At 37.5% G+C, this 1153433-nt stretch overlaps 1 protein-coding gene, 1 non-coding gene and 1 pseudogene across 3 annotated transcripts; 2 read left to right on the forward strand and 1 right to left on the reverse strand.

Annotated features, from left to right (window-relative positions):
* The first annotated feature begins 62135 nt into the window (after positions 1 to 62135).
* On the forward strand, positions 62136 to 706428 carry GRIN2B (glutamate ionotropic receptor NMDA type subunit 2B). 2 transcript variants are annotated; one of them, XM_043969071.1, is made up of 15 exons: positions 62155 to 62246; positions 62590 to 62971; positions 63913 to 64348; positions 248010 to 248438; positions 431927 to 432525; positions 534310 to 534424; positions 636916 to 637118; positions 637569 to 637740; positions 637921 to 638074; positions 642275 to 642400; positions 645765 to 645994; positions 692976 to 693136; positions 695262 to 695449; positions 698907 to 699145; positions 704551 to 706428. In XM_043969071.1, the coding sequence occupies exons 4-15, from the start codon at positions 248028 to 248030 to the stop codon at positions 706426 to 706428; spliced, it is 4476 nt and encodes a 1491-aa protein (XP_043825006.1). In that variant the 5' UTR covers positions 62155 to 62246; positions 62590 to 62971; positions 63913 to 64348; positions 248010 to 248027. The 2 variants fall into 2 exon arrangements, with proteins under 2 accessions (XP_043825007.1, XP_043825006.1); XM_043969072.1 differs by lacking the exon at positions 62590 to 62971 and having other exon boundaries at positions 62136 to 62246.
* On the forward strand, positions 149135 to 149241 carry LOC122730306. Its single transcript, XR_006353490.1, has one exon. It is a non-coding gene; the product is annotated as a U6 spliceosomal RNA (small nuclear RNA).
* A 432256-nt stretch (positions 706429 to 1138684) lies between the features above and the next one.
* On the reverse strand, positions 1138685 to 1139187 carry LOC122728899 (annotated as a pseudogene).
* Positions 1139188 to 1153433: the final 14246 nt, after the last annotated feature.

A 1153433-nucleotide genomic window follows, 5' to 3' on the forward strand; every position in this document is an offset into this window, starting at 1 on the left:
AGCAGATAGCTGCATTTGGAATCAGAAAGACCTGGATTTATGACACATGCTAGCTGGGTGACCCTGGATAAGTCACTTAATCTCTTAGTGCCCCAGTCAACTTTCTAAGACTACATGTCACAGACAAGTTTTCAATCTTCACTAGTGAAGGGGGTTTCCACACCAGGAACTTCCGTAGTCTGAAGAAATGGAAGGTCAAGATTCTATCCACCCCTCCAAAGTTGATTTTTCAATTTTATTTGAAATAGCCCATAGTCCTATCACATTGAGGTGCTTTTAGAGTCTATGATTGATTGAATTAGTGATCTCTACCAGCCTTTTATGTTTTGCCAATTGGTTGTTTTGATTTTTATAGTAGTAGTAGTTGTAATTGTTGTTGTTGTTTTTGTTGTGTGTTTGTGATGAAATCAGGATACCTAATCAACTGATCCTGCCCTCAACTGCCCAAAGCCCAGTTAATGAAATCATAGAACTGTAAGGGGTAGTAACAAAGAAAATGATGTATATATACTTTTTTATATGTGAAGTCATGCAAAATATATTTCCATACTAGTCATATTCCAAAAAAAGTAAAAAACAAGAAACATAAAGATAGTGAAAAAAGTATGCTTTAGTCTGTATTCAGAATCCATCAGGTCTCTCTCTGGAGATGAATTGAGTTTTTCATCATAAGTCCTTTGGGATTGTCTTGGATCATTATATTGATGAGAGTAGCTAAGACTTTTATAGTTATCATCATTATAATATCACAGTTACTATGTAGAATGTTATCCTACTTCTGCTCACTTAATTTTGTGTCAGTTCACATAAGTCTTCTCAGATTTTTCTGAAACCATCTTGCCGCATCATTTTATAGTACAGTAGTATTCTTTTTCAATAGTTCGGTATTTTATTATTTTCCAGTTACATATAAGGATAGTTTTCAACTTTTGTTTTCATAGGATTTTTAGTTCCAAATTTTTCTCCCACTCTCTCTTCCCTCCCTCCTCCCCAAGACAGAAAGCAATCTAATATAGGTTATATATGTGCAATCAAATTAAACATATTTCTGCATTAGTCATATTGTGAAAGAAGAGTCAGAGCACAAGGAAAAAAACCTCAAAAAAGAAGGGAAAAAAACAGTCCAAAAGTAGAAACAGTATGGTTCAATCTGCATTCATAAACCATAGTTCTTTTTTCTGGATGTTGAGAACATTTTCTATCAGGAAGTTCTTTGAAATTGTTTTGGACCATTGCAGTGATAAAAAGAGCCAAGTTCATCACCATTGTTCATCACACAATGTTGCTGTTACTGTGTACAATGTTTTCCTGGTTCTGTTCCTCTCAGCATCAGTTCATGTAAGTCCTTCCAGGTTTCTCTGAACTCTTCCTACTCATCATTACTTTTCACATTGATTTTTTAAAACTTTGTGCTCTAAATTTTCTTCCTCCCTCCCTCCTTGTCCCTCCTTATGAAATCCAGCAATTCAATATAAGTCATATGTGTGCAGTTATGTAAAACATCTTTTCATTAGTCAGGTTGTGAAAGAAAATAGACAAAACACCTTTATAAAGAGGAGCTAGCAAATAAAATTATACTTCAATCTGTATTCAGATACCATCAGTTCTTTCTCTGTTGATGGTTTGCATTTTTCATACGTCCTTCTGATATTCTGCTCATCCTTTCTTTCATAGTTACTATTGCTAACTGTATTATCCTCCATCTTATTCCCTCCCCCTGATATTTACTCTATTTTCTATCTTCCTTCACCCTATCCCTCCTCGAAAGTGTTTTGCTTTTTACTGCTCCCTACCCCAATTTGCCCTTCCTTCCTTCCCCTCTCCCCATTATCTCCTTCTCCTCCCATTTTCCCTTTGGGCACACTATATTACCATACTCATTTGAGTGTGTATGTTATTCCCTCTGAGCCAATTCTGATGAGAGTAAGGTTCACTCACTCCCCCTTTCCTTCCCCATCTTCTCCCCTCCATAAACTTTTTCTTGTTTCTTTTATGCGAACTACTTTTGCCCAGTCCACCTCTCCCTTTCCCTTTCTCCAAGTAAATTCTTCTTACCCCTTAACGTTATTTTGAAGATGTCTTTATGGGTCAGCTAGGTGGCACAGTGGACAAAGCACCAGCCCTGGATCTAGAAGGTTCAGAGCCCACATCTGGCCCCAGACATAAGACACTCGACCCTGCTTGCCCCACAAAAAACAAGGACAAAAAACAAATGCTTCACAGATATCATCCCTTCACACCTATGCCCTCTGTCTAAGTATATTCCTTTCAGCTGCCCTAATATTGAGAAAGATTTTATGAGTTAGAAGTATTATCTTCCCATGTAGGAATGTAAATAGTTTAATCTTTGAATATCCCTCATGATTTCTTCTTCCTGTTCACCTTCTCTAGGGTCTTATATTTGAAAGTCAAATTTTCTATTCAGTTCAGGTCTTTTCATCACAAATGCCTGAAAGTCCTCCTTTTCATTGAAGTTCCATTTTCCCCCTGAAAGATTATACTCAGTTTTTCTGGGTAGATGATTTTTGGCTGTAGTCCCAGTTCCGTTGCTCTCTGGGATATCATATTCCATGCCCTCTGGTCCTTTAAGGTAGATGCTGCTATAGCTTGTCTTATCCTTGGTGTAACTTCACCGTATTTGAATTCCTTTTTTCTAGCTGCTTGCAATATTTCTTCCTTGACCTGGGAGCTCTGGAATTTGGCTATAATATTCCTGGAAGTTTTTTCTTTCAGGAAGTGATCGGTGGATTCTTTCAATTTCTATTTTACCTTCTGCTTCTAGAAGACCAGGGTAATTTCCGTGATAATTTCTTGGAAGAAGATATCTAAACTCTTATTTTGTTCATGGTTTAAGGTGGAGGCATGGTCTGTTTCTGGCTGGGTCTGGACCACTCACTGAGCTCCTCTTTCAGCCTGAACAGCAGGTGATCCCATTTGCTGTCTTTGGCTTGAAAATAGTCTCCCTCTGTTCTTATGTGAGTTAGGGTGCTCCAAGATTTTTTAATGGCATTATTTGGGAATGAGTGGAAGGGTTTATTGGGAGCTTGCAGGAGTCACAGCCTCTTCTCTGCCATCTTGGCTCTGTCCCCTCATTTTATAGTACAGTAGTATTCTAACAAAATCATATACCTCAATTTGTTCAACAATTCCCCATTGAGGGAATTCCCTCAATGTACAATTCTTTGCCACTACAAAAAGGGTTGCTATAAATATTTTTTGCACATATAGGAACTTTCTCCTTTTCTTTGATCTCTTTGGGATACATATCTAGTAGTAGTATTGCTGGGTCAAAGGGTATGCATAGTTTGAAAACCCTTTGGGCATAATTTTAAATTATTCTCCAGAATGGTTGGACCAGTTCACAACTCCACTAAAAATGCTTTGTTGTTGTTATTGTTCTTGTTGCTCAGTTGTTCAGGCATTTCTGACTCTTTGCAACTTTATGGACCATAGCACTCTAGGCCCTTCTCTTCTCCATTATCTCTCAAAGTCTGTCCAAGTTCATGTTCATTGTTTCCATGATACTATCTATCCATCTCATCCTCTGCCATTCCCTTTTCATTTTATTTTTAATCTTCAGCATCAGGGTCTTTTCCAATGAACCCTGTCTTATTATGTAACCAAAGTATTTAATCTTCAGTTTGGTTTCTTGACCTTTCAGTGAATGGCATGAAATAATTTCTTTAAGTATTTACTGATTTGACCTCCTTGCTATCCAAGGAATTTTGAAAAGTCTTCTCCAGTATGACAATTCAAAAGTTTCAATTCTGTCACATTCAACTTTCCTTCTAGTCCAACTCTCAGAGCCATAAATGACTACCAGAAAAACCATAGCTTTGACTATACAGACTTTTGTTGGTAAGGTGTTATCTCTACTTTTTAGTATGCTGTTCAGATTTGCTATAATTTTGCTTCTAAGGAGCAAGCATCTTTTAATTTCATGGCTAGAGTTGCCATATACAGTGGTCTTTGAGCCCGAGTACTTAAAATCTGACCCTTCTTCCATTTCTTCTCTCTCTATTTGCCAGAAAATGATGGGACCAGTTACCAAGATCTTAGTTTTTTGGATTTTAGGCTTCAAACCAGCTTTTATCCTCTCCTCTTTCACTTTCTCAAGAGGCTTCTTAATTCCTTTTCACTTTATGACATCAGAGTAGTAATGTTTATATATGTGAGATTGCTGATATTTCTCCTGGAAACCTTAATTCTGGCTTTTGATTCATCCAGCTTGGCATTTCACATAATGTACTGTGCATATAAGTTAAATAATATACAACCTTGTCAAATTCCTTTTTCAATCTTCCCTCAAGAAACTTACATTCCTTTTTTCCTTTTTTTTCCCCTTTTCTTGTGGGGCAATGAGGGTTAAGTAACTTGCCCGGGGTCACACAGCTAGTAAGTGTCAAATGTCTGAGGCTGGATTTGAACTCAGGTCCTTCTTCCTGAATCCAGGGCCAGTGCTTTATTCCTTTTTCAGTCTTAAACAATTCAGTTGTTCCATGTTCAGTTCTAACTGTTGCTTCTTGGCCTACTTATAGCTTCCTTAGTAGAAAAGTAAAATGACCTGGGAACTTTGAGGTTTTGCCACATTTTATTGTGATCCACACAGTCAAGGGTTTTAGTGTAGTCAAAGAAGTAAATTTTTTTTTTCTGGAATTTCCTTGCTTTCTCCATAATCTAGCAAATGTTGTCAATTTGGTCTCTAATTTCTCTGCCTCTTCGAAAACCAGCTTGCTCTGGTAATTATTGGTTCACATATTATCAAGGCCTAGCTTGCAGAATCTTAAGCATATCCTTGCTGGCATGTGAAATGAGCACAATTGTTTGTTAATTTGAACATTCCTGGGCATTTCTTTTCTTTAGGATTGGGACATAAACCTGTGATCTGATTTTATTTTTATTTTTATACTTCCATCTGTATTCATGTACCATCAGTTCTTTCTCTGTAGATAAATTGTATTTTTTTCATAAGTCCTTCAGAGTTGTCTTTTTTAATTTTAATTTTTTAATTTAATTTTTTTTTTGCAGGGCAATGAGGCTTAAGTGACTTGCTCTGGGTCACTCAGCCAGTTAAGTGTCAAGTGTCTGAAGCTGGATTTGAACTCAGGTCCTCCTGAATCCAAGGCCAGTGCTTTATCCACTGCATCACCTAGCTGCCCCCATTTTAATGTAATTTTTAAATTTAAATTTAATATTTTTGTGGGGCAATGACGGTTAATTGACTTGCCCAGGGTCACACAGCAAATAAGTGTCAAGTGTCTGAGGTCAGATTTGAACTCAGGTCCTTCTGAATCCAGGGCTGGTGCTTTATCCACTGCACTGCCCCTTGATCTGATTTTAATATTGACTATCTGGTAATGTCTACATGTAGAGTCACTTTCTGGAATGTTGAAAAAGAGTGTTTGTTATGACCTGTGAATTATTTTGACAAAATTCTGTTAGTTTCTGCCCTGTTTAATTTTTTTTTTTTTTGGTGAGGCAATTGGGGTTAAGTGACTTGCCCAGGGTCACACAGCTAGTAAGTATTAAGTATCTGAGGCTGGATTTGAACTCAGGTGCTCCTGAATTCAAGGCCAGTGCTCTATCCACTGTGCCACCTAGCTGCCCCAGCCCTGTTTAATTTTGTACTTCAAGGCCAAAACCACCCATTACAATTATCTTTTGATGTCCTACTTTAGCATTCTAATTCCCTTTGATGAATGTGGCATCTTTTTTTGGGGGTGTTATTTCCAGAAGATATTGCAGGTCTTCATAAGACTAATCAGTTTTTGTCTGTTCAGCATCAATGGTTGAAGCATAGACTTGTATTCCTGTGATGTTGAATGGTTTGCCTTAGATTCGAATGGCTATCATTCAGTCATTTTGGAGATTATATCCCAGTACTGTTTTTCTCACCCTTTTATTGACTATGAGGGCTACCCCATTTCATTTCAGGGATTCATGCCCATAGTAGTATATGTAATGATCACCTGAATTAAATTCATCCATTCCTAAACATTTAAGTTCACTGTCACCCAAGATGCTAATGTTTAATATTTCTATCTTTTATTTGATCATATTCAGCTTATCTCAGTTCATAGATCTTACATTCCAGGTTCTTATACAATATTGATCTCTATAGCACTGGACTTTCCTTACATCACTAGATACATACACAGCTGAGTTCCTTTTGACTTTGGCCTAACCACTTCATTCTTTCTGGAGCTACTTGTAGTTCTCCACTTTTCCCCAGTATCATGTTAGACACCTTCTGTCCTAAGGGTTTTATCTTCCAGTGTCATATCTTTTATCATTTTAATACTGGGTATGGGATTTTCTTGGTAAAGATATTAGGGTGGTTTACTATTTCCTTCTCCAGGTCCCTCTACCCTGATGAGGTAGTGATGGGGGTGGGGCAGTACATTAGTGTCCTTGTTTTTCCACTGGTCTTCTAGCATTTATTGTTTTCCTTTTCTGTCATGTTAGTGAATCTGATAAGTGTGAAGTGATACTTTAGAGTTGTTTTAATTTGCATTTATCAGTGATAATTTAGAGCATTTTTTTTCAGGTGACTATTGATAGCTTTTATTTTTTTCTCCTAAAAACTGCTTGTTCATATCCTTTGATCATTTATCAATTGGGGAATGACTCATATTTTTACAGATTTGGCTCAGTTCTCAGTTCTATAAATTTGACTCAGAAATGAAACCTTTTTCAGATATAAACTTGATATAAATTTTGTTCCTCCATGTTTCCTGCTTTTCTTCTCATCTTGGTTGCATTGGTTTTGTTTGTGAAACCCCTTTTTAATTTAATGTAATCAAAATGATCTATTTTACATAATATAATACTCTCTGTCTCTTGTTTGGTCATAAATTCTTCCATTATCCATAGCTCTGCCCCATAAGATTTTCCATGCTTCCCTAATTTGTTTGTGGCATCACTGTAAGCTTTTCTTATCTTGCACTTGTTGTGGTTACAACTTTCTTTTGGGCTTAACCTGTAAAATATCTTCAATATTCTAGGAATTTTCTTCTATGTACTTATTTTTCTAGATTCAGATCCTAGATTGGGACTTTGTTCCAGGGTGAGGTGGGGAGGACAGGCCCAGGTTGGGTTTTATAGTCTCTCAGCTTTAACATAAACATTCCAGAAAATACATAAAGGGGCATTAGAGGGAATAAAACTCAAGAAGACAGATGAGCAACATCACAACATGAACAAGACTCAATGAATCTATGAGATAATGTGGTCTATTTGCCTTAATTCGCGGAAGAAGAAAATGGCAAATCATTCTAGTATCTTTGCCAAGAAAACCCCATGAATCACATGGGCTCATGAATAGTCAAATACTACTGAACAACTGATTAGAAAATGAAGAAGAGTTAAAAAACTTCTTGATGAGGGTGAAAGAGGAGAATGTAAAAGGTGGCTTGAACCTTAACATACTCCGCCCCCCTCCACACACACACACACCCAAACCCTAAGATACCGGTAACTGGGTCCATCACTTTCTGGCAAATAAAGGGAGAAGAAATGGAAGCAGTGCACTTCCAGGGGTGGAGCCAAGATGGTGGAGGAAAGAAATTAAACACACAGAGCTCCTGACACAATTACCCCCAAAACAGCAATAAAATAGCCCCTGAAGCAACAAAATCCACAAAAAGATGGGCTGAGATTATTTTCTAGCCAAAGATAGATTAGAGAGGGCTGTGCTGGGCTTCAAGCAGAGTACAACCCCACAATCAAGCTGACACAGACCCCAGGTATGCTGCACCAGAGGAACTTACCCCCGAGCCTCAAAATCAACTGCAGCATCAGCATCTGATGGAGCTAAGCTTATGGTCCAGTGAGAGGGCTGAATGGCTGGCTGGGGGATGGGGGGATACAGGGGTGTCTGTGTGACCTAAAGAGGATTTCAGCTATCCCACCCCAGCAGGGAACCAGGAAGAAATCCTGAGTGGTGGGAGGCCCAGGTGGGGGAGGGGCACAGGCTCATTGGAAGCTAAGAGCCACCACAGCACACAAAGTTCTTTTTAAATTTTTTTTCTTTCTTGTTCTCTTTCTTTCTTTCTTTTTTTTTTTTTTAGCACACAAAGTTCTGCTGGCTGGTTAATTAGCAAATTGGCTTGAAGTTATCTTCAGACCAGAGAACAGGCCAGGCAAGAGAAAAACCTGCCCTACCTCAAAGTAAAACACCTGGGACCCTCCGAAGCTTGGGGCAGTGTAGCTTGGAAGTAGGGTCCCACTGTAAGAGGGAGTTAAAAGTCAACTAAAAGATGGCAAGATGAGCAAGCAAAGAAAGTTGAGAACTATTGAAAGTTTTTGTAGTGACAAGGAAGATCTAAGTACACCCTCAGAAGAGGATAACACCCTTAGGGCCCCTACATACAAAGCTTCAAAGAAAGATATGAATTGGTCTCAGGCCATGGAAGTGCTCAAAAGGGACTTTGAAGAGAAAGTAGGATAGATAGAAGGAAGATTTAGAGAGGTGGAGGAAAGAATGGAAAGAGAAATGAGAGCGATACAGGAGAGTCACGAGAAATAAGTCAACAGCTTGAAAAGCCAAATGGAAAAGGCAATAAAAAAGCTCTCTGAAGAAAATTATTGTCTAAAAATTAGGATTGAACAAATGGAAGCTAATGACTTTATGAGAAACCAAGACACAGTAAAGCAAACCGAAATGAATAAAAAAATAGAGGGCAATATGAAATATCTCCTTGGAAAAACAGCTGACTTGGAAAATAGATCCAGGAAAGATTATTTGAAAATCATTTGACTACCTGAAAGCCATCACCAAATTAAGAGCTTAGACAGCATCTTCTAAGAGATTGTCAGGGAGAAATTGAAAGAATCCACCGATCACCTCCTGAAAGATATCCCAAAAGAAAAACCTCCAGGAATATTACAGCCTAATTCCAGAGCTCCCATGTCAAGGAGAAAATATTGCAAGCAGCTAGAAAAAAAGGAATTCAAATAATATGGAGCTACAGTAAGGATAAAACAAGCTCTAGCAGCATCTACATTAAAGGACCAGAGAGCATGGAATATGATATTCCAGAAGGCAAAGGAACTGGGACTACAGTCAAGAATCACCTACCCAGCAAAATTGTGTGTATTCTTTCAGAGGAAAAATTGGGACTTCAATGAAAAAGAAGGACTTTTAGTCATTTGTGATGAAAAGACCTGAACTGAACAGAAAATTTGACTTTCAAATACAGAACCCTAGAGAAGCATAAAAAGGTAAACAGGAAGAAGAAATCATGAGGGATATTCAAAGATTAAACTGTTTACATTCCTACATGGGAAGATAATACTTTTAACTCATAAAATCTTTCTCACTATTAGGGCAGCTGAAAGGAATATACTTAGATAGAGGGCATAGGTGTGAAATGAATATGAAGGGTTGATATCTGTAAAGCATTTATTTTTTGTTTATCCTTGCTTTTTGTGGGGCAAGCAGGATCGAGTGTCTTACGTGTGGGGCGGGATGTGGGCTCAGGGCCTCCTGAATCCAGGGCTGGTGCTTTGTTCACTGTGCCACCTAGCTAACCCATGATGACATCTTTAAAATAGGGTTGAGAGGTAGGAATAATGCACTGAGGAAGGGGGAAGAGGAGAGGTGGACTGAAGAGAGGTAGCCCACATGGAAGAAACAAGAAAAAAGCTTATGGAGGGGAGAGGAAGAGGGGTAAGGATTGGGGGAGTGAGTGAACCTTACTATCATTACAATTGGCTCAAAGGGGGAATAACATACATACTCAAGTGGGTATAGTAATATGTTTTTCCCCTGAGGGAAAGTGGGAGGAGAGGGAGATAAGAGGGAGGGGGGAGAAGAGGGGAAAGAGGGAAGGGCAGCAGTAAAAAGCAAAACACTTTCGAGGAAAGTGAAGATGTTCTGCATAACTGCACATGTATGACTTATATTGAATTGCTAGATTTCATAGGGAGGAAGAAAAAATATAGAACACAGAATTAGCTCAAAGACCTTAATCTCATCAGAGTGGGCTGGGAAGAGTAATCCATTTAACCCTACAGGAAAGTAGGAGGGGAAGAGGATAAAGAGGCAAGGATGAAAGAAGGGAGGGCAGAGCAGGGGAGGGAGCAGTCAGAATCAAAACACTTTTGGGGAGGAATAGGGTAAAAGAAGATAGAAAATAGAGTAAATATCATGGGAAGGGACTACGATGGAGGGAAATAGTCATGATGATTAACTATAATGGCAAAACATAGGGTACCTACTTTGCTGAGCTATTGTGAAGAAAATTCTTTGTCAAGTTTAAGGTACTACATAAAAGTTATGATGAATGGGATGCTATCAAAAAAAACCTGGAAAGACTTACATGAACTGAAGCAGAGTGAAATGTACAGTATACAAAATAATAGCAATAGTGTAAGATGATCTGCTGGGAAGCACATGGTTATTTTCAGCAAGGAAATGATCCAATATAACTTTGAAGGACTTATGAAAATCACAATCCATCTACAGAGAAAGAACTGAAGGCATATGAAAAGAGATTGAAACACATTTTTTTTTTGACAATTCCTTAATCTGAAGTTTTGTGTTTATCTGTTTTCTCTCACACCTAGCTAATGTGGAGATGTTTTCCATGACTACTCATGTATAACCTATACTGAATTACTTGACCTCTTGGGGGGTGGTGGGTGGGATGGGAGAGAGGAAGAGAAGTTGGAACACAAAGTTTTTAAAAATTGATGCCAAAATAACGCCATAGGAAAATGCCCGGAGCAGCAAAAATTGATGCCAAAATTTGTTTTTACATGTAATTTGGAAAAAAAAATTCTAAACTAAAAAAAAAGAAATGTAAGCAGTGTCAAATTTTATATTTTGGGGTTCAAAGAACACTAGAGATGGTGACTGCAGCTATGAAATAAAAAAATGCTTGCTTTTTGGACAGAAAGTTATGGCAAATCTGGACTTCCTAATTAAAGGCAGATACATTGCCTTGCTGAAAAAGGGCTATATTAGTGAAAGTTATGGTTTTTCCAGTAGCAATTTATGGCTATGAGGGTTGGACTATAAAAAAAGCTGAGCACAGCAGAATTGACACTTTCAAATTGTGGTGCTGGAGAAGACTTTTAAGAATCCCTCCGACAGGGGCAGCTAGGTGGCGCAGTGGATAAAGCACCATCCCTGAATTCAGGAGGACCTGAGTTCAAATCTGACCTCAGACACTTGACACTAGCTGTGTGACCTTGGGCAAGTCACTTAACCCTCATTGCCCTAAAAAAAAAAAAAAGAATCCCTTGGACAGTAAGGAGATCAAATCAGTTAATACTTAAAGAACTTAATTCAGACTATTCATTGAAAGGCCAAATAATGAAGCTGAAGTTTAAATACTTTGGTTACATAATGAGAAGTTGGTACTCATTGGAAAAGTCCCTGGTCCTGGTGTTGGCCAAAGAAGAAAGGGAGAACAGAGAATGAGATGGATTGATAGTGTCATGGAAGCAAAGAACATGAGCTTGAATAGATTTCATGATTGGAGGATGGAAGGGCCTGGTATGCTCATGATCCATGGGGTCATTAAGAGTCTGATGTAACTGAATTGCTCAACAGTGACAACAACCACATTTCAAGAAATTATAAAAGAAAACTGTACAGATATTAGAAACAGAGAGCAAAATGAAAATAGAAAGTGTATATTGGTTACCTCCTGAGAGAAATCTAAAAATGAAAACACTTTGGTATTCTACAGGCAATGTCCAGAACTTCCAGGTCAAGGGAAAAAAATATTGCAAGCAGAAATAAAGAGTTCAAGTACCAAGCAGTGAGTAAGGTGACAGAAGGAGAGGATATATTGGAATATGATGTTCTAAAAGACAAAATAAAAAAGTCTCATAACCAAGAATAGCTTACTTAACTGAGTACAGGGGTGAAAATGAATCTTTAATGGAATAGAAGACTTTCAATCATTCCTGATAGAAAGTCCAGATCTAGGTAAAGTCTTTGAAACAAAATATAAGAAATAAGAGAAAACCTTGAAAAGTCAATACATTTGAATAATTGGAAGGGACTAAATGCTGAATAAGTGATTATTTTCTCGGGGAAGAATAGAGAAATGTGCCTTCAGGATTCTAATGTTTTCAAAGGCCAAAGAGGGAGTAATGAAAGAAAAACACAGGGGTTGGTCTTAATTTTGTTTCATCTTGTTGGTTTTAAGAGATAACAGAAAAGGAAGGGAAAAATAATATGCTAGGAAAGAAATGAGGAATATGGGAGAGGAACATATGATTTCTCACAATTTGAGTGTACTCAAATCAGAGTTACAAACATGGAAGAGGGGGTGGAAGATAGGGCATTTCATGAACTTCACTCATATCTGAACCAGAAAAAGAAGGGTTGAAAACACACACACACACACACACACACACACACACACACACACACACACACACACACATTCCTTGCTGTAGAAATACACTAAAATCAATAGGGGCAGAAGGTGGAGAAGGGTTAAAGTTAAAAGTTAAATAGTGTCAGATAAGGAACAATTGCAAGCAAAATAAACTTCAGCTTCAGAGGGGAGATCATAGGAGGGGAGTTAAAAGGAAAGAAATATAAGAGATAAGGATCATAGTGTAAGCTGAGTGAAAAAAGGAGGGACAAAGGAGTAAGATAAGACAACTTCAATTACATATTATTAGTGCTGTTCACTTTTCTTTTTCAATTTTTTTTTCCTTTGCAAAGATAGCAGCAGTGGGAGGGAAGGAGTAGGGGAATAGGAGGAGAAGAGAAAATAAAATGATATGATATTGGGGAAAGAAAAAAACACCTTGTGAATGTGAATAAAAAGAAAGAGGGTAGCAATATGGATTAGGAATCAAATTCTAACAATATGTTGTTAATAAGAAACATATTTGAAACAAAGAGTCACATGAAATTCAAATGAGGGGTTGAAGCAGAATTTATTATGCCTGAGATGAATTTTTAAAAAGAAAAGTAGAATCATTTTGCCAGAAAAAGCAACAATGAAAATAGACATGGTTAAAAAGGAAACTACATTATGCCTAATGACATCATAGATAATGAAACGAATATCAATACTTAATAAATTTGCACTGAATGACACACCAGCTAAGTACTTAAAGGAAAAAGTGATTGAATTATAGGGAGAAATAGAGAACAAAAGAAGAATAGCGAGGGACACAGTGAGGGACAAAATTATGACTCGATAGTTCTCTGTGTAACCTATATCAGATTGCTTTCTGTCTTGGGGAGGGGGAAGGGAAGGGAGGGAGGGAGAAAAATTTGGAACTAAAAATCTCATGAAAACAAATGTTGAAAACTATCTCTACATGTAACTAGAAAATAATAAAGTGCTTTTATGATAGATCTCTGTCAATGAATGAATGTTAACTGAAAAAAAGTGTCTGTCTCTTTGTCTATCTATTAGCTAGGTGGTACAGTGAGTAGAGCACTGGGCCTAGAGTCAAGCAGATGCTCTGACATCATGCCACCTGGGTTTGGTCTTGGGGAAGCCTGGCCTCTAAAGAGAAGGGTCAAGCTCTTTCTCATACTCAGGCTCTTTATACACCAATCCTAGAACCCTGAGGAAAATCACTTAAGCTAAGCTTTGCTTCATGCTGTGTCCCCTTAAAGAAAGTTAGAAAGGTATACAAGAGGGAACAATGAAAATCAGATGTAAATGTAAATCAGATATAGGATGATTATTTGTTTCTTCCACATCTAAAAAATGCTTACAACACACACAAAAAATTCATTAACATACACAATGAAAAATACATAAAATATTTTATAGAAATCCATATAATAAAACATGAGACTGAGTGGTACTGTTGAAGTCATTTCACCCTCACATTGGCTCTTTTATGTCCAAACCACTCTTTTAAGGCCCACATTTTCTAGCAAACCAGACCAGGGTTTAGACTTATCCTCCTGTCTATAGTCATATTTCTTGAGAGGCATTGCACTGGCAACAGGGAGCATTTGCTTAAATGCAGCTGGCCCCGAATGAGAAACCCAGGAACTTTCAATCCCTCAAACTCACAAGGTTAACTTCTAGTCATATTATGATCTTTTTTAATCATGCATGGTCAAAGAAAGATATAGTGAGGGCCTTGAGATTCTGATTCTGATTCAACTTGGTGAATATACACTCTACTTGCTGGGTGTGAGCTGCTGGAATAAGTGAAAGAAGGGGGCCAGGGGGAGAGGGTAGTAAATCCTAGATAGAGAATTCCACATTGTATATTCTAGAGAGAGGAAGAAGAGAGGGAAAGCAGGAGTTTTTTTCTTCATTTCAAGTCAAATGAGTGGGTGCTTTCCTTGCTCAATGTTGAATCCTCTTCTGAGAAACCTCTTTCCCCTGCTACATTCACAGGCTCTACTTGGTTTCCTCATCATAAGCATAAGTCATTCACTGTGCACTGCAGATCCCTGGGGAAGTTGCAGGATGTTCAGCTAATTTATAGAAATCTGTGCCATACCAAAAGGTTATTTTATAGGACCAGAAAAAACAATAAAATTGATCTGAAAGAGCAAAAGGCCAAGAGATGATGAAAGGAAAATAATGCACAAAGTCAGAAAAAAATGAAGTCCAGCAGTACTAGATCTCAAGCTAATTTTGGTACTGGTTAAAAAAAAAAAGAAAATTTGATCAATGCAACATTAGGAACCTAAGCTCCAGAAACAATAGAACATAGTAGCATAGTGTTGGATGAGCCCAAGGAAACAGACAATTCAGAAAAGAACTCAATATTCCTAGTGTGAGAATTGGAATGACACCTCCTGCTGGGAGGGAGATAGTGAGCTCTGGCCTGAAAACAAACCATGTGACTTTAGCATCCGGAAGTACCTTTTTTGGGGTTTCGAAGGTCAGTTTGGCGTCAGGAAGTGATGTTTGCTCATGGGTCCTGTCAATCAAAGTTGCCAGCCAATTAGCTTGGAGCTGTGTGTGTGTGGACGGCCCTGTTTCCTGTTTCACAAGAGGTTCTGGGAGAAGCGGAGGAGACAGCAGGCCTTTTTGGCACCGGACCTCGGCTTGGCAGGAAGAGAGATGCTGGCTCCCTTAAATAGATAGGCCTTTTGACCTCTTTCTCTCTGATCACTAGCTTCTAATGCACTTTAATAAATGCTTAAAAGTCTAAACTCTTGCTAAAACTTCTAATTTAAGGCAACCACTCATTAGATTTTAGACATCATAGCTAGAATTTTAGCTCCCTTACACTAGAAAAATTGGAGATCAGTCTGAGAAGAACTAGGTTTAGATGAGCATTTCTACCATACACCACAATAGCTAATGGATAATTGACCTAGATATAAATGGTCATATAAATAAAACCAGAAAAGAAAAGAAATAGAAGCCTTTCAGAACTCTGGATAGTGGGAGAGTGATTGGCCAAAAAAGGGACAGAGATGATCAGAAGACAAGAGACAGAATGAACAATTTCGATCATGTGAAATTAAAAAGCATTTATGTGCACAAACAAAATTAATGTAGAATTAAAAGGAAAGCAATTAACTGGGAAAAAATTTGCAGCAAATTTCTTTGATATTTGATCTGCTATTCAAAATATGAATGAGTTTTTAAAAATGTATTAAGTACTAAGAGCTTAAAGACAAAGAGAAAAGATTCATAAGTACAAAAAAATTATAACAGCACTATTTGTTTTTTCAAAGAAATGGAAACAAAATAGTTGACCATAAATTGGGGAGCGGTCGAACAAATGCCATGGAATAGTATTACGTTGTACTGTGTCAATTTGTATGAATTTATGCAGAGTGAAGAGAGCTAGGGAACAAATTATACAATGAGTACAACATTGTAACAATTTTTAAAGACTTAAGAATTCATATTAATGCAGCAACTGATTTCAATCCTAGAAGATTGATGATGAAGCATTCCTTCTTCTTGGCAGAGAGGTGGTAAACTGTAACTGTGGAATGATACATACATATTCAGAAGCCAATATGGGAATTTGTTTTGCTTGACTGTACTTATGTAATGGGGGTTGGGTCATGCTCAGATTGCCTAACATGCAGGAACCTTGTGACATGGGATTTAGGATAAATCAGAAGTTTCTCCTGTGAGAAGCAAAACCAAAGATGATCAGATAACAGGACAGATATATCTAGGAATCAAGGGACTATTAAAGTTTACATTGACCAACTAACTAGATATCAGGGCAGACATACTTAAGAATTAAGGGGAGATAAAATTCTATAGCAGGAAAGTCACTTAGGTGTGGCTACTACCTGACTGGAGCTAGGAGACAGAGATAACCCCAAAGGTCAGGACCATCATTTCTAAAAAATCCCCCTTGACTCAGGAATATGACAAGCATCCAAGCTTTTCTCACCCCATTCCAAAAGAGAACTTTCCAGTTTTCAAGTGAACACCCCATGTATCCTCTATAAAAGCTTTTGCCTTTTCTTTGTTGGAGGAGGAGAATGTTTCTAAGCCTTCCTCCCCAGGGGTGAATGAAGTCTTTGACTTCCCATAGTCATTTCTCTAGCATCAAATAAAAGATCACTTTGATTCTAATTGGACTGTGTGGTTAAATGGAAGTGGGGGTGCATGGGACCCCTTCACACTTAGGTTAACATTATTTTAGGAGATGAGAGCCATTTACAAAGAGTCTAAACACCTCCCCAAACCCTCTTAAAGATATCACAGGACCTTGAGGGAAGGGTGAAATGTAATATACCTGCCATTCAGGCTGTAGGTGCCAGGAAAGTTAGTGTTACACTTATGTTACAAAAGAGGGATTTTTCTTTCTTTCCTTCCTTCTTTCTTTTTTCCTTCCTTCCTTCCTTCCTTCCTTCCTTCCTTCCTTCCTTCCTTCCTTCCTTCCTTCCTTCCTTCCTTCCTTCCTTCCTTCCTTCCTTCCTTCCTTCCTTCCTTTCTTTCTTTCTTTCTTTCTTTCTTTCTTTCTTTCTTTCTTTCTTTCTTTCTTTCTTTCTTTCTTTCTTTCTTTCTTTCTTTCTTCCTGGGAAAGAGTTGTGGCAAGGATGAGGGTGGGGTGAAGTTCAGAAATAGTGATAGCGAAGAAAGAAGAATCAAAAGAAGAAGAAGATGATGATGATGAAGGAAAAGAAAAAGGAGATGAAGAGAAGAAGATGATGATTCTGAAAATGAAGAAGAAGAGGGAGAAGAAGAGGAAAAGTAGAGAATGCCAATTAAATATTTTTAAAACACACAGACAGAAGCATTTGGGAATTCAGAAGGGAACACAGACAAGCAAGGAAGTATTAATACTACTATATTAAATTATATATATATATATTTTTTTTTTTTTGCAGGACAATGGGGGTTAAGTGATTTGCCCAGGGTCACACAGCTAGTAAGTGTCAAGTGTCTGAAGCTGGGTTTGAACTCAGGTGCTCCTGAATCCAGGGCCGGTGCTTTATCCACTTCGCCACCTGGCTGCCCCCTAATATATATCTTAAGAAGGTGTACACAATAGAGATTTAAGTTTCATATATAAGCTTCTTTTCCTGTTCTTTGTATGTCAACATGTGCATATTTATGTTTGAAAAATTCGTAATAAAAATGGAAAATGAATAGAAAAGCAAAAATCACTCCATATGAAAGTCAGGTAAGGCAGGAGATGGGTCTGAAGAGTGCAACCTTTGGCAACAGAGAAAAAGACAAAGTCATAAAAACAAGCCAGCTCTTAAGAGTTCCTAGATGGCTCCCATTGAGTGGGAGGCATATGGAAATGTCTACCTCCCCTCTTCTCTAAATCAGTTACCCCCTCTCACAGCATAGCTATTCATCCAGCATGAGACACTGGATTCAATGGGGAACAGGCCCAGGGAGCTCAGCTGCTACGCCCAAGGGGAGAAGCATAAGGATACCAGGAGAAAAGAAGGGACCATAGCTCCCTGAAATTCCTGAGGTGTGTACTAGCTGTTCTACTTCAAGCTTGACTAAACCACACTTCAGAAAGGGGTACAAAACTTTGCAATTTTCTTTTCACTTTTTTTAGGATCTTGTTTTCCATTGTTTCTGCTCCCTCATCTTCTGTGATTTCATCAGTTGGGATAAAGGGATGCCCTAATCAACTTCCTCCCATTACACTAAAAACAGTTAAGGAATTTTAAAAAGATGTGACTATGTAATACTCTGGGAAAATTAAAGGGGAGGGCAGAAACAGTCCGAAGATGTCCAAAGCAGAACCTCTCTTCTAGCTTCCATAAATAACCTTTTTTTCTGCTTTTGTCTCCATTACTTTAGATTATAAAGAAGGGGGTAGTGGTGGTTAGAGGGATGGAAGGAACAAAGAGGACCCTGCAAGTGCCTTTTTCCTCCCTAGGACTCTTACCAGGACAGGACACTTCCATTGAATATGGCCCCTCCTCAGAAAAACAAAAGGCCTTTGAAGAACAAGTGAAATAAAAGATGCCTTTGGGTATCAGGGAGATGGAATTTATTTTAAGCATGAGAATGCCTGTGATCTGGGATCAAACAACTCTTTAGGTGTTGAAACATTTTCCTTTTTTCATTTTTTAAAAGAAAGAACTAAATGGAAAACTTCATGTAGCTTGGGAAAGAAAAGTTTAGGTCATAGTATCTAGAACTCAAAAAGACCTTAGAGACCATTTAGTTCCATCCCCCTCATTTTTTTTCAAATTTTAAATTTTTATTTATATCATTTTTTACATCACCTTTATTTCTGAATATTTCTTCCTTACTAAGTGATTTATACCTTGTAACAAAGAAGAAAAAAAGAGAGCAAGGAAAGGTTTCAACAAAACTAACTCATCAATTGAGTTCGATAGTATCTTCAGTGTTGCATATCCATAGTCCTCAACCTCTATTGAGAAAGAAGGGAGCATTTAAAAAAAATCTGCAGTACTGAACTCAGTCATTATAATAGCAGCATTATTTCTTTTTGTTGTTGTTGTTGTTATTGCTGCTGCTGCTGCTGTTATCTTATTATTAGAATAGGAACATTTACATTGCTGTAGTCACAGGCTATATTTCTTTTCCATTTCTCCTTACTCTGTTTTGCATCATGTATGTTTTCCCAGATGTTTCAGTTTTTCTTCATTCTTTATATTCATTGTTTCTTATGACACAGTCACATTTATTACATCCATGAAGCAAAATTTGTTTAGCCATTCCCTAGTTGAAGGACATGACATTTAATTCTACTTCTTTGCTGCTTCTGCTACAACAACAGCAACAACAACTACTACTACCACTACCACTATCACTACTACTACATATACACACACAAAATGCTGCAATGAATATTTTGGTATATAGGGGACTGTTTTGGGGAAGTGACTCTGCCCTTTGGATCCCCCACCTCCCCTGCCATGTGCCTCTTGTATCAGAACTCTTTAAACTTCTCCCTTTAAGCTCAATTGATTGGGCCGTTTCTTTTGGCTTAGTGTCCAATCCTGTCTGACTTAGCTTTAAGAACCTCCCCAGGGGCAGCTAGATGGTGCAGTGGATAGAACACCGGCCCTGGAGTCAGGAGTACCTGAGTTCAAATCTGGCCTCAGACACTTAACACTTGCTAGCTGTGTGACCCTGGGCAAGTCACTTAACCCCAATTGCCTCACTAAAAAAAAAAAAAAAGAACCTTTCCCCTTTAAGCCATCAAAAGATGGGGAGCGAAGGAATCACTCATGTTTTGCTGTGATTATGGGCTTAAAAGTTGAGCCAGATGTAAGTGTTAGAGGTTGCTCTAATGTCAGCACTCTCAGTTCAGATTCCATGTTAGGATGAAATGACACACTCAAAAATCATTAAGCAATTAATAAATGGAGATTTCCTTTGCCCTAACACAGAAAGGATGTGCAACAAAGATACAGTGGCTCTTAGCATCTTTGGATATCATCAGGAAACTACATCATAGAAACCCAGGACAATCAGGTCTCAAGGACAGCTTCGTTGCCTTTTAGAGAAAGCTGAGGAAGGATAGGCCTAGCTAATGTTGCAGGGAAACTGGTAGATATTAGTACTAGAAGAAGAGCAGCTAGCTGGTATTGTGGGTAGAGCAGAAGGCCTGGAGTCAGGAAGACTCATCTATCTTCTTTAGTTCAAGTATAGCCTCAGACACTTACTAGCTGTGTGACCCCAGGCAAGTCATTTAAGCCTGTTTGCCTCAGCTTCCTCATCTGTAAAATGAGCTGAAGAAGGAAACCACTTCAGTGTCTTCCAAGAAAACCCGAAATGGGGTCGTGAAGTGTTGAACACAACGGAAATGACTGAATAACAACAAAAAAGATCAGAGCAAGTCAGTTCATGCTCCATGGGATATATTCCAAACCAGTCCATGCTATTCTTAGTAGGTAAACGAATATCTACTGGGACAGCTAGTTGGTGCAGTGGATAGAGCACCGGCCCTGGAGTCAGGAGTACCTGAGTTCAAATCTGGCCTCAGACACTTAACACTTACTAGCTGTGTGACCCTGGGCAAGTCACTTAACCCCAATTGCCTCACTAAAAATAAATAAATAAATAAAAAAGAATATCTACCTCATTTCAAAGATCACAGGTTTTAAAACCAGAAGGAATTTTATAGTGTCTATTACTTATTTTATTGATGAGGAAATTAAGGTTTCACAAGTAGTAAGTAGAAGTGATCCAGTTCATCTGACTTTAAATTCAGTGTGCTTGCTTTAATACATATATTATCTCATTAGGTTCCGAGCATCAGAGAGGTTAAATGACTTGCCTAGAGTAGTATAGCTAATGCATGTTTGAGGTGGTATTTGAAGCCAGGTGTCTGACTTCCTAGTACTTTGTTCCTGAATATAACTTTCTGTTGTATCCTTTGTTGTTGTTGGAAGTGGGGAGTGGGAGGTGTATCTATTGAGATATAAATTTTTTTAGGTGGGGGGTTTGGGCAATGAGGGTTAAGTGATTTGCCCAGGATCACACAGCTAGTAAGTTGTCAAGTGTCTGAGGGCAGATTTGAACTCAGGTCCTCCTGAATCTAGGGCTAGTACTTTATCCACTGCACCACCTAGCAGCCCCTGATATAAATAATTTTTTTAAAGAAAATTCTTACATAGGTAACTGTAATGTTCCTTTTTAGGTTCCACTCGGGACTTTCTACCATTCCCCAGAAACTTCTTCATCCTGAAAGCTTCCTCTCATCCTGGAATTCACACACTAGAAGGAGTTTCTCTTCTGAGAACCTCCATTTAAGGTCACACACAGCGAGTTGTGTCTTCATTTTTCTCTGGGCTGCTTCCACAGGTGGTACCTTTGCCACCCACTCCTCCCCTTTGCTTCCCCAAGTCCTCCCTTCATTTCCTTTTTATATATTATCTTCTATTAGAATATAATAAGCTCATTGGGCTATCTGTTAAGTACTTAATAAATACTTGTTAACTTAGTGACTAATGTCTTTATCTATCTATCTATCTATCTATCTATCTATCTATCTATCTATCTATCTATCTATTTATTTATTTTGTGGGGCAATGAGGGTTAAGTGACTTGTCCAGGGTCACACAGCTAGTAAGTGTCAAATGTCTGATTCCGGATTTGAACTCAGGTCCTCCTGAATCCAGGGCTGGTGCTTTATCCACTGTGACACCTAGCTGCCCCTGAATGACTAATGTCTTCTGCATTTTTATTGCTTAAGTGGAAAGATTGAAAAATAGGGTTCACTAGTAATGAGAGCTTTCAGGTTGTGGATGGTATGCTTTGGGGAGGGTGTAGTTATGCTTTTCAAAAAGCCTGCACAGGGGCAGCTAGGTGGCACAGTGGATAGAGCACTGGCCCTGGATTCAGGAGGACCTGAGTTCAAATCCAGCCTCAAACACTTGACACTTACTAGCTGTATGACCCTGGGCAAGTCACTTAACCCCAATTGTCTCACTAAAAAAAAAAAGCCTGCACAGCAGAGATATAATTGGGAAACATTTAACAAAATTAATAAAAATACAACAAAACAGATAATATTACATTTTAAAACTAAGTAAATATACAACCTGAAGGGATCCTCATGTGTTGGTTAGTGGTCCCTATTTCTATTTGTTTGACATCAGTGTTGTAGAGTAATTTAAAGACCCATTATTTTCCTTTTTTCAAGTTTACCAGTTATAAGTTCTCATGCAATATTTTCACAATAGGCAGGAGTGTGTTGGTTAATACTGAACAACTGGCTCTCTGGGGAAAAGGGTATTAATACTTTAAAGTTTAATATGCATAACTAATATTTCCTTCATCACTTAAGTCTAGAAATCAATGGAACAATAAATCAATCCCTGATTTGTAGCATTTGCCAATTCCTAAGCTCTAAATACTCACACTGAAAATTTAACAATGGACCTATCAGCTGACTCCAGCCCATTCTTAGATATAAGACAAATGATTTCAAGTCTTTAAAACATTTATCACATGAAATATATATATATATATAACATTGAATTCTAGCTTGATACTTTTAACTTCTCTGGGCCTCCATTTCCGCATTTGTAAAACTGGATGCTTTACTAGATTAATCCCTAAGGTCCTGTTCAATTCCAGCAGTCTTAAGTATGCAACACTAGTTTCAGTAGACTCTCCCACAAAGACATTGGCTGCTTTTACTGTATCTTTAACGGGGAATCAAAACCAGAAAGAGACAGATTAATTGTCATCAGGAGAGTTAACTGTCATCATGAGAGAGACTGTGTGAGGTACTGAAAGGACCAAAGGAGTCAACTATCAAGGAGAAAGGGTCTGAAGAAGCATCTTCTCAGTTTAATTCTTATCTTCTGGAGAAAACAACCTAAAGAGAATTCTTGAGAGATTTTAATGGCTACCCTGCGAGAACTGAATAGCTGGATTGTAGTTGTAGTTGATAGACATGGCATTGGATGATACATTCTTAAAATATTTAAATACAACTTTGTATTGTTTGTTACCATGTTAATAAATTATGTAGTTGGTAACATTGATGCTTATTTAAACCTAAGACTATGGTGGTGGTGGTGAAACAGAGAGAGACAGAGACACACACATAGAAATAGAGACATAGACACAGAAAGCCACAGAGACAAACACAGAGAGAGACACAGAGGGGGAGAGGAGAGAGAGGGACACACACACACACACAGAAAGAGACAGAGAGAGAGACAGAGACAGAGACAGAGACAGAGAGAGAGGCAGAGACAGAGAGAGAGAGAGACAGAGACAGACACCAAGATAGAGACAGTGACCAAGAGAGATAGAAACACACACACACACACACACACACACACACACACAGAGAGAGAGAGAGGAAGGAAAGAGAAAAGAGAGACTTTGAGAGCTATAGAGATTATGCATTTGTATTAATTTATTAAAATGCCCTATTTACTAAAGAAGACTGGAAATGAGCCCAGCAGTTGTTGTTTATTCTTCATTCTCAAAGACGAGCATGACATCAGGGTGATGTCATGACTTACAGTGAGTTGGATTTAAGTGAGGGAGGGCTGTGCAAAGTCACGAAGCTCACTCTCTCCTCCAGAACCATCTGGATGAAGTGGCAAGATATGCATCAGGACACCTGGATATGGCCTCCATGTTTAAGACAATTGGGGTTAAGTGACTTGCCCAGGGTCATACAGCTAGTAAGTGTTTGAAGTGAGATTTGAACTTAGGTCTTCCCAACATCAAGGCCAGTGCACCACCTAGCTGCCCCTATACCCAGAAGTTAAGTTAAAGAGAGGTGTGACCATTCCCCCATCCCCAGTATCCCTTCCCTCTAACGGGTGGATTAGCATGCCTAAAACCTAAAGCCATAAAGTATATGCAGCTTTGATCAATGCATTAAAAACATCAGCCCTTCTTATTAGTGTAGGAGCAATGAGCACCTCATTCAAAAACTGTGTAATAAATGGAAGAAGGCATAGGAGCTCTCTGTTCCTGAAAAAGGAATACAGAAAATGATGGGTTCTAACCATCTCTCTATCTTTAATAGAGGTTTTATAATCTACATTTTGATTAATTATAGAGATTCTTGGCAAATATCATAATGAAACATCATCATTATTGGATAAGCAACTCAGGTATAAAGTTACTAATGAAGAAATTTCAGGGGAGGAAAAAGGAATCTAAAGTGGAGGAGGTTGCTTGGAGGTTCAAAAGTGGAAGAATGATACATGGAAGGGAAAGAATAATGCAACTATGCCCTTGAAGTTATAAAGTGGGGGTATTCCTGAAGAGGAAGGAGCAAACAGAATTAGCTGAGGAGGAAGTGCTGTTTGTACTTCATGTAATGATATAACAACGACACAAGATAACAAATGAGATCAACCAATAGGGATCAGAGAAAGAAGATGAGAGTAGCAGTGGCTGGTGATTCCCTGCTCAGAAGTTTCACTTGCTAAGACATTACAGGGAACCTACTAAGACTTATCCAATTGTGTGACTACTAACCATCTCTGCCAAAGACCCTGAAGTCTTGGGGCAAGGTATGTGGAAGAGAATGGCTAATTTGGGAAGTAAATGCCTGGCTAAGAAGGTGGTGTCTCAAGATGGTATTTGGATTTCTACATTGCAGCTTAATTACAGACTCGCAAATAGGGACAGAATGCACCAAAAACAGAATAGTAAACATTTAGTTGCTCTTTGTTTTGCAGACTTAATGAAAAATGTTTTTCCATTAAAAAGGTCAAGGGGGCGAGAAAACTGCCTGTATATATTCATCAAACTAAATATCGTAGGGAATACTTCTAATGGAGGAAGAAGAGCAGCTGAGACATTTAAAAGTTCCTAAGGAAACAAAATCCAAGAAAGGAGCCAGTAGTAAAACTCATGGCTTCAAATGCACTAAGTGTACCACTGGTTAGTGACTGCTGACAGATGGTCGATAAGGTACCCCAGGAATAGGGAAGGGAATCTTGTCTCCATTTGAAAAAAAAGAAAAAAAGAAAACAGAGGCTTCAGGCCTTTAGACTACAGGCAAATGATTTTGACTCTATCAATTAAGGGAAGGGAAAGCCAAACTTTTGAGGTTGCATCTTGGAGGTAATAAGGAGTAACTGAAGGCTTTTGAGAAGGGGTGATGTAGTCAGACATATGCTTTAGGATAGTAACTTCAATAGCTGTGTGAAAGATAGCTTTGAACAGGAAGAAGAATTGAGCCAAGGAGACTAACTAGGGCACTATTGCAGCAGTCTAGGTGAGAAATTGTGAAGACCCATACTAGAGTTGTAACTGTGTGAATGGAAAGACATATATTTATGTGGTAGATGTTGTGGAGGTTGAACTGAAAAAATATAGACACTGATTTACATGTAGTAAATAAAAATTAGTAAGTGAGGATGACAGTGTAGTTGTAAACCTGGGCATGTGAGTATGCTGTTGTCCTTGACAGAAATAGGGACCTCAGCAGAGTGATGAATTTGGAGGGGAGCGGGAATAACTCATTCCATTTTGGACATATTGAGTTTGAGATGCCAACAAGACACCCAGTTTGAAATGTCCAAGAAGAAGTTAGTGGTATGTGAATGGATCTCAGGAGAGAGATTAAGACTAAATATATGGATCTGGGAATCATCTACATAGAGATGATAATTAAAGGCACAGAAGTTGACAAGAATGTAGAGAGAAAAGAAGAAAGCCCAGGAGATGGCTCTAGGGTCCATCCAGTTACAGAATATGATATGGATGAACAAGCAAAGGAAACTGAGGAGGAATGTTCAGAGAGGAAGGAGGAAAACAAAGAGAACATGTTGTAGCAAAAGGCCAGAGAAGGAAGAATACCCAGTAGGAGATGGTAGTAAAGTGTCACATCCTGCAAGGTCAAGAAGGGCTGTTAAATTTGTCAATTAATGATTTCTGAAATGATCACAGAATTAGAGCTGGAAAGAACTCTAGGAGGAATCTCGATATAAGACCCAGTATCATAGATTTTGAGAATTGGAATGGACTTTAGCATTAATCTAGTAAAAAATACACTTGAAAAGAATCCCTGTTATGATATGGCAGATTTTCAGACAGGGAAGAGAGAGAACTCACAACTTCTAGTAGCCCTCCTGGCTTCATTGAGGTTCTCAGTTGTTAGTTTTTCCATATATTTCTCTCTATAGTTTGATAAAAATTTCATTCAATTAAATTTAAAGCCCTTGGTAATCTGGCCCCTTTCAAAGACTTTTCAGTTTTCTTACATCTTACTCCCCTTTAAGTATTCTATTATTGTGACACTGACTTCCTGTTCTCCATCCAAATTATTCTATCTCTTGACTCCAAGCATTTTCACTGGCTGGATGCCTCACTTCTAACTTTTTTCCTATATCTCTGCCTCCTTACTTGCTTGACATCCTTTCCTTCTCAGCAAAAGGGCTGTCTTCTGCAAGAAACCTTTCCTGATGCTTCTGTTAATTAATTAATTAATTAACTTATCTATCTATCTATTTACTTATTTATTTATTCACTTATTTATTTATTTATTTGTTTGTTTGTTTGTTTATTTATTTATTTATCCGTCCATCCATCCATCCATCCATCCATCCATCTATCTATCCATTCATTTATTTATTCATCTACTTATTCATTCATTCACTTATTTTTATTTTTTGATGCTTCTTAACTTAGTGCCTTCCTTCTAAGATTATTTCCAATTTATAATTGATATATCTTGTTTGTACATAGTTGTTTACATGTTGTCTCCTTCATTATACTGTGAACTCCTTTAAAACAGGGATTTCATGGCCTTTCTTTGTATCCCCAGAATTTAGCAGAGCCTGGCAGATAAAAAGACACTTGAAATGCTTGCTGATTATACTTGACTTGATTAGCCTTTTGTTTAAGTACTTATGCCATTCAGTTAATTTATTTTAAGTATTGATGTCTCAGGCAATAGTAAACAATGAATAATATGTTAATATTATTTCATTATTTATACCTTTAAGTTTAATGCAATTTTCTTGCTTATCTGTTTTAAGCCATGCCTTTTTTTACTGTTGCCTTTTCTTAGATAATTATTGGCATCTTATTTTCTAAAATTTACTTGAGCAGTAGTAAATTTTTCTTTAGCTCCTCACTTGGACTGTGTGTGAATGTTTATGTTTTAAATGTACTTTCAAAGAGTTTTGCTTCCTAATCTAATCTGATTCCCTTTTTGATTTTATGTGTAAGTTCATCCCATTGATATCTATAGTGATGATTGTTAGTTGTATTTCTCCCACCCCATTATATCATTTTGTAATTTTCCAAAAGAATTTGAATGAGTATGCAAAGGCAGAGAGAAAATGAAACCATTGCTTTTTTTTCTTTTCTTTCTTTCTTTTTTTTTTTTTAGTGAGGCAATTGGCGTTAAGTGACTTGCCCAGGGTCACACAGCTAGTAAGTGTTAAGTGTCTGAGGCTGGATTTGAACTCAGGTACTCCTGACTCCAGGGCCAGTGCTCTATCCACTGCACCACCTAGCTGCCCTGAAACCATTGCTTTTTACAGATGACATGGTAGTTTACTTTGAAAAACCTTGAGAATCAACAAAAAATGAAATGAGATAACTTCAGCAAAATAGTCAAATCACTAGTATTCCTGTACATTACCAAGGAAACACAGCAGAAAGAGATAGAAAGTTTAAAATACTTACCAATGTATAAAAATACATGGAAGTGTAGCTAGCAAAACACACATAAGAACTATAGGAATAAAACTATAAAAATCTCTTTACAGACACACAAACTGAAATAAATGGAGATATATTAATTGTTCATGGGTAGACCATGACAATATGATAAAAATAACAATACTACTAAAAGTCAATTTATTCAGTGGAATACTTATTCAATGTAATATTGATCATATTGAAGGATTACTTTGTACAGGTTAAAAAAGATAATAACATTCATTTAGAAGAACAAAAGATAAATTATCTCAAGGGAAATAATGAAAATAAATGAGAAGGAAGAGGGCCTAACAATATCAGATCTCAAAGTATAGTATAAAGCAATAATCATTGAAATTATTAGGGCAATCATAGAAAAAGATTAGACACACAACATACAGAAGCAAAAGAAAACCGGAGCATAGTGTTCAATAAAATCAAAGACCTTAGCCACTGGGGCAACACTTTACAATTTGGCAAAAAACTGTTGGCAAAATTAGAAAGCAGTCTGACAAAATTTAGGAATGGACCAGCACCTTGCACTGGCTGTATGGGTATTCAAGGAGAACTAGTACTTCTGGTGTCAGGACTCATTGAGACTTTTTCAGGGCTACTCATCCACCTTTGGTGTCCACCAGGCACTAAACTCTCACTTGTGGCTCCAAGAAGCTGTAGCATGTGCAGTGGCTACATCCCAGCAAACCATCTTGGCAGAGGGGCTAAAACAAAGGTAACTGACATGCCTGAAACTTGTCAGTGAGTTGGAGGGGGAGTGTCTGTTCCAAGCATGTGAAGACATACCCTGGTGGAATGGATGGATAAAAATTCCTTTAATTTTTTTTTTTAGTGAGGCAATTGGGGTTAAGTGACTTGCCCAGGGTCACATGGCTAGTAAGTGTTAAGTGTCTGAGGCCAGATTTGAACTCAGGTACTCCTGACTCCAGGGCTGGTGCTCTATCCACTGCGCTACCTAGCTGCCCCGATGGATGAAAATTCCAATGGCCATGAAGGCAGCTGAAGCAGGTATCATGGAGCTCTTAGAACTTGGTCATATAATGAAGATGCCAAGGTCATCCAATTCATCCCAGGCCATCACCAGTGGCCTTGACTTTTGTTTTGCCATTGGACTTTGATGACTCTGGAAGAGTGAGGTTGATGACTTTGTGCAACTCTGCCTCACTTATATCCAATTCACACATGGGTCAAGACATCACCCTGTGATGTCATTGGTCCTCTTCAAAAATGAAGGACAAACAAAAAAACAAAGATAAGCTCCAAATGAATACCTGACTTAGATATGAAAGAGGATATCACAAATAAATTGGAGGAGCAAGGCAAAAATCACCTTTTAGAACTAAAAAGAGAGGAAGAGTTTATGATCAAACAGGAGATAGAAAGAATCACAGAAAAGAAAATGGACAGTTTTGATTACAAAATTTTTTAGAAAAACATAAAAACAAAGTCAATGGAGTTAAAATTATAGGCTAAACCATTAACTGTGGAAAATCTTTGCAACAAGTTTCTCATTTTCAAGATATGTAAAGAACCAGTTCAAATTGAATATGAATAGAGCTCATTCTTTAATTGATAACGGGTTAAAGGATAGGGTCAGGCAGCTTTCTAGGGAAAAAACCCAAGGCATCAATAGCTATATGGAAAAAATGTTTCAAATAATTAATAATTAGATAAATGCAGCTTAAAAGACCCAAAGTTCCACTTCACACCCATCAGATTAGCAAAATTGACAAAAAAGGAAAATGTTAAATGTTGGAGAGGCCACAGGAAAGCAATCACATGAATGCTCTGTTAGTGGGACTGTCAATTTGGAACTTTGCCCTAAAAGTTATTAACTCTATACATATAACCTTTGACCTAGTGATACTAGTATTTGTCTATAACCCAAAGAGATCAAAGGAAAAGGAAAAGGTCCTCAAGATACAAAAATATTTATAGCAGCTCTTTCCAAAGTGGCAAAGAACTGGAAACTCCCCATTAATTGGGGAATGGGTGAACAAATTATAGTACATAAATATAATAGAATGCTATTGTGTTCTAAAAAATGATGAAAAGTACCATTTCAAAGAAACTTGGGAAGATTCGTATGAACTGATGCAGAGGGAAGTGAGCAGAATCTGGAGAACCATTTATACAATAATAAAAACATTGCAAAGATAAACAACTTTGAAAGACTTAAGAATTCTGATCCATGCAATTACCAACCGTGATTCCAGAAGACTGCTAATGAAGCATGCTACAAAGAGGTGAGGGCCTCTTAATATGAACTGTTATACATTTTTGGACACGGCCATTTGAGAACATTTGTTTTGCTTGACTTTGAGTATTTATTATAAGAGGAAAAACTTTTTTTGGTTATCCTTGGGGAGAGGTTAGAGGGTGAGAAAATGCATGCCTATTATTTGAAAAACTTTTTTTTTAACATCAAAACAAGTTCTTTGAAATGACTTTGGAAATTCTAAAGCTTTACGCAAATAGATACTATTTCCTCATTCTTTTCATTTTGATTTCCAGCAAATCTAGATCGTGTAACATACAAAAATTCTACTACAACAAAGTACTTTAGATGTCCTATGAATTTTATTACAATGGAATTTTGCCAGTATATCTAAGGGTGTTGGGAAATAATAGCAGAAGAAAGGCCAACATTTATTAGATATTGGGTAGCTCTTCTTTTAGGGGTGAAAAATGACTACAAGCAAACAGGAGACCAAGGTCACGCTTATAGGATATTCCCTACTTCAATCAGTTAATTAAATTTATAAAAAAGCTAAATATCAAGATATTTTGACTTTGACACCAAATAAGTAGTTGAATAATTTAAAGTTAAATTTATGTCTAATGCAACAAATTAGACTAATAACTATTTATATTTAAATAAATTAATTTCAACCCAAAACATATCTTAATACATTTTTACTTTCATCATCAGTCCCCATCAGGATTCTTTTCATGCTCCTTTCCATGAATTTTAGTTCTTACATTGTCAGAGTTCTGACTTTGCTTCTTTTTTTCTCTCCCCAATTTTCTTTATTCAATAAAGGTACATCTATATTTGCTTATAGCAATATATGAAGCCTATATATTGTTTTCATGTTTGTATAGCAATTTACATATGCAACATATATTTGTGGCTCACAGCAACCCTGGGAAATTATATTTTACAAGTGAGAAAATTGTGAGAGTTTGTGACTAGTGCATAGTCAAACAGCAAATAAAGTGTGTGAGATGAGATTTAAACCTATGTCTTTATTACTTCAAAGCCAGTGCTCTATCCATTTGGCCATGCTACATCATATGCCTCTCATTTATATTCCTCATATTTGCCAATTTGGTTGCAATTTTAATTTAATTTATGGCATTCTATTACATTAACGTACCACAATTAATCTAACCATTCTAGTTTTTTTTTTTAATTACAAACAATGCTGCTTTTAAAACTTCTGTGCCCTGATACCTCCTGCTTTGTTCTTGATAAGTTTCAGTGTATGAATGAATACTCTATTGTTATAATACGAATAACAATAAATAAAATTATTAATAATTTTAGAATTATTAGGTGAAGGGATATTACCATTATACCTTTTCTTTTGCATTGCCAGTTTGCCCCAAACAATTCTACATGTGTGCACTCCCACCAGCAAAAGGAGGGAAATATCCATTTAATCGACTTTTGAAATTAAACCTCAAACTGCCATCATTTGGCCTCATTGCTTTTAATCATGCATGCCAATTTGAAAGGCGTGAGGTGTGAATTGCTAATTAATTTACAGAATTATTAATTGAATAAGGGAATGGGACCACACTGAGGTCCCTCTGGATCAAATGGGGATAGGCATACCCAGTTCTTTGGTTACTCACCGTGAGGGATCATGACGGCTTTGGGGAATAATGCTTCAATTACACTTTAATAAGGCACAGAGGGCACACAAAATGACACAGAAAGTATAGAGAAAAAAGGCACAGTAGGGGAATGGCATGGGGGATGGGGCTAGGGTGGTGGAGGAAGGCAAGGAGTATGGGGAAGATGATGGGGAGGGGAAGAATCACATAATTGTGGATTGGAGATGGAAGAGCATTTGGTGGGGCAAGAATCTGGGGTCTCATTTTTATAGGATTTTTTGGGGGTACAGATGAACTCTTCTCCATGCCACCTTGGGGTTAGTTGATGAACATATCCCACATTGTCTCAAAGTTATCAGCAATATTTGTTGTTCTGCTGGTCTTACTGTAGATGTCTGGAGCTGATCAGTGGCTTACAGTCCATGGACAGTTTGGTAGGACCAAAGGGCCTTGACTATAAGGCCTAGCTGAATGCCTTTGTTTTAGCATGCAGTCTCAGGATATGACTTTTACTTAATTTATTATATATTTTTCAAGTAACCATTCTACTCCTTTGATCAGTGGGACAATCTATATATGACTTCTAACTTGCCCTTTGCTATCTTACTCCCTGCTATTGTTGCTTTAAACTGGCTATTTAGAAACTAAATATACTAACTAGAAGTGGTGGTCAAGTGGATCAGTATAAGTTACAATTTTAAAATAAGCAGGTACCTTAAAATTGTTTTAATTTTAATTTATTTTATGTTTAGTAAAGTTCAACAGTTTTACAAGTATTATTATTGTTATTATTATTATTATTATTATTTTGGTGAGGCAATTGGGGTTGACTTGCCCAGGGTCACACAGCTAGTAAGTGTCAAGTGTCTGAGGCCGGATTTGAAGTCAGGTCCTCCTGACTCCAGGGCTGGTGCTCTATCCACAGCATCACCTAGCTACCCACAATAAATTTTTAATAGCCTTCTTTTGCTCTTTTGAAAAATATCTGTTCATATTATTTGGCCATTTATCTCTTGTGGACTGAGAGTTTTGTTAATTTTAAAGAATCTTTACAAATTTTACTTGTTGAACTTTTACATGTAAATGTTTGTTTTAAATATTTTCCTAATATTTTCTTTTTAATTTGAAAATTTTTTCTTGTAATAAAAAGTTTTATTTTCATGTAATCAAACTCATCTATCTTATCCTTAATAATTCCTCCTAAATGTTGAATTAAAAATAATTTCCTCTTCTCATTTGACATAAATACATTTATTTATTTGCCCCTCTGTCACTGAACTCACCAGGAGTTTGCTAGCTTCTTCTCTCCTCCACAACTGCATCTGGGGACTACATCAGGTCGGCACAACTGTGCTCAGTCCCTGGAGGCTGAGTCTTTCCTAGTGTCTTCTCAAGTTATCTTAGGAGAATAACTGCTTTGCCTCACTAATCTTTATTTCTGCTGCTCTAAGTTCACTTTGAGGTGATATTCTGTCTTTTTCTGTGGAGGAAATTTGAAGAGCCAAAAGTTTTCTGATCCACTTTGCCATATTCACAGAATCCTCTCTTTTCTCAAAAGAAGAATTTCAAAGTATTCAAAACCAAAAATGCTCCAAATCACTAATAATAAGACATGCAAGTGAATCCCCTAGGTTTCATCTTACACCCTAAACATTTGCAAAGATGACAAAAACATATATATTCAATGATGGTGAGGTTGAGAAATGATAGGCAGTAGGCACATGAATACATTATTGATGGAGCTATTGGAAAACATCTAGATATTATGCCAATAAAGTGACTAAGATATGCATACTCTTTGAAATAGAGACTGCATTATTTGGCTTATATCCCAAGGAATCTATTGATAAGAAGAACCAGTGTACCCCCAAATATTTGTAGCAGCACTTTTTGTGATCTCTAAGAATTGGAAACAATGTAGATCTCCTTCAATTGGGGAATGGCTAAAATACATTGTATTACATGAATGTAATGGAATGTTATAAGAAATGATGTGTGTGTTTATGTGTGTGTGTGTGTGTGTGTGTGTGTGTGTGAGAGAGAGAGAGAGAGAGATGAATACAGAGAAGCATGGAAAAACCCACATAAATTGATGCAAAATGAAGTAAGCAGAGCCAAGAAGACAATATATACAATAACCAAAACAATGTAAATGGAAAGAAAAAGCAAGTACCAAAACCTCAAAAGTGAATATAATAAAATTATAAAGATCAAACATGACTTGAAGAAATATGAAAGACATCCCTAACCTACCTCTTTGTAGAGGTGGGAGGTCCATGGCTTTTTTAAATAACACATATTTTTAGACTTTTCAATGTATTCATCAGTTGCATTGATTATTTTTACCTTAAAAATACTATTTGTCAAATGGAAAGACTCTCTGGGAGGGAGGAGAGGGAAGAATACTGGGGATAGCTATAAGGATGCAAGAACCAGAAGACAGCCATAAAAGCTTATTTAAAAAATAGGAATGAGATGTTTGTGTGTGTGTGTGTATGTATGTATAATTCCAGTGGCCTTGCTGAATTAATTTATTTTTTTGAGCTCATTAATTAATTTTTGGTTGATATCATTGAATTGTCTATCATGTTCATTCATGTATGATATTTTGACTTCTTCATTTACAATTCTAATTCTATTATATTTTCCCTTTCTTGTTGAAATTGATAGAATGTTTATTATGTCAAAAAGTGGCAAAAGTTGGCCTTCTTATTATGTATGTATTTTTTAGTGGAAATACTTATGATGTTTCTCCTTTGATTCCCCCCCCGCCCCCCACCATTGAACTGAAAACAAATGTTTGATCTTTGGTTTGGTAATAGAGATTGATTATTGTCAATATCATCACCTTAGAATTCAAATGACTGACATACATTCAGCAACTTCATGATTCTCTAGTTTTAATCCCTAGGGCAATTGAGGGGGGAAAATAAGCAAATGTTTGCTTGCCCAAACATATTTTTGCTAAAATTAGTATGGACAGCATAAGTTTTAAAAATTGAATTCACATTTAGAAGGAAACTCGCTTTCCTGGCAATCTTCTCTTTTTGTAAAAATCTGTGAAATGTTTTTTGCATGGTGATAAACTATAAGGAGTTGCCACCAAATAGAAACTAAAGATTTCCCTGCAGAGTCAATAAATCATAGATGAATCAGTGCTCTCAGCATCCCACCAACTGGCTCATTCTAAGAGATGAAGGAAAAATGTGAATCTTGTGAACAGGTGTAGCTGAAGAAATTCCATAGAAAAAGTCTTAATAATCACTGGGTTAAAAGGATGTGATGGAAAATAAATCATGAAGGGAATTGAAAGGGCATAGAATTTCCCTATGGTGAGAGCAAGTGCCCAGAATGCTTCACTGCATACTTCCAAAGAATCATCACTGAAAAGCAGTTGTGTGCAGCAATGTTGTGCCAGGTGCTTTACAAAGGGAGTCCCACAAAGCTGGTTCAGTAGAATGCAAGCTCCCTGAGGGGAGGAGTTTCATTTTTGTTTTACAAGTCCTAGTTGACTCCATAGTCATAGTTGATTGCATGGAAGAAGGCCTTTAAATCCTAGTTGAATTGAATTGAAAAGATTACAGTTCAATGCATTTGCACTTGTACTGACAAACATACAGGCACAGAGACTACAAATTAAAAAAAAACTATTTTATTAATATTTTATAATGTAGTTACACTTTTGTGTTTATAACACCTGGCATAATGTCTTGTACAATATATAGTTAGACCTTGAGCAAACATTTGTTAATGATTATGATCACACAGAGGACAAAATTAAGGCAGTTAATTAGGCTCATCCTAAGGGAGGATGCCTTTTGCTTTTCCTCTGTTTGTCTTCCATTTATCTTTTTAAAAACATTTTAATTTAGCAATCTAATCCACTACTATAGGGGAGATGAATGGAAGATGATTTTTCTCAGTTTAAATCTGTCAGTCCTTTTATCTGCACAGTAGCCCATCAAAGACTCAACATTCTATCTGTAAGACACAGTCAGGATGCGGTGTGAGTTCCTATATGGACTCTTTAATGTCCCTAGTTCATTCTGTCATTTTACAAAATTTGTCTTCTAGTACCTGATGGATTGTGATATTGTAATCATTCTATTCAGACAGCATAATAACCTATTTGAGATGCCAAACACTACATGCAATTAGTCTATAGGAATGTGGAGGAGTGGGGAATAGAACTTCTCAGACATGCTATGCTGACAGTCAGAGTTTGGGGAGTGAACCTAGAGCAAAAATTACCAACCCATGTAGTGCTTTGATATCTGAAGATTCTTTTAATACAGTGTTTCCACTGATGACTAAGAAAAATTCAATGAATTAGGTAGTACAGGTGTTATTGTCCACATTTTACAGTTGATGAAACTGAATTTCAGAGAGATTAAATGACTTGTCTATTGCACATAGATGGTACTTAGTGTAAGGGCCAAATTTAGTAATGGAAAAATTAATTGGGTGGCTCGCCTTAATATTGAGGTAAAAAAAGAAACAGCTTCTATCAAAAACAAAACAGGTTTATTAATGGGAATAAGTTTAAAATACAATATCTGAATTACACAAGTGAGATTAATAGAACTAGAAACAATGTGTAAATCTCTGGGGTAAAAAGACCCCAGGCACCCCAAACCTGCCTCTAGCCCAGCTAGCTTTGCCTCAAAAGCAAAACAAACTCACCACACCCCAAATCTGCAGCTTTAAGGAGAATTACCTGTGCAGTCTCTTCTGTTTTGTCTGAAGTTCAAACACCAGCAGCTCCTCTCAGTGTCTGCCTTCCTTCCCTGTTTCCCTCAGAACCCTCTCTCACTGCCCTTTATTCCTAACTGCCTCTAACTGAATCTCAACTGAATCTAACTGACTTTTCCACAGGAAGGGGATGGGCAGTTCTTAGTCATGCTGAGTCTCTGTTTAGCTCAGCACACCCACATGGGCTGTCCCCATTGTAATGTACCAGAGTCACGTGGGTATGGGAAAGCTAAAAGAAAAAGGCTAGTTACTTAGTTTCAATAAATGTTCCCTGTGGTCAGAGCTCCTCTTGTTTGTTCAATTATCTCTCAAAGTACACGCCCATCCTCTCTTAGGCCTTTCAAACCTACATTTTTTAGTCTGACCATAATAAAGCAAAGATAGGGTTATGAAAACCCCAAATCACAATTAATTCCTTACACTAGTACATACCATAGGTGGAATTTGAACCTGAGTCTTCCTGATTCCCAGTTTAATGTTCTATCCACTATGATATGCTACCTCTGGATGATTGGTAGGGTTTGGATGGCAGTAGGTAACAGGGCAAGGAATTGAAGGGTAAAGGACTGTGTATAGGTGAGCTAGTCAACTATGAGCTTAAAATTGTGAAGAAAGAAAAGAAGCCAGAGCAGTACTAATGTGCTGGAAGAACAGGGAGGGAGAGCAAGAACAAAGGATATGGTGAAGACAAATAATAGGGTTAGAGGAAACAAGCAGGAGGGAGAACTATAAGGGCAGAGAATTGTGATCAGAAGGGAACATGTCAAAATTTGAGATCATAGAAGGGGCACAGTTAGGGGTGATGACAAGGTCTAAAGTATGGTGATCCCCAAGAGTGTTTGAGGTAGATAGAAACATGTTATTGAAATCAAAGAGGTTGATTAAATGGGAGGACAGTGTGGTCAAAGGGACATCAACATACATTTTGAGGTTCTCAAATACAATAGTGGAGGGAATACCATGGGTCAGGTACTGAACTCCATGAGAAAGGACAATGATTTAGAATCTGGCAGATGACAGAAACAAGACAATTTACATAGGTGGGTGAAAAGCAAAGGAGGACGATGGTGATGCTATCAGAGACAGGGTCTTAAAGTAACAGTGGGGAGAGAGGAGTAAGCTGACTCTTCTTCCTAACCCAGGATATAAGGGGCCACAAGAAATGGAGCAACTTATACCTACTAGTGGTACTTCAATATATCCTTCCTAGTCTTAGTTTCCTCATCTGTAAGGTAGACAAAGTGGTAACAATAGTACCCATTTCACAAGGGTATTGTAAGGATCGAATTAAATAATGTTCATAGAATTCTCATCCTCATTCTCATCTTCATCATGGAGGAGAATGATGACAGAGATTGTTCCAGTAGAGGGAAACACAGGAGAGAGCAAAGGGAATGAAATAGAATAAGAAACAAAAGTTCACTTAAAAAATGCCAGTGCTCTCCTGGTGATAGAAAATTATTAAGAATCATTGAATACCAATGATTGCTCAAAAAATCCCTCCAAATAATGCCATAGGGCAATTCCTGGAGCAGCAGAACCCACAAAAGAATGGGCTATGATAATTTTCCAGCCAAAGACAGCTTAGAAGGATAGCAGGAGGGGGCCGTTGTCCCAGGGCAGGAGTGGAACCCAACCCCACAGTCATGCTGACACAGATCCAGTCCCAGGCAGGCCTCACCAGAGAAAGAGACCCCAGAGCCTCTGAATCAGCTGCAGTGTCAGTGTCTTCTGGAACTAAGCTCACAGTCTGGTGAGAGAGCTGAGTAGTTGGCTGGGGGGAGATTACAGGGGTCTCTTCTGGCAATGAAGTGAAACTTGGGTGTTTCACCCCTGCTGGGAACCAGGAAGTAGGCTTGAGTAGCAGTGGCCCCGGGGGGGTGGGGTGGGGGGAGAAGGGGCACAGACTCCTCAGAGCTAACAACCACAGCACACAAAGTTTTCCTGCCTGGCTAATTAGCAAGTTGGCCTGAGAACAGGCCAGGTGAGTGAAGAATTTACCTCTCCTTAAATCATATCACCTGGGACCCCCTGAAGCTTGCTTGGGACAGTGCAGCCTGGAAACAGTGCCCCACTTTAAGAAGGAGTTAAAAGTCAAGTAAAAGACAGGCAAGATGATCAGACAGAGAAAGATGAGGACCATAGAAAGTTTCTTTAGTGACAATGAAGATTGAGGTGCACCCTCAGAAAAGCAAAGCAGCATCAGGGCTCCTATATCCAAAGTTTTGAGGAAAAATATGAATTGGTCTCAGGCCATAGAGGTATTCAAAAGGGAGAAATAGAGGAAAATATGGAAAGGGAAATGAGAGTGATGCAGGAGGGTCATGAAAAAAAAGTCAACAGCTTGAAAAGCCAAACTGGCCAAATTGAAAAGGAGATACAAAAGCTCTCTGAAGAAAATCATTGCTTCAAAATTAGGATTGAGCAAATGGAAGCTAATGACTTTATGAGAAATCAAGACACAATAAAACAAATCCAAATGAATTAAAAAATGGAGGGCAATGTGAAATATTTCCTTGGAAAAACAGCTGACCTAGAAAATAGAGCCAGGAGGGATAATTTGAAAATTATTGGACTATCTGAAAACAATGACCAAAATAATTTCCAGGAAATTGTCAAGGAAAATTGCCCTGATATTCTAGAAGCAGAAGGTAAAATAGAAATTGAAAGAATCCACTGATCACCTCCAGAAAGAGATCCCAAAAAGAAAACTCCCAGGAATACTATAGCCAAATTCCAGAGCTCCCAGGTCAAGAAGAAACTATTGCAAGCAGCCAAAAAGAAACAATTCAAGTACTGTGGAGCCACAGTCAGGATAGAACAACATCTAGCAGTTTCAACATTAAAGGATTGGAGGCCATGGAATATGATATTCTGGAGGGCAAAGGAATTAGGATTATAACCAAGAATCACCCATCCAGCAAAACTTGTATAATCTTTCAGGGGAAAAAATGGGACTTCAATGAAAAAGAGAACTTTAAGGCATTTTTGAAGAAAAGACCTGAACTGAATAGAACATTTGACTTTCACATACAGGACCCTAGAGAAGCATATAAAAATAAACAAGAAAAAGAAATTAAGATGGATGTTAAAAGGTTAAACTGTTTACATTTCTACATGGGAAGATGATTTGTTTAACTCATGAGAACTTTCTCAATATCAGGGCAGATGATAGAAATAAATTTAGACTGAGGGCACAGGTGGGAATTGATTATGAAGGGATGCTATCTCTAAAGCATTTATTTTTTGTTTATCTTTTTTTGTGGTGTGACTGGAGTTGGGTGACATGCCTGGGGTCATGAAGTATCTTGTGTCTGAGGCTGGATTTGGGCTCGGGTCATCCTGAGTCCAGGGTGGGTGCTTTGTCTGCTGTGTCACCTAGCTACCCCATGATGACATATTTAGGGTAAAATTGAGGGGCAAGAGGATTGCACTGGGAGAGATGGGATGGAGAGAGGGAGAATGGGGTGAAATCCCACATGAAAGAAACAGGAAAGGGTTTATAGAGTTGGGGGAGAGATGAGGCAGGAGTGGGGCAGTGGATGAAACTCACACTCATTAGAATTGGCTCAAAGACCTTAATCTCATCAGAGTTGGCTCAAGGAGGGAGTAACATACACACTCAATTGGGTGGAGTGATTCATATAATTCTGCAGGAAAGTGGGAGGGGAAGGGGATAAGGAGGGAGGAGTGAATGAAGGGAGGGCAGATTGGGGGAGGGGGCAGTCAGAAGCAAATCACTTTTGAGGAGGAATAGGGTGAAAAAAGATAGAAAATAAAGTAAATATCATGGGAAGGGAATAGGATGGAGGTAAACAGTTAACAATAATAACTGTGAAAAAATTTTTGAAGCAGAGGCAAGAGTAATGTAAGATGATGATGATTGATTGATGGATTGATGGTGATTGGGATTGATTGATGACAATGAGTGAGGACTGAGGATGAGGACTGATGATGATGATAAAACATATGGTACTTACTTTGCTGGGCTATTGTGAAGAAAATTCTTTATCAGATATAAGGTACTATATAAATGTTATATATTACTGTTGTTGCAAGAATCAACCTCATGTGTTTATTTTAAGGAAATCTCTCTTTAAACTATTATATAAATGTAGTTTACTATAAATATTGATGAGCAGAATGCTATCAGAAGAACCTGGAAAGACCTACATGAGCTGATACAATGTGAAATGTACCATATACAAAATAACAGCAGTACTGTAAGATGATCTGCTGTGAATGACTTGCTCGTTTTAAGCAATGCAATGATCCAAGACAACTCTGAAGGTCCTATGAAAAATACAGTCCATCTACAGAGAGAGAACTGATGGTGTCTGAATACAGATTGAAGCATAAGTTTTCTTTTCTTTGTTAGTTCCTTTATCTGAAGATTTGTTTTTGTCTGTTTTCTTTTACAACCTGTCTAATGTGGAAATGTTTTGCATGACTACTTATGTATAACCTATATTGAATTGCTTGAGTTGTTGGTGGGGAGGGACGGAGGAAGAGAAATTGGAACGCAAAATTAAAAAAAAATTGTGTCAAAAATATCATGGAATACGATGATCTTAAAGGAATCTAATTTGTGTAGCATCCTCTAGCTATAGCTAGATGGCACATGCAAACACACACATGCGTGTATGTGTGTGTATTTACAGAAGTACAGAATTTCCACATTGAAAGGGTTCATAGAAGATACTTAATCCATCTATAGCCCCTAAAGAATCTCTACCATACCATACTTCATGATGGTCACCCAATCTTTGCCTTAGGATCTCCAGTGAGGAGTTCACTGCTTCCCAAGGTGGCATATTCCACTTTTAGAGAACTCTTGGTGTTAAGAAGTTTGCACTTTTAAGAAGTTGCCTCTTTGCAATTTCCATTGATTGTTTTTTGTTCTGCTCTTTGGGACAAAATGGAACAAGTCCAATCATAACCCCATCCTGCCACCCCCCCACCACCAACCAATGTACTTCTTGACCATAACAGAGAAATACAAAACCTAAGAGCAAAATTATATAAAAGATGAAACGATAAAGATAACAAGAAAGAGAATAAAGTTGTAACATCCTCTGCATACATACACAAACTATCTCCAGGGGAGTTATTATATAATTCCTTAACCATTCCTTTGCAACATAGTGGGAAGGAACAATCATTTTAGTCCCAATGATAGATGCTTAGAATGAAGTACCATCTACCTCTTGGAGTGTCTTTCCTGGGAGTTCCTCAGGCAGCCCAGAGAAAGGCTAATAGCTATCATTTGACTCTGGAGTCATTATCATTCAAAACCAGCTTTGGGATGCTATAGTCATATTGTTCTCACTTTACTTATTTTTTATTGTTGATTATAAACAGGGATTTAATACAGTGGTGGAAAACATAGCCTTAGGTCTTTCCTTATGCACACACAATTCTTTGATAAATGCAACTATAGAGGTTCAATGATCTTTATCACTTTTTCTACTAATTTTAAAATTATAAACTTAACAATCATCTACAAATGTTTCAATATGTAAAGAAAAAAGAAACATGTGAAACCAGATTTTTTCTGATAATAATAATAATTAGCATTTATAAAGTACTTTAAGATTAAAAAAGCATTTAAAATACTATCTCTTTATAAATATTTCACAACAACTTGAGGCAGATATTTTATTAGTTTCATTTTACAGTTTAGGAAATGGAGGCAATTAATGTTTAAGTTAATTGCCTAGGGTCACACAGTTAGTGTCTGAGGCAGGATGTGAACTCAGGTCTTCATGATTCCAAGTCCAGTGTGCCACTTGATATGATGTTTTCATACATTTGAAAACCACTGAGGCATTGACAAATGTCATGCAGCTCACTAAATTTTGTTCAGAGAATTAAAATTCATGAACTTTGATTTTGCCATATACTATTCAGCTGACCATGACTTTTTTTAGTGCATATTATTACTGGGATAAAAACTAGAAAATTATATAATTGAATCCAAATAGTATAACATAGGAGACAAATGTTTTGCCTTGCATTTCTGTGGGATGTAATTCCAGTCATAGGAAAGGAATGACCCACTGATTATTAAAATCAACCCACATTTACTTATATACTAGGCACTTACCATTATCATGGAAGATGTCCTATGCAAGATTCAAGTGAGAGATTCCCTATAAATAATAAGATCTTCTACAACTTTCTGCTTGTGTATAATGTTATGATTGCATCAAGCCCCACAACACGGGAGCCATGATTACTTAAAAGATATTAATCTAATAATCCCCACAGATAAAATGAAATGGGTGAAAAATGTCTATTTCCGAGAATGTGACATATATGGTAGGATGGCTGGTTCATTGATTTAACACACACACACAATTCAATTATCCCTTCTAAATCATGGAGATTAGGTGTATAGTACCCCAATGATCTGGAAAATCTCTGTAAAATTTTTTTGCCCTCTCTTCCTACCAGACAAGTCTATTTTTTTCTTTTTCTTTTATGGGGTATTTACAGTACCTTATTGTAAAATTTGGGTTGATATTACATGATATTATACATATATTTTATGAATTTCTGAGTTTCCAAACTTTTTCTGTGTCATCTGCTGATCTTTGCATGTTGTCTGTGGCTTCCATAAAATTCCCCCCAAATTCCCATTTAATTTCTTATGCTGGCCTGCAATATATTGAAACCAGAATGGGGATAGTCACCATGTGGAAAGGACAACTGTACACATACACACATATATACACACATATATACTTGTGTATATACTATATATTTGTACATACCTATCTATTTGTCTATCTATCTATAGAAATTCAGATGGTGAATGAATTGGGCCAGAATTGAACAGAAAGAGAGCAGATTAGATTGCATTTTGGAGATTGTGGAACATTTAAAATGACCCAATACTGCTGCCTTGTACAAAAGAAATAATTTTACAAAGCCCATGAATGTTTTTGTCCAGACAATTCTATTTGATTATAACACCTGTAACAACAGTTTCTAAAGAATCAAAGTTATGCATGACCCAAAGGGCAAAGGGGATGCTACATATCCTTATGTTTAGCTCTGATATTTGAGCTCTGATGACTCAGAGTAAGTGTAAATAGCATCATTCCTGTTTTGGCCAGAAACCCTGAGGGTCTTCCCTTCCCAGATTGTTGCTTATTCTTTTATTGACTATGTAAAAAAGGTCATTCTTTGCCTCATTTCTTACCTACCCTTAATCACTGAATGGGTGTTGCCTCCGGCAAACTGAGATCTGGGAAAGAACTTAGCTTAAAAAAAAAGGCAAGGTCTCTCACTGCATCTGTTGCCATCTCTGGTCCTCCTGTTGTATATCTTGCCACTTGACCCAGATGGCTCTGGAGGAGAGAGTAAGGTTGGTCACTTTGCACAGCCCTACGTCACTTAAATCGAATTCACTTGCAAGTCATGATACCACCCTCCTGATGTCATGGTACTTTTTGAGAATGAAGAATAATCAATATCATCAACAAATTCCCATTATCAATTACTTTCTCTATGCCTAGTTTACTAGACACCTAGGAGTAAATGATTCCCAAACACCACCTTCTGTTCTCTCATCTCTATCTTTCTCAACCTTATTCTACCCATGTTCTATTTCAGTCCTGCCCACCACTTCTATTGTGTTCACTGTAATTCTCATTCCATGGTGAACTTATTTCCTCTCATTCTGTAATTCTACCTACCATTCCTTCCATTTTCTTATTCTCATTAAGACATGGCCTTCCCTAGATACCACTGAATCCATGGCCATCTTTAATAGCTATACCTTCATTTATACTTCCCTGAAATATGGTTCCTGGAAGGGGAGTTGGAATCATTTTTGTTTTTCACTGCCACTTCTGGCCTCTCTTTTTCTTTCACTTTCAAACCACCATTCAGTAGCTTTTCCTGCTTTGAAGTTGACTTGAATAAAATTCTTTACTTTATTCAAATAATGCTGATTGTTTTGTATCAGGGTAATTTACTCTCCTTTCTTCAACATCCTTTTTTGGTGAGGGGGCAGGGAAATGAGGGTTAAGTGACTTGGCCAGGGTCACACAGCTAGTAAGTGTCAAGTATCTGAGGACAGATTTGAACTCAGGTCCTCCTGAATCCAGGGCCAGTGCATTGTCCACTGTACTACCTAGCTGTTCCCTTTACTCTCCTTTCTGAAAGAGTTTGGGACTTGGTTCACCATCTTTTTCTGTTCCTTAACTTTGGCCGTTATGTTAGGGGACTTCAACATCCATATCGATGCTTCCCCCAAACTGCCTAAGGTCCCAATTACTGAACTTCCTTAAATCCCATGACCTACTCCTATATTCTATCTTAACCATGGACAAGTTTGAAGGACACTGTAGATTTCACCATTACCATTATGTGTTTCATTTCCTTAATAAAAGCTCTCATATCATTCTGGCTATAATCTCCATAATCACATATCTTTCAATATGCATCACTCCTCTCAAATCTATTCTTTGTCCTCATTGAGACTTCTAATCCCTCCATCCTTCAGTATTTCACAAGGTCATTGCCTCTGCTCCAACTTTCACTTTCCTTCCTTTGTAATCTCTACTACTACAATTCAACTCTATACTGTATTAAACTCCTTGCCCCCTTGTGCCATCACCACTTCTCCCTTACCAAAACCCAGCTCTCAATTATTCCTACCATCTCTACCTCCTCCACTCCCACTAACTTGTTGCTGAACAGAGATAGATGTTATGCAAGTATATTGACTGGGTACCCTAGAAATACATGTAATCTATGTTCAACACAGTCTGCACTGCAACAAGGTAGTTCTTTTATTATTCCTAATTGGTTCCCTATCTTGCTCCCTACAGAATTTATTCCAAACTTTCTTTTATCTCCTCATAACTAACTTATGCCCCTGTCTCTCACCTCCCACTTTCTCAGCTGAGAAACTTCAGGAAATCTTACTATGTCTATTTACTAAAAAAAAAAAAAAAAAAAAAAAGTTGAGGCCATTTGCTACTCGCTCCCATTTTATATTGACTATTTAAAATTATCTCCCACTCTTATTCCCCACCCCAATCTTTGATAATAAGGCACACCTTCTCCTTTTTTTTTTTGGTGAGGCAATTGGGGTTAAGTGACTTGCCCAAGGTCACACAGCTAGTAAGTGTCAAGTGTCTGAGGCAGGATTTGAACTCAGGTCCTCTGGACTCCAGGGTTGGTATCCCCTGTGCCCCAGACCTTCTCCTTTCTAAGCAAACCCCACACATGACCCATTATTCTCCCATCTTCTCCAACATATTATGTTTTTAATCATCTTCCCTTTCTCTAATCTTCAACCTCTCTCAAACTGCTGGTTGCTTTCCTACTGCCTTCAAATACTCTTTAAAATTTGAAGGGAATTTAATGCTTATCTAGTCCAAGTGAGAATTCACTTTAAACATAAAGAAATGGAAGCTCAGTGAGGTTATGTGACTTGTCTGTCTCCATCCTTATCTTATAGGTGTGTATATTAAAGTTGTAAAAATGTGATATTACCTTTCTCCTCTGTCTTCACTTAATGTCTCATTATGGTATGGAAGTGATTCTGGGTTCTTGAAGATTATGTCAGTGGAGCATAGATTCTTTGAGGTTCTAATAAACCTAGAAGGTTGGATCAGATTATTCCTTCCAACTAGGCTAAATATGCCAAAGTCAACTAGAAGGCTGGCCATTGGATTATGAATTATCTGGGCACATACATACCCCTTACTTGCCAATGATATAATGACTTATTTATGTTAGTTACCTGAACAAGTACCTTCTCTCCAACTGGAGTATAAGCTCCTTGAGGTCAAGGGACTGTAACATGCCTTTGTATCTCTAGTGTCTAGCATAATGCCTTGTGGCAGCAAATGCTGAATGAATTCTGAGGATCATCATGCTATTATTTCAAGCAGGTCTGTATAACAGCTGAATATAGGTTCTGCTCCACTTGTTTGGAGAGGAGGAATATCTCCTCAATGTTTTTCATTCAGCATGGTCCTCTCTGAGGTGGAAAGAACCAGGCTTATTGAATATCAGACACACTATCATTCATATACATCTTTTGCTTCAGTGGACCATAAACAGAACTTCAAATAAATGAAACTTAAAATGGCATTTCCCCATATCACCAATATACATTCTTTATCTCCTAGTTGGCAACCATCTATTTTAACTGCTTTTATCTGTCTTACCTGTTATCTGCTTGGAGGAAAACAATAATGTCATGAGACAAGTTTTTGGATTATATTTCACAGCATTGTGCATTGAAGCTCCATTTAAAGGCTGTTGACAGCACTGTTTAAAGGTTCTCAGCCAGCTAATTTGAACAAATATTGAATCCTTAAAGATACTGAAATCCTTTTCCATGGCACAATGTGCGAATCTGAAGACCATATTTTGCCTATGGCAGTCATATTTTTCAAAACATAAAATAAATTCTATTTATTTGGAAACACATCTGCAAACCAAACCCTAGTACTTGGTGTGAACTAGGCAGGCATGGTTCTTTATATAATAATTTGCATTTTTTCTATCTTTTAAAAGCTCATTAGTTGACATCAACAACATAAATATTTTTCCTTTTGCTTAAATCAATCTCTTTTCTGCTGCCTGCAGTTCTGCAAGTTCTGGGAGCATACAGGAGATGCAGACAGTGCTTTCTTTCCTTTGGTAGTTAACTTTAACTTATCTTGTAATCAGGACAACAATGGACCTTCTGAAAAAAAATCTCCTGATTTTTCTTATGCTACTCTGGTACCCTGCTTTGAAAAGAGGCACTTGTCTTCCTTGTCTGAAGTCTTACCCATTCTTCAGCTCAAAAAAAAAATTAACAGTCACCAACTACTATTTTATTAAGCCCTGTCATTACATCATATACTCTGGGGCATCAATGTTCTATCTTCTTAGTAGTGTTTTTTTTTTAATGCCTTTCTTCATTGCTCTTGTTGAAACAAGATAGAGGGGGCAGAAGGGAAGGAGAGAGAAAAGCAATAATGCAAGGCCTCTTTAAGCAGATAGAAGAATGATTGAATCTAGAAGGCACAAGAAGCAAGTTGTGATGTGATGATATTTAGTGTTCTCTGTAATAAGAGAAAGAGAAGAATTTGCATCGTATTATTTTTGGTGTCACTCAGCTCCTGCACGGATGCATCCTGAATGAAAATAACCCCCTATTAAACACAGCCAGAGATCACAACTGCCTTAGTAATTGTTGTGCGTGTCTTTTTTTTTTTTTTTGGTTAAAGATACCAAGGACATTATAATACTGTATCTGACCCAGCTATTCAACAAAGGGAAACAAAGTAAATCTCTAAACTTTAGAATCTGGAGAGTCTATCTAGATAAGTCCATAATATTAATTTCTGTTGTATTGAGATGGTCTGGAAAAGTTGACACCAGTCCTATTTTTTCCCTATATAAAGGAGACACTCATTTTCTTCATATTTTATTGCTAGCTGTGTTGTTGTTTGAGAAATTTTTAATTCTTTCTTATATAATTGACTTAGATGAGGGGATCTAGTGTGAGATGCTTTTAAGACATTTTATAACAAAAGGCATTCAGATAATAATGTAAAAATAAAACAGGACCAAGATAAAGTCTATCTCACTTTGTTTTCAACTGATTCTGTCTTACCTTCCTTTTGATATATTACACTGTCCCAACTCTTCCTTTGACCTTTTTCTTCTTTGCCTTTTTCTCAGTGAATCTATAGAAATCAAATGTTAGGATTTGCATTGTTGAGGCTGCATCCACATAGCTAGAATGATTATTGATGAATACATATCAAAAATGCAGATTTTAACCCATCTATGACTTCTCATTTTGTACGACTTTTTCATGTACTCTCATAAGTCATTTTTTTAAATTTATTTTTTATTTTTTGCAGGGCGGTAAGGGATAAATGACTTGCCCAGGGCCACACAGCTAGTGTCAAGTTTCTGAGGTCAGATTTGAACTCAGGTCCTCCTGAATCCAGGGCCAGTGCTTTATCCACTGCACCACCTAGCTGCCCCTCTCATAAGTCTTCCATAAGGAAATGGACCAAGAAAAAGAGTTGTAATTATGAGCAAACAGAAAAAAAAAACCCAACCTCCTACAAAGCTATAAGTAAAAAATATAAAGATAAAATCCCAGGGGAAGGAAATACATGAAATAATTACAAGTAGAATCTCATAAAAAAGAATGGGTTGGTCACAGAGACTCTAATGGGGGGTGGAGGAAATAAAGGAAGAGCAAAAACAAGAGATTAAAAAATAAAATTACAACACTTAGGAAATTAAACAATTTTGAACAAAAAACGGACAACCTTACCCAAATAGTTGCCATGCTGAAAAAAAGAACAGTACATATAAACTCAATGATGCAATTAGCAAAAAGAAATATTAAAACAAGGCCAAAAGACTAAAATATGAAAATAACAAGTGAGATACTTACTATAAAAATAACTGATCTGAAAAACAGGGTGAGAATAAATAATTTAAGCATCAATGAACTCCCTGAAAACCATGACCAAACAACAAATCTGGATATGCTGTTTCAAGAAATCATAAAGGGAAACTACTCAGATCTATTAGAGTCAGAGAGTTAGGTGGAAATAGAAATAATCCATTAGTAAACCCCAAACTGACCATACCAATATATAGCCAAGTGTCATATTTTCAGTTCAAAGAAAAATACTATGAACAGCCAGGAAAAAAAGAATTCAAGTATTAATTAACTAAAACCATAATGCAATAAGACTTAGGAGCAATTACTCTAAAGAAAAGAAAATCTTGTCGTATTATTTAGCAAAAAACATAAGGAAAAAAGTAACAATCAAGAATAGCATCTTACAAAATTGAGAATAATACTGCAGGGGAAAAATGGACTCTTAATAGAAGACTTCAAAGTTTTCAGATTGAGAAAACCAGAGCTGGGTATAATCTTTGAAATACCAGCACAAGATGAAAAACAAAAGGGGCTAAAAGATAATCAAGTGCCTATAACCTTATTGGGAGAAAAAGACCATTGTCCTTTCAAAAGTCCTAAAGTATTCAAGAGCTAAAATGGAAATAAAAGAAAACTCAGAACCTGGGTATAATTCAGTGCTGTTAGATTTGTTGTTAGATTTAAGAGAATAAAGAAAAGGGTAGGGAAAAGGAATGCGCTAGGGAAGAAATGAGAAACAGGGAGAAATGAACTATTTCTACTAATTGGGAAGAGTCAGAAGAAGAATGCATCAATATACAACTAATGAGAAGAAGGCATCTTATGAAACTCATTCTTATAGGAATTAGGAAAAGGAAGATTGAACACAGAACATTCATACAGAGTTTAGTTTAAAGGTACATTCAAATTAATGAGAAAAGAGACTGAGATAGAGAGGGGCAGGCAGGAGTTTGAGGAAAGGAAGAATTTGAGAAGGAAAAATTACAAAGCAAAACAAGCTTCAGTTACTGAGAATGGATTATTGTCAATCCTTTGTTTTGAAGAAGAACAATGACATTATGATGTTGGAGTCAGGGTATAGTGTTTTTGGTTGTGGCTGATCGGCCAATACGAATTTAGAAGGCTCTACTTCAGGTTGGGCACAAGTAGTCTAAACATTTGGAATGGAGATAGCTCTGCATTTGGACAGTTTGAATTTCCTTTGTGCTTCTGTGATTCTGTTTTACTCATGGAGTATAGCACCTTCTTTGATATGGGCATACCATGCTGGTTGGTCCTATGCCAGCATCTTCCATTACTTACAATTGATACTAAAGTTCTTCAGAGAGACTTTGAGTGTGTCCCTGTATGGCTTCTTCTGGCTACCATGTGAGTGCTTGCCTTGTGTGAATTCTCTGTAAAATAGTCTTTTTGATAAGTCTGCACTTGGTTTTCAGGCTACTTGCCAGTCCATCAGAGTTGCACTTTCTACAATTGAGTTTGAATGTTTGGCAGGTTAGTTCAAGAGAGGAACTCAGTGTATGGTACCTTATATTGCTAGGTCATCTTCAGAATCTTCCTAAAACAATTCAAATGGAAGTGGTTCAGTTTTCTGGCATGGTGCTAGATGAATTATAGAGGAGAATCAAAAGAAGAAGGTAAGCCATAGTAATTTAGGTCTGAACTAGATGAAGAAAGGAAAGGGCAAGGAATAGCAGCAGAACACTTAATTTTAGAAAAATAGTGTTAATATCAGTCCTTTTCTTTTACCAGTTTCTTTTTTCTTTGTCAGAGGAATTGGGGTGGGGAGAGGAAACATTATGATAGGATATGGTAGAAGGAAAAAGATACCTTACAACTATAAACAAAAATGTTAGTGCTATTATCTCACTTAAAATAAAAAAGGGTTCTAGAGTTGATTGGAAAGTAGAATTCAAAAATACATTGTTTTTAAGAAACACACAAGCAACATAAAAATTCACACAGACAAAATGAGAGACTAGAGAAGAATCTATTATGTCTCAGGTGCATAAGAAAAAAAGTAAGGAAAGCAAAAATTATCTCAGAGAAGCCGACAATAAAAAACATGGTTAAAAGAGATAAGCAAGGAAACTGTAATATATACTATACTATAAGTTACTACAGTAGATGGAATAATATAAGTAATATACATATACTTAATGTCATAGCATGTAAATGCCTAAAGAAAAGATCATTAAAATGGAGGGTGGAGGAGAAACAAACACCAAAACTATAATTGTTTTTTTCTTATTTTTATAATATTTCCCCGAATTACATGTAAAAACAATTTTTAACATTCATTTAAACATTTCTGAGTTCTAAATTTTCTCCCTCCCACCTTTCCCCCTTCCCTGAGACAGTAAGCAATCTGATATAGGTTATACATGTATGATGATGTAAAATATATTTCCATATTAGTAATTTTGTGGAAGAAAATCAAACAAAAAAGTGAAAAATAGTATGCTTCAGTCTGCATTCACATTACATCAGTTCCTTCTCTGGAGGAAGAATTTTTCATTATTAATTCTTTGGAATTTTCTTGTAGCATTATTTTGCTAAGAATAGCTGCCATTCACAGTTATTCATAATACAATGTTGCTTTTACTGTTTATAATATTTTCCTGATTGTGTTCACTTTGTTGTGCATCAGTTCATCTAAGTCCAAGTTTTTCTTTCCTTTCCTTTCCTTTCCTTTCCTTTCCTTTCCTTTCCTTTCCTTTCCTTTCCTTTCCTTTCCTTTCCTTTCCTTTCCTTTTCTTTTCTTTTCTTTTCTTTTCTTTTCTTTTCTTTTCTTTTCTTTTCTTTTCTTTTCTTTTCTTTTCTTTTCTTTTCTTTTCTTTTCTTTTCTTTTCTTTTCTTTTCTTTTCTTCCTTCCTTCCTTCCTTCCTTCCTTCCTTCCTTCCTTCCTTCCTTCCTTCCTTCCTTCCTTCCTTCCTTTCTTTCTTTCTTTCTTTCTTTCTTTCTTTTTTGTTGGGGCAATGAGGGTTAAGTGGCTTGCCCAGGGTCACACAGCTAGTAAGTGTCAAGTGTTTGAGGCCGGATCCAAACTCGGGTCCTCCTGAATCTAGGGCTGGTGTTTTATCCATTGGGCCACCTAGCTGCCCCCAGTCCAAGTTTTTCTTAAATCATCTTGCACATCATTAAGAAATGAAATAAAACCACAAAATAGTATTCCATTACAATCATATACCACAACTTCTTTAGGCATTCCCCACTTAATGCACATCACCTCAATTTCTAATTCCTTGCCACCACAAAAAGAACTGCTATAAATACTCTTGTACAAATAGGTCCTTTCCTTTTTTTTGGGGGGGGGGGTGAGGCAATTGGGGTTAAGTGACTTGCCCAGGGTCACACAGCTAGTAAGTGTCAAGTGTCTGAGGCCAGATTTGAACTCAGGTCCTCCTGAATCCAGGGCCAGTGCTCTATCTACTGTGCCACCTAGCTGCCCCCTTTTCCTTTTTGTTTTTGTTTTTTTGTTTTTATTTTTTGGTGAGGCAATTGGGGTTAAGTGACTTGCCCTAGGGTCACACCACTAGTAAGTGTCAAGGGTCTGAGGCTGGATTTGAACTCAGGTCCTCCTGAATCCAGGGCTGGTGCTCTACCCACTGTGGCATCTAGCTGTCCCCCTTTTCCTTTTAAAAATATTTTGGGGATACAGACCTAGTAGTGGTATTGCTGGATCAAAGGGCATGCATAATTTTGTAGCCCTTTGGTCATAGTTCCAAATTGCTCTCCAGAATGGTTGGATCAGTTCACTAGTCCACCAAGAGTGCATTTAGTGTCCCAATTTCCCCACATCCCTCCAACATTTATAATTTTCCTTTTCTGTTGTATTAGTCAATCTGATAAGGTGTGAGGTGGTACCTCAAAGTTGCAAAACACTAATTGTTAGCAACCTTAATGTGCCCCATTCAGACTTAGATGAATCTAACAAAAAGATAAACCAGCAAGAAGTTAACTATCTAGGAGATGGAGCCAAGATGGCAGAGTGGCAGGAAGATTCATATTGAGTCTCCTCCTCCCCCAGCTCTTCCAAACACATCTAGAAAATTCAGTAGAACAAATCCTAATTGGGAAATCTGAGAGAAAAATCACTGAAAGCAATTTTTTCCCTCAGCCCAGATCAGTATGAGGGGGAATGGAAGGAGGGAGAGAAAGAAGAAGGGAGAGAGAGAGGGAGGGAGGGAGGGAGAGAGACTCACAGAGAGATACACACACAGAGACAGACAGAAAGAGAGAGAGAGAGAGAGATTCCCCCACTGGGGATGGAGTCTGGTCAAGACTATACCATGACAGAACATATTAGCACAGGAAGAGGCTATGCACAGGGTTAAAACAAAGTCTCAGATCCTTCACAGAGGTACTTAAAATTGTGTAGCATTCATGAACAAGTACCAACTGGCAGCTCTGTCACTCAATACCCATTTCTGGGTTACAGACACAGGTCAGACTAAGGAAGGGACTTGTGTCCAGGGATAATGTCCCTGGGTGAAGCATGATCACAGGTACAGTGTGCTGAGCAAGGGTAAGTTCAGAAGCAAGCAGCAGCTATATGACTCATATCCCAAGACTGGGGTAGGACTTGATTTCCCACTTCTAGCACAGTCTGAATCTTGAAGGGAATAACCAGGGCAGGAATCAGAGTAAAGGGATGCCTACAGTTCTGTCACTGTGAATCATAAAAACTTTTGAGCTGGGTGATAGTGGCTGATGCCAGCAGCAATCTACTGGAACTCTAACCAGGGGCAAGCCCACTAGCTTATGACTCACCAGCCCATAGACCTGAATCTAGGGCAGTAATGTGCAGAATTCAGACCAAAGGGACACTGATCAGACATTTTGCAAGATCAGAACACTTTGGGTGCACTGAAAGTCTAAATATTACAGCTTAATCTTTTTCTCAGATCCTTGAATAATACAATACCCCATGAAACCAGAGGTAGCATCATCTCATCCTTTCCCTTGAGAAGTATGTGGAGGCTGGTAAGGTCTAGTCAGGATGAAAGCTAGAAGAATTATCAAAAAAAAATCCCACCAGAAAATGCTATTATGGTGGTGACAGAGACACAAGGTACAAACTTAGAAGAAGAGTGACAAACAGATATAAGAAAAGCATGAAAGAAATAAAGGCCTTTGGTGGGGGGGGCAGCTAGGTGGCTCAGTGGATAGAGCACCTGCCCTGGATTCAGGAGGACCTGAGTTTAAATCTGACCTCAGACACTTGACACTTACTAGCTGTGTGATGCAGGGCAAGTCACTTAACCCTCATTGCTCCACAAAAAAAAAAAAAGAAAAAAAAAAGAAATAAAGGCCTTCAAGCATTCTTTTTTTTTTTTTTTTTGAGGCAGTTGGGGTTAAGTGATTTGCCCAGGGCCACACAGCTAGTAAGTGTCATGTGTCTGAGACCAGATTTGAACTCAAGTCCCTCTGACTCCAGGGACAGTGCTCTATCCACTGTTCCATCTAGCTTCCCCAAGCATTCTTGATGAAAAGGTCAGAGGTTTATAAAAACTTTGAAGTCCAATCACGAGAGTAAAGAGAAACAAAAACGCAAACATGAATAAATAACCATAAGGGACTAAACAAGAATAAATTGTTTATATTCCAATATGGAGAGATGATACTGTTTCCCCTAAGAATCACATCATCATGAAGGCTCAAAGAGGGAGTTAAATCATACAAAAAGCTTTGGAGTAGTTTTCCTATATCTTAATAGTATTAAAAGAAGAATGGATGGCTAAGGGAGAAGAAAGCTAGGGAAAATTATCTCACACAATCAGAGTATACAAATAGAAGTCCATATAAACAAGAAAGAAGGGTTGGGGGAAAGAAAGTAACACCTGAACCTTACTCTCATCTGGACTGGAATAATTTCACATAGATGGGTATAGAAATACATTCAGGGGGCAGATAGGTGGCTCAGTGGATAAAGCACTGGCCCTGGATTCAGGAGGACCTGAGCTCAAATCCAGCTTCAGACAACTGATACTTACTAGCTGTGTGACCCTGGGCAAGTCACTTAACCCTCATTGCCTCACCAAAAAAAAAAAAAAGAGAAAGAAAGAAAGGAAAAAAAAGAAATACATTCAGCAGGAAAATAGGAGAGAAGGAGAAGGTGGAAAGGAGAAGGAGGGTAGATGAAGGGAGCAAAATTAACTCTAAGAATGTACAATATTATTTATTGCAGCTCTTTTTATTGTGAAAAAGAATTGGAAAATGAAAGTTGGAAAAAATCAGAAAATTCCCTGTCAATTGGAAATGGTTGAATAAGTTATAGTATGTAAATCTGATGGAATACTATTGTTTATAAGAAAGGATAAATGGGATAGCTTCAGAGAAATCTGGGATGACTTTTATGAACTGATGTGTACCTAACTGAACAGAACCAGAATAATTTAGACAATGATAACAATAGTGTAAAGACTTTGGAAGACTTAGGAACTCCCATCAGCATAATAACCAATTATGATTTCAGAGTACTCATAGTGAAATATGCTACCCACCTCCTGATAGAGAGTTGAAGGACTTGGATGCAGAATGAGATTTATTTATTTATCTATTTTTGCCATTAAGGAAATTTGTTTTGCTTGACTTTACATGTATGTAACAGTTTTTGTTTGTTTGTAAATTGTAAATAGTTTGTAACATGGTTTTTCTTTATTTCTCAATTGGCTACGGGCCAATTGAGGGGATTAGGATGGGAGGGAGAAAAGGAAGATCTTTTATGATTAATTTTTTTTTGGTGAGGTAATTGGGGTTAAGTGACTTGCCCATGGTCACACAGCTAGTAAGTATTAAGTGTCTGAGGCCAGATTTGAACTCAGGTCCTCCTGAATCCAGGGCCGATGCTCTATCCACTGCACCACCTAGCTGCCCCATGATTAAATTTTTAAAAATAAAAAGGAAGTAAAATATAAGAATAGAATTTTAATTGATATGAGAGAGTTCTGCTGATCACTGAATACAAATGTAGAGAATATTTTTTCTCACCTTTTCATGGGACCTTTACAAAAACTAAGCATATACTAGTGCTTCAAGAAACTCAGAAAACCGCAGAAAAGCAGATTTGTTGAACACATCCTTTACTGACCATAGCACAATAGAAATTATAATTAATAAGAGTAATTTGAAAAAAAGGATTCAGGTAAATGAGTTCTAAATAATATAATCCTAAAAATATCTGGGTCAAAGGACCAATCAATCAGTCAACCACTATTTACTAAGGACTTGCTATATGTTGGGCACTGTGATAAGCACCAAGATACTTCAGGAAGATCATTTTAACAGCTAAGTGGAGAATAGACTTGAGTGGGAAGAGACTTAAGACAGGGAAGTCACATGCAGAAATATTTTTTATCAAACTGTAGTGTCCTTTCCAAGGCTATGTCTTACACTTTCCATTCCAATTGGCAGAATGAGTCCCCAGAAAGTCCACTCCTATTCAAAGCTCTAGGGGATAATAACACTGAGGGGCTAGTATTTTTATTGCTATTACCAATAAGTGTCCATTTATTATATAAGCTTACCATAAACATTAGTCAGTCTGATTTCATTTATCTTTCTTTAGCAAACTGTTTTTATTAAGGTAGGATAGTAACAATAGTTTTATAAAGCCTCTCCTCCCCCTAAAAAAGCCTGGGGTATAATTTCCCAAAAGAACAGAGAGGTCTATTGGAAGAGTGGGCTCAAACTTAGAATGTAATGGTATCGATGTCCATGTGTTTGATACATGTGTGGAAAAGGTATAATTTATGACTGTTGGTTACTGTTAAGGCCTTTTCTCCTTTCACAGAGTCCCCATGAAGTTCCTATTAGTTATAGCTTTTTTTGGGTTATGAGGGTCTGTGCTTCTCTGTGGTATAAGGGATAATGCTACTTGAAAATGTCTCATGTCTTTTGTATATGTTTTATTTCATGTTCACATATGTTTGTTTTCAATATGTCTCTCTTTGATCCTGTATGGATATATTTGTTCCTACTGGTCCAGTCTACTGGTCAATGTGTGCATCCCATTGTGTTCATTTCCCAGCCCTCTTGCTGCCCTCTAGTGTTGGCCCAAAGGTCTACCTCCTCAATGTGCTCCCAAGTGTGGAGTCTTCTTGGCAGGACTACCACTGAACTAAGGGGCCAGTCAATTCCCCCCCCCATTATTTAAAGCCCCAAGGAGCATAGTTTCCTCCCTGGGAAGTAGGGGCTATGGTTCTCATGATAAGTCATGCTGTGCCTTTCTTGACCCAATTAAAGGAGAGCTTAAAACTTGATAAAAGGATGATGTGATATAAATCCTGTTTACAGATTTTAGAAACCTAATCATATTCGTTGATTGATTTAAAGGAGATGTCAAACTTCTTCCATTATAAAAGAAAATGGTGACAATGAGACAATATATAAACACTTGTAGGATGGAGACAAGGTAGTCCTTTGGGGAAAATATATCTCCAAACACTTTCATCAGTAAAAGAGCAAAGCAACATTAGGACAGCTATAAACAACAGACTGTATTAACAGTCGCAGCAGCAGAGCAGCAACAACAAATCACATGATCACACACATGTAGAAAAAAGGTTTTTGACAAAATACACTTACTAATATTAGACTCATTAGAAAGCATATAAATAAGTGGCCCTTTCCTTAATATGATAATAGTATCTATTAAAAACTAAGAGCATTATCTATAATGGACACATATTAGAAATTTCTCAATATTTTTAGGGATAAATTGAGTATGTCCAAGGTCACCACTATTTTTTAATATAGTTCTACTGTAGAAATGCTAGGTAGGTATAGTAATGTGACAAAAATTAATTGAGAGTGTAAGCACAGATGAAGAGGAAACACAATATCTTTATTTGCAGTTGATATGATGGTTTCCTTAGAGAACCTAGAGATTCACCTAAAATTAACTGAAGCAATAACTTTAATAAAGTAGCAGAATATTAAAAAACTCATAATGACAGTCATTACATATTACTTAAAAAACAAAAAAGAAACCAAGCAGGAAGAAATAGATCAGCAAAAAATAGACACAAAAGATATCTCCAGTCCCTCCAAAACAAAAATCCAAAGTGCCATGAATTCAGACACATTGTGGCCAGGTAGTGCAATATAGTTTTCTTCAACTGCTATTTTCTCCCTCCCCATTTATCAGATGAGGGAACTGAGGGCCAGAGAAGGGCAAAGAATCACTGAAGATTCACATGGGTAGGAAATGGCAGTAATTTCTACTGATTCCAGACTACTTCTTAATTATATAATGCTGTCTTCCTTATTGATATCCATGACTATCTCAATATTGACATTTATTTCTAGCAGTATTTTAATTTGTTAATCAGCAAAGAGTTCCTATTTAGAGTACCTACAGTTAAGTTAATGTTTTGTTGCTTAGTAATTTTTCAGATGTCTGACTCTTTGTGACCCCTTTTGGGGTGTTCTTGGCAAAGATACTGGAGTGTTTTGCCATATCCTTTTACAGGTCATTTTACAGATGAGGAAACTGAGGTAAACAGGGTTAAATGACTTGCTCAGGGTCACACAGCTAGTAAGTTTCTGAGGTCAAATTTGAATTCAGGTCCTCCTGACTCCAGGGATAGCCATCTATCCACTTAAGCACCTACTTCCCCTAAGTTAATCTTTAGAGATCTAAAAACCATAGTTCTTAGCCCTGCCTGTCCCTCCTTTTGCAATTCCATCACTGCCACTCTGGAAGCAGATAGGAAGCCACAGCACTGAGGGTTATTTTCAAAGTTTGTCTTTGTTTCTTGGGGTACCCTAGTCAAAGAATTCCTTACCCAGTAGCTATCATAATGACAGTGAAAGTCTTACTACTTAGGTCGGCTCTTGGACAGCAGATTCGGTATCCTCGGACTACTGTATTGAAAACATTTTCCTGCATGGTTGTGGCCAGAGCTTATGATCAATCCCTTGGCTTTGAAAACTTTTGTGCAGCCAGGTGGTGCAGTGGCTAGAGTGCTGGTCCTGAAGTCAGGAAGACCTGAGTTCCAATTTGATTTCAGATACTTAGGAACTCTGTGACCCTGGGCCAGTCATTTAATCTCTCTCTGCCTCAGTTTCTCCAACTGTAAAGATATAATAATAGTATCTACCACTCACAGTTGTGATGAGGATCAGATGAGATATTTGTAAAGCATGTAGCACAATGCCTGGCTTGTAGTAGGCATTTAATAAATGCTTTCATTCACCTTAGCTATGTGATCTTGGACAAGGCTTTTTACCTCTGTCTATTTCAGTTTCTTAATCTGTAAAATAGCAATAATAATAGCACCTAGTTGTCAGGATTGTTGTGAGGATAAAATGACATCATATTTATAAGAGCTCTTTGCAAACATTCAAGTGCTACGTAAACATTAGCTACTAATTCTTATTCCTGTTCATATTATGAACACAGAGTCACCCCCGTGCCACAATGAGACACTAGAGGAAAATCTCATTAGTTTATTGGGTTTTTACCTTGTTTGGGTTCTTGGTATCCATGTCTTTATCTCTGGTGCATAAATTCCTCTCTTGGAAATATCTAAGAGGTCATGAGGATCCCAGAAAATATATAGTCCTTTATCTTGTTGGTCACACGACCTGCAAGTCTAGATGAAAATTTTGTAGGCAGTCACAAAGACATCTATTAATGTATTTATTCTCTATTCACGTTTAATACTCATGGACAATAGTTATCCACTGACTTGAGTTCAATCCTATATAACAGAGTAACATCAAGTCACAGTGTTGTGAAGGGGATTTGAAACATTAAAAGGAACATATCCTTGTAGTGTATTTTATGCATCAATGTTCAGTGTCTATTTTTATACAACTTTGAAACTAGACATAGAATAAAAAACGTATTTGCATACAGTCTTCTACTGAAGCCCAATTTTGATGCCATGGTGCTATGAAAGTCACTTTTGGGTACATAAAGGCTGCCTGGAAGAGCTCTAGCTCCCGATAGCCTACAGATCATAAGTGAGCCTGACAAGAGTTATTACCAGAGAAGGAAGGACATCAGGAATACATTTTTTTTTTCAGTCATGGCAACTCATGAAAATAATTTACTAAAAGGCATCAGCTAGGTAGTGACAACATAAGGACAGACAGAGGAGCATAACTCTAAACCTGGAAAGGACCTCAGATACCATTCGGCCTAATCCTCCTAATTTAGATGAAGGAACTAAGGCCCAGGGAAGTTGTGACTCGCCCAAAGTCACACAGATAGTAAGTATCACAAGACCTGGTCTGAAGCCTGACTCTTCCAAGAATGATCTATATATAACAAATCACTCTGTCCATTTGAGCTTCATTCTCTTTGTTTTGTAACCTAGTGATGAGATTTAAATGGATTTCAAACCCTGGGTTCAAATTCTGATGTTTTCTTTCTATTTGCATCACCTTGGGTAAGTCAGTCTCTCTTGACCTGTTTCCTTTTACGTAAAATGAAGGTGCTGACTATCTGACCAATCAGTTTTCTTCCAGCTGTAAGTCTATGACTCTATGAGCCTAATCTTTTTTTTTTTTTTTCTGGGCAATGAGAGTTAAGTGACTTGCTTGTGTTAAGTCACACAGCTAGTAAGTGTCAAGTGTCTGAGGCCAGATTTGAACTCAGGTCCTCCTGAATCCAGGACTGGTGCTTTATCCACTGTGCCACCAAGCTGCCCCCAGCTAGTCTTATTAGCTTATTTACAAGGCTGGTATGAAGATCAGATAAGATTATGTATATATTGCTCTATACAATGTAAGCTATTATTAGTAATACTAAGACTTTAGTAAAGTTTCCACAGTGAAGGAAGAGATCCCCTCAGAAAGTATATTATAGATTGTTTAAATATTTATTACACATAGTTACTTCTTGCTAGATTTCTAAGTGCTTTAAGATCTATTTTTTTTGCGTGTGATTCATTATCTCCCCTTTTCCAAGAGTTTCAAATAACATTGTTCAATAAAATGCCCTGGGCAAGTCACTTAACCCTCATTGCCCCACAAAAACTAAAACCAAAACCAAAACCAATAAAATGAGATAATGTATATAAAATGTTTTGAAAACCTTAAACCATTATATAAAAGTCTTCTGCCATTATTATTACTATTAGGTAATATGACTAGGGTGATTACATTCATATAGAGAAAGTCCCAGGTGCTGAAACTCTATCAATGCAAGTCTGCATCTTCCTTGCAATTTAAGAGTCTTAGAGCACTGCCTAGGGAAGTGACTTGTCCAGAGTCATGATAGTACATGTCAGAAACGGGACCTAAATCTAGATCTTTCTGGCTTCAAAGTCAACTTTCTAATCCTATCGGGCTGCTGCTGCTGCTGTTGCTGCTAATGATGGTGCTCTCAGACTACATTTTAGCTGTCAACATTTGAATGTTGGTGGTCTGTACTATGCTATTTACTTTTTAATCAAATTCTGTATTATATTGTTTGTTGATGTTTTGTGTGTTCCTCTTATCTCAAACAGATTATGAGCTCCTAGAAGAGAAGACCTAACCTATACTTTGGTATACCTTAGAGGACCCAACACATGACTAATATAGCAGATACTCAGTAAATGCTTCTTGTTTTTATTGGCAGAATTGAGAGAATTGGCCCAGTTTGGAAATTTGGAATTGTTCAAGAAAAATGACTAAATTGCTCATATTCTTTGATTCAGGTATCTCATGACAAGCTTTTCTTCCAAAAAGGCTTCTCAATGGCAAGAAGACATATACATATGTACATATATGCACACATACAGAAATATTAGTAGCAGCATTATTTATAAAAGTTGGAAATAGTGTAGACTCAATGATTGGGAATGGTTGAACAAAAATTGTGGTAAACAAATGTAAAAGGATATCACTGGCCCTTAAAGAACAATGGATATGAAGATTTTTAGAGAATTGTGGGAAGACTTTTAAGAAGAAAGTAGATGAAAAAGGACTATAACAATTTGGGCAAAGGTGGCAATGAAAGGCAAGTTCCAAGGACGATGTTGGCACCCCATGATGTAATGGTACTCTAAATACTCTAAATAGGGTACACTAAAAAGTGTAAAGGGACAAGTGGGATCTGTCTCAAAAATGCTCTAGTAGACAATTTTGCTTAACTGTTTTCAGTGAGTCACTCTGTTGGGTCAAAACAAAATTTATTTAAAATAAAATGTTTAAAAATCTTTATTGAAAACAAACCACCTCTAAATCTCAACCTAAATCTGTGTTTTAGAGGAAGTAGTTCACTCTCCAGATACCGAGTCCTAAAATTACTCTGAGGAGCATGCTCTGTAGGCTGAGTATAGTACGGTAGGGCGAAAGGAGACCTACCTCCTCTCTCCTACCTGCTCCCTGGGTCTCCTTCTCTGAGAGTGAATGCACGAACCTTCTCCAGATTTCAGAATTCTGGGCATGAATTTCATCTTGTTGCCAGAAGGAGGCGCCACGGACACGGGTTAAGCTCTGCCCCTCCTTCTCCTTCGTACCCCCACCCCCACCAGTCTCTTGCCTTCCCGCTTCCCTGGTACATGACGTTGGAAGCTGCCTCAGCCAGAGTCTTAGCCATAGGAGTGAAGGAGTGGAGGGGTTTGGGGGTGGGGGGTGGGGTGGGGGTGTCTCGAAGGAGGAGACACGCACAGACATACACCGAGAGAAGAGATTTCTTTTCTAGCTTCGTGGGTTCCCCGCCCCAAGAGCCTCTGTGTGTGTGAGAGGTAGGGGTGTGTATGTATGTGTATGTGTGTATGTATGTGTGCATGTGTGTATTTGTGTATGTGTGTGTTATGTTTTTGAGTATGAAACAAGCCCAGATGTATTTTCCTCCCCCCCACCTTTGGCTAAAACTACCCTGTCCCTCACTCTTCCTCCTTGCCTTCCTCCTCTCTTCTGTTGCTCTGCAAAGCCCCTTCCCACCCCCACCCCCACCCCCATCATCGCCAATTGGAATCTGTCTTTTTCTCTCCCACTTCCCCCTCCCTTTTTTATGAGAAAGGAAGGTTTCTGGGGTTCTCCACCTCCCCCCACCCCAATCACTTCCTTTGGTTTCTTCACCTCCAGGAAATCACTGGGATTGGTATCTCCAAAGGGACTGTCGGCGTTATTGCTATTGATCGTTATCGATTCTGATCAATAAGCGGCTTCTCATCCGAGCCCCTTGGCTCTGGGTTTGCAAAGAAGAGACTTCAACTTCCTAGTGTCGGAGGTGGATTTTTTAAAATCCTGTTTTACAGGAAAGGAGAACCCTAAACGCCCCCTTCCATCCATCCATCCATCCATCCATCCATCCATCCATCCATCCATCCATCCATCCATCCATCCATCCATCCATCCATCCATCTCCTCCTCCTCCTCTTCCTCCTCCTCCTCCTTTTCCCCCTCCCGCTGGCCACCCCACCCCAGGGAATTCGGAGTCGTTGCAACGCGGGCGCTCGGCGGATAGGTCAGTATTTGCCGGGAGTCCCTTGCCTAGGCTTTAGGGCTGGATGTGTGGCCGGCAGGGAAGGAGGGTCAGGTGCGGGAAACTCGGGAGCCAGGCGGGTATCAGAGAAAGCCTTTAAATGGGATGCAAACTTGTCTTTTTAGGTGGAGGTGTGTGTGTGTGTGTGTGTGTGTGTGTGTGTGTGTGTGTGTGTGTGTGGTTTTCCCGGGGGCTGGAGGTGATGGTGGGAGATGCTTTGAAATCCACCCCCCCCCCCCAAACCCGCCCCCGCCCGGGAGCTGAGAGGGATGTCAGCGGGTGGCGGAGGCTGTAGCCACGCGCTGCGATTATCTGTCTGTCCAATCGACACGTTGCAGGTGAAACACAGTGGTCTGCACATCAGCACCACTGGCTTGCGTGAGTGAGTGTGTGTGTGTGCGTGCGCGCGCGCCTATGTGTGTGTGTGTGTGTGTGTCAGTGTGCCCCTTTCAAGAAATGCAAAATGTACATTCTGTGCACAGTCAAAAACCGATTCCACACAGCGGGGTGGGAGGAGGCGCTGCTGTTGGAGGCAAAGGGAAGAGAAAGACAGACATGTCAGCAGCAATGCAGATGGTGATGGGAACCGCACTTGCTAGCGAGTTAAGTGTGTATTGTGTTTCTGCGTGTGTGAGTGTGTGGTGCTATGTCGTGGCTCGCACTCTCTCTCATTCAGATTTGGTTTTCTACCTCCCATCCATGCCTGTCCCAGGAATATAGCGAGACCTTTCCTGAATTATTTATAGACCTGTGCCAGCTGTTTTTCAATTCTTCTCGTGTGCACTCTGTTGAGAAATGCGGGTTTTCTTTCCCCCCTTTTCTTCCTAAAACGACTTGATATCTTTTTTTTCGGGGATGCAATTTTGTCATCATTCGTGGTACGCTCTCTAATAAAATACTGACCCCCTCTTTTCCCTCCTTAGGGAGGGGATGCCTTGGAAATAATCATGCTCCACAGAGGAACAGATCGGACCTGCAGCTTCTCCAAACAGAGCCTCCTCTAAAGCTCCAGAAGACCAAAAACATAATTATTAGAAGAATCTTTTAATTTTTTTTCAATCCAGCCCCTAACCTCACATGGAAATGGAATAATTATTCTGGATTCTGCATTGGGAAAGCCTCTCCTTTCGCTGCATTACCCTTGAATGGAATAATTTTTTTCTTTGAATTTGCATCACCTCAAGCCAGAAGATTAAAAATCCCCCCACAATTTCCCAGCTAAATTGGATTTTAAATTCTCTTTCATTTCTCCCTTATCTTTCTTATGTGGATATGCAAGCAAGAAGAGGAGACTGGATACTCCCAACATGTTCACTCCCTTAATCTGTCCGTATAGAGGTTCTACTTCTACAAACCAAGGTAGAGAAAATTCTTTCTATTTTTTTCCTCACCTGGTGGTAATCACTCTTTGTTCATCTTTCTCTCTAAATCCTTCTAGTTTTTTTTTTTTTTTTTAGAGAGGGCAGAACATGACTTACTTAAAAGGATATGGGAAATAGGGACAGTGAAATAATGCTGTTTTTGTTAAAAAAATAGGGGGGAAAGATCATGCCTCTTCCTTGCCTCATCAAACAGGTTTTTTTTGGGGGGGTGAAATGGGGAGGGGAGTAAGGAACTTAATGATTGAAGGGTGTGTACAGAGGTGGTAGAGAGACCTGTGTGATTTTTGAGGTAAATGGCATTTTGATTCATTCATAGGTTAGTCTGTGTTTTTATGGGGTATAGGAAATTAAACAATCTTTCCCTTTTTAAGCTTTGTCTCATTTGCCACCTCCATACTTCCATCTTTGCCTCCTCTCCATGCCCTTCTTCAAAATAAAAATGACTGTTAGGGATGATTATGGTTGTTGAAATAAAATCCACTTGCTGTTTTTTAGACACTGGGCTAACCCTGGGCTTGGAGATGCTGGGAAGCCTATTGCAGAGGGTCTGGTCAAGGTGGGAGAATGGGTTGGTCCCAAGAACACACTTTGAAAGGGTGCTTCTTAGGTGACAGTGACAATTCTGGGAAGAAATGCAATCAGAAAATATTTTGCTCTTAATTTATATTTTATATGCTATTATTTTCAGCTCCTTCTGTCTACACATCTATTTATACACACACATCCCCCAAGCAAACTGTTACTTCCACACTCCTGCAAAATGGCTATGTTGCAGAGTTCTAAAATGCTGTGCATGTGTGAGGGGTGCATAATTTGACACGTGAGTCTTTGTGTTAAACAAAGGGATGTGTGATCTGTGTGCCTTATACCCTCAAAATAGAATAAAGGCTTTAATTATTATGTTCCTCTACTCAATTTTAGAACGAAGATAGTGTTCTTCTAGTTACTGTGTATTAGATTCATATATGTGAAAAGAGAAATGAGGAATACTTGTCTCATCTCTCTTTAGCTAGTCACTAATGAAATGCAAGACTGAACTCCAGAGGAAATCAGGTTGCCCATAGAGTGAAGCACCATGATGAGATAGATGGTCTGGGTGCTTCTTTCTTGGGTCTTCAGGTCCTACAACCTTAAACTTAAAAAAGTGTCAAAACTCTGAGATTCAGTTTTTGATAGAGAACCTCAAATAATAATTGATTATTAATTGCTATCTCAGAACATTATGAGTATGTTTTAATTCTTTAGCATCATTAGTATTTTCAAAAAGCTCCCCCAAACCCTTTTTCTTTGACATATTTTATGCCAACACTTTGGAATGGTGCAAAAAGACGGAGAGATCTAGATTCCAAACCCCAAAGGAAGCAGTTGAAGGCCTTACAGATTCTTAAAACTAGATTATTGAAAATATTTTAATTATTTAAGGTTATAAATTTGTATCTAAATAGAACAAAGGCATTTAATGATCTTATAGTTAGTTTTCCTCATCAAGATGTTGAAGCAGAGGCTGGATGACCATTGTGAGAGATGGAAGGGGCGTCCTTTTTGGGCATGAATTGGACAAGATGACTTTTGAGGTCCTTTCTAACTCTGTGATTCTGTGGAGTGTAGGTAGAGATTTCCCATTGTCCATAGAAGGGCAAATAAAAGGATGGATATGATCCATTTTTTCAAGCTTTAATGTTCCTGAATTTTTAGTGTATAGGTTATGAGGCACCCCTTTGTTTCCAGGGAGAGGTAGGATTCCACTTTGAGCCATGTTCTCACCCTGTCTGTAAACAGCCAAGTTTATCCAGTAATTAGCTATTCTCTTAGGAACACCTGTACTGTTTTACAGCCTCTTCTCCTTTCAAGTGTGACAATCAAGTTTTTTTTCTCCTCCAGAAATGATGATTTGAGTAAGACATACTGTATGGCAATTCTGTATGCACAGAAAGAATAGCTATGGATAGCTTTCTTTGCATCTTTCTTGGTGCTTAGCCTTAGACCCTACCAGTAGTAGGCACTCACTTTGTTGATGATGTCATTGATGATGATAAAGATACTTTACTGCAGAGGGAATCAAGAACAGATATAGGGTCATAGAATTAGAGCTGGAAGTAACCTTAGAGAGTTGCCCAACCACCTTCGGCCTCACTTTCCTCATCTGTAAAATGAAGGTGTTGGACTAGGTAGGTGCCTTAGCTCTAGATCTAGGATCATCTAGTCAAAATTCTCTGTTTTATGAAGAGGAAGAAATAGACCCAGGGAAGGGAAGACACTTATCCAAAGTCACATGAATAGAAAGTGCTAGAGCAGACGTTTCTAACCCAGGTGATCTGACTCCAAATCCTTGACTCTTTCCACTCTATCAGGGTTTCTCTAGGTTTTTTAAGTGCACTGCATTTCCCCCCCTACCCCAATCCAAGGAAAATAAAGAAATGCTTCTGGGTGTTACTAGGTGACCTATATAATAGGCAAAGAAGGAAAGGGAACAAAAAGCAAGGAGAGGAGGAAGAAGAGGAGCACAGGAGGAGGGAGAAGAGACCAAGAAGAAAGAGAGATAATAATCAAATTCCATGTGAGGGGTGGGTTGGTGGATGAATGCTGAAAAATTGCCTCAGTGTTAGCTTAATGGCCCTGCTGCCATACAGGTTGTTGTTACCTTTTCTGGAGTCTAAAGACATTTTTGAGACAGTGGTGAGAAGCAGGTGTTTGGCTTGATGCCAAGATGCTTTCTGTGAGACTGTGACTCAGTGGGGTTCTGTGATATTGGTGTCATTGTTCTCCTCCTCATTTCTCCTCACAGTGCAGGGTGATGGCTGGGCTCCATTTGGGGCTCAGCTTCTCCTGTCTTTTCCCTTTACATTATGGGTTACATGAGGAAGAAATAATGCTAGTGGTGGGAGAAGGGTAAAATTAATTTTAATTGAGGAGCCACTGTGATGTAAATTTCAAACAAATTTATGGAAAACTAAGCCTTCTTTCCTTCTTGGTATATTTGCCCATGACATAGAGGACGGGAAGCATTTATTTCCTGTTTAATTTGTTCAAAATTAATATCATGGAGTCTCTCAAATGAAAATGAATTTGTACTTCTTCTTAATGAAAGTTTTCCAGGGAAAGCAGGACTAGGAAATTTAAGAAAAAGGAGTAAGGCCAATGACCTTCTTTGTCTCCCAGGTGTATCACAGTGTGATGGAACTCTGAACACCAAAGCACATAGCTGGTTTGTAGGTAGACATTGAGAGGTGAAGAGGACTCAGTGTATTCATATTCTTTCACATTTTGGCTCTCTTCTTGGCTTTCTCAGTAGGGAATCTTTATTTGATGATTCTTTAGCATTTCATTTTGGGTGGTTAAGATGGAGGTGCAACACACTATGTGTTATTTGTATGACATTAACCTTGGCAGTCTCTCTCAATCATTTCTTTGGCTTACACCCATGTGCAGGGTTTCCCTTGAGAATGTCAGAATTTGGTTCATTTTGCCTAAACTGAGTTTCCCTGAAAACATTAGAATTTGAAGTGTGGTCCCCTAAAGGACCTTTAGCTCACCTGTATTCAGACAAGAGATGCCACACAGGTTTTGTTCAAAAGCCCCACCCCCCGAGATTTGGGAAATTTCTTTCTTTTAGTAAAATAAAAATGTGGTTTCTGCCACCATCATCAAAGAACAAATAGGTAGCATAGGGACCAGACCTATGATGTCATTGTGACAGGAAACAGAATAGACTCAAAAAGTGAGTCCCTGGAATGTCAGAAAAACTTTCCACCTTTGTCTGAAATGGATTGACTCTCTCCTCTGCAGGGTTCGACCAACCTTTCTTCTCATCTTATATGAATTCCTGTGACTCATGGTACCAGTGAAGGGATAGATTTGGGTTGTTGCCCAGTAAACATGGTTCTCTGCTGGGTTGTTCCTTCTTCTCTGGTTGGGCTCCATAGACAGTGTGACCCATGGACCATCTCCAGGTCTGAATGAGGCTGGGTATTTCTGTCTCTTTTCCAACAATTCCTGCCCCGCCCTCGCCTTTATTGAAACTCCCATCTATCCTTCTTAATCTTTGGTGCTGGACCCCGGTTACATAAAATTCCTTGTAGAGGCTTCTCATGCAAGTCTTTCTCCAGAATCCTATGTAGTCCAGAATCTGTGTCTCTCTTCAGAGTGTGTGTGCATGTGTATATACACGTATCTGCCTTGTGGTGGATCTTATCTGTTTTTAAAAACCTACTAAGTCTGTGAAGTCAGTTATTAATGTGTTATTAACTCAGTGATCCTCACTGATTGCTGACAGAACAAAGACTATGGCAATGAAACAGTTAGAACCCAGGAGAGGGAGAATTCGCACCTTGTTCTGGAATTAGAGGATTTACTTCCTCCGAGCTTGTCTGCTGCATGGGTGAAAAAGAATGAAAGTAAGGGAGAAAACTCAGAAAAAGAATAAAGAAGGAATAAAAATGAATAAAAGAGGTTCCTTTCAGCACTGTTTTGTATTGTTTAGCTTTCTTTCAGACTGGGAACAATGACTTCTGGTGGGAGGATAGCAACTTCCTTGATATTTCCTTATCCTAGGAGGATGCTTATTTGGGAGAGTCCCTGACTTCCTACCTTACTTCGCGCATTCTTCCATCTGTGCTTTTCCCTGCCACCCCCTCACCCAAATTATTTTATTGGGATCCTTCTAGGACTTCTGCTCTTAAACTCACATGCAGATAGCTGTGTGTAGGAAGAGAATTTTGAATTGGGAATCAGCAGGGCAGTGACTGCAGAGAATTGTCACCTAGCTGCTGTTTATCTAGCTGCTATTAGCTTACTTGAAAAAAACACTTTTGAACCTCCCAGCAGAGAAAAACTCTGGGTCTTGATTTTCTTATATTTTACATTTAAAGGACCAATTCCATTGGAACCTGACTTTGATATCTTATTGTAGCACAGAGTTCATTTTAGGTTCTCAAAGATGATTCCAGTGGTGTACAGGCTTTGGAAGATCTTAACCTATGAAATTGGAAAGACTTCGAGTACAGGCTGACAGTCTATAATATGTTGTCAAAGGAACAACCTAGGTATATTTAAAGAGGTTCACCTCCAGGATGGCTACAGGGTGACAAATTTTCTGCCACTTGTAGATGAGTCACAATTTGTGTCAGTTGGACCGAATGCTCAAGTCAACGAAACCAACAGATCTTTGAAGTTTTGAATGTAAAAATCAAAAGGGTGAGGTGACAGGTGCCTCTGCTAGCAAAGAATAAAGCTGGATAGGAAGGTAAATAGTTAGCTAGTTAGTGCATTTATCGAGCACTTACTATGTGCCAGGTACTGTGCACTGTGCTGATCGCTAGAGATACAAATCCATGTATGCAAAGAGGGAGCTGGCCTTTTAATGGGGAAAGGCAAGATATAAAGGTCATATGGAAACTTCCCTCCTTAGAAAGGAGAACATTTTATTTTAAAAAGGGGGTGGTTGGAAGGGAAGAAAAAAAACACATGATTATTATATATTTAAAAGGAAGAGCAAGTTGTACATAATAGATTTTCAGTTTCATGTGCAATCATCTTATTATACTATATTATGGAAATGTTTGTTTTATTCCATAAATTAAAAATAAAATAAATACAAAAGGTTTCGATATTTTTATTAATGAAGCAAAACGCAAGAGCCCTGAGTGATGTACAGTTGTGTGTGCTGAGATCATAGCAGAGATCCAACTTCTGGAAGGAGGGAAGGGGAGGTAGATGTAGGCCTGACCTACACATCTATAGTGTTTCAGAAGACTGAATAGGGTGGCACTGTCTTTTTATGCACTAGGGGCCAAATTGATGAAGGAATAATTACATTTATTTAATGTGGTCTTCTCAATAATGGACATTTGAGAGGAATTAAACATCTTCTCTTCCTCTCCTCTTCTTTTTACTATCTCCCTTACCCCTGGAGATTTTAGAAATTTCTATCTTTTTTTTTTTTTAGTAAAAATAAATAAAAATTTGGTCTTTGCCGCTATCATCAAAGAGCACATAGGTAGAATAGGGACCAGTCCTAGGATGTCATTTAGTTTAAGGAACTCCCAGGTGAGAAGACCTCCCTTTACCAAGGTAGCTTAGTACCTTTTAATGCAATTTATGTTCTGAAATTGCTTAGAGCACAGAGTGGTCAAGTGATGTTCCCAGAGTCACACAGCTAATATGTCAGAGGTGGAACTTTAACTCAGGTTTCCCTGGCTTTGAGGTTAGCTCTTTGTATACTATCCCATAAGTGTCAAACATGTGGCCCATGGATTGCATGCAGCATACAACACTCACCAAGTGAAGTCAGAACCAGATTAAAAAGTAATGAGAAAATAGTTGATAAAATTAATAAAAAGGCAATAAAACATAGTTGATGTTAACGGCAGCTAGATGGTTCAGTGCATAGAGTGCTGGTCCTGGAGTCAGAAAGACCTAAATTAAAATCTTGCCTCAGATACTTACTAGCTGGGTGACCTTGGACAAGTCACTTAACCCTGTTTACCTCAGCTTCCATCTGTAAAATGAGCTCCTGAAGGGAAATGATAAACCACTCCAGTATCTTTGCCAAGAAAACCCCAAATGGGGTGACAAAGAGTTATATACAACTGAAATGACTGAACAACAACAAGAATGTGATTACATGGCTTTCTAAGTTACTTTGTGCTCTCAAGGATCCTTAAGTACAGTCTAGTAGGGCTCCTGTTTCTGAGTTTTGTCACCACCCACACTACAGCATCTCATTGAAGGACACGTAGATGCCATATAGACATGAGCATTTGGGGGGAATATAAGTAAATAGAAATCAAAACATGTTTCTAATGAATGTTTCACATTTCTTAATGTTCATCTCTCTTGTGAAAGCAAGAGAAAGTCCTCAGGAAGAGACTCTCACTTGGAAGAGGATATTCACTTGGAAGGATTCTTTGCTAGGAGGCTGAAGAAAGTAATAATGGGATTGTTGAGAAAGAGTAATTCAGATGCTTATGAATTTTAGCTGTATACCCCTGGCTGCTAACCAGTCCATGCACTGTGTACCCACTATGAGCACAAATAATGATGTATTGTGTATTAGTATATTCTTTTTCTCTATATCCATCTTTGGGTCACTTTGCTGATATTTAAACTGAAAATGAAATTATGGTCGTTTGACTTCGATTTTAGTCAGTTGTTCTTGGCTGGAGAGGAGTTTGAAAGTGCTATGTTGTGAGGAATCACAGAATTTAAGAACTGGAAGGTTCCTTAGTCTAGACCTCAAAGTGATGCAGCAGATATCATGCAGCTAGTTGGTAGGAGAGCTGTAACTACAGCCAAAAAAGCTTCTGACTTCTAATTCAGAACTCTTGCCACATAACTTTAATACTTAATAATTTGTAATTTTGCTGCTATGCTACTCCTTCCAGAAAGTCAGATCACAGGCTCTCTCTGACTTAGCAGATGGTTCAGGAGAGGTGTAGTTACAGCTAACATTTAATGGCTAACATTTACATAGCACTTACTATGAGCCCTGCACTGTGCTAAGTGCTTTACAATGATTATCTCATTTGAGCCTCACAGCAAACCTGGGAGGTATATGCTATTATTATCTCCATTGCATAGATGAGAAAACAGAAGCAAACAGAAGTAAACTGACTTACCCAGGGCTACACAGCTCCAAAATGACTGAGACCAGATTTGAACTTAGGTCTTCCTGATACCTTGTTGAAGTGTTTACCATTCTGTGGCCATCATGATGATGCGTATTTCCAAATTTAATTAAAATTGTCCTCAGACAAGAAACTTACAGTCTGTCTTAGTTCATCCTTCCTGGGCTTATAGAAACTGTCAGAACTTATAATACACTTTCATTTCTTTCCAGAGTCACTTCCACATATGATGTGGCATTGGCATGGACTTTAGTGGAGACATCCTTGCATTGATCAAAATAAGACTTCTGGATTCTCTGGAGATTAGCTAACTATCTATACAATCCCTATGTCCCATTACCACCAAAAACAATTCATTGTTCATGTAAAGAGTACTATATTTATAGAACATCTAATGTAATAATATAAAAACCTTTCTGCCATCTTTTACAATGAAAGTCAAAATTTCTGCAGCTTAGTCACTCTTTGTAAATGTAGATGATAGTGCCTGGAGAGTGGTGCTGGGGGCTTTCTAGAGAAACCATATGAAGATTTTTCACTTATTTAGCCCTGCTACTAAGCTATGCCATTTGTCACTTAATTTGTTCTTGGCCTGATATTTTGGGAGTGTTTTTTTTCTCTTTTAAATAGGAGAATGTCCATGTTCAAGATGTCTGGCTATGAGAAAGCATCACATCTAGTGGAATAACCTCCATCTTTGGGCTGGAAGAGAGTGATATTTGAGATGGACGTTTCATTGTATTTCTTTCATCTTCTATTTCCCTTCACTCCTCTTCATTCTTGTTCTCTAGTTGTTTGTGCATTATGTTTGTTCACCTCATTAATATCAGGAACCCAGTACAGTTCTGTGAAAAGAATCATACATTTCTTAGGTTTTTGACAAAGGCTTGGGAAATCAACAGGATGTGCTATGGTAGTATTTTTAGGGGACAAGGGGAAGGGGATTGAGGTGAATGGAGAGTACATGTCCTGTATGCATGTCACAAGCTAGAAATGGAGAGAAGCTGTGGGCTTCTGTGGGCTGAAAATCCTCCTTAGAACATGACACTATAGGAACAATGACAGATTGAAGTCTCAGAGCATGTCAGTTTAGGAAAATATACATGGCATAGATCTGAAATGAGTGCAATTTGAAGTTTAGAACAATTGACTTTCTGGCCTTGTTATTTGACTTTGAAAAGGTAAATTACACTGTATATATGCATAGCTAAAGTGCTGTGGAATATTCTCCCATGAGCCAGCACTCAGATTTCTTGATGTAGGTAAAAATGTCAAGAGAGTACACTTTGCTTTTTATTCTTCCTTGATCTTTAAGCAGAAAATCTCAGGTCTTTAAATTCCTCATATTTTGAAGAGTGGACTTAAATAGAAGGGTTAAAGAAATGCAGACTAAATTGTCTGGGGAAGGAGAACTTTAGGGGAGATCTATCGCTGAATTATCTCTGATTGCTCTCATAACTGAATGTAGTCTCTGAAGAAAGAGAGGAGGGATATTCTGAAGATATTATGCCCCTTCTACCTTCTTTTGTAACTCTCATCCCTAGCTAAAGATTATATAAATGTATTTTTTTTTTAAGTCAAGTTGTCACACTAGCGGCAGCCTTCAAAGCAGAAATTCTTTTTGTCTGTTCACACAGACACACAGACACACACACACACACACACACAGACACATACAATCTGCTTTATCTATGGGTAAATGTACTTAGTGATATAACTACCCAAAAGACTGGCTGAAAATAACTTTCAAAACATCAGAGGAACTATGACGTTATCAATCCTTCTATTGTACATTACAATCCATCTATGCCATCTCATCCTAGGTGATTCTTGTCCATATTCTCCCATAGATCCACTCATGTCTTTATATGTTTCCTGGTTACCAGTGTGGCCCTTAGCCTGTCCATCTGTCATCTCTCCCTCTTTCTTCATCACTGGTCACGCCCCTTTTTTCTAATCATACTCAGTGATATCTCTCAAGTCACTTCTTGCATGTTGGTTATTCAGAATGCACTGAGTCCAACTTGAGTTGAACATGCTTCTTATTGTTGTCCTTTGGTTCACATGCAACTTTGATTCTTCAGAGAATGTAACATTGCCAGGAAATTTCTGTTAAAAGGATAGCGTTTTGTGCTGGGAAGCTGCACTGGCTCTTGAAAAACACAGTGGTATTTTCCTAAATGTAATACAGCCAACTCCCTTCTTCCTATTCAATTCTGGGCCCAAGTCTCTGTGTAGCTGTAGTGCTGTTCTCAGATCTATCTCCATCTCTGATCTATAGCTATCTTTATAGCTAATCTATATCTATACTTTTATATCCATATATCAATACATATATCTATCCATTTATCTATCTTATTTAGATATACTAATATACCTCTATATATACACATACAAAGTCAATACATTGGGGCGTAGTGTTGGATTATTAAAATTCTACACAATTTTCCAAATGCAATACAGTATACCCTTTTCCTTCATTTTAATTCTGGACCCAAATCATTGGGTATCTGTAGTACTTGTTCCAGATTCCTCTCTCTTTCTCTTTCTGTCTCTCTCATCTAGAGTTATATTTACATCTATGTATGTTGTCTATATTTCCATATCTATATACCTATTAGCCCATATATCTATCCATATCTAACTATATTATCTAGATATGCTAATATGTCTATAATATGGACTAATTTAATATACTAGGGTGTAGTGTTGAATTATTACAATTCTATACAATTTCCCAAATGCAATCCAGTCTACCCCTTTTCCTCCATTTAATTCTGGGCCCAAGACATTGGGTATCTGTAGTGCTTGTTCCAGATCTCTGTCTCTGTCTCTCATCTACAGCTATATGTACATCTACATATGTATCTATATACCTATTAGTATATCTACCTATCTATCCATGTCTGTCTATCTGATTTAGATATGTTAATTTATGCATAAAATACATACTAATTAAATATACTGGAGGGTAGTATTAGATTATTAAAACACTACACAAATTTCCAAATGAAATTCTGTCCCTTTTCCCCCTCCATTTAAATTCTGGGCCCAAATCACTGTCTATCTGAAATATTGCTCACAGTATTAGATACTCATGTACTAACTGCAGGGATTGGATATCTTACTTCATTATATCATCTTGACAATAGGCATTTTTGATCCATTATGTTTTCCCTGTATGAATTGTTAAGGCAATAGGTTTGATGTAATTATGTGTTGCTGTGACATTTGAGGGCTCAATGGAGATCAGCACAATGCAGCATCTATAGAATCTTATCACCCATAGGGAATTCTCTCTTCATTTGGAGACCTTGTACAGAATCCTTTGAAGTAGTGAATGTTTTGGGGAGTATACATCTTCCTCTTTTTGCCTAGCTTTATATTAATAACCAGAGTAGTTAAACAGGTTTATCTTTCCTGTGCACTTATCAAGGTAGGACTGTATTCTAAACACATGCCTGAGAGATTCCTTTGGGGGTACGGAGCCTTAAGGTTTTGTCTTACTGACACAAATGATTATTTAGAATCTAGTATTCTTTGTACCTTTTAGTAAATTGTGTAACTGTATAAAGGTGTGGCTTGCTGTAGATTTTTGTGAAAGCCTGCTTATTTATTCCCTTCTCATTTTCATCAAGGATATCCTTGATGTGTGTGGATAAAGGATTTATTTAACATTTTACTTTCCCCTCACTCACATGTAAAAACAATTTTTAACATGTTTAAATTTTTTTTTGAGTTCCAAATTCTCCCCTTCCCTCTTTTCCCTCCCCTCTCATTGAGAAGGCAAGCAATTTGATATAGATTACACATATGCAGTCATGCAAAAACATGGCTAAGGCATTTAAAATAAGGAAAAAAGAATTTATGAACTATCTATAATGTGCCACTCACTGTGTTAAGCACCTTACAGATATTATCTCATTTGATCTTCCCAAGAACTCTGGTAGGTAGCTGCAATTATTATCTACATTTTCCAGTTTAGAAAACTGAGGCAGTCAGAGATTATGTGGCTTCCTTAGGGTTAATTAGCTAGTATTTGTCTGGGATAGATTTGAACTCAAGCCTTTCTGACTCACCTTCCTCATCTTCATCATGGAGACAGTATCACATTAAATACACTGCGTAATACATTGCTGAACCAGCCACTATCCTCAGCTAAATTAGCCATTTTAAAGACTTGTACTTGGAACTTAGGATTTAGAGTTAAAAGGGACCTTAGAACATCATATAGTACAATCCACTCATTTTGGATAAAGAAACAGGCTTGGGGAGGTTCACTGATCTGTGAGACCATAGAGATAGTAAGTAGCAGAACTGGGATTTAATTCATGGTCCTCTGAGTCCAAATCTAGTGCTCTTCCTCTTATTCCACCTTCTTTCAGACTCCATAGAAAAGACTGTGTTGTAAACTGCTTGAGGCTTAGGTAGAAAGTTAAACCAAAGGGATGCTGCTTTGTCACAAGGTGAATGATAACTGCTGCATTCCTCAGCCTTTCTCTCCTCTCACTGGCATGCCTTTGTCAGGGCTTGCCACTTAGTGGTCACAGTACCATGGCACAATCTACCCCCCTTGGACCACTGTAAATAAAGGCAGCCTATTAATAAATTGGGCTGGGGAAGAAGACACTGATTGATTGGTGAAGGATGACGAATGGTGCATTTATCTTAGTGTTGGTTGGAGTTTGCCAGCCTCGTTAACCTCCCTCCCAATGCAGGAAACAGTATTGAAGAGCTGAGAGAAGGAGGAGGGGAGGAGGTATTAGGATGCCTTTATTCTCTGACAGGAATTTTAATCATTGATTATTGGGCTGTCTTAGTTGGTGAACCCTTTAACCCCTTTTTAAAAGAATGACAACCAAACTGTAGCAGAGGAAAGAAGCTTCTTTTTATTTTTATCTGTGTAAATAGCTATGCTGTCTATAAAGATAAAAAGATTGTTCTTTGGGGTTGTTCTAGGCAGACACTGCTGAATACAAAGATTGCTCTGGGTTGTCCTGAATGCGGCCTTGCTCTCCAAATGGGTTTGGTTGTGACTGTTCTAGGCTCAGATACATAAGGCTAGATATCTGGAAGGGAACTGAACCATTTATTCAATCATCAAATATCCAAATACTTTTTCACTATACAGAGAAAATATCTAGACAATGGACTGAATATTTCCATATTTTATCCCCCCGCTTTTTGTGCAAAGCCCTTTGAGTTCTGTAGAAATATCGTCGGCATCTTTGTGGTTAGTGGCTCTTTCTTGAATTGCATTAAGAAATTCCCAGAGTTCGTTTTTGAATTAGGGATAAAAAGGACTTGGTTCAGTACCTGCATGATTATGAACAAGACTAGAGAGAATTTTCATTTTCCCCTTTCCCTTCCTGATTACCTGGGAGAAAGGGTGGCAGAAATATTTAGCCTCCATGCCAAGTTGTGTTAATAGCCATGGTTTCCAACTCTCAAGAGTCATTATTGGCTAGAAGGGCAGCAACCTTTTAGATTTGAGTAGAAAAAGCTACCAAGTAGACTTTTGCTTCCTAATATTGTTCTTTAACTCTGTGTGTATAATTCTTGGTTTTTCTGTGTAGGTCCTTGTCTATCTTAGTGTATTCTCGGTGTCTAGCACAGTGCTATTCACATCATAGGTGCTCAATAAATGTTTAATGATGATTGATGGTGGAAAGGAATTGGGCATATAGGAGGAACTTGGCTTTGTTGAGCATCCTTATGCTTTCATTTTCTTGCTTCCCAATCAGCTTTCTAAAACTAGAGATGATTTTTTTTATCTGTAGAATAGATCACTAAACTTTGGGTGCCTTTTGAGTTAACATCAAAATGGCTATTTGAATGCAGGCTTAGAGTTTGGGGAAGGAGGAAGAGGACCAAAATATTAACCCATTTTTATATACTGCTTTATAACCTATAAATCAGGCAAAGTCCTTATAATAATACTATGAGTATGTATGATTATAGATGAAGAAATTGAGGTGTAGAGAAGATAAATGATTTTCCTAATGTTGAAAAGCTAGCAAAATTTAAGAGCCAGAACTGGACCCTAGATCTTAGTACTGTGCCTGACATGTAGTGGGCAATCAATAAATGTTGATTGCTTCTGTTTCATGTTCTTTCACCTATCCCTCACCAAGCCTTAGATTTCATTTTGTGCTGAAGAAAATGTTTTCTTTTAAAGAAGTTTTCATTTATCGTTTGTCTCAACTTCTTCCCCTACCTCTCATTCTACACCTATTTGCAAAATTGCAACGTGGCTGTATTTGATACAGTTGTAACAATATCTCATGATTATATGATGTTTTAAGGCTCGTAAAGCACCTTTCTCATAGTAAACCTAGGAGGTTGATAGTGTACATGTTACAATCCCTATTTAATAAAGGAAAAAAAAAACCGGAGCCTTAGAGAAATTGAATGATTGGCACATGGTCATATGTTTGGTTAATGCTGGATTTAGGATTCGAATGCAGGTGTCCTGCCACCTCCAAGCCCAACTTTCTGTCTCTTGTGCTGTGTTGCCTCTCCAATTCAAGACCCACAGCCCTGGGAATCATGAATGGATCCTACAGTAAGCACAACAGGGATTTCATAGCAGCTGGACATTGTTATTAAGGAAGCTGTGTGTATGTAACTGAAGCTCAGAATTGCAAAACAGTGTGTGCTGACAGTCAGGTTCAAGCAAAAAGGCGCAATCTTTGAGTAGAGTTGATGAGAGTACTTTGAAGATGAGCAGTAGAAAAAATGCAATTCCTTCACTTTTCATTCTGTTGAGATTTGCACTTAGGGGAAAAAAGGTGTTTGCTGTTGTGTGCAGGGTGAGCTATAAACAGTCTAATTTGGGTCTTAATCTAAAATAGCTCTTATTTGGAGCCTCTCTGTTTGTAGGCTAGTAGGAATGCTTTCTGCTTTGCTCCTGGCAAATAGTAACATTCTCTAAACTGGAGAATTAAAACCACAAAGCCATTAGAAACTCTCCTTAACCTTCCAATCTTAATTTAGTGCTGATAAAAGATGAGCAATTAATTTCATTGTAGATCACTGTCTTCTGTTCTTCTACAGAGGGGATGTGGCATATGCCTTTCTTTGCTTCATCAATAATCCTGACAATTCCCACTCACTTGATAAAATCTTTCACCTTTAACCCTAGACTTTCATCTTACTGGAAGGAAAAGGAATTACATTCTCACCAAATTGTGTGGGGGGGGTTGTTTTTGTTTTCCAAAGTGACATTCTTGTCTTTTTGAAGAACTACCCTCTCAAAGTGTATGATTGGAGCAAATGACTGAAATTGGCCACAGAATTTGAGACTTTGATGGGAACTCAGTGACCATCTAGTAGACCTATGTGACAACAGAATTCACATTATAACACAAACCCACAAGTGGTCATCTATCCTTTGCTTGCAGATTTCCAATGAGGAGAATCTACTCATCTCAAGGTAGTACATTTCTGTTGTTAGAAAGCTTTCCCTGACATCAATTATACATTTTCCTCTTTGCAACTTTCATTTACTGCTCCTGGTTCTACCCTTAGGGACTAAACACAAAAACATCTGACCCATTCTCCAGTGATAGCCCTTAAAATACAGGAAGATGGTTATTGTGTTTCCCAGAGTCTTCTTTTCTCCAGGCTCAAAATGCTCATTCTCTTCAAGTGATACTCAAATGATATGAATTCAGGGTCCTTTACCACACCAATTGCTCTCTGAATACTCTAAATTTTATCAATATTCTTCTTAAAGTGTGGCACTGGGCAGCTAGGTGGCACAGTGGATAAAGCACTGGCCTTAGATTCAGGAGGACCTGAGTTCAAATTTGACTTCAGACACTTGACACTTACTAGCTGTGTGACCCTGGGCAAGTCACTTAAACCTCAGTACCCTGAAAAAAATAGGGAACCCAGAACTTAACACAATACTTTAAGTGAGGTCTGATGAACTCAGAGTACAATGTGATTATTACTGGAAGCAATGCCTCCTTTTATGGAGGGTCAAGATTGTATTAGCTTTCTTGACTGCCACCTCACACTGTTGACTCACATAGAGCTTGTAGTCCACTAAAATTCCCAGATCTTTTTCAGAACACTTAATGTCCATTCATTCTTCCTCCATCTTGTGAAGGTGATTTTTGTAATCACATTTAACAGTCTAAAGCACTGTGTGTTTTTTAAACATTTAAAAGGTAGTATTTTTATAATTTTTTTTTTGGTGAGGCCATTGGGGTTAAGTGACTTGCCCAGGGTCACACAGGTGTTTTTATAATATTTAAAATCCAGTTCACCTACTGAGGTTTTTATATAGTATGAATATTGTTTCCCTACTTTAGTTTTTTCTTCTTATTATTATTTGTACTATATAGGTAATCTTGAGTGACATTATGGCATAGTGCACAAAGCACAAGCCTTAGAATCAGTTGGGAAGATCTAAGTTTTATCTTTCACACTTATTAGCTTTATGATCATGGAAAAAAACCCAGCACATACCTTCTCAGTGGTTCAGACAACTCTTAAAGACTATAATTTACTCAGAAATTGCTTGTTTACATTTGTGAAGAGAGTTTCCATACCAGAATTTCTCCATGCTAGTGAAATCAAAGCATGAACACATACACTAATAAAAAGGTGTTGTTCTGTTGTGTCCAACTTTCTGTGACCCCATTTGGGGATTTCTTGGCAAAGATACTGGAGTAGTTTGCCATTTCTTTCTCTAACTCATTTTACAAATAAGGAAACTGAGGGAAACAGGGTTAAGTGATTTATCCAGGGTCACCTAGCTAGTAAGTGTCTGAGGCCAGATTTGAACTCAGGAAGATGAATCTTCCTGTTGCCAGACCTGGTACTCTATGCACTGCACCACCTAGCTGCCTCATTAACAAAAGATCCTGGTATAAAAAGTATAATGCCACACCTTTGTTTCATATATGTTTTTTATAGGGCTTATTGATAACCTCGTCCTCCATAGGTTAATAGATTAGAAATATCCTATATTCCATCATTATCCATTATAGTCTCTCCACTTATCTTTAGGAGAAGACACTAGAGAATGTTGGGTGAATAGGAGTGGGAACAGTGGCAGGGTGACAGCTGCTTGGGACACGAAATAATAGGCTTGAAGTTGTGGGCTGCGAGTGCACATCTTCTGTGTTATTGTTTCAATTTCAATGATTTTTATCTATAAAATGAACAGTAACAAGCCTTATTTAAAAGACTCTAAGCAATTTTGAGAAAGGAGAATAGAACAAACCTCTGAGCCTTGGGCAAAGCCCATCCAGGTTACTAAAATAGAATTACTTTTCCACATAGCTAACAGAGTTAAGAGAGACTAGTTTTCATCTGTCCTTTGATTTAAGAGTAATTCACAATATCCATTAGCAAAGAAGAACAGGATAATGCGATGGGAAGACATTAGGAGGGTCTGTTGCTGCTACATCATTAGGATGGTCAAGAGAAAAGAGCTAAAGGAAAAAAATGTTTGTTGGCGGGAATTGAAGCAAAATTTAGTACTTTACACATTTATTTATGTATATTGTGCCTCTGTATGGTAACCTCATATGTTACATAGAATTCTTCTTTTCTAGGAGCCTGAAAATATGAATAACAAAAGTTAAGTTTGGTAGAGAGTTTAGCGTTTGATCTCTGGCTCTCGTATCTCTTAGATGATTCACTTTTCAGAGTCCCATGGCAATGCCATCCATCTAGTCTGATCCATATCTGAACAAGGATCGATACTCTTTCCAACATCTCTGACAAGGAGTCATTCACCCTATGATGGAAGATGTTCAAGGATATGGAATCCATTGCTTCCGCTTTTGGAAATTTTAATCATTAGGAAGTGTGTTTTTTAAAATTTTATTTTATTTTATTTTTACATCAAGATGATTTGTGTCTAAACAACTTCCACCCACTGTTTCTAGTTCTGTCTTCAGAACAAGTTTGATCCCTTCCCCACAGTATAGCACCACACCTATTTGGGAAAAAAAAAGACATGAAAAACTAGATACTTAAAGGTCAAATGGGTGACATCATCACTCATTGCCCCATAGTTACCCAGGTTACTAGCTCAATAGTCAAGATTTCTTCTGTTACTTCTGTGTCTCCTGTACCTACTCTCCTGTTCACCAGGGAGGCAGCAGATCATTTAAAAAAGAACACTAGATTTGGACTCAATGGACCCAAGTTCAAATCTCAACTTAGTTACTTACTATAATGTGATCTTGGGCAAATCACTTAACTTCTTTGGGTCTCAGTTTCCTCATCTGTAAATTAGAGGGTTGGTCTCTGATCTCTAAGGTTTTATTCAGCTCTAAATCTATGAAACATTAATAATAATGCATCCTGAAATAACAGTTCGTTGATGTTGTCATAGTTAGTAGGCCATCAAAAACAGGATTTTAAAAAATGAATTGGGGGCAGCTAGGTGGCACGGTGGCACAATGGCGCAGTGCCCTGGATTCAGGAGGACCTGAATTCAAATCCAGCCTCAGACATTTGACACTTACTAGCTGTGTGACCCTGGGCAAGTCACTTAATCTTCATTGCCCTGCTTAAAAAAAAGAATAGAAAAAGAAAAAGAAAAGAAAAGAAAAGAAAAAGAATTGTCTATCCATGCCTTCCTCATCCTATATTTATTTCATTGTTTTTTTAGGCTCAATCTAGGAGGCTCAAATTTTCTTTATTTTTTAATTGTTCTTTTTTTCTTTTTCATTTGTATCTCCTTCCTTCCTTCCTTAATTTGGCCCATCATGCTTGCATGCTAAGATAGTTTTGAATTCTTATTTTGTTATCCAGTAGGCTAACTGTTCCCTCATCTGTAAATTTGATAACTATACTAAGTATGACATCATCTAATTGTTGGTAAGCATGATGAATAACATAGATGAAAGACAAAACCTTGGGGCACTCTACTAAAGACATTGCTCTAAGTTGATATTGAGCCTTTGTTGATTACTCTTTTGACTTAATGATTCATGCAGTTTCAAGTTAACCTACTCGTTGTGTAATTAAGCTAACTTCATTCTATCTTATTTATGAAGGCAGCACAAGAGCCTTTGTTAACTGGTTAGCTGAAATCCAGGCATATTATGCTAACAACATTTTCCTGATCTACCCACCTGCTTGCACTGTTAAAAAAAGAAAGAAGGTTGACCTGATAGAGACTATGCTGAAAATGAAGTCATATTGCTTCTTAATATTATAGATGGCATGGGTAGTTTTGCCAGTTATATATGTGGTGGTACCTCCATAGATAAATTCACCCAGACTTAATTCAGTTCCTTGCATTTTTACACTCTACAGAGAATACCAAACTACCTCACAATTAATTAATTCACCAACTAGGAGCGTAGTATATATCTCAACTACCAGGTGGCATACTCTCTGGTGCATAACCCAGTGGCAGTAAGAAAGTAGTCAGTGTTCATTCATGTGACTCTTCCTATGACTGAAGTCTCCTTCACAGTTTACCACTGACCTATTCTCCCCATCAACTTCTTCTTTTTAGATCCCAAAGTTGGTCCTAGATTCCTTATAGATCTAGGGGTATGAATTGGTATATGTTAAAAAATTCCCACACTGGGGAATCTGACTTATCTCTACTCTGAGCCCTCGTTTCTTATATTTAGAAACTTCCCTTTACATTAATGGCCACACATTCATAGGATCCTACAATTTACCTTTTTCTTAATATCCATATGATTTATTCAGATTGTAAGGCAGTAAATAAACCAAAATAAAAATAAAATTGTAGGGAATTTCAAATAGAAGCTGCAAAAGTCTCTTTATTAGAATCAATCCCATGCCTTCCCCATCACCCATGCCAGTTGTCACATTAAGAAGTAACATGATTTCATATCTGCATGGTCCATGTCAGACCATCTTTCCTTCCTTCCTTCTTTCCTCCCTCCTTCCTTCCTTCCTTCCTTCCTTCCTTCCTTCCTTCCTTCCTTCCTTCCTTCCTTCCTTCCTTCCTTCCTTCCTTCCTTCCTTCCTCCTTCCTCCTTCCTTCCTTCCTTCCCTCCTTCCTTCCTTCCTTCCTTCCTTCCTTCCTTCCTTCCTTCCTTCTTCCTTCCTTCCTTCCTTCCTTCCTTCCTTCCTTCCTTCCTTCTTCCTTCCTTCCTCCCTCCCTCCCTCCCTCCCTCCCTCCCTTCCTTCCTTCCTTCCTTCCTTCCTTCCTTCCTTCCTTCCTGCTTGTAACTAGATGGGTAAATTGGGAAAAAGCTTGTTGGCATAAAATACTTGGATTTCAGCTAACTAGTTAACAGAGGTTCTCATACTGTCTTCATAAATAAGATAGAACAAGAAGTGGGAAAAGAATAAGTAAAGATTTTGGCAAGTTTTGGAATTTACCAATTTGGCAACTGCTTTGAGGAAATGAGAGCTGGAGAAGTGCTGGGGTTGGCACTGTTTGCTTTTGCTGTGCCTGTGGTTCATGGTACTCACATCTCACAAGTCTCTAATCTACTCCAGTCAGTCTGTTCTAAGGTTTGCTGTGCAGGCTCCCACTCTCTTCAGAAGTAATCACACATCTTGCTTCCCTTTGCCCTAGTTGGCTGCCACCACACCACCAGTGAGATGGCCCTGTGCTCCAGCTGCTCAGAAGGAAAACCCAAAATGGAGTGTGGATGTATAGTTCTTTACTCCCCTAAGCCTGTGAAATTCTCAACAGGAAATCTCTTCAATGGCAAAGGAAGAGGGAATCTCAGGGATTCTGGGAAATGTATGCTCACACACCTTTCCAAGCTTCCATTAGCCATGCTGGTTCTTTACCCCATGCAATCTGGAAAGGATGTGGAAAGATCTGTTACATCATTGATTCCTTTTCTATGTACTCATAAGATATTCCTTTAACATATTGTAAGAATTTTGCCTGGAGTTGAAGTCAAGCTCACCAACTTCTAGTCTGAATCCCACATTTGTATGTTTTTAGTCTTGTGGCATCTCCACCATTATCTTTGGTTTTCCTAAACTCACTCACCAGAAACTCAGCCATCACATCAATGTTCTTTTAGTATCCCAGGATAGCATGTAGTGATTGGTGATTTCACCACTTTCGACTCAAATTGGTATTTGTTGATAACCATAAGCATCTTCTTATCATTTCTTTACTTGTCTTGTGTTTTAGTTACCTATGACAGAAGCCTTATGACATTCAACACAGGTATTCTGTAGAATAACAAGGAATGAGTCAGAAGTTACTGTAATACATACAACATTTCCATAACAAATTAGGGTTTTTCAAAATGGAATGTAATTTCTTGGAAGGTAGTGGCTTTCCCTTCATTGGAGGTCTTTAAATAAAGATTGGATGACCATTTGTTGTGGGGTTATTCTAGAGGGAATTTTTTCTCAGGTATTGGTTGGGCCATATGATCAATGAGGTCCTTTCCATCTCTGTAATTTAGTGACTCCCCCAGAGACATGAACCATAGAGTAATATAAGCTATGCACACAGAGGATAAGCCCTCCAGAAATAAGAGACTCCCAGAGTTTACTTGTTCCTTTTTAAAAAAATTTTTTTTGGTGAGGCAATTGGGGTTAAGTGACTTGCCCAGGGTCACATAGCAAGTAAGTGTTAAGTGTCTGAGGCCGGATTTGAACTCAGATCCTCCTGAATCCAGGGCTGGTGCTCTATCCACTGCACCACCTAGCTGCCCCACTTGTTCCTTTAATAAGAGATAATTCCTCTCACCTACATTCTACTTAAAGATGGGGAATTGGAAAAGATGGGAGGAGAACATATGTAGTGACAGGTAGATGGTGAAATGGTTTGAGTAGATGGTTGGATGGAAGTGAGGCTGAAGCCTGGTCTGGTGTCTAAGGCTATCCAGGAAATATAACAGACTAAGTGGCTATTTTGCAAATACACAGTTACCAATAAATGGACTATAGTTTTAGGGTGGGGGGCTCCAAAGATGAGTGGATTAATTTCTTGAGGAACTTGGGTCATGGATTTGCTAAACTCTAGGTATAGAGTTCCATATCTCAGGTCTGGTGGAGGGCATAGGTCCAGGTGGAGAAGATCAGGACATTGTCATGGTTGGTTGACTGGATGGATGTCTGAAAGAAGTATAAGAAATATCACAAAGTAAATGTATGATAAGGAAAGCAGATAGCCTGGTCATTCTTTGAGAGTGAGGCAAAACATAGCTTAAATACTGTACTGGAACCCATAGGATGTTGAAAGACTTGTAGGAAAAGCCACCAGTGTGTTGGGTAGATTTTTCTGTGGAGGAATTATGGGAAGATAGGGAATCACATTGAATGAGAAGGTATATATGGGTTGTTCTCTTTACTCTTTACTCATTCATGAGTTCATGGATTAATGGAAGTGTAGAAGTTGAATGCACAGTGGTTGTCCTGTTGTATATTACATGATATCAAAGAGGGATCTCATGGTATGAGTTTATTTTATACCTCTATATCAAGAGGAGAAGACTTATATATCCTCCTCTGAACAGCATATCAAACCAGCTAATGACAAGAAGGATTTTGTGTTGGTTCCTAGAGAAGACTGAGAACAATTTCTCAGAGAACTATGAACAAGTAGGAGCAATTAAAGATTTGAAGGTAGAATGGAGTTGTATTAACTCATCTCTAAATTCATTTCTAGCACTAAAGTTCTATGAGTCTGATTCAAATGTGACTTTGGACAAAGTGACCATGAACCTATATAATTCAGGATTAATTAAAAAATGGAACTGGAGGGAAACAAGGAAGAGAAAGCAATTTTGGGGAAATAATGTTTCAGCTATTTTAGAAAAATAGTAGGAAAGGACTTTATTGAAAAAAGGCATAAAAGGTAAAATAGTTCAAAGAATAGCTGGATATGCCTTAAGGAAGCATTACTAAGGGCACAAGAAAAATGTATTTTTATTATTTTTTTTTGCATAAGAGAGATAGAGGGAGGCCTAGCAGGCTAAACAAAAAATTTTGAATAATGAACTGAAATGTAAATGAGAGGCATAGCAGTGGTTAGGTAGGCCTCATTCAAAGAAAAAAGCAAAAGCTGATAATATGAAAAAGAAATTTAAGGTGAAAAATTATAACAGAATATTGAAGGAGATTTTATTGATATTATAATAATAGCCTTCATTTATAGAGCACATTAAGGTTTGCAAAGTCATATCAGGAACAAAATAGGGAGAAAGGGGAAGTATCTTCAAATGTATAGTAAGTAAAAGCATAGGTTTTCTTTGAATGTTTACTTGGACATTGGAAAAAGTCACATGGGACTAGAAGGCATAAAACCAAGTTAGATTTAAGGAAGACAAGGTAAAGGATACTAATTAAGTAGTATATACAATTTATAGACATTTTAGAATATGGAACGAAATTGCCATTTCATTACTTCAGAGAACCACTGTTTTTTTTTGTTTTGTTTTGTTTTGCAGGGCAATTGGGGTTAAGTGACTTGCCCAGGGTCACACAGCTAGTAAGTGTTAAGTGTCTGAGGCCAGACCTGAACTCAGGCCCTCCTGAATCCAGGGCTGGTGCTCTATCCACTGCACCACCTAGCTGCCCCCACTGTTTTTAGAAATTACAAAGGCCTGAAATATCTGGAAGCCCTTTTCCTTGTGCCCTTTGGAATCCATTTCATAGTTAACAAATTCTTCTTCTTTTTGGATCTCTTTGAGAAGGTTGAAAGAATGTAAAATGCATTAGCTGAAACCTTGCTTTCCCTTGAGGACTCAACATCTCTGACAGTCATCCCTAATGCTGACTACATCTTTTCTTGCTCAATTTCCCCTCCTTCACCATCTTCATAGAGACATAAACTCTAGAGTGGGAAGGTACCTCAGGAGTCATCTTGCCTCATTTTACAACTGAGGAAACTGAGGCCTAGAGGTTAAGTGATCTAAGATCACAAAGCTGATGTGTGTCAGTGTGACAGAGTGGCAATGTGAAACCAGGTTATCTGGCTGCAAATCCAGTTTCCTTCCTTGCTCCCCACTGCTATGTCTAGACCCAGATACCATGACATCTGTCCTTTGAAATTCATAACTTCTAATTATGCTCCCATTTTAGATCATTGTTATTATTTGATGACATTTTTCTACTCATAATGTACCAGTGCAGGTATCATACAACATGTATTCTTAGAGTTTCCTAGATCAGGGTTTCTTAAACTTTTTTCCACTTTGCAACCCCTTTTTGCCAGAGAAATTTTTATATGCCTCTGGGTATATAGGTATGTAAAAGAGGGGCACATAACCTTTTACTATTGCGATTTTTTTCACAACCCTCACATTCAGTTATGTGACCTCACATGGGATCACAACCCATGGTTTAAGAAACTTTGCCATAGATCATTGAAAGGTTAAATCACTTTCTAAGGATTACATGGCAAGTATGTATTAGAGGTGGGGGTTGAATGCAAGTCTTTTTGTCTTTGAGGCTAGCTATATATCCACTATGCCTTGTTTCCTTTTTTTTTTTTTTCAGGGCAATGAGGGTTAAGTGACTTGCTCAGGGTCACACAGCTAGTAAGTGCCAAGTGTCTGAGGTCAGATTTGAACTCAGATCCTCCTGAATCCAGGGCTGGTGCTTTATCCACTGTGCCACCTAGCTGTCCCCTTGCTTCCTTTTAGAGAGATACCTGATAGATGTACATAGGCTGTAGGATGTTAGTAGTGCTGAATTACAGAACAAAAATGGTGCAAGAGAAATCACCAAATGACTGGAAAATTAGGTGGGCTGCTCATATAATCAATCAACAAACATTTATTAGGTACCTACTATGAACCAGGGATATGTTAGGTGCTGACACTACAAAGGCTAAAGGAACTTATATTTTATTTTGGGAGACACCATGAATACTTAAAAGTATATATACAAAGTAAGTACTAGGCAATTTTTGTGGGGAGGTCTCTGGGAGCTGGAAAGTAGGATCATAGGATCAGAAGAAGCTTCATGTAGAAGGTGGCACTTGAACTGAGTTTTGAAAGAAACAAGAGATTTTAAGAGGTGGAGGTAAATAGGGGTAACATTTTAGGTATGGGGCAGCCATGTAAAGGCATGGAGACTGGAGATGAAGTTCTGTGTGTGAGGAACTACAAGGAGGAACATGGTAAGATGGGCATCCTATGTATTAATAGTACTCAGGTGGTGCTAAGACATCTAGAATTAGTTTTGCAGTACATTGGGTAGATCCTTTATTTAAATGAATTCATAGACAAGTAACACAGGCTGAAAAGTCGTGAGTACTTGCAATTTGTATTCTTAGGGAAAATACTTATGCTGCTGAGATCACAGACCCATTGAGGTAAATGTAGTGGAGTGGACTCCAACCTTGACATGAGTATGATATGTCAGCCAAAAAAAATAGATAATGCATTGAGAGATTTACTGCCTGGGACTAAGGAAGACATAGTCAGACTATATCTGAAATATTGTATTCAGTTCATGGAGCCCTATTTTAGGGAGAACATTGACTAACTGGAGAGCAATCAGTTAGTAACTAGAGGTTGGCTAGTATGGTGAAAGGCATTAAGATCATACTCTATGAGGACTGGTTGAATGAGTTAGAGGTATTTAGTCTGCAGATATGATAGCCATAAGGTTTTAAAGTAAAAAAATAGGGGAAAATCTGTTAAAATAATTAAAATTAAAATTTGAAGTGGCAGAGGGGAAACTTACCCTGTGTCTGGAGGTTGGAGTTTGGAAGCATGTCCCACAGAGAAGGAAAGGAAGAAAGACCACTTGTAGTTGAAAATAAATGAAGAAGAAATTTGAGCTCTTTCCCAAATAAGAGGGAGCTGGATGACCTAAGAGGAAGTCAATTGCTTGTCCTCCAAGTAATGATAAAGTAGGTCCATAATTCTGCTTTCAGGTTAAAGACCACTCAGTAAAAGTCAGAGAAAGAAGAGATGGTGGTTGGCCATTCCCTCCTCAAGGTTACTGAGGCAGCTATTTGTCTACTTGATAATAAGAGAAGTCTTTTGTCTTCTGGGGTATGTATCTAAAATATGACAAAGAACTGGTAATTCATGTGGACACTAGTGATAATGTCTAAAGGAAAAAGCTAGAGGGCATTAACAAAGATTATTGAAGACCATAAGGTGCAAGGTGGTGATTTTCTCACTGTTTCCTATTGCACAAAGGCAAACTATATAGAAGAGAAATGTTGATTGGGAAGTAAATGTCTGGCTAAGGAGATGGTGATTGAAACTGGGACTTGGGTTTCTGGATCATAGCTTAAAATATAACAGTAATATGCTCCAGGATAGGAATTGCTTGGTGATTGTTGTCCTTTGTTCTTGAAGAGGATCAAAATGACATCACCAAGTTAGGGTCAAGTTACAGTGTATCCTACTGTGGCTGATCAGATTAGGCACAGATTGGACACAAATAATCCATGTGATGGGGTACCTAAGAAAGGCTGATACAAATGTATTTGACTTGTCTTTTGTAGAACTAAGCAAAGGAACTTTAAAAATGAAAATAGGGCAGGTGGAAACTGGCTACATATGTTCTTCAAGGGAGGTATCATGGAGAGAGACCATAGCACAGAATACAAAACAGTATTTTTTGGAAGTATACTCAGAAGTTCACAGATAAAAATCTAAGCAGAGCCATAAGTACAGCAATGTTCTTAAATGCCTATACAAAAATATACAAAGTTTAAGCAGGATGAGCCAGAGGAACTTATGTAAGGAGATGAATTTGACATCATAATTACCACTGAGCTTCATTCAGTAGGATGATATTCATAACTGAAATAGGACTCTGGATGGGTAGTTTATTCAAAAGTTTTTTCTTTTGTTCAGTTGTTTTTAGTCATGTCCAACTCTTTTTGACCCCATTTGGGGTTTTCTTTGCCAAGATATTGGAATTGTTTGCCATTTCCTTCTCTAGCTCCTTTTACAGACGACAAAACAGAGGCAAACAGGGTTAAGTCACTTGCCCAGGGTCATACAGCTAGTAAGTGTGTGAGACCATGATTTGAACTCTGGAAGATGAATCTTCCTGACTCCAGGCCTGGCATACTATCCATTCTCCCACCTAGCTACCCATTCAAAAGAAAGAGGATAGATAAAAGTGTTTGGGGGTGAAGTAGATTTGTATGTTAAGATGGTGACATCTTAACATATAAATCAGCTTCATATCCCTCCCTCCCCCATAATGCACTAATATAAAGGATTCCAGGAACCAGAGAGGAGGAGCATGGTGGAAAAATTTATATGGAGATCAGTGGAGCAGTTTTGTCATCAAAGTATGCTCTAGACCACTTGGACAGAAAAAAAGAAGAAATGGATAAATCATTTGGGAAACAGATCACAAGGCTGGCACAGAGGCATACTTTGGTAGTGATGGGGGAATCCAATTATTCAGAATCTGCTAAAACATTTTCTCTGCCAAAAGCGGAGCAGGTAATCATTTCTTGACTTTCCCTAATGATAATTTCATTCTTCAAAAGGTAGAGAAACCAACAAGGGAGAATTCTATTCTATATTTGATTCTCACCAACAGGGATGAAGTAATTATTGAGGCAAAATGATGGGAACCCTGGGAGGATGTTAACATTCCTCATAAAACTTGTGAGAGAAGAAAGGAAATCTGGGTGAATCTGACATATACCCTAGACTTTTCCTAGAGCAGATTTCAAGGGGGTTTGAAGGAAGGGTAGGTAGAGAATCCTATGGATCTCAATTCTACAAAGGCAGTCATCCCAGGAGAGATGGGGACCTCTCAAGCATTAAATTCTGAAGATATAAATCAAAACAATCTGAATGAAGAGAAAAAAATGGGAATTATTTGAAGAGACTGAAGGGGATACACAGAGAAGTCACCAACTAAATCAGATTTTCAAGTGATCTAGGCAGAAAATGGAAACAAGGCCAAGTAACAGCACAGTGAGAATAGTGTCAGTAGTGCCGAAATGAGGTGAGCCAGAGGAGTAAAGCCAGGGATAACAAAAACAAAATTCAAACCTCTATTGGGAAAAAGAGAAAAAATAATGAAAATATAGGACTGCTCCTTGGGGTGGTGATACATGCATGCTACACGGTCAGGACTACCAACATAAAGAAATTTGAGATGGTCAAATTCTCATTTCACATCTGTTTCCTCTGCCAAGGATTTGGACAGAAGAGAATAAGAAATGGATACCCAGTATAAATAAGGGAATTGTACGAGAGCACCCAATTTCCTTTGATTGACTCAAGTCAACTACATTCCTACGTACTAAAAGAACTGGGGGATATGGTTTCTGAGCCATTGTTGTTGATTTTTGAATGATTTGAAAATTCAATTTGATTTTATTTCAAGTTCTGATTTTTTCCCTCCCTTCATCCCCTACCCCACTCATTGAGAAGGCAAGAAATATAGTACTAGTTATAGATATGATACTGTGTAAAATATTTCTGTTCTAGCCATGTATTTCAATGATTTAAAAAAATTTTGGGGGGTGGGGTAAAAACATGAAGGTTAAGTGACTTGCCTAAGGTCATCCAACTAGTAAGTGTTAAGTGTCTGAGGTCGGATTTGAACTCAGATTTTTCTGAATCCAGGGCCAGTGCTTTATCCACTGTGCCACCTAGCTGCCCGCACTTCAATGATTTTGGAGAGAAGAAGTACTATAGGTTTGGAGGAGGGAAAATGTTCCGATTTTCAGTAAAAAGAATAGAATAGAATTGGTGAGCTTGACTTTGATTTTTGGTGAAATTTTGGAATGTATTTTTAGTGTATTGGTTAGTCAACATCTAAAAAAGGAAACGGTGACCATAAAAAGGTAGCAGCATGGCTTTAGCAAGGACAGATCCTATGACAGTGCAGTTAGATGAATTTGAATGGTTAAATGGCAGGTCTCAAAGCAGTCAATGATTGGATTTCTCTTGAAAAGAAGTCTCCAGTGGAGTGGCCAAGGTAGCCATGCTTGACCTTGTCCTATTTAATGTATGAAGAAAGACACTATCTGCATTCAGAGAAAGAACTGATTAGTATGTATAGAAAAATTTACATATATATGTGTGTCTCACACACACACACACACATAAACATACACCTATTCATTTCTAATGGTAGCTATTTCTAGGGCAGGGAAAGGGGATAGGGAAGAAACAAAAGGAAAAATAGAAATTGACATGAAAATTTTATTGTACTTTTGAAAGGAATAGCAAGTTATACAAATAGATTTTCCGTTTCATGTGCAATCATCTTTTTAATTTTATTGTGTTGTGGAAATGCTAATGAAAAATGAAAAATATCAGTGCTTTGATAAAAGCAAAGATGTTTTGTTTATCAGAATTTCAGATGACCCAAAGCTGGGAGGGTTAACCAACATACTGAATGACAGAGTCAGGATAGCAAAAGATGTTGCCAAACTTGAGCATTGAGCTGAAACTAATTAGATGGAATTGAGCAGGGGAAAGTGTAAAGTCTTACACTTGAGTTCAGAGTGTACTTCACAAGGCAAATAGGGGAGAGGCATGGTTAGACAGCAGATTGAGAAATATCTGGGACTTTTAAAGGACTGTAATTTCAATATGAATCAAAAAAGTATGACACAGCAGCCACAAAAGCTAATGCAATATTGGGCTAATGCGATATTGAGAGGCAAAACTTCCAGGAAAAAGGAGGCGATCTTCCTGCCTTTATCCAACCCCACCTAGAGCATCATGTTCAATTATGGGCACCACAGTTTAGGAAAGATGTTGAGAAGTTGGAAAGTATCCAGAAGGGGTAACTAGCATGGTGAAAGGCTGTAAGTCCATGTCCTATGAAGAAGAGTTGAAGGATATTGGGATGTTGAGCTTGGAGAAGAAAAGACTAAGGGGGACATGATAGATTTCTTGAAATATTTGAATGGTTATCATGTGGATGAGGAATTAGATTTATTTTATTTTTGCAGAGAATGGAACCAGGAGCATTGACTAGAAGATGCAAACTAGCATATTGAAGATCTCGGGGCCCTAAATCTTGGGATTTATAGCTGGAAAAGACATTGGAGGTCATTGGGTCCAACTCTCTCCTTTTACATATGGGAAAACTGGTTACCCCAGAAGCAAAGCGACTTGTCCATGGTCACAGCTAATATGTGTCTGAAGTAGGCCTTGATGGCTCCAAGAATAGTGACTTATCCACTCTGTACACTCCTTGCAAAAACTTCCTAATCATTAGAGCTATCCCAAAGGAGAATAGGCTGCCATGGATGCTAATGGGTTCCCCTTCACTGGAAGTCTTCAGGAAGAAGTTGGATGACCACTTGTTGGGCATGTTATCATGGGATTTGTTTTTTGGGTTAGAGTTATAATATATAATTACTGAGATCTCTTTCAACTCTGAACTTTTGTGCATCTTTGATTCTGTGCTTTGAGTCTCTTCCCTCCCCATCTGCCTTCCCCATGTCCTTTGAGAATAGAGAATTTCATCATGAGACTCTATTGCTTACCAACACAGTTAGCAGATGGTTTCATGAGTTGGTATAGCCAAAAAAATTTATCATCTAGAGGTCAACCTTCTGGTAATGGAGCTCTTCAAACTTAGATAATCTGGTCCTCAGCTGACTGACATATAGTCAGTCCATTACCAGCTCCAAACTTCAGGCTTTTATACCGTGGTATAACATATCAGGGCTTAGAGCATAGTGTCACCCTCTCATTGCCCTGCCACCCTGCCCATGCTGGTTGAGTTAGCAGAAGTTTTTAATAGAGGATCTTACATATAATTTTATAATGGTATTCTTTAAACACTATTCACCATGAGACTTACATGCTTATGGTGGCTGTTGCTTGTTGTAACAATTCTAAACTTTCCATACAGTCTTTAAAGTCCTTTACCAACTGATTTTGGTCTCCCCTCATTATTATTTTCCTATTTGAACTCTGTTGAAGCCAAATGAAATAGTTTGCTGTCTTCTTGAACACATTTTTTCTTCTTTTCATTCCTGCTTTTCTGTGACTTGGCATATTTATCTTCCTCTTTCCTAGAATTCTGTCTCTTTTCTTCTCTAGTAATATATTTCTATGACCTCCTTCAAAACCCTCCTTATAATCCATCTGTCAGGAAACCTTTCATGATTAATCCTATCAGATTTTGATCAAAACTGGTTTGTAGGATTTAGAGCATAGAGAGACTTTACAGATTATATGGAAGGGCGGGGATCCAACCCCATCATTTTACAGATGAGAAAACAAGCTAAGAAAGGTTAAGTGCTCAAGATCACACATAGTCAATACCTAGATTCAAACCTAAGTCTTCTGACTCCAAATCAATAACTTATATTGGCTGATATGTAGCTTTTGGGAAGTATTGTTTTAAACCTTTTCTGGTTTGTGTTTGGGATCCTCACTGTGGTCAGTTTCCCAGGAACAAGGCCTTCTCCTTTTTAAAACAAGATCCATTTTCTACATTTCAATAGAATGCTGTGAGCTCCATGAATTATGTCAGTTTGTCTGATTTCTTTCCCAATTCCAGGAAGAGATACCAAGGACATTTCTTTTTTTTCTTAACAACCTGCTTTGTCCTCTGTGGAGGATAGTGCTGGATTTATTGTTTCGTGGCTTAAACAACTGTTATGTAAATAGGAGGGAGTTGATGGTAAAGTCATGATTCAAAAATATCCATGCTTCTGTCCTGAAGGTCATAGGTTATAAATGTGAAGCTGAAAGGGACTTTAAATGTCATTTAGTATAATGCTTTATGCCAAGGGGGAGGCAGCTTGGTGGCTCAGTGGATAGAGTGCTGGGCCTAGAGTCAGGAAGATCTGAGTTCAAATCTGACCTCAGGCACTTACTAACTCTGTGACCCTGGCCAAGTCACTTAACCTCTGTTTGCCTTAATTCACTGGAGAAGGAAATGGCAAACCACTCCAGTATCATTGCTGAGAAAACCCTATGGATAGTATGGTCATGGGTCACGAAGAGTCATACATGACTGAACAACAACAACAACAGTATAACCCTTTAATTGTCTAGGTGAGAAAACTGAAACCTGAGTGCTTAAGTAACTAACTAGCCCAGACTTTCACAGACATTAAATGGCAAAGTCAAGATTTGAATCCAGGACATTTGATTTTAAATCCAGCAGTCTCTCCACTATACCCTTGTCATTGGTGATGGTCCTTAGGACCAACATTGGAAAATTATCATTTTAGAATAGTAATCCAGGCACTAGATATTTATACTAAGCTCTGCCATTTGGGCTCAGGAACAACACAGAGAATCATTTTACTGAATACTTTTTAAAGAGATAATATTTTAAGTAGTTTAACATGGCTCTTGGCACATAGTAGGTGCTATATAAATGCTTATTCCCTTTACTTCTCTCTTTTACCTGATTTTATCGGGGCAGTTAGGTGGCAAACAGAGTGGATAGAGCACTGGCCCTGGAGTCAAGAGGACCTGGGTTCAAATCTCACCTCAGACACTGAGATGTGACCTCGGGCAAGTCACTTAACCCTAATCACGTTAAAAACCCCGGGCTATCTCCAGTTGTTCTGATGTCTATCTTGCCACTGGACTCAGATGGCTCTAGAGGAGAGAGTGAGGCTGGTGACTTTGCGCAGCCCTCCCTCACTTCAATCCAATTCAGTGAAAGTCATGACATAATTCTGATGTCACAGTCCTCTTCGAGAACGAAGGACTAATAACAACAATAAAAACTGTATTTTATCAGTTAATTTAAAAAAAAAAGAAATCTGGATGTCTAAGTTGCACTTTTCCCTCCCCTTCTCATGCAGACAGGATGGTGGTTGTAATAAATGATTAAAAACATCAGAATGCGGGGCAGCTAGGTGGCGCAGTGGATAGAGCACCGACCCTGGATTCAGGAGTACCTGAGTTCAAATCTGGCCTCAGACACTTAACACTTACTAGCTGTGTGACCCTGGGCAAGTCACTTAACCCCAATTGCCTCACTTAAAAACAAACAAACAAACAAAACCATCAGAATGTGAGGAACAGGAAAGAGGAAGGGGAGCCAAGGGGCTGGATTATCAACAGAGTGGATAAATAATCCTTCCCTGAACAACTAGGATCTGACTGGCCTCTTGAGCAGTTGGGATGGGGGTGGGGAGGGAGAGGCATCAGTGGAGAAGAAATTGGCAACTTTTCTGCTCTCCCATTTTCCCCTGCTGAGCAGTGATTTGGGAGCTCAGAGTTCACACTTTCATGGGGGTAGCATCTCCTTTTGAGATCAGATTCTGAAGAGTTGTGGAGAAGGACTGGCTTTCTTCTCAGAGGCTGGCTGGCAGAAGGTTATAAGATGGGCCTGAGTGCTGTTTGTCAATCCTCTCATTTTGGTATTGTGACAAGTTAGTTAGTAGTAGGTAAAAGGATTTCTTTGAAATTCCTCTCTCTGGGAGCTGCTTGGGGGTGCAGTGGATAACCCACCGGCCTTTGATTCAGGAGGACCTGAGTTCAAATCCTGTTGCAGACACTTGACACTAGCTGTGTGACCCTGGGCAAGTCACTTAACCCTCATTCCCCTGCCCCCCCCAAATAAATGAAATGAAATTCCTCTCTCCAAACTCCACTGAGAAACACCTCCAAAATGGGCTTTGGCAGAAGCATGTCCCTTTCACATGCCTCTACATATACATTGTGCTCGCCTTAAGTCTCCGAACAGCTCTGTGCTCATTTTTCCTTTCAGATCTCTCTCAATACCTAAAAGCATTGGTTACTGTATTCAGTGAGATCAAAATCCCAAGAGAGATCCGCGGTATCAAACTTTCTGCTGCAGCCAAGCTGAAACATCTGAGGCTGACAGTCCCCATGGGAGGACCCAGTGAAAAAAATGCTCCAGCAGCATGACCTAGGCCGTTCTTATTTCTTTTCCTTAATCATATATTCTATTCAATGTGAGTTCTCATCTAATTGATAATGAATGATTATCAGAAAAAAAAATACTGAACTCTGTTTAATGAATGGGGCATGGGTCTCATAAACTAGAACTTTAAACTGAATCTGTTTACACATGAATATCAGAACTATCTTAACTCAGAGTAACAAAAGTTCTTTCCTGAATAAAACAGAAAGTTTAATTATAGAACCAGAAGGAGGAGTGGAGATGCTGGGTGAGAGGAATTGCAGAGTGAGATGGCCTTATGATGTCTAAATGGCAGGGAAAATGGTTGCTGCTCACTGTATTTCTGTTTAGATCATCATTTTTAAAAAATCAATTAATTTGTTTTTTAAACTTTTCTCAGTTACATGTAAAGATATTTTTTGAATTCCAAATTTTTCTCCTACCCTCCCATTCCTTCCCCCTCCAGAGGCCAGCAAGAAATTTGATATAGTTATACATTACTTAGATCATAATTTTAAAAATTTCCTTTTGTTCTTTATTAGCAGGCATGTTTACACAAAATACTTTTGTTATTTTAAGGGAAGGGAAGAGAACAATATTGCAATTATTAAGTATCTACCATGTGCTAAGTGCTTTAGGAAGGAAGACTCATGTATTAAGCACCTACTATGTGCCAGGCACTGCACAAAAGACTTGACAAATATTATTTCATTCAGTAATCATTTAGGATCACAGAGCTAAATTGTGTCTCACAGATAGTCAGCATAATTTGTGTTTACCTGCTTCCCAGTAGAGACTTCGAACTTTCTGATCAAAGATAACTTTGCTTGTGTGTGTCCTCTGTTCTCAAAGAAGACCAATGGCATCACGAAGGTGATGTCTTGACTTGTGTGTGAATTGGATTTAAGTGAGACAAAGTTGTGCAAAGTCATCAGCTTCAGCTTACTCTCTCTTCCAGAGTCATTGAAAGTTCAGTGGTGTCAATGTTAGGACCAGAGAAGACAGATGTGATACCACACAAAATATTCCTATTCCCTGGAATTAAGGGCTAGAAGTAAGAATTCTGGGAAGAAGGAAGGAGGTTTTTTAAAAAAAATTTTTAAGTTTATTTATGTATGTATTTATTTATTTATTAGCTGTAGAGGATGGTGATAATGATACTAAAGAAACTTTGACATAGGAAAAAAGTTTTCCTGATAAATTTCTGATGCATATGTGTTTCCTAATGAATTCATAAATTAACTGCTCATAACTATTTACTATTCTTTAACATGTAAAGACCCTGAAACTGGTGGTCCATAGGCAAATATTTACTCATATGAAGCCACATGGGTCTTGACTAAGATCAGGGAGTTATTTAAGATGGTGCAGAACTATCTAGACACTGAGTCTATGTGTTGATGGGTAACTAAGTAGCAGAGTGCTGGACTTAGCATCAATAAAACCTGAGTTAAAATTCTGCCTCGACCTTTTATAGCTGTGTGATCCCTTGATCTCATTCAGTCCCAGTTTTCTCATCTGTAATAGGGAATAATAATAATAATAACAATAATAACAATAATATATACCAACCTTACTGGGTTGTTGTGAGGTTTGATTGAGAATTTTTATAAAGTATTTTGTGTACTTAAATGTACTTCTTTAACTGCTAATTATTGAAGGTACCCCTATAGTCCTCTTGAACATGGGACAGGGACCCATCAGGCCACCTTTATGCAAATAGACATATTTCCATATAATAATTGACAGCCCTCCCTCACTTAAATCCAGTTCACTGCAAGTCATGACATCATGGTCCTGACGTCATGGTCTTCTTGAAGAACTAAGGACAAACAACACCAATGACATCTCAACAGCACTTTGCACAAGCTAAAAGGTATTGCAGATACCATTCTCTCCTTTTTACTGATGGGGAAATTGAAGTTCAGAGAGGTTGTTATTGGCCCACAGTCACACAGCTAGTGTCAGAGATAGGATTTGACCCTCGATCTTCCTAATTCCAAATCCAGTAACATCCACTATGCTATGCTAACCTGTTATAATGCTTTTATTTAGAATTCTGAAGCCCAAAGCTATTCTGAAGATGTATTGGAATTCTGGGCTCATAGTGTGGTCTTGTTCAATATTGCCACTATTCCTTGTGCTAATTAGGTCTTAGCCTAAAAGGCAGGAGGCTAATTCTCACCTATTATGGCCCTGCTGACTTGTGAACCGTTCAAGGCCTACTCCTGAATGCCCCTACATTACCCAGTGAGCAGAGAGGCATTGAGGAGGATAAATTTTGGATCAAAATAAGGAGGAATCATCCTGTGAAAGGATGAAGAAGGGAAAGTGCTTGTAAGTTCCCTGAGTCTCTTAGCCTAAACTCTCTGTCAGCAATGAAGAGAAATGCCCATGGAATAATAGAGAGGAAGGGAATTACACTGAAGAAGAGGATTCAGAAAGAAGAATACTGCGAAGTGTGAAAAGGGGTAGTCATAAGAGATGGCAGAGAGAATGAGTTAGAGGAGCATATATGGAGATGGGAACAGGAGCGAGAAAGGGGCAAATGGGTAAGGATTGGTTATCAAGTAACATGACCAGGCTTTGAGAAAATCATTTTCCTTTTCCTTTCTGTGATGCAAATCATGGCTAACCTCAGATCCCAATTGTGCAGATTCCTGTGGACACACTCTTTAAAGGCTAATGGATAAGGCTGCAGCTTTAAAAAATTTCATTAACACATGGGGACTTGTGTGATCTGATTCTTGTGTAGAGTGCTTCAGAATAGCCTCTCTTAAATTTGATTCAGCAACTTAAAAAAAGATCAGGTATATCTTTTTAGAACACATTTCTACCATTTGGTATTTGATACACACTGTGACAGGTACATGTAGTACCTATGTGCATATATGCATATATGTGTATATTATATATATATATACACACACAAGCCAATGTGCACATCTGTCTTTAAAATAATTAAATAGATTTAGAGCTTACATTTTTTTAGAATGTTTTAAGGTTTGAAAAGTGTTTTCTTCACAATATATCTGTGAAGAAAGTAGTCAAGAAAAATAATTCCATTTTGCAGATGAGGAAACTAAAGCACAGAGATTTACCTATGGTTACACAATTAGGTTGAAAGCCCAAATGGCATCTTGGTCTCTTGACTCTGAGTCCAGCATCCTGTTCACATTGCCCCTTCAGCACACGCAAACACTGATCTTTCCTAAATTCTTGCATATATAATTGCATCTTTACTTCTTCAAAAGATCTATGATTTGATAAATGTAAGTGCTTCCTCTACCGATACAGATGACAACTCTTCCAAGACATAAAGTAGATGGCATTCATGAGTTGCTGTGACCCCAAACTGTTTTTGGTGTCTAGTCTTCTGGTAAGAAGCCTCTCTTAATTTGACAGTCATTTCCCAAAAGAGAGGGGAAAGGGAAGAGGACAAGCATTTATTAAACATTTCCTGGGGGCCAGGTACTATGCTAAGCACTGCACAAATATTATCCTGTTTGATCTTTACAACAATCCCATGAAATGTTATTATCTTTCTTTTACAGTTAAGGAAACTGAGGCAGACAGTGGTTAAGTGACTTGTCTAGGGTCAAACAGCCAGTTAGCATCTGAGGCCAGATTTGAACTCAAGTTTTCTGACTCCAGACCATCCCTCCCTTTACCATACCACCTATCTGCCTTTATATACAGCTGGTTGCTGGCCTTACAACTTGAAGCTTCTTCTTCTTCTTCTTCTTCTTCTTCTTCTTCTTCTTCTTCTTCTTGTGAGGCAATTGGGGTTAAGTGACTTGCTGTTAAGTGTCAGGGGCCAGATTTGAACTCAGGTACTCCTGACTCCAGGGCCGGTGCTTGTGCTCTATCCACTGTGCCACCTAGCTGCCCCCAACTTGAAGCTTCTTTAGGTTGGTTGGGATGCTATACTCAAGTGTCACAGTCTTTAGGAACCCAGGATTATTATCTGTGCTGTGTAAATAAACATGAAAGTAGATTACTAACAGTGGGTTTATATTTTCTATTCCTGTTGACTTTGTTACAAGTCTATCTTCTCTTTTATAAGCTAAAGAAAAGTTTTTTTTCCTTAGACTGATACAGAAACAATATAATATATTCCTCCCAGTAATTGTACAATTGTATTTCTGTGCATAGTCTTTGGGCAGAGTGAGCTTGCTTTTTCTCCTTCCCTCCCTCCCTTTATCTCTTCTCATCGTGTGGATGCATTTTGTTATTATATCAGTCATTTTATAATCCCCCCCATTGAACCTGCCTTTGTCATTTAAGTAAAAATAGAGACTCTGACATTGCATCCAACATTCTATTCTTTCTGCCCCCAAAAGGATGGTTCACATCTTTAGTTTTTCAGTAACTCAAGAATTTGGCTTCCTTTTGGTGATCTTTTTATTTACATGGTTATAATCAATAATACAATGAACCTTAGTGGAAGATGGATTATCTGAGGAGGAGGGCACATTTCTTGTCCTTCTGTTTTATTTGGACTCTAGGGGAGTGACTCTCCCCCAACCACTGAGCAGGGAGCAGTTGTAGTGGGGGAGATGTCATCTGTTTGGAATTTCCATTTCTGCTCATTATAAGGAGCACCAACTTTCTTTGTAGGAAAATTCTGGCTCCCTTCCATAAGCAGAAAGCCTCTCTCAACCATTCCATTTTCCAAGGGGATGGTGAAATGACCTGCTGTTTGAGAAAGTTCATTCCCTCTCTCATGCATGTACAGCAGGGCACAGCCCCTTTCAAGGAAGAAGGATTTGGAAAGCATTCCCAGACTAACCCGCTGCTTCCCAAAGCTAATCATACTATGTCTGCCCTTGTGTTTTTTTGAGAAATATACCCCTGGTGTGTTGGATCTGTGTGAAAACTATGTTATCACAGTATTCTAATATGGTGTAGTGAATTTGGAGTGCAAATATCTGGCTTTGAATTCTAGTCCCAACCACGTGTGAAATAGGCACACGCTATTTTAGTTCTTTGGTCATTTAGTGTGGGAGAATCTACCCTTTAAAATGTGAGCAATTGTTCAGTCATGCTATCAGTGGAGAAGCAAAGCGCAAGAACACCGTGTGTTTTGAATCCATCCCTTTCCAGCATATTTCACATTTCTGGCTAGTTCTTTTTAGTTCTAGGAGACGTGATGTGACACATTGAAAGAACACAGGCCTTGGAGTCAGAGAACCTGAGTTTAAATCTTGCCTCCAGCCCTTGCTGTAAGTGTGACACTTTGCCTCAGGGTCCTCCGCTGCAAAGGGAGGGGGCTGGTCAAGATGACTTCTATTGCTCCTTCCGGTTCCTCCGGTCCTTTGCTCTGCTCCCCTCTCTCCCACCCCCCTCCATCAGAGTCTGGAGCAGGGATAGATAAGTGGACATCCTGGGTAATTACCCAGGACACAATGTGCTGGGGGCACAATGAGGGACACTAAAATAAAACTCTCCATTTACCCAGTCACCACCTTGGTTCAGGCCCTTATGACCCTCTCTCCTAGATCCTTGCCAACCACCTCCTAATTGGTCTCCTTGCCTTAAGGCTCTCACCACTCCAGTGTATTCGACACTCTGCTGCCAAAGTAATTTTCCTTAAGAATAGATCTGACCAGGCGACTCCCCTATTCAACCGATGCCAGTGGCTTCCTATTAGATCTAGAATAAAATAGAAACTCTTCTGTTTAGCTTTTAAAGCCCTATATGACCTAGCCCTGATTTCTCTTTCCAGCTTCACAGGTTGTTACTCCTTCTCCAGTCACCCTGGCCTCTCTGTTCCTCCTTCACTACACCCCATCTGTCTGCTTTTGCACTAGTCATCCTTCTTCCTGAATTTGCCTTCCTTCTCTACCTTTGCCTCAGAACCCCTCTCTTCAAGGCTTAGCTTGAGTGCCCTCTTTCCTGATCCCCACAACTGCTAGTACCTTCTTCATCAAACTAGATTGCATTTAACCACTTTGTGTGTGTGTGTGTATGTATTTAAATTGACATTTGTGCTGTATATTTTTAAATGTACTTTTCTCCCATTAGAATGTGAACTCATTGTGAATAGCTATTGTTTCATTCTTTTTACTTGTATCTCAAGCCTCTAGCATGTTACCCAGCACATAGAAGGTGCTTAATAAATGCTTCTTGATTGATTTATTGCTTCCTTGGCACATGTAGGTATCTAATTTTTGGTAAGTCAAATCTCCCTCCCTTAGATTATGCTTGTTGGCCCTTGCCCCCTTGTTCTCATTGTGGCCTCTCTCTATCACTCTCCCTAGAGGGTTTGGATCAGGGGTTAATGTCCAGTCTGAGACCTTTAATTGTAGCTCTAAAGTTGCATCATTGCCTACATCACCACAGCAGAGCTGAAGGAAACAGGCTGCCTAGGACTAAGCAGTCTAGCTCCCTGATTGGAAGTCTGGGAAAATCTTTTCTAATCCCTCTGTCTTTTCTATGCAGTCCTTCCAAATGATCCTTTCAAACCCTTCTCTAAAACACTCCCAACTGTTCTCTCCATCCCATCAGTATCGCAAACCCAGAATGATTGCTTTTAACTTTTGTACATGGGAACCATTTCATGATTTCCTTAGAGATGAATCACCTGGGAGATGGCCAGAGTGAGACTGCAGAGTATGTTGGGCACCAAGACTCTAGCACATAATTCCATGTTTTGATGGAGTACTTTCCATAAGAATCTTCTAATGGCCTTAATGATCCTGCAGTTCTTTCCAAGGAAATTTTTTTATATATTAGCTTAATACTAATGTCTTAATATCATAAACATTAACTTACCACAAAGCATGGTAGTATTAGCTGAAAACATTAGATTGAAATATAATGGAATGTTCTCTTCAGCAAATTGCCCAAACTCTCTACTGCACAAAAGTAAGTCACAGATTTTCAGAGTTGGAAAAGACCTCACCGGTCATTTAATGCAACCTATACATGAGACATATGCCTACTATAACAAACCTAACAAGTAGTCATTCAACCCCTGCTTGAAGCATTTCAGGAGGGGAAACTCACCACATCTTAATGTATCCCATTCTCTTTGTTTGTACTACAATTGTTAGAAAGTTTTTTTTTTCTGAAATTTCCCCTAAATTTGCCTCTTTGCTACTTCTACCCATTTTTCTTGGTTCTACCCTCTGGGGCTAAATGGAGCACATCTAGTCCCTCCTATGTGACAGACCTTCAGATACTTGAAGACAGTCAAAGTTTTTCTAGAGTCTTCTTTTTTCCAGTCTAAACATAGCCATTTTTTTTTTTTTAGCAAATTCTCTTGTGAAATAGACTCAAGACCCTTCATTATCCTGGTTGTTTTCCTATGGACATGCACTTTATCAATATCCTTCTTAAACTGTGGCAGTAAGGATTCAATATATTATTCCAGATGAAGTCTAAAAAAGGCAGAATATAGTGGGATTATTCTTGCCTTATTCCAGGAAGATGTACATGGCTTTAAAAAATATATTTATTTTATTTTTCATTTGTGGAATTAAACAAGCATTTCCATAATATAGTATAATAAAAAAGATGATGGCATATGAAACTATAAATCTGTTATGTACAACTTGCTATTCCTTTTAAATTTATAATAAGTTATCATGTAAATTTCTTTTTCCTCCTTTTTTTTCTTACCTTCCCCACTCTGTCCTAGAGATAGCTATCATTAGACACACACACATACATCCATATATAAAATCATTCTATATATCTATCAGTTCTTTCTCTGGATGCATATAATATCTTCCTTCATATGTCTTTTATAGTTAATTTGGCTATTTATAATAGTCAAAATGACTTAGTCATTCAAAATTGTTCTTAACACAATATTGTTGTTACCATAATACCATGTTCTCTTGGTTCTGCTCATTTCACTCTTCATCATTTCATGCAAGTCTTATTAGCTGGGTGCTATAGTGGCAAGATATAATGGCTAGACCTAGAGTCAGGAAGACCAGAGTTCAAATTTGGATTCAGATACTTATCAATTGTTTAACCTGGGACAAGTCACTTAACTGCTGCCTGCCTCAGTTTCCTCAAGTGTAAAAAGAGGATAATAAAAGCACTCACCTTCTAGGGTTGTTATGAGGATCAAATAAGACAATATTTGTAAAATGCTTTTCAAACATCAAAGGCCTGAATAAATACTCTTTTTGTTCTTGTTCTTGTTCTTTTTTCTTCTTTCTTTTTCTTATTCATGTTTTTTTTAAATGAATTTACTACAGTTCCATCTGTAAAAAAGAACAGGAAATAGATGAGGAGTTTGGAAACCAGATCACAAGTCTAGACAAGAGGTATCACATAGTAATGAGAGACCTCCATTATCCAGACGTCTGTGTTCTATCTTTGCCAAAAGCTGAGAGACTAATAACTTGTTGTGTTAGTGATAATTTCATTTTTCAAAAGGTGAGAGAATCAGCAAGGGGAATTCTAGTCTAGAAAGGGTTTTCACTAATAGGGAGACCTGATTTCTGGGGTGGAAATAATGGGTACTCTCTAGGAAGTGACTACTTTCTCCTGGAGAAAAAATCCCGATATAGTCTGACTTGCACCCTATTTCTTTTTTTTTTTTGGCGCTTTTTTTGGTGGGCACCCTATTTCTGAAGACATGGAAGAGAAGCATTTTCATTGAGGAAAAATGAGATTTGTCTGAAGAAACTGATGTGGATGCACAAGGAACTCACCAACCAACTTAGATTTAAACAAAGACATGCACAGAAGATGGAAACAAGGTCAAATAACTCAGGATAAACAGAAATGTAACACAGTTCTACAAAATTAGTGCCAAGAAGGCTAGATCTCAGAATAGGTTGAGGTTGGTGATCAAAGCTAAGGGGAGAAAAAGAGGTTTTTTTTTCTTCCTGAAAGTTCTATTGGGAGGAAAAGGAAGGTCAAAGAAGTAGGTGGAGGACATGATGTTAATTGACAACAGAAAGGAGCTTCTCAATTCTTATTCCACTTTTGTTTTCTCTGCCAAGGAGAAGGACGCTTTGCACTGGAAATGACAAAACAAAAATGTCTTATCTTGATACCTAAGATAAGTTAGAGAAAGGCTAGTTGCCCTTGATGAATTCAAGTCTCCTGGCCCAGATGAACTACATCTTCCAGTACTGAAAGGAAAAAAAAACCCAAACCAAACACTGCCAATCTAAGCCTCCTGGCAATCCTTTTCCCACCAAGCATAAACATTAGTTTGACAAGTGGAATATGTACTTAAGCTTCATAGCTCACATTCTCATGCCTTAAAGAAAATCCCATTAGACTCAACACTAACTGTGATTCCTTATTGTTGTCTGGTGGTGACCCTGGGGTTCTTTAAGACCATGCCAGCAGCGAACATGCTTTGATAGGCCCTACTATGGTGTGAAGACTTCCACTATGGACCAGTGATGGACAGGATATATGTCTTCTGAGGAAGACCACAGGTAAGCTTGGAGTGGCTCATCACCTGAATAGTTTTTGTATAGAAATTTTCTGTCACAACAAATTCTGGAAGGTTGTTGACTAAGTCAAAGAAAGGTTGCCTTCTTTGATCTGTGTTAATGGAGGAAGTGTCCACAACAGTGAAGTCACAGGACCCAGATATATTGATGTCTGAACCAAATGGCTTGTATCATGCTCAAGTCTTAACTGTTGACAGGAACACATAGGGGTACAATTTTCAAATGTAGGTTGGGGAGTCACAATTTTCAAAAATTGCTAAGGAAGAGAATTTGTTCAATAATTTTGTGGAAGTTTCTCCATACTGATTATGGAATGAAAGAAAGTAGATCCAAGATCTACATTACACCTCAAGGCTAACCCCTCTACAAAGGTTTCCTCTTCTCCAGTCTATACTGATCTCTTCTTTTTCTAAACTTCTATGTAGGAGCATGGGATCCTAGATTGAAATCTGAAAGGGAACTCAGAGTCCACCTAGTTCAACCTCCTTTTTTTAATAGAAGAGGAAACCAAAGCCTAGAGAGATAAAACTACTTTCCTGAGGTCACACAGGTAGTTAGTAGTAGAGACAAGATTTGAACTCTTTGCCCTTCCTTAATTTGTTACAAAATTTAGCACTTATTTATTGATATCAATGGTATTAATTTGTATTATATAATTATTAAATGCTAACCAATGATTTTTAATGCTAATTGATTATTAACTATATCAATTATTTTATATTAATTATTAATTATTTAATGGTAAGTCTTTTCCTTCAGCTGCTTTGAAGGCCCTCAAGGGAAAGGGCTGTCTTATATGTACCTTTATCCAGTATTGCTGGACATTTTTCAGATAACTGAAATTTACCTCTTTAAAAGCAAAAGCTTATTTCAGTTATTGTTCATGGAAGTCATTATAATGTGCATGATAATTTTTTTTATCTTCCTAATGTTTTAGATGGGACACCAAAAGATTAGGTGACTTTCCCATGGTCACAGCCTAGTATGTGTTGGAAGTAGGACTTAAGCCCAAGTTTTCTTGATTCCAAGTCTAGAACTCTGTTCAGTGGTACTCTGTCTCTGTTCCCCTTCCATTTGCTCAAACAGGTTAGACAGGTGTATTCTCATCTTTATCTTTCTAATTTGGTGTTGATTTTGAGCTAACAATTTGATCATCTGCCTTTGTTGTTGTTCAGTCATTTCAGTAGTGCCTGACTCTTCATGACCACATTTGGGGTTTTCTTGGCAAAAATACTAGAGTGGTTTGCCATTTCTTTCTCCAGATCATTTTACAGATGAGGAAACAGAGGCAAACAGGGTTAAGTGACTTGCCCAGAGTCATTCAGTTAGTGTCTGAGGCCAGATTTGAACTTAGGTCTTCATGATTCCAGGCCCAGAGCTCTATTCACTTTGCCACCTCGGTGCCCACTATCATCTGCCTACAGACAGCTGATCCTGAAATAATTCCACATTAGTCAGTGAGTGTTCTTTCCCTATATAGCTTGCTATGCTATGGTCCATTTCTTTTTTGTATGTGTTGCTATTCAATGTTCACCATGCTCAGTGTCCATAGACTCCTTTCTCAAAGTAAGTATCCATGGCCTATACGTATAGCCTCTAAGCCTCTTTTGCTTCTTAATAGACTTAATGTTTTGTTGTGACAATTGGCCAAGTCAGGCAAAATATTCATTACTGGTGGCCAATGCTCTGATGATGAATCTATTTGAACTTAATCATTCAGGGCCTCGGATGGAGGATGTATAGCTTCTTGCCAGACCTGTACTTGAGGCCTTTCCAGCATCATAGGGCTTGCCAGGCCTTGTGTTCCATAACCTGGGATGCTCTGAAACTACTGCCAGATATGATTGCTGAGTGATGCCTGTGACATTTGAACAATTGAGGCGAGTAGGAAAGGTGCTGCGAAATTGAACACGTTCAAAATTGTTGTAAAGGGAATATACATAAGGGATTCCATCCCATCTTCTCTGGCAGATTGTCCCCTCTATTATCTCTACCCTCTCACTGATTTTCAGTCATGCCTTGTCTGCTGGCCGCTTTGTTACTGCCAACAAACATGCCCATGTCTCCCCAATCCTCAAAAAATCCTTTCTTGATCCATCCACCCACACTAGCTTTTATCTCATATCTCTCTTCTCTTTTGTGACTGAACTCTGTGAGAAGGCTATCTCTAATAGGTGTGCAATTCCTTTCCTCTCAATTTCTTCTTAACTCCATACAATCTGGCCTCTAACCTCATTCAATGGCCTCATCCTTCTTGCCCTCTTTGTAGGTGTTGATGGTATTGATCACCTTCTTTATAGGTTTTTGTGACACTCCTGTATCTTGGCTCTTCTCCTACCTATCAGACCACTCCTTCTCAGTCTCCTTTGCTAGATCTTTATCTTGGTCATGACCCCTAACTGGTGGTGTCCCCAAAGACTCTGTCCTGGCATCTCTTCTCTGGAGTATGCCACTTTATTATCTCAATGATCATTTCTTTGCCAATGACTCTCAGACCTACTTATCCAGCCTCCAGTTCTCTCCTAACCACCAGTCTTACATTTTCAAGTGTTTATTACACATGTAGAACTTGATGTCTTGTAGATATAATAAATTCAATATGTCCAAAACTGAACTCATTTTCTCCCCTCTCTCTAACTCTTCCTTCTTCCTAAACTACCTTATTATTATTGAGAATATCACCATCCTTGAATTCTCATGCTCTCTCATCTCCCATATCCAATTAGTTCTCAAGTCTTGTTTCTAAAGGGATAGCTAGGTAGATTGAGTGCCAGGCCTGGAGACTCATCTTCCTGAGTTCAAATCTGGCCCCAGACACTAACTGTGTGACACTGGGCAAGTCACTTAACTCTGTTTGCCTCAGTTTCCTCATCTGTAAGATGAGCTGGAGAAGGAAATGGAAAACTACTCCACTATTTCTGTCAAGAAAATACCAAATTAGGTCACAGAGACTCAGACATGACTGAAAAATGACTTAATGACAGCAATTCATTTCTACCTTCATAAGATCTCCTGTATATTTCCCCTTCCCTTCTCTCCTCTGACATTGCCATAAGCCTGGAGCAGTCCTTCATCATCTCTTTCCTGGACTATTGCAATAGTTTTTTGGTTGATTACCCTGCTTCAAGTCTCTCCCTGTTCCAGTCCTCTACTCAGCTTTCCTAAAGCACAAGTCTAACCATCTCAATCCTCTAAGTGGCTTCTCCAAGATTAAGTTATAAAGTTGCACATTTTTATTTTAAAGCTCTTTATAACTTGGTCTTTTCCTACCTTTCCATTCTTCTTCTACTTTATTCCCCACCAGGTACACTGTAATCCAGTGACACTGACCTCTTTTTTGTTCCTCACACTTGATACTCCATGTAAATTTTTAAAAATTTTATTATTTATTATTATTATTCAGAAGGCTTTGGGTGATGACACTCAGACCATAGCTATTAACGAATCATTATCAACTTGGAAGTTCCCCAGCGATTTATAGAGTTACTCAGATATCTGTCTTTGGCTATTTTCTTTTCAACATTTTTATCAGTGACTTGGATTAAGGTTCAAATGATTTGTAGATGGGATAAAACTGGAAGAGAAAACTAACTAACTCACTGGATAATAAAAATCAGCATATAAAAATATTTAAACAGGTAAGGATGCTGGAGTCAAGCTAATGGTATGAAATTTAAAAAGGATAATCTAAAATCATAGCATCATATAGACTGAAATCTAGAAAAGAACTTGGAGGTTGTTGTGTCCAATCTCCACATGTTGCAGATGAGGAAATTGAGACCCAAAAGTTAAATATCTTGCTCAAGGTCACATAGGTTTTTAAATTGGAAACTGAATGACAACTTAATGTCAATATCAGTGAGTAGAATACGATTTATATCTAACTTAAGAGCAAGTGGATCCCAAAGGAGTTTAGCATGTGAATTTGGTGACATCTATCTCACTTCAGATGCTTACTAGCTGTGTGATCCAGGGAAAGTCACTTAACCCCAATTGCCTTAAATATCTGAGGCCATCTCCAGTCATCCTGGTATATATCTTGCCACTCGACCCAGATGGCTCTGGAGGAGAGGGTGAGGCTGGTGACTGCACAGCCTTGCCTCACTTAAATCCAATTCACTGCAAGTCACCTCCTATCACCTCCCAATTGTCATGGTCCTCTTTCAGAATGATGGACAAACAACAATTTCTTCTTGGTTCTTGAGAGTATTTTTGGATAAGTGAGGCTCTTGATCAGTGATCTCTGGGGTAAATGAGAAGTTATTGTACCTCCCTTTTATCTCTCACAGGATATAAGGGAACTTGTTATCATCATAAAAGAAATAATTATTGATGTATTCTATTTTAATGACCTCTCTAGGAAAAGAAATTCCATTATCTCCTTTGATACCTTTTCCTATTGTTTGTTTTGTAACTGTTTCTGAATTGAAGCTCCTCTCATATATGTCTCCTTACTGTGATTTTAACCTATTGCTTATCCTTCAGGAAATTAACAATACCTGATTCCTATCTGTCATATACAATATATTCGTCTCTAGTGAACACTGTTTAACCTTTCCTCCTAGATTTTATAAAATATCATCATGAAAGGGAAATCATTAAGTGGCCATATTCCAATTCTTTAGTATTTCTGGATTATCTCTTGGGAATCTCTTTAAATGGTTTGTAATTCTCCTAAATATGGTCATAGTACACTGAATGTTATATACAGCAGAAGAATCACAGTACTTAATAAATATTTGTTGATTTCACTTGGCACCTTTATGCTATATTAGTTCAAATTCAATGCAGATTAATGATGCTATTCTTTTTAGTGAGGGTGCTACATTGCTGACTCACATTCAAGATTCATGACTTTGTCTCTTCGTGCATTCATAAGTACATTGAAAAATGTCTTCCTAGTTTTAATAGTCAGATACTAATTATAGCTCACATATCTCAATATGTGCATATACATGTATATATGTGTGTATATATGTATATATGTGTATATATACATGTATATGCACATATTGAGATATGTGAGCTATAATTAGTATCTGACTATTATATCTATCTATCTATCTATCTATCTATCTATCTATCTATCTATCTATCTATCTATCTATCTATCTATCTATCTATCTCTTTGTGGTTTCCAAAGAACTTTGCTCATAGCAACCCTGTGTGGTAGGTAGGGCAAGTATTATTACCTCTATTTGACAAATGAGTGAATTGAGGATCACAGAAGTTGTGACTTGCTCCTTCAACCAGTAAAGTGTTGGGCTTAGGTATTCTGACTACAATGCTAGTGTATTTTTCATTGGCATTGTGATGCCTACTCTCCTATATGCATGATCCCACCAGGTGGTGCCTGATGTGCTCTCATAAAGGTCAGTGAATATGTGCTGGGTGCATAATGAGTGAGGCTGGGACCACACAGCACCTTACAGCTCATACATCCTTTGTCAGTGGCCCTGATGTGGTGACCAGATGCTTCTGACAGTCATAGGCTAAAGTGATGTCAGATGAACATATAATCTGAGTGTTGTTATTACCGAGCAGCCATTGTATGACCTCAGATACCATCACCTGCAGGATGCCTTTGTCTCCCTCTTGATTCAATTCTTTCCAAGTTTGCTTTAAGATGCACTTGCCCTCTTAAATGTTTGTAGCAAAGTATTGTATGGTGGAAAGAACTCCAGATCTGGAGTTAGATTCCCTGGCTTCAAATCTCAGCTTTGCCATTTACTAGGTGACCTTTGGGCTAGTCACTTAATCTCTCTGGGCCTCAGTTTCTTGATTTGTCAAAAGAGAGGATGGGCTTAATGGCTTCTAAGGTCCCTTTCAGCTCTAGGCTATGATCCTGTGACCATATAATAATGACATTTAAATCGCATGGTCACCTCGCATCTCTTTAGCCTACAGATGTCAGGAGCATTTGGCAATCATCCCAGGGCCACCGATGTGAATGAATGACATGAATGAATGAAAAAGCATTTATTAAGTGGTTCTTAGGTGCCAGGCACCAGGCACTGGATCAGTATCAAATTACTTTCAGGATAGTACTACACTAACCTTGTGTCCAAATCAACAAATGGAACTTTTCATTCTCCATGGATACTACCCCTCTGCCTTATACCACATTCCTATCTAATGTCTAAGAACCTGTCCTGGTCTCCTGTCGTGTTCTCTGATTCTTCAGGGACTAGAGCTCTTTCCTGAATCCTAGACATTGAGATGGGGCACCCACCCCTTGATTATGGATCATTCTACCTTTCTGCCTGTTATGAGATTCCTCTAAAGCTCCACCCTCCTGGCTAAATCATATGCATATACACACATACACATTCTTCCATAAAAAACAACCTCCTACCATGTTGGTGAACCATTGAGCTGCAAAGCCACTAAATTCCAACAGGTCACTGTCAGTTGACAAGAGAATTGATAGTTTAAATCCAGGTTGATCTCCACCCATTTTTATAACAGTAGAAGCATAGATGTTCTCAGTAAAAATCAATTCCTCTTAATGTCTGAGCACCTTTTTCCTCAGTAGGAAGACTTGTGAATCATCATCCTTTGTTGTCACCAGGGCTGGCTCTAGCACCACCAGCAGTGATGAAAGCTTTGGCATTTGAGAAGGACCAGATGACTCTGGCAAAAAAGAAGTAGAGAGCTATAAAGCTTAAAAAGAGTAGGTTTGGTCCTTATAGACAAGTAAAATGAAGGCTTTTCTTTGGTGTTTACAGTGTTGTCTCTCAGAACTACATATTTTAGCTTGTTTGGTTCCCTGGAGAAATGACAAAAGTTTGTAGTTCTTTCACCACAAAAGTTTTTGAGTAAATTTTTGCACATTTGGAGACTGGTTTGAATAAATTTTTTTTTACACATTTTGGGAACTGGTTGATTTGATCTAGATGAAAAGACAGTATTCTCCCTCAGCTCCCCACCCCACCCCATCACCGAGGCATGGGACTTTCAGAAACTAATCTTCATTGGAGTCCTCTTTTCCACTCTATCTAGTCCCCAGGTGGGTGTTTAACAGAGTATTCTTTCTCTCTGCTAGTTTTGGTATTTTCTTCTTCTTTTTTCTCTTTGATTGCAACATTTTTTTTATTTTATTTTTTGTAACTCACTGAGATATATTTGACTTTTGGATGAATGAGTGCTATACTTTCTCCAAGGTCAGATGAAAACACAAAGGTGACTTTTCCCCCAATTCATTTGCAAAGACATCTTGAAGAGGGTGAAAGAGAGGTCCTATTTAGAAACATGCTGCTTGCTCCAGCTCTGGAATAACAGAAATGGTTTGGAAGTGTTATATGGTGTTGAATTAGAATTCAGGTAATGATTGAAGAATCAGCATCACATCTTCATTTTTGCACTGTAATTTGGGCATGGTTAGCACAGTGATGATTTTTGTGCTATAAGCAGAACATTTTTGGATAGATCTATAGAAACAGGTAGAGGCCCTTTATGAGCTTCTAGGTCTATAGAGCCCATAGCTTCATTGACTTGACATAAGGGAGAAGAGGCACAGTTTTTCTCCCCTATCCTCAGAAAAAAGAAGCAAGCAGGTGGTAGTATGGTGGGTTGGTCCCTCTCATAAAAATTGGAGCCCAAGGGAGCTAAACTATGTTAGATAAAATTATTATTATTATTATTATTATTTTATTTTTGCTGGTATTTGTAGTAGCTGACTTCCTGATTTGTGCATTGACCTCCTTGTCTTAAAATCTCCCTTCATGCCTAGTTCTTTCTTGGAATTCTGCTTTCAAGTTTGGTTCCTGATATTCCTCAGGTTTGTTGTTAAGGCCTGGATTCTGGATTAAGGCACCTCTTCTTTCCCTGGGGGAGGGATATTTCTTTGACCCCCAAAGGAGGATTAGACAGTTTTGAAGCAAGGCTCAGTTTTCATGTTAACATTTTAAATTGCCAAGGGAGAAGAAATTTCAGGTCGCTGGAAATGTGGGGTGAAGTGGAAGAAAAGTATGAGTCCTGAATGACAGGGTATAAGTTGAGGACAGTATGTTTATATAAAATGTGTGTGAACCAATTTGCAATGCTTCTACTCTTTCCACTAAGGAGAGACCTCCACTCACACTGGTATTAGATTAAAAGATCACACCTCAGTTTCTAAATCACAGAAATTCTCCCTTGTCTCCCATTATGCCTCACAGAAAAACTAAATCTGGAGAGAGGGGAAAAGTGGAAACAGCAATATAATCTGTGCCATTGTTCCTGATGGTCTTCAGGGGAGAAGTATGTATTGTTTTAACTAAATCTAACAGCTCATAAATGTGAACCAGTCTACTAAATGATTAGTGATAAATGCATTATTTTAACTGTCCTTGTCATTATGGTCAGAGATATGCATAAGGAAATTCTGTACCTTATATATCAGAATCCAGACACAGTCTTTACTATAAGAACCTTCATCCTAAACTATTACAAACACAATCCCCAAAGGTCACACAATCCTCTTGTCAACACCAAACAACATCTCATGACCATAAGCTAGGGAAGGCTTTTCTTAATTCCTCCAGTTGTTAATGCCTCCCTCTCTCCTCCTACAATGTGCCTTATTTATCTATCTGTGTACATCTTATATCTTTCCTGGAGAATATAAGTTCCTAGAGAGCTGGGACATTTTTCATTTCTGTCATTCTTACCCCAGGGTCTAGCACATTGCTTTGCACATAGCCAACATCTAATAAATGTTTGTTCAATTAAACCAGTGCAATTGCAGAGCAGAGGCACAAACACATAAATAATTTTATAGAGTAGTCAAAGTTATAGTAGATCAGGGCTTTACAGTGTAGAATGTGTGAGTTGTTCCCTAGAATTGGGTGGAGGTGGAAACATTGACATCTCACCTCTATGGCATTTAGTTAGAACACTTCTCAGGGGAAATTTGGGTCACTTTGAAAACCTCCATGTCCCTGTCAACCTGCTCCATTGCTTCTCTTATTCATACCAATAGATCAGGCCACGAGGAAGTGTGGGCATGACCTTGAGCCTTACTGCCACTTCCACCTCTGTCACTTAGAAGTCTTTTCTCCTTTGGAGTGTATTTGTAGCAATCTCTGCTGGAGTCATCAGCCTCCAAGTCATAAAAGCATATATCTAGGGGGCAGCTATATGGAGCAGTGGATAGAGCACTGGCCCTGGAATCAGGAGTACCTGAGTTCAAATCCAGCCTCAGACACTTAACACTTACTAGCTGTGTGACCCTGGGAAAGTCACTTAACCCCAATTGCCTCACTAAAAAAAAGCATATATCTAGAACTGGAAGGGTCTTCAGAGCAGTTTACTTCAACCCTCTCATTCTACAGATGAGGGAAAGGAGGACCAGGGAGCATAGTTTGTCCAAGGTCACACAGATAGTAAGCCTAGAGGATGGGACTTTAAGCCAGGTCCTCCAATTCCTGAGTCTTTCCTTTGAACCAAGTCATTCTCTCTCCATGCTTAAGTGTAATGCCTGGCTCTCATTCCTCCTCTGTACCGTCATCTCTATCTCCATACTCAAGGACTTTATACACAAAGACACACACATACATATATATTATATATGCACACACACATGTGTGTATGTGTATGTCCCCCCCAAACTCTAGCCTCTCAGTTCATGAACCCTTTAATGACTGTGACCTTCATCTTCACCCACAGAGAAGGTCATATCATAGTATACCATAATTCACAACTGTGCTAACTCCTTTTCCTAGATCTATGGAATTCCTCTTTCTGATCATGGCCTTCTATTTTTCCATCTTTCCTTTACTTCATTCCTCCTGAATCTTTTCATTGTCTTCATCTTGACCCCCCAGTTCTCTTTGTTTTCCTAGTAAATTATCCCTGTTCTGGCCTCATTTTCTTTGCTTCATAGTCATAGCCACATTCTTGGTTCCCTTGTCTCCTTGTTCTTGGGCTCAGGCTTTGCTGAATTCCAGCCCAGAGTTATCCTTACCATTTGCCTTCTCCACCCTAACTCAAGTGCTAATGATTATATCATCTGATGATTGCAGTTATCCTTTTATTCTTCCTTGATGGCTCTCTATCATAGTCTTTGTGAGGGGCCATTTTGAACATTTTCTTCTCTTCTCCTACCCTATACTCAACCACCATTCTCTTTCCTTCTCTGCAGAAGAAAGTGCCTCCTATTTTTCTGAGCAAATAGAGGAAGTCTGCTTTTATGACCTTTCTTTTCTCTGTTCTACTCCTTAAAACTTTTCCACATCATCCTCTCCTTTGCTCTGAGGAAGAAGTGGTCCTTTGTGCCAAGACCAAGCCTTCTATCTTTGAGTCCATCTTTTCCTATTGCTTTTGGAAGATTGCTTTTTCCTATCTTCAGTCTCTCCTTGTTTGCTGTTTTGTTTCCTGCTGCCTACAAACCTGACCTAGTCTACCCATCTTAAAAAACAAAACACCCAAAAACCCTTTCACTTGGGCCTTCTATCTCCTTAACCTGTCATCTTGTATTTCTTATATCTCTTCTCCCTTTTCTAGCCAAACTTCTGGTAAAAGTTGTCTATACTCAATGCCATACTTGACATTATATATTTGGTTATTTCTTAATCTCTTGGCTTCTGGGCCCAACACATAAGTGAAAACTCTTCTTTCTAAGGGTACTAATGCTCTCATAACTGCTAAAGTGAGTGACCCTTCTCAGTCCTTTCTTGAGTCTTGATCTCCCTATGGCTCTTGATATTATTGATCACTAGGCTAGTCCCTTTTCCTCAGGATATAATGACATTCTACCAAATTCTCTTCATAGCTCCTTTGCTGTATGATTATCCATCTCCTGCTCCCCAAGTGTGGGTGACTCCGAAGGTTCTGTCCTCTACTCTCAGTTCTCCTCTCTCTAAATCCTCTTTCTTGATGATCTCAACTGATTACATGGATTCAGTTCTCATTTGTATGCAGATATCTCCTAGATCTATATATTTAGTAAATATCCAGAACTAACAGTTCTGGGAACCTATTAGGTGCTTAATAAACATTGATTAATCTCTCTCTCTCTCTCTCTATTTTTTTTAGTGAGGCAATTGGGGTTAAGTGACTTTCCCAGGGTCACACAGCTAGTAAGTGTTAAGTGTCTGAGGCTGGATTTGAACTCAGGTACTCCTGACTCCAGGGCCGGTGCTCTATCCACTGTGCCACCTAGCTGCCCAACTGATTAATCTCTCTTAAACTGCTTCTCGAACCATTTCTGTGCTTTCTACAAATATGACACATCTTCCCTATCTTTAAAAAAGTCCTTGCTTCACTCCATCATCCCTTTACACCACTCCCTGCCTGCTGGAAATCTCCATTTCATTGTCTGATATGCAGCTTAAACACAGCATGTCTAAAACAGAACTCTCTTTCTCCTTAAGTCACTTATCCACCAAACTTTCCTACTTTTGTTAAAGAAATCTCTCTTTTTTTTACTCACTCAAATTTTAAATGTGAGTTTCTTCCTTGATGCTTTGGGATCCATTGAATCCCAAATTTTTCTTAGCAACAATTTTGTCTCCACAGCATCTCTCTCATATATTCTTTTTTCTTCATATATTTTTTCACCACTATAGTCAGGGCCTCCTGCCTGTACTATTGAAATAGACTCCTATCAATTAATTATTAATTAACAAATATTTATTAAACCCTTAACTATGTACAAGGTGCTGATGATACAATCCCTATTCACAGGACCTTATATTCTAATGGGTAAGATGACTATATGTATGTGTACAAATACACATATATACATACACACATATAAAATCTCTATATAGGTATATGTATACACATATATATGCACATACACACATATACACACCTATCTATCAATCGATCTATCTACACATTCATATCCATATACTCTCTCTCTCTCTCTCTCTCTCTCTCTCTCTCTCTCTTCTCCTTGTTTTATCCTTGTGTGTGCATAGATTTAATCCCACCAATAGAATGTAAGCTCCATGAGGGTATGGACTGTTTTTTTTGTTTGTTTTTTGCATACTTAGCACCTAGCATAGTGCTTTGCAACAGAGTAGGAGCTTTGTTTAATTGAATTAAATAGAGAATGTTGGAATATCCTTAAAGGCACCTACAAGGATGGATGGCAGGGAAGGTATTTCAGTTTTGGGCGGTGATGGAAACAGATGGGAATGGAAAAGAAAGTTGGGTGACTTCTAAGTGGGCAACTGGGGCATAGTGGATAGAACACTGGACTTGGCATCAGAAAATCCTGAGTTTAAATCAGCCTTAGACACCTGGTGGCTGTGTGACCCTTGGAAAATCATTTGACCTCATTGTGCCTCAGTTTTCTCATCTGTAAAATGAGGATAATAATAGCACTTACCTACCATGGTCATTGTCATGATAAAATGAGATAATATTTGTAAAGATACAATGAGATGATATTTGTAAGGTGCTTTGTCAATGTTAAATACTATATAAATGCTGGTTATTATTATTGTGAAAAATGTTCATCTGAGTACAGAAAAGGGGGAAAAGCAGAAGAATAGGAGAAGATTAGGTAGATAAGAGCAGCTTAAAGGAGATCCTTATGAAAAAGGAAGAACTTGATAGGTAGGGGGATGGAGAGCCATTACAAAATTCTGAGAAAAAAGTGTGAATGGGGGAAAATCACTTTAAAAGCAACTTTTCTGATTTCTGTGATTTGTCCTCACATGGAAAAAGAGTGATTTTATCTCATCATTCTATTTTCTGTCATGCCATTTCTCACTGGTATAATGTTGCATACCCAGGAGATACTCTAAATATTTTTTGAGGCTGAGAAAACTTTTTGTTTTTGATCTTCTATCATGAAATATATTCACTTTTGAAATACTATGTGATAAAATCTCTGGGCAGGAAGAGCCCTTGGTTGGAGTCAGAAGACTTAGATTAAAATCCTTCTTGTATCACTTACTCTTTGTGTCATTTGGGTAAATCACTTAAGCTCCCCAGAACTCAGTTTCTCTATCTCCAAAATGAGGGGGTTGAATTAGATTCCCTCTGAGGTGCCTTGGGAATATTGCTCTATGAGCCACTTATCATGTGATTTTATAAGTTACTTGCCTTGGCATTTGCTGATGTATTTGTTTTTATTATTGGGTTAAAAATAAGGAAATATATGGTCCAACACGGAGATATTCATATTTTTGTCATATGATTATGTAAAGTCATTCTCTCAGTGCTTACAAAGAGCCTCAAAGACTATAAATTATGGTGGAGTTGCAAATCTCCATGAGTGGAATAATTTCCTATATTAATAAAAATCACAGTTCCAGAATACCTATCCCCTCTAAAAAAGGAATATTGACCTACTACATAATTATTGCACTAACTTATTACCTAATGTTGCCATTTACAGGTTGGTATATATTTAAAAGTCATAAAATAACATTTAAAAATAATATTTTCTATTTTTTACATATTATACTTAAAATACCCCCTTCCTTTCCCATTCTAAATGAATAGGTTTTTAAATTATTCATTTATGCAACTTAGGTTCCCTAAAATATTGCTTGGGCAGGTGGCTTGACTAGCTATGTATGATGGGAATATTTAGGAAGAGGGATTTTTCTTTTCTTTTCTTTTTTTTTGGTGGGGCAATGAGGTTTAAGTGACTTGCCCAGGGTCACACAGCTAGTAAGTGTCAAGTGTTTGAGGTCAAACTTGAACTCAGGTCCTCCTTAATCCAGGGCTGGTGTTTTATCCACTGCACCACCTGGCTGCCCTGGAAGAGGGATTTTTCAAAGTCCACTGAGGAAATATTGTTAAACTAATTAAAAGTTAAGAAGCCACTCTTTGCAAGAACAGATTAGGGAATGTTTGGAACTAAGGATCACAGTAAGCAGTGTAAGAATATCTTCCTAATTTATTTTCTGTGTTCTCAAACCCTTTCTCCCTCCAACTTCTGCTCCCCTGCCCAAACCCAACTCCAAACCTTTTACCATCTCAGGTTCCAGTATCAATTTGTTCCAAGAAAGTGTAGGATGGTAGTAGTAAAGACACTTTGTCCTCCAATGGCATATTATCCAGAAGTCTAGAATAGTTAGGTCATGCCCAGCATAAGGGATGATGCAACAGTGGGCATAGACTCCCTCTCTTGGCCTGGTATAAGCCTGTATCTCTGGACTTGGACTATAACCAAATTGTTTTTGAGGGAAGATAGGATGAAGATAGATTAAATGAGGGCATCAACTTTATTATATTAATCTTACTAGAAAACTTTTCCCTGGGCAATAAAGTAGCTATAGTGTATTTGGGGGCTCTGATTGGGTGGGATAGAATAGTAATGACATTTGGGAAGAGGAATTGGAAGCAGAGAAATTTTCATGTAGAAAGTGAAGTACTGGCTTTTTCAAATATTTAGTTTGTGCCTAAATTATGTATTACCTTGATATGAAGTCACAGAAATTCTTAACCAGTCATGACTCATACATTTCAAGTTGATCTGACCTTCCATCCAGAAGAGGGCAGTAACAGTCTAAAATTCAAGCTACTCTAATTCAAGTTGCCCCCTTTCTTAAATTTCAGTGCCCTATTTTGAATTCGTCATATTTAAGTATGTTTTTCCCTCCCCTCATTACTTTTCTTTTCACTTTCCTCTTCACTTTCAATGATTAATTATAAGTAACCTTTATATTACTTTGGTTTTGTCTAAATATGAAGATTTTTGGCTAGTCATAAGATAACTAGAGATGGAAAACCTTGATGGTTTTTTTTTTTTGGCTAAATTTTACGTGATCAATATCTTATATCTTGGACACAATTTCCCAAGGAGCCAAGCTTGCAATACAGACTAAGCAGATATAAAGTAAAAAAGGCATCTAAGTCTTCCTGACTTTTCTAGGTAGACAAATTATGCCTGTTCAGTTAACTTACTTCTTATATAGAAATATAACTTAGAAACAGCAGGTCAGGAATGATTTGAATCTAGTTACTGTTTGAAAAGATAATGAAATGGTGATAGGTCTGTATAGTAGAGGGGTCAGTGGTTGGACAGCTAGTTCCAGTCAAAGCTCATAAATGACCTAAGGTTGGCAGCTTTTAGTATCGAGAGTTTTCTGACCAGAAGTTATGTGTTACAGTGCTCATTGTCAGTTTCTAATCATGCTGAACAAAATGAGGATGGTGCATCTCAATAGAAGATTATATGAGGCACTAGAACAATGCCTGGCACATAGTAGGGACTTGATAAATGCTTATTTGTTTGTTGATTGATTCTAAGTCTCACTTTCTAGAATGTCTACTTCCTATTTCATTTTGAATCATCTTAGAACTCTTCATGTGTATGCATCTCATTTTTATGAACCCTTTTAAGGTGCACTCTTGCCCATATGGAGATATTTATAAAAATATAATGGAAGAGTGTGTAGTTTTTGTTTTTGTGGGGCAATGAGGGTTAAGTGACTTTCCCAGGATCACACAGCTAGTAAGAGTTAAGTGTCTAAGGTCATATTTGAACTCAGATCCTCCTGAATCCAGGGCTGGTGCTCTATCCACTGTACCATCTAGCTGCCCCTGGGAGAGTGTAGTTGTAGGAGATGGAATGTAAAAGGGAAGGCAATGTGTGTTAAAGTGAAAGAACCTGTCCAAAAGGGAAAATAGGTGTGAGTGAATAGATAAAGGGTCAGTTAAATTGAAGAGAGTGTACCTAACAAAAAGGACCAAAATCCTAGACAAAATGAATAGTATCCCTTATCTCCAAACCCTCTCCAAACTTACAGTTTGCTTTACAATTCAAAATCTTTAGGTATTCATGGCCAACCCCACTAATTCTCTCCCTCCCAAACCTTTCCTACTATCCCATGGTCCTAGGTGCTTACTATCCACAATACTTAGACCTCCTTAGCAGCTCTGGTGGCAGAAGGAAAGCTTATGCTTTTCAAAAAGGTAGAACTTCTTGCCCATCATAGTATCTATAAAATTTCTCAGCCATACATGACCATCTACTGCACCTATTTTAAGAAAAGACTATGCTTGGTAATAAAAAATAGGGAGAGGACTTCCAGCTTGATGACTGAGTTGTTCTAGCTAAGCGTAGCTCTTTTATCACATCACAACTAGACATGTAAACATATATAAAAATAATTTAAAAAACAATAAAAAGAAGGGAAACAAGGAATCCTCTCAAGGAAAAGGACTGTAGAAAAACTAGATAAAAAAAGAAAGTATGGAATACACAAAAATAAAGCCTGAATGAGTTATATGAGGAAGTTGAAGAGAAATCTCAAAAAAAAAAAAAAAGAATTGAACAATAAGAACCTCCAGGATGTGTAATATGTATGTTAAAGGAATAACAGGAAGACATAAGAAGGAAAATTATAACTCCTAAGGAAGAATACCAAAAGATAAACAATAGAATTTTCAGTTTAGAGTAGATGATGGCAAATCTTAATGAAAAATGTACAATTTAAAAAAGAGAATTATAGATAAAAATGCAGAATCACAAAAAATCTGAACCAAAAATGAAAAAAAAAAGCAAAATTTAAGAACACTAGATATCTCTAAAATCCAAAGCCTTGAGTCATGAAAAAATGGAGCCTGGTGACATATTTTGAGAATCATCTCAGAAAAATTCATGCTAAAGCAAAGAGATTAAACACTATATCTCCATAAGAAAATTTCCTGAAAATATTAAGAAAAACATAGAACAAAGGAATACACAGATTACCATCAGTGAGAAATCACAAATGTAACTCACCTCACCTTTACATGTAGTAGTCTAGTTAAAATACTTCAATTTTAAAGAAAATGTTTTACAGACACTCAGGAAGAGGCAGTTTATAATATCAAAGAATACTAGTTCAAAGTGTGCTGGTCTGCTTATCATTGAGAGGAAATGAAACAGTTCCAACATGTTACTAAAAAGCAAAGGAAATCAACTTTCCCTCAAAATATGTTGTAAATATAAGCATATTCTTCAATGAGAAGAGATAAATTTTTAAAGAATGATAAAATTTCATCTATTTCTTCTGAGAAATTCAGGGGTAAGCCTAGTCATTGAAATAAGAACGTAGCAAGCAAAATAATCTTAATAAAGACAAACAAGTGCATATAGCATGAAAAGGCTAGGAGATGACTCAATGTTTATGAGTTTCAAGGGGAGAAAATTATTGTTCCTTCATCTCTCAGAATCATTAAGTTAATAAAAAAGAGAGTAGGTATGGGTTAATCCAAAGAAGGATAGTCAGACAAATATTCAAGAGGAAGGTATGAGAGAGGAGGGGGAAGGAAAATGGTATTTAATGACATGAAGAGGTGAAAATTCTACTGTACCCTGCCCTGGTCAGACCACATATAGGATATTTTATTCAGTTATGGAAATGACATTTTAGAAAGGAAAAGTAATAAACTAGAGAGTGTGCTAAGGATAACAACTGGAATGCTCATGTCTTTGAATTCGTGCTGTATAAAGACTGGTTGAAGAAAATGGCTATGTTGAGCCTAGAGAAGATTTGCTTGGGGAGAAAGGGACATAATAACTGAATTCAAATATTTGAAAGTTTTTCATGTGGAAGAAAGATTAGATTTATTCTGCTTGGCTCGAGAGGGCAGTATGAGGAATGGCAGATGTTTTCAGAATGGCAAATTTTAGTTTGATGTAAAGTGAAACTTTTTAATGATTAGAGCTGTCCAAAAGAGGAAAGGGCTGTCTTAGGAGTTGGTGGGTTCTCCCTCATCAGAGTTCTTCAAGCAGAGATTGGGTAGATATTTATTAGGTGTGTTGTAGAGACTTTTTTTTGTGTATGGTTTGGACCGGTTGGCCACTGAGGTCCTTTCAGTTCTATACATCCATAATTATATGTAATTGGGCTCCATGGAGGAAGATCATTTTAAAAAATGAGAGATCAGGACATAGGGAATAGAAGAAGGAACCTAAAAGGCCACATGCTTACCTGGACTGGGAAAGAGAAGTATGAAAAAGATTTTATCAGTAAAAGTATAATATAGGGATCTGAGTCTGGGATGAGAGAGAGAATAATTAAGTATGTGTGTGTATGTGTGTGTGTGTGTGTGTGATCATGTCACTGCCCTACTCAGTTAACTCCAGTGACTCCCTATTACCTTCATAACCTATCCCCCTCTTATTTTTCTAGTTTTTTTACACCTCTTCTCCAATCCAGTGACACCAGTCTCCTGGCTCTCCCATAAATAAGACCATCTCTGGTGTGACAGAAGAGGAAAATGATAAATGTTGGGGGGACTGTGGGAAAACGTGTACACTATTGTACCATTGGAGATGTTGTGAATTGTTCCAGTCACAAGGGAAAGCAATTTAGAACCAGGCCCCCCAAGTTACCAAACTGTGCATACACTCCAGGTCTGCCATTACTAAGTATATACTCCGAACAAACCAAAGAAAGAGGAAAATATCTATATGTGCAAATGTATTTATAGCAGTTATTATTATTATTTAAAAACTAGAAACTAAGGTGCCTAGTGGAAAATGGCTAAATAAATCATGGTATATGGCTGTAATGTAATATTTATTGTGACATAAAAAATGGTGGAATGGCCAATTTCCTAGGAAGTTAAAAAAGATCTTTCTGAATTGATACAGAGCAAAATGAGCAGAACAAAAAGAATAACAATATATACAATGATAATGTTACAGAAAAAACAGCTTTGAAAGCCTTTAGAATTCTGATCAATGCAATGACAAAGCACAAGTTCAAAAGCATAAAATCACTCTACTTACCACTTGACAAAAAGGTGATGAACTTAAAATGCAGAAAGAGACATATATTTTTTGCCATGCCTAATGTGTGAATTTGTTTTGCTGGATTGTAAAGATATGTATTGAGGGATTTAAAAAAATGCTCAGTCAAGGGATAGTAGTAGAAACAGTTTAATAAAAAATGCTCAAGGGGGCAGCTAGGTAGCACAGTGGATAAAGCACCGGCCCTGGATTCAGGAGGACCTGAGTTCAAATACGGCCTCAGACACGTGACACTAGCTGTGTGACCCTGGGCAAGTTACTTAACCCCCATTGCCCTGCAAAAAAAAAAAAAGAAAGAAAGAAAAATACTCAAGTAAAAAATTAAAATCATTAACAGAACAATAGATTATTTTAATAATCTGATTTCATGAAAGAAAATGAACAAGTAATCATTGAAATCTCAGAGAAAAATCCAAACCAGATATATTTACATATGTATTTTATCAAATATTGAGAGAATAATTTCAATATTACATACTTTTTTCAAAAATAGGAATAGAAAGGCTTCCACAAAACTGCTAAGATGTGTTCTTGATACCTGAACCTGGCAAAACAGAAACAAAATTATGAATCATTACCTCTAATGATTATTGAAGCAAAACTCCTAAATAAAATATTAGCTAAGATGCTATGACAACATATTCAAAAGATTATATGCTATTACCATGTTGGATTTGTATGAGAGACACAGGTGTGGTTCAACTGAAGGAAAAAACCAATTGACCATAATAATAACAAGAATAACAAAAAGCCAAATGATCACATAAATAGATACTGAAAAACTTTTGGAAAAATTCAATTCCTTCTTCTCTCTAAAACCAATAAAAATCACAGGAATAAATGGAGCTTTCTGTAACTTATCAAGTAGAATCTATTTAAAACCAAAAGCCAGCATAAATATCCATCCATCCATACATACATACATACACACACAGAAATATGCACATACACAAGAAAGGCTAAAGTCCTTTCAAATAAGATTATTAATAAAATGTAATCCATTATTACCAAAAATATTGGATATAGTACTAGAAATGCTAGGTATTTCAATAAAAGAAGAAAAATAAATTGAGAGAATAAGTGTAGATAGAGAAATAAAACTATTGATTTTTACAGATCATATGGTGGACTATCAGGAGAACTATAAAGAGTCCACCAAAAATCTTAATTGAAATTGATTGAGGTAACTTCAGCAAAATTGTAGAACATAAAGTAAATTCACAGAAATTGTCATCCATTCTTTATATTAATAACAAAACGAAGTAAGAGGTAGAAAGAGAAATTCCATTCAAAAAATTATAGGATTCAAACAACATTTGTGTATCTACCCACCAAGACTTACACCAAAATTCCATGAATACAGCTATAAAACACTCTTTATATAAAGACAGGTCTAATTGGAAAAAATATTGATTGCTTATAGTTAGACCAAAAGAAATTGATTCATTTGCATAAGAACATGAGCCATTTTTAAATAGATGAATAGCCAAATGATTTAAACAAAAGAAGAAATTCAATTTATTAAAAGACATAAGAGGGCAGCTAGATGGCGCAGTGGTTAAAGCACCGGCCCTGGATTCAGGAGTACCTGAGTTCAAATCCGGCCTCAGACACTTGACACTTACTAGCTGTGTGACTCTGGGCAAGTCACTTAACCCCCATTGCCTTAAAAAAAAAAAAAGACATAAGAAAAATGCTGCAAATCACTAATACTTAGAGAAGTGCAAATTAAAACATCCATCAGATTAGTAAAATTAAGAAAAAAGGAAAATGATAACTGTCAGTGGTCTGTAGGTAAAAAAGCATGCTAAAATGTTGGTGGAGCTATGAATTGGTTAAGCATTATGAAAACAATTTCAAATTATGCCAAAAAAGTCACTAAACTGTGTATATCCTTTGTCTCAGGACTACTGCTATGCAGTTGGATCTTAGAAAGATGAAAAGGATTATATATACGAAATATTTATTGCAGTTTTTTGTAGTTGCAAAGAGCAAGAAATTGAGGGGACTTTCAACTGGGGAGTAGCCAAATGAATTATGGCATGAGATTTCCCACCTTCTTTGCCTCAAAGAACAGAATTTTGTGGTTCTATGAACTTAGGGAAGATAAGTCAGAGAGATTCCTTGTAGCTAGACACTCAGGGGCTTATGGTAGTTGCCTTCTTGCTCTAGACCTGTGTTCCTAGTTAAGCTAGATGAATGTAATGTAACATAATTGCACTTGTATGAGAAGTAATGAAATGGACAATTTCAGAAAAATCTGGGAAGACATGTATGAACTGATGCAGAGTAAAATAAGCAGAACCTAGAGTAAAAATGATACAATAACAGTAATATTATAAAGAAATACAACTTTGAAAGGCTTAGCGACTCTGATTGGGTCATTGGTTAATTTCAATTCCAGGAGCATTGATGATGAAGCATTTTATCCAGCACCAAATAGATAGGTGATGGAATCATAGTATAGAATGAGGCATACATTTTTGAACATGGCCAATTTGAGGATTTGTTTTGCTTGATTATATGTATTGGTTATGAGGATTTTTCTTTTCTCTTTTTTTTTTTCATTTGGGGAAAGCTTAAATGAGAGGACAAGGCTAGCAATGGGGTTGCCAAAAAAGAAAAAAAAAGGTCATTTATTTGAAAAAATGTAGAGCAATAAATACAAAGAAGGCCAGAAAGAAACACAAATATTTAGGATAACTTTGAAAAATAACGTATTACATTTATTACATACTTAAAAGGAAAAGGTGAGATGCACATCTAGTGATTCACAGTTTTATATATCTTCTCTTTCTATTCTACTTTGTATATGAACATGCTTATTTTATTTGATGTTAAGTTCAGAATAAAAAACAAAATAAAAAACCCACAAATATTAATTATTAACCTAAAAACTATGATAATCATTCTTTACCTCTCTTCCTGCCATTCTGTCATCTTATATATCAGAAATGGAAGAGAACCATATAGGACAATTGGTTGCTTTGTATTTTTCTTTGTTTTTTGGTTTGCTGTAGCTAAAAAAGTCATCCCTTAGTGGCCAGTCTATTGGCTATAATGGAACTCTCCATACTTAGCTAGTATGGTCCTTGGGAAAACAAACATAGTCTGTTGCTAGGTCACTACTGCCAGAGATTGTGGTCTATGAGCATGGCCTACAAAAATTGAGGCAGTGCCATATCCTGATGAAACAATGTTTTAGGACTTTGCAGAGGTCAAGGGCTGATAGTGATTGGCAATTTAATTCAAAGACCACTTATTATATAACAATTAAATTTAAAACCCCCAAAGTGCTGTGCAGGTGTTTTTAATATTAATAGAGATTGCTCACCTTCTTTGCCTCAAAGACCAGAATTTTGTGGTTCTGTGAACATAGAGAAGATAAGTCAGTGAGATTACTCATAGCTAGACATTCAGGGGCTTATGGTAGTTGCCTCCTAGCACTAGACCTGTGTTCCTAGTTAAGCTAGATTAGTTAGTTGTGTTTGCAGGTTCATGGGGTGCCTTTGTTTGTTCTATACCTTTCTGCAACCCAAGGAAGTTGTTATATGGTAGCTTTTTTTGCAAATGTAAATAGGAATCAGGGAATTGAAACTTGGAGTTCTGAAGTCTTAAATTTTGCCAGCGTAGACCCATGGAAATGAGAGATTATGAAACAGAGTAATCTTAGAACAGAAAATCATGTGGGGCTTTAGCTTTTGAGGTGCAAAGTAGAACAATGTAGCAGTTCTTTTTGAAAGAATTTCTTCAGTTTCATTCCAATATTCTTTTCCCACCCATCTCATTGGGGGGATGACACTGGTCATGGTGTTAGTCTTGCCACCATTGTGGTACTAGAACCTTTTGATTTGACCTTTTAGAAACTTTTCCTCACCTATTCAATCTTGAACGCTCTAGACTTGAACCTCTTGCTCCTTGATCTACTCTCAATCCTAAATTACTCCTAGATATTGGCTGCCCTTGTCTTTCTGTTTTAGGTTTTTATTTAGATAGAAAATAGAAATGGGCAGCACAGCAGGATACATTACTTTGCTGAAGGTAGCATAGGAGAAATAAATCAGCAGGTTGCTACTCATGACTAGAGATTTCAGCCTCACACAAAACTGAATGATGACCAAGTATTCTTTCCTGAATCCAACATCATTAAAATACCACTGATGCTACCAAAGGACATGCATAAGGAAAGATATTATAATTGAGCAGTGAAATAGAAATGAGTGTTCAAACAGGAAATGAAAGGTATAGTTAGTAGCCTGGAAGGATCAGGATTGGGAGTCTATGAGAACATCTGACAAGTAAGCAGCCAAAGGGAATTGAAGCTTCAAACCAAGTTTTTGCTGAATGTCTATTATGTGCTCAGAGCACATAATAAGAATGCTAAAAGAGTAAAACCACATGACCTGGGGCAGCTAGATGGCGCAGTGGATAGAGCACCGGCCCTGGAGTCAGGAGTACCTGAGTTCAAATCCGGCCTCAGACACTTAACACTTACTAGCTGTGTGACCCTGGGCAAGTCACTTAACCCCAATTGCCTCACTTAAAAAACAAACAAACAAACAAACAAAAAACCACATGACCTTTGCCTTCAAGGAATTGGGGCAAAAGTTTCAGAGAGGCAGGGACAAAAACCCCCACTGTTGTTGGTGTTGTTCAGTTGTGACTCTTCCTGACCCCATTTGGGGTTTTCTTGGAAAAGATACTGGAGTGTTTGCCATTTCTTCCTTCAGCTCATTTAACAGTTGAGGAAATTGAGGCAAATAGGGTCAAGTGACTTGCCCAGGTTCACACAGCTACTAAGTATCTGACTGAGGCTGGATTTGAACTCAGGTCTTCCTGTTCCCAGGCCTCAGTGTTTTATTCACTGTGTCACCTAGCTGCCCAAACGAACCGAAACTACTTATCAATTAAAAGTATCCAAAGAGGAATGGGCAGCCTCAGAACATGCTAGGTTTCCATTTACAAGAGATTTTGTTTTTGTTTTGTTTTGCAGGGCAATGAGGGTTAAGTGACTTGCCCAGGGCCATACAGCTAGTAAGTGTCAAGTTTCTGAATCTGGATTTGAATTCAGGTCCTCCTGAATCCAGGGTCAGTGCTTTATCCACTGTACCACCTAGCTGCCCCTACAAGAGATTTTTAAGTGGAGGTTGGATGACTATTTGTTGAAAAGATGTAGGAGGGAGTTGTTCAAGGTTGGATTGGACTGGATCTTTTGAGAACCTCTGAGATTCTGTGGTTTGGATTCAGATTTTATAATCTAGTTGATGAGAGACAAGATTAAATCAGAGTGATGTGGAATATAAATGAGGTAAAAGTACCATAGAGAAATTGAAAGTTTAGGCTGAATTGGTGATTAAGGTAGATTCAATTTGATCTAAACTTTATTAAGAATCTGCTATGCATAGAGTATACAAAGAAATACAAAGATAAGTCATTTATAAATTAACAAGGTACAACATAATATAGTAGTACATGATAGACATGCCCTAAGAAAACTGGAGGATGTAGAGATAGATTTCAGTGGGACTGAGATGGAGAAGAGATGAAGAATAAGGTAAGGCTTCATGGAGGAAATGGCCTGTCTTCTGGGCCTTGAAGGTTAAAAAGGATTTCAGTAGATGATAAGGAAGGAGCATGCTCCTGAGATGAAGGACATACTATACACTGAAGCTTTATTTCAGGGTTGAAGCATGTAAGTAATGCCTTTGTTGAGGAAGTCGGCAACTATGGCTCATCAGGGCTGGAGACAGGGAGAATTTTAAAGGTTATATAACTAGCAGTGAGGGTAAAGGGAGTTTTTGGTTAGCTCTTGAATGTTTATTGAATTGAATTAGGGAAGCTGGAAATATATGTCTGGTAACAGTGTTTAGTTGGTGACCTGCTGATTACGGAGTCCAGCTAGGATTGATGTAGTGACCAATGGAAAAGCAACACTCAATATAGCAAATATTTATATCAACTAGTATTTATTAATTACCCACTATATGCCATACACCATACTAGATGCACGAGATACAAGTATAAAGACTAAAATAATCTCTAATGGCAAGGAACTTACATCCTAAGGAGTGAGACATATAAAAATATACACAGCATAAATATAAAATTAATTCACGCAAATATATGAAACTAGGTGGCACAGTGCATAGGATGCTAGACTTGGAGTTAGAAAGTACTGAATATTTCCTCCGACACTTACTAGCTATGTGTCCCATTGTAAGCAAATTAAACTCTTAGCCTGTTTCCTCATCTATAAAATGAGGATATTAACAGCATTTGCTTCCTGGGGATATTGCAAGACTTAAATGAGATAATGTACATAAAATGTTTTTCAAACCTTAAAATCTAATATCTAAATGTAAGCTATTATTATTATTGTTTCCACCATTTACAAAGTATAGTCAGTTCTGCTATAGTACAACATATGCATTTCTAAAAAAATCAATGAGTTCTGTAAAATTGTGCAATAAAAACCATAGGGGCTATGGGAAAAATGGGAGTAAGAACATAATACTTAAAAACTTCATCAGTGACACATGTAAAATAGGAACCTAATGAAAACAGCACAGTTTTCTACATGTTAAATGGTTAAGAAATACATAAATGATACAATAAATAGTGGTGATATCCATGTCCTTTGCTGATTTGTCTGTGCCTTGGTTCCCACAAGGCCCTAGCTGACAAAGTCAAGTCACTGTGGGCAAGAGGGCAGTCTCAGTGCACCACAGCTCCTGGCCAGGGGACTTGGCTATGGTGGAAGAGGGAAGATAGTTAGGGGGTGGTCCAGCTCTCCTATGACCACAGCCACCACTACACCAGAAAGTATACAATAAATATGACACTTTACCTTTAAAAATCAAGTTTCTCATGGAAGTGGGCATTGGAAGGGTTGGAGCTTATGAGTTATTGTGAAGGGGTGCAGTATTCTTTGTTCTCTTGAAGACGAAATCTTGCATAAGCAAACAACATTTGTGTTATGTTCATATTGTTCCCTAATGTATCAATTGAGTTGGAATGAATTCACGTTTTCAAAACAAGCATTCTAACAGAACTGACTACTGACTCTGGTTAAAGTCAAGGGAGTTTGGAAGGGCGGGCACTAGAAGTAGAGGGGAATTGGGAAAGACATATAGAAGATAGTATTTGAGCTGTGTCTTAAATAAAGAGAGGGACTCTAAGGTGGAGGCAAGGAAGGATTGCATTCTAGGCATTGGAAATGACAGAGATTTGAGGATGTAGTTTTGCATGTGAGGAACAGAAAGAAAGACAGTTGGGGTGGATTAAAGAGGCGGGGGAGTGAGATCTGACAAAGCTGGAAAGATAGGTTGGGGTCAGGTCATGTAGGGCTTTAAAAGCTTAGCAGAGGAGTTTATATTTTATGCTAAAGGCAATAGGAAGCCATTGGAATCGATTGAGTAGGGGAGTCATACTGTCAGATCTGCAGTTAAGGAAAATTACATTGGCAGCAATATGTAACATGAACTGGAGTGGTCAGAGCCTTGAGGCAGGGAGACCAATGAGAAGGCTGTTGGAATAATCTAGGTGAGTGCAGATAAGAGCCTGAATCAAGGTAATAGCTGTGTGAGTGGAGAGAAGAGGCCATATGTAAGAAATATTGTGAACATGGAAATGGAAAGATTTGGCAACTTATTGGGTGTGTGGGATGACAGGAAGAGTCAGGAATTGAGTTTAATGCTGAGGTTACAAATCTGTGAGACTGGAAGTGTGGTGTTGTCCCCAACAGGAAAGTTTGGAAGAGGGTAGGTTTTGGAAGAAAAGATAATGAGTTCAGTATTATACATGTTGAATTTAATACATCTCTGGGACATTCAGTTTGAAATGATCAATAGGCAATTAATGATGTTATGCTCGGTTGTTTCAGTCGTGCCTGATTCTTTGTGACTGCATTTGGAGTTTTCTTGGCAAAGACACTGGAATGATTTGCCATTTCCTTCTCCAGGTAATTTTATAGATGAGAAAACTAAGGCAAACAGCATTAAGTGACTTGACCAGGATCACACAGCTAGTGTCTGAGGCCAAATTTGACTTCAGGTCTTCCTGACTCTAGGCCTGATGCTCTATCCACTGAACCACCTGACTGCCTACAATTGGTGATAGAAGATAAACTTAGAGGGGAGATTAGGGCTGGATGTCTATATCTGAGTGTCATTTGCATAGAGATGATAGTTACCCCCTCCAGCCCCTATGAGGTTCTGAAGAGTATAGAAGAAGAGAACATCCACAATTCAGGACAAGAAATTCTGTCTCTCAGAGGGCACTTGATGTAGCTATTGAGAGAATGTTTAAGGAGTATTGCTTGACCAAGACTTCAAGTTTGCACATGATTCAAAGAGTTGTGTATATGAGGCATTACCTGCCCATTGAAATTGTAAACCTGGGTTTACAATTTTGAAAAAAAATATAAACCCTTTGTTTTTAGTTTAGTTATTTAGTTTAGCTAATTTTTTTTGCAGGGCAATGAGGGTCAAGTAACTTGCCCAGGGTCACACAGCTAGTAAATGTCAAGTGTCTGAGCATGGATTTGAACTTAGGTCCTCCTGAATCCAGGACCAGTGCTTTATCCACTTTGCCATCTTGCTCCCCCTAGTTAATTTTTTTAAACTTACTTTAGTGACTTCTGTTTTTCACACTGTTATTTTTTTATTTACAAAATAAATATAATATTGAGACCTTTCCCCTCTCAGCTATAGCCAAGGGACATGGGAATTCATAAGCTGCCTTGGTTGTTCTGTGGTTTGCTGTTATAATGTAATGTTCAACTCCATACTTGTGGTTAAACCCAAAGCTACCAGCACAGTGCAGGGTCTTACCACAAGCCACAACCAACCTGGCTCAGGAAATGGGGGGGATTAGTCTGTTCTGGCCACTTAAGGCATAAGGTCCTCAGCTTACTTTGGAGAGGGCTCAAACCTAGACTGAAGTTGAAGCAGGAATCTCTTTAGGGGTTTTTGAGCATCTTCGTCATATAAAAATCATGATTTTTGCCTTGACAGCTAGAGTCAGATAGAGGTGACCCAGATGCTGAGTTGGGAGTAAAGAATCATGGTAGGACAGTGTAACATTGCTGGCGTAGGGGTCACCCCCCAAATTTTCAGCTATTTTCACAAATTGTATAATTCTACCTCCTCCAGGTTTTCTTTTCCCTTTAATTTTGTCATTATTCCACCCCAACAGCATTTTTTCCAACACAAAGATCACAGAGCTAGTGAACCCTTCAAAGTGTACAATTGACTTTATTGTGCTGAGATCTTGGGGATGCAGACTATGTATAGGCTGGTCATTAGAAGTACAGATCCAATGCTAACTTCAGATTACTAAGGTTAGAACGAAATCATTGACCTCTTCCCTTTGCTTCCATCTTTGCTTCTTACTTCAATTAAACAAACATTAAGCATTTAGTCTGAAGACATAAAGATAGAAATGAAACACTTCCTGACCTCAAGGAATTTACATTCTACTAGAATGAGTTACAACATGTACCCAATTAAATATAATGCTGGGTAGGAAGCAAAGGAGAGAATTGTACAAAGTATTCTTGATATAGTTGAGAGAAAATTTTTTTGGTGGGGAGGGGAATTGGGGAGGTTCTGAAGAAGGTGGTGTGTCAACTGGACCTTGAAGGAAGGTAATTATTCTAAACAGTGTAATTTAGTGCACGGCATTTTCTCTGTTTCTTTCTGGGCCCCAAGATTTACCCCTGTGTTCTAAATCAGATTTGAACCCTGACTTAGAGACTTCTACAAAATTCCAGACATCCTGAAGTAACTACCCTTATTGGGATATAGCTCAAGACAAAGGGTCAAGAGAAGCTTGCTTGCCTACTTCCTCAGCAATTTTTTTGAATTGGTAGTTTCTCCAAATTGACTTGTGTAGCACTCACTGTTTGTTATAAATCCTGCCCCCTTAAAGCCAAAGACAATGCCCCTGCCTCTTCTATGCTCTCAAGATTATGTAATTAATCTAGTCCAATTGCAGTCTCTGTCTGGGGTCTTACAAATCTTATTAAAAATGTTGAACTGAAAGGGAATTGAGAGAGCGAAAACTGCTTATGGTTATTCACTGTTAGATATCATAGAAATAATTACCATGTGGGAAGAAGAGTAGGAATAGAGATGGATAAGTTCATGGGAGACAAAAATCCAAGAAAGGAGCCTGTAATACAATCACTAGTCCTCAGATGTTTATATACAAACTCACAAGGTATTTTATGAGGCAGCTATGTGGTACAGTGGATAGAGTGTCTTGCCTGAAATCAGGAAGACCTGAGTTTGAATATGGCTTTAGACACATACTAGCTATGTCACCCTGGGCAAGTCACTTAACTCTGTTTGCCTCAGTTTGCTCATCTATAAAATGATCTGAAGAAGGGAATGACAAACCACTCTAGCGTCTTTGCCAAGAAAATCCCAAATGAATACAAGAAGAGTCAGGCATGACTGAAAATGACTGAAAGCCCTTAGATATTTACATACAAACACACAAGGTATTTTATAGCAACAAAGGTTCATTTATTCATTCAATTACCATTTGATAAGCACCTAATTGATGTCAGGTTCTGGGATAGCAAAGACAAAAGCAAGGAAGATTCCGTGCTCAAGTGAGGTATGTTCTGTTGAGGGGAGGAGATAGCATTTAAACTGATAAGTAAATACCTCATTCATCATTTGGAGGGAGAGGGAGGTCAGGATAGTCTTCCTATGAGAGGTGGCCCTTGAGCTGAGTGTTGGAGGAAACTAGGGATTCATCAAGGTGCAGCAGAGTAAGGAATGCATTGCTGTCAGCAGAGTACAGTGTGTGCAGAGGACTGGATGTGAATATTGATGTTGTCCATGAAATAGAAAGTAGGGTCACTATGGCAGGAATATAGACTATTTGAAGAGGTATTATGTGCATTACACCTGAAAGGGAGACTGGAGCCAGACTCTAGGTTCCAAAGAAGAGCCTGTATTTTATTCTAGAGGTAACAGAAGGGCATAAAGAGCTTCTTGAGCAGAGGAGTGATGTGGTCCGACAGGATGTGTAGGGATATCAATTTGGCAGCGATGTGAAGGACAGCTAGAGAGGAGGGAGATGAAGAGATCAAGGGAAATGAATTGGGCTCTTGTAGTAGTCAAAGGGAGAAGTAATGAGGGTCCGACAATGGTCATGGTGATATGACTGGAGTCAAGGAAAGAATGTGAGAGATGCTGTGGATGTAGAGACCATTTGGCAACTGAGGGGATAGATTTGAGGGATGAGGAAGAGTTTGACACTGAGGCTGGAACCTGAGGGCCTGGGAGGATGGTGGAACCCTTAACAGAATAAGGAAGTTAGGAAGATGGGAACATTTGTAGAAGAAAGATAATGACTTCTGTTGAGGACAATCTGAGATTCAAATGCCTTGGGATATCCAAGTGGAGATAAATGTTCAATTGTTGTCATTTAGTTGTATCACTAGTGTCTTCGTGACCCCATTTGGGGTTTTCATAGCAAAGATACTAAAGTATTTGCCATTTCCTTCTCCAACACATTTTACAGATGAAGAAATTAAGGCAAACAAGGTTAAATGACTTGCCCAAGGTCACACAGCTAGTGTCTGAGGCCATATTTGAACTCAGGTCTTTCTGACTCCATGCTTGGCTCTCTCTCTGCTGCACCACCTAGCTGACCAGAGATGTTCAATAAATAATAGTAATCCTAGCGGAAGGAGGAAAATTTTACCTCAAAGGTATCTCCTCCACAGATTTGTTCTCTGCTGCCTCATCATTTCACTGAGGTGACACTGAGACTTTGAAGACTCCTCCAGCAGAGCCCAAACTCTGGCAGACTCTACAATTTTGGAAAGGCATCAAGTACAATCCTGGCAATAGATTGAACATGCTGAGAACCAATCTAGCTAAGTATGGAGAGCTCATCATCAACAAACTGGCTACTGACCCATGAATCCTTTGGCCATAGCCACCCCTGGAACCAAGAAAACTACCAAATGTCACTCTGTCCTCTTATGTTTCTGTGGTGATGATGACAGAAAGGGGAAATAAAGTGATAAAAGTCACAGTTTTTTTTTAAATTACCTATATGTGTGTAGTCAGTGATACAGTGGATTGTGGGTTGTTCTCAAATTCAGGAAGACCTGGATTCAGGCTGTGCCTCTGACACATACTGGCTTTGTGACCCTGGGTGAGTCATTTAGCATTTGGTACTCTAGGCAATTCTCTTATAAGTTGCAACTTATAAGTTGTAGAACAAGTACCTGCCTTTGTTGGTAGAGGGAGATTCTTCATTGGAAGGACCTTAACCAATGAGATCACAGGTCCAGTTCCTATCTTATAAAAGTTTAACTTTGCCATTGTTGTTCTAAATGTGAAATTCTTGTCCAGTGATCAGTGCACAAACATACCAATGGAGGGACTGAAGGGCGTCAGTCTTTACCATCTCACTTAAATGGAACCATAACAAAGAGAAAAGTTGCAGCTAAATGGAAGGATGACTCTTAGGTTTTCCTTGTAGAGGCAAATACAGGAATTGGTTTTTACTGTGCACTCAAAGGAAATAGGGTCAGCTAGGTGGCACAGTGGATAGAGCACTGGCCCTGAAGTTGGGAGGACCTGAATTCAAATCTCACCTTAGATACTTACTAGCTGTGTGACCCTGGACAAGTCACTTAACCCTGATTGCCTTAAACATCTGGGGCCATCTCCAGTTGTCCTGATGAATATCTTGCCACTGGACCCAGATGGTTCTGGAGGAGAGAGTGAGCTTGGTGACCTTGCATAGCCCTAATTCAGTACAAGTCATAACATCACCCTGATGTCATGATGACATCACCCTGATGTCATGATCCTCTTCGAGAACAAAGGACAAATAACAGCAAGAACAACAAAGGAAAGAAGAAGCATCATGTCATAGAATATTTAGCCATCTCACATTTCTTTACACAGGGTAAGTATTTGCAAAAAGATTACACTGAAAAGAATTATAGCTTATGTGCCAAAATATGTTTTGGAAACAAAGTAAAGAAATTCTGTAAAGAACTTGATAAAACTGTTACAGATTCTTTCAACATATACTTTGATATTCATTGCAAAGGTGGCTGGTCACATGACAAAAGTGAGGACTACTCATCAGTGTGCTGGAGCCAATGTGCTCCAGCATGTTTAGGGACCCCTTGGTAGCAAACTTGTGGGAAGACTTGAACAAGAATCATAGAGAAGGGGCTGGTTGCTAAGCTATATTGTTGGAGGGAGATTTAATGTCAATGATATCATTAATTCACTTAACTGGGACACCTGAGGACAAAACCAATCACGAGAATATTAGGATATTAGCTTCTCAAAGGCAGGTGATCCTTTGTTTATATCTTTGTATCTTCAGCTCTTAGCACAATTCTGGCACATAGTATATATTCAATATGTGCTCATTGAATTGAATATCGTGCTGGAAGTATATACTTTATTCAAAAGGAAAAGAATAGGTTAAGGGGGACAGAGTAGGATTTTTTTTTGCATGTAGGATTTTATAGTAAGAAGGTCTTCTTATGTAATGAATTCTAGCTTGGTAGGTAGCATATAAAGAAGCATATAATGGGGGTAGCTAGGTGGCACAGTAGATAAAGCACCAGCCCTGGTTTCAGGAAGACCTGAGTTCAAATCCGGCCTCAGACACTTGACACTAGCTGTGTAATCCTGGGTAAGTCACTTAACCCTCATTGCCCCGCAAAAAAAAATGAATCATATTACCATGAGCAATATTATTGATTGCTCTCAGATGATGACATAGCTCTTAAGAAATTTCTGAAGCCCTGAAAAGTCTTTACTTGTTCAGACATTGCCAGGTAATGCCATTCTGCCTTCAGTGGGTCAACATTAACTCCAGGCTGAGATCCTGGCAACTGAAACTTTTGTTGTTGTTGTTGTTGTCATTTCAGTCGTGTCTGACTCTTCATGACCCCTTATTTGGAGTTTTATTGGCAAAGATAGGTGAGTGGTTTGCCATTTCCTTCTCCAGCTCATTTTACAGATGAGAAAATGGAGGTAAAGAGGGTTAAGTGACTTGCCCAGGGTCACATGGCTAGTAAGTGTCTGAGGTCAGATTCCTGATTCCAGGCCCTGTGCCACCTAGCTGCCCACCGAAATTTTTAGCCCAGTAGAAGTTGTAGTTGATCTGTGATCCTGAATAGTCTATCTCCATGCTCTTCCACTGTCTTTCCAAATGGAATAAGTAAATAAACTATGTAAGTAATTCATGAGTTTTTTTAATGAGCCACTGAAAAATGATAGAAACTCCAGGAGTTTCTTGGTGGGGTGGGGGCATGCTCTCAAATTGGTAGAAGCCTATTGGGCAAAGGAATCCATATTTTCTTCATATCCTTCTACCATTAGGATCTCCTATGTCTACTATGTAGCTCCAGCACTGGACTCCGCTTGTTGACCAGCAGATAGTCCAGGAAATATTGAATTTGTGACCTGGTATATTGTTCCACTTAGTACTATTATGTAAAATATCATAGTCCACATAAAGCTGAATTGTGCCATCTATGGGTGAGGAGGAGCAACTACCTGATTCTTTGATGGAATTGTTGAAGATGCAAGTGCTTTCTGAGGTGCTCCAAACCTCACAACGCTGTGAGCAATTTTCTGAGATCACTGCAATGGATTGTGTGCACTGTTCTTGGTTGCTCCCCTGGCCCCCCACCCTCAAGTCATTCAGTAAGAATGTACCAACTCTTGTGCTGATCCTTTTCCTCAGCTTATGTTCTTCAGGAACTGGAGGGTCTCCATAGGAAAACTTGTCTGGGTTCTGTCCTTGATGTGAAGGGTTCAATGTGTCCTTGACAATTTTGGCCAGGACTGTCCTCCATCTTCCTGGATTGTTAAACACTGAACCCTAGCTCGATGCTCAGAGTACTTAGCCAGCGTTTTGAACAGGCTGCAGTTGTTCCCAATCAACAAATATGTATCAAACCCTTCTTACCGTGTTAAGTGCTGGGTGAGCTCCACACACTAGTCATGAAGAGTGACAGTTGTTTAAATACACAGGAAATCTCCAGCAGAGTGCTGGGAAAGATTAGGGAAGGGAGGTATCCAGAGAGGCTTCCTAAACTAAAGTGATCCTTAAGTTGAATTTTGAAGCAGGGGAAAGATATTGGCAGACAAAGATAAAACAGGTGAGATAGGTTGTTCCAGTCAGAGGTGAAGGATCAGTGTAAAACAGAAGAGGATTGGATAAAAGCATGGAATAGAAAGTAGTCCTATTTGGCTGGTGTAGTTTGTGTGGAACAAAGTTCAGAGAGTTGGAACCAAATCCACATAGTGGAGGGCTTTAAATCCTGCTCTAAAGAGTTTTTGTTATTTTGGTTTTTTGCAGGGAAATGAGGGTTAAGTGACTTGCCCAGGGTCACACAGCTAGTAAGTGTCAAGTATCTGAGGTCAGATTTGAACTCAGGTCCTCCTGAATCCAAAGCCAGTGCTTTATCCACTGCACCACCTAGCTGCCCCCAAGAGTTTTAATGAATAATAATTATAGATAACATTTATATAGCATTTACTATGTGCCAGGCACTGTGCTGAGCACTTTACAATTATTATCTCATTTGATCCCCACAACCACTATAGGGGGTTATTATTCCCATTTTACATATGAAGAAACTGAAGCAAAATGAGGTGAAGTAACTTGCCTGGGGTCACACAGCTAGGAAATGTCTGAGGCCAAATTTGAACTTAGGACTTTCTGACTGCAACACTATTCACTGCACCACCTAGCTGTTTTATTTTCATTTGATGTAGGCATTGGAGTGTCTTGCTTTGTGTGTGAAGTGGAAATCAAAGAGGGGAGAGATTAGAGGCACAGAGAACAGCAAGGAGGTGTTTGTTTCAGGAACTAAATATCGTGGACCTGAACTATGGTTCTAGTTGCAGAAAGGAGGGGATGAATGTAAGACTTATTTATGGGAGCAGGATTTATAGGACTTGTTGACTGAACTACTGTTCAAAAAGCTAGCTTTTAAATAGAATTATAGGGTTTGCAAGGCATTTTACAAATATTTCATTTGATCCTCAAAATAATTTTGGGAGGTAGGTGGCTGCTACTATTGTCCCCATTTTATATGAGGAAACTGTGTCAGAAAGTGTTAAGTAACTTGTCCAGGGTCACACAGGTAGTGAGATTTGAGGCTAGATTTGAACAGAGGTCTTTATGAATCCAGGTCCTATACTCTATCTATGTAGTTGCCATGGGTGTAGCTGAATGGATGCAGAGGTTGAGGGAGCAGAACAAGTCAGGAACCATCTTAGAATTCCAAGCCTCGATGATTGGGAGAATGTTGGTACCTTGATGATAGCATGATCTGAGAGTCCTCCCTTCAGTTTTCTACTCTGCTATTCACTAATGAGGTAAACTTGAAGAAGTTTCTTAATCATTCAGGGTAAGTTTTCTAATCTGAAAAATGACGGCAGTTATACAACATAAAATTCTCTAGGCTTCCTTCCAGCTCCAAATTTGATCCTATGAATGCAAAAATTCCAGTTGTTTGCTGGTGCCAATCATATCATGCCCATGGTGGCTACCTTCTCCGTGACACCCTTAATTTCCCTGGTTACCTCTGATATAATGTAAACACGGGTACTCTTTCTCATTTATTCCACAAAGGCCTAGTCTTGGAATATGCTAGAGGCATATGCTGCAAGTATCATTTTTAAAATTAGTGGAATATAGTTGTTCCTTAGGATCCACAGTCCAACACAAGACCTTCCTACTCCTCTTCTCTCCTCACTTTTATTGCTTCATGGGATCTTGTGACTGAAGGTGGAAAGGACCCAAGGAAAGTTAATGGAGCAGAGCATAAGGTCTCCAGGGTCCTAGGAGATACCTGTCCCTTAACCTATCTTTGTTTCTTGTTGCTGGTCTGGTGGACTTTAGCTTCCGGCAAACCATGCTGCATTCTTCCCTTGAGTTCACTCAGCATGTGTGTACGCATATTGCCTACAGCTATAGAAAAATTCAGTTCGGTCTCTTTAGCTGCATTATGTTGCTGTTATTCCTGAAGTTGAAATGGGTTACTTTGAATCCCAGGTCCCAAGACACTTTGCCTTTTGGGGAGGGTGACTCTGCCCATTAATCCAATTTTTAGGAAGTTTTGGTGGATTTCATTAAGCTGAGGGTGTCCTTCTTTTGGACCTATACTTGAACAGATGTTCTGGAGCCATATTAAGTCAATATTTCTTATCTCTTTGTCTAGCATTGCTATCTTTACTTTCTGACCAACTATATAAACTCTCTGTGGTGTGCACACATGAAGAATAGCAACACAGTATTTTATATCTCAGGGCCCTCATCACTTGTATTCATTTGGTGTGGTCTGTGCTCTCCTGAGGTACTGACCTCTTGATTATTCTCTGAAGTGGGGCCTCCAAACTTCAGACACTTTTTACCCTCCTGTTAAAATAGAAGTTCGTTAAGAGTTTTTTGTTTGTTTGTTTTTGTGCCATGGACACTCCTGTTCAGGAGTACGGTGTTTAATAGCTAATTTCCAACCACCCCTTTCTCTCTTACCCTCTTACTTGAGTGCCTGTTTCAGGTAGCTCATATAGCTTAGTTGCCATCATCTTTTTCTTTGTATGCCTTAGCCAATGTCTGGCATTCTCCCAAAGAATCCTCAGCAACACATTAAGTTTTTTCAATATCTTGCTCATCACAGATGAATGGTCCAAATCAACAGTCCTTGATGAGCTCAAGTCCCAGCACTTAAAACTAGTGCTGCATTAACTGAATAGTTGTGAGGACTATTCACCTCAGCACACATATATGAAATATTACTCCAAGGATACAAATGACAATTCAGTAAAGTATAGAATGTCAGTTTGACAAAAAACAATCCAGTGGCTCCTTGAATTAACTTCTCTGGCTTGCTAGAAATGTCTGCTGAAGAGCAAACTAATGCTAAATTCTAGCCTTGATCTCATTCTGGAACTTTTCTTCTTTATTCATACCCTCTTTCTAGTATCAGGGGTTCTTAATCTGGAGTGTGTGAACTTTTTTTTAAAACACATTTTTGGATAACTATATTTTATTGTGACTGATTTCTTTTGTAATGTTATGTATTTTATTTTATATATTTAAAAACATTATTCTAAGAAGGGATTTAGAGGCTTCATCAGATTGCCAAAGATGTCATAGACATAAAAAAGATTAAGGACCCTTAGTTTGGGTGATCTCATTGGCTCCCATGGATTAAGTTATCATCTTTATGCTGGTGACGCCCTATTTTACATATCAATCAAATAACAAAAATTTATTGTGTCTCCTATTTGCTGGAACTGTGCATGGTTCTGGGTATACAAAGAAAAAGTGAAACAGTCCTTGACACAGGAAAAAAAAATATGTACACGCATATATACATACGTATATACATACACACACACACATATATATTTACAAAACATATACAAAATAAATGCAATATAATCTGGCAGGAGAGGAACTAGCAGAAAAGGCCCCACATAGGACATATCTTTTGAGCTGAGTTTTGAAGAAAATTATGAATTCTAAGAGTCAGAGGTAGAGTAGAGAGAATGTTCCAGGAATGGGAGGCAACCTGGACCAAAATATGGAGTTTAGAGGTGGAGTATGATTTTTGAGGAACAGCAAAAAGTATGGTTTTGTGGAACCAAGTGTTTAAAGGGGAATAATGAAGAATTAACCTGAAAATGCCGATTGGAACTGGATTGTGAAGGGCTTCAGCTCTCATTTCTCGTCTGAGTTGCAATCCCACAGCAACAATTTAATACTAGATATATCACCTGGATTTTTATAGAGATATGAAATTCAGCTGGTCCAAAACAGAATCATTAACACTCCCCATTTCCATCGTTTCTTTTAATAATTTTCCTATTCCTTTTAAGGGTGCTGCCATCTTTCTGATTACATATGATAGCAAGCTAAAAGTTATTCTTTCCTCTCCATCACCCCTCATAGTCAACAGCTGGTAAATCATGTTCATTCTACCATCTATCTCTCCCATCTATCTCCTTCTCTCTCTTCCCACTATCCTAATTCAGGTCCTCTTCAGCTCTTGATTGAATTACAATAGTAGTTTTCTTTCTCTTTTTTTTGGGGGGGGTAATGGGGGTTAAGTGACTTGCTCAGGGTCACACAGCTAGTAAGTCTGAGGCCGCATTTGAACTCAGGTACTCCTGAATCCAGGGCCAGTGCTTTATCCACTGCACCACCTAGCTTCCCCCCACAATAGTAGTTTTCTAATTGATCTTCTTTCTTCCAGTCCAAACTTTTTTCTCATCCATCATCTGTAGTTGCCCAAATTGATTTTCTGTTTAAAGTTTCTTCTTAAAGTTTTTCTTAAGTGAAGAAAAAGCTATTTTCTTTCCAACATGTGCTCTTCACATTCTTTGTTCCCTGTTTAAATAGTATTCTACTTGCACATTACTACTTTGTAAGATAAGTTCCTCCATATCTTCTCCCACTTCTTCCCTTAGGGCATTCCTTTCCCCTTCATTTCCTTTTCCTCTCTCTTTTTTTTTGGGGTGGGTGGGTGGTAATAAAATACAATGAAGCCACATCCAGGCTATGTCTTTTTTTTTTAAACTCCTGTGATTGCTGCTGAAGGGACGTTTATGTCATCTCTTCCTATTAGTGTGGAAAACGCCATCTTAATTACTTCTGATTGCTTGCTCTTATTTACTGCTTTATCTTGTTTGTTTGCTTTTATTTCTATTTTTTATTTTTTGTGGGGCAATGAGGGTTAAGTGACTTGCCCAGGGTCACACAGCTAGTGTCAAGTGTCTGAGGCTGGATTTGCATTCAGGTTCTCCTGAATCCAAGGCCAGTGCTTTATCCACTGTGCCACCTAGCTGCCCCCTTTACTGCTTTATCTTTCTCTTGAGTTCCATGTTTGTTTTTCAGAACTTTTACTCAGCTCTGGCTCTTTCATCAGGAAAACTTAGAAGTTCTCTAGTCCAATAAGAGTCCATTTTTTTCTTCCTGTATGATTATATCAAGTTTTGTTGGGGGAAGTTTTTCTTGGTTGTAAGTTTATATCTTTTGTCTTTTGGATTTTTTTATGTTCAGCTCTCTGTTCCTTTTAGATTAGTTGATGCTATATCTTATGAGATGCTAATTGTGGCTTCTTGGTACTTGAATTTTTTCTTTCTGTCTGCTTGTGGTATTGTTTCTTTGATTTGGAATCTCTGGATTTGGGCTATGACATTCTTGGGAGTTTTCATTTCTTTTAAGATATGACCCAGTGAGGGGCGGAGCCAAGATGGCGGAGAGAAGCCAGTAAGCTGCCTGAGCTCTCCCAAGTTTCCCTTAAAAACAACATTAAATCAAGCCTCTTAACAGATCCTGAAACTACACAACCTACAAAAAGACAGAGGGGCACAATACTCCAAACAGAGATAATTTAAAAGACTTCAGGAAAGGGTGGTCTCACTTGGGCAGGGGGGGAGCACAGTGTACCTCAGAGCAGTGCAGCATGGAGGGGGTTGGGGCAAGTCAGTGGGAAGCAACTGAGGCCCCTTGATCCTGGCTCAGCAGGCTAGTGGTGCAGTGGGCCAGTGGTGAGATCCACTAGCACCAGCTGAGAGGGCAGGCTGCCAGCTAGGGGGCTACCCACAGTACAGGTGTGACCAGGCCTGGCCATTCCAGCGTGCACCTGGAGCAAGCACAGAAAGCAAGCCTGGGGGTGGGGTGGTGAGAAATCTGAAAGCCATAGAGGCCTCAGAGTAGAAAGCCAGCGACACAGCCCCTATCTCCCAGGACAGGAAGCTTGAAACAGTAAGCCTGGTGCCCAAGGAGTGGACCACAACTTAAAAAAATAAGCCGCAATATAAGTAAGAAACAAAAAAGAGCTCTCACCATTGAGAGCTTCTGTGTTGACAGGGAAGAACCAAACACAAACTCAGATGAGGACAATACTCTCAAATTGTCTACATGTGAAACCTCAAGAGGGAAGATGAATTGGTCTCAAGACCAAAAAGTCTTCTTGGATGAGCTCAAAAAGGATTTTAAAAATCAATTGAGAAAGGTAGAAGAAAAATGGGGAGAGAAATGAAAGCAACACAAGAAAATTATGAAAAAAGAAACAGGAGTTTGGAAAAAGAAGCACAAAGATTGACTGAAGAAAACAATTACTTAAAAAATTCATCTGGCCAAATGGAAAAGGAGGTGCATAATCTGACTGAAGAAAACAATGCCTTAAAAATTCAGATTGGACAGTTAGAAGCTAAGGTCTCTATGAGACACCAGGAATCAGTCAAACAAAATCAAAAGAATGAAAAAGTAGAAGAAAATGTGAAATACCTCATTGGAAAGACAACTGACCTGGAAAACAGATCCAGGAGAGACAATTTGAGAATCACTGGACTGCCTGAAAGCCATGATCAGAAAAAGAATCTAGACACCATATTCCAGGAAATTATCAAGTAGAACTGCCCTGATATGATAGAATCAGAGGATAAAAATCATCATTGAAAGAATCCACTGATCACCTCCTGGAAAAGACCCCAAAAGGAAAACTCCAAGGAATATTGTAGCCAAGTTCCAGAATTATCAGGTGAAGGAGAAAATACTCCAAGCAGCCAGAAAGAAGCAATTTAAATATCATGGAGCCACAGTCAGGATTGCTCAGTACCTGGCAGGTTCAACATTAAAGGATCACAAAGCTTGGAATATGATATTCTGAAAGGCAAAGGAGCTTGGATTACAGCAAAACTGACCATTCTCTTTCAGGGGAAAAGATGGACATTCAATGAAATGGGGGACTTTCAAGGTTTCCTGATGAAAAGACCAGAACTGAATAGAAAATTTGATCTTAACATACAAGACTCAAGAGAAGTTTAAAAAGGTAAACAGGGGGAAAAATTTATTCAATAAGGTTAAACGGTTTACTTTCCTACATGGGGAAATAATATCTGTAACTCTTGAGAACTGTATATATATATATATATATATATATATATATATATATATATATATATATATATATATATATATATATATATATAGGCATACAGAAGAATTATACACAGAGGGTATAAATATAAATTGTCTTTGATGTGATGATATTAAGAAAATTAAGGGGTTAAAAAGTAGTTTATGGGGAGAAGAGGAAAGGGGAGGTGGAATGGGGTGAATTACATCATATGAAGAGGTGCAAAATCTTATTACAATAGATGGAAATAAGGGAGGGGTGAACATTATTTCAACCATTACTCTCACTAGATTTGATTCAAAGAGGGAATAACATATATGTTCATTTGGATAAAGAAACTTAGCATATTCTTTAGGGAAGTAAAAGGGAAAGGGGGAAAAGGGGGCCAATGATAGAAGGGAGGGCAGAAGTAGGGGAGAAAAAGTGTAAAGAAAAGGGAGGGGGGCTGATAAAAGGGAGGACACATTGAGGTAGGCTAGGATAAGAAGCAAAATGTTGGTGAGGAGGAATAGGGTGCAAGGAGGGGGGAAAAGTACAAAGGGGGTAAATAGAATGGAGGGAAGACAGCTAGTAATAATAACTGTGGATGGGAATGGGATGAACTCTGTCATAAAACAGAAGCAAATAGCAGAGTGGATTAAAAACCAGAATCCTACAATATGCTGTTTATAAGAAATACATTTGAAGCAGAGAGATACACACAGAGTAAAGGTAAAAGGTTGGAGCAGAACATATTATGCTCCAGCTGAAGTAAAAAAAGCCATGGTAGCAATCCTTATCTCAGACAAAGCAAAGGCAAAAATAGATTTAATTAAAAGAGATAAGGAAAGAAACTACATCTTGCTAAAAGGTACTATAGATAATGAAGTAATATCAATACTAAACATGTACGTGCCAAGTGGTATAGCATCCAAATTCTTAGAGGAGAAGTTAAATGAGTTATAAGAGGAAATAGACAACAAAACTATACTAGTAGGGATCTGAATCTTTCCCTCTCAGAATTAGATAAATCTAGCCACAAAATAAATAAGAAAGAAGTTAAAGATGTGAATAGAATGTTAGAAAAGTTAGATATGATAGATGTCTGGAGAAAACTGAATGGGGATAGAAAAGAATATACCATTTTCTCAGCAGGACATGGCATATATTCAAAAATTGACCATGTATTAGGGCACAAAAACCTCATAGTCAAATGTAGAAAGGCAGAAATAGTAAATGCATCCTTATCAGATCATGATGCAATAAAAATTACATGTAATAAAAAGCCATGGAAAGGTAGACTGAAAATTAATTGGAAACTAAAAAATGTCATTCTAAAGAATGAGTGGTGCTTGCTTTGGCAGAACATATACTAAAATTGGAATGATACAGAGAAGATTAGCATGGCCCCTGCGCAAGGATGACACACAAATTCGTGAAGCGTTCCATATAAAAAAAAAAAAGAATGAGTGGATCAAACAACAAATCATAGAAATGATCAACAACTTCATCCAAGACAATGACAATGATGAGACAACATACCAAAATCTATGGGATACAGCTAAAGCAGTGCTTAGGGGAAAATTTATAGCTCTAAATGCTTACATCAATAAAAAAGAGAAAGAGGACATCAATGAATTGGGCATGCAACTTAAAAAGCTAGAAAAAAGAACAAATAAAAAATCTCCAATTAAATACTAAATTAGAAATTCTGAAAACTAAAGGAGAAATTAATAAAATTTAAAGCAAGAAAACTATGGAATTAATCAATAAAACAAAGAGGTAGTTTTATGAGAAAACCAATAAAATAGATAAACCATTGGTTAATTTGATTTTAAAAAAGAAAGAAGAAAACCAAATTACCAGTATCAAAAATGAAAGGGGTGATTTTTTACTACCAATGAAGTGGAAATTAAAGCAATAATTAGGAACTATTTCACCCAACTGTATGCCAATAAATTTGACAATCTAAATGAAATGAATAAATATTTACAAAAATACAAACTGCCCAGGTTAACTGAAGAGGAAATAAAATCCTTAAATAAGCCCATATCAGAAAAAGAAATTGAACATGACATTAATGAACTCCCTATGAAAAAATTCCCAGGGCCAGATGGGTTTACAAGTGAATTCTACCAAACATTTAAAGAACAATTGATTCCAATATTATTCAAATTATTTGGAAAAATAGGTGAAGGAGTTCTACCAAATTTCTTTTATGACACAAAAATGTTGTTGATACCAGACCCAAGCAGAGCCAAAATAAAGAAAGAAAATTATAGACCAATTTCCCTAATGAATATTGATGCTAAAATCTTAAATAGGATATTAGCAACGACATTACAGCAAGTCATTACCAGGATAATACACTATGACCAGGTGGGATTTATACCAGGAATGGAGGGATGGTTCAACATCAGGAAAACTATTAACATAATCAACCACATCAATAAGAAAACTAACCAAAATCATATGATTATTTCAATAGATGCAGAGAAAGCTTTTGACAAAATACAGCACCCATTTCTAATAAAAACACTAGAGAACTTAGGAATAGGTGGTGCTTTCCTTAAAATAATAAGCAGTGTCTACCTAAAACCATCAACAAGCATTATATGTACTAGAGATAAGTTAGAGGCATTCCCAATAAGATCAGGGGTGAAACAGGGATGTCCATTATCACCTCTATTATTTAATATTGTGCTGGAAATGTTAGCTTTAGCAATAAGAGAAGAAAAAGGAATTAAAGGAATTAGAATAGGCAAGGAGGAAACAAAACTATCACTCTTTGCAGATGATATGATGGTATACTTAGAGAATCCTAGAGAATCAACTAAAAAAATTACTTGAAACAATTAACAACTTTAGCAAAGTAGCAGGATATAAAATAAATCCACATAAATCATCAGCATTTCTATACATGACCAACAAAGTCCAGCAGCAAGAGGTAGAAAGAGAGAAAGTAACATTAGACAATATAAAATACTTGGCAGTCTACTTGCCAAGACAAACCCAGGAACTCTATGAACACAATTACAAACACTTTTCACACAAATCAAATCAGATCTAAATAATTAGAAAGATATCAATTGCTCATGGATAGGCCAAGCTAATATAATAAAAATGACAATTCTATGTAAATTAATTTACTTATTCAGTGCCATACCAATCAGACTACCTAACATTTATTTTATAGAGCTAGAAAAAATAATAACAAAATTCATCTGGAAAAAATAAAAGCTCAAGAATATCAAGGGAAACAATGAAAAAAATGCACAGGGAGATGGGCTAGCTGTGCCAAATCTGAAGCTTTACTATAAAGCAGCAGTCATCAAAACTATCTGGTACTGGCTAAGAAATAGAGTGGAGGATGAATGGAATAGGTTAGACACAGGAGACACAGTAGTAAATGACGTTAATAATGTACTGTTTGATCAACCCAAAGACTCCAGCTTTTGGGATACGAATTCAGTATTTGGCAAAAACTACTGGGAAAACTGGAAGAGAATGTGGCAGAAACTAGGCATAGACCAACATCTTACACCTTATACTAAAATAAGGTCAAAATGGGTACATGATTTAGACATAAAAGGTGATACCATAGGTAAACTAAGAGAGGAAGGAATAGTTTATCTCTCAGATCTTTGGAAAGGACAACAGTTTATGACCAAACAAGAGATAGAATATTATGAAATATAAAATGGATGATTTTGATTACATTAAATTAAAAAGTATTATACAAAAAGAAGCAATGAATCCAAAATTAGAAGGGAGACAGAAAACTGGGAAACAATTTTTATAACCAGTGCTTCTGATAAATGCCTCATTTCTAAAATATATTAAGAACAAAATCAAATTTCTAAGAATCCAAGTTATTTCCAAATTGAGAAATAGTCAAAAGATATGAACAGGCAGTTTTCTGATGAAGAAATCAAAGCTATCTATTGCCATATGAAAAAATGCTCTAAATCACCATTGTTTAGATAGATGCAAATTAAAACAACTCTGAGGTACCACTTGACACCTATCAGATTGGCTAATATGACAAAACAGGAAAATAATAAATGTTGGAGAAACTGTTGAAAAATTGGAACACTAATGCATTGTTGGTGGAGCTGTGAACTGATCCAACCATTTTGGAGAGCCGTTTGGAACTATGCCCAAAGGGCTATAAAGCTTTGACCCAGCAATACCACTATTAGGTCTTTTTTCCAAAGAGATCATAAAAAAGGGAAAAAGACCCACATGTACAAAAATATTTATAGCTGCTCTTTTTGTGGTGGCAAGGAATTGTAAATTGAGGGCTTGGCCATCAATTGGGGAATGACTGAACAAGTTGTGGTATATGAATGTAATGGAATACTATTTTTTTTGTTTGTTTGTTTTTTTTGTTTTTTTTTTAGTGAGGCAATTGGGGTTAAGTGACTTGCCCAGGGTCACACAGCTAGTAAGTGTTAAGTGTCTGAGGCTGGATTTGAACTCAGGTACTCCTGACTCCAGGGCCAATGCTTTATCCACTGTGCCACCTAGCTGCCCCAACACTTTCTTTCTTTCTTTCTTTTTTTCTTTTGGTGAGGCAATTGGGGTTAAGTGACTTGCCCAGGGTCACACAGCTAGTAAGTGTTAAGTGTCTGAGGCTGGATTTGAACTCAGGTCCTCCTGACTCTAGAGCTGGTGCTCTATCCACTGCACCACCTAGCTGCCCCAATGGAATACTATTGTACTGTAAGAAACGATGAGCAGGGGGCAGCTAGGTGGTGCAGTGAATAGAGCACCGGCCCTGGAGTCAGGAGTACCTGAGTTTAAATCCAGCCTCAGAACATCGACATTTACTAGCTGTGTGACCCTGGGCAAGTCACTTAACCCCAATTGCCTCACCAAAAACCAAACAAACAAACAAACAAACAAACAAAAAAGAAAAGATGAGCAGGCGGATTTCAGAGAATGAGTGAGATGAGCAGAACCAGTAGAACATTGTATAGAGTATCAACAACATTGTGTGTTGATCAACTGTGATAGACTTGATTCTTTTCGGCAATACAATGGTCCAAGAGTCCAAAGGACTCATGATGGAAAATGCTCTCCAAATCCAGAAAAAAAGAACTGTTGAATCTGGATGCATATTGAACCATACTATTTCTATTGTTTTGTTGTTGTTGTTATGGTTGTTGTTTTTCTTTTTTGAGGTTTTTCCTTTTTGCTCCGATTCTTCTCTCATAACATGACTAATGCAGAAATATGTTTAGTGTGATTGTACATATATAACCTATATTAGATTACTTGCTATCTTGGGGAGGGGGGAGGGAGGGGAGGGATGGAGAAAAATTTGAAACTAGACATCTTATAAAAACTAATGTTGAAAATTAAAAAAAAATATGGCCAGTGGCTCCTTCTCTTTTTTCCCCACTTTGCTCTCTTATTCTAATAGATCTGGACATTTTTCTTTCATGCTTTCTAGAATATGTTATCCAGGTACTTTTTTGATCATAGCTCTCAGGTCGTCCAGTGATTCTTAAATGTTCTCTCTTTGATTTGTTTTTAAGTGCAGTTGCTTTTAATATGAGATATCTCATGTCTTCTTTTTTTAATCTTTTAATTTTATTTTTAATATTCCTTGTCTCATGGCATCATTAACTTTTCTTTGGTCTGTTCTAATTTTCAATTAGTCTGTTACTTGGGTAAGGTTTTGTATATCTTTGTATATCCTGAACTTTTAATACTCTTTCCAAGTCTTTTCTTCAAAGCTCATATTTCTTTTTTCTTTAGAACTCTCATTTCATTTATAAAATCATTGCTTAATTCTTTAAAAAAAAAAGAACTTTTGCTTCACTTTTCCCCCAAGTATTCTAATTGACCATGTGTTGAAGTTCCATTTTTCTTTTATGCTTTGCTTGTACGTGTTTTGGAATCATTCTCTTCTTTTTGTTTTGTAACTTGGGCATCTCTGGCACCATACTATCTTTTTACTGTGGTCATATTTTGTTGTTTTCACTGTTGTTGTTTGTTGTTGTTTACTCTTTCTCCTAGACTTTATTTTTGTTTCAGGAGTTATTTTACAGAGTTGTTTTATAGCCAGCCTCTTTGTATTTTGTCCTGATATGTGTTTTTATTGGGGAGGAGGTTAGTAGTAATGGTGCTGCTACTTTATCTTCAAGTATATTGGGGGTGGCTTAGGTTGAGAACCTGCAAATTTCCTGTTTGCTCAAAGTATTTGATTTAGAGTGAAGTCTTATTGTTACCCTCTTGGTCTGGGCTTTGAAAGCTCATGACCTAGACTTGAGTCCGAGCAACAAAGTTGTAGGCTGACTTCTTGTAGAAGCTCCAGTAGATTGCTCTTGGCCTAGCCCCTCTCAGCTACTTTGAAGACTTTTTAGATTGAGAGTGAAACTTAAGGCTTTTCCTGCCCTGATTGCTTAGCTGTAGTCCTTAGATCCAGTTGTAGGCTGAATACAAGACTACTTTATTATCAGAGACACACACTTCTGTTCTTAATCCTTCCCCAGTATACAACTTAAGGCCCATGACCATCCTCTCTCTGTTGTGCAGACACAGGTCACTCCCCATTCTTTCTAGCCTTCCTCCCTCTGCCCCCCAAGCATCCGTATCTTTCTCAATCTACACTAGGTCTTTAAAAATTTTTTTTTGCAGGGCAGTGAGGGTTAAGTGACTTTCCCAGGGTCACACAGCTAGTAAGTGTCAAGTGTCAGAGGCTGGATTTGAACTCAGGCCCTCCTGAATCCAGGGCCGGTGCTTTATCCACTGCACCACCTAGCTGCCCTTACACTAGGTCTTTGACCTAACCCTGAGATAAGTGTTACAGAGCTGCCAGTTATTCTCTGTTCTTGCTTCCTGTCCAGTGTCATAATAATCCCTGCTAGATCACCAATCACTTCTTGGTCTAGAACATAGCCTCAGGTCCCAGTTCAATCCAAGGGTTGGGAGGCTCTGTATGACACCTTAGTGTCCAGATCTTGTTCCTACTTCTTACAGACCTCTTTCTGAGTTCCTGGGCTGATCTGAGCTGGAAAAATGATTCACTGTAGATTTCCTTGGCTTTCCTGAACATAACTTGGTCTGATGTTCTTCCTCAATCCTTGTTGTAGTAGTTGTGAGGGTTGGATAGTTTCCTCCTACTCCATCATCTTTACTGGTCTCCTTCCAAATAGGTATTCTTAAAGTGTAGGTCCCATCATGTCACTTCCTAACTCAAGAGACTTCAGATGTTCCTTATTTTTTCTAGCATAAAATACACACTGCTCTTTTTAGGCATTTAAAGGCTTTCACTTCCAGTCCCAATTTACCTTTCAAGACCCATCTGACATTGTTTCTTTAAATACTCAGTGATCTAGACAAACACACCTACTTGTTCTGTGTATAATGAATTTCCATCTCCTGTCTATGTGACCTCGCAGAAATTGTATCCCATTTGTGAACTCTTCTTCCTTGTCATCTTTGCTTTGTAATCTTTTTAGCTGCCTTCAATGACAGTTCAAGGTTTAACTACACAGTTGTTAGAACGCTCCCTTACAAAACTACTGCGTGTTTACCTTGTAAATGTTGTATATACTTATGGGTGTGCATGTTGTTTCTACCAGTAGAATGTACTGAGTGCAGAGATCTTCCTTCCTTCCTTCCTTCCTTCCTTCCTTCCTTCCTTCCTTCCTTCCTTCCTTCCTTCCTTCCTTCCTTCCTTCCTTCCTTCCTTCCTTCCCTCCCTCCCTCCCTCCCTTCCTTCCTTCCTCTGTTCCTTCTTCCCTTCCTTCCTTCCTTCCTTCCTTCCTTCCTTCCTTCCTTCCTTCCTTCCTTCCTTCCTTCCTTCCTTCCTTCCTTCCTTCCTTCCTGTCTTCCTTCCTGTCTTCCTCCCTGTCTTCCTCCCTGTCTTCCTTCCTGTCTTCCTTCCTGTCTTCCTTCCTTCTTTCCCCCTTCCCTCCCTCCCTCCTTCTCTCCTTTCTTCCCTTCTTTCTGAAACTTGGGGTGATTATGAAAGAGTACAAAATGACTATTTTTACAACAATATCAACCATTTGATGTATACATCAAATTCATTCAAGATTCCTTGGAAAATATAACAAAATAAAAAATCCAGTTCAATGACCCTCTGATAAGAAACAACAGGTAATGGATAAAACAAGAAGATATATACTAGTCAAATACGTTTGCCTCTGTGATGAAGGGGATCTAATTAAGAGTCCAGATTGAAGAGGGATTCTCTGTGGATGGTAAGATCCTTTAGACGATCCTCTTTGTAGATGACATACTTATTACATCAAGCTACTGAAAGTCTCAGAGGCTCCTGGAAGAGATCGATAACCACTTAAAGGCATTTGTCCTATCCATCCATATAGAAAAGATCAACTGGATGAAGACTTTCACTAAGACTTCAAGATGCATTTGGTTGGGCAACCTTTAGAGATTTTCCATCAGAATGTGTTATCTGGAACAGATGGCAGAGATGGATGAGTTGACTGCAAATTTGAAAAGGAAGAAGAAAATGGATTGTATTACCTTGTGGAAATTGCAAAGCTATTTTAGTGACTTCAAGCTTCCCATGAAAACAAAGACCCAGCTTTTCTATAATTAGCATTCTACAGGAATGACTATAGATAGATCTATATGGTACCAGCAAGAAGACATAACATTTAACTACTTCAGAAGAATTAAAAATAAATATCACAAAGAGTGCAATGAGGAGATGTGATGAGTATCAGCAGGTTGGACCACTGAAAAATTCTAAGGAAGAAAAAGAATAAAAATTCTAGTTATTTACTTTATTCAGACACATTTAGGAGGCCTTTCTTAGCTAAATAGTTGCTGCATAATATCCATGATGCTCAAGCCTTATTGAAGAGTCTCTAGGAAATAACAGGAGCCTCTGTGTGATTTATGAACTTTTCTGTGAACTGCAGATGTTCATAGCTCTTTTTGCTCTTGAGTTCAAGCTGTGGAAATTTATTTTGATTTGGAGACCCTACCTTTAGGCTGAGATTAGAAAGCCTTAGGCCTTCAGGGTCTCTCCCCCTCCTCCTCAGCTTCAGCTAAGCGAAAAAGCCCCGTGGGCTATACAAGATGCCGGGTCAGACAGCTGGGGGGAAAAAAGCCCCCAGCTCCCTCCGACCTGAGTGGAGCTATCTGAAAGATAGCCTGTGCTGAGGCATGAGGCTCGAGAGCACACCGCCCCCCCCTCCCCCCACCAGCTGCAGCTCTGGCTGGCGGATTAGCTTGGTCTGTGGGGGCGAAGGAAGCCCCGAGATTTGAGTGGAGAGAAGAAAAGGTATATATAGACCTGGGAGTTAGATAGGAAAAGAAGGGAGGACAGACTAAAGAAGGAGTGAGGACAGACTAGATAGAGAGACAAGATTAAGGAGAGGGACTAGAGAAGGACGGACTAGATAGACAAGATTAGGAGATAGGGGCTGACTAGAGGATGGATTAGAAAGACTAGAGGGGAGCGGGGACAAGGACAGAGGAGAGTTCGGTTCAGAAAAGGAGAGACGGGGCTGACAAGGTTACAGGCCTTAATACAAACCAGGGAAAGTGTAATGTGCCCTGAGGCGGGAGGCGGCTAAGGCCCTTATTGTATTCAAGAAGTTCGAAGCAGCAGGTGCGAAAGAGATGCAGTGGAAAGAGACTGCAGGAAAGCAGTCAGGTTGCACACTTTATTTCCCTGTATTCCTAATTTTAAATAGTATCTCATAAATAAACTCTGCTTTGATTATTTAGTTGAGAGACTTCTTAATCTTTAGATTATCAATAGCGGAGCAGTGTGGTGGAACTTTATAAACGGCCCACATTAAATTAATGAAGTCAGATAGCCAAATAGTCAACAGTCCCCAGATTAGTCCTCCAGTCAGATTAGCCCCCCAAATTAGGCTAGTCAAGTCAAAAATATTTAACATTTTAATGGCGACCCAGATGGGATTTATGGCCCAATTATAATTTTTCTAAACCTATAATTTTTCATATAACCATAATTTTTCATAAGTCCAGTTATTATAATTTTTCCAGGTTAGTTATAGTTATAATAATTAATTTTTTTAACAAAGCCACACATTAAAATGAATATCAGAGCAACTGGAATACACTGGCTCACATGCTAAGCTGATAAAATCCAGGTACTTTGTTATCAACTAAAATAATATACTCATTTTGTGATAACCCTTTGATAAATATAAGGCTTCATAAATAAGTAGAGCAGTGTTAGTAAGTCAGTAAGATGAGCATCAGTCTTAATATGGTAATTAACATTAATGGTATCAATACCGTTGGTATCATTGATGATATCTCACTTGATCTTGCCTAGCACAAAATAAACTTTGTTTCCAGTAAAAGAATCCAAATGCCTAACCATGATGATGATGATGTTGCTGATAGCTAATTTACTAAGTGCTGTACAACTATTCTGTCCTTTGATCCCCACAACAATTACCATAAGTAAGTATTATTACTGTCCCAATTTTGCAGATGGGGAAACCTTGCTTAGGGTCACAGAGATAATGAGTGTTTGAGGCCAGATTTGAATTCAGTTCTTTTGGACTTCAGGCCCATTCTTCTGTCTACTGTGTCACCTATTCAGAATTGTCAGCATGTATGTGAGTAAGGAAGAGAGCTGCTGACTAGTTGTAGGGATTCAGCTCCCAAAGTTGTGTAAGTAAAGACAATTCAAAACTACATAACTCTTTCCCCAATCTCTGTGCTTTCTGGAGATCCCTGCCTATCTATTTTCCCATCCTATTTCGATGTCTTGGGGCCTTAGTTTTCCTTTTCCTATGAAATAGCATGGTAGAGTGGCTAGGGATCTGGACTTGTAGTCAGGAAGACTTGGATTTAATTTTTATCTCAGATACTTAATAGCTTTGTAGCCCACAGAAAGGCACTTAACCTTCCTATACTTCACTTTTCTCACCTGTCAAATTCAGGGTTTGGAGTTGATGACCTCTGAGGTCACTTCCAGCTTTAAATACATGATCCTATGTTCATAAAGTTTCAGTTTCTTCTAGGCACCCCCGCCTCAGATTGGAGAGGAAAATACTCAATTTCTAAGAAGCACAGGAAATAAAGAATTAATGGACTAATTTAGAGATACCTCCTTACACTACTTTTCACCTTTTTTTTTTTTTGGTGAGGCAATTAAGGTTAAGTGACTTGCCTAGGGTCACACAGCTAGTAAGTGTTAAGTGTCTGAGGTCGGGTTTGAACTCAGGTCCTCCTGACTTCAGGGCCGGTGCTCTATCCACTGCGCCACCTAGCTGCCCCTACTTTTCACTTTTTTGATAGAAACTTTCTAATAAGTCACTGAAGCTGACTTTAAAGCAGCTCATGAGAATCTCCCTATAAAAACTATTGAAAATTGTTTCGAGACTTCCAAACATGATGACTGCGCAAACAAGATAGAGGTCACTCAGATCCCATATCCTTATTCCAGCAAAACCCCCAGATTCAAAATTTGTACCAGACTGAATCATCAAGAAATCCAATGAGAAACTACAGCAAGTATCACCTCCCACCTAAAACTTTACAAAAAGCCCAGTGGCAATAGGAGTAATGTGAACATTGGCTTTAAGAAACTGGACATATTTAGTTTATGAGGATTTATGTCCAGAGGCATCAAAAAGAGAGGACTCCTTCATTAGAATCCTAGTTTAGTCCTAAGTCCCAGAGCTGGGACTTTGGGTTGTGGCAGTGGGAACTGATTTGTGTGGTACTAACCTTTGTAATGCCATAATACCCAGACAAGGACAATACAGGTCTGGGGGCATTAAGGTACTTAACACTGACCTGAGTTGCCAGAGACATCCATGAAGATCTAGTGCTCTGAACCTCAAAGATCTGGGGGATAGGGACAAAACTCTGGGAAGCAGAAGTATGCACAAGAACCCAGTGGATGCAGGTTGAAACCACTCATGGTCTATAACTTCTTATAAAAGTGAAGTAGGTGGTAGAGGATGGCCCTGACACAATGCCCCAGTTTAGGAGATGAGAGGAACTAATATGGAGAGATTAATAAATCAAAGAAAATCCTGACCAGTATAAAAATTATAGTAAATTTATTTGATAACAACTACAAGTGGAGAGTCAAAGGGGAAAAAATTAATTTTCCATAAGGACTACATGAATACTTAGAATAAATGAAGCAAGGGGTTAAAAAGGAAATAAAAACTCTTGAGAAAATAGTAAGAAGAAAAATAAGTTGCTTAGAAGAGAAAGTACAACCTTATCCAAGAAATGAACCCACTTAAAATGAGAATAAATCAAACAGCAATCAGTGACTTTATGAGATGAACTCAAGAACTCTTAGGACAAAATGAAAAGATTGAAAAAAATAGAATATGTGATATATATGTAGATATGTAGATATATACATATATACACACATACATACATGTGTATATATACATATAATAATAATAATATCTAACATTTATATAGCACTTACTATATGCCAGGCACTGTGTTAAGTGCTGTAAAATTATTTTGCCATTTGATCCTCACAACAATCATAAGAGGTAGGTATTATTATTATCCCCATTTTATAGATGGGGAAACTAAGGCAAACAGGGTTAAATAACTTGTCCAGGGTCATAGAGCTATTAAGTGTCTGAGGCCAGATTTGAATTTGCAATGAACAAGTCTAGGAGAGAACATGTAAGAATTATTGGATTGAATGAAAACTATGATCAGTTAAAAAAAAACACCTTAGATACTATATTTCAAGCAAATTAGAGCCAGAGGACAAAATAAAAAAAAAAACACCACCAAACCCCAAACAATCCACTAATCATTTCCCTGTTCCCCCTCATTCCTCTATTGCCCAAAGAAAAACATCATGAACCAAGAATGTCATGGCCAAAACTATATCAAAGAAAAAAATGCTTCAAGTATCCAGAAATAAGCACTGCTAGTATTAAGCAACCATAATCAGGATTACATAATACTTGGCAGTCTTTTTTTTTTCCACTGAAAACGGTGACTTTATTCATGGGTGGTTTTTTCCCCACTGAATATGGTGACTTTATTGATAAGTGCAGATCTTGAAAAAAAGAAAAGAACTATAATCTAAAGTGGTGCTTTCAATTCTTCTTGGGCAGTTGAGCAATGGCTAAACAAATTGTGATACATGAATATAATAGAATATTATTGTACCATAAGAATAAAAAAATTTGATGAAAAAATCGTTCCAAAATTCTTGCACTTAGCCAATCAATAATTAAAGATATATATAGGTAGTATGTTGGAATAAGTTGTTTTAGGTCTTTGAGTAGTATTTAATAGTATTTGGGGGTAACTTCCTAAGCTAAAGGACCAAGATCATGGAAACTAGCTTATTATTGTTGTTCAGTTGTTTCAATTGTATCTGACTCTGTGTGACCTCATTTGGGGTTTTCTTGTCATTGCAAACTTGTATTAAGATCTATTTTGTAAGAAATTTTAATAGAAAAGGGGATCTCTGCAAATAACCTGAACCAGAGAAGCAAATCTGCTAGAAGATGCTCTGAAGCTCTACCCATTCCAGTGTGCCTAAGAGGAAAGATCTCCAGAAGATTGCATAAGTTTTGGAAACTGGGCAACTGTATGAGATAAAATGCCTGAACCTTATGATATGATGAACTGATGAAATGGATAGGAGGGAATGGGTTACTGAGAAAGGGATTGCACCATTATCCTCTCTAAGACCTACTTGCCAAAGGGGTCTGCCCCTCAGTGGCTCCTGTCAATGAGTTGGTCAATCTCTTTCCCTTTCCCCCTCACACTGTTAACTGCCCCCTCTGATTTTGTGTTGCTCATAGAGGGCTACCCTCTATGCATATAGATTGTAGTGATTCATAGAAAGGCTCATTTGCAGAATGTAAGTTCACTTGTTTCATCATAAGAAGTTAACTAGAAGACCTCCACCCTTGTTTTTACCTTGTTATAGTGACCAAGCTCAGTGTGGTGGATGTGACTCAATGACAGGAAAAGGTGCTTCCCTGTTCAGTCCCTAACAGTCCATCAGCCCAAGTGGATGTTTTGACATCTTTTTATTAGCCCAGCCCATGGGTCTGCTCATTAGCTTGATAGGATCTCCTGAAAGGTCAAGATGTGTCTGTCAAGGTCTGCACATTTGTCAACCATGGGATTCTGTATTTTGTGTAGACCATCCTGTAGGGTCAAGGTCAAGATCTATCACCACATTTTTAGTTTGCTTCATCTGTATCATCTGGGCATCAAACACCATAAAACTAAGGCCCTGGAAGAAGGGGACATCTCAGATCATGAGGAAGATCTGAGGTCCACTTCATTAGAAGGGGCCATAAGCCCTTTACTAAAATACCATTGGTGCAGAGCTCTGCCTCAGTTTCTTTCTTTTTTTTTTAAATAAAAGTATGTTTTTATTTTACAGTTACATGTAAGGATAGTTTTCTACATTTGTTTTCATAGGATTTTTAGTTCCAAATTTTTCTCCCACCCTCCCTACACTCCTTCCTCCCTAAGACAGACAGCAATCTGATATAGGTTATATATGTATAATCACATTAAACATATTTCTGCATTAGTCATATTGTGAAAGAAGAATCAGAGCACAAGGGAAAAAACCTCAAAAAAGAAGGAAAAATAAAAACAACTCAAAAATAGAACCAGTATGGTTCAATCTGCACTCACAATCCACAGTTGTTTTTTCTGGATGTTGAGAACATTTTCTATCATGAGTTCTTTGAAATTGTTGTGGATCATTGCACTGCCGAGAAGAGCCAAATCTATCACAGTTGTTTATCACACAATGTTGCTGTTACTGTGTACAATGTACTCCTGGTTCTGCTCCTCTCAGCATCAGTTCATGTAAGTCCTTTCAGGTTTCTCTGAAATCTTCCTGCTCATCATTTCTTACAGCACAATAGTATTCCATTACATTCATATACCACAAGTTGTTTAGCCATTCCTCAATTGATGGACATTCTCTCAATTTCCAATTATTTGCCAACTCAGTTTCTTTTGTGGTAAGTTGGGCAATATTAGACTCCACAGGCAAGGATACTAGAATGCTTTATCATTTCCTTCTCCAGAATTTTTTTTTTTTTGCAGAGCAATGAGGGTTAAGTGACTTGCCCAGAGTCATGTAGCTAGTAAGTGTCAAGTGTCTGAGGCCAGACTTGAACTCAAGTCTTCCTGAATCCACGTCTGGTGCTTTATCCACTGTGCCACCTAAATGCATTCAGCTCATTTTACAGATAAGGAACTGAGACAGACAGGGTGAGGTGAATTGTTCAGGATCACCCAGCAAGTAAGTGTCTGAGGCTGAATTTCAATTCAGGAATATTGAGTCTTCCTCATTTCCATCCCAGTGCCAGCTTTGTGCCATATAGCTACCCAAGCTAGCTTATAAGAACACAATGTAGTGTCCTTGCTAGAGAGATAACTGGGCTAAATGAATCACTGATCAGATCAATATAGTATTAGTCCTTTAAAAAAATGATGGCAAGTCTATTCATAGTGTCACCAAAAATTTTTTAGTGTGACTATATTTCCACAACATTTATTCCATTTATTGTTCACATATTTTGTCATCTTTGCCAATTTTGTCATTCTGTTAGTTACCATGATCTTGGTCTTTAATTAGTACCTGGCTAAATGTGCCACTTATCTTTTTGGGAATGGCATTTTGTGTTACATATTTCTTTTAGTTACCAATATATCTTGGATATTACAGGATCATAGACCTAGAACTGGAAGGGCCTCAGAGGCCACATAGTCCAGATTTCTTATTTTTCAATGAGGAAACTGAGGCCTAGAGAGGTAAAAAGATTTGTTCAAGGTCACACAACAAGTAAAATATGGGATTTGAACTCAGATCCTCCAGCTCCTTTCCACTGTACCATCCTGCTTATCTAAGACATTTGAAAAAAAAATTCCTGGTTGGTCACGTTTTATTCTAGTTGTATTATTTGGAATTGTGATAAAAATATCTATACTCTTTGACCTCAGAAATCCTACTGAAAGACAAATAGAACCCCACAGACACTAAAATGTTTATATTTTGGAGTAGCAAAGAAGTAGAAACAAATTTGGTTCCCATTGATTGAGAAATGAATAAACACATTATGGAACATGGATGTAATGGGATATATACTCTATAAGAAAGAATGAATAAGACTAATACAGACAAGCAAGGGAAAACATGAATAGGTTCAAAGTGAAGTAAGCAGATACAGTAAAAGAATATATACAATGATGCCCACAGTGTAAAAGGAAAGAAGAACCCCCCCAAAAAAACATCAGAACTGAATCTTGACATTATAATGAACAAATTTGTCCCTGAAGAAAAAAAACACAAGAAGAAACCTCCCCTCACCTCTCCCTGTCACCACTGTATGTGCAGGGGAGGGGAACTATTCATGTGGAACATTATATAATATCAGAATTTTGATGTGTTGAGTAATTTTGGTGAATTTCCTCCTCTACTCCCTTTCTATTCTTTCTTTTAAAGGAGGGGAGATAGCATGACATAGTACACAGAGAGCAGTCCAGGAAGACCTTGGTTTTAGCCCCACCTCAAACACATGTTTGCAGTGTGACTTAGGGAAAGTAATTTAATTTCTCAATGCTTTAGGCCAATGGTGTCAAACACAAACAGAAATGGGGACTACTAAACCATACATAAGGATCCCTGCTACTGCATATTGATTTTAGAAGAATCTATGTTCAAATGTATTTTTTAAAAATATTTCCTAATTACATTTTAATCTGGTTCAGCCATGTTTGGCAACTCTAATCTAGGCAACCTTCTAAAACTCTTTAGGTTGTAGAGAAGATGCTTATCTGCATTAGTACCAAGAGTATTCATCTAGGAACTTCCTATACCAAACAAACTGTAGGTTCAGCATCTATTCCTTTCCCCAGTGATGAGGGGACTCTATGGAAGGGGTGGAGAGGGATATATTGAGAAATGTAGATGATATAAAAACACATGATGTCGACATTTTATTTTAAAATGGTGGAAAGTGGAAAGAGAAGCCATGCTTGGAAAAATTTGTCAGGGAATATCATACAGAATAAAAACACATTTATGTGGTAATATAAAATTGAAGAGGACTGTCTCATTCTCTTTCCTAGACTTTTCTATCACCTAAAAGATATCATTGGGTTAGAACATTTCCTAATAACAATATCCTAAATTACTTCTTAATTTATTTCTCTTTTTCCTTTTCTATCCATGATACATTATTTTAAAAATTCCTTTCCACTTACACTGGCATAGTTCAGATATTTGCAGGCATAAAATAAGGCCAAGCAGGACTCTTTCCCAGAGCCATGAGGCATTGGATTCAAGGTAGGACTATCCTAAGAAGAAACTTGGAAAAAACATAGTAGTTTCAAACTACTTCCTTAATTTTCCTATCTGTGAAATCAGTTTTAAAATCAAAATACTCACAGAGGGGAAAGAGAAAGTGATTTTAACTCTTTAATCCCATAGGAAATTATTATTTGACACAGAAATTCTAAAATGAAAATCAACGGCACCCTTAGATTATTTCTGCAAAGTTATAGCAAAGATATTATGGGCTGATCTGATTGTATGCATACCAACCATGTGGAGAAGTACCATATGAGTAAGCATTTCTTCCCTGGCAGTTATTTCTTCGAGATCCTAATGCATAGCCCTTCCCCTTCCTCTCTTCAACAGGCCATTGCCTGTTCCTCTTGATGTCAGACCTGGACTCTAGTCTTCCCTCATAAAGAGGAGAAAAAACCTTCTATTCCCTGTCGTATTCTTCCCCTTCTACAGATTTCCTCCAGAGCCCCCAGTAGTAGCTATAAGTGGTGTAGGAAGATTGCCATGCAGAACAATGATAGATGCTATATCATAAAGAGAAGACTCACTTGCTCCTAGTGTTGGTCCTCATTCATTTTCCCCTTCTTTGGGATGTCTATGATTGAATTTGCATGACATTAGTTAATGTATATTGCAACTTAAATAGGTAGCTTCTCTATAACAATCTCCTTCACAATGAATTGGTTTCACATCTACTATCACACCCAAGGTAGCTGTTGGAGACTTGTTAGTTCTATTTTTAGTGCTTATTCCTTTTTCCTCTTTCCCTAACTTATTTTATTTTTCTTCTCTGAATATATTTGGTTCTAGTCTTCTTTTTTTGGATGAAAAAGATATTTAGTAAATCAAAGAATCATAACAGGATGGCACCTCAGAGATCATGTGGTCCAACTGTTGTCTGCATAGGAATTCTCTCAAACTCTGTTTCTGAGAAATGGTTATCCGGGCCTGCACCGGAAGACCTCTAGTGTGAGGGGGAACTTGTTACCTTCTGGCTAATGATGCTTTTGAAAAGCTTCAGCTGGAAGGAAGTTTTCCCTCATATTGAACTGAAATCAGTCTCCCTATAACTTTGGCTGCTTTGTGATTTACAAGCGAGGTCAGTGACCACAGTTTTATAGTGAGGGCAACTGTTTTCCTAATGTGTAAGGTGATGTAACCTAGACAGTCAATAATTTTACAATTATTTTAAGTGGCAATAATTTTACAGTTATCTTAAATGGCTTTTATTATGTTGAAAACTCATGTCTTATTTGCTGCCTTCACCCAGCTTTCATTTTGTTACTTATTTCCAGATTTCTCCTATTCATTGAATATCTGTACAGCTTTTTCCAAGAAATATTAACATATATTTTTTCCAAGGTGAAAGTTTAGTGTTTCAATTAAAAAATATTTTAAGCATCTCTAGATTTCATTTCTTCATCTCTAGGGATGTGGTCTGGAATACTTCTTGGCAAGTATCTTATGGTTTGGTGAAGGTCAAATGAGAAGACCCATTAACTATTTATAGTCTCCTAATTTATTATAATCCAAAAGTTTCTTTAAGGTTCACTTTATTCCTCATCTGGATCATTGTCATCATCATAATCATTATTTTTACTACACATGGTATTTCATAGGTATATCCAAGGTTAGCTATCTACTAGACCAATACTGCCTTATAGATCATTAATTAAGATATTAAAAAAACTAGACCTATAACTAGCCTCACTAGGCATTCTTATTACTCTGCATATTGTACATAATAATTGCCTTTTTGCCTTTAGTCAAATGTTAGTTATTTTGATGGTCTTTACATTCCTTTCAGTGTGAATTTCATTTGGGAGTCAAATATCATGAACTTCTTTGTTTTTAGTATTAAAGTATATTATATATAATGAGTTTTCTTCCTGACTAATCTTGTAATTTTACCCCAAGTAACAATCTTATTTCTATCGAGTAAGCAAACACCAAGCATTTAATAACTGTTTGTTATATGCAAGGCTCTGAGGATCCAAATCCAAGGAATGGAATGAAACAATCTTTACTCTAAAAGAGCTTACATTCTAATGTTTGTGATAGCAAATGCATATGTAAGTATATACAGGATAAACATAAAGAGAATACATACAAATAAATGTAAGGTAGCTAAGTAGAAGGCGGTTGGGGGGGGGTGACACATGCCAGGCATGTAGCCAAAAGAATGGCTCTTAACCTGATTTCTGTTATATGTGATGTGCATAAACAGCCCTACGGGATTAGAATAAATTACAGAACCAATCAATCACAGGTTTAAAATAAGTATAAACAATTCTTAGAAATCTCAACTGAACCAATCAATCAAAGGCATAAACAAGGTAAGAACTGCACACAGAAATAGATACTACATCCCATTTTCTGGCATTCTGTGAACTAGAAACCACAGGATATAATTTTTATAATAGAAAGTATAATTATATCATGAACAAAATATAATAAATGGAAATATCAAAATAAAATATAATGTGATCTAATGAAGTGGTCTGGCTTTGGGATCAGGAAGAATTGGGTTCAAGTCCTACCTCTGACAGCACCAGCTGTTTGGTCAGTTGATAATCTTTCTGTACTTTGGGCAATACTGGAGGACTCTCGAGTCCCAGATGAGTTGCATTGGTGAAAGGAATTTCTACCCAGATTTGACTGTACCTCCTGGCATGCTTATTATGGGGAAGGTACTATGGAGTAAACAAAGGAATATAAACAAGGTCTCTATTCTCAAAGAGGTCCTAGTATAGTAGAGGGAGATAAGACAATACAGAAACTATTATTAACTAGAATATTTGATGAACCATAATATTTTATACCTTTACTATGAAAGGTATAGACAAATAGTCCCCTAATAGTATAAAGATATACCATTTATATTTTTTAATTGTATTTTATTTTTTCCAATTATACATAAAGACAATTTTTAACATTCATTTAAAACATTGAGTTCTAAATTTTTCCATCTCCCTCCTCTCCACCCTCCTAAAATGGTAAGCAAATTGATAGTTAATATATCATGTAAAACATTTCCATATTAGCCATGTTGTGAAAAAAGAAACAGAGCAAAAGAAAAAAAACATGAAAAAATAAAGTGTAAATGGTATGCTTTGATCTGCATTCAGACTCTATCAGTTCTTTCTCTGGATGTGGATAGCATTTTCAATCATCATACTATGTTGCTATTACTATGTACAATGTTCTCCTGGTTCTGTTCATTTCACTTTGCATCAATTCATGTAAGTCTTTCCAGGTTTTTCTGAAATCTGCCTGCTCATAATTTTATATTGCATGATAGTATTTCATGACATTCATGTACCAGAACTTGTTCAGTCATAACCTAATTGATGGACAAGGGATATCACTTTTAGAGGGACTTTTCCCCCTTGCAATTGGGACTATTCTCTTTAGGACCTTCCTAGAGTGATAAAGGTATAAAAGGGAAATTTTTTGAAAAGTTTGAACAAGGGCAAAGATTTGGGGGAATTTACTGCTTTTGATTCTTTTCCTTTTTTTTTTTTTGTTCTTTGTTTTTGCCCTTTCTCCGTGCCCCTCCCCTTATTAATGTAGCATTTCCTCTAGGCTTATTCTCCCAATTCCAAGAGCCCCAGTGACCTGTGGCCCCAAAGGGTTGCAAACTGTGCCTTCTAGTACTATATTACTCACAACTCTCTCCCTCAAATCTGGTATACTCCCTAATATCAATTAACCTGTTGAACTCAATTAACTTTTACAGATAAATACTTATTAAGGTATAGTGAGGAAAGTTGTTACAGAAACAATCCTTCCTCAAGGCTGAGATGCTCTCTCACAAGTACATGCAGATTAGAGATGGGAGAGTGTTCTCTCAGACATATGCTAAAGACGTAAACTCCCAGCTTCTGTTTGAATGGAAATTCTTTGTCCTTTGAAATTCCCTTTAGGTGTGTGTAGTCTCCTGCTTTTGTTCTGTATGTTAGTGCCCTTGTAGAGTCTTGATACAACCTTTCCTAGGTACATGTAGTTAGTCCTTGATGTATTAACTACTGCTGTCCTGGGGACAATGCCACTGACCTCTATGGGAAGTCTGAATCTTCCAACCATTCTAAATTCACAGTGTCATAATCTGGTAAATTGGGAGGGAGGGACTAGATGGAATGGACAGCGATTGTCTCCTTCATTCTCTCTCAAGTTGGGTAGGGAGTAGGAATAGGTTGTAGTTACTCTACCACCTGGCCCATCTGCTGTTGAGATGTTGGATCCCAACAGGCCAGATCTTTTATTCAAGCTTTGCAGGATTCTCTTTGGCTAACTATTTGCCATATGGTATTTGCTTCTATTCAATTCTTACCTAGTTTATAACTTTGATTGGTTCAATAGAGATTTCTAAGAATTTTTTTATGCCCATTTTATACCTTTGATAGACTGATTCTGTAATTTATTCAAAAGAGGCAGGCTTTCCTGATAAAGGTATTAGATACAGATCAATTTTTAAAATTGGGGTTGAAAGGTGTGGGACATCTCTCCCTTTTTACTGAGATTTTTATTCTCTCATTCTCCTTTTGTCTTCTTTCAATCAGGATGTATCATCTTGGACCTGAGGTTATATTTGCATTTCTCTGGGAGCTGTTATTGTCTCAGATTCCTTCAAAGATAAGTTTGTGAGAGTAGGTCTATAAGATTGAAAGCCAAAAAGCTGGGTTGTTTGAAAGGATTTGTGTTCACCTTCTTCTGTGGAAACCTCTTAGGAAGTTAAATGCTCCAGTTCGCTCATCTACAATGCTGTTGAGGTGGGGCAAGCCATTAACTGGGATTTCAGGTTGTCTCAGATAGGGCCCCAAAGGGCAGGTTTGTTTTCTTCACATGTCTGGAGAGCTTGCTATCTGACCTTAAAATGGGGCATGGATATTTCCAGGCAAGATAACCTTCCTCTTTTTTACCCATCTCCCAGTTTCAAACAGTAAACAGCATGACAGTTAATTCTGATGTTAGCTAGCCTAACTTCTTATATCTATGCCTTCCTTTCCTACATTTCTTGTCCTAGCTGTTTCTCACTCAGAATGCCATAGAAGTTCATATAGATAGGCTTAAAACAAGCTGAATTATGTGCATTCTATTTTAGGCAGGTAGATGGCCCAATGGATAGAGTTCTGACCCTGGGGATGTGACTTCCAATCTGATTGGAATACTATACTAGCTGTGTGACCTTGGGCAAGTTGCTTAGCCCCTCTGTGATTGTTTACTTACCAGTAAAATGAAGATAATAATAACACCTACCTCCTAGGGTTGATCAGATGAAACAATTGTAAAGTACTTTGTAAAATTTAAATCACTATGTAAATGCTCAGTGTTTGGGGGGATTGTTAACACTGAAATTTAAAAAAAAAGAAAAAAAGGTTTTGGGGACAGCTAGGTGGTGCAGTGGATAAAACACCAGCTGTGGATTCAGGAGTACCTGAGTTCAAATCCGACCTCGTGTGACCCTGGGCAAGTCACTTAACCCCCATTGCCCCGCAAAAAAAAAAAAAAAAGTTTCACATGGACTCCATTTAATAGAGGCTCCAAGTTGTGGAGGCTAGAGTGATGGATTTGGAGTCAGGAAAGTTTAGGTATTAGCCCTACCTCTGACAGTTACTAGCTATGTGGTCAGGAGTAAGTGACAACCTTTCTGAGCCACAGTTTCTTAATCTTAAAGGGGATTGATAGTAAACTACCAGTCAGTAAACAAACATTTATTATCCTCCTGCTAGGTACCAGGTAAGGGCAGTCAGGTGGTGCAGTGGATACAGCACCTGTCCTGGAGTTAGGAAGACTCATCTTCATGAGTTCAAATCTGGCCTCAGACATTAGCTGTGTGACTCTGGGCAAGTCACTTAACCATGTTTGCTTCAGTTTCCTTGTAAAATGAGTTGGAGAAGGAAATGGTAAACCATGCCAGTATCTTTGCCAAGAAACCCTTGAATGGGGCCATGAAGAGTCATACATGACTGAAAAATGCCCAAACATGTGCCGGGTGCTCAGTATACAAAGAAAGGCAAAATATAGTCTCTGCCATTAAAGAACTTACAGTCTAATGGATAGGGACTGGACCTGTGATTTCATTAGTGTAGGAAATCCAGATGAAGAAATTTTCTTTACCAGGGAGGGTTGACATCTTTTCTCCAACTTAGAGTCTTAGAGAGAGGTCTAGAGCAATAAGACATGAAGTGACTTGCCCAGAGTTACATATCATGTGTCATAGGCTGGACTTGAATCCAGGTCTTCTTGAGTTCAATGCCAGCTTTCTATACACTATAATCATACTGCCTTTTATATGTCAAATAGAAATAATATTATTTATAGAACAACTTGTAAATTGTTGTGAGGCTCAGATGAGATTATATCTGTCAATTCATTTGTTATTACCTGGAATCTTTCATGATAAACAGGGACACTTCATTTCTATACTATATTCAAATCTATTGTAGAAGGGGAATTTTTTGTAGTATGTTAGCATGGCAGGGGTTGTGTGTGTGTTTGTGTGTGTGTGTGTGTGTGTGAGAGAGAGAGAGACAGAGAGAGAGAGAGACAGAGAGAGAGGGAGGGAGAAAGAGAAAACACTTGTATATATTTGGATGTTGTGTTTCCCTTCCCCCATTCTTCCAGATCTCCTTCACCCTAGTTGGCCTAGTAACTGATGGAGAAATGAACCCTGGATGTTGGAAATCTGGACATGTTTGTAAGCAGTGGGGAAGAAGTCAGTAGAAAAGGAGAGATTGGTAATTATATGAGTACATGTTGCTTTCCCTGATAGAATATGTAAACTATTCCAAGTGCTGACCTAGTACAGTTCCAGGCATGCAACAAAAGGTGTTCAATAAATACATGTTGATGAATTGGTTGGTTGATTGGTTCTTGAAGCTAGGAAATTCTTACGAAGGTGATAGGGATCACTATAAGATAAAAAAGAGGGGGAATCCTATATAACACCATACTCTTAACAGCCTGTCAGCTGATCTTTACAGATTTTTCAAGTAGCAAGAAATTGCATTTTTTTCAACCTCCAGGAGTTTTTGCCATTTTAACTGCAAATCATTTATTTGCCTGTTGGCAGTGTTAGAAATCTTGGAACTGGCTGCCTGAATGTTAATAGTCATCCTTTCCCCTTTTACTTCATAATATTTCTCATAAAGATAGTAATAAAAGGAATGTTTTTAGGGATGAGAATAGGGGTTGAGATAGGGATAAGTGTTCTTGAAATAGAGATTGTAAATATGTATGTGGACATCCAGTGCCTGGCTTACAGGAGATAAAACTCCTGTCAGAGAATAACAACTAATTAGTCATTGGTTTTGTTGAGAGAAGCCTGCTCATGGATTGATAGAGACCTGAATTCTATCCTTGATTCTGCTAGAGCAAAATATAGTTGACCACTGTTAGGTCTTAATGTGGGACAATCCACACACTGAGTTCAAGGAAGTGGCCTAATTTGTTTGAAGATAACAAAAATTACAAAAATATCCATGAAAAGAAGGCAGGGGGTAAATGCATGGAGGGGTTGGCTCAGCTGCTTATAGAAGCACTGTGCCCTCTTGTCCTAGCAGGAATTAATATAGCTCAAATACGTGGTGGAGTCCTGAGGTCTGTTGGTTAGAAGTCATGATGGAATTGGACCCAGAAAAACTAGGAGTTCCTCATTTGGCCTCAGATAGTTGGAAGGGTACTGAGGATGTCAGGAGAAAGAAAGGAAGGTGAATTAGATTCTTTTTGTCCTTGTACTGGTTTTCCTTTAAAAAGACAAGCACCCTCAAATAAGATATATTCATTTGTTTGGAAATGTTAAGCTATAATCTAATACAAGTTAGTGTCTGTTTTCATTGTTGATAACAAGATACCCTCCATGTAGTCATGTTTGCTGAACTGAATTATTAACTTGATGTAATTTTCTGATAATAACATTTATACTAGCTTATGCTTTCCATACTTCAGGTAAATAAACTCTCCTACTTAAGAACTTCAGTCTATGATTTGTGGAGTTTGTGTATTCACTGAGATCTGTATATAGATATCAAGAGCCCCTAATAACCAGCCAGTAAAACATTACTGCTAACAACCAGCCTGCCTACAGTTGCTTTTGTCATCCTATTGTCAAGAAGGCAAGGAGCTGATTACTTTTAGGGGCTGGTTGGGAATGGCTGCAGTAGGAGAGCAAAATCTCTTTCTAGGTGGAACTAATGCAATGACCAACTTGGATTTAGACCAGAAATACAAAGATAGTTTAACATTAGGAAAGCCATTAGTATAATTAGCCATATTGACAATAAAAATCAGTCACATGTTAAAAATTCTGAAGAACATAGGAATAAAACCACCTTACCTTATCTTAACCCCTGGTGGGAGAGTGATTTCTCAAGTGAGGAAAAAGACCTTGAAGAATGTGTGTGTGAGGGGTCCTCAGTGGGAAGCAAGGCTAGCTAGCAGCAGCCCCAACAGCCTCAGCCATTTCTGTGCCAAGGTACCCCGAGGCAAAAACTGTTCTACCTTCCCACATCTAATCTTTGAGGCTTGTTTTCCTTGCATCTCTATAGCTCTCTGGGTTCAAAAGGAAAAAAGTTCAGGATAAGATCTAAACACACACATATATTTGTGTGTGTGTGTGTGTGTGTGTGTGTGTGTGTGTGTGTGTGTGTGTGTGTGTACACATAGTCTTTTAGTTCAAGTCCAGTTAACAAGTATTTTCTAAGCCAGGCACTGGGCTAAGTAATAGGGGATATAAAGAAAAACAAAAAAACAGTGTCTGCTCTCAAGGAGCTCACAGTCTAATGAGGGGGAGAATATTCAAACAATTATGAACACGGAAGATGCAGACAAGATAAACTGGAGCAAAATCTCAGAGGGAAGGTACTAAGATTAAGGAGAAGCAGGAAAGGCTTCTTGCAGAAGGTGAAACTATACCTGGGATTTGAAGGAAGCCAAGAAGCAGAGATGCAGAAGAGTTTCACAGGTGTGGGACAGTTAGTAAAAATTCCTGGAGGGGAGAAATGGAGTGTCCTCTATGAGGAACTGCAAGGAGGCTGGCTAGTGTCACTGGATTGCAGAGTACCTGGAGGGAGGTAAGGTATAAGGAGACTGTGAAGGGAGGAAGGACTTTAAAAGCCAAACACAGGATTTTATATTTGATCCTGGGGGTAATAGGGAGTCACTTTAGTTTACTGAGTTGGGGATGTGCATGAAGGACCTGAGCTTTAGTAAGATCAGTTTGACAACTAAGTGGAGTATAGAAATGGGGAGTGTACTGGTCAACATGAATGCAAGCTGCCACATAAACTCCATTTCACCTCCTCTTAGTTTACCTGCCTAACTGCCCAGACTTCGCTGAGGCATTTCCTTCAAGATAGATCAAAAGTGGCAGGAATTTAGGGAAGTTGGACTGTGGGAAAATATTTCTGGCCCACCAAAATTCTGGAGGAAGGGTGGTTTGCTCAGAAACAAGAGTGACAATTAATAAGATTAAAAGTATTTATGTAAAACCAAGAGTTAATATTATTTACAACAACAAAAAAATTGGAGGATTTCCCAGTAAGATCAGGCATGAAACAAGGTTCCCCTTGTCTCCATTTGACATGTGCTAGAAATGCTGTTATCTACTTGGATTTTGATAAGATGAGCCTTCAACCTTCGGTCAAGAGAAAAGTAGGTTTAAAAAAGGTGAAAAATTGCTGATGAATATAAACTTAACCTAAATTTTTCCAGCTTTAAAAAGCTGATAATTTAAACTTTGATTGTTTCTTAGGATTAAGTCTTGCTAAAAGATAAACGTGTCTTGAAAAAATTGTATTTTTATGATCTTCTTAACTGTGAAATTTGTGTCATTTGTATGAGGAGGCCTTTTGACCCTAATCTTCAGTAGAAAGGACCATGGGTTAATGTAGAAGCTTTTAGTAAATAATCTCCAGGTTTTGCCCCTTTACTAGCGTCTGAATACCCTTCAAAACAACCGTATTGCCAATGAAACATCTCAGCCAATACTGGTCTTCACAAAATGATGAACTTGGTTTCACTGAATTAATTGGACTGGGGGGGGCGTGGTGGTGGTGGTGGCGGTGAGGCAGAGATGTTTACTGGAGCCAAAGACTGGCATTTATTGGAGCCAAAGGTAGCACTGGAAATTGTTTCAAATCTTACCCCAAATTTATGGCTTAGAAGTTGGGTGGGATAGAGGTGGATCTTGAACTGAGGAAGAGGAGGGCTGATCAGTCTTGTAAAGACAAATGGACCATCATCATTAGCACCATGGAGTCAAAGGCACTTTTGAGAGTTTGGAAGCCAGAATATACTGGATGCATAACCATGGACTGTTCCTGAGGAGATGTAATTTAGAACAGGCTAGAGGTCAGTAGCCTTTCTCAGTCTGAATGTCATTGCCTGTTAGATGATATTTTAGGGGTTGGGAGGCACTCTTGAGAGGCCTCAGGCTCATGTAGTAAAGAAGGAAGAAATGAAGAAGTAGGAGTTGAATTTGAGGTTTGAATGTGAAGATATGGAACAGGGTTGCCAGGAGAGAAGTTACCTTTGACTATCAGGTTGCCACCTTTGAAAGAGATCTCATAGGATGAATCCAAAGCAGACAGGTCTAGGTTTCATGTTGCTACAGCAAAAGTGGACTGTGCAGTGTTAGATCTGAGTTTCTTTTATTGGCCTCAGTCAATTTAAGAGGCAGGTAGCCTGGTATCCTAAGCAATTCCCCCTCCTCCTCTGTCTACTTACTATTCTACCCTTGAATTCTTCATTCTCCCATCCCTGACCTTTACTCTGGCTCCAGATGGGACTTTCAAGTTTTGCAGTTGTGCTGGGAGTACCCCACAATATTCTTTTCCCTAATCAACCATAGCCTTCTCAGAGCAAGTTTTGGATGAGCTCTATGGTAGTAAGTTTGATCCTCTCATCGCACTGTCCAGTCATCTGTCTACCTGTCACCTCCTTACTTGGGAGGTATTTTTAGGTGCTTGTGCTAAGTTCTTGGCCATTTTCAATATATATATATATATATATACATATACATATACACATACATACATACATATATGTTTAAGAATGGGGGTGTTTATGTTGAGCCTCTGTATCTCTGAATTTTCATACATTGAGCTAACTCATTTTGTAGTTCAGCCTGCTCAGTGGACCATTGTGACACAAAACTCAAATTTCCTCACAGTTCATTATGCGATTTCTTGTGTGAGCAATGTCCTGTTATAGCATGGTTTAATGATATTAGGAGCTAGATCTGACTTTGAGAGGTGGAGCTGTGGTGTCATAGAAAGAGCAATGGATTGGGAAGCGATAACTGCCTGGCTTTGGTAGCTATTAACTTGGGCAAACAAGTTAACCTCTCCATGACTCAGTTTTCTCATTTAAAAATTGCTACTTATGCTGAAAGTGGAGGCTAATATTCAACTTATGCCTCCAGTGCATTCTCTACCAACAAACAGGTCATAAATAAAAATAGCACAGTGTTTAATGGAGACAAATTGTCTATGGAAATCATAATTAAAAATCAAACAATGGAATCACTCTCAAGTCTTCATACACAGAGCGCAAACTGTTCAAGACTCCCCCTAGTGGGAGAAGGGAAGAAGTGCTCAGAAAACTCATGCATCACTGGCAAAAACCTCTTGACATGGTTTCTCTTAGCAGCTAGCTGTGCATCAATGCTTTGACCTTTCCTCCCTTCAGAGATTCTTATGTGGTCTGGGAGCTCTCTTGATATTGAAGCTATGCCCTCTGTTGCTTTTGGCTGCCTCCAAAGCTGCCTTGGGTAGCTCCTCCACTAAGTTGCCAAGGCCCAAAACTCCTCTCTCTGCTCTTGCTGCAGCCTAGTTATTACACTAACTCTTTTAGTGAGTTTGCATGGCCACATGGATTGAGTTAATCCACATATCTTTGCCTTTTTTTGGAATATAGCCCCATACCTTATAACTCATGTAGCTGTTAGACTACCCTGACTCACTTGTTTGAGTGAAGGTCCCCAGCCTTAAATTCTGCTCCACGATGAAGGAAGTATCATTTCCTCTTTCCTCCCCTCCACTGCCCCTGCCCCCTGCTCATATTCAAGGTCAGCAATTCCTCTAAGTCTCTCTTAGGCTGGGATAAATACTTAGAACCCTTTCTTTTTTTCCTTTCAACTCTTGTGGTTTCTCCTTCACCCTTTGCCCTTAGGTAACCAGTGCTGGGGTGGGATAGGTATTAAGTTAATGATCTCTTGGACCAGAATTCTTGCCATTATTATTATTATTATTTTAAGTGAGGCAATTGGGGTTAAGTGACTTGCTGAGGGTCACACAGCTAGTGTTAAGTGTCTGAGGCTGGATTTGAACTCAGGTCCTCCTGACTCCAGGGCTGGTGCTCTATCCACTGTGCCACCTAGCTGCCCCACCATTATTTTTTAAAAAAGGTTTCTTTTTCCTTTACTTATGTTGACTGCTTTATAAGTTACAAAGTGCAATTATTTTGATCCTTTTTGTGCCAGTTTGAGAAGTTGAATGCCACATTTAGGGCAGAGCTGAGGTAGGATTGGTGGGAAGGTGGGAATGTGAGAGAGGGGGTCCTGCAATATCCTATGGAGAGAAGATTGCCATTTTTAAAATTGTAAGGTAGTGCTGAATTCCTGATGTTATGTTTAGATGTGCTTGAGTCACTACAGGGCATGTCTGGAGAGACCTGGTGCGTTCATAGCATTAAATTTATATACTTTAGCACTGGTTCCCAGCAGGTCACCACCATGAGAATTTCATAATAAGTAGGGCAAAGGAACTGTTTCCTCTCTTTGTACTGAACAAGTGAATAGGAGGAGGAATGTATGATGTGGCTGCAGTTGAGGAAAAAAAAAATCTCTTTCCTTTCCTTGTGCCATGAGGCTTCTGATCAGGTGTGTATTCAGCCATTGCCTTTTGTAACCTCTGGCTGCCTCATGCTCCTGCGTATAATCACTGTGACTTCTCTTGGCTCAGGAAGCCTGCGATAGGATACCACAGTTTGGTCTTGTTCTTTCAGCGTGTCCGTTAGTGAAAAGCAATTGCCTATCTCCTCTCTGGTAGCCCCAGATCTAGTATCTGAATAACTTCTGATGACTTCCTGGCAATAAGAGTATGCAATTAGCAGTGCTAGGATCTAATGCTATCCCAGCAGTGTTTTTCATGCACTATTGGCTTTATTAATTTATTCTTTAAAATGGATTTTTATTTTGCTTTGACACAGACAACCTTTCCTAACAAATACTTCCTTACAAAGCATAACTCCTGAAAGAAATGTTCGTTTATTAGTTGTTACCAGCTTTCCTTTCCTTTCTTTTTTTATTGGACCTGTGATTTCATTGGTATAGGAAATTCCTAGGGAAGAAGCTTCATCTACTAATGCAGATTGACAACAATTATATAACTTCTAGGCTTAGAGAGTTGCCCAGGGCATTGATAGGTTAAGTGTCTTGTCCAAGATCACACAGTGTGTAGGTATTCAGAGACAGGGTATACAGGTAGGTATTCCTGACTCCAAGGGCATGTCTTTGTTTGCTGTGCCACATTGCTTCAGAAAAAATTTGTCTTTTAATTTTTCTAGTTGCAAACTTACATTGACTGGTATAATTCACCAGTATTTTATTGTCTATTATTGTCTTTATTATATTGTTATAGTTACTGTTGATGACTCTTTTTGACTCTGCTTTCTTTACTTTGAGTCATTTGTAATAGATTTTTCTCATGTTTTTCAGACTTATTTATATTCATCTTTCCTTATGGTGACCAGTAACAGTACATTAATTCATAACCAATAATTTGTTCAGTAATTCCCCAATCTAATGATGTGTCCCCAATGACACATATTTTGCTTCTATCTTAAAAAACACACAAATAATACTGCAATGGACATTTTTGTATATATTGGCCTTTTCTTGCAATTATAATTTCACTGTGATGTAGTTTCTGTGCTGGAATTTCTGGATATATATAAAGTAGATATATGAAGAATTTAAGAACTATTCTTACATGATGCCAAATGGTTTTCCAGGATGGTTCAATCAATCTATTACTTTGCCAGCATTGAATTAGGGGGCATCTTTTATCATAACCCCTTCAACAGTATCTATCACCCTTGCTACTATGATGTGTATGAGATGATACTTTAATAATGTTTTCATTTGCATTTCTCAAAATATTAATAATTTTGAACATTTCCAAATAATTATTTATGGTATTTCTTTTCCTGGAAAACCATTCATATCTTCTAGCCACTTGTCTATTCGGGGAATTTAATTTTTAAAAATTTTGTCAATTCCTTGCAGTTTTTTTTGGTATGAGACTTTTCTAGAGCCGCTTAATGAAAAATTTTCCTCCCCCATTCACATTTTTTCTTTTGATGCTAATTATAATGATTTTATTTGGTTAAAAACTTTTAAATTCTTTGTACCTGAGACTTATGAGTACTAATCTTTTATGATTTCTTCTGTACTGTGTCTGTTATTGATTTCTTCTGCCTTATGAAAGCAATAACCTTCCACTCTCTTGTTTAAATATTTTTATTTTTTATTTAGATTATTTATGTGTTTGGGATTTATGATGGCATATGGTATAAGATGATCTAAGCCCATTTTTTTCTGTACACTCATTTACATTTTTCTCAGCAGTTGTCTATTAAAGAGTCCTTTCCTCAGTCATTTGTGCGTTTGGGTTTACCAACTACAAAATTTATTTGTTTTTATGCCTTGGTTCTGTTTTATAATTCAGTATATAGTTTTTAGAATCATTGGTTTATAGTATATTTTGAGATCTGATATTACCAAAATTTTTCTCTCTTCTTTTAAAAATTATGTTTAGAAAAAAACAAATTAAAATAATCCTGAGGTACCATTTTATGAACTGGTCCAACCATGCTGGAGACCAATTTGTAACTATGCCCAAAGAACTATAAAACTTCATACCCCATGATCCAACAATGCCACCACTAGGTTTGTATGCCAAAGAAATCAAAGACTAAGGAAAAGGACCTATATGTACAAAAATATTTATAGCAACTCTTTTTATGGTGGCAAATATTTAGAAATTGAGGAATGGCTAAACAAGTTGTGGTATATGTTTGTGATGGAATAATTATTGTGCTGTAAGAATTGATGAAGGGAACAATTTCAGAAAAACCTGGAAAGACCTATATGAACTGATGCAAAGCAAAGTGAGCAGAACAAGGTGAACATTGTACCCAATAATAGAAATATCATAATGATAATCAACTGCAAAAGGCAGGTACTCTGATTAATAAAACGATTTAGAACAATTCCAAAAACTTGTGATGAAAAATGCTATCCACTTCCAGAGAGAGAACTGATGAACTCAATGCAATGTTTTTTCTTCACTTTTTCTTGCTTTTTCTTTTTTTTGCAACATGGCTAATGTGCAAATATGTTTTGTCTAACTTCACATGTATGATGGAGTATCATATTTTCTTCTCAATGGGTAGGAGAAGGGATGGAGGGAGAGAATTTGAAACTGAAAATTTAAAAAAAAGAATGTCAATAGAAACAAGACAATTTGATATTCTTGCAGTTTTATTTCTCCAAATGTATTTTGTTACCATTTTCCCTTCAAATTTTGTAATTTGAGCATTTCTATAACCTGGAAGATAACCAATTGTAGCAGTCTATCACTAAATTTGTAGAAAAACAGTTATTTTCATCATCTTTCCTCTACTGGAATAACCTTGTCAGGAAACATTTGCATTGTGTAGGTAATTTATCTCTCTGATTATTTAGGTCCTTTATTTCTTTAAGAATTATCAAATAATTGATAATTATTGGGGTGACTATTCATGGACTAGTGGGATGACTTTCTTTTCTCTACCTTTACTCCTAACCTTATTTGGAAAGTTTCCAGTGTTTTTCTATTACTTTCTCTCTAATGCTTTCTCTCATCTTTAGATATATACTATTGATTATATTAAGAAGTGGTTCTTTTTTGCCTATGCTTTATAGTAGGTTAAACATACACAGGTGTGGTATTTTGTTGAAGGGTTTTCTGCATTTATTTTTATCTTATGAGCTTATTAATATTATTTTTCCTATTTATAGTTTCTATAATGCTGAGCCTCCTTTGTATTCTTGATAAAAATTCACATTGCTCATATTTAATATTCTTTGATTATATTTCTAAATTCTCCTTGTTAATTTTTATTAAACATTTTTGCATCAATGTCCATTAAAGTTATTATTCTATAACTTTATTCCACAGCTTTTTTTCCTCAATTAGATAGCAGGGCCATACTTAATTCATAAAAGGACTTTAGCATAGTATATTCTTCCTCTATTTTTGTAAACTTTTTTGTGGCAAAGGAGTTATTTATTCTTTAATATATTTTTATAGAATTTACTTGTAAATTTGTCAGGGTTTTTTTCTTGAGGTTTCCTTTATGATCTATATCTCTTTCTGATATCAACTTTTCAAATTTCCTATTTAAATCTAAGTATTTTATATGTTTATAAATATTTATCAATTTTTAAATTCAACTTTGTTGGTATAGAATTAGGTATTATATTGTCTAATACTTTTAATTGTTTTCTTTCTATTACTCATAATTTATTTTTCTTATTATCAAATTTGGTAGTTTGGTTTTTCTCTCTCTCTTCACACACATTAATAAGATTAGCTAATGATTTATTTATTTTATTTGTTTTCTCAAGACAGTAGTTTTTGTTTGATTTTATTACTGAAAGTAGTTTGTTTTTATTTGTCAACTCAATTTTGTTTATCTCTCATTTGATTTTTAAATATTATACTTTTGTGTTCATTTGGGGATCATTTATATTATAGGGTTTTTTTAGTTTTTTTTTTTTGTTTGTTTTTGTGGGGCAATAGGGGTTAAGTGACTTGCCCAGGGTCACACAGCTAGTAAGTGTCAAGTGTCTGAGGCTGGATTTGAACTCAGGTACTCCTGAATCCAGGGCCGGTGCTTTATCCACTGTGCCACATAGTTTTAAGACATTATATGCTTAATTAATTTGTCTTTCCCCCTATTTTTCATTGATATAAGTGTTTAGAGATAAATTTTCTTCTGACAATTTTCTTCTGCATTTCACAAATATTGGCATTTTAAAATGTAATATATTTATTGTGGTAATCTCTTTCCCACTCTCACCCTCAGGAATTCTCCTTCCAGTCTCTTATTTCTAGAATTCATATTTTGTTGTGCATCTATTTGAATACATATGTACATGCACATCACATGTATGTGTATCTGTGTATATGCATACATGTACATTACATATGCGTGTATATACTTACTTATTTAGATTTTTCTGTTTGGCTGAGATAAGTGATGAAATTTATTATAATCCTTCTCTCTATCCCTTCTCTCTCTTTTTGGATGGTCTCTCCAGTTGATATCACAATGATATGAAATATTAGTATAACTATTATTTGGCACTGGCAAGTTTTGCCAGCTGAATTATCAATTACCAACAGTGCTGGGACTGACTGGACATACTCCAACAACTAGCTACACAACTCCCCTCTCTTTCTGACTCATTTTAAGCTCATGACAGGCTTATAGGGCAAATGAAAGAGATGACAACCCCCTTGAGGCTTAGTCATATAATTGGGGCTATTAACATTCTGTGTGCTAGGGGTATTTTGTCCCAAGGATTGTTGCATTTCTCTGTCAAATTAAGTATTGTCTCCTTGAAGCTCCAGTCAGAAACCTTCTCTTGCAACATTAGCTTATATTGTACAGGGACAAATTATAATACTTTAAACCTGCTTCCTTCCTGGGATTTTGTTGTCCTTCAGCAACCATTCTCACTGCTTTCATTTAAATAAGCAGAATTGACACAGATTCCACTGGGCATTCAGATGTTACCAGAAACATATACACACACATTCACAGAAAATAATTAAAAACACATACAGTTTACTGAAATGGCAGTTTTAAAAATTATCATTTTCTAATACCACAAGATGGAGAAAGGGAACTCACTCTTCATGCATACAGTTCTCTGTTAGAGAAAGTGTAAAGCAAAGGAAGAAAGAAGTAGTCGAGGAATTAAATGATAGAGTCTTTGCTCAAGGAAAGCACAGGGGAAAAAACATTGCAAGGTTGCCTCATTACATCCCCTGTTTCTACATGTCAAATGGTCACTGGCTGATTCTGGGGAGCACTGATACCTGATGTTGCTCTGGTCAACATGCAATAGTTTATTTCAGCATATAAACTTTTCCTTAAATACTTGACTGGCTCCAAAGCTTTGCCATTCTCTACCAGTCTACCAGGCAGCTCTGTTTTCTTGTTCAGTGCCTACTCCTTTTTATTTATTTATTTTTGAGGAGCATTGAAAAAGGTTGGCTCCACTATAATCTCCCCCAATCCCTCTCTCTCTTCCCTCTTTCTCTTCATTTTCCATACTTAAGCAACTTAAGAGCTTATTTCTTTTTGTTCCATCATAGTCCTTTTCTCTCCCTTTCAGGATTTAGGCAACTGATTTATATCTATCCCTTTGGAGTTTTTCAAACTTATTTTCCTTTCTTAAATTTCCTTTGTCTACTGAATTTACATTTCAAAGGCCCTGGACACATTTGTTTCCATCCTCCCCTTCCTGAAAAAGAATGATTGAAAATGATTAATTCTGTGAAAATTCTATTTTTTTTGCCCTATGGTTTATGTTCAGTTTGGCTAAAATGCATTTTTTTATCTTTCGGTACTTTTAATCTAATATTTCTTTTCTTATTATTGATATGTAGTCTTGTTAAATACTAACTGGAATATACAACTTTGTTGAATATGATCTGTGTATTCCTGGCTAAGTTTAGGTATTTTCTTTTTATATTGATAGGAAGCTTTGGAGCTTAACAGGATCATTTCTGGATGATTAATGCCTCTGAATCCTTTCTGGTGATGACCTGGAGAAATTTATCTATTTGAAATTTGCTTACTGGTTTGATAACTTTATGACAACTTTCCTATATTATTTCCTTACATTTAGTATAATACATTAGTATTATTAGTCATATTTATTAGTAATAATACATTAGTATCATTTCCTTACATTTAGAATTTTGTTTCATTATGTTCTGGAAGGGCAATGATTCTTAGATTATTAGAGCCAGAAAAGGTGGCAAAATAGACAGAGTGATTGCCCTAGACTCAGGAAGACCTGAGTTCAAATCTAGGCCCAGTCACTCAGCTATGCGACCCTGGGCAAGTCACTTAGTTTCTGTTTGACTCAGTTTCCTCATCTGTAAAATGGAAATAGAAATGTCATCTCCTTCGCAGAGGTTGATGTGAGGATCAAATTTAGCTGTTGTAAAGCAATTAATACAGTATATAACACATGGGAGGTAATATATAAATATTAGCTATATTGATGATGATGATGTCCCTGAACCTCATTTGTCAGGCCATTTGCTTTTTTTTTTTTTTTTTTTTTGCGAGGCAGTGGGGGAGGTCATTTGCTTTTGATAATAGGCATGACATTTATTCTTCCTTTGGATTTTGTTAATGTGGTAAAAATTATTGGAATTTTATCTGACTCACTTGGGAGGGCCCACACCTGGCCCACCCTGAAGTTATATATGCTAATGAGGTCGGCTAAAACTCCATTAATTTTTACCACACTCTAATATTTCTTGGCTTATCATTGAATTTTAAAGGTCTGGCTCAACCATTTTTTAGGGTATATATTACTTTGCTAATAAAGTCAAAGTATGCATTATCCATTTCAGTTTTCTCATAAGAACTTTAAATTCCTCCCTTTTCTCTTCCTTCAATTTCTTTTTTTGTTTGTTTGTTTTTTTTGGGGGGGGCAATGGGGGTTAAGTGACTTGCCCAGGATCACACAGCTAGTAAGTGTCAAGTGTCTGAGGATGGATTTGAACTTGGGTCTTCCTGAATCCAGGGCTGGTGCTTTATCCACTGTGCCACCCAGCTGCCCCTCAATTCTTTTAAAAAAGGAATTAAGGAAATAAAAAAAGTTTTCCAAAAAGTCATAGGATTCTTGGGCTTATTCTGTTTTTTGGGCTTTTTATTGTAGCTATCCCAGAATTACTATCCTGCAGTTTTTGTTTCTGGGATTCTCTTAAGACATATTTTTACTTAATTTTATTAAGGTTTTTTCTTTGCTTACTTGTTTGCTTCATTACTCAGTGATTTTCCCCCTGCTGGGGCTTCTTCATATTTATTCTATCTACTCTTTTAGGTTTTAAAAAAAGTTTAGCACATTTCTAGCTGTTTTGAGGTGATCAATTAGAGCTGGACTTATATATGATCCTTTAAAACAAATTGCTAGAAGTTTCTGATGTCTTTATTAAATCTTTTTAAAAAATTGATTCCTTGTTTTTTCATCACTTCCATTTCCAAATATATTTCCCTCTTCCCCTACCTAGCAAATCACCAAATGTAGCAAAGATTTTTTTAAAGAAGTGACCAGTTCAGCAAAAGCAATCAACATATCAATCATGTCTGCAGTTCTTTCATTCTTGTAATTATTGTGCAAATCCCTCCCCCCCAGCTTTACTTCACTTTGTATCAGTTAAAAAGTCTTCCTGTGCTTCACTGAATCCTTCATATTAATTGCTTCTTAAATGTTCATTAATATTCCATTATTTTCATGTGCTCCATTTTAAAAAGTCATTCCCCAGTAAATAGGCATCTAATTTTTTCCATTTTTTCTATTACAGGAAATGTTGTTATAAACATATTGGTATAAATGGGAGCTATTTCTTTTATTCTGTCTTTAACTTCCTTAATGTGTCTGCCTAGCAATGAGATCTCTGGGTCAAAGGGAGTAGAGGTAATCTTGTCCAATTACCTTATTTGATAGATGAGAGACTGAGGCCAGGGTCACACAATTAGTAAGGAATTGAATCCAGGTCTTCCTCACTTCAGGTCCCTTACCCTATCCACGATGCCAAGTTGTCTCTTCTCATACTGTGTTCATGACTAGGGGATGGATGTCACTAATGTCTTTGGTATTGGGACTTAACTTAATGTGATTTTGACCCCAGGATTGTGCCATTCCTTTTCTGTACATAGCAAATGTCAACCATATTTTTGTCATGTCATCAATATATACACTCTTCCAATCTTTTTAAAGTGCTCCTATACCTTATTTTTATTCGTTCCACTTCTAATCTTTTTAGAACATCAAATTGGACATAGGAAAGGGGACTTTTGTGCTGTGTGTTTGAGGTTTAGGATAGATTAGTCTCCTAAAGAGGCAAAACAAAAACCAAACCAAAACTTAACAACACAAGCTGGGATAAGACTGACTAGGTATGAATATGATCAAAAGGAATCTGGTGGTCAGAGTGGCTCATTAACTGCATATGCGGGAGAAACAAAAAATTCCTACACATAGTATAGTAGAATTTTCTCTCTCTCTTTCTCTCTCTGTCTTCCTCAACATTTGGCAATAAGAGAAAACTCTTCCAGCAATTATTGTGAGACTGAACCTTGAGTCTCCTCAATATCTCTTCTTTTTTCTTGTGTACAAGATCCACTTTGCCCCATGGTTCTCTCCTTTGCCCCATAGCTCCAAGTTTATATTCCTCTGACATTTTAGTTTCCCTTTCTTAAAGCATCATTCTCCAAATTGCTTTTAAAAATAGTCTGACCAGTTCATAGCTATACCAATAGTGAATTAGTGTACTTCTCTTTTATTCAAAAACTGTTCCCATCTTTGGTTACTTTTTGCTCACAAATTGCTGGGTATGACGTGAAACCTCAGAGTTGTTTTGATTTTATTTTTCTTAATATTAGAATTTTCTTAATATTAGAACAATCTTTCATATGGTTGTTAATAGTTTGAAATTCTTTTGAAAGTTGTTTGCTGGGGCAGCTAGGTGGTGCAGTGAATAGGGCGCTGGCCCTCAATTCAGGAGGAACTGAGTTTGGGTCCAGCCTCAGACACTTGACACTTACTAGCTGTGTGACCCCGGCAAGTCACTTAACCCTCATTGCCCTGCAAAAAAAGAAAGAAAAATAAAAAAGAAACATGATTTGACAGCTGTCATGTCATCAATATATACACTCTTCCAATCTTTTTTAAAGTGCTCCTTTACCTTATTTTTATTATTTCCACTTCTAATCTTTTTAGAACATCACATGGTACAACAACAATTTTAGGCCTACTTGGAAGTATTGTGATGATATCAATAGAGGACAGCACATGCCCTTCAGTTTCAGACATTTGAGTTGGCTTAGCCACATAAGTCCCTTACATGTGTGACTTTCCTATGTATTCCTGTTTAAATATGGTTTTCTCCATGTGTGCACTTTCCCCCATTGAAAAGTCTATTTCATGTGTGCATCATAGGAAATCTTTTCTAGACAAATTCTTTTCTGTACTGTTGTTTGAAATAATGTGTTCTCTCATTTGTTGGGAAAAATAAACTTATCAGTAGAGACTCTTGCCTTATGGTTTTGAGTAGATGCAGAGCTGCAGAGTGGGATGGCTTGAGTCCACCACATGGGAAATATCAGTGCCCATAACAATGGTGGAAGTAGATTTTCTTTTACATATAGTACTGTCTGGAATCTTTACAAAATCATAATTTCTCTTATGTGACCCCCCTTCCACAGAAACCTAAGTATCTTTGCATAAAATTTGCATATATTAGAAGAGCATCACTATCTAGTGCTCTGATATGAAAAGTTGATGTGGCTGGTACTTTCCACCAACTCCCTGACATGCTTTTCTTCACCTTTGGGTTTCTAAAAAACATAAGAGATATACATGTATGTATATACACATATTCATATATTTGTGTGCATGTTCATATGTATGTGATAATCAGCCACAAGGTAATAATGAAATGCCATGATTACATATGGAATGTGGAATCTCTTTGCATGTTGATTTCCATTTGGCCTTTGATGGATTATACAGTAGTTGTTATAAATAAGATTTCCCTTATGGAATGAGAAGTCTTGTTTTTACCTTGATTTCCATTTGCCCTGAGATAAGGTTGTAGTTGTTATAATTAAGATTTAGATGCTGTCTGACCAAAACAAATTTTATTTTAGAAGTACTCTAAGCTTCATGATTGTTCTAGATGATTACACCCTACAATAAGTACCTTAGGTCAACAATCAAAACAAACATTGGTAAAATAAACATACAAAACATACTCATTGTAAAGCTATAGACACAACTCAAGAGCCATATTTCATATTTCATAGTTAATTTAGACCCCCGTAATAAATACATTTCAGGTTTCTCATTCACATAGTATACATGATTTTTTAAATTGAGGTAAGCACTATGAAATGTTATTTCACCCCTAAGTAGATAGATAGCATGGGAAAAACAACACTATACTGGAAGTCTAGAAATCTGAGTTGTAGGCTTACCTTCTTCTGCTACAAAATAGCTGTGTAACCTTGGGCAAGTCACTTTCCCCCTCTGAAACTTACCTTCCTTTTCTGTTGAATTGTGGGCTTAAACTAGGTGATTTCTGATATTCCTTTCAGTTTTAAAATGTAATAAATGTTAAGGTTTTATTTGCATGCAAATGGAAACAATTTACATTTAGAAAATCTTTACAAAATTAAATTAGAACAATCTGAGGTTTTGACTCATAGTCATAAATTGACAAAGATGATATAAGATGGAAATAACCAATGTTGCAAAGGCTATGGGAAGTCAAGAATACTGAAAAAAACTGTTGGAGCTAGGAATTGACACAACTAATCATTAAGAAAGTGGCTGAACAGTTTGTGGTATGTGGCAATATTATATGCCCAGTGTTCTCCTGGTGTGTGTCATCCAAGGATGGAGGTGACTGTTTTTTCAGAGGATATGCCAACAAAGAATCAGCTCTGGTAAGATTCTATTATGATGAAAACAATTTGAGAACAGCCACAGAAACAGTGGCTGCTTTCAGAGAACCAGACTAACTGAATGAAGAGAAGCTTATTATCTATAGGCTGGCCACTTGACCATGAATTCTTTGGCCAAGGTAACTCATGAAATAAAGAAAAATATGAAATATCCCTTAGTACTGTGTGACCCTCTTCTATATCTATCTGCTGTGATGGCAGGCTGGTAGAAAAAGGATTAAAGAATTCTAGCAATAACAGTTTTAGACTATCTATAAATAACAACTTAGCTAATGCTCTAAATGTGAGCTGTCCAGTGACCAACAAGTAGATATACTTACTGGAGAAACTGAATATTATCAATATTGGCATTCTCAGTGTAAATGGAACCAGAAGACAAAAGAAAACCTACAGCCAAATGGATAGATGGCTCATTGGTTCTTTTTTTTGTTTTTGTTGGTGAGGCAATGGGGGTTAAGTGACTTGCCCAGGGTCACACAGCTAGTAAGTGTCAAGGGTCTGAGGCCGGATTTGAACTCAGGTCCTCCTGAATCCAGGGCCGGTGCCTTATCCACTGAGCCACCTAGCTGCCCCTCATTGGTTCTTCTTGAAGAAGTAAATTAAAGGATCAGTAGAATTGGATGTATTATTCATCCAAGGTCTATAAGAAACATCATTTTATGGGACATTTAGTTATTTCATATTGTAGTGTTTGTAGTAAGTATTTTCAAAAAGACTACTGTGAAAATAATTATGGTTTATCTGCTAACATCTGTTGTAAAGCTGATCTGTAGAGAATTCTACAAAGAACTAGGTAAGATTATTCAGTCACTCTGTGACTTTAATGCAAAGGTAGGCAGAGAGTAAATACAGTGAAAAATATGGGTCAGTAATGAGGAATATGGATGACTTGTAAGGTTATGAAGAATCCTCATGCCTATACATCATGTATTTTTTTTTTTAGTGAGGCAATTGGGGTTAAGTGACTTCCCCAGGGTCACACAGCTAGTAAGTGTGTAAAGTGTCTGAGGCCAGATTTGAACTCAGGTACTCCTGACTCCAGGGCTGGTGCTCTATCCACTGTGCCACCTAGCTGCTCCTCATCATGTATTTTTTAAAGAAAATAATTAAAAGATATCGGATGGAAGGAGTTTTGAATAATATCAGAACAATTAAACTGAATAAAGTCTAACAGATAGGAAAATATGAAGGAGTATTTCCTAAAGGAGTTGTCTATATATAGGTAGAGTAACAAATTTTGTTGTTTAGTCATTTTCCAGTCATGTTTAACTCTTCATGACCCAATTTGTGTTTTTTTTTTTAGGGCAAAGATATTGAAATAGTTTGCCATTTTCTTCTCCAACTCATTTTACAGATGAGAAAGGTGAGGTAAACAGGGTTAAGTGACTTGCTCAGGGTTAGGAAGTGTGTAATTTAAGATTATAAATGTGGATTCTAATCTGTTCCCCCAGTTTTGGGGGGAAACTGACTAAAATCACTGATAAAACGAGTTTAGGTTTTTAAGGGTTTATTGAAAAATAGAAAGAAAAAGATTGAGAACAGAATTCCAACAGCCTGGCATTCCTATCTTTCCTCAAGTTTCCTGTGAAGTCCTCTGCTGCCACCACCACCATCAAGTCAGGAACCCAAAAGAGCAAGAGCTCTCCGCGCAGGCTCTCTTTCCTCCTTCCTCTCTCCTCCCAGAAAATAGGAGGCTCCTCAAGTTGATTGGCTGATAGCCTTGATAGATAGCACCCATGAGCAAAACGTCATTTCCTGATGCCAAAGAAAAGCCACATGGCCTTGCCCTCGGAGGCATTTTCCTCATGGCGGAGCTTTCCCACAGCAAGTCTCCAGTAGGTGGCATCATTCCAATCATTACATAAGCTAATGTGTCTAAGGCCAGATTTGAACTTAGAAAGATGAGTCTTGACTCCAGGCATAGCATTCTATCCACTGTGCCACCTAGCTGTCCTAACCACCAAATTATTAGAACTAAATGGATAAAAAAATACAAAATAATGTATGAAAATGAGAAAAAATTTTGTCATACAATTAAAATAGTTCCAAATTGGAAAACAGAAATGAATTATTATTTTAAAATGGCAATTTAATGGAGAAAAGGCCATTGACACTGATTATCACAATTTTGCATAGATATTTAATCAATGTAAATCAATTTTCAAAATGAGGAGACTAAAAGAGACTGAAAATCATTTTAGGCAGCAAAATTTTGACTTTCCAAGAACAAAGATATGGCATACAAGAGCAACAATAGTTTAAAGTAGTAACTCATTATAAATTCTTGCAGGGAAGTATAGTGGAAACTTATGGAAAGTATTGTCTCTTAAGACTTTAAGAAACAATGGGAAAAAGAGTTAAAAAGCTTGAGATGTGTAACGATTGGAATGACGCCACTTGCTGGAGACTTACTGTAGAAGAGTTCCATCCATGAAGCGAAGGTCTTTGAGGACAAGACCAGGAATCTTTTCTTTGGTGTCAGGAAGTGACGCAGGCTAGTGAGAGGAAGAAGGAAGAGACTGGTGCTCGGTCTCAAGCTCTTTCCTCTGGACTCTGGTGGAGAGCGGAGCTAGAAATGCACTCTCCCTTTAATAGATAGGAATCTAGGCCTTTCTCTCTCTCTTTACCAAATTCTTATTCTCCTTAATAAATGCTTAAAAGTCTAACTCTTGCTAAAGCTTATAATTTATTGGCAACCACTCATTAGATATTTTAGACAGACTAGCTAGAAGTTTAGCCCTTAACAGATGTGATCCAGTTAAAGAAAGCCATCCATAGGGCATTTAAACATGAAACTGGAAGCGGGTAAACAAACAGATGAAAGATGGAAAAGATTTGCAACTATTTTTGTAACAAATTCTTTTAACCATTAAGGACAGTTGAGCTACCACATTTAGGGTTGGAAATAGCACTAAAGAAGAAAAGATGAGAAAAACATCTAGAGTAGACTATATATATGGAGCAGGTGTCTGTGCTAGAGATGACACTTTTGAGAGCTTTGAGAGATTGATTGGAGTTATTGATGGAAGGAAAGATACCAAAGATATATGAAAAGTCTTAGATATTGCTATTGTTCCCCAAATGATCTAAAGAATGTAAATTGTCCCCAATCTTATTATACCTTAAAAATATTGAAATATAAATCATAATTCTATCATTAGAAGGGACCTTCAAAAAACATCTAGCCCTCACCTTAGAGATGAGATAACTGAGTCCCAGATAAGGTCACATAGGTAGTAAGTATCAGAGAAAGGATTTGAATCCAGGTCCCCCAACTCTAGAGTGACTTGTCTTTTTACTTTAGCACAATGCTTCTATCTACCAGGTAGCAAAATTTGTATGCAAGTAACCTACATATATATTGAGGTCATTTAAAAAATATAGGCAAAAGATAGACCTTTCCCCTGAAAGATTATACTCTGTTTTGCTGTATAGGTGATTTTTGGTTGTAATCCCAATTCTTTTGCCCTCTGGAATATCATATTCCATGCCCTCTGATCCTTTAATGTAGAAACTGATAGGTTTTGTGCTGTCCTGACTGTGGCTTCACAGTACTTGAATTGTTTCTTTTTGGCTGCTTGCAATATTTTATCCTTGACCTGGAAGCTCTGGAATTTGGCTATAATATTCCTGGGAGTTTTCCTTTTGGGATCTCTTTCAGGAAATGATCGGTGGATTCTTTCCATTTCTATTTTACCTTCTGCTTCTAGAATATTAGGGCAATTCTCCCCTGACAATTTCCTGGAATATGATGTCTAAGCTCTTTTTTTTTGATCATGGTTGTCAGATAGTCCAATAATTTTCAAATGATCTCTCCTGGATCTATTTTCCAGTTCAGCTGTTTTTCCAAGGAGATATTTCACATTGCCCTCTATTTTTTATTCATTTGGATTTGTTTTATTGCGTCTTGTTTTCTCATAAAGTCATTAGCTTCTATTTGCTCAATCCTAATTTTTAAGCAATGATTTTCTTCAGAGAGCTTTTGTACCTCCTTTTCCATTTGGCCAATTTGGCTTTTCAAGCTGTTGCCTTTTTTTTATTACCTTCCTTGATCACTCTAATTTCTCTTTCCATTTTTTCTGCTACCTCTCTTACTTTATCTTCAAATATCTTTTTGAGTTCCTCTATGGCCTGAGACCAATTCATATTTTTCTTGGAAGCTTTGGATATAGGAGCTCTGATGTTGCTATCCTCTTCTGAGGGTGCACCTCAATTTTCTTTGTCACTAAAGAAACTTTCTATGGTCCTTATCTTTCTCTGTCTGCTCATCTTGCCTGCATTTTACTTGACTTTTAATTCCTTCTTAAAGTGGGGCACTGTTTCCAGACTGCACTGTTCCAAGCTTCAGGGGGTCTCAGGTGGTATGATTTAAGGAGGGGCAGGTTGTTAACTCACCTGGCCTGTTCTCTGGTCTGTAGATAACCCCAGGCCAACTTGCTAATTAACCAGGTAGCAAAACTTTGTGTACTGTGGTTCTTAGCTCCAATAAGCCTGCACCTAACTTTGTTCAATGACCCTCTGATGATTAATATCATGTGATGGTTAAAAGAGGGAGATTTATGTTTGTTAAAGGTGTGCAATTTATCCTAGAGCAGAACTTGCATGAAGTTCATATTCCTTAGGGTGGTAAAGTTCTCCAAATGCTCCTGTTGCTGAGGATATTATGCTAATTGCATCAAGCCTGAGAACATTGCAGAACCCACTGAATGAGATTCATAATCAATCTAAAAAGTTTAACCTAGCTATCCACACAGGAAAAACAAAGTGAAGCAAAAATACTTGTCCAGAGTATATTTTGTAGTTGAATGAACAGATTATAGAGCTTACCTATCTCTGTGTTTGTACCTGATCTATATATTGCAAGCGAACAATGAATTAGGCTTAGATTGAACAGGAACAAAGCAGACTGCATTGCCTTAGAGAAACTGCAACATTCTTTGAATAAACCCCAAATTTCTCCTTGAAACAAAGGCTTATTTAAAAAAAATGCCAACATTTTTCTGGTGGTGTTGTGTCACTGTGGGTCATACATAAGGTCATGAAGAATTGAAGTTGAAGATTACTCAAAGGCCAAAGTATCTATCTTCTCACCAATATGGTATTACTCAGGCAGGTCACAGAGTAGATATGAGCAAGTCACCATATATGACAAACAGGAAACGATGAAAGAGAAGTGGTATAAGAGAGATCATTGAAGAAATTTAAGGTTGGAAAGGAAGGTGGGGTTCTATTCATGTGACAAGAGCCACAGGTAAACTTCTTGTTGTTATTCAGTTGTTTCAGTCTTGTCTGACTCTCCATGACCCTATATTGAAGTTTTCTTGGCAAAGATACTGAAGTGGTTTGCCATTTCCTTCTCCAGCTCAATTTACAAATTAGGAACTGAGGCCAATAGGGTTAAGTGACTTGTCCAGGGTCACATAGTTCTTAATTCCTTTTTTGTTTGTTTGTTTTTGTTTTGTTTGTGTGTTTTTGGTGTGGCAATGAGGGATAAGTGACTTGCCCAGGGTCACAGAGCTAGTAAGTGTCAAGAGTCTGAGGCCAGATTTGAACTCAGGTCCTCCTGAATCCAGGGCTGATGCTTTATCCACTGCATGACCTAGCTGCCCCCGGGTCACATAGTTAGTAAGTGTCTGAGGCCAGATTTTAACTTATCAAGAATTTAGGGGATGGCTTGTACAAGATTTGTACAGGATGATCAGGCATACAAAGGCTATGATCCCCATCCTTGGAGTGAGTATCAGAAAAACTAGGTCAGTGAGGTTGTATCCTAGACCTAGATTATATGGATGGGAATAATATGTAAGGAGACTTTAGATATAGGAAGGGTCCAGGTTATGTATGAAGAGCTTTTGGTGCCAACAGAGGAGTGCACATTTGATCCATGAAATGATACGTAGCTGCTGGATTTTATATATGACTGATGTTTTTTTTTTTTGGTGGGGCAATGGGGTTTAAGTGACTTGCCCAGGGTCACACAGCCAGTAAGTGTCAAGTGTCTGAGGCCGGATTTGAACTCAGAAACTCCTGAATCCAGGGCCGGTGCTTTATCCACTGCGCCACCTAGCTGCCCCCGGTAGCTGCTGGATTTTATTGAGGAGGTCTAAGATAAGGGGGGGGGGGGCAAGAAGTTTCTAAAATATCTTAAAACATCTTTTCCAAGAAGTTATTCTGGGACCGAAGTGTCTTGGTCCCAGTTGAATCTAAGGAACCCTGAGGCAACTGTAACTAAAAATACTTAAAACAGCCTGAGATTTGAAAAAAAAGAAAGGATGTAGCATTATTTTGAATTAGGAAATCCAAAGGAAAAGCATGATATAGTGGAAAGATCATTGTACCCAGGAGATCTGGGCTTTAGTTCCCTTTCTTACTCTCTATGGGCAAGGCATTAAGGTCTCTGGACCTCAGTTATTTCACCTGTAAAATGTGGATAACAATATCCTACACACCAACTGGGAAGGGGGCTGACTAGTAATCATTTGAGATCTCTTATAGGTTCAAGATCCTTGGCCATGGATGCTGCTATGTGAGGAGATTAATCTTTCAATGAATAAGCTCTTGGGGACTGTCAAAGTCCCATGAGTATGCAGGACTACTGTAAAACTGCTTTGCTATCCCTTTCATTGTTGCTGAAAAGAATTTTCTCAGGCATTACTGGTCATTGCGAATTCCATAATGTTAGGCCAAAGGAGTACTGAGTCAATGCTGGGTTTGAGGAGTTCAATTCAATTAGAAAAAAAACCCAGAACTTTTTTTTTTTTTTTTGCAGGGCAATGGCGATTAAGTGACTTGCCCAGGATCACACAGCTACTAAGTGTCAAGTGTCTGAGGCTGGATTTGAACTCAGGTCCTCCTGACTCCAGGGCTGGTGCTCTATCTACTGCGCCACCTAGCTGCCCCCTGCCCCCAGAACTTTTTAAAGTACCTATTTGTGTGAAAGGTCCTGTGGTTATCACTGGTGACTCAAAGAATGATACAGTATAGGACCTGCTCCCAGGGTTCTATGAGGTCTGACCAGGACAAATAATGAAGAGAAGAACAAGTACACAAAAAGGGAGTGATAGTGAAATAAGCTCAATGGAATAGTCAGAGGACCTTAATTTAACTCCTAGCTTCTCCACTTGCATGCTGCTTTTGTAACCTTGGACAAGTTACATCACTTCTCTTGGCCTCAGTTTCCTCATCTGTCATTAAAAGGAGAGCATCTTGACTTGAATGAATGATCTCTAGAGTGCTTTAGGTCCTGTAAGTCTGTGAGCATATGCAAAGTGCAAAGGAAAGATCCAGGTCAAGAGATCCAATGTCCTTTTCTGTTTTTTGAAGATAAAATAATAAAAAATGATCAGGTCTTTGTGTGCTTTCATGCTTAGCATTTTACCTGGTATCAGCTTGGAGAAGCTATTGGAGTGCTCCAGACAAAGGAGAGATACCTGGCAAAGTAGCACAAGGGCTGGAAAGAGGGTGTGCTTGGATTGTCTGGGCACAAGGTGACCTATTATAAAAATGGGCTTTATCTAATACATTGTAATTAGGGTCAGCCCTAGGCAAAAGGGATAAATAGGTCTCTACCTTCCCCTACCTGGACAACTGAAGAAAAACTTACCTCCTCAGGGGGCACAAAGGAGCAGGACTTGAGGCCATCCAATTCTACCACATAGGTAGCTACCCAATCCTCTCTTGGCCTAATTGTAATGTTAAGTGGGTCCCACTGAAAGAAGATTTAAAATTTCATGTGCCTGTAAGGAGGCCAGATGAAAAATGGGTGGAAGGCAGTGAAGATAGTTGCAGCTAAACACGTGAGTACCACATATCCTAGATCTCCTTTATTTTGTGCTAAAGTGAGTTCACTGAAAAGCAGGTAGGCATGTGGGATTTCATGGCATCTTGTCCATTATACTGAAGAAGACTGTCCCTTCTCTGATGCAAAAATGGTTAATAAATTAATCATCTGGTTTTTGATGCTGCATAGTGATATGATGCTCCATGTTGTAAGGGGGAGATTGATCAAGGGAGGCTTGCTCACTGAAGTCTCCTTACTGATTGCAATTCAGAGGCTGCGGCTGCCTCTTGATATTTGGTTGATTAAGGCTCAGTAGGATGGGCTCTTGTTAGAGAAGCTGTCCCATCTGTGCTCTATAAAAAAAATGAGCTAGGAAACTGGCTTTGTTTTTTCTTTCTTCCCTTTTTTTCCTTCCTCCCTAACTTTCTCCCTCCCTCCCTTCCTTCTTTTCTCCCTTCCTTCCTCCCACCCACCCTCACTCCCTCCCTCCCTTCCTTCCTTCCTTCCTCCCTCCCTCCCTCCCTTCCTTCCTTCCTTCTTTTCTCCCTCCCTCCCACCCTTCCTCCCTTCCTTCCTCCCTCTGTTCATTCCTTCCTTCCTTTCTTCTTTCCTCCCTGCCTTCCTCCCCTTCCCTCCCTCCCTTCCTCCACTAACTTCCTTCCTTCCTTCCTTCCTTCCTTCCTTCCTTCCTTCCTTCCTTCCTTCCTTCCTTCCTTCCTTCCTTCCTTCCTTCCTTCCTTCAATTCCTTGCTGGTTCTTGCCTCTTTGCTTTCTCTCCATTCCGTTTCCCCCCAATTCCAGAAGCATGGACTTCAAGTTCCTAGTTACCATCTGCCTTTCTATTTCTTTTCCTGAGCCCAGGTAAAGGACTAGCACTCCTAAAAAAGAACTTTCCATGGCTATTTTACTCCAGCAGCCAGTTATTGATGGAATTACTGCTTGAGGCATGTGGCAGGGGAAGTCATATATGCATATGGCCTGAAAGGAAAGATTCTGAGAGATTCTGAAAGTTGGCCACCACCTTTCTCTGGCTTGCATTTTGCCTTATGGGTGATCCCAAGTTAGAGAGCTGCTAAATTAAAGGGTCTTAACTCTACCCTCCAATCTCCTGGACATGCTTTCTGGAGAAGAAAGAACACATTGTCTCTCCTGAAGCTAGAGGACTAGAGTCATGTCATGGAGGTGGGTCCCAGGATATCTGGATTTTGCCAACCCTTCCTGTTATTGTTATGAGTTTTGGACAATAAAAGTCTAAAATGAATGGGAATGCTTGTCCAGCATCTCTCAAGTTATCTTTGCCTTCTAAAAGGAGTCCCAGTGGGCCATTTAAGTGCTTTACATTTCCATATTTGCTTATGGGATCCTGTGAATTCTTTGTATCTTATGTATTTTTTGTGGCAGATAAAATGAAGTTTTTCCTATATGTGTTATCTTTATTGTACATGTAGTTCCTGTGTGTGAGTTGGGGATCCTGTTGTACACATTTGAGGATAACTAGGCAGAAGCTATACCTAAACTTTTCTGGGGTGAGGGCAATGAGCCAAAGTGAGAAAGTGACATCTTTTGGATCAGGCCCCCTGGATCAGACCAATCCATACAAACACAGATTCCCTGGGATGGGGTTGGTGATCCTGGACCACAAGTTACCATGTGTTCTGTTATTGTGGCATTCACTAAGGGCTCAGGAATTAATGTGCTGTGTTCTGGGATTCTGGGGTAATTTTATGATTAGTGCCTATAGGTCTCAATAAGAGAATCATACTAGACTTTTCTCATAATCACAGGCACAGCATGGTCTGGCGAACAGTGCTAATGTACTGTGAAAATATATTGTATCCAGCGGCTTGACAGCTGATACCTCGCTTATCATGAGAAGGGGATAGACAGGCAGATGGGGAAAAGGAAGACAGAATGAGATGAAGAAAGAAGAGAAACCAACAGTGGTTTTGGAAAAGATGGGAAATGAAAAGGAAAAAAGGAAACAGGGAAAGGAAAGATAGAAGAGAAAGACAAGTGTAAAAGGTTTGGGGTTTTTTTTTTCCTTATTGGTTACAGAAAATGGAAATAAAAGAAGGAAAGGGGAGTTGAGTTAGGGAATCCCAAAGTACAGCAGTTCAAGAATTCTGTTCTTCATTTTAAAATGCTAGTCTTTTTCTTTCTTTAACCTTCAGAGGACAAGAAACATTAAAAGAGAGTTAGGAGGAACAAATAAAATTGGGTATAAAAGGAAGTATGTTTAAAATTTTCCAATCAAGCTAAAATAAATCCTGTCATTCTTTACTGCAATAGCCAAGTTATTCATTGAGGTCCTCTGCTAGTCAACAGTCTAGACTATTCATAATAAAACGATCACTGAATCTTAGCAGATTAGACATTCAGAAACCATTTTGTCCAACTCTGTTGTCCACTCAGAATTACATGTAGTTGCTTGTTCCATTCTGTTTTTAAGTGTGTTGACTACTTGGCTAAAGCTATCTATTTTGTTGTCGTTGTAAGCTGCTTATTCTTCTTCCAAGTATTCTTATTTCATTCTGAATGTCTTAGTCCCCCCTCCTTCTTCTATTCACTCTTGGTGTCCTTGTGGTCAAACCATCCTTTTTTTTTTCTGAGGTCCTACTTGTGATCGTTTCAGAGTTCCTCCCTTCCAATGGGATTTTTGTCTTGGGATTGAAAAAATCCATTATATTCATTATGGCAGTTTTCTCACTTCTTGGATGAGTATTATGTGCCAGGGTCAGGATCTGCCCCTCTGTCTCCCTTCTGCACCCATTTCTCTTTGAGGTACTGAGATGATGCTATATTATATCAATCTTCTTCTAGTCACCACTGCTCTATGAAAGCTGCTTCCCTATAGTTTTTGGGTAGGAAGCTGCCTACGTCCACATCATGTCTTCTTATACAAACTTGATGTGTAATTAAAGTGTTGGCCTTGAGATGGAATTTGGATATATCAGTTAATATCAAACTTTGCTTACTGAAGTGTCTATTCATCTTCTGGAGCTTTGCCTCACCCCAGCCACATTGGTCTTGTCTGTTTCCTATCAGAAGCCTATGGTTTCATATACTACGGATCATGTTGTCCTGCTGGTTTGGGATGACTTTTTTTGGACAATACACCAGCCTAGAGATCTGGGACTTCAGCCCTGGACTCCTGGAATGTCTCTATATGAAGTGGTACTGCCTTCAAGTCAGTCTTCTAGGATCCAGACACCTATGCATCTGTTGTTTAATTGAGTAATTTACCCAGAGGTCCATAGCTTTTGTCTGGGGCAACAAGGGTGTTCCCACTGAAGATAATTATTTTGTGACAGTCTTTTAGGGCATCACTAGGCCTTCAATTTAGAAGCCTTGTTTCAGTTTTCTTGTGTTGTCCTCTATTGAGAGCCCTTGACACATTGATTGAGTGGTCCTTGTTTCTGGTCTAATATCTTTGTGTTATCTCTTTTAGGATGGAGTAACTCAGTGGTTTCTTTGATTTTGTTGTTTTCAATGTCTGTAGGTATCTTGGAAAAGCTGGAGTTTATTTGAACCTTCTACATCAGTGTCTTAGAAGAACATGACATTTACTATTTTCATCTTCTTTTAATTTGCATTTCTCTTAATGTTAGTGATTTGGAACATTTTTATATATTTGATAAATTTCATTTATTCATTTGAAAACTACTTGCATGCTTTTTTTTAGTAATAAACATTTTTATTTATAGGTTTGGGTTCCAATTTATTTATATGCTTTTTACCACTTCTCTATCTATCAGGGAATGACATTTGTGTCAATTTCTTATGAATTCTGGTTATCAGAATTTTAGCAAAGACATTTGATATAATTTCCCCCCCCCTTCTGCAATTTTTTCTTATTATAGGCACTTTGATTTTGCTTGTGCAAAGCTTTTTTTTTCTGTAAAAAAATAATCTAGATTTTTTTTTAATCTTTTCAACTAGTCTGGTTGTGAAATTTTCCTTAGGGTAGAGATGATTTTTGAGCCTCTCATGTTGTTCATGTCTGGAAGTATCTTCCCTTTTGGGTACCCCCTTTTTCTGCCTTGCCAATCCTCCACATGGTTGTGGAACTGGGAATGTCAATTGAGTATGTTCCAGTGTGTGTGTGTGTGTGTGTGTGTGTGTGTGTGTGTGTGTGTGTGTGTGTGTGTGTGTATGTGTGTTGTGGGGACCAGTTTTTAATTGGGGAGTGTTAGCTAAGTGGCTTGCCGCAATATTGGGGCAAGGAAGGGAACCAGCAGCCTCCCTGAAAACAGAACAAGATTTATTTTAACAAGAACAAACTTAAAAAAAACACAAACAGGATCAGTAGGATCAAGGGAAAGGAAATAAAAATGGGGAAAGGGAAATGATAATACCTGAAAAATACCACCGCCCAGGAATCAGCTGAAAATACGCAGCAGAACGCCTGTTGCTCCCCCAAACCTAGAAACACCCCACACAGTCCCAGCCAATGGGATGGCCGCTCTGACAGTCACATGACTGCCCTCACTAGGCTTCCAGTCATTATAATTTTGCCAGGCCCATGTAGGAGTCGTGATGTGAGGTGCCAGAGCCCTGGCAACTGTTACAACCAGTGGGTGGAGCACCTTTCGGTTTGTGGAGCCCCAGGCCAGTGCTCGCAGAGGCATAAAAATCTGAAATAACAATTAATTCTTTACAGTGTGTGTGTGTTGTGAATTCTATACTTCTTTCTTTGGGATTATTTATATCTTCTTGTATTTCTGGAAACACAGAATGAAAGAGTGAAAAGCATTTAAGTCACTACAAAAAAGTTGGGGGATATAATACAAAAGTAGCACAGCTCTTTCCCTCAGGGCATCAATCAGTCAATAAACATTTATTAAGCACTTTCTATGTGCCAGACCTTGGCTACATGCTGGAGATACAAAAGGAGGCAAAAGACAGTTCCTGGACTCAAGGAACTTACAGTCTATTTGGGGGAGACAGCATATATAAGAAGGTCATGACTAGGGAAGAGTATTTTGATTTGAAATGGGTCCATATAGGAATCAACTGACTTGTTCTTTCCAGTAGTAAAGGTAGTATTAATTTGATTACTGTTTCCAGAGCAAGAGATAGAAACTAACTAAATAAATAAAACCCTATTTCATGCCATTTAAAAATAAAAAAATGTATCAGTGAAGAAGAAAAAAAACCTAGATGCAAACGAATGCAGCAGTCTTCTGTTTCTATCCATTAGTAGGCTGTTAGCTCTGCTCTGACTTTACTTTCCTACCTTTCCAATTTTGACTCTATTGTTAGCCATTTCAGTGCTACATCATCCTCTGCTCTCAAATTTCACAGTCTTTGTATTATTGCTGCTCATCTCTTGGTAAACTTTAGCTCTGAATTACTCTAATTATCTACCTCTTATACTTCTGCTTACATGATGTGTTGAACATAGAAGGAGGAAGTCTTATAGCTATGCTTCCTATAGGTCACATTTATAAATTCATGTTATCTAATTACAGCTGGGCCCTCACTGTAGCAAGATACTCCTTTTATTCCTCTCTAATTGATTGCCCATCTCACTCCCCACAGAAGTTATTCTAAGGTTTCACTTGCCTTTTCTGGGCTCCCACATTTCCTTCATTCTTCTGTCTTTCAGCTGAGCAAATCATCTCTTTACTGAGAGGATTGAAGCTATTCAATGGGAGCTCTCTTCCCCCCACCTCCCCTTTTTTCAGTGCAAAACCATTTGATAGCCCTATTTTTTCCTTTCCCAAACCTCTGACAATGATGTGGCCCCTCTTTCTGCTAAGGTCAACTCTTCAACATATGCACTTGATCCTATTCCTTCCCATTTTGTTAGCAGATTGCAACCTCAATCAATCCCCTTTGTCTCTTGAATCTTCAACCTTTCCTTCTCTACTCATTCCATCAGTAGTAATCCATCTAAACCGGACTTTCTTCCTCAAACTCAGCACTTCCCTTTCTTGTCTCTGTACCTTTGTACTGTCCATCTCTCATGCATGGAATGTACTCCCAACTCATTTTCACATCATAGAATCTTTTTTTTTTCATTAAGTATCACCTTATACATATAGTCTTTCCTGATTTTCCCTTCAGTTGCTATTGCCCTAATTTGAGGCAGCTAGGTGCCATAGTGGATAGAGCACTGTCTCTGGAGTCAAGTGGACCTGAGTTCTAATCTCATCTCAGATGCTTAATAATACTTGTGAGACCCTGGGTAAATCACTTAATCCTAATTGCCTTAAACATAAGGGATATCTCCAGTCATCCTGATATATATCTTGCCATTGTACCCAGATGGCTCTGGAGGAGAGAGTGAGGTTGGTGACCTTGCACAGCCCTCCCTCACTTAAATCCAACTAAGTGCAAGTCATGACATCACATGGTCCTCTTTGAGAATGAAGGATAAACAACAACAATAACAATTACCCTAATTCAAAAATTACATTGTATTTAACTTATTTTGTACTTATTTACTTTTATTCTTTTTCCATATTATTTACATACTTATAATGTATTAATTTTCTTTCTCATTAAAATGTAGACAACCTACTGGTAGAGAATGCTTTGTTCTTTATATTACTATCCCAAGTACCAAGGACAGTTTGTGGCACATGCTAAATGCTTATTGATTGATTGATTGATTGAGGCACATAAAATTTTCTGTGAATAGGAATAAATATGTTTTCTTCTTTCCCTACATTAATCAATCAATTGATAAGGATTTATTATGTCTCTGCTGAATTTGACACGACTGATCATACTCTTTCCTCTCTAGGTTTTTGTGACAATACATTTCTCTCTTCTGGTTTATCTCCTGCCTGTCTCACCATTCCCTCTTGGTAACCTTTGCTGCCACATCTTCTACATCATGCCCACTAATTTTGGGTATTCCCCAAAATTATGTTATGTCCAAGACCCTTCTTTTTTTCTCTTTATATAAGGTATGATTAATATTTTTATGTCACAGATGTCTTTGGCAGTCTGTTGGAGCCCATGTATACCTTCTTAGAATAATGCTTTTAAGTGCACAGAATAAAATACAGTGTATTAGAAAAAAGAATGTTGGAAATCCAATAGATTTTAAATTTTGTTTCAATGGTTACAAGCGTTGAAGATTCCCATTTGCAAAGATATGTTATTGTAAATGGTGTGAAAGCTTCTGTAGCTTACTTTACAAGGTGAGGATAGACTTCTTTCAAGGAATACCAGAATCCTCCAAGGCTTTTTGTAATGTGGTTTTGTTTTTTGTTTTTTGGGGTTTTTTTTGGTCGTAAAATCAACGAGTTCATCTTTGGGTAGGTCAACATCTTCAATACAGCTTATATCAGAAAGAGAAGGATTGTGAATCCGTGTTTCAACTTGAAAGTTCTGAAATATTTCTAGGTGATGGCAGATTTCTCTTTTTCAAAGAAATCGACAGAGAATTTTAGCTCCATCTTGGCTAAGTACTGTCTCTAGCACTTGAAAGTTTGCAAGCATGTAGGCTTTTAGTCTCTTCTTCCTTATCAGTAGCATAACCAAAAAAAAAAAAGCTTGGACTTTTAAAGTAAGCATCCATGATCTTAACTTTAGGACCTCAAATTAAAATATGCCTCATTCATATGGTTAAAAATATCAGCAAAGTAAGTCAAACCATGGATAAAATCCTTTCTTTCAAAGTGTTCCAAGTGAATTTTCTTTTTCTTTCAGAGAAAAGTGAGACTTGTGTCCTTATTTCAAGTGAGTGCTTCAAGATTTGTCCTCTTGAAAGCCAGCAAACTTCTATATAGTAGAGAAGCACTTTGTATTCTTCCAAACAAAATCTTTTTAAAATATGATGATTCAGAATCCTGCTTCTGAGAAAGTTGGTAACTTTTTTTGTCAGTTGAGAAAATTTCTTCCCCCAATATCAGTCTGGAAAGAACCAGAACAAAGAAACTTACTCTGACTGACTAGTACTTTTTGAAGGAACCCCGGTTCTAGTTACATAACCAATCAATATTCCATCTCCTCATCATGTGGAGAGTATATGGAAACTAGCTACCAGACCATTTGCACATACTCCACATGGGGCCAAATGGATTTCCATTGTATATTATCTTCTCTTTTTTGGAAGCAGGTTCCACACCAGCTTCTGTGTAGGGAACAGAATCAGCTCCCCTCTTACCTATGAATATGACCCATTGTTTTTCTATTAAAATTATTATTTATATTAATTGTTACTTCTTGTTGGCTCACTTTTACATCACTAATAAAAATACAACTTGGTCATAATTCACAATTTTTTCTACATACTGTGGTATGTAGTCTCTCTAGGCTGGCCTTTGGAAAGCATAAATAGTTTGTGTCCAGGACCATATTGTTAGAGCCGAAAGGGATTGTACAATTACTTGTACTTTCCAATATGCCAGACCTTATGCCCTCCTGGCAGAGCCTCAGAAATCTCAGGGTCACTTCTGCTCCATAATGAAATATTTTAATGCAATGTCTAGATAACTTAACTAATGTACTTATTGCATTTCATTTCAGATTTTAACGTTTTTCTTGCTGTTTCTTTTGGATCTTGACTTTTTCATCTGACTTATTACCTATTCTTTCTTATTTCACACCATCTGTAAATTTGTTAAGCATGTCTTTTTCTTTTAAACTGTGATTCATACTGCTAAAAATGTTGAACAGTACAGGGCCAAAGGATAAATCTCCAGGATTCTGAACTAGAGACTTCTCTGACACCAATTCATTCTTGGTGACTTTTGGGGTTTGGTTGGCCATCCAAGCAATTCTGAGGCTACCTAACAGTGGCTTTGTGACCCTGGGCAGGTCACTTAACACTATTTGCTTAAATTTCTTCATCTAAAAATGATTTGCGGGGCAGCTAGGTGGCGCACTGGATAGAGCACTGGCCCTGGATTCAGGAGGACCTGAGTTCAAATCCGGCCTCAGACACTTAACACTTACTAGCTGTGTGACCCTGGGCAAGTCACTTAACCCCAATTGCCCTGCAAAAAAAAAAATGATATGGAGGAGTAACTGGCAAACCACTCCAGTATCTTTGCCAAGAAAGGTCATGAAGAGTTGGACATGACTAATTGATTAAACAACAACAACAACAACATTACTATCCATTCCACATCTCTCCATATTGTCCACAAGAATAACATGGGAGACTTTTGCAAGCTTTTTTACCTTAAGTCCAAAAGACTAGAAACCCAATCAGAAAAGGAAATGAGGCTTACCTGTCATAACTTGTTCCTGATGAAGACATACTCACTTTTTGGTGATCATTTCTTCCCCTTTTAAATATTTATCAATCATCCTATTATTCTTGTGTTTTAGCATCATATTGGGAATAAAAACCAAGATTTTGAGCCTGTCATTCTCATATTACATCCTTCTTTTCTCCTTTGCCTCAGATTAAATGGTATTATTTACTCTTCTGAGGGAGAGAATTGTCCCACAGTCACTCTCCTATTCAACATGAGCTTTCAGATATAGCCAATAGATCCCAACATTACACTTGCCAGTTTCTTCAAGTACCCAAGGATGGAATTCATCAGGGCTCAGTGATTTGAACTCATTGAGTTCAAGGTATGTGGTTTAGTGTCCTTTTCCTACCACCTTAATCATCATTGGGTTCAATTCCCTATTGATCATGAACCATATCCTCAGATAAAAGGTTAATCTGTCTGGAAGAGAAGACAGTAGCCAATTAAGAGTAGAATAGTTGAGTTTAGCCTTTTCTTCATCTGTTATCATCAGTGTTCATAGGCAGCCTTGGCTTATTCTGGGATTTGGCCTTTTTGGCATTAGGCTTAACAGGATCATGCTGTTCTTTTTTATTCCTCCTCAGGTACTTGGCCTTGCTTCCATCTTTTATAAACAGGGTTGTCCCAAAAGTCTTATTGCAATTTTAAGTTTGCACAGCTTAAGTAGCTTTAAGCTTTAGTAAATTGGAAGTCCTGGAAGTGAAATTGAGGGTCTGGGTTTGAATACCACCTCTGTAATTTGATACCTCTGTGACTTTGGGTTACCTTTTTGGGGCTTCAGTTTTGTCATCTGTAAAATTGGAAGGTTAAACTCAAAGACCATTCAGATATCTTTGACCTCTAAATCTATGGTCATTTGTCCCTTAAAAAAAATATGTTGATTGTTAAGTTCCCTTTGTAGGTCTCCTTCCTTCTCCATCAGTATTACTTCTCTTTGTGTCTTAGGATCTCATTTATTAGCACTTTCCATCCCTCTTGGTATAACTTCTCCATTTTATAATGTACCTGAAGTCCTTGGACCAGACCCCCAGACCAGGACCAGACCCCAGGTCCCTAGAGTCTCTGTTCAGGGTGTATTCAGTGGTACCACATGATTTCTCTTACTCTTTTCTTTTTTGTTGCTATATGGTTTAATTTTATAGCATAACAGGAAACGAGGTAAAAACGTGTAACCTTTTATAGTATTCTAAGGGAAGAGAACATGGAGAAAATGGGACAATCCAGATGGTAAAGGATATAGCATTTTGCTTTGGCTGTCATTTCTAAGTGTGTAAGAGAGGAGCAAGCATATACCATAACTAAAGTAAAGAAAATCTATCGACAGATGCTTTATCAGTAGATGAAAGACTCTGTTATGCCTAGTTCTTTCTACTGGCAGGTAGCAAGGATATGAAATTTTTAAAAAAATGAAGCAAAAAAAAAAAAGAAAAGAAAAGAAAAAAATCTGAAGCCATGGTGGGCCAAAAAGCTTTTTGAAAAAGCAAAGAAATTTCCCAGAAACCCTCCATAGTAGTACTACTCATGACTTTTCAGAAGTTTTCATAGAGCCTAGGGAAGTATTTTCTTTATATTGAAGGACAAAATTCTTTAAAATATATTCAATGTTGACCACTAATTTCTTTTCATTTTTTTTTTTAGTGAGGCAATTGGGGTTAAGTGACTTGCCCAGGGTCACACAGCTAGTAAGTGTTAAGTGTCTGAGGCCGGATTTGAACTCAGGTACTCCTGACTCCAAGGCCGGTGCTCTATCCACTGCGCCATCTAGCTGCCCCCACTAATTTCTATTAAATCATTATTTGGCAATGTTAAAAAAAAGCAAAATAATATAAGAAAAAAATTAAAACATAAACAATTCATTATTTAAAGTATCCTTTTTGATCTAAAATTAGTTAATTTTTAAACAAGAATATTATATGTACCTCATTTATAAGATTTCATGTATGTAGAAATAAGGGCTGGAAAAACATTCCCCCAAGCCTCCATATTTTGGGGAGTTTTTTCTTGGGCCTTTCTGTCACCAGAGAAGCATACTCGTAATCTGTCTATAAAATAGATGCATTATTATGGATGGTTTATGTAAATCATATTCACTTTTATGTAGTCACACCTTGTGTAATCACATTTCTTTTCTTTTCTTTCTTTTTTTTTTGGGGGGCGGGGCAATGATGGTTAAGTGACTTGCCCAGAGTCACACAGCTAGTAAGTGTCAAGTGTCTGAGGCTGGATTTGAACTCAGGTCCTCCTGAATCCAGGGCTGGTGCTTTATCCACTGTGCCACCTAGCTGCCCCCACATTTCTTTTTGATATTTTGACATTTTACAGTTTTTCAAGAAAAAAAAGTCTGTTACCTTAGCAATCGTTCTGCCTAAATCTCCATCCATGTTTTTTTTTTCCTCCTTGTCATGACTATTTGTGTGTCTTGTTACATGCTCTCCCTTAAGAGCTAACAATGTGTTAACAATATATCTTTTAAGCATTAGCCACATTACTTTTTATCCAGACAGTGCTTCCTTTCTCTGGCCACCACATCCCTTTCAGGATCCTGTGCAAAATGTGTGGCTTGCTCTTTAATTATAATTCTCCATGGGTTTGTCACAGCCTCTTAGACCTTGCCCCTTTGCTTCCTCAGCTTTGCACTCCTTTTTCTTTGCTTCCCTCTCCATTACTCATTTCCCTTGTCACAGTCCTCCTGTTTTCGGGGTTGTGTTACTTGCTAATTTAAAGACTCCTCTGTGGCATTAGCTCTGTCTTCCATTAAGGATATTACCTGAAAGTAAATTTTGTCTCAGTTCATTAAATCTTTTAGTTTCTATACCATCACTTTTGTTTCTTTCTTTTTTTTGCTTTTTCCTTCCCTTTTTTTCCCTTAACATGTTGAATATGTATATATGTATTGTATATGGAATGTTCCGGATTAGGTTGCAAAATAATTTAGTGTTATGGCTATATGTATTCTGTGGATGTAGCCTGCTGAAAAGCATAGAAAGCTGGCCTCAGGGTTAGAAAGAAATGGGCTGGGGGCAGCTAGGTGGTGCAGTGGATAAAGCACCAGCCCTGGATTCAGGAGGACCTGAGTTCAAATTTGGGCTCAGACACTTGACACTTCCTAGCTGTGTGACCCTGGCAAGTCACTTAACCTTCATTGCCCCCCCCCAAAAAAAGAAAGAAAGAAAGAAAGAAAGAAAGAAAGAAAGAAAGAAAGAAAGAAAGAAAGAAAGAAAGAAAGAAAGAAGAAAAAAGAAAGAAATGGACTCAAATCCTTCCTCTATGTGACTTTGGGCAAGTCACTTAACTTTTCAGTGTTCTAGGTCAGGGCTTCTTAAACTTTTTCCATTTGTGACCCCTTTTTGCTGGAGAAATTTTTATATTACCTTGGGTATATAGGTATATAAAATAGATACACATAACCTTTTACTGTTGCCAAATTTTACGATCCCCATATGGGGTCATGACCCACAGTTTAGGAAGCTTTGTTCTAGGCAACTCTAAAGTTATAAGGTGAAGTTAAGATATCCACCTACATTTATAGAGGGATCTGAGAGTTTTCTATAGCAATGAAATTACAGGTCCAGTTTCTATCCCTTTCCCCATAATTCATCTGTCTAGGGAATCCAATGACGGGGAGGGAGAAAATACACATCTATAGGACAACTACTATCTGCCAGGCAGTGCGCTAAGGGCTTTACAATTATTTCATAGATTATTATCTTGTTGTATCAAAGCAATCATATTTTTATCATGATTGAGTAAACCTCTGGAAATACAATTATATCTTACTTCATTTATTCAGTCAGTCATTTACTGAGCATTTATTAAGCACCCATTATATACCAAGTTTTGTGCTAGACTCTGAGGCAATTACAAATATAAATAAGACATTGTTCCTATCCTCAAGGAGCCTACCCTTAATGGGCAAACAGAATTCTTGAGCCATCAGGCATATCTTTGAAACCAGAAGATAAGAAGGTCTGAATATGTACACTTTAAAACTGGTTGCCTGAAGCCTTTTTGAGGAAAAGAAAACATACTTCAAAAGTCACTTTGAAAGAATATATAATTCTATCCATCTCCAGAGAAAGAATTTATGGAGTCTTAATGCAGATCAAAGCATACTGTTCTTCACTTAATTTTTTTGTGTTTTTTTTTCTTGGGGGGGGGGAACTGTGTTTGCTTTCATAATTGGAAATGTTTTACATGACTGCATATGCATAACACATATCAAATTAGTTACTATCTCAGGGAAAGGAGGGAGAGAATTGGGAACTCAAAATTTCTTTTTAAATGTGCTATAATTGTTTTGACATGCAATTAGAAAAACAAAATATTAATATAAAAAAGAAAAAATAGAATACATAAATCATGTATATAATATAAATGCACGTGTCTATATGGGCATATGTGTATATATACTGTTAATATGAATATATGGATGACCTGGGTTTGATGGAGGTACCTTATTATCCAAAGCGAGTTTTATGAAACCCTGGATTAATAGGAGGAAACTGTCCTACAACTGAACTCCAAACTGAACCCAGATAGCTGGCAGATAAAAGACCCTACCTAGTGACTTCTTTTCCCTCAGGATAGTAAATCCCTATCTTATAGTTAGATCTGGGCATCCTCATCCTTGCCAAACCCTTTTTTGGAATCCTGTAGTCTTATGCTGCTTCTGTCTTCCCTCCATACTTGTTATAACTGAAATTTTTAAACTGCTTTTTGCTTCTGGGTTGATTTCTGTATCATACTATTGAAACTGACAATGCCCTGTAATCAGTGGACTAAAACCATATATACCCTTAAAAATGGGGAGTCCCCCGAGCTTCTCTCTTAGGAGGGAAGTCTCCACATGATCATATTGTGTTATCTTTCTTCTTGGGACAAACTATTAAATTGATATTATGTTTTTTCTGTCTGTCTCTGATCTGTTTCGTAGGAGGACAGGTATGGCTATCATATTCTCTTTCTAGTTAGTAGGAGATATTATAAGATATAATTTCTCTGATCTGTTTATTAATTTTGTAGGAGAAATTAAACATTATTTCTCTGATCTGTTTTTAGGAGACAGGCAGATACAAAAACTATATTTTTATATTCAACAATACATAGACACATAAACATACATATATGTATGTGTGTATATATGTATGTATTTTAGCAATGAAGAATCACAAAATAAGCAGTAAGTTTAAGATTATGACAACTGCTAAAAAACTAGCTCAAGAGTATAAGGTTAGGTTTATTAACCTGCTTATTTGTGTTTTTAGCTTGTAAAACTGCTGTTATGATCTGAGAGGTGAAATTGAATCAACCTCTAGTCTTACTTTATTTTGACAGTGAAGAGAAACCATGACTTAAGAAAAAGATTTCACGGGTCTCTTTATCCTACAGAGAGGTTAGCTGTATATTAAACAAAAATTTCAGTTATTGAGATCACTAATCTCCATTTTGTTATCATGCAGTTCAATTGAGGTGTTAACTAAAATTTTTCTATCCCTATGGGAGATGAAGTTAACTATACAATTATGCGTCTTCCTATTCATATTCTGTGAGAGGAAGCCCTGTGGCTTATTCTTTGCCTTGCTGCTTCACAGTCCAAAGATATTGATAGTAGCAAATAGATTATTAGAAAAGTTCATAGGATCATTGATTTAGAGCTGGAAGGGATGACCTATACCAAAGCAGAAAGATTCTGTAACCTGCTCATGGTTACAGAACTAGTATATGTTTGAGATAACATTTGACTCCAGGCCTTCCTGATCCCAAGTCCACTCTATCCACTGTATCATACTGCCTCTTTTCGAATTTACATTCTGACCCTGGGTCTTATGTGGGCTCAGAATGTATGGAAACATAGTGGGAGATAATGATGGTAGAATGGGGGATGCCCCCCATTATCTGAGCCATTCATCTCCATAAAGCATCTTCTTAGGATGTCCTCACTTATTCCATTTACAACAAAGTAAGACCAAAGCTTACCTGTATAAGAATAAGGTATGAGATTTTGAGGTGTTATCTTGTAAAGTCCTATGTGAATGTGAGGCATTTTGATAAAGTGAGGGGAAAAACATGAAGTTAAGAGTATAAAGGCATAATTTAAAACCACAGGCCTACCATTTGCTAGCTGTATAATATTGCTAGTTCATTTTACCTCTGTGGTCCTTAGTTTCTGAGAGAGAGAGAGGCTGGATTAAATACTCTCATAGCTCTTGCAGTTATAAAAGTTTATGATTTTTGGGGGAGAAGGAGAAGAGCAGGAATGGGATAAATACTGATGAAATGTTAACAGGGCTTTACAGAGAGAGATTCAACAGATTCTTCCTTTTATATTCCATCCCCTAATTGAATGAAAATCCTCATTTGAAGGTTGAGATGATAATATTCATTTGGTTGCTAGGGGGCAGTTGTGCCTTTGAGAACTCATCTCACTCTGGCTTTCTTGCTGACTTTCTATAGACTGAACTCCTGTCTCTCTCCTTGTGACTTATGAAGTGGTGTTATGTGTAAAAGACATGTAATTTACTTTCTACGGCTAAATTAAAGGATTCAATTTTGTAGAGTTGTCAGTCTGACACATTTCAACAGCACTATTGTTATTCCACTTAGGAAACCTTTGTAAACTGCATTTCCCCCCAGTCCCTGTAGAAAGGGTGTGTAGATGCATCTGGAGGGCAGGTGGGAACACTTTAAATTTAAAATGACTCAGAGAGTGTCAGAGTCTATGAGGTTAAGAAAAAAAGAAAGATTCCAAATTGACCTTGAAATAGTGTGAACTGGATTGTATTAGTAGTGCATCTGTAGAATGGCGTTAAAGAACATTTGGAATGACTGTTATAGGTTTGAGTGTGATTCAGCTGAGCTAGTAATTTTCCTAGAGTTTTGAAGCTTAGTTGTGTTACAAGCTGGTCAGGACCTTAATGGGAGTGGGGAGTGAGGTGGAGAGGAGAAAACACCTTCTGACTCTTCCCTCTTGAATAGTTATTGCATTTCTGTAAAGAGAAAAATGCCAAGGTCTTGGCTCACAAGACAGATTTGCATATTATTCACATATATTTGCATATTGAGTTCAAGAGTCTCTAACTTCAAGTATGCAAAATAAATAGTGTAATCTGTTGCAATTGCATTGCAATCCAGTATTCAGGCATTACACAAAGGAAATACATAACCTATTTTTGAACTATAATCCAGGACAGCAAAGAAACAAAACATTTAAAGTTGGTTGTACAACTACAAGAGTTCCTAAAAGTATCATGGTTTTGGTTTAGTTTTCACTTAATACTTAGTTGAGTGCTACCTTGGAGGATCCTACTTAGACATAAGAACCCAATTCAACAAAACATTTATTGAATGCCTACTATGTATAAGTCACTGTCCTAGGTTCTGGAAGTATACTTATTCTTAATGGACCCAGATTTTGAGATTGGCTTATTTCCTGTCTAATAGCTTAAAGCCAACTAATACCTTTGTCATTTTAGTTGTCCCATTTACCTGTTGGAGGTAAAATTTAACAAAAGGGTAAACTGAGACACATTTCTCTGAGCAAGATAACATTTATCAACAGTGATACATATTCATATATATATACATAAATACATATTTGCCAATAAATGGGTCAATAGATTGCCTCAGTTTATGTCAAAGACCCAGAATTGAAGATGCAACTCATTTTTTTTTTTCAGGGCAATTGGGATTACGTGACTTGCCCAGGGTCACACAGCTAGTAAGTGTTAAGTGTCTGAGGCCGGATTTGAACTCAGGTCCTCCTGAATCCAGGACCAGTGCTCTATCCACTGTGCCACCTAGCTGCCCCTGGTGCAACTCATTTTTATAAGCATAGAACAAAGAACAGAAAAGAAACCATATAATGAATAATGGAATTGGCAACATCATGGGGTTGAGGGATGATGATTGGTTACATTAAAGAAAGTGAATGTAACATATACATAAGATAAAGACCATCTCTCTCTCTCTCTCTCTCTCTCTCTCTCTCTCTCTCTCTCTCTCTCTCTCTCTCTCTCATACTTTTGTGAATTTAGACTCACTGGTGCCTGGGGATTAGATAAGACTTCCCTTTTAATTGACAAGGATGAGGTTAAAGATGGGACCAAGTCAGCTAGTCTACTTCTCAAAGAAAACACACGAACTTTGCAGATGATTCTGAGATAACAATTCCCATACAATTAGAATGTTACAAAAACTCTTGGATTTGTGCATCAAATACAGAGGAGTCACAGAATGAATTATTAAATCACAAACTTTATGTAATCATATAATTTATATAATTATACAATCATAAAATACATAGCCAATTTTTGGATTTCATATACACTTTTTCCCTAGAATAATTTCATGTCTTTCTCACACCACTGGAATACAGTTTGAGACCAGAATAGTTCTGAAAGGGTAGAAATGTTTTTCTGGACAGATATAAAAGTAAAGAACTCCCATGAGAGTTTAGTAATTTCTCATATTATGGATGTTTTTTGATACTTTTGAGCATCTATAGAAGGTAGGATGGGATGAAGTAGGAATAGAAGGGAATTTAATTTCTTTTCCTAAGTAATATAGAGTCTTATATAGGGTCTTAGAATATAGAACTGGAAGGGAATCTTGGATAATTACTACATTCCTTTGTGAGTTCTTTGTAGGAAGGGACTATGATTGTTTTTCCTATAGAATAGGACCTCAAATATTTTAGGTGTGCAATAGACATTTGTTAAATTTAATTCACATTTAGTTTACATCAAACTGGAACCTTTTTGGATTAATCCTACCAAGTTTTCATCTTGCCTCCCACCCTAACTACAGACAGGAATCTCAGGCTAGGAGCTGTTTGGAGGGAAAACTCGAAATTTCCTTCTTCCCTCTATGGTTCTTGTGGTCTGAGGGCTGATGGTATATTGCATTAAAGAGTTTAGTCAGAGTTTGAGCTAAGCTTGTGAGCATTTTCTTTCTTCTATACTAGAAAATCTAAATGAAAATTATAGCAATGCTGAACCCAGCTAGCTAATTTTTTTTCTGTATAAAGAATACAAGAAAATATTCAGTAAGATACCTAATAACCCCTTTTCATTTATATAAATTATACTTGAAAACCCTGTTCTATATTACTATATAACCTAGGCTCCTAAATATGTATACCTACCTTATTGGCACTCAGAATGATAACTATGAAGATGAGTACAATCGTGAATTGTCAAAAATATAATTTATTTGGATGTTTTTTGGAGTGATCGTGTCCACAATAATATAATTTAGAAAATTTTAGATATGGGGTATTCTATTTTACACTCCTCCAGAAAACATAGAAAATTAGAAGATTTATCACCTAACTTCCAGTCCTTTCTTGAGTCTCTTTTCCACGTTTTGATGTACATGGATGAAGACATTAATGTTATGAGGTAGCAATGAATTGTGATGGTTTGTCTCCATAAAACTAGCATATTGAAGACCCATTAACCCTTTCAGAAACATTGGGAAAGTTTTAAAGTCCAGTGTGTGGGTAAATTAACAATTCCTTATGTTTTTCAAAAAACACCTTTAATGTTAAAAATGCTCTACCTTTCCTACATTATATCATCTGTGCCTCACAACAACTCTTTGAGGTACTTAGGACTAGTATTATTCCTATTTGATAGAAGAGACTGAGGCCCAGAGGAGTTAAATAACTTGCCCAAGATCCTAGTTTGTAAGTAGGAAGTTGGAACTCCAATCCTGGATCTTTGGAGTCCTAAATACAGTGAGTGTACTTCCTATCATCCCATGCTCCTCTTTGGCAGTATGCTATTAGACAATGATGGATAGTTTGAGTAATAAATACCCGTTGGAAGATGGAAGATGTAATGGAGCTAGGAGTGAAAAATGGTATCTTTTAGGAAAGGAAGGTTATGGGTTTATTTCTCTTGATGGATATTTCTCTGTGCCAGTTATGTATTAGTATTTCAAAAGGCGCTCCACTACCCTATGGGCATATTGGCTCTTTGGAATTAAAAGCAAAAAGTATGACCAATTCTACCAATGAAAATTTATCCTCAGGGCTACTTTACAGGAGTTAGTTAGGAAGATGGTAAGACAAGCAGTTTATGTAATATCTTTACAAAGTTTGTAAAGCATTTTCATTACCTTAACCCTGTGAGGTAGGTAGTGCACATCAAGATGAGAAAACTGAGATGCAGAGGACTTAACTGTGAATTCACTGACATAGTTAATAAGTGGTAGATCCCAAATCTGGAAGAGTCAGTAAGATCTGTGGTAAAATGAAGTTTTATTTTGGCAGAGTTAGGAGCATAATATTTATTTCTAATTTTTCTCTTCATTTTAGTCAAATCATAACTTTTTGAATTTGGTTCTTCCATTTAAATGGCATTTGATATGTACTCATGTCACAGGAGTATTGTGAAAATTAATTAGGTGAAAGTTCTAAAGTAGTTGAAGGTAGAGAGCATTAAGTATTATTAACTTGGGTAATTACAATATTCTCAACTAAAATTCCCTCCGTAGGCTCTCTGGCTCAGTAGACACAACATGAGATTCTTTGCTTCCTGTTGTAAGCTAACACATGAAGTAGTTAAATTGATTCCTGATTACAAATAATTTTTTTCATTGGTAAATTAAACTCTATGTAATTCACCTCTACCCCTTTTCCAATAATTTTTTTTTCTTTCCCTGCTTCCCTTTTCTTTTTCTCTTCCATTTTAGTTTAGCTCAGGCATGCTAATAGTTTCACAATTGGGGCAATGAGGCACAGGATTTGACTGGAAGTCAAGAGACCTGGATTCTAAGCTTGGGTTATTCACTAACTAGCTGATGACTTAGACAATCAACGTACCTTTCTGGGGCCTTAGTTTCTTCATCTGTTAAAAAAAAAATCAGGGGGTTGGAATAGATAATCTCTTGGGTCCCTGTTCACTCTAATATTCTAACTCAGTTAACTGATTTATGAAAAAAAGATGGCTATTATCGCCAAACAAGAATTCAAAGGGTTGTTTAAGGGTTATAGGAGTTAATCAAGGCAATAGCAGTCCTAAATAGATGAAATGGTATAAAGCTCTAACAGAGAGTGGAGGCAGAGATCTCTATTATTTTCTGAAAGAAAATCAGCTGAAATTAGATGTTAGTGATACTTTTAAAGTTGTAGTTATCATTTTGTAAGGGAAAGTTATTCCATAAAATTAAATTATAACTGGAAAATGAGTCATGTAACCAAATAACAAAAATTTACTGGCCCACAAAAACCCCATTTGCTTGTCATATTCTCCTCAACAGGTGCATGATACAATAAGCAGACAATGCATGTGCCACAATCTGCTTTCAGTCTGGTGCTTATTTTTTTCAACCTATTTCTTTTGCTCATAATGTTCCTTGTTTTTTTTGTACTTATCTTTTTCTTTTAAAAAAATATTTTGAATCATCTATAGGTGACCCAACATAGAGAAAGTATAGTTAGACTATACCATATTATTAATAATGCTGATATATGAGAAGTGATGCCTTGGGATATCTTTTGCATATACGATTGGAAATGTAAGTGAGCAAAACTGAGAAATAATAACTAGACAACCAGAGTGCTGCCCTCATACCTATGAAATATTAGGAGATCAAGATACTAACATTAAAGTTAGCACATCAATTTTTAATGCAATTAGTAATATAATCATAGAAGGCCCAGACCTCTCCATTGAGTCAATATAATCAAAAGTAAAGTAGGTATGAATAAGTACTTAATATATTTTTGAAATGTTCATAGAGGCTCTTGGTCATTGGATGAAAGCTGTTGGTCTCATGCAGGAAATATCTTGTGACTGGTTGAATGAATCAGATATACCTCTGAGCTGATGTATAACATAACAATAGGCCAGTTCGGAATCACACATTCCAACAGCAGTGGGTTAAGTGATAGCTGAATTCAAGCAGAGAAGGCCTCCTAAGAAAGAATTATCCTGATGGGATGTTCAGGGAGAGTTGTCCCCAACTCCATCATTGATCATGTGACAAACATGTGACCTTTAAAAGCCTGGGAGATCTGGAGTTCTTGGTAGCATCTGTAACATTAGCTAACTGAAACAGCTGCATTTTCTTTGGATTGACATGATCAAAATACCCTGAAGACAAGTTGGTTATCATATGAAAAGGCAGCCTCAGAATTCTACAAGAGACACCCTGAGGATAAACTGTGTATACTAAGAATAGGCAGGCTCAGAAGGAGACCAAAGGTCCCTTTATGGTACCAAGTCTTGGAATCCCAAAGAAAATTATACCTAAAAAGAACTTCATGAGGATTTCACAAAAGAAGAAAATGACTTCTGGCAATGAGGAGTTATGAATGACTCCTTTGATACATGTGTTTCTTAACTATGTGTCTCACCACTCGTTTAAGATACACTTGAGCCTACTCTCCCAAGGTAGTTTGTGTATATGAGGGCAGGGTGAATTTCTGGTTTGAAGAGGGAGGGAATTTTTATAACTGTCCTTGCCATACCTGCTTAGTAAATACCCTTTCCGAAAGCAAATCATCTAGTAGATAATCAAAGAGGGAGTACATGTGTGAGGGCTTGTGAACAATACTAGCAACTGCATCCCCTTTGATTCCTTTTGGTCAGCCACTCTCCTGAGTTGTCCACCAATGAGAGCAGGAGTTGGAAAAGTAGCCACCCATAACAGATAGTACATTACTAAAGGATAAGGTTACATACATTAAAATCTTGGTCACTTTTTCATGCTGTTTTGCATAACTTGGGGGGGCATTGCATATTGTGGGAAACATAGTTATGAGTTTGGTTGAGTTGTATAGTGTGTTGGAAAAAATTTATTAGTAAGAACTTTAAAAAGAACCAGAGGAAGGTCAGCTTCTTTTACAGCATGAAGAAGACAAGAATTGTTCAAGACAAGGGGGTAAGGGGTTTGCAGTCTTCAACTAGTAAAGTGAGTACCCATATAGATGAGATTATGGATCCTTTAAAGTGCCAAAGTATTAAACCATCGAGATTTTTTCTTTTGCCTTTAAAAATACTGAAGTATTTTTCTGAAGTTGTCTTGTTAGTGAGTATGTTTGAATTTCATAAAAATCTTTTCCTTATGCTTTTTAAAATTTAATTTTGATGTTCTTGTTCTAGGAATAGATATTTCATTTCATATCTGGGGTTTGGTTTAGGGCTATTTGTTGAAGGACAACAGGATAAACTTCAAGTGAGGGTTTATATGTTGCTATATTTGTCACCCTTTTCTCTTTGCCCATTATGGTGGTAGCTTCTTTGGATCCCTCCTTTCCTGGTTGTCTTTCAGTGCCACTTCACTAAACATTTCAGCATTTTTCATCTTTTACCATGAAGATGTAGGTCATCAATAGAGCAATTCAGGGTTATAGAATTTCAGAACTGGAATGGACTTCAGAGATTGCCCACCTCAATGACTCTATTTTTCAGATCACATATTGGGAAAAGAATTCTGACTATGCCATTGAGAAATTTCAGTTCAAATCCCTCCTCTGATGCCAAATACCTGCATGACTTTTGAAAAGTCATTGAATCTTCTCATTTGTAAAGTGTTTGGGTTGAACTAGATGGTCTATGATGTCACTTCCATCTTTACATCTATTTGCCTGTGAAATTGAGAACCGGGATGTTAAGTGAGTTGATCAAGGACACTGGCAGAGCATCTGTATCCCTCTTCCTCCTTTTTCCTCCTGTTCCAGTGATACCAGTTTATAAGAATAGTTTTATACAAGTTCATCGGCGAGTGGCTTGTTTGGAAGTAAGAAAGATTTTTTTCTAGTAAAGGGTGGCTAAGTTTCCAAGCTAAACCATTTGACACTAATGTATCTGAACTATAGCATTAGTAGTGCTGTGAAATCTAGCAGACATTAATAGCAACATACCCATTGAAAAATTCATTCAATGACTAAAGATATTTCCTTCCCTTTTCCTGACATCCTTAGAACACAGAATAGAGATTTCTCCTTCTTTCACTTTTCCCATCTGTTGGGTTGGGAAAGATGCTCTTGCAGGGCAAGGGCTAGTGTTAGGGAGTGGAGAAGGATAATGATTTAGTAAAGGAGGCTGAGAAGGACCAGATAAACAGGAGGGATGAAAGAAAATGAGATGCCAAGATAGAAGGGAATTTTTCAGAGGATGAGATAGATAATTGGCAATCTTAAGATCTACAGAGAGAGAAAAATGATGAAAAGGCATTGGATTTAGTAGTTAAAAGATAATCAATGACCTTGTTGAGAGCCATTTATATTGAATGGTAGAGCATGGAAGCTGGATTTGAGAGGTAAGTGGGAAATTGACAATGAATGTAGACTGGATGACTCTTTTCAAGAATTTAGCCATAACAGGGAGAAATATAGGATGATACCTAAGGGAGATGTCTAGTCAAGTGAAGGTTTTTGCTTTTGTTTTTTTTATACAAAGGGAGCCATGGGAATACTTGAAGGTGGAAGGAAAGGAACCAGTGGAAGATTGAAAATGAGAAAAAAGAGGGAATAATGTAAAGGGTGTGACTTTGGAGAGGATGGGATCAAGGACACATGTAGAGGGTTTGGTCTTGGCAAGGAAAAAAAAAATTCTCATCAGAAAAACATCACATGGCACACCAATGAGACCTATTCTTATTGACACTTTCCTATGCTGCATCTTAATACTTTCCATTCATTCAGTTCAAAAACCAGAGTTTTCAGAGAGATGAGCCCAGGATCATGTACCAGTGCACCCATTGACTTGAAATTCTATTTGAATCTACAAGTATAATTTGTAAACCTTTATGTTTTCTTTAGTAGTACCTGTCAAATTTGCCTCTTTTCAAATAGTAGTCTTTCTAAGTTCTTGTTATTGACTTCCATCTCCACCTCTACCACCTAATTTCTAGGCAATAAGAGGAGATTATTTGAGTTCCATCATTTTATCTCTATATATTTTAACCTCCTTTAGGGAGTAGGGGCTATGTAGCTGTTAGAGTCAGACTGGGGTGAGTTAGGGAAGTAGGCTTTAGGTTGGCCTATTAGAATGGGTAGAATTCTAGGGATGTTCTGAGTGGGAAGAATGTCTGCATTACAAAGGATGTTGTGGTTTGCTGAGGAGGTCAAGGGATTAGAAATCCCTTTCGTTAAAATCCAGACTATTCAGAGAGGCTCAGTTATGGATCTGACACAGAATCCCTGTAGAGAGAACTGAGGAAAGAAGAGGCTTCAACTATCCTATATGGAGATAGTTTTAGGGAATATAAAACAGCTATCAGAGAGGGATATAAGGTCAATATTTTGAAGGAGAAATGTGACTTGAGAAGAAGAAAGGGAGTTCAGGAAGATAGGTGTTCAGGAGTAGGATGTGAAAAGAGAATGGGAGAGAAAAGGGAGCTCTAATAATAATCCCAGTAACTACCAATATTTATATAGAATATCTGGCTTCACCAAGACTTTTTTTTGATGGGACAATGAGGGCTAAATGACTTGCCCAGAGTCACATAACTAGTAAATGTAAAGTGTCTGAGGCCAGATTTGAACCCAGGTCCTCCTGAATCCAAGGCCGGTGCTTTATCCATTGCACCATCTAGTTGCCCCCTGCACCAAGACTTTTGAGACAGCTTGTATACAGTAGCAATTTAAAAAGACTTACATATATTATCTCATTTGTTCTGCATGTGAGGTAAGTACTATAGACATTATTACCTCCATTGTACAGATGCGGAAACAAGAACTCATAATGATTAAATAACTTGCTCACTCTTAGTAAATGTCAGAGGCAGTATATGAGGATCATATACATGAAGCTCAGCATTCTCCCTAATCTACTCTATTGACTGTCACTATATCATCCTGTTAAAAGCATTAATGTATTTTCAATTTTTGCCTCTCCAGTGCTTGGAAAAAAGTGTCTTGCCCATGGTGGGCATTTAATATATGTTTTTAAAGAAATTAATCTGATTAGAATTACATTAAATAAAGCAAAAAGAGTTTGAACACCAAAATAGAGGGAAAATGTAGGATTCAATTTCAGTTTAATGTAAGGGCAAAAGACCAAGAACAAATGACATGAAAATATTTATAAGAAAGTAGCGTTTCTGGCATGTTGACATTGCAGGTGTGAAAGATAAATTTTTATCATTGTGCTATTTCAGTCAGGTCCAACTCTCCAGGTCTCCATTTAGGGTTTTCTTGGTAAAGATACTGGAATAGTTTGCTATTTCCTTCTCCAGCTAATTTTATAGATGAGGAAACTGAGGCAAACAGAGTTAAATAACTTTCCCAGGGTTACCCAGCAAGTAAGTATCTAAGGTCATAAATAGATATAAATATGGATAAGCATTTGTTTATAGATTTTGTTGTTGTTCAGTTGTTTTTCAGTCATGTCTGACTCTTCCTTTCCCTATTTGGAGTTTTGTTATCAAAGATACTGGAGTGGGTTGCTATTTTCTTCTCCAGCTCATTTTACAGATGAGGAAACTGAGGCAGAGTTAAATGACTTGCTGAGGGTCATGCAGCTAATAAGTGTCTCAGGCCAGATTTGAACTGAGGAAGAGGAGTCTAGTACTCTATCCATTGTGCCACTTAGCTGCCCATTTAGAAACGAAATATATTTGAATCATTGGCTGTTTGGAGATATTTAATTCTGTGTTTGAATGGGGAGGAGAGGAGGAAAAAAAAAGGGTCAGAGAAGGCACAGGAATACATGAAGAACAACCAAAAGAGAAATTGAGGGAGTGGTTATGAAGGTGGTAGAATAGATGAGTGTAGAATGAGAAAACACAGAAGAGAAAGTGGCCTGAAAGGAATGTGATGACAAATCTTGTCAAAGGCAATGGGAGAAAATCAGAAGAGAGAAAAAGAGGTTGGGAGATTGGTTCATGAACAGATTGTTAGTGACTTATGTCAAGGTAGTTTCAGTTTAGTGAAGTGGATGAAAGTGACTGGAGACAGCCAAAAGAAACCAGAGGAGAAGAAATTGCGAATCAGAGTAGATACATTCAAGATACTTAGGGGAGAATGAGAAACAAAGAACAGAATAGGTGAGACAAGTGAAATAAAAAGACCCAAATTCTCTTCACTCTTGCCAACCTCCACCCACATGTTCACACCCATCCACCCACCTTAATGAAACAAGAATGGATTTGAAAACTGAAGAAATGCTGTTTGTGGATTATAGAAAGAACCAGTGAATGAGCAAGTGTAATAATACATAGGAAGGAAATAATAGAGGGAATCAACTTTGGAAAATGATAAGAGGAGAAAAGAGAGAGCTAAGTACCCAAGGACCTTTTCCATTCTGAGCCCAAAGCTGTTGTTTTGGGGGTCTATAACCCTGTAGGGAAATGTTTCTGTGGGGAAGAAAACTATTTCTGAGAATATTATTGCAGATGAAACACTTCAGTGAATATTATTTTATATGAGCTACTATTTCTTAACTGTTTGTAAATTTGGAGCATGAACTTTCCTGCAAGGACTTATTTTGCCATTATCTGGAAGAAGAAAGGAATTTCCATAACATAATAATTCCCATATCAGCTATACAATGCTGTTGCCTGCATCTGCACTTTAATTCTCAGTACGATGCCACAGGCTGGGTACACACTCAGTATAAAATAAAATGGATTTAGTAAACTGAGATATAACCTCACCTATCAAACTAAAACAGATAGAAAAAGATGAGAAAACTCATTTTAGGAAGGAAGGAAGGAAGACAGGCATGCTAATTCACTGTTAGTGCAGCAATATATTGGTGCAGCTGGTCTGAAAAATATTTTGGAATATTTTAAGAAATGCTATGCTTTGGCCAAATGATCTTACTATTGGAAATACACCCCAAGGAGGTTATTAACCCATATATTATATAATATTCAAATATATATTCAAATTATATATATATATGTATATATATATATATATTCAAAGTAGCATTGTTCACAAAACAAAATATGTTCACAGAACAAAAAATGACTGGAGAGAATGGTTGAATCAACTGTATAAATGTTATAGAATGATGTTTCTCTGTAAGAAAATAAGGAAAGACTTTTATGAAGTAATGCTGGGTAAAGAAAGCAGAGACAAAACAACATAATTACAACAATGCAGGAAAGGAGAACTGAGGCAACAAAGTTTTATTCAAATTCAACGGACAACGTGCGTAAACTATAGAATGTAATATATTTACAAACTAAATCACTAAATTAAATGGTTTTGCTTAACTGTTTCTGAGGAATATACATCATAAAGGGGTTAGTTCTGGTATTTTGTGGGAAATGCCTACTATGTTGACAAAATGTTATCAAAAATTTTTAAAACTTAATTATTTGCATTGACTAAATTAGGAGATATAATCCCCACTTCTTATATTATTTAGTGATGCCTCATTGTCTGTAGGATAATGCACCAACTCCTTAACCTGATATTCAAGCTTCTAAACATTTGAATCTGACCTCCTTTTCAAACTAAATGGCATATCCATTGTCTCTTGAAAATGTTTTCATAGATTTATGGGGTCCTAATGCTGGAAGGCCTTCAGTGGCCATCTGGTTCAATTTATATCTGAATATGCATTCTTTCTTCAACACTCAGCAAATGGTCATGTATCCTTTGCTGCCTCCTTGGGATGCTTTTTCCACTTTGGGGGTGTCTCTAATTATTAGAAAATTTTCCCTCACATAAAACCCCACTCTACCTATTGCTCCTAGTTTTGTCCTGCAGATAATTTATTCTATCTTCCACATGATTACAGCTCTTCAAAATATTGGGGCAGAACTGTTGTGAAATTTTTTGCAACCCGCACATTCAATTATGTGACCCCATATGGGGTCATGACCCACAGTTTAAGAATCTTTGAACTAGAGACCCTTCCCTGCCCTGGTGGTGTTCTCCTGGAAACCCTTTACCCTGTCAACATTCTTTCCACAATGGGGTACCCAGAACTGAACACTGGACTCTTGAATTAATTTGATCCAAGCAGAGTATATTTTACTAATCTTGGACATTACATTTTTTTCTTATTAAAACATAAGGTCATGCTAGATTTTTGGATGCTGTTTCACACTGTTGATTCATATCAAGTTTTTAGTCCACCGCAATGTTCAGATCCTTTTCAGAAAAGCTGCTGTCTAGCCATGGCTACCCCATCTTCTATTCATGAAGTTGATTTTTAAAGAACTTTATATTTATCTCCATGACATTTCATCTTATTAGATTCAGTCTAGTGTTTTAGCTTGTCAAGATATTTTTGGAGCCTGGCTCTGTCATCCAATGTGTTAGCTATTGTTCCTAGGCTTGCATTATCTGTAGTTTCAATAAAGATGCTATCTATGCCTTCAATCCAACTCATTAAAAATATTAGACATTATATGAGAAGATGGGGGCAACTAGGTGGCACGGTGGATAGAGCATTGCCCTGGAGTCAGGAGGACCTAAGTTCAAATCCAACCTCAGTCACTTACTAGCTTTGTGACCTAGGGCAAGTCACTTAATCCTGTTTGCCTCAGTTTCCTCGTCTGTAAAGTGAAGAAGGAAATGGAAAAGCATACCAGTACCTTTGCCAAGAAAACTTCAAATGAGGTTGTGGAGAGTTGGAAATGACTGAAATGACTGAAATCACTCAACACCACCACCCCCAACAACAACAACAAAAATAACAAAAAAAGAGAAGATGCCCTTGACTTAATCTTTTATAGAGTTGGGAGATACACAAGTATTGCGCTTTACACATATTTTCAGATTCCTTCAGTATATTGATCAATGATACTGATTTTTCTTCTTTTTCTTTTGTCTTTAAAAACACTTTGTTATTTAGGATGATTCTCTGAGAGGGGGCGATGAGGAATTCCAGGGGAACCTAAGAAATGCAAACAAAGCATCAATAAAAACCTAAAAAGTAAAAAAAGTAAAAAGAAAATTCAACATCACAACAATAAATACACATTTTAGGGCCACTTTGTTAGAGATTTCCTTCCACGTCAATGTTAAACTTTTAATGACTACTCTTTGGGTTGAACTATTCAACCAGGTCTGAATCCACCAACCTGTCCTATTAGCTACCCTACATCTTTCCATCTTGCTCAAAAGAATAGGATAAGAGACTGTCAAATGTTCCTTTAAAATCTAGTTGCATTATATTTGCATCATGCCCCCTGATCTACTACTAGCCCAGTAATCCTTTAAAAGGGGGAGATGATGTCCTTCAATTCTGCATCTTCTCTCTTATAAACATTTAAAGATCATTGACCATGGCTCAGCAATCACATCTATCAGTTCATCAGTCAAGTAATTACTTATTGATTGTCTACTGTTCACCAGGCACTGTGCTACATTCCTGGGATGCTTATTAAAAAATTAAACAATCCTCTCAAGTAGCATACATTTTACTGGGCTCCAGAGATAACATATATTACAAACACACAATACAATAATTACCAAATAAACACACACACATACACACACATATGTTCTTTCACTTCCTTTGGATATCTTTCATTATTTTAACAACTTGACCTCCTCAAGGGCATCTAGGTTCTCTCACTTTGTATGTTAATTCCATATTAGCATTTTCAGGTGTTGTTCTTATGTCAAAGGTCATAAGATCATAGATTTAGAAATGGAAAAGAACTTACAGATCATCTAATACAATCTCCATATTATCCTACTATTCAATAAACTCCTGAGATTTAATACTCTAGCATAAAATATAAATTCCTCTTTTTAGCTTTTAAAATATTCATAATTTTGTCCCTATCTAACTTTCTAGCCTTGTTGTACATTATTCCCCTCTGTCTTCCCTCTGTTCCACAAGTATCTGTGATCCTCTTCTTACCCAGGGCACATCTCTCTCTCTCTCTCTCTCTCTCTCTCTCTCTCTCTCTCTCTCTCTCTCTCTCTCTCTCTCTCTCTCTCTCTCTCCTTCTCCCTTTGCACTGGCTGTCCCACAAATGTGGAATTTGCTCCCACCTCACGTCCATCTCATAGAATCCTCTTCGTTTAAGATGTAGCCAAGTACTACCTATCCCCTGCTAGGATCATCCTTCTCATGCTACCTTACATTTAAATACTTTGTGTTTCTTTAAAGTTGTTCTCTTCATTTTATTCTTTATAAACTTATCTATCCTTATTTTCTCCTCCATTAGAATGTAAGATTCTAATGATGAGGAATTGTTGCATTAATTGTATTTGTATCCCTTGTGCTTAGCATAATTTCTGGTACATAGTAGGTGCTTAATAAATCTTTATTGATTGCATTATAGATGAGGAAACTGAGACATAGGGAGGTCAAATGACTTGGCCGGCTTATAAAGTGATGAGCCAGAATTTGATCCAAGGTTTTCTGGTTCCGAAGATAGTGGCCTTTCCAATGTACCACATGATTCTTATTGGCAAAGAAAAAAGAGGAAAACTAAGATGGGCAGCTCTGCCTTTTTCTGATATATGTTATGATAATTTAAGTCACCTTGAACAATGATTCTACCCATTCTTTGATACCCCACTTTTACCTAATATAGGCTAATTTTTTATTTTTAGCTTTGTTTGAGATACATAGTTTATTCTTATGTTGAGGTGGCACTTAGGTTGATCACTGAGAAAGCTATTGATGCCAAGACTTCAGTTGAGCAATCAAGCAACAATCATTTATTATTAAGCATTTATGTACCAAACACTGTGCTTGGTGCTTGGAATATGAAGACAAAAATGAAACAATTCTTGTCTTTAGAAATTTTATATTCTATTGGGGAAACAACATGCACACATATAAATATATACATAATAAATTTAATATAAACAAAAAATAGTTAAACATGAGGTAGTGGGAGAGAAGGCACTAGCAATTGGGGTCATGAGGAAAGGCTTCACATAAATTGAAGATAATGCTTGTGCTGTGTCTTGAAGGAAGTGAGGGATTCTAAAAGATGGAGGTAAGAAGTGGGTAAATTGCAAAATGGTGCAAAGACAAAGAGACGAAACATGGAATGTACTCTCTGAGGAGCAAAGAGAAAGGCAGTTTAGGGGGTTCATAGAATATGGGAAGGGGTACTATATAATGAATCTGGAAAGATAGGTTGAGGTCATGTCATGAAGAGCTTTATAAGCCAAACAAAGGAGTTTATATTTGTTCCTAGAGGCAACTGGGAGCCACTGAAATTTATTAAGTATGTAATGACCTATGCTTAAGAAACATTATTTGAGGGGCAGCTAGGTGGCACAGTGGATAAAACAATGGCCCTAGATTCAGGAGGACCTGAGTTCAAATCTGGCCTCAGACACTTGTCATTTACTAGTTGTGTGACCCTAGGCAAGTCACTTAACCCTCTTTGCCCTGCAAAAAAAAAAAAAGAAAGAGAAAGAAAAAAGAAACATGATTTGACAGCTGTGCGGGGATGGATTGTAGAAGGAAATGACTTGAAACAGGAAAATCAATCAAGAAGCCATCATAGTAGTCTAGGACAGAGGTGATGAATACCTGAAGGAGTAGCTGTTTGGGTAGACAGTTTTGGTCACATGCCTCAGTCCTGGAGGTAGAAACGGCAAGAAGTGGCATCTAAATGGATATATGGAATGAATGAGAGAAATAGAGTTTACAAAAGTGGAAGAATGGAAAGAAAGGTGGTACCCTTGACAGAACTAGTTGTTTGGTAGTGGTAGTGGGTAGGGTGGAGAATAATTTGAGTTCAAATCCTACCACATACACTAATTAGCTTTCTGACCCTATGTAAGTCCTATCTCTGAGCCTTAATACACTCACCTGTAAAATGGGGATAATAATAGCACCTACCTATGATATCATTGTGAGGATCAAACGATATGACATATGCAAATAACTTCAAACTGTAAAATTCTATATAACTGCCACTATTTTTGTTGTTATTATTTTGTAGGTTAGGAGGAAGTGTATTACAGACATTGGAACAACCTGTGTTAATATATGGACATGTAATGTTGCAATGTTACCTTTTTTGTACAATTCTTTTTAAAAATTTAAGTTGGTTGATAAATCCACTGTGTATTCACATCAGTTTCTTTTGACAACTACCCCTTTTCCTCTTCCAGGATGGTTTCTCTTTGTCTTCAGAATTTCATATACGAGAGGTTTTTGCACATCCTGGGCTCTCTTCCCTTGCATAATTTTACTTCATACGATGCTATCTATCCTTCCGCTGGACTCTTTGAAATCAAGCCAATATGTCAGACTGCCCAGATTTTCTCTTCTTGGCCATACATTTTAAGATGGAAGGGGCACCTTCATCCCATGCTAACAATCATTTCTACCCCAATGATTAATTATTCCTTGTTGATGAGTATTAGATCCAGGATAGAAGTTCCTCCACCTTTTGAAGGATAAGATTATCATTAAGGCAAGCCAGAAAATTATCTTCTGCTCATCTTTTTGTAGAGAGAACTCTGACAGATGACAGGATAATTAAATTTTCCCATCACTAATATATATATATATATATATACATATATATAAAAAAATACACACACATGTATGTATATAAGTATACACATACATATACAAGCACACATATGTATATATGTATATGTATGTGTGTATATGCACACACATATGTGTGTATATATGTATACATAATTTCTGTAATGTGCTTTGTATCTTGTTATTTTTGTTCTCATACTAAATTGACCATACCAAGATGTCTTTTTTCCTATTCCTTCATATCCCAACTCAAGGGACATCTACTTTATGAAGTTTTCCCTGACTATCTTAGCCCACTGTGAATTGTGTATTTTAAAATTCCCATGGCATTCTACCACTTTTACATGTATCTATTATTGCCTTTGGTAATTATTTACCCCCTTCCCTTAGACCACCTCTCTCTCTCTCTCTCTCTCTCTCTCTCTCTCTCTCTCCTTCTCCTTCCCCTCTCTGCTTTATTCTGAAATTAGACTATAAACTCTTTGAAGATGAAGATCATATCCCATTTTTTTTTATCTCTGCCAGAACCTTATTTCAACATAGGTGTTCAGTGAATGTTTCTTTATTGTTTTCATTGATTAGCTATTAGAGGAGAAATATTTAAGACTTTACACAGAGAGATAAAATTCTAGGTTTCTGATGTAAAAACCTAATTTTAAACGGGCAACTCAGGGCTGCCCTGATCTTGCACCATGTGTCTGGCAACAGGGACCTTTGCCATGAAATTGCTGGCAAGGCCAGACCCTAGCACGTCAGTGATTGTCCTTCATTCAGCTTCAGTGGGTCATGAAAAAAAGGAGGAGCAGGCTGTGCCAAGCTGTCTGTGCCCTACCATTTATATGCTGACAGTGGACAGTGTGATATTGGTCTGTCTACTCATTGCTATTCATGGAGTTCTAAACAGTTGAAATCCTTTTTCCTGCTTTGGTATTCAAGATAGGAAGTGAGTCTTCTATCATTACTAGTTTATTGCCCCATCTTAACCCTGCTAAGAGCCTGGGATATGATACTTATTTTTGAGAAAGTATTAAAAGGAAAATATAAAAGAGAGTTATATAAATTATAGCTCTATTACTACCATCCCTTTATGTTATTCCTTTCTTTAGTGGAGTTGCAAGTTATCATAAATATTTTTTATTGATTCTTTTAGATTTTAGGCATTTCTAGGATATCACATGAGAATCTAAAGTCAATTGTATATCTACATAGAAAACATATCTTAATATTTTTCTAAATGCAGTATTACCTTTTTATTTTAAATTTTTTCTTTAACTATATTTTTGGAATATAATATATGTAATCAATGAAAATCCAATTGAACAACTCCTTTCTGACAATCTTTATATAGTGCTTTAAAGTAAAAAAAGAAGTGAAGTAAGTAATCCAGAATGATTATCTTCACTCTACAGATGAAGAATTTGAAGATCAAAGAGAGATAGTTACATAACTTGTAACTTTGAAAGCCATGATTCAAACTCAGGTTTTCTGCCTTTTAAGTAGCATCTTTTAAATGGTGCCCTTTCTACAAAATGAGGGACAGTAGTAGACCTGATGACCTTCTAATTCTGAAATTCTGCAAATATGTGAAATACTCTTATTGACTATGGTGATAAAAGATGACTTTGCATATTAGCATTTTCATAACCAGACCCAAGACAAGCTTGAGAGAATAGGCCATTTCAAATGATGCAGTTTCTGTGTTAGTCTTCCAGGGTTGGCTTTACTTTTCTCATTGATTCGTATCCTTGGAGAATCATTCTGGCTTTATGTTGAGCCATAGTGGATTTTGAGTTTCTGAGTAGCCTTGATTCATAAGCAGAGCCTCAGAGAATATGAAAATTCTCAGGATAAGTTTATTTGTGTGTGTGTGTGTGTGTGTGTGTGTGTGTGTGTGTGTGTGTGTGTGTGTGTGTAACATTAAGGCTACATTGATTATCCTGTTCACTTAAGAATGGTAGTTAAGAATACTTTTTAATTGAATCAATACACCAGAATGGAGTATGAACGAGACCCGTACACCTCCTTGAATCAGCCAAAGGCATTGTGTGAAAGACTTGGGCATGCCCTAAGTAATTTATATGAAAGGGGGGAGCTATTTCAGAATGATAGATGTAGTGATTCTGAGGTTTGAAAGCAGGGGGGAAGAAGCAGGTCAAATAAAGCTGAGTCAAGAATCAGCAGCCCCTGGACAACCAGAAGGAGAAAGAGAAAGTGGAGCTTTATTGGGAAAGAGAAGAGAAGGGTTGAGGATGGCCATGAGCTCTAGTGGCATCTAAGAACAGAAGACACGAGCCAATGCCACCAGTGTATCCACCTACTCAAGGGCCAAGGGAAGTTTCAAGAAATGGCCTACTTTCCCCCAAATTCTTTTCCTACGGTTGTTCTATCCTCAAGTATGCAAATATAATATGCTTTTTCATTACCTTTCCAGTAAATTTGTATTTACCTCAACTACATAGAGACCAGGGGTGAACTAGAGATAGATATACATGTAAATATAGGCAGAGATCCTAGCCTCTGCATAAATATTAGGAGTTTTCTTAATGGCTTGGAGAGATTTTACCTGAGTTCATACTATTTTTGTCTAAAACAAACTCCTTAAAGTTGAAGAAGAGGGAAGTCATGTGGACCTTAGGGTCTTTTAATAAGTCTCAGTTATCTGAAAGGAAATGACAAATGTGAATATTTTTTAAGAAAAATACATTATAGAGCTGTCATTTCATCAGTGTAGGTAACTCTTACCATGTGTAGATAAGTTTATAAATGTGTATATTTCTTTATATATCCATATCTACACATGCATGGGGACTATACACTATGGGGTCTAAATTTCTTGAAATAAGCAATAATTTTGATTTGGTTTCATTTTGTGAGATCAACTGTCCTGCTTGTATACTTCTACTGAGTCTAGGCTGATCCAGAATATCAGACCTGAGGAAGGATAAAGTGAAAAAGGATTGAGTTCATTTCTCCACATTTAGTTCTCTGTCAATTGTGTGTGATATTTCATGCCATATGTTTCAATTTTCATTTGCTGTTTCATTAATCCTGTAATTTTTAAGAATAGATTTTAATCCAAGGAAACATGAAGAAGTTCTGCCTTTTAAAGAACAAACTTCAATGACCATTAGAGATGTTTTAGTGTCCATTAGTATGGGGAAGTCAAGGATCATTCAAGCTGACAATGAAACAGAATATCACATAAAAATGCAAAGGAAAATGAAGATGAAAATGAAAAACCATGCTAAGAACTGAGAAACTATCGCTGCAAAACTGCTATTGATTTCTCTACATTGTATCATACACTTCTTGAAATGGGAAGAATTATGAGAAGATCAGTGAAAATAGCAGCTAGTTATTCCTATGAAGAAAAATGTATGTCACAGACAAGCCAATACAAAGATTGCAGTCCTGAAATTTTTTTTAAAAAGAATTTTTATTGATACTTTATCATTCAATGCTATATCAAAACCATTGTCAGAAGAAGTCCAGGTTAACCTATATGATCCAAGTATCTTCATAAGAATGTAAAACATTCACCCAAAAGAATTATTTTACTGCTTTAAAAAAAAACAAACACCTTTTTTGAGTCTGAAAGTCTAGTCTCCATCAAGGAAATAATGAACTCTATTAAATCTGTTGTCATACTAAGAATGAGAATTGTTCTAGAATTATGAAAATACCCACATTGAGGCAGAATATTATAACATGGGGACAGCTAGATGGTACAGTGGATAAAGCACTAGCCCTGGATTCAGGAGAACCTGAGTTCAAATCCAGCCTCGGACACTTGACACTTACTACCCATCTGACCCTGGGCAAGTCACTTAACCCTCATTGCCCCGCAATATATATTATAACATGACATTGTATCATTCCACGTGCCAAAAAAAGTTAAATTTATCTAAGAGCTGGAGAAAAAATGCTTCAGAGACTTAGGAACTCTTTTGATTTAATCCCCATTGAGAAGGCTACACTGTGTTCTCACTGCTTTGAGACTTCCCCAAAATGACATAGATATCAATATATCCAAGTCCATCTTGTGTGACTCTTGTCCATGTTTTTCTATTAGTTTGCCACAGTATTTTGTGTATTGGAGACATTCTTTGCTTTTTCCTGATGAGGGTGCCAATAGAGCTCCCTGACAATCTGTCTGTCATCCTTGATCCTCACTACATTAACAATCCATCTTTTCTTACTATCATATAATTCTTTAGTGATGACTTTGACTCTTGTTTTGGGGAGTTCCTCATTGGTTATATGTAGCAGGCTGCTTCTATGTCCACCATATTGTCCTCTGGTAATGGAGTACAATAGTGACTAAAAAGGTATTTGTTCTTTGGAGGCAGTCATATTCCACTTCCTGCTTCCATATGGCAATGTGTATAGAATGTTGGTGTTGAAAAGATGGGCCTTTACTTTCATGGGATGCTTGGGATGAGTAAAGAAGTCTTATAATTTTGTAAAGGCAATTTAGCCCTCTCTCCTCCTACTGGTCAAATATGAGTTCAACTCAATGTCCATCTATACTGTCTTTCATAGATATACATTAATGGACAAGATCTATATAGGGTGTTAATCAAAATGCATGTCGAAATATGGGAAACAGACAATTTTCATACACTTGGTCTTTCCTATGTGGCTGGACAAAAATTCATTTGAGTAATTACAGAGTTCTTCCAAGGAGCTCTACAATGTTTTGGAGGTTAATGTAATCAGCACAATGGCATCTGGGAATAGGAACATTAGAAAGATGTTATCATTCTCAGGGAATCCTTCTTTGACCTGAATTCTATGCTATATCTCCTCCATCACAGTGATATGCATCTTTGATTAACATACTTCTCTATGCTTTATGCCTCATTTCATATTTCTTATGAGAGGGTCATTGAATAGGGTAGTTTCTGTTATAATATATTCTGAAGAATCTTGCATGATTTTGATGCTAATATGGGAGTTGCCTTTTTAAAAAAGAGTCTGTAAGAAGGTCTTTGGTTCTACTGAATCAAATACTTTATTGGTAATTAACAATAAATAAGCACAACTGGATCTTATATTCTCTACATCTTTTAGTTAATTGTGAGATAGTAAAGATGTAACCCATGCTTGAATAAAACTTTTGCCATCAATTTGTGAAAATATGGATGACTAGGTCAGTAGCTATTGATATTATTTTAACCATCTTTTCCAGTATTAATAAAATTCAGGGGCAGCTAGATGGCGCAGTGGATAGAGCAACGGCCCTGGAGTCAGGAGTACCTGAGTTCAAATCCGACCTCAAACTTACTAGCTGTGTGACCCTGGGCAAGTCACTTAACCCCAACTGCTCACTAAAAAACAAAACAAAACAAAACAAAATTCAAAATTTTTTCTTTTCCTTCAGATACTTTCTATATTGGTTCCCTTAATACCCTCATTATTTTGTCACCCCCTGCAGATATTCCTTATATATCCAATTGGACAAGTTGAGTTCAGTTGCCTTTCCTATTTCCATTCATTCATTCTTTAATACCATTTCTACTTCCTTTTATAGAAAAATGTGACTTTGATGTTGGGGTTTGTGTGATGGTTTCAGGGTCTTTGATGGAGGAAGTTGCTTATTATAATAATCTTTTCGAATCTTTCCCATTTTTCTTCTGTTTATAGTCCTAGCATTTTCATCTTCCTATTGCCCTTGGGTATGTTGTCAATTTTCTTTAAACTGAGTTTATGTTCCTCAGCTTACTGCTTTATAAGATGATACTGCCTATAATTGTCGATCATTGTTTTTGGTAAGATTTTACTAATAAGTTTATAATCTAACCCAGTATTGATTTTGGCAGCCATCTCTCTCCATTTGACAAGTCAGATGTTTACTCACTAAAGCCTCTTTTGGTCCCCTTGTTGTGCTGATTAATTAGTGGTTAAAACTATGGATAAAGTTATTATAGTTTTTGTTAGTGTCAATTCTGTTGTCCTTTCACTTGTATAAATAGTCCAGAATTAATTTTTTTTCAATTTTTATTGCATATATTTTTCTCACTATTTTCTTCCCTTCCTTTCCCTTTTCTTTCCTGTTCCCTTTCATGTTCTCTTTCCTTTCCTGTTTCCTTTTCCCTTTTCTGTTCTCTTTTCCTTTCCTCTTCCCTTCCCTTCTCTCCCCTTCCCTTCCCTTTCCTGTTCCTTTTCCTATTCTTTCCTATTCTCTTTCCTTTCCTGTTTCCCTTTCCCTTTCCTGTTCTCTTTTCCTTTCCCCTTTCTTTCCTTTTTAAAAATTAATTCTGATCTTAAGGCTGAAGAGTTTATGGTTGAACAGTATAAAGACTGTTTATTCATGAAGAACTATTATAATGTCTTTTCCTGTCAAATTATAATCTATTTCAAACTTTAGATATAATTTGGGGCTCCTTTTTTGTCCAACATCTACCAATTCCTTTTTTGAAAAAGTTATGATCTAGAGTAGAGGTCAGCAAACTGAGGCCTGTAAAGTCCCTTGATCTAAGAATAGCTTTATATACAATAAAACTTTAAAATGTAAAAACCATGATGCCCAGGATTTGCCTGTCCCTATCTAGAGGCATAGATCTTCTGCTTTGGCCTCTCTCTTACCTTCTTCTTGAACTATGTTTTTTCACCTGTTTCACTCCATTTTCACTTTTTTTTTTTGCATTTTCCCATCAAAGTCACCAAGCATTAGAGTATATGTGGATTGGATTTAGTGAGCCTTATGAAGCTCTTTTTAGATTCAAATGCTTTTTTGAAAAAATAGTTTGTTGCTGTCTTTTGTTTATAAATTGAGTTCATTTCTTCTTATATATCTTCTCTAACTTTCCCAGAGTGGCACTTCATAACAAGTATTTTTTTCTTAAAGAGGAATTAAGTATGAACCCCATAGGACATAAAATCAGCAAAAAGTGTCCTTGGACTAGATCATTTATATTCTGTACAGCCTGATCCTTTTATGTCAGGAAGATGAACCTTGGGAAAAGGGGCCATATGTAGTTCACTCTGATTTGTCTAAGGGGAGTGGACCAATCGAAAATGTCAGTGGGACAGTGGTTATTTTGCATGCTTCATTATTTATTGATATATAATGATTGGGGATGATCACATTGACTACTACTCATCATAGGCTTGACCTTAAATCTGGATGTGAAATGTAACCCTAACTTTCTATCTCAGGCTTGCTCACTGTTTCTGATGGTCATTCTAAGCCTCAGCTATTATTATTCTGGGTGGTACTTACAACATCTAGTTAGCCATCATATTACATTCCACATTTCTTGCTGTAGTTACCCTAGTTCTCCTTTTAGGGTTAGCATGTCCCCTGACTCATATTGTCGTCATCTGCCTTGGCAGAAGATTTGAGAGGTGTTAGTATGAGTAAGAAGTAGGGCAGAGAATCAAAGAAGTGAACACCAACAGTCTGTCTGGTCCTGTTCACTGCTGAATTCCTAGACCCTTTTCCTCCTCCTGGGAACTCAGTAGTTCTCATTTATATTGATTTTGGGATTACAAAGTACTTTTTTTTTTTTTACAAAGCACTTTTGCATACATTGTTTCATTTGTAGCTCTCCTAGACAATTTCTAATTTCCATTTGGCTGATTTCTTCGAATCTCAATTTTTTAATCTGTAGAAATGTGTACCTTAAAGGACTGCTGTGAAGAAAATTATTTGTAAGCTTTAAAGTGTTATATCATTATTGTCACTGTTTACCTGGCTTGTCATCTCTCAGACTGTATGCTCTTTGAGGGCAGAGGTAATGTTTTCTCCATTAATTAAATTTATTATTTATTAAATACAAATGAAATTATTTAATATTATTTATTTACATGCTTTACATAGCTTAATTAATTTGCATTATCTTCAGAACAATGTGGTTCACCTGGAGTGTGCTGTTGTTCCTGCTATTGTGGCGGCTGAGTCTGGGTGGATCTCATAAGTTCTAGAGTTCTGAGCTACAATAGAACTAAAGCCAATCTGGTGCTTGCATCAAGTCCAGGGGGGAGAGGAGTCCCTGGCAGGGATGGCCTCCAGGCTGCCTAAGGAGAGATGAACTGGTCCATGTCAGAAAAATGGAGCAGGCTAAAACTTTTATCCCATTCAGCATTGGGATCAGCCCCTGGCTGGCCTCTGTACTTCTAGTCTGAGTGAGATAAGTAGACCCCATTAAAAGAAAGAAAAGAAGATATAAAACAAGAGAGAAAGAAAGAAGGAAGAAAAGAAAAGAAAAAAGAACAATATGAGTTAAGGAGGGCAAGAATTATTAATCTCACTTTTCAGAGGAGGAAATTGAAGCTTAGAGTGGTAAAATGATTTGCCCAAGGCCAAAGAATTTTGAGCTGGAGGCAACCATCTGGTCTTCCAGCTCTTATGTTTTACATAAGAGAACTGAGACCTCAAGAGAGAAAGTTACTTGTCAGCATTCACTCAAAGTGGTGAGTAGCACAGCTGGTATTCAAGCCCAGGTCCTCTGACTTTTTCTAGATCCAATGCTTGTTCAACTAGTGAATGCTACCTCTTTGTGAATACTGCCCACATCCAGTGGCAGCTAGGTCTCAGAATAGATAGTGTCTGGAGTCTGGGAGACCTAAGTTCAATTCTTGCCACATTCACTTACTACCTGTGGGATCACGGGCAACTGATATGACCCCTGTTAGCCTCAGATTCCTCATCTATAAAATAGCACTTTGCATAGTTTAAAGCATATAACAACAACAACCATGATGATGACAACAACAACCAACATCCAACAACAACAGTATGATAGCTGTACTATTATAAAGAGAGAAGTATGATACAGTAAAGAAAGATTATATTACAATGTAAAGAGTAACAGATTGAGAGGTAGAGGACCTGGGTTTAAATCCTGTCTCCTATGTCACTCATTAATTGTGTGATCCTCTCTGGGCCTCACCTGTAAATGAAAGGGATGGAGTAGATGGTTCCTCCACTCCCCTTTACCTCCAGATTTCTGCTATTATAGCCCTAAATAGGAAGTCTGGAAAACTGATTCTGTACCACTATGCACATTCACTTAAGTTATCCAAAAAGTGGGGCAGCTAGGTGGTGCAGTGGATAGAGCACCGGCCCTGGAGTCAGAAGTACCTGAGTTCAAATCTGGCCTCAGACACTTAACACTTACTAGCTGTGTGACCCTGGGCAAGTCACTTAACCCCAATTGCCTCACTAAAAAAAGTGATCCAGAAAGAGATCTGGTAAACTTTCAGAAGAGCCTTACTAGTCTTGTAATTCTATCCTTAAAGTTTATCTTACCCCCTGCTTTTTGTAAACACTCTCCACTTCACTTACTCTCTCTAAATACATACTTTGTGTGCCTATAAATAGGTAAATTACTTAATACACATAACATACCTTAAAATTTAAAACATATACTTTTCATTTTTAAGATTATTTTTCTTTATTTCATTAAATATTTTCCCAATCACAAATAAATTTTTTAACAATCTTTTTAAAAAATGAACTCATTTCTCTCCCTCCTTCATGTTCTTCCCCCCTCCTTGAGAAGATAAGCAATTTGATATCAATTATACATGTGAAGCCATGAAAAAACATATTTTCATGTTAGCCATGTTGCAGAAGAAAGTACAAACAAAATAAGATAATAAAAGTAAAGAAAGTTTAAAAAATTATCGATGAATTTCAGAATTCATCAGATCTCTCCCTGGAAGTGGGTTTCATTGTTCATCATGAGTTCTTTTTTTATTTGTGGAGCAGTGAGGATTAAGTGAATTGCCCAAGGTCACACAGCTAGTAAGTGTCAAGTGTTTGAGGCTGGACTTGAACTCAGGTCCTCCTGAATCCGGGGCTGGTGTTTTATCCACTGTGCCACCTAGCTACCCCCATTATGGGTTCTTTGGAACTGTCTTAGATCATAGTAACTACATTTTTCACAGTTGATCATCCTTACAATATTGCTGTTACTATGTACCATGTTTTCCTGGTTCTGATAACTTTACTTTGCATCAGTTCATGTAAGACTTTCCAGGTTTTTCTGAAACTATCCTGCTCATCATTTCTTATAGCACTATAGCATTTCATTACAATCATTACAATCAACTTCTTCAGCCATTTTCCAATTGATGGGCAGTCCTTTGGTTTCCAATTCTTTGTCACCACAAAAACAGCTGTTATTAATATATTTGTACCAATAGGTTCTTTCCCCTATGATTATTTTGGGATTCAGATCTAAAAGTGATATTACTGAGTCAAAACACCATATTCTTTCCTTTCCTTTCCTTTCCTTTCCTTTCCTTTCCTTTCCTTTCCTTTCCTTTCCTTTCCTTTCCTTTCCTTTCCTTTCCTTTCCTTTCCTCTCCTTTCCTTTCCTTTCCTTTCCTCTCCTCTCCTCTCCTCTCCTCTCCTCTCCTCTCCTCTCCTCTCCTCTCCTCTCCTCTCCTCTCCTCTCCTCTCCTCTCCTCTCCTCTCCTCTCCTCTCCTCTCCTCTCCTCTCCTCTCCTCTCCTCTCCTCTCCTCTCCTCTCCTCTCCTCTCCTCTCCTCTTTCCTTCTTTCCTTCTTTCCTTCCTTCCTTCTTTCTTCCTTTCTTCCTTTCTTCCTTTCTTTCTTCCTTTCAATTTCAAGGCAATTAGGTTAATTGACTTATCCAGAGTCACACAGCCAATAAGTGTCTGAAACTGGATTTGAATTCAGCTCCTCCTGACTCCAGGTCCAGTTGCTCTATCCACTGTACTACCTAGCTGCCACCATATATTTTTCAAAGTTTGTTTATATAGGTAACCTGTATATACTCTGAAGGACTTCCAAGCAGTTGTTCAGTCTTCCATCTCCATGTCTTTACACAGCATGTCCTACCCACCTGGAAGGCATTTCCTCCTTACAGCTGTTTAGCTTCAATTAGCTTCAACTCCTACATGAGGCCTTTCTTAATACTTGTCACAAGTAGTGCCTCCCCCCTTGTATTTATCTTGTATATATTGTATACATTTCATAAATACTTATATCTGTACATGTCATCTCTCCCAATAGTATGTGAGTACCTTGAGGGCAGGGACCATTTGATATTTTTATTCTTAAGTATCTAGCACACACTAGGCACTTAATAAGTGCTTACTGATTGATTGACAGGTAATCTCATTTTATATTCACAAAAAGTTATGTGTAGGAAGTAGGACAGTTATCATTCCTATTTTAAGCTGAGGGCTCAGATTGAGAAAGGACCAGTGGTTTGCCAAAGCCTTTCTCTTTATTCATCTCCGTGCCAATTCCATTCTCTTTTGCACTAAACCATGTTGTGGTGTCTAGAGGAAAATGAGAGGGCTTTCTTGCTTGTTTGTTCTGGGCTAGGTTTCCTCCTTTCATTGAATAAATCTTTACTGATACTAGAAATTGAGTTTGCAATTGCTGAATAGGAATATCTTTGTTTGTGGTTTCTGTGCTGCTGGTATTGCCAATAACGTATTGCTTTGTAAAGTACTTTGCTGTATTCTGTATATAAAAGAGATACTTTGCTAAGCCAGATTCTATTCTTTGAATTTCACAACTAACCATTGCACCCCCAAAGTATAACACATTATAAGAGAGAAAGAAAAAAACAACCCACAAGCAATAGTTTAAAGAGAACAAATACCACACACCAAAGTGGGAGAATGCTGAGTGCATTCAAGTTAAGAAAAATGGTCATAGAAAAGGAGATTTTTCACTGTTACAGAGTCTAATGATTTGTAATCATAAGACTATTAAGAGGCAGGGGGTAGGGAGTGGTTAGGGAGAGAATCTCAAAGCTAGAGAGACCTGGGTTCAAGTACTGCATTTGACACATTCTGGCTAAGTCACAATTTTTTCAGGGCTCTAAGAAACCCTCTTAAAATTCATACCTGCATTGGTAGAGGGAGTTTCCTTATCTGGAACTTCTCGATACAAAGGAAATCACAGATCCATCCCCTGATCCTAATCATAGAATGGCAATCCCACTGGAATGCACTTATCTCTTAGTTGTACCACAGTGTTTTGGCTCGCTGTGAGAACTATTTTTTTTTTTTAAGGGAAATCCTATAGAAAGATTACAACTGATTGTAATTTTTTTGTTCACGGTCCTTAGAAGCTCTACATTCATGTCTTTTCCTGTGAATACTTATCGACTATAGATGTCTGTTTAATATCTTTCTTTAGATGTGTTTAAACTTTTAGAGGAAAAATTTAAACCCTTCTTTTTGCCAGGCCACATCGCCAACCTTTGGGATGGTTTTTACTGAGCTTTTATCGTTTTCTGATTTCATCTGGGCAGCAAACATTTCTTAAGCACCCATCATTTGCTAGGCACTGGTCCAGAGAAGGAGAGCAAGAAACCAAACCAGACCCTGAAAGACAATAAATGCCAAACTGGACAGATACATCTCACTTTTGTTTTCATAAGGTAGGGTAGGGCTTGTCTTATTCTGAGCTGAGTTACTTGTTTTATTCTCAAGAGAAAGGAATGATAATCTATACAGCTTGACCATTTGGAATGGCTTAACACTGGTTAAAATCCAGAATTCTTTTGGTCCAGAACTTGATTACATTTTTGTAATTCTTCAGCTTCAGAATGCTTCCAGATATTTGTCTTGTCACTCTCCTTCTCTTTACTCCCACATAATTAATGAACTTTACTGTTTTCGTGGAGGAATACCTTTCTAGCACTAACTCATTCATTACTCTTGTTGGTCAGGATGGTTGCCAAACTGTCAACCATCTTTATGTACTCTAATACCCAGCACATTCTGAATGAGCAGTAAATATTTAGTAGCACTTCAACCTAGATCACTTTTCTTTTCACTGCAAGGGTGAGAATCTTCTGGGTTCTGCACACCAAGTCATGGAGTTGTGCTTGGGTTCTATGAATAAAATTTTTAAAAAATCATCCAGAAACAACCTTACTTTATATATATATATATATATATATATATAATACCAATATAATTATATATATACACATATATAATTTTGCTACCTGTTTTTTAATGCAGTATTTCATACTCATAATGCAGTATATCTTTGGGGCAGTCTTGGTCGTTATAATTTCATAGCAGTATTTTGATTATTTTGCTGAAATTTTTATTTACTTAATTTTAGTCAATGTGGGTGTAGTTTGCTTAGTTTTGCTTATTTTACTTTGTGGCAGTAAAGGTAATCTCATATTTCTTTGTATTAATATATTGTTCCATGTTCCTTCATATTCATTGTGTTCTCTATTTCTTTGAGCACAATAATAATATTCCATCCACATTTATGTACATGATTGATGAGTTTCTGCTTTATTTCTAGTCTTTTCAACTACAAAAATTGCTACTATAAATATTAGGGTGTTTATGGAACTTTTATTTTTTTAATCATTGATCTCTTTGAGGTATATGCCTCTCACTATTCTCTCTGGGTCAAAGAGTTTGGTTATTTTTTTTGGTCACTTAGTATCATTACAGATTGCTTTCCAGAATGGTTTGGTGCTTATTTTTCCATAACTGCTCCAACACTATTCCTTTTTTTTGGTCATCTTTGCCATTCTCCTAAGTATTAAGTAAAACCTAAGAGTTGCTTTGATTTGAATTTCTATTCTTATTAGAGGCTAGGAGTAACCTTTCATCTGAGTATTACTAGTTTGTAATTCATTTTTTTAAAGAATTGGTTGCTTATATCCTTTACAGATTTATCTATTGGGCAATGACTTTTAGTCTTATACTTTTGTTTGTTCCCTATGCATCTTAAATATTAGACACTTAGAGTAATTAGATGCAAATATTTTCCCCAATTTACCACTTCCCTTCTTATCTTAGTTGCATTGACTTTACATAGCCTTTTAAAATTTTATTTAAACAAAATGATCTATTTTATCATTTGTAATCTTTTCTTTTTTGGGAGGGAAATTCATAGCTATGAAAAGTACTTGATTTGATTATCTTTTAAAAATAAGTTTTTATACATATCTTTTTTGTTTTATAATACCTACGTTTCCCTCTGTTAGCCCCCCTTTCTCCCCTTCAGAATGAAATCCTATATAATAAAGAATAAAGATAATTAAGAACAGAAGAAGAAAAAAACCAAACTAACCAACTTATCAAAAAGGTCTAATGTCTTATGTGGGGGTTCCATGTCAATGTTCTCCCAACTCTGCAAAGAGCTCCTGGAGGTGGGAAGAAGCTCATATTGTTGAGCTAACATTGATTATTACAATTTAACAGAATTCAGTATTACTTTTTTTTTGTTTTCCTGTCTTTCCATTGACATTGCTATTGATATCACAATGAAAACATATGATTTATCTGGTTCTGCCTATTTCACTTTTTATTAGTTCACATACATTTTTTCTATGCTCCACATTCACCATTTCTTATAGCACAGTATTATTCTATTACATTAATGTATCTCAACTTTAACCATTCTCTAGTTAGTGGGCATCTGTTTTGTTTCTAGTTCTTTGTTTTAGTTCAAAAGTACTGTTATAAACATTTTGGTATATTTAGTTCATTTCTTTTTGTTTTTGACCTCCTTGGTCAATGAACCCAGTAGTAGGTTCCCTGGATCAAAAGGTATGGACATTTTATGTGATTTATTTTCACATTTCCAAATTTCTTTCCAGAATTGTTGAACCAATTCACAGTTCCATTGGCAATGCATTAGTGTACTTGTTTTTCCATAATCTCTCCAACATTAACTATTCTCATCTTTTGTCTCATAACAAATTTTTTTTGGTGAAGCAATTGGGGTTAAGTGATTTGCCCAAAGTCACATAGCTAGTAAGTGTCAAGTATCTGAGGCTGGATTTGAGCTCAGATCCTCCTGAATCCAGGGCCAGTGCTCTATCCACTCTGCTACCTAGCTGCCCTGTTTCATAATCATTTTAATTTATATTTGTTTTATTTTGAGCCTTCTTTCATGTGGTTGTTAATAGTTTGCAATCTTTGGGGGAACTGGTTGTTTTTAACCTTTGATCAGTTATCTATTAGAGAATGATTTTTGGTTTTATATGTCTCTATTGTCTATCTATCCATCTATCTGTCTTGAAGCTCAGACCTTTATTTATTTATCTTCTAATTAAAAAAAAATTCTTCCTGTCTTTGCTCTAACTCTTCTCCACATGCATGGAATTCCTTATTTCCTTATCTCTACCTTGATGATTCCCTCTGTTCCCTTAATATGCATCTTAGGTGCCATCTTCTATAAGAAGGCTTTCTTCATTTTCTCACTGCTAGGGCTACTTTGTATATGATAGTGTTTATCATATTAATGATGTTGATATTTTTATATGTACTTGTTTCACTCATTAGAATATAAACTACTTTCAAGTAGGGATTGTTTCATTCTTTGTTCTTGTATCCCTAGCCCCTAGTAGAGTGTCTGGTAAATTAAAGTGCATAATAAAAACCTGTTGATTGGTTGACTACACAAACTATTAAGAAAGAAAAAATTCTTCTAAATTGCTTTCTTAAGGGAAAAAAAAAGGTTGATTATCTAAATCAGGAAAAGATAAAGCAAAAAAAGACATATCATTTCTGAATATTGACTCTGCAATTTTAAATAAAATCCTGGCAAAAAAGACTATGACGATCTATCCAAAAATTATTCTCTATGATCAAGTTGGATATATACCAAGTATGGAAGAATGGTTCAGCATTAGGAAAATCATTAATCATGTGAAAAACAAACAAAAAAAATCCTAAACAACGTGACTATATCAGTAGATGGAGAAAGTGGCTTTGATGAAATACAATACTTATTCATGCCCAATAAAGAATATCAACAAAGCACAAATATAGGAGTACTCAACAAGCATTTACTAAGCACCTACTATATTGAAGGCACTGTGGTAAGCACTGGAGATGGGAAGAAAAAGGATAGTCTCTGCTTTGGAGGAGCTCATAGATGAATGGGAGAGATGGCATGGGAACAATTATATACATACAAGCTATACAAAGGATAAATAGAACATAATTACCAGATAGAAGAGGCTAGCATTAAGGGGAATCAGCAAAGGTTTCTCATAGAATGTGAGATTTTTATTAGGATTTTAAGGAAGCCAGGGAAGCCAGGAGGTGGAAATGAGGAGGGAGATAATTCCAGCCATGGGCGTAGCTAGTGAAAATGACTAGAGTTGAAAGATGTAGTATCTTGTATGAAGAACACAACAAGCAAGCCAATTACCCCTGGAATCAAAGAGTTCATGGGTAGGAGTCATGAGTAAGAGGGGCTCTGAATGCCAAACAGAGGATTTATCTTTGCTACTGGAGGTGACAGAGAGCCGCTAGAGTTTATTGAATGGGAGTATGGTGGGGGTGGGGGTAGAGAGGAGTAACATGGTTAGATATGTGTTTTAGGAAGTTTAATTTGATGGCTGAGTGGAGGATAGACTGAAGTAGGGGTAGTCTTGAGGCAGGGAGACTAGCTATTTCAATAGTCCAGGCATGAGATGATGAGGCTCTGGAACAGGGTGGTGGCTGTGTCAAAAGAGACAAAGGGGTATATATGAAAGATATTATGAAGGGAAAATTGACAGACTTTGGTAGCAGATTGAATCTGAGGGTAAGAGAGTGAGTACTTGATGACATCTAAATTGAGAGCTTTGGTGACTGGGAGTATGGCAGTTCTTTTAACAGAAATAGGGAGATTGAAAAGTAGGGAGGCTTTGGGGGGAAAGATAATGGGTTCTGTTCTGGAACTACTGAGTTTAAGATATCCACGGGGTATCCAATTGTAGACTGAGTAGTTGAGTAGATAGTTGGAGATATAAGTCTCCAGGTTAGGGGAGAGGTTATGGTAGGATAAGTAAATATAAGAATTATCATTATAGAGATGATAATTGAACCCATGAGAACTGAGATCACCAAGTAAAATGGTATAGGGGGAAAAGAGAAGGCCCAGTATAGAACAATGGGGGACGCTTCCTTTAGTGAACATAACCTTGATAAAAATCCAGCAGAGATTGAGAAGGAGTAGTCAGACAGGTAGGAGTAGAACCAGAATACAGTAGTATCTAGTATCAAGGAAATCCAGAGAGAAGAGGACGATCCATATTGTCAAAGGCTGCAGAGAGGTCAAGAAGGATAAGGAATGAAAAAAGAGCCATTAGATTTGGCAAATAAGAGATTTCCAGTAACTGTGGAGTGGGCATTTTTGATTTAATGATGAGGTCAGAAGTTAGGCTGTAGAAAATTAAGAGGACAGTGGAGGCTTTGATAACCTACTGGCTCAGTGGATAGAGCACTGAACTTGGAATCAAGAAGACTTATCTTCATGAGTTCAAATCCAGACTCAGACACATTGTAGCTGTCTGACCCTGGGCAAGTCACCTCAGTTCCTCATCCATAAAATGAGTTGGAGGAGGAAATGGCAAACCACTACAGTATCCTTGTCAAGAAAAACCCAAGTGGGGTCAGGAAGACTCTGACACAACTGAAATGACTGAATGGCAAAAACAACAATCTATTTGTGGAGTTTGACCACAAAGGGGAGGAGAAATATGGGAAGATAGATAGTGGGAAAGAGTGGATTAAGTGTGAGTTTTTTGAAAAAAGGTGAGACATGGGCAAGTACATAGTAAGGAAGCAATCAATAGACATGAAGAGATTAAAGATAAATTACAGTGAGGATCATACAGGGTTTATATATTGGAGAAGATGGCATAGAATGGGATCATTTGTGCATGTAGAGAATTTAGCCTTGGCAAGGAGAAGGGTGCCCTTTTCATGTGAGACAGGGTTGAAGGAGGAGATAGATAGTCTTAGAGGGCATCTAGGTGGTTTAAAATGAAGAGGAGAAAAGAAGGAGCTTTTGGTAAAGGGCTTCAATTGGAAGACAATTTAAATAATTTGATAAAAATATTTCTCTAAAACTAAAACTAATATAATCAAGGATGTATTTCTTAATAAATCCACTACATCTTAAATAGTAAAATAAGCAGTGTGGTAGCATTGCTAAGAGTTAGTCAAAGTCTGGGGATAAGGGAGACCTTCTTAATCCATGACTTTTTATGACTCGATAGCTTTCCTCTCATATTCCTGGGTGGGTAAGGTCATAGAGGGAGTGCACATCATTTTTCTTTTTGTAGTTCTCTGCTCTTTCACCTTGCCCAATGGGTGGTCAGAGATGAGCTGCAAGAATAGTGTTGGAGGTCAGGCAGAAATATTAGGAGCTCTTAGAGGTATGACACCTGCTGATACCATTTGGCAACTATGGACACACCTCACCCAACACCATTCATTGGCTCCTTGAAAACACTCTATTAACAAAAGTGATGTTATGGGGACAGTTCTATAGACAGTGCAATGACTATTGTAACTGGGCTGTCATCCAAATGATGTCACATTTTGGATTAAAAACTTTATGATAGGGTTTGCTTATAATGTATTAATGATGTTACTGCAAAATAATGTTGGTCTGAGCAATTTTATGTAGAGTATTACTTTTGCCCAAATGTCTCTTTTTGTTAATTATAGATGTGCTTTGGCTGTAGCTCTTATGTAGATAACTTATGTGATATAATTTTTTTAAGAATCCTGAAAATTTTGAATGTTCTTCCTCCCCCCACCCCAACTAAGCCAAGGTTAGAAATATGACTAGATGAGTGAATTTGGGGAGATTATTAGTGAAATGAGATAAAGTACTTGACTAGCAAGGATCAGTGACCTTCACAATTAGCATGGTGCAGTAAGGAGACTATTTTAATTTCTTTCTTCTTTTTTTTCTGTTTGTTTGTTTTTATCTTTTCAGGGAGTCTAAGAATTGAAGATGAGGCCCAGGACAGAGTGCTACTCTCCAAAGTTCTGGTTAGTGCTGGCTGTCTTAGCAGTGTCAGGCAGCAGGGCCCGTGCTCAGAAGAATCACCCCAGCATTGGTATTGCTGTCATCCTAGTGGGCACTTCAGACGAGGTGGCTATCAAGGATGCCCACGAGAAAGATGATTTCCACCACCTCTCTGTGGTACCTCGCGTGGAGCTGGTAGCCATGAATGAGACTGACCCCAAGAGCATTATCACTCGTATCTGTGATCTCATGTCAGACCGCAAGATCCAGGGTGTGGTCTTTGCTGATGACACCGACCAGGAAGCCATCGCTCAGATCCTTGATTTCATTTCAGCCCAGACTCTCACTCCCATTCTGGGCATCCATGGAGGCTCCTCTATGATAATGGCAGACAAGGTAAAACTGAGTTTCTGATACAGAAAGATGTGGCAATAATTCTTAGTGAAAACAAACTTATTAATTGGTGAAGGTTCTAAGAGCACCTTGAGGAGTAGACTAAGGATTATACGAATGGTTCAGAGAATGAGTGTAACTAATTGAACTACATTTTGAATTGGTGAGAAATGTTGTATATCTACAATGAGAAGATCATTTATGAACATGGGGTAGGCAAAGGCATAAAAATGAAAAAGGGGCGCGGCTAGGTGGCGCAGTGGATAAAGCACCAGCCCTGGATTCAGGAGTACCTGAGTTCAAATATGGCCTCAGACACTTGACACTTACTAGCTGTGTGACCCTGGGCAAGTCACTTTACCCCTATTGCCCCGCAAAAATAAATGAAAAAGGGAATGAGTACCTGGAAAGGATTTGGGTTTTCTAAGGTGTTAAATTTTTAAAATGCAGTTTTATTGATGGCTTTTGTCTTTATATAAATCATTTCTGGGTCTCCTATCCCTATCCTTGCCTCACTTATTGACTCCCACCTTATAGCAACAATAATAACAACAACAAAACAATTAAAAGGTTTAAAACCAGTTTAAGGGTATTTGTTTTGTGGAAATGAGCTTCAGCCACACTTATAAGAACCCAGGTTTTTGAGTTTCTTAGAAAGCTAAGGAAACTTCTTGGTACATTATACCTAGATGGTTGGATAAAGGCTTTACCTAGGGATATCTCTGGTGCAGGACTCCAGACATGTTGGAATGGTTGTATGCTACTTGAAACATTACCAAAGATCAGGAGCTCTCATTAGTTCTCTATTGCTCCTAGAACCTAATGTCACCGTATAGGCAGAATGTGTTGAGTGAGGAGCAATGAAGAAATAAATCCCAATGTGATATATCACAATGCTGAGTTACTAACTAGGTATACCAAGTGGCCCTGAGAGCCTTTTCTTGACTCATGTCAAAGAAATCAGGATCCCAAATGATGAATTTTTTTTTTTACTCTTTTCAAGATGGACTATATTGTGCATCCTTAATATTCCTAGAATGAAGTTTGTTCTTCAAGGCCTCCCAGAACCAAACTTTAGTTGCCCAGAAAGATCCAGACTATGTTTTCTTTTTGCTCTCTTGATAAGGCAGACAAGCAACATCCAGTGGGTGGCCCCTCCAAATACTGGAATTCTCTAGTCAAGAGAGTTTGGGGATATTTGAACTGATCAGAGAGCTTCTTTGATACCTGTATTTGTGTGAGGTCCACCAAATTCTCTTGTCTTCTTTGATTTTCTACTTGTGGGCTCTTTGTGCCTGTAATTTAATCTGAGTGGGTAAATTTGGATCATTTACTGCAGTAATTGGAATGTGGCTGCCTGGATTTGTGGACTTTAAAAATGAAGAAGAGACATAATCAGTCTCTCTTATCCATTTCAGTTTCTTTATTTGGTGGCAAATACTTCTTGAAACGAATGATAATGTGGTAAACCAAGTGTTCACACTAGGGATGAGAAAAGGAAATTTACTCACAAGACTTACTGTCCAAAGGAGGCATCTTCCTCTCCCTATCCCACTTTTTAAACAAAAATCAAACCAAAACTACCATTCCTGGAAAGAACTTGTCAATTACCCTTTGACTCCACTAACCCTTTATTGTGATGGATAGTACTTGATTACTAGTTGTGCACCTATTGCTTAAAAAAAATACCTGAATCCTTTTTGCTCTGATTCTATTGACAGAATCATTGGAAGTAGTTCAGTGACATACATACCTCATTCTCAAACCTTTGATTTATAGAAAAGCATTTAACTGAAACCTTTATAAATATACAGTGGGATCGGGCCTAGCAAATGATTCTTCTGATACTAAAGTTAGTGGTTGATGACTTTTTTGGGGGGGTGGGTGGGCAATGAGGATTAAGTGACTTGCCTATAGTCACAAAGCTAGTAAGTGTCAAGTGTCTGAGACCAGATTTGAACTCAGGTCCTCCTGAATCCAGGGTTGGTGCTTTACCCACTGAGCTACCCAGCGGCCCCTGGTTTATGACTCTTACTGCCCCTGTGGGTTTCTAACGGCAACCAGTTTTATCCTTGAGCAAAATATATTATGAAAGCCCCCCCCCCTTTTTTTTAACAGATCTTCAGATTTAAAAAAAACCCAGCAATCTTTATATAAAAAAATAAAAACAGTATGTCCATAGCATTGATGGGGTATACAAAAAGTTGTGGCTTCCCTCTTTAGGAGTGAGCTTTTACAAACAAAATATATTATGCTGAAATATGTCCAAAATAAGGTAACCAGGATAGGAACTTGAAACCATACCCTTAGAGATATAAGTATTTGGCCTGGAGAGAACTGAAAACTTGGCAATGGTGGAAAAGTATGTATATAACAGGGATTAAACTTGTTTTCTTTAGAGTACATGCCGAGATCAGAAGTAAGAGCCAGGGGGTGGAGGCTACAGTGAAGCAGATTTTAGCTCTTTAACGGAACATTTCCTAACAATAGAGCTGTTCAAACATGTAATGAATTGCCTTCAGAGATGGTGAACCCTCTTTCTCACTAGATATATTCAGATGGGAGCAAAAATATTCTCTTAAGGATGCTATAAGAAGTATTCTCTGTCAGGCACAGGGTGAATGAGATTAGTGGTGTTAAATTCACATAGAAATGATCCCTGCAGGCACATATTGACTTCTAAAACCACAAATTAACATTATGTTGTATTGCATTTTTATTTATTTTTAAAAAACATTACCCTATTAGATTTTAATCTGGTTCAGGGAGCACTCAGGAATTTTGTTGGCAGTTTAAGGCCAGAGGGGATTGAGTTTGACACACCTTTCAAGATTCCCTCCAATTCTCACATTTTCTGACTTAACAGTTTCTTTTCTTTGTGTGTTATTTATTCATGATCATACAGCCAGGAAGGAGCAAGTCAGTATTTGAACCCAAGTTTCCTGACTCTCATGAATGACTCTTTTCTGGGGCACTGCCCAATTTAACCACAGACTGAATAATCAATCTCTCAATAATATGAAGCCGTTTCATACAGCAGTGTTCAAAAGGAAGAGAAATCCATAAGGGAGTGCTGTCTCTCTAGCAAAAATCCCAGGACTTATGGCAACTAACAATTTGAAGTCAGCCTCAGGCTTAAATAATTTTTCACAGTGTCAAATAGCAATCTTCCCCTTAATCTCTGAGAAATAACCCCCTGGGGGCAAGTTTAAAAACTAATAAACAATCATACAAGACCTTAAAAGAACAGAATTCAAGTTTTTCTTTAAAAAAAAGAAAAGAAGCTTACAAGAGCTTGTGGAAGCCATCTTAAGAGTAAGGTGGAAAACTCAAAACTTAAAAAAAACCAACCCAAATGTTAAAAAATGTTTTTAACATGTAATTGGGGGGGGGAAACCCCAAATATTAGTGTTAGAGGAAAAAGAAAGAGAGTAAGGGATAAAGGATGTGGGCATTTTGGCTTCTCCTTCCAGGAATTAGGTCAGGAAGCATGTTTCTTATTCTCATTCTAGTTTTTTAATATGAACAATAGCAGAGTATTTGTTAAAGGCCAGCATGCATGATGACATGGAAGTCCACTATGCCCTTTGATCCAACCAAACAGACACGATCCCTGCTTTCAAGGGATTTACAATCTAAGACTGATGACTTAAGAGACTTGTGAAGAGACCACTTTAATTGGGATTGGTCACACAAGTGGCAAACAGTCAAATAAATATGTGGCCACTTTTGTATCCCCTGAAGTTTCTCCTGCACCAAAAATAAGCAGCTGTTTGATGTATTGAATAGACAGATATTTTTCAATGTTTTGGACAAATACACAGATTAATCAGACACTCAAATGTATTAACATCATGTCTGTGTAAAGGATGGGGTGTAGGGTTACATGTTTAAAAGAGACACTTTTCAGATTCATCGTTGAAAACTCCATAAATTAAGGAATTTCAGTTGCAAGGTCCCACAGAAGCCATCCAATTCAACCTCTGACCTTTCTGTGAAGACCCTTCAGTGAAGGAGAGGATCCACTACCTCCTGTGGCAGCCAGTCAATTTTTTCCATGGCTTTAATTGTTAGGAAGCTTTCTTACCAAATGTTTAAAGTTGCTCCCCTTTAACTTCTACCCTTTGCTCATTGTTGCATTCTCTGGGGCCAAACAAAATGAGTCTTATGATTTTAGGTGATGCATGATTTAAAAAAGAAAAAGTTTACTCTTTGGGGCCCAGTGGATAGAGTGAAGTCTGGAGGTCCCGAGTTCAACTCTGGTCTCAGACACTAGCTTTGGGAGCCTGAGCAAGTCACTTAATGTTTGTTTGCCTCAGTTTCCTCATTGGCAAAATGGGAATAATAACAGTATCTACCTCCCAGGGTTGTTGTGAGGCTCACATGAGACAATAATTGTGAAGTGCTTAGCATAGTTCCTGGTCCATAGGGAGCACTAACATATTGAATTTATGCATAGTGAAGATTAGTCTGGCAGTGGGATGAAAGATGCTTTGCAGTAGTGGTGACAGGGGCTAGTAGAAGCAGGGTTATTTTAGGAGGTTATTTTCATAGCAGTAGGAATAGAAGAGGGAATAGATTTGGGAGATATTTTGGCAATATACACACCGTCTGGATATCCTGTTAGGTCAATCATATACCTCAAGCAAGTAAAGAAGACCCTCACATCCCGGCTTTGTGGTCTAGTTAATTAATATCCATGGCTGTTCTTCCTTATCGGAAAAATAAAACAGCTGTAGTAGGTGGTCTCTTAGTTCCTTTCTAGTCTTGACTCTCTGATCTCATGATGGGCCAGTCCATGCTCCCCAGGATCCCATGACTACTCTCACTCATCACAAAGGAGCACAGTCTCTGTCTCTTTCGTTTTCACCTTGAACATATATTTCAGTGCTGCAGAATGACTAGGGAGAAATTTATTGGTCAACAGCAGTTGGGTTTCCTGTTAGACAACAATGGGTGACATTTATAAAGTGTTTTAAGGCTTTATTTCTCTGCATCAATGTCTTCCTTTCATCCTCATGACAATCTTGTGTAGTAGGTGCTATTCTTCCTTGCTCAGAGTCTTGCAGGTGGAATTGCCATGTTGCAGATATAGTTGTTAATCTCTACATACCAGCCCTGCTCCATACCTAGTGCTGGACAGCTAGCCTGTGTCTTCACCTGCCCAAGAGGCTATTAATGTTGAGAAGGTAAAAAACTCTTGGTCTAGTCTCCTGTACTCAAAATAAACACTCCTTTGACTCTGCTACTCTCTCAAGCTATTGTTTCATCTTTACCCCTGTTCACTGTCAAACTTATTGAAGGAGTGGTCTCGTTTAGGAGCTTGACAATTCCTAACCACTTATAACTTGGCTTCTTTTCTTTTTTTCTTTTTATAGATTTTTTTTTTGGCGGGATAATGAGGGTTAAGTGACTTGCCCAGGGTCACACAGCTAGTAAATGTCAAGTGTCTGAGACTGGATTTGAACTCAGGTCCTCCTGAATCTAGGGCAGGTGCTTTATCCACTGAGCCACCTAGCTGCCCCTCAACTTGGCTTCTTTTCTGTGGAGTCTGGTGAAACTGTTGTCTCCTTTACATTTGTTACAATCTCTTATAAATGATCTGTTCCTCAGCTTCTATGATGCGTTTTTTCCTGATATCTCACCTATCTCTTTGAATGCTTCTTCCTTGGCCCCTTTGACTCCTGCCCCTGCATTCTCCAAAGTTCTGTCTTTGGACTTCTCTTCTGATTCCACACTCTTTCCTTTGGTGATCTCATCTTCTTCTGCTTTGACTATCATGTCTTTTTGGTTGCCTCCCCAAACTATATGTTTATTCATGACCTCGGTCCTGAGCTCCAGACCTGGATTGGAAGTGCTCTTGGAAATATCTGTTTCCTTGGTACCTTAAACATAATCATGTATAAAACTGAACGCATGATCATTTTTTCTCCTGTTCTCTCTCTCCCCACCCTACCCCCATGCTTTCTCTGACATCTTAAATTCTATTTCTAGCACCACCATTCATCCTTCCAGTTTTCCATGCTCTAAACCTCAGTGTTATCTTCGACTCTTCCCTTTTCCTCACCTCCCACATCTAATCACTAAAGCATGTCAATTTGTGCTCCCACTACCATCACCCAAGCCTCACCCACTATCATCCCCCTAATTTAAGCTCTAATTACTTTTCACATAAAATGTTATTTAATTGCCTCCTGATTGGTCTCCCTGTCTGTAGTTTCACTTTTTCTAATCCAATCTATACATAAATTAAAAAGTAATGCACAGCCCCAGTCACATCAGTCCATTGCTCAAAAACCTTTCTTGACTCCCCATTGCTCATAAAATGAAGTCCACACTTCCTGGAAAGATAGGTGAGACTCTCCCTAATCTGGTTACAAACTGCCTTTGACACCTAATTCAAAGTTAGTCACTGTCCAATATTTTATGTTTCAGCCAAACTGAAGTATTAAATGCCCTCCAAACATTCTATACTTCTCCACCACTGCCCATATAATGAGCATTTTCTATCTCACTCCTGTCCCTTATTGAAATAATATGAGATGATTTTAAAGTATCCCATAAATACCAGTTATTTTTCATTATTATTAAAATCTTACTCCTTTTATGAAGCATCAGAGCATCTTCACAGCCAAAATTGGCCTTTGCTTCCCCCAAGCTCTTCTAGTACCTTGCATTTCTATTTTATATATTGTATTATAGTCATTTATCACTTTTTAAAAATGAGATTGTAAGCTTCGTGAGGGCAGGCAGTTTGCTTTATTTATCTTAGTATTTCCCTGAATGCTTGCAATTCTGTCTTCTCCATATTAAGCCCCTAATAAATGTAAATTGAGAAATGTGAATTGAAGTGGAAGTGAGCCCCAGTAGAAAACATCCCTGCAATTGCTTAAAGAATACCTGCAGCAAAAAGCAAGATAAAATAAGAAAATGCCTTCTTAGGAACTCATAATGGAAGCCCATTTAAAGCAGTGATCAAAAAGTTTAAAAATGTGTGAGAAGGGGGCAGCTAGGTGGTGCAGTGGATAAAGCACTGGCCCTGGATTCAGGAGTACCTGAGTTCAAATCCGGTCTCAGACATTTGACACTTACTAGCTGTGTGATCCTGGGCAAGTCACTTAACCCTCATTGCCCCTCCAAAAAAAAATGTGTGAGAAGCTTTTTCTCAATGCCCTACCATTGTATTTTGAGATTGGTTATTTGTAATTGGGTTTAGGTTACCTGAGATTAGGGATTTACAAAGCCTGGACATAGCTAGATAATGAACTCATGCTGAAAGCCTTTCATTGTTTTCTTCCCAGAAGGGTTTTCTATTGCCTCTTCTGAGCTTTCAAATTTGGACAGACCGAAAAGGAAGGGAAAAACTCTTTTGGTTCCTTTCTGCTTGAAAAGAATATGTGAGTCCATGTAGTCAAATTCCTTCATTTTATAGATAAGGAAACAGGTTCAGAGAATCAAGTCATTTGCTTATGGTCACATGATTAATAAACAGCAGAGCTAGGATTAAAAGGCAGTCCCTCTGACTCTCAATCACTGTTCTTCATAGTACATCATGTTAGCCAGTCCCATTTCAGAGTTTTCCTTTTCAGGTTTCTGGACAAAGAAGGGCACCTGCTCTTAAAGACATCAACATAAACCTTTAAAGGGAAGTAATCTCTTCAAAAACAGATCATACCCTCAATCACATGCCTTAGACACAGAATTTCCTTAGATGGTGACTCAGTTTAAAAGCTCTTGATGAGCTGGCCTTACCTTTAATCTATTTCCAAATATAGCAACACTGACCACCCCAAAACCTGCCTATACTCTCTGCTCCATGCATTCTCCTTGGGAAATCACTCCGTCTATCTCTGCTTTCCTGTAGAGTAGGTGAGCATAATCATGGTATCACCTTCACATCCTCTGGATGTATTTTGGCTCTACCACATCCCATACAGCATTTATGGAGCTGAACTACTCTTCCTGGTGACTTCTGATAGGCCACCTGTGCTCCAGCCAGTGCTGAAGGAGATGGCTTTTGGTAATAAGTCATCAATTCCTTGCTTCCTTTGACAGAAGGGGACAAGGTATATATCAAAAGAGGATTGAGCTCTGAGCCAAGAAGAACCTTCCATTTAGTTAGAGAGACAACTTTCTCTGTATCTCTCTGTGTGTGTCTCTGTCTCTATCTCTGTCTCTCTTTCCACTCCAAGCATGTGGGGACTTTGTGAAGCTTTCTCTTGGACTTATTATAAAGGGTGGTGGGGGTCCTTAGGCATTCCTCTGTAAAGAATTACACTCTTGCACACGGTTAAATTACAATTAAAATGGGCTTTTATTTGGCACTAGAGAAAGTGACTGAGGGGTAAGTCAAAGACTTTAGCCCTGGGGAGGGCTCAAACATTCCCCTCCCAGGACAGAAGGAAGGCAAAAACTTTTAAAGAGGATAGATGGGGTGACCACTTGAAAATGGAAAGTTCCTTTTGGGGATGGGGTGGGGAAAGCCTGGTTGTTTGTCATTCCTGATTGTTGAGGGAGATTATTTTTTAGGATTGTTGGTCCTGACCTCTAGAGTTATCTCTGTCTCCTGGCTCTAGTCAGGTAGTAACCTGCTATAGAATTGTATCTCCCCTTCTTAGGTGTGTCTGTTCTGATATTCCTTGACAGGTCTGTCCTGTTATCTGGTCATCCTAAGCCCCATGTCAGACTTCTCATGGGAGGGGAGAAAAAGGTTATTTCTCCCTCACCCCTCAGCACCTACTTGTTCAGGGCAATTAGAAAATATGCTAATTGAGCACGACCTTGGGAACTCAAAGTCCCAAATTCTTCTTCTACTTTGTATTTCTTTCCTTGAGCTTAGGTGACTCCATAGCAATCCTGAGATGAATGTTTCCAACTTAGGTCCCTCTACCTGAACTTACTAGCAGGTGAAAGAATTTTTTGAAGCTAAATTATTTGGGGGGAAATAACCACCATCAGAAAGATAGCCTAAACCCTGCACGGACTGGCTAGAATACAAAGCCTTTGGGAGAGTTACTCAGAAAGTGAGGAGCATGAAGGTGAAGGTGAAATGCCTATTTAGTAGTACCACTAAAGTCTCTGTGCTCTAATGCTTAAACTATCAGTTTTCCAAGAGAGTACAATAGGAATTAAAAGTTACTATTTCATGTTTCAAATCCTTGCTGCTATGAATCTTCTGTATTTTAATAATTTATTTTGTGTGGAGGAAATAACTTTGCTATCTATGATTTATATTGTACATTAAATATCTTTCTATTCCTTTTTTTGGAAATCTCTAGATATGAGCCAAGCCTTAGCTAGCCTTAAGTGATTTTCCCTGGGAGATTCTGAGGTAGGGGTATAAAAAGTCAGAGAATAAAATGCCCAGCCCACCTTTCTGAGGTCAGGCTGCCTCAAAGCTAAAACCACTCTGGGTGTGAATCTAGGGCTAGAGCCTTTTAGTGGGAGAGGATATCCCCAGCCTTCTGGCTTTACATTGCTATATTGTTTCATGGGAATAATACCTCATTTTTTCTAACAAATATTTTAAATTAACTGATTAGTCATTTCTCATTTGCTATAAGGACAGATAAAGTGATGTATCCCAAAGCACTTTGAACTCAATATAAAGTAAAATTATTTTCAGTTCTGATGTTAGTTATTTTATTACTTTAACTTTTCTTCCTACATTTTCTCTGGTCCCTGTGGATTTCATTTACTAATAGGGTGAAAAATCTATTAGTTACATACACGTTGAGCCTAATGTTCTTGGGAAAGTTTTTAGAACAGAATCACATAAACTTATGGTGCTCTTTGATATACCACTAGTTTGGGAATTGGAAGGACTCATTTGCAGTCCCCCTTCTGCCACCATAACTACATATGTATTACCTTGATTTCAGAAACAGTTAATCAAGCATGTATATTTGCATGATACTGGGCCAAGTGCTACTACTGTAAGGTACCCTTTTGTGAGGGTAAAATGAGAAGTACTTTAGAAAGTATAGAGTGTTACACATAAAAAGTGTGGTTATTATCCTATATTTTGAGGAAGGAAAGGACAAGGATGGGAGAAATATGATTGGAGGAGATAATATTGGCAGTGGCATTAAGGACTTACTAGAAATGGATAATGTTGCAAAAGGATTAGGCAAGAGGCAATTCAAATGTGTATTTGGGTTATATCTATGTCAATAAAAGGAAAGGGATAGATATGTGGCATGTGGTTGGGATAATGGAAAGACCTGAATATAGATTGAATATAGAGAGAAAAAGAAAGTTGATGAGGATATAATGTTATACCACATGTCTTTTACTTTTCCAAAGGACATGTGAAAACAATATTACATTGAAAACTACTGCTTTATTTATCTCATTTTTGCATTTTCACTTGGATGGCTGGAAAACAAAGGATATTATTTCATTAGCAACTGGGTGGTCATTATGCAAAATTTCTGTGTATGGAAGTTTGGCATGCATGCTTTTCCAATTTGTTTCCCCTGAGCACTCTGCGTCCTTATGTTGCTCTCTGGCCATAGCCTTTAGAGTTAGCAGCTTACCCAGGGCTCTCTTCCCATAAGCTATTCATAATCTTACTCTATTTCTCTTCTCCATCTCCCAAATCAAATCTCTTCCCTGTGAGCAGTAGAATTCTGCTGTTAAGGAAAAAAGTGGGTTGATTATATAATTAAAGTAAGTAATTCACACTAAGGCTTGAATCACACACAGACTTAACCATTCCTTGGGGGGTATTTGCATTTCAAAACTTCACCTTGCTAACCTAGATGAATTCCTTACTTTCCACTCTGTTCTATTACATTTTAAGCTCCTTAAGAGACTTAAAAATATTTAGATCCTGGTGCCTAGCATAGTACATTATACTTAGATAAAATAATGTTTTTGAATTGAGTTGAATTCCTCCAGATGACTCAATTAGTCAAAAAGTATTAATGAAACACTATGTAACAAGTTCTGTGCTAGATGCTAGGTCTACATAACCAAAAGGAGAAGGTCCTTCTCTTTAAGAAGCTTATATTCTATTGGAAAGATACAGCATGTTCATAGATAAGTAAATCTAGGCTAACTACACAAGAAATATACCATAATGGTGTAGAATAAAGAGAGGGTTGCACAGATAACAAGGGTTTCCAAAATGTGGAGGTGAGGAGTAAGTATACTCTAGACAAGAGGGACAGCCTATGCAAATGGAAGGTCATGTATAGGTTAAATATCAAGAAAGAAAAGTTTGACTGGATTACAATCTAGTGCATGAAGAGAAGTCATGTGTAATCAGACTGAAAGATAGGCTGAAGCCATATTGTAAATTACTTCAGATGGCAAACAAGACATTTTTCTTTTATCTTAAATGCTGAATTGAACCTTTGAAGCTTCTTTAAAAGGGGAGTGGCAAGGTCAGACCTATAGTTTAGGTCCAAGCATAAAGTTCAACAGTAAAGAGAACATAAAACTCAGTAAGGCAGTCTGAGAATCATTAGTATCCCACAAACATACAAAGAAATGACCATGGATACTATATTTTAGGCAACCATACAAGAAAATTACCCACAATTATTTCAGAGTACAAATAGAATCCACAGGGCAAAGATGACAAACCACCATTAGCTTGTTCAGGAATATAGTTACTAAATTTTCATTGTTAAAAAAGGAATTTCCAAACAGCCAACAGCAAGTAGTTCTTATAACCAAACTCCCAATTCAATTTCTACAGCACTACTCAGTGATTAGAAATAAGAGTAAAAGATGTAATTCAGTATAAGAAAAAAAAAAGGGAGGGGGGAGGAATTGGACAGTACTGCAGTCTGCAGTATTACTTAAAACTTAGTGTACTCTGTTATAATGAAAGGTACTTCTTCTATGGAGTTAGAAAATGTAATTCTTTCCTTCTGAGAAATACAGAAGTATTCAAATTTACTATTTGAATTTTACTAAATTGACCAACTAGCTAAAATTTAAGAAGGTAATTTAGACTTCAACAAGTAAGTAGTAAAGATTCAATATGGTAGAGTGAAAAAAGCAACACTGAAATGGGAGTCAGAGAACCTTAGTTTAAATCCTGCCTCTGGAGTGACTTGCCTGAGCTCTTCATAAGACCCCTCCAAATATATTCAAATAATGCCATAAGACAATTCCTGGAGCAGTAGAATCCACAAAAGGACAGGGTGAAATCATTTTACAGTCAAAGACCACTTAGAAGGTCAGCAGGAAAGGTCTGTTGTACCAGGGTGAGAGTGGAGCTCAGTCCAGCACAGGCCACACCAGCCCAGACCCAACCCCAGCACAGCCCCAGCCCCAGCCCCAGCAAACTAGGCCTTGGGAGCCTCTGAATCAGTTGGGTCAGCAGCTGCTTCTGGAACCGTGCCCACAGGCAGTGAGGGGGTAGAGTGATTGGCCAAGGGGAGATTACAGGGGTCTCTTTGCTGGCACTGAGGTGGGACTCTGTTGTTTTGCCCATGCTTGGATCTGGGTTGCAGTCTTGGGTGGTGGTCCCAGGTGGGGGAGGAGCACAAGCACACCAGAGCTTGCAGCCACAGTGGAGCAATATTCTCTTCATAGTTCCAGGGCAGAAAAGCAGGCCTGTGGTTGCTTGCAGACCAGATCACAGGCCAGGAGAATAGTAAACATACCTCTACTTATATCATACCACCTTGAAAGAACTAAAAACTTACAAATTCCTAGAAGTATCTCTGAAAACAGCTGTTCAACCCCCCTGAAGCTAGGGACAGTGCTCCCTCCACCCTGGAAGCAGTGCCCCACTTTAACAAAGAGTTAAAAGTCAAGAAATAGGCTAGGAAAATGAGCAAACAGAAAAAAAATGCTGACCCTAGAAAGTTTCTATGGTGACAAGGAAGATAAAAATATACCCTCAGAAGAAGATAAATCCTGCCTCTGCCATTTGGGTAGTCATTTGACCTCTGGGCAAGTCACTTAAACTCTCTGGGTCTCAGCTTCCTTATTTATAAAATGAGGGAGGGGGCAGCTAGGTGGAGCAGTGGATAGAGCACTGGCCCTAGAGTCAGGAGTACCTGAGTTCAAATCCGGCCTCAGACACTTAACACTTACTAGCTGTGTGACCCTGGGCAAGTCACTTAACCCTGATTGCCTCACTAAAAAAATAAAATAAAATAATAAAAATAAAATAAAATGATGGAGATCATAGAATTATAGCTGGAAGGGATCTTAGAGGCCATATAATTTAATCCTTTCTTTTTACTGATGAAGATTCTTAAGCTTAAAGATTTGTCACTTTGCAAGTAAGTGTGAAAGGCAGTATTTGGATCCAGGTCTTCCTGATTCTACATCTGCAACTCTATCCATTTTGCCAAATGCTTTAAAAGTCCCCTTCTTCTCTAAATGTATGATATTATTATCTAGTATTTATGTGCTATAAGTTTACTATAGCTTTTAACCATACTTAATATCAGGGTTGTTGAAAACACAAAGGCTAGCTTTTAGGGAAGAACTGCCTAAAAAGGATCAGAAGGAACTAGATCATCTTGAGCACTAAATACACATATACATATATACCTTATATATGTGTATGTGTATATATGTATGTATATATGTATATATACATATATACACACATATATAATACTACCTACCTACACACACACACATACACACACACACACACACACATATATATACATGAAGAAGGGTTAAATAGAGAAATCCTTTTGCCTATTACTTTATCAGTCAAGTTACCAGGGGACAGAGATTGCTCATGTCACCTATACTCTTTTTTTTTTTTTTTGGTGAGGCAATTGGGGTTAAGTGACTTGCCCAGGGTCTCACAGCTAGTAAGTGTTAAGTGTCTGAGGCCTGATTTTAACTCAGGTACTCCTGAATCCAGGACCAGTGCTTTATCCACTGCACCATCTAGCTGCCCCTCACCTATACTCTTAGGAAAAGGAAACAACTTTAATCAGTCTTAGTCATTCCCTGGCATATTATTAATGGGGTGAATTGACCAATTAAAAAAACATGGGTTATAAGATGGCTTAAAAAACAAAACCATTTTTCTGTTTATATGAAACACATCTAATTCACAGTGACTTGTTCAGGTTCTAAGTGAAGGACTAGAATAAAATATATTAGACTTCTGCTAAATCCAAAGAAAGGAGGAATTATAGTCATATTTTGGTTGAAGAAAGAGCAAACTGATACCATTATGGACATTACATTATGAAAATACACCAAAGATAAACAACAATGATATTAAAAATGTATGCATTGAATAGTTATTAAAAGAAAAAAATTGAAATGAAAAAAGAATTGTATCAGATGATTGTAGGTGACTTTAATGTTCCTCTGTCAGACATGGAAAAATCCAATTGACAAACAATTACAAAATTATAGACTTGAGCAAAAGAATTTTAAAGAACAACAATATATGATAGATATGTGGAGATATGTTAATGAATCTTAGATAATTATATGAATTCTTTAGACTTCCTTGGGATTTGTATAAAATTGATCATATATTTATGACATAATAAACTTATAAAGAAAAGCAAATCATACTTTTGTATGTTGTAATACAATAAAGGTGAAATTAGTAACATAAATATAAAAAATATAGACTTAAATATTGACTAAAATGGTATCCACAAAAACTAGTGAGTCAAAGAAGAAACAGAAACAACAAAATATGTTAAAGGAAATAACAATAAAATATAACAACATTTATGGTATACTGGTAAGCAATATTAAAAATGAACATTTATATCCCTAAACACTTATATTAGCAAAAGAGAAAAAGAAATTGATAATACAATGAACATTCAATTAAAACCCCTTGAAAATAAGTAAATTAATAAACTACCCAAAACACAGAGAGAAAAATTTTGAAAATGGTGAGACTAAAAGATAAAAATAGAGGGGGCAGCTAGGTGGCACAGTGGATAGAGCACCAGCCTTGGATTCAGGAGGACCTGAGTTCAAATCCAGCCTCAGACATTTGACACTTACTAGCTGTGTAACCCTGGGCAAGTCACTTAACCCTCATTGCCCTGCAAAAACAAAAACAAAAACAAGATAAAAATAGGAAAAAAACCCCAATAAAATGTACAAACCATTATTTAATTTCATTACATAACAGAGATAGGTAAATTCAACAGAATGAAAAATTGAAATTTTATAGCAAATTGGGATTCCTGGAAATATTCTAAACATTATTAAAAGAATTGCTAGTGGCTATGTAGAAAAAGAAATAATGACCACAGAGAACCAATATGGCTTCATCACTAACAGATAATCATATATTAATCTCATTTTATTATTATTTTTTGTTTACAATGTTACTAGATGGGTAGATAAAGGGAAAATCTTTTAGTAAAGAATATTACAGGTTCTGTTGTTTTTCTTATGGAAAATATGGAGAGATATAGGTTGGACAATTGTATAGTTTAATTCAGAAGTACTTGTTTATGTGGAAGGTGACTAGGTATCACCCTCATTGATAGCCACTGAGGAGAGCTCTGCTTTGGCACTGAAAGTATCTCTTTATAAAAAGGGAAGAGGAGAGGAAAGGAGAGGAGAGAAGAGGAGAGGAGAGGAGAGAAGAGGAGAGGAGAGGAGAGGAGAGGAGAGGAGAGGAGAGGAGAGGAGAGGAGAGGAGAGGAGAGGAGAGGAGAGGAGAGGAGAGGAGAGGAGAGGAGAGGAAGAAGGTAAGCGAAAGGAAAGGAAAGAGTTGGAAACATCCCCATCAAAATTACATTTGATGATTATGCAGGATCATAGACCATAAGATCATATACTTCACAGCCGAAAGACATTTTAGAGGTAATTTCTAAAACCCACCTCTTATTTCATTTTAACACATTTTGTTTATGTTGTTTTTCTTGAATCACAGTCATTTCCCAACCAATCCTCCAGATTGAATCCTCTCTTGTGAGAAAGAAAAAATGATTAAGCAAAAACATCCCATGGAAAAATTTTATATGATGGGGTAGATAATATTCTGATTTGGTAGTCTCCTATTTCTCTTCAGTAAATTTTATGTGGATAAACAAATTAGATGTAAAAGTGCCACTATTAAAAAGCATAGAATTAAAGGTTACATTTTTCACAATTGGAATGATAAACTAGATATGACATAGAAAATAGTATAAAAGTAAATAAGTTCAATTACAGAAAAATTAGAAATAAACTTTTTGCATAAATAAAATAAATGCCCCTAGAACAAAAAGTAAAGAAAACACTAGAAAAAATTAAATATACAGGGAATTGACAAAATATTTAAATTTTAGAGACATTTCCCAGTAATTAGGTGGTCAAAAGATAAGATTAAAAAGTTTTCAAAAGAAGAAATGGAGGGGGCAGCTAGGTGGTGCAGTGGATAAAGCACTTGCCCTGGATTCAGGAGGATCTGAGTTCAAATGTGGCCTCAGACCCTTGACACTTACTAGCTGTGTGATCCTAGGCAAGTCACTTAACCCTCATTGCCCTGTAAAAAAAGAAGAAGAAGAAGAAGAAAAGAAGAAGAACAACAACAACAACAAATAGAAAACATCAGTATCCATTTAAAGTGCTCTACAATTAATAATAATCAGAGAAATGCAGATTGATTGAAATACCACACATGTATTAAATTGTCTGATCAAACTTTCAATTAAATAACAAGTATTAAGTACCTACTATGTTTCAGCCATTATGCTAATACATACATACATATACACAGGGGATAAAGATGGCAGAAGATAGAAAACTTCAAAGTTGGAGAGTCTGATGGCAAACATGCACTCTAACTTACTTCTGGTATTTATGAACTGACCCAATCATTTTCAAGAAAAGTTACAAAATTTTTCCTACCTTTTGACCAAACATTCCTATTATTGCATTTGTTCATCAAAGAAATTACTTAAAAGAAGACCTATCTGTATGAGAATATTCATATCTACCACATTTGTGATAGCAAAGTTGGAGTCTGTGTGCCCAGTGATTAATGGCAATGACCGAACTAATTGTCATGTAGGACTTTAATGGGTTATGCCATCAGGAACAATGTTTAAAAATAATTCAAAGAAAAATGGAAAGACTCGTATGAAGTAATGTAAATAAAACTGGGGCACAAGAACCTACCCAGTCACTACTACCAAAGACCTCTTTCAATAGTGAAAAGTCAGATAAACACACAGAACAGTGTTCTTACTACATTATAAAATACATATTTCCTTTCTTTAACAAATGGAAAGTGTTAAAATCTAGGTTTGAAAGTGTTATCTGTCCCAGTTTCTCTTTTCTGTTTCTTTGGCTAACTGTTTTCAGGTATTATACATTATTGGGGATTCTCATGTGAGTCTTGCTGGGGTTTTGTATAATTTGTTGAAACAAAATTTATCAAGGAAAATACAAACAACTCCTCAAGGCTGTGAGGTTAAGTGTGGGAGCAAAGGGGCATGCATCTTGTGTGGATGGTGAGGGTGGTGGGACAGATGTGGATGGTCATTAGCCCCGTGCAGTAGGCAGAAAATAAGGCTTACATTGACAATAGGATTCCTGTCATATTGAATCTGCTGGGCAGTAGGATCCTGAGAAATCTATGTGTGTTGGGGGAAGGAGATCAAACACTCCCCATGCATTCTGCTGCCTAGGCAACAGAATTCATGGAGGTGTGGGGAAGTATCAGCCCTTTAGCCTTTCCAGCATCATGTTGCCAGGACAACAAGTTTCTGTAGGGAACTGGAGCCTTAATGCAGCTCCTGCTTGCTGCCACCACCCACTCGCACCTCCTACTCTGGCTGCCTACTCTATTTCCGAAGCCTGCCATCTGCACCTCATTACTCCCATTGCCTTTATGGTTCCAACACCTGGACTGCTACATGCAGCTTTAGTTCATCTCCTTGCCATCAAACTCTTTTCTCTCAGCATTCCACATTACATATTTGCATCCATTTCTGGTGAAAAGCACCTATGGAAACATTTTAGAAAAGCAAAGATTTATGATTTGGGAAAGTAAGGGGATGGAGGAAAGTGGAACTTAATGAGAAGAGAGAGAAGGAGAGAGGGGATCAGACTGACAGAGGTAGGAAAGGGAAGTAATCTGGTTTTCATTGTACAATATATTTTATATGCTAGTTTTTGACATCTCAGAAGTGGTATTCCCCTGGTGGAGGGCTAGTTTTTCCTCATTAGCTACTCCTTTTTACTTTCCTGTGGAGCAAACCCCTGAAGAGAATAGACATCCCATAGCAATCTTTCCCTGTGTTCATGCCCTTGCTATTTCTCAAAGATGTCTCCTTGAAAAGCTGCTCTCATCCACTAACCACAAGTTAAAGAGTAAGACACAGAAGGAGATAGCCCATGACCCTGAACTCGAGTCTTGTGAAAAGCAGTGCCCCCCAAACCATTAAACCTCCCATCCTACCTCCTCACAGGAAGCATTAAAAGGAGGGATCATTGCAGAGTAGGTATTTGCCTTCCTCATTACCAGCTGAAGCAACTACTGACTGATTGTCACCCACAGGCAGGTAAGTATAGGAGGCCAGGGAGTGGCAACCTCTCCCAGAATACCTTTCCTTCTTCCAGCCCAGCTCTTACAATCTAAATCTCTGTGGAGATTTGCCTGGCACATATTCCTGCACGTTATATAGCCACAGCTACTGAAGATTGAGAAAAGAAAGTTCTTATCACCAAAACTCTTTGGTACTGTCAAATGGTTCAACATCAGAAACAAATGTGATGCTATCACTAGAAAAAGAGGCATTGCCATCTGCTTTGATGCTGTACCCTAAAGACCATGGGACCTTTCTATCTGACTAAAACCCAGAACCTTCTCTATGTGTTTTCTTTCCCATTAGAATGTGAGCTGTCAGTCAGTCAGTATCTATTATGTACCAGTCACCATACTAAGTGCTGGGGACACAAAGAAAGGTAAAAGTTAGTCCCTGCCCTAAAGGAGCTTACAATCTAGTGTGGAGGAGCTCATAATCAAATGGGGAGTTTTTTGAAAGCAGGGACTTTCTTATTTTTTCTATGTGTATCCATAGCCCTTAGCACAATGCTTTGTACATAGAAAGTGTTTAAAAATGCTTTTTATTCATTTGACAATCTGTCAAATGTTAGTTTTAGATTATAAGGATTGAGTCATCCCCTAGATTAGCACAGGACACTCACAAATGCTCAAAAAGATTGTTTGAGAAGGAGATAATGGAAGAATAGGAAAATCATAGGTAATAGAGGAGGACAAAATTAGACATTCATGGTGGGTTGTTACAGAACAGACACTGGGTAAATCGGATTGATGTGAAGTATTCCTTCTAGCATCAGAACCACTAGTTCTGGGGTGATTAGGTCAGTGGTAGGAAATAAAAAGGAAGCCACAGTGTTCTTGTGATGGGAGGTACATAATGGGTCATAAGGTTCATCACACATAAGGACACATAACATTAAGTTGATTCCATGGTTTTCCTGGAGTTTATGGCTCACTCTTCATGTGGGGTAGGAAATGTGTGTTCAGATCCAATGAGATAGTATTTGTAAACAGAATTTAGCACAATGCAGGCACATAGTGGGTCTCTTCTAAGTGGGACTCTTAACCTGTCTGGCAGGTGGAGAAAGAGAGGTCACGGGAAGTCTAGTTCACTTCTCTGACTGATTTCCCTTCTGTTTCCTCAGCACATAAATCCAATCAGATTATATCAAGCAGCAGTTAAAATAAGAAGACATTTTGGTAGGATAAATTTGGTAAGCCTTCTTTCCTGTAAATAGAACCAAATCAATTCAACAGAGTTTTGTTTTAACATGTCTACTCTGTACAGGACACTGCCATGCTAGATTTGGAAAAGTGGATAAGTAAACTTAGCTAACTGGCCTCTGGAGACTCCATAATTTCTCTTCCTAGTCTTGGTACTTTTCCTTGGCCCTTTCCATTGTCAGAGAGCATTTTCATTAATCAATGTGAAAAATACTTAATACTATGGATATTATTTGGACTAGAATTAGAGAACAGTATTTGGAACTAATGAGTGAGAAGCTTCAGAAATGCAGATTTCTTATCTAATAAAGAAAAGCTCCCAAATAATTAGAAGTATGACAAAACTCTAGTCATTGAAGTTCTTCAAGGTTAGACTGGATGAGATTGAGATGATATAAAGGGGATTCCTGTTCAGGAACATGTTAGACTTGTGATCCTTTTTAACTTTGACATCCTGAGATTCTGTAAAGTTATAAGTGGACTGATTTTTTTTGGACATTAGGAAAGTTTTTCTAATGATTACAACTGTCACCAAATGGAATGGGTTTGCCATATGGGGTGCTTAGTATCTTGGCAATAGAAGTATTCAAATAGTGGCTAATGGACATCTACCAAGGATGTTATAAAAAAAGGATTTCTGTATCAATCAAGAAGCTTGATAACCAGGGTGTATTACTTTTTCTGTCATTTTTTTTTTGTGGGGCAATGAGGGTTAACTGACTTGCCCAGTACCACACAGCTAGTAAGTATCAAGTGTCTGAGGCTGGATTTGAACTCAGGTCCTACTGAATCCAGGGTTAGTGCTTTATCCACTGTGCCACCTAGCTGCCCCCCAAGCTGCATTACTTTTGATGTTTCTTCAAATGTTGATTCCATGATTCTAGGTTCATTTATTAAACATTTAGAGCTTCAGGGAACTTACACCTTAGGTAGATGCAAGTTCCACTTTTTATGGATGAGAAAACTGAGACACAGAGATGGTGTGACTTGCCTAAGATCATACAGATAGTAAGTAGCAGAGATGGAATTCACACCTAAGGCTTCTGCCTCCAAATCAATTGCTTTTCTTCCTTCCCCCCTCCCCTGCCCTGCACCAAAGTATTTGCTCAATAGATCCAAGTGCACTTAGTTAATTGTTCTGTAAGTTAAATACAGAAACTCAGGAGCAATATTTAAAGATTAAAGGCTTTTAAAAGAAAAATATGCTAAGCATAGGGAACATCGTGGCTTATTCATCTTCATCTTCTGCTCACTCATATTTTAGCCAAGGCAAGAGTGAGATAATGGTGTACTTTAGTAGGATCTTTTGTCTGCCATTAGATGTTACTTAAACAGCATTGGACAGCCTTTTGCACATCCTTAAGAGATCATAGTGAGGGGAACATGACATCTCTGGAAGCCTTGGACCTAGTGTTGGCCCTTGAAAATATTAGCATGTGTCCAAAGTATTTATGCAGTGCCCTTACACCTCTTTTTCATGCCTAATCAAACACAGTCATGTCTCTTATTGTTTTCAGGTGTCTAGTGCACTCATGATGCTCCCAGAATGCCAAGAGTACTCCCAAGTTTCATTTAAGCTATCCTTCCTCAGGTAGTGCCTGGTACTCCAGGCTTCTTTAACTTAATCAATAAACATTTATTTATTAAATGTTGACTATGTGTCCCACACTATACATGTGATATAAAAACAAAAGTTCCCATCCTTAAGAAGCTTACAACCTACTGGGGGAGATAACATGTATGTATACAAATCAAATACTAGGTAACGTTGGTGAGGAAGGCACTGTCAAGTGGACATGGAGATAGGGTCCAGGAAACCCTTTCTGCATAAGGAGAAGTCAGATTTGAAAGGAAATAATGGATAAAAGAACGAAAAAGAATTTTTACATACTTAGTATCTTCTAGGCATTGTACTAAGGACTGGAGATATAAAAAAGAAAACAAATAAAAACCACTCAGTGCTTTCAAGGTACTTACATTCTGACAGGGAAAGCTAAGTTATAAAGAGAAGCTAGAGTAGGAAAGGGAGGTGGTGAGAATACCTTCACAGTGTCATGGAAATCAAATAGTGGCCTGATTCTGGGCACAATAAAGTCAAAGTTTACATATCAGAATCTAGGGTCCAAGGGTAGAGACCTAGTTCCAGTGTTCTCATCATTGTGGTCATCATAGTCATCATCACCATCATCATCGCTGTTGTAGGTGCTGTTCATAATAATACATTTGCAAAGAATTTTACATATATTATGTTGCATTTTGAGCCTAAAATCAGCCATGTGGATTAGGTGTCAAGCTAGATATCAACCTTCACTCAACACTCTCTCATTCCCTCATACCCAATCTGTTTCCAAGGCCTATTGATTTTACTTTTGTAACATCTTTTGTATATGCCATTTTCTTCCCTTTGTCACGGCCACTAACCTGGTTCAGGCTCTCACTACCTCATGCTAAGACTTGCAGTAACCTGCTGGTTGGTCTGACTGCCACAACTTTCTCTCTACCTCAGTCCATTCTTCATTTAGCTCTCAAAGTGTAGGTCTGATGGTGTCATATTCCTCCTCCCCCACTCTTCCCTGAGTCCCTGACTCAATAAACTCCATTGGCTTATAGTAAGCAGCTCCAAGATCAAAAGTAAATCCTCTGTTTTCCCCTTTTCAGCCTTCTTACACCTTACCACAGATTTCTGCCCTCTATCCTAATTTGTGATCCTGTAACACTGGCCTTTTTGTTCCTCAAACAAAACAACCAATTCCCAACTCTGGGCAATTTTAATATTTATCTCCCATGTTCCTTCTGGCTTCCTTCAAGTCAAAGGTAAAATTCTACTTTCTACAGGAAGCCTTTCCTAGTATCCCTTTGGGAGTTGATGAGGGCACCAAGTGAGAGGGAATGTAGAGGCTCAGGTAAGAGCCTTAGTGAATATTCACAGTTAGTGGTAGTGGTATCAATAAAAGATCCAGCAAAGGGGACTGAGGAGAAGTCAGTTGGGTAAGAGGAAAACTTAGAAGAACATATATGAATTTTTTTCTTTCCTTTTTTTTATGAAAACCCAGAGAAGAGAGAGAACATTCTAATGAAAGAGGGTAGTCACCATTGTTAGATGACTAAGAGAGGTGAAGAAAGAGGGAGATTGAGGAAAATCCATTAAATTTGTCAATTAAAAGATCGCTGGTGACTTTGAAGAGATCAATTGTTGTATAGTTATGAAGAGGGAAGCCAGATTGCAAAATGTTAAGAAAACAGACTAGAGGAAGTAGAAATACTAAGCATTCATGTTTTTTATTTATTTATTTTTCCTGTTTAGAATTTTATTTTCCAAATTACATGTAAAAACAAATTTTGACATCAATTTTTAAAAAACTTTGTGTTCCAACTTCTCTTCCTGCCTCCCTTCCCACCCCCCAACCCTGAGGTCAAGCAATTCAATATAAGTTATACATGAGTAGTCATGGAAAACATCTCCACATTAGCTAGGTTGTGAGAGAAAACAGAAAAAAACAACAACAAAACTTCAGATTAAGGAAGTCAAAAAAATTATGCTTCAATCTGTTTTCAAATACCATAAGTTCTTTCTCTGTAGATGGAATGCAATTTTCATAAGTCCTTCAGAGTTATATTGGATCAATGCATTGCTGAAAATAACTATGTTCTTCCCAACAGATCTTACACTGTTGCATTTCATGCATTGCTCCCATTTTTCTTTCCATTCTTTCCTCCACCTCTCTAAATCTTCCTTCTATCTCTCCTACTTTCTCTTCAAAGTCCCTTATGAGCACTTCCATGGCCTGAAACCAATTCATATTTTTCTTGGAAGCTTTGTAGGTAGGACCCTGAGGTTGTTATCCTCTTCTGAGGGGGCACCTTGATCTTCCTTGTTTCTAAGGAAACTTTCTATAATTCTCAAATTTCTTGCTTGCTCATCTTGCCATCTTTTAGTTGATTTTTAACTCCCTCTTACAGTGGGGCCCTACTTCCAAGCTACACTGTCCCAAGCTTTAGAGGGTCCCAGGTGTTTTGCTTTGAGGGAGGGCAGGTTTTTCTCTTGCCTGGCCTGTTCTCTGATCTGAAGATAAGCTCAAGCCAACTTGCTAATTAACCTGCCAGCAAAACTTTTTGTGCTGTGGTTTTTAGCTCTGACGAGCCTGCGCCCCTTCTCCACCTGGGCCTCCTGCAGCTCAAGGTTTCTTCCTGGTTTCCTGCTAGGGTGGGATAGCTAAATTTCTCCTTAGGTCCCGCAGATACCCCTGTATTTTCCACCCCTCTAGCCAGCAATTCAGCCCTCTCACCTGACTGTAAACTTAGTTCCAGAAGACACTGGTACTGCAACTGATTTGGAGGCTCAGGGGTAAGTTTCTCTGGTGCAGCCTGCCTGGGGACTGTGTCAGCATTGTCACAGGGTTGAACTCTCCTCTCAGCCTAGCACAGCCCCCTCTAATCTGTCTTTGGCTGGAAAATAATCTCAGCCCATCTTTTTGTGGGTTTTGCTGTTCCAAGGGTTGTTTCAGTATGGTTTCAGGGGTAATTGTGTCAGGAGCTCTGTGCATTTAATGTCTTTCCTCCACCATCAGCATTCATGTTTTTAATCAAGCTTTTTGGATGAACCAGGGAGGCAAGATAATAGGAAACTAGCTACCACACATGATACTTTCTTTATTTTATTTTATTTTTTTTTGGCAGGGCAATGAGGGTTAAATGACTTTGCCCAGTGTCATACAGCTATTAAGTGTCAAGTGTCTGAGGTCAGATTTGAACTCAGTTCCTCTTGAATCCAAGGCTGGTTCTTTATCTATTGTGCCACCTAGCTGCCCCCCATAGATTTCATATATATATATATATATATATATATATATATATATATATATATATAAAATTTTTTTTTTGCAGGTCAATGAGGGTTAAGTGACTTGCCCAGGGTTGCATAGCTAATAAGTGTCAAATATCTGAGGCAGGATTTGAACTCAGGTCCTCCTGAATCCAGGGCCGGTGCTCTATTCACTGCTCCACCTGGCTGCCCTGATACTTTTTAAAAAATGATGTGGGAGACTTAGATACTAAGACACCAAGGAAGAATCCTCTATCAAACAAGAATATTCCATGTCCTGCTATAGGTTCTTGCTTTGAATCACTATATTAATAAGAAATTTAATAAACTAGGAAGCTATTAAATATTAATAATTAATTAATTAAACTTAAATAACAACTGCTAAAACAACTATGTGGCACAGTGGATAGTATTAGATTTAGAATTAGTAAGGCCTGAGTTTAAATCCTACCTTAGACACTGCAGTGTAACCCTGCTTAAGTCAATCTCTTCCAGACTTAGTTTTCTTATCTCTGAATGATTATAGCATCAATGTCAGGGAGTTGTCAAGATCAAATAAGATTATATATATATAATTTACTTTACAAATATTAAAACCCCATGTAAATACTACATATTATTATTAAACTACTATTATTAAAAACCTACTAAATCATTAATAAAGAATGAATTCATTGTTGTCAGTTGTTTTTGAGCCATTTCCAACTATTCATGATCCTATTTGGGGTTTTCTTGGCAAAGATATTAACATGGTTTGCCATTTCCTTCTCCTGCAAATTTTACAGATGATGAAACTGAGGCAAGAAAAGTTAAGTGATTTGCCCAGATCTGAACTCAAGAAGATGAGTCATTCTGATTCTAGCCCTGGCACTCTATGCATTGTGGTACCACCTACCTGTTCTACATAATGCATTAAACTCTAGTAAATTTATTTTAAGTAAATTAAGAATAACTTAAGTACACCTTAGTTTAATGTGCTACCCTCTTCTCCTAGGGGTATTTTCAGTTTATTATGCTAGTTTGACAGATTAAAACAAAAGAATAAAACAATGAGTTATAATGGTGAATATTTAGGCATCAAGATAAGCCTTTAGATGCCAAGAGGTTCTTGATATTTCTAAAATTATTACTATAGGCAGCATCTTATTCTTATTAATATATACAAGAGAATTTGCAGAGAGAAGAATCATTAAAAGGTATAAGATGTAGAGGAGAATAGATTGCCACATTACAGACAAAGGACTTCTTTAAGTAATCCCTATACACATTAAATGTATTACTGTGGACAAAGTATTGTGAGGAAGTGCAAAATGAGGTACAAAATTTTCCACCTAATAAAAACTATGGAAGCTGTGGCATAATGACATGATTATATACTCCCTCCTTTCTCAAGGTGTTCAGCGTCTGCCTGACTATGGGAATTTCTTGACTATATGTATGAGGTAAAACTAAATCTGTGATAAGATTGATCATCTTATAAGATAGTGAGCCTATGAATGGGGTTTTATACCTAACTAAATAGGGCCCTTGGAAACCTCTTGGAGGATGAATTTCACTGAGAGTAGTCCCTAAAATGAACTGATTGACTCCTCTTATTGAAGACCAGACTTTTTTGGGGATAAGCCACCTTTTTGTGCTGGTCTAAGAAAGGGAGCCTACATACCATTTTGGCTTTCTTTCCGCCATTTTATTTTCCTCAAAAGAGGTTTTGAAGCTCAGCAGAGCTAAAAGTGAGCTATATATGGGGTAGACAGAGGCTCTCTTTTCCTCCACAAAAAGCTGAGAAGAGTTTCTGGCCCCCAGGGACTGACTTGGTCATCTTCCTTGTCCTTTTTCTGCTCATTAACTCCAGAAATGGCAATCTAGGCTGAAGAGAACACACTAGCTAGCTCAACAGTGGGATATTAAGGGTTCCTAGAGAGGTATATAATAGAGACAGATATATGCTCACTCAGGTAACCCAAGAGGAGAATTCTTAAACTATATTGTTCCTAAATCTCAGACCTCTAGTTAGCCAAAGAGTTAGTAGATGGTGTGATCTTAGAATCTAGCATTCTAGTAAGGTAAAAGGGGTTTCCTGGGTAATGCTAACATTGGGAGTAAATACTTAAGGGTAAACTTTTAATGATCTGGTCTTCTATTGAGAGAAAGTCAGGGTATTTTTTGTTTTTGTTTCTTTTTAGAATAAGGTGGTAGTTTATTTAGGGGCAAGGGAAGGGAAGGGGGCGGGGAAGGGAAACCATGACAGAAATCCTTGGACTTCTCATGGGAAGATAGGCACAAAACACGTGGCTCAGAGGTGCCAATCTCCGAGAAAGTCAGTTTTTTTAATAGCATGTCTCTTGACATTTCCCTGGGTATTAGAATGACCATGATTAACAAAGGACTAAAGCCACCAAATGGGAAAGGAGAGTAGCTATACTTTGTTCTCTAGTATTATCAGCAATTATTTAGTATGGATTGGATGAGAAAGTGTTTCCTGACTTTGCCTCTTTTGGAATCCAAACCATCAGAGGGTCTTTGGGGGATGAAAGTGGAGCTCATATTCATGTCAGAAGTCGACTCTTCAGCAGATACAAATATATTCTGCTTCCAATGGGATCCCCAACATCAGGCTCCCACAAAGAATTTAGAGGATTTAGAAATTTATAGACAGTCTGACCTATTGGAGAAAGAGCATTTATGTTGATTTTGGGGGGACTCAGAGGACTAGTATTTATTTGTTTGTGGCTTCTACTCTATACATTTTTGATGGTATGTAATCAAGGTTTTTAACTGATACCTGTATTGTTATCCTGGGTGCTTGTATAGATCTGAATGGTCCCTTTATTACAACTGCAAAGATCTAGACAAGGGCACTTTCAGAGCAATATTCAGAAGATTTCCTATAGGAAACTGGATGAGGACAAAACAATACAGAAAGTAGTAGTCATTTTTGATGAAACCATCAAGAGTGGACCCAGTGCCTGTAAGCCTTCCTTTAATGAAGCCCTCCAGCTCTTCAATCTCACAGTGATGAGACAGTAGCATTGTTATTCACTGGAGAAAGTTAGATTCTCAGGGAACCTTATGCTTAAATTGGTTGGTGGGACCATGAAAAAAGGAGAAGTTAAATGAATGTATAGGTGGTAGCCTTAGCGTAGAAGAAAAGTAAGATATCTGATCAGCAAGGGGAAGCAATTAGAGATATGATCAACAAGATGGAGAACCAGCAAATTTTTCAGTCACAACTAACTTTCAACATCCTCCCTCCATGACACTCCTGAAAGAGGAGTTGTGCCTTAAAAGTAGAGCAATTACAATGTGTCTACAGGCCAAGAAACGAAGAAGTTTAACAAGGTAACAGAGGAGAAAATATCTTTACAATTCTTGTTCAGGCCTTCATCTCATCCCCAGCCTCCAACCTCCAGTATTATTCAACTCCCACAGCTTGTGCTCTGGGACCTACCCAACAATTTCTCTGCTGAGTTTTCATTGTTTTCCAGTAATCCTGTCCCTATTCTTTTGTGTGTGTGTGTGTGTGTGTGTGTGTGTGTGTGTGTGTGTGTGAGAGGCAATTAGGGTTAAGTGACTTGCCCAGGGTCACACAGCTAGTAAGTGTCAAGGGTCTGAAGTGGGATTTGAACTCAGGTCCTCCTGAATCCAGGGCCAGTGCTCTATCCACTGCACCATCTAGCTGCCCTTCTTGTCCCTATTCTTAATCTGGCCTCTTGTTACAACAGGTAGTAGAATTCATCTTTTCCTATTTTAGAAGAGGGAGAAGACTGGACTGAGTTTTGTCTAGGGAAGCTGTGTTTATTCAGAAAAGTAAAGAATGAAGGGAACTGAGGCTGGACACCAGTATATGGGGCTGCACCAGGCCTGAAGAAAATGGGGTTGACATGTAACTAAGATTAGTCCTGTCCCAGGAAGTTTCTTTGGACAAGGAATGAAACTAGTGAAAAGTGAATTGCTCAATCTTGGAGAAGCCTTTGAAAGCTTTGAGGTTTAGTTCTAGTAGTAAGTAAACACCATCAAAGAGGAAGGAGTCAGAAAATGAGTGAATGTAAAATACAAGGGAAGAACAATTAACACTTCACAGGAGGAAGAAAATTCAGTTAAAGAATTAGAAAACAAATAAATTAATTAAGAGGGAATCTCCTAATCAGAAGGGAAGATGAGTAACAAAACATCTAAAAGAATGCAAAAAACCTCTAAATAAATATTGCAAAACAAAGGAAATTGAACCAATACATGATGAAATATGAAACCCTGTGGATTTCCAAGAAATCATGAAATGTCAGCTGGATTTTCTAAAACAGTTCAAAAGAGACATCAGAATCTTGAGAGAAGTTAAAAAGGAACAAATCAAAGAATTTATGAACTTTATAGAAGAAAAAAACAGCAGAATAGGCCCTTAACCCTCATTGCCCCACCAAAACCAAAACAAACAAAAAAGAAAAAATGATTTCTATATTATTAAAACATATTGCCCTCAATGACAGGATTAAAGATCATTGACCTCTTGAAAGAACAGGACAAGTCAAAAAAACTTGAATTCTATAGCACATTGTAAAGATGAAAAAAAATTGTTCAGAATTTCTAAGTGGAGAGAAATCAAAGCACTATTAAAAAGAATCCATAGATTGCCTTTACAGAAAAAAATCTATACTTCAAATACTCAGACATATAGTGATTAAATTTAACAGTTACTATAACAAATACATTCAGCAATGAAGTAGGAGAAAGACCTTCAAATGAAAAGGAAATTTGAATATCACACTTTTCTGTACTGATCCCTAACAGTAGAATGGAATGGAATAATATATCCTGGGTGCTCTGTGGTTAGAGTGTTGGACCTGGATTCAGGAAGACCTAAATTAAAATCCTGACTCATATACTTCCTATGTAACCTTAAGCAAGCTACCTAATCTCTGTTTTCCTTAGTTTACTCAACAGTAAAATGGGGACAATTATACTACTTGCCTCCCAGAATTGTTGTGAGGATCAAACAAGATAATATTTATATATCTTTTAGCACAGTGTATGGCATATAGCAAATGCTTAATAAATGCTTTTTGGTTAATTCATTCATCTCTAATATGATGAAGTTGGATCAGGTGACCCCTAAGGTTCCCATCCCCTCTAAAACTATGGCTTTAGGTATTGCACCTTGTGTTATAGCTCTTTATATACATATCATATCCTACCTAATTGAATGCCACAGATAGGGTCATTTTTCACCTTTATAACTCCTGTGCCAAAAAAATGCCTTTTGTTCATAATGGGCATGTAAATGTTTTCTGATTTAGTTAAAAATAACAGAAGGTAGGGAAAAGACCATAGTTAAGGGAGTGGCTAGGAGCTCCTATTTTTGTTGTGCATAAATTTGATCTCATAGGGCTGTCATTTTAATGCTAGATGGTGCCTCATACAGACAATTACCAGACTGATGACCCTCCTGGGCACATGTGAGGGTCAAGGGGAGAAAGAAATTAGTAGACTGAACCTCCAGGTTCTTCATTAGATATGTTAAATGCAATCTGTGGTGATTTCTTGAGATTGTCATATCTGATAATCCAAAAGTAGCTACATGAATGTGGCAGATGAGGATAAAAATAAATAGCTCTGAATTAATTATGGGACTATATATGGATAGAAGATGTAAGGATTATTTAATTTATAATAAGAATTCAGATATAAAGCAAATTTAGTTAAAGACTTTTATCTGACTAAAATTGCTATAGTGATAAAAGAATCAATTGCTGGTGGGTCCTTAATTTCCCTCTTGTCTCTAAGCCCCATTTGAAGTCACAGAAAAGGTTTGACATATAGAAAATTTGTAAATAGAGCAACAACGTTTAATTTTCAATATTTATCTGTGACTAGTAGTATACTGGCATTCAAGAAATGTGTATACATAGTAATGCTGGTCATACAGAAATGTCTAACTTCCCAGGTTCTCCACCAATGGGAAAGAAAGAACCTGGTTTAAAAGAATAGTTTACTTCTCCACATCTGAATTCATTCTGAACAGAAGCCCCAAAAAGAATGGGGCATTTCCCCTTCATTAGCAATTCACTAAGCTTTGTCAGATAGTAAACTTTCTAGTCAGATTCTGGCCAGGGTCCCTTACCGAGGTGATAATAAAGAGCAATTGTTCTAGGTCCTTGACCTAGTCAGAATTTGTGAAGCATGCTAAAATACATTTTGATAATATTGGCTCTGAGAGGTTTTAGACATCATGCTAGGGCCACCAAATAAATATTTCATACTCAGGAACATACAGGTGACAACACTGTATGTTAGCATAGTTTTATAGATTTCAGACAGACAGAAATTTGTGATTACCATTTATATAATGGTGCACTGGCCAAGTGATCAGCCTGGAAGAATTTGCAACTTGTTCTTGTCCTGAAAAGTCCTCTTTTGCAAAGAGGCATCGCAAATATAGCATTGTATGAACTCTTTGTCTTTGTCTCAGTCTCTCACTTTTTCTCTCTGTCTGTCTGTCTCTCTTTCCCCCTCTTTCTGTTCCCCATATCTATTTTATGTATGTAATATATGCACATTTGTGTATATACATATCTATGCATTTGGCTGTTTAGAGAAGAACTTGGCAAACCTTATTTTTATTTAAATGTGAATTATCATCATCATCAGTGCCATTTTTATTATCACAGAAACATAGAATCTTAGAGTTAGAAGATCTTCAAACACTTCTAATCTAACCCCTGCTTGAAGCCTAACTCACTTCTAAGCTTCTTGAAAATGTTTTATCCATCCTTGTTTGAAAGCCTCCAGTGGCAGAGAACTTACTACCTTCTGAAGTGGTCTGTTTCTTCCTTGATCCATTACAATTGTTAGGAAGTCTTGCATTCTACCTAAATGGAAGCTGCTTTTTTATGACTTCCAGCTATTATTTCTTTTCTTTCTTTCTTTCTTTCTTTCTTTCTTTCTTTCTTTCTTTCTTTCTTTCTTTCTTTCTTTCTTTCTCTCTCTCTCTCTCTCTCTCTCTCTCTTTCTTCCTTCCTTCCTTCCTTCCTTCCTTCCTTCCTTCCTTCCTTCCTTCCTTCCTTCCTTCCTTCCTTCCTTCCTTCCTTCCTTCCTTCCTTCCTTCCTTTCTTTCTTTCTTTCTTTCTTTCTTTTTTTTTGGTAGGGCAATGAGGGTTAAGTGACTTACCCAGGGTCACACAGCTAGTAAGTGTTAAGTGTCTTGCCGGATTTGAACTTAGGTCCTCCTGAATCCAGGACTGGTGTTTTATCCACTGCACCACCTAGCTGCCCCTCCAGCTGTTATTTCTAGTTCTTTCCTCTGGGGTCAAGCAGAATAACCACTTGAACTTGGCAACCTTTCAAATATCTGATATAAGAGCAAAGCTACAGTGTCCTCCAAAAGCTATTTTTCTTTTTTTCATTTCTTCAGGCCATACATGACAATTTCCTTCAAATGGCTGTATGACATTGTTTGAAGTCATGTCATGTCAGCCCCTATTTCATAATTCCATAAATTAATTAATAATTCAAATTCCTTAATCATCCTGGTTACCTCCCTTTGGAAAATCTTGACTGTTTTGCAACTCTAATATGTGTCATATAATATAAAGCATTAAGCTTATCTGTTCTTGTGTCCTATCACCTTTAAGCTCCATGAAAACAAAGAATGTGACATTCACCAATGTTATTAAGTATACAGTAAGTTAATAAATGGACGAATGTTTGGTAGCTAGGGAACATACTTTGTATTTTTTCTCCATTTCCTAGTACTAACATTTCTCATGAATGTTCACTATTGATCAAACCCTTAATATTCATAGGGTTAGATCATTTCTAATAGGCTTCTTAGACTCTTAAAAGAATGCATTTCATCAGATTAATTTAATCATATGTAAAAGATATATAAAATTATGTAAAAAATTAATCTTATATTAAAATTCAGTGGTATTTTGAGGGAAAGCATATATAATTTTACTTTTTGTAAGGTTTTATCTTTGGTCCTATAGAATCCTGAAATCCTGGGGAAACATTTATTTATTTATTTCAATTTTTTGATGACTGTATTTTAGAAGACTTGTTTTTCTTTGTGATCCTATGTATTTAATTTTTTGAAATTAAAACATTATTCTCCAAAGGGGTCTTATAAGGTTCTCCAGTCTGCCAAAGGGGTATATAACACAAAGAAGGTTGAATCTGTTATCTGTACTCTAGAATTATTGTTGGATAGAGGTTGTACACAGAGTTGTTATCAGTGCTTCTTCTCCATCAAGGACTTTTGAGCGGAAGTGATTTCTCATGGGCTTGTCCTGGGTCCAGATGTATTTAACTTTTTTCATTAATGATCTGCAAGATAGAATATAGAACTCCTCATTAAGTTTGCAGATGACATTAAGCTGGGAAGGGTGACTAACACTTCAGAAGGCAGAATTAGAATTCAAAGTGGGTGGATATAAACAGGTTTAAGTTCAGTAGGAACATGCACAGGATAATTTGTTACAAGAGGAAAAATTACATGGAAGCAAAATGAGGAGCGAGATTGAATTTATGCAAGTATGATCTGGGAGGTCATAATGGGAGGGTACCAGCTAAAATGAGTCACAATGCTATAGACAAAAACCAAGCATTAACCTGTAGTATATGTATCATGTATGATATTGCTAATAGTAGACATAAGTTATTGTATTATGTTGTATGTATTATCTTGGCAACACTTGCAGAGCAGGAAGCCTTCATGGAACCCTAGCACAAATAAATTAGCTGACCTCAGAAGTTCTTGAGACAATAGTAACAAGAAAACTGGGTTTGGATTCAAAAGGCTTGGTTTAGATCCCGGTTCTTCAATTCACTACTTGTGTAACTTTGAACAAAGCCTTTAACCTCTCAATCTCCTCAGTTGTAAAATTAGTTGATTTAGACCCAATGATCAAGGACACAACTGTTGGCCATGGTACTGTTAGTCCCATCCTATCAAAAATTCTGACATCTAGAAACAACAGGAAGACCATAGATTTAGGTAGAGGAGTATTATCTATCTCAAAGGCATGTGCTAGCCCATAAAAAGGCAAGAGTCATAGTCATTAAAGAAACAAACAAAAAAAGTAACTTAAGATTTTGTGAAGCCCTTGACCCGACTTATATCATCTGAGGCTCACAATAACCCTCTGAGACAGATAGTAAAAATACTTATATTCCTGTTTTACAGGTGAGCACATCTGAAGACATTTATTCAATGCTTATTATATGCCAGGCACTGTGCTAAGCACTGGGAATACAGATAGAAGCAGAAAGAAAGACAATGTCTTCCCACAAGGAACTTACATTCTAGTGCAGAAGAAAAGGAATCTCTAAAGTAGAGATGGGGTATGGTAGAGGTGGAGGAGGTGGTACCCAGTGGGGGTATTGTGGAGAAAGAAGTTCGGAGTCTGGAGCAAATCCCAGGGAGGGATGAAGGAGTAAACTTGGTTGACCTGGGAACTTTCCTTAAAATGGAATTTGCTAGGAACAGACCAGAGTGGAGGCTGCAGAGGCAGAGTAACTTTCTAGGGTAAAAAGACTGGTAAGTCATGGTGGAGAGTCAGGAATGGAGCCTAGAGAGGAATGAAACAGAGGACTAAGCAATTTGTCCATAATCACACAGCTGGTCAACACGTGAGCTAGACTTCCTGATTCCAAGTCTAATAACTCCATTCACCATGCCGTGCTGCTGTGTCTGAAGCCCTCTTAGTTTGCTAAGGGCTTCTTCAGAGCCTTGTAATTATTACTATTTTCTGAGAATAAGTCATTAAAGTATTTTATCTTCTAAGGAGACCTGCCCCTACAGTGTCTAGTGGCTTTGTTCCTCATTCCCATTGTTGTACAGTCTGTGTGTTCTGGACTCTGCCAGGGGTGACTGCAAGTGACCCAATGTAGTGTGGAGTCATGTCCTGGAGTTCTGAGGGAGCCCATTGATCTTTTGCTTGGGGGGGGGGAGGCTATAGTGAATTGGATCTGGTTGTGATTTAATTGAACTGCTAGTGGATAATTGGTTTAGAATGAGAACTTTTTCTCTCAGGCCATTCCATTTGCAGTTTTCTATCTGAGATAGAACATTTTGATGCTCTATTTCAAGGAAGAAAGATCTGGCATCACAGGCTTTTTGACAAATCCTCCTTTTTCATTTCTAATGGTGCTAATTCCTAGGTACAAACTCCATGCTCAAAACCCATGTTTTATTATTATTATTATTATTATTATTATTATTATTATTATTATTATTATTATTATTATTATTATTATTACCAACCATGGCCAGATCCTTGAAAAGATTGTTGGTAGCAATTATCTCAAGGAATGCACTACTTCTAAGATCCACAGAACCAAGCCAGCTAACTCAACTAATGGTTAAGAAGTTGGTGTGTTGGGAAGGGAAGGAAATCAGATTTATATAGCACTTCCTATATGCCAGGCACAGTGTTGAGCATTTTAACACTTATTATCTGATTTGATCCTCACAAAAGCTCCACAAGGCAAGTGCTGTTATTATCTCCACTTTACAATTAAGGAAACTGATACAAGGTTAAGTGATTTGCCCAGGGTCACCTAAGTTAGCAAGCATCTGAGGTCAGATTTGAACTCATATCCTCCTGACTCTATATCCAACACTGCTCCACCCACTGCTTGTTGTGGGACATACTCATACCATTATTTCTGTCCGAAGCTGAAGCGTACTGATTGTAATGTGGTTTTGTTGTAGTCAAGTTAAGTCAAGTAGCATTTCTTAAGGACTTAACGTGTCTGTCACTGAACCAAGTGCTGGGGCTACAAAGGAAAGAAATAAAAACCAGTCACTACCTCACCGTCCTCTAGGGGCTCACAATCTAATGGAGGAGAAAATGCAAACAACTATGTACAAACAAGATACACACAGGATCACTTGGAAGTAGTCTCAGAGCACTAGCATTAAGGGGGACTGAGAAAGTCTGTATTTCATAATCTCTTTCAATAAAAGGTTTTATAGGCCTGACAGAGGAGAAATGATAAATATACTCTGTCTTGCCTATAGCAAGGCTTTTATTTCTGCCCTGCCTTGATACACTAAAAAATAATAAGGGAAACCAAACCTAGACTTAACTTTTAGAGGAGCGATGCATGAATAAATAAATAGAGGCTTGCATCAAAGAATCTTTCTTTGTGCCTGGGAAGGCTCTAACCATCTGTAGGTGTGGAGGCTGGTCTGTGCATGAGGGGGCTGAGAGGAGGTGTACAAAGAGATTCAGCAGAAAGAAAGTTTCCTTTACTTTCCTTCAGCTTAGTCTAGAAAATATTCCCAGAGTCCAAAGTCCTCTGCATCCATGTTCTGGTTTCTGGGAAGAATGTAGTTTTTGGTTAGGCAGTAATATTGAGCACCCTCTATATGCCAAGTGGATATATCCATTGAAGTGGGAAGATGTTTTATAAAAGAAAAATAAAAGCTGGAAAGGACATTGTCCTTGGTCTTTGGGAACTTTCATTCTAATTAAGAATAATCAACATGAAAGAACTTTAATGCTTACCAAGCAATATGCAAATCATATGGTGCAAAAAGAGTATATATAAATTGCTAAGAAGCATTTGAAATATAGCATTCTTCTCATTTGCAGTCTAATTAAGCAAGCATTTATTAAGTGCCTACTCTGTTGAAGGCAAAAAAGATTAACACATAGAAGCCAATTAGCCCTGGACCTAAGGCAGGCAGGATTTTCTAAGGAACTTTCTTATGGAAAATTTTTATGTTTATGCTATTTTCTCATGTATGAAATCATATGTGTATTAAAATTTTGTGTTCCAGTATTTCGGCAATAATAGTCATAATTCACATGGTTTCAGAAGTATTTTCCCTGTGACAGCATGAGAAATGAGTAGTGTGGGTTATCCTGAATTTACACATGGAACCAAGAATCTACTCTTTTTACTTTTAGGAATAACAAAAAGGCGGCAATCCTGGAGTCAGGAGGACCTGAGTTCAAATCCAACCTCAGACACTTGCTACCCAGTAGATGTGTGACCCTGGGCAAGGCACTTAACTCCAATTGCCACACACACACACAAAGAGAAATGACAGCAAGCAGGATCAAAATATTGATTAATTGGAGAAAATGTTAGTGGTAATAAAATGAAATTATTTAAGGCAAATGAAGTAGTCCAGGGAAGATGAAATCAGCATAAGTAAAAGTTTGGGATTATCTAATTATATTTGATTATGGCTAAAATTGACCCAGGGACACAGTGGATCAGAAATTTAACAAGTGAGTAAAATATTGTCAACAACAACACTCTTTTAAAAAACCAACCCAGCATGATTGTGTATACATCTAAGAAGTATTATAAAAACTGTAAATTAATATTCATATTAATTTAAACTTTTATAGCCTCTTGATTCAGGATTTCAGAGTTGGAAGGGAATTCCTAGGTCATTCAGTCTAATAATACTTGAACAGGAATCCCCTTTCCAACATCTCTGACAAGAGTTAATCCATCCTCCTTTTGAAGACCTCCCATGACAGGAAACTCACCACCTTCTTAGATATTCCCATCCCCATTGCTTTTAGAAAGCAATATTCTTTACACTGAGCTGAAATTAACTTCACTGCAACTGAAAATCTTAGGCTCATAGATTAGTCAGTTATAGGCTCCCAGAATAAGCCTTGTGTGATCAACCTTAGGAACTTTTTTCCTATTTCAGAAACTTCTCCTTCCTTTTCATCTTCATTCTCTATATCTAAATAATTGTGTTGTCCTTTTCAGTCTTATCTTGTTTTTGTTGCTTGTTGTTCACCTGTATCAGTGCTATCCAAGTCTTTGTGACCCTATTTGGGGTTGTCTTGGCAAAAATACTGGAATCATGTAGCAGTTCCTTCTCCAGCTCCTTTTACAGATAAAGAAGCTGAGGGAAACAGAGTTAAGTGACTTGCTGAAGACCACATAGCTAATATGTCTGAGGCGGAGTTTAAATGCACAAAAATGAGTCTTCCTGACTCTAGGTCTGACACTCTATCCACTGAGCCACGTAGCTGCCTCTTTCAGTCTTGTAAATTCATGATTCTTTCTTACTGAATAAACTAGACAGAACAAGTTAGTGTTAGAATCATACAATGCTTATAGAGAAGAAATAGAGCAGTGTGTTAAGAGCTCTTTTACTATACTTTGAAGTTTCCCCAACATGAATACAACTAGTCTAGATGATTATTGGAGGATTACTGTTCCATTGACTAGTGTGTGGAGGAAAAAGCACCATCATGTATTCTAAACTATACAAAGAATTTAAGTATTAAGAGTGTGTGTGTGTGTGTGTGTGTGTGTGTGTATATAAAATTTCTGTTTCAAAAGCTCCTCCTATAGAGGCTACATTTGCTGTTCGTGTAGCTTTAAATGGAATGTTTTGAATTTGTCAGTGGAGTGTAGCACTTTTTGAGATCCCTGATTAGAAAAAGTTAATGGAGATATATTGAGAGAAACTGAAAAAAGAAAGAGAAAGATGAGGAAGCCTTATTGTGTAATTGGGGTCTGATACATGCACAGGGTGTTTTGAAGGATAAATCTACGTATAGAGAAGCTGTGGAGATTATTTCTGGAGGAGTTACAATGACTTTTTTCTTTTTCTTTTTTTTTTGGTGAGGCAGTTGGGGTTAAGTGACTTGCCCAGGGTCACACAGCTAGTAAGTGTCAAGTGTCTGAGACTGGATTTGAACTCAGGTCCTCCTGAATCCAGGGCCGGTGCTCTGTCCACTGAGCCATCTAGCTGCCCCCGAGTTACAATGACTTTTAAGCCAAGTACCTTGGAGAGACTAGCACCTTTGTAGACATTATGAAACCAGTTCCATTTTTGTTTGTTTGTTTTTGTTTTGTTTTGGTGAGGCAATTGGGGTTAAGTGATTTGCCCAGGGTCACACAGCCAGTAAGTGTCAAGTGTCTGAGGTCGGATTTGAAGTCAGGTCCTCCCGAATCCAGGACCGGTGCTCTATCCACTGCCCTACCTAGCTGCCCCTAGTATACATACTATTTTAACATCTTGGGAATTTTCTCTTCAGACCCAGTACAAAACTACATTTTCTAAGGATTACAAAATTATTCTGGTCAGAGAGAAATTAATAAACGAACTAAGGGTTTTTACTGAGAGACTATGTGGTTTAGGGGAAAGAATCTTAGATTCGTGAGAAACTGCTTTGCTTCCTGGTTTGTTCTGTTATTTCTTGCCTATATGGTGGTGCAAACAACTGCATTTCTTGGGGACTTCATGTTAATTTCTTCATCTGTAAAATGAAAGTAGTGAAATAGTTCTTATTCCTTTTAAGTCTAAGAGACTATGATCTCTAATTCAATTTAATAAACAATTATCAAACACCTATATGCAACATATGTACTATGTTCCAGGGTTGCAAAGACTGACAAAAAAAGATATCCTCATTCCTAAATACTGTAGTAGATGTTTGTGTGGCTACATTACTGGGCATTCAGGAAAGATGTCTTCAAGTATCCTGTACTTCAAGGACCTGTAGTTTTGTCAGCATCCGTACTTTCCTCCACTAGTGCAGGTTGCCTCCCTTTTAAAAGAGTTTCTGGGGGGCAGCAAGGTGGCAGCAGTGGATAAAGCACTGGCCCTGGATTTGGGAGGACCTGAGTTCAAATCCGACCTCAGATACTTGACACTTACAAGCTGTGTGACCCTGGGCAAGTCACTTAACCCCCATTGCCCCACATGAAACAAAACAAACAAACAAACAAAAACAAAAGAGTTTCTGGGTCTGAAAAATTTATTGCCTTCTAGCCATTCAGGGGATGAGTTTCTTCAAATTTAACGAGGCTCATCCCCTAGTCTCTTCTATTTCTAGGCACACACATAACATTTTTCTACTTTAAAGTAGAACCAGGTGGAGCCTGAATTTTACTGGCATAGCCTTTGAGAATAGGATAATCTCCCCATCTCAGTGAGGCTTTGGAGTACAATGTCGAGAGTCATTTTATATGAGTAAATTAGGAATAGCCTTTCACTTTCCTTATATCCTTATCCAGTTGCCCATTTATTGACAGGAAATATATTTCTATTACTTTAAAAAATAAATAAACATTCAAATGTATGTGACAAAAACCAATTACTTGTAAATAATAAAAATTAAGCCCATAATGCTAGTATACAAAGCTTCAGTCTTTCTTTCTCATGTTCTCTGACATCTTTCTGTGCAGAATTCTTTGCTGTGCTGGTGTAGAATTAACTTCAATCCTAATAGCAAGTGATATAAATGGAATAGACTTAGGTAGTAACATTTGATATGGGGTTGTGGGAATAGGTAAAAGTACTGAAAGTGAGCAGTTAAGACACTGAGAGTTTTACCAAAAGGTTAGAGAAGATGACTGGGCTCCCTGGGACCTTGCTTGTGAACAAGCCAGGCAATCAGCACCAATGTGCCTAAGTGTGTTTGGAATAACATTCAGGGGTGAAAAGAGACTATTCTAATGCTGTCTTGCACTATCAGGATGCCAGGAGCAAGTTGGCAGCTACCTCTACATAGCAACCACTGAGTCTTGATAGAGCATCTGGGCTTCCCTTCCCCTCTTTTCAACCTTTTATTCTTTTTGTATTAAGTAAAAGTGAAAGAAACCTTGGTTAGGAATTATCTCCTGCTTCTCTAAATTCTTGTAGCATCAGGGGTGAATTGGTTAGAAATAATCTTAAAAACATATTAAATAACAAAGATGACAGGAGATTAGGTGTAGCACAAGAACACTTCAATTATAGAACCTCTCAAAAAAAAAAAAAGAACCTCTCACTATTTCCAGGCCTATTGTAAAAGAATGTTTTGGTTAATTATTATTATATAAATATGGCTGAAGCCTCCATTCAGTACACTATTAGAGACGAGTAAGAATTTCAAATTAATAGTTGCAGTATTTAATTGGGACCAAATAGCAAGGTTAATTACAATGGAAAAATCAATCAATGGGATTATTTTCATCAACCATACACAAACAGTACCATCAACCCAGAAAATCCATGAATAAGTGAGGAAGATAGCTCTCCTTTGTGGGCAGATGGGAAAAAAGAAAGAATAAGTATGGTGTTTTGGAGAGAGTGTTGGAATTGGAGTCAGAGTTGACTTCAAATTCTGTCTCAGACACTTATTAGCTATGTTACTCTGGATAGGTCCCTCAATCTCTCTGGGCACCAGGTTCTTTATCTGTAAAATAAGGAGATTGGACTAGATAATTCCTAAGGCACCTTAAAACTCTAAATCAATGTTTCTACAATCCCCTCAGGGTGGTAATAATAACCAGCATGGGGACTGGATGTGGTCTCTTAGGCACAGCATTCCCTTTGTTGGCTTTAAGGCCTTTATACTTCAATGAGGCAGACTCACTCATATTATCTCCTCTCCCTTCTTCTCCACTGACTGATGTCTGATTAGCTCCTTTACTTTTTAAGGTCCTTGCTTTCCAGATGACTCCTCTCCAAAAGGAGTTCTCATCTGGTAGTAACATTGCATGTGTATGCCCTTATTTCTTGGGGAAGGGAATCAAAGGATCACACCTCCCCACAGTGATTGATGGTTTCTGGACTCTAAGCATGGTGTGAAATGAAGTGCTGGGGCCTGTTTTTCCCCTTGATCAGTCCCATGATATCAGTATGAGAAAATGGGACAGAAACAGTAAAAACTCTGGAAGTTGAGGATTTTGAATGCAGCATGACCTGTTATGGTTGTCATTAGTAGAGGAGATTTCTTAGTAACAAAGTAAATAAGTATTGGTGCAAGTTCATTATTCTACCCCCCTTAATATACCTGAGAAACAAAAGGGAAAACAGGAAGTTGTATAAGGGAAGATGTATATATTCTACTGTGGAGGAGGTGTCTCAGGATCAGGAGTGTAGACAACATAGGTATCCTGGGAAGATAGTGTTTGTGTAGCTGAGAATGTTCTTGGGTTGAGATTGTGTCAAGATTGCTTTATTCTGACAGATAAGCATCGGTCACAATAGAACCATTAGGTTAAGTGGACTGGAAGGGTCCTTTCGAAAGAATTTGTGCTCAGGGAATCAGGGAAGTGCAGTGGGAATGGAGTAGGAGGGCGGAGTGACAATATACTTATCCCAGTTCCCAGGTGGAATATTGGAGCAATGGCACATCAAACACTTGTGTTTCTCTATGGTTTGTATTTCCCCCCACCCTCCATCTCCCTTCCATCATCCACTGCCAATCCTCCATCCTGCTACTATTACTAATTTGCCACTTAAAAGTAATATGATATTTTTCCCCTTTGTGTTTTTTTTAGTTATTTGAATCCCATTGGGATCCAGTTGATGATTCTCCAAGGAAGAAATAAGGGAATGAAAGAAATCATAGTGCTGTCTTCTGCTGGGTATCAGATATTTGTTTATATGTGATGAGGATCAGTTACCTGAAAGGACAAAAAAAGAATCTGAATTTGGCGTTTGAGGAACTGATTTCAAACTGCAGCTCTGTTATAGGTGATTCGGGGCAAATTACTTTGACCGATTTAAATGTTGGTCCACTTATTTCAAATAAGAATGAGTGAACAGACTATATGATTTCTCAGGCTCTAGACCCTAAGTTCTAGAGTGGGAAGAATGGAAGGAGGAAGAGAGTCTTGCCTATGGTTTAAAATATACTTCCAAAGTTAAGGATTTTTCTCTCTAGATGAATCTATTTGGGGATTACACATGTTGAGTTGATTCAGTTTAGGGCATTGTAATAGGTTGAAAATTTTTGTTTTAATATTCTCAAAATAGGTGGCGCAGTGGATAGAGCACCAGCCCTGGAGTTAGGAGGACCTGAGTTCAAATCCAGCCTCAGACACTTAACACTTACTAGCTGTGTGACCCTGGGCAAGTCACTTAACCCCAATTTGCCTCACCAAAAAAAATATTCTCAAAATAAATCTAAACAGATTGCTTGATATAACCTTATATAACCTGATAAAAGAAGATGGAGAGAAGGTGGCCTTCCCATTGACAATGAATTTCTCTATTTGCATAAAAAGAAGGAAAGAAATGAATAAATAAATAAATAAATTCTTCCCTCTCTGATGATCTCTTGGCACTCATCTGATTGCCTAGGTACTTGTGACACTCCCCATTTCAGGTATCTTCAGTGTGTATTTATGGGTTATTCAATCATTCAATTCTTGTTATTTGTTTTCTTGCTTATGTAGTCTTTTGCGAGTAGGGCTCCATGGCACTAATAGAGGAAGAAGGAAAAAGGAGTTAAATAAAATAAGAGGGTTCAGATAGAAATATGAAGAGGTACATATTAAAGAAAAAAGAATGATGAGCAGTATGGAAGTTGAATGTAGTTGAGAATAATTCACAAGATAATAAACATTGAGATTTAAATGCACAGCTTGAATAATTAATTTCCGGGGAAGGAGAATATTTCAAAAACTCATTCAAATTAAAAATGTTCGAGAAGTTCAGTAAACAGTTCCTTCAATTTCTTTCTCCATTTGCTTCATCTCTCTAAACGTATGTCATAGCTTGAAATTTTAGCATCTTGATTTTATAGATTAGGCAGTGATTTTATCAATAAAGGAATCCCTGCCATCTCTTTGCATTTATGAACATGTACCTTAGAATGGACTTTCTTAGATCTAAGATTAATTAAATCAAAATCAGTCAGCCTATCAAAGAGGAGAAATCTAGCTTAAAAAGGCAGAGACCTCATTTCACTTTTTAATATTTTCCCTTGAGGAAGGCTGGTTTTTTCCTCACTGTCTCCCTTTGGCCCATAGCTTCTGGCCTCTTCCACTTCCTCCTGTGATAAGGCCCCTATACCTTTCCTTTCTTCTTTTTCATAGTTGAACTATTTAACACTATGCTTTAAGACTAGCCTGGCTGTTTTAGGGAGATTCAGAGTTGCCATGGCAATGTGGCCTGTTTCTCCAAATTAGGACATATTCCTGCTGTCTTTTTCATGTGATGTCTTCTCTCTCTCTCTCTCTCTCTCTCTCTCTCTCTCTCTCTCTCTCTCTCTCTCTCTCTCTCTGTCTCTCTGTCTCCCTCCCTCCCTCCTCCCCCTCCCTCTTCTTCTCCCTCTCCTCTTTCTCTGTCTTTTTTCTCTGTCGATTCTGTCTGTGTGCTTCTCCCTCCCTCCTGTCCTCTACCCTATTCCCTCTTTCCCCCTAAGTGTCAATGTAAGTACTTGTGCCTAGGTTTGCCTTGGTGCAGAGGAAAAGAAGGCATTTTTTGTTTTTCCCTCCAACTGTTCCACAATCAATTTGTACCAACTTCAGTTGTACTTTTATGATTCTCTTTTATGTCCATCAGGGCGTTATCTTAAATAGAGTCTAGGGGAAATCTTCTACCTGAATTTTCTTCTTGAGTCTTTTAAAAAAAAATCTAATTACTTTTTGGTGCCAGTCATGTATAAATTTCTATTTGTACACAAGATTCTCTTATTAGAGAGAATGGGGAGAAGTTTTTCTTGGGGTTATCAGTTTTATCCTTCTCTTTTTCTCATTCCCCCCTACTCCCTGAGGAAATATAGTTCTGGTAGTAGACTGTGTCTATTGTCTAAGGACTAGTCTATCCAGGAGTGAGAGGCTCATCAGTGGTAAGCTGTCTACCAGGTGACATACTTTTTTGGCATTCACAGTGTATTAAATAAGATAAATTCCAAAAAGTCCTATCATCCTGTGTAGCACTTCCTTTGTTACAGTGATGGTGATAGAAAGAGTGGCAAGGTAGGCTAAAAATCACACCAATTTTAGACTATAAATATTTGTTTAACTCTTTATACTGTCAGTGACCCATGAATAAACATATTACTAAAGCAACTGAATCATATCAGTATTGATACTCTGAATATAGATGAAAACAGAAGACACAAGGAAGTTGGAGGTGAGGGGAAGAATGACTCATGCGTTCATCTTAAAAAAGCAAATCAAAGAGTTCATGGAATAGATTGGTGGAGTAGTTTTGGCCATGTATCTCAATATAAGAAAAAAAATAATTTGTGGGACATTTGGTCATCTTTCATTGCATTGCTAATGATCAGCATAAACCAAGCCCAAAGGATGAGGAAGTAGTTGAATTCTACAAAGAGTCTTCTTAACCACCTAAAATTAATCAGCATATTCCTTAATGCTTAATGATTTCATTACAAAGGTGAGTATATAAAAGCATAGCTAAAGATCAAGAAATGGAAGAAACCAAAAGTTTGTGCACTACGCAGAAATTTTACAATAATATCCAGTGAATTATTTCTTCAAGAAGAGAGTTTAGAACCACTGGGAATGAAAAGCACAAAATGTTTTTTAGATGAAATTGTCTATGTTGAAATTAACAAGAAATAACTGGATATTGACATTGAAGTAATTTCTGAATTAGTTGTTTATGTACTTCCAGACAATCATTTTGATAATCATATGAATATGGATCATGGTTTTGGAGCACATTGGCTGCAGAGGTACCAGAGGGAGAATAGGCACCAAACACCTCCACTCTAATGAATGTTCAGGAATGTTTCAGCTTTATTATTAAGGACTTGAGGAAAAAAAGCTGGGGCCCTGGTTCTTAGTCATTCTGGGTTCTGGGTTCATTTCTGAGCTGGACAGCCTCAAATTGAAGTCAATGGTCTCTTAATTGCCAAATCCTTTTTTCTTTTCTTTTTTCTTTTTTTTTTTTCAGGGCAATGGGGGTTAAGTGACTTGTCCAGGGTCACATAGCTAGTAAGTGTCAAGTGTCAGAATCTGTATTTGAATTCAGGTCCTCCTGAATCCAGGGCGGGTGCTTTATCCATTGTACCACCTAGCTGCCCCTTAATTGCCAAATCCAATGGCTTTTTCTCAGTCCTTATTCCTCTTGACTTCTTTGCACCTTTGACACTTGATCATCTTCTTCTTCTTGATACTCTCTCCTTTTAAGGTTTTAGGGACTTCATACTCTCCTTCTAACTCTTAGATTATTCCTCTGTCTCCTTTGCTGCATTCTCATCCAGACCATGTAGTTAACCAGAGGTGTCCCACAGGGTTTTGTCCTGTTTTCTTCTCTTTCTATATTACTTCACTTGGTAATTTCAACAGTTCCTGTGAATTGAATTAACCATTTCTATGGCGATAATTTTCATATATACCTATCTTGTCCTGATCTTTTTGTTGACCTCTGATTTGATTTTGTATCTCCACTTCTTGTCAGACATTTTGAATTGTATATCCAGTAGGCATCCTAAACTCAACTTGTCCAAAATTCAAAGTGTTACATTTCCCCCCAAACACTTCCGCGCTCAACTTTCCTATTATTTAGAGGGCAACACCACTATCTCAGTTCCTTAGGCTTGCAGCCTAGATGTCACCCTCAGCTCCTCCCTTTCTCTTACCACCATATCCAAGGCCTATGAATTTCACCTTGAAATATCTCTTGAATATGGACCCTTCTCTCTTCTGACACTGTCACTACCTTGTTGTAGACAGACATTACTTTATGTCAAGGCTATTGCAATAGCTTCCTGGTGTCACCTGACTCAAGTTTCTCATGACTCCAATACATTTTCCATTCAACTACCAACATGATTTCCCTAAAGCACAGGTCCAATCATGTCACACATATGCATCCTACTCCCCCTCAACAAACTCCATTGCCTCCCTATTGACTCCAGGATCAAATACATAATCCTCTGTTACTTCATAACCTAGACTCTTTTTACTTTTCTAGTCTTCTTAGACCTTTCTTCCCTCCATGGACCATCTCATGAATATGACGTTCCATCTCTCAGTTCCGTGCATTTTCAACTGGCTGTTCCCCATACTTGGAATGCTTTCTCTCCTCAGTTCCTCCTACTGACTTCCCTGGCTTATTTTAATTCCCAACTAAAACCTCATCTTCTACAGGAAGTTTTTCCCAACCCACTTTCATTTACCTCTTGTAACTATTTCTCATTTATCCTGTATATAGCCTATTTGTACATAGTTGTGTCTATTGGATTGTGTGGTCTTTGAGGTCAGGGGCTATCTTTTGTCTCTTTTTCTATTCTCATCATTTAGCACAGTATCTGGCACATATTAGGTGCTTAATAAATATGTTTATTGACTGAATGAATAATTCTAACCTCCAGAAAGAGCTGACAATTGCTTCTATACATCTATTTGTTTCCTTCTTGAAATGCTTCTTTCATTATTTCAAGGAACACTTCACTCTTCCTGATAAATTAGAGAGTAAGAAAAATTCTCTAGGCCTTTTACTTTCTCCTATACATAGTTGTTATATGATACGAACATGACATACTCTCTGTGTTCTTATGCTTTCCATACTTACTTGAAACAAGTTTCACAGTCTCCTGTCTTATTTTTGGTAGCTTACTTGGCTAACTACAGTAGCAAATTGCTTTTTTTTTGCAATTTAGGAATTTCAAGACATTGAAGTCATGTGATCCACCCACCCCACATCACTTCATTGCTGATCTCCACATACTTCCTGAATTTTTCCATCTATTCTCTTACAGGATCATAGACCTAGAGCTAGAAGGAACCCAGGATACCATCTAGTCCAACCCTTTCAGGTTTATGTCAAATTCCTAGCAACATTTTAAAATAGGTCATTAGAGAGATGACTTGTAAGCACTTTGAAAGATAAGTTGGATAATCATTAGGGTTCAGCCTGTATTAACTGAAAAACTAGTATGCTTGGCTGATTCCAGAATACTGAAATAATGGAGACAAAAGGCTTTCATTTTCTAATGCTAAGGCTTATTTAAGAAGGTATATGAAACTATCCAGGATACTTATACCAAGGAGGAATTCATGGCAGCCTGTCAAGCAGCCAGCTAATGCGTAGCTGTTTAGTTCTTTCTTTCAAACATATAGAAATCCATAGTGGCCTGGATGCTGATGTGATGAATTGCAGAGAGTAAGTTTCATCTTGTCTGAGAAACCACTGGAGGTTTCCCAATGAAGATCTCGTATAGGCTTACATGACTATTCTCCAAACCATGTGGCCACCTAGAAATAGCTGTAGTTATTATTAAGGTTATTCACATATTTATCATCCAGGCCACTCTGGAAAGCTTCCTGGGGTGCTTAATTAGAGCAAATTTAAAGCCAAGAGGGGAGGGTAATATAAAACATGGTTACCCAGCAGACATCTCTAGATTAATCCTGAACCTAATCTCTCTATGTAAGTGATGATTAATCATTTTTTGTGTCATTGGACTCCTTTGACAGTCTGGTAATACCTATGTAACCCTTCTCATAATATTGTTTGCTCCCTATATTTATAAAAGAAGGAAATACTAAATTCAGTTATAGGCTAGTGAAAATAAAGATATACTTATTTTTCCCTTCAATGTTCACAGATACCCTTTTATCTATCCACAGACCCCAGGATGAGAATACTTGCTTTGTATCAAGTCATGTCAAATAAGTCATATTTCCTCTTTTTTATACAGTTTTAGGGGCAGCTAGGTGGCACAGAGGATAGAGTGCCAGGCCTAGAGTCAGGAAGACTCATCTTCCTGAGTTTATATTTGGCCTCAGACAAACCTATTTGCTCCAGTTCCTCATCTGTAAAATGGGCTGGAGAAAGAAATGGCAAAACATGCCAGTATCTTTGCCAAGAAAACCCCAATTGGGGCTACAAAATGTCAGACATGATTGAAACATAACATAACAACTGAACATAACAACAACAGGGTTATTAGATTGGTATATTGGCAGAAGCATTGTTTCATTTGACAATGTTAAATGATGTCATCATTGAAAAGCTGAAAAAATAGGTATAGGGACAGAAATAGGGATTAGACCTGTGATTTCATCAGTGGAGGGAATTCATGGTGAGAAACTTCCTTTACCAATGCAGGTCAATACTTTCTCTGCAATTTATAATCTTAGAGAATTGCCTAGCACTCTGAGAGGTTAAGTGACTTGTCAAGCTTTTTGAGTTTCTAACCAAAGAGTCTTGATGGATGCAAGTCTCTAGTGGTATGCCATGGAGCTCTGCCCTCAATATTACTTCATTCAATATTTCTCTCAATGATTTGGATGAAGAGATTGATGATGTGTATAACAAATATATAAAAGATATAAAGCTAGGATGTATAATTAATAGTCTCAGCAGATAAAAAGACCTCAACAGCCTGGAACAGTGAGGTGAGCCTAGCAAAATGAAATATAATCATGATAAATATAAAATCATGTGTTTAGATTTTTAAAAAGGAATTGCATAAAGACAAAGGAAGCATGTAAAAAGACTTAATTGACTTTTAGTTGACTATATGCTCATGTCATGAAGCAGGAGGATGGCATAACATCCAGATAAGCCAATGTGATCTTGGGTTAGATGAATATAAGTGTAGGGTCCAGAACAACTGAACATTGTTCTCTTTGCTTGTCATATCATTTCCAATGTACTATGTTCAGTTCTGTGTGTCATGCTTTAAGACAGACATTAACAAACTGAACCAGAAAGGGGTAAGTAGAATAGTGAAAGGTCTTAAGAGAAACAAAGGAAATGAGCTTGCTAACACTGGAGTTGAAAAGAATTCATTAGGGAGCATCAAAAGCATGGCTTCTAATATTTAAAAGGATAATCTTCCATTCCAGACTAATTTTGTTGAGCTCCACATAACAGAACTAAAATCACTGGGCAGAAGATATAGGTAGCCATTCTCAGCTCAACATAAGAAAGAAATTTGTGAAAATTAGAGCTACGAAAAGGATTACCTTGTAAGATGATGAGCTCCCATCACTTGAGGTGTTTTAGTAGAGGCTGTATGTCTGTTAGAGATGTAGTAGAGAAAAGTCCTAGAGGAGTTTAGTCCTCCTACAACAAAAGTTCCTCACCAAATTTGAGATTCTATTCTAGATATATTCAAGTTTAAGTATACTTTTATGGAGTGGAATCTAAGAAGAGAAAGGAAAATACAAAATTACTGACTTGGGGTTTGTGATGAAAGTGGGAGGACAGAAGAAGAAGAGCAGCATTTGTCCCTATACTCCTCAGGACAATTAACCCAACAACACCAATCTCAGAATCCTAGGTTCTTTTTCTGGGATGACTGCTTCTACCCTTTTTTCCATTCCATTCCATTCCATTCCATTCCATTCCATTCCATTCCATTCCATTCCATTCCATTCCATTCCATTCCATTCCATTCCATTCCATTCCATTCCATTCCATATCATTTCATAGATTTCCATCTCTAGCTCCCTCTATTTTCTTTTTTCTTTCTTTTTTGTGGGGCAATCAGGGTTAAGTGACTTGCCCAGGGTTACACAGCTAGTAAGTGTCTAAGGCCAGATTTGAACTCTAGTCTGCCTGAATCCAGGGCTGGTGCTTTATCCACTGCACCACCCAGTTGCCCCCAGCTTCCTATATTTTCTATGTCTTGTCAGAAATTGGGCTCCTCTTTGAGACTTCTCCCATACTCACTGAACTAAATTTTAATGGTCACTCAGAGATGTGGACTGTTCTCTATTCTATGGCATTCCTTCCTTTCTGATTCACTGAAGAGAATCATTTGCACCTCATAAAAGGATCTCCTGGATGATCCCATTTTAAAAAATAATTTAATACCTGGTGTACCTAGGAGGCATAGTGAATAGAACACTGGGCTGGGAGGAGTTCAAATATTACCTAGACACTTAATAGTTGTGTGACCCCAGGCAAGTCACAGCCCCATTTGCCTGAGTTTCCTGATCTGTAAAATGAACTAGAGAAGGAAATGGCAAACCACTCCAGTATCTTTGCCAAGAAAGCCCCAAATGGAGTCATGAACAGTTGGACATGACTTAACTCAACAATAACACTTTAATACCTCATTATCTAGCACCTTTCCTGTTATTAAATCTGTGAAGACCAACTTCCTTATAAATGTTTGCTGAATTAAACTGAATAACATAGATATGGCTTAAGAGGAGTGAGTTTATTTACCCTTCCTTCTATACATTTTTCAATGTCTGAATAAGTTCAGTATCAAATCTCTATAGAGATTATTGTATTATGTATAACATTACATTGTAGAGATCCTCTGTGGGTATATAAACTATATCTTTTTAACTTCTTTCTGAGTGAGCTCAGTATCACATCCCTACAATAATGGACAAAAATAATTTCCCTCCCATAGTTTCCCATTTGTTTCAACTCTCTTGTCCCTTTACTGAAGATTAAAAGGAAGCCCCTCATAAGTTGTTTGAGTGTGTGACTCATTTTTCTTTGTATCTCTCGGTACCTTGATCAAATGTAGTATACATATCTGATTGTTGAAAATATGACACACTTGTTCAATTCATTTCAACGTTTACTAAGTCCCTACTATGTGCAATGAATGATACTAGCATTTGGAATTAAAAGACAAAATTTAAATAGTCTCAGCCCTCAAGGTACTTAGATTCTTCTGGAGGGATTTAACGTGTAGGTATCTACGTATATGTCAATATGAGGTCATTTGAAGAGAGGGAGATAATTTACACCCAGGGAAATCAAGGAAGGCTTTGCAGAAGAGGACTGAAGGAAAAGGAAAATCTTAAGAGGTAGAGAAGACGACCACATTTTGAACATTCATAATTTTTTAAAAAATGAAAATTCAGTTAGACCTCTGCTTTAAGAAGTAAATATTTTTCTGCATAGTACTTATGGTGCTTTTTGGCTAAATATACCCACAAAGAATGGCCTCACATGATGTCTTTTTTATGTTCCAATCAAAATTGAGGTGTAAAAGTACTACAGGGAACATAAAAGAAGAAAACTAATGATCTGATCTTCTGAGTGTATACATAGACATTATTTTATCTTCAGAACACATTTAAAGAAGTAAGAGTTGGCAGAGAGATTATCTCTTTCACAGAGCAATGAAGAGAGCCTTGCCATCAGTGAGATTCATTTCACTAGTGAAGCTGCCTTAAATGATGTTAGGCAACCTCCTTATTTAAGAAGCCATTTTTTTTTTCTGGAAAGAAAAAAAACAAAACAGAAGGTCCCACAGCGTGTAACCCAGACTCATAGAGAAAAAAAATATCTAGCCAGATAAGTGGGTTTTCTGATTCCCCTTATAATTGGCATAGGCTGACTCCATGAAATAACTCTTTAAAAGGGGGAGTTAAGAAAACATAAAAAGTTTTTTGATTATTGATGTTCATTTCTATACACTAGGTCAGGGATCAACAAACTTCTTATCCTTTGGGTTTACCAACTAGAACAAAGCAATATCTACAAATGCCACTAATAAACTTTAAGGCACAGATAAGAAAACAAGAAAAAGAGGGTTCTGCAGGAAAGGGAAAGACAGAAATTAGTGGGAGATGGATAAGGAAAGCCATACAAGAGGAAAAGGGGAGAAAGAGGAGAAAAAGAGAGAAGGAAGAAATGTGTAATTTGCTATCCACAGTTGCCTCATGTGACAGGCACTCAATGGGTTGCTTTTTCTTATATTAGATCATAACAGTCCTTTAGTTAAGTATTTTAAAATTTCCATTCTTAATCAACCTCACAAAAATTAATGACGCCTGACATGCTCAAGACTTCAAAGTCATCAGGCTAGGCTCAAGAGAAATAAGGCAGAAGTACCAAAATTAATTCAATAATCATTTTATTAGCATTTTATTAGGTTTCATACACATTTGTTTTTGCATGAGAAACTCTTGGAGTAGCTACCTATGTGTCGGTTTTTCTTACCTTGTATCTCTGGCAACAAAAGAAGGAAAAGTCACAGAAGAGATATTTTGTGATACTAGTTAAGTGTGAATGGGGTCAGTAAGGGCCAATAAAATCCTTTCTGCTAACTCATGTGTTTTTAATAGCTTGAATACTATTACCAAAACATGTAAATTCAAAGAAGCATGACAGAATTTGAAGATTTGTAGCTAACCCTAGATTGTTTAAAATTTTTTACTTATAGAAAACCAGATAAAGGGAAGCTGTCTGCTAAGACAGCCCAGAATTTCAAGCATTGATGAATGTAATGTACTGTTTTTATCTGAAGGATCCAGTACTTCCCAAGTACTCAATTCCTTTAGTCTTAGCCCACCTACCCTGAGGCTCAGAATCTTTTCCCTTGTGCCCACTCAGAATCCTAGCTAGGTCTCTATTTTGGTTTTTCCCTCCATCTTTTCCATTATTACTCCTAGGTCTGGCCTTGAAGTGGCAAATGTATATACAACGTCATTGATTCAGCTTGTTTTCACACTGTTTCAGGATGAGTATCCTGCACCACCCCAAACCTGTCCTATGAGAGGACTGACATTGCCTTGATTGTCTTTACTACACCCTAGTCTACTAGGAGATTTCCCATTGTGTTATTCTGTAATATATGGAAGGGTTTCCACTGTTGTTATCCTCCAGGCCACTCTATAAAAGTATACTTATAGCATAGGGTGCATGAAGGTGTTGGAGTAATTTGTGCTAAAACCACAATCACAAGTTTTTAGTACTTAAGGGGGCCTGATTTATCATCTAATATAATACGTATTTAACAGAAGAAGTCCAGGCCAACAGAGATACCTTCTCAAAGATCACAAAGAGTCAGACTCAGAAATACCACCCATTTCATATCATATGACATGAACTTGAAGAGAGGGGAAGAACCTTAGAAAACAATTTAGTTCAACCCCTATAAGGCTTTCCTGATGCTGAACCATGGTTGGGCACAAGGGGTTTAAGGTGCTAACTCTTATTTATTTTTATTTTTTTTTCAGGGCAATGAGGGTTAAGTGACTTGCCCAGGGTCACACAGCTAGTTAAGTGTCAAGTATCTGAGGCTGGATTTGAACTCAGGTCCTCCTGAATCCAAGGCCAGTGCTTTATCCACTGCGCCACCTAGCTGCCCCCAAGGTGCTAACTCTTAGAGGTAAAAAGTTATTCTGATACTTCCTCTTATGATCTTTAAAAACAAACAAACAAGATAGATAAGCTTCTGTTCCCTACCCTCATATTTTGTGTTTATCTTTATTTGAGATTAAGATTTCTGTAGAAGTTATAAGAACAAGGAAGGATTATGCATTCATTTATTCATTCTTCGGTCTTTACAACGGCAGATATAGGTGATACAGCAAGTGCTCAACTTGGAATAAAAAAGATCTGAATTCAAATCATGCTTCAGATACCTATAGCTGTGTAATCATGGGCAAGTCATAATCTTTTTGAAGATCGGTTTGCTAATCTGTAAAATGAAGAAGATAATAGAACCTACCTCAAAACTTGTTGTGAGATTCAAATGAGAAAATATATGTAAAGTGCTTTAGAAACCTCAAAGTGCTCTATAATTTCCAGCACTTAACACATAGTCAGTGAACATTTATTGTCTATTATGTCAGTAATGGTTTTGTTCCTCCAGGCCACTCCATAAAAGTATACTTCAACTTGGATATAACTAGAGTAGAATCTCAAAGCTGTTGAGGAACTTTTGATATAGGAAAATCAAACTCCTATACGACTTTTCTTTACCATATCTCTAACTGCCTTTATTTATTTTTTTCCGGGAATGGGGAAAGTAAAAACATTTCTATTTTCTGCATTTGCTTTGTTTTTATAAACATCATTAATTGAATGTCCTTCCTGATCTGAATTAATTTATTAAAAATGAGGTTGGGAGCATGCTCAAAGGAGAGAAAGAGAAAGATATCACTGAGGCAACATTCACTGGAAGAGTTAGTATTGATGTATTTCCTCAAAGGACTTTCTCTAGCTGGGAATATAGAGCTAAAAAAGATAGAGGAAGAATCATATAGATTCAACTCTTGAAACCTTTTCTTCCAAGAAACTTTTATGAGACCCTGAGTATAGAGATACATAACAAAACTTCTTAACCTTTTAGTATTGTCAGATTTTTTGTGACCCCCACATTCGGTTATGTGATACCATATGGGGTTGCAACCCACAGTTTAAGAAGCTCAGATCTAGACAATGAGTCAATAGTAGATATGGTAGGTATAAATAGGAGTGGTTGACTAACACTACTAACTATGACACTCAACACTACCATAAATTTATTAAACAAAGACACTATTATTATTGAAATGCACTTTGTATTGAATTGTAAATCATTACCATAAACACCATATTGTTGAAATGACAAAGTATCCCATAAGTAAAAAATAATGATAATTCAATCAAACCTCCAGTTTAAGAGATAGGCATTTTTATGCATGTGATTTTTAATACTTTTGGGGTAATATAGTCTGACTTATATTTTAAGAATATTAATTTGGCATTTGTGTGGAGGATGGATTAGTGAAGGGAGAAATGGAAAGCAGGGAAATCAAGTAGAAGACCATTGGAATAATCCAGGTGAGAGCCAATGAGGGCCTAAATTGGTGTGGTAGCTTTGTGAGTAGAACAGTGGCTGCCAATGTTGTTCCAAGAACTCCTTTCAACAAAATAAAAATGTATTGTGATCTCCTAGGGTAATTTAATATATTTTTCATAATATTCATTTAGATTTATTTATTAGGTGCTTACACTAACTACAATAACTTCCCACCTCAAGCTCTAGATTAAAATTTGCATTCTACAAATATAAAATATTATTCTGCATACAATTATGGAAACTATATAAAATTATAAAAGTAATTATGCAATAATAATAATGAAAATATTATGTGGGACATTCAGAAATAAAAGAAGAAATCCAATAACCTCATATGCTTACTGTTATCTGTATGACCATATTAAACTTCATTATTTTACAAATATTGTTGAATATAATGTGTAACAAAAATGTCACAACTTGGAAAATAATTTAACAAAATATAACAATCTATATAAACTTAAGTTTAGTGTTGGACTTTTTATTTGAACAAAGGTTTGAAATATTTGTCTTAACACCAAACACAATCTCAAGTCTGGTTTCATATCAAGTTTATTTCTGCATTTTGATTTAAAATGAGAATAAAGTGAAAATGTCCACTCATAGAAATATATGGTAGGAAATGATAGGAAAATTTTTCAAAGTCTTTTGCTGAGAGATGGTAATTTACTTTTAAGTTGCATAATTGACAAAAATGAACTGATTATAATATAAAAATTTACTTATCTACTGGCTAAAGACTAGCATTGTATTAAATGATAAATGTACTTAAAGTCCAACTGCATTTATTGTTTCATTTTAATAGTATTTTTATATAAACTAATCTTTTAAAGGAAATAATCTCTTCAGACATGAACTTTTTTTTCATCTTCTCCTACTCACATCTCAGCTAAACTCTTGCAGACATTCTGTTGAATGATTGACCAGTATTGCCAACCAGTTCATTTGAAAATTCAACAGAGAGAAGAACAACAAAAGCAGAAGATAAGTTTAAATTGGAAAACAGTCTTAATAATGCAATGAAAGGCAATATAAGGTCTGTTCCTGCTGAATTTTTGTGATTGTGATAGTTTTAAGTTGGCCTGTAATGCACATGTCCAGTGATAATGGTTTTCAAACAGCCTGACATTTGTGCTACAAGAATGCTGATGAGGTACAATTATAGGGGAATAGAGGGGAACAAAAAAGCTACTCTGGTGCAGTGCAATCATTGCAAATTAGGGTATATGTATGTGTGTAACCATTAGTTGGGCATCAGTTTTTGCTAAAATGTCAAACCCTTGGGCAGAGTTGGAACCAATTTGATGCCAGGTTGAGAAACTGCAAGAATATATTTATTGCACTTAGAAAGAGTTTGATATAATTGCTGCACTAACAACAAAACCATGCACATAATCATGCATGATCATGATGATTTTGAATTGATGCAGAAAGAAACCCGTAATGCTTCAAATAGGCACATGCTTGTTTTTACAGAAGAAAAAAATATATTTGTAAAAATTGGGTGATTAAATATTTTTAGCACAAACCCTTTGGATCATCACTGTGAACATCAAGAAGTTCGGGGTCCACTAAATGGGGACCACTGGAATAGAAAAAAGAGGTTGGTTGTATGAGAGATTTTCTGAAGGTAGAATTAATACTACTGGAAGAAACTGGAATGAAGAACTGATAATTATTCTGAAATGACAACCTAGGTGACTAGGAAGGAAGGAGATAAACATGCATTCATTCATTCATTCATGCATTTATTTATTCATTCATTCATTTATTGATTGATTGAGATAAGCATTTATTAAGTACCTAGTGTGTGACAGGCATTGTGCTAAATCCTTTACAAATAGTATCTAATTTTATCCTTACAACAACCTGAATGGTAGATGCCCATTACTCACATTTTCAGGTGAGGAAAGGGAGACAGACAGATATTAAGTGACTTTTCCAGGATTACACATTTAGTAAGTATCTGAAGCTACATTTGAACCCAGGTCTTCCTGACAATTCCAGGTCTAGTCGTCTATTCACTGCACCACTTTGCTGTCTCTAGAAGAAGACTTTAACTAGAAGAAAGGGATAGGGAAATTAGGAAAAGGGGAGTATTTGGTAAGATCAGGTGAGGTAGAATAGAAATAATGAAATTTTTTTTGGATGTAATTTAGTTTCGATATGTCCATGGGTAATCCGGGAGGGGATATCCAAAGGAAATTGGTCATATGGGATTGGAGCTAAGAGGAAAGACTGAGGCTAGGTAGGTAGGACTGTGAGTCATTTGCTTAAGGTATAACATTATATGAGACTCATTTTTCCAGATCAAGGCAAATTACTAGGGGTACCATTGAGGGTTTGAAGAATTATTTCCTTAGTGCCATCAGCTCAAGTTGCCATTCTGATGTGTTCCTTCTGCTGTTAGCTACCACTGATTAGTGCTCCAGTTCCTTTTGATATCCTATAGATATACAAAGGATTGGAGTACAAACATTTCCCTGTTCCCAACACATAGGGGCTCATTCTTCTCATTCCTATCTCAGTCCCTGAGGAGAGTGGACTCACACTTAACACATAATTATAGCTAGCATTTATTTAATATCTATAATGTGATGTGCACCATGCTAAGCACTTTACAAATACTTCTCATTTGACTCTCAAAACAACCCTGAAAGGTAGGTGCTATTATTACTCCCATTTTATAGTTGAGGAAACTGAGGCAAATAAAAGTTAAGTGACTTGTCCAAGGTCACATAGTTTGGGTTCAGGTCTGAGGCAGGATTTGAATTTAAATTCAGGTCTTCTTGACTCTAGGACCAACATTCTATTCACAGTCATCTAGCTGTCACTCTTTCTATGTAGTGCCCCCGCCCCCTACAAATTTCCATTCATTTCCAAATGCAATGAGTTTGCATCTCTGTTAACTGCTGGACTGGACCTGAGAGTTTGCTTGGGTCATTGCTCCCCAACATCTCCCTTCTAGAACATTCTGGCATGGACTCAAGTTCTTAGCCTCTGCTGGCTCATTCCTGAACTTTTAAAGCTCACAATTCATAGAAATATATCCTTTAGCAGGAAAAAAAAAACACAAAAGGAGAAAGATCAGAAGGACACAGTCATAGGCTACATGCTGATCTCAGAAAGGAAGGACTCTCCCTTTATGTCCTTGTGTCTCTCATTCAGATTGGATCTGGGTAGGAAAGTACTAACCTGGGGACTGGCCCTGGCTGAGTAGTACCTTTTGAACATGCTCTGGTTCTGACTTTTCAGCCAATCAAAAAGTATTTTATTAAGAATTTAGTGGACTGTAACCTGTTACAAAATATCTATGCACGTTCGAGTTCACTTGTGGATTACGTTGTCAGAGCACAATGTACTTTCTCATAATGACTGTTCTCATGACTCTACCCTTCATTATAGATATAATGTTTAAAACTATGTGAGATGATGAGATGATCAAAAGTGGGTAGATAGTAGGGGAAAAAAGACAACCTTGGACACATAGGGGAAGGGAAATGGGTGATAATTTAGCAAAAGAGATGAAGAAGGATTGACCAGAACAAGGTTCTACTAGAGCCAAGAATAGTGTTACAAAAAGTCCACAAAATAGAGTAAGTATATAGGAGTAAGGGGTTGTCAAAGGTTGTATAGGGGTCAGGAAGGCAGAGGCCATTGGATTGGGCGATTAAGCTACCACTGGTAATCTTTTAAAGGAAGAGTAAAGGTAATATGTGTAAATAGCTTTTTTTCCTATGATTTTGGTTGAGAAAGATAAGAGAAACATATGATGATAATTGAAGGGTATGGTAGAGCCAAATGAATATTTTTGAAGGATGAATGAGTCTTTCACATGTTGGTAGGAAGCAAAAGCGAAAACAATATATCTAGGGAGATGCTAAATGTTAGAGACAAATAGGGGATTATCTCTGGGGGGCAATCTACCTGAGGAACCTGGAGAAGATGGGACCTGTGGTACAAATAGAGAAGTTCGGCTTGGTCAGGATAAGGACCACCTCCTTATCAGTGACTACAGCAAAGGAGAGAATAGGAGATGATGATGAGAGGGCATTTGTGGATATAGGATTGAGGGGAAGAGGGAGTCCATGAGAAATATCTTTTACATTTTCAGTAAAGTATGAGGTATGGTTCTTGCTAAGAGTGAGGGGAGAAAGGGTAGTGTTGGAGTTTGGAGGGTAGAAGAAAATGTTTGGAATAGAAACTCTGGGGAATGAAAGAATCAATTAGGTCAAAGTAAATAAAGTGCCTTGTTGCAGTGATGGCCAAATTGAGCTTAGATAACTTAAATTTTAGTGAATTTAATCACTGCAGTTGTGTGATTTCATCCAACTACATTCAATGCCATTGTAAATAAGAATGGAGAAGTCAGATCAAGTAAGGAATGAGTGATTGTGTTAAGGCAGTTTCTACCACAAGTGGTTTGCGTGGGGGAGGGGGGGAGAGAAAACATATGAAGGAGTTTTAGGAAGGAAAAAAAGTAGTTCAAGCAAACATTTTTCCTACTCAGTACAGTAACAATATACATTAATGATTTTTCCTTGAGGTCAAGTATGTTGGTCATACATCTCAGTAATTAGTTATATGGATAAAGACACTGACAGTATCAAAACTTCAAGTTACTTGCAAGTGATATATTCACTAAATGAAATATGGATATCCTATATACTTATAGGTTGTTTATAGTTACACTTTATATTACTAGGCCTTCCAATGTCTTTTTTTTTTTTTGGTGAGGCAATTGGGGTTAAGTGACTTGCCCAGGGTCACACAGCTAGTAAGTGTCAAGTGTCTAAGGCTGGATTTGAACTCAGGTCCTCCTGACTCCAGGGCCGGTGCTCTATCCACTACACCACCTAGCTGCCCCCTTCCAATGTCTTTTTGACAAGGATTTATCGTCTATATGGAAGGAAAAAGGAAAGCCTGAACACTTTATTTCAAGAAATCATGAACTAAAACCACACACAGCCAGAATATGAAGAAAAGATAGAAAGAATCCATTGAACTCCTAAAGGAACTGTACTAGGAACAGCCTAAATCCAGATCTTCTACAACAAAGGAAAAATACTACAAGCATCCAGAAACAAGCATTTCAAATACCAACGAACTTGGTCAGGACCACATAAGTTGTTGTAGCTTGTACTTAGTTGTTTTTTTTTTTTTAGAAACAGAATGGTTTAATCGGCATTCAGAATCTACAATTCTTTTTTCTGGTTGTGGAGAACATTCCTTTGGACTTGTCTTGGATCATTGTATTGCTGAGAAGGGCTAAGTCCATCATAGTTGATCATCACACAATGTTGTTGATAAAGTGTACAATGTTCTCTTGGTTCTGCTCATTTCACTCAGCATCAATTCATGTAAGTCTTTCCAGGTTTTTCTGAAATCCATCTGCTTATCATTTCATATAGTACAGTAGTATTCCATTACATTCACATATTACAACTTGTTTAGCCATTTCCCAATTGATGGTCATCCCCTGAATTTCCAATTCTTTGCCACCACAAAAGAGTGTAGCTTGTACTTTGAATGAGAGGGGATCTTGTAACACTAAAAGGCAAAATGATTAGTCTTACAACCAAAATAACTTACCCTATAAAACTGCAGGTTGAATAAAGACACAGAAACATACAGAGAAACAGTTTTATGTAGAAATACATAATAGGGAAACAATTAGAGATAGAGAGGGGCAGTTTAAGAGAGAGGGAATAATCATAGGCAAAACAACTTCCTGATACAGAAAGGGAGTTTAAAAGGAGGAAAAGAAGAAAAGAGCTAGAATCTAGTTTGGTGCTTTAGATTACTTTTTAGACATTTGGGGAATGTTTGAACAAATTGTGGTAGATGAATGTATTGGAATATTATTGTGCCATGAAATTATTTCAGAGACTCCTCGGTAACATGAATTGATAATATAACAAAGTGAGCTGTATGAGGAGAGTGATTTATACTGGGATGGCAACATTGTAAAGAAAAACAACTTTAAAGGATTTAATGACTCTGATCAATGAAATAAACAATATGTTTCCAGAGGACCTATGATAAATCATGTTATCCACCTCCCAGCAGAGAGGTGATGGATTCAAGGTTCTGAGATGACTATTTAAGACACGACTACTATGTGGATTTGTTTTGCTTGATTATGATGATTTGTTACAGTATTTTTTTCTTTCCTCTTTCTCTCAGTTTTTGATTTGAGATGGAGAGGATGGAAACCAGGGAGAAGAAGTTAGAAAAATTGATGCAAACTCCTCCCCCAGACTGGAAAAAAAGAGGACATTGTACCATTTTTTTGTTGTTTTTTTTTAGTGAGGCAATTGGGGTTAAGTGACTTGCCCAGGGTCACACAGCTAGTAAGTGTCAAGTGTCTGAGGCTGGATTTGAACTCAGGTACTCCTGACTCCAGGGCCAGTGCTCTATCCACTGCACCACCTAGCCGCCTCAGGCATTGTACCATTTTAAGAGAACAGAAGGCAGTTCAGAAGTAACTATAGATAAGCAGGACAGTTTTGAAAATAACATAAAATTTAATATCTATATCTTTGAAAAAGCTCTCTTATGAAGTGAAGATTCATGGTCTCATAAGAGATCTCCTTTATGTTTTCTGCTGTGTATGGAAATTTTATTTTTTTGTGTTTAATCTTACACCCCCCCCCCACAGAAAGAGAAAGACATATCCACAAAGAGACATAAAGAGAGTGACAGAGACAGGCAGAGAGACACACATACATACACTGGGAGAGAGAGAGGTAGAGGGAAGAGGGAGAGGGGGAGAGAGAGAGAGAGAGAGAGAGAGAGAGAGAGAGAGAGAGAGAGAGAATCCCATGGTTAATATTTCTATTACACTCTGGCCTGGCAGGTCACAACCGGTATTTTGTGTGCCAAATTTTATACAGAACTTTAATAAGCTACAGAAGAGGATGAATAGAAAGCTGAAAGGTCTTGATAACAGGTCATTTTTAAAAATTATTTTTAATAAACAAAAATAAATTATCTTTCCTTCTCATCTTCCCTGCTAGCAAACTTAAAAAAGATAATTTATCAAGAATATTCATTATCAAGTAAAACATTTTCAACATTGGGCATGTTATATCTATCTTTCTAGATATGTATAAATATATACATACATGCATGCAATACATATTTATGAACATGTATATGCATATTTGTACACACATATGCCTTATTCCATACCCTGTGTTCATTAACCTGTCAGGTTAATGGAAGGTTGGAGTATGCTTCAGGAGTTTGGAAGCATGCTTCATTAGTCCTCTAGAATTATGGTTGGTCATTGTTCAGAGTGCTCAAGACTTTCAGAATTTGTTTTACAGTGCTATTACATAAATTGTACTTCTTGTTCTTACTTCACTTTTTACCAGTTCATACATTTCTTCCTAGTTTCACCAAAATTGTATCTTTTATAATTTCTTATGGCAGAATAGTATTACATTATATTAATATATTATCATTTTCTCAGCTATTCCCCAGTTGATGATGAAATCCTTTGGATTTCAGTCTTTTCTACTCCAAAAAGAACTGTTACAAATATTTTTGTACATATGAATCCTTTCCCCCTTTCTTTGATGTCTTTGGGTTATTGATCTAATAGCATTATTGCTAGATCAAAAGATATGCACCATTTTGTGGGTATAGTTCCAAATCACTTTTTGGAATTTCTGGACCAATTAATGACTCAACCAAAAGCACACTAATGTGCCATAGGCCACACATAACACATAGTAGGACATCAATAAGTATATAATTATTACCACACCCAATTCCAAAACTTCTTCTAACCCTACTCACAAGGTTCTATTTGGTGAAGAAGATAAGAAATGGTGCTGCCAATATGTAGTGGTGTCCCTTAACTCCTTCTCTTTTTATTCATCCCACTTTATGAGACTCTTATCACTAAATTAAGAAAACAACATATGTGCCTGGAGAAAGCACATGAATAGCAAAGGGAATAGAGTGGTGAGGCAGAAAATATTAAATTTCTCTTTGTCCCTACTGCTTGTTTTTATTAGACCCTTTTTTGATTTAGTTTATATCCAAGGGTTTATTTTCATTACTGTGATGGAAGATTTTTATTGCTTCACTCCTTCCCATCTTCTTTCTGTAGAGTGGAGAAAGTAAATAAAGCTTGAGAAAAGTCAGATTTCCAAGAATATATCTATTTCTAGATATTGCTAAAGGTCTTTTCCCCTTACTCCGCTTGGAATTGTAGAATTAAAATCCACTTAAAATTTCTCAGTTCAGTGCATTTTGGCATAATGTAGGAGACTTGGAGACAAAGGACCTTGGTCCTAAGCCCAGATCCATGTGACTTTGGACAAGTCACTGCTTAACTCTGGATCTCAGTTTCTAAGTCTGAAGAAGGAGGGTGGTAGACTAAATGTTCTCCAAGGTAATTTCCCATTTAAAAAATCATTGACTGATACTTATATAATCAGATAAATTCAAAATTTTCTTAAGATTCACAGACTCTCAGAGTTAGAAAGGAAATCAGAGGGGGCAGCTAGATGGCGCAGTCGATAGAGCATTGGCCCTGGAGTCAGGAGGACCTGAGTTCAAATCCGTCCTCAGACACTTAACACTTACTGTCTGTGTGACCCTGGGCAAGTCACTTAACCCCAATTGCCTCACAAAAAAAAATAAATAAAATTAAAAAAGAAAGGAAATCAGAGGTCAAAGCTAATTCAACCCTTACGTGATCAAGAATTTCCTTTCCAACATCACCAATGAGTGATCACCAGTGTCCCCTTGATGACCTCCATTGATTTAGAATATATTTCATTGCAGTCTTGCAATGAATAAAATGCCAGACCTGGAGTCAGGAAGACCTGAGTTCAAATCCAGTCTCAGACACTTACTAGCTGTGTGACTTCGGGTAAGATATTTAATAGCTACCCACTTCAATTTCTTTAGCTATAAAATGGGGATAATAATAACATCTGTTTCCCAGAGTTCTTATGTCCTATAAATTAAATAATATTTGTAAAACTCTTTGCAGACTTTTAAGGTACTATATAAATGCTAGCTGTTGCTTCTTGAGATCACTCAACTCTGTCCAATTCTGGATAACACCAATTATCATTGATAAAGAAGGTTTTCTGTGTTCATCAATAAAGGTCTTCTGTGTAGAGAACCTAAATCTTCCTCTAGGATTTCTACCCATTGCTCCTAGTTTTACTCTTCTGAATCATTAAACAAGTTTAATCATACCTGAAGACAACTATACTGCCCCCTCTTAGAAGTTTCTCATTTCTAGACTTACTATTCCCAATTTCCTCAGCTAATCCTTATATGACATGAGGGACAGTTAGGTGGTAGATAGAGCACTGGCCCTGGAGTCAGGAGGACCTGAGTTTAGATGTTACCTCAGACACTTATTAGCTGTGTGACCCTGGGTAAGTCACTTAACCCCAATTTCCTCATACATCCAGGCCCGTCTCCAATTGTTCTGTTATGTCTCTTGCCACTGGCTCTAGATGACTCTGGAGAATAGAGTGAGGCTGGGAACTTTGCACAGCCCTGCCTCACTTAAATACAATTCACTGCAATTCATGATATCACTTCCTGATGTCTTGTTCCTCTTTGAGAAGGAAGGACAAACAACAACAATATGACATGACCTCCAGTCCTCTCACCATCTTGGTGCCCTCCTCTAGATGTTCTAAGTTTGTCAGTGTCATTCCTAAATAATGGTACCCAGAACTGAGCAGAAAACTCTACATAGGGTCTTGTTCAGGACACTATGTCTCCCTTATTGAAATCAAAGATGACACTCACTTCGCTGCCTCCACCCCCGCCCCCCTCCATGGTCTCACTTGAACAGTTCTGGTGAGAGGTGGTACATATTGAGAACTGGCCTCCAGAGTCAAGGTTAACATCCCATCTCTAACACCTACTGGCTGAGCAAATATTCTGGGCAAGTCACTTGACTTAGTGCCCAAGGGTATTCTCTACAGCTAAAAGCTGCAGAACCATCACTGATTTTCCTTGGCAGAGGGAGTTACAGAGAAGGGTAGGTAAGTCTTAGGGAAGGCTCAGTGAAATCAACTGACTCATTAGGATCATAGCTCATAATAGTCAAAAGCGAGATTTGACCCCAGGATCTTCCTAAATCTAGCACTTTGTTGACTTTACACACCACTTTGCCTCTCTAAAGAAATCATTACTTGCTCTGAATTTCTCAATATTTGACTTTTCCTACTATCAGATTTAAGGCTAGAAAGTACTTTGCTTCAGTGTCAAAAGTCTAAGAAATTTGGTTTGAATGGTTGCTGAAAAATGAACAATGCCCCACAATGACGAGCTTTATTCTGAATATACAAAATCAAAAGTCATTCTGTTATAGTTACTGCTCTACATTTTTCTGTTAGTGGATTGTATCCATCATTATCTCTTCAGCCTATGCTCTGGATCTGCTTTGTTGATTTAAGAAAACCTTTCCAGTACCTCTAAATGCCTTTATCAGCATTCTCTTTTCTTTCTTCTGTCCTCTCTCCCCCCCCACCCCCAATCCTAATTCCTCTATACCATGTTTATTTTCTGATGGCTGTCAAAAAAATCCCTTCTAAGTTTTAAAATAATGATAAAGGTGACAAGAATTAACTCCTCCCAGAGGCATTTGCTTTTGACAAGTAAGAGTGATAGGTCCAAAGTTAGTATTTATTTTGCCTCTATTTGGTGTTGGAGAGGAGAAAGAAATAAATTAGGGAGATCTCCTTTCTTTGTGGACACCTCTGCATAATCCTGTCTTTCATCTTTCTCTTTTAAAATGAGATAGGGAGGCAAGAAAAAAAAAGGAAAAAAAGAAAGTTACTTGATAACTTTATTATGTAATTAAAAGGAATAGAAAGTTGTACATAATAGATTTGCCTTTTCATATACAATCATCTTTTTTTCTATTCTTCTATGTTATGGAAATACTTGTATTATTTCTTACGTTCAGAATAAAATAAATGATGCTGTTTGCTGTTTGACTGAATGTAAAAAAAAATCATCTAGGAAGAAGCAGTGGATAGCGAGAGCTTTCCTCAGTTTCAGGAAGGCCCGGGTTCCAGTTCTACTTCTGAGACATACTGCCTGTTGAATTTGGGCAAGTCAATTAGCATTCCAGTGGTCAGGATGACTCTGCAAGATTAAAAATTACAGAGAATGTGCAGACTTGTATATACAGTGAAGAAATTCCTCATTGGGAACTCCCTATGCCAATGATATCACAGGTATAGTTCCTGTCCTTTACTCTTAAAGACAAAAAACCAAAACTGTTTTATTGATGCTCTTTTCTTCTTTTTTTGTGGGGCAATGAGGGTCAAGTGACTTGTCTGGGGGTCACACAGCTATTAAGTGTCAAGTATCTGAGATCAGATTTGAACTCAGGTCTTCCTGAATTCAGGTCCAGTGCTTTATCCACCGTGCCACCTAGCTGCCCCTTCATGCTCATTTCAAACTAAGGTGTTACTTCCCTTACTCTCTCAACCATCCTTATAACAAAGAAGTTGTTGTTGTTGAGTTGTTCTAGTTATATCCTATTCTTTGTGACCCCATCTGGGGTTTTCTTGGCAAAGATACGGGAGTGGTTTTCCATTTCCTTCTTCAGCTCATTTTACAGATGAAGAACTGAGGCAAACAAAATTAAGCAACTTACCCAGGTCCACACAGCTAGTAAGTGTCTGAGGCCAGATTTTAATTCAGGAAGATGAATTTTCCTGAGTCAAGGCCTGGCACTCTATCCACTGCCCCTAACAAAAAAGTACAGTTAAGAAAAAAATAAATCAACATATTACTGGTATCTGACAATATCTACCATATTCTGCCCCCCCCACAACCACCATCTTCTTGATGTCATTCATTATTGTTTTCCTTTTATTGCTATCACTTAGGTATCTTGTTTTCCTTGTGTTTATTGTACTCTGTAGTATACATGTTCATACTTGTTTAGACAAGTTTTCCCAATTATTTATTAATTTAAAAAATAATCATATTTATGATATAATAATATTCCATTACATTCATAGATGACAATTTGTTCATCCATTCCCCAGCTGACGGACTTCTACTTTCTTTCCATTTTTTTGCTATCACAAAAAATGTTGAGATAAATATTTTCATATCTATGGGGTCTCTCTCTGTCTTTGACCTTATGTGTGCATGCTCTGTAGTGATAGTTTTGGGTCGAAGGGATATGTAGTTTGGTGACTGTTCTAGTATAATTCCAATTTGCTTTTTTAGCATTGGATTACACATTAGTGTTCCTGTCTTGCTGAAGTTCCTCCAACATTTAACATTTTAATCTTGTGTTTCCTTTGCCATTCTTTTCCTACTCATACTTTGTTTCCTTTGTGGTTAACTTGGGTTGCTTTTGGAGCTGTAGTTTCTGGGAGTGGGAGAAGACATCAGGGTTGCCATCCTTCCCTTCCTCTTAGCTCCTAAGAGTAAACAAACTAAAGAGTAGAATGTATATTTGCATCCTATTCTACCAGGAGGTTTGTCCTTTTTTTTTTTTTTTTTTTTTGGCAGGGCAATGGGGGTTAAGTGACTTGCCCAGGGTCACACAGCTAGTAACTGTCAAGTGTCTGAGGCTGGATTTGAACTCAGGTCCTCCTGAATCCAGGGCTGGTGCTTTATCCACTGTGCCACCTAGCTGCCCTGGGTTTTTCTTTTTAAGGGAATATTTGGGGTTGATTCTTTTATGCTAAGTGATTTACCCACAATCAAGTTTCCCTGCATTACTCCTGCTTCATTTTTTATTTTCCTTGCTTCACATATGGTTTGAATGGCCCAGGATTTTCCATAAACAAAGTTTGGATTTGAGTTTTGGTTCCTCAGATTTTAGGAATAATGTGACATTACACTTTCTGTGTTTCTCCTACTTATCTGTGATTCTCAGACTGAAATAACAACTTCTTCCAGTATAAGCACTGTCTTGCCTCTAGGCTTACAAGGGTCATAAAGTAAGACCACATGAAGAATTTAGCACTCAGGATACAAAATAACCAGAGCACAAATAAACAGGCAGACAAGTGTCATTGTGTCTTTGCCCAGTTGCCTTCTTGGGGTTGTCTTTCTAATGCAGAATTTCCTATCTGTCCCTCCCCATCCCTAGCCCCTTTGTGACTGAGCAGAGAACTCACCAATGCTTCTCTTTGAGGGGCTTTGTAAACAATATCACATTAATTGTAACCTTTGTAGATTTTTAAATTAAAATATAAACTTGTGTATCAGAATGGTAACAAAAGGAATCAATATTCTTATATATTCACTTTACAATATGCTGCTTATATTTTCTTGAATTTTAAAATTTCAACATCTAGGAACAACAAAAAAAATAGAATAATGGCTACTACAACACATAAATAAAAATGCATCATTCCACTTTCCTCCCCTTGTCTAGCTCAAATTGATACTTGCTACACCTTTCATTTCACAGAATCTCAGTAACATACTGAATACTTCATGGTCACCATCTGAATAGCTTCCGTCTGTAAGGTGGCTAAGATTCTAGCTAGACTGTCTAAAAATCTATTGAGTGGTCGCCAATAAATAAGAAGCTTTAGCAAGAGTTTAGACTTTTAAGCATTTATTAAGGAACATAAGAATTTGGTGAAGAGAGAGAAAGAGGCCTAGATTCATCTATCTACCTCAGGGAGCCAGCTCCACTTGAACCAAGGTCCTGGGTGCAAAGAGAGAGAGAGAGCAAGCGAGAGAGCGAGAGAGCGAGAGAGCGAGAGCGAGAGCGAGAACGAGAGCGAGAGAGAGAGAGAGAGAGAGAGAGAGAGAGAGAGAGAGGGCGCCTTCTTTATCCCACAAGCCTCCTGTGAAAACTGGGAACATCCCATCCACACGCACACACAGCTCCAAGTTAATTGGCCGGTAGCTTTGATCGCCAGTACCCACAAGCAAACATCACTTCCTGACGCCAAGGAACTGACCTTCCAAGCCACACAGCTTGCCCTCAGATGCCTTCCCCTCATGGTGGAGCTTTCCTACAGTATCTTTCCAGCAGGGGCGTCACTCCAATTTTCACAATGCACAGAAGAAAAGAACTTCAGAACTGTCCCCAGCAGAGTTTTGACCTGGGCTTGAATCCTGTTACCCTGTCACCTTTAGAATTTTTATCATCTTAAGAGAGATTGTGTGGCATAGCAAATATAGTACTGGGCTTGAAGTCAGGAAGACCCGGATTCATATTATTTCTAGCTCTGAGCATCATGTCACCTCCCTGAACCTCAGTCTCCTCAGCTATAAGACTGGAATAACACCCAGCACCTCTTTCAAATGAGAATTAAATGAAAGTATATGTAAAGCATTACATAAATATCAGTGATTATTATTCTTGAGGGAAAGTCACTTTTTTTTCTGGGCCTCTGTTTTCTTATTTGTAAAATGGGAGTAACAATGCCTATCTCATAGGATAGGTTTTCTATATAAAAGTATTATATAAGTATTAAGAGGTAGTATTTTTTGAGAAAAGTCACTTTGCCTCTGTGGGTCTCAGTTTTCTCATCTGTAAAATGAGAGAGTTGGATTATATTATTGCTAGGGTTCATCAAAGTGCTAAAATTCTGTGACTCTAGGCTGCTGAATACCAAAGAACTTGATTTTTATACTATTTTCTAACTTTAACCTCTCTTCTTATTTTATCTTATCATTAAGAGATTACCTTGAAAAAGTAAAATACTACCAATTGTTAAGATTTCTCCTCTGGTCCTTTGTACCCACCATTCTCCTTTTACTAGCTCTATGCTCTGGATTCTCCTTCTCTTTAACTATTTTAAATGGTAATGTTGATCTCTAAATGTTTTGTTTTGTTTTGTTTTGTTTTGGTGAGCCAATTGGGGTTAAGTGACTTGCCCAGGGTCACACAGCTAGTAAGTGTTAAGTGTCTGAGGCTGGATTTGAACTCATGTCCTCCTGAATCCAGGGCCATGCTCTATCCCCTGTGCCACCTAGCTGCCCCCTCTAAATGTTTTTTTGATTAGGCACCTGAATACTGAAAACATTTTGCACTTGTATCTCCAGTATGTTTACATTTTTCTGTTATATACATAATACAATAATTATAATATGTATACAACAAAATAATTTTATGTTTTATATATATATATATATAATTTTATTACCCTAGGTATGCATTATTTACACATGAGTTTGCTAACATTGTACACACTATGAAACACAAAATTAGATATTAAAAGATAAGATGGAGATGAAATAAGCAATATTTGAAAATCATTTTACATTTCATTTGTAAAATAGTAAATAGAGGCAATGTGGCATAGTGGATAGAAATGTGGCCTTGGTGTCAAGAAAACCTAGGTACGTGACCTTGGGTAACTCATTGGTGCCTAGTGCCTTGTTGTTGTCATTGTTGTTATTCAGTCATTTCAGTGGTGTCCAACTCTTTGTGATCTCATTTTGGGTTTTCTTGGCAATGATACTGGAGTTATTTGCTATTTCCTTCTCTAGCTCATTTTACAGATGAGGAGACAGAGGCAAATAAGGTTAAGTGACTTGCCCATAGTCACACAGCTTATAAGTGTCTGAGGCCAGATTTGAACTCCCCATAAATCTGTATTATTTATGGATTATATAATAATATACAAGGTGCTAACTTGCATCGATAGAAGGTCCTTCCTTTCTTGTTGGTCCTCTTAGCAATGGAATCATATATCCAGTTTCTATATCTTTCCTTATTAATGATTCATAAAAATAGATCTGCTTCTGGCCCAGGGGGATACAGGTGCCCCCTTCTCAGTAAGAGGGTAGAGCATCTAAAGAGAAGGCTCTTCCTCTTTCTCATACTGTGGCTCCTTATTTTGTTCCCACCTTGGATTCCAGAAAATAACAATTTAAACAGTAGGTATGGGTCACATCTGGGTTTTTCCCATTGAAGTTATAGGAAGCTAATTATTTCCTCCACATTAAAAGAAATGCTTAGGGACAGCTAGGTGGTGAAGTGGATAGAGCACCAGCCCTGGAGTCAGGAGGACCTGAGTTCAAATCCGGATTCAGACACTTAAGACTTTTGACCCTGGGCAAGTCACTTAACCCCAATTGCCTTACCAAAAAATAAAAAATAAAAAGAAGAAAGAAATGCTTAAAACAGCAATATTTATAAAGACCCACCAACAAAGGTTTGAAATATGAAATGGTAACCTATAACTCCTATTTTGTCCTATGTAACCACATAGGTTGATACTTAAAACATTAAAATAAGGCATGTAGTAGGACTATTGAATAGGTTTTTCACCTTCCCCTTAGCTCTGGGTAGGAGGGTTTCTTGTCTCATTTGCCAGTCTTCTTTTTATGCATTCCTCCTTTTCTGCCCCCTTGGGGATCAAGGGATTGCTGGGTCATGCTACATCTACTTCAGCTATGACCTTGAGCACCTGGATTGGCCCAGTTCTGCTCCACATGTTCCATGGGGTGTGCTCTAGTCAGAGAATATGTGGGTATGTGTGGGGGCTGACATTTATGATTACCTCCTTTACCTTTTTTGCTCTCCCTAAAAATATTTCTAAATGCTTTCTTTTCCCAGCATTTTTCTCAGTACCTTGCAAGGGAAAGGATATAGGACTGGGACCTCTGATTATATTGCCTCAGTAAGAAGAGTGTGTCCTACTCAGAAATCAGGCTGAATGGGTAAGGGGATTAGAGGAGCAGGAATCATGCTGCCTCTGTGTGAGAAGTAAAGGGAAGCTTGGGGCTGAGACCTGCTTCCCTGAGTAAAGGGAATATGCCTGGGGTGTGGGACCAAGGGAGGGAGAAGACTATGAGGTACTTAGAGTGGGGTTGGGGCCTTGAGGTAAGCCAAGTGGGACTGGGACCAGTCTGGTGTTCCAGATCACTATCTCTCTTATTGTTCTGTCATTGTCCTGCTCAGCTGTACTAGAACACCTCCACCTGCCTCTACATCCTACTCTCCTCCCCCAAGGTTGAAAGATTTACACAACTGCTTGTTCTCTCTGCATGGTTGTCAGAAGTTCTTCTGCTATTATCTCTCATAGCTCTCCCTCTCAGTGGCACCAAGCTCCCCAAATTAAGTCCCTCCTTCCCCTGTGGTGGAACTTTTCACCTTCTCCCAAATCACTTCATGCTCAAAGTGGTGGTGCCTCTCCCCTCCTGTTCTAAATGTCAGTTGGTCACTCCGGATGGTCCGTGATCACCCACAGAAGATGCTTAGATACTGTTGACTAAATTCCTTCTCCTTATTATTTGTAAATGCATCATCTTCCCCCCAGATCATTTCAGTGCATGACACTGGCCACGAGGGTGATGGGTTTGTTTCTGAGACCAGTCCTACACCAATAATGAGGATGGGGCACAAACCCTTTTCCGGTTAGTTTGAACTGTACCCTTGGGGTTCATCTCATTTACCCCTCAAGTGAACATATCTACTATATTTAGAGCACCCTTGCAAAGGTTCTCTGCTCCAAGGTCCCTCACTTATGCTTTTGGGGTTAAGAACAGAATTTACCTTTTAGGTCTTAACTCCTTAGAGATTAGGATATGTTGGGTATGCTGCTTGACTTCATGATTTGTTCTGTTAAAATCATGAGCATCTGCTGATGAACAGGATTCTAAACTTTTGTGACTGACTTGCTCACAGATTGCTAGAATATGTGTTTATATAGACAGATTCTAGCTAATGCATTACTTTGTCCATCTCCTTTTAAAAGGGATTACAGAAATGAGCAAGTGGTTTTAATAAAAAGAGTGCACATCTTCTATTAAGTCTTTCCATCCATTTCTAGAAAGCTTTTTCAAGATTTTTTTGAAATCATGAACCTTAAGACAGAAGCCAGAAAAAAAGTCATGCCTTTCTCTGCATACTTCCTTTCTGCTTACTGCTATATGACAGATTAAGGGGGACCATATTCTATCTTCTAATTGCTAATTAAAGCCTTCATGTTTGAATGCTGGGTATTCCAGAAAAACAAAGGAAGATTAAAAGAATATTGTGTGGGATTATTAGGTCCACTTTTAAAATATATTATTTGGCATGATTTATTTTGCTATTTTAACTCTAGGGTATTGAACCTTAGGTTTTGCTTTGATATATGAGAGTGAGAAACAAACATGTTAATTCCTTTTTCATCTCTGAAAGACATTAATGTGTATTAATATCTGAGCAAGAATTTGGTTAGGCCCCCACTTTCCTAACATACCCTTTAATCATTTGTGAGGGGGGCTGGGGTGTGTGATGTGGAGGTGGGTGTTGGAGAGAGAAAGGGAGAAAGATGCTTCAGTTTCAGAGGGGCCTGGAGGCACAGTTTCACAGAGAGCTGTTTCCATGGTAGTGCTATGGAAACTGGGTTCTCTTGCTCACTCCTTCTTAGGTTGGAATTTCAATGTTTCATATTGCCTTGGCTCCAAAAAGCCAACCAAGTTCATCCAATCTGAACAGAAACTGTCATTGTAACCTCTCAATCTCATTGTTCTGGGTACCTATGAATAGGAAATTAAAGGGTAAATTTAAAAAAAATGAATAGCTCTGGTTCCCAAATTCTAGAAAGAATTCCAAACCCTTTCTATCTCCCCTTTGAAGAAAGAAGTTGGTTTAAAATTCCATTATTTGTCATTTCCATATGGCTTCTGCTCTTCATTATCTTTCAGAACTTCTCTCTTATCTATATAAAGGTCAAATTTCATTGCCTGACAGTTAAGGCCAACCATAAAGGTGCTAGTTGACCTTTTTAATCAAGGTTATATTATAACACCTCCCTTCTCCTTAATCTAAAGCTTTCACCAAACCAGGGAATTGTATGTCCCTTGAACATTCTCCCTACTCTCTTACCTCCATTTCTTCTATTGGTTCACCTGTTGAATTGAGAGAAATGCTATGGATGTATCTTACCTAGAGCCATTTCATACCATTTTTGTGGAGAAGATAGAGATATGGATAGACAATACTCTGTTTTCATGACCTGAGGAATCTTTAGATGGCTAGATTCAGAGTGGTGAATACTTCATTCATGTCAGGCAGTCTCCAACCTGATAACTCAGAGATCTCTGCTTATTTAATATTTTTATTAGTGGATTGGATAAAGGGAAAAGTAATGTTTTTTAATGGAAAAGACTGATGACACAAAGCCAGGAGTAACAGCTAACACACTGGATGACAGAGTTGTAATAAAAAAAATTTATTAGGTTTAAATTCATTAGATGAAACTCATTAGCAATAAATGTTAAGTGCTACAGTTGAATATAAAAAGTCCTACCTTCAGAAATATGAGATGGGAAGACATTATTAGCTAGCAGCTGTTCTGAAAAAGATCTGGGAATTTTAGTGGACTGCAAGCTTGATAGCAGTCATCAGTATGATGTGGCAGCTAAAAATATCAATGTGACCTAGGATAGCATAAGAAAGGTTATAACTTTTTTTTTTTTTTTTTTTTTTTTTTTTTTGCGGGACTATAGGGGGTTAAGTGACTTGCCCAGGGTTACACAGCCAGTAAGTGTCAAGTGTCTGAGGCTGGATTTGAACTCAGGTCCTCCTGAATCCAGGGCCGGTGCTTTATCCACTGTGCCACCTAGCTGCCCCCCCGGGTATAACTTTTAGGAATGGAGAAGTGCTAATTTTACTGTGCTCTGCCATCATCAGGAATATTGTAATCAGTTTGGGGTACCATGGTTTAAAAAGATGCATGGATCAGGTGGCTAGTGCCCAGATGAGGGCAGCCAAGATAGCAAGGAGCTCAAGGTACATGCCATATAAGGATTGATTGAAGGAATTTGGGATGTTTAGTTAAGGTAGCTGAAGAGGGGTAACTCAGCATAACTTGGTAGCTACTTTTCTATATTCGAAGAGTCATTATGTGAAGGAGACCCAGAGGGTTGAACCAGTAGCAATACAGGGAAGTTAAAATGAAGCAAGGTTAGGCTCAATGTCAAAAAAAACCTTCCTAACAATTAGAGCTGTCCAAAAGAGGAATTGGCTGCCTCAAAAATTTGTGGGGTCTCCTTCCTTAGAGATCTTCATGCAGAGGTTGGAACACCTGTTATTACGAATGTAATAGTGGGGATTCCTATCAGTATAAAAATTAGACTAGATCAGAAGTTAGTAAATTATGACCCAAGGGCCAAATTCAGCCCTCAGACTGTTTTGTTTTGTTTTGTTTTGTTTTAGTTTTGTTTGGGGTAAACAGATAATTATAAAGCTGATTTTTTAGTAAAAGGTGAGATATTTGTAAAAATGATTTTAATTCTTTATCAGTACAAAGACAAAGGCTAGATATGGTAATAATTTGTTGACCCCTGAACTAGAAAGTCACTGAGATACTTCCAAACTCATAGATTCTATAATTCTATTAATTCCTCTCCAAATGTAACTGAAATTTAACTTTTTTAAAAATGAAACCTTCCTTAATCTCCTAAATTTTTAATGATCTTTTCCCCTTTGGAACTCACCTAGTACATTGTTGGGGCTGCACTTCTAATGCACTTGTCATGTATTACTTTGTATTAATCAGGGAATGTATATAACTACTCTCTGGCCTTATTTTCACAGAGTAAGTCTGACTACATTCCCTCTCTCCCTATCCCTGCAAAGTTCAAGAAGTCTCTCTCCAATGCTATTACTTTGAACCACCATTCCCAAGTGTGGTCCCCCAAGTGTCAGTCACTAGTAATTAAGCCCCACTTACATTTAACCTATTAACATTAATTGGCATTTCTAAATGGATATTTACTGTGAGGATAAGAACAGAAATGCAAACATTCTCCATTCCTCCAACACCTAGGGGAACATTCTTTCCTATACCACCTTGATCCCTGGGTAACTCTAATTCTTAGGAAGCTTTTCCCTAAGGTGAATCTAAATCTTTATCTCAGCAACTTCCATTTCTGACCCCTAGAATACACTGACAGTCTAATATTTCTTCCAAATTATAGGCCTTCAAAATCTTGAAGACCTCTAATCATGAGCCTCCTAAATTTTCCTTTTAGGCTAAATGTTCTTTGCTCAGACCTTACATGACATGATCTGGAGACCTTTTATCATACTAGTTTCCCTGCTCAACATTCTCTCCAGTTTGCCAGTGTTCTTTATTCAAGGCATCTAGTGCCTTAGATATGAGCTAGTGGTATATTAGATAGAGCTGGACTTAGAAAGATCTGAGTTCAAGTCTGGCCTCAGATACATACTAGTTGTGTAACCTTGGACAAGTCACTTAATTTCTTTCTGCTTCAATTTCCTCATGTGTAAAATGGGGACAATAATAGCACCTACCCCACCAGATTATTATGAGGATTAAATGAGATAATATTTGTAAAATTCTTGGTAAACCTCAAATTTTTATATAATCATTTTGTTATTATTTTTACTACTAGTAATTATTACTATTATTACTACTACTAGTCATAGCAAAATCTAATCCCCCAAACTGGACATGGTATTCAGATACAGGCTGAGCAGTAAAGAGGACATCAAGGTTCTAACTTTCTTATTTCTGGACACCGTGACCCTTTATGTAACTTGTCATGTTTTGTTTGTTTTGGGGTTGCCATATTGTATCTCATATTGGGTATGCAGCCTACTAAAACTTCCTAACCTTTTTCATATTAACCTCTATCTAGCCATGCCTCTTCCATTTTATACTTGGTTGATTTTTTTGAACCCAGTTATAAAACTTGACATTTATCCTTACTAACATGTAACTCATTAAATTTGGCCAGCTCAGTTCCAATCTTTTGAACCTTTATGAGCCTTCACTCTGCCATTCAATGTGTTGGCTTTTTTTTTTTTTTGCCAAGTTTTGTTTCATTTGCAAATTTGAAGAGCACGTCATACATACTTCAATACGAAGCTGGGCTAAAAATGTTAACTAGAACACAGCTAATCACAGATCCCTGTGGGAATTCCACTATGTCTCTTTTCAAATGGACATAAAACCTTAAAGCTTACTCCGTGTGTTTTGCCACCTAATAGTACCTGGAACATAATAGGTGCCTGAACCAGTGCCTGGAACATAGCTTAATAAATGTTTATTGAATTGAATTGAATTGTATCCACCAAATTGTGCTTTCTTTTATCCTACATCTCTGCATTTTTATCTCTAAAAGAATGTTTTGCTAAAATCTATGTAAGCTACAACATTCCTCCAATCAAATAGTCTAATAACTATTAAAAATCGAAGTGGTTAGTCTATCATGACCTTGTCCTTGATCAACATTTCCTTTTCTAGCTGTTCACTAATAATGACTTAAATAAGATGTTCTTTAATCTTGCTAGCAATCAGGCTAATTGGTTTCAGTTTTCAGATTGGACTTTGCCTTCTATGGAAATCAGGACATTTGCTCTCCCCTAATCCTGTAGTCCTCGATTTCCCATTATATTTCAAAGATCATTGTCATAGAGCAGCTAGCACATTTGCCCTAGCTAGCGTCTAGTTCTTTCAGTGCCCTGGCACCTAGTTCATCTGGGTTCATTGAACACATAAAAGACTCTCTTCCAATTTTCTTTTATCTCCTGGGTTTCAAATGCATTTTTGTTCCATCTTTTCAAGTCCAAATATTTCCCTGGGGGACAAAAACAACAACAACAAAAAAAACCCTACAAGAAATATACTAACAGGATACTTCTTCCTTTTCTTTGTCATTTATTATAATTGCTCCATCTACTTTTAGTAATAAACATATCTTTACTTTAATTCTCTTCCTTTACATAACATACCTAACCTCCCCAACACCAAAACCATTTTTGTTGCCCTTATCTTTCCTTGTCAACTTCAGTTTATTTTAGACTGGAGCATTTCTGACACTATTTCTAAGGAGCAGGTTACTCCCTTTCTCAAAAAACCCTGGTGGCTCCGTATTCTCTCTAGGACAAAAATGAAACTCCTTGGTTTGGCTTTTAAAGCCCTTCACTGTTTGACTCCAGCCTACTCTATCAGGCTTATACTGTATACATTACCCCTTTTCAGATTCTCAACAACCTGGCTTATTTGATGTTCCTCAAATTACCTAGCATGGTACCTTGCATCTTATGGCTGTTTAAAATGCTTATTGGAATGAATTAGATTGAGAGACATATAAAGGTGAGATTTTAAAGGTAGATAGTGCCAGATTGTGAAGAACCTGGAATTCCAGGTCAAGGAGTTTTTGGATTTTATTCAGTAGGCAGTGGGAAGTCACTGAAGGGTGTGTGTGTGTGTGTGTGTGTGTGTGTATGTAGAGGAGTTATGTGATCAAGTATATCCATAAAGAATATTAATTCAAATGTGTTGTGAGAGGAAGAAAGGTAAATCAAGCACCAGGCTGGGGAGAATAGTTAGAAGGCCATTCTAATGCTCCAGATAATAGGTAATGACAACCTGAACTAGGGCTGGTGTTAGGCAGTGGAAAGGAGATAGATATTATGCTCTTTCTGCAGGAAAATTGACACCGTTTGGCAGCTTACTGGTTATGGGAAGAGAAAGGTATTATAGAAGCCAAGGAGGAGAGAGGAGTATCAGTAAATAGGGAGCATGATCTGAAATGCCAAATGAATCAGAAAAGTCAAGAAGGATGAGGGCAGAAAAGGCCTTTGTATTTGGCAGCTGAGGTCATAAGTGACCTTTGAAAAAGTAGTTTCAGTAGAGTAGTAAATATAGAAGAGACAGATTTCAAGGGGTTGAGGAATTCCAGTTCTGTTTTATACCATTCCTATAAACTTGAACCTATACCATTCCTATAAACTTACCCCATCTAGACCTCAGTTTCTTCATCTGTTAAATTTAATAAATGGACCTTATGTTAAAGTAGTCTTATCAAATGTAAATTACTCTTTCAGTTCACTTCTCTGTGAAAGCGACAATAAAATTGTTATCTTAAGTTGGGGAATAGAAGGATCAAGGGAAAGTTGTTTATTGTATTGGGAAAACAAGCCTGTTTGTAGACAGAAAAGGAGTAAGAGACATAGAAACATGAGAGAAAAGAGATGACTGAAGGATCAGGGTTCTGGAGGATGTAGGAGAGCCTGGAAGTCAAGGGAAGATAGAGCCAAGGGATGATATGGTGAAAGGAAGATAGGGAGGGATTAACATTAGCTAGGATTAGGGATTTATCTTCTTCCTAGAGCACGAAATATTGAACACTGGGGAGTGAAACACTGATAGTTTTGAGGTGTAAAGGAGGGGAGGGACCTCTGTTGGATGGCCATGATGTTCTCAGTAAAATAAGAGGTGAGGACATCTGCTGTCAACAATCGTGGGACTTGGGATGGATGAATAGAATAAAGGAGCTTGAGAAAGAGGACAAAGCTTGGAACCATATCTGTGGGGAATATAACATATAGCCAATACAATTTTATTAGGATTCCTCAACAGGAGTGAGGGTCCAGCTGAAGCTAGAGGAAAGGAATGAAGAAGAAGCATTTGTTAAGCACCTACTATGTGCCAGGCACTGTGAAAAGCACCTTATAAAAATTATCTCATTGGATTCTCACAACAACCCTGCCAGGTAGGTGCAATTATCATTGCCATTTGGGAAAAATGAGGCAAGCAGTAGTTAAATGTCTTGCCTGAGGTCACATGGCTAGTAAGTATCTAAGTCTGGCTTTGAACCCAGGTCTTCCTGACTCCTGGCACAGCACTCTATCTACTGTATTACATAAACTGCTCAGGTTATACGGAAGTAGGAAGGCAATGCTGAAGAAGTTTCATGAATTGTGAGGTTAGCTATTCATCAAATGGTATTGAAATTTGTTGAAAGGGTCTTGTTTTTCTTTTTCTTCAGTTTTGGGAGGTGGAATTGGAGTTGGGGGCGGGGCATAATCTAGTGACAGAGTTACCAAAAAGAAAAAAAAAAGAAAGAAAAGTCATCTAAGCTTTTTTTTTTTTTTAAACATACAGAAGAAGCAGAAGATCATACAGAAACACAGGACAATTTTGAAAGTTTCATGTTGAATTTGTTACACAATGGGAAGATCAAGAGTTTTATGGTTTCATGTACAACTCTCTTGCTTTGATCTGGTATTTATTACATTCTGAATGAAATTTTAAAAATGAATATTAAATTTGTTGAGGTTGATCTATTGTGGTTGTTATTTGTCCTTTGTTCTCAAAGAGGACCATGACACTGGGAGGTCACTTACTCTCTCCTCCAGAGCCATCTGGGTCCAGTGGCAAGATAGATATAAGGCCGAATGGAGATGGCCCTGAATGTTTGAGGCAATTGGAGTTAAGTGACTTGCCCAGGGTCACACAACTAATAAGTGTCAAGTGTCTAAGGCTGGATTTCAACTCAGGTCCTCTTGATTCTGGGGTACTGCTAGGCCACCTAGCTGCCTCTTATTGGTGATAGAGTGGAACAGAGGTTAGTGATCTATGTGATCTTGACCACTTTTAGAAGCTGAGAACCTGAAGAAAAGAAAAAGAACACTTAAGAGAGACATTTTAACTGTCTTCAAGTATTTTAACATTTGTCATATAGAATAGGGGTTAAACTTGATCTGCCCCCAGAGGTTAGAACTCAAGCAATGAGTGAAAATTGCAATGAGTGAAAATTACTTGTTGTTCAGTCCTTTTTTGAGGGGTAGGGAAATGAGGGTTAAGTGACTTGCCCAGGGTCACAGAGCTAGTAAGTGTAAAGTGTCTGAGGCCGGATTTGAACTCAGGTCCTCCTGAATCCAGGACCAGTGCTTTATCCACTGCACCACCTAGCTGGCCCTTATTCAGTCCTTTTTGAAAATCTGTGACCCAATTTGAGGTTTTCTTGGAAAACATACTGAAGTGGTTTGCCATTTCCTTCTCCAGGTCATTTTACAAATGAGGGAACTGAGGCAAATAGGGTTAAGTGACTTGCCCAGAGTCACAAAGCTAATAAACATCTGGGGTCAGATTAGTATTCAGGAAGATGAGTCTTTCTGACTCCAGAGCTGTCACTCTATCCCCTGTGCCATTTAGCTGCCCCATCTAAATGTGGAATGGACCAGTCAATTTAGAAGCAATGAATTCCCTTTGCCTAGAGGTTTTCAAGTGAAGTCTGGATAACAACTTGTCAGGACAATGTACACATAATTCTTGGTCAATGAAGTGTTGAATTAGATGGACTCCAAAGAACCTTCTGGCTCTGAAATTCCATAATCCACTTATCTGAACTTTGAAGGATGAAAAAAAAATAATTCAAGTATGGTGACCAAAGAATGATCTAGGAGAAGGAACTCTTAAATCTTAGATTCCAGGGCAAATGGTTTTGAGTATGTACTTGATAAAAAGTCAGCTCCCAGTTAATTTGAAGAGGTCTAAAAAAACACTGGAGTAAATGGAAGAAGGGTAGTTTGTTTATAATTAAGTGATGGTTTCAAAAGACACAGTGGAATAGGTTAGGAGAGTGGGAAGCAGACCTAGAATGGGGATGGAAATTATCTGAATAAGGGTAGTTAAATCCTCCCCATACTTCACACATACAGTAATTTTAAAATGGGTCTTTCTGACCCATTTTCTATTTGCTACAGCACCGGTGGGTTAAGCACTGTACCTAGAATCAGAAAGACCTGAGTTCAAGCCTCACCTCAGGCACTTACTAGTTTTGTGACCTTGGACAAGTCATTTAACCTCCATTTTCCTCAGTTTCCTCAACTGTAAAATGAGGGTAATAATAGCATCTTCCTCACAAGATTTTTTTTTAAAGGATAAGATGAGGTATTGGTAAAGCACTTAGCACAGTGTAATGCACATAGTAAGAACTTAACAAATTCTTGTTTCCTTCCTCTCCTCCAGACATGAAAGCACATATCTAACCATTTCACTAATCTATTGAAGGCTCTGTGTTGGCTTTGTATTACCTGTAGGATGTACTATTAGTGCTTTTGCATTTTAAGCCTCTTACAATCTCCATGCTGACTTTGCATACATATCTCAAATGAATTCCCCAGCTCATTCACTGTGTTGCAGCCAAACTGGCCTGCTTTCTATGCTCTGCACAATACATTCCATCTCCATCTCTGCACCTTTCCATAGGCTGTCCCTCATGCTCGGAATGATCTTTCTGCTCCTCCTTACCATCGTCTGGAAAAATTACTAATCAAGTAGAATTTAACAAATGCCCACTGTGTGCCAAATGCAGTGCTGGGATTCAAAGGGAAAAGTCAGATTTTAACTTCAGGATCTTTGGCTTCCTTCAAAGAACATCCCAGGTGCCACATTCCACAGAAAGGTTTTCCTAGTCCCCCAATTGTTAGTGTTCTCCATCTCACTCTTGAAATTATGCAATTTAAATTTACTTTGCATATGCCTATCTGTTTGCTTATCTCATTTTCCTATTAGAATGTAAGCTCCTTGAGATAAGTTCTGCTTTGTTTGTGCCTTTTTAATCTCTAGAACCAATCACAGTACCTGGAACTTGGTAGGCACTTAATAAATGCTAATTGAATGGACTAGATTTGAATTGATGTGAATGAGGGCATAAATAACATTTCAGAGCATTGCTTCCTGCTGTAACACATGAACTATGGGATGCCTAAGGGGTCCCAAATCCACATATGTACCAAATGTTGCCATCATATCTTCCCAATCAATACTTACTAATAGTAGAAAAACTGGCATGTGAGATTCTGTTAACTATTTTGACTTAAAAAAATGTTCTGCTCAAAAAGGTTGGAAACCACTGCTGTGGAGTTTTTCTTACTTTCTACATTCTCACAAAAGTACTCCTAGAGATTCTTTTCTAGGACATGAATTCATCTTTGATAGAGTCACCCTAGATTTTTTTCGATTCAAATATTTCTTGTGCCAGGCCCTGTTCTAGATGCTGTGAAGGATATGAAGATAAGCATATTGCAACTCTAGAAACTGAAAAGCCTTAGAAATAATTGGTCTAATTCCTTTGTTTTGTAGATGAGGAAACAGAGACTGAGAAAAGATTAACTGGCTTTTATTTTTTAAAAAAATCTGATCAAATGCCAAATAAAATGAACATTTCCGTATGCATTATCCACAAAATCGCAAATATCTATTCTGTAGAACTTGCTTTTCTTTCAAAGTAGATAATAAATTCAACATGTAACCTTCAAAGTTTATCCTGTTTGTGGTTTCTTCTGATTTCTCCCTCTGATCTCTTCTCATATTGTTTTTGGTAGTGGTGGTGCTATCCCCATTTCCCCCTCTCCTCCCTGTTCTCCCCTCACCTTAAATGAAAAAAGAAAAAAAGGAAACCTTTGCAACAAATATGCACAGTGAAGCATTTGCTCTGGGGCTACTCTCCCCACACTCATTTATCCTGGCAGGCTGGGTCCCCAGATCTGTATCTAGCTTTCTTTAGGATTCTGGAGATTCCTGAGGGGCTGAGGCAGGGCTTGTTTCTAATACTGTAGATCATGATCTTCCTCTCTCCCTCCCCTTGCCCTCTGTATGGCTTACCCATTGATTATCATTTGATATCAATTACCCAGACAGGCTTAATTCATGTTTAGAAGTGAGTATTTATGGAGGTGATAAAATAGTAGCCATAAAACCTCTCCCCAAAAGTATCTGCCAGGACAGAGTCTAGGGGAAAGGGAGCTCAAGCGTAGAGGACGCATGTGGCAAAGGGTCACAGTTTCTAGAGGATAGGAATCTTTTTCTCCCCTTCATGGGGTCCTCAGGAGGTTCTCCTTAGGCATGGTCTAGCTTTTCTGGACTGCTTGTGATGTTTCCTAGCTTCTTTTGTGTATCTAGTTGTCTTTGTGCATCTAGTCTCATTGTGTCTAGTTTGTCCTAGGCTCCCACCAAAAATACTGATGATGTGGGCAGACTTCTAGGATGCTATTGAAAAAACCTAAATCCCCTGAGCCTCTGAAGTTCATAAGTTCTTCTGGTCCAGAGGTATAGGGGGAGAACAAGGAACTCAAGAATTCTAGTGGCACATGAGGAGAATGGTTCCAGCTGAGCCTGTCAGAAGAATTGTTTGAAGAGCACAGGGGAAAGAAAGTAGATTTTCATTTGTCACCTGAATCCTTGGGTTCTGATCTGATCTGTTATTATTATTATTGTTATTATTATTATTATTTGCAAAACCTTCAGGGTATGACTACATTTCTTTAGTTAATACCAATATATTTCCTGTATGATATCGTTTCACTTCATCTAATGTCATTCACTACTTCCCTGTGTATCAAAGACCATTTTGCACTTAAATTACCTTGACTGATTGCTTGCTTCAGTAAAGATGTCTAAGTCTTCTTTCTACCTCTCATTGATTGTCAAAAAAGTTAGGGGTGCAAGGGAGACATCTGTAATTATTGAGGTCAGAATATAGGACATCTTTCTTATGATAGTTGAGCAAAATAAAATCCCACATTGGTTCTATCCAAAAATTCAATTCTCATTTTGCTCTTTGAGTGCACTGCTTCTCAGGTGGTGAGTAGCATGCTTCATCTTCAGTACTCTGAAATTGTGGTTGGTCATATCATTGAGGTTTTCAATGTTGCTTGTCTTTTCAATAATTTTATTATTACATGAATTATTATGTTTCCACTCATTTCACTGCATTTTTCATGCAAATCTTTTTAGGTTTCTCTGGAAATGTCTCTTTCATCATTTCTTAGGGATATTTAAATACCATTATTTGTTTAGTTATTTCCCAATTTATGTGCATTGTCACAGTTCCTAGTCCTTTGCACTACAAAAAAAAAACTGCTGTATGCAATTTTATTCATATGAATCTATTTCTTTTTCTTTCTTTTTGGGATATAGGTCTAGTAGTACTCTTGTTGGGTCAATGGCTATGCATATTGTTTTGCCACTTTGGGGCTATAGTCCAAACTTGTTTTCCAGAATGGCTGAAACAATTCATAGCTTCACTAAACAGCATTCACTGTCCTGTTTCCTTTCAGCCCTTTCTTTCTTTTTGTTTTGTTTTGTTTTTTTTTGCAGGGCAATGGGGGTTAAGTGACTTTCCCAGGGTCACACAGCTAGTAAGTGTCAAGTGTCAGAGGCTGGATTTGAACTCAGGTACTCCTGAATCCAAGGCCGGTGCTCTGTCCGCTGAGCCATCTAGCCGCCCCCCTTTCAGCCCTTTCAATAAGTCATTTTCCTTTTTTTGTCATCCTTTTAAATTTTAAAATTTTTTCTTTTCTTTTTTGTCATCCTTACAAATTTGATGGACCTTCAGAGTTATTTTAATTTGAATTTCTCTAGTGATTACTGATTTGTAGCATTTTGTCATGTAGTTGTTGACAAATTGAATTTCTTCCTTTGAAAATTGCCAGTTCATAACCTTTGAGAATTTTTAAAAGTTAAAGAATGGATCTTACTCTTCTAAATTTGAATTAAATCCTTGGAAATGAATCTAATAAAAGAAACTCACTGCAAAGATTTTTCCCCCTCAGTTAATCATTTCCTTTCTAATATTAGCTGCCTTTGTTTGGTTTTTGCAAAATCTTTTAAATTTTATATGATCAAAATTGATCAATTTATTTTCATTGATCACATGACCTTGATTGTTAATGAATTTGTTCCCTATGTTTAAAGTGATTCTCCCAACATGGTACATATAGCAAGCAGCAGAGACATAGTTATAACCTAAGTCCTCCCCTCCCATTCCAGATTCAGTGTTTTCACCACTATGCCATGTTTTCTCCTCTTTTAAATGGTTTCCCTTACTTTGTTCAAGAAAACCAGAATGACAGACACAAAAATTTGTTCTTTTGACATTTCAGCTTATGGTCCCTATCCTCAAGGAACTTAGAATCTAGTACAGGATATGACAAACAGGAAATTTCCTTCTAATTATATATAAATCTATATTTCCCCTCCAATGAACCCATTTTCCTTCCTCCATAAACAACCCACCCTTAATTACTTTTCACCATTTTATTCTGGAGGATGTTGTATATCCTTGGATATTTAGAAATTGCTTCAGTCTTTCATTGTTATGATTAATGGTGTATGCTGCATTCAGGACTGGAAAACATTACTGACTTCATTAATTATTTTTTTATTCTGAAGGGTTCTTTAAGAATATGTATGTAATGGGCAGCTAGGTGGTACAAGATTCAGGAGACACTTGACATTTATTAGCTGTGTGACCCTGGGCAAGTCACTTAACCCTCATTGCCCTGCAAAAAAAAAAAAAGAATATATATATATATATATATATATATATATATATATATATATATATATATATATATATATACATATACATATACATATATATATATACACACACACATCTATATGCATTTATACCCATATGCATTTATACCTATATGCATATATGTAAGGTACCTAGGTGGCATAGTGGAAAGAGTTCTAGGCTTGAAGTGAGATTCATCTTCCTGAGTTCAAATCTGACCTCAGGCCCTGGGCATGTCACTTAACCTTGTTTGTTGCAGTTCCTTATCTGTAAAATGAGCTGGAGAAGGAAATTATAAACCATTCCAGTATCTTTGCCAAGAAAATCCCAAATGGGGTCATGAAGAATTGGATATGACTAAAAAGCAACTGAACAACAACATATATATGTATATAACTACATATCTATATATCTATGCAAAATATAACAGTCATACTATATATAACAAGACACACATACAGAATGTATATATATTTATGTATATATCTGTGTATATTTACATACACAAATTTTTTTTTAAGTGAGGCAGTTGGGGTTAAGTGACTTGCCCAGGGTCACACAGCTAGTAAGTGTTAAGTGTCTGAGGATGGATTTGAACTCACGTATCCATTGCGCCACCTAGCTGCCCCCATACACAAATTTTTCTATCTATTTATCTATCTATCCTGATGCTGTTGTATCTCAGGTTCAATTTATTAAATTTAACAACCTAAATATAAGAATATATTTAACCATGTGAGCTTTCCTCCCATGTCTTTCCCTCCTTGTCTCATCTTAATCCCTAGTTCCTTAAATTTACTTTTCTCCCCTCCCCTCCCCTCCCCTCCCCTCCCCTCCCCTCCTCTCCTCTCCTCTCCTCTCCTTTTGTCCTTTCTCTATCCCTGCCCTCCTCTGTCCTATCCTCTCCTTTATTTCTTTAAAAGAGCTTATTGTTTGTACAATGATATACTAGATGGGAGACACACAAAAATACAAAGGTATAATACCTGTGAAAGGTACATATTCTTCACTGATTAACTCGATGTGACCTCTAGATACAAGCTCAAAGCCTTCAGTCCCTAGTCTTCCCTGGCGTGCATGAAGAATTTACATTTCTTGGGTCTGAAAATATGTTGATATCTTTGGGGAAAGATGCTATACAATAAATAAACAGTTTAATATTTTTAATAGAGCTATATAGCTTAATGCTTTCTATATACTTCAAATGATTGATAAAACATTTGGGATTTAGTACTTATTTAATTTGGGTTACTCTTAGTTCTATTTAGCTGAGATGGTAACAGATTTAATGCTAAACAGAACCATAATAATCTTAAATTGCATCCCTGAAATCACCATCATAATTACTAACATTATTAATGTTATTATTATTATTAATTATATAGTACCACTTCATATGAAAGACTCGACAAACATAAATATATCAAAAAGGTTGTGGCTGAATTCCTTGAAAGACTTTCTAGCATCCTGAAATCAAAGATGGATGGGAAGAACAAATTTAAGTAATGAACACCTATGAATTGTCAGTTTTAGTGTATACTTTTGGAACAGTGAAATATACCATAAATGATCTGGAAAGTATCCTAACAAAAATTCAAACAATACGAACAAAAAGCATTGGGTCTAAATATCCTCAAGCAGCTATAAAAAGATGAATACTTCCATGCCCAAAAGGAGGAAGATGATTGATGGACATTCTTAGAGGACATGATAAGAAAGTCAAAAACTTGTAGAAATACTTTTGGAATAAGCAGACATCACTTTATAGAGAAAAAATAAAAGATGTTGAAAGGTATAGGTTATTGGATTTGTCAATGTAACAAAATTTGTTTACTTCCAGATATAGATTATGAAGTTACTAAAATACAAGTAAAATTAAAAGGCCTTTGAATGATAATACCCACATGAACATGGACAATGATATATCCACAAAGAGTTTTTGAACAAATGACTGAATTTATGTTGATTTGTTTGTGGAAATCAAAGGACTTATAATGATAATTCAGGACCATATCATTTCTACCCGAAACTACAGAAGGATTATACTTAAGGAGCATAGACTAGTAATCCATGTAGATTATACAAACAAATTGTGGAGACTGTGCAAGAAATCAATGCATGATGTAAAAGTTTAACATCTAGCAAGATATGATCTAGTGGATAGAATGATGTACAAGCAACTTTCTTGATCTGATAGTCAATAAATTTCCATACTATAAATAAAAATCTTGCAGAATTACCTTAAAACATCCTGGAAAACCCAGCTACTAAACCATTTTAACTAGATTGCCATAAAACAGTTACTTACAATCACTCAGACATGAGATTGATTCGTAAAAACTTAAAAACAACATATTTGGCATCTATAGCTTTAGTTTACTTCATGCACAACCATGGTTAGCTCACTTTACTAGTCAGTAAGTACCTCTGAAATGAAGCATTTCCAGTAGTGGGGGTCTTATACTATCTGGTTCTTTTTTTTCTGAAGCAGATTGCCTTCTTGGGGTATCAGAACAGAAAGGAGCACCACTTGCACCTACTACCTCTATACAAAATGAAATTGATCATTATTATAGTTCTGAGTAGGGTTATCCTGAAACTCTATGCTATTCTTATAATCACAAGATTAGTTGTATCACACTGGCTGGGGTGCTAAACAAATCATTGGTGTTGCTAGAGCCTAATTGATTGACATTTCAGTATATCTGGCAACCCTTCATAGCTTCTGTGTCATCCACAGGACAACCCTTTATCCCCCCTGCTGTATGCCACTCCAAATGCCATTCTTTCACTTTGCTCCCTGACCACTCCAACCCTTCCCCAACATGAACAATGGGTTGGGCTTGTAGAAGTTGTAAACCTTAAAGAATGATTTAAATATTATTAGTGCAGACAAGGAGGTATTTTATAGGGTAAAGAACACTGGACGTGGGTTGAGATCCCGGAATCTGCTGCTTACTACCAGTGTGACCCTGCACAAATGATTTAACATTCCTGAAGCTTAGTTTTCTTATCTGTAAAATAAGAGTGTCCTAGATCAGCTCTAAGTTCCTCTCCAACTCAAAACTACACATTATACCATTGCTCAAAAGCCTTGAGGGATACCTGATTGCCCATCTTGTCAAATTCAGATCCATAATTATGGCTTTCTTGGTTCTCTGAAATCTAGTTCCATTCTCTTTTTTCCAATCACATCTCATAATACACTTTCAGCTACTCAGTGTGTGATGTGCTCACTAAACTGTTCTTCTTTCTGTGCTTTCTTTCTACCATGATTTTGCTTACATTGTCTCCATGCTTCTGGATCACTCACTCCACTTTTTTTCCATTGACTTTTTATCTTCTAAAATTTGGTTCAAGTGTTACTTCTGTTATGAAGATCCTTTGCCACAGTCAGCAATGATTTTCCCTCACTTAGTTTGCAACACTAGCATTCATTTTTATAATTTTCCATTATTTTACTTGACTATATGTGATAGTTCCCTGTTAAACTTTTTATGAGAGCATGTACTGTGTTTCTGCTAAACTTTGTTCCCCCCCCCAATACAGAGAACTATTTTATTCAATAAGCAGTTAAATATTTGCTTAATTAAAATTATTAAGGGCAGCTAGGTGGAGAACTGGATAGAGTACTGGCCTTGGATTCAGGAGGACCTGAGTTCAAATCTGGACTCAGACACTTGACACTTGCTAGCTGTGTGACCCTGGGCAAGTCACTTAACCCCAATTGCCTCACTAAAAAAAAATATTAAGCAGATGTTCCATATTGAGAACTTCTACTTCGGTACTTTCTAGGTTTTCATGTTTTCCCTCATGCATTTCTTTTTTCTCTAAGTTGGCAAACAGAGATTCCCTATTTTAATAGGGCAGTCAAGCCTGTCTGTCATAAGCATAGCCCTTTTTCTCTACTTTTTCTCCATGTCCCTTCTATTTCCCATCCACTAACACCTATACTTTCCTTCCCTCCTGGTTTATTTGTCCTTTTCACTTCTTGATAACAGTGTGCTATATGTCAGTTAGATAGATTAATTCATGGTAACGTGACAAATTACTCATATTTTTTCCTTTCTTCATTACTATGCCTTATTCAAGTAAAATGGTGAGAACTTCAGAATCATAACAATGGAGTTCATATTAGTGGGAGAGGAGTTCAGTGATACTTAAATTTACAGCATGTTGGTGACAGATTTATATTCTAGGTCCTACCAGGCCATGAGCAACATGACTGATACATTTGTGTGACTGTATGCATTTACATATGATAAAGATGACTCAGACAAGAATGAAAAATAGAGATTGGCACAAAGGGAAAGATTACCACCTCTGGTATTAGAGGATATGGAATCAAATGCAACCCTTAATACTTACTATCTTTATGAACTTTGGCAAACCACATGGCCTCTGTTGGTCTTAATTTCCACATTAGTAAAATGTGGGTTTGGACTATATTATTTAGCTCCTGAATTCCTTCCCAGTTATAGATCTAGGATCCTATGTGTAAGGCACTTATGAATAATGACAATCATTGTTTGTCCTTCATTCTCGAAGAGGGCCATGTCATTGGGAAGTGATGTCATGACTTGCAGTGAATTGCATTTAAGTGAGGGAGGGCTGTGCAAAGTCACCAGCCTCACTCTTTCCTCCAGAGCCATCTGAGGCCAGTGCAAGATATATATATATATATATATATATATATATATATATATATATATATATATATATATATATATATCAGGATGAATGAAGATAGTCCTGGATGTTTGAGGCAATCAAGGTTAAGTGACTTGACCAGGATCACGCAGATAATAAGTATATGAGGTAAGATCTGAACACAGGTCTTCCTGACTCCAGGGCCAGTGCTCTTTCCACTGCACCACTGAGCTGCCCCCAAATAATATGGATATTCATACTTGAAGCAGCTTGTATCATCACACAAAGTCATTCATTCATTCATTCATTCATTCATTCATTCATTCATTCATTCATTTAACAAATAACTGTGAGTATTGGGAGAAGATTCAAAGATAAATAAAATAAATCTCCTATCCTAAAGGAGTTTATCTTCCATTTAGCAGGTGATGTCCAGTTTTATCTCCACTAGATCTCTGCCTGCACACTGCTGCATAGACTCTCTTACTCCAGGTTTGCCCATTCTTTTCCCTCTTCCCCAAACCCTTCAGACACCTTTCATACATTTATAGTCAGTCACATTTGGATGACATATTTCTTCAGGAATATCCAACTTATCCTGGGTGTTTTGGTGTCTCAGACCAAAATTTTATATTGTTGGTTACAAATTGAGAGTAGTTCTATGCTAAGTTATAAAGCTTTATTTATTTATTTATTTATATTTATTAGGGCAGCTAGGTGGCACAGTGGATAGAGTACTGGGCCTGGAGTCAGGAATACTCATTTTCATGAGTTCTAATCTGCCCTCAGACACTTACTAGCTGTGCAATCCTGGACAAGTCCTTTCACTTTGTTTACCTCAGTTTTCTCACCTATAAAATGAACTGGAGAAGGAAATGGCAAATCATTTGTCTTTGTCAAGAAAACCTCAAATGGGGTCACGCAAAGTCAGACATGATTGAACAGAAACAACAATTTTTTTCTTTAGATAATTCTACATTCCTGGTGCTCATTAATTATTATATATCCTCAACATTCTATGATTATAGACAAATGAAAAGCCCAAGAGACAGTTTTTGGGGTAATTAATAATAAATCCATTAATTATGCTAGCTGATAATAAATAAATTGATGATCCGTGGTTTCTCTTAGTAATCAAAGACAAAACCATAGAGATCCCTGAACACTTAAATAACTTTGGAAAAGGAAGTGCCCCTAACAGGGAAAAATCAACCCTGATTGGCGGACAATTAATGAGGGATGAGCATATTAATGAGGGGGTGGGCTAAAAATCTTCATCTTCTCCTCAGCTCAATGTGAGTTGATCATGAGACTCAGCCATCTACAGCAATCAGGACAAAGGAATTCATCTCTACACAGACCATTCTGTTGATTTTCTCCTTCATGAGCTGAGTTCTCCAAGACTGCAATGGAGGGGTACAAGGGCAAGGGCTCAATGCTTTAGGGCTCGAATGCACCTAGATTAGATTCTGCAGATCACTCTAAAAAGACTCAAGGTCTTCTAATTGTGTGGAGTCCCACCCAAGATCACAGAGCATGTACCCAAAGAATTTGTCCAACCTAATCCATCAGCCTTGTCCTTCAGAGACTGGCTGACCTACAGGGATTGAGTCCTGAATGAGGAAAATAGGAAAAACTTCAATCCTAATTAAATAATTGTTTATTAATATAATAGGAAAATCACTTTTCTCAATTATAACCCTTAGATTGGTTTCCTTGGTCCTTTCTCCAGAAGATAAGTTAGCATTCAATGAAACTAATAGGGATCTGTGTTACTAGAATTGTGTCTTATTTGTCAGTATGATGAAAGCTTCCTGATAACTCACCAGTTTAAAAACAACAATAGGGGCAGCTAGATGGTGTAGTGGATAAAGGACCGGCTCTGGATTCAGGAGTACCTGAGTTCAAATCTGGCCTCAGACACTTGACACTTAACTAGGTGTGTGACCCTGGGAAAGTCACTTAACCCTCATTGCCCTGCCAAAACCCAACAAAAACCAACAATAACAACTTTCTCCCATTGGATAACCTATTGCATGTCTCTAGCATACATCCTGAATCCCAAGGTTTGGGAGCCCTACAGACCCTTTCTTTAAAAATTCTGGAAGAGCTATACTGAATTAAGAAATCTTTTGGGGCTTTTGTGGAGTAGCTCTTAAACCCTCCTTAGATCTTAAATATTCCTTGGCATTAAAGTAGCCACAACCTTGCTTCTGAAGGCTTCAGAACTGGAATTTGGCTCAAGCCAAGAAGAGAATTCTGTGGTTCTTTAGGACTCATAAACCTCTGGAATTTGGAAGAGCAGAGTTTAAAGAAAAGAATCTTAGCGCCTGGTTTTGAATTCTGGCTCTGATAACATGCAACGTATGGGTCCTTAAGCAAGGTACCATATTACTTTCTGTATCTCAGTTTCCTAAATGAGAGGGATGAATTAGGAATGAATGTCCCTTCTATACGTAAATCCTGTGATCTTATAATAGCCTGAAAACTGTATGGATACTAAGTTTCCCTTTTGCTGTATAAAAATATTTACCTTCTTGTAGAGGAAGTCAAATAGACTTTCTTTGTGAGCTGTCCATAATCAAGTACTACAAAGAAATAGGATTCATCACTGTTTTAGGGTTATAGAAAGAGGATACACATACACACACCTTAATATCTTAGTCATTATTACTTGACTTTATAATAGACTACTCCTATCCCTTATAAAAGGAGTTAAAATACCTTCTAGTAACCAATTTCTTCTGCTTTCTTCGTTCTTCATATAAATAGCCAGTAACTGTGTTGGGTGATATTCATCCTGTGGGAAAAACTATAAAGGGCAACTGGGAGGAATCCAAATCATGTTCCCAGGATTACCTTGTCATCTGGGGAACATGTAGCCAGAGGCAGGGTCAGTGTCTACTTTACCAAGTGCTCTAGCTTTCATATATCGACTGTCCTTACTTCCCCATCCTCCCAGTTGCCTGTCTGGGGAAAAATGTATTCGACTTAATAAACGCCTGCTTGTAATATTCTCAAACAAGAAGGCTAATCAAAGGCCCTGTTCAGTAGAACACGGATGCTAAATGACAAGATTAATTTCAGTAATCAGGAAGCTTAATTTGGACATTTTTTTCTTTCTTGCTGATTGAAATTGAGGCACATTTTTGTGCTGGCAAGACTCTTTCCTTGCCTAGTAAAGTTTGGTTGCTGGTACTATATGGAGGAAATAAAGTGATTATATGAAGGAAGAGAATGTGGGGCAAGGTGAAGGAGAAGATAAGGGCATCCTATGGACTGATGTGTGGGGAAAAGAAGTGGGTTAATAGGATTGACTGATACTTCTCTACTGGCAGGAAGTAATGTCAGTAGATGTCTGGGAGCCTCCATATTGGGATCACTCACCTTTTCTGACATGGAATAGAGTACAGATGTCATTAGGGAGCCATATAGTAACCATTAGCAAGATTTCAGGGCAGAAAATCATGAACATTATGGGCTTTGATGGAAATGAAAGGAGAAAATTAAGTAAGCAGAATAGATTGTTCAAGTTAGAATTTGAACTGAGTCATTATAAGTACTCAACCTTATTATTTGAACTTTCAGAGAAATGAGGACACCACCCAGTGGGTGTCTTAACCCATTCCTTTCTATAATGGCACAATGAAGGTGATGTTTATTTGAAAGTTTGATTTACAAATACTTTCTAGATACCAGGGGGTTTTAACCTGGAGTCTAAGAATTTGTTTTCTCTTAATATTTTGATAACAGTATTTCAATGTGATTGGTTTCCTTTTTCATCCTATGTATTTTTATTAATTTAAAAACATTCTGAAAAAGGGTCTATAGCCTGTACCAGGACTTCTACCATGTCCATGACATGCAAAAAGGGCAAGGATCTCTCAGCTAAATTTAACTCTGCTTAGGTCTTGAGGTTATAAGATGTTGACACCTGAGCCATAGCACCTAATCAGTAGGTCAGAAGCTAAGGATTAATGAATCAGCTCTGCCTCCCACCCTGTATAACTTTTAATTGTAAAGTGGGGATAACCAGGGGGGCAGCTAGGTGGAGCAGTGGATAAAGCACTGGCCCTGGATTCAGGAGGACCTGAGTTTAAATCTGGCCTCAAACACTTGACACTTACTAGCTGTGTGACCCTGGGCAAGCCACTTAACCCTCATTGCCCTGCAAAAAAAAAAATGGGGATAACCATAATGAGTTGTCTCATAGGAAAAAAAAAACAACAACTAGTAAATGAATATAAAGTTCTTTTCAAATGTAAAGAGATAAATGCAAAATAATTATGTCAATGGATTCTTTTATTAAATGCATATGGAGCAAATAAAATCTGAGCCAAACCGAGGTGAAGTTAATAGGAAGCAGAAAAGCTTTCTTTGTGGAGGGGGGAGGGATGATAGAGTAAATGTATATTAGTCCCAGGAACTCTGCTCCTTTTCTCCATTTAGCACTGGTCTCCATTCACATGTCCAATAGTGCTAATGATGTCACCTCTTCTTGTGTGGATTATTATAATAAACACCTAGTTTGTCTCCCTGTTTCCTCTCTATCCTTTCACTAATTCATTCTTTACAATCACTAGAACAATATCCTAAAATATAGATCTGATGATACTCTCCTCAAAAATATTCAGTAGCTCCCTATTACCTTTAACATTTAAGATAAATTATTTAACCTGACATTTCAAAGATTTTACAATGTGACTCTGATCTATACATCTTTCACTTTCCTTCATGTACTTTATATTTTAGTCAAATTGGCTTCCAAGCTGTACTGGCTCCTTGCCATCACACCCACACTCTTCAGTGCCTAGAATGATCTATTAGGCTAATTTTGGGGAGACCCAGACCTGTGATTTTATCAATGTGGAGAGCTCTTGGTGGTGGGTTGCTCACACCACGGCAGATATGCTCTTCTTCTGTTCATACAGTTTTAGAGACTTGATCAGACAATTATAGATTAATTGACTTGCTCATGATCATAGTCATTATATGCCATAGGTAGCATTTGAACCTAGGCCTTTCTTCCTCCAAGGCTAGCTCTCTATCTTCACTATGCTACCTCTCCATCAGATCAAGTGCTACCTTCTAAAGGAAGTCTTTTTTTGACACCCTCAGTGATTAGTCCTCTTCCTCTCCCTCCCTCCCTCCCTCCCTCCCTCGCTCTCTCTCTCTCTCTCTCTCTCTCTCTCTCTCTCTCTCTCTCTCTCTCTCTCTCTGTTCCTCTGTCTCTGTCTCTGTTTCTGTCTCTCTGTCCCCCTTCTCTTTGTCCATCTTTCTCTGTTTCTTCCCCTTTCTGTCTGTCTTTCCTACTGTCTGTTTTTCTCTACCCCTGTCCCTTCCTCTCTGTCTTTCTTTCTCTGTCCTTTGTGTCTGTGTCTGTCTCTCTATATCTCTCCCTACCTCCTTCTCTTTTTTCCCTCTCTACCTCCTTCTTCTCCCTCTTTCTTTTTCTCTATTCCTCTCCCTCTCTCTACCCCTTTCCCACTTCTCCTCCCATGCCAAATTATCTTCTATTCATTTTATGTTGTACCCCTACAGTAATATGTAAATTTCTCAAGGACAGGGGCTCTTTTATCTGCCTTTCAATAGATATTTATTATGTGAATTCATATGCTGGGTACTGCTCTAAATACTGGAAGTACAGATATGAAAAATGAAAATCATTTCTTCCTCCAAGAAGGTCACAATCTAATGAGGGAGGACAACACACAAAACAAAGCCAAAAGGGAAGAAGAAGGAAGTACCTCTATGGTGGCATGATGGAAAAGCCAGGTGGGAAATAAAGAAATGGGTGGTCCAGGTGCCCTTCTGAAATGGAAGCTCTGAGAGGAGCTCTTTTACCTGCCCTTTCATCAGAAAGGCAGAGGGTACTGATAGTGGGAATATCAGAGCTAATGCCATCTTGCAGGACAATGAGGTTCCTGGAAGTATGATGGAGAAGTCCAAAGAAATGAAGCCTGGTTGGAAAATGTTTGGACCTGGTACCCTCATCTCCTACTATGAAATGCAGTAGATGCTTGTTAGACTTCCTTGAGTTGAGGAATATATCCTAGTAATGACAAAATAGGATAAATAGGAAAAATATCTATAAGACTGTTATTACAAACTAGGTGGCACTGGACTTGTGGTCAGGAAGACATTAGTTCAAATCCACTCAAGACATTCACTAGCTGTATGACTCTGGAAAGTCACTTAACAGATGTCTGCCTCAGTTTCCTCATCTGTAAAATGGGAGCAATAATAATAACTTACCTCTAAAGGATTAAATGAGATGTTTGTAAAATGCATGGTAAACATTATTATATGATATAAATGCTATCTCTTGTTGTTGTTGCTATTATATCCATAGCCTTTAAGAAAAGATTTTTGGTGGAAAATCATTTATTCATTTATTCCTAGATATTTATTAAGTAATTACTAAGTGCACTATTTGGGATGCAAAGTTGTACAAGACATGGTCCCTGCCCTCAACTTGTTTACAATATGGTATGGGAGAAAAGTCAACCAAATAAACAATCAAGTAAGCATCTATTAAATACCTATAATGTTCTTAGGCACTTGGTTTGGTGCTAGGAATATGAAGACAGAAATGAAATAGTTCTCATCCTCATATTCTAATGAGGGAAGCAAAATGTACACTATCAAAATGTACAGTATAGAAAGAATGTATAGAACATGGATACAAGGCCACTAGGGGAACCGGAAAAGGTTTCTTGTGTAAGGTGATATTTGATCTTGTCTGGGCTTTAGCACAATTTCTCAAGCTACTGATTGGGGAATATGGATGCCAGCTTGTAAGGACATGAGACAAGAAGAAGACCAATAAGAAGGCAGTTGCTGTAGTCCAGGCAAAAGGGGTTGAGGGCCTGAACTAACATGGTGGCAGTTTGAGTAGACAGAAGGGGAGGGGTAGAGGGCATAGAAGGTCAAAATGATGCAATCTGTCAACAGATTAGATCTATGCAGTGAGAAAGAGTGAAGAGCTGAGGATAATGTTAAGATTGTGAACCCAAGGGGAACTAGAAGGATATTGTTTTGGGCATGTTGAGCCACATAAACCAATATTTATAGTACAAGGCAGTTTGTACCAAGTGACATATGGATGAGTAATATAGAATAATTGCTCCAGCCAGCAATGTAGCAAAAAGGGGAATAGCATTTGTTCGGGTGGAGGTGGCATTTGAACTAAGCCTCAAAAGGGGGTAAGATTTCAGTAAATAGCAGTGAAGTTTGGAGGAAGCGTTCCTGGAAGATAGAACAGTTTGGCTGGAGATCTGGAGTCAGTAAAATATAATGCATGTTTAGGGAATGACAAGTGGTTTCAAATTAGAGTATATCATTTCTGTTCAGAAATAGTGGGAGATAAGGATAAAAAAGCAAGATTTAGTCTGACTGTACAAGGCTTTGAATGTTGGACTGAAAGAAATAATAACATAGGAAAGTAAACATATCAGGGCAAAATGAAAGCAAAATACAAAGCATTAGTATTTGTGGGACATGTGGAGAGAATCAGTCTGAAAATTCATGCTGCAGGGCATAGTCAAGACAGTTAATAGAGGATTAATGTTTGAAATCTCAGAATCACAGAATGTCAGAGCTGGAGGGAACTTTGAAGGTCACTCATTCCAACAATTTGTTGTGTGTGACTAGGTCTTTCTATCTCAGCCAGGCTAGAAGTACAGTGGTTATTCATGGGTCTAATCCCAATAGGGACTTGACAAACAAGTTTTAACTCACTCTATTTTTCTGACCTTCTTAGGCAGCCTAGTCTCCTCCTCTCCCCCTTCCCCCTTCCCAATAACAGGAGCTCATTACATTTGTTCCAGGTCTAGGCCAATCCCTAATGTAGCTCAGAACCCCTGAAATCAAGGGACTTGCTGACCTTAGCCTCCCCCAGTAATAGGGATTACAGGTGGGCACCATATGCTCTGTGCTCAACAAGCCTTTGTTCAATGCTTGGTTTGTACAAGGCACTGTGTGAGGTGCAGGGCACACTGGGATAAAAACAGAAAGTCGTTCCTGTTCTCAAGGAGCTTATTTCTATGCAAAGATATAGTATGGAAACATTTCAGTTTATATTTGGCTTGGACCTGATCTATGATTCCATTGACAATTCAGATAAAGAAATTTCAGGGTGGCTGAACAGAGTGCTGTACTCAAGTCAGGAAGACCTGAGTTCAAGTCCAGCCTTTGACACTTACTAGTTGTGTGACCCTGGGCATGTCGTTGAACCTCTGCCTCAATTTCCTCAAATATAAAATGGGGATGATAATAGCACTTATCTTTCAAGGGATATTATGAGGATCAAATAAGATGATATTTGTAAAGCATTTAGCACAGTGCCTGGCACATAGTCAATGCTTAATAAATATTAGTTTCCTTCCTTCCTGTATCTCCCATGAAGTAACTGCTCTGTAATTTGCTGTCTTAGACATTTCCTTGGGGGTATTAAGAGGTTAAGTGACTTGCCCAGCATCAAAAACCTAGTAGGAATCTCATTATAAATAAGGCTGCATTTAAATCCAAGCCTTAAATAGAGGCCAGAATTTCCATTATGCCAGGCTGATTCTCAAGCACAATTTGAAGGAGAGAGAGAAAGCACTACCACCTAGGGTGATAAAGAAAGGGCTCCTAGAGAAGATGGCACATGAGGTGAACCTTGAAGAAAATGGGAACTATTCAAAGAGGTGGCAACAAGGAGGAAGTTGTTTGTCCTTCATTCTTGAAGAGGACCATGACCTTAAGGTGATGTCATGACTTGCAGTGAATTGGATTTAAGTGAGGTAGGGCTGTGCAATGTTACCAACCTCAGTCTCTACTCCAGATCCATCTGTGTCCAGTGGCAAGATATACATCAGGATGACTAGAGCTGGTCCTGGATATTTGAGGCAATTGGGGTGAAGTGACTTACCCAGGGTCACACAGATAGTAAGTGTCTGAAGTGAGATTTGAACTGAGGTCCTTCCAACTTCAGAGTCAGTGCTTTATCCATTGTTCCAAGGAGGAAGTAAATTCCAGGTGTGGATGACACTTTATGCAAAAGCCCTGAGATGAGAGATGGAAAACTGAATTCACAGAATAGCAAATAGATCAATTTGGATGGATTGTAGAGAGCCTGAAAATGAGTAATGTGAAACAGGGTTGAGAGGATAGGATGCAGACAAACTGGGAAAGGCTTTAACTGCCAATATGAAAATTTTTCTTTTATCATAGAGATAACAAGGACCCATTGATGGTCAACTCCTTTAATCTGTACCAATGTACCTTATGGTAACTCACTGGCCTTGGGTACAGTTTTGAACTTGGAGTCAGGAAGATCAAATTTTCCTCAGCTATATGACTCTGGACAAGCCAACTATTCTCTCATTTAAAATATCCTCATCTTTATAATGCAGATAATAACTTGCATATACCTTACAGGGTGGTTTAGAAGATCAAATGATAGAAATAAAGTGCTTTGCAAACCTTAAGACACTATATAATGCTGACCATTATTAATATTAGTGGTTCCTGACTTGGATTTGGGAAAAGTTATTGCCAAGGTGCCACAAATCTATATGTATGCTGGGAATTGTTATTTCAATCTCTATTTGGATCCATCAAAATAGTCTGACTCAGCATAATAAATAAGCAAACATACTTTCTGTTGACTGAATAAATGTGTTACCCACATGTATAGAACTATTTTTAAAAAATATATAACTGTTGTAGTGACTGATAAAAATATAAATTCATTTCAAAGGGTTCCTTATTCATCACTTTTTATAATCACGAAATTTCTCATTTAATGCATTCTAATGGCTACAACTGCTATCATGCAGGGGCTGATGAATTTTTTTATGTTCACAAAGTGATCCTCATGCTCAGATTTAGACTATATTTCTTCACTTTGCCCTTAGGTATGGCATGAGAAACTTTGTTAAGTGCTTTACTGAAATCTAGGAATACTATGGCCTTCACTTAATTTGCCAGTCCAGTATATGGCAATATCAAAAATGTCACTTAATAAAATCCATCTTGTCTAGAAATAACATCCCATTAGAGATAAGGAAAAATAGCTCAGCCTGGGCAAATCTAAAACAAGAAAATGGAAAACAACATTTGACCCTAGAGGAGTGCAAATGCAAGCAGTTAAGCTATAGTTTGGGAGAGAGAGAAAAAGATGATAACACTAGATTTATGTCATCAGGCATTTAGTATATTATTTTCATGCAGAATTTCAGAGTGAGCAGGGATCTCAGAGTCATCTAGTCTAACCTGTTCTGTTTAATATGGTTTGTGACAATATAGTGGACATTTAATATGAGCTCCTTGACTTGTTGATTTGGTTAGAGAGGAATCTGTTTTAGAGCATCTCTGAATAAGCTTACCTGGTCTGGTATGTACTGTTATTATCTATATTTTACAGTTGATGAAACTGAGGCAAACTGAGGTTAAGTGACTTGTCTAGGATCACATAACTATCTGAGGCTGGATTTGAACTCAGGTCTTCCTGATGCAAGAACCAGCACTCTATCCACTAAGTTATTTAGCTGCCTCCAGCTTTATGAGACTTAAAAGCAGTTATTATATTTTCCACTAAATCTTCTCTTCTCCAGGATAAACATCCCTAGTTCCTCTAGTCTTCATATGGCATGACTTTTAGACCCTTATCCATTTTCTAACCCTATAATCAAGAACCTTTCCATCTTGGTAATGGCATTACCAAAACAGAGTGTCTAAAATTGAACACAGTACTCCAGAGGTGGTATAGACCAGGCAGAATACAGGAGGATGATCATACTCCAGTTATGTATATAGTTTCCTCTTAGTGCAGCCTAAGATTATATTACTTTTCTAGTTGCCATATCACCTTTTAGAAATTCATATGGAATGGAAGGCTCATTAAAGCTTCCAGATTTCTTTTCTGGATGAACTGCAGTCTAGTCCTATCCTCCTAAGCTTTTCTTGTGAAGTTGATTGTTTCCGACTCATGTGGAACTTTACACTGACCCCTATCACTTTCATCTTATTAGATCTGGACCAGTGTTTCAGCCTGCCATGATATTTTTGGCTGCTATTATACACAGTGGTACCTGTCTTTCATCTGGAGCTTTATGCCATTGTCAAATCAAATGTATGTTTCCAAATAATTGATGAAAACAATATATAACTCAGGGCCAAGCATGGATCTATAGGACTCTCCACTAGAGACCTAACCAATTTTGACATTGAATCACTTTTTGGGTTTAGTTGTCCAACTAACTAATCAAACTAAAGGCTCTATCATGCAGCCTGCATCGAGGGTTGTGCTGGAGCCAGCTCAATCTGGCTTGTGAGAGCTGATTGTTAAATTTTCAGCGTGGGGATTTATGACCCACAAACTGGCAAACATTACAAAATAGGAATTCATTCATTCATTCATTCATTCATTCATTGCCAATTGTTTTTTTTAATTTATTTTAAATTATTTTTCCAATTACATGTAAAGATATTTTTTGAGTTCCAGGTCTTTCTCCCACCCTTCCTTCCCTCCCCCTCCCAAGGACAACATTGCTGATTGTTTAGACTTAAGAAAGTGATGGAGATGTTAATAATACAGATTAAGCATATAAGTATGTTGTGTGCATATTCCCCTCCCCCCCTCCCCCGTAGAGTAGGTTGTTAAATTTTTACTATCACATCACTGCACACATCTTTCCACTTTGCTTGCAAGCATAGGGAGGGAAGGGAGAGAACATTTATTAAGTACCTACTATGTGCAAGGCACTGTACTAAATATTTTGCAAATATTATCTCATGCATAGCATGACAGACTGTCAAAATACTTTTCTGAAATCCAGGTCTATTTAATGCATGGCTTTTCCTTGTTGTTCTAGCCTAGTAATCCCGCCAAAAAGGGAAATTGATTAGTCTGCTGTGACCTGTTCTGGACAAAGCCATGCTGGTTTATGGTGATCGCTTCTTTCCTTCCTAAACTCTCACGAACCATCCCTCAGTAATGTGATTGAGAATTTTGCCAGAAATCGAAGCCAAGCTTACCAGCCTGTCATTTATATTCTATTCTCTCCTCTCCAAAAATCAGGACATTTCGCCCATCTGTAGTCCTGACACATCTCTTCCATTCTCTAAAGATTTTTTTTTCAGAGCTCACTGACAGTAGCTTAGCAATTCTATCCACAGTTGTTTCTAGACCCCAGGAGATTTTATATGTGTATGTACACACACATACATATACATGCATACATATATATGATAACTATAACTAAAAGCTATAACTTATTATGTGTATATTTAACAAATAGAACTAAAACATGACAGACTTTAGATTATTCATAATTTTGTAGACTTCAGGTTTTAAATATACACACATGTATATAGACATAAAATGATTCAATATTAAAATTAGTTATGTCCCGAGTGGAGAGGCCAAGAGATTCACACTTGGCCTTGAGTTGTTTTACATATGTGTTTAGATATACACAAAGAAGTAAAAACAGTCATTATGTATATTTTTTCAGAATTTTGTAGATCACAGGTTTTAGATCCACATACTTAAACACATGTGTGATATCAAACACAGCATATGTATACATGCATATATACACACAATGCACGCACATGTACAATACATATGTGTAAACAATATATACTACATGCAAGTATGTACATAATTATAAATACTGATTAAAATATCATTTGGACAATCCTAAATGTAGAAGCGCTTAGAGAAACATCTCTCTAATAATGGATGAATGGGAAAAGGACAACTAGAGAAAGACATAAGAATACTCTATGACATTGGCTTTCCCACATGTTCTAGCCAGTATCTGCTAGGGTTCAAAAAGGTCTGGCCGGGCTTAATAAGGTTGTTTTGTTTTGTGTAGTGAGGTAGGAAAGAGTATTGTCAGTCTGAACTGGCAGAGGAGGGTAGTGATTGTCAGGGGAACAATTAGAGAAACTTGGTCAGATCTGTTGTCAGTGAGGGCTGGGATAACCTGGACAGATAGCAAAGACTGTGCAGGGAAAGGGGATCATGGCTAGGTCCTGAGCCTGGGTGCTGAGAAGAGCAGACAGAGGTGTGGTTAGGGAGCTGATTCAGAATTGCAGAAGCTGAGGGGGTTGCCAGGCAAGTACCCGAATGAGGTAGGAAGCAAGAGTCATCTTCCATCTCCCTTCCAGAAGGGAAATTTGTGCCTTAGGTGGGGTGGGGGTGTTTGGAGGGGGTGGGGTGTGTGAGAAGAGGTGGGACTGAAAAAGCATCTCTTTAATAGTGACTGAATATGACAAAGAAAACTAAAGAGAGCCATTATGTAGATCCTTCAGAATTCTGTAGACTGCAGGTTTAGATATTTACAGATTCAAATACTGCGATTTTTCAATAAAAAAAAAAGATTTATTTTGTAAAAGAAGACAATTCTTTTATTCCTCCATTAACTTGTATCTTGGAGGGGACTATCTGACCTAGCCTTAAAATGACATGGCTACCCAAGGGAAGCTGGGCTCCATTATAATTGTACCTATGATTTGCCAGGAGGACTTATCCCAGGAGCTCTCTGAGGCACCTGAGTGCCCAGGATCTGAAAGATAAATTAATCCTCAATACATATGGAGACAGAAAGGGCACAGACCTCTTGAATACTTAGGGATCCTCTTTATGATTTGTCATCCTGAAGTGGGCCCACAGGAACTTATGATGGGATTTTGTTTAGGACCACCTCCCTGTTAATAATCTAATGTAAAGATATTGATATGCAATTCTGTGCTTACCACACCCTCCCCCTCCCCTTCAGATTTAAGGATTTTCTGGGTACTAGAATTTTCCTGAATAAGTCATCATCACCCCTTCAATAAAATCTATCCCTTCCACCTCTAGGATCAAATATAAAATCCTACTAAAAAGGAATTAAAACACTCCATAATCTGGCCTCTCCCAACCTCTCCAGTCTTCTTATACCTTACTCCCCTAAACATACTCTGAGATCCAGTGAAAATGGCCTCCATGGTGTTCCTCATACTCAATCTCCCAACTCTTCGTTTTCACTGGTTCTTCCTTGTGCCTGGAATCCTCTCTCTCCTCATCACCTCTTGGTTTCCCTGTATTCCTTCAAGTCCCAGGTAAACTCCCACCTTCTACAAGAAGCCTTTCCCAATCCCCTTTAATGCTTAGTACCTTACCCTTGAGATTATTCCCAATTTATACTTTAGATACCTTTTTGTTATATAGTTATTTGCATGTTGTCTGACTTGTTAGATTGTGAGCTCCTTGAGATCAGGGACTATTTTTTGCTTTTCTTTGTATTCCTAGAGTTTAGCACAGTGAATGAAACAAAGCAGGTGATTAATAAATCCTTGTTGTCTAAATGACATTATACTTGGGATTCTTTTTCCTTAGTCTCTGAAGAGAAACTGAGGCACTGACACTGAAGTATATACTTATTTCTGTGGATTTCAGATATATGAGTTTTGACTTATGGTCTAACATATGATTTGTGTTTTACATATTGGTTGTTTAAGAACTGTGGACAACAATGTAACTAATACCAATTAGCTCTGCTCCTTGCTTATTCTCTGCCAAGACTCAAAGCTTAAATAAAATTAAGAGCACATTTTACCTTTAAGGATAGTGGAGCATCTTAACAGAGTAATCAGCATATTTGTATAAGTTAAATGGTATCCTTTCATAACATTTATAATACTTCAGTATTATAATTTCATTACTGTGGCTACTCCCTCCACCAATAGTTATCCTTCCACATCTTAATGGATAATCTTTATGTGTCCTTGTGGGTGAAAATAATCCATCTCCTCATGGCTAGCCCTTTTGGGGGAAAGCCTTTCATGACTTAACTGTGATGAGATCTTGACATAGTACCTTGTGAAGGATTATTATTTCAATCTTTCCAGGATTAATGATTTTATCAGTATTAATATTTCTTCCATGGATACAATTCCATACTTCTCCATGTTTTTGTAGAAAGGCTTCCCATCCCCCCAACCCCCAACCTTGGTGAAATGCTGTGGCTACAAAATCCATCATCCTTTGGATAAGATGGCAATGCACTTTTTTAGTTAAAAAGGCCGATGCTCACATGACATACATACAGTTATCACTAGGTCTATATGGAAATTATTTTCAGATTTGTTGGCTCTACTAGAGCTTGGGCTCTCTGAGCATAGCTTTCTATGATTATGTCAATAGCATTCTGAAACATTTGAGGGAAACTAGTTAAACTGAGAATTTTTATTAGTAGTAGTATCTTTAAACACTGTTAATTCATTATGTAAGTCACATTTTTCTAATTCTCATTGTATTATCAGTGATTATAAAATAATTGGATTAAATTATTAAATAATAAAATATAACCAAGTTATCCAAGAAATTATCACACATTATATACACGATAAAATAGTTTCTATAAAACATTTATTTGCATCTTACATGAATAACTTAATGGAAGATTCTCTTTTCTCTGCCAGCCTTTATCTTTCTATTCCACAGCAGTCATCAAACTGCTTAGCATATTAATTACCCACAATTACCCTTGTCCCAATCTGCTCTAATGCTTTTTCATGGTATGGAGGTGGAAGGGGAGCTCCAGCTCTTACCAAGCTGGAGAATGTTTGAATACAGGCCTAGCAACAGACATTTTCTGCAGCTGAAGGACCAATGTAGCTACGATTAGAGAGGCTCATCATCAAAAGGATTGTCTATCAGACAATGAGTATTTTCAATCACATTAATCCATGAAAACTATTCCCTAAAGACATATTACTAGGCATTTAATGAATGCTTATTGATTGGTTATTTGACTGGAGAATTTCTAATATCAATTGGTGGAGGAAGTATAAATAGGTCCCGATTAATGGATTATTGAATCCCCTAAAGTAAATCACATGTATTCGAATCTGCACTGTTGAAAGTTCTAATTATGTAAAATATGGTCATTATTCCAGCCTAATGGAAATATGTGGTGTGAATGAGAATAATGTGATCCCAGGAGGGTATTCATAATTTGTACTATTTGAAACCTACGTGAGTGCACATGATAGCATGAATCTTTGAAGTTTTAAAGCCAATCATGACATCTCTGAGCTGAAAGGGACTTCAGAAGCTATCTAGAATCTCCTCAACAAAGAACTTTTTGCCCTCCCTGAAAGTCTGTAAGCAGAGACCACCTGAACAAGAATGTCTTTAACATCATATCTTATTAATAGTCATCTAGCTTTTCCTTAAAGACCACCAGCAAGGCAGAACCACTCCTTCCTAAGATAACCCATTCCTCTTTTAGATAGCTCTATCTGGGGCAGCTAGGTGCCACAGGGGATAGAGCACCAGCCCTGGATTCAGGAGGACTTGGGTTCAAATCCGGCCTCAGACCCTTGACACTTACTAGCTGTGTGACCCTGGGCAAGTCACTTAACCCCAATTACCTCACCAAAAAAAACCAAAAAACAAACAAACCAAGAAAAACCCCAAAACCATTCATCTAGATAGCTCTATCTGTTGGGAAAGTTTTCCTTATATCAGGGAAAAAAATACAAATCCATTTCTCAAGCACCATCTTTTATTAAAAAAGTCCTCATTTATTTAGAATTTCATTTTTTTCCCAAATTACATGTAAAAACAAATTTTAACATCAAGTTTTAAAACTTTGTGTTCCAAATTCTCTTCCTCCCTCCCTCCCCACCCTCCCTTAAAAACTCAAGCAATTCAATATAAGTTATACATTTGTAGTCATGCAAAACATTTCCACATTTGTCATGTTGTCAAGCACCAACTTCTTAAAACTAATTGTTGATACTTTTTGTCTCAAGATCGTTTCTGAAAAAAACAAAACCTACTCACATCCTTTTCAAATTGAAGCTTCTCTTGTCACAAAGAAAAACTATTAAGCAAAAACCCTATGTGTATGCATACATTTATATGTGCGTAAATATATGTGTGTATTTATACACATGTGTACGTATATATCTATATGTATATATACGTACCTATACGTGTGTGTATGTGTATGTATATATATATATATGTGTATATATATGTATATATATGTGTGTGTGTGTGTGTGTATATATATATATATACACATACATATATACATATATATATATATATATATACATATATATATATATCACTCTGATCTAGCAGTCACTTCTCTGTCCGGCGTAGCACAGTATGTTTTATTATCCATTCTCTATGACCTTCAATGGTTTTCAAATTACTTAGAGTTTGACTTCATTTTAGTGGTCTTTTCATTTACATTTGTCTATATATTGTGTAATGTTCTTTTGGTAATTTCACTCTATTTCAGCTATTGTTCCTTTACTTTATTTGACATTTGATGAGAATCCATTTTTTCCAATTCTTTGCTTCCAGAGAGTGCTGTTTTGAACATTTTGGTACATTTGAACCTAATTTTTGATCTTTCCCTTTTTCAGTAGTGGGATTGCTGCATCATGGAGCAATATATGGTTTAGCCACTTTTCTCACATAAATCCAAATTGAAATCCAGAAAGGGTGGGCCAGTTTGTAGCTGATAGTGTATTGGTGTACCTTACTTCCAAATAACCTATCTAACATTGACTGTACCTATATCTTGATGTTTTCCCTAATTTTCAGGCTATGTGGTAAAACCTTAAGAGTTCTTTTAATTTAGATTTGCTTTCACCGTTAGTAATATGTAACATTTTTTTCAAAATTACAGTGCTGCTGAAAAGTGTTCATCTTCAAGCATTTATTAAGTACTCTAATAATATACCCAGCATTAACTGCTTTTTTGCATATATATATATATGCAAAAAACAGTTAATGCCTTCAAAGAGCTTATAATCACATGGAAGAAAATGACACATAAAATGGAGATGAAAATAGGAAGAGGGAGAGGAAGGTACCTGCACAAGAGCATGGTGCTAGAAAACTGAGAGTGAAGTATGGCTGATCTGGTGCCTTTTGCAAAGTGGAAGTTCCAAGAGGGACTCACCAGTGGAAGAGGGGAAGAGGGAAAAGGCTGCTGGAGCATGATGGTAAAATCCAAAGAGACTGAACTTATGGGGGAATGGTTCTTGGTATGAAATATTTACGTCAATTTTTCATATATCATGTAGATCAGACATTTGATTGGCGATGTGATTCAAATATATTCTCAGGCTGTCATTTGTCTTCTAATGCTACCTTCCTGCTTTATTTGTACAAAAGCTTTAAAGATACGTAATCAAAACTGTCACTTCTGTTTTTTATGATCTCCACTATGCCTTGTATGTTTAAGAATTCTTCCCCTTGCATCTCAGTTTGTATTTTTTCCTAGTACATGACTGATTCTTCCCAAAACAAACATCTTTTTGATGACAATATTCTATTGATAATAGGGATTTTTTGTTCTTTGTATATTGTTTGTGTTTGTGTATGATTAAGTTCAAAATAAAAAGGGAAGTTTTAAAAATGAGAGAGAAATGTTCTTCTCACGATAGTAGCGAAGTTTCCTTTGTTCTTTTCTATTTTTTTTTTTTGGTTATGCTCAGTTAATCAAAAAGTATTTATGAGGTACCTACTATGTGATGGGCATATAAAGACAAACATGCATTAGTTTCTCTTTCAAGGAACTTATGTTCTATCAGGGTAAATGAAATGTACAAAACACATACAAAGAAAATAAAAGATAGTTTGGCGCAAGGGTTAAGATGGAGGCAATAGAAACTAGGGTTTGGGGGTAGGAATCAGTAAAGGCTTCATGCAGAGAGACTTTGAAGGAAATTGGGGAATTGAAGGGACAGTTATGAGGAAGGAGTGCACTCCAGTCATAGGGAACAGCCTACACAAAGACATGGAGGTAGGAAATTGAATGCCAGGTTTTGGAAAATGCAAGTAGACTAGTTTGGTTGAGCTATATAGAATAACTAAAGAATAGCACTATGTAAAAGTCTGGGAACATGGCTAACCAGATTGTAAAAGGCTTTGAATGACTAATGGAAGGATCTGTATTTTATCCTGGAGACTAGTTGGAGTCATTTTGGATTTTTTTTTAAGCAGGGGAATAATATAGTCAGAACTGTGTTTTAGGAATATCACATAAACAACTGTCTAAAGGGTGGATTAGAGAAGGGAGACAGTGGAAGCAGAAAGCTGAATTAGGAGGACATTTCAATAGTTCAGGTGAATAATGATGAGGTTTTGAATTAAGGTGGTGAATTAGCCGCATAAATGGAAGAAGGGAATAGGTGATATGCCCTTTTATATTCAAGTTTTATAACCAATTAGAACTTAATGTTATGCATAGTATAAGATACTGAGTTAAAACTAATTAATGCAAACTGCTTTATACTTTTGTTCAGTAATTCCTGTATAAAAGAAAGTTCATCTGCTATTGATTTGTATTCCTGGGTTTATAAAACATTGCTCTCCTGTTTTGATTGCTCCTGCTTATAGACTTTTCTAGTCTGTTACATGGATATACTTATTTTTACTTTTTAATTTGTATTGAATTGCTTTCATGATTAATGCTTTAATATATAGTTCTAGGTTTAAAATATGCTATGCTACATACATATATGCATATACATATACATATGTCTATATAGTTATGTACTATACTCTCTTAATTTGTATTTAATTTGTATTAATTTTTATTTCTTTTAGAATGTAGATCTTTAGTTTTTCTAATCAAATTTTATTGCATTGCTATTTCTATAAAATATTGTTTTGGTAATTTGATTTGTATAGCACCACATAAGTACTTTAATTTAGGCAGCACCATTATTTTTATTACACTAGTATGGCCCAATTATTAATAATGAGAACTCTCTACACTTATTCTTTTATGTATTCAAAGAATGTTTTGTAGTTGTATTTGTATAAATCTTGCATATATCTTGGTTGGTTAAATTCCAAATTTTAAAATACATTTTGTAGTTATTTTAAATATTGTTCTTTATTTTAATTCTTCTTCAATTCTATTAGTAATCTAAAAATGCTAATGATTTTTGTACTTTGAATTCAGCTATTTTACTGAAGATATTAATTATCCCAGTGTTCTCTCTGATTCTCTAAGATTTTTTACGTATCCTATCACTTCAGTGAAAATAGGAGTACTTTTCTCTCTTCTTTGACAGTATTTATATATTTAATTTTGTTCCCTTTTCTTATTGCCAAAGATAGCATTTTAGAATAGTCATATAATTGTGGTGGTAACAGTTATGCTTGCTTTACCCCAGTTTTTACTGGGAAAACTTCTAGTTTTCCTCCATGACAAGTAATGCAAGTTTACAATTTTAGAAGTATGCTTATAATGATATTAATGAAAGGCCATTCCATGCTTATGCTGGTTGGTGCTTTTAGCATAAATTACTCGTGTACTTTGTCAGTAATATGGTTTTTATAGCTTTATTTATAAAAGGAAATGTCTTAATTGTTTTCTTGGGTTTGAACCACTCTTTCTTTCTTAGTATAACTTCTAGTTGGTTATAATGAATTATTTCTTGGATATATTAATGTAGTCTTATTGTAAGGATTTTATTTAGACTTTAACATTAATATTCACTAGTGATATTAGTCTATATTTTTGTTCCCTACTTTGTTTCTTCTTATTTTGGTAGTGAGAAGGGGATAAGCATTTATTAAATGTCACTATACTCTAGGCACTGTATTAAGTACTGAGGATATAAATACAAACAATGGAACAGGTCCTTTTTGAAAGGAAATGACCCCATTTTGCAATGGTTTGTCTCCTGAAGTGTCCGATCTCTCCTTTATCTAATACTCTAAGAAAGTTTATTACAAGATTGCTTTCACTTCTTTCCATTTCTGTGGGATTGATTCAAAATGCTAGTAGAATTTTCCTTTTTTTTACTTGTCCAACCCAACTCCCACTTCTACCTTTGTGAATAGTTCCCCAGTATCCTTTCTATACTTACACTCCCACCTCTTCAAAAGCAGAAAGAGAAAATTAAAGATTTTCCTTCACCTCTCCTCTTGAGTATAGATCAGTTTTTCCTTGGGTTTCTTGGTTACACCCTCTCCTTGCCCCAACCAAAAGCAGTTCTATGTTGTACAATTACCTATAAAACTGTGTCCTAATGAGGAAATGAGCCTTTTCTTCATGAAACATTAATTCACTTCCTCTTTCAACTATTCTCCTGATTTTTCTTATTATATCTTTTGCTCCTTAGATTCTTTATTCCTTTGATGCTCTTTTTGTCTTTTCAATATTGTTTAGAGTGACAATGTACTAGCATAAAAACAAGCAATAAATAAAACAATTACCCCGCCCTGAATTTGTAACATCTTCTAGACACATAAGAACACACATTTTATTTCTTAAGCTTTCATTTCTATCTGATGGTGTTTTTATTTATTTTTTTCTGTTTAGATAGTTTTCTTATTGAATTCTCTATTCATCTCTTTGTTCTTTTGAAAACATGACTCAAATTCTTCCCTTTTGTTTAGTGTTGAATCATTTTCATTAATGATTAGGCTCACCTTTGCAGAATGCATATTTGGGGGAGGCCAGCTATTTGCTTTGTGGGGGATACATGTATATACATATATATGTATGTGTGTGCATGCACACACATTATCTATCTATCTATCTAATTTTCCTTTGATTTCTTCTAAAGAAGGTGTAATCCTATGGTATTTCAAGTGGTTTTCCTGGGATTGTAGTCATTTTTCCCTTGCTGCCTGCAAAATTTGCTGTTTGATATATTTTTTAAAGTAACAGAATTTGAGAGTTTGGAAGAGACCTCAGCAGACATCTAGTCCAATCCTTGATGACCTTCATGGAAAAGGAGCCCACCACCTCTGGGGACAGACTTTCCACTTTAGGCCATCAGACTCACATTTGCAATTTCTAACTCATTGTTCCTTATTTGGTTATCTGGTGGCAGATCCAAGCCTAATCCTTCCTCCACATCACAGCCTTTCAGATAGTCAATGATGTTCCTCCATGCCTTCTTCCATCAGGCTAACTATGCCCATTCTCTTCAACTGAGTCTCATATGTCATTGATGCAAGACCTTTTATCATATTGGTTCATCTGAAGTTTTAGTATGATGCCTCTTGCTAAGGGGAAGAGGAGATGATCAGAATAGAGTTTGGGGATGACTGAGGGTATATTCTGAGAAATCTTTGCAGTTGGATATAACTTTTGTTTCTTCTGCTGCCTGTTTATTTCTCAGGCTAGCCCAGGAGAGGGATGTGTTTTGTTCTCTCCACTCTCAAGCCATTAGTTACAAATACCTTCTCCTAAAATGGTAGCTTTTATGAGTGATGCTGGGCTACCTCAGCCCAGCACTGAAGTGTATGGCTATGTATTAAGCATGAATATGCCAGGAGCAATGGGATGGTGAGCTGGTTATCAGGTATTTTGTCTTTAAGAATCACCTCCTGATGAGTTCTTCACTTTTCATCTTAAGATTGTTATACAGGCCATGTGTTGAGGTGTTATGATGGTTTATTTGGAATGCTGGAAGAGTGAATCTGAATCCTAGGTTACTTGCCTCTCCACCATCTCCTTAAGATTCTCTACTATCTTTTCAAACTTTCCAAACATTCCTTTCTCTTCTTAATCTCTTTTCCTTTATTAACAGTAGTGAGGAAAATACCATTTATGCCTTTAAGGTCTTCAGTTTCTTGCCCAAGACTTGGTAATCTCTAATAATATTTTCTAGCTTACTTCTTGTATCCTTTGTGTCCACATGAATCACCAGAAATAGGTAATAATCACTCATTTTTAGAAGCCTTATGAAGCTTTTGATCACATTTTGGACACATTCCATGAGAAGAAAGTAAGGTTCCTTTATTCTTGTTATCAAGTAAGCAACTTATTGCCTTAGGGTATACCCCTTAGCAAGGAGTCATCAACCACTACGTGGTCTCTTCTTCCTCTTCCCTTTATTCCCTCACCTAACAGCAACCATGGATCCACACTCTTGTTTCTTGAGAGACAAGCAGGCATGTGCTTCTTTAGAGGATCCCAAATTTTCTTTAAAGGGTCCAGCTCCTGCTTATTTGGGAATCTAAAATTTGGTTTCCTTCTCCAAGTGTTCAGCAATCTTTCTTCCATTTCCCTTTGATATGACATCTTCCCACACTCCCAACTTTTTGGATACAGAGTAGGGTCTCCATCTGTTTCCTCTAGTTCTTTCAAAATTTTTTTCACATTGAGAACTCTTCTGATTTTTAAAAAAAGAAATATGGCACTGAATTCCTAAATCCATAAGTGTTATCTTTTACAAAAAAGTATTATATAGACTTTGTATTATTTATAAATTATTAATGCACTGGTTAAAAACAAAGTTAGAGTAACCATTTCTATTATTCCGCATTTACCTCTTATTCAGCCAGAAACAGCTGTTGAGCATACTTTGTGTGTGGAATGATGTACTATGGGAAATTTAAAAAGGAATGCAGGGCAAAACCTCAGGCTTTGAAGAGTCTGCATATAACAACAGTGTCATCATCATCATCATCATAGCCATCATAATTATTATATTGTTAATATTTACTCTAGAAGCTCCATGGATCATAGTGCTTAATCATAACTCATTCCATGTTAATGTTTTAATTTGCAAAACACTTTTTGCATACACAATTTTGCTTGATCACCATAGGGGTGATATTATCATCCTTTGCACACATTCAGTGCTTAATGAATGTTTGTTAAATGAACCACCCTACCCCATCATGTTATAGATGAAGAAACGGATGCTCAGAGAAGTTATAACTTGCCCAGGGTCACAGTTGTTAAGTAGCAAACCTGATTTTGGAACTCGGGCATCCTTACTCCTGGTCCATTTGCTACTCTTTCCAGTATTCTGTACTGTTTCTCAGTCTTGCCCTCCAGGAATTTATATCTTAAGGCTGCCTGTCATTTAGACTGTGTTCATACAGTAGAAAGTGAAGAGGAAGTTTTAAGATTGTTTCAAGAACAGCCAGTTCTGATGATTCAGAGTGTTTTTGGTTTGTTTGCTTTTGACAGAGTTAGGGTTATCCAGAATGCTATCTATATAGCCTAAATGAACCAGGTTATTGTTAACTGTCTCCCTTACTTTGTGCTGAATATATCCAGCCTGTGGTTCTTGGGAATGCTGCATCAGTTTCATTTGGCAAATTCAGTTTATGTTGATTCCAGGGATATTGCTACCACCTGGCTCTTCCAGAAGATGACCTTTTAAGGATTATATTTAGTACAATTTAGCAGGGCTTTGGTTACTGGTTACTAACTATGTTTATATAAGCATTCTGTTCATGGGGAGAAATTAGGGAGATGTCAACAACTTGGAAGCAACTCAATTTAGAGTCACTAAAATGATCAGTAGTTTGAAGGGTGAAGAAATAACTATATGAGGCCAGTCAAGGTTAATTGGTACTATTGATGCAAATTATGTCAGGTAGTGGAGAAAGAAGGAATATGATTATCTTCCCATAGATCTTTTAATTTATAAAAATGCAGTAGAGTACCTTGGAATTTGAAAGCAAATAGAAGTAAACTTTTGCTTAAAAAATTATGAATTTTGTTTTCAGAGTTGTGGTATACCCAAATCACTCAAGAGTAGTAAACCTGGATACAAGTTTTGAAGATCAAAATTATAGGGAGTAATGGGAAATATCACCTAATTCTGAGCTCTGTTTTCAATGTGACATAATCTTCAAAGGAAATGGTAAGAATTTCCATTTGGTGAAGTATGTAGGGAGCACAGAAGACGGCGCACTGGACCCTGAGTCAGGAAGACCTGAGTTCAAATTCTATCTCAAATACTTATTAGATGTGTGATCCTGGAAAAAAATCACTTAAGAGCTGTCTGCCTCAGTTTCTTCAACTGTAAAATGGGGATAATAATAGCACTTAACCCACAGGGTTGTTGAATCAAATGGGATAATATTTGTAAATTGAACAGCACAATGCCTGTCACATAGTAGGTACTTAACTAACTTCCTTCCTTCCTTCCTTCCTTCCTTCTTTCCTTCAAGACTGAGGAAAGTATTTCATGCATTGATTAACTGGGAGGGCTGTCCTGTGTGACATATTTGGTACTCTTTACCTTCTAATGTTGATGCTTTATGAAAATTGAATGGGTAGTCTGTGCTATTTGGCAGAACTTCCAGGGAGAAACTGTATTCTGAAAAAAAGGAAATAGTCTATGCAGGTAGAAAAGTTGTGGGTTTTTTATTGTTTCCTTGCCTTTTCTTTGCAGTCTTCTAATGCATCTCTCTTTCTCTGTCTCTCTGTCTCTGTGTCTCTCTGCTGGTGGTGTCTCTGCTGCATCCCCTGCCATCTTTTGATAAGTCAATTTTTTACAGAAACAATCTGTGATGCTCCTGACTCCCCCTTCCTCTTTCCCCTCTCCTCCATCTCCTCTCCTGCCTTCCCTCCCTCCTGCTGATTTGTTATTATGTACTGCAGCTGCCCAGAGGATTTTAAATAGACCCATAATGGCACAGCAGCGCCTCTTGGAAGTTTAAATATAACCTTCTTGTTAATCTTGTTGGTGGCAGCAGCAGCAACAGCACCTGGAGAAGAATGCAATGGGCAAGATGTGCCCTGGGGTCTTACACTGGAATTTAGGCTTAATTTTCTTTCAGGTGTCCTATGATCTGAAAGCAATCAGACACGGCCTCACGTGTTGCTTTGTATAAATATAGGTGGGTACAGTATTGGTTTGATGTGCATAGTAATGTAAGAACAAGAAATACAAGCCGAGACCAATATTGAAAGCTGAAAGCTAACATTTCCTTTTTATTTTTGCCAACATCTCTCACTTATAGGCAATAAGGATATTTAATTTCACTTAAATGTTGGACCTTTATGGGGAAGAAGGGGATACAGAGGGTTAATTAATGTCAATTACATTGATGTCACTTCTTAAAGGACAGGTATATAAACCATAAGAATTACCTAGCCACCCAACAATGGACTCTAAATAGCCATTGGAGGAGAGCAACATGTGTTGCCTCTGACCCAGAGCAAGGGTGAAATCTTTAGTCAGAAGAAGAAAAGTTTATGATCTTGGAACCAGTTTTCTGAGGCCTTTTTTAGGAGGTAACAAAACACACTCAGACACACTCCACTCACCTCACCGTATGATAATAATGAAGTCTCTTATTACATATTTTTGCATCCGCTATGTTTGAGGGGGCCTAAATCCCACAAGTCTTTCTGTGTAAGGACAACAGTAAGAGTTTATTTTACTGTTGGGATTTAGACTCCTGTATGAGGACAAATAATATGACATCTTGGGCCTTTTATTAAGCTTTGGGATTTCCAAGGAAGGGATGCCACAGAACTATAATAGACATTCTTTTCAGGGACTTTGTGAGATAAATGAATTATGTATGAAATGTTCTGAAGACCCTGGAGGAAAGCTGTCATATGGAATTAAAATATCATATTAAATTAAAGAGGATTGGGATGGTACTCTGAAACCTGAATTGGGGAATGGAAGTACTTTGAGACTCTGTCCCTGTCCCTTTTCCCCAGAGTTTTTCTAAGATATATCATTTATCCCAGGATGGAATTAAAGGGGAGGTTGAACAGTCATTATGTGCCCAAGGACTATATAACACTGTGATTTGTGAATGTGGGTAATTGAATGGCAATAGAGTAAGTAGAAATGATTCTTACCTTCAAGCAACATATAATCTAAGAGGAAAACTCAAAGATATAAATATATAGGCTACAAAAGGTATTTTTACTAGTAAGAATGGGTTGAATTTGAGGAATGAATTACATAATATACTAATGCTTTGGAAAATGGGTGGAGTCAATAAGAGAAATTTTCCTAGAGGAAATGGTCTTGAATTATGACCTAAAGGCAGATAGATAGATGGATGGATGGGTATGTAGATAGAAAGATGGAAAGATAGATGGATAGATGGATGGATAGGTGTATGATAATAGTATGTGTGTGTGTGTGTGTGTGTATGTGTGTGTGTGTTTGTATGTGTGTGTGTGTGTATCTGGTGTGGAGGATTAGGGATGTTTTAATTGTCTAATATTTGGCATGAGATTAGAGGATGGGAATATAGGGTTGGGGTAGACTGGGAGACAGCAGCTAGATGGCACCATAATGCATAGAGTGCAGGACCTGAAATCTTCCTGAGTGTAAATCTGGCCTCAGACACCTATTAGCCGTATGACCCTGGGCAAGTTATTTAACACTTTTTGCCTCAGTTCTTCATCTGTAAAATGAGCTGGAGAAGGAAATGGCAAAACACTCCAATGTCTTTGGTAAGAAAACCCCAGTGGGGTCACAAAGAGTCAGACATGACTGAAACAACTGAACAAGAATAAAGGCTGGGAAAAAAAGAGAGAAGATACTAAGAGGACAAACAGAGCTTAAATATAGTTACTATAATATAAAAAATGATGAAAATAGACCAACGGAAACCTGAGATATTTTAATAGCAAAGTCAGTATTTGATATAGAAGGTGCCTTTGGAGGGGAAAAGGGTAGTGGAGTTACATGGCTGAAGCAACAGACATGGAAAATTATTATGGATTAAACTCCCAGAATTGGAAGGGCTCTTAAGAGGTCATTTGTCTAGTTTTTGCCTCTAGGCAGGTGAGCACATAAATCATACAAGATAGATGATCGTTCAACCTATTTTTAAAGATCTCTAGATATAGAGATTGCCCTATATCTGGTTACAGTGTTTTATCCTCCTTTTAAGCAACAAAATTTTTCCTTATATCTTACCAAACTCTCTACAGTTTTATCTGTGTCATGATCTTCTATCTTTTGTTCAAATGGAGAGTAACATTTTTGTTGTTGTTGTGTCGTTTGAGTCATGTTTGACTCTACGTGATCCCATTTGGGGTTTTCTTACAAAAGATACTGTAGTGGTCTGCCATTTCTTTCTCTGGCTCATTTTATAGATGAGGAACTGAGGCAAACAGGGTTAAGTGACTTGCCCAGGGTCACACAGCTAGTAAGTGTCTGAGGATGTATTTGAATGCATGAAGAAGAGTCTTCCTGACATCAAGTCCAGCACTCTTTCCATTGGGTCACCTAGATGCCCCCAAGAGCAACCTTACAATAATCTTTTAAAATGTGGAAAATTTCCCATTTATTCATAAGAAACTCATCTGAAAATGGCCAAAGATGGGTCCTCAATTAAAAGAACCACTGAAGCCATGTGCAATTATTGGGTCTATTAATTATTACTTCAGGTAGGCAAGATAAACAGTCTTCTACCCAAAGAAAAACTAATTCTTCTGACCTTTAACATCATTTTAATAAAGTCATATGCCATGAAGTTGTTGTAAAATCCAAATGGGAAAACTTGTGTAAAACACTTTGAAAACCTTAAAGCACTATAAAAATCAATTATTATTATTGTTATTATTGTTATCATCATCATTATTTTGTTGTATTGTATCACTTCCATTTAGTAGGAAAGTGGAAAGAAATAGAATACATGTATCTCTCCCTCTATGAACTGATAATCCAGGTTAGATGGGTGAGGGATGTTTGAATTGCCTGATATTTGTCATGAGATTAAAGCCAGAGAATATAGGTTCAGTTAGCCTGAGATAAGCATTTATCTGGTATAAGGACATGGAAAAGGAAATGGATGTGCTACGTGGAGCACAGCAGAATTATCTGTGCTCCTGTTCTGACTGTTCCACTGACTCCCTGAGTGCAAAGTCACAATCTCTCCCTGCTTCAGTTTCCTTATTTGTAAAATGAGAGGGTTGCATCAGATGACCTCAAAAATGCCTTCTAGAGGGGCAGCTAGGTGGCACAGTGGAAAAAGCACCAGCCCTGGATTCAGGAGTACCTGAGTTTAAATCCGGCCTCAGACACTTGACACTTACTAGCTGTGTGACCCTTGAGCAAGTCACTTAACCCTCACTGCCCTGCAAAAAAAAAAAAATGCCTTCCATCTCCATGCCTAAATGGGTCAGAGAGCTTGTGTTGGAGAGGAGTGGGAGAAAAAAACTGAATAAGTGTGGTGGGATCTGTTTATGAGCGTCTTGAGATTATGCTGAGGAAGACTGAATGACCTCCATATTTCATGAGTATCTTCTCTTTGGTTTGGTTTTTTGTATCTTCTTTGAGAGTTAACCTGACCTTTTCATTAATAATTGCCTACTTTCAAAGTTAGCTGATAATTTAGTTGGTTTTAATTAATGGTTCCCCCAAATGATTCATTATACTTGATAAGGGCTTATTTGCAAATCACTCATAACTATAGGTAGACAGAGTCACTAGCTTAACTTGTAGTTCTCTTTTTTACGACATTCTATGCTTAGCTATCTAACCCTATAGGAGAGATTCAAATATTTAATTCCTGTGCCGTACAGGACAAAATTCTAACTCCCATGCCACATTTTGGTGGTAGAATACATTCTGGAGTAAACAATAAGTAGGGGTTGTGAAGTTAAAAGGGAATAAACATTTATTAAGAGCCTACTGTAAACAGCATGATTCATCATGAGTCCTGCAGAATTGATTGTGGCTAGTCATTTTCTTGATCATATTTTCTAAGTCTTTCAGAATTGATTATTTTTATAATACTTTTTTTGGCAGAGCAGTGAGGGTTAAGTCACACAACTAGTAAGTGTCAAGTTTCTGAGGCTGGACCTGAACTCAGGTCCTCCTGAATCCAGGGCTGGTGCTCTTATCCACTGCGCCACCTAGCTGCCCCAGTACTGTTATTTTTTAAATTGTTCTTTTGGTTCTTCTCACTTCACTCTACCAAAATTCATATGTCTTCCCAGGCTTATTCTATGAAACAATTCACTTTATCAATTCTTACAGGACAACAGTATTCCAATATATTCATATAACTTACAGTATTCAGCCATTCCCCAATTGAAGGATTCTTCCTTCTGATTGCAATTCACTGCCAAAATTAAAAGCCTACTATATGCAAGGCACTGTGCTAATCCCTTTACAAACCTTATCTCATTTGATCATCACAACCACCCTGTGAGTTAGGGGGCTTTTATTAAGCCCCATTTTATAGTTGAAGAAACTGAAGCAGGATGAGCTTAAGTTACTTGCCCAAGATCACACAGGTAGTAAGTGTCTGAGGCCAGAACTCAGATCTTCCTGAATCCAGGTCTAGAGTTCTATCCACTGAGCTACTTAAATGCCTAGCTAAAAGCATTCAGGGGTTTAAGCATAATATTAATTGGCCTTGGACATGGATTTTAGCAATGAAGATAGGCTGAAGTGGTTTGTAGACATCTATTTTTAGAGGTATCTTAAACTGAAGGTGAGCAGTGGAATGAGAGGCTTGGGTATTACCCATGTACAGGTGATAGATGACGCCTTGAGAATTGATGAGCTTCCTAAAGAAAAGAGGAAAGGGGGAAAGAGTAGAAAAATAAGCCATATTAGGGTGTGTTCCTGTTTACACATACATCCAACAAATATTATTTAAGAACTTACTGTATTCAAAATACTGTTATAGGTTCTAAGGGAGATTAAAAATTTAGAGGGTCTTCATGAATCTGGCAAAGGATTCTTTTTTGTTGTTTGTTTTTTTGGCTGGGCAATAGGGGTTAAGTGACTTGCCTAGGGTCACAAAGCTAGTAAATGTTAAGTGTCTGAGGCCGGATTTGAACTCAGGTTCTCCTGAATCCAGGGCTGGTGATCTATCCACCATGCCACCTAGCTGCCCCCTGGAAAAGAATTCTAACTACTGAGGCACTAAAGTGGTCAACTCTCTGATGAAGGATAGGTATGGAGGAAAGTGATCTTGGAAAACAGGGGTACATTGAAAGACCTGAAAATATGCGGTGAAAGTAAAATGTCAAAGTTTAGGATTTGGAAAGTGGTACAATTCCAAGGAATGATAAGGTCTAAGGTGTGCCCCTGCCTATGTATGGATGAAGTAGTAGAGAAACAGGTTGTTATAGTTGAGGAATTGAAAAGTTTGCAGAACTCTCTCAGCAAAATCAGGTCTTTGAGGATGATGGCAGGAGATGGCATGATGGAATAAATAAGAAGCAAGTATAAAGTCATTGAGAAATTGATGTGGAATCCAGGAGATAATAGTACCAACAATGTCATTAATTGTATAGACTTCAAAAGCAGAAAGATCAATGAGAAAGTAGATTGATGACTGCTTTGAAAGTGGCAAGATGGAGAAAGGCATATGCCCACCCCACTTCCTACCACATTGAAGGGAGATTCCGGTTTCTGTTCAAGAGAAAGGGTTAGAAGCAATGGTGATTAAGTAGTTGAAAAGCGTAGGAAAGTTTTTTGACAAAAGAACAGAGATTCTAGAGGGCACAGCATATGGGTCAAGAGATGGACAAACTGGGGCAGCTAGGTGGCACAGTAGATAGAGCACCAGCCCTGGAATCAGGAGTACCTGAGTTCAAATCTGGCCTCAGACGCTTGACACTTACTAGCTGTGTGACCCTGGACAAGTCACTTAACCCCAATTGCCTCACCGAAAAAAAAAAGATGGGCAAACTAAATAAGAAAGATGCTTGAGGAAGACTAGAAAAGTATGGAGTTCTGAAGAAGGAAAATACTATGGACAAACCACCTGTCTATAAACTGGTAATGTTGGTTGTGCAGTATTAGAATCAGGGATCTAGTACAATGGGAGATTGATTGGTATAGCATTCTCCATCAGCAGAGTATAGCCAGTAGGTCTGCTTCAAAACACAAGATTTTATATGTAGATGCTGTCACTCCTTGTAGCTGTAGGACTTCTGGATTGTTGATAGGAGAACTATGCTTAGTGGCTTGTCTGAAGAGTCACCTCCCAGAAGTCTCATTTCTAGGTATAATGATATTGTTATCCCTCCATGGGGGCTATGAAGGTTCCATCCAAGTGGAAGAGCTAGACCTTTTTAAAAGTCATTCTGAATTTTTAGACCTAGGCACAGCTAAGCTTTCTTTATTCAACTCCATGTAGCACCAAAAACACCCCAAAAATTGAGGCCCATAATATAAGGGACAACATTAGATCTAGGATTTCATTGCCCTAAGTGGGCATTCCAGGAACTATTTTCTGAAATGCACAGAGACATCTGTAGATAACCACATGTTTTTTTGTCTGACAGCTAACAAGTGAGACTAGATCCGTTACATCCCTGTATTATACTTTAGAAGTAAGAAGACAAGCTTGGCATCCATGGTGGAGTTAAATGTCAGAATTAGTTTTTACACTAGGCTAACTTGACTGGAGAAGTGTAGGCTAGATGTTGAGGTTCCATGTTTAGAGAAACATTTGATCATTATGTTATACAGTATAGCTGTCCTTTCTGTCTCTAGCTTGGAATTATTTTTATTACTCAAGCCATTAACAATGTTGTGAGGGAAAAAAGAGATTTCCTCATTAGGTCTTTATAAAAGGTTTCCTTGTGCATTAAAGTGAAGATTTGTTGAAATTTTCCTGGATGTTGCAAGATTTTTTTGACCTGATTTTTCTAATTTTAGGAAGTTATATAGGTGGGATCAACTGAGAGACTCTAGTGTATATTTTATAAAATTGTGGTGAAGGCTTAATGATGAAGAAAAGGACTTCACAATTGCACTAAAATGAATCTGGCCACTGCCAAGGCACCTCTTTTTTGTTGCTGTGGCTGCTGCTGTCTGGTTGTCATAGTAACAGTGGTCCTTAATCAAGAATACATTAACATATATACTGACATCCTAAAGTCATCCTTTGAAAACTAAATGTCCCATGGTAAATGACGGGTAGAATTCATTTCCAAGGGACATGAGGATATTGGAGAAAAAAGCACTGGTTTTGAAGAGAAAAGAAAAAATGGACAGAGATTGGAAAATTATGTAGGGGAAAGAGCCTATTGTGATTAGCTGTTATGACTGGGATAGGAATAGTCCCAGTGGAGTAAACCACATTGACAATAAACCAAAGATTGAGAAAGCCAACATGTAGGATACCTAATAAATATGTCCAGCTATAGAAAAGATTTCATGGGCATGTGGGGGGTCAGTGAGGAGAGGTAATAAAACCAGGGTGATTAGATCAACCATGACCCAAGAGATTTTCTGGGAAGGTATCTCAGGAGAGTTATGCTCAGCAAGGTATTATTGATTTTTACATTGGGGTAGTAGAAAGAGGGCTGAACATGCTTCAGTCATGGTGCTTGGATCTGGCTTCCATTTCTCACTGCCACTTTCTAGCTTTTACCCTAGGTAAATCACTTAGGTTGAGAGTGGCAGCAACCTAAGAGGGGAAGGAGAAGAAAACCACGTGGAACATATGGTCCATGGGGTCAAGAAGAATTGACTGAACAGGCAACAACAAATTATCCATAAAAATTCCTTCAGAGTCTTTATGGAATCTGCATAAAGGAGTTCCTTCCACCTTTGTTCCAGTTATTGCCTCTTGTAGGTTGCTTCTTCTGTCAATAAATTTAGAGAAATGAAATGAGATTAGCCACAATCCCCAAAGTTAGCTCATGGGGTGGAACAAATAGGCCCTACCTGCCATGGCCTCTTCCAGACCAATGGAATAGGAGCTCCTACCATGCTGCATTGTGTGTTGTTCACACATTTCAGTCATGTTCAACTCTTTGTGACACCATTTCGGGTTTTCTTGGCAAAGATACTGGAGTGGTTTTCCCTTTCCTTTCACAACTCATTTTACAGATGAGGAAACTGAAGCAAACTAGGTTAAGTGACTTGCCCATGGTCACACAGCTAGTAAGTGTCTGAAGCTGGATTTGAACTCAGGAAGATGAGTATTCCTGATTCCAAACCCAGTGCTCTATCCACTGTGAAATCTAGCTTTTCTGCCTAATCCTGAAAACTGTTATCCCAAATAGATACAGCTCCATTTCTAGTTTTAATTAATATTTGGTCCTAACAAACATAGAGAAGGTAAAGTGGTAAAGGTGGACAAAATAACCAGAAGTAACAGCCCTAACAGTAGAACAATAACTGTTTGAAAGAGTTTTCAGCATATAAAAAGTAGACATGGCACTTTGGAAATCTAATTATCTTGTGCAACACTGAGCACCTTCTAGGATGGACTTGGTTTCACTAGAAAACATAATGCTATGCTGACAGTAGTTACTCTAATTTAATAGATGCACAACCATCTCAAGTGTGTTCTGAAATCTGAGAAATCATTCTTCTCAGAACAATGGAAGATGTACACAACAGATGGGTATGCAACGGTTTATTGATATCAGTATCATTCATGGTGTTTCCTTGGAAACTTACTGATGTTTGATCCCAAAGGACAAGAGAAATGAAGCCAACCTTGAGTTCCCTGCTCTCAGGGGAAGCAAATACTATTATTCTGAGTCCCATTTTATTGACAGGGAGACTGACAGGGCCTCTGAGATTCTTACCTTACAGAATCTCAGAGGTGGAACAGCTCTGAGGGGCCAACTAACGTCTATTATACCTGAAGAAAAATCCAATCCATCACATAGCAGACAAGAGCTTATTCTTTTTTTAAAGACTTCCAGTCATGGTAAAACAAACAAACAAACAAACAAACAAAAACTGCTTGCTACTTTTTAAGGCAGCCCATTCCCCCTTTGGATAGCTTTAATTATTAGGAAGTTTCATTGTTTCAGTAAATCTAATTTTGCCTTCTTTGTAGTTCTCACCTCTGACACCTCATTTATTCCTTTCCCCTATATTCGGCAGTCAAATGCTTGGAGACAATGTTTATGTTCACAGTCAGTCTTCTTGCCTTTAGCCTGAACATCCCATTCCTTCAACCCTTTCCCTCTTAAACCTTTTTCTCTCTTCTGAACTTCAAAACAACCATATCCCCACCACAGCCTCATCCTGAAATTTTCCTCAGTGCCTGTGGCCTACTCACTCTAGAACATCCAATCATTCCTGTGGTCTTCTTAACCTGGAGGTAATTGTTTTCACCCTTCTCCCATTGGTGGGTTTCTCCTAAAACCCTGATTTCTTTTTGGAGACTACTACACTTTAGTTTCTCTCACTATACCCCCTGCTTGCTGCCTCTCATAATCTCTGAGATACCACATACCTCTGACATTCTATGATTCTGTTAGCTTGTTTGTCAAAATCAGAGACCATTGGGTGTGCTATTTCCCAACCTATTATCCTACTTCCATTTCCAGAGTGAATAATGAAGACATGGCAGGCCAACTCTAAAAGGTTGATAACCCTAATCTGAAGTATAGTTCTAACTTATCGATGAGACTGTCATTTGTGCCGAAATCAAAAGGCTTACTTTAGTGTAAAGACTAAAATTCATAAATTTCAACCTCTTTTTCTATGAGACCTTTTTTCTAGAGCTGTTATAACTGGTAGCCAAATTAATTGGACTTTTATTTCATTTACTTCTTCCTACTACAAGTGGAAGTGCTAATGCTTCATGAAATAAGCAAAAGGAGGATGCCAAGAGGGAAGGGGAAGACAATTCAATGACCTACTTAATGTAACCTTTGAGGGATGGAGAATAGAATTATTTTGAAAGTTGATGTCTATTGAACAGATAGTGTTAAGAGTTTAAATTAACTTTTGGACAAAACAGTTATAGCATCATCAGCAGCTTTCTTTTCCTACCCTTACCTTTTTCTTTATTAAGTACTTTATGACCCAAATGACCAGTAACTGAATCAGCATCTTGATATCAAATGTGAGATGATCACTAAGACCTTTGGAATTTAGCTGAGACCCAAACCAATTTATTCCACATAACCTATTAAAGGCATTTCAGAAATTAATCCTTTTCAGTGGTTATTTTCCCTGGCCTGATTTAGGGCTGACTGCATGCTCCATCCATTCCTAGGATCCATATTCATACTTATTCAGTACAGGTTCCTACAGGAAACAGTTGCTGCAGCTAGAGGCAGTTAACTTGGGAAGAATGAGGGATAAAGCAGCGGGTAAGAGCCAGCCTATCAAAGGTTCCTTGGAGGAGGCGGATTGTCGTACACATTTCTTTTTCTCCTTTCAAGTCCACATTTGTTGTCATTCCTTTGTGGAGAGTTCTCCAACTGGGAGGACTGAACTCTCTTGAATAGGTCCTTTCTCTTGTGCTATCTCTAGCTCCCGCAGCTCCTTGTAGCTGCCCCCTCTCACTGTGAAGTCTAAGAAAGAAAATGGACAAAAGACCCAGCAGCAAAACAAGATGGGTCAGTTTGCTTTTCCTTCCCTCCCTTTGAGTCAGTAAAAGAGCTATTTCCAAGCCTTACATGGCTCACCTGGGTTTTTATTCACCTAGGCCTTTTTTTAGTCTTATGACTAGTTCTTTAAGCAGTAGCCAAACCCTTGTCCCATTTCTGGTGTGCCGGACCTTTTTCTCTATTACCTCCATCTCCTGGCTTCAGAATAGAAATCACCACATGCTCATGGTTGCTTGTGCTTTCTGGGGAAATAGAGGTTTGGGTACTTAAGGTGGCCCATCAGCTTGGGGATTGTTATAGGTCCAAGTTGAAGATAAGTATGATTAAAAGAGGGGTTTATTTCTGTGTTTTGAAAGACAAGTACATTCAGCTCTATGAGGTTTTGTAAAATGATACAAGATGATTTACAAATGTTAAGGACACCTTTACCCCATGTATAATCCCAAACAGAACTGAATTTAACCTTCAAAAGATAAGAAAAATGAAGTTCAATTATTAATTGGACTTAGTCTATTATGCATATGTATTCCCAGGACTTTCTGGACATAATAAAAATCAGATGCCTTTTCTGTCTTAATTCAGGATTTCCGTGGTTCTGTGATCTCACAGAGGTAGGTCTTTCCTCCAAGAGGGCAGAGTGCAGCCCATCCATGCATTCTCCTCCTCTGTGGCTTTTGTCTGGATCTTCTTGTAAACACTCACATGAGATGCACTTAAAATCTAGGGATTTTCTTCTAGATCCCTTGACATAGCATGGAATCTATGTAGACCATGTTTTATCCCTCCTTCTTCCTACACATAGAGCTCAACTCCTTTTCTGGTTCTATATTTCTCTGATGATGTCATCATCAAGGCACAGCACTCTGGGGAATAAAAAAAGCAGGCAGTTCCTATGGAGAAGGGGCTAACCATCCCCATCAACTGCCAACCAACTACCACCCACAGGGTAGGCAAGCCAGCCTCACTGAAGCAGCAGGATCACCCTGGGGGAGAGCCATGAGGCACCATGTGCCAAGCAGATCAACCCCCCCCATCTTGACCACCTGAAGACCCTAATGGAGATAGTCCAGGACTTTGAACAAAACAACCTTGGGGGGCAGCTAGGTGGTGCAGTGTATAAAGCACTGGCCCTGGATTCAGGAGGACCTGAGTTCAAATCAGGCCTCAGACACTTGACACTTACTAGCTGTGTGACCTTGGGCAAGTCACTTAACCCTCATTGCCCCACCAAAAAAAAAAAAAAAAGACAAGACAACCTTGGGAATAGCAATGCTTCTGGCCTATTGTCCACAGCCATCATCTTGGGAAACAAGCCCAGGAGATGCTCATTACCAAATACCTTGGCACAGTCAAATGTTTCAACATCAGAAACCAATAGGATTTTGTCAATGAAAATGACATCAAAGGAGCAGCTAGGTGGCACAGTGGATAAAGCACTGGCCTTGGATTCAGGAGTACCTGAATTCAAATCTGGCCTCAGACACTTAACACTTACTAGCTGTGTGACCCTGGGCAAGTCACTTAACCCCTATGGTCCCGCAAAAAAAAAATGACATCAAAGAAGGGGCATTACTGTCTGTCTTGCTGCTGTACCCTAAGGAACATGAAATGTTGCCATCTGACTTGAAGGTGACACTTCCCATGTAGAAAGGTCTTCCAACAGAATGTGCGCTCCTTGAGAGCAGGGTCTGCCTTATTTCTCTATTTGTATCCCCAGTACTTAGCACAGCGCATTATATATAGTAAACACTTAATAAAGGCTTCATTCATTCATGTCTTCTATACTTTTTGGGGGGTGTAAAATATGTTGTCAATGTGTCACAGGCTATTTCTATGCATGATTCTTTCCCATTCCCCATCAGATAATGCACTATGCTGGTCCTTCATTACAGATAGCTTAGGCAAACATGACAGATACAGTGAGTTAGTCTTGCAACTAAAGAAGATGAAATGAGTAGCAGGATTGCATTTTGGAAAATATGCAGCATTTTCAATAACAACAAAGTTTCTCCCTGAAACAAAATCCCATCTTTTTATTTCACTTTATTTTTAATGTTTTGTTAAAGTTTGTGGTTGTTTATATCACTTCACAGGAAGGAAAAGTTTCATCACTGATCCCTCTGGATCTAAGGAAGTTCCATCTTTTAAATACTAATTGTGAAAGCTGATTTGACTAGAATGATCCAAAATCCCAGGATGCATTTATGCTTATATTGAGTTGACCCATAGAGCTCTTCCTCAACCACGGGCTTTCTAGTTTCCTTTGCCTCTTCCCCTCATTCTTTATTTTTTATTAAGCAACTCAGAAAATACCTTGTTTTCAGGAGTTCAAACTATCCAACTGCCTTGCCCTGTGGAAGATGGATGATGGAGCAGTCTCCTATTAGTGTCACATAAGAGTTCATTCTAAAGTTCTATGTAAGTTTGGGTCCTGAGTGCTTTTGTACCTGAATGGTATATATTTTTGAATAGTTGATCTTTTAGCCTTCTCATGGAACCAGGAATGGTAGGGAGAAGGTCTCCCCCTCCATGCTGTCTCCATTGGCATCTGTCCCTCTTCCATGGCTGCCATCTTTATATGGTGGTGCTTTTTGAGAACAATTCTCTCACCTTTTGCCCTGCACTTATATTCTTTTGGTGAATGAATATAAGAGGAACCCCCCACACACACACACACACATACATTAAGCATTTACTATGTTTCGAGCAATGAACTAAGTACTGGAAATAAGAATATAAAAACAAAGATAGTTGTAGCCCTCATGAAGCCTATATTCTAATATGGACAGACAACACCTTGTGGAGTAGTGGCCAGGAAGGAACACTTTGATCTGGAAGGTTATAGGTATAACAAATAAGGCCATAGGGGAATAGGTTGACACACCCCATACAGGTACAAGTTTATTTGATCAAAATTCTAGAGCTGGAGAGGTGCTAGTGGTAGTAGTAGTGATAGAAAGGACTGATATATAGGACAAGGAGATTGGTAAGGCTCACAAGAAGATGGCCAAGGGAATAGGAAATGGTCCTACTTGGCTGACCATCATGGAATATCACCATTTCCCTTCCTGACAGTTAAGCCAAATTTAGCCAAAAATGTACCAAAAATGTATAGCTTAGTTTGGCTGTAGGCTAAATCTTGCCCTACAGCATTGAATCCTGGCCAACAACAACCTAGAGCGTCTAACATAGGAGAAAATGAAATTTTACCATTTTGGTTTAACTATCTTTACAGGAAAGTGTGCCAAAGTCTAACATCCATGCAGTGCTAGAAAAAAGAATAATTGGAAAGGATAAGAATTCCTTCTTCAGAAAGATGAGATATTGCTATAGGATCATTTGTAATTCGAGAGAATTAGTTTTTTTGTCATGACTCTGTCAATGATTATGTGAATTTGAGCATACATTTAACTTCAGTGGCCCAGCTTCTCTATCTTTCATATGGAAATAATAGCTTTACTACTTGACTCTGTTGTTGAATGCGAAAAGACTTTGTTAAATGAAAAATCCTATTTAAATATAATGTATGAAGATAAAGATGGCAGATTGGGTTAAGGGTTCTATTTACTTTCAGTTTTATTTGAAAACAGTCTTTATTCTTTTTTTTTTTTTTTTTAGTGAGACAATTGGGGTTAAGTGACTTGCCCAAGGTCACACAGCTAGTAAGTGTCAAATGTCTGAAGTCGGATTTGAACTTAGGTACTCCTGACTCCAGGGCCAGTGTTCTATCCACTGCGCCACCTAGCTGCCCTGAAAACAGTCTTTATTAAGCGATTTTTCAGGACAATAATAATGAAAAGAGAGGACATTATGTTAAGTAGAAACTCAGATGCCCACAGGTAATAGTAATAACTGCATATATATATATATATATACATATGCATACATATATACATGTATATATGTATATTGTGTATATATAAAAATAAAAATCTTTGCACAAAAAAGTCATGTTATAGCATTTCCCAAGTTATATGTTAATTTAAATCTCCCCTCTCTACTTTAGACTTACTTTCCATTAGCTAGGTCTGTCCATATCCTCTTTACAAAATTTAATTGCTTGGATACCCAGATGGCAAAGGGAAGCTTTTATTCCCCCCCCCCCATTTCCTCTCCCCATTTAAGTTTCCAGCCTCAAGCCTCAGAGATTGTGGTTTTATTACCAAGGTACACTCTTCCCTTTCCAAATCAACCCTATAATCTCTATCTTCTCTGTTCCTATTCACAATCTATTGAACAAGGGCTAAAATAAGTCACACAATGTTACTATGTGGACCATTACAGATTTTTCTGTTATGAAATTTCAACTGGACCTTCACCACATCATGGCAACCCTCATAGTTTTCCCTTATGGATCCCTCCCACAGTGTCTATTCTAAACCTTCTTTCCTCTCATTGAGTCACCTGTATCTCTGCATCTCAGTAGAGTACCATTCCTCATACTTTACTGAGAAATTTGAGCTCATTATCTTAGGAGTAGCTTCTTCAACACCTCTACAGCTCAAATATTTGGAAAAGCAGTTCTTCCCCATACTACTCCCTTCTTTATTCCAATCCTTGAAGAAGAAGTGATCCCTTTCTTTATCCAGGTCAACCCATTTTCATTTAAGTCCTGCATCTCATTTCTTCCCCTCTCCTTTGTGAGCTTGTTCTTTTGATTATCCCCTTACTCTTGCTAATCTTCAGTCTGTCTTCATCTGCTGCTTCCTTCCCAACATGCCCAGACATCTCCAAAACTGAAGAAAAAAATGACAAAATCCTTTATTTTTGTCTTGCTGTCTCCTGTAATCAACCAATCAAGGAGCACTTATTAAGTGTCTTTTTATTTGTTTGTTTTTATTAGTAAGCATGTTTGTGCACTGGTGATTTAGATAAAGTAAATGAAACAAACCTTACCAGTTAAGAATTTACATTCAAATATGGGATACAACAATATGCATGAACATATAAAGAATAAATATAAATAAATACAAAGTTGTTAAATATAAGTAGCTTGATTTAGAAGGCACTAGCAATTGAGGGGATCAAGAAAATTTCCACCTAATAGATAGTGCTTGAGCTGCATCTTGAAAGAAGATGCAATAACAATAACTAATATTTCTATATTTCTTAAAGTTTTCAAAAAGCCCTCACACCAGCACTGTGGGAAGTAGGTGCTATTATTACCGCTATTATTACCCCCATTTTATAGATGACAAAACTGAATGCAGACAGAGGTTAAGTGACTTGTTCAGGGTCACATAACTACTAAATATCTGAGGTTGTATATGGAGTCAAGTCTTCCTGACTCCAGGTCCAGCATTCTATCCACTGTACCACCTAACTGCTTTTAATTCTGTGAGATGGAGGTTAGGGGAGATCACATTCCAGGCATGATGGGCAGTGCAAAAGTACATAGATGGGAAATGGAAATAGTCTGGTTGGATCACAGAGTGAAGGAGGGGAGAGATGTCCAACAAAACTGGAAAGATAGGTTGGGGTGAGGTTGTGAAGGGTTTTAAAAAACAAACAAAAAATGATATTTTTATTCTAGAGGCAGTAGGAAACATGAGTTTCAGAAGTCTTCATGATGCCCAATTTGAAAGTTCTAATAGAAAATAGGTGATGTGAGATTGAAACTCAGGGGAGAGGCTGAGGCTGGATATATCAACTTGTGAGTCATCTGCATAGCAGTTTTAATTGAACCTATGGGAGCTGATGAGGTCAATGAAGAGGAGCATATAATCTTCATTCTCCTTTGATGGATAATTATCCAGGTTCTACCCTCTATGCATAAGGCTTACCAAGGACTTTGTTCCAAGTCTTTTCTCTCTACACTCTTTATTTTGTCACTTAAATCAGTTCCCATGGATTTAATTGTTCTCTCTGAACAAATGGCTCCCAAACCAATGTATCCAGGCTTCATCTCTCTCCTAAATTTCAGTTTCATATCTCCAACTACTCCTGCATATTCCCATTGGGATATCCCAAACATGCAAAGGTGCCATCCATCAGGTGAATCTGTCACAAAGGTTAATACACTTGGGACTATAGTCAAGACTTTTGTCTCACTTCACATCAGTTACCAAGTCCTGATTATCCTAACTCTCCATCAAAACACCATACTAATCTAGACCCTTATCATCTTCTCTGAACTATTGCAGTAGCAATAGTTCTAATTTGTCTCCTTTATCTCCCCTCTCCAATCTGTCCTCTACATAGCTGCCAAATTGATATTCCCCAAACAGATCTGATCATGCCACTTTCCTGCTCATGAAGCTGAATCCTTGGACCAGAACATAGGCTCTGGAACATGTAACCCTTTCAGCTAAGGAACTTCCCACCTTGGCCTTCCTTTCTTTGCCGCGAGCTGATCTGGGCACCACATTATATCTGGGCACCCCAGCTATGCTTCACTTACTGCTAGACAGGTTCTCACCAGTCACTCATTCCGTGTATTCCTTCTGCCCACTCCCCTTTCTAGTTCTTTAACTAGAATTAAATCAATACTTCATGGTTACTGAAAAGGGTATATTAATCTATTCCCCTATGGTTCCACTCAACATGCTGCTATTTTTCCAAACCAAAATACTGCTTTCCTCCATGTGTTGTCTTCTCAATAGAATGCAAGTTTCTTGAGGGAAGAGGATATTTCTGTCTTTGTATTTGTATTCTCAACTGTTAGCTGTATCCATTCATTCAAGAAGTTTCAGTGGTTCCCTATTACCTCTAGGATAAAATGCAAATTCTTCTATTTGGAATTTTAAGTCACTTAACCAGTGTTTCCAGACTGATTCACATGTTATTTTCCCTTACACCCTCTATGTTCTAGGGGAGTCAACCTTCCTTGCTGTTTCCGGCACACCACATTCTATCTTCTCTCTCTATGACTTTGAACAGGGTGTCCCTCTTGCCCAGAATGCTCTATTTCTCTGCTTGCAGAATCTCTAACTTGATTGTGAAAGCCAGGCTCAGGTGATGCTTCCTTTAGGTGAATTTGCCTTTATTAGACTTTTCTGCCCAACCCACATTGGATTATTCTTTATATTTTATATGTATATGTGTACATACATACATACATACATACATATATATAATGCATATACATGTCATGTACAGGTATGTGTATATAAATGATGTTTTCCCGAAGTAGAATCCATCATAATTTTTTTTGTGTGAGGCAATAAGGGTTAAGTGACTTGCTCAGGGTCACACAGCTAGTAAGTGTCAAGTGTCTGAGGCTGGAATGAACTCTGGTCCTCCTGACTCCAGGGCTGGTGCTCTATGCACTGCGCCACCTAGCTGCCCCTTATCATCAATTTTTTGACACCCAGGACTATTTCATTTTTGTCTTTGTATTGCTCAGGTCCTATCACAGTGCCTGGCAAACAACAACAACGACATCATCATCATCATGACAACAACATATACAGCAGTTGAAATCTGCAAATGACTTTACATACATTAGACACTAAATATATGCTTAGTGAATTGAGTGAAATGTACTCTCTGCCCTGTCATTCCTCTGTTTCTTCCTAAGGGTCTAGGAATCAAGATAAGATGAAGCCCTTCTCTTCTCACAGGAAATAAGGGTAGGGTAGGGAGGGAGAGGAGCACTAATGTAAGGTAGATTAGAAGTAACTAATGCATTAAATAAATATTATTTACATAGGAATACATTTTAATATGTAGTATTACAAAGAGTATATATATATACATATCTGTATGTATGTGTATATGTGCATGTGCACATATGTATACACACATATACACATACACATATGTATACATGTACATATGCATATGTATCTAGACATACTAGTTCTATGATGTCCAGAAGTCTTTGGATAAGGTCTGGCATTTTTTTATTTGGTAGAAGAATGAAGTAATGGGGGGAAAAGTGTTGTTGTTTAGTTGTTTTCAGTCATGCCTGACTCTTCATGACCCATTTGGGGTTTTCTTGCAGATCCTGGAGTGGTTTTGTATTTCCTTCTACAGCTCATTTTACAGATGAGGAAACTGATGCAAACAGAGTTACATGACTTGCCTAGGGTCACACAGCTAGTAAGAGGCTGAGGTTCAATTTGAACTCAGGAAGAGGAGTCTTCCTGACTCCAGGAACAACACTCAATCCCCTGTACCACCTAGCTACTCTTTTATTTAAAACAAATATCTTTCTACATTTTAATTGGTCCAACGAAATACTTCAAGGGGGCAGCTAGGTGGCACAGTGGATAAAGCACCAGCCCTGGATTCAGGAGTACCTGAGTTCAAATCCAGCCTCAGACACTTGACGCTTACTAGATATGTGACCCTGGGCAAGTCACTTAACCCTCAATGCTCTTTCAAAAAAAAAAAAAGAAGAAGAAGAAAAGAAATACTTCAAGTATGAAATAGAAGTGTAAAGTAATGAGCAACTTTCACCAAAGAAAATTGATCTCATTACTGTGTTTTTAAAAAATTAATCATGGCTACAATTGTATTTTATAAATTAATTGCTATTCCATCATTTTTGGCAGTAAGCATTTATTATTAATTAATCATATATATATATATATATACATATACTAGTAAAGGACTAGTAAAAGACAAAAATGGCTTTTTACATATTTATCCCTTGAGAAGAGCAAAAATTCAAATCGATTATTTTTTAAAATTTTTACATTTTTAACTTTTATTTGTAATATGTAATTAAATCTTATACATATATCAAACAGATATAATATGTATATTTTCTATGTTATTACATTTAGATATACCGAGATATATTCTAGTACATATAACTTAGTATTTTAAATCTTTCCTCTTCCTTTTTTTTATAATCAGGCAGTTTTCTTTTTTTATACAGGTAAATAACTGTTTTATAAATAATGTATACATATCGGGGAGCAGCTCGGTGGTGCCATGGATAAAGCACCGGCTGTGGATTCAGGAGGACCTGAGTTCAAATCCGGCCTCAGACACTTGACACTTACTAGCTGTGTGACCCTGGGCAAGTCACTTATCCCCCATTGCTCCACAAAAAAATAATGTGTACATATCAATTTATATAAATATTATACATGATAAATTTGTTTAAATATAATTACTATATAAATAAGACCTAAATAACTCACATATGCACAACATATATATATATATATATTTATGTGTGTGTATATAGATACATATATACATCTGGTTCTTATTTTAAAATGCAGGAATTCTCTAAACCAGGGCAATTAGGTGGCAGTATACAGAGCCCTGAGCCCAGAGTCAGGAAGACTTGAGTTCAAATCTGAATTCAAACACTTACTAACAATGTGACTCTGGGCAAATCACTTCATCCTTGTTTGCCTCAGTTTCCTTACTTACAAAATGAGGATAATAGCATCTACCTTCCAAGGTTATTGTGAGGATCAAATGAGATAATAGTTTGAAAGCACTTAGCAAGTGCCTGGCACATAGTAAGTGCTTTATAAATGTTAGCTATTATTATCTTATCCTTTGTGGCATCATAGAGACCTTTACCAGTCTGCCAAAGCCTATGGACCGACCGCCTTCTCAAAACAATGTTTTCCATTGAATAAAAATACATAAGATTTTAAAGGAAACCAATTACATTGGAACACAGTTATCAAACTATATTTTTTAAAGTTCCCAGTCCCAGGTTAAGAATCCCTCATCTAAACATGGAGTAAGAAAGTTTACCTACAAGCCTTTTCCGCCAATCAATCCAAGTCTATTGTATGACATTGCTGAGAGGAAGCAGAGCACCAATGTAAAGCCCCTTCCTTACCTTCTGAGCAGTAGGGGTTGGCAGAAAGAGGTCAAGCAGAATCTACTTAATTTTTCCCCTTGGAAGGACTATCTGACCTTTGCTTTTAAATTATAGGAAAAGTGAACCTTATTTGGTCAATTCTGATAAATTCATGCTCTTGTTTCAAATTCAGTGATACCTATTTTTCTCCCTTGGGACCCCAACCTACTGGGGAAAAAAAGAAAAGTCTCAAAGACTATAAATTATAAATGAATTACTAATCATTATCAGTGGAGGGAGTTTCCATATAAGCAGTTTTCCATAGTGATGAAATCACAGAGTAGAAGTAAAACATGTATAATGCTTGACCCTGGGAGTACATAAAGCATAACAGAGAATCACAGAACCTTAGCCCTGGAAGGGACTTTAGCTTTGAAGTGTCATAAAAAAAAGATCAAAGCTTAAATTTGAAAGGGATCTTAGAGGTGTTCTAGTTTAACCCGCCACAGATGAATTGTATCCATCATTCCATTAATAAGTGTTTAGGCAAGGGGCAGCAAGGTGGCACAGTGGATAAAGCACCAGCCCTGGATTCAGGAGTACCTGAGTTCAAATCCGACCTCAGATGCCTGACACTTACTACCTGTGTGACCTTGGGCAAGTCACTTAACCCTCACTGCCCCACAAGAGAGAGAGAAAGAGAGAGAGAGAGAGAGAGAGACAGACAGAGACAGAGACAGAAACAGAGACAGAGAGAAAAGAAAATAAGTGTTCAAGAAGAGGCCAATCGCTTACTTTATAGAATTATGATCATTGATTCCATCTGATATTTTACTATAGCAATCACTCCCAACTTTGTGTCATCTCTGTTTGATATGCATACTCTCTAATAATTTCAAGGGACAAGAGAAAATATGAAGCCCTGTGTCCACTAGATAAATTCCTCCCAGTTGATATTGATCCATTAATCAGTACTCTGGATAAAATTGTTCAGCCTGCTGTGAATCCATTTACCTGTATCGTCATTCTACCAATTTATATAAACTTTGTCTACAAAGACATCATTAGAAACGTTGTCAAACGTTTTACTAAAATATTTCATCACCTCCGAAAACAGAATATTTCTCCTTCAAAAAATTTGAAATTCAGACCATAGAGTCATACATGCAAAGTGTTTTGCAAGGTCCAGTAAATCCCTCCTCTTGATTCACTTGGCAAAACCTTATTTTGTAACTTATTTTCTCAGTTCAGCAAATACCATTTTCTCTATAAATAAGTTCTTCCTAGCTCTATAAACTTTTTGGTACTTAGGATATTCGTAACTCTTCATTTATCATGCTCTAAAAGGTCTCCCGGGACCTACCAATACTTTAGTTTTTATTATCAGCCTTTCTTTATGACTGATGCACTTATTCCCTTACTGTGTATAGGGCACTGTGCTAAGTGCTAGATATACAAACAGAAAAGTTCCTCTGTCAAAAAGCTTACATTTCAATAAGGGAGACAACACATAGAGGAAATTTTAGCTTCAAGGCAGATGGCAAGGCACCACAGTCCTTACTGGGTAGTAGTAAATTAGATGGCAGGGCATTGTCTTTCCATTAATAAAAGCATATCAGTTTTGATACTGAACCACTTGATACCACTCAGAACTCTGGAATCATTAACTTTCCTTTCTGAGTGTCCTTCATCTGTGGTTGCTGAGAAGGTAGTTGCTAGGTCACACCTATACAAGTGTTGTTTTCTGGGATGATGGCTGGAAGCATGGCCAATGGAATGATGGATGTGGGAGGACAGACACTGCTATTCCTGGGCATTTTAGTTGACCAGCCCTAAAGTGGCAGGGATTTTACAGTTGGTGTAGGTGATAGTGGCAATGCTGTGCCACCTCTTCCCTTCCTTACTCGATATACTGAATTCATCAAAAATGATTCACCACACATTTCCAGAATTTGTCTAGTGTCCTGTGTTCTGCACAGGGGGACTATTTTGTTATTTTTGCTTTGTGCCTTTCTTTGGATCCCCAGCACTCAGCAGTGTGCCTGGTACATATTAGGTGCTCAATAATAAAGGCTTGTTGAATTGATGACTTGCCTGGAGGAGCCCAGGATTAGTAAGGAACAGCCCTTACCCTAAAGAACTTATAATCAAGAGCCATTATATGTTCTTCCTTGATTTTAACCTCCCTCTCATCCTAGTCTCATTTCCTCAACCATGTCCTGTTTTTGTAGAAGTCTTAAGAAATAATGGTTCATCTGTCACATAAGTGGTAGCATTCCTTCTAGCTGAAATGTAGCCTTAACTGTGACACCTGTTTAAAGGCCACACAAGTATCATTATATGATACCATAGCATGATAAACCATGATGACTGTTTTTTTCTCTGAGTAAACTTTTGTGAAATTCTGGCAGGCATTCACTTAATGATCTGTTACAAGCATGTAGAAGTTACTAGTAGAAATAAAGAGTGGTTTAAAAATATCTCTATAGTGAATAAGAAATTAATTAAGCACCAAGCAAATGTAGAATAAGCCTGCCACTACTTCTTACCTGCAGATATCATTGTAGCAAAATTCAAGGCAGGTTTGGATTATGGAGCACTACTCCCACCCCCACCCGGACAGGGCCTGAATGAGCAATATATCATTGGATTGTTTAAATAGAAGTTCTCCAGGCTAGTGTTGGGGAAGAGAGTGTTGTCAGGAGATGAATACTTTGGGTGGAAGATTGGAAGGGAAGATGGTGATGAACCTTGCTCATCTCTCTTCTCATGGAACTTCTATAGCTTCATTTCTACTGACTCCATTCCAGGTGCCTACAAACATTCCTTGGTCTCCTCAGTCCTAAAAAAGGCTTTTTATTAGCCCATTCAGTCACTATCTGTTCTCTATTCTATCCTTTACTTTAAAAGTTGGAAAAATTTGACTAGATCCAACAATGCCTCCAGTTTCCTACCACACCCTCTCTCCTCACAACCTTGATATCTGCCATCTATTCCCACAACTTTACAGAAATTGTTTTTTAAAAGGTCACCAGTAACCACAGAATTGTCAAATTCAAAGGCCTTTATTTAGTTCTTTACTCTAATACAGCTGATACTACTGACTACCCTTTTGTGCAACAGTGTAAAGACTGCTGGTTTTAGAGTCAGAAGATGTAGCAGGTTCAAATCTGCTATTTTCCACTTGTGTGACTTAGGGGAAGGTTACATAAATTATCTGGGCCTCTGTTTCCTCACCTGTAAAGTAAAGGTTAGTGTAAGATGATTTTTAAGATCTCTTGAAATTTGAAATCTATGAGGGCAGCTAGGTGGTGCAGTGGATAGAGCACCAGCCCTGGAGTCAGGAGTACCTGAGTTCAAATCCGGCCTCAGGGGGCAGCTAGATGGCGCAGTGATTAAAGCATTGGCCCTGGATTCAGGAGTACCTGAGTTCAAATCTGGCCTCAGACACTTAACACTTACTAGCTGTGTGACCCTGGGCAAGTCACTTAACCCCCATTGCCTCACTTAAAAACAAACAAACAAACAAACAAACAAATCCGGCCTCAGCCACTTAACACACACTTACTAGCTGTGTGACCCTGGGCAAGTCACTTAACCCCAATTGCCTCACTAAAAAATAAAAAAATAAAATTGAAATCTATGATCCTGTAATCCTTCTGAACATGTTTTCATTTATCCACATATTTTTAACCGTTATCTCTAAAGAGACAATTCCCAAATATCCAGCTGCCTAAAGTACATCTCTACCTGGGTATCTCAGCAGCAGCTCAAACTCGGCATGTTCAGATCCAGGCTCATAATCCTTCTGCCTAAAGCGACTTTCACTTTTCTGTTCAAGTGCACAGATATTAACTGATCCATGTTTGAAACTCTCATTTTAACTTTGCTTCTAGCTTGTCTCTCACTCTAAGTCTTTTTTGGTTACTAGTGCTGATTTTTCAAGATCTCTAATCTGTCTCATCCTTTCTATGTGTACTGCCTACATCCACATACAAGCTTTCACTATCTGCTGGGAAAATTGCAATACCATCATAATAGTTATCTGTCATCTTCCTTTTTTTATATTTTTCAGGGCAATGAGGGTTGAAGTGACTTGTCCAGGGTCACACAGCTAGTAAGTGTCAAGTGTCTGAGGCTGAATTTGAACTCATATTCTCCTGAATACAGGGCTGGTGCTTTATCCACTGTGCCACCCATCTGCCCCCATCTGTTGTTTTCCTTATGTATAGATCTAATTGTGTTACATTCCTGCTTTTAACCTTTCAAAGGTATCCTACTGCCTCCTAGTTGAAGTAAAATGGACAATTTCAATTACATTAAATTTAAAAAAAGGTTTTGTACAAATAAAACAAATGTAGCAAAGATAAGAAGAAATTAAGTTAAAACTCTTTACTGTAACAATTGGAATGACGTCACCTGCTGGAGACTTACTGTAGAAGAGTTCCGCCCATGAAGCGAAGGTCTTTGAGGGCAAGACCAGGACTCTTTTCTTTGGTGTGAGGAAGTGACGCAGGCTAGTGGGAGGAGGAAGGAAGAGACTGGCGCTCGCTCTCACTCTCTTTCCTTTGGACTCTGGTGAAGAGCGGAGCTAGAAATGTGCTCTCTCTTTAATAGATAGGAATCTAGGCCTTTTCTCTCTCTTTACCAAATTCTTATTCTCCTTAATAAATGCTTAAAAGTCTAACTCTTGCTGAAGCTTATAATTTATTGGCTACCACTCATTGGATATTTTAGACAGACTAGCTAGAATTTTAGCCCTTAACATTACCATAGTAATTTACAATCTATCACCATGTTATTTTAGCAGTATTTTCCCATATTTTTCATAATGTCCCACTACTTCCTCTACCTCCATACTCCCTATACCTAGACTACTCTCCCATCTTCTACTGAAAAGGTTCAGGGGCAGCTAGGTGGCACAGTGGATAAAGTACTGGCCTTGGATTCAGGAGGACCTGAATTCAAATCCAGACTCAGACACTTGACACTAGCTGTGTGACCCTGGGCAAATCACTTAACCCTTATTGCTGTGCAAAAAAAAAAAAAAAAGAACAGAAAAGGTTCAGTTTCATGCCTTATCTCATGTAGTATCTTCCTTGATCCACATAATCAGTAATGAACGAATTCTCCCTCTCTATTAGTTTTTAAAATCTCATTTAGTTTGTTTAAATCTCTTTTATGTACCATCATATGTTACTTTTTTGTACTTATTTGCATATTTGTCATATTTTCCTATTTGACTTTAAACCTTATGAGGGTAGGGACTGAGCCATAGCTAAACTTCTTAATCTCTGCACAGAGCAGGTACTTACTAAACATTTGCTAAGTTTAATTGAAATGCTAGTTTAATGAGAGGGCTGATATATAATCCCCTACATGGAAGAGACTGGAAAATCCTTCTACAAATTCACAATGACATATTGTGACATATATAGATATAGATATATAGATATATATAGATAAATAATAAAAATTCCTTATTCCCTATTTTGGAGCATGTACAAATATACTGTAGCTAAGTCTGATATGCTAACAACATGATAGTTTGCATGGTTACTGGACACTACCAAAGACTGGGAGACAGAGTCCTTGCTTAGATTTTTTTGAAATCAAACTAATGAGGAACAAAGTGCTGAGAGAGTTGCTTTACCTAGCCAAGTAGTCCCTTTCCAGAATGGTTGGATCAGTTCACAGCTCCACCAACAGTGCTTTGGTGTTCCAATTTTCCCACATCTTCTCCAACATTTATCATGGTACTTCAAAATAGTTTTAATTTGCATTTCTCTAATTAGTAGTGATTGAGACCATTTTTTCATATGGCTGTAGATAGTTTTAATTTCATCATCTGAAAACTACCTGTTCATATCCTTTGACCATATCTCAATTGAGGAATGACTTGTATTCTTATATATTTGATTCAGTTCTCTATATATTTTAGATATTAAGCCTTTATCAGGAACACTGTCTGTAAAGATTGTTTCCCAGCTTTCTGCTTTCCTTCTAATCTTGTTTGCATTGGTGATTTTTTTTGGTGCAAAACCTTTTTACTTTAATGTAGTCAGAATGATCCACTCTGCATTTCATAATGTTCTCATCCAACCATCAGTTGTTTCTCACTTGGAAGTGAATTTAGTGAGGCAAATGATGAGTATCAACTGGGTTATGATTGGATTTACTCTCTCCAAGACCAAGGTGTTTATAGGGGAGAGTAGGTTGGAGGAAAATGTTTATAATTTCTTGATGTTTTTCCAATGAAAAAAATCCCCTTACAAAAGTTAATTGATATTAATTGATAAATGGAACTGGGGTACAAATCATGATCAGTGACCATTGGGGGTAGGGAATACACAAACATTAGGGCTTGAGCCAATAGCATTAGAAGAGAATCTCTCTTGACCCCTCAGAGCTATCCTTAGAATCTTGAGGGGTCCATGTAAGCTAGTCTTTCTCTGAGAAAATGAATTGAGTCTTGCTATATTAGAAGTATGTAACAGGGAACATTTGAAATAACATGATGTTAATCTCTGGGAAGCAACTCTAGAGAACTTAGCTAGATGATGGGAAGAGGTAAAGTGTGAGCAGAGAGTGGTAAGGTTCAAATAAATTAAGGCAAGCAACTCTGACTTGAAATTCTTGTTATCAAAATGGACACAATATCAATTTGATTTTCTCAAAACCAGGGACAAATCTGGAACACAGAGTGGGGACTAGTAGAAAAAAGTGTTCTGATCTCTTACTGAAGAATGGAATTAAGGAACAAAGGAGAGAAAAACTGAGAAATGATAGACTGACCAGGGATTGCCAGATAACTTGAAATAGGGAAAGCCCAGAAGAGATTGAGCAAAGCTAAACAGATCAAGTTGAATTCAATAATTTGAAACTAAGTAGTATTTTGTAGTCAAAATAACATTAGATCAAAATGGAAAGATCTGGAATGTAAATCCCAGTTCTCTACTTACTAGTCATGACTTTGGGCAAGGTGAGGAGAAGGGACTGAGACAGAGGTACGCTTCAATCTATAATAGAGATCTGAGACATCCAAATGAGCAGCTATGAAGAGTGCCAGAGCAGTACTCAAAAAGACTTGGGTATCAATCCTGGCGTTCTTACTTACTTTACTATCTGTGTGACTTTGGGTAAATCTCTTATCAAGTTCCTTACCTGTAAAATGAAGGAATTGAACGAAATGATCTCTAAATTTCTATTTAGTTCTAAAGTTATGACTGTGAACTGTTGTTCATCCTTCATTCTTAAAGAGGACTAATGCCATCAGGAGGGTGATGTCTTGACTTGTAAGTGAATTGAATTTAAGTGAGGCAGAGCTGTGCAAAATCAACAGTCTCACTTTTTTCTCCAGAGTCATCAGAGTCTGGTAGCAAGACATAGTTCAAGATGACTGGTGATGGCCCTGAATTAGTGGGAGACTGGCCTTTTTAAGCTAAAGTCTTTTCCAGGTCTCAGTTTGTCTGAGGCAAAACCCGTTCAGTGATTAAAGGCTAGGTAAGAAATGAGGCAAAAGATGTCCTAGTTTGCCTTCATAAAAGAATCAGTCTGGGAGGGAAACTGTGAATAGTGCTAATAAGAAAGACTTCTATTGACTTTTATTTTTAAGTGAAATGAGAAGAGGAGTTTGGCAGCATCCAAATTGAAAAGGTAGGATTTTGAACTTGAGGATGAGATGACTTGTAATCAATCATTTATAAAGCATCAACTTTGTGTTAGGTACTAGGGATACAAGCATGGAAGAATCCTTAGTCTCAAGGAGCTTAAAGGAAACAATATGTGTGTGTGTGTGTGTGTGTGTGCACATAATACACATATAGACATATCCCAATGCATATATAGGTATAAATATTTAGACAATAAATTTAAGCCAGGAAAGGAGGATGTTAGCAGGGGCGATCAGGAAGTACTTTATGTAGAAAGTAGTTCTTCAACTCTCTTGAAGGAAAGTAAGGGGTTCTTTGAGGCAGAGGTGAGGAAGGAATGCATTCCAAGCATGTGGGAGAGCCAGTGCAAAGACACAGAAATGAATATGGGTTGTCCTATGTGAAATACAGTTTGTATGAAGTGTGTGAACTATGAAGAAAAGTGTTCAAAGTGTGAAGTGTGAGAACTGTGAGGAGAAAAGTCCAGTTCAACCAAATTCTAGAGTGAAGAATGGAGATTAACATAAAATGAAGTAGGAAAGATAGATTGGGGCCAATTTGTAAAGGACAAAAAAAAAACAAGCAAAGGAGTTGATATTTTATACTACAGGCAATGTACAGAGACTCTAGTGTTTATAGAAGAGAAGAGTGATGTAGGAGTCATGTTGAGAATGGATTAGAGAGAGAAGTTGAGCCAGGGAGATCAATTCAGAGGTCATGGTAAGAGACTATAGTATTTAAATGAGTTATTTGTATTTAAATATATAGAACATCCTCCTCCCCTCTAGGACAGTTGAATTGAAGACCTCTAGTGTTCATTTTTGAAAGCTGTGTCAGGACTACTCTAATAACTATGAAGTAAGGAAGGGATAGAAATGACCTAATAAATAATGCCTTCCAGCTTTTTTGAAAGAATACTTGGGAAAAAATAATAGCAAAATCAGTTTGAAGAAAAGAATAAGGCTGCTAACTAGAAAATATAGTTTCATAAAGAACAAATCCTGTCAAACTAATTTAATCTTCTATGACAAAAGTCACAGGCCTAGTAGATCAAGTGGAATGAATAAGTGTAATCTATCTTTATAGTAGTACAGCTTTGTGTTTGGTCCTGCATAATATACCCATCAATAAAGGCGAAGAGATGTTTTAGACCATTGATTCCTGAAGGGTCTTATTGAGAGAGTTGTTAGCAGTAGATTATTGTTGACCTAAATATGTGATGTAAAGGATCTTTTAGGGGTTTAGTTTTACTCGTCATTTGCATCTATCACTGAAGAAGAATAGAAGTCCTGCTCCTAAAACTTGTATAAAATAGCTAATGAGGAAGGGAGATTAAGACAAAAGTGGTCAATTTGTTCATTAATTCATTTAACAGCAACAACAAAATTATGAAGGACGATTTTGTGCAACATACTGTTTTAACCACTGGAGGAGGCACAGAGATGAATTAGACAGAACCTGCCCTCCCGCTTACAGATTATTAAGGGTGATAAAGCATACTCATCAATAAGCAGAATACAAAATTCAGAGTTATAAGCAAATGAAAGCTCCCCCTTAAGACCTTCCCTTAGTTATTTACCTCCAGTTTATCCTGTATATGTCTTGTTTGCACTTAGTTTTTGTGTATGCTGTCTCCCCAATTCGAATCCAATATTCTTGAGAGAAGGGTATGCCTTTTGCCTTTCTTTGTGTCCCCAGGGATTTCTGCAGTACCTGACTCATAATAGGTTCCTTTTGTTGTATCCCTAGGGCCTACCCCAAGGCCTGGAACATAGTAGGTGATTAATAAATGCTTTTTGACTGACTGAAAGAGCCACCATAAATTACATGTCAGAACCAGGAAGGGATCCTGCATGCTAACATCTCACTTTAGAAATGAGGGAATTGAGGCCCAGAGATGTAAACATCACTTGCATGTGATCACAAGGCTAGAAAACAACAGAGCCCATGCAAGAACTCAGGTCTTCTACTTAAAGATTCAAATGCTTATTCCTCTGTAGCACACCTTATCTCTCATAGATGAAGGATAGATCACTTTATTCCTACTTTGTTTTAATTATAAACTTAACAAACACAAACTTAAACACACACACAAAAAATGTAGTAAGGTTTTTTTTTGGGGAAGGGTCCTTATTCCAAGTCTCACTCTTACTATCGGGTTGCCTCCCCAAAGCTTGGGTATTCTTATCTCCCCTTCAAGGTAGTAGTACCCTTGAAGGACAGTGAGGTCCTTCTGCTAACATTTTAGTACAAATTCCCCCATTATCAGTAATAATGATACTAGCAGCAGCTGCAATTAGGACCAGGATAATACTATAAGGTTTGCAAAGCAGTTTACAGATATGATTTTCTTTTATTCTTACAATGACCCTAGAATATTTTGCAGATGAGGAAATTGAGGCAAACAAAGGTTCAGTGTTTTAGCCAGGACCATCCAACTAGTAAAGTCTGGGCACAGATTTGAACTCAGGTCTTCCTAACTCCAGGTGTCGCATTCCAGTAGCACCTACTTGCCATATGTTAGCTAATACTGCTTATTATGATTTGTTTCAGTGATTACTATTCCACTATCAATTTAACCAATCTATTTCTCCTCAAAATTGATTAATGAATTAACATCAGGTTGCTTTCACAAGGGGATAGTTACTGAGAAGATATTAAAAACAGAAACAAAAATACTCCCCTTTCCCATCCTGGACACCTCACCTCACCCCTCCCTGCCCTGCAAACCAGGAGTATGCACTCTCTCATCTCTGTCCCTTGGGTAAGTGGGTTTCAACTTAGAGCAGCTGCTCAAATATCTGCCCCACCACATTCAATTCCGGATGTGGTATAGTTTTTGACAAGTCACTTCCCTTGCTTGCAGAACCCCGTTTTTCAGCTGACATTTAAATTTGCTGTTGGACTGGGCCAAGTAAATCACTTCTTAGGCTGCCTTCCTTCCTAGGCTTGGCCACTGGATCTCTGGCAGCTCATCCGACCTTGTCTCACAAAACCCACTACTAAATGAAAGAAGACAATAAAAGACACAAAAGCAATACATGCCCCCCCACCCTCACCCCAGCTGTCTAGGAGGCTAAGTACTCACAAAATTGACTGGATGGGAGGGACGGCATCCCTTCCTCCCCACAATGGCTATCCAGAGCTCAGATATTAACCTTTAAACCATATGGTCTTCAGGAAAGAAAAGATAACATGGAGATTTCAGGCTTTAGAGACTGGAGAATGGTCATGTTATTAATAGAAATTATGCAGTTCAGAGAAGGATTAGGTTACTGGAGAGCAAATGGTGAATTTAATCTTAAACCAGAGGCATCTGTGTAGTACAATGAGTGGATAGAATGCTAGGCATAGAGTTAGGAGGTCCTGAATTCAAATCCAGCCTCAAATACTTACTAGCTGTGTGACTCTGGGTAAGTCACTTAACCTCTATTTGTTCTATTAAATGGGGATACTATTAGCATCTGTCTCTCAGGGTTGTGAAGATCAAATGAGATAATATTTGCAAAGTGTTTTGCAAGCTTTAAAACACCATTTAAATGCTAGCTAACAACAACAACATCTGATGAGATGGATGGAGATGTCTAGCACACATTTGTAAATATGAATCTTGAACTTTGAAGAGTGGCCAGGACTAGAAATAAAGATAATGGAATCATTCACATGGAGGTAATAGTTGGAAACATGAGAGCTGGTTGTTAGTTGCTATCTGAAGGGATGAGAGGGGATGAGATTGCCAAGTAAGATGTTTCAGGTGGCAAGATCATGCAATAGTAATAATTACTAGAAAAAGGGGCAGGACTAGTCACCCATTATTTTGCTTCTGCCACTTCTGTCAAGGAGAATAATCCTCATCTTAAAGGCATGCAAAACATGTTCATAAGATTTAGTGCTAGGAAGTATTTGAAAGATAATTAATCTAACCACTTCACTTCTCAGATGAGTAACATGAGGCTTGGGAAATTTAAATATTTTGCCCTAGGTCACCATATTTAGTAGCAAATGCCAGAATTCAAATCCAGATCATCTGAATCCAAAGCAATATTATGATATGCTGGCTGGTTAAGAGGGAAATCCTCTCTTAATAGATTTATTATATAATTTAATTAATCATTTCTTACTTTTTCCATCTTGTCCATTGCTGCTTCACCTGTATTTCTGAAGGAATTTTATCTTTCAGATCATTTATGTTACAGAATTTGTTATTTTTTTTTTAATTTCAAATTGGAGGTAGCAGCAGTGATCTAAGGGTGATTTGGAGCCATTGCTGCTGCTCTCTGACAGTTGCGAAGCTTTATTTGGATTCCAGGGAGTGGAGATGGGTGGGTATTCCTTCTGACCTCATTAATATGAGGATAGAGAAGCAGGGAATTGGCTTAGCTTTGGTGGGGTAATGGGATATTTCCTTAACTTTCAGGAGGGAAAGGGAATAGAGGGTGGGGGTCATGATAAAGGAATCCTATAACTTTTAGCCAGTGATACACTGCCATTGGTGGAAGCAGAGGGTTGGCAAAGAGAGATATTAGATTGCAGCTATGTATAAAATATTAAATAAACCTATAGAAGATACAAAGTGGGAAAAAAGGATTCATTATTTAACAAACGTTCTTGGAGAAATTAGGTAGCAGATTGTTGGGAAATGGATGTAGAGCCATACCTTGACATATACCTCATTGAATTTTAGCCGGGTGAGAGACTAAAACATATAAATAATTAAAAGATGTGAGAAAATGACATCATTTAGTTCCATTGTGATGCAAAGATTGTTTTTTCTGATTAAATAGAAGGAATTATTAGGCATAAGATAGATGTGTCCAATTACACAAAAACACCTAAAAGCCCATAAAACTCAAATATGTTATCAATGGGAAAAAAAAGAAATAACACATCAAGAGAAATTTAATAATAAATATGACAGGATAAAATTTGACACAAACTAAATTAAGGGACTTTGAAAAATGTACAAAAGCAAATTGTAGGGGGCAGCTAGGTGTCACAGTGGATAAAGCACTGGCCCTGGATTCAGGAGGACCTGAGTTCAAATCCAGCCTCAGACACTTGACCCTTACTAGCTGTGTGACCCTGGGCAAGTCATTTAACCCTCACTGCCCTACAAAACAAAAACAAAACAAAAAAACAACGAAGAAAAGAAGAAATGGACAAACCAAGAATCCTCATACAGATAGAGTAGGAGTTATGGTGACATTTATGTTATAAAAGTTGTTATGACATTTATAGATTGGAATTCATTTATTTAAATGCAAATAATAAATCAAGTTTAATTAGTTGCATTAATGTTCCACATTAAGTTAATAATAAATTATTTAAAAACAAAAAAATAAATCCATGAGTTTTACAAGCAAGAACTCTAAGAGGGGGTGGCTAGGTGGTGCAGTGGATAAAGCACTGGCCCTGGATTCAGGAGTACCTGAGTTCAAATCTGACCTCAGATACTTGACACTTACTAGCTGTGTGACCCTGGGCAAGTCACTTAACCCCCATTGCCCCACCAAAAAAAAAAAAAAAAAGAACTCTAAGAGGCCTAGGGGAGAAAACCATTGATAAATTAGAAGATCTCAGAAAGTTTTCCAGAGAAGGTAGCTTTTGAATTGGAATTTGGAGAATGGGTAGAATTTAAATCAGGAAAAGGTAGTCAAGAGTGTTCAAAGGGTATAAGAATCAGCATGAACAGCAGCAACAAATCAGGAAAACCTGCAACAAATGCAGGGGGTTGTGTCAATAGTCCATGTTACCTTCAGCACAAGTGGGTAGAAGGAAAAATTGTGAGATGAAAGTGAAAGAATAAGGCGACTCCATTGTGGGGAGGGCTTGAATGCCAATAAAAGGAGTTTAACATTTTAATACACATACATAGAGATGGTTTTAAAATTGTAATGAGATAAATAAATTTAACTCATTTCTCCTGTATATTTTATATTTGCTCTTCTTACAGTGTCTTGCTTAAAACATGTAACACCTGGGGCACCTCCTTCTCATTCATGGTGCCCTGTAATAGCTACCCTAAGTTAAAGGTTCTTTTTCCAAAAGTAATAAGACTCACAGTAGAACATTCCTTCTCTAAGCCTAGGGCTCACCCTTCTACACACACACAGTTAGTTGGGAGAGTATGCCTAAGGATCATACATGAAGGGGACAACTCACATCTGGACACTGAGATGTTACAGGTGGGGTAAAACTCCCCAGGGTCTCCAAATCCTCTGTGTTCCTGAAGTCTCCTTGTGATTTCATCGTGATGCCCTTACAGAGCCTGTGCTTTAATCAGTGGTCCTGGATCCTCTGCTATGTGTGGCCCTGTATTGGGCCCTGATCTTCTCCACTGAGTGGTGCTCCCATGGTGGCTGAGAATATGATTTTTGCTCCCTATGACTGTCTTTTAGGTTTATCTCTTCAGAAACAGGCAAGCCACCTCGGCCTCAGGTTAGGGTATGGGAGTTAGAACCTATTCCTGATAAAAAGGTTGGTTGAGGGGCAGCTAGGTGGTGCAGTGGATAAAGCATTGGCCCCAGATTCAGGAGTACCTGAGTTCAAATCCGGCCTCAGACACTTGACATTTACTAGCTGTGTGACCCTAGGCAAGTCACTTAACCCCCATTGCTGCACAAAAACAAAAAACAAACAAACAAACAAAAAGGTTGGTTGAGAGATCTTTTGTAATAACAAGCTCACCCAGATTTTTTTTTTTTTTTTGGTGAGGCAATTGGGGTTAAGTGAATTGCCTAGGGTCACACAGCTAGTAATTGTTAAGTGTCTGAGGCCAGATTTGAACTCGGTCCCTCCTGAATCCAGGGCCAGTACTCTATCCACTGCACCATCTAGCTGCCCCCCAGAATTTTTTAAATGCCAGGTAGAGGGTCCTCAGATTAGGATTAGGTTTTTCCTTTTTGATACCTATGTTCTAGGCAAAGATCAAAGCCTTCTGTTACAAATAAAATTTTATTATTTCCTTTAGTAGTATTTTATTTTTTTCTAACTACATGTAAAGATAGCTTTCAACAATATTTTTTTTGGGGGGGGGTCAGGGCAATGAGGGTTAAGTGACTTGCCCAGGGTCACACAGCTAGTAAATGTCAAGTGTCTAAGACCAGATCTGAACTCAGATCCTCCTGAATCCAGGGTCAGTGCTTTATCAACTGTGCCCCCTAGCTGCCCCCTCAACAATCATTTTTATAACATTTTGAGTTCCAAATTTTTCTCCCTTCCTCCCTTCCCTACCCCCTCCTGAAGCCAGCTAGCAATCTGATATAGGTTATACATTACGATCATGTTAAACATAGAAATCACTATTTAATTTTGAGATAGATACTCTTTGGTATCCCCAAGATCTTTAGGTTAGTTGCAAATGAATTTGCATTTGTATAAAAGAGTATTCTTCATCCATCTCCCTGCACTGTCGTTTGTATATCTGTCAGTAATAAAGTCCATCTAATTGCTATGTTATTATATTTTGATCAATGAAAAATCTCAGTGTCCTGACAGGTATACAAAAAACCTTCTTAATTAAACTGAAAAGACTTAAGAATTTGTCTGATCAATGCATAAACTATCCATGATTCCAGAAGACTGATCTTGATGAATGCTACTCACACTCAAATAGAGTAATGAAGAATTCAAGATACAGAATAAGTCATACTTTTATTTTTTGGACATGGATGGCCACTGGGGGAATTTGTTTTAACTTGATGTGCATATTTTTCACAAGGGTTTTATTTTTCTTTTTGTTTTCTCAGTATGGTGGGGAGAGAGGAAGAAAAAGTAAATTCTTGTTCATCGTACAAATAAAATTTAATTAAAAAAATTTACTGGAGGTCTAAATTAGTAATATATTAAAATAGACAATTTTTTAAAGGTGCCTTGTATTTTATAATTCAAATCTATATAGTTTCCTTAAAAATTAGAAGAAAAGGGGGCAGCTAGGTGGCGCAGTAGATAAAGCACTGGCATTGGATTCAGGAGGACCTGAGTTCAAATCTGACCTCAGACATTTGACATTTACTAGCTGTGTGACCCTAGGAAAGTCACTTAACCATCATTGCCTCCCCGACACACACACACAAAGAAAATTAAAAGAAAAAGTGTTGCTAAATAGAGGTTATTTCTGGTGTCTGCTTTATTGATTATTAATTTATAATTAATAGATACATTATATCTAAATGTTTTTAAACTCCATAAAGCATGATCTACTAAACAGATAAATTTTCCTCCTAGATATTTACTTGTACCTTGCATCTTTTTTCTTTATGGATCTTTCTTTATGGTTCAGGTAGTAATCAGCAAAAGTAGGCTTCAAATCTCAGCACCACACACCCTTTCTACCCAGCTTTTATGTTCAAGGTTTGTCCTCCAACTACACTGTACAGCCTCTTAAGGAGAGAAGTTAAGCTGTAGTTTAACTTCTTTGTGGTTCTTTCAAAGGGTAGCTTCAGCCTAGATACTTACCAAATCATTAAATTAATGATGTTTTTTCTTTAGGGTAAAATTCCTGCACAATAAGCCAGAGAGTTTGGAAGAATTTCAGTTAGAAAACTTATTGATGATTATTTACTTCCCCATCTTGAAATGTGTAGAAAACTTGGGTTCCCTTCCTTTATCTGATCCAAAACCTTTTTTGTAGAAGAAACTGTCTCTCACTGACACTTTGCAAGAGGAATTCAGATATCACGTAAACGACAAATGCTGATATTCTACATCCAAATAATTTCTACCCTTGGTATGTATGGTATAATCAGGGGGCAAAACAACATACCTAGTAAATTTCACATTTCACATCTGAGGTTTTCATGTTATGATTCAAGCTATGTAAAATAAAGTAATACATCCCTTGTACAATAATAACAAATAAGATTAATGGAGTAGGTTTTGCAACATATAATTTTAACTGTGGGAATTCCCTTTGTCAGAATTGTACCAGCTTTTTTTAAAAAATAAGAACAACGTAGAATAAACCCTCAACCCTTTCTTTTCCAATACATTCTTAAGAATTTCATGGAGGTTGCAATTCCTGAAGTAATAGAGCAATTACTGGGCAGTTGATTTTTTCCCTGTTATTTCCTGTTACTTTTGAAAATAGGAATTCATTATTTTAGTCTGTTTAAATTAGAAATCCAGAGCAATATTTGGAACAACTAAAAAAAAGTGTTGGACCATTCTTCTATTTCTTTTTCAATATAAAATGAATGGGACTTTGCTGGGGATCCAGCAATTACTGATCTTTTTTGAAATATCATTTTTTTCATTCCCATGACAGAATTGGGTTGAATAAACTACAGTTTAACTTCTCTCCTTGAGAGGTTGTGCAGCATAGTTAGAGGAGAAACACTGAACATAAAAGATGGGTAGAAAGGGTGTGTGGTGCTGAGATTTGAAGCCTACCTTCGCTGATTACTGCTTGAATAACCTTGGACAGCTTCTTTGTCCTCTTCGAATGTTGGTTTCCCACTCTCTGGAGAAAGGAGAATGGTGGTGAGCTATCTCATGAAGTTACTGTGAGAAAATGCTTCTGTGGGACTTGATTTGCTATAGGAATGTGAGATTGTTTGTGCCCAAGGACATTGGTGAGCTTTCATTAGAACAAACATCTCCCTCTTTGCTTGGGAAGATAGAGTGCCTGCAAACGAATTAAAGATGGCTATCTTCATGTCAAAGTTTTTTCAAGGGCTATCATAGGGGAAAGGATTGTTAAAATAATAACAAATGAAAAAAATTTTAGAAATTTAAAAAATAACAAATGACACTTTTATTTTACTTTAAAGTTTTAAAATACTTTGCATGCATATTCTTATTTGAGTTTCACAACAACCCTGGGAGGTAGATACTACAGGTATTATCATCACCATTTTACAGATGAAGAAACTGAAACCAAGAAAAAATAAGTGGCTTACCTATGGTCACAGGGCAAGTGTAAGAAGTGGGATTAGAACCGATGTCTTTCCTTACTCATATTTAAGTTGTTCTACTGTATTTGGCTTCTGAGGACAAAACTAGGAACAATGAGTGAAAATTGCCAAGAGACAAATTTAGACTAGATGTAAGGGGAAAATTCCTGATGATTACAGCTGTCCCAAAGTGGAGTCAGCTGCCTCAGGATGTAGTGAGTTCACTCTCACTGGAGATCTTTAAGCAGAAGCTGAATACTTGTAGAGTATGTTGCAGAGAAGGATTTTATTCCTATCTATGCTGGATCCTGAAATTCTGTGATTTAACAAACTTACTTTTAAGTCTCAGGTGGGAGCCACAATGAATATTTACTTCACCTGAGAATTTCTCTGCTTTGATATATCCAAAAGTGGTGTGTCACTTTGTGCATGGTGGCCATGTGGGATGAGTGGGGGAATTTTTTCATTCCCATTTTGTAGGGGTAGTGAGGCTGGAATTCAGGAGAACACCTGAGTTTAGAGCCAGAAGAAACCTCAGTAGTCATCTAGTCCAACCCCCTCATTTTACAGATGAAGAAAATAAGGATCAAAAAGTTACCTTGTCTAATGCCCTTTAGAATATAAAATCTTTGATTTAGAGAAGATGGACATATGAATATACTGTTCACTGAGTTGCAAATTGTGTCCAATCCTTGCGGAAAACAAGGTGTAATTAATTACCAATAAAAAGTGACTAAAATATTTGTATAATCTTTGATTCAGAGAACCCATGGATAAGCACATTCTTCCAAGAAGTCACAAGTCAAAAGAAAGGTTCTATATAAAACAAATATTCACAGCAGCACTTTCATGTAGGAAAGAACTGGAAACAAACTCAGTGTCTATCATGTGGGGAATGGATAATCAAATAATGATACATAACTATAATGGCATATTATTACATTGTCAATGTCAATAAATAAACATTAATTAAGCGCTGAGGACCAAAGAAAGGCAAAGAGTCCCTGCCCTTGAGGAACTCACAGTTTAATAGGGAGACATTATAAAAACAGTTACATACAAACAAGCTATATACAGGATAAATTGTAAGTAATCAATAGAAGAAAGACAGTAGAATTAAGGGTAACTAGGAAATACTTCCTATAGAAGGTAGTATTTTAACTGGAACTTGAAGGAAGCCAGGAGAAGGACAGGAAGTAGGAGAATATTCCAGGCTTGGGAGACAGCCCAGTCAGGAGATAGAAGTGTGTGTGTGTGTGTGTGTGTGTGTGTGTGTGTGTGTGTGTGTGTGTAAAGCAAGGAGGTCAGTGTTACTGGATAGAAGAGTATGCAGAGGGGATGGGGTGCAAGAGAACTGGAAAGTTCGAGGAGTGATAGATTATGAAAGGCTTTGAATGCCAAACATATTTTATATTAGATCAGAAAGGTGCTAGGGATCCAGTGGAATTCAATGAAAATGAGATTGACATGGCCAGATCACTTTGACAGCTGAGTAGAGGATATACTAGAGATGAGAGCGACTTGTGGCAGGGAGACCAACCAACTATTGTAATAGTTCAGGCCTGAAGTGATGATGAAGGTAAACTTGTTAGGCCTTGGCAACAGATTGGATATGAGGGGTGATAGAAATTGAGGAGTAAGGATGACGTCTAGGTTGTGACTGTGAGGATGATGCTATCCTCAATAGTATTCGGGAAGTCAAGAAGAGGTGACAGTTTGGAGAAAAACAATAATGAGTTCAGTTTTGGAAGTGTTGAGTTTAAGCTGTCTTCTGGACATTCAGGTAGAGATATTTAATAGGCAGTTGGACTTGTGGGGTCACATCTTCACATTGCTGGAGGTCAGGGATCTGAGACACATGAGCTGACAGACAGCAAAAAAAAAAAAAAAGGAAAAAATGTACATGACTGAAATCTTCCTCTCACCATCTACAATGGTAAATGTAAAGAATAATAAAACAGAGGCAAGACAGTAGAGTGGAAATGAGCACTGGTTTTGGAATCAGAGGAATTGGAATCAGCTGCTACCCTGACCCATGTTATCTTTGGCAAATCACATTAATTGTCTGGGACTCAGTTTGATAATTTGTAAAAATAAGAGATTTACCCTAGATGGCCTCCAAGGTCTCCCTTCTCTTACCTTCCTATTTCTAGTCTTATAAAACTGAATGCTGTATAATTATAATGACCATGCTTGGCCCAATAAAAGAAATGAGAAAATGAACTTCTCTGTTTTATTTTTAGGGAGGAAGGAGGCTATGGGTATAGAATATTGTATATGTTGCCAGATGGGATTTCTGAGTTGTTGGTTTGACTAAACTAACTTTGTTACAAGGGAAGGCTTGATGGTAAGGGAAGGGGAAAGGAACAAACATTTATTCAGAGTCTATTCTATGCCATGCACTAAATGTTTACAAATATTACCATATTTGATCTTCACAATAGATAGGTGCTATTTGTATTCCTATTTTACAGTTGATGAAGTTGAAGCAATTAGTTAAGTGACTTGGCCAGGGCCACATAGCTAGTCAATGTCTGAGGTTATATTTGAACTCAGGTCTTCTTGTTCACAGGGCCTATGCTCTACCCACTTTACCACGTAGATGCCTAAACCATAAGAAATAAGAGAGGAAAGGGGCTATATTCAGAAGTTAATATTATATAAAAACAAAGAGCATCAATCTCCTGAGCAGGGGCTGTTTCATTATTTGTGCTTATATTCCAAGTACCTAGCATAGTGCCTGAAACATAGTAGGTGCTTCATGAATACTTCCTGATTAATTGATTGTGAATGGAGGAATAAAGATTTTGGTGTTGGTCTTATAGCTCTTTGCTCTCAGCCATGGTGAATCTCTTTAGGTTATTTTATGTAGGAGCAGTAGTGATAGGAATAGGCAGGTATACGAAGGCACCTTGGTGTCTTGGTCTCAGTCATTACAAGAAAGTCTGTCTAGATTAAGTAATCATTTATACTCTTGATAACAGGCCAGAGAAAATTTGTGCAGAGGAGGAAATGATGAGCAAAAGCATGGATGCCAGCCAGAGCATATAAATAGACTAAGCAATCCAGCATGGTATGGAGGTAGGGAGGTGAGTGGGTAAACCACATGAGACAGTGACTGGCTAGTTAGCTCAGCTACTTATAGCACTTTGTTAATGAGGATAAAGTCATGTTTCATTTCTATGTAGATCAGTAAGTTTATCTTCTTCCCTGGCTAACCATATTGCAAATGGGTACTGTTGCTCATGAAAGAGAATGGATGAGGGAATAGGACCTTGTCTATACTTTCAAACGCATTAATTCCATTATTTAAAAAAATATGTGATTTTCAATGATGTGGCTATTTTCTTTCAGGATGTAAATCACAATTCTATTACATCTTAGTAGAATTTCTTCATGGATTTCTGTGAACAAAACATTTTCCCCTAGTTGCCAGGTTTCTGATGGTAATTTTCTCAGAACTTGCTGAAGGCTTTTTTGTGGATCATGTAGATCTACTTGGCCTCCATGTTCTTATTGAAGCTCAACAGTATCTGCCAAACTTTGCGCTGGTAGAATTTCAATTACACTGGTAGCTTTGGTCTACATTTGTAGCCTTGACTTCCCCTACCTTCCATTCCCCCCACCCCCAAACTGCAATTCAAATCTTCCCCTTGGGCTTCACTGGTTTACTCATGTGCCCCAAGCATACCGTTCATGTATCCATCTATTTGATTTAACTTAATCTCTTTCTAGCCTCCCTGGCCTAAATTTCCTTATCTTTTCTTCTGTTTTGGGTTGGGTCATCCTTCAAGCCCCAGAAAAATTCCTCTCTTCACCACGATGCTTCTCCTGATCACCCAAACCCAGACTGATCTCTTCCTAATCTAAAATCTATAGCACTTACCACAAATTTGGCATTTAATTATGTATTAGATTCTGTTAGGGTTTTGGGAACCTTTTTACATCTTATAATCTCCCCCTCCCCACTGACTAAATTGTAAAACTCAAGTACAGGGATTGTTCATTAGTAGCCATCATTCCTAGTCCTCTCATTTGACAGCATTATATTACTCATTTGGCTTTACATGAAGTAGGCACTTATTAAAATACTGACAACCTGATTGGTTGCTTTTTAAAGTGAGGTAAAAGAGAATAGCAAAAGATGCTAAATGAGTTCAAATAATTGAACTCACACAAGGACATTGGGAGGGGAGGGGTATTTGTAGATATGATCACTTAAGTGTTATCTGTGATCTTTGAGGAATAATGTAAATTTGGAGAGGACCTGGGGGACTGGAGAAGGGCAAATGTCTTGATTTTCAAGAAAGGGAAGGTGGTAAGTTAGACAAACTACACACCAATTCCTGTTATCATGCCCAGTTTAAAAATTATCTGGAGCAAGTTACTAAATGGATGTTTTGTGAGCTTTTACAAAGGGAAGCAGTGCTAACTAGAAATCATGTCTTCACTAAGAATAATAAACTAGACTTATTTCTTTGTGTGACCTAGAGATATCAGCAAAATATTTTATATTTAGTATATATAGGTCCTAGCAAGACATTGGACAAATGTTCATGACCAATATAATGTATGTCATAGAATCTCACAGGATCATAGATTTAGAACTCAAAGTGTCCTCTTTAAAGATCACTAAGTCTAACCATTTTCAAGAAGAGGGAACTAAGGTCTGAAGAGATTAAATGACTTATCAAGAGTCATGTAGCTAGTAAGCATTTGAGGCAAAACTCAAATGCAGGTAGGTCTTCCTGACCCCAAGTCCAGCACTCTGTCCATTATACCACTCTGCCTCTAGCATCTCAGTGCTAGGATAGGGACTCCTGATTCTAAATCCATGGCCTTTCCAACCATGTCATTTAAAGACCTAAGAAATATTTAGCATAGGTTAGAGAAGAACTTGGGAGAACATCATTAGCAATCTTCAAATATTTAAAATCTACCCTGTGGAGGCAGGGTTAGATTTGTTTTCTGTACTTCTACTGCTGTTCTCTGAAATTTTCACATAGGAAAATAGATAGAGATCTCAAAAGCTGTTGGTAAGCTGTGAATTAATGTAGCCATTCTGGTAAGCAATTTGGAATGATGTCCAAAACGTTACTAACTGCATATCTTTTGACCTAACAATTCCATTACTAGACCTATAGTCCGAATTATTCATAGCAGGATTTGTGTGTGTGTGTGTGTGTGTGTGTGTGTGTGTGTGTGTGGTGGCAAAGAACTGGAACAAAGGGAATTTTCATTAGCTGAGGAATGACTGAAAAAATTATGTTATATGTGTGTAATGGAATACCTTTGTGGCATAAGAAATAGCAAAGAAGGCCGTTTCAGAGAAACCTTGGAAAATTTGTATGAAATGATGCAGAGTGAAGTGAGTAGAAACAGGGATAATTGTTTCTAGCATAAAAATGTTGTGAACATGAATATTTTAAAAGACTTTAGAAGTCAGATCAACCACGATTCCAGAGAACAGATTATGTAGAATACTGTCCATGTCCTGAGAGAGAGATGATGAATTAAATATGAAAAATGAGACACATTTGTGGAACATAGTCAATGGGGAAATATGTTTTCCTTGACTACATATCTTACAAAAGTTTTATGTGTGTATGTGTATGTTTGTGTGTGTGTGTGTGTTTGTGCATGTGTATGTTGGGTGGAGGTGAGGGGAAAAATAAATGCTTGATAATTAAAAGAATTTAAAAATAAACAGACAAAAAATCAAAGAGAAAAAATTTATAAAAGAAAATGTTGGCTTCTGAATCATTAATTCTATTCAAAATGAAATAGACTGCTTTGGGGATTATTTCTATTACTGAATTACAGCAAAGACTGTAGGACTAATTTTTAGGAAAGTTGTAGAAGAATTTCTACAATTAGATAGGGGGTTGGGTAGCATGTCCTTCAAAATCCCTGCCAACTCTGGCATCTTATGATTATAAGAAATAGTTGTGGGATCTAGTCTAGGTATTTAGGAAAGTGAAGACAAATAGGAGTTGATAGATGGGGAGAGTTTGGAGATTTTTAGAAACTAGAGGTCACAATGAAGTGGAAGAATACATTTAGCATCAACAGGGGAATTGGTCATGCAAGTAATTTCAAACTCAAGTAGCATGTTTATTTAAAGTTTAAATCAGTCATTTATTTGCATTACTACTAGATAAAATTTTGTCTTCACAAAGACTTATTAATCTGATTACATGGTCATCTGAACAAAAAATAAATAAAATAAAGAATGCCATTGTGGGCGAGAGGTAATATTTGTAAGCAGCCTGAAACTAGGGGTTTAAGATTTTTGTTCTAGATGGAAGGGCAAGAGTTTACGGATAGAGGAGGGAATGTCAAAGTTCAAGGTCTTAGAATACTATGGAGCACACTCAAAATTTGGCTGAATGAATGGTTGAAGTAGAATAGAGGTGAACATTATTGGAATAAAGGAGGTTGCAGAATTATGAGATCAAGGCTGTTGGATTAGATTATCAATATGGATGTTAAAAATCACTGATGATGGTAATAGAAAGTGGCATGGTGGAGAGCTAAGACAAATGTTGAAATAATTGAGGGGTTAGGAAATAACAGTGATGAGAGATGGAGCATAAGTGGAGGAGGTCAATTGCAAAGTTGTTTAGTGATAGAAGTATAATAATGGTTTTGGAAACTGCATTAAAGGGCAAAGAGTATGCCCCCCTGTTCTTGTGAATAAGGGTGAGTAGAAGAAAGAATGGACTCTACTGAAATGGTTTTTGAAATGGATTATTCCACAATAGAAAAACCAAGTTTTAGTTAGAGCCCGGGAATGAAAGGAACACTTAGGGATTCTCATTAATTCATTTAAGCATTTATTAAGTGTACAAAGGAGGGGGAACATGATCATCCTGTCCCCTAGCTCAGGTGATTTAATCATAGAATGCACTTATACAAGATGAGGTTTAAATGTACAAACCAGGTTTATCTATACACCCTGTGAGCCTCTTTGATTGGGTCTACAAGAGGACAGATTGGGTTGAGCAAGTTAGCCACATCTAAAGAGGCTTTAAATAGGTAGATGAAGTTCAGCAGTTGAAGTTTAAGAATTGAAGAATCTAGGCGCAATAATGTTTTGGGGGGTAGGGAGACTTCTTTGGGGGGTAATTGGGAACTTTCTCTCTTCTCCCACCCTTCACCAGCTATGTCATTCAAGCTACTGGCACAATAGGAGAGAACATATCTAGCTTATAATAGAGATAGTCTCTATTGTGGAGAGAATGTGGAGAGATAGACATGTTAAGGGGAAGGCAACTTCAGGGACCATGATCCATCATGGTAGAGAAGAGTGTGAGTTATCCAGAAAAATGCAGACCCTGGCAGCCTATTTGAATTGCCTGCCCAGCTGACACCAAACTGCAGGGGAGCCATGTGAGGACTCTGCAAAAAAGAGAAGGGCATGGCCTGAAGGCTATTCAGTACCGTAAGAGGGAGGCAACCTTTTGCTACTTGCATACCTTATATGTGTTTCTCACTCTCTCTGAACTCCTGAACTCACTTTTCTCATGGAAACTGAGTGCAACTGTTGTATGGGGAAATGTTTTGTGCCAACTCTCCTTACTGTGCCAACATAATATAGTCCTTTGCTAAAAGGGAAGTAAATCTCCTTGCTAGTTCTTAATGGGAAGCTAGTAGATGGGGGCTTCTCCTTATAACCAAAGTAGCACTGGCCTCTTTGAGCTACTCCTCCAACTTGTATTTAATGGTTGGGTCTTGTTCAATGTAATTGTTAACTTCATCCATTTATTTAAAACCCCCTATAGATGTAGCTAACTTGTTTGCCCAGACAACCGTGATACTCCTTTCTTTTCTTTCTTTCTTTTTTTTTGCAGGGCAATGAGGGTTAAGTGACTTGCCCAGTGTCACACAGCTAGTAAGTGTCAAGTGTCTGAGGCCAGATTTGAATTCAGGTTCTCCTGAATCCAGGGCTGGTGCTTTATCCACTGTGCCACCTAACTAACCCCTCCTTTCTTTTTCTTTCTTTCTTTTCTTTTTTTTTTTTTTTGGGCCGGGCAATGGGGGTTAAGTGACTTGCCCAGAGTCACACAGCTAGTAAGTATCAAGTGTCCGAGGCCGGATTTGAACTCAGGTACTCCTGAATCCAGGGCCAGTGCTTTATCCACTGTGCCACCTAGCCACCCCCCTTTCTTTCTTTTTTTAAAATAGATTTTATTTTTACATTTTTCCCCAATTACATGTAAAGGTATTTTTTTGAGTTTCAAATTTTTCTCCCACTCTTCCTTTCCTCCCCCCTCCTGAGGCCAGCAAGCAATCTGGTATAGGTTATACATTACCATCTTATTGAACATATTTCCACCTTAGTATGATGCTCCTTTCTTAACCCAATCAAAGAGATTTGAACCAGATGTCTCTTGTATACACCTGAAATCCTCAGCATTCAGTGATTTCATCAACTCAATTTGGAGGGGTAAAGGTAGAAGTGATTCTATCACTTCTCTTTTACATGTTCAAAGCACTGTAATGAACAACAGTCCTCTACCAACTTTGGAATTAGGAAGTTGAGGAGGAAGCTAAGGATTTTAAGGGATGGAGGAGAAGAGATGAGTTCTGGGAATGGGGGCTAGCTTATGCAAAGACATAGAGGAGAGGAGGATGAAATATTGAGTTCAGAGAACTACAAGTATGCCATGTTGATTTAAATAGAAATGGGTAAAATGAAGTAATGTGAAAAATCTGGAGCTAGATTGCAAACGTGAGTGTTAGGCTAAGTTTATCCTAGGGTGAACAGTGAGCCACTGGATTCTTGAACTGGGGAGTGACATGGTCAAGCTTGTGCTTTAGGAATTTCTATTTGACTTGATGGCTACATGGAGGATGGATTGGGAATTAATAATGATATTAATAATAGCTAGCCCTTACATAGAGCCTTAAGGTTTGCAAAATACTTCATAAATGTCTCATTTTGAAAGAGGAACCAATGGAAGCAGAGATTGAATTCAGAAAAGTGAGAGGTAAACAGGAGGGATTTCATTAAGTACATTTTTCCCCTTGATACTTCAGACCACATGGATCGCTCCTTTCTTAGAGCTCTCATGGCACCTGTGGTTTGCACCACACATTTTGGTACTTAATTATACAGTGTCCTATCCTTTACTTGTTCTGTTTGTGTTAATAACCCATTTGGAGAACAAGAACCATGTCATGTAGTTCCTTTGTATCCCTTTCTGCACCTTGTAAAATGCCAGGCACATGAAGAATGCAATTAGTACTTGATTGATTGACAGATAAAAAAGGGCACAGACATGAATATGGTTGTATGCATGTACACCAGCAATAAAAGGCTTAGATGCTTAAAGGATTTTTTAAAAATGTCACAAGTGCAGCCTCCACAGCCATCATGCAGTGAAGAAACAACTTCAGAGATTTCCAGCCATCCCTACCAATTGCCAACCAACCACCACATATGTCACAGGCAAGCCAGGCTAGCAAAAGCAGCAAGATGGACACGAAGTAGAATGTTCCAGGAAAGTCAAGTCATTATCCCTCCTTCTACCATTACTCAGACCCCAGTGGAGATAGCTTAGGACCCTGAACCCAAGGGCTTTAGAATAACAATACCCCTGCCTTTCTGATGACTGGCCCTATTTTCAGCCTGGGCCCTAAAGTCATCATTGAGGGGAGCAATCACTGTGGAGTAGAAGCCCACCTTGCATGTCACCTCTAACAATAAAACTGCTTACCAACTGCCACTGAACAGCAGATAAACCCAAGAGCTACCTCACTCCCCCCCCAGTCCTGTTTCTAGCACAGCCCCCACAGTTATCATCCTGGGAAACAACTCCTGTGGAGATGCAACCCCGCAACAAATTCTCTGGGCATTGCATGCTATACTTCTTCAGCAACCACAGCTACTCAGAAAAAAAATTCTCAACAACAAAGACTTTGATTCAAATTGTTCAGCATCAAAAACAGAAATACTTTTATTGGTGGAAATAACATTAAAGGAGATGCATTATCCTCTTCTTTGCTATTGTACCCTAAGCATCATAAGCCTTTCCATCAGACATGCAGCGGAAACCTACATGTTCCTTTAGAATGTGAACTCCTTGAAAGCAGACATTGTCTTGTTTTTCTAATTGAATCCCTGGCACTTAGCACAGTGCTTTGAACATAGTAAGCATTTAATAAATGCTTTTTCATTCATTCATTTATTAGTTGGCAGTGTGGCTCTATAAAGGTGATACTAGGATGTATAAATAGGAGCTTACGGCATAGGAATTATGAAATAATCTTCTCACCACACTCAGCACTGGTCACTTTGAGCAATTCTGAGTTTCATAATTAAAAGGTGATGTGGAGATAGTTCACAGGGAATTACAGAGAGGATTAAAGGGTTGGGAAAGAAGACCTTTGAGAAAATACTAAAGTGGGTCTGCATAGCCTGAAGAAGGGGCCCAATGTCAATTTAATAAGTATATACAAATGCAGATGTTGTTGTTGCTCAACTCTTATTCACCTCCAGTGAGAAAAAAAGAAAAAAAGAAAACATGTTTAAACTGAAGCTTGAGGGAATCAGATCAGACATAAGGGAGGCTTTGTAAGCAAAAGTTTCTAGTGGCACTCAACTCAGTTATGAAGGGGAATTGTGGAGTCTATTCAGGAAGCTTTTAAAATAGGGTAGAGTTTCTTCTTTAGTGACTTGTTTAAGTATGATCCTTACCAAGGATAGAATAGGACCCTGCAAAATCTCTTGATAAGAGTTTATGTTTATACTTATAGATCTGGTGGTGGGCTAGGGGCAAACATGTAATGCACTTTCCTGTGCTTATAATTTTTAAAAAGTTAAGACATAAGGCACAGCTTAAAACTGCAGAATTAAACTGTCATTGCTTAGCCAGAATAGTAGGTGAATTTTGATTTATTATCACTCTTATTAGCATCAATGTGTCAGCTAGTTGGTGCAGGTGACAGAGCACTTAGCCTGGAGTCAAGAAGACCTTAGTTCAAAATATAGCCTCAGATACTTACTTGCTATGTGACCCTGGACAAGTCACTTCACATCTGTTTGCATCAGTTAACACACGTGCAAAGCAGAGATAATAATATCACTTGCCTCCCGGGGTGGTTGTCAGGATCAATGAATTGATATTTACAAAGTGCTTAGCACAACATCTGGCACATAGTAGACTCTATCTAAGTGTTAGTTATTGATGACAGTTCACAGTCAGTTAGCAACAAGCTTAATATTTTTCCAGTGGTTTTATTTTGCTGCTAATTTTAAAGATGATTGGCTTTGGTTAAAATCTGGGCAATAGAGATTTTTTAATCAAGCTGGTCTTTCTTGCATGGGTGGAGAAGCCAAATGGTGTTGTAAGATTATAGATAATTGACAGGTTGTTCTTCGATGGGGGGGGGGGTCGGTGTTGTGTGAGGGAAGGCTTTGATTTAGCCATCCCAAGTCATCCTCAAACAGGAGCCACTGGAGAACTTCACCGTCCATAGGGTTCATCTTTGATCTGGACTCTACCCTGGATCCCTGACACCACCACTCCAGTAGTGAATACCTTTGGCAAACTTAAATCTCTCTGTTTCCATGGAAGCAAAATCCCTTCTTTCAACACTAACATTCTACTGGTATTACTGCATAGCTGTAAGATAACTGCAAATGAAGGATTTAAGCTGGATGATCACACAGAGGACAATGGAGAAGCACACTGTGCGTCTGTGTAGACTGTAGCTTATAGCCAGGGAGGGACCATGAAGAAAAGAAGTCCAGGATATCCAAGAGTTATGTGTTACTAAAGTCTTATATAATTCCCTCCTAAGTCTTTACCAATTGTGCCATCTCTGATCAATGACTGATGTCACTTAGCTTACACTTTCCAATCTCAAAGTCTTAGAAGAGGTTCTCATCACCCCTCACCTGAACTATTGCAGTAGCCTCCTAATTGGTATATTGGCCTCCAGTCTCTGCCCTCTCCAAACAATCTATGCAACTACCAATTCAATGGTATTAAAGCACTGGTCCAGTTATTGGCACTTCCCCATTCAGGCAAACAAACAAAAAACTTCTCTGGTTACCTATTGCCTGTGGACTAAAATACAAATTCCTCTGTCTGATATCTAAAGCCTTTCACAATTGGGTAAAGGTTTTTTGTCACTGATCTGACATTTATCAAACCTAGACTTAGTGCTGTTGAGACCTTTCAGTTCTTTGAGGCTCCCTGATTTTGTCAGTGTGGTATTCCTTCTACCAGTTTGGATTTCTGCTTCTCCATTCCAAACTTCATAAGTTGTTGAGGTCAAAATAATTACCAAAAAGCTATCTGCTGATAACCAGCTTTCTGAAGAAAAACCCACTTTGACTTTTGCTAGTGTGCTTTCAAAACTAGACATATAGTTCCTCTTTAGACCTAAAGGCTCAGCTATTTAGAACGTGTTTGCCTGTTCTAACCCCACTGTTTTACAGCTGAGGAAACTGGGACTGCAGTATAATGATATAGGTCATTAAGTGACAGAGTTGATATTCAAACAAAGGTTGAATGATTCCATGTCCAACATTCCATTGCACCTTCTATTTTTTTTTGAAAGCTTGGTAGACCTGTAAAAGGTTTTTGTTTATTTGTTTGTTTGACTGTAATAGACTTTGAAAAACCTTTTACAACAATGAGGCACTAGAAAAGAACTTTAGTGGAGGGGGACAAGGTTACCAATGGCTTGGTGCCACATTGACAAGGTTCATATTGACCAGGAAAGTAATTGAAAAAAATGGGGATAAAGACTGGACTTGTGAGGTTTTTTTTTTTTTTTTATTTTGAGGATGAGGAAACTCCTTTAATCTATTCATTTCAGCACCTTCTCTGCAACTAATATTCTTAGAGAGTTGAACTGGCCAGAACATCAAGAGATAAAGTGACTTGCCCAGGGTCATACAGCAAATATGGATCAGAATAGGAACTTTAACACAGATCTTTCTGGTACCAGGGCCAGTATTCTATTACACCATGCTACTTACATTGCATTACAATAATACTTTGGTTTTTGCAAAGTGGTTTACATATATTAGTTCATTTGATCCTTGAAACAACTCTGTGAAGTAGAGGATATTTTTATCCCCATTTTACAGATGAGTAAACTGAGGCTTAGAATGTTTGGATGACTTGCCCAGAATCTCTAAGGCAGAATTTGAGCCCAGCTCTTCCTAACTCCAAGTCTAGTACTCTAACAGCTATCCAAAGGAGGAATCTTGAGACTGGGCTATTACAGTATGAAAGCAGTAGAGGAGAGGGGCTTTAGGAGAGAATTGGAAAGTTGAGACTAGAAAAATAGGAGGATTCTGGCTGAGTAGGATAATATGATCAGGGATTGGGATAGAAATTCAAAGTCATTGGAGTCAGAATGATGATTATCCTCAATTTAATCAACTTATTTGTTACCTGTTGGAATATCAAGCAACAATCAGTCAATGAGCATTTATTAAGCACCTAATATGTGCAAGGCACGGTACTAAAGTTTGGGATATAAGTACAAAGAATGAAACAATTTCTATTACCCTATTCTAAGGGGAAAGACAATAAATACACATATAAATATATAGTTTAAATATGACATGAAAATGTATACAAAGTAGTTAACTACAAGGAAGTATCGGGCAAAGAGCATTTGGGAGCATCAGTAAAGGATTCATGTAGAATATGGTGCTTGAATTACATCTTAAAGGACCAGAAAGACTCTATGAATTTGAGGTGAGAAGGGAGTGGTTCTAGGTATATGTGAATAATTATTACAAAGGCAAGGAGACAGGTGGTGGAATATCATATATGAGGAACCAATAGGAGAGTTTACTTGATTGCAGAGTGCTATATGGGGATCAATGTCTACTCAGGTTAGAAAGAAGTTGGGAAAGACTTGTAGAGGACTTTAAAAGCTAAATAGGGAAGTTTATACTTTATCCTAGAGGCAATATGGAACCTCTGGAGTTGATTGAGAAGGGGAGTCAATGGTCAGATCAGTGCTTAAGAAAAAGGATGTTGGGGGGTAGCTAAGTGGTACAGTGGATAAAGCACCAGCCCTGGATTCAGGATGACCTGAGTTCAAATCCGGCCTCAGACACTTGAAATTTACTAGCTATGTGACCCTGGGCAAGTCACTTAACCCTCATTGCCCAGCACAAAAAAAAAAAAAAAGGAAAAAGGAAAAAAAGAAAAATGACATCGGTAGCTGTGTGGGGGAATGACTAGAGTGTTAAACTTGAGAGAGTGACAAAATAAAAATAATTGAATTATTGGACTGATTTTTAATTAATAATCAAATTATAATTAATGACTAAATTGTTAAAATAATCTAGGCAAGAAGTGATGAGAATGTGAACTAAGATGGTAACTGTGAGTAGAGAAAAAAATTCTTTTGGGGAGAGAAACAGTTAAACTTGGCAACTGATTGGTTATAGTCAGATGGAGAGATGGACACAGATCCAGTAAGAGAAACAGAACATTGATGCTTCTAATGAAAGTTCAATTTTTCATTGTCTCTGTTCTAGCCATAGCATCATATGAAGAGTATAGTTCTACTGTGTACATTTCATAATCAATTCCACAGTAGCTGAAGAGGGTATTGTTGAAAAGGAAGTAAAAGAGAGTAAGCAAAAGGAGCAATGCATTTTTTTGGGGGGGGTGAGGCAATTGGGGTTAAGTGATTTGCCTAGGGTCACGCAGTTAGTAAGTGTCAAGTGTCTGAGACTGAATTTGAACTCAGGTCCTCCTGAATCCAGGGCTGGTGCTTTATCCACTGTACCACCTAATTGCCCCAGGAGCAATGCATTTTGAAAGCTCCATTTTCATTGCTAATAACCAGTGGTCATAAAATGGATCTAACAAAAAATAAATCATGTATAATGCCAAAAATGGAGAGTAATTTTCATCATAATAAAGAGAACAAAGAAAATCTCTCCTTCCCCCCAAAATAAAAACAATGATGATTTCTTCTCCTCCTACAGCCATTGTTAACATTAACCCAGTTGGGAGTTTTTGTTGTCATCATTGTTGTTTTGTTTTGTGTTGTTTGTTTTGTTTTATGACACTTCCTCATTTTATTTTCAGTTCTGGGCTATTTCAAGATTCTGTCTCTTTTTAGCTGAAAACTAAATTGGTCTAGGAAGAGAAGAGGAAAATCAAAGAGGTTTTAATTGTGAGCAGTTAAACACATCTCTTAAGTGAGGTTGCAGCAATCTGTTCGCCAGCCTAAGGTTCTAAGGAAACCTATCATAGAGAGCTTGAGAAAAGTGTTCCCAGTAGACCTCTCATGCCATATTGCAGCCAACGGTTCCCTAATCTACCTCAATCAATCCTGACTAATCCTGTTTCCAAATCAAGAGCTGCTCTCTGCTCTCTCTATACAAAGAAGAACAGATGGGCCAGAGACAGCTCGGTGAACTTCCTACTTTCCTTTTCTTCTTGAAGTTAATAAGAATTTTAGAAAATATACTTGATAATGTAGGTAGTAAACTTTACAATTAATGGACTAGTAAATGCGAGTTATTATCATCTTATCTGAACCTCAGAACTCTGTGTGATAAGTCCTGGAGGTATTATTCTTTTGCTATCAATTATCTTTTAGTATTTAATTATAAATTATCTTCATTGTACAGATGAAGAAACAGGCTCACATGAGTTCAAGTGACTTTCCAAGAGTCACATACTTAGTAAATATCAGAAATAAGATTTGAAACCAGTTCTTCGTAAATCCATTTCTAGTACTATAGCTACTATAGTACAAAGCATTAAATTTGAGCCTCTAATCATAATCATAATTATAAGTCATCTAGAATCATATGCCTAATTTCTAAATCAAATCTATACCAAAGTGTGTAATCATACAAAATTTCTTTAAAATTAGCATTCCCCCCATAAGGTATTTCCGTTTTGATTTGGTGTAATTGAATGGAGCCAATTTTGTTTTTTAAAAAATATGCAGGGGCAGCTAGGTGGCACAGTGGATAAAGCACTGGCCCTGGATTCAGGAGGACCTGAGTTCAAATCCGGCCTCAGACACTTGACACTTACTAGCTGTGTGACCCTAGGCAAGTCACTTATCTCCAACTGCCTCACCAAAAAAAAAGTGCAGATGCTTCTGAGCATTGCATGCAAAGGATTTAATTAATTACATTTATTTATTTCACATATTGACAACTCTATTACTTAACCAATACCAACATTTTGAAAAGTTATCTTAAATTTTTTTCTTTTTTTATCTAAAAAACCCCTTCATCTCTTAGACTAAGCAATACCAAAGGCGTAACACTTATCTTTAATTTATTTCCCTCCTTTAATCTTAAAAAGAAAATTTTATTTTGTTTTTTTAAAAGAATATTTTTTTTGTCAAGAAAATTGATTGTTGGTGAACTTGTCATGCTGATTTCTTTGGAACTAGATGCCCTCTAATAGCCCTTCTGACTAGGTTATTCTATGAACAGAAAGGTCCTGCCAATAAACACACAATTCAACCAGCTTTAGAATTGTTTTGATGTGCATAATAGAGAAGCTCATAGAAAGGAATTGTTAATTTAGGGAGTAAAATAGCTTTGTTAAATCTGTTTTGGCAGTTGTGTTCTTTTCCAGAAAAAGAGTAAACACATGCAGAAGGATTTCTGAGTTTCTCTTAAGTTCTTTGTTTCCCTTAGACTAATTGAATAATTTTTTTAGGGATCCTGGTTGGAAGGAAAATCTTCTTACTACCTTTTCTGCTTTTACTTTCTGTGTTATAAAGCTGATTCTGAGACCTCAATGTCCTGTTAGCAATGTGAATAGCTCACTGCTATAAATGTTGTTAATTCTGGTGATTCAGTGTCACTGTCCAGGGGGTTAATCAGGGAGAATGAAAGCAGTTGTTTTAGGAAATACCCTGCCAACTTCTTGAGACATGAACCAAAAAAAAGTGGCGTTTGTAGGGTGAACTTCATGGTATTCTTCTAGACTTTGCTCACCTGAGACAATGTGCTAATGAAACGATTCTAAACTATAGGATATAGTATATTCCTTCCGCTGTGCTCTCTGAAATGCATGCTTACAAACTAGCAAATTCCTTTTATCTTAAACCTCTTTCTTCTCACTCCTTCCACCTTCTATCACTTCCTGAACCTTAGATCCCACCTACTGGAACTCTTAGTTAGACAATAAGAATTTATAAAGCATCTGCTATGTGACAAACACTGTGCTAAGCCCCAAGGATAAAAAGAAAGACAAAGGAGAGTACATAGTTTCAAGAAGCTTACAATCTAGTGGTGGAGACAACATGAAGACAACTACATACAAACAAGTCACATAACAGGAAGCAGACAGAAGAATTAAGGGATATCAGAAAAGGCTTCTTGCAAAAGATGGATTCTATTTGTGACTTGAAGGAAACCAGGAAAGCAAAAAAGTGAAATTTAGAAGGTATGGGTATTAATCAGCCAGTGAAAATTCCCTAAAACCTATCTATATTTCTTCTGCAAGTAAATGCTATGACATTGAGCTGATGGTCAATAACTTTTTTAAGTAGTCAAGGCAATTCTAATTCTAAATGTCTAGTCCTCTTTCCAAGAACTGTCATGACACTTCCTCGAAGAACTCTTAAGTTGAGTTTAAAGTACAGCATCAATTCTAGTTGTTGGAAAATATTCTTTCTTATTTGGAGCAGGAATCTAGCTGCAAGAAACTCTAAGCTTCAACATTTGTTGCTGACAGTAGGAAATGAAGAAGAAAGCTAGGCAGAAATAGCTGCTAACCAATATACAGTGTTGGTCTATTTATTTAAAGATGTCACCATGGATAGGAAATGTTATTTGTGTGTGCCATTTGATTGTTGAGAGGGATGCTTGACTAAGTGTCATTTTAATGCTTAGCCAATAGCCCCTTCTGTACTCCCTTGGACACTGAGCTTTGTTTTATGTTTGCAACCATTATTTGCAACAGCGTACTTTTTTTTTTTTTTGCAACTTAGTCTCTTAGACTTACAGACAGTTTTTGCTCACTAAATAGCCCACATACTCATTCCAGATGTATAAGCCAGAGTAATGTGTCACTAAATAACCTCTGACCACCCCTCATGCTTGGAAATCCTTGTCACTAGATTTTCTTGGTTTCTTTTTTTGGCCCCATTAAATCCCACTTTCCCCTAAAAATTATTTCAGAGAGACATCAAATTCATCTAATAAAGCAATAAAAAGAAAAGGTGGATGACAGGGAGGTGTGGTTATGGCTGGAAAAGAAAGAAAAAATAGAGTATGAAAAGGAGTGTGTATGTTGTATGGACACACTGTGATTCTTTTCTCCTTTACTTAGGGTGGTAGGAAAAATAGCATTAGACTTGTAATCAGAACACCTGGGTTTGGCTCACAACTCAAACATTTTCTATTTATATAACTTTGAAAAATGTTATTTCCTCCTTCTAACCCTCAGTTTCCTCATTTGTGAAGTAGTTACAGAAACACTTCTGCCACATATCAAACTTTCATGGGTAGTTTGGGATCAGTAAAGAAGTTTTGCAATTTCTCAAACATGATCAGTCCGCTCTCTTCCTTCTGTTTAGCTATGTATGCATCCAACTTGTCCATCTGGACTGTTTATCCCAGATATGCAGACTGAAGGACAAGCTCTTAAAAGTGTCCATCTGAATGCATGTTGAAAGAGATTTCAATAGGTGAATAGGAAGATGAACCTATTCCCACTGATGCCATTTATTTTTACATCACATTAATTTTTGATTATATCTCTCTTCCTTCGCCTTTCTTCTACCCAATTTATGCAATATTCATCAACTTGATCTTTTCTTTGTAGACAGAGTGGTCAAAATACTTTGTCTGGTTACAGATTACTTCTAGGAGGCTTTGCAATATTTTGGATTTTGTTGCAGTTAGCATCAAAACTCTGAATAGTTTGGATGATGGTAACTCTGAAAAGTCACTTCCAAGACCCCTAATGCTGTTGCTGTTCCAGTTTCATTAAAGTTATGCATATACCCTATCTGTTGTCCCTAAATTCTCAGGGTGCTAGGGTAGGAACATTTGGTAGACCTCATCATCCACTAGGAAACCTTCTTGGATCGACACTTTTTTCCTGGATCTCCTCTATCACAATGTTGAATACCTTTGGTAAAAATACACCTTCCTGTTCCCATGAAAGCACAGGACTATCTTTTTTGTACTAACCTTCTACCAGTGTTGGTATATGGCTATGAGACATGGAATACAACTGCTTCCAAAGAATTAAAAATGAGTATCAATCATACTGAGGGTAAAGGAAAGGTTCACGGTGAATATGAGCAGATATGTATGTATGTACATACATGCATACACATATTTAGGAAGGTTGAAGAACAGGAGATTTGTTTTGTTTCAATAAGGCAGTCAAGCTGGACAGAAGGACCTGGTGTTCTTGATATGCATAGTTGAGTGGGCAGGAGGGCAATACGGAGACTAAAGCAGTGGGGGTAAGGGAGTGAAGACCAGGACTCACCTTCACTTCAGTCTCTGTGTCCTGAGAGTTTGGGGACAACAAATAGGGTTTATGCAGTTTTAGTGGAGCTGGGATCTCAGTAGCACGAGGGGTCTTTTCAAGGGGAGGAACCATCAAGGCTGAAACAAAAGAGAAAATGCCCCCAAAGAACCTAGGAAATAAAAGGTTCTCCAGTCCTGGTCTATCTTCTATGTTCTGAGCTGAGGTTACCTGGGATATATGGGGAACTCTTCCACTGAGGAGCTCTGAAAAAGAAAAGGAGTGAAAGATGGCATCAACAAATCAGCAAAGGAAAAAAAGATGGACTAGTCAACATGGCAAGAATAAGGGATAACAGGTGGGAACCTAGAGTACTCCACTGTACACTCATGCTATTGTAAGAAATAAAGGAAAGCCTCTAACATGGTGGGTGAACCCCCAGTGGAAACTTATTGGAGGATATTTACAAGAGTTGCACAGGATGGACAGACATGGATGGGTTGAGATTTGCCTCATTGAAAGGAACTCTTGAGCATATACTACATAGTACTATTATTAGAAAAGTTCTTTCTAAACCTTTAAGTATAATATAAATAAGTCATAATTGATGTTATTATATGTATTATTAGAAAACATATACATGAATATATAAATATACCCATACATTTATGAATTTTCACCTGGTAGTATTTTTGCCATTTTAAATATCAGGAGAATTTTAAGGCCATAGGAAGTATAATAGAGACAGGCCATTGGAAGGAGTGGTTAAGACATGGGAAGGAAATAAAAGAGTCATTTGAATGCTTCCTTGGATCCACCTTCCTGTTACATTAATGAATACTAGGCCTGGGTTCTTTTCCTACTGATAAAATTCCTAGCACACAGTAATACTATAGCTAGAATTTTAGCTTCTTACAGCACTTAACAAGTGCTAATTGACTGACTGACTGAACTTCATTGAATTGAGTATTATTTCTTACTGTCCATCCATTTATTTGCCACTAAATGGGTATTCTACTTTGCTCACATCTGTATTCCTTGTTATTACATATTTCAGGTAATAAGTAAAGTAAATATGGCCTTTTAATAAGCACTGGGTTTGCCCTAACCTGTCATGCTGATTTGACCCCTTTAAAGAATCTTTGCATATGCCCATTAGCTTAATCATAAGAAGGGAACATGGTTTGTTGCTAGCAGTAATGGCTATTTTGGCTCAGATAGATTTTTTTTTAATTGTCTCCCTTTCTTGGCAAATTAGATCTTTATAAGATTCTCAAAATTCATGGGCAACTTGCTATTCCACCATCTTGGACTTAAATTGTGCATTATCACTCATAATCAATATAGATTTGGCTGGATGAGTTTATAGGAAGAAATATTCCCAGGAGGATCAGTGAGAGAACTCAGAAGAACTCATAATTTTCATCAATAAGCATTTATGTAAACCCTATTTTCTTTCAAATTGCTTCTATTATAAATTAATAATGTCATCTGTGACTACTAAGTAATGGAACTTCTCCTTGGGCTCCCACAAAAATTCTTTCTACGACCCTTTCCCTATTTTATGTCTAGGAATATTCTGATCATGTACTTATAGGGTAACAGATATAAGAAATTCAGCACATGCCCTTCCTTCCCCTGTCAAGAATATGTCCACCCAAAGCAGAAAACTATCTTAAGTTCTCTTTTCTCCTAATCAGCAGCTGAGAAAGGAGCAACATTTTGCTTAGAGCTGAGCACAGGATCAACCAGACCTAGTTTTAATAACTGTTTTCCTAAATTTCAGTTCTGACAACATTACTCTCCTGCTCAAGAAATTTCAGTGACTCCCCATTGCCTCTAGGATAAACTCCTCTGACATTTAAAGTCCATCACATCTGCCTCTAGCCTCTCTTCAGGGTGATTATAAACTACTTCTCCTAATGAACATTATATTTTGTTCAAATAGGCCTTACTTGTAGACATTCCATATCCCCAAGTAGAATGTGATCAATTCTTTGAGGTCAAGGAGTTTCTCACTTTTGTATGTGTATTCTGAACACCAAGCACAATGCCTTGAACCTATTAGGTACTTAATAAAGGTGTGTTTAGTGATTACTAGTTCTTTTTTGTTAAGCACATTTATAGGTTTACAAATAATTTCAACGCATTTTTTCTATTTCATCCTCACAATTTACCCCACTAGGTAGATACTATAGATATTATTATCTCCATTTTATTGGTTAGAAGTTAAATGACTATCTTATTCAATTCAATTCAATGATGACTTATTAAGTACCTACTATGTACCAGACATTGTGTTAAGCATTGGGGATACAAATAAGAAAAGGAAGGACAGCCCCTGCCCTCAAGGAGCTTACTATAATTTAAAAATATTTATTTTAAATATTCATTTAAAAAATCAAATTCTAAATTCTTCTTCAATGTAATATCAATTATATGTTTAAATTAATGAAAAAATATTTCCATATTAGCCATGTTACAAATAATAAAAACAAAAAACATAAAGAAAGTGAAAACATATGTTTCAAACTGCACTCAGAGTTCTTCAATCTTGTCTCTGGAGGTAGATAGCATTTTTCATCATGGGTCCTTTGGAATGGTCTTAGATCACTGTATTGATCATAGTAGCTAAGTCTTTTGTTGATCATTGCCATTACTGTGTTCTGGTTCTGCTCAATTCATTTTGCATCAGTTCATATAAGTCTTTCTATATTTTTCTGAAACCATTCTGCATGTCATTTCTTATAGCATAATAGTATTATTTTACAATCTCATACCATAACTTGTTCAGCTACTTCTCAGTTGAAGAGCATACCTTCAATTTCCAATTCTTTGTAAAAAGAGCTACTATAAATGTTTTTGTATATATAGGTCCTTTTCCATTTCCTTTAATTTCTTTGGGATATAGACCTAGTAGGTGCATTGCTGGCTTAAAGTGTATGTATAATACCAAACTGTTCTCCAGAATGACTGGATCAGTTCACAACTCTACCAACAGTTCATTAGTGTCTATTTTTCCATATCCCCTCCAGTATTTGTCATCTTCCTTTGCTGTTATGTTAGCCAATCAGATAGGTGTAATGTGGTTCCTCAGAGTTGTTTTAATTTGCATTTTTCTAATCAATAGTGATTTAGAACATTTAAAAAATTGACTATTGATGGCTTTGATTTCTTCTTCTGAAAACTGCCTGTTTGTGTCCTTTTTACATTTATCAACTGATAAATGGCTTTCTAAAACCAAATTTGGCTCAGTTCTCTATATATTTGAGAAATTAGGACATTATTTGAGAAAATTGCTAAAATTTTTTATCACTCTTTTCTGCTTTCCTTTTAATTTTGCCTTCAATGATTTTGTTTGTACAAAACATTTTTAATTTCATTTTACTTCCTGTGATCCTATCTCTTCTTTGGTCATAAAATCTTCCCTAATCCATAGATCTGACTGGTAAATATTTTACTCCCCTAATTTACTTATGCTTTCACCTTTTATGTCTAATTTTTTTGCTCATTTTGACCTCATGTTGGTATATGTGTGAGATGTTGTTTTCTGCTTAGTTTCTGCCAACTGCTCTCCACTTTTCCCAGCAATTCTCATCAAATGATGACTTCTTACCCCCAAAGCTTGGATTGTTGGGTTTATCAAACACTCAGTTACTATGGTCATTTTCTACTCTGTATCATGTATCTAATGTATTCCACTGATCTATCACTTTGTTTCTCAGACAGTACCATATTATTTTCATGATTGCAATTTTGTAATATAGTTTGAAATCTGGTACTGCTAGGCAGTCTTCCTTCATGTTTTTTTCATGGATTCTCTTGATATTCTTGACCTTTGGTTCTTCCAAATAAATTATTATTTTTCCTAGTTCTATAAAATAATCATTTGGTAGTTTGATTGGTAAGGAACTGAATAGGTAAATTAATTTCCATAGAATTTTCATTTTTATTATATTGGCTCAGTTTTACCCAAGAGCAATTGCTATTTTTCTAGTTGTTTAGATCTATCTTTATTTGTATGAAAAATATTTTGTAATTGTGTTCACACAGTCCCTGGATTTCTCTTGGCAGGTAGATTCCCAAGTACTTTTTACTGTCTGCAGTTCTTTTAAATGGAATTTGGCTTTCTATATCTTTCAGCTAGTTTTTTTTTTTTTGGTAGGAACTTACATTCTAATAAGGGAAGACAACACAGTAGGAAGCAAAAAAGCGGGGAGGGGGGGGAGGAAAGGAAGGAGAGAAGGTACCTGGTAAGGATATGATGATAGTCAAGTTGAATCCAAGGAGTGCAGCTGCTGGGAAATGGTTGGGCTTTGAGCTCTCTGGGCCCTCTTTAAATGGAGGCTTTAGGAAGACTTTTTTTTCTTCACCATCCAACAATAAGGGAATAGAGTTCACTGAGGGTACTGATGATATGTGTGAGCACCAAAGTCGATAAAATCTCCAGGATGATGAGTTTTATGGTAATGGGATTTCCCTGGGAGCAAGATGATGGTGAAGTCAAATCCAAGGAGTGCTACTGTTGGGATATTATATAGTCATCATTCTAAGCAATAAAATGAGAAAAAAGGGCTTAAATTTGAGTGTTCTAAACTCTTAAATCCATAGCACAATGCTGTAGTGTAGCAAAGCCAGAATTTGAAATCAGAACTTCTGACTCCATTCCTAGTGTTCTAGTCATTATACTACACCTTCATATAGTGTACACAGAATAGTTCTATGGAGAAACACTTAATAGTAGGGATGCATATCGAAATCACTGTATTTTGTCCCTGAAGCAATTGGCTTTTTCTCATTTTGTGCTACATTTCAGTATTTTGTAGCCCCCAAAAATGTTTAAATAAGATCCCCTCATAGATCTGACACTTATTAGATATAGATCTTAGATAAGTAAGTCATTTAACCACTTTGGAGTTCAATTTCCCCACCTGGAAAATAGGGATAGTAATACTCATCTAACAAGACTATTGTGAAAATCCAATGAGATAAATATATCATAAACTTTGTAAATAGTTCTATATGAACTTCATTTACAATCTTAACAATGATATGTCCTTATAAGAAAATAGCAGCATCATTTTAAGTCCTGTCCTAGCTGTTGAAAGAAAATTTTTTAAAATTTAGGTGGAAGAAAAAGAGGGAAAATTATAAATATATAGGAATCAACAGTTCAACAAACTTTCTTTTAAGAGAAATGTGTGTATTCTAGACATTTCCCCTCCATCAACAAATATAATTATCTCAACACAACATAAATTTGCATAAATCAATCTAAAAATTTCAAAGCAGATTTTTGCTTTAAAACATTATGGTAGGGGCAGCTAGGTGACACAGTGGATAGAGCACTGGCCCTGGATTCAGGATGACCTGAGTTCAAATTCGGCCTCAGACACCTGACACTAATTAGCTGTGTGGCCTTGGGCAAGTTACTTAACCCCAATTGCCTCACCAAAAACAAATCAAAACAAACAAACAAACAAAAAAAACATTATGGTATCATTCAAGACTGAAACCTACATTTTCAAATAAGAGAAGAAAATAGAGATTTCACATTATTGACCAATGAGCTTGAGGAATTTGAGTCCTGGGAAAACTCTAGAAAGGATCATCAATGAGACAGCTGGTAAATATCTCAAAAGAGAAGTAATAATTATAAAAAATTAGCATGGTTTTATCTAGAGCAGATCATATGAGATTAACCTCATTTCCTTTTTTTAAAGGATTAATAAAGTAGAAAAGAGGAGAAAGCTGTGGATAAAGATGACAGGTTTTAGCAAGACTTTTGATTAAGTTTCTCATGCTGTTCTTGTGGAGAAGTTGGAGAAATATAGATTAAATGATATGAGCAGTTAGATTCATAATTGGTTGAATGGGTAAACTCAACAAATGAATGGTTCAGAATAATCCTGGCAGACACGCTCTAGTGGAATATGCTAGGGAATCTGTGTGTGGTCCTGGGGAGTGTAACATTTTTATCAATGACTTGAATAAAGTCAGAGAGGGCATGATCATCACATTTGCAGAGAACACAAAGCTGGGAAACAGTGCTAATAGTGGATAACAAAATCAGAATCCAAAAGGAGCCTGACAGGCTAGAACACTGGGCTGAATCTAATAAGATGGAATCAAATATGTGCCACCGAAGTTTCATGCCAGCAGTATTTGGATGAGGCTGTCCTCAATGATGGATGGAGTGAATAATAACTCAGTACTGCAAGTCTTGGGCAGCTAGGTGGTGCAGTGGAAAGAATGCTGGGATCAGAGTCAGGAAGACAGAGCCCCATGAATTCAAATCAGGCCTCAGACACTGACTAGCTGTGTGACCTTGGGCAGATCACTTAACCCTGTTTGCCTCAGTTTCTTCATCTATAAAATGAGCGGGAGAAGCAAATAGCAAACCACTCCAGTGTCTTACCAAGAAAACCCCAATGGTGTCACAAAGAGTTGACTGAAAAACAGCTGCACAACAACTTCATGTCTGAGTGAGTCCTCCAATTCCAGAGGACTCATGATGAAACAGGTTGCCCAACACTTGGTAGAGAGGTAATGGACTCAGAACGAAGAGTAAGGTGCTTTTTTTTGACATGGCTAATGCAGAAATTTGTTTTGCTTGACTATAAATGTTTGTAATAGGTTTTGTTAAGGCAGATAGGTGTCACAGAGGCAGACCCCTGGGCTGGGAGTCAGGGAGGTTAAAATCTGAACCCAGAAAATTACTAGCTGTATGATCTTGGGCAAGTCACTTAACCTCTGTTTTTCTCAGTTTTCTCAATTGTAAAATGAAGTACCTCCCTCTCAGGGTTGCTGAGAAGATCAAATAAAATGATATTTTAAAAGAGGTTAAGAGGAATGTCCCTCCAGAAATAGCAAGATGAAAGTGCAACTATGTTCTGTTGAAGAATATTCTGAGAAGGGCAACCAGTATGTTGATGGGTCTTGAGTCCACAATGTGAGGATCAGTTGAAGCACCTGGGTATTTTGCCTGCAAATAAGAAAACGCACTGTGGGATGTGATAGTCATCTTTAAATATTTGAAGGAATGTCCTGTGGAGGAGAAATTAGGCTGCTTCCATTTGGCTCTGGAGGGCAGAAGCAAAAGAAATGTGTATAATTTATAGATACAAATTTAGGCCTGAAGTCAGGAAAAAAATTATAACTTCAAGAGCTGTTGAGAATGAACTAGGCTGTCTTAAAACATAGTAGATTCCTCTTCCTTAGAGATCCTTAAACAGAGATCTAGTTGACCACTTGGTGAGCATGTTATAGTGGAAATTCCTTTTAGCTCAATTTGTACTAAATGCCTGTGAAGGTCTGTCCCAACTTTCAACTTCTGAGGTTCTGTGATTTGTTTCTTATCTTTGAGGAATTTTTCATGTGAATCAAGATGCAGCTGTATTATGAAAAGAGCTGATTAAATCACACCTCCAGGAAACAGGAATAAAAACTGTTAGCTAATGCTTTGAAAGAACATGACTTTAAATTTTTCTTTAAAAAGGGAAAAACTGGAAAGCAAAGAGTCAAAAGAGAAGAGTGATTTCAAGTGAGGAACTTGGTCTCTATGATAAGCTTATTTATTATTTATTTTTGGTGAGGCAATTGGGGTTAAGTGACTTGCCCAGGGTCACACAGCTAGTAAGTATTAAGTGTCTGAGGCTGGATTTGAACTCAGGTCCTCCTGAATCCAGGGCCAGTGCTCTATCCACTGCATCACCTAGCTGCCCCTATAATAACCTTCTTTGAAGATGTTTAATAATGCTTCACCTTCTTTCACTGCCAAAATTTCCATAATCTACTTTGAAGGCACAATGCAAGCTAAGTAAATTAAAAATTATAGTTTAGTTCATTTTTATGTTTCAATTTATTTTATTTTTTCTAAAACCATATTCAAATAGTCTTTGTTTTACTCAAATTATAAATGTTAAACATTTATAAACTAAAACAGGAACTGACAATACACAAATTTTTAAACAAATAAATCTTTCTAAGAATTAAAGTTTATGCTATTTTACCAAATAGAAGTTTCTAGGTATCTACTTATGGAGGAAAAAGAAGGAATTAGGGGAGGGCAGCTAGGTGGCGCAGTGGATAGAGCACCAGCCCTGAAGTCAGGAGTACCTGAGTTCAAATCTGGCCTCAGACACTTAACACTTACTAGCTGTGTGACCCTGGGCAAATCACTTAACCCCAATTGCCTCACTAAAAAAAAAAAGAAGAAGAAGAAGGAATTAGGGGAAATATAGTCAGTTATTTAGTTATGCAATTGAAGGAATTGATATTCAGTTTCATCAGGAACCTAGTGCATACCTTTCTTTGTAACAAAGACTAAAATGAAAGAGAAAAAAGACAGTTCAGAAAAACCAACCAACACATCAACTGAATCTGACAGTATATGTACTATTCCATAGCCAGTCCCCCACTTTTGAAAATAAGGTAGAGCATGTTGAGTCCTTATTTATAATAAAGAAAAACATTTAAGCATAACTAATCAACAGATTGATCATATCTGACAGCATATGAAACACTCTTTACCTTTAGTTTTTCATTTCCAAACTGAAAGGAAAGAAATACACTTCCATCAATTCAGATGTCTTCCTATGTTTCTCTTCAAAGTCCTTTTTGGGCACTTCTGTGGCCTGAGACCAATTCATATTTTTCCTAGACGCTTTGTAGTGTAGGAGCCTTGACGTTACTATCTTCTTCTGAGAGTATACCTTGATCTTCCTTGTCACCAAAGAAACTTTCTATGGTATGCATCTTTTTTCTGCCTGCTCATCTTGCCAGGCTATTTCTTGACTTTTAACTCCTTCTTTAAAGTGGAGCACTGTTTCCAGGATGCACTGTCCCAAGCTTCAGGGGGTCCCAGGTGGATCAATTTAAGGAGAGGCAGGTTCCTCACTTGCCTGGCCTGTTTTCTGGTCTGTAAATAACCCCAGGCCTCCTTGCTCTTCAACCAGGAAACAAAATTTGGCTTCGCTAAGGTTGAGAGCTCTAGTAAGCCTTTGCCCCTCCCCCACCTGGGCCTCTGCCACCACTCAAGACTGCTTCCTGTTTTCCTACATGGGTCAGTGCCAGCAGAGACCCCTGCAATCTCCCCCTGGCCAACTGCTCAGTCCTCTCCCTAGATCGTGAGCTTAGTTCCAGAAGACGCTGGTGCTGCAGCTGATTTAGAGGCTCCAGGAGTCTCTTTCTCTGGCATAGCCTGCCTGGGGCTGGAAATATGTCAGCACAGCTACGTCTGGGTGGCCAGCCTGGGTCTGGATTTGTGTAGGCATGACCACAGGGTTAGGCTCCAATCTTGCACTGGCACAGCAGCCCCCTCCTGCTACTCTTCTAAGTCATCTTTAGCTGGAAAATAATCTCACCCTGTCCTTTTGTGGGTTCTGCTGCTCCAGGAATTGTCCTATGGCATTATTTGGAAGTGTTTGGCTTAATCATGCAGGGAGGTCCGAAAGGTTACTGCCTTTCTTCTGCCGTTTTGGATCTGCCCCCACTCTGGCTCTATGTTTCTCTAATAATTCATATTCAGTGTTCTTACTGTGCATCCCATTACATTCAAATGCAGGAATTCCTCCTCATTCCAAGACAATAGTTAATAGGAAAAGGTCACATAAAGCATGATAAAACTTTACCATCAACAGACAGTGTAAAACTCTTTAAAAACCATCTATGGTATAACTGGAAATAATAAAAAATGCCTTTTAAATATTGGCAGAAACCCACTACCATCATTGATGTAAAATATTTTTTAAAATAGATGGTCACTGATCATTGAACTGATCTGACAAACTTTCCTGAACCTTATCATGGGTTGTAAGGAAAAAACGGGAAAGGAAGACATCATTCCCAACACTATACATAATGTATGATATCCTGGCCACTTAAAACATTCTTCTAGCCAAGGGAATGCTAGATTCAGCTTTCATTGATTTGTGGAAGCCAATTGTTCAATGTTCAATGTATACATTCGCACCTTGGAAATACTTGAATGCTTCAGATTGGGGCTTGATTTATTTCAGGTTTAGATGGAATTATCATTTATTTTTAAAGAGTTTTATATTGTCTGAGGATGGTTAAGTTTTATCATGTATGGTATCATGAATATAATTGTGATTCTAAATATACCCAGTCTTACAGACTTGACACAAAAGGGTTTTGGACAAGACTTGCTTACTTCTCCGCCTTCTACCACACCAACTTTTCTCCCTCTCCCTTGCTATGCTTGGCTCAGAACTTGATGCTGATTTCTTTTATTTGATTTCTCTCTTTCTTTTTTGTCCCATTTTAGGATGACTCCTCCATGTTCTTCCAGTTTGGCCCATCAATTGAACAGCAAGCCTCAGTGATGCTCAACATCATGGAGGAGTATGACTGGTACATCTTTTCTATCGTCACCACCTACTTCCCCGGATACCAAGACTTTGTCAACAAGGTCCGCAGCACCATTGAAAACAGCTTTGTGGGTTGGGAGTTAGAGGAGGTGCTCCTGCTTGACATGTCCCTAGATGATGGGGATTCCAAGATCCAGAACCAGCTGAAGAAGCTTCAAAGCCCCATCATACTTCTTTACTGCACTAAGGAAGAAGCTACCTATATCTTTGAAGTGGCTAACTCTGTAGGGCTAACTGGATATGGCTATACATGGATTGTGCCTAGTCTGGTGGCAGGGGATACAGACACAGTGCCCTCAGAGTTCCCTACGGGGCTCATCTCGGTATCATATGATGAATGGGATTATGGCCTTCCTGCCAGGGTGAGAGATGGGATTGCCATCATCACCACGGCTGCTTCTGACATGCTATCTGAACACAGCTTCATCCCTGAGCCTAAGAGCAGCTGTTACAACACCCATGAGAAAAGGATCTACCAATCCAATATGTTGAATAGGTAAGAGTGTGGAGCAAGATGCAATTAGAGGGTGGAGGAAGGGCTAGGTTTCAAACACATGAATTGAATGGTGTGGAGTTTCAGAAACAGTGAGAAATGCAGGACAAGGCAGCAGTGGGTTGGAGGCTGGTGACTGGGCTGAGGGCCTAGAACAATGAATGGTGGGGGCGATTCTGATCCAAATTGTGCTTCTTTGTGTTTCTGTTCCAAGTGTCCTTGGTTGTTGGTGTAGCAGTATACCCCAAGTAGGAGGAGACGAGAGAAGGCCAATCCACTGTTTCCTCTGGAATGCCACATATGATGGGTGAATGGTGAGCAGGTGATACATAGGTCTGTGGGCATGCCGACAGTATTCTCCCCTCACAAAGTGGGCTGGATTATATTGGGATGCCAGTACTTCCCCACTGAAGCAGGCCACAGTGGGATTAGCCTGCTTGGTTGCTTCTAATGACTAAGTTCCCAGATTTCATTAGCAAGGAAAGTCCTGAGCATGGTCACTTTCACCTGGTATCGTCTCCTACAACATAGAAAGTAAACTACAGTGACCCCCTATTGGGAGCATTGTGTGGTCTGATAGAGGGTAGACTCTTGAAAGGTAAGAAATCATGCAGGTTGTGATGAGCAGGGTCCTTGCTGTCCTGCTGGGCTCCACTATTTCTGCTCACTTACCCCATACAAGTGGGCTACAATTTTTGCCCTGGTTAAAAGCCCTCAATTCGGTGCTTATCCTGGAATACTGGCATAGTCGGTGATAAGTTTCCATAACACAAATGCAATCAGGACAGATTTTCCCCCCATCATTGGATATCTAGGTTGGAATAATTTATCATGGTACCTTTGTGGGTATGAGCTATCCTATCTGATACCTCTTTGCAATCCAGAATTATCATATTCAGTTAGGGTTTTCATTATGACATAATTCTGTTTTTTTTTTTAATTCCTATAGATTTTGTTCTGAGTTCTCTTTTCTCCCAGTCGGGTTTCAGGATATTTCACATACACAAAAATGGTTTCTTATTAAATATAAATACATAATCCTGTAGGAAACTCCAAAACAGAAGTTACCAAATAATATAAAGGAATCATGTAAATATTACCTTAAAGCTTACAGATATGGTAAGATGGTTTCTTTCTATTCTAAAACCTGAGGAGAGAAATCAAAGGTTTCACATACCCTGCTTTTCCCTTTTGTTTCACAAACTCCTACTGTGGTGTAGTTCTCCCCAACTCTCACTTCCACTTGTGGGACAGCTTCACAGAGGACAGCCTACCTCTTCTTCTCCCAAGGTATGAAGGGTAGGTAGCCTTTGAGAGGTTGACATTTTTTTCATGCTATCATTCACAAGTATACTTTCCAGGTGCTCCTCACTATCAACCAGCTGGCATCACTAGGTTTTCTCAAAGGGATATTTACTCAGAAGGTATAGCAAGAGTAAAAGTACAAAAATATCCCTCTCCCCAACCCAACCCCACTCTCCTCTGGGAAATCGGTTGGTATAAAAAAAAATTTTCCCTGCCCCAACCCTGTGCACACTCTCCATCCTACTACTACAGGATGTCCCAAAGTTCTTATTGAAATTTTAAGCTTTAATTTAACTATTAAAGTATAGAACTTCACTAAAACTTTTGGGACTTCCTGTGTATATACAAGGATCCTGGAGAGAAAGGGCTCAAACTTGAAGCACAAAGCTACCAAGACACATACATACATAAAAAATGTACACATGTGATGGTGGCTTGTGGGGGGCTACCTCCTGGCCTGGAAATTCTTTAGTTCTTTTCTTAAGAGTTGCCACTAAATTCACTTCCGGATGTGGTATAGTTGATGGACAAGTCTTTTCCTTGCTTGCAGGTGCTTTGTTTGACTTCTGGGTTGGTTCACTCCTGGCCTGGGTCAAGCAATTAGCTCTTCAGGTCTGGCTCCTCAGTGGACTCAGCTGCTGTGGCTACTGACATAATCTGCCACTAATTCTGATTGCTAGATGTCTGATGGCTCCTCTGACCTTTCAGAGATCATGAGGTGTCTGAACCTGGTGTCTGAACCATTCATCCAAGATCAGGAAAGAATAAACCCAGGAGACAAAAGAAGCAGGTACATCATGTATTTGCAGACACCTGGCAACTGAACAGGGAGATTAGGCAGCTGTACCTGAAGCCACTCATCGTGTCCTACCCCCTATCAGAGGCTAACAGCACACCTAGGCATATTAATACTCTAATCTTTCTGGGGTCAGAGTATTGTGACTGGTACCCTTTTAAATGACAAATCACAAAGCCAAGAAAGATAGCCATCATGAAAACATGCTGAAAATAAAACTGCTGCAAACAGTTGGCTTATAAACATGCCTTTCTTCAAGGATGGCCTGTAGCAATAACAGGGCAAAGGAAGGTCCTTCACTTTTCAGACTGTGGAATATGGAGGCTACCTCGAATCAAACCCTCAAGGATCAGGTGGAATCAGGGGTCAGTGTTGGGAAAGGGACCTCTCCTCTTGTTAAGAATATTAGTTGCTTTGTTGGCACATCTTTACAGGCCAGATGTTGGCACATCGTTAAGGTCCACTGAGAGTTGACCAAGGCCTGTTTATTTCCTACATTGTTTTGAGGAAAATTCTGCATGACAAATGGATTTATATGAAATGTCATGGGTTTTAGAAGAATTCCAAATCCAGGATACAGGTGAGTACTTGAAGGGATTAATTTCTTTTGTTACTCAAGGAAGATTAAAGATTTAAAAAATGATGCTGTTTCATTCTCTGAGAGGGCCCTTAAAGATGTATTGTTTCCATTCTTTGTGAACAAGGAACAGCATGATATGTCAGCCTAGAATCCTTATGAATTGAATTTGTTCCTTAAGTCTCTGTAGCATTACCAGGTAGACTTAGTGATATTTAAACATTTCACCAGATGAATACTTCTCTTGGTGTTGGTAAATGTGGCACATTTGTTCCCATCCTTTTAGTAAACATGGCACAAAAATGCACCATTGCCCAAATCATGCTGAGTCTTTGACTCCCCATTGAGAAGATAATTTGATTGAACATGAAAAAGAATTCCTTATCCCATCTATCTCCATGTGCAAGTTTTTATTAGAACCCGAGGGTGGTCTGAAAGAACCTTTATATCAGATAATATAAAATTGTTTTGGAAATGATTAGGTCAAATGTCCAGAATCATCTTTATCCCCTTGAGCTAGGGGAGAGTTATTAGCTGTTAGTAGGTATGTTGTCTCTATTTTCACTTCATCACTTCCTTGGGGACCAATTAATGATCATTCTCTCTCCTAGTGTGCTTTCTAATGCTGTGTGGGTCTATTTATGTCACTTGGATGATGGAGCATTGTCCAGTTACCTCAGGGCTTTCTTTTTGGTATAAGGGCGCAATATTCCTACTCTTTCTATAGCTCTCCCTTTAAAATTAGCAGAAAGGAAAGATGCTATTTAAGGGATTTGAATCTTAATTTGACACATGTTTCATGTATTTTATGATGATTATTTTTAACTCCCTAGTATTCTAGATTAATAATAGCATTAGACTTGTTACCTGGGAAGCTAAGTGGCACTTGGAACCAGGAAGTCGTAAGTCTGAATCCTGTCTCAGGTAGGATTGTGTGACCCTGGGCAAGTCGCTTAACTGTCATGTGCCTCGATTCCCTTATATGTAAGATGAAGATAATAATAACATATACCAAGTAGGGTTTTTATGAGGATCAAATAAGATAACATGTAAATAACTTTATCTTAAAGCACTGTATGTGCTAGTTATTATTATAATTATTATAATATTTAAAACCACCCATCACTCATCTTTTATGAGGCTTGACTCATTTTCCCCTCCTCTTCTCCCCCCACCCAAGTTTATTCTCTTTTCATTTACTTTTCAATATCTTGTTATCTGACTTTGAATTGCATCATTCAACTTAGTCTCCTTTGCTAGAAAATTAGCCACACACTGTCCCCTCACTATGGGTATCCCCAGGCTATGTCTTAGACCTTTTCTTCTCTCTCTCTCCATGCCACCCCATATTTTCTGATAATCTCATCAGCTTCCATGGCTTCAATTATCTTCTCTATGCAGGTGGCTTTCATATCCAACAATGATTTCTTTCCTGAGCCGTAGGCTCCCATTACAAATGGTCTGTTGGACATCTCCAGTTAAGTATATTAGAATCACAGCAAATTCATTGTGTCCCAAATGTGACTCACTATCCTCTCAAACCCATCCTTCTTTCATACTTCCCTATTTATTTTGAAGACACCTCATTCTTCTGGTCCTTCAGGTGTGCCAACTCAAAGTACTTCTAGGTTCCTTCTTCTTCATCTCTCTCAATAGAAGTTTTCTTTTTGTTTTTCTTTTTTCATTTTTACTTTTCAAGTAACACCTATTTTGTAGTAATCTGTCCCTCTCACTACCACTTAACCCACTGAGGAAATTTTGTTAACAGAAGAAAAGAAATCCCTTATTACATCTCTACATAGTCTGCCAAGACACATTCCCACATTAACCAAGTTTGAAAATGTATACCACTCTCTGGATTTTAAGTTCATCACCTTTGTGCCAGGAGGTGAGTGGAATGTTTCTTTTGGGAAAATGGAAATAAGTTCCATTTAAGCATTTCTTATGGCACAGTAATATTCCTTTTCATTCATATAGATAAATACAAAATGCTTTGAAAACCTTAAATGCTACTTTATATAGTGATTTAAGGTTTGCAAAGTATTTTGCCACAATTTGTTTATCCATTCCACAATATGAGGATACTCCTTTAGTTTCAAGTTTTTGACTACCAATGAAAGAACTACTATAAATACTTTGAACATGTAGGGCTTTTCCCTCTTTCTTTGATTTCTCTTGGCATAGTGATAATGGTGATATAGCTGGGTCAAAGGGTATGCCAAGTTTGTTAACTTTCTGGGTGTAGTTCCAAATTGTTTTCCAGATTCATTTCTAATTGTTACTAAATCCTGTTAAAACTACCTCCACACTATCTCTTTCAACAGTCTCATATGGCTATCCCTTAATTCAAGGTTTCATTACCTCTCTCCTAGATTATTGTTCTACAGTCTTCTAATCTCCTCATTTCTATTCTCTTTTCTCATTAATCTTTTCTCTGTTTAGCCACCAACTTTTCTCAAAGCACAAGTCTGACCATGTCACACCCTCTTCAGTGGCTCTCAATTGCCTCCAGGGTTTTTTTAAAGCATTAGCTTGGGGGCAGCTAGGTGATACAGTGGATAAAGCACTGGCCCTGGATTCAGGAGGACCTGAGTTCAAATCTGGTATCAGATACTTGACACTTACTAGCTGTGTGACCCTGGGCAAGTCACTTAATCCTCATTGTCTCACCAAAAAAAGCAATAGCTTGGCATTTAAAGTTGCTTTGCAATTTCACTCCAGTTTACCTTTCCAGGCATATAGCACATTACTTCATACAATCTACATTTCAAATAAACTGGACTATTTGCTTTTAGCCAAAGTCTAAACTGCTCTGTGTCTCTCCCATACCTGCAATGTGCTGCCTGTCCATCTTTCTCTCTTAGCATTCCTCAAGCCCTAGATTATGTGTGGTTTCCTAGAAGAACCTTTTCTTATGGCTAGTGATCAGTGGTTAGTACTCTCTCCTTTCTCCTTAAACTATCACACGTATACTTGTCTATGGGTTATTTCTACCACCAATTGCTACCAACTCACTCTCTCCTAGTAGAACCTAACCATGTCATCTTGCTGAGGGCAGGTGATGTTTTAGTTTTCTCTCTGTATTCCAAGCACACACTTGAAGGCCTGTTGGATTGTGTTGTATTGAATTGGCCAGAATCTTCCTATTCCTTCAGCCTTTGGGCAATAGGGGGAATCTCTTTTGTCTAATTGATGGGACAAAAGGAGCTTTGTTAAGGTCTTGTTTAAACAGCTACCATGAAAACAAGGGTTCTAAAATCTTGAGGTAGCTCTCCTTAGAACTACTACAAACTAGATTGTTCCCACAGGAACAGCCTATTTGACTTTGCTTGGCCTGGAAAGTGTTGAAAGGTGTAAAAATAAATGAAGGATTGAGGCAATTAGTTCTCAGATAGTGCAGGCAAAATCTACTTGACCATTACTTATTTCACTGTTATTATTAAATGTTTATTGAGTGCTAGGTATATGTAAGACTGTGTACTACAGGTAAACCTCATTTTATGTAATAGAGTTGTTACATATGAGTGAATAGGAACATTGTGTGTCTTCTTCATAAATTGAGTCATATTTCAAACGCACCAAAGTAGCTCACTATTTAAGGAACCCTGTGCTGAATTCTTTTTCTATCCTGATAATCATCATACTCTGACTTCTTCCATTAATCTACTATGAAAATCTAAATTTTCACGTATTTTGCTTAATGTCTGCTCAATGGAATGGAGAGTATACAAAAATCAAGGGAAATAATAAAAGAACATACTAAAACATTGGAAAGAGAGGGAGGCAACAAGGTAAGAACTGAAAGAAAAAAGAGAAAACTCTCTGAAAAATCAGTACTTGGTTATTAATGATATTTTCAGGTCTTCATAGTCTTTATTTCTCTCCTGTTTCCCATATTATTCTGGTGTAGTCATATTATGTGGTTATTTCAGGAAAGTTCTGTTACTTTTCTTTTAAACTATACAAGTATTCTCAATTATAGATTGTTTCCAAAGTCAAATAGTTTTTCCTTTATGATAGTACTTCATTTTCTAGCCCATTTCTAGATCTCTAAATTTGCCTGTGGGTGTGGAGAAGGGAGGCTTACACCCACTGAAGAAATTTGGTGTTGGGTGGAATATTGAGTGTGTCTGTGTGCATGTGCATATGCATATGCATGCACTGGTGGGAAAAGGATGTAAGGCATTTTTTAAAAAGAAAAAAAACATGGTTATGATAATAGGAAAAAGAAAAAGAATTGTCAGATTAGGCTGACTATTATGCTGAGTATATGGAGCAGGTGATCTGAGTGGCTTCAGTAAAGAAGGGATATGAGTTGACAGAAGAAAGAGAGAGAAGAGCTGGAAGCAAAGGTAAAAGAAGTAATTCCAGCATCAGTTTGGAAAGGAGAGGACCTGAGATAGATATATAGAGAAATCTCACCTTTGCTCGATATACAAGTTAGGCCTTAGGGGCAGCTAGGTGGCACAGTGGATAAAGACCAGCCTTGGATTCAGGAGGACCTGAGTTTAAATCCGGCCTCAGACACTTGACACTTACTAGCTGTGTGACCCTGGGAAAGTCACTTAACTCTCATTGCCAGGCAAAAACCCCACAAAACAAACAAAAACAAGTTAGACTTTAGATAAACTCTGGTGAATACTAGCAATTGTTAGAAGCCCTATCCTATTACAGTCATCTTCATGAGTTCAAATCTGGCCTCAGACACTTGGTGATATGATCCTGTTCAAGTCACTCAACCCTGTTTGCCTTAGTTCCTCATCTTTAAAATGAAATGGATAAGGAAATGGCAAACCATTGCAGTATCTTTGCAAAAAACAAACAAATAAACAAACAAAAATCCAACCAAATGGGATCATAAAGAGTAGACTAGAACCAAAAATCAAGTGAACAACTAAGTTTGGGGTGCTATGGTACACATAGGTAGAAGTCTACAGTAGACAGTGACAAAGATTGGATTAGAAGAGAGATGAGGTTTGTAAATATAGATTTGGGAGCCATGTCCATAGAAACCATATGCTACTTTTGAGAGATTATGAGATGATCACCAAGAGAAGGAAGTGAGAAAACAGATGAGAATCCAGGAAAGAACCTTGGGACCCACTCATGCTAAGGGGGCAGGATCTGAAAGAAGATAAGAAGATGAGAAAAGATCTAAAGGCAGGTAGGAAGAGACTTAAAAGCACTATCATGAAAATTCAAGAAGGAAAGAGTAAACAGGAAGAAGGATGGTCAATAAAGTCAAAGGAAGCCAGGAAGGATAAGACAGATATTTATTAAGTATGTACTATATGCCATAATTGTGCTAAGCACTCAGGATGCAAAAAGAGAAAAGAAATCACCTTTAACCTCAAGGAACTTATATTCTCTTGGGGATGACAACTTGCATATATCTATTAAAACTGGTATTATATAAGTATATGCAAAATAAATACATAAAGTGACATAATTTGGGGGGAAAGCATTAGCATCTTGGGGGATCAGGAAAGATCTGCTATAGTTAGACATAGCGGTATATATTTCTAATCCCAACTATAGGGGAAGCCAAGACTATATTTCAGTGGACTATGCCAATTTTCACTAAGTTCAGCATCAATGAGGTTAGCTTCTGGGAACAAGAGGCCACCAGTTTGCCTTAAAAAGGACAAATCAGCCCAGGTCAGAAATGGAGAAAGTCAAAGTTTCTGTGCCAATGAATAGGGGGATTTGACCCATGAGTGGCACCTGCCTTTGCATCCTAGACAAGATGAGAAACAGTCTTTAAAAAGAAAAGATGGGGGAGGGGGTGGCGGCTAGGTGGCACAGTGGATGAAGCACCGGCCCTGGATTCCGGCATACCTGTGTTCAAATCCAGCCTCAGACATTTGATACTTACTAGCTGTGTGACCCTGGGCAAGCCACTTAACCCCCCATTGCCCCGCAAAAAAAACCCAAAAGACAGTGAGGTGGGCCCTGTAGAAATTGATATTTGTGCTGAAAGAAAATAAATTTGAGAAAGTAGTGCTCTCAAGTCATGGAGAACAGCCTATATCAAAAATATAGAAATGAGACATGCAGTTTCATGTGTAAGGAACAAAAAACTAATTTGTCTAGACTAAGGAGTTTGTGAAGAAGAGTAGGAAATTGGCATGTAAAGTACCTTCAATACCAAACAGAAGTTTGTATTTGACCCTAAAGAGAACGGGGAGCCACTGGAGTTAAATAAGTAGTCAGATCTGTGCTTTGGGATAAAAAAACAAGGCCACTGGATTTGGCAAGTCAGAGATTGCTGTTAAACTTATAGAGAATGATTTTAGATGAGTATTGAGGTTTGAAATCAAATTGCACTTAGAGATGAGTAAGTAAATGCATAGAGAAAGAGTGTGAAAGAGAACTAGTCCTGGCCTAGGTTCAAATCTTAATTCTTTCATTTACAAGTAAACTGTGTGACCTAGGGCAAGACAAAGAAAGAAAGAAAAAGCTGTGGGAGTGAAGGAAGAAGGAAATGAGGGAGAGAAGGAAGAAAAGAAAGATTTTAAAAATCATTTATTAAGCTCTTAATACTGAGAATGCAAATGAAAAGAAAGCATAGGGGGCAGCTAGGTGATGCAGTGGATTCAGGATGACCTGAGTTCAAATCCAGCCTCAGACACTTGACACTTACTCACTGTGTAACCCTGGGCAAGTCACTTAACCTTCATTCCCCACCCCTCCCCCAAAAAAAAGAAAAAGAAAAGAAAACATAGCCCTTGCCTTCAAGGAGCCTACATTCTAATGGAAGAGGAAAAAAGAAACAAACATACAGCAGAGTAGTGACCAAGGAGGAAGACTTTGTTCTGGAAATTTACCCAGATGATGAGTGGGGCCAAAGTGGAGCCCAGCTAAGAACAATGACAAAGTTGATCTGACCGTTATTCCAGAACTGGAGATGATAGATACTTGGATGTGGGGGTGGGGTGGGGGAAGGGTATACATTTAAACTGGTCAATTAAGGAGGAATGAAGGGAAACAAAGTGTCTGGGGCTAACCTGAGATAGTGGTTCAGGAAACACCAAATCAGGAGAGTTGGACTCCATGGAGAAAATTTCTTTAATCCAGGACATGGTCTCTGATTGCTCTGACCCTCAGTTTCCTCATCTATAAAATGAGGAGGATGGATTAGGTAGGCTCCAAGGACCCTTCTAAATCAAAATCTGTGATCCTGTAAATGTAGAAAGGAATTTCTGGAGTTCAGCTATGAAAAGATGGATAGATATGGGATGATAGCTTGAATGTGGCATAGTAGGGTTAAGTGAAGAATTTTCTTTTAAAGATAGGTATATCTGGGCATATTTGTAGGCAGTAGTTAAGGGGCTGGTAGGTAAAGAGAGACTGAATAAGAGGGGGATGATTGGAAGGATCTCATCCTGGAGAAAAAGGCAAGGATCAAGGGCTTTGGCAAGGAGAAGAGCCACCTCCATTTAAGATTGGGGGAGGAAACAAATGAGGGGTGATGTGGAAGCAATTTGAGATATAGAATTAGGGAGAAGAGGTAGCTTCAGTACATGTCCTTAACTGAGTGGGAGTCTTATGGCATCTGTTTTTTTTTTTCCTTCCCACCCCACCCCCCATTCGAAGATAAAGACTGGACAATTAGGGGGCTGGACCTGAAGTCAGCAAGACTCATCTTTCTGAGTTCCAGTCTTGCCTCAGGCATTTACTAGCTATGTGACCATGGAATAGTCATTTAACCTTGTTTGTCTCATTGGGTCATGTAGTCTGCTTAAAGGAATTATAACCTCCTTTCTGGCAGGAATTATGTTTCCTGGTTGTGTAGGATAGTGGCCTGAACACCATTAGTAGTGAATAGGGACTGGACCTGTGATTTTATTGATATGGGAAACTTCTAAGTGAGAAAAGTCCAATGCAGATCAGTACCTTTTCTGAAACTTGTATTCAGAGAGTTTATTAATATGTTTTGATAATAACTGACATTTATGTAGCACTTTAAGACTTATAAAACACATGAAATAAATTGTTCAATTTGCTTCTCACAAGAACACATAAGTGCTATTTTTTATTATTACCCCATTTTTACTATTATTGCTAATCTTCAGTGATTTATTTACAGAGGGGACTACAGCTAGTACCTGAGGTGAACTCAAAGGATATTTCATATCCAGAATATGATCTACTTACTATACAGCACTCCCTCTCAGACTTCCTATGTCTGTAATATGATGGTAATCTTTACCAGAGAAGAATTCTCCAATGTAATGTTTTGGCTCAATATGGCTGGCAGAATTTTTTTAAACTTAGAAGAACTGGCTTTCAAACAGTTTGACTCTAAGAATCAGTTTTTAGGTGGTAGTGAATCACTGTCTCAAAGAAAGCAAATTGACCCTGTTTTGGAAGAAAGAAGGGGCGAAGAATTGATGGTTAGTAATGAGCAGAGACCATTTAGCTTTTCAGAACTTTGGAGCTGAAATTTTGTTTATGGCTCATTCTTTTCCTGGAGAGACTGGTGGGGTTGGCTTGCCTTAGTTAGTGCCAAGTCCTCTAACTGTGCAGGCTGGTCACACACAGAGTAACTGCTGCTGACAGATTAGAGATCCCTGCTGCTGAAATCTGTTCACTCTTGTCCAGCTTCCAGCAGCAGCAGCAGGCTGGGAGCTGTTCATCCACCTCCTTTATTGCTCATACTTTCTCTTTCTCTTATTTCCTTCCTTCCTTCCTTCCTTCCTTCCTTCCTTCCTTCCTTCCTTCCTTCCTTCCTTCCTTCCTTCCTTCCTTCCTTCCTTCCTTCCTTCCTTCCTTCCTTCCTTCCTTCCTTCCTTCCTTCCTTCCTTCCTTCCTTCTTTCCTCTCTCCCTCCCTCCCTCCTTTTGTACCTCCCTTTCTCCTTTCCTTACCTCCTCTCTTCCTTCCTTCCTTCCCCGCTTAATTTTTAGCTCTTGGTCCCACCTCTCTTTAGGCATTTCTTATTCAATATGAATCACACAGTTTCAGTTTTTAAGAAAACCTTCCCTTACCTTTATTACTATCATTTGCCATTTTAGGTATGTTGTAGATAGGGTGCTTGCGAGCAGTGTTTGTAGGAGAGGCTGCTTTTGAAAGATCTCAAATAAATAATCTGAAAATTTTTGATTTCTCTATCCTTCTAATTGAGTCAATTACTTGAAAGAGCCTTATGATTTCTATCAAATTAGGAGAATGAACAAATTTGGAACTAGCTCTAATGAACTAAAAGTTTTTACTTTATCAGAAATTTAGATCTCTCTTTTGTTATTTCTTGGTCTTTGCTGACTGTGTCATTTGATAATAGTATATTTATCTGTATAATAAAAGAGGTAGATTCAGCTTCCAAATATTTTATACCATCTTCGAAATTCCTAAATAAGTTCCTTATCTTTTCAAAGTAGGACACTTCCCTGGCCATTTTCCTGCAATATCTTCAGAAGCCATGACACAAAATTCACAGTGATTCTTTTCAAACTCCTCATAGGGTCCAGGATGCTTGACTTGGAGTCACAAGACTCGTATTCCATTCTGGATCTGCTCCTAATGAGCTACCATTTAATGAATGTCATTTAACCTCTCGATGCCTGAGCTTATGTACTTCATAGGGCTACAGTGAGGAGGTGACTTTGTAAACTCTAAAGCCCTATAGAAAATGAGCTATCATTAATGCTGTTCTTATTATTTGGTGTCTGATAACAGCCTGGTGACTCAAGATTTTATGTTATTCCTTGAATAGATGAAATATATGCAGAAGACAATACAAACCCCAGCTACGACTCTATCCTGATCTCCCTCATATACAGGATCAAGTATAGAATCCTCCTTGCTTCTAATCAAGCCCTTCAAAACCTGACCCCCATCATCCCACCTTTCCCATCTTCTTATACCCTACTGCCATATATGCTTCAATCCAATGATACTAAGCTCTGTGTTGTTCCTCTCCACTGAGAAACTCTACCTCTGAACTCTGGGCACTCACTGGCAGTCTCTTATGTCTGCAACTCTCTCTTCCCTTATCCCTACTTCCTAGCTTCCGTGGCTTTCTTTAAAAATCAGCTAAAATTTGCCCTTTTACAACAGGCTTTTCCTAATCTCCTTTAATTCTAAAGCCTTCACTCCATTGATAATCTCTGATTTACCCTGTAGATATCTTTTATTGTAGATAATTGTTGGCATATTGCCTCTCCAATTAGGCTGTGAGCTCCTCAAAAGCAGGAACTGTCTTTTATATCTTTGTAATCTCAGTTTAGCATGGTACCTGGCACATAGTAGGTACTTGATGCATATTTGTTGGCTGACTGAAAGAGCAAAATGCAGTTAGTATTAATAGTCACAGGACAGCTAGGTAGCATAATGGATAGAGAACTGGGCTTGGAATCAGGAATACTCATCTTCCTGAGTTCAAATCCAGCCTCAAACACTGACAAGCTGTGTGACCTTCTTTGCCTCAGTTTCCTCATTTGTAAAATGATCTGATGAAGGAAATGCCAAACTACTCCAGTAGCTTTGCCAAGAAAACCCCAAATGGGATCATGAAGAGTCAGGCACGACTGAAATGACTGAACAACATTCTTAGTTACATAGTGTCAGAACCAGCAAGGGATCCCATATCTTAAACCATCATTGTAGAAATGAGAAAACTGAGGCCCAGAGAAGTGAAGTTAAGTTGCATAAATTTACAAGGCTAGGAAGCTTAATAAGTGCTTGAATGAATCCCTCAACCAAACCTATGCATTATTTTCCTTTTATTTTTTCTCTCTCTTAATCCAAAATCCACAGGAACCCTGCTAGTATGCAGAATAATAACACAGCTCATTATTGCTGATATTTGAATATCACAGAAATCTCAGAATTTGGGCCAGTTTAGCTAACCCATCCCTGAACAAGAATCCCCTTTATAACAGGCAAGGAGGGAGGCAATGAGAGGAAATGTCATCCAGTGGAGAGTTCTGGTGTCAAGTGAATTGTGTTCAAATCCTGATTTTATTATTTACCTACCAATGCAACCTTGAAATCAAGTCACCTCACATCAGCAGCAGCAGCAGCAGCAACAGCAAAAGAAGGAGGAGGAGGAAGAAGAGGAGGAGGAGCAAGAGGAGGAGGAAGAAGAAGAGGAGAAGAAAGAGGAAGAGGAGGAAAAAGAGGAGGAGGAGGAAGAAGTCCCTTTTAGTGATAGGATCCATGATCCAGTGGTTAGCTAACCTTTTCTTGAAGACCTTCCATTATGGAAAGTGTGTGTGTGTGTGTGTGTGTGTGTGTGTGTGTGTGTGTGTGTGTGTGTGTGTGTGTGTGTGTTTAGAGGGCTTTTTTTTTTGGAATGCTAAATCTATCATTCATATTTGTTATTTCTCCTGGTTTTGTTGCTACAAGTCATGGGACTTTTCACTGGAGAATCCCTTCCAAATTAACAGTGAACTATGTTTTGAGTCTGGCCATTTGACCACTTCTAAGTCAACTTAAATATATTGTTATCTAGCCCACATCTATCTATCTATCCTCTTCCACAGGGATAGCATGGGTGATGTCAAATATTTAGATAAATTTTATCTATGACATTTCACTGTCCTACTTCTAAAAGAGGGAAATAAGGTTGGTTTCATGTGACTTGTTCCTCATGAAGCCATACAGCCTTTTTATGATCTTCACTTCTGAGTCTAGGTGTTCACTAAACATCCCTTTTCTAATACATTATGGAATTTTACCAGGAATTAAAATCAAGCTTACTTGCCTTTACTTTTGTGACTCTTCCTTTCTTTTTGAAAACTATGGCATTTGAGTCAAATTCATCTTATAAAACTACATGTCGAGAAATATATTATATACATATATACATATACATACATACATACACACATAAATGCACACACACACAAACACACCTATTACATATGTTGTTGTTGAGTCATTCAGTCATGTCTAACTCTGCTTAGCCCCATGGACATCATTCCAAGTCATTCTATCCTCCACTATCTCTCAAAGTCTGTTCTAGCTCATGTCTGATGACTGTTGCTTCCATAATACTATCTGTCCATCTCATCCTCTGCCATCCCCTTTTCCTTTTGCCTTCAATCTTCGCCAACATCAGTTCTTTGCCAACAAGTCCTGTCTTCTCATTATGAGGCCAAGATATTTAAACTTCAGCTTCAGTATTTGACTTTCAAGTGAATAGCCTGAAATAATTTCTTTAAGTATTGACTGATTTGCTTTCCTTGCTGTCCAAAGGACTCTCAAAAGTCTTCTCCAGCACCACAATTCGAAAGCATCAATTTTGCAGTGCTCAGCTTTCCTTTTCCTCATAGTCCGACTCTCACAACCATACATTGCTACTGGAAAAAACAAAACATAGCTTTGACTATATGGATCTTTGTTGGCAAGGTGATATCTCTGCTCTTTAGTATGCTGTTCAGATTTGCCCTAGCTTTCCTTCCAAGGAGCAAACTTCTTTTAATTTCATGGCTGCAGTTGCTGTCTACAGTGATCTTTGAGTCCCAGAATAAAAAAATCTGTCCCTGCTTCCATTTCTTCTCCTTTTATTTACCTTGAAGTGATGGGACCAATGACCAAGATCTTAGGTTTTTTTTTATATTAAGCTTCAAGCCACCTTTTACGTTCTTCCACACACACAAACACACATATCTATGTGTATATGTATACATACATACATACATAATATATCCTTTGGTGGACCTTTGGTTTCATTGTTATGGGTACTTCATGTACTAAAGTAAATGATAATTCATGTGTACTATAAAAGCTGTGAGAATGATCCAGTCAATATGTTGGAAGCATCCTTTGGTCATTCTATTTATTAGGGAAAAACTATTTAGAATATCATTTGTCTCTCATTCACATTCTGTGCCCAGCCTATATACCCTTCTGGACATAATGTTCTCTATGATACCATTGTACATCATTGCTTAGCAAGTCACTAGTAGGCTTTAGTTTATTTTTATCTGGGGTTCATCTTTCTATAGCTCTTTAGTTATTTGTAATTTTAATGCTTCTATAATTATGGAGCTTCATAATTTGTAGCTATTATAGCATCACCAAGAGAAAACTGAGGTAAAAGAGATAAAAAAAAAAGAGGTAAAAAAAGAACGCAGGCCATCATTAGGCAATTCTTTGAATGCATTGTGCAATTTCCCAGATGGGATCTCCTCTTTCTCTTTGCTTTGCATACAATCCATTGCTTGTCTGGTTTTCTGCCTTGATACTTTACATAATCTGGGTGATGTGTACTGTTTATTGACTTTGCCTCCCCATTGTCAATGGTTAAACCAGTCTCTTTTTTCATCAATATGTGTTTTACTCAGAAGGCTTTCTAATGTTCTAGGGCTCAATGTAATTAGCATTATGGCCTATGGAAAGTGGAGTATCTAGAGTACTCTGCCATTAATAGAGGGTCTTTCTTATTTCCGGATGTTGTTCAGAACAACCTTCACAGTAGTGGATATCTCATAAATGAGCTGATTTTTCCTTGTTTTATATCTAACTTGAAGCCCATATTTAGCATATTGTCTAACTGTAGACACAACTGTCATTGAGTCTTGTGTAATATTAATATATTCATGGAAAATATTTTGTTTAAAGAGAAATTTCAAGAATGCATTTTGTTCTACATGATCAATTTTTAAAAATTGGTGAACAATGGCCATATGCTGGGGCAGTTAGATGGCACAGTGGATAAAGCACCAGCCCTGGATTCAGGAGGACCTGAATTCAAATCTGGCCTCAGACACTTGGCACTTACTAGCTGTGTGACCTTGGGCAAGTCACTTAACCTTCATTGCCCCACCAAAAAAATGAAAAAAGAAAAACAAACAATGGCTATATGCCTCTAGGCCAATTAATCAGTTGCACATTTATGTGAAGATGTGTTCAGCAGGAGAAATGTGCATACAATAGCCAGACTCTTCCCTTACTACCAAGGATATTGTCAGTCTGTGCAGACCATTATTATAAAAATTTTAAAGAGATGAGAAAACAGGCTTATGGGTTCAGATTTGGTAATAAAATGAAAAGAAATAATATGTACATGAAGTATCATACCTCTTTGTAACCATTATATATATTTAGTGTCATTATAAAAACAGTGAAAGTCGATAAGTTGAATACAACAATAATTATCATTCTGTAGTCAGAATATGAGTATGTGCATATGGGTTAACCATATCACTTATCTGAAGGTCACTTAGTAACTTTACCTATATTTAACAGTCAGGATCTAGGAAGAAAGCAAAATTGCTGCATGAACAATCCCAAAAAGAGGTCATAAAATCTATACAGTGGAGTTCTAATATTTCATTCATTAGAGTTTTCCTCAGACCCTCACTGAGATTCTACTTATTCTTCTTGTTACACAATTCTAACAAATTCAACTAGCTCTTTTCCTAGCCCAGGTAGATTAAAAGCAACAGATAGAAGAAAGAAGTTATTATTATAAGGGAAAGGAGAAAGACACCAACAGCACCTAGACATACTAGTTTAATAAAAGTAGATCTAAGAAGCAGCTAGGTGGCACAGTGGATAGAGCACTGGTCCTGGATTCAGGAGGACCTGAGTTCAAATATGACCTCAGACCCTTGACACTTACTAGCTATGTGACCCCAGGCAAGTCACTTAACCCCAATTGCCTCATCCAAAAAAAAAATAGATATAAGAATTTAACAAATCATACTGGCCTGAGGCAATTTAGTTTAGTCATTTAAAAAACAAAACAAAACAAAAAAACAGAACTGTGATTTTCTTAGTTTAGAGAGATCCCTGGTAAAGGACTTCTACTAATGTAAATCAGCACCTTCTCTGCAATTTATAATCTTAGAGCATTGCCTGGAGGCACTTGATAGGTTAAGAGATTTAGCCTAGGATTACAGAGGTGGACTCAAACCCATGGTGCTCAGGCTCCCAGGTCTATTCTCTAGCCAATACTCCATCTTTCACCATTAGTCCTACAGAGATCACTATCCTTTGAAGACACAGCTCTACCATAGCATAATATGGTGATTAACAGTATTCAATGTATTTACCAGTGATTCTGAGTCATTCTTTTAAAGAAAAATTAAAGCTAGTTCAATATATTCTGTTTAAGCAGGCAGGGAGTTTTGTAGCATATTTTATTAAGAACTCCAAAATTATTTAATTTTCTATTTTCTAAGAAAGAGATATTGTCTCTCATTCCTTGATGATGGCAGATAAATCAGTCATTATTCTGTGTTTATAATATATGCTCCTGTATGCATTTATTGCACCCTCATATGGTTTTATGCATACATGTACATACCATTTACTTTTTTTGTGGGGCCATAAGGGTTAAGTGACTTGCCCAGGGTCACACAGCTTTTAAGTGTCAAGTGTCTGAGACTGGATTTGAACTCAGGTCCTCCTGAATCCAGGGTCAGTGCTTAATCCACTGTGCCACCTAGCTGCTCCCCATTTACGTTTAAGGAAGGAAGTGTTCTTTTATTTTAAACCAATATTACAAAAGAATTCTATGGCATCGAGTTTTCTTTTCAGGCCTTTCTGCCAAACCTAACATAAACAGGCTAAGTTATGTCAACTGTGGAGTACCATGATGATCCTGGATGCATTTTAAGGAATACTAGTTTGGAGTCAGGAGACCTGGGTATGAATTTTAGCTTTGCTACTACCTGTGTGATCTTGGGCAAATTATTATATCTCTCTGGAATAATTGTCTTTGTGGATAAAATGAGGTGGTTGTTCCGGTTGAACACTAAACTGTCTCTTAGCTCTAAATCTATGATCTTACATTAGAAATGAGCATAAGCATCCTTGCACCTTGTCATGAGTCATGGTCTAAAATGTACCACACCAGGAGACCTGGTCTTATCTTTACTTTAACCCTCAATTCTGCTCCCCATTCCATTTGCTGGTTTGAATGGAATATATATGGAAATGTAACATCTTTTAGTCTCTGCTTTTGGCAGATCATCTTTAGGCTAAATGAGGACCAGGCTCTCTATATGGTTCTTCTAAACCTGTGTAAGGAACCCTGGGTAATCAGTATTTACTGTGTTTATAGCTTAAAGAGAGAGGTCTAGAAGCATACTTTATCTGTTCTATATTTTGGATAAAAATATTCCCTGCCTGTCACTGATCCTTTTGGAAAAAATGAATTTTGGCCATTCTGATTTAATCTGGGGCCCTTGTTAACTTAGGAACAGGGAAAGATGAGAAGGAAATTCAATGGACATATGACACAGCACCTCAAAATATCTTTTCATTTGGCTCCAGAAAGGGTAGAGGGTCTCTCTAGGAGACCAGTTTTAACTTGCTTTGGGGTCATTTTTAATGGAATTGACAATGAAGAAGTGCCTGAAAAACAAACATAATGGCATGAAGAAATACAGATAAGTATCAGTGAAAATTCTTTTGAAAAAAGTATCACTTGGTGTTCTGTAACCCAGATAGATTCCATGGTATAATGGAATCATTTCTTGGAAAAGTCAAGCTGATGATGGGAAGGAGGCAAAAGTAATCCACCCAAACTTGTTATTTTGCCAAACCCAGAACCAGCTTAATTTATTGATCTAATTGTCTTAAAATTCTAGCCCCATAAAAACCTCAAAATTCAAGAAAGAATGTAAGTTTTTAAAAATCTAATAAAATGTCTCCATCTCTGTCACTGCACATGCACAGTTTCCATAGTTATTGTAAAAGTTTAAAAATAGGAAGAGCCATGTGGCTGTGACTCCTATTGCTAATGTGGAGAGCCTTTCATTCTCTCTGATGTTATTCCATCTCAGAATGTGGCTTTCACAGGACTTTGACTCAGAGAGGCCCCTAGTGGCTGTATCCATTGGGAAGAGCATCTAGTTATTCTTAAAGATTAAAAATTCTCACACTTTCTGCAACAGCAGGAACATTCTTGCCAGTGCCGGTGCAAAGGTTTGCAATTGACTCCTTTTGGACCCAGAGTAATGACTTCCTGGATCTCTAAATGTGTCATGTCTATATGCTATTTCTCTTTCTTTCTGTCAGCCCTGGATAATGTCAGTCAATGACTTAATTTTTTTTCCCCTTAATGAATCAAAGAAGTAAATATTTAGCAAAGATCTGAGTGCCCCAAAGTTAAGAAAGGAAACAAGCTTACCAGTGCTTATTCTGTGCCAGATATTTTGCTAAGTCCTTTACAAACATTATCTTGTTTGATCCTCACAACACTAGCATATGGGTGCTATTATTATCATCTGGTTTTATAGTTAAGGAAACTGAGGCAGACAGAGGTTGAGTGACTTGTCACACTGCTAGTGCCTTAGGTTGGATTTGAATTTAGCTCTTCCTAACTCCAGGCCCGCCCATCCAGGTTCTCTGTACACTATGCCACTGAGCTGCCTTCCATAAAGGGGATGAGGATAGGTGTAAAAGAGGCAGAATGGTACAGTAGAAACAGTGGTGACTTTGAGTCAGAGAGCCTATGTTTAAATCTCAAGTCATTTATGCTTATTGGGCCTCTGTTTTCTTATCTGTTGATATGAGAAGGATAAATTGCTTCTAAGGGGCAGCTTGGTGTGACTAGAGACCCAAGCCTAGAGCCAGGAAGACCTGACTTCAAATACAGCCTCATACACTTGCTAACTGGGTGACCCTGGGCAAGTCACTTAACCCTATTTGCCTCAGTTTCCTCATCTATAAAATGAGCTGCAGAAGGAAATTGCAAACCACTCCAGTATCTTTGCCAAAAAAATAGCCCAAATGGAGGCATGAAGAGTTGGAGATGACTGAAATGACTGAACAATAATGAATTGCTTCTGAGAACCATCTCATTCAGGTCTAGCTCTCTGATGTTAACTAAAATACAGATTTTTCTTCCTTGCGGTAGCTTATAGTTTTGCAGAAAAGCAATGAAACCACTGCAGAACAATTCAAAGAAGAGTATAAAATCAGATAGTTAATTGTCTATTTATAGAGACCAGTGGTAAAAGAAACAATTTGGAAATTATAGCCTGGTTATTATGGTCAGGTGGAAATTTTCTTCAGAAGAGGAGCTGTCCAAACTTTCCTCCACATCTCCTCTTTATTTGATGCTTTAAAGTTTCTAGGGAGCAGCCCCAAAGCAGAGTGTATCAAAAGCCTTAGCTTTGGAGTCAGGAGGATCTGGGTTCAAGCCATGATTTTTTTTTGTGGGGCAATGAGGGTTAAGTAATTTGCCCAGGGTTACACAGCTAGTAAGTGTCAAGTGTCTGAGGGCAGATTTGAACTCAGGTCCTCCTGAATCCAGGGCTGATGCTTTATCCACTGCATCACCTAGCTGCCATCAAGCCATGCTTTTAACATATTGCTGGCAAGTCACCTGTCCACTGGAGAGTTTATAGTATATTTTACTATGAAATCCATTTCTGGGCTGTTAGGACCATACTATCATTATGGTTCTTCTAAATCTGTGTAAGGAACTAAAGATGGTCAATATTTACCATACTTATGTTGAAGATATCCCAGACAACTCCTGAAATCTAAAAATGTAGAAGTTACTAATTTGTATTGATAGAAGAAATCTTCTTACATGAATTCCATACATGAAATCATGGGTTCAGTTGTTGTTCAGTGGTTTTCAACTCTCTGTGACCCCATTTGGGGTTTTCTTGGCAAAGATACTAGAGTGCTTTGCCATTTACTTCTCCAGCTCATTTTATAGATGAGGAAACTGAGGCAAACATGGTTAAGGGACTTGTCCAGTGTCATACAGGTAATAAGTATCTGAGGCCTAATTTGAACTAAGGTAGATGAGTCTTCCTCACTCTAGGCCTGCACCTTTATCCACTATGCCACAGACCTTCCAACAAAAAGTGGGGAGGGTTGAAAAGTATTTTTTTCCACAAACCCTATGATGTAAATAGTATCAAATATGGTATCCCTGTTTTATACATTAGGAAATGGTATTGAGATTATTTGATTTTCTTAGAGTCACACAGCTAGCATCAAAGTCAATATTTCAAACCCTAGTCTTTTGACCCAGGACTGTACTGTAACCATCTCTTACCAGTTACCAATGTTCCATTCAGCATCTTGAGAGAGGGTGTAGTGCTCTGACTTTTCACACTTTTGCCTTTAACCTCTTTTTGTCCCTACCATGTTGAGTGCCATTTTTTCCCCTCTCCCTTATCACATGACCCAGAAACCTAGTATAAGTAACCAGGACAGGTAGTGTAGAAATGGCAGTGGTTTTTGAGCCACGTAATCAAACCTATACTTATTATATGTGTGATTTTGAGCAAGTCGCTTAACTTTATTGAGTCTCTATTTCCTTAATTGTACTATGAGAGAGGTAACTTGCTTCTGAGGTCCCTTCCAGCTATGGTTCTCTGATCCTAAGTAAAAGGCACATTCTCTTCCCAGTGGATGGTTATAATATTGCAGGGAGGCAAGATTTATATGCATGGAACAATTGCAGAACAATTTAAGAAGAGTATAAAATGAAGTGATTGATTGTATGTTTAGGGTATCAGTGGTATATATGAATAGCATGGATTGCCTTGGCAGTGAACCTAAGAAATAGGATGTTAGGCAGGCTTTAGGTCTAAAGAGGAACTTATTGACCTTCTAGCCTCATTTCTTCCTTTTATAGGCAAAGAAACTGAGGCCTACAAGGATGACTTGTTCAACATCTCATAAGAAGTAAATAGAAAAACTGATATTCGTTTCTGTTCTCATTTTCTTTCTTGATAGCCAGCCTGAAATTTTATTTCCTCTACAATAATCTGAAAATTCTGGAAAGATTAGAATTTAAATTCTGATAGTTAATGAAGGATCTAGACATTCCATTTACAGTCTTCTTGTGGCAGTTAATCATAATTTCTTTGATTATCCCTAGTACCCTTCATTCTGTTAGTCTTTATACCTATGCAGAATGATGAGTTCCTTTTATAGCCCCCTCCCCAAATCACCTGACAACATAAACATCTGAACAAATTTGAATTTCAAAGGTTCAAAGGTTTCTTGTATGTGAATTACAAGCCACACCTGAATGATCTTGAGAAGCTTTAAATTATGTGTCTGCTGCCCTTATTGAGAAATTGAAACTACCTAGTAAATTTTGTTAAATCTAAGTGTCTATGAAATGTTCATTTTTAACACTGGAAAATGACAGGGTTTTGTATTACTACAGTTTTATTACATTTATTGGAATTGCCTTTTAAAGTGTTTCAGAGTGAAAAAGAACTGGTGGGGGGGGTGTAATATTGTTCAAAAGACTATGACAGAATGAGAGCAAGAGAAAGAATTACCTTGAACATCTGGGATAGGTTGTCTTCCCAGATGTTCAGAGATTCCTTTCCACAGAGAGCAAATTTAGAGACTGGTTTGTGAAAAGTGCTAATTCCTTGGCTTTAGCAGGTGGTTTAGGCTGGCTGGGCCACGTAGTTTGGTTGCATAATTGTTGTTGTCTTGCCGTTCATTCATGGCTTGAGGAGTGTCTGCTGTCAGAGGGCATGGCAGTTGGCACTGCTTCAGAGTTGTGTCATGGAGATTCCGTTGGTGAGGCAATGCCATCTATTTGATTAAGGAAATTGCATGACACCAAAAATTTTCTGTTCAACAATGCAGCACTGTTTCTATTTATGGGTAGTGTTGCTTTATAAGAAAGAGCTGTGGTGGAGCCTTCAGGCACACACATGAAGTAGGTGATTTTTATCCTTCAGTTTCAATCCTCATCTTACACCCACCCAGCCAGTTCTCCCACATCTATCACGAAAGTGCCTGACAGAACAGATGGCACTTTGCATCATGCCCAAAGGGCCTGTTAAGATTTGGTCTTTATTGAATGATCAGGGGAAATGAATCCAGAACACATGCCCTTTCCCAAACTCTGGGATACACACTTGGGGCCACCTAAGCACCCTGGGTCCTTAATGCAATTTTGCACGAAGACTTTTAGGAAATCCTGTATGAAGAAAGTCCTAATCACCAAGTAAAGATTTTGGCCACTGCAATTAGGACAATAACTGTGGGGAGTAATAGAATTGGTCCCTCAGAGGGATCTTTAAAGTGGCTAATAAAAACAACAGAAACTTTGTTTAACATATCATCAGTGTCAAGTATGGGAACATTATATATGTCTCATAATCTTTAAGTTGTAGGACAGTCATAGAGCTATAGATAATAAGGCATGTTGAACTCTTCATTGGGTTAAACAGAGAAAAAACTCATGTGGTGTTTTGGAATTCTCAGGTGACTGTAGGCTAAGGAGTCTTCCTACTAATTGTTGTTGTTGAGTACTTTCAGTCATGTCCAACTTCTTCAATTGGGGTTTTCTTGACAAAGATACTGGAGTGGTTTGCCATTTCTTTCTCCAGTTTATTCTACAGATGAGGAAACTGAGGCAAATAGGGTTAAGTGACTTGCCCAGGGCCACACAGCTAGTAAGTATATGAGGCCAGATTTGAACTCAGGAAGATGAGTCTTCCTGACTCCAGGCTGGGTACTCTATCTACTAAACCACCTAACTGTAGTCTTCCCACACTAACTCTTAATGACAAAAGTAGTTTTGTTATTCTTAATGGAAAAAGACAGACTGTTTCACTTTGTTCTTCAGGAGAATTTCCGACTTTTGGGCTACTCTGCTTCCATGTTGTCAGGAGGTATTTTTAATCCATCTCATCCTGACCTTAGACACTGAATGCTGATTGGAAGTGTTTAGAGTGGGTGAAAGGAAGAAGATGTGGTTAACCCGACTGTTGATTATAGCACAGAACAACCTATTGTCCTGTTGAGTGGCTCTCTAATGCTGAAGAAAAGGGATGGTCTAAAAATGCCATGATTGTAACCTATACCAAAGAGGATCCTCAAGAGTAATATTTCAATGTCTCTTCTTCCCTCAAAGCCATGGGCTCCTCTTCTCTTAGAGAAAGGGGTTCTGTGCCTCATTATCAGGAGTGATATAGAATATTTTCTTTGGTCAAGATAACGTTAGAGAGGAGGAGAGATAAGAGAGGGCAAGACTTTGAAATACTTTGATCCTTTATAAGGGACAGCCAGATATTGAAGTAGTCAGCCTAGCTATTAGTCAGCAGCCTGGGGTTTGTGTCTCTGAAAAAAGTAATTGTCATAAAAGGCATAAATAAAAGAAATAAGGAAAGGAAGCTAAGGAAGAATAGTAGAAGGGAGAAATAAAATCATCACTAGGACTTTCAGTGCCTATTTGTCGCCATTATGATAGCAGATACCCAGGAGTCCATTCCTGGCAGATCCTGCATGTCTCACCGGCAGGCGGGTGTTTAAAATTTCTGTGGAAAAGACATTACTCTCCTCTGCAAAGAATAACCTTAAATAGAGGTAAATTTCAGAGACTGAGGACAACATTTTCTAAGAAAGGAATGCCTGAATGACTTGTGTTAGTTTTCAAAGCTCTGAATTCCAACAAGTTGGGAACTGTAAATTCCTGAATAGATAGAAGGTCATTGAGGACTTCTGGAGTCTGGCTGGGTGAGGAAGGGTCTTGCTCAGAGCAGACTGAAGGTAGGAAAAATTACAGTCTTTTTTTTTAATCAAGAAAGACTGGTGAGAAAATCCGAGCCCAAGTTCTGGTTATGGAATGAGTCACATGTCTATGAAGGGGAGAATAGTTTCTTTAGCTTTAAAAAGTTTCCTGCTTTCTTTTACATATGTCCCTTAGACATTAGAAATAAGATTATAAAATCACAGAATATGAGAGTTGAAAAGGATCTCAGCAGTCAACTGGTGCTAACTTCAACTGAAAGCAATCTCTCCTATCACTGACAAGTAGTCATACAGCCTCTGCTTGGAGACCTGCAATGGGGAGGGAACTCCGTAACTTCTCAAGACAGCCCATTGCACTTTTCAATAGCTGTGACTGTCAAGGAGTTTGTCCTAACACAAAACCTAAATTTGCCTCTTTATGATTCCCACCCATTGCTCCTTTGGGACAAAGCAGAACAAATCTTTTTTTCATCTACTGGCTCTTCGAATATTTAAAGCAATCATATCCTCCCTCATTTTCCTATTCTCCAGGCTGAACATCCAGTGATCTCAACTAATTCTCATATAGTATGGACTTAGGTCCCTTCTTCATCCTGGTTACCCTCCTCTTTCTATTCTCTGATTCACTGGTGTCAAACTCACATAGAAATAGGGTCCACTAAAGTGTACATAGGGTGGCTAGGTGGCACAGTTAATAGAGAGCCAGGCCTGGAATCAGGAAGATCTAAGTTCAAATCCAGCCTCAGACACTTGCTAGTTATGTAACCCTGGACAAGTCACTTAACCTTATTTGCCTCAGTTTCCTCATCTGTAAAATAAACCAGAGAAGAGAATGCCAAACCATGTCAGTATTTTTGCCAAGGATACCCCAAATGGGGTCAGAAGAGGAGGACACGAGGACTGAACAACAAAGTGTGCATAAGGATCCCTGCATGCCCCATATTTACTTAGAAAACTTATCTATGATCTCTTGTATTTTTATTTATTTTGTTTAATTACAATTACATTTTAATCAAGCTAAGCAGGATGTGTTGCTATGTTTGACACCTCTGCTCTAACTTATCGATACCCTTAGAGTATGGCACCTATAACTGAATATGATACTCCACATGTGTAGTCTGACTAGGGCGAAGTCCAGTGGAATTATCACCTCCTTGGATTCCTGGAAGTCCTGTCCCTCAATGCAGTCCAAGATAATAGTAGCTTTTTTGGCTGACTCATACTGAGTTTGCAGTCCACTAAAACCCACAGATCTTTTTCCGAATAATTATGTATGCCTCCCCTTTCTTTCCTCCTAACTGCTCAAAGCCCAGAAGTCCCACTAAAGTGCCCTACTTGGAAGTCTTCTCCTTTGCATAACCTCCCCTTTTCCCCTCAGGACTTACTGCTGCCATGCTTATCACTTTTCTCTCTTGTCTGGCTCCCCTGTCTCTGCTCCCTATCATCTTAACCAAAGAATTTTCTCTAAATAAGATCTTGCTGCTCCCAAATCTGTTCCCCTGCTGGCCCTGGTTGATACCAGTTGTTCCCTGTCATTTTTACACTCTGTTAACCCACCACTCTCAAGCATTGTCAGATGGCAACATTGTCCATGTCCTTTCCTGATCACAGTCTACTTTTAGCCATTTTAATGTTTATTAGCCGAAGGAGGATGGACAAAAGAAATTAACAAATGGGAAGCTCAAATTAAGCCTTCTTGATTTTTTAAAAAAATGCATAAAGTACTTCAGAGATCTATGGAGAGACTCACCAACACAGATCAAAAGCCCTCTGTGACACAGTAAAAACATCTTCAAGAATTGCTGTGGCTACAATCTCCAGCATTTTCCAATCAACTTGGTGATGATTCCCTGTTAACTTATCTAGTCTACTGGCTCCCTCAGAGAACAGACTCAGAGTATATAACTGTACCCATAATTTGTATTTAATGTTTATTAAAGATTAGAGGGAGAAGGGGAGGAAGGCATTGTCGAAAATAAAAGTTTTGGATTGTGCATTTGACTCTTCTGTCACATCATCGTGGATAATTGAGAGAGGAATTCAAAAGGATTCACATAGAAATTTTTCACGTGGTCTAATGCTGCAAGTATTAAGAATTTTGTGACCTCTAACCTTTAGCATTTTGTAGTGATTTATTTTATTTATCATGGTTTTCCAAGGAAAAAAAGGACTATATAAAAGAGAATGGTTGTGATTGTAGTATGAATTTCTTTAGAACCCAAATGCCTAGGAACATTTCAGGATCTATAATAATTGAAAACTTTTTAGACCATGTAATTTATATTTGTTCTTTTTTCCTGTACTGACCCCCTTTTGTCTCTTTTAAGTGGTTAGAGTAGTCTTTATTTATTTAATTATTTGTTGGTTTTGGTGAGGAAGAAGCATGCTAGAGAAAGAAATCATGACCATATTGAGATCTATCTTTTTGAGTATTTTACTGGGTTTTAATTTGTTTTCATTAGAGAAAAAGAGTGATAAGAAAAACATTTTGAATGAGGAATTGCCTAAAATTTGTCTTCTCCGAATCAATGGTGCATGTGCTAAAGAGTTAAAATTTGACATGAAGATGCTGGCATTTTGTCTCTGGGGGATGGCTCTTATGTTTCCCACAGTGTTCTTGTTGCACACCATGCACTCTGCCTTCCTTTCTTTTTCTCTCTCCCTCCTTCCCCAACCCCCACCCCATATGTCTTCTTCTATATCTCACCCACCCCACTCCTGATTTCTTTCTGTCTCTCTGTTGTAGTTTATTTCCTTTTAGTAGCAAAATGAATCATGTCAAGAAACTGAAGAATCACCGTCCCCCAGTCCAATTCCATTCCTCCTCCTTCTCCTCCTCCTTTCTTTCTCTCATATATATAATATATATATGTATATATATATATATTCATATGTGTGCATATATACATTAAAATTATGTATGGATTTATTATCTTTTTCTGGGAGTGATTTCAGTAATGAATGATCTAGAAAATGGTGGCATTCTGTGATTTACGTCTTTGATCCTTGTACTTTTGCTAATTCTTTTAAATACATATTCTCCTCTTTCCTCCATCCCTATGATCCTTCTTTCTCTTTGCTTGAAGACTGTCTCTTCATGAATATGCTAATTCCTAGACCAGGAGTTCTTGCAGTAAGAGCTGTTTATCATAGAAAATCAAAGAGAGACTGTCAGAGGAAAGGGGACAAAGACTGCCTTGAGAGGGAAGGCTGTAGAGAGGAAAAGAAGGGCAACGTGGAAGGCTTTGGGAATAGTTTTGAGAATGGTTCTTTAACTTAAAACAAAAGGATACTAGGAAATTCTCTCATTTTTGAATATGGGAGTTTGGGATGTTTTAGAGACAGCTATAGTATAATTGAAAGAAAACTGAATTTAAAGTAAGAAGATCTGGGTTCAAATCTCTATTCTACTTATTAGATATTTGAACTATAGCAAATTACTTAGCCTGTCTGCCTTTCTACCTTACTTTCCTCATCTGCATAATAGGGATAATCATTTATAATCTCTGTGCTACTGAGTTATCGTGCTATTGTTGCTCAGTTGTTTTTTAGCTGTGTCTGACTCTTCATGACCCCTTTTGGGATTTTCTTGGCAATGATACTACAGTGATTTTCCATATCCTTCTATATCTCATTTTACAGATGAGGAAATTGAGGCAAACAGGGTTAAGTGACTTGCCCAGGGTCACATAGCTAGTAAGTGTCTAAAGCCAGATTTGAACTCAGGAAGATGAGTCTTCTTCACTACAGGACTTGTGCTCCATCCACTGTACCACCTAGCTGCCGAGTTATTGTGAGGCTGGATCAATTAATAAGTAAAGCCCTTTCCAAATCATAAGGTACTATGCAAATGTTAGTTATTATCATCACAATTATTATTGCAAACACTATGGTGGTTTTATTTCTTTCACATACACACACACACACACACACACACACTGTATCTAGTATTGAAGACAGAGAAAGAAAAGCGCAAAATTTCTTTTCCAAGGACTTTTAACATTTATTTTTCTTTTTGTTTTTTGACTTGGACACTTGATATCATTCCTGTAGGAAACTCCTGTTGAGGGCATTCCCTTTACAAATGCATATCTATAACTGTTCTGCAACTTAGAGAGTTGTCTTACAGAGTTGTCTTGTTGTTGTTTAGTCATTTCAGTTGTGCCCAACTCTTCCCATTGAGGTGCACTGAAAAGTTAAGTGGATGCCCAATGTCATGGTATCCAAGGCAGACTTGAACTCAGGGTTCCCTTAGGGCCTAATAGTGACCTGCACATAGTAGATGCTCAATGAATGTTTCTTACATGATAAATTACATCACCCTTTTTGGGCTTGATCAAGTGACCAATAAATGTGATGCTCTTTTGTTTTCCCAGAAGAAACTCTGGCAAACTGCTTCAGGACTCTGATAAAATCACAAGACCAGACTGACATAGAAAGAGGACTTTTAAAATTAAAAAAGGGAGTAGCACACTTTAGGAGCTTTACATAGATATAACTCTACTAGCTAACTTCCTCTTAGTAGTATAAGAGAAATGAAGAATTCACTGGAAAATGCCTTTTTTGTTGGTAATAAAATGACCACATGAGCTGCCTCAGGATATTTCCCTCTCCAGTAAATGAATTGGGAAAAAATAAAGAGGTTTAATATCTAAGGGGTAGGGGTTGGGTGAATTACACATGATATTACCATTACAGGATACAGGGCCTTCTTATATCTTAAAAGGATATAGCCCTTGCAGAGACTTAGTGATGGAAATAATGTGATTAGGATTGGGGATTTCTTTTTCTTCTTCAGATTGATCTTCAGCAATACAATTAACCCCACCATCATGCAGTGTGTTTATGCTGATTTATAAGTAAAAATAAGCTTTTGCTCAAAGGAATAAATTCACTTGTACTTTACTTCAAGATTTTTACTTCAACTTCTTGCCCTAAGCAATCTTATTTCTCAGATAAGTTTGCACTATTATCCATCTACCATGGGTAGAATGGACCATCTTGGGTTTAGTTATCTTCACTGGTATAGATAGCCTGATACCATACAGGCTGTTTTTATATTAGTGATGTGAAAAAGGAAAGCTGCCTAGCTAAGTATGCCAGAACAAAGAGCCAGACGCCCTGTGACAGATGCCAGGCCACAGGTGCCTGAGAAGTAGAAGAAGCCAGGGGATTATCCATGAGAGAAGGTTATTTTTCAATTAGACGAAAACAGGCAGACTCGGCATTTACCTATGTCTCCATTAGTCATTGTGGTCAAAATTCAGGATTGTCTTTGCCAATGTTTTATTCGTGCTGTGAAAGAGCCACACTGTCTATGAGGCAGATTCATTCCCTGTCTCATGTGCAAGGTCAGACAGTTTTGGTGTTTTGTTTCTAATTAATAATAGTAATTTCACCTGATTTTTTATAAGGTGCTTTGAGGTTTACATGATCTCATTTTACTGTGGGACTGGAAAGACAGGAACCTCCAGCAGCTCTCTCCAAGATTACCAATGATTTCTTGAATCCAATGACATTCTTTGCTCTCATTCTATTTGGCAGAGACAAACTTTTGACACTGTCAAGCATTTGTCACTCCTTTATCTATCCCTTTGTTTAGATTATGTGACATGTCTCTCCTTGTTCTACTCATATCTCTTTGATGATTCCTCAGTCTTCTTTGTTGTATCATCATACATCTACTTCCCTCCAAGAATATCAGTCCCCCAAAGCTTTCTCCTGGATTCAGTTCATTCACCACTTTCTCTCCTTTGTTGATCTAGTTGGCTCTCAGGGATTTAATTATCCACTCTCAATGGATGACTCCCAAATCTCTATATTGGCAATAGCTTGTTGGAAATTCCTACCTGAAAGTCACATAAGCCTCTCAAAGTTAGCATGTTCAAAATGGAACTGATTATTTCACTTCTAAAAACTTAGTTGATGAAGATAAGTCTGTGGCTCAAAGCTAGTAGAAGGGATGGTCTGGACACAGGGTATGAAATAGAATCTTGGAGTTCGAAGGAAACTTAGCAGCTATCTGGGCAAACCTACATATTAAAGACATGGCTGCTAAACCTCACCTGATATAGATGCCCAACATTTGCCTAAGGAACATTAAGGAAGGGGAATCTGTTTCCTCCTAAGGTAGACCAGTCCACTTTTAGACAGCTCTAATTGTTTTTCTTGGCATCAAACTTAAATTAGCTTCTTTGCAACTTCCATCCATTGCTTCTGGTTGTGTTCTTTGGAGTCAAAGATAACAAGTCCAATCCTCTCCCACATGACATTCCTTCAAATACTTAAGAACAGTTATTATATCCCCCTCTGAGTCTTTTCTCTAGGATCAACATGTCCATTCCTTTCAACTAATCTTCATATTCCATGGACTTAATCCTCTTCAATGTTGGTTGTCCTTCCTTTGATACTCTCTGGCAAATCAAAGTCTTTAAACTATAGTGCCTAGGAATTAAACATCATTTTCTAGGTGAGGTCTGATAAAGAGAGAATGAATGCAGGGATTACATCACCTTTTCATTCTTGGAAGCTCTGTCCCTCTTTTTTTTTTTGGTCTGGGGAAATGAGGGGTAAGTGACTTGCCCAGGGTCACACAGCTAATAAGTATCAAGTGTATAAGGCCGGATTTGAACTCAGGTCCTCCTAAATCCAGGGCTGGTGCTTTATCCACTGCACCACCTAGCTGCACCCCACCTTTTTTTTTCTTTTTAGCTCTGTCCTTCTTTATGCAGACCAAGATTACATTCACTTTTTTTGGTGGTCACGTAATAATACCGATTCATACTGAGCTTGTAGTACACTAAAATCTCCAGTTTTTTAAGGACAATTTTCTACTAATGCCTTCTCCATTTTATATCTGTGAAGTTGACATTTTGTACCCAAGTGACATTTTTACATTGATTTCTACTGAATTTCACCCTAGACTTACAGTGCTCTAGTCTGTCACGATCCTATCGGGTCCTGACTTTGTTGTCCAATGTTTTGTCTGTTCTTCTGAGATTTGTATCATTGGCAAATTTGCTGATCATGCAATCCTGTCTTTAGCAAAATTATTGATAAAATTGCTAAATAAGGACAAGTGAAAACCTTCTACCATGTTGACATTGAACTATTAACAACTACTTTTTGAGTTTGGCCATCAAACCACTTAGAATCTATCTAATGGTATTATTGCTTAATATATCTCTACACCTTCTCCCCAAGAATAATATTGATATATTTCCTAAAGAGTTTTGCTAAAATCTAGATCAACTATATCTGCAACATTTCCCTCATCTCCTAGTTTAATAACCCTGTCAAAGAGGGAAATGAGGTTAGTCTGGCATTACTTGCTCTTTATGAAGCTGTATTAGCTTTTTGTAATCACTACTTGTCCTCTAAATGTTTGCCAACTATATCTTTAATGATCCTTTCTATAATCTTTCCAGGAACTGAAGCCAAGTTCATTGTCTTGTAGTTTGCAAACTGGGGTTTCTTCCCCTCTTTTTGAAAATTGGAACATTCACCTTTCTCCAATCTTATGGCACATCTCCTATTTTCTATAATGTTTCAATTGTGGCTCAGGAATCATATGAGCCTCTTCTTTCAGGACCCAAGGATATAGTTCATTTCAGACAGGTGACTTGAATTCATGATCCCTTCCAAATGTCCCTATTTCTAGTAAGGGCATTACAATCCTCTTGTGACCCACTTTGTAGCTCCAGAGGCATCCCCAGAGTCATTCTTGACTCCTTGCCCTTTCTCATCTCACCCGCAAATTGAATCAGCTACCAAATCTTATTGACAATGTCTCTGCAACATTTTTATTCCTGTCATCTTCTCTCTATGTGGCTGTTTATCCTAGTTTTGGACCCAATTATGTCTTGCCTGGGCTACCACAATAATCTTCTTCTTCTTCTTCTTCTTTGTAATAAACTTTTGTTTTTATTTTTTGTTCGGTTACATGTAAAGGTAGTTTTCAACACTCATTTTCTTTTTTGGTTTTTAGCTTTTTTGGGGTGTGAGACAATTGGGGTTAAGTGAATGTCTATGCTCTTTACTTGATCATGGTTTTCAGATAGACTAATAATTTTCAAATGATCTCTCCTGGATCTATTTTCCAGGTCAGCAGTTTTTCCAAGAAGATATTTCACATTGCCTTCTATTTTTTATTCATTTGGATTTGCTTTATTGTGTCTTGGTTTCTCATAAAGTCACTAGCTTCCATTTGTTCAATTCTAATTATTAGGCAATTACTTTTGTCATAGAGCTTTTCCATTAGGCTTTTAAAGCTGTTGACTTTTTTCTCATGTCTTTTCTGCATCACCCTCATTTCTCTTTCCATTTTTTTCCTCTACCTCTCTGAATTTATTTTCAAAGTCCTTTTTGAGTGCCTCTATGGCCAGAGACAAATTAATATTTTTCTTGGAATCTTTGGATGTAGGACCCCTGATGTTGCTATCCTTTTCTGAGGGTTCACCTTGATCTTCCTGGTCACTAAATAAACTTTCTATGATCCTCAACTTTCTCTGTCTGTTCATCTTGCCTTTCTTTTACTTGACTTTTTGCTCCTTAAAGTGGGGCACTGTTTCCAGGCTGCACTGTCCCAAGCTTCAGGGGGTCTCAGATGGTATAATTTAAGGAAAGGCAGGTTTTTCTCTTGCCTGGCCTGTTCCCTGGTCTGTAGATAACCCCAGACCAACTTGCTAATCAACCAGCTTTGTGTGCTGTAGTTGTCAGCTCTGATGAGCCTGTGCCCCTCCCCCACTGCTACTCAAGCCTACTTCCTGGTTCCAAGCAGGGGTGAAAAACCCAAGTTCTGCCTCAGTGCCATCAGAGACCCCTGTAATCTCCCTCTTGCCAATTGCTAAGACCTCTCAACAGACTGTGAGCTTAGTTCCAAATGACACTGGTGCTACAGCTGATTCAGAGGCTCTGGGGGTCTCTGTCTCTGGCAAGGCCTTCCTGGGACTGGATCTGTGTCAGTGTGACTGTGGGGTTGGGCTTCACTCCTGTCTCAGCACAGCAGCCCCCTTCTTCCAACCTTCTAAGCTGTCTTTGGTTGGAAAATGATCTCAGGATGTTCTTCTGTGGGTTTTGCTGCTCCAGGAATTGTCCTATGGCATTATTTGGAGTTTTTTGGAGCAATCGTGTTGTTAGTTCTGACAGCTCACTGCCTTTCCTCCACCACCACAATAATCTTCTAATTGGTTTCTAGTTTCTCATCTGAAATCCCTCTTCCCTGTAATTACCAAAAATAACCTTCTGAATTCCCAAGTCTGGGCATGTTACTCCCCTGCTCAAAAACCTTCCATAAATCCCTGTTGCCTAGAGAGGATAAAATGCAAACTCCTCAGCCTGGCATTTAAGGCCTTCCCTGCATAATCTGGTTCCAGTGGCCTATTATTCTACCATTACTTCATACTGTTCCACTTCGTGAGCATTGCATTCCAACCAAACTGGATGCCTGGCCATTCCTTTTACTTGACTCTCTACTTTTGGTTCTTTGCATTAGTATAGTTTTCCCCAGTCTTGGAATGCATTCATTCCTTATCTCTGACTCTCAGAATTGTAGTTTTTCTTTGAGAATCATCTCCAAGGTACCTTCCCCTGTGAAAACTTTACTAATCTTCCCATTCATTAGTGCTGTCTCTCCCTCTTTGTTTTTCTTTCTTTTACCCTTGTGTATATGTGTATTTCACTACCATCAGCAGCACTATCACTTTTAGCAAGATTTATTTTTAAGAATAAGGACTATTTGACAAAGCCAGCTAAACTGTAACTGCCACAATATATCCCATTATGTCTGGTTTACCAGTTTTTATAAGACATATAAGGATGTTTGTTATAGAGAAGTTTTATAAATAAATTCCAGTGCTAACCTTTTTTGTGAATGAATTGACAATCTTTTCTGGAAAATGTATTAGGGATAAACTATAAACTCCTTAAATGCTCTTGTCTCTGGTAATAATTTTGATATCTTCTCTTTTGTGATTTTTCTCTTGTTAATTTTTTTTATTGGTAATATGATTTTTCTCTCTCCTATTATCTTTTCCTCAAGGCTATTTCCCTTGGCAGTGGTGAAGTTATTTAATGATAAAGAAAGCTCCATTACCATCCTGATTGTTTATATTACTGCTTACCTATGCAATTTGTTGCTTATAATTATTTGGCTTCATATTTCTAAACCAATGGCCTCCAAGTGAGTCTGTAGAAAAACCCTAGAACTTGATTCCCAAATGGCAGTGTTATCAACCTATGGGAGGGTAGAAAGATGGGTAGCATCCCATCCTTTTCCTCCCATATCCAATTGTGGAGCTTGTCTCCAACTATTCCCCAGTCCATCCCTTCTACTCTCTGGGTTTCCCTGGGCAGTGTAGCAAATGTGCTCCTCAAAAGGTCTTTCCCTGATTCCATTCATTATTATTTCATAGATTGACTTATAATATCTCCTAATCCATCCTGTTAGGAACTGAAAATCACTGACATGTGTCAAAGATTAGGAACTTTTCCATATGAAAACTCAAAGCTGGCAAGTTTTCCATAGTGTCATAGACCCCATGAGCTCCTCTGATACCACAGGCCTCTGCCCTACCCAGACACCTGATGGAGACCCAAAATGAGAAGTTAATATGAGGAAATACAGTTGTACCTCCCTCTCCAAACCACCAGGGATCTCTGCTATTTGAAAATAATATCTTCATTAAGGATTCCTAGGGCATTAAGTTTTTAAATCTTTCACACTAAACCTAAGCTTTGGCAAGTGCCAAAAACTGCCCTAAATTTTAAACACTGGAATACTTTCTTCAGGAGCCTAGTCTATTGCCCTCAGGCCAACAAGTGCTCTCTTCCTTGTTCTTTTGATTGGCAGTGGCTTTTAACTTCTCTCCTCAGAGTCCTCAAGGACATTGTGTCCACAATGTGTTAAGAGGAACTGTCAGAGCAAAGAGAAAACTTTAACCCCTACAGATACTCTTAGGTCTCTGCACCCATAAGGTCTAACTAGATCTGTTTTAAGGTGAACACAAAGTTTCTATCACTTGGAATACCATGCCACTAGGAGTTACTAGCTCAGCTTTCTGTAGTATATCAATTTTGACTTAGTTATATAGCAGATAGATCATTCCACTTAAGAAAAGGTGACATCTACCAGAAATAATTTTTAAAGTAAAAAACTGCTTATAAGTACAGCAAGGGGCTTTCTGGATCTTGAGATCTCTAGCCATCATCTTTCCACAGTCCAGGTGTAACAGCTGGGCTCCCACATATGTTTTCCTCTTTGATTTTTATCATTTACTGAGAATTGTGCCCAAGAAATCTATTATTTATAACCTATTTTGAAGATAGTATATTAGTGGCAAGTATGGATGGGAGCCATAAAGATAAAAATCCCAATCAAAAGCCAAACAGAGGAGGCAGCTAGGTGGTGCAGTGGATAAAGCACTGGCCCTGGATTCAGGAGGACCCTAGTTTAAATCTGACCTCAGACACTTGATACTTGCTAGCTGTGTGACCCTGGGCAAGTCACTTAACCCTCATTGTCCCACCAAAAAAAAAAAAAAGCCAAGCAAAAACATTCTTGTCATTGTGTTTAGCATAGTATCTGGAAAGTAGTATGTACTTAATAAACATCTATCAATTGGTTGTTTGAAAATGGTTTATCTTAAAAACAAACAAACACACAAACAAAAGAAAATGGTTTCTCTTTTCACTACCAGGGTGGCAATCATTGCTACTCCTGGTAGCAATCAATTCAAAGTTCTCCTGGTACTAATTGAATTAATCTTCTTTTGGAGTCGATCCTTAATCAAATTCTTCTGTCCATATTATTTCCTGCCTTTAGTAGTAAATGCTCTATAAATAATGATTTGGTAATAAGCTATCCTTGTTTTTGATCAGTCATTTTTCAGTCATGTCCAAAGCTTCGTGACCCCATTTGGGGTTTTCTTGGCAAAGATACTGGAGTGCTTTGCCATTTTTTTCTTCAGCTCACTTTACAGATGATGAATTGAGGAAAACAGGATTAAGTGACTTGTCTAGAGTCACACAGCTAGTTAGTATCTATGGCTGAATTTGAACTCAGGTCTTCTCAATTCCACACACAGTGCTCTATGCATTGTGCTACCTAGCTGCCTCAAGAGAGAATTAAGAGAGTAATATTCAGTTAGGTTGGAAATAGACATAGGGGTTACAACTGTGAGGGGCTTAAAATAAATTTATATTTCATCCTAGAGGCAATGGGGAGACACTGGAGTTGAGTAGGGGAGTGGCATGGTTAGATCTATGTTTAAGAAAAATTCTTTTATCAGCAGTGTACAGGATGGACTGGAGTGAGAAAGACTTGAGGCAGAGAGACCAATTGGGAGGCTTTCGCAGTAGGTGAGAGCTGCTGAGGTCCTGAGCTGAGAAAGGAATTAAGGTGAGATATATTGTGGATGTAGAGATGGCTTAAGATTTACCAACTGATTGGATCTGTGAAGCAAGGGAGTGAGGAGTCTGAGTCTAAGACTAAAGTTACAAACCTGGAAGACAGAAGGATGGTGGTGATTTAGAAAGAAATAAAAAAGTTTGGAAGAAGGGGAGGTTCGGAGTGGGGGGCAGGGAAGATGAGTTCAGTTTTGGCATGTGGATTTTCAGATATCTCTGGGACATCATCCCCTTTAAAATTTCTAATGGGCTATTGGTGATGTGAGACTGACACTTGGGCTCTCTTTGAGTTATCTTCATCAAGATAATGAATTACTCAGTCTATGATGAGGTTACCCAGAGAGGGTATACAGAAAGAAGAGGGTCTAGTATAGAACCTTGGAGAACCCTTAGAGGTAGCTAATATCAGGAGGGGCTGGGGATGGGTAATGTTCTTCTCCACATATCATCTTGGACTTCTCCCAGCTCTCCAGACAGGACAGAGGCCTATGGTTTCAGATCAGCTCAAGGCAGGTGGCAGCCAGCTCCCCAGATGGCTCATGCAGCATACCAGAGAAAATGAGCCAGATTTCCCTTTTTATATACAAATGGTCTCATTTCTGATGCATGTCAATGTTTCAGGTTTCCAGTTCCCAGGGACTCTGGGGCAGGGATGAGCTAGAGGGGATGGCAGATTTAAGACCCTCTATAAAAACCTAATTTTGTAGATACAGAGAAATATATATGCAGTGATTTAGAGTCATAAAGCAAAATAATGACAAGCAATAAATTGCATAGTTAAGGAAGATATGTACACAGTCATTATTGCAACAGATTCTTTTTTTAAGTTTTTTTTTTCAACAACAGATTCTTTATCTTCAAACTAACTTGACCACTCCTAAGGGAAGAGAGGGCAGTTAGGTGGTTTAGTGAATAGAGTGTTGGGCCTGGAGTCAGGAAGACCTGAATTCAAATCTGGTCTCAGACTCTTACTAGCTGTGTAACCCTGGGCAAGTCACTTCAACCTGTTTGTCTCAGTTTCCTCAATTTAAATGAGCTGGAGAAGGAAATGGTAAACCCCTTCAGTATCTTTGCCAAGAAAACCCCAAATGGAGTCAAGGCAAGTTGGATATGACTGAAAAAAAAAGCAACAAGGGAAGTTACTATGAGGTACATTCTTTTGTGAAAAGACAAGGAGGACCTTTGCTTAAGGAGTTTACAGCTCTCCCTTGATACACATTCTAATAGTCAATGTCAGTTAATTCACAAAATAAAGTACAGCCTTTGTAGTTATAAAAATCCTGAACACTAGACAAATTTATTTATATTATAAAAAGGGTTATAGCAATTATAAACCAGACTTTATGAGATGTTTTGCAGCATGGGCTCATAGATTTGAGAAAGGACAGCAGAGGTAATTAAGTCTCACCCCATTTCTTTGTAGAGGAGGAAAGTGAAGGTTAAGGGACTTGTCCAAAGTCACAAGTAAGTGTTGAAACCATAACTTGAACTTGGGTCCACTAACTCCAATACAATTGTGTCTTCCACTGTAGCACACCACTTCTTTCATATCTTAGGAGGTCCCAGGACAGACTTTGGGGGTTTGCCTTTGTATCCTGAACCCCAAACCAAGTGCCTTTCATGCAGCCTTTCTGAAAATTATTATTGTTGTTGTTGTTTTTAATCTCTAAAACAACCCTGTTTAAAAAGGTCCTACTATTAACCCCAATTGATAGAAGAGGAAAGGTAATGGAGAAATAGGTAGGGAGTTTAGGATAGGGGTAGGGGTTTGGGGTCCTTAGGAATTCCTCTTTAAAGAATTACACCCTCTTGCACACAAATCCAATAGAATAAGATAATAGTTTATTTAGGGGCTGGGGAATGGAAACAAAGAGAGAAATACCTGGACTTCTTCTCATGGGGAGAAGACCTGGCACAGAGCATGCCTCTGAAATACCAATCTCCTCAAGCAGGAAACAGGAAGATACTTTTATAGAGAACTGATCATCTGACTGTGGAAAGTTCCCTTATTGAAGGAGGACCATCCCCCACTGGTGGTGGCTGGAGGAGTTGGGTGAGGGATGGCTGTGGTTCTCTCAAACCATCTCTCTGCTCCTTAGGCCACAAAGGCAGTAGTCAAACCTAATCTTATCTCCCCAGGGGTGAGGGAGACTGGAATGAAGGGTGGTGGTCCTGGAGCTAGCTCAGTAGAGATCTGGTTCCACTTACCTCTTCAGGTATGTCTGTCCTTTGGTTTAATTTCTCAAGGAGAAGGTTCTTTGATGTACCCCAGAGAAATTCTGGGGTGACCTGGGCCCATAACAGGAAACAAGTTCATAGAGGGTTGTTTTCTGGTGGTCACATAGCTAAAAATTGTCAGAGACAGAATTTGAACCCAGGTCTATACTCCAAGTGGCATCTTCCACCATTTGTTCTCTATTACACAATCTCTCCTATAACATAAGTTTGAGAGTTTCACTTGAATTCTTACACAATTTATATAATGGCACTGTGTTACTATTTAGGAGTACAGACTCTGGAAATTATAATAGAAATCTATGCAAATCAATGAGAATAATTGTTCCCCACTGAATGATCTTTCATTTCAGTGGAAAAAACAAAAGAACTTCCTCCCTACACTAGGTTCTTGAGACAGCTACACTTCACAAGGGACAAGTCAAGAAGAGAATGGATTTCTGAAACTTAGGTGGGGAAAGTGGGTATTTGAATTTGAGCTAAAATAGGATCAGTTAAGTCAAGTCAAAAGGAATTTATTAAGTGCCTTCCATGCCTCAGGTACTCTTCTAACTGCTGGAAAATTAGCCACCATTCACCCTTAATGACAGTTTCTCTCCTTCATGGAGAGTCAGCTAGGTGATGCAGAGGATAGACTGTTAGCCAAGGAATCAAGGAAGACTTGGAATTCTCTCAGATAATTACTATCTGTGTGAACCTGGGCAAGTCATATAACTTCTCCCACACTCAGTTTCCTTTGTCTAAGATAAAAATAGGATTGTTGTGAGATTCAGATGAGATAGCATATGTAAAATGCTTTGTACATCTTAAAGTCCCCTATAAGCTTTTGTATTACCTTTATAAGCTATAATAGCTCTATAAGCTATTAAAGGAGAAATAACTTTAGGCACTTTGTTAAATGATTTGAAATATTTGTCATTCGCTGCAGTGCCTGCTTATTATAACATACTGACTTGAATCCCATACTGTATGCTCTACTTTTTTCACTATGCCAGCTTTTTTTTAAGCATCAGTTTATGGTTTTTGAGAGGGCAGTTGGGGACTCAGGGTCCACTTAAAGACTATATTTATTGAAATTTATTGGCCAATTATATCAATTTGAAAGTCCTTTTTAGAACAGACTTATATACAGTAATGGAGCAGAATACAACTCACTCATTTGACCATGGAATTGAGGTCATTTGAATAGGTTGGTACCTTTCTGAATAATGTAAAATAGTGAACTTATTAGTAAATGAATCTGTTCATCAAATATTGATCAAGTGGCAAAGGTCAAATATGAATGGATTACAATGTACTGATACAGTTAAGAATAAAATATCTGATTGTATATGGAATTGACTTTGCAAATGAGTGTGTGTGTGTGTGTGTGTGTGTGTGTGTGTGTGTGTAGGGGTACTTTTTGGTGAGTATCTGAGAGGTAGATTGTAAATGATTGTCTGCCTGGGCAAATGAGTTTGAGCATAGGTCTCTTAAATACTACATTCTGTGTAGCACTATAGGTGTTGACTAATGCTTGCTTTTTCTTAGGTAGTAGAGTATGAGACTTGTATAGATAAATGTGTATGAATGAGTTTGCTGTACAAGGCTATTTGATTGGATCTTTGTGAGAGCATATGTGTGGCTAGATATGTGGTTGGTTATCTCTGATTAACTTTGTGATTAGATGTGACACCGTGTGATTGAATAGTTTGACAATTTTCGTGAATCATTTGTAAGTGAGAGGGTTAGTTTATGAGTGAATCTCTAGTCATTAAGCAGACACTAGAGTTCCCTCCAATACTTTAATTTTCCAATTACTCAGTCTATTCAGCTCCCATGACCTGCTTATTCTTCTACTCCATCTCAGTCAAACACAGGGATGGATGGTCATATCCCTAGTCATACCATAATCCTAACATGTTCTACTTCCTTATTCAAGAACTTTTTCTACCCTAATATCCTACCATTCCATCTCTCACTGTGCCCTACTGCTAAATGTATTTTTCATTCTCACCATGACTTTCCATCCCTGTACTCCTCCATACTTTCCCAAGCCATCATCCCTCCTTTTTTGCTATACTTTACTTTTTCCCCCAATCTTGACCCCTTACTAAATTAGTGTATAGTTGTAGATTATCCTCTACTTTTGAATCTCTTTCTACTTTTTCCTGTTGCTAATCATACTTTGGGAAATTCTAACCTGGGATTATGCTCACCATCTACCTCCTTCACTCCTATTCATGTGCTTCTATGTAGAGTTAGGGGAAATGATACAACTATGTTATCAAGGTCCATTACAAATTTGTGTTATATGGGCTCCACCGGACCCAATGCATCAATATAATCCTGTTACACCTCCCTAACTAATTCTTTACCTCACCACATCTGCAATGATCTCTTAAATGCCAAATACAATAGCTTTTTTCAGTCCTAATCTTCTTTGACCTCTCTGCAGTATTTGAATGAATGAATGAATAAAGCATTTACTAAGCATTACTATGTACAAAGCACAGTGCTAAATGCTGGGATTACAAATAGAAAAGGAAGAAGGTCCCTGTTCTCAAGGATCTCACATTCTAATGTGATGTAGCACCTATCTCACAGGGTTATGTGAGGCACAAATGAGATAATATTTATAAATGTTTAGCACAGTGCCTGGAACATAGTATTAGATGATCAATAAATATTCATTTCCCCCCCCCCATTCTAATGGGAGAGACAACACATGGTGAAAGTTTCATTTCCAAGTCAGATAGAAAGGTGCTATGGTCCTTAGGGTGCAGTGACAAAGCAGATGATCTAATCCCTTTTCTTTAATGTTACTTCCATTGATAAACTCCTATCTGTTTCTGATGTTGGACCATTTGTCACTGGGCTGGAGGTATTGCTATTCCAAAGGTTCAGAATCCTGGTCTGTCTCCATCAGGGTCTGAGGGCAAATGATCAAGGTGGAGGCAGTTTGATCTGCCTCTTCTCTCTCCCCCAGGGGCCTTGCTGTTTCAGCCACTTTGGCTTTCTTGTCCTGTGAGTGGCATTTGTTTGGCAGTTGTTGGGGATGGCTGGCACCCTTGTCCACAGGAATGGCTGAGGGAGTTGGACTGAAAACAACAATAGTAGTCTGGGGATACTGCCATTCTCAGGGGTTCTGTACTTATCTTCCGTCTAGTGGACAGTTATTGGCTGGTAGCTATCACTGAGGATGAAAGTGGCCCTCTTCCCATTTCTCCCTTCAACAAAGGAACTGGACTGGTCATCTGGGAAACACTGATTCCTCCAGGCTCTTGGGTACACGTTCCTGAGTTGTATCCATGGGGCTATAAGAGGAGATGGTGGTCAAGGTGAAGGCAGTGATTTGACTCATCCAGCACATGCTGCTCTCCCCCAAGACATCCTGCTGCTTCAAAGAGGCTGCTTGGCTTCCCCTTGGGTGGCAATTGATAGACAATTAGTGGGGAAGGCTAAGTACTGGAGATACAAAGACAAAATACAGTCCCTCTCTTATATATGTCTATGTATACACATATACAAATACACAATACATATATATACACATACACATACACACATGTATATATAACATGTGTACATGCATACATTATCTTTACAAATAGTATTTACAGACAATATGTTTGTATGTATACACAAAATATATACAAAGTATATATATATATGTGTGTGTATGTGTGTATATATGTGTATATATATATATATATATAAATTTTGGCTCTCATTGGTGAGCTATATATGATATATATGTGTGTGTGGATATATAATACTTGTCTATATGTATGTATGCATACACAAGATACATACAAATTATTCTTAGCACAGTAATCTGGCACACAGCAGGCATTTAATAAATGCTTGATGATTGATTATCTGATGACAAAAGGTGCTCATTGAAACACCTTATTTTCTCCTGTGCTTCTCTGCTTGTGGTGTAAAAGACAAGAACTCTTGTAAAGAACTGGTAATTTTATTCATGTTCATTAAGTATACTGAGGCCCTATAACCAGTAATAGCCTTATGGTGCATTGCCTTCTTCACCACAGCAGAATATTAACTTCATGTGATAGAGTTTGCCTTGTGGGGATGTCACGGGACTTTCCAAAGGTGCTTTCAGAGCCTATTGTACATTGCATCTTTGTGACTAACCCTTTTTCATTGTAATCTGTTCTGTGGAGTTTCCAGCAGAAGTTTCTTAATGTCATTCAATGCTACAAGGCAAAGCAAACATTTTGGCATAGAGTGATGGCAGCTACCTGATTCTCCCTGTCATCTTACCCATTGATGTGTTCTTGCCTCATCCCTGCTCCCTGTTTTCCTCTCATTCTTCCCCTTTTATATTCAGCTTGTATAAGTTTCAAGGCTTGATTCTCTTAAATTAAGCCAAATTGCCTGAATGGCCAGTCTCAGGATGTTTTGTCTCACCTTAACAAAGAGAAGAGGAAGAATGTGTGATATGCAGTCATCAGCAGTGTTTATTCAAATGCCTAAGATTCTTCCACATGATTTTAGGGAAGTGTAAAATATCTGTGGCTGCTGCTACTTCCACTTCTGTGGTTGGGGAAAAATTGGAATCCCTAGAGAAGGGGGCCAGAGGTCACCATAACTATCAGAAGAAGCTTCACTATGAAAGAAAGCAATCCGGTGTAGGGAGAACCAGAAAATTTTGCTTTTAAAGCTAGAAAGGAAAGAGGAAACAGAAAGGGGAAGAAAACATTGAAGGAAAAGAATTTACGAAGCATCTTTCTGTTTCAGTGGTATGTCCCATGTCAGCTCCCAGGCTTCTTTATGCTCAGTGGATAGACATGGCTATCTCTTACTTTTATTAATGAAAATTAGCACTAATCCAAAATTATATATAAAATCATTAGTTCTCCCATTTCTATTAATGGTAATTACTACTGCCCTGCAGAAATTTATCTCATTGAATACAGAAAAAGAGAGTCCAATTTCTATGAAAAGGATCACCAGAGCCATACTCTCACCCATGTTCTCCTTTTATTTAACTTTAAAGTCATGACATTTCAAGGGATATGTAGAAGTAGAAATGAAGGTTCACAGAATATTGAGGTAGAAGGGACTTTCCAGGTCATCAAGTCCAACTCTGTTATTTTGCAGATGAGCAGACTGAGGCATAGAAAAGTTGAAGTGACTTGTCCAGGGTCATGCAGCCAGTGTCAGAGACAAGGTTTGAACCTTGATCTTCCTGACTCTAAATCCATTACTTTATCCTCATGCCATGTTGCTTCAAACAGAGAACTTGATACATTAAATTCTATTTATTATCTTAAACATCTCCAGAAGTTACAGACCAACTGGGAGATTTACCTAGGTAATGTGGAGGACTATTTAGTATATTCTCTCTCTCTCCCTCTCTCTCTCTCTCTCTCTCTCTCTCTCTCTCTCTCTCTCCCACTACCCCATGATTACTTTCAGTATTTCCTTTCTTCCCATTTGTATTTTGTTTGTTTGTTTTTGAGACTGGATATCCCTATCTTATCCAGGTTAGAGGTGCTGTGACCACTTGTTGGGCCCAATCCTACTACTTCTTAGCCTTGGAGTTTTGACCTTTCACAGCCTTGTGGCTCCTCAATCCCATTAATTCACCCTTTTGGTGCTAGATCTAGGTATGGACTCCCAAGTGACTTGCCCCACTGAAGCTTAGAACTCCCAAGCTTAAGCTATCCATGAGCCTATTGCATATATGTGCCACCACCCCTGTTTTTTTTTAATAGGTAAGTAAACTATAATATAGAGCAACTATAATTGACAGAGTGTGTATCACTTGGCACTTTTCTTCTACTTCTCTATCAAAATGAACAGTCTGTTTCAACATCATTTCTCTATGGAACCAATATTAGGCATTGCATCTAATCTGAGTTATATTCTCTTTGAAGAAACTATAAAGATATATCCTTGATTCTTCTCTCAGTCACTCCTAATTTGCTCATTTGTCAATTTCTATTGATTCTACCTTGATTACATCTCTCATATTTGTCCCTTTCTGTATATTCATTCAGTTCCTATACTTATTAAGGTTTTCCTCACCTTTGTCTAAACTATTATGATTTCCTTCCAACTGGTTTTCCTACTTCTAGGCTCTCTTCTCTTCACCATTGTCTCTAAGATAAAATGCGAAATCCTCAGCCTGGCCTTTAAGTTCCTACACAATTCAGGTAAAACTACTTTCCCTTGGGAGCTCTATGTTCTAGACAAGCCATTCTTTAAATTCAAAACTATATCCTATCTCTTCATATTAATATTGGCTTGGAAGGTATTTTTCCTTATCTTTGCCTCTCATAACCCTTGTCTTCCTTTGGGGCCCAAGTTGGGGTAAGGGGGCAATTTTTTATGAAGCATTCCTTGACTATGATTGTTAATGCCCTATCACCTCAAATTACTTTGTATCTATTGATTTGCATATATATTCTAAAAGTAAAATATAAACTTCTTAAGGGCTGCTTTGATTTGTTTTATTTACTGTCCTAGAACCTAGCTAAGTTCTTTGAATGAGAAAATGAAAAAGTATTTAAGTGCTTACCCTGTGCCAAGCACTTTGGATCCAAATAGCTAGAATGAGACAATATCTCCTCTCTTAAACCTCATGTTGGGGGATATAATACCTATAAAATAAACCAGCTGTAGGCCTAAAAGTCCCCAGAATTTAGTGACAAGGTGATTTAAAAAGCCCAGAGTTCTAGAGGGCACATTAGCAGAACAAATAGTAAGGGTAAGAAGGTTTAAGGTTGCAGTGGCAAAACATGACAGTCTTTTTAGGAAGGCTTCCAGAATTTGACTCCCAGTTCATTCGAGAGGTGTGAATAGCAATGTTTTTCTTTTTATCTAACTTCCATATTGGAAGGCTAGAGTTCTGAGGGAATGGATGCTGTTGTCAGTGTTTGTCCTTCATTCTCAAAGTAGACCATGACATCTGGAGGTGATGTCATGACTTGCACTGAATTTGGATTTAAGTGAGGAAGGGCTGTGCAAGGTTAGCAACCTCACTCTTTCCTCCAGAGCCATTTGGGACCAGTGACAAGATGTACATCAGGATGACTGGAGATTGCCCTGAATGTTTAAGGCAATTGGGGTTAAGTGACTTGCCCAGGGTCACACAGTTAGTAAGTGTCTGAGGCCAGATTTTAACTCAGGTCCTCTTGACTCCAGGGCCTATGCTCTATCTGCTGTGCCACCTAGCTGCCCTCTAAGGAATGGATGTAGGGAAGGCAAGAAGGAAGAGTGCTCATAGATTCTTCCCAAAGGGTCTAGGTAGATTGGGGGCTGTCAGGGAAGGGATTCAGGGATAGGAAACTTATGGTTCTTTCATACCACTCTCTGGGATCTGTGTTGCCAATCCTCATCTTTTTCCTACTTAACTATCTCATTAACAAACCTCCTTTTGCATTGAACCTTTCCACGTAATAATGAGTAACTAAAAATTCTGGGCCATGTCTGACAGCATATACAACACGTTGGATTCATTATCTGTTCTCTGTGACCTCCATTGGTTTTTCAATTACTCATATTTTGATTTCCTTTTAGTGATTTGTCTTGTGGTAGCCAGGATTTTGTTCTTTTGGTTTTGTTTAGAAGGTACTTAATAATTTTAAATGAATTGAATTCAATAGAGCTGTGCAATAATGGGATAGATTACTTATGTGTATTCACTGGAATATTTAATCAGAGGCTAGATGATCATTTGACAGATAATGTTAAAGAGATTCCTGCATAGAGCAAGATGCTGGACTATTTAGCCCTTAATATTGTCTTTTTTAAACTTTGTTATTTTAATACTATCTATAGCATGGGAACCATTCCCTTTCACAGGAAGCAAAGACTCTTTCTTTCTTCCATATAAAGACTAGACACCCTTTTAATGTCAGTAGCTTCACTGGCTAGGATTCCATCTCTGGTGAGAAATCACCCTTCTTTCATCATCAACAACAAATTCCCTTTGAATAGAGGGAATTGCCATGCAAGGCTTATCACACCAACAAGGATGCTCTACAAGAAGAATGAGAAGAATGAAGAAAGAGGAGGTTGAGAACAAATGGCTTAGAAGCATCTGGTTGGACTGAAAGGGGCCATATATGGGAAGGCCAAAACTAGAGCATCAGGACATTTGGCAATTACAGTATAATTTTCTACCATTCTGTGTTCACATTCAAAGAATTCATACTTTAGCCATAGACTAGTTTGTGAACTTTTCATTGTTCAGTTGTTTTCAGTCCTGTCCAACTCCTTGTAACCCTATTTGAGGTTTTCTTGGCAAAGATATTGGAGTGGTTTGCCATTTTCTTCTCCAGTTCATTTTACAGTTGAAGAAACTGAGGCAAACAGGATTAAGTGACTTGCCCAAGTTCACACACATAGTAAAGGTACAAAGCCAATTTAAATATTGATATTGAGATATTGAGTCTTCCTGACTCCAGAACTGGAGCTCTATCTACTGTACCATCTAGCTGAACTAGGAATCTGGAAAATAGACATTTCTTCTAATGAGAGAAATCCTTTCTTTCATCTATTAATTTTCCTCTTCCCCTTCCTTTATGAATTATGAATCATCCTTCATTATGGATTAAAAATCCATCCTTTTCCTTTGTTCCAAAGCATCTTACATCTTACTCATGTGGCAGCATGCTGAATCTGTGGTAAGATTCATCATACTTGAGTGACCCTGGACAAGTCATTTATCTCCTTGGGGGTGTTAAATGAAAATGTTGGATTAGATGACCTCTGAAATCTTCCTGTGCTAAATCTATGATCCTCTCAATCCTTATTGAGGATTCTTATTGATTTCTTATCATATTGATTCTTTGAGAATCCTTATTGATCCTTTCAGTCCTTTGTGATGACACCCAGAAAACAAAAACTTTGTTCTGAGTGCACAGGTACTATGAAACTCTAAGGACCCTGAAGAGTCAGGTTTTGTCCTCTGCTGCTTCAAATTTATTACTTTTTATTTCTAAAAACAGGCAGGTGTTTTAGGAGTCTGAGTTCAAGATGCTGGTTGTTGATAAAGTTGTTTTTCAACATGTTTACTTAAATTCATATTTTCCCTTTGTATCCTTTCTTAGTTACTCCACCTCACTCTCTTCTCTCCACTGAGAACATATTTTATCTATGTCATATACCTTAGCACAATCATGAATTGCTTTGTGTTATCTTACTATAATTTTTAATATCTTTTCTTATGTTAGCGGATTGAAGGTAAAGGTCAAATTTCATGCTTTTCTTGTATCCCCCATAACTCCCATTTTGAACAGTTCTTGGCTCATGGGAGGTATTTAAGAAGTACTTGTTAACAAGTACTAACAAAAATGGTCAAAGCTATCCTCAGGAAAATGTGCTCTTGCGTGACTAAGGGCTTTAAAGAGAAATGAAAAAGGGAGAAAGACCATTTATGTAAATGTGTGTGGAGTTTTTATATTTAGTTTACATTCAGGCTATTGTGAATAGATAATGGGTTTTGGAGGTAGATATCATGGAGTTAGGCAACACTGGAAGGAGCTCATTCCTTGTGATCCGTAGCCAACTTTCCTAATGCCATAATCCTTCTGGTTAAAATTTCTTGAAAACTGACAAGGAAAATACTAGCACTCAAATGATATTTGACCCTTGGGAAAACATCACATCCACAACATGTAACTTTCTAATTATACTTGTTTTGTCAATGAACTGATGCTGTGCCTTGCATTTTGTTCCTGGTGCTCATGAAGGCAAAACCTAGAATTTCTTTTAAGTGACTGAACTTGTTTCACAAGACCATTCATTTGTAATGTACATACAAACTCACTTATGGTGGTTCTCCTTCTTCAAAAATCTAGAAACTCAGAAACTATTATAAGAACCATAGAAATCTAGTTTTATGGGCTTCTTGATAAGCATGTGCTAATTTCCTATGTGCTTACTGTGTGCTTTTTGACCTTAATTGCGAGGAATAAAGACTGTTTGTCTTTCATAGCTCTTCTAGAAGTCCAAGAACATCCCCAACCAGACTGGTACTATTAATAACACATTTAAAAAAAATAAAACTAAATAAAGTCAAATAGAAAGTTTACATTGAAGCTTTGTTAGCCTGCTTGCCTTCCCATTTTCACACTAATTCAGTGAAATGATTTTAAGATTGACAGATGTTATCTGTAAAATTATAGTATTGCAAATAAATGAATGACATTTATTACCAGTGTTTCATCTACCTAGTCCTTATCCTTTTCCTACATGATAATCTTGATTATTGTTATTATTATATATTTTCTATACTGTGTGTGCTATTACATTTGATAAGTGTTTTCCCTGGTTGGTACCATTCTCATTATCCATCAATATTCAACAATAATCAGGCAGCCAGCACTCCACAATATTGTGTATATTCTAAAGGGAAAAGTCATCCCACCTCAAAGCATCTTAGAGTCTAAATTAGCCTTGATAATAGGACTATGCTGTACAGAAACATGTTTCTTAGAATTCTAAAGTTCCCTGGGAAGTTTTTGTTCTTTGATCTCACTTGAAGCATAGGTTTGTTTTAAAATGTTTTCCATCTCAAGGATATTCTATGGACTGTTTTTTTTTCTTCTTCTGAAGGTATTAGAGGAAGCATCAAGCAGAGTAGATCAGCTTTCCTCCCATTTGCTGATACTTACTGAAAGAGCTGATGGCAAACAGATCCTTACTGCCTCAATATGTACTTCTCCAAAGTCATACCCAATAAGACCTGACAAACTGACATGCCCAATCCATCAGCAGCAATAGGGGAAGGAAGTTAAAAGGGAGAGCATCTTAAAACTGACTAATTTGTGTGTGGAAGAGAGATACTATGAATATGTTAGGGGAGTTTCCTTAAGTCATAACCATCTGTTTTTAGAAGGAATGTCATTTTTGTTTGTTCTAAATTAATTTTATTGATGAAATGTGTCTTTAGGTCACAGTAATTTCTGAGGATCAGGCGATAACAAGTCTCCCTCTCTATATATTGAACTCTCTCCTGTGCAAAGGAGTAATAGCTAGGCAAAAACACTGGCTATAGTGACTGCATCAGACAGCATAAACAACATTCTTCCCAATAGTCACCTGCCTGTCTGCCCTGAGAAGGGAGATAGATTTCATTATCTATTCTCTCATACTTTCAATGGTATTTCAGTACTTCAGATTTTTATTGCCTTTTAATGTCTTACATTGTTTTAGTGATATGTATTGAGCTTTTGCTGTGAGCTGATCTTAACTCTAGAAATTAAAATATTTCATAGTTGATGATGAGTTCTACTTATTTCTTTCTGAATCTGTTCCTACAAAGCTTCCCACATGCTTTGTCAACACAGTCTCACTATCCTCTAAATTTACAACATAACTTCTCTTTTGTCACCCTACTACCAGAGATCCTGTCTGTTCCACACTTGAGGTTCTACTTACCTACCTGGAGAAAACTCCAAACCCAGATGACTTGGAACTACAGGTTCAGCTCACCATAGATAAATACTTCAAGGATAAATACTTCATAGATAAATACTTCATTGTTCATCTTCCTTCAAATGACATAGTTCACAACCCCCTATGGTTTAATAGACAATCTTTGAGTATTGATAGGGTTGAAAAAGTCCTTACCCTGATCCCAAAATAGTGAAGAATGTCTCTAAGCATAGCCAGCCTAGTCTATGGGTATCAGTGTAACCATGATATAAAGTCAATCAACTCCTTGGCTGTTAATTTGAAAATACCCAGTATAACTTAGACCTGTGACACAAATTCTTTTTTTGGTGCCTCCCATTTAATCCCATTTTCAGTCCTTCTGGAAATTCCTCCAGAAGACTGTCTGGTCAGGGGTCAACTATGCTTCTAATGTATCCAACTTTACTCATACTGGATGGTTGTCTTTAAAAAAATAATGAAGGATGGATGGATGAATAGAGAAATGTTTTAGTTATTAAAGGATCATGGCAAAAAATCAAATCCTCACTGTCCCTCAACCCAGAATTTTTTAATGTGGATACAAGAGGCCTGATGGCTTATAATCTTGGACCATCAGAGATTTCAAAATACTATTGCTGCTTGAGAGAGGAGAGGAAATTCACTCCTCCTCCTCCTCTTCTTCTTGTTCTTGTTCTTGTTCTCTCTTTCTGCCTTTCCCTATGTCTCTCCACACACACACACACACACACACACACACACACACACACACACACACATACCACTCTCACATTTTGCTTCATTGACTAAAACATTGTCAGACATCAGGTGAGGGTAGCAATGAAATGTAACATCCTTAGTACAGACTGAACAAGATTAAAATGTCATTAAGGAATATGTAAGAAAATAAATAAATTATAATAGAATATAAACAGTGTTGATATGTGGTTTTCTAAGTCAACATGTGGCCCATATACTCTAAGAAATGGTAAAAGGCAAAGAATGAACTCTGTCCTCAGAACTGATTCTTGCTTTTTAAAAGAAATCTTCTATCGCTGCTCATCATCTAGTCAACTACAGCTTCCTTGTGTCCTGTCAGTTGCCTTCATTCATTGCTGAACATACTATAATTTCCTCCAGTTGATTGAGTAACTTCTTCAATTTGATCAGCAACTAACAATTGATCACTCTATTATATTTTTTAAAAACCACAATGTTTTCAGGTTTCTGAAGAAAACTCCTAACCATATCTTTTATATAATATTTCTAATCCTGGATAGGTTTATAATAAGTTGGAGAAGCTTAAGAATTGTCCTTTTGAGTGTGAAGACAGTGTTTTGCAGTAGGTTTAGTAAAATCCATAGTTTTTGGAAATCCTGATAATAAGTCTTTTGTGAGGTCCATACTTACTACACCTGGTGAGCCCACAGATAACACTCATCCCCAAATATATGTTTATATCCATCCATTCAATCAAATATCATTTTACAAATTCTTATTGGTTACCATCTATTTTGATACATATAGAGAAGACCTGCCCCAAACCAGAGACAATAAAAGGTGTAGGAGGACAATTTCCTCTCCCAGAAGTTAAGTCCAATTCCAAGTGAACTCCAAATGGAGCATGTAGGACTCTCTTAACAAGTAAGGGGGACCAAGTTTTCTGGAAGTCACTTCTCTCTCCTCCTCCCATCCTCCTTATATTCAAATGAGAAATCAAACTACTCTTTAGTCATTCTTGTTTGTCCTTTGATTTTGAAGAGGACCATGACATGAGGAGGTGCTGTCATAACTTGCAGTGAATTTGATTTAATTGAGGCAGGTCTATGCAAAGTCACCAACCTCATTCTATCCTCTGGAGCCATTTGGGTCCAGTGGCAAGATATAGGTCAAGGTGACTGGAGATGGCCCCAGATTTTTATTCTGGGTGAAAATGAATGAGTCCGTTGAACACATAGGCAACTCTAAATTTCTCCATTAGGTCCCTGAAAAACTATAAGCCTGGATAAAATTTCTCCAATGAATCCCGGCAACACACAGGGAACCCTAAAATTTCTCCAAAGAATCCCTGAAACATATAGGACACTCCAAATGGAGCTCCACCCTCATCCCACACTAGGATGGGCTGATTTGCTTAAAAGAAATCAAATTCAGAAAAGCTCAAAGATACATAGAAAATCCCTCAAATGGATTAAACACATGGAAATGTTTACCCAGTGTTTCTAGGCCATCAGGAAAACCTTAGCCTATTGAGCTGCAGGTCATAAGGATCTTGGCAAGGTGACCGGACTCATGTCACAATCGGGCAAGCAGTCTACAACTGTTCACAAGTAAAATTAAAAAAAAAATAATTTGAATGATTTTTCACATTAGGCCCTCAATATCCTTATCTCTAAAGACATGACACACTCCCTTAACCAGGCACTCCCTTCACTAGGAGTCCTCTCTTTGTCTCTACTTGCGCCAGTACTCTAGGGATAAAACATCCTTATTGCTACCATATTTATAATAGTGTAATAAACAGATATTGATAATTATGTATTCAGTTTATGAAAAAAGTTATCTAAAAAAGTTTAGCCTAACTTATAAAAGAAACACTTTGGAAAACAGATTAGTCTTGAAAACAAAAGAAATAAATACTATTTTTTCTAGCGCATCCCTGTCATATTAAGAATGGAGATCCAGCATAAGAATCTAACCAGAGAGATCCTTGCAAGTACATAGGCCACCTAAAATACATTCCACATGGATTCACATGGTGGAGTATATTACTAGGCTACTGCCTCTCCTTAGCAGCATTCCCACCCTCACCCCGGTAGTATAGTCACAGGTTGGGTCCTGCAGGAGATTATCAATCCAGATTCAGGGTACTCTATGGGCCTGTACTTCTAAAGTTACAGCTCAGAAACTCCCCATTCTTGTTTATACCTTTCATTAGTCAGCCAGAGGACATAATTAGCCTAAAGTTTAGGTATTTACTAAAGTGGCATGATAAGAAGAGTGGCAATAAAGCATCTTTTTCATAAAAGTGGTACACTGGGACATAGTTTTTCACAAATGCAGGCAGCATCAACAGAAAGAATGACTACCCATAGAGTTCATAATTGATGAGGTACCCTTGGTGAGAATTCATGGTCAAGGCAACCCATACTAGTGCAGCAGGGGACACTGAAATCTTTTCATGATGTCCTCATTCTGCTTTTCAATGGATAATTTCTGCTGGGTGTCACTGCAGTGGTCCTGAGAGAGGCTTTTGACTAATGACTGGTTGTGGTCTTTGCCATCTCCAGCTTTAGTCTCAACTGACATCCTGTTCTAATTAAGGAAGGAAATAAGCATTTATTAAGCACCTACTATTACAGACATTATGCTAAATGCTTTGCAAATATCCCATTTGATCCTTACAACAACTCTGGGAAGTAAATATTATCCCCATTTTACAGTTGAAGAAAATGAGGAAGACAAAGGTTGTGATTTATCCAGTCACATAGCCAGTAAGTGTCTGAGGATGGATTTGAACTCAGGTCATCTTAACTCCTGGCCCAGCCCTCTATCCAGTGCACCACCTACCTGCCTAGGGTACTGCCACACACTTTTGGAAAGAACTGAGATTCATACTCTCCGACCACCAAGAGTCTCATTTCTGGGGCCTGCCATCTCCTGGGTAATTTCACAGATCCAGGCACTAAATTCTCAATACCTCTAACCAATTCAGTTTAACTGAACTTGACTTGCTAGATAGACCCTATTCTACTGCGCATTGCCATTTTCTGTTAAGAGATGCCAGTACCAATGGAGAAAGAGACATTCCTTTTACTTTACTGCATTCTGTAGGTGATACAAAGGAAAAAGGTGAAAAATGACCTCTCCACAGAGGCAGCCAATTTCTAGAAGTTGTCTTTGTCCAGTGACTAAATGCCCTGTAATCCCATTAGGCATGTCGAGGAACTTCTTTCAATTGAATCTGGTCTAGCAATAGCCCAATTCTATTATATTATCAGGTCATTAGGAACTGTCAATATTCTCTTGTTAGGCTGTTTAGGAAATTTCCTAAATACTTCCTTTACACATGTTTCTAGAAAATCATTTTTTCTGTCATTTCTCAGGGCATAATGATATGTCACTATAGTGATTTAGGGATAGGGACTGGACCTGTGATTTCATTGATATAGGGAACTCATAGGTGAGCAAAATTTAATGAAGATCAGCATCTTCTTTGCAACTTATGGTCTTAGAGAATTGTCTAGAACACTGAGAGATTAAGTGCTCTGCACACAGCCAGTATGCTTCAGAGGTGGGACTAAAACCCAGGTTTCACTTCCTGGTTCTAAGGTGAGATCTCTGGCCAGCACAGCCAGCACACTGTCACATACCATAGCTTTTTTTCCCCAACCATTCTCTACTTTATTGGCATCTACTCCCCCTCCCCCCTCCCCTCCCCCAAACATTTGCTACCCAAAAGACCGATGCTGTAAATGTTTTAGCATATTTTGAACCTTCCCCACCTTGTATTTAAATTCCTTGGGGTTATAAATACATTACTGGGATCATTGAGTCAAAAGGGTTATGATAATTTAACCACTTTTCTCACATAATTCCAAACTGTTACCCTACTTTCTTCAATTGTGCAAATCACGACCCAGCTCTTCTCCTGTGACTCATTCATTTCCTTCATAGTTAAGAGAAGTCATAGAAGGTGGACCTGACTCTGGGTATCCATCATACTAGGTAGTTTCTGGGGTTCTGGGACTCTGTTTTTTTTTTTAAATATATATGTCGTGGGTACCTATGTAGCTTTTTATGGGTTTCTATATCTGTTATTCTTCATTGGTTACACAGCTATCCCATTTCCTTTGTCAGCCATCTATATTTTGGACACTATCTTTTGTACTACCTTTTTTATACACTTCATTTAACCATTGTCCTTTAAGCAATATGCCATTCTGGTGCCTTGGGAATTGTGGAATTCCATGAGGACAAGTCATATACCATTATTGGAAAAATATTGATACAAAGAAGATGGGTTGTTTTTGTTGTAGAGAAAAATTGGGTGTTATAGAAAGTTCTATAAATTTCTCAAATGCAATTATTGGTTCATACAATCATAGTTTTAGAGCTGGAAGGGAGTCTTGAGGTCATTTAATCATAGAATCTTAGATCCAGAATTGGAAAGGATTTCCTAGGCCTTCTAATCTAATATCCTCATTTTAAAGATGAGGAAACAGAGACACAGATATTAAGTGATTTCTCCAAGATCACACAGATGTACTAAGTAACCTCATTCAAACCCAATTTCTTTTATTCTAAATCCAGAAATCCTCCTCCTCCTCCTTCTTCCTGTCAATTTGGGGCCTTATTCATTGTCCATGGGGTAGCTAGATAGCAGAGTGGATAGTGTTGGCCCTGGACTCAAGAGGACCTGAGTTTAAATCTTACCTCAGACACTTACTAGCTGTGTGACTCTGGGCAAGTCACTTAACCCCAATTGCCTTAAACATTCAGGGCCATCTCCAGTCATCCTAACATATATCCTGTCACTTGACTCCAATGGCTTTGGAGAGAGAGTGAAGTTGTTGACCTTGCACAGCCCTCCCTCACTTAAATCCAATTCAGTGCAAAACATGAAACCATCCCAATGTCATGGTCCTCTTCAAGAACAAAGGTCAACAACAATAATATCATCCATATATAATATCTGTCCAAAATACATATATCAGTGGGCCAGCTCTATGGGGTATTCATCCAACTATATATCATATTCTGGATAATAGATATTTTTCATTGACTTTATTTTTCCTGTATGTATAGTTAGTCTAAACTCTGTTGAAAGACTATGGATTTAGGATGTTCTATGATGTTTGCTATCCATTTCCACTTATAATTCAACTAGCTTTTCCTTTAAGTATTTAAGTATTATTACATTTGATGTATGCATGTAAAGCATGGATATTATTTCACTCTCTTTCAGTCCTTTAGGTATAATGTTATTTTTCTGCTTATTTCTTTTAATCATGTGTATTTTTATTGTTGCCTTGTTTTACATCATGATTGCCACTCCAATTTTGGATTTGCCAGAAGCATAATAAATTCTGCTCCAGCTCCATATTTTAATTCTCTATAAAATTTTCTCCTTCAAGTACATTTCTTATAAACAACATATTGGATTCTGCTTTCTAATAAATTTTTCTTTCTTCTTCCACTTTATGAATAACTTCTTTCCATCCATATTCATATTTATCATTGTTAATTCTGTCTTTCCCCTCAGAGGTCATATCATCTTTTAAGTTTTTCTTTCTTTGTATATCACCATTTTTTAATAAAGGAAAAAGAATAGGATTATTCATAGTAGTAAAGAGCTACATAATTGAAGTTCCATTTTTTACCTCTTCTCTCTTTATCAAACTCAGATCTTGATGAGTAGTCCTTATACTTTATTTCTTGCCTTTTAATAAGCCCTTTATAATCTGCCCTCCAAAGTTGGTTTTAATTATTATTTTCACAAGTTGAAATTTGACTATTGCCTCACCCTATTCTCTGAATTGAACCTTCCTATTTAACTTCCCTGTTTAATTAAACCTCCTTCTTATGTGTTTCCTTGTTGAATTAAGTATATTTCTACACAAAATTGTTTTTCTAATCCCTCTTTGACTGGTGCAGATAAGAATGAAATTCATGGAATGTTTACCCTCACTCTTTCCTCCATATTCGTATATTCTTCTTCTTGCAGACCCCAATTGTGAGAAATAATAAGGTTCTCACCTTTCTCCTCATTTGTTCCCTTATGTTATCCTTTTCTTCTTTTCTTTCCCTTCTTGAAACTAATAAAAAGAAGAAAAGCTTACCTGAGTCCTGAATTTCTTTCTTTGCTCCCTCTGTGATCCTTGAAAAGAGTGAGATTCTAAAGGTATATTAGTTTCTTTTCACTGTATTAGAATATTAATTCCTGATCTTTATTCAGCCCTTTCTAATTGTTCAAATGCATTTACTTTTCTAGGTTCCTCTAATACCTTTGGTTTGTGTTTTGAAAATTCAATAAGCTTTACATTTTCATCAGGAACATTTGAAAGCCTTCTGTTCTTTTATGAATCCATTTACCCCTTTAGGATTAAGTTCAGTTTTGCAGAATCAGTTATTCTTCATTGTAGGCCATTTTTTCTTTTATTTTTTGTATATTGTATTCCAAGATTTTCTCTCCTTTTAAGTAATTGCAAAATAATCTTGTATGATCCTGACAATGGATACTTGAATTCTTTTTTTTTTTTTTTTTGATGAGGCAATTGGGGTTAAGTGACTTGCCCAGGGTCACACAGCTAGTAAGTGTTAAGTGTCTGAGGCTGGATTTGAACTCAGGTCCTCCTGACTCAAGGGCCAGTGCTCTATCCACTGCACCACCGAGCTGCCCCTACTTGAATTCTTTTTAACAACTATTTATGGCACTTTTCCCATTGTCCTGGAAACTCTAGACTTTTGCTATACTATATTTTGGATGTTTTCAATTTGGATTATTTCCCCCAAGAAGTCATGGGTAGATCCTTCCAATTTTTATTTTGCCTAATGGTTTGTTAAGTCTGAGAATTTTCATGCTTCCTTGAAATATATTATCCAGTTATTGTTTTTTCCTATTTAAGATTTCTCGAAGTCTAGTGGCTTTTAATTTATTTCTCCTCATCCTGTATACTAGGTCAGTTTTTAAAATGTAGTATTTGTCATTAATTTTAATAGATATTGTATCTAATTATGATTGTTTATACATTTATTATTCTAAGTTATAACCATGCACATACATTTTAAAAATAAGTTGTGTTGATATGTTTCAGGATTTTTTTTTTTACATTATCTATATTTTTATCTTTCCCCCTCCCAGAGAGCCATTCTTTGGAACCAAGAATAAAAAAGAAAAAAAAAAAGAGTTCATCAAAGCACTCCTACACATTGAAAAATTAAATTAATTGTAGTATTCTATGTCCATACTCCTCTATCCAAACAAATATTCTATTTCCTTTCCATTAATATTGTTGAAGTCACTATCCATATCATTTTACTTATTCAACTTATTTCACTTTCCATCTATCATACAAGTCTTTCTATGTACCTTTGTTTTTATAATATTCATCAGGTCTTATAGCAAAATAAGATTCCTATACCTCAAAATATTTAGCCATTCCCCAGTTGGAAACATTTTGTTACTTTGGTGTATATGGACCCTTTTTCCCCTCTCATTGACCTTTTAGGGGTATATTCCTAACACAGAAATCTCTGGGCATAGACAGTTTAGTAACTTTCCTAAGATAATTTCAAATTACTTTCCAGAATAGTTAGATCATTTCATGTCTTCACCAGCACTGCTCACCAACATAATTCATCCCTTAGTCGTAGCTTTGAAAAGTTTGATTCTCTTCAAAAATTTTTTCATTGTATGAGCTTTAATATTTAGGACATATATCCTTTTTAGGTTATTATAGTATATGTTGTGTTTTCAACTTGCCACAACCAATCTAACATTAACTATTGCTTTCTTTCGTTATTTATATCATTTTGCTGATGTAAACTGAAATCTCAGTGTTATTTTGATTTTTACTTGTCATATTTTTAGTGATTTGAGGCATTCTTTAATGATATCAATAATTGGTAATTCTTTGGATAATTGTTCATAATATTCTTTGCTTATTTATCAGGGGGTGCCTTTTGGTTTTCTTATATATTTCTATTACTTATCTACATACTTTGGATATGAAGCCTTTATCAATGATATTTCATTCAAACATTTTTCCCCAATTGTCTACATCCCTTCTTATCCTAAGTGTATTGATTTTGTCTGTGCAAAGGCAGAAGAGTGTTTATAGATTTCTTGTTTTCTTCTTCAGCAATTTTGATTTAAAGAAGCTCCCTGGTTTTTTCCACTGGTTTTGTTTTGTTTTTGTTTTTGTTTTGTTTTTTTGTTTTTGCTTATTGCTTCATCTAGCACCTTTTAAAATCTTTGCAAGGGTCTTTGTTAGGCATGCCAAGCTCAGCCAAAGCCTGCTAGATTGCCTCTTTGCTGGAAGTCTCCCTGTTCTCACTTATTAGTATTTTAAGATCATATTCTTCCCTTATTGTTGATAGAATTTTAGAAACATGTTTATATTCTTAACTAGTATTGCCTTTGGCTGTTATATTTCTTTGCTTGGAATGGTGAATGATTGAGTGTTCTCCAGCTGAGACAGATTCTAGGTTCTTTCAAACTTTCTTATTTGTTGGTTTATAATAATTATGTTAATGAAGGAAGTGATGTTACTAAATGACAATATCTGTTCCACTCTCCGTTACATATTTTTTGGTACTTGGCAAAGTTACTGGACTGGTTTGCCATTTTCTTCTCCAGATCATTTTACAGGTGAGGAACTAAGGTAAACAGGGCTAAGTGACTTCCCTAGGGTCATATAACTAGTAAGTGTCTGAGACTGGATTGAGCTCATGAAGAGTAAACCTCCTGTTTCACAGTGCTCTATGCACTGTGCCACCTAGCTGCTTCACACACACACACACACACACACACACACACACACACACACACACACACACACACACACATAGTTTTTTGCAGGTTGTCTCCTCCATTAAATTATGAGTTCCTTGAGAGTAGGGATTGTCCTTCACCTTTCTTTGTATCCCCAGCACTTAGCACAATGCCTAACACATGGTAGGTACTTAATACATCTTTGTTAACTGATTGGATCAAGGTGTATATGGTCATAAGTGTCCAGGGCTGAAAAAAAGTCAAGAAAATAAGGATTAAGAAAAGTCCCTTGATTTGGCGATTAGAAATTGAGTAATTCTGTCTTCTCTGATGTCCTCAAAACAGCAATCCTATGTTTTCTTTGACCTCCTCTTTTCCCAAAAATACTTAAAAAGAAAACACCAATTTTTTTCTTCATACCATTCTTCTCCAGCCTCAGTTCATCCTGAAATTATCCTTGAAGGTCTATACTATGTATCATTAAGGCAGTCCAAAAAATTACCTGCCTTGCTCAAAACCTTTAGTGGTTAGCTTTTATATATATACAATCAAAACATATTTGCCTAGCATTTTGGAAGCACATGATCTTATCATCATCTTACTCTATGTTCCAGCTAGATTGGACTACTTTCCAGTTCTCTAAAACATTTTGTTAATTCCTAACTTTATATCATTCCTTACATTATTTCCATCCTCATCTCTGAGTCATATTGGCAGTGTGACCCTGGGTACATACATCACTAACCTCTCAGTTTTTTAGACAGCTCTCTAAGATCAGTAAGTTATAGATCAGGTGTCTCTTTTCATTGACCTCCTATACTGAATAAATCACGAGTCCAGACCAAAAAGAACAAAAAATAATAACAAACTTGTAGTACTTAGAGAAACTGCAGAAGACACGTATTAACTGATACTGAGTGAAATAAGTAGAAATTAAAAAAAATAGCAGGAAAAAATATTACAACAATGTAAATGTAGATAGCATGAAAGGACAATAGAATTCATTAAGTACTGTTGTCATTATTGTTTCCAGGTAATTTATGTTAAAACACATTTTTACCTTCTGATAAGAGCAGAAAATTGCTTATGCTATCAGTTTCAATTACTATGTCAAACAGTTTTGCCTATTTTTTAAAGAAAAAGGTAGTATGGAAAAGGTGCTTATTGGGAAGATAATTATTTTGTTAAAACAAAATGTATTCATACAAATAGCTACATTTACAGGAAAATTACTAAATAGTAAAGGGAGTGGATAAGTAGATTTGTAAGAAGATACGTGGAATAAGAAGAGCATGACATTTGGGAGTTAATTGACAAAGGAAATATATTTAGTAGAGTATTGAGGGAATATAATCTACTATTATGTGCTATAATTTTGCTAAATTTACAAATTCTTTCAATTCATTTTTAGCTGAATCTTTAGCCTTTTGTAAGAAAATATATCATCTAAAAAAAAAGAAAATCCCAGTAATTTCCTCCTCTTTTTCTATGTTTATTTCCTCAAGTTTTCCTTGTGTTATTGGCATAGTTAGTAATTCTAGCACTATGTTAAAAATGGTGATATTGGGCGTCTTTGCTTTATCACCAATCTTATTAGAATGGCATCTATTTTTTTTTCCATTACCAACAGAGGAGTTACTGGTTATCTCATACTCCATGCTTGCCACCAGTGTTTAGTACTTCCGAGAGGCATCATACTTATCAGAGTTTCAAAGAAATTCTGTGGTATTGTATCATGGAATTAAGAAACAACAACATAGAGGGGTACATGAATTGATTGCCAGCCTTGTATAATTAGTATGAAGCTTGAATGGTGCTCCTGAGGTGGCTAAAAGGAAATGGATCACCTCTACCAAGATACGAGACAGAGCTACAGACCATCTGTGGTGAATAGTACTTCCTCTTACAACAATCACCTGAATGACTTTTGTGGGTGCTACCTAGGTGAAGCAGTGGGGTAGGTGAAAAGGGGAAATTAAAGAATGTGATGTATAACCCTCAGGCTTGTGGCCTGAGTGGTATTTGAAAAGAGCTAGTTCTAAAATGGCATTAAAAATAGCCCTTATGTATATACTCCATGAAATCTATAGCTAAAAAAGAGCCCTCACCAAAGCAGAATCAGTAAACTCTTCAATGGAAAAGAAGATGTCCAAACTGGGAAGCAGTGCCAGAATAAAAAAGTGACAGACAACTTTGGATTTGAGAAACAGATGAACAAATGAAGTCTTGGTTATTGAGAGCTGAGTGATAGCTTCAGGACACGGTGATGGTTCTGGAGGTAGAACTAGCTGTGTTTCAAATCCCTGGTAAAAGCCCACCTTCTACAAGAAGCCCTTCAAGATCTCCCGTAATGTTAATGCCTTCCCTCTGTTGATTATCACCCATGTAGACTGCTTATATCTTGTTTGTGCATAGTTGTCTCCTCTTTAGACCATGAGGTCCTTGACAGCAGGGACAGTCTTTTGCCTTTCTCTGTATCTCCAGCACTTAGCTCATGGCACCCAGGAGATGGTTAATAAAAACTTATTGACTGTACTGACTTGATGGTGGTGAAATCAAAGCAGAAACAACTAACCATTAAAAGGCATACCTGTGGGGCAGCTAGGTGGCACAGTGGATAAAGCACCGGCCTTGGATTCAGGAGGACCTGAGTTCAAATCCAGCTTCAGACACTTGACACTTACTAGCTGTGTGACCCTGGGCAAGTCACTTAACCCCAATTGCCTCACCAAAAAACCCCACAAAAAAAAAAGGCATACCTGTGATTGAAAGAAGCATAGGCACAGAAATCATCCCTAGTGAAAGATAAGAAGGCAGAGGACTGCCCAGAGAAGCAGCTCAAGACAGTTATCCTTTTGGTGTATTTGAAACATGAGAGCCTTTCTTCCCTCTTCCCCCACTTTTGTCTGTTTCACAGGTCAAGATGGTGAAGAGATGTCTCTCTATACTTATTGAAGCCGGCTAATACACAATGGACACAGTCTGTCATCCAGACAGTTTTCTGATGTCTCTCAGGGCCTGATATACACTGATTTACATGATCTAAAGAAAAACATCCCCTTTTCTAGAAATATTTCTCACACCATCACAGGGAATTCCAACAAATAGAGATTAACAAGATTAGCAAATAAACACCCTTGTGAGGATTAAGAGCTAAACCATTAGTGATTTACATTTAAATGTGGATTAATCTAGTCTGCCTACTTTCCTTTGAGTATCTTTCTGAGATCCTGGGAGTTTTGATGAGGCTGCTTCTCCTTCTAATCCTTCCTATACACACATCTCACTCATTACCAGATTAACCTTCATATTACATATATCAATCCAGTGCTGAAAGCCTTCAGTGTCTACTACCTACTCAGTGGAATCCAATCTCTCCAAACTGATATTCAAGGACTTCTATAAAATGACTTCAACACACATATCCAGCTTTATCTAACACTATCCCCTCATGAACTCTTTATCCCAGCCACAATGGATGACTCTCTACTGCCTCTGAATATATCTCAAGCTTTTTAAAAACCATACGGGGCAGCTAGGTGGCACAGTGGATAGAGCACCAGCCCTGCAGTCAGGAGTACCTGAGTTCAAATCTGGCCTCAGGCACTTAACACTTACTAGCTGTGTGACCCTGGGCAAGTCACTTAACCCCAATTGCCTCACTAAAGCAAACAAACAAACAAACATATGGAAATACAGGATTTAGAGCTGGAAAGGGTCGTATAAAGCATCTTCAAGTTTTGTCTGTTTGTCACCAACACTGCCATGACCAAAACAATTAATTGTCTTGTGGCCAAACTTCTGGTAATAAGTCCAACTTCCCCATTTTACAGATATAGTCATTGTGGCCTGGAGAGGTGAAATTACTTTCCCAAGGTTGGTAAGGAAAAAAGTCAGAATTTGAATCTACGTGTTCTGCTTATGATGTCAGTGTTCTTTTCACTATACAACACCAACTCTCTATGTCTTTGATAACATAATTCCCTATGCTTAGAAATACCCTGTCCCCACAGCCTTTAAGGCATTAAACATTTGATACCTCTAGCTAGGAGTGAGCCAAAGAGATTACATATGTAAATGGTATAGTAGACTTTAAAAAACACAATATAAATGTAATTTATTGTTATTGTTATTACTGTGTCTTTCTAAACAGTATTCAGTGCCTTCAACTGACCTCAAAACACTTTGTACTCCTTTTAGGTACTTACCGTAGTTCTGATTTATTTTACATTTATCTGTGAATATGTCCTATCACCCTTAATCCCCTGTCATAAGCATCTGAATCTTCCTTATATTTGTTTCTCCTCCAGTACATTTTATTTAGTAGATGCTTTATAAATAGTTGTTGAAAGAATGAAGGAGTGGTGGGAAGGATGAAACAGGGGTTTGGTTGTTTTTGAAGGCAGTCCTAGGTAAGATATTCAAGTCAAAAATTGGGCTAACCACAGGGGAACATGGGAGTACTCTGAGGCTCTTGGTAAAGAAATGGAACAGGAGAAAACAAGAGACAAAATGAGGCCAGGTAAGGGGAGAGGTATGGGGGCAGGGGGAGGATCAGGGGAAAGAAGGTGAGGAGAGCGCAGTAAGATTGCTATTTTGACATACTGCCTTATTCTTTCTTCTCTCTCCTTAACAGAGAGCAAAGTAAATTGCCATTTAATGCTTGTCAGAGCCCTGCTGGCTCTCTGCCCTCTTGCCAGTTAAATGAGATTCAGCTGTGGTCCTGCTGGGGCATGCTTCACAGGGATGAACCAAGGACTAGCTGTGTGCAATTCATACAAGGGGTATGCAGCTGTCTGTAAGCATACCTTAGTGAGAACTACTCCACTTGTACTTGTGGACAGTTCCCATCTCTAGATTCTTTCCTGCCATGAGGGATAAGAGCCATCCTTTCTGCCAATACAGCCCAGCATGGCTGTTGTCCTGGTCATATTAGAAAGAGCATTAAACTTAGAATGGTAGACCCTGAGGCAGCTAGGCAGTACAAGTATAGAACACTGGGGTTGGAATCAAGATGAGCTCAGTTCAAGTCTGCCCTGAAACTCCTCTTAGCCATGTGGCCCTGGTCACTTCACTTAATTTGTTGGGCCTCAGTTTCTTTCACACTTATTTTTACATGCATTTATTATCTCATCCTCCCACTGCCCCACCCCCTGCAATGAACAAAAATAAATGAAGAAGAACAAGAAAATCATCTTAACAAATATTCATAGTTCAGAAAAATAAATTCACCTCCTTTACCAGGTCTAAAAACACGTCTCATTCTGAATTTTAATTTTGTTGCCTCTCTCGTTAGAGATGGTGACCTGCTTGATGTTCTGTCCTTTAAAGATTTAAATTTTTTTCTTTACAATGATGTCATTATAGGAATTATTCTAATTCTTCTCACTTTATAGCATCAGTTCATACAGCTTTTCCCAGTTTATTCTGAAACTCCATTTTTGGCCATTGCTTATGGCCAATAATATTTTGTGATCTACCAGAGTAATTAGTGCTGGACTTAGAGACAGGTATAATTGAGTTCAAATCTTGCCTCAGACACTTACTAGGTCTATGACTCTGGGAAAGTCATTTAACCTCTCTTTACTTCAATTTCTTCTTTTTTAAAAGGAGGTTAATAATAGGAACCAGCTCAAGTACCCATGGGAAATAATTGCTGTGTAGGAATTAGCTGAACTTAGTGTTTTTCAGATGTTTGAGTTCAATTCTTTTGAGCTGTTGAATATTCAAACAAAAGAATCCTTCCTGGGTAATAATTCCTATGTTGTAAACAGTATCAACAATAGCATTTAGTGTGTGTGTTCATACACGTGTGTATATGCGTGTATTATTTTGTAATTTATCAATAAAAAACTCAGAACCACAGAGGTCATTGAATCCAACAAAGAGTTGACCAATAATGCCCTCTATAGAATCACTGGCAAATGGTTATTTAACTCTCACTTGAGAAAATGCAGTGAGTGAGGAACTCATCACCTCTGAGACAGCTGTTGTGTAGTTCTAGTTGTTAGAGATTAATAAGCATTACAGCAGAATACATAGAATGAATTCTGTACCTTGAATCAAGAAAACCTGCATTCAAATCCTGTCTCCAACATTTACTAGCTGTGAGACCTAGGACAAGTCTCTTGTTCTCTTTGCATCTCAGTTTACTCATCCTCAAAGTGGGGATAAAATTATTGATGTAGTACCCACTTCTCAAGGTTGTAAAGTATTTTGCAAATCTTACATACTATGTAAATTTCAGATGCTTTAGGAATTTTTTTCATACTTCAAACCTAAATCTTTCTCCTGGTAAACCAAGTAGAGTAAATCTATTTCTTCTTTTATCCCTTCAAATATGCAGCTATTTTCTATTTTCTAGGCTCAACACCCTCAGTTCATACCTTTGATAGTAATAGTATTTTTATAGAGCACTTTACATTTATTTCTCATTTGAACTCCGCAACATCCCTGTGAGGGTGGTGGTACAAATGTTTCCTCATTTCATAGATGAAGAAACTGAGGTTAAGTATGATTCAGTGACATTCTTGTAGTGATCCAGCTGGCCTATCTCAGAGCTAGCTTTTGAACTCAGGTGTTAAGATTCCTAATCCATATTTCCCCTCTACTCTTCATCTCATTATTAGTTTAACACACCTGACGCTTGGCTCTTATTTATGGGAGAGCACAGCATGGTGGTGTTGTTGGGTTTTTTTTTTTTCAGAAGGCCATCAAGGGTCCTTCTTATGAACTTTGTCTCTTCCACATAGAAATTTGACTAAGTATGATAGTGAATTCAGTTTCTGTGTGTAGAGATGGCTGTTCTCCCCTACCTCCTTGAGTAAAATGATTACACAACTGCTGGATGTGGAGTTAGTAAAATCTGGGTTCAGATCCTGCCTCTGATGTGTCCTAAGTATGTGACAAGGGCAAGTAATTTAACTTCTGTGAGACTCAGTTATCTCAACTGTAAATCAGGGATAATGATATCTGTTGTACCTAACATAGTGTTATAGGTTCAAGTAAGACAATATACTCTTTGCAAACCTGAAAGTTGTTCATAAACATTAGATATTGTTTTAAATAAAATTACACACACACACACACACACACACACACACACATATATATGGTTTTTACATCACCTAAATCTTTGTTATCCCATTCTTTCAGAGAGCATCCCATATAACAAAGAATGCTTTTAAAAGAGAAAAAGAAAAAGCAATCACGATATATTCATATTTGTGGACTTTCCACCTAAATGAGAGAAGGGAGGGAGGAAGGGATGGAGAGTGAGAAAGAGAAAGGGAATGAGAATATAAATGAGTTTGGGTGGGGTATTTTCTTATATTTATTCTTTGAAATTTTATAAAATTCACTTTCAATTGTTTTATGTTGTTCACACACGTGTGTGAACACACACTAAATGCTATTGTTGATACTGTATACAACATAGGAATTATTACCCAGGAAGGATTCTTTTGTTTGAATATTCAATAGCTCAAAAGAATTGAACTCAAACATCTGAATTGTTATAGTCATTGTGTATATTACTTTCTTAGCTCTACCAACTTCACCTTGCATCAGTTGATGTAAGTCTTTCTGTTCTTCTCTATATTAATTATATACATTTTTTCTTACAACACAGTGATATACTATTATGTTATTTCTTCTTCTTTCATATTCTGTTGTATTTAATTTTCACATTCTAGTATATTCATTTTTAGTCATTCCACAGTAGATGGTAACTACTTTGTTACTGATTTGTTGCTACAAAAAAGTATTTCTATATTTAAGTATATATAAAAATTTTCTTTCTAAAAATTATTTATTAATGATTTCCTTGGGATATATGCACAGTATTAGAAGCTCTGGATCAAAGGGTATGGGCATTTCAATCCCTTTATTTACTTAATTCCAGTATGCTTTACTCACTTATATGAATTCACAGCTCTACCAAGAATGAGTTGTGTGCTTCCCTCTTCACAACCCCTCTACCATTGACTCTTTCAATTTTTGTTATCTTTGCTTTTTTGTTGGGTGTGAGGTAAAACCTTAGTGTTGTTTTGATTTGCATTTTTCTTACTATTAGTGATTTGGAGCATTCTTTAATATGACTGTTAATAATTTGCAGTTCTTTGGAGAACTTGGAATCATATCATTTGACCCCCTTGTCAAGTGAAGAGTGGCTTTTGTTCTTAAATATGTATGTTAACTGTCTGTATTATGGATACCAAACCCTTAAGAGATATATTTAATACCCAAATTTCTTTTTCCCAGTTGATCATTTCCTTTATTAATTAATTAATTAATTAATTAATGCATTATTTTTTTTTTCCTGGAGAAGGGCTTTTGGTTTTACACACACACACACACACACACACACACACACACACACACACACACACAGAAAGAGAGAGGGAGAGAGAGAGCTGTTAATTGGCTATATATCATAGATACTAAACCCTTATAAGTGAAATTTGATGAAAAACTCCCTCGTCTCCCATTCTACGTATCACTTGTAGTTGTTAATTCTGTATTTTGAAGCCAGTCTAAGTGACTTGTGAGACAAAAATGCAATGTCTTTCAGCTTCCCATCTTCTTAGGCCTCTCTGTTTGAAGCCTAGTGCTAGAATTGCAACCTCAGCAACACCGTGTTTCACCACAATATAGAGTTCTGAGTAATGTTTCCATCATTACACTGAGGAAAAATTGTGACTAGAATTTATGATATTGCATTTTTCTTCTACAAGCAACCATTGTAGGAGCTTCACAATTTTAATCAAGGGTGAATTTGATAGGAATCTGAGGCATTTTTTTAAATAGAAAATAACTTGGCCACATGTAACATTGCCAAGGGGCACATGCTGTGTGCATTTATATCTTTGAACAACTTGTGTTATGTTTTTTCCATCTTATAATCTATAGATTGAGGCCCCATAATTATGTGGGGAGGTGACCTACAGAGTAGCTGCTGTGGCTCTAGGAAATGATGCAAGTCAGAGTTTGTTTTGAAAAATATCTCAGCTTGTTATTGAAGCCTGAGGTGCCCAAAATGTGGGAGTTGGAGACACATACTTCAAATTCATTGGGGAAAAAACTTGACTTCTAAGGTGCATATTCTCAAGTCCAGTGTCCAAGTACAGTATTGTATCTTTCTTCTAACTGCAGGATTTTCTGCACAGTCTGCCAGATACATTGTATGCATTCCTTTTTTGAGATCAGTAAAAGACATTGCAACCCCTTTCCATCTTAGTGGTAACTAGATAATATACAACCCTAATGAGCATCATAGGGATACTGGAGCAGAACTAAGATATGCAACCCACTCTGTTCCAGAAGGTTGGTGATGCATTTCTGCATACCTAATTTAGAAACATAGCCTAGGTTGAAGGTTTAGGAAGCAGAAGACCCAGACTTCTGTCTTTATGACTGTTGGCAAGTCAGGTGTCCTTTGTGGTTTTCTATTTATGTAAAGTAAAAGAGGTTGGATGAGATTATTTCTAATGTTCCTTGCAGCTTTAGAAGTCTATATAAGTGCAAGCCAGTGGTGCTGTAGGGATGAAAATATCGTTTTAATTAGTATGTACATCTACCATATCTTCTAGTTCAGATGGTAGGAATATCTCTGTCAAATGAACTTGGACTAATCTCTTAGTGGCTACTGGTCCTAAAAGGGTGTGGGAAGCAGATGAAATAGAAATTGAGGAAGAGGATGATCGAATGGAAAAAATAATTAATTAATTAATGAAATGAACAGTTATTATGTACAAATCAGTGGGGCTACAAATGGAATAGCATGACAGACCCTGCTCTCAAGAAGCTCACGTTTGAGTAAGGGGAGACAACATATATAGGGGTATTCATCCTCAAGGTAGGTAAAAAGGCCCAGTGGGTTATTAGGTATAGCAGCAAGGCAGATGAAAATGCATCATCTTAATATCCTTTCCACTGAGAAAATTATGATTCTGATGTTGAACCAAAGTCTTGCCAAGGAATTTGTTGGTGAAAATTTTCCTTGTCATCAAGGCAGTTACGAGGTTAGATTTCTACAGGGTTTGGGACCAGGATGGGAGTAGGATTCACGGTCTGGGTAGACCTTCTGTTTACTGAAGTCTTTGTCTTACCTATCCATCATAGGCAATTGGTCCACGGTTTATATTGGTAGTGATATGGGATGGCAGTGTTTTAACCAGAATTCTTCTATGTTTTCACATTGTTTCTGTCATTAGACTGTGAGCTCATTGAGAACAGGGACTGTCTTTTGCCTGGCTTTCTATCCCCAGCCCTCAGCACAGTCCCTGGAACATAAATGCCTTTTGACTTACTGGACAATGACTGCTAGAAGTAATGATGATATTCTTTAGATCACTGTTATTTTCAGGTGTGTAAATCATATGCCACTGATAGGAAGGCAAGAAAGGTTAGCCTAAATAGCAGGGTGTCCTGAGAGAAAGAAAAGAGATATCATATGTCAGCCAGGATGTCATATGTCAAATCATCCATACCACCTGCCCTCAGACTCAGACAGAAGCAGCCCAACACCCTATGAGTTATATGGGCTATTAGAGAAATTATTAGTTTAGCAAAATAAACATCTCTCAATAATGTTTGCAACATAAAAAATAAAATATATATCTTTCAGTTAATAGTGAAATGTTAAGGATTTGTTTCACTGTTGAATATTGCTTATGAAAGCCTCCTTGTTTCTTCCTAATGATCTCATTCTCTGTATTCATAAAAATGTTGTAAATGTAGGTGAGCAGGTATATAGGTGAGTAGTTACTCACACTGTCTTTGTCCCATGTTTGGTATTCATAAGGTCCAAGATTTTTTCCATGCATTAGATATCTCTCTCTTTTAGATATACCTCCATCCCCTCACAATTGTATCACATCCAACAATGATTCCCTTTGGTTGCTTTTACCATTTTTTTCTCTCTTGCCATTTCTATCTTCTTTATAAGCACATCTGGGAGTGAGTGTGATGCTATGATCCAAATGCAATGTTTCCATTATCCCTGATGAAGAAAAAATTGACAGTAACTTCACTTTTCTTCTGTTTATTGTTTTTCTTCTTTATCCTTACTTTTTCCCGTCTTTGCACTGGAGTCATCAAGTATCAGAGTGTGCACTGATTTAATTTGAAAATCCTTATCTATTTCTTTTTTTGTGAGGCAATTGGGGTTAAGTGATTTGCCCAGGGTCACACAGCTAGTAAGTGTTAAGTGTCTGAGACCAGATTTGAACTCAGGTCCTCCTGAATCCAGGGCCAGTGATCTATCCACTGTGCTATCTAGCTGCCCCCTTATCTATTTCTTGATGGAATTTTTCAAACATTTCATCTTCAGCAAGAGTTGCTGATAAATAAGTTGTAATTATTTTCATGTAGGGGCAGCTAGATTGCACAATGGATAAGGTGCTAAGCTTGGATTCAGAAAGACTCGTCTTTGTGAGTTCAAATCCAGCCTTAGACACTTACCAGGTGTGTGACCCTGGGCAAGTCACTTAACCCTGTTTGCCTCAGTTTCTTCAGCTGTAAAATGAGCTGGAGAAGGAAATGGAAAACCACTGCAGTATCTTTGTCAAGAAAAATCCCAGATGGCATCATGAGTTTGACCTTACTGAAACCAACTGAACGACAACAACAACAACACATTTTCATTGTAGACTATTTGCCAATATTTATTGTTATAACATGAAAACCATGGAATCCCATGAAATAATGTTTCTTGCTGCCTCTGAGAGTACAATAAAATCCATTTCACCAACTCCTTTCTTTGACTCCCCAAGAAGTACCTGTGGGCCATTCTTCCATTTAGCTGCAGTTTCTTTCTTCTGATTTTTTTTTTTTGCAGGCAATGGGGATTAAGTGACTTGCCCAGGGTCACACAGCTAGTAAGTGTCAAGTGTCTGAGGCCGGATTTGAACTCAGGTACTCCTGAATCCAGGGCCGGTGCTTTAACCACTGCGCCATCTAGCTGCCCCTCTTCTGATTTTTTTATAGAATATTAAGATTGATATGATTGGTTTCCTTAGCAATATGTCCATTTATTGGTCATTGGACAATGATCTCATATTTGGTGTATACATGGTCAGATTGAAGTGTGCAGACAGTTGAAAACCTTTGTGCTAAGCCTCCTAAGACACGTTGCTTGATTATTCTGCCACAGGCACCACTTTGGTACAGGCCCTCATTATCTGATGCCTGGACTATTGCTATCACTTTATGGTTGGATTCTATTCTCATTTTAGACCATCCTCCATTCAGCTGTCAAATTGATCTTCCTAAAGCACAGGTTTGATCATGTTTCTCCCCACCCCCAAATGTCAAAGGGTCCCTGTTACATCCAGTATCAAATATAAAATAATTTGTTGGGTGTTTAAAGTCTTTTTCCCCTGGCCCTCCCCTATCTTTTTCAACTGCTTGTATTTTACTCTCATCCATATACTCTGTGATATAGCAACACTGTCCTCCTTGTTTTCCTTTGCATGCGATGCTGTCTTCCAAGTCTAGGCATTTTCAATAGTAGATCTCCTGTCCTGGATTTCTCTCCCATTTGCACCTTCTTCTCTTGCCCTCCTTGGCTTCCTTCAAGTTCCAGATAAAATCCGAACTTCTACAAGAAGCCTCTTCTAATCTTCAATAGTATTAGTGCTGCCCCTCTGAGATTATCCCTAATTTATCTTGTGTCTTGTTAGGATGTAGTTGGTTATATGTTGGTTGCTCCATTAGACTGCAAGATCTTTGAGAGGAGATCATTTTTGCCTCTCTTTGCATCCCCAACACTTAACAGCACCTGGAATACAGTAGATGTGTCAGTAAATTTCTTATTGACTAAGTGACTCTGAGGTTTCATGATTCCAAGAAATGGAAGAGGCCTCATTGGTCATCTAATCTAACCAGTACACAAACAAAAACTGCTCGAAGACCTTGAATTATGGTCAATTCATTAAATCCTGAGGCAGCCCATCCCCCTTTTAAAAATGCATTTTATTAATGTCTTTTGTTTTTTCAACAGTGTCATTTCATTTCAAACAGAGTAAATTCGTTCTTATGAAAAAGAAAAAATAACTAAGCAAACATAACCTATACAGTGACTGAGATGCATTATAGTATGGTAGAAAAAAAAAAAGTTCCTGGCCTTGAATTCAGAGGATCTGGGTTAAAATCTCACCTATGCTACTTGCTACCTATGTGATCTTGAGAAATTTACTTACTTTCTCTGGGCCTAGTTTCTTTATCCATAAAATGAAAGAATTGGAGTAGAAGACCTCTCAGATCATTTCTAGCTCCAACCTGTGATCTTATCATCAACCAATGAATATAATAATATCTCAGGCTAGCAGTACTTCACATCTCGTTGTGCATGGAAAACTATGTTTGATTATCAGAGCAATCTTTTTTTTTAAATTACTCAAATATCAGCTTTATTTTAGTGAACTCTTCATTTACACTATAATAGGTAGCATGTTTATATCTATCTATATATAGATCAATAGATTATTTTCTTGGTTATACTTATTTTTCTCTGTATCATTTAATAATAATTTTCTCTTATTTCTTGAATGTTTACATTATCATAATTTCTTACTTTATAATCATATAGTAATATCATACTTTATAATCATATAAAATGGCATTATTTTCATGTTATCCCTTTTTCTGCCATTCCCAAGTCACTACACGCCTATTTGGTTTACAGTTATTTGCTATCAAAGATTACTATGAATATTTTAGCACTTATAAAACCTTTGTTTCTGTCTTGAAAGATAACTGTCTTCCAATTGTGTGTGTGTGTGTGCTGTGACCTCATATATAAGTCAAGTATCCATACATGCTATGTGGTATAAGGTTCCAGACCAAATCTAATTTCTGTCAAACTTCTTTCCAGTTTTGCTTGAAATTCTTATCTTTACCCTCCTTGAATTTTTATTTTTGGGTTTATCACATATGTGCTATTTTTTTCTCATCATATCTGTTTTTTCCTAATTTTGTCATTCCCACTGAACTATTTCTTTTGTTTTGTTTTGTTTTGTTTTTGGGGGAGGGTTTTTGTTTTTGTAGGGCAATGGGGGTTAAGTGCCTTGTCCAGGGTCACACAACTAGTAAATGTCAAGTGTCTGGGGCCGGATTTGAACTCAGATTCTCCTGAATCCAGGACTGGTGCTTTATCCACTGTGCCAAGTAGCTGCCCTCCCCACCCCCCCCAATGACCTATTTCTATAAATCGATTTGGGAAATATAATTTTTATTATTTTTCTAGGGCCCAAACATGAGCACTGAATAGTCTACCAATTACAGAATCACTGAATTTTAGAACTGAAGGTACCTTAGCTAACAAACCTAACCTACTTTTGAAAGGAATTCTTACTCTAACCCATCCAGCATGTAGTCATCCATACGATGCTTAAAGACCTGCTCTGAGGTTTTCTTACCATCTCCCTTCTGAGGCAGTTCATTCTATTCTTGAACAATTCTAATTATTAGCAAGTTTTTTTTTCTTCTTGCCATCAAGCCTAAAATTTCCTCTTGCAATTTCTACCCATTGCTCCTGATCTCTTCTTTGTACCCTAACAGAGAAATCTAATCTCTCTCCTCCTTGACCGTCCCTCCCCCCTCCCCCTTTAGATATATATTCTTGTCCAGGGGAACCTTCTCATTCTTCTTCTAAACCTTCTGAAATATAGTCTATCAAAATCTGTGTTACATATCAGAAGAAATTCTTCTTCTCTGTCAAAAAATTCTAGGAGGGAGTACACCCCCTCAAACCAGCTATGACTTGTTTCTCAGAATCAGATGCAGCATAAAATTTCCCCTTGTTGTTTCCTACACCATTTGAAGGATGAAATTATCATTAAGGCAAGACAAGAAGTTATTAGCTACTCTACTTTTGGCAGAGAGAGGCAGTTTCAGCAGATGTCTGGAACTGGTCTCTGCATTGCTTTATCATGCCTTTTCCCCAGGTTTGTGACATGATTCCTGAGCCCCCTGTCTATTTTACTCCTCCTGTTTGGGTGGTATATAAAATATGATGAGTAAAAAATACCCACAATTTGTTTTACCCTAGATTATTTATTTAAATTATTTTCCTTTAAAGATTATTGTGTAATTATATACATATACATATGTGTATATATGAATATATAAACACATATACATCACATATGTGTATGTGTACACATATGACATATATATATCTACATATGTGTGCATATGTGTATTTATGTCTATGTATGTATATATAGGAACAGGTTATTTTGGGGGGGTGCATTTTAATAATTATATAGTCATTTTGAAATGGTTTTCCTTTTACTTCCTTCTGCTTTTTTGCAATTGCTATATTGCTTTACTGGAAACATAATGTCAATTCTTTACTGATTCTCTAAGGCATCACCTGTTCTTGACTTTTAAAAAATACCAACTTTTAATTATTGTTGTTTCCCTTTATAAGTGTACACATTCCATCCTTTTAACAATCTCTTCTAAAAATTTGACATGGAATCAAATTTAGGCTCGCTGGCCTACAGTTTACAGATTGTATACTCAATCTTTTTTTTTTTTCAACATGGAGACACTTAAATTTCTTTAGGGCTTTGACACATTTTACCTTCTCCAAGTTCTTTTCAAGATCTCTGACAGGGGAGCAGCTTGGTGGTGCAGTGGATAAAGCACTGGTCCTGGATTAAGGAGGACCTGAGGTCAAATCCAGTCTCAGACACTTGACCCCTACTAGCTGCATGACCCTGGTCAAGTCACTTAACCATCATTGTCCCACAAAAAAACAAAAAAACAAAAACAAAAACAAAACAAAAAAAAAGATCTCTGACAATGTCTCAGCTTTCATATCTGCTAGTTCTTCACTACCTAGTCTGTTAGGGCCTGGTGACTTGAACTTTCTGGCAGAAGCTAGATGTTATCTGACTGTCCACTTATCTTGAGTTTCTACTTTTGGCTAAACATTTGTATTCTTTCCTTTCCATTTCAAAGATCAATGTCATTGGTAAAGAAAACATATGGAATAATAATACAGTATTTCAATCATCTCATTGCATGCCATGATATTTCCATTTGTCAAGAGTGGCATTTCTCTATTCCTTTTTGACCTTCCTTTTGCCCCCAACAATTTTTTTCCTGTCCTTTTTTCACTGCCTACATTAGCCTTGAGCCAGTTACCTATCATTTTTCTTCTTTATCAGAACCCCTTGTTCTTGTGTCTTTGGGATTTTCTTCTTGTGAACCCCTCATCCCTCTTAAGCTAGCTTCTTCTGAAAATTACTCTTGCATTGGGCCTTAGAATTTTTTTTAATTGTCCATCAGTCTATGGTATATTTTGGATTACTACTAAGTTTCTTCTTTTCTGTGGGTGAAGTGACTTTCTTCTTGAATATTACATGCTCTCTCTTCAGGTAGTATTCCTGTGTTAAATTTGTTATTGTCTCTAGTTTCAGACTTTTCAGATTCTTGTGAACAGCTTTCTCCAGCCTATTTGTTTATTAAAACACTCTTCATGAAATACCATACAAATATGTTTATACCCATCCATTTTAAGTGTACTCCATGCTGAGCCAGGAGCCTATCATTGCTCTACCTAAAGAAATACTTTGACCCTAGTGTCCCTGGATGTTTTCATTTTTCAGTTTTGCAGGATGTGACCAGTGGGTTCTTTATTTTTCCACTTTTCCTTCTGGTTCTAATCAGTCTAGACAGCTATCTGTTATGATTTTTTTCAAATATGATGTCCAGGGGGGCAGCGAGGTGGCATAGTGGATAAAGCACTGATCCTGAATTCCGGAGGACCTGGGTTCAAATCTAGCCTCAGACACTTGGCACTAGCTGTGTGATCCTAGACAAGTCACTTAACCCTCATTTGCCCTGGAAAAAAAAAGAAAAAGAAAAAAGAGATAAAAAAGAAATATGATGTCCAGGTTCTTTTGGTTTTTTGCTCATGACTTTCAGGTAGTTCTATGATTATCAAATTTTTCTTCCTCAATCTGTTTTGTAGTTTTATTGCTTCTCTATTCTGTGTTTTTAGCCTTTTGACTTTGTTTATATATTTATTGTTTTCTGATGAACATATTATTTTATGTTTGCTCTAGTCAAATTTTCAGAATTATTTTCTTGGGCTGGGAGTCAGTTTTTGTTTAGACATTTTTCAGTTATGTCTGACATTTTGAGACCCAATTCATTTTTGCTTGGTTGGTTTTTTGTCTTTTTTTACAAAGATATGGGAATGGTTAGCCATTTCCTTCTCCAGCTCATTTTACAGATAAGGAAACTGTGATGAACAAGGTTAAGTGACTTGCCCATGGTCACATAACTAGTAAGTGTCTGAAGCTGGATTTGAATTCAGGTCTTCCTGACTTTAGGCCCAATGCTCTATCCACTAAACCACTTGAGTGGCCCTACCTAGCTGTCAGAAACACCTAAGTTCATATCTGGCCTCAAACACCATAGTTGTGTGACTCTGGGAAAGACACTCAATCCTATTTGCCTCATTTTCCTCATCTATAAAATAAGTTGGAGAAAGAAATGGCAAAGCAGTCTAATATCTTTGCTAAGAGAATCTCAAATGGTGTCCCAAAAAGTCAGTTGTTACTGAAATGACTGAACAACAAAATTTTATTGAATGAGGTTTTTTACCTCATACCAAGATGCTAATCCCATTTCCAGTTCTTTCTTCCATAATTCTAATTTCTTTTCCAATTTTTCTTCTAACACTCTCATTTCATTTATAAAACATATTTTTAACTCTTTGGGAAAAACAAAACAAAACTCTGTATCCTTTTTAAAATATTCTACTTGAGCATGTACCCAAGCTGTATTTTTCTTTGTGACTTTATTTATAGATATTTGAAGCCTTCTCTCCATTTGGGTTTGCATCTTGCATATTCCTCTTGCCATAATAGTTTTTCATATTGGGATTATTTTTTTGTTGTTGTTATTTGCTCATTTTTCAATTCAAATTCCTGACTTTGGACCTTATAAAGATGGCACCTTATATTGTGCAATTCTGGAGGGAAGGTCTATGTTGATACTGTTGCTACTTTCTTGGAGTATTGAGTATTGTGTTATTCCAAGATCTCAAGGATATTGTAGGCTAGGGACCTACAAACTTTCAGTGTTCCCCAAGTGATCTGATCTAAGTAAAAGTCTGATTGTTACCCTCTTGGTCTGAACTCTCTACAAGTTCTTGACATGGCTTGGCTTTGAGTAACACACTTTTAGACTTGTTGTTGGTTGGAGTTCCAGTACACTGATACTTGACCCAGCCATTGTCATCCGTCTAAAAAATTCTTCTGATTCAGAATGATAGAACTTTTGGCTTTGGTTTGGTTATTTAACAGGAGGATTCAGATTGGGCTTGAGGCTAAATCTGAGGCCATATTCTACTTCTGGGATTGGAGTGATATAGTTGCTATTTGCTTGTAGATCAATAAATATCCTATAATCTACAGTAACTCCTCCTTGTCTCCCAGCTTCCAATTTTCCCTCTGTCCAATCCAACCTCTACAAAACTATCAGAATAAGCTTTCTCTGGTGCCGATTTGACCATGTAATCCTATTAAAAATCCTCTAATGAGCATAGCAGTAGTCTATAAAATAGTGTACAAACATTGAAGGTTTTTTTCAAGGTAGTTCACTGTATATTGACTACATTCTTACAGGCAGTCATTCCCTATTTAACCCTCAAGAAACACTATTCTTTGTTCCATGTTCCCCATTCTCCCACCTCGGCAGTAGGGTGTTTAATCTGTCCCTTAGCCAGGGTTCACAAGCTCCTTGATGCTGGCCTGGGCTCTTTTCTCAGAATACCTTTTATCTCTTAGAATGACAGAAATTCACCCTGAGCCAAGGAATTGCTGAAGCAAAGAAAGTCCCAGACCAGATATAAGGAACTACAATGTCAACAGGAGAAATGGGAATAGCTGGTATTATTCTTGTAAATAGGGAGAACAAAAGGGGAAAAGTAATAGTTACAGGAGCAAGTAGTGGTGGTAGTGGCTACTACCCCTTCAGCCAGTGAGGTTAGGGCAAATACAAAAGGTTACCTAACACCAGGAAACTAGAGCCTCTCCAGTAAGCTTATTATTTTTCCTGGTAGTATCCCTTTTCTCCCTACCTGAAAGAGCTACTTCTAGCTCTAAGACTTGACCTCCCAAGACAAAATTCCTCCTTCCTCCATAACACACATATCAAGAATGATGGAAATTTACTAACCAAACTTCACAAAAACATATCTTGCCATTACCAAGGATTGGGAGTGAAAAATGAACACCGTGATTTAGTAAGTACAGCTAATGACATACTTCTTCCATTTGGATCTACACATCTTTGTGAGTTTTTTTTTTTTCACCCAGCCATGACAACCATCAAAACCAAATATGGAAATAAGCTGAACTCAAATGAAACCTTTGAATCACCATATCACAAAGTACTAAATTAGGATTATAAAAAATCACAAAGCATATTCAATTATATTTCTCTTGGTTACAGAAATCATTAAAAATAAGATTTTAGGGAGAACAAAAAGGGTTTTGAACTATTAATAAAATTATTTTAAAATATTTATTTAATATCTATCTCATCTTTTAAAAATTTCTATTTAATGTATGTTTTATAATGGATATAATGTATTATTTCATTAGTATATATATATGATTTAAATATAAATTAATATATATGTATAGGATGTTCCAAAAGAATTAGTGCTATTTCAAACTTCAGGAACATCCTGCATATGAGGATGTGTGCTTGAACATTTTTTCTTAATCAATAGGGATTTATAATAAAAATGTTTGCAGACCACTGGCCTTGAGGATAAAAAGCATTATCTTTAGGTTGTTACATAGGTCCTTCATGGTCTGGCTCCCACCTACCCCTTGCAACATTATCTTAAGTTACTCCCCATTCAGAAGCTCAATGATCAGTCAAGTTGGACTAGTAGCCATTCCCAGATTCCTTTCTCTGTGCATTTGCACAAGCCATTTCCCATGTCTAGAGTAGCTTCCTCATCTCTGCCTCTTAGAATTCATACCTTCCATCAAGGAAGCATGGAGTAGTAGAAAGAATACTGGATTTGGAATATCTGAGGCTCCTGGCCTCCAACACTTACTGCCTTGGGCAAATCACTTTACCTCTCACTGAGTTTCCTCATCTATCAAAGAAGGGCTTGGACTACAAGTTTAAGGTCTTTATCAACTCCACAGAAGGCTCATTTGAAGTAATACCTCCACCATGAAGTCTTCCTTGAACCCACTAAGTTTTGGTCTTTTCTATCTCTTCAGTTTTCTTTATACTCTGCATACTTGCCTATATGTTATGCATCTTCCAGTAAAATGTTAACTATTTGAGGATAAGGACTTTCTTTTACTTTTATGTTTCCAGCTTCTCTAATAGTTCCTTGTACATAGTAGGTACTTTATGAATGTTTATTGAATAAATTGAATGTGTAGGAGAGGAAGCACATGCTCTATAGGTACCATTGTACCCTTCATTGTATGCTTCTTACATCTCTTCTGGGGAATGGACACTAATTATTAATGTTATATAGTTTCATTAGCTTATGGCATGATGTTAACAGGATTATAAAAGGGGGAATATTCCTTGTTCACCATCCTACTCCAAAATTTTCACTGCCCTTTTAATATGTAAAACCCTTTTGAACACCTAACTCTTCTACTTACGTCTACTTTGAAATCCACACTTTGCAACAATTTCAGTCAGGGTCCTACATTGTATTTCAGGATAGACACTGCTAAATGAATAATAAAATAAAAGAATTTTGATGTGGGAAAAACCTACTTGGTTAGCTGAAAATCAAACTCATTGTTTCTGCACCTATCTTTGCAGCATAATCACATTCCCACTTTGATTTAAGATCTTTTAAATGCCTTTTCCTCTCTCAACCATCTGGAGTGTGAAAGCAAGTATATATATTTTGTTCAAATTAATCTTGAAAGATGGAAAAGCAAATTGACATCTAGAGGGAAATGATCTTTATCATTTGTGATTCCTGCCACCCCCCCCCCCCCATCCTCCTTGGATTCTTTCTGGAGGCTCTTAAGCCTCATCCCTGTTATCCTGAGATCTCTATGAAGGAGGCAGAATTTGGTGGAGGCAAATTTTCCAAGAATATAATAATTTATAATAGCGGTTAGGGTGTGGTTGGGTAGCAGAATATGAAGAGGAAATAAACATATAAAGATAATTCATTTTCCCTAGGTGATTGTTATCTACTTCAGAACCACTTTCCACTCCTTTTCCCATAGGTTACTGGATCTTGACTTATTTTGGCAGTTCTCTGCACATGTAATACAGTTGCCATGGAAACATTATTCAGCACTCTATTGCCTTTTTCTCTTTATGTATGTCTTCCTTTCTCTTTTTCTCTCTTCTTTTCCCTTTCTCTTTCCTGTTGTCATGGGAGCCATCATCCACTGAGAATTCTGGAGATCTTTCTCTTTCCTTGCAAAATTTCACGAGTATATTTTTAACTTCATGCAATTAAAGAAATAAAGTTTTGGTTATGGAGGAGGAAAGCTACCACAAGTCCTGAATCTCTCACAACTTAAGCAAGAATGCTTGGTTATTTGAGGGAAATCAGATAAATGGGAATCGTCATTGTGTCCTTTCAGATGATTATGAATAATAATGACTGGCTTTTGTATACTGCCTTAAGGTTTGCAAATCTCTTTAGGTACATCATCTCATTTGATCCTCACACTAGCCTTGTGAAGCAGGTAATGCAAATGTTGTTATTCTCCCTTTTGCAGATGAGAAAGCTGAGACAGTGATTATGTGACTTACCCATTGTCATACAACTAGTCAGTATCAATGGCAAGCTAGTTCGTTGTGACTCCCAGACTAGTACTCTTTTGGGGTTTCTTTGATGCTTCTCTGAAGGATGATTGGGAAAAATTAATTTCAATATGTAACCTACCCACTTAAAGCTTTAAACCTTCACTAACATTTAGAGTCACTTAACACTGTCCAGACCAAATATTTTTATTTGCAATCAGGCTCCTTCTTTGCTTTTTGGTGTTATCTGCAAAGCAGATATTCAGAACCATGGTCAACTGCCAATTACTTTCAGGTAAATTTAAAGAATTTTAGAGCTAAAAGAGACTTTAGAAAATGCCCTTTGTAAAATATCTCTAATGAGCTATAGCATCCTTTTCTGCCACTCACAGCCCTGGGCCATCAGCAATCCAATGGTCATGTAAAACATAGGAGAATTCTTTTTTTTTTTTGGTGGGGTAATGAGGGTTAAGTGACTTGCCCAGGGTCAGACAGTTAGTGTCAAATGTCTGAGGCTGGATTTGAACTCAGGTCCTCCTGAATCCAGGGTTGGTGCTTTATCCACTGAGCCACCTCGATGTCCCCATAGGAGAATTCTTAATGTGAATATTTAATTAGTCATATCATTTTGTTTGTAGGTAGAAATATAAAAGTCAGTGGAAGGGAGACTTTTTTCCCTCATGAAGAATTTTTATCACTCTGCCCCACGTGAGAAAATTTGGGATATTGACCTTCTTTAATATGAAATTTTGGGATTTTTTTTCATGCCCAAGTCTTCCAATTTCTGAGTATGTCAAACATCTATTCAACATATACTTATTAAGTATCTACTTAGTCTTTGTGCCAGGTCTAGGGGAGAAAGTGCCACTGCCCTCAAGAAAATCTACATTCATTTTATATTCAGTGTATGAGTGAAATAACATAGACACGTAAATGTAAATAGAACACATAAGTAAAATAAATACAAAGTAATTTCAGAGGACCACTAGCAACTGGAGAGATCATGAGAGGCTTCATGAGGATGGCACTTGAATTGAGCTTTGAAAGTGACTGAAAATTCCCAGGAGGCAGTACTCCAAGCCATTGGAAAGGCCATGGAGATGGGAGATAGAGGAATATCTATGAAAGGAATAGCAAGTAGACCAGTTTGGTTGGAGTGTGGAGTGTGTAAGAAGGAATATATAATGAGCCTGGAAAAGGTAGGTTGGTGATAGATTGTAAAGAGCTTTAAATGCTAAACTAAGGAGTTTTTATTTTATTTTATGCAAGAGGCAATAGGGGACAAATCAAATTGTGTATAATATCTTTTTTATGTTCCTAAGCCAAAAAGGTGACTTCCATGTGTAAAGGGTTTTAAACAACGCCAGTATGATATATGTGTGTGTATATATACATACACAGCATACATATATGTGCATATATGTATATATAATATACAGAATATATTTCATATCACACATATACACATATATGTATTGTGTGTATATAATATAATACACAATATACCTATATGAGCATATGTGTATATATAATACAATATATGTACATATATATAATATGTGTGTATATAATATATTTATATATTATATATTATGTATACACATATTATTTATATATGTTTATATGTAAATAAAATACTGATATATACTGGTGTAACAATTGGAATGATGCCATCTACTGGAGACTTGCTGTAGAAAAGCTCCGCCATGAGGAGAAGGCCTCTAAAGATAAGCCTTGCAGTCAAGGTCCTTGGCATCAGGAAGTGATGTTTGCTCGTGGGTACTATCTATCAAGGCTATCAGCCAATCAACTTGAGGAGCCTCCCCTTTCTGGGAGGAGGACACAAAGTAGGAAGCGGACTCTGGCAGAGATGTTCTGTCTCTTTTGGTTCCTGACCTCGCCATGGTGGGTCGGATGATGGGGTCTCTTAGAAATAGTTAGATTTTTACCTTTCTCTCTGATCCTAATACTCACACTTAAATACTCTTGCTAAAGCTTATAATTTATTGATGACCACTCATTAGATTTTAGATAGTATAGCTAGAATTTTAGCCTCTTACACTGGTATATATACACACATACACATATATGTTTGTACATATATACATACATACATACATACATAGCTTTCCCCCTCAAATTTCTGGGGTTATTTCTTTAAAATTATATAACCCTTTTCCCCTATGGCTTCCAATTTTTTTTAAATTATAACTTTGGATAAGATAATGAGTATAGAAAATATCCACTATGAATATTTTAAAAACTTATTCAGTGATTCACATATTATTTAGGACATAATGGACTAAGGAACCCTTGCCTACCCATAGCAATGTAGAGCCGGTCAAATTACAAAGTATGATGTGTCTGTGTATGTGTATATGTATATAGGTAGATAGGTAGGTTAAATTGGAGACATGAAGGCCTTGAAGCTGTGGAGTGATGGTTTGGAGACTCACAAAATGATAGCTTGAAGGATAGAAAAAGTGATTGTCCTGATTATTCATATCCTAGGGATTGCTTTTCCTTTATTAGGGCATTTGAAACTCAACCATGGCATCAAGAAAAATATTTTATTACCACTGTTGGAGTCTGCCCAGAAATATCCTAGATATCCTGTTCCAATCCAAAATAAGCATTTTCAAACCCAAGAAAAAAAATAGATATTTTAGTCCTTGTTTTCTTTTTCTAATGTGGAATACAGAAATATAGCTCTTTCATAACTAAATTCCTCCCAGAGCATGATCTGAGAATGAATTCCTTTGCAAATCTATGAGAGCATTCTTGCTTTGTGGCCTCCTTCAAATTTCTTATGTACATCCAATCTATTTCTATAATTTTTGATGAATATCTCTGAAAGATCAACTTCCCCTAATAGCCAATGTCTTTTATTATGCTGTGGGCACTATCTACTGACCAGCCATGCACCTTTGATCTTTCTTAGGCTTGGTAAGAGTTCATTTACCTTGGTCTTTCTCTTTTTGGGTTTCCTATTCATAGTAGGAACATGAAGGATTCCTGTTAGCAACAGTAACATAATTCTTCTGTATCTACTCAGGTCAGGAATATGACTATCAAACCATTTCACATTCAGGGTAGCAAACCATGAGGTGAGTATAACTTGGGGAAATAAGAAACTATATGACATTGCTGCTGATTAAAAAGTAAAAAAAAAAAATCTGTCAATCATCTGGCTGTTTTCTGTAAAGAATGCCAGTCACTTTAACTGATCTTTTGCACACATGATTTACTGATTTTTTAAACTGAATTGACTAGTTGCTCTAAGTGCTACTCCCAAGGGCAAAAATTTCCTTCTCCACTTATCATTATTGTCACCAGAGGCACTTTTACGCATAGTATAAGGTTAAAAATTACACAGAAAATAGCAGAGTCACAGATGGTGCTGAGGTTTTGTATAGAGGAGACTTGGGAAATTGAAAAGAAATAGGGAAATCAGAGTCACCGAAATTTTGGGATTAGGGGTTGGGGGAAATGAGTTTAGAATACTTTTTTTTCTTTTTCTTTCTTTCTTTTTTTTTTTTTTTGCAGGGCAATGGGGGTTAAGTGACTTGCCCAGGGTCACACAGCTAGTGTCAAGTGTCTGAGGCCGAATTTGAACTCAGGTCCTCCTGAAACCAGGGCCGGTGCTTTATCCACTGTGCCACCTTACCGCCCCTTAGAATACTTTTAATGACAGTGGGGAATCGGGGCCCTGGAGTCAGGAGTACCTGAGTTCAAATCTGGCCTCAGACACTTAACACTTACTAGTTGTGTGACCTTGGGCAAGTCACTTAACCCCAATTGTCTCACTTAAAAACAAATGACAGTGGGGAATCAAAGAACAGGTGGAACAGGTATTTGGAGATAAAGAACTGAAGTTGTGGAGAGGTCAGGGCTAAAAATTTGAGAACCGCACTGTACCATGTATAATTGAAGCTATGAGAGTGAAATTAAACTCTGAAATAGTAGGCATTAGAGTAAGATGAACAGAGAGTTGAAGTATATCCACATATAGGGGGATGTAACAGAGTGAAGCCAGCAAGAAGACAATGGAGGAATAGAGTGTAAGGAAAGCTAGAACAATCTAATGTTCAATAAGCCAAAGAATTGGAATGTCTTGGCAAGGAAGATATCAAGTATATCAAATACTGCAGAAAGGTCTGAGACAAAAAAGACTAATAAAAAGCCATTGTTCTTGGAATTTAATTGTTCATTGGATCTTGTAGAAAGAACACTTTATAAATAGACTAGTAAGCAAAGAAATCAGATTATGAGAGGAGTAGATTGTGGTTAAAAATAGAGGCAACAAAGCCAGAGTTTTTATTTGAGAATTTTGGCAAGTGAAGGAAACAAATAAGGTTCCACCTTGAAATGGTCAATTTTCTTCACGATCTGCTTGGGTTGGAAAAGAGTTAGTGGTTTAAATGCAAAGTGATTTCAGAGACATTAAAGAGCATGTTTCCATGGAAACATAAACCTACAGAGGGAGAGAAAGAACTGGGATCTCCTGACAAAGAAAAAAACCACCCAGCAGAATCATAACCCTCACACAGGACTGCAGAAAGTGATTATTACATGTTCCTTTTAACTATGTCTCTTGTGAGGGTGCATTTGGGGTTCATGGACCTTGTCCTCTTGTGAATAAAAAAGGGCAAAATGATTCAGGTGAGATAAACCGATTCTGGCTTTCCCTTGAAATGATCAAGGGCCCTTTTGAGAAATTTGAAATTTTTTCAATGGAAGACATTTTGCTTTTATTCTTTCCCATGTTTGTGATCTTCCCCTCAAATTCTCAATACTGGCTCGGGCTGGAAGCAAAATTAGCACAGTGTTATGAGACAGAAACAACATTTATACAACTAGAGATAACCCCAAATGGGCTTTTTGCCTCATGATCTATTTGCTTTTGTGACCACTAACTAGCACTTAAAAGTCTTGTATGCTCTTCATATGCCCTCTCTCCTTTATTGTAGCTATAGACTCTCTCTCTCTCTCTCTCTCTCTCTCTCTCTCTCTCTCTCTCTCTCTCTCTCTCACACACACACACACACACATACACACACACACACACATTCTCTCTCTCCATATATACATACACATATCTATATGTATTTATATGTATGTGTACACACATACATACATATGTGTAAATACACTGGAATGCACTCAGGATCATACCTTCCTTTCAAAAATTCTTATTCTACAAATGTACCCTCTCTCCCAACCCTTTTTCTAAAATCTATACTTGGGAATATCCCTCCAATAACTGGATCCCAAGAAACCCTTCCTTGTTAAAGGTTGTTCTTTCTGGGTTTGCCAATAATAATCTATTTTGTCAATAAATCAATTAATAAGTATTCATGAAACAACTATTATGTGTTAGGCACAGTTTGAAGGGCTGGGAGTACAAAGATAAAAATGAGGGCCCCTGTCTAGAAAAAAATTCACATTCTATCAGAGGAGACATTCTTTACATATTAAAGCATATACATAATATATAATACACATACAAGACAGTTTAGGGAGGGAGGGCACTTAGCAGCTGGGGAATTAGAAAACACCACATGTAGAAGATGGTATTTAAGCTGAATCTTGAGGAAAACCAGGGATCCCAAGAGACAGACATTCCTTTGAAGACAGAAGGCTTTGAAGGCTGCTGAAGTTCCAGAGGGCTCAGTAGAAAGGATGAGCAGATATAAAGAGGGGTATTAGATGAGGGGGAGAGAAGGTTGAAGTAAATGGGAGAATGAGCAGTAGGGATTGGAAAGTGGGTTTTGCACTTCAGTAGTCTGGATTTGAGTAGCACAGGGATGAACAGAGTAAGAAGGATGGGGGGTTGCTAAACATTTGTCTTTCTTCTTTATTAGAAAACAAGAACTTTCCATTGAGATGTCTATTACTGATAGCCAAGATAGATATCCTCTGAGGCTAATGGATCATTTCAGATCAAATACCTTCATTTCCTTTTCATCTTACCCTCAACCTCTGACCCCATTCTAATACACCTATATTTCAAGTTTAATGCATTTTTGACACATCTTCCCTAGAGACCTAAGAATATTCATCTAAGAATCCCTTTCTGGTCATTCTTCTAGAAGAAACAAATTGTGATGAAATGACTTATCTTTGCCAGGAGCAATTTCTCTAGAAATCTTACTTTTATGCCATATCCTCATCTATTCATAGGATAACATCTCAGACCATGAATTTCCCCCTTCCCCCTTCCCCCTTTCCATAAATGTCTTTTCTTGGAACATGTGGCTAGCAGTCATTCCTGCTTCTCTCTTACTACATATGCCACCTCAGCATTTGGGTACTTTGGGGAATAATGAACCCCTGACCCCAAAGCCCAAACACTGAGTTAATTCATGAGGTCAGCTGGAAGCAAGAAAGGCAGTTCTGTACATGTTCCATGGGATGGCCTCTTATATCTCAAAGACCCATGTCCTACAACAGATCCTCTTATTTATTTTCCCTCCTTTTGTCTACCCACTTCTACATTTGTGGAATCTCAGAATTTCAGAGGTAGAAGAAACCTCAATAGCTATTTAATCCTACCAATACCCCACCCCCCCAAAGAATGCCTTCCACCACACACTGGACAGGAGATCATCCAGCATTCTCTTGAAGACTTTTAATGAGAAACCTATAATTTTCTATGATGGCCCATCCTACTAGCAGATAATTTAAACTGTTTGTAAGATTTTTCCCTATATTGAGTCTAAATTCATCTCTGTAATTTCAACCCATGATGTTTAGTTTTCCCCTCTGGGGTCAAACAGATAAAGTTTATTTCCTCTTCCATGTGGCAAAAAATTGTGGGGTTGTAGGTGCAATTGTGTTTTTTAGTCTTCTCTTTTCCAGGCTAAAGACTTTCATTCTATAGGATTGCTTTTCTCTCAGTGTGGTTCCTAGAATTAAGAACAGTACTCCAAAGATGGTCTTACCACAGAAGTGTGTCTGTGTCCTCTGTAGTCCAACCACCACCATCATTTGGGTGTTTGCATGTGATTAGTGGGTTGATGATATGGACTATCAATAAAACAACAATCAAGAAACACATATTAAGCACCTACTGTGTACCAGGCATTGTGCTAGGTGCTGAGGTACAGATTAAAAAGAAAGAAATCTTATTCCTAAGGAGTAATAAGAGTAAAATAAGTCCCTGTATCAACATATATCCAGTATATAAAGAGAGAATAAATAGAAACAAATGAAAAGCAGATAAATGCAAGTAAACTAGAGGGAAAACACTAGTATTTGACGGGATCAGGAAAGGATTCATGTATTACTTTAGCTGAATCTTGGAGTAAGCCAAGGATTTGGTGATGAGAATATGTGGAGGGAGTGATTCTAGGAATGGGGGATGGTCAGGGCAGAGATGGAGTGCCTCATGAGGAACAGAGAAAATGCCAATTTGGCTGGATCTCAGAGCACAATAGGGTAAAGAATGTAAAATGAGGTTGGAGTACAGGTTAGGGCTAGATTTTGAAGGTCCTTAAAAGCTAAATAGAGGAGTTTATATTCTATCCTAGAGAAAATAGGAAACCATTATGGGTTTTGAGTAGGGAAGTGACATTATCATACCTGTCCTTAATAAAAACCTCCTGGACAACTGTATGAAGGATAGACTGAGGTAATGAGAGACTTAAAGCAGAGAGAACAATCAGGAACTGATGGTGTTTGAGGACTGAATGTAAGAGGATGGAAGGAGTGGTTCAAGGAGGGGAAGAGTCAAATGTAGGAAAAGGTGATAGAAAATAAAAATGGAGGACAGGGAAAGATCTATAAGATGTCCCTTCCACCTCGATATCTGCAAGTCCTCCACTAAAGACACTTCTTCAGAAAGGAACAAAGGTATAGCTGGGGTTTGTTTTCATTAGAATTATGCTGCAAGTGAAGGCCAAATGCTTTGATACCTCTTTCCTAGTGTGCAATCGGGAACCAAAAATGATAGAGGAAGGACAGGACTATGCTTAGTAAATGCAGTTAGACAGTAATAAAGAAATAGAAATACATAAGGTAAATACAGTCTCATTATCCTTTTTGGCATTTTTGCCTACTGCCTAGAAGATATGATCACTTGTACTGGGCAACTTTCCAATATATTGAGTGTTCAATCTGTGAAACAGGAAGAGAATTTTAATACTATGGTATGGAAAAAATGTTTTTTTCTTTAAGTACAGCCTTTAAATATGTGCAGTTGACTTTTGTTTGTTTGTTTTTAGTTGAGTTTTTGTTTTTAAACACCTTCACCTGTTCACAATTCTTAACCTGGTCCTGCTGTCCCATTCCATCCCTGGAGTTCTGCTCTCCTGGGCGGCTGCCAATAACACATCTGTTGCCCTTGATACTCTGCCAGATCTTGACAGGAAAGATGCCTAGGGCTTGTGGGGCATGGGGATCGGGGAGGTTCGCTTTCCCATTATCAAATTCAATGCAGTTGCCTGACTGAGAAATAGTTTTTGGTATTAAGCACCTTTGATTAAGGTGGCATTAACAAGGCAGCAAAGTTAGTTCCCTGAGGTACACCATTATATAGAAGAAGGATGTATCCAGTATTCAAATAGGGCTGTGAGAGGGCAGGGGAAAAGATATTTGGAGAACTCCTTTATCCAGGCATGGAGGTGCATACTTATAATCCCTCCTTCTGAGGAGGCTGAGGCTGGTGGATCACTTGAGCTTAGGAATGCTGAGCTACAATAAAGCTAAAGCTGAAGGCCTGTTTGCCACCAGTATGTGGGGAGCCTGTGATGATACATACTGTCCAGGGTCAAAAAAAGGAGCAGGGAGGGAGGCAGCTAGGTGGCACAATGGATAAAGCACCAGCCCTAGATTCAGGAGGACTTGAATTCGAATCTGGCCTCAGACACTTAACAGTCACTAGCTGTGTGACCCTGGGCAAGTCACTTAACTCTCATTGCCCTGGGGAAAAAAAAGGAGCAGGATTCCATGCTGATGAGTAGTGGGATTGGGCCTATGAGTGAGTGTCCACTGTACTTCCAACCTACGGGAGACAGAGATAGCCAGTCTCAAAAATGCCCTCCCCCAACAAACAAACAAATCCTTGACTCCTATATGTTAAGAACTAACTCCTGAGGCCTTTTAAACTTTTAATACTTTCTTCAGTAACCTGCAATTTTATTAAGGTGGGTAGTCCACTCCATCCACTAATCGTAGAGTAAAATAACTTGACAGACAATCCTCAGGAGTTGCCATGACTGAAATATTCAACTTTATGCCCAAACTAATGGTGCTATTCCCTAGATTTGGGGAATTGTTTCTTGGAGAGCAAAAACAAACTTGCATTCCATGCCTTTCACAGTTGGTAGGATCTGCCATTGTCATTACTTTTGCTGGTATACCTTTTAAGAATAGAAGATAACTTCCACATCCAAATAATGTATCAGGGTAAGACGTAAATGAATGTTGTTGTTGTTGTTGTTGTTGTTTTTTGTGTGTGAGGCAATTGGGGTTAAGTGACTTGCCCAGGGTCACACAGCTAGTAAGTGTTAAGTGTCTGAGGCCGGATTTGAACTCAGGTCCTCCTGCATCCAGGGCCAGTGCTCTATCCACTGTGCCACCTTGCTGCCCCTAGTACCATATAAATGTGAATCATTATTTTTTTTTATTTTTTTTTTTTAGTGAGGCAATTGGGGTTAAGTGACTTGCCTGGGGTCACACAGCTAGTAAGTGTTAAGTGTCTGAGGCCGGATTTGAACTCAGGTACTCCTGACTCCAGGGCCAGTGCTCTATCCACTGCGCCACCTAGATGCCCCTAATCATTATTCTTTTTAAAAAATATTTATTTATTTTAGTTTTTCTCAATTACATGCAAAGATATTTTTTGAGTTCCAAATTTTCCTCCCACTCTCCCTTCCCTCCCTGCTCCTGAAGCCAGTAAGCAATTTGATATGTTATACATTAAAATCTTGTTAAACATATTGCCACATTAATCAGAACAGAAGGAAAGAAAAATCTGCAAGAAAAAAATAAACAAGAACAATAACAAAAGAGCAACAACAAAGTGAATATAGTATGCTTCAGTCTGCATTCAGACTCCATAGTTCTTTTTCTGAATGTGGAGGGCATTTTCCACCATAAATCTTTCGGCATTGTCTTGGATCATTGCATTGCTGGGAAGAACCAAGTCCACCACAGTTGATCATCACAAAATGTTGTTGATACTGTGTACAATGTTCTCTTGGTTCTGCTCATTTCACTCAGCATCAATGAATCATTATTCTACCTCTAACTTTTAAATCTTGTGGAACGTATCTTCATGTCCTCCACGTAGTTGACTTTTAGTCTATAAAATATTATGACTAATTAACTCCTTGTTTTTGAGAATTTCATTGAAGTCATATGTAGCTAAAACCAATAATGATAGGAAAAGTAAAAAATACCATTGTGACAGCATGGAATTCTGGAATATTGAAGTAAAAGGTATTAGATTGATAGTCTTTTATCAGCAAGTAAAGTGGAGACACCCAGTTTTCTTCAGCCAAGAGTGCTTATGCCTTCAGGGGCATATTTTCCAATTGACATGTATGATGTGTCTGCCATACATAATGTGTAGTAGAGTATGCCATGGACAAGCATGCTATTGCCAGGGTTGAATTGCCCCCAGAGGACAGTCAGGAATTTGACTGTAGAATAACCCAAAGAGAAGTTGGTTTATAAAATATAGAACTTAGAAGGACCTTAACAGTCCTGTAAACCTTAAAGTGGGGAGTGAGAAAGAAAAGCAGTTTAACTAAAGTGACACAGATAGGAAATAGTAGAGGTAGACTAGGAACCAGCTTCTTTGAACCCAAATTCAATGGTCCATACTTTACTTGTCTAGTGGTAAAGAAAGGTCACTAATTTAGTTAAGAGACATGACTGAGTTGCAGCTAAACCACTTCATCTCTCAGAGTTCTTGTTTTATTTATCCATAAAATAAGGATGATACACTATCTGACTAATGAGACTGTTATTGAGAATGAATGAAATACCGTATCTAAAAGAATCATTTTGAAAACTAAAAATTGTTTTTTGGTGATTATTACTTTCCTAATACATTTCTACTGAGGCAGAAATAGATTGTTCTCCTTGGTAAGTCTAGTGCATGATGGTTTGATATTATATACATTTTCCCTACTTCTTTTCCAGAGAAAGTGCAACTATGCCTGGGTGCACAGGGAATCAATCAATCAATTAAAATTCATTTTTAAAGTACTTATTATATGCTAGACCCTATGCCAAGTGCAAATATGTTAAATGAAACAATGCCTACTCATAAGTAGCATATATTCTAACCAGGGACATGACAAGGAAGCATATAAGTGAATATATAAAATAAATATAAAAATAATAAGTCACTATGGAAGGTAGATTAAAGTATACTTATTCCAGTTATGCTGTCATTGCTTAAAATACACTTAGAACTCTTTCAGGGTTAGCATGTGTAAGTGGCATATTTAATCATTCAGTCAATCAACAAGCCCTGTGCTAAGGCACTAGGATACAAATGCAAAAAGTGAAATAATCATTGCTTTGAAAACTATTCAATGGTGACAAATCCTAGACCACAACCCAGTTTGAGATGGAAGGCACCATTGTAAAGGTGGATTTGATTTTTGAAAACCACCAAAATTCATTCAGAGCCACCTCTAATGAAAGGTGAATGATCGAACTTGCCAATGTTTTTGGCAAGCAATAATATCTTATTATGAGAAAATAAACAGGACTAACTTATATAGCTTAACAGCTACTTCTAAATGCTGTTCCAAAATAGAAGTATGAGCAGTGTTTTAAGCAATGGCAATAGAATTGGAATAAAGGAATAAGTATAGTTTATTTTCTTTTTTCCTTTTCTTTCTTTCTTTTTCTTTCTTTCTTTCTTTTTTTTTTTTTGTTGCGGGGCAACGGGGGTTAAGTGACTTGCCCAGGATTACACAGCCAGTAAGTGTCAAATGTCTGAGGCAGACTTTGAACTCAGGTCCTCCTGAATCCAAGAGGATTATCCATTTCAACACCTTGCTGCCCCAAGTATACAGTTTCTCAAGGTGACTACTTTGAAGGGACCAATCCTCACTTGGATGTATAGTTCTGATATGTGTGTCAAAAACATTGTCATGTACCAAAGAATAAGCTCTAAAGAGAATTTGTTAGAAGATGATTCCTGGAGTTATTATAGCATGAATTAATAATTAGTAATAATATGAATTATTAATTAAGGCTTAATAAATTACTAATAAATGAGATAATTAGTAACTTGACTATAGGTTTGAAAAATACTAGACTAAAAAGGAAAATGCACTACTAGAAATTACATGAATCTTCATAAAACAGATCCCCAAAGTAGTCCCCCACCTCAAAAATCTTTAATGGTTCTCATTGCCTACCAAATGAAGATTCCTTTTCCTAATTTTGAAGGATTCTATCCTTTGTTCTCAATCTCTCCTTCCAGACTGTTTTACTGTTCACCTACATTTATGCTACACTTTACCCACATTGGACTGGTTGTTCCCAAAAAAGAACCCATGCTTTCTTACCTCTGAGTCTTTGCCAATGCTGTTACTTCTGTCTATAATTCCCTTCCTCCATCCTCCACACCAACCCATTGGATTCCACTTCTTAAAAAAGTAGCAAATTTTCAAAACCCAATTCAAATACTAACTTTTTCACAAAGCACAGTAGCATTTCATTCACATCTCTCATGTCACCCATATTTTGCCTTATAGCATGGTTATCTGTACACTTGTTTTATCTTTCCCTCTCACCCTAGTTTGTAGATTGTAAATTTTCTAAGACAGTGATGCTCCAATCCTCAGTTTTCTCCCATCTCACCCTCCTAGCACCTGTCACAGTCTATTCCACACCGTAGGGACATAGTAGGTTTTATTGAGTTAAATTGAAAAGGAGGGCTTGGGAGGCCACTTTGTCTTTGTCTGAAGCTAGCCATTGATCATGAATAAAAGGTTTGTGAGTTTCCAAAGAGACAATGGACCATAAGGAGAGTGACTCAAGAGGGTTCTATTTCATGATGCCCGGAGAGCCACTTTAGACAATCAAGAAGGAACTGTGTTCTGCCAACTTGATTGTGTGAGTTTGCATGGTTCCTAGAATTGTATCATTTTGAGTTTGTGAGATGAGGTAGAGAAAAGAGGCTTTTAACTGGCTTCTGGTGATCAATATTTGTCCTTTAGATGTATTTAAGAGCTCTCCCATCTGTTTACTTGACTACCATTCCCTTGTGGCTCCCTCCCCCTCAAGTTAGACAACACCTTCTCTCTGATTATATCATCTTTACCTTTCCAGTTTTTTTTAATGGACTCATCTCTTTTAAGCAGCACCAGGCCTGAGGCTTGGAAGCACATGTCATGTGAACATGTAGCTAATCATTATTGATTTCTTGGGCAGTTATGGTAAAGGAGCATTAATTATCGTTAGCACAGTTGCATTAATGCAGTTGTAATGAGCACTCCTTTGGGAATTCTTCAGTGAGGAATGTGCTAATTATCAGATCATAGCAGCCAGCAGTGAAATGGGGTGGGGATTGGGGTACAGGTGGCAGGGAGGATTTCACTGGCACACCTCTCAATTACCTACATAGTTCTTGCTAATCTGAACATGTGTGCCACTATGAACACTAATATAACAGCCCAGAGCACATGTTCTCTTGTCTATGCTTGATTAATTTGGGACCCAACCCTTTGAACCATTCCCCTAAGGCATGTATGGGTGTCAGTTCATTGTAGCTGGCTTGAACCTTCTCCCCATCTCCTCCAAACTTTTAGGAGGAAGGTATCCCCCCCAGAATCACAAAATTTCTGAATTAGAAGGGACCTCAGAGATTATCTACTCTAACACAAACCTTCCCTGCAAGGTAGTTTATTACATTATATGTTCAATTAGCATTTATATAATGCTTTGAGGACTGCAAATAACTTCACAAATATTATCTCATTTTTTTTCCCTATGACAATCCTGGGAGGTAAGTGCCATTATCATCATCATTTTACAGTTGAAGAAACTAGAGCAAACAAAAACTGAGTTATTTGCCTGTGGTCTGAACTCAGGTCTTCCTGATGCTGAATCCAATACTTTATCCATGGTACCACCTAGCTAATGTGTTTTGATAACAAGTTGCTGAAAGAACTCCATCAAGGCAGAATCTATTACCTTGTAAAGTGTCACGTTCTACTCTTGATAGCTAGTTATTAGGGAAGTTTTCTTACAGCAAGTTTAATTTTGTCCTGTTGTAATTCCACCCATTACTTTTCATTATGTCCAAGAGCTGAGCAAATTGTTTATGTAATACTCTATGATAGCTTTTCAAATACTTCATGCTTCTCCTTCTTTCCCACAGTCTTTCCCCATTCCTTTAAGTGGTCCTCATGGTGTGACCTCAAGGCCTTCAGAATCCTGGCCATCTTTTTTCTAGGAAATCTCCAGTTTATCAATATCTTTCCTAAAATGGAATACTGAAAACTGAACATAGCACTTTAGATTTGGTCTGACCAAAGCAAAGAAATTCATAGGGCCATCAAGACGCATTTTATTGGGGCAGCTAGGTGGCACAGTGGATAAAGCACCGGCCCTGGATTCAGGACGACTTGAGTTCAAATCCAACCTTAGACACTTGACAATTACTAGCTGTGTGACCCGGGGCAGTCACTTAACCCCAATTGCCTCACAAAAAAGATGCATTTTATTAAGTATCTCCTGTATGTTAGGCACAGTACACCAGTATGGTACATAAATGATACAGCACCTGCCTTCAAATGGTTTACATTCTCCAGAAGGAGACAATTTGTAAATGTATAAGATAGGGACTGGCCATGTAATTTCATTTATGTTGGTAGCTTCCAATGAGGAACTGCTTCAACCAATGTAAGTAGGCTGTTATCCTGAAACTCAAAGTCTTAGAGAGTTGTTCTTGGCACATTAAGTAACTTGACCAGGATCACATAGCCATCATATGAAAGAAGCAGGACGTGAATGCAGACTTCCTTCAATATAAGGCCAGTTCTCTATCTACTACATCATGCTCCCTCTCTCTCTTTCTAATAATGGCAATGATGGCTAGCCTTTATACAGCTCTTTAAGATTTGTAAAGCTCTTCCAAATATTCTCTTCATTGATCCTCACAACAGCTGGGTAAAGTAGATGCTTTTATTAGAGAGAGGCATTAGCAGCTGTTGAGGTGAGGGGAAAGGCAAAAAAGGCCTCCTTATGGACATGGTGTTGGATGTCAGCTCTGAGGGCATTAGAGATTTTAGGAGATGCAAGTAGGCTGAGTATTCCAGACGTGGGAGACAGCCTGAGAGAAGGATGCACTGGAGATTGAGTGCTGTGTGTGAGGAAGAGCAATAAGGCCAGTTTGGCTGGACTGAGGAGTGCAGGTGAGGAAAGAATGTATAATAAAGGAAAGAATGTATAACAAAGCTGGGAAGTTAGAGTTCACTTAAAGTTTCATCCAGTAAAGGAAACTAATTTCCACTTAATTCTTACCAACTAGGAACTGATTGTTGAAGTCTTAAAATGGGTCTTTGGAGTGATCAACTGTATTATAGTTTGTGAAGGGAGAGTGAACTGCCAGGCATAATCTGAAATGTACAGTGGATTTTGGAAAAGCAGATTTAAAAGTTAGAGTAAGCATAGTTAGGCTATAATTGTCTAACATTTTGTAGGAGAAGTTGGCTCAAGAAGGATGGGAAACTCGAGAAGAACAAGAATCAGGAACCTGACAAGTAAAAAGATACAACTGTATTTCATATCTTTAAAGAGAGAATTATTATTTTTGATGAGCATGAAAGTGGATTCAGCTTTCACTGCAAAAAATAAGGTGCTTCTTTTCTAAAGGATAACTTGACCCAAATGTATGCTCTGCCTTAGCTCCCAAACACATGGGGGTAGATACACACTTGGAGACTCCCAAAGCACCTTTACTTATGGAATCCATTAATGTTTCTCCCTTGACAAACCCCAGCACCAGGTTACTTCCACCATCTACCTCCTTGACTTCTATTTATGTGCTGCTGAATGAGATTGGTGGAAGGCTTCTATCTATGCTGATGCTGTGAATATATGCTATCTAATTTCAAATGCACTCTCAAAGAAGTGAGGAAATCTTATTCCTCTCTAATTGATTCCTTATTTCCCACAGAAACTCTTGCAAACCTCTTCTCTCTTCAAGCCTCCTATGTCTCCCCCTTCCTCTCTTCTTTCAATTGAGGTCCTTGACTCTTACTTTACTGAGAAAAGTGAAGCCATTTGGCATGTACTCTCTCTTCTCCCCTTGTATTCATCTAAAAACCCCTTGACATCACCTCCCACTCTCTTCTTTCTTCAACTCTGATAATTAGGTACCACTTCTTCTTGTACAGACCAACCCTCTCTGCATGCACCCTTGATCCCATCCTCTACTGTCTCCTCCAGTAAATTTTCCTATCAGTCACCAACCTCACCCCAACCTTTAATTTCTCTCATTCCTATAGTGTTTTTCCCCTACTATCTACAAACATGCCCAAATCTCCATCCTTAATAATTTTCTACTAGACTTATCCTATTTAAGCTATCATCTTATATCTCTCCTCCTTTTCTCAGTTAAACTCCTAGAAAAAGTTAACTATATTGGTGGAATCTACTTCCTCTCCTCTCCTTCACTCCTTAACCCTTTGTGGTCTGGCTTCTCACCTCATTACTCAACTAAAACTGCTTTGTCCAAGCTGCCAGAATCAATAGTTGTTTTTTTGTTTTCAGATCTTATCCTTTTCCACTTCTCCATCACACTAAAAACTAATGATATCTCTTTCTGGATACACACTCCAATCTGAGTTTTCATGGTCTGACTATCTAGGTTCTCCTCTTGTCTAATCAGTTCTTTTTAATATCCTTTGTTGAGAATTATCTGTATCATACCCCCTAGCTGTGAGTATTTACTCAAAAGTTCTACCCTAGGCTTTCTTTTCTTTCTTCCCCTTTTCTCTTAATGACCTCATCCACTTGGGTTTAATTATCATATCTATGCTTATGACTCCAGATCTATATATACAACCCAGTCTCTCTTCTGAGCTTCAGTCCAACATCACCAACTAACCATTTGACATTTCAAATTGAGTTTCCTGGAGACATCTCAAATTCAATATGTCCAAAACAAAAGTCTTTATCTTTCACCTAAACTCGTCTCTCTTCCAAACTTCCTTATGGTTCTCATTCCCTAACTTTAGTTCTTTTCCTTGATTCCTCACTCTCTCTCATCTCAAATATCCAGTGACTCAATACATTTTGCCATTTCTGCTTCCTTAACATCTTTGAAAACTGTCCCTTTCCCTCTGTTAACATTACAACCTCAAGAGTCCAGGTTCTCATCCCCTCTCACCTAGACAATTGTGATGGCTTCATTTATCTGACAAATAGATTTTCCTCAGTTGCAGATCAGATCATGCCACTCCCTTAACTTAACAACCTCCAGTGGCTCCTTATTGCTTCTAGGATAAGAAATAAACTCTTCTCTTTGACGTTTAAAGCCCTTCACCATATGACCCCAACCTTTTTCAACCTTCTCATACTCTACAACTTGGCTTCTTAAACTGTGGGTCATGACCCCATATAGGGTTGCACAACTGAATGTAGGGATCATGAAAAATTTGGCAACAGTAAAAGGTCATGTGTACATATTTTATATACCTAAATAAAAGAGATCATGTAAAAATTTCTCAGGGAAAAAGTTGTCATGAGTGGAAAAAGTTTAAGAAGTCTTGCTCTATAAGTCAGTCAACCTGGCTTTTTCTCTGTCTCTGATTCATGGTATTCCATCTCCTATCTATCTTTACACTGGCCTTCTCCTATGACTAGAAAACACTCCCTCCTCACCTCCACCTCATTAAATCTCTCCCTTCAAGATGCACCTCTAGCACCACCTTTTATACAATATTTCCCCTAATTACCCACAACTTCTGGTGCTTTTCTTCCCTTATATTGATTATATATTTTTCATACATATTTTATACATACACACATTATATATATATATATATACACAAATATACATACATACATATATATATATATATATAGTGTGTGTGTTTTCTCACATGTAAATTCCCTGAGAAAAGGGATTACTTCATTCCTGTCTTTGTAATATCAGAGTTTATTACAATACCTGGTATATAATAGGCACTTAATAAATACTTGCTGATTCGTTTATTGATGTGTTCTGCCAAAGAAATGAGGAGCCTAGATATATCTGATTCCTCATGAGTTATGTATGTCAATTATCTTCAGAAGAACTTCAGAAAGCATCTTCCTCCCTCCAGTTCTCTCTTTCCCTTAGCTGATTCCAGAGATGCTCTCTATTTTTGCTTTCAAAATCCCACTGCTTTTACCTCCTTAGCATCTGTCAATCCCCATTCTATGGTGAGGATAAAGGTACAGGTTGGAATAGATTTCCTCTAGAGTTCCTTCCAACTCCAATTCTGCAATTCTGGGGAATGAGCTAGAACTCTATGAATAACCTAGGTGTCAGGTCTCTGATTTTCCAGAAAAACCTAAGCAAAGCTGTCTCCTTGTCCCAAGTCTGACCAATTGGGAACGGAATTGGCAAAACTGTGAAATCAATGAAATTTGTTTTGGGGACCTCCTCACCATTTATGCTCAATTTCCAATTTATGCTCAATTATCATGCAGCACAATGTTTTTAATATATATTGTTAAACATGTATCAGATTGGGGCAGCTAGGTGGTGCAGTGGATAAAGCACTGGCCTTGGATTCAGGAGAACCTGAGTTCAAATCCAGCCTCAGACACTTGACACTTACTAGCTGTGTGACCCTGGGCAAGTCACTTAACCCCAATTGCCTCAGAAAAAAAATGTATCAGATTAACCCAGGTGTATATTTTATTTGAACCAACAGTGTTTATGAATGTTAGACTTTGTGTAGCATGGTTGTTTGCTCATGACTTTTAAAAAAAAAGAATTCTTTTGCCATTCATTTTACTCTACATTTGCCTACTTTTCTTTAAGTTTTTATTTCTTGCTATTTTTCATTCCGATACCCTCTTGTAATTTCACTGTACAACCCTTCTGTTTCTTGTTTCTCATCTTTATTTTCTTCTTTCTGCTATAAAGCAGAAAGTACTTGAAAGTTTATTTCTCCATCTTTACTGGTCCCACTTTCCATCCCTCTCCCTATGTATTGTTCTAAATCTTTCCACTTAGTTTATTTCTTCTTCTGTTTTGAAACTTTTTTGTATCTTGATATGCATTCAGTTTAGCTTCTGAACAGATCAGAGTTGGAGAGGCAACACATAATATTTTTATAACATTGTTTTGATATATGTGTCCATGCTTAATCTTTCTCTCTCTTTTTTATCTTCCTAGGTATCTAATCAATGTCACTTTTGAGGGGAGGAATTTGTCCTTCAGCGAGGATGGCTACCAGATGCACCCCAAATTGGTGATAATCCTTCTGACCAAGGAGAGGAAATGGGAGAGGGTAGGACATATCTTTGGTAATTCTCAGACTAAGGTAGAAAAGAGAGTATGTAAGATGGGTGGAAGAAAGACACTGACTTGATCTTCAACACTGGATAGACCAAATCTTTTTTCTGAATTCAGGATTCACAAGTATACTGACATTTTTTTATAACATAGCTTTTTCACAAATTAGTGTCTTGATTCTCTCCTTATGTTGGTTTTTATAAGAGGCTGTTGACTCTAAATGGGGTTACATTCACTTTTGGTTCTGCTGCTAGATTAGCTTTGAACTCTGATTTCCAGTAGATTATAAATACATAGCAGAATTAATTTGGGGGTTGAAATCATGTCTCTATTATAATTGAGATGGAGAGCTTCTTATGTACTCTGTTTGCAGCCACTTAATAAGTGGAACCATATGATCAGGTAGGCTAGAGAGTCGATTACTTGGCTTGATATGATGTCTTGAAATGTTATAATTAGAGATTCATTCTTATGGGTCATACTTATGGTAGTTCTCCTATGAAAATGAGAATATCTGTGGAAGGAGTCAAGCCTTCCACTGATATTTGAAAAAGAATTATGATAGCTATTTGAGAATAAGGGCCCTACCTTGTTCTGCCATGTCTGAGAAGAGACATAGTTGAAAGAACAGTGCTCTCTTAGTAAAAGAACAAAGGACCCCACATCACAATCTTGTCTCTCTGTGGCTCTGTTACCTAGTAGGTGAACTCAACATATTGAATAGCAAGTAGAAGTTAGGGTCTTAGAATTCAAATGGGGGTGAGGGACAGCTAGGTGGCACAGTGGATAAAGCACCAGCCCTGGATTCAGTAGGACCTAAGTTCAAATCCAGCCTCAGACCCTTGACACTTACTAACTGTGTGATCCTGGGCAAGTCACTTAACCCTCATTGCCCTGCAAAAAAAAAAAAAAAAATTCAAATGGAAGGGTCTCACTACTCACTAAAGCCACTTCTTTCTTTATTAGCTGTGGGTTCCATTATCTTTGACATTCTAATGCTGGCTGTGCTAGCATTACCTCAGAAATGATTCCTCCCTTCCCTGATTTTATTCTCCCCTTAATCTAGCTTCTTTTCAGTAATGCAGGAGAGATAGAATAATTCAAGATGTGTTGTAAAATCCAGATGTTTAAAAAGATCTTTGTTTATTTCCAAAAGAGGAATCAGTGTTACTGAGGCTATGTGAATATACACAAATGCATCCAGCAGGCTCAATGGTAGGAACTAGGTTCATTTCAAAGACTGACCTTCCACAATGCTGTTAATCCATTTCCTTCATAGTACCATGGGATTTTGAATCCATAAATTCAAAAAATCCAGTTGAATTCAATAAATACTCATTGAGTGCCTGCTATTTATAAAGCACTGTGCTTGGCCCTAGGAGTCCAAAAATGAAAAAACAAAAACAAAACCAAAAATGATACCTCATATCTCTGGCATCTTCAACCCCTCCCTACCACTGTTTCCCCTTTGTGTAGCCCTAAGAAAACAAATAAACACATTTTGGGAGGGGTCCTCCTATTATCTCTTGCTATTCTACTTTTCCCTTCATTGACCTCCTTAGTAGAGTAGTATGTATTCACTGCCCTCATTTCATCACCATCCAATTAACTAACCTTTTGCACACTTGTTTCTACTACCACAATCCCACTGAAGTTTGTCTCTCAGCCATTCATGAGCTAATTTACAGATTCAATAGCCCTTCTATGTATCCTCATCCTCCTTAATCTCTGCATGGTTTATATAGTTAACCTGTTGACACTGTGTGGTGTAATGCAGATCACGCTAGTCTGTGAGTCAGGAGACCAAGTCCCAACTCTACCTGTGATAGAATGATCTATTTATGTGAGATAGAGATAAAGATATAGACAGATAGAGAGATAGTTATACACATATACATACACACATATATGTATATATAGTATGTTTATTTTTCAATCACATAGGTAGATCATATATATATACATATTTATGTATATACATAAATATGGAATTTCTTTCTGTGCATGTTTGTAAAATGAGGGGGATTGACCCTCTGAACTCTAAAATTCCATGATTCTTTTCCTGTTGGATTCCATGACTTTTTTCCTTCTCATTCCTCTTTGTTTTCTGGTTTATATTCTAAATTGTCATTCTTTTTATTCTATTGTCTTAAAAGTAGCCAATTCTCTAAGTTTCTGTCATTGTCAATTTTCCCTCTCTATCCCAGTAGGTTCAATCATATCCTCTATTTGGGAGATTCAAATAAACTAGAGCTCTGCCTTCTAAGATGAGCTCCAATCATGTGTTGCTTGTTGGGTATATATTGTTGCACCACTCCCACACACCCAACTTGTGATGTCCCAAACCACACTCATCACTTCTCTGGGCCTCAGTTTTCTTAATTGCAAAATGAGAGGGTTGGACTAGACAGCTGTTGAACTCCCTCCCACCTTTTTCTGTATTTTTAAAAGATTTCATACCATGGAGGAATAAAGTAAAAAGGTAAAAAGCAGAAGGAAGATAAGGTATTCTATGGAAGGTAACAAAGGGGCCAAAGGCATTTGTTGAAGACAGCAGTCACCTGCATGTGTTTGTGGGCTGAAAAGATATAATTTATTGCTAGCCATTTGGTTCCTTTTCTGAAAGGCTGTAATAATAATTAGGGATTATCATAAGAAGAGGTCATGAGTGTGGGGACCAATTTTTAATTGGGGAGTGCTAGCTAAGCGGCTCGCCACAATATTGGGGCAAGGAAGGAAACCGGCAGCCTCCCTCAAAACAGAACAAGATTTATTTTAACAAGAACAAACTTAAAAAAACACACACAAACAGGATCAGTAGGATCAAGGAAAAGGAAATAAAAATGGGGAAAGGGAAATTATAATACCTGAAAAATACCACCGCCCAGGAATCAGCTGAAAATATGCAGCAGAACTCCTGTCACTCTCCAGCTTCCACCCAGAATGCCCAATTCTCCTGGCCCAAACCTAGAAACACCTCACACAGTCCCAGCCAATGGGATGGCTGCTCTGACAGTCACATGACTGCCCTCACTAGGCTTCCAATCATTATAATTTTGCCAGGCCCATGTAGGTGTCAGCGAGTGGTGATGACGTGAGGTGCCAGAGCCCTGGCAACGGCTACAACCAGTGGGTGGAGCACCATGCAGTTTGCGGAGCCCCAGGCCAGTGCTCAACAAGGCATAAAAACCTCAAATAACAATTAATTCTTTACATTAGGGAGCTCATATGTTCCCCATCTTTGGAATGAGGTTCTCACTATGAAGTACCAGCATTTGTCCAAGTCCCCAGGGTGGTGAAGAGCCTTCAAGGTTGGGAAGGACCTAGTCATCTGTTTTGTGCATGAAATGAAAGAGCCACCTATTGAAATGTGCTTTCTGAACCATTACCTTATATTTGTAAAAATCCTCATTCTCTAACACCACAGACCCATCCATCTGCTTCCTTTAAAAAAAGTTCTGTGCTGCAATCTGTTGCAATTAGGTGCTTAGGACAGTATTTTTCAAGCTATTAGAGGATGAAGTAGGGCTAGAAAAGCAAAGAGAACACTAGATAAGAATTGAAATTCATTGAAAGATCTGTGAGAGCCTCTTAGGCCCTTGGGACAGGCTAAAAGGGATGGCAGCTAGGTGGCACAGAGGAGAGAGAGTGGGGCCTGGAGTCAGGAAGACCTGAGTTCAAATCTAGCCTCTGACACTTCCTGGCTCTATGACCTTGGGGAAGTTATTTAACCTCTGCTTGGCTTAGTTTCTTCGACTGTAAAATGGGAGTAATTATAGCACCTTACCTTCCAGGGTTGTTGTGAAAATCAAAGGAGATAGGGGGCAGCTAGGTGAAGGGGGCAGCTAGGTGGTGCAGTGGATAAAGCACCAGCCCTGGATTCAGAAGGATCTGAGTTCAAATCTGGCCTCAGACATTTGACACTTACTACCTGTGTCACTCTAGGCAAGTCACTTAACCCTCATTGCCCTAAAAAAAAAAAATCAAAGGAGATAAAAATTGTGAAGTTCTTAGCACAGCGTCTGGCACATATTATCTAAATCCTACTTAATTGTTAATTGTTAATTGTTAATTGTTAATTATCAAACTAACAATGTTGTATGAATGTATCTATCTATAAACATTTCTATCTTTAGATTTAATAGAGTTGGTGGACAGAAAAACTGCCTCTCAGTAGAGCCAACACTATTATCAGGAATGCAGAAAATGCTCAGAAAAGCATTTAGCGTTCTGGGCCTTGATCACAACCTCTCTTGGTTTGCTCAATTGCTACTGCTCTGTGCTTCCATTTCATCATCCCTAAAATGAGGATAATAAAACTGAAATGCAGGAGGGGTGTGTTCTGAGTAATAACTTTGAGAAATTATGATGGTGCATTCTGAAGATGAAAGATGTAAACAGGGCTTAAATAGAGCAGTCTAGGTCAAAATTCAAGGGGACTGTGTATGAGACAAATCTCTCCACATTTTCTCTATACCCTACTACAAAAAGGTCAGAACCCTCATAGTCCATGAAAGTTCATCCCTACCAGAGAGGAATGCTCTCAGTTTATGGTACTGCAATTTTCAGGACCCTCCTTAATTAACTCTGATGTCATGATGAGGCAACAATGAATGACAGCAATATCAGTCTCCTGACATCCACTAGGATAAGGATATGAGGTGTCAATCTATACTTTGTAGAAGCAATGCCCTGGAGTATTAAAACCCTCTTCTCCTTCCCCTCCCCCAATAGCAAAAAAAATTTTTAAAGCCCTGATTTTACTATTTGAAGCAGTGAGATTTAGACAACACAATGCTGGAGAGTATGAACTAGCTTCTTTCACTTCACCCGGCAAGGCTGCCCCCAACCCTCAGTCCCTCTAAGCCCCAAATCTGCAGATATATTGAGACCTAAGGACTATATAGTCAATTACAGTAGAAACTCAGTTGCCCCTTCTGCCTCCCACCCTCCCAACCAAAACAAATCCAGTGGTTTGTTCCTTTCCAAACTGGTAACTTTACTAATAGACATTTTGGGGGGGATGGGGAAGTGGAGAGGATGTACACTCTACCTGAGATATACACTCTACCTTGTCATGTTAGGGAGCAATTGGGGCACATTCTGGCTCACTTCTTCCATTCCAGAAGGAATTTTTGGACCAACTGAAGCTGGAAACACTGACAGATCTATGTGCTATTTTTATTCACCTTGACCTAAGCGCTTGGATCAAGTGACTAGAAAATAGAACTCATTAACAGAGACTGTGAGAACTAGGGATCATTTAGTAAGAAGAAGAAAAGGCTAAGGATGGTATTCTCTCTCTAACAAAGTATATTGACCATTGTGTAGGGGATGGGGACCAGCTATTTTCCATTTCTTAACAGAAGAGACAGAGGACCCATATTTAAGCTAAAATTGAGAGGATTTATCTGAGATGTTAGGAAGTGTTTTTTTTTTTGTCATCAATGTTCCCCAAAGATGTGTAATGTATGTGCTAAATGTTAACTACATTAAAAGCCCTTTTAGTTTATCCAGCCAATTCTTTTAATCCCTTGTTCATCAAATTCATCAAACATTAACATAATTGTGAATATCACAAGAACATAACATTATATATGCATATGCTCTGGTGTTTCTCTCCCAATAGCCACATTCAGGGTTGGCCAAATTCCCAAGGCAGTTGCTATATCTTCCCAAAAGGTTCTAGAGATAGCCTGAGGTGCTGGGGGCATGTCTTTCTAATGCTGTATCTCATGCATCCCAAAAGATTATGAACCCCACAAGATTATCAGCAGTTACGTTTTAGAAATAGCTATTTACTATGGTTTGATAAATAACATAAAACATCCCCTTACTCCCCCCCACCAAATGTAACCCTCTCCTACAAATACAGGCAGAGCTTAGGGGAAAGTGGTCTCAAGCTTAGAGAGAACATGTGGCAAATGGTAACTTTTAACCTTTCAAAAGTGTTTTTTTAATGGAAACATTCAAGATGTTTAACATCTTCAAGATATTCACCTGAGTTATTATGTAGGGTTTTTTTTTGCTAGTCTCCTTGTAGAACCTTGAATCTGGCTTTCCTCATCACATGCAATCAATCCTCAGCTGCTGATGCAGACATTGCCATCAGCCATTGTTTTCCCAAGGACACTAGTAACATGGTGAAGAGAATCTAAATACTCTGTTTCTTCTAAATTCAGGAAGTTCTCTTCTAGTGGCAGTCAGGGAGAGTGGGGTGGAAAATGAAGCCAAGGAGGCTGAAGCTGTAACCCTTTTCCTTTCCCCTCCTCCCTAGGGATTCCTTTTCAGGGGATTGGCTGGAAGGCTCCCACTGTAAGCTATTAGATACTGAAATCTTCAATTCCAAGCTAGTTTACTGGTTTTACACAAACATCACCAGGCATGACCATATCCCCCAACCAATCCAAACAGATGTGTAAATTTCCTCTTAAACTCAATTGAAATGCCTTGATTGAACAGAGATGGTCAAACCTAATTCATACCTCTAGTTGACTGATTCAGTTGTGAAATGTTCTCACCTAAAAACTGTACCCTTAGCTTAGCATCTTACTTTAAGTGACTTACCTAGGCAGACGCCACTCTTACAAATGCATCAGAATAAAACTAAATATAATTCTCCCTTCAATTCTTTTTTTTTGTTTGTTTGTTTTTGTTTTTTTTTTTGCAGGGCAATGAGGGTTAAGTGACTTGCCCAGGGTCACACAGCTAGTAAGTGTCAAGTGTCTGAGGCCAGATTTGAACTCAGGTACTCCTGAATCCAAGGCTGGTGCTTTACCACTGCGCCATCTAGCTGCCCTCTCCCTTCAATTCTTATCACTTACCCCCTAAATCATTTAAGACCATTCTGATCAAAACAAAATTATATTTTTGCTCATCCAAAGTAACTATGATACCATTTGCCATACTCTTTTCTTATCTTCTGCTCTTTAAAGGAATTTAAATCCTAATACCTTAACCATGAGTCTATTTGCTCTATATAGGTTTTGCAAGAAATCTGTATCTATTGACTTAGTGATTCAATTTTACCTGAAGTTCACTATGATTTGGCATATCAAATTATCCCTCAACTAGTGCAGTTTCTCCAGTGATTATCTAGAAGCATTGTCCTTGGCTTATTTTTATATTAAATACTTCATCTATCTTTTCTTTTCTTTAAAATGTTTGTAAATTCAGAGTGGGGGGTTAAAGATATATACATAAAAATCTTTATATATTTTCCTAATAAGTTTGACTTCTTAGAAGATCTTAAGATAAAGCTCACTTTCCTTTGGCTTTCTGTAAATCATATTTCATCTTTTAATGTTTTTTCATGATGGGTGAATTTTCTCTGTGATTTTAATTAAAGAACCTAATAGGTGTTGTTTTTTTTCTTCTAAGCTACTTGTAAGCTTCTCTCTTTATGAAATAAAAATGTGTCTGGGTAAGTTGATTTTGACATTTCTCTCAGAATATCTAATGAGTTTTATTCAACTTTATAGTCTGTCCTTTGACTAAGAATTCTGGGAAATTTTCTTGAGTAATTTTATGGAAAATAATAATTAAACACTTTTCCTTGTATATTTCAAGTTATCTAATTATTCAGATGGGAAAAGGAATAAGCATTTATTAAGCACCCGTTATGTGCAATGCTTTACAAATATTACCTCATATAATCTTAGATTATCTCTCTGGCCTCTTTGTTAAAGTTTTGATATCTTTGCCCACAGTGTTTTCAAGTCTTCAAAGTTTCTTTGTTCTTTGATCATATTTTGCTGCATCTTCTGCCACTTTGGTCAATTGGCATTTGTACCTTAGAATCTTGATTTGTCTTCATTATTGAAATTTGCTGTAACCTTCTACTAATTTTTTTGCTTTGGTTATCAAATTTTTGCACTTCCATTTTGCTGAGGCTAGATCTTTCTCTCTCTCTCTCTCTCTCTCTCTCTTTTTTTTTTTTACAGATGTGGTTCCTTACCCCAAAATAGTCTTTCTTCATTGATACCAGAGACTCCTTCATTTTCTTTAAAATGATTTTATATTATTTCATATGATCTTATTTAATTATATCATATTATTTGTATTATGTACAGTTTTGTTGTTTTTCAGTTTACTTATTTCCTAGTTCTTTTCTTTTCCTTGTCTTAGAGGCTATTCTATCTCTTCCTCTCTCTTTTCTCTCTCTCAAAGAAAATTAATGCATTTTGTTCTAAGGGAGTAGCTCCTTCACAACAAATACCCATACTAGTAGCCCTATAATATACATTCTCATAGCAAATTTATAAATTATTAATAGAAAGAATCACCATGCCCTTTGTGGTGCAGTGGGAACATTGACTATTACATTAGAGTTGAGAGTTTTCAAACCTTGCCTTTATGACTTTGTTTACAATGTTTTAGTGATTGTGTATGTGATTATTTTGCTCTACTTTCTTCATTCCCCATTATTTCAAATCAAGTTTCCCATTTTAAAAAAATAAACTCTTCATATTCCTTAGAGCACAATGATATTCCATCACATCCATATGCCATAATTTTATCACTCATTCCCCAATTGTTGGCTGGCATATGTTTTTTTCCCCAGCTTCTTGCTATCACAAATAATGCTGCTATGAAGATTTTCTCCTTCTAATGAAGGAGGACTGTGATCCTCTCCCCCTTCCTCCCAGTTCTATTGATATAGTCAAAGAACACAGCCACACGTGATGAAGTTTTAATGGGGTTAGAAGGAGAAGCCAAATGATCCCTGTGATCCCTTTATGAGATGCAAACACCTCTCTGAGTCTTGAAGGGAACAATTGGCTAAGCAAACAAATTAACTATGCCCCCCAGGGGCTTTGAATAGCTAAATCCTGGATGAATTTCAAGAGTGTGAGAGTGGGAGAAATTCTAGGCATGAGAACATTTTGTGGAGGAGACACTTCTCTTGGAGGGATAGGGGAGAGGAGGGAACTTTTCTCTCTCTCCTTATTGGTCATGGAATCTGACAGCGGAGCAGGACACACCTCATCCAGCTATACAAGAGTTTGTTAGTTGAAGAGAATTGTGGCCCAATTAAAGAATTACAGACATATTCCAGACTGACATATACAAAGAAACAGTTACTCAAAGGGAGATCAAGTTCCCTGGCAACAAAGAAAAAAATTATAGACATGAGTAGACCCTAGCTCAGCAACCTGCCCAGCTTCCCCTGTGTGAGGATTCTGTGAAGAATTTCCAGGCCCTGAAGTACGAGGAGTTATAGGTTGCCTTTGTCACACATATATTTTAATAAACAACAAAATTTTAAAAGTGTGCCTCACTACTATTGTACTCTAAGTTTGAGCCCACTCTTGGGCAAGGGGAGTTTTTAGCTACTGTTTTTACAATGCCACTTATTTAATGTTTTGCATTGTTCAGAGCTAATTATGTCTAGTGGATGATTGTTATTGGAAAACATACTGGCAGGGACTTGTTATAGTGTTGGAATGCAAACCCATAGAATTATCTCCAGAACCCAAAGCAATATTCACACTCTGAAAGACCAACCCATGAGTGGGAATGCAAGTTGAGGAAGTAGTATAGAAAGGATGTTCTATAATATTGCTCTTTTCTTATAATCCTTAGCATATAATCTCTGATTTGACGAATAGGAACAATTAGTTACTTTTCTCCTGTAATTCCAAATTGTTTTTCATGACAGTTGAATCAAATCACAGTTTCATAGACAATGAATTAGCATGTTTCATGCATATCATACTATTCCAATGAAATATCCTATCCTTTGAAGGCAGTTAGGTGCCTCAGTGAAGAGAGCACTCAGCCTGGAATCAAGAAATCCTGAGTTCAAATTCAGCCTCAGATGCTTACTAGTTGTGTGACCATGGGCAAGTCACTCAATCTTTGCTTGCCTTAATCCATTGGAGAAAGAAATAGCAAACCACTCCAGGATGTTTGCCAAGAAAACCCCATGGACAGTATTGGTCATGAAGAGTTGAACACAACTGAACAATAACAATATTATCCTTTAGTATCTTTGCTAGCTTGATGGATGTGAGGTAAAGACCTTAGGTTATTTTGATATATGTTTATATCTCTGCTTTTTAGCAATTTCAAATATTTTTCAGATAACAATTGATTATTTGTATTTCTTCTTTTGAGTATGTCCAAATTCTTTAACCACTTGTCTAGTGGGGAATGGCTTCTAATCTCATAGTTTTCTGTCAATTCCCTATAGATTTCGACTATCAGAACTGTTTCAGAGTTATGAAGTATGAGGGTTTATTCACAGACTGCAACTTTTGTTCTGATTCTAGCTTCTCATGTATTTTATTTGCACAAAAAGTTTTTGGATTTTATACAAGAGTTCTCTTTTCTTTTATGACCTTTCCTATTCCATGTCTGTCTAATAAATTTTCTTTTATGTGTAAGTGTGAAAATATAGCTTTCTATTTTATTTTAATTTTCTATTGTTTGATTTTTATATGTAGTACCTCCTTTGGAGTATACAACCCCAACTCTCACTTTTTGTGTTCTAGGGAGGTATTTACCCGCAGGTTTAATATGCTTTGTGATTCTAAATCTCATGAGACCCCATCAGTATATCTATCCCTATGATGGTCAACTAGAAGACACAATTAGCTAAAAAGAAAAGACATTTTACTAAGTTGCAATTATAAGAACAGTATTAACAAAGTATTCTTACCTTATATAAACCTTTGTTGCTCTTTCTTACAAGCATAAACAGTATCTGTGGGAAGAATAGGCATATACACAGTAAGACAACTCACACCTCCACTACTACAGGGTATTGCTGTCCTCTCTCTGCTCCTGGTGTCCTCATGCTGCTCCCCCTAGTCACAGTCATATCACTTGTCTAGGCTCCCTGGGTCTGGCTTTCTCCATAGCTAAATTCCTGATGGTCAAGGTCAGCTCTCCCAGAACTGTCTCCTGCTTTGATTCATAGGATCTACTCCTTCTTTTGTACAGTAATTCCTACTGGGCAAAAAGTCTCATTGTTGTTGATAGGGGAAAGGAGGAGAGAGAAAGAAAAAGACAGAAATCATCCTGTCCCCTACCTGAAGGCTAAAAGGAAAGTAATGATTCTCAAGAATAAAGTTATTCTTCCTCCATAGCTGGTTCTCTTTATGATGCCATAAGCCACTTTCAAAACTGAGTATTGTGTCTTATCTCTATTACCAACTCCTTGGAGAGTATCCCAATTTTCAAGAGCCATCAAAGGATATGATAAATTATTTGCCATCCAATGGTTTGGTGCTCCCTAATTCAATATTTTTCATTAGAGATCAGAGTTGTCAAGCCTTATATTTTTTCTTCATAATAGTTTTGTTACTGTATAAATAGTTCCTTCTAGTTCTTCTCACTTCTCTCTGCATAAGTTCATACAAGTCTTTCCAAGTTTCCTCTGAGGTTATGTCTCATCATTTCTCATAACACAGTAGTATTTCATTGTATTAATATACAATGATATGTTCAAGTATTCTTCAATTAATGGGTAATTAGTTCCCATGTCTTTGCCACTACAAAAAGAGCTGTAATAAACATTTTTGTATATATGGGTATTTTCTTACATCCTATAAAATGGCAATATAGTGAAACCTTTGATAATCTTCACATTTTATTTTCTCTGGTACTTCTTACTTTCTCTGATTACATCAACTGGACTGGGAAGAAATTAATTGAACGAGGGTGTATAACCTGCAACTCCCCCACCATACACATGTGCACATGCACACACACACACACACACACACACACACACTTATTTGATTTCTCTATTTGGAATTTTGAAAGCATTAGATGTGAGATTAAATATATTACTTTAAAAGACAGGGAGAAAAAACTTGATGTGGGAGTTATCTCTGAATCTGCTATTTATAAATAAACAGAACATTAGTTTGTCAGAGCTAAGATCAGATTTAGCAAAAATAAGAAGAATATTAATGAGAAAACAAGTGGCATACAATTGAAACAATGCTTGAAACAAGTATGATAAAAAAAGGAAATGGACAAGAGGAATGGCATTGATACTAACTATAATAATTTTATACAGAAGTATAACTAACGTAAATTAATTGATATAATGAGGAGACCAAAAGGTTACAGAAAGCATCTTAGTGAGCAAACAGCCTATTTGCTAAATGGAGAGGGCTGACTGGCAAAGGCAACGTTGATTTTGTAAAATTTTACCAAGACAGATTAAAGAATCACAGATTTAGAGCTGGAATGGACCTTATAAGCCATTAAGTACAAACTCCTCATTTTACAGATGCAGAAGTTGAGACTCAAAAAAAGTGACTTATCCACACACTGTTCATAAGAGTCTAAGGTGAAATCTGAACCCAGATCTTCCTGACTTCAAAGCTGGTACAATATTGACTATGTTGTACTGCCTTTTGATGGTAGATAATTCTGAGCCACACTATCTCTTAAGGCAGTGAGGAGCATTAGAGAATAATACTAGTTAAAAGAAAGTTTGGAAATATACTCAACAAAGCAAAGTCACCCTACAGGCATTTAAGGACAAATATTGAGGATTACAAACAAAAAAAAATGGAAAAGATTTTTAAAAATCACTTTATTAATTAGATTCTGCAGCAAAGACTATGCACCACTTGGACCTTCATATCAACAATCCCTAGTGTGCAGATAATGGAGGTAGAAATGACACTAAGGAGAATAAAGGTGGGGAAAACAGCCATATTGCAAATGTTTATAGAGAAAATCTTTGCTGGAGGCAACATAGTTGTAAGGACATTGAGGGATTGATATGCAAAGGTATCTGAAGGAAGAGATTACTAAGGCTTGTGGAAAAAAATCCAGATTTTCTTATACTGAAAAAGGTATCTACAAAATATCATTAACAATCTATATGCTTATTTTCCCATCTAAACAAAATCTTTGTAAAAGTCACCTTCACATGAATTAAGAACAACTTCAGTTAGATGCTCAATTAGAGTTTTAGTAAGGAACAAAGAACCATTTATAAGTGCTATTCAAAAATGAACCAAATCTTTATCATTTCACAATTGACTGAAAAATGTAGAGAGTATACCATCCTACTCATTGCTTGTGGATTACAAAAAAAAAAAAAAGGTAATTTGAGCTTAGCAAAATGTTCTTTTACAGGCTCTTCCTTTTTAAATTTTGTTTGAAAAAAAATTTATAATAAGTAGTCATTAGTTTTCTTCTCACTTACTCCTTATTGGGAAAAGAAAAACAAAGCAAAACTCTTGTAAGTAGCATGCATATTCAAGCAAAACCAATGACCACATTAGCAATGCAACAAAAATGTGTGACTTGCTTTGTATCTTTAATCTATCACTTTTCTTTAAGGAGGTGGGTAGCACATTTCATTATTTGTGCTCCTGTAATTATAGCTGGACATTTCATTGACCTGAGTTGTCAAACCTTATTTTTTTTCTCTTCATAATAGTGTTGTTATTGTATAAATAATTTCTGCTAGATCTGCTCATTTCACTCTGCATAAGTTCATACAAGTCTTTCCAAGTTTTCTCTGAAGTTATCTCTCATCATCATTTCTCATAACCCAGTAGTATTTCATTATATTAATATAGAATGATATGTTCAAGTATTCTTCAATTAATGGATACTTAGTTCCCATGTCTTTGCCACTACAAAAAGAGCTGTTATAAACATTTTTATACATATGAGTATTTTTACTCCTTTGATTTCTTGGAATTGTGGGGTCAAAGGGTATATACAAGTTAGTAATTTTTTGGTCATAGTTCCATATTGCTTTTTTAAATGGCTAGACCAATTCATATCTTTACATAGCAGTACATGTGTCGACATGTTTTTCTTCTCCAGAATACCGCCAACATTTTTCATTTTTCTATTTTTTTGGGGGAAGTCAAATTTATCAATTTGAAGAGAATAAGCTAGAGCCTCAGAGTTGCTTTAATATGCATTTTTCAAATTATTTGTGATTTAGAGCACTTTAATATGGTAATTGATAGATTGGATTTTTCCCTTTAAAAATTGTCTGTTCATATCCTTTGACTTTTTATCTACTGGGGAATAGCTTATATTCTTATAAATTTGAAGGAGTTACTTATGTATTTTGGAAATAAGATCTTTATCTGATAAACTTACTGCAAAGAGTTTCCCCCAGTAAACTGTTTATCTTCTAATCTTAACTGCACTGGTTTTGTAAGTACAAAAACTTTTTAAAAAATTATGTTATAAAAACTGATTTTTATCTCTGTGAGCACTTTCTTGCTCCTCTAATTTGTTTAATATGTGACCTTTTCTAAGTCATGTATCCATTTGGAAGTTATTTTAGTATATGCTGTATGTTGTTAGCCTAAACCTAATTTCTGCCTCACTGATTTCAAGTATTCTCAATAGTTTTTGTTAAATAGAGAGCCCTTACCCTAGTAGCTGTGGTCTTTTATTTTATTGAAAAATAGGTTTCTAGGAACTTTTTATTTTCTACATTGTGCCCTTAATCTGTTCAATTGGTTCTCTCTCTCTCTCTCTCTCTCTCTCTCTCTCTCTGTCTGAGTAATTTGAAATCTAATAATTCTTTGCTGCCTTCCATCCCAATTTTTTCCATGATTTCCCCTTAAATTTTTGATCTTTGTCCCTCCAGTTGAATTTAGTCTTTTTCCCCTATTTCTATAAAGTAATCTTAACGTACTTGGGTATGACACTAAATCAATTCCTTTAGATAGCATTGTCATTTTTATAATATTGGTTTAGCCAGTCTATGGACAATGAACACTTTTTCAATTTTTTATTTCAATGAGAAGTGTTTAATTTGCATTTGCATAATTTCTGTATGTGCTTGGTTTTGTTTGTAATGTACAGAAATATTGATTATGTGTGTATATATACACATTTGTGTGTGTATATGTAATATTTTATTTCCTGCATCTTTGCTTGTTATTGGTGGTGGTTTTTTTTAGTTGACTCTAGAATTCTCTAAGTAAACCATCACATCATCAGCAAAAAGCATTAATTTATTTCCTCTTTTCCTATGCTTATTCCTTCAATTATTTGTGTGTGTCTTATTGTTATAGCTAGCATTTTAAGCACTGTGTCAAAGAATAGTAGGGCTAAATGATGCACATATTTGTTTTATTTTTGATCTTACTAGAAAGGTCTTGAGTTTATTCCCATTACATATAGTTCTGGCTCTTTGTTTTAGATAGCTATTACTTAGTGTATTAAGTAAAAATCTTTTTTATATTTCTATATTTTTAGAAATAGAAATGGATATTGCATTTTATAAAAGCTTTTTCTGCATCTACTGATGTAAGCATATGATTTTTGTTTTTCTTGCAATTAATATGGTCTCTTATCTTGATAGCTTTTCTATTACTAAACCAATCTTGAATTCCTAATATAAATCCAACTTGGTCATCATGTATGATCTTTTTTACATGTTGCTGTAGAGGTTTATTGTGTTTTATTCTTACTATTACATTATTTATATTTTTTGCATCAATGTTCATTAGAGATATTGGCTTATAGTTTTCTTTCCCTGTTTTGACACTCCTTGGTTTTGGTATAAGTATTATATTTATATGATATAAGGGATTTTTTAAGGATCCTTTCTTTCCCTATTTCAGAAAATTTTAGTTTATATGGAAATTTATTGTTTATTCAAGATTCCCTGAATGATAGAAAAACAGGAATAACTCTTTTGAATAACCCTCAATTGAAAACATTGAAGAAGACATAAAGCAGGAATATGTATACCACTATGATGGACATTATACAGATTCAAGAAAAAGAGATTTCCTGAGGATACTGAAGTATTCTAGATGCTCCCGTTTTAGGACGATATTGTGTTGATTATATCTAGCTCCAGAATGCCGTCTCCTAGAAGAGCTCCATAATTACTTAAAAGAGTTTGGCCTAACTATCCAGAAAGGGAAGATTAAATGAATAAAGAATATCTATTGCCCAGATTACAAAATGCATTTGAATGGTAAAAAAATAAAGTTTAGCCATCAACATATGGCATAGGCATTGTGGTAAAAAGTTTTAACAGTCGGTTAGTGATAATGGAGAGACGCCAGTTTTTCTTTAAGGGCCACCCTTTCGGGGAGGAGACCAAAGGCATGAGCTATGCATGCCAGTCGGCCTGCTAGCACTCCACTTCTGGGGTGCGAGCTTAAAAGGCAAGGAGAGAACGGAAGTGGGAGTTTTTTCCTGCTCTGCTGGTCTCCTGACTGAGCTGCACAGACAGCCCCTGACTGGAGTTCGACTCAGCCTGGCTCGCGGTTAGCAGCATGCGCTTGACTCAGTCTCTCTCTCTCTCCCCAAAGGTGGCCTTGGACTTTTGGTGAGTTTTATACAGAATATAGACTAAGCTTAGACTTAAGACGATTTGTTTTGTATTTCTACTTTCCTATCCCTCTAATCAAAATCACCTTGTAACTACCATACAATAAAAGCTCTAACTAGAAAATCAGAAGCTTCTTCCATTTACTAGTCTGGGAGATAAATTAAGGGAATGGTTAAAGAGGGGAGATTTATGATCTAATAACCAATTTTAAATCTCTTAGCATACAGATGAGGGCAGAGTCAAAGAGGAGGATAACAGCAGGCTAAATAGTCTTTAGCAAAATCTTCAAGCTACTTTAATGACTTCAAGCTTTTCAGGGAAGCAAAGGTCTAAGTTTTGAATACTAACATGCTACTTGTTGTCTTGCTATATGGAGGTGAGACATGGATTATAAGAATCTCTGAAGAATTCAAATGAGTATCCCACAAAGAGCAATGACATGGTGCATGGTAGATGTGAATATAACACAACATATATCCTATGAATAACTTTTTAAAATATCAAGAGTAAAAGATGTCATCAAGGACACTCTATGCTAGAAAGAGAAAATGGATGGACCAGCTTCATGTCAAGGGCAAGGGATGGCAGATGAACAGCCAGAGTAATCTAGAGTATTCTTGTGATATTAACAGACATACAGAAAGGTTTTCAGCATTTAGTGGTTGCCCAATGGGAAACTCATAGGAGGGCTCTAACTAAAATCATGTGGGAGGGGCATAAAATAATATGTTGTAATTTACATTGTTAGAGGGAAATAAGAAATCAATGAGGTGAGATTTCTGGGGGTGGAGCCAAGATGGCAGAGTAGAGGAGGGAGCCATGCTCTTCCAACATTCCCCTCCAAATAACTTCAAAACTGTGCCTCAAATTGAATTCTGGAGTGGGGTGAGACACTCTTCCAAACTAATACAATTTAGGAGGTTAGAAGGAAAGGTCTGTGACACTAGAAGTGAGGGCTATCCTGGAGCTCACATTGTGGCAGCAACTAGTAGTGAGCCTTTGAGGTAGCTCAAAAGAACTCACAAACAAGAGAGGGTAAGGGGATTGGGCAATTAGTCAGAAAGAGACTAAAGAAGACCTCTGTGCTAGCACTAAACATATAATTGTTTAGCAACTTCATTGCCCATACCCACTTCCCAGCCATAGTTCCAGATCAGAAAGGAGCAATTTCTGTCTGAAGGGATCAGCAAGCCTACAGAGTAGTATCATTTTTAATCATAAGAAATCCAGGGCCCTGAGGAGTAGTATTACTTCTGTTCATGAAGGAATAGTGACCACACCTCTCCCCAAATCATATCACTTTGGAATCACCCAAAACTTCCAAATCCTCAGAACTAACTCTAAAAACAGCAATGCAAAAGAGCCTGAAGATTGGGTCAGTGTTACCCCTACCTCAACCCCAATAAAGCCCAACTTTAACATAAAATTTGAAGTCAAGAAATAAGCTAGGAAAATGGGCAAACAGCAAATAAAAGAACCTGACCATAAAAAAAGTTACTTTGGTGACAGGGAAGATTAAGACAAAAATTCAGAAGACAATAATGTTGAAACAACTACAAGCAAAGTCTCAAAGAAAATTGTGAACTCACCATAAGCCCAATAAGAATTCCTGGAAAAGCTAAAAAGTTATTTTTTTAAACCTAATAATGTTGGTAGAGGAAAAACTTGGGAAAGAAATGAGAACAATGCAAAGAAATTATGAAAAGACAAGTGCTTGATGAAAGAGAAACAAAAAATATTGAAGAAATCACTTTCAAAATAGAATTTCCCAAATGGAAAAGAGGCACAAAACTTTGCTAATGAAAGTAACTCCTTAAAAAGCAGAATTGGACAAATTGAAAAAGAGGTACAAAAGTTCACTGAAGAAATGAATTCCTTAAAAATTTAAATTAAGCAAGTGGAACCTGATGATTTTATTTCATCAAGAAACAATAAAACAAAGGCAAAAGAATGAAAAAAGAACACGTGAAATATATCAGAAAAACAACTGACTTGGAAAATAGAAAAAGGAAAGACAATTTAAGAATTACTGAACTACTTAAAAGCCATAATAAAATAAAGACCCTGGAAATTATATTTAAAAAATTATAAAAGAAAATTGCCCTGATATCCTAGAATCAGAAAATAAAATCAAAACTTAAAGAATCCATGACCACCTCCTGAAAGAAATCCCAAAATTAAAACTTCCAAGAATATTATAGCCAAATTCCAGAGTTCTGATGTCAAAGAAAATGCTATAAGTATTTTTTTTTTTTGGTGAGACAATTGGGGTTGTGACTTGCCCAGGGTCACACAGCTAGTAAGTGTTAAGTGTCTGTGGCCAGATTTGAACTCAGGTACTCCTGACTTCAGGGCCAGTGCTCTATCCACTGTGCCATCTAGCTACCCCCAGAAAATGCTATAAGTATTCAGAAAGAAACCATTCAATTATTATGGTACCACAGTCAGGATCACACAAGATTTAGCAGCTGCCATATTACAGGAAAGGAAAGTGTAAAATAAAATATTCTGAAAGGTAAAGGAATTAGAATCACAACTAAGAATAACCTACTTAGCAAAACTGAGTATAATCCTTAAGGAGAAAAAGTAGATATTTAATGAAATATCAGACTTTTGAGCATTCCTGATTTTTAAAAAATATCTGAACTGAATAGAAAATTTGACTTTCAAATACCAGAATCAAGAGAAGCATAAAAAGGTAAACATTAAAGAGAAATCATAAAGGACTTATTAAGGTAACTATTTACATTCCTATATTGAAAGATGATACCTGTAATTCCTATTAACTTTATCATTATTAGGGCAGTTAGAAGGACTCTGTTTAAGAGGGCATGGGAGTGAGTTAATTATGTTGGCACGATATAAAGAAATGGATGAGTGGGAAAGAGGGGTGCACTGGGAGAAGGGTGAAAGGAAATGAAAAATGGAGGAAATTACCTTACATAAAAGAGGTACACAAGGAAGAGATTTTATAATAGAGGTGAAAATGATGATGGGGTGGACAATGCTTGAACCTTACTCTCATTGGAATTTGTTCAAAGAGGGAAGAATATGTAGACCTATTCAAGATAGACATCTATCTTACCCAATAGAGAAGTAAGAGGGAAAAGGGATAAGAGGAAGGAGGGGGGAGAGTGACAAAAGGAAGGGCAGATTAAGGGAGGCTGTAGTCAGAAGTAAATCAGATTTTATAGAAAGGTCAATAGAGAGAAGGATTAAAACAAGAAAATAGGATGGAGGGAAATGCAGTTAGTAATCATAAATATGAATGTGAATTGGGATGCATTTACCCAAAAAACAGAAGTGGATTGCAGAATGGATTAGAAACTAGAATCCAACAATATGTTATTTATAAGAAACACACTTGAAACAAAGAGATATATACAGAGTTAAAAGAAGGGCCCAGAGCAGAATCTATTGTGTGTTAACGAACTAAAAAAAAAGGCAGAAGTAGCAATCATGATCTCAGACAAAGCAAAAGCAAAAATAGACCTAAATAAAAGAGAGAAAAAATGGAAATTACATCTTGCTAAAAGGCACCATAGACAATGATATGATATCAATACTAAATATATATGCACCAAAGATTTTGAATCCACATTGTTAAAGGAAAAGTTAGATGAGTTACAGGAGTAAATAGACAGTAAAAGCTATACTAATGGGGGTCCATAACTTTTCTCTCTCAGAGCTAGATAAATCTAACTATAAAAAAATTAAGAAAGAAGCTAATAGAATTTTAGAGAAGTTAGATATGATAGCTTTCTGGATAAAAATGAATGGAAATAGAAAGGAGTATTCCTTTCTCAGTTTTACATAGCACTTTCACAAAATTTGACCTTGAATCAGGGCATTAAAATCTTCACAAAAATGCAGAAAAATAGAAACTTTAAATGTACTCTTTCCACATAAAAGTTACAGTGAACAAAGGGCTACAGAATTATAGATTCAAAATTAATTGGAAATTAAATAATTTAATTCTAAAGAAGGAGGGGGTCAAAGAATAAATCATAGAAACAATCAATAATTTCATTAAATATAATGACAAAAATAAGACAACATACCAAAATTTGTGGGAAAAAGCCAAAGCAGTACTTAGGAAAAAACATCTCTCTCTCTCTCTCTCTCTCTCTCTCTCTCTCTCTCTCTCTCTCTCTCTCTCTCTCTTTATATATATATATATATATATATATATATATGAAAGAGGGAAAGAAGAGATCAATGAATTGGGCTTGTAACTAAAAAAAAAAACTAGGAAAAGAACAAATTAAAAATCTCCAATTAAACACCAAAATGTAAATCCTGAAAATCAAAGGAAAAATTAATAGAATTGAAAGTTTAAAAAATGGAACTAATAAAACTAGGACCTGGATTTTATAAAAAAATAGTAAAAAGATAAGCTATTGGTTAATTTCATTTTTTTAAAAAGAAAAATTCAAATCACCAATATCAAAAATGAAAATGGTAAATGTACCATACCACTAGTGAATATGAAATTAAAGCAATCATTAGAAGTTATTTTGCCCAATTATATGTCAATAAAACTGACAATCTGATTAAAGTGAATGAATATTTAGAAAAATATAAATTGCGTAGATTAACAAAAGAGGAAATAGAACACTTAAGTAACATTATCTTAGAAAAAAGATTAACAAGCCATAAATGAGCTTCCTAAGAAAAAAAATCCTCAGAGCCAGGTGGATTTAGAAGTGAATTCTGTGAAACCTTTAAGGAACAATTAATCCCAATATGGTATAAACTATTTTTAAAATTAGGTAAAGAAGGAGTCCTACCAAACTTCTTTTATAAAACATATGATTTTGATGCCTAAACCAGGGAGAACAAAAACAGAGAAGGAAAACAAAAAGGCAATTTCTTTAATGAATATTGATGCAAAAATTTTAAATAAAATACTTATAAGGAGATTACAATATATCACAAAAATCATACATTATGACCAGTAGGACTTATACCAGGAATGCAGGGCTGGTTCAATATTAGGAAAACTATAAGCACAATTGACCATATCAATAATGAACACAACAAAAATCATATAACTATATCAATAAAGTTAAAGCTTTTGAAAAAATACACCTATTCATTTACAATAAACACTAAAAAGCATAGGAATAAATGGAGCTTTCCTTAAAATGATAAGTAGTATCTATCTAAAACCAGCAATAAACATGATCTATAATGGGGATAAGTTAGAAGACTTCCCAATAAAATAAGGGATGAATCGAGGATGTCAATTATCACCATTATTATTGAATATTATAAGTGCTAATTATAGCACTAATAATAAGAAATTAAATTAGAAAAATAATAAGAAATTAAATAAGAAAAAAATTAGAGAAATAAGAATAATGAGGAAGCAAAACTATCATTCTTTGCAGATATATGGTAATATACTTAAAGAATCCTTGAGAATTGAACTTAAAAATAGTTGAAACATTAAAAACTTTAGCAAAGTTACAGGAGATAAAATAAATCTACATAAATTATCAGCATTTCCATATATTACCAACAAAGCCTAGCAGGAAGAGCTAGAAAGAGAAATTCTATTTAAAATAACTGCAGACATTTTAAAATACATGGGAGTCTAAGTGCCAAGACAAGCCCAGGGACAATATGAACACATTTACAAAGCACTTTTCATACAAATAAACAGAGATCTAAGCAATTAGAGAAATATTTCTTGCTCATGGGTAGGTCAAGCTAATATAATGAAATGACAATTCTACCTAAATTTATTTATTCAGTACCATAATAATCAAGCTACTAAAGAATCATTTTGTGGAACTACTACTACTATTACTACTACTACTACTACTACTAATAATAATAATAATAATAACAAAATGCACTTGGAAGAACAAAAGGTCAAGAACATTTAAATGAGAAAAAAAATGAAGGAAGGTGCCTTAGCAGTATCAGATTTCAAACTATATTTCAAAGATGTAATCATCAAAACAATCTAGCACTGGCTAAGAAATAGAGTGGTGAATCACTAGAATAGATGAGGTACATGCTACCCAATAGGAAGGAGGCAACTAAATGGCTTAGTAGATAGAGTGCTGGACCTGGAGCCAGAAAAACCTGAGTTCAAATTTGGCCTCAAATACTTACTAGCTGTGTGACCCTGGGCAAGTCACTTGACCTTTGTTTGCCATAATCCTTTGGAGAAGGAAATGACAAACCACTCCAGTATCTTCGTCCAAAAAAAAAAAATACCCTGTGGACCATTTCCTCCACAAAAAGTTAGACATGACTGAAAAAGTGAACAACACAGTAGTAAATTATGACAGTAATTTAGTGTTTGATGAAGCCCCAAACTGAAGCTTTGGGGGCAAGAATTCACCACTTGACAAAAATGCTAGGGAAATTGTTCAACAGTTTGGCAAAAACTAGGCAGAGACCAATATCAAACATCATATACCAAGGTAATATAAAAATGGGTAGATATTTTAGACATAAAGAGGTATGTCATGAACATATTAGGGCATTATGGAAGATTTTATGTATCAGATTTATGGATAAAGGAAGAGTTTATGACCAGAGATAGAAAGGATCATCGGAAATACAATGAATAATTTTGGCTACATGAAATTAAAGGTTTTTTTGCAGAAACAAAAACAATGTAGCCAAAATTAGAAGTAAACTGGGAAAAACTTTTTTTTACAGAGTTTCCCTAATAAAGGCCTCATTTCTCAAATATATTGGGAATTGAGCCAAATTAATAAAAATAATAGGCACCTCCCCATTGATAAGTGGTCAAAGGATGTGAACAGTCAGTTTTCATAAGAAGAGATCAAAGGTATCAAGAGTCACATAAAAATGTTCTAAATAACTATTGACTGGGGAAAAAAATTCAAACAACTCTGAGGTACCACTTCACACCCATCAGATTGACTAATATGATAGGAAAAGGATATGATAAATGCTTTAGGGGATGTTGAAAAAAAAGGGACACTAATGCATTATTGGTGGAGTTGTGAATTTGTTCAACCATTCTAGAGAACAATTTGGAACTATCCTTTTACCCAGTAATACCACTGCTAGATATGTATCCCATATAGATTGTTTTAAAAAGGGGGAAAAAAAACCTCTATGTACAAAAATATTCATGGCAAGGTTTTTTGTCTTCTTTTGATGGTAGCAAAGAATTGGAATTGAGGGCCTGTGCATCATTTGGGGAATAGCTGAACAGTTATGAGCAGGATAGTTTTAGAAAACTCTGTGAAGGTTTGTATAAACTGATGCAGAACCAGGAGAACATTATACATAGTAGCAGCAATATTGTAACTAATGATCTACTGTGAAGGTTTAGCTACTCTGATCAAGATAATGATCCAAGACAATTCTGTAAGCCTCTATGACTTAGTAGATAAATCTTATAGAGTTTCTTGAGACATTTAGAGGCTGAATGATTTGCTCAGGATTATAAAGCATCTTTATTATTTTCTAGTGATACAGTTTTATAATTATCTTCCTCTTCTTTATTTCCTTGACTTGAATATTTGGACAATATTTGACTTACAGAGAGAGATTAATAAAATGGTTTCTTTATTTATGTAAAAAGTTGTAGTATAGGAGTTTTTTTTTTCTTTACATGATTCATTTGGTTTTTTTGTTTTGGGTTTTTTGGGTTTTTTTGCAGGGCAATGGGGGTTAAGTGACTTGCCCAGGGTCACACAGCTAGTAAGTGTCAAGTGTCTGAGGCCAGATTTGAACTCAGGTACTCCTGAATCCAGGGCCGGTGCTTTATCCACTGGGCCACCTAGCCACCCCTACATGATTCATTTGGAAATCTTTTTGTTGTTGTTGTTGTTGAGGCAATTGGGGTTAAGTGACTTGCCTAGGGTCACACAGCTAGTAAGTGTTAATTGTCTGAGGCCAGATTTGAACTCAGGTACTCCTGAATCCAGGGCCGGCGCTCCATCCACTGTGTCACCTAGCTGGCCCTGGAAATCTATCTTGACCAGAGATATTTTTTCCTTCAGAATTTATTCATGCCTACTTTTATTTCACTTTCTGACATCAGATTATCATTATTATTTTCTGTTTTATTTAGCTTAGTGTTTTATATTTTTAAAATGTCTTACATTTTATTTAGGTTTTCATTTTTGTTATGGAATTGGGTATTGTATTTTCTGATAATATTCTTTATTTCCTGACAATTTCATATGAATTTCTCTGTCATGGTTTTATTTTTGTTTTGTTTTGTTTTTTGGTCTTAAAAATTTGGTTGTCTTGTTTCTTTTTTGTTGTTTTGAAATCAAATTTGCTATTAGATTGTTCATTTTATTGGTCTTATTAAGAACATTTATTGGTTTTATTTATATCAATATTCTTTTTATTTTCAATTTACATTTTTTTAAGTTTGATATTTTCTGTTTTAGACTTATTTGTTATCTATATTTTTGAGCTAATTCATTTGATTTGGAAAAGACAATTTCATTCAATAATAGCTAAAAGTATATAATATCTATTTTTCTAATATTTGCTTCAGATTGTTAATGTTTCTTTCAGTTAAATTTGTTTAAATATGAAAGAAAGAGGGTGAAGTCTTTAAAGATATTTTCTTATGGTCTTTCTAGTAATTCAATCAAGTACTTATATGTTTTCCTTCAAGTACTTAGATGTTATATCATTCTTATATATTTATATATATATATATTACTTCTTTGCTTATGGTAACTTTGACATGCTGTAAATATCTTTGTCTCTCTTAACCATATCTATTCTTACTGTTTCCTTGTCTGAGTTAATAATTAATCCAGCTGCTTTTAAGGTTTCTAATAAGGCATTATAAATTCTGCTTCAACCCTTCATTGTATCTCTGTATGAATCTTTTATGTTTGTATATTTTTTCTTATATGCAACAACTTATTGGCTTTTGCTTTCTAATCCATTCTTCCACTCTCATTTTATTGGTAAATTCATCCCATTCACTTTCAAGAATATGTTTGTTAGGTTTATGTTTGTCAGAATAAGGTCAAGATTCTGTAATCTGGTATCTAAGCCCTTCTGAAATCTGGCCCATCTGTATCTCAGAGAATCAGAAAATATCCTAGCTTGAAGACACCATAAGTATATTTAGAATGTGGGCCCGGTATATATCATACCCCCAGGCCATGTTCTATACCTTTCTCTAGAAAGAGACTTTAGTATCCATACCTGAACAATAATACTTTTTTATAACATAGTTCAACAGTCTCCACCTACCCTTTGCTTGAAGATCTTCCCCCAACCCCATTCCCAGTGTGGAAGAAGCTTCTACCTCCCCAGGCAGCCCATAACACATTTAATTAGTTCTAATTTTTAGGAAGGTTTTCCTTGCACCAAACTAAATTAGTTTTTTTTACAACTTTTATGCATTAATATGACTTATTACATTTTATAAACTCTTATGCCAAATCTAACAAGTTTTCCATGTGACATCCCTCTAGATAATTAGAGATAGATATACCTTTGCACCCTACTCCCTTAATCTTCTCTATTTTCTTTTTTTTTTTTTTGAAGGGCATTGGGGTTAAGTGATTTGCGCAGGGTCACACAGATGGTAAGTGTCAAGTGTCTGAGGCCTGATTTGAACTCAGGTACTCCTGAATCCAGGACTGGTGCTTTATCCACTGTGCCACCTAGCCGCCCCAGTCTTCTCTATTTTCAAACTAACCAGCCTCAATGTCTTCAATAAATACCAATATGGCATGATTCCAGGACCATCTTCATTATGGTTCCCTTAATCCAAACACTTTTCAAATAATCAGTGTTTTTCCTAAACTATGACTATCAGAACTATACTCAATATTTCAGATGTTATATAACCACGGCAGAGTATAACCAAACTAAAAGCTCTTTATTTCTGTAAACTCTCTTTCTCTTACTATTCAGCTTCATATCATATAAACTCTTCTGGCTGCCATATCACACCATCCTCTTTAGCTTCCACACCAATAAAAACTCCCAAATTGTTTTAGGTTGAATTGCTGCCTAACCATGCCTCTATACTTTATAACTATGACATTGATTTTTTTTAACCCAAATGTAGAATGTTAGTTTTATCTCTAACAAATTAGGGGGATGATTTATTGATACTTCTATCTCCATGGCTTACTATCATGTCTGACACATATTAAATAATTAATAAATACTACTTGATTGATATTTTCTTAAATTTGAACTATTTATAATGTTAATTATATCTCCTGTATATTGATAAGCATAGTATTTAAATATTATATTATATTAGTATTTATGTTATATACGCATAGTGTTTATATCTACCTTTGTTCTAGTCATTGATAAAAATGTTAAATACTACAAGGCTAAGCACAGATGGAAGCTAGATGGCTCAATGGATATAATGCTATTCCTGGAATTGGGAAGACTGAGTTCAAATGCAGCCTTAGACACTTACTAGCTATGTGACCCTGTGCAAATCATTTAACCTCTGTTTGCCTTAATCCACTGGAGAAGGAAAAGACAAACCACTCCAATATCTTTGCCAAGATAATTCCACGGACAGTATTGGCATGCTATGCTCCATAGGGTCATGAATAGTCAGACACAACTGAATGACTGAACAACATTAAGCACAGATAGCCAGGATACTCCACTAGAAACTCTCTTTCCAGTTGAAATTGACCTATTGACTGGAATATGGTTTAGGTAGCCCCATTCAAACTGATGTAAATCCTCCCCAGTTATACTATTAGCTATTTCACACTTTTTCATCTTGTCCACAAGAGTAATACAAAAGACTTTATTAAATACTAAAATATAGGTAAACTACATCTATAATATTCCTTTGACTGACTAATTTAGAAATTGATAAAAAAGGATATAAGGTCAGTAGGCCTTTCTTGTTAAAACCATGAAGAATCAAGGGGGCAGCTAGGTGGTGAAGTGGATAAAGCACCTGCCCTGGATTCAGGAGGACCTAAGTTCAAATCTGACTTCAGACACTTGACACTTACTAGCTGTGTGACCTTGGGCAAGTCATTTAACCCTCATTACCCTGCCCAAAAAAACCAAAAACATGCAGGATTATAAGTGAATCCAAAATTCTAAATAAATCTTATTAACCTAGTTTTTATGGTTTATTTTTCTCCTTTTTTGAAACATTTGCCCTTCTCTAATCCTGCAGTACTTCTCCTGTTTTTCACCATCTTACAAAGGTCATGGTTCAGTAGTCATATCTGCTAGTTATTTTGGTACTCATGGGTATAGTTCATCTAGGCCATGTGATTTGAACTCAAGAATAGCTAGGTGCTATGTTACTAGTTCCTTTTTTATGTTGGGTAACAACTTTATTTTAAATATATTTATTCTGTCCTTTCCAATTCAAAGATAATTTCCTTGGCAATAATATAATACATAGAGGGCTAGCATAATGAGCGCCAGAGAACTTTTTTCTCTGTCATCTGTTGAAATTAACCCATCCAATTCAAGCAGTGGTCATGTACCTTCTTTGATCCTCCTCTTTTCCCAAATAAAGTCTTTAAAATCCTTTGTCTGGGGTGGCTAGGTGGTGCAGTGGATAAAGCACCAGCTCTGGATTCAGGAGTACCTGAGTTCAAATCTGGCCTCAGACACTTGACACTTACTAGCTGTGTGACACTGGGCAAGTCACTTAACAACCATTGCCCTGCCAAAAAAAAAAAATCCTTTTTGTTAGCCTTAGTTTTCCTTATCAGCTATAGCTCTTTCTGAACTTTGTCACTTCTGACATTATTCTTCAACAACTATTCCCTGCTTTTGTATGCAACCCTCTATTAGCTTTTATTTTTTCCATCCTTGGTACACATTGAATTTCTAGTCATCAAATTCCATTATATTTCTTTTTTTTTAATTTAAAAAGAAAAGAATTAATACCAGGTAGTGGCATGTTGTATAGCTCAGATTGATGCAATCACAGACTTTTGAGAAATTTCCACTTTTTCTCCTCCACTGGCAGTCCAGAACAAATCACTGGCATTGCTCCCTCTCACCCTATTGTTTTTAAATAAGCTCTGAAATTAACTGTGTTTTTGTTTCACTTGAGGCAATCAAGTAAGAACAACTGCATTTCAACACACTAGTTCCTGGAAGTATTTTGAGCCATTCAAATAATATTATGTAAAATTCATCAATTAAACTTGACAGATCATTTTAATCACCAACCACTAGCAAGGGGTGAGGCAATCTGGTATAATACATAGAAAGCTATCCTTGGTATCTTGAAGACATGGATTTAGTTTCTGCTAAAGACACATACTAGTTGCGTAACTCTGAGGAAATCACTCAACCTCTCAGTGTCCCAGCTACATTTGAAATTTCAGCTGCCAGTCTGAATGTTGGAGAGAATTTCAACACTAGAAATCCTCTACACTAATGAAATTATAGGTTCAGCCTATTTTAGAGTCACACCACCTTCCAAAAAAGAAAATGAGTAAAGGATTTCTATAGGCACTGTGAAGGCAAAGACATAAATGAAAAATAGTTCCTACCTTCAGAAAGCCTATGTTCTACTGAGAGATACAGTGTGTAAACTAATAAATAAATACAAGTTAATCTGATGAGAGAATGAGTAATAATTTCTAGAGGAAAGACTTCTCTTATAACGGAACCACCTGCACTGAGCCTCAATGGACATTAAGTATTCTTAGAGGAAGGATGAAGAAAGAATACATTCTAGGCAGGAGTAACAACCTTCAGAAAAGCATTGAGGCAGGGGATGGAATTCTGAGTTCTCAGAAAAAACAAGTATGCCAATTTGACTTTAATACAGAGTGCATAAAGGGAAGTGATGTTAAATAAGTCTGGAAATAATTCCTGAACCAGATCACTAGCATAACGGATCATAATTTAGAACTAGAAGGATGCTTTGTAGGCATCAGTTTAATAATTTTATTTTACAGATGGGGAAACTGAGGCTCAAAGACATCACATGACTTCCCTAATAGTTTAATTCTATAATCAGTTGAATACCAAAATCAATATTAGTAAGGTTTTATTCAGAGAATAAAAATTATATTATTGTTAAACAATGGAACAGAGAAACAGCAAGTAAGCCAGACCACTTGAAGTCTTCTGAACCTTTCTCTATCCATCTTATAATCACTGACATTCGTGACAGAGGGTCAATTATATACATTTTTATTGGACTTTGTTCTAAAGCTTTGTCCCAACTTAGGGACAGTGAAAAACTTGTGTTCATAAGAACTTAATGGGAGAAGAATTCAAGATTCAAGTTTAATAGATAGTCTATATAACCTTAAAACTTATTAGTTATTTCAGAAGTGTGGTCTATTTCTTTTAAATAACAAACCACTACAAACTCAATAGTCATTTTTATTATAAATCAGAATAGCATAGTGCAAAAAGCACTTGAACTTAAGGGACCTGAGATTTATCACTTCTGACTATATCATAGATTTGTTATATGACTTTTGGCAAGACACTTAAATTCTTTTATTCTAGATTCTTCTTCTGTAAAATGGGAACAGTCAGACTTATCCAGCCAATATCATAGAACTGCTTTTGCAGATTTAGTGAGATAATCATGGAATCATATGATCATGGAAGCCAGTCAAAAGAAAACTCAAAGGCTATCTAATCTAACACATACTGAAATAATCTACAATCTACAATCTCCCCCCACCACCACCCCACACACAAGTGGTTATCTAGCTTTAGTCTGAATATTCCAAGTTAGAGTGAACCACTTAAGGAAAACCATTACTTTGGGATAGCTTTAGTAGTTAGAAAGTATTTCTCTTATTTCAAACCTAAATCTGGCTTTATGGAAATTTCATTCATCACTCCTAATTTTGCCTTTTAGGACCAACCAGAATTCTAACACCTCTTCCATAAGAGAACCTTTCAAATTCTTGAAAGTGGATACCCTGTCTCCCTTAAGTCTCTTTTACTGGTTAAACATTCTTCTCTTCTTTCAGGGGATTCTCATATGGCAAGATCACAAAACTCTTTCTCATTCTAGCTGCCCTCTTCTGAACTCTCTCCAACTTATCAATATTTTCCCACAATGTGGTGCCAAGAACTGAACATGATATTCCAGATATGGTCTGATAAGGGTAGAATACAATGTTGCCTCATTTTAGACACTGTGCCTCTCTTAATGCAGGATAAAATCATGAGCTTTTTTGACTGCTATATCACATTGTTATGAGTTGAATTTGCTGTTTGGTGAAACTCCAAGTTCTGTTTCACCTATTCATCCTAATTTTGTCATTTTAAAGCATTATAAGTTTTCCAACATATAAGTAATTGGTAAAAATGCTGAGCAGAGGAACAAGAATAAATCCCTTACACAGTCCTTTAGAGACTTCTCTCCAACTTGTTTGGTCTGGTCAGACAACCATATCTGATTCTAGTGTCTTCTAGTCCACAACTCTTAGTTCTATCTCCAAGGTTTTGATAAGAGTATTTGTAAAATTCTTTGCTAAATTATAGATAACCTTTATGTATAGAAACCTCCTGATTCACCACATCCTTTTTCAGATGCTTGCTAACTATCCTTTGAGTAATACACAGGGTGTCCCAAAAATATTAGTTCAGTTTGAGGTTAGGAAAGCTTTTGGGACATAATGCATTCTTGAATTTTTCCAGAAATAGAAGTTAAGTACACCTATGGTTTTTATATTTTACTTTCTTCCTTAAAAACAAACAAAATAACTGAGGGAGCAGATGCCCTCCTCAAGTCCTGTGGAACCATTCCAGTTCTCCATAATCTTTCAAGTATTACTGACTGAATTGGTAATCACACCTGGTGACTTGAACTAATAAAAGGAAGTCAGATGTCCTTATAGTCTCCTTACCTACTTTAGATTTAAACTTATTAGCAATTTCTGTTCTGTTCTTTCCAGGATACAAAATTATCATTTTTAGAAGGGAAAACAGAAGAAAAGTAAGGAAGGAAAACCTGGGTCTCCTACTTACCATCTATTACATCATGCCATCCATACCAATCAATGATGTCATACAGTCTCAGATACTTCACTTTTCCTCAATATGCTTCAAAGAAATGGAAAGAAAAGAACAAAACCTTGTTGTTCCTCAGTAACATTACTTTGGGTGAAACAAAATAGTTTCCCTTAGGAAGAAACAAAATGGTGGATAAGATAGTACCAGCCATAGAGAAAATTGTGAAATAAGCCTATTTTGTCTCTGTTTTCCTTTCCTCCTTTTGATTTCTTTTTCCCTACTTGTTTGGTGTCTCTTTCCCCTCCTGACACTTAGTCTGAATCCCATTTCTGAAAAATCAGGCTCTCAGAATCATGTCAATTAGTGACCACTTAGGTACCATAAGTTGCTCTTGAGTTCGTTCTCTAGAGAAAGTTACAAAACTGCTCCCTCTTTAGAACTTCTAAACGTTTTGTTACTTCATCTATGCCTCACTTTTATTTAATACTTATTGAGGAAACTTGAGGGGATGGGATATAGAGGACAGATAGAAGGATTATTCTTAGAAGAGAACAAAGCCTTTCCCTGTTCCTTCCCCCCCCTTTTTTTTTCAGGGCAAAGAGGATTAAGTGACTTGCCCAGGGTCACACAGCTAGTAAGTGTCAAGTGTCTGAGGTCAAATTTGAACTCAGGTCCTCCTGAATCCAGGGCAGGTCCTTTATCCACTACACTATCTATTTGCTCCCTTCCTTATTCCTTTGAGGAATAAAGGAAGGAAAGAATAGGTTAAAACAACAACAACAACAAACTGTTGCTTATCTCAGTCTTCTACTTCCCCATTTTCTACCTCATTCTCCATACTATGACAAACTTAATCCTTTTTTTCCTCAAGCCCTAGTTGGCCTCTTTCCTCTCTTTTAGAGCCCATAACCTAACCTCCTGTTTTAAAGCGACTTGGGGCCATTTTGCATAAACTTCCTTAAATCAGAGGACTGTGAACTAGTGAGTGGAAAGAGTACTAAGGTTGTAATTACTCTCTCTCTCTCTCTCTCTCTCTCTCTCTCTCTCTCTCTCTCTCTCTCTCTTTCTCTCCGCCTGCCCCCAACCCACACCCTTCTCCATTGAAGGGGTTGCACTACAAATAGTCTTTCCAGATTATTTTTGAGATGGCTATAGGGGGGACAAAGAAAACAAGGAAGGAATGGAGCAGGGCAATAGAATAAAAGAGACCAAAAAGGAGGTAAATAGATGGCTATGGAAGGAAATGCATGCTAGCATCCCTATCCCAAACAGGAAGGGCACCACTCATATCAGTGTTCCATTTGACTGGACTTACTAGTAGTAGGAAGGTAAGGGAGGTCTCTAAGTTGAATCTGGGCTTTTTCTCCACTCACTACAGAAGAGGACTCAATCAGTAAGACAGTGTGGCTCCCTGTGACTTACAGAGGGGAGAACCAGTGTTATTCTGAAAGCTGAAAAAGTCTGGGAGTCTGGCTCCTTCTTTATTACTAAATGTGAACTCTGCTTATTCTCCTAAGACAATTCTCTTTAGACTTAGGCTAGAGTTGCAAATTTGTCTCTTGGGGCTCTTGTCTAAATGGCTCTATAAATACACTGAATAATAAATGAACACCTGGGCACTTCTCCGTGCAGGAGAGCATTCATGGTTTTTACAACATGAAAATGTTATTTGGCCCATCAGTGTGTTAAGGGCTAAAATTTTAGCTAGTCTGTCTAAAATATCCAATGAGTGGTCGCCAATAAATTATAAGCTTTAGCAAGAGTTAGACTTTTAAGCATTTATTAAGGAGAACAAAAATTTGGTAAAGAGAGAGAGAAAGGCCTAGATTCCTATCTATTAAAGGGAGAGCACATTTCTAGCTCCGCTCTCCACCAGAGTCCAAAAGAAAGAGAGTGAGACCGAGCGCCAGTCTCTTCCTTCTTCCTCCCACTAGCCTGCGTCACTTCCTGACGCCAAAGAAAAGACTCCTGGTCTTGCCCTCAAAGACCTTCGCTTCATGGGCGGAACTCTTCTACAGTAAGTCTCCAGCAGGTGGCGTCATTCCAATCGTTACAAGTGCTGAGACACGGAACATATCCATTTCTCTAGCACACCATTTAATAACTATGCCCTCCAAGTCACTCATCGCTTTGTTTCTGTTATTCATTTTCCCACACCTATTATTCTTTGAATTCTAGAATCATCCCTTTGTAAGCCTACTTACATTACATCTTATGTACTGTATATCTCATGGGGTTGTTCTAAGGAAAAAGCTTTGTAAGGAAACCCTAAAATACTATGTAAATAGGACTATTATTATCATTGTGGATATAATTTTTGTCACTAGCATTGGCATGATTATCTTGTTTTCATCTTTTCTACCCTTCCTGTAAAGTTCAGATTGAAATCTTTTAAGATCTCACTATGTCATTAGTATTATTATTATCTCATATTCAATATTTCACAGGAAATAAAATAACTTTTTTCATAGCTGAATGAAAACCACAGAATGTAAGCTCATCTTCAGGAGACTCACTATAAACATCCTTAGTGAAAATCCATGATCATAAAGACCATGAGAGATGACATATACCTCATCTGGTTACCACATTATTGTAATCTCTTTTCCTAGATCTCTTTTGAAAGCTTTCCATTTCATGTGTCTTTGAGACTATGAGTATATGGTATGGTATAGTAACATCAATGAAAAATACTCTTCTTAAGTTTTTATTAATTCATGTTATTTATGTCAAGGCACATATGAGCAAAGTTTCATTCAATGATAATGGTCTGATTCCCATATAGCTTATTGTTTGTGATTACTAGGATATTCTGAGGTCTCTGTTTGTAAGGTAAATGAATGCAAACACATACTTATTGTGTGCCAAGAATTGTAAATAGAGTTAAAAAAAACCAGATAGTTCCTACTCACAAGGAACACCCTAATTTAAGGAGATATGACATATATAAGGAGTTAGCTGCAGAGTTGGTGGAAAGGGCCCAAGGACTCAGCACCTAGGTGAATGGAAACGCCCAAGGATACTTTGTGTACATTTGCTAGTCAGATGGTAGTTTCCAGGGGTCTGGAGGTTGTAATGGCAGGGCATATGGTAAGGCATAGATATTATTACAGTGTAGTTGGATAATGCCTATGTTAAGATCTGTCGGTCTTTCAGTTTACCAGGAGAATGGGTCCCAGCTTATCCAAATAATGAGTCACCCTACTTGCTTTACAAAGTGGAATTGCCTAGAGAACCTTCATTTGGAAGTGAGGAGGATAGCCAAAGATTAAAGGAGAGTTGGGATGCTATATTCCTTTCCACTGAATGTAAAGTTAGGGCAGGGGAAAGGGCCAGTGTCCAGCCAGAAGGGAAAAATATTAAGAGGATATTGGCAGGAAGTTTGGGAAGAAAATGCCACCACTGAAGGGTGTTCCCATCTGGCTGACCAATGGGGTCTGAACAGCTTAGGGCCAAGAAAGAAGAGCATGGAAGGATAAAGGACATCCTGAATAGCAGAGTTATGTAAGATATATAAAGCATTGATATTAATATATGAGAATAAGAACAATTCTCTAATAGATAAATGCTCAAAAGATAGAAATAGGTAGTTTTCAGGGGGGAAAAAAGAAATGTAAGTTGACAACAATAATATTTAAAATGTTCCAATTCATTAATAATAAGAAAAATGAAAATTAAATCATCTCTAAGGTGTTAATATCACCTCACAAACCTCAGATTGAGAATAATAACAAAAATAAAACCTGACAACAGTTCATGGGGTTAAGTAAAAACAGGTTCACTAATGAATTATTGGTGGAGTTGTGAATTAGTATAGCCATTCTGGAAAGCAATTTGGAATTATACCTAAAAAGTAAATTTAAGCTATACACATATATATCTATATATAGCCATATGTATGCATATATATATGCACACACATATGCACACACATATGTGTGTATACATCATATACATGTAAGTAAATAATATTCATAGCAACACTTTTTATTGAAACAAAAAACTGGAAACAAATAAATGTCCATCAATTGAGGAATGGAAATTAGGGTATATGAATATATCATATTATACCATAAGAAATTATGAAAGGGATGTATACAGAGAAACGTGGGAAGATTTGTATGAACTGATGCTGTGAAATAAACAAAACTGGTGAACAATTTCTTAGGATCAAAGATGAAGAAAGCTAATGGATGAAAGGTGCAGAATAAGATATGAAAAATGTCTGAATTTGTTTTACTTGACTACAGATAGATATTTTGACAAGGGAGCGCATAATGTAATTGAGAGTTTGGTGAGGATGTGGATTAGGAGTGATAATGACCCAGACAAAAAAAGTAACAATCACTTAAAAATATCTAGAAGAAGAGGGCAGCTAGGTGGCATAGTGAATAAAGCACTGGCCCTGGATTCAGGGGGGCCTGAGTTCAAATCTGGCCTCAGACACTTGACACTTACTATAGCTGTGTGACCCTGGGCAAGTCACTTAACCCTCATTGCCCAGCAAATAAATAAACAAACAAACAAATAAATAAATAAATGTTTTAAAATTTAAAAATAATAAAAATAAAAATATATAGAAGAGAACATTTTATATAGTAACAACAATATTGTTTCAAGAACAACTATGAGTGACTAAGTCATTTTGACTCTTATAAATACCCAAATTGGGGCAGCTAGGTGGTGCAGTGGATAGAGCACCGGCCCTGGAGTCAGGAGTACCTGAGTTCAGATCCAGCCTCAGACACTTAACACTTACTAGCTGTGTGACCCTGGGCAAGTCACTTAACCCCAATTGCCTCACCCAAAAATAAATAAATAAATAAATACCCAAATTAACTACAAAGGGCCTATAAAGGAAGATGTTATCTGCATCCAGAGAAAGAACTGACAAATAGAAGTATATATAGAATGGTTTTACAAATATGTCTGTCTAATGGTAACTATCTCTAGCACAGGGGAATGAAGAAAAAAGGGGGAAAAAGAAAGTTATATGATAATTTTATTATATAAAATATGTAAAAGGAATAGCAAGTTGGACATAACAGATTTGCAGTTTCATGTACAATCATCTTTCTATTCTACTATGTTATGGTAATATTTTATTTCTTAAGTTCAGAATAAAAAAATTAAATTATAAATATATAGATATAGTTTGGAGAGACAGACACAGAGAGAGTGTGAGCAGATAGAATTTTAGAAGGGGAAAGAGACAAGCAAGACAATGTATAATTCCTGTCACTTGATTATTTCTTTTTAAGTAACTGATAGATGCTAAATCTTTGCAATCTGAAATCATATGTTACATAGTTTTCACCATAAATTTCCCATGATAACCTGCTTTGATCATAAGTCTTGGCCTCCTTCAGAATAATTTTTCTATAATTTCTAGTGACAGTGACCTAATCTTGAATCACTATCATCAACTCTTCTGTTTCTATAAGCAAATCTGCATGACTCAGTCACTCACTTGTTCAACAGTGGATTATCAACATATTTTTGGTTGTATTCATGTCAGCATTGCCCAAAAGTGCCTTTTGATTCCAATCTTGGATCTGAGTAGTTTGATTCCAATCTTGAATCAGGCTCCATCCTGAGATGAAACACTCTCGGTTACTTTTAACAAATCCAAAGAAGTAATGTCAGCCATTACTATTTGTAATTTGAGTTCTATTTGTTCCAAAAAAGATTTCTGGGAAGATTTTTTACCTGTTCATCCTGTATCCTGCAAACATCTTTTAAAAAATTTTGAGGAAGTATCCACCTTTGTACAATTGCCTTGGACTGATGAGCCCTATATTTTATTAATATTATTATGCAGGTTTTGTATGGATATTTTAGGTTTGATGTTAATTGCACTACATGTTTTCTTGTTGTTAAGCTTTGACTTTAGGGTGTCAGTCATGCATATCATATATGGCCTTATATTTGATGTGTTTTGCCTGGAGAACAACAAAATATTTGTGAATATTGCCTTCATCTGTTGGTTCCATTTGACTTCAGTGTTCAAATTTATAGATCTTGGTCCCAGTTCTTCCCTGGTGCATAGTAAGGCTTTTTTCAGTTATTGAGTAAAAATGACAAAGCTGTTTAATCTTAGTCAACAACGATTTATTAAACACAATATGCCAGGAAGTATGGTAAGCACTGAGGATACAAAAAGAGGCAAAATACACTTAATCTAATGGGGGGGAGCAGTGCAGAGAGAAGCAGACATATATGTAGAAAAAAAGCTATATATGGAATAAATAGGAAATCATTAAGATAGGAAAGGCATTAGAATTAAGTGGTTTTGAAAGACTTACTGTGGAAATACAGGATTTTAGTTGGGACTTGGAGTAAGTGAGAAAAGCCAATAAAAGGGAATGAGGAAGGAAAGCATTCTAGCAAGAGGACAGCCAGAGAAAATGTCCAGAATCAAGATATGGAGTTTCTTGTTTGTTGAGCAGCAAGGTTTGAAAAGTACATGACAGGGGGCAGCTAGATGGCTCAGTGGAGAGAGCACTGGCCCTGGATTCAGGAGTACCTGAGTTCAAATCCGGCCTCAGACACTTAACACTTACTGGCTGTGTGACCCTGGGCAAGTCACTTAAACCCAATTGCCCTGCCCCTCCCCCCCCAAAAAGAAAAGTACATGACAAAAGTAAGGCATAAGAACACTAAAAATGTAGGGGGGACTAGTCTATAAAATTAACTTTCAATATCGGAGGATTTTGTATTTGGAGGTAATTGGGAGCCACTGAAATTTATTTATTAGGAGAGACAGACCTGAGCTTTAGAAAAATCACATTGGTGGCTGATTGGAGGGTAGATACATATGGAGAGGGATGAGGCAGGTCAATTTACCAGCAGGCTAATGCAAATGTCCAGGTATGAGCTGATAAGGACCTGTACCAGAGGGTTGGGAGTGTTAGAGAAGAGAAAGGACTGTATTCAAGTGATCTTGAGGGGCAGCTAGGTGGCACAGTGGATAAAGCACTGGCTTTTATTCAGGAGGACCTAACTTCAAATCTGGCCTCAGACACTTGACACTTACTAGCTGTGTGATCCTGGACAAGTCACTTAACCCTCATTGCCTCACAAAACAAACAAACAAACAAAGATCTTGAAAAGGTGAAATGGACAGACCAGGGCAAGAGATTAGATATGGGAGATGAGAGATAATGAGGAATTGAGGATGACACCTAGGTTGTGCTCCTGGAGAACTGGGAGAATGCTGTCACCCTCAACTTAATAGGGAAGTTGGGGAGGGGAGCATTAAAGGAGAAGAAAATGAGCTCACTTTTGGATATGGTGAGTTAAAGATGTCTGCTGGATGTCCAGTCCATGATGCATGTCCAAAAGGTACTTTGAGATGTGAGATTGGAGATCAGCAAGAAAAACTAGGGCAGGGCAAGTAGTTTAGAGATAGTAATTAGCATAGAGATGGTAATTAAGTCTTGATGAGATTTATCATGGGAGCTGATGAAATCACCAATTGAAGTAATATTGAGCAAGAAGAGAAGGACTGGAATAGAGCCCTGTCAGATCTATAGCTAGAAAGTATTATCTGGATGAGGATCCAGTAAAGAAGACAGAAGGAACAGTCAGATAGGTAGGAGGAAAACAAGGAGAGAAGGGTATTCCAAAAATTTAAGGGAAAAAAAGAGAGTATCAAGGGTGATCAACAGTGTCAAAGGTTGTATTCAAGGAGAATAAGGATTGAGAAAAGACCCATTAGTTTTGGCAACTAAGAGTCATTGGTACCTTTAGGGAAAGTAGCTTGGGTGGACTGATGAGGTCAGAAGCCAGATTATAAGAAGTTTGGAAAAAAGTAGGCATGGAGAAAGTCAAAACACCTATTGTTGATAGCCTTTTCAAGGAGCTTAGTGATAAAGAGCAGAAGAGATTTAGGACAATAGTTAGTGGGAATGGAAGAATCCAGTGAAGTTTTTTTTTTTTTTTCAGGATGGGGAACATGGGGAACAATAGGTAATTATCCTGTAAACAGAGATGAAAATAAGTTAAAGAGTGGGGATAACAAGAGGGGAAATCTGTTGTGGGAGATGGAATGGAATGAGATCACTTTAGAAGATAGAGAGCTTAGCCTTGGTGAGAAGTCAAGTCACCACATCATATGAAACAGGGACAAAAGAAGAAAGTGGCAGAAGGCATAGAAGTGATGTGAGATGAGAAAGAAGGGGAAAGAGGTAGCTTATGGCAAATGGCCTCGGTTCCCCCCCACCATAAAATATGAGGCAAAATTCTCAGCTGAGAGAGTTGGAGAAGGGGGAGACATGGAAGGTTTGAGGAGGGATGAAAAAAGTTTAGAAGAGTGGGATAGTGAATTGATAAGGGAGGTATAAAAGTATTGCCTAGCAGTCATGGAGGTCCATTTGAGGTTATGTAACATAAATCTATAGTAGATCCAGTTAAGAATAGTTGTGTGGTTTTTCTCCACTTTATTTTAGCAGCACGTGTGTAGGAGTGCAGGACACAAATGATGGGAGTCATCCAAGACTTACTCTAAAGAGGATGCAATCAGTGAATTGATAAGGGGACTAGGGACTTAAGGGAGGAGGACAGTGTGGAGTTGAATTGGTTCACCAGGGGATCCAGATGGGGAAAGAGTGGTTTTCAGTGGAACCATATAGCTTTTACAAAAAGTGATTAACATGCTATTTTTGTATGAATCCTTCTTTGACTCGAAAACCATACTGATTTATATTCAGAAGGGATGACAATGGGTTTAAAGATAGCTGAAATCACTATGGGCTTAAACTCTTTCCCTGGACTATGCCATGGTTTTTTCCCTCTATGTTCTTGACATTGTTATGTTGATAGGGTATTTCAAATAGAGAACAGTTTTCCATTATTTTATATGTTTACGTTATGTGACTAAATATTAAGTAAAAAGTTTTGGCATAACCAATAAAGGGAGTAAGTGTGAAAGTTACAGTGTTTTCAAGTGACTTATTCAATAATCACTGAATGAATAGGAACTGTTCTTTATATCCCTGGGATTTGGGGATACATCATTTTTATTCCTCAGCCATTTTTTCTTTATTAGTGTTCATAGATTTTGGAAAGGATAGAAATCATTTCTGCTTTGTGTAAAACACACAAACGTGAGAGAGGATGGGAATAAATTAATCCTGGTTAATATATAAAATATAATGTAAGAGAAATTGAGGCTTCTCATATTCTGTCTGCCCTATGGTGTGGCTATCCAATTAGGCATTTGCCTCTGTCCAGAGTCATCTTCCTGGCATTGTCCCACTGTTCTCACATTCAGGCCTTGGGTGATAAAGAATCCCAATGTGCTTAGTTTATCTTTGCTTTCACTGTAAAAAATCTGAGCATGCTTAGTTTTCCTTTACCATCACCAGCATCAAGGATTGAATACTGGAACATTTCAGAACATATGGGTAGCTCCTAATCTTGTCAGATTTTGGGAAGAAACAAGACAGAAGTCTAAGTAAAAGTTATATGTTCATGGCCTAAAAATCATTTTTGATTTTTAAAAAATTTAATATCTGGCTCTTGCTCTTTTTAATGATAATTCCTGAAAAGAACACAGCAATAACAAAAGCCACACAAATTTGCCACCAATAATCAACCCCTCAGGTTTTTCAAAAATGTTATCAAAATAAGGGTGTGAGAACAAGTTGTTTTTTTTTTAATTTTTTAAAGCCAATTAGACTTATTGCTGGGGTGTTGCTTCTTGCTGGTACTTGTGGAAATCTAGATTTTTTTTTTCTGCCTTTCTCCAATTGAAGACTTTTATCAGTCAGTAATCATTTCATTTTATTTATTTTTTTGAAAGAGTACTCTGTTTCAGGTGCTTTGCTGGGGGAGTGAAAAGAAAAATCTTAGGATTGTTGTTACCCTGTTTCCTACTCCCTCTTTTTTTGTTAAAAGATTTCTTTGCTTATGGTTTTTCAAAGCCATAGCAACTAAAAGTATGTAATAGTGCAAGGCCAGAAGGTTGAACTCCTGAGTTATATACAGTTTTAATTTCATCCTGAGGGTTGTAGGAAAGGCACAAAGTAGGCTGACTTTCTAGAGCTTACAGACACTCCTCTCTTAGCTTCTCTTAATAATAAGTTGTCACAAGGAATGATGGATAGCCTATGCAGGCCCAAAACCTGGTTTTCCTGATGAATCCAGCCCAGGGATTGCAAAGACTGCCAGTAAAGGATAGCCAAAAGCAGACTTTGGGTGTGCTTTTAGCAATTTCAATCTCTTTTAGTCAGCTACAAAGTGAACCAAGTCAGCAGTTGTTGGGTGGAGGGCCTATGTGCAAAAATATAAGGGACAAAAGCTGAATCAACTGCTCATTGGCAGGAAACTATATCTGAAGAGCCAATGCTCTGAAGAGCTAATATCTGAAGAGCCAATGCTAAGAATATGCCTTACTTTGGTAGTTTGGCATTATCTCTCAAGGTCATTAAAGGGTGGCCAGATGCATCAAGTGAGCAGTGGTTACCTCAAAGCATGCATTTCATATGAAATTTTACAGCAGTACATTTCATGTGTAAACAAGCAAATAGAATCTGTTATCGTACTTTGGTGCTAAGCATTCCCCATTATCCCTCTCACCTCCCCCCACCCTCAGACATATTTAGCTGTTTTATCTGGAGCACTTTCTTTGAAAGGATGTCGTGGAGACTTTTCCTCTCCTTTTCTGTCCACTTGTCCTTTAATATCAAGTCCTGTAGTGAAGTTTTTTTTTTTAATAAAAGTATTTTATTATTTTCCAGTTACATGTAGAAATAGTTTTCAACATTTGCTTACATAAGATTTCCAATTTCAAATTTTTCCCCTTCTCCCCCTCCCCTAGACAGCAGGTAATTTGATATAGGTTATATATACATAATAACATTAAACATATTTCTGCATTAGTCATGTTATAAGAGAAGAATCAGAGCAAAAAGGAAAAACCTCAAAACAGAAAACCACCAGCACCAAAACCCAAAGAAATAGTATGGTCCAATCAGCATCCATATTTCACAGTTCCTTTTTTTTTTAATTTTTTTCTGGACTTAGAGAGCCTTTTCCATTATGAGTCCTTTGGAACTTTCTTGTACCATTGGTGAGAAGAATATAGTCTATCACAGTTGATCAACACATAATGTTGATGATACTGTGTATAATGTTCTTCTGGTTCTGCTCATTTCACTCATCAGTTCATGCAAGTCCTTCCAGGTTTCTCTGAACTCCTCCTGCTCATTGATTCTTACAGAACAATAGAATTCCATTACATTCATATACCACAACTTGTTCAGCCATTCCCCAATTGATGGACATCCCCTTGATTTCCAATTCCTTGCCACCACAAAAAGAGCAGCTATAAATATTTTTGTACATGTGGGTCCTTTCCCCTTTTTTATGATCTCTTTGGGAAAAAGCCCCAAAAGTGGTATTGCTGGGTCAAAGGGTATGCACAGCTTTATAGCCCTTTGGGCACAATTCCAAATTGCTCTCCAGAATGGTTGGATCAGTTCACAGCTCCACCAACAATGCATTAGTGTTCCAATTTCTCCACAGATTCAACCAACATTTATTATTTTCCTTTTTAGTCATATTAGCCAATCTGATAGGTACGAGGTGGCACCTCAGAATTGTTTTAATTTTCATTTCTCTAATCAATATTGATTTAGAGCATTTTTTCATATGGCAATAGATAGCTTTTATTTCTTCATCAGAAAACTGCCTGTTAATATCCTTTGGCCATTTCTCAATTGGGGAATGATTTGGATTCTTACAAATTTGATTTAGTTCTTGATATATTTTTAAAATGAGGCCTTTATCAGAAGTACTGGCCATAACAATTGTTTCCCAGATTTTTGCATCCCTTCTAATTTTGGATGCATTTCTTCTGTTTGTACAAAACCTTTTTAATTTAATGTAATCAAAATCGTCCATTTTGCATTTCATAATATTCTCTATCTCTTGTTTGGTCATAAACTGCTCTCCTTTCCAAAGATCTGAAAGGTAGGCTATTCCTTCTTCTCTTAATTTACCTGTGGTATCAACTCATGTCTAAATCATGTACCCATTCTGACCTTATTTTGGTATGAGGTGTCAGATGTTGGTCTATGCCTAATTTCTGCCATACTATCTTCCAGTTTTCCCAGCAGTTTTTGTCAAATACTGAGTTCCTATCCCAGAAGCTGGGGTCTTTGGGTTTATCAAATAGTACATTACTAATGTCATTTACTCCTGTGCCTAGCCTATTATATTGGTCCTCCACTCTATTTCTTACCCAATATCAGATAGTTTTGATGACTGCCACTTTATGGTAGAGCTCCAGATTTGATACAGCTAACCCACCTTCCTGTGGATTTTTTTTTCATTATTTCCCTTGATATTCTTGACTTTTTTGTTTTTCCAGATGAATTGTGTTGTTATTTTTTCTGGCTCTATAAAATAATTTTTAGGTAGTATGATTGGTATGGCACTGAATAAGTACATTAATTTAGGTAGAATTGTCATTTTGACTATATTAGCTCTGCCTATCCATGAGCAATTGATATCTTTCCAATTATTTAGATCTGATTTGATTTGTGTGAAAAGTGTTTTGTAATTGTGTTCATAGAGTTCCTGGGTTTGTCTTGGCAAGTAGACTCCCAAGTATTTTATATTATTTGCCATTACTTTAAATGGAATTTCTTTTTCTATCTCTTGCTGCTGGACTTTGTTGGTCATGTATAGAAATGCTGATGATTTATGTGGATTTATATTATATCCTGTTACTTTGCTAAAATTGTTAATTGTTTCAAATAGTTTTTGAGTTGATTCTCTAGGATTCTCTAAGTATACCATCATATCATCTGCAAAGAGTGATAGTTTTGTTTCCTCCTTGCCTATTCTAATTCCTTTAATTCCTTTTTCTTCTCTGATTGCTAAAGCTAACATTTCTAGTACAATATTAGATAATAGAGGTGATAATGGACATCCCTGTTTCACTCTAGTGAGGTTTTTATCCCATATTTAATAACTCTAGAAATAATCTTACCTCTTAAATAATGCCTTTTTTTACCTGAAGATCCCAATAGCATTTTATGTTAGGTATGCTTCACTCCATCTCTAGAGTCAGAGTTCTAGGAGGAAATATGGAATGGAAAATAAAGGTATAGTTTTTTGGGGCAGCTAGGTGGCACAGTGGATAGAGCACTGGCCCTGAAGTCAGGAGGACCTGAGTTCAAATCCAGCCTCAGACACTTAACACTTACTAGCTGTGTGACCCCAGGCAAGTCACTTAACCCCAATTGCCTCACCAAAAAAAAAAAAAAAGGATAGTTTGTTGTTGTTTTGTTTTATTTGAAGTGGGGAAGAAAGGAGGTGTATAGTTAGATGGAAAGGATAGAAAAAGTGGGCAGCTATGAGTAAGCATATATGTGCATGTGTATACATAACACATTCACACATATGTGTGTGTATTGGTACATATATTGGTATATATTTGTGTGCATATATATATGTAGATATGTATATGTGTGTGTGTGCGTGTGTACAGAACAGTGATTTCATCAGTGTAAGGAACTCCCAATGTGGAAACTTCTTCCACTAATGCAAATTAGCCACTCTTCTGTAATATGTACAGTCTTAGAAAATTGCCTAGAGCAAAGGTATCACACTCATTACTTGCAAAATTCTGGAATGCAGACTGAATCTGATTAAAATATAATTGGGAAAAGTTTAACACAATAAGTAAAAATACAATACAACGTATATGGTATTAATTTTTTATTCTCTAAGTCAATATGTGACCTGCAGAGATCTCTTATTTCAGTTTGATACCACTGTCCTACAGGACTGAGAGGTTAAATTATTTGGCCATGATCACATAGCTGTTATGTGTCCAAGTTGGAACTTGTATTGATGTTTTCCTGACTTCAAAGCCAACCCTACATCCTATATAACATGTTGCCTCTCAGCATTTTGAAGCTTATGAAAAAATGTAATTAAATACTAAGAGGATAGAAATAATTAGTGACTCAAATCTTCATCTTTTTCAACAAATAAAAATTCTATTAGTAAGGTCACTCTGGTGGATAGTAATGGATTAATGCTGAAGGCATAATGGAACCAAGGAAAAGAAACAGAGAGAGGTATTGCCTGAATGTTTAATAACAACAGGAAATATTAATTATTATTATAATTATTATTACATAATGCAAACTCTCTATAGGTACAGATCATTTAAAGTTCATATAAAAAACACATGAGTTTTCATGGCCCTGTGCCATTTGACTAAATCTGTTGAAGATTTTCTGATTGGAGACTTTTTTCTCTCATCAATCCACTGATAAGTGCAAAACATCTTCTGATTCAGGGAAGAAGGGAGATGACATGCTAACGATTTCAGTAAGCAAAGCCATATTGGAGGAGGAGGAGGAACAGAGGCTGAATCATTAAAACTAATGGTATTGGCTTTATCTACCTATCTCAAGGCCAAAACTTTTAATCATTCTTTCTTCACAATCAATAAAAATTAATTAGCAAATATTTTTCTTGTGATGCCAATGATGGAAGAAAAAAAATCTTTGACTTCAAGAAGCTTACAATTTATTTAAAGAGAGAAGATGTGTAAACTGCAAAAGAAAAGATGGTACCAAATGAAAGGAGCAAGACAAAGGTAATGAAGGAAAACATTAAATAATAACAAACAAGGAGGGTCAGTTCTGCAGTAACATATTATATACCTTCTTAAAAGTTACCACATTGTGCAGGATCACAAAGACTACAGGGTTTATGGGGAGAAATGACAATAGGAGCACAATAGTAAAATATCACATTAAAAAGAAAAAGGCAGGAACCTAATACAAGTGGTAAGTTTTATACATATTAAATAGTTAATAAATATGTATATACTGTAATAAACGGTGACAGTGTCACCCAGGCTGGCCAGGTTCATGGCTACAGCTGAGAGGACTGCCTTAGTAGGCAGCAAATACAGGAAGGCTAAAGGTGAGTGTGTGTGTTTTAGTGTGTGTGTGTGAGTGAGTGAGAGTGTGTGTGTGTGTGTGTGTTGTCCACAGTTCAGTTGGGTGCAATTTGCTGTTTCTCACTAACAAAATCATAGGCAATTAAATGTGAAATTTGCATTTTACTCAAATCATTTCCTAAGCTATCAATGACTTCGGAAGACATTTGCATTTTCGATCAAGTGTTATAGCAGATCAGACATCAACTATGTGCCAGGGGTAAAACTAGGCACTCGATATATAACAGAAGCCTGCAAAGGCTGGAGCTTTGAGGTGGTGTCATGTGTGAGGAACAATGAGAAGACCAGTTTGGCTGTATTGTATAGTTCACAGAATATAAGAGATTGATAAATGTGTGACATTGGAAAGAGTTTGGGGCCAGGCTGTATATATAGGGATTTAAAAGCTATCCAGAGGAGTTTATATTTTTTCCTACAGGTAAAAATAAGTTACTCAGTTGATTTTGTTTTTTATTTAAAACAAATAAGTGCTTACTATGTGCCAATTACTCTGATAATCACCTAGAATACAATTAGAAAAGTAAGGCAGTCAGGGGCAGCTAGGTGGTGCAGAGGATAAAGCACTGGCCCTGGATTCAGGAGGACCTGAGTTCAAGTCCAGCCTCAGAAATCTGACACTAGCTGTGTGACCCTGGGCAAGTCACTTAACCCTCATTGTCCCTCCCCCAAAAGAAAGAAAGAAAGAAAGAAAGAAAGAAAGAAAGAAAGAAAGAAAGAAAGAAAGAAAGAAAGAAAGAAAGAAAGAAAGAAAGAAAGAAAGAAAGAGAAAGAAAGAAAGAAAGAAAGAAAGAAAGAAAGAAAGAAAGAAAGAAAGAAAGAAAGAAAGAAAGAAAGAAAGAAAGAAAGAAAGAAAGAAAGGAAGGAAAGAAGGAAGGAAGGAAGGAAAGAAGGAAGGAAGGAAGGAAGGAAGGAAGGAAGGAAGGAAGGAAGGAAGGAAGGCAGGAAGGAAGGCAGGAAGGAAGGCAGGAAGGAAGGCAGGAAGGAAGGCAGGAAGGAAGGAAGGAAGGAAGGTAATGCAGTACTTGTTCTCAAGGACCTTACATTCTAATAGGAGGAAACCACACATGTAGGAAGTTTCACTTGTATGTCAGAGGGGATGGCCCAGGGTTCCTTAGGGTGGAGAGATAAGGCAAAGGCCTTACCTCCTTTAGTGTCCAATAACAAAAGCCAATATTTGATTCTGATATTGAACAGATTTTGATGTTAAGATCTTTCTTTTGGGAGTTTTCAATAAGTGTATCTGCTGAGGAGTTGGGGGACTACAGTGCTTGCCCATGTAGGTACCAGGTTGTTTGCCTAGACCATGACTGTGGGGGAAGCCTAGAAATTGGACCAGTGGCCTGGGGGAAATGGGGGACTTGCTGTTTCCAGAACTCTTGGGATTTCCTGCCCTACCATAGCAGTTGGTGTCAATGATGGCAAAGGTGGCAGGTATCAGTGCACTTGATGATGAATTTAAGTCACTAGGCCAAGAAGAAATACATCCATGGCAGGGAAAGAGCTGTTGGGTGTGACTATTAAGCCATAGCCAGTGATATTTGAAAGATGGGGGATAATGGGAGAGGTACAACAGGACTCAACAAGGGCAAATATCATCCCAGTTTTCAAAAAAATAGGTGGGGGGGGAGAGGGGAAAAGATAGAGTTTGTAAAAACTGTGGTCCATGAATTTAATATAGATTAGGTCAATGAACATTTATTAAGCACTTACTATTTGCCAGATACTATGCTAAGCATTGAAGATCCAAAAAGAAGCAAAAAAGATAATCTCTTGTCTCAAGGAGCTTACAGCCTAGTGGTGGGCAGGAGGAACAACAAGCAGGAAAATATATTCAAATAAAGCCACAGAAAGGATAAATAGGAAATAATTAAGAGGACTAAGGAATGAGAGTTGAGGGATTGGGGAAAGGCTTCCAATAGAAGATGAGATTTCAGTTTGAACTTAAAGAAAGGCAAGAGGAAGAAGGCATGTGGGACAAGCAAAGGAAATGCCCAGAGCCAATGGATAGAGTATTTTGTTTGCGGAACAGCAGGGAAGTCAATATCACTGGTTTCAAGTAACATGGTAGGGAGTACAGTGTAAGAAGACTAGAAAGTTGTTTGGGAGGGAATAAGTTATGAAAGGCTTTGAACACTTTGAACAGAGGATTTCATACTTCATCCTGGGGGGGTTTAGAGAGGCACCGAAGTTTACTGAGTAGATGAGGTGACAAGGTTATACCTGTGCTTTATGAAAAGCACTTTGGCAGCTGAATGGAGGGTGGATTGGAGTGGGAAGGGCCTGGGGCAGTCTGGTCCACTGCTGCAATAATCCAAATATGAGGTGAGCCAGGTACTGAATTGAGAAAGGAAGCAGATGAAGGTCTGTACACAAAAGCTACCAGAATTTTGAGTAGGTGCAAGATGTGGATTGTGATTCCTGTAAAAGTCTTGAACAGGTAGTTCATTAAAGAGGTAAGCAGGGAATATCTTGAAAAGGAAAAACAAAACAAATCATGTCAAATTAACCCTTTTTGACAGGGTTACTGAAGTGTGTGGGGGGGGAGAGGGGGGGAGAGAGAGAGAGAGAGAGAGAGAGAGAGAGAGAGAGAGAGAGAGAGAGAGAGAGAAAGAGAAAGAGAAATTACCTAAAATTTAGGAAAACATTTGACAAAGCCTCTCATGCTATTTGTAGAAAAGATGGAGAGACACGAACTGGATGATAATGCAATTAGATTCATTTGGGATTGGTTGAGTGGTTGAACTCAATGTGTAGTTTTTAATGTTTAATTTTAACTTGTGAAGAGGTCTCCAGTGTAGTGCTCCAGCAGCCGGGCTCTTTACTCTGCTACCACCAGTCAGATAGGTAGAAGAGCTCTTATTCAGAACACCATTTTTATCGATGACTTTGATTAAACTGGAAAAGGCACATATCAAATCTGCAATGGCACAATTTGGAGATCTAGTGAACATACTGAAAAGTTAGGCTAGGTTAGAGCACTGGACTGAAATTGAAAAAAAATCAATAGAAATATATAGTACATGAAAAGTCTACCACTTGGGTGCAAACAAAAGACCAACTTGACATCACTAGACAGTAGTTTGTCTGAAGATCTATGGGGTCATAGTGGACTTCAGGCTCAGTATAAATCAGCAGTGTGAGACAGCTAAAAATCTAATGACATCTTGGATTGCATTAAGATAGACCTGGCTTCTAGAACTAAGGAAGGGATAGTTCTATATTCTGCCCTGGTTAAACCACATCTCAGGTACCAGGTTCATAGCATATTCATTTCTGGGCATGATCATTTAGTAAGAACATTGATAAACTAAAGAATATGTAAGGAGGACCAACAGGATGGTAAAGATACAAGTCCACTACAAATTAGGGTAATGTTTAACTTAGAGAAGAGAGGGCTCAGAGGGATCGTGATTTTAATATCTACAAGGCTGTCATATGGGAACAGGAGAGGACTTGATCTATTTAGCCTCAGAGGACAGATTTAGTAGCAAGTAATGAAAGTTACCAAGAGCAATGTTGAGGCTTAGTGCCAGAAAGACTTCCTGATAATTAGAGCTATAGCAGAATGGTGTATCTTTGGAGAAAGCGAGTTACCCCTTTTTGGAGTCCATCTAGTAGAGACTCTTTGGACTAATCACTTGGCAGGTGTATTATAATGGGGATTTGTCATTGAGTGTGGGTTGGTCTTGATCACTGTAGAATACTTTCTCTAAAATTCTGTTCTTCTTGAAGAATCAGAGGAAAATGAGAGAGAAAGAAAATCATTTCAAGTATTTTTTTTTCTTTGTGACCTGAAGACCTCAAAAAACCCATAGATGTGTTTATTTCTAGCAGTTATGTCAGAAACCATGCCTGGTAACCTCCAGGCTAAGAATGGCTTTCTGTATAAATTAAAAAAAAAAACACTGAACATGATATATGATGGACACATTGAGGCAAAAACAGTGAGAAGTTTTAAAGGTAAGAGAAAAACGAAATTGAAGACATAGAGTGGATGAAGAGGTAATAAAGATAAGTCAATGGAAAGACAGATGTCCTTGTTCATAAAATCTGTCATTGGAAGCACTACATACATTTCTTCAAAATTCCATATATAGGAACTTTCAGTCATTTCTATCTCATAATTCACTAATGAAAGATTTACTGCTTTTTGGTCTGTTCAGTGGCTAATGCAAGATATTCCCTATTATAGTCAGTTAGTGCTCAGAGTGCCTTGATGGCTGACTTCAGAAATACCAGAATTTCAGAAATAAATCAAATCTAACTCTTTCTCCCTATTCGTCTCCAGATTCTACTGCCTGATCTTCAGTTTCAATTTTTAAAATATCTTATTTACATATTAAGTTATGTTAAACTTTCCTTGCAGCTTGGGGAAACCAGAAATCAGGGAATTTAGAGGGCGAAGATGTGAAGGATGAGAGGGAAAAGACAAATTTGATGCTCTTTCCTGAGTTTTGCAAAATCTTAAATGGAGAGGGGAAGAGGAGGAGGATATGTGCACCAAAAAAATAAAATTGTCATCATAAAGTATTAAAATGGAGAGCAGAAGTAGGAGTGGGGGGGAAGAGAAGAACATGGCCAAAATAGCTAGAGATCTAAAAGAACAGGCAGGAATTATTTTATTTTGATGTACAAAGTAGAAAGTCCACTGATTAATCCTATATCTTACATAATTTATTTTTGTTTTATATAGCTATTTTCCACAATTCTAGCCAAACATGTTTAGGAGAATGGTCTTTTTATGTCACGTAAAAGATTTATAGTTTCTAAGTGTAAATGGCTTTTGAAAGGGACTTTGGAGGTCAAGGAGAAAGGTTTGAGGCCTGGCTGGGTGGGTTTCTTGGAGATGTAGCCCTGGACAGGCAGTGTTTTTCTTTCAGCACTGGGATGAACTGAGTTTGTGAAGGACTCTGAGCTAGGTATGCCTGAGGAAGAGTGAATAGTGGGACAGGGTTCTGCCATACTGGGTATTTTGGAACTGAATATGATGTCAGAAGGGGCAGCAGGGCCACCTGGTTGTGGCAACAATGCCGTACAATTCAAATGAGCAAGAATATGGAATAGAGGGACCAGAAAGATTGCAGAGCACTGAGGTAAAGCATCCTAAGCCCCACCTGAATCCCAGGTGCAGCTGTCTGCAGTATCTTTTGGGGGGGGGAGTGGGGCAATGAGTGTTAAGTGACTTGCCCAGGGTCACACAGCTAATTAAGTATTAAGTGTCTGGGGCCAGATTTGAACTCAGGTCCTCCAGAATCCAGGGCCAGTGCTTTATCCACTACCCCTGCAATACCCTTTTAACACCAAGGCCAACTCCTCTGTGATAGACACAGGAGCCCTGGTGGTGACAACACCTTTCAGTCCACAAGTCCTGCTTCCATCCCAGCCCTAAGAGCCTTCATCTTGGGAAGCAACTCCTGTGGAGAAGGGGCCATCCATCCCCACCATCTGCCCCACATGGAGCAGACAAGACAGCCTAGCAGAAGCAGCAGGGCACCCCGAGGGAGAGGGAGGAGGCAGCATGTACCAGGCAGGTCAAACCACCACAACCACCCAGACCCCCAGATCCCCTCAGACCAAGTTGGACACAACCCAGGACTCTGAAACCAAGAGCTTTGGGAATGCCAATGTTTCCATCCCAGTGTCCACAGCCATCATCCTGGGAAACAAACCCTATGGAGATGCAGCCTGGCCACTGCTCCTACAAGTGCTACAGTCACTTCTACTGAAAACCTAGAAAAAAATTCTTGCCACTGAAATTCTTTGCACTTCTAATAGTTCAAATCCTAAGTGCTTATCACTTTATCAGTGAAAATTTCATTAAAGAAGAATTAACATCTGGCATTTTCCATCTGACATAGCTGAAATTTCTCATATTTTGTTGTCTCCCCCAATAAAATGTGAGGTCCTTGAGTACAAGGACAGTCTCACTTTTCTGTTTGTATATCCATCACTTAGCACAGGACTTTGCATGTAGTTAGTACTTAATACATCCTTCCTTCCCTCCTTCCTTCCTCCCTTCCTCCCTTTTTCAGCAGCCACAATGGGACAAATGAAAGCATTAAAGACTAGGTATCTGGCAAATAACTTTGAAACACTCAGTAAGTCTGATCAGCTTGATAACCAAATTCCAGTGGATTCATGATAAAATATGCTACCCACCCCTTGATCCAGAGGCAATGGATTCAGAATGCTGATTGAGACTTTTTATATGACTGGCAAAGAAAATTCTTTTGCTACATGTTTGTAACAGTTTTGTTTTTCTTGCTTTTTCAAGGTGGAAGGAAGAGGTGGATATTCATGAATATAAGAAAAAAATAAGATAAAGCTAAAGGAACCAGAAAACCACTTTAATTCTTTTTTTAAAATTAAAAACCAACATAGTTGTTCTTTTTATTTAAATAAGATTTTCCCAAATGCAACACACGTACATTGTGCATTGACACCATGAATCCAATATATTATACCGTAATCCACCTACTCCAGCTTTGATTTCATATAATTAAACTTAGAATTAGCAAAGAAATACAGAGGTCAGCAGTTCACATATAGACTATTCATGTTTCTGTTTTCTACAGTTGTCAAAGCATTAAGCATGTCACAGTTCCCCTCATTCTGACCCATACAACTTCTGTAGTACAGTAGGGCTTTCATTTATTTGTCAAAACTTTATCAAACAGATAATTTAGAGACAATGTGAATTCAGAAGTAAGCCAAACAAAATATACCTCTGAGCACCAACATGGCCATAGCAACATGACCACCACAGGTGCTTCCTGAGTGCAACCTTTTGATTCAGAATTGTTTGTAAATTAAGGTTACAATTTAATGAGTTTGACTATATGATTTTCTCTTCTAGTCCTTTAGAGTTTACAGAAGATAGATTAGGAATGTGGAATGGGTAGAAAGAGGGCATGGTTGCTTAATAAAGTTGATGCTCTGAGAAGTAAGAGAAGAGACAGAATGATAGAAAAACTTTTATATTTTTAAAAAAATACAATAACATGTAAAAAGCATTCTTACCGTGGGGGCACGTAAAAATAGATGGCAGGCTAGATATGACCCATGGGCCATAGTTTGCTGATCCCGCTAAGGTTTAGTTAAAGGGTAAATGGTGCTACCAACCTCAATCTGACTAGGTCATCCAAATAAAAATCAAATTAAAGTCAGTATGCTCTAAGATGTCAGGAAATTGTATATTTTAAAGGATTTCCATAAAATAGGGAATTTTTAGTTTTCCAGAAAGATTCAAAGATTTCTTTTTTCCATCCATGGAGGAGGAAGAAGTAGTTATCTGGTAGCAGATTGGAAAGTATAGTCTCCCCGTCCTCTCCTTATTCTCTGTCTGAAAAGGATGGAAGCTCATTTCAAAGCTTAATGTTTTTTTAAAGCTTTCTAATATCTGTTTAAGTAGTTTTAATTTCTTTTGCCAGTTAGCTAAAATCTGATTAATCTAATTTCCTTGGAAATTGTCTATTACTTCATTTGTGAACACTATGGCAGAAACAGGTTGGAAGAGTGTTTGGTATTTATATACAGACATAGAAAGGAAGGGGCTAGGGAGAAGCCACAATTTACTCCTCAAAAGTGCCAAGCTTTGCCTTGACTGGACACGGAGCCAAACTAAGAGAGGATCAGATAGTTATTATTTGTTGATTCGGGATAAACTCTCAAAAGGGCAAAACTAATCTAGATCTGAGGTTTGCCTTCTGCTCCTCATGCTAAAATGAGTTAGAATGCATAACATTTTGTTTTCTGAGATAAGGTTTGGGACAAGTGGCCTTACTTCTCCCCCACTGCCCGCCTGCCCTCCCCCGCCCCCCCCCACACACACTTGCAGAGAAAATTTATGAGAGTGGAGTTCAGGGTGGTAATTAAGAAGTGGGAACTGCTCAGGGGGAGGAGGAAAGCTGTGGCTGGGCCTGCCCTTCAAATCCCCCATTCAAAAGCTCATCCCTGAGCATCAGAGGAGGGACTTCTGAACTTAAGCCTATACCCAGACAAGACTAGAACTCTACACAAACATGAGGATAATGAGAATTTACTTCTTGTACACACTCAACGAACATTGATTGTCTCCTGTGAGCAAGGTGACAGAGAAAAATCTGGAAAAACATGAAAATGTCCTGATAGCCTGCCTTCAAGAAGCTTATGATTGAGTCTAAAGTTCCTTAAATTATGGGTCACATCCCCATTTGGGGTCACATGAGTGAATTTTGAGGTCAAGAAAAATGTGGAAACAGTAAAAGGTTATGTATACCTATTTTATATACCCATATGCCTGGAGTCATGTAAAAATTTCTCCGGTGAAATGGGATCATGAGTGGAAAAAGTTTAAGAAACCCTGATCTAGTCATTACCTTGAGTTAAACCTGTCATTCAAAAGAAATTTTCTTTAAATACTCAATGATTTGTCTCTGATATTGTTGATAACAAGGTTTATTATTTTATTTTTATATAGGCTATTTTAAGGTTAATAACATGATAGGTAACATTACATGAATATTGAACAGAAAGTCATAAAAATGTGAGGGAACTTACATATTATTTAGTGTACCTTCCTAATTGTGTAGATGAATGAGAATCCCAGAAATGCAGTGACTTTGTCAAGGACATACAGCTGTTTTATATTATAAGCACCAGCTTTTTGGGTCTCTTATTCTTTGCTCAGTTCTCTTTCTGTGATATAACATTATGGAACGTATATTTCTGTAATTCATTACCAAGCATGGTGAAAATATTAACCCAATTTTATTTCTTAAATATTTTTGAGGATCACTCCAGTCAATTGTAGTAAATTGAGAGTTAGCTTCAGAGTTGAGAAGAACTAGATTCAAGTCCTGATTCTAACACACACTGGTTGTGTGACCATGGCCAAGTTATCTCAGTATTCTTAAAATTATATGTTGTAGAGCAGGTAGAGCTCTGCATTGGTAGAGAGAATTTCCTAACAGGGAAAGCCTTATTTCAATAAAATCATGCATCCACAGACTCCAAATCCCCCAAATGATATTTTAAGGGAAAGACTGAGTTTTGAGGCTTGATTTTTGATTATTCAATCTAAGATATCGAAATATAAAAATTACGGTGATTTACTTTAAAAATCTGTTCAAAAGATTATAGATTTATGAAAAAGATTCTTACATTATGGGATCGAAGTTCATTAAATACCTACAAGTATATTTCATATAATAAGAAAAGACCTAAAAATAGTATTCCACGGAATTCATCTACTCTCTCAGAATCATGTAAAATTCTAAACAATGATTTGTCTACTGAAATAGCATACCCATTAAGTTCATGGGGACACTGAACTACAAGAGGTAGCTAAATTTGAGTGATGGTTCATTCTTACAATATGATCAACCTGTCTACATTTTTGATCCTATTCTTCTTGATAATGTTCTTTGTGTGGCTTCTACTACAGAGTTGTTTATTGGTCACACTCTTCAAATTGCTTAGTTTACCATGTACCTCTATCTGTTGTCCCTTTAATTTTTAAAAAATTCTGAACTTGAGAAATACCAGCAAATATAAACATTTTCACATACAAAGAAAAACAGAAACATGGAATATGGATATGTATATATGTATACATAAATGTAGTATACATATATAAATAAAAAGCTGTATATAAAGTATATATGTATGTATATCTACACATATACATATGTGTATGTATGTATACATATATATAATATATGAGTAGCTAGTATAACTAATGTAAAAAACAAAGAATAAGAGAATCAATGAAGTGTTAAAAACTCATAGAAGATATCAGAATATATTTAGAGTGAAAAACTAGTGGGACAACTTTTGAACTAACATGCTAAACTTGTATTCATATATGTATACACATGTATGTGTATATATTCCCTTTCATATGAAACAAACATTTATTAAAATTCTTATATGTATATATGAGACATTACTATTATATATAGTATATGTATAAACTATGTATACATATATGCAGATATAATACACAATATATACAACATAGAAGCATATTTATATACACAATATATGCATATTATATAATATACTAAATATTGTATATGTATTTGTATGTGTATATACACACATGTGTGTTCTCATATGTATATGTTCAGCAAATTAGTTCCAAAGTTGCCACATTAGTCATTTCCCTTTAAACCGCTTTCTGATATCTTCTGTGAATTTTTTAATACTTCATCGATGTTCTTTGCATTCTTTTTTTCCACTTCACTTTCCCTAGCTCCTCTTTCCCAACCTCCTTCCCCCAAAGAAATCCGTTCAAGTTTCCCTTGTAGCCAATAAATTTAGTCAAGCAAAATAAATCTATAAATTGGCTACGGGCAAAAATGCATACCTCATTCTGCTCCCCTAATCCATCTGGCAGGAGGTAGTAATGTGCTTGATAAAGTACATATTGGTCCTATAGAATCTATGGTTGGTCATTTCATTGGTCAGAGTCTTCAAATCTTTCAAAATTGTTTTTCTTTATAGTGTTATAATCCGTGAAGAAATTCCTCTTCTGATTCTATTTACTTCACTCAGCATTAGTTCACATAAGTCTTGCCAGTTTTCTCTGAATCCATCCTTTTCATTATATCTTATGGTGTAATAGTATTACTTTACATTCATAAATTTGTTCATCCATTCCCCAATACAATCAATCAATAAGGATTTACTATGTACCTATTACATGCTAGGCATTGTGCTAAGCACTGGGCATATAAAAAGAGGCAAATGACAGTGCTTGGCTTTAAGGAGCTCACAATCTAATGGTGGCAAAAACAAACAGATACAAACAAGCTATATGCAAGATAAATAGGAAGTAATTGAGGGAAGAAATTAGAATTAAAAGGGATTGGGAAAAGTTTTCTTTAAAATATTGGGTTTTAGGGGACAGTTGGATGGCACAGTAGATAAAGTACCAGCCCGGGATTCAGGAGGACCTGAGTTCAAATCCAGCCTCAGACACTTGACACTTACTAGTTGACCCTGGGCAAGTCACTTAACCCTCATTGCCCTGAAAAAAAAAAAGATGGGATTTTAGTTGGAACTTGAAAGAATCCAGGGAAGTCAGTAGGCAAAGATGAGAAAGGAGAGCATCCCAGAGCTGAGAGATGGAGTATCACATTCCAGGAACAGCAAGGAAGCCAGTATTACTTGATTGAAGAGTATGTAATAGAGAGTACAGTATAAGAAGACTGGAAAGGTAGGAGGGGACTAGTTTATGAAGGGCTTTGGATGATAAATAGGATAGCAGTGATAGGGAATCACTGAATTGTTTGTTTGTTTTTAGTAGAAAGATTACATGATTGGGGTAGATAGGTGGCGCAGTGGATAAAGCACCAGCCCTGGATTCAGGAGGACCTGAGTTCAAATCCAGCCTCAGACACTTGACACTTACTAGCTGTATGACCCTGGGTAAGTCACTTAACCCTCATTGCCCCACAAAAAACCAAACAAACAAAAAAAAAACCCCAACCAAGATTACATGATTGGACCTGAGCTTTAGGAAAATCACTTTAATCACTGAATGGAGAATGGATGGGTTGGGGTGAGGAGAGACTTTGAGGCAGGCAGACTCAGTAATTGGATATGGCAATAGTCCATGCAGGAAGAGGCCCTGCATCAGAGTGATGGCAATGTAAGAGGAGAGAAGGGGGCATATTTGAGAAGTGGTGCAAAGGTGTCACCAAAAGGCATTTGCTACAGATAAGCAGTGAGGGATCAAAAATACTTGTGAAGTTGAAGTTAACTCCTAGGCTGTGAGCCTTAAGGACTAGGAGAATGGTGTTGACCTTGTTGAATTTAAGGTGTGTACTGGACATCTAGTACACAGTATCTGAAAGGCACTTAGAGATATGCAATTGGAGGTTCATAAAGAAGTTGGGGCAGGATGAATAGATTTGAGAATTGTCAGCATACAGATAGTAATTAAATCCATGGGAGAGGATGAGATCACCAAGTGAAATAATATAGAAGGCTAGGAGAAGCATAATCTAGATGAGGATCCAGCAAAGGAAATTGAGAAGGAGCAGTCACATAGGTAGGAGGTGAACCAATAGATAGAGGTGGTCTGAGGAGAGGGAGATCAGCAATGTCAAAGAGCAGTTGAGGAAAGTAATGATTGTTATGTACTAATTTTCCTTACAATTCTTTCTATGACTGGTGTTAGATGCATGAATCCTCTGTTTTTTCCATGATCTCTTAAGAAGTATATGCGCAGTAGAGGTATTATGAAGTTAAGACACAGTTCAGTGTCCTTTTTTTGTTGTTGTTGTGTTTTGTTTTTTTATTTTTTGTGGGGCAATGAGGGTTAAGTGACTTGCCCAGGGTCACACAGCTAGTAAGTGTCAAGTATCTGAGGCCGGATTTGAACTCAGGTCCTCCTGAATCCACAGCTGGTGCTTTATCCACTGCACCACCTAGTTGCCCCCTTCAGAGTCCTTTTGAGTATAGTTCCAAATTGCTTTCAAGAATGGATCAACAGGGGGCAGAGCCAAGATGGCAGAGGACAGACATTAAATGCACAGAGCTCCTGATACAATTACCCCCAAAACAGCAATAATAGAACCCCTGGAAGAGAAAAACCCACAAAAACACAGTCTGAGATTATTTTCCAGCTATAGATAGATTAAAGGGGGCTGTGCTGGGCTGTGAGTAAAGTCCAACTCCACGATCACACCGACAGAGACCCAAGGCATACCGGAGGAATTTACCCCAGAACCTCTGAATCAACTGCAGCATCAGCATCTTCTGGAACTGAGCCTACCATCGGGTGAGAGGGCTGAACAGCTGGCAGGGGAGGGGGGGGCAGTGCAGGGTTATCAGTGTGACCTAGGGAGGAATTTGGCTGTCCCACCTGGGGAACCAAGAAGAAATTCTGAGCAGCAGGAGGCCCAGGTGTGGGAGGCACACAGGCTCATTGAAGCTAAAAACTACCACAGTGTTCTGCTGGCTGGTTATCTAGCAAGTTGGCTTGAGGTTATCTTCATACCAGAGAATAGGTCAGATGAGAGAAAAACCTTCCTTCCCTCAAACCACAAAACCTGGGACCCTCTGAAGCTGGGGACAGTACTGTAACCGAGAAGTAGGGCTGCCTATTGGGGAGTTTAAGTCAAGCAAAAGATAAGCAAGCAAAGAAAGTTCAGAATTATAGAAAGTTTCTTCAGTGACAAGGAAGATCAAGGTGTACCCTCAGAAGAGTAAATCAACCATAGGGCCCCTACATCCAAAGCTTCCAAGAAAAATATGAACTGGTCTCAGGCCATGGGAGCTCTCAAAAGAGACTTTGAAGAGAAAGGAGGAGAGATAGAAGAAAGATGTAGAGAGAAGAAGGAAAGAATGGAAAGAGAAATGAGAGTGATGCAGGAGAGTTATGAGAAAAAAAAGCCAACAGTTTGAAAAGTCAAATGGAAAAGGAGATAAAAAATGCTGTCTGATGAAAATAATTGCCTAAGAATTAGGATTGAATAAATGGAAGCTAGTGACCTTATGAAAAACCAAGACATGGTAAAGCAAATCCAATTGAATGAAAAAATAGAGGGCAATGTGAAATATCTCCTTGGAAAACTAGCTGACCTGGAAAATAAATCCAGGAGAGATAAATTGAAAATCACTGGACTACCTGAAAACCATGACCAAAACAAGAGCCTGGACACCATCCTCCAAGAGATTGTCAGGGGAAATTGCCCTGATATTCTGGAAGCAGAGGCTAAAGTAGAAGTTGAAAGAATCCCCCGATCACCTCCTGAAAGAGATTCCAAAAGGAAAACCCCCAGGAATATTATAGCCAAATTCTAGCACTTCCAGGTCAAGGAGAAAATATTGCAAGCAGCCAGAATGGCTCAACATTACATTAATGTGCCTGTCTTCCCCCATCCCTTCCCCAAAATGTCATATCATTACTCCTAATCTGAGAGGTGTGAGGGAGTTGTTTTAACAGATTTCTTTTAATTTTCATTTCTCTTATAATTAGGAACTGGAGCATTTTTATATGGCTGTTGATATATTAGGTTTCTTCCCCTGGTCCAATGTCCTTGGAGAATTTATTAGGCAATGGTTCTTTTACAAAATATATTTTTGTCAGTGCTCTGTGTAGCCCAGATAGCAGATATTTGTCAGAAAAACTAGCCACAAAGATTGTTTTTCCATGTTAACTTCTTCCCCTCTGATTCTAGCTACATTGATTTTTGTTTGTTCAAAAGCTTTTCAATTTTATATACTCAAAATTGCACATTTTATCTCCTATGATCCTTACTTTTCTTTTTGTTCAAGAACTTTTCTCTTACTTAGAGTTGCAAAAAGTATCTCAGTGACCTTTTGTCAAGGACATGACATTATATCTAGTCCCTGTAACAATTTGGTATATGGAACCTAATTTTTGCTAAACCGCTTTCCAGTTTTGCTAACAGTTTTGGTAAAGTAATGAGTAAGTTGGGGTCTTTAGGTTAATTGAATATTATATTCATTTGCTTCTGTATCTTGCACAACTAATGTATCCTGCTGTTCAATTTTTTAAATATTTTTTAACTTTCAATAAATAGTTTTAATGACTATTACCACATAGTTTGACATCTGGTACGAGAAGTACTCCTATTTGCCATTTTAAAAATTATTCACCTTGATAGGCTTTATCTTCTGTTCTTCCATATGAATTTTAATATTTTTTCTAGATCTATAAAGTAGTTGTTTGTTAGTTTTATTGGAAAAGCAATAAATAAATAAATTTAGACAATATTATATATTATTATATGAGCACAGGCAGCCCAACCATAACCAATTATTATATCTCCACCTATTTAGACCAGTCTTTATTTTTGTAGTGTATATTTTAAAATGTATTCCTATTATTTCTGTGTGTGTCTTGGTAGGTAAACTACTAAATATTTTATTCATTCCATAGTCTTTTTGAATATATTTTTATCTCTTCCTGGGGACAGCTAGGTGGAAACACCGGCTCTGGATTCAAGAGGACCTGGGTTCAAATCTGGCCTCACACACTTGACACTTACTAGCTGTGTGACCCTGAGCAAGTCACTTAACCCTCATTGCCCCGCCCCCCCCCAAATCATCTCTTCCTATTTGGTTTTGTTGATCTAAAAAAATTACCTAATTTAGGGAGTGTAGTTAGTGTGGATTTATCCAATCAGTTTGCTCTGAATCCAAATCTTTCTGATATAACTTTTCCTTGATCCTGAATTTGCTGTGTTTCCCTAATTCCTAGTCCCACAACTTTGGAAGAATAGATTTGGTTTCAACAAGAACAGAGAGAACATGCTCAGCTATGTTCAATGTTTCTTACACTTGACCAAGAAACAAAGAAATAATACATGGTACCATGTAGGAATTCACAAATCAGAGAAGGGGCTGCTAAGACAGAGACATCTTGAGGGTTAAGAAGGCTGTTGATGTGGAAGTGAAAGGCTAGAAAGTCAGAGAAGACATGATAGATGGAGCAAAAGATTCAATTAACAGTTATTGCCATGAACATAAATGGTATGAACTCATAAAATAGAGGAATAAATTAGAAAGCACAATCAAAAATGTTATGTACAAGAAACACACTTCAAATATAAAAACAATCTTTAAACAAAATTATAATGAAGGATTGTAGATTAATATATTATACCTCAGCAAAACTTTTTAAAGTATGTATGACAATTATATCAGACAAAGCAATAGTAAAAATAGACGTGATTAAAAGAAGTTAAATAGGGAAACCTATGCTTAACAGCACAACAGATAATGTAATAATATAAATACTTTTATATATTCATTGAATGATATAGAACTTAAATTATTTAATGAAAAAACTAAATTGCAGAGAGAAATTAGACATCAAAGTTATAATACTAGAGGACTTCAATGTTACCTTTTCCAATCTAGACAAATCTAACAAACAGAACAAGAAGCAAAAACAATGTAAAAAGTTAAGGACCTGAATAGGCTTTTTAATTAAAGATGAAATTCACAAAGACCAAAAGAAAATTTCCATTTACAAATTGGTGCAGAAATTGGGATTATACATTTAATGGACATTTCTATTATATACAGCTTGCTTTTAAATAGTATATAATAAATTCAATATATTACTTTCAAAGTTGTCTAACTTGTCTGTGTTTCCTTCTGAACTTCCTCCTTTTCTGTGCATTTAAAAATTTATTAATAAACCTCTTTTCTTTATTTATTTGCAATATCATTGCTAACTACCTTTTCCACCTCCAAGCTTCACAATTAAAAAAAAGACAAAAGACAAAAGACAAACCTTGTTATATAAAAATAAAGCAAGTATTGCAATATTATAATATGATGAAGTTCTTAAAATAAGCATCATCAAGCAAAATGAATGTTCACATTTGCTTTATCCAAAATACATTTCCTGTTCTACACCTAATGTCTATTACCTCTATGTCAGGTGATAGGTAACATGCTTCATCACTGCATACATGAGAGTTCTTAAGTCTTTCAAAACTGTTGGAGATTTTCCCCGATATTGTTGCTTTACAAATTTCTCTTCTATTTCTTCTCATTTCATTCCACATTAGTTCATATGCTTTTCTAGCTTTCTCTAAAACTGTCTCATAATTTTTGTGATATATTAATATCCTATTACATAAATATGCCCTATTTTATTCAGATCCTCCCCAACTACTGCACATTCCATTTGTATTTGTATTCCATTTGTAAATAGATCCTATAAAATATTTCTGTATGTATGAATACTTCCACATTTGGTCACTTTGAGGTATTAGCCCATTAGTAGTAGTGGTTTCTAAAGGTATGCAGAGTAAATTATTTTTTAGTTATAATTCCAAATAACTTTTCAGAGGGATGGAGCCAAAATGGTGGAGGAAAGACATTAAATTCACAGAGCTCCTGACACAATTCCGCCCCTCAAAAAAACCAGCAATAAAACAATGCTTGGAGCAGCAAAACCCACAAAAAGTTGGGCTGAGATTATTTTCCAGCCAAAGACAGATTAAAGGGGGCCATGCTGGGCTGTAAGAAGAATCCAACCCCACAATTGTGCCAACACAGACCCCAGGCATGCTGCTCCAAAGGAACTTACCCCTGAGCCTCCAAATCAGCTGAAGCACTAGCATCTTCTGGAACCAAATAACTTTTCAGAATGGCTTAGATCAATTCAAAGCTCCACCAATAATATAACAGTGTGTCTGTCTTCCCAAAGTCCTTCCAAAAATTGTCATTTTACTTTGGGGATATAGCTAAAGCAATCAGAGATAAATGTGTATCTTGAAAAAGACTTTTGCAATACTAGAGAGAAAGAACAAATCAACTAACTGGACATGTAACTAAAAGAGCTAGAAATAATCTAAAGAACAAAAGTAGACATTTTGAAAAATCAAACAGGAAAAAAAAAAACTCTAAAAAACCCCTATTAACTTGATGAAAAACTAGATGCTGATTTTTTTTTTTTGAGGAAGAGCTAATAACATAGACATTTTTAGCTAGATTAATTTTTTAAGGAAAAGAAAACCAAATTACCATGCTTCAGAATGGGGAAAGGGATTTACAATTAATGAAGAAAGAAAGAGGGAATCATTAGAAGCTATTTTGCTTAGCTGTATGACTACAAAACTGCTGTAATTGAAATGGATAAATATTTACATAAATTCAAAACATTTAATCAGAACAAGAAATAAAGAATTTAAATAACATGATTCCAGAAAAAGTAATTGACCATTCTATAAAGGAACTCCTAAAGAAAAATAATCCCAGACCCAGACAGATCAACAAGTTAATTCCATCAAAGGACAAATCAAATTTTGCATAAGTGGTTTGTAAATATAGAAAAAGCAAGTATATTACCAAATTCTTTCTACCAGTCAATCAACAAGGAATCTTTAAAGAAAACTGCCCAAATCTCTTAGAACAGGAATTGACCCAGAGGTCAAATTTGGCCTGCCTTCTATTTTTGTATGACCTATAGTCTAAGAATGTCTTTTACATTTTAAAATACACTAATATTTTGTTTATAATGTAGAAAAAAAATCCTAGCCTGTGAGCTCTACAGTCCTGTCTTAGAATCATAGAGCAAAGTGGAAATAGAAACCATCAGTTCCTACAAGAAGCCCCCAAATGAAAACTGCCAGTAATATCATAGCCAAAACCCAGAACTTCCAGGTCAAAAAAACCAAAAAAACAAAACACCAGAAAGAATTAAATTATCAAGCAGCCACAGTCAGTATCACCAGGATTTTACTATCACTGCTATAAATAAGTATAGAGCTTGGTATATTCCACAAAGCAAAAGATATAAGCTCACAATCAAGAATAACTGACCCAGCAAAATGGAATATATTCCTACAGGGGAAAAAATAGACAATTAATGAAATAGAAGACTTCTAAGCATTTCTGCTGAAAAGACTAGAATTATATAAAAACTTTTAAGTTCAAACCCATGAGAAATATAAAAAAGAAAACATGATGAAGATAAAGAAAGAACCAGAAAAAGATAAACTGCTTAAATTCTAATATGGGGAGATGATACATGTGCTCCCACTGAACTCTACCATCATCAGGGGTCATAGAGGGAGTGTAATTCAATAAGGCCTGGAAGTAGTTCTGTTATACTTTGATGATCTTAAAAAGAATCATGGCGGGGCAGCTAGATGGCGCAGTGGATAAAGCATCAGCCCTGGATTCAGGAGGACCTGAGTTCAAATTCGGCCTCAGACACTTGACACTTACTAGCTGTGTGACCCTGGGCAAGTCACTTAACCCTCATTGCCCCACAAAAAAAAAAGAATAAATAAATAAAAAGAATAATGGGAAGAGAGAGGAAGAGCAATACAATGATGGGTAGCAGCAGGAAGAAGAGAAATGAAATTCAGGGGAAATTATTGCACATAATCAGGATGTTCATGGAATTATCTATACAAACAAGCAGAAAGGGCTTAGAGAAAGTGGGCAATACTTGAATCTTATTGTCATCTGATTTCATCAAAGGACAGAAGAATATAACACATACAGAGTCTGGTATAAAAATGTCTCAGTCACTAGAGAAATAGGGAGATAAGGGGAGGATTAAAAAGATTAAGAGATTTGTCCTAAGTAGAACAAGCTCTAACTAAGTATTTACAAATTTTTTCTAAGTAGAAAAGAATGTGAATCAGAGAGGGTGCCCAGAAATTGGGAAATGACTGAACAATCCATAGTCTATAAATGTGATGGAATAGTATTATGCTGTAAGAAATGATGAAGGGTCATGGTTTCAGAGAAACCTGAGAAGACTTAATATGAACTAAAAGAGAGTGAAGTGACCAGAAGCAGGAGAACAATTTATACAATGACAATAATATGCTAAAAGAAAACCTCTTTGAAAGAATTAGAAACTCCAATCAGCATAATCACCAATGTGATTTCAGAGAAACAATCATGAAACACACTGACCATCTCCTGATAGAGAGATGAAGATATCAGAGTACAAAATGAGGCATATTTTTTTTTAACATAGCCAATGCAGAAATTTGTCTTGCTTGAAGACACATATTTGTAATGAGGGTTTTTTCTTTCATTTTCAATTGGGGGGATAGGGAGCATAGAAAAGGCAGATTTTCGCTGACTGTATATATATATATCTGTGTGTGTGGGTGTGTACACACATATATACATATATATGTGTGTGTGTATGGATATGGATATGGATATGGATGTGGATATATATAAAATAAGATAATAAAATAAAGTAAAATAAAAATACAGTATGCTAAAAGGTAAAAGTTCTCACCATACATTCAAGAATACTTACCCAGCAAAGCTGAGGAGAATTCTATAGGAGAGAAAATGGACCTTTAATGGAATGGATTACCTTCAAGTATTTCTGATGAAAAGATGACAGCTAAGTAGGAATTTTGAAATGAACAAATATAGAAGTATAAAGAGAAACTTAAAAAGATAAACTTATTTATGTTACCGGAAGGAACCATATGATGATGTAGTACTAACATTCTATGAATAGGAGAAGAAACATATGTTCCTTCAGAACCTTAATGTTTTCAAAAGGTACGATTGGAATTAAATTAAAAAAAAACAGAGGACCTGGTGGAAGCAGGAGGTGGTAGATTGGTTCTATTCTAACAGGTTGAAGAAGGGAAAAGTAAAGAGAGCATAAAAGGACTACACTCATATATAAAGGAATAAGAAATAGGTGGAACATGCTATTGCTCATAATTTGAGTATGTGAGAAGAGTATACAAACATGGAGGGATAGATACAGTGGACATAACATGGATATCTGAAACATAAGTAAAGCAAGTTTTAACATGGGCATATACACAGATAGCTTGGCATAGAAATACATTGAGGGAGTATGATACCATGAAGCAAATAGCACAAGTAAAAGAAATTTCCTATTAAGAGAGAGTTGAAAGTTGGGGGGAAAGGGGAAGGGGGAGAAGGAAAAAAGAAACAGAATATAAGGGAGTGCTTTTGATTGCCTCTGAGACAATTTAGGGAATGGCTTAACAAATTGTGGTATATGAATGTCATGAAATATTATCATGCTATAAGAAATGATGAAAAAAAGATAATTTCATAGAATCCTGAGTAGTATGAACTGATACAGAATGAAGTGAGCAGAACCAGGAGAACATTTTATACAAGAATACCATCACTGTAAGGAAAATCTCTTATGAAAACCAAAGAATCTGACAATCCATGCAATGACCAACCATGTCTCCAAAGGATCTATATGATTCATGTTTCACCTCCTCACAGAGAGGTAATGGACTCAAGGTCAAAAAGAGATGTACACTTTTGGTCATTGCACTGTGAGGTTTCATTTTCCTTGACTATACTTATTTGTCAAAGGGATTTTTTTCCTCTCTTTCTCTTGGATTTCAATTGGAGGGATTAAGGAATGTGGGGGAGTTAGCAATGGTTATCATCAAAAGAAGAGAATATACAGATATTCAGAAGGAGACACAGAGAAGGGCAGTTTTGAAAGTAATGGACAGACTACATTATATACTTTTTAAAAAATCCTAAAGAATACATATTAGAGGGGAATTTGTGTCTTCCTTGGTATATAGATATTCAGGTATATATATATATATATATATATATATATATATATATATATATATATATATATAAAGGTATATAAATGCCTTTTTGGTAATTCACATAAAAATTTTTAAAATACTAAAAAATATGAGCAGGGTCAAAACCATCTTATCACATTTTAACTTTGTTTTGATACCCATCTTAATCAATTATAGGCTTTAGATTGTGTGAAAAGGCTTTGCAAAGTATTGGATAAAGTGAAACAATGCCAAACTCCAGGAATTCAGTTCCAATGGACTGAAGGATTCATCACATCTTACAAGTTATCTAATCATTAGTTTGTAGAATTCCATCTTTTCCCTTTTTCTTATGAACCTTAACATCATCCTTTAACCTCTTTGTTACCTTGGGTCCTTCTATGCCTCAATTCTTTCCCAGGCTATCACCCTGGAAATGCGTGGACTTTCCTCCCTTCCCTATATTGACCCCTTGGTGAATCAGTTCAATTCTACAATGTCCCCAACAACTAGATGCCTCGATCTCTTGTCCTATTACCAAATAAGGATTGCCAAACCCAAGCCTTGGATTACTCCCATCATGTGTTGCCTTCAGTTCTATTCACCTGCCACTGAATGGAGCTAGAGAAAATCATGAAATCATGCTGACTAAATCCACTGTTAATTTTTATTACATAATCTCAATTGGATCCTCAGCACTCTTTAATCAATTCACTCTTTTACTCACCACAGTGGCTACTCCAGTCTTTCTCATCTTTCCTCAAGTTTCCCATAGCATTACCTCTCCCCCTCCTTACCTCTTATTTCAGTGGAAAAATTAAGGCCATTTTTTGAAGGCTCCTTCTTTCCCCTTTCTCCTCATTTAACATCCCTCTGACATCATACTGTCCTATCATGTCCTTTTTCACTTTAGTCTGATGAAATAGTCCTTCTTTTTGCTAAGGCCAATATCATCTTCTCAAAAAAATTACAACCACTCTCATGTTCACACTTTCTTTAATCTCTTTCTTACTTGGGGGCTACAAACAAATCCATATCTCTTCTACCCTTAAATTAACACTTTCTTGATTCTACTTTCCCTGAAAGCTAGGAGAAGCTTGATGGGGACGCGGCTAAAGCCTGGGTCTGATTTCAGGAAGACCTGAGTTCAAACCTGGCCTTAGACCCTTTCTGTGTGACCCTGGGCAAGTCATTTAACTTCTCTTTGCCTCAGTTTCCTCATATGTAAAATGAGGATAATAATAATTCCCACCTCTAAGAGTTATTTTGAAGATCAAATGAGATAGTAATTATAAAGCACTTAGCACAGTGCTTGGAAAAATATACTAAGCACTATATAAATGTTAGCTATTATTATTTACATGCCTATCAGAACCTGGTACATAGTAAATGTGATATAAATATTATTGTAGTAGTAGTAGTAGCAGCAGCCGTTACTTTGCTATAGCTTTTTGTCTCTTCTTGGCTAAACTGCTTGAAAAATTAATCTATTCTCAATACCTTCATTTGTCTTTTCCTTCACTTCTTTTTTTGTTTTGTTTTGTTTTTTGGAGGGGCAATGAGGATTGAGTGACTTGCCCAGGGTCACGCAGCTAGTAACTGTCAAGTGTCTGAGGCTGGATTTGAACTCAGGTACTCCTGAATCCAAGGCCAGTGCTTTATCCATTGTGCCACCTAGCTACCCCCCTTTTCCTTCACTTCTAAGCCCTTTGCAATCTTCTTTCTGAACTCATCATTCAACTGGAATTGCTTATCTAAACTCTCAGATGAGTCTCCTGTCCTGGGTAAGACTACATATTCCCATTAAGATCCTAGAGGCATCCCTGAGGAGTTAGGGGTTATTCTCTAATTCCTCTTTGAATCAAATTTCTCTAATTAAAGTCTGGTATAAAAGCTATGTTGGGAATAGTTTATTACATAGCAACAAGAACTATTTCACAATAGATAAATGTCCGAAAGATGTGAACAGACAATTTTTTGAAGAAAGAATGACTAAACCTTCAAATCACTAATAATAAGAACAATATAACTTAAAAGAATGCTGAAATTCTACCTCTACTTTTGTAAAATGGCAAAATTTAAAAAAATGAAAGTTTAGGGGAAATCAAGACACTAATGCATGGTTAATGGAACTATGAATTGGCTTAACCATTTTGGAATACAATTTGTAACTATAGCCCCAAAATTACTAAACTGTGTGTACCCTTTGACCTGGCAATATCACTGTTAAGCATATATGCTCCCCAAAAGGAAACAGAGAAAAAATTACACACATGTACAAATATATTCATTGCAGAACTTTCAGGGCAAAAAGTAGACATTGCCACATCCTGTTGGTTTGAGAAGAGATTTATTCAAAATCCAGTAAGTAACAAATGCTGTTTTTGCTACCTTTACCTTCACAGGGCACATCATTTTAATCAGAATATGGCAACTCTCAGGGAAGTTGTTGTCACTCTGAGAATTGACACATCCTCTAGATTTTCCTTGGATACAGTTGAAGTTGAATACAGACTGTTGGATTCTTTTTTCATTTTGTTTTGTTTTGTTTTGTTTTTGCAGGGCAATGGGGGTTAACTGACTTGCCCAGGGTCACACAGCTAGTGTCAAGTGTCTGAGACCAGATTTGAACTCAGGTACTCCTGAATCCAGGGCCAGTGCTTTATCCACTGTGACACCTAGCTGCCCCCAGACTGTTGGATTCTTGATGTTTGTCCATTCTTTTTTCCTGGAGCATAACATTTAGATTTTAAAAAGTAGGTAAAGATCTTCTTTCTTTTCCTAGCTACAGCACAGTCCAGCTCTTAAACTATGGAAGTACACTGGAAATGGGGATGGCATGTAGGTGTTTATGATGAAGAGGAAAATGGAAAAAGAATGCAGTTGAGTGGGGAAAAGTGAATAGAGATCTAGTAGGGGTAGGAAAAGGTTAAAAATAAAATAGGGGAATGGGAAAGGCAATAAAGGGAGATTGAGTGGAAAAGATATTATAGTGCTGTTACCTGGCCTTCACATGCACATGACTGTCCATCTTTTGGCAGCATTCTTGATTTCAAATAGAGGGTTAAAGAGAGAGACAAAAATGATTTTATTTCTTAAATACTTCCTCCTGTGAAAAATGCCCATAACTCTTAGCAACCAAGCTTTCTTCATCATAGAGTGAATTTCCAATTCACACACACACACACACACACACACACACACAGAGACTATTCATGGTTTTCTTTCATAGTTAGTCTTGAGAGGATAATGGTATGGTCATTGGAGGTGTATATCACTATGGATAATTTGACGATACTAGAATCTCTCACTGCTCTTTATGCCAACTACAGGGTAGGCCAAAAATCACAATGTTTTAATAACTTTTAAAAATTATTTTTTCCTTATTTTTGCCATTTATGAGATTTGATTTTTCACACATAATGTAAATTCATTTCCTATATGTACTATATATTATGCTATGGCATTGTAAATTAAAAACAAAAAGTAAAGGAGTTATTAAATAATGAAACTCCTTTGTGACTTTTTATCCACCCTGTAATTGTCTTTCATATGAAAGTTTCAGGTTCCACATAGATTTTGGTCCTATCAGTTTCAAGGCAGTCAGGAATGAACATAGTCTATTAAAAGAGGTGGCTCTTATCCTCCTAATCTGTTTGTTTTATTTACTTATCTGTTTTTCTATTTATTTATTTGGTTGGTTGGTTTTTCCTTCCTTTGTTCATTCATCCATTCATTTTCGCTGGAAGGCCCAGAATTTAAATGTCTGACACAGGACATTATCCATCATTGATTGTTCTGAGACTATAAAGTCTGTCCCCAGCTGTCACATCTTAGCAGCCAGGGATTGCAAAACACGGTTGCCAGTGTCCTTCAGAGCCCCCACCTTCAAACATTTCTGCTTCTATATGTTTCATGTACTCAAACATATTTCTTAAAGAAAAATCACTAAGCAAACTCTAATTCTGTTAAAAGTATTATTGGCTTAAAAAGGTATTCTGTGATACCTTAAGACATTCTTTCCACTATTTTTTTTTCAATCTGTCTTTTGCATTGCAGTGTAGGACACAAAATTAAGGGTGATTTCTCTGTCTACAAAATGTATCTCTGGTGTACTGGAAACCTGTGGTGATGAGCTTTTGAAACATCCCAGATCTTCTTAGTGGACCTTGGCTCTGCCCTACATCTTCTTTGGCTCAGGTCATTGACTGCATAACTTTCACCATCTGGGACAGTGACGGGGTGACAGCTGTCTGTTGAGAGAAAAGAAAGCAGGCTTTCCACTTGAATGATAAGTCTAATCTAGTTTCTTTGAAGTTTCCCTTGCCACTCAGACATGCACACTTAGTTACAGGTCAGTGACACCATCTTAGCTGAACTTTTTAACCAACACTGGGTTTGAATTAGCTAAACATTTTGTGGTGATACATATGCACTTCTTGTTTGGTGTGTTGATGGAAGGTGAAATAGAAGCACATTTTCAGGTAGTTTAGACTTTGATGTTTGTGCTTATGAAGTCATAATGCATATGGGATTAATAAGGGATTAATGTTTTCAATAGTAAAGAAAAATGAGTAAAATCATAAATCAGAGTTCAGATTACCCTTCTAGTATCTCAAATATAAGTGTTAGCTTAGGCAAGCTACTGTCCCTTGAAGACAGTATTGGGCGAATTATTGGGGGGGGGGTTGAAATTGATTACACTATTTTTAAAATGTTAACGTTAGTATAAATTTCATGGAAATTCTAGGACATATTTGTTTACTGACATCCACTGAAGGCTTTAACTAAGGCAGAATTAATTTTTAAGTGGTTATATTTCACAAAAGAAGCATGTGTCAGACCCAAAATTATGAATTTACCTAATTGTTCTTCTTGATTCATGTATGTTATTGTTCAGTCCAATATGATGGGCATCTATTATAACAATATGCATTCGTTATATATTAAAAATATGATTTTCTGCTTCGTCCTCCTAACAATCCTGTGAGGGAAAAGAAATGTGCTTCACTTATAATTCTTTTATGAAAGATAACTTGTTAATTGAAGGTAAGACCTTATTTGAGGGAATGTCAATGATAAATGACTTAAGTGTCTACTTTTCCATCTCTAAAGTGTGTGTGTTTGTGTGAAAATAAGCGATATTCACATCAAAGCCTTCCTGGATGAAAGGATGAAATATGAGCAATCAGGCTTTCATAAACAATCTTCCACAGCAGACTCCATAATCTAGTTTCTATCATCCATTTGACTGAAAGGTAAAGAGAATACACAATCCCATTTTAGAGGCACCTTGGTGATGTAGTAGATGGAGCATTTAGTCTGGAATCAGAAAACCAAAGTTCAAATCCAGCTTCAGATACTTACCATGTGGCCCTGAGTGAGCCACTAAACTTCTCTTTGCCTCAGTTTCGTCATTTGCAAAATGGGGATGAGGATAATAGCACCTACCTCCTAGTTTGTTTCACTTTATCTTAGACTAGATAATATTTGTAGTATCATAGGGTCTGCCATATAGTAGGTTCTTAATAAATGTTTGTTTACTTATTTTCTGTTTATTGTTAATTGTATAAAATAGTATTTGGTTTATAGAACAATATGCTGCTGTAAAGGCTGTCCTCCACTAAAGAGGACACTCATTCCACTCATATGTCAAAATAATTTAGGACTCTTTAAAAGATGTGATTTTTCAGTGACCATCTTATTATCTTCAAATGAGGCATAAATGATGAATATGTAGGATCATTAAAAGTGTTTTTTATTTGTCCAAGGCAGAGTGCAAGTGGGACAAGCAGGACTTTTACGTGGTGAGGTCTTCTAGGTGTTGCTATATGTGATTGATGTTTTACTGATTACATTCATTCCCTGCAGATGGCAGAGCTTTTTAAATGAGATCTGTAATCATTTAAAAGACTTTGGACTTATTATGCATACAGGGAAAGCCAAGTAAATGAAAAATGACTATTGTCCAGACAATGATGTTCCACTGAATGGACAAACCATGGAACTTCCCCCATCAGACCAAGTTGCTTGACATTGCTAGACATTGAATGAGTAACAGGCTGAGAATAGATTGGAAAAAAGGCTTTGGTGATATCGTGCAGTGATTTAATTACTCCAAATTTCTCTCCTCAGTCAAAGATCATGTTTTTAACATTAGTCATCTTCTGGGGATGCCACAGTCTCTGAGAAACAAAATGTGTTGGTTAAATAAGCGAAATAGAAAGGTGCATGGTGGTTATGACTAGACAGCATATAGACATCCCACTATAAAGGATATCTGTAGAGAGGTATATTACTGAAAAATAAGTGTGACTGATCAGACCATAAGAGCTATGGATAATTGATGGAGAGCTCACATACTCTACTGGCATCCACATATTTCCTAGAGATTTAGAGAAAAGTCCCCAGTAGTTGGATCCTTTGTGGAGAATATATGGGAGGCTACTGAGAAGAATTGTAAAACATGACAAGACATGGCTAAGTTATGACCTAGAAAGTATAGCCACATTATTAAAATCAGAATTACATTAAAACTCTAATACTGGTACCAGTACTTGAAAGTATTGACTGGTACCCTTCTATGAAATTTCTTCACTAACATAATTTTTGGTTTTATTGGGGCAAAGGGTTAAATAAAACTGAAAAACATTTTCATCTAGTCATAGCCACTAACCTGATTCTAAGCAGAAAATACTACCTATGGTAGGCAAATGAAGGATAATCAGAAATAGAGATCCTTAGTTTGCAAATTTATTAATTATGCTTCATTGATTTAAACATAGCTACATCATTCTCCTCCATAAAACCTTAGAGACCAGCTAGTCATTACATTAAGAAAACTGAAGCCCAGAGATTTTAAGTTACTTGCCCAAGCTCAAACATGTAGCAAATGGGAAAGTTGGGATTCAAATGAACATGCTTTGATTCCAAATCAAGCATGCATTCCATACATTGTGTCTGCTATTTGTTCTGCATGTGAATAACTGTCTGTTAACTCCAACTAGGAAAATTATCTTCACAGGACATTAGGAGAATTGGGGTCTAGCTATGTGATGATATTCCTTTATTCCCCTGCCAGCTAGTGGAATAGTGTTTGGTAAGGTGACATCAGTGCAGTGAAGAGGAGAGATTAGATAGGTATCCTTTCTGTCACCAAAATGGAGCTCTAAAAGACACTGCATTGATTTTCCTTTCTTCTGGAAAACAAGAAAAAATGCAAGTCTTTTGCCCTTCCCATCCTACTTGAGGGTAACTGACTGTTTTGGATCATTCAGCTTTTCTCAGTGTGAAGAATGTCTTTCCTTAATCATCCTCATTCTTTATTTGAAAACTTATCAGGATTAAATCCCAGCAGAATGCGGAACAAATATTAATGCATCGTAAAAGAGTTGATGTTCTACCTTACTCTGAGCGCTCTCTGACCATCAAATACTTAAAGTAAAATTCATATGATTTCACCGAGTACAGATATTAAATTGGCTCCTAAGCGCTGACATTGATCAATGTTTTTTTTTTTTTTTTCTAACACAGGAAAATTGGAGGGAGGGAAAACTATTTCCTTTGCAGGCCAGTATAACTCCTCCCTTATATCATTCGCTGAATATTGGACTCTCGCCATAGCCACCATGCTCTCAATTACTTCTGCTCCTTGGGATGAATTGTACTGCCCAGGGGCACAATTTATAGGCCCTAAGTCTCACAGAGCAAGTTCCACAAAAAAAAAAAAAAGAAGAAAGAAACCAAGAGAGAGAGACAGAGAGAGAGAGAGAGAGAGAGAGAGAGAGAGAGAGAGAGAGAGAGAGAGAGAGAGACTGAGGAAGACACCAGTGAACACAGAAAATACAATCTATTGATGCTTAAAGATTTTTTTTTGATGTCACAGTGTTTCTCATTATACCCATTTGACCTCCTTCCACACACATTAATTGAACCTTTCCTTGTAAAAAAAAAAAAAGCTAAGTAAAACTAACCAAGAAAAACATTATTGTCTCACAAGTGAGACAAACCTAGAACCTTCCACCTAGAGGAAGAAAGACCAGCTTAAAATTAATCTAAATTCAGCTGACTTTTAATGTGTTTTTTTGTTGTTACATTACTGTATTGTGTGTACTATTTCCTTTTTCTAATTACCACAGTTCTAATTATTTCAGTTCATAAAATTCTTCCCATGTTTCTTTGATTTCTCATATTTATCATTTTGGGGGTACAATAAAAATGATAGCTGGTATTGATGTAGCTTTTTAAGGTATGTAAAACACTTTTTGTATGGTAACTTATTGGAACCTAACAACCACCCTGTGATGTAGGTATTATTGTCTTCATTTTATAGATGAAGAAACTGATACACAGGGAATTTGAATGACTTTCTCAGGGTCACATAGCTAGTAAATGTCTGAGGCAGGATTTGAATTCATACCTTTCTGCCTTCAAGTTCTGCACCCTATTAAGCCACCTAGCTTCTTCTAATGTACCGCAATTTATTCAGTCATTTCCCAATCAATTGGTACCCATGTTTCATTTTTTTCTCTCTTCTTTTTTTGGTAAAATGTTTTGTATGTATGGAAACTTTAGTTCTGACTTTGATTGCCTTGAGGTCAATAGTTTGTTTTATTATTATTGCGTTATTATTATAACTCCAAATTAGTTTTCAGAAAGTTTAGACCAATTCATTGATCCATTATCTTTCCACACTGATTCTGCAGAGATCTGTGGGGTATAGGTATACCCAAAGTTGGGGAAACATCCCTTCCTCAAAGTCATTATAATACCTAAACAAATAGAACTCTCCTCACCAAACTGAGCTTTCCTCAGGGCATCTATTAACTATCTAGCCTATGGATTGTCTCCAGCATTCAAAAGTATTCCAAAGTCTCTACTATCCTATTAAAAGTACAATATTAGTATCTAAGCACTTGAATCTTGGATCTTGAATCATAGCATCCTGGGGCTAGAATAATTTCCATCCTTGTTAGCAGTGATTGTGACCTGGTGGATTAAGAGCCAGCCTTGGGGTCATGAAGACCTAGGTTCAAATCCTGCTTGTCATGAATACTACTTATGTAACTTTGGACTCTCTTGGTATTCCAAATTATTCTCTATAACTATAATTTATAGATGAATTACAGATCTGCTTTGGTAAAAAGGAGTTTCCACACTGAGAAAGCCCTATGGTCAATCCACTGGCAAAAGATGGGAGTAGAGATCTTTCTGTCTAAACTTCACCCATCTTTCAAGGCCTATCTCAACTCCTATTCCCTCCATGAACCCTTTTCTAGACTAACTCAGCCTCAGTGATCTTTTTCTTCTCTGAATTCTCAATGGATGTAATTGCCTTAATCACTTATTTGGTTCTTAATGCATTACTACCTTGTCACATGTGTTTGTCTTCTTATCTCAAATAGATTCCCTAAGCTCCTAGAGGTCTGGGACAACTTCCTAGGTTTTTGTTTTTTGTTATCCTTCATGATTATTTTAACAATAAAGTATGACGAAATCATTGATGAATAACCTATTGTATGTGGTGCTGTGCTAATTTGTGTGGTGACATTGAAGTGCCAAGATTCTTCTTCCACCAGCAAACCTCAAGAGATAATTCAAATAGAGGTGGAACAGGGAAGGATTCACAGAAATATAGCACCTGGGAGATACCTCTCTCATATGTGCAACCACCAAGATACCTACATCAAATTCAGTGTACTCTTTGGGACAATATATTCTAAAACTTTTTTAAAATTCTGATTAAGATTATGTCTTTCTCTTTCTATCCTTATGTTTGGGTAGAAATCAAAGACTTATGTTTTAGACAACTATATAATTTAGGGTTAAATCCTCCCAGATCTTCCCAAGATCATCTCCGGTTTAGCACACAAGTAAATTTGAGCCAGAACAAAAATTAAGCCAAGGGGGCAAGGTGATTATTCTTCATGCACCTAGCCCACATTCCTTTTTAATGCTTACATTATAAAAATTTACTGACTGGCAAATCTTGATTGTTTTCGTGCTGGTTTGAAGCCAGTGAAAACTCTCCTCACAGAGAAAATGGTCTCAGGAGGATTAGTAACCAGCAGTGGTCTATTGAAGAAGCTGTCCTCAGAGAGCTCTCTGTCTGGTATATTGGACATCTGAATTCTCAGTACCTACAAAAGATCAACTCAAACGTACGTAGAAGTCATTTTTTGAAAGAGATATGAAAACAACCCTGCCCTTCTATTCTGAAAGTCTCTTATTGAGATGATTACTAAAGAACATAGCTTAAAGGGACAATTACACAAGAGTTCTGAAGAAAGTGAGTAGGGAAAAAGGGTAAGTAAGTATGTAGATGTTGGAAGAGCAGGAAGAGCCTCAACATTTGAAAGTGTCCAAAACATTTTGCCAAGTGAAGAAACAGACAAACTCAACTCAGAGCCTATTTCTAGATTTTCTGATTTATAATCCAGTGTTTATTCTACTTTATTGTACTGCAAAATAGATGTAACAATAGCTTACATTTATACAGTGTTTTACAGAAAGTCCTTTACGACAGCAACCCTGTGATATTATATATACATATGTGTATTATATATTGATGTACATGCACACACACATATACATATAAAATTTGCATTTTACAAATGAGAACACTGAAACTTAAAGATGTTAAGTGATGTACCCAGGTTCACACAGCTACAAAGTGGCATAGGTGTACTTTCAACCAAGTTTTCTGATTCCAAGTCCTACAGCACACTTTCAACAACCTTTACTACCTGTTTCCTTTATTAGGCACATCCTCAACTAAAGAAGTAAGTCAACATCTTTTGGGTAGTATGTTATCTATTTAGTAAAAGACTTCTTTCAGAAAACCAAAGATGGTTTATTTTTACCATCTTATGAGGTCAGACCCATGATAGATTAAATACTAAAAACAAATTTATAATTTTTTTTTTGGTGGGAGGGAATCTAGGCCTGTGATTTCATTAGCACAGGAAATAGTACCCACTATGTCCATGATGCTTCTCTGATCTATAAGTGCATAAATAAAAAAGTTAAATATTAAAATCCCAGGTAATAACTGTGAGTTACTTCCTCTTAATCCTTGTTTGATAAACCGACTATATAAATGATCACACCCAGTGTCCTAATGAACTACTCACCAACAATCACCATTCTAGAAAAACAATTATTTAGGCAGTTAAATAAATAAAAAAGCATGTAGTAGTTTTTCAAATTAAATCATGACAGCCTTGGGCAGCACAAAAGCAGTAAGCACTATGATTCATATGGGCAAATTTAAATTGATAAAAGAAAAAGAAACTTTCTCAGAACTCACAGAATTAAAGGTAGAAAGGACCTCAGAGGTCAAGTTCAACCAAAATACCGATCAGAATTCCCTCAAGGAGATTTACTTTCAGTTAAGCAATGTGAAAAAGAAAATGGAGACATTACCTAGATAACTCAGTTCAAAAAAGAAAAAGAAGGAAATAAAGAAAAAGAAAACATTTATATTTCTGGCTATCATTTTATTATTATTTTTTAAATCTGGCTATCATTTTAGACATTAATTAGACATCTAATCAAAATAAAAGTGGTAAGCTTTTTATTTTTTTACTTACTAAATAATAATTAGTTAACCTAATTCTCTATTCCCTTTTCATGAAGAGGTAGAAACAACTTAAGTATTCATAAGTGTTTGCAGGTGTGTTGCAAATTTCAATTTTACTTAATTCTACATGTTTTACAATTCTTTGGTATATTAGGACATCCCTCTCCATTGGTGTTGTCAGTTGTCATTATTTAATACACAGGTCTACACTGGAATCTTTAGTTACTCTGGCTCAACACTTAGGTTTTCTTTCAGTCTCCTGAGTTTCTCCTGTCCCGCCGCCCCCCCCCCCCCCGGGGCTCTAGTTAAGTCTGGTACATGTTTCTCTCCGGTAAAAGTAAGTAAATTCCACCATTTTTTCCCTGGAAAATGAGCCCCAAATCAGAAGAAGGGTTATTTTGTTGCTAATGAATTCTAACAGGCTATTGTAAACATCTGTGTTTTTCATCCTCACCTGAATTGGCTGGTTAATTAAACTACATGTTTGTAAATGGGTATCTTCTCTGCTGGCCTTTAAAAAAAACCCACCTACTTCTTTGACTGCAAGTAGTTGATCTATTCTTTTTTTTTTTCAGCAACAAACATTTATTTTATTTTCCAGTTACATGTAAGGGTAGTTTTCAACATTCATTTTCATAAGATTTAGAGTTCCAAAATTTTCTCCCTCCCTCCCTCCCTTTCCTCCCCCCTCCACAAGATCGCAATCAGGTTATATATGTACAAAGTTGATCTATTCAATAGTAAAGTCATCTCATAAGGCTTTTCAGACATTCCATTTAGAAAGATAAAGAAATATCCATTCTTTAATTCTAGGTAGTCGGTAGCATTTGTTATTTTCATTATTTTATTATATTTTATTATTTTAAAATTTATCTTTAGTAGAAGTTTTGTATATTTTCAGTTTTTCCTCATTCATACTGAACTACTGAAATCCCTGAGGACTGTTGTTTGTCCTTCATCCCCAAAGAGGACTATGAGGACATCAGTATTATGTTATGACTTGCTGTGAATTGGATTTAAGTGAGGGAAAGCTGTGCAAGGTCACCAACCTCACTGTCTCCTTCAGAGCCATCTGGGTCCAGTGGCAAAATATATATCTCAGGAAGACTGGAGATGGCCCTGGTTGTTCAAGGCAATTGGTGTTATATGACTTGCCCAGGGTCACATAGCTAGTAAATGTCTGAGGTGAGATTTGAACTCAGGCCATCCCAACTTCAGGGCTAGTGTTCTATCCACTATACCACCTAGCTGTCCTAGTCCCTGAGGATAACCTTTTCCTCAGTTGGTATTTTTGCTCATAGATGGTCATAAAATATAGTTAATCCTACAGCCAGACCCTGACAAGCAATTTTTTCAATTAGTGCTTGTCCAGCATAAGATGACACATCACTACAAAGTCAAGAAACTGGAGAATATTGGAGAAAAGGTGGAGGAAATTGGGGATCTGCAGAGAATTTCTATCATAGTGAAACTGAATCAATTTCCTTATCTTATGTAAATCCTATGCAAATCATATGAATTATTTTTAGATGCCTTTAGACACTTAACAAATGGATTGTAGTGTTGTAAGGAAATATGAACTGAGACATTTCAATGAGGAAATAAAATTCATAAAAGCATGGAATTCTAAAAGAAGGATCAAAACTGGAATTAAAACACAGAACCCCTATTTCCAATTTTAGTAGCTTTCCCATTATATCAAAGACTAACCATAAGCACATTCTAAGGTGTTCGGCAGACCTAGACCTGAAAGTTAGAAACCCTGGATCTCCCAAAGGTGGAAGAAGGCTCTGACACTAGTTTAAGAAGGTCATTTAAATAAAAGAAAGGGGACCATCATGAGAACATACATAAGTATAGAAAAGAAAATTAAAGTTTGATTTTTTTTCCTCCCTTTCCTCTCATAATGAATGCAGTCTACCTTACTACTTTTAGTTTTAGATTGTGAGAACTGTTGCTTGCACATGACACCATCTCCCCAGACTCTGAATCTTTTTACTGGTTTTCCCCCATGCTTTGGAAAACTCCACAATCTCCACTTCCTAACTTCTCTGACTTCTTTAGCTAGTCTCACCTTTTTGAAGAAGGCTTTCCCAGGCCATAATCTGAATGTCTTCCCTATAAGATTATCCCTAATTTATTACACATATAAATATATACCGTTTTCTCATCTGGAAAATGAGCTGGAAAAGGGAATGGCAAATCACTCCAGTATTTTTGCCATGAAAACACCAAATAGGGTCACAAAGTGTTGGACATGACTGAAATGACTGAAGAACAACAATAGCAAATACACACATATTGTCTGAATATAGTTCTTCAGAGTCCTTTTTGAGCACTTCTATAGCCTCAGACCAATTCATATTTTTCTTGGAAGATTTATGCAGGAGCCCTTATGTTGCCATCATCTTCTGAGGGTACATCTTGATCTTCCTTGTCACCAAAGAAACTTTCTATGGTCTGCATCTTTCTCTGTGCTCATCTTGCCTGTCTTTGACTTTACTTTGAACTCTTTCTTAAAGTGGGACACTGCTTCCAGGATGTACTATCCCAGGCTTCAGGGAGTCTAAAGTGGTATGATTTAAGGAGGGACAGGTTCTTCACTCACCTGACCTGTTCTCTGATCTGTAGACAACCCCAGGCCAACTTGCTAATTAACCAGACAGCAAAACTTTGCGTGCTGTGGTTGTTCCAACACAGTTCTTTACATGTTGCCTATCCAAGTGAACTGTGAACTTGAGAACAGGGGCTGTTTTTGCCATTCTTTGTATCCCAAATTCCTGATACATAATAATCAGTTTAAAAAAAAATTTTACTTGGCTAACTGACTGAATGAGAGGGAGGGGTTATCTTGGGCCTACAGTATAAGAGGATAGTTTACACAATGACATTAAATAGTTAAATTAGACATTTTTAGAACCTTTTAAGATATGGCAATATATTACTATTCCCCAAGAGCAGATTATACTTTCTGATGCATATTATTTGGGACATGAGGAACATACTGGAATTTTAATGTAACTGTCTCATTGTATAACATTCTCTCAAAGTCCTGAACTCTGAAATTCTCAGATAGCAGCACCATATTGTGTTGGTCAATAGAGCCAAAGTAAATCATTCAGTATAACTTGCTGTGACCAAAGGATGTTAGACTAATTCCAATTTTAGAGGTGTCAGTGGGATGTGTACTTGCTTCAAACAAAGGGACTTGGGTCAACACTGTATTTCCTTTAGAAGGATCTTAAAAGGTTCTTGTGATACTTCTAACCTGCTCATATCCCTGCTTCTCTTTTTTTCCTACCCCCATCTGGTTTCATTGATTCTACCATACATATGCAACCCTTTGTTCATTCTATTTTTATAATTTCTTTCACACTTCTCTGTCTGCTTGGATCAGTGTCCCCTTTGAGATATTCTGGGAAACTTATTATTCCAATGGAGATCACTTCAAAAGAGATCAAAGATCAGGACTTAGCATATTGCCTGGTGCACAGTAGGCACTTAATCAATATGATAGCTTAGCAAATGTGAAAAGGGAAAGGGTGAGCTAGAAGTGCTTTTTCTTTACTATCTCCACCCTCCAAAACTAGGTCTAGGGGTTTTTGTCTCTATTGTATAGTGACCATAGAATTGTCACTAGTGTAAAAGTCATGATTTCTGCAAAATATTTTCAGATTTTGTTTTTTACAAAGGTCATGTTTAACCACAATGCCTTTCCTCAAAATAAACCACTTCTGGACAATCTGGGAATATCATTTGCCATTCAGGAAAGGTTAGTTCTGGGTCCCTGGCCTGAACAAGGTGTAGAAGCTATTTTAGCAAAAGTGTTTATGGTGTCTTGGAGAAGATGTACTCATTTATGAAAATATGTTTCTTAATTGATCTTCTTTTCTCCTTAGTTTACCATTTATCTTTCATTATTTTTGCTTCAGTATTTCAAGGATCTGTGATTTTGTGTTTTGGGTACTTCGTTTATTAATGCAAATGATATACCCTCTGTGTGAGTTTCTGTGGCTGAAAAATTCATTTCCCTGTGGCAAATCTGATAGTAAACATTTTTGAAATTAATTAATTTCATCCTCAGATGACAAGCATACATCTCATTCTAAGGCCTATACTCAGTCTTCCCAAGATGGTAGGCTTTGCCAGAGCTTGGGCTCTTGGACTGATTTTTTTTTTTAGAGCCTGGATAAATAATTGAAAAGAGGAATTTCTTATATTATCCTACTTGTATCATGTCCTATATTTAGGAATAATTGCCCTTTAAATGACTGATCTTATGGTAAACTAGTTGTCACACCAGAAAACAAAGAAATAGCCCACTCATAATACTTAAGTACCCTAATTAACTTTTTTGAAGAGTAGTCTGTATAACCAGCAGGTGTCTTGCTAGGCTGGAGATGAGGTGATATGTTTCCTTGAGTCTGGTTCTCAGGTTAGGTCTCCAGTAGCTCTCTGGGTAGTTCAGAGGCCTGCAGTTTCAGATCATTGATGGAAACTCTTGAAATGACTCTTTAGTGTTGCAGTACCAACAAGATGACTCATGGGTCTGTCAACACCCAGATGTATTGATGGCAACACAGATCATATATCAGTACCAAAGATGGCTCACCAGATTTCTTTTTGTATAGAGGAAAGTCCTCTCTCTTACAGTTGCCATTGATACTTTAGTTCTTGGGTAGTAGGAATTCTAGCTAAGTAATTTCCTAGATGGGATGGTGACTATAGAATATTGAATGTTTATTTTTCTTATCTCAGCTCAGGGTGTAGACATCTTTTATCTCAAATCCCATGAATGAAGGTGTTTTTAAAAAATCAATTCATGTGGGAAAATGGGCATTGTCTATGAAATCAAGATTTTGGAAATAGCTGGAGATCATCTCAGCAGTTTGAGTGTAAGGCAAAATTTTAGAAAGCACTGAATCCTACAGTTAAGCAGAAAAATTAAAAAAAACAATCAGTATGAACATAAGTATTCTAAAGAATTTCATGTTTTGTCTCTAAATATCTTGAACATTGCCAAGGGAAAAAGCTTTGAATCATGTACTTTGGTGAAAAGACAGGAGTGGCTTTTGCGCAAGAAGTTTGCACTTTCCTCTGATATATTTTCTATCAAGCAAAATCAATTCATTCACAATAGAAGGACTCTATCTATGTTTATACAAATCTAAAATAACAAGCATATCCTTGAATTCATTATAGCAAAGGATATAGCAACTACACACTAGACATGATGGAATGTATTGTTTCACTTACTATTTAGCTGGTCCTAACATGGCTCCACTAGCATAGCTTTTAAGAACCCAGCCTAACACTTCCATGCTATGATAAAGAATGAAAAAGGACTTTGGCATTACTCTACTTGTAGTAATTCATACTTCTATGATGCTTTACACAATACAGATTGCTTTAATCAAAACAACCTTATGAGGTAACTAATTGAAAGGACTATTATCCCCCTTTTTAAAGATTGAGAAACTGAGGCTCAACGACATTAAGTGGCCCATATCTAGCTTTTTTAATCTATAACTAATACAGTTTCTATTACACTACCCAGCAGCTCACTTTAATTTGTGCTTCTCATATTTTATGTTTTTTTCCTATTTCCTTTTCCTCAACCTTCCCTCCACATTACACTTAACAAAACATTTCTCTTTCCCTAGACTTCTGATCCATCTTCCTTTGTACTTGACACCCTTTAGTGCAAAGAAATCTATCTAATGTTATCATCTTATGAATTTCCCTTCTCTCCTGTTCTCTATTTTTTTCTCCTGATAATTTTTAGTTAGATTCCTGGAGAGAAGTTCTTATGAATATGCATCAGTTTGCTTTCCTTTTCATAAAAGTAAACTGCATTAGAGTATAAAACAGTTTTCTAGGGTTTGTAAAAATCACACTTAACAGCAAATAACCTTTTCTGTTTAAAAATAAAACCTAGAAAGCATCTGAAATTAATGGGGGATCAGGAGAAAAGAAGGTTGGGATGATAGAAATGGGAGGTTTTATCCCTGTCATCAGTATCTGAAGGAAAAATAGGATGGTCTGAGTAATCCAGCCCCATAGCTCCATTCACTTCCTGGGAGTCAAGATAGCTAAGGGCTTCCAGGAACCATAGCACTGATACCAGCCAGTCTTTTTAGGCTGTAGTACTGTCTTCCCCTCTAACTCTAATCTTTCTCCCTTTCCCTCCTCCCCCAGGACCTCTTCCTTTTTTTTTTTTTAATTTTATTTTTTGTCAGGCCAATGAGGGTAAAGTGATTTGCCCAGGGTCACACGGCTAGTAAGTGTCAAGGGTCTGAGGCCAGATTTGAACTAGGTCTTCCTGAATCCAGGGCCAGTGTTTCATCCACTGTACCACCTAGCTGCCCCCACCACCACCTCTTGCTTTGTACATCTAGTAATTCAATAAATATCTGTTGAGTTGAATGTGAAAGGCATTTTGCTGAATCCAAGCATCATGTGTTACATGGTTTCAGTATTAGTGAAAAATGCTGCTTGAGACCCCATCTTAGGCCAGCTCTAACAATAGATAGGGTAGGAACCACAAATCAAACAGAACAATATTTACTTAGACCAGAATAGCAAGGTAAATAGTCAGAAAATAATGAAATAAGAATCATCCTCAGCCCTCAAATTCAAATGGAATATCCCAAAGACTCATATAGCAGTGAGGGAAGGAAATCAGTCCTGGACATTTGTTCCCTTCATTCTCAAGAGGTGAAGAAGGGTTTTGGCTTCCAGGAAGTTGGCCTTGAGTTCAGGATGGAAGAATTTCTTCTTCCTGAATTCTCATGGCTCTCCTTCCTGACAATTGTTTTAATTTACAATTTCTTGGGCTCCAATTCCAGTTGTTCCTTCCAGGAACTTTGTTGATGCTTTCACTGTTCTCTACCTTCACAGCTGTCATCAGCTAAATTTCTGCTCTCGGCTCCTGCTCTCCACTTCCAAAGCTGCCATTTTCTGCTTCTCCACTACATTGCTGTCCTTAACGATCAAGAAACTAAAGCTCTAGCTTATTGCTCTTGCTGCTATTACTTCGGGGAAATGTCTTTGCTCTCCTGGTGTGAGGCTCTCTGTGCTTAATGCTTTATGGCTAGTCAACAAATAAGATCATAGGTCTAGAGCTGGAAGGGACCTCAGGAGCCATCTAAAACCCAACCCCCTCATCACAGTTCTTGCTCGCTCAAAGAGCTGCTCAGGTTTGTTTGTTTTTCCTAGCCCCATTCAACAAAAAATGTTCCTCTGTCATTACTTCTACCTGAACTAAATGAATTCGTTCCTGTTACCTCTTCCTCACATCAGGGTTCAGGTAGGGTGTCTCTCTACTACTCTCCCACCTCCCACCCCCAAACACACACACACACACACACACACACACACACACACACACACTTAACAGTTTTCTGAGTTGTTCTGTACCTGGGAATAGTTCCATGTATTTTTACTTCCAATAACTTCACGTGGTAAATATAACTCAGCCAAAGAAATTGTCTTGAAGCTTCATTAAACCTCAAGAAGGCATTATAAACACTGGAGAAGGGAGGAAAGGGGAAAAGAATAAGTGTTTATTAAGCACTTTACAAACATCTCATTTTATCTTCACAACTTCCCTGTGAGGTGGGACATGTCCCCCTTTCATTTCAGTTGTTTTTCAGTCATAGCTGACTCTTTTTGACCTGGTGTGGGGTTTTCTTGGAAATGATACTGGAGTGGTTTGCCATTTACTTCTCCAGCTCATTTTATCGATGAGGAAACTGAGGCAAACAGGGTTAAGTGAATTGCCCAGGGTCATGGAGTTAGGAAGTGTCTGAAGCCAGATTTAAACTCACAAAGAGAAGTCTTCCTGATTCCAAGCCCACACTGTGCCACCTAGCTACCCAGAGATCCCCTTTATGAATATTTAAAGGAAGATATAGCCCAGATACCTGATTTGGTCCAGAGGCATTCTGAATAGGCCTCCTCTGGACCTATACCTTCTTGAAAAATATAGAGAACTCCAGGGGGTAGGAAGGCAAAAGTGCAATTTGGTTGCTTCAAAAAGAAAATATGATTTGTCAGAACTATTTCTGAAAAGAAATGCTAGGACAGCCTGTACCTCTGCATTAAAATTTAGGGTTTTTTCCCCTGTAATTCCCTAGATAGGGGCATTGAGGAAAATTTTCCTTTGTGTGGAAAGAACACAAGGAGAAACTGAGAGGGATTTTTCTGATAGTTTTTTCAACTATGTTAAGTTTTTCAATTCACTATGGTACTATTTGGTTCATAACTTACAAAATGATTTGGCTGGAAGGAGTTAATAGTTTCCAAAAGTATCTAACATTCCCAAGGAGTGGTTTGTAAACAGAGAAATTAGCTCAGTGGATGTTCTTTTGATACAAGTGCCTATGTAAATCCATAAAGGTGTGGGTATTATTATTTCCGATGGTTGATTTTATTTGCACCTGCAGGGAAGTAATCCACATACTACAAAGGATTAACTGAAGTTTATCCTGACATTTTAAGTTAAATCTTGTTGAATATTTTAGGAGCTAAAAAACCTTTTAACATTTTGCCTTCACCACCTGCAAAGGAAAATCCTTCAGCACAGAGACTGTTAGTAGCTTTAAAGAGCTACATTAAATCTTCCTTACAGTAAGAATACCTTGTCTTTAACCAGTACCTGCCCTTCTCCATCTCTGAAGCTATTATCCAAGGAAGCAACTTCTGGCTCCCAACAACCTATAACCTATGGGCAGGCAAGCTAGCCTAACTGAAGCAGCAAGACTTCCTGAAAGACAGAAGGTAGCATGTTCCTGCCCACTCAAACACACCTTCACCACCACCTCCCCTCAGAAATAAATGGAGATAGCCCAGAACTCTGAAACCAAACATTTTGAGAATAGCAATGGCCTTCAGACCACTGGTCCTGCTTTCATCATGGGCTTTACATTATTGAGGGAGAATATCACAATGGTAAAAGTGATCCACCTTCCTTAATATGAGCTATAGCAGTTGCTAAGCCACTGAAGCTTAGCCCTAAGAGTGAGCCCTGGGAGTGACATCAGCCCCAGACCACTCACTGGTTCTTCTCCCCACCAGTCCTTGGAGCCATCATCCAAGGAACCAAACCCTTTGGAGATGTGACCTGGCCATTACTCCTGCAGGATCTATAGCCATAGCTACTGAAAATTCAGAAAATAAAATTCTTACTACTAAAGTTCTTGGCACTTTCAAATGGTTCAACATCGGAAATGGAAATTAAAGAGGCATTTAATATCTGCTTCGTTGATGCTCACTAAAAGCCGTGGGACCTTTCCATCTGATTTACAGCTGAAACTTGTATGCTGTCTCCCTTGAGTAGAATGGGAGCTCCTTGAGAGCAGGAAATGTTTTACTTCTCTATTTGTAACCCTAGTGCATTCATTCATTTTCATATCCCTACCATCTCACTTCTGTTGCCACTGTTTCTCTATCTTGAGTAACAAAAAAAAGTAAGTGAGCAACATTATGGTTACTCTTATATATTAGTATCAACTTCCCCTGTATCTTAAATACAAACATTTAGCAGAGAAATTTGCTACAAATATTTCCCTTAGTAATTCTAATTGCATTGATATTGCTTGCACAAAAGCTTTTTATTTTTATATAATCCAAATTTCCTATTTGATCTTTTATGATTATCTGCATCCCTTGATTATTTAAGAATTTTCCCACTACCCATAACTGTGAAAGGTATCTCCTTTGCTTTCCCTCTATCTTTTTAATATGATCTTTTATATTTAGGTCACATATGCACTCAGAGCATATTGTGATGTTTGTTGTATTAACCCTTTAGCTCCTTTCATCCTTTTTTCTTCCTTAATTATCTTTGTCCTTTTCTTTTGCCCTTCATTACAATAACTTTTTTTACAAGTCTAAACATGAGAGAATTGTTTTAATTGCTCAATCTTTTCTTAATAATTGACTTTAGGGGTAGCTAGGTGGCGCAGTAGATAGAGCACCAGTCCTGGAGTCAGGAGTACCTGAGTTCAAATCCAGCCTCAGACACTTAACACTTACTAGCTGTGTGACTCTGGGCAAGCCACTTAACCCCAATTGCCTCACTAAAAAAAGAAAAAAAAGAATAATTGATTTTAATTTTTGTTGTATTTCTCTTCTAGTATTTGTAAGTCAAATTTCTAATGATCTGTGGAATTATTGTAGCTTGTGTCAAAGTCTCTCTTGATGAAGATTTGTTTTTTCCCCTGCTGACCATCAAATTCAGATTATGTTTAAGTTGCATCTTAAGCATGTTTGATTTTTGGAATACAGCATTTTTTTTTTGCAATTTCTTATGATTGTGGAATGATCCTGAATTATTCAAATTGTTATCCCTTCACAATTGAAGTTCATTATACCCACTGCTTGCACAATTTTTGGTTTGGTATCGAAATTAAAATTTGACCATTACTGTTTAGAATTCTTGGGGACAGCTAGGTGGCACGGTGGATAAAGCACCGGCCCTGGATTCAGGGGGGCCTGAGTTCAAATCTGACCTCAGACACTTGACACTTACTAGCTGTGTGACCCTGGGCAAGTCACATAACCCTCATTGCCTCACCCACCCACCCCTAAAAAAAAAAGAAAAAAAAAGAATTCTTAGCAAGGAGATTTTCTCTGACAATAGTTCTGTGGATTCAATTAAATAGTGCTTTGCTTTCTCTTTGTTCTCCTATCTGTCTGGTCCTTCTCAGTTTCTTTTGCTCTATCTCCTTTCATGACTTATTCCCTAACTTTGGTTGTACCCCAAAGTTCTGTCTCACACCTTCTTTTGTCCCTTTCTCATCATACTTTATATTGGTATTAGCAGATCCCCTGGGTTTAATTAATTACTTCTCTGAAGATTACTGCAAGATCCATAAATCCAGCTCTGTCTCTCTGCTGAAACTCAGTCCTGAATCAACAACTACCTTTTGGACAATTTCCAAATGACTAAACCTAAAGAGTAGGCCTTAATGGCTTGATGCCCACATGGAAGGCAGTCTCTAGTGGCATGTCCTAGGCATCTGTCCTTGAGCCTGTGATTGTCAGAATGGTATAGTATCTTGGATAAAGATGTGATTATCATATTTGTGAAGTTTGAAGAAGGCACAGGACAAAGGAAAAAAGTTAACTTGCTGGATGGACAGAGCCATGATCCAAAAAAGATCTTGAGAAGCTAGAGTAATACGTTGAATATAATTTTTAAATGTATTATGTATAAGTATAAGGTTATATAATTATTAAAACTTTCAAATCAATTTCAAAAAATACAAGAATTTGAAAGCATGATTTTTAAACAGTTCCTTTGAAATTCTGTAGGTTTTATGGAATAACAAGGAAGAGGTTTCTTAAGTGCTTAGTGTGTACCAAGTACTATGTTAAGCAATTTACAAATATTATCTCATTTGGTCTGCACAGCTCTGGGAAGTAAGTACTATTATTATGCCTACTTTACAATTGAGCAAACTGATGCAACTAGAGGTTAAGTGATTTGCTCAGGTTCACACAGCTAGTGTCTGAGGATAGATTTAAAGTCAAGTCTTCCTAACTCCAGGCCCTACACTCTATCCACGGCTCCACTGAGCTGCATCTAAAATAGCAAACTAAAACTAAATGAAAAGTGTGACATAGAAGCCCAGACCCAAACAAAACAAAACAAGCTAGTGTTACTATTGCCTGAAGCAAAAGAAGCAAGGTGTTGAGAACAAGAGGGATTTTAATTACATGATACTGTGACCCTGTCACCCCTCCTGGATCACTGCCTTGTGGCATAGGGGCTTATGTAGTTCAATTAAACTATGACCTTTACTGTGCAGGGTTACCTAAGATGGACAGGTCCTAGTGAAGAGTTCTGACAAAAGGTGATTCACTGGAGACAGAAAAGTCAAATTGCTCCAGTATCTTTGCCCCATGGACAGTATTAAAATGATAAAATATATAACAATAAAAGATGAGCTCTTCAGGTCAGAAGATATCCACTATATTACTGGGGAATAGTAGAGGACAATTACAAGTAGCTCCAGAAAGAAAGAGGTGACTAGACCAAAGCTGTCACTAGTGACTAAAGGAAAGTCCAGTGCTGTAAAATCAGTGTTACATAGGAACCTGGAATGTAAGATCTTTGAACCAAGTTAAACTTGATGTGATCAAACAAAAGATTAAAATCCAAGGTGAACCATTCAACATCACAGTAATATGTCTATTCTCTAATCACTGATTACAAAGAGGACAAATTGCTCAGTTTTATGAAGACCTACAATATCATGTATAGGGTGGGCCAAAAGTCCTGATGTTTTAATAATTTTTTGAAAATTGTTTTTCTTTATTTTTACCATTTATGAGATTTGATTTTTCATACAATGTAAATCCATTCCCTGTATATATATATATATACTGTATATGATGCTATGTGGTATTATAAACTAAAAACAAACAATAAAGGAGCTATTAAATATTGAAAACCCTGTCTGACTTTTCACCCACCCTGTAGAAATAACATTAAAAAGTCACATTTTGGGCAGCTAGGTGACAAAGTGGATAAAGCACTGGCCCTGGATTCAGGAGGACCTGAGTTCAAATATGGCCTCAGACACTTGACACTTACTAGCTGTGTGACCCCGGGCAAGTCTCTTAACCCCCATTACCCTGCCCCCCAAAAGTCACATTTATTGTATGGGAATTGAAATACTAAAATTGAAAATCAAAAGGTAATTGGAATAACAAGAGAATTTGGCCTTCAAGTACAGCATGAAGCAGGTAAGAAACTAATAGAGTTTTGTCAAGAGAATTCACTGGTCATAGCAAACATCCTTTTTCAACAACCCAAGAGGCAACTCTACACATGGATATCGCCATATGGTCAATATAGGAATCAGATTGATTACATAATTTGCAGTCAAAGATTGAAAATCTCTATACTGTCAAGTAAAAGAAGGCCTGAAGTTTATTGTGATTTAGAACATGAGCTTCTTATTACAAAATTTAGACTTAAATTGCCTCAAGACCTATGGACAGAGGTTCACAATATTGTACAGAGGTAGCAACAAAAAACATCCCAAAGAAAAAGAAGATCAAGAAAGCATAATGGCTGTCTGATAAGGCTTTATTTACAAATAGCTGAGGGGAAAAAAAACAAAAGGTAAAGGAGCAAGGGAAACATTTGCACTGGAATACAGAATTCTAGAGAGTAGCAAGGATAAGAAGGCTTTCTTAAATGAGCAAAGCAAAGAAATAGAAGAAAACAATTGAATGGGAAAGGAGAGCTCTTCAAGAAAATCAGAAAATTGAGGGGATGTTTCATGCAAAAATAGTCATGATAAAATATTTAAAAGGTAAGGACCTAACAGGAATAGAAGTAATTAAGAAAATGTGGCAAAAATATATTGAAGAACTATGCAAGAAAGATCTTAATATCATCAATAACCAAGATGGTGTGGTTACTGATTTTGAATCAGACATCCTGGAGAATGAAGTCAAATGGACCTTAGGAGGCAGTGCTAATAATAATGCTGGTAGAAGTAACAAAATTCCAGTTGAGCTGGAAACCCTAAAATGTGATGAAGTTAAAGTGTCCACTTAGTATGCCAGCAAATTTGGAAAACATGGCAGTAGCCACTGGATTGGAAAAAATCAGTTTACATCCCAATCCTAAAGAGAGGAAGTGCCAAGGAATGTTCAAATTACTGAATGACTGTACTCATTTCACAAGCCAGCAATGTTATGCTTAAAATTCTGCAAGGTAGCTTTAGTTTAGTTTAGTTTTTAGTTTAATTCACATATTGATATGAACCAAGAATTACCATAAGAGCAGGATGGTTTTCAAAGAGCCAGAAGAACTGGAGACCAAATTGCCAATATTCACTGGATAATGGAAGAAGTAAGGGAGTTCCAGAAAAAAAACATCTACTTCTGCTTCATAGACTACACTAAATCCTTTCATTGTGTGGTTCACAACAAAATGTGTCAAGTTCTCAAAGAGATGAAAGTATCATATCATCATACTTGTCTTCTGAGAAACTTGTATACAAATCAAGAAGCAACAGATAGAACCAAACATAGAACAGCTGTTTGACTTAGGATTAGGAAAGGAGTGCAACAAGGCTGTATATTGTCACTTTATTTATTTAACCTATATACAAAATACATCATGCAAATGCCAGGCTAGACAAATCAAAAGCCAGAATTATGGTTCCTGGGAGAAATATGAAAAATCTCAGATATGTAGACAATACTACTCTGATGGCAGAAAATAAAAATTAAGAAGCCTCTTGATGGGGGTGAAAGAAGAGAATGTAAAAGCTGGCATGAAGCTTAACATTAAAAAAAAATAAAGCCATAGCATCTAGTTCCATTGCTTCTTGGCAAATAGAGAGAGAAGAAATGGAAGCAGTGTCAGGTTTTATATACTTAGGCTGAGATATCTCTGCAGAAATTAAACGGTGTTTGCTTTCTGGAAAATCTGGACAGGATACTGAAAAGCAGAGATATTACCCTGGTGACAGAAGTCTGTATAGTCAAAGTTATGGGTTTTCCAATAGTAATGTATGACTGCAAGAGTTAGACTATAAGGAAAGATGAAAGCTTTCAAATTGTCAACAACAAAAAAATCATTTAAAAAAATCAACACTTTCTAATTCCTGGAGAAGATTTTGAGAATACTTTGGACAGCAAGGAGATCAAAGCAGTCAATTCAGACTACTCATTGGAAGGACATATACTGAAGCTGAAGCTTTAATACTTTGGCCGCATAATGACAGGACTAATTGTAAAAGACCCTGATGTTGGGAAAGATTGAAGGCAAAAAGTAAAAGAGACAGCAGAGGATGAGATAGGTAGTGTCATGGAAGCTCTGTACGTGAGCTTGGACAGACTTTGGGAGATAGTGGAGTATAGAAGATCCTAGTGTGTCATGGAGTCACAAAGATAGGAAATGACTGAATGAATAAACAATTAATGACCTGGTCAAATGACATATATTATACATTACTAAGTTTATTTTTGGTGTCAAATTTTAAAAGCTGTAACCATGGTAGTGAAGAATGGATCTTTCCATATACAGTTCAATTAAAGAAATGGGAAATATTTAGTCTGGAGAAGAGAAAACTTAGAAAGCCATATTTGTAGCTGTGTGACCCCAAGTCATACAACCACTGTCTGCCTCAGTTTTCTCACTTGTAAAATGAGGATAATAATAGTACCTACCTCATACTTTATTGTGAGAATAAAATGAGATAACATCTGTAAAGCACTTTGAAAACTTTAAAGTGCTATATAGATGCTAGTTATTATCACTATATCTGTCTTTAAACTTATAAAGAAACATTATGCAGAAGAAACATGAGGCTTTCTGTGAGAGCAAAACTAAGTAATCAGTGAAATTTGCACTAAAGTAGATTTAGGAAAAATTTGTAAGAAAAACACTTTAACAATTAGTGCAATCCAAAAGTGAAAAGGGCTATGTGCAGGAGAAAGTAGTCTCCTTAGAATTGGAGGTCTTGTACACAGTATCAACTGTGTTGATCAGCTGTGATAGACTTGATTCTTCTCAGCAATACAATGATCCAAGATATTTCCAAAGGACTCATGATGGAAAATTCTCTCCAAATCCAGGAAAAAAACCTGTAGAATCTGGATGCAGAATGAACCATATTATTTCTATCGTTTTTAGTTTTGTTGTTGTTTTTCTTTTTTGAGGTTTTTCCTTTTTGTTCTGATTCTTCTCTCATTACATGACTAATTCAGAAATATGTTTAATGTGATTGTACATATATCAGATTACTTGCTCTTTTGGGGAGAGGGGAGGGAGAGGAGGGAGGAAGAAAAATTTGAAACTAGAAATCTTATAAAAACAAATGTTGATGATATTAAGGTTTACTCACTCCCCAACTCCTTCCCCCTCTTCTCCTCCCCTTCATAAGCTTTTTTCTTGTTTCCTTCATGTGAACTACCTTTCCCTAGATCATCTCTCCCCTTCTCCCTCCCCCAGTCTAAAAAAAAACAACCTATGAGCCAATTAACTTGGAGCTGTGTGTGTGGACAGCCCTTTTTCCTGTTTCACGAGAGGCTTCTGGGAGGAGGAAGGAAGCATTTGCCTTCTGGTTCCTGATCTCACTATGGCAGGTCAGATGCTGGGGTCTCTTAGAAATAGTTAGATTTTTACCTTTCTCTCTGATCATTAAATTCTTATGTTCCTTACTTAAAAGTCAAAAACAAAACAAAACAAAAACAAACAAAAAACCAAATGTTGAAAACTATTTCTAAATGTAACTGGAAAATAATAAAATATTTATATGGGAAAAAAGAATTGAAATTTGACAATTCAAAAAAAAAGAACTGGAGGTCTTCAAGCAGAGCCTAGATGACCACTAGTCATTAATATATAAAAGGGTCCTTGGTTAGACCTTGATTGAACTAGATGGCTTGGGAAGTTGTTTTTTCTCAAAGCTCAGATTCTATTGCTTTGTAAAACATAACTTTTGATCAAGAAGATAGAAATAATTAGAATTAAAAAACAGTTAAAACTGCTGACTTCACAGGATGGATTAATTGAGTTTGGGGTCAGGGGTCTTAGGTTCCAAACACAACCCTTCTCTATACCATCTGTATGGTCTTGGATAAGGTTCCTCATCTGAAAAATGAAGAGGCTAGACTAGTTTAGGACTTGCTAATCCGGAGTCCATGGACCCCTAGTGGGGGGTCTGTGGACAGATTTCAGGATGGTCTTTGGATAGATTTCAAGGTATATGTGAATTTGAATGGGGGAAAATACATCTTTATTGTCACTAACCTCTAATTTAAATTTAGCATTTCCTTCAATTATTAAAGTAGGCAAAACAAACAAACAAACAAACAAAAAACCAAAAACCTTATTCTAAGAAGATGCTCATAGGCTTCACCAGACTGACAAAGGAATCTGAGAAGCAAAAAGGGTTAAGAAGCCCTGGACCCAGTGATATGTAAGCTCTCTGCTAGTTCTAAGTATCGTGACCCTCCACAAGGAGGCTCTCTACTATTGCCATTGGCCTGGTGCATGACATATAGCAGGGTCCACCAGGAGTACTGCCTGAACAGGGATGACATTGGGGATGGGAGGGAAGTGTGAGGTCTGGGCCTCTTTGCACAGGGCAACAAAGGTTGTGGATCTATATTTGGAATGGAGGCTATCTAGCTCAGCTGCTGCATTATACAAATGAAGAAACGGAGGTCCAGAGACACAAAGTAATTTGTCTAAGGTCACACAGGTGGGGAATGGAGGAATCAGGCCTTGATGCCAAGTCATCTGCCTTAAATCCTGCATTCTCTGCCCTGGGCTATGCCTCCTATTTCATATGAACTGCTGTGAAGAGAGATCGCTCCCATTCTTCTTGCTTCTTCAGCTTGCTCGATTTGGAGCTTCAGAGTCTTCTTTTTAAAAGTCAGATGGAGGCTTAAAATAAGCAGTAAGTGTTTAGTGCTAGATCCAGATGTCATCCCAAGCAAGAAACAAAAATGCTTTGATTTTAGCAAAATAACCTTTGATGCCTAAAGAGGCTCTAATAAGTGGCTTTGTTCTGTGATCTTAAAATGAATTCCGTGGCACACAAAAGGAAAAGCCTGGAGAGACTGACAGCCCTTGCTTACTGCACAAGGACTGCAGCAGCAGTAGCAGTGACCTGCCAATGTGTCCTCACCCACCTCTGTGCCTGCACATACAGTGTTCACCCTGCTGGGTTACCTCAGCTGTTTATCATAGAGGGACCAGCCCCAGGCCTTTCAGAGAGAAGCACGGTTTTCCTTGGTTGTTTTAATGCTTGGCCTTGTCTGTCACAGCCAGCCAGGGTGCTAATTAGTGCCAATTACTCCAGTTGTATGGAAGAAAACTGTGAGCAAAGGAAAGACTTTGAAATCTAAGATCACCAGAAATTTGTTTCTCAGTATTCTCCTCAGGAATGTATCGCCATGGACCAATACAACTCTAATTTTAATCCATGTGGTCATAGAAAGGAGTGATTTCTTAGGAATAATTATTTTCATCTCACTAAGAACAACCACCCCAAATCCCTACAATGTCAAATCCATGTTTCCCTGAGTAACTGACTAAAAACATACTTTATGAAAAAGGATTTCAGTTTTTCTTAAGAATTTTTTTCATACAGGGCAACTGGGAGTCACAGTGGATAAAGCACTGTTCCTGGATTCAGGAGGACCTGAGTTAAAATCCAGCCTCAGACACTTGATACTTACTAGTTGTGTGACCCTGGGCAAGTTACTTAACCCCCATTGCCCTGCAAACCAAACAAAAAAAATTATTTTCATATGTCAAGAAAAAAACTGAATTTATTTTATATAGACAGATGCTGGTAAATATTCTTATGATAATTCCTTATTTTTACTTAGTTCTCTCTGGGGAACTCAGAGTACTTTAAAGAATGATTTCATTAATTTTCAAGGTGTTTTTTTCAGTCATTCTTTTAAAATTTCTTTCAAAGATTTTGTACCTTTTCCTCTTCTCCTCATTAACCTTACCTGTGTAGTCTTCGAAGCTCATATTAACCTTATGTATTTTTGTTGGCTGTATTCCAATTTTAAGTTCCTCCCAGAAATTTGAGCCCCAGCTCAGTTGTTTATTGGAGAAGTCAATTAAGCTCTCTATACCTCAGTTTACTCATCTGTAAAATGATGATAATCACACTTAGGGCTATTGTGAGGAAAGTGTTTAAAATCCTTAAAGCACTGTATAAACTTTCCCCGTTCTGACATCAAGATTACCCAAATCCATCTTGTTTTTCTTCATATTAGTATCATTAATGTTTATTGGTATTAATTGATCTGTTTTGGGGAAAATTGGTGGGGGTTGGGATGTTAGGGTTCTTAGGAATTCTTCTTTAAAGAATTATACCGTCTTGCACATAAATACAATTAGAACAAAATTTGGGCAGCTAGGTGGTGCAGTGGATAGAGCACCAGCCCTGGAGTCAGGAGTACCTGAGTTCAAATCCAGCCTCAGACACTTAACACTTACTAGCTCTGTGACCCTAGGCAAGTCACTTAACCCCAATTGCCTCACTAAAAATAAATAGATAGATAGATAGATAGATAGATAGATAGATAGATAGATAGATAGATAGATAGATAGATAGATAGATAGATAAATCATATTTGGGCACTAGGGAAAGGAAACTAAGAAGTCCTTGGACTTCTCATGGGGAGAAGGCATGGCACAGAGGGCATGAGATAACTATCTCCTTGAGCAGGAGACAGGCAAATACTTTCATAGAGGACTGATGGTGAAGGTGATCATCTGACTGTGGAAACTTCCCTAATTTGAGTGATTACCTGAGGGAGGACCCTCCCCCACTGGTGGTGGCTGGGAGAAGTAGGTCAAGAGGCGGCTCAGATCTCCGTTCTCCTGGAGCTGCAAAGGCAGCAGTCATGCCTATATCTTCTTGAGGGGTGGGGGATACTGGAATGAAAGGTACTGGTCCTGGAGCTAACTCAGTCCAGATCAGGTGCTGCTTTTGACTTTAGGTGTGTCTGTCCTTTGGTTTAGGTGTTTAAGGAGAAGGTTCCCTCATTTCCCCCAGAAAACTTCTCAGGTACTCCAGGTCCATAACAAACCTTTATAAAGGATTTTCCTTGTAAATTTTTTCCTCTCCATTTCTCATTCTCAATGGAATATGCTCCCCCCCCTCTATAAACACAAGTGGGCTCCCAATTACTTCTAGGATCAAATATAAATTCCTCTATCAGGCATTTAAATCCTTTACAACCTCACCCCAACCTATCTTTCCTGCTTTGTTACATGTTCTCTCCACTCTTCCTATGGACCAGCTCAACTGAACTTTTTGCTGTTTCTCATAAATAGCAATCCATCTATCCTGTCCATGACTTTGTCCCAAGGCTTGTCCCCATGATCAGAATGTCCTCCCTTCTGTCCTACACCTCTTAGCATCCCAAGTTTCTTTCCAGGCTCAGGTCAATGTCCAGCTTCCTCATCTCCCCAATGCACCAGTGATTCCCATCTCAATATTACTTTTCATCTATTTTGCAAGTACTATTTATGTACATGTTATCTAATCCACCTAGATTCTAATCTCAAAAACAGGGACTATTTCACTTTCCTCTTTGTTTCCCTAGAAACTAATGCTATTCCAGGTGCAGAGAAAGTGTTTATTAAAATGTTTGTTGATCCTATGATAGACTAATTCTTATGTTTTTCCTTGGAAAAATAAAACAGCAAAGGAGCTATAACTTAATGCTATAATAATCTTATATAATGACCAAACATCCATTCATTTAAAAATATTCAGTGAATATCTCTTAAGAGCATAACACTGTGCCTTGGATTATGGTAAATTTAAAATATGGTCCTTGTTCTGCTGCATTTATAAAGCAAAGCATTCAGGAATTGCAAGGCAGTCATTTCTCTTTTCCGTCTCCTGGTAAGATAGCAACTGGAGTGTTCAGTTCTGGAGGCCACAATTTAAGAATGACATTGACAAGTTGGAGAGCAACCAGGAAGATGAAGAGTCTTATGTCCACATCATGAGTTTCAATTGAGAGAAATGGGGATGGTTAGCCTAGAGAAGAGAAGATTCAGGGAATAGGTGATAGCTGTCTTCAAGTATTTGAAAGACTGTCATGTGGAAGAAGGACTAGATTTGTTCTATTTGGCCCCAGGAGGAAAGATCCAGGAGCAATAGGGAAGAACAAATACAGGCTGATGTCAGGGAAAACTACCTAACAAGGGACCATATATTTATGTAATTATAACTTCAAATAGTGCTACTTCAAATACATGTGAGCACTTCAGGGGTTGTATTAGTCACACCAATGGGGACCTCAGTGTAATTTTGTCACAAGTAAATGGTATCATAATAATTGTTTGTAGGATGAAATCACCATGGACCAGAGTGGTTAGAGGGGTCTGCAAAGAAAACTATAGATGGAATCTATATAGGTGAAAAGGAGAGAAATTATAAGAAAATATGGAGATATGTAAATAAAGATAATTAAGATTAATTAGACCATAAATTTTTCCAGTTGAAAATAATCTTTAAAGTTATCTCATTCAATTTCCCAATCCATGCAGGAGCCTCCTTTGACAGTATCTCTGACAACTTACTCTAAGCATTTTAAATGACTGGGAAACTCACTACTTCATAAAATAACTCATTCCAATTTTTGATACTTCTAATTGTTACAAAAGTTTGTTCTTATACCAACCTGAAAACTGCTATCTTACTTTTGCCTATTAGTCCTAGATAAATCTATTTACCTTTCCACTGATACTACCGTGTAGATGTTTCAAGAGATCTATCAAGGCCCTTGTTAAGGTTCCTCATAACCAAGTAAATACCTACAGTTTCTTTTGCAAATCCTCAATTGACATGACTTTCAAAGATCCTTTAATATCCTAGTCATCTTCCACTGGAGCCAGCTGTGGTTTATTGATGTCCTTCTTAAATCACAGAAGCAAGCAATATTATAGGTAGCAGGAACCTTAGAAATATCTAGTCTGAATATGGTACTTAAGTCTGAACACAATATTTCAGATATGTTTTAACCATCACCAAGCATATTGAGACTATTATCTCCTTGGTTTCTGAATATAATATTTTTGAAGATGCAGCTTAAGTCTGTCTTAGCTTTATTGGACCCCCATCCCATTGCTGGCTTATATTGAGCTTTCAACCAACTAGATGCAAGACAGTATGTATGAGATAGTGGCCAACTTACTTGACTGGCAGTCAAAAGATCTAATTCTAGTCTCACCCTTGGCACTAACTAGTTGCATAACTTTATTAGTAAAAATAATAGCTAAAATTTGCATAGTGCTTTAAGGTTTCCAAGGCACATTACATATGTTAAATCATCTGATAACTTTAAGCACTGAGAGTCTATGATTCTAAAACTTCCTAGGTCTTTGTTATGTGAATTGACTAAACCAGTTACTTCCAGACTGTATTTGTATAGTATATTTTTTTAATCTAAGGAAAGACTTTTAAATTTATTCTTATTAAATTGCATTCTATTAGTTTCAGTCCACCTACTAGGCTATTGTTATCTTTTTGAATCTTCATTCAAATGTGTCATTCAAGATATTAGCTACCTTTTCCAGATTTTTGTCATCTATCAATTTGATGAACCTTACTTGAGTGTTTATGCAAGTCAATGGGGGAAAAACGTGGAGGGAAACTGGGCATAAGCCTCTGTCTTCTTCTGTATTTAAGTCAACACATGCATTTTAAGTATATGATTATAACGACTTGTGTTTCTATAGTGCTGGAAGATTTGCAAACCTTAGATTTTCATATAAACTTAGATAATTTTGAGATTCCTTTAAGCTAAGCAACTACAAATTGACCTAACTGTACTATTATGCAGCCCACATTTCCCCATCTTGTCCATAAGGAAATGCCAAGAAATTTTGCCACATGCCTTAAAGAAACCTGGATCTATCACATGCCCTTATTTAACCATCCAATTATCCTATCAAAAAAGGAAATGAGTTAAACTTGGAGCAACTTGTTCCTAGTGAACAGGCTGATGACCCCCAAAGATTTACTGCTTTGTTTTCAGATTAGAATGGGAGTATATCTTTTTTTTTAATCAATAAGGGACTTAAATTAAGCCCAGGTTATGAAGTACATTGAGGAATTTATTTGGGCTTAATCCTAGAAGTGATGAGGAAACAATAAAGGATCTTAAGTAAGAAACAAACTTTAAAAAGAATCCATCTTTTTGGAAAATCAGTCTGAAAGTAGTATATAAGAAACATTTGAAAGAAGAGGATACAAGGAATGGGGAGGCCAGCTGAAAGTCTATGGGAATTGTCAAGGTGTGAGATGATAAGAACTTGAATTAGAGAGGATTAAATTGTTATCATCCTTTTCATAAGTGAGCAGAGGGAGATACTGAAGATTGTGATTTTCATACTATTATAGTGTGAGTTAATGAGTGAATTAAAAGTTATGTGGGAACTTGGCGAATGAGGTTTCCTAAAAGCTTTCTCCTTATGACCCATGTCAACCTCGGCCAATTTAATTCAGGACTCCAACATAGCTCATTTCTCTCTTGACCTGTAAGAACTTTTGATAATCTGCTTTTGGTTCCACTCTTCTATTGATCCATTGACAGGTAGTTGTCATTTTTAACTATTATGACACTTATTAAAGTTAGGGAAAAACCAAAACCATTAAAAAATAACTGCCTGTCATTAAAATCTTTTTTGTTTAAAGCTTTCTCTAGAATTAAAGCATGGGGCAGCTAAGTGGTGTAGTAGAGTGCCAGAACTGGAATCAGGAACTCTTCCTGAGTTCAAATCTGGTCTTGGACATGTACTAGCTGTGTGACCCCGGGCAAGTCACTTATCTCTGTTTGCCTCAGTTTCTCATCTGAAAAATTAGCTGGAAAAGGAAATGGCAAACCACTCCAGTTATCTGCCACGAAAACCCCAAATGGGATCATGAAGAGTCAGACACAACTAAAATGACTGAACAACAATAAAAAATTAAACCTAGTGCCTTTGTTTCGAGGTTTATTGAATATGAATAAGTTATTTCCAAAAATATAAATGGTTCATGTGTTTATCTTATAGAAGCTAGTGATGGCTAAGAGAAATGACGGTTGTCACTAGTGCTTTCTGAATCTTTTGCTCATCTTTATGCAGGTAGGAAAGTGGAAAGACAAAAACCTGCAGATGAAATATTACGTATGGCCTCGTGTATGTCCTGAGACTGAGGAGCGGGAGGATGACCATTTGAGCATTGTGACCCTGGAAGAAGCTCCATTTGTCATTGTGGAAAGTGTGGACCCATTGAGTGGAACCTGCATGAGGAATACAGTCCCCTGCCAGAAACGCATTGTCACTGAGTATGGCAAACTGTTTTTTTGTAGCACCACCCTAGTCAGCTCATAGCCTATTGTTGTTTTATAGTTGGCCTAAGCCATAGTTACCAGAAAAAAAAATACATTATATCCACTTTTATTTATTAATCCTTTGAATTAGAGTCCTATGTTCTGACATATAGTCTTCCTTACCATGGCTTTGGTATATTCACTCTGATTATATTCATGGAAGTCATGCCCCTGCTTCTTCCTACTGTCTGGGATGTCAAGTTTATGGATTCTTTTATGATTTTTTTCTTAAGACAGAACCTGTGAAATGAGCCATTTGAAATTTATAAGAAATAACTACTTGAATACTCAATACTAATACAAATAGTTCTGAGCTATGAAGCATGCTTTTAGAATGGGGATGTGGTAATGTGAAAGAGAACACTTTGTCTTCTGTGTTAATCTTTGGTTGTTTTAACTGGTTAGGAACAAAACGGATGAGGAGCCAGATTACATTAAAAAATGCTGTAAGGGTTTCTGCATTGACATCCTCAAGAAAATATCTAAATCTGTGAAGTTCACCTATGACCTCTACTTGGTTACCAATGGCAAGCATGGGAAGAAAATCAATGGAACCTGGAATGGTATGATTGGAGAGGTGAGTTTTAGGGCTGTATGTGTAATTTTCTTCTTATGGTTCCGAGTTCTGCATCCTGAATCGATTATCCATTCATCAGATTCTTCTGAATATTCTTGGTTATTATTCCCTTTTCATTTTCTCATTTGCTCTTCTGTGCATTCTAGCTGAAATATTCTCCTCCCCTTTCCCTTCCTCAAGGTGGTCATGAAGCGTGCTTATATGGCAGTGGGATCCCTTACCATCAATGAAGAACGCTCAGAAGTGGTGGACTTCTCTGTGCCCTTCATAGAGACTGGCATTAGTGTTATGGTATCACGAAGCAATGGGACTGTCTCACCATCTGCCTTCTTAGGTAAATGATGTATTAAGGGGGGATGGAAATATAAAATGAAAACAGATAGAAGGAAGGGACAAGAAGAAGGAGAACATATTTCTGTCCATTCTTCCAGGAGTTAGTTTCCTAGGAATTAAATTCAGCCAAGAATTTGGGGTTCTTCAAAGTTAATTTCTTCTAAATACAAGTATACCAAATTTCTAAAATTTCTCTGGGACAGGATTTGTGATTACAGGATCTAGACTGATTGTTATATGTAGAAAGAAGAGACTCCAAAGAACTTTCCTACAAGGAAGCGCTTAGATTTCTGGACATTCCCCCATATCCTCCATGAAAAATACTCTAGCATCCAAGAATATTTGTGAACTAACATTGAACATCCTTTTCAATTTGCTTCAATTCTTTGTAAAAATGCTTTGAATATCAATAGATATTAAAGAAAGCCACACTGAAGTCCTTCCTAGAGCCCAAAACAGGACTTATCAAAGGTTGTGGAATAGAAAAGCTAGTGGTTTCTGATGTGAAAAGAAACCAAAGAATAATACAGATTCTTAGAATAATTCTTGAGTTTCAGAAGTACCCATTGAGATGGCAGAAGAATGAGGACCAATCTATGGCTCAACACATGAAAGGCATACTCAAGAACACAAAAGATTATCATGGACTTCTAGTGAAAGGAGAAAGCATAAAGTCAATGAACTCCCTTTGGTCATTTTTCAAGGTCAAGATGAAGGCTACTGACCAGTTATTTGGGTTGGTTTGGGGATAGAACAGAGTCAAAAAGAATATATTTCCTTTATACCACTGAATAGAACCTATGACATTTAATCTCCCAACCTCCACACCAATTCTACTATAGGACTGTTCAGTAGAATGTATCTTCATTTCTGAAGATTCATCATTTTTCATTTTGAATTACTCAAAAAAAAAGGTTTTCACAACTCCTTTGGGATTTCAGTAGTAAAATAGGTTTTGAAATAAGGAAATAGTTTTCTAATTTAAGTCTCTTTTCCCCTTTGTTCAACTTCATCATTATTAATCATATGGAAGAGGGAGAAAACTGTATGTTAACTCACTTAGATATGAGTTTACAATGTATTCTGACAGCTACAAAGGCCAGAACTATTTTGGGATGAATTTGAAGAAGCATTGTATCATGGGACAGAATTGTCATCATTACTTTCTACACCACTCTACTGAGATGACACCTGGAATATAATGTTCTCTCTCTAGACACCTCAATAAAAGAAATATAGATAAACTGGGAGGGATCCAAAAGAAATTATTATGAAAATTTAAAGAATTATATTGTTAGATAGGGATAGCTTGTCTGTTGTTAATTGGTTCCACAGAAACATGGCATTAAGAAAGACTGTATTCTGTAGTTAGATCATCTGATTTGCATCATGGGCAGGCAGCTAAATGACATTACAGTAAGAGTTTGACAGTGTTGAAATGAGGTTTGGTTCAATGCATTTAATAAATCATGATCTCATTAATGTCAGTACTTCCTCCAATAGCACAAATCACAATGCATCCATGCTTTCCATTTTTTGAAACTCTTGTCCATGTCCTCCCCTTTACAGAGAATCCACCAACTCCAACCAAGAGGGTGGTATTCCTCTGGGTCCCTTAACCTTATGAGTATGTCAATGCAGATTTAGGGAAACTCATCAATTGTCTCATGTTCATGATAGGCCTACTCCTTTTCTAGTCATATATGTCTTTAGTAATATCTTTTATGCTACTTCTTGAAAGCAATTCATTGATGGTCATATGCAATGACATATTTAAGCTCACTTTGCCCTCTCATTTTTTATTCTTAAGAGTATATTTTTATTTATAATTATAGAATTATGATGATAACATTCCCTTTTATAGAAAGTTTAAAGGTTTATAAAGCACAATAACACTATTAGGTAGACAGTGCGAATATCAGTATCACCATTTCACCGATGAGGAAAGTAAAGTCAAAAAGAAATCCTATGGTCAAAGAGTTACTCTGAGTTGATATATGAGTCCTGGTCTCTTGACTCCAAATAAAGTACTTTTTCATTTATAGGGGTCAAGAAGAGTGATGACTGAGAAAAGGCAATCAGATTTAACAGTAAAGAGGTGATTAGCAATCTTGGAAAAAGCAGTTTCAGTATAGTAGTTGGGTTGGAAATCAACTTATATGTATCATAAGATAAAAGATTTAGAACTGAATCGGGCCTCCCCTTCCCCATGAAAGATTGAGGAATTGAGAAGTGAATAACTAGGAGGAAGTAGAGACAGTTAGTACAGATGATTCTTTCAGAGAATTAGCCAGTGAAAAGTAGAACCACAATAGCATGAGAGCTTGAAGGCACAATCAGAGGAGTTTACCTAATAAGATGAAGGACCATCTTTTCCTCAGAGACAAGAAAAAAGAGGAGTAGATGGGTGAAAATGTGAAAGAGTTTGAGGTGTGGAATAGAAATAGAAGAAGGAATTCATTAATTATTTTCTCATGTAAGCAATCGGCCAGAGGGTCATTGTGATAAACCACTATTTGGAACTTTGATGTTATATTCCTCTGGAGTATGTGGATATATCCACTGATAGCCTTGAGAGGACTGGGTAACATCTAATGGCTCATGCCCAGTAATCACTTACAGATATGAAGACAAGACTAAGACATAACATGGGGAACAATATTAATTATTATGAGATATTTGGATAATTTGTGTCTGATTAAAGGGAGTTGTCTTTCTAGGAACCCCAAGTTTGTCTCCCTTTGATAGGACTTAAAACCTGCTGTACTGAATAAGCCCTTACTGCTCCACAGTAAACCTTCTATTCTTGCTTACTTTGGGGGCTGTTTCAAACCTTCTCTTGACTTTATTTCCCATTGGGATAAGTTTCTGGAGACCATGAAGTCAAAAAAGAAAACCCAGTGTGTAGCAGTGAGGTCTCATTTAGTATGATGGGGTGATTTCCTCCACCAGGATGTAGCAGCTTGGAAATCCAAAGGGAAAAGATGAGTAACAAGATGGTCAAGAGCTAAAGATTGGGAGGGCATGCCCAATAGCAATAGCAGTGGGACAAGAGGGAAAGGCTTTAAAGATCATAGGTCAATGTATGCTTGGAAATATTCAACTATAAAGATGAGACTTTGAAGAGAAAAAAGTAAGACCCGACTATAGGTGACAGACTGAAAGAGCAGGGAGGGCTATGCATGACCTAGATAAGAACTGAATCAGTTGGATTCTTGAACCCAAGGATGGTTTATTAACACAAAAACTGTTAACAGTTTTTTTTAAGGTTCCCACACTATAGTATAGCCCCATACATAGTGATAGAGAATGCAATGATCCAGATGCATAGAGTGGAGAAAACAGTCTCTTTGGAAACAGATTCTAGACTCAGGTCATGACTCTTTCACTACTTGTATGATCTTTGGCCAGTCATTTAAGCTGCTTTGGTTTCTTCATATGAAAAAATGTAAGGCTTGGTTTAGATCAGCAAATTCATCTGTTTTTGTAGGTCCCTCAAGTTAAGGAGGGGCAACGAGAGAACATGGATAGGACACTGGGTCTGGAGTCAGGAGGATTCTGTATGAATTCAAACCCAGTTTCAGACATTTACCAGCTGTGTGACTCTGGGCAAGTCACAACTCTGTCTCAGCTTTTTCATCTGAAAAATGAGCTGGAGAAGGGAATGGCAATCCACTTCAATATTTTTTTCCAAGAAAACCTCAAATGGGCTCATGAAGAGTTGGACACAACTGAAAAATGACTAAACAACAAGCTAAGGATGATTTTTACATTTTAAATACGAGACTCATAGGCCTCATAAAAACAGGTGTATGAGGTTGGATTTGGGGCAGGGGGGATATCTTACCAACCCCTGGATTAGATTATCTATTAGGATCCATTACAGCTCTGTCTTATGAAGCTACCTGGTATTTTTGTTTGTTTTGTTTTATTTTATTTTATTGACTACACCCATGCACACAGAATTTTTGTTTTACTTTTCTCTACCAGCCCTGGCTTTCAGCTTCCACTGGTAGATCCCAACATGAGTCAGTTTGAAAATAAAAGCCATACCATTAACCTGGAAAGCCTCACTAAGGTGTGACTATTCTTCTTGACTATTTGAAAGATGGAAACACTGAAATGAGCATCAATAGAATTGGAATCTGTGTGTATCTATGTGCGTGTGTTTACCTGAGTCCCGTTTCTTTTTCTCCATTAGAACCATTCAGCGCTGATGTGTGGGTTATGATGTTTGTGATGCTGCTGATTGTCTCAGCGGTTGCGGTTTTTGTCTTTGAGTACTTCAGCCCTGTGGGTTATAACCGGTGCCTTGCTGATGGCAGAGGTAAGGAGACTCTCAGCTGCTTTATTGTCATCTTCCCCTCTCCCCTGATCCCCAGCTCTCAAGTTTGTAGGGGCCATCTTCTCCCTTTACTTGAAGGGTTCTTTGTTCTCTAACTCATTGAACTCTGGAAAGAACCCTTTGCCCTGTAATTTGTCAGCCCATTCTAACTTCAGAAATGTCTTAATTGAACTGATCATTGGAAACTATACATTCCCTTCCTGGCTCTTATGTTAATCTTTAGCTGCAAGGACAGTTCTTTTGCCTATCATCATCCAGATCCTCTTCCCTCCCAGCAAAATAAAAGAGAAGCCAATAATGTAAATATACCTGAAATATTAATCATAGTGGTTACTCCCTTGATAACCCAGGTCTGCGAGAAACTTTTCTGAGCAGACACAGATAGGAGTATAGATTCATATGTCAAAATGCTGTCACAAGTGAGTGCCCTCCAAGGATGTACAGTGTGTAATCTGAAACTGGTAGGGTTCCTGCATTCAAAGAACTAATCACAAGTTAGAGCCTGTGATATTACCAGTCATAACCACATGTTGGGGGTTCAGATGTATGAATTTTATTTGGGTGGACTACATTACAAACTTCATTTTTAAAAAATTGCTATGATTTAAATGGTGTTTTAAGCTTTGCAAAGCACTTTGCAAATAGGTCATTCTATCATTTTAATAACCATGGGAGGCAGGCATGGCTATTATTATTCCCATTTTAGAGCTGAGGAAACTGAGGCAGACAACATGTAAGTGATTTACCCAGGGTCACATAGCTAGTAAATGTCTGAGGCTGGATTTGAACTCAGGTCTTCATGACTCCAGTTTCAATGTTCTGTCTGCTGTGTCACCTAGCTGCCTCTATAGCCATTTATAGGCATCTATTTTCAAACTAGGCCAAGCTCAGAGATCTGAGTGATTGCAAAGAGTTCCAGATATTTATGAGATTGTTAAAGGTGGTTAATTAGGTTCCTGAGGTATCTCAAAGGAGACACTAAAATAACCCCACCTCGATGCTCCCCTAAAATATATGGTATAACTTGGAACATTTGGGGTTAGGTAAGGAAACAAAAATTCCTTGCTTCATAATTTCCACCCTAGGAGTGAGCCTGGTTCTTTAAATACATTCCCTTTGTAGGCTATGAGTTCCCTAAGTATCTGTTAGTGCAGAGACTGTGGTGGGATCTCTGAGTTCTAGGGTATAGATTGATTCTCCACAGTGTGATATAGCCATGGGATTTCATATTTCACTTCAGGGATCTCCTAACACATCTGACCTCTTCTAGTTATAGGCATTAAGTATCGGGCACACTCTTGAGAAATGTCTAATATTTAGTAATATTGTTGAATAGGTGTACAATCTTGAAACTGATATACTTTAAGAAAAAATAAGTTAAAATCCCAAATTACTAAGCCTAATAAACTATGAGGCAATTATTTGCTTTACGAAAGCACTTTATTAAAAAACTAATTATAAGATAATTTAATATAGTGATCTCCCCTAGGAATTTTAAAATATAATCCATTTATAGAAATTAAATTTACACAGAGTTCTGTGTAAATATCTGTTGTGTAAATCAAGGTAGCCAGTACTTCTGTAGGTGCAGAGGTACATAGTAAAATATATGCAGTTCCTAACATTAAAGATGACTGAACAGATGCTAATAGAACCTTGTTTGTCAACATAGGCATATGTTAATGCTAAAATGTAGAAGAAATGTGAGAGAAGATGTTCATAACTACATATGAGGGATCAAGGATAACTCTATATACTGAGGCAGATGTCACCATAACCAAATGATGAATCCTGGTTTTTTATGACTCACATAAACCTGTGGAATAAAGAATTCTACAGGGGTTATACAGGGATTGGTTGGAGGTAGGAAAAGAGAGACAGTGTACCAGTCCTCCCTGTGAAGAAAAACTGTTCATAGCAATTCCATACATTGGGCAACCAACCATGCATACTCCCTAATAGTTTCCTAAACAGATGCTGCCAATATAAGGGTCAGAGTATATTTGTGAAGAGTCATCAGGACAGGAAGTGGAAGGATCAGGTTCACCAACCAAAGATCAGAAGTCACTAGGACCATCTCTTAAATGCCTCATACTGGAATAGGTGCTGTAAGAGGATATGAAATGAAACAAGTAAATAACAAACAACAAACAAAAATGAAGCAAAAAAGTAAAAAAAAGAAATTTACATAATAACTTTTTTATATATTTAAAAGAATATCAATTTATGCATGATAGATTAGCAATTTCATGTGCAATCTTTTTTATTATATTGTTATGGAAATGCTTTTTTATTCCATAAAATGAAAATAAAATAAATAAAATTTTAAAACCAAAACAGAAGAAAGACATCAGCCTCCACCCTATCTCTAGGGACTATTCACTTGCAGTCAAGTTAGGGACCGTAAATAGAATGAGTTATCAAAGACAAATTTTGAAGAAGACAACAGAAAAGAATATATACTTACTTTTTTTAAAAAATGTTTTCAATGTTTTTTCCGGTATGTGATAATAACTTTTCAGAAACAAAGAAAATAAATAAGAAAGCAAATACAACAGATATTGTGGGATAATAGAAAGAACATGGAACTTAGAGCCAGAAGAGCTAAATGTGAAATTTATAGTTCCTGTGATCTTGATCAGGTCCCTTTACTTCCCTGTGTTTCATTTTGTTAATTGGGAAAATGGAGCTATTAATACATAAATTACCCACCTGACAGAACTACTCTGAGTCTCAAATGAGATATGTTATTTTATAAATATAAAGTGTCTTGCCAGTGTAAGCCATTATGATGATCTAGGAAGAAGAAGTACTTTATTATTTTAAGTTTATTGTTAACATGAATAATTTTTAAAATATCTGCATTTCTCACATCTGCTCATGATAAACTGGGTAGCAAAGCTCCTCTTTCAGTGTCTGGGGTCAAAACCCATTATTGGTAGACCATTCTTCCCATATTGACTCCCATCACTTTCTGTCCTGTCTCTAAACTCCTCTCTCTTCTGTCTTTTGAAAAACATCAATGACAAAAAGATCTGTGAGCATTTCTTTAGAAGATTGCCTAGCTGATGCCTATGACCACCTGAAGAAGATGTTTTAGGGAAGTTTTATTCTTTCATTGAGAAGTTGAATAGGGGAGCCCTATGGTCCTGACCTTAGAGGTTCTGAGGTTCTTGGAAGGGCTTTCAAAGTCAGAGAAGTGGCATCTTTCTTCCCTCAGGATGACATTGCCTTGTTGAAGCTACACATAGGGAGCACTTACTCCAATCTTCTTGCATGTATCAATAGAACCAGACTGTGAGAGTCCCACTGACAACTTCTCGAACTTCTCTGTTGGTCCCTACAGAGCCAGGCGGTCCCTCTTTCACCATTGGCAAAGCTATTTGGTTGCTGTGGGGGCTGGTATTTAACAACTCCGTACCAGTTCAGAATCCAAAGGGAACGACCAGCAAAATCATGGTGTCAGTGTGGGCCTTCTTTGCTGTCATCTTCCTGGCCAGCTACACTGCCAACTTAGCTGCCTTCATGATTCAAGAGGAGTATGTGGACCAAGTTTCTGGCCTGAGTGACAAAAAGGTAAGAGATACTTTTGAAAACCTCCTATTCCCCTCTCCAAAAAATTCTCCCCTGGAAAGATGATGTTGCTTACATTCTCCCTCCAGTCTCCATTTTAATTAGGCTCATGTTTCAAGCTACTGCGAGAACTGAAAGTTTTCGTGATCCTAATAATTTTCTGACATCTGCATTTTCTACTTATGTTTTTAAATAAATTGGAAGGCAGAAGCAGAAGAAATTAGTTTCCCTACTGAAATAATTGTTTTCCCTTCCTGTCTTTATGCGAACCTACTGATTTATGCTGGGAGTGTTACAAATGATCCCTGGGCTACAAATAACTAGCTTGGTTTTGTATCCATTCTCTTAGTGTGTGATTGCACATTGGTTTGTTAGGGTCGGACAGCTAGGTAGCTTCAGGATAGAAGGACCGGCCTGTTATTAGAGGGTTGCCCTTGTGTGCCAGCATTGTGGAAGCTTGTTTATTATGGCTTACATTTTCCCACAGATGGACTAGTTACTGTAGGCTCACCCTGCCTTTGTTTCTTCTCTGTGCACATTCTAGAGGCTAGGCAGGAGGGCTGCTCATGTGGAAGTGTTGGACTATTTCAGGCTATGAAAACCGGTCTTTAATTTTGTAACTGCCCACATACTAAAAAGCAAACAGGCGAGTCCTGTACCTGTTCTGTTGTGAGCTGGTTTGCGTGGTATAGAAAAAAGGGAAGACATTTGTTTTTCATTTCTAGTGGATAAGTATGTGCTGGCCCATTGGCGATCATACAGGACTGACATACCACAGCTTTCCATGTGATATTTCCTGTCACCTCTAGCTATGATGCTAATGATCCTTGTCATCTTCTGAATCTTCCAGTAAAACACATAGATATTCCAAAGAAGCATGGAAGCTTTTTGCTTCTAAGGACTCTCCTGACATTAATTTCATCATACTTAAGAACATATTCATCTGTTTTAAGAAGTAAATATGAAGTGTAGGCCCATCAAGTTAGATATCTCATGCTTATTATTGGCATTTTATCATCTGGGATCTCCTGATTGAACAGTTAAGAAAGTAGCCTAGCTAGAAAATATGAGGATTATAGTTGGAATGAAAATGAACTAGTGTTCATGACTCAGGTGGTCATTTTCCCTAAGAAAAGCATTTGGCACAGTGGAAAGAGACTGACCTTAAAGGCAGAAAGACCTGGGTTCAAGTCTGATCTCTGATACATACCACTTACATAACCTGTCAATGTTCTAAGAAATTCTCTAGGATTATAAATTGCAGAAAAGGTGCTGGCAGTTTGGTGGGATGAGGCAGGCTGCTATAGCTGGGCTTTGAGGATTCTAAGCAGAGGTGAGAGGAACATGCATTCTAGGCCCCGGCGGTCAGTCTGTGAAAAAGCATGGAGATGAAGGTTGGATGGTTATGTATGAGGAACAGCAGTTCAGCTTGGGTGGAATGGAGAAGATGCGAAGGAGAGTAATGTAAGAGAAACCTGCAAAAGAAGACTTTTCCTAACTGTGAAGGGGTTTAAAGGCCAAACAGAAGAGGAGCACTTACAGTCTATCCTAGAGGTATTGGGGAGGCACTGAAGTCTTCAATATGATCACAACTGTCTTTTAGGAATATTGCTTTGTCAAGGATCAATTTCAGCAAGAAGGCAGGCAGACTAGTTTGGGGGCTATTACAGCAATCTAGGTGAAAGCTGGTGTGGGCCTGGATTAAGGAGGGACATATGGAAGAGATTCTGTGGAGGTAGAAATGATGAGACAGCAACTTATTGGATGATGGTGGGTAAGAAAGAGAGAATAGTCAAGCATGAGGTGATGTGGGTTGGCTCAAGAGATGGTGGTGTCCTTGACAGAAATAGGCAATTAAGAAATCCTTGGTCGCTGGTGACAACAGATTCATCTGACCCATCATGCCAGAAGTCAGCTTGCAATGGCTAAATAAGGAGCAAGGGAAAGAAGATAAATAAAAGGAAGGGAGCTTTTTCTAAGAGTTTGGCTGTTAAAGGGAGAAGTACAGAGTAGTAGTAACTAAGGAGGTTGTAGGGTCAGGTGAAGGGTTTCCTAAGGGTGGGCAAGATCTTAGGCATGTTTATTGGCAGCAGGGAAGGAAACAGGAAATAGGGAGTGGTTGAGGGTAGGATGGGCAGGGGGTAGGAAAGGAATGGTTCCAGGCCTAATCTCAAGTAGTAGAGAGGAGTAAATGAGTACAAGTAGAGGGCATTGGCCTTGGCAGGGTGAAAGGTCACCTATTCACCAGAAACTGGAGTAAAGGAGGACAGAAAAAGGGGTGATATCAACTGATTTTGAAATAAAAGGTAGGGGAAAGGATGTAGTACATTGTCCTAAATTACAAAATTGTTTCACCCAGATGTGAAGGCAGGAGGGGAAATGAGGTTGAATTTACTTGTGCAACTATCTTTGGAACACAAAATTATTCTGTATGCTATATATTTGAAAAACAGTTAGCTAACAGGGAAGTTTATGAACAAAAGCTCTATTTAGCTTATAAATTGATAATGTGTTTTATGCATTTTAGAACCTTTGTGAAAATAATAAAATACCATATAATATACATACCATTTACTCTTCATAATTGCCAAAATAGGCTTAAATAACTGGCATGTTTAATTGCATATTAGCATAGAGTGGCCCCAAAATAACTAATATTTAATAACTCCTTCATTTTTGTTTTTAATTTAAAATACCATAGCATCATATACAATATATATGGGAAATTAATTTATATTACTTATGAAAATAAAATCTTGTAAATGGCAGAAAATAAAGAGAAAAATAATTTTTTTAAGTTATTAAAACATTGGACCCCTTTGTGACTTTTGGATCACCCTGTATAAGGGAAAGTAATATGTCAAATTGAAAGTGTTCAGCAAATATATTTAGCATCAAAATTCTTCTTATTATTTCCATCCAAAAATACTTAAAGGAAGTAGGTATGTATCAGAGACAAGAAGTCTTAAAAATTTCATTAACATCTAAAAGTTTTGGCAATACAATTTGTGAACATATATATACATATGAAATTAAAATGAAATTTTAAAACATCAAAACATTTTGATATTTTTTTCTAAAGTAGCAAGGAATATTTGTAAATAAAATGAAGAAATATTTATAGGTAGAAAGTGTGTAATTCTTTTATTTTTATTTTGTAAACCATGTACAAAGATCTCATTTATATAAAAGTTACCTAGTGAGGGTATTCAGAGTGAAAATTCTATGATAGATGCTTCCTTTTTGTACACATTACTCAGATTAATTCTATTTTATGTTTATAGTATTGTCTTATACATTATGTTGAGAAATTTATAATACTCAATCGTATACTTAATTACTTAAACACCCCTACTTTCATCTGTGTGCATATTGTAATCTCTCTATGATCTAGTAGGTAGCCTATATGAATTATTGTGGTCAAAATAATGAATCACTTGTTGATATGACTGCAAAATTAACTAAGCTGATCTTTGTATGACAGATATACAGTCAGATGCTGGGCCCATAATGACAGCTAGCCAGCTTGGTCGTACCAGCTAAATCTTGAATTCTACTAACATGACCTTTGAAAACCCAGGAATTTTTTTTTTTAATGTATGAGGTATTTTATTTTTTCCATTACATGTAAAGATAGTTCTCAACTTTTGTTTATACATGCTTTACAATTTCAGATTTTTCTCCCTCCCACCCCTCCCTCCCCCCTTCCCTAGACAGCAGGTAATCTGATATAGGTTATATCTATATATCTCTATACATATACATATAGATATATATATACACACACACACATATATATACACATAATAACATTAATCCTATTTCTGCATTAATCCTGTTACAAGAGAAAGAATCAGAGCAGTGATGCAAAACCTCAAAATAGAAAGAGAAAAAAAAAACCCAACAGCACCCAAAACAAAAGAAATAATATGGTTCAATCAGCATCTATACTCCACAATTCTTTCTTTCTTTTTTTTTTTCTTGAATTTGGAGATCCTCTTCTATCATGAGTTCCCTGGAACTCTTCTGTACCATTGCATTGGTGAGAAGAATATAGTCCATCACAGTAGGTCAACACTCAATGTTGATGATACTGTGTACAATGTTCTTCTGGTTCTGCTCATCTCAAAACCCAGGAATTTTCAACAAGATAATTAAGAAAGGAATATCCAGGATCATATGCAAGAATAGTGGTTAATAGAGCTCCAAAAATAGTTATGGTAGGTGGGTGGGAGGATTGAAAAAGATAATTCTCCCTTTTTCTACCAGATTATTTTTACTGGCTATTCCCATCAGTGGGGTAAAGAGGACACTGAACATTGATCTTTCTCCTTCCTCTCCCTCCCACTTTTCAGAAATCACAAATCACTACAAGGTCCTAGGGGGCCTCTTCAAACTGCAAATGATTGTATCTTTCATCATCTTGGAAATAACTGAAGGGAAGGAGAGGTCTTGTAGATTGGACCCAGAAATTCCAAAATGAGTCAGTTTCCCCTCTCCTACATGCTCCTGTATGCCTTGGGGATAGATCAGTCAAATTTAAGGGAAGAGAAGAGTGCGTGAAGCAGGTCATCCTACTTGGAGCTGGTGGTTATCATCAGGTTACCTTTATATACATACCCCAGGATCCTGCTTTCCTGTCCGAGGCTTCCAAAACTTCCAGAACCAGAAGTTCCTATGACTGACAAAATTTATACATCATTAAATTTATATCATTTTTCCTCTGAATAAGTAGAAGTATGGGGGGCAGCTAGGTGACACATACTAGCTGTGTGACCCTGGGTAAGTCACTTAATGCCCATTGCCCCACAAAAAAAATGAATAAGTAGAAGTACTATCCAATTATTCATTCATTCATTCATTCATTCATTCATTCATTCATTCGTTTGTTTGTTTTTGGTGAGGCAATTGGGGTTAAATGACTTGCCCAGGTTCACACAGCTAGTAAGTGTTAAGGGTCTGAGGCCAGATTTGAACTCAGGTCCTCCTGAATCCAGGGCTGGTGCTCTATCTACTGCACTACCTAGCTGCCCCAATATTATCCAATTTTAATTTAGCAGAAACATATCAATCCTTATGAGGTCTACCATCTTTGGGTCTAATATGGGGATTATAGCTCAGGTAGTTTCCATGGTTACTAAGAGCCCCATTACATTTCTGAAACAAGGTAAGTGTTGATGCAGGCTCTGAGGAATTCCATACAGTCTATAGACCATCTCCATCTTGAAATGTGCTAGTGGCACAGCATTGGCCTCTGGGCACAAATAATGAAACAATTTCATCATCCCTAGATGAACTGTCCTCTTTACCCTCTTAATAAACTTTAGATTGAAAACCCAAGGAAGGTTGCTATCTTCATTTTCATTCTGAATCCTCTGGTCCCAGACAAACAGGTCAACTCCACACCACAGTCACAGAGTTCAAGGGAAGCTAGGGAGGCAACAGGAAGACTCTTTTCAGTTAAAACAGTTTGATATTTGTGACTCAGTTGGACCTGGAAGTAATTGAATGATGCCAATCCTGGAACTCTCTGGGGCTATGGATATAAGATGTGATAGGAGAGGAAGGTCTGGGATGAGAAAATCAGAAAGGAAAGGGTAGAAACAGGAGGTATACAGGATAATAGCTGGCTTCCCCTTCCTGAGCACCTAAATTTGCATACTCATGTATATGTGGAATGTTGCACATATTAGTTTTGGTAGATGGAGGATGCATTGGTTATTTTCATTGAACTGCTGTTTATTTTTTAAAATCTTTTTCATTTTATTTTTACAAGGGAAAAGTGTGTGGAGGGGGAGGAACTATGTAGAAAAGAATATATAATCAAACCAAAAGACATCAAGAAAATAATTTTCATAGCATAATGCAATTCTGAACCATAATTAAAGCCATCCTGCCATCTGGTTATCTCTAGACTGACCAGCATGGAGCCCTGGGCCTGCTGAGGAGTGACCCTTAAGGTGACCTAAAACCAGTTTGGTTTCCTTACAAAAGAGGTGTCAATATATCTCTGCAGATTCCACAGGCCCATTGCCATCAAACGAATGCCACTCACACAGATCCCACAACCCACTGTTGTCTAGGCTGGTCCATTGCTCTATTCCTGGAATTTAGCCAGAATCAGAAGGTCCTTTAGATGTGGCATGAGGGAAATGGAGTCTCCTCCTTGTTGGCCAGTATTGGATTAGACAGTGAACACTCTAAATTGAAGGGTATGCACTTCTTTTCACATCTATAAACATGGCCTTTGTTGCTGTGCCCTGAGAGGCATTATTTAATTTTATTCAGTAGTGTTCACTGACGTGCAACCTTCTAATTAGACCTGTTCAAAGAAAACAGAATTCATGTTTCTGTAGGAATTTTTTCCACATTCCACTGAGAGAGTAAAATGTTCTAAATAAATGTAATAAATGATTTAAACAAATGTTGTAATAAATGATTTAAATAAATGTAATCTACATGCCAGAATGCTATCTTCTGAAGGTCATGGAGCCAGAAAATACCTTGATCATCTGGTTCAGCCTTGTTACTTCAAGCAGAAAGATAGCTTCATCTTTTTTGTGTCATGGACCATTTTGGCAATCTGGTGATGCCCATGGACCCTTTCTCAGAATAAGATTTTTAAGTAATTGAAAGAAAATACTAAATTTCAGTTAGAGGTTAGAGAAATAAAGATGTAATCCCCCCCCATCCAGTTGGCATAGCCCCTGAAATCTATTACAGGTTTCTCAGGGGCACCATGGACTTTGCGTTAAGATCCCCTGATCTCAGCCAACCTATAAAAACAACTGTCTTCTCATCTTCTCTTTTGGGAGATCCACAGAGTTGGGCAATCTATAATCTCCTTTGCACAATTAAAATATTAACCCTATAATTTCCCACCCTTCCATTTCATTCATTCTACAGTATTGACTTTAAAAAATGGCAGGGGGGAGTTGATGCGTGTGTTGCAAAGAAGTTATGCTTGCTAAATGAGTGCCACATATAATTAATAAGTGCAATTAATAAGGTTGCACTTATTAAGGTTGTACAAAATATGCTATAACTAACAAAATAGGCTTTACTCTTCACTAAACTTCCTGTTTTCCTGCTAATATTAGACAAATTACCTCTTTTTCATCATTAACTATTCTTGAGATATTCTCTGGACAGTTCCTAGAAGTATTATAATTTCCATACAAGAAAACTACAGGAAAAACTGGCATTGTGGAAGCATGAATGTGTGGACTAGGGGAGCCATGTAGTATAAGCATAAATCAATAAATCCAGAAATATTTATTTTTTAATTATTTTTTTATATCACTTAGATTTCCTACTGTATTCTTCCTTCTCCCCTCCCAGAAAAGTTTTCCTTTATAAAAAAATTTTAAGTAAAAGAGGAAAAAGGAGTTAGGGAATCAATGACATTGGCCAGTCCATCAAAAAAAAAAATCTGACATCATAGAAAATATTACACACTGGAGCAGAGTAGTGGAGAGACGTGTCCTCTCATATCTCTTCTTTTCCTAAAAGAATTCATTATTGGATCAATATCAACCTGGAGGGAGCTCCATGATGCAGGGCTCTGCTCTTGGCCTGTCATCAACATTTTTATTAATGAACTGGATGAAGATGCGAATTATAAAGGTGATTGTTCCACTATATTTTGCACTAAAGTATACTGATCTTTGCTATTTTATTCACTTCAGGAAACTGCATGTGGATTCAATTCAATTCAATAAACTCTTGGTAAGCATTTATGTGCCAGGCACCATGCTAAATGCTGGAAAGAATGTGAACAAACTAGAGCTAATGTAGAGTAAATCTTCTTAAACTATGGGTCACCACCCCATATGGGGTCGCATACCTGAATTTGGGGGGTCATGAAAAATTTGTCAACAGTAAAAGGTTAAGTATGCCTATTTTATATACCTATATACCCAGGGTCATGTAAAAATATCTCAGGTGAAAAGGGGTCATAAGTGGAAAAAGTTTAAGAAGCCCTGATCCAGAGGAAGGTGATTAGGGTAATGAGAGGACAAAAGATTGTACGACAACATTGACTGAAGGAGTTGGGTGAGGTGGAGACATGAGCACTGTCTTCAGGCATCTTGAGGGCTAGAATGTGGAAGATAGATTAGACATTCTACATGGTGTCAGATACCCTCAGGAGGTAGGTTTTGTAGAGATACTGATTTAGGCTTGATAAAAAGGGAAAGCATGAATAATTAGACCAATTCCAAAGAAGTATATTGCCTCAGCAGACAGTAAATTCTTCATCATTGGAAGCAAAGGTTGGTTGTCCATTTGTCAGTGTATTGTAAAAATAATTCCTGTTTGGGTTCAGGTCATACAAGGCTGTTAGTCATTTCTAAAATGCTGAGCAATAAAATTAGAGTCTTCCCCCCCCCCAATCATTTATTCTTTGCCCCTCAATATCAGTGAGGACCATGATATCAGGAAGGTGATGTCATGACTTGCAAATGAAGTGGATTTAAGTGAAGGAGGGCTGTGCAAAGTCACCAGCCTCACTTTCTCCTCCGAAACCATCTGGGTCCAGTGGCAAGATATAAATCAGGATGACTAGAGATGGCCCTGGATGCAGTGGGAGCCCCCCAAAAAGATATTAACATTTCAAAAGATGGACCTAATAATGGATACACATATCAGGTTCTCTATTAAAGGCTTCAAATGAATTACCAAAGTGCAGGCTGAGGCAAACTTGCCCTTAGTAGCAATTCACGTAAAGCAAGGAGTAGCATGATTCAGTGGAAAGATAAATAATTATGATGATAGTTGGCATTTATAGAGCCCTTCAAGGTTTGCAAAGTGCTTAATAAATATTAACTCATTTTATTTCATTCTTAACTCCTTATTTCATCCTTGCAACAGCTCTAGGAGGTAGGTGCTGTTATTATCTCCATTTTGCAAGTGAGAAAACTGAGGCATACAGAGATTATAGGTGACTTGCCACAGCTAGTTAAGTATCTAAGAGTATATTTGAGTTTGGGTTTCCCTGACTACAGGTCCAGCATTCTATCCAGTGAAACACCCTAGATGCCCAAAGACCCAAAAATGTTGGATTCGAAGGCATAGGACTTGGGCCTGAATACTGGCTGTGCCACTTTTTAACTGTGTTACCACAGTAGAGTTACCAAATCTCTCTGGGTCTTGGTTCCCTTATATGTACAAAGAGGCAGTTGGACTAAATCAGGGATTCTTAATCTTTTCTTATGTCATGAACCCCTGTAGTGTTCTGGTGCAGCTTTTCAACCCCACATAATAATGGTTTTAAATATGTATAGGATTTGAAAATGTGACATCTAAGACTCCTTTCAGTTTTCAGTCTGTGGTTTAGGAATATTAATTGACCACAAACCAACATGAACCCAGTAAAGGCATTAATTGACTAATTAGTGAAAAATCATTTATTAAGAATCATTTATTATGTCACAAGCACTGTGTTAAGTGCTAGAATATAAATAGAAAAGTGAGACCTTCCCTGCCCTCAAAGGCATCCCATTCTAATTGGGGCAGATAAAACATAGAAGGATTTGAACATAGGGCAAATAGGGAGGGGATAAGGATGAGGTCCAGTGTCAGGTCAAATGATACCTCAGGGGATCCTCCATCTTACTGCAAAGATTGTCGTTTGGTGATTTTTCTCACTTATTAAAGCAGTATGTACAGCTATGGTTGCACACCCCCTGCACACCCATCACGGATGGCCTGGGAAAGTGGAGAGAAGATGCTCAGGCCCATGTTGTTTGGGAGGGGAATAGGCCTGAGCATAGGAGTCTAGCACTCAGGTTAGCTTTGGAAGTGAGGGCAGGTAGAGGCAGCATCTAGCCAGGAGAGAGAAAGGCAGAAGGGGATGTGGCAGAAAGTTTGTGGGGAAGGTAAGATTCTAGTTCCATCCAAGCAGGGGCTGGACTAGAGGTACCCCTGCTAGAAGTGGCCCCCTAGGTGGCTTGCTTTTCTCAGCTTCCATTGCTTAGTGGAATCCAGAGAAGGTGGAGGGAGAAATGACATGGTTGTTAAAAACAAACAAACAAATTAATGTAGCCATAGAAGTATAGTATCCTGGCAAAGACCTATAAAAGCCCCAATGTGGGCTTTTTGGTTCACTCATGTATTACTGTGTTCAATTCTGGGCACCACATTTTAAGAAGAGTGCTGATGAATTGGGAACATCCAGTGAATGTTGACAAAGATAATTAAAAGATCTGAAATATGAAGGGTAGTTGAAATAACTGAGGATTTTTAACTTTGAAGGGGAAAAAAAAAACATTGTTGAAAGGGGAGGCATATGATAGCTGTATTCATGTATGTGAAGTATTGTCATACTGAGTCCAAACTTACCTCCTATAGTTTCCAAATAAGGCTGTTGAATCATTCAGTCAGTCTTATCCAAGTCTTGGTGATCCCATATGCAGTCTTCATGGAAAAGATACTGGAGTGGTTTGCCATTTTCTTCTCCACTGGATTAAGGCAAAGTGGTTGAGTGACTTGGCCAAAGTCACATAGCTACTGAGTGTCTGAGGCAGGATTTGAACTCAGGGCTCCCTGAATCCACACTCGGTGTTCTTTTCCCTGATCCATCTACTGGCCTCCAAAGCAAATGGAGAGTAAGTGATTTGCATAGGTTCACACAGCTAGTAAGTAATCTGAGGCCAGATTTGCACTCAGGTCTTTCTTACTCCAGGCACAGTGCTCTATTCACTGAACCATCCAGCTGCCTTACACATAAGAAAGAATGTTCTAATGATTAGAGCAACCTAGCCATCTAGGTTTGTTTTAGGAGATAAGGGACAACTTGTTCCTAGAAGTATTCAAGCAGAGACGTCTTTAGATATAAGGCTCTCTTGCCATTGCCAATGAACTGTCCTAATCCTGTGCCTAGTAGGAGCTTGATTTTTATTTTTTAAATTAAAATAAAAAATATAGTGTAGAATTGATTTTCCCTTCTCCCTCTAGCAAGCTATAGAAAGCAAAAATAACAGAGGTAAAGTTGTATTGATATTTTGTAGGAGTACTGTGACATGTTAACACCCTGTTTGTTGTATCTTTAAGAAGTGTGAAACAATGATTGCATTTAAAGGATTAATGCTAGATTAAGATTGGCCATACCCTGTCTGCCCTTAAATATCTGAATTTACTAGCTCTAAATTGGAGCTGAGCTGCTGTTGAGCAGCAGCCCATAATCGAGAAAACTGGCCCTTGTGAGAGACCCAATTGTTCTTGGAGAGGAAGAAGAGCTTTTTATCTCCCACTCTCACAATGAAACTTTTATCAGAGCTTTTTTCCCTCAATTCAAGAGTTCATCAATTCAAGTTCAAGGCACATTTAGGGGAGCAGAGATATTCACTTTGTAAATAAGCCTGAGTCTATGTCTCAAGGCAGGGAGCAAAAACTAATAGCCAGACAGACAGTCATAGACTCAGAGAGCCGGAAAGAGGAAGCCACAAAGAACTTGATCCCTGGCAGAAGAGAAAAGAGCCAACCATGGTCTCAAGGAAGGACTAAGTTTGGCAATCAAAAGTCAAGGTGCAGAGAGCAGTAGACCCAGATAGCCCAGCCTGACAGACCTTCCCTCTGATATAATGCTCTCTAATTTGGGAGAAATATCAAGTAGAATCAATTAAAAGAGAAAGGACAGTGAGTTGCTTTGGACATATGAGTTCTTTATATGAGTGCCTAATATTGTACTTTTTTTTTTTTTGGCAGGGCAATGGGGGTTAAGTGACTTGCCCAGGGTCACACAGCTAGTAAGTGTCAAGTGTCTGAGGCCGGATTTGAACTCAGGTCCTCCTGAATCCAGGGTCGGTGCTTTATCCACTGTGCCACCTAGCTGCCCCCCCTAATATTGTACTATTAAGTGTCCAGTCTTCCCACAGATACTGTGTATATTTGTGGGAGAGTGTGCTCATGTTTACGTGAGGAATGTGCTATAGCTACTGTTTTTATTATTTCATTTTAAGATGGAATAATATATTTAAATGTCTTTTCCTTAAACTAATTGCTTTTACTTTCTAACTGTTAATAGGAAGCACATGAGTAGGTGCTCATGAGTTATAGTTTTAGAAGCCTGAAACCCCCAGGATATTTCTCCAACCTGAGAGAAGCAGTCACCCGCTGTGGACCCAACAGATGAGTGTGAGACCAAGTTGTCAGAGATTACCAGAAGGGATGCTCCAATAGCATAGATACTGAACTTAAAATTATAACTAGAGAAAACCATTGGGCATTTCTTGAAAGGGTTTAGGAATCTACTTGTATATGGCTTGCACTTGAAATCTTTTACTTCTGGGCCATCTCTCCCAAATTGGACAAGTTTAGGAGAACAGATGGCCCCTGGATTGCCAATGAACTGTAGTTCTTTTTACTGCCAAGTTACTAGTTCTAAGAGAAGAAAGTTATTTCAAGCATTTACTTCATTCTGAAATTCATTGCTTCCTTATTCCTATTCCATCCCACCTCAAGGAAAATAAATCAGTTTGCCAACATTCATTCCATATTCTCTTTAAAAAAAGATGACATTTACCAGAAGATTGATAAGATTAGCTATTCTCAATATGTCTTGGTGTGTGAGTTATACATACATTAGAAATTAGTGTCACACTTCTGGCCATGGAGTTTTGAGTCCTTTGGGAAAGATTCATGCAGCCATAAAAATTAGTGCAGGCCCACAAGTCCTAGATTTAGAAGGAAATTAGGTTGCATCCAAGTCAGAATTTTATTAACAATGGAAAGTATGGCATACACTGGTTTTTTAGGTTTCTTGGGACTCTGCACATCAGATTTCCAAAGCTTTGATACTACCTAGTACACACTGTAAGCTCCTTGAGAGCAGAGATCATGTCATTTTTCATTTTTGTATCCTCAGGTCGTTTACATAGTTGTTGAATAGAATTTATTGAAGAGTAGAAATTTATTGCTAGGGGGCAGCTAGGTGACGCAGTGGATAAAGCACCAGCCCTGGATTCAGGAGGACCTGAGTTCAAATCTGGCCTCATACGCTTGACACTTACTAGCTGTGTGACCCTGGGCAAGTCACTTAACCCCCATTGCTGCACCAAAAAAAAAAAGAAAAGAAAAGAAAAGAAATTTATTGCTTACTCCCCGTCTCTCAGGGATGTGATATCTTTTTTTTTAAACTTATCTGCAAAGTTGTATCTGGGTCTGTGTAAGGACCAACCGAATCAGTGAGAGTTGGAGGTTGAAGGAAGTTCTGACTATTTTCATTCTAATTTAATGTAAAGTATTCCCCTACAGTCAGGGTCACAGAGTGCTACTTAAAAGCTGTGTTATCTCTGTAAACACCATAGCATCAGACATTTCTCCAAGATATTTTAATCCAATTCTGCTTAGGGGTTTGAATCAGATGGTCAAAAACCTTGGCTAGAATCCAGTATAATACTGGTAGTCAGTCAAAAAGCCTGAAGAATGTGCTCCAGAGTCAGCTTCATTTGTCAAATAGATGACTAAGCTAAGTGAGAACCACTGTGAACCTTGCAGCTAAGTCCATGCTCTCTCCTTCTCCCCTAACTCTGATCCTTTTTAAAGGTTAGAAAGGAGATGAGAACACCTAAAACAATAGACTATAGATAGAGGAGCCTCTAAGTTTTCTTTCCTTTTCTTCTTTTCTCTTGTGCACTATATGAACTCTGAGAAGATTTTGACTAGAGAGACCAGCTGGCAGCTAGTATGAGACCCTGGTCTTCTAGTAGGCTTATATGAGCAGTTATCCTATTTCTCAGTAACTCTTTCTCCATCCACCTTTATCAGAAGATTAGTTGCTGATCTACATCCAAGGTAATCTCCGAAGATGTTTTTTGCATTTATTGTCATTGGCTTCCATGACACAGATAGCAAAGAGTCGTCTTTCTTTCCCATTTAGCTAAAGTCCGATCTAGTAAGCAAAACAAAACAAGAGAAATATCATTGTTTAAAAAACAAAAAAAAACCCTTATCCTGAAGAAAAAAGATCCTGCTGTCATTTCTTTCACCCTTTTCACTCTACAATCTCCATCCCCCCCCAAAAAAAATTTCCAAAGTCCTGAAGTAGTGAGGCCAAAAGCATCTGGACAAAAAACACCATGATGCTCAATTTCCTAAATCTGTGGTCCTCAAATCATCTCCCAGCTTCTCACCATTACCCCAACCTTCTCTGATTTGGGTTCCAGCTAACTCAGTTTTTTCAAAGGAATGATTTTCAGCAGACACAGACAGCTATGACACAACCCTTCTTGGAGTGAATACAAAAGAGGTGTTGAGTTGGGTATCATCCTGCTATTGAAGAATGCTAGGGCATCTAATGATTTCTTCTAGTTACCTTACATGCAAATTGAAGAAGATTGCAAATAGAATAGAGTCCCAAAATGTTCTGTAACTAAAGGCCTTTGGGGCAAAAGAAACTGTAAGAAGTGAGCCTCCAGAGCTTCCCCTGCAAAAATGCATGAAAACACATAAGGATAATCACTCACATGCTTTTACACAACATACCCTCCCATCATTAAATATATGCAAGAAATGTAGGTTTGCAGATGTGATTTTTTTTAACTTGGAGCAATGGGCAATTTTCTTCTTTTTATTTTTTCCTCAAATTAATTGCAGCCAATTACATATAAAACCCCTTTCTCTCTGCCAATCAGAACTGCCTGAATGGGCAAGAGGCTCTCTCACCTGCTTCATTATGCAAATTGATTTTCCAGCATTGGAGAACAATGTAGCCTTCTGCACAGCAGCTATTCCAAATTGCTAATGAGAAGAGTCTACTGCCAGAGGAGTCACTTAACCCTATGATACTGGAGGGTTTCACATTGAGGTGGATGCAAAAGATAGAGAAAGCCAAGTTCCTGACACCAGATTGCTGACAGCTTTGAACACAATGTTTGTTGTTTCCCTAGAGTTTCCCTAGGGTTAAGATCTGTATAACTGAAACTCTGACATGCTAAGGTCACTGTTATATTTTGACATAACTTGATCAATTTGGAGGTAGAAAGATGAGATTAAGAATTTGAAAGCTATGGCCAGTCTGTTTGGAATTTCTCAAATGTGTGTACAAATACAAAGATTACATAAATGTGGAATTATGTATAGAACAGTAAACCTTAGATCAGATACAATCACATGGCTACTGGTACCCAGAACACCTAGAGTCAGATATAATCATGTACACACCAGTTTATTAAAAACATATTTAAAAACTCAGAAGTCCTAGTAGACCATCATAATACCAAATGCTTTTGTTAAAAGCTACCTCTGTCATAAAGGGGCAGAACAGAGAGGAAGATAGACAACTTTACTTATTGAAGAAGAGATTATCTGGCAGATTTTTAACTCTCTTATTGAATCTTGCCCCTTTTTTCCTCCATGGCCTTCTGGAGTCTCTTTACGATCTAGAACTGCATCCTTCTTTCTGCCAAGCTGTCAGCCACAATGCCTCAAAATGCTATTGGCCCCATATAAGTTCTACTGGACTGCTTGATTTTCCTTCATTTCACTATTTCTTGCATTATTTGAAATTCCACAAGTGTAAGATTCTATTATTTCAACAAGTATACTCTTTTAAAAATAGAATGGGGTGGGGGAATTGGGACTATAATTCATTCACATGTTTGAAATAGTTTGGCCAACTCCTAGCTGATATTCATTCAGCTTCACTGAAGGAATGAAAGAGGTATTTTTGGTGGTAAGAGAGAGAAATATGTAATTTTGGACCATGGGAGGTATGACAGAACTGTATCTGATGCTACAGTGGAGGTGAGGCACTTAGGACAATCTGAAGATCCTGAGAAAAGCCACAATAGGAGGGAGACAAAAAAAAGCATAAAAGACAAATATTAACTATTTCAAAGATATACTGACTAAATAAAATGCCCAAGAAAAATATTGACAGTAATATAATTTATGGAGCCTAGACTTGGTGATCACAAAGTCTTGGATTCATATCCTGCCTCAATTCTCATTATGTAACGCTGGGCAAGGTATTAAATCCTTCAGCCTTGTTTCCTCCTCTGTAAATGGGCAGAATAGCACTTGTCTCAGAGGGTTTTGGAGAATCAAATGGGGTAATGTATGTAAATAATTTTGGGAACACTGAAGTGCTACATAAATGTGACCTCTTGTTATTAGTCCTCCATCTCTTCCTTCCTGAATAGATAGATAGATCCTGAATAATACAATGTTTAGTACTGTATTTCACTCAGGTCCAAATGTAAATCCACTTTTGTAAGTTAGCACTAGCACAAAACGGTCCTTATCTGGGAAAAAAAAAAGATGCATTCTGTTTTTCACAATCAGGAAGGCAAAGCAGTTGAATTACAAGAGGCAGGAAGTCAGGAATTACTGTTCCTGATAGAAATGAAGATACCAGCCTTTCTGGAATTCTGAGGCAGCAGATACAATGAAGGAGAATGTTAAGCCAGGTATCCATTAGGCTAGCCCTTTCTATTCTCATAGGTAATGAAGAGTTGACAGCATGTTGTTGTTGTTTAGCCATTTTTCAGTCATAGCTGACTCTCCATGACCTCTTTGTGGGTTTTCTTGGCACAGATACTTCAGTAGTTTGCCATTTCCTCCTCCAGCTCATTTTACAGATGAGGAACTAAGGCAAATAGATTTAAGTGACATGGGCAGGGTCACACAGCTAGTGAGTGTCTGAGGCCATACTTGAACTCAGAGTCTTCCTGACTCTAGAATCTCCTTGTAGAAGAGGGAGGGGATGGATTTTCCTCTCTTCTCACTGTTATGGTGTCTAATCAATTACCCACATGAAAACACTCCTTGTTGCAATTCAAGTACTTGTTAGTTCAAGAGAATTTAAATCATAGTTAAGGAGGCAGAGGTATGTGATACAGATGCAGAGACACAGAGAAGAAGGCTCCAGGGGCCAGAAACAGCTTCAACATAAGTATGTTCCCTGGCAGCAGAGAACTGGTTATATAGACTCACAAGAATTGGTATATCAAATAAACAGCAGATCTTGAAACCTAATTGAGCAATCCATGTGACAGACACTTTGAACTGACAGAGCATTGTAAGAACTCTGTGGAAGGGAAAGAACTTCCAGGCCCTTGTCCATCAGAGTAATTAGTAGCCTTGGCCATATGTGTGCCTCACTGCCAGTGTACTCTAAGCTTATGCTTATTTTCCTCACAGATGCTGTGTCTATTTCTGGCCCCAGGTACATCAAGGTAATATTTTATACCTATAGTTCTTGCTATGTTACCTTAGTAAATGTCTTTACTAAGAGTTAATGGTAGGGGGCAGCAAGGTGGTACAGTGGATAAAGCACTGGCCGTGGATTCAGGAGGAACTGAGTTCAAATCTGGACTCAGACACTTGACACTTACTAGCTGTGTGACCCTGGGCAAGTCACTTAACCCCCATTGCCCCGCAAAAAAAAAAGAGAGTCAATTGTGCCTATTGATTGAGAGCTATTTGGAAGCACACTGGTAGGGGCTCATGAACTTAAGGTTTAGGAGCTTAAGAATAATAATATCCCTTGAACCTGAGGATAGCAACCACCCTCTAGGGACCCAACCCATGAATGAAAGAGCAAGTTGGGGAGTATTTCATAGGGGTAGCTACCCTAACATGGCTGAAGAGTTCAAAAATGCCTACCTAAAAGGGTACTATTTGCCTTGGGCAGAAGACAGCTGTCACGTGTGTCTTTTCACTATTTATAGAAAATGATATGGAAGTTATGGAATAAATCCAACTTGAGTCAAAATCCAAAGTTTGGGTTCTTTGATCTACTCTGATCAAACTCATTGGGTGACCAAACAAAACAAAACTGGGGCAGCTAGACAGCCCAGTGGATAAAGCACCAACCCTGGATTCAGGAGAACCTGAGTTCAAATCTGGCCTCAGACACTTGACACTTACTAGCTGTGCGACCTGGGCCAAATCACTTAACCCTCATTGCCCTGCAAACAAAACAAAATAAAACAAAACAAAAACAAACTCATTGGGTGAATACATTCTCCATTTGGTCTACCTTGATTTGTGTCCAAATGTGAAGCATTAAAATTTCGATTCCCTATTTTTACTACCCTTAATTACCCCTGTTTTTTTTTCCTCCTGTCTCTATCAGTCTCTTAGAGAAGAGCTATACCTCATTCAGGATATTAGAAAATATCACTTTCATCACCCAATACATTTTCTCAAGAACATGCTATTACTTCTTTTGTTTTATAATAAAAAATATTTCTATAGACTCATAAATAATCTCTAATATTTTATATGATGTAAAATACTACATCTTTCAAAAATTCTCTTCACCATTATGGAGAGCATGGGAAATGGCCAGGATCATTTATAGCTCTAGGAGAGACTTAAGGCTAAAGACTTGATCACTGAGACCTTTCATAACCATCTCAGCCAACACTGATCATTCTTTCCTCTGATCTAAATAATCCCAAACTATTCCTATGGCACTTAGCATGCACTTCTTGGTATCGCTTGTTATTTGTTTGGTGTGATTATAAAATGGTTTCTTTTGGAAGGTGGCATGGCTAGTGGATAAAGGACTGACTTTGGAGCCAAGAAGCCCTTAGTTCAAGTCAGATCTCTGACACATGTAACTATGTAACCCTAGGTAACTCACTTAACTTCTCAGTGCTCTAAGCAACTATTTAAAAGTATAAGTTACAAGACAAGGTGCTAACCTGTCTCCATAGAAGGAGTTTTGTTTTGTTTTCCCCTGAAAGCTCCCTATATCAATAAATCATAGGTCTAGTCTCTGTCCTTATTTTAGGGAAATAAGACATATTTCTTTAGTCATACCATCTACTTATCCTGACTCCCCAGCTACACTATAAACTGTTTGAGGAAAGAAACAAATTCTTAAACACATTTATTTTTAAGCTCCAAAAGGCATCATAGTCTCAAAAACAGTCATTATAGAATGAAACAAAACTCAGTAGAGATTGCCTAAAGCTTAATTCTGCCTGTTAGAGTAAACAGTACATATATATTGAATGTCTACAATGTGCTAAGCATTATGAAGAATATGGAAGGTAAGATATGGTCCTTATTCAAAAGGAAGTTGGTGTTCAGTTGGGTATTAATAAATGTGTATTAGTCAAATAAATAGAGAGCTGACTAAATAAAACAATGACTAAATAAAGCAATGACAATAAAGGCAGACTATAATTAAATGTTAAATAATTTGGTAGAGGAATTTAAAGAAGAGGGAAATCAGTGAATAATGGAATGGTTAGGGAAGGATTCATGAAGATGGAGTTGATACAGATAGACTTGGAATGGGGAAAGGGGAATGTGTCCTGGTTGAGAAAAGTAAAGATGCTTACCCCTTAGCTTTCTGATTTTTCCCCCAGACTTCCCTGAGTGCCTTTCAAATTGTTCTTTGTGACCATGGTGCATAGATTTCCTTTTGATACTTGTTCTGTATTTGCTCTTACACCTGATGTCTGTTGCTCTTTTCTCAGTACCCTAAGCTCCTTTGGCAATTTGTTATTTCTCTCTTGCAGCTGCTTTTGGTACAGGTGCTTTGTTCATGAGCTTTAGTGCATTTCATTAGTAAACCTGTTCCTAGGCCCTCTAAGTATGTTACTGTTGTAATATTAGGAAAACTCAATGTTCTTGCTTTGATTATCATTACCATAATACTGATATTAGACAGAAGCTTTCTTTTCTCTCAAATGTGAACATTTTAAGTATTTCAAATGCCTTCTCCAACCACATGCATGGTATGCAGTAAAATGTACCAGGCTTAAAGACTGGTAAATCTCAATCTGACAATTATCTTAGCCACTATCACCTAACTTAATTCGATTCAATTTAATTTAATAAACATTTAGGAAATGCCCAGAATACTAATCCCCTCCACTTTTTTCTCTTTCTTTTGGACTGCTCAGAGATGAAATTACTAACAATTCCAAAACACTTTGCAAATAGATGATTACATCAATTGTATTGATAATAATTATTATATATGCATATATACATGTATGTATATATACAAACACACACACACACACACACACACACACACACACAATATTCTGACCCCATCTTTTTGTTTGGCCTGCTAGACTCTCAAAGCTGAATGTGATCTTTGAGATCATCTAGTCCAACAACTTCATTTTCTAAGTGAGGAAACTATCGCCCAGAGAGGCTAAATACCTGACTGAAGGTCACAGAACTAGGAAATCATAGAACCAGGATTCAAATCCAGGTCTTCTTAATGTCTAGTGCTCATTCTATTATATCATATTTTGAATTTGATTATTCAAACAAGTTATTGAAGTCTTTTTCTACCTGAAAGTATAAAAGAGGCAGAGCCAAGATGGCGGGGAGAAGCTAGGTTTCTTGAGCTTTCCTGTATTTCCCTCAAAAACAACATTAAATCAAGCCTCTAAACAGAATCTGGAACTAGAGAACCTACAAAAAGAGCAACACAATCCTGCTACTTGAGATAATTAAGAAGACTTCAGGAAAGATCTGTCTCACCTGGGTAAAAGGGTGGCTCAGCACTACTCATCTCAGCTGGCAGCTCACCTCAGCAAAGCTTGGCTCAGTGGGCAGCTGGACACTGCTGCAACTAGACACAGCTGAGAGTGGGGCATCGGAGAGCAGTAAGAAGCTTGCAACAGTGAACCCTGTGCCCCAGGAGCACACTCCAACTTTATATTAAAAATAGCCTACAACATGAACAAGAAACAAAAAAGGACCCTTACCATTGACAACTTCTATAGTGAAAGGGAATACCAAAGCCCAAACTCAGATGAGTTGGTCAAAACGCCTACAAGTGAAGACTCAAGTGGGAAGATGATCTTGTCTCAAGACCAAAAAGCCTTCTTTGAAGAACTCAAAAAGGCTTTTAAAAACCAAATAAGAGAGGTAGAAGAAAAAATGGAAAAAGAAATGAGAGAAATGAGTTACACTGCAAAAAGAAGCACAAAAATTGACTAAGGAAAACAATTCCTTAAAAAATACAATTGGCCAAATGAGAGGAAAAAAATAGCCAAATAGAAAAAGAAGTGCAAAAGCTTTCTGAAGAAAATAAGACCTTAAAAATTAAAATTGAGCAAATGGAAGGTGATAACTCCATGAGACACCAAGATTCTGCTGAGCAGAATAAAAAAAAAAACTGAAAAATAGAAAATGTGAAATACCTCATTGGAAAGTATAAAAGAAAAACATTTGTGTTGTGGCCCTAGACATGAAATCTTAACTACACATAAACTATAAGCATCTTCAAGAAATTAATTTGCTCTTCTACTACTTCAAGGCAGGATTGTATCATCCTTCCAGGAGCTTTAGGTTCTGGCTTTTTTTTTTTAAATGAATTCTGTCTGAAAGAAGGTCTAACATCTTCTCTTAATAAAATATTCCATTGTCTCACAGCCTGAATGTTTCCTCTGCCCCCCACCCCCACCCCATTGTCTAATCTAAATCCTCCTACTTCGGTTCAAATCAATTGCTTCTGTGCAATCCTCAGTGGAAGAAAATAGCCATGAGCTACTATGTATGAAGAACAGAGACTTCAGGAAGAGGAGAGGAGGAATGATAGACAGACAGAAAAGCAGCAAGAGTTCTATGTTCAACTTGTCCTAGTATATAGGGGTTTTCTTTCCTAAGACTTCCTTCACAGGGCAGCTAGGTGGCACAGTGGATAAAGCACCAGCCCTGGATTCAGGAGGACCTGAGTTCAAATTAGGCCTCAGGCACTTGACACTTACTAGTTGTGTGATCCTGGGCAAATCACTTACCCCTCGCCCCGCCAAAAAAAAAAAAATCCTTTATATAAACTTCCCTATTAATTATTATCCTACTTCCATCTTCTAACTTCCCTGTGAAGAGTAACCCCATTTCCCAAGAAGTCACCTCTCTAGCCATCCTATCCAGTTTTGTTGATGTTGAATAATTTAATGTGCATACTCTCTATTCTACCATGTAAGAAAAACATTTCTTTCCACTGAACTTGGTAGACCTCCTTCCTCCTTACAGGCTGATCATTGGTACCACTTCTTTGTGCTCACCTCACCAGTTACACAGCCACTTAATCGTAGTCTTCCTTCATTTTCTAAATAGAAATATTGTATTTTTTTCTTCTTACCTCATTGGGATCTACTAACACTTCACCTTTAAGTGAATTAATTTCTATTCTAAAATTTCAGAAATCAGTTACAAAATGGCTATTTCCCTTTTAATCTCTCTGAGAAGTGGAGATTGTACCAATATACTTGGAACCATCCATTCAGAAAATCACAATGTATTTGATAGGTTAGTTTAGTTTTTACAGTGTGCAATGAAGAAATATTTTCAACCACTTATAGCCAGAACTTTAAAGCTGAGAAAGATTATAGAGACGGTACAGTCCAACCCCTTTATTTTATAATCTCCAGGTCATATAGTTGGTGAGGAACAGAGCCAAGGTCAGAACTTGGGTCCACAGCCTCATAGACTTATTATTGCTTATTCCTCCAAGACTGTGTAGCCTTTCTCTCTCCACTGAGATCTCAGGAAATGTCCCTTTTAATGAATGTGTGCTTACTTCTCAAAACTGTGCCACCCAGAATTGTGATTAAGAGTGTGAAGGAAACTTATTTAAATTATTTCCAAAGAGGTGATGCAAACTGAAGTTCAGGAAACCCTGTTCACTCCTTTCCTCAAGTCCTCTTCTCACTCCAGGAAGGGTTTCCTTTATAAGTACAGGATGAAAAATACTTTGAGTTTTATTTGAAGTAAAAAATACCCTTTGATAGATCACTCTAATGTAGCCAAGGGGGTCTATGTATAATTACAACTTCATGGGTACTCCCTGGGTATAAGACACCTATGCCTACTGTGGGAACCAATTTTTAATTGGGGAGTGTTAGTTAAGTGGCTCGCCGCAATATTGGGGCAAGGAAGGAGACAGACAGCATCCCTCAAAACAGAGCAGGATTTATTTAACAAGAACAAATTTAAAAAAACACAGAGTCAGTAGGATCAAGGGAAAGGAAATAAAATGGGGAAAGGGAAATTATACAATCTGAACAACATCATCACCCAGGAATCAGCTGAGAACACACAATATTGTCCTGTTGCCTTCCAGCTTCAAGCTAGCATGGTGAAAAACCTTCCTTCTTCCCAGGAGACCCCAGGTTGACCACACACAGCCCCCAGCCAATTGGCTGGCTGCTCTGACAGTCACGTGACTGCCCTCACTGGGCTTCCAATCATTATAATTTTGCCAGGCCCATGTAGGCATCGGCGAGTAGTGATGATGTGAGGTGCCAGTCCCATGGCGACTGCTACAACCAGTGGGTGGAGCACCGTGCTGTTTGTGGAGCTACAGGCTAGTGCGTGCACCGAGGTTTTTTTTAAAATTCTAGCCAAAATATGGGGTCATAAAAACCTCAAATAACAATTAATTCTTTACACTACCAATCCTTTGTAATTCTTAACCATATCCTCCCATAAATGTTACATAGGTAGTCATTGTTGTTGTTGTCCTCATCATCATCTGTCTGCATTTGGATAAAGTTTTGTGGTTTACAAAACACTTTATGTCTGTTATCTCATTTGATTCTCTCAATAGCCCTTTTTTGATAGGTCTTATAATCATCCTCATTTTACAAATGAAAAAAAAAACCCAACAGAGTTTTTTTAAACTAAAGTTAAGACAGTTGCCCAGGGACAGACGCTAGTAAGTGTTTTGAGACAAAAATTTAACTCAAGGCTTTGTGACACCAAGTCCAGCACTTTATGCAATTTGCCCCTTAACTGCCTAATGTGCTAAAGGACTTCCTTTTATTTCTTGACATTACATGGCTACCAAGGGAGGACAATGGCTATTTATCATATTGTTGTATGACCAGCCCATTTTTTCTGGTCAGACTTCTTTTCTTTCCCTCTATTCTTCCTCCCAATGCTTTCCCCCCACCCATGTATTACATACTATTTAAATAAGGTCTATAAAGAATCTCGCAAAACTCAAAGCACTGCATAGATGTCACTTGTTATTATTATCTAGTTCTCATCTTTGTCAAGGGGATTTAGATAGAAATGTTCCTGGGACACATGGTTATCTTGCTATTCTTTTACATTTAATATTCTGTGGACTATGTATCATACAGGTAAATGAAATAACTTTTTTTTATAAATGAATCAGTTTTGTTTACCTCTGTAGGATCTCTAAAAGCATCTTTGATACAAAGTCAATAGTATAAATGACAACAGGGATAATATATACCTTATCCTGTTTCCATAGGATGTTGATTTTCTTTGCTTTGTCTCTATGTTTTGAAATCTTTTTTATGATACGAAGTTTAGAGATTGTGAATATTTGATGCAGTAACATCTATTGAAAACATTTTTAAAGTTTGTTTGCTTTTTAATGAATCAGTGTTATGTCTGGGTAATTGTGAACAACAATTTATTCTGGAACAATGGCCCAATTCAAGCTCAAAGATATTTTGAGGTCTGTAGTTGTGGTACAGTGATACTGTAGTTGTAATATAGGAATACTATAGAACAGGAATGTGTTCTTTATCATTCCAGGAAAGAGTGTGAGCTTTTAAGGTACACTATAATTCCAGCTACCAGATCATCTCTTGTGAAATTCTGTATGCACCATTTTTATAGCCTACAGAGATGCGTTGCACATTTCCTTGTACAATTTACACTGTAGAGTCTAGGCTTCTTAAGGACAACCCTTTTGAAATGTCTGCTGGAGATAGTCTGATTCTCAATTGCCATCATAAACTCCTGTTTCTACAAATAAATCCATATGACTCACTCATTTGTTTGATGATTGCTGAAATACTGTTAGTTGAGTTCATGTAGATCTCACCAATTTTTTATTCCAGTCCTATATCTAGTCCTTTTCATAAGCTCTATGACTTTTGGTTTTCTTTGAGAAAATCAATGGCATATACCTATTATCTGACTTTATTTTTGCTTATTGGGAAGTTATATCTGCTCTTTCCAAAAGTATTTCTTTCTATAGTTTTTGACCTGTCTCTTATGTGTTCTAAAAATGTCTATCAATCCTCTTTGTTTTTTCTATTTTTTTTGTGGCGAGAAATTTCTAATCTTTAAATAGCCACTTTAAGATGATGAGCTGTGTTTTTCATTTTTTCATTAATATTTATGGGTTTTTGTTAGGTTACTTTCCAAAACTTTTATGATCTGTTTTATAATCCCAAAAGTATATATCAAATATTACTGTGTAGGTGTAATTGTTTAAATGTATTTTCCCCATTCAAATTTAATTTCAGGATGTCAATAATTTTCTTAACATACTAAGCCACAGACTTCTCTTTGTTATTTTTGTAACCAATATGTCTTGCGTGGAGAATACCAAGGTATTAGTAATCATTGCTTTCATCCATTGATTCAATATGACATCTATATTCAACCTCAACACCTTTTTTTTTCTCTTTCTTTGGTGAGTTTGGTAATTTATTTATTAAGTCCATTTGAAATTTTGATATCGATAGAGAATGAGTCCATGAGATGAAGAAACTAATGTGTTTTTCAGTGAAAGCCATATCTCTTCATGCCATTCATATACATCAAATGATATTGAGATGCTTTGTTTTGTTTTTCATTTCAGTAGCCATACTTAGTTATATTTGGGGAGATTAAAGTATCTGAAACCATGCCCTGAAGAACTTAACCCTCACCCCTAGAAACTCCTTCCTTTCCTGATTAATAATCACCCCAATTGCCTACTACATCTGAATCTAGACCTAGTCTTGCTTTTTTTTTTTTCATTATTTGGCCATCTTTTCACTAGGTGCCTTGCCTCATAAACCAAAAATTATGCTTTTCCATTCTTAATAATTCAGGCCCTGAGCCTCTACTCTCCTAATTGGTAGTTGCTTGGTCACCCACTACATGGATCCACCCCTAGCAATGCATCATTTTTCCTTCTTCTTTCTACTTCTAGAACCATAATCACATTAATAGGACCTGGAAAGAATGTGTCACTCTATTCCTTTCTGGCTATACTTATCATTTCCATAATGTTCCAAACCAAAATGCAAAACATTACTCTCTCGTGTTGTCCACCATATTAGAATGTATGCTTTTTGAGTACAGGGCCTGTCTTTGCTTTTATATTTGTATCCCCAATGCCTGACAAAAAATAAATGTTTAATAAATGTTTTCACATTCACTCATTCATAATGGACTTAAACTATCTCCTTGAATAATGTTAAATATAGATATTTATATATATATACATATATGTGCATATATATGTGTCTGTCTCACAACATTTAGCCAGTGCCTTGATGCTATTGTGATCGTAAAATGTTTTAAATAAAAAATAATCTTCCATGTTAACATCAAATGCTCTAGAATTCTCACTATATTGAGGTCTCTTTTATATATTTTTGATATATGACTAAGCCACGAGTGTGGAACTGAGTCAGTGGCTTTGTAATAATTTACAAAGGAAATAGAAATGTTACAGTGCCTTCTGGCAATTTGTTCAACAGTTACCAAAATATATAAGTTGTTTGATAATTATCAAATACATAATAAGGTTTTATTTATACCCTGCTACTTTTGGACACACTCCTTTTGTACCTCAGCCAATATATTGTTTTCTTGTAAATATTAAAAGATAGTCTAGGGCAGCTAGGTGGTGCAGTGGATAGAGCACCAGCCCTGGAGTCAGGAGGACCTGAGTTCAAATTCGGCCTCAGACACTTAGCACTTACTAGCTGTGTGACCCTGGGCAAGTCACTTAGCCCCAATTGCCTCACTAAAAAAAAAAATGATAGTCTAAGTTATCCAAATTGTAAAGGCTTTATACGAGGTACATACTCATAATTAGTCTATAGTTGAGAACAGATGCTCTTATGTTTTGGTAGTAGATATGTGATGCTTTCTGTTAAGAAGAGTGAGATCATATGTTCATCTGAAAGTAATATGGTAGAATATTTGTTAAAAATTCATATGCCATTATAGAGCATTTGAGTTAATTATTATATGTCTTCTCTGACCCACCATTTTCCAGCTTTGTAGGGAAGCTAGAGTTCATTCATTTGCCTTAAAGTAACAAGTCTCTCATTCATTAATGGTGAACAAATTTTCTATTTCTCATTTCACCTTACTTACATTTTCTTTTTGTTAGTCCTCCCTCTACCATATAGACCATCAGACATTTTTCATATTTACTATGTTTGAGGGCTCTTTCTTACACCTAATTTCTTTACTTGGCAGCAAGTTGACACAGTGAATAAAACATGGGACCTAGAATCAGGAAGACCTGAGTTCAAATGTAACCTTTGTTGCTTATTAGCTGTGTGATCCTGAGCAAGTTATTTACTTTCTCTCTGTCCCTGTTTCCTTATCTGTAAAATGAATATCCTAATAGCACCTACCTCCCAGAGTTTTGTGGGAAAAAAAAGATAATATTTGTAAAGTGATTTGCAAGACTTAAAGCTAGTTATTTTTATTATTGTTGTTATTATCATTATGTTACTTCTCAAGCTGCCTCTATAGTAGCTTTTAAAAAAATTCATGTTGAATTATTTATCCTGTTCTTTGCCCTTCTTTCACTTCTTGTATAATATTAACTTCTTTATTTTTTCTTTAAGTTGTTGATTAAAGGAATCTAGAGTTTCTCTTATGCTTTTGTTTCCCAGATTTCTTTCTAGTCTTTCTTTTATGTTCTCTAAAATTGAGTTATGTTGACTTCAAGTTTCCGCCCTATGCACCAGTTAGATTGATGCCTTTCCACAGATCTCAACTAGCTCTTTCAAGTCATTTCTTAAAGAGATCCCTTGATAGCTCCAATTATGGTTCTTACTATAGCAATGGCTGCCCCATATGCTGCTATGGACAGGTCCTGAGTTGTTTTTAACATACTCTGCAAAATACTATGGAAGACTGCATTTGTTTTTGAGAAATAGTCCTTTCATGCCAATTCAACCACACTCAACTCCAAGCATTTGCATTGGTTCTTCCCTGAGCCAGGAGTGGTCTGCCCCTTGTTTTGTGTGCCTTTCTTCAAGACTCAACTCAAATCCCACCTTCTGCGAGAAGCCCTTCCTAGTTCCTCCAGTGAGAGTAGACATCTCCTCTCAAATCACTTTCCATCTACTCTATATGTATCTCATATATATTTAGCTATTTGTATCTCACATATTTGATATTAGATATTTGCATCTCATATGTATCTATTCCATATGTACTTATTTTTATTGTCTTCCATGTTAGAATGTAAGTTTCTTGAGGGCATGGACTATTTTTGCTTTTATTTGATTTCTTTTATTTGCATCTTAGCACTTTGTACCATACCTAGCACGTAATAAAGGATTAATAGATTGACTGATAGTGGATAGTGGGCTAGACTTAGAATCAGGAAGTCCTATCAGTGTATCTTTCCTCATATACTTAAGTCACCTCACCTCTCTTTGGTCTTAGTTGAGAGGTGATAATTAACAACAACAACAACAGCATTTATACAGTACCTTAGCACTGTGCTAAGAACTTTATAAATATTATTTTATTTAATTCTCATAATACCATGGGAAATAAGTGCTATTATTAGTCTCATTTTACAGATGAGGAAATAGAGGTTAAGTTACTTTCCCAAAGTCTCATAGCTAGGGTGTGTTGGAGGTGAGATTTGAACTCAGGTCTTCATGACCCCAGGCCCAGAACTCCTGCCACTGCTCTACATAGCTGCCTTTTGCATAGTCCACAATGACCTCTAAAGTTCCAATGATTCTCTAACAGAAAAAGTTTATAAATAGAGCACCAATTAAATTTCTTTCTCTGCTTGATGGAACTCAGATTATAATATTATGCTGATGTATATTGACTCTTCCACTCATGTTTGATTGTTTGTCCTCTGGGAAATGTGGCCTCCTCCATATTTATATTCTTCCAGGGAGTACAGTTCTTAGAAATGCAAAACTCTTTCAGTCTCTCAACCAACAACTCTATTGGATAGTCTATCTATCTGTCTATCTATCTATCTATCTATCTATCTATCTATCTATCTATCTATCTATCTATCTATCTATCTATCTATCTATCTATCTATCTGCCTAACAATCATTTAATAGAACCTAACTCTCAATTCACTTCTTTCTGAATCTACCAGATTTTTCAGAAAACTCTTTTGCTTTCTCTTTATATGGTAAAGAGGCAGAGGTCAAATAAACAAATTTATACCAGGAGTTTAGATAGATAGACAGATAACTAGATAGATAGATAGATAGATAGATAGATAGATAGATAGATAGATAGATAGATAGATAGATAGAAATGTGCATGTGTATGTGTGTGTGTATATATGTGTTTGTGTATATATAATATGTATATATATATACTTATGTATTTGTGTGTGTATATATATATATATATACATAATCTCATATACATAATTTCTTGGGATCTGTGTAAAGCCAGAAGACAATACCTCTTCTGGATCTATATCTATATCACAGTCCTACACAGCAATCAATAAGGTTCAGATCAATGACCCTGAGACAGAAGAGAAGACAATGTTTTAAAATGGTTCAACAAAGATGAAAACAGAAAGACATTGAAGCTTAACCATTATCTTGCCAGATAATCCAGTTACCATTATTTCCCCATTCTATAAGCAATCTAGTTAATTAAGTTTTTGCTCTTTTTGACTTTGAATAGACTTTAGGCTAGCCACCACTACAAAATCTGATTTGGTGTTTTCAAGGGGAGTATATTCAAAAGCAGTTGGGAAGCAGTGGGCCCTGATACATGCCTGAAAGAAAGAAAAAAAGAATAGAGGAGGGAGTATAATGGTAGGCCCCATGGCAGTCCTCATTTGGGGAAGCAAAGAGTACTGATGACAGCCTGTCAATATAGAAGTATAATCTAAATTCTATGTTTCTTAGATATAAACTGATGGAGTTGAAGCATTTATTGATGGTAAGGAAATATTGCTCTTAACAACCCCTCCCACGGGTCATACTGTTCTTGAACCAAATTTCTCTGCAATTTCACATTTTTTACCATATCCTGAAGCTAAAGGCTTCCCCCCAGTGCAGAAAGTGCATATCTCTCAGTTTTATGACTTTGAGGACAGATGCTTTAGCATTACTTCTTTAGATGATCATTCTCAAAAATGGGACTCCTCCCAACTCTTTTGTGGACAACTCAAAGGTAGGATCTTGGCAGTGTTTCCCTCATTGACAGACTTCCCCCATTAGTACTGATGAGATACAGGAGTCCACAAAAGTGCCTGAAACCCTAAATGCTCATGGGAGATCCACATTCCTATTTGGATTGTGCAAAGGAATGGCAGGTAAGTGATATAGTAGAGAAAACTCTAGATAAACAGTTAGGAGCAGCTGAATTCAGATCCTGCCTCTCTCAATTAAAAACTGTGGACTTAACTCCTCTGAGCTGCAGATTCTTCAGGTGAATACCTAGGCAGAAGTACATATTTCCCATTGATATTGCAAGGCTCAACTGACAGAATATGTATAAAGTACTTAACAAACTTTAAACTACTACATAAATGTCAATTATTATAATTACTCAGTAGTCATATCTCCCAGAGAGCCTCAAAGGCTCAATGAAATCTCTGGGACTTTGTTCCAAAGTTTCAAGAAACAGACTGAGTGAGGCTAAAAAAAGGTGCAGAATCTTTTGGTAACCATCTCCACTGTTATTCAGTTCTGAAAGCTCAGCTGGAGTTCTTCCAGGCAAAAATTATGCCCTAAATAAAACCTGTGACCTTGGCCTCATTGGCTCTTATCAGATGAGCTAGTCAGTCATGTACTCTAATAATGCAACTTGACTTCATTAATGGAAGAGGTAAGCCTGTTCTTTGCCAAAGCCAACAAATTATGCATGTGGTGAATTAAAGAATAAGAGCAAAATTTCTTTGTCCTCACATCTCACTTACAAATTATCTGTGTTCTCCTCATCATGCTCTCATCTATGACACATTGTTGTTGCCAAATAAATATTAATATGAATTGTTAGATCTTAAATTTGACCATAGATACTAGAGCAGTAGTTCTAGGGTCTAGGGTCCATGGAACATGGGGGAGGGGGGGAAATCAATGAATGTATTAATATAAAATTAGTTCCCTTTATAACCTTATATATTTTTTCATTTCAAATATTATTCTGAGAAAGTCCATAGACTTAAGCAGATTGCTAAAAGATCTCTCTCCCTCTCTCCCCATCTCCCCCTCCCTCTCTCTCATACACACGCATGTTTATGGCATTTCAGATCTACTAATGTTCTTTTTGTTTTTGCTTTTGATATACACAAGGAGGTATCAGGGAAGATGCTTTCACCTGGCATAAGTAAAAAAAAAATATTTCTTTTATCTTTTACCTTGGTGATCACATAGATAAAAAATTGGGAATAGCGATGGTATGTAGTAGTGACAGTAATGCATTATTAATCCCTCAGCCCTACTTCATACATACAGACCTACCTCATGTTTTTCTCCCTACCTAACCAGACACCAAGCATTAATTAAGTACCTATTATGTGCCAGGGACTAAAGCTACCGATATAATCCTTAACCTCAAAGAGTTTATAATAGTTAATGTTACTAATCACACAATTAGAGAAGTAGTGGGGGCAGCTAGGTGGTGCAGTGGATAGAGTACTGGCCCTGGATTCAGGAGGACCTGAATTCAAATCCGGCCTCAGACACTTGTCACTTACTAGCTGTGTGACCCTGGGCAAGTCACTTAAACCCTCATTGCTCTGCAAAAAAAAAAAGTGCATTAGAGAAGTAGTGGCCATGGAATTGAATTTTGTTTTAGGTATTCACAGGAATTGTGAATGAAGCATATGGCATTTGATTGTCATATGTTTTACAGTAGGAATGGTAGTAGTGATTTGAAAATTTTTCTCAGAGCAAGAATGAGAGGTGGGAAGGAGAAGGGGTTGAGTGGGGGTGATACATAGGGCGAGGGCAACTGGCAAGATATGCTTGATGATCATGCCCTGATGGATGTCTTCATACCAAGGGATATGGTAGACTGAACTGTACATTGTACTTGGAGTGAGAAGAACGGAGTTCTGATCCCATCTCTTCTACTTACTACTTGTGTGATGACTTTGGAGAAATCACTTAACCTTAATGTAATATTTATGCTTTTAAAAATATGTTGTTTGATGTTGTAGCATAAGTGATAGGACTACAATTTGGAGTTACTTTGGCTAAGTGGTCCTAGTGACCATTAACAATGACAGACAGCCTGTACTTTTCCACTGTCCTCACTCATCCTGACCTTATGTCAAATGTACAAACAATCACAGCTCCTGATTGGATAAGGCCCCAAGCTAAGTGCCGTAGCTGTGCATTTCTGGAATTGCTAATAAACAATTTGGACTTCACCAATTTCTGGACTTGATTAGGAAACTCCCCCACCTGAGTCTGATATAAATAAGTGACCCTGGGGAATTTCTCTACCAAATCTGAGCCTTATTAATAATGCCCCCTCCTATATCTAGTCCTGATTGTATGTCCCAACCAAACCCAACTTGAAAGTATACAATTTGTCTGCTTAAACCCCACTGAGCATGTAGTCCTTCTGAGACCTTGCACTGTGCACATCTCCCTCATGTGAGTGACTGGCCCTGGGTGACCAATTCTTTGTCTGTGTTGCCCTATAGTGTGTGTGTGTGTGTGGGGGGGTGCATAGGCATGTTTGTCTATGTGTGTGCATGTGTGCTTTTGTTTTTGCTTGTTTGCTGTGCTACATAGTCATAAAGCTCATGCTTGTATTAGCTTCCTGAATACCAATTTTTTGTAAATCCTCTAACTTTGTTCTAACCTGATCCATGAAGCCAAATAAAGCACTTCATTTCCCCTTTTGTAAAATGGCAGGATTGTATTAGATTATGTGTTATATCTCTTCTAGCTCTTTGATCTGAATTACTATGACTCACTTTTTCTCACCTTTTCTATCTCAGCTTTAACCATCTTTCAAAGTGAACTCAAATCCCATTTCTTTCATGAAACTTTCCCTGATGGCATCAGCTAAAACTGATCTATCTATTCAATTCTTTCTAATCAGCCAATCAACAAGCAGTTATTAAGGGACTACTATACAAAGATAAAAATTACATAGTCCCTGCACTCAAGGAGTTTACCCTTCTAGCACTTGTATTCTTCATTTAAAACCAGTATATTCATTCATCCCCCCAAAATGTGTCTATACTTATTTCTACATGCAAAGTCTAGAATTGTATTTTAGCAAATAATTTTAACAGAAATCAGTACTTGACAAAGTAGTGTTGGTGATGACCTAGTAATAATAATAGCTAATATTTCATCTAGGTTGGTGTAGTAGATAGAGTGCTCAGCCTGGAGTCAAGTTCAGATATGACCTGACACTTACTAGATGGGTGAACCTGGGCAAGTCACTTAACCCTGTTTGTCTTAGTTCCTCATCTATAAAATGATCTAGAGAAGGAAATGGCAAACCACTTCTGTATCTTTGCCAAGAAAACTCTAAATGGTGTCACAGAGTCAGGCACAACTAAAATAATTGACCAACAGCAAAACATTTATATAACACTATGCTAAGTACTCTACAAATATCTCACTTGATCCTCAAAACAATCCAGATGGTAGGTTCTATTATTACCCCCATTTTGCAGATGAGGAAATTGAGGCAGATGACATAAATTGACTTGCCCAGAGTCATACACCTACCTAGTAAGTGTCTGAGGTCAAATTTGAACTTAGGACTTCCAGTCTCCAGGCCTGGTCCTCTATCTACTGTGCCACTAATTTATTCCCCATCAACAGTATGAATTTGTAAAAGTGCCGAATGGAAATTGGATTCAGTCTTTGGCTGAGGGATAATAAATGATTATTGAATGAATGAATCAATCTATAAAGTCATCTATACTAGTTGCCTCTCTTTTACCACCTTCATTCTCTTCTCAACTCATTAGTCTGACTTCAAAACCCACAACTTGAATGAAACCTTTCTCTCCAGGGTTACTAGTGACCTCATAATTGCTAAATCCAATAGTCTTTTTTCAGTCCCCATTCTCTCTGACCTCTCTGTAGCTTTTGACACTGCCATGTACTACCTCTTCCTAGTTACTATTTCCTCCTTTGACTTCATGATAGTGGTTTCTACTGGTTCTTCTCCTACATCATTGCTCCTCTGACTTCTTTTTTTCTGAGTCATTATCCATCTTCCATCCCCAAACTTGTGGCCTCCCCACCCATACCCCCACCCCCACCCCATTCCAAAGCTCTATTGTAAACTGTTTTTATTCCCTACAAACTTTCACTTAGAGATCTCTTCAGTTCTTTTAAATGATCAGCTTTATGCTAATGACTCCCAAATCTACACAGCCAATGCTAATCTTTCTTTTGAACTCTAGTCATGTCTCATCAAATTCCTAATGCTTAGCTTCTTCTGAGTGTCCCATAGGCATTTCAGACTCATCATGGCCAAAGCAACAGTAATTATCTCTCTCTTACCAGACACATGCCCCTCCCAGTAACCTATGGCTCATAACTTCAGAGTAGTTATTTTGTTTGGTTTGGTTTGGTTTGGTTTGGTTTGGTTTTTGCCGTGCAATGAAGGTTAAGTGACTTGCCTAGGGTCACACAGCTAGTGTCAAGTGTCTGAGGTCAAATTTGAACTCAGGTCCTCCTCAATCCAGAGCCAGCTCTTTATCCGCTGCGCCACCTAGCTGCCCCAGAGTAGTTATTTTTAATCTCTCTCTGCCCCTCATATAATGATGATGATGATGATGAGAGCATTTATATCACACTTTAAGGTTTGCAAAGCACTTTGAAAATATTATCTCATTTGTTCCTTACAACAACCCTGGGGGGTAGGTGCTATTATTATCATCTGCATTTTACAGATGGGGAAATGGAGGCAGAAACAGATGAAGTAACTTGTCTAGGATCACTTCCTAAGGGAAACCTCCCAATCCCATCCAGTTTTTAGTGGTCCAGCCATTCCTAACTTTTTTTAGGTTTATTTATCTGTATATGTGTTATCATGCCCCAATATATGGTAAGATTCTTAAGGATAGAAACGCTTTCATTTTATTTTCTTTATCCCCAGTGGCTAGCACAGTGCCTTCTACATAATCAATGATTGTCAGATTGAACTGGAGTCCGTGAAATATTTGTTGAGCACTAAAAATGACCAAAGGTTGCAAAAAAGAGCAGTGAATTATTTTACTGTTACATTTAAGATCCTCATTATTATTATGAGATGCAGCAGTGTTCTCAAGTGGGTATAGAGCTGGCCTTGGAGTCAGGAAGGCCTGGTTCAAGTCACACTGGACACACACTGTCAATGATTCTGGGTAATTCATTGAACCTCTTAGTGCCCTAAACAACTCTCTAAGTTATATGCTCATTGCAAGTAGGGATCACTATATTCTTTGTACTTGTAAACTCAGTACCTGGCATATAAAAGGCTCAATAAATATTTATCGATCAACTGGTAAGTTTCAGGGAAGGTGCCAACCTTCAGTGGTAAAGAGAATTTGACAAGCCACCACCTTGGTCCCCATCATTGTTATTATAAGGTTGTTATACTTTCGCCTTTTCATAGATACAGAGCTAGAAGGGACTTTAGAGATTAAATAAACCAACTTTCTTATTTCATAGAAGAGGAAACCCAGGCCTAGAAAAGTTAAGTGACTTAGCTAAAGCAATGTTAATGCAGTGATTGGGACTCAAGTCTTCTGAATCCAAATTTAGCAATCTTTCCACCATATATTCACATTCCCTTTTCTTTTCTTTTCTTTTCTTTTTTTTTTTTTGCGGGGCAATGGGGGTTAAGTGACTTGCCCAGGGTCACACAGCTAGTAAGTGTCAAGTGTCTGAGGCTGGATTTGAACTCAGGTACTCCTGAATCCAGGGCCAGTGCTTTATCCACTGCACCACCTAGCCACCCCCCACATTCCCTTTTGAGTACAATTAAACCTTGAAAGTAAGAAATACTTGATTTTTTTATTCATATACGAGTATGGGAATAGGCAGGATCCATTTATACTAGGCACCTCAGCCACTACTCTAAGCTATTCTACCTCCCATGCTGTTCAGAGTAGCATCTCCTGCCTCTCACACTGTCCAGAGTTCTCCCACAAGGAGTATAGTTCGAATCTCTGCTGACATACTCCTACCACCTAGTATTCATCAGAGCTCCCACTGTTCTCCCTCTCGATCATCACTTTGTTAAATGACCCAAGGTAATGAAAACTCTATGCTTCCATTTTCTTATGTGAAAAATCGCAGAAAAAATTTAATGGTCCCAACGGGGAGATGGGGGAAGAGAAGTATAGGTTACTCTAACCTCCCAGTAGGACAACTCAAGCACCCCTTTGTGGCTACACACATGGCTGAGAGGATACTGCCAGCCTGATTCTATAGCAAAGCAGCACAAATTCTGAGACCACAGACTGCAAAAAAATGATGTGGCTAGGGGCTAGCAACTATATCCACAGATGATTCCTTAGGGTAAGTTCATCATCTTTGGTTCGCCAAAGAGACTTTTTAGTCTTTCCACATGCAGAGTGTGTATTAGAGTTTTCATACAGAGTGTGACCTAATAGATCTATAAGGACAAGTCACACAAAAGAGGTCTACAACATTTTTTCCATCAGATGCCAGCTCATTTTCTGAGTACAGCTAGATATGGTTAGCATCCTCCTGGGTGCCATGGAGAGAAATTAATTGCATCTTATACTAAAACTGCATCTCAGAATCTATTCTCTTATCTTATTGAGAACATGATGCACTCACCATGAATGAATATTTTTAATGAAATATCTCCAAAGTCCTCATTTAATGTGTATAATTTCATTATTTGATGTCTCTTCTATGTTAGTATAGTTTTGTTTCTCCACTCAGGTCACTGCAATTTAAGAAGGTAGTGTTTCCACTGTTATTCTCTATCCGCCAGCCCTAGCCTAGCCTATGCCCATATAAATACATGCTTTATTTCCTCTAATGAATTTTAATAACTGACATTTACATAGTACCTTAAAATTTAGAAAGCACTTTAAATATATTAATTTCTTTTTACCCTCACAACTCTGTAAAACAGATATGTTGGGTATTGTTATCTGTTACCCTTTTTAAAGGTGTAGTTAGGTGGTTGAGTTGATAGAGCACTGGACCTAAAATCAGGAAGACTCATCTTCTTGAATTCAGATCTGGACTCAGACACTTACTAGCTGTGTGACCCTGGGCAAGTCACTTAGCCCTGTATGCCTCAGTTTCTCATCTGCAAAATGAGATGGAGAAGGAAATAGCAAACCACTTCAGTATCTTTGCCAAGCAGACCCCAAATGGGGTCACAAAGAGTTGGGCACAATGGAAAAATGACTGAACAACCCTTTCAAAGATGAAAATCCAAGACTTAGAAATTAAATGATTTGCCCATAGCCTCACAGGCAAGACATGTCAGAGACAGAACTTTCAACCAGGTCCTTCAGACTCAAAATTCTGCTCTTACATGAACTGATGTAAACTGAAAGGAGCAGAACCAGGAGTACACTGTACAGTTAACAACAAGACTGTGAAATGATTAAGTGTGAATAACAGTTATTCTTAGCAGTAGATCCAAGACTATTCTGAAGAATTTATGATGATTACTCTCTACTTCCAGAGAAAGAACTAATGGAGTCTGAACGAAGCATACTTTTTTTGGGGGGGATGGGGAAATGGGGGTTAAGTGACTTGTCCAGGGTCACACAGCTAGTAAGTAAGTGTCAAGGGTCTGAGGCTGGATTTGAACTCAGGTACTCCTGACTCCAGGGCCGACGCTTAATCCACTGCACCACCTAGGTGCCCCGCCAAAGCATACTTTTTAAATCTTTTTTTTATTATTCTTGGTTTTTGTTTTTATATGGATATTTTGGTCTGTCTTTTCTTTTGAAACACGGCTAATATGGAAATGTTTTGCATGACTGCACTTGTACAATCTATATCAAAGTGTTTTTCTTTTCAAGGGGAGTGTGGAGAGAGTAATATGGAATTCAATAAAAAGAATGTTGAAAATTTTTGTTTACATGTAATTGAGAAAAAACAAAATATGAAAATTAATCAACAACAGCAACAACAAAGAAAATAGAAAATGAAGGAAAGGATATTGGATTAGGAAGAGCATCGCTCTAGTCTCAGATCTATCAAAAATTTACTGTTACTTGTGGCTAGTTACTTAACTACTCTGTACCTTAGTTTCCACATCTGTAAAATGGGAATTATGATTCCTTTTTTGCTTACTTTATAGGAACTTTATGAAGATCAAGCAATATAAATAATAGCTAACATTTATTTGATATTTTAAAGTTTGCAAAGTACTTGATAAATACTATTTCATTTTATCCTCACAAGAACCCTGGGAGGTAGGTGTTATTGTTATCCACATTTTCATGATGAGCAAACTGAGACAGACAGATTAAGTGCCTTTCCCAGGACCACATTAATAACTAGTAGCTAGTAACTAGTAACTAATAGCTAGTAAGCATCTAAGGCTGGTTTGGAACTCAGGTCTTCCTAACTCCAAGTCAAGCTCTCTATTCACTCTGCTTACCAAGCTGACTCTGAATGATATCCATGAATAGGATTTAATAAAAGGGATAAATAGTTTAAAAAAAATGACATAAATACAAGGTATTCATAATAATGAAAGGATGCATCCTTTAAGCAGAAACATGGTCTCAATAGGGCTCCAATGTTTTACCAACTCCACCTAACTATTAGCATAGGCCAAAGAATTCCCTCTTTTCTTAACCAGTGGTTCCGGAGGAGGGCTGAGTGGCTTACTGCATTGATTCTTTTGTTGTAATTCAAATGTAAAACCAGGAGTAATGGAATGAATATTTATTATAGCATTGTGAAGCTTTGAAGACAAAAGCCTCTAGAATCTGTATCTCATAAAGATTCCCTTCATACAGGATGTACAATAGTCAGTCTCTACAAGGTCACCATGCTAGTTGGTTCTCATCTGTGCATTCTGATTTGACTAAGACTGAGGGAAAAGCATGTGCTGTTTAAAGGAGTCTTACTGCCTAAGAAGGCATTTCCTAGTAGCCCTCTCTTGTCTCCTTTTTATTGATCAATTTTCCCAGGCCAAATGACATTTATATCATCTGAGTCTAATTAACCTCATTAGCATTGTATGACTCCCTAAGAATGAGGTAGTATAGTCTAGTGGTCAGAACAAAGACTTCGGAGACTTACTTAAGGTTTTTTCTTTATTATTTTTTCCGAGATGTTTACATTTTGCTTTGATTCAAACTCTGACCACCAGTTTGTTTTTTTTTAACCTTAGAGAAATCATACATTCTTGTGTCTCTCTAAAGATGATATTAAACACCTGGGTGGAGAGAAGGCTTTAAAAGAAGAAACATTCTCACCAATATTACTGTTGTCAATGCTAATAGGCTGCTATATCCTCCTTAATCTCCAACCCTGATTATGTAAACTCAATCTTACTTCCTATGAATAAATCAGAAGTGGGTCTCCTCCCCCATTTTGAACTCTTATAGAATTTACAATCCCATCTGTCTAGTACTATACATTATATCTCTTTTTGCCTGCTTACAAGACTATGACAGAAACAGAATTTGAGAGTTAGAAGGGATCTCAGTGGCTATCTAGTGTAATAAATACATAAAAAGAATCCCCTCAAGACTACACCCAACAAATGGTCATCCAGCTTCCATATGAACAGGAGAATCGCCACCTCATGAGGAAATCCAACTTTCACATATTTCTAATTGCTATCAAGTCTTTCCTGAGATCAAGCTTCAATTGATCCCCTTGAAAGAACTACAGCTTCTGGTCCTGCCCTTCAGGGCCCAACAGAACAACATCTCTCTTCTACAAGACAATCCATGAAATATTTAAATACAACTATCATGCTCCCCCTGAGACTTTTTTTTTTGCCTCCGCAAGTCCATTTCCTTCAACTAATAAAGCCAAGATCTCAGCCTAAGCCCTTTTGAACTCTCTTCATTGTCCTTTTCAGCTTTCTTTCATGATACCTGTCAATTATCAAACTCATGCTAGTTAGTCTCTTGCTGATGTTTAGCCTTACTAGGAACTGATGGGTGGTTTGGGGCTGTATTCCCAAGCAACTGACTTTCTAAAAAGACCCAGTCCTGCCCCCTGGCCTACTAAGGGTTTCACAAAGTCCATGAGTTGTGCCTTAAACAGGATTTGGAGCCTCCTCCTCGCAATGCCTAGGACAGTACTTAGCATATAATGGTAAGGAATCCAATAAATATGAATGGAAGGCAGATTAGCAACAAGTCAGGCAGTCAATGAGACAGGAAGAGAGGAAGGGAAGGAGGAAGGAAGGAAGGAAGGAAGGAAGGAAGGAAGGAAGGAAGGAAGGAAGGAAGGAAGGAAGGAAGGAAGGAAGGAAGGAAGGAAGGAAGGAAGGAAGGAAGGAAGGAAGGAAGGAAGGAAGGAAGGAAGGAAGGAAGGAAGGAAGGAAGGATGGGGTGGGGAGGGAGAGAAGAAGAGAGAGACAGGCAGACAGAGACTGAGAATGAGAATGAGAACGAGACAGAGAGACACAGATAGAAACAGATTCTTTGGCTTTCTCCCTAAGTAGGGTTACAATGGATTTAATTCTATATACCAGGGAAAGGAACAACAATTAAAGAGACATGCACTATTCAACACCCTCCTCCATTAAAGAAAGGTTATTTTGGTTGTATGGACTCCTTGTTCCAGATGTATGGACTTCTATCCCTTTGTATGATTGGCAATACTGATTCACCTTTAGAAAAATATGATGCTGTCTTGGGAGATGTGAATAGCTCAGATTTGAATTCCTATTCCCTACTGTCTGTCAGGAGGATAAAGTGAGATTACAGTTCTCTTAACATTCTGTGAATGTCTGACCCTTGCAAAAAATGTGTGCTTATGGTAATTGCTTAAAGATGTGTGTTGGATTCAAAGGGGAGTGATTTAGCAGGTAGCACTCCTTTGAGAAAGAGCAGTGGACCTATGTACTTACACATGTTATCCAGCCCCAATTTACCATATTGCTTCACTTGCTCCACTAAGCATGGGGGACTGCTATACAAGTACAACTCTGTTAATATTTCCGAGAGGGTAGTGAAACACAAATATTGGACTGAGAATTAAAAGAGCTGAATTTGAGTTCCATCTTCAAACCAATCCTTTAAACTCCTTCAGTTTCAGTTTATATGTTTCAAAATGATTTTTTGTGTCAAATTCTAGTCTCTTCTGGCCATTCAATTTTTTTTTTTAATTCTACTTACCTTCCATGGAGCAGTTAGGGTCTTGGCTATTTCCCTGGCTTTGTCTCAAAGAAAAACAAATGTTCTAGGCAAAAGTTGTTTTTATTTTTCTTCCGTAATGAACAAAAGACAGCTGGGGTGCTTTGTAATGTTATCCATTTTTAAGACAGAATGTGTTGTGTTCTCCAATCCTTCCCCTCCACACTGGGTTTTGTTTTGTTGTGTTTAAGTTGTTTCTCGGGGTCTCCCTTAGTTGGTGGATTTTTAGCCAGCCTGGTCCTTGGCAGTGCTAATTTTTACTGTTTCTCAAATCCCCAGAGAGCATTGATTGTAAGTCAGGGTTAAATAAGTGACATTTAATACCTCACAGCCTGGAGTAACTTTTATTACAAGGGCATTTCTTGTAATCATCAAGAGATTTAGAAGATTATTTTTTTTCATTTTTTCCCACAGATCTTGAGAAGGAAATGGTTGGCAATGTCATATCACTTTTAAAGTTCGTCCTGAAGTTCAAGAACGTTGAACATTTTAAAGTTCTGGTACCAAGTATTGTGGCATATTTATTGTTGCTGCTGCTGCTGTTTAAACTTTAGTGATTTACAAAGTTGAGGCTAAAAATCTCAAAGGCGAAGGCATATACACTTCTGATTCCAGTTCGGCTATACTGAACTAATTACCCATTTGAGTCACAAAGTAGGAGAAAAGATTTCTCAGTCTTAGGAAAACCTTGATAGTTATGTTAAGTATTTTGATGTCAGACATATATCTCTGTGCTTTTCACCCTAGATTTTGTGCCTTGATCACTATTTTAGCATGGAAGAAAAAAAATAGTGCAGTACTTTGTCTTTTAGGTACAAGTCTGATAGAATTTTTTAAATTAATTTAATATTTTTCTAAATCCAAGCATTGTTCTGCATGGAAGGAAATGTCCTAACTAGCAGAAACTCTTTATGCCTTTGGCTATCTCTCTAACATAGGACATTTTAAAGTAACTATAATAATTTTAAACAAAAATCAGTAAATAATATTAAATGTTCTTGTTAACTAGTGTGATCAGGGCATAGGTGTGACAGTGGTATGAGACAGTGTGCTACAGTGCGTAGAACACTGGATCCGAAGTCAAAGATCCCAGTTCAAATTTTGCCTCTGATGCTTACTACCCATCACTTGGGTAAGTCATGTAAGTTCCCAGTTTCCTCCTTTGTAAATTGAGGGAGTTAGGCAAGATGGGCTCTAAGATCCCTTCCAGCTCTAGTTTTCTGCTACCTTGTATTTGTTATTGGAGAAAGTTTATGAGTGATATACTGGGAACCATGCTGGATGCAGTCCCTGCCTTCAAGGAATTCATAATCTAGGGTAAAGAGTCAGAACAAGCACAAACATTGAATAACTGAAGAGTACATTTACAGATTAATTTAACCACATGTGGTGATATATGAAGTACAAAGTATATACTTAGTCTTAGCCAGAAGTATCCATCTTATGCCTATAAATAATCATCCTATTCCTTTTTTCAAAAACTTTCAGTGGTTTCTGCTGCCAGAAAAAAAAAAAGAATTCAAATTATTGTTTGGCATTCAAGGCTTTACAAAATGATGCCAAAATACCTTATCAACACTACCTCATATTACTCTGCTGAATGGAATCTCTGATCCAAATAAATTAGTCCTTGTTGGAAGAAAATTTCCTTTTATATCAATGGATAATAAAAATGTTCATGGCCAAACAAGAAACAGAGAGAAAGGCATACAGAGAGAGAGAGAGAGAGAGAGAGAGAGAGAGAGAGAGACATAGAGACAGAAAGAAAGAAAGAGAATCTAAGAGGATAAAATAGAAAACTTTGATTACATAAAATGAAAGAAGTTTTGCACAAACAGAAGCAATGCAATTAAAAATAGAAAGGAAATAGATACATTGAAATATATTTATGATAAATTTTCAAATAAAGGTCTAATTTCTTTTTTCACATAATAGTATTTTATTTTTCCCCAATTACATGTAAAGATTGTTTTCAAGATACATTTTGTAAGATTATGAGTTCCAAATTTTTGTCCCCTACTCCCCTCCCTCTTCCTTCCCCAAGACAGCAAACAATCCGATATATGTTATACAGTTCAATCATATTAAATATATTTCCACATTAGTGATGTTGTGAAAGAAAAATCAGAACAAAAGAAAAAACACAAGAAGGAAAAAAAACCCAAAAATTAAAATAGTATGCCTCAGTCTTCAATCAGACTCCATAGTTCTTTCTCTGGATGTGGATAGCATTTCCTATCAGGAGTTCTTTGGAATTGTCTTGGATCATTGCATTTCTGAGAAGAGCTAAGTCTATCATAGTTAATCATTGCACAATGTTGCTTTTACTGTGTATAATGTTCTGTTTCTGCTCGCTTCACTTAGCATCAGTTAATGTAAGTCTTTCTAGGTTTTTCTGAAATCCACATGCTCATCATTTCTTATAGCACAATAACATTCCATTACATTCATATACAACAACTTGTTCAGCCATTCACTAATTGATGGACATCCCCATAATTTCCAATTCTTTGCCACCACAAAAAGAGCTGCTATAAACATTTTTTGTACATGTGGGTCTAATGGCCTAATTTCTAAGACATATAGGGAAATTAATAAAATTCATAAAAATAAAAACCATTTACCAATTGATAAGTGGACAAATTATATGAATAGACAGTTTTCAAAGGAAGAAATCCAAGCTATCAACAAACATATGAAAAAAATGTTCCAAGTAACTAATTATTTGATAAATGTAAATCAGAACAATTCCAATGTTCCATCCTATATCCATTAGATTGGCAAAAATTACCAAAAAATGACAATGTTGTATTAGAGGGCTTTTAAGGAAAAAAGGAAAGAAAAAAGCACTGTCAGTGGAGATGTGAAATGGCCCAGCCATCCTGGAAAACAATTTGTGGCTATGCCCAGAAAGTCACTAAACTGTGAAAACTTTTTGACCCACCAATACCATTTCTAGGCCTATGCTTCAAAGAGATCAAAGAAAGAGGAAAAAAATCCCTATGTATAAAATATATAGCAACTCTTTTTTTTTAGTGACAAAGAATTAGAAACTAAGGAGTTGCTCATCAATTGAATGGAATGGAATAATTTTATGATATATGAATATAACAGAATACTACTACACAGTAATGAATAATAAAAGAGATGGTTTTTAAAAAACCTTGGAAGATTTATATGAAATGATACAGTGTAAAGTAATCATAACCAGGAGGACAACATAAAATGAAAATAATACCCTAAGATAGGTCAAATTATTAAATGTTTATAAAGCACCTATACTATGCTAAGTGCTAGAAATACAAAGAAAATTACCTCCTTCCTCCCCAAAATAGCTCCTCCATTCAAGGAGCTCACAGTCTAATGGGGAAGATAGCATGCAAAGAACTACATACACACACAAGACATACAGGATGTCACAGGGAAAAGGTGTGGGGGTCTATAAAGAATTACACTCTCAAACACATCCAATTATAATTAAAATGGTCCTTTATTGGGCACTAGAGAAAGTGATAAAGAGGGAAGTCAAAAACTTAACTTCAAGGGGAGGAAATGGCTTAGAAACATATTCCTCCCAGAACAGAAGAAAGGCAAAAGCTTTTACAGAGGATATATGGGGTGACTACCTGAAAATGGAAAATTCCTTTCGGAGGTAGAGTGGGAAAATCTTGGATGCTTGTCATATTCCTGAGAGTCAGGGGGATTTTAGATTTGGAATGATGGTCCTAAACTCTAGAGTTATCTCTGTCTCCTAGCTCAGGTAGTAGCCACACCTAATTGACTTTCCTGTTATAGAATTTTCTTTCCCCTTATTTGCTAGGTGTGTCTACCCTGATATCTAGTTGGCCACTTTAAACTTCAGTAGTCCCTTGACTCCTTGATATGTCTATCCTAAACCCTATGTCACAGGATAAATTGGAGGTAATCACAGGAGTAATGCTCTATTGTTGAGGGAATCAGGAAAAAGGGTTTCTTGAACAATGTGAGACTTGAAATCAAGGATACCAGGAGATGAAGATGAGAACAGTGAGAATTTCAGGGATAGATAACAACTGGTGAAGATGCCCAGTCTGGAGATTGAGTAATATTGGGAAATGACAAGAAGGCCAGGGTCACTGTAATACAGATTTCATGTAAGGTATAAAGAAACAACATGCAAATATTCTGAAAAGATCTAAGGGCTCTGATCAGTGCAATGAACACCTATATTTCTAGAGAACTGATGATAAAGTATGCTATTTGCCTCGTGACTCAGAAGTATTAAATTCAGTATGCCAAATGAGAAACATTTTTTGTGTATGGTCAATAGGTGAATTTGTTTCACTTGAATATGCATGTTTTTGTTTAGCTTTGGTTTTTGATTTTGGGTTTTTTGGTGGGGCAATGAGGGTTAAGTGACTTGCCCAGGGCCACACAGCTAGTAAGTGTCAAGTGTCAGGTTGGATTTGAACTCAGGTCCTCCCGAATCCAGGGCTGGTGCTTTATCCACTGCCCACCTAGCTGCCGCATTGAATATGCATTTTTTAAAGAAGGGTTTTGCGTTTGTGTTAGGGGGCTGGTGGGAGAGAAAATAAATGATCGCTAATATAAATTTTAAAAAGGATCAATTAGACTTTGTTCCACTAATACCCTGGGCTCTTCTGACTCCAGGTATCTTCTCATGCTTCATGACTAGAATGTCTTTCCCCCCTCTTCACCTGTCAATTTTTTCCTTATCTTTAGAGTAAGATTCAAATGTTACCTCTTTTATAAAATCCCCCCACATCCCTCAGCTAGTCATGACCTTTCTCCTGTGACTTAACATAGCATTTTGATTTGTACCTTCTCTTTTGCACTTATATAATATGTATTATAGTTAGTGGTATGTGTCTACAAGATCATATGCTACATGAGGGAAAGAAATATGCTTTAGCTAAATTCTATAACTTTTGTAGTACCTTATACAGTGTTCTGCATCTAATATATGCTCAATAATTGTGCATTGAAGTTTATTAGCAAACTATAAATGAAGGAAATAGCAAACCAAAACAGAGATTGTATAGGAGAACAATCAGAAAAGAAGCTCATGAAATATGAGTAAGTATCCTTTGGTGAGAAATCTTTTTGAGTCCAAGGAGGATCAGTAGCCCCCATAAGTTGTGGTGCTTGCTCATGACATTCTCAAAATCATCCTTGAAGACTGTTCTGCTAGCTGGTTATGGGCTAGATATTGCTTTCATCACTTGGATCACCACCGCATCAGGGAGGTTCAAGTTGTAAAAATTATATTGACACTATGGATCATCTTCTTCTCCTTGGTATTCTCTTTTCTCTAGGTTTTCATGGTACTGCTGCCTCCCAGTTTTCCTCATACCTGTCTGACCATTCTTTCTCAGTCTTCTTCATCCAAGTTATACCCACTAAACATGGGTATCCCCCAAGGCTCTGTCATGAATCCTCTTCTCTCCATTTATATTCTTTTTATGCTTTATATTTAATTGAATCCATAGGAGCTGATGAGAAAAGGAAAATAAAGCATTGGAGTCAAGTATTAAAATTACTGTGCCTTCCCATTACATTACTTGGCACATCATTGGCATTTAACAAAAATCACTTTACTTAACTAAATTCAATTTTTAGATTTCTATTGTCATTTTTAAGCAGAAACAACATTTTGTAGTGAATTTCAGCCAAATGTTCTTAATTGTAAATTCATAAATAATAATTTTTCCTCACATTCTCTCAAACTTTTCTTCTTTGTTCTTTCTCCAGTTCCAGAGACCGAATGACTTCTCACCCCCCTTCCGCTTTGGGACTGTGCCCAATGGTAGCACAGAGAGGAACATTCGCAATAATTATCTTGAAATGCATACCTACATGGGAAAATTCAACCAGAAGGGTGTGGATGATGCACTGCTCTCTCTGAAGACAGGGTGAGAATTCTAAGCTCAGTCCTTCATAGCAATCTTATTTCTAAAATTCCTAGAATAAATGATTTGCTATCTAAATTTTTATCTCTTCTCAATGCCAGGTACAGCACTCTGCATATCTTAGACACCTAACTATTGTTTATTGAGTTGAATTGGCATGCCAGAATACCGTATAGTGTGCTAAAAATTTACATTTAATAAGACATGATTATTCTTCCCAAGAGCTTTTAGCTTAAAATTGGCAGTAGCTAAAGGAGAGATTTGTTTTCTTCTCTGTTTATTTTTTAAAAGATTACCTTATGATAGCCATGGAGAAAGGAAGAAAAAGAGGATATGCATAAATGGAGAACTAGTATAGGTATTAATTATGAAATGAATAATTGTTCACTGAGAAGAGCCAAAGATGATCCAGAGAGATAGGCTTTGGAGGTGGTAGGGATAAGGAACTGGGCTATGAGGGACAGCCATGAGTAGATAGTAGAAATACTGTCAGACAACAATCATTAATGTATTGGTTGAGTTCCCATTTCAGCTTCCTGATCTATTTTTTCATTATTGCTAACTTGGTTCTACTAATGCCTCTATTTATTTATGCACAACTATATTGACACCCTCACCAAATCACCCTAGTTTTGGGATGACACAGAGTAGGAGGAATTTTGTACATGATCTCGAAGTTAGCCTTATTTGCTACATTATTGACAACTAGTGCCCTTCCCACCAAACAGGCGTGCGCACGCGCACGCGCACGCGCACACACACACACACACACACACACACACACACACCTTGAATCTATATTGTAAATAATTTTACTATACCTTTATATGTAAATGCTATCTTCCTCAATAGAATGTAAGCTCCTTGAGGGGTGGTCTTTTCACTGTTGTCTATAGATAGCACTAATTACAATTAATGCTTGTAGATTGCTAAGAAATTCACCAATACAGGTTCATAGTGACTCAGTAAAATGTAGGCTTTAAAAATTGCCTGGAATACTGAGATTTGAGTATGTTTATATAGCCATTCTCTCTCCTAGCTCTAATATCCTGTTTTGTTTTGTTGTGTTTTTAATAAAAGCGTAGGGATTAAGATTTGTTTTTCTTTCAAAGGTCCAACTTGAGCCTTGCTTTCTTTTTTTAAAAAATTATAAATTTTGCTAATTAACATAAACACTAAAGTAACCACAAAGTCTATTTATTAAAACCACTAAAAAAATCAACACTAGTGTTTTGACTGATCATCACATATATGTTCCCATCCTTTTTTTTTGTAATTTATCTTATGTTAAAAGAATAGAAGACTGTAGCTTTAACTTTAATCGGCAAGTACCCACATTGTCCATTGAATTTAATTTGTGTTTTGTTGTCTTGGTATGTCTTGATTTATTTATTTGTATTCATGTTGCATACTTTTAGATCTTCTCTCTTCCACATTAGTTAATACATGTCTTCTTGTCTTTCTTTGAATTTTTTATATTTTGTTCTATATGTGGCTTACCATATTTCTGACAGTTGTTTTCTAATTATCAGGGATATATTTTGTTTCCAGTTTTTTTTCACATTAGAATATTTTTCTGTATCCATGTCTTCCTTTTTTTTTGAGGGGCAGAGCATTAATGAATCTAGTACTGCAATTCCCAGATCAAAGATGAGAAATTTAAAAAATTTTTTGTAAATTATACAATTCCATATTGTTTCCCTAATGTTTGGACCAAGTCACAGCTCCACCAGCAGTTAATTAGCATGCTTTTTTTTCCCCCATAGCATTGATCACATTGGATTTTTCCATATTTAACTCTTTTGACAGTTTGATGGATATAATTATCTTCAGAATTGTTTTAATTTTTACTTCACAGATCATTTGTGATTTTGAACATTTTTCCCCCATAAAGGTTGCTGGTTTGTGTTTCTTCTTTTGGGGGAAAAAAACTGCCCACATCATTTTACCATTTATATCTCAGAAAAGATCAATCCTTACTTTCACAAAATCACTTCTTTCCATGTAGAGTTGCCTGGAACCTTGTATTTTTAGGAACATAGATCAGTAGTCATGTTAATTTAAATTTCATTGGAGTTCTATGTTGAAATTTTGTTTCTGGGTTGTCTTTGTTTTCTACCCCACTCAGGAAACTGGATGCCTTCATCTATGATGCTGCAGTACTGAACTATATGGCAGGCAGAGATGAGGGTTGCAAACTAGTGACTATTGGGAGTGGAAAGGTATTTGCCTCTACAGGCTATGGCATTGCCATCCAGAAGGATTCCGGATGGAAGCGCCAGGTGGATCTTGCGATTCTGCAGCTCTTTGGAGATGGTAAGTTAGGAGACAGCAAAGTACCTACTGATATATAAATGAGGGCAGCGTTCCCTGCCCTCTTCTGACCCTTAGTATTTCAGAACCTCTTGCCCATTCTAAGAACTTTGTACTCACAGAGTGAGATCTTTAGAATCTAAGCAAAAAAAGAAGGTAGCTATAGTAGGTGGCTGCTCTGTTTATGGAAGGACCTGTCTTGTTTATTTGTACTGACAGAGTCAGAAAAACAACCCTTTAAGACTCTACCTCCATCATCATTCTCCACGTGACAAAATAGTTGGAAAAACTAAAGTGTGAACTAAGAAATTCATAAAAATCCATTTGAACATTATTGGAAAAAGAAGAGGATCAGACTGTCTTTTGTGTCTTTTTTCTTTTCTTTTCTTTTCTTTTTTTTGGTAGCAATGCTTTTCTAATTGCAATATAGAGTAAGTGTCACTTAAAGGTAATAAGAGAATCCCTTTATAAGGGGTATATAGTAGTGGTATAACAATTAGTAGAAAACACAGAAATGGAGGAGGCTAGGTGGCGCAGTGGATAGAGCTCTGGCTCTGGATTCAGGAGGACCTGAGTTCAAATCCGGCCTTAGACACTTGATACTTACTAGCTGTGTGACCCTTAGCAAGTCACTTAACCCCAACTGCCTCACAAAAAAAAAAGAAAGAAAGAAAGAAAGAAAATTAAAAAATGTAGATCAGATTAGACAACCCAAAGTTCAAGTGTTTAATCAGGCTACAGGTTATGGAACAAGCTGACAAAATTATTTAGGATTCTGTTAGGCCAGAGTTAGAGTGTATTCCAAGTCATCTCTCCTCTTTTCTTTCATGTTTTCTCTGTTTCCTATACGAAGACTCAAATACACAGGAGTTTTATTTGAGAAGTGTTAAGGTGGAATAAGACTGAGGTTATTGGTCACATTATATTTATCAGTGCTGGGCATTGGGGCAGCTAGATAGCACAATGGATAGAGGACTGGCCTTTAAGTTGGGAAGATCTGAATTCAAATCTCACCTCAGACACTTATTAGCTGTGTGACCTCGGGCAAATCTCTTAACCCCATTTGCCTTTAAACATCTGTGGCCATCCCCAATTATCCTGAATTATGTCTTGCCACTTGACCCAGATGGATCTGGAGGAGATAGTGAGGTTGGTGACCTTGCACAACCCTCTCTCACTTAAATCCAGTTCAGTGCATGTCATGACATCACCTCTTGATGTCATGGTCCTCTTCAATGGTGAAGGGAGATGGCACAGTGGATAAAGCACTGGCCCTGGATTCAGGAGAACCTGAGTTCAAATTCAGCCTCAGACATTTGACAATAACTAGTGGTGTGACCCTGGGCAAGTCACTTAACCCTCATTGCCCTGCCAGAAAAGAAAAAAAAAAGGACAAATAACAACAATCGATGCTGGTTCAGCTTTATTCCTAAAGTGCATGTTTTTTACTACAAAAACAGTATACCTCAAATCCTCCTGAGAGCTCTTTCTCTATTTTTGTTTTTATTCCTCCCATAAAGGAGATTTGAGATGAATCCAACTTGATCAGCATTTTTAGATAAGGGAAAAACTATGGCCTCAACCAGAATGATTCTGAAATGTCTGTTTGACTTCATTCTCTGGCCTGTAACTTCACATCTCCAAGTGTCTGCTAGATATCTCCACTTGGATATCCTGCCAACACCTTAAACTCTATAGCTTTATAACTGAATTAATCATCTCCAGAGAGCAGAGATAGAAACACTGGGCAGAAATAATAGGGAGACAGATTTCACTACAACATTGGGGAGAAATTCTACATATTTTTAACTTTCAGCAGCAGAACAGGCTGCTTTATAGAAGAATGTATTCTTGTGTCCATGGCCAACCTATTGATTTGTTGCCTTCGACTATATTAATTTGTTACAAATGAGGGTTCAATCAGGAGGAAGGGAGGACATAGGAAAGGGACAATGATTTTTAAAGCATCAAAGCATTTTTTGGTGGGTCAGTGGGGGTTAAGTGACTTGCTGAGGGTCATACAGCTAATAAGTGTCAAGTGTCTGTTGTCAGATTTTAACTTAGGACCTCTTGAATCCAGGGCCAGTGCTCTATCCACTGTGCCACCTAGCTGCCTTCATCAAAACATTTTAAAAGGAAAAGAAAAGTAAAGTGATGAGCTTCTCATCCACTATAGATGTATATGTATATGCTATAGGTCTACCTGTCAAAGACATTATAGAGAGGACTCATGAATTGGAAGGCGAGGTTGGACAAGATAATCTCTAAAGTCCTTTATAACTATGATTAGGTGATTCTTCCATTCACCTCAAACCAGCTCCTCAGAGTATTGCTATTCTCCCATTCATCCAGACTGGAAATTTTACAATTGCATTTGACTCTTCTTTCTAGTTTTCTGTTCTCACCCATCCAAGTAATCACGAAGTCCTATTGATTCCACTTCTATAATTATTCTCACATTGGTCCCTTCATTTCCACTACTATATCCATTGCCCTTGTTAGTAGGCTTTATTTATCTTATGGTGGGACATAAGAGGTAACAGCCTCTGAAATAATCTCTGGCTTTCATCCCTTCCCTTATAATCTCTCCTATTTACCACCAGCAGGTTAAGAATTCTAAATGATCATATCATTCCTTTAATAAGTCCTCTTTGCCTAGAGAAAACAATACAAAACTGTATAACTTGGCATTAACAAATCTATAAAAGCTTGTCTTTACCAGCCTTTCCATTATTATCTTCTCTTACTACTTTACTCAAACTACCCACTCAAGATGAATTGGTCAACTCATTGTCTCCCAGACATAATTTCACTTTGCCACCTCTCAAACTTTTCTCATGCTATTCATGTTCAGAATGTCATCCCTTCTAGTCCCCATCTCTCTCTCTTTCTCTCTCTCTCTTTCTCTCTCTCTCTCTCTCCCCCTCCCTCCCTCCCTCCCTCCCTCTCTCCCTTTCTCCTCTCCCTCCCTCAATCTCTGTCTGTCTGTCTGTCTGTCTGTCTCTCTCTCTCTCTCTCTCACACACACACACTTACACTTACACATGTACATATCTCCATCCTTGAAAGTGTAGCCTAAATGCTACTTCAGGGTGGATGTGATCATTCTTTTCCTATTGTAACTTAATGACTTACATTGTAATTACTCTTATATATGTCTTATCTCCCCTCCTAAATTTTATGCTTCTGAAGAGCTGAGACTATAACTTATGCAATTTTTTATGTATTGCTTTGTATACAGTGGGTGATCAGTACTTATATAATAAGTGCATGTATAGATGAATGAATATGTTATAATGAAAATAAACCTCTATTCATTTTCTCTATCTCTTGATTTTATTTTGCCTTGCAACATTTATTCATAGTATTCTTTTTTCCTCCACCCTCTAATTCTGTTTTCTCTCTAATTCTGTCTTCCCTTTGTTCCCAAACTCTAATCCCCATTTCTGCTTGTCTCTAGGGGAGATGGAAGAACTAGAAGCTCTCTGGCTTACTGGCATTTGCCACAATGAAAAGAATGAGGTCATGAGCAGCCAGCTGGATATTGACAACATGGCAGGTGTCTTCTACATGCTGGGGGCAGCCATGGCCCTCAGTCTCATCACATTCATCTGTGAACACCTTTTCTATTGGCAGTTCCGCCACTGCTTTATGGGAGTCTGCTCTGGCAAGCCTGGAATGGTCTTCTCCATAAGCAGAGTAAGTGCTTTTCTCCATAAAGTTGTGACTTTACATGAGTTATCTGAGTGTACTATTGTGCAACAAGGCTAAATGATTGGTAGTTCATGACCTCCAACCAGTACCTTTGCTAAAGGATGAGAAAATTCATTGTGCAAGGATCTCTGGAATTTTTCATGCCCTCATTTTGAATTAACTTGGGCAATGGGCATAATTCTTTTTTTTTTCTTTGTGACATTTTGAGATGACTTCAATTAGAACAGAGGGAATGAAAAATTGAAAATGGCATGGCACTGTTCCAAACTTCTTTTATCATCACTAATTGATGCAGTAAAACACCATAATAAAGAAGAGAGTGCAGGACCTGGAGTCAGAAAAACCTGAGTTTGAATCCTGTTTTTAGACATTGACTGTCCATCTGCCTGATTTTAGGCAAATCCCTTAACATCTCTTAGGCTCAGTTTTCTCTTCTCTAAAATGGAGATGATAATAGCACTCAGGGGTGTGCTGGAGCCCCATCATATTAGCTAGAAATGAGTGTTAAATTTTCAGTGTAAGTATTTACAACTTGGAAATCAGCAAATGCCATATATCAGGGCTTAATTTATTTTTGTTGATTTTCTAGATTTAAGATTAATAGTGGGGGCAGGTAGGTGGTGCAGTGGATAAAGCACCAGCCCTGGAGTCAGGAGGACCTGAGTTCAAATCTAGCCTCAAACACTTGACACTTACTAGCTGTGTGACGCTGGGCAAGTCCCTTAACCCCAATTGCCTCACCAAAAAAAAAATATATATATATATATATATATATATATATATATATAGTGGAGAAACTATTAATAATGCACACTAAACTTAAAAATATATGTATACATTTTCCCCCCAGAAGGCTGATTCTAAAACATTCACTAGCATACTCCTAATGGAACCCATCTCATAGGATTGTTTTGTGGATAGAATGAGATAATATATGTAAAGTGCATTCCAGACCTTAAAGTACTATTGCTGCCAGAAACCATTACTAGTCCACAGATTTGCTAAGTTTCTGCCAAATCATGATCACCATGGCCTGTTTTTCTCACTCTGTCATGGAAAACCAACAATGAAAGCATGGATCTTTGTCCTCAGATTCCACTCATACGGTCATGTTCCACTTTGTTTTAAACACTAATGACAATAGGTGAGAGGAGCAAAAGAAGGCAGCCCCAGGACTTAAGATCCTTTTATTTTAAGAACTTCTGTAATGTCAGTTGTATTTATAGGCAGAATTAATTGGGGGACAAGGGGTTGTGGCATTGACCTTTCATATTATTCTTTAATTTGGGTTGTTCTTTTTCCTAGTTCCAGTACCAGCAACATATGTTGGGGTATTAACTAAATGCCCTCAGTAGACTTAGAAAATCCATGGATCTGTCCTATGATTCTGATCACAAAACTATAAACAATCAATTGGCACAAACCCAAACTTGAGGAACTAAAAACCCTTTTTCTTCTTCTTCTTCTTCTTCTTCTTCTTCTTCTTCTTCTTCTTCTTCTTCTTCTTCTTCTTCTTCTTCTTCTTCTTCTTCTTCTTCTTCTTCTTCTTCTTCTTCTTCTGGCAATTGGGGTTAAGTGACTTGCCCAGGGTCACACAGCTAGTAAGTGTCAAGTATCTGAGGCCAGATTTGAACACAGGTCCTCCTGAATCCAGGGTCAGTGCTCTATCCACTGTGTCACCTAGCTGCCCCTAAACCCTTTATTCTTAAAGTCCAAGCTTCAAGTTACTCAAGTAGAGATTTCATAAGAAGAGTGATTCTTTTTTTCTCAAATAGTTTGAACAAGTCACTTTCCTGTGGACTCTTAATGATTTAAAGTGGGAAAAAAAGAGACATTTTTATATTTCTTCTTCAGCCAGAAATGTATTGAGGTTATTCAGTAACAGTTGAAGATCAATCTCATGGTGGAGTCAGTCTCATTTCCTTTGGTGACTTCTGTAGCTATAACTTTTTGTTTCACCAAGGTCACCTTGAAGGTGGTAACATCAACCATGTAAATCAATGCAAGTGAAAATATTCTTACTTCTTAAAAAAAAACAGGGGTAGAAAATTATTTGATAACTTCTCTTTATCATAATCAAGAAAAGAATAGACAGGAAGGCTTAGGAAACAAATATATTAATCTTATCTTAGTGTTCATATTATGCTGCTTCCCTTTTCTCCAATGAGGCTAATCTCACTGCTTTGTGAGTTTTTCCCATCCAGCCTCAGTATCCTGTTTCTTATATATACCCAGTGTACTTGGAAGAGTTGAGAAATATGTAGTAGACTTAATTAAATAATTTTGATTTGTGATGCTAAACTGAGTCTGATCACAGCTCTCTTCATTTCTGAGTTCCACAATTTTTGTGCACACTGTATATTGATCCTGGAGCAACATGACTAGACCCAGAGCAATAGATCAACTCAGGCAACACTATGATAATATGGAGGGAGGAGGCCAGACCTCAGCACCATACTGAGTTTCTTAGCCTCTGCTAGTCTTCACCACATACTATTTTACCATTAAAGATCAATTCAATAAAAGTATACAATTACTATTATAAGAATTATTGCTACCACTAGGTAGCTAGAGCTAGCTTTTATATGGCGCTTTAGGGTTGCAAAGTGCTTTATGAATATCTTCTAATTTTGTCTTTGTGGCAATCCTGTGAGCACATGGGTGATGATCCCAATTTTCATATGAGAAAAGGTAGTCAGAGGCTAAGTGACTTGCCTAGGGTCACATAGCTAATAAGTGTCTGAGGCAGAATTTGAATTCATGTCCTCCTGATTCTGACTCAAATGTTTTATTCATTAAGCTTCCATATAATTCCTTAAATACTGTGGTAGAATTCTAATACAATCCAATCAACTACCACTTACCTCTGCTGTTTCCCCATAATTCAAGGTACTTCTTGTGCTGTCCTTGGTTCTTCATAGCACAAAGCCCCTTCCCCCCTCCCCCATTCTCATCCTGTTCTCCCTACTCTGCTGAATCTACACACTCCACATACAAGACACAATTCAAAGCTATTTCCTCTACACAAATCTTCCCTTAGGCTAACTGAGATCCAATCCCATTGAAGTACCCCCTGAGGACAGTAGTACATATGCAGTATTTTGATTTTTTTTGGTGAAGATCTTGTGTTACCACAGAGCAGTAAAGCCCTTAGAGCAGTGACTAAATGTTCTAGGTACATTCTATAGCATTCAATGTGGGGTGATGGGCATAAAATCAATACAGATTTATTCATAAAGATATCATGTATATTATAACTATAGGACAGGTGATCCAAGAGAAACCAGATTTACTGGACTGGGAACCAATAACTATCTAGTTTAAAGTTTAGATGTGCTTAAGTATCCCTCACATTCTTTTTAGCTTACCTTCAAATGAATTTGAACTCTAATAAAAGATAAGCTAAAGTGGCAAGATTAGTGTTCCTCACATTCCAGACTTTATTATGTATATCTGTCCATAGCAAAGGCTGATTGCTTTTCTGATGTATTTTAGCAAAGAGAGAAAGTTCAGTTTCCTTATATAAATAATCATTATGATAAAAGCAACATGGTATACTAAAGTCTTGCAACTCTTTCCTTCAACACTTTCTCACTGTTAATCTTGGGAAATATACTGAATCTCTATGTGCCCTAGGCAACTCCAGATAACTTACCTCCTAAACCAAAGAGAGGCTGTCTTTAGACATTAATGAAGGGAGTCACCAGGCTGAGGAAATGACAGGACCTTCACATGATCATTAGGAGGAGGTTGAAAGATGAAAGTAAATGAGAGAATTCAAAAAGCTAAATTCTTAATGACACTTAGTACTTCATATTTTGCTTCAATTCACCCTGTGTATCTAAATGATATAGCAGAAAAACATTCTCCTTTATCTGCAAGTTTCCTATTCTCTACCAGAATTAGGTTTTATATGTGTTTCAAGTTCAGTTATTGGCTGGTGGTTTAAATTCTTTTTTTTTTTTTGCCAGTCAGTAGCTATATATGTGTGTGTGTGTGTGTGTGTGTGTGTGTGTGCATGTATATATATCTATATGTGTGTATATGTGTATAACAGCTATGTTATATTTATTATTATATATATTTATATTTATTACATAGATAATATAGCTATAAATATTTTCGTACAGATTATTCTCTTTTTCTCTCTTAAATAACTTAAAAGTATATTCTCTTTTTGAAAATTTACTTTATTTTTTAATTTATGGAATAAAACAATTTCCATAACATAAGATAATAAAAAGAAATGATTATATATGAAACTACAAATCTATCATGTACAACTTCCTATTCTTTTAAAATATATAATAAAATTATGTAAATTTTTTTCTTTCTTGCCCCTCAACCCTACCCTAGAGATTAGATTCTTTAAAAAAAACCTCTTAAGAATAAGGCAGTGAGCCAATATAACCCTGAAAGACTTATGAAGATTGCAGCCCATCTGCAGAGAAAGAACTGATAGTATCTGAAAACAGATGGAAACACATTAAATTTTTTTTTTCATTTCCTCTTTGACAATTCCTTAATCTGAAGTTTTTTTTTTTATTGTTTTCTCTCACAACTAGCAAATATGGGAATTTTTCCATGACTACTCATGTATAACTTATTTTGAATCGCTTGAGTTCTTGTGGGTGGGGGGTGGGGATGGAGGGGGGAAGAGAAGTTGGAACACAAAGTTTTTTTAAAATTGATGTTAAAATTTTGTTTTTACATACATTTTGGAAAATAAAATTCTATTCAAATACAAAAAAAAAAAGAATCTATAAATTGGGGGTAGCTATATGGCGAGGTGGATAAAGCACAGGCCCTGGATTCAGGAGGACCTGAGTTCAAATTTGGCCTCAGACACTTGACACTTACTAGCTGTGTGAGCCTGGGCAAGTCACTTAACCCTCATTGCCCCACCCAAAAAAAAAAAAAGAATATAAATGCTGGAGAACCCTGGAGTTTTATGTTGCTGGGCTTGACTCCATCCCTTTCTCAAATAGAGCTGTTAAGTTACTTTATGCAGTATTATTATTTGTTAATATTAGGGTGTTGCTAATATAGATTGTAGGGTCCTCTTTTTATAGACATTATAATGAAGAAACCAGAGAAAGTCCCATTCAAATCAACAATGTTGCCAAAGGCAGAACCAGTTGGTTTTGGAGCCTTAATTCATTTAATCAGGCTTTGTGGGCCTAAAGATATGTATATGTGCATATGCATATGTGCATACACACACACAAAGAGCTTTGAAAATCTTCAGGTGCTTCCTTTGTTTTATAGCTTAAATTCTCTGTACTTTTCAAGTAAGATAGTCTAATTTATTTTCCCTATTTCTTCATAATAATAATACCACCACAAGAACCCTAATCTGTTCTTTCCTCTTCCCCCCCCCCCCACTTTAGGGTATTTACAGTTGCATCCATGGAGTGGCTATTGAGGAGCGCCAGTCAGTGATGAATTCCCCCACGGCCACTATGAACAACACCCATTCTAATATCCTGCGCCTACTTCGTACTGCCAAGAATATGGCTAACCTGTCTGGTGTCAATGGATCCCCCCAGAGTGCCCTGGACTTCATCCGTCGTGAGTCATCTGTCTATGACATCTCTGAGCATCGCCGCAGCTTCACACATTCTGACTGTAAATCCTACAACAATCCTCCTTGTGAAGAGAACCTCTTTAGTGACTATATTAGTGAGGTGGAACGAACTTTTGGCAACCTTCAGCTGAAGGACAGCAACATGTACCAAGACCACTATCACCACCACCACCGGCCCCACAGCATTGGCAGTGCAAGTTCCATTGACGGACTTTATGACTGTGACAACCCACCCTTCACCACTCAGCCAAGGTCAATCAGCAAGAAGCCATTAGACATTGGCCTGCCATCGACCAAACATAACCAGCTAAGCGATTTGTATGGCAAGTTCTCTTTTAAGAGTGACCGTTTTGGGGGCCACGATGACCTCATCCGCTCAGATGTTTCAGATATTTCTACTCACACAGTAACCTATGGAAACATTGAAGGCAATGCTGCCAAGAGGCGGAAGCAGCAGTATAAGGACAGCTTAAAGAAGCGACCAGCCTCAGCCAAGTCACGGCGAGAATTTGATGAGATTGAGTTGGCCTATCGCCGGCGACCACCCCGCTCTCCTGACCATAAGCGCTACTTCAGGGACAAAGAAGGGCTACGGGACTTCTATCTGGACCAGTTCCGAACAAAGGAGAACTCTCCTCACTGGGAGCATGTGGATCTTACAGACATCTACAAGGAGCGGGGAGATGACTTCAAGCGTGACTCCGTCAGTGGGAGTGGTTCCTGTGCCAACAGATCTCACCACAAGCATGGAACCAGTGACTTTGGAGCCAACGAGCGCAAACATGGTGTTGTCAGTGGTGTGCCAGCCCCGTGGGAGAAGAACCTGACTAATCTTGAATGGGAAGACAGGCCAGGCGGTAACTTCTGCCGCAGCTGCCCCTCTAAGCTACACAACTACACCACACCAGTGGTGGGGCAGAACTCCAGTAGGCAGGCCTGCATCCGGTGCGAGGCTTGCAAGAAAGCAGGCAACCTCTATGACATCAGTGAGGACAACTCACTCCAAGAGCTCGATCAGCCCGCTGCCCCAGTGGCAGTGACATCAAATGCCTCCACCACCAAGTACCCTCAGAGCCCATCGAATTCCAAGGCACAGAAGAAGAACCGGAACAAGCTACGCCGGCAGCACTCCTATGACACTTTTGTGGACTTGCAGAAAGAAGAAGCAGCCCTGGCCCCCAGAAGCGTCAGCCTGAAGGACAAGGGCCGTTTCCTGGAAGGGAGCCCCTATGCCCACATGTTTGAGATGCCAAGTAGTGAGACCACCTTTGCCAACAACAAGCCCTCAGTGCCCACTGTCGGACACCACCACCACAACAATCCTGGCGGCGGTGGCTACATGCTCAGCAAGTCGCTCTACCCTGACCGGGTCACACAAAACCCTTTCATCCCCACTTTTGGGGATGACCAGTGCTTGCTCCATGGCAGCAAATCCTACTTCTTCAGGCAGCCCACGGTGGCGGGGGGAACGAAAGCCAGGCCGGACTTCCGGGCCATCGTCACCAACAAGCCAGTGGTCTCAGCCCTTCATGCGGCTGTGCCAGGCCGTTTCCAGAAGGACATCTGTATAGGAAACCAGTCCAACCCCTGTGTGCCTAACAACAAAAACCCCAGGGCTTTCAATGGCTCCAGCAATGGGCATGTTTATGAGAAACTTTCTAGTATTGAATCTGATGTCTGAGTGGGGGAGGGGGGGTGGGAGAGTGGGGAAGGGGACTGTGGGGGCTGTGGGGGGGAGGGTATGAGGTCATTTGGTATGTGTGTCATAGAGGGTGATGGGGATTGAACTTGGTTCCCATTTGTTCCTCTCTTGGTTCTTTATTTCTTTGTGGGATCCTGGAGTCCTGATTTTCACTGAAGACAGCACTGGTGACATCTTATTTTCATCCTTCCTTTCCCAGTTCCCTCCTACTTCCTTCATCCCTCAGGCATTTCTCTTGTTAGCAGTGTATTGAAATATGGTATTCAAGTCTGGTGTACCACAGTGGGAAAAGGAAGTACTCACATACAGAGGGGAACAGAGCAATGACCCTTCTCTGGTCTCTCTCAGCATGGACTGAATAGTTCTCCTTGCACATACGTTTGAGTCACACGAGGGGAGGTCAGAGATGGTCACATGGGCCAAAGAAGAGAACCCTTCTCACAAGTGATTTTTACTTCAAGTGAAGAAATAGAAGGGAGAAGGGCTGAACTGTTTGGGAATCAGGAAGGGGCTCTCACCAAATTCTTTTTGCCTAGACTATGTGTATTTTAGGGCATTTGCTATATAGCAGAAGAAAGGAGGCTGACTATATTTGTTAAAGTATATAAGCCAACAGGTTTACCTTAAAGATTCATGTAATTAGTTAGTGGAGTAATGCAGGGAAAGCTATTGACAGAAACACTTGGGATATCCCTGCAAAATTCAAGAGGAAACTGTAGTATTGTACTGGGCAATCATGGAGGTAAGAGGGATTCAGATATTATATTTTCTGTTATTGTATGTAGAAACACATAGGGAGTATTCTTGACTCATTCTCTTGTTTGTTTCAACATCACCAAGCATAGCCAATTGATATATTTGGCTTCTATATGAACATGATTATATGTTATTTAAAAATTCTGCCACCATCCAGAAAGAGTTGGGAGAATGTGTGGTTATGAATGGACTCAAACAATGCATTGAAGTTAATTCCAACTTAGAAATATTTTGTAGTCTAGGCAAAAGGATGGTGAATCAGTCAACAAGGGCAAAGATAAGAGAAGATTCCTCTGTGATATATGACAGTTCTGACCATTACTGGCAAAACCAAAACAAAGCAAAAACAAAATGAAGCCAAAATAAAACCTTCCCAGGCAAGTTAAGGGTGGTAGGAAGTAACCATGATTCACCACCTCACCCCTACCTTTTTTTTTTTTACCCCTGAGCAGGAAAGTTTCTTATAGAACCTTTCCTTGTGATTTAGCTCAGATGTCCTTTACAGTTCCCAGGGTCACCAAGGAAGGGCAAAGCAGGCAAGACATTGACAAAGTGAGGAAGAGTTTTATAGGTAGGGTGAGTAGGAGAGGGGGATGTCCTTAGTACTTTGATCCCTCCTTACTTAACCCAAAGTAAGTAAAGCAAGCTTGTTTTCCCCAGAATTTGTCATAATTCACCCAATGGGAAATGTAGCTTGCCTTCTTGAGAAAAAATGGGGCTTGGTACAAATTAAACAGCCTAAAAGTATACTAAGAGCCAGTGGCATGGAGAGAAGGAGGCAATCTGGGAAAAAAAAAATGGCAGAGGATGAAAGTAGGGAGTGGGATCTAAGCTGGTATCATTTGTGGGACTTGACATCAATAACAATATTGATGTTTCTGGTGTAAAATAACATTGATTTAGGGGTTTTTGATGTTGGGAACCAACCCCACTCCTCTTTTGGTTAGTATCATTCTAGAATAAAAATATTTTAGCTCCATGAAGAAAAATGTTAGTAGAAGTGATGCCCCCTTCTTTAAAAATAGTAAAACTGGAGAAGGGAAATGGCTATTTGTCACTGCCTATCTTTGAATCTTGTGTGTGGGGAAAGGAATCGAAGAAACTCATAGATCCTATGCTGTGGGTGCTACCCTGACCTCCATTCTACCAGGTAGCACCCAAAGGGTCTTCTATCCATTTGGAAGTAAGACAGCAGCTCACTGCTATACACACAGGACAAATAAACCAGAAAGGTGCTCCTCCCATGGAAAGAAAGCCACCATTTCTCTTCAAGTCATGTTCTCCAGGGTTCTTCTCTACCATCCCCTCTTCCCTGCCTTCCTACATTTCCATTATCCTCCTACCTCCCCACCACCCACTGTTGATTTTTTACCTCAATATCTTTCATTTTTTAAAGCCAACTAAAGGCCTTGTGAAGCTTTGTTTTCTTTCTAAAATGGACTTGGGGGAAAGGGGCTGAACCTCTCACAGGTTTTGAGAGGGGCACAGTGTGCTTTATCTGAGATTAAAAGAGAGACTAACAGGGAGGACGAAGGGTCAGGATGATGGAAAAGGGCCACAAAAACATGACTCTGTCTAATAATGCAGGCCCCTTGCTTGCTCTTCCTCTTCGTCTTACCTCACCCTTTTAAAGTAAAAACCAAACCAACTAAACTAGCGAACAGCAATCTAGAACCAAGGGGACTCTGTCCCTCTCTGATGGCAACAGAGATTAAGATGGTGTTTATTTCATATGTAAATATTTTGTTTTATAATTAATTTTGTATAGATGAAGTGTCCTCTTCTTGTGAGTATTCAGGGTGTGGGGCTGGAGGGGTGGGGTGGGAGTGGGGTAGAGGGAAAAGTGTTTTTGTTGTGGGTTTTCATTTTCCAGTTGGGGGGTGGGGGTATGGGGATTGTTTTGTATGGCTTTTACTGCAGTGCAAGGTGTCTTGAAGCATTTTGTGTAGGAGGCCATAGGAGTGGGAATGCCAGGGAAAAGCATACTTGTCCCATGGGCCCCTCCTCTCCCCTCCCTTTTTAATCAATCCCTACTGATGTATGTGAGAAAGATTCCTGCACTACTCCTTGGGTTCTGCCTGGTGCCCAATCTTGGCTCCAACCTTAGTCCTGGGCATATTTATCTCCCATCCCCAACATCTTTTAGATGAATTTGCCTCAGAGTTAGCATATTATCCCCATTAATACTTGGGGGTAGGATAGGAGGATAGCCTTGGAGGGCTGAGGGTGGATGTGGAGTGGAATCATCTCCATTCCCGGTATTCCTGAGAGAATTGTCCAAAGCTCATTTCAGGAATCTTTACCCAGTTCCCAGCATGCCCTGTTGATTTGGAACAATGGTCTGACTCGTATCGGTTCAGCCGATCATTTCTTTCCTTATACTTTAGGCTATTGCTCTAGGAAAAATAACTCTGCAGACATGTCCTAAACTCCCACTTTTCTCTAACTGTACTTTTCTAAAAAAGAATGAAACCTAGTTACAGAAAAGTGGAGTTTTGTTTTGTTATTGTTGTTTTGTTGTTTGTTTATTTATTTTTTTAACAGAAACAACTGGTCTTCAAGCACAGGCTTCATTTTTCTAGAAAGGTTTCATTCCATAAACCCAAATATCAGTGACAGGAGGATCCTATCTTAAAGGTAGAGAAAATTAGATTATGGTAGAAATGTGTGTACCACAAGGTATTGTTGTGTCCCCATTTCTACAATCATCAAGATAATATTCCCCATCAGCTAGACAAACAACAACTTTAGACAGACTGGGAAAAAGGATCCCTTTTCGAAGATTGTTTGCTTTGTCAAGCATGGCAGTTTGTCTTATTTTTATCTCAGGATTGGAATATATTCCAATTCTGTATAATCTGTCCTGCTCCTGTCTTGCCCTTCCTTCATCAGGGTCATCTGGTTTCTTTGCCTCATGCCCTTGGTCACTTTTCTTCAATGATTTGAGATGAGACTGGGTTAGAAATGTATGACCCAGTTCAGAATGTTAAGAATGCATACAACATTCATGCCTGGGGAGGTATGAACTTTTTTATATTCTAGAAATTGTCTCATACTAAAATAATAAGGAAATTAAATTCTTCTGGATAGATTTAAGCATCAATCCCTGCCTATGCTATAAATAAGCCCAGGTGAAGACCCATCTGTCTAAAGCTGTGAGATTCCATGGAAACAGTAGCTCAATGACATCTTCCTTTTAATTGTCCATCAGATGCCATGCATGTTTCCTTGAGTCATCCATTTCTGCTGTTTTACCCCCTACTTCGAGTATTAACAGCTACAATCTTTGGATAGTCTCTAGCATGCATTCCACCATTGTGGCCACTTCAATGCCTTAATTTTCATTTCAAAGACCACCAATGGAAAGAATACTTGTTGGCATTGGTAGAGGCTACATTATCTGTGAGATTGTCCGATATCTGAGGTAAATATAAACAATTTAGTCTTTCCAACCCCACTCTGGAGATCTTCAAGCATTATTCTGCTGCTTTAGAGATGAAGAGAAGACTTAATTGAAGTTGCAGAGTGCTGGCCACTCTGCATATCTTGGCCAAGAACTTCTTTTAGTACTTTCAATTTTAGGAGTAGATTATCCTGGATTGCTTGGGCAGCAACTTTTGAAAGATGCTATCCCAGAACTTATTCTCCTTTTTTCCATCCCTTAGTCTCCATCAGCTGCTCTGTCATTTATGGAACATCATGAACATGCCTGCAGTCTGAATATCAGTGAATGTTTCAGGTACAGACTGTACAGAAAATAATGCAAATGCTATGGGGTTGTTGAACACCTCAAGCATTTTCAAGTAGATAGAATGGTTGTATGGGCAGACTCCTCTGTCCAGCCCATTTGGGTAATAGGTGCCCATTGTTGACACCAAAGTCTCTGGATAACTTGTCTTCTCAATTTGAGATTCAGAATATCCTTTTCTGTGTTATCTTGGCAGGCAATGAGAACGTAATGACTACTTGTTTTAAAGGTCAGAATAGGCAACTCTACATGCACAATTTCAGGGTTACTGAGAAAGCCCACAAAAATAAAATTCCCTACCACTCAAATATTGACACTTACTGTTTCAACCTTCCTATCCTCTGTTAAAATGTGAATCCCACCACCCATCCACAGGAATGGTAACATAAACACATAAATGTGAATGAATGAGTTTATTTCACACTTTCTGGAGAGCAGGAAGAAGCTGAAGACAATAGATAGACTGAAGAGGAATGGAAAAGAAGGATAAAGGTTATGGAAGTGGGAGAAGTACCACAAGACGACAAACTTTAATGATCTAGTTTTGTCTAGGGTTCCCTTGTATTTAGAAAATTTCATAAGAGAATCAAGAGAATTATTACATTTTGGATAGTGTGGGAAACAGTGAAAGGTATGGAATGAGGAACTGTTTTGGTAATATCAAAATTATTTTGATGCCCAAGGATTTATTTTCTGTGAGCAGCCACATGTATCTATAATTTGTGAATGCCATACCTTGTACGATAAGGCAAGGACTATGAATGATTCCTTAGCATCTTATGAGCTACCCTTTGAGTTCCTATACAGATTTCTGGGAAGTGCTAAAGGGAGATCAAATTGGGTTAATATAATTTTTAATTGTGATTTTAATTTTAGTAGCTCCTTTAGCAGAGTTGCTTTATATTCCTGTGAGTCCTTCACCACAATCACCATCCCTAAGAAGGTTGTGAAATTACCACATGCTTTTGTTATATCATTGAATCATTGGAATACGGGAAACTACCAGGTCAGCCAGAGTTTGTTCTCTCATATACCATGGTCTTTTGAGTCTACTCAGAGCTAAGCTAATTCTGGGAACTATCAGATTAGCCTAAATATTTCTTAGCTTCAGTTCATCTATAAAATGAGGGGATTACATTACCTGTCCTCTGAGTATCCCCCCAGCTCTAAATTTGTGACCTTACTATCTTTTGACAAAAATCCATGATCTACCTCCACCCACAAATGAAAGTCTCTAGCCAATTTCCATAATTTGTAGAGTTATAGAAGTGTTGGATCCCCAGTTAGCAACCCAGTCAAGAAAAAAAAGTTATTTTTCAAATAAGAAAAAAATTGAATTCAAGCAACCAAAATAAATCTTAAATGTACAAGTCCAATGCAAAAAAAATCACAATATAACAATTCACCTACTGCTAGTATCTCTTATGAGATTGCCTTCTGTGTGTCACATGGCAGGATAGATAGGTTATGGTACAAAACATTATTGCTGATCAGAATAGGAGGGCAAAAATGGACCTAAACAGAAGGGAAAAAAATCAGGAAAAGATCTATAGGACTTACTAGTGGCTTTGAGGTTCTAGTTCATAGAATTTACTCCGAAGGAAATAGAAAAGAAAGTAGAGTTCAAGAAAGGGACAGTAGAACAGCTCATCACTAAAGGACTGACCGGTACCTATTGCTTCAGCCTTACTATTCCCTACTAAAATGCCAACCCCGACTCCCACCTACCCACGTCTCCCAGTGATAACACATGCACACTTAAACAAGAATGAATGAGTTCATTTCACCCTTTCTAGACAAAGAGGAGGTTTTGATAGAGGCAGGGCAAAAGAAAGCTGAAAACAATGAACCAGGTAAGGAGACATGGAAGAAGATAATAGGGGTCAGAGAAAGGGGAGAAGTACCAAACTTTATTTACTATATAGTATCAAGGGTAAATGTATATTTTGAGAACCTCCTAAGGAAGGAGAGTCAGGAGAATTGATGAATGAATAACATATCCACTTGTCCAGAATGACATTTTGAGTTATAGTTTTAAGTGTGAGCATGTTCTACAAGCTTCGTATAATAGAATTTTCCCCTGTTATTTTCCTTTTCAACCCATTTAACTCACCCAGCTGTGCAAATGCTCAAATCCAAAGAGATGCCAGTTTTCTATACATGATTTGAGGGTGAGGGTAAACACTGAGATAGGGGTCATTCAAATGAGTACATCAGGTATTTATTAAATACGTGCTCCATGCCTAGCATTGAGCTGAGTACTATGAAAATAACAAAAGAAGGATATGAAATGGAATATCCCTGCAAAGTGATTTTTATTCTATATCATATAAACATTTATTACTTTAAAGATATGTGTGATTATATGTATATGTGCATTCATAAATGAGTATGTTAAAATACACTGTTGTCTGCCACATTTCTGGACTAGAGAGAACATAAAACAAAGATTATACGTATTATATCAATCAACTCCATTGATCCAACCACCCATTGGCACAGCTGTATCTAGAACCTTGTTTGACTGAAACTATTCTATTTTCAAAATTACCATAATCCTTTACCTTCCTCTTCTTCCATTCTATTACTCCTAGTTATTAGCTTGATCAGATGAGATAATATATAGAAAATGCTTTGAAAAGCTTAAAGCCTATATGAATTTCAGTTATTATTATTATTCACCCTAATCTTAACTTTCCATATCTCTCCCCATTTAGTACTTTCTGACTTGCCTTCCTACTTATCCTGTACTCAAAGGCATATATTTTAAGGATATTTTGCATAGCTTTCAAAACACCTTCAGTGGCTCCCTATTGCCTACAAAATTAACCCCAGACTCCTTAGTCTAACATTCAAATCTAATCCCAATATATCTTTCTAGCCTTATCTCCCATTATTTCCTTACATTGTACCTTGTATGTCATCCAAGCTTGACTACTTGCTGTGCCATTCTTTGGTTCAGCTCAAATGCCACCTTGTCCATGGTGCCTTCTTTGATCCCACATTGAGAAATAGTCTCTCTTCTCTAGATTCTCATAGCATTCTTTTGTAGGCTAATAATATACTGATTTAGTCATGTGATCTGAGTATATATTTTATTGCTTCCTCTAGATTATAAACTCTTTGAGGGCAGGAATTATTCTTCATTTTGTATCCCCACGGTATCTGGGACACTGTCCTACACATAGTGATTCTCAATGAATATTTGTTGAATGAATGAATTGATGCTATATGCTGTAGAGTTAAGAAAGCAACTCTTGACTTTGCTTATATAATTTTTTTTGGTTTTGGTTTTGGGGTCCATCCCCGGGCCTGTGATTTCATTCATGTGGGCAACTCATCTCTAACTTGGAATCTTACTGAATTGCCCAAGGGACTGAGATGTTGTTACTTGCCCACAGTCAGAAAACTAATATATGACAGAGAAAGACCTTGAACCAAGGTCTTACTTGGTTCTAAGAGTGGTCCTCTATATACCACACCAGAGTGCCCCAGACAACCTGATACTCTTAAGTATGGCCAACCAGATTAAAATGTAATTGGAAAATATTTAACAAAATAAATAAAAATACAATAGAACATAGATAGTGTTAATATGTGATTTTCTAAGTCAATATATGGCCCACAGGGATCCTTATATATGGTTTAGTGGCCCTTATTTCTATTTGACTTTGACACCACTACACTATATTGTACTGTCTCTCATGATTACTATATCTGCATTATAAGCTATGGATGAGTCTCACACATTTACACATGCACAAACACATAAATACAAACATGCATTTTTTTCTTTGTTTGGTACAGATATTTTTGCATGGGTGAAGAAAGATCTTTTCTCAATAATGCTTTGCCTTCTGCTGTTATTCCAAAAGTTATTTTGTGATTATTTCACAATTTTAAAGTTTACTCATAGTACTATATATACAAGAAAGTGGAGGTGGAAAGTTCAAAGAAAGGACAAAATTAAAATTGTATTTGTTATAGTATTTGACGTTGCGAAGCTTCTGAACAGGGGTTTTATAATACTCCTTTAATATCCCCCATACCATAATTCAGTAGACTTTGGGATTTTTTTCATGGTGCACATTATTATATGAAGTAACTGAAAGGAAGAGCCTATTGAAATTTAGTGTCATTGATACTAAGAATCAATGGAATCTGTTTCTCTATTAGATCCTGGGCATTGGTAGAATCTCAGTTGGAATGGATCTCAGAGTCCATCCGGTCCAAACTCTTTTCAAATATCCCCAGGAAATGGTCATCTAGCCATTGCTAAAAGACCTCTAGCAAGGAGAACTCCTAAAATGATCACATTTCACTTTTGGATAGTTCTTCTTAAATAATTTATGTTTTCTAGGTCTTTGTGGCTTTTTACTCATTCTTGAAATGTAACCATTTGTTAAACAAATATTTACCAAACACTTAATAGATAGAAGGTACCTTCTCCAGGATCACCTCACACAAAGGGAAGGAGAGTATTGAGTCAATTATTCAGAAACTTCAAGCCCTCAAACATCATCATTTAACCTCAGGTATCTAGATATTTCAAAGGAAAAATCATTTGGGATCCTGCATTATGTATTGGAGATTGTCTAAATCTCTCTTTACTGAATATGTGATGGCTCAAATTGAATAGAAATTATTTATATTCTTTTCTCAATGGCAAGAATCCTTAATGACCATAGCATACTTCCAAGGCGAGGGACTGTATCATTCTTTATCCCCTCATCTTTTTCATCCTCTTAGTATTTATAATTGGTCATAAGCAAAAATAAGCAATTTACTCCTCCCAATTTTGCTAATCTTATCAGCTCAATTTGTTTTCTTTTAACTGTCTATATTTTCAAGTCCCAACTTCCATTTCCAGCAGTGTATTAATTCTAAGCATTCACCTTTTATCTGATATCATTTCTACTTTGTGTCCCATGATTCTTCTCTCTTCTTCCTTCAGTGTTTCTTAGAAACATTTGCTTCTCAGAATCTACCAGATTTGAATGTTACCAGCACTGGATCACTTATCCATCACTGTCTGATCCATTATTCTTTTCTCTAAGCCAACTTCCTCTATAAATCTCATTCTTCCATCATTCATAAATTATTCTCCCTTGAGAGACATCCATTGCCATTATGTGCTCATTTAAATCACACTGTATAGAATCATAGTCATATATATCATACACATTGACAAATCTCAACTTCACAAAATGAGCTTAGTCTATTCCCCACAAATTCATTGAGAATATTAGAGAGAATAAAGAAGAAATGGGGGCGGCTAGGTGGCTCAGTGTATAAAGCACCGGCCCAGGATTCAGGAGTACCTGAGTTCAAATCCGGCCTCAGACAGTTGACACTTACTAGCTGTGTGACCCTGGGCAAGTCACTTAACCCCCATTGCCCTGCAAAAAAAAAAAAAAAAGAAATGGGGGAAGGAGGAGGTGTTGAGAATACAAGGTAAACATTCAATTTGATGAAAATTAAGTTGCAAGACAAAAAATGGCATGGAAAATAAGAGAAATTCCTTTCTAATCAAAATCCTGTTGGCTTTGTATATGCCTGCTGTTGGAACTTGGGGTTTGTGCTGATAATTTTTGTTTCTTACCACTTAGACCAATTATATTATTTAATAATAAAATCAATATGCAGCTAGGTAACTCTTAATAAAAGGGTAGAAAAGAAATGTCCTGTGTGATGAGGGGCAGTTGTCAATCTCTTTTAGGGACAATGGAGGACAAAACTTAGAAAAAGAAGACTTTCTTGAGGAAAGTGTTTTCATATGTGAGTTGTCATGATAGTTGTTTTTACTCAGAATGATAAAAACAGGTAAGATTTGGGTGGGAAGGGGGAAACACCTGTCTTAGGGTAGGAGAGCAGTATACTAACTTGAAAGTGGTATAAGGAAAATGATTAATAGAGGAAATAAAAGTACCTAAGAACCATTCGATCCAATGCCAATATGCTGTGGAAGGTGGCAGCTGCCTGAGATGTTGCCCTGGTCAGTGACAGGAGACCGAGAAGAGGATCCTGGCTGTTTTAAGTAGCAACTATTAACAGCCTGGAATAGATGAAAAGATGTGATTCATCTCTGCAACACTTTATATTTGACCTGTAAGATCTTGCATGGCCCTCAGGGAATAAGGGTCTCAATTTAGATCTCACCAGGTTCCCAGCTCCTCCTGCCAACACTACAGCAGAGTGCCCTGTGCATTGCCTTGGGCTGAGCATCAGTGAATTTTCCCAGAATCAATCTTTACAACCTCCAGGATACTAGATCTGGTGCCTCCTTTGCTAACTCCAGGCGAGTTCATTCACCCAAGCCTAACTAACTCCTAAATTGTCCATGAGATTCAATGGGAGTCCAGGCCAAGGTGACATGGCCTCATGAATGTGAATATGCTGAACTGCCTGTTTTCTATTGATAAGGACATTACCTATACCTGGCAAGAACTTAAAAATGTTTTTTAAAAAATCTTGCCTGAGACCTCATAGTTAGTGCTATCTGTGGAGTTAACTGGACTTCCCAGTCTCATATTTTGATTGTAACATAGTGTTAAGGAGATTTTGTTTGATTTAAAAAAAATACTAAGGGCTATTCTTAAGACTCCTTTGGATATGACCAAAGGAACATTTGCATCCTACAGACTGGGATCATTACACTATATCTAAGCCTTGTTTTAGCAACTTAAATATTGTTTCCACATACTGACCAGGGTATGGTTGAACTTAATTTTCTTTCCTTTCTATTTTCTTTCTCCTTTTCATTTATATAATAGATTCCATATTGCCCATATCCATTACTTTCTGGAGGGACTAGGATATGTTCTTGGCATGTGAAATATGGTCATTTGGAATCCATTATAGACATATTATGGCCTCTTCAACCAATTTTCTGTCTTTTCCCATGAGCAGAGCCCTGAAACTTTGATGCCTGCCAACAAAATCTGAACTTTAAGGGAAGGGAACATTATCTGGATGTTCTCATGTTAGCTTTGTAGCCTTCTCATAGTTCACATTTTGAAACTGGAATAATCTTTTGATATCCTATGAGTGGATTAATTCTAAGAGGACAGAGATGTAGTGATGGCTGTAAGGACCTCCTAGGAACAAAGAGTTCTGTTGCCTAGATACATATGAGTTCACTTGTACACAGTCATTTCTTGGAAACAAAACTGGTAGAGGGATTTCCACAGTTCTTCATAAATTATCTTCTATTTTTGCATAAACAATGGACTAAGGACAACAGAATGAGGTAGAACGGGTAGAGAGGGAGACGAGAAAAATCACCCACCTTTGGCAAGCCGATGATTGTTCCTTTCTACCTCTCTCAAGGTCAGAAGCAAGGGAAACAAGACTGGAAATAGGCAGGGAACATGAAGGGAAGAGAATCATTAAGGTAGGTGCTTAGGTTAACATAAGTAATAACAATAAGCTTCCCCACTGAACATTATTTTTAAAATTTCTTTCTCTGATTCAAAAATGAATTGGATATTAACCCTTGCTTTCTGCAAAATCTAAATTCCACACAGATTTCAAAACATCCACCTTTCCCTATGTCACTTCTTTCATTCTTTTCAGCATCCATTCCACTTTATGGGGTTAAAGAAGTGCCATACTTCATGGCCACTTATAACTCACCCCCTTCCAATAAACAAAATAGTGCAGTGGGAGTTTGGGGAGCACAATATTTTAGCCTCTATATAATATTTAAGATTTCCAAATTACATCTGGCTTATTTTACTACGGTAAATTTTCCTGTGGTATGTAGTACCTTAGAAACAACCATACTTCATATAATTGGAAGCTTCAGATCATTCACAGAACAAAAGTTGGTCCCCAAATGGCACATGGACCCCCCCCCCAAATCATCACTGCAGTTTTCAATTATTTGTTAACTGCCTCCAAGAATTCTCTTAGAAGAGGTCCTTGGATAAATTTAAATTAGGGCTCTGATTGACAGTGTTTAACTTTTGCAATCCCTCTAACTGAAGAGAGAGTTAAATTAAGTGATTCTTAAGTAGATTGATCATTTTTTCTTTGCAAGACATATCTCTTCCCTCATTAAATACAAAAATACAAATGTCAAACATCAATGTTTCTCATAAAAGGAAAATTAAATATTTCCATACATACATATACATGCACTTTTATGTGTTTTTGCAAAAGATGCCCAGAGAAAGGACATTGGTGGAAGGAGTAAATAGGGAGCTCAGTAACCAGAAAATGATGAATTTCCTGTAATTTTTTTAAGTTGAAAATAAAACCTAACAAAGACTTTTGAACTTTTGTGGGGTGGGAAACATTGTGAATAAATTTTTAATATTAATTCAATTTTTATGTAGCATGTGAACCACCAAAATAAAAAGAAACTCAAGAATGAAACTGGGGCAGAGGATTTATTCCAGTGGTTGTATGTGTGAGATGGGTTGGGGTTGGATTGGGATTGGGAAGAACATCTGTGTGTAGAGGAAATGTACATGATGCTATTCAGCAATTAATGCATCAGTGATGGTTGATGATGATAGCAGTTAATGGGAAAGGGGATATCCCATCCAATATGGAATTATTCCAATTGCTCCCATTTCTTTTCCTGCAAGTTAAAAAAAAAAGCAAAGCTGAACAGTGCTTCAAAGTAGAACTCAAACATATGTAAAGAATAAAAAGAGTAATCCTGTTAAATGAAGTGATAAAAAGTCAATAATATACACCAAAAAAACCCTATCTAGAAGTAAGGGTGGAACATTCCAAGATGCATAGGAAGTAAGGGGTATTTCCTGAGGCATGACAACCACAAGTGAAGGTTAAATATTTCAAAAGATAAGAGGAAGCACCCTTCCTGCAACACAATAAAGGAGCATGATTTTAACATGTTTCCCAACCTAATCCTTCCGCCTCCTTGGCCTAGGGCTTTCTGTCTCCAACCTTTTCTTGCATTTACCCACCCACTCATTGGTATGTCTTCCCATGCTCAGAAGCTAATAACTTTCCTTTACCCCAGGGGATGGTGTCTACTGGTTGCTCTCATTAATATTCTTTGCAAAGTTTACAGAGTATGTGCTCTCCTCTGGTAATGATAATGAGGTCTAAGGATCTTAACATGGTTATAGACATGTTTCTTCAATTTATTCCTCAGTTCCTTCCATCACATGGAAATTGGAGAAAAAATATTTCCCTCTCTAAACATAAGGAAATTGTTTAGCAAGAAAGACCATCTCATCTTTTTCTTTTTTCCCCAGTGCCTAGCACTAGGCTTTGCACATAGTGAGTGATTAATAAATGTTTGTCAATTAAGTGATTGATTGAGACTTTAAAGCCCCAGGTCAATAGCTTAATAGGATACCTACTTGCCTATTCTCCCTTAGAATCAGAAATGAACTTGGTTCTGAAGGGAAGGAAGGTAAGAGAAGATTCTTATTGCATCTGCACATTTGGGCCTGCTTTTGCAAATATGTTCCCTGACCTCCAAAGGGAAAAATCAAGTTGATTACAAATACACTTACTTTTCCTTCATTATTTGCCTTTTGGATGCACTGCACTACCTGCCTCCTATGGACCTCATCCAATTTTGGTAGCCTCATAGTGATCCAAGAAAAAAGAAGCTAGAGCTATATATTACATTGTCTCCATGGTGACTCTACCCATTCCCCCTTTCTTGTAAGTGCCACTGTTCATGCGTGCAGTCTGTCTATATTGAAAGGGCCTGACGGCTTAGGAGCTTTGCACCTCATTCTTCTCAGTCATCTCTGCCACAGGCTACTTCAACTGTGGTAGCTTCGGGAGGTTGAAGGGGGTGGGGGGTGGGGGAGGTTGTCGAGGGGAAGCTATTTGTTAAGTTCAAATTTATTTCTCAGATGAACACAGTGATAATGTGATCTTTGGAGTCTATGGATATGCTCAGAAGAGTAACTTTTTTATTGCAAGGAAAGAACATGTATAATGCTAGAGTGCTCAGTGTTAAGCAAACTACTGAAATAAATAAAATTAAAGGAAAATTGATCTTCACCATGAAAATGGATGCTAGCAAAAAAAAAAACCTCAGGTGTTGATTTCAGGGGGAAAATTACTGTTAGAAAGAAAATCCACATTTCTTCTTCTTCTTCTTCTTCTTCTTCTTCTTCTTCTTCTTCTTCTTCTTCTTCTTCTTCTTCTTCTTCTTCTTCTTCTTTTTGGCGAGGCAATTGGGGTTAAGTGACTTGCCCAGGGTCACACAGCTAGTTAAGTGTCAAGTGTCTGAGTCCAGATTTGAACTCAGGTCCTCCTGACTCCAGGGCCAGTGCTCTATCCACTGCACCACCTAGCTGCCCCACACATTTCTTTTTAATGAAACTGGAATTTGCCTATGACAATTCCCTGATATCTTGATCTCCTTTTTTACTTTCAAAATTCTATGTCCATTTCAAATCTCTTGTGGCCCCGAGACTAGTAGTACACATTACAACCCTGCCATTTCTTTATATCCTGACTTTTGTCTATGTTCTCCTATAAATATTACACAATGGAATAGGTACCTTCTTTTGTAGTCTCTTAACACTATAAAATTGTAATAGCCTTATGCTATTATTTCAAAATTGTCAGGAGTAGGGGAGAAAAATAATTCATCTGAAGAAGATTCTTTCATCCCAAGGGAAAAAAAATAGCATGGGTCTAAAATACAGAGTCTTTTGGGCTGACCTTAGCAGATAGCCAATATAGATTGAAAGGACCAAAATGCTTGATCATAGTGGGTGATGTGGCTATGTCTCTTGATCAGTTGTGTCTGGAAATGTGCTTCATTCCCTAAAAATTTCCTTTTACCTCCCCTGGATTTGTTTAAGATGTGGCTTCCCCTTTAGTCAATGAGAATTCCAAGTTTTCCATATATATATATATATATACACACACACACATATGGAAAAATTTTGAGTGTGTGTGTGTGTGTGTGTGTGTGTGTGAGTATAATTGTTCCTAGCAATCAATTGGGACTAAGGTCATTTGCTATTTTTTGTTTGGCTTTCCCAAATGAGGGGCACCTGACTAGTTCATTATAAAGCAAAGGTCTGTCTCACAAAGGAAAACCATTCATGACAATGATGAATAGAAGTACTATCCGTCTTACCCATGGTCTTTTGAAACACTAAAGTCTCAAGATATCTGGAGTCCTTTTCCACTTTGGATCTTATCCCTGCCATGATTCCAGCTGTTGCTGATGTGCTATGCTCTGGATCAATGTATGATAGCCATAATAAATAGGCCAGCTCTCTGTTTTATAGCCATCAAAGGAAGGGGGTGTCTTGAGGGGGAGCATCCTTTCAGGTCCCATGGCGCTACCTTTCCACTCTCCAGGTTCCTTAACTCCCTCAGTACCTGGGTTATCCTCCCTCCTTTGCCTATGCAGGAATGATGTGGGCTAATTTATTGGGCTGCCTTCTCATTGGGCTTGGTAGGTCAAAGAAAATAAAGACACTTTTGGCAGCAATTTGCCTTCTCTGTTGTTTCAGGTTGGGAGGGAAATAAAGAGAGGGGAGTGAGCAAAGCCTTGTTACCAAATACTCCTCCTCAAGGTCAAGTGCTAGATAAGTGAGTGCCCTTAAGCAGCAGTTTGCAGTTCCATTAGTGGAGAGGGATGTGCTCTGGAATTTTAAGTAACCTTTTCCATGTGAGTGTGACTTGCTGAAGGTATATGTGGTACATGCAGAAGGATTTGTGTTGGTCATTTTTCCAGGACATTTATCTCCCTCACACAGGACTCTGGAAGTCTCTGTGTGACCTGGGGGAAGCTCATTTACCATTTAGGAATTCAGGGTAATAGGCTACCACTTACCAGCTGGCCATGTGACTTTGTGTTTTAGGTTATCACAAATCCTACTTAGTAGCCATTAGGAGGTAATTAATGTTTGAAACATTGTTGAGTTTTGGTTTTTTCCTATCTTTGATGTTGTCTTCCTACTTGTACTTGGATTTGGAGAAGAATGAAAATTTGATTAAATGACACTAGCCAGTCAGGAGACTCTGGTCTGAGAAAGTTTCTCCTGAGGAAGAGGGAAATTGTGGGAGGGGAGGAGAAGGTATAGTCTTTTATGGCTTAAGGCTGGCATATACACTCAGATCCTCAGACTTGCTCTCTGACCAAAATGTTCATTTGCCATTTAGTTGGTCTGAGGGAAAATAGCTCTAGTAGCTTTCTTATCAGAGGGGTTGCACTAATTTTTCAGAAATGGCGATGAGATAGCTTAAAAAAATGTCAGAGGCTTTCTTCAGAGCTCCAACAAAAAGCCAGTTTTGTCTCTCGAATCTTCAGACTTGGTCTATGAATGTTTGAAAGGTCAGCTTCTTCTAAAAGATTTCCAAGGTTTTCTTCTTCAAGCCAAGAATATTCTGATTTCACCAACCTTCCTTGTATTAATACTTTGTTTTATTTGAATTAGAAAAGTGAGATAGCTAAAGTCAGAAAATGTTAACAGGAAAATATAGCTAGCTAATTTTTTCCAAGTCTGAATTCAGAGGGGTTTTTTTGGGGGGGGGGTGAGGAAAGAATCATGATAGCATGATTACCAATTATGGATCATGATTATCAGAAAGTAATTCATTCCACCTTAGTAAGAACAAGGTTTCCAACTCTAGTACTCATTCCTCTAAGCAAGGCATTGACGGATCAAATTACAAATACATAATATGTAAATTGATTTAATACTTAGCTTTATACATATCAACGCAGAGTTTATAGATTCAGAAATGAGAACAGAGGAGCTGTAGAATTTTTTTAAGTCATATTGAAAAAAATAGTTTCTTTTAGAGAGGTAGTCAGAGTGCATCTTAAGATATAGTGAGCATTTGTCCATAGGAATTGGTTATGAGGTACAGCAGAGTAGGGAGAAAGCTGGGTAGTCATCTCTTGGACATTTGTAGGGTAAGCTATAATGTAGGCTACTGAATATCGGAGTTAGAATCAGAAGACATGGTTTCAAATCCAAACACCATCAGTTATGACCTTTTGTGACCTTGGACAAGTCATTTATCCCTCAAGCTTTAGTTTCCTCCTCTGCAAAATGAGAGTGTTAGAGTAAATGTTCTCTGAGGTCTTTTCCAGCTTGGTATGATGTGATGTGATCCAATACCCAGAACACAGATTTATAAAAAAATAATTAAAATATAAACTCGCTGATTATTCTCAGATAAAAAGAGAATCCAAAGAAAGTTAATGCTTTCAGCCAGAGGTTAAGATTAAAAGGTAATTTTTGTTAAGTATCCAGATATTTGGAGCCTTCCTGAAGCTGTTTTTTTGAGACTTGACCCTTCTAAGGTTAGCCTGACATTTACCCAAGAGATGAATAAAATCCTGTTTAAGTAATCAGGCACTGTTCTGATCATGTTTTGGAGAGATATTTGAATTTTTTAAACCTCTCCTTAAAAAAGAAAAAGGCTGTTGCTATCTGAGGAAGAGCCAAAAGATAGATTTTTGTATAGGTTAGCAAATTTGATTGAAGAAACAGCAATTTGACTTTTTCCTCTGCAAAGAAAACATTTTCAGAGTCCATATTTTCTATTGTTAATCCTCTAACTTAGTCCCTTCTCGGGAAGCAAAGAAATCTCAACATCTCTACAGCATAATTCTTTCATTACTTTCCTTCTCCTTTATCAGAAAAAGATTCTTGTCAAATCAACAGGAATGAAAAACAGTTTTGCTTGCCACGGTCTGGCAAAAAACGGGAGGGGGGGATGTTTCTCAGTCTTTGCTCTTTTTCATTTAATGTCTGATTTTGTGACACAGAATAAAGACAAAGGCAAGAAGATGAGGGAAAGTTATTGGAGACCTTTCTGAAGCCTGGGGAGAAGCTTAAAGGATGAAGCGGGATTGGGTTCAGTGGTTTGTTTCTGTTTTCTCTTTGTTTTAAAGCATCGTTTAGAGAGCAATATACAGTGGAAAAAGTCAGGGAACATGGTGTTTTGAAAATTTGATAATGATTTCTGCTGGTCTGAGAGGTCAGAAGAATTAAGAAAGAGAAATATATCTCTGATGTGTGGGTATGTGGATTCAGAGGACAATAATCCACAAAATACTTTGGAAGCCCATCATATGTGTTATGTCAAACACAAATAGTTCTCTAACCCCCCAAATCACTACTAGAAAAAAAGCCAAGTGTGGCTCTGCCATATATGTTGGGGACATCTCTCAAAATTCCAAATTCAAAGTCCATGTGAAATTTTGCCCATCACCATTATTGCTGCCTTCCTTTCAAATAAAGGAACTATGAATAACTTGATGTTATCCTACATGCCATTCTCAGCAAAATTAGACCTTTTTTGCCCACCCTGCTTTGGTTCATACTACACCATAAGTAGTTTCATTCCTAGGTGAGGTAAGTTGTCTAAGGGGGTTGTTCTATATTCTGCACTAAGAATTAATGGAACCCTGAAGTAGGGATATCTAAGGAGAATAACCAATGATAGTTTTGTTATGATTGCTTTCTCAATCTAGGCAATCAAGGGCTGTCCAGCCTCCAAGGCTGAGTAAAAGGCAGTGAGGCCTTTATTTCACTCTGCCTCAACGTTGTCCTTATTCAGGGTATTCTGACTACCTGGTTAATTGGGTGTGACCAGTTATTCCAGGGGAACATTGAAGAAGTGGATAATAAATGTTGAAAGGAAAGAAGGCATTGTGGCAGGAGTTTTGCTATCGAATAGCATAGCCACTCTAGCATTTGTGCTGGGAAGTGGCTCTACGGCTTGGGGAAACATTTCAGGGGAGCTACACACTGCACATTACTTTGGGAAACAGAAAAGAGATGGGGTAGGCAATTTGTTCCCACCCCTAAGGGCAAGTCTCTTCCTCAACTTGAAAGGAGCCAGTGCTGGCTTCATAATCATACTTAACCACAATGACTGACGCATGTATGTATGTATGTGTGTGTATGTGTGTGTGTGTGTTCGCATGAGTGTGTGTAAGTATGTGGGGGTGATGAGGGGAACCTCAAAATACATGTCCACTGTGGGGCTGGGTTGCCAACTCAGAGCCTCACCTCTTCCACAGCAAAATGGGGAGGGGGACAAAGTCATAACTTTCCCAGCATGGTGTTTTCCTGGGGAAAGCACAGTCGAACTCAGGCTTGTCTGGACTTTATGAGGAGACCCAAGTCTCACAAATACTCCCTCCCCCGGGCTGTTCTTCCTCCCTTCCTGGCTCTCTGATGCCCCACCCATCCACCTTTTCTTCCCCTGTTCTTTGTTCTTTTTTTTTTTCTGTAAATAAATATTTCTCATTTTGAATATGCAGGGATCCACTGAGATTCTGGAGTTGGGGCGGGGGAGGGAAGGAAAAAGGGGGGAGGATGGTTGGGTGATTTTTTTCTTTTTTTCTCTTGAATTTTGGTGTTTGACCTTGAAAAAAAACAAAAAAAACCTATGTGTACATATATATATATATAAGCAAATTAATTACCTTTAAAGAAAAGAAATGTTGATTCCCCCCCCCCTTTGATTTATCTTGTTTCTCAATGGGGTAAGGGTGGGGGTTTAGGGTGAAGGGGTTTTTTTGGTTTTTTTTTTTGTTTTTGGTGAGTTGTATAGCTTTCCAGTTTGGACTTCTTTAAATGATGCAGGAACAACAAAAACAACAACATCAACAACAAAACAAGAAAAATAAATAAATAAATAAACAACACAAAATAAGAAAAAATTTGTGATGTATAAAAGTTGTAAATAGTTAAAGATTCTTTCTCTTTTCTAATGGCAAATTATTTCTGTCACTTTATATTAAAAAAAAAATAAAGAAATCTACCACAAAAGATCAGGGTAAGAAAGCCCTAAAAAATTCCGTATCGGAGCCTTTTCTTGGTCTTTGTTTTTTCTTTACCTCTGAAATGGTGAAAGATTGGGGAAGGGATGAGGTCCAAGCTACTCTCTTGTCAGAATTATAACTATGGTGAAGGCTCAGGGATTTGTATCAGGGAACTAAATTGAGAGGACCTCAAATTAAGACTCAAAAGCATCATAGAAACAACATAGCACTTAGGAGAGTACCAGGTACTCCTATTCATATCAATTGACCCAGGAGCGATTTGTGGTATTTATCCTGAGTACAAAAATTCCTAGTTATGGAATTAGGTTTGGGGGCAGCCTTAATAGGGGCTTTCCACTTCTGGGTCTCTACTTACTGATTCCAATCTAGACTGATAAACTTGGTTTAAAGAGCGGTTTTCTAGAACTGAACGAGGAATCCACAGGTAAGAGGGATTTAGATGATGAAGATGTTTTCTCTCTTATCCTTATATTTCCCTTATATTATGCCCAACCAACTATCACTTCCTTCTGAAGTTTAATCTTTGGCAGCAATGGGAGAGGCTTCCAACCTCTTTTAGGCAACCAATGGCTTTCAATTTGTAGTCTTCACAAGCATTAAGCTTTGTCAATCGCCACTTCTTTGAAGGAAGAAAGCAATGGGTGGCACCCAGGATTTCACTAATAGTATAAAAGCAGAAATCAAGTCTTATGCACACATATAAAACACTGTGCTAGGTGCTAGTGATTTGGAAATAAAAGAGAAAATAGGCCCTCTTCTTAGGAGCTTTCTTTTTTCCTTTCTTCTTTCTTCTTCCTCTTCCTTCCTTCTTTTCTCCCTCCCTCCCCTTTCTCTCTGTCTCTGTCTCTCTGTCTCTCTTTGTCTCTCTCTCTCTCTCTCTCTCTCTCTCTCTCTCTCTGTCTGTCTCTCTGTCTCTGTCTCTGTCTCTCTCTGTCTCTCTGTCTCTCTGTCTCTCTGTCTCTCTGTCTCTCTGTCTCTCTCTCTCTCTCTCTCTCTCTCTTTCTCATTGGTGTAAAGGAAATGCCAATGAGGAAAATCCTCCCACCAATGTAGATCAGCAACACCTTTGCAGTTTACAATTTATACCCTTAGAAAGTTTCCTGGGGCACAGAGATATTAAGTAATTTACCCAAGGTTGCACAGCCAGGATTTTCAGAGGTGTCAGATCTTCTCATGCACCATACTGCTTCACTCTATATATCTAAAATATAGAGAGAGTAATTCTTGGGGGCAGAAGAGATGAATATCAGCAAGTTGGAAACCAGGATAGGTCTCCATAGTTGCTAAAACTTAAGAAGAGCTCTAAATGAAACTAGGGATTTTAAGAAGCAGAGGTGAGGAAGGAGTGAGCAGGAGATAGAATGTTGTCTTCTGTTCTCATTCTAAGAGGAAGAGGTAAGGAAGCAGTGAATGGGAGATAAATTTTAATCTACTAGTCTACTCATTCTTTTTTTTCTTTCTTTCTTTCTTTTTTTCTTTTGGTGAGGCAATTGGGGTTAAGTGACTTGCCCAGGGTCACACAGCTAGTAAGTGTCAAGTGTCTGAGGCCGGATTTGAACTCAGGTCCTCCTGAATCCAGGGCCGGTGCTCTATCCAATGCACTATCTAGCTGGCCCCTAGTCTACTCGTTCTAAGAAGAAGGAGTGCATAGGAGATGACATGTAATCTTTTTTACTCTTTTATTTCACAGATGAGGAAAGAGAGACCCAAAGGTCCATCAGTTTGCCCAAGATCACACACATAGTGAGAGAAGCACCCTGATATAATAGAGCACTGACTACTTTTGTGACCTTGGGCTAAATATTTTGTCTCTTTAGGCCTTGACAGTTTTAGTGTGTACCTCACAGGATTGTTGTGAGGTTTGAGTAAGGTAATATATGCGAATAAGTCTATGAATCGAAAAGTTATACAAATATATTAGAAGTACAAAGTTCTCCTGGTTCAGAGCTCTTTCTACATTTACAAACCTATTTTCTCCTGAAGTGAAAATGCTGAAAGATGCTATCACTTGAAAAGCAGTGGGGAGTAGTAGATAAATTTAGGAAGTTTCATAGTTAGGAAGAACAAGGATTGAATCCCAATTCTGATATCTACTGGTTGTGTATCCTTGGGCAAATCATCTAATATCTCTATGCCTCAAGTAAGACTTAAATTTCAGGGAAGTTACCAAGGAGACTATGGGGACTGGAAATGAACTCCAGTAATATTTTACTAAAGGGTCCCAAGATCTAGTCCACCAATAAATCTGAACATGAAGCCTATATCCTTCTCTGATGAGTATCCATGAGGTATAATCACAGAATCATGGATTCAGAACCATAAAGGATCTTGGGAGTCATCTAATCCAACATCCTCATTTTATAGTTGAGGAGAATGAAAAGAACTTCCTGGAAGAAACATATCCTAGCACCATTTTGGGTGAATCCATATCACTTCCTTTATATGTAATACAATGGAAACTAGTAGTAAGAAGAACATCCCACTGGAATTCAATCCTTAGGACCTCGACTTTCTAGGATTCTAAGACAAGGAAACAGGAATGGAATGTTAGAAACAGGTAAACTGAGGCAGGACTCCTGGTCTGGTGCAAAGCAGGAAGCCCATCTTATTATGATCTTGCAAAATAGGGCACACACTTTCAAGGAAGTTGTGCACTGTGAGCTTGTTGCAGTGAGTCACTAACACAAAGATTCTGTCTTCCAGTTTACCTTTGGCTGGCTACTCTGGATGCACACTCTTAATGACATTCCTTCATATTAACTCCTAAACCTGTACCCCCACCCTGATCATGTGACACATGTCTATAATGTTAAATCTCCACCCAGGAGCGTGTTGGATGATATGCATGAGGCTTATTAAGCAAGCACATTACCATTTGAAGTTAGGGGACATAATGGGGCCAATTTGGGCTAGTATCCTAATCTCCCTGATTCTGGAGAGAAATTGTCCTTGTGGGAGAACTTCTGATTGGAAGGGGATTTTGTGGTCTTCTTGTTATCTGCCCTTGGCAATTGTAACTGCTAGCTCAACAGACAGGGGAAAAAGGAAGGGGAGGGGGCCCTGGAGGCTTGGCCAACACAGCCTGCTTACAATGAGGAGAGTACTTTTTCCTCATTTCTCTCATGGAACATGTGCAAGACCTGTTTGCAAACAATCCTCACCTGCATCTAAACACATTCATGTATACATTCATTCCATTTGATTCTTTCCTGATCATCTTCACTTTAGAAGTTAAGTCTTGGCAGGAACATTGGACAGAATATAGAAGGCATTAATTTTGAGCCCCTTCAGGAAACAAGGATAAATGGGGATCTCTTGTCAATGGAGGATGTCCTAGAGGATTAGTGAATGGACCTGTGATTTTATGGCATGTCTTTTCCCAAGGTAGGTCAACACTTTCTCTGCAACCTATAGTCTTAAAAGAGTTGCCAAGTGCATTGAGAGTTCTCTTGCCCAAGGTCATATAGCCAGTATATGTCAGAGACAGGATCTAAACAGATGTTCTTGCTTCTGAGGCCAGCTCTCTATCCACTATATCATGTTGCCTCTCATGTCAATAAGAAAGAAAGGAATCAAATATGTTCCAGTCTCAGAGCAATGAAAGTCAATTTGGATGAAGCAGTAATCTTTGCATGCAACAAACCAGGTCTCTGAAAATCTGGAGTTTGGTCTAATATAGGACTAATAGTACCACAACTCTATCCTCAAACCTCCATGAAGTCCAAAGATTAACATTCCCCTACTACAGTTTTAGGTGGCATCCTTCTATCCATGCTTAGGTAGCTCAATCAATCAGTCAATCAATGAATAAACATTTAATAGCCCCCACACTGGTGCTAGTTACTGTGCTAGTTCAGGGGATATAAATGCCAAATAAATGCTGTATTTGACAGCTTACCCTCTGACAGGGGGATGCAACACATGAGATACAGTGATGGATGACCAACTGCCTTTTGTACATCTGAAACTGTTCTATGGGCATAAAAATCCAACAGCTCTAGAGCATAACTTATTTTTCCCTCAAACCACACTCTGTTCTTCCAAACTTCATTGTCAATGTCAAGGGCATCCCCATCCTCCCAGTTGCCCAGGCATATAACCTTGATGTTATTCTCCATTCCTCATTTTCACATCATATATCCAATCCTTTTCCAAATCTTATCATTTCCACCTCTCTCCATTCACACAGCCATTACCCTGGTCAAAGTCCAAATCACTCCTGCCTGGTCTGTTGAAATAGGCTTCTAACTGCCTCAAGTTTATCCCTATTCTAACTCATCCTCTATTTATCTGCCAAGGTGATTTCCAAAGTCTAGGTCTTAGCATGTCACCCTCCTACTCGCTGAGCTCCATGATTGGCTATTACCCCCAGGATTACAGTCTACTCTTGGGTAAAGAGCTTCATAATTGGCCCAATCCTATCCTTTCAGTTGTCCTACACATTTTTCTCTCCTCCACATGCTCCATGATTTGACTACCACTGGCCTAGCTGTTATTCCTCAAATATGAAATTCCATCTCCCATATTTTGCCTTTGCTCTAATTGTACTCCATGACCTGAAGGTCTTCCCACATCCTGACCCCATTTATTTATTTATATCCATTTTATCTAGGTAAAAGATGCCCTTTTCTCTCCTCCTTTCTTACCTAGCCTTAATCACTGAATGTGAATTGCCTCAGGCATACTGAAACCTGTGAAAGACCTTAGTTTAAAGGCCAAGGTCTCCCACTGTAAACCCAGGTCCATCTCCAGCCATGGTGATCCATATCTTACCACACTGGACTGAGATGGTTCTGGAGGAGAGAGTGAAGTTGGTGACTTTGCACAGCCTTCCCTCACTTAAATCCAAACCAGTGCAAGTTATGGCATCGCCTCCCTGATATCATGGTCCTCTTGTAGAACTAAGGACAAACAACAACCTCCAAGCCTAGAATGTCATCTCCTCACCTCTGCCTCTTAGTGTCCTTGGATTTCTCCTTAATGACTGATTGGGTGGTGTTGAAGGAAGGAAGAAAAGAAGCATCTGTTAATCACTTGTGTGCCAGGCACTGTGCTAAGAACTTTTACAAATATTATTTCTTTTGATCCTCACAATGACCCTGAGAGATAGGTGCTATTATTATCTCCACTTCACAGTTGAAGAAACTAGGGCAGGTTAAGTGACTCACCCAGGGTCACACAACTAATAAGTGTCTGAGGCCATATTTAAAGTTAGGTCTTCCTAACTTCAGGCCCAGCACTCTATCCACTGTATCATCTAAAAAAAGGAATTTAGGCCTAGGCAGATAGAAAACATGATAGAACTACAGGGCAGGAGAGTGCCACACCCTGTCCTATTAATAACAGTGGTAATAGGGATATTATTCTTATTCCCAGACCTAACAAGCAACAAGCATCTATTAATTGCCTGCTGTGTTCCAGATAACGTTAGTCACCGAGGACACAAAAACTAAAAATGAAATGGTCCCTTCCCTCAAGAAGCTTACATTTTGTTGGGAATCAATCATTTTGGAGGGAAAGGCACTAAAAATCTAGGGAGATCTGGAAAGACCTCATGTTCACTGGGTTTTGGAGGAAATTCAAGTTTCTAAGAGTTGAGAGTAAGGAGAGAGTGCATCCCAAGCAAGGGAAACAGAAGAGTATGGAGTTAGGAGATGTTGGGTCACCTCTGGATGGAAAAAAAAGCCAATTTGACAATAACATAAGGTGTTAAGGGGGGTAGTATATAATAAGGCTGAAAAGACAGTCTAGGGTCAGGTTGTTAAAGTCTTTAACTGTCAAACAGAGGAGTATATATGTATTCTAGAAATCAAATGTATATTTGATCGTACAATTCAGACCTTGAATGTTTTTTTTTCTTTTTGTGAGGCAATTGGGATTAAGTGACTTGCCCAGGGTCACACAGCTAATAAGCATTAAGTGTCTGAGGCTGGATTTGAATTCAGGTCCTCCTGAATCCAGGGCCAGTGCTCTATCCACTGCACCACCTAGCTGCCCCAAGACCTTGAAATTTATTAAGCAGGGAGTGATATACTCAGATTGTGCTTCTAGGAATATCATTTTGGCAGCTGTGTGAAGGATGCATTGGATAGGAGAGAGGCATGGAAACTGATTAGGAGCTTACAGCAAATGTGGAGTGGGACACTGGGAGAAGGGATGGCACAAGCAATGGCAGGAGAGGTGACAGTATGTCTATCCTGGTTAGACCCTGGTGTCCTGGTGAATGGCCAAATGGGCTGTAAAACATGGCCCGGAATCTGGCTAGATCTAATGGGTAAGGTGAATTTGCATTCATTCACTCATCAAGCAGGAACACTCAGCCAAACGCTGGTTGGTCACAGCTACAGGGGAGCACTCCAATGCTTTAAAATGTTTAGATTGTCCTAGATGTGGAGGAATGTGTAGCTAGATGGCTCATTGGACAAAGCATTGGGTTGGAAATCAGGAAGACCCATGTTCCTGATTTCAAATCTGGCCTCAGACTTACTAGCCGTGTGACCTGGGCACACCATATGGGCTTATTTGCCTCTGTTCCTCATCTGTAAAACGAGCCGGACAAGGAAATGGCAAGTTGGTCCAGTAACTTTGCCAAGAAAACCCCAAAATGGGGTCACAAAGATTCAGGAAGTACTGAAACTCCTCAACAACAATAAAAGATATGGAGGAAAGAATTTCTGCCTTTTGGGACAGAAGAGAGCTAAAACAAATAAAAACAAAATAAAACCTCTTGAACATCAAGCAAATGGCTGGGGGGGGGGAGGGCAGAGCTACTACAAGATAATAGAGGTGGAAAGTACAATACCTTCATTTTACAGATGAGGAAACTGGGGCCTGGGAACTTAAGTGACTTTTCCAAGGTCATACATTGCAAGATCAAATTTTGGAACCCAAGTCTTCCTGATTGTAAGCTTGATGTTCCTTATACTATAACATGCTCACTCCCAGCAAATGTTTTCCCTTGAAAGATTAAGCATACACAATTCCATTTATTATGAATCCTGACCAGTACTGAATTTCTGGTGTGGTTCCATCAGATCTCAATAAAATCTCAGTGTCTGTGGTAAGTAATTCAAAAGTTTAATTGTAAAGGGTTTTTTGGTTTGTTTATATTTTGGCTACCTTCCAGAAACTTTGGAGGTGTTGCTTTCTGACAAGTTCCTAAAAACACAATTTATTGTTGCTATCTCTGCAACTAATCATAGAATCACAGACTTTGATATCAGAGTTCTTACAGAGGCCAACTTGTCTAACCCATATCTGAAAAGAAATTATATTATATTATAACATCGCCAGGGACAGCTAGGTGGCACAGTGGATAGAGTACCGGCCCTGGATTCAGGAGGACCTGAGTTCAAATCTGGCCTCAGACACTTGATACTTACTAGCTGTGTGACCCTGGGCAAGTCACTTAACCCCAATTGCCTTGCCAAAAAAAAAATTAAAGAAATAAAAATAATAAAAATAATATCGCCAACAAGCATTTATTCAGCAGCTACTTGAAGGCCTACAGTGAAGGAACACTCATACCTGAGGCAGGCCATTCCACTTTGGGATAGCTAGAGGAAGCTTTTCTTCACATTTGACCTAATTTTCCCCTCCATTTACATATATTGCTCCTGGTCCTTCCCTGCTGGGGCGAAGTAGAACAAATATAATACATTTTCCACATGCCAGCCCTTCAAACACTTGGAAGATAGCTACCATATCGCACCCCAGTCTTCTCTTCTTCACACTATATATCTCAAGTTCTTTCAGTAAGGCCCTCAGGCAGAAACTCAAGCTTTCTATATCTTGGTTGACCTCTCCAGGTTGTTCTTGTCCTTCCTAAACTGTGAGGCTCAGAATGAAACACAATATTCTAGGTGTGGACCAAAAAGGAAGTCATACCTCCCTTAATGTAACCCAAGATTTCATTAGGTTTTTTTGGTCATCCTATCACATTGAGCTGATAGTCCTCTAAAATCCCTAATCTTTTTCAGACAATTTGTTTCCTAAGCATATCTCTTCCATCTTGTACATTTAAAGTTGATTTTTTAAAAACCTAAGTGTGACTTTATATTTATCCTCATTATATTTCTTTTTTTTTTTAAGATTCAGTAAAGAGGTAACAGAGTGTAGATGGATTTTTGGACCTGGATTAAGACCATAACACTTTGTTGGTTTTGTTAACCTCTTGACTGAAACAAAATCAATATGTCAAGACTCTCCTGCCTACTACACATTTATTATAGCAACATTTGTCTGTTAGTTAGGCATTGTTTTGCTGTTTGTATATCTGCATATGAACTTATGCATATTTGTTATTATTAGGCCTAATATTGCCATTGCTAACCTTTTATTTTTCTGTTTCTGTTTATTTACTTGTAAGCCTAGGAGCTATGGATATGCATATACCATTAAAAAGTATGCATGGGGGGCAGCTAGGTGGTGCAGTGGATAAAGCACCCCTGGATTCAGGAGGGCCTGAGTTCAAATTTGACCTCAGACACTTGACACTTACTGGCTGTGTGACCCTGGGCAAGTCAATTAACCCCATAAAAAAAAAAAGTATGCATGGACTGAAAAATTTCTCTTCATGGGACAAATGCAGATTTTTCCTGCCCACAAAGTCACTGACACTAAAACTGACTCTGATGCAAAGAAACTACCCAGACATCTCAAGATTCTTATAGGCTTGGGTATGGGAGATCATTTTCACAGAGAAAGCTTGGGTAGGGGTGTGTGTGTGTGTGTGTGTGTGTGTGTGTGTGTGTGTGTGTGTGTGTGTGAGAGAGAGAGACAGAGACTGAGACAGAAAGAGAGAAAGAAAGAGACAGAGAAAGACAGAGACAGAAACAGAAACAGAGTCTGAGGTAGAAGCACAGAGATTATAAATTTGGGTGAAGAGAGATTCTTAAGGGACAGTAAGCCAAGGAACAAGGTAAAACCCTTTGTTGGGTGAAGGCTGGGCAATTTGTGCTGTAGCTGCTGAGGATAGCAAAGCTGCTAGAGTTTGGTGTTGCTACAGCTGACTAATGAGATTGATATTACAAGCTAATGTCTGGAACTCATATTACAAGTGGACTCTAACATTATAAACATGAACACCCATTACACATGTGGGACTCTTCTACATGAATATACTGCACTAACCAGTCCCTCTTTTATTACTCCTTTTTTAAAAAATTGAGTTACAGTGCAAAAAGATATATTTCAGTCCTTTCATGAAATGTCAGCAATACCTATATAGCTACATTTGCCTTCTTGCATTATGCTCTGTTGTTCATCTTGCTTTCTAGTTGGTACATTTATTTATAGACATTTGAGACCATAGTTTTTTTGTTCACTCCTTTCTTAGACTTTGTCTCCTGTAAATTTCTGGATATTTCTGCTATTACTTCTCCCACCACTATTCCTTTCAGTTTAAAGACCATTTGGTGTTTTGTTTTGTTTTTTAAATTCTGAATTTAACAAAATTAAATAATTTGTTGTTGTTGTTGTCGTTTAGTCATTGTCATGTCTGACTCTTCATGACTCCATGGACCACAGCATTCCAGGCCCTTCTTTCCTCTGCTATCTCTCAAACTGTCCAAGTTCATGTTCATTGTTTCCATGATTACCTAGCTATCACATCCTCTGCCATCCCCTTTTCCTTTTGCCTTGAATCTTTCCCAGCATTGGGGTCTTTTCTAATGAGTCCCTTCTTTTCATTATGTGGCCAAAGAATTTAACCTTCAGCTTCAGTATTTGACCTTCCAGTGAATAGTCTGAATGAATTTCTTCAGTTTGGGCTGATTTAACCTCTTTTCTGTCCCAGGGACTCTCAGAAATCTTCTCCAGCACCACAATTAAAAAGTGTCAGCTCTACGATACTCAACTTTCCTTATAGTCCCAAATCTCAAAACCATACATTGCTACCAGAAAAACCACAGCTTGGACTCTCTGGACCTAGCTCTCCTAAATAAAATGGCCATTTCCAAATACATAGTTGAATAGGAAAAAAAAAAGGATTGAACATGAAATTGCAGATGTCTATTATGTGTAACTTGCTTTTCAAGTATGTTAATTTCAACTGGTAACTTTAAAAGCTGTACTACTTATCCATGTTTCTTTTTTGCTTTTATTTTCAATTCTGCATTACTAAAAAAAGATGACTCTTTTATTTGCTTTTTTGGGGGGGAGGGGGGCTATCCTATCCCTGTACGAGGGTTTCTACTCCCTCATTGTAAAGAAGAAAACAAAACAAGAAAAAAAACAAACACAAAACCCTTTGTAACAAATATATATAGTTAAGCAAAACAAATTCATATATTATCCATGTCTCTAAATGTATGTCTTATTCTGAATCTTAGGTCCACCACTTCTCTGTCAAGAGGAGGATAGCTTACTTCATTATCAGTCATGTAGAATCCTATTTGACTATTTCAAGAATATGTTCTCAAGTCTCTCAAGTTCTGTTGTTGTTGTTGTTGTTTTTTAAATTTCTAATGTTATTGTATAAATTGTTCTCTTGGTTCTACTCGCTTTGGGCTGTATCAGTTCATAAGGCCTTCCCAGGTTGCTCTGAAATTGTTCATTTGGTCATTTGTTGAAGTGCAGTTAATAGTCTATTCCATTAACATATAAAATATTTAGCAATTTCCCAACAAGTAGGCATCTTTCTTAGTTTCTAATTTACAGATTATTATTATTAACTTCTAATTGACAGTTGTTTAGAGAGTTATTAATATAAATAATTTTCTACTCCTGAGTCCTTATCCTATTTCTTTGATTTCTTTGGATTATGGGCATAGTAGTGGTACCATTGAGTCAAAGGGTAACCGTTATTTAGTGACTTTGGGGGTATAATCCTAAATTGCTGTTTCTAACTTTTAACAGCATGAAATCATTTTGACCAGTCCACAACTTCAGGCTATGTTTTCTGGTTTCACCCATGTGCCAACTGGTTTACATTCTAATCTGATTTAGAACTAGTGAATCTGGCTACACTCCAGTGCTGCCCATCTGACTTGGTCAGTTCTGGCTGCACAACTGGAGTGTGTTGAGATAGTGCCAAGATAGCACAAGAGAGAGTACAGTATGACACTAATGGTGCTAAGCCCTTGGGATCATATGCTGCTTCAATCTCTGAACTCATCTCCATGCTCTCAGTCTATGGTATGGTAGAGAAATTTTCCATAAGAATCTCTGTCATTGGGGCAGCTAGGTGGTGCAGTGGATAAAGCACCGGCCCTGGATTCAGGAGGTCCTGAGTTAAAATCTTACCTCAGACACTTGACACTTACTAGCTGTGTGACCTTGGGCAAGTCACTTAACTTTCATTGCCCTGCAAAAAGAAAAAGAAAAAAAAAATGGAAAAAAAAGAAAAAAAGAATCTCAGTCACCTTTCAGAACTCTTAACTCTTCACCTTTCACATTTTCTATATGAAATGAGGAAAAAAGTAAAATGCCTTATAAACTTTCAAGTGCTTTATAAATGTTAGATATTGGAGCAACTAGGTGGTGCAGTGGATAGAGCACCGGCCCTGGAGTCAAGAGTACCTGGGTTTAAATCCGGCCTCAGACACTTAACACTTACTAGCTATGTGACCATGGGCAAGTCATTTAACCCCAATTGCCTCACTAAAAAAAAAAAACCATAAATGTTAGATATTGTTATTATTACTATTATTAGTGGGGAACATAAGAAATAAAAGAAGATAAGTTCAGTGTCTTAAGGATTGGAGGTGTCAAGGCTAGAGTGCCGGACCTGGAGTTAAGCTTTGTACCAGAATTTTCCCTCTACTACTTGCTGTGTGACTCAAACTACTCAACCTCTCTGAGCCTCAGGCATCTCGATTTGTAAAATAGAGATAGTAAGACCTGGAGTACCTACTACACAGGGTTGTTGCTGTGAGGCTCAAATAACACAATGGTTTGGAAAGCAATTTCTAAACTCTAATGTGCAATAAAGGAATGTCATTTATTATTACCATCAGCCCTGGTTGCTAGGATACTTGGTTTTGTTGCCACTATGAATGCCTCAATACCGTACATCTTGCCAAAGACCTCCCAGACCCTACATTATTAAATGTTTAATTTAAGAACACATGCTCAGTCTTCTCACATATGACACAACATCCCTTCTATTTATCTGTCTCTCCTGGTATGGAGTTTGGGGGCATTACTGTGACTTCCACCCAAAAAGGTGCATCATGGGAAAGGACCAACATTTCCTTTGATGTAGCTTCTTTCCTCCCATGCACAACATAGGGACCCTTGACCCAAAAGGAAAAAGAAACTGCCCCCGGGGGGAATTGATTAGCCCCAACTTGATTTCCAGCTTCTTCCTCTATGCTAACACAAGATAAACCCAGAATAAAGCTACCACTGGGAGCTGATTGGCCCTGATTTCCCTAACTCGGCTTCCTGGACATCTAGGGGCACAAAAAAATCCTGGCCATATGGAGCATAGACTTTACAGCTTGGTAGATGCCTAAGACCACTTGAGTCGCAATATCCTGATATCCTGATCACATACATTTGCCTGAGTAGGCAAGGCTATCCACACCATCTCCTTGTTGCCTATGTTTGCTGTGTTAGGGCCTTTTGTTGAACCTGAACCAAGAGAATTCTAGTTTTAGAGCCCCTCCTCCAACACATTCAGAAGAGGAAGAGGAGCTCAGCTGGAGTAATGAGATTTGGTGTTTCACAGAAGGAGAGAATAATTCTTCACAAGGGTTTTTTAATGGTAGGGAATCTCCACTAGCGTGAAGTGACTTCATTTCTGAGGACATATAGAACTGAACCGTTCATTCCCTTTCCCAAGAAGGCTGAAGACCAGACAGCTTGATTAGATCCCCGTTTCAATTCATTCCCTCTCCCTGCTGGCTCTATCACTAAGAAGCCTAGGATCATAGAACTGCAGTTGGAAGTCACCTCTGTGGTCATCTAAATAGCACATGCAAATCACAAATTGCCTCTTCAACTTCAACTAGGGACCATCCAGCCTTTATTGTAAGACCTTCAGTGCCTCCAGGGCACTCACCTACCAAGGCAGCTTAAAAAAAAAAGTGAGTGTGATTATAAACAGGATTAAGGGAGGCATAGTGTTTGCCAACTCTCCACAGCCTGTTTTGTTTGTTTAATGCCCTGGACAACCAGAAAGCCAGACCTGCGGTTCAAGTCCTAGTCCTCTGAACTAGTCAAATCCTAAGGATCCCTTTAAAGAGAAACTATTCCAGACAATACGAAACAGATAATGTTTCTGCCATACTCACCTTGGGGGAAAAGTTCCAATAAAATGATAGTGAGGAAAGCAGGTTCTAAAAGGACTAAAGAGTGATGAATTAATGAGGAAATGAAGAAAGCACAGACTTCTAGACATTTGTTTAGGAAAGAGAAGAGAGGAGATTAAAGTGATTGCTTGAGGGGGTAGCAGGGTCAAAGATCTCCCTTTGAATTAGGGACATCTTCAGAGGTTTGTAGGCAAAAGAATGAGAGAGAAATAGGTTGGAGATGACCAATGGAGCAAATTCCCTGAGGAGACAGGAGAGGATGGGGGCAAAGGCCTCAAAAGGTTTTACTAAGGAAGAGCAACTCCAGTTCTGAATCTAGGGAAAGGGAGGAGAGGATGGGAAAAGACCCATAGAGATTTTGCATGTAGAGGAGAGATGAGGATCATCAAAAACAGAGGATGAAAATCTGTACCCAGCTCTAGTACCTCCAGGACCCAGCTCCACATCTGATGATTCTTCAGAGATCATTGATTCAGCATTCCTACTTACCCAGTAAGGCATCTAGTTGGCACAATGGATAGAGTGCCAGGAAGATTCATCTTTGTGAGTTCAAACCTGGCCTTAGACACTTACTAGTTGTATGACCGTGGGCAAGTCACTCGACCCTGTAAAATTAGCTGGAAAAGGAAATGGCAAATTATTCCAGTATCTTTGCCAAGAAAACCCCACAAGAGGTCATGAATTGTTGGGCATGACAGAAATGACTGGGAAGTAACAACTCCGCAAAGCTGTAAGGACAGATTACCTCATCTATATATTGTTGCTGATTGTCCTTAGTTCTTTTTTTTTTTAATCTTTTTTTTTTTTATGAGGCAATGAGGGTTAAGTGACTTGCCCAGAGTCACACAGCTAGTAAGTGTCAAGTGTCTGAGGCCAGATTTGAACTCAGGTCCTCCTGAATCCAGGGCTGATGCTTTATCCACTGTGCCACCTAGCTGCCCCCTGTCCTTAGTTTTTTGAGAAAAAGGACAATGACATCAAGAGGTGATGTCATGACTTACACTGAATTGGATTTAAGGGAGTGTGTTTAGGTGAACTGTGCAAGGTCACCAACCTCACTTTCTCCCCCAGAGCCATCTGGATCCTGTGGCAAGATATATATAAGGACGACTGGAGATGGCCCTGCATGTTTGAGGCAATTGGGGTTAAGTGACTTGCCCAGGGTCACAGGTGTCTGTGGTGAGATTTGAACTCAGATCCTCCCAACTTCAGGTCCAATGCTCTATCCACTGTGCTACCTAGCTGCCCCTACCTCATCTATAAGATGGAGGCAGAACTAGATGATACATAAATCTCTTCTAGTTCTGATTTTCAAGATCTTTAGGGCATGGAGAAAGCAAGGAAACTACTTTTTATCTTGGGGCAAGATATGTATTTTCTGTTTATGATCCAAGAGACTGGTTTGAGCTTTGCTTTCCATGCTTTCTTCTCCTTCTGACTTCTTACTTGCTCATGAAAATAAGTCTCTCAATATCTGAAGCCTTGGGACAATGCTCAGGGACTTCTCACAAGTTATTCTTCTCCTTTTAAATCCAGACCCATACTGTCATGCTTGTTGAAAACCCTATTGCCTTTGACGTCCAGGGAAAGTCTCTTGAAAAGTTCTAGGACTCTTTGAGGTTGTCTTCCAGAGGAATGACAGGTTTTGCTACCTCATACAAGGTAAATGGGACGCATGGGCGGGCATCACATGGTGCAGCCCTGGAAGTAAAGGTCCAAAGCTGCTTGTAATAGGGCTGAATCTCTATGGATACCATTTAGGCCTAGGTAATTTTATGTTCTGTTCATACCCCAAACTAAGCAGTCTAACAGGTCTCAAAGCACAGTTCTTGCATTCAAGTGAAAGGACCCCACAGGAAGCTTCTAATTCACTGAAGTTATTCTGATGAATGAGAACAGAAGAATAATAAGCTTACCTTGCTTGAGTCCCTTCAGAGTTTTTGGAATCCCAGGGCCTATGTCTCTGGGAACCATTCAGTTGTATTTATTTTTTCCTTTCATAAATGCAGCAGTTTCTCAGGTGGAGCTTGGCAGGGGCGAAATATCTGGATGAGGAGAGAGCAACTAAAGGCCAGGAGGTAAAAGAATGCTACACAATAGAAGTGGAAGGGCTAGGAGAAGGGAGATTTCACAGAGCACAATGCAATTTCTTGAGCTGGAATTGGGCCTGACAACGAAATTTTTAAAAATAATAATAATAATAAGTCCCTCACCTTATGAATATCACAGTATGCTACTGAATAACACTTCTAATCATAATAAACCTTTTGTGTGTACAGACTTACCATTTCTACAATTCCTTTCATGTAAGTTCAAAAACACATAGCATATATATCATTAGACACTCATTCTGATACCTGAATGGGTAGAAATAGACATTATCCAGAGTCGACTAAATGAGGAAACTGAGGCAACCATTAATTGACTTGTCCAGTGCCCCCCCCACCCAAGAATCAGGTTTAGAAATAGTAGCCTGGTCTTTAGACTTCTAGTGGCCAAACACCTTACCTGGGCATCCTTTTGGGGGGTGCCAAGTATGTAAGTTATATGGCAGGACTGACTGAGAGTCTACTGCAAATATACAAAGATGAGCTCCACCTTTTCTGATGTTTGTCCCAGGGGTTTCCCCACTCTAAATCTATATAAACCTGCTCCTGCTTAGCTTATGAGTGCTGTCTGACATCTGCCACATTATCTCTTTTTCTTATTTCCTGATTCCACTTTACCTCCTACTCTCCTCCATTGTTCTTCTTTGAGAGATTCAAAAGCATGACAGACAAAGGTTAAACCTTATCACACTGACTGCCATATGGATTGAGAAGAACCAACCTACCTAGAACCTGTTTGTTCTAGGGTCAGTAGAAGGCATACCAAGATCTAGGATGTACATAACTTGTTTCAGCAATTTCTTAGGCAGCAGTTACCTTTATCATAACTAACATAGTCTTTTAACCGCCATCCAAAACATTTCAGTGTCTTGTCATCATTTGTCTCTGGGAATCAATCCCACATATAGATAAGCTAAGCAGAACATGGAGGAATCAGACAGGAGAAGATTAACTAAACATGAGGATAAATCATACAAGGGGAATTTTGCCTAAGGAAAAATGGCAAAGTCATGTGTAGCCCCTGGCACCTCCATTGCAATAAGGCCCTCCAGGGTGCTACCCAAAGTTTGAGGAACATTGTATGTATCTCAGCATCCACTTGAGGATCCTCCACCAGCATTTCTGTTGCTAAACAACAAGAGGAAGCCTTAGTTCAAATCAAAGGATGTTTAATTGAAAAGTGTAACAAACTAAATATTGAGAATATTTGCCCACACAACCACTAATATACTTTCCTGAGTTACCACACCACTAGTGGGAGGGGAAAGATGTATGCAAAATTCTTGACTAAGTAATTTACATGGAGGGGCACACACTTGTGTGTATATAGCCAGGGAATAAGTGTGAAAGGGATCCGAAGGCTCTCATGTGCCCAGGGAATTTATATGGCTGGGGCAAGTCATGTGTCACCTGATGATGTCAGTAACAGAGCTGCTTTCTCTCATGCTCTGTTCTCAGGAAGGTGGTATATATAGCATAGCAGAAAGACTGCTGCTGGAGTCAGAGAGCCTCTATGTAAATATTGGTTCTGTCTGTGTGATCTTGAACAAGTCACTTAACTTCTCTCAATTTCCTCATCTGTAAAATGAGGAACATTTGGACTTGAGGTCCCTTCTGGTGCTAAATCTATTATGATGGGTATTACTGATGCTACTCTCTGCTACCATCTGCTGGTCTTCTGCTGCTATGCAACCTATTTCACCATAAGGGGAAGCCTGGCCAATGACACCCAACCAGTTAGCTAGAGAAACGTAAGCATTGTGAAGTCTGTCTTTTGAACTCTGAGTGGACTTACAATTCATAACTTCTTTTAAATCATTTCATATACTTGAATCATGAGTCTGGGTGACCTATAAATCATCCTGCTGCCTTGACCTTACAAAACTGCCAAAGTCCAAGTGGAGGTGGTGAAACTGGAGGCCACTGTCCTACTTTCCACCAGCAATCAAAGTCTCTTTGCAACCTACACTCTTTCTCCAGTAAAAAAAAAATAGTCTTCAAGCAATATATAAAGTGTAGTTATATATATATATATATACACACACACACATATATATATATATACATATTATATATATATGTATATATCAGGATTGTATACATTAATCAGACACAGTAACCAGATTCTATGAAGTAGCACACTGTAATACAAGCACATATAACAAAAAATGTAAAATATAAAAAGCTCTATAAATCAGATATACAGCACATACAATACATATTGCAGTTACATACATCATATTTGTAATGGGGGAACAATACAGTAGAAGAGGAGTCCTTGAAGCATGTGCAGGTATCCTTTGACTGGTTTCATTCCAAGTGACCTCATGTATGACTCAGGAAAGTGTACTATGTGATGACAAAAAGTCTTTTAATTGGCTGCATAGCCCAAAGACTGGATGACTCAGGAGTTGCTGAGCCAGAACTGAGTGGGTATACAAAAGGGATAGCCTGTCCCTATGCCTCTCTCTTTTTCTTTGTGACTATGAGGAGGTAAGACTGCTTTGAACTGTCTTCCTAGAGCTGGATAGGTGAAGGACAGCCCTCCTCTCTCATAGTGACTATGAGTACATCTTTATCTCTGGTGTTCTTTCCTAATCTTAGGTAAATAAATATTCCATGATGGGTGCCGAGAGGTGCTATCAGCTGTCCCACTGGTGACAAGAATGATGGTAGCAATAGACATTGGAGCAACACTGGCTAACAGTAGAGGAAATAGCTGCAGACAGATGTAGAATGACAGTCACTCAAGAATGGCAGTTGCTTCAAGGAATGTAATACTTGAAGAAAGATGTGTTGGCTACAAACTGGTGAAAGGTACAGATACAGTTTGGGAGACCAGGTGAGTGTTCAGCTCATAACAAAGCTACACCTAATTAGATCTTGAGGAGGGTGCCACAGAGGAAAGAAAAGGACTTCCAAGGCTAGGAGTGGGAAGTACCCCTTTCCTATATGTTCTCTTAAGATATGCCTCATAATCTTAATATTCTCCCTAGAAACCTTCTATGTCAAAGGGGAAGCCCTCCCTTATTTTTCTGGGGGGGATGTTTTATAACAACTATTTGTTTTTAATTTAACTTCTTCATCAATCAATTTTCTAAAAGTTAATGCAGTTAACTTGGAGAAGGGAATAGCAAACCACTCTGGTATCTTTGCCAAGAAAACCCCAAGAAGGAACACAGCTGAAACAACTGAACAACAACCACAATACAGTCAATTGGATGATTGCTAATGGAGAACATACTGGTGACACCTCAAAAATGAGAATAGTAGAAACCCCTGCTCCTCAAGGGAGAGAAGTAGACAGATGATTTCTTAGGATTCCAGTCTATAAATACAAGTGTCCCAGATGTAGTGCTGCATATTCCTTCTATCGGTGGGTGTCATTTTTGCTATCAACCAATAAAAAAGGAATCATTAATTGCTACACTATGCCAGGCAATGTGCTATGCACTAAGAATACACACACAAAGAACAAAATAATTCAAAACCTTAGCTTACATTCTAAAGGGGGTAAAGAAAGGCCAGTTAAAGGAATTCTGAAGTGCCACCTCATACTCATCAGACTTGCAAAAATGAATGAAATGGAAAAGAATAATTATTAAACAGAATCCTGGAAAACAGCAACACTAATGCACTGTTGATAGAGCCATGAATTGGTACTCACCTTCTGGAATGTAATTTAGAACAATGACCTCCAAGATCACTAAAATGTATAAAATGGGGTACATTGAAAACTCTGATGAATACAATGACCAAATAAGGATTCTAGATTCTAGAGAATGAAGCATGCTACCCACTTTCTGATAGAAAAATGAAAGACATAAATTTTAGGACATGGTCAAATTTCAGAATTTGTTTTGCTTAACTATATGTATTTGTTATAAGGGCTTTGTTGTTATTGTTTTTCAATTGGAATGGGCTTTAAGAAAGTGGCTATAAAGATAAGATAGCAAAAATAAACCCAACAGAAAGGTCTTTGAGGCATCTCTCTCAGTCTCTGTCTCTCTGTCTCTCTGTCTCTCTATGTCTTTCTCAGAGAAAAGAACATAAAGAAGGCTGAAAGGATAGACAAGCAGGACAGCTTTGAAAACTACAGGTTAAACTATATACTTAAAAGTAGGATGTGCAAAATAGAGATATGTAGTTTCAAGAACAACCCTCTCTGTTTTACTCTACATGTGAATGACCATTTTATTTTATGTGTATTAAATTACAAATAAAAATAAAATTAAAAATACATCTTCAGTAGAAAAATTGAGGGAAGATGGTGTGTTAGTACCTAGAAGAACCAAGATTCCTTACAAATATCTCCACTAAAGTTTTAAGAAGGCACACAGAGAAAAAGTGATAAAGAAAATAAAAAATATATGGCTAGAAGCTCTTCAATTTACGAGACTACTAGAATCTCTGGAAGTTTTGGGTGGAGGTAAGCCAAATTAGAGAGAAGGCAAATGTACACAAGCCACCTAAACCCATAACAGGAGCCTGGTCCCTACCGTAGTACCTAGGAAGCCCCACCTAAGCCATGGCAATAGACACAGACATATGATGATTTAAGCAGACTGTGCCCAACCCAACATCATGGTAGCCCATGCCCAACACAGATCCCAGTCAGCCTACCTATAGAATACAGGAGTAGATTGGGCCAGACCTGTACCCAGGCAGCCCATACCTGAACCACAGCTGGTAAAAAAGATCCAGAGTAGCACCTGGGAATGAAAGCGCCTGGAGATTTGAAGGAGGCCGACTATCATGGTAATCAACATCTGTTTAGGGCTTATCAGGGTCATAGCAAGAAATAAGATAAGCACATAGTTAAAGAGAAAGAGACAGAGAAGGGGGTCAAAACCCAAACTGAATACAACCCAAGAGATTGAGCCAAAACCCAGGAATTTCTATAGAAGGTGAGAACTATTTTTTTTAGCTTTTTTTTTTTTGGAGGGGGGGAGGGCAATGAGGATTAAGTGACTTTTCCAGGGTCACACAGCTAGTAAGTGTCAAGTGTCTGAGGCCAGATTTGAACTCAGGTCCTCCTGAATCCAGGGCTGGTGCTTTATCATTGTGCCACCTAGCTGCCCCCAGGTAAGGACTATTCTTGGCCACTTCAGGGCCTACCCACACAAGCCAAGGTTATGGGAGGGAGCAGTCTGATCTAAATACAAAGCCCCAACCCAAAACAGAGGTTGTACATATGAGTACATAAAAGAAAATGGCTAACAAATACCTTGAACAGAGAGAAGTTCAAGGGGGCAAATCCAGAAGAAAAGAGGAACTTGACAATAAGTCCAAATACTTCCTAGGTGAGAAAAGAATATCCTAATCACATGAACTATATAAGAGTACCTGGAAGAAATTAAGTAAATTAAGTGATGGCTATAAAGGAAAGAACAGGAAGAAGAAAATAACTTAAAACAAAGGATGGTAAACCCTTTAATTAGACTCTCTGAAAATTAGAATGGGCTAAACAGAAAACAGTAACTCCATGAGAAAACAAGAAATATTAAAATAAAATCAGGGGGCGGCTAGGTGGCGCAGTGGATAAAGCACTGGCCCTGGATTCAGGAGTACCTGAGTTCAAATCCGGCCTCAGACACTTGACACTTACTAGCTGTGTGACCCTGGGCAAGTCACTTAACCCCCATTGTCCCGCAAAAAAAAAAAAATCAAAAGATTTTTTTAAAAAGTTTTATGATTATTATTTTTTCTTTTGGTGAGGCAATGGGGGTTAAGTGACTTGCCCAGGGTCACACAGCTAGTAAGTGTCAAGTGTCTGAGGCTGGATTTGAACTCAGGTCTTCCTGAATCCAGGGCCAGTGCTTTATCTACTGCGCCAACTAGCTGCCCCAAAATTTTATGATTATTAATCATTGCTATTATTTTTTTGGGGGTGAGGCAATTGGGGTTTAGTGACTTGCCCAGTGTCACACAGCTAGTAAGTGTCAAGTGTCTGAGGCTGGATTTGAACTCAGGTCCTCTTGACTCCAAGGCTGATGCTCTATCCACTGCACCACCTAGCTGCCCCTCATTGCTATTATTTTAAAAAATAATTAACCTATTTTTTAGGAAAATGGAAAACAGGTAATGAGAGATCCCCTAAGATACATTGGACTACCTGAAAATCATGATTTAAAAAAGCCTTGAATACCATAATTCAAGAAATCACTTTTTAAAAAATGATCTCAATCTATTCACACCAAAGGATAAAGCCAGCCAGCCACTCAGTCAATAAACCCTTATTAAGTACCAGCTATGTGCTAGACCCTGTGTACTGGAGATACAAAGAAAGCTAAGAGATAGTTCCTGGTTTCAAGGAGCTCATGGTTTAATGAGGGAGACAACATGCAAGATAAGTTGGAAATAATCAGCATAGAAAAGGGACTATAATTAAGGCAGAGGGGTAGGGGTGAGGAACAGGTGGGATCTTAGCTCTGACTTAAAGAAAACTAAGAGTACAAAAGGCATAGATGAGGAGGGAGAACATTCCATGAATGAGGAACAGTCCATGAAATGCAAAATGCCTGGAGTTAGGTGATGGAGTATCTTATTTGAGGAATGACAAGGAAGACAGTGTTACTTGATTGAAGAGTATGTGGGGTGTTAGAAAAGTGGGGACAGGAGAGGGGGCAACTTATGAAGTACTTTAAACATTAATAGGAGACTTCATATTTGACCCTAGAGGTGATAGAAAGCCAGGGGAATTTAGTAAGTAGTGACATGGTCAGACCTATGCTTTTTTGGGGGGGAAGGGGGGAGGCAATGAGGTTTAAATGACTTGCCCAGGTTCACACAGATAGTGTGTAAAGTGTTTGAGGCCACATTTGAACTCAGGTCCTCCTGAATCCAGGGCCAGTGCTTTATCCACTGTGCCACTTAGCTATGACCAGACCTATGCTTTAGGAAAATGTTTTGTTACCTGAGTAGAGGATGAACCAGAATGGACAGAGTTATAGCAGGCGGACCAACAAACAGGCTATTGCTATAGTCAAGGTGTGGAGTGATGAGGATCTACACTAGGGTGGTGGCAGTGTCACAAGGAGAGAACAGGGGTATATTTGATTACAAAGGTAAAATCAACAGACTGTTAATAGACTCTATATGGGATATATACAGTGAGAGAGAGTGAGGTGTTAAGGATGACACCTAGGTTGCAAGCCCAGGTGACTAGAGAATGATGGTGCCCTCAATAGTAATAGGGAAGTTTGGAAGGGAGGAAGGTTTGAAGGAAAAGATAATGAATTCAAACAATCCACAGATCATCCATTGGGGGAAAGAAACAAATGAAAATGCCAAGGAATTTTATAAGCCAAAATCCAGAGCTTCCAGGTCAAAGAAATAAGCAAATAATGCAAAGCTGAGAACAACAGCTCAGTCTCTGGATGACAAAATGGAGATTTAAAAAGATCTTGACAGCACAGAATGATTGCCTGTATCTAATAGGATGAAATTTAATAGAGGTAAATGTAAAGTCTTATACTTGGGTTAGAAAAAATAAAGTTTTTAATGCAAACTATTGAAGGTATGGCTAGACTCTAATTCCTGTTCTAGTGGAGTTCTAGTGGATGGAAAGGATAGGATATTTTAGTGAATGACAAGTTCACTGAGACTCAATAGTGTGGCATGGAAGCCAAAATACCAATGCCCTCTCAGGGCACATTAAGAAAGGCATAAAGTCCAAAACTAGGAAGGTGAGAGTTTCTCTGTACTACATCCAAATATGATTACAATTAGAATATTGTCTTCAGATCTTGCCACTCACTAAATTTTAAGAAAGATGATCTCAAGTTGAAAAGTATCTAGAGAAGGGTAACCAGTATGGTGAGGGGCCTTGAGGCCATGCATGAAGGGATCATTTGAAGGAAGGCCCGTCCTATGGAGTTTGGAATAGACATGTTCTATTTAACTCTAGGAGACAGAAGTGAGAGCAATGGGTAGAAGTTACAAAAAAAAGAGCAGAGTTAAGTTTGACTGAAAGAAAAATTTCTGAGTCATTAAAGTTGTCCAAACTGTACTGCCTTATGAGTTCACAGTCTCCCCCACCTCCTTGTACTTAAGATCTCCAGGATAAGGTGAGACAAATGCTTATTTGCCTTACTGTAGTGTGGAATCCAATAAAAGTATGAATTAGACTTCATGGTCTCTGAGGTCTCTTGCAACTCAGTTTCTGTGATTCATTAACTTGAAAATGGTGGTAGGAGAAAGAAAGTACTATGTGAAATTTGAGGGTAGTTGGGGAAAAGTTTATGGAAGATTATTTGAATTAGACTTTGAGAAATGGGAGGAAAATCAACAGACAGAGATAGTGAAGTTAGGGGAACATCCATTGCAGGGCTCAGGGATCAAAGTTACAGAGACAGGAGAAAGCAGGACAATACTAGGAAACACTTTCATTGGAACATAGCATTTACAATGGGGAGGATTATAAAATCTGTTCTGAAAATGAGGTTGGAGCTTAACTATGGAAAGCCTTGCATGCCAAGATCAGAAATTGATACTTTATTCCTTAGGAAATGGGAAGCCCTTGAAGATTTCTTCATGGATAAGTGCCACAATCAGCATTATATGAATTTAAAAGATTTTTTTGGCGGCAACGTAAAGGCTTGGAGAAAGGATGGACTGGAGGCAAAGAAACCAGTGAGGAGAATATCACCCTAATCCAGACAAGAAGAACCTTAATTAGAGCGGTTGCCATGAGAGTAGAAAGGGGACAGATGTGAGGGATATCATTGAAGTAGAATTGACAGGACTTAGCAACCAATTAAAGTGAAATAGCATTGGGCTATGTTCTTTGGGGTTGACAGGATCACAGCTTATGATGCTAGGACAGATAGGAGGCCCCACACATCAAGAAACACTGAAATGCTAGGCTGTCGGACACTCTATGCCCGTGAAGAACAAAATCACAGGACTGTCAGGTTTACTGAACAACCAAGGCCTCTCAATAAAATCTGTCACTAGAGGACAGAGAGTCTGTTGTAGGGCCCATTAAACTATGATTGCCACAATTCATTTCATAGTGTTTATTTTGTCATTTCTATTACCCTTCTTATGATGTAATAGGGACAGGTTTGCTGCTTAGAATTTTGTAACAGCAAATTCTGTCCTTCCTTTCAGGAATTCAAATGAATGTATACTACTTGCTGGAGAATAGATGCACGCATACACAAATGTATACATGGCTATATTACTAATTTAGGCCCTTTCACCAATGTAAAGATATTTGGATATTGTCAATTTATTCCTCTTACCTCCATAAAATCTCAACCTGCGTTCATATATTGAATCCCAAACTCTAAGAATCATTACCAGTGAGCCTACCATCCACATTTCAGGGAACAACCCAAGGCCATCGTCCTGTCAGTGGCCAAGCAATTTACAAGCAGAACTCCCAGGGAAGAATCATGGCCATATTAATTGGCCATTATCCTGTGTACCTATAGAGGCTTAATTGCTTCTCACTTGCTTTTTAATTCACTCCTTAAAAGAGAACTGAGAAAGTCTCTCCCATCTCTCAAAAATATAACTTCTTAGATCATTATATACTTTTACCCCAAAAAGATTCCCCCACATGCCCCTCAATTGCTGACCTCAAGGAGATCAGGAGATATTCCAGTTTTATGTCTTTCATCCACTCCAAACATTATAGTACTTAAAGATTCCAAAATATAGATATGAAAATGGAGGTAATAGATGACGTCTTGCTTCCCAACAACTCTATCCTGAAACTTCTGAGAAGGATAGAAAACCCCAAATATGTCAGAGAGGTATGGGAAAGCTTTGAGACCATCTTAGGAGCTGCCACACCATCATCCCAATAAGAGTACAGACTTGGAGGACCATGGCACCTCCCATATGTAGCCTTCTGAGACCTTGGTCATCTGTAGAGAACTTTTTAAAAAATAAATCTCATTTGAACAGGTAAGTGTTAAGCATGGTTTTTTTTCCTTTTCCCTTCCCCAGTGTCGATACTGAATTACCATATAATTATTCTGTTGGAAAGAGTTTTCTTCCCAAATATGAGAATGACAGGGGGAAACTGAACAAGTCTCCTCATGTTAACTTTCCTAGAACTCACACAGGGAACTTTCATTCAAACTGCTGCTTAAGTGTTCAATCCATAAGACATTAAAGCTGAAAGAGAGCTTCAAAACTTGTATTTAATGTCAGGAACCAAAACTGGCAATATGAAAACAATAGGAAAAGACAGGTCTTAGACTCAGAAGGGCTAGGTAAAATTCCCAGATTTTCTGTTTCCTCACTGTGACTTTGCGCAAGTTGCCTTATTTCTCTTAAGACTCCATTCCCTCATCTATAAATGACAGACTTGGATCAGATGATCTCTAAAATCACTTTCAGCTCTAAATCTGCTTCTGTAATGATGATCATTGACCTTCTCTTCTCTCATTACACTCTTTCTCATGGCAATTTCATCTACTCCCGTTGGCTGATTTAGCACCTCTGAGCAGGTGACTCCCCAAACTATCCATCCACCATTCAGCTCTCCACTAATATTCAGTCCCATATATTCAGCTCCCTGCTTCACCTCTCTGCCTGATGTACTGCATTTTGAACTTATCACATGCTAAAGAGTTGATCATTTCTTCCCCCTGCCCTGTAATCACCCCTTCTCCTAATATCTATATTTCTGTTGAGGGTACCACCATCTATCCAGTTACTCAGACTCTAAACTTCAGTCATCTTTTAATTCTTTCCCCTCTTTCACCTCCCACATCCATATCTGGCTCTAAGATACTTTCTGACTTCACTGAATTTAATTATATTTCTTGTTTAATTACAATTTTTCTTAACTGATCTGTAAGCGATGGTGTAGCTCAGTTACTTGGAGCCCAGAAGGGAATACATCATTTAACTTATGCTCAACACCATGTAATTAAAGAGCAGCTTCGGTGCATGTGATTTCCTATGTACTTTGCTTTTAATGGAATTTCGGCCAGTGGCATGGGAATGAGAAAAGGCAGTGTACACAGTCTAGTGAAATGATCACTGGACTCAGAATCAGGAGACCTAGCTCTTTGCACTGCATTCACTAACTAGCCATGTGAGCTTGAAAAAGTCACTTAATATTTCTAGAGATAAATTTCCTCAAAAGTGAAATAAAATAGATGTACTACATAATAAGAACAGCTCACACACACACACACACACATATATATATTTACATGCCATATTCATCACAATTACTCTAGCGAAGGAGATAATTGATGATGATAGATAACACTTATATGATACTTTATGGTTTACAAAGTGTTTCATAAATATTATTTCATTTTACCCTCAAAACAAAACAAAACAAAAAAACAGCCCTGGAAGGTAGGTGCTTTTTTAATTTCCATTTTGTAGATGAAGAAATTCAAAATCCTCTCTTCACCACCATTTCACTGGAAAATCAGCATTGTTCAATAAGTCGAGGCTTTCTATAATAATTGAGACAGTTAGGGGGTACAGTGGATAGAATGTTAGATTTGAAGTCAAGATGACTTGAGCTCAAATCCTGTCTCCAACACTTAATAACTGTGTGACCTTGTACAAGTAATTTAAATGCTCTCTGCCTCAGTTTCCCCATCTATAAAATAAGGACAATGATAGCATGTACTTCACAGCATTGAGGAGCATGAGAGATAACATGTAAAGTGCTTTACACACCTTAAAGTGCTGTATAAATGCTAGTTATTATAAATAATAACAATTATTATTATAGGTGGGGCAGATAGATGCCACAATGGATAAAGCACAGGCCTAGGATTCAGGAGGACCTGAGTTCAAATCTGGCCTCAGACACTTGACACTTACTAGCTGTGTGACCCTGAGCAAGTCACTTAACCCTCATTGCCCTGCCCGCCCCCAAAAGGAAAACAAATTATTATTATAGGTATAAATATCTTAATCTAGGATTGAGTAAATATTTGTTACTAAATATGTGATTTACTAACAATGAGGTCAATAATAAAACAAACATAATTTTTATACTATTTTAGCTGTGATGATCACAACCAGAGTCCCCTCAAATCTTCATATAGTGGCAGATAATATCGTTTCACTTCTGGGGACATAGTCGCACAACATTTAGTTCATTCCCAGGAATAGCAAATAATCTCTTCACAAGAATTCTATTTGTGCTTTTTTAAAATAAAGGTTAAAAACGTTTCATGAGCAAAAAAATTCTCTCCAATATATTTTTCTTCCCAGTGCCCCATACTAGGTGCTTAATAAATGTTTATTAAATGATTTTCTTCTCAAGCTTCTTCTCTTCAGGCATTATAGAAAAATAATGTATCATGCCTTCTAAGTCAGATCATTCTCCTCCCTGCCCTCCCCACAATCCCCAAATCCACAAGGCAGAAGGTCAGAGCCATAGCTAATCATTTTGAGAATCAGATTTTTTGTTTGGTTTCCTAACAAGTTTGAGACTTGGGGACTAGAGTGTAAAGAGATGCCTCAACTCCATGACAAGTTTGAGAGCTGGTGAAGTTTGGAGGAAGGAAATGGAACCAGATATTGAGATGATCCCTGGATGGCCAAGAGGCAACTTCAGTATTTCAGAATATGAACTTATGGTAAAGTCTTGACCTCTTTCAGTATCACAAGAATCTTGTCTGTTTGCTGGGACTGTGAGAAAACCTATACAAGCACCTAGGTGGCACAGTAGATAGAGTGCTGCACATGAAACGAGGAAGACTTGAGTTGTAATGTGGACTCAGATATATACTAATTGTGTGACCCTGAGCAAGTAAGTCACTTAACCCTTTTTGCCTCAGTTTCCTCATCTGTCAAATGAGCTAGAGAAGGAAATGGCAAACCATTCCAGTATTTTTGCTAAGAAAACCCCAAATAGGGTCACAAAAAGTCAGATATGACTGAAACAACTGATCAACAGCGAAACAGTGATGAGAATGAAATAAAAAGCTTTTGTCATACCAAAGTTACCTCTGAAAGAACTTATTTTCAGAAGTCAGCCAGCACCTGTTTCTCACAAACTCAGTTTAGCAAAGATGAAAGAGCCTATATCTTCATGTCTATTCTACCTTTGGGCTCACCCTGAGATTAGAACTTTCTCAAGGACTGACCTTTCTGAAGTGAGAAGGAGAGAAAGCCAACTAAACCTGGGTTCCTGGATCCCCAACAAATTTACTATTAATAATTATTTTCTCACAAAGAGAAAGTCTCATCCTGCTCAAGACTCAGTAGGAAGAGATAGGGTACTCTGTAAGGATTTTGGCTCCACTGTTTTCCAGTTGAGGAAGAGTAGAGACAGGACAGCACAGACTACTGGTCACTTTAGCAACATCTAGTGGTTACAACAGTATCTTCAGCTTCTCTCAAGTCATCACTTCTAACAGACTCTTCAAACTGACAGTTAAAACTGCCATTTTCCCAACATTCCATTTATCTCTTAAAGCAACAGTAACAGTAATTATATAGCCTCTGTAGGTTATGCTTTTGAAAACAAAATTAAAGCTCTGAATTCTATAAATCTTTCTTTATCCAAATCACTGATAAAAAATGTTGACAAGCACAGAATCAAGGGGATATTCTTGCTATATGACACTGGAGATTTCCTACAAGTTGACATTAATGTAGTAATGACTATTCTTTTGATCTGGTTTTTCAATCAGTTCCAAAATAAATATATCCTCCTATAATTTAATCAACATCTTTCCACCTTGAACATAAGAATAACATGAAAGACTTTGTCAAATGCCTCCATGAAATCTAGGTATACATAGACCACTACAGGATTTATCTACTGAAAATAGGATTAAAGTTACTATGACATTATTTGATCTTGATAAAGCCATGATGGCTCTTAATGATTTACTTTTCCCTTCCTAAGTGCTCTCACAACACTCCTTTAATAGTATGTTCTAGAATTTTTCTAGGAATAAAATTCAAGCTTACCACCCTATTGTTTGTAAGGTCTACTGTCTTCTCTTGAAAATGTGGAAGAATATTTCCTCTGCTCTAGTTCTACAGAACTTCTCCTATTCTCTGGTTTTTCAAAGATCACTGACATTTTAAGCTACTGCAGTACCACTGTGATGTTGTTTGTCTGGGTCTGATGACTTGGATTTACGGAGGCCAACTAGGTACTCTCTTATGATCTCTCCACTCATCTTGAGTTTTAATTTCCTGTTAACCATTTTTGTTTTTTGATTTTGTTATCTTTACAGCCATCATTTTTTCTTGGTAGAGAAAACAGTAATAAAATAAGACTTGAATAGTTCTGTCTTATCTTCATCATCAATTATTGTCATTCTCTCACTCCAAATAGTAAGCTTATCTCTTTTTTTTAAGCTTCCTCCCCGGGCCCTTTCCTTCACTATAGCTAAAAAGCATTATATTATTGCCCATAGCATCCATTGATAGCCTCTTTAGTGTCCCTGACATTGTTCTTTGGGGACCCTATATATACATACACACATATAAATATACACACACACACACACACACACAAACACACACACACGGGGCAATGAGGGTTAAGTGACTTATCCAGGGTCACATAGCTAATAAGTGTCAAGTGTCTGAGGTCAAATTTAAACCCAGGTCCCCCTGAATCGAGGGCCAGTGCTTTATCTACTGTGCCTCCTAGCTGCCCCAAGATATCTTTTAATAAGATTCATTTGATTAACTTCATCCCTGGCCAAATGCCCATCATTCTTCTAAGTTAGGTTTCCAAAATCCCATATTCAGATACCATCTTCTGAAATAGCTTTCCAGTTTGCCATCAGGAACACTCTACCCCACTACCTTGTGTTCTCCTCTTAACATCTCCACCAGCTAATGTATTTGGGATAGTAAGGCAAGGCGATGACTATTATTACCAGGTGTAAACTTCCCTCTTATTTTTCTTTTTTACCCCAGTTTCTCTATGTTTCTCAAAGCTTAGATGGGCAACAATTCCATTCTTCTGATGAAATGGAGGACTTCCAGGCTTTTCAATCTTCCTACTGCTGCTTCCTAACATCCTCTAGACATTCCTTTCTGCCCTGTCTCTATGGTCAGAAGTACTCCTGCACTTATCTTAACTATTTAAGTAACCTATGGACTGTGGACCTTGCCATCTACCCAATTCTGAGGACTTCTGGAGCATTGTATTTGCCTTGCAACTGACCTTTCTTTTGTTGTCTCTCCCAATTAGATTGTGAGCTGGATGGAGAAACATGCTTTTTTCTATTTGTGTCTTGAGTCCTTAGTACAGTGCTTGGCACACAGTCAGCATTTAATAAGTGTTTTGATTAATTACCCTAACTAATTTAATGTTTTTCCTTTCTTTTCTGAAGCCATGTCTTCATCAACAACAGTAAGTGAAAATACCACCTATGTACCAAAGATCTTCAGTTTTCTGCCTATGTATTCATAATTTTTAAGTACCTTCTGGTACTATCATTTCCATTCACATAACACACCAGGATTTGGCAGTGATTGTTGTCAGGTTTGACATGTCTTAGGATACAATCTGATGTTTTGGAACATATGCTATGTGAAGACAGCAAACCTCTTTATTGTTTGTGTATAGTTAAACAAATTGCTGCCTCAGTACTCCTTTTCAGGGAACTACCAACCATGAATACACCTCTGATTCCTTTGACCATTATTGTGTGATGTCTTTCTTGGTGGTAGCTGTATATTTATATCATATCCTTGGGAGCACAAGGTGATGCTTCCTCATCAGAATAAGCTCCCCCTCTGTGGAAAGTACATCCTGCCTAATTAAAACCTCTATGTGTAAATAGGATCATAGATTTAAAAGAAACTGAGGCACAGAGAGCCTAAATGACTTTTCCAAGTTCACAAAGGTCAGTAGTACACTGAGTAAGAGCACTAAATTTGGAGTCAAGAGAGACTTGAGGGGGCAGCTAGGTGGAGCAGTAGACAAAGCACCGGCCCTGGATTCAGGAGGACCTGAGTTCAAATCCAACCTTGAACACTTGACACTTACTAGCTGTGTGACCCTGGGCAAGTCACTTAACCCTCATTGTCCCGCCAAAAAAAAAAAAAAAAAGAGAGAGACTTGAGTCCAAATCCTGCTTCAGGCATTTACTAGTGGTGCCACCCTGACTAAGTCTTTCATCACCTTTCAGTGTCATATTCCTCGCCTGTAAAAGAAAGATAATAATAGCACCTATCTCACAGAGTTTTGTGAGGATCAAATGAGATAACATATGTGTAGTGTTTTGTAAGTCGTATGGGGTTATCAAGATGCTAGTATTATTAATATTATCAGTGATTGTCATTAATATTATAACTACTATTACTAGTATCAGAAGTGGGATTTTAGACCTTGGGTCTTCTAGCTCCAAGTTCAGTGATCTATCCGCTACTATAGGGTGGCCATTCATCTTTCTTCCTTTTCTTCTCTTTGTCATAGTCTTTTTAACCTCCTGTAATTTTTAGTATTACCTTTTGTTTTTTTAGTTTTTTTTTCCTCTTAGCTCAAACATCCTCCAAAGTACCAAAGCATAAGAAAACCAGTGTGTTTCACAATAATAAAAAGTTGCCTATGCTCTGCACACATATTATCAAAGTTTTTCAAAGAGACTTCCTTTTTAATGAAATTTTTAGAACAAAATTTAATATTGTTTTAACAACTTGAAAAACTAGAAGTTGTCATTCATGCATATTTCTTCATACACTTATGTAATCTGAATTGCATTAAAGATCATATTTTTCACAAGTGTTTGTAAACTAACATTTAATTTTGGCATCTCGATCTCATATGTCAGTTAATAAATATTTATTAAGGAACTATACTATGTGCCACTATGTACTAAGGGCAAGGGATACAGAGAAAGGAAAAAGATAATTCCTATCCTAAAGAAGCTCAGTGTCCAATATCATTTCCTACATTATATAATTTTAATTTTTAAAATTCTATCAGTTGTATTTAAAATTTCTTCCCATATTGCACTACAATCTATTGGTTTGCATAGTAACAAATCTTCCTTAACATTGGTTTCCATACATAGCAAATATAATTTTAACTACATCACTTGCTTTATCCACTTGCAATACAAAATAGAAATGGTTTTGTATTTAAATTAATTACAAAGGTCTTAAGAAACATAAGCAATTCTCCCTACATTTGTAAGTGTGACTAGTTGAAGCTAATTTGCATATATATGATCCTTCAAACATTATTTTGATCAGATGGGTGCAGCTGTAGCATCAATGTTTCTTCTATCAAATGAAGCTTTTCAGCAATTCTATAAGCAACCTTAGATACAAGCAATCATCTGATATTACAAACATACTTTTTGAAAATTTTTTATTTTGCTTATTAAAAGCATCTAATTTTCTATGGAAAAATTTCTTGTCAATGTATTTTGCAGATATACTTTCAGAATGTTATTTAAATTTCTTAGTTTTCATGTTTTCTGCAGCTAAAGCATTTATATAAACTTTTTTAAAAAACCTTTTCCCTGCTCTGAGATGAATGGAAAACCCTGAGAGACAGAATTTCTGGGTAATTAATAATCAATTTATTAATTAGGCTAGCCAGCAATCAATAAATTGAGGGTTAGTGGTTTCGTTTGGAAACACTAATACACTGTTGGTGGAGCTGTAAACTGATCCAACCATTCTGGAGAACAATTTGGAACCATGCCCAAAAGGCTTTTATACCATGCATACCCTTTTACTCAGCAATATACTACTAGGTCTATATTCCCAAAGGGAAAAGGTCCCACATGTACAAAAGTATTTCTAGCCACTCTTTTTTGTGGTAGACAAGAATTGGAAATTGAGGGGATGCCCATCAATTGGGGAATGGCTAAACAAGTTGTGGTATATGAATGTAATAGAATACTGTTGTGCTCTAGGAAATGATAAGCAGGTGGATTTCAGAAAAAAACTTGTAAAGACTTACATGAATTGATGCTGAGTGAAATGAGCAGAACCAAGAGAACACTGTACACAGTATCAACAACATTTTGTGATGATCAATGGCGGTAGAGTAAACTCTTCTCAGCAATACAATGATCCAAGACAATGTCAAAAGACTTATGGTGGAAAATGCTCTCCACATTCAGAAAAAACTATGCAGTCTGAATGCAGATTGCAGCATACCATTTTCACTTTTGTTGTTACTTTTTTGTTCTTGTTCTTGTTTATTCTTGTGGGGTTTTTTTTTCCATTTTGTTCTGATTAATGTGGAAATATGTTTAACATGATAGTAATGTATAACGTATTTCAAATTGCTTCCTGGCCTCAGGAGGGGGAAGGAAGGGAGGGTGGGAGAAAAATTTGGAACTCAGAAAATATCCTTACATGTAATTAAGAAAAATTAAAAATAAAAAACTTAAATAAAGAAGTAAATAAATGAATGAATGAACAAAAATAAATAAATAAATACATGAATAAAAAATAAATAAATGGGTGGATGAGTAAATAAATAAATAGATTAATGCCTTTTTCCCTTGAATAGGGAAAACTCAACCTTGATTGGTAGATTTTTGAGGAGGAGGTAGGTAGGTAGCAACTCCTGCTGAGAATGTGGCTTGATCATGAGACTCAGCAGCCTCTGGTAATCTGGACAGAGGGAAGTTATTTCCATCTGGACCCCTCTGGCTGATTTTCTCCTTCTTGAACAGGTCACCCTAAACTCTAAAGGAGGAGATCTAGGACAGGTTCCTTCCCTCAGGGTAAGGGTTCACCCAGACTGATTTCTGTTTATACTCTAAACAGAAATCAGGTCTCCTAGTTGGGTGGGATTGATGAGCAAGTTCCTTGAGGGGTAGGAATAATCTCATCAGTCACATCCTTCAGAGACTGACATAACAGAGCTGGCCCTTAATGAAGAAATAGAAGGAAAAAACCTGGATCAAAAATCAATAAGTAGTTATTAACATAACAATATAATAATAGTTTCTCTCATCTCCCTATCAGTAGCAGTATTTGTTAATATCACTGATAAATGTATAGCAGGTAATACTTTCTGGATCTGGGGCTGTTTACTTTGTGTATTTCCACAAAATGTCTCTTTGGCTTTGCTTATATGAGTCTCAGCTGCTGCAGTTGATTTCCTCTTCTACCCGCTCACATATTTCCCCATCAGGAAGAGACGTTATTTCACTTTCAAAAACAACTAGAGATAATGGAAGTTTGAACACAACCACATTGAAATTTAATTGTCAAAAATGCAAATGATTATTGAAAATTATGCTTTTTAGAGAACAGGTTATTAAATTATCTTGACTAAAATGAATTATTATAAAGAAATAGAACAACTATAAAGGTACTTTTAACTTCCACACAAAGATTTTTTAACTTTGGGATAAAATGCTTCATGTTCAAATACTGCAAACAAAATGATGAGAGAATTCATCCGTATATCTAGTCTACACTCACTGATGTCAAGTGCTAACTTGGCAGATGACTCCCATGTCAAGATTCCATATTGTGGACTCAAATTTGAACTCATTTGATCATGTCATTGAACTGAATTAATCACATTTGGAGAAAATTCAGCATACAGTTCTTGCTTTAATGTTGAGATTTATTTTCATTTTAAAATACAGATACATTTATGCATGAATCATATTTAAAAATAAAAAAACATCCAATCCTTTTGAGCATGGCATCATGTTTCACCCCTCCCTGCCCACCCCCTAGCCCCTAAAGGAATAGCACCCTTGGGGATGGTGTGCCATCCATTTTGGGACACTTTACTGAGCTCTCTTCCCTGACAACTTAAAAGATCCTTGGATTCCCTCCATCAGGTATACTTTGCATGTGGACAGTAGCAAATATTCTCTGATGGGGTTAATGTATCTAAATTTGGTACAAGGAGACAACAAGCTCTGAGGGGCAAATCAGAGTCTGCTGTAGTTTTCCTATTTCTCATGCTGTTAGGTCTTTGCTTATCACCCTTTCCAAACCATCTAAGGGTTGTCATTCAGGGCTATGGACGGCTGCCAGTGGCATCAGTGGCATTCTTGCTATCACTGCCAAGAAACAGTGATGGGCCTTACAACTTTGACAATTCCCTGACATGAGCTTAACAAATTGCATCAAGAACCTGAAGATGTGTTGTTGCCCTTTGAAGGCCTCCTGTTCTCCCCATGTCTTCCTCAGCCAGGTATTCCTGTTCTCCTCCCAGCCATCTTTTCCTCCTCATTTTTACTACAATTTTTCTCTTCCCTATATTTGTGTGGTGAATTTCCCTTTGATTGCTTCCTCTTATTTTCCTTTTAAGTTATTTATTTTTGTTGGGGGGGAAAAAGAAATTGAATGCTGATTAATTATAATGACCTAGCTTGTCCCTTAAAAAGAGATGAAATGATACATCTTGTCTTTTGTTGCCTTCTTTGCAGAGGTGGAGGACTATGTTTGTGAAACACTGCATATTACAACAGACTCAGGTTTTTTATTTATTTATTTATTTTTTTTGCAGGGCAAAGAGGGTTAAGTGACTTGCCCAGGGTCACACAGCTTGTAAGTGTCAAGTGTCTGAGGCCGGATTTGAACTCAGGTACTCCTGAATCCAGGGCCAGTGCTTTACCACTGCACCATCTAGCTGCCCCCTAGACTCAGTTTTGATGAAACTTTTTCCCTTTCTTTCTTTTTAAAAATTCGTTGTTGCAAGAAATAGGAATGGAAGTGCCTATTCTGTGCCAAGCACTTTACAAACATTATCTTATTTGAGTCTTCCAACAACTCTGGGAACTTAAGGAAACTTAGGTTAAGTAACTTGCCCAGGGTCATGCAGCTAATACTTGTCTGAGGCTTGATTTGAACTAAGGTCTTTCTGACTCTAGGCCCAACAGTCTAGCCACTGTGCCAGCTAGTTGCTTGATGGATTGACAGGTAATAGAGAGACAAAGGATATCCTAGGAAATGAAGGCAATGTAAAAACAAAATATATCAATACAAGTTAAAATGTTTTAAATTTTATTTTTGTATAAATTCAAAAGAAATTTATATCTACAAAACAAAACAAACAAGAAAACCCCTGGGCAAACACATTAACTTTGTAAGCTACTCCTCGGTATCTCTATTTTTTCTTCCATAGGTATTTCTTCAAACATTTACAACACAAAGACTCTATATACATATGCATGAGTCCAAACATATACAGCCTGAATCACAGCAGTCTGAGATTTCATTGCATTATACTAGGCAAAATTCTCCAGTAGAATAATTCTACATTAGAATACAAACTCATATGACTAAAAGGTAAATTTCATTGTAAGACATTCAAATAATTTTGTTCCTCCTCCAAATCCAATTGGATAAAAGAGGCATAATCTTTTTCTAACATGTTTTTTCCCAATAGAGTTCTGATGGTGATCTGGATCTTATTAGAGTACAAAAATTTATGAAACTCTAGTAGGCCCAATTGAAAAAATAAAAATAGCCCCAAGCAACAGCTATTTTAAATGTCAGAAACAATGCTACCATAAAAAAAATAAATGAATGAGCAAACAAATAAATGAATGAATGAGCAGTGACCTCTGGAGCTCATTTGAAAAAGAAAAATTAGGGGGCAGCTAGATGGTGCAGTGGATAGAGCATCGGCCCTGGAGTCAGGAGTACCTGAGTTCAAATCCAACCTCAGACACTTAACACTTACTAGCTGTGTGACCCTGGGCAAATCACTTAACCCCAATTGCCTCACTGAAAAAAAAAAAAGAAAGAAAAAGAAAAAGAAAAAGAAAAATTAATTCAATGCATATTAGATAAAAATAAAAGAACATCCAATGAAATCCAGGAGAAAAAAATACCTACAAGGGGTTTCTTAGAAGGGAAAGGTTTGAGTTTTATTTTATTTCCCTTTTGAAAGTTTAATAAGAAAGACATAATTACTATATTTATTTCACAGACATAAATGCACATACCCCAAGAGCATGAAAAGAATGAATATCTAAAAAATTTCCACCCCGATCATGTATATACTTACAATATACATTTAGAATTTTGGTATTTAAATAAATATACATTACTATGCACTTCTTTCTAATGTTACAAACAATTGACTGAATTTTATCTTTAAAAAAAATTAAAACAACTGTGCTTTTGGTGGTGGGAAGGGAAAGGACAGAAGGAAAAATCAGTACAGAATGTCCAATTCAGGTCATTTATCAGTTTACCTCCTCTTGGCAACTCGTTAAAGGTAGACATGCTGCTGAAAACATCAAACCTTGGCACGCATGAATGGTAAGTCAGGCAGGCTCACAAGCACCTTGGCAGCCTTTTCCCTCAGATATGGTTTTCTTTGAGCCTTCCTGGTAGATATTATTGTCCTTTCTACTAGAGGCATGAGAGTCACAAATGTGTCCCTTTGAAGCTTGAGTTGGTGCTTGCCAGCTTTAAAGTCATCGATTCATACAACTTTGGATCCCTCTTGTCTAAAGGATGAGTAAGATCATAGTCTTGTTCTAGTCAAACTGGACAGATGGTAGCAATTCCTATTATTAATCAGCTGTACTGCATTCATCTAACTAACTGAAACATTTATTTTTCTGCAGTAGACAGTGATTTCAATGGCTCTTTTCTTGGCTCAAGCATACTCAGTCTTATTGAACATTCTTGCACACTCTGAGAGGTTGCTTCCTATGACCCATAAGAGGATAAATTATACATCAATATCCAAGGAGTACAAGTTCCATGTCACTCTGAGTGCCCACTGGTATCTCAAGCCATGTTTATCATGGGTAACTCCTTTCCCCACATTCTATCTAGTAGATTTCCACTTTCAGCCAAAGCTTCTCTTGTTATTAATTGCAAATGCCATACCTTTAGTCAGTACTTTGGTAAAACAAATTCCTCTCCAGTTTCTGAGACAGAGAGGGAAGGAAAGCAAATTCGAAATATTTGTTCTAGGTGGTTTAACAATGTTATTTCAACCAAAGAAGGTTAATATGTGCAAACTGTAATGGCAAGTTGTTTTTTGACAAGTTGCCAGGACAATGTGAGTCTTTTGGGTCATTAGACTATCAATACTTTCATCTTTCCTCTATGACTAATATGCCTCTTTTCTGTGGTGAGATTCAGCACCTGCTCATCTCCCAAAACAGGATCATTGCAATTTTTTCCCCTTTCATGCCCTAAAGCATACCAAGTCTGTTTGGTTAAGACCAGCTAAAATGAAATATGCAAAATTATTAGTCTTGAAAAATATTGTAGTCATTTTGATTTGGGGCCTTTAATCAACATTCCCAAATTGACTATAACAAAAAAATAACAAGCATTTTTTAATAATGTAATAGGTTCAATTCATGACACAGCTTCCCTTGAGACATCATCCTCCTCTGATAAAATATTAGAAGTTTACTTGAGACAAGCTATTTGGTGCCATGGAGAGAGACCTCAGGGACCTAGAATCAGGAAGTTCTGAGTTTAAATCCAGCCTCAGACACTTACTAGTTATGTGACCCTGGGCTTGCCTCTCTTCCCTCAAATCTAAAATGGTGAGAATAATAGTGCCTACATCTCAGGCTTATTGTGGATCAAATGAGATAATATTGGGGCAGCTAGGTGGCACAGTGGATAGAGTACCAGCTGTAATGATTGGAATGATGCCACCTGCTGGAGACTTACTGTAGAAGAGTTCCATCCATGAAGCGAAGGTCTTTGAGGGCAAGACCAGGAGTCTTTTCTTTGGCGTCAGGAAGTGACGCGGGCTAGTGGGAGGAGGAAGGAAGAGACTGGCGTCTCAAGCCCTTTCCTGAGGACGCTGGTGGAGAGCGGAGCTAGAAATGTGCTCTCCCTTGAATAGATAGGAATCTAGACCTTTCTCTCTCTTTACCAAAATTCTTATTCTCCTTAATAAATGCTTAAAAGTCTAACTCTTGCTAAAGCTTATAATTTATTGGTGACCACTCATTAGATATTTTAGACAGTTTAGCTAGAATTTTAGCCCTTAACACAGCCCTGGAGTCAGGAGTACCTGAGTTCAAGTCTGGCCTCAGACACTTAACACTTACTAACTGTGTGACCCTGGGCAAGTCACTTAACCTTAATTGCCTCACTAAAAAAAAAAAAAAAAAGAGATAATATTTACATATTTGGCACAGTACCTGGCACATAGTAGATGGTTCATAAATGCTTATTTCCTTTCTTCCTTATTTTTTCCCTTTATTTGAAGAAATATTCTCTCTTGCCAAGTAGCAATATCTATGCTCACTCTCTACTCCTTGAATGAGAAGGGGCATTAACCTGGTTCACTGAAAGATGGAAACTGTGGATCCTTTAGCTATTATGCCCCTCATTGAATTGTGAGTATCATTAACAAAAAGTGTAAGTTGCCAAAAAATCCTATTTATACATAAGACACACAAAGTGATTAGTACTGTCACTACTTTTCAAATATGTAGAACATGGAGCAGCATGTAGAGTATAGTCATTGAAATCTGGAAGACCTGAGTTTAAATCCTGCCTTAACTGTTGTGTGGCCTAGTCAAGTCACTCAACCCCTCTTTGCCTGTTTTCTCATCTGTAAAATGAAGACAATAATAGCACCTACCTCCCAGAGTTGTTACAAAGATCAAATGAGAGAATATTTGTAAAAAGCTTTGTAAACCTTAAAGCACTCTAGAAATGCCATCACCATCATTGTCATCTAAAATGTTTTCTGGGGGCAGCTAGGTGGCGCAGTGGATAGAGCACGGACCCTGGAGTCAGACACTTGACACTTACTAGCTGTGTGACCCTGGGCATGTCAGTTAACCCCCATTGCCCCGCAAAAATAAAATGAAATAAAATAAAATGTTTTCTTCTGTAAGAGTTATACCAGTATTTCAGATGATAATAAAGGTAAGAGTTTCCTGCTTTAAAAGACTTTGTCAGGGCAGCTAGGTGGCACAGTGGATAGAGCACCAACCCTGGAGTCAGGAGTACCTGAGTTCAAATCTGGCCTCAGACACTTAACACTTCCTTGCTGTGTGACCCTGGGCAAGTCACATACCCCCCCCCCAAAAAAAAAAAGACTTTGTCCTTTGTTAGGGAAATCTTTAAGCTGTTCACATTCAGGCCTAAGTGTTTGGCTGAAGAAATTAAGTTGATGGGGTGAGGGGGTTTTGTTTGTTTTTGGTTTTTTTGCCACATTCTCTATCATCCAGTCACAGGAGGAGTCTTGTCAGTTCTACCTCCATAACATCTCACCCTGGGGCTAGACCTCTGTTCACAGGCCCATACCCCTGGCTAACAGCAGCATCCTCTCAGCTGCTCAGAGAAGACGACAAGCAGATGAAACCTCAATAGCAGTGCTTCTCTTTGGCTTCAGTACCCATACCTAATCAGAATCCTTTCTAGCTTCTGAACCTCTGATTGGAGGATTAGAGGGTGGAGCAAAAAAGAAAAAAGCCATAGAAAAAGGCTCAGAAGCCCATAAACTTGGTTTCCCATCAATTGCACTCTTTGGATTCTTTGGGTTCTATTCCACCATTATCATGCCTCTGAGCACCAGCAGAGTACTGCTCCCCTTTCCCCTTTCCCCTTTAAGCTTTCTTTCCTGTGTTGTCTTCCCCTAGTGTTAGCTCAAATAAGCTCCTTGAGGGCAGAGACTGATTTTCCTTTAACTTAATTGTATCCCTAGAGTTTATCAGGGTGCTTGACATATTTTTGCTCTTGTTGTTCAGTAGTTTTCATTCATGTCCAACTCTTTCTGACCCTATCTGGGGTTTTCTTGCCAAAGACACTGGAGCAATTTGCCATTTCCTTCTCCAGCTCATTTTACAGATGAAGAAACTGAGGCAAACAGGGTTAAGCAACTTGCCCAGGGTCACGCAGCTAGTAGGTGTCTGAGGCCAGATTTGAATTTAGGAAGATAAGTTTTCCTGACTCCAGGGCTGATGCTCTATCCATTGGGATGGACCACTAACTATCCAAGTGGGATAGGTAGCTGCCTTCCTAGCTTAATAAATGTGTATTGTATTGTATTTCACAAGGTCATGCAAGTAATAAGTGTCAAAGAAAAGATTCAAACACAATGCTTTAACTCCAAATGCAGTGCTCTTATGAGGACTTCGCTCCATCCCTTTTGAGACCTACTCATATCCTTTCAAATTCAGGTGTTTGTGTTTTGTGTTTTGTTTTGTTTTGTTTTTCCAGTTATTTTCTATGTCAGGATCCTCTGCTATATATGACCTGTGCAGCTCACTGATACATGCTACTGTGCAAATCTGTATAGTGTGTTTTAAGCAGGAGACATAAAATTGGGCCAAAATACATGAATTCCAGTTTGAGGGAACTCCCCTTTAACCCTTTTTTCTTTGTTATTTTTATTTCATGAAAATAAGAAATGTCATTACTGTTTTAGGCACCATGAAGAAAATCTAACTCTTTAGAAAGGGGGAAGTAGAGATAGGAAAACCAATCCTTCCCCTACTATTTTTCCTCCCTTACCCCATCTGGAGTTTCTGGAAACCAAAAATAAAATCCGAAGTTCAGCTGTGCAAAGCCTCCCAAGGGGACAGCTTCCATGTGGCTCCTGGGGCTAGAATTCCGTTCACAGGCTCACACCCCTCTCTCTAACAGTAACATACTATCAGCTGCTAAGCACAAGCACATGAAAGCACAAGCAGATGAAATCTCAGCAGCAATGCTTCAAACAAAGAGCATATGGGAGGAGTAGGCATGGCAGCGTGGGGTAGTCTGAAACCTCTCCAGTTTGCAGTGAAGCTGTAGTGCTAAGTCTTAAAGCCCATACACATTATCTTGGCAGACCTCTGCAATGAGTGTTATGTGGTAGAAAGAGCCCAGGAGACTTGGGTTTGACTCCTGACTGTGCCATTTCCCAGCTGTGTAACCAAAGATAAATCATTAACATCTCGGAGAATCTCTTCATTGTGTAACCTGGGTTTCCAACGAAGCCTGGGGTATTTTGCATGCCTGTGCATATGAGATATGACTTGAGAGAATTGTGGGAAGTGAGTGAACCGAACTGATTCCATCTTGTGCCTCAGTTCTGGATCTAGCTCAGTTCCTCTTCTATTTGATTATGGGTCTAGCCCAATTTCTATCTTGTGAGAAAACTCTATTTGATTATGGGAATTGTGAGAAAACCTTATTGCATTGTTTGAACTTAGCTCTGCGTGGCCGGGAAGCTAGACCACCTCTACCTGCTGCTTAGAGACCCCTTACCAAGGACATAGGTTATGCCAACCAGAAACCCTGTCAGAGCTGAAGATTGATATGAGGAGTTTTCTCAAAATTATATATCTACATGTCTTATCTGAAAACTGGTGCTGTACTGGTCAGTCAGTTATTGTTTCCATGTTCCTTTGATTATTTACAGACACTTAGGGGGCATACAGCACCTCTTTTTTCTGATTTCCTGGAATTATATATCTATTTGTTCTCCCTCTCCCAGCTTGGAAAGCCCCTAATCTTTCCTCCAATTAGAAATAAGATGACCTAATCTTGCTCCTGTTGTTTTCTTTTAATTAATAAAAATCTGTCTCCCACTATATTCAGATTTGTTATGCAATTTGCATGCATTGCTTAATAAATTTATATGTTCAGAAGCTTGAATCTTTGTTTCCTTAGTCATTTCAGATTTCACCTGCCACAGATGCCAGATTGTTGAAGAGAATGTTCAACGACATGGCACTGGGCACTTCAATAAGAGACAGAGTTGGTACAAGAGATTCTTGGGAGAGAGACATGGGTGATTCAACATAGACTCCAGGGAGTGGGAAGAGAGACAGAAATAGACAGAAAGATGGGAAAGATAGACAGAAATAGAAAAGGAATATAGAGAGAAACAGAGACAGACAGACAGACAGACAGAGAGGGAGATACAGAGATACAGAAAGACAGAGATAGGGATAGAAAGACTTTGGAAGCTGCAGACATGCTGCACATCCCAGATTTTCAGCATGCCCCCCCTTGAGACTTAAGAGACTTTCCCTTGTGTGAGATCAAGTCCTCTCTCCTAGTTGAGCTGAGATCTCATCTTGCTCCAATTTAAAGAGCTCATTCACTCTTGCGAATTAGCCAAATACAATTTATAAAACTTCTCCAGTTCCTGTTTGTTGTTTTGCAAGGCTAATTGGGTTTACTTTCCATTTACCATTTGTGATTGTCTTTTGTGTAACTGTGTCTAGTGGGAAGGGGCTAAGCTAGTGAGAGCAACTAGGAAAGCAGCTTTTTTGGTATTATTTGTATTAGTGTACCCCTAAACTAACAACGTTTAGATGGGGCAGAAAAATACAATTCTAATTTACTACATTTTTTGGAAACTGGAGAAAAGACTGCCCAAATATGCATTTTGTGTGGGCATATTCACATCTTACATTTGGTAACAAAGAGATGATAATAATTGTACTGCCTATATCACAGAATTACTATGAAGAAAGTATTTCATAGATTTTGAGAACTATGTAAATATGAGTAATAGCTATTATACATAATGTCATGTGACTAGGAGATCACTGGGCTGATCAAGTAAAGGATAAAAGAAAAATAGAGGTGAGAAGTAACTTATTACATCTGTGATTGGAGAAGAAACAAACAAGGAAAGATACAATGATTCTAGGAAGTGCATCCTGGATATTTCCAGTATGATAGATGATCCTTGGATTAGATAGTGTAGGCATTCAAGAAAGTTCAATTTATTTTGTAGTTCAGATGCTTTGAAAAAGTTGCTTTCATCCAAGGTTGGGGCCACCAATTAGGGCAGGCAGGTAGGTTAGAATGAGACTTAAGTGGATGAATATGTGGATAAAAGAACCAGAGGAGACAAATGAGAATATAGCAATGATGGTCTAGAGATAAGACCTGGTTGAACAGATGTTTTTGGCAGTTGGTGATAGTGAAGTTCAGATAATAGTACCTTATTTCACCCAGCTTTACCCATAGTTTAAACTCCAATTGCTTTTTATTAGAAACCCATTTTAGACCAAAATGCTTATTCTTTGTTTTTATATTATTCAATACTGCTCATCAATTATATGGCCATTTACTATGATTTTACCTAAGCCCACAAGTTTGTGGCTTGAAGTAGAAAGAGAGGAAACTATCTCTCAGGAGAAGAAATTTTCCTAGTTTTACTCTATAGCGAGGGATAAGACAATTAGAGTTTCTGCAGTTTGAGTCTTTTTATTGAGAATATTAATTTTCCAAAGCATAGCCATTAGATTGTCTTTGGAGAGAGAGAGAGACAGAGACAGAGACAGAGACAGAGAGAAGCAGAAACAGAGACAGAGAGATACAGAGAGAGAGAGAGACAGATAGACCGACAGACAGACACAGACACAGAGACAGAGACAGAATTATGGAGACAAGCCTGAAGTGGAGAGGGGCAAAAGTTGGTGCAATTATCACTGAATGTGCCTGAGGTATGTTTCATTATCACTACCACCACCACCACCACCACACACACACACACACACACACACACGCACACGCACACGCACACGCACACACACACACACTAAAAACTCAGGAACACTCACTCTTCCAAGGGCATATAAGCATTGAGTGGGTTCTGTTAGGGGTCTTTGGCATTTGAGATTACAACTAAAACCTTTTATTAATCATCTGCTAGTATAATTAATAAAATGATTAATTACCCAGAAATTATGTCTCTCAAACTTTTAATAAGTCACAATGCCCTGACAAATCCCACTTTAAGAAGGGCAAAGTCTCTGTGTGTGGGTGTAGGCCTATACCTTGGTATCTAATGGGACAATCTACTTTATTGTCTATGAGACTTCTGTGTTTCACAGGCTCTCAGAATGATTGAAAGGGAACTCTGGTGTAATCTAGGCCAATTTGTACCTAAGCCGGAATATCTTCAATTATAACCATGCAAATGACAAAGCTGTTTAATGACCTTCAGAGCTTAGGAAAGTCACTACTTGTCTAATCAACTCATTCCACTTTTGTCCAGTTCTAATTATTAGGTAGAAGTTGCTTATATTGAGTCAAAAGCTACTTCTTCATGTTTTCTACCATTGCTCCTAATTCTACCCTCTGGGGTCAAGTAGACCATGTTTAATTCTCTGACATGATAACATTTTAATAACTAAAGTTAGCAATCATCTCTTTCCCTGCCTCTTTTTCATTTTAAACATTTCTGGTTATTTTAAATAATTTTTGTGTGCCATAGTTTAAAGTTCCCTCAGCATTCTGATCAACAAGTCAACAAGCATGTATTAAGTCAACAAGCATTTATTAAGCACCCACTTTGTTTCAGGCATTGTGCTAAGCCATGGGGATACAAATAATGGCAAAAACAGTCCCTATCCTCAATAGGTCACAGTCTAGCAGGAGACAACAAGCAAATAACTACATACAAATAAAATACAAATGGGATAAATTGGAGATAATCTCAGCTGGAAGGCACTAGCATTAAGGGGGATGGGAAGGGCTTCTTGAAAAAGATGAGCTTTTAGCTAGTACTTGAAGGAAGCCAGGAAGTGGAAAGGAGAAGGGAGTTAGAAGATGAAGGAACAGGAAAGGGGCTAGTGTCAGTGGAATGCAGCTTACATCTCCTACTACTTGAAGCAACATTTCTTATTGATATTTCTACTAAATGTGGTACCCATAATTGAATATAATACTCTCTATGTAGTTTTACTAGAGAAGAGTATAATAGAACTGTAATCTCTCTTGTCCTAGAGGAATGAAGGGCAGATCTTTTATTGACAGTATTGGAATTTGTCTCAAGCACCACATTTGAAAGCTCCATGCCTTCTCATCTCCTGTGATATACGTCCTTATCTTTTGTAAATTCTTAATAAGAGTATCACTGGATGAGAGATGGAAGGAACATCATTGGTATCAAGTCCAATCCCTTATTTTACAAATGAAGAAACCAAAACCTGGAAAGCCTAAAGTGACTTGCCCAGAGACACAGAACTTGTGAATGTCTGAGGTAGAATTTGAACCCAAGTCTTTCTGACTCCAGTGTCTTGTATACAACTCCACATATGAACTAAGACAAAATGAAGTGATCAAAACCTAGAAAACAATATGCAAAAATGCAAATGGGAAGAACAATGACAATAACAAAATGAAATTGTCACTGAGTTATTATAGTGACTAAGCTTGTCCTGGAGAAGAGATATGAAAAATATATCTCTCTCCCTTCTTTGTAGATGTAGGGGACCATGGATATAGAACATTGCATATAATGCCAGAGTTAGTTGTCCTGTTAGTTTTGCTAAATTGCTTCTTTCATCATTTATCTTGTATTATTATAAGAGATGACATTATGAGCAGGATGGAGGAAGGATATATTTGGGAATGAAGGTGTGCAAATAGTCAATTTTTTTTAAAAGAAAGAAAACTACATAAATTCCCAAATGCAGCAGTCTGCTTTCCTCTTGCTAGGTTTCCCCCCCTATTCACAATACTTGTTTGAGATACACATAGTGATGGCTTAATTCAATGGCTTCTCATCCAATTTCATGTCACAATCTGGGCAACATGCATATTTTCATTCATTTTTATTTTCCATTGGGGATGGTTAGAATATTTTTCTCTCACTTTGCTAGGAATTTCACTAAGGAGATTTTGTAGTGTCCCAGGGCTCAATGTAATTAGTAAAATGTCATCTGCAGATAGAAGCATTTGGAGAACTTCACCATCAATAGAAAATCTTTTACCCTTATAGAGGACATCTTCGATGACACTGGCAAACATCTTAAATGAGCACATATCTCTATTTAGCAGGTTGACAGCTGTCAGTACTCTGTGGAATTTGGGTTAAGGTTACTTTGGTAGCTAGGTCTGTCATAAATTTTTTGATGATTTTGATGATTATGTGGGAGACCCTTTATCTGAGAAGACATTGTATCTTAAAGGACACATTTTACCCTATTGAGAAAAATGCTTTCTTAAAATCAATATGCAATAAATATAGAGAGATATTTTTATAATAACTGAGAAATAGCATGGCATAATAGAGAGATTGTTGATTGTGGAGAAAGGAAGACTTCCTGTTCCTAACATACTAGTTTTCAGCACACGAAGCAATTTTAAGAGTATAAATTGCAGATTAGTTGCTTCATGGTTGTTTGAGTACAGGAAAAAGAAGAAGATGAAGATAAAGATGAAGGAAAAGGAGGAGAAGGAGGAGGAGAAGGAAGAGGAGGAGGAAGATGAAAAAGACAGGAAGGAAGCCCCTATTCATGGGGTACTGAGGAAGCTCTATTTAGACTATTTAACTATTTATTTTAAAAGAAATAGAGAAGTCTATTGTTTCCTTGGAGCCTTCCAAAGACATAACAGAGAAAGTTCTAAGACATCAAGATGGGTGACAATTACCCAATTCTGATGCTTTACAAGAATGCCTGTGACACTTCCAGGAGGAAGTTAAAATATATTGCCAATTATTATGAAAAATTGGGCAAGAAACTGAAGACCAAGGAATCACAAGTTGAATTTTCCTTTGTGATACAAATTTAAGGCAAGGGATGCAGAACAGAAAAATTAAATTTGGTATTAGAATTTCTGAATAACAGCTTACAATGTAGAGTTGACAGATTTCTGGCCAGAAATGGAGTATACCTAACACAATAATGTATTTGCCAGTTGTCTTGCGAATACAATAAAAAGGCTTTAAACTAAAAATAGATGTGGGAGGAAGAATTTCTCTCTCTCTCTCTCCATATGTGTGTGTGTGTATGTGTGTGTGTATGTGTGTGTGTGTGTATCCCCTAAATTAGGCATTATAGACAACATACACAAAGATTAAAGAATAGCAGCTGAAATATCCAAAAATTCACAGAACATAAAATCCAAGAAAGGATTCAGTAATAAAACCCATGGCTTCAAATTTTTGAAGCTAGTCCAACACAAGATGAACTAGAAGTCTTAATGCAAGATGAAAGAACACTTGATCTCATATGTCTCACTGAGACTTGATAGGACAAAATCTATGACTGTATGATGGCTCTAGTTGTGTATGCTTTATTTTTTAAGTATAAGCAAAATTGGTAAATTGAAGGGAATTTTATATTTATATTAAGAAAGCATATTCATCTAAAGAAATCCAAGAACCGTGACAGAGAATACTTGGGTGAAGATTAAAAGAGAAACAGAAGCAATTTTCATTATTAGAGTTTAATACAGAGTACCTGGACAGAAAGAGTAACTAGAGGAGGAGATTGGAAAACAGATCACAAACCTGGCACAAAAATATAATATAGTAGTGACAGATGATTTCAATTATCTAGACATGTTTAGGAGTTCTTTCTCTAAAAGCAGAGTAGCTAATACCTTGTTAATTTCCTTAGGAATAATTTCTTTCTTCAAATAGTGGAGGAAACAAGGAGAAATTCTATTCTGGATCTAATTTTCTCTAAAAGTGAGAACTGGTCCTGGGGGTTGAAATGATTGGAACTTGAGGCAGAAGTGACCACTTCATCCTAGGGTTGGTGATTAGGAAAAGAAAATCTCAATGTCATAGTGTGACATTCACTAAAATTTTGTGAAAGTGTATTTCAAAAAGTTCAGAGGAAAGATAGGTAGGATGTCATGGAGTAAAATGCTCAAGGGAAAGTCAATCCAGGAGGGATAGGAGAAGCTCAAGAAGGAAATTCTGAAGACACAAAAGAAACTATTCTAATGAGAAAGGATTTGGGATTTGGATGAAGAGATTGATTTGGATGTACAGGGAACTCACCAGTAATTTCAAAAAGATATTTATTTAATTATAGAGAATTAGCTAATTAGTCATTACTAATGGTAAAGGGTCTCTCCAGTTCATTAAATAATTAATAAATAATTATCTTAATAGAAAAAGAATAATATTTTATTAATGAGAATACATTATCAAAATATAACCAACCCCTGGATCAAGCTAAAGATCTGAAGGATAAAAATAAGGCATTGAGTTGAATGATAGGCTGAGGAGTAACACACAAATGAATTTGGTTAACCAGATTATAACTAACCAGACATACATATGAAAGGTTCTCTTGAAACATTTCTCACACATACATATCCATAAATATATATGTATATTATATATAATGTATATATGCATGTGTGTATATGTATATATACATATATACATACATAAATGTATTTATGTGTGTGTGTATATATAAATGTACTTACTTAACTGTGTGCATGTTGATCCTCTCTTGCTGCCCCCACACCACCAATAAAATGCAAGCTCCTTGAGGGTAGCAACTGGCTTTATTTATTTGTTTCCCCCCAATCTTCCACTATGGCTGGCATGTAGTAGGTACTTAATAACTCTTGTGAGTGAGTGAATAAATGAATAACAACAAACTGACCCAAGATCACCAAGGTTCCTTCTCCCACTAATGGGCTCCAGCTTCTAGGCTCCAACAGACTGGATTCAGCCTTAGGAAGTCTTGCCTCTAAAAAGAGGGGTCAGCTTCATTCTTTTTGTCTCTGTTTCTTTATTCCCCTTTCCTGGCTTTATGCCCCTTGACAAAAGATTAAAACATAAGCCATTAACCCAGAACAACTATAATATTCTCCAGAGAAGAACTTGAGACATTAAAAGTAAAAATAAAAAATAAAAAATAAAAAATGTGGGGCTGTTGAACAGACATTTTTTTAACTCAAAAATTTATATTTTATCTATTTTGTATATCATTTGTATATTTATCTTGTATATCTTTCCCAGGAGAGTTAAGCTTCTTTTTTTAAAAAGCAATAAAGATTTTTATTTATAATTTTGAGTTCCAATTTTTATCCCTCTTTCCCTCCTTGCTCTCCTCCCTCCCTGAGGTAGTAAGCAATTAGATATGGGCTATACATGTATGATGATGTAAAATATTACCATTTTAGTCATTTTTACAAGAAAACTTGAATAAAAGAAAAAAATGAAAGAAAGTAAAAAATAGTATGCTTCAGTCCGCGTTCCATCAATATCAGTTCTTTCCTTGGAGGTGGATGGTATGTTTCATCAATAGTTCTTTGGAAATGTCTTGAACCATTGTATTGCTGAGAATAGTTAAGTCAAACAATATTGCTGGCTCTGTGCACAACATTCTCTTGGTTCTGCTCACTTCACTATATATCAGTTCATACAAGTCTTTCCAAGACTTTCTGAAATCATCCTGCTTGTCATTTCATATAGCACAATAATATTCCATCACCATCATATAACAGAGCTTGTTTAGCCATTCCCCAATTGATGGACATTCCTTTGATTTAAAATTACTTTTTTAGGGGCAGCTAGGTGGCGCAGTGGATAAAGCACCAACCCTGGATTCAGGAGGACCTGAGTTCAAATCCGGCCTCAGATGCTTGACATCTGAGGTGACCTTGGGCAAGTCACTTAACCCCAATTGCCTCACAAAATAAAATAAAATAAAATAACTTTTTTATGTTTATACTTTTTATTTCTATATTTTTCTTTTTTTAAATCATAAAAGTATTTTATTATTTTCCAGTTACATGTAAAGATAGTTTTCAACATTTGTTTTCATAAGATTTTTATTTCCAAAGTTTTCTCCCTTCCTTCCTTCCCTTCCCCTTCCCCAAGACAGGAAGCCATCTGATATAGATTATATAGGTACAATCACATTAAACATATTTCTGCATTAGTCATGTTGTGTAAGACAATTGATTTACAATTCCTAACTACCACAAAAAGAACTACTAGAAATATTTTTGTACAAATAGGCCTTTTTTCTCTTTTTGGGGATGTCTTTGGGATAAAAACCTAGCAGTGGTATTGCAGGATCAAAGGGTATGCACAGTTCTAACCCTTTGGGCATAGTTCCAAATTGCTCTCCAGAATGGTTGATCCTTTCACAACTCCACAGTGGGTTAGCATTCCAGCTTTCCCACATCCCCATCAACATCCAATATTTTCTGTTTTTGTTATATTTGCCACTCTGATAGGTGTGAGGTGATTCCTCAGAGTTATTTTAATTTTCATTTCTCTGATCAGTAAGTGATCTAGAGCATTTTTTCATATGATTATAGATAGCTTTGATTTCTTCATCTGAAAACTGCCTATTCATATCCTTTGACCATTTATCAATTGGGGAATGACTTATATTTTTATAAATTTGACTTAGTTCTCTATATAATTGAGAAATGGGGCCTTTATCAGAGATATTTGTTTCAAAAATTCTTTCCCAGTTCTTTGCTTCCCTTGCAAAAACTTTTAAATTTCATATAATCAAAATGATGTATTTTACATTTTGTTTTACTCTCTATATCTTCTTTGATCCTAAATTCTTCCTTTGTCCATAAATCTGACAGATAAGCAATTCCATGTTCTCTTAAGTTGCTTACAGTGTCATCCTTTATGTGTAAATCATGTACCCATTTTTAACTTATTTTAGTATACAGTATGAGATGTTGGTCTATACCTAGTTTCTGCCATGCTGTTTTCTAGTTTTCCCAGCAGTTTTTGTCAAATAATGAGTTTTCTGAACACACATTTCAACCTCAACTTTTTACTATCTGAAAAACTCCCTGAGGGTTTGTATCTTCTGGCAAGACTGCATTCTACTGTCAGTCATCATCTCCTTCAAGATACATTATTGTAGCTGTAGGGAGCATTTCCCACAGAGCAGCCAGACAGACTGAAATGGTCTTCTCAGAATTGTTACTCAGGCATCTATGCTCAGGGAAAGAAACACAAAATAGAAGAGACACCCAAAGTCTTGAGGTCCAGGCATAGGCAATAATAATAGCAATAATAATAATTATTATTACTAAAGCTAGCATTTATATAATGATAAGCACTATACACATTTTATCTCATTTTATCCTCACAACAGCTTTTGGAGTTCTTTTTCTGGATGTGGAGAACATTTTCCATCACAGGTCTTTTGGAATTGTCTTTGAAAATTGTATTGCTAAGTTAGGGTTTTTGCCTCTTTTTGTATCCTAGTGTAATGCCTAGAACATAGGAGCCTCTTAATAAATGTTTATTGATTGATTGATTGGTTTGTATAATTCTGTCATAATGTATATAAGCATATGCCCATTTATTGGACCAGCTCTGTGATCTTATTGGTAGAAGGAATTCCCAGTGAGGAAATACCTTTTACCATTGAAGTTTGGTGCCAATTCTGCAACTTACAGTTAGAAATTGGCCTTGGGTCACAGAAAAACTAAGTATTTGCTCAAGCTCACCTGGAGAATAGGAGTCAAAGATAGCACTCAAACCCACATCTTTCTGATGCAAAGGTTGCTTGTATTCATTCCATGTCATGTTGTTGGCTATCTATTATTTAGGACTTAAAAAACTGCAAATACTATTCTTCCTTTTACTGAATGAATTGACCTTACTTGCTGGAAATGTATCAAGGGAAAGCTGTTAACTCCTTAAAGCAAACACTCTATTGTCCTTTCACTAAAAGTACATGCCTCGAAGCAATTCCCCCTGGGCAGTAGTCAAGTTATTAAGTGGTAACGGAGCTCTGTTAGGAATTCTTTTCCTACAGAAGCCTTTTAAAATTTCCCCCTTACCTATGCAATCTGTCATTCAATACTACTTTGCCTTATATATACAGCTCTAAACTGCTGGAAAATCTCTACTTGTTTTAAAAATCTTAATAATGCTCATATCAAATTGGTTTAAGTAGGTTTTTGTTGCTGCTGTTGTTTTTGGTAGCATTCAGTTCCTGGGAGTGTAAGAACAGATTTCCGTATCCAGAGAATATGTTGATTGTATGCTCACTATCCTATCTAGACACTGCTTTAGAGTCAGTAAGAACTAGAAAACTAAAATCTCTCTGATAGGTATTAAATATAGAACCTTTCCTAAATAAATAATCAGTTTGCTTTGGTGCTGGCATCCCACTGGGTACAGCTACCACCCTATCACTGTCATAATCCCCAACTAACCATTTTGGGAATTGCCTTCTTTCTTCTCTTACTAGATGATCAGAGACCACAGCCTGGTGCAATGTCTTCTTTATACCTACCTAACTGGTAGATAACTAAGTTGAAAACAACGTTCTGGCTTCTCCTCCTGACCACCATTTCTATTGGCCACAAATACTATTGTTCAATAAACCCCATTAGAATACTTAAGTCTGTGGTCTGTGGTTCTTTGCTGTGAACATGATGGTTAGTTTATCATAAAAATCATTCATTTAGGGAACAGTTACCACCAAATGTAGGAAGTATTTTAGTAGGAAAATCTGATTAACTTCCTATGGTAATCAGGTTGATGGATGTGCAGATAGGAGTTTCATTAGAACAAAACTTCATTAAAACAAAACTGTGGGTCTTGACTCTATATGGAGTTGTGTAACTGAATGGTGTAGAGAAAAATTTGGCAACAGTAAAAGGTAATGTATACCTATTTTATATACTTATATACCTAGGGTAGTGTAAAACTTTCTCCAGCAAAAAGGAAGCCAGATGGGGGCAGCTAATTGGCACAGTGGATAAAGCACTGGCCTGGATTCAGGAGGACTTGAGTTCAAATCTGGCCTCAGACACTTGAGACTTACTAGTTGTGTGACCCTGGGCAAGTCACTTAACCTTCATTGCCCTGGGGGGAAAAAAGGTTTGAGAGTGGAAAAAGTTTAAGAAGTTCTGCATTAGAGCGATAAGGTTTAAAGTAATATTGCAAAGGAGTTGAGAAATGAATGGAAAATGAGGAAATGGAGGCAATATATGTAGATAACTCTAGGATTTTGACCTATAAAAGAAGAGATCTAATATGAAAGCCTAATGGTGGGTCTGAAGATTTTGTTTCATTTTGGTTATTTTTAAGGATGGGAATACTTTGGTATGTTTATAGATGAGAGGGAATGAGGTTGTGAATAAAGGAAGTTTGAAGTTAATAGAAAGAGAGGAAATGCCTTTCTTTCCATATTGAATAATCCCAGATTATTTATATTTAATTTAAGAATACAGACAGATAATGCATTGTTGATTTTGCTGTGAACTGATCCAACTATTCTAGAGAGCAATTTTGAATTATGCCAAAGACTTATAAAACTGTGCATTCCATATGATCTAGCAATACCACTGTTAGGTCTATATCCCAAAGATATCCAAAAAGGGGGGGGGCGCTATTTGTACACAAATACTTATAGCAGCTCTTTTTGTGGTGGTTAAAATTGGAAATGAAAGGGATGCCCATCAATTGGGGAATGGCTGAACAAGCTGTGGTATATGATTGTGATGAAATATTATTGTGCTATAAGAAACGACAAGCAGGATGATTTCATAAAAAGCTGGAAAGACTTACATAAACAGATGCAAAGTGATGTGAATAGATCCAGAGGAACATTATTAACAATAATATTGTTTGATGAAGAACTGTGAATCACTTAGCAATTCTAAGCAATACAATGATCCAAGACAATCCCAAAAGACTAATTATGAAGCATACTATCTACCTATAGGGAAAGAATTAATATTGTTTGAATAAAGATTGAAGTGTGTTAATTTTCCACTTTCATTCCTTTTCTTTTGAGTCTTCTCATACAAAATGACTAATATGGAAATGGTTTATGTGATTTCACATGTATAACCTATATCTGATTGTTCACCATCTCAGAAGAGGGGGAGGGGAGGGAGGGATGGAGGGATAGAATTTGGAACTCAAAACTTAAAAAAACCCACACAAATGTAATTGGAGAAAAAAATATTATATATTTAGAAATACAGACAGATAAGTGTGAATTTGCATTTACACACAGAGGAAGAAGAAATGATTGAAGCATTATTATTATTAGTTATCTTACACTTAAAATCACGGGAAAGACTTCTCATTTTCCAGGTAAAAATACTGAAATCCAGAGAAGTCCAGTGACTTAATGATGATCACACAACAAGTTAAGTTATTGGAAAGGAAAGAACTAGAATAGATCAATATAAATCATAAACATTTATTGATTGCCTACTGTATGGTAGACAATAGTCTCTGGAGATATAAAGAATGAAAGGATCTTTCAAGCTTATATTCTATAGAGGAGAAAAAAGTACATGCATAAATATATCAATAAATACAAAATAAATGCTAGTTATTTAAATACAAAATAAGTATAAAGAAAGTCCAATACTATTTGGATAGGAATCAGGAAAGGCTTCACAAGAGGCTGGTGATTGAGGCATTTCTTAAGGAAATTAAAAATTCCATGGTGGGGTGGGTGGGTAGAAGTAAGTACATTCTAGGTACAGGGAATAGGTAGTGCAAAGGCAGAGAGATGGGAGACAGAAGATATTCATGAGGAACAGGGAAAAGGTGAGTTTAATTGGACCATGAGATGCAGGGAATAATTTATAGTAACCCTGGAAACATTAGTTTGGTCCAAATTGTTGTTATTTTCAGTAGTTTCAGCCGTATCTAATTCTTTGTGGCCCCATTTAGAGTTTTGTTGGCAGAGATACTGGAGTGATGTGCCATTTCCATAGCCAGCTGATTTTGCAGATGAGGAAACCAAGGCAGACAAGATTAAGGCAGACAAGAGTTCCTTAGGCTCACACAGACAGTAAGTGTCTGAGGCTGGATTTGAATCCAGGTCTTCCTGACTCCAAGCTCTGAAATTTATCCATTATGCCACCTAGCTGCCTTGGACCAAATTGTGAAGGGCTTTTACAAATAAACAGATTCTTTTTTCCCAGAGGCAATAGAAAGCCACTGGAATTTGTTGATTAAGTGTGTGGTATGGTTATACATGTATTTGAGGATGAAGAAAAGAATAGAGATTTGAGGAAGGGACACTAGTAATTGTGAGAAGTGATAAAGGTTTAAACTAAGAGACAGTTGTTTGAATAAAGAGAAGTCAGATGCAAGAGATATTGTAGAAAGGGGTGGAGCCAAGATGGTGGAGGAAAGGCAGTGACTTGCCTGAGCTCTCCCTAAGAACCCTCCAAATACTTTCAAATAATGCCATAAGACAATTCCTAGAGAAGCAGAACCCACAAAAAGGCAGGGTGAAATAATTTTTCAGCCAAAGGCAACCTAGAAGGTCAGTAGGAAAGGTCTGTTTTACTGGGGTGAGACTGCAGCACAGCCCAATGCAGGCTGCACCAGCACAGATGCAGCCATAGCCACAGCAAGCCAGGAACAGACCTTGGGAGCCTCTGAATCAGCAATGGCAACAACTGCTTCTGGAACTCAGAACACAGATGGTAAGGGGGAATCAAATAATTGGCCAGAAGGAGATTACAGGGATCTTTTTGCTAGCACTGAGCCAGGACTCTATTGTTTTGCCATACTCCCAGGTCAGGAAGAAGCACAAGCACACAAGAGCTTGCAGCCACAGTGCAGTGGGATTCTGTTCAATGTCTCAGGGCAGAAAAGAAGGCCTGTGGTTGCTTGCAGATCAGAGCACAAGCCAGGAAAGTGGTAAACTCTCCTTAAATCATACCACTTTGAAAGAACTAAAAACTTATAAATACCTAGAAGTATCTCTGAAAACAGCCACACAAATCCCCTGAAGTTTGGGACAGTGCACCTTCCACCCTGGAAGCAGTGCCCCACTTTAACAAAGAGTTAGAAGTCAAAAAATAGTCTGGCAAAATGAGCAAACAGAAAAAAATGCTGACCCTAGAAAGTTTCTATGGTGACAAGGAAGATCAAAATACACCCTCAGGAGAAAATAACAAAGTCAAAGCTCCTACATCCAAAGCTTCCAAGAAAAGTATGAATAGGTCTCAGGCCATAGACACTCAAAAAGGACTTTGCAAATAAAGTAAGAGAGGTAGAGGACAAAAATGGAAAGAAAATTGAGAGTGATGCAAGAAAATCATGAAAAAAGGTCAATAGTTTGGTAAAGAAAATAACACCTTAAAATACAGACTGGGCAAAATGGTAAAAGAGGTACAAAAAGCCAATGAGGAAAGGAATGCCTTGAAAAGCCAAATTGGCCAAATGAAAAAGGAAGTACAAAAGCTCTCTGAAGAAAATAACTCCTTTAAAATTATGATTGAGCAAATGGAAGCTAATGACTATGAGAAATTAAGAAACAATAAAGCAAAACCAAAAGAATGAAAAAATATAAGGCAATGTGAAATATCTCATTGGAAAAACAACTGACTTGGAAGGTAGATCCAGGAGAGATAATTTGAAAATTATTGAACTACCTGAAACCCATGATCAAAAGAAATTGTCAGGGAAAATTGCCCTGATATTCTAGAAGCAGAAGGCAAAATAGGAATTGAAAGAATCCACTGATCACTACCTGAAAGATTCTAAAGTGAAAACTCCCAGGAATATTTTAGCCAAATTCCAGAGCTCCCAGGTCAAGAAGAAAATATTGCAAACAGCCAGAAAGAAACAATTCAAGTATTGTGGAGCCACAGTCATGATAACACAAGATTTAGCAGCTTCTACATTAAATGATCAGAGGGCTTAGAATATGATGTTCCTGAGGGCAAAGGAACTGGGATTACAACCAAGAAACACCTATTTACCCCTTCAGGGGTAAAAATGGGAATTTAATTAAAGAGAGGACTTTTCAGGCATTCTTGATGAAAAGACATGAGCTGAATAGAAAATTTGAGTTTCAAATACAACACTCTAGAGAAGCAGAAGAAAGAAATAGAAATAATAAGGGATATTAAAATCTTAAACTGTTTATATTCCTACATGGGAAGATGATACTTGTAATTCATAAGATCTTTCTTATTATTAGGGCAGGTGGATGGAGTATATTTAGACAAAGGACACAGGTGTGAGTTGAATATGAAGGGATGATATCTTTAAAAAAATTAAATTAAGGGGTGAGAGGAATGCACTTGGAGAAAGGGAAAGGGAAAGGTGGAATGGGGTAAAGTATCTCACATGAAAGAAGCAAGAAAAAGCTTATACAGTGGAGGGGAAGAGGGGGGAGGTGCTGGGGAGTAAATGAACCTTACTTTCATCAGAATTAGCTCAAAGAGGGAATAACATACCCATTCAATTGGGTATAGTAATCTATATTACCCTGCAGGAAAGGAGGATGGGAAGGGGATAAGGGGGTATGAGAAAGAAGGGAGGGCAGATAAGGGATATTAAAAGGTTAAACTGTTTACATTCCTATATGGGAAGATGATACTTCTAACTCATAAGAACTTTTCCAGTATTAGGGCAGCAAAAAGGAATAAATTTAGACAGAGGGCACAGGTGGGAATTGATAATGAAGGGATGGTATATGTAAATCATTTATTTTTTGTTTATCATTTTTTTGTGGGGCAGTCAGAGTTGGGTGGCATGCCCAGGGTCACATAGCTGGGGAATGCCTTATGTCTGAGGCTGGATTTGGGCTTGAGTCCTCTTGGGTCTAGAGCAGGTGCTTTGTCCATTGTGTCACCTAGCTGCCCCATGATGGCATCTTTACAATAAAGGAGGTGAGAGAATTGCACTGGGAGAAATGGAAAGGGAGAGATAGAATATGATAAAATATCTCACATAAAAGAATTGCTTATGTTCTTAAGGGGGTGGGGAGGGAGAAAGAGAATTTGAACACAGTTTTAAAAATGGACATTAAAATTATTTTTAGATTAATTGGGGGAAATAAAATTCTAAACATATGAAAAAACATTTTAAAAAAGAAATTGTGGAAGGAGAAGGGCAAGACTTGGCAATGGATTGGGTATGTGGACTGAGGGAAAGTAAGGAGTTGAGACTAACATGGAGTTTACAAACCTTGGAGATTGGAAGGATGGTGGTATCTTTGGAAATAATGTGAAATTTTGTAGATAGGAGGGTTTGAAGGGAAAGATAATGAGCTCTATTTTGGACAGTTTAAGTTTGAGACATCTACAGGACATCAAGTTGGAAATATTTAATAGGTAACAGTGCAATGAGTCTGGGTCTTAGCAGAGTGATTGGGGCTGGATATATAGATCTGGAAATTATCTGAATAAAGATAGTAATAAATCCCATGAGAACTGATGATAAAACTGAGAGAATATATAGAGAAAAGAGGGTCTAGGTCAAATGATCCAAACAAGGAGGCAAAATGTTCAGTTGGGAAGAGAAATAGAGCACAGTAAGCAGTGTCCAAAAACACAGAGAAGGCAGTGTATCCAAGAGAAAGGGATGGGCAACGGTGTCAAATGTTTCAAAGAGGTCAAGAAGCTTGAGGACTGAGAAAAAACAAGTAAATATCACATTTGGCAATTGAGAGCTTGCCATTACATTTGGAGAGAGAACTTTCAGTTCTGTGATGAAATTTAGAAGACTTTCCTCTCCCAGCCTCTCTGCTGACCTCCAGTCCTGCATTTACAACTGCCTTTCAGACATCTCTAACTGAATGACTAGTAGATAACCTAAACTCACCATGTCAAAAACAGAACTCATTATCTTTCCCCTAAATTCTTTTTGCCTCTTAACTTCCATATCACAGTAGAGAGCAACACCAGCCTCCCAGTCCCTATGGCTATCAATTTGCAGTCATGCTGGATTCCTCACTAGCTTTTACCCCCTCCTTTATATTCACTCTGTTGCCAAGTCTTGGCAATTTCACCTTTGCAACATCTCTCTAATTCACCCCACTCTCTCCTCCGGTACTGCCACCACTCAAGTACAGTCCCTCATCACCTCACACCTGGACTACTGCAATAGTCTGCTGGTAGGTCTGCCTGACTCAAGTTTCTCCCAATTTCAATTCATCCTCCATTCAGTGACTAAAGTGACTTTCCTAAAACACAAGTCCAATTATGTCACCCTCCCCTATTCAATAAACTCCAATGGTTTCTTATTGCCTCTCAGATGAAATAGAAAATGTTCTGTTTGGCAAAGTCCTTCAGAACCTAGTATTCTCCTACATTTCCATCCTTATACCTTGCTTTCTACTGGCACCCTTCAATCCAGTGATACTGGATACTGGCCTCCTGGCTATTTCACAAATGAGATGTATTATCTCTTGGCTCAGGGCATTCTTTCTGAATGTCTCCAATGCCTGGTATGCCCTCCCTTCTCCACTCCAACTACTGACCTCCTGTAGATTAGATTTTTAGCTCCTTGAGGGCAGGGACTATCTTTTGCCTCTTTTTCTTTCCCCAATACAGTGACTGGCACATAGTAGGCACTAAGCAAAATATAGATTGATTGATCATGATGAAAGGTTGAAGAGTAAGCAAGAGAAGCCTAGTTTAGAAAGTAAAGTGATAGTATGATAACTCAAGGGAACAATAAGGTCTAGTTAGTGAACAGCCCAGGTATTCTAGCAAGGATTTCTTTTTTCCTTTTTATCCCATTGCCTTTCAAATTCATAATAGTTTTTTTGATGCAAAGTATATTTCATCGGTACATATGGTAAGTATATTAAGTATAATATTTGATTAAAAAGAACATCTCATATTACAACTATACCTATGAAACCCCATCTTCAATAGTCCCTGCCTCAGAGGCTATGAATACAATTATTTAATCATTAAGATTCTATTCCCTCTCGATAAAAGAAAAGTTTTCTGTATTCTGGCCCCATCTCTTGTGACCATTAGCAACTCTCCTTTGGGTAATGTTGAATAGTAGCAGTTTAATGAGTTATGTAAGTCTGTCTCTCATTTGCATTCTTGTTCTTGGCATTGGTTCCTATTCCTCAATGACTATTAGCTAAGATTTCCTTTCCTGTCAATTTTTGTCTTTGGAACTGCACATGCACAAGGAGATTAAACTAGTTGCCAAAGGTCAGTTGGAAAATTAAGAGTTTTTACTATTGTCCAGTCATTTTAGTCTTGTCCAACTCTTCATGACTCAATTTTTGGGTTTTCTTGGCAAAGATGGGTTGTGGTTTCCTTCTCCAGCTCATTTTACAGATAAGGAAACCAAACAGGGTTAAGTGACTTGCCCAGACTCACATAACTAGTAAATATATGAGGCCAAATTTGAACTCAGGAACATGAGTCTTCCTGACTCCAGGCTTGGTACTCTATCCTCTGTGCCACCTAGCTGCCCTAAATTAGGATTAGAATCATGGAAAGTGTTCTATATCTGAGGTCTGAGGACCTTGGTTCAAATTCTAGCTCAGCCACTTATTGTCATTGGCCTTGGGTTGATCACCTAATTTCTCTGAATCACAGTTTCTACTCTTTACATTGAGTGCATTGGACCAAAGGATCTCAAAAACTCTAAATCTATGGTTCTACAAACATCTAGTCTGTGAGTTTCCATACCGATTCTTAGTTTACATGGACAAGTCACATGGACGCCTGACCAACATTAGACATTTTAATGTTTTATTCTACCCATTATTCTCTTAACTCCAAAAATTCAAGAATCTGAAACTGTGAGGGACCATCACGATAATGTGGAACTGCCACTTCATTTTGCAGATGAGGCTTTGAAGGCCACAAAAAGGGCCCCAGCAAGTGGCCTCTTAAATGAAAATTTAATGCTCTTTTCATCAGATCGGGTATTCATGAGCTTTGTTGGTCTTTTTTTCTTTTGCTGATGCCAGGCTAGAGTGAAATTAAACATCACCAACAGCTTCTCAGCTGGTGAACTGACACCACTCTTTGGCTTTTTCAGGGTTTCACCAGATTGAAATGTAGGACACCATGGGGCTCCATACAACTCTCAGTCAGATAACCAAAGTCTTCTTGAATGCCAAGCCTCTCTGGTTAAACCCTGTGCATGAATCACAATAGATCAGCAGGTGTAGATCATAATAGCAAGAATGGCTTATAGTTATATGTATGCAAGCCTCTATATGTAAACCATACAAGGTTGTTTTAAGTCTAAAATGAGATTTAATTTCTACTATATACATACATGTATGTATAAACTTTTCTTATAACGTTGTTATAAGGATCAAATGAGATTTCATATTTAATCCCATCTTGGTCCATTGTTCTCCCACATTTCAGTGTTAATCTTCAACCATGGGTCCCTGCTCCATCCAACATCTTAATTCCTATATCTGAGCTGATGACCACTGTGCAAGGAAAAATATAACTGTTCCCAGAAAATGCATGTATCTTCTGTAATGTATATTCATATACAAATACATATACACATACACATGTACACATACATACACACACATATATATATATATATATATATATATTATATATATATATATATATTTTTTTTTTGGTGGGGCAATTAGGGTTAAGTGACTTGCCCAGGGTCACACAGCTAGTAAGTGTCAAGTGTCTGAGGTCAGATTTGAACTCAGGTCCTCCTGAATCCAGGACTGATGTTTTATCCACTGTGCCACCTAGCTGCCTCCTGCAATGTATAATTTATATCAAATTACTTGCCTTCTCAAGGAGGAGGAAGGGGAAGGAGGAAGGAAGGGAGAGAATTTAGAACTCAAAATTTTAAAAAATGAATGTCAAAAATTGTTTTTACATGTAATTGGGAAAAAGTAAAATATAAAAATTTCTTAAAAGTCATGTATTTTATTTCAAATGAAGCCTCATTTTAACATGACAATCCTTTTAGGCTTCCCTGATTAACTTATATATTCCACAGCTGCTATTCTAGATGTGTTCCTCTCTCCTTATTTATCTATGCATATATGTACATACTGGAGAAGGAAATGGCAAACTGCTCCTGTGTCTTTGCTAAGAAAACCTCAAATGGGGTCACAAAGAATTGGACACAAATGAAATGACTGAACTACAACACATGTGCATATATACACATGTGAATATACATGCAATGTATGATGCATATATAAAGGATTATATGTGGATTATATTATCTATAAGATCATCTATAAGATATATACATATATAAAGGATTATATAGATAGGTTGGACTATCTATATGGCACATACATGCATAATCTCTATATAGAGAGTATAAGAATGCATATATGTACTTGTCCTAAATTTGATCTATTTTTAGATAGATTATATACATTATATGTATCTATGAATGTCTTACATTTAAGCATACACATGTGCATGCGTGTGTGAATATATAAGCTTATTTTACAGAGTTATTACAAGAAACCAGTGATACACAATATCAGAGACTTACCTAGGATCATAGAGTTAGCAAGTATTAGAAGGAGCCAAACTAAGTCCTATGACATCAAACTGACTCCTCTTTTTACTTTGCCAGTCTTGTTCCCTCTGTTATGATTTTGGTTCCTTATATGCACTGTGGTGGAGAGGGATAGAAGGATTGTAATGGCCTGCCCATGAAACACATCTAATTCCTCATATTGTATGCTGTTCTTGGCTTCTTTCCCCATCTGTGCTAGAACCCTGCAATTGCAGGACTTAAAGGACTGAAGTTTCAATTCACATCATAAAAACTACTCAGGCAGAACCCCCCTCAGGAACCTCACTGTGGAAGTGAGTATAGGCAACTAGGTGGCACAGTGGGTAGAGCACTGTGTTGTGAAAATTTCTAAGTCCAATGAAGAAAGAGAAACAACAAATTCTCCAAGCCATAGGGAAATAGGTTTATTGAGAGAGGGATCCAATCTCACAATAAAGCCAGTCTCAGGTCTAGGACCCGAAGACCCTGAGCCTAGGGATCTGGAGGGTTTATACTTACACAGGGTGTAAGAGTATTTATACAGTACTATTTCTAGACAAACTCCCACAAACACCATTTACACCACACAATTCAGATGACTCATTTACAATAAGTTTAAATAGCATGAAGGAAAACTCAGTCTCATACACTTAACCTGTGGATTCACTATACTGGACTTTACATAGAGTGCTGGAAACCACTATGGTTGATTTCTTTGATGACAGACAGCAGAGGAATCCATCAACTTCCATTAGATGTTGGAGTCCATCAACTTCATCAACTTCCTTTAGATAGCTTTCCTCAATTTCTGATTGGTCCTTCCTAACTCAAGAGCTACAATTTTTAATATTTGACCTTTAAGTTGATTGGTGGATATCTAGCCACAGTGGATTAAACTAATGATTTCAATTATGTAGTTTACATAAGCTCTTCTAATATCTATTTTGCTTATTCCATTATTATTTGATTAAGCTACTGAAAAAATACGTAAACATGTTGAATCACAATTGGTAGTTTAAATACTGATCATTACCATAGTTAACTCACTTATATCTAAAGGGTGGGGAAAATCTCACTCACAACTGAGGCTAGAGGCAGGAAAGAATGAGTTAAATCTGATCTCTGACACTTTCTAGCTATGTGACCCTAGGAAAGTCACTTAACATCTGTTTGCCTCAGTTTTCTCATCTGTAATATGGGGATAATAATAATACCTACCTTCCAGGGTTGTTGTGAGGATCAAATGAGATAATAATTATAAAGCATAGTTCCTGGCACATTGTAAGCACTAGTAATAGCTATTATTATTGTTATTGTTATAATATAGAAGGTTTCTCCATAGCACTCTATAGAAGCCTGCTTCTGGATTGAGGTAGAAGGAAGCTATCTCTTGGGGGAAGATCAGGAGAGCAGACTTGGGGACTGTAAGCAAAGAATAGAGGCCCTGGAGTACATTCCCATGATGCTTGGAGAATAACACAGACAGATAATGCCTTTTAAAGAAAATACTAGCAAATAACCAAAGATAGTAGGTAGAAGAGTCCCTTAGAAATCAATGAAAGACATGACACGGCAGTCTTTGAATTAGATGGTGAGGCAGTCACTGGAGGTCTCTTCATAGACTGTCCCCTCAGAAACAACATGAATAAGATGAACAATTCAGTGGTGTCTTAAAACTTCATTAAAAGCTTCATTGTCCTTTCTAGCCAATTGGGCATGCTGGAGGGGTGGGGTGGGGGGAGCTTTTCACTGCAAGGTCCAGACATAAGATGATGTCATTTTCTGCTGGGCTTAAATGTTTCAGGGCGAAGTCAGCTGATCCCTGCATCTGTAATAAATTCTTTTCCTAATAGTTTATTTTTTTTCAAAATGGGGAATATGTCCTCTATGAATATGATTATTGTTCCTTCTGTTGCTTTAGAGGCATTTCTCAGGGATTATACACATAAAATTTGTAACTCCAAATGCAGTGATGAGAATCCTTTTCGACTGATGACAGGAAAGAACAAGAACACTATAATTATTACATGATGTGAATTTATGGAAATTTCATAATATTGGCTTTTAAAAAGCATCTCTAGCTCACGAATGTGCTCATATTCTTAATCACTTCAGATTGACCAGTAATTGGAAGGCTTATGCCTGTGAAGAGACATGCTGTATTTTGAGTGTCTTTCCAAAAGTGCCTTTGTAATGCTTATCTTGGGGAAATCATCCAGCAATTCTTCTGCTGGTGCCCCTGATAGACAACCTACCCCAGTGAAATAAGTGATGTGGCATACCAAAGGGCTGGGAGCCCTGAACCCAGATTTGCTACTAACCTGCCAAAAAAAAATCAGTCAGTGTAGCAGAAACAAACCTCTATTAGCTTCTTATCCTAGAAATTATAGGAACATTTATTCAGTTCAGTTCAATTCTATTCAATTCAACAATGATTATTGACCAAATAAGCATTCATTAAGTACAGATCATGTGCCAATCCCCCCATGTTGTAAAGGGACAAAGATAAACATTAAATGGATCCTTGCCCTCAAGAAGCTTGCAGTTTATTGGGGAAGAGGGACTGAGACATTTACACTTAAATCTAGATTAGTTCAACATTTAGATTGTTACTAAATATATACAAAATGGAATCATAGATCATAAATCTAGAGTTGGAAGGGTCTTTCAGAGGCTCTTTAGTTGACATATGTGGCTATATAAGTCTAGTTGGCCCGAAGGGATCTTTATGTCTGGTTTAGTGGCCCTCATTTCTATTTAAGTTTGATTCCATTCCACTATGTAGCTGTCAAAATGTATATATTATATATACATATATAGGCATGAATGTATGTATGTATCAACATGAAGGTATGTTTAAAAATCATATTAGAACTACATTTTTTTTTCTAGTTTGACTACACAGGAATGGCAGGCTGCTGGTTCCTGCTTGATAACTCTGATGTAGATGGCATATTAGAGAGAGGGAAAGACTAAAATAAGAGACCAACCAAGATGGTAGGATTAGGTGAAAGACTAGAGCCCAGCTCTTCCCAACAACTACTCCAAAAAAAGATCTGGGAAGAGCATTGGACTAAGCAGTGATTAGAAAATCAAAAGAGAAAACACAAGTCATTTTTTTTTCTAGCCCAAGCAAGAAGAATAGGATTCAGGCAGCAGCTGTGTCACTCTGACCCCAGAACTGGGTTGCAGATCCAGCATGGATTAAGAAGGAGACCTGTGGCAAAACGAGGGGCAAACCTGGGGTGGTGTTCCTGAGCAAGGAGTTGTACTGTATCCAGCAGGGACTGGACCTGACCCTGTGTAATTTGCAGGAAATAGGAACAGGAGCCAGCCAGCATCTGTCTGGCAGGGACTCTAGAGTAGGGTTGTTGATTTAACCCCCAGTCTGATTTGAAGCCTACAACTGATAAAAAAGAGCACTTCTGCATTGTACATATATAACCTATATCAGATTGGTTGCTGTCTTGTGGACGGGGGAGGAAAGATGGGGAGGGTGAAAAATTTGGAACTCTAAATATTAAGAAAAAAGATGTTGAAAACTGCCCTTACATGTGACTGGAAAAAAATAAAATAAATGTTTGTTGCAAAAAAAAATGTTGATTGGCCCTATTTGCACGTGGGGGGGGGGGCGGGCATTGCTGTTAATATTTTTCTTCAAAGTTTTAGATACAGGGGTCCTGATGTTGACTTCTTCTGAGGGTGTACCTTGATCTTCCTTGTCACTAAAGAAACTTTCTATGGCCCTCACCTTCCTCTGTCTGCTCATCATTCCTTTATTTTACTTGACTTTTAGCTCCTTAAAGTGGAGGCTGCACTATCCCAAGCTTCAGGAGGTCCTAGGTGGTATGATTTAAATAGGAAAAGGTTCTTCATTCACCTGCCCTATTCCCTGGTCCATAGATGACCCCAGACCAACTTGCTAATCAACCAGCTTTGTGTCCTGTGGTTGTCAGCTCTGATGAGCCTGTGCCCCTCCCCCACCTGGGCCACTGCTACTCAAGCCTACCTCTTGGTTCCCAGCTGGGGTGAACAACCCAAGTTCTTCCTCAGCACCAGCAGAGAACCCTATGATCTCCCCGCTGCCAAGGCTCAGCCCACTCACCAGACTGTGAACTTAGTTCCAGACAACACTGGTGCTGCAGCTGATTCAGAGGCTCTGGGGGTCTCTTTCTCTGATGGGGCCTTCCTGAGACTGGATCTGTGTCAGCATGACTGTGGGGTTGGGCTCCACTCCTGTCGCAGCACAGCAGCTCCCTCCTTCCAACCTTCCAAGCCATCCTTGGTTGGAAATGAACTCAGCATATTCTAATTTTCATCACAACACTGCTGTCTTTGTAATCTGATCTCCTTATTTTAGTTATTTCACTCTGTATCAGTTCATACCACCTTGGGATTCTCTTAAATCATCTCTTTCACAATTTCTTTCTATGCAATATTATTCCATTAAATTTCTATACCAGTTTATTCAGGGTGCTCCCTTTAATTTTTAGGGTTATTATTATTTTTTTAATCCTTAGAACAGAACAGTTTGTTTTACTTTCAATTATTCCTTCCCTGGTTTATCTTCCATTTCAACTAATTTTGCTTCTTTGCTTGTTTAGTTAAATGTATTGATATGGTTCCCTACCAATTTCTCCCTCTCCCTCTCCCTCTCCCTCTCCCTCTCCCTCTCCCTCTCCCTCTCCCTCTCCCTCTCCCTCTCCCTCTCCCTCTCCCTCTCCCTCTCCCTCTCCCTCTCCCTCTTCCTCTCCCTCTCCATCTCCCTCTCCTTCTCCCTCACCCCTCTCCCTTTCTCTTCCTCTCTTTGTATTTGTTCAACTCACTTTAGTCCAGTTAAGATAAGGGTGAGGTTCATCTGATAGCCATTCTCCCCAATCCATATTCCATGTTTATAAACTCTTCTTACACACCCTAATTATGAAAAATAACAACTTCCACGGCCTTCTTCCTTATTTCTACATTAGCATATTATTTTTGCCTTCTCTTTCCCCTCTTCAAACATTAAAAACAGAACCGATCTACCCCTAGTGCCTCTGTTTTCTTATTCAACTCTTTCAATATATTTTGAAAATATTAAGGTCCTAAAAGGATTTTTTTCTTCTCCCTTTATTAGATTGTCAGCCTTACATCATTATATATCTCCTTCCACTTGCTCAAAAAAAATTTACTAAGTTTCTTTAAAGTTTTGTGTCTGCATTACAAAGTTGCTACTTAGCTCTGGTCTTTTTTTTAATCAGAAATTTGGAACATCCTCTGTTCCATTAGTCATTTTTTTTCCTTGTAGGATTAGCTTTTCAGAGTAAATTACTCTTGGTTATAATCCTATATCTTTTTTTTTCCTTTTGGAACACCATTTCAAAATCTCTCAAAAATGAATGTTAAAAATTGTCTTTACATGTAATTAGGAAAAATAAAATATTATTTTGAAAGAAGATCTCTCATTTTTAGTAGAAACTGCCAGGTCTTATAGGATGATAGCCATTAGATTGTAAGTTCCTTGAGGGAAGGGGCTATCTTTTGCCTCTTTTTGTATCCCCAGCACTTAGCACTGTAACGATTGGAATAATGCCACCTGCTGGATACTTACTGTAGAGGAGTTCTGCCCATGAAGCGAAGGTCTTTGAGGGCAAGACCAGGCATCAGGAAGTGACGCGGACGAGTGGGAGGAGGAAGGAAGAGACTGGCGCTCGGTCTCACTCTTTTTCCTGAGGACGCTGGCGGAGAAGGGAGCTAGAAATGTGCTCTCCCTTTAATAGATAGGAATCTAGGCCTTTCTCTCTCTCTTTACCAAACTCTTATTCTCCTTAATAAATGCTTAAAAGTCTAACTCTTGCTAAAGCTTATAATTTATTGGCGACCACTCATTAGATATTTTAGACAGACTAGCTAGAATTTTAGCCCTTAACAGATGGCTGACCACGAAGAGGAAAGCTAACCCTCAGTCTTCTGATCTGCTGGTTGGGTAAGAAATTTCCCCTCCCTCTCCCTTTAACTGCTAAGTACTGGCGCACTGGCTGTGTTTTCCTTTAAATTTTTTCAAATGGACCTTTTAAACTCCCTAATTACCCTATTTTTGATTTTAGTCTGTTTAACCAGACAAATGGGAGATAAGATCATGTTAATGCTTTGTTTTTGTGGATTTTCTATTTTTCTTTTTATTTTTGTTAAAAGAGCCAGCAACTTACTCACACAAGGAAATATCTCTCCCTCTCCCAACCATGCTTTTTCAGAGAAACCTGAAGAGATTCCTGCTGCTTTTCCCAGTTCCAACACTAATTGTTGCTCTAATTTTGCATGCCTGGAGGCAATGACCCACCCTCTAGAAGCTTTTAATCCCCTAGCACCTGGAGGCAAAGTGGGGGAAGAGGAATCCAGGCCTGAGTTCAAAATCAAGTCGGATTCAAATTGCGCTGGTCCCTCCCCTCCTCCCCAGACCCCACCCTCTACTCCTCCTATGGCCAAGCCCATAGCTTCCCCTGCCTGGGAAGTCCAGAGATCTGATGCGCATGCTCAACTTTTTCTACCTGCATTTGCAGCTTCAGGCTCAGCCCTTCCCCGGCCTGGCTGTGCTTTTGAGACAATCTTAGAAAGCCCTTTAAGTTCCACATATGCCCGTTTTGTTCGTAATTTTGCTAACCTGCTTTTGTCTTTAATTAGTAATATTATAAAGCATTTGTATGGTGAAAAGACTGACAGACAATATAGAGGGGTTAAAGAAGAAAAACTTAAGCTGAATAAGAATGACAATCATCATCATAGTTCAAGACTCCGCTTCTTTTGCCATGGAAGGGTATATATTTTACAGAAATGTAGAAGTAAGCAGCAAGGTATTGATATGAGTATTGGGGATTTTAGATATCAGAATCAAAAGTGTTCTGAATTCACTCAGAGTGATAGTATCAGTTCAGAGGTTACATAGGATTTCTATGCTATTACATCTACATTTTGAAATTAATGGTATGGGTTTATTTTCATAGAGATTTTCATGCTTTTGAGATTGTGTCTTATACTTAGTTTTTAAAACAAGGAGAATATTTGTAAAAACTTTTTAGTCATGTGATCAAGTTTATATTTTATAATACTCTTATTAATATTAAGTTCATTCTCATTTAGATTTCCTTAGTTTGAATTTCACTGTCTTTTATTGTTCCATGTGTATTTTCTTCTATTCATTTATCTAATTTTAAAAAATTGCAAGATGGTTTTGATTTCATAATACAATGTTAATTCTAGGAGTATCGTGCTCCCATATTCTGAGTTGTTTGTTTTTGTTATTTTTTCTCAACTGATTATTTGATCAAACTCTTTAAAGCATTTCCTTGGCAAATTGGTTGCCATGGCAAGTGTAAATTGATTCTGGAAGTATTATTTTTGATAAGCATATTCCAAAAAAAAAAAAAGAGGGGAACATTTGTAAAAGTTTTCTTTTTTTCAAAAAAAAAAGTTTTCTTTGAGATTCTGTTGTGTTTTAACTTATATTTAAATATGTTCAGATTTTTCACAAAAGTAATTGTATACTAAGTAAAAAAAGGTATTATTTGAAATTGTTGCATAATTATATATTATATTCTGAGTCAAGATGTATTCACATTTTTTGCAATCATTTATTATCCTCAATTTTAAATCCATATGAGACTTGGATTATGGGAACTTATCATTTAAGACATTAATTGCCTTTATTCTGAGTTATCAGATGCCAGTTGGCCAAGATGCCATCCAATCACAAGAGGAATACATGCAAGAGCAGACACTGAACTGTCACATGAGGGGAGACATGCATGAAGTCAAGGTATGGCCGAGGGAACGGCTTTTGACAAATGTTGAGGTTGGATTCTCTTGGTTTAATATTTTATTCTCTTTTTCCCCACAATATTGTACAGATGGCTGGAAGTATTCATCCCACCCATCTCACTTCTACACCTGGCTTCTATGCTCCCTCCTATATGCCTGATGCCATGGACATCTCAATCCCATGCATCTGATTAAGTCTGACTCAGTTTCTTCCAATATGTTCGGTGGCATGGACATATATTCCATCCACCTATTTTAAGCCTGGCATACTGTATGGGCAGTACATATTGCTCAAGTGTGGGAATGCTCATATCCCATCATTTCTCTGTTCTTTTATGGTAACCCCCATAATTATCTCAGGTGTCATGATAAATACAGTGTTGAATTTGGCCTTGACACCTGTTACCAATTATATTAGATTTTTTAATTTCTCATAATGGCATGAGGATAATTAGGCAGATGATGCAAAAAGTGATGAAACAAAGATAAAAAATTATTTTTAATAATTAATATCGCAGCAATTGTCTTCTCAATTACCCTCCATAAAGGGGGGACTATAGTAATATTATAATTTTAAAGAATGTTTTAATTTTTGTTTTATTATATGTTTCATGTGTAACAACTAAGATTCTGAATTCCCTTAGACATGTTTTTGAGAACTTTCATTGTTTGATTTGATTATTGACAAAGCTATTTTAAAGTTGTATTAAGCTCAATTTTGCAGGAAATTTTCCTGGCTGATTACCAGCATCCACACATCAACCCCTGAAAAGACTTCCATTCCATGACTACACCTAGAGGACATCTGAGAAAAGACTTTCAGAGACTTTAAATGAACAGTTTTGATTTGTTCTTTTTGTTGGTTTTTTTTCTCTTTCTGTTATAATATAAACCATCTGTAACATGTATTCTCTGCAGAGGCCCTCCCTTTGCAAGACTAATGTCAAAGCGTCGGTTCATGAGGACAAAAAAAAATCGCCCCTCTGAACAAAACTTTCCTCTCTTCCTTTTCTATATTGTTGTTCAGCAATAGTTATCATATTGTTTTTACTGTTCCGTCAAGGAAACATTTTGTTTCTTGAGGAACAACAGGGGGGACTGTAACGATTGGAATAATGCCACCTGCTGGATACTTACTGTAGAGGAGTTCTGCCCATGAAGCGAAGGTCTTTGAGGGCAAGACCAGGCATCAGGAAGTGACGCGGACGAGTGGGAGGAGGAAGGAAGAGACTGGCGCTCGGTCTCACTCTTTTTCCTGAGGACGCTGGCGGAGAAGGGAGCTAGAAATGTGCTCTCCCTTTAATAGATAGGAATCTAGGCCTTTCTCTCTCTCTTTACCAAACTCTTATTCTCCTTAATAAATGCTTAAAAGTCTAACTCTTGCTAAAGCTTATAATTTATTGGCGACCACTCATTAGATATTTTAGACAGACTAGCTAGAATTTTAGCCCTTAACAGCACAGTCCCTGGCACATAGTAGATGCTTAATAAAAGTTTACTGAATTGAATTGAATTGAATGATTCCTTGGTAGTTGAACTTTTTATTTCTGTATGCTTGAAGTGTGGACTTTTAGTGTGGACTCTGGATTTTGACCATGGCATTCTTGTCACTTTTCCTTTTGCAGTTCCTTTCAGGAGATTATTGGTAAATGCTTCCTATCTTCTCTTTGTCCTCTAGTTCTGAAAGATAAAGACCTTTTTCACTTACGATTTTTTCAAAAAATAGCGTCCAGTTTTTAAAATCATATCTTAAGGAGTCTGGTAGTTCTTAAAAATGTCTAACTGATATGCTTTCTAGGTCAGTTGTTTCTGATATGAGATATCTAACTCTTTTTCCCCCCTATTTTTCCAGTCGGTTTTGTTCTCCTATTTCTTGCTATCTCCTAAAGTCATTGATTTCTCTTTGTTCTATTCTGGTTTTCAGAGAGTCTGCCTTTGGGTAAAGTTTCTAGCTTCTATATCTAAGTGCCTCATTCTTCTAATGCTTTTATCAAGAAATTTTATTTCATCTCTTGATTTATTCATTGATGCAAGCCATGTGGAAAATGCATTTTTCCCTTTGATACTCTTCTTACAGCATTTTCAGTTACTTTACCCCCCTTTTTGGTGTATGGGGGAATCTCTAATAATTTTTGATCAGCATTTTCTTGAATTTACTTATCTCCCTAGCTTTAGTATCTAAAGTGAAGATTTGTGCCAGGGCTGGGCTCTGTCCACTGCTTCAGTTTTGGGTGGGATTTTCAGTCCCACTTAGTCTTAATGATGGTCTTCTGGATTTCTCTGCTGACCTTCACCTCTGGGGGATAAACAGTAAATCAGCTAGCATTTATTAAGTACTTACTATGTGCCGGGTACTGTGCTAAATACTCCAGATTCTTTAAAGTTCAGAGAAGACCCTCTTTAGCATTCCAGGACAGAGAACTAGCAACTTCAGAATTTTTAGGCATAACATTGTCCCATACAAAGGCTCCTGTGACATTATTCATTGCTGCTACTTGATACTCCAAAGGTCCCCATGTTGGGTTTTCTGGCCATCCTTCTGCTTTTCTGATTTTCCTATTTGGGTTTTTTTTAAGGGGAGAGTGGAAACACTGTTCCCTCTTCTTGATTCTAGACATAGTGCCTTGCAGGTAAAATCTTTGACCTATCTACAGTCATGTTAGGAGACTTGTTTGCCTGTGCTGGCATTGGCTTTTCTGGTTGCCCTCTTTCCTATTGCCTCTAGCCCTCTAGTTAATTTATAATGAACTTTTGGAGTGAAAGAAGTCACTTAATATAGTTTTTCCTTGAATTTCTTGATCATCATTTGGTCTGGTGCAAATTTCAGATTTTTGGAGAAGTAGCTATATGAGAACTGGGCAGTCTTCTATTTAGGCAGTCTTCTTGCCTAGAAGCACTACTTTTTCTGCCTTTTAAAGAACATAATCATTGTTAAATCAAAGCAAGAAATTATCAGCTACTATGCTTTGGGGGGAGACCAAATCATTAAGTGAGTAAATGAAACAGAGGGAGAGAGATGGATGGACAGAGAGGCGGAGACAGAGAGGCTGACAGATAGATAGACAGACAGACAGACAGAGACAGGCAGGTAAATAGGCAGACAGATATGTAGATAGATCTACAGGAATAGTGACAAAGAACTCTAGCATGGATCTAACTATTTGAAGTACTGCTGATTAACTTAGTGATCTGTTTCTTGAAATTATCCATTTATTAATATATAGGGAACTAAATCAAATTTATAAGAATTCAAGCCATTCCCCAATTGAGAAATGGTCAAAGGATATGAACAGTTTTCAGATGAAGAAATCAAAGCTATCTATTGCCATATGAAAAAATGCTCTAAATATCTATTGATTAGAGAAATGCAAATTAAAACAAATTAAAACACCAATCAGATTGGCTAATATGAAGACAAAAGGAAATAATAAACGTTGTAGAAGCTGTGGAAAAATTGGAACACTAATGCATTGTTAGTGGAGTTATTAACTTTTCTAACCATTCTGGAGAGCAATTTGGAACTATGCCCAAAGGGCTGTGGGACTGTGCATACCCTTTGACCCAGTAATACCACTGCAACGTCTCTTTCCCAAAGAGATCATAGAAAAGGGAAAAAGACCCAAATGTACAAAAATATTTATAGCAGCTCTCTTTGTGGTGGCAAAGCATTGGAAATCGAGGGAATGTCCATCAATGGGGGAATGGCTGAACAAATTGTGGTATATGAATGTAATGGAATACTATCATACTGTAAGAAATGATGAGCAGGCAGATTTCAGAAAAACCTGGAAAGACTTAAGTGGACTGATGCTGAGTGAAGTGAGAAGAACTAGGAGAACATAGTACACAGTAACAGCAACATTGCGTGACGATCAACTATGATAGACTTGACTCTTCTCAGCAGTGCAATGATCCAAAACAATTTCAAAAAACTCATGATGGAAAATGTTCTCCACATCCGGAAAAGAGAACTGTGGATTCTGAATGCAGATTGAACCATAATGTTTCTACTTTTTGGCTGTTTTTTTTTTCTTTTTTAGGTTTTCGCCTTGTGTTCTGACTCTTCTTTCACAATATGACTAACGCAGATTGCTTTCTGTCTTGGGGAGAGGATAGGGAAAGGAGGGAGGGAGAAAAACTTGCAACCAAAAACCTTATGAAAACACATGTCTGAAAACTATTTTTACATGTAACTGGAAAATAATAAAATACTTTTATGGTAAAAAATAAATTACCCATTTATTTACTCCTTCTTTCCAGGTCATCTATAATAAATGACCTCAACAATGCAACATTTCCATATGTAAAGTAGAACAGAAAAAAGAGGATTCTAAGAGAATTTGTCAAGCTCTGCAGCTTGCTTTTTAAAGTATATAATACATTGAATATGTAACTCTTTTTTTTTTTTTAGTGAGGCAATTGGGGTTAAGTGACTTGCCCAAGGTCACACAGCTAGTAAGTGTTAAGTGTCTGAGGCCGAATTTGAACTCAGGTCCTCCTGAATCCAGGGCCGGTGCTCTATCCACTGCACCACCTAGCTGCCCACTGTAACTCTTTTTTAATGTAACCAGATTTTATTTTATTTTATTTTTCACTTTGAATTATTTTATTGTTCTTCCATTTACATTGTTGTATTCACTGCTTACTTCACTTTGAATCAATGTTTATTTGGTTTTCTTCTTTGTTATTTATTTATTTAATGTAGTATTTTATTATTTTCTAGTTTGTACCTCTTCTAAAAAGTTATAATTGATACCTTTGGGTTTCTTTCCATTGTTTAAATTCCTCCCATTATCCTTTCACTTCCATCCTCCATGAAAACCATGCCATATAACAAAGAATAGGGATGGGTTTTTTTGTTTTGTTTTGTTTTATTTTTGTGGGGCAATGGGGGTTAAGTGACTTGCCCAGGGTCACACAGTTAGTAAGTGTCAAGGGGCTGAGGCCAAATTTGAACTCAGGTCCTCCTGAATCCAGGTCCAGTGCTTTATCCACTGTTACCTAGCTGCCCCCAAGAATAGGTTTTAAAGGGAGAAAAAAGAAAAAGGAGGAGATAAAAATTAGCAAAACTGAACAAAAAACTGAAAAAGACTCAAGATATATGCAAAGCTCTACAACCATGGACCCTCTTTTTCTGCAGAGTGGGAAGAAATGTCTTCTTATGTATCTTCTCTGGGGTCTATTCTCATTTTTTTTGTAATTCTGAACCATTCAATTTTTATTGTTTTGTGGTAGTTGTAGCCATGGTGTATATTGTTTTAGTCATTGTTATAATTTTCTTAGTACTACTTACTTTACTCTGGATCAGTTAATGAAAGTGTTTCCGTGCTTCTCTGTATTTTTTATACTTGCCATTTTTTCATCACAGTAATATTCCATCATATTAATATCCAATAATTTGTTTAACCATTCACCAATTAATGAAGACCTATTTGTTTTTAGTTCTTTGCTACCACAAAAAGCGCTGCTATCAATATTTGATCTATAAGCAGACTTTTTTTTAAAAAGTGACTTCCATGGTATATATGCCTAGTAGTAAAATGACAAAAGGTGACATTTTAGTAAATTAATTTATATAATTCAAAAGAATTTCAGAATAAATAATGTTGATTCACCGTTCAAAAAATAATGTTCTAGTGTGCCTCTCTTTCTGCAACCCCTCCATCACTGCCTATTTATCAACCTCTTGTCATTTTTTTTTTTTTGCCAATTTGCTAGGTATGAGGTGAAACTTACTATTTTGATTTGCATTCCTTTTCTTTTTAGTAATTTAGAATATTCTATCATCATAAGGTTTTAGGAGTTTGAGCTTCTTTTGATAACTGTTTATTAATATCCTTTGACAACATATAAATACAAAATAGCTTTTGGTTACATACACCCACACATATAAGCTATTCTGCTTGTTGCTTGTCTGTATTTCTTTCAGAACTTAATTCTGCTCTCTTCTATGCAATTAAAAAAAGATGCTTCAGTGATGCTTTTACATTTCTTTTTGGCAAAGCAATTATTAGCTACCTCCCACCCCCTTAAAAACAAAATAACAAAATTCAATCCTTGTAAAAAAAAAATGAGTGTTGTTAAGTAAAACAAATCCCCACATTTGCCATGTCCAAAAATATATGTTTCATTATATTCCTTGAGTCAATTAGCCCTCTCTGGGGAGGGTGGTGGTTGTTTAGCACCCATCATCATTAGCTGTGGAGTCATAGTTGGTCATTGCAATGATCAGATTTTTAATCCTTCAAAGTTTTATTTCTTTAAAATGTTGTTACTGTATAAATTGTTCTCCTGGCCAAGCTCACTTTATTCTGTATCAGTTCATATAAGTCTTTCCAGATTTCTCTGAAACCATTCCTTACATTATTTCTTGGAGTTTAGGCCTAATAGTGATGGTCAGATGGTCAAATTTTTCAGAGGATAGAGTTCTGGATCTAGAGTAAGGAAGAACTAAGCTTGAATCCTGCCTCAAATACTTATCAGCTGTGTAGTACTGATCAAGTCATTTAGCTTCAATCTCTTCATCTATAAAATGGGGAAGAATAATAGCACCTGCTTTCAAGGCTTGTTGTAAGGATCAAATGAGATAATATATGTAAAGCATTTTCCAAATCTTAAAGCACTGTATAGCTATGATTATTGTCTCATGTAGATATCTAAAGGAGGTAAGACTTGCCTCAGTATTATGTGGAAGAAAATTCCATACTCTGCCTGTCATAGGTAATTTTTGTCATTTAGCTTAAACTATTCCTAAATATTTTCACTTAGAGAGATAGCAGAGTTGCCCTACATCTTTGAAAAATCTCTATTTTCCTCAGACATAATTACACAAGATAGAACAGGGGTTACAGGGATCAGGTGAAAGTTGAGTTAATAATTTGCTTCATCAAACAAATCAATAGTTACTTAACTTTCAGCACAACTTAGAGTGGAGATACTTAACTTTTTCTGACCCAGTTGAGTCCCATAGTAGTTTAGGTTCAATATTAGAACAAAATGAGGCATTTATAGATCATTTAACAGTTAACTAAAGGAGATATCCTTAGCCATAGTAGGAGAATAGTCATTGGAAAACCTTGAATTGATTCAACTGAGCAAAGCTGCATATAGCATTCCTTAGCCAAGTATCCAATAGTCCAACATTCCCTTACCCAACTCCAATTCCCAACTACCAAGTTCTTGTAGCTGTTTTGAATCTAGGTGATAAGGAAGTGATATCAACAGTTTGAGCTCTTACTTTCTTGAGCCAAACAAGTGTCAGGAATATCTGTCTTTTTCAAGTAAAAATTAGCTTAATCTTCACAGAGGAGAGGGACTAAGGTAATTTTTGCGATCACAGACTCCTTTCACAGTATGATGAAACCTAGAGACCCCTTTTCAGAATATTGTTTTAAATGCATAAAACACATTAAATTTACAAAGGAAACCAATTATTTTGAATATAAAACCTTTTTTTTTTTAATTCACATAAACGAGGGCAGCTTGGTGGCACAATGGATAAAGCACCAGCCTTGGATTCAGGAGGACCTGAGTTCAAATTTTTCCTCAGGCACTTGACATTTACTAGCTGTGTGACCCTGGGTAAGTCACTTAACCCTCATTGCCCCACAAAACAAAAACAAACAAAACAAACAAACAAAAACAAATAAAATTCACACAAACCCTGTACTCTATGGATCCCTTGGAAGACCATGGGTCCTAGCTTAAGAACCTGCCCTAGAGAATCATTTTTCTAAAACCATTAAATTCTTCTTTAATCACTCCTTCCAAAGATTCTCCTCTTCAACTGGCCAAAGATGAACCTCCATTAAAGAATTAATCAGATACTTCTTCATTGTCTTAGTTAGATCATTATCCTATTACAGTCAAGAAAAGGAAGGGTATTTTTTCTTAAGCAAATCAGTCAAGTGCTCCTTGACTTTTTCTCTTCATTTCCCTAATTCTAGTATCAGGGAAAATAGTCTCCCTCATTTCCCCCCCCAAAAAAAATCTTTTTGCAAGGTTATTCAAATTAGCTAGGCCTTTAGCAAAACATTCAGGATGTTGTTTCAAAATCTGGAATTGAAAAAAGACTGATAAGAAGTTTTCATTTGAATTAGACCAAGAATTTCAGACTAAAGTACTATCCTAATATTAAAGAGGGGGGAAAGTGGCTTTCAGTGTGCTTTTGCAAATTAGTCTTTTTAATTCATCTTGCTTGTCAGCAGAATATTGTGGATTTGTTTATAGACATTCAGATTTATGGGTATTACTGTTATCTCTGTTCTTGGATTTTGTCTCTTTTACCTGTGTGGCACCTGTTTCTGTCCATGTTTTCTAATCTGACAGCTCTATGTAAGATGATTTCTTCCTTTTTATTTTTTGAGGTTAAAGACCCCTTGATAAGACTTCAGACTTCAGGCAAATTTGTTTTTACCAGCTCTTATTAGATGCAATCTATTCCTGGCGCTGATCCTATATTCCTATTGAAGTGAGGCAGTATTTTTATTGACCAAAAATACAAAATCAAAATAATCCGGGATTTCTGCTGACAGATAGGCACAATGAAGGCAGGAACACTAGATGGCTAGAGAACAATGACCTTTCCTACCTAGCTTACAATTTCCTAAAGGTTGTATGGAGTGTTCCAGGAGGACCAGCATCTCTGGTATGAGGGCTTCCAGAGCCCATTTTCAGGACTGATCATCCACCTTTGGTGTCCACCTGGCACTCAACTCTCACCCCAAAGAAGCTATAGAATATGTAGCAGCCACACCTTGGTAAAATGTATTGCAAACAGCCTAAACCACATTAAGGACAACTGACAGGCCTCAAACCTGTTGGTGAGTTAGGAGGATAGCTATCCCAAATATTTGAAGACATCCCCCTGAGGAATGGGTAGATGAGAACAATTTGTTTCGATGGCCATAAAGATGACTGAGACACGTGTTGTGGAGTGCTTAGAACTTGGTCAGACATGCAAGAAGCCAAGGTCATCCACTGCATCCTGGGTCATTGCCAATGTCTTGACTATTGTCTTTCCATCAGACTTTGATGATTCTGGAAGAGAGAGTAAGGCTGATAACTTTGTGAAATATTGTCTCACTTTAATTCACAGAGGAGTCTAGACATCACCATGATGTTACTGGTCCTCTTCAAAATGAAGGACAAACAATACCACTTCCTATCACTTAAATTTATTTTTATGCTAAATCAGAAAGGGTTTGGGGATTACTAAATTTAGATAATTATCTATCTAGAGGACTTTGATTTCCAAGAAGGAAAAGAAAAAAAAAAAACTTAGTTGGGGGCAGCAAGGTGGCAAAGTAGATAAAGTACTGGCCCTGAGGAGGACCTGAGTTAAAATCTGACATCAGACCCTTGACACTTACTAGCTGTGTGACCCTGAGCAAGTCACTTAACTCTCACTGCCTCACCAAAACAAACAAACAAACAAAACCCTTAGTCTTAGCCTGGGGGAACTCTACCTAGTTTTTGTTAACTGACCATGACTGAAAACCTGCTAGACTGGTGCTTAATAGTAAATAACTCTAGTCAAACATTTATTAAGCACCCACTATGTGCCAAGATTTGTGCTAAGGATACAAAAAAACACAGAAGACAGCCCCTGTCCTCAAAGAGCTTACAATCTATAGGGGTAGCCAACAAACTAATATATATATATATATATATATATATAAACAAGCTATATACAGGATAAATAGGAAATAATTAACAGAGTGAGACACTAGAATTCTTGTAGAAGACAGGATTTTAGATTTAAAGGAAGCTATGGAAGCCAATAGGCAAGAATCTTGACAGTCAGAGAAAATGCCTGGAGCCAAGAAACAGAGTATAATGTTCTTGGAACATCAAGGTCAGTGTCACTGGATTGAAGAGTACGTGATGGAGAATAAAGTGTAAGAAGACTCTAGTCACTGTACCCTAGCAGATTGGAGCTGAGATGGCTTAGTGTCCCAGAAAAAATTAGACTAGGAGCAACACTGAACAGAAACTATGGGCTCAGCAGTAGAGCAATGAGGCAACAAAGAATCAAACAAGCATTTCTTAATTGTCGACTATGTGCCAGACACTGTGCTAAATTCTTTACAAATATAATCTCATTTAATCTTCACAACAACCCTAGAAGGTAGGTACTATTACTATCCCCATTTTACAGTTGAGGAAACCAATACTGGGAGTGGTTAAGAATTGACCACTGTCACATAGATAGTAAGTGCCAGATTTGAACTAAGAGCTTCCTAATTCCAGACCTGCATTTCATCTACTGTGTCACCTACTAGAGGTAGATGACTACATGTCCAGCAGTCACAAGATTAAGAACAATACACCCAAAAGAGATACCATGATTAATGTGTAGTAGGACTAATGAGTTTAGCATGAAGAAATCACAAGAGGATACGAGTGTTTACACAGCATCAGAACTGTGACGTGACCCTCAATCTATGTGTTGGTCACATGTGTAGCACACTATGCCCCTCATGCACAATTCAATCCTAAATTATAAACTCCTTGAAAGAAAGGACCATCTTTTGCCCCCCCAATGCCTAGCACAGTGCCTGGCACATAGTAGGTGCTTAATAAATGTTGATTGAATGATGATCCCTATGCATGCTTACTGTCTCTATCGATGATTAGTGTATTTGTGGGAGAGTGTGCCATAAGTTTATAGAGGGACTGTTGTGAATTTTCTTACTGTGCTATTTTTTTGTTTGTTTTTGTTTTTGTTTTTGTTTTTGTTTTTTTAGTGAGGCAATTGGGGTTAAGTGACTTGCCCAGGGTTACACAGCTAGTAAGTGTTAAGTGTCTGAGGCAGGATTTGAACTCAGGTACTCCTGACTCCAGGGCTGGTGCTCTATCCACTGTGTCATCTAGCTGCCCCACTGTGCTATTTTTAAAAATAGCTTTGATTTCAACTGTGTTCTATGGCTGATTGAAGAAAAGGTAAATGCATTCATAGGAACTCATGAGCTATGGTTCTGAAAGGGTGTGGATTCACAGAATCCCATAAACCTAAGATTCAGGTGGCCCCATGTATGAGAAGAAAGTGACTCATGCTATATTACATTTTAAACCATGGTCCAGAAATTCAATTCCCATTCTCAGACATTGTCTTCATAACCAACTATATAATTTTCTAGCTATAACTTTCATTTCTAAACCCCCTATATTTGTTGGTCAATGATGATTTTTAAACACTACTTCTAGCTCTGACAATCTTCAATATTTCCCTGAACTTCAGAATTTTGGGCATTTGTTTTTAGTTTCCTTATAAAATTATATTTACCCCTATGTAAATCACCATTTATTTGGCATTTGGCAAGTCTCAGAAGCCTTTATGTCATGTCCCAGATAATTAATTACTCCAGGAAGGACCAGACTCATCATTCTTTTAGATTCCTTCAAGGGTTTTTAATAATAAAAAAGAATACCAATATGACATGGGCCTTCTCTGGCTTTTGGCATTGAGAGGAATAGGCAAAGCAATGACCTCCAATGAAGAGAAAATTCAAAGAGATACGACATCCTCAAGAGGAGAACCAGGTACCATAGTAGGCCTGAAAAATGTGGTTGGATGTTCAAGAATTTACTGAACACCTAATATGTCCAAGATAGAGATCATAGGTCCACAAACTTAGGTCAAAGATTCGAACTTTAATCTCAATTCTCTTTCTGATTTGCTCAGTCCTGTTAAGTTATGCACCCTTCCCTCTTTAGGCAGATTGCTTAATGAGCAAATAGTTCTTATGGATGGGTTTCATTCTCTTTCTCAATGAGGTCTGACAGTTCTCAGACAAGAGCACATTACTATAGCTATTGGATTATCTGCTGCGGAGAGGTTATTAGGAAGCTAGGAAAATAAGTAGTTAGATCTTTTGGAATAACAACCATCTACTTCCCTGGATAAAGCTGAAAACATCTAGCCACTGCCCTGCTGTCTCTCTCTGCGTGTTTGCAGAGCTTTTCTCTTTTTTCAGTTTGGGACAAAATTATGTAATTAATCAGACTGCTAATATGAGAACCAGTGACTGCCCCCAAACTTCTTCCTTTCTCTTACTTTCCTATAGCCAAAAGACTGCACTCAGGTTTGTGGTACTTACAAAATCCTTATGTTCATGAAACAATAAAAGGCATTGTTCTTTAGATGAAGCAAACATTTATTTAGGTCAAATGCCAGATCATACATACTCCCCTTTCCATTTTTGTATTTTGTCCCTTCCTCCTTTTCTTAGAATGGTTTTTTAGTTTAGGTTTTTTTCTCCTTACACAAACACACACACACATACAAACACACCCCCCCCCACACACACACACACACAATACCACAGGGATGCAAAGAACAAGCAGTAACCCACAGGAAAGGAAGAGATGTGGGGTTTCCACATGAATGGAGATGGTAGGCACTCATCTGGAGCTGCAGGAGAAATGGTTTTCAGCCCTGGTGCCACCCCAGGTCTTCATGATGCATTCCCCAAACCTCCACTGAGACTGGAACGAGAGCTGCACATAATTAATTTTTATTGAAATAGGGTTTTGTTTGGTGGGTTTGGGTTTTTTTGTTTTGTTTTGTTTTGTTTTTTTTGGCCTCCAGACATTGTGTTCTGTTTTTGCCATGACAATAAAGTCTCCAGTACAATTTTGGATTTAATTATAGCCTGATTTCAGGGGAATAATAATAAAAATAATTAAACCCTATGTCAGAGGAACAGCTAATTGGTAACGCCAGGTAGAAGTAGGGCATGGGTTGGAGGGTATAAGCACTGATTCCTTATCAGATTTGATGGTTAGAGCCTTCTGAGGAACGGCGAAGTCCCCTCACCCCCTTTCCAGTAGCCAGAGATGGCAAATGTCCAAGACAGCTCTTGGGAAAAGATGGTTTAGAGCTTGCCCCTTGGAGCAGAGGGTATGACAGGGTCTCATTGTGCTTACAGGTAGGCTCCATTACCCCTGCTCATCCTCCTACCCTTAGAGACTTTAACATGTGGCTGGAAAATCACTACTTCAAGAGATGTTTGCTGCACTCATGCACCTGAACAGAGGTTCTTTCTGCTTACCTTTAGGAATGGAAGATGTTCCAGAAGGAGCTTTAGTGGAAGGAAGATGTTTAGCTTCATCTTGGAGCAGCTGAGCAGGAAGATGCCGATGGCTTCTAAAAAAAAGCAAGGTAAACAAATGAAAGAAGGGAAGGACAAATGGGCTAACAGAGTGAGAAGGGGCAAATGAAAGAGAATGTGTGGGCCAGAGATGATAGGGGTGCTCAGAGCACACTCAGAAAAGATGATGCCACAGAAAAGCAGGACAGGATATCTGAACTGGACCTAGGCTCTACTAGGGAATCAGTTGTATTGTGTCCAGTGGTGGGAAGGCAACATGAGTCAAGAGGAGGCAATTGGCTATGGTGGAAAGGACACTGGCTCTGTGAGCAGAATACCTGGGTTCAAATCCTTCCTCTGCTGCTTGTTAGCTGTGTGACCCTGGACCAGTCATTTAAACCTCCCTGAGTCTCAGCTTCTTCATCTGTAAAATAAGACAATTGGACTATTTGGCTTCTGAGATTCCTTAGTGCTCTAAATCCATGATTCCAATAGGTAGGAGATCCAAGTCTGAGGCCAGACTTGGCACTTAACTCGTTATGTGATGTCAGGCAAGTCATTTAATCTCTTTGAGACTATATTTCCTCTTACGCAAAATGTGAATAATAATACAGGGCTTAGTTCCAAAGAGCTTTAATTTCATCAGTGTGGACATTCTCCCCACTGAAAAATACTGAAAGTCTTCCACATTTTTGCAATTGATTTACTGAGTTGCTCTGGTCAAAAGAATTCATTATTGAGTGACCAGCTTGTTGGTTCTCTTAAAACTTAAGCAGTCTGGTCTTCCAATGACAATCTGTTGCCCAACTCATACTTACAGCATTTCTGATTTAAGTGGGACCTGTTAAAATATTCTAGATCTCTAGGAACCAAAGGAAACAAGACACCCTAGAAGGCAGGGTCATTGACCAACTTCAATTGCTTTCTTTGCATGTACCAATAGGAAAATTCCCAATTCTTGCTCCCCCAATTCTGTGATTCAGAGTTAATTTCTGCTGACATGAAAATCCTCTAGAGTGAGGCCACAAGTTTTATGAGGGGCTGTCCCCCTATATGTAGCATGTTTGTCTTGAAGAGTGGCAGAATTGATATTTGTTGCCTCTTCTCCCTCTGAGAGAGACTTTAATTTCTGCCAGAATGAGAAGTGGGAAGGGGGCAGCTAGGTGGCACAATGGATAAACAATGGATAAATGGATAAAACACCAGCCCTGCATTCAGGAGGACCTGAGTTCAAATCCGGCCTCAGACACTTGACACTTACTAGCTGTGTGACCCTGGATAAGTCACTTAACCCTTATTGCCCCACAAAACAAACCAAAGAAAAAAGAATGGGAAGCAGGAGGTTGGTACCAAAAACTTTGTCATTCTGCCCTCATCAGAGAGAGGGACTATTTAGCTAGAATGATACCTGTTTGCTCCCTTAAATATTATTAATCTAGGACATGTGGTTTTCAAGTTGAAGTTAAATTCTGGGGGAAGGAAGAAAATCCCAAACTTTATCACCATGGCTTGACTCCTTTCCCACTGAATATCAGTTACACATTGAACACAGATAGTAATTAGTGAAGAAACCCATCTATCCAATCAATAGCCAAGCAGAAATAAGAGAAAGTATACATAGAAGAATATATACCAGAAAATCCAGAGTAAAGGAGCTCTCCTCTAGGAGTGAGGTAACAATTCAATCATGAGTTCCACATCTCACCCTAAGGGAAGTTCTCTGAAGTCTCTATTGTAGCAACCTGGGAATAAGGACATGATGGAGGCTGTCAGTTCTTCTCATGCCAGCTTCTTTCCAGAGGTTTTTTTGGTTTTTGTTTTTGTTTTTGTTTTTGTTTTTGTTTTGTTTTGTTTTTACTTTGGGAATCTGAAATGGGGTTGGACTCATTTGTCTTCTCTCTCAAAGTTGGATGCTAGAAGTGCCCAAAGTGACTAAAAGCTTGAAGAGAACTTGAAGTAGCCTGAAGAAACCAAAGCTTTCATCTGCTATCGCTAGCTCTGCCTTACCCTTCATACAGGCATGGTTATTGATGTCTACCAATTAGGAGAGAGTAACATACCACTAGACTTTGGGATAGGGGTTACACCTCCACCCCTTCTACTTAGCCCCATACTCTCAACCATACCCACTTCAGCCTTACTCCTCAGCAATATTCCTCTGCCCTCCCTTTCCACTGTGGCTCCTGGAAACTTTCATCCTCCCCCTGCGGTTGTTAACAAACTACTCCTTTTCTTGGATCTCTACACTTTGCATTCCTTCTATCTACTAAGCAGAAGTGTCCAACTTAAATAGAAACAGATTGCTGTTAGTTTCATTTTGCTTTTGAGCTCTTTATTTTTTGTTTTGTTTTGTGTACCACTGAAATATTTTACTTATGCTTTTATTTCATCTTTGCTATATTAACTCATACTCTTTGCTGACCTCCAGCATCATGTCTCCAACTGCTTAGTGGACATATCTAACTAGAAGTCCTGCAGACATCCTAAATTCAACATGTTTAAAACTGTACAAATTATCTTTTCCCCCAAACCCTCCCATCTTGCTAACTTTACTGTCAAGGACATCACTATCCTCTCAGTTACCTAGGCTCACAACCTAGATGTTGTTAACAACTCTTCACTTTCTCTCACTCCTCTCTCCCATATCCAATCTGTTGCCCAAACCTGTACTTTTTACCTCTCTCCTTCAACAGTGCTACTGCTCTGGTTCAAAACCTTATTATCACCCTATTGCTGTACTATTGCAATAGCTTGCTGCTTGGTCTGCCTGTCACAAGTCTCTCCCATTCCATTCTGTCTTCCACTCAGTTGTGACAAGGATCTTGCTAAAGTTCAGGTATGTCATGGTGTACTGTATAAAAGAGTGGTCCTGGAATCAGGAAGACCTGAGTTCAAATCTAGCCTCAGACACTTACCTTGGCAAGTCACTTAAACTCTGTTTATCTCAGTTTCCTTAAATGTAAAATGAAGGTAACAATAGCACCTACCTTGCAGGGTTGTTGTGAGGATCACATGAGATAATATTTGTTAAAAAAAAATACCAGTATATAGTAGGCACTGTGTAAGTACTTATTCTTTTTCCTTCCCCTTCTTAACTTGCCTTCCTCCACTCTTTTCAGTCTTCTTAAATCTTATATTCTTTCATATACTCTGGGATGCAATGACACTGGTCTCCTTTTTGTCCCTTCATCTCCAGACATTATAATGGTTCTAATACATGTAGGAATTTTGTTCATAGATAGACCACTTCCTCTGAGAGAGTGTTGTACCTCCATGGACAACCTCCTGCTCCTAGTAAAGGTATATCAGAGTTCCTGGAGGCAACTGGAATTAAGAGAGGATATGGGCCTAGAGAGGAGATGTCATTGCAAATGGGTAAGAAAATAACAAGGAGGACAGGGAAAAGAATTAGAATAAAAGATTTGAGACACATGCTGCCATGCTGCAATGATTTTATCCTCTTTACTTCCCATGAAAATTGATATTTGTAAGAGTGAGACAAGAGGGAAAAAAAGGTTTGGGGAGATATGACTGGGAAGGCATTAACATAGATTTAGAAGGAGCAAATGGAACTCAGTATTTCAAAAGCTTTAATTCCATGAGGAACACAAAAAGATTAAGAAGGAATAAATAAAACAAAGCATGAAAGTTTAGAATAGACAGAAAAGGAAGGCAAAACTTGAAAAAAAACAACAAAAAATAATTTTTTAGAAAAAGGCACAGAATGTTTTTTTTTTTTTGCAGGGCAATGAGGGTCAAGTGATTTGCCCAGGGTCACACAACTACTAAGTGTCAAGTGTCTGACACTGGATTTGAACTCAGGTCTTCCTAAATCCAAGGTTGGTGCTTTATCCACTGTGCCACCTAGTTGCTCCAGAATTTTTTAATAGAAAAAAATTATGGAGGGGAAGAGAAAAGAAAAGATTTTGAAATAATTACTTAACTTAAAAAGAAAAGGGAGTCAGGGAAGGAAAGAATTAGATAACTAAATAAAAGAAATAAATAAAAAGGAGTCAATACTTACTAGTTGTGTGACCCTGGGCAAGTCACTTAACCCCCATTGCCCTACACCCCCCCCCCAAGGGAGTCAATAAACTCCAAAACCAGGAAAAGGGCTGATTAATGGGAGGACTTAGAAAGGGAAATTGAAGTTTAATAGCAAACCTGTGGTAATAGAGTTACCTTAAAGAAGATTCAGCAAAAATAATCTTAGAGACAAATTACAGTTTTGTAAGAGGAAATAGAACAAAAAATAAAACCTAATTCCCCAAAAAAAGAAACAATAGAGACAAAAGTGAAGGAAAATATAAACCTAACTTTTGTTGCTTTAAAAGGATTAAAAAATAAAATAAAGTTAAAGAGTGACAAATTAGATAAGAAAATAAAACCCCACAATCTGTCACTTAGAGTAAACAGATATAAGCAAAGCTAGGAAATACATATAAAAATGAGAAACTGGAATGACATTCACTGTGAAACAGATGAATAAAAAAAAAAACAGGAGTCCAATCATATAATTCAGACAAAACGAAAATAAAAATATGTGTGTATGTATATCTATGTGTATCTTATTGCATCAAGCACCATAACAACTAAATTGATAAAGGAAAAATAAATTCAATTACAAAAAACAATATATAATAACACAATGACAGTAGGATACTTTAATGTTTCTCTCTCAGGATTAGACAAATATAACAGAGAGACTGATAAAAGAGAATATAGAAAGTTGAAAAACTGATGGAGAAATAGGAACTGAAAGTATTTATGGAATCTTCTGAATAGAACCACTAAGGAACTTAGAATTTACGCAGAAATTGAACATATGTTACCTCATGAGGGAAGTTGCAAATAATGTAAAACAACAGAAGTACTAAATAAAACCCTTCTCAACCTTAATGGAATAAAAATAGTAGTAAGTGTATGGAGCAAAAACAAAAGACACAGAACAAATCGCAAAAATGACTTTCCTTTAAAGATGATGATAATGAATATTTGATTATTTTCATTAACATCATCATTAACAAAGAGAGAAAAATTATACCTCTAAAACCAAAAATTCCCAGAATAGAAAAGGATTATCAACTGAATGTGCTTTTTAAAATATTGGGAACATAGAACATTAAAAAAATATAAGCACAAGAAGGAAATTCTGAAAATTAGAAGTAAAATAGATAAAATGGAAACAAAAAAGACTATAGACAAAACTAAAAAATGATTCTTTGAAAAGAATAAAAATTGATAAATATTTAGCTAATCTGATTTTAAAAAGCAGAAAATCAAACCAACAAAATAATAAACAAGGTAAGATTATGACAAAACCAGGATAAATAAATACAATATTCTCAGAGCCTAATATGCAATTATGTGTTTAAAAAATAAGAACAAAAATGAAATAGAAGCGTAATTCTATAAATGTAAACCACCCAAACTAACAGGACACCAAATAGGTATCTTAAATAAACCAGTCCCATAAAATGAAATTGCTCCTTAAGAGAACTCCTTAAGGTTTTCTTCAAGCTTCAAGTTACTTTGGGCACTTCTGGCTTCCACCTTCAAGAAGGAAGAAGCCAGTTCCACTTCCAGTTGCTGAAGTAAAAGAATTTAGGAAGATATGAAAAATATGGAAGCAATATCTATCACACCCCTATTTCCCACTTGCTACTCTAGAGACTGTGGGGAGTTTTCCCTTGAGTAAGATCAAGGACTTTCTCTTGGTTGAGTTGAATCACCTTGCTCACAAAGAGAGAACTCATTTGTATTGTCAGCTATATATTATCCTACATATAATTTTTTTTCTGATTTCTGTTTTACTACATTTTGGATAAATGGGTTTTATTAGTTAAGTCTTTTGTCTGTTCATTGTAAAACTGGTGTTTGGTGGGAATGGAGTCAAGCCTTAGATAAAAAGCTGGGAGTCCCGCTTTTCCCCAGTAATGACCTAGCAATTAGGAGTTAGATTGAACTTGATCATATAACAATATTTAAGGGAGCAGATGGATATAATTCTAGACTTTTACCCCTCTCTCTAAGAGTAGCCTAGCTTTTGAGCCAGACCCCCTGTTTCCCCTCCTGGCAGAAATTAAAGTTTCTCTTGGAGAAGGGTCGAGGAAGGAGAGACTGATGATATCTATTCTGCCCCCCTTCAAGCCATACACAGTGCCTCCTTGCCACAAGTGGACCTCTCTATATTTGGGGTTCTTTCCCTATACATTCCTCATAAACAAATTCTATGAATCTTTAAAAAATATATTACTTCATCCCTTAATGGTATCCTCTGAACAAAAAGTATAAAATTTGAGGGCAGCTCCATGCCTGAGCCAGATTAAAATGTAATTGGGAAATGTTTAACAAAATAAATAAAAATACTGTACAACATAGATGATATTAATTTGTGGTTTTCAAAACCAGTAAGCTTATCTGTTTCTATTTGAGTTTGACAACAGTGCTTTGAAATACTTCACAATCATAGAATGCACCATTTTGCCACTTTTTTATCTCCCTCTTCCACCAGACTATAAACTCTTCAAGAACAGGTACTATATCTTTCATCTCTCTTTGACTCTCACATGGTCCTAGCATAGTATTTGGCACAGTAAGCAATGTCTGGCCTTATCCAGTAAGGAAGTCAATGGAGCCAATGTGTTATGATTCAATTTGATCCACCAAGCATTAATTAAGCTTACTTTGTGCGTTATTGTGCTAATTGTTGGTGTTATCAACACTAAAATGAAAAGCTTCTGGCCTCAAGGAGCTTATGTTCTCCTGTGAGCTTCACAGAAGCACAGAATCTCTGAGTAGGAAGGGACTTCAAAATCCGTATGTAGTTCAACCTGCATTTGTACAATCACCTCTATAGTATGTCTATTAAGTGGCCATGTAGCCTTCGCTTGAAGATATGTAGTAAGGGAGAACCTGCCACTCATTCTACTTCTGGTTATTCCCAGTTGGTAGTAACTGTTTTGTTTTGTTTTTTTAGAGAGGCAATTGGGGTTAAGTGACTTGCCCAGGGTCACACAGCTAGTAAGTTTTAAGTGTCTGAGGCCAGATTTGAACTCAGGTACTCCTGACTCCAGGGCCGGTGCTCTATCCACTGCACCACCTAGCTGCCCCTAAGTTGGTAGTAACTGTGCCATTCCCCTCACCACCACCACCACCACTATGTAAAGATGAAATCTGTTTCCTTGCACATTCCAGCCATTGTTCCTAATTATTGCCTATGGTGACAAGCAAAAACCTTCCATATAAAAACTTTAAAATACTTGAAGACAGTTGACACATACCACCAAAGTCTTGTCTTCCCTAGTCTAATGTCTCCAGTTCCTTCAACTCATCCTTTTGTGGCATGTTCTATGGGTTCCACACCATAATGGTTATTCTTCTCAGGATGCTACATATTTAGTCAACATCCCCACTTTATTCTTTTTTAGGGAACATATAAGATCTACTGTCCTTAATCCTCAAAATATTTTCCTCATCAACGTATTGGCTCCTGAAATTTCTTAGAGGAAACTTTTCTAAAATCAGTGACAAGACATATAAATATGATAAAAAGAGGAAACAAAGACATTGATTTAAAGTCATATTGTGGTCCAAAATACTGATATTGGATACTTTAGAGAGAACTGATTTTCAGACAGGGCTGCCTGAAGGAAGGGAAAAAAGAAGAAAGAATTTTATGAAGTGGTAAAGATGCCCAAAATGGGAGGGGTCAGTGGTTTGAAGAAAAACTTTTTTTTAATGTATGATTTCATCAGTGTAAGAAACTTCTATTGTGGAAATGCTGTCCATCGATACACCTCAACAATTTGTCTGTAATTTATTTTAGTGGTCTATAAATTAGGATGTACACACCCTAGGGGAAGGATCAATCCATACATTGGGAGTAAGGAAAAATTATCAATCTTTCTATTTTTATTTATTTTTTATTTTAGCAAATAATAATGGAATGAAGCCTTATTGATTTGATATATGGATTAATACCAGTGCCCTCACTTTTGCTCTATGTCACACTGTTACTTTTCATATATGGTGCAGAAGTGTTCTTGAGGGAAAAGTGGGATTTCTCCAATGCCAACAGTTTGACAGTGGCTCCGGTACTTGTGCATTTGCTTTAAGCATGTTGTGACATATTATAGTTTATGTCCCTGGGTCAAGTGCACTTAGATATTATATTGCCTACTTTAAATTAAACAAACCCTCACAAAATGGACACAAAGTAGCTTTAAAATATTCCTGCAAATAAATCTCAGGTTGATAATAATAACAATGTGAGCACAATAAAGCAACAAGAAAATTGGAGAGCTGACACTTCTACTCCTAGTATGAGCTTTTTTGTAAGTCACATTATGAGGTAAAACAATGATTTAATCAAATCTGACAAGAAATCAGCCCCCCAAATTAAAAATTACCAAGATGATCATTTGAAATATGAATTTCCATCCACTATTTTAAACGATATACCTCACCCTATAAGTGTATTTTATGCCTCAGGTTATTGATGATAGCATGAAATCATCACAATTATTAAGACATTGAAAACTTAGCTTTTATTGCCTAAGATGATATAATTGTGTCACCTATAAAACTCTTATATTTACACACTTAAATGTAGTGTATTTTGGGACTACTCATTAACTTTTTAGGAAGGCTCCATGGGAGCTGCCTAATATAGATTCAAGGTGATTTATGGGTTTGTATTTTAAAAATTATAATACACAAGACACTACCAATGGGTTTACTATTCAATAATTAGCAAGATGATATAATTAGTTCAATACAAGGGCATTTATTGGAAAAACATAGCAAGATTTACAATGGAGCATCACTTTGCATAAACTTAGCATGTTAAATCCCACAAACAGCCACATCATTAATAATAATAGTGTGCAAGTACAGAAAGAACTTATGAGGAACCAAGGAAGAGGGATATGTTGGATAGAAAACTCCTAGCTCCAACACTATGGTGCTCCTAGCATTCTGTCATGATGTACCCATGTCAATCCTCAATACATGAGATGTCTTTTTAGATATGTTGCTCAACTGAGATCAGTGGGCCTGTGAAACATCCAGTTTCTAACCAAGCTTAGATCTTTTGCTAAGGCATGACTAAGATCTGTCAGAGAGAACCAAGTCCTTGCCTTAGAACCAATGGAAAACGTTCCCAGGTTGGCACCCTCAAAATCCTGGCTCTGCTATCACTCAAGTAATATGAGTGGTACCCTTACTCCTTATGTCAAGTTCTCTCCCCTCCAATCTCTCTACACAAATATTGGAGATCAGGAAACAAAGTTCATTCTCAAGCTTGATGCAAACACACTTTCCATGGCCTTGTGATTCTGCCACAAATGTCATTGCCTATGAGAGAGAAATTCCCTACCCCTTTTACATTACATTACATTTAGGCTAGCTGTCTTCTTGATTACTCAGTGAAGGGCCAGACCTCTCTTTATCTGACCCACAAGAGGGCATGAATGATCCTCTCCGCCAATCACTGGAAGTTCCCTGTGTCTCTTTAATCACTCTCATTTAATGGCTAATGCCCTATAATTCCACAAGGATGATTGAAGAACTTGACTTCAGTTTGATCAGTAACTAACAGTCACCCACACTCTATTATGTTATCAGGTTGTTTAGGAAAACCCCTCAATTTGATCAGGACTTTTTCTGATCTACCTCCTCTGTATTAAGAGGGGGGAGAAAAACAAACAAAAACCTATTTGAATACAAGTTTCTAACCTATATAAAAATCTTCCAATGGAGAATTTCAGTGCATTTTGAACCCATTTATTAAAAACAAAGAAGCATAGCACCTTCAAATTAGTTTACAAAAACAATTGACTGACATCAGAAAAGATGGAAATTTATTAGCCAAGTTTCAACAAGTATTTGCATAATTGGTCTATGGAATTGAAAAATGAGCATCTGGAGTTAGTAAACACATCCAGCAATGCAATTCTGCCATTTGTATCCATCCATCTTTGTGAGGTATTCTTTTTAACCATGACAGTCATTGAAACCAAGCAATGAAGTAAACTCAACATAAAACTGTATCTTTGAATTGTTGTATCACAAAGTGTCAAACCCAGAGTTTCAGAAATAATGAAGCATATTCAATCACATTACTTTCATTAATATTTTATGTACATGGGGTAGCTAGGTGGCACAGTGGATAAAACACTGACCTTAGATTCAGGAGGACCTGAGTTCAAATCTGACCTCGGACACTTGACGCTTACTAGCTGTGTGACCCTGGGCAAGTCACTTAACCCTCATTGCCCCACAAAAAAATGAGTATATATATATATATATGTATATAAAACTATCAATCAATAAATTTTTAAAATTAAAATTATTGTTAACTTAATTTTTATCTCATCTTTTAAAATTTTTCATACTTATTACTTATTACTCCCCTTCACACTCTCTAGACTTGAGCCATGCCAGCTTATCTGCTATTTCTTATGCATAGCATTCTATTTTGCATTTTGTTTGTATGTCTTATAATATTAAACTATAACAGTATGGTACTAAATATGTAAAATTTTTAGACAAACATATATATATGTATTATATATACATATATATTTAAGCCACTTAAACTCAATATTCCAGATAGCTCTCAAATACTGTAATATAATATAACATGTAATATAATACTATTAATCTGTGGTCTCCAAACTTTTTGGATCATACTCCTCTAACAATAAAAACTTTTTGAGTAAGCACCCCCAATATATGAATATTTATTTATAAATTATATACATACATAGATGCTATGTTGTTATGTAATACATTAAACATATACAAATATATAAATATATACAAATATATAAAAATGATTTGACAAAGATGAAATAAACTCTTTTAAAAGGAGTATTTATTTTATTTGTATTTTCTATTGGGTTAAATAAAATATGTCCTATATTTTATGCCTTATTACCCTGAGCACTTTCTCATGAGTGAGGACCTTTTGTCTTTTTCAAGGGGTTCTAACACATCAGAATCTGAGGTTCCCAGGGAAAAATCCTGAGTGGCCACAAGTCAGAGTTGCTTATTGAGAAAGCTTCAATGTTGAACTCAAGTCTAGAGCTACATAGACTATACTTTATCACTTTTAGAATTTCACTTTATTTGATTTGGCCCAATCTTCTAGCCTGTTAAGATCATTTTGGAACCTTCCTATGTCAACCAATGCATTAGTGATAACTCTCAGCTTTGTGTCATCTACCAATTGGATAAGCATGTTATCTTTCTCTCAGTCCCTGATAAAAATGTTAAACAGAACTTATCTTTGGAATGTTCTACTGCTGACCTTCCAAGTTCACATCCAAACAATTACTTCTACAAGAATACTAAGAGACCTTATCAAATCTAATGAACTCTATCTACAGCATTCCTGTAATCTATCAGTGTAGTCATCCTGCCAAAAATGAATTAAGTTTAGGCTGTCATGACATGATTTTTATGAAGCCATACTTATTATCTGTAATCTTTTCCTTTTGTAGATGTTCACATTAATAATACATTTTATAAGTAATTGAAATTAAATTTACTAGTTTATAGTATCAAGAATCCATTCTCATCCACTAGTTGTTGCAATTAGTGAAATTGCACTATCAGAGGACAATTTCAGTTGAACAAGGAAGTCAGAAGCCAGATTTCAACAGACTGAAAGATGAGTGAAGAGAAAGAAAGTGAAGGCAATGAGTAAAAACTTCTTAATCTAGAAGTTAGGCTGTGAAAGTGAGGAGAGCTATCAGATGACAATTAGAGAAGATGGTAGAGTCAAATAAAAGTTTTTGAAATTTGGGAGAGATTTGGGTAGGGATAGAGAAAAATGTTAACAAGACAGGGGGAATGAGTGCAATTTATAAAATAGTACTAGAGGATTAGCAGCAAGGGTACAAGATTTTGAGGCTGGCATTGGTGAGAGGAGGCACCACCTCTTTGTCATAGACTAGAATAAAGAGGAACCATGGAAGATTTAGTTAAAAAATGTTCAGGGCCATCATGGAGGAGAATTGTCATTAATTTCACTCAGAGGAAAGATGTCCTGTTTGTATCTCCATCTGAATTTCTTTCTCTTCATTTCTCTGTATTTAAAAGTTCTTGACACCTTTTCCTTTGTTTTCTTTCTTTTTTGGGGGTGGTGAGGGCATCACTCTCTACTTTCATAATTCCCACCTCCAAAGCATTAAAAAGTGCTGCTAAACGGGGGAAGCTAGGTGGCACAGTGGATAAAGCACCAGCCCTGGATTCAGGAGAACCTGAGTTCAAATCCAGCTTCAGACACTTGACATGTACTAGCTGTCTGACCCTGGGCAAGTCACCTAACCTTCATTGCCCCACCAAACAACAACAACAAAAACTAAGCTAGATTATAGAGAGGAAACCTAACAAATAGCACAGATCAGTGGTACAGAGAAGAAAAAGTGCTGCAATGAATTTTCTGTATATTAGAATCCTTTCCCTCTTTCTTAAATGTCTTTGGGTTATGCCTAGTAGGTTACCATTGGTTCAGAAATACATATAATTTCATGACTTTGGGGCTATAGCTCCAAATTGCTTTCCAGAATGGTTAAACCAATTCAAAGATCCACCAATGGTGTATTACTCTGTTTGTCCATGCCTTATGATTTATTCCCCTTTTAACTGACAGGTTGTGTTGAAAGTTACTTTCTGGGAAGTTCCACACTTAGCCTGGTGATTTTTCCATGTCCTGCTGGACTTGAAGTGCTGAGTAAGTACCACATTCTTTATAGTTCTCAGAGAGTCAAAGATCTTCTACCCCTTAACTCTGCCTCTTATTTTGGGATGCTGTGGAGATACTGTATGAGTAACAGATCTACCCAATCAGAACTAAGTTCTGAGGCTTCACCTACTGACCAATCCTATCTCTTGTGCTAGGTTTTAATGAGTACTATGTGACCTTGGTATAATGATGTCAGGTCTCTAGGGAAACAGACTTGTGTTTGATAGAAGGCCCCATATAGTGTTCTTGTTTTTATTTTTTAGCATGGAATCAATAAGTGAATAAAGTGTATCTGGTAGTCAGGAAATAGAAAGTACGATCCAACATAAAACATCTACCAAGTACTTCAAATGGTTAGTATAGTACCTGGCACATAGTAAGCACTTAATAACTGCTTATTGACTTAACTTGTCTTCAAGCTTACTGCTTTCCTCAATCACAGAAATCCTACCCCCTCTTACCCCCAGACATAGGATGGATGGATCAAGACAAATGAGTTCTAAGATACACACCACTGGAATGCTCCCTGTGAGAAGGACAGTCACACACAGTTCCCTGAGAAGCTCCATTCACACTTCCCTCAGGACTTGTCATCAGTCACAGATGCAGAGATGCTGGAATCATGGCCCTGGCTTACTCAGGGCACTATAGCACAGGAGTTGACACACAGGATTTGGTGCACACTTTTACTCATGGGGACTGGTGATTTTTCTGTCACTCTCAGGGACCTTTGACCTTGCCTGACTGCAAAGCAGGATCAATGAAACTGGCAGTCAACATGGGCTTAATACCACCTTCTCCTCTCCTCAATTTCTATCACCTAATCTCTGTCTAGCTTGCCTAATCTCTATCTCTTTGTGTGTAGGTTGAGAGGAGGGCAACAGACTGAAGGAGATGCTACATCCTTTGTGCTCTTGTCCGTCCGTACCACGGAAATTGATGCTAGACTAATTCAGGTAATCATAGTGTTGGTTTCCTTGGAAGTGCAGCTTATCATTACCATCACCACCACCATCATCATCTTCATCTCTTTCATATGAGGACATATATGTACTGAAACTAAAATTAAAGTTGTTGTGGGTTTGTGGTTTTGCCACTGGTATCCTGTCTCCAAAACATAGGTAGAGTCTTGCCTAGGAGTAACTCTAGGAAAAAATGCATATGAGTGCATGCATGCAATGTATGTATGTGTGTATTCATACATGCGTGCATGTATGTGTTGTTTATTTGTGTGCACATACATATATATGTGTTTATGTGTATATGTGTATACATACACATATAAAGGGTGCCCTTAGGCAAAAGATTATAATACAGACCTACACATGCATATACCCACACATACTTTACATATATGTATACATGCACACACACGTATGTGTGTGTGTTTTGCCTAAGATCATCATTTTGGCATATTATGGTTTAAAGGACTCTGTTGAATATTCAGATGGCTTCTCAGGTGACAGTAGATGTTTCAGGAAAAGTATAAATGAGAGCTCCTTTTTGTTACATAATAGCTCCTACAAATCAAAATACCCCCTAGTCTATTTAACAGGAGCTAGAAATGGGACCTTAGCTCTCTCCCAGCCGTCTGTAGAAAGAGGGGTGGATTGGATGATGTCTGAGGTCCCTAAATTTATGAGTCTATAATTAGCTGATGAGGTCATGTGAGAAAGCAGAAAGCACAACAGATCAGGAATAAAAATTTGGGGGTTCTAGTCCCAGTTCTGTAATTAGCTGGTTGACTAGGGTTGTCACTTCATTTCTCTGAATCTCAGCTTCCTCATCTGTCAATGGGGGTGTGTCTTTAGATGAAGAGAAAAACTCAGAGAAGCCCTGAGTTCTGCAGGAACACAGCTCACATGGTAAATGTTCCCTTCTGGAGAAAGTCTCCATCAATTTACCCCATCTTCTCCCCTCCCCCAACATTTGTCCTTTTCTAGAAGGCTGGACCCATAACATTACATTTATCATTAACATGCAACAACATCAGGGTGGACAAAAAAGCTAGAGGTCTGGGAAGCTCAAGCTTTATGTCTGACTGTGAGTGTATGTATGTGTGTTTAATACTGTTCCTTACTTGGCAGCCAAATAATACATTTTGTTGCTGAGCAGCTTTCATGGGGTATAATTTAAGCCCTATAAATAGATGGCTGTTATTAACCAAAATACACACACACACACACACACTCACATGCATACATTTCTCTCCCTTTTCAGGCATCAGCAGAAATATTTCATATAGAGAAGATAAGCTTTTTAAAATGGGAGGTACTTTATCCTGTCCTTTCACTACCCCCTCCAGCCATCTCTCAACTCACCAACTAGATAAATGCATCTGCCTCTTCTACCTTTTCCTCTGTTCTCAGTGTTCCTTTCATCTTCTTTTTCTTCCAGTTCACAATTACACTGGTTCTTGTCTTTTCCTCCATATTCCCTCTATTCTTATCTGGGCAACCTCTTAATAAGAGAGACATCTACTTTTCTGCTGAAAATCAGTAGTGGAGCATAAGGAATCAGGAGATTGAACATTTTTCATCATAGATAAAGGTGGGAAGCAGTTTAATATTTGGTAAAGATCACAGAATTAGAAGAAAGAAAACCTGGTTCCAGTCTCACACCTTTCCCTATCTAGGCATATGATATTTGGTAAGTCCCTTTCTGAGTATCAGTTTTCTTATCTAGAAAACAGAGAAAATAATCCTTGTTCTGTTTACTTAATGTCATTGCTATGATAATCAAATTAAATAATAGTGTATATATATAAATATATATGTGTGTATATATATGTATATATGTGTCTGTGTGTATATATAATATATACATATACATATATACACACACACACACACACACACACACACACACACAGAGTGCTTCTTTTGAGTCATGGACATTTGCACAGAGTGCACTTGGTACCACACCCCCAACTTCCCCACCCCTAAGAAAATGCTTTGTAAGTTCTAATGTGTTCCTCAAATTAAAGGGAATGTCAGTATTTCTCCTACTCAATTATAAATTTGGTGAAGGTAGGGCATCTCTTCTCTAGCTCTAAATAGCACAGTACTCTGAACACAGCAGGTGTTTATTGAGTGAATGAAGCCTTGAGAGGTCACATACCCCTCGCAATGAATAGGGAGTGGCAAGGCTGGGTAGAAGGACTTCTTCTGTTTCTCTTATATCCTTTCTGTCAGAAGGATAAACAAGGACTTCTGGATGAATTCATCCACTGCCAAAATGTAGCTTCCTCTAGGGTGTCAAATGACAGGTTTTAGATGTATGACTACTTTAGAATACTTCCAGGGCAAGAAATGATGAATTGCATGTCCACTTAAACTACCAAAGAGTTTTCCCTTCTCCATTTTCTGGGTAATATTTCCAGTTTATCCAGACTCTGGCATCATTTCCACCAAACCTAGCCCCTATGCTTGTATAAATAACCACTACTGCCTGTTCCTAGCCATGTGTCATTTAGTCATTTCCCACTTCTTCACCATAGCCAGCCCTAAGCAGAAGAGCAAACTAGGCAAGGTCTTGCCTTGGGGACCACCTCAAATTCTTGTTTTGCTCCCACCTAATGTCTTAATGCTTTATCCTGGTTGCTCAAAGACTTGCCCATTGAAGTTGCACATTCTGGTCTGCTTTTCTTAGAGGCTGTGATCTGAACCCCATTTCAACTTCTCTATCTTTTCAGCACCTCATTCTCTCAGGAGTAGGTAATGGCAGGTGATAGCTGACTAACCTGAGCATCTAATATGGTTATGAATTTGGTATAATGCCCATTCATATGCTAATGTGTTATTTCTTTCCAAGTAACATGAAACTTGCAATATAGCCTTTTGGAGATAATATCTTAACTCAGGGGAGTAACTCTAATGGTAGAAATTGAGGGTCCATGGGGATCTCCCTCAGATTAAACCCTAATCATCCATCCTTAAGACATGCTTCAAATCACACACATTTAGGCAGACGGCTGCCTCAATGTAATCTATAGGTTGATCTAACTTTGCCCCCTTTCACGTTATTGAAGACCTTTCCTTCTATCTTCTAGGCTATCTTTGGACACACCAATTAATGTGGGAATAATTGATCAGTCTAGTTAAAAATGGTGGGGACAATGAGGTTGATCAGTAGTAGGATGAGAACACAGACACAAATTAGGCATATATCTTGATGAGGGATTCCAGAGGGATGTAATAATAAATATTGATTCCTTAAATCTCTTCAATACTTTTCTTCCACAGGAGACAAAAAGCATCATGTTTTCAGGAATTTTGTTTTAAAACAGAGAAATCTATCATCATTCCCTTTTTTCAGTCTGAGAAATGAAAGCATGGATCCAATACTCTCTTTCTTAGATGCAGGTCTTTTTATTTTATTTATTGTTGTTTTTTTGTAGGGCAATGAGGGTTAAGTGACTTGCCCAGGGTCACACAGCTAGTAAGTGTCAAGTGTCTGAGGCTGGATTTGAACTCAGGTCCTCCTGAATCTAGGGCCAGTGCTCTATCCACTGTACCACCTAGTTGCCCCTTTGCAGGCCTTTTTAAAAAATCATACTCACCTTGCAAATCTGTAAAAAATTTTAATTTCTAATAATTTTGCCCTTAGCCAGTCCACATGTTTCCGAAGAAGTACCTGGGTAGTAAAATGAATGAAGTCAACATCAGTTCTTTCAGTAAACGTCCTATTCACGATAATGAGCTTTACATTATACAGTATTCTATTAACTGACAATCTTAGTTAATAACTGACATATTAGTATAACATCAGTATGTTCATAATGATGAACCTGATAATGGAAATGATTAATATAACATAATATGCAAATTATTTCCAGTTTAGTTTAAGTATTAAGTGTACATTCATACATCCCTCTTTGCCTTTGCTTCTTAGTTCAATTTGCTTGAAATACCTACCATCTTAGTCTCTGCTTATTTGATACTTTTCAGTCTTCCAGTAACATCCCCAGTGCTACTTACCCCATGAAGTCCTTGTACTTCATGTGGATTTCTCCTATCTCTGAGGTCCTCTTTTACTTCTACTTGGAACCACACAGTTTGATGTATGATTGTTTCTTATTTGTACGTTACTGGTAGAGAATTTCATATTTTGCGGTGTTTAAGTATGTGCATTACCTAAATCATCAAGTATAGTGCCAGGTATATTAAATAATTTATACTTATTGATTGATTACTATATTCAAAAGGAACACTGTACTCCCTGCTCCTGCCAGGTAACTGAGTTTATAGTATATGCTAATTCCCAGAAAGTGGGCCTGTGATTACTTGCAAAGTTGTATGTCTCTATACTACCTTAAATCCCGAGAAATTTTTGAATCTTTGTGAAATTTTATATTTATTTCTATTAAATTTCACAGTATTAAATTTGGCTCATTATTTTAGCTTGTCAAGCCTGTTGGGGGACCCAATTCTCATCCAAAGTGTTAGTTTCCCCTTCCAGCTTTATCTCATTTGCAAATTTGAAAAGCTTGACATCTATGCCTTTATCAAAGTTGGCAAAAACACTGAACAGCAAAACATCAAGGACATTTACCCTGTGGCATTTTGTTGTTGTTTTTGCCTTCCCTTCTAAGATGACCATCTAATAACAGCTCATTGGATCCAATCATTCAAGCAGTAAGATATCCACCCAATATCTAGCCAACGTCTCTCCATCTTGTCCACAACTATAATGTAAAATAATCCAGTAACACTATCCATAGAATTCCATGATCCTTATCAAATAAAAAGGAAATTAGACTAGTTTGGAATGTGCAACATTACTTTTTCTTGATTCAGTTTAATTCCATTTTGTACGCATGTGTTTAGGGACCACTCTAGGAAATAAGCACAAGGAAATAAAAAGATGGAAACTAAACTGTTCCCAAACTCCAAGTTCTTACATTTAACCAGGAGAAACAACATGTATGTAGATAAATAAATACAAAATATATACATATTCAAAAGATGATTCATCATGATCAGGTTTATTTAAACCAGAAATACAGACTCAATCAAAATTAGGAAGACTATAAATATACTATGCTACATTAATGTCAATATAATAAAATTACATGATTATATCATTATATGCAGATATACAATATTCATTTATGATAAAAAACACTAGAGATACTTTGCTCTAGTTTTTGATTAGTTCTTTGGCCTGGACTTGTTGGTCATATGACCAAAAAACTGGAGGACTAGACATTTTCTCTAATCTTCATTAACTCTTGAAAAACTACCAAAAGAGGAATTTTACACTATATAGAGAGAAAGAGAGACAGAGACCAGCATTTAAAGATCTTTTCACAGAATAAGGGAACAAGAAACCCAGTCAGATAAGAGTCTTATGAATTAACAGTAGAAGACTCTAATACCCCAAAGTGGTATTCAGTACTCTCTTGCTCTAGCAGGGTCCACAGAACCATATAAAGACTTGTGCTTTGACATCTACTCAGGGATTTCTCTCCTGATATAGCCTCTGTCAACATTTTCCACTTTAGCCCTTTCTCCAGCATTCTGTTGCAATATAAAGAATGCCTCAACTCTACCCAGAATTGTAAAGGAGGAGAGGGTGACTATGCTCTGCCTTGATTATTGAATCCAAAGTTGGCAGAAATTCTACCCAGAATATCCCTTTTCCTCCACCCACACCTAAGCCTGCAAAAAATGGCAGACACTCACTCAGCCATAGTTCTTTGGCCAGTCTTCATGCAAAAGCCAGGAGGTCAGGGGGCAGCTAGATGGCACAGTGGATAAAGCACTGACCCTGGATTCAGAAGGACCTGAGTTCAAATCCGGCCTCAGACACTTGACAAGTACTAGTTGTGTGACCCTGAGCAAGTCACTTAACCCTCATTGCCCCATCAAAAAAAAAAGCCAGGAGGTCAGTGCCAGTGGATGAAAAAGGGAGAAGACACAGGGAGAAGACTGAAAAGGGGACAAGGTTACAGAGCGATTTGAATCCCTAACAAACCATTTTGTATTTTCTCCTAGAGGCAATAGGAAGCCATTGGAGTTTATTGAGCAAAATAGTGACATAATAAAACCTAGTGGTTGAATGAAGGGTGGATTAGTGTAGCAGATCCATCAGCAGACTATTGCAATAATCCAAGTGTGAGGTGATGAGTTCCTACACTAGGATGGTGCATGTCAGAGGAGAGAAAGGAGGGAATCTGAGATGTTGCAAAGGTGAAATCAACATACCTTGGCAACAGATTGAATATGGGGGGGGGTGAGAGATAGTGAGGAATCTAGCATGACTCTAGGTCGTGAACCTAAGGGACTGAGAGGATGATGTTGTATTCTATGAAAATAGGGAAGGTAGGAAGAAAGAGAATTTAAAGGAAAAGACCATGAGTTTTGTTTTGAACATGTTGAGTTTAAGACATCTTCTAGACATCTAACTTGAGGGGTCTGAAAGGCAGTTGGAGATGTGAGACTGGAGGTTAGCCAAGAGGCTGGGGCAGGTAAGATAGATTTGAGAATCATTAGCATAGAGCTGACAATTACATTTATGAGAGCTAAAGAGATCACCACATGAAGTAGTTTAGAGGGAAAAGCAAATAGAGTCCAAGACAGAACCCTATGGGATGCTTGTGGTAAGAGGGAATATTCTGGATGAGGATCCAGCAAAGGAAACTGAGAAGTAGTTTGATAGGTAGAAGGAGAACCAGGAGAAAGCAAACAACAAAAGAAACCATCCTAGCTAAGTAGTATCTTCCACAAAGTTTCAGGCTACAAAACAAACCTACATAAATCAACTGAATGCCTACATAACAATAACAAAATATAATAGAAATAATGTAAAGCAAAATATCATTCAATTAGCCACCAACTTTATGAAATATTTATCAGTCAATACATGAAAGAATATCCAATATCCAATACTTGGATAGATTCAATTATAAAATATCCAAAGGAATAAAGAATAGCAAATACTTGTTAGGACTATGCAGTATACATGGCTGAGCCATTCTACTATATTATAAAAATGACAATACTATCAGAGTAAACTTATAGTTTTAATACTATACCAATAAAATTACCAAAAGGATAATTTTGGGGACCTGATAAAATAAATTCAAAACCTAAAGAAATAAAGGATCTGTAATATCAAGAGAAACAATGAAAAGAGGCGGGAATGAAGGGATTATACCACTTCCAAAGCTCAAAGCATATTACAGAGCAGCAATCATCAAAACTATCAGTTATTACGAAAAAATAGCAAAGCAGATCAATGGAAGATTATGAAAGGGAGAATCAGAAAAAATAGAACTTAATCCAGTGTTCAATAAACTTTAAAACACGTATTATTTTAGGAAAGAACTCCCTATTTATTAAGAATTTCTTATAATATTGCAAATTAGATCGGTAGAAATTTGACTTAAACTACCACCTTTTATATATATATATATATATATCAATAAATTAAAAATGGACATGTGATATGAATATCAAAGATCATTTTGTAAAAATTTAGAAGAGAAGCACCTTATATTACTTTAATAGAATTATGAGTTGGAGAACAATTCTTTACCAAAGGAATAGAAGTAATAACAAAGAATAAGTGAGATTGTTTTGATTCCATGAAATTGAAAATCTTTTGCATAAAACAAATAATATATCTAGGATAAGAAGGGAAGGGGTTAAAAGGGGAACATATAGATTTATTGAATTTCTCAGATAAAGAGATTTATATCCAAAATATATAGACAAATAACAGAAATATAAAAGAATAAAAGCCATTCATCAAAATATAAGTGTCCAAAGGGTATGAACCCAGAAAATTGTCCAAGAGAAATTCTTTCTCAAAGTCCTAGCTCCAACTTTCAAAACAGAGTCCTTAGTTTGGATTGGCTCACTACTTGATCCAATCAAATAATTTAATACCTCATAAAGAAGGTGTGAACCACCTGGTTTACACATTTAAAACTATCATGTTTTTTACACTGATTGAGATGGGAGTATACCAGACTTATCAAATCTAGCATATGTCCCTCCAGTTTGCCCTAAATCCAGTTTCCCATGTCTGAACAAAGTGTCTCATCTCTATATTATTTCTAAAGCAGGCAATGCTTTCTCTTTTCCTCCCCTACCCTTTTCATGTCATCTATATATAAGCAATAAGTAAAATATAAACAACAATTCCTTGGCTTTTTGTTAGTCTCTACTTTTATAACATTAAATATTTTAGAAGGGAAATTAAATATAAAAAGCAAAGGTTATTGCTTCTCAAAGAGTAGCCCAAAAGAGATTCAGGGACTCTAAAGTAAGTAAAAGACCTTTAGAGAGAGTTAGCTCTCTCTCCCTGAAAAGAGGGAAATGAAAGGGAAAGAGTGTCTTGGTGTGTCTCTTGCTGGCAATTTACATGATGCAGAGAGAGGTTTTTTTCTCTGAACAGTTTGAGCTCCCTATTCCTTTATCTCCAGACTAATTGTAGATGCTCACAATAGTTTTATCTCAGCCTTTTTTCCTCCTGTGGCTCTTTATTGCATCTCTTTCTTACAATGCCTTTTGGCTTTTCTCACTTTGTGAGTATGACAGAGCCAAGGTTACACTAGGTGTCACATTTTAAGATGGCTAAAAGCTGAATAGCATCATAGCATCTAGAGAATAACAACAAGGACCTTGTAGGGCTGAAGGACCATGAAATTATATTGTATAAGAAATAATAATAGCTAATATTTATATAGTGCTTAATATACGTCAGGCACTGTACTGTGTTTTATAATGTTTATCTCATTTGATTCTCGCAACTTTAGGAGGTACATGCTATTATTATCCCATTTTACAGATGAGAAAATGTAGGCAAACAGAGGCTAAGTAACTTTCCATGGGTCATACATCTAGTAAGTTTCTGAGGCCAGATTAGACCTCAGGTTTTCCTGACTCCAGGATCAGTGGCACTGTATCCACTGTTCCATCTTGCTGCCTCAACTGAATGAAGGAACAGGAATAGTTCAATCTAGAGATAAGAAGACCCAGAAGGATGTAACAGCTACCTTTAAACCTTTGAAGGGTTGTTAAGTTGGGAAAGGGATTCAATTAGCTCTGTTCATGGTAGAGGAGAATAGAAAGAGTAATGGTTGGGAATTTCAAAGAAACATATTTCAGGTTGTTTAAGAAAAAAAACTTCCTAATAGTCCCAAAACAGAACATGTTACTCTTTTAGGTTAGTGAGTTCCTCTGTACTGGAAGCCTTTAAGCAAAAATAAGCACTTAACATTGATTGGTATTTTTAGATGGGTTTTTATTCAAGTACGGGTTGGCTTGATGAGGTCCCTTACAAATCTCACACTTTGAGTCTTTGCGTTGCAAGTCTTAGAGAATTTCAGGGGTTGGTGAAAGAAGGATTAACCCTCTCCTGCTTAACCCTAGAGAGCTTCTAAAGTAATCCGAAGAAGTTTCATAGAGGCAGATTTCAACTCTGTATAAGGAGAAACTTCCTAATAATTAAAATTGCCCCAAAGAAGAATGAATTGCCCTTCTAGTCTTCAAACAGGAGCTCTAAATGACCCCTGAGGAGGGGTGGCATTCTATTCTATGAGGGGTCCTGAAAAAGTAGAAATGGGAGTAGATGACATTTGAAGTTTTCTCCACCTCTATGATTCTGGTGACTCTGAGATACCACAGAGAAGGAGGAAGGAGGTATAGAGTTGGAAGGAAAGGAAGACATGGAAGAATAATGGCCAGAGAAAGCTAATTATTTTCTTGGGTAGGTGTCTTCTTTGGTGAAGTATTGTTCTGTGTACAGGCTAATGGGAAAGACAAATGTCAGAACAGGCCTTGGAGCATTCCTGAGGACACACTCTTGGTGCTGGGCAGCATGCCCTTCTCTTGTTATCTTTGCTGCAAGGAAAATTCACAATCATGGTCAAGGAGAGGAGGGCATGAGAAGGTTGGAAATGTCTGGCTTCCAACAAGACCTGCAAGAAATGTGGCTTTCAAGGGCTTTAGGAAAATTTCAAGAAATTTTGGAGGTCTCTTCCCTACAATTCTATTCTTTTTTTTACCCCCACACATACAGGCATATGGTAACCATCTCTTACATAGCATAGTGATTTCTAAACACTATCTCCCCTCCATATGTTTCTTCTCCTTCTCTCTCTTTTCTTCTTTCTCTCTCTGATCCCCTTTCTCTCTTTCTGTATGTGCCTGGAAAAATCTCCCTCTTCTCTTCTTTTTCTACACATGCTCTCTTATCAGCTCCCATGGCTTTAATTATTGTTTGGGGCCAGATGCACACCGATCCCAAATACAACATCAGGATTTGGAGAGATTGAATCAATGAAGAAGATGGCAAAGAAACAAATTCCTTACTACCTAGAAAACAACAGCAAGGATCTATAGACACCTAACAAGGATACATATGCATTTCATCAGTAAAGGTCTATCGGTTACCCAATGGGACAAGCCCAAGTCAGTAGCAATAATTCTGTCAGGTTCCCTTCCCAGATACCTCCCTCCCTGCCCCTGTTTAGAGCTGGTTTATATGAGATTTGACACATCACCAAATAAGAGCTTTTGGCCAGTTACTGAAGCACATAAAATCATTTTGTATGATTGGGAAACAGAGTGGGTTACATGTCTCTAAAGAAAAATATCCTGTTTTAATGTTGCCTATATATTCCTTTTGGGTCTCTATGATTAGGCCTGCACATGGACCTTGATTTTCTAGCTGGGCTATGAGGTCTAGTTAATTTCTTAGGCTCTGAGGCTGGAGTAGAATATAGGGCACCCACTATGATAACTCACAGATCTCCCTTTTCTCTTTCTCTGTCTCTGTGTCTCTCTCTTTTTGTCTCTGTCTCTGTCTCTCTATCTCTCTTTAATATATATGTGTAAGTGTGTACAGATAGGTAGATAGATAGATAGATGGATCTAGAGATAAGAAGACTAAAGGGGATATGAACACTACTTTTAAACCTTTGAAGGGCTATCAAGTGGGAAACAGATTTGATTAGCTCTGTTTGGCCTTAGAGGGGAGACAAAGTAATGAGTAGAAGCTGCAAAGAGACAGATTTCAGGTTGATTTAAGAAAAAACTTCTTAATATTCCCAAAATGGAATATGTTACTCTTTTAGGTAGTAAGTTCTCCTGTACTAAAGGTCTTGAAGCAAAAATAAGCACTTAAAAATCTGTACATACATACACATAAAATCACTTATATAAGATATAGTTGATCTTTATAAGCTCACTAAAGTTTATAGAGTGCTTACCTCACAACTCAGTGAGTCTCAGTAGAGACCATTTGTATAAATGAGTAAACTGAGGCTCACAGAAAGTAAATGGTTCAGTCATATAGCTATAATGTAAGAGCCAGGATTTGAAGCTAGGCCTCCTGAGTACAAGTCCAAAGCTCTTTCTAATGAATCACTCTGCCTCTTATATATGAATTTACATATTTTCTTTATATTGACATTTTCCTGGTCATAACTTTCCCCATTTTTTCTAACCCTGTTGCCTTTCCCAGTATCTTTGTTTCAGAAGGAAAGATGATAGCAACACTGGAGCAGCCTTTGAGAGGGTTGATAAGTTCTTTCTAATTATGTTTGGGAGCTGACAATCATATGTATGATTAGATGTTTGTGGAAACTTAGTTGGGAGGAGAGAATTGGGAGGTGATACTTCCCATGGTCAGAAGTTGGCTCTTAGAAAGGGGCAGTGGAAGGGGAACAGAAACCATTGACAACATTATGTAAACCACATTCATTTTCCATTCTGGAAGCACTAAGTTTAGTCTTGAATTGACAGTTCCCCTGAGGTTAGAGTCTGCAGTCGGCCCAAGGACAAGCACAGTGCAGACAGCAATGCGGCCCTTACTCACACACTCTCTACTGCTGCCCATAGCACCAGTTCCCTCTGGTGACCTGAATGATGTAGCCTGAGAAGGCCCCTCATGCAAATGGGAGCTTAATAAATGTGTATTGGTGGTGGTCATGGTGGGAATACACAGCACCTGATTGGGCCCTTCTCTCTTGTGACCAAGTCTAAGTGAGGGCAAGTAGCTCATGACTATATGTTGCTTGTTTGTCCACCCCCCTACACAAGGCACTGCTCCCACATCTTGCCTCATCTCAGCTTGGAGTGCTCCAGAGGTGCCCACAACCCTAGTCATCCCCACACCTCCGAGTCCCTTCAGCGTGACACTGGCACTCTCTGAACAATGGGCCCCAGCTCCCTCTACTTACTGTCCCAGGACTACAGGACTTTTCTATTGCTCTCCAGAATGTCTCATCCTACTCTCCTTCACTGAATTTGCTCCAGTATCAGTTTTGGTTCTGTCTAGAACCATGCCTTGCATATAGAAAATATTCAATAAATATCTGAATGAATGAATGAATGAATGAATGAATGAATGAATGAATGAATGAATGAAGTATTAATTGAGCACTTATTATTTGTGAATCCCTGTGATAAGGACTGCAGATACAAATAGAAAAGACAGTCCCTGCTTCTCAAGGAACTCATATTTTAATGGGAGAAGGTTTTAGCTGCAAGTCAGATTAAAAAACAGTCCCATGGTCCTTAGGGTGCAATAACAAAGGAGAAGCTAATGTCTCTTCTTTAACATTGTTTCGACTGATACAATTCTATCCACTTCTGATTTTGAACCATATGAAAGTGCAATGACTATCGGTTGCTCAAATAAATGAATGCATACCGTACCTCTGTTTTTCTTCTTTGTCCCCAATACCCATGTAATTCCAAATGCAATACTAAAAGCTCTCAAACATGATCCCCAAATGGTCAGAGGCACATCACTTCATTGGTCTCAGATCATACTAGGAGTTGACCAACATAACCATAAAATTGATACCCATCCATCTCTGCCCAAAGATAATGTTGGGTTGCAGCCGTGATGGCAAGTTTATAAATGACCAAAATGCCAAAAAGTAATTCAGCATCAAAGGAAGGACTGAAATAACTGTTAGTTTACCAAATCAAGTCTCATTACCTGTGATTAATACTTCAGAGCACTTTTGTCTTTAGGGAGGTATGATGAAGGGTTAATGACTTCAAAAGCATCTTCTAACCTTCTCATTGTGTATTTTCCACAGGGGAAAGATGCAGGGAGTCAAAAGGTCCAATGGAAAATCATGTGCTAAATCAAAAACACAGTGGCTCACTAATGAACTGCTGCAGATTGCCTTTCAGGTGGAAACTTGTCCATTTTTTCTTCCCTACTCTGATTTTCTACCCATTTACATTCTGTCACTCATTCACTCAGCAAGATGTTCTAAACTAACATCTCATTTCAACCCAAATGGAAATGGAAACTATAAGCAAAGAGAGGTCAAAACCCATTATAAACTCCCTACAAATACTTCTGTTCTTACTAAGGGACAAGCAGTTAGGCACTTGCTCAGGGGGAAAATGTACTATTCTCCGGACTAGAGCAGAAATAACTTAAATTTGAGATCTCTGTTTCTTTCATTTTCTGCCAGTTTCTGCCTCTGTTTCTGTTTATCTCTATGTTTGTCACTCTATTTCTGTCTCTATCCATCTCTCTTTATTTGTCTGTCTTTTACACACACACACACACACACACACACACACACACACACACACACACACACTCCATGCCCTGGTGGTATTACATAACTGTAGTCCCTGCTTCTGGGAAGGCTGGGGCTATTGATTGCTTGAATTTGGGATTTCTGAGGTACAGAAGTGCTAAAGATGATTGAGTATCCACATTGTCTATCACCAATATACTACATCCACCAATATACTGAGTCACCCAAGGAGAGGGCCACCAGAATGCTTAAATAGGGCATAGAGCAGTTTTCATGACAATCTCTATTTCCTTCCTTCCAAATTACAGAAAATCCACATAGGCTAAGGAAGTCAGAATAGGTATTTTACAATCCAAAGAATGCATAAGTGCATACCCTGGATAGCTAGGTGGCTCAATTGATAGCATGCCAGACCTGGAATCAGGAAGACTCATCTTCTTGAGTTGAAATCTGGCCATAGACATTTACTAACTACGTGACCCTGGGCAATTCATTTAACCCTTTTTGCCTCAGTTTCCTCATCTTTATAATGAGCTGGGGGAGGAAATGACAAATCATTCTAATACCTTTGCCAAGAAAGCTCCAAATGGGGTCATGAGGAGTTGGACTTGAATACAAAGGCTGAATATGTGCATAACATAGTTCTGTGTCTTTATGGGTTTATATTATTGCTATGTCTCAGAGTAGAGATCAAGTGATCTTTAGTTCAGTGGAGGGGTTAGTACAGAACAGATTATCTCTTTAGTATTAACCCTTTATTTTCCATGTTCATCACCAGTGTCTTTTTTTTATGGTAGCATTTATATTTTATTGTTATTTACAGTTGTGTTATTGGATACGCACAATGGTTATACTGAATCTTTTGAAGAAAAACAAAAAATACAAGCTATAAATTTAAATAGCTGTTTATTCATACTGTTCAAAATATCAATTCATTAATAGTTGATTCTAGGTTTTCCTTATTGACTCCAAAAAATTCACCCACCCCTTGTCAATTTTTATAGAACTGAAATGCTGGCATTCATGAGAAGCACACTGAGAAGCAGCATTCTGACAGTCATCTCCATGTACTTCCATGAAGATCACATTTGGGTACTTTTTACAAAATGAATGAAAGAATACACCATGTGACTGAAATATCAACCACTTCTAATTTTTTTCAACCTTTTTGGCTTCTGAGTAAAAGTTTTCCTTACTCTCTGTTTCAGCATTTTTGCAAGTTTGGAGCTGCCTGTGCTGAGGAGGTCAGGTGGTAAGCAGATGAACAGCAATTGAAGACCATGTCCTTTTGTCTATGGGAGATGTGACACCTTAGTGTTCTCTTCATTACACACACCTCGCCTCTCCTGTTTACCAGTGTTATCGTCTCTCCTCTCTGTAAAAGGGAAAGGATAGATTCTACTCTCATTTATCCCATTATCAACAGTGTAGAATCTTGTAAACTATTCCTTTTCACCTTGCTGTTGTTGTTTGGTCATTTCAGTTTTGTACAACTCTTCATGATCCCATTTGTTGTTTTCTTGGTAAAGATACGAGAGTAGTTTACCATTTATTTCTCTACCTCATTTTATACTTGAGGAAATTAAGACAAACAGATTTAAGTGACTTTTCCAGGGTCCCAGTTACATAGCCAGCAAGTGTCTGAGCCCAGATTTGAACTCGGGTCTTTCTGATTCCAGTCCTGGCACTCTATCCACTGCGCCACCCATTGAAAGGTTTTTGAGCCATGAGAACTAGGTTTGAGAGGATAGTGGGGAGACCATTCTCATGTTAGGCATGGAACTTGGATAAGAAAGAAGAGAATCCTTATAGATTTGCTACATCACTTTTTGTTAGTATTTCTGAATGGAGAGCTGCCTGCAAAGAAAAAAAAAGACAAAGATCACTTACTTAACAGATGAGGAAGCTGGGACAAGTGGAAATACATAGAGTAGAAAAAATACCAGATATGAAGTCAAATCTGTACTCCACTACTTGATAATTGTATGACCTTGGACAAATCCCTTCCCTTCTTTGGACTTCAATTTCTTCATCTTTTAAATGAGGATGTTGTACTAGATATTCTGAAAGGTTCCTTCTAACTATGAGTTCTTTCATCCTATGAGTCTCAGAGAAGTAAAGTGAACTGCCTATGGATAAATAGCTGGTGGGTAGTTTATGTAGGGATGAAATCCAGGTTTTCAGAGTCAAGGCACCATAAATCAGCATAGAACAGTATAAAACTATGTGTAATTAAACTCTTGATGATGTAATAGATTATCTGTTATGGAATTGTTGGTTTTTAAAGAAGATAAAGAAAGATAAAGTAGGGAGGGAGGGACAAAAGAGAAAGAGATGAAGGGAGGGAGGGAGAGAGAGAGAGAGAGAGAGAGAGAGAGAGAGAGAGAGAGAGAGAGAGAGTTTTTGCTTCATCATTATTCATTCCTTGTCTTGTGCCTGAGTTCCCATAGCACAGCTGCATTTTACTCACACATTATTGACTGGTTAACAAGTTCAGAGAAATAGCTAGTATGAAATGGACTGAATCTCAGGCTATCAGGACAGAGGAGAGAGGATGATAGGAAAAACAGGGATAAAGCCATACCTACGCAGGCATACAAGCTCAATACACACATGCACATATGCATATATGCATGTATACATATATATATATATGTAACCCCAAATTGTCCCTATGAGACAAGTGTATAAAATAGGGTCTGAATTCATTGTGATTATGCACTTAGAAGCAGGGTTGTGAAATGACTTGTGCTTATGCATCTTTTTAGAGAGCACAATTTCCTAACAATGAGCTAGAGATTGAGTTTTCAACCCTCTCTCTTATGTGACTCCCAATGTGCCTTCAAGCCTCAAATAATGGGACACCTGGAACCATAAGGACAGGACTGACTACAGCAGTTCCTGAAGAATAATATTAAATCTAGCAAGTATCTCTTTGGGTAACTAGATGGTGCAGTGGATAGAGTACTTGGTCTGGAGTCAGGAAGATCTGAGTTCAAATCTGGCCTCAGACACTAGCTATATAATCCCAGGTAAGTCACTTAACCCTGTTTGCCTCAGTTGCTTCTTCTGTAAAATGAGTTGGAAAAGGAAATGGCAATCTACTCAAGTATCTTTGCCAAGAAAATTCTAAATGGAATCATGAAGTACAGACATGATGAAAACAATTGAACAAATGTATTCTTTAATAGAATCAATTTAAGAAAAACACTAATGGAATTAAGGCTGGGGCAGGAAACAAGCACTCTGGCTGGCTTGTTTCTGAGGTTAGTACCAGGATAAAACACATAATAGAACCCATCTCGCAGCTGTCCCTGTAGACAGAGATCATCTCTCATGGTCTTAAAGAGATCTGGCAGACACTGTCTCCTGCTGCCTTAGTTGAATTACTGTCATGAAATGATTTCCACCTCTCCCTTCTCTCCTCATTCTCCTTGAGAGTCTCCAAACTTCTTGCCATAGTCAGCCAATCAGTAAGTCAATAAATATTTATTAAGTACCAACTATGTGCCAGACACTGTGCTAAATGCTATGGATACAAAGAAAGGCAAAAGACAGTCCTCATTCCCAAGGAGCTCATGGTCTAATGACAAGATTCAGATAACTATATATAAACACAGGATGCTGACAAGATGAATAGGAAAATATCAACAGGGGAGAAGGTAATGGAATTAAGGGGGTTTCATAAAAACTTTCTGAATTTTAGCTGGAACCTAAAGGAAGGTAGGGAAGCCAGAAGAGGTAGGTAAGGAAGGAAGGAATTCTTGGCTTGTGGAATAGCCATTGAAAATGCTCAGAGGGGGAAGCTAGTTGGCACAGAGGATAAAGTGCTGGCCCTGGATTCAGGAGGACTTGAGTTCGAATCTGACCTCAGACACTTGACCACTTGACACTTACTAGCTGTGTGACCCTGGGGAAGCCACTTAACCCTCACTGCCCTGCAAAAAAAAAAAAAAAAAGACATCTTAGAAAATGCTCAGTGATAGGCCAGGAATGTCTTCTGCAAGGAACAGTATAGAAGCCATTAGCTTGTTGTTGTTTGTTCTTCCTTCTCAAAGAGGACTATGACAATGGGGTAATATCATGACTTGCACTGAATTGTATTTAAATGAGGGCGGGCTGTGAAAAGTTAAAAATCTTACTCTCTCCTCCAGATCCATCTGGGTCCAATGGCAACATATATATCAGGATGGTACAGCTAGGTGGTGCAGTAAATAAAGTACTGGCCCTGGATTCAGGAGAACCTGAGTTCAAATCCAGCCTCAGACATGTGACACTTACTAGCAGTGTGACCCTGGGCAAGTCACTTAACCCTCATTGCCTCACAAAAACAAACAACAACAACAAAAAAACAAAAGTTATGTATCAGTATGGCTGGAGATGGCCCCAAATATTTTAAGGCTCTGCCACCTAGCTGCCCCAACAGGACATAGAGTATATGGGGGAGAGTAAGGTGTAAGAAGACTGAAAAGGTAGAAGATGGGGTATCTTATGAAAGGCTTTAAACACCACAGGATTTTATGTTTGATTTTAGAGGTGATAGGGAGTCACTGGAGTTAATTCGAATGGGGGAACGGGGATGACATGGTCAATTTAACAGCTGAGTGGTGGATGGACTGGAGTGGGGAGAAAATTAAGTCAAGGAAACAAACCAGAAAGCTGTTGCAATAGACATGAGGTGATAGAAGCCTGGTGGTGGTGGTGGTGTAAGAAGATAGAAAGAGGTGTATAAAAGAAATATTATGGAGGTTGGATTGACAGAACTCAGAAAATGGATGAATATGAGAGGAAAGAGAAACCCTTCCTCAACAGTAACAGGGAAGTTGGGGAAAGGGGAGAAAGATAATGATTTCAGTTTTACACATGTTGAGCTCTCCCATACCAATATATGCTTTGCATATTGGGTATTATTTCTAAAAAGCATCCTGAAAAGCAAAAGAAAAATACATAGAAGAATAAGTGTTTTTCTTCCATTGTTCACTATCATTTTTTTTTGATAAACCCAAATATCACCTCTATTCTGTCATTAATCTGCCATTTGTCAAGGACACGTCTAATAAATTGATTTCCCTACCAGTCCAGTTGATAAAATCAGAAAGACAACATGGTATTAATGTATCTAATGAAGAAAAAAATGTCTTTTTACTTTGGTACATCTTTATGAGGTGTTAAGAAATTCTCTTTGATATAATTAGAGGAACAACTAGGAGGGTTAGAGGCTAGACTTGAAGTCAGGTAGACTGGAGTTGAAATTATGCCTCAGACCCTGCAGACCTATGTAACCCTGGGTAAGTTTCTTAACCTGTGTATGCCTCAGTTTCCTCAACTATAAAATGGGAAGCTATTCCACAGGGTTGTTGTGAAAATATACTCTGAGGGCACAGCTAGGCGGTGCAGTGGATAAAGCACCAGCCCTGGATTCAGGAGGACCTGCATTCAAATCTGGCCTCAGACACTTTAGACACTTACTAGCTGTGTGACCCTGGGCAAGTCACTTAATCCTCATTGCCCTGCCCCCCCCAATCTACTTTGAAAACATTAAAGTGCTATATAAATGATAGTTATCACCAACATCATTTCATTGTTATTATTATTCAGCTTGCCATGGATTGACTGAAGATCAACCATGAAAGCTTGCCAGTTCTGAGATGCAGTCAGTGAACAGAAGCAACTCCAAGAAGCACTGACCCCTTAGAGAAGGGTGAAGAGAGTCACAAACTCAGGAGAGAATTGGCATGGGCAGTTGGTGGAGAGTGGAAGGCCAGAGAGCCCAGGGGAGTGATCTGTCCAGAGGATATATTCAACCCAGAGAAAACAAGCAATGGGAGCCATGCCAACAAGAGAAAGGAGATCAGGACTCTGAAGTATTAGAAGCATGAGCTCACATGTGTTGCCTATGGGGGTGCTGCACCACCAGTGTGCTCTTTGTATTTGCCCACTTTTCCCATCGACATTATATGTCTTTGTGGAACATGTGCTCCAGATGTAAGGGGCAAATTGTTTTACTTTTGTTGTTGTTTGCTCCTGTTCTCACTATGTCATCTTAATAAATGCCTTTGCTTTGAGCTAATGCCTGACTATTAAACATAAGCACAATGGTTGGAACATGTGAGCTATACTTTGGGGAGTGAAAACACAGAATTCCTTGAACCTAAAATCCCTCCAGGGATCAAACCTGCCAATGCTGATTTGGGAATGTTTGTGAATGATTCAGAGATGGTGCTAAATAGCTAAAAACTTTGTTGTTCTTTGCCAACCTCAGATCATTCTGACATTATTCTTTTGCACTCCTGACATTGTTCTTACAGGAATTATGATTCTTAAAATCAATACATGATAAAAGACAATAGTATATTCCCTTCAATGCCCAAATATAATCATAATAGTCTGTATTATATAGCATTTTATGGTTTGTATCATCATCACAGCAATCCTGTGCCTCCATTTATCAGATAAGGAAATTTAGGCTCTGACAAGTTGGCTGACTTGTAGTGGTAAAGCAACAATGCCTTACCTTTTGAGCTCTGCTCTTAGGCCTTTCACTTCAGTGCTTCCCCATCCCAGTCCTTATTTGCCCCCATCTTCCCCGCCTTCCACTGTAACTCTGAAATCAACAAACTCCTCTCCATCCTAGATTTCTTCCTCTCACATTTTCTCTATAGTTTTTCAGTTGTGGAAACCAGACTTTCTTCCAAATATGTCCTCTTTCTTGCTATCCTCACTGATTCTAGGAGAAAAGGGAGTTTGTTAACTCTGAAATCCCCAGGCCTCCTTCAAGTCACACCTCCTAAACTAGACCATCAGAGACCATGCATGAGAGGAACTAGGCCACTCAGCAAATATTTTTGAAATCATGCAGACTCATCTTCACTCAGTCCATTTTCATCCCTGTTATCATCCTTGTATCCTCTCCCCTTGCTCTGAAAACTGTAATCAAGTCAAAACTATCAGTGTCTCTGGAGAGGGCATATGAGTTTACTGCCCTGTGGTTCCAATCACTATCTTTGTCACTTTGTAGACCAAAACTCCCTTCCACAGCCATCATTTTCCTACATGGATATTCTACCCCTATTAAAATGTTAGCACTGTGAATTTAGGGCTGTCTAGCTTTTAAAATTTATGTTCCCAGAGCTCAGCCCAGTGATTAGTGATTTATAGTGTAAGTCAAGGTCTAATAATTCTAGATCTCCTTTCCACTTTTTTTGAGTACTACCTTTGAGATTCTTGACCCCATGTCCTTCCAGATAAATCTGGTATTATTTTTTCTAGCTATATACTTTCTATAAAGTAACTCATTGGTCAATTGATTGATATATCATTAAATAAGTAATTTATAGAGTATTGTCATTTTTATTACAGTGAGCACATATAATCTCTCCAATTATTTCTCTGCCTTTATTTATCTAAAGAGCATTTTATTCCTGTGTTATATAGTTCCTGTGGGTATCTTGATAGGTGGACTTGATAAATATTTTATACATCCCATAATTATAATGAATAGAATTTATCTTTCTCCTGTTGCCTTTTGTTGATAATATTTAGAATGAATGATGATATATGCAGATTTATTATATATCCTGATCCTTTGCTGAAGTACTTATTTATGGCAAAGAATTGGAAATCGAGGGGATGCTCATAAATTGGGGAATGGCTGAAGAAGATGTGATATATGAATATAATGGAATATTATTGTGCTGTAAGGAATGATGAGCCAGCAGATTTCAGAAAAACCTGAAAAGGCTTAAGTGGACTGATGCTGAGTGAAGTGAACAGAACCAGGAGAATACTGAACATAATAACAGCAGCATTGTGTGATGATCAACTGTGATAGACTTGACTCTTCTCAGCAGTGCAATGATCCAAGACAATTCCAAAGAACTCATGTTAGAAAATGTTCTCCACATCCAGAAAAAAGAACTGTGGTTTCTGAGTTCAAATTGAACTTTCTATCTTTGGCTGTTTTTTTTTCTTTTTTTGAGGTTTTTCCCTTTTGTTCTGATTCTTCTTTCACAACATGACTAATGCAGAAATATGTTTAATGTGGTAGTACATATATAACCTATATCATATTGCTTTCTGTCTTGAGGAGGGGGGAGGGAGGGGAGAGAGGGAGAAAAACTTGGAAATAAAAATCTTATGAAAACAAATGTTGAAAACCATCTTTACATGTAACTGGAAAATAATAAAATGCTTTTATGATAAAAAATTAAGTTCTTATTTACATTAATTTTAGGTAACTAGGAACCCAAAGCAATCATATAATCTTGGAAAAGTGATCATTTTATTTCCTCTTTGTCTATTGTTTTTGAATTCTTTTTATTTACTTTCTACTTTATTTAGAATTTTATCAAATAATTATTATAACTGACATTCTCACTTTTCCCCTTTCCCTTTAGAAGTTCTTTTATGGATCATTTATTTTCTTTTTCTGCCACTGGGTTATTTTAATTCTCTGTGTTTTATTCTGTTAATATAGGTATTTTGTATTTTTCTAAATATTCATTCATTTCATTTAAGTTACAAATTTTATTGGCATATAAATGGGAAAATTCCAATAATTTCCTTTACTTTCTTTTTTGTTGTTGTTGCAAAATCTCCTTTTTAATTTTGATATTGCAAATTTGGTTTTCCTCTATCTTCTAAAATCAGAATAAATTATCTTTTTCCTAATTTTTAGGCTCTCTGTCTGTCTGTCTCTTTGTCTCTATGTCTCTGTCTCTTTGCATCTCACTGTCTGTCTGTCTCCTCTCTCCAGCTCTTAGTTTCAGGCCTTCTTTCACCCTGCCTCCCTTCCTTCCCCTTTGCCTTGCTGGAGATTATGGCCTTTTCACCTAAACTCATGCTGACTTTCCTTTTCGAAAAGGAAAGTGTTCTCAGATTCTGACATTCTTTTTTCTTAGTCCTGGGCTAGATGAAAAAGTTTACTGACATTTCTCTTTAGATTTCTTGATCACTGTTTGATCTGGTTCCTTTTTTTTTTTTTAATCACTGCTAGAGTATACATGTGAAAGCTGGGCTCCTCTATGACCTTTCATGGTACCATCTTAACTGAGATCCAGGAGTCTTCCAATTTGAGCATGTATCACAAAGTATTTCTGGGGTGCTCTTCACTTTTCAGCAACTCATAGAGAAAGAGAATATTAACTGCTTAGAGCTGTTAGAGGTCATACATTACCACATGACTTCATTCTCTTTGTCAGACCTTAAAAGATCTAGAAGGCAGGCTACTGAATCCTACAAGAGGACATTTTGAAAATTCCAGTGGAGCTCCCCAAGAATTATTGCTTGATCCAGTTCTGTTAAACATTTTTAATAACGACTTGAATAAAAATATAAATGGCATGTTTGTCAAATTAACATATGAGGCAAGTAGATGGTATAGTAGACCCAGAAACAGAAAGGAAAATGTTCAAATTTAGCCTGAGTCACTGACTAGTTGGTTGACCCTGGGTAAGTTCCTTGTCTGCCTAAGTTTCCTCATTTGTAAAATGGGTGAACAATAGCTGCTATCACTCATGGTTGTTGTAAGGATCAAATGAGATAATATTTGTAAAGTGCTTTGCTAGTTATTATTATGAATTATTATATGACATAGTTTAAAGAGATAGTTAACATATTGGAAGAGAGAAACAGGATTCCCTCCCAAAAAGAAAAATCTTTATAGGTTAGAACATTGGGCCAAATTGAATTTGATGAAATTTAATAGAAATAAATGTCTAGTCTCATGCTTCAGTTAAAAATTTCACTTCACAAGTATAATATGGAGAAGTGTGAGTAGGTGGCAGTTTACTTAAAAGAGTAATATCAAGTTCAGAACTCATCAGTCATGTGAGATGACAGGTAACTAAGCTCATGCAATCTTAGTAGAAGATGGTCTTCAGAGTCAGGAAAATTTAGGTTTAAGTCTCTCCTCTGACCCATGTTACCTCTGTGATTCTTGGCAAGTCACTTAAATCCTTAGCATCCCAAAATTTCTATGTAGCAATTTTAGGTGGTGCAGTGGATAAAACACTGGCCTTGAAGTCAGAAGGACCTGAATTCAAATATCTCCTCAGACACTTGATAGCTGTATGACCCTGCGCAAGTCACTTAACTCTAATTGCCTTAAACACCTGGGGACATCCCCAGTCATCCTGATATATATCTTGCCAATGAACTCAGTTGGCTCTGGAGGAAAGAGTGAAGTTGCTGACTTTGCACAGCCCTCACTCATTTAAATCAAATTCATTGCAAGTCATGACATCTGTCACAGTCCTCTTTGAAAATGTAGGACAAACAATAACAATATAGTAATTCTACAATGTGCACTAATAAAGGGAATTGTCTCTCTACATCAAATAAGGAAAATCAGACAAAAATGGAAATGTTTAAACAAGGAAAATTTGTATTATTTATTATTTATTTATATTTGTATTATTTATGTTTGTTTGTTTTTGTGGGGCAATGAGGGTTGTGACTTGTCCAGGGTCACACAGCTAGTAAGTGTCAAGTGTTTGAGGCTAGATTTGAACTCAGGTCCTCCTGAATCCAGGGCCAGGGCTTTATCCAGTATTTGTATTATTTATTATTATACATTTGTATTATTCTTTGATTATACCACTCTGTAGTATGGTTTTCAGTTCTATACACTACATTTTGGGAAGTACACTAGTAAGCTGGTGATGGATGTCTACAAAGATAGAAAAGAGCCTTGAGTTTAGGCCGTATAAAGTTTGGTTGAAGGAACTGGGAATGCTTCGACCAGAGGACAGAAAACTTATGGCTATCTTTGAGTAAATTGAAGGCTTTCATGTGAAACAGGAATTACATCAATTGTAATAGCTCTTAGAAGTAGGAACTAGGAGCAGAGCCAGAATAACCAAGGAATATTTAGGCTAGATATAAAGAAAACATTTCCTAAGGGTGAAAGCTATTCAAAATTGGAATGGGTTACTTTGGGAATTAGTAGGTTCTCTCTTACTCTAAGTCTTCAGGCAAAGGCCAGATGACCATTTGTTGTCTATATCATAGAAACGATTCTTGTTAATTTATGGCTTTAGCTAGATAACCTCTGAGGTCTCTTCCAACTCTAACATCCTGGAATTCTTGACCCAGTCAGCACAATTTTGTGCTGTGTTCAGCAGCTCAGAAGTAGCAGGGAGGATGACACTGATCTGGCAAAGGAACTCAACACAAGGTTAATGATTACTACTTTTTGAAAGGTGGAAAATCAAGTGAGCAAGGGATTCAAGGGTGGAGCACAGTGCCTTGTTAAGCTAGGAAGTTAATATAACAGGTCAATGATGAGAGAAAAATGAGGCCAGAGCAGGGTTGTTGCTTCGCTAAGGAAAATGGGGACAGATGAGTTAAGGGAGGTTGCTGTGAGGACAAATAATAGATTTATGGGGGTTAATACAATGGAAATTACTTGTACTTCCCATTCTTATATACTTCTCAGTTTTCGTTGACACCTCAAGTTCTAGGGTTTAACTTGTGCTTCTGCAGTTCTACATTATAGCTTATGAGTCCCCACCACTGTACTTCCCGTTGATAAAAACAAAGATGGCACAGTAAAACTGGCAGCCATAAAACACTCCTCGAATAAACGGGAGAAAGAGTACACTACTTCACAAATACATACAGTGTCCACAGGAAGAATGGACTCAAACTTAGAGTACAATCGTTGTGACATATATGGAGGATAAATGTGGGACAAAATTCACTCGCTACTCCTGATATCTCTAGGTCTTAGAAGTCCTTTCTCTTTGTAGAGACCTCATACCACTCTCCTAGGCATTTCTGGTGGAAAGATTTCTCAACTCATTTCTGACAGCTGATTTTCTTCTTTTCAGCCATGAATTTAGTTCCTTGAAGCTGCTTCTTCCCTTAAGTAACTGCGTCTCTGCTTCCTCAACTAGGCCTCAAATTCTGACAAATTTTTAAATTTCTGGTTTTCCCTCTATGGGGAATGCCACTAGACTCCATGGATGAAAGAGATTTAAGTCCCCTCCTCCATGCTCCCAGAGTCTCCTCTACAAAAATCTCTCATGTCTGACCTCAATTGAACTCCCCAGAATTTAACTATTTAAAGTTAGAGTGCAGTAATTTATTTGCTTATTCAATGAGAGTGCTCCCTTTAATTCACTCAAGTATTCTGTTTGTATCTTATAAAGCTTGTATCTTAAAAATAAATTACTGAGAATTAACACCTTGACACATTAATACTATTTCTTCTGTTATTGTAGCAACTGTGTTAAAATAAAATATGGGATGAGGAGAGGGATCAAATGCCCCTCCCCTACATTTGAAAGAATAGAAGATTTCTGTCACAGAGGAAAACTTCACAGTTGAAGATCATGGAGGAAAGAATATTTTGAGCAAGAGTGACATTTAAGCAGTGACAAACCCTATGGATGGTAAAGAATGAGTGGAGATGGAGGTCATGAGTGTTGTGCAGCTAAGAAACTAGGAGGTGAGAGTGTTCAAAGGGACATCAATGTGAGTCCTCATGCTACTAAGACTAATGACAGAAGATGAGATAGAGAGGAATTCTGTGATCCAGGTATTAAACTTATCCAGAAAACGATCTGAACAGGATAATAAAAAAATGTAGAATAAATATCAAAGGAGGTAAAATTACTGAATGATAGTGTCAAAGGAAAGGTTACATGTAGCAGTAAAGGAAAGGAGTGCACTTAATCCTCCCCTTGCACAGTATGTGAAGGGGCTTGAGAAGTGACTTAGACTGCAGAGAGTGACAAGCAGCTAGGTGTCTTCAGGAGAAATCCAGGTTTCTGTAAGTGCCAGAACTTGAAAACAGTGTAAGGGGAAGAGGTCCAGGACAAAAAAAAAAAGTTTGTTGATAATAGAGAGGAAGTCCCAGAGGCACAGTGGAAGGAAAAGGCAGGGGGAAGGCTGATGAGAGGAGAATAACAAAAAAAGTAATTTTTTCTTCACTAGACAGGGATGATTTATAGGGATTTGGGAGTAGAAGGTAGGAATCTGCAAGCCATAGGAGTGAATTATGAAATATGGTTTACTTTCCCTAAAATATAATTTAAATATAACATATTGACTACCCTCTTTAAGGATAGTAAATTTGTGCTTAACAAATACCTGTTGAATTTAATTTAACTAACATTATTTAAACAAATATCTTTTTTTAACCAAAGCTAAAAAAAAGATTTGAAGCATACTTATGAGCCTTATATATATAATTTTTTTCTTTCTTTCTTTCTTCTTTTTTTCCGGGGTGAAGAGGGTGAAGTGACTTGCCCAGGATCACACAGCTAGTCAGTGTCAAGTGTCTGAGGCTGGATTTGAACTCAGTTCCTCCTGAATCCAGGGCTGCTGCTTTATCCACTGTGCCACCTAGCTGCCCCCTATATATTTTTTAGAACTGAAAGACTTTATTTTTTCCACAATAAACATTTTTATTTAAAGTTTTGAGTTCCAAATTTATCCTTCCTTCCTTCTCTCTCCTCCCCCCTTACTGAGGCAGTAAGCACTCAGATATAGGTTATACAAGCGCAATTATGTAAAACATTACATGTTAGTCATTTTGTATAAGAAAATTTGAATAAAAGAAAAAAATGAAAGAAAGTGAAAAATGGTATGCTTCAAGGTTGTGTTCAATCAATATCAGTTCTTTCTTTGGAGGTGGGTAGTCTGCTTCCTTATTAGTCCTTTGGGAATGTCTTGGATAATTATATTGCTGAGAATAAATCAAGTCATTCAGTTTTTCATCCAACAATACTACTGTCACTGTGTACACTGTTCTCCTGGTTCTGCTCACTTCACTATACATCAGTTCATACAAGTCTTTCCAGGCCTTTCTGAAATCATCCTGCTTGTCATTTCTTAAGGAATTGTTTTCTTCAGTCAATTTTTGTGCTTCCTTTCCCAAGCTGTTGACTCTTTTTTTCATAATTTTCTTGTGTAACTCTCATTTCTCTCATTTCTTTTCCAATTCTTCTCTTCTATCTCTCTCATTTGATTTTTAAAATCCTTTTTGAACTCTTGTAAGAAGGCTTTTGGGTCTTGAGAACAATTCATCTTCTCCCCTTGAGGCTTCACATGCAGATATTTTGACAGTATTGTCCTCATTTGAGTTTGTGTTTTGGTCACTGTCACCATAGGTAAGGGTCCTTTTCTGCTTCTTAGTAATATTTTAGCCTATTCTTTTACTTTTAAAGTTGAGGTCTGCCCCTGGGGTACAGTTGACACTGTTGCAAACTTCGTGTTCTGAGGTATAGGGGTTTCTGCTGGCTTTCTGCTTTGAGGCCTCAGGGGCTTGAGGATTCCTCATGGTTGTAGGCTTGCTCCCTGCGCTGGGATGGCTTGGCCTATTCTTGCTTGTTCTGTGAGTGGTTCTCTAGCTGGCAGTTTGCCCTCTTAGCTGGGGTTGGGAGGGGGGGTCTCACAACTGGCTTGCTGCACCACCAACCTGCTGAGCTAAGACCAAGGGGTCTCAGAAGCTGACCTGTGCTGTGGCCTGGAGCCTCCTGCTAACTTGCCCAGACATCCTCCAAGCTGCACTGTGCTGAGCTGAACTTTTTCCCAAGTGAGACAGACATTTCCTGAACTCTTCTAAATTATATCAGGTTGGAGAATTAGGTCTCTGTCTTTCTGTAGGTTCTGTAGGTACAGAATCCATTTAGATATTTGATTTAATGTTGTTTCTGAGGGAAACTTAGGAGAACTCAGGGAACTTCCTGGCTTCTTTTCACTATCTTGGCTCTGCCTCCCCCCTCCCCCACCATGCTTGTCATTTCTTATGGCACAATAATATTGAATCACAATAATATAGCACAGCTTGTTTAGCTATTCCCCAATTAATGGGCACTCCTTTGATTTCCAATTCTTAGCTCCTATCTATATAATTTTTATGGAATTCTAGGGATTCATAATTCATTAATAATAAGAGAAAGGAAGAACAAAACAGAATTTGGTTTCTCTTAAGAAAAAAAAAACAGGGAGAGGAAATTCATTGAATCATAATAACAATAAGAAGTATAATATGCCTTTGTTCTTCAGTTCACACTCTTTCCCCATCTTTTACTACCAGAAACCTGGATCTCTACAAAAGAAATTACACACACTCCTGTCCACCCTCTTCAGTTTTGAGTGTTTCTTCCTATTGCAATTATATAAAAGGTGGAGATGTAATCCTTGCACCTCACTTCCATGTCCAAACTGTACCTTAGAATTAGATTTGGTGACAGAAGATTGCAATGATTTCAGAATAGCAGAATTTTAGAGCTTGAATGGATGTTGGCAACCATATAGTACAAAGCAGAAGCAAAAAGAAATACCTATGACATCAACTTCAGCTTAAGGATCTTATTCCACTATCTTCTGTTAAGAAGTACTTCCTTACATCAAACCTAAATCTGAATCTTTGCACTTCACTCCCTACTCTCTGACCACATGCCCCCTTGTCAAACCTATTTCAAAAAGCATTCTATGTCTTAGTTCAAGGCATTGATAAAAGATATGCAATAGCCAGTGCCAAAAACAGATCTCCCAGGAATTTTACTGGAGACTTCCTGCCAAGTTGACATCAAGCCATTAGTACTTAATCTTTGACTCCTGCCATTCAACCAGGTCAACTCAATTCAAATGTACTATCGTCCCGAGGCTGTAAAAGTGTGATGTTTAAAATCTAATTGTGTGGTCTAAAAAATCTAATGTGTGGTTGCCTTAATTTAGAAGCTTTAGCACCAGTCTTTGGGCATTAAGCATTTATTAAAGCATACCAGGTATTCACATGGAGTTCAGAAAGTTAAGAAAAGGCTTATCTAGCCTAGAGTTCCAGCCTGGTCAGGTTCTTCTTCAAGTCCTCTTCCACAAGCCTGCTTCAACCTTGAATTCCCCTCAAACTGAGTGTGGAAGCTTTTTAAAGGTCTGAAACAGAGGCAGTCCTTACACACTGCTTCAAGCTGATTGGTAGGTATCATCCAAATACATTGGTTCACTGGACTTGAAGGTGATCTTGAGTTGAGTTCAAAGTCCTTAGCTTCTGAGAACAATACCTTCTTAAGGGCCCGACAGATGTGGTTACAATCTAATTAACTTGAAGTAGGCTAATCAACAAAGTCAATCATTCTCACTTAATTCAATCAGTTTAGATTAATCTCCAGGTGGGCCTTTAAGTATCTGCCAAATCCCATTATTTTCTCACATTCCCCCCAGTGCTTTGTTAAGAAACATTGTTTCCTTAATGAAGCAATAACATTACCCCACTACCTACCGCATTTAAACAAGCCAGGGAGATTATCCGTTTTAATCTTTCCCTATTCCCTTGTCATTGGCTTAATTAATTTCACCTTTGCTGTGTATTTTATTCCCATTAAAAAAACCTGATTCATTTGTGGAAAAGATTCTGTCAAGCTCCTTTCTTATTGGCCTGAGAGAAATAACTTAAAAAGGCAGTTCAGAGGGGAGTAAACTTTGCACCTAGAGGTCTCTCATTATTTTCTGAACCCCAGTATTATGGGGAGCCACCCAATGAACTCTCCCCATATTAAGTTTGGCCCCTACAGAGGAAGCCAGCACTTTAATACATCACTACTGGGAGGTGAGACTGGCCCAAATGCTTTGTAAATGTGGCAATATGCGATGAGCCACAAATTAATCCTATCTTTCAACCCTGCAGTTCTATTGCTAGAATACTATCCTCAAAAACATCATGAAAAGGAAAAAAGGACCCATATGTACAAAAATTTTTTGTAGTTGCCCTATTTGTTATAGTGAAAATCCAGAAATATTTTATATGTTGAACAATTGGAAAAAAAAAGTTTATCCTTTCCATCTTTCCATTGATGTCCCAGCAGCATCCTCAGAAAAGCTGCCTTTATTTAGAGCCAGGGAAAAACTGGACATAGATTCATAGTTCTACAATGAAGTGAGCATAAAGGGGAACATCTTAAGGACTCCAACAGAAAGACATCCAGGAAGTATGAGCTACAACTGTTGCCACATGTGCTCAAAGCTTGAGTTCACTTTTTTTTCCTTTTTTTTTTTTTGGTGGGGAAATGAGAGTTAAGTGACTTCCCCAGGTTCACACAGCTAGTGTCAAGTGTCTGAGGCCAGATTTGAACTCAGGTCCTTCTGAATCCAGGGCCAGTGCTTTGTCCACTGTGCCACCTACCTGCTCCCATCTTGAGCACGCTTTTTACCAGACTTTATAAATACTGGTAGGAGAGTGAGTCATAGATTTTTGTGGAAATGTTTTGTATCATATTCATATTCTAACACCTTATTCAGGAAGATACTCTTTTCTAAAAGCTCCTTATATGATGTTGACTAATTGACATTGATGGATAATCTTGTCAGGAAGCACACCAATGGAGGCACATGAACTATATATAACATTAGAAAGAGAGTCCCAACCTCTCCTGGCTTCCCCTAGAGTTGTGAAGGAATAAGTAGTTCCATTTCAATGGGGACCTAACCTGGGGATGGGATAGTAGCTCCAGAGCTCTCACCAATAAATAAATAAATAAATAAACAAACAAATAAATGAATGAATGAATGAATGAATAAATGAATAAACAAACAAACAAACAAACAAACAAACAAACAAATAAACAAACAAATAAATAAACAAATGAATGAATGAATGAATAAGCTTTACTCTTAGATTAAAAGTATGCCTAGTACAAATAGAGTATGTAGGGAGATATAGCTAGAACTTTTTTTTTCCTTTTAAACAAAAGAGACAGGATTTTAGCAGTGAAGCAGCTCAATGCATAAAATGCTGGGCCTGGAGTCATGAAGACCTGAGTTCAAATGTGGTCTCAGACATTTACTAGTTATGTCACCCTGGGTAAATCACTTAACTTCTCTTTACCTCAATTTTCTCACTTGTAAAATGAGGATAATAATAGCACTTACTTCTCAGGGTTGTTGAGAGGATCGGATGAGAGAATAATTGTAAATTACTTAACAAAGTGTCTGACACATAGAAGGCACTATATAAATATGTTAGCTGTTGTTGTTGTTACTTCCTAGGGTCATTACGAGGATCCGATAAGATAATATTTATAAAGAGCTTAACACAGTGTCTGGCATAGGGTAAGCACTATATAATTGCTATTATTATTGTGAATATTGTTATTAATCATGATAAACATTAATAATGGTTATTAAGAACATCACATATAAATAGTGATTATAAATATAATTATATCAATGATTAATTAAACATTAATTAATGATAATAATTGAACAATTAGTTAATGTGATGTTATTACAAAATAAATAATGATAATAACAATAATTAATCATGATTGATAACAATAATCATAATAATTCTAACATGAGTTAACACACCAGTCAAAGCTGTAATGGGATTTTAGGCTTTTGCAATCAATACATAGTATGCTAAATGATGATGATAATCAAGCTACTCTGGTCAGACCACATCTAAAGTAGAGTTTTCCTTTCTGGATGCCATAGTTTAGAAAGGACATTCAAAAGTTGGAGCTTCTCCAGAAGAGAATGACCATTAGTGATGAAATTCATATGAAGATTGGATGAAAGAGCTGAAAATATTTTATCTAAAGGAAAAAAAAATATGTAGGGGATCTTATAATTGTCATCAAGTATTTGAAGGGCTGTCATGTGGAAACAGAATGACATTCATTCTGCAATTAGACTTCAGGTTTATATTAAGGAAAACTTCCTAAAGATTATTTACTTACTAAAAGAGGAATAGAGTACCTTAGGAGAAGTTTCCCTAACACTAGAGGTCATTAAGAAGGGAGAAGGTAATCAACTATGTAGGATTCTTTACAAGAAATTCCTATTCAAGTGTAAGTTGAACTATATACCCTCTGGGGTCTCTTCAAACTCTGAAACCTAATGATTTTATGTACTATTTTGAAGAGATTTCCCAGAACACTGAGCCAATATGCTGAAAATTAGAAGTTCATAAAAAAGGTTGCTTTAGCTGATTCTGTAATATTTCCTACTCAAAGAGTTGTTAATTCTTCTTGACCACAAGACTAAGCAGTGAACTAAGAGAACTTTCTTACCATTTGTGAAAGTTGGAAGGGGGGAGGAGTGTCCTGTGACACTAATGCTAACTGCCTTTAAAGGTTTGGGTCCTCAAATAGGAGGCTTTCAGTTGTCCTAATCAGATCCTATTCTTATGACTACCATTCTTTGGGTCATTCGCTTCTCTCTGCCCTACTCCAGCATGAAAAAGGGGTATTTTCTTGTTAATAATTCAAGGTAGGGGCAGCTAGATGGAGCAGTGGTTAAAGCACTGGCCCTGGATTCAGGAGTACCTGAGTTCAAATCTGGCCTCAGACACTTGACACTTTCTAGCTGTGTGACCCTGGGCAAGTCACTTAATCCTCATTGCCTAAAAAAAAAAAAAAAATTCAAGGTAACTACATTTCCTATCCAGGGAAGGTCTCCTTGCTGCCATTTTGCTTTTATTGACTCTGTCATTATTCTTAACTCTAGTCTGGAAGGTGTTGCTACCGAAATGTCATATGATCCCTTTTGCGGCAAATTGACCAGCAAAAACTCTCCTATCCATTAGAGGAGCCAATGAAAGAAATTAATTAATCCCATACTGTGTAAGATAAAATTCAATATTACAATATGGTGGCTCTTGCTGAACCTTTCCTCTTTGTTTTGTCATGGAAGAGTGCTAATTTCTTCAGCCAAACCATTGCTGAGCTGCACTGTATTGCAAAACAGAGGTGTCAAAAATTCAACCCATAGGCTGTGTGTGGCCCACAAACACTCCTCAGTTTGGCCCAAACCAGATTAAAATGTAACTGAGAAATATTGAACAAAATAAATTAAAATACAATACAATGTAGATAACATTGATATGGGATGAAATTAGGGTCAAATTGATTGTGAGTCATCCCAAAAGAATTACAAGACTCAGTGACTCAGTGTCCCAAGTTTTATTGCAATACTGTGGGTGATCACAGGGAGAGAACCAGAATAGTGGAAAGGTATCTCTCAAATAGGAAAAGAAAAGACAGTTATATTGATAGTACGGATAAATTGATTATCAGTCTCATTATTATAATCTCCACCTTAGGGAGGTACAAGGGAGGGCCTGTCTTAACTTGGAGTTCCTGGGGTCCTAAGCCAACTCCTGAGGTGGGCACCTTTTTCCATGGAGGTGTGTTTTGGAGGTTTACACATCATAAGGTGAATCTGGGGAGAAATTTGGCCTTTTCTGCACGTCTCTTTCTGGTTCCCATGGCTAGTTTCAAAACTTCTTCATTTTTCATTTATTTTGAGTCTCAATTTCTATAGCCTGTCATTTTTTCATGGTTATAGTCTCAGGTCTTCATGGCCTCCCTCCTTCTCTTCCCGTTATGGGTAATAATTACTGTGGGTAAGAGAACTTAGGATCCTGACTTGTAAATTATCCATTAACTAGGGTCTGAATCCCTCTTAGAGCTCTTTTCTTAATTAGAGCTTGGGTCTTAAGTTTTTCTGTTAACCCCATTTTTGCCTCTTACATCAACATTGCATTATAAAACTGTAAATATATGGCTTGTAGGGATCTTTATGTATTTTTTTTTTGGCAGGGCAATGAGGGTTAAGTGACTTTCCCAGGGTCACACAGCTAGTAAGTGTCAAGTGTCTGAGGCTGGATTTGAACTCAGGTCCTCCTGAATCTAGGGCCTGTGCTTTATCCACCGTGCCACCTACCTGCCCCCTCTTTATGTTTTAAGTTTCCCCCACTTCCATTTGAATTTGACACCATTGTTGCAAAAGACTAGCTATTAATTCTTGAAAGACTTTACTTCTTATTTCTAATTCTTAGGAGGCAGTAGAAAAAGAAGAGGATATGGGTGCCCACCCACCCAAGAAATTGGACCAATACAGCATACATGTATACAACATACATCAAAAATATGCTGCCAATTTCTCAAAAAGAAAAACAAAGTAGATTTATATTTTAATTTAATTTGTACATTCACTCTTTTTGTTTTTAAGTGTAGATTTAAAGCACTTAACAGCATGATATAAATATTGTAGAAAATATAGAAATCTCGTGTTGTCTTAGTAGATATCCTTATTCTTGTCACGTCACATCCTTTCTTCTCTTCCTCTTTCCCTTTTACTGCTGTTCTAGAAAATTCTTCGGCATATATAAGCAGTCACTTCAGTTGTGCCCATCATGGTGTCCTGTTTCTAATCTTTCTTGCTGAAACTATAGTGAGATAGTATAACAAGCCCATGGTTTTACATTTTAATTCAATCATATGATACTTCTCTTTTAAATTTAAAATATTAATTCTTTTGTTGCTAAGATAAGAAAAGGAGTCAGCAAAGTGAATTCTAATTAATGTGCTGATAGCAATGCAAATTCCTTGGTCTCCTAAGCTAAGAATTTACATGAAGATAATGCTGTCACCAGGTCTAGTGTGTACAATAAGCTAAGTGATGACCAACACCAATAAACTTGGTCTCTTAGTTCAGGTCAAGGTGGTTTCTATTCAAAGCTATTAAATATTTTATCTGATAGACTGATCTGTGATATTCCCACAAATAGACCAAAATTCCAGTTTTGATTATCTAAAGGTACTTATCAGACTAGACGGATCTTGTTTCCTAGAAATAGATTGGGGGGCGGGGGGGAGGAACAACACTGAAAGGTTCAGTCAAATTGATATAAAAACTATATGTTGTTAGACTATAGGATGTAGTTTTTTGTTTTTACTGTTATTTCTTTTCCTCTGATACTGAGGTAAACAAAGGTCCTCAATATAGCTTTTATTGATAGGCAATTGAGAAACTGACATAGCTAATGAATGTTTTAGATGAAAGAAATTAAAATATAGGCTCTGACATTGTGAATTTTAAAAGGTCAATTGATCAAACCTCTGGGATTCTCTGTCCATGCTGAGCTTTGCAACCATCCTAAGGCATTGATTACCCAAGAAACTAGGAGTGACCTTCAGGAGGGACATTCAGGACCCAGACCAGGAGAAGCTGAAATGGAGCCCCATAAGGAATCCATGTCAAATATAGATGTGAACTTGATAGGACCAATATTTTGCCAAAAATCTATGCTAAATTTGAGTCCACTCTCCTCAGAGCCCAAAGTAGGATAGGGGAGAGTATGTCCCTGAGATGTAGGGGTGAAAAGCTTTGTACTTTTGTTTTTGCTATATCTTTGAAGTAAAAGCTAATTGGTGTTAAGTGATTAAAAGGAATTGGAATACCAGTTATTGGTGGCTAACACTCAGGTGGCATGCAAACAGTGAAATCTCAAGCTGATGGCAGTAGAGAAGAAATATACTCTGTCCTCTCAGGGTTTCAGTTGTAATCTTAGGGATGATGTATCAGATCTCAATCTGAGGGAAAAGTGAGGCCAGATTATTTAAAGTTTAAGGTGAAGAGATATCTGAAAAAAATTATTAATAATCAATATCTTGGGGGGCCAAGAGATCTCCTCTTCTTTCTTAATTCAAGCACTCCTTGAGAGATTCCATAAAATCTCCTCATGTAGATGTAGGTCAAACCCAACACAACCCCAAACTAACAAAGAATCTTGGGTAGAGGCAGATCCCTTTGCCTAGTTTGCTGAAGGACTGATGAGGTTAAACCATGCCAGAAGGAAAACCATTTCACCCTGATTAGCTTGAGTAGGGGTCTTACATTCCTTCCTCTGATATCATCCTTGGACATAATTTTAATATAACCCACCTCCAATCATGTCAACCCATTAGATCTGAAGGATGTTAATTAGATTCGATTACTGTGTGATGGACCTCATAGAGTGGGAAGGGTGTATGAACTGAGACCAGACTGTCTGTGGTCTTAAAGAGACCTCCTTTTATTAATAAACCACCAGCCTTATTAATAGAACTATTAAATTACCCAGAAACTATGTCTCTCATATTTTAATCATCACAGTTATAAAAGAAGAGACAAAACCATCCAAAGAACAAAATAGCTTCATAATTAAAAAAAAAAAAAAGATGCCACTGAGGCTTGAGAAAGAGAGAGAGAGAGAGAGAGAGAGAGAGAGAGAGAGAAGATAGAAAACCTATAAAGGAGAAATATATAGAAAATTCATAGTCATTTAGTCATTTATATGGTCAAAAGAAGTCAAATAGAAGTAAAGTCCATCTTAAATGTCAAACAGAAAACTCATAATAAAATGAAACAATTGATATGGAAAATAGGTCAAGGAGAAATAATAACTATTAGACTACCTAAAATCATGTGTGTGTGTATGTATGAATGTATATGCGTGTATATGTATACATACACACATATACACACATACATATATGTATATGTATACATATATACACACATGACTATATAGATAAAGAACCTGGGAATTATATTTCAAGAAACTATAAAGGAAAACTAACTAGGTATCTTAGAATCAGAGGAAAGAGTAAAAAATGAAAGGATGTGCCAATTATGTCTTGAAAGAATTCCCCAAATGAAAGCTTCCACGAAAATTACAGCCAAAATCCAGAGTTCCTAAGTAAAGAAGAAAATACTTCAAGAAGCCAGAAAGAAAGAATTCAAATATTATGGAACCACACTCAGGATAATAATATTTAGCTGTTACCACTATAAAGGAACAGAAGGCTTGTAATATAATATTTCAGATGACAAAGAAAGTACTGTTACAACCAAGAATAATCTACCCAGCAAAACTCGATATAATCCTATGGGCATAAAATGGATATTTAATGAAAAAGAGGACTTTCAAGCAATCCTAATGAAAAAACAAACCTACAGCTGAATAGAAACACTGACATTCAAACACAAGACTCAAGAGAAGCATAAGAAGGTAAACATGAGTGAGAAGTCATAAGGGAATGAATAAAATTAGACTGTTTACATTCCTATATTGGAAGATGAAACATGTAACCCCTAAGTACTTTATTAGTATTAGGACAATTATAAAGAGTCTACTTAGACACAGGTGTGGATATGAATCTATTATGTTGAGATGATTGCAAAAGAAGAATAGAAGTGAGAAACAGGAATGCACTGGAAGAAAAAGGGAGAGGAAAATGGGGAAAATCTCACATAAAAGAGACATACAAGGAAAAGTTTATGTAATAGATAGGAAAATGGGTGCAAGGGGTGGGTAATGTTTGAACTGCAGTCTCATCCGAACCGTTTCAAGGAAGGAAGACTTATATGTGTTTAAGTACACACACATACACACACAGAGGTACAGAAATTAATCTTTAAAAAAAAAAAGAATTTCATCTTATTCAACAGGAAAGTAGAAAAGACAGGGGCTAAGAGAAAGAGGGAATAAAAGGGAGAGTAGATTAAGAGAGGCAATAGTCAGAAGCAAATAGACTTGAGTAGGGTAAAGCATAAAAAAAGGATAAATCAAAGAGAATAGGATTGATGGAATGACAGTTAGTAAGCATAACTATGAATTTGAATGGGATAAACTGACTCATGAAATGGAAGAGGATAGCAGAATGGATTAGAGACTAGAATCCAAAAATATGTTGTTTACAAAAGACACACTTGAAACGGAAATACACATACAGAGTTAATATAAGGGGCTAGAGTAAAATCTTTTATGGCTTTGCTGAAGTAAAAAAAAAAAAGGCATCTGTAAAAGAGCAATCTTGATTTCAGACAAAGCAGAAGAAAAAAAAAACTAATTTAAAAAATGATCAGGGAAACTACATTTTGCTAAAAGGTGCTACAGAAAATGAATTAATATCAATACTAGTCATATGTGCACCAAATGGCATAACATAAAAATTCTTGAAGGAAAAGTTAAATGACTTACAAGAGGATACAAACAAATTTTTAAAAAGCTATACTAGTTGTGGGACTCAATTTTCTCCTCTCAGACCTAGAAAAATCTAAACAAAAAGTAAACAAGAAAGAAATTAAGGAGACAAATAGCATTTTATAACAGTTAGATATGATCGATCTTTAGTGAATACCGAATGGGAAAATACAGGAGTATTCCTCAGAACATGGCATATTCACAAAAATGAAATATGTATAAAATCATAAAAGCCTCAAAAACAAATTCACACATTGCCTTCTATTTTTTTATTCATTTCAATTTGCTTTATTGTGACTTGATTTCTCATAAAGTCATTAGCTTCCATTTGTTCAATCCTAATTCTTAAACAATTATTTTCTTCCGAGAGCTTTTCCATTTGGCTTTTCAAGCCTGTTGACTTTTTTTCATGACTTTTCTGTATCACTCTCATTTCTCTTTGCATTTTTTCCCTCTACCTGTCTTACTTTTTCCTCTACCTCTCATGTTTTGTCTTCAAAGTCCTTCTTGAGCATTTCTATGGCCTGAAACCAATTCATATCTTTCTTGGAAGATTTGGATGTAGGAGGTTTGACTTTGTTATCTACTTCTGGGTGTGTATTTTGATCTTCCTTGTCACTAAAGAAACTTTCTATGGTCTGCATCTTTTTCTGCCTGTTTATTTTGCCAGCCTATATCTTGACTTTGAACTCTTTCTTAAAGTTGGGCAATGCTGCCAGGATGCTCTGTCCCAAGTTTCAGAGGGTTCTATATGGTATGATTTATGGAGAGGCACTTTATACACTCACCTGGCCTATGCTCTGGTCTGTAAATAACCCCAGGCCTACTTGCTCTTTTTCCTAGAAACAAAAAATCTGTTTTGCTGTGGTTGCAAGCTTCAGGTGAACCTGCACCCCTCCCCCACCTGGGCCACCACTCAAGACTGCTTCCTGATTCCCAGCACTGGCAAAACAACCAAGTTTCTTATAGTACAATAATATTCCATTCCATTAATATATCACAACTTGGAGCAGCTAGGTGGCACAGTGGATAGAGCACCGGCGCTGGAGTCAGGAGGACCTAAGTTCAAATCCGGCCTCAGATACCTAACACTCACTATCTGTGTGACCCTGGGCAAGTCACTTTAACCCCAATTGCCTCACACACACACACACACTATATATATATATAGTGTGTGTGTATGTATATATGTATGTGTGTGTGTATATATGTATATATGTATATGTGTGTATATCTATATATCTATATCTATATATATCACAACTTGTTCAGCCATTCCCCATTTGATGAGCATCCTCTTAATTTCCAATTCTTTGCTACCACAAACAGAACTGCTCTAAATATTTTTGTGCATGTGGGTCCTTTCCCCTCTTTTTATAATCTCTTTGGGATACAGACCAATTAGTGGTAATGCTGGACCAAAGGATATGCACAGTTTTGTAGCTCTTTGTAAATAATTTCTGATTGCTCTCCAGAATTGTTGAACAGTTCACAAATCCAAATAGGTGAACATTTATAAAAATAAAAATTGCTTAAATTAAAAGGAGAGGAAATAAAATACTTAAATTACCCTTACTTAGAAAATTAAATTGAACAAATGATAAATGACCTGCCAAACAAAAAAAAACATAGAACCAGATGGATTTATAAATGAATTCTACCAAATATTTAAAGAACAATTAATTCCAATATTATATAAGCTGTTTAAAAAAACATGGCAAGGAGTCCTACAAAATTCCTCCTTTGACACGAATATGATTTTATACTTATACTATGGAGACCAACAAAACTGAAAGAAAGCTATAGACCAATTTCCCTAAAGTATATTGATGCAAAATTTTTAAATAAAATACCAGCAAGGAGATTACAACAATTTATCACAAAGATCATACAAAATAACCAAATAGTATTTATACCAGAAATGAAGGATAGGTTCAATATTAGAAAAACTACACTCATAATTGACCATATCAATAAAATACACAATAAAAAAATATGGTTATATAAATAGGTACAGAAAAACTTTTGACAAAATACAACACTCATTCCTATTAAAAAACACTAGAAATCATAGGAATAAATTGAACTTTTCTTAAAATGATAAGTAGCATCAATCTAAAACCAAGAACAAAAATTCCTTGTAATGGTGATAAACTAGAAGCCTTTCTAATAAGATCAGGACTAAATCAAACATGTCTATCATCACCATGACTATTCAATGTTGTACTGGAAATGCTACCTATAGTAATAATACTATATGGTAATAAATTGAAACGAGAAGCATAATCAATGAGGAAACAAAACTATTTTTTTGCAGATGATCTGATAGTATCCTTAGAGAACGCTATAAACAATTAACTTTAGTAAAGTTGTATGATATAAAATAAACCAAATCATCCCTACAAAGTTGTAGGATACAAAATAAACCCAATTAACTAGCTCATAAAATAAACAAATTATTAGCATTTCAATATATTACTAACAAAACTCAACAGGGTGATAGAAAGAGAAATTCTATTTAAAATAACTGCAGACATTATAGGGGCAGCTAGATGGCACAGTGGATAGAGCAGCGGCCCTGGAGTCAGGAGTACCTGAGTTCAAATTGGGCCTCAGACACTTAACACTTACTAGCTGTGTGACCCTGGGCAAGTCACTTAACCCCAATTGCCTCACTAAAAACAAAACAAAACAAAACAAAAAAATAACTGTAGACATTATAAAAATACTTGGAAGTCTACCTGCAAAGAAACACACAAGAATTATATGAATGCAAATACAAAACTGAAGTGCTCATGTGTAGGCCAAGCCAAAATAATAAAAATGACAATCCCACCTCAATTTATTTACTTAGTGTTACATGGCTCAAATTACCAATTAATTACTTCATAGAAATCTAGAAAAAAATCTAGAGAAAAATCATAGCAAAATTCAGTTTGAGGGACAAAAAGGGCAATAATATCAAAGGAATAAATGAAAACAAAATGTTAAGAAATGAACCCTAGCAGAACCAGATCTTAAACTATATTTAAAAAGTGGTAATTATTAAAAACAATTTGGTACTGGGTAAGAAACAGAATGGTTTCCCAATAGAATACACTAGATAGACAATGTACAGAAGCAAATGAGTGCATAAAACTAGTGTTTGATAAACCATTGGGCAAGAACTCACTATTTGATTTAAAAAATACCCATAAGAAAACTGGAAAGAAGTCTAGGGGCAGGTAGGTGGCACAGTGGATAAAGAACCAGCCCTGGATTCAGGAGGACCTGAATTCAAATCCGGCCTCAGACACTTGACACTTACTAGCTGTGTGACCCTGGGCAACTCACTTAACCCTGATTGCCCCACAAAAAACAAAAGTCTGACAGAAACCAGGCACAGACCAATATCTCACACCATATCCCAAGGTAAGCTCAAAATGGGTATATTATTTCGCTTTAAAGGGTGATATAAGCAAAATAGAGGAGGATGAAAAAACAAAAAACAAAACAAAACAAAAAAACCTTATCATATCTATGGACAGGGGAACACTTCATGACCAAACAAGAGATAGAAAGGTTCAGAGCAAGTAAAATGGGTAATTTTGATTACACAAAAGTTAAAATTTTGTACAAACAAAACAAATGTAACCACAATTAGAAGAAAAGCAGGAAACTAGAAAAAAATTTCTCTGATAAAGGTCTCATTTCTCAAATATATAGGGAGCGGAACCAAATTCATAAAAATCAGTCATTCCCCAGTTGATAAATGGTTAAATTATATGAGTAGGCAGTTTTCAGGAGAAATCAAAACTATCAATAATCATATGAAAAAATTCTTGAAAAGAACTCTGAAGTATCAAACCTCACACCCATCAAATTGGCTAAGATGACAGAAAAAGAAAATAATCATTGCTGAAAGGGATGTGGGAAAATAGGTACATTGTACCCCAAAGTAGCTATAAAACTGTGCATACCCCTTGACCAAACAATATCACTAATAGTTTTCTATCCCAAGGTGATTTTAAAAAAATAAAAAGAGGGGGCATCTAGGTGGTGCAGTGGATAAAGCACTGGCCCTTGATTCAGGAGGATGTGAGTTCAAATCCAGCCTCAAACACTTGACACTTACCAACTGTGTGACCCTCAGTAAGTCACTTAATCCTCATTACCCCACAAATAATTTTCAAAATAAAATAAAAAGACTCATGAACAAAATTCATTTATAGCAGCTCTTTTTGTGGAGGCAAAGAATTAGAAACTAAGGTCATGCCCATCAATTGGGGAATGCTGAATAAGTTGTGGTATATGATTGTAATGGAATGCTATTGTACTATATAAGAAATTATAAAGGGATGGTTTGAGAAAAATGTGGGAAGTCTTATATGAACTGATGCAAACTGCAAAGGGAGCAGAACCAGGAAAGCAACACACACAGTAACAGCTATATTATAAAGATAATGAACTGTGAAAGACTTAATAACTGTGATCAATACCATGATCCACCACAATTCCAACTCATGATGAAAAATGTTATCCATTTGCAGATAGAGAACTGATGAACTCAGAATGCAGATTGAAAATTTTTTTCCTTTCTTTACTTTTCTTGCTTTCTTCCCCCTGCCAAATGAATATAATACAGACATATTTTGCATGATTTCATATATATAATGGATATTTTATTTATTGTCTTCTCAATATAAGAATGGGGAGATGTAGGAAGGGAAAGAATTTGGAACTAAAAATAAAAAAGACTGCCTCAAATAACTTAATAACATGCTTAATAACAGAACATTTATACCAAGGAAGGTGATTGAAAATAACTTCTCTGAAAAATCAGAACACGTAGGATACAGAGGACATCAATAATTATTAGTTCAAATGTTTTACAGTCACATGAATTACTAACAAAACACTTTACAAAATACTTTCTGATGCAAGTTGATTTCATCTTTCATAAAATAAGGTATCACATGTTTATTACCAAAAAAAGTTGTAATAGTGACCACTCCATATATATTTATATATGCATATATACGTATATGTATATATAGTTGTTATTGTTCAGTCATTTCTGTCATGTCCAACTCTTTGTGACTCCATTGGGGGTTTTCTTGGCAAAGATACTAAAGTGGTTTGTCATTTCCTTCTTCAGCTCATTTTATATATGAGGAACCTGAGGCAAATAGGGTTAGGTGATTGATCCAGGGTCACATAACTTTTAAGTATCTGAGGCCGGATTTGAACTCAGTTATTCCTGGGTCCAGGTACTGATTTCTAACCACTGCATCACCTAGTGTGTGAGTATGTATACACAAACATACATACACGCATACATATATATGAACTAAAATAATGTGCTAACTTATCTCCAGAGTATGTAGAGAAACTCATTATCATTTTGATGATTATTGAGCAAGCCTGCTGAAAACATCATAACATTTATACCACCTTTGATTACTGCTGAGCTATTGATTCAGTTCTTCACTCATGACTATCATATCCTAAAAATATATAAAATGGACCAAAGCATAGTGAGAATATACCTATAATTTAATTGAATATAGTAGGGTATTTGATGTTCATGTGAAAAATCTCTTCTCTATTTAAAACAGATCACCAATATAATAATATCAAGAGCAATTAATATAAAACATAGCTCCTCCCAGAGTAAGACTTGTCAACTATGGTTTTGCCTAACCTTAATCTCATTATCACTCTTGATAGGAATAAGCACAGCATTAATGTCAAAGAGGAAGTCATATCAAAACATGTAATTGGTCTCTTGATGTATAAGGTTTATATCATATTATATAACTCCACTAAAAATTACACTAAATAGCAACTTCATCTCACAGAAACTTTCTCCAATGATGTCAAAATGGTATTTAGTATTGATTAGTATAAAATTATGAATTCATGCCACAGAAAAATAGAGAATAAGCACTGTGCTAATAGCACAGTGCCTGGCATAACAGACACTATATAAATGCTTATTCCCTTTTCTTCCCCCATCTGGTATTTGTCCTGAAGATACTGGTGAGTCAAAAGAAGGATGAGCCTACATTTTAATATTTTTATCCGATTAATAAAACAGTCATTTATCCATCTTTGTAATAGTCCACAGAACATTAAATGTAAAAGAACAATAGCAGCATAGTAATTTGTTTCACAACTGTATCTGGACTATATTAAAAATAAGAAAATGAAATAATTATTATGAAAATGGCTATCATGTATATAGCAGTTTAAGGTTTTCAAAGTATTCAAAGACATTAACTCACTTAACACTTCCAACAATCTTTTTAAGTATGTCTATTATTATCTATATTTTTCAGACTTAGCGATAGATTTTCTAAGAGGTTTCCTCATGGACACAAAGCAAATGTCATAGATAAGGTTTAAACACAAAATTTCTTTTCTCACTTCAGATACCTCCCAGATGGATGGTAAAAAGGAAAGATCTTTGGTCCTGTGTTTAGTTGCTGAGTGATCATGGGCAAGTCACTTAATCTCTCTGAGCCTCAGTCTGCTCATTTTAAATAGGAATGTAACCCTACTTCTACCTAAATGTGGGCTCGTTTTCCATGTTGCTGTATATGTTGTGGGAAATGTGACTCTTAATGATCTGTGAGGATGCATAAAGGATTTCCTTCAGTTAGTTCTAGAGACTCTTGGGAGAGAAATGTGGTGAAAATATTTCCTACAAATGGGGGAGGAGAAAGACTTTGAACTATGAACTACAGCCAACTACAGACATATAAGGTAGTTAGCCCTATCATGTTCCTGACCTCTCCATCATGCCCCAGGATTTCATTATTGAGATAATCTTATCATCCTGTAAGATCTTTAGCCTTGATACCCTCCTACATAATCACTACCCTTTTTATTCTCTGATTGGAGGGTGGGGCCATGAATTCCAAACCTACATTTGATGATAGAGGTGAGCTCAGACATCTCTTCATTTCTCACCTGGTTTCACTACTTTGGGATGTCTCTGACTGATTTCTCTACCATACCCTCAAATAGGGTACCTTCCCATTTTTTTTAATGGTTTCTTTCATGTTTTCATTACCTTACAAATTTCATTATTTTATATTATTTACAATATAATGTTTCATTATTTTGCATTATCTTACATATTTCATGTATTATCTTAGGGTCCTTAAGAACAACTGTGGTTCTTTTTTCATATACGTATCCCTAGCACTTAGCAGAATGCCTAGAACTTAAGGCTATTTATTTCAGAGCTAATAATTCTAGACATTCCTGAGAGCAAAGACTTCTCTTGGGAGAGATTATTTCTCTCCTCTCCTTGTTTAAGTTGAATTTTTAACTCTTTCTTAGTTGAAGAGATAATTTATTCTGGTATATTTCCTAATATATTCTAATCTGTAGAATTTCTTCAGTTTCTGTTTGCTCTATGCTTAGAAAAATGGATTTACTCACTATTTTCTACTTGTGACAGTCTTTTATGTAACTGTTGTTGTTGTTCTATCATGTCTGACCCTTCATACCCCATTTGGGGCAAAGATACTAGAGTGGTTTTCTCTTTCCTTCTCTAGCTCATTTTACCGATGAGGAAACTGAGGTAAACAGGGTTAGGTGACTTGTCCAGGGTCACACAGTTAGTAATTGTTTGAGGCCAGATTTGAACTCAGGTCTTTCCCACTCTAGGTTTGGCACTGCACCACCACTATCCACTGCACCACTTTGTTGACCATAATGTTTGCTGAAGAGGCATTAATTTAAGTGAAAGCTAAAGGCTATCATCCCCCTTAAGAGTAAACAAGGAAACAGCTTTCCTTCTGAACCCAGACTCATACCCCTATCACAAAGATATTTAAGGAATTAGACAGAGGCATAATTCTTGGTCAATGCCACTCTTGGGAACTAGAGGAAAAATTGTCCAGCCTTTGCTGGTTCTGACCTTGCCTGCCCTTCTCCTAGCTATTATTCTGGTGATACAAGAATGGTCTTTCTCCTACTTCCTGCAAATGTGGGCCAGACCTGAGATCATATCTACTCATGCCACCTGTGAGCTGTGACTGTGTATTTAGACAACCCACACACATATATCTTATAGGGGATAATAATAGTACTTATGGTACCTCACAGAGTAGTTATGAAGATCAAATGAGATAATGTATGAAAAGTGCTTTGCAAACATTAAAGCACCATATACAGTAAATGATAGTTATCATTAGCCCTTGCCTCTCACTGTCTCTAACCTCTCAGGAATCTAATGAATTTACATTCCACCTGCTCTGAAGCTGAGCCAGAACTTTTGATAACAAATGCTGAATATCATTAATATTTCAGATTTAAATAGGGGCAGAGGGTGTGGGGAGGAAAGCATAAAAATAGATATATGCAGTGTAAAAATCATTCCCCGCAATCACAAAAAAGAGTGGGCAGAGTGGAAGAAATTATTCCTTTAATTCTTTTTACCTTTTAGAGGTCAATTCAAAATATTCAAGTTGGGAAAATCTATTCAATATAGCAAAATCCATGTGCAATTAAAATCAGCTTTGGCAGTTTTTGTCTTGTGAAAGCAGCTTCAACTATGAGATTGGGAGAGGCAATGGAATGGAACAAAGAGAGAGCATATCATCAACAGAGGAAAAGATAGAGACACTGCAAACACAGACTGAAGGAGATTTCAATTCAGGCTCCTACGCTGCTTATTCAGCATAACATATCTGGTGTTAATGAATGTTTAACATTCTAATCTAGTTTGGCTAGTTTAATGAATATAACCATCCTTAAATTCTCTAGATTGCTTTCAATAAAAAAGTGATAACAAACTCTTCCGGTTTTAAGGTTATAAATTCATATCCCCTGAACCAATAATCTCATTCCTGAGCATATACCCAAAGGAGGTCAATGACTGGAAACAAAATTCCAATATATGTCCCCAAAATGTTTTTTAAAAATTAACTTAACAGTAATCATCAACTAACACAAACCCGTCATTATACAAGGAAGAACAAAACAAAAGAAAAAAAGAATAATACATAGGAAACCATAAACTCATGCTATACAGTATTATATTTATGCATACCAAATTTAACAAAGTAACATCAAAATTTTCCCATTTATACTCCTGTCTGAATACCTTTTCCCATGTGTATGTTGTTTTTTTGATATTGTTGTCTTTCTTTTTCCCATATTTCCATCTTTCTACTTTGCACTAATACTTCCCCAAATCACAAATAAATACTCTTTATTGTTATAAAAGTACATACATACATACACACATAAATACGTACACACGCACACATACACACACACACACACACGGTCAGTCAAAACAAATCAGCACATTGGCTGTAACAGAAAATATGTCTAATTATGAACCTCTAATCTATAACTTTTTTACCACCAATCTTCTGAAGTAATGACTGAACAGTCATAACCCCATTGATAAGAATTCTAAAGGCTTTTACAATTGTTTCCCTTTATATTATTTTAGGTATCATGTCCATTTTTCTAGTTCTTTTCATTTCACTCTAAATTAGTTCAAACACACTTGTCCAAGTGTATCTGAATTCTTCCTATTTACCTTTTCTTATGCTAAAGTAATTCCATTATATTAAAATATCTCAACATGTTCAGCTGTTCCCAACTGATGGGCACACATTTATAATTCTTTGCTTCTATCAACTCTTCAACCATATCTCAGCTCTCTCCTCCTTCTATTCTAGGGCCCCTTCTCCCATTGGCAAATTCTTCCTGAAACCAACATTTTGAGAAAGGGCCATGGCCAGCCATACTTCTGTATCTCAACACCAAATCCCTAAGTGGTTACCTCCTCTCTTTCTTCCATTACCCCCCCACACACTTTTTAGTTCCCTTTTTATTGTTATGTCTTCCCCCACTAGAATATAAGTTCCTTGAAAGTAAGGACTATCTCTATTTTCACTTATATTTATATCCCTATTACTTAGGCTCATAATCAGCACTTAAAAATTGTTGTTGACTGACGGCTATGAGAAAAAAAAAATGTTGCTATAAATATTTTTGTACCCATGGGTCTTTTTTCCCTCTACCTTTGTTCTTTGTAGTACCTAGTATCATATCACTAGATCAGATGGAATATACAAATTATTTACTTTTGGGGTATATTTCTAAGTTGCTTTCCAGATGGTTATTCCAAATCACAGCAATTTTCTACTCCCATGTGACTAATTGTAAGTTTTGGTAACAGTAATCAGTTTTTCTGAGTTTTGCTTTTTTATTTGTAAAATGGGAGATTTCAATTTTCTGAACTCTTCCAGTTTTAAAATTCTGATTCTATCATATATTCTCCACTGAAACCAAGCATATGGCTCAATTGGTCTGAGTTGTTTTTGTTTTGTTTTGTTTTTACCAAGAAGTAGCTAGTTCTAACTAACTGGTATTGTTATGCAGAAAGTCATGTTAATTTTCTAAACCATGATTTCCTCACCTATGAAATTGAAACATTGATTTTTGTTCTAAATCAGAGTGTTTTGTGAGTAATGTACCTTGAAAACTGTAACATATTACTAGCTTCAAAAGGCTAATTCATAGATTTAGAAAAAGCAATACATTTCTTTGACTTATTTATAAATATTTAGGAAGAAATGCTCTCTAAGTAGATAGTTATATGGTAGATGATACTTGTATGCCACTAAAAACAAAAGCAAAACCCAAATGTATCACCTTCTTTTATGTCCCATAAAAGGATTGGTATTTGAAGGTTTAGGACTAAGAGTGAAAAAATTGTTATCATCAATACCATAGAATGGTGACCTAGGAAGGACTAAAAAAAAACATTGAGTAGCACTATGCTCAAACTAAGACACTCAAGGGTCAGGGGTTCAGGAGTCCCTAAAATTCTCCTGAGGTGCCAGAGAGGTTCCCTGAAGATCTGGCTATCTAAGCCCCAATGTTTCAGTATAGAAACCCAGGAGACATAGAGCAAGACCAAACAAGATAGACAGTTGCACCCCCAAAATGCTGTAGGGGGCAGAGCCTCATCCTGCAGCAAGTCTCAAATCACAAAGACCACGTAAATATCTAGAAGAAATTAATCAAGAGATTTTAAAAATAAAATAAAACCTCTTCAGGAAAGAACCACAAGGAGACAAATAGCTCAAAGAGAAAGTGGTAAATCTTACAACCAATAACGGACTCACTGAAAACTAGAATAGAACAAATAGAAATCAAGGACATCATGAGATTATAAAAAAATTAGAACAAAAGCAAAACTGAAAGTGGCTAAATATCTGATATAAAAAGACAAATGGCCTGGAAAACAGCTCAAAGAAAATTTAAGAATCATTGGATTCCCTGAAAACCATGATTTAAAAAAAAAGTCTGAAATATATATATAAATAGAGGAAATGAGGGTTAAGTGACTTGCCCAGGGTCACACAGATAGTAAGTGTCAAGTGTCTGTGGTCGGATTTGAACTCAGGTCCTACTGATTCAAGGGCCAGTGCCACCTAGCTGGCCCTTGACACTATATTTAAGAAATAATAAATGAGAACAACCCAGATCTATTAGAACCAGAAGACAAAGTAAAGATAGAAAAAAATGAAAGAAATCTTAAAAGGAAAAGTTCCAGGAATATCATAATCAAAATTCAGAACTCCCTTATCAGAGAAAAAATGCTCTGAGCCTCCAGAAAATAAATAAAACAAAACAAAAAACAAGTAGGTCTAGTATAAAGTAGCCACAGTTAGGATAACAAAAGACTTACAAGCTTCTACTAAAAATGAGAATTTTTGGAATATGATATTCCAAGAGGTAAAAGATAAAGGCTTACAACTAATAATAACGCACCCTGCAAAGTGGAGTATAATCCAAAAGGGGGAAAAACAGATCTTTAACAAAATAGAGGACTTTCAAATTTTTCTGATTAAAAGACCAGAGCTGAGTAGGAATTTTGAAATATGTACAAAATCAAGGGTCAAGAGATACCTAAAAAAAATTATTTAAGCAATTGAAAGGAGATATATGATGCCATAGTGCTAACATGAGAGAGAAGAAACAAGTGTCTTAATGTCTTTAAAATGTATGGGAGGAAGTGAAATAAGAAAGATGGATGTTTTATTGGTGTATGGATTTTGTTCTAAGGGACTTAAGAGGGGCAAGAGAAGGGAGGACAACAGAAAGACTACACTAGTGTAAAAACAAAGTAGAAGGGATGGAACTTGCTGGGTTTTGTAATTGAGGGTTTTGTTTTGTTTTGTTTTTTCTTCTAACAGGAGTATACAAAGATGGGTAGAAGGAATGGAAATCAGATAAACCTCACTTTGAAACAGACAAAGGAGGTTTGTGCACATATGTAAAAACACATATGCATGCAAAGCCTTAGCTTTCTACCCCATCAATTCTTTTCTCCTTCCAATTTTCTCCCAAACATTTCAGTTCTCCCTTGCCTCCCCCTCTGTTTCTGTAAATGACTTTATTCTTGAGAATTGTCATTAAATTACCATTTGGTATCTTTTGATATTTTCCCTTAAATTATAACATTTTCTTGAAATTCCATGGTGAGAAAGGTCAATAGTGAGAATTTCAGTTACAGTGGAAACTGGATGAGGAATATGGAATTGGGGTGGAGGGGAGATTTTCATGCCCCTTTAAATCACTAACTACTAACCACTGACATCATTCAATTGAGATTGTTCTTTTCAGTTGCTAATGAAATCTTAATTGCTACATCTAATTGCCTTCTCTCCATCTTCATCCTTCTTAACCTCTCTACAGCCTTTGAAACTGTCAATCATCCTCTTCTCCTTGATACTGTCTTTTTTCATGACTTTACTCTCCTAGTTCTATTTCTACTTGTTTGATTGTTCCTACTAATTCTACTTTGCTGAATCTTCATCCAGGTCACACTTACATGCAATTGATGGGTCCTCCTCTTATCCACCTAAGACTTTGATCTAAGCTCTCTTCTCCCTCTATATTATTTTTATTGGTAATCTCAACTCTTGTTGATTCATTTGGTCATCTCTATGTAAATCATTCTCAGATCTACTTAGCCAGACTCCATCTCTTTCTTTCAGTCTTATGCTTCCACCTGTCTACTAGACATCTTGAACTGGATGTCATGTAAATCTTAAAATCAGCATGTCCAAAGCTGAACTCATTATTTCTGCTCCCCCCACAAAAAGAAATAAAAAATACCCCATTTGTTCTATTTATAACATTCCCATCAAAATTCAGGCCTTTATCACCTCTTGCCTGAATTCTTACATTAGGCTCTTTCTACTGCCTGCTGCCTGGAGGATTTAGATTATCCAAATGTACTTTGGGTCATCAAAGGAAGATCTATGTTTAAATCAAAGGATTTAGACCTGGTTTGTATTTCAGAGATAATCTAGCAAAATTTTTTACAGATGAGGAAAATGGAACCCAGAAAGGCCAATTAGAATTGATTTGCCCAATGTCACAAATTTAGCAAATGGCAAGCCTGGAATTTGAACCCAGGCTATGTGACTTTAAATCCACCTCCAAAAGCTGAGGAGATGGAAGGACTTCAGGAGAGTGGGTGAGGAGTGTAAGAAAGATTTTTCTTCTGAAAGTTTCTTTTCTACATTTAGTGTAAATTACTTTGGATAAAAACACAGACTAATTGATTAAATAATGTCAGGAAGACCAATGGGGTAATGATAAATTGCCTGCCATCCCAAGGTATAGGGTAGGGGAGGAAAGTAGTGCTACCCTTGATGGCTTAATGTAAGAGCCTATCTTCTTTAATAATTTTGTTAATGGTTTGAAGGAAGGAGAAAACATCATGTTTATGTTCTACTAAGACAAACAACAGGACAGTAGAATAATGATACAAATAGATGAAACAATAGAAAATGGGCCTCTGAAATTCAGTTTAAAATTTTACATTTCTTTTCTTTTTAAGTTATGGTCAGAAGGATGTGAAAGAATTGAAAAGAAATGATGACGGGTGGCTAGGTGGTGCAGTGGATAAAGCACCAGCCCTGGATTCAGGAGTTCCTGAGTTCAAATCCGGCCTCAGACACTTGACACTTAGTGGCAGTGTGACCCTGGGCAAGTCACTTAACCCCCATTGCCCCCCCCCACACAAAAAATTTATGATTATGTTGTGCAAATACCCAGACACCCTGGGATGATAGTAACTATTTAAAGTGATTTCCCCAAATCCCTCCAAAAACTTTAAATAGTTTGTAACGATTGGAATGATGCCACCTGCTAGAGACTTACTATAGAAAAGCTCTGCCATAGGTCTTTGAGGGCAAGACCATGTGTCTTTTCTTTGGTGTCAGGAAGTGACGTTTGCTACTGGGAGGAAGAAGGGGGAGCCTGCTGCTCTGACTCAGGCTCTTTTCCTGAGGACACTGGTGGAGAAGGGAGCTAGAAATGCTCTCTCCCTTTAATAGATAGGAATCTAGGCCTCTCTCTCTCTCTTTACCAAATTCTTATTCTCCTTAATAAATGCTTAAAAGTCTAACTCTTGCTAAAGCTTATAATTTATTGGCAACCACTCATTAGATATTTTAGACAGACTAGCTAGAATTTTAGCCTTAACAAGTTCCTCAAAACAAATTTTGGAGTAGCAGAACCCACAAAATGATGTAGTGAAACTATTTTTCCAGGCCACAACAACTTAGAAGGTCAACAAGAAAAGTCTTATACCAGGGTGATAGTATAATGCAGTCCAATTCAGGCTATTTCCAAGTAAACCAGCAGTAGTTTTTGGGAAATAACTGAATCAGTGGCAACAGTGGTCTTTTCCAAACCTCTCAGTCCAAAGATGGTAAAAGAGTCAGACAACTGGTCAAAAGAGATTGCGAGGTTCTTTTTGTTGGCACAGGGACAGAATTCTATGGATCTGGACTGCAACCCCGAGTCTCAGTTCCATGGAAAGGAGAGTACTAGCACACCAGAGCTTGCAGCTACATGGGAGTCAAGAACCTGCTCACAGTTCCAGGAGAGAAAAGAATGTTTGTGGTCATTCACAGACCAGAGTACAGGCTAGGAGAACAATGAATGCACGTCTCCTTAGATCATACCACCTTGGAAGAAATAAAAGCTTATAGACCCCATGCAGACCTAGGTCTGAAAAATAGCTGCATAAAACCCCTGAAGCTTGGGAAAGTGTGCCTTTCATCTTGGAAGCAGAGCACCACATTAGCATAGAGTTAAAAGTCAAGAAATAGGCTGGAAAAATGAGCAATCCACAGGAAAAGATCATATGGTGATAGGGAAGATCAAAACACAAAGTCACAATAAGATAAGTTAAGTTAAAACTGCTATATCCAAAGTTTCAAAGGAAAATATGAATTAGCCACAGGCCATGGAAGGGTTTGTAAAAAAATTTAGCAAGAGAGGTAAAAGAAAACTTGGGAAGAGAAATGAGAGTGATGCAAGAAAAACTGTGAAAAAAGAGCCAACATCTTGTCAAAGGAGGCACAAAAAGATACTGAAGAAAATAACACCTTAAAAACCAGAATAGACTGAATGGCTAAAAAAGACAAGGGCGGGGGAAGGGGTGGGGGACAAAATTCTAAAGAGAAAAATTCCTTGAAAATAGAATTGGCCAAATGGAAAAGGAGGACCACTTAAAAATTAAAAGAACCTACTGAAGAAAATAATTCCTTTAAAATGAGAATTGGATATTAAACTAATGACTTAATGAGACATCAAGAAACAATAAAACAAAATCAAAAGAATGATTTTTAAAAGAGAAGAAAATGTGGAATATTTCATTGGAAAAAACAATTGAACTTTCAAGCATTCTTGATTAAAAGACCAGAGCTGAATAGAAATTTCACTTTCAAATATGACTCAAGTGTAGAAAAGTAAACATTAAAAAGAAATAATAAGGGATTCAATTAGGTTAAACTGTTTACATTCCTACATGGGAAAATGATACTTGTAACTCCTAAAAACTTTCTCATTATTAGGTTAGTTAGGCATATACATAGAGGCACAAGTGAGAGTTGAATATGATGGGATAATTATCTAAAAGAATAAAATAAAATTAAGGGATGAGAAATAGGAATGCATGGAGAAAAGGAGAAAGGAAGAGGTAGAATTGAGGCAAATTATCTGGCATAAAAGAGGTCTGAAAAAGCTTCCTTTCCAACCTGTTTTGAAATTTTATTCTCTCATTCATTGTCTATATCCTTATTTATTTCTTCTTTGATTTCTTTGTATTCCTCATTGGGTTACATTTTTTTCTATTCAATATCACATTTTAGTGTTAAATTTTCTGAAGTACAAGTTTTGACTTATTTCTTCTGACCAATAACCAAATTTAAATGCATTATGCCACCCCCTATCCACTGAGCTCTCCCCTCATCCTAACTTTCTATTACTGTCAGGGTTACCAACATACCCCCAATCCCTCAAGGTTGTAACTGAGGCATAATGCTTGACTACTCCCTTTCTTTCACACTCCCTCCATAACTAGTTAATTGTCAAGTGCTCTTATTCCTACTTTCATATTTCTCATAATATCTTTCTATCCTCTACCACTGATACCACTCTGGTACAGATTCTTATCATCTCACATTGGGCTACTGCAATAGCCATTTGATTGTTCTCTTTGCCTCAAGTCTCTTCCCCATTCTGGTCCATCATCTACTTAACTGCCAAATTGAACTCCAAAATTGTACAATATTGATTCTTCTCCTTCCTATGGCAATGACATCTTATCTCCATACCCCTAACTCTTCTGGGTTGTAGCTGCTCCTAAGATCTCACACGTTTCTTCTCCTAGGCCAGAAAGTTTTTCATGGAGGCACATCATCTTCTCAGAGAATGTGGCCTGCCAATGTACCAATTACAATCTTGTAGAGGAATAAAAACTGTCCACAAATAATTATCATATAAATTAGAAAGAGAAAATAATTTTGGAGAACCTCAACAAAGAGACAAGAAATATTGGGAAAAGAAGGATCTCTTCTAGCTGGAGACATCATATTCAGAATTACTTTTCTTAGAATTTCTCAAAAAGGGTAAACTATGGGGAGGTTAAAAGGCCTTCTTTATATAACATCAGAGCAGATATTAGCAAACTCTCAATTATAAGTAAATCTAACCAAGGTAATATTTATGGTCCATGCTCTAGTTCAGGACTTCTTCAACTTTTTCCACTTGTGATCCCTTTTTGCTGGAGAAATATTTACATGATCTCAGGTATTTATGTATATAAATGTATATATGTATATAAAATAGCTAAGAACAACCTTTTACTATTGCCAAATTTTTCATGACATCCACACTCAGTTATGCAATCCCAGATCAGTTTACTTACTATACAATCTTGGCAATTCATTTAACCTCTCTGGGAGTCAGTTTCCTTATTTCTAAAATGAGCATATTGTACTGAGTGATCATGAGGACTCCTTTGAGCTCTAAAACCTAGGATCATTTTCTTCTAGGATATCACTATGCTCATTAGCTTTCTGGCATAAATCACAAATTTAAAAACACTACAAGTAGGTGAGATTTCAGCTTTCCTGTCACCAGATTGACCCTAGTTGACTTAAAAGTGATAGCTTCTTCTAAGATGGGATAATAATAATAATAATAATAATCCATATTTTTATTTTTGTGGTATAAGTGGAAAGACTAATGGATTTGTAGTTGAGGAACTGGTTTCAAAAATTGACTCTATATTACCAGTGTGAGCTTCATCAAATCACCCTTTGAGCTTCAGTTTCCTTATTTGTAAAATGGTAGACTGGGTTATATATCTCTAATATCCATCCAAATTCTAAATTTGTGATGTGATGGACTCTGTGAGTTTAGTGTTACATTTCACAAAGGAAGATAATGAGATTCAGATAATTACAGTAATTTGCCCAATAATAAATCCCATTTATAATATAAGACTTTGGAATTGAAGGGGAAAAAATATGTTTAGTTCAGTGTAGGAAGCTGCAGGGAAAAGTCATGGGAAGAAATTCAGGTAGAAAATTCAGGACTACAACTCAAAGAATCACTGTTGGTCTTGATTCCCTAGAGAGAAGCATCAGGAATGTTCACTGCAAATGTTTGTTTCCTTTATTTTTTAAAATTGATACATTTTATTTTGATAGAGAGGCACTTGTCAACATTAATCTAAATAACCCTTGCCTTCCCATCCACAAAGTATAATTCCTGAAAATAATTAAAGAAAACTTCTGAATTCTTACAATGCATTTGACTTTCCACCTTTTTCCTATTTACTATATATTGACAGAAGGGAAGAGCATGTGCTTTAACATCAATAACTTTGGTACTAACATTGTCTATTGTACTTGATCTTTGTTACCTTTAAATTAATCTAAAAGCATTTCTCAAGCATTGTCTATGTGCCAGGAACCATGCTAGGTTCCTCTGGCACAAAGATCAAAATGAACCAATCCCTGTCTTTGAAGAGTCAAGATTCTGAATAAGCTTGTAAGTTTAGTATTGACTTTAAAAAAATACATTGTATTATTGAATATATTGTTGACATTGTATAGAATGATTTTGTCCTGCCTTTTCCATTTCACATTTCTTTATACATTTTTTCATGTTTCTCTGAATTCTTCATAGTGATAATTTCTTATGGCATTATAATATTTTATTACCTTCATACATTATAGACCCTTTAGTCATTCCTCAGTCACTAAATGCCTATTTCTTTCCCAACATTTTGCTTATAACAGACAATACTTCTACGAGTAGTTTTGTAATACAAATTTTGTCTTCCTGTCATTAACCTCCTTATGGTAGAAATTTCTAGGTCAGAAGATAAAAATTGAATGCATTTCCTTGAATAATTGCAAATTGTTTTCAAGAATGATTAGATAAATGCATAGCTCTTCCAAAAGTAATTTAGGATTCCTTTCTTCCCACAGGCCACATATATGGCATTTTCCTGACCAAAGCAAACTCTCATGGAAAGAATTTGGTAGGATATCTTTTTTCTCTAGCATGGGAATTATTTATTCTTTAAATATTTGATGAAATTCATTTGTAAATCTATCCTGCCCAGGGTATTGGGGAGGGGGGGGTGGTTATTTTTGGTTTATTCACTTCCCTTTTCTGACAATGGGTCATTTAAGTTCTCTATTTCCTATTTTTATTGGATTTTCTTGTAGATATTCATCCATTTATTGCATATAAGTTTTTAGTTTTGTAGGCATATAACTCAATTTAGAACATTCTGATAATTTTCTTTCTCCTTCACTGATTATAAATCCTCCCCCTTCTCATTTTTGATCTGGGTAATATTTTTAAAAATCAAAGTATGATTTGTTAATTAATGTTTTTCTTTTAAAACAGCCTCATTTTGTTCATACATCCTTTGTTTTTACTTCAGTTTATCCTTTGATTTTCAACATTTCTACTTTATTCTAGTTTGGGTATTGTAAATTTGATGGTGTTCTAGTTTTTTATTATACTACCAATTCATTAGTCCTTTCTTTTTCTCTTTTAAAAAACATATAACTGTTCAGAGATACAAATTTTCTTTTATGGACTGCTTTAGCTGTATTCCATATGTTTTTGTATATTGTTTCACTTTTATTATCCTATATATAATTGCTTACTATTTCTATAATTTGTTTTTTGACTCTCAATTGCTTAAAATATATTTGTTTGGTCTCTAATTATAGCTACATCTTTTGCTCATGTTCTCTTGTTGGGTATAATTTTATTGTATTATGGCCTATCAACTATTTGTTTAATACTTTTACCTTTCTGCCTTATTAGTTAAGACTTCGCTTATGAAAAAAATTAAGTACTGTGTGAAGTTTAAAAATAAGGATAATATTGAAGATTCACATTCATCAATGACCATAGGTCTACCAGTTCCGACATTCTATTTAGATCCTTAATTTCCTCTTTGTTTATCATTCTGTTACTGCATTATTGTAATAAAGATTTTTTGGAATTGGACCTTACCTCAGCAGTGATATAAGGTCAATTGTCCCTTTAAAAAATAAATAAAATAAGCCCCTCTGGAACATACCTGAAGTTATTTGATTTTATTTTATTTGCAGGACAATGAGGGTTAAGTGACTTTCCCAAGGTCACACAGGCAGTAAGTGACAAGTGTTTGAGGCTGGATTTGAACTCAGATTGTCCTGAATACAGGGCAGGTGCTTTATCCACTGTGCCACTTAGCTGCCCCCTACCTGAGGTTCCCAAATGAGGGTAAATCCACAATTTCTTTAAGTACCCCATATAAATTTTGGATAGCTATCTCAGGAAATGTTTCCTTCTTTGAAGCCTAAATTTTAGTGTTCCACAGTGGAGAATTTAGATCTTTAAAAGTTCACAATAGGGGCAGCTAGGTGGCACAGTGGATGGAGCACCGGCCCTGGAGTCAGGAGGACCTGAGTTCAGATCCGGCCTCAGACACTTGACACTTACTAGCTGTGTGACCCTGGGCAAGTCACTTAACCCCAATTGCCTGACCTAAAAAAAAAAAAAAAGTTTAAAAAAAAAAGTTTACAATATAATTTTATGTGGGAAAGCACTGATTTAATCAAACTCCCTCTTTGTACTTTTGTGAAACAAAAAGGAAAAAGTGTCCAATGTGATGGAATAAATTAAGAACAAAGATGAGATGATATTGTGGAGTATCATAATTAGAGTCTTAATATAGACCAGAGTTTGGTAAACTATATCAGTCACTGAAAGGTGTTGTTTCATTATCTATCATTTTCTTTCATTATCTATGATATTTTAAAATGGAATCATGGAGAATCCAGGGAGCCCCTACCTAATGTAATGGACTGGGACATTTGGGGTTGGTCTCCAAAGGTGGTATCCCCCTCAAAACCCATAAAACTGGAGATTATGTCAAAAAGAATAGACCACTCAACTGGGAATTATAGGCAACTCAGTAGACCTAACTTTGCCTTTTCAAGCTTCCTCTTCCTATCTGTCCAAAATATTGGTACTTTGAATTCTTCTTCCTCTCTCTCCTTCCCCATGAGACTTCTCCTCCCATTTACCTCAGGGAAGGAGATTTCACCATATTTCCCAACCTTCACAGTTATGGAGGCTAATCTTATATGACAGAGATAGCATATACTGATTTAGACAAAACCAAAAATGATTCTCAAGTCTCTGACTGCCTGTTCTATTTTGTTTCTCTTTCTCAGAAAAAGAAGTGATCCTGAAATGGATGGTTCCAGACTTAGAGGTGAATGAGCTTTGGTTTTAGGTGCTCTTTGGATTTCTTGATCATTATTCAATCTGTTACCCTTTTTAGATCCTGTACAATCCTTCATGTTGCTATATTAACTAGAAGTCCTTCAACAAGTCTGTTAAGGTTTACTCACAAACCCTGACCAACCTCTGATTTTTTATGGTCACAGTTTAAATTTCAACATCATCATAAATGTATTACCTCCATGATCCCTGAAATTCCTCTTTCTGGTCATAATCTATTCTACTATATTTCTACTTAACTAATTCTAAATATGTTCTTCATTCTCATTTTGACCTCTAGTTCTTTAGCCTGTCACATTTTCCCCAGTCTACCAACTCTAATCTGGTCTCATTTTCCTCCCTTCACAATCTTAATCTTGTACTTGGACAGTTCTTTTACATGCTATTCTCTACTATTGAATTCCTTGCCCCTCTATCTTATTGCAATTCATATTTTGCCAAACTCCACATTTGTTTTTGTGTGCTGCTGAATCCTGCTAGAAGTCCTATAAACATGCTGATTAGGTTCACTATAAATACATATCATCTGATCACAACTGGGTTCTCACTGCTTCATGGCAATCCTTTTAATCTCCCTTGATTACCTTTCTATAAAACTCCTAACATATGCCAGATGGGGCATGAACCAGAGAAAGATGTGTGGTAAAGCACTTGCATGTACTTAGTTCAATCTTGGAAGTCCCTCAGTAATCTCTCTCTCTCTTTGACTCATGTCCTCATGTAGGGTTTTCCCTGAAAACCTTAGAATTAGGTTCATCTTGTGTCTGCTCAGGCTTCTTCTAGGAACATCAGAAATACATTTTTTATTTGGGTCTCTAGAAATTTGCATAAAAGGACACTAATCACTCAAGGGAAACAAATCAATCTTTTCTTTATTTCACCCCACAGGGGGAAAGGAGGGTTCAGAGGAACTCATAAAAAAAAGTTAGTCCTCTTTTTCTCTCCTTTGAGTCCCACCTTTCCTTTAGGGATCTCTCTATATAGTCAACTAAACTTATCACATAAGCCAGTGATTTGTCATCCCATAGGGAAATAAACATGTTGCTAAAGGGTCAGTCACTTATGCTCTAATTTCTCTCTCTCTCTCTCTCTCTCTCTCTCTCTCTCTCTCTCTCACACACACACACACACACACACACACACACACACACACATACACACCTCTTCTAGGGACTTATGTGGTCCTAAATACTTTTAGTACCATACTTTTAATACAACCCTAAGTATTTGTGATTCTCCCACTGCATCTGGGGCCATAGCCAGTCATCCTGACCTATGTCTTGCCACTGGACCCACAATAACTCTGGAGGAAAGAATGAAGCTGATGATTTTGTCCAACTCTGACTCACTTAAATCCAATTCACTTGCAATTCAAGATGTCACCCTCCTCATGTCACTGGTGCTCTTGGAGAATGAAAGACAAATAACAACTCACTGGGGACCACTTGGTTAAGAGTCACACCTACTGTTAGTGGAAATGTATAAGTTTCATTTTAATCCCTTCCTTCCTAGAGAACCAAGAAAGGCTGTTTTCAATTCTCTTACCTCTCTTCTGTCACTATCCAGCTCTCTCAAGTTCTCTCTCTCTTATTTCTACTCATCCCTTTTAAATTGCATTAATATCCTTTTGTATTTAAATCATCTTCATTTTTCATATATGACCCTCCCTCTTTCCCTTATACAGTTGGATATTTGTTGCAACAAAGAATAAAAAAGGAAGAGAAAAAAATAGTTTAGCAAAACTAACATATCACCAGTGTCTTTTAGTAAATGAAATATCCCACACTCATAATTCTCTATCTCTATAAAGGGAGGAGGGTTCTTTTTCTCAACTATTCTCTTGAGCCAAGCATGGTTATTATGTCTGTTGTCTTTTAGTAAACCATCTTCAAAGGATAACTCTCAGATCTATGTTATCTCTGATCAAATAAAATCATCCTTGAATTCTGAGACTAATCACTTAGCAACTACAGCAAGGGGAGTGTCCTCCCCCATAAAGGGGCCCTGGATTGTGGCCCAAGCATACCAGGTTCAGACATTAATCCCCAAAGAGAGGGATTGGGCTTTCCAGATACTCTCTGGTTTACCATGTCCCCCTCCCCCATGTTTCAGGGAAAATCTTAAATAAAGCTTATATTTGGCTTATATCTAAGATATTCCTAAAAGTGATTAATAGGATCCCTTCTAAAAAACTTACTTGATGTGTAAAGTGGTAAAAATCAAGTATAGGATAGTTATTTATCTCCTCTACTCTAAAAGAAATGCTTAAAATGCAAAAGACTCATATGTATGCATTAGTAAACACTTAAAACATGGGATGCTCACTGTGACAATTAAAAATATGAGACATAGTTTCTGGGTAATTTAATCATTTTATTAATAGTCCTGCAGGTTATTAAGAAACGGATGGTTATTGGTCATCTCTCTTAGACCAAAGACCCCTATTGGCAGTGAGGTCACAGACGATATACCCTTCTTACTATAGGAGATCTATCAAATAGCAATAAAATCTAATTGGTTGACATGGTTTGGAGGTGTGTTATATTAAAATGAAGTCTGGTGAAGTCTACAATACTTAAACCACTCAAATCTTGGCAAGAATAACTTCAGAGAAAGAATCTACACCCCACTCATGCTGAGCAGGGCACAATAGTTTCCACTGAGGTGTGGTCTGATGCAGTCCAAATCTCATCAGTAAAGTCTTTCAGCTATGGAGACTGATGCCTTTGACCCAGATGAATCTTACTTTCAAGAAGAACAAGGCTTTGAAGTGAGGGGTGTGGTGGGGGTTGGGAAGAAGGAAGAAGGTGAGAACACTGGGTTCCCCAAGATATCAATTATTAAGAATTATTTCTCACACTAACCCATTACTCTTCTTATACTTTCTAAGAAAGAACAAAAGATTGGGATTCAAAGCTATGAAGGACTCAGAGTAATCCATAAAGAAGGCCAAAAACATATAAAACTTTTAAATGTCTCAATGAGTCCTATAAACAGATACAGAAACACATGTTACCTGCCACATCTATTATACTCTTCTGGAAGGTAAAAACTCCTGGGAGCCTTATTGAATTGCTGAACAGATTCCACTTTTACCCCAGTCTGTATTGTCTGTGTAGTGACTCAAGGTTTGGACTCTCTGGCCAGTGAGGTGTATGTACATGGATTGTCCTCCTGGCAGTAGTCATCCTTTCCTTGTGAGAAGGATATGGATGCAGAGAGCACCTCCCTAGGAAGTCCTGACCACTCAAACCTGTGGGGTTGCCACCAAAACTAGAAACAATCATTCCCTGATTACTCTTTTGTTATTTGGTCTCAAGGAAAACAAACCAACACACAAACAAGCAAACAAAAACAACCAAAAAAACCCCAAACAAACCACCAAACAGAAAAGATAGCCAGGAACAGGAGATCCAACCTCAGTCTAACCTAAGCATGCGTGTGTATACACTGTCATGTGCATACAGCCACCATAGCTATTATTGAGAAGGAAAAAAGGGAGAGAAATTCTGCACCCTACCCAATAAAGGCAGAGATCTCAGAGGACAATCAAAAGAGTGGGAAGAAGAGGGGACAGTAGAAATTTTTTCTCTTTTAAAGACTTCCTACTCAGTTGTTAATCATCTCAAAACTGATTTTACTCCCCTGTGTAAGGAAGCATAGAGAGCCATCTATAGTCTTTGGTCAAGAAAGTCCTATAAACAGGGGTCAGAACATGAGTCCATTTCCAGATATATCCCCTGGCTTCCAAAAATTCAAATCCAGAGGGACCAATAAAGGATTGCTGAATTATCCCAAACTACAAGTCCTTCAGCACTGAGCAGAGCACATGTCTCTCTCCATGAAGCCGAAGCACACATGCTCAGCTCCATGGGAGGTGTCCCAGTTCAGTAGATAGCTGATTATCCTTGTCAGACACTCATCTCAAGGAGGGGTGTGTGTGTGTGTGTGTGTGTGTGTGTGTGAGATCCAATAAGTATATCGATCAAAGTTATTTCACCATCAAGGTAATTTTATCCTTTATATCCATGTAATGTTATTTGTTTTTGTTTTGTTTTTGTGGGGCAATGAGGATTAAGTGACTTGCGCAGGATCACACAACTAGTGAGCGTCAAGTGTCTGTGACTGGATTTGAACTCAGGTCCTTTTGAATCCAGGGCTGGTGCTTTATCCACTGCACCACCTAGCTGCCCTCTCCAAGTAATGTTGATGTATAAGTCCATATCTTCCACTGAAATATGTGACCAAATTGCACAACAAAAGACTCATTCATTCAATTTAAGTTGCCTAGATGGACATCTGGTCATACTCTCAATATTGACACCATGAAGCTATAGTTGTCCTGCTTCTGCTTGGCAGAGGGCAGCAAGAAGGAAGCCAGATCAGTTTTAGAAGGGTAGGAGAGGGGAGGGCTAGGTTTTCATAAGCTGTCCAAAGTCAGGCTCTCAGACACCAGCAGAACAAAGAGAGAAAAGAGAGTTTGGCTGAAAGGGGACGTAATAGAGTGCTCCAGATAAACTTCCCATTCCACAATTCTACCCAGAACTGACTTTGCCACCTGGCCCTCTCAAACACCTCAGGAGCACAGCTGAAGCTAGTTTCATGTTTTAAAAAAAGATGTACTTCTCTTGCTTCATTTAGTAAGCTGCTTGCTTTAGCCACAACAGTCACCAAAGCATTACAAAGCATATTAATAGACCGAGTTCAGAAAGGTATTTTGATTGTTGTTGTTTTCTCCCTTCTACTTGCAATATGTTGTTCTCTCTTGTCTTTTTTCTTGGAATAAAAATGATGTTCTTGTCCATTCATTGCTGGCTGCCTCAGTGGTTCCCTATCTTCCCAGCTCAATTGGGAGCTCAATGCATGCCATTTGATGGTGAGTAGTTTAAGCAGCTCAACATTATTTCTGTTGCTGAGCCAGGACCCGATGTGGAACCTGGTTTGTTTGGACCCAGAGAGTAGACACTAAGAAATGCTCCCTTAGCTGTCCAGACAGAGAAGAGGAACCAGCATGTTTTTGCTAACATTAACACCCCGACTGAGATTTGGCAGGCCTTTAGAACTCAATGAACTCAGATGGGGCTAAAGAGGTTAAAAGCCCCTAGGAGAAACATTTTACATATACACTAATTGTCAGGATAAAAAACTCTTGAAAGCAAAAGGCAAAGCTATTTGCCATCTCTATTATTTTACCTTCAAAATGCTTTAGGACAGCCACTAAAAGGGAGGCTACTTTAGCATCCCTCCTCGACCTACCTTCTTTTCACCCACCTCCTCTTTGACTTGACTAATGGGGCTGGAACACACTCAGGGCCAGCAAACAGAAGGAGGGTTGAGGAGGAGGCTATGAACAAGCTGAAGAGAAAGCTCAAAGGTGGGTGTGACCACCCAGCTTCAGCTGCTGAGGGAATACATGAGCCAAACAGAGTGGAAATGATATAAGATGTGGCTGTGTCAGGGTAGGGGTTTTAATTTTAACTTTAAAAAATTGTTATTAGGAACTTAACAAAAATCAATAAACATGAACATAACCGCATGTAAAGAGCTTAAAATGAAAATGATAAACTGTAAATCCCTCTGATTTTTGTTTGCTTGTTTTTAAGATCTAATAATGAGTAACCACTGCACTTATCTGTCTTCTCCAATCTCCACTAAGTGGTCCCTCTGCTCTGGACTCAAACAGTCATATAATCAGGTCAGATTCAGTTCTGAAAAGTGGGGGCTCTAAGCCAGGGGAGGAGAGGGGACTTTTGTTATTGTTGTTCAGTCAAGTCTGACTTGATGTCCTGAGTTGGAGGGCTTTGGGGAAAGATACTGGAGTGGTTTGCCATTTCCCCCTCCAGCTCTTTTGCAAATGAGGAAGTCAGGTAAACTGGGTTATATGAATCAACTCACACTCATGCCCTTTGTACATTCATCTCCAACACTTCATTTCAACTTTGTGTGGATCTTTCTATCCCAAGTTTGTCTCTTGTATACAACACATTTTTGGATTCTGGTTTCCAATCCATTCTGTTTTCCACTTCTGTTCTATGATTTAATTAATCCCATTCACATTCACAGTTATGATCACTAATTGTGTATTTCTCTCCATTCTATTTTTCTCTGTTTATCCTCTATCTATAAAGATTCCTTCTAAATGCACTAATAATGATAAAGGTTTTAGGAGCTAAATTTATCACCTTCCCAAATAGGAATGTAAATAGTTTAATTCCATTGACTAATTTATGATTTCTCTTTCTTGTTTACCTTTTTATGCTTCTCCTGAGTTTTGTATCTGAAAGTCAAACTTCCTATTCAGCTCTGGTCTTTTCACCAGGAATTCTTGAAAGTCCTCTCATGAAATATCCATTTCCCCCCCGAAGGATTATACTCAGTTTTGCTAGGTAGGTGATTCTTGGTTGTAATACTAGCTCTTTTGACTTCCAGAATATCATTTTACAAGCACTCTTCTCCTTTAACATGGAAGATGCTAAATCTTGTGTTATTCTTATTGTGACTTCATGACATTTAAATTGTTTCTTTCTGACTTTTTGCAATATTTTCTCCTTGATCTGGAAGCTCTAGAATTTGACTATAATATTCCTAAGAATTTTCATTTGGGGATTTCTTTCATGAGGTGATTGAGGGCTTCTTTCAATTTCTATTTGATCCTCTGGATCTAAGGGCAGTTTACCTTCATAATTTCTTGAAATATGATAATGGCTTTTTTGATAATAGCTTTCTTGTATTCCAATTCTTTAATTAGTTCTCCTTGATCTATTTTCCGGGTCAGTTGCTTGTAGATGTTTTCATTTTAATATCTTCTAAGTTTATATCTTGGTCTTCTCTGCTTCTGCAGTAGCCTTTTATGTTCAAGTTCTTTTTGTTGTTGTTACTGTTGTTTGATCATTTTCCCAGCCTATTTCTTCACTTTGAACTTTATGTTAAAGTTGGGTTTTGCTCAACTCAGGGTGGGGAGGCAGTGTGCCAAGCATTAGGCTTTTTCATGCTACTGTTTCAGAGCTAGTTCGGGGCGGGGGGTGGGGGGGCTGCAAGTTTTTGGTTCTTCCAAGGTGATGTGATGCAGACAAATCTATGATCACAACTCTCCTGGTCTGCACTCTGGTCTTTACCTATGAAAGGCTCCTGGTTCCTTGCAGCCACAAAAACCAAGAAGTAGTGTTCCTCTTGACTCTGGAAGGGTCAAGGGCCCTGTGACCAGGGCCCTTGCTTTCTTGTGGCCAATCAGAAGTGCTTCTCTCCACCCTGGAACTGCATATGGCCAATAGGATTGCCAGTCAGTGCCAGCTATACCCAGTGGCAGCAAGAGTCTTTCTGTAATCTCTTTCTGACCAGTTGTCCAACACCCTTACCATATCTGGGCTGAGAGTTCTCAAAGCTGCTGCTTCTGTTGCTACTGTCTCAGCTGCCTTCCAGGCCCACCACTTATGTTCCTGCCATGCCCCTGGCCTGTACCAACCTTAGTGATACAGAGCTCTCCTTAAGACTTCTGAAGTTGTTTTAGTCTGAAAAATGTCTCCCTCTGGCCCTTTGTTGATTTGAAACATTATTTTAAAGTTGTCTGGAAGAGAATGTTGGGAAAGTTCATCTGGGTCCTGACCTGTACTCTTCCATTTTGGCTTCAACTCAGACAAATGATATTTAAACATCAGAACATAAAGCAGTTTGTAATATTGTTGATAAAACATCAGACATTTCATTTAATTCTTCAGTGTCCTAACAACTCACTATTTATATCTTGTAAAATGACATCCTCTCTCTTTCTGGAGATCATTTTCTCCAATATTGCTGGAATCACTGATGAGTTCTCTTTTGCCACTAGACAGTTCTGACCTCATTGGACCTCTCAGAATCTTTGTACCTCATCAACTTACATGATAACCTCCAGGTCTGTACACATTCATCTGTAGCTAAATCCTCATTTGACTAGGGTTAGGAAAGAACAAACAAAAGGTAGAAAAGACAGTCAGGGGCTCAGTAGCAAGGTCTCATTATAGACTTGTCCATTCTAGTTGCCATTCTGTTGCTGTGCTAGAGTTGCAAGGGCCATTACATACTGAACCTCTCACTAAAAGTCTTTGGGATGATTCTATTCATAGGATCAATGGAAAAAGCCATTCAGAAGTTGCTTCCCATTTTACCTGATATAGTACCCCACTTTTCTACACTGTCACAAGCTAAGGGAGTACCAAGGAACCACTCAGGGTTGTCATACTGAAGCAAGGTTGTCACACTTCAACAAGTACTAGATATCACATGTCTAGAAGGAGCCAGGAAATTTGTCAATCCCAAAGACCCAGGTCTGAGTCACCATGTCCCTAGAATTCCTACAACTTTCCAGAGGAAAGGGTTCCTATTCCAGGGGTTTTCCAGAGGAAAGGGTTCCTATTCCCTAGGACAAGCCCTATAGGCTAATTCAATCAATCAATTATTTAACAAACATTTATTAACCATCTACTATGTTTCAGGTGCTGTGCTATGTACTGTACATATAAAAAGAGACAAAAACACAGTCCCTGCCATCAAGAAGCTTACAATATAATGGGGGAAATAATAAGCAAATGTATACTAATAAGCTTTATAGAAGATAAATTGGAAATAATTAAGAGAGGGAAGGCACTAGAATCTTTCCAGAGGGGTTAGGAAAGATTTTCTCTAGGAGATGGAGTTTTAGTTAAAACTTAAGGGAAGTCAAGGAAGTCAGTAGGCAGAAATGAGGAGTGAATTCATTCCAGGAATCAGGGACAGCTAGAAAAAATGCCCAGACCTGACAAATGGGATATCTTATTTGTGAAGAACAGTAAGATGGTCAGAGTCACCAAAGGGTATCCGGCAGGGAGTAAAAGAAGGACTAAAGTCTAAAGACTACTTAAGGGAGTAAAGAAGACTAAAAAGGAAGGAGGGGGTTGGGTTAGGAAGGCCTTTGAACACCAAACAGAGCATTTTGTATCTGATCCTGGAGTCAACAGGGAGTCACTGGAATTTGTTAAGTAGTAGAGTAACATGGTCAGACATATACTTGAGGAAAAGTACATTGGTGGCTGGCTGGAGGATAGATTAAAGTAGAGAAAGACTTGAGGCAGGCTGATCCACCAGCAGGCTTTCACGATAGTCCAGTCATGAAGTGATAAGGACCTATATAATAATGGTAAAAGCATCAAGGGAGAAAAGGGGGTATATATGAGAGATGGTGCAAAGGTGAAATCAATAGATTTCAACTGACAAGAGAATAGATATGGTGGAAGAGGAATGAGAAGGAGTGAGGAATCCAAATAACTACTATGTTGTGAGAATGAAGGACTGGGAAGATGCTGTATATAATAAGAGGTAGGGTAGCAGGTGAAGAGACTTTGAAAGTAAATGAATTAAATTTTAGACATTTAGTTTAAGATGTCTACTGGATATTCAGTTCAAGATATCTGACAATTAGTTGGAGATGCAAGATTGGAAGTCAGCAGAAAGTTTGGGAGCAGGATAGATAGAATCAGCTTCAACCGCAAAAATATATATTAATTTAACATGATTGTATCATCACTGCCTTACTCTTTCCTTCTGAACTTCCTTGTTTTCCTTTTCATGTATTTTTAATGCTTCATTGATAAGTTTCCTTATTTTTCTTCCTTCTTCCCATTTCTCCCTTTCTACCTTTCCCCAAGTTTATGATGTCTTTTCAAGAGGGAAGAAGAGACAAGAAAACCAAGAGAGCATTAGGATGGGTTAATTCTGCTCCTGGTCTGTAATAACAAGGCTGCCTCTGAACAGGAACAAGCTCATCAGGTGAGCCTAGGAATCTGGAGACATGGTCCCAGAAGAGCAACCATCAAATGGGATCAACAAGAAGATGAATCTTCTTAATTCAGGTCCCTGGTAGCTAACCATGATGATGAAGAGACAGAGACCACATGAGAAATTCTGGGTTCAGAGTCATAAATCTGACTGAATATTGTCCGTACAAAAGGTGACAACTGGAAAACTCAAGAACATTTATTAGCTTCAAGCAGGTATATTTGATGGGGAGGTCTGAGTCAAGGCAACCGAATTCTGTTCCTAAAATTACTGGGTTTGAATGTCCCTTTGGACTGGTTGGGAACTGCCAGAATCTGTGAGGATCTGTGGGAGTGCAGACATAGTGGTAGTTGTTTTAGTAGATTTTATTCCATTCCCTTTATTTCCATGGATATGAAAGAGTAAAGAGCTGTATCAGGTCAAATTGTGTTTGTTTGATCAACTCCATCCTGCCATATGCATGTGATCAAAATCCATTGACAAGCATCATAAAGGGAAGAAGGTGGATTTTTCTCCCCAGTGAGTAGGGGTTTTACATAGAAGAGACTAATTGATCATGTAAGGGGCTAAAATTCCAGCTGGTCTGTCTAAAATATCTAATGAATGGTCACCGATAAATTATGAGCTTTAGCAAAAGTTAGACTTTTAAGCATTTATTAAGGAGAATAAGAATTTGGTGAAGAGAGAAAGGCCTAGATTCATCTATCTATCAAAGGGAGAGTGCATCTTTAGCTCCACTCTCAACCAGAGTCCTGACTAAAGAGAGTGAGAGTACCAGCCTCACCCCCTCTTCCTCCAACAAGCAAACGTCACTTCCTGATGCCAAAGAAAAGCCGCATGGCCTTGCCCTCAGAGGCCTTCTCCTCAAAGTGGAGCTTTCCTACAGTAAGTCTCCAGCAGGTGGTGTCATTCCAATCATTCCAATCAAGAAGGAGTACTAACACCGATAAAATGGAAAGAGCTAGAAGACAGTAAACCATGTCTCTGAGAATTGTAAAGGAGTTGGCATTTTCCTAGATGATACTAGTTGGAGAATAGAACACAGGAGTTATTAAGATATTACCAGGGGGTGGCTAGGTGGTGCAGTGGATAAAGCACTGGCCCTGGATTCAGGAGTACCTGAGTTCAAATCCAGCCTCAGACACTTGACACTTACTAGCTGTGTGACCCTGGGCAAGTCACTTAACCCCCATTGCCCTGCAAAAAAAAAAAAAAAGATATTACCAGTGCAAGAGGGAATAACATACACACTCAAGTGAGTGTAGTAATATATTTTGCCCTGAGGGAAAGTGGGAGGGGAAAGGGATAAGGGATGGAGAGGCAAAGGAAGGGAGGGTAGATTGGAGGAGGGGGCACTATAAAGCAAAACACTTTTGAGGAGGGATAGGGTGAAAGAAGATAGAAAATAGTGTAAATATCAAGGGGAGGGAATAGGATGGAGGGTAATACAGTTAGCAATAGTAACTGTGAAAGAAATGATGAGCAGGATGCTATCAGAAGGATGTATGAAAAATGCAAACCATGAACAGAGGAAGCACTGATGGTATCTGAATACAGATTGAGGTATAATTTTGTTAGTTCTTCTTTCTGAAGTTATTTTGTCTATTTTATTTCATGACCTAATGTGAAGATGTTTTACATAACTGTACATGTATGACTTATATTGAATTGTTTAATTGTATAGGGAGGGTTGAGGAGGGAGGGAGGAAGAAAATTTAGAACACAAAGTTTTAAAAAATCAATATGAAAAAATTTGTTTTTTGTTTACATGTAATGGGGAAAATTCTAAAAAAAATTTTGAAAAATGATATTACCAGTGCCAGGTCCTGTTTATGAAATAGGATCATTCAAGTGTCCAGACCCTCTGATACTAAATATTGTATTATGTAAATCACCTTCTGTGAAACCCTTGATGGCAGAGATGAACCCAGTGTGTTCATGAAGGCAAATTTCAGAAGCATTTAAAGAACTACTATGATTGTTACCCAATAATGAAAAGGGCTTCCTTGTATTCTTAAGATTTGGTCATTGGAGAGACACACCCATTGACCACCTACTTCTCAGATTCATCTACTAGCATGACATTACGTTGTGACCCCCTAAGAGCTGTCATTTGGAGATTTGGGATTATGGGGGCTATCATGAACAGTGATATTGAACCCTTGAGGAGAAAAATTACAGCTAGTCAGGTCCTTCATGAAACTTAAGGCTTTCAATTATATATAACTTCAATTATTATAGTTATATCAGTTATCATGACATAATTCATGTGTAGCCCATTTCTCATTCTTTAGTGGGTTCACACTCATGTCCATGTCTCCTGTCACCTGAAACAGCTTCTTTCATTAGCTTTCTGCCTCACCAACTTCTTTTCAAAATCTGCCAAACATTTCTCTTCTCCCTTGACACAATCTTTTAATTTTTCCTACTTCTGTTATTGACTTTATGCCTGAGTATTTCAATTAAATTACCTTGAAATGCCTCTGCAATGCTATTTTCCTTTAAATTCTATGTCTATTGTCCAGCATCTGAATTATTTAACCCTGAAAACATTTTAAGCTAGTCAATAAAAGGGAGTCTGCCAAAGGAAAGGTATGTTTCTAATTTAATACCCCTGATATTCTGGACTGCATTATCTGCAAAGAGAGTAGAGACAAACAAGAAAGTTGCCTCCTGTCCTAGTGAAATAGAAGTGTGGTTAGATGAAGCAGTGGCATGATGTCTAGAGAGCCAGCCTCAGTATCAGTAATATTGGCATTCATGTCTGACCTCTGATATATACTGGCTTTGTGACCAATGCAAAATCATTTAACTCATCAATGCCCCTGGCAACTCTCTAATACTCCATAAGTTGCTATTTTGCATTGGTACAGAGAATTTCTTCACCAGGAATTCCCAACATCAATGCAAACATATGCACCCAGTTCAAAAAATGTGCTATCTTAGTGTAATTGATAATAGAGAGAGATAAAAAGTGAATGCTTTATATAAAAAGCTTAAATGCTTACTATGTTCCAGGTACTGTTCTAAGAGTGGGGGATATAAATATAAGCAAATAAGCAATCCCTATCTCAAGAAACATACATTCCAAAGGGGAAAGATAACATATGAGAGAGCTGGAGAGGGGAGGGAACATACAGGTACCAAGGCGTGGAATTGTCAGGAAGGTGGTTTATAGGTTGAAATTCCAATAAAATAAGGCAAGAGCTAACCTATGAAAACTGAGGGCCCAAGTCATGGAGTCTAAGTTACCCACAAGGGACAATGTGAATGTGATGGTCTAAGTTAAGCAGCATAGAATGAAGTAATCCAGGAAATGTTAATGAAAGGGAGAGGGAGAGGGACAGGGCAGAAAGGGAGATACAGAAAATGGAATAGGAGAGAGAGAAGAGAGAGAAAGAGACAGAGACAGAGACAGACAGAGACAGAGAGATGGGGGGGTTGGAGGGAAGGGGAGGAGAGGGGAGGGAAGAGAAGGGAAAGGGAGGGGAGGGGAGCTAAAATGGGAAGAAGGAGAACAGGACAAAGCAGAAGAAAAAATGGAGAGAAGGGAGGAAAAATCAGAGAGTGGAGAATGGAGACGGGGGAAAAGCTGAAGGAATGTTTAACTTTTCCAAGTGTCAGTAATTAGGATTAGGCTGTCCCAGAATCCCAAGAAAAGCTTGGCAAGGCAGGAAAGGAAAGCTGAGGGAATAGTTGTAACCATATAAAAGCCTCAAGCATTATATACACTAGAGCTGGATTATTGGCTACATGAGCACAAATTGCTGTCCTGTGATGGGACAGATTGGTCTGGGCCTGGGTCCAGACTATGGATTGGTACAATATTCCACAATTCTCCCTGCTTCTGTCCCCAATTTAGAAATAGCAGAAGGACTTTGGGTCTGGCTTTCCTTCAATACCTTGAGTGCTGGCACATCCCAAGGTTAGTTGCCCCCTTTTTGAGTAATTTGCCCTTCCTGGTATGCCCATGTCTTTTTTCTGCCCACAATTTGATAGCTACCTTTTAACATACTTTTAAAAATATTATGAAAGGAAAGATAAGAGTTCCTTTTTTCCCCACTCTATTTTTCTTCCTTCTGTTCATTTTTCTTCCATGTCTTAGATAAGGAAGGCAAAACAGCTTTAATTATGTTTTCAATGTGAGATGAATACGGACTGTTCCTTCATGCAGTGCACAGGATCCCCTCCCCTTCTGGGCTGCAGTTGGTTTTCCAGTAATTGTTTGGCTTGAGGAAGAAGAGAAGCTTCTGCAGGCTGGTGGATGAAGAAACAGAAAAGGACAGGGGGCAATAATCAGAGGAGCCCTGTGGAGCAGCCCAAATCAGCTTTCTCACTTGACTAAAACCCTAGGAAGGATGAGGCAGCCTCAGCAAGTCAGTGCTGCATATTGCCTTAGAAGTGAGAGTTTCCATTTGATTCTAGGATTCAGGTCTTTTAATTCCTAGAATTGAATCTGTTTTCCAAGTAGATAAGGAGTCTCCACCCTGGGCGGAAGCAGGATGGGAAGGGTGGTCCATGGTCTAGTTACCACATCTGGAGAATTAATTACTAATCCCTTACACTTATTTGACACTTTTTACCTTTTCAAACTGTTTTACATCTATGCTCAACTTAAAGGAAAACAATCTGTAAATTTAAGACATTGTATAAATGTGTTATTATTGTTGTTGTTACCCTTTTAACTAAGAAGAGCAGGGATGCCTTTCCTATTTTACAAAAAAGGAAACTGAGGCAAACAGGTGAGAAGACTTGTATAAGGTCACCGAGTGAATTACTGGCAGAAACCTCAACTATCTTTAACTATTCTCCCTGCCCCTTACCCACTCACTATGTGTCTAATAAATTGTCAACTACAGGTCATTCCCTTTCCATATTTCCCATATCTGTCCACTCTTCTCAAGTCTAACCACACCATCTTGGTTCAGAATATCAAAACATTACCTATATAATTATAATAGCCATCTAACTTCCTACCTCCAGTATCTTCTCTCCTCAGTCTAGTCTTTTTAAAAAGTTTTCATTTTATTAGAACTTTAAAAACAAAAACCATTTCAATGAATTAATAATAAATAGCACTTATATAGTGCTTTAAAGTTTGTAAAGAACCATATGTTACTTCAGGTCTCATAACTCTACAAAGTAGGTGCTATTATCTCCACTCTACAGATGAGGCTGAGAGAGCATGGGTGATTTGCCTAGAGTCGATCAGCATTTTTAAACTTAGGTCTTTCTAGGTACAATTCAAACACATTTCCCACCACACCACACAGCTGCCTATAATATTCAAAGAATAGAAAAGAGAATTGTACATGAGGCTACAAACTTGTTTTGTTTGTAGGTTTGCGGGGTTTAGGGGAGTGCATATTAAATTTAACACAGTAACAAAACTGCTTTGATTATTTTCCATTTTGGACTTCCTTTTGATCTCTGTGTTTGTTTTTAGGTATTTCAATGCTATTCATTGTTTTACTTTAGGTATAAGAAATTTTGTGATTGTTCTGTATTTACAAATATCATTAAATGTGAGCATTTCCATATACATAGGATAGAAAAAGTGAATTGTGCATGAAAACACATATATATTATATACAGCCTGTACTTTTAAAATAATTTAATAAATTCAGTATATTGGCCAGCCTGCCTCTCTGTATTTCCTTCTGAAATTCCTTCTGGTCTCATTTTTTAAAAAATGCTACAATGATCTTTTTCTTCTTCTTCCCTAGTCTCTCCTTCCCTCCCAAATTTTTCCTCATTAAAAGAAAGAAAAATAAAGCCTTGTATGGGATAACATACATTTGCTCTTTTGGAGTAGAGGCTAGTTATTGTTCTGATCAAAGGGTTTTGTTTGTTTGTTTGTTTTTTTGGTGAGGCAATTGGGGTTAAGTGACTTGCCCAGGGTCACACGGCTAGCGTCAAGTGTCTGAAGTAGGATTTTAACTCAGGTCCTCCTGAATCCAGGGCCCATGCTCTATCCACTACACCACCTGGCTGCCCCTTTTGAATTTTTGTTTTGTTTTGTTTTGAGCAAAGTTTTTAAGTCTTAAAATTTACATAGAACTACAACATTTGTCAGAGAAGCAGGGGACTCAAGGTTTGAGATAATAGATTTTAGCTTTATTTAGGATGGATATATGCATTTTCAGACATGGCTAAAGTGTGAATTTGACTTGCTTGACAGAAAAAGGAAGAAAGGAGGAGGAGAAGGAAAGGAAGGAAGGAAGGAAGGAAAAAATGGTCATCATAGCAACTTTTAAGATTATAGAAAAGAACAGAAGGAAGTTCAAAATGAAACTTGGTGAGCATGATGGCTTTGAAACTAAAATTTTAAAGAATTTATTAAATTATTACCTAAACTGCATGTAATAGAAATCCATGTTTTCAAGTATAATCTGCTTTTTGTTTTATATATATGTGTGTGTGTGTGTATATATATAAGTACTCATAAGTGCAGAATAAAAAAGGAAAAATAAATCAGGTACCTTGCTTTATACTTCTTTGGATTCTACCTCCTTCCCTCATCTTCCTCCGCCAGCCTAAACCAAATTGTTTGTAGTAACAATGAAAAAGAGACCACAAGGAAGATGTGCAGTATTATCCAGATGCTTTTTATGGATATTTGGTTCTTTTACAAAGTCAATTTTGTTGTGACAATTTTATTAGATTATATCCAACAACTCAATCTTGAAGATATTCCTTTGAAAAAAAGAAGGGTAAAGTTATCAACTGTATAAAATTAAATATCCATAGATAACATCGAAGAAATTTGAACTCACAGATAAGCATGCTATAATATTTCCAATAATAAGCCCTTTTAAGCTTAAGGGTAATATAATGACCCCTAATATCCCATGTAGTTTTGCCCACTGGGGCTTGAGGGAATTTATTTTACCAAGAAAAAAAGTTATGGTTTCAATAGTAATCATTCCAAGCTCCTAATTAGGAAAATTATTAACATTTAAACAAAAGTTGGGTTCTCTGCCTAAATTCACATTTTCATCAAATTCTAATGAACTTGAAGACTCTTGACTATTGCTACAAAGTTCAGGTTGGTGGAAATGTTTGGGTAATGCAACAACAGATGATATAGAATCTGTGGTTACACAGACACTAGGAGGGGAAGTTGGGGGAAAAAACCAAATCTTTTCTTAGGACTTCCTTAAGTCATTGGGTAGGTCAATATACTGATTGTGTGAGCCTGTGTCTTTTTCTCTGACATGCCAGGCATCTGGCCCTCCTTAAAACCTCCATTCTCAGACATAGCTCATTCCTACCTTCTCTTTGTCCTTGAAGGTACTATAAGGGATACTTGTTCTTGGGTCAGTTCTATATGATATTACTTCTCCATGTCTACTCCCAGACTCAAAATTTCTATACGGTTCTGAGATAGGTACTCCCTTTTATTAAAAAAAAATTCCTATTGTGTGATCAACTCTTTAATGCATTGGTTTTGAGTGATTCAGGCCCTGTTCATACTCAATTCTGATAAATTAATTCAATTTTAAAATGTAAAATGTTCTTACCTAATAAAGGTAATGACTTTAACTGGGTGGGATAATTAATCAAACACTGCCATCACAATGCAAATTTATTGTTCCTCAAATCAAAAATTACCTCAATCATATAACTAATTTCAGTGAGGAACTTGGCTTTAATAGTAAGTCTCAACAATCACAGAACTGGAGAGAAGACACGTATACAAATGAGAGATGAAAAGGACTGAGGTTCACCGAGAGAGGAAGACATGCACATGTATATGTGAGTAAAGGCTGAAATTTGTCATACAAGTACTTTAAGAAGACAGTACTGAACAAAATGGCTCTTTTTAGGGTTATTCGGTGATCACAGACACAAGGAAAAGAATTTCAGAGGTTCTTTGCCCTCAGAAAAATTGAGAGATAGCTTGACAAGAAGAATAAATATTCATTTAGGGTGAGTTGAGGGAAAGATGTCCCCTTTGTGCTCCACTCCAAACCAGAAGGAAGGAAAAGAAAAAGAAAAGTCATCCTTTCCAAATGTTCAAGTAAGACCATAAAAACAAGAGAAAGCAGCTAACCAATCAATAAATGTTTATTAAAGTCTTACTATGTTCCTGATACTGTACTAAGTGGTAGGGATACAAAGACAAAAGTGAAATAATTCCTGTCCTCAAGAAATTAACATTCTAATAGGAGAGACAACATACATATTAAAGAGATATACTTTGTCTTTAAGATAAATGGAGCAATTTAGTGAAGAAAGTGATAAAAATATATTTAAATGAAGAGATTTGTATTAATTGTCAAAGGATGTAAGATATTGCTACTATTATAGATGAATATAAATTTTATAGATGAATATGTTGATGCCTAATTTGAGTATAAAAAGAATTTTGTTTCAATATATCTTGCTAATATATGTACATAAAGAAACAGCTTTAAGACTATTTAGACAGTTTTTGAGAGAAAATGATCTGTCATGTAGACGTAAGTGCTTGGATCTTTTTGTCAACAAGGTGGAGAGATGATTCACTTGTATAGGAACAGTTTAATGTTGAAGAGAGAAATATTGCCTATTTATTGAAAACTAAAGAATTTGAGCTCAAAGAAACATTTGAAGGTCAACAAAGAAATAGACTATAATTTTGCAGAGCGGCAAAGCATAATATCATGTTAGTTAATTTGCATATAAGTGTTTTATAACTAAAGAGTATATTTTTTAAAAACAAGAAATCAACAACTGAGACCTCCAGCTATTATCAATTTGATAAAAGAAATTTGGAGATTTTCTTTTCTTTTCAAGTAAAAAGTGAGCCACTAAGAGACATGAAGCTTTCGTTCAAGCTACTGAAGACATAAGACAGCAAGACAGGAAGATTGGCATAAGAACCAGAAGAAGCTGAGAGAAGAATTGAAGACAGTAGAGGAAGGGATGAAAATTGCTCTGTTGGTGCTGTGGCAGTTAGAAGCAGTCAAAGCTGACAGAAGGCTTCAACTGACTGATTTCTGATTAGCTGGAGAGAGGAGCAACTTCATTGTCCAAGAGTACTAGTGATAGATGTTGACCTTCAGGGCCATCTAGAATTAGAGAAAGGTGAAGCTTTTTCTTAAGGGTATGCGGCTTCCTGCTGCCCCCCTCTGGCTTGAGAAGAAAATCACAGAGGACCCTGCTGCTGCTTTGACATCCTGATGAAGTGCAGCTTGAGGTGCTGCGAGATCTAGTCTGATTAGGCAGAATGGCGATTGAATAACTGACTGGTGGGATCTATTCACCTCAGAGTTAGCTAATTTGATGAACTTTGCCATTTTCTGGCTTAAAAAGAAACTATTAAGCACTAATGCTTTCTACACACCCCTTTAAGATTGGTGATTAACTTAAAGAGCTATGTTCAAAATAGAAAAGAAAGAAAAATGATTTCTTTGACCAAGAGTGGTGAAGATCAACAGTCAAGCAGTGAGAAGAGAAGCAGTTTTGTATAGTGCAGATGTTTCTGAATGGGCCAATAACATTCAAACCTGCAGCCCAGAGTTGTGACTTACCCTAAGCACATGCATTTTTCCTCTCCTGCATGTCTCACATGCATTTCTTCCAGGTTATATGCCTCCTCTCTACTATAACTATTGGGGAGAGTGTGCCATGGTTTATGTACATATGTATTGTGATTTTTTAGTATTTGCTCTAATATGTTAGTTATATATAATATTATAGATATTATACGTATCTATAGCATTTTTGTTTCTTTTGATTTACTATTAAGTAAACTGTGTTTAAGATCTACAAATCTCATAAAAATCTCAAGATCTAAAAACCTTATTATCATGAGTATCTTGTTATATAAATATCACACATTGTGGTGGGTGCTTTACCTTGTGAATGGATAGTTGTAGAGATAGAAAACATGTTGGATGAAGGCTCAAGAACACAAGCAGCCAAGTATATACCCCTCAAAAAGGATACCCCCAGGAGCCTTAGAGAGTTTGAATGTGACCATGTGGACATGTTTTAGCTCTGAGAATTTAAATTTGCTAGTGTAAGAGCAGGTTGGAGTAAGCGAGACAAATCAAAAGAAAAGTAGGGTGTCTGACACATCTTGATAGGTGATGTGAGTTTGCAGTATACCCAGCTGTAGGGACCAGCACACATTTCTGGTATAACATCATGGGGGCATTTGTTGAATCACTGAGCTCTCATTATCTGCATTGCATATTGTACTATACATAAGTGTGATAGTAAAAATTGCTGCTGCATCCATAGGAGAGCCTGTTCTCCTTTACTAAGGGACCCTTCTCAGTTCTGGACTCATATCCTGAGGTGGAAGTCAGTTCTAAGGTATCCTAATTTCCAAAGATAGGAATCATGTTCTTTTGCATCATTTTATATTTAAGTATTTACTCTGCTACCCCAATGTCCAAGGAAAATCACATAAAACAAAGCTTATGGACATAATCAAATGCCCACAATCAAGGGACCTGGGATCTCTGATTCTCTTGACCTCACAAGATTACTTCGAAAATGGAATTGTTCATCTCAGGATCATCTGTGCTCCAAAAAAGAAACACAAAACAAAAAAGGCAGCCAGAGATCTAGGCTAGAGCTCATCTTGGGCTCAGCCCCAGATCTATTTTCCATGTGGTACTGCAACCACCTGTTATTGTATTGAGTGGAATGCCATCATTTTTCTCCTCTACCTTTCAGTCTCCTGCTATGCATGACCAAAGGGAAGAGGGAAAAAATGAAAGACAGAAGATAATTCCCTTTCAAAGATCATAGAATCATTGGGTCTTCCTGTTCAGTGACCAATAAGAGGGTTGCTTCATCTCAAAGTTCAACCCCTGGCACATTCTCACCCATGTCCATGTGGTCCTCAGAAGTTTATAGATGACCTCCAACACAAGTTCCAAGGGATAACCCCTATAGGCCCATCCCCATACATTCTCAAACCCTTCTATATGAGTGTAGGCATAATATAGGACACCACAATATACTTTTGGAAATGAGAGCACTAGTAGTTGGGAGGATCAAGAAGGTCTTCATGTAGAAGGTGGTGCTTAAGCTAAGTATTTAAAGGATCCGGGGATTCCAAAAGGCAAAGGTAAGTAAGGAGAGCATTCGGAGTATGTAGAATAGCCAATCTAAAGGCAGGGAGAGAAGAAATAATGTATTGTGAGAGGAATAATAGGTAAGCTAGTATAGCTGGATGAAAGAATGCATAGAGAAGACTAATATGTAAGAAAAGTGGAAAGGCAGGAAGGGGTCAGGTTGTAAAGATATTTCAATACCAGATGAGTTTATTCTGGATCTTAGAGGTAAAAGACAGCCACTGGAGTTTATTGAGTGGGTAAAATGAAATCACCTGTGTTGAAGGGAAATCACTTTGGGCCGTTGTGTGGAAAATTAATTAGATTGGGAGGATACTTTAGTTAGGGAGAATAAATAAGAGGCTATTGAAATATTCCAGGGGAGATGCAATGAGGGATGGGGTTATGGTGGTGGCTGTGTGAAAGGAGAGAAGGATATACAAGAGAGGCTGTGGAAATAAAAACAAGATTTAACAACCAATTAGATATGTGGGAGTGATTTAGAGTGAGGATTTAAGAATATTATAGTGGTTTCAAACCTGGTTAACTGGAAGGATTCTGGTCCCTGAAATGGTAATAAGGAAAGTCAGAAGAAGGCAAGATTTGGTGAGTAAATTTAATGAGTTCTGTTTGGGAATCCTAAATTGGAGATACCTACCCGAAATCTGCTCGGAAGTGTTCAGTGGGAAGTCGTTGAAGAAGAATTGGTCTTCAGGAGAGAGACAGTTGCTAGATAGATAGATCTGGGCTCATCAGCATAGAGATGGTAATTGGAACTCGTGAAAACTGATAAAGTTATCAAATGAGAGAGAATAAAAAGAAAAATAAGAAGGTACAGCTCAGAGCTTTGTGGGACATCCACCATCACTTGGTATGACATTGATGTATAATGAGTCAGTAATCTGAGAAGGAGCAACTGTTCAGGCAGGAAGGAAACCAAGAGAAAAAAGTAACACAAAAACCCAGAGAAGAGAGACTGTCAAGGAGAAGAGGGTGGACAACTGTGCTAAATGTTATATAGAGATCAAGAAGGAAGAAGGTTAAGAAAAGGTCATTGAATTGGACAATTAAGAAATCATTGCTAGCTTTGGAGAGAACAGTTCCATTTGAGTGAGAAGAAACCAGGTAACACATGCTATCCAAATTTATAACCCACTCCAGATCCTGGTTATCATTATTATTGACCCTCAGGACATTCTCCTTCCTTCTTCAGTAAGTTCAGTGCCTGTCTCACAGTCTTTTTCTCCCCCATAAGTGCTGCCCTTATATTAGGGGAGAGGAAGAGGGAAAGGAAGAAGAGGAGGGGCAAAAAGAGGGGGAGGGGGGAGATGAATGGATGGATAGATAGATATAGGGAAAAATAGATTTATAGATGGTCCTTCATCAAATGGGCCTAATTTCTTAGTTCCTCAATCTACTCAGTTCTCATGATGTACTCCTCTTTACCTTATCTTCACAGAGATGCTTATACCTTGGATCTTGCCATCAACTATGAGTGTTCTGCTTCTTTGTTGCCGTTGTTGTTTGTTTGTTTGTTTTGCAGGGCAATGAGGGTTGACTGACGTGCCCAGGGTCACACAGCTAGTAAGTGTCAAGTGTCTGAGGCTGGATTTGAACTCGGGTCCTCCTGAATCCAGGGCCAGTACTTTATCCACTGTGCCACCTAGCTACCCCTGAGTGTTCTACTTCTATGTTGACAAATGGCAATATACCTTTACCTAACCACAATCATTTATGGTTTCATCTTCCCCTGTGTCTTATAACCACCAACCCTGTTCCTCATCCTAATTGTGACCTCCATTTCCCCTACCTTTCAATTCATTCTCAGGCTCTCTCTCTTGAAATGTCTACACTCTTCTTACTTCCCTGTCTTGACCCTTAGGTGAACCAGTTCAACTCTCTACTTTTATCTCCTACTCTTTAATCCCTTGCCCTCTTGTTCTATCACCAATTATATGTTGCCAAACCCAAGCCCCAGGTCACTGCCACCATCTTTTTTCCTCTATTCTCATTCATTTTCTGCTACAGGGAGCTAGAGAAAATTATGAAAGCTAATTGACTGAGTCAACTACAGATTTATATTATCTAATCTCAACTCAGCCCTGACTACAGCAAAGCAGTCATTCTACTACTCCCTAATGGATTCTCTAATCTGACTCTCTACAGCAGCTGTTCCAACTCTTCTGGACTCTCCCCAAACTTCCCATGGCATCCTGCCCTTCACCATCTCTACTGAGGACATCACAAACATCACTAAAAAATTGAGGTTATTTGTTAACAACATTCTTATCTCCCTTCCTCTTCTCTCACATGGCTCAGACACCTTCCCCCACTATCTTTTCCTTCATTTCTGTATTAATTGAAGGGGTGGCCTGCTTTCTTCTTGCTAAGGTCCATGGCTCTATTCACCTTTAATGCATTCCTTCAGTCTTCTCTTTGAAGATTGCTCACACTTTCAATCTCACTCTTTTTCTAATCTTCAGTTTCTCCCTTTACTAGCTACCTATAAAGATTCCTGTGTCCTTAAAATACCCTCACCTGATCTAACTATTCCTGTTAACAATTGCTCTTGCTCTCTTCCTCTTCCCCTTCCCCCTCTCTCTGATCCACTGCCATCTTCTCACTGGCTAAATGATTTTAAAAATCTAGCTACAGTAGTTCCCTCTAGGAGCTTACGTTGCAATGAAGAAGATGAACATGAAAAAGTAGACATACACAAGATATATACAGAATAGATGGAATGTAATCTCAAAAAAAAAAAGAACAAAATAGCAGCTGAAACAAAATACCTACTATAGAAGAGCTGAGTCTGAAAGGAAACCAAGAGGCAGAAGTGACAAAAGAATGAATTTGAGAGGGGAGGCATGGTATGTCCCATGTTATTCGATTAGGTTATTAGAGGTTATTTGGTTAGTAGAGGACTGACAGGCAGGCCCTGTGTGGCTACATCTGGGAATGTGTGGAGGAGAATGCACCTTAAAAAGACTAGAAGGGGGCAGCTAGGTGGCACAGTGGATAAAGCACCGGCCCTGGATTCAGGAGAACCTGAGTTCAGATCTGGCCTCAAACACTTGACACTTACTAGCTGTGTGACCCTGGGCAAGTCACTTAATCCTCATTGCCCCACAAAAAGCCCCAAAACAAACAAACAAATAAGACTTGAAGGGTAGAAGGGCCAAGTAACAAAGAGCTTTCAATGTCAGAGGACTTTGTAGTTGATCCTGTAAGTAATAACGAGCAATTCAGAGTCTTAGAAACACAGGTATTTTGAACGTCTGCTTCTAGACTTACAATGTGAAATGGGTGCTCTTGACTCCTTGTTTCAGAGCATGTGCTGAGCTTGGGATGGAACTTTCCCAAACTGTGAATGCATTGGTAAGTTAGGTCCCTACTGCTCAGCTGGCTACTTTTCCCCTTCAGGATTCTAAGGGTACCCCTGAGGAGCTGAGACCCTTATTCTTATGTGTTCACTCCAATACCAATTGTCAGGTATAGTTGTATCTCCCCCAAATCATTAACTTACCCAGTGATTAGTACCCCAATCTCAAGTTTGTTTTTGTTTAGTCGTTTCCAGTCATTTCTTATTCTTTGTGACCTTCTTTGGGATTTTCTTGGCAAAGAAATGGAATGGTTTGTCATTTCTTTCTCCAGCTCATTTTGCAGTTTAGAGACTGAGGCAAACAGAGTTAAATGACTTGCCCAAGGTCACATGGCTAGTTGAGTGTCTGAGTCCAGATTTGAACTTAGATCTCTCTGATTCTAGGGCCAACACTCTCTTCACTACACTGTCAAGCTCCCCACTCTCAAGTTAACCAAGTAAAATCAACAAGCTTTTACCCCCCCAAAAAAGATATTTGATGAAAAAATATAGGAAAATTCAAAATGTAAAAACAGTTCCCCTTGAACTGGGTCATATTCTCTTCTCTATCACCTCTATCCCTTGAGAATGTGTCCTTAAAGTTGCTATAAAATATTCATCCCACCACACCTCTGAATGTGGCATAGCCAATGGACAAAGTTAAGTCCTTTGTTTGAAGACAATGGCATTTTCAGCCACTGGATAGAATCACAGCTCAGCTGGATCTCACCGGTACCTAGTGCTATACTCCTCACCCAAAGAGCTTGTTATTATACTCTAGTAAGGACTCTAGTAAGAACTTCATTTCCTGGACCTCTAGCCATTCACTTGTCCAACTTTTCACAAGGTTGTAGCATAGTCTATTTCATCTATGATATTACATCACCTAAAAGCAAGGAAGAATAGACACAACAGAAAGAGAAAACATCCATGCCATACTCACAAACCATGTATCAACCTGGGGAGGAGAGTAGGCTACTGGCATTACCTCTCTCTTCCTACCCAGAGATGTATGGCAATCATTGCCTCAATCAGCACTAGGAAAAAGCTAGCTTGATTTGGCTGGATAATGCCTGTTGTGGGTACTAACTTCTAGCTCAGCAAGCAACCTAAAGTTCTTTTATTTCATCAGAAAGTAATAGCCAGAAAATACTTATTCACACTAAAGTGGGGAACTAGGCCCTTCCATTCTACATCAACAGACACTTCCAAAAGCAGACTTACAAATGGGCATACTCTCAAGACTTTACCCTCACTGGTGACATGCTTGTTTAGATAGATAGATAGACAGACAGACAGACACAGACAGATGGATGGATGGATGGATGGATGGATGTATGGATGGATGGATGGATGGATGGATGGATGGATGGATGGATGGATGGATGGATGGATGGATGAGACAGAGACAGATGATATAGATATTGTTGGTTCAGTCATTTCAGTCATGTCCCAACTCTTCATGATTCCATTTGGGGTTTTCTTGGCAAAGATACATTTCCCTTCTCCCATGCATTTCACAGATGATGAAGCTACAGCAAACAGGGTTAAGTGATTTAACCCACGGTCACATAGATAGTAAGTGCCTGAGGCCAGATTTGAGTTCAGGTCTTCCTGACTCCAGACCTCACACCTAGCTACTAGATGAATGACCCTGGGCAAGACTAACCTCTGACTTAATTCACTGCAGAAGAAAATGGCAAGCCTATCCAGTATCTTTGACAAGAAAAGTCCAAAGACAATATGGTCCATGATGAAATATCAGACACAACTAAAATGAATGACAACATATGTACATATATACATACATATATATGTATATATATATATAGGATATAAATATATAGATATAGATATATAAAACAACACACAAATACACAGACATTGTTAACACTATCTACTTTCCCACGATAGAACTCTGTGTGTGTTTTTTCATCGTATTTCAGTTTCTTCTTCAATTTGTCCTTGCAAACAGGTATTTATTCCCTACATATTCAAGTTGAATAGTTGAACCAGAGAGAATTTAAAGGATTATGAAGAGAGCCCCTGAAGTATCAGTTCTTTTTTTTTTTTTTTTTTGCTGGGCAATGGGGGTTAAGTGACTTGCCCAGGGTCACACAGCTTGTAAGTCAAGTGCCTGAGGCTGGATTTGAACTCAGGTACTCCTGAATCCAAGGCCGGTTCTTTATCCACTGCACCACCTAGCCGCCCCAGTTCTTTTTTATAATGGGAACTGAAACCATACTCAACAGCTGGGACTAAAGGTTCCCACCATTGACAACTTTCTGGTTGCCTGAGTATAAACAGACATGAGAAGCTCCAACATTCTCTGGTGCTTGATTGGAAAACAACCGTTAAGTAACTCAGAGCTTTTCTTAGCTGAATCAATGTGATGTTTTCCTGCATGTACTTGGTGAATGCCCTTTCCCTGCTATGGCTAAGTAAATCTTTTGTTAATTGTTTAAATGGTTTACAAATGTCTCATTTTGTTCCATTATTGGAATTTAACTACCAGCGTACTGGCCCATGTCAGGTTCAGCCCATTACAGGGAATGATTACAGATTGTTTTCTGTCTTCCATGTTTTGTTATGAGAATTACAGACTTGCCTTGTGGAGTCTGCCTGTTATTAGTTCTTTTTATCTATTTTTAAGTTTGGTTCCTGAGTTACTTTATGTAATAGATTTTTATGCTATATGAGGGAGCCCAGTACTTATGCTTATAGTCAAACAGTTCAAGGCAAGCAGGGTGCTGCTTCCTTCAAGACAGGAAAATAATATTCTTCAACCTATCTTGACAACCATGCTCCAATGTAAAGAACATTGAATCTAGATTCATAAAGATCTATTTCAAACCCCACTTTTGATGCTTACTAACTGAGTAACTTTGGCCTTTCTGGGCCTCAGTTTCTTCAATGATAAAAAGAGAAGGTCCCCTTCTGGCTCTGGATCTCTTCTTTGAATGTTCTACCACTATATTAAGCCACTTCTCCAATCCTTCCCAACAATCTTATATCTCCCCCTGGACCAATACACCAGTCAGATGTACTACTCAGAACCATTAATATGGCTTTCCTGAGCACACCATCAAGCAGCCTGCTAACAGTGGTATCACTATACAGAAGGCATATAAGGAATTATAATTGGCTGGAGACAGCAAGGGAATGATCAATTGTTGAATGAATGAGTGGAGAAGATAAAGTAGCAGCCATGTTCACATTAAATGCTTTTCAGTTTTATCGTAATTAAATGTTTTTAAAATCTTAATGGAATAAATTGAACTTGACTTCCCCATTTTCTCCAAATCCTACAATTATACTCAAGGCTGTCTTGAAAGGATGCCAGAGGGTGACAGGATTAACTCAGGAATAAATCAGATTCCCTAGGCTTCAGAGCTAGTGAAATACAATAAGTGGTCTATCCAGGCTCTGATAACTGAGGGGAGGGGGCATTTGCTGCCATTTTGTCCTCACTGAGGAGCAGCCTAAAGAACAAATACTGCTAAATGTAGCATTTCTCATTTGAGAAGGATAAAGCACAGAGTGTGATGAATAAAAATCTGGCCTCAGATACTTATTAGCTGTGTGACCTTGGGCAAGTCACTTAATCTTTATCTTCCCCAGTTTCCTCACTTGAAAAATTAAGGATAAAAATAGAACCTACTTCTCAGTGTTTTGGGGAGGATAAAATGAGATAATATTTACTAAAAAAAACCTTTGTAAACCTTAAAGCACTATATAAATGCTAGTTGTTGTTGCTGCTGTTGTTGTTGTTGTTGTTGTTGTTGTTGTTGTTATTACTACTACTATGCAAGTACCAAGGAGTGTCACAGCTAATATTCCCTTGTTTGCCAAATTGTTTTTCTAGTAAATCACTAGCTCTTTAGCTCTTAAAATGTGTTCTCAATTATGTAAGACAAAGTCCCAACATGCTAAGGAGAAAGATTTGGAAGATGAGTGGACCTTCTTCCACTTCTCTTTGATTCCCTGAGACTACTCCCATTTGGATATAGTATCACTTACTGGACAAGTAGCTCTACTGCAAACTGTTATGACTGATGCAGGGAGAGGAGAGACAAATCCCCTCCCTCTTTGCAACTGATTTTGTATGTGACAATGTAGTTTTTTAAAAGGCCATCTTTTAAAAGGGCATGGACAATTATAAACTATCGATAGTTCCATCAGTGAAAACTTCATATTGCATAAAGGAGTATAGGATATAGACATGTCTTTGTGCTTCAACACATTAAGACTGTTTGTCTCGATTTTTGCCCCTTTTATGATTTTTTTTAACTGGGCTGGGAGTAAAGGGGATCAGGGACATCCTGACCAGATCACACAATATTACATGTGTAACACAAGTCAGATATCCATACCCTACCTCCTTCCACTAGCAGGGATGTTATAGACCATTGAAGTGGGGGCCAATCAGTGAAGCGGTATTTGGTAGGAGACACTGTCCATGCATAAATCCAAACAGCCACTAGAATTGTGGTCCAGGATTAGAAATAAGAGAATGTCCCAAGGAAGGCAGTTAGGCATGGGCCTGCCTGGCCAATATCCTATTGGTTTACTTTTGTTGTTGGAACAAAACAAGGTGCATTCAACTGTAAAACAAAAGGAGAATATTAGAAAGTTAGAAATGATACTCAACAAGGATCTCCATCTATTATTCTTTAGAAGTTTATTCAATAAGAAATATCCAGCTGTTACTATTAACTCCTCTTTTAGCTTAGATAGAGGCAATCCCCCTTATGTCCATATGGAAATACTTCTGGTCAACAGGACATAGTGTGATGACTCATGCCATCTGGAACATCTGTCCAAGGCTTCAGCATCCTGACTCCACATGAATGGGTCTTTTATGCCACAGGTAATTACAATACATATCAATTCCAACAGAAGTTACTAAGAAGCTATGCCAAGGGAGACATGGCTTCAACCTTGGACCTTAGGCCAATCAAGTCCCAGTTGTAGCTTTGTCACCTTTCAGAAAAAATTAAACTAAACTGTGTTTTGGTGTGAGAGGGGGAACTATAGCTGATAATAGCATTACAAATGCATTAATTAACCTTGTGGCCAGTGGATGAGAAGAGATGAAAGCTGCACATCAGTCCTTATGACCATCAAATTTTAATTCTTTTGTTTATCAGCTTTGGAAATTACTATTACTATTTTACTAAAATTTTTATCAGGATTTAGGTATGCCCCCTAAAATGATATGGCTCCAGGTTTCTCTGAATACTATTTCCCAATAACTGCCTGGAGTGGGATACTTGTGGTACAGCTTCAACTATTTACTCCTGGGTTATTTGGAGTGGACAGTTAATGTTGACCAGATTGGTCAGATGAGTTGAGAACAAAAGAAGTGATGAGGAAAAGGGAGACAAGAATGAAGGACAGACAGGAACATAGGATCCACAATTTAGAGCTGAAGGATTGTAGTAGTCACCTAAACCCCCCGATTTTACAAACCAGAAGGTAAAGTCACAGAGATGATAAATGTCTTAGCCAAAGTCACACAGATTCAAAATGAGGTCTTCTGACTCTAGACCTCCAGAGCTTTTCCCATTTCACCTTGCTGGGAGCAACCATCATTCTAAGATGTTAGAGTGAGATAGGCAGTAGTGTCTCCCATATCTGAGTAGTGAAGGAAGTGGAGTAACTCAGGGAAATTTCTTGTCCTGCTTCAAAAGAGGATCTCTCATGAAGAGTCAACATTCCAAACAGAGAAAATTGTACACCAAAGGAGTTACTGGCTTCTTCCTGAGTCATTTATAGGCATGACAAAGTTTAGTCTTCCCTTTGGCTTCCCTTTGCCTTTTATTGCCTTGAGAGAAAGAGGAATTCATTATGAACTACTTACCTTTCTGTCCCAGACAGCAGGGAGAATGGAGAAGCATCAGATCCAGGGATCCTGAGACTGAGAGATGTAATTTTGGAAGGAAATGAAAGGGGTGGCTCTCAGTTATATGTTGCTTGTTGCTTCTCATTATTACCATTCTTTCCCTAATCTAGTTAATTTTCTTGCTTTATTATTAAATATGTGGTTTGGATCTAAGTAAGACAAGTTTCAAGTGGGTGGGCTCTGAGCCAACTGCATATTTGATCCTGAGTTGACTCTTGGGATATAACAGGGAAGGCAGTGTGAGGAGAGTACATGCACACAGTGTGCACTTGAGTGGTGGCGTGCGCTCACACACACACACACACACACACATACCCCTATACCATTAACTCTAGACAAATAAAAAAGGATCATGATCATTATTTTTCTAATAGTAAATGTCCCCAGCCTTCTATGGAAGAGAGCAGACTAATGGAAAGAAAAAAAACCATGAGTGGTATGGTGGATAACTGATTTGCAAAACTCATTTTGTATCAATACTACTGATATTTTGGACCAGACCCTTTGATTTCATTGTCTAGGAAATTCCCAGTGAGAAAACTCTATCCAGCAATTCAGATATGCACCTCCTTTACAATGATAGTCTTAGAGAGTTCCTGGCAGGACTAAGAGGTTAAATGAGTTACCTATTCACAAAGCTAGTCTGTGTTAAAGGCTAGGTCTTCTAATTCTAATTCTTTGTCCACTCACACCACGTATGCCCTATAATATGCCTTCTGTATACCCCTGACTTGTTCCCCAGAAGTTCCAGAAAGATGCCAAAGACATTAAATACCAGGTAGGTTACATAATCAAAAGTGAGAGCAAACAGACATTTATTATTGACATATAAAGATAATCACAGTGAATAGGACATATTAGCAGACATTTAATATTGACATAGTAATATAATCACAGTGAATAGGACATATTAACAGATTTAATATTGACATATTCAAATAATCACAGTGAATAGGGCAGAGTAGGTCTCTAAGGAAAACGTATGGAATAACACAGTTGAGAAATTTACAGAAAGAAGAGGCATGGGAGTGCTATGTTCCAGGTTGGTAGAAAGAGTACCCCACATAATGAGATCATGGCTTTATTTAAGTGTAGTCATATGTGTTGCAGCGGATATTATGCTAGATGTGAATTCAGGAAGATCTGGGTTCAAATTCTTCCTAAAACACTTAATTGCTATGCGACTCAAAGTAAGTCACATAACTTCTGAGTGCCTCCCTTTCTTTATCTATATATGGGAATAATAGCAATTGTTTCCCAGGGTTGTTATGAGGATAAAATGAGATAAGATTTGTAAAAATTCTCTGCAAACCTCTATAAATGCTAGTTTTGTTGTGGTTAAGCATTTATTAAGCACCTACTATTGTCCAGGTATTGGAAATACAAGATAAAGTAAAACAATTTGTATCCTGAAGGAGCTTCCATTAGAACAAGGGAAACAACTTATGCTTACATAATAAAATATAAATTATATATAAAATGAACATAAGGTATTTTAGGAGGGAGGGTTCTGTCAGGTGGAGAGATCAGAAATGCTAATAGAAAATGGGGCTTGAGTAGAATTTTGAGAAGGGAATACATCTCAAGTATGGGGAACAATCCATTCAGAGAAGTGAAGATTAATACTGAGTACTGTAAATGAGAATGTCCAGCTTGCTGGCCACATAGAGTATGTTAGGGGGATAAATAAGAGCAGAAAGTAGGTCGGGCTAGGTTGTGAACGCTTTCAATGATAAACAAAAGAGTTTGTATTTGATCTTAGGAAAACACTGGATTTATTGAACAGACAGTGATTTGGGTTCTATAATCTACTATCTATTATGTATGAATGTGCATTTGTGTATATATTTTTGTGGTTGTTGTTCAGTCATTTCAGTTACATCCAACATTTTCTGACTTCATTTGGGGTTTTCTTTGCAAAGATAGTGGAGTGGTTTGCCATTTCTTTCTCCAGCTCATTTTACAGATAAGGAAACTGAGGCAAACAGAGTTAAGTGACTTGCCTATGGTCACACTGCTAGTAAATGTTTGAGACAGATTTGTACTCAGGTCTTCCTGACTACAGACCTGACTACATGGCTCTATCAACCATTCCACCTAGCAGCCCTATATGTATATATACACATATGCATAGAATAATATTATATACATGTATACATGTACATGCATGTATGTGTACACACACATGGAAGAGGTATAAGACAAACCTACCTACCATCTGCAGAGGGAAATGGTAAACCAATCCTGTATCTTTGTCATGAAAATCCCATGGACAGTATTGGTGTGCTATGGTCCATAGGAACACAAAGACCAGAACACAACTGAACAACAACCTACCATATAAATTGCTTAGGGCAAAATCCACATATACAATGTGTGTGCATAATATTTGCTATAGTATTGTAATGCATGATGCACACTTACAGATGATTTACGAACACCATATATTAAGGTCAGCTAGGTTGTGCATTGGATAGAGTGCTGGTCTTAACATCATGAAGACTCATCTTCCTGAGTTCAAATTTGGCCTCAGACACTTATTAGCTGTGTGAACTTGGACAAGTCCCTTAAGCCTGTTTTCCTCAGTTTCCTCATCTGTAAAATGAGCTGGAGAAGGAAATGGCAAACCACTCCAGTATCTTTGCCAAAGAAAACCCCAAATGAGGTCACAAAGAGTGGAAAAAGGCTGAAAAATGACTAAACAACTACAAGCATGCTGGGTAGTACATGGAAAACTTAATTAGACTTGAATGTCTCAATAAATGCAATCAAACTTTATTAATCCTATATCAGCAGAACACTCTTCCAAGAACAAAACACCAGCCTGAGTCTAAGAGATCTCACTGAACTCTTTTATTCCAGATTCATGATGGGGTAACTTCTCTTCTAGCCAGAGGCCATGTTTCTCCTTCAAAATCTGGCAAGCCTCCATCAATCATCATTGTTGTCAAGGAAACATGAACTGCTTGAGTCTCAAGTGTGGGGAATACAGGAATAGTACGTAGTCATAACTCAGGACCAGGCTAATGGCTATGACCTCAAGTAGGTTTCTTTTAATTTTAGCGTGTCATTGTCCTAAGCTGTTTACTACATAATTTGATTGGGAGGTCATAATATGAATTAGTGATAAAGCTATTTTTAATATTTTTCTCTTGTTAATCTGTCTATCAGAACATCTACATATGCCAATCAGTTAAAACACAAACACATCATGTTTACTGCATCCTACAACACAAGTGCTTATCTTAGTATTGAAAAAAAAAAACTTAGAACAATTTAAACACAAAATGGAGGTTTAAAATGAAATGGAGTTAGTTATTCCTAAGTTAACAAACTAGTCTTATTATGTTATTAGGAGAATTATACTTATTCTCACTATAAGAATATTCATACCTAAGACTGACTCTAAGTGGTAGGGTTTATCTTTGACACTTTCACCTCCTAGGTCTCACCTATATTTACCTGTAGTGAACTCCTTCCCTTACCCCAAAGGCAGTAAGTGTTCATTATTCTAAACTTCCAGATTAGAACATAATCATGGGAGAAGAGATAAAGTTATGGAGGGGGAGGTGGAAAAACTGATTGGATTGGAAGGTATCAGAGTAATCTCTATCATAAAAAAATAAGGGAAATTGGTACTCTCCCCCCCACAAAAAATATTTTCACAAAGTGACTCTTCTAAGAATAATAACAATCTGATTGTTTTTGATGAATTGCTATGGAGGCTGTGGGAGCAGAGGGGGGTAGAGGTGGGTAGAGAACAGTGATATTGCTAAGATGCTGAAAATATAGGCAATTATCTCAATTGGGTAGGTAGGGTATCCTATTCTTGTTCAAAAATCAAGCAGCAAATGTAATAAAAATGACAATTCCACTGAAATTAATTTGTGTGTTCAGTGTCATATCAATGAGACTACCTAATGTAAGGAATTGGTTGTGATCTGGGGGTTATGTGACCCCATCTTTGGCTGGGATTGAAAGCCCCTGTACACACCCATGCATGCTGGCCTCACACCGGACACCCATGTGCCTGCATGGGCCTAGCCAAATTATAATGAAGGAAACCCCACCATGACAAGATAAGTCAGGAGGTCTTCAGTGTCCAGAACTCATCTCTGTAGAGATGCTTGTTAGTTTTGTCAATCAGGGCTACCAGCCAATTAGCTTGGGGCTTTGTGTGTGGTCAGCCCTGTTTCCTGTGGGAGAGGGGGCTTCTGGGAGAGAGAAGGGAGGAGAGTTCACTTTGGTGCGCATGCGAGAGGGAGAGGGACACTGTGTAGCTGGTTCTTTTTGAAACTGCTGTTTCCGGGTAGTGGTGAGTTTGGGTTGGTATTTTTTTCTCTTCTCTCATTCCCGTTTTCATTGTTCCTAGATTTATGAACCTCACTTGTGTTTTTAAATTTGTTCCCATTAATAAACCCTGTTTTGTTTTTTGAAAGAGGCTGTTAATCTCCTTTCTTACCCCAATATTATGGCGAGCCACCCAATTAACTCTCCCCATTAGTTATAGTATGTTAGGAAGAGATATTATTCCCATTTTTCCTAGGCAAAAAAATTAGGCTGAGAAAAGCCCAGAGACATGCTAGAATGAGTGGTGAGGCAAGAAATAAAAATCCACGCCTTCTGTGTTCTAGTTTGGTGTTCTTTAAATTAAGTTATATGAGGGCAGCTAGATGTGCAGTGATAGAGCACTGGCCCTGGATTCAGGAGGGACCTGAGTTCAAATCCAGCCTCAGACACTTGACATGTACTAGCTGTGTGACCCTGGGCAAGTCACTTAACCCCAGAGTTGCCTCACCCAAAGAAATAAAAAATAAAAAATAAATTAGTCATATGTTAGGAAAAATAGGAACCAATATACAAGGTAAATTAGCAAGGTGAAAAACTGCTGGCATTCTAGCAGGTCCCCCAAATCTCTTTCCTTCCTACCTCTATAGCCTTATTCCAGGCACAACACTCCCCTTCAGCTAAACTGACCTATTTATTATTCCCCAAAGTCAGGATTACATCTGGCACACCTAGGCCTTTGTGCAGGTAGGTCCCCATGCCTGGAATCCACTCCCTCCTCATTTCTATTTCTCAGAACACCTAGCTTCTTCCTTCAAGCCTTTAGCTTGAGTGCTCCATCTTGAATCCCTTAGTTATTTTTTGTTTGTTTTGTTTTGTTTTTTATTTTTGGTGAGGCAATTGGGGTTAAGTGACTTGCCCAGGGTCTCACAGCTTGTAAGTATCAAGGGTCTGAGGCTGGATTTGAACTCAGTTCCTCCTGAATTCAGGGCCAGTGCTCTATCCACTGCACCACCTAGCTGCCTCATTGATTCCCTTATTATTAGTCCTCTTCCCCTAATTATCATGTATAAACTTACCTATCTGCATCTGCTCCTCCCACTATTGATGTTACATCGCCACCTAAAGAATGTAACTCCTTGAGGATGGAACACACGTTTTGTTTTATTTCTAATACCAAATGCTAGCAGTTGTCTTGAATAGAGCATACATTGAATAAAGTGTTCTGAATTCCATTGGATTCAGACATTAGAAGAATAGAGAAGAAAAAAGTAGCGTCCGTATGTTTACTAAAGCAAACAAAACAAACAAGCATACACCTGAGCTTCTCACAGAAAAGTGGAAAGAATCCCATGCCTGGAATTTGGTAGACCTGGGGTTCAAAATTGACTTCCACAATTATTTGTGTGAACAGGACAAAGTCACTTACCCTCTTTGTGTCTCATTTTTCTTATTTCTAAAATAATGAGAGTAATACTGGTATTACCCACCTCATGGGGGCTGTTATGAGGACAGTTTTACAAGGAGTTATTATCATTATATAGGCTCACCACTACAACAAAGCCAACCAACCATAAGAAGCACACCTCCACAATTCCTTTCCCCCCATGAAGGTAGAATTACTTCTTCCCTCCTTCTGTATCTGCAATTCTAGCTACAATTTTGCTTTTTCCACTTCTCCCCTTCAAGCTGTCTCTGATGTTCATTTTAGCTTGATTTCATCGTATAAAATGTTGAATGTGGGATCAGAGATATAACACTATGGCATACTCCAGTGCTGCAACTCTCTAGGGTAAAGGTTCTTAACCTGGGGTGCAAGGTATCCCAAGGGGTCCATGGATAGATTCCAGAGTGTCTATTAACTTGGATGGGAAAACAATTATATCTTTACTTCAAAATGATTGGTTTCCTTGCAATACTGTGTCTTTCATTTTATACATTTAAAAGCATTCTTCTGAGAAAGAGTCCATATGCTTCACCAGATTGCCAAAGGGGCCTATGACAGAAATGTTAAGAACTCTTACAAGTCTACAGATAAAGCTAACATTCAGTCTGGGTGAGCTGAGGTTTTCAGGAATGAGGTTTGTGTGTGTGGTGTGTGTGAGATAGTTGGGAGCGGACAAACTGACAAATGAAGCAATTTCCATTTCAAAGAGAAGACTGAGATGAGATGAGATACATTTCCCAGTAATAAAAGAGCATCTCCTGGGCAGAAGAGGGAAGCACAAACAATCAGCATAATTGGCAGTGTACTTTGCCAAGGAGAGGTAAAAAGATTGGTGGTAGAGAGGAACACACACAGAGACTCTATCCCTCCTAAAGGCAGCTCATGGCTTAGAGCTGTGGGGCATCTCCATCCCATGGACAGAGTGACTCACTGAGAGCATGAAGGGTTTTAAGATTTCTATTGAAGTCCATTGGATTATGCCAAGACTCTCTTCTTGTCTTAAGTGGATTTGCTCTCATTACTCAACACTCCTGGTTCTACACAGTAGCATCAACTTTGGTTCTTGGTGGTCTTTCTTCACCAATCCTTTTTTGTCTCCTGTCTGTTCTACATTCCTTGCATGCAGACTCTCCACACTTACACTCTCTTGACAATTTACTCATGTAAACAGTGGTCATCCTGTTTCTCCACTAACCTCCAATTCCAATCCTCTTCCTCTTTAGTCAGTCCTTTATGTTTAAAAAGTCATTGATAGCTTTTCTTTTATGTGACCTTCCTTTACAACTGTATCCTCTCTCTTCCTCCCTTATAACAAGTGAGTAGAACCGAAACAATTTAGCATCAATATTGTAAAAACAAAAGCAATTTCAAAGCAATGATCAACTATGATTCCAAAGGACTGATTATAAAGAACAGAGCCCACCTCATGACAGAAAAGTAATGAACTAATATGCAGAATAGAAATAATTTTTGGACATGCCCAGCACAAGTATTTGTTTGTGCTTGGATGTACTTATATTTTAGAAGAGTTTTTGTATTTATTTTCCCTCCATCCCACCATCATCGATAGCTTTTCTTTTTATGTTTCCTTCCTTATAAGTGTATCCCTCACTCTTCCTCCCTAAAAAGAAGAAAAGAAAATAGAAGAAAGTGAATGTGCAGGGAGACAGTTCAGGAAAACTAACCAACATATTCATCAAATCTGAGAGTATAAGCAATATTCCAAATCCATAACCCCACCACCACCACTACCACCACCCCACCTCTGTTAAGAAATGAGGAAGGTATGCTTTCTCATCCTTTCTTCAGGGTCAAGCTGGAGTATCATAATTACACAGTATTCTCATTTTATCATTTTAATTTTCATTTACAAGGTTGTGGTCTAAGATATTGTTTTCCTAGTTCTACCCTATCAGCTTTGCATCATCCCATTACGTATTCTCATGACTCTATGTAATCTTTATAGTCATTGGTTCTTATAGCAGCAATAATTCCATTTCAATTCATGTGCCAAAATTTCTTGTTGTTCAGTCATTTTTCAATAGTGTCCCAACTCTTTGTGACCCCATTTGAGGATGTTTTTTGGTAAAGTTACCAGAGTGGTTGCCATTTCCTTCTCTAGGCTCGACGTTACCTATGAGGAAAACTGAGGCAAACAGAGGTTAATGACTTGCATAGAGTCCACATAGCTAGTGTCTGAGGCCAAATTTGAACTCAGGAATATGAGTCTTCCTGGACTCCAGGCCTGGTACTCTATCCACTGCAGTCCACCTAGCTGCTGTTTACAATTGTTTAGCCCAAGAAAACATGGTGCCACAAGGTTTTTTTTTTTAAGAGATCTTGGGTTGTTTATGAAAGATATAGCTAAAGGTGGGGGCAGAGCCAAGATGGCAGAGGAGAGGCGTGTACTCCCACAAGCTCCAGATAAACATGTCCACTCACTCCCAAATAATGGCATAGAAACAAAACAAAACAAAACAATAGAAACAAAAAACCAGAGCTACCTAATGCTCATAAGAACAGATGCGACTATTTTTCAGCAAAAAGCAAAATTACAAGTCACTTGCTGATTGGGCTGAACAGCTCAGCACACATGTCCAGACCCATCCAGAAACAGACAGTGCTTCCAGTGTGCCTCAGAGCCTTCAGCGCCAGTGGCTTCTTCTAAGGCTCGGCTCACAGATTGGTGAGGGGGTTCGGCGATGGTCCAAGGAGAAGTGGAGGCACTCTTGGCTGGAGTTGGGGTGAAGCACCTTGGTTCTGAACCAGTGGGCTGAATTGAGTGGTGGCGTCCCAGTGGGGGAGGAGCACAGGCATGACAAGTTTTTGACATAGAGAATCAGAGTTCAATCAGACTTCTGTTTCCAGGTCAAAGAGAAAACAGCTGGTGGTTACTCACAGGCCAAGCAGGCTGAGAAGAAGCCCAATCACCCTGTGGGTCATGCTCTAGCTCAAACAGTGTGTTCTGGAAGGCAGCACTACACTTTAAGAGGAGTTTAAAAGCCAAGAAACAGGTGGGCCAGATGAGCAGGCAGAGAAAGCAGTGGAGCATTGAAAACTTCTTTGGGGAAAGGTAGACCAAAATACACCCTCAAAGAAGAAGATAATAACAGGGTCAAGGCTCCAACATTCAAGCTTCCAAGAAAAATATGAATTTGACTCAGGCAATGGAAGCTCTCAAAAAGGACTTAGAAGAGAAAGCAGGAGAGAGTAGAAGTGAAGAATTAGAGAGATGGAGGAAAGAATGGAAAGATAAATGAGAGCAGTGCTGAAAGTCATGAGAAAAAAGTCAACAGCTTGAAAAGTCTAATGAGAAAGGAGATAGAAAAGCTCTCTCAGAAAATAATTGCCTAAGAATTAGGATTGGACAAATGGAACTAGTGACTTTATGAGAAACCAAGACACAGTAAAAGCAAAACAAACTGAATAAAATAGAGGGCAATATGATATTATCTCCTGGAAAAACAGCTGACCTGGAAAACAGATCCAGGAGAGAGAATTTGAAAATCACTGGACTACCTGAAATCCACGAACAAAATAAGACCTTAGACATCATCTTCCAAGAGATTATCAGCAAAATATTGCCCTGATATTCTAGAAGCAGAAGGCAAATAGAATTTGAAAGAATCCACTGAGCACCTCCTGAAGGGAGATCCCAAAAAGGCAAACTTCCAGGAATATTATCGCCAAAGTCCAGGGCTCCCAGGTCAAGGAGAAAATACTGAAAGCAGCTAGAAAAAAAAGGAATTCAAATACTATGGAGATACAATAAGGATAAAACAAGAAAGATATAGCTAAGTTTTTCAGAGGCTAGTGCACTGGATTTGGGGGGTCAGAAAGACCTGCATTCAAATTATGCTTCAGATATAATAATATAATCCCAGATAAGTCATTTCAACCTCCCTGTACATCCATTTCCTGATCTATAAAATGAGGATGTTGGATTCAATAACCTCTAAGGCCCCTTCCAGCCTTAAAGTCCATTTTGCTGTGAGGGCTCTGGAAAGTTCCGGTACATCTAGTTATTCTTAAATCCAATAACAATTATTTTTCCTCCATTACCCTTCCTTACAATAAAATATTAAGACATTTTTTTTAATGCCTGAATGTATCCCTTCAAAAGAATGATATTTTTAAAGTAGTCACCTGGGTAGGCTATGAACTTATTTTGATACTCTCAATTGTTAGACTTCTTGTTGTGGAACTGATTATGTAGCTGTTGTTGTTGTTGTTTTAATTTCCTCTGGCAGCAACAAATCTGTATCCTTGGGAGTATTTTTTAATAGCCAAAATTCATGTTGAGCTAAAGCTAGTTAACAAAATTGGTGATCAGTTGGGTCTGGCGACCATCTCGCCAGGAAGGAAAATCTGAGCCTGGTGGATTCTTAGAGTGCAGAAGTTCTGAGTTATAGTAGGGCTAAAATTAATTGGGCATCTACAGTAAATATGGCACTATTATGGTGAATCTATGGAATCCAGGAATGGGAGGAGGGGACAACAGGCTGCCTAAGGAGGGGGGCTCAGGTTGAAAAAAATCCATCAGGTTAAAGCTGATAAGGATTGGGATCAAATTTGGGAGTGGCCACTGTACTTCCAGACTACATGAGATAGGGAGATCTAGGATCAAAAAACAAACAAGCAAGCAAATAAACAAAAACAAAGCAAAGCAAAATAAAAATAAAATGGGTGATCAAAATTTTGATGAGATTTTTAAAATAAAATTTGACAAGTGAGACTAATTTTGTGTCCTTCAAAAAATGTCTCTAATATAGACAATTTATTTTTTATCATAAAAGTATTTTATTATTTTTAGTTACATGTAGAAATAGTTTTCAACATTTGTTTTTATAAGATTTCTAGGTTCAATTTTTTCTCCCTCCCTGCCCTTACTCCTCCCTCCCTAAGACAGCAAGCAATCTAATATAGATTATATATGTACAATCACATTAAACATATTTCTGCATTAGTCATGCAGGAAAGAAGAATCAGAGCAAAAGGGAAAAATCTCAAAAAAGAGAAAAAATAGAAATAGTTTAGTTCAATCTGCATCTAGATTCCACAGTTCTTTTTTTCTGGATTTGGAGAGTATTTTTCATCATGAATCCTTTGGAACTATCTTGGACCATTGTATTGCTGAGAAGAGCCAAGTTGATCACAGTTGATCAACACACAATGTTGTTGATACTTTGTGCAATGTTCTCCTGCTTCTGCTCATTTCACTCAGCATCAGTTCATGTATGTCCCACCAGGTTTTGCTTGCCTGCTCATTGTTTCTTACAGCACATTAGTATTCCATTCCACTCATATACCACCACTTGTTCAACTATTCCCCAATTACTTGTCACCACAAAAAGATCAGCTATTAATATTTTTGTACATGGGGGTCCTTTTCCCTTTTTTATGATCTTTTTAGGAAAAATACCTAATAGTGGTATTGCTGAGTCAAAGGGTATGCACAGTTTTATATCCCTTTGGGCATAGTACCAAATTGCTCTCCAGAATGGTTGTATCAGTTCACAACTCCACCAACAAGGCGTTAGTGTTCCAATTTTTCCACAGCTTCTCTAACATTTAGTAGGTTTCCTTTTTGTCATATTAGCCTATTTGATAGGTGTGAGGATGGTACCTCAGAATTGTTTTAATTTGCATTTCTCTAATCAATAGTGATTTTAGAGCATTTTTTCATAGTAGGAATAGATAGCTTTGATTTCTTCATCAGAAAACTGCCTGTTCATATCCTTGATACCATTTCTCAATTGGGGGAATGACTTGATTCTTAAAATTTTGATTTAGTTCCTGATAGATTGTAGAAATGAGGCCTTTATCGAAAATACTGGCTATAAAAAATGTTTCTGAGATTTCTGTCGCCCGTCTAATTTGGGATGCATTGCTTCTGTTTGTTACAAAAACTATTTAATTTAATGTAATCAAAATCATCCATTTTGCATTTCATAATATTCTCTATCTCTTGTTTGGTCTCAAACTGTTCTCCTTTCATAAATCTAAGAGGTAAACTATCTCCCTGCTCTCCTAATTTAACCTATGTATCACCTTTATATCTAAATTATGTACCCATTTCAACCTTATTTTAGTATAAGGTGTAAGATGTTGGTCTATGCCCAATTTCTGGGTCTCTGCCATACTATCTGCCAGTTTTCCTAGCAGTTTTTGTCAAATACTGAGTTCTTATCCCAGAAGCTGTAGGTCTGTGGTGTATTAAACAGTACTTTACGTAAAGTCATTTACTACTTTGTCTCCTGTGCTTAACCTGTTCCATTGATCCACTACCCGATTTCTTAGTCAGTACCAAATGGTTTGATTGCCTGCCGGTTGGTAGATGGCTGCAGATTTGGTACAGCTAGCCTACTTTCCTGTGAATTGTTTTTCATTAGTTTCCCTTGTCATTCTTGACCTTTTGTCTTCCAGATGAATTTTGTTATTATTTTTCCGAGCCTCTATAAAAATAATTTTTAGGTATTCTGATTGGCAGTGGCACTGAATAAGTAGATTAATTTAGGTAGAATTGTCATTTTTATGGAATTAGCTCAGCCTATCCATGAGCATATAGACAATTTCTAGCAAGAAGTTAATTCTAACAATTTTTTGAGCAATTAACATTGTAGAATAAGCATATGTCCACACAAAGTATTGTATTGTAGGTGGCTACATTTGTTTAGAGTCAGTAATCAGTCAATAAACATTTATTAAATGCCAATTACGTGCCAACCACTGTGCTAAATGCTGGAGTTACAAAAAGAGACAAAAGACTGTCTGCCCTCAAAGAGCTCACAATTTAATGAATATGTAAGGTTTTGTTTGCTTAGAAAAAAATGGTCACCATTCCATGTTGTTAAAATCATTATTCTTATAGTGATCAGCAAATCACTCAAGTTTCCAGAGCCTGAGTTTCTTCATCTGTAAAATGGGAAATTGTGAAGGATAATAACTGATATTTATAGACCTCTTTAAAGTTAGCAAAGTGTTTTGAATATGTAATCTCATTTGAACTCCACCCCAAGGTTCTATGGCAATAATTATCCCCACTTGACAGATAAAGAAACTGAAGCATTGAAAAGTTAAATGACATCTCCATTTTCACATAGAATGTAAATATTAGAGATGACATTTAAACCTGAACATCTCCTGACTCCAAGGCTAGCACTCTTGCATATATTCTTCTATCCTCAGAATTATGAGCAATTTACTTGGTTAATCTCAAAACACTTAAGAGGGGATTCTTAACCTGTTGTCTGTGAACGTCTTTTTAAAAAATATTGTGATAACTCTTTTACAATATAATTGGTTTCTGTTGTAATCTTGAGCATTTTATTTTGTCCATTTAAAAGCCTTATTTTGAAAAGGGATCCATCAGGGTCATCAGACTACCCAAGGGGGTTATAGCACAAAAAAAGCTAACAAATCCCAACGCTGAAGAAATGGGACTAATTATTTGCAGAGTCCTACCTCCTCTCCACAAAGGCACATATACACTAATCTGACTTTTGTTTGCTCCATGGACAAAACAATTCTCCTCTCCTCTTCCTATATATTTTTTCCATTTTCCCATCCTCCTATTCTCCCATCATCCCTCCCAAGTGTTGTGGATTTTATAACATAAAATGTGTGCATCTGTTTCTATGCCAATTGGGCAGCAGTCTGCTGAGGCAGCAGGATATAATGGAAAGAACTTTGGCTTTGAGATCAGGGCCTGGCTCTGTCGATAACTTGCTGGGAAGCAAATTCATTCTTCTGGTCCATAATTTCCTCAGTCTATAAAATGAGGGGTAGACTGCCTCCACAGGATTTCAAATACATATTTTACAGAGGACAGAGAAGGCTGCCACCCAAAACCACTGAGGATCTCCAATTAAGAAGAGGAGAAAAATGCATCATCAAGGCATTACATTATAAGAAGAGAAGAAGGTCTGGTCATATAGCAAAAGTGAGAGAGAAGAGGTGTGGATTGGGTTACAAAATGCATCACTGGAGGGTACTCCTGAATCATTGTGACTACAAATCCATTTGAAGATTTTGTAGTTCAATTGGTGCAACCAGAACTTCTTTTCTGTAGTAGAATACCTCAAAGATCTTTCCTGAACTCTATCCTAACATTTCTTAACAATGATATATGCCATATTTCCCTGTCTCCCAATTTTGTGAGAACTAACTTTTTGGATGACAGATTGAAGATTCAAAAAGAACATGGCAGTCTAGAACAAAGTAACATGCCTCCCAACACTACCCTGTTTTTCTTTACTATTTATCCCATATATACTTATATATCTACACTTGATTCTCTGATAAAATATAACAAAATAAATGAAATATAGTATAAATATAAGTTTTTCTTCAAGAAAAAGCCCTGCTTCATTTTTGTTTGCACATCCCCAGAACCTAGCAGAGCAACAGACACTTAGCAGGGTGCTAAATAAATGCTTGTTAACTGGTTAAAAACAGCAACAATAAGGAGGTGGGACTAGGTGGTATCAAAGGTCCCTTCCCAGTCTTAAAGCCTTAAAGGTGATTCTAAATCCATTAAATAGTTCACTTATTTGATGAAGATTTCCATGACTAAGCAATACCAGTTTGTTTTCAGCCTTCCTTACTCAGCATAGCACACATGCTAAATGATGGCTTTTTCTGAAAAAGGGAAACTCCATCCAAATTGGAGAGTCCAATGACCCCTTCACATCTCATACAAAGCATCCTTCACTTCTCTGCCAGACCAGTCTTTTGCGATCCTGCCATATCATTTCCTTGCACAAAAGTCTTGAAAGCCTCTTAATAATGGCTTATTGGAGCAGCTATGTGGCACACTGGATAAAGCACCCTCATTGCCCCACAATAAAAAAATAAACAAACAAATACCACAAAACAAAAAGAATGGCTTATTGACTGAAGTTCAAAGGCTGTCATTCCAGACTTTACGTAATCTGCTGCCACCTTTCTTTTCTTTTTTTTTCACCCTTCTTTTCTAACCTCATTTAATGATAACTCTCCTGCATGTACTTTGTGCTCCAGTCAAAATGAAATATTTTATGTTCCTTGGTCAAGTCCTCTACTTTCCTACTTTTATTCCTTTTGCACAGATCCAAACACCCAGGATGTCTTCTCTCCCTTCCCTCACCTGTTGAATTCTTATTTATCCTTGAAAACTCAGCTCAAATTCAACCTTTTGCATGAATACTTCCAGCTGTGTGACCCTGGGCAAGTCACTTGCCCCTCATTGCCCTGCCAAAAAAATATATATTTATCTTTTTCACCACCATGGGCCTTCATCAAACTCCAGAGACAGCCTTCTCTGTCGCCAAGATTCTACCCACTTAGTAGATTACGGATCATTCAATTAGAGTCTAATTTATTTATTTATTTTTGTGAGGCAATGAGAGTTAAATGACTTGTCCAGGGTCACACAGCTAGTAAGTGTCAAGTGTCTGAGGCTGGATTTGAACTCAGGTCCTCCTGAATCCAGGGCCAGTGCTTTATCCACTGCACTACCTGGCTGTCCCTAGATTCTAATTTCTTATGGCTTATGTCTTAACCAATTGGGGAAAAAAAGTAAACAAAATCACTAAAATCCCTAATTCCACCTTGTCCCCTTCATAGCTTCATTCAATGGAATTCAACCCCATACAAGTATGGCATAATGGAATATATCCCACAATCATGGGATAGATATCTGCTATTCTTTACTCATAATGATAAAACAAAGACCAAGTATTTTCAGAGCTAGCAGCTCATGCCCTTTTGCTCTCCAGACAAGTCAAACCAGGAATTTAAAGAGACACAGTTTGGGTGCTCACCTTTAAACCTCCCTGTTGTCTGTATCTAATGCCAGAAGAACATCCTAGAGTTTAAAGAACATGCATGGTTTTTATAGTCAGATTAAAATCTCCTAAAGAACAGGCCCAATCAGTTGCCAAATCTTGCCATTTCTACTTTCATAACATCACTCCCCTTCTTTCCTCTGACACTGACACTACCCTGGTGCACACCATCATCAATTCACATGTAGCAATAGCCTTCTGCTTGGTCTCCCTCCCTCAAATTTTTTCCTACTCCAGTCCACTCAGGTGTCAATTAGATTTTCCTAATTTACAGGTTTGACCATATCATCCCCTCCCCCTGCCATCCCTCCTTAATTTCTCCAGAATCAAATATAAGATCCTGTTTGGCTTGTAAAATCCTCTCTAACCTGGCTTCCCTACCTTTCCAAACTTCTTACACTTTAATCCATACCCCCTGCCCATGTATTCTGTGACCTAGGAACACTGGCTTGAACTAAACACTCCATCTCCAGAATCTGTGCATTTTCACTAGCTGTCCTCCATGTCTAGAATTCTCTTCCTCCTCCTTTCTGTTTCCTAGCTTCTCTGGTTTCCTTCAGGTTTCAGGTAAAGTCCTATTTTCTGTAAGAAAACTTTCTTGGCCCCACCCCTACCCCTTTTAATGCTGGTGTCTTCCCTCTGTTGATTTCCTCCAATTTTCCCTGTATACATCTTGTTTCTATATGTTATTGGCATGTTGTCTACCCCCATAGAATGGATGCTTCTTAAAAGCAAGAACTATGTCTAGCTTCTCTGAATCCCAATCACTTAGCCTAGTGTCTGACACATAGTAAATCCTTAATCAATACTTGTCAACTGATTGAGATTGGGTTTCTCTCCCCACTGGATCAGACACTGACTTTAGGTAGCTAGATGGTCCAATGGATAGAGTACTATCTGTTTAGTCAGGAAGACCTTAGTTCAAATCTAGCCTGAGGCACTAACTATTTGTTTGACCCTGGGCAAATCATTTAAACTCTCTTGCTTTGGTTTCTTCAACTATAAAATGGGGGTAACAACAACACCTACCTCACAGTGTAGTTATGAGAATTAAATGCAACATTTGCATAGCATTTAGCACAGTGGTGCACTTACATGGTAAGCACTAAATAAATGTTGATTCCCTTGCCCCTTTACCTTCCCCTCCTCATTCTCTGGAAAAGACATCTCTGCTCATTGCCTACAACTTTGTTCTGACAATATTTCTAATGTCTTGCTGCTTTATATTTTCATGTCTGATTTTTATGAGACCATGTCTACCTTTGTTCAGTCATCTCCATTTTGTCTGATTCTTTGTGACCCCATTTGGGGTTTTCTTGACTAGAATCATTTGCGATTTCCTTCTCCAACTAATTTTACATATGAGGAAACTGAGACAAACAGGATAAAGTGACTTTTACCTTCATTTCATTCTGCAATTTCTGAGCAACAACTCTCAATGTCCCAGTTTTCTCACCAGCCAGATCACAGTTTCTAAGATGATCCTGTCAATAGTCACCACCTCCTCTAAAAATTACACAGCTAGTAAGTCTCTGAGGTCATATTTGAACTCTGGTCATCCTGATTGCAAGTCTGAAGCTCTATCCACTGTACTACCAGCTGCCTATGTCTACCTTCAGGGCATAGCTTCATCTATTAAAATTTGACCATGATAATGTTAGCCAATGGAGTTGGCCAACATCCATCCTAATGTTTATCATATCTTCTTTTTCATCCTAACTTCCCTGTCCTTGAAAGGGTCACAACTTATATCACTTATTTAGACATGCTACCTACCCCATTCCTACTCTTTTGTTCAGGGCTTGAGCCCTAGGAAGCAGCAGAGGGCTGCAGAACAAGGAAACATTTCATCTTTGTACATCACATATTCAGCAAGGCTGGAAACTCCCTGAGGAATGGGACCCCATTTATCTCAACTATTTATCTTTTATATATTCATTCCTTAACAATGCATTGAATACATAAATATATGTTGTATTGTTTAACACAATTTCAAGTAGTTTAGACCCTTAGTGTAAAGGCAGGAGTAGAAAAGTTCTTCTGGATTATGATGCCCACAGAAGCATGCTGAGCTTTGAGTTTCCATGCTTGTCCTGGTGATGTTAGGATGATAGTTTTAAAATTCTCTTCCTACACATGAGAAAAGAGAAACATGATAAAAACCATGCTGAGTCCGATCCATTATCCACAATTCATGATCCATCCAACCCAGTATTCTATCTCTGACAGGGGCATAAAGGGTCCATGGTATTGAAAGACACAGGCATTTTTTCAAACAACCCTAGCAAGAGTCCTTTAATAACCCATTGCAATTCTATCATGACTTTATCTCAACTCTTTGTGGACCTATTTATATTTTCAGCTTGCATGACCTCTTGGGCCCCGTGAGTTCTGTAAGTTTACTGCCTGCTGTGTAAAGTAGTTTGTTCTATGCCTGGGTTTTGTGGACAAATATAGACTAAATTCCCCAGCCTTGCCCTATCCCCCATATCAAGCTTGTACAAAATATGAATATGGCTTGTACAAGTGATTTTTGTAACAAAGAAAAAGAAGTTATGATTTAAGAGAATACCTCCCAGAAATCACATAGAACTTCAGTAGACTTAAGCAGTTTTCCTATCTTCATGAGAAAGAATATCTCCTAAATCAATTATCTGTGATTTTAAAAAGAAACTCATGTCTTTCAAATCCAATATGTGGTAGTGAATATAAAATGTTGTGGAGAGACTGAGAAGAAAATAATGAGAGTGGAAAAAAATGAAGACAAAGAGAACAATAAGAATAAAAATGCTTTTATTAGGGTAAGAAAGAATTCATAGTAAATATATTTATATGAATATTTGGTGCTTTTTCTATTATGTACACATGGTCATCCTATCATATATACATTCACATATCTAGATGTATATTTTATATATCATATTTACATGTATGTGCACATATATTCATACATGCTTTCATGTGTATGTGTTATATGCAAATCAGAAGGTACCTATCTACCCACAATTTCTAGACACACACAGCCTGGGTACAATCCTAGAGGATGCTGAATAAAAAGAACTAATATTTCTCTTTGCATGCATTGTTCATTATAATTCCCACCCTGCAGTTCTGGGGGATGGTGGGGAAAAGACTCAAATAAAATTTTAAGTGTAACTAACATCTTAGGTCTTCCCTAAAGGGATGAACATTCTCTTCTGGAAAAAAGTGATCATTGTGCAAAGTAATAGGTATCAGGTATAGGACAGCTATTTATTTCCTCCAACAAAAAAGAAATGTTTAGAAAAAACAAGACTCAAAATGATGGATTGACAAATATTTAAAACATGAAGCAGTCACCCCTTATGCCCATTAAAATCTGCTTAACAGTAGGAAATACTTCTGAAAGAGTTGTGGGATCACTGAAATTTTACCTTCATTTAATTCTGCAATTTCTGAGCAACAACTCTCAATGTCACAGTTTTCTGGCCAGCCAGGACACAGTTTCCAAGATGATCCTGTCAGTAGTCACCACCTCCTCTAAGAAGCAGTGTCCCCACCAAGAGGCTGCTTCAAAAAGCCTGGAAGCCAGGGAGGACTGCTAAAGAGTCCTGGCTAGGCATCAAACCTCTTGGGCATAGCTCCCACAATCCACTGAACTACACTGGAGGATTGTGCAGAATTTTCCCACCTTCTCCCTGGATTTTTTTTGAAAATCATATTAAAAAAACATTAATAGTCCACAATAATGTTATGTGGCTACCAAAAAAATCACTAGTACTTATTTATTACATCAAAATTTGCACAGCACTTTATATATTTGTGCTATTACTATCTCCATTTTACAGATGAGGGACCTGAAGCTAAAAGGAGAAGTGATTTGCCCAGAGTCACACAGCAAATATGTGTTTGATATGGGATTTCAACCTAGATCTTCCTGATTCCTGATTCCTAGTGCTGGAGCTATAGTCAGGAAAACTCATTTTCCCAAGTTCAAATGTGGCCTTAGGCACTTATTAGCCATGTGGCTCTGGGCAAGTCACTTAAGCCTATTTGCCTCAGTTTCCTCATCTGTAAAATGAGCTAGAGAAGGAAATGGCAAACCCCTCCAGTATCTTTGGTCAGAAAACCCCAAGTGGGGTCACAAAGAGGCAGACATGACTGAAAGGACTGAACAATAGTTCAAGGCCCAATCCTAGGCCCAGAGCTCTATCCATCACACCAAGTTCTTTCTCACATTCTGCTAATAGACCTGGATGAAGGTCTTCCGCATATTGGGTTGACAAGAATTCAGGGGATAAGAAGAAATTTATATATTTTTCTCAGCACTGTAAGAGGAAGACCCTGCATTGATTAGATCCCCTGAGGAATTGAAGGAACAGAAGGAAAAGAAAAAGGGGAGAAGAAAAAAAGAAATGGGAGGAGAAGGAAGAAAACAAAAAGAAGGAAGACGAACAGGAGGAAGGCAGCAAAATTTAAAGAAATAACATGTAAAATCAGTCGTTTTTGACTAAACTTCAATTGTTTTAAGTATTGATTGATTTAACCTCCATTTCTCTCCCAGAGCTAAATAGTAAACTCATCTTGAATCATAGTCAGAAACCTTCCAAGGAATGTGCACTGTTCTTGGCTATCAGCTTTAGCTTTGGGACTTCATAGAAGCTTTAGTGTTGCAAATCTTTCAGTCCCAGCAAGCATATTCATCCTCTCACTGGCTGCTTCCAGTACTGAGAATCCTCAGGATGCCACTTAACTGCTGCTGTCTATAATTGAGTCTTGATGGCAGAGCTCTTTCTTGTTAGTAATCTGTCATCAGGTCTCACTAACTAATCCCCTCTCTTCACACCATGAAAGAGAACTGCTTTTGTTAATCTCATAGAAGGTCTTGAAATATATTTCTTTCCACTATGATCCATGCATCATTTCCCTTCCACATTAAAAATAGAAAATGATGGAGGAAAACCAAGTTATGTGAGCAAATTCCATTTGGATTCCAAGAAAGCTCATGATGTAAAAAGCATTTATAAGAAGTAATGTATAGCAAAGTAAGAATAACCAGGAACACACAAGGAGCTTTCCTAACTGGTGATGGGCCTTACTCATTCCAAAGAACTCCTAAATTCCCCCTATTTCCTGATCAATTAAATTGCATTTTGAGGAGATTCTTTGTTAAGCTTGGATAATAACACTGATGGTGATAATCACTAGTATTTACATAGTGATTTAACATTTTCAAAGTACTTTGCAAATATTTTTCTCACTTTATCTTACAACAAATCTGAGAAGTAGTTGCTATAATTATCCATGTTTTACAGATGAAGAAACTGAGGTTCCACTTGCTTGAGGGTCACATAACTAGTAGATGTGTGAGATCGTATTTGAACTCAAGTCGTACTGACTCCATGTCCCAAACTCTATACCCAACTTCAGCCTTCTACAACATGACCTTTGAAAAGAGATTATGCTCTTTTTTTCCCTTTGGAACATGTTTAAAACTTTGAAATGTGGGTGGGAGGTACATTTTGAAATAGATTTTAGGCTATTTTCTGTTTATATCTGCCCTCAGAAAAGGAACAGGGGGTCTTCAAGCACCTGAATGTCTGTAAGAGGTCACACACAGACAAAAAGAGAGAAGCTGACAAAATTCCTGCCTTGATTTAAGGATCATTTCATTCTTCAGTAGATGAAGGCAGCAACAAGGACTGTTGCTATTCTGGTTCTAAGTCTGACCAGTAAAAAAGAATTGGTTTCTGATATACACACAATGGAAACCTTGCAAGGAAGGGTCCATTTGTTTGAGTCTTTGACGGAGTAGGAGAGGACAAGTCAGGTATAGTCTGACAAAGACAGGGATTCTGGAAGAGTTTATCTCAAAGGTATCCCTGAATATAAAGGTACATCTCAAAGGGTTCACAAAAAGGGAAATTGTGACTTTAAAAATCTATTCGATTTCTCTACTTCTGGGCCCCAAGGGATGGAAAACATGAGAATGAAATTCTAAAGATCAACAATTCTAAAGCATCAACAATTTTGATGAAGAGAAAAAGGAAAGAGCTGCATAAAAAGCCTATGTATAAGGGGCAGCTAGATGGTGCAGTGGATAAAGCACTGGGCCTGGATTCGGGAGTACCTGAGTTCAAATCCGCCTCAGACACTTGACACTTACTAGCTTGGTGACCCTGGGCAAGTCACTTAGCCCCCATTGCTCCGCAAAAAAAAAATAATAATAATATAATAATAAGCCTATGTATATGCTCCGGGAACACATCAATGACATTTAAATGATAGGCATAGCAGATAGGAATGAGGGCAGATAATGCAAATGAATAATGAGGGGCAGGGTCCTATAAGAACAGTGAAAGTAGCCCTAACTACCACCCAAAGTGAGCTGAGGCCGACAAGTAATACTATGGGCAATAAGTCAGATATGATTATTTTGGGGGCAGCTATGTGGCACAGTAGATAGAGTGCCAGGCCTGGAGTTAAGAAGACATCTTCCTGAGTTCAGATTTGTCCTCAAACACTTACTAGCTGTGTGACCCTGGACAAGTCACTTAACTCTGTCTCAGTTCCTTATCTATAAAATGAGCTGGAGAAGGAAATGACAAACTGCTTCAAGTATCTTTGCCAAGAAAACTCCAAATGGGATCACAAAGATTGGACATGACTAAAATGACTGAGCAACAAATGATTACTTTTAAAATGTAGATAGATGTTGTTGTAATTAAGAAAATGCAAATTAATCTAAAAGAATTACTGAGTTTCCAGCAACATTGTTTGTGTGTGTGTGTGTATGTATTTGATTTAGGGGCTAGAGGAAAGTTAAATAAGGCAGGATCCCTGCTCTAGGCATGGATAGAATGATGACGGAAAATGGAGAGAAAATTAAAGGCCCAATTCATAATTGTTTCTGTTTTCTGCGTGCCAAAGTAGAATAATCTTGAGATCAGGAAATAAAGGATAGAAATGTTTAACTAGAAGTAAGAACCCAAGATAACTAAAGAAATGATATACATCATCTCCTGGAATGAAAGACAGGGTGGGTGATTGTTGAGCCATGGTCATTGACATATAAAAAATCATGGAGAATAAGATAAAGTCAGAAAGACTACATAGAGGGAATGCCCTATTTTTCTTTTTTTTTTTTTAACATATAAGGTATTTTATTTTCTCCGTTACATGTAAAGATAGTTCTCACTTTGTTTATACAAGCTTTACAATTTCAGATTTTTCTCCCTCCCTCCCCTTCCTCCCCCCTCCCCTAGACAGCAGGTAATCTGATATAGGTTATATCTATATGTCTATATAAATAGACATATAGATATATACATATATCTATACACACACACATATATATACACATAATAACATTAATCCTATTTCTGCATTAATCCTGTTATAAGAGAAAAAATCAGAGCAGTGAGCAAAACCTCAAAATAGAAAAAAAAAAAACAGCACCCAAAACAAAAGAAATAGTATGGGTTCAATCAGCATCTATACTCCACAGTTCTTTTTTTTTTTTTGGATTTGGAGATCCTCTTCTATCATGAGTTCCCTGGAACTCTTCTGTGCCATTGCATTGGTGAGAAGAATATAGTCCATTACAGTAGGTCAACACTCAATGTTGATGATACTGTGTACAATGTTCTTCTGGTTCTGCTCATCTCACTCATCATCAGCTCACATAAGACCCTCCAGGTTTCTCTGAACTCCTCCTGCTCATCATTTCTTACAGCACAATAGTATTCCATTGTATTCATATACCACAACTTGTCCAGCCATTCCCCAATTGATGGGCACCCCCTCAGCTCCCAATTCCTTGCCACCACAAAAAGAGCAGCTATAAATATTTTTGTACATGTGGGTCCCTTTCCCCTTTCCATGATTTCTTTGGGAAAAAGAACTAAAAGTGGAATTGCTGGGTCAAAGGGTCTGCACAGCTTTATCGCCCTTTGGGCATAATTCCAAATTGCTCTCCAGAATGGTTGGATCAGCTCGCAGCTCCACCGACAATGAATTAGTGTTCCAATTTTCCCACAGCTTCTCCAACATTTATTATCTTCCTTTTTTGTCATTTTAGCCAATCTGATAGGTGTCAGGTGGTACCTCAGAGTTGTTTTAATTTGCATCTCTCTAATCATTAGAGATTTAGAGCATTTTTTCATATGTTCCTGTAAATGCCAGCAAATTTTCAGATTGTCAAAATGAGGGAGGGGAGGATTGCAATGTAACTGTGTATTGCTACTTTATCTTCCCATGATGGGTAATGGTGGTTAGATCATATTTCACATATCCTTTGACCATTTCTCAATTACGGAATGACTTGGATTCTTATGAATTTGATTTAGTTCCCTATATATTTTAGAGATGGGGCCTTTATCAGAAATACTGGCCTCAAAAATTGGTTCCCAGCTTTCTGCCTCCCTTCTAATTTTGGATGCATTGCTTCTGTTTGTACAAAAGTTTTTTAATTTAATATAATCAAAATCATCCATTTTGCATTTTATAATATACTCTATCTCTTGTTTAGTCAAAAACTGTTTTCCTTTCCAAAGATCTGATAGGTACACTATTCCTTTCTCTCCTAATTTACCTATGGTATCACCTCTTATGTCTAAATTATGTATCCATTTTGACCTTATTTTAGTATAAGGTGGAATGCCCTATTTTTCAAAACATTATGTGTGGGGGAAGTGTTTAAGGGATGCCTGATCAATTTGATCCTCCAACTCAGTTGATCAAATTATATAGGATGTAAGGGACAGGTCACAGAAAAAATGAGCGGTTTAAAGGTTTGCCCCTTTCAGACTCAGAAGGGCTGCATCTACAGCATGTGATGTCCATGAAACCTCATACCATAAGTGACTTATTTGGAAATTATAACATATATCAAACTGGCAGCAACATACTCCTTGTAAAAGCGGTGTAAAGAAGGGTTTACTCCTTTGGGAGGTATGGAAAATTTAATCAAATTTGTTGGGATTATAAGACTGGCTAAAAGATCAACTGCTCTGATGTCCTTTAAAAAGATAGCCTACTCTATATTTGACTCCTTAAGTCTTCACTGAAGGGGATCATCTCTGGCAGTCAGGTAGGGAAGAAGAAAGCCACCTATGGAGAAAGAACCTGTTATTGATAGTCAATCCTTATCATTTTTTTCCTTTTGTGTCTTTTCCAGAGTTCAGATTTTTCCTTTTCCTTCCCCTCCTCCTCTTAGCAATGGTGATCAACTTGCCCAGAAGGTGTAGATGCTTCAGTCAGCCAAGAACAGGTGCAGAGATTCCAAATTGAAGGTGAGAAGAGGAGAGAGAGAAAAATAGGTAAACACAGAGATTGAAAAAGAGAAATAGACAGTTATGCCAGCAATCTAAAGTTGATCTAAAGATGAGGAGTGCAGCTAAAGGAACTGCCCAATAGAAACCCTCTGCCCATGGAAATAAGCATGAGAAAAAAAAGCCATCAAGGGTTGTAGAGTACCAAAGGAGTGAATTGCCTTGACCACATACATTCCTTACTTATATTTCTCTCCACTTATGAACTTAATGTGTCTGCCAACTCTTCCCACTGATACTGTGCATTTTTGTGGCAGAATGTAGTCCCAGTTTATAGGGGAAATATTCTGTTACTACTGCTCATGTTATACCATTTTGGGAAGTGTTTTTGTTTTGATCATTTGTGTCCTTTGGAGGTCTACAATAAAGATAATTTCATTGGTGAGGACTAATGAGTTATACTATAAGGAGTGAGGAACCATAGAAAGTCATTCTCCAGGACAGAGATATCAAACTCAAGGCTCTTCTGAGTACAACCTGAAGCAGGTTAAAATCTAATTGGGAAACATGTAACAAAATAAATAATAATACAAAACACAGGTGATGGTCATTTGTGATTTTTTCAATATGTGGCTCTTAGTGATCCTTATATATGATGTAGCTTCCATTTTTATCTGAGTTTGACATCATTGCTCTAGTGGATACAGCCTATTAGAGTGAGGTGGTGGTGGTGTGGAATGAAGCAGCCTCAGTCAGGGACCTACAATAAAGAAAGAAGAGGTAGACACTTTAGACTGAAGGTTTGGAAGGTTTTGATTTCTGTCAAAATTCCATAACATAATGCTAAAGGAATGATTTGTTAGCATTCAGAAAACTAAAAAGTGATTGCTGAGAGATCATACCTGGGTAATATCATTGCTTTGGGGGGGGCAGTTTTCCTTCTGAATAAGCACATAGATGGTATTAATAAGGCATAAGAACACAAACATAAAAATCCATAAAAATAAAATCAATATATTCTTATGTTTAAAAAAACAAGAGAAAACCAAAATTATTTATGTAACAATTCTATGTAGGATACCTTCTTTTCAAATTAAAATGCTTGCTTTTTTTGTTGTTGTTCAGTTTGTTTCAGTAATGTCAAACCCTTCATGGCCCCATTTAGGGTTTTCATGTCAAAGGTGGTTTCACATTTCCTTCTCCAGCTCATTTTGCTGATTCAAAATTGAAGCAAACAGGTTTAAGTGACTTGTCTAGGGTCACACAGCTAGTAAATGCCTGAGGCTGGATTTGAACTCAGGTCTTCCTGACTCCAGATCAGGTGCTCTGTCCACTGTGCCAGCTAGCTGCCCATGTTATTACCTTAGTAAAATGATAAAAGACACAAGTTCAAATCCATTTAAATGTATCTATCCCATATTTCAGCGTCTTGTCCACAAAGGAAGTATAAAAGATTTGGTCAAATGCTTTGTTGAAACCCAGGTATACTGTGTCTGTATTCATTCCCTTCATTCACTTATATAGTAGCCCTGATTCAGCAGTAGCATTTGAAGTCAAAACATCAACACCCTTTAGGTTGAATTAAGAGAGATGTATTGATCCAGAACAATGGAGGGTGATAACTTTACTGAACTCCACCTTGGTCAGACCATACTTGGATGACCATGTTCAACTCTGGACATGACATTTTGGGAAAGTCACTGAAATATGTCCAAAGGAGACCAATTGGATTCTGCATCACATGAGAATTAGTTACAGCAACTGGAAATGCTTAGCCAGTAAAAGAGATTTATATGGGGGATATGATATCATATGTAATATTTGAAAGGTGAAATGTGAAAGAGGGATTCAATTAGTTCTACTGAACCCCAAAGGGTAGAGCTAGGAACAGTGAGAGCACTACAGAGATGCAGATTTCAGCTTAATGTAGGGAGAATTTCCCTAACAATCATAACCATTCAAAATTAGAATGAGCTGTTTCTGGAGGGAGTGGGATGTGCACCACCTCCACCAAATGCAGAGATTCTGTGACTTCATAAACTATTATTTGGGGATGAATGATATAAAGCTTCTCCTTTGAGGTTTATGTGAATTTTTACAGGGTCTAGTTTGGCTTGAGTTAAAGGAAATTTTGATATTGGAAAATCAAGGTGGGGGGGTGGTTTTTGAAGGACAGAAATCCCTTATGAGGACCCCTGAAATCACATTTTGTTAGGTATGTCCTCTTTGGTGGGGGTGGGGGCGGCACGACACTAGTCAGATAAAAGGTATCTGTGAATGACATCTCCTAAGTGACTATAATAATGAGGTAGATAGGTGTTAGGAATATATCAAGCCCCTTTAATATCCTCAGGGTTCTAATGTGAGGACTTAGGAGAATCTTGGAAATATTCAGTACCCACCCAACTGCATCAACCTTTGTACTCACACCTCTTCAATACCCTCTTCCTCTCTGACAGGTGGGCTGGAGTCCAGAGCAAGTAACTCCTCCAAAGTGAGGGCTCCCAGGCCAGCCATCTCTTCATTTCACACTCAGCCCCATGTCTTTGTAGTAAGTCCACCATGCCCCCATGCCACTGAGTACCTCCCTGCTCCATACACATTCTTTCAATTACACTTTGTGAGTTGTCTTCTACCATTAAATTGTAAATTCCTTGAGGGCAGGGACTGACTTTTTCATATGTGTATAGCTAGTGTTTGGCATAGTGCCTGGAACATAGTAGGCACTTAATAAATATTTATTAACTGACTGAAATGGATCTTTCATTGAACCCGGAAATGTTCCTGTAAATGCCAGCAAATTTTCAGATTGTCAAAATGAGGGAGGGGATGATTGCAATGTAACTGTGTATTGCTACTTTATCTTCCCATGATGGGTAATGGTGGTTAGATCAATTAAATTCAAAGAAATTTTATTAAGCACCTACTAGGTGCAAAGCACTGTCCAGGGCTCTGAGATGATAAAATAGAAGTGAAATCCACCCCCCCCCACCAAAGTCCTCTTACTATGAAGTGGGGTTGGGAGTACAGAAAATCAGTAAATAGAAAATATATACAAGGAAATAGGTTTCCTCATGTTTGAGTGATTAAGGAGTATCTCCTCCTAGTGCAAATTGAAGTTTGCATTTGAACTAAAAACCTCTAGAGAAGTGTTATCCAAGTGGGGAGCCATCATTTGATCCCAAGGGTTTTGTGGTCTGACTCCAAGGGATCAAACAACTGTAGGGTGGGAAGGTGAATGGAATCCCACCATTCTCATGATAGCCATTCATGGGCTTTGTCTCTAACTCTATAATACTTATCCTGATTGTCCATCACCCTTTTTCTTCTTCCTCCTCTACTCTTCCACTACCACCTTATGGCACTTATTTGCCCCTTGAATAACAATTGCCCATATGACCCAACAACTACTCAGGCACCCATAGTAGTAATATCTGTGTTGATGCAATTGTAAAAACTCTCCCTTACACAGTAAACCTGCTCTCTATCTCTCAGATCCTCCCATTGTTTTAGCACTGTGTAAGCACATCATTCTGGGTTACAGATTGGTAAATAAAAACCCCAAGTCCCTCCTTTTTCATTTTGCATGGGACCAAAGTGAGTTTCACAGGATGAACATCCATGGATGGCTGGTTATTTGCATCATTGTCTTATTACATTTCCTTTTTCCCCCAAACACACTTCTCTACAAAATGTCCTATTTCTACAAAAAGCATTATCACTCCCCCAGTCAGCCATGTTTGTTTTGTTGACATCCTTGACTCTTCACTTCCACTCACCCCACATGGTGAATCAGTTTTCAAATTTTGTCATTTCTTTCTCCACAACATCTCTCACATCTATTTTATTCTTTTTACTTACACAATTACTGCCCTGGCTCATGTCATCATCATCTTCATCTGACTATTGCAATAACAATCTAGTTGGTCTCCCTGCTCCAAGTCTTTCCCCACTCCTACTCCAATCCATCCTCCACTGAGCTGCCAAAGTAATTTTCCTAAAGGGCAGATGTGACCATTTCATTTCCCTACTCAATAAACTCCAGCAGCTTCCTATTGATTTTATAGTACCAAATATTGTTTGATCTTGATTTCATTCCTTTTTAATTCCTTTATTTTGTTTATGTTTTATATAGAACAGGGATAAGAACTGGACCTGTGATTTCATTGCTTTAGGGAACCATATCAGTTTTAAAAATATGTTTTTGTATAGTATAATAGTATACTAATATGTATGTGGATGTATATGATTTGAGTGCATGAACATATCCAGACACGTCGCCCAAATGGATCTAGGATCTTGTCAATTTGGAAGTCCCTTCAAATGATTCAGACATAATTTTTCCATGTCTGCCCATCTCATGAGACTTTTGGCCATATCCCACCAGGTTGCCATGGGGACATTCCACCCACCATGCTGCAACTGCTCTAATTTCTTCTGACATTGAGAATGGAGCTCTCTTCCTCTCTCAGCACATGATCAGTCCATCTTCTCTTCCTATCCCAAAATTTTTTGAAGGAATATATATCTTTCATCAAATGAGTCTCATGTGCCTTTGGAATACTCTCTCTCTATAGATATACAAAATATATGTGTACATATATGTGTGTGAATATGTATATATTATAATATATAGTATATTATATGACATATGTACACATATATAAATATATGCACACACATATTAAAATAGCAAGGCAGCTAGATAGATAATTCAGGGAAGTGCTAGACCTAGAGTCAGAAAAGCCACAGTTCAAATGAAGCCTGAGAAGCTTACTAACTTTGTGACCCTGGGCAAGTCACTTAACCTCTGTTTGCTTCTGGAGAAGGAAATGGCAAACCATTCCAATAGCCTTACCACAAAAACCCCATTGACAATATTCTTGGACTGTGGTCCATGGGGTCATGAAAGAGTCAGAAACAACTGAACAATACAATATTATTATAGTTGTACATTATACAATTTATATATGTGTATACATAAAATTTGGGGATAGATGCTCATAAAACATTTTACTGATAGAGATCCATGATCAAAAAAAGTTTGGAGACCACTATTCCAGAGCACTTAACTACAAGAGACTGAGGCAGTGAGACACTGAATGGAAAAGCAGATTCAAACATGGAGGTCCATACCAGATCAAGAGCCAGATTCAAGAAAGATCAATGAGCTAATTTTGACACAACTTGCCTCTCCAAAGGTCAACTTTATAAGCCTTACTCTATCCCATACTGAGGCATTTATACAGTCAAAGTTTTCATCTACTTGATTCCTTTTGATTCAGACATGTCAGAAAGGCTGTGGCTTGGGGTAGTGTGGTTCAGTATGGAAAACACTTTTGCTTTACAGTGTTTTAGTTGTAGGTCTGCTGCAAACAACATCTACAAGGACTCTCTATCATCTGTCTAATTAAGGCCATCCTTTTAACTTTGACTTTTAAGACCCTCCATAGTCTAACTCCACTCACTTTTCAACATCTCTCTAAGACAGACTTGCCATTCAAGTCTTAGTTACTGGGGTTCAGAAGAAACAAGTAGAAGTAGGTTCTAGTCTTGGCTGTGTTACTAATAAAGTTCATAACCTTTGGCAATCCATTTAATCTCTCTGGCCCTTGAAAATAATACTCTCATCTATAGTTTCCTCACAAGCCTGGGAGTCAGGTAGTATAACTATTATTATCTACATTTCATTATAATTAAAATTTTTAATTTCCTTTTATATTATTTAGGTCTAAGGGTTATTCCTACTATAACTTTTGGTTAACTAAAAGATTGTATTTTGTTAATATTAACCTCATTCGACCAAAACCTGTCTCATGAGATGTGACAATTTACTTAAGTCCTTAAACATTCCTTAGATAAGAAGACAGAGGAAGAATCTCAATTGTCCTTGACTTTTTTGGTGATTTATAAATTTCCCTTCTCAATTAACCTATTATGAGCCCTCTAAATGCAGTTTAATCTATAACCTTAGTTTACTTATAAAGTCTTTTAAACTAGATTTGCTTATGTATGAGATTGTGACTCTAAGTTTGCTCAACTTTTAGGTAGAACAAAGATAAGGACTGGACATGTGATATAATAGCTATGGGTAACTATAAAAGTTTTATAAATATATTATTATGAAGGAAGCATGGTAGTATAGATCTGTCTTTTCTTTAACTTTTAGGGCCAAAGATGGTAATTTGTAAAGGATTTTTTTCCTCTGTCACTCTGATATAATTTTGTCTTAGAATTCTAATGATGGTTCAGATTTACATTTATTTTTGCCTGAGATCTGAACCTATGTTTAAGCATTATAATAAAACCTAGATTTTTCTAAAGCAGCTAGGTGGCAAAGTGAATAGAGTGCTGGGCTTAGAGTCAGGGAGACATTTTTCTGAGTTCAAATATGGCCTCAGATACGTACTAGCTGTGTGACCCTGGGCAAGTCACTTAATCCTGTTTGCCTCAGTTTCTTCATCTATAACATAAGATGGAGAAGGAAATGGCAAACCACTCCAGTATATTTGCCAAGAAAACACCAAAATGGGGAAGCAAAAAGTCAGACACAACTTAAATGACTGAAAAACAACAAAGGGTTTTTCTTACCTCTATAATTTCTGCATTGTAGTAGATCAGTTTCAGCAAGTTACCTACCACACAAATTTAGAAAGGAGATATTTCTCCCATAACATTGATGATGTGGAAACTGAGAGCCATGAGGTTAGATTACTTGCCTAATGTCATATAGCCAATAAGTGCCTTAATTGGAAATGGAATCCATGCCTTCTAACTCCCCAAGTCTAGTGTTCTTTCCACTAAAACATACTGAAACTCAAGTATGAAATGAGGAATTTGGATGAAATATCTTTTAAGCCCTTTCAGAGGTACAAACTTATGACTGAATGATTCTCACTACCACCACCACCCTCCCACTCCCCACATACAGGCTAAATATTGCTTCTGATCATGTTCTCTCTTCTTGGAATATTCTCCTAAATTTTCTCCTTTACTTCCATGTATTGTTTTCTCTAGTCTCTGAACTGCCTAAAGCACATGTAGCTTTTTAACTCATCACCTATCATTTAATTTTTACCAAGCTGTATTGTTTTTTTTTAGTTTTACATGAATTCATTATGCCTCCTTAACTATACTGTAAACTGCTTGAGTATAGAGTGGAAGTCTTTTTTTTTTCTTCTTTGGGGCTTAGCAAAATGTCATTCACATTATGAGTGCTTAAGAAACACTTATTAACTTTGATTTGTAATCAAGCAAATATCATATTGTAATTAATACATAAAGAAAATGGGGAACAGGGTATTACTTTGCAGGGTAAAGAAATGTATGGTAAGCCCTGGAAGGGAATATAAGAAATATATGCAGTAGGAGAAAAAAACATTGAAGTTGAATGTTTGTAGAAGACAAATTCAAATCCAGACATTGCAATTTTCTAACTGTATGATTCTGGGCAATCCATTTTGCCTCTGGGATTTAGTTTCCTTATCTTTTTTTTTTTTTTTTTTTAGTGAGGCAATTGGGGTTAAGTGACTTGCCCAGGGTCACACAGCTAGTAAGAGTTAAGTGTCTGAGGCCGAATTTGAACTCAGGTACTCCTGACTCCAGGGCCGGTGCTTTATCCACTGTGCCATCTAGCTGCCCTATTCCTTATCTTTAAAATAAAAGGTTTAGGATTGTGGAAGATGGTAGTGTGTTAGGACCTAGGCCTAGATGCCCCACAAACACTCCATTAAACCTCTAAAAACAAACCAGAAGGAACAATGATAAAGAACACAAGAGGAACAGCTTTAAATTCTACAATCAGTACAGAAGTAAACAACAAGAGTGCCTGAATCCTAGGGAAGTACAGAATAGAGACAAGCTACCATAGGTAGAAGGCATAATATGAAGCAGCCTGGCCCCACAAGAGACAAGAAGTTTGAAGATAGCCCCAGAGCCCCAGCAGAACACAAGACCTGGGCCTACCTAATTCAAAAGGTCCAGAATTGAGAAGTCTCAGAACCCCATAGGGTAACAGGCCCAGAGCAACAACCAGCACAAGGAAGTCATAAAGTCTGGCTACCTCTAGGGACATACTGGGAGTACTACCTAACAAAGGGCAACGTGGGAGCCCTGGTAGGTAATAGGTCAAGAACAGTGTCCGTGAAGCTCTAACCCAATCCAGCATTCAGACTAAAATCAGAATCAAGGTAGCCTGGGTCTGAATCAATAGCAGGAAACACAGCCAAACTAGTTGTGCAAAAAGGGGGACCTAGTCTTAGCCATCATATTTAGGAATACGCAGGACCTTTTCTCATTGTCTAGGAGCAAAGTTTGACCCCAGAAAAAGTCCTCACCTAATCCTGAATAAGAGATTGGAGAAATGAGTAAAGAAGAAAATATAAAACTCAATGAATACATACCTTTGACTGAAAGATGCCCAAGGAATAAACTCAGGATGGGAAACTAAGTCCACAAATCGAAGTAGAAACTCAGAGGAAAAAAAAGTCTCAGTCACAAGAACCATAAGGGTATCTGGAATAAGGAAACAAGAAGTGGGGCAGCTAGGTGGCGCAGTGGATAGAGCACTGGCCCTGGAGTCAGGAGTACCTGAGTTCAAATCCAGCCTTAGACACTTCTTAACACTTACTAGCTGAGTGACCCTGGGCAAGTCACTTAACCCCAATTGCCTCACCAAAAAAAAAAAAAAAAGAAACAAGAAATACAAAATAGACTCACTGGGGAGGAAAAAATATCAAGCCAAATAAATACCTTAAAAGAGACAGTAGTGGGGCGGAGCCAAGATGGCGGAGAGGAAGCAGCAAGCTGCCTGAGCTCTCCTTCTGTTCCCTCAAAACGAACATTAAATCAAGCCTCTGGACGGATTCTGAAACTACAGAACCTGCAAAGAGACAGAGAGACACAGTCCTCCAACCAGAGATAATTTAGAAGACTTCAGGAAAAGGTCGGTCTGACTCGGGCAAAAGGGAGGCCCAGCGCAGGGCAGCAACCCAGCGCCGAGGGGGTCGGGGCAAGTCAGCAGGAGCTGCGGGCCACAGCCGAACAACTGAGGCTCCCGGAACCTGGTTCAAAAATCTGGTGGCCAAGAAGGACGGTGGAAAAACTTACCTGCACCGGCCGAGAGGGCCACGAACGGCGGGATCAGACGCCGGGGTCTGGCGCCTGGCTGGCCGAGCACAATCATACAGGAAGTGCAGGGCGGGGCATCTCCACACACCATAAAGGCCTCAGAGTAAAAGCCCGGTCACACAGCACCTATACACCTGCACAAGAAGCCCAAAACAGGGACCCTGGTGCCCCCAGAGCAGACCTCAACTTAAAGAATAAATAAATAAGCTGCAATAATGAGTAAGAAGCAAAAAAGAGCCCTCTCCATTGAGAGCTTCTGTATCAATAGGGAAGAAGCCAACACAAACTCAGATGAGGACAATAGCCTCAAATTGTCTACATCTGAAGCCTCACAAGGGAAGGTGAATTGGTCGCAAGAACAAAAAGCCTTCCTGGAAGAGCTCAAAAAGGATTTTAAAAATCAATTGCAAGAGGTAGAAGAAAAAATGGGGAGAGAAATGAAAGCAAAACAAAAAAACTATGAAAAAAGAATCAGCAGCTTAGAAAAGGAAGCTGAAGAAAACAAAGCCTTAAAAAATTCATTTGGCCAAATGGAAAAAAAGTTGCATAATCTCACTGAAGAAAACAATACCTTAAAAAAATTCACTTAGCCAAATGGAAAAAAAGGGTGCATAATCTCACTGAAGAAAACAGTACCTTAAAAAATTCACTTAGCCAAATGGAAAAAAAGGTGCATAATCTCACTGAAGAAAACAGTACCTTAAAAAATTCACTTAGCCAAATGGAAAAAAAGGTGCATAATCTCACTGAAGAAAACAATGCCTTAAAAATTAAAGTGGGACAGTTGGAAGATAAGGAATCCATGAGACACCAAGAATCAGTCAAGCAGAATAAAAAAAATGAAAAAATAGAAGAAAATGTGAAATACTTCATTGGAAAGACAACTGATCTGGAAAACAGATCAAGGAGAGACAATTTGAGAATCATTGGACTGCCTGAAAGCCATGACCAGAAAAAGAATCTAGATACCATATTCCAGGAAATTATTAAGGAGAACTGCCCTGATATCATAGAATCAGAGGATAAAATCATCATTGAAAGAATCCATCGATCACCTCCTGAAAGAGACCCCAAAAGGAAAACTCCAAGGAATATTGTAGCCAAATTCCAGAATTATCAGGTGAAGGAGAAAATACTCCAAGCAGCCAGAAAGAAGCAATTTAAATATCATGGAGCCACAGTCAGGATTGCTCAGGACCTGGCAGCTTCAACCTTAAAGGACCGCAAGGCTTGGAATATGATATTCCGGAAGGCAAAGGAGATTGGATTGCAGCCGAGAATCTATTACCCAGCAAAAAATGTGCATTTTCTTTCAGGGGAAAAGATGGACATTTAATGACATTGGCGACTTTCAATCTTTCCTGGTGAAAAGACCAGAACTGAATAGAAAATTTGATCTCAACATACAAGACTCAAGAGAAGTTTAAAAAGGTAAACAGAGGGGGAAAAAAAAAAAAGTTACCCTATTAGGTTAAACTGTTTATATCCCTACACAGGAAGATAATACTCATAACTCTTAAGAATTGTAAATGTATTTGGGCAGAGAGAAGGACTTTATATAGAGGGTATAAATATAAATTGTCTTTGATGTGATGATACAAAAGAATTAAGGGGATAAAAAGGGAGTCTATGGGAGGAGAGGAAAGGGGAGGTGGAATGGGATGAATTATATCATATGAAGAGGTGGAAAAAAACCTATTATAATAGAGGGAAAGAAAGGAGGGGGGAACATGGTTTCAACCCTATTCTCATTAGATTTGACTCAAAGAGGGAATAACATATACGTTCATTGGGATAAAGAAACTTAACTCATTCTTTAGGGAAACAAAAGGGGAAGGGAAAGGGGGGGGCTGATAGAAGGGAGGACAAAAGCAAGGGAGAAAAGGGTAAAGAAAAGGGAGGGGGGTGATAAAAAGGGAGGGCAGATTGGGGGAGGCAGGGGTAAGAAGGAAAACGTCGGTGAGGAGGAATAGGGTGAAAGAAGGGGGGAAAAGTACAAAGGGGGTAAATAGAATGGAGGGGAATAGACAGTCAGTAATAATAACTGTGAATGTGAATGGGATGAACTCTGCTATAAAACGGAAGCGAATTGCAGAGTGGATTAAAAACCAGAACCCTACAATATGCTGTTTACAAGAAACACATTTGAAGCAGAGAGATACACACAGAGTAAAGGTAAAAGGCTGGAGCAGAATATATTATGCCTCAGCTAAAGTAAAAAAGGCAGGGGTAGCAATCCTTATCTCAGACAAAGTGCAGGCAAAAATAGATCTCATTAAAAGAGATAAGGAAGGAAATTACATCTTACTTAAAGGTACTATAGATAATGAAGTAATATCAATATTAAATATGTATGCGCCAAGTGGTATAGCATCCAAGTTCTTAGAGGAGAAGTTAAATGAGTTACAAGAGGAATTAGATAGTAATACTATACTAGTGGGGGATCTGAATCTCCCCCTCTCAGAATTAGATAAATCTAGCCAAAAAATAAATAAGAAAGAAGTGAAAGAGGTGAATAGATTACTAGAAAAGTTAGACATGATAGATGTCTGGAGAAAATTGAATGGGGATAGAAAGGAATATACCTTTTTCTCAGCAGTACATGGCACATTTTCAAAAATTGACCATGTATTAGGGCACAAAAACATCATAGTCAAATGTAGAAAGGCAGAAATAGTAAATGCATCCTTCTCAGATCATGATGCAATAAAAATTACATGTAAGAAAGAGCCAGGGAAAAGTAGAATGAAAATCAATTGGAAACTAAATAATTTCATTCTAAAGAATGAATGGGCCAAACAAGAAATCATAGAAACAATCAATAACTTTATCCAAGAGAATGACAATAATGAGACAACATACCAAAATCTATGGGATGCAGCCAAAGCAGTGCTTAGGGGAAAATTTATAGCTCTAAATGCTTACATGAATAAGAAAGAGAAAGAGGAGATTAATGAATTGGGCATGCAACTTAAAAAGCTAGAAAAAGAACAAATTAGAAATCCCCAATTAGACACTAAATTAGAGATCCTGAAAATTAAAGGAGAAATCAATAAGATTGAAAGCAAAAAACCTATAGAATTAATCAATAAAACTAAGAGCTGGTTTTATGAAAAAACCAATAAAATAGATAAAATATTGGTTAATTTGATTAAAAAAAAGAAAGAAGAAAACCAAATTACCAGTATCAAAAATGAAAAGGGTGATGTTACCACCAATGAAGTGGAAATTAAAGCAATAATTAGGAAATATTTTGCCCAACTGTATGCCAATAAATTTGACAATCTAAATGAAATGGATGAATATTTACAAAAATACAAACTGCCCAGGTTAACTGAAGAGGAAATAAAATCCTTAAATAAACCCATATTAGAAAAAGAAATTGAACAAGCTATTAATGAACTCCCTAAGAAAAAATCCCCAGGGCCAGATGGGTTTACGGGTGAATTTTACCAAACATTTAAAGAACAATTAATTCCAATATTATACAAATTATTTGGAAAAATAGGTGAAGAAGGAGTTCTACCAAATTCGTTTTATGACACAAATATGGTGGTGATACCAAAACCAGGCAAAGCAAAAACAGAGAAAGAAAATTATAGACCAATCTCCCTAATGAATATTGATGCTAAAATCTTAAATAAGATATTAGCAAGGAGATTACAGCAAGTGATCACCAGGATAATACACTATGACCAGGTGGGATTTATACCAGGAATGCAGGGCTGGTTCAACATTAGGAAAACTATTAACATAATCAACCACATCAATAAGAAATACCAACCAAAATGATATGATTATCTCAATAGATGCAGAGAAAGCTTTTGACAAAGTACAGCACCCATTCCTAATAAAAACACTAGAGAGTTTAGGAATAGGGGAAGCTTTCCTTAGAATAATAAACAGTATCTACCTAAAGCCATCAGCAAGTATTATATGCAATGGAGATAAATTAGAGGCCTTCCCAATAAGATCAGGGGTGAAACAGGGATGTCCATTATCACCCCTATTATTTAATATTGTTCTAGAAATGTTAGCTTTAGCAATCAGAGAAGAGAAAGGAATTAAAGGAATTAGAATAGGCAAGGAGGAAACAAAACTATCACTCTTTGCAGATGATATGATGGTATACTTAAGGAATCCTCGAGAATCAAGTCAAAAATTACTTGAAACAATTAGCAACTTTAGCAAAGTAGCAGGATATAAAATAAATCCACATAAATCATCAGCATTTCTATACATGACCAACAAAGTCCAGCAGCAAGAGATAGAAAGAGAAATTCCATTTAAAGTAACAGTAGGTAATATAAAATACTTGGGAGTCTACTTGCCAAGACAAACCCAGGAACTCTATGAACACAACTACCAAACACTCTTCACACAAATCAAATCAGATCTAAATAATTGGAAAGATATCAATTGCTCATGGATAGGCAGAGCTAATATAGTAAAAATGACAATACTGCCTAAATTAATTTACTTATTCAGTGCCATACCAATCAGGCTACCTAAAAATTATTTTATACAGCTAGAAAAAATAATAACAAAATTCATCTGGAAAAACAAAAAATCAAGAATATCCAGGGAAATAATGAAAAAAAATTCACAGGAAGGTGGGTTAGCGGTACCAAACCTGGAGCTTTACTATAAAGCGGCAGTCATCAAAACTATCTGGTACTGGCTAAAAAATAGAGTGGTAGATCAATGGAATAGGCTAGGCTCAGGAAATGCAGTAGTAAATGACACTAGTAATGTAGCGTTTGATAAACCCAAAGACTCCAGCTTCTGGGATAGGAACTCAGTATTTGACAAAAACTGCTGGGAAAACTGGAAGATAGTATGGCAGAAATTAGGCTTAGACCAACATCTTACACCTTATACTAAAATAAGGTCAAAATGGATACATGATTTAGACATAAGAGGTGATACCATAGGTAAATTAGGAGAGAAAGGAATAGTGTACCTATCAGATCTTTGGAAAGGAGAACAGTTTTTGACCAAACATGAGATAGAGTATATTATAAAATGCAAAGTGGATGATTTTGATTATATTAAATTAAAAAATTTTTGTACAAACAGAAGCAATGCATCCAAAATTGGAAGGGAGGCAGAAAGCTGGGAAACAATTTTTGAGGCCAGTGCTTCTGATAAAGGCCTCATCTCTAAAATATATAGGGAATTAAATCAAATTTATAAGAATCCAAGTCATTCCCCAATTGAGAAATGGTCAAAGGATATGAACAGGCAGTTTTCTGATGAAGAAACCAAAGTTATCTATTCCCATATGAAAAAATGCTCTAAATCTCTAATGATTAGAGAGATGCAAATTAAAACAACTCTGAGGTACCACCTGACACCTATCAGATTGGCTAAAATGACAAAAAAGGAAGATAATAAATGTTGGAGAGGCTGTGGGAAAATTGGAACACTAATGCATTGTTGGTGGAGCTGTGAGCTGATCCAACCATTCTGGAGAGCAATTTGGAATTATGCCCAAAGGGCGATAAAGCTGTGCATGCCCTTTGACCCAGCAATCCCACTTTTAGGTCTTTTGCCCAAAGAAATCATGGAAGGGGGAAAGGGACCCACATGTACAAAAATATTTATAGCTGCTCTTTACGTGGTAGCAAGGAATTGGAAGTTGAGGGGGTGCCCATCAATTGGGGAATGGCTGGACAAGTTGTGGTATATGAATACAATGGAATACTATTGTGCTGTAAGAAATGATGAGCAGGAAGAGTTCAGAGAAACCTGGAGGGTCTTACGTGAGCTGATGATGAGTGAGATGAGCAGAACCAGAAGAACATTGTACACAGTATCATCAACATTGAGTGTTGACCTACTGTGATGGACTATATTCTTCTCACCAATGCAATGGTACAGAAGAGTTCCAGGGAACTCATGATGGAAGAGGATCTCCAAATCCAAGAAAAAAAAAAAGAAAGAAAGAACGGTGGAGTATAGATGCTGATTGAACCATATTATTTCTTTTGTTTTGGGTGCTGTTGTGTTTTTTTTTCTATTTTGAAGTTTTGCATCACTGCTCTGATTCTTTCTCTTGTAACAGGATTAATGCAGAAATAGGATTAATGTTATTATGTGTATATATATGTGTGTGTGTATATATATATCTATATGTATATGTATAGAGATATATAGATATAACCTATATCAGATTACCTGCTGTCTAGGGGAGGGGGGGGAGGGAGGGGAGGGAGGGAGAAAAATCTGAAATTGTAAAGCATGTATAAACAAAAGTTGAGAACTATCTTTACATGTAACGGAAAAAATAAAATATCTCATAAGAAAAAAAAAAAAAAAAGAGACAGTAGTAAACCCTACACTAGAATTAAATATCTTAAACATTAGAATGGACCAAGCTGCAAACAATGACTAAATGAAACAAGAATTTTTTAAAATTTGTTTTCAATTTTAATAGTATTTTATTTTTCCAATTACATGTAAAGATAGTTTTCAACTTTTGTTTTATAAAATTTTGAGTTCCAAAATTTTCTCCCTCTCTACCTTCCCTCCCCCCTCCCAAAGATAGAAAGCAATCTAATATAGGTTATATATGTACAATCACATTAAACATATTTCCACATTAGTCATGTTGTAAATGAAGAATCAGTAAAGGGGAAAATCTCATGAAAATAGTATGGTTCAATCTGCATTTAGAGTCCACAGTTCCTTTTTCTGGATGTGGAGAGAATTTTCCATCATGAATCATTTGGAATTGTCTTGGATCATTATATTGTTGAGAAGACCTAAGTCTATCACAGCTGATCATTACACAATGTTGCTGTTACTGTGTACATGTTCTCCTGGTTTGGCTCACTTCACTCAGCATCAGTCCACTTAAATATTTTGAGGTTTTTCTGAAATTTGCCTGCTCATCATTTCTTATAGCACAATAGTATTCCATTACATTCATATACCACAACTTGCTCAGCCATTCCCCAATTTATGGGCATCACTTCAATCTATAATTCTTTGCCACCACAAAAAGAGATGCTATAAATGTTTTCTTGTACATCTGAGTTCTTTTCTCTTTTTTATGATCTTTTTTATTATAGTATTTATTTATTTTTATATCATAAAAGTATTTTATTATTTTCGAGTTACATGTAGATATAGTTTTCAACATTTGGGTTTTTTATGATCTCTTTAAGATATAGACTTAGTAATGGTATTGCTGGGTCAAAGGGTATGCACAGTTCTGTAGCCCTTTGGGCATAGTTCCAAATTGCTCTCCAGAATGGTTGGATCAGTTCACAACTCCATCATCAATGCATTAGTGTTCCAATTGTCCCACATCTTCTCCAACATTTATCATTTTGCTTTTCTGTCATATTAGCCAATCTGATAGGTGCAAGGTGGTACATCACAGTTGTTTTAATTTGCATTTCTCTAATCAACAGTTGTTCAGAACAGTTTTTCATATAGCTAAAGATAGCTTCAATTTCCTTATCTGAAAACTGCCTGTTCATATCCTTTGACAACTTCTCAATTGGGGAATCAACTTTATTTGTATAAATTTGATTCCATTCTCTATAAATGAGGCCATTATCAGAAACACTGGCTATAAATAATTATTCCCCAGCTTTCTGCTTTCCTTTTTCATCTATTTATTTATTTGTTTGTTTGTTTGTTTGTTTATTTATTTGGTGAGGCATTTGGGATTAAGTTACTTGCCCAGGGTCACACAGCTAGTAAGTGTTAAGTGTCTGAGGTTGGATTTGAACTCAGGTCCTCCTGAATCCAGGGCCAGTGCTCTATCCACTGCACCATGTAGCTGCCCCTCTGCTTTCCTTTTAATCTTGGTTACATTGGTTTTCTTTGTACAACACTTTTTAATTTAATGTAATCAAAATGATCCATTTTGCATTTCATAATGTTTTCAGTTTCTTGTTTGGTCATAAATTCTTCCCCTCTCCGTAAATCTCAGAGATAAACTATTCCTACTTCCTCTCCTAATTTGCTTGTCATATCACCCTTTATGTCTAAATCATATACCATGCTAATCTTCTTTGTGTCATTCCAATTTTAGTATACCTGCTGCAAAGCAAGCACAATAAGAAATATTTTTAAAATAAAAAATTTAAATGGAAGAAAGCATAAAGAATATGCTACCAAAAACAATTGACTTGGACTGCTAAAAAAACACCTTTGGATGTCATATTTCAAGAAATCAATAACAAAAATCATTCAGACCTCTTAGAACCAGAGGACAAAGTAAAAATAAAAAGGATCTAACAATATCCTTCCAAAATGAAAATTCCTAGGAATATAATTGTGAAAATCCAGAGCTTCTGGGTCAAAGAAACAAAAATTAATTCCAGCAATCAAAGAGAAAAAAATATGAGTGTATTGGTAAATGGTTAACAAAGAGCTCTCAAAAAACATACATTCAAAACACTTTTAAGCCTAATATGGTTTATTAACACCCTCTTAAATCTAGACAATCAACCAAACCATAAATCAAGTCCTGATTTTTAGCATTGGATGATTTTATGGTGTCAGTGCTCCCAGTGAGAATTAAATAGTTGTCACTTTGCACATCCCTGAGTTCAAGCACCAAGAAACCACAGTCACAATTATATGACATGTCAACTGCCATCTTATACAAGAGGAGAGTTTGTAATGTGATATTCCAAGAAGCAAAAAGTAAAGACTTATAACCAAGAATAACCTATCTAGCAAAACTAGCTAAAGGGAAATGAACTTTTTAAAAAAGTGGTTTTTCAAGCATTCCTGATGTAAAGGCCAGCGTCAGGTGGATACATTGGAATAAAAATACATGAGTCAATAGAAACACAAAGAGATACACAAATTTGGAATAAGGAATTGTGAGGATGATAACAGGAAGAGAAGAAATACATGTCTTCTCAGAATCCTAAAGTTTTCAAAGGTCACAAAGCAAGTTAAATAATATAGACAGAGGACATGGGAGTGGTTGTGATGGTCTTAAGAGAAGATGGAGAAATATGTGAATGAAATAGGTGCATATCCCATGTATTCTATGAACTAAAGACACTTACCTCCTTACCATTCCTTGAAAAAGGCATTTTATATCCAGACTCTGAATTTTCATTTGTTGTCTCACATGCCTGGAACCCTCTCCATTCTCATCTGACCATTCCCAATCCCCCTTAATCCTAAAGACTTTTTTTCTGAGATTATCTGCAATTTATCCTGAATATAGTATATCTTATCTATACATACACATATATATGTTTATCTACATACATTTGTGTACATAATAAACAGATACAAATATATAGATATATATGTATACAATACATGAATGCTTACATATGTATGGTATGTCTATTCTTTTGTTTGTTGTCTCCCCCATTAGACCGAAATCTTTGAGAGCAGACTAGGTTTTCACATTTTTGTTTTTTCTTGTATCCCCAGTACTTAACACAGTGCCTTGTACATAGTAGACACTTAATAAATGCTTGTTGATTGACTGATTAAGAGCAATTAAAAAGGAAAGGGCCTTTACAAAAATAATTTTAAGGCTTTTTCCAAATAGCTAAAAATTGGAAACTAAGAGGTTACCCTTCTATGAAGAATGACTAAATAAATTATGTTATATGAATGTTTTATGACATATGATCGATACACAAGTATGTTAAAAATATTGTACCATAAAGTTGATTAAATGAATGGCTTCAGAGAAAACTGAGAAGAATTGTATGAAATGATGCAGAATAAAGTGAGCAGGAGCAAGAGAGTATTTTGTACACTCAATCAACAGGGATACATTTAAAAAGAATGAAACAGGGGGAAACTAGGTGGCATAGTGCATAAAGTACTGGCCCTGGATTCAGGAGGACCTGAGTTCAAATCCAACCTCAGACCCTTGACAGTTACTAACTGTGTGACCCTGGAGAAATCACTTAATCCTCATTGCCCCGTGAAAAAAACAAAAAACAAGACAAAACAAACAAACAAACAAAAATGAAAGAATCCCTACTCACAGTGAGCTTTCATTCTAAGGGGGAAATACATTTTAAAAGATAATGTAGCATGCAACATAAATATGAAATTAATAAATACATATATAATTTATAATACACACATACCTATTTTAGTGCAAAGTATTTTGGGAGGAAGGGCACTTGCAGTTTGGGGAGGTGGATCACAAAAAGCTTCATCCAAACAATAGTGCTATAGCTGCAAATTAAAGGAAGAGAGAGAATCTGTGAGACCAAAGTACGGAGGCAGTGAATTCCAGCCATAAATGATGGCCAGCACAACAACACAGAATGGGGAGAAGTGTTCTCTGGATCTCAGAATGTAGGTAGTGGCATAATATCCAGTGAAGCTGGAAAAATAGGTAAGGGTCAGGTTGTATAGGACTACAAACGTTCAATAGAGGAGTTTGTACTATTTACAAAAGCAACATTATAAAAAAGAATGCTTTGAAAGACATGAAATCAATTCAATGACAAAGAATCCAGAAGACAGAAGATGAAATGCTACCCACGTCCTGAAAGAGAGATGGATTAAAGATCCAGAATCAGACAGATTTTGGACATGGCTAATGTTAAAATTGGCTTTACTTAAATATGAAGATTTGTTATGAGGGTATTATTTTTTCTTATTGTTTGATGGTAAAGGGTGGGAGAGAGAAAAATGCTTACTAACTGAAAAAAACCTGAAATTAAAAAAAATATTGAGGGTTGGCCTGGACAATCTCCAAGGTCCTTTCTGTAACACTGACAGAAAGTACAGAACACTGTGGTTGGAATGCTTTCATTTCCAACTCTGAAATTATCCTTGTATCTGTAAGTTTGAACAGTATGGACACACACACACACACACACGAATATACATATACATAAACATATATATATTTATTCATTAATAGTGAAAAGTATTGAATATGTTTACTGCTTGGCACTCTCTGTTCCACATTTATCCAAGGAATTCACAGGAGCCACTGTTGGCTGTATGCACCATGGAAATCAAACTTGATAATTGATGCAGTAATCCCCTAGATTCCCTCATTAGCAACTGCTAATGGTTGGTGCGTTAACTATCCAATTAGGGCTTTAATAGGCCCATTGTAAACTGCAGTTAGTGAAGGAGTTCAAAGGGATGGGCGAGAGACTGATGGAATTACTGAACCAGGCAGTATGAGCTTCCTCTCCATTTTCCCTGGCAAGAATGCCATGGGACTAAATAGCTCTTCTGGAAAGCTTGCTTAGGGGCTTGCTTTTGGATTGCTGAGGGAAATAAGTAGACCTAGCTGGGCTTCCTGCCAAGAAAGTAGAGGATTAAAGTAGTTTTCTCCGTGGATCACTAAGACCTCTAAGCTTAGGGTTGGAGGCCTATGCTTTTTAATGGTCATTATCAGCAATGCCTCCCTGGCATTTCAAATTCAGGATACTGGAAATATGAGTTTTTTCAGGCCTCTGGCAGCTCTTGTTATTCACAGAATTGGAGGATTTAGAACCGGAGGGGATTTGAAAGATTGTCTAGTTCAACCTTTTGATTATATGGTTGAAGAGACATAGGTATAGAGAGTGGCTTCTCTAAGATCACACAAGTAGTATATAGCAGAACCATAATTTAAGCCCATATATATATATATATAGTCATTCACCATCTTCCATCCTTCCCAAAGAGCTCCCTGCCCGTGCCCAATTTTTCCAATACCAATTCTTCCCAATATGCATACTGTGGTAAAAAGTGAAAGCTTTTAACAGTTGATTAGCAATAACTGAAGGATGCCAGTTTTTGAAGGACCACCCTTTTGGGGAGGAGACTGTGATGAACCGTCTGTGCGTCTGCTAAGCACTCCAATTCCGGGGTGCGAGCTTAAAGGCAAGGAGAGAACGGAAGTGAGCTCTGCACACACACGCTGACTCAGGTTTGATAGCGTGGTCCTTGGTGATCGGCCTGGTCCTCTGTAACAGCACGTGCTTGACACGGTTCTCAGCCTCAGAGGTGGTTTTGGAATTTGGTGAGTTCTATATGGAATATAGACTAAGCTTAGACCTAAGACTATTTATTTGTATTTCTACTTTCCTATTTCTCTAATCAACATCACCTTGTTTGTTGGCTAATTAATTCCCAAACAATAAAAGCTAAGTAATCCATCTCTAACTAACTCTCAGAGGCTTCTTTCTCTTACTGGTCTGGGAGATATATATAAGGGAAAGGTTAAAGGGGAGTTTAATGCTCTTATATCCAATTTTAAATCTCACAATACAAATAGTTCAGAGAGGAAGGATAAGGACATGGGAGGATCTGATTCATCCTGGCAGTGACAGTGGCCATCCTTCCATCCTTCCATTCCTACAAAACTCTGCAGAGGGCTTGATTCAGTCCCTTCTGAGGACTGAAAGAATGAGCTGGGTGCACCATTCCACTGAGCTCTAGCTACCCTCTCTAGTCACCAGAAGAGTTTTCTTGTCTGCACCTGCCCCCACCCATGCCAACAAAGCTACACACAAAAATGTTCATATGATTTATCTTGCCATCATTCACAAGTGTTCCACATCCATGTTCATGAACTCTGAAATAACTTCATTTTGTCATGAGCTATTGTCATTCTACCTCTCCAATCGCTGTTTTTCATCTTTACCATGACTTCCAATCTTTCTACCCCTTAGTTCTTTCCCAGGCCATCATTTTTGTACCTATATAGAGTATCTATATATACTCTTCCTTCTCCTTCTTGATCACTGTCTTCTCTGGACTCCCTTGTCCCTTTATCCTCTCAAAGATCTGGCCTTTCCAAACCCTAGCTTTGGGTAACTCCCACTATTAACTACTTTCACTCTTTCTTACTCATGTTCTGCTGAAAAAGGGTAGAGAAATCACAAACTTATCCCAACTGGGTCCTGCCTGAGTCCACTACAAATGGATTTTATATAATCTCAGCTGGGCTTTCACTGCTGCAGTATTAATCCTATTAAACTTCCTTAAGTGTATCTCTCCGTCTCACCACAGTAACATTTCGAAACCTTTTCATCTTTCCTCAAACCTCCCATATTTCCCCTTCCCTCACCCTTATAGCTGTAACCTTGCTTCATACTTCACTGAAAAGTGGAGGCCATTCCCTCTCTGCCCCTCCTCCTTGTCTCACATCACTAAAATGTCTTAAGCAGCAATCTCCTCCTTAACCCTAGTCTCACATGAAGAGGTGGCAAACTCCCTCTACATGCACTACTGATCCCATCTTATCTATCTTCTTTAACAAATTGCTTCCCTCTATCATCCCTGTTTCTTTCTAATCTTCAGTTGGTCTTTATTTACTAGCTGCTTTCTTTTCACTTGCAAAAATGCTCATGTCTCCCCATTCTCAAAAAACACTCATTTGAACCATCCTCATTCTGAGACTATTGAACATCTTAATAGCTACTGTCCAATGTCTCTCCTCTCTTTTGTGGCTAAACTCCTTGAGAATGCCATCTACAATATCTGCTTTCCTTTCCTTTCACTCTTGGATCTTTGCAGTATGGCTTTTGACCTCATCATTCAACAGAAACGGCTTTCTTTAAAATCACTGATAATTACTTAATTGCCAAATCTAATGGTCCTTTTCCCATTCTTATCCTTGATCTCTCTGAAATCTTTGACACTATTGATCCTGCTTTTCTTTTTGATACTCTCTTCTCTCTAGGTTTTCATGATAGTTATCTCCTGGTTCTCTTCCTACCTGTTTGTCATCTTCTCTCTCCTTTGCTGGATTTTCATTCAGGTCATGCCCACTAATAATGGGTATCCCCCAGGGTTGTGTCCTGAGCTGTCTTTTCTACCTCCTCTATACTATTCCACTTGGTGATTTTGCCAATTCCCATAGTTTCAATATCATCTCTATGCAAATGACTCTCAGATCTGTTTGTCCAGCCCTCACCTCTCTTCCAACTTAATAAGTCTCATATCTCCAGCTATTTACTGGATATCTCAAACTTAATATCCTATAGATAATTTAAACTCAAACTCGACCCATTATCCTCCTCACATACATATAAACACAATCATCCTTTTCCTAATTTCCTTACTACTGTGGAGGATATAGCCACCCTCCCCCTCAATCAGGCTCACAATCTTTTTTGTGTGTATGGTGCTGGCACATAGCAGATGCTTAATAAATGCATTGTAAATGCTACTTTAGAAAAACGAAAAAGGAGAAGTTTATTTTCTCCTATGCCCCATTGTGCCAGAGTTCTTTCATTGATTCCTTCTCCCTAACTCCTGCCGTTCTCCCAATTCTTCCAATGTAAACATTTTGTAGTTTTCTGAACCTCTCTTTATCACAACCTCTTGGCCTTTTCCTTACTCCTTCCACCAACAATCCCCTACACCCCATCCTCACACATACACATACACATACACATACACATACACATACACATACACATACATACACACATACATATACACACACACACACACACAGAGCCACCTTGCTTTCTGGTACTGTTCTAAGAGTGCCCTGATGTTTGGAACTTGCAAACATTTGGGGGAAAGGGGGAAGGACCCCTGTATATTCCAAATCTTGCTACTGCCCTTGTTTTTTCTTACCCTTTCATTTCATGGATAAGAAAAAATGAGTCCCAGAGAGTTTAAGTGACCAGTCCAAAGAACTAGTTACTAGCAAAATCAGGACTGGAACTCAGATGCTCTCCATTATCATACCATGCTACCACAAGGGGATTATAAAGCCAGGAAGGGGCCTCATTCTCTGAATTTCTGGCTCTGAAAATAATGTATATGAAAGTACCACCCTCACAGAATAAAAGCCATAATATGATGCAAAGTGTAATAATTATAATAATTGTACTAATAGACCCCCCAAGCCTCTGGGCCATCAAAGCTCATTTGGTTTGAGATTTTTCTTTTCCTTGCTTCTTCAAAGAGATATGTGTTGCCTTTAAGTGACAGAATACAGCAAACTCCTAGCTCCAATCCAGAGCCCACTACTAGGAGTGCTTGTGTGATATTGAAATAAGTGTAGTATCATTTTTTTGCAGGCAATGAGGGTTAAGTGACTAACCCCGGGTCACACAGCTAGTAAGTGTCAAGTGTCTGAGGTCAAATTTGAACTCAGGTCCTCCTGAATCCAGGGCTGGTGCTTTATCCACTGCGTCACCTAGCTGCCCCTAGTGTATTGTCTTTTGCAGCATTACCACTTGATATATGTGAATTAACAGCAATAATAACCAACATAGTTTCAAATAGTAATCCTAACCTCCAGGGAAGATAACTGACATACCTATTATAATAAGGCAAGAAATTAAGTAGGTTGGCCATGAATACATAAAACCAGCTAGCAGATTAGAGTCACTAGGCACACACATCATTTTGTTGTTGTTGTTGTTGTTGTTGTTGTTGTTGTTTTTGCTTGTTTTTTTGCTGAGCAATGGGGGTTAAGTGACTTGCCCAGGGTCACACAGCTAGTAAGTCAAGTGTCTAAGGCCGGATTTGAACTCAGGTACTCCTGAATCCAGGGCCGGTGGTTTATCTACTGCACCACCTAGCTGCCCCAGCACACACATCATTTATACACACACAAGTATGTGCAAAAGAATCCAAGTAGCGGTGTAGAAATACTGGATTACAGTTCAGAATACTGAGTGGCTAGTCCTGGCTGTGGCACTCTTGAGCAAGTAGTTCTTTAGCTTGATGATGGTGATGGTGATGGTGATGATTTTAATAGTTTTAATATAGCATTTCCCACATATTAATTCATTCGATCCTTATGACAACCCTGGAATATAGGTTCTGCATCTGCTAAATTGGTTCTGGAAATATTCCTCTTTCAAAGAATTACTTGCCCACACAATCCAATCAAAATTTATGTAAAAGGTTTTATTATTCAGCACATAGAGACATGGCCAGGAGAAGAATGCTAAACTTCAACAGGTGTATGGCATGTTCCTCAGTCAGTCAGCACAGTCTAAACTTCAACTCCCAGAACAAAGGAGAAGATGACAATTTCATGGAGGAGAGAAGGGGATGGAAACTGATGATGCTAGCTACTTGGGGAGTGGGATACATGAATTAGTAAATATGTTATTCTTAACTTGGAATTATTCTCATTCCCTGGTCCTAATTACATAGCAAACATGACTGGCTCCCAACTAAGCTCATGCTGTAAATTGAAGGGGCCCAGCTTTCTGGGTGACTGCTTTGTTATCTATTTGACTAAGAACTATCTGGTGAATTCACTTCTTTGTTTTTCCAAGGAAAGAGTAATCTATAACTAACCTCAGAAAGTTGATCAAACATATTTCTCCATGGTCAGAGTGGCCCCCTCAGGGACAAACATCCCTAACTGGACACAGGTCTATCAGGCTGCTACTACAGTTGTATTAGTTTGTAGATAATTTTATAGATAAGGATAAGTAAATTAGAGATTAGATGACTCGCCCAGGGTAAAAAAGTTAGTGCCTGAGGTCACATTTGAACTCAGAACTTTCTGACTCTAAGTGCTCTATCCACTGCACTCCCTAACTTTGCCACCTTGCTGTAAGTCCTCAAACTTTCTGGAACTCAGTTGATCTATAATATAAAATAATGGTATTAGATTGTTGTTGTTTAATCATTTTCAGTTGTATCCAAGTCTTCATTATTACCCAATTTAGGGTTTTCTTGGCAAAGATACTGGGGTGGTTTGCCTTTTCCTTCTCCAGATTAATTTACAGAGGGAAGCTAGGTGGCACAGTGGATAAAGCACCTGCCCTGGATTCAGGAAGGCCTGAGTTCAAATCCAACCTCAGACATTTGATACTTACTAGCTGTGTGACCCTGGACAAGTTACTTAACCCTCATTGCCCTGCAAAAAGAAAAGAAAAAAGAAAAAAACAGATTAATTTACAGATGAGGAAACTGACATAAACAGTATTAGGTGACTTGTCCAGGGTCACACAGCTAGTAAGTGTCTGAGGCTGGATTTGAACTCAGATCTTCTGGACTGCAGGCCACTGCACCACCTTACTGTCCTCATATTAGATTAGTTGATCTCTAATGTTCTTTCTGCTTTAACATTTTATAATTGCATCTAATCTACATTCTAGTGCTCTAAATGCCAGTCATACCTGTCATTGGTAACACCTATCTCAAGAGAAAATGGTGTGGAGGCTGGCATTCTAGGCAAGTTCCTAGCTAATGCCTATGCTATCATCTTCTGGAGTCCAGGTCCCTCCTTTCCCTCGCCTTACTGATGCTTGGGCAGGAATAGCAAGCTAGGGAAAAGAGATGCTATCTGAGAAATGAGCTCCCATTTCTCTACTGCCAACAGCCTGGCACATGTCACTCCCAACCCAAGCTTCCATCTTGGCGTAGTATACAACCAAGATTGTTAGAGATGGCCAAACTAGGCCTTTTTTCCCTCTACCTGGGGAGCTATTGTTGAGAAGTTGACAAAAGGTTGCAGTGAACCTACTTTATATGATCCATGTTTCTAATGTACTAAGAAGTCCCAGGAAACCGAGATGGATTTTACAAAGCTAACTGTAAATATGTGTGTAAATCCAGCTCTCCTGTCACTCTCCTCTGCCAATGAGTCACTGCTTGGCTATGCAAAATTTCATCCTAAAATAGTTCTTTGCATACAGTGTACCCTCAACAAAGAAACTTGTGGAATTTTATGAAATGGTCAGAAACCTATGGCCAGTATGTCAAAGGCAAGTTAAAATATCAGGCTGGGATAATAAAAGTGTTTAAAGCAAACTTGTGAGTCATGTAGTCCATACTCATTGTACAGACTGGTTGAAACCCCAAGAGTCAAAGTGTCATTTTGCCCAAGATTACACTGATTAGAAGCCAGACTTTGACTAGAACTCCAGTTGTAGAGAGAGGTGAGGATGGTCATTAATGAGAGTAAAAAGAAAACATCTCCTGGTGCAGTTCTTCCTTCTAATGGTCTAGTGTAACCTAATTGGGAAACTAATGTTTGGAGTATGTTTGTTCCTCTGGGTCGACTCTTCTTCTGGGGAAGTCCAACTCTACCTTTGTAAAAAAGCCCATTCAAACCTGGCAAGGAGATTCCTTTGAGTCTCTGATTTTTCATGCTTGATTCCATATTCTTATCAAGAATGATGATTGTCTCATTGACTATATCAATCTCTCAATTTCTATCTGCCTTTCCAAGACTATAACTCCATAAACTTGCAGATGACCATTACTCCAGCTATGGGTAAAAGACTCCTTCAGTTCATTGTCTATATGGTATATTGGACTGTCTGAAATATGATTTTTATAGAGGTCATGAATAGCTCCTTCTCATTTGAATAGTCCTGCCTAATTGCCCAGAGGAAAGACAATCAGGGAGAAAGTAGGGTGTTCCCCCTGAACCTCATGGACCCAAATAGTGCCAGTATGAGAAAATTCAGTGCTGAGGGAGAGAAGAGGTAAACAGTAATGAGTCTGCATGAACCTACTTAGGGCTGGAGAGAGAGTACTAATTATGAAATGTAATGGAATAGTGTTCCTAAAACCAGAAGGCAGCCTTTGTAGGTAAGAACTGGGGTTGTGGGGACTGTGGACAAAGAAGAACTCACAGCTACTGTTGATATGCTGTTGAGTTTTAAGTATATTCAGAACATTCTTTCCCTATTAATCCAGTTATTGGAAGACCTCTTCTCTTGGGAAAAGAAATTAGCACCATCTTTTGGAATTTGAAGCAAATGACAGAACAAAGCATATCAAAAGGAGTTGACAACAATGCTGGGAGCCAAAGACATCTTTAGGAAGGAGGATTGTGGAAGACAGGGAACAGCAAAAGGGAGCAAAAAATGAGGATTGCTGAGAGTAGTGGAAGGCAATATATTACATATAGAAATTAGGATTGTAAACAGAAATGAGAGTATGGAAACCCAAACCCTAAATGTCCTTTGTTGGAGCTCTATCCAGGGCAGTACTATTATTCACAAGGACTATGCAGGTCTCAGCAGGAAGAGTAATTCACTTTTAAGTATCATTACTTCTTTTTGGACAAGTATATGTCTTCCTTATTTCCATTAACATATTATTGAACTTATTTGTGTTTTGAGTCTTGTGAGCCTATTAAGTTGTGAGGAGAACTAGTGATTAAACTTGGGGAGATATGAGATACTAAAAGCAGGATGTTAGTCCTTGAGAGCAAAGATTGTTTGGTTTTTCTCTTTGCATACCTAGTGGGGGTGGAGCCAAGATAGTGAAGAGAAGCCAGGAAGTTGCCTGAACTCTCCCAAGTTTCCCTCAAAAACAACATTAAATCAAGCCTCTAAACAGATTCTGAAACTACAGAACCTACAAGACAGAGAGACACAATCTTTCAACTTGAGATAATTTAGAAGATTTCAGGAAAGGTTTGTCTCACTCAGGCAAAAGGGGAACACAGCACAGTTCTCAGTACCTGCACCACAGGGAGGGGATCTGGGCAAGTCAGCAGGAAGCTCTTGGCCACAGGGGAACAACCGAGGCCCCATGATCCTGGCTCAGCAAGCTGTTGGCATGGCAGATACAACAGCATCAGTGGAGAGGGCAGGCTGCCAGCTGGAGGGCCACCCCAAGGAATGGCACAACCAGGCCTGTCCATTCCAGAGCCCCAGGAGCAAGCTCAGGGAGCAAGCCCAGGGCAGTAAGAAATCCATAAGCCATAGAGGCCTCATAGTAGAAAGACAGTGACACAGTCCCTTTTCCCCAGCACAAGAAGCTTGAAACAGTAACCTTTGTGCCCCAGGAGCAAACTTCAACTTTTAAAAAAACAAGCTGTGGGGCAGCTAGGTGGTGCAGTGGATAGAGCACCTGCCCTGGATTCAGGAGGACTTGAGTTCAAATCTGGCCTCAGACACTTGACACTTAATAGCTGTGTGACCCTGGGCAAGTCACTTAACCCCAATTGCCTCACTAAAAAAAAAAAAAAAAAAGCTGCAGTATGAGTAAGAAACAGAAGAAGGCCCTTACCATTGAGAATTTCTGTGTGGACAGGGAAGAGCAAAACAGAAACTCAGATGAGGACAATACTCTGAAATAGCCTACATGCGAAGAATCAAGAAGGAAAATGAATTGGTATCAAGACCAAAAAGTCTTCTTGGAAGGGCTCAAAAAGATTTTAAAAAGCAATTGAGAGAGGTAGAAGAAAAAATGGGGAGAGAAATGAAAGCCACATAAGAAAATTATGAAAAAAAAAGAATCAGCAGCTTGGAAAAGGAAATACATTCCTTAAAAAATTCATTTTGCCAAATGGAAAACAAGATGCAAAAGCTTACTAAAGAAAACAATGTGTGATGTTTAAAATCTAAATTGTGGTCGCCTTAAATCAGAAGCTTCAGCTCTAGTCTAGCCTAGAGTTCCAGCCTGGTTGGGTTCTTCCTGAAGTCCTCCTCCACAAGCCTGCTTTAATCAGGAACTCCCTTCGCAAGTTGTTTGTGGAAGCTTTTTTATACATCTGGAACAGAGGCGGTCCTTACACACTGCTTCAAGGTGATTGGTTGGCATCATCCAAATCCATTGTCTTTGAAGGTGTTCTCAAGTTGAGTTCACAGTCTAGTTTCTGAGAACAATACCTTCTTAAGGCATAGCCAGGTGTGATTACAATCCAATTAACTTGAAGTAGGCTTAATTAGCAGCCAATCATTCTCACTTGATTCAATCAGATAGATTAATCTCCAGGTGGGTCTTTGAGTATCTGCTAAATCCCATTATTTCATCATAAATGCCTTAAAAATTCAAATTGGATAGATGGAAGCTAATGACTGCATGAGACACCAGGAATCTGTCAAACAGAATCAAAAGAATGAAAAAATAGAAGAAAATGTGAAATACCTCATTGGAAAGACAACTGACCTGGAAAACAGATCCAGGAGAGGCAATTTGAGAATTATTGGACTACCTGAAAGCCATGATCTAGACACCATATTCTAGAAAATTATCAAGGAGAACTGCCCTAATATTATAGAATCAGAGGATAAAATCATCATTGAAATAATCCGCTGATCACCTCCTGAAAGAGACTCCAAAAGGAAAACTCCAAGGAATATTGTAGCAAAATTCCAGAATTACCAAATGAAGAAGAAAATACTCCAAGTAGCCAAAAAGAAGCAATTTAGATATCATTGAGGCACAGTCAGGATTTCTCAGGACCTGGCAGCTTCAACATTAAAGGATCACAAGGCTTGGAATGTGATATTGCAAAAAGCAAAGGAGCTTGGATTGCAGTCAAGAATCTATTACCCAGCAAAACTGATTGTTCTCTTTCAGGAGAAAAGATGGATATTCAATGAAATTTCAAGGTTTCCTGATGAAAAGACCAGAACTGAATAGAGAATTCTATCTTAACATACAAGACTCAAGAGAAGTTTAAAAAGATAAACAGGGGGGGAAAAGTTATTCAATATGGTTAAACTGTTTACATCCCTACATGGGAAGATAATACTTATAACTCTTGAGAAATTATCTCTATTTGGACAGACAGAAGGAGCATACATATAGTGTATAAATATAAATTGTCTTTGATATGATATAAAGAAAATTAAGGGGTGAAAAGAGTAGTTTATGGGGAGAAGAGGAAAGGGGAGGGGGAATGCAGTTAATTATGTCATATGAAGAAGTGCAAAAACCTATTAAAATAGAGAGAAAGGAGGGGTGAGCATTGTTTCAACCTTACTCTCATCAGACTTGGTTCAAAGAAGGAATAACATATATGTTCATTTGGATAAAGAAATTTAGCTTATTCTTTAGGGAAGTAAAAGAGTAAGGGGGAAAGGAGGGGGGTACTGATAGAAGGGAGGGAAGAAGCAGGGGAGGAAAGGGTAAAGAAAAGGGAGGGTGCCTGATAAAAAGGAGGGCAGATTGGGGGAGGCAGAGGTAAGAAGCTAAACATTGGTGAGGAGGAATAGGGTGAAAGAAGGGGGAAAGTACAAAGGGGGTTAATAGAATGGAGGGGAATAGATCGTTAGTAATAAACTGTGAATGTGAATGGGATGAACTCTGCCATAACATGGAAGCAAATTGCCGAGTGCATTAAAAACCAGAATCCTACAATATGATGTTCACAAGAAATACATTTGAAGCAGAGAGATACACACAAAGTAAAGGTAAAAGGTTGGAGCAGAATATATTATGTTTCAGCTGAAATTAAGAAAGCAGGGATAGCAATCCTTATCTCAGACAAAGCACAGGCAAAATAGATCTCATTAAAAGAGATAAGGAAGGAAACTACATCTTCCTAAAAGGTATTATAGATAATGAAGTAATATCAATATTAAACATGTATGCACCAAGTGGTACAGCATCCAAATTCTTAGAGAAGTTAAATGAGTTACAAGAGGAAATAGACAGCAAAACCATACTAGTGGGGGATCTGAATCTTCCCCTCTCAGAATTAGATAAATCTAGCCACAAAATAAATAAGAAAGAAGTTAAAGAGGTGAATAGAATGTTAGAAAAGTTAAATATGATAGATGTCTGGAGAAAACTGAATGGGGATAGAATGGAATATACCTTTTTCTCAGTGGTACATGGCACATATTCAAAAATCGACTGTGTATTAGGGCACAATAACCTCATAGTCAAATGTAGAAAGGCAGAAATAGTAAATGCATCCTTCTTAGATCATGATGCAATAAAAATCACATGTAATAAAGAGCTATGGAAAGGTAGACTGAAAATTAATTGGAACCTAAATAATTTCATCCTAAAAAATGAGTGGGTCAAACAACAAATCTTTGCATACCTAGCAGTTAGCACAATGTCTTGCATATAATAGACACATGATAAAATTTTGTTTAATTGAATGGAATAGAATCTTGGTGGCTCCTTCCTATGGAAGAAGGAGTCTTTTTATTTCTTAACTTCTATTCCAGGAATTATCCTCAGCTCATTTATGATGTACATCCATCGTCACACCCATTTAACTTGACTTTTGGAATATTTGTTATTTTAATACTTTGTCTCTTTTGCTGTCATTCAAGGCTAATTCTTATCTTAGGCATCTATATGGTGCAGTGGATAAAACATTGGCCATGGAGTCAGGAGGACATGAGTTCAAATCTCACCTCAGACACTATCTGTGTGACCCTGGACAAGTCATTTAACCCCAATTGCCTTAAATATTCAGGGCAATCTCCAGTCATCCTGATGTTCATCTCACCACTGGACCTAGATGTCTCTGGAAGAGACAGTGAGCTTAGGAACCCTGCACAGCCCTCCCTCACTTAAATCTAAATCAGTGCAAGTCATGACATCACCCAATGTCATGGTGTTCTTTGAAAACAGAGGACAAACCACAACAATTCCTATCTGGCTTAGGGTCAGAAAGTTCCTTTAAATTTCTTTCAACTCCTGCTCCTAGAAAAATAATTCTGAGTGGTTCTACTTAGTAAAATAACAAAGTATTTAGGTGAAGCTATGGTTAGGAGATTCTTTTCAATCTGCCATCATTCCTCTCACTGGTCAGTGAAAATCACAGAAACAGATAAGTAAATGAGACCTAAAATATCGTTAATTTCTTCCACCTTCCTCATAGCAAGAAAATTATTGGCTTTCTATGGGAAGAGGAATAGTACTTGTGTCTTGGAGAAAAGGGAGAGTAATAAAACTTTCTCTACTTACACAGTGAAAGATAAATGATAGATAGATAGATAGATAGATAGATAGATAGATAGATAGATAGATAGTAAGTGTATGTATAGATATTACATGGAAATGTGCATACATGTGTGTATATATGTATTGTTAAGGCTAAAATTCTAGCTATTCTGTCTAAAATCTCTGAGTGGTCACCAATAAATTATAAGCTTTAGCAAGAGTTAGACTTTTAAGCATTTATTAAGGAGAATAAGAATTTAGTAAAGAGAGAGAGAAAGGCCTACGTTCATCTATCTATTAAAGGGAGAACGCATTTCTAGCTCTGCTCTCCCCCAGAGTCCTCAGGAAAGTGCAAGTCAGAGCGGCCGGCTCCCCCCTTCTTCCTCCCACCAGCAAACATCACTGCCTGATGCCAAAGAAAAGACGCATTGTCTTGTCCTCAGAGACATTCACCTCATGGCACAGTTTTTCTACAGTAAGTCTCCAGCAGGTGGCATCATTCCAATCATTACAGTATATATGTGTGTATGTATAGAACCACATGTGTACATACATACACACATATAGCTTTCCATGTATCTGTGATCTCATGGATATTAGTAGAATCTCCATTGATACAAATCAAAACCCACTCACTCCTTCTCATCATGTTCAAATGTTATCCATGCCCCCTTATATATCCTCAACTGTGGGGTCTACTGCTGAGAATTTTGCTCTACATCTTTTGACATTGCTAGGATACCAGTTGACAATGTGTGTTATCCTTTGAAATCCAACATGAACTCTTCCAGTCATATGTATCTCAGATCTCCTTTATGTCTCTTCTGAGTAGGTTTTTGCATGCAGTATGTCACACTGTCCGGGTACATCTTCTTTGGTGTTGGGGTGGCCTGAAACTTTCATTTTTTCAGAGACTATAGCATTCCATGTAAGACTAAGATATCTCGAGAATTGCTTCCTTGATAACCTCAAAAGAGCATCACCTCCAAAACTCCCCTTCTCAATGTATACTTGTTCTTCCCATCTTTGTTTTCTTTAGTCCTGTTTCTGTTTTCTCATAGAGGTCATCAAGGACTGTGATTGATTTTCATCAGTTAAACTTTTTTAGGAAATAATGGCTTTTCATTTTTTACTCATTTACCATTTTTTTAGCATATGCAGCTTATTTAAATAGGTCAGATGGGGTTCGCCTCAGCAAGCCAAATCTTCTCGTTTTTATTCTTTCTTTTAGTTTAATATTGATCTTGAATTTTCCTTTAATAACTTAATGGTTTGACTGTACTGAGACAGCTGATTTGGAAATGGCTCCCACATTGATAACCAGTTCTTTTTTGTCTGTTGAAATATAATCAATTTCATTTTTTGTAATCTTGTTCTGTGCTTGCCATGTCTAACATTTTCCATTCTTTTCTTTAAGAAATAATTAATGATACAGGTCTAAGACTTCTTTATCAGCTTTAAAATATAGGCTTTTTTAGTTTCTTGCTGTTCAACCAATTTGGTATATGTATTTTTAACTGTCCTCCCTTAGGTGATCATCAGGAACTTTGCAAGAGTGATTAAGTATTAAAGTACATGTTGGTTTAATGTGGAGGATCTTATCAAATTTCCCATGGAATTAAACTACCTATTCCTCTTTCATAAATTGTAAATATGCTCATGTTGGTATTTTTTTTACAAATGCTCACTATTAGCTCTGAAATACAAAATTAATATATCCCATGAAATAATGCTTAGAGTTGCTTTTAGATAAACAATAAATCTAACTCGTTCAGTTCTTCTATTCAAATCTGTGAGGAGAAACTGAAAGCCATCTTTCTATTTAACTCACAGTTCCTTCCATCTTCTGGACTCTTTCATACTTAGAATGTCAATTGTTATTATTAATTTTCTCTAGATGTACATCTTTGTTTTGATTGTTTAGTTGTTTAGTCATGTCTAATTCTACATGACTTCATGGACTTTGTCTTGGCAAAAAATATTGGAATGACTTGCCTTTTTTTGCCTCTGGTGTGTCCCCATTTTATAGATGAGGAAATAAGGAAAACAGGGATTAAGTGACTTGCTCAGTGTTACACAGCTAACAAGTAGCTGAGGCCAGATTTAGACTCGGTTCTTTCTGACTCCAGGCCTGTTGCTCTACCTGCTACAAGACCTAGCCAGCTTCCCCAGGAGTATGCTTACTCATTGGTCCCTAGACCGCTAGCTCACATTTAGAGAAGTGACGGTCTAAGTAATGTTTAGAGATAGTCCAAGGAGCTCTGTGGTACTTAGGAACCTGTACTATCTTCTCTGCCACTCACTTCAGCAGGGGAAGGATATGATAGAAACAAATTTCTAATGACTCTCCTTTTCTCCAATCAGGTTTTCCTAAAAAGGTATTGATATAGGGGCAGATAGGTGGTGCAGTGGATAGAGTACTGGCTCTGGAGTCAGGAGGACCTGAGTTCAAATCAAGCCTCAGACACTTGACACTGACTAGCTGTGTGACCCTGGGCAAGTCACTTAACCCTGATTGCCTCACAAAAAAAGGTGTTAATATATTCTAGAAGACTTGGTTGGCTCAGGACCCCAACCATCCTCAGAGGACCATTGAAATAGAGGATGGGCAGTGTAGAGGAAAGTGAGCTCAGATTTGTCTTCTTGCTTTTGCGGTACTTTTAGTGATGCCTCTAGATATGGTAGTTTCTTACTGCAAGGCATCCTCCACTCCTGGAAGATTAGATTGTAAATTGCCAGTGGTCATTTAGCAGAAGGGAACAATTTCAGTATGTCCTGTGTTCTTAAAAACTATCCCTTAAAGATAATTACAGTAAATTGTGTTTTGGGCTCTGAAGTTTTGTTGAGCCTTTCAGTCTGGTAATTTAAGTGTCTTCTAAGTTTTAGTAGAGGATCTCTTCAGAACTTAGCTGAACTTCAAAACAATCTGGAGGAATTGAATTATTTGGGTTAGAGAAGAGAGTTTCCTCTTTTGAGAAAAGGACAAATTCAAAAGGCCTAATTAAGTTCAGCCCTTACTGAGATTCAATGTCTTTGAGTTCCTAATCATCATCCCATCTACTTGGAGGAGGGGTCCTGAAAAGTTTCATCACAGCTTTAAGTTATATTCATGTCATTTTTTTGTCTTAAATTACTTTCTGGTATTGACAATCTACTATGACAGTGCTATAAATGACAATTATGAATTTTATTACTATTATTATGAATATTAAATTATTATGAAACATTATGAATGACAGTATAGTCCCTAAATTCTGTAATTGTATATGGACACTGCCAGCCATTGAAGATAGCAAGAAGGTCCCCCAAAATAAGAAAATACAAATATGTAGATCTCTGGATTCTTAGAATTGTCTAGCAATTGTGATGAAAAATCTATTTGATTTTTTTAATTTAAAATTTGAAAGACCAACAACACTTTTGGCACATGGGTTTTGTTGTGATTCTTTGCTGCAAACCATTGGGAGAGGCACTTGTAAGGGCAATGCTGAATTCTTCCCAAGGTCTCAGAGACATTTCTGAAATTGGGGATTGGGACACATGTGCCAAATGTACTCCAATTAATTAGCTGAAGACCAAGAGAAGTAATGAACCACTTTTTATAAGAGTTTCCCCTCTATCTCTCTGTCTTTGCCTCTATCCTCTCCCTCTCTCTTTCTCTCTCTCTCTCTCTCTCTCTCTCTCTCTCTCTCTCTCTCTCTCTCAATAACCAGTTTACAACTCCACCAATAGCAAATAACATACCTGTTTACCCATGGACCCTCCAGCATTTTTCATTTTAGCTTTTTCATCTTCCCTTTTTCATCAACTTTGCCAATCTGATTAATGTAAGCTGCCACCTCACTTACTGGGCTCTTTCCAAAAACAATAAAACAGGGATTCTTATCCTTGGACTTACAGATACTTCCATAGTTCTTCTCCCTCAGGATCTCAGCTCTAAAGCCTCACACCTTCCAAGAAGGAAGTCAAAAAGTAAGGTTGGTCAGCCAAGCTAATGCCCTTAAGATAGCTATTCCTTCTGACAATTCTTTCTAGTACTGGATGGGGTCTCCTTGATAGGTAATCTAACCTTAATTTATAGTAACTGTCCAGTGCATTTTCCAATTGCTTATCTCTGCTGGTGAGGGAATAATCAAGCTATGGCCTTTTGCCAAATAGTCACAAAACAGCTCTGGGGTTCAGGGCTTCCCCAATTTTTTTTAACTTCAAATATCTTCGGTGGCCCCATGCTAATGAGTGGGTGTGGAAAAGGAACAGTAGAAATCTCTGCCCTGGTGGGAAGTTCACCATCTCCTAGGCAAATCAGCTACTCAAAGTTTCACATTCTTTGTTGGATGAAAATTAGCCTTTTCAAAGTTTTATACCCTTTACATGATACTATTGCAGTCTGAATTGAGATATATCCTTATATCTCATTGGCTCTTTTACTTACTCCTTACATTTTATAAATTTTCTAAGGTCTAAAAATGGTGTACTCTAGACCAAATCTTCAACACCACCAAGGAGTGGTCCCAGTTGCCACTCAGACCTGACTGCACATGGTGTACTGGGCAAGGAGCAGGAATAGAATTAAGTAGCAGCTTTGTAGCAGTTCTCTGAGAATGGAGTAGTGGATTCATCCCACAGGCCCAAGCTGAAGTCTGTAGCTGAGTGACCAGAGCAGGGAACTCAGAAGAAGGGAAGCCAGTAATTCTTTCTCTCTCAATCTGCAGATGCTTCTAGCTACCTGAGGACTGGCTACCAGTGTAAGAGTACTGGTGCTTCAAACAGGAAGGAGTCTTTAGATATGTTGGATGGACCCAAATTGAGCTCAGGAGCTTGCAAAGCCTGAATAAGGAAAGCAGCAAGCAGACTTTGTTCTACATCAGATCACTGGGGATACATTGAAAATTGGCTGGTCTTTAGCTTGCTCCATCCCTGAGCTTCCTGAAGAACACAGTACTTAATACCTGAAGAAAGCAGTATGAAGACCCCAAGGAATAAAAATCTGGACCAAAAAAAGTGGCTAATTTCCCCCCAGAATTATGCAATACTTGACCCTAAATAAAGTATTAATTCAGGAAGCAAAGTTCTAAGAAAGATCTTATGGTGCCACAAATGCCCAAGATATATCTCTATATCTCTATATCTCTATCTCTATCTATCTATCTATCTATCTATCTATCTATCTATCTATCTATCTATCTATCTATCTAACTGCTACAAGTAGCAAAGGCACAAAGAAAAATAGCTTGGCTACAAGGCTAACTAGAATTCCTGGAAGAACAAAAATGAGAATTTTTTAAAAGAGTTTTTAAAATGATATTATAAATGTAATGAGAGGGCTGAAGTAAAAATTGGGAAAGGAATGAGAGATTTGGAAAAAGATTTGAAAGAAAAAAATAGTTTAGTTCAAATGGTATAGTATTTTACAAAAATTACAAACTTTTTGGAAATAAAAATGGATTGAAAAGAAGTTAATGATTCTAAAAGAAGAAATATTAAAGAAAAATCAAAAGATTTTTAAAAATAAGAAAGTTTAAGGTATAGCATATGAAAATAACACCCTTAAAAAAAACAAACCAAGGAGAGATAATTTAAGAATCATTGGCCTACCTGAAAACCATGACAAAATAGTTTAAATATAATATTTTGAGAAATAAGAACAGAAAACTACCCATATCTATTAAAACTGGGTACAACATGAAAATAGAATGAACCCGCCAGTTACCTCCTGAAAGAAATCTCAAAGTAAATATCCCCAGGAATGCATCCAGAACTTCTAGGCCAAAGTAAAAACATAGCAAGTGGCCAAAATGTGACATACCGAGGAGTCACAGCCAGGACCACACAAGATTTAGCATGAAGGAAAAAAGAAGTTGGAATATAATATTCTAAAAGGCAACATACATGTATATGTATATATATATATGTGTGTGTGTGTGTGTATTTATATGCATATAAGCTTACAATTGAGAATAACTTAGAAAAAAATGATTCTGCTCTGATGGAGGAAATGCACCTTTAATGAAATAGAGTTCTTCTGTACAATCTTGGTGAAAAGATCAGAGTGGAAACTTTGAAATGCAAACAAAGGAGTCAAGATAAACATAAAAAAGCAAATATGAGTGAGGAACAATATTAAGAATGATGAATTTACATCCTAATAGGGAGAGATAATACAAGTTTCCCCACAGAAACCTCATCATGGGTCACAGGGAGAGTTACATAAGCCAAAGGACCTGAGAATGCTTTTGTTATGTTTCAATGGTTTTTTAAAGAAAAAAGTGGGAAAAGGGAAAAAAGAATACATTAAGGGGGAAACAGGAAGGAAGAGTGGAGGGACTCATCGCAATACATAGATATGCAAACAAGGAGGAAAGGTTGCTGGGAGCCAGAAGTCACTTGAATCCCACTTTTATCCAAACTGACCAAATGAGGATAGAATACACATGTGCGTGCACACAACATGCATGCACACACATGTGCACACACATGCAGAATTTGGCTTAAAAATACATTCAACTCAACAAGAAAAGGCAAAAAAGAAGAATGGGAGGGAGAGCAGATTCAGGGAGGGATTGTCATAACCAAAACAATTCTGTGCTCAGATTATTATAAAGAAGTGCTTAAAAGAAACAGAATAAAAGAGAAGACTCTGTGAGTGGTATCTGGGCAAAGGGAAGACAAGAAGAGATTATCATTCCTGATACAACACCCAAAAGTTTATCTAGGTAACACATGTGATCAATGACATATGTGAATAGTTGCCATTATTGTAGGGCATTGAAGAACCCTGTTTCTCTTTTCATAGAAAGTTCCAGAAGCTTTTGGAGCATGAAGTGTCCTGACACAGGGACCGAAGGTGCAGTGAAGATGGGCCATGAGTCTGGGAACCTGATTTGGGTGAGGCACATCATTTCGTACAGCCTGTCCCTGTTCGAGCAGAAAGCCTTCCCCATCTACTTCACAAAAGGCATCCTGAATATGTTACGCGGCATGCAGAACTCCATTCTGCGAGTCAACACCCCCCCACCTCCCATTTATAGGCTTTTACTTCCTATATACCTGCGGAATCCAAGAGTTTGAGAAGTCAAAGAGGAAGAAGCCAACTGACTTTGAAGAAGAAAAATAAGCTACACAAAGGGAAGTGCAACAGTGTTGGTTACCTGGTGGTCAGCTCTGGGATATAGAATAAGAGTGTATAAAGATAGTTTAAAGATGTAATAAACTTCACATTTCACAACAATAACAACAACAAAATGAAAGAGAAAGTTTCAGAAAGAGTTCTACACCACACTGTAGTAAGTGTTCTCTGACTCACTATGCTAGAGTCAGGGTGGTTACATGTGGCCTTCAGGGTTCTACTGTATCCTGAGGAGTTGAAGGGATTTCTCGCTCTTTAATACTATCAGCTTGAGCCTTCACCAGTTGTATTCCCCCTACTGTTAGGTGCTTGTAACTAGCATCCCAGTTTCAGTTAACCATGTGATATCAATTAGTTTTCATAAAGAAATATTTAATTTAAAGAAAGAGAAATAATAAAAATATAAACATTTCAACCCAACACAGTGGGAATTCACACTCCCCTCTTTTGCCTCAGCCTCTGGGGAGAATTCCTACATAGGATTGGTCCCACAAAATTTACGTCCAAAGCATAAATGCTGCTATATGAATCCTTTTCTCAACTACTACTGGGCTGGATCCAAAGGTTACTATCGAAGATCATTCCTCCCCTCTTGGGGCACTCATATTGAGCTGGCTGCAAAATCTGGATGCAGGGTTATTGGGAAGCTATTCCCTCTTCACAAAAAAGAATCCAGGTTTATATTCCTAAAACCACATGGCCTCTTAAAATATTATCTCTTACCAGATACAAGTGATGGAGTTAAAGAGATCCAGCAAGATAAAATACAAACAGAAAGAGAAATTGTCAAGACTTTTTAAGGCCTTTTTAAAAATACCCCAATTCCCAGAAACACAACCAATCAAAAAGTCTTCTACTAACCACGTGATTTGTAGACTTTAACTATTACAGAATGTCTGCTCATTTTCTAAGGTCATTCCAAAGCGCTTTCATTCTACATCATCATGACATCATTAGATGACTCTCCAGCATCTCACACCTAAAGATTTTGTATTTTCTGACTTCGCCGATGCTCTCTACACATGTGTGAATCCCTATTACATCACAATGTTGGGGACAGAAAAAGAAGAGATCAAGAATAGCAGTGTTTCTGCTTTGAACGTCTATTAAGTGAGTGATTCTTTTTGCCTCACTGACTGATCTTCTTTGATGTAGGCCCCTGACCATGGAGCCAACACAGAGATCAATGGATTATTGCCTAGCCCCAGATTCTTTCATCACTGAGTACATGTGCCCCTGGAAGTGGCCAGGGAGAGTCAAATAAGATCCATACATGTTCCATGGGATCCCAGTTAAGAGGTTGCTGTTATCAAATCAAATAGGTCATGGTTGCCATATTTTTCTATATCTCCAATTTTGGAAAGTTCTCTGGGGAGCTAGGGAGCCTCAAGTAACCATACCTGTATATCCATACAAGTAACCTCTCCAGTGATTTCAATGAAAGAATCTCAACAAGTTCCACATGTTTCAGGCTTTAAAGCCATGTAGAATCCCAATAAAGTCTATTCAGCACAGTTCTTATAACAACTCAAGAATTAACAGTCTTCTCTGAGGTTCCAGGCCTACCATAACTGGTGAGCCTGGAGATTATAATCATGCCCAAATTCAAATGTATATGAATTCAAGCAGCAAATAACATTTCACAAAGTGATACGATAATGTCTCATCTCTGTTGAAGGACTCAGGCCAAGCTCTCCCTGCTTAATCCCAGTTCTCTTTAAAATATCTCCCCCTACCCACCCCAGATGATGTCCCTGAGTTCAAGTTATTGCTGTGTTGTTCCAAAGTAAATGCAAGTGGCCAGGGGTACCTCAGATCACTGTGACATATATTCCATGGAGTGTTCTATACCAACGATGTGTCTCTTACCTCCTACACCTGAACATTTAAATTTATCTTTGACCTACTATTTGCTTGGACTCAAAGCAATTTTGCCTCTCTTGAAGGCATTGGTATAAGAATATTTTATTTAGGACAATAGCATATAGCACTTGAAGAAATTTGGGTCCAACTAGCCTATTATCATAATTTCGCTGTTAAGGAAACTGAGACCCAGAGAGGTGGCAATTTGTCCAAATCTAGATAGGTAGGAAGTGATAAAACTGTAATTTCATCTAGTCCAATCCCCTGATTACATTGTATGTATGTATACATAGATACACACACACACACACACACATATATATATATATATGTGTATACATATATACATGTGTATTACTACTCTGTTATAATAAATAGCTCATTTTAAGCCAAAGGACAATAAAATAACACTTAGGTGCACCTGGTTTCTTTCTCTGAGATTTTAGGGAATTTGTTTTATACAAAAAGTTATGAATACAGTCATAATCATTCTGAATTCCCAGTTAGGAAAATTGATAATATTTAGACAGGTTGTGCACTCTTTCTTAATTTACATTCATAGCTATCTCTAGTTAATCCTTGGTCTCTTTATGGTTCAGATTTATGTTGTCAGAAATGTTTGGGTAACAAAGCAACAGATTATATTGCAATGGATGTGTATAAATTGGTACAAAGAAGGGAAGATGGATAAAGAGACCTTTTTTTTTTAGAACTTCTCTCTATCTACAGCCAGTGCACCAAATTTTAGAGCAAAAATCTCCTTTGTCTTCTGCTCTGAGCTACCTATAAATCTGATGGCCCTCCTCAATATTTTCCTTTTCAGTCAGAGCTCAGTCCTACCTTTCCTTTGTCCTTTCACTGGATGTCCTTTAGACACTAATTCTTTCTGGCTCAGCTCTGTATCACCCATTCCTTTCTCTCTCCTTCTAGATCCTCAGAATCTCTAACTGGTTCTGAAATAGCTCTGTCTTTTTATGCAGATTCTTTGGAGTGTGGAAAAATATAATAGTGACTTTGACTCAAAAAGGTATGCAGGTCCCATCCACAGTTCTGCTTGAAGAAGTGTTCTTGTCTAAGAAAAGTAATTACTTTTAAATACTGCAGTGGAGTAATCAATGGAGCCCCACCCTTAAATATGCATACATGCATATGCATGTATATACATATATGTTTATAGGTATATAAACACAAACATATATGTATATACACATACAATATACGTATATGTTTATATGTATATTGTATGTGCATTTGTCTATGCACATGCACACACATGTATGGAAACACCAAGATCAACATCGAGGGAGAGAGAGAGAGAGAGAGAGAGAGAGAGAGAGAGAGAGAGAGAGAGAGAGAGAGAGAGATTCATACATCACTATAGTTGGAAGAGACCTCAAGGACCTTCTAATCCAGCTCTTCCTTGAAGCATAAATCCCTTTTACATCTCTGACAAGGGGCAATCCAACCTTTCCTTGAGGATGTTCAATGACTATTTAACAAGGTAACTCATTCCATTTTTAGATAGCTTTAATTGTTAGGAAGGTCACGTAGTGAATTATAGATATAACTCAATAATTAAGCTAAATCATTTAACATATACACACAGCACATGAGTACATAGTAATATGCAAGTGGATATTAGGTAAAGAATGACTGTGATTTCATTATAGGGAGCCAAGGTACCTTTGATTAGGAATGGAGATTTTTTTTATTGTATATTTTAAAAATGATAATGTGACAGTCATAAGATAGCTCAAGGTCTTAGATTTCACTCTGAATAATAATTGTGAGCTCTCATTTGCATCATCATTCATCGTGTAATTCAGAGAGGACATAATTGTTTTCAGTGCCCTGAAGGTCACATCTAGTTGTTCTCTGGCTTTGCTGCCTATCACAATTATATACAGGTGAGCAAGCAGAGAAATCTCCATTAGGACAGGAAAGCTAGGAAAGTACCTAGCTCTGAGAGACTGCAAAATGCTTGGCATCAGGGCTGTGCAAAATATAATGGACTTGTCATTGTGCCTGAATGGCACAATATTGGAATTGAAGTAGATATATGATTTTTAGAGTACTGAAGCCTAGGACTAGTGCCTATGATGCCTCTTTGGTTTTTTTTGGTAATTTATCTCCAGCTCAAATAAGTTCAAGGTATTGGCTGAGTTAGTTCGCCTCAGGGTGAAGGGGAAACAAGGATATCAGCTGGTTCTGGAGGCTTGTCTCAGGAGAAGCCTGAAGCTCTTAACTCATTCCTGCTCTGCCTAGAGCCCTCTGAAGTCACATCTGGTATTCTGTCTGCAAGGAATAGAAAGCTGTAGTGAAGCATGTGATGTCCCATTAAGTTCTATTTAGCGGAATCAAAAGCTGTGTGTTAAGGTACCTAATAAATGAATTCACTTCTTTCTTTAAATGCTCTAAACATTTGTTTAAATTGTATTCATTTTGTGTAAAGAGGATTTGATTATCTCTCTCTGAAATAAGAGCAGAAAGTCTCAAATGAAAATAGGACACTTCCAGCTCTAAGATTTTGAATATATATTTGAATTATTTCTCTTTTAATAATAAAATGAATCATGTTCCTACTAACTGGGTGACCTTGGACAAGTCACTATCCTTTCTGGTTTTAGGATTCTACATCTGTAAAATGAGGGAGTTGGTCTAGATGATCTCTTAAAGGTTCCTTCTATCTCTAAATTACCTACATAGTCCTATTAGTCAAGTTGATCAAAATCAAAAAAGATTTTGATGTTCTTTTCTATCTAGATTTTCAATTACACTCTTCTGGATTTCCTCCTACTCAGACCTTTCCTCACAGTCTCCTCTGCTAGATCCTCATCCAGGTCACACATTCTAACCACATATGTCCCACAGGGTTCTGTCTAGGGGCCTCTTCTCTTCTACCTCTATAATACTTCATGATATCAAAAGCTTCCATGGATTTAATTACCATGTCTATAGTGATGATTCTCAGATCAACCTATCTTGTCTAAATCTCTCTGCTGATTCCCAATCTCACATCAACAACTTCCTTTCAGATATCTTAAACTGGATGTCCAGTAAATATATCCCAGACTGAATTCATTATCTTTCCCCCTAAACCCTACCCTTTTCCTAACTTCCCCACTGTTATTTATCTTTCTTCTCAGAGAACCAATGATGACACAAGGGTGATGTCCTGACTGGCATATGAATTGGATTTAAGTGAGGCAGAGCTGTGCAAAGTCATAAGTCTTACTCTTCTCTCCAGAGTCATTGAAGTTCAGTGGCAAGACAAAAGACAAGACACCTGGGGATGGCCCAGGATGCAGTGGATGACCTTGACCTTTCTAAATTAAGATCTTTCTCAGATCCCAGTTTGTTAGGCAACACCCATTCAGTGACTAAGGACTAGGTAAGAATTGAAACAAAAGATGACCTAGTTTACCATCAAAAAAAATATCAATCTGGTTGGGGAAGATCCTCCCAGTATTTGGCTAGAACAGAAAATAATTGCTATTTATACTCATTCTAAGCCATCTAAACCTAAACCATGAGCCAGAGACTGATTTGGGTTTAAAGATCTAGTCAAATAGCTCCATTTGGATTACAGTGGACTTTTTAAAAGCCTGTCTTTTGAGAACTATATTTCAAGAAATAATAAATAAAAACTACACAGGACCAAAAGTAAATTGTCCCATTTTTCTAGCTCCCAAACCTCAAAATGGTTTGTAAAATATAAGCAACCAAAATTTTATTCCTATGGACAGAGCACTCACATGTAAGGATACGGTGCCCCACATGGAAAGAGGGACCACATATATGAGAGAAGGAGGAAGAGGAGGAGGAAGAAGAATAGAAGGATTCCTTAACTTCTGCTCAAATTAGCAGGATAGGTCCTATGAGGGCAGCAACTACTATTCTGGGTAGTACTGTACTACTACTGTAGGTTCTGAGTTCCCAATGCAGTATTCCCTATTGAGAGTCATCCAAAAGTATTTGCTCAGATAACATAGTAAAGAGAGTTAATTCAAAACTTTCACCTTGTTCACTCTTTCCTATAAATACAGACAGCACCCATGAGAGGCGTGAGCTTAAACTTAGACCATAATAGTAGTGAGGCCCACATGTAAGTAGTATATGTGACAAGGTTTAACTCACAACCCCTGCTCTGGAAGTCCTTCTCTCTGTGTAGAGGTCTCATGCAGAACCTTTTGTTCCGTGAATATCATATATGTTTTCTCCCTTTAAAATATAAGCTCCTTGAAGGTAGGGATATTTTTACTTTCTTTGTAACCCCATTGCATAGCACCAACTTCCCCATCACTGTGAAGGGCAACATCATCATCCCAGTCCCTCAGGCTCAAAACATAGGAATCAACCTCAATATCTCACTATCTCTCTCCTGCCCATATCCAATCTGTTGCCAAGGAGGGCCTGTTGATTTCACCTTTGCAACATCTCTCATTTACAACCCATTCTTTCTTCTGACATCACTGTAGTAGGGGCTTGACTTAGTATTTTGTTGATTGTCTAGACTTAGAAGAAATTTAAGTGTATTATAGACATATATGTGTATGTGTGTGTCTATATTTGTATGTATATATCTATGTATGTATTTGGAGAGCCAGTTGTTAAACCTTTACCAGCGTATTTTTGCTTCCAGCACCCGCAATCCTACATACTGAGATCATTCTCCCCTTATGAGATCTCTTTTGGAGCTAAGACTTTATCTTACTCCCAAAAAGCTCAATTATTCATGTGTATTCATTCATTTATTGTAATCTATATAATTTCTCTGATTTCCATTTACTGCTTACTTTGATAAAGACTTCTCTTAGCTATTCATGATTGAATAACCAGCATTTGGTGGTAGGAGAAGAAGCTAAGATAGGGGTAGGAAGCTAAATGCTGCATTCTGCTTGAGAGTGAGCTGGGAAAGGATCTTTTATTCTGAACTCTGAAAAGAAAGTATTGTACCCCTAGACTATAAATATTTGTGATGAGGTAGGTAAATTATAATTTAAGTCCAATAGGAGAATTAAAGAGTACTCTCCCCATCACAGCTAAGCTGAATCCAGTTTGATCCTCTTTTGCTATACATGGCCCTCCTCTTATTCTCTCTGTCTATCTGTCTGTCTATCTATCTATCTATCTATCTATCTATCTATCTATCTATCTATCTATCTATCTATCTATATCTGTCTGTCTCTCTTTATACACATGCATATATATATACACAAACATACATACATATTTACATATACATATATGTATATAAAATACATACACATATATGAATGTGTATATATGTGTGTGTCCAGCAAAAGTAACAAATAAATAAACACATAAAATAAGAGTGGGATGGAGTAAAATCTATACATGTCCCCAATAGCTATGTGGTCACATGACATGAACAAACAATTCTCAAAAGACAAATTGCAAAGTATTCACAAACACATCAAAGAATGCTCTAAATCACTAATAACAAAAGTAAAAACAATCCTTAGGCTTTACCTTTCATCCTGCAAATTGGCAAAAATGACAAAAAATGAGGTCGTGGAATGAGAGGCACACTAAATACATTGTTGCTAGAGCTTTAAAATGGTACAACAATTTTGGAAAACAATTTAGAATTATGCAAATAAAGTGACCAAAATGCCCATACCATTATTTTATTTATTTTTTTTTAGTGAAGCAATTGGGGTTAAGTGACTTGCCCAGGGTCACACAGCTAGTAAGTGTTAAGTGTCTGAGGCCAGATTTGAACTCAGGTACTCCTGACTCCAGGGCTGGTGCTCTATCCACTGCACCACCTAGCTGCCCCAATGCCCATACCTTTAAACCAGAAACTCCATTACTGGGCTTATACCCCCCAAGGAAGTCATTGACAAGAAGAAAGCCTCATATGTTCCTTCTGATACCCCTAAAATATGTATAGCTGCATTTTTTTTGTAATAGCTAAGAATTGGAAACAAAGTAGATGCCCATCAACTGGAGAGTGGCTAAATAAATTGTTGTACATGAATGGAATGGGAATATCCATCTACATAGTAGGCACTTAACAAGTGTTTGACGATTGATTGATTCTCTATAAAATAACAGAAAAGGTCAACTTCTCAGAAAGAGGGAGGTGTAAGTGAAGTTGGGAACTTGAAGGAAGAAAAGAATTGGAACAGCTGTTGTGGGGAGTGTGATAGGGACTCAATCAGAGATGAGTCAATCAGAAATGAGAAGACATGGCAGATAGATGAACCAAATCCAATTCTGATTTGGGCAAAGAGATTTTGTTTTTAGGCTTCTTTAGTCTTTGATAATTCAATTAAACTGAACCCCCACCCTTTTCACTAGCACATGCTCTCTCTTGTTTCTTGAGCATATATAATCCTTATGCTAATTCTGGGACTTTCAAAAGATTATGTTAAACTTGGATTCTGCAATAGTAGTTGGGGGACGCGGGGAATGAAATCTGAAAAGAATCCAAATATCTAGCTTACATACTCTATGAATGCAAAAGCCGTTTGTTTGCTCCCACTCTCCATCTGCTCCTGACAGTGCCAGCCTTAGGCAAAGGCAATCTCTGAGCCCTAGCTGCTGAGCTGCATGTCCCAGGAGTCTTGCATACACCACTTGCCTTTTCCCTATTTCCCAAACTCAGACTCTGTTGTGGGGAGTTTGACAAAAAGTCCTCCCTTCCCATCGCCTTCTCTTCTGGTGACTCTTAGGCTGACTTCAGCTAAGGAAAGAGCTCTAGTGATCTTTAAGGTATAGTAGCTGCTACAGATTTAGTTGTTCTTGGTTAGGGACCTCTTGTTACCGGGTCAGGTCCTAGGCAAGGCACCTGCTGCCTAGGGTCATATATATCTGCAGTTTTGATGTAACAAGTACCCCAGCTTTCAATGATGGGTTTAGTGACTTGTAGTCACCCATTCAGCCAACTTTGTTTTGGAAGAAGAATCTAGCAATTTGGGCATTCTGGAAGTCAACTCTGTGTCCGAATACTAGTGCTGAAGATTTAACACCCACAGAAGCACAATTTTCACTTTCTAAAAGACTAGAGAACTAGACCATAATTGTCACTGAACTCAAGATCACATGGACAAGAACTTCTTTTTTTCCAAGAAGAGTCAGTGTGGTTTAACATATAGCAAGCTGGACTTAGACTAGGTCTAAATATTGCTTTAGACACGTAACTACCTGTATGACTTGAGGCAAATCACTTATCCTCCCTGTGCCTCTATTTCTTTATCTGTAAAATGCAATAATAATACCTGTTGTAGCTACCTCAAAGGGTTGTTCTGAGACTTAAATGAGAATATATGCAAAGTGGTTTTTGCTGACTTCGAGGAAATATACATGTGTATATCTATATCTAGATATACATATATCAGCTATTATTATTAATGCACAGGGTGAGGAAAAGAGAAATTTATTTTTTCTTTAAACTTATACCTCCCTGCCTAGACACAGTCACAGATGGGACCCATAATCTGGCTGCCAGAGCCTAGATAGCACATTCCTAACAAACGCAAAGTTAAATAACAACAAGCCTGGCTTTCTGTGTTTCCTTTATTTTCCTTTTTAAAAAAAGTGTGTTCTGTGAATGTTCCATCCTTATGCACACCCCCAAATGCCCTGTTCCACCTTCAGTTACAGATGCTAAGTGCCAGACAGACACCTTTCTAAAAGCCTTTCAGCCTGACTTGCCCAAGATAAGGGAAACTCACCAGTCAGTCTTGGAAACATCTGGGCAACATCTGTCTGCCATCATGTAAATGATCGCAGGTGGTTCTGGAGATGGAGTTAATCAATTTGCTTTATTAATTAGTATTATTATTAAGCACTATTAACCCTACAATAATAAATACCTGGTTCCCTGCCAAAGACAGGAAATTCTTTGCTTGCTAGGGGACAGGGAATTCAGGACAGATCAAGATATATGAACTAGGAGACCTAGATATAATTAGTAAGAAACAAATAATTCTAGGATTTAAAATTTAAACAATGATTATATTTTAAAAGACACCCCAAAACCCAGGTGTATTGATTTTCATCAAGTGTCTATTCCACATTTCTCCATTTCACAGTATTGTGCATCAACACATTTATATGGGTGAAAGCAATGTTAAAGTACAAAAGGGGGTCCAATTCAGCCTATAGAAGACAATATGTGGAAGACTGAAAGCAGCCCTGAGGATACAAAGACATCAATTCAATTCAGTCCAACAGAAATTTATGAAGCATAAATACATGCAAAGCAACATGCTTAGGTCATGGATCTATAATAAAAAGTCACACTCTCAACTGCTCATGTAAGCTTATATCGAATTGCTTGAGTTCTTAGAGGAGCGAGGGAGGAAGAGAATTTGGAACACAAAGTTTTAAAAATTTGATGTCAAAATTTGTATTTTACATGTAATTTGGGAAAATAAAATTCTAAATATTGGGGTGGCGGGGAAGCCACCTCTCCCTGCTCTCAAATAGTTTACAATCTAATGGAGTAATCAATGAAGATCACTGATATATGCAAGCTGAGCTCCAAAGCCCATGAATATGGGATGGTCTCCTCATTGGTGGAGATCAATACCCTATGCCTGTGTGAGGAGTGAAATAAAGTTGTCAAAAGAAAGGAGAGTCTCTTTAGACTCTTTAGTTTCTTTAGGTTTCTTCTTTTCATCTTTAAGAGAGAAAAAAGACAATACCAACCCCACTTCAGGTTGCTAGAGGGAGAAAAAGAATGGGGAAAGCTGAATTAACAGGAGCTGGCAGTGTCCTTTATATCCCTCTCTTCAGTTTGCTACACTAGAGACTTCAAGGAATTTTTACTTGGGTGAGATCTAGGACTCACTCCCTTGGTTAAGCTCCTTCAGCTTGTATTTTCTTGTATACATTTATATATATATATATATATATATATATATATATATATATATATATATATATATATATATATCCCTGACTTCTATTTTGCTATTGATTTAGATAAATGGGTTTCTTTGCTATTTGCTATGTGTGGAACTGGCATTTGATGGAAAGGAAGTCAAGCTTTGGCTATGGATCTTGGAATCCTCCTTTCCTGTTAAGAAATAGTGGGGGGGGGCAGCTAGGTGGCACAGTGGATAAAGCACCGGCCCTGGATTCAGGAGTACCTGAGTTCAAATCCGGCCTCAGACACTTGACACTTACTAGCTGTGTGACCCTGGGTAAGTCACTTAACCCCCATTGCCCCACCAAAACAAAACAAAACAAAACAAAAAGAGATAATGATCATGAGTTTAGCTTGAACCTGAAAAGCACATCCATAGACTAACTTTATTTAATGGAGCAGATAGATATAATTCTAATCTCTAGCCTCCTTCAGAACAGGGTAAAAGGAGGAGACACTAGAGATGTATCTATTCAGGTTTCCCTTTGAGTCAATTGAGACAGTGAGACAGCCTTCACTACACATACATAAGCATAACACAAAAGGAATATGTGATTGGTGTGAAGGAGGGATAAAGAGAAAGTGCCATAAGGCAGATAAGGTGAAAGAGATCACTTTTAGTTGGGGGAATGGGGAACCTTCATGGAAGCAGTGGAGACTGGAAAGGAAAGGAGTTCAATAAGCATATATGGAAGTATTGTGGCTTTTAGATTGTAGGGGATGCCTGTAACGAATACATGAAGGCCTGAGAGGACAGGATGAGATCAGCAACAGATGGAAGCCAGAGTGGGTGAAGGGAAATAGTTTGAAATGAGGCTGGATTGGTAGACTGGAGCCAGACTGTGGAAGATCTTAAATGCCAAGCTAAGGAGTTTGAATTTTATAGAATGGGCACTAGGGATCCATTGAAAGCCTTTGGGTAAGTAAGGAACATGATTATACCTATGCATTTGTGGTTGTAGGTTGGTGATTATGGGCTGATTAAAGGTGTATTGGCTGCCCCTCAAATTAACTCTCAACCTTTTTGGAGCATGCTCAGTTACTATTCCAAGTGACCAATAAAAGCTTGGGGAGGCAAGACAGGAAGGGTTCTGGTCACTCATCAATAGACTAAGTCCCCATGATTGGCTACGTGGTAGAACTCTGTGGATATGTTAAAGATGCCTACAACTATGAGCACGTGGCCCTGACTAGGCAAGAATGTGCCTAGGGTGAAGCCTCTTCCCTTTTGTGTCTTCTTTCTCTTGAAACTGGACCTTGTGAGAACTCAAAAAGCCTGGAGGCCTTTAGTCTCAGCAGCAACATGTCTCACCCTCAAGGCAGCAGCACTGGTATCTCTAGAACAGAAGTGGCCAATGACAGGATGCTCAACCATTGCTAGGGGAAAATGCCTAAGCTACAGCAAGAGTGGGAGAAAGGACTCCCCCTTTCACAGTGGAAGATGCTACAAGATAGTACAAGGTCCTGTACCAGAGGAAAGAGTACACTCAACCCACTAGACAGCTCAAAGTACTCTCATTTCAAAGCAAGAAGGAGAAGAGTCACTGAGGGGTCATTCAGAGATAGCTCTGTATATAAACTTTGCAGTTAACTTCAGAAAAATCCTTGAACCCATTTTGGATAAAGAGGACTTTTCACCCTCCTCTTGTTGGGGTGTCCCAAGTGGGCAGAATCATCCCACAGTACCAAATTATATAGGTCTCCTTATTCATGCCCACATACAATGTTTTATAACCATAATATGGTTTACAACAGTAAGTAGAATCTCTTGAAAAAGCTGTGGGCTGAACAGTTAATTTCTAATTAATTGTGGTTGGCAGAATCCATCAGAGGGTGGGGAAGAGTAGATTGTACCACAGGCTGTTGTTCTAGAGTAGAAATGATAAATTAATGGGGTGGGGGGAGGTAGAGCTAGAAAGGGTCTAAGGAAAACAGTCCTGTTACAAACTCTCGATTCTATAGGCTGAGTGAGGAATATGGATTGTTTTGGGAGAAATCTACTATAGTATGATGAAAAGAAGACTGAACAAGGAATCAGGAGTCTGAGTACTAGTTGTAGCTTTGCAACTAACTAGTTGTGTGACTTTCCTCATATGTCAAATGTGAGAACCACGGCACCACCCCCCTGCCGAGAAAGACATTGTGAGGTGAATGGACTGGCACAAGAGGGCTAAAGATCTCAAGATCCAGAAAGGTAAAGTCTTCAAATTCCACCATCCTTTCCCCTCCCCTACACCATCAGTCCTCTATATCTCTCTGATCTGTAGCCCTTTGAGAGGGCCTATAACTGTTCTCATTCTGCCCCTCTATATCTCTCTGAAAAAGTCTATAACTGTTTTGATTCTGCCTCTCTGTACTTCTCTGAGATAAACTGTTTCTGTTTCTGTTGTGTTCCCTTTCCATAGTCCTACAGTGCCGCATTATGTGCGTCCATCTATTGCAGTAATAGCAAAATCTAGGGGATTGATAAAGATTCTCAACTGCTTGACCTCACTGCCTCATGATTTCCTGCAATGGAGCTAACATGTTCTGTCTGTTCCTTTCTTCCCTCTCATTGCCTTCATGAGGGATTCAAACTGAGGATCTTTAAGTTGCCATCCAGCTGTATTAGTTTATGATTCTATGACAAGTCAAGATGTTGTAAACCCATAAATAAGAACTGCACATTCAATTAGTAAATTAGTCAAGAAGCATTTATTAAGTGACTACCATGTACCAAGCCCTATGGATACAAAGAAAGGCAAAAAAAAATCACCAACAGTTCTTCCCTCAATATATTGGAGAAGATAACATTCCAGCAATGAATACAAACTATATAATTGACAAATTGGAGATAATCTTAGAGTGAAGGCACTATGGCTAAGAAGGACTAGAAAAGACTTCTTGAGAAGGTAGGATTTTAGCCAGAACTTGAAGGGAGCCAGGGAAGTTAAAAAGGCAGAGAGTAGGAGGGAGCACACTGTAAGCAGGGGACATAGAATCAGGAGATGGAGTATCCTGTCCATGGAAGAATATGGTTTGGCAATTACTCCACTACTACAGGAAAGATGTCTTGAGGGTTATAGGGAAAACCATGCTGACAAGAAGAATGAACTCAGCAAGGAAATACCTCTTTACCCTAAGTATTATATCTGTATGAAGATTTCTCAGTGACATTGGGTAGTGATTATGTCTATTTGACTGTGTGTGTGTCTGCTGGTCCCAAGAAAGTTCATAATGGCAGATGTGACTGTAAATACTTTTACAGAATCACAGCATTTCAGACTTGGAAGGAATGCTAATTGCTATCTAGTGTAGCCTATATCTGAAAAAGATTTTCCTTTATAACATATTGGAAAAACAACCTTTTGCTTCAAAGATGTGGATGAAATCTGTCTGCCTATACAGTCAATTCTACTTTTGGAACACCTCTAAAGATTGAAATGTTTTTTTTCCTCTAAATTTGCTTTTGTATAACTTTGACCCAAGAACCCTAGTTCTTCCATCTGGGGTCAAACAAAGCAAATAAAATTGTTCTCCCATGGAAGAGCCTTCATATTCTTTCAGACACCTATTACATATGCCAATCTCTTCTTTTGCAAGCTAAACACCCATCACTTACTGTTTCTGGGTTGAGGGTTCTATTGCTGTTTCTGCTGCTGCTGCTGCTGCCATAGCCATCTCCAAGACCCACTGCTGTTACTACAGCCACATGTGCTCTAGACAGGCCTCCACCCCAATGTCACAGACCTCTGCTACCAACCTCCTAAATTATCTTAGGCTGGAAAACATTTTTTATCTCTACCTTTTGTTGGCTCTTCTGTTTCAAAATTTTATTCTAGGTATTATTTTAAAGTTGTTTGGAGGGGAATGTTGGGAGAATTCAACTGGGTTGTTTCTTTTACTCCACCATCTTGGCTCCATTCCCCTGCATATATTAATAAGCTCTTTTAAGATACAGTATGGGGGCAGCTAGGTGGCACAGTGGATAGAGCACCGGCTCTAGATTCAGGAGGACCTGAGTTCAAATCTGGTCTCAGACATTTAACACTTATTAGCTGTGTGACCCTGGGCAAGTCACTTAATCCCAATTGCCTCACCAAAAAAAAGATACAGTATAGAAAATGACTAATATAGTAATATTTTGCATAATTGCACATGAATAACCTCTACCTGATTGCTTATTGCCTCAAGGGGGGAAGAGGGGAGGGAGAGGAGGTGGAGGGATAGAATTTGGAACTCAACACTTTAAATAAAAATGTTTATCATCAAACATAAATAATAAATGATTTTAAAGAAAATATATATTATAGAGAGAATACTTATTTGGGTTGGGGAAAATGGGCTCCAAGGTCTCTTCCAAATCCCAGATTATTTGATGATTCTGAATCACTTAGAAAAATTAAAATTATATATAGCATCATTTGTTTAAGAAGGCAGACAACTATAGACTATATAGTAGAAAAATTTCACTGATATGAGGGAAAAAAAGACATGGATCTTGAATAGGTAAATTTTAGCTAATAAAATATTTTCCTTATGTGGAAAACATCATTCTCTCATATATTCCTTTTTAATTCCTTTGAGATTCTTCATTTCATTGCTGGGGTAGATTCTCTCCACCAATCATACTGTTGCTGGGCTTGATGATTGGGATAAGTTGGATATTTAAAAAGAATGGCATTAATGCTGCACCTGGGCAAAAGGGTAAATTCTAGAGGTATATTTTGTCCTCAGTAGATGCCTAGTGGACAGCTAGGTGGTACAGTAGATAGAGTACCGGGCCTGGAATCAGGAAAACTCATCTTCCTGATTTCAAATCTGTCCTCAGATATTTATTAGTTGTGTGACCCTGGAAAAATCACTTAATTCTGTTTGCCTTAGTTTCCAATCTGTAAAATGAGCTGGGGGAATAAATGTCAAAGTATGCCAGTATTGTTGCTAAGAAAACCTCAGTTGAGGACACGAAGAGTTAGATACAATTGAACTGAATATGCTCACTACCAACTGAACCTCTCCTCCTTCATCTTTTTTGCCACCCTACCAACCATCCAATGCCCTCACACTATCCCCTATCTGTCCTGTCACCCCCACTGTTGTGCCCCACAAAGCCTGTCAATAAGCAATGACCCATTTGATGAACCTATCCCCATCCCCTTTTCTAGTGGAAATGTACCTGGTTTTTGTCCCATGCCTTCACAGCTCACAGTCAAACTATAAAAATGTATATTAAACCACACCACATTAAGGCACTAGTGACAGCTTTTTGAATTATGTCCAAAGCCTCAACACAAAAGAACATACTCTAATGAGACTATTGCAGGTCATACTGGCTGGGTCAGTGTCTAAGATATCTTTGAGCATTTGCCTTATCCAGCAACTCTGGAACTATGAGTTGACAAAGTAGGTGGTATGGAGGTACACCAAGGAATACTTTTTAATATTCCTTTTTTATTTTTACACATTTTTTATTTTATTTATTTATTTATTTTTTAATGTATGAGGTATTTTATTTTTTCCGTTACATGTAAAGATAGTTCTCAACTTTTGTTTATACATGCTTTACAATTTCAGATTTTTCTCCCTCCCTCCCCTCCCTCCCCCCTCCCCTAGACAGCAGGTAATCTGATATAGGTTATATCTATATATCTCTATACATATACATATAGATATATATATACACACACACATATATATACACATAATAACATTAATCCTATTTCTGCATTAATCCTGTTACAAGAGAAAGAATCAGAGCAGTGATGCAAAACCTCAAAATAGAAAAAAAAAAAACAGCACCCAAAACAAAAGAAATAATATGGTTCAATCAGCATCTATACTCCACAGTTCTTTCTTTTTTTTTCTTGGATTTGGAGATCCTCTTCTATCATGAGTTCCCTGGAACTCTTCTGTACCATTGCATTGGTGAGAAGAATATAGTCCATCACAGTAGGTCAACACTCAATGTTGATGATACTGTGTACAATGTTCTTCTGGTTCTGCTCATCTCACTCATCATCAGCTCACGTAAGACCCTCCAGGTTTCTCTGAACTCTTCCTGCTCATCATTTCTTACAGCACAATAGTATTCCATTGTATTCATATACCACAACTTGTCCAGCCATTCCCCAATTGATGGGCACCCCCCTCAACTTCCAATTCCTTTCTACCACGTAAAGAGCAGCTATAAATATTTTTGTACATGTGGGTCCCTTTCCCCCTTCCATGATTTCTTTGGGCAAAAGACCTAAAAGTGGGATTGCTGGGTCAAAGGGTATGCACAGCTTATTTTTACACATTTTTAACTGAACCTGTGATTTAATTGAATATAGAAGTGCCAATTAAGAAACTACCTCATCTAGTGAAGATTGGTACCTGATTTGTAATGTATTTGTAATAAAATAATGGAAATTTGCAGATACCAAGGGGTCCCACCTGATTGATTTAGTATAGTTTGAATTGTGTGAGAATGAGAAACTAAGTACCTACTTCAGGATAATCAGATGGGGACCACACCTGGCTGGCCCTGAGTGATGTGTTGGTGTACTACTGACATCAGCAAGAGACCACTCTCAACCAATCAGCTTGAAAGACTTCCCCTTTGGGGGAGGGAGAGAGGAACTAGGAAGGGGACACTCGCTCATAGAAGAGGTCTTTTTGGTCAGGGAAAGGTGCGTGGTGGGAAAGGGGGAACAGAAATCCCCCTTGTCATTGAGGACATTGGTTTGGTGGTGAGAGATTTCACATGGGCTGCTAGGAAAGGAAATTTATTTCTTTCTCTCTGGCTATACTGAATTATATCTAAGCTAGGATTTCCATGCTACAAGCAATTTGTTCTCAATCTCTCTCTTCACTAACTTATAATATGTATTTTAATAAATCTTTAAAAGCCTAAACTCTTGATGAATTTATCAGTGATTTTAGCCAAGTCCCCCCCAATACTGGGGGGGGGGGGCAGATTAGGACCCACAATTTAGATTTTAAACAACACATATGTCTCAAAGAGTTGCCTGGGCCATTGTGAGGTTAAGTGACTTGCTCTTGATCACACAGACAGCATGTGCTAGTCTCCCAGATTCCAGGCTGTCTTCTGTCCACATAAAAGGCCATACACATTTTTAGTCAAAGTTTTCCATTCCCTATGGTACATAAGTATTTATTTTATCATGTTAAGTTGTATTGGGATCAAATCGTTCAGTGAATGGAGTATACATTTTTAAAGTTAGAAGATTTCATTCTCAGATGTAGGTCTTCACTTTAAAATATTGTCACATGTACTGGGAGCCAAAGCCTCCAATGGATGAAGTATATCAGCATATACAGTTCAAACCTTGCCTTGGACACATTGGCTCCATCCCCAGTATCTTCATATCACTTTGTCTACAAAATGAGCTTCTATCTTTTATGTGCCTTCTAAGATGTATGCCTTTGTTCATGTCCTTGTCTTTGGAGCTAGACCTACATAATGCTGACAGTTCCCACTGTCACCATATTATCATCTTACAAAGAAAAATTTTGTTATGCCTCTTGTTTTAAATAGCAGGCATTTCACATAGTACCCCACTCCCATTGAACCCTCCTTTGTGACAAAGAAACATAAGCAAAAACATCTAACACCATGACCACATCTGACAATGAATCCTTGTGGTCCTCCATTTCCATGCCATGAAGAAGCTATATTTATTTATATGTTCTCTAGGATTTTTTATTTACTCGGAGTCTGACTTTCATTTAGTGATTTTTCATGCTCTTGACGTAATTGTGCATGTTGTTTTTTCTTGATTCTGCTTATTTTGCTCCACATGAGTTCATTTAAATTCCACTGTTTATATTAATTCTTCATATTCATTATTTGTTACCATAAAATAATATCCCACCAAATTAATGAACCATAGATCTTCTATTCATGTCTATCAATGGGCACATTCTTTGTTTCTAGTTTTCTAATACCACAAAGAGTGCATATATCAACATGGTTATGTACAATGACCTTTCAAAACAAAGTTCAGTAATGGGACTGGTAGTAAATAAGGTATGGGCAGGTTAGTCACTTAATGACCCTTTTGTACATGGATGACAATGATACACACTCAGTTGAACAGACTGTGATGTTTATTACCTGTTTTTGGTGTTTGATCTTCCTCAGCAACTATATAAATACTTGAGCAGTCATAAAATTATTTAGCTGTCTTATAAATGCAACTGCATTATTTGAATTGCTGGCATTTGCTTCAGGCATGGAAACTTGGAATAAGCATTTGTCCTTTGAAAAAAAAAATGGATCTTTCCTTTCTGAAAGACCTATCAAAATGTGTCTATTCAAATGAAGCCAAAGCTCTAGTCTCTTTACATCTGGCTACTGTGGGTCAAAACTGCTCTTGAGAAAGGATAACCAATGTCCTTTGATGCCCAAACTAGTGCTATTTCTTTGATATTGTGTGACATTGAGCATGGGGCTGCTTTCCTGAAATCCAAAAGTTCTCTTCCTTAAATCTTCTGATTATTAGCATTAAAGATTAAGGTTAGACCAGTTTTTAAATTCTCAAAAGTCACCAACAGGGCTCAAAATATAGTTAGCTGTGCTTTTTCCTCCTCCTCTTCCCCCTCCCAAGATAGAGGATTATCTGATAGAACTAGGAGAGAAAGAGAAAGAAAGGGAATACTCTATTTGGATTTTAGTTTTACACTATAGAAAAATGTTGCATGGTTTCAGCTTCCTGTTTAGTAAGATATGTTCTTTCCTTTAGCAGGGATTTCCCTAAAAAATAGTCAGAAACACCTGAAGTTATGCCTGTATGAATGGATATTCTGAATGGTGTACCAGTAGCCAGTACCCTGTAGTGGAAGAGGGTTCAGTGACTCTGCCACAGGCTCACCATTTGACTCTGAATAAGTCATTTCATTTCTATGAGTCTTAGTAACATCATCTGTAAACGAAGGTTTAGAACAGATTATCCTTAGGATATACTCTGGTCTAAAATTCTGATTCCTTAATTAGCTAATTCTGCTGGCCCCAGGAGAATAATATCCAGGGACATGACTGGATTTGGAAGACTGGGTTTGGAAAGCACACAGCAGGTACTTAATAAATGCTTGTTGACACTTTGACTATCCAACTGCAAGGCATAAAATAGACAACTTTCATTCTTCATTTACTTTATTTTCTCCTTTACAGATTGCTTAATGTATCTCTTTTAAGTGGTCATGAATCCTTTTAAAGATGTCCATTGTGTTCCAGTGCTCAGAAGAAGCACCATGGCATCCACAACCAGGAAAACAAAAAGCATCTTCCAATATGTGAAAAACTCCTATTCCATTTGTACTTTATGACATCTTCCTTGGCAATTCCTCCAACTGTTGGTAAGCATGTATGTCTGTGCTTTATGTCTTGCTTAATATTGATAAGTAGGAAATAATTGTATAACTTTTAACTATTAAATCCATAATTCCTCCACCACCACTTCCAATCTCCTTCTAAGGAGTCATGTCCCTTGAGGAAATCAGGGCAGAGAGCTAGAAAGGTGCCTCCTTAGTGTGGCTGGTAAAAATCAGTAAGACTTGAATGATTATTCACCCTGTTGCCTTTAATTCCTTGGTCTTTAAGGGATATGATTAGCAGAAAATTGGGACATTTTGTCAGCTTCTGAATGAGTAAGGAGTGCTTCTTTGGGTGGGAGGCAAACCTCCCGAGTAAATAACAGATAAAGGGCATTGAGATGAATTTTTAAAATGTATTTCTTAAGCCCAATTTAAGTGCAAAGAACTGTAGTCACAATAATTTTTATTCACTCTGTTGGAACTTAACATTTTTGACTGGGCATCTTACAGAGATAGAGTTGGTAGGGCTTGAGCCCCCTGAAAAATCTCTTGTGTGAATAAGGTCAATAAGGATAGAGTGCAAAGGGGATTGGGGGAAGTTAGGACAGAATGCCAGGTCTAGAATCAGGAAGACCTGAGTTCAAATCTGGTCTCAGATACTTACTAGCTGTATGACCCTGGGCAAGTCACTTAACAACAAAGGAGAGTAGGTTCAGTGAGAAGAGGACACCTTGTGTAATGTTTTCCATCCTGACTGACTCTTCATGACCTTATTTGGGATTTTCTTGGCAAAGATGCTGGAATGATTTGCCATTTCCTTCTCCAGATAATTTTTATAGATGAGGAAACTGAAGCAAACAGGCTTAAGAGAATTACCCAGGATCACACAGCAAGTAAAGTGTCTGAGGCCAGATTTGAACTCAAGAACATGAGTCTAGCACCCCCATTGTGATACTGCACTTTTTGAGCTATAATAGAAGGCAGGAAGAACTGTCTCTTGCCCTACAGGGAACATGCAGAAAGCTTTCTGTCTCTGTAGTGGGTGGGAATCATGTCCAAGAACAGTGAAAGATTCACTCTGGCAGAGCACTTGGTTGTGCCTGAAAGCAATTCCTGATGCTAGCTTCTGAGAGCTACATAGAACACAGTGGACAGACCACAGTGGGGGATCAACATCTCATAGGGACAGAGCCCCTGAGGAACTGTATTACATCAGTGCCAACCTAGACTTGACCTTGAATGGCTAAGACTTCAAGCCCATATCTGGAAGAATATTGCTCATTGGAAGATGTCATTATTTTCTAAGAGCTCTGTTATTTTCATCTTTTTGACTGCTCCATGTCTTTCCTTCTGAGGCCTTCCCTCCTTCCCCTAGTCCTTTCATTCTAATATCATCTCCAATTTGCACTGTATAGGTCTTGTATGTACAGAGCTGTTTAAATGTTCTCTCCTCATTTCAATGGGAGCTTGAAAAGGCAGGGATCATATAGTCATACCTTCCTTTTTATTTTAACTGCTTAGCATAATGCCTGACACATTTAATAAATGCTTGCTGACTATTACTTGTCTTGGGAATTGGTATTAGCACAGTGGGTGGTATCAAATACTGACTAACCCATATGTTCAGTTTGGGTGGGGAGAGTAGAGGAGGTATGAACCAGAAAAGTAAGTAATATCCCCAAACTAAGCCTGGATATGCAGGTGTTGTGAGGCCTCTGTCACAGAGATTACAGAAGTCATAACTGTGGTCACATCTTTCAAGGGGTCTTGCATGATCTGAATCCAAGCATGACCTTCCATGCCCTCTCCTGCATGTTGGTGGAGATTCTAAAAATTATATTCTGCTCCACTGTCACATGCTTTTTTGTAATGAAAAAACAATAGACAACATAGGATCTTATACTCTTTATACTTTTCATTAATTTGTGAAACTACAAAAATGTGGGCTGCTATAGAGATTATCTGTAAATACAACATGTTTTCTTCTCATATTTTCATAAAGGATATATATATATATATATATATATATATATATATATATATATATATATATATATATATATATATATATATATATATATATATATATATATATATACTAGGCCTCCACCAGTCGCAGATGACCACGGGAGCCACAGCTCCTGAGTGACTTATAACCGGTAACTGCCACATCCCATGTTGTATCTACCCCATGAGGAGTAGCTGGAGTGTCCTTTCCAGGGCACTGGCCTGGGCAGATCAATATGGAAAACAAGCTGTTGCCCATGCAGCAGGTTTTCCCTCTATGAAACACTGGTGGATCCAAAGGAGAGGCAGAGCCAATACAGTTTGGCACCAGTGCTGCCCACAGGAATTGCCAGAGGGATGTGATGTCCAGCATCCAACTGCCTAAGGGACTCCAACTCCTGATTTTTCCTCGGGGTTAACTCCCAAAGCCTTTCCTATATATGGGTATAGCTGCAAGGCAACAGAGGTTTAAAATCAGGGTTTCCTTCCCCTAGGTGGGTTGCCTGCCAAGGCTAATGAGCCCCACCTGCCCGAAGGGACCAGTTTTAAGGCACCAGTGACTCGCCTTCACCCCTTCTCCTGTTAGTGGAAACAGTTCTGCCACAAGAAGGCCAGGAGTTGGGCTTCGGTTGTCAGAGGCTATTTGAGATGCACGCTATTAGAGCGTTTTATAAAGAGTGGGAGCTTATCCCCACTCCCACCCCGGCATAACAAACCTTTGGATATATATGGATATATATACCACTCTCATAAAGATTTTGCAAAGATGAAAAAGTAGGAATATAGGTGAGTAGTTGCTATCTTATTTCTTCAATCATTCATTCATTCATTCATTCATTCATTCATTTACTTGTTTATTTACTTGCTGGCTCGCCCTTATATTCATTCCTTTATTTATTTTCCTAGTCTTTTGCATATTTGTTTATTTATTTGTTTGTTTAATTGCTTATCTGTTCATTTATTTATTTTTTTTGTGGTACTGCTGTCTGTAATCTTCTCCATTCTGGAATTTTCCTTTTCTAACATATCTTGTAAATAAATCCCTAAATGTATTTAAAACTGTGTCACTTCCATCATGGATTTTCTTTGTATGTATTTTGATAGGTGGAAAAGGCTTTGCCAACTTGGTTATTGTGAATATATTTCTGTTTCCACATATGGCACATGGGGTACTGAGGTTTTATGGTTCCAGTGATGAAAATTATAGAAATGTTGACAGATCTGTTTTATTTCATTTCTGTTTGTTGTCCTCCTTCCAGCTTCCTCTATCATTGTTTTTGGGATGATCTGGCTTAAGTATCATATCAAGCTTTCTCCTGGCTCATTTTTTTCTTTTTCACATACTTTTCACTATTTTTATGCATTAGTATCACTCAAACATAATCTTCCTTCTGTTCCTTAGTGTTTTTCCAGTGAACTTGTATTCTAAACTAACATTGCCCTGCTGTGCTTTGTCTTTCCGCTTGGTGGGAAAATAAAGGATTTGTTGGTCTGAGTTGGTTTCTGGAAATTTTTAGCTTTCTTTTAGTGGTAATTAATTTACCTTAGTTATTTTTTTAACTCTGAATAGAATTTTATTTTCCAAAATATATGTAAAAACAAATTTTGACATCAATTTTTGAAAACTTTGTGTTCCAACTTCTCTTCCGCCTCCATTCCCATCCCCCACTCACAAGAACTCAAGCAATTCAAAATAAGTTATACATGAGTAGTCATGGAAGACATTCCCACATTAGGTAGGTTGTGAGAGAAAACAGTCAAAAAACAAAACTTCAGATTAAGGAATTGTCAAAAACAAAAAAAAAATTTTTTAATTGTTTCCATCTGTTTTCCGATACTATCAGTTCTTTGTAGTCCAATGATTTTCAAATTATCTCTCCTAGATTTATTTTCCAGGTCAGCTGTTTTTCCAAGGAGATATTTCACATTGCCCTCTATTTTTTCATTCAATTGGATTTGCTTTACTGTGTCTTGGTTTCTCATAAGGTTGCTAGCTTCCATTTGTTCAATCCTAATTCTTAGGCAATTATTTTCTTGAGAGAGCTTTTCTATTTCTTTCCCCGTTTGGCTTTTCAAACTGTTGACTGTTTTCTCATGGCTTTCCTTCATTGCTCTCATTTCTCTTTCCATTCTTTCCTCCATCTCTCTAAATATTCCTTCTATCTCTCCTGCTTTCTCTTCAAAGTCCTTTTTGAGAGCTTCCATTGCCTTAGACAAATTCATATTTTTCTTGGAAGCTTTGAATGTTGGAGCCTTGACCCTGTTATTATCTTCTTCTTCTGAGGATGTATTTTGGTCTACCTTCCCCCCAAAGAAGTTTTCCATGGTCTTCTGCTTCCTCTGCTTACTCATCTTGGCTGGCTATTTCTTGGCTTTTAACTCCTTCTTAAAGTGTAGTGCTGCTTCCAGGACACACTGTTTGAGCTAGAGCTTGGCCCACAGGGTGATTGGGCTTCTTCTCAGCCTGCCTGGCATGTGTGTAATCACGGCCACTTTCTCTTTGATCCAGAAACAGAAGTCTGATTGAACTCTGATTCTTTATGGTCAGAAGCTTGGCGTGCCTGTGCCCCTCCCCCACTGGGTCACCACCACTTGATTCAGCCCACTGGTTCAGAACCAGGGTGCTTCACCCCAACTTCAGCAGAGACTACCTCCATTTCACCCTAGCCTGCCACCAAACCCCTCACCAGTCCATGAGTGGAGCCTCAGAAGCTGCTGGCACTGAATATTCTGATGGGCACTAGAAGCACTATCTGTTCCTGACTGGGTTGGGACTGAACACTGAACTGTTCAGCCTGGTCAGTAGGTGATTGCAATTGCCCTCTTTTACTAAAAAATAGTCTCACTCTGTTCTTATGTCCATTAGGCTGCTCTGTTTTTTGTTTGTTTGTTTTGTTTTTTGGGTTTTTTTGTGGGTTTTTTTTTTACTGCATTATTTGGGAGTGAGTGGACAGGTTTGTCTGGCTCTTGTGAGAATCACTGCCTATCCTCCACCATCTTGGCTCAATTTACCTTAATTATTAAAAATGGTACTAATTATCAACGGTCTTTACTTTTATCCTTTTCCCATTATTTAAAGTAAAAGCTTTAAAGTAAAAATTGTTAGAACTGTTATAATTGCAGGTTTTTTTCAAATTTTCTTCTTCATCTAATGATGTTAAATTTAACCTTTGTCTTAACAGTAATTGGCTACATAAGGAAAACCAGATCCTGAAATTATTCTCACATTGGTAACATGTTGTTTCCTGTCAATAGCCAATGTCATTTGTTGTGATAGAGTTTGGCATCCTGTCTATTCTCCTTGAAGAAAATATTCATGATATATAGGTAAGAGTCTTCTGTGAAATCAACAAGCCTCTGGTCAATTCTATTTCTTAATTCTAAATCATATTTTCTAGCATATATTTTGCAATCTTCCTCTTTTCCTACATTCTCTTTGAGGTCACCATCAATCAAAATTCATGTGAACTTTTTTGATATCATCTTGTCAAGTTTTTTGTAAAATTTTTCGATTTCTTTGTCTTCCACTGCAAATATTAGCATGTATCCTGCCAGCATCTTCATGGATTCCCTTCATACTGGCTCATTAGTACTAGTAGATAAGATGACCAAATATTCCATGAAATGATATTTCTTGTTGCCCTTGGGAATATACAATTTAGCCAATTACATTATTTGATCTTTGAGGGTAATACGAAGCAAAGCTTTCTTCCATACAGGTACAAGTTCTTTGTACCTTCTGATTTTATTCCTAGAAATAATGTCAACATGGATGTGATCCAGGTCCTCTGGCAGTGTGTTAATGCATTGGTTATTGTACAAAGATTTCACATTTGATCTAACTCAAGATTAAATTCTCATTTGTGGGCAGCCTAAAAACTGTATGACTCTTACCATCATCCTCTGCCCCATTTTCTTTCATTCTACAACCATCACTATGAAAATAGGAGTAGCCTACATGGGACTGAGAGCCTTTTGATATTTTTTTCAGATTTATGGGTCCCCAGACTTGAACAATTCATTGGCCACCTAGAAGCTAACTTCTAGTGGTGATTCAGTTGGGCTGGTCCTCAGAGAGCAGACACTTTTTCAAAAATAAATGCACATTTTTTATGACCTGCAGATATTTATTCTGCGTTGTTACACTGCATAGGTTCAAGTGAGGGTTTAGATTTTCTGATAGACAGGAACACAAGAAAGTGAAATTTTGAAAACTTTTCCAGGAGACATGAATGCCTTATCCCAGCTCTCTGATACCATAGCATCTGACCATCTCAGCATTCCTTTCAAAGCACCTGATTGTAATAGGGCAGAGTTCTTCACTTTGGGTCCATGAACATTTTTAAAAATTTTGATAATTGCATTTCAAAATAACCAATTTCCTTAATCATCCTGTGCATTTTAGTTTATGCACTTAAAAACATTATTCTAAGAAGGGATCCATATACTTTGCCAGATTGCCAAAGGGAGTCCATGAAGCAAAAAAGTTTGAGAATCTTTTCATATAGCCTAGCACACTCCAGAACATTTGTCAAGCATAGTGCCTGGCACATAGTAGGTGATTAATAAATATTTATTGAATGAATACATGAATAAATTGCTACCATATACTCCCTGCCCTCTGATGTATCTTATCAAATTAGTGCAAAGTTCAGCATAGAGGGCAGTGTAAGGCATGCATTATGGAAAGTTTGCATAATATTTCTTAGCTGCGCTGTGCTTAACTGTGCTATCTATTACTTGGAATGTTGGGCTTTTTTTCCTGATTATATTGTTGCTGGAAGGAATATGTGAGCTGTTGTTTTTTTGTCTTAGGGATATTCTGCCACCCTTTTCCCATTACCTAGAAATGCAAATAGATTTCCCCAGAAACCTTGCTCTGGATACTTTCTCTTACTATTATTGTAACTCAGGAGGTCAGTGTTTAGGAGTTGCACAAGCCTGACATAACTACCCAAGATATTCCCTAGAGGGGTGAGTTGTCCAGTTCTGTCTTGCTCATTCATATCTCCCCCTATACTGGGTCCTTCCTTCATTTCCCATTTGCTCAACTAGCATATGTGTGTGTGTGTGTGTATACTATGTATATATACATACACATATATGTATAAGTATTATGTGTATATATACACATACATATACATATATACACATATATATATATACACTTCCTATGTATGCATTATACTATAATGTATGTTTTTATATATAACTTAGACAGAGAGATGTGGCTTTTTGTATCTTTTCTTTGGAGATAAGAATAAGTACTATTTATTTTCCTGATACAAGGCAAAATTGATATTTTAACCATAGCTTAAAATCATAAAATCACAGAATTTTGAAGATTTGAGCACTTAGTCATAGGACCATAGATTTAGCACTGGAAGGGACCTTAGATATCATATAGTCCAACACTCTCATTTAACAGATGAGAAAACTGAGGTCCAGAGATGTTCAATGACTTATTCAAAGTCAGAGAGTAAATGGCAGAACCAGTATGATTCTGGGTCTCCTGACCCCCAAACCCCTGACATTTTTCACTACCTTACACTAATTGCTTTCCTTGTGTAGGGTGACAATAGAGAGGTCAGGGAAGAGAAAAGAGCAAAAAAGTATGATCTAATAGACTGAGAACACCCTTATCCTTAATTATGTAGACAGAATTTGCCTTCAGTACCCTTCATCCATGCCCTCTTTTTTTCATATTTCTCCTTTCTATAATCATCTCCCTACTAGGACCTACTTTATGAATGACAGTAGGTAAACACCACATCCCTTAGGTTTTCTGAAGGCCTCTAGGAAAAAAAAAAACCTTATTTACAAATATCTCCAAGCCACTCTCATTCCTTCTTATATCCCACCATTATAAAGTCATTATTTTGGGAACTGAAGACTTCTTAATCTTCAAGAATCCCTAATTAAAATACAAATAAAAAACAAACAAAATACATAAACAAAAAAATCACTGGGGTGTCATACCAGAAAGCCAATAGAATGCAATATTGGGACAGCAGAGATGGGAACAGGAGGAATACTCTTAAAGGACTAGGGGTCATGTCACTAAAGATACATGTTATTTCCTTCAAAATTTTCATATAATCTGGCCCCACTGCCATATTGAAGGCTTAATGCTTTTAACCCCCTGTTGACTGCACAGGCTTCCTCCCATTGCCATCCATGATGAAAAATACTCTGCTTTGGATCTTTCTGGATATTTCTTCTTCAAAATTTATCTACTTTATGTTCTCAGGGCTCTGTTCAACAACTGGAGTTCATCTAATAAACTAATTAAAACTAAAGTGTTAATAACTAATGTTTTTTGGTTTTGTTTTTGTTTTTTTTAGTGAGGCAATTGGGGTTAAGTGACTTGCCCAGGGTCACACAGCTAGTAAGTGTCAAGGGTCTGAGACCGGATTTGCCTTCAGGCAAAACTCAGGTCCTCCTGAATCCAGGGCCAGTGCTCTATCCACTGCACCACCTAGCTGCCCCAATGTTGATAATATTTTGTACTTCTCCAGGCTTTAAGATTAACATGGGCTTAACATGTAATTTTGCCTAGATTACACATTTAGAGAGGCCTTTCCTGTTCTAGTCCAAAGAAATAAGCCATATGGGTATTTCAGGCACAAGGCTGAGCTAGTGGGAGAAAAATTTGGGGGAGGAAGGGCTTGCACATCCTCCTTAGATGGATTCCTCGTCTGCCCCCAAACATGAATCGCCTTGGACAGGGATTGGTGAGTATTAGAAAGAGGTTAAAATAAATTTTTGGCAATTCTTCCAAAAATTATATTACTAGTATTTTTCCCACACTAAGTAGATTAGCCCTGTGTCCCCAGGGTAGTTCCATGACCAGCAGAGTGTTCAAACTGTGGTATAAATAACTCATCACTGCAACAGAAGAGTTGATTAGAATTTAAATAAAATTTACATAAAAGAGACACACTTTGTCTTGTATACTAATTAATGAGCAACCAAAAGCTTCTTTGTGCAAGGAGAGGAAAATTACCAATAGTAACTATTGGGTGACCTGGTTGTTGCTGTAGGGTACCATTTAGTACACCAACCGGTCTCAGTGCAGCTACTGTTATATGTGCCCATGTATATCTGTATATATAAGCCTTCAGTACTGTTTGCCTCAATTTTCTCATCTGTAAAATGGACTGGAGAAGGAAATGCCAACCCACTCTAGTATCTTTGCCAATAAAATTCCAAAAAGGGTTCAGGAAGAGTTGGGCATGACTGAATAATGATCAAACAATGATACAAATATCTGTAGAAGATGTACATCAGGGGTAGGAAAGTAGTGGACTCTGTGCCTATCCTCTTCCCTTTTAGATATTTTTCATGAAACAACCTTGGAGTCTCACCCAGAAATTACTAAGGAACACAGAGCAAAGAAAATCTGGGAGATCGTTGTTGTTGTCCTTGTAGTCTCCATCATTGTTAGATGGTAAAAACAAATACCTTGATGCTGCAGGAAAGAGAAAGGAAGTAGGATATTGAATCATTATAAACCCGTATAGGGTTGAAGGTGGAGAGTGGTCTGAACAATTCAAGAAAGAAGAGTTCCCATATCTCACCAGTAAGCCTATTGTATTGAGACTTAAGGACTGTTAGAAATGTGCACAAAAGAAGACAAGAAAAACTTATCTTTTGAATTTTAACAAGTACCCTTGGGAAAAATAAATCTCTAATGGGAGTTGAATAGGTGGTCTTATGAGAAAGAGTCTGACTGCCATCTGCTGAAGAACAAATCTTCCAGAAATATAGGAGCTAGGATTAAGCATAATATCACCAAGAGGATGAATCTGTGTATCCTGCTTGGAAAAGAAATGGAAGACAACAATGGACAACACAGTATAGACAATGAATTAATGACCTTCCTATGTCCTTCTTCTCCCCACCCACTCAGTCAATTCTAATCACTTCCAGCTGGGGTCCCAACCAAAGCAATACTGGAAGTCAGAGAGATTGTAGAGATCTCAGGGGGAGGGATCCTTATTGTGGACAGAGTTATTTTGTATGGGCTTAGATGTGAGGCCTATATGTTTTTGTTCATTTATAAATAAAAACTTCCAGGTTTTTCAAGCCCTGTGAGTTTATATTATTTTGTATGCATATATACATTTATGTACTGGTTATATGTATGTGTGTATATATTGAAATATAAAATGGATAATATGAATAGACATAAATGCATATGAATACATTTAATATATAAATATAAACACATATAAAATGTATATATTATAGATAATGAGACCATTATCAGGGGAATTTAATGCAAAGATTTTCCTCAATTACCTCATTCCCTTCTAATTTTAGGTGCATTGATTTTGTTTGTGCAAAATATTTTTAATTTGATTTCATAAACTCGTTCTTCTCTTTCCTTGCTCAGTGCCCCAAAAATGGGCTATTTATCTTTCTTTCTTTTTTTGCTTTTGAACTCCATTTTATCATCTCTTTCCACGTTTAGAGTTTCCTGTATTTATGACTCATCCGTCCCTGAATCTATCTTTTGTCTGATTCTCCCTTCTCTTCTCCCCTTACCCTATCATTTCCCAATTAAGTGAAATATATTTCTCTACCCAGCTGTATATATCTGTGTATTCTTCAGTCCTTTAAATTCAGCTGAAAATTAAGTTCATGTCATGCATTTCCTTTATCCTTTCTCCATTGTTTGTATACCCCAGTGATATTAGGGTTCATCAGGAATGATTGTGTCACCTTCCCTACAAGAATGTAATTATTTATTACATTAACATTTCTTGTGTTTACCTTTTTATATAGCTTTTGACTCCTTTAATTGTATGTCAATGTTTTGAATCAGCATTGGTCTTCTCATCAAGAATGTTTGAAAGTCTTCTATTTTATTAACAATTCATTTTTCCCTGTGGCCTTGTGCTCATTTTTCTTGGGTGAGTTTATTCTTGGTTGCAAATCTGTGTATTTTGCTTTGGGGAATATTGTATTCTGAGTTCTCCATTGCTTTATGGTGGTAGCTCCTAAATTTTGTTTGATTCTGATTGCAATTTCTTGGTATTTAATTCTTTCTGGATGCTTGTAGTATTTATTTTTCCCTGATCTGGAAACTCTGGATTTTATCCATGATGTTTTGTCATTCTTGTTTGGGGGTTTCTTTCAGGAAGTGACCAGTAGATCCTATTAATTTTTCACTTTGCTCACTGGTTTTAAGAGATCTGGGCAGTTTTCTTTAATGATCTGTTGAAAATATGATGTCTAGCATCTTTTTTGGTCTTAATTTATTTTTAATTTGCTTAATTTGCTTTCCAGGTCAGCACTTTTAGATATTTGATTTCTTATATTTTCTTCTTATTTAAAAATCTTGATTTTAATATTTCTTGCTGGAGTCATTAACTTCACTTTGACCCATTTTTTTGAGAAGTTCGTTGCTTCTGTAAAACTGTGGTCTTCTTAAGGGGGCAGAGCAAAGATGGTGGAGGAAAGGCAATGACTTGTCTGAGCTCTCCCCACAACCCCTCCAAAAACCTTCAATAATGCCATAAGAGAATTCCTGGAGTGGCAGAAACCCACAGGGGTGAAAATAGTGTTCTAGCCAAAGACAGCTTGGAGAGTAAGCAGAAAAGGTCTGTTGTCCTGGGGTGAGAGTGGAACACAGCCCAGTGCAGGCTGCACCAGCACAGACCCAACCCTGGTACAGCCCCAGCCCCAGCAAACCAGGAGGAAGCCTTGGGAGCCTCTGAATAATCAGCAGCAGCAAATGCTTCTGGAACTCAGCCCATAGATGGTAAATGGGGTTGAACAATTGGCCAGAAAGATATTACAGGGATCTCTTTGCTAGGACTGAGACAAGACTCTGTTGTTTTGTCCATACTCAGATCAAGGTCACAGGCTTGGGTGGTGGTCCCAGGTGGGGGAGGAGCACAAGCACACCGGAGCTTACAGCCACAGTACAGCAGGACTCTCTTCATAGTTCCAGGGCAGAAAAGCCAGCCTGTGGTTGCTTTCAGACAAGAGCACAGGCCAGGATAGTAGTAAACATACCTTTATTTAAATCATACCACCTTGGAAGAACTAAAAACTTACAAATTCCTAGAAGTATCTCTAAAACATCTGCACAATCCCCCTGAAGCTTGGGACAGTGCACCCTCCACCCTGGAAGCAGTGTCCCACTTTAACAAAGAGTTAAAAGTTAAGAAATAGGCTGGGAAAATGAGTAAACAGAAAAAATGCTGACCTTAGAAAGTTTTTTATGGTGACAAGGAAGATCAAAATACACCCTCAGAAGAGGATAACAAAGTCAATGCTCCTAAATCCAAAGCCTCCAAGAAAAATATGAATTGGTCTCAGGCTATAGAAGTGCTCAGAAAAGGACTTTGAAAATAAGTAAGAGAGGGGGAGGGAAGGGTAGCTAGGTGGCACAGTGAATAAAGCACCAGCCCTGGATTCAGGAGGACCTGAGCTCAAAATCTGGCCTCAGACACTTGACACATACTAGCTATGTGACGCTGGGCAAGTCATTTAACCCTTATTGCCCCACAAAAACAAACAAACAAAAAGAGAGGTAGAGGAAAAAATGGAAAAAGAAATGAGAGTGATGCAAAAAATCATAGAAAAAAAAGCCAACAGCTTGGTAAGGAGACACACACAAAAATACTGAAGACAATTACACCTTAAAAACCAAAGTAGGGGCAGCTAGGTGGCACAGTGGATAGAACACCAGCCCTAGAGTCAGGAGTACCTGAGTTCAAATCCGGCCTTAACACTTACCAGCTGTGTGACCCTGGGCAAGTCACTTAACCCCAATTGCCTCACTAAAAAAAAAAAGGCAAATGGTAAAAAGGGCACAAAAAGCCAATGAGGAACAGAAGCTAATGACTTTGTGAGAAATCAAGAAACAATAAAGCAAAACCAAATAATGAAAAAAATAGAAGCCAATGTGAAATGTCTTATTGGAAAGGCAACTGACTTGGAAGGTAGATCCAAGAGAGATAATTTGAAAACCATTGGATTACCTTAAAACCATGATGAAAATAAGAGCTTAGAGACTATCCTCCAAGAGATTGTCAGGGGAAATTGCCCTGATATTCTGGAAGCAGAAAGCAAAATAGAAATTGAAAGAATCCATTGATCACCTAATGAAAGAGATCCCAAAAGGAAAACCTTCAGGAATATCATAGCCAAATTCCAGAGCTCCCAGGTCAAGGAGAAAATATAAACACCCAGGAAGAACAATTCAAATATTGTTTAGCAGCTTCTATATTAAAGGATCAGAAGGGTCGGAATATGATATTTCCAAGGGTAGTGGAACTGGATTTACAACCAAGAATCACCTACCCAACAAAATTGATTATATTCCATCAAGGGAAAAAATGGGAATTCAATGAAAGAGAGGTCTTTCAGGCATTCTTGATGAAAAGACCTGAGCTGAATAGAAAATTTGACATTCAAATACAAGACACTAGAGAAGCATAAAAAGGTAAATAGGAAAAAAAATAAATCATAAGGGCTATTAAAAGATTAAACTGTTTACATTTGTAAAGGCCTAAAATTCTTTCTGTGATGCCTAAAATCTAATGAGTGGTTGCCTTAAATTAGAAAACATATACCACCAATCTTTGGGCATTAAGTATTTATTAAATTATGTTAGGGGTTAGTAAACAGAACACATGGATAAAGTATGAGATTTGCCTGCTCACCCTTATCCTGCCTGTCTCTGCTGCGAAGCCCCCATCTAGCTACGAAAAGCTTCACTCCTCCCAGAAGCCTCCTGTGAAACAGGAAACAGGGCAGTCCACACACACACAGTTCCAAGCTAATTGGTTGGTATCTCTGATCGACAGGACCCACAGGGTGGCAAACGTCACTTTTGGACATGAAAGTCACATGGTTTCTTTTCGGGCCAGAACTCACAATGTCCCTCCCAGCAGGTGGTGTCATTCCAATTCTCACACATTCCTATATGGGAAGATGATACTTGCAACTCGTAAGAACTTTCTCATTATTAGGGCAGCTGGATGGAGTATATTTAGACAGAGGGCACAGGTGTGAGTTGAATATGAAGGGATGATATCTTTTTAAAAAATAAAATTATTTGGTTAGAAAGGAATGCACTGGGAGAAAGGGAAGAGGAGAGGTGGAATGAGGTAAAGTATCTGACATAAAAGAAGCAAGAAAAAGCTTATGGAGTGGAAGGGAAGATGGGGGGGGGTGTGCCATGGAGTGAGTGAATCTTACTCTCATCAGAATTGGCTCGAGGAGGGAATAGCATACACACTCACTTAGGTATAGTAATCTTTCTTGCTCTAGGAATTGGAAATTGAGGGGATGCCCATCAATTGTGGAATGGCTGAACAAGCTGTGGTATGTGAATGTAATGGAATACTATTGTGCTGTTAGAAAAAATGATCAGGTGGATTTCAGAGAAACCTGGAAGGACTTACATGAACTGATGCTAAGTGACATGAGCAGAACCAGGACAACATTGTACACAGTATCAACAATATTATGTGTTGATCAATTGTGATAGACTTGACTCTTTTCAGGAATACAAAGGTCTAAGATAGTTCCAAAGGACCTATGATGAGAAATGCTCTCCAAATCCAGAAAAAAAAGAACTGGAGAATCTAGATGCAGATTGAACCATACTATTTCTACTTTTTTTTTTTGAGGTTTTTTTCCCTTTTGCTGATTCTTCTTTCACAGTATGACTAATGCAGAAATATGTTTAATGTGTTTGTACATATATAACCTATATCAGATTGCTTGCTGTCTTGGGGAGAGGGGAGGAAGGGGAGGGAGGGAGAAAAATTTGAAACTAGAAATCTTAGGAAAACAAATGTTGAAAACTATCTCTATATGTAAATAGAAAATAATAAGATACATAATGATATTTTTAATTAAAAAAATAAAAAGTGAGAACTCAGGCCTTCCTCCACCAGAGGCCAACATGAGCCATGAATATGCAAAAAAATCTTTCTTGCCCTGCAGGAAAATAGGAGAGGAAGGGGATAAGCGATATGTGTGACAGAAGTGAAGGCAGATTGGGGGAGGTAACAGTCAGAAGAAAAACACTTTTGAGGAGGGAGAGGGTGAAAGGAGATAGAGAATAGAGTAAATGTCATGGGGAGAGAATAGGATGGAGGGAAATAAAGTTATCAATAGTAACTGTGAAAAAATTTTGAAGCAAGTTTGCCTGACAAAGGCCTCATTTTTCAAACACATAGAGAACTGAGTCAAATTTATTAAAATAAGAGCCATTCTCCAATTGATAAATGATCAAAAGATATGAAGAGTTTTCAGATGAAATAATCAAGGTTATCTACAGCCATATAAAAATGCTTTAACTATTGATAGATGGAAGTCCAAAAATTCTGGGGAACTACCTCATACCTATTAAATTGGAAAATAGGAAAGCAGAGGAAAACGATAAATGTTATAGGAGATATGTGGAAAATGAGACTTCAATGCATTGTTGGTGGAGGTGTAAACTGATTCAAACATTCTGTAGAGTAATTGGGAACTATGGCCAAAGGGCCATAAAATCATATCTACTCTTTGACGTAGTAATAGCACTACAAGGTCAGTATCAAAAAAGAGATTAAAAAACAAAAATTCAAAATTGAAGAGATGCCCATAAATTGGGGAATGGTTAAACAAATTGTGGGATGAGATTATGATGGAACACTATTGTGCTATAAGAAATGATGAGCAGGATGCTCTCAGAAAAACCTGAAAAGACTTACATAGTTGATGCAAAGTAAAAAGTACTGTATACAAAGTAACAGCAAAAAGGTAAGATGATCAGCTGTGAATGACTTAGCTATTTTCAGTATTTCAGTGATCCAAGACAACTCTTAAGGACTTATGGAAAATGCAATCCATCTCCAGAGAAAGAACTCCAGATTGAAGCATATTTTTTTTCTTTTTCTTAAGTTATTTTTCTGGCTGTTTTCTTTCACAACCTGACTAAGATGGAAATGTTTTGCATGACTACACATGTATAACTTATATTTAATTATTTACATTCTTAAGGGGGTGGGCTGGAGAGGGAGAGAGGAAGGAAATTTGGAAGAAAAACTTTTAAAAATGAGTGTTAAAAATTGTTTTTACTTGTAATTGAGGAAAAAATAAAATTCTAAGTTAATTTTTTAAAAACCTGTGTTCTTCTTGTTAATTCTCTTTCCAAGACTTGTTACCATAACTCTCATTTCTTTTCTAATTCTTTCCACTAGCACTTTTTCATTTATAAAATATTTATAACTCTTAAAAAAAGTCCTGCCTCATTTCTTCCAAGAATTCCAATTGTCCTCAAGTTCAAATTGTGTTTTCTTTGAAGCTTTGCTTGTAGATTATTTGGAGTCATTCTTAGTTTTGTGTCTTGGACATAGATTATGATAAAAACTCTTAACTGTGAATTTTTTTGTTTATGCATTCTTCCAACCTTATTTCTTTAATTCAGACTTTGTTTTACAGCCAGATTCTGCACACTTCTAAAGGAAATGCCTGGTCCTTGCTTGGTCCTGCTATGAATCCACTTAGATCCTACCGCTGCATTGTTTGTTTGTTGTTTTTTTTTTTTTTTCTGGGAACTGATTGCATGTATTTCAAGGATCTCAGAGGTAGCAGCTCAGACTGGGAACCTATACCAGGGCAAAGTCTCATCACTACTTTGCAAGTTCCTGATCTGGGTTTAGGAATGGGCAGCATCACCATGGATGATGATCTGGGTTTAGGAATGGGCAGCAATCTCCCAAGGCTTCCTCCCTGGTTTGCTGGGGGCTGGGGCTGTACCAGGGTTGGGTCTGTGCTGGTACAGCCTGCATTGGGCTGTGTTCCACTCTCACCCCAGGACAACAGACCTTTCTCCCCTGACTGAAACTCTAATAGATTACTGTGCCAAATTACCCTCAGCTATCTGGAGGGTTCCTCAGGTTGAAAGTAACAGGACTACTAGGCTTTCCCCTGGTCTGAGGTCCCTTCCATGGTGATTCTGCCTTAGGGTTGTGGATGTGGCTGGGAGCTGGATCTTAGAGCTTATTAGTCCAGAGCTCAGTGTCACACAGTTGTAGTTTACTTCTTTTTCCTCTTCTTTGTCCAGCACACAGCCTCAGACACAAGAATCTTGGACCTAGGACTTCTTCTTGCCTTAGTGCACAGTCTTAGGACCCAGTCTAACCTCTGTGATGGAAGACCCCTCATAATGCCCTACTGGCTGGACTCTGTCCTTAGTGTATAAAAATTTCTGTGTGTTTTCCTTTGCTTACGATGCTAGACTAGATAAATGACTCTGTGATTTTTCCTTGTATTTCCTTACAGGACTCAATCTGGTGTGTTTTCTGGGTCTTTAGGGAGTAGTTGTGAGGGGCAGTTGGGCTGTATAGCTTCCTCCTACTTCACTATCCTAGCTGGTCTCTGACCTTTCATCTTCAAAATAACTCTTTGAGGAAGATAGGAGAGATATTATCGTTCCTATATAACTGATAAAGAAAACTGAGGTCAAAGAAATTAAGTCACTAGTTCTAGGTTAAACAAGTTTGTATCTTCAACAACCAACTATCCTAAAAGATTTAGTCATATATTCATTCAATATTAATTAAAAGTCTATTGTATATAGAACACTGTACTAGCTACATAGTAGATGCCCTTAAGGAACTTTTAATTTAGAAAGGCCATTAGAGATAAACATAGATGATTATAATATATAACTCTATTGTTTAGTTGTTCCAATCATGTCTGATTCTTCAGGAACCCATTTGGGATTTCCTTGGCAAAGATACTGGAGTGGTTTGCCATTTCCTTATCCAGATCATTTTACAGATGAGGAAACTGACACAATCAGGAGTAAGTGACTTGTGCGTGGTCACACAGCTAGTAAGTGTCTGAGGGCAGATTTGAACTCAAGAAGAGGAGTCGTTCTGACTCCAGGCCTGGTGCTTTTTCCACTATGCCATGAGGCTGACCATCTACCTATATAAGACTCTCCTAATTAAGATATTAGAAGTGTAGATCAAACAGTCATCCAAGTACCTTATTAAATTGCATAAATCTTTTTTTTCTTCATTCTGCCCATGGACAATGGAAGGCATAGATTAGGGGTGTGGCCTTTGATGGCCTGAGAATTATCTTCATATTTCTCATCTTATAATATTTTTATTTTCCTTTCCTCCCTTCCTCCTTAGCCTCTTATTCATTGGGTGTGGGGTACAGAACAAAAGCCCTCAAATTAGCCAAATGATCTACTTTGTCCCAGGATCTCTCCCAAAATTTTCAGTAATCCCATGGCTTTGGTTAAGGGTTCAGGTTAGTGGGATGGTGAGATCTACCTGGGAATTGAAAACTGGGTTTTCCTGGCTTTCATCCAAAGACCACATGCAGTACACTTTCCATTAATCACCACTCTATTAACTAGAATTCAATATTCACTGAATACATAGTGCACTACTATACAATGATGAGTGTGGATGGTTGTGGAAAGGGTGTGAGAGTTGTACTTAATAGATCTGGAATTTTTGAAGGAAGGGAAGGAAGGGGATGAGTGTTACTTTAGACATGTTGAGTTTGAAGTGCTGTTTGAACTTTTAAATAGATGTGTAGCAGGAAATTATAAAAATCAGACTGAGGTTTGGGGTTAAAACAGGTCTAGGAGAACAGATTTGGGAGTAATTTGTGTAGAGGTAAGAATTGTTACCATAGGTTCAAATGAGGTCATCAAAGGAAAGAAGGTAGGGAGAAGAAAAGATCTGGGGAAATAATTCTTAGGGAAATGGACAAGATTTTGGAACTAGTGAAAGAGATGGAAAAGGGGTGGTCACAAAAGACAAGAAAAAATAGAGTATCCAAGAGGATGGGATGGTAAAGGTCAAAAGCTGAAAAAAACTCTGGTCAAGGAAATGAGGACTGAGAAAAGGTCTCTGGACTTGGCAATGTAAGGGTGGCATCTAATACTTTATCACCCTCTGAGGTCTTTAGAGAGAGACTTCACAGGAAAGCAAAGTGGCTATAAGCCATAACTTGGGTGACTTAAAGTAGGCCATTCTTGCCTCTGGTTAAGAACTGAATTGATGACCATGCTACTGTTAGAGATGATATGCTTTCTGGCTATAAAAAGTTTGACATTTAATTAAGTAAAAGAACTTTAAATGGTGATAGAGGTAAGTGCATTTCAGTCATATGTCTGACATTCTATGATTTATAGCATTTTTTTCTTCATAGAAATGAAGTATATTTCTAATAGCCCCTATAGGGTTTTTTTAATCAGATTCCAACATTCTGTCATTTAAAATTTCTCTGGTCTGTTCAGTTGCAGTAGTTTCTTCCTTCCTTAAACTGTTTCATAACTTCCCAATGTATCCAGGAAATATTTATGTATCTGTGCAAAGCAAAGTAATTTTTGTATATTTGGTAAACTCTCACAAAACCAGTATCTAAACTATGAGAATATTAGAACTTCATTGGTGAGTCCTTTTCAAGGTGACAGGGCCTTAATATCCTAAAGTGCTTCTTAAATCATCAAAGTGAAATGAAATCATGTTCCATAGAATTTTGCTAATCTTCATAACTACTTCCTACTGCTCATCTTTATTAAATACTTCTTTTGCAGCAGTAAAGCCATCTGTGTTTAGCTTACCCTGGTTAACCCCTTTCCTAGCCAATAATCCTTGGAATTTTTTTCAGCAGGTATCAGTCTGAACACTTTTGCAAAATGACTCCATTCAATACACAACTAACTTCTAAAAAATGTATTTTTTTTTGCAGGGCAATGGGGGTTAAGTGACTTGCCCAGGGTCACACAGCCAGTAAGTGTCAAGTGTCTGAGGCTGGATTTGAACTCAAGAACTCCTGAATCCAGGGCCAGTGCTTTATCCATTGCACCACCTAACCGCCCCCTAAAAAATGTAATTCTTAACAATACAGTCAGCTAGGTGGTTCAGTGGATAGAGTGCTGGGTCTGGAGTCAAGAAGACTCATTTTTATGAGTCCAAATCTGGCCTAAGATAGTTACTAGCTGTGTGACCCTGGTCAAGTCACTTAACCCTGTTTGCTTCAGTTTTCTCACCTGTAAAATGAACTGGAGAAGAAATGGCAAACCACTTCAGTTATCTTTGGGCAAGGAAACCTCAAATGTAGTCAGGAAGAGTTGGGAAATACTGACCAACAATAATTCTTAATAATAATCCTAACAGTACAGGAATATAAGTATACATGCAAATTGGATGGAATTAAATTAAAAATCAATACCTAAGCCCACTTGGATATAGCTTGACACTAAGATACCAAATATCTCAAAGAGAAACTTGTTCCTACACCTATCTGAAAGGAGAAGCAGAGTAAACTTCCTTGAATCTCTGGAGAAGAAAGTCTGAAATGGAAAGCAGAAATCTCTTGGGGCCCAAGACCTTCCTTACTATCTCTTTTCCTAGTCAGGAAACTTTGCTAGATTCTCTATGGCTAGAACTCTAGCCTTTCTCTATATAGACTTACTATGAAGAGTACTTCACCCCCTAACCCCAAGAAATTGGAGTTGAAACCCTACAAGCTCTATAACCATATCCCAAGGGTCAGTAGGGCTGTTGCACTTTAAGAGATGCATGCTTTTGAACCTACAGGTTCAACCCTATTAAGAAAAAAAAAGGCTACTTTTTTTTAGTAAACAAAAAGTGGAACCAAATTAGATGACCAGCAACGGATAATGGCTGAACAATTTTTAGTTGTTGTTGTTCAGTCTTTTCAGTTATGTCCAACTGTTTGTGACCCCATTTGGGTTTGGGGGGTTTTCTTGGCAATGTTACAGGAGTGGTTTGCCATTTCCTTCTCCAGCTTATTTTACAGATGAGGGGTAAGACAAACAGGAGTATGTTACTTGCCCTGGATCATGAGTCTGAAGCCAGATTTAAACTCAAGAAAATGAATCTCCCTCACTCCAAGCCTGGTGTTCTATCCACAGCACCACCTAGCTGATGTTTCTGGACCATAGTAAGCACTTAATAAATGCTTGGTGACTTCACTTGATATGCACAAATTGAAATATGAACTGATTCAAAGTGAAATAAGCAGAACCAGGAAAACAATAAGCATAATAACTACAATGTAAATGGAAGTAGTAGAAACAAATTAGGGAAACTGTGTGGTACAATGGAAAGAACAGTATCTAGGGGTGTCATATCCCATTTAAAATTCTGCCTCAAATGCTTGCTACTTCTATCATCTTGGGCAAATAATTTGACTTTCATGTATTTCAGTTTCCTCATCTGTAATATGAGGGGGGTGAACTAAATGGCCACTGAGAGCCCATGCAGTTCTTAATCTATGATCCTAATGAACAAAAATAAACTCTTGAATGACAATGGACAAGCTGGGCACCAAAGAAGAGATAAAAAAATGAACCTACCTTCCTTCTTTGTGAAAGTGGGGATCTATATGGAGAGGAGAAGAATTTATGGCCAAACAAGAGATAGAGAGTATTACGAAATGCAAAATGGATCATTTCGATTACATTAAATTTAAAAGTTTTGTACAAACAGAAGCAAAGTAAGCCAAGATTAGAAGGAAAGAAGAAAGCAGGGAAGTAATTTTACAGCCAGTGTTTCTAATAAGGGCCTCATTTCTAATATATATAGGGAACTAAATCAAATTTATAAGAATGCAAGTCATTCCCCAATTGAGAAAGGATATGGTCAAAGGATATGAACAGGCAGTTTTCAGATAAAGAAATAAAAAAGATCTATAACCATATAAAAATGCTCTAAATCACTATTGATTAGAAAAATGCAAATAAAAACAGCTCTGAGGTACTATGTCCCACTATCAGATTGGCAAATATAACAAAAACAGAAAATAATAAGTGTTGGAGAAGCTGTGGAAAAATTGGAACACTAATACCTTGTTGGTGGAGTTGTGAACTGATCCAACCATTTTGGAGAGTAATTTGGAACTATGCCCAAAGGACTCTCAAACTATGCATACCTTTTGATCCAGTAACACCACTACTAAGTCTGTATCCCAAAGAGATCACAAAAAAGGGAAAAGGACCCACCTGTACAAAAATATTTATAGCAGTTCTCTTTGTGGTGGTAAAACATTGGAAATCAAGGGGATGCCCATCAATTGGGGCATGGCTGAACAACTTGTGGTATATGAATGTCATGGAATACTATTGTGCTATAAGAAATGATGAGCAGGCACATTTCAGAAAAACATGGAAAGACTAAAGTGGACTGATGCTGAGTGAAGTGAGCAGAACCAGGAGAACATTCTACACAGTAACAGCAACATTGTGTAATGATCAGCTGTGATAGACTTCGCTCTTCTCAGAAATATAATGATCCAAGACAGTTCCAAAGGACTCATGATGTAAAATGCTCTCCAAATCCAGAAAAAAAAAAGAATTGTGGGATCTGAATACAGATTGAACCATACTGTTTCTACCTTTTTTTCCTTTCTGAGGTTTCCCCCCTTTTCTTCTGATTCTTCTTTCACAACATGACTGATGCAGAAATATGTTTAATGTGATTGTACATATATAACCTATATCAGATTGCTTTCCATCTTGGGGAGGGGGAAGGGAAGGGAGGGAGGGAGAAAAATTTGGAACTGAAAACCTTATAAAAAGAAATGTTGAAAACTATCTTTACATGTAACTGGAAAATAATAAAATACTTTTAAGATTAAAAAAAGAAACGGGGATCTACGAGAATAAAGCATTGCCTATAGTGCCAAATTCAGCTGTTATTTTGGTTTGTCATGCTGAACTGCCATTTCATCCCTTTTCTTAAAAAACTAGTTTGATGTAAGAGAAGACCCTATAGGTAAGAAAGGGGGAGGAATATAGCTGGAAATGAAAGAGATATAAATACAAAACAGAATCCAACCCAGGTTTCAAGCCTGAAGCATTTTGTACAAGGATTTCTTACTTGGTGGGAAGAAATGGTGATGGCTCTGTTTTCCTGAATGAGAGGCAGAAGAGATGTGAGAGCTTTAGAGAACTCAGACATTCTCCTCTACTCCTTTGAGAGAGCCCATGCATAGTTTCAGAATTTCTTTGTGACAGATTACAGGGAGAAGAAAGAAAAGAAAACAACATTGGAAGCTGCAGTGCTTTAGCATGTCTTTGATTTCCAGTTTGCTTCCCTAGATACTTGAGGGAATCTACCCATAAATGAGATCATGCTATTCACTGTCTGTGATGTCTTTTGTGTAATTAGCATTGGGGGGGGGGCAGCTAGGTGGTGCAATAGATAAAGCAACAGCTCTGGATTCAGGAAGACCTGAGTTCAAATCCGGACTCAGACAATTGATACTTACTTAGCTGTGTGACCCTGGGCAAGTCACTCATTGAACCACAAAAATAAATAAATAAACAAATAAACAAACAAACAAATAAATGCATTTTTTTAAAAAGTGGCATTCAGTAGGAAGGAGTCTAGCCTATAGGTATAAACTTTGGGTACCTGCCTCCCTCCTCTCAAGGCAGAGAGTTCAGAAAATCAGCTTTGGGAACCTAGATTTTGTGCCCCTATACCAGACATACTTAGAGAAGCAGATAGATATAATTCTAGTTCAATACCTCCTCTTTTTCATAGAACAGAATAATATTGTTGCTAGATTCATGGACCCTTCTCTTGCTCTCTTCAAGGAAGGAGTCATAGTCTCCCTTGGACACAAGTTCTCAAAATTCCAGACATATCTATCCATGTCTCCTTGAAAAGGGCATTTAGATAAGCCATGTGAATGTGTATTACCTACATTGGTTATTCACACCTTACAATATCAATAATTTAAGAAAATAACAAGAGACGGTTTATGCCTCAGACCAGTCACAAGACCAATTGCTACTCTTCTCCCTGACCCTCAGAGAACTATTGTTCCAATAGGATTCAAATAGCAGACAAATGCATCATTATGCCCCCAATTACACAAATCTCAAAGGTAATAGGATGTCAACTGTTAATTGATCATTTCTAGATTGCCTGAGATGACTAAGCAGGCATGTTCCTAATATCAGTTAAATTCAGTTCCTTTTGCAAAATGAGGCATTTTTGTGAGGAGGGTGTTTACTAAGCCTTATATAAGTGAGTTTTATATAACAAAAAGGGAGCATGGTAGAATAGAAAAAATGCTGACTTTGCTATCCAGAGACTTGGGTCTTAGTTCTATGTCTGATACTATTTGTACAACTATGAGTTAACTGCTTAGAGCCTTACTTTCCCTTGTCCTCATAATAATTATAATTATACTTTCACTCCCTACCTCCTGAGGTAAATGAGAAGTATTCTGTAAATGATAAACTGCCCATATGAATGTGTGTTTTTATGAATAAATAGCAGTTCAATGAAGTTGGCTAGTCAAGGCATGATGAAAGATGGCATATTACAGAACATTTATCCTTTGGTTACCTCAGGACAAGATTTAAGGATCATCATTTACTCATGTTCCCACGTGTACAACTCTCACCCTTGATATTTGGATCCACTCTGAACAATTATTTGTTAACTGGCTGTAGAAAGTTGACATTTAATTAAGTAGGAGACACATGAAATGGTAAGGGAGGTGGATGAATCCCTGAAAAACCCATATGACAATTACAATCTGGAGATGCTGTTGTGACTGTCAGCAAGATTACCATTTCACAGGCTGCTGGATAACAGCTGTGACTTTTGGGGGGGAAATCTAGCTGGGCTTGAATTCATAGGGTCTTAGATTTAGAGGTGGAAAGGACTTCAGAGGTTATCTAGTCTAAGCTCTTCATTTTACAGAGGAGGAAACTGATGCCCAATATGTTTACTGACTTGCCCTAACATCATATAAGTTTTTATATGTGTTTGTGTGCATAAAATATACCTGTGTACATACATATATATGTATACACATATAAATACATGTGTATATATACACATATATGTGCGTGTATGTATCACCTCAGCAGTGAGATTTGAACCTAGGTCCTTTCATTCTTGAGTTGGGGTTCTTTGATAATGCCACAGTTCAACTAGGGTTTCTTTATTTTTGACCATGGATCCAGAGATTCTGAACATTGAATGCATTTTAAATAAATATAATCTATGACTAAGAAAGACACAGAAAATTTAGTTACTGTTATTAAAAATTATATCACATTACATATTTATTGCAACCATTTGATTATTCTAGGAGTACTATTTTGGTATTCCTCATCCCATCCCTCCCTTTGGTGCCAAGACTATTGATGATGGTCTGTGCCAGAGAAATTTTCAAGATTAGGCCTTGAAGTGCCAATTCTGTTTTTACTAGGTTCCCTCAACAGAACAGTTAATCTCTTATGCTCTCATTACCTTATTCCTTAATGGCAGAAGGTAGTATACTCCCCAGAGAAAGTACTGATAGACATTTTTACTTCATCCCAATTAAAAGAGAATTCTGTACTCTAGATCATAAGGAATATATTTATTTTAAGATACAGTAAAAAGAACATGTAGAAATTAAAGTTTGTTTTTACTGAGAGATATTTCCCTTCATTTTGGAGATTTGATGGTTTGTGGAAATCCTAGAATTTTCAAGCTGCCTCATCTCAACAGAGATGACACCTGCTGTCTGCCTGGAACTCAGTGATCTATTTCAGAGATTCCTATCAATAACCTCCAACCCAAGGTGATCAAGCAAAGAAGAGTTAGATTAGCCTATGAAAAAGGAGTTAAGATCAGGTGAAATCTGAAGAGACATTTTTCCCCAGCCTTTTCCTGTAGGTCTCTGTTTCCTTCAGAATTTCTATCTTCCTTTCAGTGTCTATGTGTTTGTCTCATTCTAAGATAATACATTTTAACAAGAAAGATTAATGCTATAGCCAGAAGGGGCCTTAGAAATGACCTAGCTTGTGTTCTCATTTTATAAGTAATGCAATAAACTCATTTTCAATCCCTCAATAAAGATAAACATAGATATGCATATATAGATATGTGTATATATGCATACATATGTGTATATGATTGTGTGTGCCTCACTGCTATTTCTTTCAATATTTTTCCGTTGTTTTTTGTTTGTTTCTTAGTCTCTAAATGCTTCTCTGTTTCCTCAGGTTTCCAGGATGATATTAAGCATAAGGATAGTGTATGTGCTTGGTACTGTATAGAGAAAAATGGCAGCCTATTTTAACACATGAAAGCAACAAATGATTCATTGCTGTCAGGAGAAGAGAGATGTTAAGTGAGGGAGTACAGAGAGACTAATGCTTACCAGCTGCAGGCACTCTTGATCTACGCAAAACTTCAGAATCACATGAGCCTGCCAAGACCAGAAATAAAAGGACAGCTGCTATTTAAGTGCTTTTGGAAAGGCCTACATGTATCTACCATGATAGATACCATAGGAAGACAATGTAGCCTTATGAAGAAGGCTAGTGTGGGCTGGGTCTGATCTGGGCCAGTGTGTTGCTTTAGTTTTGTACATGGAATGACATGATACACTTGTAGACCATGTAACAGGTAACAAAAAGTTTACTGAGCCATAACAAGGGAAAAAATATTCAGCTGGCATATAGCACTAATTTAGCTGAGCACAGCTTTTTTGCTTTGCTGTTGGCCATGCTAGCCCATTGAACAGAAGTCTGAGGACAACCCTTGCCTCCTCATGGGTTTTTGTACGTAGGTCACATCAGTGGCATAAGCCTTAGTTACCCAAGCCAATTAATTTTCTAGGATGGTTTCAGTACCATAACAGCGGGGGTGCATCCTTATTCAAATTAATCATAAAAGGCCCAGACTTATCAATTGAGTCAATAGATTAATCAATCAAAAATAAAATAGGTCTGAATAAACCATTACACACTTAAAATGATCAATAAGGGCTTTAAGAGATTAGATAAAGATAGATGCCATAGAGAAAAAAAAAATCATGTGATTGGTTAAAAAAGATCTTCATATCTATATTGAAAAAATAGCAAGCTGGTTCAGAGCCATTTTGGTCACATGGGAAATTACTCCAAATCTGATATTCTGTCTCTTCCTCTCTTTCCTCTACCACCATGTTACTGGAAATACTGGGCTAGTAGTAGACATCCACCTGTGAGGGGAGAAAGGAGAGAGAGAGAGGGGGGGGGGGGAGTGGCAGGCTGTCAATGATGCACAGAAGGTCTTTAGAGAAAAGACAAGTGAACATACAGTACAGAGATGGAAATGACCTGGTTATGATCTTGTGAACTTAGAAAGGCAAAAAAACATGGAGGTTCCATCAGTATCAGTAGTAGTTTCCATAGGAACCTGCAACATTGTCTCTGGAACAGCAGTATCTGCATCAGGAACCCAGATATACACTGAGGAAAAATAGTTTCAGGATTCTACAAGCATGCAAATCTTTTAGAGCTTGGAATAAAGCTGCACTCAAGGGAAACTTCTAATAACTTGGAATTTTGAATCATCCCTTGGTTACACAGGTATGAACATATTGTCTCCTGAGGCCTCATCTATACAAGGGGTAAACATATACCCAACTGGGGGAATTGTTTTCTGTAACTTTGCTCTTTGCTCTGCTTGCTTAGCAAATACCTTTTCTAAAAGCTAATTAGTAGGGGCAACTAGGTGGCACAGTGGATAAAGCACCAGCCCTGGATTCAGGAGTACCTGAGTTCAAATCTGGCTTCAGACACTTGACACTTGCTAGCTGTGTGACCCTAGGCAAGTCACTTAACCCTCATTGCCCCCATCAAATCAAACAAACAAACAAAAAAAGCTAATTAGTCTGGAGACTCCCCAGGAGCCAAGATGGCAGAATAAGTAGTAAATCACTATAAATCACCATAGCTCTTCCATATTCACCTCCAAACAACCATAAAATACTGCCCCAAAACAAATAATAGTACAGGAGAATTAGCCAAAATATGAAATGATTTTGTAGTGGATAAGAGTTGGAAATCAAAGGAATGCCCATCAATTGGGGAATGACTAAACAAGCTGAAGTATATGATTGTGATGGAATATTATCGTGCTATAAGAAATGAGCAGGATGATTTCAGAAAGGTCTTGAAAGACTTTTATAAACTGATACCAGCCTCAGCACATGCCAGATACACCCCCCTCAGTACAGCACCAATCATGAGGGTCCCCTCTGGGCCTCAGGGCAACATTAGTGTAGCACCAGGCAAACGGCCAGGACCTGCAACTCTGGGCACAAAAAAGCCTGAGATAATGCCCCTTCCACCCTGGAAGCATAGTTCAAACTTAAAAGAAAGGGAAAAGTCCAAAAGAAAGATAAGCAAAAAACAAACAAACAAAAAGAAGCTGACCACAAAAAGTTATTATAATGACAGGGAAGGTCAAGACATAAACTCAGAAAAAGACAACAATGTTAAAACATCTATGGGTAAAACTGCAAAGAACAACAGGAAGTGGTCTCAAGCCCAGAAAGAACTCATGGAAGAGTTCAAAACAGAGCTTAAAAATCATATAAGAACGGCAAAAGAAAAATGGGAAAAGAAATGAGAATAATGCAAGAGAATTATGGGAAAAGAATCAACATCTTGGAAAAAGAAACAATTGCTTAAAAAGTAGAATTGGCCAAATGGAAAAAATACAAAAATCCACTCAGGAAAACAAGTTCTTCAAAATTGGCCAAATAGAAAAAAATGTACAAAAGTTAATTGAGGAAAACAACTCCTTAAATGTTAAAATTGGGCAAGTGGAAGTGAATGACAATGAGACATCAAGAATCAATCAAATTCAGAGGAATGAAAAATAGAAGAAAATGTAAAGTACCTCATGAGAAAAACAACTGACCTAGAAAGTAGAACCAAGAGAGACAATGTCAGAATCATTGTACTACTTGAAAGATATAATCAAAAGGAGAACCTGTACAGCACCTCTCAAGAAATTCTCAAGGAAAACTGCCCTGATATCCTGGAACCAGAGGGCAAAATAGGCATTGAAAGAACCCACCCATCACCCCAGTTGAGCACCAAGTTGGAAATCCTGAAAATCAAAGGTAATATTATTAAGATTTAAAGGTTTAAAAAAAAATCTGTTGAGCTAATAAATTAATCTTGGAGCTGTTTTTGTGGGGGGACAATAAGCCTCTGGTCAATTTGATTTTTAAAAAAGAGAAAGAAAAAAAACCAAATATCCAGTATCAAAAATGAAAAGGGCGAAATCACTACCAATGAAGAAGAAATTAAAGCAATCATTAGGAAATATTTTGACAATAATATGCCAATAAATCTGATAATCTGAGTGAAATTGATGAATTTTTATAAAAATATAAATTACAAAGATTAACAGAACAGGAAATAGGATACCTAAATAACCCCATCTTAGAAAAAGTAATTGAACAAGACATTAATGAACTCCCTAAGAAAAAAACCCAGGGCCAATTGGGTTCACAAGTAAATTGTTTTTTCATTATGAATCAGGGCACTTTATTATTTCAAAGAAACAGTTATAGAAGGCCAATGGGAAAAATACATAGTAGAAATAAGTAGACTGATGTAATATCATACTTTCAGCAGTGATTTCATGTGACAAGTGACATCTAAGGACATACTGGAAAAGAAAGTGAGCTAGTCTGGTATCTTAGAGCTGAGCTGTTGAGTAAATGAGTGCAAATTCACCTAAATTAGTATATTTAATTGCCCCCAACTTTGCTTCCCATCCTATCTGGCCCTATGACTTCTCATCCTCCATGCTACTGCATACTTCTCTTCACCTTGTTCCTAGAACAGTAATCAAATTTCTACTGCCATAACCAGTGGAAAAGTTGGTTGCCATACTGCTCTACTCCCTATCCCTGTGATTTCCCATATTAAAACTCCTTTCCCACAAGTGAATTCTACCAAACATTAAAAGAATAATCATTTCCATTACTATATAAACTATTTGGGGGGGAAAACAGTGAAGATGTGTCCTACGAAACTCCTTTTATGTCATAAACATGCTGCTGATACCTAAACCAGGAAGAGCTAAAACAGAGAAAGAATATTATAGACCAATTTCCCTAATGAATACCAATGCAAAAATTTTGAACAAAATACTATCAAGGAAATTACAATATGTCACGAGAACTATACACTATGGCCAAATAGGATTTATACCATGAATTCAGGGTTGGTTCAATATTAGTAAAACTATTGACCAGATCAATAACAAAACCAACAGAAATCATATGCTTATCTTAATAGATGCTGAAAAAGCATCTGACAAAATACAGCACCCCTTCCTATTTAAAAACAATAGAGAGCATAGGAGCATCCCTTAAAATGATAAGCAATATCTTTCTAAAGCCATGAGAAAGCATTATCTGTAATGGGGATAAGCTAGAAGCCTTCCCAATAAGATAAAGGGTGAAGCAAGGATGCCCATTATCACCATGATTATTCAGTATAGTACAAGAAATATTAATAAATCAAAGGAATTAGAATAGGAAATGAGGAAACAAAACTATCACTCTACAGGTAATATGATAGTATACTTAGAGAACCCTAGAGAATCATCTAAAAAACTACTTGAAATAATTAACAACTTTAGCAAAGTTGCAGGATATAGGATAAGCCTACATAAATCATTAGTTTTTCTTTATATTACCAACAAAACTCAGCAGCAAGAGATATAAAGAAAACTCCATTTTAAAAAACTGTAGGGGCAGCCAGGAGGCTCAATGGATAAAGCATTGGCCCTGGATTCAGGAGGACCTGAGTTCAAATCCAGTCTCAGACACTTGACACTTACTAGCTGTGTGACCCTGGGCAAGTCACTTAACCCTTATTGCCCCTTGCAAAATAATAATAATAATAATCATACATACATACATACATATATACATACATACACACATACATACATACAAGAAAAAACCTTAGATTCTTTCAAACAAAAACAAAACAAAACAAAAATAAAATAAAATAAAATAAAATAACTGTAATCAATAGAAAATACTTGGGAGTTTACCTGCCAAGACAAACCAAGGGATGATATGAATATAATTCCCAGATACTTTTCACACAAATTAAGTCAGATCTAAAAAATTGGGAGGGGGCAGCTAGGTGGAGCAGTGGATAAAGCACTGGCCCTGGATTCAGGAGGATCTGAGGTAAAATCCGGCCTCAGACACTTGACACTTACTATCTGTGTGACCCTGGGCAAGTCACTTAACCCCCATTGCCCTGCAAAAATGAACAAACAAATTAATTAATTAAAAATTGGGAAAATATCGATTGCTCATAGCCAGGCTGAACCAATATAATAAAAATGACAATTCTGCCTAAACTAATTTACTTAGTGCCACACCAGTCAAACTACCAAAAAATTATTCATAGAGCTAGAAAAAATAACAATAAAATTAGTCTGGAAGAACAAAAATTCAAAAATATAAAGAGAATTAATGGTAAAAAGGGAAGATGGCCTAGGAATACCAAACTTCAAACTATATTATAAAGTGGTAATCATCAAAATTATCTGGTGCTGGCTTAAAAACAGAGTGGTGGATCAGTGGAATAGTGGAATAGTGGAATTAGGTACATGAAACAGTAATCAATAATCATAATAACCTAGTGTTTGATAAACCCAAAGACCCCAGCCTTTGGAATAAAAAGTATTTGACAAAAACTGCTGGGAAAACTGGAAAACAATAGGACACAAAACTAGGTATAGACCAACATGTCACACCATACACCAAGATAAGCTCAAAATGAGTACATGATTTATACCTAAAGGGTTACACCATAAGCAAATTAGAAGAGCAAGGTATAGTCTATGTGTCAGATCTATGGAAAAGGGATGAATTCATGACCAAACAAGAGATAGAGAGCACTACAAAATGTAAAATAGATCATTTTGATTATATTAAAATAAAAGGCTTTTGTACAAACAAACCTGCAACCAAGATTAGCTGGAAAGTAGAAAACTGGGAAACAATCTTTATAGCAAGTGTCTCTGATAAAGTCCTCATTTCTCGAATATGTAGAGAACTGAGTCAAACTTAGAAGAATACAAGCCACTCCCTAATTGATAAATGGCCAAAAGAATTGAATAGGCAGTTTTCAGATGAAGAAATCAAAGCATACATACACAAACATACATACATATATATATATATACATATATATATATATATATATACATATATATATATATATATATGGGGGGGTCTATAGGCATGTGAAAAGTACTCAATAACTTTTGATTAAAGAAATGCAAACTAAAATAACTTTGAGGTATCACCTCACACCTATCAGATTGACTAATATGACAAAACAAGAAAATAATAAATGTTGGAGAGGATGTGGGAAATTTGGTACACTAATGCATTGTAGAGTACAGTTCTAGAGAGTAGTTTCAAACTATGCCCAAAGGGCAACCAAACTGTGCATACCCTTTGATCCAGCATTACAACAACTGTATCCCTAGGTCTGTATCCCTAAGAGATCATAAAAACGGGGAAAGGACATACATGTGCAAAAATATTTACAGCAGTGTTTTTCATGATGGCAAAATATTGGAAACTGAGCAGATGTCCATCATTTGGAGAATGGCTGAAAAACCTGTGGTATAGGAGTGTAATGGACTACTATTATCCAATAGAAATGATGAACAGGATGATTTCAGAAAAACCTGGAAAAACTTCTATGAGCTGTTGCAAAGTGAAATGATCAGAACCAGAAAAACATTGTATGTAGTATCAGCAATATTGTATGATGGTCAACTGTTAATGACTTAGCTCTTCTCAACAACTCAATGATCCAAGAAAAGTACAAAGGACCCACAATGGAAAATGCTATCCACATCCAGAGAAAGAACTGATGGACTCTGAATGCAAATCAAAGCATATTTTTTCACTTTATTCTTTTTCGTGTTTTTTTTTTCTTTTGCTCTCTTTCTTCTTTCACAACTGTGACTAATGTGGAAATATGTTTTACATGAGAGCATGTGTATAATCTATATCAAATTGCCTACCTGAAAATTCAGAAGAGGGGAGGGAGAGAGGGAGAAAAATTTGAAACTCAAAATCTTGTAAAAATGAATGCTAAAAATTGTCTTGATGTGTAATTGGGGAAAATTTTTTTTAATTTAAAAAACAAACAAAAAAGCTAATTAGTCTGGATGACAATCATTGGGAAACACATCCATAGGAGCTGTAAGCAATAGTACTAGAAATCGTAGTAATCCTTAGGGTTACCCTTAGATTTATGAGGTTATAGTAATAATTGCCCCCTTGGCACCTAGTCTACCAATGTCAGTGAGAGATGACAACATAGTCACAGAGGGAGTGCTATATAAGGAAAAAGTAGCAAACCTAAATGTCAAATATTGCTCCTATCTTACCCCTCCCCTTAATGGCAAGTTACTCAAAGTCTAATACAAGACTTTTGTTACTTAAATTACTTTAAGGTTGTTTCTAGACAATCCTAATCTTGGAAGTTAAGAAAGCTAGAATGGGAAGCATTGGAAAAGAAAAAGAAAAACTAAAACAAAATGCAAAGCAAACACACAGCAAGTATTTTAAGAGCCTAAAAAGTAACAAAATATGGAGGAAAATGAAGACCAGACATCTCTACCTCTCTCCCATTAGAAGGATCAAATCTTATCTCTTGAATTTTTTGTTTGATTGTTTGTTTGTTTGTTTTTGTTTTGTCTTGATGGACAATGAGGGTTAAGTGACTAGCCCAGGGTCACACAGCTAGTAAGTGTCAAATGCCTGAGGCTGGATTTGAACTCAGGTCCTCCTAATTCCAGGGCCTGTGCTTTATCCAATGTGCCACCTAGCTGCCCCCATCAAATCTTATATCTTAATGATCTGGTTCATGTGTTAAGTGATGTCCAATATTTGCAGTTCCTAATGTGTCCCCCAATGATGAGTGATGATGAAGTGTATAAATAGTGCGAGGAATATAGGGTTATAGTATCAAATGCTGATACAGCACAATCTCTGATCTTCATCATGGAACAAGGTCATAATGACAATACAACTAAGAGGTTATTATCATCTTTCATGCAGTCTGTCATAGCACCAGCATCAATACTGAGAATTACCCTGTACTACCATCTAATCAGTATTCCCCAGTCTAACCACCAGATCGTGTCCTTTTCTGGACATAGACCATTAGAGCACCATATCTTTGCCCATTTGTTGTTGTTTGTCCTTCATTCTCAAAGAGGACCAATGACATCATATGATGATGTCTTTACTTGAGTGCAAATTGGATTTAAGTAAGGCAGAGTTGTGCAAAGTCATTAATCCCACTCTCTCTTTCAGAGTCATCAAAGTCCAGTGGCAAGACAAAAAAATAAGATGACTGGTGATGGTTGAGATGCAGTGGCTGATTTTGGAATTTTTGATGTCTGACCAAGGTCTAAGTGATCCACAGCATCTTCTTCAGTTGCTTTCATGGCCTTTGTAACAAATTGTTCTCATCTGCCCATTTCAATGGGAGAATTCTTCAAATGCTTGGGGTAGACATCCCCCTAGCTCACTGGACAGATTTGAGACCTGTCAGTAGCTTTCAACTGGTTTAGTATGTTTTCCAAGATGGTTTACCAGGGTGTGGCTACTGCTCATGCTACAGCTTCTTGTAATTACAGGTGAGAGTTGAGTGGTAGGTGGACTCCAAAGGTGAATGATCAGCCCTAAAAAGGGCTTGGAAAGCCCTCACACCAGAGGAACTAGTCCTCCTTGAGCACCCTATACACTTTGCCCATTTAGATTATTCTGCTGAGAGGCTGCCTCCTTATTCCAATGCAGGCTGGAATAGAGAGTTTTGCCTTTCTGCTGTGTCCAGAAGGCAAGGTACCCCCTAGAAACACCTCCCATTTTTTTCTACACCCTCTTGAGGAAGGAGTTGTTCAATAACCATTGGGTACTATATTGGCTATAATGTGGAGGGACCAAACAGTTTCATATTTGATAAACAAAAGACTACACTGGGCCTGCCCACTCCACTAAGGTTAAATGCTTGTCACTACACACTCTACTGAAGCAAAGTGATTACTCTTCTCCCTCATAATGGGTCATAGCAGTGCTCTCCTGTGCCAAGGACTAAAATTGCCTATTCTTTCTCTCCTTCCATGCCAGAGCTGAGTACACTCTCTCTGTTCTAGGACAAGCATTGTTGTGAATACTGCCACAAGAATGTGGCAAAACTACTGACAGTACCTGAACACCTATGTTGCATCTGGTAATGCCATCATCACCAAGCCAGAGCCTGAGTCTTGCTACCCTGCCAAGTTAAATGATCCCCAATCACCACCTCCTCTCCCCTGGTTGTGTGGGAGTGATTCAGATTGGTCCCCTGGTAGCTTAGATCTGATAATAGAACAAGATGAGATACTTATGAGTAATTCAGCTATTAACAAAAGATTTATCTAGCTTTCATGTAGAAAGGACACTTAGCAAAGATAGAGCATTCAGCTTGGGTAGACTTGGCCTCCCTAGATTACAAAAGAAACACACCTTGTCTACAGGGAAGAGTGTGGTGACTTGTGAAGTCTGGGCACATACACCAAGTCTCAGTTCGCTTCAGTTATTTTCAGTCATGTCCAATTCTTCATTATTCCATTTGGGGTTTTCTTGGCAAAGATGCAGGAGTGGCATGCCATTTTCTTCTCTGGCTCATTTTACAGATGAGGAACTGAGGCAAACTGGGTAAAGTGACTTTCTAATAAATGTCTGAGGCAAGGTTTGAACTTGGGAAAAGTAGTTTTTCTGACTCCAGGCTTGGCACTCTATCCACTGCACTGCATAGCTGCCTGTACATCAAGTCTAAAGATCCCCAATTCCATGAGTAGGACTTGTTATGCCCTTAGGGTAGCCATTCCCAAATGTTTTGGTCTCAGGGTCCCTTTACATTGTAAATAATTTTGAGGACCCAAGAAAGAGGTTTTGTTTTTGTGAGTTATATCTGTAAATATTTACCATATTAGAAATTAAAATGTCTTGGTATTATTATGAAAATAGTTTTGACTATGTAGATCCCCTGAAAGGGTCCAGGGAAGGAAAGAAAAGAAACAAGTATTTATTAAGTGTTTACTATGTGCCAGGCACTGTGTACTTTACAAATATAATCTCATTTGATCCCCAGAATAACCCTGTGAGGTAGGTAATATTACAATCCTCATTTTACAATTGAGGTAACTGAAGCAGACAATGGTTAAGTGATTTGCCCAAAGTCATATGGTGTCCAAGGTGGGATTTCCTGAGGTGGTATTTACTGATTCACTCTATCCACTAAGACATCTAAAGGTGTCATCCAGATCACACTTTGAGAATCTTAGGTGAACAGGAAGATATGTCAATATGGTCTGTGTCCACCAAGAAGCTGTATCAACAGTCAGCTCAGCTTCCTTGACTTTTAGCAAAATGGTTAATCTTGACTATAAGAGAGGGGACAGTGTGGGATGGCATGGCCTATTGCACCCACTCATACCAAGGCTAAAAACCATTTCTTTTTACTATGGTCTGAGCAATGCTCATTGTGTAACCTACGAGTTACCCTCCCTCCCCTCCTGCCCCACAACCCCCAGCACCCACACCAAGATAAGTGCTCTAAGACACCCTTTTGTAGACCTGTATACTGAATGCTCATGGACAGGTTATTTGCTAATCTCCAGGGCAATTAAAAGGGTCAGAGTTGACTCATATTATTCTTCCAGCACTTTTGGAAGCACCACTGGAAGAATGGAGACCATTTGGGCCTCAGCTTCTTCTTTGATTCCTTTTTTCCTCTTCAATAAGGTCATTTTGATCCAATCCTGCCAACCACAATGAATGCCCAGACCAAATTCAGATCATTTTGATGCTTCAGGTTTGGAACTGAAATGACATGAGTCACTAGTAGATGATTCAAAAATGGAAGTTTACTTGGCCTTAGCAGAGAAAAGATATTTAGTAAGGATACAGATGGTTGGGCATAGCTTTCCTTGCCTCTGTTGGTCATGCTTATCCATTTCAGAAGCCTGAAGAGGAGCAAGCCTTGACTTCTTCTGGGCTGGCTTTTGTTCTTAGGACACAAAGAAGCTAAGTCAGTAGACCAAGGCTTAGTTCCTTGAGCCTATTAAGCCTCTCATATAGTTTCAATAACCTACGTGGCAGACATTCTTCAAAGGCAGTAAAGATGTGCAGAAATCCAAGTGAGACCAAAATCCATAAAAGGAGTCAGTGTAAGTAAAACTCAGATGTCTATGCATGTAGCAGAGGGTGTGGCCATACTTCCCCAGCTAATGGGCATGAAGAGTGATAGAGACATGATGAGCACATACTTGGTACACAGGCCTTTCAATGATATTAGGAAGTAATAATCATGTTTAGGTAGGAACCAGTCCTCTTGCCTTTAGAGACTCTGATAGTAAGGCAACACTACTAACTCCCTCTGGAGAAACCCACGAGATATTTTTCTAGTACTGATGGCAGAGAGACAGGGACACAAAAAGGCCAACAAAGACAAACAGACAGAGGCAGGGGAACATTGTTTAAGTGTTTTCTATGTGCCAAGGACTTTCTAAGCACTGGGGATACAAAAAGAGCAGAGGGACAAACACATTGTCCTACCCAGCACACATATCACCCAGAAAGGACAGGAGGAAAGTTCACATCAGCATACGCAATGTTCAGTAAAGAGAGACAGGGTATCCTGGAGTTTCTGCATTCATCAGCAGTCCAGTAGGAAAGATTAAACCTTGAAAACCACATATATAATACTTTTAGAGTATGAGAAAAGAGAAAAAGAAAGCAAGAGAAGAAAGAGGATAAAATGCAGGAAAGATGCTCAGTTGTTAGGGAAGAACAGAGAGAATATGAAGGGACAGGCAATGTGAGGCATGGAAAAATGACCAACTCTTTTTTAAATCTATGAACAGACCCAGATCCCATTTCCATGACGCAAAATGTGACTGTAATATATGGTTAGTCCAATTAGCCATAGAACTCCACATGCTCAGAAATACTGAATTGATCCTAGCAACCAGGGGGAATCAGGCCAACTGAATCTTCCAGTCCTGTCCAATTCTGCCATAGTCATAATGACACAAAATTAGAGAAAAAGTGTAGTGAGTAATAAATTGGCTTTGCCTCTACAGATAAACACTAGCATCATCATACTTCAGGCCCAAAGGTCAGAGGTCAGATTGTTTTACGAGTCTGTGATGGGCTAATATTGGATTAGAAAAATACATGCTCCCCAGCATGTAGTGTGAAACAAGGTCTTCTCCCCTCTGAAGCTCAGGCCACCTGGTTGTATGCTGCAGAACTAGGGGAAATACGTCATTACCTAGAAGATGCTTTAGAATTAACTCTGTTGGCCATTCCCTATATCTTCTTTAGAAGAAAGCCAATGATGACTTGCCCATTAAGTTGATGAATTTTTAAGTATCAGCTATGTACAAAGTACTGTGGTGGATACTTGGGAAATAAAGGTAAGTAGTAAGTCATCAGAGATCCTATTCTCAAAGAGCTTACAATCACTTTGGGATAGATCATAGAAGACATAGAGTCATGATATATTAGCAAAGGAAAGCATCAGGCCCAATCCTATAAGAAACTTGAAGAGGGAGAAATTACTTTAATCTAGAGGAAGGAAGGTTGGAGAAGACTTCATAAAGAAAGTGATGCCCTAACTGAATATTAAAGAATGGATTTAAGCAGATAGAAAACAAGAATAAGTGGGGACAAGATTCCATTCCAGGCAAGGAGTATAGTGCACAAAAGCACAGAAATTGGAAATTTCAGGATGAAAAGGGAAGATGGAGAATAATTCATTTGATTGGAATCATTCAGCCTTGAAGATACTTTTAAAATCCTCTTATTCAACTATGTACATCATTTTACAGAGAGGGAAATTAAGCCCCCAAAAAAGACTTTGGAGTAAAATAGTTATATGATCAGAGTGATGCATTAGGAAGATTATTTGAGCAGTGGAATGAAGAGTAAATTGGAGAAGAGATAAGCTAAACCCAAGACCACTTTGGAGATTATAATAATAGTATTAGGTACTTTCATAATGACTCCTAATGTCTTCCCCAGACTGGTACCAAATTCCTGAAGCATATTTGCTTCCTCCTCCCCTTTTGATTATATTAATCTTCTGCAGTATCAAGTGATAAGGGGTTTTTTTGTTTCCAAATTCACCAAGCTCTTCCCTAGGAGTGGCCTAAAATATAATGGCATCACTTTAAATCCCTGGATTTGCTTCAGATTTTTCTTAATTCCCTAAATGTATCATTCGATCCTGATATGCAATAGAAAACTAGTTTATAAAATCATTTTCTATTCACATCTGGAGTCAAACCTGAGGAGGCAGCATGTTATTTTGTAAATAGCACGAGATTATAAGTAAGGAGACCTGAGTTCTAGCCCCTGCTTTGCCACTAAGTAGTTGTGTGAACTGGAGGAAATTATTAACCTCTTGACATCAGTTCCTCCACCTGTAAAGACAAGTGGCTAAAATAGATTTTTTTCTACAGCCCCTTCCAGCTATATCATTTATTTAGTGTTCTCTGGGAAGGTCATTTAGACACTCACCCTGGGGTCTATCATTAGAAGATAAAATCTAAATGAGGAGGGGTAGCACAAGTCATCAGTGAGCATCTTCTTCCTTAAAGCTTTGGCTCCTCTATACTGTATTCCCTTGGTGTTACACCCCTCAAGGGCACATCAACCCCTATCCTTCCCCTTTCTATCTCTGTCCCAAACTGCTGTATGGTGTTGTGGTAGGTAGTGGAATGTAACAGGATTTAAGCATGTGGAAATGCTTAAATGAAGCTGATATAAGCTTATATGCTTAGATGAACACATGAAGAAGTTGAAGGATATGTTGGGTCCCCCTGAAAGAACAAGACTGCTGGTTGGACTTGGGCTGGTACAGATGAATTGGAAAGGAAAGAGCCTCAGTTTCAACATTTGTAAAGGGGAAGTAATAATGTTTATACTTTCTACCTCTCAGAGTTGATCATGAGGAAAGTTGTCTTTGTAGATTGTAGGCATTTTATAAATGCGAACTCTTAGAATTATTGTTGTTGATGACATGACCAAATGGGGAAAATATCTTCATGGTTCCTCTGTAAAAGTATCTCAACACCCTCCTCCAACTCTTTTATAAATGCAATATTGTTAGTTTTGCGGGGTGGGAGTTTGGGGGCTTTTTGGCAAATGTTAGGGATTCATCTTCTTTCTAGTTGATAGGTTTTTTAGTAGTATTTGATATGAGGTTTCCCTCTTTCCCTCCCCCAGATACTTTGGGAAGGATGGTAGCTACTATGTGGTGGGAACACCTGAAAACCCACCAGACAATGGGAAGCTTCCTAATTAGTAGAGGCTTGGCGCTGTTTGGTACAACTGATGAATGAGCTGGGAGGCCTTCAAACTTCCTAAATAAGAGCCAGAAAATTCTCTTTCCCCTTGGACTATCTTCTTCAAAAGCCTTTAAAAGTGCTAAACTCCCTAACAAAATAGCCTATGGTTCTGTGACCTAGAAAAACCATTTTCCTTCACAGGAGCCCTTGTTAATTTCTGAATTAGATATAACAGGTGGTGGGGTATCAGAACATTCATACAAAACATTCTTTAGTATTTTCGCATAATGAATATAGAAATGAGAGGAGCACATATACCGCAGAGCCCAACAATAATGACAACCCAGATTAAGAGGAAAAAAACACCACTGCAGCCCAGATCAACATTAAATATAGAGCTGAAAGGACCATAAAAGATGCTAAAGTCTTAGCACTTTATTTTATAGATGAAGAAAAAAGACTCAGAGAAGCTAAATGATTTGTCAAAGTTTATATAGTTAAACTGAAGAGCTCAGATTTGAACTGATTCCAAAGCCAGTTTTCTATCCACTATATACCTCTTTCCACAGTTACAAACCTATGGTTTCAGATTGTTCCTGGGTTCTAGTTTTGGAGAAGAGAGTGCTGTAAGGATGGAGGGTGGGAGATGTTATTCCACACAGCTATCTATAGAGTCAGAGAACCACAGGAAAAGTACAACTTAAAGTAGACCAAGGAGGTCTCTCCCTCATTCCCAGGATTACAATATAAATTGGAAAATGTGGTCCAAGCATAGGTGCTGTCCCTAGGTGTGGTGAATTAAGAGACTGGCCTAGTACTACTTCTGGTCCTAAATAGTGACTCAGAGAAATAACCATGAGGGTAGAATGATGTTACCCTACAAAGTGTTGCTAACAAAGCTCAAAATTGTAGCTTAATTGAAAAAATGCTGGGCTAGAAGTCAACTCGGTTCTAATCCTAATTCTGACACTAACTCACTATATGATTTTCTACAAGTCATTTCTCACGACTTCCATTTCATCATGGCAAAAATGACAAGGGACAGAGCCTTTAAAATCATATACCTGACAGAAAAGTACTTCTAAAAGCTCTAAGCCTGATGTAATGTTTGTGGGGGTTTGGGTTTTGTTTTTTAAAGGTTTTTTTTTTTGGTATATTAAAAAAAATCATGTTTGCATATCACACACCAAAGAAGTGAAACTATTGTTTCTTTATAGGAACTGACTGGTTACCTGCATAGGTGTCATTTCCAAATCAGCCGTCTGCCTACAATCCAACTGTAAACTTGTTAGAGCAAAGATCAAAATCAATACTAAATTAGAAGAAAGAAGAAAAATGAGAAGAAACAGCATGTAATTAAAACTCCAACCCTGACCTATTTAAACAAGCCACTGATGTTGAAAAATGTGGAATAGGTTTAAGAAAAAAGACTTTGAAACACAGTCACCATTGCCTAAAGAGGTTTAAACAATATAAATCAATCTCTACCATAAGAAGTCCAAAAGAGCCTAGAAACTGCCTACCTCAGCAAATATGAAAATTCCTGGCCAAATAAAGAGCTAAAGCCATCAGGGGCAACATCAGTTTAGAACATAAACTCATTTGTAGAATTATATGGAGGGAAACTGTGGAAGATTATTAACAGTATTACTTCATAAAACAGCAAGAAGCAGTGGAGGGAAAAATGAGTTTATAGAAAGCTTGGGGAGAGACCCAATTAAGCCAGATCATCGGAGAACATTAAAAGATGGATCTGGAAGGAGGACAACTAAGAGTCAAAAATTGAGGCAAAAAATCTCTTAAGATTATTATAATAAGCTGTTCTCTCCACGGATGGCAGTAGTCTTCCATATGTTTGAGAAAATTTAAACATTGAACAAAAGAAATATAAGAAGAGTGAATAGGACAGAAGTCTGTGCTGGAGGCACACAATTTTGAAGGTATTGAGTAACCCATTTTCAAGATATCTGAAAGAGGAAAGTTTTTTAAACATTTGTAGGGGTAAAAGGGTTAAACATCAATTCATTGTCTTTCCCTAGCTATCTATAGGAGCCTCCTCTGTCCTTGGACACTATCCCTTTGACAGATTGCTACAGAATCTGATTGCTTATTGGACTTCTGATGGCTCTGATGGATCTCCCACTCCACCTGTGGACTCTCTTCTTGGACTAAGTCATTAGGCACTCCCTCTAGCAATGGCACATTTTTCTTGCTTTTCTCATCCTGTGCAACATTTGGCCACACAATGTGCTGGGAGTCTTCTCCAGGGTCCCTTGATGTTTAATGAATTTAAGTGGAATGATAGACTTTCCACAATCACATGATGGGCTCACCCTTTCTAGTTATAGCACCTCCTCTGGCTCTCACTTGAACTGGCATCTTGGGACTGACATAGTTCTATGAGACCCTGTTGCTTAGAAGTCCTCATCCTGTGTGCTTCCCATATAACCAATAGAAGTCTTAGCATTTAGGAAAGATTTCACTAAAAAGATATAGCAATAACAGTCATTACCAAAAGAAAAAAGAAAAAACACTGCCCACAACCCAGGTCCTCACTCTCTCCTTATATATACAAAGTCCCTGGAGAGAAGAGGCTCAACTTTAACATAAAAAAGTAATGAGTTGGGGCAGCTAGGTGGCACAGTGGATAGAGCACTGGCCTTGGAGTCAGGAGTACCTGAGTTCAAATCCAGCCTCAGACACTTAACACTTACTAGCTGTGTGACCCTGGACAAGTCACTTAACCCCAATTGCCTCACTGAAAAAAAAAAAAAGGTAATGAGTAATGAAACACTTCCTGAGTCCTGGCCTAGAAAGTCCTCTTCTCTATGTAGTTTACGTGAGATTCCCTTTTGATGGAGCAGTCTGCGGGACTTTTTCTGGGTTCTTTGTACCTTTCTGGCATCCCTAGCAAGCATTTCTCTCTCTTTTGAGATCACAATCCCTTAAGCTGCTATCATTTTGGGGGGATTGTCTGTCTATCTAATATATCTATGGACATCAATTTTGCAGGCTTGGATGACCGAATCTGGTAGTTGATGGAACCTCTGATCTTCTGATGGATCTTACCTGGGAACTCCCCTCTTGTGATACTCATTTGCCCAACATCAGAAACGAATAAACCGAAAAGAAACAGATATGGTGTACTCGCAGATACAGGACAAAGGGATAAGGAAACAAGCATTAAGTACCTAATTAAGGCACTGTGCTAAGTGCTTTAACAACCCAGGGTAGTTGGTGCTATTTTTACCCCCATTCTACAGTTAATGAAATTGAAATAGAAAGAGATTAAATGATTTGCCCAGAGTCTGACAGCCAGTAAGTGTCTGAGGTCAAATTTGAACTCGAGTCTTCATGACTCCCACCTTGGTGCTCTATCCACTGTGCCACAGGGTGGATGACAGAATAGCTGCCCTTCTCCCCCACTTGGCAGCTCAAAGTAGTTCTGCCACTGCCGGGAAGGAAAAGAATTTAAAGGACTGACAGAGAAGTGCACCACTCCTTTTGAAGAGACACACAGTCCTGGCGCAGCAACTCATAAGTCACCAATCCCTCTGGCTTCTTACCCAACCAGAAAACTGTTAATCATCTCATAGTACCAAGACCTAAGTCATTCATGGCCAGAAGTAGGTTCACCAAGCCTTCCTGTATTGGATTGGAACCAGGCAAGGTATATCAGCACATGTCCTGTATAACTTCCCAGGAAGGGAAATTCTGAACATAATCTACAGGCTGTGACCTCACTGGACATTTCCCCAATTGCACAGTCATGTATTTCTCTGATTTTTGTTTTTTGTTGGTGAGGAAATTGGGGTTAAGTGACTTGCCCACGGTCACACAGCTAGTAAGTGTCAAGTGTCTGAGGCTGGATTTGAACTCAGGTCCTCCTGAATCCAGGGCCAGTACTCCATCCACTTTGCCACCTAGCTGCTCCATTTCTCTGATTTTTTAAAACATTTTTTCAAATACACACACACATATACATATATGTACACACATATATGTGTGTGTGTGTGTGTGTGTGTGTGTGTGCAGTTCTAGCCCAGAGTGCAATACTGTGCTGAATTTAATAAGATGAAATTCAGTAGGGATAAAAGTAAAACTTTATGGCTAAGTTTTAAAAAATCAACTTCACAAGCACAGGATGGGGAGGCATGGTTAGAGAGTAGTTTGTCAGAAAAGACCTGAAGTTTAATGAACTTCAAACTCAATATGAGTCAGCAGTGCAATGTGGCAGCAAGAAAAAAAAAGAAAAGAAAAGAAAAAAAAAACCTGACGTGATTTTTGGGGCTGAAATAAAAGAAGCACAGCTTCAATGACTAAGGAGGTCATAGTCTTCTCAAAAATCAGATCACATCTGGAGTACAGTGTTCAGTTCTGGACACAATTGTCTAAGACTAAGACGAATAATCTAGAGAGTGTATAGAAGACGACATTCAGGATGGTATGGATGACACCTTGAATCCATGCCATATGTGGAACAGCTAGGAGGCGCCATGGATAGAGCACTGGGCCTGGACACAGGAAGACTCAAATCCAACCTCAGATACTTACTAGCTAAGTGACCCGTGGCAAGTTACTTAACGCTGTTTGCCTCAGTTTCCTCATCTGTAAAATGAGCTGGAGAAGGGAATGGCAAACCATTCTAGTATCTCTGCCAAGAAAATCCCAAAAGGGATCACAAAGAGTCCAACATGACTGAACTACTAAACAATAACATGTGTGAATTATTTGAAGTAACTGAGATTTTTTTAAAGTGGGACAATGGGGGTTAAGTAACTTGCACAGGGTCACACAGCTAGTAAGTGTTAAGTGTCTGAGGTCGGATTTGAACTCAGGTCCTCCTGAATCCAGGGACAGTGCTTTATCCACTGCACCACCTAGCCGCCCTCATAACTGAGATTTTCAACCTGGAAAAGAGAAGATTTGGAAAAAAACATAGCTGTGCTCTCATTCCTAATGAACTGTAGAAAGGAGTGGTTAGATTACTTCTGTTTGGTCCAAGAGGGCAGAACCAGGAGCAATGGGGTGGGAGCTACAAAGAGGTAAATATAGGTTTCAAGTCATGACAGATTTCCTTAAAATTAGATTTTTCCCAATGTGGAATGGCCTGCCTCACGAGATAATGAGCACCCTTTCCTTGGAGGTATTCAAACTAAGCTTGTCAGATCTTGTACTATATGGACCATGAAGCCCCTTCCAGCTTTAAAATCTGTGATTCCATGATGATCACATATAATTTCTGGGAGGTCCTGATTAGTACAAATAATGGATCCTGTGGAGTGGTCACATGATTCAAATTTTCATTGCATATTTCCATTGGGCTAAAACCAATTAGCATATTTTATATATAATTATAACTTCAACTAATGTGAACTCATGAATTCAAATAATGTGACCAGTTCAGAGGCTTCATTATGCAGACTCATCAGGACTTAAGAGAGACAGCGTTAGAAGGGCCACTGTTGGCTTATGTCCTACACTGAGCATACTAGCTAAATGAGACCATGGACAAATCACAATGCCTGGGTCCCAGGAAATGCTCTAAATTATGTATTGTTTTGTTTTGCTTTGTTTTTATATGAGAGGGGCTGTTGATATACACCCATCAATCAGAAGCAATTGTTGAGCATTATGTTAGGGCCAGGGATACAAAGACACAATTGAAATAGTCCCTGACCCCAAGAAGCATACATTTTGGGGCTTTGGGGTGATCAACATATTCATACATATATGTATATAATTATGCAAAATAAATACAAGTTAATTTGGGGGTGGCACTAGTAGCTAGTGGATTCAGTCAAGGGTAGCATTTGGGCAGAGTTTTGAAAGAAACAAGGGGATCTAAGAGGTGGAAGTGAGGTAGATTCACATTCCAGGCATGGACCCAGCAAATGCAAAGCTGTGGAAACAGAAGATAGAGTGTCATGTGTGAGGAAGAGCAAGAAGACCGGTCTAGCTGACAATATTTTTGCAAGAGTAATGTCTAATAGTGGTTGAAGGCTAGTTTGGGCCAGGTTGTGAAGGGCATTTAAAGTTAAACGTGAACTTCTGGATCATGTGATAAGAAGATGGCAGACTAGATATTTTCTCTGATTCCCACAACCTCTCAAACCTTTCCAGAATAGAAATTATGCACCAAAGATGAAGCAACTTCAGCTGTTTCCATGGTCTAGTACACCCAGAATTCAAAAGAAGGTTTTTGTTTTTTTTTTAAAGCCCAGGAACTGATAGTCACTGACCCTGAGCTCCCTGAACACCCTCCTCTCATACCTGCCACATGACCAGTATTGATGTTACATTAGCAGACCCAAGGACATGACACAGACTTACATCAAAGCTCAGTCTGGCACCCTTCACCCCCTCCCCCACATCATTCCAGGGCCATGGAGAGCTTGGCTCCAGGATGTGGAAGTTTATTTGAGCCTTGACAGCTATCTTGGCCAGAGACCTTCAGGAAAAAAAAAGAGACAGCCAGGGGCTGCAGCTGGGATCATCAACACTGCAAAGCTCTTGACTGTCAGCAGCTCTGCACTGCTGATGCCAGGCCAGAGAGCTAAGGAACTAAGAGATTAGAACAGGTCACCAAGACAGGGCACCATGCATGTGGGAGGTGATAGCCAGTATCCAGCTGGGATCAGTTCTGACCATCTAAAAGGAAGCTGGACATAAACCTGAATGGGTGACTCAGGAGTTCCCTAATGTGGGAGGAAGTTGAGATGCTTTGAAATCCAGCCCCCTGAAAAGAAAAATGATGGAATTAGAACAGCAAGTGGTTAATTGTGGGAATCGAGTAAACCACACAGTCTCCATCTTGTGATTCAATTCTGGATCTAGTTCAGTTCTCTTTCTATTCAATTATGGGCCTAGTCCAATTTCTGTCTTGTGAGAAAACTTTATTCAATTGTGAGAGTGGGTAGAAAACCTCATTTCATTATTTGAACCCAGTCCTGTGTGGCTGGGAAATTGAACCACTTCTCCCTGCTGCTTAGGGATCCTTATCTAAGGACCTAAGTTATGCTGATGACCAGAAACTTAATCACATGCAGACACTGATGCAAGGAGTTTTCTCACAATTGTACATCTTAAGCAACCCATGTGTCTTATCTGAAACTGGCCCCCTTATTGATCAAACAGCTATTGTTTCCATGTTCCTTTGATTGAATACAGACATTCGGGGAGAGTGGGGCACCTCTTTTTCTGAATTCAGGGAATTGTACCTGTTCACTCTCTCCCATCCAACTTGTAAAGTCCCTGATTTTTTCTCCAATTTGCAATCAGATCACCTAATGTATTGTTTCCTTTTAATTAATTAGACTTATTTGATTGTTTTTAACCAATAAAAGTCCGTCCACCCCTGTTTTCAGGGTACAGGCCTAAACTGAGGAGGTCTGGTCCCAGTTTATTAGGTAATTAGCACGTATTGCTCAATAAATTGAAGCACTTGGAAGATCAAATCTTTGTTTTCTCAGTCATTTATCTTTCACCCAATACAGTTTTTGGTGATCCAGCTATGAGGAGTCAGGATTAGTAGCATCCAATGATAGTCTTTGGGGAAGCTAGGTGGCACAGTGGATAGAGCACCAAGCCTAGAGTCAGGAAGAGCTGAGTTCAAATCCAAAGTCACACAAGTAAGTATGTCATTTATTGTTCATCTGTAAAATGAGCTGCAGAAGGAAACGGCAAACCACTTCAGTATCTTTGCCAAGAAAACTCCAAATGGGGTGACAAAGAGTCAGACATAACTGAAACGACTGAACACCACCACCAAAAACAGCCCTTACAGGATGGAAGAGACTTAGAAATGTTTGTAGACAAATAAGGAACCAGTAGATTGGGTGGGATTTGAGATTAGACCGAGTGGGAGTGTGATTGTTGGGAACAATCTGTCGAAAAAGATCAATCCTGGGATAGAGGGTACATTTAGAGTTAGTCTTGTTGAAGAAAAGGAAGATGGCATAAAAGGGAATTGGTGGAAGGAAATTCCATATGCAGCATTAATGGAAGAATAATTTTATTTAAGAAAACAGAATTTTTGTTTCAAGGAAAAGTGTGGGGGTAATTAAAAGTCTTTCACAATTTCTCAAAGACAATTCTGCCAACTTTCTTGCTCCTGAATTATCTAGGTGCAATGTTTTTTCAAGATGAATATATTACTACTGAATGTGCTTCTGGTGGTGCTGCAAGATGATCAAGAAAACATCAATAGCATCAGCCCATGTATCTTTAAAGTCTGTGTGAATAAGAAAACAAGTCAACGATCATTTACTATGCACCAACAATGTGCTAATTTTGCATATGCATGTTGTATATTTCAAAAACATTCTTTGATAAAGGTATTTTATCAATACAAACTTTCACCAATGAAACGCCAAATCTCTGCTCTCACACAATTGACTGAAATGTGCCAAGAATAATAGATTTCTCTGGGCTTTGTGTTTGTTGATCATAAAAAAAGCATTTGATTCAGTAGAGCAAAATGCTGAGAAGGTGTCTTCCGTGCATGTATCAAATTCATACCCAATTCCTTGGAAGATACAATGACAATTATACTTTTGTTTCACTATCCTTTGATTATAAATATTGAGTGAGGCATATGACAGGGATATGCATGTCCCCAAAAGTGTTTGCCATGAGATATCATGAGAGATATGAAGCCTAGAGTTCAAATGAGTGACCCCTCTAGATCAGGGGATCTTACCTTTTTTGGTGGGTGTCATGGACCCCTTTGGCCATCTGATGAAGTTTATGGACCAATTCTCAAGATGTTTCTTGCTAAATTTCAGTTAGAGATTGGTGAAAATATATTGCAATATCAATCTTCAAAATCTCATGAAGCCTTTCTAATACAATCTACAATAACTGAAAAGGGTTCAGCCTAACTCTACTCATGGAATTTGTCCAGTTTGCTTGATGACCTGCTACTCCATGAGTACAAATATTTGGTATAGACACTGCAGATAAAATATGAATTAGACCCAGATTTTCATAGGATGAAATTAGATGGCATTTTGGAAAAAGCCAAGTCATGGTTTTTCATGGTCAAAGGCTCTTCTCTGAAAGAGAGGCCCCCTTTTAAAATACCTATATTCTCTCAGGACTCTAAAATCTGGGATACCTCATTCCTTGCAAAATTAAAGTTGTATCTGAACCAAAGGTCAAAGAAGAGACATGTATTGGCTATGAATAAGCTGTAGCATATTACTAATAAAAACTATTATAATGACTATTATGTTATCACAAGCTATATTGTTATATTAATTATATAATTACATGAATATACAATATGATTAAATATAATTATACAATAAATATAATGTAATATATACAATACAACTAATATAACATACCATACCAGGAAATATCATGCAATAAAATATAATATAATACAACATAACATTATAGTACATTTTGATATATAATAAATTTATTTTTATTATATAAGCATATAAATAATTCTTATTTGATTATATTATATGTTATGATTATTGTTTCATATGAAACACATTATTATAATAAAAATAAAGACAAGCAAAAATATTATCTAAGAAATATGTGAATAGAAAAAAAGAGGTAGACCAGTCATGTACTGAGAATGGTTATATTAAGCAAACCTGAACTGGAAATTGGACAAAGACACATCTCTAAGCTTCAGTTTCATCATTTTTAGGGGATGAGGTTGTGCTACTTGACTCGTGAGGTCTCATTCAGCTTTGAGTCTATGATCCTATGAAATGATAAATAGGTCTTGTGTTCCGATGCCACCTGTTAAATGTCAAGAAGACCTCCAGCATTTGGTCGGGCCTCTTGTGAAAGAATGACAGGAACATATGGACATAAGTTGCACAGAATAAGTAAGTTTATATGGGTCATCATATGTACCACTTAAAGGAGGACATACATACTTTGGTGAGATCACAAATCCATTGACCGATCCAAGAGTGCTTACAAGTCACATACAAGAATAACTATTTAGGGTGAATCCTATTGCACATTCTCTTCAGAGAAATAAGGCAGTTTTGTGAAGCAGTAGCTTTGAGAAATGTGTTTGGGTGTTTTAGAGAGCTGTCTTATTCATTTTCTGTGACAATAATAGAAAGTTTTAGTCTAGAATCCTTTTCCATACAAAAGATTTCTGTTTTGATACCAGACAAGAGGATGAGACACAAAACAGTCACTGAATGAGGTCAAAACAATACTGACTGCTTATTTGCCTCTGAATATTTTGAGATCAATGGCACCACTTTCAAAGTAGCTGTTGACAAGAAGCATAGATATATTATAGGCTCAGATGCTGGCTTTTAAAACAATCAAACATTGCAGGCAAAATCAAGAACATGTTAGAGATGTTCTTAAAGGGACACAAACCTTGTTTCAGGAAGAAAAAAAGAAATAAATGCCAAGACCATGGCTATAGTGTTAAAATGTACCTTCTCTGAAATGTGTACACATCATGGATAGAGATCAAACATAGCCCAATATTATATTCTATGGATCCCTTTCTGCTGGCCCCTTTCCTACCCTTGATATACTATTCTTCTTCCAAGGCTCAGATTAAATAAATAACCACTCTATGCAAAGATTTCTCTGATTTCTCTATCTGGAAATGATCACTCCCTCCTTTGATAATAGTCCCCTCTTATGCAATATGATATTCTAATTTACATTCTACTGATAGATATACATGGTGTATTACCCTTACTGGATTGCAAGTCCTTTGAGGGAAAGAATTGTTCTGTCTCTGTCTCTGTCTCTGTCTCTGTCTCTGTCTCTGTCTCTCTCTCTCTGTCTCTCTGCCTGTCTGTCTCTCTCATATCTTTGTATGCTCTGTATATAATGCTTTCTTTGCCCAGCATAGTGCATTCTACATGCCCTTAATAAATAATAACAACAGCAGCAACAACTAGCATTTATATAGTAGCATCTTAAAATTTGCAGTGTTTTACAAATATTATCTCATTTAATCCTCACAACAACCCTGGGACAGAGGAGCTATTATTAGCCCCATTTTCTAGATGATGATTAAATGAGATATTTATAAAAAACTTAGTACAGTGCCTAACACATGTTGGGTGCTTAATAAATGCTTGTTTCATTGTTGCTATTTTTTTACAGATGAGAAAACTGAGACAGAGAGGTTAAATGACTTGTCCAGAGTCACAGAAATAAGTGTCTGAGACCACTTTTGAATTTAGGACTTCCCGATTCCATGTTTTGCATTATATCCAATGTACCACCTAACTGCCAAATATTTATTGAATAAATAAATGAGTAAAGGCATATTTTGCTAATATATTTATCCTAAATGTAATTCTGATATATGGACCTGGTTTAGTCCTTGGAACTAAAAAAGGGTCATTTGGATCATTGGCCCTACCAGAAATTATTTCAAGAAATCTCCAAATTAAATCTTAGATATGGCTTATCTCTAGGCTTCCCCAAAACTAAATAACAGTATATTGAGTTCCCATACAAGATACTTTAGGTAACAATATGGATATCAAGTATGGGCCAGTCATTATTTCAACCCCATAGAAAATTTTAAAAAGAGATAAGGGACTCAGAAGAAACTATCAACAGATGTAGAAAACATTCAAAGAGCCCATAAACTCCCCTCAGAAGGGAACCATGATCTTGGAGCTGTCATTGAATCAGTGCTTTACCATTCTTCTGTGTCTCTTTTACCCATGGGATCCTATACAATTCCTCTAAGACTTGTAGAACTACCCTGTGATTTGGACTTTTCCCAAAAGGGAAACATACTTTGAGGGCTGTGGAACAAGAAAACTCCTCATCAGGCCTTCACTATCCAAATAATTAACATTAATAGCTGAAGGGTGGAGGGAAATCAAAGTCTAGATCTTTTGCTTCCCCAAGACACAGTTGTCTCTTCTTGCTATTCAAACTGGAGGGGTGGGCAACAGTATAGATAAATGTCGTTCCTCCAAAAAAGTTTGCAGTATCAGGAAACTTTCTCTCTCTAGAAAAGAACATCTTGAACTTGGAAACACTCAAACATAGGTTTACCAATAAAGCATCTCCAAACCCCAAGGCTAGCACTGCTCAGGAACTTTCCATTCTCTAGCTAGAAGGCAAGATTCTTGTACTACACTGATTAAGAACTCAAAAGGTCCCTTCCTTATCAAAGGAAGGTGCATTTCATGAAGATTGCCCATAAACCAACTTCTCAAGATACACACATGAGCAAGAATGTTTCTGCTCATCAGGAAATGTATCTCTGTCCCAGCTATGACCATTTCTTGAACTGGGAGAGCTTACTGTGAGGCTGCATGCTTGTACATGCAAATCCTCCAAGCCTCTGTTCTGGGGCAGATAAAAAAGCTAGACAGCACTGGCACAGCCTTTCCTCTCCCAGGGACATTCTATTCTGTTCTGCTTTTCAAGGGGGTAAAACTCATCTTGTTGGGTCATTTTAATTTGTTAATAGATTTTTAGTGATATTTTGTATCACATAGATTTCCCTCTGTATCCCTTTTCTCCCTCCCAAGAATTATCCCTTATCACAAATTATAAAAAAGAAAATAAAAGAAATTTAGCCAAACCAATCAACAGATTGAAAAAAATCTGAAGTTATATGCAATTTCCCAAGCCTCTATAAATGAACATGCAGTGTTATCTTCTCATAAATCTTAGGAACTAAGCTTAGTCTTCATAACTCCACAACATTCAGTTTCCCTTGCTTTTTGGTAGTGGTTCTTTCCTTTTCTATTGTTGTAATCATGGTATTTATTGTTTTCCTGGTTCTACTTACTTCACTTTTTATTAGTCTCATGTTTCTATGGATTGATCATATTAATTGTTTCTTACAGCACAGTAATATACCATGTTTTATACATGTACCACAATTTATGTAGATATTGATGGAAATCCACTTTGTTTCCAGTTCTTTGGTAATTCAAAAAGTATTACATATACTTTTGTAATAAATATTACAGTGTATTGTGTTTCCTTCTCCCAATGCCTTCAATATTTGTCATTTTTCTTTAATGTCCATTTTATGGGGATGAAATGGAGCCTCAAAGTAGCTTTAATTTTGCATTTCCTTAATTACCAGTAATTTGGACAAAATTTTTGTATGGCTATTGATAGCTTGGGATTCTTCTGTTCATATCATTTGACTCTTTATCAATTGGAAAATATTTCTTATTCTTATAGATTTGAATCACTTTTTATATATTGGAAATGAGGTCCTCATCAATAAAACAATGTAAAGATTTTTCTCAGTTTCATGTATTGATAGTCAGATTAGCCACATGTACACTTTTCATTTATTGTGGAATATGGTCATTGTTGCTTGTTCTTCATTCCCAAAGAGGACCATGACATCAAGGTGATGTCATGACTTCCAGTGAATTGGATTTAAATGAGGGAAGGCTGTGCAAGGGCACCAACCTCACTCTTTTCTCTACAGCCATCTGGGTCCAGTGGTGAGATACATGTCAGGACAACTAGAAATGTCCCTAGATGTTTAAGGCAATTGGGGGTTAAGTGTCTTGCCCAGGGTCACAGAACTAGTAAGTCTCTGAGGTAAGATTTGAACTTAGGTGCTCCCAACTTCAGGACCAGCACTCTCTCCACTGCACCACCTACCTGCCCCTAGAATATGGTGTAATATGTTGGTCTAACCCCAATTCTTACCAGGCTGTAGTCCAGTTTTTTGAGCAATCTTCTTCAAATAAGGAGGTTTTTTTCCTAGATAATTTATGCTTTAGAGTCTATAAAATTCTGGATTAGAGTTCAATTATTTCTGTTTCTTCCCCATTTGGTCTGTCCCATTTATCTTCTTCCCCTTTTTAAACCAGTTTTGATGGTTTTGATGATTTCTCCTTCATAATATAGTTTGAGATCATTTAGAGGCCATGGAATGGGGCAGCTTCTTTGAGAAGAGTCTTGCCTCCTGACTCCCAGTCATGCAATTATCTTTGTAATCACTGGAAATTCTCTGTGACTTTTCAGCAAGGGAGCAGTGTGCACATCTATAATTTTTCTGGAGAAATTCCCCTAGTAGGCCTCCACCAGTTGTGGATGACCATGGATCAGCACCTTGAAGAGCCACAGGCCACAGTGTGGCTGTGCAGTCTGATACAAGAGCCGCAGCTCCTGAGTGACTTGTAACCGGTAACTGCCACATCCTGTGTTGTATCTACCCCATGAGGAGTAGCTGGAGTGTCCTTTCCAGGGTGCTGGCCTGGACGGATCAATATGGAAAACAAGCTGTTGCCCATGCAGCAGGTTTTCCCTCTCTGCAACATTGGTGGATCCAAAGGAGAGTCAGAGCCAATACAGTTTGGCACCAGTGCCGCAGCAGTTGCCAGAGGGATGTGATGTCCTGACTCTGACTCCTGATTTTTCCTCAGGGTTAACTCCTGAAGCCTTTCCCATATATGGGTATAGCCACAAGGCAGCGGAGGTTTAAAATCAGGGTTTCCTTCCCCTAAGCGGGTTGCCTGCCAAGGCTAACAAGACCCACCTTCTAATTTTATCAAATTGATTGGAATACTCATAAAACTAAACAGTCATTCCCCTGATCAATGTCCAGTTTCATAAAGATACTGCAGGTAAATGTTGTCTTTCCTGGAAGAACCTATAATTTTTTTAGCTATAATATAGAGAAGTAGGGAGGAACTTAAATTTCAAAATAAAGTGTTTTCAGAACAGAAAGCTTAATATGGATATTATGCCAGAATAGCCTTACATCTGCCATGGGACCTACTTGAAATGTAGTTTTCTCAGCTGAAAGAAGAGACTAGAAGGAACAGAATGAAGAGAAAGCCATAAGGGAGAAGGGAATTCTGGGAGCTTTGGAAATCTGCAAAGAGAGGCAAGAGTATTCCAGTGTGCACTAGTGGTAGGAACTGATTGTAGGTAAAGGATGCCACTGTACAGGACTGACAGTATTTGTGAGGTGCTGGAGCCTTATCTGTCTCACTCATCCCCTTTAAAAATGATCTTCCTAGACAGAATTTGCTGCTTATTTGATGATGCCCACCAGGGGAGCTGCCAAGGTCTCCTATTCACTTCTTTCCTTACTTCTGCTGAACAAGTATCTTTTCAGTTTCCTGCTCTTTTAAACCTTTTTTTATTTGCCATTTTGTACCTTTATAATGAGTCTATTCTCCAGATAATGATAAGCTTATTTTTATTGCATCTAACTGAGTTTTTGCTGTGGAAGAATAGGGGAAGAGAAATGGCTAGGACTGGGTTTCGGAGGAGGAGTATAAAAAGAGGGGGCAATCCCTGATAGGTGATTAGGGAATGGTAACTTTCTTTTCCTGGTGTAGGGCTCTGAGATTACTGAATTCCGTGAATATTCAGCACAATTTACTCCCCAAAACATATGGGGGAGAGAAAACAAAATCAAACCCCTGAGACCAATTGCCCTGGATTTTAAATAGAAAACAAACAAACTCAAGTCTATTGTAAAGTTCTCTGGTAACATAAAAGGGGGCTTCACCAGAAAAGATGTAAAAAATTCACTGTATAAAGGAGGGATTGGAATGTAAAATGTGGTGCTTTCATAAAGGTAGCAGGCACAGGGTTCTCATTAAAGCCAGTCCTAAGCAAGATTCTGAAGTAATCATGTTTCACCATAATGATCTTCTTTCGCTGCCTGGCCTGGAGCCTTCATGTTGCCTTTCTACCCTTCCAATCATCCTGTTCTGTGCTTGCCCCAAATTGATTTGATAAAACTTTAGTTTCTAATACCAGCCCCAACCAAATGGTAATGTGGAAGTAAGCCTGGGGTCTCAAAGGCCTTACCAGTCAGACACAAGCTCTGTCAGATCCTACAAAACTGATGATGGATGGTGTATCTGTCACCTGAGAAACAATCTAGCTAAATTGGAATGCAGCAGGATGCATTTGTTTGGGTATAGCAACTTAATAAGAATAAGGATAATAATAATAGCATTTTATAGTGTTTTATGGTATGCAAAGTGCTTTACAAATATTACCTTATTTCATCCTCATAGTAACCCTCTAAAATAAGTGCTATTATTACCCTCATTTTACAGATGAGGAAACAGTGACAGGTAGGTCAAATAATTTGCTTCAGGGTCACACAGCTAATAAGTGACTGAGTGCAAATTTGGCCTAAAAGATCCCTCAACTAAGGACCAATATCACTAAATCCACCATCTTGGATGCAAGGTGATAATTTAATTATTTTTTCATTTCATTTATTTTACTCTGAACTTGAGAAATAAAACAAGCATTTCCATAACATGGTAGAAAAGAAAACAAAGATGATTGCACATGAAATTGCAGTTCTCTTAGGTACAACTTGTTCTTCCTTTTAAATACATAATAAAATTATCGTGTAATTTTTTTTAAAAAAATGTATTTATTTATTTTGCTACAGCAACCTAACAAATAATCTATTAGGATCTTCAATAGGTGCCAGGAGCTCCCATACCAGCAGCATTCAGGACACTAAAAGTATCAGAGTATTCAATGATGAGCTGACATTTACATTTATAAAGTTCTTTCTAAAGGGCTTTACATTTCTTATTTAGTCCTCAAAACACCAGGTGCTAAGTATAAGTATTATTAGCTCCATTTAACAGATGATGAAACTAAAGCTCAGACAGGTGCCAGATCCAGGATTTTAACTCATCTGATTTCAAATTTGATGTAGTTTCTATGTTTGTTTATTTTTTTGCTCCTGAATCATGGAAGGAAACTCTTCCATAGAAGGCTGATGGAAAAGATTGGGGGAGGGAGGGCTGAGCACCTTCAATATCCACTCAAAACACAATGTGTATGTGTCTCTTTATCATACCTTCAAGGTCCCATGTATTTCTCCCTCTGTCATTGACTCCATTTGAGAAAACACACCTACATTTCTACCAACAACACAGGTAGGAGGAAGCTAACACTCATGATGCCAAGGTTCCTATCTTAGCACCTCCTGCTTCCTTCAGAATCTCTTGACTCAGGAGGGTGAAATTCTACCCAGGTCCCCTTCTGGAAGTAGTTTGAGAGGCCTCTTCACACCATGACCTATTTCTACTTTTAAAGGCACTACCTACAGTGATTGCCCTCTTTTACCAAATCCATCTGAGAAAATATAAAAACCTCAGATCTCAGTTATACCCCCACCCACCCGCCACTGCCCTGGTAGGTAGGGATCAGGTGGGTGGAGGTAAACTGTCATGCACAGAAGCAGAACCTATTATATCTTACACTCACTATAACAGTTTGAGAGAGCACAATAGCACCTCATTCCTCCATAAACATGTTTCCAGTTAGATAGTCACTGACTGCCCTGGGAGGTGGGCTCTGCTGCTTACACTTAGTCCTTTACTCTGTGATGTGTAAAATCTATGTTTTGGTCACCTTAAATTAGAAGCTTTAGCATCAGTCTTTGGGCATTAAACATTTATTAAAGCATACAGGTATTCACATGGAGTTCAGAAAGTTAAGAAAAAGTCTATCTAGCCTAGAGTTCCAGCCTGATTGGGTTCTTCCTCAAATCCTCCTCCACTAGCTTTTTTATAGGTCTGGAACAGAGGCGGTCCTTATGCACTGCTTCAAGCTGATTGGTTGGCATCATCCAAATCCATTGGTAGTTGAGTTCACGGTCTAGCTTCTGAGAACAATACCTTCTTAAGGGCTAGCCAGGTGTGATTACAATCCAGTTAACTTGAAGTAGGCTAATCAGCAGTCAATCACTCTCACTTGATTAAATCAGTCTAGATTAATCTCCAGGTGGGTCTTTGAGTATCTGCTAAATCCCATTATTTCATCACAACTCTATCACCAATTCTTTCTTTCCCACCAACTGGACAATGGATCTCTAACCCCAGCCCCTCTCAGTGACTAGATTCAAAGGCCTTCTCACCCCTAGGAACTGACTGTCACATAAGGAAGCACTATTTAGTTTTGTGATATTCTAACAAGTCATCTGAGACAAACAGCAGAGCTCCAACCTTCTGCAGCTAATGAGAGCCCAGACAACAGACTTCTCAATGCCAAGTTGCCATTCAGGACCAGACCTGAATCATTATCCCTTGGTGTAGGGTATCTTTTGAGTGTTCATTATTCTACAACACTTTGAAATGAAGCAAAGGAATTGGAGCCAATTGCGAATTCAGTCAGTCACCAAGTACCCTATTGCTATGTATTTACTGACATCAATGCCTAATTTCTTCCTCTGGATGCCTCCAACTCCTACCTCTAGTTTTAGTGTACTAGTACCATGAAGACTCATTCTAAAATGATTCATGTATCTTTTCCCTTCTCTCCCATCTTGGAACAGAAGTTACATGAGATATACAATAGAAGAAAGAATATGGTACTTCTAGGTCAGGCAGCTCCATGGAACCTGGCGAAGCTATCTTGGGAGAGTGAAAACACTGATAGTTGAAGACCAAAAATTTCTAGGGCCAAACTAAAATCTGTAGAAGCAACTACAACTGGCAGTGCAACACATTATACCATGGCAGCTGTGAGACCAATGAACAATGGGGATATAGACAGGGAGAGTGTGGGAGTAACAGTGGAGATGCAGATGCCAGAGTGAAAGATCCAGCAGACATGGTGGCACTTGATCTGAAGCATTTATGAGGAGGAAGTGTTTGTTAATGGAGTTGTTGTTGTCTGTCCTTCCTGAAGAGGACCATGACATTGGGGTGATGTCATGACTTGTGCTGAATTAAATTTAAGTGAAGGAGGGCTATGCAAGGTCACCAACCTCACTCTCTTCTCCAGAGCCATCTGGGTCCAGTGAAGATACACATCAGGATGATTGGAGATGGCCCTAGATGTTTAAAGAAATTGGGATTAAGTGACTTACCCAGGATCACACAGATAGTATGTGTCTGAAGTGAGATTTCAACTCAGATCCTCCCAACTTCAGGGCCAGTGCTCTATCCACTGTACCATCTAGCTACCCCTGAAAGGGTCTATTCCATGTAGGGATGCATCACCAAATCCCACTCACTTTGGCAGGCCAGGTGTTCTGAGAGTAGCTAACTATGACTCTCCTCAGGGTAGTAAGGATAACCTTGAAGATCTGTTTCAAGCACTATTGGTTATGAGCCCCCACTGGTGTACTTCCCATTAATAGTTAGAAGATTTGATCAGCTTTTATATGTAACCCAAGTCCCAACTGGTATATAGGCCTATTGATAGTGGTAATGTTCTAGCTTTACTTTTTGGTTAATCGTGCTTATTGTTTTTTGATTTATTAGTATATAGTATGGATATACATGTACTTTTAAAATGTGTATGCGTTATATTTTATATGAAATTAGGCACATTGTCATTGTCATATCCTCCCAAGTGATTTTTGAAATAGTACCATGTCTATTGAATCTACTTTTAATGTATACTTAATTTCAGTTTTGATGATACAAAAGGTTGGTTGCCTGAGATACCAGGAAAATCACCCTTGTTATTTTAAAGCTCTTATGCTTGTGTTTATATTGTATAGTTACAGGTTTTGGACTTGCCTCAGATGATCTTTGCAAAGGAATGCAAAGAGTTTCAGTCAAGGGAAACAATGTAACCTGAGTCCCAAAGCCCATTGGCATGGATTTCTCTCTTCATTTGTGAATCAATGTCCTGTGCCTACATAGAGAGGGGTGGATGGGCTTGAGCTGGTGAGAGCTAGAGAGAGGAGAGCTCATCTATTCAGGTCTCTTGATCTCTTTGGGCTTTACGGTCCCTTTGGGCACTTCTGGCTACCAGCTTGTAGAGAGAAGATGGACAATGACAACCCCACTTCAGGTTGGTGAAAGGAGAATAAGACTTTGGAAAGAAGCTAACACGAGAGGAGTTAGTAGTCTCCATCATATCCCTGTTCTCAACTTGCTACCCTAAAGACTTCAAGGAATTTCCCCTTGGGTTGGATTCTGTCTCTTGTTTGAGATAAGTTTCCTCATTCCCAGTGGGAGAACTCCTTTACTCTATATTGTCTGGAATATGTTCTCTTGTGTATGCTTTCTCTGATTTCTATTCTATTCTTGTCTTAGATGAATGGGTTTCTTTACTACTTACTATGTGTTTTCCTTATGGAACTGTATTGATTAGATAATAAATTGGAATTCTTCTTGCTTTCCCCTTTAATAGAGAACAGGAATTCAACTTGAACCTGAAAACTGCATCTCCTAGACTAACAATATCTAAGGGGCCAGATAGACATAATTATATCTCAGAACCCCTCTCTCTTGAGAAGAACAGAGCAGCAACCACCTGCTTCCCTTTCTGATAAGAGCTAGTATCCCTTCAAGAAGGGTGGGGGGAGAAGAGGCTAGAGATGTCTCTTCTACTTCTCTTTGAGCCTCCCTATGGTACATGTGGTGAAAACCTCATTACATATAAAGGGGTATTTGCTAAAAAGGTGAAAAGTAGTTGAGATAAAAACTCACCCCTTCTTTTAAAAAAAAAAGCCTGTTACATACTCTCTCTGAAGGGAAAGATTGAGACTAAAATGAGAGTCCAATTGCTGTAGGATCACTTGTAGGGAACATGGGCCAAGTTTAAGGTAGGAAAGAAAAATGAAGGGAGGGAGGGAAGGAAAAAGGAAGGAAGGAAGGAAGGAAGGAAGGAAGGAAGGAAGGAAGGAAGGAAAAGAGGGAGGGAAGAAAGGAGGGAGGGAGAGAGGGAGGGAGGGAAGAAGAAGAGAGAGAAAGGAAAGAATAGGAAAGGAGAGTAATAAATGAGAGAAAAAAGAGAAGAGAGGAAAGTAAGAATTGTTTGGCTATAAAGTGTAATAAGAGCACCATCTGGTTTTTATAGGCTAGGCTGATCCTTTAAATGGGTAAGGAGGCCATTTGGATTCTTCAATGCTCAAACCATTAAAAGACTCAGAATGTGAAGACTTGGTGTTGGAGGTTTTAGTAGAATCCCCACTGCTTTGTGGAGACATGTCTCTGACTTAGTTTCTGATGCTGCTTATAGTCATTATGGCTGTTTTTCCATGAGGGTCTCTACTTTGAATGGCCCCTGGCATTACCCCTCCTGTGTGGAATGAAACTTTAAATGGATTTTTTGCATCAGTTTTCTTTCTGTCTTTTCATTATTTGTATTACATTCTTTCTCTGGTGTTGCTTATAAAGTCAGAGTAGTTCTAAGACTATGTTATTGGCAGAAGGGCATCTAGAAAAACTTTTGGACCTTGCCACCAAGGAATTCGATAGTATTTGTCTTTTAAAGCATTTGTTTTATAAAGACTAAGTTGGTCCTTTAAGGTGGGAGGGTACCATGTGAGACATTAAAGGCTCAGACTATGGGGAATTCTTCTTGAAGGTTTTAGTGAAATTCCAATATTTCTATTTCTCTATTGCTTTCTGACCTAGTATTGTAGATTGCCATGGTGACTGCAGGGGCAGAATAGTGTTATTTCACATAGTATCCTTTTTAACTTCAGGAATTGTTTCCTTTTTGGCTTTGTGATAGGACCAATATCTACTGGAATTTGCCCTCTCCCAGAATATTGGCCAGGCCAGATGAAATCATAGTGGCAGAAACCCCAAATCGGATGGTGTTCTACAACAGGGACAAGGGGTAGGAAATCAAACACTAAGGAAATCTAGGATCTAGTCAAGTTTGGGGGAATATAGTGGGTGGGGAAACCCCAGAGGGTTCTGGGTACAATTGAGAATAAGCTACTCATACTCATTTTCCCACAATCTTAAGAAGGAAGCACAGAGACTTACTGGACTCTTTTCGTCTTCAAGAACTGACTTTTCTCACTTGATTATCTTTATGGCCCCCCTTTACTGAGTCACCCACAAGTCTGTCTACTTCACGTCCCCAGAATAGTCTATAGCCCAGGAAGATGTAAAACAGACTGTCCAGCAGTCTAGCTCCTTGGGCTTTTATGACCCCCAAAGTGTCATATTCCTGTAGGTCTCTGTCCATAAAGACCAGGCAAAGTGAAGCCTTTGGCAAGTATCAAGGGAGGATCAGGATAAGTTACTATTAGGCTACTAGACCTACCAGTTCCCCAAAGTAGCTTCTTTTGAAAAGTAGTTGCTCACCAGTTACTGGACCCTAGTTGCTACTGAACAGATGATACAGTACTATGTCATCTATCACCTTTTGTCGATTATTGCCTATAATGAATAATGTGATATATAGTCCCTCTAACAAGATAGATCAGACACAGTAGAATTCTCCCTTGAGACTAAAGTTTCCAGTTCAGCCCCTAGAACCCTGCTTCTTCCACTAGTCCACTGGGTCTCCACCTATAAAAATCTGACCCTCAAGTAATACCATTTTGCCTGGCTTATCCACTCCATCTACAATGATAGAAGCTTTAGCAGCAACTAATTTAGCAACAGGAGTTACCTCAGGAAGTCTTCCCAGTTGTCTGAGCTCCCAGTTGCATTTAAAAGAGCTTTGAAATATGGGTCAGAGAAGATATTAATCTATACTGATTCCTGGGCAGTGGCCATGGGGTGACCAAATGGTCTGAGGCCTGGAGAGAACAGGCCTAGACACACACAAAAAAGTCTCTTCCTTTTTTGTTCAAGACTACTGAAAGGATTTTACTAATGCCTACCATTGCAAATACTTTGTTGTTTGTTGTTGTTTAATTTGGAGACCATTGAGGTTAAGTGATTTGCCCAGGGTCACACAGGTAGTAAGTGACTGAGGCGAGATTTGAACTCAGGTCCTCCTGACTCAAGAGCCTGTGCTCTATCTCTCCACTGTGCCACCTAGCTCCCCCCATTACATGTAATTTTTTCTGGGACAAATTAGCACTACTCAGAGATATTGTATGATAAATTACTAGATTTGAGGCATTACAAAAAAGGCAGAACTTGGGACATTAGGATGATTATGCCGTGTTGTGTGGCAAATTCTTCAAGTAGAAGGTGGGATTCCTGGAACTTGAAGGAAGCCAGGGAATACAGGAGATGGAATTTGAAAAGGAGAAAATTCCAGGCATGAGAGACAGCTAGTGAAAATACCAGGTTGGGAGACAGCCCCTTGTTTAAGAAGCAGCAAGGAGGTCAGTGTCACTGGAGCTCAGATTATATAGGGGGTGAGTAAGGTGTAAGAAGAGTGGAAAGATAATAAAAGACCAGGTTAGAAAGGATTTTGAATACCACACAGAAGAGTTTCTATTTGATTCTATTTAATTTATATTATATTTGAGGTGATAAGGAGCCACTGGAGTTTACTGAGTAGGGAGGTGACATAGCTAAGTGGAGGATGAACTGCAGTGAATGAAGACTTAAGTCAGACCACACAGCAGGCAATTGCAATATTCAACTATGAGGTGATGTAGGCCCACACTACGTAGCAATGTCAAAGGAAGGAAAGGGGTATATACAAGAGATGTTATGAAGGTAAAATCAACAGAACTTGGTGAGTGATTAAATATGGGGGATGAGAGAAAGTAATGAGTCATGGATGACACCAAGGTTGTGAGTTTGAGTAACTGAGAGGATGGTGGTGCTACTTATAATAATAGAGAACTTAGGAAGAAGGTAGAGGGGGAGGGCTTGTTAGGAAAGATTATAAATGCAGTTTGGGGCATGTGGAGTTTAAGATTCCTACAAGACATTCAATTTGAAATATCCAAGAGGTAATTAGAAATCAAAGATTAGGAGGTAGAAGAGAGGTTAGGGCTGGAAATATAGGTGTGATGATCATCAGCATAAATATATTGATTGAATCTATGAAAGCTCACAAGATGACAATATTATATAGATGTCTCCAGGACCAAGCCTGAAGGGACCCCCATCATTAGTGAGTGTGACCAGGATAAAAATCCAGCAGACTGTGAAGGAGACATTAAACAGGTAGGAAAAAATCTAGGAGAAAGTACTGTTAGAGAAATCTAGAGAAAAGAGGATATGAAGCAGAAAAGAATGATTAACAGTGTCAAGCTGCAGAGAGGTTAATAAGAATAAGGACTGAAAAATATCATTAGATTTGGCAATTAAGAGAGATGATGGGTAACTTTGGAGAGAGCAGTTTTGTCTTAATGATGAGGTTGGAAGTCAGGCATCAAAGAGTTAAGAAGAGAGTGAGAGGAAAGGAAGTGGAAGCATTGATTGTAGATGACCTCAAAGAATTTAGTCACAAAGGGGAGGAGAGATGTGGAATGACAGCTAAGGTATGTGGACAGATCAATTGTTGGATTTTTGAGAATGAGAGGAAAATGGGTGTTTTTCTTTTTTGTTTCCTTTTTTTCATGGTGACTCTTGGAGGAGGGCAGCTGGAATGTTTTCCCCTTAGCCTATGTTAGGAAGATCATTTAGTAAAATCCAGAAAAGCATTGACTGGCATGATAGTATGTCAAGGCTCAAGCTGTACCTCTGTTGACATAGCTTCTTGGAGGTCTCTGGTTGTGTTGATATAACTTTCTGATTACCCATAAGAGGTACTGTCAACATGAGGTCATGTATCTTCTGGCATAGTGGATGCCTGAAAATCATTTGAGTCACCACACTCTACCTTTCAGAACAGATTGTTTCCATATGGGGATGAGGAGGCTGAGTCTATAGAAGCTAAATTTATAGAAGTCATTGTTTAATTGCAATGAGACATATTATATCTTTTGGGATGGAGCCATCTCATTGTCATTTGGGGGAAATTTCTATTTTCAATACCTTAATCAACAAATGGAAGAAAAAATAAACCAATGAATTGAGCATATAACTTTTGTTGTTGTTGTTATTTTTGGAGGGGCAATGAGGGTTAAGTGACTTGCCCAGGGTCACACAGCTAGTAACTGTAAAGTGTCTGAGGCTGGATTTGAACTCAGGTACTCCTGAATCCAAAGCCAGTGCTTTATCCACTGCATCACCTAGCTGCCCGAGCATATAACTTTTAAAAAATAAAATTTTTAAATGGAATACAAAAATTGAAATGCTGAAAATCAAAGAAGCAATCAAACTGACACTAAAAAGATTGAATTTATGAGTAAATATTGGGGCATTTTGAGAAAAATCTAATAAAATAGATAAATCATTGGCTAATTTGATTTAAAAAAAGGAAAATCAAATTGCTAGTATTGAAAATGAAAAAGGATAATTCAGAACAAATGATGACATTTGTATTACCTATTTTGTCTAATTAAATGCTATAAAAAATAGCTTTAATGAAATAGATTGATAATTATAATATACAATACCTAGATTAATAGTCAAGAGATATTAAATAACTCAAGTCTCAGGAAAAAAAAGTAATTTAATAAGCAAAACATGAAGACCCAAACAAAAATCCCTCAAACTATATGGATTGAGAAGTGAATTTCTATGAAAAATTCAAAGAATAAATATTTGGTGAATTGTTTGCAAAATTAGAGAAAAGGGGCATCCTACCAAACTCCTTATTTGAAAAAATATGGCCCTAACCCTAAAATTATGGAGAGAGAAAGTAAAGAAGGAAAGCTATAAACCAAAATCTCTAAAAAAATATCAGTGTAAAATATCGAATAAAATATTAACAAAGAGGCTATAGTAACATATTAAAATATTGTACACTATAGCCAGGTTGAATGTATGCCAAGAATGCAAGATTGGCTCAATAATAGGAAAACTATAAACATAACAGACCATATTACTAATAAAATAACTATAATTACATAGATTGATAGATATAAAAGAAACTTATGACAAAATACAATACCCAATTATGTTCAAATATTTTGAAGTATAGGAATAAATTAATCTTTCCTTAATAAGCTAAATAGTATCTATCTAAAACTAAGACCTAACATTGTCTTTAATCCACACTAAAGGTTTATCCAATAAGATCAACATAAAGTAAGGATGTCCATTAAAACCTTTATTATTCGATATAATTCTAAGATACTAGTTATTGTAATAAAACATAATAAAAGACTTGGCAGAATAACCACAAAGAACAAATGGGTTTTTGCTCTTTTTTCAGATGATATGAAGCTCAATCTATAATAAAAAAAAACAACTGAAGCAATTAATAACTTTAGTAAAGTAGCAAAAAAAATAGAAACACAAAAATCACCAGCTTTCCTGTATATTACCAATAAACCCCATCAAGAAGAGATAAAAAAGTAAAGTCCTTTCAAAATAACTATAGAATATGCAAAATATCTGGAAATCCACCTACCAAGAACCACTCAGAAATTATATCAACAACTACAAGACACTCTTCATACAAAAAATTAAGATAAATGATTAGAAAGAGATTAATTGCTCACAGATGGATCAAGCTAGTAAAATTTAAAAAATGAATACCTAATAAAAAATAGTACTACTTGACATGGAGTCAGGCATACCCAAGTTTGCATATTGCTTCAGACACTGAATAAATGAGTGACCAAGAACAAGTCATTAAACTTCTAAAAATCTTAGTTTCTTCATCTGAAAAATGCCTCACAGGGTTGTTATGAGAATCAAATAATTTATTATAAAACAGCCTGCAACCCTTAAATTTAAACTATATAAATGTTAGTCACTAATAACAATGATAATAATGTTATGTGATCTGTAAGTATCTCATTCCATTCAAATTCCATGCCTACACCACTAGTACTATTTGAATTAGGCTTGAAATTTTGAGATCTCTGGCCATACTACAAAACAATAACTATTTCATTACAAATTAAAACTACTTAGTATTGGTTTTAAAATGATCAGTGGAACAGATTAAGTAAATATGACCCAGAAGAAATTGTATGTTCAATTCGGTATAATGTTTGATAAATCCAAGAGTACCAATTGCTGAGATAAGAATTCCAAATTTAACAAAAAGTGCTGAGAAAACAGCAGTCTAGCAAAAATTAGTTAGATCAATATCTTATACCATAGCTAACAATAAATAACAAGTATATACATAATCTAAATATAGAAGGCCATATCATAAACAAATTAGAGGAAAAGAGGTATTTACCACAACTATAGATAGGAGTTCTTGACCAAAATAAGTGGTAAAGATGATCATTAATGATAAAAATGAACAAGTTTTATTATTTAAAGTTGAAAGATTTTTGCATAAACAATCAATGCAACTAGAATTATAAAGGAAATAATGAACTAGAAAAATATTTGTACCAATTTTTTCTGACAAAAATCTGATATCCAATGAGTGTGTGTGTGTGTGTGTGTGTGTGTGTGTGTGTGTGTGTGTGTGTATACAGGGTGGGCCAAAAGTCATGAAGGCATTTCAATATTTAATGACTCCTTTATTTTTGGTTTTTAATTGCAATACCATAGCATCACACACAGTATATATAGGAAAATAATTTACGTTAGTATAAAACCTCAAATCTCATAAATGACAAAAAATAAAGAAAAATAATTTTCAAAATGTTATCAAAACATTGTGACTTTTGATCAACATTGTGTATACATATGTATATACATACATATATATGTGTGTATGTATATATAGGGAGGGAGAGAGAAAGAGCATGCAATTACCCAATCAATAAATGGTCAAAGGAAATATATATGCAGTTTTCAAAGAAAGAAATGCCAACCATTGTATACACTCACACATAGAGCAGCTTTTATTTTTTCTTTTGACAAAATATATATGCTTTAAATCACTAATAATTATAGAAATGCAAATTTAAACAACTTTGAAATTCCACTTCATACCTATAAGATTGGCAAAGGTAAAAAGAAAGATGGGAGGGAGGGAGGGAGGAATGAAGGAATGAAGGAACGAAGGAAAATGACCCTCAATCATCTTCAAAGAGACTAAGTTGCTTTTCATTTCCCTCAAGTCTTGAGAACGAGATAAATAAGTAAAGAGTGATAAAGTCCCAGAATAAATGGTTATTTGATTAAACTGTGGAGAAAGTGAAATGATATAAAAAGGGATATTATACAGAGTATTTCAAGAAGTGTTAAGTAATACATTGAAATCTATCCCAATATACCAATTAGGAGCTCCAATATCCAAGGTACACAGACTAGCATCCAAGCTACTCAAGGGAAAATGAATAGAGAAAATGAAAATACATCCCTCCTCTCAGACTACATACATTTTAAACAAATATTATAATATTATAATTATAATTATAAGAGAAATTGCCATGTTGTAATTAAAGCAATTGTCCAAATCTTCAAAATTATTTAAAATATATACACTTCTTGCTGCAGTTATCATTAGTCTACATCTAAGATTTTTCAGCCTACAGATTTTAAAAATCCTTCTTGACCTAACAAAAAAACAAAGACTAGTGAAAGCATAGTTGAAATTCAAGACATAGATGATATGGGGTCAAAACTGCTCAGGCATAGAAAGATCGACATGGCCATTGCCAAAAGTGTGTGATTGTCCGAGTGTGACTCAGAGAAGGAGGACTGGTATGATACCAGTCACAAAGAAAGAACATCATGAACTCTATTTTAAATTAAAGTTAAACATGCACATTACAGATCTTGTAGCAGGCCTTTAAACTAATATGGCTATGTGATTATAGCAATAAAGATCTATGTATCTGCATACATCTTTCCATTTCTTCTTCACTCTGGGTCATAGAGGAAGTGTTAGAGTTTCATGGATCTGGGCATAATGTGTGGTTCTTTACCACTCCTAAATTGGGATTTGATCATCAAAGGCAGCACATCAAAAGGAAGAGAACTTTGGGGAAGAGTGAGGCTGTCTCATTTAGTATTTTGAGAGATGACCTCAGAACAAGGAAGATGTATTCAGGTGCTGCCTCCAACACATTCAGGTTATGTCACCTTAGAAAAAAGTGCTTGACCTTGTAAGGCCCACAGGCAACTCTCAAGGGCTCTAAGCTTCAGAGAAGGTACATGAATTGAAGAAGTTCTGTAGAGGAAGCTCTCTACCTGATGAAATAAAAAGTCTGATTGGGAAAAAAATAGCAGCTTAGCATTTGAAGTTCGTGGGTGAATAGGGATTATATTTCTCTAAGAAACATACCCTATAAAAAATTAAATTACATTAAAATTAAAATTAAAAAGGGGGCAGCTGGGTGGCACAGTGGATAGAGCACCGGCCCTGGATTCAGGAGGACCTGAGTTCAAATCCTGCTTCAAACACTTGTCACTTACTAGCTATGTGACCCAGGGCAAGTCACTTAACCCTCATTACCCTGCCAAAAAAAAAGAAAAGGAAAAAAAAAAGAAAGAAACATGCCCTGTTAGAAGCATTGCATGTGCCACAACTTCTGCAGCAGGGGAGACTGGGTTTCCCTTTAGCTCATCACTTTCAAAGCTGAACATGGTTATTAATTCTTCATTTTATTTTATTTTTTAATATATTGAATAAAACAAGCCTTTCCATTATATAGTATAATAAAAAAAGATGATTGCACAGGAAAATTGTGAATCTATTGTGTACAACTTGCTATTTATTTTAAATATATAGTAAAGTTATCATGTAAATTTCTTTTCTTTTTCCTTCTCTCCTCCCAGAGATGGCTACCATTAGACACAAATATGGATAGATACATCCATAGATACATATATACATAGACACATACATACATGTATGCATTCATGCATACATGGTGATCAATATGGATATATATGTATATGTGTACATACACACATATTTGTGTGTATGCATGCATGCATATGTGTGCATGTATATACAATTATTTTATGCACACTTCTATTTATCAGTTCTTTCTCTGGATTCAGATAGTGTCTTTCTTTATATGTCCTTTACAGTTAATTTGGGTATTTATAATAGTCAAAATGACTTATTCGCTCAAAGTCATTCTTAAAACAATATTGTTGTTACTGTATGCAATGTTTTCTTGGTTCTGCTCATTTTCCTCTTCATTATTTAGTACAAGTCTTTCCACATTTTTTAAAAATCATTGAGTTCACCATTTCTTATAGCATAGGAGTTTTCCATCATTAGTTATTTCACAAAGATAGTCTTATTTAACAGAGTGCAAGCTCAGTACAAGTTCAAAGTGAGACAGCAGCAAGAAAGCTAATATGAACATAGGGTACAATAATAAAAGCACAGTGCACAGAAATAACCAAAGGGTAATTACAGTGAGGTAGGGACTAGGTGGCACCATAGTGCAAAAAGCACTCTAGTCAGGAAGACTAGAATTCAAATCTGACCTTAGACACTAGCTGTGTGATACTGAGCACATCATTTAACACTGTTTGCCTCAGTTTCCTCATCTATTAAATGAGCTGGAGAAGGAATGGCAAACCATTCCAGTCTCTCTGCCATGAAAACCCCAAATGGGGTCATGAAGAGTCAGAAATTACTGAAAATGACTGTACAACAATAATTGATTAATGGTTACTTATTAAGCACCTACTATATACCAGGCACTATGCTAGGCCACGAGGATATAAAGGCAAAAAGGAAGGAGTTTACACAGTCCTGCTGGACTCTTCCCTGATCAGACTGCAGCTAGAATGCAGTGGGAAGGAAGGAAGGAAGGAAGGAAGGAAGGAAGGAAGGAAGGAAGGAAGGAAGGAAGGAAGGAAGGAAGGAAGGAAGGAAGGAAGGAAGGAAGGAAGGAAGGAAGGAAGGAAGGAAGGAAGGAAGAAAGAAAGGAAGAAAGAAAGAAAGAAACATTCATTTACTAAGTATGAACTATGTGCTAGACACTGTGCTAAGTGCTTCATAAGTGTTTTCTCAATTTTCACAACCCTTGGAGTATGTTCTATTGTTACTGTCCCATTTTATAGTTGAGAAAGAGGTTTAGTAACTTACTTAAAGTCACACAGCTAGTAAGTGTCTGATACTAGATTTGAACTCAGATCTTCATGATCCAGGCCCAATGATTCATCTGCTGTGCCACCTGTTCAGTTCTGGTTTCTCCATTTCACGGATGTTAATGAACTAAAGCACACCCAAGAGGGCAATCAGGATTATTAGGAGACTTGAAATTATATCCAGTGATAATTAGTTGGAGAAATGGGGATATTTATACTGGAGAAGACAAAAACTCAGGCAGCTGGGGGAAGGGATACAAGATAGCTATGTATGCCATGAGTGGGGAGTGGATTTTATTCAATGGTTTTTCTTATTCTTAGATGGACCATCATGGTTTTGTTTTGTTCTGTAGCCTTTTCTCTCTCTGTCATTCTATTTCTCCATATCCTTGGAATGTAGGTAAATTCTCACAGGGTAAGGGGATCAGCATAGCTATAGCTAAATACAGCCTTCCCCCAGAAGAGTCATCCTCATCTGATGTTAGTCTATGTGTTGCCTCTTTATCTCAACATCATGCCTTGCATACCTGTATTTGTAACCTAATTCTAGTAACACCCCCCTTCCCTTCTCTTTCTCCTTTGATTATTCTTTCCTTTTCCTCTTTCTACTTTTCTCAATTCTTCATTATTATCTTACCCCCTTCCCAAAACACTTTTGGAGCATAAACCATGTACAAAAAAATACAAATATTTTCAATGTATACACATATACAATGTATAAATAAATAGACCAATATACATGAAATGTACAAATAAAAATAAAAGAGAAATTAATAAAACTATCACACATGTATGTATGTATGTACATAGGTATATACACACATACAGAGGAAAAGAGAGAGATAAAGAGAATGAGAAAAAAGGGAAAAAGAGATAAAAAATGTGGAATAGTGGCTAGAGAGCCAGTGTCAGAGTAATGAAGACCTGGCTTCTGACACATATAGTATGTATGACCCGCTGTAAGTCACTTAACCTCTATCTGACCCAGGAAACTCTCTTAAGACTATAATTTGCAGAGAACTTATAGATGTATCTTGCTAGAGTTTTCTCATCAGGAATCTCCTTTTTCAATGAAATCATAAGACCAAGCTATATAGCTATCTAGCCATATTAATGTGTGTATATACATATGTACCCATGTATATACATATATGTGCATACATACAAATACATATATGTACATATATCATGTTTACACACTGTGTATGTACCTATCCATGTATGTGTGTGTGTGTGTGTGTGTGTGTGTGTATACATAAACCTAAGCAAGCAGTGTGGTAAAGTTAAGAGGCTTGACAGGAGTGAGTTGCTCTGAATTCTTGTCTCATTTCTGTTGCTACCTGAGTAGGTGACCTTGAGCCTGCTACTTAATCTCTTGGTAGTTCACTTGGCTCATTTGTAGAAAGGAGGGTTGAAATAGATGATCCATTCTTTTCAGTTTTGTTATCAGTAACATGGATGCAGGCAGGGGTACCATGTTTATCACATTTATGGGTGACTTGAAGCTGAGAGGGATGTTTAGCTTAGTATCCAAACATTCTCAACTACTTCTCAATGGACTAGAATGATAAATCAAAGCAAACAAGATTAAATAAATAGGGACACATACAAAGTCCAAATTTGGGGTAAAAACAAAATAAACTACATCATGCAAATACAGTATGGGAAAGACAAAGACAGAAGGCAGATCATATGAAAAAACACATAGGTTTTATTGGATGAATTAACACTGTGATATGACAGCCCTGTTCCACCCTAACCCTCCAGAGCCAATTTGAACTTAGGCTCAATCAATTCAAATGAAATGTACATAAAATGGAATTGATGCTGAGTGAAATGAGCATAACCAAGAGAACATTGTATACAGTATCAACAACATTCTGTGATGATCAACTGTGATAGATTTAGCTCTTCTCAGAAATACAATGCAAGACGATTCCAAAAGACTTAAGGTGGAAAATGGTCTCCACATTCAGAAAAAACACTATGGAGTCTGAATACAGATAGAAGCATACTATTTTCACTTTTGTTGATGCTTTTTTGTTATTGTTCTTCTTTATTTTTTCTTGCATTTTTTCCTTTTGTTCTGGTTAATGTAGAAATATGTTTAACATGATTGTAATGCATGACAGATATCAAATTGCTTGCTGGCCTCAGGAAGGGGAGGGGAGGGAGGGTAGGAGAAAAATTTGGAACGCAAAAAATATCCTTTCATGTAATTGAGAAAAATTACAAATAAAAATAAAATATGTGGAAAAAAAGAAATATATAGAAAATTATTTGTCTATTGTAAAATGACTTCCAGAAGACTGTGTTTAGTCCTGGGTAACACATTTGAAGAGGAGCACCGACAAGCTAGTGTGTGTCTAAAGGTCAGTTGAGTGTAAGAGAAGACTCCCTTTCCCAGGCACATCTCTGAACACTGAGAACAGAGAAAGCCTCAGGCATATAGCAAAGCCTAGCCAGTTTCTTATTACCTCTAACTCCTGGGATTAGATGTAGTTTCAGCACTATGCCTGGTATTATCTCTTACCCACAGATGGACACCATATTTAAAGCAGAAAAATTCTACCATATTTAGGCAAAGACAAAGATAGAGACAAAGAGGCAGAGAAAGAAACAAAAAGATAGTGAGAGAGAGACAGAGAAAAAAGTTTCCTTGAGGCCCAGATTCTGAGGTATTAGTCTTCAGAAAAATATATTAGAAATTCACACAAATGGTATATAATAAAGCAGTAATTATCAAAACTATCTGGTACTGGCTAAGAAACAGAAAGGCACATCAATGGAACAAAGTAGACATACAAGAATTCATTATTTGAGAAAAATTGGGGGGGGGGACTGAAAAGCAGTATGGCATATATTAGGCAAAGACCAATCTTATACCATTTACCAAGATAGGGTCAAAATGGATACATGACCTAGATGCAGAGATAGTGTAAGAAAATTTGAAGAACATGGAATATACTACTTATCAGACTTATGGATAGGCAAACAGTTTATGAATAATGAGGTATAAATCGATAATTTTTATTACAGTAAATTAAAAGGGTTTTGTACAAATAAAAGAAATATAGCCAAGATCAGAAGGAAAGCTGAAAACTGGGGGGACAATTTTATAGACAGTTTTTCAGATAAAGATCATATCTGAAGTATATAAAGAACTTTACAAAATATATAAGAATATGATTCATTCCCCAATTGATAAATGGTCAAAGGATATGAACTTTCTGATGAAGAAATCAAAACATTTTATAGTCATGTAAAAAATGCTCTAAATCATTATCGATTAGAGAAATTCAAATTAAAGCAACTTTGAGATATCATTCTATACCTATCAGATTAGCTAAAATTATTGAAGGGAAAAGCAACAAATGTTGGAGGGGATGTGAACAAATTAGATTACTAATTCATTGTTGGTGGAATCATGAACTGATTCAGCCATTTCAGAGAACAATATGAAATTATGCCCAAAAAGTTATTGAACTGCTTATATCCTTTGACCCAGCAATACCACTACTTGGTCTATTTCCAAAGATGACTAGGGAAAAAGGAAAAGAACCTATATGTTCTAAATATTTAGAGCAGCTCTCTTCGTAGTGGCAAAGAACTATAAATTGGGGGGGGGTGTTCATCAATTGGAGAATGGCTGAACAAGTTGTGATATATGATTGTGACTGGAATACTCCTGTACTATAAGAAATGATGAGTTCAACGATCTTAGAACAAGGATAGACTTGTATAAACTGATGCAAAGTGAAATGAGCAGAACCAGGTGACGATTGTACACAGTAACAGCAACATTGTATGATGATCAACTATGAATGACTTAGCTCTTCTCAGCATCACAATGGTCCAAGGCAATTACAAAGGACTCATGATGGACAATGCTATCCACATCCAGATAAAGATTGATGGACTCTGAATGCAGATAGAAGCATTTTTTTAAAACTTATTCTATTTTTTCATGTTTTTCCCCCTTTTGGTCTATTTCTTCTTTCACAACTGTGACTAATATGGAAATAAGTTTTAGATAACTGCAAAAATATAACATATCAAGTCGCTTACCATTTTAAGAAGAAGGGAGGGAGAAAAGGAGAAAAATTTGGAACTCAAAATCTCATAAAAACGAATGCTAAAAATTGCCTTTACATATAGTTGGGGAGAAGTAAAATATAAAAATTAAAAACTAAAATAAATGCCAAAGAGGAAAATAAACAAGAAAAACATGAGCAACTAAGTCATTTTGATTATTATAAATATCCAAATTAACTACAAAGAATCTATAAAGGAAGACACTATCTGCATCCAGAGAAAGAACTGATAGATAGAAGTTTTATTTATTTTTTTAAATAAATGGACAACTTTGTTGATTGTTTATATTTAAGAAATTGATAGAAAAAATATTACTTGTGCAGATAAAACTTAAAAGTGTATATATTTTTTTCCTGGAGCATTGGTTGTTAAACATTTATCAGAACACCACTGGATAATGATTCTGACATGCGTGTCCTGAATCCGACCTGCATCCAGAAGAATAGACTACCAACTAGATATATCCTTGGAAGTTTCCTTTAAAATAGCTTGTTCTGTGCATGTGATCAGAATGCAAGAAAATCAGATTCCTGGTGGACTGCTTTTCTTAAACAGAACTGTCCTTGTGGACTGGACCACACATTAGTGTTCCTGAACTCCATCAGACTCCAGCCAAGATGGTAGTTGATATATATAGAAGAGCCATTATGGAAGCTAAAATCCATTAAATCATGTGTCACACCTCACATGCTAAATCACCTAGCTCTGAGAATCTATAGCATTGGTGTTAGACCCATCCTTACCCATCATAGGCCCAGAGAAGATCCTTGGTCAGAGGTGGCCCCTCTCTAGCAACATCCTATAATGAGAAGGGCTGCTTTGGTGTGCCTTAAAGCCTAGATGAGTTAACAATACATCAAGATATAGAGACTGCAAAAATATGTTTAATGAGATTGTACATGGATAACCTATATCAGATTGCTAGCTGTCTTGGAGAGGGCGGAGGGAAACTAGAAATCTTATAGAAACAAATGTTGAAAATTATCTCTAAGGGGCAGCTATGTGGCACAGTGGATAAAGCACTGGCCCTGGATTCAGGAGTACCTGAGTTCAAATCCAACCTCAGACACTTGACACTTACTTAACTGTGTGACCCTGGGCAAGTCACTTAACCCCCATTTCCCTACCAAAAAAAAAAGAAAAGAAAAAAAGAAAATGATCTCTAATGTAACTAGAAAATAATAAAATTCTATATTTAAAGAATATGTAGAGACTAGAAACCAAGACATATGTGGAACAGTTTAAAAGGAAGGAGCAAAGGAGTTGAGAATGAGAAATAATATTGAGGGATTAGGAGAGTAGAATTGAAGAAAAGCAAACTTAAAACAGATGGCCTTCCTTTTTTAATTATAGTTATTTGCAAGTTGTATCCCCCATTAGACTGAGTTTGAGACTGATTTTTGCCTTTTTTTTATCTCCAGCACTTATCATAGTGCCCAGCATATAGCAGGTACTTAATAAATGCTCATTGATTTGACCTGACATTCCCTCTCACCATCCCTGCCAGAAAGTGAAGTCAATAAGCACTGATTAAGAACCCTACTTGTACTAAGTGCCAGGAGCTATGCTAAGCACTAGGAATATAAATACAAATGAAAAGACAGACCTCACTTTCAAGGAACTTCTTTTCTAATAGGTGAAGATAACACATGAAAGATAGCTGAAAAAAATGAGGTTCGTCATTGGGGGAAAGGGTACACAGGGGCATGATGGAGAAATCCAAAGTGTCAGGAGCAGAGCTGGGAGAGAGGGAAAGGAGGGAATAAACTTGGCTGGTTTGGGCATTCTCCTTAAAATGTAGATTCCAGGAGGAAAAAGGGAGAAGTGGAGAGCTCTCCCAGGGTGGAAAGGGCCACAGGGACAACTCCTCATAACAAAAAATGAAAATGGGTGAGGGGGGAAGGGGGGATTGCTTCAGAATAACTAGCAACATATTGAAAGAAGCTAACATTTATATGCAATGCTCTACTACTGTGTTGTTCTTTTTGTTTTTTATCACAGTTTAATCTAAATTCTAATCTGGGCAACTGTCATGTGTACTATTTCCTGCTAAGTTCCCCATAACTTATCATATATATATATATATATATATGTGTGTGTGTGTGTGTGTGTGTGTGTGTGTGTGTGTGTGTATACACACAGACATATATGCTGGGTACTATGTGTATGTACGTATGTGTATATGTATGTGTATATTTGTAGATGTATATATAAAATTTGATAAGCTATGGGGAACTTAGCAGAAAATAGTACATATGACAGATATATAATGTATATATATATATATATAATTTTTTAGCACGCCCCTGAGAGCTCCCTTGGAGTCAGCAGTACTTGTCATCTTCCTTTGATTCTGCTGGCTACTACTCTTAGTGATGTTGCATAAGTTAGGAAAGCCCCCGCGGGTCTCAGTTTTCTTTTTTAGGCCAAGGGGTTTCTTCATCTTCCCAGGATGCTGTGAAGAATAATTCAATTAGAAAGATGAAATGTGAAATGCCGAGATGCTAAGATAGCAGCTGTTACATGAAGGCTTGAATACAGGGCTAGAAAAGTTAAAACAGAAACCAAAACCCAAAGCAGCAATCCTACCTGCACAACAGCCACTGGGCAGCATTCTCCAGAAAAGCATAGCCTTAGTTGTAGCTTTCAGAAATGGAAATGGTGCCAAAAGTAACAAAGCTTCATGGAAATGTTTTTTCAACATCTCTCTTGCTGGTATCTCTCTACCGTATGGGAATAGGTTAATATGGGGATTGGGGTAACTACACCTTTCTGTTCAACTGGCAAACAGGCCAGTTCTTGAGTAGTGGCAATAATGCCTTCCTTTTGTGTAGTGATACCTAATTTAGAGGTTGCTTTCCTGTCTATTGTCTCAACCCCATGAGGCACAGATGGCACAGGTTTTAGCTGGCACAGGAATACACAACTGTTAAATGGCAAAGCTAGGATAAGAAATAGATTTTCTGACGGTGTATCAGACCTACCATACTGCCTCCCCAAGAAGAAACCAGGAGGGAAGGCACAATTAGAAATTACTTGAGATTGGAGGGGAGGGAGGGTTAGTTCTGTGTTCAATTATAATTCAAGAAAACTGGTAGCTGCCAGATATGTGTCGGATGTGATTAAGAATGGTAGCAGGTGGGGATATGAAAAGAGATTTTGATCCCTTTAGAAAGAAGTTAATCAATGAGTTAATAAACACTTACCGAGAAGCTACTATGTACCAGGAATTGTGCTAAATACTGGGGATACAAAGAAAGACAAAAAACAGTCCCTGTATTCGAGGAGCTTATAATCTAACGGAGGTGACACATGCAAACAACCATGTGAAAACAAGGTATAGATCAGGAGATATTCCTTATAAAAGATAAGATTTTAGCTGGGCCTTCAAAGGAGCTAAATAAGCCAGGAGACAGAGACAAGGAGCAAGAGTATTCCATGCATCAGGGACAGCTAAATCCATGGAGTGTATTAGAATCAAGGCTAGTGTCTCTGGATCAAACATTGTGAGGGAGAAAATGAAGCTGTGTTTCAGCTTCAGGTCTACTGATGTGGTGGGGGAGAAATGGACACTGATATATTTTGGAAGTTCTATGTCCATTTCAGAACATGAGGAATATTTGAATAATCAGATTGATCATATAATCCAATAAACACTTCCTAGAAGACCTCACGTGGCTTTATGATACTAAATATTATTCTACAATCATCCAAGTCTTCTTTTGCAGGATTCTTATATTTTGAGTCTTATGTTTCTACTCCAAATATTAGAAGTATTTTTTACTCATTCATTCATCTTTGATTATATTTATACTATCTCTCCATTAATTCAAATTGCATCTCAAATATCACCTCTTCTTTGAAGCCTTATATGATTTCCCACCTCACCTCTAAGATGGAAATGATTTCTTCCCAACTGGCCTAAGGATATTTTATAGTGTTGTTAAGTACTTACTACATTCTAATTTATAATATATTTTTGTGTATTTATCTACTGCTACCTGGAAGGCAAGGATCCTTCTTATTTATCTCTTCATCTTCCCCAGAGGCTAGCATACTTTCTTGCACATACTGTACTAGCCTGAATATGGGCTACAATTTCCACCAAAAATTGACTTGTATAAAATCTGAGTGCAACCTATAATAAGTGATTCTCTTAGTGTGTGTATGTATGTAAGTATGTATGTATGTGTTATATAATATTGTATAATTATTTTTTGCATATAAATATAGATTTCCTTTCAAAAAAGATCCAGTTTTAGAATTCACAGCCTATATTTAGAAGTAACCTATAGTCTTTTCTATTAGGTACCTAATAAACATTTATTGGATGAATGCATTACAGGTAAAAATTTGCCTGATGCCTACAAACAATAATTAGTATATTCATTAGTTATTATTATATTATTAGTTAGTTATTAGGTGATGGTTATAATTTTAGCCAAAAAAGTAATTCATTTCTTGAGCGACATTTACTTAGTTTATTTGTCAATAAGACAATATCCTTGAATTTCTCAACTACTGGTGAATTACACACTCTGGCATTTCTGGAAAAGGCTTATCATCAGAGTTATATTGTTTGTTTTTGAGTAGAATGGGACTTCTCAGAAAGGCACAGGATTCTTCTTAGGTTAAAAAATCATTATCCTTCAAAATAGAACTAAAAAACGCAACTAAATTAATGATTTTGTGCCTTGTGGGGAAGTTTTTCCTTACATTGAGTCAAGTTATACCCATTGTTTTTAGTTCTGCCCTCCAGGATCAATCAGAACAAGCCTAAGCCCTCTTTCATATAATAGCTTTTGAAATATTTGAGGACAGTCCTCATGTCCCTTCCCCCAATTCTTCTCTTCTCCAGGCCCCACTTATCCAGCTCATATGACATGATCTCTAGTTCCTTTATCACCTTGCTCCTCTCCTCTGTGTATGGAGCAAACTGCCTCAGTTTACCCAAATAACTCGAGGAGACCACCAAGTCAAGCAGAGACAGATTTATTACATCCTCATGAGGACGGGCAAAACCCAATTACACATTGAAGTCTTGCAAAGATATGCCCAATCCTCTAGGTTTTTATAGTAATCTTGAAAAGGACTGTCCCCACGTACACCTAGGGTGGATGAGCTCACAATCTAACATCCAATCCTGTCTCACCCAGGGTGCGTGTTCAGCTCGTGATCAATGTATGGAGACATGCATACGTGTTCCAGGAACAAGGGGGAAAAGGGGAGGGGGAACAAGGTCAAACCAAAGGAAAAGGAAACAGGGGAGTGAGAGTCAGATGTTTCAGATCTCACAGTTCCCACTGACTCCCCTCTCCAGGCCCCTGTCTCTAAAGATAAGGATGACAGGGTTAAAATTTATCTTCGGTTATGTTGGGAAGAAAAGAATAATCCATTATTGGGACCCCAGGGCCAAGGGGATTCTGCTCTGAGAAAAAGAGACAATGTCACTTAACATCTGGTCTCAACTCAATTGCTGCATCCTGTGCCGAGCCCCATCCTTTCTTCTTGAGTCCCGAGTATTGAATTGGTGGGCTAACTCCCTGACCCACTGACTGGGGTTCTGACACATGATGGATTGCAGACAAAATTAATATGTAGCTGACAAGTGGGGAGACTGAGCAGAAGTAAAAATACTGTTAATTGGCAATAAAACTTAAAGGAGACAGTGAGAATTTGACAAGCAATAAACTTCTAAACAAACTATACTGGGGCAGGGCTGGGTACCTTCCAAACCCCATCCTCAGAGTTTAATCCGACTCAAATCCATAATCATATCATACATCTGGAAGACCCCTAGCTTATCAGTAGCCTTTCTAAAACTATTTGCCCATTGTTGCTGAACACATTACACCAGGTACTCTTTAGCCAAGACAGAAATCAGCTGAATTAGCACCTCCTCCTTCTGAGCACTGTGTCTCCTTTAATGCAGTCCAAGATTGCTTTAGCTTGAACCAGAGACACGTCACACACGCAATCCTCACTTTCCTCCTGACCACTTCTCCGATTCCCTCGTGGTATCCGATGTCTGTGTGAAAGAGTATGTAGTGTGAAAACGCTGTACTCCTTAAGAATCCCAAATGACCAAAATGGGAGCCCTAGGCTGAGTGAGTCCATGCACCACTCTATTGGTTGACATAATTATGAGGGCCAGGAAGCTGAAATGGCTAACAGCTTCCACTCCTTTCAGTCCTATGCTACACTGCAGAGGCTTCCTCTGTAATTAATGCATTGTGCTGATATATACAGGAGATATCAATTTGATGTTCAACAACCGGGTCCTACTCTCTTGTGAAGGGAGGCTTTGGCTACTCAATGGTGACCCCTGGTGGCCTTTAAATAAAGCATCATGAGAACCTTTGGAAAGTAACATGGTTCCCTCTCTGAAAATAAATGTCAGAAGAACAAAGGAACTTTCTCTCTCTCTCTCTCTCTCTCTCTCTCTCTCTCACACACACACACACACACACACACACACACACACACACACACACACACATGCACACACTCACAATTTGTTTCAGATGAGCAGTCAGTATAACAGGGCATGGCATAGTGGAAAGTAAGCTGGCTTCAGAGTTTGAAAGACCTGGGGTTCAAGTCTCACCCCTGACAGATACCAACCATTGCAACTGTGCAAGTCACTTCAGTTCCCTGAGTGCCCTAGGCAATTATCTAAAACTCTAAGTTAGTGAGAAGTTACTGACCTGAATCAGAAAAGGAGTTTTCTCTTCTGAGTCCTCTACACCAATTAAGTCACAGGTCCAGTCACTTTCTATTCCTGATCTATAATCTTAACAATAAAGAAAGGAACAGACTGTTATATATGCATCTGAATAGAGGGTAATGGGGGTGGGGAAGAGCTATACAAATATGTTGTCTTTGAAATGTGAAAATGTATTCATAAGCATAAGGGCGCTAGGTTAATATGATGATTATACAAAATAAATGAGGCTTATATAGCTTCTTTCCTCTGAACTCTGCTTCACTCTCTTATAATCTCAAGCAACAATAAAACTGATTTATCACCCCTTTCACCACCTCCCATGTAGCATCATAGATTTACAGCTCTAAGGAACCTCAGGGGTCATTTATATCAACTCTCTCATTTTACAGATGATGAAACTGAGACCAAGAGGTTAAATGACTTATTCAAGGTCATACAGGTAGCAAGTAGCAGAACTTTGATCCTCTGCCTCCCAATCCAGAATTATTTCCTTTGTACCATGTTACCTCTTGTTCTAGCCCCATTCAGAGGGAACTCCCATTTTGGCAAATCATACATAGTTTTACTTTATATATTATTTAGGCTTTAGCCTCAGCGACAGCTAGGCAGCAAGCATCCATATGAACGATAAAGCCTTCATATTCTGTGATCTATCAAGATAACATATCCTGGTTCCCAGCTTCCTTTCCTACTATGACCACATGGTACCAGGATTGACTTACCCATTAGTTAAGAAAAAGGATACCCCAGGGGCAGCTAGGTGGCGCAGTGGATAGAGCACCGGCCCTGGAGTCAGGAGTACCTGGGTTCAAATCCGGCCTCAGACACTTAACACTTACTAGCTGTGTGACCCTGGGCAAGTCACTTAACTGCAATTGCCTCACTAAAAAAAAAAAAAGAAAGAAAGAAAGAAAGAAAGAAAGAAAGAAAGAAAGAAAGAAAGAAAGAAAGAAAGAAAGAAAGAAAGAAAGAAAGAAAGAAAGAAAAAGGATACCCCTTAGAAGAAATTCCCTTTGGGGATACTTCCTCAGTCTTCAGAAGTCAAAGATACATGACTTGTATGTGATGTATTTCTAGCAGTTTTTGTTGTTATTAATGTTTCTTCCATTTCCCCCTCCTTCCTATACTGCTTCATTTGTTTTCCCTTCCTATCCTGTTCACCTAACCCTCCAATTCAAGCTTGCATCTAAGAATGTAAGAGCACCAGAAGACACAGGAAGTGGTGTGCATGTTTGAAATTAGAGAAGGGGAGCTATTTAACTATCTAATGTGAAGACTAAGACTACACCAGACCAGGGTTGCCTCAAACCATTTTTTATGAACCAAGTCACTGCTTCCATAATAAAAATCATCATTAATCACCAATAAATATTAACCAAGGTGTTGTACAAGGTTGCAGGATATAATCTTACTAGCCATGAGGCCATATGGTTCCAAAAGAACTGAGCTGTAGCAGATGGATAAAGGGTGCCATATTAAAGAGAAACAATTTGAAAAAGATATTCACGAAGCCTGAAATTATAGAATCCAAACTGTGTTATAAAGCAATATGGCTGTTTCAATGGAGACAAACTCACCAATTCTCCCACATCAACTCTCAACAAAAATCTGAAATTTGCAAAAGACCAAATAATGATAAAGAAAACTAATGAGAAATTAAATAAGGGATTCTTTCATCCTAGAACTACACAACACAGTCAGCTGGCTGCCCCATAGGTAATGGCAATGGAGATAACTGTCAAAGATGGTGTTAGATCAAATAAAGAAGCCACAGACATCCAGAATGCCCAGAGAAAAGCTCTAGCTAACTATGGGTTGTAGGGATCTCTTTCTAAAGGCAGAAAGAGCAGAGGTCCCCCTAAGAAAGCCCCAGGTTACTCATAAATCTATAACAATGGACTCTTGTGGACCAACAGCTACCAGTATAAGCATGGTTATGACCCATACAGCATGGCAGCACTCAGACGAGGATAGCCCAGGTGAATAGGACTTTGGAATCAATAACATTCTTTCCTTAGATGTCTCAGAGGACCCAGAAGATATAACATATGAGCTTCCCAAGAAAATAACCATAGGAAGTACAGGTTAGCAAAAGAATGTCAGAAACTCAATCCAAGACCAAGCATGGTCAATCACCCTATCCAAAAGTGCAGCAGGCTCCAGAGCATGATCCTAGCACAAAGTCCCAATACAGAAACTAAAACTTTACAAATAAGTAAATCAAAGAAAGCATAGACTAGTATCAAAAACTATAGCAAATGTAAAGATCTCCCCAAAGAAGGAGAGAGTAACTTTAACAACTATAAACAGATAGATATAGATGATAGATAGATAGATAGATAGATAGATAGATAGATAGATAGATAGATAGATAGATAGATAAATCTATCTATATAGATATATACATATATATTTTCATAAGAACTAAATAAATGTCTAGAATAAGTGAAGCAAGATTTTTTAATGAGAAGGAAAAATTGAGAGGAGAATAGTTTAGATGAAGAAGTGGTAAATTCAAGGAATTGAATCTCTGAAACCTAGAGCAGACCAAACAGAAATCAATGATTCCATGAGACAGCAAGAAATGTTAGGAAAAAAAGCAAATGATTGACAAAAAGAAGAAAATATAAGATACCTAATGTTTTGAAAAAGAACTGTCATAGAAAACTGGAACTCATGAAAACCATTATAAAAGTAGGCTGGTTTATATTTCAAGCAATCATAAATGAAAACTGAATATATCTATTAGAACCAGAGGGCAAAATGAAGAGAGAAAAATCCACTAATGACTTCCTGAAAGAAATCTTAAAAGGAAAAGTCTCCAAAATGTCATAGAAGAAATCTGGAACCCCCGCATCAAAGAAAAAAAGTTTTATCCATAAATAAAAAAGCAGTTCAAATATCAGGGATACATAGTCAGAATCAAATAAGATCTAGAAGTTTCTATCTAAACAGTAGAGTCAAGGGAATTGTAAAAAAGTAGATTTATCTGAGCAATTGGAAGAGGGTGTATGACAGCATAATGCTAAAATTCTAATTGGAGGAGGAATCAGTGTCCCTTCAGAAATTTAATGTTTAAAAAGGGCATTAAGGGAGTAGAATAAAATCAAATAGAGGACCTCAGGGTGGATTTGATCTGTTTTGAGAGTTTTAATAAGGTAAAGAGAAGGAAGGCGATGAAAAGGAATAGGTTCATGTAGAAAGGAGGTAGAGTTAAACTTGCTATTCTTTTTAAAAAGAATAATAGAAATGAGAAGGAAATGGAGGGGAGAATACACATCAGATGAACCACACTCTTATATGAAACAGACAAAGGAAGGTTGAACACATGCAGTTTGGTGTAGAAATGTATCAGTTTTGGGGCAGCTAGGTGGTGCAATGGATAAAGCACCAGCTCTGGATTCAGAAGGATCTGAGTGCAAATCTAGCCTCAGATACGTGATACCAACTAGCTGTGTAACCCTGGGCAAGTCACTGAACCCTCATTGCCCCACCAAAAAAGAAAAAAGAAAAAAAGAAATGCATCAGATTTGAGAGAAGACCAAGAAAGATAATGGAATAGGAGATACATACCACCTGCCCCCCATACCTAGTCCAGGAAATATCTAAAACAGACAAAGGAGGATTGAAAAAATATACAATTTATTGTTAGAAACACATCAGAGTTGATGGAAGACCTGCAAACATGGTGGGTTAGGAGATAGTAGTACAACCCACCTTTCCCCCATAACTAGTTCAACAAATCCCTAAAAAGAGCATAAGACCAACTTGTGACTGAGAAATCCAAGAAAAAAATCATAGTGCATCATTTTTACAGTCTGGGTCAGTGTAGGAAGATGGAGTGCTTTAAGCACTGTGGACAGTATATATATATATATATATATATAGAAGGTACCACATAGTTTTCCATTGTTGGGACTGAACTAGGGGCTATGTCTGTGTATAAGGCCAGATCTAGTAGTGCCATTGTGCAGAGTATAAGAACAGAAACCAGTGGGCTGTTCTGTCACTCACTCCAGAGCTAGCTCATAGATCCAAGGTGGATTGAAGGGTAGCTAACTGGTGACTGCGTTAGGCAAGTAGTATACAGGAATGACATGGACATATCCAGAGCTTCTAGTTCAAAGATAAAGTACTGCTAACAACCAGAAAGAATGATTTCAAATACTGAGAAGCCTTAGTCAAGATTACACAATTTTGCAGCTCCCAGTCTAAAGGAGGGGAGGGCTTAGAACATGATATTCCAAAAGGCAAAAGATAGAGTCTTACAACCTTACTTTTATCTAAAACGGTTAAAGTAGGGAAGAATACATGTATGCAATCACACATAGAGTTGGGTACAGAAATATATTTTACTCAATAAGAAAATGGGAGGGAATAGGAAAAGATTGGGAAAGGGGCAAAAAAGGATAGATTCATGGAGGACTTAGTCATCAGCAACACAAACTCCAACTTCAGAAGGTAAATTGGGAAGAGAGATTTAAAGGAAAAGAAATCTATGCTAGGGGCAGCTAGGTGGCGCAGTGGATAGAGCACCGGCCCTGGAGTCAGGAGTACCTGAGTTCAAATCCAGCCTCAGACACTTAACACTTACTAGCTGTGTGACCTTGGGCAAGTCACTTAACCTCAATTGCCTCACTAAAAAAAAAAAAAAGAAATCTATGCTAGGGCTTTGGGGAAAGGAAAGCAAAGTGGAACAGGAGGGCAGAAGCAGATTGCACAAACACAGAACACTGATGCTTAGCATGCTCTTTCTGTGGGATTTATACCAGAATACATTTGGTTCAATATGAAGAAAACCATTAACATCATAATACATGTTAACAGTAAGAATAACAAAAAGCATGTGATAATATCAATTGATGAAGAAAAGGGCTTTTTAAAAGATGCAATGCCCATTCCTAGTTAAAATATTAGAAAATATAGGTATAAATGAATCTTTCTATTATACAATAGGTATTATCTAATATCAATAACCAGAATTATATGCAAATAGAAATAAACAAGGCTTTCTAATAAGATTGGGATAAAACAAAGATGTCTCTTATTGCCACTGATATTTAATAAAATACTGGAAATGTTTGCTATAGCAATAAGATGGAAAGAAAGGGGGAAAGAGAGAAATTGAAGGAAAAGCATAGTCAGGATAAAATAAAAACATTACTCTTGCAGAGGATATGATCAATTACTTATAGAACCCTAGAGAATCAAGTAAAAAGAATTGAAACATTTAATAACTTCATCTAATAGCAAGGTATGAAATAAATCACATAAATCCACAGTTAATAATCACCTACTATGTGGCAGCCAGTTTGTTAAGCATTGAGGATACATAAAAGAGCAAAAAATGTTCCTGACCTCGAGGAATTCACAATCTAATGGAGGATGCAATGTATAAACTTATATATACAAACAAGTACAGGGAAAATAGGAAATTATGAAAACAGAAGGTCCTAAAATTAAGAAGGGATAGGAGAGGGCAGCTAGGTGGCATAGTGAATAGAGCATTAGACCTGGATTCAGAAGGACCTGAGTCCAAATCCAGAATCAGACACTTGACACATACTAGCTGTGTGACCCTGGGCAAGTCACTTAACCCTCATTACCCCAGAAAAAAAAAAAAAGATAATGAGGAGTTGAGGGTGACACCTAGGTGATGAGCCTGAGGGGCTAAGATGATGTTACCCTCAATGGTAATAGAGAAGTTAGGAGGAAAGGAGGTTTTGGGGAAAAGATATTGGTATCATATATTCTGTATACTACCCACAAAGTCGAGCAGGAAGATATAGAAAAAGAAATTTCATTTAAAATAAATGCCAAGTATAACTACAAAATACTCTTTGTGGGAAACCCAAATAATTGGATAAGTAGTCTATGACAACACTAAAAAATGAAAATACTACCTAAATTCATTTATTTATTTGGTGATATACTAATCATGATACCAAAGGATTACTCTAGCAAACCATAAGAAATAACAATGAAATTCACCTAGAGGTGCAAAAATTCAAGAATTTCAAGGGAAATCATGAAAAAAGTGGGAAGAAAGGAAATCTAGGATTATCAGATCTCAGATGACACTACAAAGAAGTAATCATAAAAGAAATTTTGTATTGGTTAAGAAGTAGAGAACTTGATCACAGCAACAGATTAAGTATACAACATGCAGACATAAACAAACAGTAACCTAGTATTTGATAAACCCAAAGACCTAAGCTACTGGGATAAGAATTCACTAGTAAGCAAAAACTGCTTGGAAAACTGAAAAGCGTCTGGTAGAAATTAGGTTTAGAAAGTACTTCATACAATATAGCAAGATACCCAAATAAGTACATTACTTTAAACATAAAGGTTGATATCATAAACAAATTAGAGGGGCAAGGAAAAAAATTCCCTTTCTGATCTATGGAAAGGATCATAGAAGATTAAATGGGCAATTTTGGTTACATAAAATTTAAAAAAATATATTTTCACAAACAAAGCCAATGAAGCCAAAATTAGGAGGGAACCAGATGACATGGGAATTGGGGGTGGTGGTGGCAATTAGGGTTAAAAGACTTGCCCAGGGTCACACAGCTAGTGTAAAGTGGCTGAGGGTGAATTTTAACTCAGGTCCTCCTGAATCCAGGGCTGGTGCTTTATCCACTGCACCACCTAATTCCCCCCAGACATGGGAATTTCTTAAAAAGGTTTCTGATAAACATCTCATTTCCAAGACAGATAAAGAAATGATTCAGGAGCAGCTAGGTGGTGCAGTGGATAAAGCACCCACCCTGGATTCAGGAGGACCTGAGTTCAAATTTGGCATCAGACACTTGACACTTAACTAGCTGTGTGACCCAGGACAAGTCACTTAACCCTCATTGACCCACAAAAAAAAAAAAAAAGAAATGATTCAATTTTTTTAAGAACCATGTTAAAGCAGTGTTAAATGGAAGAAATCTAATAGCCGCATAAAAGAAAATCCACTCCAAACCACTAATAATTAGAGAAATGAAAAGCAAGTAACTGATATTTTAACTCATACCCATCAGTTTGGCAAATATGACCAGAAAAGGAAACCACATATGTTGGTGGGGCTGTGGGAAAGCAAGCACATTAATGCACTATCAGTAGAGCTGTGAATTGGTCCTATCATCTTGGAAAACAATTTGGAATTATGCCCCAAAGTTGACTAAAGTGCACAAATCCTTATACCCAGCAATAGCAGATCTCTTTATACTCCAAAAAGATCCTCAAAAGAAGAAAAGTACCCATATATTCAAGAATATTAATTATAGTTCCTTTGTGGTTAAAAAAAAAAAGCACTGAAAACCAAATGGGTACCCACCAACTGGGAAATAGTTTACTATATTATTTGTATTCCATAAATGCTATTGAATACTATTGTATTATAAAAAATTATGGGGCCAGCTGGGTGGCACAGTGGACAGAGCACTGGCCCTGGAGCCAGGAGGACCTTAGTTCAAATCCATCCTCGGACACTTGACAGGTACTAGCTGTGTGACCTTGGGCAACTTACTTAACTTTAATTGCCTCACCAAAAAAAAAAAAACAAAACATTATGGAGGAAAATTTCAGAGAAACTTGGAAATTGGAAATATATGAGTTGATACTGAGTTAAATAAGCAGATGCAGGAGAACAAATTATATATTAAAAACCATAATAAATATAAATTATTTGAAAGACTTAAGAACTCCAATCAATGCAATGACCAATCATGATTCCAGAGGGTCAATGATACTTGCTCAAAATAAGTGAATTAATTCAAGCAAGTCAAATTCCCATGTTGGCCATATCCCCAAAATATCTTATTTTGCCACTGAACCTATCACCTCTCTATAAGGAGATAAGTTGCATGATTTATCATTGACCCTTATACATTGATCAGAGTTCTTAAGGCTTTCAAAATACTTTGTGTTTATCTCTCTCACACACACACACACACACTCACACACACGTACACACACACATGTCATATGGGTTTTTTTTAGTGGTAAGGGGGGGTGGGAGGGAGAGAAAATAAAATGTTCATTTAAAAATGTTAAATTTCACGAAAATATCAAAAAGAAGTGAGGATGGGGGCAAGGGAAAGATTGAGAAAAAAAAATGATCATGAGAAAGAACTACTCACAAGCACCACAAATATTTTGACCTTGAAGGGGGATTAAATAGAATAAGAAAAGGACTACAATCTAGAGGAAGGACCATCAATTGGGAAAATGGCTGTCCAAACTGTCATATAAATGTAACGAAATATATGAATATAATGGAATATTACTGGACTGTGTGAAATGACAAAAGAGAAGATTGCAAAGACTCCCAGGTAGTACATAAACTCAGAGCGACATGACTAGAATGAAGAGTACAATTTATAAAAGGCCAACAACATTGTAAAGAAAAAACTTAGAAAGACTTAAGAACTTAATCAATACAATGGTTAACTATCTCTCCAGAGGACCTATGACCTTCTGACAAAAGAGTGATGATCTCAAAGTGCAAAAAGAAACTTGCATGCTTGCACATGGACACTATGTGGATTAGCTTTGTTTGACTGTGCTTATTTGTAAGGAATTTTTTTTTCTTTCTCTTCATTTTTAGTTGGAGTGGGTTTGAGAGAAAGGACTTTAGCAGTACTGATGCCAAGAGAGGCCACTGGAACATTTTTGAATGTACAGAAAAGAAAAGAATACATGAAAGTTCAGAAGGAAACTAAGCCAAGCAGAAATATTTTTAAAATAACATGTGGAATTTATTATATACTTTAAAAAAACAATTGGCATAAAATGGATGTCACAATTTCATGTACAATCCCTTTCTTGTGTTCTGTTGTGTATATAGAAATATTGTCTTTATTGTGTTTACATTCAAAGTAAAAGTGAAATTAAAAATAAAGCAATAATCTCAAAACTAGTACTGTTAAAAATAGAAAACTAGATTAACAAAATGTTCTAGATAAGGAAGATGTAAAAGCAAAAGAATATAGTAGCCTGGTGCTCTATAAACTTAAGAACAGAATCTCTAGGTGAAAGGCCTCCCTATTAAACAATTGTTAGGTAAAACTGAAAGGCAGTTTGATGGAAAATAGGTTTTGATCAGCATCTCCAATAATAAGTTCAAACTGGGTAAACTACTTAAATAGTGTTCTAAATCAATTCATAAAAATTTTTATAGAAAAATGATTACTTTCACAATAGTTATGAGGAGAGTTGATATCTACATAAGGAAGTGGGATTACAAAAAATAAGCAGTAATATAATTTATAGACAATTTAAAAATTTTTGAAGAACCAAATTTAAGATAGCTGCAATAAAAAAAAGGGAGCAGCTAGATGATACAATGGATAGAGTTCCAGACCTGGAGTCAGAAAGGCTCATCTTCATGAGTTCAAATCTGGCTTCCAATTAGATATGTGACCTTGGGCAAGTCACTTAAGTCTGTTTGCCTCAGTTCCTCATCTGTCAAATGAGCTGAAGAAGGAAATGGCAAACCACTCCAATATATTTGCCAAGAAAACTACAAAAGGAATCATGAAGAGTTGCACATGACTGAAACAACTCAATAAAAATAAGAGGAGGGATTATCAATTGAAAAACAAACTTTTTATTGAACATCTCTGATAAAAATCTGATAGCCAAAATCTTCAGAAAATTGACCCAAATGTACATTACTAAGTAATATCGTCCAATACACAAAATATTGAAGACTATGAACAAATTCTTCTTAAAAATCAAGCCTTGAGAAATTGAGAGATCACTCAACCAAGCTCATGTGAGCCGGAACACACACAATAGACTCAGACATGTTTGTGGACCAGTTTCACCTCTGTCTTGCTTAAATCCAATTCACCAGAAAGCCAAGACATCACCCTCATTGATGTCATTGGTCTTCTCTGAGAACATAGAATGAACAATGACAACTTCCTACAGTGAGAGAACGATCCGATTTCTCACATATATTAGTTTAATTCCCCCACCCCAGGCATGACTTTGCTTATAGTTTACAAGTCTAGGGTTTCCTCAGAAATGGAAGAAGTAAAAAATAGGTACTGTACAATTTGATTTGAGCATATGACAAGTAGTTTGTTTCTACTCAGAAAGAAATATGAAGCATAAAAGAATCCTAGAGTAAATTATCAGAATTTATAGGATGGACAGGATTCAGTAACTTACCTTATAACTACAGTTACAAAGTCCAAACAGTCCCCTGATAAAATGACTAGGTTTAGTCTAATCTTTTTCCAGTCAGCACCCAGTTTCTTTAATGCAGAAGCTTTCCTTGCTGTCAGTCACTGCTATTCAGGTGATACGGCTACACTCACAGGCCTAATGAGACCTTCAAACCTTTCAGAATTCACAAGTAAAGTACCAGTCCTGGAGAAAGCCATCACAGATATTATCAAGAACAAATACAAATCAGGCAGATATGGCCCAGAAGCCCAAAAGAGACATATACAAAAGAGGCAGATGTGTTTCCCAGTCTCATGGAGACTGTGTGAGAGGCAGGACACCCCTACCCAATATTCAAGATGTGGCTGGAAACAGTTCAAATGCTTCACAGTCTGAAAGGAAGAAAGGAACAAAGAGTGGTACCTCCTTTTGTAAATCAGCTCTTCTGGCTCAGCAGCCAAGAAGAGACCTTTTATTAGAAGAGCTGACAACACAGTAAATTTACAACCATATGAAAAATGCTACAAAATAAGAGAAATCCGAATTTAAAATCATATCACAACCACCAAATTGGCAAATATGATAAGACAGAAAATCAATATTGGAGGGAGGTGGAAAGACAAATACAATGATATATTGTTGGTGGAACTTTGATTGGTCCAACCATTCCAGAAACCAATATGAAACTATACAGGAAAAGTTAAACTGTTCATACTCTTTGATCCAACAATGCCACTATAGAACATGGGCTATAGACAGATTGATGGTAGAAACAAAGATTCCATCTATGCCAAAATTATAATAGCATCATTTCTGAGGTATCAAAAAAAAAATGGAAACAAGGTTCATGGCCATTAATTGGGGAATAGTTAGACAAATTATATCCTATAAATGTGATGGCATATTATTATTCAATAAAGAATAACAATTATGAAGAATTCAAAGAAATGTGGGAAGACTTTTATGAACTGTTGCAAAGAAAATGGAACCAAGATAGACAATGCCTACAATAATACAATAGAAGATAACACTATGAGACAACAAAAATCAGATCAGAGACAATAGTCCACTATGGTTCCAGGTGACTTATAATGGAACATAACTCTTTCCCCTCAGTAGAGAAGTAGTGGGCTACTAAAATGTGGAAGAAAATAATGGGATTTGGCAGATACTCAAAGGCCCACCTGGAGATTAAACTAAACTGATTGAATTAAATGAGAGTGATTGACTTTGTCGATTAGCCTACTTCAAGTTAATTAGATTGTAACCACACCTGGATAGCCCTTAAGGAGTTCTCAGAAGCTAAGAACTTTGAACTCAACTAGAGACCACCTTCAAGTCCAGTGAACCAATGGATTTGGATGACGCTAACAAATCAGCTTGAAGCAGTGTGTAAAGACCGCCTCTGCTCCAGACCTATAAAAAGCTTCCATACTCAGTTTGAGAAGAGTTCGTGGTTGAAGCAGGTTCATGGTGGAGGACTTGAGGAAGAAACTGAACAGGATGGAACTCTAGGCTAGATAGGCCTTTTCTTAACTTTCTGAACTCCATGTGAATACCTGGTATGCTCTAATAAATGCTTAATGCCCAAAGACTGGTGTTAAAGCTTCTAATTTAAGGCAACCATACATTTAGATTTTAAATATCACTAATGTTACCTATCAGAGGCCGATTATTGGGAGGTGGGGTTGTTCGATTGCTTTTAAATGCACTTAAGAAACACTTAAAAAAGAAGAAAAGGATCCCTGGCAACTACATGACTCAGAATCTACCACTATCTCCCCCACCCTCCTCCCCTGGCACCTAGGGTCAATGGGGGTTAAGTGACTTGCCCAGGGTCACATGGCTAGTAAGTGTCAAGTGTCTGAGGTCAGATTTGAACTCATGTCCTCCTGAATCCAGGGCCAGTGCTTTATCCACTGTACCACCTAGCTGCCCCCCAAGAATCTACCACTATTGCGGCTCCTCTTTTATATGTTGTGTTATCCCATTAGAATGTAAGATCCTTGAAGTCAGGGACTATCTTTGTGTTTTGCTTGTCCAGTGACTGACACATAGTAAGTACTCTATGACTACATGTTAACTGTAAGATTGACATTCCTGTCTCCACTTTTCCCTTCTCTTTTGCACACAAGGATTCTGGCCTACTCTTTCTGGGTGCTATATAAAGCCTCTGCATACCTTTCTTTAGCCATCACTTGAGTTTCTCCCTGAGGTTCTAATTTGCCAAAAGCCAAAAATGGCCAGTGACAGTTTTGACAGTTTCCCCTTATGCCACTGGAAGAGGGAAATGATCCTTATGACCTTAACTCTGAATGTCAGAATATCAGTGAGGTTATTTATTGGATTTAGGCAAGTTTTGTATGCAAATAACTTCCATTATATTTTTTGTTTGCAAATTTAAATGCAAATTGCTTCCCCTGTACCTACAGCTTGGCAAAGTCATCCAGATGGTCTCCCTCTCTTCCCTGACCCGCCCCATCAACCATATAATCATAAAAGTTAGAGGGAGAAAGAACCTCAGAAATCACCTAATTTAACTCCCTCATTTTACAGATAAAGAAACTGAGGCCGAGGATTTTAACAGAAAATCCAGTGCTCTTTCCACAACCCTGTAGCTGAGGGCTTTGCAAAAAAAAAACCAAACAAACAAAAAAAAAAACTTCCCTTTGGGTGGAACTTACTTTGAAGCAAATCTCATTTTTCATCTAATCGCAGGTGACCTCATTCCCTTTAGACAGCATATGACCTGGTGATGGATCATTTATGCTCCATTTAGCAGTGGGGGCCTTGTTCAGCAGCCTTTCCCCACCCCCAAAATATAGTGCCAAAGGAACAGAATAAAATAAAGAACAAGTGTGCCCACAGAAGTCTTAAAGTGTCCTTCCTGAGGGCATTCATTCTTTGGTTGAGAGAAAGGTCTCTCTTAATATGCCACTGTCCTCTGATTTGTGACTCTCTTACTGCCTGAGCACCCCGGTGACATAATTTTGTTCAAGCCCGAGTCTTTCTTTTCCAATTTGAAAAATCTTCTTTTCCTCAGATTTGGTGCATATTGTTTTTATAAATGGCAGATGCCTAAAATGCCACACTTGCATTGGACGGTTTGTCTGTTCTAACCAGATATGCAGAAAATTCTTGAATATATACAAAAGGGGAAAAAATTTTAAAAGGTTAATAAAAATTCCCATTTTCCTAAGCTAAGTAAGTCACAGTGTGATGGCCATGTTTCACTGAACTGAGGCTTCAAAGGTCTTCTTTCGCTCCTTAGTGCCCACCTACTGGTGAACAAAGTTGCCCTTTTGGTAGCTGTTCATATTTCATGAGCAACAGAGGTGCCTGAGGAAGAGCAACAGGAGGGAAGAAGGGTACATGGTAACTTGTGACTCCTCCTTCATTCATTCAAGCACTTACCAGCATGGCACTGTGGAGGATACAACAAAAGTAATTCATATAATAGTAATAATTAGATAACATATAATAAGTATATGTAATAACATTTATATATCACTTTAAGATTTACAAAGCACTTTACAAATATTTTGACCTTTGATCCTCATTATAACCCTGTGAGGTATATGCTATTACTATCCCTATGTTACAAATAAAGAAACCAAGGCAGACAGGGGTTAAGTGATTTGCCTAGGGTCACACAGCTAGAAAGTGTGAACTCAGATCTTTCTGACTCCAAGTCCAGTGCTCTATTCACTACTTAACCCCTTCCCATAGTAAGACTCAGCCTCCCCTTGTTATAGTGCCTTCATTTTCCCTAACAACCCCTCCCAAGAGTCATTTTGAATCTGTTTTCATTCAGTGGCTGGATACAATTTTTAATTTTGTTTTTAGTGAGGCAATTGGTATTAAGTGACTTGCCTAGGGTCACACAGCTAGTAAGTGTTAAGTGTCTGAGGCCAGATTTGAACTCAGGTCCTCCTGACTCCAGGGCCAGTGCTCTATCCACTGTGTCACCTAGCTGCCCCTGGATACAGTTTTTAGAGGAAGGTCAGGTGCTCTGCAATTCAAGGAGGTAACTCTCCATCTGCAGTAGTCTCCCTGCTAACCTCTCTTCCCTTAGAGGCTAAAAGCTTATTGGAGATCCATCTATTTTCCTGAGCGGAAGGGAATGTTCTTGAGTTCTTGGCTAAATCTGGCTTTCCACCCCTCTCGATTCCCACTCTGCATTAAGATACAGTCACAAACAGATCTAGTTCTTTCCCCAGTGATGGCCATCAGGTGCTGAGGCTTTGGATTTTGATGTGCAGGACTTGACGATTGGCTTGGCTTGGCCTCTTGCTCATTTCTCCTTACAAACACTGGCTCACAAGCATATGTATCATTCCCTTCCTGTACATACCCAGAAATCATCCCAGTTACCTTCTTTCCTTGCCTGCTGCTTTTCCCTCCCACCCCACAGCTTTGTGGGATTTCTGACAACCAGTGCTCTTTAAAATATTTTTGGGGAGTGTATTTGTGTCTGTTTAGTGGTGGCGGAATGCTGTATAATTATCTCCCAATTCATCAGTCTCCTTAACAGGCAAATGCCTTTTTTCTCTGTTAGGTTTCTCAGGCTGAGGCAGCAATAGGCCTTGTTGCCATGGAAACCAAAATGTTGCTTTCTCTATTTTAATGGTATGTTGAAAACTTCATGTATGTGCATGCACACATATGGTGGTTAGGGTTATTTTTTTTTCAGGGTTGTATTTTTTTAATCATCTCATTTTCCCTTTTTGTCTCCAATGACACCTCTGGCATTTGCCCTATATCATATGCTGTTGGTACAGTTTCCTCCCTTCTCCACAGCCCCTGCCTGTCCCCTTCCTGCCTTCCACTGTGCCTCCACCACCCCCTCCATCTGGTGTTCTCAGCTGTTTTCAAAGAAACACCAGTTTGTCTTATGTGGAATCCAAGGGGGAGGAGAAAAAAACAGGTAATTGCAGAAACAAAGCTTGTCGAGTGCCTTTGACCCACCAGATGTTTCTTGCTGGAATACTCCGACTCTGATTTGGCCCTCTTCCTAGAATATGGGGGCATCTCCAGCAAAGGAGGGAGGGGAGGTTATAGAAAGAAAACTGTCTCTTGCTTATGCAGGAATCAACAAGAGTAATGTCAGGCATCCCCATCTGCTGCTGATTCCATTTAGGATGGGTGAGGGGGTTTTGCCCTTGGCTACCTCTGACCAAAGCAGTGAGTAGGTAGGTGACAGGAAGTGGAGGAACTTGGAGAAAGTGCTGTTGGAAGATGCTACCCTTTTCTGGTGACATGTTGAAAATCTAATGTTTAGGAGGTCCTGAATATTTTGGATGCTTTTTTATGGAAATGGTTTCCGAAGGACCAGGTAATTCTTTTACAAAATAACCTCTCATTATTTTATTATTTATAGCATGTTCCTTGATCTTTCCAACACATGATCTATCCTGCCTCCAAGCATTCTATAAGGAAAGCATATGCCTAGAATCTACTCTTCTTTGTTTCTACCTTTTGGGATCCTTCAAGACTTACCTCAAGAGGTATCTTGGATGCCATCCACCTCCAGAGAGAGAATTGATGAACTCTAAGTACCGACTGAAGCATACCTTTTTCACTTGGTTTACTTTTTTTTTTTTTGGTGAGGCAATTGGGGTTAAGTGACTTGCCCAGGGTCACACCGCTAGTAATTGTTAAGTGTCTGAGGTTGGATATGAACTCAGGTCCTCCTGAATCCAGGACCAGTGCTCTATCCACTGTGCCACCTAGCTGCCCGGACTTGGTTTACTTTTTAAAATTTTTCTTGCTTTTTTGTCACATGGCTAATATAGAAATATGGTTTGCATGATTTCATATGTATAGATTATATCATATTGCTTGCCTTCTCAATGGGTGGGGTAGATGTGGAAGAAGAGAATTTAAAGCTCATTTTTTTTTAAATGAATGAATGCTAAAATAAACAAATTTGGGGGGCAGCTAGGTGGTACAGTAGATAAAAGACCGGCCCTGAATTCAGGAGGTCCTGAGTTCAAATCCTTCCTCAGACACTTTACATTTACTAGCTGTGTCACCTTGGGCAAATCACTTAACCCTCATTGCCCCGCCCCCCCAAATAATAAAATAAACAAATTTTTAAAAGAGGCATCTTGGTACAGTGGGAAGAATGCTGAGTGGGAAGTCAAACAACCTGGGTTCAAATCTCACCTCTACTGCATGTGTTTAACTTTGGAAAGTCATTTAGTCTTCCTTTATCCCCATCTTTAAATCTCTAATTCTCTCATATAACCTACCTGGACTCTCCCAGCTGAATGTGATCTGTCCCTACTCAACTTTTTCTAGAGGAGTAGTTTGTCTGGATTTCTCTTTAACTCCCATCACTTCCTATCTTGTATTATATTTGTGTCATCTATTCATATTGAATCACTTCTCCAAACCCTGAGTGTAATGTAGTAGATTGCAAGTAAACTATAGAATCAAGAAGACCTGGGTTCAAGTCCTACCCCTGATATAGCAGTGTGAACATAAATGCCAATTGGTAAACAGTTTCCACACTGGGAATTCTCTGCACAGCAACCACAAACAAACCAAAATAAAAACAAAAACCTTAGCATCTGGCATATTGTAGGTGTTTAATAAATGCCTGTTAAATCAGTGAATGAGTGGTGTAAAGTTATGCTTAAGGAAGGCAACTTCAATGTTAACATTCCCTTAACTAGTTCTAGGACCTAGGGCAAGTCACTTAAACTCCACTGGTCTTGGTTACACCATCTATCAAATGAGAGAGTTATAATGGATGGTCTTTAATGGTGCCTTTCAGTTTTAACATGGCACCAGTCTGTGGTAAATTCTCTGAGACAATTTACCTGACTCCCATTTGAACTGACAAGTCAAGACCTCCAGAACAAGATTAGCTAAATCTCTTTACCAAGGTTCCAGAGGTAGCCCCCAGGGGGCAATGTGTGTGTGTGTGTGTGTTTTGTGTGTGGGGGGGGGGGTGTCTTCTAATACTATCGTTCATGAGCACAGACTCATGGGCTTCCTTCCATGATTACAAGTTAAAAACAGTCAGCCAGACGGCTTTAATAGTTAGCATTTCCACAAAGCTTCAAGGTTTGCAAAGTGTTTTTTGTGTTGTTATTTTTCTTTTTTCTTTTTTTCTTTTTTTTAAGTATTTATTTTGTTCTGAACTTAAATGAAACAAACATAATACAGTAGAATAATATTAGAGAATAATAGAGAATGAATCCTCCTCTCCCCCTCCTCAAGGCGGCAAACAATCTGATATGGACCATACAGGTATGAGCATGTTAAAAATCACCATACTTGTCACTTTGTACAAGCAAACATAAAACAAAAAACTTGTAAGAATGTGAAAATAGCATGCTTCAGTCTGTTCCACTTATCTCAGTTCTTTCTTTGGATGTGGATAGTATATTTTATCAATAGTCCTTTGAGATTGTCTTGAATTGTATTGTTGAAAATAATCAAGTCCTTCACAGTTCTTCATCAAACAATATTGTTGTCTCTGTGTACAGTGTTCTCTTGGTTCTGCTCATTTCCCAATACATCATATCATACATGTCTTTCCAAGGTTTTCTAAACTCATCCTTCTTGTCATTTCTTATTGCACAATAATATTCCATCACCATCATATACCATAGTTTGTTTAGACATTCCCCAATTAATGGGCATTCCTTAGATTTCCAATTCTTAGCCACCACAAAAAGAGCTACTATAAATATTTTTATACACATAAGTCTTTTTTCTCTTTTGGGGGATGTCTTTGGGATATAAACCTAGCTGTGGTATTCCTGGATCAAAGGGTTTGCACAATTCTATAGCCCTTTAGCCATAGTTCCTAATTGCTCTCCAGAATAGTTGGATCTTTTCACGACTCCACCACAGTGCATTAGCATCTTAGCTTTCCCATATCCCCTCCAATAACCAGTACTTTCCATTTTTAGTTATATTTGCCACTCTGATAGGTGTGAAATGATAACTCAGACTTGTTTTAATTTGCATTTCTCTGATCAATAATGATCTAGAGCATTTTTTCCTATGATTATTGATAGCTTTGATTTCTTTGAAAACTGCCTGTTCAAATCATTTGACCTTTTATCAATTGGGGAATGACTTATATTTTTGTGAATTTGATGCAGATCTTTATATATTTGAGATATGAGGCCTTTACCAGAGATATTTGTTTCAAAAATTCTTTCCCAGTTTTCTACTTCCCTTGTAATCTAAGTGTTTTGCAAATATTATCTGATTTTATCCTCACAACAACCCTTGAAAATAGTTGTTTTTACTATCCCCATTTTATAGATGAGTAAACTGAGTCAGATCATACAGCTAATAAGTGTCTGAGACAAAATTTGAACTCAGGTCTTCCAGACTCAGAGTCCAGCAATCCATTCACTGCATCACCTAGCTTTAATAAAGGGGTATTTACTAAGGTAGAAAAGTAATAGCAGTTAGTGTAAGACATTCCCCCCCAAAAAAATCTATGGCATAATCTCCCACCAATACAAGTAGAATCTAGGGGAAGTGAGATCAAGTTTAGAGAGCTCTGGTGGCAATGGGGCAACTTAATATTTCTGGTTGCTGGAAGTCTTTTTCTCACCTTTGTGGTGAGAATTTCTACTAAGATAAGGTGTCACTTTTCTGCCAGCTTCCTCATGGAACCATCAATCTGCCCTCCAATCACATCCACTCTGTTCTCAGCTCCTGTTGCAAATGCCACTGCCAGTCACTGTTCTTTTTTTCCCTCAGAGAATCATGCTAGGTCACCAATAGAAAATGGAAATCTAAAATCCTCTGGAATCTTTGAAGGTCAGAGACTCTTCCTCCTGCCAAGGAAGATGGGAGGAGATCTAGCCTATAGCCCACAATGAAGGATTCTGCTTTCCCCCATCTCCAAATAGTTCTTCCTCTGAGGTGTTGCTGGAATGTCTCTCCAGTTGGTCAAGGACTTTATCCACTTTATCTAAAGACTTTGATTAATTGATTGAGGCACATTCTGACCTATTAAGGTACCACTTACTTTAAATGGGGTGGGACAGTTAGTTAATTTAACTCAACAGAATCCCACTCATAAGTCTTTTATGTGAAATGGGCCACAGAGACTGAGGCTAGAGGCAGGGAGGTTGGGGTAGGGGAGAGAAATACATGATATTCAAGGTGATAATTAAGGTGGGGTGGATAAAGAGATGGCCTCAGAGATAGGAACACCTGGGTTTCATTCTAGCTCCATAACCTTGGATAAGTCAATTAGCTTGTCAGTGGCCCAGTCAAATCTCTAAGACTATAATCATAACACTTTCACGTTTGCCAAGCACTTTACAAATATCTCATTTTATCTTCACAACAACCCTGTAACATAAGTGCTATTATGAATATTGAAGCAGATAGAGTTTAAGTGACTTGCCCAGGGTCACAGAACTAGTAAGTGTCTGGGGTTGGATTTGAACTCAAGTCTTATTAACTCCAAGTCCAGTGTTCTATTCCCTCCACCACCTATATAATAAGTTATAGATAAGTTTCTGACCCACACTAGTAAATTAAGTTCCTCACCAATAACTTCCTATAGCTATGAAATCACAGGTAGAGATAGATAGATGATTGATAGATAGATAGATAGATAGATAGATAGATAGATAGATAGATAGATAGATAGATAGATAGATAGATAGATAGATAGATAGATAGATAGATAGATAGATAGATAGATAGATGGGTAGATAGATAGATAGATAGATAGATAGATAGATAGATAGATAGATAGATAGATAGATAGATAGATAGATAATAAGATAGATGAGAGAGAGAAAGAGAGAGAGAGAGGGAGGGAGAGGGAGAGAGGGAGGGAGAGGGAGGGAGGGAAAAAATAGAATATATGGGAGAAACAACCTCAGGACAGACCCTCGACAAAATTTAAAGTAACTATCACCCTTTCTCCTCCTCCTGGTTACATAAAATTCCCAATTGCTTCTCTCCCCCAAAGTCCTCACATTCCCAAATTGCTTTGACCTGTACTCCTTTCCACCTCAAAACTCCCATTCCTTTAGTATTCTGTTGGCAGGAAATCGGTCTGATTAAAATAATTCACATTAATGTGTGGACAAATTATAGTAGTTTAACACCATGGGACATGAGCATTTAAAAAGGAAACAAATCCAAATGAATCTCCAACTGATCAAATTTTAGGCAATTTGACAAAATGAAGACTTTTAGGCAGCTGCGGGAGAGATTTGAACCCATTAAATCACCTCATGTAAGTAACTAGGTGAGCTTTGGTAATCATAGGCTAGGCTGATTCTTTGGGCTAAACAGAATTTTTATGACCTAATGATTTTTGAAAACTATAACCTGATGATTTTTGAAAGCTACAATTTAATGAAAACTTCAAATACTTCTGAAAAAAATATGCAAATATTTGTATATTTAGTAGGGTCAAAGGTCAACTATCTCATGGATAACTTTAGGAGGCTCCTCATTTGTCTTTTTACCTACAGCTTCATGCATTACCAAATTCATTCCCATCTGAGGTACTAAGGCAATAAAGATAAGTTTAATATTTTATCAGAAATAGGTAAAATCATATCTCTCTCCTTACTTAATTTGCTCTGAATCCCAATCCAATAGTAGTTATCATTTATTAGGTAAACTGGAGAAGCCTTTTTTCTCATAATCTTTCCATACATCACACCCTCTAATCTCCTAGGGGGCAGCTAGATGGCACAGTGGATAAAGTGACAAGCTTGGAGTCAGGAAGACCTGAGTTCAAATCCAGCCTCACATACTTGCTAGCTGAGAGACTATGGACAAGTCACTTAACCTTATGTGCCTCAGTATTCCCATCTGTAAAATGAGCTGGAGAAGAAAATGGCAAATCACTCCAGAATTCCCATCAAATGGATAAATGAATTGTGGTATATGAGAGTAGTGAAATACTATTGTGCCATGAGAAATGATAAGCAGGCTGATTTCAGAAAATCCTGGAAAGACTTAAATGACTTGATGCTGAGTGAAGTGAGCAGAACCAGGAGAACATGGTACACGGTGACAACAACATTGTATGATGATTAGCTGTGATAGACTTGGCTCTTCTCAACAATACAATGATCCAAGACAATTCCAAAAAACACATGATGGAAAATACTATCAACATCCAGAGAAAGAACTGAGGAATCTGAATGTAGATCAAAGCTTGCTATTTTCAATTTTTTTGTTTTGTTTTGTTTTATGTTTTTGTTTTTTGTGGTTTTTCCCTCTTGTTCTGTTTCGTCTTACAACATGACTAATGTGTAAATATGTTTAACATGATCACTCATATCCAGCCTATATCAGATTGCTTGCCATCTTGAGAAGGAGGGAAGGACATGAGGGAGGAAGAAAAATTTGAAATTCAAAATCTTATAAAAAATGAATGTTGAAAACTATCTTTACATGTAATTGGAAAAAATAAAATTCTATTTACAAAATAAGAAAAAATAAAAAAAACAAATGCACATTAGAAATGCATTCAAAAGGCAATAAAAGGTGGGGCAGCTGGGTGGTGCAGTGGATAAAGCCCCATCCCTGGATTCAGGAGGACCTGAGTTCAAATCCAGCCTCAGACACTTAACTAGCTGTGTGACCCTGGGCAAGTCACTTAACCCTCATTGCCCCACCAAAAAAAAGGCAATAAAAGTATGTTATTATTTTTTCTTAATAAATTAATGTACATTATAAATACATATTATTTCTCATTAATTAATTATCTCTAATGCCCTCCCCTCCCCAGTACTGAGAAAACTTCTTTTCCCCAAAACTTTCCTCTCTCATTCTCATATCCTTTAAAAAGCACTTTACACTTTACTTTTGTCTTGTAGGTAAGTAAACATGAGTATAACTGGTTATGCAATTTTAACAGAGTAACAAATAATACATAAAAGAATAAATATTACCTTTCTTCTGTCCAGCCACTGATGACATCCCAACACTAATTGCCATCCAGGGGAAAGGATTCTGATGATCCCTTGATGACTCATGAGTTCAACAAAAGTTTATGGTTATGCTGACTTTCTACTCCCACCTTAAGTCTACCTAACCTCCTTATGCCCTATATAAATGATCAACTGAAAGGGACTAGAAATTCCTTACTTCTAGTCAACAACTACTAGGAATTATCTCTCTCCACCATCCATTTTTCTCCATTGCCAGTTACTAAGGAGGTCATTCCTTACCAGTTTAACCCCATGTCACTCCCCATATCATTTCTGATTTTTGTCTTATGCTAGAATGGAATCTGCTGTGGCATGACACAGTGGTTGCTTAGTTCATCAGCAACTTTCATAGCCCCAGCCCCAGCTCCTTACCCTCTTTCCAATGGCCCTATACCACACCATAACTGAGAACCCTTTCACCAGGTTACACAGGTTAGACTGATTCCACTCTTCCTCTGAAATGTTGCTAAAACTTATTTCTTTTCCTTAATACAAAGATCAAACTATTAGCATATATTGTATGTGGTGTCCCCAAAATATTAATGCAGTTTTAAACTATTAAAACTGAACTTTACAATTGTTTATTTAGATTTACCTTTGAGTTTCCTTACAGGATATAGCTGAAAGAAGAAAAAAAGATAAAGAAACCTTTTTTCCCTTGTTAGTAGCAACAAAAACATTTTTTTTAAGTGAGGCAATGGTTTTCAAAGCACTTTATAGACATTTTCTAAATGACTTGCTCAGGGTCACAGAGCTACTAAGTGCTTCATGTCTTGGATCATTGTTTAAGTGAGGCAATTGGGGTTAAGTGACTTGCCCAGGGTCACACAGCTAGTAAGTGTTAAGTGTCTGAGGCCAGATTTGAACTCAGGTACTCCTGCCTCCAGGGCCAGTGCTCTATCCACTATGCTACCTAGCTGCCCCAACAAAAACTTTTTGAAAGTTACAAATGGTTTTGTGCTAACTTCAGGTCCAAAAATATAGGGGAGAAGCCTTGAGACTATAGTCTGTTCCACAGAGGGCTAATGAAGGCAGGAAACAGTAGTTGGAAGCAACAGGTGATGGAAATGAAAAAGGGAAGCAAGGTGGGGTGAGAGAGTCAGCCACCACCATGAAGTGTGCCATGGGGCTTACACCTGCTGGAAGCCCAGGCCCCACAGTTTTTAACTCTCACCCCTCACCTACTTACATGTATCCCTACTCTGTTGCTTACAGCTAGAGAATGACTGTGCCAGCTACTTGGCTTGTGAAGGAGGGTTAAAGTGAAAAAGTCTTTGATCCTACTTCAGAAGGGATTGGTGTGAAAAATGTATTCCTGGCAGCCCAAGTTGGAATGAATTCTTTGTGCATTCAAAACATTATTATAACGTGGATCTTCAGTTCTATGACACTATATTTGAAATATATTGTGATCTGGCCTGGGAGCTTGATTGCCATTTATAATATTGTTTCTATGGGAAAATATATTCTGAGTTCCAGATGCAAAATGAGATAACTCATCACATCAAAAATAGGACTATAGTACTGTCTTTTTCCTGAACAAATTTCTCCTTTTGACTTCCCTATTTCTGTCAGGAACAAACAATTCAGCATGTCACCCATACTTTATGTTATATTTGACTTTTTCTTTTCTACCTCCATGCCTTTGCTCATTCCATTCCCTTTTACTGAATCTCCACTTGTTGAAATCCTATTCATCCTTCAAAAAAGACTGAAAATGTCTCCTCTTCCTCCATGAAGCTTCCCCTGATCCCTATGCCACACATTTCTCCATTAGAAATAATATTTCTGGGGCAGCAGGGTGGCACCATGGATAAAAAACTGGCCCTGAGTTCAGGAGGAACTGAATTCAAATCCATCTCAGACACTTACTGTGTGACCCTGGGCAAGTCACTTAACCCTCATTTCCCCACCAAAAAGAAATAAAAAAAGAAATAAATAATATTTCTTTTCTGAGGTCTAATACATTCATTGATATATAGGTAGATGAAAGATACATAAATAAATGTTTTTGTTGGGCAGCTAGGTGGCACAGTAGATAGACCACTGGGCCTGGAGACAGGAAGACCTGAGTTCAAGTCCAGCCTAAGACACTTACAAGCTATGTGAGCCTTTACCTCACTTTCCTCATCTGTAAAAGGAGCTGGTTATGGAAATAGCAAACTTCTCCAGTATCTTTGCCAAGAAAACTGCAAATGGAGTCACAGTCAGACATGATTAAAATGACAACACACACACACATTATTGAAATCCTACCTATCCTTCAAGACCCATCTGAAAATGTCTTCTCTTCCTCCATGAAGCCTCCAGATTTAGCAGATACTCAAAGACCCACCTGGAGATTAATCTAGACTGATTGAATCAAGTGAGAGTGATTAACTGCTGATTAGCCTACTTCAAGTTAACTGGATTGTAATCACACCTTGAGAACACCTTCAGAACCAATGGATTTGGATGATGCCAACCAATCAGCTTGAAGCAGTGTGTAAGGACCACCTCTGTTCCAGAGGTATAAAAAGCTTCCACAATCAGTTTGATGGAGAGAGTTTGTGATTGAAGCAGGCTTGTGGCAGAGGACTTGAGGAAGACCCAGACCAGGCTGGAACTCTAGTCTAAATAGGCTTTTTTCTTAACTTTCTGAACTCCATGGGAATATCTGTACGCTTTAATAAATGTTTAATGCCCACAGACTGGTGCTAAAGCTTCTAATTTAAGGTGACCACAATTTAGATTTTAAAATCACACATCAGAAATAATATTTCTTTCTTCAGGTCTAATACATACATTGATATGTAGATAGACATATACATGCACCTATGTGAATATAAATTTATATATACAGGGTAAGGTATATAAAACACTTGTACTTAATTTTTTTGTAGTCAATTCACCTTTATCATTATTGTATAATAGTTACCAGATTCCAAGCTCAAGAAAGGCAAGAGTCACATCTTCAGTATTTTTTGTTATTCCCCCAGCTGAGAAACCATTATTGAATAGATGAATATTGTACAGAGGAGCAAAATTTGAAAATCCCCAAGAAGAGCAGATGGTTATTTGGTCAAGACAAAGTATATGTGCAGTTGTCCCTAATAACAAATTACTAAAAGAGTGTTAGAGGTACTCTTAAAAGTGGTGGTTGGGTTTGGCATTACTAAAGTGAAACCCAGTCCCCTGAGTATGTTTGCAATGGAGTATGAGGTGGTGAATGAGTGAGTGAAGAATAGAGTGCAAACCGAGTAAGAGAATATGGATAATGTGGGTTGTTTTTGAGTGCCTATGCAGGGCATTTTTATTAATAGAGAGTAAATAAACTATAATAAAAATAACTGGAATTTATATAGCACTTCAAGGTTTGCAAAGCATGTTATAAATACTATTTCATTTTATCCTCACAACAGCCATGAGAAGATAGGGTGTTTTTATTATCCCCATTTTATAGATGAGGAAACTTGGGCTAAATGACTTGCTCAGGGTTACAGAGCTACTAAATATGAGAGGCTATATTTGAGCTCAGATATTTCCAATTCCCAGTCCAGCACTCTATCCATTGTGTTACCCATCTACCTCTAAGAAGAAAGAAAGAACCGCCTCCTAGTTCAGATTCTTGGAGTAATTCCATTCTGGCCATTTGGGGAGTGGAATAAGGAATCAAACCAAGCCAAGTGACCATTGCCTGCAGAGTTGACAGGAGAGGTTGGCTCTGTGTCTTGTGTAAATCCCCATGGCGAGGCAACTGGATGACACACTGGACAGAGAGTTGGACCTAGATTCACCAAGACCTGAGTTCAAATCCAGTCTCAAGCACTGACTAGCTGTTCAACACTAAGTCACTTTGCCTTTCTCAGTCTGTTTCCTCCTATGAAAAAAATGAGGATAACCTACCCCCCAGGGTTGTTGTGAGGATCAAATAAGAAAATGTCTATAAAGTGCTTTGAAAACCATGAAGCACTATATAAATACTAACTATTGCTATTGTGATTAATACAGTGTACAATATCAGCAATTTGGAAACTATGATCAGAAAGCCAAAAGAAAATATCAAGGAGCTGTTATAGACAAAGAATAAAAAAAAAAATGAGGATGGAATGTGTGTGTGAGAAAAAGCCTTGCAGGCAGCAAGAATCCATTACATGGCATAGAAAACCATCTACTGTCTCTAAATAAAATTGTAACCCATGGCAGTTATTTGACAGAATCACCAAACTGGAGTTACCCTAAGAAGACATCTAGACCAATGCATAGAAAGCCCCTCTGCAACATCTTCATTGAGTGGTATCCAGTCTCTGCTTAAAGACTGTTCATAAAAGTATATTCCCAACATTATACCACTTTTGGACAGCTCCATTTGCTAGGAAAATTTACCTTATATGGAGCCTAAGCCTACTTCTTCAACATTTGATCATTTTTTCTTTGGTCAGGGTGGGGCAGGTAAGAAAAATAAGGCAATCCTTCTTCCAGGCGACACTATATAAAGGCCTTTCAGCTATTTGAAGGCAATTATAATAATCCCCTCTCCACTTTTTTCTATTTTCTAAGGTAATCATTATCTATTCCTTCAATCAATACTTGTGTGAGATATTCGCGTCATTTCACCACACTGGTCATCCTCCTCTGTACATGCTCCAGTTTATGATGATCTTTACTAAAATGCATTTCCCACAACTCATTAGAATTTCAAAGATTTTGTCCGACCAGGGTTAGCCACAAGAAACTTGGTGTAGTAAATAGAGGGATAACCTTGGCATCAAGAAGGTCTTAAATAAAATGCTGCTTCTGATAAATATGGACAGTTGAACAGTGGGCAAGCCCCTTCACCTCTCAGTGCCTGAAGCACTTTTTTGAGGATAGGAGATAATTTTAGGCATGTCTATGTCTTGATGTGTACATGAGAGGGCATTTGTCTTTCTTGCTTTTTTTGATATGGTATTTGATTAAATGTCTTTTGTTTTGAAATAATTTGTCCTTTGACTGATTTGATATGTTCCAAAACAAAAGGCATTTAATAAAGCAGAGTAGCAAATAATTAAGTGATACGACCCCCAAAATGCAAACCTAGGGTACATTTTCTCACAGTTTACTATACCATCAAGGGGAGAGGGGCATGTATTAGGACAGCATGCACACTGTACACATACTAAGGAACCTTTGGGCTAAAAGAACTCACACTTCTGATGCTGCAAGGCTGCTGATGCCCTTGGATGATGCCATCAAAGTGCTTTCTGCAAATTTCTATTGGCTGCTTCCTTGCTTTATTGTCCCCCTGCTGGGGGTCAAAAGGTATGTTCTGGGCATTTCTGGTCACCTATCTGCTCTTTGCTATCTCCTATGCTCAGCTCTTTTAGGACACCTGCTGATATCTTGATCACCTTCTATAGTACTGTGCCTCAAAAGCCTCTCTCTGACAAAGGCAGGCTGAAATGTTCTTTATTTAATAGCCAATGCTACCACACCTGTCTAAGAAGAACACGCAGACTAAGACTAAGCCTATTTTTTTAGCTACCCCTATAAGTAATGAACATATTTCACTAGAGACCTTATCTTGACAGTAATAACAATTTACTGAAAAGTATATACAATACAAGATCCTTATTATTATATCATAGCATTATTATCCTTATTATACTTGTTTTTGTTGACTTAAAAAAGTATTTAATACAAAACAAATGTCACCTAAGTGCTCTTTTCCCACAAGGTGTCTCCCATGCATGTATTAAACTCATATAAAATTCCCTGGAAAAAGCAATAACTGAGATAACTTTGTTCATTGGCTCTATTATAAATAGTGGGCACAGCGTAAATCAGTACTTGACAAAGATGTTTGTCATGGTGGATGATCGGCACAGAGTTCAAATGGAAGACTTCTTTATAGGTGGTGATTATATCTGCAATATTGTGATATGGTTAAGAAAAGACACTGATAAAGTGGAAAGTATTCAAAAGGATAGAATCAGAAAAGTAATGGCCTCAAGTTCATATAAATTTGAAGGAAATTGGGATGTTTCATCTGGAGAAAAGCCTTATGATACCTATCTTTAGGCATTGGAAAGGATAATAATAATAATTAACATTCAAGTGTCTGAGGCTGGATTTGAACTCAAGCCCTCCTGAATCCAGGGCCGGTGTTTTATCCACTGTTCCACCTAGCTGTCCCCCATAAATTTTTTAAAAAGGAAAATAAAATTTGAAAAAAAACTATCATAAATACTACACATAATTTTCAAAACTACCCTGCTTTTCTGTGCTTCTTTCTGAATTTTCTTTTGTTCTCTACTGTTCACTTTTTATTTTTATTTTGTTCTCTCTCCCTCCCCACCCCACACTAGAGAAGGTCACCAATTGACACAGATATATATATATATATATAGATATATATATATATATATATATATATATATATACAGATATATGTAAAAATATGTATTATGTATACATATATATATATATGTTCTTTCTCTGGAGGTGGATATCATCTTCCCTCATGTGTTCTTTATAATTGATTTGAGTATTTATAATATTCAGAATAACAGTCACTCCCAAGTTGTTCTTCAAATACTACTGTTACTGTATGTATACAACAGTACAACATTCCCTTGGTTCTCATTTCACTCTTCATTATTTCATGCAAGTCTTTCCATGTTTTTTGAAAATAACCCAACTCATCATTTCTCATAGCACAGTAGTATTCCATCACAATCATATATCACAAATTGTTTAGCCATTTCCTAATTGATGGGTCCTCAATGTCCAGTTCTTTGCCACCACAAAGAGAATTGCTTTATTTTAGAACATGTAGGTTCTTTTCTTTTTCCCTGATCACCTTGGGAAACAGATCTAATGGAAGTATTGCTGGATCAATGGGTATATAGAGTTTCCTAACACTTTACGTGAAATTCCAGATTATTCTCCAAAATCACTGGATCAAGTGAATTTGTATCTGAATTTTTCCACATCCCCTCCAAAATTTGTCATTTTATCATCTTAGCCAATCTGATAGGTATGGAATGATATCTCAAAGTTGTTTTAATTTACATTAATCTAATCAATAATGATTTAAAGCATTTTTCATATGACATATAGTTTTGAGTTCTTCATTGAAAAACTTCCTGTTCATGTCCTTTGACCATTTATCAATTGGAGAATAGCTCATATTCTTATAAATTTGACAAAGTTCATATTTGAGATATGAGATATTTATCTGGAAACTATCTATAAATTTTCCCCCAATTTTCTACTTTTCTTCTATTCTCAACTACATTGGTTTTATTTGCATGAGACCTTTTAAATTTAATATAACCAAATTTATCCACTTTATACCTCACAATGCTCTTTATCTCTTGTTTATTCATAAATTCTTCTCCTATCCATAAGTCTGATGAGTAATATATTCCATGTCCTAACTTTCTTATATCTCCCTTTATATCCAGGTTATGTATCCATTTTAACCTTATCTTGGTAAATGGTGTAAGATATTGGTCTATGCCCGGTTTCTGCCAGAAACTGCTTTACCTTTTCCCCCACAATTTTAACCAAATATTTATTTCTTATCATAAAAGTTTAAATCTCTACATTTGTCAAACACAACATGACTACAATAACTTGTAGTATATGTCTACTCTGTTCAAATGATCTACCTTTCTATTAACCAATACCAGATAGTTTTTATAATTCTTGACTCGCAGTTTAAAATATGGTACTGCTAAGTCTCTTTCCTTTACATTTCTTTCATTAATTTCTTTGGTAGTCTTGACCTTTTGTTCTTACAGGTAAATTTTGTTATTTTTCTAGCTCAATAAAATAATTTTCTGTTAATTTAATTGGGATGACATTGAATAAGTAGATTATTTTAGGTAGAATTATTTTTATTATATTGACTCTGGCCACCCATGAACAATTAATATTTCTCCATTATTTAAATCTGACTTTATTTGTATAAAAAGTGTTTTACAATTAAGTTTCTATCATTACTGGGTTTGCCTTGGCAAGAGCACTTCCAGGTATTTTATACTGTCTAGAGTTATTTTAAATGGGGTGTCTCGTACTGTTTCTTCTTGAAGTGTTTTATTGGTGATATAGAAATGGTGATGATTTTTGTGAGTTTATTTTATATCCTGTTACTTTGCTAAAATTATTAATTCTTTCAACTAACTTTTAGTTGAATAATTTCCCAATTAATGGGCACACCCTCAATTAAATTCTTTTTATGGATGGCATTTTGTTCTTTGTATCAAGGCCCAGAATACTGCAAAGTGATTTGATGTCCTTAATTTCTCAAGAATTTGGCCTAACTTCCCACAAAGGAAAAATGAAATGACAAATGCTTACTGTCCATTGAATGGATAATACTCAGGGCATGTTCAAAAATACATATATATTGCTGGTCATCATGTTGAATAGGAGAAGTAGACTGAGTTGAGTTTCATTTGGGAAATTGTGCAGGAGTTTTAATGGTGCTGAGTTTTCCCCCAAAAAAGGGCTCATCTTTATAATATCAGTATTCTTCCAGTGATGCTATTGCTCCTAAGCATTGGATCCCCCTTTAAAAAATTGGAGGTTACCCAAAGACAAATGCTGAGACGTAGACATATATTGAGCATAACTATACTGCAGCACATTACCAATAAAGAAATACACAGTATACCCCTTCCTTCTCTCTTCAAAACTGTCTCAGCCTGACATAGTTCTTTTCTCACCATAATTATCACCACCACCTCCAAGGGTATCAGCCACAATGGCTGGCATAGCACTCAGGCATTATTCTTTCCAGATAGTGGATGAAACATTTCTTTGAGCTTTAATCAGCTGAAAGAACAACTAGTGAGAAGGAAGAAAATGACGTCTATCATTTTTGGACTACCTTAAGAAAACCCTCCTTCTTGAACCAAATTTGCAAGTGCTAAATCTAACGAGAGGATGGGAGAATACTGAACCATTTGACCTTCAAAGAAGAAACTCTTCTGAAGCAAGTTCTGGAGACTGTTGAGTTCCAAAGGGAGAAGGTGCTGTTCATGAAAACAAAAATTGAGAATTACAAGCTAACCTGAAAAAATGAAGAGAAACAGTTACCTGCTTTTGGTTGTTTGACATTGTCCATGGGTTTTCTTGGCAAAGATACTGGAATAGTTTCCCATTTCCTTCTCCACTGTGTCCAAATTTTACAGATGAGGAAGTGAGGCAAATAGAGGTTAAACAATTTACCCAGGGTCACTTGTCCATGGGTTTTCTTGGCAAAGATATTTGAGTGGTTTGCCATTTTCTTCTGCAGCTCATTTTTACAGAGGAGGAACTGAAGCAAATAGGGTTAAGTGACTTTCCCAGAGTCACACAGCTAGTAAGATTCTGAGGTCAGATTTGAAATCAGAAAGATGTGTCTTCCTGGCTTCAGGCCCAAGACTCTATACACTGCACCATCTAGATACTCCCATTTACTTTATTACCCTTATTCTCATCATAGTTGCCCTGGCACTAGCACTATCTAGAAAGAGAAATCCATCAAGTCATAAATCCAGCTTAATCTGGTTAAAAATCTTACTGTCTTGGAAATCATTCTCTCCCACCCCATGCTTGTCAAATGAATTTAAATTGGGCTTATCTTCAACATGCTTCATTAAAAAAGAAAAGACTTTTAAAAATATGAATATGAGCATAGGAAGACACAGGTAGAGCCTAGGGAACACCATACAAAGGCATGGAGATAGGAGATGGGATGTTGAGTATGGGAAACAGTAAGCAACCTAATCTGAATGGAACATAGAGTATTTTAAAAGAATTAATATGTAATGAATCTGGAAAGATATGAATACCAAAGAGAGAACAGGTTGCAGAGATACAGTGAAAGGTAGAAAATAGATGACCAAAGTTGAAAATCAACAATTCTGATGTTGATAACTTGAGTACCAGGGAGTCCCCAATTGTAGTGATGCCTGCACAACCTTTTCTATATTGGGTTAAAGAAATCTGGAACAAATTAGAGATAGATTCGGCTTTTCCTTATGCCCCTTATAACACAGTGCTCCTTTTGCCAACCACATTGGTACTTTTGTTGGCTTTCTTTTCAACTGAGATTACTGAACTTTTGTTTGGCTATCATAACTTGATCCTGAGATTTAGAAACATTGACCTGAAAAGGAACATGATAATTGAGTGCAAAGGCTTCAAGGAGAGGATGTAGCACAGAGCCTGGCATACGGTAGATGCTTAACAAATTATTGAGTGGCTGACATATAGAGATGGTTTGTGAACATCTAGAAAATAAAATAGTTACTACAAAGAGCCAACATGGCTTCATCAAGAACAGAGCAAGCCAAACTAAACTTATTTAATTTGTTGACAGTGACTGAACTGGTAGATTGGTAAAATGCTATAGATATAGTTTACTTGTCTTTTGGGGAGATAGGTAAATAATTCTTGTGGAAAAGATGAAGCAATGTGGAGAAGATTATAATATAATTAGATGGATTTGGCATTCAAGAGTAGCCATTAATGACTTGATATCAACCTGGAAAGAAGTCTCCTCTGTAATTCCCCCTAATTTGCACTTGGCTTTTTGCATTTTAACATCATAATAAATACATTGGATGTAGATGGTGAGCTTATGTAATTTGCCAACAATGTAAAGGAGGATAACTAACACAGTGGATGACAAATCAGAATCCAGAAAAGTTCTTGACAGATCAGGACATTGGACTGAATCTAAGAAGATGATATTCAGTAAGCATAAATATGAACACTGACACTTGGATCCAGTCAGCTTTTTTTAAGTAAAAGATGGGAGAAGTTGGTTAGACAGCAGTTTGTCTGAAAAAAAATCTGAGCGTTTTCATTGACTTCAAGATCAATATAAATCTGAAATGTCATGCAGCAGCAAAGTAAATTAGATATGATCTTCAAGTCCATTGTCTTTGTGAGTTTAAGGGAATAGTCCTGTTTAGCCAGGGGAAGAGGATGAGTGTTGGGGATAGTAGGAATGGAGACATATTAAATTATTTGAACAGCTATCATGCAAAAGATGGATTAGACTTGTTTTCTGGACCTAGAGAATAAAACTAAGAGTAATGGGGTAGAAGTCACCAAAAAAAATTTAGAATTGATATTGAGAACAGTGTCTTTGTTGTTTAGTCATTTTTCACTTGTGGCCAACTCTTCATGAACCCACTTGGGGTTTTCTTGACAAAGATACTGAAGTGGTTTGCCATTTCCTTCTCCAACTCATTTTGCAGATGGGAAAACTGAAGCAAACAGGGTTAAGTGACACACAGCTAGTGTCTGAGGCCACATTTGAACTCGGGTCTTCCTGATTCCAGGCCTGGTGCCCTATACACCATGCCACCTAGCTGTCTAAGTGTCCATCTAAAAGTGAAATGGGCTGCCTTAATTAGTTATTTCAAGACTTCTCTAATGTAGGGCTTCAAGCAGACACTTGGTAATTCTTAGATAAGTTTTCTTAAAGGTTCTTTTGGTGGTGGGAGTAGAACTACGAAGATTGCTTCTAAAATTTTTATTCTGCGATGATTTCACAGTCTTCCACAGAAAAAAAAGTCTTTCATCATAAAGGCCTGTGTTCATAACAGGTAAAGAGAGTTATTATCCTCTAAGTCTTTGTTTTCCAAGCTAGACATCACCAGCTCTTTCACCTGATCCTCATATGGCATGAGCTCTATGAGCCTCTTGAGAGCTCATTCTCCCAGCATTACAGGCCCAGCTTCTCCACCGTCAATGGTGCAGCTATAAAAGATGTTTCCTCCCACTGTGGAATCTCTCCTCATCAGGCATGCTCCTGCTGACCAAATGAGACATGATTGGGAATAATTATGACAGGACATGGTCTGAACTGAGGAGCAGATGGGATTTCACTGTGTTAAAGCTCTTTGGGAATCTGATTTCAAGGAAAAAAGATATGGGCATCTCAATGATTTTAAGCACACATGGACAAAAGGAACCCAGGAGGAAGTTATGACAACCATGTCTGATGCAGTTGCCAAGTAACTAAAGCTGAGATTTCTCTCTCAGTATACAGCAAGCATAAATCATCACCTAATTACATCTAGACCTAGGATTTCCTTTCAACATGTTATACTCTCCTTTCAATATGTTGTACCCTTGGACAAAAGGATCAAAGGAGATGGTTCAGGCACACTGTGGTGGACAATAACTGAGGGAACAATCGAACTATATGATTTATTAGGAAAAGAGGCACGATAAATGGGTCAATGGACTCCCCAGTCAGTTTAAAGACCCTGAATACAGAGTGAGATAGAATTTTAGATATTAAAAACAATAACTCAAATAAGAACAATTAATTAAAAGAAAACAATTAACCAGGATACAAAACTAGGTTATCTGACTTCTAATTGGAAGAAAGATTAAGGACTTTCTAAGTTGGGAGGGAGAGAATGAGTAGGTGCAATTCTCTCAAAGCAGAAAAAGAGGTGTTCCACTCCCCGCAAGTGACTGCAAACAATCAAAGGAACATGGAAACGATAACTGTTTGACCAAGTCAGAGCCCGTTTTCACACAAAACATGTGGGTTGCTTGAAATATATAATGGTAAGAAGATTTTTTGCATCAATCTCTGGGTATGACTAGGTTTGGGTCTCTAAGAAGCAGTTAGGGGTGGTCCAGCTTTCTAGTCACACAGGGCTAGGTTTAAACAATGAAACAAAGTTTTCTCACAATACCAAAAGTTGAATATAGTTTTCTCACAGTACAGAAATTGGACTAAACCCATAAATGAATAGAAAAGGAACTGAACTAGATCCATAATTGAGTCACAAGATGGAGTCAGTGTGGTTCACTTTATAGCCATGACTAATGCAAAAGCATGTCAGATTTTATAAGCAATGGCCAAAGTTAGAAGGAAAAATAGAAGTGGCCACTTGGAACTGTCAGAACAGCACAAGACTAGAAATCAGGTAATGTGGCTTCTCCCCAAATTGTCACTTACTAGATGTATTTCCTCTGGCAAAATATTTAATCTCCCTCGGCCTCAGTTTCTAGAATGTAAAATGAAGGGATTATAATAGATGATTTCTTTTCAAGGCTCTAAGATTCTAGTTATATCCTCTCAGGCCACTGAACACTTAGTGGGGAACATCTATTTTCTGTATAGTAGCCCAGGACAAAGGCATATCTTATAAATGAGATTGATGAGAGAAGTTCAGTCTCAGAGGCACTTAGCATGGTGTTTGGCATGCCATTCTAACAGCTAAGAAGAGTAATGGTTTTCACTGTTTTCGTGTTTTCCCCGCCAATTTTGTTGGTTGTTGTTATTGTCCAGTGATCCCATTTGGGTTTTTCTTGGCAAAGATACTGGAGTGGTTGCCATTTCTTTCTCCAGCTGATTTTACAGATGAGGAAACTGAGGCAAACAGGGTCGCCCAGGATCACTCAGCTAGCAAAGTGTGTGATGACAAATTTGAACTTGGGAAGTACCTACTATGTCTGGTACTCCATCTATTGCACTGCCTAGCTGTTACTACCACCATCACAAACTGCTAGCTGATAGCTAGCTAGGTGGATAGTGTTGGACCTAGAATTAGGAGGACCTGAGTTCAAATACCACTTCAAACATTTACTTGCTGTATGACCCCAGTGTAAGTCACTTAACCTTCAGTTATAAAATAGGGTTACTAATAGCACTTGCCTTCCAGTGTTGATATAAAGCTCAAATAAGATATCTAATATTATAAGACATTATTATTGTTGTTGTTTTTGTTGTTGTTACTGCTACTGCTACTATTTTGCTTGCTCAATTTGGCTATCTTAGCTTTGCAAAAACAAAACAAAACAAACTGTTGCACCAGATAGTGGAAAGTCATCAAATCATATATTCATAGAACATCAGAGCTGGAAGAAACTTTAGATCACTTACTCCAATCTTATCATTTTGTAGCTGGATAAATTAAAATGTGAAGTGACTTACCCAAGGTCACATGGCAAGCTGTTGGCAGCACCAGAATTACAACCCAAGCCTCTTTAATATGCCCAGGATGTCTGCTAAGTTATCAAGTTCCTCTGTTGGATGGCAGCACTATCATTAGTGCTTCTTACAAGGACACCCTGATTGTTTCTTGCCCTGTACAGAGCCTATAAACGATGCCTTTCTAGTCCTTGAAGGTTGTATGCAATTGCACACTCTCCATTCATTGTAGAGATGAGGCTATTTGACAATGCCAAGCTCTGAAATGATATTACTTTTCTATACAGATTTAATCATTCACATCATAAGACTATTTACAGTTTGCATGATGTACTAGTTGAATTGGTGTTCTATTTTTAGAGAAAGCTATATCTAAAAATAAGCAATTTTTCTTCTTAACACTTTTTTTGGGGGTTACTGAAGCAAAGTACTCAGTAAATAAGGCCTGATTTGCATGACATTTTGCAGCAAAAGAGATGCTGAATGAACTAGGTAACAGACTTTATTTGAACTTTGTGGGTACTCATTTCCATTAAAATTTCTGTTTGTTTGTTTTTAATTCCCAGTAGATTTCCACTGATATGAAAATCAACCTGCTATTTGAGAGACCTCTGGTGGTCAAAATGGGAATATAACAAGAGTAAGCAAACACAGTGTTTCTGTTCAGAGGAATGCTAGTAAACCTTTAACAATTGGCTCTCCCCCCCAAAAAAATGTATGCAGGACACACTTTTTAAATTTAATATGCATCATTACCACTTCCTTGGATCTAGACAATGAACAAAACAATAAATCAAGGCCTGATTTGTAGTTTGCTGATTCCTGAGGTGTAAATGCTCAAACTGAAATGTTTTTTTTCTTTTTTTGAAAATTTATTTTATTTTTAATTTATAGAATAAAATATGCATTTCCATAACACCATATAGTAAAAAAAGATAATTACACACGACATTTCAAATCTATCACGTATGACTTTTATATGTGTATATATAGTATATAACTTACAATGTATAACCCCTTTTAAATATATAATAAAGTTTATCATGTAATTTCTTTTCTTTTTTTTTTTAAATTCCCTTCCCTCCCCCACCAGAGATGTCTACCATTAGTAACTTTTTCAGATATTTCTCTGGATGTGGATAGCATCTTTCTTCATATGTCCTTTATTTTTAATTTATGTATTTATAATAGCCAAAATGATTTAGTCGCTCTAAGTCATTCTTACAACAATATTACTGTTAATGTATACAATGTTCTCTTGTTTCTGCTCCTTTTGTTCTTTACCATTTCATGCAAGTCTTTCCATGCTTTCTAAGATCATTGAGCTCATCATTTCTTAGAACATAGTAGGACACTGTGGTAAAAAGTTTTAACAGTCGGTTAGATAATGGAGAGACGCCAGTTTTTTTTTAGGATCACCCTTTTGGGGAGGAGACCAACAGCATGAGCTATGCATGCCAGATTGCCTGCTGAGCACTCGACTTCCGGGGTGTGAGCTTAAAAGGCAAGGAGAGAATGGAAGTGGGATCTTTTTCCTGTTCTGCTGGTCTCCTGGCTGCGCTGCACAGACAGACACTGACTGGAGTTCAACTTGGCCCGGCTCTCGGTTAACAGCACACGCTTGACTCAGTCTCTCTCTCTCTCCCCAAAGGTGGCCTTGGGTTTTGGTGAGTTTTATACGGAATATAGACCAAGCTTAGACTTAAGATGATTTGCTTTGTATTTCTACTTTCCTATCCCTCTAATCACCATCACCTTGTAACTACCATACAATAAAAGCTCTAACTAGAAAACCAGAAGCTTCTTCCATTTACTAGTCTGGGAGATAAATTTAGGGAAAGGTTAAGTAGGGGAGATTTATGATCTAATATCCAATTTTAAATCTCACAACACATTCACAACTTGTTCAGTCATTTACCAATCAGCTCTACACAGTCAGTTTGAGCTGGCTCCAAAACATACTGTTATATGTATGCATGTATGTATATGTACACAAATCCATATAGTTGTTTTTTCTATACTTTGAACCCCAAGGCAAATTCAAAACCTCTGAGCTCAATTTGATTCAAGATACATTTAAATATCTACTGTCAGCCAGATACTACCTGGAGATACAAACAAAGAAAATGAAAGTTCCTGCCCTCAGGAAGTTTGTATTCTATTGTGGTTGGGGGGGGGGGGAGCAGAGAATAATTTGACCATAGATTAAAAGGCAAAAATGGGTTTTATTATCCCTATCTAAATGAGGAAATAGGTTTCCAAAGAGGTTAAGTGATTTGCCCAGATTCTTAAAGCCATAAAGGCTAGTTCAGCAACTAGAGGTAAGCAAAACGAGGCCTGAATAGGAAAAGCAACTTAGCAAAAGCTCCCCAGCAAGTTGGAGGCACAACTGACACTCCTAGGTGAGTCAGGTTGCATCACATCTGCTGGCCACCAGGTGGAGGCAGGTTAAAAACCCAAGTCACCTGAGTAAGGTGTGTAGGCTGTCAAAGTGGCAGCTAGGTGGTATACTGGATAGAGTGCTGGGGGAGGGGGGGCGGTATTTGAGTTCAAATTCAGCCTCAGACCGCTTATTAGTTGTGTGACCCTGGGGAAGTCACTTAACCCTGTTTGCCAGAATTTCCTCATCTGGAAAATGAGCTAGAGAAGGAAACGGCAAACCATTCCGGCATCTTTGCTCAGTAGTCCTCAGGTTAAAAAGCCAAGTCTCCTAAGTCAGATCAGTGGACTACTGTAAAAATCTAGATTTTTTCATGGATGTTATAGAACCTCTCTGTAGTGATTTCTCTGCTGTTGACACTTAGTGTGCTCACAAGCTTCATCATTCCAGGGCATTCTTATACATCTTTATGTCTCTAGTCCCTATCCTACAAAGGACTAGCATAAGGCTAACTAGCACAAGGCTAACTAGCATAAGGCTAACTAGCACAAGGCTAACTAGCACAAGGCTAACTAGCATAAGGCTAACTAGCACAAGGCTAACTAGCATAAGGCTAACTAGCATAAGGCTAACTAGCACAAGGCTAACTAGCATAAGGCTAACTAGCATAAGGCTAACCCCAGTGTTGTCATATTGATCTAATCAATTTCACATTTTTCAGGGACTGATATTTCAGTTTTATGGATGATGAAGGCTCACGCTTTACCTCTTTCCTTCTGCTGCTGACTTTTTGGTCATTTTGCTTCTTATTAGCACTTTCATCGGAGAATATTAGAGAATGAAGGTGAAAATTAGATTAGCCAGTTTAGCTGCTTTTTAGCAGTCTTGGGAAAAGATTGGTTGGCAAGGAGGTTGGAGCTTTGAGCTATTGAAATCTGTGGATTTCAATTAACCTCTTTCCCCACAAATCATTGAGAAATGCCTGTGAAGTAATTTCCTCTTCAAATCTTCTTTGAAAAATCATGCTAAGCTTCTGATGCCATCTTATTGCTATATTGATTATAAAATAAAAAATGTCCAGATAGTAAATTTGATGAGCACACATAAATAACTTATATATTCTATATACCAAGTATATGAACCAAGTGTATATACCAAGTGTATGAAAAAACAACTATAAAATTCAATGGGCTTGGTTCTGCTGTTACCAACCAGCAGGGGACAAATACACAATTTGGAGTGTGAATGTTTCCCCTGGCCCTGCCCTCATTATTACTCTCTTCAGAGAGTAATTATACACAGAATAATAGACCATATTTCTTTTGTGTTGGCTGGCATGCAAGTTTTGTTTTTTAAAATCTTCTATTTTCTGGGTGCATCCTTCCTATTCAACTATGAGTCCCATTCAACTTTGCACTCCTTGCAACCCCAAATTCAATATGAGATGTTTGGGGAAATTATAATTATGAAAATATTATATGATCCATCCCTTTTTTGATAATACTATATTAATAGATAAATCAGAAATTAAATAGCTAAATATTTAATTAATACAGAATACCAAAGTTAATTTCAAGGAGAAAAAAAACAAGTAACAATCATTCTCAGCTTCTCTTCCCCACACAAAGGGCTATAATCTTCCACATATTCCCACACCAGTGAGAAATGGAATAGTATCCCAAAAGCTCATATTCCTAGATGAGTCAAGGCTACATCACATCTAAAACATATCTTATGGATCTTTCTTTCACCAAGTGATTTTTTTTTAACTCTGCCTCCTTGGAATGACAGTGAGGTTCCCCCTTGTCACTGCTATTCTATCCTACCTCCTCCACCTCCAATCTTTTATAACAGGCCCAGCAGAACTTGGTTGTCTTCTCCCTATAAGGGACCCCAGGTTTGGGCCAACACAAACCAGCTATTTCTTTGTCTCTGGTTCATATGCTCCCATTACAAAGTAGAAATCTAGGGACAATCTCTTAATTAAAGCTTACTTAGCTCATGTTGAGGGTTTTCACAAAAGGGATCAATAACTTCCTTTCTAGAAAGACACTAAATTTACAAAGTATATCAGATATAGGGCAACTATTTATATATTCCAACATTTAAAATGGTTAGAACTTGAAAGATTCCTAAGCAAAAATTGCAAATATTTTAAAAACATAACTGTAGTTACTCACAATTTATGTTATACTCTTCCAGGAGGTTGATACTTAAAACACTAAAATATAAAACAAAACCTAAGGGACCATTGAGCAGACATACAACTGTCACATCAACTCTGACCAGAGAAATTCACTCAAGTTTCATACCTTCTGACAGGAAAAGACATAGCTTGAAATCATTCTCCAATAAATGGTAATCTCTAAGAAGTACAACAGTAGCTTTAGGAAGCCATTGTGTGAGCAGCCATCATAATTGTTTCCTGGTCATATTTCCCATCTCTAGCCATGACTCTCCAGTCTCTCTTCCTCATCTTTCAACCTCTTCCTTCTTGGTCCCTATCCCAATCTTTCCTACTTTTCCATTGTTTCTTCTGGAATTCTCATTCTATTATTAACAAATGAATTTAAAACTGTGAATTCAGCAACACTGTTTTAAATTGTTTTTTAATTTATGGAATAAAACAAGCATTTTCATACCATAGCATAATAAAAAATATGATTGGACATGAAACTGTAAATCTATTGTGTACAATTTGCTATCCTCCACTAGACTGTCTGAATTTAGCCTAGAATGAGAAACTTAATAGATAGGGTTAGAAGTTAGTTTGGTTGTTGCTGAATATGCTTGATGCATGCTGCTTATTCCCCACATTGCTACATATAGGTAGATACTAGATAGATGATAGATAGATAGATAGATAGATAGATAGATAGATAGATAGATAGATAGATAGATAAGTAGGTAGATAACTAAATACAACTAGCTTTCTTTGTAATCATTGTATTTTACTTTGTGCATTTAAAATATTTTTGTGAGTAAGGGTCTTTAGGGTTCAACAAACTACCACATGAGTCCATGATACAAAAGAAGTTAGAACCCCAATGTAAAACATGGTACTTCAACTGAGGTGCTATCTTTTCTTATGAAAGAAATTTCATTCTGAAGGAAACTAAAAATGCGCCTCCAAGGTAGAGGTGAAAAAGAAGTGTATTCCAAGCATAGAGGAAAGACATAGTAAAGATATGGACCCTGACTAGAGAAAAGGGTGAATAAAACAAAAGTTCCCCAATTACTTTAACTACAGAAGTAGACAAGTTTGATTCTGCATGTAAAAATATGATTTTCCCAAGCAATAACACTGAATCAATGGACTATACTAGTGGCTTCCACTTTTTTTGAATTAAGGAGACCCCTTTATGAGTACAAAAAGTTCTCAGATCCTCAAATTTAAAAATGTGAATTCAGCAACACTTTTAAATTATTTTTAAAATTTTATCAAATAAAACAAGCATTTCTATAACATAGTATAATTAAAGAAGATGATTTCACATGAAACTGCAAATCTATTATGTACAATTTGCTGTTCCTTTAAACATATAATAAAGTTATCATATAAATTTCTTTCTTCCCTACCCACCCCTTCCCTAGAGATGGCTACCATTACACACACACACACACACACACACACACACACACACAAATCATTCAGTACATGTTTCTATCAGTTCTTTCTCTGGATACAGATAGTATCTTCCTTTATATGTCCTTTATAGGGGTATTTATAATAGTAAAAATTTCTTAGTTACTCAAGTTGTTCTTAAAACAATATTGCTGTTACTGTGTACAACATTCTCGTAATTCTGCTCATTTCACTCTTCATTATTTCATGCAAGTCTATCCATGTTTTTCTAAGATCACTGAGCTCATTGTTTCTTAGAGTACAGTAGTATTCCATCACAATCACATACCACAACTTATTTAGCCATTCGCCAATTAATGGGCATCCCCAAAATTTCCAATTTTTTGCCACTACAAAGGGAACTACTATAAATACTTTAGAACATATGTGGTCTTTTCCTTTTTTCCCTAATCATCATTGGAAACAGACCTAGTTGTGGTATTGTTGGGTCAAAGGGTATAGGGAGTTTAATAACTCTTTTGGCATAATTCCAGATTGCTCTCCAAAATGGTTGGATTAGTTCACAATTTCCCCAATAATGAATTCTTCCACATCCCCTCCAACATTTGTCACTTTCCCCTTCATTCATTTTAGTTAATCTGATAGGTGTAGAATGATATCTCAAGGATGTGTTCATTTTCATTTCTCTAATCAATAATGATTGAGAGCATTTTTATATGACTATAAATTGTTTTGAAAAACAGTAATGCCTACATAGCATGTTGTTGTTGTTCACTTGCTCGGTTCTGTCTAACTCTACATGTTCCCCTGGACTTTTGTCCATGGGGTTTTCTTGGAAAAGCTAGAAAAGTGGTTTGCCATTTCTTTCTCCATTGTGTCCCCATTTTACAGATGAGGAACCAAGACAAACCAAGGTTAAGGCACTTGCCCAGGTTCACACAGATAGTAAATGTCTGAGACCAGATTTGAACTCGGGTCTTCCAGACTTCAGGCCCAGGGCTCTATCCACTGTGCCACCTAGTTGCCCCTTTTTTCAAGACATATTAGTAAATCCAGCTACATGTCAAATCAAGTATCAAAGGCAAAAACAGTGCCTGCTTTCACAGAGCTCACATTCTAACCAGGGTGATGACATGTAAACAATTGTGTTCACACAAAATACAAACTGGATAAATGGAGGTAATCTTAAAGAGAAGGGATTAACATCAGAAGGAACAAGGAAATGCTTTCTGAAGAAAACAGGATTTTAGCAAAGACGTGAAGGAAGCCAGAGAAACCAAAAGGCAGAGATGAAAAGGGAGAGCATTTCAAGCATGGGAGACAGCCCGTGAAAATGCCCAGGAGCTAGAGTGTCATGTGCAAGGAGCAGCAAAGAAGCAAGTACCACTGGATCATAGAGTAATATATGACAGGTAAGAAGGGGAAAGAAGACTGGAAAGCTAGGAAGGGGAAAGATTATGAAGGAATTTAAAAGCCAAACAGGATTTCGTATTTGATCCTGGAGGTAATATACAGCCGTTCAAGTTTATTGAATAAGAGAGTGACATGTTCAGACCTCTGCTTTAGGAAGCTTGCTTTGACAGATCAGTGGACTGGAGTAGGGAGAGACTTGAGTCAGGAAAACGAATAGGCAAAATATCATAATAATCTGGGAACATTAAGGGGGCTGGTGTCATTGGATCACAGAGTAAATAGAGAGGAATAAGGTGTAAGAAGACTGGAAAAGTCAGATTAAGAAGGGCTTTAGAATCCAAACAGATGATTTTATATGTGATCTTAGCTGTAATAAGGAGTCACTGTATTTTACTGAACAGTAGTTGGGAGAAGGGGGATAACACAGATCCACACTTTAGTATGACACTTTGACAGCTTAGTGGTGGATGAACTAGATTATGGAGAAACTTGAGGCAGAGAGACCAAATGAAAACATATTTGTGTTATTTATTATATTTTGTCAATGAATAAAAAACCTGATGCTATTATAGAATAGCTTTCAGACAAAGGAGATGTGGTTAAAGTTAAGAACATTTTAAGTTCCACAAACAGCTTCCTTGGGGTCATAGACCTCCATTCAACAGAATCTTGAAAATCCATTTTTACAAATGCATGCTGTGGCTCAAGTTATCAGATAATTCATAGCTTTATCAGACATTTCTGGCTATGCAAATTGGGCATTTAACCAGAAATCAACTGGATGCTTTTATGTTGAGGTGATTTTTAAATAATTGACTACTGTTAAGTACAAAGAAAACATCCAAAGTTTAAACTAATTCTATACTTACATAGCACAGAAGTAGGTACAAAGGATGGAAAACTGTAGAGAAACAGATTTTGATTTTTTTTTAGTAATTTCATTTTTATTTTCAGTTCCAAAATCTCCCCTTTCCTCCACCCTCTCTCCCATCCATTGTGAAAGCAAGAAATATGATATTAATTATTCATATGAAGTAATTAAAAACACATGTTCTAAGGGGAAAAGAAAAATAAAGAAAAAAATATGCTTCAATCTTCATCCTGAGTTCATCAGTTGTCTGTGTGGAGGTGAATAGCATTTTTCATCATGAGTCCTTTGTAATTGTAGTAGATCAATTTATTCATCAAAGTTGCTGAGTTTCACACTGTTGATTACCTTTACAATATTATTGTTACTATGTACATTGTTCTTGTTCTGCTCATTTCATTTTGCATCAATTCATGTAAGTTGTCCCAGGTTTCTCTGAAACCATCCACTTTATCATTTCTTATAGCACAATAGTAATCCATCATATTCATATTCCATAACTTGTCCAGCCATTTTCCAATTGATCTGTATCCCCTCATTTTCCAATTGTTAGCCACCACAAAAAGAGCTGTTATAAATATTTTGTACATGTGGGTTGTGGCAGGTAAAAGATGAAATGACTGAGAAAACAAAGGTTTGATCTCCCAAATTTAGGGTCTTAATTAAGCTATATGTGCCAATTGTCTAAGAAATAAGAACCAAACCCCTTCCTTAAGGTTAGACCCTGAATAAAGGGGGAGATAGACTTTTATACATTAAAACAATTAATTAAATAAGACCAATTAATTAAAAGGAAATAACACAGTATTAGGTAATCTGACATATAACTGGATGAAAGTAGGAACTTTCCAAGTTGGGAAGGGAAGAACAAACAGGTACAGTTTCTGAATTCAGAAAAAGAGGTATCCCACTCCCCAGGAGTGTCTATAAACAATCAAAGGAACATGGAAACAATAACTGATTGATAGTACAGTGCTAGTTTTTAGATAAGACATATGGATTGCTTGAGATGTAAAAATGTGAGAAAATGCCTTCCATTAATCTTTGGATATGACTGAGTTTCTGGTCAGCATAACCTAGGTCCTTGGTTAAGGGTCTCTGAGCAGCAGGGAGAAGTAGCCAGTTTCCCAGGCACACAGGGCTAGGTTCAAATAATGCAATAAGGTTTTCTCCCAATACCCACAATTGAATAAAGTTTCCTCACAAGACAGAAATTGTACTAGACCCTTTATTGAATAGAAAGAGAACTGAGCTAGCTCAAGAATTGAGTCACAAGATGGAGTCAATGTGGATCACTAAGTGCCCACAATTAACCACTTGCTGTTCCAATCCCCTCAATTCCTTCCATTCCACACCCTCTCCCTTTTTTATTTGTTACTTATCTATATAATAAACTTCATTTTCAGGGCAGCTCTGAAAGGGGACTCTGGTTCCAAATCACTTGTTAAAGTTCCTAGATTTAAATCTGCTAATAACAAGATTTAATACAATTAAGTGCCATCTCTTAAATTTGGTTCTCCAAACCTGAAACTTTATAGAATTTCATTTTTATATACTATTTGCTGTTTCTAACTTCACCTAACCACTGTAAAATGTAAAAACATTCATGAGGTTTAACTTGTAAAATGAACTCTTCTGTTTCTTAATATGATCAAATACTTTTAAAATGGGGAAATTTATTACTAAAATATACTCAGAGCCTGAATTTCCATACTAGATACATTTGGAAGCCAATCATATAGACGTGTATATAGTTCTTAGAGAAAATAGTCTAATCCTATTGTTTTCTCAAAATTTACCATTCCATTTACCATATCTTTGTCTTATTAATTTGTCTTTTGGAAGATATCCTTATATTATCATTTGATCACAAATACTGCTTAGAATTGTAAGATTCTTGATACTAGCATCCTATTATAGTAATTCAGAGATGTTCCAGTATCGATCTATTAATAGATTTTGTATTGTACTGATAAAACTTTTACTGCTCACCTGCCCTAATTTTAGAAATTTACTATGAAAGGAAAAGGAGGGACACAGCTATAACAATGTCAAAACATGTCCCCTCAAGGGTACAGACTGACTTGATATATACAGGGGGACAAACTCCCTTAGTTGTATTTGATTTCAGACATGAGTCATATCTAACAACCAATCAGGTGGTGATAGGGTATAAATAGCAAGGCTCAGGATTTAAGAGGTGGGGAAATTTCCTGTTCAGAAAATAAAATAGCACAAGGGGGAAACTGAGTCAAGAATATCTACCTTTAGCAATTCTCAGACTGCAGCATGTCATTTTCTAATATTTATTTTTTGTCTAAAGATTTTGAATATTTTTAAGGAAACATTTCCTAACAATAAAATCTGTCCAAAAGTGGAACAATCTAGCTTCAGAAACCAATGGGTTACCCCAGATATGTGTTTGAGCTAGCCCCAATCAGCTCCTGAGAGATAATTGTTAAATTTTCAGTGTAAGTATTTACACTTCAGAAATTGGTAAGCACTACAAATCAGAGCTTTATTTATTGTTTTGCTGATTAGTTGACTTAATAAAGTGATGGAGAAAATGTTAATAATACAATTTAGACTTAAAAGCATATCATACAATTTTTTTCCCAAGAGCTGGTTGTTAAATATTTCATAAAGAAGATTTTTGCCCAGGTATATATTCAATTATATAAGCTTTGAGATCCCTTCCACGTATCTCTTAGGTTCTGTGATTTTTTTGATAATATAAAACAAAAAAAAATTCACTGTTCATGCTGCCTATTTTATCATATAGCACTGATGAGGCTATCCTTTCAATTCACTTGCACAGTTTGGTTCCTCTAGGAAATAACTACTGTGGAATGATAGTATAGTGTGGGTCTACACTCCTAAAACTATAGCTCAGGAGTTTCAACTAGTAGGGCTTCAATACTCAGCCAGAGCATAATTATTCCAGAAAAAAAGACATCTATTAGAATGGCATAGAAAAAATAGTAGATACAAAATATTTCTCATATTTCTGGTGTGCACTCACAAATATACACACAGCATCAGTGGGAAGAGTAGACCCATGAAAAGTTTAGTAGTAGAAAGGCATATGGAATATATGGTCAAGGTCAACATTGCAGGACCTCTTAATACCTTCTCCCTTATTGTGAGGTCCTAGCTCTATTCCCCAGTGGGTGCCTGGTGCCTTTCCTGGATGCAATGCCTTCCTAGGCTCCCTGAGCTTGCTTCTTACCAGAAGCATCATCTCAGTTCACGGCTGCAGTCTATCACCTTGTTTTCTTCTGGATAGTATTTCCTACTGAAAAAGATCCCCACGATAAGATCCCCACCTTTACACACACATACACACACACACACACACACACACACACACACACGCACATTCTGGAAGAAGAATAAAGGAAAAGATGAATGATTCCTTCTCAAGAGGTGAAGCTTTCCCCTATAGGGGGCTCTCTTCATGAATGTCAAACATGACTCCTTTCTCAAAGCTTACTTTTTAAGTCCACCAGATAGATGTGAATGATCCTTCAGCCAGACAATAGCTGGCCCCTTTAATTCCATCAAGATGATTGAAGAATTTATTCATACATCCTAAAGGAATGAAGAATTATAAAAAAGACTACTTTCTACTTCCTTTACACAGATCCATCAGAGTCTAAAAAGGGCAAATCTCTTATAAGGTATAAATGAACTTCAGGGTCCACAGCATTTTCAGTCTTTGAATAAGTTACTCAGGAGAGTGAGCCTTTCGAAGTTTCATGCTCTTTATATTGTTGTTGTTTTGTTGTTGTTGTTGTTGTTGTTTGTCCTTTGTTCTCCCTTTTTTTGTTTGTTTGTTTGTTTTTTTCAGGGCCATGAGGGTTAAGTGACTTGCCCAGGGTCACACAGCTAGTAAGTGTCAAGCGTCTGAGGCTGGATTTGAACTCAGGTCCTCCTGAATCCAGGGCTGGTGCTTTATCCACTGCGCCACCTAGCTGCCCCCATCCTTTGTTCTCAAAGAGGACCGTGACATCAAGAGGTGATGCCATGGGACAGCTAAGTGGCACAATGGATAAAGCACCAGCCCTGGATTCAGGAGGACCTGAGTTCAAATCCAGCCTCAGACGCTTGACACTTACTAGCTGTGTGACCCTGAGCAAGTCACTTAACCCCAATAGCCTCACCAAAAAAAAAAAAAAAAAGAGGTAATGTCATGACTTGCACTGAATTGGATTTAAGAGAGGGAGGGCTATGCAAAGTCACCAGCCTCACTCTCTCCTCAGAACCATCTGGGCCTAGTGGAAAGATATCTATCAGGATGATGGGAGATGGCCCCAGATGTTTTAGGAGATCAGAATTATGTGACTTACCAGGGTCACACAGCTAGTAAGTGTCTGAGTCTGGATTTGAACTCAGGTCCTCAGGAGGGCCAGTGCTCTATCCACTGTGCCACCAAGCTGCCCTTTATAAGTTTGAATGTTAATATTCAAAATCTAGAAGAGAGAAAATCATGAAACTTCATTATCTCTGTTTCCTACCTGTACAACCTTTAATTTCATCAATCAGGTTGATGGAAGCATGAGAGTGAGGAGTGGAATCACTTGATCACAGGTTGCCCTTGGAAGTGAAATAAAATTCAAAATGATGATGCTTACAAATAGCCTCTTTGTCCTCTAGAGAGCCCTGAACCACAGGTTAGAAACCACTGGATGACGCTTTGCTGGAGATCATAAGATGATGGTATCAAAGAACTATACCTGGGAGGGACCTCAGAGTCCATAAAATTCAATCTCTGAAATTTACAGATGAGAAAACTGAGCCCAAGGAAGTTATGTGGCATCCCTAAGGTTACACAGGGACTGAGTATTAACCTAGCTCTACTATTGATAGGAAATGATAGTTTTGAGGACAAAATATTTAAACTGTTTCTTTTTCTCTGAAAGAGAAATTAACAGTAGTGACATATTACCTTGCACTGGTATCATGTGTATCAATTATATGTTTCAAGTTGCTTAAACTGGAACCCTCTGCTCAAAAGAAGGACATGAAGATAAAGATAGCTAGAGCAAATGATGGATTTTTATGAAAAAGAGATCCTAACTCCAAATGAATTCTACCAATCCTTGTACTTAGTCTTATCTAGCATTCCTCGGGCTTTTACTTTAGCTCCCACTTTCATTGACAGGTTCTTGTCTCCAGAAGACATCTGATTACTCTTCCTATCAAGATTCAAAGGATAATTTTGAGGGGTTGTAATTTCTAATACTATTCCTTATGAATCACTCTCAAGTGTGCCCATCCCAACATCAATCAACCAGTTGATACCAATTAGCCTTTACAAAAGTGATATATACTTAGAAAGTATAGTAAGGACAGAAGTTTTAAAGTGTTCTGCCAAGTTGGGAATGCAATCTCTCCTCTGCATGCCCTTTGTCCCTGGGAGACCTGGGGAGAGTGGCTTAAACTTAAAGTATAAAATTAGCCAGGCACACAGACAGTAAATGTGTGTCATCAAGAGGTACCTCTTGACTCCTGGCCCCAGCAGTCTTTTTCTTCTTCACAGAGTACCCACCAAGTTCTCTTTGGGCAAGATATTATGAAGGAGAAATCACTCCCTTGCTCAGTGGGGCTGGCCCCTAAGACTTTCTCTCAGTGATCTGGTCAATCCACTCCTACACTGCATCAAACAGGTTGCTCAGTTGCTAGCCCCTCTCTGCATAAAAAAGCTGCTTTAGTCATCCCTACTACTGACTGGATGTGAAGAGGACCACTGAACAATTTTCTTATGCAATAAAACTTAGTCAATTCCATGTCCAGATCCTTGTTCACCAAAGATCAGGGGGAAAATAAATGCAAAAGAAATAGAGGCACCCCACACCAGGCAATTCACAGCAATCTTCAATCAAAAGGGAAACAATTAAGAAATTATCTGCTTGAACCTTTAATATGCACACTCAGTGGCAGCTCAGTCTCTTATGCTTCATCAGACTTTGCAGTTCTTTAGTCACTCAGAAGACTCTGCATCACTCCACAGTACCATCCCCTCATTTACCCATAATCAGAATAAAGCTCACCAACCCTCCATGTCAGATTTAAACTAGGCAGAAAATATTGCACATACTCTGAAGTGAGGGAAGAGCCACTGCATCTTGCAAGCCCAAAATACTAGCTGAGCATGCCCAAAGTGGGGAGAAGTACTTGATCCAAGGTGGGAGGGGGTGGGCCAGAAGATTACTAAACTTATGACCTATTCATAATTGGTGTACTCAGAGGTATCTTAGCTCTACTTAACCTCAGATTGGTACATTTGTAAAAGGCTTTAGCTCCCTTTGTCTCTCACTATAAAGCCACACAACCCTAACAATTGTAGGCTTTTGAGAAGTTAAGCTATTTCTGGATAGAGCTGACTTCCTGGAAGCAGATAGGTATGCTCATTTCCCTGAGCCATACAAAGACAGGGACCCTAAAGGGTTACAATATGGCAGAATGCCTATCTTACTGCACCCTTCCTATATGAGTGGGTCTACAAACTAGGAGTTTGTATCCTTTAAATTAACTGTGTGGTTAGATCAAATGAGTTTGAAGCTTTCTTTTTTATCCTTCAAAATCTTAGATCAAACTAGCACATTATAGTAGCATGGCCTTTACAAATATGTACTTGTGAGTGTGTGTACCATTACTTCCATTTCTTTTGATTGATTCTCAAAAGATGTGCTAATACTATAAATACTTTTATGATGATTAACCAAACATTTAATTCTGTTTCTACCTCTCTGTGTCTCAGTCTGCCTCTTCCCCTGACTTAGTGTCTGTCTGTCCTTCTTTCTCCCCCACAATCTTCCTCTCCCTCATAGCTTTAGTTCTTTTAGTGGAAAAGGAAGGTTTTTAATCACCCAGTTATCAGACAAGAAAAGTGACTTTCTCTCCAAGAGGCAGTATTGGGTCTTAGGGACTAAGTTGGTTTTTTGGTTGGTTTTTTTTGGTTAGGGACGCATATCAACCAACAGCTTAATTAGAGTCCATGGACATTTAATCTGTCTTTGAACTCATATTTTTCTGCTAGTATATCTATTCAAAAGCACTATCTTACTTAGGGTCACCTTGAAATTATTGGGAGAATGGCCAGCTTTCTAACAAACCATAAAGTATTGTGTAAATCTGAATTACTGGGGCTTCATTCAGCCCCTCCCTCTCCTACCACAGACCACTAAGCTTTCTATGCAAATGAACTTCTGAGGAAGACAAAAACAAAAAGAGTTAGGTAGAGTTACTGTGAGTCGACCTTCAGTGTAAACCCCTTCTTCAAAATTCTTGTTTTTAATGTGTTTAACTCTTTGCTTCCTCCCTTGCTTCATTAGTGAGCACTGCCAAAAAGACTTAGGATGCTGAATGCATAGCAACCGATCAGACTTTTGCTCAGAGGTAACAGGATAAGTGAAATAATGAACCTGACATTTAATAGAAATCTAAAAGAAGAATGGAGAGATGAAATCTTAGTTGAGCCACAAAGAACATGGGGCCAGGTTGTGAGCAAGAATGATTTGAGTGCAGGCAGCTAGGTGATGCAGTGGATAGAGCACCAGCCCTGGATTCAGGAGGACCTGAGTTCAAATCTTGCCTCAGACACTTGATCCTTACTAGCTGTGTGACCCTTGGCAACTTAACCCCAATTGCCTCACCAAAAAAAAAAACAACAAAAAAGAATTGTTTGAGTGATGTGCCTTACCCTCCAGTGTCCTTGCCCCTTGAGTTTCCATTAACCCCTACTCTTGTTGGTTAACGATTGAGGACAACAGAGGTCACAGAGGTAAAAGTCATGCCAATGTGAGAAGATAAGCATGGAGGTGATAGCATCCTTACACACAGAATCCCAAACTTTCTCCTCCCACTTCCCTACCCTTGGTGAGAGCCAACCATTAATTATTCAAATATCTACTTCCTGGACCCTTCTCTCCCAATGAGGAAAAAGGGAAAGAGTGAGCAAGATAAATAACTGACTCTTGTATTTTAGGTTGTGGTGAGCCAAAAAGAGTTCTATTGTTCATATCTTTTCTTTCCTAACCATACCCCCTTTGCACTCATGTGTTTTCATTTATTTGATAAACTGGGGGGGGGGGGGAAGCAGCTAGGTGGCATAGTGGATAAAGTACCCACCCTGGATTCAGGAGGACCTGGGTTCAGAACCGGCCTCAGACACTTGACACTTACTAGCTATGTGACCCTGGGCAAGGCACTTAACCCTCATTGCCCAGCCAAAAAAAAAAAAATGGGAAGTTATAGCCACCAAAATTCTACCAGGGACATTGTACTTATCGTCTAGCATGGGAGGATTAGGAAGAAATAGTAAAGTTCAGAAGAAGAGTGAATTTGAGGGGAAAGATAATGTACTGAGACAAGTAATGCAGATTTCAGCCCATCTATGCTCATTGTATTCAACTCACTCCATCCCACCAAAATCAAAATATCGGGACTCTTATTTGCAGGTCAGTCTGAGAGGGCAGAGTCTACAAAGAGGAAAATGACATAGCCAGGAGATAATATGGAGAGAGGGGGAGAACAAAGTATAGATACCCTAGGGGCAAGGGAATTTTGCCTATGCAACCACTGGTGTAGATGTGTGAGTCCTCCTTAAATTGTAAATCCCTTGAAGGGGCCTATATTTGGTACTGGAGAGGGAAGGTTGGGAACTGCATAACCCAAGCAGAAGAATGGGGATAATAGGTAATAATAAGTGAAGGGGTTAATACTAGGTCTATATCCCAAAGAGATCATGAAAAAGGGGAAAGGACCCACATGTACAAAAATATTTAAAGCTGTTCTTTCTGTGGTAGCAAAGATTGGAAATTCAGGGGATGCCCATCAATTGGGGAATGACTAAATAAGTTGTGGTATATGAATATAACGAGAAACTATTGTGATGTAAGAAATGATAAGCAGATAGATTTCAGAAAAACCTGGAAAGACTTACATGAATTGATGCTGAGTGAAAGGAGCAGAACCAAGAGAACACTGTACACAGTATCAACAACATCGTGAGATGATCAACTGTGACAGAATTAACTCTTCTCAACAATATAAGACAATGCCAAAAGACTTATGATGGAAAGTGCTCTCCATATTCAGAAAAAGAACTGTGGAATCTGAATGCAAATTGAAGCAAACTATTTTCACTTTTGTTGTTGCTTTTTTGTTATTGTTCTTGTTATTCTTTCTTGGTTTTTTCCCCCCTTTTGTTCTGAATCTTCTCTTACAACATGACTAAGGTATACGGTACATTTCTCTCTGCTTCAGTTCGTGTGGGTCTTTTCAGGTTTTTCTGATAGAATCCTGTTCATCATAACTTTTATACAGTACCTTAAACCTAACAAGAAATTTCTTCACAATAGCCCAGCAGAGTAGGTACCATATATTTTGCCATTATAAGCAATCATCATAACTATTTCCCTCCATCCCACTCCCTTCCCATTACATTTACCCTATTTTATATCTTATTTTGCTCCATTCCTCCTCAAAAGTGTTTTGCTACTGACTGCCCACTCCCCCGCTCTACCCTCCCTTCATTCACCCTTCCCTCCTTATCCTCTTCCCCTCCTACTTTCCTGTAGGGTTAAATAGATTACTCCTCCCAATTGGGTGTGTGTGTTATTCCTTCCTTGAGCCCACTCTGATGAGATAATTCTGTTTTCTAAATTTTTCTTCCTCCCTCCCTCCTCAACTCTCCCTATGAAATCAAGTAATTCAATATATGTCATACATGTGCTATTATGCAGAACATCTTCACCTTCCTTGAAAGTTTTTTGCTTTTTGCAGCTCCCTCCCCCAAACTTCCCTTCCCTCCTTCCCCTCTTCTACTACCCCTCATCTCCTTCCCCTTCCACTTTTCCTCAGGGCAAAAATATATTACTATACCTGCTTGAGTATGCATGTTATTCCCTCTTTGAGCCAATTCTGATCATAGTAAGGTTCACTCACTCCTTCACTCCTTTCCCCTCTTCCTCACCTCTCCATAAGCTTTTTTCTTGTTTCCTTCTTGTGAACTACCTCTCCCCAGTCCACCTCTCCCCTTCTCCCTCCCCCAGTCTATTCCTCCTACCTCTCAACCCTATTTTAAAGATGTCATCATGGGTTAGCTAGGTGGCACTGTGGACAAAGCACCAGCCCTGGGCCCAGGAGGTCCAAAGCCCAAATCCGGCCCCAGACATAAGACGACATATCTTGTTTGCTCCACAAAGAACAAGAATACACAAAGAATAAATGCTTTACAAATACCATCCTTTCATATTCAGTTAACACCTGTGTCCTCTGTGTATTCCTTACTGAAAAAGTTCTTATGAGTAGGAAGTATTATTTTCTCATGTATGAATGTAAACAGTTTAACCTTTTAATGACCCTCATGATTTCCTTTTCCTGTTTACCTTTTTATGATTCTCCAAGGTCTTGTATTTGAAAGTCAAATTTTCTATTTAGTTCAGGTCTTTTCATCACAAATGCCTGAAAGTCTTCTTTTTCATTGAAGTCCCATTTTTTCCTCTGAAAGATTATACTAAGTTTTGCTGGGTACATGATTCTTGGCTGTAGTCCCATTTCCTTTGCCTTATGTAATATCATATTCCATGCCCTCCAGTCCTTTAATGTAGATGCTACTAGATCTTGTTTTACCTTTATTGGAGCTCCCTAGTATTTGAATTCCTTTTTTCTAACTTCTTGCAATATTTTCTCCTTGACCTGGGAGTTCTGGAGGTTTTCCTTTTGGGATCTCTTTCAGGAGGTGATTGGTAGATTCTTTCAGTTTCTATTTTAGCTTCTGCTTCTAGAATATCAGGGCAATTTTCCCTGACAATCTCTTGGAGTATGGTATCTAAGTTCTTATTTTGGTCATGGTTTTCTGGTAGTCATTTTCAAATGATCTCTCCTAGATCTGTTTTCCAGGTCATCTGTTTTTCCAAGGAGCTATTTCATATTGCTTTCTATTTTTTTATTCAGTTGGATTTGCTTTATTGTGTCTTGGTTTCTCATAAAGTCACTAGCTTCCATTTGTTCAATCCTAATTCTTAGGCAATTATTTTCATCAGACAGCTTTTTATCTTCTTTTCCATTTGACTTTTCAAACTGTTGACTTTTTTCTCTTGACTCTCCTTCATTGCTCTGATTTCTCTTTCCTCCCTCTCTCTACATCTTCCTTCTATCTCTCCTACTTTCTCTTCAAAGTCCCTTTTGAGAGCTTCCATGGCCTGAGACCAGTTCATATTTTTTTGGAAGCTTTAGATGTAGGTGCCCTGAGGTTGTTTTCCTCTTCTGAGGGTACACATTGATCTTCCTTGTCACTGAAGAAACTTTCTATAGTTCTGAACTTTCTTTGCTTGCTCATCTTTTACTTGACTTTTAATTCCTCATGGCGGGGGGGGGGGGGGTGAATGGGGGGGGCTGTTTCTAGACTACTCTACTGTCCCCAGCTTCAGAGAGTCCCAGATGTTTTGGTTTGAGGGAAGGCAGGTTTTTCTCTCACCTGGCCTGTTCTCTGGTCCGAAGATAACCTCAAGCCAACTTGCTAGTTAACCAGCCAGCAGAGTGCTGTGGTGGTTTTTAGCTTCAATGAGCCTGCACCCCTCCCCCACCTGGGCCTCCCACTGCTCAGGATTTCTTCGTGGTTCCCCACTGGGGTGAAACAGCTGAATTCCTCCCTAGGTCCTGCTGATACCACTGCCCTTCCCCCTGCGCCCTCCCCCCACCCCGGCCAGCTGTTCAGCACTCTCACCTGACCACAAGATCTGTTTCAGAAGATGCTGGTGCTGCAGCTGATTTGGAGGCTCAAGGTTTAAGTTCCTCTGGTATGGCATGCCCAGGGTCTCTGTCAGTGCAATCACGGGGTTGGACTTTACTTGCAGTGCAGCATCACCCCATTTATTCTATCTATAGCTGGAAAATAATCTCAGCCCATATTTTTGTGTGTTTTTCTGCTCCAGGGGTTCTTTTATTGCTGTTTTGGGGGTAATTGTATCAGGAGTTCTGTGCATTTAATGTCTTTCCTCGACCATCTTGGCTCCACCCCCACAACATGACTAATGTAGAAATATGTTTAACATGATTGTAGTGTATAACCTATATAAGATTGCTTGATGGCCTCAGGAGGGGAGGGAGTTGGGGAGGAGAAAAATTTGAAACTCAAAAAAATATCTTTACATGTAATTGGAAAAATTTTAAAAGAAAATTTTTTTAAAAAGAAAAAATAAGTGAAGGAGTTTTGGGGTTATGATAGACACAAACTCTAAGATTGTTGATTATGTGGAGGGTATGATGCTATACCTCCAATACCATGAGTCATTGGAGGTACATAGTTCCACCCCCTGTAGCATGAAAAGAGTTCTCCAGGAACCAAACACCCAGTTTTCTATCAGATTTCACAAGTGAGAATATATGTATTAATATAACCCCAGGACCCTTATTATTATCCATGAGCTCTATCACAAGTAGGAACTCTTTACATATGCAAATGTGGCTGTCAAGAAACCTTCCAGATTTTTTATCCACCGTATAGATAGATAGGTAATGGGTATGTGTGTGGGCCTGTGTGTGTGTGTGTGTGTGTGTGTGTGTGTGTGTGTGTGTGTGTGTGAAAGACAGAGAGAGACAGAGAGATGGAGAGAGACAGAGACAGAGAAACAGAGAGAGACAAAGACAGAGAGACAGACACAGATACAGAAAGACAAAAACCAGAGAGGCAGAGGCAGAGAAACATGTAGAGTGATAGAGACAGAGAAACAGGGAGAGACCAAGAGAGATAGAAAAAGAAAATGAGAGACAGAGAGACAGAGAAAGACAGAGGCAGGGAGATAGAAGCAGACAAATAAATAGAAACTTATACATAAGATCTTTCCACTGCTACAAAATTTCTACTTTCACTACCTTTCATCCCTTGGACAAAAATTATAAGAGAAAAATTAGGAAATCTGGACCTTGAGTCACTAATAATAATTTTGAGTCACGCAAAATTTCTCTTTTATTTAATTACTAGTATGTGGTCTCTAAACTTTTTTTGATCACACAACTGTATTAATATAACTGCTTCAGAGCCTAGCCAAGGGAGAAGACCTTGAAAGTTCTGTAACCCCAAAGAAAAGGATTACATTTTTCTGAAAGAGCTCAGCATTGTCTTGACAGAAGTGCTCTCCCAATATAGTAGCCAGCCCAGAAGTGGCCCCACCTGAAAGGAAAACAGAAAGACTTAGAAGAAGCTTAGCCCTGTTCATCAGTGAACTGTTGGTCAGATTGTTCCCAAAGAGGAGAACAGATATCAAAGCCCAAAGTCAAGAGCTGTGAATCACCCTAGAGAGATGTGTTCCCTGATGGTTTTGTAAGTTTGTCTCCTCCATACCCCAAAGGCACCATGTACATTGGTGAGAAAATGTGTCTCCAGTTTATAGGAAGAATAATATGTTTTAATTAGTCTTGATTTGACTTCCATTTAGTAAATGTTTCTGATTAAGAGTTAATAGTGGGGCAGCTAAGGTGGCACAGTGGATAAAGCACTGGCCCTAGATTCAGGAGTACCTGAGTTCAAATCCAGCCTCAGACACTTGACATTTACTAGCTGTGTGACCCTGGGCAAGTCACTTGACCCCCATTACCCTGCAAAAAAATTAAAAGAGTTAATCAAAATAAATAAATGAATGAATGAATGGCTAAATAAAATAATTTTTAAAAAAAAGAGTGAACCATGTCATCGTGACTTATTGGTTCAATAGGAAGTACACTGATGGGGACACATGAGGAGGACACATACATTTCTCCCACCCAGGCTACCTAGGAGTTATAGGAGTGTGGCTGCCTTTCTGAGGAACCCTGACTTGTCAGTATCAATATAACTTGAGGGGAGCAATCTAACCCAAGACAAGATGGAGAAATAGGTTCCGCACCCAAGTCATTCATGTGCTACAACAGAATTATTTTTTCAGTACATCATTACACTTTAATAAACTAAGTTGATATCAATCATTGTTGGCCTCTGGCAATAAATGAGCATGAGACTTGAGATTTTTCCGAAAATACTTTGCAGCACCTAACACATTGCTCATACACAGATGCAAAGTCATAGTCATTGCCATAATATAGATCTTCAATAATAACTTGCTTCTGGGCTCATAGCTTCCGAGAGTTTCAATTTTAGCTTTGCACTTTTTAACTTGATTAACTTTTCTATTCATATCTCTCAGATTGCTTTCATCCACACATAGTATATAATCAAAGGTGTGGAAATTTTTGGTAATCTGCCTGGCAATATGATTCATGGTAATGCCATGTTTCCTCATTCTAATCTCCCCTTGATAATCAAATTTTCCTCCTTAATATGTAGATGTTGTTGCACTTTCTATCTTCTATTTGTTTGAAATATTTTGATCAGTTACAAGTTTCCTAGAAACTTTTTCTGTTATAGGTGAATGATGAATATTGCCCCCCAAAATGAACAGTATAGACTTGGTTTCCTCTGAGGTCATTTTTCATTCTTACTGCAGGATTTCCTGACTTCCAGGCCCTAGAACAGAAAATTTTAAAGGATGAGATTAAGATGAAATAACATTTTGAAAATAATATCTTATTTTAATGAGAGCAAAATTGCTCTCACTAAAATTTTGTAATAATGATTCCTTATCATTGACAATTTGGATTTCATACTAGGGGGCAGCTAGGTGGTGCAGTGAATAAAGTACCAGCCCTGGATTCAGGAGAACCTGAGTTCAAATCCGGCCTCAGACACTTGATACTTAATATCTCTGTGATGCTGGGCAAGTCACTTAACCCTTATTGTCCAGAAAGAAAGAAAGAAAGAAAGAAAGAAAGAAAGAAAGAAAGAAAGAAAGAAAGAAAGAAAGAAAGAAAGAAAGAAAGAAAGAAAGAAAGAAAGAAAGAAAGAAAGAAAGAAAGAAAGAAAGAAAGAAAGAAAGAAAGAAAGAAAGAAAGAAAGAAAGAAAGAAAGAAAGAAAGAAAGAAAGAAAAGAAATTCAACTACTAAATTTCTACTTCCCCTGATTTCAATCAGTTGTTCTTATAAACTAATCAGGTGCTCTGTGTGTGTGTGTGTGTGTGTGTGTGTGCGTTTATAAAACAGGTTCAAAACCCACTGAAGTTTTAGGGAGTTTTTTTTTTAATTATAAAAGTATTTAGGGGCAGCTAGATGGCACAGTGGATAGAGCACCAGCCCTGGAGTCAGGAGTACTTGAGTTCAAATCCAGCCTCAGACACTTAACACTTACTAGCTGTGTGACCCTGGGCAAGTCACTTAACCCCAATTGCCTCACTAAAAGAAAAAAATTATAAAAGTATTTCATTATTTCCCAGTTACATGTAGAGATAATTTTCAACATTTATTTTTATAAGATTTCTAGTTTCAAATTTTTCTCCCTCCCTCCCCTCCCTCAACCCCTCCCCAAGACAGTGAGTGATCTGATATAGGTTATATATGTACAATAACATTAAACGTATTTCTGCATTAGTCATGTTATAAGAGAAGAATCAGAGCAAAAAGGAAAAACCTCAAAAAAGAAAAACAACAGTACCAAAAACAAGAGAAATAGTATGGGTCAATCTGCATCCATATTCCACAGTTCTTTTTTTTTTTCTTTCTGGATTTGGAGAGCATTTTCCATCACAAGTCCTTCGGAACTATCTTGGACTATTGTACTGCTGAGAAGAATCAAGTCTATCACAGTTGGTCAACACTAATGTTGATGATACTGTGTACAATGTTCTCCTGGTTCTGCTCATCTCACTTATCATCAGTTCATGCAAGTCCTTCTCTGAAATCTGCTTGCTCATTGTTTCTTACAGCACAATAGTATTACATTACATTCATATACCACAACTTCTTCAGCCATTCCCCAATTGATGGACAGCCCCTCAATTTCCAATTCCTTGCCATGACAAAAAGAGTAGCTATAAATATTTTTTGTATATGTGGGTCCTTTTCTCTTTTTTATGATCTCTTTGGGAAAAAGACCCAATAGTGGTATTACTGGGTCAAAGGGTATGCACAGTCCCATAGCCCTTTGGGCATAATTCCAAATTGCTCTCCAGAATGGTTGGATCATAGCTCCACCAACAATGTTCCAATTTTTCCACAGCTTCTCCAGCATTTATTATTTTCCTTTTTTGTCATATTAGCCAATATGGTAGGTGTCAGATGGTATCTCAGAGTTGTTTTAATTTGCATTTCTCTAATCAATTGTAATTTAAAGCATTTTTTTGAATGGCAATAGATAGCTTTGATTTCTTCTTCAGAAAACTGCCTGTTAATATCCTTTGAACATTTCTCAATTGGGGAGTGACTTGGATTCTTATAAATTCAATTTACTTCCCTATATATTTTAGAAATGAGGCCTTTATCAGAAGTATTGGCTATAAAAATTGTTTCCCAGCTTTCTGTCTCCCTTCTAATTTTGGATGCATTGCTTCTGTTTGTACAAAAACTTTTTTAATTTAATGTAATCAAAATCATCCATTTTGCATTTCATAATATTCTCTATGTCTTGTTTGGTCATAAACTGTTCCCCTTTCCAAAGATCTGAAAGGTAAACTATTCCTTCCTCTCCTAATTTACCTATGGTATCATCTTAGGGAAATTTTTTAACAAATAAAAAATTTCTGTTTCTAACTTACTAACATGTATAGATATGAGTTTTTAATCAATCACATACTTACAACATTTTTATTAGCCCAAAAAAGGAGAAACTAAGTATTTAAAATGTGGAGGAGAGTGGGATGAAGGTAATAGCATTAAACATTACAAAGAGGCCAAAAAAGATGAGGACTGGGAAAAAGCCATCAGATTTGGTAATTAAAGCACTGGGGACTTCCGAGGCAGAGCCAAGATGGCAGCAGAAAGGCAGTGAGCTCCAGAACTCATGACACGATCACTCCAAAAAACATCCAAATAAGGTCATAGGAAAATGCCCGTAGCAGCAAAACTCACAGAAGAAAGTGCTGAAATCATCTTCTAACCAAGAATGGCTTGGAAGGTCAGAAGGAGGGAGCTGCTATGCTGATACAGAAGTTGGGCCCAACCCCACAGTCACCGGGACACAGATCCAGTCTCAGGAAGTCCTTAGCAGAGAAGGAGACCCCCAGAGCTCCTGAATCAGCTGAAGCACCAGTGTTGTCTGGAACTAAGCTCATAGTCTGGTGAGTGGGCTGAGCCCTGGGCAGGGGAGAGACTACAGGGGTCTATGCTGGTGCTAAGGCAGAACTTGGATTTTACACCCCTACTGAGAACCAGGTGGTAGGCTCGAGTAGAAGTGGCCCAGGTGGGGGAGGGGCACAGGCTCATCAGAGCTAACAACCACAACACACAAAGCTGGTTGATTGACAAGTTGGTCTGGGGTCATCTAGGACCAGGAAACAGGCTGGGCAAGGGAAGAACCTCATTCTCCTTAAATCATACCACCTGGGACTTCTTAAGCTTGGGATACTGCAGCCTGGAAACAGTGCCCCACTTTAAGGAGCTAAAAGTCTAGTAAAAGAAAGGCAAGATGAGCCAACAGAGAAAGGCGAGGACCATAGAAAGTTTCTTCAGTAACAAGGAAGACCAAGGGGCACCCTCAGAGGAAGATGTCAACATCAGGGCCCCTATATCTAAAGCTTCCAAGAAAAATACGAATTGATCTCAGGCCATAGAGGTGCTCAAAAAGGACTTTGAAGATAAAATTAGAGAGGTAGAGATAAAAAAGGAAAGAAAAATGAGGGTGATGCAGGAAAGACATGAGAAAAAAGTCAACAGCTTGAAAAGTCAAATGGAAAAGGAGGTACAAAAGCTCTCTGATCAAAATAATTGCCTAAAAATTAGGATTGAACAAATGGAAGCCAGTGACTTTATGAGAAACCAAGACACAATAAAGCAAATCCAAATGAATAAAAAAATAGAGGGCAATGTGAAATATCTTCTGGGAAAAACTGCTGACCTGGAAAATAGGTCCAGGAGAGATAATTTGAAAATTATTGGTCTACCTGAAAACCATGATCAAGGAAACAGCTTAGACACCATCTTCCAAGATATTCTCAGGGAAAATTGCCCTGAAATTCTAGAAGAAGAAGCTTCTACATTAAAGGACCGGAGTGCATGGAATATGATATTCCAAGGGGCAAAGGAAATGGGATTACAACCAAGAATCACCTACCCAGAAAAACTCAGCATTATCTTTCAGCCGAAAAGATAGGACTTTAATTTAAAAGAAGACTTTCAGATATTTGTGATGAAAAGACCTAAACTGAATGGCAAATTTGACTTTCAAATACAAGACCCTAGAGAACCAGAAAAAAAAAAATTGGAGCTGGGGAAAATACCTGGGGTCGTACAGTGGGCGACTCTCTTGTGTCTAAGGCTGGGTTTTGGCTGGGATCCCCCTGGGTCCAGGGGTGATGATTTGTCCACTGTGTCACTTAGCTAGATGATAACATCTTTAGGGTTAAATTGAGGGGTAAAAGGAATTCACTGGGGGAGGGGGAAGGGTCGAAGTGAAATCCTACATGAAAGTAACAGGAAAAGGCTTATGGAGGCAGAGGAAGAGATGGGAGAGGAGCAGGGCAGTAAATGAATTTTACACTCATCAGAAAAGGCTCAAAGATCTTAAACTCATCAGAGCTGCCTCAAGGAGGAACTAACACACACACACCCCCAACTGGGTGGAGTAATCTATTTAATCTGGGCAGTAAGTGAGCCTAACACTCCTCAAAATTGGCTCAAAGACCTCAATCTCACTAGAATTGGCTCAAGGAGGGAATAATGGACACACTCAATTGGGTGGAGTAATCTCTATAACTTTGCAGGAAAATAGGAGGGGAAGGGGATAAAGAGAGAGGGGCAAAAAAAAGGAAGGGCAGAGCGGAAGAGGGGACAGACAGAGGCAAATCCCTTTTGAAGAGTGATAGGATGAAAGAAGATGGATAATAGAATAAATATCATGGAAAGGGAATAGGATGAAAGGGAAACAGTTAACAATAGTAATCATGAAAAAGAGAAAAAGGGGAAAAATTGTACAAAAAATATTTATAGCAACTCTTGGTGGAGGCTGAGAATTGAGAATTGAAGGAATGTCCATCAATTGAGGAATGATGGAAAAAGCTGTGTTATATGATTGTAGTGGAATGGACTTGTGCTACAGGAAATGACAAACAGGATGATCCCCAAAAAACCTTGAAAGACTAATGAATATTGATGTCTAGTGAAGTGAGCAGAGCTGAGAGGACACTGTGCGTAGTGACAGCAGTATTGTTCAAGGAGCAATTGTGAATGACTTAACTACTCTCAGCAGTGCAATGACCCAAGACAATCACAAGGAACTAATGAGGAAGCTTACTATGCACCCCTATAGAAAGAACTGATAAAAAAGAACACTTGTGAATTGTATATATATAACCTGATCTTGTGGAGGAGGGAGGAAAGGGAGGGAGGGAGAAAAATTTGGAACTCTAAATCTTATGAAAATAAATGTTGAAAACTACCCTTACATGTAAATGGAAAATAAAGTAAATAAATACAAAAAAAAAAAAGAAAGCACTGGTAACTTGGAAGAGAACAGTTTCAACTGAGTGAGGAATCAAGGATAATATGAAGGCTGAAAACCTAGGAGACTAGAATGATAGTAGGAATAGGGAAGTTTGAAAAAGTGTGTTTTGAGGGGAAAATGATATAGGATGAAGATGGTAGCCCATCCGTAATGGCTTATACTTGTGTTCTTTCTGTTCTATCAAAAACACTGCAGTCTCCTTTTCCTAATTCTAGCAAATGCTGTCAGTCAGCTCATTTAATATAGCTAGATAGCCATGCAGATGAGCAAAGGCTATACAAATTAGTCAGACCAGAAAACAAATGAGGATCTTCAAGAGGAAAAAAATGTTTAATAAAGGTTGAAATTGTGAACCATAGAATTGATACTAATCATACTTCTTCAGGAGGCTGCTGTCAGCAGCTGTCAGATCTAGCACTCATGTACCATTAAAAAGTTGGGGAAGAGCCAGGGAAAGTTGTGCAGACAGACCTCTGGTGGCATGACCTGATTCAGATATGTATCTATGTGTTTGGGTAGGGGAAAGGAGAAATAAGATGATGATGATGAAGACTCATTTTGTTTGCCTTTTTTGAAAAATTAATTTATTATTATTTTATTTTTAACATTTTTTTTCTTTTTAAATTTTGATTTCCAAAAAAGGGGGGGGGGAATAAAGTAAGAAAATTAAATTTAAATTTGCATGAAGAGTTCTTCAGTTCTCTCTCTGGAGGTGGATAACCTTTTTCCATCATGAGTCCTTTGGAATTGTCTTGGAACATTATTAATCAGAGTAGCCAAGTCTTTCAGAGTTAATAATCATTACAATAATGCTGCTACTGTGCACAATGATCTCCCAGTTCTCATTTAACTTTTCATCAGTTCATATAGGTATTGACATCTTTCTCCAGAAACCACTCCCTTATCATTTCTTATAACACAAGTACTCCATCACTATCACATGCTACAACTGGTTCAGCCATTCCTCAATTGATGAGCATCCCCTAGATTTCCAATTCTTTATCACCAAAAAAAGTGCCAAATAAATATTTTTATACATATACATCATTTTCCCTTTTTATGATCTCTTTAGAATACATACCTAGTAGTGGTATTGCTAGGTCAAAGGGTATGCCCAGTTTTATAGCCCTTTAGAAATAGTTTCACATTGTTTTGTGGAATGATTGGACCAGTTCACTACTCTACCAACAATGCATTAGTGTACCTATTTTTCCCTCATCCTCTCCAGCATTTATCATTTCTAATATGTGTGAGACAGTATCTCAGAGTTGTTTTAACTTGCATTTCTCGAATCTCTAATGTCTCTAATCTCAAATCTAATAGTGATTTAGACTATTTTTTCATTTGATAGCTTTGATGTCTTCTTTTGAAAACTGCCTGTTCATATCCTTTGACTATTTATCTATTGGGGAATGACCCTTATTTTTAAAAATTTGACTCAGTTTCCTATATATTTGAGAAATGAGGATTTTATCAGAGAAATTTGCTGTAAAATCTTTCATATTGCTTCATTGTCTATGGTACCTTTTAGCAAAATGTAGTTTCCCTGATTATCTCTTTTAATTACATTTATTTTTACTTTTTTTTTTCTGTGACCATAGTTGCTACCCCTGCCTTATTTTTTTTTACTCAGCTAAGGCATAATAGATTCTGTTCCAGCCCTTTGTTTTAACTTTGTGTGTGCATGTGTTTCTGTTTCACATGTGTGTCTTGTAAACAACATACTTTTGTATTCCGGTTTCTAATCCATTCTGCTTTCCACTTCCTTTTTATAGGTGAGCATATCACATTCATATTCACAGTTATGATTACTGTGTATTTGCCTTCATCCTATTTTCTTCTATTTAGCCTTCCCTCTTTCTTTTTATCCTGTCTCTCCTCAAAGGTCTGCTTTGCTTCTGACCACTGTCTCCCTTTATCTACCCTCCCTTTTCTTACCCACCCACCCCCAATATCTCTTATCCCTTTCTTCTCTTATTTCCTTACTGGGTAAGATAGATTTCTATACCCAATTCTATGGGTGTATATGCATACACATATATACATACATACACATATACACATAAACACACATCTGTATATATGTGTGTATACTCTTTCCTCTTTAAACTCACTCTGATTGAGAGTGAGGTTGAAGCATTGCCTGCCACACCCCATTTTCTCCTCTACTTTAAACGCTCTTCCTTGAACAACTCTTTTCTGTGAGAAAATTCCCCCCTTCTCCCAGTCCATCCCTCTTTCTCACTCCATTTCTTTTCTTTTTCTTTCTTTCTTTTTGTTTTTTGTTTTTTGGAAAGCCATCCCAATATTCTTGAATCATCATCATGCCCTCTGTCTATGTAGATGCCTTCTAATTGCCCTAATAATGATAAAATTTTTAGGAGTTAAATGTATCATCTTCCCAAATAGGGAATGTATAGAAAATTTCTGCATTGAAAATATCACATTCAAACAGAATATTTACCTTTTTATGCTTTTCTTAAGTGTTCTGTTTGAATGTGATATTTTCAATGCAGAAATTTTCTATACATTTTCTCAAGAATTCTTAAAAGTCTTCTATTTCAATAAAATGGATATTTAATTTTTCCTCTAAGGAATATACTGTTTTGCTGAGTAGGTGATTTTTGGTTGTAATTCTAGCTCCTTTGCCTTCTGGAACACCATATTTCAAACCCTCTCTTCCTCTGACATGGAACACACTCAATCTTGTGTAATTCTGACTGTGGTTCCATGATATTTAAATTGTTTCTTTCTGACTGCTTAAAGTATTTTCCCTTTTACCTAGGAGCTCTGGAATTTGGCTCATGGAGTATGGGGAGAAATAATTTCAAATACATCTTGCACCTCATTGCTGCCCTTGTGTCTGCTTTTGACATTGGGGAAGGAAAGACCAGAGTTGGTGTTGTCCAATATAGCTATGATACCAGGACTGAATTTAACTTAAATCAGTATTACCAAAGGAAATATCTTCTTGCTGCTATTAAAAAACCCTGGAAGTTTTTTACTTCAGGACCTCTTTCAGCAGGTGATCAGTGGATGCTTTCAATTTTTATTTTGCATTCTGGATCTAAGATATTGGGACAGTTTTCCTTGATAATTTCTTTTTTTTTTTCAGTTTCCCAAGTTTTATTGCAATACTATGGGTGACCACAGGGAGAGAACCAGAATATTGGAAAGGTATCTCTAGAATAGTGAAAGAAAAGACAGTTATATTTATAGTATGGATAAATTGATTATCAGTCTCATTAAAATAATCTCCACCTTGGGGTGTTACAGGGGAGGGCTTATCCTAATTTGGAGTTCCTGGGGGTCTTAAGCCAACCCTCGAGGTGGGTACCTTTTTCAGTGGAGGTGTGTTTTGGGGGTTTACACGTCATAAGGTGAACCTGAGGACAAATTTGGCCTTTTCTGTGCATGTCTCTTTCTGATTCCCATGGATAGTTTCAAAATATAATCATTTTTCATTAGAATTTCTATAGGTTGTCTTTTTTCTTTATTGTTATTTTGACCTGACCCATTCTGGTCCATTATGGATATTGATTACTATGGGTATGAGAACCTAACATAAGTTATCCGTTAACTGGGATCTGACTCCCTTTTAGAACTAATATCTGTACTAGAGCTTGGGTCTTATATTTTTCTATTAACCCTTTTTTTTGCCTCCTACATCATTCCCCCCTTTTCATATACCCCGGGAAAAAGGACGAAGATCATCTCTTCTGTTACCACTTCTTGCTGAGTGGGGGCAAAGTGGGGCCCACAGGGGGGTTATGAATTGAGGGAGATGTAGGAACTAGTGTTACAAATGTAAGAACCACAACACAATACACAAATGATTTACAAACAGACCAAGGGGCAACAGGGACCTAATACAGAATAAATCTAAGAGTTCCATGAAAAACTGGACAAAGCAAGTAGTTGTGAACAGTTTCAGCCATCCAGGTAATCTCTGCATGGCAGCTCAACCTTCAGGATGTGTTCTGAACCATATAGACTCTACCTCAGTCCAGGACCACATTTGCCAGAGAGTTAAAGCACTCTTCCAATTCTTATAACCCTAATGCAGTAGAATTAGAAACTTATTCCATTACCAAAGTTAAATTTGTAAGCATAGCTTCATGTTCAAGTTACCCCACAAAAGGAATAGTGAGGACAGCAATTTTTCCAGACCCACCAAAGAAAATTATCTCATGTTCCTCTTCTGACTCTAGTATGAGAAGAGGGAGTAGCATTCTTACCCTATAATCCAAATAGCCCAAGATAACATATGAGTTTAAGCAGTTGGTAGTTTACACTAAAGATTTATAATCTCCTCCTTGTTATAGGAAGGGGAAATACCTTTGGGGCACAATAGGGTGCAAGGGGACCAGGGTTAGGGTTGACTGGTGAATGGACCCAGCAACTAATCCAGCAGCAAGGTCTGCCCTGTGATTCTCTTGTACTATGGAGTTGGTAGCTTGGTGCCCTTGGCAGTACATAACAGAGATCTGACTGTGCAGATTTATGATAAAACCTGAAATGCATAACTATGTTTCCTAGTTACCATCCTCCATCTCATCTGCAATGGGGAGGAATTTCACTTTCTTCTAAACCAAAAAAATACCCAGTTAATTTAACCTTATCATAATACCATGTAAACATCAGCAGGCAGATGACAAACCTGAATATTAATATACCTTGTTGTTTGACATAAAAAGTGACCACACATTTAAACTGAAAACAGTAAGATCTTACATACTTGCATTGTGCTCGTTTCTTCTACTGACTACTTGCTCTGATTATAGAAATCTGCTATAAAAGAAAAATCAGGGACATGATTATAAGGCCAGGATAAAACATCCTTAGCTCTGTTTGATTTCAGGTAAAAGTTACAAGTGACCACCAGTGATACAGTACTAGCCAAATTTAGCGATAGCCAGGTGGGGAAATCTTTCCTATTCAGTAGGAACACAATGAGCCAGAAGGAGCCTACCTCGGATTGAGTCCGAAATTGCACTCTGGGCTTTTTCCCAGTTACTTCCACCTGTAAGCAACACATTCCCTCTTTGATTTGTGGCATTGATTTGTGGCATTCTCTCCAGTACTTGCATTACTGGCTTAACCATCCAAACAATTATACCTGAATTCAAAACTCAAAACAATATAAATTACAGTCCCAAAATATTTTATCTTAAATAGCAAACCTCTACTCTCATGAAATTGCAATGAGCAAAAAAAGATTTACCAGGACACACACATATGTTGCTTGGTTTTTCTTTCCTTCTTCTCAGGTTTAAATTTTATCCTGGTGTAAAGATCAATCATTAGAAATTACTTCTATACAATAAGCAACCTTATAAATCCTCAGCAAAACCATTCCTTGTAACAAGCTCTTTTCTGGCAAGTTCACAAATTTCGCAAATTTTTAAAAATCTAGAAGGCCTTTTTCTGTGTAATGATTTACCAGCTTCCAATGCTTTCCTCTGTGTCTTAGAGGAAACAATCACTATACCTATTTTTGTTAAAACCATCAATTGCTTTTTTTTTCAATAATTTTGACACAATTACAAATTTAACACAATTTTAACACATATACATCAATTTAAAAATAACTTTAAAACTTTAACAGTACTCTTTGGTTTCTTCCAGAATTCACAAACCTTGAAATGGCAGGTGAACACTTAAAGTGGCAGTGTACCTTAAATATACTTCCCCTTTTTTTTCCCCAAGATTCCAAATTCTTTGAACAATCAGTACAAAATGGCACAGTTTTCTTTCTATTTGCTTTTACCAATAATTCAAAATACTCTGGACAGTTTTTTAAGATTTTCTAAACATTCTCTCTCTCACCCACTCACAACTCTGGTGCTGCACAGCCAGCTAGCACCTGAGGTGGGGGGGGGTGGGGGGAGGCATCGGTACAAGTCACGCTTGACTAATTGCTTTAAAACTCTTACACATTACAAATAGTTCCTAATTTTTTAACCATTCCATTACAAAAGATTTAAAGTAGCAGCATTTTCAAACCATCTTTTACAATGTTCATCTAAGGCTATGAATGCCTAGCAAAGAAGTTACATCCCAATTCCAAATTCAAAACTCTTAAGTAGACACACACCTGTAAAGATATCCAGAAGTCAGAGACTTCCCTTCCCTCTACTTTCAGAGCCTGGCCATCACTCTGAAAGGGTAAGGGTGTACAACCAAAAATTACCCACAGATTGTACAACACAATTACAACATTTGACAGACATAAATGCACAAGACAACAAGCAGACTAGCAGCTGCACACGGACAAGCAAACAAACAGCCATACCTTAAAGCTTCTCTCTTGCAAATAAGTCCTGTTTCTTTTCACCCATGTCCAATTTTTTTTCCCTTTTTCCAAATTTGTAAGGATACACCCGAGGGGTCATGCAGAATGTCTTCTCTCCCTGTCCCTTTAAGGTGGGTTGGGCTAAGACTGTACCTGAGAAAAATCCTACCTCAGACCTTGGGGGCCCACCCAATGTGACTGAGGTTTCTGAGGCAACAGAGGAGAAAAACACAATGCATACTCCGTCTCAGGGAACCCAAGAGCCGAATAAGGGGGTTGCTGTGGTCAGACAGTATTGCAATAAAACACCCCCAATTTTCTTTTCCAGGTCAGTGCTATCAGACTTGTCCCAATTTTTCAAGATACACCCCAATGGGGAGTCATTAGGGATGCTAGCTTCCTAGCCCATCTGTGACCTCCCAGAGGTTACTGACAACTGCATCCATGTAGGTATCCCAAAACAGCAAAGAACCCAATCCAGGGTGTCCCGCAGACTGCTGGGTCTTGCCAACAAAGCAATTTCTTTCTTCCCTTTTCAGGAAAAAAAAGGAAACCCTCAGGGTAAATCACTTGATCACCGAGAAATAACCCCACTCACTTTGTTGAGCTGGCCGGACTCCCAAAGGAGCAAAAAAACCAAGCCTGTGTACAGGAGGTTAAAAGCAAATCCAAACTTACCTTAGCAAGATTTCACCCCCTCTGAGTCTGGGACTTGCAGTCCCACGGGGAAGCAAATTGTGTGGGATGGAATTTGGGGTCCAATTGATCGTGAGTCATCCCAAAAGAATTACAAAACTCAGTGACTCAGTTTCCCAAGTTTTATTGCAATACTGTGGGTGACCACAGGGAGAGAACCGGAATATTGGAAAGGTATCTCTCCGATAATTTCTTGAAATATGATATGTAAGGGCTTTTTTTCCTTGAATTATCTCTTCTAAATATATTTTCCAGGTCAATTACTATTTTTCTGATGAGATATTTTATGATCTTTTCTATTTTTCCATTTTTAAAATTTTTGTTTGATTATTTCTTATTGTCTCATGGAGTAATTAGCCTCCACTTGCCCAATTTTAATATTTAAGGAATTATTTTCTTCAGTAAGCTTTTGTACTGCCTTTTTCATTTGGCCTATTCCACATTTTAAGGAATTATTTTCTTCTGTGAATTTGTGTGCCTCTTTTGCCATTGGACCAATTCTGTTTTTTAATGTAGTACTTTCTTCAATATTTTTGTGCCTTTGGAGCACTCATTTTTTTTTCCAATTTTTCCTCTACTATGCTTCTGTTTCTTTAACTCTTTTGGGAATTGTTGAGTTTTGGTTCAATTAGCATTTTTCTTTAAGGTTTTGGTTGTAGCTATTTTTATAATGTCTTCTGAGTTTGTGTCTTTGTCTTCCCTGCCATCATAGTAGCTTTTTTTTTTTTTTTTTGGTGAGGCAATTGGGGTTAAGTGACTTGCCCAGGGTCACACAGCTAGTAAGTGTTAAGTGTTTGAGGCTGGATTTGAACTCAGGTCCTCCTGAATCCAGAGCTGGTGCTCTATCCACTGCACCACCTAGCTGCCCCCATCATAGTAGCTTTTTATGCTCAAGTTCTTTATTTATTTGCTGTTTGCTCATTGTTCCAGCCTATTTCTTGACTTTGAACTTTATGTTAAAGTTGGACTCTGCTTACCTGGGGATTGGGAAACACTGTACTAAGCTTCTAGCTTTTTGTGCTACTGTTTTCAGAATTCGTTATATAAGTTTTCAGTGCTTCTGTAAGTTTTCAGTGATTCCAAGGTAGTGTAATCTGAGGATTAACTGCTATTCTGGTCTGTGTTCTGGTGATTATCCAGAAGGGACCCTCAGAATTACAATCTTGTCCCTTGTGCCTGATTACAAGGGCTCTTCTCTGCCCTGGAACTGTAACCCAGAACTGCTTATGTGCAATAGCCTTGCCAATTGGTAACATCTACATCCAGTGCCAGCAAAGGGTCACCTGTAATCTTTTTCCTGACAACTTAACCAACTTTCTTACTGTCTCTGGGCTGAAAGTTCCCAAAGCTGCCTCCAAGACCCAATGCAACTGCTATCCCAGGAGTGCTTCCAGCCTGCTTCCACTCTGGTGCTATAGATCTGTTCTGCCCACCTCCTAAGTTGTATTGGGCTAGAAAAATGTCTCACCTTGACCTTTTGTTGGCCTTGCCACTCCTGAATTCAATTTAAGATGTTATTTTAAAGCTATTTGGAGAAAAATTTTGGAAGAGTTCAGCTAGATTGCTGCCTGTACTTTACCATCTTGACTCTACTTCATTGTTTGTCTTTGAAAGAACTGTCCTATTGCAAACCTGGATGTAAGTATGTCAGTCTCCTGAGGATATGGGCATGAACCACAAGCAAACACCTGGGAGCTGGGAGAGGGCTAGAATCAGGAACTTCACTAGGGAGAGGTTTCTCTTGTACTTTGCTCCTAGGTTGTGTCTAACTAGTTCTCTTAGATTGATTTCATATACCTTTTACTAATGGAGAAAGAGTCATTTTTGGTCTATTAGAATGAACATTGCACTAAGAATCAGAAAATCTAGCTCGTGGTCTAGATTGCCTCTGTGTGACCAAGTCATTTCATGTTTCCAGGTTTCAGTTTCTTCATCTGTAAAATGAGGGAGTTGGAAACCTTTATTCAAAATATGTACCCTGGTTACTTCTAAATGTACCTGGGGTGGACAGGGATAGGATGAAATGATCTCAAGGGTCCCCCAACATACCATGTGAAATATAAGAAAACTGGCTTCTAGAGGCAGCTAGGTGGCACAATGGATAGAACCCTGGACCAGGAGTCAAAAATACCTCAGTTCAAGTCCGATCTAAAATACTAACTTCATGACTCTAGGAAATTCATATAACCTCCAT

The sequence above is a fragment of the Dromiciops gliroides genome, chromosome 5 (assembly GCF_019393635.1).
Source record: "Dromiciops gliroides isolate mDroGli1 chromosome 5, mDroGli1.pri, whole genome shotgun sequence".
NCBI classification, from domain to species: Eukaryota; Metazoa; Chordata; class Mammalia; order Microbiotheria; family Microbiotheriidae; genus Dromiciops; species Dromiciops gliroides.

What these genes read in the sequence shown, in the direction of transcription:
- GRIN2B (XM_043969072.1), top strand. Translation starts at nt 248,028, where the DNA reads ATGAGGCCCAGGACAGAGTGCTACTCTCCAAAGTTCTGGTTAGTGCTG. An exon ending in AGGAGAGGAAATGGGAGAGG is followed by an intron (nt 534,425 to 636,915) that starts GTAGGACATATC and finishes ATCTTTATGCAG; the next exon opens with GTAGGAAAGTGGAAAGACAA. An exon ending in CTGCTCTCTCTGAAGACAGG is followed by an intron (nt 693,137 to 695,261) that starts GTGAGAATTCTA and finishes TACCCCACTCAG; the next exon opens with GAAACTGGATGCCTTCATCT.